Raw genomic sequence first — 1,147,967 nt, 5'->3', positions numbered from 1 at the left:
TTCTGAATCTAGCTGCTAAGAGCAGTTGAACAAACAGCTTTATATTAGGTTTAGGGACAAGGGACAAGGGAAGTTTCCCACCTGCCTAACCGACCAAGGCAGGGTGAGATATGAACAAGGCTAGCAATAATATTGGAAATTTCCTGAGTTAATAGTCCTCCAGAAATTAGGTATTTCTGTACCTCTTATTTTTTAATAGGTGGAAGCTACAGTTCTTCAATATAGACTTTGGATTTTTCAGACTATTATTTTGTTCAAACAGCTTCTAACCACCTATTTCTTGAACGTTGTTGGCCGTGATGCACTAACTAGTTAAGTGCTGTTGAAAGCCTCTTCCTTTTTGTGTAAGATTGGATTTTACATTTTTATATACAAGTTAATCCTTTCATTGGTTTGCCTTTGAAATTTTTTGGTGATGGATGGGACATTACTGTTCAACAAGGCTTAATGTTGGAATATAGTTCGTTCTATTAATGTATTTTTTTTTCTCTGCACACTTTCTCTGCCTCTGGTTTCCTGCACACTGTGAGATGTCTACTTTGTGTGCATCCATTACATCAGACCTTGTCCTCGGTGTTGGTTACAACTTTCTTAACTCTTTGTTTATGACCATGATCCAGTATGAACTTCCATGCCCTGCTTGTGCAGCATATCATTTATATTGACTATATTTTTCTTATTACTACCTGCTTTGAGAATTAAGTTCTGGTTCTGGACTCTGATGTTACCAATGTTATTATTTTTTTTTTTTTGGACAAGTTTATCTTCCTATCTTATCTTTTTCTGCAGTTCTTAATTTTTTTTCCCCTAATGTTTATTCCTATAAACATTTTCGGCACATTTCTCAGTTACTATGTCCTTTGACACATTCAATGTTGCTAGTGGGAGGTGATTTTTACTATGGCCATGATCCCTCTCTGGATAAATCTGTGCCCTGTGGAATATCCATTGGTGGGAGGTTACAAGGAGTGTCATACCTATGTGTTTTGTTAGGCTTGATTGTCTCTTGGTATATTCTGCATCCTCTGTAAAGGGATTTCACGCATGTTTCAAGAGCCCATCTTACTCAATCTTGTTTGGATTATTTGCTGTTTTCTCACTGTCTCTTTTCAGTAAAGTGTTTGAAGTACAGATAGGCTCCATGGCAATTATAGATTATAGAAACATGATGGCAGAAAAAGAAAAATGTAGCCCGTCTAGACTTTCCATCCGCCATTACAGTTCTAAACTGATATCAGCAGTAGAAGCTTGTGCTGTTCTGTCTCTGCTGTGTTTTTCACAATGAAATGTTATTTATTGTTATTTTTATTGTTTATCTTGTATTTTATTTTAAATTTACTGTTGTATATTGTTTTGGAATATTTTATTGTAAAACCTGGAAAGCAATTTATAAATTTTATAAAAAAATAAAAACAGTTTTGAAGCTGACAGGGTCAACTAGGACTTCTTATTTGAATTGCTTTGGTTTTATGGATTTCAAGTCTATTTTCTTGAAATTGTGGCTGTTTTATATTCTTCTCTTAGGTCTTAGTCTTGGTTAATGGTATCTTTACAGCATGGCACCAGGTAGGGTTGACCTCTTTCTCCTCTACCCTTTCTTTTATTCTTAGACCCCTTTTTATGGATTCTTAATAATAAGACATCCCTGGAATTCCTTTAGGTACTTTTTCTTTCAATTTAGCTGTTTTTACTGATGACCTTATTTCATATTGTTAATCCTAAGGAGTCTCTCCCAAAGTTCTTTCAGAGTTCCGGAAATATTGTGCCTGCTCCAAATTGAGTTTAAATCCAGAGAAGTTGAAAATGATGCCACTAGGTTCTTCTTCTCTGTGGGAAGGGGACTTTCTCTTAAAATGGGCAAATGATTCCTTTATATACTTAGGAGTGTTTATTATAAAGATCCCACACTTAGGGGCGGATTTTAAAAGGGCCGCGCGCGTAAATCCGGAAGGATTTACGCGCGCAGGGCCCTCGCGCGCCGGCGCACCTATTTTGCATAGGCCACCGGCGCACGTAAAGCCCCGGGACGCGCGTAAGTCCCGGGGCTTGCGGGAGGGGGCGTGTCCGGGGGCGTCCCCGAAACGACGCGGTGTTTCGGGGGCGTGCCCCGGCATTTTGGGGGCGGGCCCGGGAGCGTGGCGCCGGCCCGGGGGCATGGTCGAGGCCTCCGGACCAGCCCCCGGGACCGGAGGACGGAGCAGGGCTGCCGGTGACGCTCGCAAAGTTACGCCTGCTTTCAGCAGGCGTAACTTTGCCAACAAAGGTAAGGGGGGGGTTTAGATAGGGCTGGGGGGGTGGGTTAGGTAGGGGAAGGGAGGGGAAGGTGGGGGGAGGGCAAAGAAAAGTTCCCTCCGAGGCCGCTCCGAAATCGGAGCGGCCTCGGAGGGAACATGCAGCTCGCGCTGGGCTCGGCGCACGCAGGTTGCACAAATGTGCACCCCCTTGCGCGCGCCGACCCCGGATTTTATAAGATACGCGCAGCTACGCGCGTATCTTATAAAATCCAGCGTACTTTTGTTCGTGCCTGGTGCGCGAACAAAAGTACGCGCTCGCGTATTTTTTAAAAATCTGCCCCTTATTGTACAACACACTCTAGCTTATTTGATGAATATAACTGAGCAGACACTGAGGAATTGGGTTTATTTAACTGTCTCTAGTGGGAAAGATCCAACTCTTTAAAATGATATTATTGCCAAAATGGGTTTGTATATTTTCCATGCTCCCTATTTATCTCACTTGTTATACAGAATAATCAGCGGTTAAGACATGGAGGAAATTCTTACTGCCTGCAAGAGGAGCCTGCCTAACTTTAAGTACCTTAATGAAACCTTGGTCTTGGGGGGGGGGATTAGGTCTTCCTAATTTGTATTTTACAAGCAGGCTGCTAACCTGCGGCTTGTGGGAGATAGGGGTATAATAATTCAAAAATAAAAGCCAATCTCAAAAGAGGCTGGGTTGATGTCTCCCTTGCCCCTACACTGTCCCTTACATACTGTCTTCAGTGAGATACCTGGCACTTTAGATCTAGCATATTGGTTTTACCATTGTTGAAGACCAGGAGGTGGTTATGTTGCCAGTTACATTTATCATATTGGTGTTCTTATTTGCCAATTTTGGGAAACTATACATTTTTTCCTGGGAATGTCTCACACTGTTTTTCATGAATGGAGTCAGAAGGGGTGGTTGATGCTTTACATAAGATATGCCACACTGGGTCAGACTAAGGGTTCACCAGGCCCAGTATCCTTTTTCCAACATTAGATAGATCACAAGCTACTACTGCTTATTAATTACCATAATAGCAGTTTTTGGATTTTTCCTCTAGGAACTTATCCAAACCTTTTTAAAACCCAGTTACACTAACTGCTGTAACCACATCCTCTGGCAATGAATTCCAGAGCTTAACTATGCACTGAGTGAAAGAATTTTCTTTGATTTGTTTTAAATGAGCTACTTGCTAACTTAATGGCATGCCCCCTGGACCTTCTATTATCTGAGAGAGTAAATAACTGATTTATATTAATTTGTTCAAGTCCTTTCAAGATTTTGTAGACTTCTATCATATCTCCCCTCAGTTGTCTCTTCTTCAAACTGAACAGCCCTAACTTCTTTAGCCTTTCCTCATATGGCAGCCATTCCATGCCCCTTATCATTTTGGTTGCCCTTCTCTGCACTTTCTCCAGTGCAGCTATATCCTTTTTGAGAAGCGGTGACCAGAATTGCATACAGTATTCTAGATTCTAATGCTACTGACTTTTCCTTTCAGCAAATGAAAGGTCATTATGACTTGGCCATTTACTGTTACAACACTATATTCAAGGTTTAGATTCTGCCCAATCAAACAATATATACTGGTCCCCTGTCTTAGAGGTATTTGATATACAAGACTCTGTATGTCCCTGTCTCTCAGCATTTCGCAAACTATTGACACAATTGGATGATCAGTTAGATAAATGGCAATAAGACTTCAGACTGACTTTTTCTGTTCAGCATTTTTTCTAGTTGCTTTACGAACATCAATACATTATCCAAAAATATACAATTATGTGAACTTTAGTATAAAATTTTAATTCATTTTCACATGTTTCAACATAGAGGTTTTCTTTCTAAGATAGCTCCTTCTGATTCTTGTTTGAAGTGTTCAACAACATTAGGGGCCTTGGGACATATTTTATGGTCATGTCCAGTAGCCCAATGATTTTGGCACAGAGTACTTTCATATATGGGGAGGGTTGTAGGTCTTCCTCTTCCTTGTACTCCTGTCCTGGTGTTCCTTGAAGACTTTTCTTATTTTTTACCTGGGAATAGATGCATAAAGATATGGTTAAGAAAAGGATTTCTAATTGGTAAGAAAATTATTCTTTACTTTTGGAGATCCATCACCTTCTTTAAGTTTTATGTTCTGGAGGAATGCATTCCATACTTTAGATGTGATGGAGAAGTTTGAAATCAAATGAGCCTCTCTTACGTGGAACTCTGACTTTATACGTATTTGGCCCTTCTGTATAGAATCCTTACCTCATAGAACTAGAAGTCGGCTTTTAAATTATGTAGGCTATTTTATAAGAGATCCTTTTTGTTTTTCTTCAAATTTTATTATTGAATTATGCATATATTCATATATGCTGATTTGAGGGGGGATGGGAGGGTGAAACATTGTAATTTGTGTATTCTTGATATTGTTTTTTCTTTGGCATGGTGTTTGCAGAAAAAAAGATCACTATGTTAATGTTGTTGTTGTTCTCTTTGCAGTTAAAAAAACCCCCCATAATATCAAATTAAATCAGCATAAGTATTACTACAAAAAATGAAAAAATACAAGATAATTTTCAATAGCCTAAACTCCTAGTTGCATCCCAAACCTCACTGAAAATCAATCATTCAAACTCAAATGCTAACTCCACTCTTACTAGGAAGAAACAAAGAATACATAAATGTAACTAAACATACTAAATACTACCACCATCCAAGAAACCTCCCAGTGCTCTAATCTCCATTATAAACCTAATCCCAAACTAGAAAAGCCATTCAATACCACAGGATGAGCCCTCAATTGCTCATAATTCGCTTCTTACTGTAAAGTTTGGCCAGTCCCGTGACCAGCTGTACTCACTCTGGGCACCAACAACAAGCCCCAACACCGCCCAACTCGCAGCATGGCAGGAATGCCGCCATTGTATCTGCCTCCGGTTGTGCCATCTGAATCCTAAAGTGTGCATGTGTGCTCCTGCATGGCTCTTAAAGGCCCTGAGGCGGGAACCAGGACTTGGTGCTTCCTGATGACATCAGGCCTTCCCGGGCCATTTAAACCCAGCTGGAGCCCTGGATCATTGCTTCAGCAACAGGTCCTCCTGCCTAGCAGCGAGTGTTGCTTCTTCCTGTCCTCGTCTCGTTGTTCCTGTGTTTCTCTGTGCGTGCGTCTCGTTGTTCCTGTGTTTTGCTGTGCGTGACTGCTGCTTGCCTTGCCTGGTTGAGCCCTTGGCTTGCTCTCCATACTTTGTCCTTTCCCCACCTTGCCCTGTTTCTTGTTGCCTTGTCCTATCTGTTCTGTCCTGTCTTGTTGCTCGATGTCTTGTATCTGTCCATCCTGTCTGTCTTGGCCTAACTTCCCGGTTTTGACCCCTTTCTGGATCCTGACAACTCTCTGCTCACTGCCTGCCCTGACCCTTGGTCTGGACCCGGACTCCGTCTTCTCACTGTCTGCCTTGACCCTTGGACTGAACCCACATATTCTCTGCTCACTGCGAGCCCTGACCACTCTCTATACCTGCACTCTCTCTGACCGCTCAATGAGAGACATTCTCCTATGCCAGTGGTTTTCAACCTTTTTTCTGTCGGGACACACCTGACAGATGGTTCTCACATGCATGACACGCTGAACACATGATCATCACGGGGCTAAATGTAAACATATACTCTGTATCTACAGGAACCGCCCTGACCCCACAACAATGGGTGCAGAACAGAACTAGGCCATTCCCCATTCAATTTACCATACAAAAAAAGATATTTCTGGTGTCATCTCAGTAACAGCAACATAAACACTCTGTCTCTTACCAGGTGCAATAGCCCTCCTTATGAAAAAACAGTAATTTGCCACCAGTGCATGTCCTATTGAGAAAACACAACAAATGCTATTTAACTGTATATATAACATGCGTCCCATGCCACTGCCACAAATACACCCTACATCAAATATTTCTGTTAACAATCTGTTAGAATCTGCTCCTCCAGAGGGGAGGAGTTAGCAATCTGATAGGATCTGCTGCTGGATACTCCTGTAAGGGGAGGCGATAGCAATCTAATGTACTTCTGCTAGTGAGTTGGCAATCTGTAGCAAATCTGCAAAGGAGTAGCAATCTGTTGTGGGATATGCTATGTGGATGGAAGGAGCTAGCAGATGAGAATAGCTGTCTGATAGAATCCTCTCCCCAAAGGGGAGGAGTAGCAATCTGTAGTGAACTGCCTCCTATGGGTCTGCTAAGGAATGGCAATATGTTATGATGTACCAGCGGAGATGGTGCTCAGCTGGACAGAAGGTAATTATGTGAATCCTTGGACCGATGGCAGATGACAGTGCCCCCAGGAGGAAGTCCCGAGAGGAACCACCAGCTAGGCTGGAGTATGGAGACAGACACAGATAGTTCTTTTATTAGATAAGTAGTATAACCACCAGAGGTGGCAGTAGTGAGTTGGTATGCCCGGCAGGGCTGAAGTCCCTCAGATACTGGAACTGCGATTCCAAGGTTGCTGAGCTGCAAAGAGACTGTAGATAGTGAATAGACAGGATATGCAGTTATACATAGCCAGTAATAATGATAACTCACATAAAGTCTTGAGATAGCTCAGTAGCTGGAAAGGGTTAGGCCCTCGAGGAGCGAGTACCTGGTTCCAGGGACAGCTCTGAGAGCGCGGTGGTCACAATAATCTGTATCTGGAGTAGCTTCTTAATCAATAGAGAATTTTCAGAGTGTTCAGGAACATAGGCCCTCGAGGAGTGAGTACCGGTTCCTATCTGTAGTCTGAAATAATAACTCACAATGTCCGTCTCTTACGATCGCTTCCAGGCAATGGAGAATCTTCAGAGGGTTTAGGAACATGGACCCTTGAGGAGCGCGTACCGGTTCCTTTCTGTAATCTGAAATAGAGAAAGAGAACGAGGCCCCCGAGGAGCAGGTACCCCTGGTAGGTCCGGAGAGGCAATGTTGCAAGAGTGAAGCGGGTCTGGAGGAAATCCCGCAAACAATCCTTTGAGTGCAAAGTAGTCTTGGACAGCCGAAGCTAGTCCAATCGGAGTCCTTGCTAACTCGATCTGTTAGCAAAAGTAAAGACCTTTTATGTTGGAAGCGGATGACGTCAATACAGCGGGACGCCCCTGAGGTTCATGCCCTTGCTGGTATTTACTTCGGAGCGCGCGCGCACCCTACGTCATCAGGAACATGGTGGATCCGCAGCGTCAAGCCAGCCCGGGGACGCCGGGGAGAAGCGGCATGGAGATGCCGCGGCATCAAGCCGTCCATCAGGCACGGAGGGAGTCGCCACACAGGTAGAGAGGGTGGAGCGAGGGCAAAAGCAGGCACGAACACAACAATTTCTTACTGTATATTATGTTTACAAATGCTACTTATTGTTTATATTACTGTTACTCCTCACTTTACTACCTCTAATGCAAAAAGAAATGCTTAACTTCCTGCACTTTGTAAATTATACACTTTGTAAGTTATTTGTAAGTTAAGAACATAAGAAATTGCCATGCTGGGTCAGACCAAGAGTCCATCAAGCCCAGCATCCTGTTTCCAACAGAGGCCAAAACCAGGCCACAAGAACCTGGCAATTACCCAAACACTAAGAAGATCCCATGCTACTGATGCAATTAATAGCAGTGGCTATTCCCTAAGTAAACTTGATTAATAGCCATTAATGGACTTCTCCTCCAAGAACTTATCCAAACCTTTTTTGAACCCAGCTACACTAACTGCACTTATTTATAAGTGTGTGTATGTATTTATAAGTTATACATAAACCAATGTGAAGTTATATGTAATCCGATATGAAGTTATATGTAAACCGATGTGATATGCAAATTGAACACCGGTATATAAAAACAAACAAATAAATAAATAAATAATATTGATACAAATGCCTACTTGCTAGTAAAATACCTCACCTCGGTCACACACATAGAATCGACCTTCACCAACTACAGAAATACCACAAATTACAAATATGGAGATAGAAACTAGAATGAAACCCAAAAAAGCCACTCTGTATTCGGTGCAAAACTGAAGAAATGGAAACAGAAATATAGCACCTAAAAGACTCCCAGGATCTGCAATAATGTACACAAACTAATGCGCAAAAAGTTACACCTGCATTGTGGAACTCATTCAAACAGTAACAACGCTACCTATGAAAAGGCAACACTACAAATATTTAACCAGGTCCTAACACCAATACACCTATTAGGAAAACAAAGCAAACCAAGCTGCTATAGATCGCTACACAGAAACTATAACCTTGCAGAATACCCTTACCTGGGTCACACACGCAGAACACAGACAGACCCTCACCAAATACAGAGTAAAGTGACCATCAAATTAATGTTATTGTTTTCTATTGTTGCACTGCATGTACTCAGTCTGGCTTCTTGCTGTTTCCAGCTCAGGTTTTGTCTCTGCATTTCTATTTATATATTTCTCAAGTAATATAAAATAATCATTCTACAACTAGAATAATAAATATAATACATGTTTCAAAACAAATGATAAACAGAACAACATCCAATCATTAAAACTTACAAAATTATTACAAATTCTCTAAACATCAATAAAGTACTTCCTACAGCAGATTCATCACATAATACCTAATTAAAATGGCAGTCAATCAAAAGAAATAAACTTCAAAAGTCACCTTTACTTACCTTGTCCAGCAATTCTCCTACACCTTTCCCTTATAGGCCAATAGCATACACCAGAAGAAGCAATGGTTACTGAAGCTCTGTTCTCATATTCCTCTTAGTCTGTCTCTCTCACACACAAAAACACACACTTTCTGTCTCTCAGAAACCAGTCATCTTTCTCTCCCTCTCTCATACACACACACACACACCAGTCACGTCCCTGACCAATCTCTCTCTCACACACACACACCAGTCACCTCCCTGGCCAATCTCTCTCTCTCACACACACACCAGTCACATCCCTGACCAATCTCTCTCACATACACACCCACACACCTCCCTGACCAATATCTCTCTCTCACATACACACACACACCACCCTGACCAATATCTCTCTCACACATATACACCCACACACCCACCAGTCGTGTCCCTGACCTATCTCTCCTCCTCTCTTACACACACGTCATGTCCCTGACCTATCTCTCCTTCTCTCTTACACACACACACCAGTCATGTCCCTGACCTCTCTCTCCTTCTCTCTTACACACACACACACAGTCATGTCCCTGACCTATCTCTCCTTCTCTCTTACTCACAAACATACCAGTCATGTCCCTGACCTATCTCTCCTTCTCTCTTACAGACACACACACACAACCAGTCATGTCCCTGACCTATCTCTCCTTCTCTCTTACAGACATACACACACACACACACCAGTCATGTCCCTGACCATTCTCTAGCTCTCACATGTTTTCTCTCTCTTACTTATACACAGTCTCAATCACACATTCTCTCACACACTTACTGGCTCACTCTCTCTGTCTCACTCACTCACTCTTCCCCAGCACACATGGCAGCTACAGTACAAGGCAGCCGTGTGCTGCTATTAAAGCAGTAGTGACAGTCTGGGAACTTCAGCAGGAGTGACCACCCCAGCCCCGTAGTGGTAAGAAGGCATCACTCAGATGTTTGCCTGTGCTGCAGTCTTTGAGGTGTAGAGCAGACAGATAAGAATGTGGCCACAGAGATTTGCTGTTGCACGGCTGATTGGTGAACCTGCCGCAGACCAAGGGAAGCTAATCGACAGATTTTCCAAACAGCCATGTAGCAGGAAATCCCCATGGCCACATTTTCAGCAGACTGCTCTGTGCCGTGAAGACTGCAGCACAGGCTGAGTGATGCCTTCTTACTGCTGTGGAGGGGGGATGGGGGGTGGTCACTCTTGCTGCAGTTCCCAGCCTGTCATGACTACTTTAATACCATAGCAGCATACCGGCTACTTTGTGCTGTAGCTGCCATGTGTGCTGGGGTTGGAGGTGAGTGAATGAGACAGAGAGAGTGAACCAGTATGTGTGTAAGTGTGTGAGAGAATGTTTGTGAGTGAGACTGTGTGTAAGTAAGAGAAAGAAAACAAGTATAAGAGCAAGAGACTGATTAGGGAGGTGACTGGTGTGTATGTGAGAGAGAGAGAGATTGGCCAGGGAGGTGATTAACAACTAGTCACTTGCAATCACAAAAATAAAATATGCTCTCTTAAAATCAAAGAATGTTTCTAAAACACACAGTACACTTTGAAACATCCTCACATATGAAAACAAACACTAATTGGCTAGATTTGGGGTTTCTAGCAGGGGGCTATTAGACAAGAGTTCCCAGTGAGCTTCAGAGCAATCTCTTGCAAGCACAGACTTTGTCCAGCACTGCCATGGGAAAAAAAGTCCCCAGGATCTTCTCTCCCACAAAGTGGCTTTGGCCCAAATTCTTAACTTTGCTCTTTTGTACTTTCGCTTTTTAAGTAGAGAAAAGTCTATTTCTTTGGCCTCTCTTCTCTTCCATTGCTTCTGTGGGAAAATATCCATGAGAACAGTGAGTACCCTCGAGTTCTCCGTGTGCGATATTTTCTGCTCACACTCTCTTTTTCTCATACACATGAAATCCATCATTCATTAATTTATTTGACCAATTTCTGGCTTTCTGTTCTCCATATTTTGGTTTCATGCAAACAACTTTATCACAATTAAACTATAAACAAGAACTTGTTAGAGCAATCTGCCGGCAAGAAATTCTTAAAACCTGGGGACGTCTGAACAGTTTGTAGGACTTCCAAGCTTAATGTTTGGGTGGTGAGGTCTCCTAGCATTGCAGAGGAGATCAAACTGTAGCTCATGCCTGAGCCAGAACCTGCATTTCCCTCCAGTCTTAGCCTCTGTTGCTCCTTCCTGAAATATTGTCCATGCTAAGCAGCTTTTACTGCTAAGATGACCACTGCCCCGCTTTCGGAATGGACAGCTAGGCTCTCAGGCATTGTGTGCACCCAGTCAGAGGCACCAACTGGAAGCTAAATGTCCAATGCAGCAGCAGCAATGCCCTTTCTTCTTCCCATGTGCCCAGTAAACATCACTTTCTCTTCTGGGCTGCAAGAGCGGGAAGAAGAACAGGCCATGTTGCTATTGCTGGCTTCCACAAACACTGATGCCTTTCTACTCTGGGCTTGAATGTGCTGATAGAACAGGTAGGAACGGCAGCAGTGTTTGTTGAATAACTGTGTGCATCTCGCTGGGGTAAGGAGAGGGAGGGAAGAGCAGCGGGAGACCAAGAAGTTGGTGACATGCCTGCTGGTGCTTGGCAAAACACTGGTGTATCGCGATAGAACCATTGTCCTAAGCCCTGCCAGCCTCTTAAACCCAAAATTTCAACCTGTGGAAAACTGGGCTGGTACAGGTGAAGTTCCTGCCACTGTTCCAGCAAGGGTGTGACCACCAGCTGTTGGCATGGGCCTAGTGGGTTAGCCTACTAAGCTATGTTAACCATGTCACAGCCTAAGTGCTCACAACCATGATAGATAAGGAGCTCTTGAAGAGGTGACCTCTTTTGGGTTACCAGACAAATCCACTTCTATGATAGGCTGCCTTTTATAGGCGGCCTGCGGGAGACCAAGAAGTTGGTGACACACCTGTTTTTGCTTGGCAAAACACTGGTGTATTGCGACACACTGGTTAAGAACTGTTGTCCTAAGCCCTGCTAGGCTCTTGAACCCAAAGTCTCAACCTGTGGCAAACTGGGCTGGTACAGGTGAAGTTCCTGCAACTGTTCCAGCAAGGGCATGTCCACTAGCTGTTGGCATGGGCCTAGTGGGTTTGCCTACTAGGCTATATCAACCATGCCACAGCCTAATTGCCCACAACCATGATAGTTACGGAGCTCCCGAAGAGGTGACCTCCTTTGGGTTACCAGACAAATCCACCTCTATGATAGGCTGCCTTTTATGGGCAGCCTGTGATAACAGTGGTAGGGGTAGAGTGGAGAATCCCAAGCATTGGCCCAGCTCAGTATCTGAGGCAGATGAAGGATTCCTTCTGCAGCGAAAGGAGTGAGATGGAGATAAGAACATGCCATACTGGGTCAGACCAAGGATCCATCAAGCCCAGCATCCTGTTTCCAACAGTGGCCAATCCAGGCCATAAGAACCTGGCAAGTATCCAAAAACTAAGTCTATTCCATGTTACTGCTGCTAGTAATCGCGGTGGTTATTATCTAAGTCAACTTAATTAATAGCAGGTAATGGACTTCTCCTCCAAGAACTTATCCAATTCTTTTTTAAACACAGCCATACTAACTGCACTAACCACATCTTCTGGCAACAAATTCCAGAGTTTGTGTGTTGAGTGAAAAAGAACTTTCTCCAATTAGTTTTAAATGTGCCCCATGCTAACTTCATGGAGTGCCCCCTAGTTTTTCTATTATCCGAAAGAGTAAAAAAACAATTCACATCTACCCGTTCCAGACCTCTCATGATTTTAAACACCTCTATCATATCCCCCCTCAGCCATCTCTTCTCCAAGCTGAAAAGTCCTAACCTCTTTAGTCTTTCCTCATAGGGGAGCTGTTCCATTCTCTTTATCGTTTTGGTAGCCCTTCTCTGTACCTTCTCCATCGCAATTATATCTTTTTTGAGATGCAGCGACCAGAATTGTACACAATATTCAAGGTGCGGTCTCACCATGGAGCGATACAGAGGCATTATGACATTCTCCGTTTTATTCACCATTCCCTTTCTAATAATTCCCAACATTCTGTTTGCTTTTTTGACTGCCGCAGCACACTGAACTGATAATTTCAATGTGTTATCCACTATGACGCCTAGATCTCTTTCTTGGGTAGTAGTACCTAATATGGAACCTAACATTGTGTAACTATAGCATGGGTTGTTTTTCCCTATATGCATCACCTTGCACTTGTCCACATTAAATTTCATCTGCCATTTAGATGCCCAATTTTCCAGCCTCACAAGGTCTTCCTGCAATTTATCACAATCTGCTTGTGATTTAACTACTCTGAACAATTTTGTATCATCTGCAAGTTTGATACCTCACTCATCGTATTTCTTTCCAGATCATTTATAAATATATTGAAAAGTAAGGGTCCCAGTACAGATCCCTGAGGCACTCCACTGCCCACTCCCTTCCACTGAGAAAATTGTCCATTTAATCCTACTCTCTGTTTCCTGACTTTTAGCAAGTTTGTAATCCACGAAAGGACATCGCCACCTATCCCATGACTTTTTACTTTTCCTAGAAGCCTCTCATGAGGAACTTTGTCAAATGCCTTCTGAAAATCCAAGTACACTACATCTACCAGTTCACCTTTATCCACATGTTTATTAACTCCTTCAAAAAAGTGAAGCAGATTTGTGAGGCAAGACTTGCCTTGGGTAAAGCCATGCTGACTTTGTTCCATTAAACCATGTCTTTCTACATGTTCTGTGATTTTGATGTTTAGAACACTTTCCACTATTTTTCCTGGCACTGAAGTCAGGCTAACTGGTCTGTAATTTCCCGGATCTTCCCTGGAGCCCTTTTTAAATATGGGGGTTACATTAGCTATTCTCCAGTCTTCAGGTACAATGGATGATTTTAATGATAGGTTACAAAGTTTTACTAATAGGTCTGAAATTTCATTTTTTTAGTTCCTTCAAAACTCTGGGGTGTATACCATCCGGTCCAGGTGATTTACTACTCTTCAATTTATCAATCAGGTCTACCACATCTTCTAGGAGCCAAGGAGAGATCTCCTCTCCTTGGCTCCCAAACAGTTTGCTTCTTGATGTCTTCTTCCCTTCTGTGGCAGGCTACCTCTTATGGGTAGCCTGTGATGAAATCAATAGGAGGGGTAGAGTCATCAGCCTGGCATCTTCTCCAGAACAATACAATCTGCTGACTTTGCTGATCATGTTTTAATTCACTTCTGGCAGCTCTTATGTCCAAGCATATTTACTTCCACTTGAAGCCGCATAAGCACAAATTAAGGCACTGTCACAGTTCACATTATTTCCATTCTCTCTAGCAGCATTCTGACATCCTCTATCTGGCAGCTCTCATGTCTAAGCAGTAAGTGGGAGTAGATAGGCTTGGACATGAGGGCTGCTAGATAGAGGATGCCAGAATAAAGGGGATTCTGCCTTCAATTACACACAGTCATCATGCATATTGGTTGGTATAGTGCCTTCTAGGATTCCCTGCACTCTTCTCCCTGTCTGCCCAAGAAAGGGAAAATGTTAAATTTTATTTGTAAAAATAAATATTTGCTGCTTTTTGTGTTTTTTCCTAGGCTTAAAGATTTGTATGCAAAAATGATGTGAGTGAGTGCATGCATACAAATGCAACAATGTGCTACAGCCATTGTAATTCTCTTTAAAAATGTCCAGAAACTGCTCAAAATAGGACTTTTATTTATTTAAGCAAATCTTTCTTGATACTTTGTTTTTTTCAGTTCCATTGTATGAATGGTATGGCTATCTTGGGCTTCCAAGAAGGTATTGAGGTAACCTGCATGGAGTAACCATGGATAAACCCAAACTTAAATAAAAAAAAAACCAGAGGTTTTGGAGAATAACTTTACTGGTTTTGGTAGCTATGTGGCTTATTAGAAAACATGGTAATAAGACATGGAAGGAGACCTGGGTATTTATTTATTTATTTAACATTTTTATATACCACAATTCATGTAGCAAAGTTACATATCATTTCGGTTTACATAATAACAATAACAGGCATGTAAGAATGCAATTACATTAAAACAGGGGAGTGAACTAGGATAAGAATGAACAGGGTAAAACCATAGCTTATAAAATCATAATTATATTGTGAGTCTTTTGAGAGATTGGCAATAGCTCTGGGTGAGAAATTTGGTTAATAAATTTTACGGACTATGGATCATTTATTTGTGATGAGGAAAAGAGATGGAGTGTTATTCTAATATGTAAACAGGTTAATAGACTGGTGGGTAGTCTGACGGATTGTTAATTGGATTTAGTGTTGGTCATGTAAGAATCAGAAAGGGTGGATACAACCTATGATGCTTTGCCCTTTCTCCTTCAACTTATCTCAACCTATGTGTACTTCAGCCATTGTTATAAGAAAATTATTCCTTACCTGCTAATTTTCGTTCCTGTAGTACATAGGATCAGTCCAGACCGTGGGTTATGTCCCCCGTCCAGCAGATGGAGTCAGAGCAAACTTCCGAGGGTGCTGACATATAAGCAGGTGCACCCTCCAGGGATCCTCAGTATCGAGAATATCAAAGCCTAGCGAAAACAACACTAGACAGAAAGTAGGATGGATCAAGCGCCAATCAAATTGTAACCACAGAACATATAACCAATGCAACTTGCAAGGAGAACTGTGAAGAACTAGGCAACCACAACAAAACATCAGAATGCAGGAGTTGGAGGGACAGGAGATAGAACGTACACGAGCAGGCGTCTGACCATTACTGAAGAAAAAACCCGGGTGGGCGTCTGGACTGATCCTATGTACTACAGGAACGAAAATTAGCAGGTAAGGAATAATTTTCTTTTCCCTGTACGTACTAGGATCAGTCCAGACCGTGGGATGTACCAAAGCTTCCCTAAACCGGGTGGGTCCCTGAAGACCCTGCTCGGAGGACCCTGTCCCCAAAGGAACCCGCCTCATCTACCGGCACTTGCAACCGGTAATGCTTCGAGAAGGTGTGTAGCGACTTCCATGTAGCCGCGCGACAGATTTCCTGAATTGGAACATGTTGAGACTCCGCCCGGGACGTGGCCAGGGCACGCAACGAATGAGCCCGGACCCCCTCCGGGGGAGCCTTCCCGGCGCCTATGTAGGCCGAGGACACCGCTTCCTTGAGCCACCTTGCGATGGTAGTCCTAGACGCTTGCTGTCCCTTCTTGTTACCGGACCAAAGCACAAAGAGATGGTCGGACGTCCGGAACTCATTGGTCACTTCCAGGTAGCGCAGCAGAGAGCGCTTCACGTCGAGGCGCCGGAGGGCCTGGGGCGCATCTGCCGGGAAGGCCGGCAGTTCCACCCACTGGTTCAAGTGGAAGGAGGACACCACCTTAGGTAGGAAGGAAGGAACCGTTCGAATGGAAACTCCCGAGTCCGTGAAGCGTAGGAACGGTTCCCGGCACGAGAGCGCCTGAAGCTCGGAGATGCGCCTTGCTGAGGCTATGGCAACCAGGAACACCGTCTTAAGGGTGACGTCCTTAAGGGAGGCCTGTCGCAGCGGTTCGTAGGGAGCCTTACCAAGGATCCGGAGCACCAGGTTGAGATTCCAGGAGGGATAGGGATGTCGCACCGGCGGCCGCAGGTGCTTGACTCCTTTGAGGAAGCGCGAGACGTCCGGGTGAGACGAAGGATTGGGATTTCCCGTGGTACGAGCCAGGGAGGCTAGAGCAGAGACTTGCACACGCAGGGAGTTGTAGGAGAGACCCTTCTCCAAGCCCTCCTGGAGGAAGGCCAGGACCTGACGGAGCGAAGGCGCCGTCGCGGAGGCTCCATGTCCAGCACACCAGACCTCAAACACCTTCCAGACCCGTACATAGGCGACTGAAGTGGAGGTCTTACGTGCCTTGAGAAGAGTGTCTACCACGGTTACTGCGTATCCCTTGCGCAGGAGACTGCCTTTCAAAAGCCAGGCCGCGAGACAAAAGTGTTCCGCCTGGTCCGAAAATACCGGACCCTGATGGAGTAGCCGCGGAAGGTGTGACAATCGCAGAGGTCCGTCCACTACCAGGTTGAGCAGGTCCGCAAACCACGGGCGCCGCAGCCATTCTGGCGCTACCAGAACGACCTGCCCTGGATGATCTTCTATCCTTCGCACCACCTTGCCCACCAGAGGCCACGGCGGGAAGACGTACAGCCGAACATGAGGGGGCCAGGGTAGCACCAGGGCGTCCACTCCTTCCGCCCCGTGGTCTCTTCTCCGACTGTAGAACCGCGGGGCCTTTGCGTTGCCCGACGTTGCCATGAGGTCCATGGAGGGAGCTCCCCAGCGCCGGGTGATGAGCGACATTGCCTCGTCGGAGAGGACCCATTCCCCCGGGTCCAACGTCTGCCGACTCAGGTAGTCCGCCTGAATATTGTCCACGCCTGCGATGTGGGAGGCCGCCAGGCGGTCGAGGAACCGCTCTGCCCAGGCCATGAGACGGGCCGCTTCGAGGGCCACCCCCGGGCTCTTGGTGCCTCCCTGTCAGTTGATGTAGGCTACCGTGGTCGCATTGTCCGAGAGAACCCGGACCGCACGTTGCCGGATGAGAGGCAGGAATTGGATGAGCGCCAAACGGACTGCTCTGGTCTCCAGGCGGTTGATCGACCAGGACGCCTGTTCCTGTGTCCACTGCCCCTGAGTTGAGCTTCTGAGACACACGGCCCCCCAGCCGGTCAAACTGGCATCGGTAGTGACTACAATCCATTCCGGCGACTCCAGGGGACAGCCCTGCGCCAGGTTCCTGGGGTCTAGCCACCAACGAAGGCTGAGTCTGGCCGCCGGCGGAAGAGGTAGTATCGCCTGATAGTCCTGCGAGACCGGTTTCCACCGCGAGAGTAGCGCCATCTGTAGGGGCCTCAGGTGTGCAAAGGCCCAAGGCACCAGGTTGATTGCGAAGGCCATCGAACCCAGGATCTGCAGGTAATCCCTCGCTATTGGGACCTGGAGAGCGGCAAAATGGAGAATTTGTTCCCTCAGCGACTGGGCCTTGTCCGGCCGCAAGAAGACCTTGCCTTGAGCTGTGTCGAAGCGTGCTCCGAGAAAGTCCAGCTGCCGAGACGGAAGGAGACTGCTCTTGCCGAAGTTGACTACCCAGCCGAGAGACTGCAGAAATTCGACCACCCGGTCGACCGCCTGCTGCCCCTGAGGGAGGGACTTCGCTCGGATGAGCCAATCGTCCAGGTAAGGATGTACTAGAATGCCCTCTCGCCGGAGCGCAGCCGCCACAACCACCATGATCTTGGTGAATGTCCTGGGTGCCGTTGCCAACCCGAAGGGGAGAGCCTGAAACTGGAAGTGCTGTCCCAGAATCTTGAAGCGGAGGAGGCTGTGATGGTCCGGACGTATCGGAATGTGTAAGTAGGCCTCCGTCAGATCCAGGGAAGCTAGGTACTCCCCCGGATGAACTGCCGCTATTACCGAGCGGAGGGTTTCCATGCGAAACCGTGGTATCCAGAGGACCTTGTTGACTTCCTTGAGATCTAAAATGGGACGAAAGGATCCATCCTTCTTGGGCACCACGAAGTAGATGGAATAATGACCCGAGCCCACCTCTCCGGAGGGGACGGGTGAGATGGCTCCCAGGGCTAGGAGCCGGTCCAGGGTGCTTTGTACTCCCAGGCGCTTGTGACTTGACCCGCAGGGCGAGAAGACGAATCTGTCTTTGGGGCGATGCCGCAAATCCAAAGCGTAACCGTGCCTTAGAATATCCAGGACCCATTGATCCGTGGTGATGTTGGCCCACTCCTCGTAAAACCAGGCTAGTCGTCCTCCGATCCTCGGGAGGGGGGAGTGGGCCGGCATGACTTCATTGGTTGGACTTGCCGGAAGTTCCCTGTGCCGAAGAATCCCTTGGTGGTCTACGGCCACGAAAGGACCGGGTCCAAGACTGAGACCTGTTCGAGGGGTTTCTCGGACCCTGGGGCTTGGAGCTCCGAAATCGCCGTTGAGAGCGGGACCGATTCCTGGAGAAGGAATTGGAAGGACGATACGACCTCTGGCGGTCCTCGGGCAACCTATGTACGGAGTTTTCCCCCAGGGATTTAATGATCTGGTCAAGATCCTCGCCGAAGAGGAACCTACCCTTAAAGGGTAGAGAGCCTAGGCTGGACTTGGACGAGGCGTCCGCCGCCCAATTTCGAAGCCACAGCAGTCGCCTAGCGGAAACAGCCGAAACCATGGTCCTCGCCAGGACCCGCAGCAAGTCGTGGAGAGCATCAGCCCCGTAGGCAATGACGGCCTCCAGCCTGTCCGCTTGCGCCGCTTCCTCCGGTGGCAATTGCTGTGAAGTAAGGAGCTGCTGCACCCATCGTAGCCCCGCACGCTGGGTGAGAGAGCCACAAATAGCTGCGCGGACCCCCAGCGCCGAGACCTCGAAGATCTTCTTGAGGCAGACTTCTAACTTCCTGTCCTGGACATCGCGGAGGGCCGTTCCCCCTGTAACGGGAATCGTGGTCCTCTTGGTGACGGCAGAGACTGCCGAGTCGACCTTGGGTACTTTAAGCAGGTCCAAGAAGTCTCCGGGGAGAGGGTAGAGCTTGTCCATGGCTCTGCCCACTCTGAGCGACACCTCCGGCGTGTCCCACTCCCGTACCAGAAGGTGTAGGAAAGACTCATGAATCGGGAACGTTCGCGCCAGGGGACGTAGGCCCGCCAGGACGGGGTCCCCTTTGGAGCTTGCTGAGGCTACGGAGGGAGCCGGAGGCCCAGGCGGCTCGACGGGCGGGTCGAGATCCAATTCTTGAAGGACGTGTGGGATGAGGTCAGACAGTTCCTCCTTCCGGAAGATCCGGAGCACCCGTGGGTCGTCACACTCCAGGTGCGCTGCCAGGAGCGAATCCTCATCCGCCGAAGCCGGGTCACCCCCAGGGTCCTGCATTGGGGCCGCTCCGCTGGGTGGAAGAGCCAGGAGCGTCTTCTGGCCGCCCCCCGAGGGCGCTGGATTGGCCCCCCCCACCCCCACCAGCCGGGGCATCTTCGCGGGCGTGGGGTTCGCTGGACCACCGCCTGGCGACCCCCCCGCCGGCTGCAGGCTCTGGCGGTACGCCTGGTGCATTAGGAGAACAAAATCCGCCGTAAACCCCCCTGCTGGTGGGGGGACGGCGAGAGCGAGGTCCGTGGAGGGGCCCGAAGCGATGGGGGGGGAGGATGGCGCTCGAATCAGCCCCAAGCGCGGCGAAAAATCCTGCTGTGACTCCTCAGCCTCCGAGTCAGCAGCGCTTTCCAGTTCTAAGATGGCCGCCGCTCCCGCCAAAGAAGGGGGCGGGGCCCTTCCCCTCGAGCCGCGGCGTTCCGAGCCAGACGGCGAAAAACGCGGGGAAGCCGGACCGGACTCCCCCCCGGGGAGAGCGACTCCGGAGGAGACATCCCGCGATCCGCCCTGCCCCGGGTCGGCGCCGGGAGCCCCCTGAAATCGCTGCATGGCGTCCGGTAGGTAGAGGGAACTCCCTCAGCGACCGCCCCTGGGGCCGGATCCGGGGAAACCGCGCCGCGGGAGGAGCGGGCTCGCCTGCCCAGGCTCAACTCCGCGAACCCTCCCCTCAGGAGCAGCAGGGGAATGAGACTTCCCTGCTGCTGCGGCCCCGGGAAATGGAAACGTCGCAGGGCCGAGGGGGAGGGGTTCGAATCGCGGCGCTCCGAACAGGGGAGAGGCTGGCCCCACCAGCGTGCCCCTGAGCCGTCCGACGGCGAAGCTGCGAAAGAAAATAACAGCAGAAAGAAAAACTTACCGCCGGAGAGAAGAACAAAGGGCAGACAACAGAGAGAATAGTCCCGCTGGCAAGCTAGCCAGGGCTATGAGACCCGGGCAGGGGCTCAGAGAGACTCCCTGAGGAGAAAAAAGTTTGTTATTAATTTTTTTTTTTTTTTTTTAACTCAATTTAGTAATTTAGAACCCCGGCCAGCTTGATCCTGTCCTGAGAAGAAAAAGATAGCAATAATGGGGCAGAAGCCACCAACTGGGGAAGCAAAGGTTCCCCCACTCGCATCTGCTGGAGTCAGAGAGATACTGAGGATCCCTGGAGGGTGCACCTGCTTATATGTCAGCACCCTCGGAAGTTTGCTCTGACTCCATCTGCTGGACGGGGGACATAACCCACGGTCTGGACTGATCCTAGTACGTACAGGGAATTGTATTTCTCTCTCTCTCTCTCTATATATATATATGTATACATACTGTATACTGAACACAGCACAACTCTGATGTATATAAAAACTAAATAAATAAATAAAAATTATACAGAAAGATGACAAGTCCTGAATAGCCTACCAGCTATGGTTGTGGAGATTAATTTTTAACAGATTCTGGATATGCTGGGACTGATATGACAAACAGTGATAGGACAGGAGTAGAAGTTAGGGAGCTAATGATCCTGGGTGGTATATGGGAATGTATATGCTCATCTACCCAAAGTGGGGGAGATGAGCATATAAATCTGATCTTTTTCTGTCATCATTTCTATCTATCTATCAAAGGCTTGTGTCATGTCAGTCACATTGTTGTGTGCGTATTTGGCCACCAAGTGGCACCTGGAACAGGAGAGGGCGCACTGTGCAAAGACAATCAGCTCCATCTGCAAAGCCCTGTCTGTCAGGTACACACACACACACTCCTGAGCAATGCTAGGCACTTTTTACTACAACATAAAGGGAGTTATAGAGGTAAAAAGGAGGCTGGCTGGACTTACTCTTGCTTTGTGCCAGAGTAAATATATTAGGAGCAGAGGCACTGCTTATTTCAAATACTTTTATTTGGACACTTGCAAATATTTTTTGGAGAATTTGAAGATACAATGAAAAGCAGCTAAATATCCCCTTCTCTTACAGTAAAAATTTGTGAAAACCAAAATATTTGACTACTATTTTTCTGGAAGTAAAAACGGCCAGGGGTGACTTAAACTGGTATTATTTAGCATCTGCAGTTCTTCTCTAAGTCACTCAAGAGAAGAACAATAGGTGTTCTTCCCTTGAGTGATTAAGCCCAAAGTGACTTCACATTAGGGATATAATAAAATTCAGCATACATAAAGTCATGACCCAGATTAAAAAATATGAATTTTAGAAGTAATGACAGAAAACTTAAGGGAGTGTTGTTCTTATCCCACGGACCTGATGTACGAAAGACACAGTATTGTACAGAGATTCAATAAAGAAAGTGGATATATTCTTCTGTTAAACACCTTTTAGCTTATTTTCTAAAACTTTGGAAACAGCTCCGGATGTTTTCAGCCCAGGAATTCTGGGTATGGCCGTGTCACTAAATATATGGAACCATACTACTTTTACTCAAAATTCTAGTGCAGGGAAACTTTGGTTTCCCTAACTAAAAGGAATGTACTAATTGATTGGGGAAGTTTTATGTAGAAATTAGTGAGAGAATTTTGGGTTGTGCTGGGGACGGTGTGTTCTAGCTGTTTATAGTTCCAAAGCACCATCTATCCTTTTGGAGGAGTTTTAGTTACTCTTTCTTGCATTATTTTTCCTAATTTATGGGAAAGGGTAAGGAAGTTTTCCCATTTAGGGGTCTGCCTCTCACTGATCTGTCTATCCAGCCTTTAAGCTTGTTTTGGACACTTAAGCCAAGTTTTGGGGAATTCCGTATGAGAGCTGGGCCTCCTTGTTGCAATGGATTGAGGCAGAAGTGTTCAAGGCTAGATTTGGGGTAAGGAAGACCTGCAGTGTGTTATCTCTCCTTCACAGGATAGACCTGACAGTGACCTGATACAGAGGAAGCTTATTTTGAAGTAACTGTCTTTTGCACTGTCCTCTTCTGTTTAGAGGCAAGGAGGTTATTTTCCACCCTTCCTGTCTTGTTCTTGTTTTTTCCTCTTTTTGGGTTCAAAGGCTATTTTTGTTCCATGGAGCTGATGGCCCTTGTACCCAGGACTCAGTAGCAAAACCATTGAGAGTGAGGTGTCTTTCACCCTGAAATGATCTAAGGAGATTGAAGGAATTCTTTTGGGGGAGAGGATCCCTGTCAATGGCATAAGAGGGAAGGAAATTAGAAGATACAAAGTAAAGGTATCAAGAACTTTGTTACTGCAAACTCCAAGGAAATATAGAGGGAAGTGATGTGCCCTTCAGGTGCTGCCTAAGGAGTTAAAGGATTTAGGAAGAGGAAAAATCTGGGACTAAGTTCTGATGAAATCTTGGGACTGTATTCTTACCACCTTCAGTGGTTAGAAAACAGTTTGAGATTGAAGGACTGAACAAATTTCAGTCTGATAAACTTGGAGAATTGGGAGGAATTGGGAGGAAGAAGAAATACAGTGTAAATAAAGTGCTTCTAGTGAAAGTAGAGACTTTGCTAATGAAGTGAAGTCACAAGTTTATTAAATCTTTCTCTTGTCCTATTATTTGACTTTAACCAAGAAACAAATTGAAGATGTAAATAATGTTCAGTCATCTAATCAACTATCAATAAAGAAGTTGGAAACCACCAAGGCCGGAGAGAACAGGAATTAGGCCCGTGCCAGCTAAGAAAAGTAGGCCCCTATGTAAGGTTCTGATGTGATATTTAATAAGAGAAATCGTTTTCTAAATTTCCCAAATAAATTTTTATTTATTTAAGAAGGCTTTACGAGATTTTTTGTTAACAAATTCTTCAATTACAATTGAAATTTTTATTTATACGTTAGAAATAGATATATTTAGCTTTTTTTTTTTTTTTAATTTTTCCTAACAAAAGTAGGCCCCTTGAACATTGTAGGCCCTAGCCAAATGGCCATGCTGGCACCCTCTCTCTCCTGGAGTGGAAACCACTATTCTTCTCGTGTGTTTATTGGATGCAGAGATGGTGTTAATTATCAGTGCTATGCACACAGGATGGAGAAAGGGTTGGTCTTGCAAAAAGCAGGGTACAAGAACTATTGTTTGTTCTCACGCTGGAATCTTGCGATTCATAAATTAATGCTATCTGCTGGGGTGAGGAAGGGTTGTGCAGAAAGAATCCATCTCTTTTCTTTGTCTCATGTGCCCCTAGGTGCAAGTAAAAGGATCTGTCCTCCTCAAGTGTTACACTAGTCTTATTAAACAATCATATTCTTCAAATATTTTATCCGGCATTTTGCTACAGACCAGTAGGCTTTTATACAGCATCTACTACAGTGATTTCTTATACTATACGTAATAAGTAGCCAACAGAAACAAATTCCTTCAAAACATCACATACAGCCATGAAACTAACCCCATTATATTCTGAATTTAAAATGTAGCAGTTTCCAAAGAGACAAATTATAAACCTTAAATAATGACACGTTGAGTTAGCAAGCAACCCAATTTTAAGGAAAGGAACAACATGAAGAAGTCATACTAAGAATTGTAAATATATTTGTCAAATTTTTTAATCCGCATATTTATTTTATTCATTTGCTGATGATTCGGTCCCTTTAGGCCTGTAAGTAAGCACTTTTGTACATAAATTGTGTTGTATTATTCTATAAGCTGGACAATGGTCTCACTTGGGACTGAATCATGCAGGTCAATCAGGGGCAGATTTTGGGGTGGGTGAGCTGGCAGTCGACCGGGGCACCCTGGACAGCACCAGTATGACCCATCCCACTGAAGCGTGGCCGCGGTAGATCCCAACCCCTCGTGGCCAAAGAGAGGTCTTGTGGCTACTGCGGATTCTGTCCCGCCACATCTAAAAAGAGACCTGTGGCTGTGGCTGAAGAAAGACCACATGGCCAAGCCAGATCCCATCCTGCCATGGCTGAATAAAGACCCATGACCCCAGCAGATCCTATCCCACTGTGGCTGAAGAGAGGCCTGGGGGGAGGCCTGGTTTTTCGCCCAGAGTGCCAGTTGTTTAAAATGCAGCCCTGAGGCTAATAAAACACACATTTAAAATTCTTAGTTGGTATGTTTCTGAGCCCAACATGCTATATAAGAACAACAGCTAAAATGCTTATGCAACAGTGAACTAATCATTTGATTTACCTCAGCAGTTCGACAAATCACCATCCAGTTTAAAGGGAAACATAGGGTAGTTCTGGCTACTCAAAGCCCGTTTAAGGTGCAGTTTGGACCCTTCAATACCGATTTACAATGGGAAAAAAAAAACAAGACCACAAATGCCACAAGGTATTGAGATGAAAATTTACAAAAAAAAAAACCCAGGACTGGTTAAAAAGTCTTCAGAAACTGGGTTACTAGACAACTTGAGACTCCAAAGGGATAGAGTTTCACTGAGCTGGTGTTAAGCAAAGCTCGCGAAACTGAATCACCAGCACAGCGGATAATTTACTAGTAACACCTCTTTTAAAATTAGAACCGGATAAGACGTGCTTATGCTAGAGATGACACGCCGAACATGACAGCAGCAAATGCAGTGTAATCTTTTGCCACGTTCAATATGGCGGACTTGCCTGTCAAACCCCAGTGACGTAGCCATCTCTGACTCAGACCTACAGAGTTCGCAGTTTTCGATTAACTCCATACGGGCTGAACCTAAGAGCTCACAGTTTACTGTAGATGACCAATCAAACGCCAAAGCTTTCTAGTAATCGCGAAAAGGTTTTCTTTTTCCTGTTGAAATAATCCAGCTAATCACAAATTTCTGCCACGCTTAAAATGGCGCCGGCGTCACGACAGAACAGAAACATGATGGTTGGGAGAGGGGAATTCGGCGACTTGTGCGGTACGCCGTTACGTAGGGCGCGTGACGCATCGTCCCTTTGTTGGCTCAGCGGCGGCGCTGTGTTGTTTTATCGGAGGCCGGAGCAGAGTCTCTGTGCGACGCAGAGAGGGAGAGGGGGAAGAAGAGTGAGAGAGAGAGAAAGAGAGCAGGGGGAGGAGGAGGGGGGGGGAGTCAGATGGTACACCGGACCCCAAGCCGATAGGAAAGGGAAGGCTGCCAGTTGAGCTGCGAGCCCTAGCTCCAGACACACAACGCGTACCGACACGGCGCCAGACGTAAGGCAGGGAGAGAGCGCAGTAAGCGCAGGGAGACCGAAAGAGAACGTTCGATCCACAAGGCGCAAGACGCAGGGAGAGAGCGGATAGAGCGCTCGAGCCGCAGGGCGCGCGAGCCGAGGAGGGGAGAGAGAAAGGGGAGGGGGGAGAGCCCGCGCCAGGTCCAGGCCTCTCTCTTTCTCTTTCTCTCGCTCTCCCTCTCCCCTCTCTCCCAGTCAAAGAGAAAGAGACCTTAGACCTGCTGCGCCATGGACTCGGACGAGGGCTACAACTATGAGTTCGATGACGACGAGGAGTGCAGCGAGGACAGCGCCGAGGAAGAGCCCGAGGACGACAACTTAGACCTGGGCGAAGTGGAGCTGGTAGAGGCCGGCCTCGGGGTGAGCGAACGGGACGGCCTGTGCGGGGAAACCGGCGGAAGCGCCCTGGGGCCTGGGCAGGACGAGGAGGATTACCGCTACGAGGTGTTGACGGCCGAGCAGATCCTGCAGCACATGGTGGAGTGCATCCGGGAGGTCAATGAGGTCATCCAGGTGAGGTTGGGGAGGGTCCGTGCCTCCGCTCATCCATTCTCCCCGCACGCCGGGTGCGAGAATTGGTCGGAGGCCGCTAGGAAAGTCCATGGATGAAAGTAAGGCCTACGTGGCGAGTGCGAGACTCTGCCCGGGTAAGAAGTGCTGTGAGCAATGGTGGTAGGCACCACATCTGTGAAAGAGATCTCGAACAATGTTTTGCTATTTCTACATCTGACCGGCTTGAGTTTAGTCTCATTTACTCGTATGATTGATGTAAATATCAACAAACAAGTTGTAGATGGTACCCTTTTTTAATGGGCAAAATAAGTCGTAACTAGTTTTCCAGAGCTGTGCTTCTTTGGTCGGGTCAGTGTAGTGCTCAATTTATACTGACCTGATCAAGAGCATAATTCTGGAGAGGTAGTTACAAGTGTGTTTTAGTTCAATAAAATAGGTATATTTTGTAGATTGTTTGACCTTTATTTCTAACTATTCAAGTGGACTAACGTAGTGAATTAGAGCAGGTAAAGATAGCGACCATATTACTACATTGTTAAAAATGATAGAGGCCAGCCAAATAATTTTCTCTTTATGGAGACAGTGCATAGCTACTGCAGGTTGCTCCTTCTTGGGAGAGAGATTTATTATGTAGCACAATCACCTGGGATCATCTCTCTCACTTCTTTGGTGGTATTGTGTTCCTTTTTCCAGGTACTAGCCTCTCAAAGCATACAGAGGAATTCTACCCATAGGAATAATAGGTGGCAGAGATTAATTATTTGAAATGTGGTTTGGGTTATTTTTTCTCTTTGGGACTTTAGACATGGGAAAACTTGCAGAATAAAGGAATTCAGTAAAATGAAAAGTGACTGGCAGATGAAATTTAATGTGGACAAGTGCAAAGTGATGTACACAGGGAAGAATTAGCCAAACTGTAGATACATAATTTTAGGTTTCATATTACGAGTCACCATTCAGGACATGGATTTAGGTATTGTCATGGACAGTACACTCAAATCCTCTGTTCAGTATGCAGTGGCAGTCAAAAAGTAAACAGAATGTTAGGAGTTATTAGGAATGGAATGGAGAATATCATAATATCTTTTGTATTGCTCTATGAAATAAGCATACCTATACTACATTTCAAAAAAGATATAGTGGAACTAGAAAAGGTACATAGAAAGGTGACTAGAATGATAAAAGGGATGAAATTACTCTCCTATGAGGAAAGGCTAAAAAGGTTAGCATTCTTGATCTTAGAGAAGAGACAGCTGAAGATATTTCTATAAAATAAGCGGAATGCAAATTGGCTGACTCTTTAAAAAAATTACAAAGGCTGAGATGCCCCATGAACTTATCAAGTAACATTTTAAACAAATCAGAGAAAATACATTTTCATAATGCACAATTAAGCTCTGGAATTCATTGCTGTTGGATGTGGCAAAGTTTATTAGTATAATTAGGTTTAAAATAAGATTTGATCAATTTTTTTAAGGAAAAGTCCATAAACCTTTATCAACCAGGTAGACTTTGGGGGGAGAGAACCACTGCTGATCCCTGGGCATAAGCAGCATGGATTTGATTTACTATTTGGGATCCTGCCAGGTACTTGTGATCTGGATTGGCCACTATTGGAAACAGGATATTGGGCTTGATGGACCCTTAAGAACTACCATACTGGGTCAGATCATGACTTGTGAAACTTTATTAGATGCTTTCAACATGGTACTATTCATTTTATCCTTGATGTTGGTGTTGGCTGTTTTTCTTTTTTTGTAAATACAGTAGTTCCATGGTGTCATTTTTTTAGTTGAATTGAAAATTCCAAAAACAATTTAGTTGGTTTTGTTGAGTGTGGATGACATGAAGTGGAGATGATAAATATTCAGGAATTTATTCTAATAACTATTATTCTCGCATATCTATGTCTTATCCTGCTCAAATAAACATATCTCCTGATGTGAGCATTACACACTTCTTAATTCAGGTTTGCTTCTTCGTCCGGAGCTAGTGATTCAGTATTCTGCAAAACTAAGAAGGGGTTGGCCTTATAGCAGTGCTTATTGAGCCAGCAGGAACTATGGGTCCTGTATAGACAGCTTTCATAGCACACTTGATGAATGGAATCCTAGTGTTTGTACAATAGTGACACCATGGGTGGAACCTTCTACGTGCATATTGGGGTCTGAAAAAAGCTGCAGTTCGGCCTGCAGTGGTTAATAATGTGGGGGTGAGAAGGGGCAACTCCCTCAGTTGCAAATGAAGACTTGTTATATCCTAGTTAGGATAGGTCCAGTTTAAAATGGAAGCCAAAAAGGAACAGAACAGAACTTCAAGACAAAAACTACAATAAGAAAAATGCAATATCTTAAGGGTTGGACAATGCCAATAGAAACATTCAAGTAAATTCCCACTGTACTATCCGTATTTTGTTAGGCAATTAAATACGGCACAAGTGTAGCACTACTTTCCTCGATTATATAGGAATCCTTAGGGCAAGTTATTTTGCTATGTTACCTGCTATGTACATTTTTATTTCAAGTAAGAGCCATTGCCACTCTGCATCACTCTACCTTGTTAGTAGGTTGGAAGGTTAGTAATTTTGTTTTCTCAAAATCATCATTTATGCTACAAAAATGTAATGCATACTTCAATTTTTAGTTTGCATCCCAGATGCTTTTTTTCAGATATCAACTGTTGTATTTGTGCTAAAATGTCTTAGTACTATGAAATAGAACACTTTTTTAAGGAATATTTAAATATTTCTTAGTCATTCTTTAGTTCTGACAGTTAATAATATGGTAGGTAAAGTAGCTAATTCATGTTCATTTTGGATGAGAGCAAGATGCTTCCTATTTTTTTTACACACATATATAGGTGTGTGTAACCTGAAAGCAGTCTTGAAAATATACATGTCACAGTGTGAAGATTTCTGACAGCTTCATCAAATAAAAGGTTCTGAATACAGTTGACTATTCAAATCATGTGGGGGAAAGTCCCAACTGATATTAACTGTTGGTATGTTTTGTGAGCAGTTTTTTGTCAAACCTTGGGTAAGTAATAGGTGTGTTTACAGGAACAGCAGTTCAGCTGGGGTGTCACTTGTAGAGCTGAGATATAAAAGCATGTTGGAAATCTGGCTATACTTGAAATATAATTTTAACCTGAAGTCTTGCTCTGGGACTGTGCTCATTTTGATATGTGGTGTTCATGTTTTATGTTGGTGATTCATTATTTACAGTCTGTTTTTTTTTTAATTATCTGTTTATTAACATTTTTCAATGATTACATTGTATACAGTTAAAAGGAAAACATTTACAGTTTGTTTTGAAATGTTCTCCTATCCAGCACATGCTGGCTGGTCCATTCATTGTCTGTCTCATGCAGTTCTTTTTAAAAGACAAAAAAGCTAACATTGGGACACACATTTTAGTTTGGCAGCTCTGAGGCTTGCATTACTGCTAAATAGGGATCACTTTGACCTGTTTCTTTTTTAAGTTTAAAGCCAAATGCACCAGAGTGGTATCAGAGAGCACTAATAGAAACAAACATTGGTAGTTCAGCAAACTTTAGCTGCTGCAACCTTATTCTGTATTACAGAATTGTTTGTGTGCATGGGGAGTTATGAGTGTGGTCCTAGCACATTCCTCATGTTCTTTTATAGGTGTGGTTTATTCTTTTAATGAAAAGCTTAATACTGCACATTTGAAAAGTTCTAACAATTTCTGAAGCTCTCAAAACTGTCTTTTATATTCTTCCTTTACTTTTTAAAATATCTTCGAGGAAAGCATTTTGCACGCCCATAAGTGGTATATACTTCTGACAGCCAGATAAAATGTCAAAAGTCAATATATAAAGTTTTTCCTCAGCCTTGCTAGTATACCTCTGTTCTAACATCTGGATTTTCTGCTTTTCTAATAAAGAACATGCCACATCTATGTCATTGTGCTTCACTCTACCTGTTGCATCCCTTGCATATAACCCCTTGATGATAGATTATAGTAAACAGGGCCATAATTTAATAGGACATGTCTAATGTCTGTTGGTTTGTCTTTGTGATGTGGGCTTTTTTTTTTTTGTTCTGGCTCCAGACTAAATACATTTGTATCTATGATCAAACTCAGATTTGATGAAAGGACAGCGTATTATCTCACTTATCTACCTTCCTCCTTTTTCTCTCATCAATTCTTTTTGGTGTTCCATTGATCAATTGTGTATTTTTCCATAACTACAGTCATTTATTTAAAGTTTCTGTATGTTCCAGAGCTCTGGATCTATTGTTGTAGTTTACAATTAGAATAGCCACAACAAATATATGTAACTCAAAATTTGTCAAAGGTCTAGCATAATTTGCAAAAAAAAACCCCTTGAGTTGAGTCTTAATATAGTTCACGTGTATTCTGTGGTTGAAGAACTGTACTTGGATACAGTATTTGAGCACAATGAGAAAGTTCTGTTAGTTTGTTTCTGGAGCTTTTAGTGACCTTTTACAAACAGAGATGTCTTCAGAATTCTGTAATGAGGCCAGAAAACGATGCAGCACTGCTTCTTGTCACCAATTAGAGTCTGACTGGCCAGGTATGGGATATAGATTCTACATAAGATTTTCTGGGAATGGCCATACCAACACTGGAACCTAATTTATTAAGGTTTTGGGTTTTTTTTCTCCCCATAGATGCAGAATTGGGGGAGGGCTTTCTAAATCAAGACCTCTGTTTTATATCACCAGATATAGGCTCATGCAGCCTCTATTGTTCTTTTAAGAAGGCATTTTTCCAAGTGCAGTAGTCCTTACAAATAAAATGAGATGACTATTGTAATACTGTTACTAAACAGAAGTAGAGGTATACATGCCACCTAAAATATACCTTTGTCTTCTAATCACAATGCATTGTAAAAGAAACTTTCATTATTTATTTGCAGTAATTTATGTATCGCCAATTACCAGATCTGTTTGTTTTTTTGTGGTTTACAACATAAAAGTCCTTCCTACAAGCTAAAACTTAAAATAAAAATATCGCAATTTTGGATAATCCAAACACTTCAATAATGACATTTTAACATTTTTCTAAAAACGTCAGTCATAAATTTGATGCAGTTAATCAGGAGATTGTTCCTCAAAATGGAGGCTACACATGAAAATGGCCAATTAGTTTCCTGTAACCTGAATGTTTTCAAACTGGGCACTGTCAACAGTTGAGAATCCCCAGAATGTAAATTGAGTTGGAACATATTTGAGTGATCAGTTCCTTCAGATTGCCCATCATTTAAGACTCCAAAAAAAAAAAAAATAGACTAGGGATCTTAAATATAATCCTCTGAGCAACCTGTGTCAATGTAAAGACTTTAAAACCGTTGAGATGTGATCACGTAAGGAAGAACCTGCTACTAACCATGTAGCAGCATTTAACATTTGCAATGCCTTGAGATGGTATTTGGGTAAGCCAATATATAAGGCATTACAATTTAAAATTACTCTGTTTTTGTTTAATGAAAGTTAAGAGGCAAAATATGTTCTGAAGCTGCCATATTGGATTTTGTTTTAGAAGAAAATTGGCATTCTTTACATCCCACAGGAATTTGCATAAGAACATGCCATACTGGGTCAGACCAAGGGTCCATCAAGCCCAGCATCCTGTTTCCAACAGTGGCCAATCCAGGCCATAAGAACACCTGTATTAGTGTTCTGGTACCTCTCCAGAATAGATATGGCCAGGATTGTAAGAAGTCTTTGAAAACTTAGGTGCCAACCGAGGGGGAGGTGGACTTTCCTCCCCATTTTTTTTTGCATCTTTTTCCTCTGTTTGCTTTCTTTTACCCTTTCTCCCACCCCATATGGCCCTGACTCTAGCAGCAGTTCCTTTGCCCTAGGCACAGAATCTTAGGTGTTTGGGTGACCTAGCACCGGGGACTTTTCTAGTATCAAACTACCAAAAACATAACATTGGATGTTTTACCTGCCTTTCCAGTACAAAAATACACCCAAAGCGGCTTACAACCAATTAATACTACAAATTCAATACAATTCAGCAAGCATTATACATATAATTCACAAAATAAGATACTTTGGAAAGAGGCATCTTTTATATTATGCTAAACATCATTTGAAATATAAACTTTTAAGAATACCTGTACTTTTAGAGAATATTTAAGGAAGTCCTGATGAGGCAGGAATATAACAAAAAAAAAATTAGGGAAACTGATATTTTTTGAAGGTTGAACCAACTATTGCAAATTTAAGAAGGCCCTTACTTGTAGGAAGCTGATCATGTTCTTTAAAGCAAAATATTCCTCTTTAAAAGTTAGTTTTTCTTTAAGCTTTGCGGTCCTTCCTTCCTGAATTGAACACTTTTTGAAGTAAGCAACAAAAGTATCCAAAATTAATTTGCATATTACAGTCCTTTTCACATTCATGATGTGAAGAGCTTTGATTCACCTGGCTTCTTGTTTGTTTCTCCTACTCTTTGCACATAATCATTAAATCCATGGACTGTTCCAGAATTTAGCTTGTAGTGATGTCATAAAGGGGAGCCATGTTCCATTTAAGGTCATTCTTGGAGCTACTGGGCTAAAACAGGAAGGCAGGAGAGAGGGAACTTGAGGTGTATCTTTGTGTCCTTTCATATAGTTTTCACAGGTCCTATATAATCAGAATTTTAATTATGCTGCATGCATCTTTTCTCATGTGTTTCTCAGTCAGCTTATGTAAAAAAAAAAAAAAATTATATTCAGATTATGAATGTGGCATCATACTATCTTTCAATCTTTATTCTATAGATCATGACATCAGAATTTTTTGCTGGCCCGTTCTGATGTAATTTTAAATGTTTGTATTTTTTGTATTTACGTAGTAGATGAAAGCAGAAAAAGACCATTTGGTCCACTGTTCACTACCTTTTTCAACTTACATGTGTAATTTTCCTGTCCATGGAAAGTTATGTACATAAGTTGAAAAAGGACCCAGATATAAATTGGCATTGACATAAACGGCCCGATTTTAAATGGCCAGCGTGCGTAAAAAAACCGGGGGTTACGTGTGCGGCCGGGCCTTGCGAGTGCCGCGTGCATTTTAGAAGAGGCCAGACACCCCTGTTTCGTGGACAAGAACCAGGCCCTCGTCCAAGGGGCAGTCCAAGGGGGGGGGGGGAGGCAGGATGGGCTGGGACAGCACCATTCATCACTATCCCGGACTCTCACGCACCAGTCGGTTGCCGGCAAGTGCAACTTGCTTCAAGTTGGGCCCTGAAGTAAGTATTGAAACCAAAAAAAAAAAAAAAGGAATCTGTAGAATTTAAGGGTTGGGGAGGAGAGGGGTAGGGAACTGGAGAAAGCCATGATGCGTTGCTGTGTGAATTTGCAGAATTTTGGCCCGCCTATTTTATAGCACGTGCATGTTATAAAACCGGGAAGTGCGCACGTACTAAAATCTACCCCAAAGTGTTTGTGTTCTCCAGCACTTTCTGTAAAGAAACCCTTACAGCCCAGATATAAAGCAAAACTATAAGAACACCATTTCCCCAAAAAGTTGCACTGTCTCTTGCATATTGATTTGTATGAACCCAATGCAGGAAAATAAGCTACATCATTATCTGTGTCATTGTGTGATAATGGTAGAGTTCAGCTTTCAGTCTTTGTCTTCAGTACAACACAACCATAAGTTTGTATAGACTTTTGCTTTTTAATTGGCTTTTAGTATTGCTGAAAGTTTAGGGTGGAAATATCTTTAAATAACTTGATACCACTCACAAGTATTTAGGAGTTGGGGAAACTTTTTTTCTCTTGCTTTTTTTTGTTTGGCTTTTGCTCTCTCTTTTTGTTTTTGTCCATTTATTTTTTTTTATTTTTGCTGCTTATCCTTTATTTGTTACTTTTTACTTTTCTGAATTGTAGGTGCCTAGGTGACTTGGCTTCCAGGATTTTCCAGCCCTTTGCATTTTGTAATTTTTTTTTTCTTTTTTTATCTTCCATAAATGTATTGACAATGTTTTTGAATTGGCTGTTTAGATGCCTGTTGGTTAATTTAGGAGCTTGGTTTCCATTTTGGGTTTCTGTAGCTTCATATGACTTGAATGGAAGTGTTACTGAATTCTTCCAAGCAGATATTGAAAGAGAAAAGTTAACATTTTGTGGACCTGTAATAAATGGCTAGAGAACAGCATTGAAATGAGCTGTATTGTAAGCTGCATCTTCTCAGCCACTGGCCACTACTCTCTTTGACTTGTAAATTAAATGGGCTATGGAAGAAAGTTGGAAAATAAAAGTAAAATTTAGCATGCACTTCTAATGAAATGATTCCTTACAGTGAAAGCTTAGTTTTAAGGTATTACTAGCATAAACAGTTTGGATATCTAATTTTGCTTTTATAATCAATTTATTAGGATCCTTTTTTTTTTTTTTTTTCCCAAAGGGAGATTTAGTCATTGAAGACTTCATAATTAGCAATTCCTGTTATTAGTTTAAATTGAGTTGCTGCTATTTGGTTCTTATTGGAATGCCATGCAGACATTACATTGAAAAACACAAAGCATGACCAATTAAAAAGTGGACTCTGAGATTTTTAAAACTATATGCTGTGTCTATAATACACTTTAGCTTGAAACATTTATAAGAATATATAAAAAAAAATCAATTGGGATAAAACAGGGTCTTGCAGTAGTGCAAAGACAGAATGTTTGAGATTTTAATACTGCTTCTTTAAATGATCTTGTTAAAATGAGTGCTGCTTAGTGAATTGTAGTGAGAGCCTTGTAGGGAATTCCCTTTTGCCCAGTCAGAATATAGTTGCATGGAAACATGACTTCAAGAAATTTTTGTACATTAGATAGCTGCTTGTAACAAGGAATGAGCTAACTGCTGATTGCCGGTATAAAGGCTGATGTAATAAGGTGTTCAAAGCCAAAGACCATAGTTTAACCTCTCTACTGCTGATGCAGGAAGGAGTGTTTGCACACAATGGGGCCGATGCTATAAAAAATGTGGAAAGGGGAGGGGTGCCATGCTATACACATATTAGGGGGTCACTCTAGCAAGGAGGTGCTAGGGTCGCTTGCACGACCCTGCGGTTACCAGCGGTCTCCTGGTTATGAACACTGACGTTAATAAACTCTGTCTGTTATGAAAACCAGTGCCGAGCATATCGGCGTCTGTCTTCAAAGCAGTCGGCAGAGGGTTTTTTCTCTTTTTAAATTTTAAAGAAGTATAGAACTTTTTTTTTTTTGTTTTTCTAAACTTTTTTTTTCAATGCGCTCAGCTATTAACGCCTGCTCCAGGCAGGCGTTAATAGCTGAGCGATAAACGTGTCTGAGATGCACATTTATTTTTTTGCATTGGAGTGAATGAGTAATGGCCTCATGTGATGAACGCTATCTCATTCAAGCTGAGGTAGATCTTTAAAAAGTACGCGCAACCAGCGCAAACAAAAGTACGCTGGATTTTATAAGATATGCGCGTAGTCGCACGTATCTTATAAAATCCGGGGTCGGCGCGCGCAAGGCTGCGCAAAATCGGCAGCCTGCATGCGCAGAGCCGTGCAGCCTGCCTCCGTTCCCACCGCATTCCCCCACCCCCCAGCCCTACCTAAATCCTCCCCCTACCTTTGCTGTACAAGTTACGCCTGCTTGAGGCAGGCGTAACTCTTGCGCGCCACCTCGGCATCCCTTCACACAGGCCGCAGTGCCGGGGGACTCGGGACCGCCCTCCTGGCCCGCTCCCCTCCCGCCCCTTTTACGAAGCCCCGGGACTTACGCGCGTCCCAGGGCTTTGTGCGCGCCGGCGGCCTATGCAAAATAGACGCGCCTGCACACGAATGCCCTGCGCACGTAAATCCTGGAGGATTTACGCGTGCAGGGCTTTTAAGATCTACCCCCCCTGCGTCGGACGCGTGTTAAATAGGCCCTAATCCTCCTATTGCATTAGGGGGTGGATTAGCGCCTATTTAACCCGCATCTGACTGCGGGTTATACAGCGCACTTGGCTCCAAGGTGAGTATAGGTTAGCACCCTCAAATGAATCCCATGCTAATGATGGCATTAGCTATTAAACCCCTCCCCAAATGTTAAGAGGTGCTCTGGCTTCATTTGTGTTTCCTAGATGTAGATGGAATCAAGTTTCCAGGGCTAGTGCTCTGTGGGTAGAAGCTCGAGTTCTGTTGCTGGGACCTGTAGTTGGGATTTTTTGCACATATAATATGATTAATGTGCACAAAAATGCTTTCTGCTCAGAAAACATGGTTTGTGCACACTAAGCACTTATGCACATTCTTGGGTTTGTGTGCATTTTTTAAATTTTTTAAACTGATTAGCTTACTGCATTGGGAGTTTAAAAAAAAATTAAAAAAATAAAAATTAGTGTGTGCTTTAAACTGTCCCTCTTAGCGGCTTATTACATTGTCCCCTAAAATAATGAATTTCTTGTATTACACAAATATTACATTTTCCTTTAACATAATTTTCAAAATCCTAATGAAAATAAAATTGTCTTAAATGATGACTAGAACAATCAAATAAGATAATTCAATGAAAAAATAATTCAAGGCTGAAGGGTTGCCAATGTAATACCAGTTTTTAAAAAGGGATCAAGGGGTTATTCAGGAAATTTCAGACCAGTGAGTGACATCTGTTGCAGGCAAAATGGTAGAAACTATCATAAAGAACAAAATTGCTGAACATATATAGAAAGGCATAGTTTGATGGGACAAAACCAACATGGATTTAGCCAAGGGAAGTTTTGCCTTACAAATTTGCTACATTTTTTTTTTTTTTGAGGGTATAAATAAACATGTGGATAAAGGTGAGTGAGTAGATATGTATCTCGAGTTCCAGAAAGCATTTGACCAAGTCCCTCATGGGAGACTTCTTAGGAAATTTAAAAAGTCATGGGACAGGGTGCAGTGTCCTATTTTGTATTGTCAGCTGGTTCGAAAAGAAAGAGCGGGGTTAAATGATAAATTTTCCCAATGGAGAAAGGTGCGTAGTGAAGTGCTCCAGGGATCTGTTCTGGGACCACTGCTTTTTAATATATTTATATATGACCTGGAAATGGGAACAATAAGTGAGGTGATCAAATTTACCAATTGACCAAAAATTATTCAAAGTTTTTTAAATCACTAGAGGATTGTAAGAAATTTCAAGAGGACATTGCAAAACTGGGAGAATGGACATGCAAATGGCAAATGAAATTTAATGTGAGCAAGTGCAAAGTGATGCATTTAAGGAAGAGTAAACCAAATTATGGCTCACAATGCAACTTTTCACATTAGGAGTCACCACTCAGGAAAAGGATCTAGGTGTTGTCATGGAAAATACGTTGAAATCTTCTGCTTAGTGTGTAGCTGCAGCCAAGAAGAAATCAAATAGAATGCTAGGGATTATTAGGAAAGGGATGGAGAATAAAACCGAGAATATCATAATGCCTCTGTATCGCTGCATGGTGCGACCTCATTTTGAATATTGTGTGCAGTCCTGGTCACCACATCTCAAAAAAAGATACAGCAGAATTAGAAAATTAACAGAGAAGGATGACCAAAATGATAAAGGGGATGGGAAAATTCCCTGATGAAGAAAGGCTAAAGAGGTTAGGACTCTTCAGCTTGGAGAAGAAATGGCAGAGGGGAGATATGATAGAAGTCTATAAAATGAGGAATGGAATGCGTAAACAGTTTACTCTTTTGAAAAGTACAAAGACCAGGGGGGGATACAATGAAGTTACTAGGTAATACATTTAAAAGTAGTAATATTTTTTTACTCAATACATAAGCATCCAGTACAAGACGTCAGTTATTGTATTTAAACTGATCTTGTCCTCGGTCATGCCGTGGTGCAGTGCCTTGCTGCATATGTACTGTCTGACATTCCAGTTGCAATCATCACAAGAGGACTGTTGGATGTACCATCTCTGCACCACGCTAGACTGAGCAATACTAGACTGTGCCTTCTCTGTTGCCGCACCTATCCTCTGGAATTCCTTTCCAGAAACATTACGCCTGGCTTTCAAAACTTCTTGAAAACTTGACTATTTAAAGAGGCCTACTAGTAGCCTTTTTGAGACTTTGAATATTTGCACAATTCATTTTCTTATTTATGGATTGTTATGGTACCTCTGTGAATTTTTATGACTAACATCAATTGTTTTGTGATTGTTTGTTTTTATTTGTATTTTGTGACTGTTTTATTTGTATATCGCCTAGAGCACTGATATAGGCGATTCATAAATCCTGATAAAGATAAGCTCTGGAGTTCGTTGCCAGAGGATGTTATAAAAGCTATTAGTGTAGCTGCGTTTAAAAAAAAAAAAAAAAAAGAAAAAAAAGAAAGGGTTGGACAAGTTCCTGGAAGAAAAGTCCGTTAACCATTGTTAAGGTAGAGCTGCAGAAATCCACTGCTTATTTTTGGGATAAGGAGCTTGGAATCTATCTACCCTTTGGGATCCTGCTTAGGTGCTTGTGACCTGGGTTGGCCACTGCTGGAAACAGGATACTGGGCTTGATGGTTTGGTTTGACTCAGTACGGCAAGTCTTATGTTTTTATTTGTAAAGCAGTTTCTGAGTTAAAAAGAGGTATGTTCATACATGCAAGAAATGGATGAATCAGTCCTTTCATTATTGTAGCTGGATCTTCCTGGTAATCATGATCTGCCCTTAAAAAAAAAAAATCACCACCATCTGTGTTTATCCAAATGTTTTTACCAATATTATTTCTAAAGTGCAATAAAAACACTTCCACTTTGCTACCATTTCACTTGTGTGGGTCTTATTATTGGCATGTAATTTTTTATGATTCTTTATCTTTCCTACTGTTTTGTAAATCAACCAATCGTTAAAGGAGACCCCTTTCAAAATACCACTACGAGGGACCCTTGTTTCACCCTAACTGGGCTTCTTCAGGGGATTTCACTTTGTGTTTTCCTAAATAAAGCTCATTGAATGGCACATCTTAACAAAAGCTTGCCAATGCTTATTCTGTGATTTCCTTTACCGTTGACTACTTTGTTCATCAGACTTCAACGCTGACCATCTACAACATAAACATAAATATGAATTGTTTTAGAAGAATTGTAAATCTCAAAAATATTCTAACAAAATATTCAGATACCATCAGTAATGGAGGTAAATATTGTCAAATCTCACTTACTTCAATTACACCGGGTCTGTATTCAAATGATAGCTCTGTGTTTTGAAGAGCTTTTCTACTGGTTTCAAAAGATTACACAATACTTAAAAATGAGTAAAGTATACCCCTTAAAATGTACAAATTAACTGTTGCAAGCACTAGTTGATATCTTGCATTAATGGCAAATCGAGCAAATCTTTTTTGATTAAAGCAAGAGCATTCTCAGTTAACACATTTTGTATGCACAATTCCTTATTTGATTCATGGCCATAAAACGCATAATTTTAAACTATTGGCATATGTTACTTTTAGGACCCTTTTCAGAAGCTCCCATCTTTGCTCATAAGAGGCAGGAATTTGATAGAATGACTTCAATCTTCATTGTACAGTGATTGCAGTAACATTACACAACTCAGCAATAATACTATACAAATTGGAGAGCAGACTCCCTGTGGGGAATGTTATATGTCAGCATGTTTTGAGTATTTTTTAATTTACTCATCATTCATTGACATACATTTTACCTGGTAATTATACCTGTAGAACAACTCAAGCCCTTTATGCTGCTGTTTATCCTTATAACTTAATTTATATAGGGCAAAATAAATAAGAGATTCACTTACGAATTATGGAACAGAGAAGTTGTATTCATTCATTGAAATAGGCACCCTTAGTGTAGTAACTGGATGAAAGCTCAACATACTTGGGCAGATCTAACTTATTTTGTTCTATCTGTTCATTTTGAAATGGGGTGGTGATGTATCGCGAATCCTCATATGTTTTATATATAATTAGCAGCACACTGCACCCCAATGGTCTTAATATTGACATTGAGTAGTTAGCATTCCTATAATATATTATTCATGGCAATGCGAGGACTCTGCTATCAGGGTATTTAAATTATGTGACTTCTGACATTAGATTTAAGCTGCTTCTGTTCTTGGCAGTTTCCTGTGAACTCTGTGAAGATGGACTACTGCTATTAATGCTCTGAATAAGAGATCAAATAGTGCTTGTAACAGTCAATTTGTACATTTTAAGGGATATACTTTACTCATTTTTAATGTGTTCTAGCATTGAGATCATTTTGAAACCAGTGGAATTGCTCTTCAAAATGTGCTATGATTTGAATATAGATCCGGCGTAATTGAGATTCTGCAATATTTTCCTCTATTATTGATGGGATGTGTTGAAGCTTGTTTTGTGAATATTTTTGAGATTTACAACTTTTCTAAAACAATTCATATTTTTCATGTTTATGTTGTAGATGTTCAGCATTAAGACTGATGAAGAAAGTAGTCATCGGTGAAGAAAATCACATAGAAAAAGTGTTTGCAAGCTTTTGTTATGGTGCACCACTCAGTGAGCTTTATTTAGGAGAACGCAAAGTGAAATATTCACCCCTTCCCCCCCCCCCCCCCCCCCCCAAAAAAAAATAAGCTCAGGGTGAAATACGGCTCCTTTGTAGGAGTATTTTGAAAAGGATCTCCTTTACTGATTGGTTGATTTGTAAACAGTAGGAAAAATAATCACAAAAAATTAAAAAAATATTTGTCATAAGAATGGAAGTAAAGTGTTTATTGCAGTATAGAAATAATATTGGTATAACACATTTGAATGAACAGAGATGGTGCTGCATTTTTTGTGTGCTTAAGTGCATGTCATGATTACAAGGAAGATTCATCTACAAGACTGGACTAGGATCTGCTCATTGCTCACATGTATGAACTTTCTATTTTTCATTAAATGTTTTATAAATAAGATTTAATTATTTTTTCATTGAATTATTTTTGATTGTGTTGGTCACCAATTAGAGTTTTATTTTATATTGGTGAATCCAGATTTCCTTCAGTTGTATTGTGCCTGTTTTGAAAATAAACCAGAAGTTCAACAAAATCTTTGTTACTCTTTGCCGGAGACTTTAGTTTGCTTGGGACCTCTCTCCTTTCAGTGATGATTTTTTTTTTTTCAGCTTAGCCTACATTGGGCCTTATTTTCCAATATCGCATTGGTAACGCATTAGGGGGCGTTACCAATGCAAATGAGGCTTCTTTCGTGCAGTGGGGAAACATCGTGTGCGGCGATGTTTTCGCCATTCGCGAAAACATTAGCGCCGCACGCGATGTTTTCCCACTGCACGATGATTCTTTCAGTCTTTTATCACGGTGCACGATAATTGCCGGTTTCTTTTATCGCGGTGCACGATATTTCAATAGTCCCAGACAGCCTGTTTCAGGCTCCTGGGGGGGGGGGGGGGGGGAGAGAGAGAGAGAGAGAGAGCCTTACTATAGTGCCTATGCCCTACATAGGTATTTTAACCCCTATAGGAGGGCCACCTACTAACTCGGGGTGGGGATTAGGTATGAGCGTCGGGGGTTGGGGGCCACTTTCGCATTCCACATGAGACCTACGGACAGAACAGTGGTCTCTAGTGCAGATTTGCTGGCTGTCGGAGTGAGGACGCTCACTCCAAGAAGTGGTTTGGGCAACGTTCTCTCTACCTAGCTTGATGGACACTCTACCTGGGCAACAACATGCTAGGTGGAGAGAATGTTGGCCAAATCTCCGCTTGGAGTGAGCGTCCTCACTCCGACGGCCAGCAAATCTGCACTAGAGACCACTGTTCAGTCCGTAGGTCTCATGTGGAATGCGAAAGTGGCCCCCAACCCCCGACGCTCATACCTAATCCCCACCCCGAGTTAGTAGGTGGCCCTCCCATAGGGGTTAAAATACCTATGTAGGGCATAGGCACTATAGTAAGGCTCTCTCTCTCTGTCTCTGTCTCTGTCTCTGTCTCTCGCTGTCTGGGACTATCGTGGATGGCGGTAATCCTTTTCAGGCCCGTAACGCAGTCCATAACGCGAGGTTGGAGTTGTAGTTATTAGCCGCGATAAATGACTAATTTGCATTCGCAAATCGTGTTAACAGCTGTTAACGCGATGTGCGAATTTATCGCACGCGGTAAAGTGCTTGGAAAATGAGGCCCATTGTTTGGCCAGAATCTACATTTGGCTGAGATAAAAGCTGTCCAAAAAAAGCATGCACGCTCGTATGATCTCTTTTCAGTTTGTTTAAAAGGTAGCATAACTTTAAGGTTTGTGTTAATTGTTTCATCCGTATTATGGATTGTTGGAGATCTGTTTACCCTATGTTTCATGTTTTGTTCTTAAATACTTTTGTTGAAAATTTTCTGTAGTAAACTGGGTTGAGTTGTGCATAGGACACTAGATAGAGCTTGGCTCAGCTGCTTTCAGAAGTCATCTTTCTCTCTCAAATGCTCAGCTGAATTAATTCATCCAGGTTTTTCTAGCAGGAAAACCATTTTTTTAAATTATGGTGTGTTTAATACCTAGTTGTGAGCACAAGGCACAGTCTTGGTTAACCAGTGTTTGTTATAACAAACATAAATATATTTTACCTGGAAAAAAATGAATAATTTTTTCCCCCACTGATTTCTCCTGTTGTAATAAACATCTGATAAATTCCCAGGAAAAATAAAATAAGTTAAAATGAAGATGTTTGAGCCTACTCTACGATTTAACATTTTGGTCATTTCTATTGATTTCTTCCTCCTCCTATACATCACTAGAATTGTATTTGATGCCGCATATGATTTCATTCTTTAGGCAGATTAATCATAAACTTTTAATATATTTCTTAAATCTATACTGGTATTTATTGAAACTACCTCTAACCAAATGAAAATAGTGTTGCTCAAAGATATTTTGGATACCCCCCCCCCATCAAGAGTACTAAATTAACCAGGTATGAATCAGCAAGGAACAATATCTATAATGTTGTTCTGTGTATGAATTACTGTTGTATCAATAGAATATATTGGGTGTGGACCTTTCTTACCTTTAGTGAACCTGCTACAAAGGTTACCTAATTGTAGGAGAAGAAACTCAGTTTAAAAACACTGTAGAAAAACCTTTTTTTTTTTTTTTTCCCTCATGCTAGGCTTATCTATTACCCAGCAAACGTTTCTGCCTTGACATGTGCATGACGTGCATGCATATATCGTTTTGATTTGACTGATTTTGCTTGAAGTATTATAGAAAAACTAGCTGATTCATATAATGCTTTAGCTATTGTCCACTCTTCACCTTTGCAATTAGTATGTGGGTTTTTATCTCCTTACCAGTGATGTCAGTAATACTGTATAAGGTCAGCCCTATGCCAGAACTGCCTCCTATGTTCCACATGCAACATGGCTATTTTCTCATGTCCTGCTCTGAAATAGGAGCCATTATGTTTGATCTCTAGTCATTTTTCTTGCATCCTGCTGTATGTAATAAATTATTGCAGCCTTTTTTGGTGGAGAGTGCAGTACTAATTCTAGTGCTGTGCCTTTGTCTCTTGGATATCACTATTTAGCTCAGAATTGTGCAGTTAATGCAAATCATCAGAGGTACTCTTAGTTTACATAGTTTGTTATAAAGTGCCTACAACATTTTGTTAGAATATTTTGTGATTTTTTTTTCCATTGTAACAAATGTCTTCTTGCATTAGAGCACATTGTGTATATTGGGAGAAGTGTTCAGTTCAGTAAGCCGAGATGGGTGTGGCCTCTGCCACTTTTATTATAACAATGACATTTGTCATCTTTTCTGTTTGTGCTGAAAATATTGGTGCTGAACCGAGCATAAACTTTATTATATGAGCAGGAGCCACTTTCACAAAAAACAAAACAAACTTTATTGAGAGTTTGATCAGTCCCCTGTAGGCCACTACCAGACACATAGTGAATTCACTAATACATTTAAAGGACGTTAATTAGACACATTCCTATTCCCATAGCAACCTAAAACGTAACTAGGAACTGAACAAAATTGAGATGAAGGCAGCAGTCCAGCAGCAAGAGGGGGTCTTCCCAGTGTTTTGCATCGAGTGTCACATGTATGATTTTTTTTACCCACCGGTGAGAAGTTGTACATGTGCATGTGATGCAAAGAGCTCCTGGCTCTCAGAGAACGAGTCCGATCTCTGGAGTCTAGAGTGGCAGCCCTGGAGATGCTGAGGCAGACAGAGAGGTATATAGATGAGACCTTCAGGGACATAGTAGCCAAGTCCCAACTTCAGACTGGCAGCCCTGGTGCTGCCTTGGAGGAAGAAGGTCTCATGATTGGAGAGCATCAACCTGGTGCAGTAGGAATGGATCCTGTAGCAAGGACCTGCTCTCCAGGTGATGTATCGTCCTTTCACACCGAGGATATCTCCCCAAGGCCTACAACCCAGGAGGGAAGGGTTAGGTCGGCCGTCATAGTTGGTGATTTGATTATTAGGAATGTAGACAACTGAGTGGCTGGTGGGTGTGAGGATCGCCTGGTAACATGCCTACCTGGTGCGAAGGTGGCGGACCTCACGTGTCACCTAGATAGGATTTTAGACAGTGCTGGGGAGGAGCCGGCTGTCGTGGTACATGTGGGCACCAATGACATAGGAAAATGTGGGAGGGGGGTTCTGGAAGCCAAATTTAGGCTCTTAGGTAGAAAACTTAAATCCAGAACCTCCAGGGTAGCATTCTCTGAAATGCTCCCTGTTCCGTGCACAGGTCACCAGAGGCAGGCAGAGCTCCGGAGTCTCAATGCGTGGATGAGACTATGGTGCAAGGAAGAGGGATTCAGTTTTGTTAGGAACTGGGGAACCTTTTGGGGAAGGGGGAGTCTCTTCTGAAGGGATGGGCTCCACCTTAACCAGGGTGGAACCAGATTGGTTGTGCTAACCTACAAAAAGGGGAGAGAGCAGCTTTTAAACTAGAACATAAGGGAAAGCAGACAGTCACTCAGCAGCGCATGGTTCAGAGAGAGGTATCTTCAAAGGATACTAATGATGCATTAGAATTAGGGCATCCCGACAGTGAGGTTCCAATAATTAGAAAAGTAGTCCAAATGCCTGTAACTAAAAACACACCTGAGCTAAAAAAAATTCTAACTTATCCCTATCAAAAATCAGAATGAAAATACAAGCAAAATAAAAACTTTGAAATGTTTGTATGCTAATGCCAAAAGTCTAAGTAAGATGGGCGAATTAGAATGTATAGCAGTGAATGATGACATAGACTTAATTGGCATCTCAGAGACATGGTGGAAAGAGGATAACCAATGGGACAGTGCTATACCGGGGTACAAATTATATCGCAATGCCAGAGAGGAGCACCCGGGAGGAGGTGTGGCGTTTTATGTCCGGGATGGCATAGAGTCCAACAGGATAAACATCCTGCATGAGACTAAATGCACAATTGAATCTTTATGGGTAGAAATCCCTTGTGTGTCGGGAAGACTATAGTGATAGGAGTATACTACCATCCACCTGGTCAAGATGGTGAGACTGACAGTAAAATGCTAAGAGAAATCAGGGAAGCTAACCAAATTGGTAGTGCGGTAATAATGGGAGACTTCAATTACCCAAAAGGGCACAAGCAGAATTCTGCACTACAAAATAATCCAAGTCAAGAAAGTGCAGATAAATAAATTTTAAGTCCCAATCCAAAGGATTTCCAAACGCTTTTGTGCAAAAAGATAATTTTTATATTTTATTGCGGCAACTCCACTGCATAGTATTTCCAACAACAAATATTTTCACAAGTCCCCCGACACGGTCCCGTGTTTCGCCGGTGGCTGCATCGGGAGGGACCACAAAGGTTAATCTGAAAATTAAAATGATTAAAGATCAGGACATAACAATGGACTCAAAAGATCAAAAGTTTCATACCTTGGTGCAACGCGTTTCACAACGCTTTTTGCGTTGTGAAACGCAAAAAGCGTTTGAAATGCTTTTTGTGCAAAAAGCGTTTGGAAATCCTTTGGATCGGGACTTAAAATTTATTTATCTGCACTTTCTTGACTTAGACTTCAATTATCCCAATATTGACTGGGTAAATGTATCATCGGGACTCGCTAGAGAGATACAGTTCCTGGATGGAATAAATGATAGCTTTATGGAGCAATTGGTTTAGGAACAGACGAGAGAGGGAACAATTTTAGATCTAATTCTCAGTGGAGCACAGGAGTTGGTGAGAGAGGTAATGGTGGTGGGGCCGCTTGGCAATAATGATCATAATATGATCAAATTTGAATCAATGACTGGAAGGGGGACAGTAAGCAAATCCACGGCTCTTGTGCTAAACTTTCAAAAGGGAAACTTTGATAAAATGAGAAAAATTGTTAGAAAAAAACTGAAAGGAGCAGCTACAAAAGTAAAAAAAAAAAGTTCAACAGGCGTGGTTATTGTTAAAAAAAAAAAACCAAAAACCAAAAAACCCAAACCATCCTAGAAGCACAGTCCAGATGTATTCCACATATTAAGAAAGGTGGAAAGAAGGCAGAACGATTTCCGGCATGGTTAAAAGGGGAGGTGAAAGAAGCTATTTTAGCCAAAAAATCTTCATTCAAAAATTGGAAGAAGGATCTAACAGAAGAAAATAGAATAATACATAAACATTGGCAAGTTAAATGTAGGACATTGATAAGACAGGCTAAGAGAGAATTTGAAAAATTCCCAGTAAAAACTTTTTAAAATATATCCGAAGCAGAAAGCCTGTGAGCGAGTCAGTTGGACCGTTAGATGATCAAGGGATTAAAGGGGCACTTAGAGAAGATAAGGCCATTGCGGAAAGATTAAATTATTTCTTTTCTTCGGTGTTTACTGAAGAGGATGTTGGGGAGGTACCTGTACTGGAGAAGGTTTTCATGGGTAATGATTCAGATGGATTGAACCAAATCACGGTGAACCTAGAAGATGTGGTAGACCTGATTGACAAACTGAAGAGTAGTAAATCACCTGGATTGGATGGTATACACCCCAGAGTTCTGAAGGAACTGAAAAATGAAATTTCAGACCTATTAGTAAAAATTTGTAACCTATCATTAAAATCATCCATTGTACCTGAAGACTGGAGGATAGCTAATGTAACCCCAATATTTAAAAAGGGCTCCAGGGGCGATCCGGGAAACTACAGACCGGTTAGCCTGACTTCAGTGCCAGGAAAAATAGTGGAAAGTGTTCTAAACATCAAAATCACAGAACATATAGAAAGACATGGTTTAATGGATCAGTCAGCATGGCTTTACCCAGGGCAAGTCTTCCCTCACAAATCTGCTTCACTTTTTTGAAGGAGTTTAAACATGTGGATAAAGGTGAACTGGTGGATGTAGTGTACTTGGATTTTCAGAAGGCGTTTGAAAAAGTTCCTCATGAGAGGCTTCTATGAAAAGTAAAAAGTCATGGGATAGGTGGCGATGTCCTTTCGTGGATTATAAACTGGCTAAAAGACAGGAAACAGAGTAGGATTAAATGGACAGTTTTCTAAGTGGAAGGGAGTGGGCAGTGGAGTGCCTCAGGGATCTGTATTAGGACCCTTATTTTTCAATATATTTATAAATGATCTGGAAAGGAATACGACGAGTGAGGTAATCAAATTTGCAGATGATACAAAATTGTTCAGAGTAGTTAAATCACAAGCAGATTGTGACAAATTGCAGGAAGACCTTGTGAGACTGGAAAATTGGGCAGATGAAATTTAATGTGGATAGGGAAAAGTAACCCATGCCATAGTTACACAATGTTAGGTTCCATATTAGGTGCTACTACCCAAGAAAGAGATCTAGGCATCATAGTGGATAACACATTGAAATCGTCGGTTCAGTGTGCTGTGGCAGTCAAAAAGGCAAACAGAATGTTGGGAATTATTAGAAAGGGAATGGTGAATAAAACAGAAAATGTCATAATAATTCTCACGAATGTCATAATAATGTCACGATATTCAATTTGACGCTAGAGCCCTGTTCTCCTATGTATCTCAACTTACTAAACCCTCTGCCCCCACCATCCCCGACGATCAGGCTCAATCCAAAGCTAATGAACTTGCTCTCTTCTTTCAGGACAAAATTGCAAACACCCTAGCGCTTCTCCCTTCTAACCCTACACCTCTATCACTAAACTTCACCACCACAGGCCCCCCCAATGCCACCTTAGAGTCCTTCGAGCCTACCACCCCGCTGGAGATAGAATCTACACTCAAGAAGCTGAAACCATCCAGCCACCCATTGGACCACATCCCAACAAAACTCCTGCTCCTTATACCAAGCACCATCTCCAGATCCTTGGCCGACATCATTAACTGCTCCCTTGCCCAAGGAATTTACCCGGATGACCTTAAAACTGCATCGATTAAACCTCTCCTGAAGAAACCCAACCTAAACACGAATGAGCTTTCCAACTTCCGACCCATTTCCAATCTCCCACTGCTAGCAAAAATCACTGAGAAGGTGGTGAACACACAGCTATCGGACTACCTTGAGGATCACAAAATTTTATACCCCTCCCAGTATGGCTTCCGCAAGTCTTCCAGCACTGAAACCCTCCTCATCTCGTTAACAGACCACATCCTCATGGGCCTAGACAAAGGGACTTCTTTCCTGCTAGTTCTCTTAGACATCTCCGCGGCGTTTGATACCGTGAACCATAGCATCCTCCTCAATCGCCTCTCAGACATTGGTTTAACTGGATACGCCCTCCAATGGTTCAGCTCATTCCTCAATAACAGAAGCTCCAAGATCACCATCAACAATAAAGAATCTCCCAACTTCAAATCTACCCTAGGTGTTCCCCAAGGCTCCTCTCTATCCCCCACTCTCTTTAATATCTACCTACTACCCCTCTGCCAGCTACTCACAAACCTCAACCTAACCCACTATTTATATGCTGACGATGTGCAGATCTTGATCCCTATAAAAGAATCCCTTCCAAAAACGCTATCTTTCTGGGAAAACTGCCTCAAGTCCATTAACCACCTACTTACCAGCCTAAACCTGGTACTCAATGCAGCCAAAACAGAAATTCTTCTCATCTCCCCCGACCATTCTACCAGCCACGACCAGACAACCTCTATCCCTCAGACTACTCAAGTCAGAGATTTAGGAGTCACCATTGATAACCAATTAAATCTAAAAAAATCAATTAACAATATTACGAAGGACTGTTTCTTTAAGCTACAAGTTATGAAAAGACTCAAACCCCTCCTCCACCTCCAGGACTTCAGAACAGTGCTACAGTCAACGATTTTCTCCAAAATCGACTACTGCAACACTCTCCTCTTAGGACTTCCGATCTCCGCCACCAGACCTCTACAGATGCTCCAGAACTCAGCAGCCAGGATTTTAACCAACACTAACCGGAGAACTCACATCACCCCGATACTTAGAAACCTACACTGGTTACCTATTAAATACAGAATTTGGCACAAAGCTCTCACCATCATCCACAAATCCACACACAACCAACTTCCTTTAGACCTTCAGTTACCACTCAAACCATACACATGTGCAAGACCCATCAGAGAGGCTCTCAAAGGAACCCTTCAAGTTCCCCCAACTAAATTCACTCGACTAACCTCCAGGAGAGAGCGGGCACTTTCCACAGCTGGCCCCACCATCTGGAATAACCTGCCGACGGATCTACGACTGGAACCCTGCCTGACTACCTTCCGGAAAAAACTCAAGACTTGGCTTTTTGCCCAAGCCTTCCCTGAAACATAACATCTTATCTGAGCTTTCTTTTAGCTCAATAGACTAAAAGACCAACCCAGTAATTACATCTCCATCCATGTTTATTCTCCAGTTTTTCCTGTCCTTTATTTCCTGGCTACACTAGCCTCCAAGTTCTTTCCCCCTGTTATTTGTAACTGCGCTTCGGCCTTCTTGTTATATGGTTTCTTGTTAAGTTAACCCCCAAGTTTGATGTAAACCGGCCTGATATGAAGCTTGTCATGAAGTTCGGTATAGAAAAATGTTAAATAAATAAATAAATAAATAATGCCTCTATCGCTCCATGGTGAGACCGCACCTTGAATACTGTGTACAGTTCTGGTCGCCGCATCTCAAAAAAGATATAATTGCGATGGAGAAGGTACAGAGAAGGGCTACCAAAATAAGGGGAATGGAACAGCTCCCCTATGAGGAAAGACTAAAGAGGTTAGGACTTCAGCTTGGAGAAGAGACGACTGAGGGGGGATATGATAGAGGTGTTTAAAATCATGAGAGATCTAGAACGGGTAGATGTGAATCGGTTATTTACTCTTTCGGATAGTAGAAAGACTAGGGGGTACTCCATGAAGTTAGCATGTGGCACATTTAAAACTAATCAGAGAAAGTTATTTTTCACTCAACGCACAATTAAACTCTGGAATTTGTTGCCAGAGGATGTGGTTAGTGCAGTTAGTATAGCTGTGTTTTAAAAAAGGATTGGATAAGTTCTTGGAGGAGAAGTCAATTACCTGCTATTAATTAAGTTGTCTTAGAAATTAGCCACTGCTATTACTAGCAACGATAACATACTTTTGGGTACTTGCCAGGTTCTTATGGCTTGGATTGCCCACTGTTGGAAACAGGATGCTGGACTTGATGGACCCTTGGTCTGACTCAGTATGGTAAATAGTACTTACTAGGGATGTGAATCGTTTTAGGACGATTAAAATTATCGTCCGATAATTTTAATATCGTCTTAAACCGTTATGGAACACAATACAATAGAGATTCTAACGATTTATCGTTATAAATCGTTAGAATCGTGAGCCGGCACACTAAAACCCCCTAAAACCCACCCCCGACCCTTTAAATTAAATCCCCCACCCTCCCGAACCCCCCCCAAATGACTTAAATAACCTGCGGGTCCAGCGGCGGTCCGGAACGGCAGCGGTCCGGAACGGGCTCCTGCTCCTGAATCTTGTTTTCAGCCGGCGCCATTTTCCAAAATGGCGCCGAAAAATGGCGGCGGCCATAGACGAACACGATTGGACGGCAGGAGGTCCTTCCGGACCCCCGCTGGACTTTTGGCAAGTCTCGTGGGGGTCAGGAGGCCCCCCACAAGCTGGCCAAAAGTTCCTGGAGGTCCAGCGGGGGTCAGGGAGCGATTTCCCGCCGCGAATCGTTTTCGTACGGAAAATGGCGCCGGCAGGAGATCGACTGCAGGAGGTTGTTCAGCGAGGCGCCGGAACCCTCGCTGAACGACCTCCTGCAGTCGATCTCCTGCCGGCGCCATTTTCCGTACGAAAACGATTCGCGGCGGGAAATCGCTCCCTGACCCCCGCTGGACCTCCAGGAACTTTTGGCCAGCTTGTGGGGGGCCTCCTGACCCCCACGAGACTTGCCAAAAGTCCAGCGGGGGTCCGGAAGGACCTCCTGCCGTCCAATCGTGTTCGTCTATGGCCGCCGCCATTTTTCGGCGCCATTTTGGAAAATGGCGCCGGCTGAAGACAACAAGATTCAGGAGCAGGAGCCCGTTCCGGACCGCTGCCGTTCCGGACCGCCGCTGGACCCGCAGGTTATTTAAGTCATTTGGGGGGGGTTCGGGAGGGTGGGGGATTTAATTTAAAGGGTCGGGGGTGGGTTTTAGGGGGTTTTAATGTGCCGGTTTTGCGATTTTTAGATTTTTCACGATTTTTTCACGATATTTTACCCCCCCAAACGGCAACAATACGATTCCCTCCCCCTCCCAGCCGAAATCGATCGTTAAGACGATCGAGGACACGATTCACATCCCTAGTACTTACTAGTTTTCTCTGCTGCATTCAAAGTTAAACTGAAATGATGGGTAATGTGTCTTAATGTCCATTAATCACTAGTATGACTGTCTAGCTTTTGGAATTTTCACCTACTGACCTTGTTAAATTCTAATTTGCATTTTGCTGATAAAATTTTATATAATCCCTGGCCTTTAAAGCCAGAATGTAGATTTGAAGCACTGTATTTTTTTAACTGTATCTGCTCTTTATACTGGCTTTAGTATAATTTTGTTTCCTCATATTCCTGTTGAAGAGTGAGGGGGTATTTTATTTAGTTTTGCCTTAATTGACCTGATGAAGGGAGCATAGTTCTGAAAAGCTAGTAAATGTACCTAGAATATAAGAAATGCCATTCTGGGTCAGACTAAGATCCATCAAGCCCAACATCCTTTTGCCAACAGTGGCCAGCCTGAGTCACAAGTACCCGATTTGTTTCTTGCTATTTAATCTCGGGGATGGCCATGTTTTTCTGTAGTCTGCCTGGCTAATAATCAGGCAGATTCAATAAAAGGTACGGGAGAGCCAGCACTCCGAGTTGAGGGCCCGCTCTCCCGATGCGTGCCCAGGCACCTCTCCTGGGCGTGCGATTCTGTATTTAAATGAGGCGCTAGGGACAATAGCGCGTCCCTAGCTCCTCTTCATTAGCAGAAGAGGCGGCTGTCGGCGGGTCAGACAACAGATGCTTCATTTTACCGGCATCTGTTTTATGCTTTTCTGTACACTTTTCAGGGTCGATTAGAACTAAGGGCAGGTGTTAATTTCTGTATTTTGGATGACTAACTAATAGGCTGTTCAACATGCATTTGCATGTGATGAGCGCTATTAGTTTTGGGGGGGGGGGGAGGGAGTCGGATGCGTGTTTTCCATGCGCTATTGCCCCTTACGGTATAAGGGGTAGTAATAGCATATCTAAAACGCACGGCCAAACGGTGGCTAAATGGTGCGCTCGGCTGAGCACACCCTTCTGTATCGGCCTGAATATTGTATGGACTTTTCCTCCAGCAACTTGTCTAAACCTTTTTTTTAAACCCTATTATGCTATTCTTCTTGACCACATCCTCTGGCAACAGATTCTGTAGCTTGATTGTGTGTTGAGTAGAAAAAGTACTTTTTATGATTTGTTTCAATCTGCTGGTGGTTACGTTCATAGTGTCCCCTTGTTTTAGTATTTGACAGGCTAAATATCTATCCTTTATCTGCTCCACGCCGCTCATAATTTTATAATTCTATCATGTAGTTCCCCCCCCCCCCCCCCCCCCAAATCAGCTGTCTCTATTCCAAGCTTGAAGAGCCTTAACCTGTGCAGCCTCTCATTAAAGGGGAGCAGTTGCATCCCCTTTTTTTTATTTTTGTTGTATCTCTCTACACTTTTTCTAGTTTTGCAATGTCTTTTTTGAGATGGGGCAACCTGGACTGCACACAGTATTCAAGGTAAAATCGCACCATGGATTGATAGGCAAAATATTTTCTGTTTTATTCTTTATTTCTGTTTGGATCTTTAACATTGTTTACGTTTTTTTTGACTGCTGCACACTGAGTTGAGGATTTCAGAATATTCACAAGGACTCCAAGATCTTTTCCCTGATTCGTAACTCCCAGTGCAGAACCCAGCATTGTGTACTTATAGCTGGGATTATTTTTCCCTATGTACGTCATTGTCTTTTACTACATTTAATTTTTTCCTCCATTCAGATGTCCAGTCTCCTAGTGTCACAGGGTCCTGTGCAGTTCCTCACAATCCACTTCTGTTTTGACAGCTCTGAATAATCTTGTGCCTTCTGCAAATGTGATCGCCTCACTTCATTTGCCAGACTATTTTTGAATATGTTGAATAGCACAGGTCCCAGTACAGATGACTGGGGCATTCTATTAATGACTTTCTCTATTTTAAAAACTGATCCTTTAGTCTTACCTGTTACTTGTCTTTTTAACCAGTTATTAATTCTCAATCTGACACTACTTCCTATGCCATGACTTTTTAATTTCCTTAGAAGTCTATCATGGGGGTTTTTGTCAAATGTCTTGGGGAAAAACTAACTGGCTCACCTTTTATTTACATTTGTTTATACCTTCAAATAAATCTAAGACAAGACTTTCCTTTAACATCTTGATTCTTCCCCAGTAAGCCATGTCTATATTTATTTATTTAATAATCTTACATTCCGCTGTCTCGGTAAACCATACTGAGCGAATAACCAGACAAAATTGACAATATGTGGACAAACAATGTCAGCATACATATAATAAAAACAAAAAGCTACAGTAAAACAGCTTGAAAATCTGGAAAACTTCATAAAACATAGAGGCACTTTAAAATGCTTCCCAGAATAAGTGGGTCTTCGGCCCCTTAAGGAAGGTTTTATAATCTTTAAATGTAACTCATTGGGTAAAGAGTTCCAGAAGCCTGGCTCTGTAACTGAAAAGGCCTCTGCTCAAGTTTCCTGCAGGTGGGCTCCCCCCCACCCCAGAGCAGATCGAGGGCAGAAGACCAGCAAACCCCCCCCCCCCACCCTGTGACACCGAAGGCCTATCAGAGCCTGCATTATTCACATTCCTCTAAGGACAGGTGCACAGTGTGGGAGACAAGCCCACTGCCCACCGTCACCAGCTGCAGACTCCGAACAGCTGTGGAGTAGAGCAGCAGAGAGGATTCTCTAGCCTAGCAGGGCGAGACCTCTATTAGCAAATTGTCTGTCTGATGCAAGACTAACAATATTACAATGTTAAATACAAAGTTGAAAGGGGGGGAAAGAAACTACTGAAGTCAAAAAGTAAAGTCTAGTATAGCAAGTTATTTAATCCAGGGGGAAAAATAATACAAAAGATAGTAACTGGAAAGCTATGTGCGTAAATGCTTGCAGCCTGGGTAAGAAACTACATGAACTGCAAGCCACAATAGCAGAGGCAGACTTGGACGTTGTTTCAGTTACAGAGACTTGGTTCACAGAATCACACGATTGGGATACAGCCACATAACTTAAGAAAGGCCAGAGGGGACGAAAAAGGGGGAGGAGTAGCACTCTGTCAGAAGCAATATCCAAGCTACAGAAATGTAGTGAAGGTGGGGCAAAGAAAAAGCACTATGAGCTGTCCTAAAAAGAAGGATGGTATGCCCATTCTGATTTGAGTGGTTTTTCCTAATCAAGAACTAGGCAGATCTAGTTAGACACCTGAAAGGTGGGAAAAAAGGGAGAAGGGCTGATTGTTGATGATTTTAATATGCCGGATGTAGACTAAAATTCCGCAGAAAGGGGCGGATTTTAAAAGGCCCGCGCGCGCCGGTGCGCCTATTTTGCATAGGCCGCTGGTGCGCGTAAAGCCCCGGGACTTACGAAAAGGGGCGGGAGGGGGCGTGTCTGGGGGCGTCCCTGAAATGACGCGGCGTTTAGGGGGCGTGCCCCGGCGTTTTGGGGGCGGGGCCGGGGCGTGATGCCGGCCCGGGGGGCGTGGTTGAGGTCTCCGGACCACGTCCCCGGGACCGGAGGACGGAGCGGGGCTGCCGGCGACTCGCACAAAGTTACGCCTGCTTGCAGCAGGCGTAACTTTGCCGACAAAGGTAAGGGGGGGGGTTAGGTTAGGTAGGGGAAGGGAGAGGAAGGTGGGGGGAGGGCGAAGAAAAGTTCCCTCCGAGGCCGCTCCAAAATCGGAGCGGCCTCGGAGGGAACATGCAGCTCGCGCTGGGCTCGGCGCGCGCAGGTTGCACAAATGTGCACCCCCCATTGCGCGCGCCGACCCCGGATTTTATAAGATACGCGCGGCTACACGCGTATCTTATAAAATCCAGCGTACTTTTTAAAAACCTGCCCCAAAGGATTCCCAACAGGAGCAGAGAGATTGTGGATGTCCTACAAGGAACTAAACTCAATCAATTGGTAAAGCAACGTAATAGAGAGAGAGTCATACTTGACTTAGTTCTCACTAATGAAAAGAATGTATCAAATATCTGGGTGAGAGCCCATCTCAGCACCAGTGATCATAAAACAGTATGGTTCGAGATCGCAAATCACACAAAGACCAGAGTATTGAATTTCAAAGATACAGACTTTGAAGAAATGGGAAAGTACCTGGAAACAGAACTAAAAAGACTGGGCGAAAAAGATGGGGGTAGAACAGTAGTGGGCCAAACTAAAAGGCTTAATAAAAGGCAACAAATCTTTTAAGTAAGTAAAAGAAAAAAAATCTGGTGCACAAAAGAAGTGGCTGATGATATAAAAACCAAAAAAAAATAACATTCAAGAAATACAAAAGATCCCAAATAGAAGAACACAAGGTAGAATACCTGAAGAAACTGAGGGAAACAAAGAAATCAGGAGAATAAAGTCAGGCGGAGGAAAGAATTGCCAAAGAGATTAAAAAAGGAAACAAGTCATTTTTCAGATACATCAGAGAAAAGAGGAAAGTCCAAAGAGGCATACTGAGATTAAGAGATGATACTATTCGGTATACTCATTGGGTAAAGAGTTCCAGAAGCCTGGCTCTATAACTGAAAAGGCCTCTGCTCAAGTTTCCTGCAGGTGGACTCCCCCCCCCCCCCCCCCCCCCCCCCCCCCCCAACACCCCACCAGAGGTAAGAGCAGATTGAGAGCAGAAGACCAGCAAACTCCCTCCCCCAACTAACCCCCGAAGCCCCTACCTAATTCCTCAGCCAATCCTACCTTCCCCAAGCAATGTTGTAATATCATACTAGAAATGCTTCTCTCCAGCCCTAATATACATTACCCCGTTACAATATAAAAAGTTATAATTTTACAAACTACCTCATTACAATGTAATATCTTACTATATTAATATATTATAAATGTTATAAATGTTATTTTAAATGTTATCTTAAATGTTGTTATAAATGTTACACAACAACAATAATCCCAACCAATGTACTGGTGTATGCTATAAAGCACCCTATTACCGGCAAACTTTTGTTAGACCCTCTATTCACGAGTAGGCATAAATCAGTCCGTCTCGTTTCTCATAAGAGGTCTGATTACTTTAATTTAAATCACATATATATTTTGTTTGAATTTTCAAATTATCTTTAAAAACAGTCCCGACAAAAAATCATGGGGAAAATTCCCAACCCCATGATTGTCGGGACTGTTTTTAAGGATAATTTGAAAATTCAAACAAAATATATATGTGATTTAAATTAAAGTAATCAGACCTCTTATGAGAAACGAGACGGACTGATTTATGCCTACTCGTGAATAGAGGGTCTAATAAAAGTTTGCCGGTAATAGGGTGCTTTATAGCATACACCAGTACATTGGTTGGGATTATTGTTGTTGTTTACATAATTGTGTACTGGAGTACATGATTGGTGTGCGTGGGTATTTGTGTGATTGTTATAAATGTTACCACATTAATATATGATAAATGTTACAATATATATTCATCTCTTTAGATCTTAGACAAGTTACCACGTTACAATGTAAAATAGGCAGACCTTGCCCTATTCTCTCAAGTTATATGTAAACCGATGTGATATCTCGATCGAATGTCGGTATATAAAAGCAAATAAATAAATAAAATATAGAGGGGTTCATTGAAATGGCACAAATATTTCAGTTCAGTGTTCACCAAAATAACACACAGACGGACCTCCGATGGTTCATCTGACTATAGATCCAAGTGTGATAGACAAAAAGCCAACTACTGAGGAAAAGGTTTGGGAAGAGCTAGGAATAATAAAAGTGGACAAAGCCATGGGGCTAGACTAAATTCACCCCAGGGTGCTAAGAGAACTCAGATGTGCTTGCAAGTTCGCAAAGTGCCCTGTTCAATAGATCACTAGATATGGGTGTGGTGCTGAGAGACTGGAGAAGAGTGGTGGTGGTACCGCTACACAAGAGTGGAAACTACAGGCTGGTTAGCCTCACCTCGGTGGTGGGAAAATTTAATGGAGAAACTATTGAAGGAAAGGATAGTAAATTATCTAGAATCCAGACGGTTGCTTGATCTGAGGCAACATGGATTCACCAGATGGAGGTTCTGTCTGACGAATTTGATAGATTTCTTTGACAGTGAGACACAGCAGACTAAGGACCTGATATCCTGAAAACCTGACTGGTTGTAGGGGTCTCCAGGACAATTTTGGGAAGCCCTGATCTAAAGAATTTTTAGACTTTTTTTTTTTTTTTTGGCAAGGTCAATTTTCTCAAAATTTTCGTAGAACATGATAGCATCTGTCCACTCCTTTTGCAGTTAAGGATACAGCTTTTAAAACTCTGCCTGTAGGGAAGTCCAGGTCCAGATGGGTTTCTTATTGATCTCTTTAAAAAGTTTCCTTTTGCAGCTGACACCAAACCTTGGTGATCTGTTTAATTATTTAAAAGTTCTGAGATTAGCAGCGGCTCTTTATCTGATGCTGTCACCCTTATACATAGGCGAGAGGTTTATACAAACTATATTCAAAGCTGTCTCTTCTACTCTGATTTAACAATCCTAGCTAAAATAGTCCAATTGAAACTAGATAGTCTTTGCTTGTTGGGCTATGCCAGACAGAATTATCCAATGTATATCCTTGGATCAATAATATTAGGCAGTTATTCAATCTGCTCAAAGTATTTATTTATTTATTTATTTAAAAGCTTTTTCTATACCATCGCAACGGTTTACAAATAGGCACATAGACTAAAGTAAGAAAATGTAGGATATCGTACATTCTAACAGGTGCCAATAAAGTTCGGTTACAATTTCATAAATAAAATCATTATTTGAGTAATGTTGGTCAAGTCCAGGTATATTATTAGGTTACTATCGCTTTGAGATATTACTTCTTAAATGTAGGATTGAGTAAATTCATTCTCTACCCTCCAGACTCTTTAGTGAAGGCTTTTTTAAAGAGCCATGTTTTTAAATTTTTCTTAAAAGTTTTGAGATTATTCTGTAATCTGAGTTCAGGGGGCATCGTGTTCCATAGTATGGGCCCAGCCAATGATAAAGCCCTTTCTCTCACATGGGTTAATTTTGCTGACTTTACTGAAGTAGTGCTTTGTTTGCTGAGCGGAGGTTTTTTTGTGGAACGTGTACTCGTAAGGCTGTGTTTAGCCAGTCTGCTTCTTTATCTTATATTAGTTTGTGTATGGTGCATAAGGCTTTGTATTTTATCCTGTATTCGATGGGTAACCAATGTAAGTCTTCTAGAGTTTCGGTTATATGGTCCCTCCTCGTTTTTTTCCCCGTCAGTATTCTGGCTGCAGTATTTTGAAGTATCTGGAGTGGTCTTATTGATGTGCTTGGGAGTCCTAGTAAGAGTGCATTGCAGTAGCCTAGAATGGTACATTTTAATAGTTTGATTAAATTATTAGGTGCAGACAAAGCTTTTGATAGGTTGAAATAGCCTTGTCTGTTTTTTTGGCATTGTAATATTTTTGATTACTGACTGCTACCTTGATTGGGCAAGAACCCTTATATAAATGCCCTGACAAATAGCCTCTTGTCAGATAGTTTCCATATTCTAATCTGGGTTGTTCATGTCACCACTTTTGTTTGACCTTGCTTTTGAACAGTTTGTATGCCTGATCAGAGATTCATTTGTTATTACTAGTCTTAGGATATAGCAAGATCTCATTTGTAAGCAGACTGTGCGGTTATTCCTGTCTAACAACGAAGCATGACAGCAGAAAAAGACCATTATGGCCTATCTAGTCTGCCCATCTACACCTACAATCCCCACCACTCAAAGATCTATTCCATGCCTTCTTGAATTCAGATTCTGTCCTTGTCACCTCCATTGGGAGGCTGTCTCATGGATTCACACTACATTAGATAATTTTATATTTCATGTTATTTGCAACCATTGAACCAACTGCACGTTATGCCTTTTGCCTTGTTAATCCCCCCCCCCCTTTGATGCTCCCCTCCCCCCTCTGTTCGCTGTATTTCTCTCTTAGTTCCTTGTAAACCGATATGATGTACCCACGAATGTCGGTATAAAAAAGTTGTTAAATAAAATACATAAAATACTCTCTCTGTAAAGAAATATTCCCTTTTACCCTCATCCTATGACCCCTCATTCTAAAAATTCCTTTCCATTGAAAGAGGCCCACCACCCCTGCACAGAAACTTAGATGGTATTTAAATGTCTAATCATATTTCCCCTAGCCCGCCTTTCCTCAAGGTTATACATTTTTAGATCTTTGTCCCCTTATGCTTTAGAACAAAGATCACTTACCATTTTGTAGCTATCCTCTGGACTGACTCCAGCTGGTTTATATCCTTTTGAAGATGCGGTCTGCAAAACTGTATACAGTATTCCAAATGTCGTCTCACTAGGGACTTACCCAAGGGCAATATCACCACCTTTTTTTTTTTTTTTCTGTTTACCACTTGACTAACTGTGCACCCAAACGTCTTTCTGGCTTTTGCCATTGCCTTATCCACCTGTTTGACAACCTTAAGATCATTAGATATGATCATTCCCAGATCCTGCTGCTCTTTGGTGTTTAAAAGAATTTCACCCCCAGTACCATACCCTCCTCTCCTTTGGGTTTTTGCAGCCTAAGTGCATAACAGCATTTTTACAAACTTGCTATAAGGGAGAACTCATTGAGAATCAAGTAAACCTTCATATGATGCCAATTTTTAAATTTATGGCTATCGTGCTGGTAAGCCCTATAAGGCTTTATAATCATTAGGTTACTTGATGTTATAGCTTCAACAAAACAATAACATCAAGTAACCTAATGATTATAAAGCCTTATAGCTTATAGGGCTTACCTGCATGATAGCCATACATTTAAAAATTGGCATCGTATGAAGGTTTACTTGATTCTCAATGAGTTCTCCCATATAGCAAGTTTGTGATTTATATGTGGATTCTAATACATACTATATATTTGGGTCTTTTTTTAAGTAGTAACAGCATTTTTAAGCATTAAATCTTAGCTGCAGATCCTAGACCATTCTTTGAACTTAGCTAGATTTCTCCTCATGTTTTCTAAACCTTCCTGGCTTTCTACCTTGTTGTAGATTTTGGTATTACTGGCAAAAAGACAAAACTTTCCCAATCATCCTTCTGCAGTGTTGTTCCTGATACTTCATCTCTGTGGTTACTAATACTATGCTTTGGATTATAAAATCAATTTTTTCCCTAATCCATCACCTTTTAGTTAGGCTCTGATACCCTCATTCCTTGTTGCTTGAAGGGATTTCAAACGAGTAGCTACCAGTTTTACTTATTTTGAAGTCAGTGTTTGTATCAAGATGATGAAAAGGCTCAACAGTCAATTAGATAACCTTGCTAACTAGTAATCTAGTTTCCCACACATTCTTAATATTTGTAAATCGGTATAAAGGTTCCTCAGATTCCCTCTGCAAACTTTCTCTACTTACACAACTGAGAGGCAACCTAACATAAAACACTTTTTTTTTTTTCTCAAATGTTGAGGTCTGCCAACTCTGCAGGGTTGAAGTTTCCAGGTCTTGGTCAGTTTTGGAATAGCAGTACTACTAAGGACTCTGCCTCAGAATTCTTTATCCTAGTACCCACTATTTATATCTGCAATTTCAGGAGGTTTTAGTGTTTTTGGATGGAGGAAGTGAATTCCTTGAGAATTCAGTAGTTAAAAAAAAATTGTCCCTTGGACTTGAAAAAAATGCTGATTATGGTATGGGAAATTTTCAGGAAAACTTTCACATGCTTTTTCTGTGAGAAATTTTCCTTTTCTAAAAATTCATTGTTCATAAAATCCATTATTTAAAATAATTTGTTAATCACCTGATTAAAAAAAAAACAAAAACCTTCTAAGCGATGTACAACATGCAGTAAAACAATTCAGCACAAATCTTATGCAGTTACATAAATATTCTCCCAATAAATGAACCCCCCTCAGGACAGAACAGTTCAAATATGTAAATAATCCTTCCAAAACATTACTCTTAAACCAGGTTTTTGGCAGTTTCTGAAGTCTGAGAAGTTCTTTCTCTTCCCTTAAAGCGAATGGAAGACCATTTCATAACTTTGGAATGGTTGAAGAGAAAGATCTGCTCCTTAAATGTGCATAGCAAAAGGTCTTAGCTGCCAGAATTTGCAAAAAATATTTGTTGGCAGACCATAAATTTCTACTGGTTTCATACCACTGGAAATGATTCTTCAATTGCCTTGGACCTACCTCTCGCATAACTTTAAATGCCAGCGTTAAGAGTTTTAAATTTACATCTTGCAGTGGAAGTCCTAAAAGTAACAGACCTGCAAATGTTCTCCTAGTGCTTCCAGTCACTAATCTTGCTGTCAAATTTTGACCCAATTGCATCTTCTGTATTAATTTTGCTGGAACTCCCAAAAACAAAGCATTGCAATAATTGACATCTGTGGCATATGCAACAGATTTTAAAGCAGGCAGTTCTAAATAGGGTCTAATATCGCAGCATTTTTACTTTTGTAATAAGTGTTTTTTGCTACTTGCAAAATATGCGTTTCTATGCTTATGGACAGTTCCCAGTGATCTCATCTCTTTTTTTTAAATCAAATAAAATCATTCAATTTTATAGGTTTATCAAAATCACAGTTCTCAAAATATAACACCTCAGTTTTGGTGGAATTTAATATCATTTTATTTGTTTTTAATCAAGCCTCAACAGATTTTAAATATTGGTCTAGGTTAGAGTAATATTTCTCAGGATCTTTTCCCAAAGTAGTAAATATTTGCACATCTTCTGCTTATATATACATGGAATAAAACTTGCCCCTCTAGATGCACTCATAAAGATGTTTAAAAAAATGGGTGAGAGCGAAGATCCCTGGGTATGCTTATTCTTGATATCATACATTTCTGAAAGCTTCCCTTGAAAAGAGACAAGTTGTGTCCTCTCTCTAACAAACTTTCTAGCCATTTTAAAACCAATCCCTTTAGCCCTAACACTTCACATCTTTCCAGTAGTAACTTATGATGGACCGAATTAAAAGCGCTGGATAAATCCAGCAATTCAACAAAGCACTCTCTCCTTTATCCAATATTGGAAAATCATCTAACAAAGACACGAATAAGATTCCTTACTGCACCCCGTCTAAATCCAGCCTGTGCTGTATCCAAATAATCTAAAGATTCTAAAAGTTCAGTTTAATTATTGCTTTCTCAATTACTTTAGAAATGAATGATAGATTCGATACTGGCTTATTAACTACAGCATAGTCTAGGGTCCAAACCATCATGATTTACATACCTCTGGCACTATTCCTATAGATAATGAACAATTGAGGACTGAAACAATGGATACCATTGTGGTATATTAGGCAAGCTTGGCAATTTTAAAGTTATGTAATGTTTTTTAGATTACCCTTAGGAAATTTGTGAGTGTACATATGGTTTTATTGATTTGTAAACACATTATTCAAACCAAAATCAAATTCAGAATTCACATGGCTGGTTGCACAGATCAAATCAAAACTAAAATTATTTCATCTCAAATTACAAGTGAGCGAAAAACTAAAATTGTGATTTTTAATTATTGTTTCACTTTCTCTGAGGACAAGCAGGATGGTAGTTCTTGCACATGGGTGATTATCAGATGGAGCCCACATGGAAGATTGATTTCAAAGTTTCTCGAAACTTTGAACATGCCCTATTGGATATGTGTGACCTGCTATACCTACAAATATCCATCCCTTCAGTCTCAACATTTCCTCAAAGCCCATTGCTTGCAGTCATTTTCTGTCATCTTTTGTTAGGGAATTTTTGCTTTTCAGGTGTGCAGGATTTGTCCTTTGAGTCCCTGTGGGCTTTTTCTCACTTCTTTAGTTACCTTTAGGTAGGTTTTTGAGTATTTTGTTAAACTTTTTTCTTATTCAGTTAGTGTACCAGTACTGGTGCATTGAGGCAGCAATGTTCATGGTGAGACCACACCTGGAATACTGTGTACAATTCTAGTTGCCACATCTCAAAAAGATATAGTTGCAATGGAGAAGGTACAGAGAAGGGTGACCAAAATGATAAAGGGGATGGAACAGTTCCCCTATGAGGAAAGGGCTGTTCAGATTGGAGAAGAGACAGCTGAGGTGGGATATGATAGAGGTCTTTAAAATTATGAGAGGTCTAAAATGGGTAAATGTGAATCTGTTACTTACTCCTTTGGATAATAGGACTAGGGGGCACTCCATGAAGTTAGCATGTAGCACATTTAAAACTAATCGGAGAAAATTCTTTTTCACTCAAAGCACAATTACAGTCTGGAGTTTTTGCCAGGGGATGTGGTTAGTGCAGTTAGTGTAGCTGGGTTTAAAAAAGGTTTGGATAAGTTCTTGGAGGAGAAGTCCATTACCTGCTATTAAGCAAGTTGACTTAGAAAATAACCACTGCTATTATTAGCATCAGTAGCATGGGATATACTTATTTTTTGGGTACTTGCCAGGTACTTGTAACCTGGATTGGCCATTGTTGGAAATAGGATGCTGGGCTTGATGTACCCTTGGTCTGACCCAGTATGGCAATTTCTTACGTTCTTATGATTTTTCCCAGTATTGAGTCATTTGATTTTGTTGCATTAATTTTTCAATCAATGCCTCAGTGGGGAAGAGAGCCAAAAGGTTTGAAAGTGCCCCCTATGCAAGAGGGAGTCGAGGAAAACTAGCTTCCAATGCTCTTTGCCCTGAATTGGAGTCAGGGTCTACTGTACACTTATCTTCTAGTTCCTTTAGTGAAAAAGATCTTATTGAAACTCAGAAGAAAGCAAGGAACTATGATTCTCTTACCTCCATATTGGTCATGATGGATTTGATTTCTACTCCTGTGGGAGATGTCAGTCGGCAATCCAGTTTGACTTGAATTCTCCAGCCCTCATCACTCGAGATCAATTTCTTTTGTGCCATCCCCATATCGAGTCCCTGGCCCTCACAACCTGGATGTTGAGAGGGTAGCTCTGCAACTCCTGAATCTTCCTGAGGATGTCTTATTCTTCTGGCTTCCAGGAAGGATTCCACCTTGAAAACCTACAGTTTAAAGTGGAGGAAGTATGAATTCTGATGCGTGTTAAAAAGCTCTGGATCCTTCATATACAAACTGCTTGATTATCTTCTACATCTTTCCACCACCATGTAGAAAGTAAATCTATCTTGGACAACCTTTAGTTGTCAATTTCACGCAGGGCTTGCTTCACTTGAAGCATCCTTTTGTATCATGGGACCTCAATATGGTAGTAAACCAGTTAATGAATGCTCCCTATGAGTTGAAGTACATGATCTGGAGCATCATATTTTGGGGGCATTCACTTCAGCACACGGTCACTGAGCTTTAGGGCCCAGTTTTTTCACACTAGAGTATTTCTGCACATGCATCCTAAGTTCCTCTCTAAGGTTGTATTGGACCTTATATTATCCAGTTGATCTTCCTTCCAACTTCCAAACTGTGTAGCATGTTCCATAGAGGAACAAATGCTACACAGTTTTAGCCACACATTCATATCGCACTATTGCCGGATGTGACAGTAGGTTTGTCCAGTTTTTTCTGAAGCATCTCTTTGCAGGGTTCCTATGGTCGGGCAGCAGTGAATGTCTTCAGCTGTCTCTTGGGGTGCAGCCCAGCTTAATTTTCTTTGCCAGCCGCAGAGGGGACACATCCTGGTGAACTCTATCCTCCTTAAAGCCCATTGTTTTAGTTTCAGGCTGCCTCCATTAAAAAAACAAACAAACAAAAAAGACTCAGAAAATGCAAAAATAATTTGCTGCCACAAGTTGGGTGGGTGGTTTTTTTTTTTTGCCATTGGCTGCTTTTCAGGGACCCCCCCTTTTTTTTTTTCCAGGGCTACCTGTAATTAGTCCTTACAGATAAGGAATCCCTATCTTCTTGCTTGATCTCAGAGAAGCTGTAGCAGGTGTTCTCTGAGGGCAACAGGATGTCCTCAGAAAACGTGAGGTGGTTTCTCCAAATGTGAAGTGAAGGGAAGCATGGATACGTGGAGGTGCATATGCCTAGTAGGGTATATCCAAAGACGTCCTATGCTGGGCTCCCATCTGTCACCCATGTGTGAGGACCGACATCCTGCTGTCCTCAGGAAACACTTCTTACAGGTAAGCAACTCTGTTTAGAATACTTCAGAAACACAGACAAGTGTCTGATTTCTCTTCCTGAATTGGGGAAGTTGGTTTGCATTATATGTAATCTGATCTGTTAGCTTTCTAGTGTACTTGGTTTGAATAGATTTATTTCTGGTCATCCTGCTAGACTTCTCCAGCTATGTAGGTTTATGCCATCCTGCCAGGAGATGGAGATCCACAACTTTTCATTAACATCTCTTAACATAAGGAATTGTGCGGCACAGGCACTTGCCAGTATTTTCTGTCTCCAGAAGATAGTGGTAAGTACTGGACTGGTGCAGCAGGATTCATTGCTCCCAGATTTTGGGCTCTGGGCTTTTCCTGGTAGAGCTGATTTCATGATTTGTTTGTTCCAAAGACAACTCTTTGGATTGATGCCATTGGTAGAGCTGGTCCTTCCACTTCTAGGGCAATAATTTTTATGATTGTTCCTGTGGTAGAGGAGGCTTCGCCTTAACTCTCAGGGGCTCCCTACGTGGTCCCTGGTAGATGATTCCCATGTTATGGCTGGGCTTGGTTGAGCCGTTTTTGGTTTTTTTTTTGTGGGGGTGAGGGTGTTGTTTAGAAAGGTCCCCTGGGCTTTTGTCTTCTTTCTTGGGATCTGTTGCCTCCTGAACTGTTTCCCTCCCCTCCTCTTTGCTTTAGTTGTTGTCTTTGTCAACATTACTTGTAGGTGTTTTTTAAATTCAAGCAGAAGGAAGTTTGCTGGCTGCCAAGACTGTACACCATGCAGGTGTCTGAGAGGGGGGGTAGTGTGGTCTTTAGCCAGTCAGGCTCTGTCCTGTGGTCGGGCAGCAGTGAGTGTCTTCAGCTGTCTGCTGGGGGCAGCCCAGCTTATTTTTCTTTGCCAGCTGCAGTGGGGAAAGATCCTGGTGAACAATCAATCCTTGCAGTCTCATGGCAGAAAGAGGCTGCCAACGTAGGGGAAGCCAGTGTAGCTGGCCCCTTTCATCACATGTGACAGTTACTTGGTTTCTTCATGGAGCTGGTGGTGCAGAAACTCTGCTCTCCCACGCATGGGAAAACGCAAGCTAGTGCAAGGTTGCTGCCTCCTTCCAGCAGTGTGCCAATGGGAGCAGCTGCCTTTTTTGGCTGTGCATGTGGCCCAGTTCTTTATTTCCTAGCCTGAAACCCAAAGTCTTCTGTTATCCCCAGAAGGGGAGAGGGTTTTGGGAGCCTCATCATGGGTCTCTCTCCCTCTCCTATGGGCATTTCTCTCCTAAATTTGTATTGGTACTGCACCAGGTCTTCTGTGCTATGCTGAAACCTGGCAAAGGGGTGTCTTGAGATCTTCATGGCCAGCGACCTTGCTTAGTCTTTCTCCTCATATCGTCTTAGCATCCAAACTCCCTAAACTGATGAGGGAGGTTTTTGGCCTTTCTGAAGTCCTTCTCCCTCCTTGGTCTACTCTCAGTTCAGGTGAAGAGGAGGAGGAAGCAGATAGCTTCCTAGCAAGTTTGGAGGATGAGAAGCTTTCCTCGGAGGGTGAGGATTCCTTGTTCATTAGGATGTTTAGGAAAGAGGAACCCCTTTTACTTCTCAGGTTTTCAGCTCTCTGGATGTCAGATTCCAGAGTAGAAGTCTCCTGTGTGACCCTATCTTTGATGGGGTTAGGAAGCAGTGTAAGGATTTTCTTTTCTACAAGGTGGTAAAGTGCTTAGCTTTATTGGAATGGGCGATACCCCCTCCACCCCAGCCCCCCCATTGGGGGGTCTCAAAGGGTGTAAGACTTTAAAAAAGCAGTTTTCTCTTTTGACCGAGGACCGGTGAGGTTTGTTTAGAGTTCCCTGGTTCAATGCCCTGTTTTTGACAGTGAACTATAACACTTTTCTGGTTGAGGAGGGCTCAGCCCTTAGAGATCCTTGGGATAGAAAGATTGAAGCCTTCTTGAAGCAATCTTTCTCTGTTACAACCTTGGCTGCCCATTACCTTGTTTGTGGGGCTATGTGGCTCATGCCTTGTTGCTCTGGGTTCAACAGCTCTGAGTCTGGAGGTAGTTTGGTTAGAATCCAGGGCCACCTTTTTGTTAGATGCAGTATGATTTCATTAGATTTTCTTGTAGGTCAGTCATGTTGGTTGTTTGAGTGTTCAGGCTTTCATAACTATGTAATTAGATGGAAAATATATCCAAGGCCTGTCTCAAGGTTTCTTGAAAGCTAAGTTATTGTTCGGGAAGGATCTAGAAAAGTTAGTTAACAATCTGGGAGAATCTAATCCCATGAAGTTCCCTGAAGATAATCTGTTTAACTGTTTGGGTTGCAAAAGTCATGATTTCTTCAGAGATTCCAGACGATACAGATCAGGGAAACAATCTTCCTTCCAGTTAATCAAGTTTTGAGAAAAAATTGTATTTTCATGGTGCCAGAAAACCTAGGATTGACAATGCAGAGTTTTCTGGGGCTTCTTGCTCAGCCCACTGAAAGTCACTGATCCTTAAGAACATAAGAAAATGCCATACTGGGTCAGACCAAGGGTCCATCAAGCCCAGCATCCTGTTTCCAACAATGGCCAATCCAGGCCATAAGAAACTGGCAAGTATCCAAAAACTAAGTCTATTCCATGTTACCATTGCTAATGGCAGTGGCTATTCTCTAAGTGAACTTAATAGCAGGTAATGGACTTCTCCTCCAAGAACTTATCCAATCCTTTTTTTAAACACAGCTATACTAACTGCACTAACCACATCCTCTGGCAACAAATTCCAGAGTTTAATTGTGCGTTGAGTAAAAAAAGAACTTTCTCTGATTAGTTTTAAATGTGCCCCATGCTAATTTCATGGAGTGCCCCTAGTCTTTCTACTATCCGAAAGAGTAAATAACTGATTCTCATCTACCCGTTCTAGACATCTCATGATTTTAAATATCTCTATCATATCCCCCCTCAGCCGTCTCTTCTCCAAGCTGAAGTCCTAACCTCTTTAGTCTTTCCTCATAGGGGAGCTGTTCCATTCCCCTTATCATTTTGGTAGCCCTTCTCTGTACCTTCTCCATTGCAATTATATCTTTTTTGAGATGTGGCGACCAGAATTGTACACAGTATTCAAGGTGCGGTCTCACCATGGAGCGTTACAGAGGCATTATGACATTTTCCGTTTTATTCACCATTCCCTTTCTAATAATTCCCAACATTCTGTTTGCTTTTTTGACTGCTGCAGCACACTGAACAGATTTCAATGTGTTATCCACTATGACCCCTAGATATCTTTCTTGGGTTGTAGCACCTAATATGGAACCCAACGTTGTGTAATTATAGCATGGGTTATTTTTCCCTATATGCATCACCTTGCACTTATCCACATTAAATTTCATCTGCCATTTGGATGCCCAAGTTTCCAGTCTCAAAAGGTCTTCCTGCAATTTATCATAATCTGCTTGTGATTTAACTACTCTGAACAATTTTGTGTCATCTGCAAATTTGATTATCTCACTCGTCATATTTCTTTCAGATCATTTTATAAATATATTGAAAAGTAAGGGTCCCAATACAGATCCCTGAGTCATTCCACTGTCCACTCCCTTCCACTGAGAGAATTGTCCATTTAATCCTACTCTGTTTCCTGTCTTTTAGCCAGTTTGCAATCCACGAAAGGACATCGCCACCTATCCCATGACTTTTTACTTTCCCTAGAAGCCTCTCATGAGGAACTTTGTCAAATGCCTTCTGAAAATCCAAGTATACTATATCTACCGGTTCACCTTTATCTACATGTTTATTAACGCCTTCAAAAAGTGAAGCAGATTTGTGAGGCAAGACTTGTCTTGGGTAAAGCCATGCTGACTTTGTTACATTAAACCATTTCTTTCTATATGTTCTGTGATTTTGATGTTTAGAACACTTTCCACTATTTTTCCTGGCACTGAAATCAGGCTAACCGGTCTGTAGTTTCCCGGATCGCCCCTGGAACCCTTTTTAAATATTGGGGTTCTATTTGCTATCCTCCAGTCTTCAGGTACAAAGGATGATTTTAATGATAGGTTACAAATTTTTCTAATAGGTCTGAAATTTCATTTTTTAGTTCCTTCAGAACTCTGGGGTGTATACCATCCAGTCCAGGTGATTTACTACGCTTCAGTTTGTCAATCAGGCCTACCACATCTTCTAGGTTCACAGTGATTTGATTCAGTCCATCTGAATCATTACCCATGAAAACCTTCTCCATTACGGGTATCTCCCCAACATCCTCTTCAGTAAACACCGAAGCAAAGAAATCATTTAATCTTTCCGCGATGGCCTTATCGTCTCTAAGTGCCCCTTTAACCCCTCGATCATCTAACGGTCCAACTGACTCCTTCACAGGCTTTCTGCTTCGGATATATTTTAAAAAGTTTTTACTGTGAGTTTTTGCCTCTACAGCCAACTTCTTTTCAAATTCTCTCTTAGCCTGTCTTATCAATGTCTTACATTTAACTTGCCAACATTTATGCTTTATCCTATTTTCTTCTGTTGGATCCTTCTTCCAATTTTGAATGAAGATCTTTTGGCTAAAATAGCTTCTTTCACCTCCCCTTTTAACCATGCCGGGTAATTGTTTTGCCTTCTTTCCACCTTTCTTAATGTGTGGAATACATCTGGACTGTGCTTCTAGAATGGTATTTTTTAACAATGACCATGCCTCTTGGACATTTTTTACTTTTGTAGCTGCTCCTTTCAGTTTTTTTTCTAACAATTTTTCTCATTTTATCAGTTTCCCTTTTGAAAGTTTAGCACGAGAGCCTTGGATTTGCACACTGTTCCTCTTCCAGTCATTAAATCAAAATTTGATCATATTATGATCACTATTGCCAAGCGGCCCCACCACAGTTACCTCTCTCACCAAGTCGTGTGCTCCACTGAGAATTAGATCTAAAATTGCTCCCTCTCTTGTTGGTTCCTGAACCAATTGCTCCATAAAGCTATCATTTATTCCACCCAGGAACGTTATTTCTCTAGCGAGTCCCGATGATACATTTACCCAGTCAATATTGGGGTAATTGAAGTCTCCCATTATTACTGCACTACCAATTTGGTTAGCTTCCCTAATTTCTCTTAGCATTTCACTGTCAGTCTCACCATCTTGACCAGGTGGACGGCAGTATACCCCTATCACTATAGTCTTCCCCGACACACAAGAGATTTCTACCCATAAAGATTCAGTTTTGTATTTAGTCTCATGCAGGATGTTTATCCTGTTGGACTCTATGCCATCCCGGACATAAAGCGCCACACCTCCTCCCGGATGCTCCTCTCTGTCATTGCGATATAATTTGTACTCCGGTATAGCACTGTCCCATTGGTTATCCTCTTTCCACCATGTCTCTGAGATGGCAATTAAGTCTGTCATCATTCACTGCTATACATTCTAATTCTCCCATCTTACTTCTTAGACTTCTGGCATTAGCATACAAACATTTAAAAGTTTGTTTTTTGTTTGTATTTTCATTCTGCTTTTTAATTGATAGGGATAAGTTAGAATTTTTTAGCTCAGGTGAGTTTTTAGTTACAGGCACTTGGACTATTTTTCTAATTATTGGAACCTCACTGTCGGGATGCCCTAATTCTTCTCCAAGTAATCTTAATAGATGGGCACCTCCAGTGGTTTTTCTGGGAGTGGATCCATATAATTTCGGACCAGTGAGTCTTCGATATTGTGCAGAACCAGCATCACCCTGTGAGTCAGACTAAAAGGGTGATGGTAAAGGTTGCTTTGGAGAGACTTCAGTGTCTGGAAACTGTGGTTCCAGTTCTACTCAAGGCACAGGATCTAGGTTGGCACTCACTACTTAGTGGCGCTGAAGAAAGATGGGTCTTTCTGGCCCATTCTCAGTCTAAAAGGGGTTTACAGATGTCTTTGGGCTCCATCATTGTGACAGTAAGACAAGAGGTATACCTCATTTCTCTGGATTTTTCAGAGGCTTACGTTTACATTCCCATTAGGGAGAATCAGAATTTTATCCATTTTTGCTTTCTAGGGAATCATTTCCAATTCAGAGCCATCCCTATGAGCTTGCCACAGCATCAAGAATATTCACCAAAGTGATGGTGGTGATTGCGGCCTTCTTGCACAGAAAAGATATTGTGGTTCATCTGTACTGGGCCAAATCATTTCAGGAGTGCCAGTCTGCCTTGGCCAGGGTGATTCAAGACCTAGAAGTTTTGGGCTGGGTAGTGAAATTTGTGAAGAGCAGTTTGATTCCTTCCTAGTTTTGGAGCACCTAGAGAGTTGCTTCAATACCAGGTTGTTTTTGTAAGGTGGATCTCACAAGGGGTGGCAGCTTCAAAATCCTATTTGTCAAGATGGATTAAAGATACTATCTCCTGAACATATTTGTTGAAAGTTTGGCAGGCTTTAGAGACACTTGGTGCTTATTGTATGAGAGTTCAGGCTTCCTCTCGGGTGGAGTTTACAGCAAATGCTCCAGAAGACATCTTTAGGGTGGTCACCTGGTCTTTTCTACATTTGTTCACTAAGCAAAACATGCTAGCTGTGCAGTCCAAGGGGGAGGTTCTGCATTTGGGGCAGGTATTCTCAGAGCAGCCCAGTCTCCCCCCACCCCCAATATTAGAATGGGGTGGGGATTGTATGTTAGTATGTCCCATGCATCTGGACTGGTCTAGCAGGATGACTAGCCAAGGATAAATTTGGTCTTGCCTGTTAGTTTCCTTTCCTTGAATCCTGCTAGGCTAGACCAGTCCAGCACCATCCTGGAAAATCAGCAGCTGTAATTTGGTCTCAGTTGAGAGCCTTTTGGGTCTTACAGATGTTTTTTGGTTTCTGTCTGTGTGGAGAGAGCTGGAAGATTCTCAATGTTGTCTCCTTCAAATATTCCATTTTTCTTTTCCTCCTCTTTCCCTGAAAGGTTTGCTGTTGGAAGGTTTTTCTCCTTTTTCTAAGATATGGGTTTTTTCCCCATGCACTTGTTTTTTTTGTATGTATTTACCACTCCATTATTTAACATAAGCATATTGGCAAGTGCCTATGTTATACCACTATTTATAGTGGTAGTGATATTGCTGAAAAGTTGTAGTTCTCCATCTGATGGCAGGATGGCTTAAATCCGCAAGTCTAGCAGGATTCAAGGAAAGGAAATTAACAGGTAAGCCTAAATTTTTCCATAAACGCATCAGAAAAAAATGTGTGTGACCACTGAAGGAAGAAAAAGTTGATAGATGTAAACATTGCAGGTAGGACTATGCTAACAGTGCAACAAGAACGAAGATACATTGAATAAAATGTAGAAACTGTCCTGAAAGAATGCAAGCCATATACAGAAGGCTAATAACAAAAGCGGTGGAACATCATCTGAGAGAGATCTACTTAAGGAGTCCTATGTAAGTAAACAAATTAATATGCTAAACATACTGTATAGATATTAGCATTTGTATTCTAAAACTGCAGTCTTCATCATTTTTCAGACCCACCTTTAGCCTGAGTATGCATTACAATCAGAGCAATTTTTAAAATTTTACCATATGTGAATGGCGGTTGTGTCACCTTAGGTCAGACTGTGACTCAGTTGTGGGTCATGACCATCCAGTTGAAGTTCAGAGTTTTGAAACCTAACTTTAAAAATTGTAAATACAATTCTGAACTATGTAAAACTTTTTTGTATCCTACTTTTCTGTTTGCACCCAAATTGACTTAGGATTAACAATATATACCGTATTTTTCGCTCCATAAGACGCACCTGACCATAAGACACACCTAGGATTCAGAGGGGGAAAATTAAAAAATAAAATAAAATAAATTTGTGCTAAACCGGCTCTGTCCCCGGGCGTCTGTGCGTCTTATGGAGCAAATTAGGGGAGTGCATAACATATTTTTTCTCCCCATTTTGTTTTCGGGTCTGGGGAGGGCCATTTCGGTCCACTTCCCAGATCAGAAAAATTTTATCTTTCTCTGGGAACACCCTCCCAAAAACCCCCATTCCAACCCTTTAAATTAACACCCCCCCCTCCCCCCCGACCTGCCAAAAGTCCCTGGTGGTCCTGCGGGGGTCTGGGAGCTATCTGGACTTGGGCCGTCGGCTGCCAGTAATCAAAATGGCACCGACTGCCCTTACTATGTCACTGGGGCCGACCAGGGGCTACCGCTGCCATTGGTCGGCCCCAGTGACATAGTAAGTGCAAAGGACCGTCGGCGCCATTTTGATTACTGGCAGCCGACAGCCCAAGTCCAGGAGATCGCTCTCAGACCGCTCCTGGATCCCCACTGGACCACCAGAGACTTTTGACAGGTCTTGGGGGAGTCAGGCGGGTGGGGGGGGGGTTTGTTAGATTTTTAGTTTTTTTAGTTTTGGGGGGTTTTTTATATTCGCTCCATAAGATGCACATACATTTCCCCCCCACTTTTGGGGGGAAAAAGTGCGTCTTATGGAGCGGAAAATACGGTATATATACTTTTTAATTACTTAGCAGAAAGTTAATTCTTTCAACCCAGTAGAACAAGCTTAGTCCTATGGCCGATGGCTGGGAGAGTTCAGATTGTATTTCCCTTTTGACTCTGCAATCCCAGTGCAGCTGAGCACCAAGTTAAGAACTTGCGTTCTTTCTGTCTTGGATATGGGAGGGAGCAAACTCCCTGACACTTTTTTTTTGATCAGGCCAAATTAGAATAGGGTATATAAAACTGTTTCCCCCTTTTGTTGCAGGCACTTGTTAGCTCAAGTGACAGCAGATTTGCAAAAGATGAAAATGACAATGTTGAGCTGCCAGGTCTGGTGAAAGAAGCAATAGGATCCTTGCTTTGAAGATCACTGTCAATCCACCATGTCAAGACAGTCAAGGTTTTATCAAGTTTTGTGGACAAAATGTCAAAAGAAGGAAAAGCAGATGAAATATGGCTTTAACTAAAATCTTTTAGTTTCCATCAGTTACCATTTATCACATTCTCTCTTGGATCGTGTGTATGATAAGAGTTCAATGGTAACTCATAGATTGGTCAAGCAGAGTCTGACTCTTGATGTCAGATATGCGGACTGATATACATTGCTCCCTTATTGAACATTGTTTGCAAAGCCTGAATCAATACTGAAAACAGTTGTACCAAATCTTTTGGTCATAAGGTGAATACGTAGCCAAACTTCTGCTTAAAGAGATTGATAATGCAGGTCTCTCCAGGACACAAGCCCTTATAACTGATAATATGATTAATATGGAAGTTATTAAAAGCAAAGTATCCTTATTTAGTAGTGTTTGGTTGTCTTGCTCATGGGTTGAATCTTCTGGCAAAAAGGACATAAGTGTGAATTCAGTGAAGACAACATTTCCAGATTATTCCTGTGAACATTTGGAAACAGATTCTTGCCAATTTGTTCTGAGTTCAAGGAGCATTCATTTTGTTACTCCCAATTTCAGTGACTATCTAGAAACATGACAGAGATGCACCCAAGCCTCTCAGATATTTCATAGATTCAGTCAAGAATGAAAAATCTAATTCAGCTTTTGCCTTTTTTTTTCATCTGTCTTCAAATGGAAGTAGATCAATAGATTTTACTCACAGATCTGAAACAGAAATGTGACTGCAGAAAAAGACCGTTCGGTAGCCTGCGCAGCCTTTCAGTCCCTACCACTCCCTCGTAGATCCCTTGTGCTTGCCCTATGCTTTCTTTGGATGTCTTTGCCTCCACCACCCTTTCTAGAAAGAAATATTTCCTTAGATTGTACATGTTTTGTTCTCATATGGCAGCAAGTGTTTTGGATCCTCAACACAAAAGGTCTACATTTATGAGAAGATTGTCTACTGCTTTTAATACAATTATGGAAGTAAATACAAATGTCCTGCAAATTAACAAAATAGCAGTAATGTTGGGCATTGTTGAATACTGCATGAAAGAAAAACCAGGAACCTTTTTCCTTTTTTTTCCCTCATCCCTCTTCCTCCTGTTCTGAAGTGAACAGGAGGGGAGTGGTGAAGGTTGGAGTGGACAGAGAAAGTAGTCGGAATGTTTGATCCCTGAAAAGTGGTCGGCCACAAACCCAGAAGTCTGTAACTGCTGACGTCCCACAGCTGGCAAAGAGAGCGTTATTTTTTATTCATAGAAGCCTTGATGACTAGCACTCCTGACAAGTTTCAAACTTTTTGTTGTTTCAACCGCTTTTGTGTAATTTAACAGTATTACAAGCTGCCGATGCTGAGGACACTCTCAGCGTGCACAAACTCATATGCTTGGAAAGATGGCTTTCTCAAGAAAATATAAAAAACATGGCTGCATTCTTTTTCTATTTAGAACAAAAGTGACTTTACTTGATTTTTGTATTTTGCAAGTTTTATGTAAATTATATATAAACTTTTAAAACATGAATGGTTTTCAATAAAATGACTTTTTTTGTATAGTTGTGTGAATCTTTATGCAAATTTGCCACATAATTACATCAGAATTTTGAAAAAAATGCTACAAAATTTGCTAACTTGCTGCAGAATCTTGAAAAATCTGCTGCAGGAAACCGGGGACCTGGTTCTCTCTCTTCTTTGGAGAACTGTTATTCAATCATAGGATTTTGGAATCTGGAGTGACTGAAATTGTTGCTGCTCTAAGCTTTTACTGACTATTTTGGATTGACAACTGTCCATCATAGATCAGGTTAGTGTGGTTGCTAGGTGTCTGTCTTTTGGCCAGTTTATTTATTTGCAGCTTTTTTTATACCGACATTCGCTTAGTAACATCGCATCGGTTTGTCGAAGTCTGACTTTGCTTTAAATTGTTGGCTTATAGTTTAGATGCAGTTTTTTTAATCATGCAGTGTTTACTGCGCAGCCCTCATAGACCAGCTCTATTTTTGGGGTGAGGATACAACTTCGCCTGGGGCGAGTGGATATTTCTGGCTGGTGATGTGGGCCTTGAGGCAGTGTATAGTCTTTGATCCCTGTTTTCTTCCAATTCTTGTTTCCCCAATGTTATTTGGCCCAATGAGGAGGAGGAGGCCTCTCTGCTCCCCTCCTGTGGCCTGGGAGGTATCAGCATGAAGGGGGGTGGGGGGGGGGGGAGAGAGAGTTGTAGCATAGGAGAGGAGATAAATGAGACAGCTGAGGGAAGGGAGGAGGAGAATTCACGTGGGCGGAGACATAAAAGGGATGGGGGCAGGGGAAGAGGGGTATGGAGGAAGTGCCTAGAGAAGGAAAGAGAACTACACTGGAGGGAAGGGGAGGAGAATGAACAAGTTGACTAGATTGTAAGCTCCAAGGAGAAGACTGTGTCTACAGCACCGCATATTTCTAGTATTCCTATAGAAATAAGTAGTAGTAATAGTACAAGCGTGGCAAACCTTTCATGCACCAAGAGCCAAGAAATCAGGATGCACACAACCAGAGCGTCTTACATTTCCAAAAGATGAGGGGTTGGGGGAGGGGGAAGCCCGCCTTCCAGCAGTATCTTTCCCTCTCTCAATCTACCTACTCTGTCCCCAAGATCTCTCTCCTTCAATGACATCCTATTCCCAGCAGTATCTCCTTTCTCATTCTCTTCTCATTAGCCTCTCTTAATCCCCACATGTTTCGCACAATCCTTCCACCCTGTCCCCTTGAGTCTTTCAGTCTTCTTTGTATTCCCACCAGTCCCTCTCTGTTCCTCATCCTGTCCTCACTACTCTCAATTCTCCCACCAGTCTTTCAGTTACCCCACCCATCTGTCCCATCCTGACCCCAATCTCTGTTCCCCACAAATCTCTGTCCTCTCACCTTGTCTCTGCCAGTAGCATTCAGTACCCTACCCTGTTCCCACCTGCCTCTGACCAGCATTTTCTTTCTCTCTTCCCTTTGCTCTGCTTAACATCTGATTTTCTCTCGTCTCTATCACTCTGTCACTCCAACATAATAGTCCCCAGATGCCACAAGAATAATAATGGACGCAGCAGTTCCAGCATTAACACCTCCCTCTCCATCCCATGTGCTGTTTTGTCTACCTCTCCTCACCCTATGTCTGCCATCAATAACCCCTGTCCCCTCCATCTCTTACTTTCCCTCCAATCTCTCCCCTCCAGTGCTCTCTCATATACATCCTTCACCATTACTCCTTCCGGTTCACACCCACCACCTCTCCCCCCAAAATACATCTCTTTTTTTTCAAGTCATTCTCCTCAGAAGTATTTACCCATTGTTGCACGTGTTTCTCTCAAATCCTTCCCTCTCCAATTACCATCTTTGGTTCTCTCATTTCACACCTCTAGCTTCCATTTTCCCCTTTGTCCCATCTCCCCTTCTGGCTCTGTTACCCCTCCCTCTTCACCCCTTCTAGTGCTCTCTCATGTTCCCTTCTACCTTTGCTACCTATGATTGTCACCAGTATTTACCCTCCCTTCCCATTCACCCCCACATACACATCCTTATCACCATCTCTTCCTCACCCTGATGCTACTTGTTTTTTTTTTACCCTCCCTCCATTCACTTCTGCTGACGATCTTGCAGACATACCCTCCCCATTGACTTCCTCTCACCCTTCCACTGCCTTTCCCCTTTCTTTTGAACCCCTTCAATCCTAGCACACTCATGCCACATCCACTGCCCCCAAATGGTCCTCATACAACATCCTTATCCCAGCCATCCCTCTATTTCTTCCATCCAGGCTCTGGTCCTTTTGTAGAATATGTGGTAGCATGGACCTTAGAGAGGAGGAATAAGGTGTCAGTGAGTCCAGTTTCATTGCTGACTTCAGGGAAACAGAATGGGGAAACAATATTCACCTCACATCTTCTCCACAGCATAAACTCCTCTTTGTGCTGTTCTCTCCAATTCTTCAGCATTCACCCCTTTTTATGTCGCTGCTCTTAGAAATATTCATCCCCTCTTTTTTTTTACCACTTCTCCTTCAAGTATTCTCGTCATTCACTACTCCCCCAAGTATTCATCAACTATATTCACTCCCTTCTCCTCTCATCCTCTTTTTCAGCATTCACCCCTTTTCTCTTACCACAAATTATTCTAGCCTGTCTGGAGCTTTGGATGACTCCCTCCTCCTCTCTGTTGTCAACTGAATCCTGAAATATATTGGCAGATTGACTATTGGGATTAAGTACACTCAAGTTCTTCCCCTCCAGACATCAGACCAGAGAAGAGCCCTCTACTCCAGGTAGCAAATGGGGTGGGGGTTTGGCCATGATGTGAAGGGCTAGAACAGGGAGCTGACAAGGCTCTTCTTTGCTGTCCTGTCAGCTCCAACCTCACCCATGTCTGTCCTCCACTGTTTATTGCAGATAGGGATGGGGGTGGAGAAGCAGGGTGAGAAGTAGAGCAGGGATAAGCAGAGAAAATGCTCTGATCCCTTCCCCAGCTCCTCCCTTTTGTGTGTGTAGCAACCAGCAGTATTGTCAGGTCAGGAGGGAGAGGAGAGACAAGACTGGAGTAGAATGGCTCTTCTCTGCACTATGCTACTGTGGTGCTTCCTGCTCCAGTCCTTCCCCTCTGTCCCCCGCAGTGCTGCTTAGCTGCATTGTGGCCAGGAAAGCAAGAGCCACATATGTGGCTCCTGAGCACAGGTTGTCCACCGCTGTAATAGTAGAAGTTGGGTTCAATGTGAACTGCTAGAGTGTAAGTGAATCTTCTCTCTAATCCAATAGGTTGCATTTGTTGGACTTTAGCTGAGTATTTTTACTGGTCCAGGGGTGTGGTAGTTTGGTACCCTGCCACCTGAATACAAGGAGGAAGAAAGGAATACAAGACCCTCAGAGATACAAGGGCTCAGAGGACCAACTATAGCTAGTGGAAGAAATCCATATGTTGTATGTATGTTGTCTATGCAGTCAAGTTCGTGTTTGCAAGTGTCTTCATGTGGAATGGCACCTCTAGAATGCTAGTGTGGCACCTACTGTGTTCTCTTCTCTTGTTAGTGTGTGCCATTTGGTTCTACTTTAACATAGTACCTGTTCTGTCCTGTCTCTGCTGTGCCTGTGTATTATGGTGATGTCATTTCTGTGTTTTGGACAATTTTCTGTGGTATGTGTTGGAAAGATGTGCGCTGTTGTGTGTTCCCTGAGTAAGTCTGTCCTGTTGCTTATCTTTGTCTATTTTGGTTATATTGTATGTATGTTGTCTCTTTTCTATGCATCCTGCTGTTTTCCATTTGTTCATATATATTAGTGTAACTATAATCTTTCTTTTATCTGACTTGCACCTTTCTCATTTTTATAACTACCCAGAGCTTTATTCCTGTGGGAATTCTTTGTAAAAACTTGTTATGTGCACAATTTTAAAATATTGCATGCTTTTATTTCTTAAAACAGAATATAATTATTGTATTTGAGAAATGTAAAATGCAATACCAAAAAAAGTTATTACTCAAAGATGCAGAATTTGTAATTGTTCGGAATTCCCCAGGAGTACTCTAAAAGTGTTTTGTGTGGGGGTTTTTTTTTTGTTTTTTTTGGGGGGGGGGGGGTTTTGCCAGTTGCATCCAATCAGTAGAAAGCAATGCACAGGAACTGTTTAAGGTGCAAGTTTTTCACAATTGTGCTGTGAAATGTGACCATCGGTGCAAGGATCCAAATTACTCACTAACTGTTTTATAACTTTATATAGTTCCCATGCATTTTTCTCTAATGACTGGAAACAAATAGTTTAAAAAAAAACCCAAAAACGTTTTTGCGGACACAACAGAAGTAGAGTACCTTTTCTCTTGATTGTACCTTATCTGTTTATCTGTAGCAAGTCTAGTTTTCTTTCAACAGTGCTCCATCTGGTGGGCTGTTCCTTTTTTTATCTCAAGTCCTTGGATTACAGGGAGGCCTTCTTTGCTTGACTGACCATAAATAGGTCTCATTAAAGCTCTGGGTAGTCGGGGAAAAGAGAAGTGGGAAAGTTACATTGCACAAATATGCATGATCAAATGGAAAAGAGCAGGATGCATAGAAGAGAGAACATACAATGCAACCAAGAAGACAAAGATCAGCAATATGCAAACAATACTCAGGCAACACAGAAACAGCCATGCCTTTTCACTGCATGCCTTAGAAAACTGTCCAAAACACAGAAAACAAACCATACCACAGCAGAGGGCCAAAAGGAAGGAGCAGGCACTATACTAACAAGACAAGAGAACACAACAGGTGCCACACCATGTGAAAACACTTACAAACACACTTGACTGTGTGATGGATAACGTATACAAAAGGGGTTGAAGTCCTTTATTAGCTACAGTGTGCATCTCAGAGGGTCCAGCACTAAGCAATGAGACACCCTAATCCCTTCCCTTTACAGGTGGCAGGGTACCACATTACAACTCTGGACCAGTAGAAGATACCTATTAGTTGACGGTCCCACAAATGCAATGTATTAAATTAGACACTTCCATAGGACTACTAGACACAGCACATAAGAGACGGTCTCTGCTCCCTGGAGGTTACGGTCTAGTCAATAATGTGTTTAGACCCTGCTTTTTTTTCTCTGAGATACAATCATGTCAGCCTTGCCAGAGTTGGAAGGAGGCTCCACTGGAGTGTGGTCCCCTTAGTCTTGGAGGACCAACTGCATGAGTGGATGGTAACTGGGTGCTATGACTATAGTGCTGCTCCTGACTGTTATGCTTGGCTGTGTTAGACAGTGAGATACCTGTTTTGTTTTTGGGGGTTTTTTTTGTATTATGTCCAGCATCATCACTAGGATGGCCCTTTACCTATATTTAAAAGACCCAAGGCTGTTTTTGTTGCCTGGGCAAAGCTGAAAGGAATTTTGCATTTGGTGATTCTAAACAGGCTTTTGAAAAAGGGCATGAAGAACAAGTGGTAACTGTCTCTCTAGATGTATCCTTTTGGTTGTGCATAGCATCTTAACCTCCATGAGTACCAACATGCATTACCATTCAGTACTGGCTAGAAACAGATTTAGGATTTTACTACCCCTAGCCATTGTTGGTGGTGGTGTGGCTCTGCCCTTTCCCAGTATACACCCTTACCTCTACAGGACAAAAGAGGGAGGGGCTGGATTAGGGAGTAGAGCAGTTTTTCTTTCTTCTGCCCTGTCTGTTCCCTCCCTTCCTTTGCAGTTGTCTGGGAGAAGATGGGCTGGAATAGGACAGCAGAGGAGCCCAGTAGTATACTAAATGGAACTCTCACATATAGCACTGCACAAGCCCAGGAAGCACCAGTAAAACTATTTAACGCAGTTCTACTTCCTGGCCACTTCTCCAGGACATGATCAGAGGGGTTAATTATACCAGTCTATAAACATGGGAATACCCAAATCCCAAATAATTATAGAGGAGTCTGTGTCAGCAGTAGCATTAGCAGGTTTGTAGGGTCCTCAATAAATATCAAATTCCTAATGAACAACAAACATTTGCACAGAAGTCAAGTTGGGTTCTGAACCAGGGACCATATCTTCAGTTTATAGCCACTGATTAAAGTGTAAAAAACACAAACAAACTCCACCCCCTTGTCAATAGTATTTGCAAGTTTACTGATGTGGTTCTATCTGGCACTCTGTTCTCAGTTTTAAACTACTGCTAACTGGAATTGGTTATAAACCTCTAATATATTTAAATTCATGTATTCTTCAGCTGTCAGGTAAAAAAAAACAAAAAACATTCATACAGAAGCAATGAGTGAGATGAGGAATGTAACCTCAGCCCTATTATTTTTTTAAACTATTTTTTTCATTTCAGCGCAATACAGCAATTAAGCGCATACATAGCTTTACATTGCACAATCAGTGCATCCCTATCCTTCTATGCTGGCATAAAGAACAACTTACAACTCCTAAAATGACAGAAAAGCAAACCATACACACACACAGCAACTTCTAAAGCATATCACACAGTCATCAGGGAGATGCATTGCTAAAGTTGTAAAATTTTCATTCTCACAGGACAAGCAGGATGGTAGTCCTCACAAATGGGTGACATCACAGGATGGAGCCCAATCACGGAAAACTTCTGTCAAAGTTTCCAGAACTTTGACTGGCCCCTACTGGGCATGCCCAGCATGGCACCAACCCTGCAGCCAGCAGGGGGTCCCCCTTCAGTCGTCTTTTTTCCGCAAAGCAGTTGCCACGCGGTTAAGGAGCTCTTATCACATTCCTGACAGGAATTTCTTCACAGACTTCTTTAACTTTAAGTTCGCCCCACAGGGGTCCCCCCTGTCTCTAAGTTTAGTCCGCGGTACTTCAGTAAGTTTTTTGCCGTTTTTAGTCGATTACTGTCGAGTTTGGCCCGTGCGGCCTGCTGGCCGTCGACCGTCCCACAGATTAAATTTTGGTCAATGGCCATGGCGTCGGGGTTCCGTCGGTGCCCAGACTGTTCGCGCACCATGTCCATCACAGACCCTCATAGAGTCTGTGTAATGTGTTTAGGAAGTGAGCATGATGTCCTGACTTGCACCAAATGTGCCCTTATGACACCAAAAGGTCGCAAAGCCAGAATGGAGAAGATGGGACTCCTTTCCATGCTCACACTCCGACGCCGTCCATCGCATCTCAAAAAAGATATAATTGCGATGGAGAAGGTACAGAGAAGGGCTACCAAAATGATAAAGGGAATGGAACACCACCCCTATGAGGAAAGACTAAAGAGGTTAGGACTTTTCAGCTTGGAGAAGAGACGGCTGAGGGGGGTGTTGATAGAGATGTTTAAAATTATGAGAGGTCTAGAACGGGTAGACGTGAATCGGTTAATTACTCTTTCGGATAATAGAAACACTAGGGAGCACTCCATGAAGTTAGCATGGGGCACATTTAAAACTAATCGGAGAAAGTTCTTTTTTACTCAACGACAATTAAACTCTGGAATTTGTTGCCAGAGGATGTGGTTAGTGCAGTTAGTATAGCTGTGTTTAAAAAAGGATTGGATAAGTTCTTGGAGGAGAAGTCCATTACCTGCTATTAAGTTCACTTAGAGAATAGCCACTGCCATTAGCAACGGTAACATGGAATAGACTTAGTTTTTGGGTAATTGCCAGGTTCTTATGGCCTGGATTGGCCACTGTTGGAAACAGGATGCTGGGCTTGATGGACCCTTGGTCTGACCCAGTATGGCATGTTCTTATGTTTCTTATGTTGTATGAATTCTTGGATTTTATAATGCTCCAGGCTGTTAGTGTTTCAGAGTGTGTGCAAATTATATGGTCTAAAGAGAAAATTGTGGGCAAGTGTTTTGGTATCTTGCCTTAAATCATGACAACATCACAGCCCCAGCATATGAAGTATTTCCCTTCCTTTTTCTATAGGTATAGATATCACTCAAATGACTTGCATATTTGTAAAGGGATAGTGGGGCTTATCCTTGAGGAGTTGAAGCAATTAATGCATTCCTTGGTTTGGAGCAGGGCAGGCTCAAAACACTTCTACTGTGCTTTGTAAAAGCCTTCACACCCTTGCACTTTTTTCATGTTCTGTGGTCTAAAAAATAAAAATCAGAATGTATTAAAGTAGAAGTCTGTTTCACTAATCGACACGTGGTACACTTTCATTGTGAAAGAACAATTTTAGGAATATTCCAAAATTAAGAATAAAGAGTCTTGATTGCATAAGTCAGAGGTGCCCAATTCTGGTCCTTAAGAGCCATAAACAGGCCTTGTTTTCAGGCTATCTGTAATGAATATGCGTAAAATATATTTGCATACCGTGAGCACAGTGCATGAATATTCATTGTGGATATTCTGAAAACCAGACCTGTTTGTAGCGCTTGAGGATTGGAGATGGCCACCCCTTGATTCAGTACTTGGTGGAAGTCCTTTTTGCAGCAATAACAGTCATGAGTAATTTAGGATGTGTATGCCAACTTTGCACAACGGGATGGTGCAGCTTTTTGCCCATTTTCTTGGCAATAGAGCTCAAGCTCTTTCAAGTTGGATGGGGATCATCTTGTGAACTGCCATCTATAAGTCGTGTCTCAGATTTTCTGATAGATTCAGGTCTGGGCTTTGACTGGGCTACTCAGACATTCACTTTCTTCTGTTGCTTTTTCCTTGTGTTTAAGAAAACCACATAGTGAATCTTCTCCCTAGTTCCAGGTCTGTGGCAGATTAGGACAGGTTTTTCTCCAGGATCTGCCTGCACGTTGCATTATTCATCTTGCCCTCAATCTTCACAAACCTCCCCATCCCCCTTACTGCAAAACATCCCCCCAACATAATGCCACCACAATGCTTCACTGTAAGGATATTAGCAGAGTAGTTATTAACTGGATGTGATAAGCTAGTGGAAGTAGAAGAGCAGTGGGCAAAACTAAAAGGAGATATTGTAAGAGCAGCAAACCATTTTGTTAGGAAAGTAAAAAGTGCAGTGCCTTGCAAAAGTCTTCACACCCTTGTTCATTTTTCAGATCTAACACGGCACTCACTTCTGGAGTTGAACAAGTGTGTGACTTCTAGTCAATCTGTGGAGCAAACTTGCTGTCTCACAGTTCACCTTGGCACACAGATTTCTTACCTTATAGGGTTAGTGAACTGCTATTCACTTGTTCATTTATGGCTACACAGCATTTTTACATAGAGCTACTATTAACTAGCCTGTTTTAATTTTTTATATTTTATGTTTAGGACTCCTTTCGTATCCTTATGTTTTGCTTCTTACTTTTACAGGTTTGTTTTTTAAATAAAAAGTGTATGGTGGTTATGACCAACACTTCTTCCTCAGATCCACTCTTCAATGGCTCATGCTTTGTTAATGCTTTATATATATTTCAAAGTGATGCCTGCAATAGGCTTCTAATAAGGGTCAATATAGCAATACTCCAGGTTACTTAGATTTATAGCTGGAGTGACTTGATATTCAAAAACTTTATATTTACACACTGCAATATAACGTTTTTGAAGATATATGTATCTCCCTGAAATAGGTTGCAAACTTTCTTCTTTTCCTACTAAGTTGTTTATAATTGTCTGTTTTGTAATGTCATCTTTTTGAGTTTTACAAAAATCCTATAATTTGATGTCATATATTCCGCTGTGAGCATACTTTTTGGAAAAGTGGCCTATAAACTGAAAAAAAATCTAAAACAAAAAAGGGATATCTATGAATTTGCATCTATTAACTGCCAACTGAATTATCTGAAAAATTATTTTTCTAGTACTGCTGCTTTAAGGTCATAGTAAAATCAGAATCGCTGAACCATTGGGATTTTTTTTTTTTTAATTTTCATGGGCTAATCAATTGAACTGTTTCTGAAAAATTGTTTTAATTTTGTTGAAAATGGAGTGTTCTTGGACTGTGCTTAGCGAGCTACGTCACACTGTCTTGTTTTGTTATAAAAAAACACAATTCTCTCTCTCTAGAATCCAGCAACCATCACCAGAATACTACTTAGCCATTTCAACTGGGATAAAGAGAAACTAATGGAGAGGTAAGCAGCAGTCATCATTGGGGAAAAGAAAGTGAACCTCTCTATGGCTGTCAATTGACTGCAAGAGGAGAAGAAAGGGAATTGAGTTTATTTCCCTTGAACCAATGGTAGCTAACTTAAAAGACCATCTTGGGTATGCAGTTGTATTATTTTTTCTTTTAATTTTAGTACCGTTGAGGTCTGTGTAAATTGATGATAAATTTGGCTGGTTATAATGACTCAGGGCTTAGTCACTGAGTTTTGGCTGCCTCAGGTAATTTTTCCAGTTTTCAGCTGCAGAGCCCATTCACCATAAAGCATATTGGAGTCCACGAGAAGCAAGACTTTGATAGAATAAGTAAGAGAGATTTCCAGATAGGCTCTGGACAAATGTTAAGTCCTAAGAATATGTATGAAATATCCGTTTCGGTTTGATCAGGTCCAACTTAAGTGTGTCCATTTAACAAAGATGACTTTGATGTGGGTGCTTTAATGTGTCTTAGCGAGAGCTGACCTAATATCCCAGGAGCTGCAATCCAGTCTAGTTTTCAGGATTTCCACAATTTAATATTCATAAGAAATTTCTGCATTCATTTGGTCTGTGAACCAAGTTAACTTGCATATTTTAATTTGAAAACAAGACCTGTTTGTGGCCCTGGAGGACCAAATTTTGAGACCATGGCTTATTTGATGCAAAGTGTTCAACTCTTCTTTATGTTAAGTAGGACTTTGAAGCGAATGCTGCTTTATAAAGGAGTTGGAAGAATAAAAGGAGTGTGTGTTAGAGCTGAGATCAGGCATGTGATGGATACTTAACATTTGTGAGTTTGTAGTCTCTGGCACTGATTATGTGGTTTTTGGGAAAGTCACTTGATCTCCTGAAGTTTTTTCCCAAACTTAACTGACTTTCATAGACTTACGCTGATTGGTCATGTGTCTTGTTGCTTGCTGTCCAAAGAAGTTCTTAAGAGTAATAGAACTAAAATTCTGCCTTGGTTTCTAGAATTCACTTGGCTTATGTTTAAAATGCTTTATGTAGCTTGTACTGTTCATACTGAAGAATTGAACCAAAAATCTACTAGTGACTGCTCAAACTATTTGCTTAAGATGCCAGTGCTATATAGGCAGCCTTGCCCTCCATTCTTGAATGCAGCTTCACTCCCTATGGTTCCTACTGTACCAGTGAGCGTGCACATACTTCAGGACAGGCTCTGGAGGGGTATGAAGCACAGTTGGGGAAAAATATTTAGGAAATATGGACTCCAACTAATTTTTTTTTTTTTTTTTTTGAAACTGGGGGAAAATGTTTTGCCTTTATTCTTATGTGCTTCTTTTTCTATATTTTTGCTTACGTTTTCTTGATTTTTCTTTGCTCTCCCCCCTTTTCTCACCAGCAGTGTTGGCAGACACATTTTTTGGTGGCTACCAGGGCCACAGCAGCAGCCTCTTTCTCTGGCAGTCTGGCCCCAATTTTATCCAGCTCACAGTGTCATTAAGGCTGCTTGTATTTAGCAAGATGGCAAGTGAGATTCTCAAGTATCTTGGAATCCATTTCCTAACTTCTTTTTAAAGACTTTTCAGTCTTGCCGATTAGCATATAAGCTTGCTAATCCCCATCATGAATTTCTGTGAAATATTGGAAAAAAGGTAATGTACCTGTAGTTGCTCTCTAAACATAGCATTTTCATGGAATCACACAACTCATCTCCTTCCTTTCTGATGGTCCACATTGTTCTAGATCTATACTTTTTTCTTATTTTGAAAAAGCTGGGATATTGGTTAGCAGGCAGATTTCTACATTTCAGTACTCCAAGTTGCACCACATAAGGTCATATTGATCGATCAGTGTGAGTCCATCAAAATAGTACATTTTGGAGAACAGTAATTGCAGGTAAATGTGTATTTGAGTTGGAGAATCATGATAAAAGACTTGCCTGCATGCAGATACTTACTTGTAGCTCTTTGAAAATATATATGTGCAAAAGGCATGGATGGTTATGAGACACAGAAGGCTATATAGAATCCTCTATAATTTTCTTTCTCTGTCATCCATTCTAGAGCTCACTGCATATATGCTTTAAAAGTATTATAATTATCATTTGTCATACAGACAAGTCTTGACCACAGTTTTTCCCAAACTCATAGCCAGTATGTGACCCTATTTTAATACTTTCAAATTCACATGACCACAGCCAATGACCAAAATGGCAGACATCCACTTCAGCTCACTTTCCACCCCCTCAAAGCAGGAAAATAGCAACAATCAATCCAGGGCTCGATATCTGTGTATACTCCCAGGCCCTTTACACAGTTTTCTGGTCTAACAGGAAGCTTTCACAAGAGCAGGAAGGGGTTGGTCCTGTAAGTGCATGCTGGTTCTCAGACCCTGTGCTGATGGTCACTGCTGGCTGCAGGTCAGAATGGAGGTAAAGAGTGAGGGGGATGTGAAATCATGCACAAAGTGGTCTCATTTCTTGTGACCACTATATGGGAACCACTGCTTTATCATGAAGACACTTCTCTGTATGGACTGCAAACATGTCTTACTCTGTAACACTCCCTAGCAATCATAAACCGGTCTTCTACTGGTCTCAAATTGAAGAGGGCTGCAGCTCCTGCTGTGCTACTGGTTAGGGATTTCCATGACTGGATGACTATTTGGAGCAGGATCTCCCACTTAGGGACCAATTTCTGTATTAGGTCAGGATTATTCCAGCTTCTGGAGGATAAAATATTCTAATTATGTTTGAAGTGGTGGACTGGCAGATTGTAACTGTCTGTAGGCAGGCTTGGGATTCATGGTAGTGATCATAGAGAGAGTACTTCTGGCAGTGTTTCATATGGGAACTTGGCATGTTTTGGGTGAGTTGGCAGTCTGCTTCTCAAATTCTAGCTGATCTAGAATCAGGAGAAAAAGGAATTCAGTATCTGGATATGGGCAAGACCCTTTACTTTAGTAGATGTAGTTCATCAGATGTGACTTTTAAGGGTTAAGAACCTGCCTTCTATCAGTCTACTCAAGGTCTCTGGTGCCTAGAGGACAGGACTCTATATATGAATGGTTTGGAAATGAGAGCAGTCTTCCTGCCTTTGTAAACCTTCCAAGACCCAGTTATCACTGTACTGTGAGAAGAAGGTAAGACAATTTGGTAACAGTTCATTCGTGAACAAAGGCCACGGCAGTTACTACCCTTAACAGAAAGCATGGGCGTAACCTACACAGAGTGACAGTTACCGTAAGCAACTTGCTTGGCAGACTAGATGGACCATTTGGTCTTTAACTGCCATCATTTACTATTTTACTATATGTGTGAAGAAAACCTTTCATCTATTCACGTTGCAGGATGCTTTAAATATGTAAACAGGTTGAGCAGCACAAGAGTTTTTTGTTTTTTTTCCTCCAGTAATAGGAACTCGAGTCAGATCTTTTGCCTGATTTGTTCACGTGTGTATTACTGTCAGTTGGATTCATTGCTCTTCAGTAGGATGCTTCTGAGATTCTTCAGGGATGAGAGGGCAAGGCTATAGATGCTCTTGGACAAAACTAGTAAAAAAAAAAAATCACTTCTGTATATTTTTTTTTTTTCCTTCATGGGTCTTGATTCTTCAAGTACTAGCAAAGATGAGATCTTGCAAAGCATTAGTAATTTTTATGGTCGTCCTTTGACCAGAAGCCTTGTTTTCCAGAACTGATAGATGTGAAGATCGCAGAGCTGTTCGGATTACCAGATATTCCAGACACAAACTGAGGGGGTTTTGCATCCAAGGTCATAATATCTGGGAATGGCTAGAAATTGAAAGATAAGACCTAAAATTTAAGGCCTATTCTTAGTGATCTCATGATTCTTAAGAGTCAGAAAGGCTTCTACTGTCAAAGCTCACTATGCTTTGTGGAGACTATTTGCTCAGGATTTTGTCTTGTAGACCAGTCTTTGACCTCACTGTGAGCACATGGGAGGGGTCATGTTTTGCTATTTCTGTTAGAGTTTGGGGGCATTCCTCTGCTGTCCGATCCAAGCATGTAAAATATTTTAAGAGCCAACAAGATGGGCCAACTTAAAATTTGAATAATGTGTTGAATGCTTCAATCGGACCACCATTTGGACTTCTGGAATTAATGTTTTTATTTTATAACCATTAAGGTAGGTTTTTTTTTATTTTCTAAATTACAGTTTGCTCAGCCAGCTCAAATCCAGCTCATTTAGAACAGGGCTGGGATTTGGCAGTACGAGCTTTCATTGGTAATTACATGTGGATTTTATATCCCTCCTCTCTCCCCAGCATTCCTAGTCTGGTCATTAAAGGAACAGTCCTGGGCCAGGGGCTGTGTACCAGGGCTCCCTTTGGAATTATGCAATCATGGATTCTGAATTTGGTCACCATCACCCTTAAGCAATGACTTGGGGATCAAATCAAGGACCTTCCACATGGCAGTGCACAGCGCTGCTACTTGTCCACTGGGTAGGCCTAGCTTTTATGCTCTGTCTCCTTTTCATTCCAGATAAGATTGTGTTAAGAACAGTTGCCAGTTTAGTTGCAAAGGTTAATTTTGTTTCCTATTAATTAGCAAATCTGATTTAAAAAAACATACTAAAAAGGTAAAGTTGCACATTTGTATCTTGAGGACATTGGAATATTTGAATGAGACTAAATATTGCAAGAAAAAAAAAGTGGGGGTTTTTTTTCCCTGTGATGGTAAGAAAGGATTACTAGTGTCTCAGACATTTTATGCCAGATGGGATTGTTTCTTATATCTGTATCAACTGAGAAAACACATACAACTTAGTTTTCTTTAGAGCACACTCCACTAGAACAGCCTCTGTTTTCATAGACCAGGGTAGAGGAGTGATTTATATGACCTATGTCCATTTTAAGCAGTGTTTTTACCAAACCAGATTTCTGTACTCCCTGAGTAGTAGTTAACTGCAACTCCTGGCTGCTGTAGGAGTTCAGAGAACAGGAATTGTGCCAGAAAAATTCTTATTTTCAGGCTGACGAATTATATGAATTAGCCTGGTTGTTAGACCAACTGTATGCAAATATGTCTGCATATTTATTGTGGATATCCTGAAAAACAGATGTTTTGCAGCCCTCAAGGATTGTAGTTGAAGGTTCCCTTCAGTGTCAAGTGGAGTAAGAGCCAATTGAATTTGGCAGGTACTAAATTCAAAAATAGTAAATATAACAATGGCAAGTAACATTTACCTTCACTAATTTTGCAAGCAAAATCCTTTTTCAATCACATGATCAAATATTTCATTTGGTTTGGAGCTATTGAATTTCTACTGTTTAACAAAAACAATATATAGTCCCTACTCATCTCCTTATGTATGTTTTAAATGTCTATGCTTTGAGCATCTTTTATGTTTATCTTGCAGGTATTTTGATGGAAACCTGGAGAAATTGTTTGCAGAGTGTCATGTAATAAATCCTAGTAAAAAATCTCGAACACGCCAGATGAATACCAGGTCATCAACGCAGGATATGCCCTGCCACATCTGCTATCTTAACTACCCCACTTCAGTGAGTATCTAGCAGCACATGGCAGGTAGTACTTTAGTATACAACTTAAACTTAACATATGGATAAGAAAAGGAGGGGTGATTTTTAAAACCTATAATGGCGAGAGACCAGTCAGGCTGCAATATTCATGGTATTTAACACCAGTACAAGTTTCATATTCTTGGGCTGAAATACTCGTATCTGATTTATAAAATGCACATCAGGAAATCACTGATTTGCTATAGTTAGAAATTAGTGTTAAACCACAGTTTTTCAGCTCCGTATCAAGGGCCATCAGAGAATAGTTACATAGGTAAATCTACCAAATACAGAATGTCATCTAACAGTACTGTAGTTTAATCTGCTACATATGTATTGGTTGCTAAATTAAAATTAGATTGCACGACTTCATTTATGCAGCCTGTTGAGGGTATTGAAGGTTGTTTTTTTTGTGTTTGTTTTTTTTTTTTTTTACTTTCCTGCACAAAAATGCTCTAATTGTATCATGTTCTGTTCCCAATCCCATTTGTATTGGCAGGTATGTTAGGAAAAGACTAGAAGCGTTTTTTTTTTGGGGGGGGGGGGGGGTTTTGTGAAGTCTTAGATTCTTCAGGGTATTGGTATATATAAAAAAACAAACATTTTTTTCAGTCATTGAGGACTTAATATTTGAAACCTAGAATACCTGATTATGTATGATGACTATGAAATTGGCCTCCCCGCCTCCTCCAACTCTGAGATTTCCATAGACAACAGAATGAATTAGCCATATTTAATACCCACCTGCCTACCTTTCTGGAGCATTAAATACCATAATAAAGCTCTGATAGAGACTGCAGGACCCACGAGGCAGTGTGTGCATGAGAACTCCTGTGCATGCTTAATAAAGTCTTTACTGAAGTTTGAGAACTGGGTCCATGTCAGCACTGTTGGGTGACGTCATCCATGCATTATGGCTAATTCATTGTGCTGTCTACGGAGATTCCTGTTTACAGGTAAGCAAACTTGTTTTACCAGAGTATTATCCTTCATACAATATGTGCTCTTTGGTCAGTGCTTTCATTTTATGGTATATGTATAGATAGTGACATATTCTTGTATGATTTAGGGGTTTGCTTTTTTTTTTTGAGGAAGAATGTGTTGGGCTGAAATTGCAGTACTGAAATTATTGCATTTTGAGGCTACTCTCATACACACACACACTTTTTATTTTTACTATATATATGCTACTGAATTCTTAGCACAGGTGTTAACATTTTACAAAGGTCTGAGACTAAGGCATTCAACCACACCTTTGGACTTCTAGCCCTACAAGGGATCTTATAATCGGGATCTGCACCATTTTCAAGTCACCTCATCTGGCAATTCTGTCAGGTGATTGTCTATTCAAGCAATGTGAAATCAACTTGGTATCCTAAGGAATTCTGCATTTTTTTTTAGCCTGAACTGCTTTTCACCTAGAAGCAGTGGGTATGTCTCTTAACTTTCTTTAGTTCATTTCTATATCATTATTCAAACCTTTAGAATATCACAATATCTGTTTGCTCCACATATCAGGATGGAGATGTTCCATCTATTAAGGATGCCTGTCTTTAGGAAATCCGAAGTCAGCCCCACGTTGAGGCATTTACTTCCTTTAGAACTGACACTTATCTAACACTACAGGCCCTTTAGAAAAAAAAATAAAAGCTTCCCATTCTGAGGCCTTCCCCAGTTAGGTGTACATTGCTTGATTTTAATGCTGAGTTTTTGTATCTGTTGTCTGCTGTTAATGTTAACTGTATGTGTGTTTTATTGAGATTCGCCTAGTACAGTTCTGATATTTATTGTAAACCGGTACGATAAGACCTTGTCTTGAGCATCTGTATATTAAAAGAACTTAAATAAATAAATATAAATGGAATATAAGACTTTTTTTTTTTTTTTTTTTTTTTTTTTTTAAATAGCACTCCCCATTTTCTGATTTGTGTGGAAACTGGCAAGATGGCCAACAGGTATTTAGTATAATGTTTTGATAGAAAATAGGCAGGTTTCATAATTTCAGGATTTTATTCCTGATAATCTATGAAAGCTTGGGATTATTTCCAGCTTCTCTGTTCCATAGCAGCAGCAGCTCTAGATGTGGTGCCAAGGGCCAGGGTTCATATGAGACCCATTCAGTTCTCCTCCTATCTCTGGTCTCCTCAATCACAAGATTAAGATATCAGACTTCTACTGCATTCAGTGGTGCATGTGCCTCGCAACTTCTTACAGGGGTCAGCCTAATGACTCATTGGATCCTAGTCATGATAGATGTGAGCCTGACTGTTTGGGGAGCTCATTGGATCAGGTGGTTCAGGGATGCTGCTCCCAGGGAGAGCTACCTTGGTCAAAAGACAGCTTAGTGCCATTTTCTACCCATTCTGTGAGCAAGGTGGTCAGTACTTTCCAACAATGCGATGGCAGTAGCACATGTGAACAGACAGGGAGGCACCAGGAGTTGGGGTCTTGGGAGGAGATAGACCTGCTCTTTCCTTGGGCAGAGGAGAATCTTCACCTGTTGGTAGCTCACATTGCAGGTCAGGAGAATATGTAGGTGGACTACCTCAGCAGAAATCTTCTGGATCCTGTGAAGTGGGAGTTCAGCCAGGAGGTTTTCCACCTCAAAACTGCTTGGTGGAGGCTCCGTCAAATGAATCTGATAGCAACTCATGGGAATACCAAGGTTCATAGGTTTTTCAGCCAGCAAAGAGAGTCTGGCACTTCTGGCATTAATGCCTTGGTGTAACCTAGGCCTTCAGGGTGACTTCTTTACATCTTTCCCTCCTGCCGTTTCATTGGCAGAGTTCTCCGCAGAGTGGAGTTGGAAAGCAATCATATTCTAGTAGCTCAGATTGACCTCAGACCTTGGTATCTGTATCCAATGCGGCTACATGTTGAATAACCTCTGTATCTTCCATCTGCACCATGTTTCTTGGTGCGTGGCCTGATTAAAATGGAAGATTCAGCTCCATTTTATCTTACGGCATGACCCTTGAGAGGAAACATCTCATGAGGAAGGGCTATTCTTCGGTGATTTTGACTCTTAAAGACTTGAAAGATATCCACCTTTTTGGCCTATATCTGGGTTTGGTGCATATTTGAAGCCATCTGTAAGGAGCACTCGGAATCTCCATGGCATTTCACTATTCTCTGTTTTCTAGCCTTTCTACAGAGGTGCTTAGAAAAGGGTTTGGCTTTGAATTCTCTGAAGGTACAGATAGTGGCCTTGGCTTGCTACGAAGGTTGACAAGCTGGCATTTCGGTGGCAGCTCAACTTGGATATATCTTGATACCTTCAGGGTGTTGAGAGGTGGCATCCTCCTTTCATTCCTTTGGTTCCCCAATGGGATCTTAATCTGGTGCTGAGAGCCTTAGTGTCACCTCCTTTCAAGCCATTGAGGTGTGCAACGGATCTCTCCATGAAAGTGGTTTTTCTTGTAGCTGGCTACTCTGCTTTCTGTATTTCAGAAATTCAGGCGTTGTCCTGCAAGGACTCCTTCCTGATGATTTCCTTGGAGGCAGTTATTTTCTGCCCAGTGCCTTCCTTTCTGGCAAAGATGGTCTCCATCTTCCATGTCATTCAGTCTGTTTCCCTTCCAGCCTTTTCACACAAGGAGTGTGGGGTGAACATAGAGATCATTACAATGCTTGGATATCCGCAGGGTTCTCTTGATGTATCTGAAGGTGACTGACTTCCATGAGTCAGACTGTTCAAGGAGGCGGCTTCCAAAGCTATTTTGGCTCGCTGGCTCAAGGAAGCCATTGTGTTGGCTAATGTGCTTGCTAGTAGGAAACATGAATTGGTCCATGTATGTGCATTCTGCAAGGACACACTTTCTTTTGGGCAGAAGCAGTCTGTAGGCGCCACAACATTTATAGAGCAGCAACTTGGCCATTTCTACATACGTTTTGTGAAGCACTATAGAATAGATATTTTGGCTAAGGAGGACACAGCCTTCGGAGCTGGAATTCTCAAAGTGGCCTTTACTTCTTCCCTCCCTGTTTAGTGAAGCTTTGGTACTTCTCACCTGTATCAACTAGTCTGGTGTAGCAGGACAAAGTGGAAATAAGAAAATTTCTATCTGTTAATTTCCTTTCCATTAGTCCTGCTACACCAGTCAAGGACCCACCCGGAAAGTAGGGTGGCCTTTGTATTCACTATACAGACTGTTCTCTGTCGATTTCTCAGTCTTATTTGTTAGCTGTCTCCCTCCAATTCTTGTTAAGTGTTTATTTTCCTATGTAGTTCTGGGGTAGGGGTAGAGACTTGAGGATTTTCTTCTTATGTAATTTTTCTTATTTCTGGGATTTTCAAAGACTAGTTTATATCAATCTGTTTCAGGCTTTGTCAGTTGGATACTGTATTTCCACAAAGCTACATCACCTCTAAGTATTGGTGGTGATGTTGCGCTAGGAAAAAACAATGCTTTCTGCGTCCATAGAGGGACATAACCCACCTGTATTGACTGGACTGGTGTAGCAAGACTAATGGAAAGGAAATTAACAGATGATGTCCTTTTTTTTTTTTTTTTTTTTTTTAATGCTGCTTAGGAATCTGGTTTTTCAATGTGCAGTTCTGTATAGCACTGAATTTGTTATTCCTATTGCTGCTGTTTTTTCTAATAATTGTCAACAAATTAGGTGAAAACAAAAAAGATATAGCTCCCCCCCATGTCTTTTAAAATAATTTACATTGAACTTCTAGATGTACATCATTAAAATAGCAATCTGCATACCATTAAAATATAGTATTTTGACATCATTTTAAAATATATTTGGTTTTGGTTTCTGTCTTTTTGACATGTTAAATTTGTAACATAGTTTTCTAGTTTACAGAAATAAAATTTCACTGAGCATTTCATGGTTATGCACTAGCAAACAAATAGCCAAACACACAGGTAAATAGTCGTTCCCATTCCCCCCCCCCCCCCCCCTGAAAAAAAAACCATGAATATTCGTTAAGCTTTGACAAATGAGAAATAAACATGGAGAGCACACACTGTATAATGCAGCAGACTTTGTTTACTGTTGGGTCATGGCAGAGATGGTGCGTGTTATCTGTATAGTTCATAATGTTATCTTTAATTGTCATACAGTGGGTTGTAGTAGTTGGTGTACAAAAATAGTTGCAGAATAATTTAAAATAAATTTCAAGACACCTGATGTGCTGAAGAGCTTAGACTTCCTACCTTTGAGAAGTGTCCAAAAACTTGACTATAAAGAATTTGCATATGAAGCTTTATGTGCTATTTTAATCCCCCTCTTCTGCTGGCATTCTCTGGTGATGCTGTTTAACAGGGGTGATCATGTTTAATAGAAACCGTATGTTATGGCTGATTTGTTTGCTTTGGCATTGATCAGTATACTTCCTTATTGGATTTACTATCAATAGTAAGTCTGGCCCCCTCTTGGGGTTTTTTTGTTTTTTTTTTTTAAGAAGCTCTAACATAATCAAATAGTTAAGCAGTTTCTAATTAACTGATGGCCAATTATTAAAACATGTTCATTTTATTTGCACTTCAAAGTACTGTGCAGTCAAGTACACTAAAAATAAATACTATAACAGCTAAATCCATAAAATAAGTTCAAGAAAAGCCAAAGAAATTGATGATAGTTGAAATGAAATAATCTTCTACATTTATTAGGTGTTATAAATATAGCAATTAGCCTTCAAGAGTTCCTGGTTCTGATCAGTTGCTGTAGCTGTCTTAAAATGCCTATTAGAAGTCACGGGGGCTGATGCAATAATATGTGGGTTAAAACTAAGTGCTGAAATTCAATGCATAGTTCACACAGGTTAAAACTTTTTTTTTTAAACTCCTGATGCAGTAAGCTAATATTTTGTTAATGCATTGTGAGTTAAAAAAAAAAAAATATAGCACAGACTGTAACATATACACAACAAACATAATTTAAAATGTGCATGCAGCAGAGGCTGCATGCACATTTTAAACTTGGGGGAGTAGTGGAGTCTTTCAGACCCGATTTGTGCTCGCGCGCACACAGCTCACTTTTGCACATAAAAGACGCAGAAGACATTTTTTGTGCACATATGTGCAGAAAAAAATGCTATTTTGTTTTGAAAGCATGTTTTCTGCGCATAAATCCTTATTACAGGTCTCTGTTTCAGAATTTTAGCTTCTGACACTGGCGCTGGAAACTTTACCTCTGACCAGCTGTGAAATTTCTAATGCTAGGAAGACCTGAATTAGACCAGCGCACCTCTCTGCATTGGGGGTAATGCCTTCAGTTGCATGGGATTTCCATAAGAGAGTGCTAAGGACATACAATGGTTCATGCACATTTTTTTGTGTGCAAAACTTCTTGCTGCATTGGGAGTAACATTTGTGCATAACTGAGGGCAAAACTGCACTGCTGAGTGCACCTTATTGCATTGGCCTCAGTGTGTGCCTTCTGGGCAAGGCATCATGCCAATGATTGGGATAGGTGAGTTGCAGGTAATGGTCCAGGTCTAAGTCTGGAAAATTATGACTTTGGGGAAAGAGATCATGATCATAACAGCAATGACATTTCTCTTAATTTGCTTTCCTGTTAGATAATGCTTTACACCCATTTATGCAAGAATGCATTACAACTGGAGAAACTGTTGTAAAAGACAGCTGTTGTCAAAATATTTTTGTCTCAACCTGAGTTATGTAAGCTAATGAAGCGAACAAAGCAAGTCAGCCAGAGAAATAAGGTGCTTCTCTGCTCTCATTTGAGCAGTTACATGATGCCTTGTTACAGAGTGACTTAATTATTACTTTTTTAGCACTTGGAGTAAAACTGATTTAAAATGTTCACACCATATTGCTTTTCAAGAACCATTTTAGTCTATAGACTATTTTAGAGATGACAACATAAAGTGAATTGCAGTAGTGAAGGAAAGGAAACATTTGCTTTTATACAGGCCTCACGTTTTGTTTCATTTTTGTGTTAGTATTTTACAGGCTTAGAGTGTGGACACAAGTTCTGTATGCAGTGCTGGAGTGGATATCTAACTACCAAAATTATAGAGGAAGGCATGGGACAGGTAAAGAGCTTGCATGACTATACTGCTTTATCTTGACCAAAATGAGCATTGGAAAATTCCATTAAACGCAGAAAACTGGAGCAGGCATTAATTCTTGATCTGTTTAGTACCTGTGAGATCACTCTTAGAACCTCATGGGTAAATCTAGATTAGTGGTACCACATTTTGTATCACTGCTACTGCTGGAGTTCTAGACGAAGGCAGTGAACATGAATCTTGCAGACTTAATTTTCCTCATGCTGTTGAGCCTTATACTGGTATTCTGGCTTAACACTCAACAAATGTGGCGCATCTGTTCAGTTTTGATGGCATCATATCCAAGAGGAAAGAGCTGTAAACAGGACTTCTGGCCTTATTTATTCTTTTCTCCTCATTATAAAATTAAATTTAGTACTTAACACTTTTATTTCCAAATATTTGGTATTCTGCCTTTTTCCAAAAATAGTCTCGATAAGGATAATCTAACAAGTGCAAACAGTAAGGAAAGACAGTCCATAAATGATAGCATATGTTCAAGGGAAAGTCTGTTTCTTAGCAGCCAGGTATAAGGAAGTTCATGTCTGTTAATGTGGGCCTGTGAGAAAAACATCCCAGTTCAGGTCACGTGGGAACCATGTTTTATTTTTTATATTTTTATAGACAATTTCATGCCCTGCTCATGGCTGCGATATCTTAGTTGATGACAACACAGTTATGTAAGTACTCTCTCTCGATGCACTTATTTTAAAAATGAAGCTGTTTAGTGCCAGATTTTTAATGGATTGGCTCAAAACTTTAAAAAAAAAAAAAAAAAGCACATTGGCTTACTGTGATATATAGTTTGAGCTTTGGGTAAATAAATGTCCAAAGATCCATGTTCTTTCCTTAAATTAATTCAAGGCAGCAGACATTTTATAGACCTAGCAATGTCATCTTTGGACAAGACATTCTGAAAGCTAACTGTGACAATATTTTGTCTCGATTTCTTAAGTTGGGTGCTGCCTTGTCAGAGAGAGATCCATACTATTTTAGAGTAGTATTTGAACTCGCTTTTCTCTTGCATCTTCAAGTTGATTGCTCCATGTAGTACAATAATTTCCCACAGTCTTAGGGTAATATAATATGGTTTTTAGATTGCAAGAGTGTCCAGCTTGTGCATCTTATTCTGAGTATTAAGCACCTGCCGTTCATACATCTGTATGCCCTTTTTAAGCATTTAAAGCCCTTGATTGCAGAAGGAGCTCTAGTGTATGTCCTCTGGCCAAGGATTCACTTCAGTGATTGAGATAAGGTGAGCTGGAAGGGGGTGGGGTGTTGGAATCCCAAGGTAACTGAGTGAAGGTTTATGGTACTGGATCCTATCCTGTTTCCAGTTGAGCTGGAAGCCCAAAGAAACAGAAGGAAGCTGCCAGGCCCAAGCGAAAAGGAAAGAAAATGAATTGTTTGCAGCTTGTGATAATTTTCTTGTGCGAACAGTTATCCAGACATGATGATCACATAGGTGCCCTTCAAGTGTGTCAGAAGCTGAACTTTTCTTTTTGGCTTGTATGCAATCTGAAGTTGTCCTTATGGCAGGCAGTCTTCTTTCATTCTTTCCTTAGGCCAAGTGCATAACATCTGCATACCGCCTGGACGCACTGTATTCTTTTAAGACAGACTTCATGGATTCTACGTACCCCTTACCATGCTATCACTGCCAGGTTTTTGGATGAACTGAAGATAATCTGTTCTCCTCTTACCTAGCTACTGATCCTTAATCTTTGTACACAGTAGATTACTTTTTCATTGAGCATTGTGGGTTGTATGTGGTATTAGGGCAGAACGTCTACATTTGTCAAACTACATGGATCTGAAGCTCAGGGGCAGAACAGTTGTGAAAACGGACATGTCTCCAGATCATAGGCCTTGCGGAGTTGCCAGTATTTTCCCCCTTGGACAGAAATATGAATTGTGCTGTTAGCCTGTGGTCCCTGATAATATTGCACATTATCTTTTATTTTACTAATGGACTAAGCTATAGAGAAGATCAAGTAGTGTTCTCCCAAAAAAGCATTTTATCTGTATTCAGGTACAATAGAGCAGAATGTAAGGGTACTAGAAGATTCTGGGTGATCAGAAAAAGTATCTCATGGAGTTCTGGGATTCCTTAGCCATTTGATAGTTTGTTTCTATCGCTCTGTTTCTTACCAAAATTATCATATTTTTAATGAAGAAACTAAACTGAATCACCTGACTCTATTGCTGTAAACATCTGCCTTTACTGCAAAACTAAATTAGGGCCTTGACTAGATACAGAACAGATGTGCACAGTCAATAACTGTAGCCCAAGATTGCTTTTATTTGTTAGTGAGCTATGTGATAACAGCCCTGAGTTTAATAAAGCAGTACCGAATCTTATGTAACTTAGGGATGGATTTTCTTATGCTGCAGAGCTCATTGAATCCCGCGGAAGCGGGGGACGGGCCTGCGAAAGCCGGCAGCGATCGCACCACCGGGGTTCGATCGCTGCCGGCTTTCGCACCCAATAGCGCCATAGTAAAAGGTGGTGCTATTGGGCGCGCTACTGGCGGCGATAAGGGGCCTAACCTTTTTGCCGTCAGCGAAGTTTCTGCGGTGTCCACCCTGACACCGCCCCGACTCCTCCTCTTCCGGTGCTGATGCCGCCCCGACTCCGCCCCGATCTAGGTATTGCATGCGAAAAATCCCTTTTCGCGTGCGATAGGGTTAGAAAATAACCCCCTTAGTTTCTTTTTTGGGTTTTTTTGCTTAAAATTATTGGCCTCTTGTGTTAAGAATAAAAATAAAGCTAAAGTGGTATGTAAGATGCTATTAGCATTAGAAATCAACCAAATAGCTATTTACTGGTCTTATTTTATTTAACATCTCAGTCGCAAACACTGTCAAAGGCTTCGGTTTCTTCAGCATCTTCTGTGCCAGGGAATGACCGGGCCGAGCATCAAGGGAAATCCCGAAAGCACAGTCACCAGTCGCCGTCCGCACACAGCTTTGGATCCAGTGCAGCATCTGTGTCTGCTGTGCCGCCACTGAAGCGACCCTGTGGTATGGAGGCCCCATCCTCTGATAAACCCTGGAGTCCCAGGTGTCCCCAACAGATATTGGTGCTGGGCACCAAGCCTCCTCAAGGCTCCAAGGAGGCTCTGGTGACACCTTGTTCCCCTCCATCAGTCCTGACTTCCAGGAGGAGTTGGGCCGCAGGGCACAGAGTGCAGTGCTCCGAACCCTACAGGGAATTAAACTGCCCCCCACCCCCGGCACTAGCCCCGTATCACTGCTGGAGCCTGCACCATCTCTGGTGGCGCATCTGCTAGAGCATCTGGATGTCATCCTCTGTGTCCTTCTGACAGAACTGGTGCCCGGGGAACCCTCTGTTCCCCAGTGGCCACTGATGACCTCTTCTGAAGTGATTCCCATTATTGGGACCTCCGAAGAGGTAGATATACTGCAGCCACCGGCACCCTTGGGTCCTTTGGTCCTCGAACCTGAGCCTGGGGCGTCAGGTACCTCCCTTCCATCTGTGCCTTTACTGCCCTTGGTGCCGTCTGTGCCCAAGTCGAGTGGCTTTGACAGGGCCCACTTGAGCAGACCCCTAGGGCCCTCAGTGAGGAGGAGGGCCCCATGACCCCTAGGAAGATGATACTTCGGACTCGTCTTCTGAGGACTTCAGTGACCTCCTCTGAGCCTTTGCCACCGGATGAGAGACTCAGGTCTCCGCCAGAGGACCTCTCCTTTGTGGGATTCATCTGGACCATGACTGAAGCCATTCCCTTCCAACTCCTCACAGAGGAGGACGCTTGACACAAGATGCTGCAAGTTCTCCAGTTTGTAAGTGCGCCAAAGGAGGTGGTGGCTGTATCAGTCCATGAGATCTTCAAGGAACTTCTCCTGAGGATTTGGGAACATCCAGTGTCAGTTCCTCCTGTCAATAGGAAAGAGGACGCCATCTATTTGGTTCAACAGGCGTTGGGATTTGAGACACACCAACTCCCTCACCAATTGGTGGTGGTGAATCCACTCTCAAAAAATCCAAATGCTCCCACACCCATGCCTCTGGGCCGAGATCACAGGGACCTGGATACCCTCTGTAGGAAGGTTTTTCAGGATGCTATGCTTATTGCCCGCATTGCTTCCTACCAATTGTATATGACCAGTACAATCAGAACCTGTGAAACAGGTCCAGGAACTAGCATAGCGCCTGCCGCAGCAGCAGCAAGAGGTGTTCTCTGCTGTAGTACAACAGGGTCTGGAGGCGGGAAAACACGAGGTGAGATCCACCTACGATGTTTTTAAAACAGCAGCTAGGTTGGCTGCAGTGGGCATTGGCGCCCGAAGGATGGCCTGGCTCTGGGCTTCGGACCTTCATCCAGAGGTCCAGGAGAAGCTAGCTGATCTGCCCTGTACAGGAGAGAATCTCTTCGGGGACAAGGTCATGGATGTGCTAGCCCAATTGAAGGATCTACTCGAGGTATTTCCTGATACCAAAGAGACCTGGAGGATTGCCCTCCATTCTCAGTCTCAGAGCCTTGAACAAATTCCTTCAGAAGGAAAAGTTCAACATGGTCTCCCTGGGAACCCTGCTCCCGCTCCTCAGAAGAGGAGACTGGCTCTGCTCCCTCAATCTCAAGGATGCCTACGCTCACATTGCGATCTTCCCAAGCCACAGGAAGTATCTTCGCTTTGTGGTAGGGCAGACTCATTACCAGTATGGAGTACTGCCATTTGGTTTCAATATGCATTGTTCTTATATCCTAGGAATATTTGGGTGGATTCTGGGTCATTTGCTGTGTTAATATATTTTCTATTTTGTGCTTTCTATATCTCCTGGGTGGGGTTCCAGAAGGGTGTTGCAAGTATAGCTAGGTTTTTAAGGGTGGGGATGGGGGGGCTCCCTCTCCAGTCTCATTTTAGTTCCCACTGGGAGGTTTTCAGCTCCTTGCTTCTAAAATTTGGGGTACGTTTGGAGGGTGTTTGGGTTTTCGATGGTTAGGTGTTAGGATATGGGTGGGTCCGGGGGTATTTGGGACAAAGGGTGTGTGGTTTTAGGGGAGTGTTGGGGATTCATAGGGATGGGGGGTGGGTAGTATGATTAGTTTGGGGAAGGTGGGGAGGGCTTTGAGTGGTTGTTTGGGGGGACGGGGACAAGGGGAATTAATGGCATATGCTACTTTCATGTTGATGGCCTTTCCGTACGGTTTACTGACTGGATTGATGTATTTTCATTTATTTCATTTAATTATCTTTGGTATACCTTATATTCTTCATCTGGGGATTACTTATTTGGCAAATTCCTTATAATAATGTACACTTCATTGTATTCATTTTTAGTATATGTCATTCTTGAGGGGACATGACCACTCGTTTATCTTTAAATGTTCAGGGGATATCTTCCCCGATCAAGAGAAAACGTATCCTTCAGACAGCCAAGCGGTGTAAGGCCCAGATGCTTTTTTTTTTTTTTTTTTTTTTGCAGGAAACTCACCTTACTGACCTGGAACATGAAAAAACTAAAGGCTGTCTGGGTTGGTTAAATTTATTATTCATCCTATAATTCTAAAAGTAGGGGTGTATGTATCCTTATACATAAAGATCTACCCTTGGTGATTCGCCACTCTTTTGTGGATTCGGATGATATAGGGATTATTACATTCAATCTCTCTAACTTTTGTAAATGTATATGCTCTTAACATGAAACAATCTTTACTTGAGATCCAGGCCGCCGTGAAGGCTCTTCTAGGTGGGAAATGTCCAGGCCTTGACGGGTTTTCAGTTGACTTTTTCAGGAAGTTCCTGGCACAAGTTTCTCCTTTTCTTATCCCGTTTTTTTTAACTCAGCCGAGGATAATGGCCGCCTCTTGGTATCTAAGGCTGATACGAATATTATGCTCCTCCATAAGAAGGTGCCTTGGAGTGCAGCTCCTAACAGCCATTCTCTTTATTTAAATCTGATAAGATTTTTGCAAAAGTGTTGCAGTTACGCCTCAAGACTTTACTCCTGCATCTGGTGCATCCTGATCAAACTTGCTTTGTGAAAGGAAGGCACTCCACATCTAATACTAGGAGGTTGTTTAATTTCCTCCTTTTGTCTAGATCGAGGCTTATGGCTGGGGCTATAATCTCACTTGATGCGGGAAAGGCTTTTGACTGTGCCTCTTGGTACTTTTTATTTGCAATTTTAGAGGAGACCGGCATGCCGGCCTGTATTATTGCTTGGATATGGGCTATGTATGAGAGACCAAGAGCACGCTTGAATATAAACGGGTTGCTTTTCCCCCTTTTTGAAATAACTAGAGCTATGCAGCAGGGTTGCCCTCTTATCTCCCTTGCTTTTCGATCTGGCTATTGAGCCCTAGCAGTTGCCATTAGGCAGCATCCTGATATCTCTGGGTTAACGTTTGGGGGAAGAACTCAAAATCTCTCTCTATGCGGATGCTGTTTTAATATATATGACTTCTCCCATATCATCCGGACAGGCCCTTCTCACACTTTTGGGGCAATATGGTTCCCTAGTCGGGTATAAGATAAATTTTGAACTGTTTTTGGTGGACTCAAAATTGTTAATTCTGGATTCGCTTAGAGTTCAAGGTAGTTCTGCCTGGATTTCAATATTTAGGAATTTTTATTCCACGAAATTTTAAGGATCTTTCTGGAAAGAATTTTGCCCCAGTTATTTTCCATATTAAGTAAAAATTGTAAGCCTGGGATCTCTTATCTATTTCCTGGACTGGTAGAATTACCTTACTTAAAATGAGTTTGCTCCCGCAACTTTTATATTTGTTTCAATATGTTTCCTGTTCTATCCCAGACTCAATGTTTGGTGAGTTGAATTAAATGCATAACTAAATTTATTGGGGTGGGAAGCAGGCCCGCATGGGTATTCGGTGACTTTGGTTGCACAAGTCGTAGGGCAGCCTTACTCTTCCTAATCTTAGGATTTATTACTGGCCTGCCAGACTCATTTTTCTGAAGGCTTGGATGGGATGTAGAGAAGAGACTTGGCTCCAGTTGGAGAAGGTGCAAGCTGAGGCCGTTAATGTTGGGGTGCTTCCCTTTATCTCTCGTGACTCACCTAACAGTAGGAGGGTTTGTAGAGCTAGCCCGCTAATTGCACACAGTTTGCAAATCTGGTGACAGGTGCTTAAATTCTTGGGATAATCGGAGGCGGATATTTCTTATTGCACCTATATATGAGAATCCAAATTTTTGGTCATACCTTCTCTCCCATTTTCAAAGAATGGAGGGATAGTGGTCTTGTCTGTAACTCAGTTATGGGATGACACAGGATTCCTTTCTTTTCAGTCACTCTGTGAAGATTATGATCTTTCCCCACACTCACATGCTTACTATCTTCAACTAAGGGATGCTTTGTGGGATAAGTTTGACCTCTCCCAACCATTGTACCCATTAGATAGCCTGGAGTCTTTTTTGAGTGATTTTGATGCTTATAGGAAGCATTTCTCCCTTATATATTTGGACATGGTTCGTACATGCCACAGTCCGTGATTGATGTTTGGAACACAGATTTAAACCTTTCACTGAACAATAAGGCCTGGAAGCACATTTGACATTCTGCCCACCACATTTCCATTTGTGCCAAGTGGAAGGAGTTAATGATTAAATTGACTAGAACTTACCACACTCCAATTTTTTGTTCTGTGTGTTCCGGAGGCTGGGGTGCAATGTTGGCGAGGGTGCAGCCGGATTGGATCTTATATCCATATGTGGTGGTTCTGCCCCTTCGTCTGTAAATTTTGGGCACAAGTCACTCAAGAGATAGCAAACATATTGGGCATTCCTGTACATGTGACTCCAGAGTTGGGTCTCCTGGGTCATTGGAACAGGTCATTAGCTGCTTCTGGTGGCACGATTCACCATTGCTACTTTTTGGAAGACTTGTCCTGCTATTGTTCATTGGAGAAAGCAAGTCAGATATTGCTGATATTGAACTACTACACTTTGACTTAAAGAATGAACACATTAAATATGCGTCTGTTTGGGGCTCGTACCAGGAATATTTGAAAGCTAATTAGGATTATTTCTCTCTACACAATGATGTATTCGGCTGTCCGGTCCTTTTTGTTTTCTCTTCTATGTCTTTTCTTTATTATGAAGACGTTTCTTCTATGTAACACTGTATTGAAGTTACTCCTTTATTTTTTCTTCTTGTGTGCCATGTAAACGTTCTAAATAAAGAGTTTAAAAAAAAAAAAAAGAATTTTGTGAATCCTCTTGTTAGAAAACTGGTGGGTGCTATTGAGATCTTTATTTTGTTAGCATTCTTGTTCCATAGCCAAGCATATGCAAGAAAAATTCATAGAAAGCTGGTTGAATTTGTACAAGTTGGAAACCGTAATTATGGTTTCAGACTAATTTCCAACTAAAGAAGAGTGATGCAGCAGGACTTGCTGATTTTTTTTTTTTTTTTTAAATGGAGGATTATAGGCACCTTGATCCATGATAGGAGAGATGAGATTTAATGTAGACAAGTATGTTAATGCACTTTTATTGTCTAGTCCTTCATATCAGCGTATCAGTTACAAGCAATACAAAATAAATGAAAATCTGTACTGACATGATAAAAGAATTCAAAATGTTAACCCTCTGACATAAAAGTCTAGATAATGTTTCCTCATCTTTAGCTAGTATTAAAACAATATAATTGCCTTTCAACATTTTGAAACAGTTGACAGTTACTTTAGTAAGAATATGTAGAACCATATACCATGTGATTTTAAATGGAGGTGATTTGCCTTTTGATGTGAGGGGAAATGCCTTCGACTTTTCTCCTGTCCCACACAAAAATTGCTCAAATACCATCTGCATCTTTCAGAGTCTGGTCTGCAGACTAGCTTTGTTAGGGCTCTCCTCAGTGCAGTCTGTGCTTATAACTAGAGGCCCTGGTTTCCTGTAGCAGATTTTTAAAGATTCTACGGAAAGAGCGAATTTTGTGGGAAATTTATCAAAACTTTGTGGCATTTGTGGCAACTTTGCATAATTTTGCATGCATTTACAGTCTAAATGTGTTGGGTTTTTTTGTTTTTTGTTTTACTTTATAAAAGTCATTTTCTGACATTTCTGCCACCAGGAAAGTGATAGTGAAGTACTGCTCATAATACTGAAGTGGTGATGCTACAGCACAGAACAGAACACAAAAAAAAGTGATGGTATGCAAGTAGGCCCTCTGCCTTCCAACAGTGGAGGATACCACTAAGGTGGTGAAGTAAACTCTCAACAGTAAGGTCCTAGGATTGACTGCAAGACCACATATACCCACTGTCCCACAGCACTTTTAACATTCAACCTTTCTCTATCCCACTTATGGTACATAGTGGTAGGCCTTCTGTGCTAGTCACATGCCCAGGGATCATTCTAGGGTTCCCAGAGATGATTCTGCATTTTTGAAAGAAGATAATACTGTACCAGAGGATCAATTGTGATGGAGATTTTGAAAGCTGTGCATTTAATCATTACTGAATGTAGTATGGAAAGAGGGTGATTAGACAATTTTTTCGCACTCACCTACTGAGCCTCAGATGGGTGCTGCCACCACATATTTCACATTGTGTTCTGGACTTCACTATTCCTGGTTTGTTAGCCTGCCAGCTTTTTTTTTTTTTTTTTTAATGTGGTTAGAAAACACCAGAGACCACACAAAAATGAGAGAAAAAGGCCAAAAAAAAAAAAAAGAGGGTGTCAAAAAAGGACTAAACAAAATAGATCAAGTATTGGGGACTTGCTGGGTACTTGCGACCTGGACTTGCTACTATTGGACGCAATGGACCTTGGTCTGACCAAACATGACATTTTCATGTTCTTAGAGGAGCAAAAGAAAACGTCCTTGTTCTCAGATTGTAGGCAGAGGAGGAGGAGCTCAGCAGCAGTGCATTGTCTTGAGTTGCATCCTCCTCTTCTGCCTGGGCCCAGTGTCATGGCTTGAACTGCGCAGGTCACTGCATTGCTGTGTGATATAAAGCATGACATTGGAGGCCCGGTAGTAGAGGAGGAGGACATGGCTTAAAGTGTTTCACCTCTCTGAACAAGCTGAGATTGGGATGGGGGAGGGCCAGCAGACTGACACGCTGCTCCAGCCGAGTGACAGAAGGAGAAAAAGGAGCAGCAGCAACACACTGCTCACCCATGCTATGTCCCTGTTCTCCTGTGGTGATTCCACTAGGATTGGGGAATTTCACAAGAAGGCCTGGATTTTGTGACCCTTCCCGTGGTTGCAGAATCATGGGAAGCTCTGCTTTATAACCACTGCGAGGAAGGTAAACCCATCTCTGTACAACCTTTGGCGGGTTTGTGTGGCTTCCTTCAGGTGAAGCCTCCTGCTGTTTTGGGCCCTTAACAGGTACTCACCCAGGTGATTTAAAATTCCTTTTGAGCCATTAGACTCCTGTGAGCTGAAGTACCAGATCTAGAAGATAATTTTTGGTGGCAGTCACTTTGGCATGCAAAATCGGTAATGACTTATCTAACTTACACCAAGTTTTTTTCATAACAGGGTGATTCTGTGTACATTCCAGGTTCCCGCCTAAAGTGGTGGTGGACTTCCACTTTAACCAGTCAATTTTCCTTCTAACATTCTTTTCAGGTTATATGTCCACAAAGGTGAACTAGCCTTGTACATTTTGGATTGCACAACAGCCGTAACCTTTTATCTGGTGTGGACTGAAGTCCTTAAAGTCTAGCCAGCTTTTTGTTTGTTTTTGACCCCCTAACAAACCTGGAGCAGCCATTGCCAAGCATACCCTTTCTAATCGGCTAGTACATTGCATCTCTTCTGTTTATGTATTTGATTTATATTCTGCCTTTCAGCAGGTTTGACTCTAGATGGGTATGACAAGGCTCTTGGTGTCAGAGCTATGGCAGCATCTGTGTCCTACTTGAGATCAGCTTTGATGGAAGAAATTTGCAAGGCTGCGACTTGGAGTTCAATCCACACATTCACATCCCATTACTGTTTAGATAAAGACTACCAGTGTGTCAATAGGGTTGGTCAATCTGTCCTGTGGAGTCTATGTAAGGTTTAGAGTCCACCTCCTAGGGCTCATTACTATTGTTTATAAAGATAACAAAATGGCTCATAGGCACTATTTTTCTAAATGTATTTCATTGAAGGCAGCCTATAACTAGAGAATACCCCACCTGTGAGGATTTTATATCCTGCTTGCTTTCTGAGAAAGCGATAGTTGCTCACCTGTAGTAGATGTTTTCAGAGGGACACTCTATGCTCCACTTGTACATCTGGGAACAATATGGTGTCATTTCTTTCCTTGCAGCAAGCACTTTTGCCGAGAAATCTGGAAATACTAATAGCTTCTTGCCATCATAACTCAGTTCTTTCTTTATCTTGTATGTTGCTACAAGATATTTTGTAATTGCTTGCCTTGGCCGTTGCTTGGTTCCAGCCTGTGGTCCCAGCCGATGAACGCGTTCAACCAAGATAGGATGACATTGCATTTCCAACCCTAGGAGCTATGGGAGGCCTCTCTCGCATTAATTCAAAAGCTCTTCACCCTGCACAGTTTCAGGTAGGACCAGCATCCTGATGCTTCGCTGACTATGATTTTCCAAGTCGTCTAATTTGTCTTCCAGGTCCTGGATATTTTTTTTTTTTTGTAGTTGTGCCACCTTCTCCTCGAGGCCTCCCAGGTGTTTCTCATGACCGCTCAGTTTTTGGTCCACCGCAGCTATCGCACTAGGCTGCCGGCTCATTTTGACATTCAGTTCATCAGTGAGGCTTGTATCTTAGCCACTTGTTGTTTTACTGCGATAGATACCGCGTTGGTGAACTCGCATATTGTCGCCTCTGTCATCCCCTGAAGCATTGTAGTTAGCTCAGTTGTCATTTTGTTCTCCATAGCCACAATGTTTTCAGTGCCTGTCCTCTTGGGTCTAGTCGACATTTCGTTTGTTTTTTTGTACACAAATTTGTCCATGAATTCTTCACCAGAACCGGCTTCAGTGTTAATCGAAAAAGTTTGCAGATTATTGCCCTTGGCAGGATTATGCTGGATCCCCAAGGAGTTCAGATACCTGACTCTCGTAATTATGTCATCATTGGAAGTCTTGTTTTTAAGAATAACTTCTACCATTTTTCATGGCACCAACTTTGGGCTAACCAGTCTGTAATTTCCTGGATCACCCCTGGGGCCCTTTTTCAAAATCAGCCTTAGACCTGCCAGTCTTCAGGTCCTGTGGCCTGTTTTAAATGATATGTTGCAGATTATTAGTAACAGGTTTGCAGTTTCATGTTTGAGTTTTATTAGAACTTTGTGATGAATAGCATCTGTTGATTGTTTTGCTGTAGTTTGTTTGATCTGTTAAATCTTCCTTTTCCACAGTGATCTTCTTTACTTACCCTCATCTTTGATGGTGATAATTCTATGTCCCCTCATTAGTAAAGATTGAGGTAAAGAATTCATTTAGGTTTTTTTTCAGTTTCCTAGTCACCCCTGTGCATCATCTTTACCTTTTTAGTCATCTAGTGATCCAGCTTACTCCCTCACAGGCTTTTTGCTCTGCAAGTACTTGAAAAAGATTTTAATTTTTATTTCTCTGGTAAGCTTCTTTTGAAATTCTTTCTTAGCCTTAGGGCTTTGTCAAATTGCCAGTGCTTATTTGGTTCTCTGCTTTCCTCGTTTGGGTCTGTTTTTTGAAAGATGTCCTTTTGGCTTTAATTGCCTTTCACCTCACCATTAAACTGCACGGGCAATAGTTTGGCCTTCCTTTGACCTTTTTTTAATGCACGTGTCAAAAATACTATCTAGGCTTCCAAGATGGTATTTTGAAACAATGTTCACATTTCGTGTTATCCAGTGCTTCATTACCATCCTCTGTTTTCTTAATTCCATTACAATTTTTGTCTCCCACTTCTTTTGGAAGGGCATACCTGGTATCCATCATCTCCATGGAAAAAATACGTTGACATTGTTTCCAAGTCTACCTCTTTATCCACTGAAAAAGGTCTGCTTCCTGTTTATTAATAGCTTTCAGATATTTAAATGTCTGTATTGTATCCCGCTCCTGCCTTTCCTCTCTTCTAGGGTGTTTATGTATGTATATATTGAGGACCTTCAGTCTCATTTCATAGGGCATTGGTGTAGGCCTCACACCATTTTGCTTGCCTGTTTCTAGCCTTTTTCTTCCTCCAGATCTGACCACAGTACTCTATATAGTTGTAGTCTCATCAATGGCTTGTAAAAAAAAAAAAAAATGATCACCTTTTATTTTTCTACTGGTTATGCCTCTCCCTATGCATCCCAGCAATTTTCTGGCTCTGGCTACCATCTTAGCAGACTATGACCAGAGCCCTCCGTTTCCTGTGACGTATTTTTCAAGATTATATAGCAGTTTTATATAATATTGCATAAAGATTCACATCTGACTATGCAGAAAAGTCAAATTTTTATTGAAAACCTTTCATTTTATAAACTATTTAAATTATATACAAATACAAAATTTACTAAATACAAAAATCAACTAATTATCAAGTAAAGACAAGTTACAAACTTTTAACTGAGAAATCACTTGTTTTGAATTGAAATATAGTCCAACCATCCTTTCTAATATTTTTTTTAGAAAGTCTATCTTGCTGAATATGTGAATTTGTGTATGCTGAAAATGCATTGTCATGCTGTTAATTATGCAGAAAGATATATAGATATATATATAGATATATTAGACACAGTTACACTCAACAAGGGTCAAATTAGCACAAGTTTGAAACTTGTTAGCAGTAGTGCTGGTCATCAAAGCTTCTAAGAATTGAAATTAATGCTCCCCTCTGCCAGCTGTGGGACATCTAAAAATACATTTAGGTCTTTGTAGCTGGTGTGTGGTTGTCATATGTAGGTGCATCTTTCTATATTATAAAGATGAAATTCTTCTATAGGGGCATCACTCCATTAGTTAATTATATCAAAATTATCTTTGGTTTGATTTAAGAGATCTTTGAGGGATCAACATTCTGATTACTTTCTCCATCCGACCTTACCCCTCTTCAAGAAGGAAGGGGCTGGATTAGGGAGCAGTTCTTCTCTCCTTTGCTTTGTCTACTCCAGTCTTAGCCTCACTCTGTCTTCTGTTCTCTGCAGGTTGCTTGTGAGCTGAGGGACTAGAGCAGGAAGCAGAGAGAGAACGAACTGACAGGCCGATAGAGTAAAACATACGCTCAAAATGGGTGCTTGTATTGAATGCACGTTGTCCTAAAGTGCTCAGTCGCATCCCCTGGTGCCCAATACAGTATTTAAACGAGACAGTGTAAAAAAGGGTGTGCACTAAGGGAGAATTGTGCATCTGTAGTCCTTTTCATCGGGGGCTCAGTATGAGCATCCGTTTTGTTCCACTTTTTTTTTTTTTTTTGTTTTTGCTGAGGTTGCTAGTGTGTTACATTAGGTGCCTCTTGCTGTGGCTGACTAAATTGTGTGGCCATAAGAAAATTTGGTTTCTTCTTGATCAAGTCAATAATGCATTTTATTTTTCTTCACCGCTAGCAGTAAATTAGAGTCACAATGATTCTGAGGAGGCATGCTTATCGCAAAATAGAAGACCATGGGTTTGGGGTTTTTTTATGCTTCTCAGGAGCCCTGGTCTGCGTGTTGACTTTACTCCACCTCCAGAGCTGGAGTTAAATTGCTCATGTTAAAAAGTGTGCATTGGGCGCCCAACGCGTTCCTTCATTGGGCAATAATAGGTAATGTCCTCATTTACATGGAATTTACATGTGATGGGAGCTATCGGATACACGGATGTGCTAATCTCCTTACTGCATCGGGCGCTAGTCTAGCGCACCCAAAACGCATGCCCAACTGCAAGTAAATCCAAATTCTAGGTAGGGTGCACTTTATTGCATCAGCCTAAGAGATTGAAGACAGGCATTCTGTAGCTCTCTTCAGATGAGAAGAGTTTCAGGTTCATTGATTAGAAATATAGAAACATGACAGCAGAAAACGGCTGTTTGGCCCATCCATCCAATTAATTTAGTATCTCTTTTAGAGATCCCCCTGTATTTATCCCAAGCTTTCTTGAATTCAGATTCTGATTTGTCTCCACCACCTCCACTGGGAGGCTGTTCCATGCATCTACCACCTTCTCTGTAAGGAAGTATTTCTTAAGATTTCTCCTGAGTCTAACCCCTTTCACCATCATCTCATGACCCCTCGTTCTAGAGCCTCCTTTCCATTGAAAAATGCTCATCTATATTTGAGATATTTGAATGTCTCTATCTTATCTCCCCTATCTTGCTTTTCCTTTAGGGTATATATGTTTAGATTTTTAAGTCTATCTCCATATGCTTTAGAATGAAGACCACTGACCATTTTAGTGGTTTAGTGGCCATTCTGTGGATCGACTCCATCCTATTTCTATCTTTTTGACGGTGTGGTCTCCAGAATTGTGTACATAGTATTCCAAGTGAGGTCTTACCAGAGGCAATATCATTATAAAGCAGATTGTAAATTATGCGGCAACTGTTTGGGGGCACTGACTATCATTCCATACTGGTAGGTGCACATCAGATTATCACATACCACTCCCAGGGTCATATTTAGCCATAGGTAACTACCTGGTGCCACATTTTCATAGATACTAGGGTGCTGTTGGCATACCATGATCTGGACCTATCACCGCCACTGACATATTTGAAAACTCATTGTGGGGCCTGTGAGCTATGACCTCACTTCATTCACAGGTTTTCTAGAGACAGCTTTTGTGGGACAAGTGAGCCTTGCTGTTCCTGTGCTTTCTTGCAGGCGTTTTACTGTGGCGGGTGACTCCCAAGATGAAGGGGGTATACAGAGAGAGCAGAGCAAGCTGGGCCACTGCCTGAGCCCTGGCAGCCCTCTGCATGAAGCCATCCAGTGGAGTAATGGGGCTGCAGGAACAGGTGTATGAATGTGGGTGCCACACAGGCCTGGCTCTGATTGGTTGAATGCCTTATGCCTGAGAAGGGACTATTCATCTGATAGTTTCTGGGGGGACCTTCTCCTTCCTTTTCATCCTCCTATCACTCTTTATTACCTGTGAGTGCCCAGACTTTAAATCTAGCCCTGACTGCTCCTGCAGGTTTGTGTACACCAAATGCATGACTTTGCATTTTTCACATTGAACCTTAATTGCCAAGCATATGACCATGACTCAGGCTTTCTTAAATTATTTTTTATTCTGTCTGATCTTTCAGGGATGTCCATTCTGTTGCATATCTTTGTGTCTGCATAAAGGCAAGTTTTCCCTATAACTTCTACAATATCGTTTATGAATATGAACAGAGGCATTGCACTAATCCCCTTTCTCATCAGAGTGAATTCCATTCACCACTACCTCTGTCATTTACACTCAATCAGTTTCTAATCCAGTGCACCATCTTAGGTCCTATATCCAGACTGAACTTGAATTAAATAGTACTTCATACCAGAAAAAAACCCCCAGTGATGGGCTAGAATGGGGCCATCAGAATCCCCTTGTTAACAAAGATGGTTAAAAATGAATTTATTTGTATATTGATTTACAGAAGAAGGCTAGATAAATTAGTTCCCTGTACGTACCCGGATCAGTCCAGACTGCTGGGTTTTGCCCCCCCCCCCCCCCCCCCAAAAAAAAAAATAAAACTCTGCCTTATATAGGAGAGTGCCACCTACAGTCCGGCAGTATTACTCTGTCTCCAAGCAGATGGTGGAGGTACAAAACCTACAGTCTGGTCAGGATATTAATTTTGGGGATAGTTAGTCAGATTAGTTGATAGTTTTTTTTCTGGTTGGATTTAGGAGATTGTTTCTTTAAAAAAAAAAAAAAAAAAGTGTTTCCTGTGGTCAGCCTCCCAGAGGGTCGGCAGGCCCTGAGAGGGCCATCCCCTGCAGGTTTGAGGCAGCTGCCAACAAGGGTTAAGGACCCTATTTCTAATTTTGGGCAGCATGGATGCGATACCGGGGAGCCTGGCTCACTCCACCCAGGCAGATCAGCACCCTGGACCACTTCAGGCAAGTCTCAATTTAAAAAAAAAAAAAAAGTTTATTTGCTTTGTTTTGTAGGGCCGTCTCTCCCCTTCTCTCTCTCATCGCAAGGGGTGGGGGGGTGTTTCGCCGTGTTTTTAGGTCTCGGGGCGGGGGGGGCTTAAATTAATTTTTTTTTTTTTTTTGAGAATTGTATTTCTTGCTGGCTCCTCCAATGCCGTGGTCGGCTGCATGTCGCGCGTGCGGCTCGACCCACGCGCAATTGTGCTCAGAATGTTTACCGGGTGTGAGTGTGTGTGTAGGTATCCTCCGGTGCAGAAAAGGCGAAAAAGTGCAGAAAAACAGGTCGCCGCGAGTCCCCTGCACAAGATCCTTTTTAATTAAGCACGGGAACAGAAGCCATTTTAGTCGTTCAGCTCTGCTACTCAGGCAGCCATGGGGCTCCTTGACAACAGGGAATCATTGCAGCCTGCTTCTCCTGTGCCGGAAGTCAGTCCTGAGGGGACTTCTGATACCTCCTCTGAGTCCTCCTTCATTATTTTTTTGCATAAAGCATTCAAAGCAAAGAAAGCAGGGAAGCTGCATGAAGGGGGGAAGCTTGACTCTCTAGGGACTAAGTCCTGGGCTCACAAGTGCGCAAAATCTCATAAGGGTGCGCGGGGCCTGTCAAGCCTAAGCGTCCCCTCCGCACTAGGGGTCCGCAGGGGGAAACTGATTCTTCAGGGCTGGACACAGATCCCGGAGATCCTGATTCCCAACCCCAGATCCCGCATGGAGCAGATGAGCCAGATCCGGACCCGCAACAGGCAGAGAGAGGCTCTCAGGCCGCGGATGGTGATGACCCTAAGGTGGTACACCTTTTTCGTAAGGAGGAATTAGCACCGCTTATTCCAGCTATCCTCACTGAGCTGGGTATCGACAGTCCTCCTGAGGAATCCAAACTCGGTAAGATGGATCCTGTGTTATACCTGAGAGATCCTGCTACAGCTTTTCCTTTCCATTTCTCTGCTATGGATTTGTTGTTTCGGGAATGGGATACCCCGGATCTCGGATTGAAAGTCAGTAAGGCCATGGATAAGCTGTATCCTCTGCCAGAGGAGGTCTTGGAGATGTTGCGGATCCCTAAGGTAAACACGGTGGTGTCTGCTGTCACCAAGAAAACCACGATTCCTGTCACAGGAGCAACTGCGCTCAAGGACCTACAGGACAGAAAGTTGGAGGTACAGCTCAAAAGGATTTTTGAGGTCTCAGCCATGGGAGTTCGGTTGGCTATATGCAGTAATTTTGCTATGAGAGCGGGGCTCCGCTGGGTACAGCAATTATAAGTCAGTGCGGGCTTCTCAGATGAGGAAGCTGCCCACGCGAACCGCTTGGAATCCTCTGTGGTTTACTGCGCTGATGCCTTCCACGACCTCTTACGGACATCAGCCAGGTCAGTGATGTTGGCGGTCTCCACCTGGAGGCTCTTGTGGTTAAGAAACTGGTCGGCGGACGTGTCGTCTAAGGCTCAACTGGGATCTTTGCCTTTTAAGGGTAAGCTGCTTTTTGGTAAGGTCTTGGAAGATATGATTCAGTCCCTGGGAGATAAGGTGCATCGTTTACCAGAGGACAGACCTCGCTCGCGAGATTCCTTTTCGTCTCAGGACAGACTCAGAGGGAATCGGCTTTATCGACCCAACGAAGGCGCCCACCTCTTCCTTTCGTTTTGTCCCTGCGAAGCAGCAAGCTTGGCCCCAGCCGTTTAGGGGCCGAAGAATCAGCAGACCTGGTTCGGCTCAGCCTTCTCCAGGGTCCAAGTCTACTCAATGAAGGGGCACCGGTCCATTCCTCTGTGCCGGCGGTAGGGGGCAGACTGTCCCTGTTTTTCAAGGAGTGGGCCAAGGTGACTACAGATCCGTGGGTGCTGTCCATGATAAAACAAGGCTATGCTTTAGATTTTGCACGGTGGCCCCGAGCAGCTTCTGCAGTTACGAGCGGCTTCTGCAGTTACGAGCCATGGTCCCAGTTCCTCCAGAGGCACAAAGAAAGGGTCGCTACTCCATTTACTTCATGGTGCCAAAGAAAGAAGGTTCCTTTCGTCACATTCTAGACCTCAAGAACGTGAACAAATGTCTAAAGGTTCCTCGCTTTCGCATGGAGACTCTACGTTCCGTCATTGCTTCGGTAAGAAAGGGAGAATTTCTAGCGTCACTGGATCTTACGGAAGCTTACCTTCACATAGGCATCCGTCCAGACCACCAAAGGTTTCTTCGGTTCTGCGTGTTGGGCCAGCATTTTCAGTTTCGGGCTCTACACTTCGGGCTGGCTACCGTGCCCAGGACGTTCACCAAGGTTTTGGTGGTGGTAGCGGCTCATCTCCGGAGGGAAGGTCTTCTGGTTCATCCCCATTTGGACGACTGGCTGATTCGGGCAAAATCAGTCACACTGGCCAGGGACGTGATTCACAGAGTACTACAGCTTCTTCAGTCGCTGGGCTGGGTGGTCAACCTCTCAAAGAGCAGGCTTGTACCCTCTCAGTCCTTGGAGTATTTGGGAGCTCTTTTCGACACTCAGAAGGGACGAGTTTTTCTTACCACAGAGCGCATCTCCAAGTTACAAGACCAGGTGAGAGGCTTGTTACTCGAGTACTCCCAGGGTCTGAGATTATCTACAGGTTCTCGGGTCTATGACTTCAACATTAGAGCTGGTGCCCTGGGTGTTTGCTCATATGCGGCCCTTGCAGTACGCTTTACTGTCCCGTTGGAACCCAGTGTCCGAACTGTTCCTTCTACCTCTGCCACTTACAGAAGCGGCGCAGGACAGTCTAGGGTGGCGGCTGGTGACAGACAGTCTATCCTGTGGGGTTCCTCTGGAGGTGCCTGAATGGACAGTGGTCACCACAGATGCCAGTCTCTCCAGCTGGGGGAGCAGTGTGCCAGAGGAGATCGGTACAGGGCCTGTGGTCTCCCAAGGAATCGCTGTGGTCGATCAATCGGAGATTCTAGCAGTACGGTTAGCGTTAAAAGCATTCTGCCCTCTACTGCAAGGGAAAGCAGTCCGGGTGTTGTCGGACAATGCGACCATGGTGGCGTACATCAACTGCCAAGGAGGAACCAGGAGCCACCCTATAGCCATGGAAGCGAGTCAGTTGATCAGCTGGGCGGAACAACACTGTCAGCATCGCGGTGTCTCACATTGCAGGCGTGGACAACGTGCAAGCGGATTTCCTTAGCCGGCATCATCTCGATCCCAGAGAATGGGAGTTGGCAGATGACTCTTTTCAACGCATATGCGTAGCGTGAGGCAGACCCAGCATTGATCTCATGGTAACATTTCGGCACATCAAGGCTCCGAGGATCTACGCTAGTCGACAAGAGACAGGAGCGGAAGGGGTAGATGCCCTGGTTCTATCCTGGCCCATCAACGTTCTTCTGTACTTATTCCCGCCTTGGCCGTTGATCAGCAGAGCACTCCGGATAAAGCGTCATCCGGCGTGAGCAATTTTAGTAACGCCGGAATGGCCGAGACGCCCTTGGTTTGTGGACCTTCTCAATCTAGCAGTGGCAGGTCCGCTACGGTTTCCAGAGATCCCAGATCTACTTCACCAAGGATCCGTTTGGAAGAAGTTGATTGCTTCTGTCTAGCGGCATGGCTTTTGAACGGCGCTACCTAAGTCGCAAGGGTTATTCTCCTGCGGTAGTTTCCACTCTCCTCCAGTCACGTAAAACATCCACTAATCTCGCATACGTTAGAGTGTGGAAGGTTTTTGAGTCTTGGTGATAGAACGGGTTGTTTCACCAACCCGAGCTTCAGTGTCGGATATTCTGTGTTTTCTTCAAAATGGTCTGCTCAAGGGCTTATCGTGCAGTTCCTTACGAATTCAGATAGCAGCTTTTGGTTGTTTGCGTGGTTCGGTGCAAGGCGGAATATTAGTGGCACATCCAGATGTAGCCCGTTTCCTTTGAGGAGTGAAGCATTTGCATCCTTCGGTCAAACAGCCTTGTCCATCCGAATTTGGTGCTTACAGCCTTGTGTGCCGCGCCCTTTGAACCTTTAAAGAGGACGACACTGAAGGATCTTACCTTGAAGGTGATTTTTCTGGGCGCCATTACTTCGGCGCATAGAGTGTCGGAACTCCAAGCTCTTTCCTGCAGGGAACCCTTTGAGGATCTCTGGTTCAGGAGTTTCTTTACAGATGGTTCCTTCTTTTCTGCCGAAGGTGGTGTCTTCTTTTCATGTCAATCAGTGGAGCTTCCAGCCTTTGGGGATTTAGACCGGTCAGATCCTTTGTCTGGGGAATTGCGGAAGCTGGATGTTCACAGGGCGTTACTGCGGTATTTGGAGGTTACTAATGAGTTTCGTATGTCGGACCATCTTTGTGCTATGGAATGGTCCTTGACGGGGTCACATGGCTTCAAAAACTACCATTGCTCGATGGATGAAAGAGGCTAACAGCTTGGCTTATTTGCTACGGGGTAGAGCTCTCCCAATTGGGCTCCGGGCTCACTCTACTAGGTTGCAAGCGGCATCCTGGGCGGAGTGTCACTTTCTCCACAGGAGATTTGTAGGGCGGCTACGTGGAAGTCACTACATACTTTCGCAAGGCATTACAGATTGAATGTGCAAGCTGCGGAGTCGGGAGGATTTGGAGAAGGTGTGCTGCGAGCGGGCCTCTCTGGATCCCATCCCAGGTAAGAACAGCTATGGTACATCCCAGCAGTCTGGACTGATCCGGGTACATATGGGGAAAGGAAAATTAGTTTCTTACCTGATAATTTTCATTCCTGTAGTACCAGTGATCAGTCCAGAGTCCCGCCCGAACAGTCATGCAAGTGGGGGAAGAGTCCGCTCGTTTTTTTTCTACAGAGATTTGATTTGATTAATCTCGAGTGGTTCTACAGGTTCAGATCTTAGAGGGGTTCAGTGACGCGGTTGTAATTTTTTTCTAGTTCGAGTTAGTGTATATAGTTATGGTATGTTATGGGAGCCATCATGCTTTGACATTACGTGATACTGCCGGACTGTAGGTGGCACTCTCCTATATAAGGCGGAGTTTTGTTTTAAAAACCTCTATCTCCATCTGCTAGAGGGGAGGGCAAAACCCAGCAGTCTGGACTGATCTGTAGTACTACAGGAACGGAAATTGTCAGGTAAGAAACTAATTTTCCTTTATTAAATATTATAGATCAATGTATAACATGGGTCCTACATATATCTACATTTTTGTAGCAATTCATATACATAGATCCCGTAATACAATGTAAACCCATTTGTACCATGAATTCAGGGATAGTTCTATAATGAGGCAGGGTGAGTTAACAAAATTATAATGGTGACAACAAATGCCCCCAAAAGCACACCTGTCGCAGCTGCCTCACTTTGAGGAGGAACACTAACCACATACAGGTGCTTCGAGGCATGGCAGGCCATGGCAGAGCTCATCCTATCGTGACCTGAGAAGTCCCTGGGGCCATGGTGAAGCCCATCCTTGTTGAACCCAAGAAGACCCTGAGGCCTGGTGGAGCCCATCCCATCATGGCCCAAGAAGTGTCCCAGTGGGGCATTGAAGAAAAGGCCCAAAAGAGAGGGGAAGCCCTGAGAGTGTGTTTGTGAGAGGGAGAGAGAGCCTGTGGGAGTGAATGGAAGATGGTGGATATGTGTGTGAGAGAGATTGTTTACCTGAAAGCATGTATGAGGGATTGTTTGCAGGGTGTGAGAGCCTGTGTGTGTGTGTGTGCATGTATATGTAAGAGAGAAAGAGAGGGTATGTGAGAGAGAAAGAGGGTGTACTTGAGAGCCTGGGTGTGTGGAGATAATTTTTGAGAGAATGTTCCTGTGATTGAGCTTGTGTGTATGAGCATGTTCTTGTGATTTGAGCGTGTATGTGTGAGCATGTTCTTGTGATTGAGTGCGTATATATGAAAGTAAGTTTGTTTCCCCTTCTCCTGCTAATCCATGACAACTTTAGACCATCTGAAAGTTAAAAGTTGCCAGATATAGAGAGCAGAGAATTTTTGATTCTTTGTTTTAATTATTGGGTGGTGTTTGTTTTGAAATTTTATTGGGTTTTGGAAAATTAAAAAAAAGAACTGAGTATAATTATTGGATGTATTTCAGTATAGATTTACTGTTAATTGATATTTTATATTGGTTTTATTTTGAGGATTCTGTTTTTGCATTTTTGCATTGCATACAGAGTCTGGCTTTTTTGCGATTTACAGTTCAGTTTTTGTCTGCACATTTCTATTTATACTGTATTTTTCGCTCCATAAGACGCACTTTTTTTCCCCCAAAAGTGGGGGGAAAATGTATGTGCGTCTTATGGAGCGAATATAAAAAAAAAAAACCAAACAAAAATCTAACAAACCCCCCCCCCCCCCGACTCCCCCAAGACCTGCCGACTTAATTTCCTACAACCCCCCCACCCTCCTGACCCCCCCCCCAGACCTGCCAAACGTCCCTGGTGGTCCAGCGGGGGTCCAGGAGCGGTCCGGGAACGATCTCCTGGGCGTGAGCTGTCGGCTGCCAGTAAACAAAATGGCGCCGACGGCCCTTTGCCCTCACTATGTCACTGGGACCGACCGCTGCTATTGGTCGGTCTCAGTGACATAGTGAGGGCAAAGGGCTGTCGGCGCCATTTTGATTACTGGCAGCCGACGGCCCAAGCCCAGGACACCGCTCCTGGACCCCCGCTGGACCACCAGGGACGTTTGGCAGGTCTTGGGGGTGTCAGGAGGGTGGGGGGTTGTAGGAAATTAAGTCGGCAGGTCTTGGGGGGGTCAGGAGGGTGGGGGTTGTTAATTTAAAGGGTTGGGATGGGGGTTTTTCTTGGGGGGAGGGGTTCCCAGAGAAAGAAAAGTTTTCTGATCTGGGGAGTGGACCGAAATGGCCCTCCCCAGACCCGAAAACAAAATGGGGAGAAAAAAAAAAGCTATGCACTCCCCTAATTTGCTCCATAAGACGCCCAGACGCAGAGCCGGTTTAGCACAATTTTTTTTTTTTTTTTTTAAATTTCCCCATCTGAATCCTAGGTGCGTCTTATGGTCAGGTGCGTCTTATGGAGCGAAAAATACGGTACTTTATGGTCTCTTTATTCTGTATTTGGCAAGGGTCTGTCTGTGTTCCGCTTGTAAGACTGAGGTGAAGTATTCTGTTAACTAGCTTATAGTTTCTGTGTAGAGATCTTATAGCAGCCTGACTTGTTCTTTTTTCCTAATAGGTGGTGGATTTGTGTTTTAGGGCATGGTGTAATATTTGCAGTGTTGCCTTTTCATAGGTAGGATTTTTACTGAGTGGTGACTGTTCTGTTTCAGTATGGGAAGTTTCCTATATTGGAAAAGTAATAGTTTACTCATGACTTTCTGAGGGCCAAGCCCACATCCAACACGCTTTATGATAGGCCTAATACCATATGAGTTCAAGTGTCTTTTTTGCAGGGTTTTCTGTATGGCACCACAGTAGTACATGTAAATATAATGTATGTGTTGTAAGTGATAGTTCCTGTTTGTACTCCAGATCAGTCCAGACAAATGGGTTTATGCATCTCTACCAGTAGATGAAGGCAGAGAACAAAATTTCAAGGCACTGCTACATAACCGAGAGTGCCACCTGCAGTGTCTCAGTATTTATCTGTCTCCAGCAGATGATAGACGTGCAAACCTGCATTCTGGAGTTCTAAAATGTTAGGATTTGAATAAGAAAAGGATTCGGCTCCCCGAGGTGTTAGGTTCCTTCGAGGACCATCCTGGGGGGGTTGGTGACCTCTGTCTGAACTTGGCCCTCTTTGGCAGGTGGGGTTGATAGCCAGGGGCCCTGGTCCCCTCACACCCTCTGGGCCCTTATCTCCTCGGTGTACCTAGATCCTCAGTAGCCTCCAGAAGCAGGAAAGTGCTTTCTCTTCTCTTCCTTTCCTGTGGTGTGGTGTTACTTAAAAAAAAAAAAAAAAAAAAAAAAATTTCCACTAGGGAAAGACAGCTGCAGCATGAGCAGTGCGGAGGAGCCAGGAGGCAGGCAGAGGAAGTGGGCTGAATTGCCTGCCTTTGTCGGGGCCAGGTGAATGCTGAACTTCAGCACCGGTCAGCAACAGAAGCGTTTTCATTGGCAGGAGTTATTTTTAGGCCCAACTGCACTGCCATGCCGACTCCCATGCAGCGCGGCAAACTTTGTCACGGCTGTGGTTTGGGCTCACCTCAATTTGGCTGCGTTTTGTTGCTATTGCTCCTTTGTGAGGGGGGGGCTGGGACTTTGGCCAGACCCCCAGGGGGGTGGCAGAAATGAGAAGGCAGATGGGCTGGTTCTGGAAGTCCCGGGGGGGGGGGGGGTGCAGAGGAGCCAGCGGCCTTTTTGACAGCACATGCTGAAGCTCCAACAGCCATTTCAGGTCCTCGGGACTCCCCTCCCACTTTGTGCCTGGTGGAAAAGGGCCCCGCTGACAGCAGGGATGGGCTGCGGCTTGGGGAGTTAGTGATCCAGACTCTTCCTCTGATCTGGAGCTTTTTTCTCTGGATTTCATGCTGTTCCTCCATAAGGCTTATCTAGCCAGGAAGGAGTTGGGGTTGGGAAGTCCCAGTCGGGCAAGAAGGCCAAAAAGCCGGTGGAGTCAGGTGGAATCCTGCATTCACTGGGGCTCAGGCAGGCTATGGAGGAGGAAGATTCGTCGGTTGGAACGGATGATCCAGATCAGGGGCTGGGGGATCCGGTGGATCTGGACAAGGATCCTGCTGGTGCCTTGGAGGATCTGATTCAGGTTCCAGTCCAGGATCCGGTGGATGCATTGGGGATCCCATGCAGGGTCCGGATGTGGTGCCGTTCATGGAAGGTGATGCCCCATGTGTGGTTCGCCTATTCCGCAAGGAAGAGCTGGGTCCCTTAATTCTCTAGGTGATTGAGGAGCTGGGGATTAAGGTCACCCAGGAGGACTCGGATAATGATGGGGTGAATCCGGTCCCAGAGGGATTAAGGAGATCCCTTAAGATCTTTCCGTTGCCAAAGACAGTGAAGAAGCTGGTAGATCAGGATTGGGAGTCTCCCAAGGCTGGGCTGAATGTAGCGAGAGTTCTGGTGAAGCTATACCCCTTGCCAGAGCAGATCTTGAAGTCGTAGAGAATTCCCCAAAGTGGATGCAACCATGTTGGCAGTCACGAAGAAGATGACCATCCTGGTGTCCGGGGCAGCAGCCCCAAAGGATATTCAGGACAGGAAGCTGGAGATTCTGCTCAAAAGGCTGTTTGAGGTTTCGGTTTTGAGTTTTCATGTCGCAGTGTGCAGAAGTTTAATGCAGAGAGCCTGTTTGTGCTGGGTGTAGAAGGCACATGACAAGCGGTCGGGCTTGGCGTCTGAGTCTGTGCAGGTGGCCCGCTTGGAGGCGGGAGTGGCCTATGTGGCCGATGCTCTGTACGACATGATCCAGGCTTCCGCCAGAAGTATGGTCTCAGCTGTGGTGGTGTGGAGGCTCCTTTGGCTGCATAATTTGTTGGCGGATGTGTGGTCTAAGGCATATTTGTCGAATCTCTCCTTCAAAGGGAAGCTGCTCTTTGGGGAGGATCTGGAGCAGCTCATGAAGCAATTGGGAAAATCCAAGGGTAATAAATTACCGGAGGCTTACTGGCGTTTCTTTCACTCGTTCGACATAAGTCAGTGCGAGTGTTTTTGGGCAGCGTTACGACAGTGGAGTACATCAGTCACCAGGGTGGTACAAAGAGTCGTCTGGTAGCATGGGAGGCGCAAGAGCTGTTTGGGCAGAAAAGCTCGAAGATCTTCCACATCAATGGTGTATGTCCGAGTCATGGTGTTTGCACAACAAGGTGCATCCGATAAAGGTGGACATTCCGCATATTCTAGTCTTTTTGCAGAATGGTTTGGTGAAGGGTCTGACTTATAATTCCCTTCGGGTTCAATTGGTAGCCTTGGGATCCCTTCGATCCCATGTGGAGGGTGTCTTTGAAGGATTTAACCCTGAAGGCTGTTTTTCTGGTGGCTGTCTGTTTGGCCAGGCGAATATCTGAACTATAGGCGTTATTGTGTAGGGACTCTTGCCTGCGTTTTTCAGAGAATGGATTTTCTTTACATACGGTTCTTTCCTTTTTGCCTAAGGTGAGGTCCTCTTTTCACCTTAACCAATTTGTCGAACTTCCAACCTTTCAAAATTTGTCAGCATATTCTCTCCTATGGCAAGGGAGCTTCACTTATTGGATGTGCGTCGGATTCTTTTGCGATATCTTAATGTGATGAATGCCTAATATAAGAAATTGCCATGCTGGGTCAGACTAAGGGTCCATCAAGCCCAGCATCCTATTTCCAACAGAGGCCAAACCAGGCCACAAGAACCTTGCAAGTACCCAAACACCAAGAAGATCCTATGCTACTGATGCCAGTAATAGCAGAGGCCATTCCCTAAGTCAACTTGATTAATAGCAGTTAATGGACGTCTCCTCCAAGAGCTTATCCAAACCTTTTTTGAACCCAGCTACACTAACTGCACTAACCACATCCTCTGGCAACAAATTCCAGAGCTTACTTGTGTATTGAGTGAAAAAGAATTTTCTCAGATTAGTCTTAAATGTGCTACTTGATAACTTCGTGGTGTGCCCCCTAGTCCTCCTATTATCCGAAAGTGTAAATAACGATTTACATCTACTCGTTCAAGACCTTTCATGATTTTAAAGTCCTCTGTCATATCACCCCTCAGCCGTCTCTTCTCCAGGCTGAACAACCCTAACTTCTTTAGCCTTTCCTCGTAGGGGAATTGTTCCATCCCCTTTATCATTTTGGTTGCCCTTCTCTGTACCTTCTCCATTGTAGCTATATCTTTTTTGAGATGCGATGACCAGAATTATACACAGTATTCAAGGTGTGGTCTCACCATGGAGCAATGATATTTTCCGTTTTATTAATCATTTTCTTCCTAAAAATTCCTAACATTCTGTTTGCTTTTTTGACTGCTGCAGCACACTGAGCCGACGATTTCAAAGTATTATCCACTGTTTTTCCTGGGTGGTAGCTCCTAATATGGAACCTAACATCATGTAACTACAACAAGGGTTATTTTTCCTTATATGCAACACCTTGCACTTATCCACATTAAATTTCCATTAAACCATGTCTTTATATATGCTCTACGATTTTGATTTTTAGAATAGTTTCCACTATTTTTCCTAGCACTGAAGTCAGGCTCATTGGTCTATAGTTTCCCGGATCGCCCCTGGAGCCCTTTTTAAGTATTGGTTACATTGGCCACTCTACAGTCTTCAGGTACATTGGATGATTTTAATGATAGGTTTCAAATTTTAACTAATAGATCAGAAATTTCATTTTTTGACTTCTTTCGGTACCCTGGGATGCATACCATCCAGTCCAGGTGATTTGCTACTCTTTAGTTTGTCAATCTGGCCTACTACATTGGAAGTCTGATCATCTGTTTGTCCTCTTCAGTGGAGCAAAGAAGAGGGGAGTAAGGCTTCCAAGGGCACTATTGCAAGATGGTTGAAGGAAGCAATAACTTTGGCTTACATCTGTAAGGGCTGGCCGGAAGGGTTGAAAGTGCATTCCACCAGGGCACAGGCAACCTCATGGGCGGAGTGTCAGTTGCTTTCTCTGCAGGAGATTTGTCCAGTGGCGACATGGTCTTCTCCACACTTTTACCAGACGTTACCGCTTGGATGTATGAACGCCAGAAGAGGTGACTTTTGGGGAAAGTGTCTTGCGCGGGTCTTTCGAGTTCCCGCCCAGAATAGAAGGACTTGGGTACTTCCTACTTGTCTGGACTGATCCGGGGTACAAACAAGAAAGGAAAATTGGTTCTTGCCTGTTAATTTTCCTGAAGTACCATGGATCAGTCCAGAGACCATCCCCATCTTTCAAAAGACATCTTCGCTTCTGGATGTTGCTGAGCTGGTATGTGATATACTCAGATTAATGAGAAATGTACATAGTTTGGTATGTGTGTTTGTTTTAAGTCAAGAGGGCCTAGTTTCAGGGGGCTCCAACTTTCTCTGTTCACCCTAAGGTTTAATTTGGGGGGTTTGTTAATGTAGACGTCTTGGCTAGGGTACAGGTCAATACTGAGGGATTGCAGGTGGCACACTCAGTTATGTAGCAGTGCCTCAGTTTTATTCTCTGCTACCATCTGCTGGTAGGGATGCATAAACCCGCTTGTCTGGACTGATCCGTGGTACTTCATGAATGAAAATTAGCAGGTAAGAACCAATTTTCCTTTTTACATCCAGAAGTCTACTTCATGTAAAATCTTCCTTTTTGGATCAGGAAAGGGGTTAATAAGAAATTTGAAATTAAATAAATGCATAAATTTTAATTGTGCTTGAGGGCTGGGTGGGGGGAGGACGGCACAAGACTCTTAAGATTCATAGAGCACTGGCCCTGAGAGAGTATGCTACACACAACCCCCTGCCCCCCCACATACCCACACCATTTGCCTATGTCCCACATCCCCAAGGGGAGATGATGGGAAAGCAGGTAGCAGGGTTGCCAACTTCCTAGAAATATTATCACTGAAACACTGTCTGCCACTCCACTCTACTCCCCTCCTGTCTCCCCCTTTCCCCAACTTTTCAAATAACTGCAAGGGCCAGATTCCCTGGCCCTTTCCTCCTTGGCTCTTTTGGTGATTTGACCTGTTGTGTATTGGGGAGGTGGGAGGAGCATCATCTTTTTCCTCATCTCAGGCAGCAGATTGCCTTGAGCCACCCTACATGAATTTCTCTCTTTATTATACTTAGGGGACTCCTCTCTCTGTTGGTGTAGTTATGGCGGCAGTATCTTTTCAGCACACGCTAGTTGGTTTACAACATGCGTACTTTACAAATAGCACATGCAAAATGTCTTAGTGTGCACTATTTGCAAAATATGCACATTGTAAAACCACTGTTGCACGCTGATATAAGCAGGGATAAAAGTGAGCCACCGCAGGAGCTGACAGGGAAGATGGGCTGCAGCACAGAATCTGGTGGGGGAATTCACTTCTCTCCACATATGCAGTGGAAGTTTGCAGACCCCAGACTGGAGGAGGCAACAGGGAATGCACCAACCTATTTTCAACTGAAGCAGCAGCAAGGGACAGATCGCATCGAGCTTCTGAATATCAGTAAGGTGAGATATGGTTCCAGCCATGTGTGCAGGGTGACTGTGCTGCTCAGCCTGCCCTACCTTCCAAAGGAAGTTTTTGGGGGTGAGTAGAAGAGAGTGAAAGGATGTTGGGGGGAAGAGTAATGAGATTGGGGTGTTGTAAAGGAATGCAGAGAGAAGGGAGGAGAGAGTGAAGACCCTGACTATAGTGCAGGCACTCCAAAATCCATAATATAAGTGAACAGGCTTTGAATTCACATGACCAGATTCAATAAAATTCAAGAAAGGCAGCCATTTTTTTTATGACTATATAGTTTTATTTTCTCCTTTCATACAAAAGGTTTTCCGTTGCCATAACATCTCATACTCTTCCAAACCAGTCATTCAGGATTGAGGAAAAGCATTTTATACTGTGCATACAATATGCAGACACTATTAAGTGTTTGATCAAGCTTCCTCTTCAACTAGCCAGACCAATCCAAACACATGGGTTATGTCCACCACCCAGCAGATGGAGGAAGAGCTTAACAGGCTTACTGATGTTATCTTACATAGGCTCCTGTGCTACCCTCAGCTTGCCAGTATTCTCTGTCACCAGCAGATGGTCCACTTTTTAGAAATGTGGTACAGCAACTAGTGACTGCTCATCTATCTGGACTACTGTAATGGACTGCACATGGGTCTTTTCCAAAATCCAGAATTCAGTAGCACGAGTAATTTATGGCAGTCTGACACATAGCAGCATCTACCCTCCTACAGTCTCCATTGGCTGCCAGTTAATTTAGGGACACATTTTAAGATTCTATGTCTGGTTTTTTGGTCACTGACAGGCTTGGGTCCAGGTTATTTGGAAGATAAATTGGAGTGATACACTCCTTCACCGCAGTTAACATTCTAGTAAAAGGTTGCTTCATGTTCCTACTTTTAGGAAAGTGAAAAAAAATCCGACTTAGGGCCCACTTATTTTCAGTGATTAGCCCATCTCTATGGAATAAGCTCCCAATTATTATTGGACAAGTCAACAATTTTCTTTTAGGAAACTACTTAAGATGTACCTCTATCTGGAATTATGAGATGAGCGAGCAGATTGCAATCTGAAGATGTAGAGAGAAACAGATGTTTTTGTTTTAGTTGCAGTTTTAATATGCATGTTGTTGTTACACCAGTTTGTTCATTTGTTTAATGCTGTACTTTGCCTTGGGCCATCTTGTAAGGGTGGGTATAAATATAATAAATGAACTATCTTTGAGTATTCTCACCAAATATGTCACAGACCCCTCAATGTGACATGCTCTCCAACACACTGCTGGGGGCATATGGATACATTCTGTACAATTTTTGTGATACGAGGTACCATCTGTATAATAACTTATACCCATTCTCAGAACATGGTAGAACAAGCAGAAAATTCCCCCACTCGTCCTGATATCCTCCCACTATTCCTCAGTCATTCTTAATTTTGCTTCCCAGTCCTTTTTTATATCTAGATTGTACCCAAGTATGCTGCTTCTGGTTTTTATATAGACCTGATATTAACCCTTTTGTCGACTTAGTTGACACATGCTTTAAAAGATGAGCTGCTGGTGGAACAGGACTAGTGAGAGCCTGTTAAAAAGAAAATAGTGCCTCATTAGGAAAAGAATCTGAACTTATTGGTTAATAATACGGTAAACTGGGAGTGAGTATGTTTGAGTAGCAGGAATAATCAAAGCATATTGGTTTACATTTTTGGAGTTTAGAAGCAAGGAACAAAGATGTCATCCTTTCACAGAGTAAGACTTGCCACTTTTAGAGTATGGGGGTTCAGAGTTTTTTTGGCAAGCAGCCTTATAATCAGTTCAGCTGTTAGTGGTCCTGTAGTGTACTTTTTCTAAGCTTAAAAAGAGAGACAAACAGGCTTATATGTGCTAAGATTATTCAACTTGAGGCTATTTACTGTCAAGAAAATTTGACCGGGGTATAAATATATTGATGCACCAGACGTGCATCTTCCATAGAATCTTTTTACATCAAGAGTAATAAATGAAAGGAGGAGACATCCTCTGAAGCAGAGAGGGTGGTGGATGCATGGAACAGCCTCCCAGTGGAGGTGGTGGAGACAAAAGCAAACATGGGATGAAAACAGGGGATCTCGGAGGGAGTGATGGGACTTATCAAGCTAAATTGGTTGGACTAATGTGCAGGCTAGATTGGCTATACAGACTTTTTCTGCCATCATGTTTCTGTGTAAGCAGAGGGGAAAGTAAGCGAGACCACCTTTTAATGAAAAGAATGCTTTACCCAGAACGGTGAAATTAGGCAGTGTTTTGCTCTAGCCCTAGACATCAAAAGTAAATTGAACAAGATCATAAAGGAAAGATATTGATGGGTATACTAATGTGGCAAGATGATAAAGAAAAGAGCTAATCCAGGAACTTGAGATGATCATCAGATGTAGTCTGGAATGACTTTGTTTTCAATAGTACAGATGCACTTTTTTTTTTTTTTTTTAGTTTAGTTTCCCCTCCTGCTCCCTTGATTGCCATGTAGAGATAATTGTTAGATTGCTATATAAAGGGCAGTAGGTTTGCTCTCTTGGCAACCTGTTTCCCTTGAATCGGCACTCATGGTTAGGCCAGAGGTAGGCAACTCTGGTCCTGGAGTGCTGCAAACAGGTCTAGTTTTCAGGATATTCACAGGTCTAGTTTTCAAATATATCTCATGCATATTCATTGTGGATATCCTGAAAACTAGACCTGTTTGCAGCACTCCAGGACCAGAGTTGCCTACCTCTGGCCTAACCACCACCTTTGAGTGCTGATTAAGGGAAATAGAATCCCTGGTTTTGATTTTTATGTAAGAGAGGGGGAGAGAGCCAGAGAATGAGGAGGCATTTCGGTTTATATCATTGTTTTGGTCCATGTTTGTTTGTTTTTTTTTTTAATCTTGGGGAGAAGGGTTGTTAGCTTGCAGACTGTAAAAATGTTTCAATAGATGAGCATCTAAACTCTGCAACACAGGGTTAGTAGGTGGTAGGATGATGCTGACCAGGGACATGAGAAGAGGGTGCATTGTCTTCGTATACAGATTGTTGCCTTTAAAGCCACGCAAGTGTGTACATGCAATTGTTGAATTATTTTTGTGTATTTGGGTTTCTTTTTAAATGTTTAACAGGTTAAGAATGCACATACCATACAGTTATATATCTTTAAAAAAAAAAAAATGTGTAAACATATTTCATGTTAAATGATACAGGAGCTAATTTTTATTTTTTTTCTCCTTTGCAGGCGTCTGATTAATGATTCAAAAGTTAAGTTAAAGTATCAGCATTTAATAACCAATAGTTTTGTAGAGGTAAGTAGCTTCTGGCTTGAATTCAGCTCTCTCGGTTGGCAATGCTCTGGGTTTGCTAGCTCCAGCTCTGGACTGGCTCCGGTAGTCTAGCTTCAGCTCCAGATTACTACAGGAATCTCTACTCTGGCTCTGGAGCAGTTCAAAACAGCTGTACCAGGCTCTGGCTGCTTTCCCCTAGCTCTGGAGCCACAGACCAGGGGGGGGGGGGGAAGCGGTGGGTGAGAGGGAAATGTGAAAAAAAAGTTGGTCCTGTAATCTTAATATTTACTAACTGATGTTGCTGGGTAATAAATATTCCAAGAATTATGCATTTGAATGAAAGAAAGATACTTAAGTTTATTAAACCTGAATTGTTTATTTGTGTAACAAGTCAGTAACTGTCATAATGAATAGAGCTGGGAAGGTGAAATTTTTCTTTTTTTAAACTGGCACAGAAAGTACAACTAAAACTTCCTAAACAAAGATTTTCCTTTTTTTTTTTTTTTTTTGTCCCTTGTCACCTGACCTCAGTCACCACACATGCTTAGGAATTTAAACAGATTATATAATCAACTTGAAAGCCAGAAAAGGAAGTCGTCATAAAGATTACATTAATAAAAATGTTCTTTCCCAAATAGTTGTAATGAAGTTTGTTTTTCTCCTGACCTGGGTTGCATAATACATGTCACTTTTCAATAAACTTTCAGTATTTTAATGAAGCAGAGAGAGTGGAGCAGCTCCAAGCTCTGGAGCCCTGCTCATGAGCGTTACAAAAAAATAAATAAATGAATTGACTATCTCTTCCCCAGGTCTTGGTGCCAGAGCAGGCCATTCCTACTCCCTGTTGAATAGAGGAAATGAATGCACTATTCTGATTTAAAGTGTTTTCATTGTTTTGTTGGATCGCATAAAGAGCTCTAAGTCTTAAAGAAGTTGCTCAAGTGGTTGCATCAAGAGTTTAATTTTTATCGACAGACGCCAGTATAGCTATGGTTCAGCAGTATCACAGCATAAAAGAACTATGAATTAACCAAATCACATAGAAATTTGGAGACATGACACCAATAAAAGTTCCTTTACTTGCCTAATCTGCACTATGGTTAGAACTGAGAGAACCAAAACAAGTACACAGTTCATAAGTGTCCCTTGACTCAAATATTTACTCAACATGGACTATCTGTTAAGTGGTTGAAATTATACACTGTTAGTCTCTCCCGACGCAGCTTTGGGCGAAACACAGGTCTGTGTCTTGGAGTAGCCGCTTTTCACCTACAAAGTAATAAAGAAGATTTCTTGAGAAATATTATTTCACTTATGGACTGTGTACTTGTTTTGCATCTCCTTTTGTTGTGTGGATGATTTTTTTGGAGTGCAACTTTCTCTCCTGTATGTTTGTTAGAACTGAAAGAACGACACAACAAGAATTTCAGATTATCAACTATTGAATCTTCATATTCAACCAAGAAGGGTAGCAGCTGGGCATGCATTGATTGGTACTAAAATGTTATTGATTTGTGTTGAGCAGGATTTTGGAAACTTAAACCAGAAAGCATAAGAGCTTTACTGTAACAGTTTGACGGAGGGTCAAGTAGCCATTCATGTGTATAGCCTAAGGGCCTCCCTGGCTGAAATAGTTACATGTCTTTTAAGAGGGTATCATGCAAATGTGGTGGACTGACACAATCTCTCAAACTTAGTAAAACTTGGTTTATCCTTGCTGGCTTTGCTCATTCATATAACATAAGGTGAACAGTGACTTCATATGTTATGTTAACTATTTATATCCCGCAATATGTCAAAGGTTTTAAGTGACTCGCAGTAAAACATGCATAATTATAAACATACATTTTAAAACAAAATAACACTATAAAACAGCATTAAAGCATGTGCAAATCCAAATGGGCAGTATTTATTTATTTTATTTATTTAGCGTTTTTTATATACCGAGGTATAGCAGAGTTGCCTTCACTCCGGTTTACATTATAACAAACCAGTTACATTTAAATTTGACAGATTACATTAATCAGACTGAGAAACAGACATAAAAATTAGTCTAACAAACAGCAGGATATATTACAAGTAAGGTATACTGAAAAAACAGGGTTCATAGATAATAGGATATATCTGTAGTTAGAGGGCGGGATAAATTGTCCTATCGGTAGACTGATAGTTATGAGATCAAAAGTCCGAGCTGTCAGTAAGAGATTGGCTTAGTAGCCAAGATTTTAGTTCTTTTTTAAAAGATTTAGGGTTTTCTTGACCAGCGAGGTACTGAGGGAGTGAGTTCCATAATTTTGGGCCGATGATGGAAATGGCTCTATTTCTGGTGGAAGAGAGTTTGGCGAGAGGGAGAGATGGAATCACAAGTTGTATTTTACTAGTTGTTCTTGTAGTGCGTAGGGATTGGTGGATATGTATGACGTCAACAAGAGCAGAGTAATCTGCTTTGTAAATTGCTTTCTGCAGTATTGAGAGGACTTTGAATTCGATTCTTTTCTCAATTGTGAGCCATTGTAGTTGGTTGAGAACGGGAGTGATGTGTTCAGATTTTCTTTTCCCCGTTAAGATTCTGGCAGCGGTATTCTGAAGAAGCTGTAGTGGTCTTAGGGATGACTTGGGTAGTCCAATTAGAAGAGAATTGCAGTAGTCCAAACAGGAGAATATTAGGGCTTGAAGGACTATTTTGAAGTCATGGGGATGAAGCAGTGGTTTTAGGTGTTTGATTACCTGTAATTTGTGGAATCCTTCTTTTGTTCTAGTTGAGATGTGTTTTTTAAAATTTAGATCATTGTCCACCCAGAAGCCTAAATCTTTAACATTGTCTTTAAGTTGGATGATGGAATTGTCAAATTGGAAGGGTGGAATAGTTTTAGGTCCGGAGTTTTTTCTGGCGATGAGTATGCATTCAGTTTTGTTCATATTTAAACATAATTTAAGTTGGATTAGTCTGTTTCTGATTGTGTCCAGGAGAGAGGCTGCACTAGACATTGTATCTTCTAACGAGGAGGAAATTGGAATAAAAATTTGTATATCATCGGCGTACATGTAATATGTTATGCCAAGACTGGATAAAAAATGGCAAAGGGGAGTAAGGTAAATGTTGAATAATATGGGTGAAAGTGCTGATCCTTGCGGTACACCTGTTTCAAGGGGGATGGTGTTTGATAAAATGTTGTTGTAGGTGACTTTAAAATATCTATTTTTGAGGAAGGATGAAAACCAGCTGAGGGTTTTTTCTGTGAGCCCGATGGATTCAAGAGTAATTCAACATTCAAGGATTAAAATGCCTGCACAAAAAACAGCATCTTTAGATATTTTCTAAATTTAATGCCTTGTATATCTATTATAGATGTCTTAAACATTGCTTTTTCTAACCATCTTCTTGTACTAAACTATTTTCTTGTCTCTCTCTTTCAGTGCAATCGACTGTTAAAATGGTGTCCTGCCCCAGACTGCCACCATGTAGTTAAAGTTCAGTATCCTGATGCTAAACCTGTTCGTTGCAAATGTGGACGTCAGTTTTGGTAAGAATAGCAGATCAAAACCTAGATTTTTATTTTCTAGTAAACTTCAAGTAGGCCAAAAATGGTACACGATTTGAGTGGAGCAAAGTGAAACCCCTCGTACCTGCCATTTTTTCCAAATGCAGTCCTATACAGGACAAACTATATGATCAATTCTTTACAAGTTTTGCATGCTGATAAATCTAGTTTGGAATAGTGACATAAACATTTAAATCAGTCACCATAGGTCTTTCTAGTGAGTGTATTCTGTTAAATAGACCAGAAGTCCCCAAACTACATCCTGAGGACCACATCCAGCCTGCAAACCAACTTTTTTCAGCCTGCCAAACTCTCCCTGCCCATGGCCAAATCGGTGAATAGAAGGGAAGGGAATATGAGAGTGGGTGAGAGAGCAGGAGGCAGTGTTTGTGAGAGGGGGGGTGGGGGGGAGGCAAGAGGAAGGGAATGTAAGAGGGGAGGGGGAGAAGAACAGAAGAATGTGAAGGAGGCCAGAATTGAGAGCAAGGGAGTTGGTATGAATGAGGGGGGAGAGGAGGGAAAGGGAGGGATGAAGGTGGGAGTGATAGGAGGGGAGAAGTAGAGAGAAACCAAGAGTGTATTATGGGAGCGTGTGCACCACAAATGCAGCACCCTGCCATTCGTCTTCTTCAAGGAACAGATGATGAAGAAAAGGGGAAAGCTGCAGAGTTGACAACTTCTGGAAATATTTTTACTGACACCCTATCTACCGTAGCTCTGTGGGAATCCTCCCCCCCCCCCCCCCCTTTTCCATAGTATTTCAAAGCACTAAAAGGGCCAGGCTTGGAGGTGGTAAGAGGTTGCCTCAATCTGCCCTCCCCGCCCCCTTCAAAACTCAGTCCTCTTGATAATTTGACACGTCACCTGTGACCCTTAGAAAAAAAAGGTTTGGGGACTCCTGATGTAGACTATGTGTATTACCTAGCAACCAGCTCGCATTTTAAAGAAACTCACACTTGACATTCCTCAGATTCTTTTACCTAAAATATTAAGGGTTCTGGTGATCACTTCAACACAACAGCACATGCGCGCGCGTACACACAACTGCACGCACTGACCCTGCAACAACCGTGGTAGGACGGGCTCCAGAGACTGTACGAAATGCAGGATTGCTGAAGTGGGTTTGAGAGAAGGGTGTGAGTGAGAGAAGGGGAGCATGGAGGGGGACAAGCAGAGAGTACAACGGGGAAATTGTGTGTAACCACATAGTCTTCCATCTCCCCCCCCCCTCCACACACACACACACATCCCCCTGAAATACAAACACTGATCCCCCTCACACTTATCTGCTCCACACACACCCCCACCTATACTATTGCCACCACCAGCAACCCCCCCCCCCACTCACACACACACACAGGGAGAGGGTGGAAGAAGTGGAAAGTGGGGGGGACAACGACAAAGTGAAGTGTCAGATGGAAAGTATGTTTGCACACAAACCCAGGCCCAGCATAGCCAATACACACCTTTTATCCCACCAACACCCCCTATTCACACCTTTCATATCACTCCCTACACCACATCACTGCTCTCTACATACACGGTTGTGAGGAAGCGGGAAATGGAGAGTGTGTGCACATTTATTTACCCCCTCCTGCCGCTCCCTTACTCCAGTGCTACCCCCTCATGTATCTCAGCTACACTACCAACACGCCACTCATGGGGGAACAAAGCGTAGAGTGCAAGAGAGAAAATGCCCTCACCCCACTCTCCCTGTGAGCCTATTGACCCACACACACTTTCACACTATTCCCAGTGAGCCCCACAAACACATGCACACCTCCCATTTCTCCACTCCCACAGAGCAAATAAAAGGCACCCATACACCTGGAGCTTCTATGACACACATGCAGGTCTTGGAGTCATCAAACGCACGCTTTGAACTTGTCATGCAAATCATTCTGAACTCTTTTTTTTAGGAATTTCCCTTAACGTACCCGCTCAGTCTGGGTTAAAAATGGAGGAGCAGGGTCAGGAATTCTAAAGATGCCTCCCCTATCAGTTGCTCCACCCAGCCATTCTGCGCATAGGCAGGAACATAGAGTCCAGAATAAAGGGCTCGCTGGTGGGGTTAGCAAGTGAAGCAAGCGGGGCTGTACACCTCCTAGTACTTAAATAAGATTCCATTGTTTGTTGAGCCTTAACTAGCTTAACTGGCTGAGCAATATGCACAGCCTCTCTGACTCATCCTTCCTCCCTTTTCTTACATTGTCCTTCCTAGCTGTGAGGTGTGGACAGATTTTTTCTTGCTTTCTTGTATGTCCATCTCATCTTCTCCAGTCTGTTTTCTCTCAAGGTACATATGTTTTCAAACTAACTTGGTTCCTAGTTTTATTATATTTCTGTAAAACCCCACATGCTTGTGTGTAAATTAGAAAGGGTTGTATATATTTTTAACACATTATTTAAGTCTGCTTGAATGTACAAATTTATTTTCCTACAGTAAAAGTGAAATAAACTTGCCAGCTGGTAATGTTGGGCACTTGTGCCTCCAACTTCAGACCCATTTGTGGGCAAACGGATAATGAAGATTCATTACGCATGAGTATTCAGCAATGTAGAAACATTTTTCTTCAGAACAAAGAATAGTAAACATTAACGCCTCTGGTATCCTCAGTCTTTGTAGAAGTGTGAGACTACATAATACTGTTTTCATAGTTGGGTTTGTGTTTAAGTTAAGGAGCCAGATGCTGTGTTTTACCCAAATGGGATGAATAGATTTAAAAACAGACTTATTAACTGACTTCTGGCTAGTCCCTTACTCATTAGCACTGACACCATGATAGAACATATCTGAGGCATAAACTCATGGAACTGTGCTTAATTATATAATCTCTCTTACAGCTTTAATTGTGGAGAAAACTGGCACGACCCTGTTAAATGCAAGGTGAGCATAACCAATATTCAGGAATGGATGCTGTTTAGACACAGGAGAATATACGTTAAAGAATATTTATGTGGAAGAAAGTAATAAGTACTCATAACAGGGCATGAAAGATCACTTTCTATCCTAATTGTAAGACATTGAGTATTGAGGGGTTTTTTTTTTGTAACTTTTTATTTTAAGTATTTTCACGCATACATCAAATCAAGATGTGAACCTCAATTACATAGCACAACTGAGCAGAGAATGTAACATTACAACTTGACACCATATTCGTTAAACCTAAAACATAGGATTACTCTAAACCATAATATTCAAGATACTATTCCCAAATTTTATGACACTTGAATCCTTTTTTTCAAAATGTCATAACGTAAGCGTTCAATATCAACAATATTTCTAACTTTGGGCTTTCCAATACCCCATATCTGGATTAAATTTCCAGGTTGTCACAATAGTGAACTGTGTAGCCAGAAGTAACTGCCCCACTAAGGTATCAGAGAATCCTGCCAAACCCCCAGCAAGCCCAATTGCGGCAGCACGTGTGTATCAATATTTAAAATGTCTGCAATCTCCGCAGACACTTCCGCCAAAACCATGCTACACCTGGACAGTGCCACCTCATGTATATGTGCCTTGCTCACCACACCCTCTTCAACACGCCGCACTGTACCCGGGGAACATCCTAGCATAATAAACTGGGGTACGATATGTCGTATGTAACAACTGTACTCCCAGCTGCACCTGCCGACAGCAGAAGGATATCTTATGTGTGAAGCAGTCAAAGAAGTTCCCAACTCTTTATTCCATTCATCTGTGAGATTACTTGGGCTACATATTGGGGGAGGGCCTCTTTGTATAGTAGAGGCCCTCCCCCAATATGTTAGTCACCCCCTTAACTGTTCCACTGCCAGCACATAAATAAGATTCCATTTGGTTAAAAGGGGGCAAAGTGGTCCGCAGCTCCAATTTACTACTCTAGCTCATCTGAGCTGCAAATAAACATGTGTGGCTGAAGGAAGTTCAAACTCCTACACCGATTCCTGAAATTGGAGAAAACCCTCATTGTCCCACAACTGAGCTATACATACCAGACCCAGCTTATGTCATATTTCAAAATCAAGACAAAAAATGCAGCCTGAAATCTTAGGATTTTTTAAATATAGGAGACAGGGGCGAGAGGACCTAGTCACTGTACCCCTCATACCTGACCACCTGTTGCCACATCTGCAGGGTATGAGCGATAAGCGGGCTCAACCTGTAGATGTGTACTCACAGAGGAGGAAGGTAACACAAACAAAAGGACGGTTAAATTCACTTCACCAGCTTGCTCCTTTTCCGTAGCCAGCTACCCCTGGTCCTTATTGCTAAACCAGTAGGCTGGATTCACCAATTGAGCTGTCCAATAATAGAGCCTAAAATTAGGCAATGCCATTCCCCCTTGTCTTTTAGTTAACCAAAGCGTTTGGAGATTCATCTCCGCAGCCTTATATTTCCAAATAAAATTCCCAATTTGACTGAAGTTCCTAAAACAGGGATGTCTGAATATTACAGGGAACATGTTGAAAGGCATATAAGAATTTGGCAAGATTGCCATCTTAATTAAATTAATATGACCCGTCCAGGAGACTGGATTTCCTCCCAGTCCCTCAGATGTTGTTTTGTAATCACAAATAATGGGGCTAAATGTTTTTGAAATAAATCCCTGAGGTCTCTAGGTATAAAAATCCTCAGATAAGTAAACCCTTCCCAGACCACATGCATACCCACCATACACTTGGGTAATTTAGTCTCACAATCTAGTGGAAAGACCTTAGTCTTATCATAATTGAGTTTATAACCAGACAACTCACCAAAGCGAGCCTCCAATTCCAGGAACACTGGACCGGAAGTTGTCAGCTCAGTCATAAACCAAAGTAAATCGTTCGCATGCACAGGCTGATGCAGTATCAGCATGCGGAAAACGGGCGCCCATGATTGAGTACTACTATCCTAACTTGCACCGATGCACCTCTCTGGGGCGCCCGATGTAATATTTAAATGGATGGGTAAAAAGGAGGTGCTAGGGGAAATTTTACGAGCATCTGTTTTCTTAACCTGACCACTGGTGACTTTTTAAAAATTGTTTTTCCTTCCTTTCCTTCCTTTTTTTCTATTCCTCAGACTTAATGTCGACACAATATTAAGTCAGAGGAACTGGAAAAAGAAACAGAAAAGTAGTATTTTCTGCTTTTCTGTTAACTTTAGGGGTTCCTCAAGAATTAACGCCTGCTCCGGGACAGGGTTTAATTTTCGAGAGTAAAAATGTGGTTGTCGGGCGCACATTTGTTTTGCATTGGAGGTAATAGCTAATAGCCTCATCTTGACTTTACATGTGATGAGCACTATTAGCTACATACTGGTTTAGGAAGCACGTTTTGGATGCACTTATCCCCTTATTGCAGAAGGGGTTTTAGATGCCCGTCCAAGTGCGTGCCGAGTGCACTATATTGCATTGACCTGAAAAAGCCAACTTGTGATTCCTTCCTCCCACCTTAAAACCCCTGATAGGATGAATTCTTATAGCTTCAGCCAAGGGCTTCTATCATGATGTCAAAACGGAGAGGAGAAAGTGGGCAGTCCTGCCTGGTACCCCACTGGATAGGTATGTAGAGTGATAATCAACCATTAAGAACTAAGCGAGCCCAAGGTTTCTTACACATCAAGTGAATCCAGGCCAAAACTGGTCGGGAAACCCCATCTCCCACAGTGTTGCCAACATAAAAGGCCATGAGACTCTGTCGAAAGCCTTTTCAGCATCTAAAGAAACCAAAAGGCCTGACACCCCCCCTGTTTAGTCATATGTAATATATTAAACACCCTCCTGGTATATTATGTGTGGAGACATTCCCTTTGATAAAGCCAGTTTGATCAGAATTTATAAGTTAAGACATAAGAGATTCCAACTGGAGCAGCAGAACCTTTGCCAGGATTTTTATATCTGAGTTTAGCAGCGAGATGGGCCTATAGGAACCACAGTCAAAATGGGTCCTTTCCCCTTCTTATGAAGCAAAGGTAACAGTGGCATTCACCATATCACCCAAGGAGCTATCTGGTTCCCCCACATAATTAAAGATGTGAACTGAAAAGGGTACCAGATAGACAGACAGAAACTTCTTGTAAATATCTATAGGATAGCCATCTGGCCCAAGGCTTTTACCTCCAGCCAGAGCCTTGACAGCTGTCTGAATCTCCAGGCTAATGACAGCCTCCTGAGATTCTGAGATCTTAGGTAGTGGCACAGATGTCAGAAACCCCTTGATATCAGACAAATCAGCTGAGAGAGTTTCTGCAAATAATTTCTCAGATTAATCCGTGAATAGCGCTTCAGTACCTCTTAAATCCAAGGTTACCTTACCCAAAGGGACCCCAAGTATCCAGAATAAGTCCATCCAGCTTTTTTCCTGATTCCCTGGGCTAAAAAAAAAACCAACCAGGCTTATCTCCATGTTCATTAAAAGTAAGCTTTGGTATATTTGAGAGCCTTCCCTATATTGGTAACTTCAAGGGATTTTAGTTCCCTTTGATAATGCTTCAAGTCCTTTAACATCCGCTGCAAGCAATCCTTATGTTGTTTTTCAAGCCTATTGATCTCTAAGAGGCCATCCACCTTTTGCTTTCGGAGTTTCTGGAGGTCACTAGAGTATGAAATTATTTTACCTCTCAAGTAAGCTTTGAAAGTTTCCCATCGCAATACCGGGGAGTAATCTACTTCTGGATTTAAAGTATCAGATCCTATATCACCCCTTTCAACAGCTCAGGGAATTTATCTCCTAGGAGTGAAGAACTAAGCCTCCAGGCTGTGTTCTTCGGAGGTCCCCCCCATCTATTTCAGCAACAACCTCCACTGGGTTATGGTCTAAAATAGGAAACGTGGAAAAGAGGATTTACATTCAGACAACATCCAACAAGGCATTGATCTGTGCAGTCTGGGTAAACAAGCATCGGGGTAACTTGCTTGATGCAGCGGTTACTATCCTTAACCATTAAGCCTTATGATTTACCTTTGATGCAACTCCAACATTACTCTCTGCATCAACGGCAGGGGTGGCAGGAAATTCGAATCAAACAGTTACCAACAAGGGCCCTGAACTTGGTGGTTGGTGAAACAGATAAGTATGGGAAAATGTGTGGGAGTTTGCTGGGCAGACAGGATGGGCAGTTTGGTCTTTTTCTGCTGTCATTTCTATGTTTTTATTACTCTGAACAATTTTAGGCACCAACCCTGCATTAAAGAGGAAATAGTCAATCCTACTATACATAACATGATGAGAGGAATAGTAGATATAATTCCTCTCGCTTGTGTGTTGATATCTCCAAATATCTGTTAAATTTAGCATTTCCATCTCTTCTCTCATTTCTCTAGATGGTCCTTCACTCGGCTGAGAAGCTGAGGTCTTGTCCACAGCAGGATCTAAGTATATGTTCCAGTCACCCCCTATAAGGAGAGGCTGCGAACCCCAAGTTACCAAAGTGTCAGTAAAGCTCCTGAGGGAAGTCCCTCTGATCTATATTGGGTCTATAGACATTCACCAGGGTAAACAATTCCCCCAACAAAGTGCAATCTAGCACCACATACCTACCTTCTGGATCCAGCTAATGTCCTTCAACTTCAAGTTCTATAACACAACCAGCTCATTTAACTGTTCGTTGTAAATATTTAAAATGCTATTAACCTTTTCTTTTTCCTTCCTCTCCCAGTTTAAGCATCCCTGTTTTTTGTAACTGCTTTCTTCCGCACTACAGTTCCAGTTTGTTTTTTCTTTCTGTGCACCACTGTTTTAATGTAAACCAGCATGATGTGATTTTATCATGAATGCCGGTATATAAAAACCTTAAATAAATAAAAATAAAATCTATCTGTGACCTTTGTACCTGTAAAAGGACATTTTTATGTATCAAGGTACAAAGCCCCTACTACGAGAATTATAAGAAGAATGATAAACTTATCCTACCCCCCCTATCCTAAGTTTCTCATGCTTAGTCCTAGTACAATGAGTCTCCTGAAGCATGAGAATGTCCACATGATTTCTGCGAGCAAACTGAAGTATACATTTCCTCTTTATTGAAGTGGATTCTCCCTGTACATTAAGTGATACACATTTAAGTCTGGAACACAAAACCCAAATTGTTTCTTAACATACTAACAGGAGAAATATCCAAACACATAAGACTCCAAAACCTGTAAAAATAAATCTCACCACCCCATGACCCAGTGATCTTGTACCTGGTTTTCATGTTCCAACTCTCAAACCATTGTTAACATACCAGGATAAAAATCATACACTCTGTCCTTGTAACTCGTATGCCTTTTCCTCCAACCCTACCACCAACCCAACATTTGACAAACAAAACCCTTTTAAACACCCTAAACCACTCACCAAATCCCCCCACCCCCCCATTCCCCCTAGAGCTAGGACAAACCATCTTCCCCTGGTGGAATAAAAATCTGGACCGGGTAAGTGGGCACTCTCCCAACTCATGCCTTCTATGATATATCCTAAACTCCAACCTAACCCCTGAAAAAAAAAACTCCTGCGGTGAGTCCTCAAACCTAGAAAAACATAACACCAAAAGGTTCAGCATCTGGCGGAGACAGTCATCAAAACATGGAAAAGGCGATGGACTCCGTATTTTCTACTGCACACTACACTGGTTCAAAGTCTCTGAGGATACACTTAGGGGTTTCAGCTGATCCACATATAATCCAGAAAGCATCCAGCATTTGTAATTGAAGAGGTAACACCCCATATGGATCTGGACCACCTTCTGTCCTCAGGGCCACGCTTGCCCTCACTGGATGACATAGGGATCATCAAGCATCTTGCAGGATCTGATAGTCCACTGCACTTCGCTGACCCGCCAACCATGGCAAAATCAATGACACAAGAAGGAAGAACAAACCAACTTGGCATATGTTATAGCTCCAGGTCTGAGATTTCAAAACACATTATGATTCAAAGGCAGGTTCAACCTCCAACTTCCTTCAATAAGATAGCTCCTGCTGCGTGTAATTGTGCTTTCTGCCAAAACCCGAATCTGGCTACCAGGAGATGGCTGCACCGTCCAAGAATTTTCCATTTATCCTCAAAATGGTGTAATCTTCTAAATGCTCTCAGACGAGCTGTAGCTCCCAGTGGTGGGGTGAGTGAGTGAGTGCGCTCTATAAACCTTAAGGCCTTTCGCAGGAAAAAGCACTAGTATCTCAGGCAGCCATTTTGCAAAAAACATGGCCACATTCTTCCCCTCTGACTTCTCTGCCAGGTTGATCACAAAGATGTTAGACCCCGTAGATCTATTCTCCAGGTTGTCCAACTTGGAATGTTGATGATCCTTTCTCTCGACCTTGGCACTTAGAGGTAACAGTCGCTTCTAAACCATTCTCTCCTCTACCTCCCCGATGCGTGCTGTATTTTTCTGCACAGTCTCCACCATCTACGCTACTTTATCCACAATCACCTCAAGGCACGCATCTAATTTTCTGGATATATGGCTTCTGCAAATTTTTCCATTAAGTCCTGTATATAGTCTCATTTTTCACCTGCTCCAAGAACTTCCTCTCCCTCATTGTCTGAAGCTGAATTGGTCTTGTTTCACTGCTGTACAACCTCCACTTTTTTGCTTGTTGCTTGTTTATTGGCCTTTCTGCTCATTTTAGGCCCACAGATATGGAACAGATCACTTAGATACCCCTTTCTAAGACACAACAATAGCATAAAAACAGGTCTCAGTGGGAACCAACTCAAGCAGCGCCCTTCTTGTTCAGCGCATAACCGGAAATCAGTTTTTAGATTTTTTTTTTTAATGCTGTAAATTTAGTACAGAAGAAATATATTGGCAACATAATTGAAAACTGACAATTTTTTTTGCTTCAAAGAGCATAAAAAGGTAGTAGTCATTAAAGCACTACCTGTTATCTTCAGTATTCTTTTCCCTGTACTGTCAGGATCGGCAGTAAGTTGTGAAAGACCAGTGCAGTTTCTATACTCATTCCTCCTTTAATTTTTGCTGAGACTGCATGGGATATTTTGTCATGATTATGGACACTAGTGAACTGGAAATGGAAAAGAGATCACCCATGGATTCCATATAGGCTGTCAAGTGACTATAGGGTAGCAGTGATTCAAGTTTTTAAATGCTCTAAAGACTAACAATTTAAACAGCCAATAATGACAAGACTAGCACTACTAAGCCTCTGAAACATTCTGTTGTGGCTGGAATATGACAAGATTTGGTTTGTTGTCATTTTTGAATGCTGGCAGAAATCTCTAGTCTGACAGTCTTTTGGGTCATGGACATTCTGAGGGTGATATATAGGCAGTGCCCCTAGTTTCCTACAATAGACTTTTCAAGATTCTGTGGCAATGTGGCAAGAGCTAGCAAATTCTGTGGTAACTATATGCATATATTTGCATATTAAAAATGCACTTTTTTCTGACTTTATAAAGTCATTTTATGACATTTCTGAATTAGGGATATTTAATAGAGAATGAATTATGGTCAATATTTTGTACAAAATCCGATATTTAATTGGCAACCAATGCAGTTTGGATAAAATCGGAAAAATATGTTCCTTTATAGGAGTACCTGTAAGAATGTGCGCTGCATTGTTTTGTATTAACTGTAACGGTTTGATTGAATCCGGTAAACTTAAGTACAGATTGTTACATTAATCGAGACCTGAAAATATTAATGACTGAAGAACCAGACGAAAATCCTGAACATACAGAATGGTTTTAGACTCTCTACAGCAGGGTCCAGGTTGCTTATTCAATAAACGCTCTGCTTCTACTCTCAGCTTGGAACTCCCCACTTGTCCTGGCTCATTCGGCCCTGCTTGTCGACAGAGAAAGCAAATTTGCTTATTGTAAATGGTTATTTCTGTAGGCAGCTAGATGAATTAGCCATACTAAATACCTGTTTCCCTGGAGAATTGACTACTTAGCTAGACTTAGATCTGATATCGACTTGGGGGGCCATAAGCAACACCCACTCAATTCCCGCACAGGCTCAATAGAGCAAAAGCTCTATGAGCTTATAGAGCAGGGTTCATTCTGTGCCATTGGGTGATATCACCAATGTGTCATGGCTAATTCATCCTGCTGTCTATGGAGAACACTGTTTACAGATAAGCAAACTTGCTTTGTTTTCCTGTACTCTTTCTCCTCCAGCGGTAAGCACTGAGACAGGTCCTACAATGCTTTGTGGAAGTTTTTGGCTGAGAAACTGAGCTGACTTCTCTCATGTTACTGGTTTTTTCAATGTTAAATTTTATCTAATGAAACATTAAAAAAAAATTACCAACGTACATAAAGACCTAAAATAAGAGTGTAAGGAATGATACTTCTCTTTCAATACAGCTTTGTGAACTTAATAATGCATCTGAATGTTTTATTTCTCTCCTTTCTTGACAGTGGTTAAAGAAGTGGATAAAGAAGTGTGATGATGATAGTGAAACATCGAACTGGATTGCAGCCAACACTAAGGTTAGTTTCTGAATTCTTTAATATTTAATAACCCACTTGGCCATGCTATTATGTCGCCCTCAGATAATCTGTACCTAAAATTTTAAATAGATTAAATATTTTTGTTTCTGTAGCCTGGAATTAATTAAAGAAGGTTCTTCATGAAAGAGCAATAATGGAACCCTTTTATTAAATGACCAATTCCAAAAGGAACCAACCTGATAAATCCTCCTGATAGTTACTAACATATTAAATAATGGACAAAAATAGTATTATGTTTATAAGTGCACCAAAAAAAATCAGTTTCAAATTTTCTTTTATCAAAGGACAATCGTATACAAGGTCAATATTCAGTAAACCGCAAGCAGACAAGTTATCCGGCTATAGTTGACTGAATAACTTGTCTCAGATATTCAGTGGGATAAACATCCCAGTAAATATCCCTGATTAGTTATCTGGCTACCTGTAGCTGGATAACTTTTAGCCTTTACCGGCTATGTTCAAAAGAATATAGTTGGGTAAGTGGAGCTGCAGGATTTAAAAACCAAAAAGATTGCAGGTCTAGTGGCCCGATTATTTACCCTCCCCCTCCCCACCCAAGCTTGAAATGCAAAGCTGAGCCTGCAGTTTCCCCAAAACCCCTCAAACTTGTTTAATGATTTGTTTATTAAATGATCCGGTGTTGGCCTCTGCCTTCCACCTACCCATTTCCCAGTCCCCTAACCCTCCCACCCTGCTGGTAACTTAAATTTGTGAGTTCTTCAGCCCAGATAGCGGTAGCAGCTTACCTGTGACCCAGGCCTGACACTTCTACGATTGGTAGGGGAGATGCACTGGAGGCCGGGTAAGGCTAAAATTATCTGACCACTTAGGGCCAGATAACTTCAGACCTGCTCTCTGGCACATCTAGAGATAAAACCACAAAAAAAGAGCACTATGTAGGTCCTGTGTATCAATGTCAATAGGCAAAAGGCACTACCTAATTAATTATTCAAGTTGACTCAATATATGTCAAACAAAGTGTATATAATTAAATATACTATATTTTGTAAGATGCCGCATCAGCAAGCCTGTCGACGTGTTCAACCATGCAGAGTTCAACTGTCCGGTCTGTTAATCATCTGCGGCTCTTACCGGCTGTGTAGCCTGTAAAAAATGTTTAAGCAGAAACGGAATGAAGATCTATTTATAATCCATCCCGAGGTGTTTGTAAATCCTGTATATTTATGCTTGTATTAACGGCTCAAAGGCCTGTAAAGATGTTAAGCAAGTACTCAGTCTGTCCCAACTGTAAAGATGTCTCTATCTCAAACAGCCGGTAAGAGCTGCAGATGAAACAGACTGGTCAGTTCAACTCCGCATGGTTGAACACGTCGACAGGCTTGCTGATGCGGCATCTTACAAAATATAGTACATTTAATTATATACACTTTGTTTGACATATATTGAGTCAACTTGAATAATTAATTAGGTGGTGCCTATTGACATCTAGAGATAACCCATGTTGTTGGAGTTAGCTGGATAAATTATTTGGCTAACTTGGCCCCACTCTGGAATGCCCCCAACATACCCCTTTCTTATCCAGCTGAATCTTAGCTGGATAATGACTTGTCCTAATTGGTAGCCAGATCAGCAAGGGGGATATTCAAAAGATGCCATTTAGCCGGATAACTTGAGTTATCCGGCTAAATGGCTTTGAATATTGACCTCATGGAGTATAACTATCTCCTTCTAGTATTAAGCCGCTGTCCTATAATCATAGCCCTCTCTTTGTTTTCTTTGTTAGTTCTGCTAGTTTTTGCTGCTTTTGAATTGGAGTGCTGTGTCTAAACAGACAAGATAAGTACCCCTTTTTTGCACTTTTCATATCACTTTGGAAAATCATTTTTTTTGCATTGAAAATGGTGAATTTTCGTGTTGATGTATAAACTGTAATTGAAGTTAAAATACTGGGTTTTTTTTGTTGCTGCACAGGGGTGTTTGTTTTCCATTGCAAATGAGAAGTCAAACATGACCTAATTTAAGAAAAAAAACAAAAGGAAGGCTATGATTATACGACAGTGTCTTAATACTAGAAGGAGATAAGTATTCTCCATGTGTATGACCTTATGTATGAATGCCCTTTGATAAAAGAATACTTAAAATAGTGATTTTCTGGGGGTGCATTTGTTACACCCGATTACACCGGTATACAAATTTTTAGAAGTCGTCTGCTTCAGCGATAAAATATGCCATTTATTATTGTTGCTGATATGCCAAAATCAAGTATGACAAATTAGCTATTGGCTACTGTTTCCTTGATATTTAAGTTTTTACATTTTACGTCTGTCTATTGCTTAGTGCGTACAAGTAGAGGTGCCACATCTTTGTCAATGCCAGGAACTTCTTGGTGCCAAGATTCAAATGGCTGTGTCGTACAGAAAAAAAACAAACCTGGTTCATTCTGAATCTATTTCTGCAAAACAATCTGTGCTGATTCTAGTTACTGGAATTCCTCCTCCCAAACTGGAGCATCATCTCTTCGTGAGGAAAATGTGCCTTGATTTCATCAAAAACTATTTTACTAATACACGAGCTTCTCAACTAGAACAAATGTACTCATTTTGGAGGCCATAGCCCCTGAAACTCAATCTACTATTGCCATAATTTTATTTATTTATTTTTGAAACTCAGTCCACTGATCCTCCAGTCTCAGCGGATCATATCAAAACATACATATTCAACAAATAACACATCTAATAGCAAAAGACAATGATGCAGAAATGATGTAGACTAAGTCTGAGGGTTCACCTTCATCTAAAGATAGGATAACCTCAAAAGACCTACCTATAGTATTATATCTCGTGCCATCCATAAATCTGGGCAGGTAATAAAACCTACCTACACAGTGAATGAAACAAGATCAAAATAAAACATAATTTAACAAAACAACTTAATACTATGATTTATAATGACTAACTGATAATATAAAGCTTGAATCGGGATCAGATCCATTTCTAGGCTTCATTAGTGTTTGATGCAAATTAAGGATGTTTAACACCTGATAGTACTGTTGCCTAATTGAGAGATATTTAATGGGTCACTAAAATGGTCATAAAGGGATGAAAGGCTCAAATAAGCCTCAGCCCTCAAATGTCAAGGCGAACAAATGTGCCTTTAGTTTTTTCCTTGAGTGTTTTAATGAGCTCTCATCTTTGAGCTTGTTCAGGAGTGAGTTCTAGAGAATGGGACCAGCAATGCTGATTATATACTCACTGGATTCTACAAACCTGACATGCTTCAAAGAAGGTATGTCTATAAAGTTCTAATAAAATGGTCATAGATGGCAATAAGTACAGTAGAGTCTTAGAATTGTATTAAAACAATTTTGAGCAAGTCCATTAATTGCTTTTAAATACCATAATCAGAACTTTAAACTTGACTCACAAAGAAATTGGAAGCCAATGGAGTTTCTGACGTATAGGAGTAATGGGTTTGCAGAGGGATGTATTAGAGAGGAGACGTGCAGCAGCATTTTGGATCATTTGAAGTGGCCTAAGAGTAGTTTTGGGGGGGGGGAGGGCCTTAACTATAGGGAATTGTAGCAATCTAGCGGTGCAATGACAAAAGCCTGTAGAATTCTAAAATCTGTGGCATTCAAAATGGATTTCGTATTCCGAAGTAGCCAAATTTTAAAGAAAGAAGTCTTAACTACATTCTCAGTGTAAAGGTGTAAGGCTAAATAAGAGTCCAGTCAAATACTCAGGCTGCATGCTTGGTTAGTTAAAGAGATCTGAATGTTGTTAAATATTGGTAGCAGGCAACTGGTGATCAGAAACAGGCCATGGCAATGATTTGTCTTGTTGATCTTGAGTGCTAGTCTGTTGTTTAATAACCAGTTGTTGACAACTGAGGCAGAGGTTGAGAGTGCCATACCAATGGTAGAATCAATAGGGAAGTAAAACTGAGTGTCATTGGAATATAGATAGCTCACTCCTAAACCAACTAACTCCCTACAAATCAGTGCAATGTAGATGCTAAAAACAGAGGCAGAAAGAGTGGACCCTTAAGGGGTACTAGTGCAGCTCATTTATGGAAGAAGCAGAATATAAGCTTGCATAAATAAACAATTTGACGTAAGAGGGCCCAAAGAGACATTTTGAATGCATTCACAAAAGATGAAAACCATTTATAGACAGTGGAATAGATGCCTAAAAATTTGACTCTTTAAAAGGATGGAATGATTTAACATACCGAAGGCAGCAGAAATATCGAGAAACAAAAAGAAAGCAGTGCCAGAGTCAAACCCGCATTGGAATGCATTGAAGCTTGGAAATGTGGGAGCTTCAAAACCCAAATTGGAAGCCATGAAGCAAGGTTTTTTTCCTGTTTAAAAAAAAAAAAAAAAAAAAGGGTTTTAAGGATAAACATTCTCGGTAATCTTTGTCAAGAATGGCAGATAAAAGAAATAAGAAGAAAATTGTTTAAATCTGCAGGGTTAAGATTTTTTTGTTTTTGTTTACACATTGGGCACACTGAAGCACCTTAAGTGGGCTACCATTCTGATTCAGACGTGTCCACCAGTATACCATCAGACTCTCCTCAGCCTCCCATAAGTACATCTCCACCAGAGGATGTGTTTTATCCTGCTTTTGTCTTAAAAAAAAAAAAGAAAAGGCAAAAACAATTCCACTTAATTTACAGGAAAGGGTAGAACCTAACCGAAAATACATTTAGTGTTGTACTAAATATATCCCCAAAACAAGTAGTAGTGGTTCCGATTCACAAAGTACTATAGAAACTCCAGCCAAGAATGTGGCAGAGTCCTTGTCTATATTGTCAGCAGCAAGGCTGTTAGATCTCAGATATAAAGTTCAGCTTTGTACTGGTCATCAAAAGATGCTATTACATCATGAGTCTGTAGTAGTGAAATCAGCTTTGAAAAAGTGTTTCAAAATGTATTCTAGTATCCCTCTGGGAAAAAATACCAAATTACCGGACACTATGGTAAAGATTTTCCATTCAGCTATGTTAACATCTAGGATAGCTGCTCTTCAACTACATACTTTCTCTTTGGAGAGAAAGTAAAAAAAAAAAAAAACCCAGTGGACAGAGTACAGCCTAAACCTCTTCAACAAACAAGTTCAAAATATATTCCTTGCTTTTGACTTTACAAAATCAAAATTGCTTCCTGTTTAGATTTAAACAGCCTTACACCAGGGGAAGACATGAAACCTTCAGCCCACTAAGGTCTGATAACACTGTTGGGTATTTAAAGATCATAAAACAGGGATATCTTTTGATTGTTGTGATCTTCATGTGGAACGACAGTATATAAAATAACTAAATAAATAAAAATAACTATTTTTGAATCCTCTCCCCCAAACAATAATCCAAAGAATCGCTCCATATATGCAGAGCACCCTCAACTCCTCTAGTAAGTATTGTCCGCTTTCTTTCTGCAAACACAGTAAAACTTGCCCCAGTACTACAAAAGAAAACAGGGTTCTACTCCAAATATTTCCAAAGAAAGTAGGTGGTCTCCATTCCATGCTGTACCTCAGATCTCAACAAACACTTGAAGAAAGAAATGTTCAGGATGAACTCTGTAGGGACCATCCTCCCTCAAAGATCAACTGTCTAATCACTCAAGACCTCAAAAATGTCTATTCTCTCATAACGATTCACAAAGCTCAACAAAAATTTCTACAATTCACCATAGCCAATGATTACCGGTATTGTGTTCTCCTTTTCTGTCCCTCCACAATGGTCGGTGTTCCCAAAATGCTTCACAATTGTTACTGCTCACCTAAGAAAGAGCAATATATGTTTGTCCATGGTTGGACTGGCTCATATCAAGCAACATCCTTTACCTACAATTAGATTAGCAAGATTATATATAAACCCGCAAGAGAAGCCTTCTCTGTGGCATACCCCTCTTTGTGGAACTCTTTACCAGATTTTCTCAGACTTATACCATCATCACAGCAATACAAGAAATGCTTAAAAACCTACCTATTTCATAAAGCATTTAACATTTCTCCTTCAGACTAAACACAAAGTTCCCTTTCCAGGTCCTCCCAGTTTTTGCCTATCTCAAATATCAATTTTTATCCCCTTATTCCCTACCCCCCCCTCCAATACCCAGTTAAGATCAAAGCGAGTAGTGGCACTTTTCTAAAGCTCGTATACAGAGCTTCACTGTTTGTTGTAGATTAGACTGCAGAGATTTGTCTATTTTATTTGTCTTTTATTGAGATTATGTATGTTTTTAACTGTAAACCGTTTTGAGAAAATCTTTATTTGTAAAACTGGTACACACACACTTTTAAATAAATAAGAAGCTTGTTCCTCCATACTCTATATAATAAACATCATCAATACCCAAATATTCAACATTGAGCCTACTTGTACAATAGACTTCATAGGAGCCTGTGTGGATACCACACAAGAGAAAGTGTTCCTCCCTCATCAAAGATGAATAAACTCACCAAATTAATAGTGTCAGAACAGAAATGAGTTTTTGCCCATTTCTGCATGAAAGTGCTGGACCACATGGTGGCTGCAGTCTGTTATGCTTTTTGCATGTTTTGCCGTGAGTAGGGACCTTCCTTTTCCGTTTTTTAAAATTTTCTGTGAAAACAAAATTATACTTACCTGGAAAAATGTTATTTTTTTCCATTACTTTCTCCCATTTTTGTTTTTGCTGTAATGAACACTAATAAATTACTGTGAAAAGTAAAAACTGAAAATGAAGATTCCTAACTGAGACAAGCTCAGTGGCACCCAAGGTTTCAATGGAACCAGCACCTACAACTATTGCACAAAGTGAATATATCAGTGCACTCATCCATTTTTTTTTGGCATGGTGTACTTATCTGAGAGACCAGTTTTTTCACCACCTTTGGTTTCAAATTACGATAACAATATTTATTTATTTATAACTTTTCTATACCGAAGTTCAAATAACAGAGTTAATTATCACTCCGGTTTACATTGCAACCATAAAAACAGTGACAAAGTTGTCTTACATAGAACAGGGGGAGAGAAAAAATTTGGATACAGCTTAAGCATGGGGAGTAACGTGTCAAAACTGGTAAGAACTGATAAGAGTTGGCTTTTTGGGGTAACAAGGTATTGCGAGGGAGGGGGTAGGAATGAGGGATTGTAAGGGGGTTGGAAGGTGGGGGGGGAGGGTAGCGGAGGGTTACCATAGATTTAATGAAACTAATATACATATATTAAATAGCTTAGGTAGCGGAAGAAAAAGTGCTTAGGCATCTGAGCTTAGGAAGAGAAGGTCCGTGGTGGATGAGGCAGTAGATACCTCCAACCAAGGAACTCAAAGGTAGATTTTATAACATGCGCACTGTTCTCTGCATGCGCACATGAACACAGGGATTTTATAACATGCATGTGTCCCTTTGCTCGTCATAAAATATGATTCCTATGCGCACATACGTACCCAATTTTAATATTGGTGTGCACATGTGCGGGCAGGTGTCATCTAATATGTGCAGGGGGGGGGGGATTTTTGAAAAATACGTGTGGTGACGTGATTGGCCAGTTCCCTCCCAGTCTGCCAGGATTCATGCGTACGGCCTTATGAAAATGTGGTCATTAGTCTCCACAGGAAAGATTGCTCTCAGTTCTAGATGATTTATGTGGCGTAATCTTCAGTTCTCTAAATGTATTCAATCCTTGGTTAAAGTAAAAAGTTGTCTACAACCAAGTAGCGATGTTCTACATAAATCTTTGTCAAGAAGCCTGCTTTGTGGGTTAGCCTTAGATCTGAAATTCTTACATTAGCTCCTGTGATGAACACTCCTATTCCTATTAGAGGTGGTGACAGCACTAAGAGTACAACTGGATTCCTGCCTTTCTATGACCAAATATATTTCTTCCTCAGTTCAGAAATATATATATTTTTTGCATTATATTCGTGGTTGCGTGGTTTATTGATTCTCAAAATTTAAAACTGCTGATTCATGCATTTATCATAATTAGATTAATGCATTTCTCTTCTTGGGGTTCTTATCCATTTGAAAAGGCTTCAGTTAAGCCAGAACCCTGCAGCTAGATTAATTTGACTTGAAGTATGATCATATTACCTTCATTTTGGAGAAATTGCATTAGTTTCCTGTGAATTTTTGGGCACTTCATTGTGGATCTCCTTTCTACCCGTTCTAAAGTTTAATTCCATATGTATCAACTTGCCGTTTGTGCTCTTCTCAAAAGGCCTTTTTTCATGTTCCATCACCTACTGTTATTAGATAGGATTTAACAAGAGAAGCCTCATTTAGCTATCAGGTCCCTGTTTTGTGGAACTCGTTCCGCCCAGGCATTCGCACTGAATCCGATTATCTAAAATTCAAGAAACAAGTAAAGACACTTTTTTTAGTGACTCGTTTACTTAGTTTGGTTTTATATTATATTTTGTTTTAATTTTGGTGTTGTGTAGCAACTGGTGGTTTTTATTATGTTTTATAATTTTTGTAACTTTCTTTTTTGTTTTAATGCATTTTGTTTCGGGTTTTTTTAGTTTTATGTGATTTTTTTAAATTGTAAATCCACCAGAGTAACGTTTTATAGGCAGAATATTAAATTTTAATAAATGGTTAGTTTCCCAAAAGACTTATTGGATAGCTGTATATGTCCCTTGAAACCAAAATCAGATGGTAAACAACTAATTTACCAACTACAATAGCATGAATGGTCAATTGGGTGATCATATAGCACTAGAACTTTTTCAACATTGGGGGGAAATCTAAAAATAAATCTTTGCAATTCTGTTGAGCAATGAAGTCCCCACTTACTACTCCAGGAAACAGATGACTGATGCCTTTTCAGTCTTTTGGAATCAAGGGATTCTCTATGCCAAAACCAATTCTCAAATTAAGAAAAGATAAAGGCTCAATGATTTTGATAGCTCCTTTTTGACCAACATCAAATTTTTCTCTGGCTTCAATGCATAGATGCCCAACGTTCAAAAAGACTGAATATTTCTAACCCTGATTGTACAGTGCAACAGGTATCTTCATCCTAACCTTCAGTCTTTGGCTGTAACTGCTTAGATGTTGAAAATAAACTAGTCTGCTCTACCAGAAGATCTTACAATATTAAATAAAAATATTTTCTATCTGGTATTCATGGGTCAATCAGGATCCCTGTAAGTGCCCTGGTCTCCTGTTTCAGTACCTCTTAAGCTTGTCTGATTTAGGATTGAAAATTAATTCATTTAGGGTTCATCTTAGTGCTATAGCAGCATACCATGAGAATTTGGGAGGTATTCCTGTCTCTTAACAATCTGTAGTTGCCAGATTCATGAAAGGCATAATTCATCTTAAACTTCCAGTTAAAAACCCTCCTCCTTGTCTAACATATTTCTGTCCGCTAATGATATTACCATTTGAGCCTCTAGCAACAGTAGAATTAAAATTGCTTTCTTGGAAGGTTTTTTTTTGATAGCTGTAACTTCTGCCAGAAAGTGAGTGGCAAGCCCAGGTCTCATGCTCTCTGTATGCCTAAATTTTCCACAACAGTAGTATTGGAAACTCATCTTAAATTTCTACCAAAAGTGGTCTCTGTTTCACTTAAATTATTCCATTGTATTGCCAACATTTTTTTCTGAGATCATGTGCTGAAAAGATGAACAAGCTCTTCACATATTGGACTGCAGAAGAACTTTTTGCATGACTCTCTAAATAGAGCAAGAAAGTATTTGCAACTGTTCATCTTCTACCCAGTCAAACAAGGTTTTTCAGTTACAAAAATCTTTCACCTGGATTTCTGAATGCATCTCTTATTGTTACAAATAGGACAACTTCAGAGTAATTGAAAGCCCATCCATTCAGAGCTACAGCAACTTCCTTTGCCCATCCTCATTCTGCTTCCATAGAAGATATTTGCAAGGCCTGACACCTGGTCTTTTGACCCTCATGCTCATTACAGTTTAGAAAATGCTTTGTCAAGACATAGCAGTTTTGGCCAAGCAATTGTCAATAATTCCTACAGCTTTCCCTCCCAACTGCTAACATACACGTTGCATATTCCACTACTGATATAAAAATAACATTTTCATGCAACTTTCAGCTTGGAAGGCTCCACTTGTGTGGCTGATTATTGTCATACCTGAGAACTCTCAGGATTTCACCCTGAGACTCGGAATTTGCATCAGTTGCAGGATCTCAGGGGACTCACTAGAAATCTCAGGGCCTCTTTGTATATAGCTCAGCCACTACTTGCCTCAGGTAAGCCTGAAGAGAACAGGAGAAGTGGGGTAAGTCTGGAGCAGATGCTGCAAGCAGCATGTGGAGAGAAACTGGAGAAGGGCTGCAATACATGCAAAACTGCAGCTGTGATTACAGACTTGAGGCTCACTCAGCTAAAGGTAGAAAGAGGATGTACAAGTCATGGAGCTGTGACTTATAGGGGGTGGGGCAAAGATATTGCAGGGGCCAGTAAGAGAGGGAAGGGGAAGTGTGCTGGGGGTCATCTCTGGAGTGGGGACAGTTGCTGATGGTGTGGGCAAAAGAGAGGATTAGTTGAGGGGGGTGGAAGGGAAAAACCTGATGCATATTATTCCATTCCTTTCCTTGCCCTTCCCCCCCCCACACACACATACTAATCAACAGCAATCTCAAGATAACCACAACTTAAAGTTCCCAGGTATGATTGTCTTGCATGTCTGTGGAGAAAGCTAAGTTTCTGTCCATAGGCAGAAGGACAAATCACCCACACAATCCCACCATCCTCCCTTCAGAGTTGTTACTTTGCTATAAAGACTGAAGAGATTTGCATGGCAGCAGCTGCAAAGAAACACATGTGCATGCTCAGAAAATCCTCTCTGGTTTGTGAGCTCGTGTTTTTCTGTCTTGGTGCTGTTAGATGAAGTTACCCACTTGTGTGGTTGATTTGTTCTGCCTGTGGAGCTCACCTGTTACAGTTAAGCAAATTAGCTTTATTTCCCATTGTATCTACTATATTGGTCAATATTGTCATTGGACTTTCAAGGGAAAGATTAAATAATGTAAATGCATTCAGCATTTTTTTTTGTTTTATAGTCTCTTATTAGTGTATGTAAAGTGTTGTCAACCCTTAAACATACAACTCTTAAACAGGCCGATACAGTAAGGACGCGGAAGAAAGAGTGCGGTAGTGCCGGGCGCACCCTCGTTTGCCGCACGCACAGTTCGGATCACATACGGCTCGATACAGTATTTAAATGGCATGCAAATGCAAGCCGCGTCCATGAATCACAATCCATTTTACTGTATAGAGCGCTATACAGTATCCTGGGTGCGCTGGTACCTGTCATTTCAAATGACAGGTACCAGGAAGTGGATACAGGAAAAGGGCTGGTGCAGTTTTTGTTGTCCTGTGCAAATGATTGCTTCACTGCCTGACCCCCTCACCCCCCGGGACAAGACCTTTAGAGGAGCCAGGATCGGGCAAACTTTCCCCCAGCCTCCGCTCACCTGCCCTGGCCACGTCCATGGGTGCCGGTCTCCCGTGCGGGCGCACTGGCAGCTCCGGAGCAGCCCCAGTCCTCTCTCCCCTCCTCCCGAGCGGCTTCAGCAGCAGCCCGGGGCGGATCGGGCGCTCCCCATGCGAGGCACGGCTTCCAGCAGCCCCCGCCGGCGAAGGTGCATGAACGCCCGCCTGTACGTGCATGAGCGCACGCCGTGACTTCGGACGTCCAGCCGGGCGCTCAGGTCACAGTGTGCACTCATGCACCTTCGCCAGCGAGGGCTGCTGGAAGCCGCCTCGCATGGGAAGCGCCCGATCCGCCCCGGGCTGCTGAAGCCACTCTCGCCGCCAGCTGCCCCCAGGAGGAGGGGAGAGAGGACTGGGGCTGCTCCGGAGCTGCCAGCGCGCCCGCACGGGAGACCAGCACCCATGGACGCGGCCAGGGCAGGTGAGCAGGGGCTGGGGGAAAGTTTGCCCGATCCTGGCTCCTCTAAAGGTCTTGTCCCGGGGGGTGAGGGGGTCAGGCAGTGAAGCAATCATTTGCATGCGCTCATGCACCTTAGCCGGCGGGGGCTGCTGGAAGCCGCCTCGCATGGGGAGCGCCCGATCTGCCCCTGGCTGCTGAAGCCTCACAGGAAAGTTTGCCCGTGAAATTTCGTCTCTCTCTGCTGGGGCTTGCCTGACGCTCCACACTAACGCAGGGGTAAGGGTAGGCGGTAAATTAGCAGGTTAAACACGCCGCAAAACTGCAGATTAAAAAGGCGATAATCGGGGTGCACGTTACTGGATCGGAGGGAATAGCTAATCCGATCGTTTACATATCATATACATGCCGCGGGCGGAAAGGGTTACCCGTAGATTTCAAGAAGCGGTAAGGATGGGTTAAAAGGGATAGTGAATCGCGGGTTGGACTTGCGCGGCCAAATTGTGGGTACAAAGTGGGTTAGAAGCAGGGTAACCACGGCCGCGCTTTACCGTTTCGGCCTGAAAGGCAGAATGATTATGCCTACTTTCCCAATGTAATCTAAACTTTTGCTTATATGTGATTATTCTGCTTGAGTTTTAACAAAATAGGTGGCATCCCAAGCAAGGTTCTTCAAAGGTTTGCAGGTGCTGTCCACTAAGCCTGAAGATTTGCGCTTTTTTCCCTGCTTTAATATTGTTTGGTAACTTGCTCAGTTATCAGCTGTTTAACCGCTGTTTTTTGAAATCTATTTTTAAGATTTTTTTAAACCTACAGAGTATCAGCTGTAATGGTCTACTACTTTTTTTTGCAATTTAAAGTTTTATTGAAAGATAAAACAGAAGCAAACAGTAGTGCAAACACCATCCTTCAAAGAATACATTTATCAATTACCCGCCCCCCATACCACCCTCCCACCTCACCTCTGATCACAGCAGACATGAAGCAGGCATAAATACAATAGATGCCATTCAGTAATCAACAAGGCAGGAAAACCTAAAAATTGAGTACAAAGCATAGCACATTGGAAAAGCCTGAACAGGGAAAATGATACACACCAACCCCAGCACTCCTCATTAACGAAGGTAAATACAAGCTCCATTGACTATATTGGGCAACCTCATTGAGATGCTTTCCAGCAGGCATAGGGAGACCATATCGAATTGAACTTAGTAATTGTGATGGATTTGTAAGCTGTAATTTTACTAAGTAAGCATACTCTATCCAAGCGACTAAGCACCTCTGACTGAGGGGGCATGGAGACCATCTGCCAACGAGAAGCAATCGCTCCTCTAGCAGCAAGAAAAATTTGATGTATCAGCAGTTGTGAGTAAGTATTACCTTTTGTGGGAGGAAGGTTCAATAAAACAGATTTCGCACAAGGCTCCATACGTAACAGTCAAATTTTCCACAAAGGCGCAAAAACATCTTGCCAGAACTTTAAGATAAGAGGACATTCCCACCAAATGTGACATACCAATATCAGATGTCAGATGCCAATTAAACAGGAGTTGTATGGATTTTCCAAAATGCTTACTGAAATAGAACACTTTGCCACACTGTGAAATATTATGTCCCAGTCTCCCTCTGACACCAAGCCAACATCCCTCTCCCATGCCCGAATATGGGACGGCTTTTCCTCCAAATCAGTATTTAGTGAAATATGTATCTTAGAAATTATTCCCTTCACCTTATCCACCTGCAAGCAATATCCTTCAAAGAGAGTCCTACCAAGGGTAAGATCGTTAACAATGGTGGGAGATCTCAGAAAATGATGCAGTTGTGCATATTGTAGAAACATCTTAAGAACATAAGAAATTGCCTTGCTGGGTCAGACCAAGGGTCCATCAAGCCCAGCATACTGTTTCCAACAGAGGCCAAACCTGGCAAATGCCCAAACACCAAGAAGATCCCATGCTACTGATGCAATTAATAGCAGTGGCTATTCCCTAAGTCAACTTGATTAATAGCAGTTAATGGACTTCTCCTTCAAGAACGTATCCAAACCTTTTTTGAACCTAGCTATACTAACCACACTAATTATCCAAGGAATAAGAACATAAGAAAATGCCATACTGGGTCATTTAAAAAAATTAAAAAAAAATTCCCAAACCTAGTGGCTGGTGAGAATCCCTCTATCCATCTATGACTTATACTGAGAAAACGCCAGACCTGGGGTAAAATCACAATTGTTATATAAAGAAGTACTATAGAAATAATTCCTCCAACCAATAAGAGGAATCTTCCACTGCAACCACACCTTCAACGTAGTCAGGGTGCTCAGCAGACATTCCTGGAAAGGATGCCATGTATTAGTCAGTTGCCAAATTAAGGTGCTCAAAGGCATCCCTCCCATTAAACTTTGCTCGATTGTGACCCACAACTTCTTTTTACCCTGACCGTACCAATCCAGGATAGCCCGGAGTTGGGCAGCAGTGTAGTACCTGGCCACATTTGGTACCCCTAAAACCCCCCCCCCCCCCCCCGGACTTGGATAAAAAGAGAATGTGCCTTGATACCTGGGGAGGTCTCCTCTTCCAAAGGAAAGCAAATAGATGCTTCGTCCACTGTTTCAACATATTTGAGGGAATGAAAATTGGGAGAGTCTGAAAAAGATAAATCTAGGCAAAATAGTCATTTTTAAAGAGGCTATCCGCCCAAGCCATGATAAATTAAGCCTGTCCCATCATTCAAAATCTTAATATATTGCTCGTAACAGTGGGATATAGTTAAGCAAGAATAAGACATTTAAATGCTGTCCCAGATATATCCCCAAGTACTTAAGCGGGTGATTAGCCATTTAAAGGGGAAGGCCTTATGCAGGGCCAAAATGTCTGAGTCAGGGATGGAAACATTAAGAACCTCAAACTTCTCAAAATTAATTTTAAACCCAGAAACCTTACTGAAATTATGCAATGCGACCATGATTTCCTGGAGACTTCTGGAGTCTAGACACTGTAAACATAATATCGTCGGCAAACAGTGAGAGTTTATACACCTGTCCCCCAATCCCGTGAATGGTGGCATTCTCCCTAATTTTAATTGCCAGTGGCTCCAAAAATAATGCAAACAGCAAAGAAGATAGGGACACCCCTGACACGTACCTCTGTTAAATGTAGATCTTAAAATATTTATCAAAGTCCTAGCAAATCGGTTGAATGTTTTTATTAGTGACAAAAAAGGGTTCAGAGTAGTCACCATTCACTTTATCGCAAGCCTGGGAACGATCGTAGAGCTTGCGTATCCAATCTATGAAACACTGGCCAAAGTGCATTTTTATCTAAAACCTTAAACAGGAACTCCCAGTGAACCAGGTCAAATGTCTTCTCTGCATCAATAGAGAGAGTAACACTATGGGCACAGCATCATTAGCTGCATACCATAGGATATCTATAATTTTGTGGTCATTATTTGCCTGGTCCTGGTGAATCAAAGTACTAATAAAAACATTCAACCGATTTGCTTGGACTTTGATAAATATTTTAAGATCTACATTTAACAGGGAGATTGGTCCACAGAACGACTGATCCCTCCCTGGTTTAGCCAGAACCATAATTCCCGCAATATTGAGGACCCCTGTCTTAGGGAGTTAAACGTGTTCAGAGGAGAACTATATAAGGAGCCAGAAGTCTGTAAAGGTATGGGGAAAAGTCGTCTAAACCTGGGAATTTAACTTTTAGATCCTGAATAACCTGTAAAACCTCCACCATTTGGATTTCCCCATGTAACATGGTACGTTCGTTAGTAAGGCAAGGTAATTCTAGATTTTGTAAAAAAATGATCAATCTCCACCTCCAGTATGCTGGAATTACCTCTATACAGGCTGCTATAGAATTGGGCAAAACGACCCCTGATATCTGTAGCCGATGTTGACAAACCCTATTTTTCAATTTATGGGCCAGAAGTTTCCTAGCTTTGTCATTCCATTCAAAATATATCTGATTAGACATATTTAATTGATGAGCAATACGATAGGCATCTAAGGCCTGCAACTCCCCCCAAAGGGTTTGAAGCTGAAGATAATGGGAGTGTTTTAAAGTGAGTTGATGTCATTGTTAAAGGTCAGCAGTCTTAAGAGATCAGAAGGTTGTGTTGATTAGCCTTCTCTTTTTTTAAAAATGACACCGTGATATTAAATGCCCCCGTAAGACCATCTTGAGACACTCCCAAACAGGAGACTTATCTCCCGCATCATTATGTAACAGATAATCCTTAATTATCCAAAGTAATGTGGAACAAAGAGTTATTCGCCAAGAGGGAATCATTTATTCTCCAAAAGCGACGACCGCTGCCCAAATCTGTAAGGGACATGTCTAGCCAAACTAGTGCGAGCTTGGACCATGAGATGACCCCTATATCTGTGTGAGAAACTTGATTCAACAAAAGTTTGTCCACCCATAAGTGATCAATCCGGGAATAAACATTGTATGTGGCTGAGAAGGTATAACTCCTAGACTTAGGATATCTGTCTCTCCACAGATCTACCAAATCCCAGCTAAACATAAGTTATTTAAATTTACTCCTGGATGACTTTGGGATTTGACCACCACCAGAAGAGGTATCCAATGGCAGAACTGGGGCCAAGTTAAAAATCCTCACCGGTGATTAACTTGCCCTTGACCCTGGTGGCCAAAAATGCTGAGAGGGTCTCAAAAAAAAAAAAAAAAAAAAGAATCCTTTTCTGTGTTGAGAGCATATATATTTACTAAAGTAATAGTTTCACCCCCCACTTCTATGATGACAATAACATGCCTACCTTGAGGATCATCATAACTCTGTTTAATATGGCCAGAAAATTGTGATGAAAAAAGTATACCGACTCTGAGATGCAGCCACAAAAAACCTTCTGGGAAAAGAGGAGGAGGCTATTAAATATTTGTGCCTTCCTTCTTTTTTTTTTTTTATATTTAATATTTATTCAATTTTTACATTATCAACACAAGAATATTCTTGGTTAGGAAAAGCATTTAGTACAAGACATAATTTTAAATTACCAAAATACTACCAGGAAAGTTCAACCACAATGCTATTTATAGTCCTCAATTTATAAGGAGTCAATTTAAACAAGAGTTCCAAATTAGAATTATCTATCGTCAATATATTTATACAAACATCAGCGTACTATTATAATTCTTTAGGGCTCACTGATTTTATGGAATCTACAGATTCTCCAACTTCGGAACCCCCCACTTTTGTTTTATCACTCAGAAAAATCGATAATTGAGAAGGAGTGTAAAACACATAGGACTTACCCTTGTGGAGGACAACATTTACATGGATATTTGGGGCAACCTTTTGTCTTAATTTGGAGAACCTTTGTCTTAAGTAAAAGAAATTGTCTCCTCCTTTTTTTGTGTTGATTTAGAAAAATCTGGATATACCCTTAAAGATAATGACAAAAATGTCACCATCCTATGTTTAAAAAAAAAAGACGGAATACCCAGTCTCGATCTGTTTCAAAAACAAAAATGGTTAATAATGTGGCGCTCTGTGCCAAATCACTATCGGATGTTTCCAAAATTTTAGATACATCCAGATTAGTTTCTAACTTATCTATAACCTGTGCTCCTAGTTGCTCTTCATGCTGTTCTCCCTTTTTATACATTGGAATGTAATAAATCTTAGCTAACGGTGGTATTGTATTTTCTGGTATTTTAAAAATTTCAAGTAAATACCTCGTAAACATTTCTTTAGGTGATATGTGATAGCATTGGAAAATTAACAAAACGAAGATTTCTCTTTCTATTAGCATTTTCTAAATTCTCTAATTTTGTCTGCAAAACTTGATTTTCTTTTATCATTGCTTCTTGTATCAATTTTGAGCTATCCAAACCTTCTTTAATTTTCTCTAAATCTTTTTTATTTCTTTATCCTTTCTTAACTCCATATTAAACATATTCTCCTGTAGTTTATTCACTTTTTCTACAATTGGATTAACTTGAGCTACAACTGAATTTTGCAAATTCACTATAGCTTCCGTTATTACATCCAATGTAACAACTTTAGGTTTAACTATCTGTGGAACAAATATTTTAGGCAAATAAGCAGAATCGTCTAACTTTATTGATTCCTGATGTGGTCCTGCTTGTACCAATTTCAGTGAGGTGGTCTGTCCTGAAAGGACTTCCGTCCGGTTATCTATCTCAGACAAATCCAGGCATTTTGAACCTGGCTGGGAAGATCCTATTTCTGCGGCATCCGCAGATGGACCTCCCCCCAAGATGCCATGGGCTCTGGATATAGCCGGGTTTACAGGTGGTTCCCTTTAGATCGGGGATAAAGATATCGACAGGTCCGGTAGGGAGACCTCAGAAACAAGGAGTTGGAGGAGAGAGGACTGTTACCTGAATAAATCCCTGTGGAGGTGAGGGTAGCCCGGCCCCGAGGCTATCGCGGTGAGGCTCCCCGGCCCCGACAACACTGCTTGCCCCGCCTACCCATGACGTCATCGAGGCAAGTTGCTGAGGCCCATAAAATCGGCCTAATAGCGGTGCTTGGTCGCCGCCGGCGCTTGTCCTAAGCCGCGCGTTCCCAAGGGGCGCGCGGCTTAGTGCGGATTTGGAGGATTTGGACAGAGCTATATCTCCTCCATAAATAGTAAGTAATCCTCTATATTACTCAATCTCCTTCAGTAAGGAGTCAAGATTAGTAATTATACAAAACGTGGGTGCCTGGTAAGATCTGTTTTGACCTGATTAAGTTATGCCCCATTCCGTAAGGAAAAGAGCCAAGGAAAGAGTGGAGCCTGGTACCACACTTGGTGTCTCTATACAAGGACCTATGGACACCCATGTGCAACGTATGCCCCGATTGGATGTGGCGCAGGTGGAAGGGACCCCTGAAGTATTTGTGCCTTCTTTTCAGATGAGTCTCCTGAATGAAAGCAATGGAAACCTTCTGGGCAAGCAAATCTGAATACAATAACTTCCACTTCCTAAAAGTATTTAATCCCTTTACATTCAGGGAGAGAAGTTTAAATAACACCATCAGGGAATATAAATACAATGCAAAGCGGCTAAAGAGGACCCCCATCTGCCTCTTTAAAAAAAAAAAAAAAAAAAAAAGAAAAAAAAAACTCCCCAAGAGACCAGAAGTGGAAGTTGCAATTAAATAGTAATAGGGGCCCTAAGCTCCTGCTCCAGTGAATCAGAAACAGCCACCCTGCACTGCTGACAGAATACCTGCCTTTGAGGGTAACCTAGGATAAAACTACTCCACCCCCCCCCTTCCACCCGAAAGAGAAACTGCTCATCCCAGAGCGATAGTAGATAAGGGGGATAGCCATGAGACCTTGGGAACCCCTCCCCAGAAGCTCTAGTATTTATTTATTTATTTATTTTTAATTTTTATATACCGAAGTTCTTGTATGGACTACAAATCAATCCGGTTTACATAAAACGAAGAACTGCTCAACAGAGAGCGGAGCTTTACATGGAACCGAGGAACATATGGAACAGTATAACTGATTGACAATTTAACATAGTGCTAAATAAAGTAATAATAGTTTAACTGGAAATAAATAAAGCAATATAATATTTTATAAAGACAGTTTAACTGTTTAACGTATCAATAAATATAAGCAATGCCAAATATATATATAAAATATAGTAAATTTTTGAGCTCAACGGTAATTGTCCAGTAGCAGATTCTAAAATTAGTACTTGATGCAGTGTCCATAATTAGGGTAATTAGGATACTTAGGAATTGGGAAGTCTGTTCGTCTGTTCGGGTGTAAACCAAGGTTTCCTATTGTCTAGTGTAGGTTGTATGGTTTTGGTTGTAGTTGGGCAGATTTGATCTGCAATTTTATTGTTAATATTGATCCAAGAGGTAGTTGCAGTTGTTGGTATGTAGTATGCAAGAGAAAACTGAAAGCCCACTAAACACCACAACTCGTTAGCATAAGAACATAAGAAATTGCCATACCTGGTTAGACCAAGGGTCCATCAAGCCCAGCATCCTGTTTCCAACAGTGGCCAATCCAGGCTACAAGTACCTGGCAAGTACCCAAACTCTAAGTAGATCCTATGCTACTGATGCCAGAAATAGTGGCTATTCTCTAAGACAACTTGATTAATAGCAGTTAATGGACTTCTCCTCCATGAACTTATCCAAACCTTTTTTTAAACCCAGCTGCACTAACTACACTAACCACATCCTCTGGCAACAAATTCCAGAGCTTAATTGTGCGTTGAGTGAAAAAGAATTTTCTCTGATTAGTTTTAAATGTGCTACTTGCTAACTTCATGGAGTGCCCCCTAGTCCTTCTATTATCTGAAAGATTAAATAACCGATTCACATTTACCCATTCTAGACCTCTCATGATTTTAAAGACCTTTATCATATATCCCCTCAGCTGTCTCTTCTCCAAGCTGAACAGCCCTAACCTCTTTAGCCTTTCCTCATAGAGGAGCTGTTCATCCCCTATATCATTTTGGTTGCCCTTCTCCATCGTAACTATATCTTTTTTTACAATCCGGCGACCAGAATTGTACACAGTACTCAAGGTGTGATCTCACCATGGAGCGATACAGAGGCATTATGACATTTTCTGTTTTATTCACCATTCCCTTCCTAATAATTCCTAACATTTTGTTTGCTTTTTTGACTGCTGCAGCACATTGAGCTGACTATTTCAAAGTATTATCCACTATGATGCCTAGATCTTTATCCTGGATGGTAGCTCCTAATATGGAACCTAACATAGTGTTAACTACAGCATGGCTGATATTTCCTAATATGCATCACTTAGCACTTGTCCATATTAAATTTCATCTGCCATTTGGATGCCCAATCTTCCAGTCTCACAAGGTCCTCCTGCAGTTGTGATTTAACTACTCTGAATAATTTTGTATCATCTGCAAATTTGATAACCTCACTCTAATTCCTTTCCAAATCATTTATAAATATATTGAAAAGCACCGGTCCAAGTACAGATCCCTGAGACTATCCACTGTTTACCCTTTTTCACTGAGAAAATTGACCCGTCTTTCAACCAGTTTGTAATCGAACAGGACAACTTGACAATATGAAAACATAGCTCAATTCACTAATTTTTAAGTGATAAAAATCAGCAAGTGAACGGGCATCTAAACTCAAAGTTGCTGTGTTCGAGGGGAAGAGAATCCAACCAAATTTCGCTGAAGTTGTTGACACACCTTTTTCTACCTGCTGCCAATGGGGGACGATCATCTCAGCAGGTCGATGCTGGATTAGTAGAGATATGAGATTAACAATTACATCTTCCAATCCTCTTTAAAAATGGCCTCCGCCTCGCCAAGAATTTTTGCTTTGTATGTGACCCCTTGTAAGGTGAATGTGAGTTCAAAGGAGAATAGCCACCAATATTTGCAGTTCTGTTTTCTGAAGTACCAATATTACAGGCCGCATCTCTATCCATTTATGCATTGTGACCGCTGATAAATCAGCAAAGATGGCGAGTGGGTGTGAATCCCATGCCCAAACCTTCTTCTTCCTAGTAATAGTAAAGATCTGCTCCTCCGCGGCATAGGAATGAAAGCAAACAACAATGTTGTGCAGGCAATCGCTGACACACTAGCCCAGGGCCAGAGGAGTCCACTCAATCGCAATGTCGTCAGGGTGTTGCATTGTCTGCAATGCAAACAGAAATGCATTTTTTGGGTACAGTGCAGAATACAAAGATATCAGAGATGCTGTACATTCATGTTTCAAAAGCTGACGTATTCAAATCATTACACTGAAAGGAAAGAGCTTTTTTTTTTTTCTACCTTTGTTGTCTGGATATTTTGGACCTTAACATAACACCCCGCCTCTCACAACAAAGTCAGAGACTCAACAGTTTCAACATAAGACCTCTGTCCTCCTCATACAAACACACACACACATACTCACAAATAAATGATAACAGGGATTTAGTGGCTACAATATAAGACCTCTCCCCCATTCAAATACACAGGGGCTATGTCCTAACATTTCTCACACTCTTCACACTGCTTTGCCTTTGCCCTCTCCCTTTCCCCCTCCTCCCTTTGGGTCCTGTCTGTCTCTCACCTCCCTCCTCCCCTCTTTCTCCAGGGGCCCAGCATCATTCCTTCTCTCTCTCCCACTTTGCGTGCCCGGGGCAGTCTCTTTCCCAAGTCTCTACCCCACACAGAAGAGTACACATGGAGGAGCAGAAGCAGCACAGGATGCATGGTTTTGGTTTGGGTTTTTTTAGGCACCACAGAGCAGTTTAAGCATGTGGGGGGAAAAGGTGCTGATCAGTACTGATTCCTAGCTGCTGAGAGAAGCCATGCTTTTTTTTTTTCTTAAAATCGTTTCTAGTAGGCAGTCCTTGGAGTCTAATAGTGCCACAATGGAGAAGGGAAGTTTAAGCCCAATGAGTCAATTGATATTATTGCAAGGAAGTGTGGGGGACTTTATGCTGCTGTAAAATAAAATACATTGATGCTTTTTTAGCACAGTCCACGTGACCATTGTCCTGTTTGGTTACTTAAGATTTCTAGCGTTGTGTTAAGTAGCACTGTTGTCAAACTGATAAATGATTGCAAGATGAGGTTTTTCCCTCTACCTTGAAATGTGTGATTATCCACCTACTGTTGAAAAAGGCAAACTCAAATCCAAAGGAATTGACAGATTATTGCCCTGTAGCAAATGTTCCTCATATGGGTGCATTAATTGAAAAAGCTGTTCAGATATTTTGGAAGAGGACGGTTTTAACCACTTTGTCAGGATTTAGGAAGGGCTATGCAACTGAGGCTATTGAGGGAATGTCAACACTTTGATTTTATTAATTTATCTTTAGCTTTTGATATGCTAGACCTTGCACCCCCCCTGGTACTTTTCACTTAGCAATTCTTCAGCCTGGATCACGGTATGCAGCGACTGCGACCCAGGCCTGACGCTTTCTGCATGTCGTCATGGGAACTAAATATTGGGAGAGAATGTCTCCTTTTTTTTAAGCAGCTTCATTGATTTTTGTAGTTGGCTACCATACTCATTTTCAAATTTTATCTTTGTGTTTTGAAAGTTTTTGTTTGACATTTTGAGGTCCATATTCAAAGCTATTTAGCCAGATAACTCTACCAGTTATCCATCTACATGGCAAGTTTTGAATGTTCCCTTTGCTCATCCATCTAAAAATTAGCCAGTTGTCGTCATCTGGCTAAGATTTATCCTAATAAGAAAGGAGTGTGTTGGGAGCATTCTGGGGCGGGGTTGAGTTAGTTGAAAACTTTAGACCTGCTCTCTGGATAAATTAATCTGGCTTCTTGTGACCGGATAACTTTAACCTTAACCAGCTATATCGAAAAGAAATATAGCCAGTTAAGTGGCACTGCAGCACTCAAAAGAAAAGGAAAAAAAAACCTTGTGAGCCTAGTGGTCTACAAGACAGCCCCATCTCGCTCCAAGCTATAGCAAGCGGCCCTACCAGGCCAAGCATCCCACTCCCCCTGCCCCCGAACAGATATCTCTAAAAAATATTTAAATTTAAAAAAAAAAGAAGAGATCTGACACTAGCCTGTCGCCCTCGCCCCCAGTTCCATTTCTGTAACGTGTAAGTACTCCTTAGGCTTCCCTCCCTTCCGTACTCCCTGGTACTTTTCACTTAACAATTCTTCAGCCTGGATCTCGGTAGCGACTGCAACCCAGGCCTGACACTTTCTGCATGTCGTCATGGGAACTAAATATTGGGAGAGAATGTCTCCCTTTTTTTTTTTTTTTTTTTTTAAAACAGCTTCATTGATTTTTTTTTTTAGTTGGCTACCATATTCTTTTTCAAATTTTATTTTAGTGTTTTGAAAGTTCTGAATATCTTAAAAATAGTTTTTCATACTGTCCTGGTCGAGCTTTGCGGTCTTCTCAGGGTTTTTAGCTATTCCCTCACTTATGGAAGCCTATCTTAAATGCACTAGGGAATGATCATTTTACTGCATTGGTCCACAATTGTGGAATAACCTTCCCCAGAATGTTGGGGAGAAATGGGATTATTTAGCCTTCCAGAAGCTAATGAAAACTTCTAGGGTAGCCTTTCATAATGATTGAATTTTACTAAGACTGATTTTTGATGGGCTTTTATTGTGTTGCATTCATATTGGGGGGTGTGTTGGACTGATTATTGTATGTTTTTAGTGATTGCTGTATTCCTATTATGTATTTATCATTTGAGCTGCTATAATTATATATTTTGTTGTGCCTCACTTAGCATGTGTTACAATTCAAGCGGCTTATAAATGTAACTAAATATTTAGCAATAAACGTTTTTAATGTTTTATGTAGTGGAGCCAGGTGTTGCTGATTGTGCAGTACATTATTGGGTGGTGAAGAAAATTGTTTTTCATAGCTGAGAATGTTCCTACCCTGGCAAAATACAATGGATCTGACTTAAATCCTGCCAATGTGCAAGTTGTGAATTGGATCAAGTGTGGAATTGAGAGGAATATTAGAACATAGGTTATTTAGGGTGTGATTAGAGCAGCCTCATGGTTTTTAGTTGTATCATGCTTTTGGTCATCAGGGGCTTATTAGCAAGGTAATGTACTGGAGCAAAGTATTTGTATACTTCTATGCATTTAAAGAAATATTACCATCAGAAGAGCCCCCAATCTCATCAGTGCCACCATTTCTACTTTGACCATCAATTTGATGAAGCAAATTCCTAATGACTCATTAAAGTAGATGAGATTTTTTGGAGAGACAAGTTTGTGCTTATTAAAAGGCATGAGTAACTCAACTGAAGAACAGATTCTGAACTTTCCATCAAATAATGCTGGGAAAATAGTTAAAGTAATGAAAGATACATTTTAGTTCATTCATTTGGCACTTAAAACAAAATAGAGTTCCTTTTTTCATTCAACATTTTTACTAATTTTTAATAATGGTTAGTGTCTATAAGCTCCCCCAAATTTGTCACAGCCATTATTATGAATCTAAATAAATCATGACACTGCTGTGTTGAGCTTCGTACGAACCCTTCACAGCCATCACACTGAAGCATATATGTTGCATCAGCAGCTCAAGAGCTAATTCGGGCAAGAGGTTTTTTTTTGTTTGACGTCTTTGATTGGCTTTTATTATGTGTTTTATCATGTGATCTGCCACGAATACTAGATGTGTGTGGAATACAAATCTTTAAAAAAAATTTTTTAATAAAGAGCCTCTGGCTGTAATGTAATAAAAGATGCAGACATTTTATTTCAAAATGTAAAACTTAAGATGCTATAATAGGATGGAAAAGAAAAGTGGTTTAAGAATACTACCAACAGAGGAAACAGTAGAACTAAAAAATACTGTCTTTGTAGTGTGCACCATGTGTACATCCATGTCCAGAGGACTGTGTCATGACTTATTTTATGAGGTAAGAGATTTTGTTCATAATGTGGTGATTGGAAAGCACATAGGGTTTAACGATCAGTTGACACCATTTTTCTCTCCACTTATGTACCAATACTAGCTTGTGCTCCACCTCTTTCTGTAGGAATGCCCTAAATGCCATGTGACCATTGAAAAGGATGGAGGCTGCAATCACATGGTCTGTCGCAACCAGAATTGCAAAGCAGAGTTTTGCTGGGTGTGTCTTGGCCCCTGGGAGCCCCATGGATCTGCCTGGTAGGTTCAGAACTTGGAGAGAGGGAGAAAAGAAGTGGTAAGTTTACCACATCTGTTATAGTTTACATACAATTTTTTTTTTCTGAAAATGTAAAAACAAACTGCTTTCGTTCATTGTGATTGTCTTAGTTTTTTAATTCTGTTTCTAGGTACAACTGTAACCGCTACAATGAAGATGATGCGAAGGCTGCGAGAGATGCACAGGAGGTGAGTGTCCACCAACCAAGCATGGTGTTTCTTTTGTCTAGGAATAAAGCCCATTACATTTGAACTCTTCTGTCTTACCCCCATATTCCCCGCCCCCCCCCCCCCCCACACACACACACACACACTCCACCAGTGCACTCAGAGCTCCACTGTAACTACATGCCCAGTCAATCCTCTACATTGGTTATGTTCCTGACAGCGGGCCTGTTAAGACAACTGAATTACTATAAACTATGCTAGATGGCTCTGTGAAGGCTTCACACCAGTACTGTGAGAATTTTGCTAGACATCTGCTTTGGATCTCACTTCTTCCAAGCAGCAGAGACACTACAGTATACAACAGAAGGGGTGAAACATTTGGGGTGAAACATTTGGGGTGAAACATTGATTCAGACTGAGGACAAAGCCATTCCGTCCCCTTTGGCCAAACATGGGTTCAATTGAGGATGCCGTCTCTTCTTTCCTCCCCATCCCCACCCAAAAAAAAGTACTTTCTTCCATGGTATTATCACTGTTATTAAAATATATTTTGTAGTATTTTTAATTTGTTGAGGAAAATAAAGTTATCTATAACAAGCAGGTCAGTAAGATATTTTTTATTATAAGGCACTATGTATAAGCGATCGCAGGGGGTATCTCACACACAAGCCACTTAGTCTGGTAGTGGCTACTGACTTTTTTTTTTTTTAATACTGTCCTAATAGAAGTACTGAAACTCTCCAGGCATTGTAAAACTGTGTGTATGTGATGGCTTTGCAGTTTTCAGTTTTGCAGAGCTGAGATTGTGAATTTATACAAGAAAAGGGCTTTTACCATAAGTCTTTGAGGGGCACCTTATCTTTCTACATCAATTATTACATCCTGTTCCAGGACTCATATGTCGCAGTCCAAGTCCTGTTACCTACACTTCTCCTTTACTAATTCATTTTTTTAATTTATCACTTACACTTACAGAACACATATTCAGTCTTGACCCAAGTCTGAAGCCTACTGATTCTGGCATCCATAATTTCACCCTTTTGTGTATCTAGCACGACCTTAACTCAGACTTACAGATCCATTAATTCTTAAATTTCTTGTTCCTTGTCACAGGTCTCTACTCACCTCAAACTACATACTATATACCTCTCATTTCTGGCTAGGACTTAGCAAAAATTCCTTGAATTCCCTTGGCAGTACTAAGGCAACATTTATAAAGATTACATAAAGGACTATGAGGAGGCTAAAACCAAAAATCCAAGAAAATTTAAGTACCCAGGGTGAGAAAAGCTAACTGTAAGTGTATTGAGATGCAGGCCAGCTGACTATGGTCTATTTTGGGTAATAGAACTAGCAAAGGAACATGGAAAGTTCAAAGTCTACAGGAGTAGCAACACTGGAATGCCTCCTTGGGAGTGGTGGGACACAGGGCTGCAGACCCAAGAGTGTATTTTGTACAGAACTTGAGCATACTGGTGTAGCATGCATAAGCAGGTTAGTCTGGCAAACACTTAGATCCCTAAGTCCCAAATGTCCCAGAATACAAAAGAAGAGCAGGCTTTTCATGATGAGTTATGGCAAATCCTCCTCATATGTCTGGGCAAAATCTGTTCAGTGAGGGGAGAGGTCAGCAGTACATCAACTTACTCTAAGGAGCATGGGTTAGCCAATGCCATATCTTCCTCTGTGGATGTCAGCACAGGTGTAGTCATGATCATTTCCTGAGTGTTTGGTCTGGGGTCCATTTTGCAGTTAAATACACCCTCCCCAACAATTGTCAGTTCTCTTGACTCCAAGTTAGGGTTGCCTTGGGAGCTGTCAGGAAATTGCAGGTATAGGAAACATTTTTTTAATTCTTGACAAGGTTATGGGAATGTCAGTGGATTGGCTGGGGTCTTTTATTTATTTAAATGTAGCCCTTGAGGACTTCCATCTCCCAATAGGGAGCAAGAAGTTTAATATAATCGCATTTTTGTGGCCAAAGAGGCGATCCTTTCCACTTGGAAGAGTGATGAGCTTCCAGCATATAGTAGCTATAAGTTTTCAATGTCTCAAACAGCTACCTTAGAGCTCGTGCAAAACAAGACTTCAGAATCCCAAGGCTCTGGTTACTTTTTATTGTGGGAAAAGATGGACAAAATGTTTAATTGTGGAAAATAACTATTATCAGTGGGAGTTTACTTGAGCACAATTGGGAAGGTTGATTTAATACCGTGATTTTTGTCTCTGTCCTGAGGGAGATGGGGTTTTCATTCAATCTACATAAGTGAATTGTTCAGTTATACTGACGGATACATTTCTTATCTATAATATGAAAGTCTGTGTGTGGTGAGTAGTGTGTATGAGGGGTGCTTAGAATAAGTGGAAAAAAAAAAAAAAGTTGGCGGACAGTAGGGAAAATAACGTTATTGCTCATGTAGTCTATTCGGATATGCTTTTAGTTTTGACTGTGTTCTATTTCTCTGCACGATTGGTTGTATTGTCCTTGGTGACTCAATAAAAAGATGTTTAAAAAAAACATTGCAGATATAGGGGAAGGTTACCAGCACTTTACCTTATCACAATTGCAATGCCTAGTGCAAGAGATTTAGCACAACCAAGAAAAACACCTCTAACCAGAACATGGCATTTCTGAATTGGGCTTCGAGGCAGCTACCAAAACAATTTAGGTGGCATTCCTAAGTGGGGCACAGTTGGATGGATCAGATGTAGGTGGTAAATCCTTGGGCACAGTGGTTTTCTTGCAGTGGGATATGTGAATCGAGGTTGGGAGACCTTAGACCTTTATGGCAGTATGGGTAATGAGCAGCACTTAAGGGTCTTTCTAGTGGGGATCTAATAAGGACTTCTGTTGATGGACCAAATCATGTAACCAGTCTCCTTACTGTATGGCGTGGCAGTAGTCCTCTGGGTCTTTGGGGAGTGCAGCTTGTACCTGTGAATGAAAGCTGTTTATACATCTCATTAATGCTTTGCAATAATTGAAGATATCATCCATCAGATGGACATCAAGAGCAGCAGGGTCAGGAGGCAGTAGAGGGGATCGCATGGGCCTTCCCATAAGTATGTCATGAGCACGTAACCCAAACTATTAGTTGAAGGTCTCATACTTAGAAAGTAGGAGGGCATCTGGCCACTTGAGATTGGTTTCTGCACAGATTATAGCTAGTCTGTTCTTTAACATACTTTTTTCATTTTGCTAGACCAGTGGTTCCCAAACCTGACCTGGAGGACCCCCAGCCAGTCAGGTTTTCAGGATATCTGTAGTGAATATTATTGATGGGGATTAGCATGTACTACCTTCATTGCAAGCAAATTTCTATTACATATTCTTTGTGGATATCCTGTAAACATGAATGGCTGGGGATCCTCCAGCTCGGGTTTGGGAACCCGTGCACTAGACCAAAGGCTTAAGGGTAATATGGGCAGTGAAAAATCTGATGCATGCATAGAACTTTATAAATGTCCTTCATTATCTGGCCATTGAAGTGGTGGGAGCCTTGGTCACTGAAATGGTCATAAGAAGAGTAAATCATGGAATAAAATCTTAGTTTCTTGCAAAATGTGACAGCATCTGTCTTTGCTTGGGGTAGGCTTCAGTCCAACCGGAGTACATGCATACCAAGATTAAGACATACTAAAAAAAAAAAAAAAAATTATTTGTGTAAAGTCAATTTTAATATTTACAAACAGAGCCCAAATCAGTTTGAATATTTATAAACAGACTCCAAGGCTGTGGCTGGGCAGCCTGCAGCATCTTTACAGGTTTTCTTATAAGCACTTGGCACATAGCATAAGACTGAAACTATTGTTGGGCCACAGAGGCGAATTTAGGCACATGCCAATCAATCATACTCGCAGCAAACATCCCCATCTTTGCTCATGTGCACCAGTCCATAATGTAAGCAAGCTAGGTGGGGAAGCAGACCCTGGGGTTCAGCGAGGTGGCCATTCGGGTTGCATCATACTTTATCAGGACGCAAAGTGCATCCTACCAGTCTCCAGGATTGTGTGTGTTCTGATTCTGGGGCCTGCTCTTGAAGGGGCATATCCTTTAAGGAAGGCACAAGAAACTGGCTAACATATTGAGTATTCAGAAAGCTGATGGTTCATTGTGACATGCTAGGAGCAGACAGTATATCTGATGCTAGGGAACCAGAATCATTCCATAGGCAAGTAACAGCCTGTGCTGAGTTTGGAGTTCAACAAGGGGGGCTGCTGTAGCGTGGGGAAACAGCTAGGAGAGAGCCAAGAATTTTCTTCTGCAATATAAATTCTCACATAAGTTGATTCATTTTTAAATCACAATGTATATAAAACATCTGCAAATAGCTGATTTCTTAAACCAAAATGATTAAGTAGACTTTTTATAAGTTTATGGCACAAAATATCTTTTCAACTGAGAAGTAAATCTTTTTAAACTACAAGGACAATATTCAAATTTCCCTCTAATTTTAATTCAGATGTAACACTTGCTCAGGTTTAAATATGAGATGGTCGATATTCAGTGCCCCTTAGCCAGATAAGCAGGGACTTATCTGGCTAAGTGGCAACATCTAAATATCCGGCCCCAGTCAGCAGCTGCCACTTAGCTGGAAAACTACTTATCCGGCTAAATAGTGGGCAGGATGAGGACATAACTGGGAGGAGCTACTTATCTGGATAAGTTTATAAGTTAGACCTGCTATCGAGCATGACTAAAGTTAGCCAGATAAACTTATCTAGGTATATTCACTGGCATAGCTGCGCTGCTAACTATCCCAGCTAGCTTAACTAAATAAGTTTATCCTACTAACTTAACTAGCTGACTGGCTTTTAAATATCGACTCCTAAATAATGATGCATATGTCCTTAACGGTTTGACTAGTTTAATATCTGGCACTAAAATGTATATATAATAAAACTTGTTCTTTCTGAACACACTGTCCTTTTAGATAACCTAAAGAGTCTGAAAATCAGTGGCTGGGTATAGCAATGAGAGACTAGGGAAAAGAGAATAGCAGAGGCCATGCAATGCCTATCACCTTCTCCCCCCCCTTCTCAAGGTGAGGGTAAAAGAGAAAATAAAGGGCTGAAAACATGATTGCAGTTGGTTAGTTAGATAACACTATAGTAAACAGTAAAGAATTAGTTTCAAGTTGTACCACAGTGGGAAAAAGCTTCTTACACTATGTTCAAATATTTGTGTGTGTACAAACACATTTTTTTCCTTTATGCCCAAGCACACCATATTTATTCATTCACTCACCTGCGGATAACTAACAGCAAACGTTACAGAGATTCCTACAGACACTGACATAATTATATGCATTGTGCTGCTTAATATTTATTTAATAATCTTTCTTCAAAGAAATCTCAATACTAATTTTGCTTAAAGCAAATAAAGCTACATTTCCCAGAATACTTTACCACTTAATATAATTCAGGGGAAATGAAGTCATCCACGTCATATGAGAGAGGAAAAATCTCCTAAACAAAATTAAAATTTACTTTTACAGTCTAAACTAGTTAAAATATTTATACTGCTTCACTTTTGAAAGTTTCTATTTAATTTGCTGAAAAATAAAATTGAGTATATTTGGACAGGTGCTAGAATAATGCACACCGTTCTATGTCTCTCTCTCTATATATCAGTGGTTCCCAACCCTGTCCTGGGGACCCCCCACCCCCACCCCCCGGCCAGTCGGGTTTTCAGGATATCCACAATGAATATGCATGAGAGAAAATTTGCATGCACTGCCTCCATAACATGCACATTTTCTCTCATGCATATTCATTGTGGACATCCTGAAAACCCACTGGCTGGGGGGCCCCCCAGGACAGCGTTTGGGATATGTCTGTGTCTCTCTCTCTGTCCCGCATTACTGGCAAAAGCTAAAATCTGTCATTTTTCTTACAAGCTAAACTAGAGTTTTCTCACAGACTCATCAATCCAGTAAGTTAGCAGGAGCATAATAAGACAGTATTAAAAGAATTATTTTAGACTCCAAAACTGACTTTGTGCCAAAATGCTAATCTGTACTTTATTTATTTAAAAACTTTTCTATCCCGTCGTTAAGTGATATACCATCACAACGGTTTACAAATAGGCACATCAATAAATTTGAAATAGATTTTACTTTAAACAGTGGGTGCCAAAGTTGTTCAGATACATGATCCAAAATATTATAAGCTCTATGTAGTGTGTATTGAAGTTCCCTTAATAGGCTATCCATATATGCAATATACTGTAATTCTTTAACTTAAAACTTAAGTGTGATAAAAATAAAGGTAAGGAATGCATATATGTTATCTGGTGACTTTTGCCTGTGTGTATAAGTCCTTTTCTAGTTTCTTAGTACTACCTATTCCCCATTCTCATTATGAAATGCTTTTTTGAAAAGCCATGTTTTTAGGCTTTTTTTGAAGAGTTTATGGTCTCTTATTAGTCTTATTTCGGGTGGCATTGAGTTCCATAATATAGGGCCGGCTAATGATAATGCTCTCTCCCTTACTTGTGTCAGTTTAGCTGTCTTTTCAGAGGGTATGGTTAGTAAGGCTTTATTTGCTGATCTGAGATTCCTTTGGGGAATATGTAGTCTTAATGCAGTGTTTAACCAATCTGTATTTTCTTCATTGATTAGCTTGTGGACTGTGCAAAGTGTTTTAAATTGTGCTCTCTGTTTGATTGGGAGCCAGTGTAATTCCGCAAGAGTTTGAGTGATGTGGTCCCTTCTGCCTTTTCCAGTCAGAACTCTGGCTGCAGAGTTCTGTAATATTGAGGCGCTTGAGGTGGTGGCATGCAGGTTTGGGGCCCAGGGTGAATCAATTGCAGCAGGGCCCTGTATCACTGATTGACAGGAAATTATGGTGTTGGGGATGGGGCTAAATTTCTGCGGGGCCCAGAGCAGTCACTCCTGTTCATGCTCTCCCCCCATCCCCAAGGACACCCCTGGTAGAATATCTCAAATTTTTCAAAATATTTAGATTTTTTTCAAGCAACCATCTGCATTTCATATAAATAAATTTGCTCATACAATGGTGGTGATAAAACTAGACTCTCTTTATTAAGATAAAATGCATTAGTGCTCAGGAGAAGCAAAGTGAAAGCAAACAGATCTAAACTATGACAACACCGCCTGAACCCAACAATTTTTTTTTAGTCCTATGAGATGTCTCAACAGAAGAGACACTAGAAAATAATTTCTAAAAATGAGTCACTAAGCCTTACACAACCCATACATCATTGTTATCAGGCCAACCAGGAGGTACTGCTTTGATGCAGTCATAGCGGTATAGATTTCTTTTTTTTTTTTAATAAAAACAAGACAAAACAAAATTAACACCACGGTGATGACCAGAATAAAGTAAAATATCCTCTGACCAATGGACATGTATTTCAGACATACAACTGTCACAGGACATTCTTCACATGTGGATCACCTAATATTCTGTTGCTCAATGGTTCCTTCATTATTTATAAATTTAATATCGCTTGCCGACATTTCTAAGTGATTTACAAAGGCATTTTCATAGATTAATTAACTAAAAGATATAAATAAAAAATAAACAACGCAAATAAAAGTAAAACATAAAACAATGCCACTGTTCGACTGGCTCTTTGTTATTACTGAGAGAATTGAGACCTACTAAGGACTATCTATTAAATATATGTACTGAAAGCCTGCTCAAATAAGTATGCCTTCATCATTTTTCTAAAGGTTGTTAATGCTACTTCGCTCTTCATTTGTAGCAGAAGAGCATTCCAGAGGGTTGATCCCTGAGTGTAAACACACGTTTTCTTGACTCATCTAGACGAACTAGCTTAAATGAAGGGATATCTAAAAGCATTTGAGAAGCTGAACGCAAGGTTTGCACTGGGCAATATATATCATATCAATTGGGTTTTGACTTATGGGGCAATCTTATCTTCAGAAACCTTGGCATTAATTTGAGCGCTGTGCAGAGATATATTGTCTTATCAAGACAAAAGGTTCTTCTAAAGGAGATTGTCTGTCTTTATTGAAACACAGCAACTAAACCCCACCCCAGGGCAAACCAAATTAACAAACTGAGGTCTGGTGTACCAGTTTAATTTATCTAAGAATTTGTAGACTTTCTAGCCATAGTTACCATACTTATACTGAACTGGTGTCCCATTTGGGGCACAGGCACCTGTTTGGTCCCACCTGCCCCTGTTACTTAATTCACATACTTTCCATATACTAGGATTCAAGTCTCACGGAGTTTGCACCAGGAAGAATGGGTCAAGGCTGTGGTGGGGATCTGGGGAAGGGGCTGTTGGGGGCAAACAGGATCAATGCCCCAGACTAGACTGCACTCTAGGAGTGCAATGAAGTCTGAGACAATAGTCCAGTACCCTGCTATTCCCCACATATTTATCTACCCGTTTTTCCTCATCTGCCCATAACCTAGAATTGCAGGGGAATCAGTAAGGGTAATGCTCATCTACTCATTCCACAGGGTTCAATCCTATTTTAATTCATGCACAGTCCCTCTTGACTGCCAGAATATTTTCCACTCACACAACCTTTTGCTGACTCCACTTGTATTAACTCTTGCATCCTTGAAGCTATCTGTGTTAATGTCCCTTTTAGAGTGGGCTCCGCCAAAGTGTCTCCACACCCACCGGCCCCTTCGCCTTGGACTTGCACACAAGGAGGAGAGAGAGAAGAAATACCATGCAGAGCTGGAACCTTGCTCTTTCTTACCCCTCTTTGCTAATATAGAGGACAGATATCCCAAGGAAAAAATGGTTACTGGGTTATAAGTTTGCATCAAGCTCAGGGGCTTGGCTTAAGTCACAGACCTGGTCAGCACCATTAATTCCACACATGCTTGGCAAATGCATCCTCGTAGCAAGCAAACTCAATTTGTACCATGTGCATTTGTTGACACCACTTCATAACTTTTTCTGAGTTCATAACCTTTCCTTAAGACAAATCTCTATTTCTGCCCTGGGCTTTCTCCTAGGACAAGCTGGATGAGAATCCACACACATGGGTGATGTCATCGGATGTAGCCCAGCACGGAAAACTTATTTCAAAGTTTTGGAAACTTTGACTAGGGACACTGAGCATGCCCAGCATGCCCTATACCACACGTCCACATGGGGTCCCTTTTTAAGTTTCTTTTTTTTCCGCAGAGCTTTTCACCTCGTGGTTAAGTAAGCTCTTGGCTTTTTCCTTAGAAAAATGCCTTGGAAAACTTAGACTGGTTAAATTCGGGTTTTTCGTGTTTCCATCAATGCCTGGTCCCTCATGGTTTCTCCCCATAGGCTCCTTAGGTTTTTCGACGTTCTTTGTAAGTTTATTTTTGCTTCCATTCCCCCTGTGGCGGTGGTGCTCCAGTGCCTGCCGGCTTCAACCACCCACTGTCACAACTCCTATTTTTTGTTTGTCATGGCCTCATCTGGTTTCTTTTGATGACCCCAGTGTCGGAGGACCATGTCCATCATGGACCCTCATGAGATATGTGCCCTCTGCCTGGGGTTCAACGTATGATGTCTGGAGTTGCCGCATGTGTACCCAGATAGCTCCTAAAGGATGTCACGCTCGATAAGATGGAGAAACTCTTCAATTCAAGGAAGTTTGAGCCGTTGACTGCATTGGCGACATCTGCACCGATGGACCTTGGAGCTACACCAATGGACACCGTGCCATCGACATCGGCGGGCACTTAGATTCCGTTGATGCTGCCGGGTAGGGGCACCGGAGACTGGCCTCTGTCAGTTTCTTCCAGGTCGAGGATGTCTGGTTCGTCATCATCGACCTCCGCGCTGGGGAGAGACTGGGCTGAGCACAGAGGGAAGCCGAGGAAGTATTGGTACTGGTCACCTTTGATGCATGGTGCTGGGCTCGGGGAGGCACAGGCTCATGCTGTGATGCCTCCGAAGTGACCCCCGTTGCGAGGAGTACAAATCCTCCATTGATGCCCAGGATCCGCGACATTCTCCACCAGTCCTGGTGCCAGTTGCCAATCCACCTTGGGGTTCTGAGGAAGATCTGGCCACCCCTCCTGCCTCCTAATTGGTGTTGGCATTGGCAACTTTCGAGGAGGAGCTGGAGCAGAGTCTCCAGCTGGCGGTGGAATGAGTGCTGCAGGGCATCATGCTTGTGGCACTGAATGTGCCAATGCCCGTGCTTTCTGTTCTGGAACCACTGCTGGAATGGCTCAATGTGCTCATCTGTGCATTACCGACCCAGCTGTTGATGGTTCCCAGGAGGCTATTGATGAGCGGCGGGACACCGATGCTTCCCCCGACCAATACAGTGTTCCATCAAGGCTGGCAGGGACACAGAGGCCTGCAGCTCTCCCTTCCCATCCAGCTTTGCCGGGGCCAGCACCAGTGTTACCGGTGCCCATGCCTCTGGACGAAGTCAAAGCAGCTAGGGCACCAACCCCTGTGGACTGCAGGGAGGATGAGGCTCCATATGACCCCTGGGGGATGACACTTCAAATTCCTCCTCAGAGAACTCAGAGGGTCTCCCCTCAGATCCTTCTCCAGAGATACGAAGGAAGTCTCCACAAAAGGACTTAACCTTTGCAGGTTTTGTGTGGGCGATGGCCAAGGCCATCTCTTTTCAGTTATTGACAGAGGAGAATGCCAGACACAAGATGCTGGAAATCCTCCAGTTTGTAGAGGTTTCTAAGGAGATTGTGGCAGTCCCGGTGCATGAGATCCTTAAGGAGTTGCAGCTGAGGGTCTGGAAACACCCCTTCACAGTACCTCCCATGATCAGGAAGGCGGATGGGGTTTACCTCATCCAGAATGCTACTGGGTTTGAGAAGTGTCAGCTGTCACACCAATCAGTGATGGTCTAATCCACCCTCAAGAGGGCCAAGCGCTCTCTGACCCACAACTCTGCATCCCTGGGGAAGGATCACAGGGCGATGGACGCTCTTGGGAAGAAAGTATTCCAGGGAGTCATGCTCATTGCCTGCATTGCCTCCTACCAGCTTTACATGAGCCAATACTCACGGAATCTCTGGAAGCAAGTGCAGGAGGTGGCCCAGTGGCTGCCTCAACAGCAGCAAGATACCTTCATGTCACTGGTTCATAAGTGTCTAAAATGCGGAAAACATGAGGTTCGTACAACCTGCAATGTTTTTGAGACAGCATAGAGAGTTTCTGCAGCAAGAATTTGTGCCCGCAGAATGGCATGGCTGCAGGCCTCTGATCTCCGACTGAAGTACAAGAAAGAGTTGCTGACTTGTCGTGTATGGGAGAAAATCTGTTCGGAGATAAGGTGAGGGATGCGGTAGCCCAGTTGTGGGACCACCCTGACACCCTCCAACACCTCTCTGCCAGCACTTCAGACCCACCCTCTTTAGCAAGGAGGACAGCGAGACAGGGTCAGTGGAAGTCTTTTTACCACCAGAGGAAGTACTATCCTCTGGCCCCTCACTCCTGTTCACAGTGGGTGAGCTTCCATGGTAGTCCCAGGCACCAGAGAGCTCCCAAGCCCCAGCTGGTGCCCCAGTCAAATCCCAGGATGGATTATTGACCAGATCGTAGGGAGCATAAGCCAGCCACCTATACCCAAGATGCTGAATCCCCTAGTTGGGGCAGGCTACAGTTTTTTGAGGATCAATGGCCCAGTATAACCTCATACCAGAGGGTTCAGTCTATCGTGCATCAGGGGTACCTCTTAAACCTATTGGGTGTCCCATCAAATTACTCTCTGTATCCGTTTTGGGGGCCAATAGTGCATCAGGAGCTACTAATAAGGGAGCTCTCCACCCTCTTAATGGCCAGAGTGATGGAACTTGTCCCACCAAAGCAAAGAGGGCAGGGATTCTACTCCCAGTACTTCTCTTTGGAATCAGAACAGGGGGACTCCGTCCCATCCTAGACCTAAGAGCCTTGAACAAGCTTCTAAAAAGAGAAAAGTTCAATATGGTTTCCCTGGGCACCTTGTTTCCCCTCTTGCAAAAAGGGGACTGGCTGTGCTTCCTTGATTTGAAGGACGCGTAGACTAATATCAAGATTTTCCCAAGTCACAGGAAGTATCTGATTTGTGGTGGGAAAACGACAATTCCAGTACAGTGTGTTGCTGTTCGGGCTAGTGTCAGCCCTATGTGTCTTCACAAAATGCCTGGCCGTGATGGGGGCGCAACTCCGCAGGCTGGGAGTGCATGTTTTCCCTTACCTCTGGATGATTGAATGGTCAAGAGCACATCTCAAGCAGGAGCCATTCAGACCATGCACTTGACCATTCAGGTGTTGGAGTCATTAGGATTTGTCATCAACTATCCAAAGTCCCATCTCAGCCCATCGCTTCAGTTGGACTTCGTAGGAGCCCTGCTAGACACGGCTCAGGCAAAAGCCTTCCTGTTGCGATCCAGGGCAGTCACCTTGACGTCCACAGTGGCGATGATTCAACAGAGCCAGCAAGTATCAGCTCTGCACATGTGGTCATGTGGCCCAACAGCCTCAACAGTCCATATTATTCCCTTGGCCCGTTTGCACATGCGCAGAGCCCGATGGACCCCGAGGTTGCAGAGCACCAGCCCATGCCGAGCCTCCAGGATTGCGTCCAAATCACCCCGTCTCTCTGGGACTCTTTCTCTTGGTGGCAGGTACTCTCAAATTTGGAACGGGGAATATCCTTCCAAAGTCCCCCTACCCAAATTGTCCATACCACAGATGCGTCCACCCTGGGGTGGGAAGCTCATGTAGAAGAGCTCTGCACCCAGAGTATCTGATCCACCCAGGAAGCACATTGTCAAATCAGTTTCCTGGAGCTCCGGGCGATCATTTACATGCTGTGGGCTTTCATAGATTGTTTGGATCAGGACAACTTTGTTGGACAGCCAGACATCCAAGTAGCTATGTGGTATGTCAACAAGCAGGGAGGCATGGGGTCATACCTTCTGTGTCAGGAAGTAGTCCAGATCTGGTCCTGATCCCTGTCCCACAGGACAATGTTCAGGGCATCTATCTGGCTGGAGCAGAGAACATGATAGCGTACAGACTGAGTCGTGCCTTCACACTCCACAAGTGGTCTCTTGACCAGGAGGTAGCGTACCGGATCTTCCGCCTCTAGGGGAGCCCAGACATGGATCTGTTTGCGTCCCCTTGCAACAGAAAGGTGACTCAGTTCTGCTGCCTGTACAGAAGAGATGGCAAATCAGCCTTGGATACCTTTGTTTGCCATTGGGGCAAGGGTCTTCTGTACGCATATCCTCAGATTCCTATAGTGGCGAAGGCTCTCTTGAAGCTTCGTGAAAACAGAGGGGCTGTGATTCTTATAGCCCCTCATTGGCTGAGACATGTCTGGTTTCCACTCCTTCGGGAGTTGTCCATTCAGAAACAGATTGGTCTGGGGACTTCCCCAGAGCTCATCACGCAAGACCCAAGGCAGGTTGCGCATCCCGACGTCCAGGCTTTATCGCTCACAGCTTGGATGTTAAGAGGTTAATGCAACTGTGTGATCTTTGAGGATGTATCTCTGGTCCTGGTGGCTTCCAGAAAGCCTTCTACTAGAAAGTCCTATGGACTGAAGTGGAGGAGGTTTTCTGTGTGGTGTGAGCAGAAGGCCTGGATCCATTCTCTTGCCCCACACAAAAATTGCTTAAAAACCAACTCTGTTTAAGTTCATCTCATTGCAATTGGTGCCACTGAGATGAGCTCATCTCTGTACAGCCTATATTTGTATATTTCATGTGGGGCCTGCTTCAGTTGAAGCCTCCCGCTGTCTTAGGATCTCACTGTGGTGCTAGCTCAGCTGATGAAAGCTCTTTTTGAGCTGCTGCATTCCTGTAATCTAAAGTACCTGACCTGGAAGGTCATATGTTTGGTGGCGATCAGCAAGTTCCAGGCCATAGTGACTTATCCACCTTATACTAACCTTTTTCATGACAGAGTGGTCTTGCACCCTAAGTTCCTACCTAAGGTGATGACTGATTTCCATTTTAACCAGTCAATCTTCCTGCCAGCATTCTTTTCCAGGTCCCATTCACACCAAGGCGAATGAGCACTGCACAGTTTGGACTGCACAAGAGCCTTAGCTTTCTATCTAGGGAGACAGCGGCCCATAGACACTCCACCCAACTTTTTATTTCTTTTGATACAAATAAGTTGGGAGTGGCTGCTGCCAAACAAGACACTATCCAGTTGGCTAGCAGATTGCATCTCCTGTTATGCCCATGTGGGACTGCATCTTGGGGTTCATGTCAAGGTTCATTCATTTAGAGCATTAACAATGTTGATAGCTCGCTTGCGAGCAGTTCCAGTGGAGATCTGCAAGGCTGCGACATGGAGTTCTCTCCACACATTACTGTCTGGATAAGGATGGCTGACGTGACAGTAGGTTCAGCCAGTCTGTCCTCAGGAATCTCTTCAAGGTGTAGAACCCCTCTCCCTGCCTAGGGCCCATTGTTTGGGTTCAGGCTGTCTCCCCCTCTGCTACCAATGACACTGTGGTAGTTGTGCCTGATGGCACCTGATTTGTGTCTGTTCGTCCCTTTATGTGTTGGGGAGCAGCCTGTAACTAGGGATTCACCCATGTGTGAGGACTACCATCCTGCTTGTCCTAGGAGAAAGCAGAGTTGCTTACCTGTGACAGGTGTTCTTCTAGGACAACAGGATGTTCTCAAGAAACCCGCTGCCACCCCGCAGAGTTGGATTTCTCCTTACATTTTTCGTTTATTATAATTCTGTGTTATAAGACTGAAGAAGGGACCCCACATGGACGCGTGGTATAGGGCATGCTGGGCATGCTCAGTGTGCCTAGTTAAAGTTCCAGAAACTTTGACATTTTCCATGCCAGGCTCCATTCGATGATGTCACCCACATGTGAGGACTAACATCCTACTGTCCTAGGAGAAGACCTGTTACAGGTAAGCAACTCTGCTTTGCCGATTCCTGGCCAATGCATTAAGATTTGTGAAGGATAAGTAAAGTTGTTTACAACAAGCAAGTAAATCAAAAGAAATCTTTATTGTAAGGCACTAAGTGCAATCGAATACAGCTAGTCTGGCAGAAGGGAGAGTCAGCCCAAGCATAGTGATTGTAAAGCTGAATATGTGTTGGCCTTGCAGTTTTCAGCCCTGCCAGAGATAAGGAGAGCAGGAATTTACACAGGAAAAGGATTGTTACCATAAGTTTTTGTGGGCATCTTATCTTTCTACACTATATTTTACATCCTGTTGCAGGACTCATCTTTCATGGTCCAAGTCCTGTTTCTTACACTTCCATTTATTCATTAGTTTTTTTAAAATCATTTATACTTAGATGAACATATATCCATCTTAACCCAAATCTGAGCCTCCTGATTCTGGCTTCCATAAGTTCAAGCTACATTTTTCAACAAAGCATCAATTTGACATCTGACTCCATGAAAGTTTATTGGCTTGTGTATGTAATGCTTTTAAATAGGACTTTAGGTTGCAGTGCCTCTTCTTCAAGTATATCCAAACAGGGCGGTTATCCAGTGTATGGATTGGCATACATTCCCCATAACTGGGCAGATCATGCATTATTCAAGGGCTGCCACAGCTGTCTGATTGCTGTAGTACCTTTTCAGAAGAGGTTTATTTAGAATGGTAATTGGCACTCCCACAAATGAAAGTAAATGGCAATCAGGATTCCAGCAGTGTCATACTTGCATTTGATATGAATAGTTATGTACATTCCCTTTTAATTTTATGTTGCTGTTTTCTTGATAAGGTTTTAAGTTTGTTTGTTTGTGTTTAATATGTACTGACACAGAGATCCAGAGCAGCTTTGCAGAGGTACCTGTTCTACTGCAACCGCTATATGAACCACATGCAGAGCCTGCGTTTTGAGCACAAACTGTACGCACAGGTGAAGCAAAAAATGGAGGAGATGCAGCAGCACAACATGTCCTGGATTGAGGTGCAGTTTCTGAAGAAAGCAGTCGACGTGCTCTGCCAGTGTCGTTCCACACTCATGTACACTTACGTCTTTGCCTTCTACCTCAAAAAGAATAATCAGTCCATTATCTTTGAGGTAGGGAGCCACTCCTGTGCTACTGTTTCCCTTTTATAAAAATAGCCAATAATCTTTACTGTTTCCAGAGGCAATATTCACATAGCTTTTTTGCTACTCTTAATTTTGTATATATCTATTTAAACCCCTCACCCCAGGTGACTTTCCCAGATAGCACAGCTACCCCCATTGACCTACAAATCCTGAGGGATGAAGGATTTTTGTGACTATTATTCACTGCTGCTGTATTGCTGGCAGGGGGCCACCAAGGTAGAGGCAGCAGTCTTGCCTTCTGGGCTTTACACGTTACTTCTACTGGCTGTGTTAGCAGATTCTAGCGTAAGTCTGTTATGCTGCAACATGCAGTGCTACAGCCTCAACTATTGGATTGGCCCAGACTTTGGAATTGTATTGAAGTCTAGAATAACAGTCCTGTTAACGTTTTTAGAGTGAAATTCTAGCCACACTCTTATCTGCAGATGTAGTAAGCTCCACTCAAGGAGTAATTGTGACTTTGTTTTGATCCTGCCTGGACACAAATACAAGGTGAACAGCAACTGGAGAGCATACTGTACCTGGATTAATTTTTAGTTAGTAATGTTTTTCTGTAATGCCTGCATGACATATCACATACCTGAGCAACCATTGTGTGGAAAACCGTCTGGGAATCTGGTTGTGTATTCCTCAAGTAACCGGGAATAATTTGGTCCAGCACAAAAACTAAAGCTTGCTATATCTAATTGGGTGCTTAGGCAAACAGTATTTTTGGTTTTTCAGCTTCCCAATGTTCAGGAATATATACCTGAAGCTTTCTTACAGTAGTGAGGATCTCTTGCTTACTAATGCTGACTGACTAATGCTTTTAGATAACAGAAATCTGGCCTGCTGCATATTTCAACAGTGGTAAAGATAGCAGGGAGGCTAAGTTACGCTATCTTGCAGATATGGTGTTATCTTAATTATGAAATAATTTTGAAAAGCGCCTTTAAATGAGGCATGTTTTGCATTATGTAAGGATACTCAACAACAAAAGATCCATCCAAGGGAGTAGTCAAATAAGCAATAACAAAGAGCCCCCTATACCGGAAGCTGATATTCAAAAATATTTTTAAATGTGACCATTTTTAAATCTGTACTTGTAAGTCATGTATGACAAATCTCATGCACACTCCATTATAATCATAGGTCACCCTGCAGTCTCATTGTAACCAAAGTTAGGTATCCACTTCATATATTTGATTTTTTTTTAAAGCTTTTTTTTTTTTTTTTTTTTTTTTAATTGCATATAAAATAAACTTATCTAAAACAGGATAATTCTTCAGAAGGTCTGTCCCGTATGCTCAGTGTTTCAAATATGTCTGCATCATGGATACAAGAAAAGCTTTATGGCTTTCAAAACGTTCTAGCATAAAAGCAGCATACTAAGCTGTGCTTGAACTCAAAATGCCGACATTACTAACTGTTACCCATAAAATATTTGTGGTCAAATAAGTATTTCTGTTGTAACATCCTCTCTCCCTGCCCACTCTTTCCCTTTATCTCTCTACTTACTTTCTCCCTCATTATTACTACAAGAGCAACCAGTTTATTCTGCTGCCTCAGCTGCTGGTTGCTTGATCGTGCCATATTTAATAAATATTATTTACAGCATTCTTTCTTGTCAACATTCACACTTTGCTGGTGCAGTACAGGACAGCTGGCGTGTCTTTCTGGCACTATGACTTGCACCACTGGCTGACACTATCCCATGCTCCCAAAGCACTGCCTGTAATACAGTTTAACTGCTGCTGGTACATGTGTGGCATATCTTTCATCACCACAAATGGCTTTCATTGGAAATACTTTTTCAATATTGCTAACAAAACTATTTGGAATAACTCTGTCCAGGAAATGAGACTTCAGTACCAACAGTGGCCACACGGTGTCAGTATTATATTAATAGCATATTGCCACCTTGAGAAATGAACGTCCAGCAAACAAGTGTATTATATATGATGATCCTGTTCATACCCCAGATCAGTCCGGACAAATGGAGGCAGAGAACTAAAAAGCTTTCCGGCACCGCTACTTATCTATTTATTTAACGTTTTTATATACAGACATTCGTTTGCACATCACATCTGTTTACAGAGAACAGTTAAAAAGTGAAGGGAAATTACATTTCATGGTTTAATGGAACAAAGTCAGCATGGCTTTACCCAGGGCAAGTCTTGCCTCACAAATCTGCTTCTCTTTTTTGAAGGAGTTAATAAACATGTGGATAAAGGTGATGTAGTATACTTGGATTTTCAGAAGGATGTAGTATACTTGGATTTTCAGAAGGCGTTTGACAAAGTTCCTCATGAGGCTTCTAGGAAAAGTAAAAAGTCATGGGATAGGTGGCGATGTCCTTTCGTGGATTGCAAACTGGCTAAAAGACAGGAAACAGAGAGTAGGATTAAATGGACAATTTTCTCAGTGGAAGGGAGTGGGCAGTGGAGTGCCTCAGGGATCTGTATTGGGACCCTTACTTTTCAATATATTTATAAATGATCTGGAAAGAAATATGACGAGTGAGATAATCAAATTTGGAGATGACAAAAAATTGTTCAGAGTAGTTAAATCACAAGCAGATTGTGATAAATTGCAGGAAGACCTTGTGAGACTGGAAAGCTGGGCATCCAAATGGCAGATGAAATTTAATGTGGATAAGTGCAAGGTGATGCATATAGGGAAAAATAACCCATGCTATAATTACACAATGTTGGGTTCCATATTAGGTGCTACAACCCAAGAAAGAGATCTAGGCGTCATAGTGGATAACACATTGAAATCGTCGGTTGAGTGTACTGCGGCAGTCAAAAAAGCAAGCAGAATGTTGGGAATTATTAGAAAGGGAATGGTGAATAAAACGGAAAATGTCATCATGTCTCTGTATCGCTCCATGGTGAGACCGCACTTTGAATACTGTGTACAATTCTGGTCGCTGCATCTCAAAAAAGATATAATTGCAATGGAGAAGGTACAGAGAAGGGCTACCAAAATGATAAGGGGAATGGAACAGCTCCCCTATGAGGAAAGACTAAAGAGGTTAGGACTTTTCAGCTTGGAGAAGAGACGGCTGAGGGGGGATATGATAGAGATGTTTAAAATCATGAGAGGTCTAGAACGGGTAGATGTAAATCGGTTATTTATTCTTTTGGATAGTAGAAAGGCTAGGGGGCACTCCATGAAGTTAGCATGGGGCACATTTAAAACAAATCGGAGAAAGTTCTTTTTCACTCAATGCACAATTAAACTCTGGAATTTGTTGCCAGAGGATGTGGTTAGTGCAGTTAGTATAGCTGTGTTTAAAAAAGGATTGGATAAGTTCTTGGAGGAGAAGTCCATTACCTGCTATTAAGTTCACTTAGAGAATAGCCACTGCCATTAGCAATGGTAACATGGAATAGACTTAGTTTTGGGTACTTGCCAGGTTCTTATGGCCTGGATTGGCCACTATTGGAAACAGGATGCTGGGCTTGATGGACCCTTGGTCTGACCCAGTATGGCATGTTCTTATGTTCTTATTTTAACAAGAAGAGTAACTGTGTCTTAACAACTGGGACAATTAAGAGGGTGGAGAGGGGCACAAGTGTGGGGGAACAAAAGAGAGCAGAAGCAAAAGGAACGAGTAACTATCATAATTGTATCTGGGGAGCTTGGCGTGTTGTAGGACTGGGTCAGAGATTTAGGGGATTACTAGTTTATGGGAGGGGGTTAGGGCATCAGTGAGGGGGGGTGGGAGGCTTATGGGTAAGCTTGCTTAAATAGCCAGGTTTTTTGTTTTGGTTTTTTTTAATTTTGTGTATTGGGTTCAAGTCTTAAGTCGGGGGCATTATGTTCCAGATGGTGGGTCCGGCTAGGGAAAAGGCACGTTTATGGGTCGAAGAAAGGTAGGTGAGTTTAGGAGAGGTTATTGGTAGAGTGCCAGTATTGGCTGATATTGTGGATCTTCGGGGGGGGGGGGGGGGGGGGGTTGAAAGTACAATGAGGTGTCGAACCAGTTTGGTTGTAGCGTGTTTTGTGGATAAGGGTGAGGCTCTTGAAGCATATTCTGTGGTTGACAGGGAGTCAGTGCAGGTTTTTTAGTATTGGGGTGGTGTGCTCATTTCTTCTGGTGTTGGTGAGGATTCTGGCGGTGGAGTTTTGTAGCATCTGGAGGGGTTTTAGTGTGGACGCTGGGAGTCCTAAAAGTATGGAGTTGCGATAGTCAATTTTTGAAAGGATGAGGGCTTGGAAGACTGTTCTGAAGTCATTATGGTGTAGTAGGGGCCTACGTTTTTTTTTAACACGTGGAGTTTGTAAAAGTCTTTCCTAGCATGTAGCAGATGGACTATAGTGTGCTCCTGATAGCAGTTGGAGACGGATCAGATTTCAATCTGATGTTAGCCCTGGTACATATACCCCTGCAGGAAGCTCTGCTCTTCAGTATTTTCCGTCTCCATAGTAGTTCAGGACTCTATACACACTTGCACAGCGTTAGAGTATTCAAACCAAAGAAATCCAAAGCAAAGAAGAAATCTTACCTCTACAGACAAGCCCCGATCTCCTGCGGTGATACCTATGGGTCCCTCCCCCAATTGAGAATTCCTGAGGGTGATTTCTGCGATCCCTCAGAGGTAAGCCTCGGTCTGGCAGCCGGTTCCCGGCGTGGACTTAGCTCCCGGCAATGGGTGCAACTGAGAGGCAGCGGGTGCAACTTTGAGCGCGCGGCGGTGAAGGTACTTTTCCCTCTCCCTCCCCCCGTGCCCCCCGCCCCCCGAGACCGCCTGGAACGAAACCAGGAAACGCCGCGACAAGGTAAGGTAGAAAACTTCTTAAAAGTCTCCGGTCTCCGAGGCTCGAATAGCCGCACAGATCGCCAGCCGGCGTCAGTGCTACCGGGTTGATCAGCCCTATCCTGGCTAGACCCCGGTCTGATACGAGTGTCCTCCCACGTGGAGACCCACCGAGGTGGTCACCGTCATGATTTTCACTTGATCACCGCCCTGTCCGCCGATCCGATCCGTGCGCACAAAATCACTTGTGCACACATCGGCGCACGCAGCCAAACACTCGAGTGCCAGGCGCATAAGTAAACCCCGTGCGCGCAGCAGCGCGCGCATCTTTTTGAGCTCGCATCTGGCCTACACGCACAACTTCGCACCCGGAGCGCATAACTCAGCCTCCTGGCGTACGCTTGAACGCACAAACCGGAGTTTTCTGCAAGGCTATGCACACAAACCATGGCACCCCTGGACAAGAAGCTCAGGGCCTCTGCCCAGCATGCCACATCAGAGCTGTACAACACAGAGGCCACAGCCCTGTGTCTACAGTGCGAGGAGGCTCTGGGTAAACCAGGCCAAGGTTCTCTCCAGCCGGCACTGGAATCCGGATGCACCGACAGTACACCGGATCTGGATACCCCCAGCGGGATCCTCCCTCAAACAGGGCTCTCCGGGGACACAGCACCTCTCAATTTAGATCCAGCATCTTTCTCCTGGGTAGACTTCTTCAAAGGCCTACATACCTTTGTCCACATGCAACCAGCGCCCCCAGTGACACAACCACAGCCTCCCCCAAAGGACCCTAACATCCCGGGACCCTCTAAACCCAGAGAAGTGCCCCTCCCGCCTCAAAACCCCAACGTAGGGGACACGGACACCTCTGACGAGGATCAAGACTCCCTGGAGGAAGGGGAAATCTCTCCAGGAACGGAACCTTACCGAACCATGAGGCGGTTCTTCGCCAAAGACTAACTATCAAACCTTGTGGCTCACATCTTGAAAGAGCTCGCTATCCCAGGCAAGAGTGCCACAGGGGAACCAAAGACGAACCCCCTCCTCGAGGGACTCAGTCAGGCCTCCCGCCATTTCCTTTTGCTGCAAGCTGGTTCAACAGTTGAGTGACCTAGAATGGGAGGCTCCGGAGGCCACGTTCAAGGGGGGACAGACCCTGGCAGCCCTATACCCCCTGAACCCCGCTGCCAAAGATCTCCTGGTATTCCCCAAAGTGGATGCAATGGTCTGCGTGGTCTCAAAGCACTCTACCATCCCAGTCGAGGGAGGAGCAGCACTCAAGGATGCCCAGGACAGACGTCTGGAATCCATCCTCAGTCATTCGACGTATCAGCTATGTCACTACAGATCATGGCCTGCTTATCAAAGACCAGGAACGCCACCACACCCGTTGAAGCACTAGAACCAGCAGTATCATTCCTTACAGATGCGACTTCTGACCTGGTGCGCACCACAGCCAGAGGCGTTTCGTCCGTTGTGACAGCCAGAAAGCAACTCTGGTTCTGAAGCTGGTCAGCCGACGCGACATCCAAGACGAGACTCACGAGAATGCCTCTTAAGGGAACCCTCCTGTTCGGAAGCGAACTGGAAAAGTTAGCCGACAAATGGGGCGAATCCCCAGTAGCGCGGCTACCGAAGAACAAGAGAAGCCAGCGCCCCTCCCCTTGAATATCTAAGGGCAAGGTATCAGAGCGCTTCAAACCGTACAAAAGTACATATCAACAACTCGCCCCGCAGGCAGGTGCCAGTCCTTTCGGAACAAACACAGCAAGAGGGGAACTGGCGCAGGTCCAGGCCCGAGCCGCACCCTGCAATGAAGATCAGCCAACCCATTCACAGGAAGAAGCCGTAGGGGGCAGACTTGCCCTATTCTACAAAGATGGGTCGAGATAACTTCGGACAATTGGGTCCTAACTATCATTCGAGAGGGATAGTATCTGGACTTCCACAACATTCCTCCAGACAAATTTGTGAAATCCCCCTGCCAACCCCCTTCCAAGAGGACGGCAGTGGAAACCACACTGACCAAATTGCTCGCCTTAAAGGCCATAACGCCGGTGCCCACGCATCAACAAAATACGTGGCACTATTCCATCTATTTTATCGTTCCCAAGAAAGAGGGTACATTCCGGCCCATCCTGGACCTCAAATCAGTCAACCGCCACCTAAGGGTACCTCGCTTCTGCATGGAAACCCTACGCTTGGTCATAAGGGCGATACAGCCGGGTGAATTTCTCACCTCCCTGGATCTGTCAGAAGCCTACTTGCACATCCTGGTCCATCATGAGCATCAGTGTTTGTTACGCTTCGCGATCCTGGACCACCACTACCAGTTCCAGGCACTACCCAAAATCATGGTTGTAGTGGAGGCGACACTGAGGAAAGAAGGAATCCTCGTACACCCATATCTGGACGATTGGCTGATCAGGGCAAAATCCCTAGAGGAAAGTCATCAGGCAACCACCAGAGTCAAAATCCTACTGGCGAACTTCGGGTTCAATCTGGAATACTTGGGAGTCCGGTTCGACACCAGACAAGACAAGGTCTTTCTGACTCCTCCAAGGAGAACAAAACTGATGAACTAATTGCGAAACCTGTTAAGCAGCCTTCGCCCCAAGGTTGGGACTACCTCCAAGTCCTCGGTCTCATGACAACCACACTTGAAGTGGTTCCATGGGCAAGAGCTCACATGCGACCCCTACAGCGTTCCCTTCTGTCACAATGGAATCCGATGTCCCAGAAACTACTCCGTTCGCCTCCAGCTCCTGGAAGAAGTTCGAACCTGGCTACAAGAAGACCATCTGAGCAAGGGAATAAGGCTGTCCCCGCCAACCTGGATCCTGCTTACCACGGACGCGAGCCTACGAGGGTGGGTAGCCCACTGCCAGGAACTGACTGCCTAGGGGCAATGGGACAAGGAAGAGTCGGGATGGAACATCAACCGACTGGAAGCACGGGCAGTCAGGCTAGCCTGCCTACGCTTCAGTCACAGACTCCAGGGCGAATCGGTCAGTCATGTCAGACAACGCCACAACAGTTGCCTACATCAACCGCCAGGGGGGAACCAGAAGCCAACAGGTGTCCTTGGAAATAGACCCCCTAATGACGTGGGCGGAATCAAACCTACAAGAGATCTCAGCCGCCCACATCTCGGGAAAAGACGTCACTGCGGATTACCTTAGCAGAGAAAGTCTAGACCATGGGGAATGGAGGCTGTCGGCCACAGCCTTCCAGTTGACAGTAAACCGCTGGGGAACATCAGCCATGGACCTCCTGGCAACCCGGTCCGACGCCCAAGTTCCCAACTTCTTCAGTCGCAGACGGGAACCACAATCTCAAGGGGCTTGATGCCCTCGTCCAGGCCTGGCCACAGGAAATCCTGCTATACACTTTCTCCCCCCCCCCCTCCCCCCCATGGCCGCTATTGGGCGGGATCATCTGCAAGGTAGAACACCACAGGGGACCAGTACTTCTAGTGGCCCCGGACTGGCCAAGAAGGCCATGGTACGCAGACAAGCGAGGACTACTGACAGGGAGCCCTCTACCTCCACACCGGCATCTGCTCCAACAAGGCTCGATCCTCCATGAAGACCCAACTCTATTCTCTCTTATGGTCTGGCCATTGAGAGGACTCACCTGAAGAAGAGCTAATACTCGGGGGCAGTGATTGACACTCTGCTCCGAGCACGCAAGTTTTCCACATCTTTAACCTACATACGAATATGGAGAATGTTCGAAGCCTGGTGTAAAGACCATGACATCCTCCCACGGACAGTCAAAATTCCCACAATTCTGGAATTCCTGCAAAAGGGGTTGTCTCTCAACTTCATCAAAGTGCAGGTGGCCACGTTGGCCTGCTACAGAGCCAAGGTGGAGGGTAGCAGCCTAGCCTCTCACCCGGACGTCTCCCACTTCCTGAAAGGAGTCCAACAGATCCAGCCACCCCTGAAGTGGCTGGTACTGTTATGGAATCTCAATCTAGTCCTAGACCTCCTAACAGGAGCCTCCTTCAGACCCACCCGCGGTCTGTCCCTCCGACTACTAACACTGAAGACTGCATTTCTAGTGCAGTCTGTTCGGCCCGTCTCATCTCCAAGCTTCAAGCACTGTCCTGTCGAGAACCGTTCCTCAGTTTCACACCGGGATCCATACAGCTACGCACGGTCCCCTCCTTCCTCCCAAAAGTGGTTTCTCACTTCCATCTAAACCAAATCATCTCACTGCCATTGCCAGACAAGCATAAGGACTCTGAAGAATCTCACCGCCTCCGCCATCTTAACGTCGGCAGACTCCTAGTCCGATACCTGGAAAGGTCGGAATCCATACAGAAGACGGACCACCTATTCTTCCTTCGCAGCGGGAAGAAACAAGGGGAAGCGGCCTCACGGGCAACCATAGACCGCAGGATCAAAGAAGTCATCAAGGCAGCCTACGTAGAGGCAGGCAAGCCTCCACCTCTACAAGTTAAGGCCCATTCCACTAGAGCCCAGGCAGTGTCCTGGGCGGAAACCAAGATGCTGTCACCTGCCGAGATCTGTCGGGTGGCAACATAGTCCTCCATTCACACCTTCTCCAGGTTCTACCGCCTGGATGTTCAGACTTGGAAGGATACAGCATTCGCAAGGGCAGTACTAAGTGGGCTACGGGCAGCCTCCCACCCGGTTCGGGAGTAGCTTTTGTACATCCCATTGGTCCTGAGTCCATCTGCTACATGCTAGGAAATGGAGAAATTACTTACCTGATAATTTTGTTTTCCTTAGTGTAGACAGATGGACTCAGCATCCGCCCACAGCTGCCGATAAACACGGAAACCTCGGGTGACAATCCCCGAGAGCAAGACAAACACGGGTAAGCCAAGCTTCCCTCTAAGACACCCCATACTGGGTGTCTGCGTTTCTCGGTTGAGTGCACTGGCGGACTCCAGCTATAACCACATTAACCGGTTCAAGTTAATCATGTTAATCAAGTTATCCAAGTTATTCAGTCACACATACATCCGCAATTGCTTTTCGAAGAGAATACCGAAGAGCAGAGCTTCCTGCAGGGGTATATGTACTAGGGCTGACATCAGATTGAAATCTGGTCAGTCTCCAGCTGCTATCAGGAGCACCCTGATGCAAAGGTCTATTTGCACTGGGTTCAGAAAGCTGAGGAGAAGTCTGTGGGTTCCTCTGATTCAAAGCAGGCAGCCAAATTGGAAGCTGGGGAGGCATATGTTGCAGACGCATTATGACCTGATTCGGACTTCGGCCAGAAGTACGGTATCTGTAGTAGCAGCACGCCATCTATTATGGGTACAAAATTGGTCAGCAGAAATGTGATCTAAGTCTCAGCTATGCAATCCTCCCCTTTAAAGGACAGCTGATGTTTGGAGAGAACCTAGAGCAGTTAATGAAGCACCTGGGAGCATCAAAGGGAAACAAGCTGCCAAGCGATGAGTGGCAGGAAGACTTTTGCTGCTTGTTCCTGTTTCCAGGATGTAAGGCATTTTTGTCCCAAGAAGGGTTCTTCATTGGCATTGAAGAAGCAAGGATCTGGAAGGCAGCAGTCCTTTCGGGGTTTCTGAAGACCTTCCAGAGATGAAAGCCAGTCAGGGTCCCGGTGGTAGTAAGTCCTTGCAGTGAAGCCACATTGGTCCATCTCTCTTGAAGAAGCAGTCGGGAGATGCTTAACACGATTCAACAGGGAGTGGTCCAGGATTATTTCGGACTAATGGGTTCTAGAGGTAATGAAAGATGGCTATGCTTTAGAATTTTCTCGCCCCGTCAGGGAAGCCTTCATGGAGTCCCATTGCATGTCCTGAAGCAAGCAAGAGGCGGTCCTGACTATGTTGCTCCTTCAAAGCTTAGGCCCAATAGTTCCATTTCCTGCCAAAGAGCAGGGTCGAGGGAGGTACTCTATTTACTTTGTAGTTTCCAAGAAGTAAGGAACCTTTCGGCCCATTCTAGACTTGGAGAAAGTCAATGCAGCGCTGTAGGTTCTGCATTTTCGTATGGAGACTTTGCTGATGTAATAGCAGCGGTAAGTCAGGGAGAATTTCTGGCCTCCTTGGACTTGATGGAAGCCTACCACTACATCTTCATACGTGCAGAGCATCAGAGATTTCTTTACTTCATGATACTGGGGCAGCATTTCCAGTTTTGGGCTCTTCCTTTCAGGTTAGCAACAGCTCCGCAGATTTTCACAAAGGTGATGGTCGTGGCTGCAGAAGGAAGGAAGGAGTTCTGGTTCACCCTTATGTGGGCAAAGTCGAAAGTAGAATATTGCCAGTTGGTTCAAAGGTTGCTGGAGATGTTACGGTCACTGGGCTGGGTTGTGAATCTAGCAGAGAGTCATCTCATTCTGAGCCAGTCTTTGGAATATTTGGGGGTGAGATTAGACACTTGCCTGGGCAAGGTGTTTCTTACCTCAGAAAGGATTCTGAAATTGCAATCGCAGGTGACCCGTCTGTTGCATAAGCCAGTGCCCAGAGCCTGGGACTATCTGCAGGTTCTGGGTTCTATGGCGTCTATGCTAGATTTGGTTCCATGGGCTTTTGCTCACATGTGCTCGTTTCATAAAGCGCTTTTGTCCCATTGGGACCTGTTGTCAGAGGAGTTTCATCGACCTTTACTGCTAGAGGGGGTCTTAAATCCAGTCTTTCGTGGTGGCTGTCACGACCCAATTTGGAGAAGGGAGTGGTTCTGGAGGTCCCTGACTGGGTGGTGGTGACCATGGATGCCAGCCTCAGAGGCTGGGGGGTGGTCTGTCAGGAGCAGACAACTCATGGGTGGTGGTTACCAGTAGAGACAGCCTGGTCTATCAATCATTTGGAAACAAGCGCAGTTCACAAAGCATTGAGGGTGTTCTTCCTCAGGTTTGGGGTCGTATGGTGAGAGTGTTTTCAGACAATGCAACAACGGTGGCGTCTGTCAATTGTCAAGGCAGGATGAGGAGTCTGAGTGGCTCTGGAGGTCTAGGAGTTATGTCTGGGTGGAGTAGTACATACAAGGATTGCTGCATCTCATGTTGCAGGAATGGACAATGTACAGGCAGATTATCTCAGTAGGCAAGCAGTTGGATCTGGGGAATGGGAATGTCAATGGAGGCCTGGGACCTCATCCAAGCCAAGTCCACAATGCCAAGGCAAGGAGATTCTTCAGTCACAGGAGAGAGTCAGGAGCCAAAGGCATCGACACTTTGGTTTTACCATGGACAACTGGGATCCTGCTGTACATGTTTCCTCCATTGCCTCTTGTGGGGCGAGGCTTATGGTGCATAAAGCTTCATCCAGGCAGGGGTGGTATTAGTTTGTGGATCTGATTAATCTTGCTGTGGATGGCCCTTGAGGTTGGTTTATCTACAAGATCTGCTCAGACAAGGACCTGTCTTCTCGGACGAGGTGTATTACTTTTGATCTCATGGCTTGGCTTTTGAGAGGCGATGTTTAAGATCAAAAGGTTATTTGGAGCTGGTGATCACTACATTGCTTCAGGCTCGGAGACCTGACACGTCACTAGCTTATGTTAGAGAGTGGAGAATGTTTTGAGTCCTGGTGTGTAGAGAGAGGCCTAGATGCGTTAAGTGTAGAGATTCCGCACATCCTGGTCTTTTTACAACAGGGATTGACTAAGGGTCTCTCCTATAATTTGTTTTGAATACAAGTGGCAGCCTTCGGATGCTTTTGGGGAAACTTGCAAGGAGGCTGTTGTCGACTCGCCCAGATGTCAAACAATTTCTCAAGGAAGTCAAGCATCTGTGACCGCCAGTCTGGAGGATGTGACCTACTTGGTATTGCTAGGTCTGTATAGTCCTCCATTTGAGCTGCTGCAGAGGGCATTTTTGAAGGACCTTACTTTAAAAGCAGTGTTTCTGGTAGTAATTTGTTTGGCCAGAAGGATTTCAGAGCTTCAGGCTTTCTCCTGTACAGAACGTTTCTGCAGATTTCAAACTCTGATGTATCTTTGCGAATGATACCCTCGTTTTTGCCGAAAGTCATTTTGTTGTCCAACCTCAACCAGATAGAGCATCCGGTTTTGCTGAGTTTGGCTGGGGAGAGACAGCAGGCAAGGGAACTGCACTTCCTGGATGATCGTCTGACTCTGTTACGACATCTTAAGGTCACTAATAACTTCCAACGGTCAGATCGTCTTTGTCTTGTTCGGAGGTGCAAAGAGAGGATCAAAGGCTTCTAAAGCCACTATTGTGTGCTGATTGAAGGAAACTATTTTGTCAACCTCTCTGTAAGGATCGGACTGTCCAGGAGGGATTGTAGGCACATTTGACCAGAGTGCTGGCTGCTACCTGGGCGGGAGTGTCAGTTGATGTTGCCACAGGAGATTTGTAGAGTGGCCTCTTGGTAATTTCACACTTCCACCAAGCATTATAGCTTAGATGTGCGGGTGCCGGAAGTTGCGAGTTGTGGTAAGAGTGTTCTACGTGCAGGTCTTTCAGGATCCCACCCAATGTAGAGGGGCTTGGGTACATCCAACCTGCCTGGACTGATCCAGGGTATGAACAGGAAAGGAAAATTTAGTTCTTACCTACGAATTTTCGTTCCTGAAATACCACAGATCAGTCCAGAGACTCATCCCCTGGTTTTCCAAAAGACTGTATTTTTGGAGTTAGTTCCTTAGCACAGAGATTAGTTTGTTATTAGTTGGAATCTTTGAACCAAAAGGAGGTTTTTCTGTGCCCTTGGATTTGAAGGCTCCCATTCAGGGGGTTCCAACCTGAGTTTGTGTTCGCCCCAGGAGGAGAAATTGTTTTCTTGAGATCATTGTTGGCTATTCTTAGGCTTGGGTACAAGTGAATACTAAGGGTCTGCAGGTGGCACTCTAGGTTAAGTTGCAGTGCCTGAAAAGTTTTTTTTTTTTTTTAGTTCTCTGCCTCCATCTGCTGGTAGGGATGTAAAACCCACTTGTCTGGACTGATCTGTGGTATTTCAGGAACGAAAATTAGCAGATAAGAACCAGTTTTCCTGTACTCGCAAAACAAATAGATGTAAATAATGTACAACCACACAAAGTGTTTAACAAGTCTGTGTATATAGTGAATATACATAATATATAGTGTATACATCATACACAGATTATACATTTAAATAAATGTGCGCATAAACATGGGTTATTTTGAGTATTTTAATCAGTAGGTGGAAATATCTCAAAGCTGCAGTTATTTTCATCACCACTATTTCAATGCTTGCAACCTCAATTTTTCAAAATAAATAGACCTCCAGTCTATGCTCCTTGAGGGTCTCTGCATTTTCTTTCAAAGGAAGAGGTAAGTTGCCTTGCAGCAGAGAAACACCTTAAATCTTAGCTCATCTTAACTAGTTTGGTTGAGATTTAGGCTTTAGATTATTTTTTTTTTAGTACTATGTTGGGTGTTTGGATAATGCAGCCAAAAATTGCCAAATCATGCTAACCTTGATCTTAAAATGTATTTTGTGTACTGGTTGTATTTCCAGATTAATGTATGGCTTCTATACTTTTATCTTATTCATTATAGAATAATCAAGCAGATTTAGAGAATGCTACAGAGGTGCTGTCTGGGTACCTGGAGCGAGATATTTCCCAAGATTCTCTGCAAGATATAAAACAGAAAGTGCAAGACAAGTACAGGTGAGCTGCTTCTCCATGCTGCTTTTACTGACTTGAATCTCATATGTTGCCTTCTATTCTTTTGCAGTAGTAGCTAAATAGATTACTGAGGCCCCGGTGTAAAAAGATGTGCTCGGCTGTGCACACATGTTAACGCATGGTTATGTGCAAATTTTGGAGGTGATTTTGAAAAAATTTACACAAATTGCTTTGCAAAATTACAATATATGCTACTTTTAAGTGCACAACTACTTTGAAAATTCACTCCTTTGTATTGATAACTTTATTCCTGATTTATTAAGGACTTTAGCATATAAAAGTGAATAAAACTGTGCACAAACCCCATATTTATCAAGGCATTAGCTATTATTGCCATATGCAGAGAAGTTTGTATGCTTAATTCATGTTTTAACACTGGAAATTTAACTCCTGGTCAGAGGTGGAATAAAGTTTCTGGTGTTAGTGTTATCTGTGGTGCTGAACTTGGAGTTCATGGTAATAGGATCTTATTCAGCATTCATACACTTAAAACGGAATTTGTGCACAATGGGGCAGATTTTCAAAGGCTACGCGCGTAACCCGAGAAAATCTGCCCCTGCGCGCCCCGAGCCTATTTTGCATAGGCTCGGCAACGCGCGCAAGCCCCGGGACATACGCGCATAAGTATGGGAAAACAAGTGAGGAAGCTTGCTGGGCAGACTAGATGGGCCGATTGGTCGTTTTCTGCCGTCATATCTATGTTTCTATGTTGTATACAGAAAGTGATTTCTGCACTTAAGTTGTGCACCTAAAAGTTGTGTGCATAGAATATGAATTAGGGGCACAATATGAAATTAACATCATAAAACTTTCATCTTATTATATCGGGGCCTAAGGTAGCAAATGTGATACCTACTTGGGATTATAACTGATTAGGAAATGTATGAATAAGGTATCAAATTTATAAAATTATGACATCTTTCATTTATTAAGACAGTTTCCCAAACTTGTCCCCCCACCATTTTGATTTTTAGGATATCCACAATGAATACAATGAGATAAATTTGCATTAGTTGGAGACTCTATATGCAAAGTTATCTCATGCATATTCCTGCAAATATCTTGATATCTCAATTAACTATGGGAATCACCAGGACAAGTTTGGGAAGTACTGCATTAAAACAAAATTCACATAGTATCATCCTCTTAAGTCTTGTAGAACAATTGCCATAAATGGTCATATTTTAAATGTAAAAACTAATTAAGGAGCAAAGATGTAAAAATATCTAGTTGAAATGAACATTGCCATGCATTCTTATGTTAGCAGATTCTACTGCAAATTCTAGACCATCACGTCTGATCATATAAGAGAGTGTGCAACACTTTAAGACCCAATACAGATTGGCCTAGCCATGGCTATCAGTATGGGCATTTTAAAGAAATGGGGGTTTTTAAGGAATTTTTTCTTGCATATCATAACATCTAACTTTTGTTTAACCTTGACAGTTTCCTACTCCTTTTGGGCTTCTAGCTCAGACAGATGCAGGCTATAATACCATGAGCTTTCATTCACAACTTCCAAGGATTTTCCCCATTTTTAATCTTATCTTCCTGCCCTCCACCTAGACCCAGGGGTAACTCAGTTCTTGGAATGCCACAAACAGGTTGGGTTTTCAGGGCATACACAATAAGCATGAGCTATATTTGCATATAATGGAAGCAAGGCATTTAAATTATGGATATTCTGAAAACAGACCAGTTTGTGACACTCCAGGACTGGAGTGCATACCCCAGACCTAGACCACTGATTGATGTGATGGCCTTCAACTAGGGCCAATTACAGCTGCTCCCTCTGGAATTATAGTATATATGCACCCGTATTTGACCACTAGCTATCACCATTGTGATGAGATTCCTTACTCTTCTAGGGGCTGTAAATGCTGCCTCTGCAACATCCCTCACCTCTCCTCTGAGACAAAATCCATACTCTGTAATTGAACTCACATCTCTGACATGGCAGTAGGGAGACATTGTCTTTTTTAGTTTGAATGCTGCTTCATACATGAAGCAAAAGATTCACAAAGTGAGAGAGTTCTGGCTGCTCAGTTTTGCACAAACATATATATTATAAATCTTTTTTTTTTTTTTTTTTGTAATTGTTTATTTTTTCACAATAACCAACAAGGTACATAAGGATACCAACACTGTTCATGAAAGTATTGAACACTAGACAGAAATCTATTATTACACATCAGATCATCATCATAACCTAGGTTATAAACATACATTTGTATTTCAATCAACTTGAATAAAACACTCAAATAGTACCAAAACTTACCCCATTAGACAATCCCTAACCACCCTCCCCTCCTTAATCCCCCCCTCACCCCTTCACACCTTCCCATTCCCTCCCCATTGTGCCTGCAATATATCTTCTACTGAGGTTGCAAAGTATGTTTTTTCCAGGTTCAGTAAAGGTCCCATATAGCATGAATATTCCCTGTACGTACCTGGATCAGTCCAGACAGTGGGTTATGTCCCCAATCCAGCAGATGGAGTCAGCCCAAAGCTTCAAGGGGGCGTCACCATAAATACTACTACCCCCTCTGCAGGAGTTCAGTATCTTCTGACTCCAGCAGATGCGAGTAGTGGAATCGGGGCTTGCTCCCGATTGTCTTTTTCCTTTGTTCTTTGGCTTCCCTTGTTTGGAGGCTTTATTGTTTGTAGGTTTGTTTGGCTTGTTTTGGTTGGATCAAGTTGTGTTAAAAAAAAAAAAAAAAAGTTAATTGATTAATTGGGGAGGCGTGGCTTCTGTATTGTTCTCTGTCTCTCCCTTTCTCTATTTACCGGCGCTGTCCGTGGCTGCTGCGGGGTAAGTGTGATTTTCTTTTTCTTCCCTTGCAGCTAGGTTACACGCGGCTGCCGGTGCTCCGGCCTCCTCGCGTCTTCACCCTCTCCCGCGGCCATTTTGCGGCTCCACGTGGGCTGCACCGGGGAGAGGGCTGCTCATCACCGGCGGGTCGTGCGGCCAGGAAGGCCCCCCCGCGGCGCCGTTTCTGTCTTCGGCGGGTAGCGCAGGCCACCCGGGCCCCCCCGCAGCGGCGATCCGTTTCGCGGCCCCCCCCGGGTTTTTCAAGGCGTTCTGGGCTGTCGGGGGCTGTTTCCCTTGCGCTCCAGATGCCGCGGCCGGCGCGTTGCTCGGCCTGTGGGGAACCTGGATCGCGCGTGTCAAGGGAGGGAATTTGTGCTCTGTGCCTTCCCGGGGGGGAAGGCACCTCTCGGTCCCTCACGCATCGGTCCTCCATGACAGCCTTGCCCGGGTGGCGCGGGCCGGCCCCTCCCCCATTCCTGGCGGGAACGGCGGCCATCTTACATACGCTGCGTCCTGAAGGAGCCCAGGCAGCGCGGGGGGACGAGGTGGCTTCAGAGGGCTCTCCCCCGAGGTTAGTACCGGAGACAGACCCGGAGGAAGGCCCGCGGGGGCAGGGTCCCCCGGGGCCCCCACCCGCGGAGGTCCCCCCGACTAGGCCGGGGTTTTCCCCGGAGTTCATACGGCTGATGCATACAGCCTACCTGCAGGACCTGGCTGCGCCCACGGATCCGCCACCACCCAAGCTCCCGCGACCTTCGTCCTCCTATCCGGCCCCCCCCCGCCCCGGCGGGTGTGGGGGCCCCACAGCTCCCCAGCCAACCACGGCTCCCCGTGGGCTCGGGGGGGCCTGGGTCGGCACCAGCCTCCCCTGGGTCGGACTCCGCGGCGGCGGGCCAAGGGGACTCCACTTCAGAGGGTGAGGACCCACGCACCCTGCGCCTCTTCCAGCGGGACGAGCTGGATGACCTGATCCCACAGATCATTCAGGGATTGGACCTTGATCCCCCGCCGGACCCGCCAGCTCCCGTCGCGCCCGCTGTAGTCACCTCCTCGAAGAAGGGAGACCCGGTGCTGGCAGCCCTTCGCCCGAGGGCTCGGGCTTTTCCCATTCATGAGTCGTTCCTGCAGTTGCTCACCAGGGAATGGGATGCCCCGGAAGCCGCTCTGAAGGGCAGCCGCGCCATGGAGCGGCTGTATCCGCTGCCGGAAGATTTTCTGGAGCTCATCAAGGTACCCAGAGTGGACTCCGCGGTGTCGGCGGTCACGAAGAGAACGACCATTCCGGTGACAGGTGGAGCAGCGTTAAGGGATACGCAGGATCGCAAGTTGGAAGTCTTCCTCAAGCGGGTCTTCGAGGTCTCCGCAGTGGGGCTGCGGGCTGCGATGTGCAGCTCGCTCGCCCAGCGAGCCAGTCTTCTCTGGGTGCAACTACTGCTCACGTCTCAGGCGTTGCCACCCGAGGAGGCCGCCCAGGCGGATAGACTGGAAGCTGCGGTGGCATACGGGGCGGACGCTTCCTATGATCTGTTTCGGGTCCTTGCCCGCTCCATGGCCTCGGTGGTGGCGGCACGTCGACTCCTATGGCTTCGCAACTGGGCGGTGGACACGTCCTCCAAGTCGAGTCTGGGTTCCCTGCCGTTCAGGGGTAAGTTCCTGTTCGGCGAGGATCTGGACCAGATCATCAAGTCTCTGGGGGAAATGTGGTCCATCGCCTGCCGGAAGACAGATACCGCTCCAGCAGGGCATTTTCGTCCTCCCGGACCAGAGCCAGAGCGCAAAGGCGCTATAGGAGTTATAGGCCGGCGGCGGCTCGGACCTCTGCCCCCAGGTCTCAGCCCTGGTCTCGCTCCTTTCGCAGGCGCCGCCCCGCGCGATCTGCTTCCACGGCGGGACAACCCTCACCCAAGTCCGCTCAATGATGTTCAGCTCGCCCACTCCGCCGTCCCCAAGATTGGAGGGCGGCTGGCGTTCTTCCATGAGGAGTGGGCGCGGATCACCTCGGATCAGTGGGTCTTGGACACCATAGGACGCGGCTACGCTTTGGAACTTGTCCGCGCTCCGAAGGGTCGGTTCATCTTCTCGCCCTGCGGCTCGGCCATCAAGCGAGAGGCGGTGCAGTCGACACTGGACAGACTGTGGGAGATAGGCGCCATTGTGCCCGTACCCTCCGGAGAGGTGGGCTCGGGCCACTATTCCATCTACTTCGGGGTACCAAAGAAAGACGGCTCCTTCCGCCCCATACTGGACTTGAAGGAAGTCAACAAATCCCTCAGGGTGATCCGGTTCCGCATGGAAACGCTGCGTTCGGTGATCGCGGCGGTACACCGAGGGGAGTTTTTGGCCTCCTTGGATCTGACGGAGGCCTACCTTCATATCCCCATTCGCCAAGAACACCATCGCCTTCTACGGTTCAAGATTCTGGACCAGCATTTCCAATTCGTGGCGCTTCCGTTCGGCCTAGCAACGGCCCCACGCACCTTCACCAAGATCATGGTAGTTGTGGCGGCTGCCCTTCGGAAGGAGGGTATTCTAGTTCATCCTTACTTGGACGACTGGCTCATACGGGCGAAGTCCTTCCGGCATGGCCAGGCGGCAGTGGCCAGGGTGATAGTTTCTGCAGTCCCTGGGATGGGTGGTGAACTTCTCCAAGAGCTCCCTTGTGCCTTCGCAGCGCTTGGATTTCTTGGGGGCGACCTTCGACACCCGTCTGGGGGCGGTTTTTCTGCGGCAGGACAAGGCACACACCCTGCGGGAGCACATACAGTGGTTCTCTGCATTACCAGCTCCCACTTCCTGGGACTATCTACAGCTCCTGGGGGTGATGGGTTCCACCATCGACATGGTTCCCTGGGCCTTTGCGCGCCTCCGGCCGCTACAAAGGGCACTTCTATCCCACTGGAAACCACTTTCGCAGGACTACCAGGTGATACTCCCGCTGCCCCAGTTTGCACGGAGCAGCCTGGACTGGTGGATGGTCCCAGAGAATCTGGCTCGAGGCATGTCCCTCGATCTACCAAATTGGGTAGTGGTAACCACCGACGCCAGTCTCGTAGGCTGGGGGGCAGTCTGCGACCGCAGCGCCACGCAGGGGACGTGGTCCGCGGAGGAGTCGACGTGGTCCATCAATCGTCTGGAGACCCGAGCGGTCAGGCTGGCTCTTCTTCACTTCCTGCCACTCCTTCGGAATCGGGAAGTCAGAGTCTTGTCGGACAACGCGACCACGGTGGCCTATATCAACCGACAGGGCGGCACCCGCAGTCCGCAGGTCGCGCTCGAGGCGGAGATGTTGATGCAGTGGGCGGAACGGCACCTGGCCCGTCTGGCGGCCTCGCACATAGCGGGTGTGGACAACGTCCAGGCGGATTTCCTCAGTCGCCAGCTCCTGGATCCCGGAGAGTGGGTCCTCTCCGACGAGGCCATGCAGCTGATCGTTCGGCGGTGGGGTCCCCCCCACCTGGATCTTATGGCATCCGCTCAAAACACCAAGGCGCCTCGTTTCTTCAGTCGCCGGAGAGAACGGGGGGAGGAGGGCGTCGATGCCCTAGCGCTCCCGTGGCCGGCCGAGCTACTTCTATACGCGTTCCCCCGTGGCCACTGGTGGGAAGGCTACTACGGCGGATAGAGGCTCATCGGGGGACTGTCATCTTCGTCGCGCCAGAGTGGCCGAGACGACCTTGGTTCGCGGACCTTCTCCACCTAGTAATCGACGGGCCCATACGGCTGGGGCATCTTCCCCGCCTCCTCCACCAGGGACCAGTATTTTTCGACCAGGCAGAACTCTTCTGTCTTGCGGCCTGGCTTTTGAGAGGCGTCGCCTTCGGGGATACCTGGAGGCGGTAGTGTCCACGCTGCTGCGTTCTCGGAAGACCTCGACGTCGGTGGCCTATGTGCGGGTCTGGAAGGTGTTCGAGCTGTGGTGTACCGGCCTGAACACAAGACCCTCGGAAGCGTCTGTCCCTCAGATCCTCCAGTTCCTGCAAGCGGGGGTGGACAAGGGGCTCGCTTACAACTCGCTTCGGGTTCAAGTGGCCGCTCTTGGCTCCCTCCTGCGTGACGGAGGATCTCTGTGGCGACACCCGGACATCGCCCGTTTCCTCAAGGGGGTCAAGCATTTGCGGCCTCCACTGCGCGATCCTTGCCCCTCGTGGAGTCTCAATCTGGTACTACGCTCTATGTCAGGACCTCCGTTTGAACCGCTGCGGAATGCGACGATCAAGGATCTCACCCTCAAGGCGGTGTTCCTAGTGGCCATCTGCTCCGCTCGGCATATTTCGGAGCTGCAGGCCCTGTCGTGTAGGGAACCTTATCTCCGGTTCTCCGATTCGGGAGTTTCACTTCGCACTGTCCCCTCCTTCCTCCCGAAGGTGGTGTCCGCGTTCCACGTGAATCAGACGGTGGAGCTTCCATCGTTCTCTTCGTCGGAGCCGCGGTCTCTTCGTCTCCTTGACGTCAAGCGCACCCTGAGGCTCTACCTGGAGGCTATGAATGATTTCCGGACTTCTGACCATCTCTTCGTCCTTTGGTCCGGTCCCCGTAAGGGATCTCAGGCTTCGAAGACGACCATTGCCAGATGGCTGAAGGCCGGCATTGCCGCCTCCTATATTGGGGTGGGGCGGACTCCCCCACCCGGCATCGTAGCACACTCTACACGCGCTCAGGCGGCCTCCTGGGCAGAGAGCCGCTCGGTGTCTTCGCAAGAAATCTGTAGAGCGGCCACCTGGAAATCGTTGCACACGTTCTCGAGACACTATAGACTACATCTCGCCTCGTCCGTCCAGGGACACTTTGGCGAACAGGTCCTAACAGCAGGCCTCGCAGGATCCCACCCGGGTTAGGGAAGCTTGGGTACATCCCACTGTCTGGACTGATCCAGGTACGTACAGGGAAAAGAAAATTATTACTTACCTGCTAATTTTCGTTCCTGTAGTACCATGGATCAGTCCAGACGCCCACCGCATTTGGGTCCTAGGGCCTACTCCTGCTCGGCTGTATGTGGATGCTGAGTCTGTTCAGCTGTGTCTCCTTTTACAGTAGTGCCCTTACTGCTGCTGTTTGTTGTTACGTGTTTCCAGTTTTCTCTCTGTCACTGTTTTACTCCCTTGGAGGTTGACACGCTATGTTCGTGTCCGCCCACCCGTTGGTGGGTCGGTTTTTCAGTTTACTAAGTTATCACTCAGCGGCTTATTGTTGCCGTCCTGTTTCAACTTGATCCAAGCAGGGGGTTTCTGTTTACTCGGGCTTTGATATACTCGATACTGAACTCCTGCAGAGGGGGTAGTAGTATTTATGGTGACGCCCCCTCGAAGCTTTGGGCTGACTCCATCTGCTGGATTGGGGACATAACCCACTGTCTGGACTGATCCATGGTACTACAGGAACGAAAATTAGCAGGTAAGTAATAATTTTCTTTTATAAACCTTTTGAAAGACCTGTTATCCCAGGACAAGCAGGATGCTAGTCCTCACATATGGGTGACGTCACTGACGAAGCCCTATCACGAAAACTTTGTCAAAGTTTCTAGAAACTTTTGACTGGCACACTGAGCATGCTATGATATTCTCAGCCACAGGGGTCTCCCTTCAGTCTTCGTTTTTCCGCGCTGCTTTTGGCATTGCGGAGTAGGAGCCTGTGTGAGATTTCTCACACAATTCTGACTAAAATCAGAAAAAAATTCATTTTTTTCTCTCCCACAATCGAGGCTTCCCTCGTTACCATTGGCCGGTGAGTACATAAATTCCCTTCTGACTCATTTGAGTTTACGATTTGTTTCTTCAGATATCCATCAACTGCTGTCGAGGTTATCATGGCCACAGGATTTAAAAAATGTCCCAAATGTAATCGGACCATGTCTATTACGGGTCCACACCTCGAGTGTGTACTTTGGGTCAAAATCATGATGGCTCATCCTGCCCGAAATGTGCAGAAATGACCGCTAAAGGTCGGAAAGCACGACAAGAAAAGATGGAACACTTGTTCTATCTTCAACTCTTACCTTCCTCATCGATGTCCACTCAGTCGTCTCCAGCCGGAGCTTCAAAAAGAATAATACTTAAAAAAAAAAAAAAAAAAAAAAAAGAAACGTTGTCTGGAAGGTTCAGGGGACCGTTTATCATCGACCCCACCCGCGGCATCGACAAAATCAGCATCGGAACATCGGTCAAAACATTGGCACCAACATCGACATCCTTCGATTCTGGAATCTCTACTATCCCCGGAGAAGTCAACAGCTAAGCGGCCTCGCCTGCAGGAAACACAGAGGCCTTCGACACAGAGGCGTTCACCTTCTCTCGATGTGCCAGTCATCGAACCTCCACAGGGCCCTGTGGTAGGACCGATAACCCACTACCACCACCGTGTATAGCTGCTCTGCCTGCACCAGCTATTACGGAGGAATTGAGTGGATTTATCTGCCAAGCGGTGTTAGAAGCACTCCAGGAGCATCGATGCCAATGCCCTTGCCGAAGCAGACACCACTGATGCCGGCGCCTTTGCCGATACCGGCACCCGTGCCTATGCCGGTGCGCCGATTCCGGGGCCATCTCCAGGACCAGCACCGATGCCATTACCTGGGGCTCCAGGACAACCAGATTTCGCACTATTCCAGATGCTGATGAATAGATTCGAAGCCCTTGTCTGTGCCATTCCACCGCAGCTAAACCTGGAGGACTAGGGGATATTCCTGGTCAGGGACCTGTCGATCCTCAACCAGGGCCTTCAGGACTTGTTAGACCACTGATTCCATCACTTCCACCGAGGTCTACTCCTACTTTTCCTTTCGGACAAGTGCCATACGACTCATGGGAGGAGAAACACACTGATTCTTCATCGGAAAGCTTCATGTCTGACCCGTCTCCTCTTGAAGGCAGGAAGGAAGTCTCCACCAGAAGACTTGTCCTTCATCAATTTTATAAAAGACATGGCAGACACAATCCCCTTCAATTTAGTGTCTGAGGAGGATACACGACAGCATACTTTAGAGGTTTTACAATTTGTTGACCCTCCAAAAGAAGTCCTGGCCATTCCTGTCCACGAAGTACTTTTGGAGTTACAACATAGGCTTTGGGAACATCCATGTTCCGTTCCACCTATTAATAAACGAGTGGACTCTACATATCTGGTTCAACATGTGCCTGGTTATCAAAAGTCACAGTTACCACATCAATTGGTAGTAGTTGAGTCAGCTCAAAAGAAGTAAAAAAAGAGTATGATCTCATTCCTCCACTTCACCTGGCAAGGATCATAGGTTCCTAGACTCTTTCGGGAGCAAGGTATTCCAAGGAGCTATGCTCAACTCAAGGATAGCGTCCTATCAACTTTATATGACACAATACCAAAGGAACCTATGGAAGCAGATGCAGGAACTTTCTAACTCCCTGCCTCAATAGTACCAGGATGCTGCTCAGGCCATTATACATAAAGGACTTGAAGCTGGAAAGCATGAAGTCCGGGCTGCCTACGATAACTTCGAAACAGCTTAAAGGGTGGCAGCCTCAGGAATCGGTGCACGTCGCTGGGCCTGGCTAAAAGCCTCTGACCTCAGGCCTGAGGTACAAGACAAGCTGGTGGATTTGCCATGCATAAGGGACAACCTTTTTGGGTCCAAAGTCCAGGACGCAGTGGCCCAACTAAAAACACACGGAGACATTGTGCCAACTGTCATCAATTCCACAAGACACTTCCTCATCAATGTCTCACCGTCCACCAAGGAAAGAAACCAGAAAATCTTTCTACAGGCAGAGACGATATTATCCACTGGCATCCAGGGGCAGATCTTCTCATCCACAACAAAGATCTCAGCCCAGACAGCCTAGAGCCCACTAGGCCTCAACCGCCACCGCAGACGGGACCAGCTGCAGGTTTTTGAGGCCACCACCAGAGAGCAAAACCATCTCCACAATCCCAAACTGAACCTGCCAGTAGGAGGCCGAGTTTCCTCCTCCTACAACCATTGGTTGCACATAACAGACCAATGAGTCCTCTCAATAATATCATGAGGTTACCAACTCAATTTCCTCTCAACTCCAAGAGACTGTTACGCTTGGGCTCCGGTCAGGAGTCGTGAACACCACCCAGCAGGGTGGCTCCAGGTGGAGAGAGACAGGAATGGCTAGAAACAGTGTCTGGTTCCAGGCTGGGTCAGGGCAGGCAGCAAGTAGCAGTGTCTCGGTTCAGGCTGGGTCAGGGCAGGCGGCAAGTAGCAGTGTCTGGGTTCAGGCTGGGTCAGGGCAGGCGGCAAGTAGCAGTGTCTGGGTTCAGGCTGGGTCAGGGCAGGCGGCAAGTAGCAGTGTCTGGGTTCAGGCTGGGTCAGGGCAAGGCAGGTCAGAAGGCCCGTAGGCCACACACACACAGAAGGCCCGTAGGCCACACACAGTAAGCAGGGCAAGGCAGGTCAGAAGGCCCGTAGGCCACACACACACAGACAGAAGGCCCGTAGGCCCACACACCGAAAGCAGAGCAGGCAGGTCAGAAGGCCCGTAGGCCACACATACACACGGAAGGCCCGTAGGCCACACACCGTAGTCAGGGCAAGGCAGGTCAGAAGGCCCGTAGGCCACACACACACACACAGAAGGCCCGTAGGCCACACACACACAGAAGACCCGTAGGCCACACACCGTAAGCAGGGCAAGGCAGGTCAGAAGGCCCGTAGGCCACACACACACAGACAGAAGGCCCGTAGGCCCACACACCGAAAGCAGAGCAGGCAGGTCAGAAGGCCCGTAGGCCACACATACACACGGAAGGCCCGTAGGCCACACACCGTAAGCAGAGCAGGCAGGTCAGAAGGCCCGTAGGCCAGGTAAGAGAAGCGAGGAAGAAGGCCCGAAGGCCGCGCAGGGCAAGGAAAGGCCCGAAGGCCGCGCAAGGCTAGAGCAGGGAGCCCAGGTGAGCTCAATGCCGAAGCACCGAGGGAACTGTCAGGCAGGGTTATAAGGGCCAACCCAGAACATAGAGTGGACAGGGGAGATGGCCTGGGCCTGTCAGGAGAGCCAGCACTAGAGGGACCCCTGGTGGTGAGGCGGTTGCACTGCAGCCAAAACTGTAACAGTGACTCTCCTCCAAAACCTCTTTCGTTAAACGAAAATCACATAATTCATCTACAAGCAGAATTATCCACCCTTCTGAGAGCTAGAGCTGTAGAACCGGTGCCCCGGACTCAGCAGGGCAGAGGATTCTACTCCCGTTATTTCCTCATTCCAAAGAAAACCGGAGGCCTTCGACCCATCCTAGACCTCAGAAATCTCAACAAATTTCTAAAGAGAGAAAAGTTCAGGATGGTTTCTCTAGGCACCATGCTTCCCCTTCTTCAAACAGGAGATTGGCTTTGTTCTTTGGATCTACAAGACGCTTATGCTCACATTCCAATATTCCCTCCTCATCGCAAGTATCTGCGTTTCCTGATGGGTCATCAACATTTCCAGTGCAGAGTACTACCATTCGGACTTGCTTCAGCTCCCAGAGTGTTCACGAAATGCCTGGCAGTAGTAGCAGCACACTTACACAAGGAAAGTGTACATGTTTTTCCATACCTGGACGACTGGCTCATCAGAAGTCAATCTCAACAAGGAGCTCTTGTTTCTCTCAGATGAACAATCACTCTGCTGCACTTGATGGGGTTTATCATCAATTATCAAAAGTCCCATCTCATTCCATCTCACCTTCAATTCATCGGAGCAGAATTGAACACCATTCTTTCAAGAGCTTTTCTATATGAGGATCGGGCAGATACACTCTCCCTATTGGCAAACTCGCTACACTTGCAGAAACAAGCAACAGCTCATCAGTTTCTCACTTTACTAGGCCACATGGCCTCCACGGTTCATGTCATTCCTATGGCAAGACTAGCCATGAGAATAACCCAATGGACGTTAAGGTCACAATGGATCCAAGCCATTCAACCGCTGTCTTCTCCAATTCAAGTAACCCACCAACTCCGTTCTTCTCTCCTTTGGTGGATCAACAGAGACAACTTGCGCAAGGGCCTACCCTTCCAGTAACCAGTCCCACAAATAACTTTAACTACAGATGCATCCACCTTAGGTTGGGGAGCTCACATAGACAATCTCCAAACCCAGGGTACTTGGACAAAACTCGAAGCAACATTTCAAATCAGTTTCCTGGAACTTCGAGCTATACATTATGCTCTGCATGCGTTCAAGGACTGCCTTTCACACAAGACTGTTCTGATTCAAACGAACAATACAGTAGCCATGTGGTACCTGAACAAACAGGGAGGTACGGGCTCGTATTTCCTTTGTCAAGAAGCCACACAAATTTGGGACTGGGCCTGACACATTCCATATATCTCCGGACCACTTATCTAGCGGGCATCCACAACGTAGTTGCAGATCGCCTCAGTCGTCAGTTCCAACCTCACGAGTGGTCCCTGGATCCCTTAGTAACGACCAGGATATTCCAACGTTGGGGACAACCAACAATAGACCTCTTTGCATCACATCTGAATCACAAAGTGGACAGGTTCTGCGCTCTGCACAGGCAGAAACATCAGCTAGCCAAGGACGCCTTTGCTCGCCCTTGGAACTCAGGCCTTCTATACGCATATCCTCCGATACCGCTAGTAACCAAAACTCTAGTGAAGCTACAACAGGATAAGGGGTCCATGATACTCATAGCCCCATATTGGCCTCGACAAGTATGGTTTCCCATACTCCTAGACCTCTCAATCAGAGAACCAATTCGCCTGAGTGTAGCTCCCAATCTCATAACTCAGGATCAGGGCAGGTTGCGCCATCCCAACCTTCAATCCCTATCTCTGACAGCATGGATGTTGAAAGCTTGATCTTACAACCACTCAATCTTTCAACTAATGTGTCTCAAGTGCTTATAGCTTCACGTAAACCTTCAACACGAAAGAACTATTCTTCGAAATGGAAAAGATTTACTTTGTGATGCACACAAAAGAACATTGACCCTTTTTCCTGCCCCACACCTTCTCTGCTAGACTACTTATGCCATCTTTCAGACTCTGGTCTCCAGACCTCATCTATAAGAGTACACTTAAGTGCAATCTCGGCTTACCATAACAAAATGGGAGTTGCACCAATATCCATACAACCTCTTGTCAGTAGATTTGAGAGGTTTAACTCACCTTAAACCACCAATTCGGCCACCTGTCACAGAATGGGACCTGACTTTGGTCTTAACAAGGCTCATGTGTTCTTCTTTTGAACCCATGACGTCCTGTGATCTTAAATTTCTCACATGGAAGACAATCTTCCTCATAGCCATTACATCGGCTAGAAGGATTAGTGAGTTACAAGCACTTGTCACGTACTCACCCTATACAAAATTCCTACATGACAGAGTGGTTCTCCGGACACATCCAAAATTCCACTTGAACCAATCCATAGTTTTGCCCACATTCTTCCCAAGACCTCACTCTCACCAAGGTGAAAGGGCCTTACATACCTTGGACTGTAAACGTGCGCTAGCATATTACTTAGACCGCACTGCAGTCCACAGGAAATATACTCAACTCTTTGTATCTTTTGATCCAAACAAACCAGGTAATCCAGTGGGCAAACACACTCTCTCCAACTGGCTAGCAAATTGTATAGAATTCTGTTATGAAAAAGCAGGCCTTCCTCTCCAAGGGCGAGTAAAGGCGCATTCAGTAAGGGCAATGTCAACCTCAGTAGCACACTATCGTTCATTGCCAATCCTCGACATATGCAAAGCGGCAACATGGAATTCTTTTCACACCTTTGCAGTTCATTAATGTTTGGACAAAGAAGGACGACAAGATTCAGCCTACGGGACAATCTGTCTTAAAGAACTTGTTCCCAGTATAATCCTAATTCCTTCTACATCCAACCTGCTGTGAATTTTGGCTACCTCATTTTTACCAACAATACTTCAGTGTTGCTTCACTACAAAATGACTCTGCCTATAGCTTGCTAATCACCCATATGTGAGGACTAGCATCCTGCTTTTGTCCTGAGATAAAGCAAAATTGCTTACCTTGTAATAGGTGTTATCCCAGCACAGTAGGATGTGGTCCTCACGAAACCCACCCGCCACCCCGCGGAGTTGGGTCAGATAAGTTTTATTTTATTTTTTGCTAAAGTTTATTGCTACATATGAGACTGAAGGGAAACCCCTGTGGCTGAGAATATCATGGCATGCTGGGCATGCTCAGTGTGCCAGTCAAACGTTTCTAGAAACTTTGACAAAGTTTTCCGTGATAGGGCTCCGTCAGTGACGTAATGTGTGAGGACTACATCCTGCTGTCCTGGGATAACACCTATTACAAGGAAAGCAATTTTGCTATCTATAAAGCCCTATGAATTTCAAAATCAGTGGTGCCGTTCTGCTGGAATTTTCTCTTTTAATTTAAAACAGACAGGAAAATGCCCAGCTAAGAATCTGACTAGCTGACAACCCATTGTGATTTATAGTATTAGTACAGCAATATTGCATCAGATCATGTCTGCAGATACAAGGGTCTCAGAAAAGCAGTGCCATTGAAAGAGCCAGTTGCTGAACATCCCACATTGTGTTGTCACTGATGTTCTTTGCTGTTTTAAAGCTGCAGGCGATAACTTCAGAATATTTATATGCTGCTCTAAATCTCCCTTTGTGAAAATGGCATTCTTGCATATGCTGTATGATCTGTTTAGAATTGCACTCAGGGGTACATGTTTTGGAGGGGAGGTATCTTCTAAGGATACTTGCATAGCAGAAATCTGGTGGGAGCAGAATAACCAATGGGACGCTGATATCTGGATACAAATTATATCAACATGACTGGGCACATTGAATTGGTGGAGGGGGTGGTACTATATGTTAAGGATGGCATAGAGTCAAGCAGGATAAAAGTCCTGTAGGAAACAATGGATAGAAATTTTGTGTGTGACAGGGAAGAGTATAGCAGTGATTATATATTACTGTCCATAGTAAAATGTTAACAGAAATTACACAAAATTGGCAGCATAATGGAGATTTGTTACCCCAATAGTAAGTAAATGTCTCAGAACATGCTAGGGAGGTAGAATTTCTAGATATCATAATTGTCTGCTTCATTGAGCAGCTAGTTCTGGAACTGACAAGTAGTGATCATGGAGGGGGCCCCTTCTGTCTCATTTTTTGGTGGAACCTACAGGTTGTAGAGCGTCCCTCTCCTGCTGTTTGCTAGATCCTCTGGTATCCTGTGAACATAAGATTTGCCATTTTGGGTCAGACCAAAGGTCCAACAAGCCCAGTATCCTGTTTCTAGCAGTGGACAATCTATTTCGCAAGTACCTGGCAAGATTCCAGAAGATTGATAGATTCCATGCTATTTATCCCGGGGGATAAGTCTTTTTTTTTTTTCCTCCCCTTTAGTCTCCTAGGTAAGTTTTTCAGTCAGTTCTTAAACTTTTCCTTTCTTTGTCAATGTCTGCATGGGGCACAGAAGTGGCATCAATCAGATTTTTGCTTTTGCTATGCTGGTTTTTGTTTGCTTCCACAAATGGTTAAGAATACCAGCAGCTTCCAAAGGTGCCCCCTATGCGACCGGGTTATGTCGATCATGGACTTCCATGATAGATGTATCCTATACCTGGGGACCAGTCATGACATCCAGGGGTATCTCCTATGCATGACAATGACCCCTAAGGGGGGGATGTCTGTCCTGGCTTAACTTTATGGAAAAGCACTGTGGGAACTGTAAGTCTGGCCCATTGGCACTGGAATCGGAGAGATCAATGGACCTAGGAGCTGCATCGATCACTGATGGTGTATCAGCATCAAGAGGGCATTGAACCCTCTCAACATCACATACCAAGAAGGACCAGGGAGATACTGTCATTTGTCTCCTCCCACTCGAAGATGGTGAGAGGTTCAGTCTCTTTGCCTTGAGCAAAGACCAAGTAGCATCTACATCAGTCTCCGTCAATGCACAATGCCAGGAAGGGGAACATTCTGGCGGCAGCCTTGAAACTCCCTAAGTAATCACATGGTGAGCAGAGCTCATCCTCTGTTCAATCCTGGGAATCACACTAGTCTTCAGGCGTCATCCACCGTTACACCGCTGGTATCCCAGGAAGACATGGCCTCCCCTCATGCCTCCCAACCTGTGTTGAAGTTAGCAATCTTTGTGGGAGAGCTGGATAAAAAGATCCAGCAGGCCTTGGACAGAGTGATGAGGAGCGTTGGTACACCAGAATTGAAGATAGTATTTATGCAGACTATGTCCAACTGATACTGGAGTCCTTATAGCTGCCAGTAGATCGGTACTACTGTCTGTTCTTGGAGGGGAATAAACAATCTCCATTTCACGGATTGTGATTTCTAGCCCATCAGGAATTTGTTGCGATCTATGGCCCAACAGACAAGTGATCCCCTTTGTGATGCTTTGTCTGGTAGGTAAGCAAGATTCAGGTCCTTGACCCCCAACTTATCAGTCAGGCTTCGGTTCTGAATGTTAGTATGGCTATGTATCTGAACACTGATGAGGAAGAATCGATAGGACGTCCTTTTGATTCATCTCCACCACAGGAAAGGAGAAAGTTTGCATCTGAGGACCTCTTTTGCCGGCTTTTTTTTCAGAGAATGGTAGATACTATTCTGTTTGCTTTGGAAAGAGAGGATTAATCCAGAAACAAGATGTTGGACATTTTCCAATTAATGGACCTTCTAAGGAAACTGTGGTAGCTTCAATTCATAAGTTCCTTATGCAAGTGTAGATGAGGATGTGGGAGAACCCTGTCTCTGGCTCTTGTCAACAAGAAGGCAGGTGTGCTATATTTGGTTCAGAAGGCTTCAGGATTGGAAAAGCTGCAGCTACTGCACCAATCTGTTCTCAAGAAGGCCAAAAAGTCTCTAGCATCTTGGATTCTCTTGAAAGGAAAGTATTTCAGGGAGCAATGCTTAGTGTCTATATAGTGAGCTAAAAACCCTTTATGATCCAACATTTGTGGGATATTCTGAAGAAAATGGAAGTGACCAGGTGGCTTCCTCAAGAGCGGTGTGAAGACTTTTAGCCACTGGTATTCGAGCCCTGTCTGCCTCGCTGGGACATGAGTTCAGTGGGAGCCATTCAGAGACTCCCCCATCAGCCCAAATTGAAGCCATGGGGTCAGATAGTACAGTCCGCCCTGCATCAAAGGAAAAAGCGGCATCGTTTGCTGATGTTGAAACCTATGTCAAAAAATCATGTTGGTTCTCGATGTATCAAGGCACCTGGTGCACAGGAAGTGCATTGATACTTGATGCACAGTGTAAAACAAGTCACTGCCCATTTGAAGCCAATCACTTGGATGCAACCAAAAACATCCTTGCTTACACTCCATCAATGCACCTGCCCAAGTCAAAATCATCAAGCTGCATTACCTACACAGCTATAAGCAAGCCACTCTAGGCCAGCTGCTGAAGGGCTCATCTTACCTCTTCTCTCTCTAATTACCACAGTCCTCATTCCTTCTAGGTTGATAGTGGAAGGCTTCTAATTAGAGATTCCAGCTCGTTTGCTTCATACTGTTACTTTTCTAACAAAAAAAAACCTATTAAGATGCAGGAACCTATCCTTGTCCCTGAAGAGGATGTTCTACATTTCAGTCACTCGACCAGATTACAGGTCTAGTGAGAAATGTTTACCTCTTTATTTAAAGAGATGGAAGGAATAATCCAGCATTGCTGCAGCAATATCTCAGACTGGAGTCCAAATATTGCCTATCAGGGTAAACCCTTGATATAAAGTTGATCATCTTTCCACTCAATGGCAGTGGAATCAAGTCGCTCAGAAGCAGTTGACCAGGGCTTTTCCCCTCCGAGGCAACAGAAAGTGCCCCAGGTTTGCCTTCTTTGTCACTGGGATCCAGAGTTTATAAACCCTCACATTCAGAAGAGAGGTATACAAATATACCTTTTAACCTATTTCTGAATGTCTGACCATACATAGTCCCGGAACCCCTGTCATGTTCAAAGACTGTGGAAAATGTGGGGACATCGCTTAATGTCAAAGACTCCTCCTTGGAAGTCTTTGGGCCCCTCCAGATATTGGATGCCCCATCAGATCCAGCAGCTCTTCCAGTCCACAACATTCTAAACTGGTTGCAAATGAAAAATTGGAAACACCTGTCTCTGGTACTCCTATGGCTAGAAAGCTGGATCTCAAATACAGAGTCCCAAAATTTCAGGGGTTCAGGGTCATGCTGCATCAGTCTTCATTGAATCCATCCTGAAAAAGACTGCTAGACAATTTTGGCAAGAAAGTCTTCCAAAGCGCTATGCTTATTGCTATTATTTGTAAGCTCCAGTTCTATATGGTTCAAAATCTTCATGATCTGTAGGCTTTTCGACAACCTGCGAAAGGAGGATCATTTTATCCCAAACCACTTTTGAAGGCAGAAGAGTGCATCACCACCACCTCCATTCTGTCTACTAATTTTTCAATTCCATTTCACTTGCCTCTTCAGCTTCAATTGGAGCTTGACGTATGATGTAGCTCAGGGTGAATAGCCTTTGACATGATGTCCATGCAGTAGCAAATTAAGAAACAGTATGTAGCAGTCCAAACCTCTTGAAGGACTCCGAGCACCTACAGAAGGTCATAATTTCATATGTGTCAGTTCCAGATTTGTCAGTAGTATCACCTTGTCCAACCCAATATAAACAACCTCTTCTGGTCAGACCCCAGCAGTATGAATGCTATCAGCCTAAGACTACACAACAGACCCAGCATAAACCTGGGCCCAGTTTTTCATCCTTCTGAACTGTGTTCGGGTGAGGGACAAAATCCAAATCATCTTGGAGGCATGACTGCAGATAACCAAGGACCTCTGTCATCCAAATCCTCAACTATGGACTACCCACATGCAATGATTAATTCAGCCTGCTTATCGATGGAAAAAGCAAGTTTGCTCATGGTAAACAAAGTATTAGCCATGGAATGCTTGCCTTCCTAGAGAGTCAACCACTTATCTAAATTTATCCATAATATAGATTGAGTAGGCTCAAGTGAGAATTCAAAACTCTACTAGTTAGAAGAGACAACTCTGACACCATTGGCTAATTCATCTTGCTCTATATGGAAAAATGTTTATGGTGAACAAACTTGCTGTTTGGGATCAGTGTTCAAAGTTTCTTGGATGGAGCAAATTAGATAAGTTCTAGCTCCTTTCTGTGCTCTGTAATGGTTTCTTCAGTGAGTCTATGCTTCCTTGATGTAGGCTTGATGTAGGCTTTTGTGTTTATGATCTCCTATAATGCCAACTTTGATAGCTGGTTTTTATAAAGATCGGTTGGTTCTTTTGAAAGTTCTTTAATAGCTGCTCTTTCAGGCAGTCTGAGGAAATCCCATCTAATGTGTTTTTTTAATGTTACGTTGCAAAAGGGCCTTTTATTCTGTTTTGCTTAGTAGTGGAGAGGAATTATAAAAAAAAAAGTTATCTGAAGTATTTCACAGAATTAGATCTTGTTAAATTCTTGAGTGGAACAGAATATTAGTCCAGACAATACAGAATTCTCAGAGATAGCCCATATGTACAGAGACTGATTTCTACTACTTTGATTAGAAGTGTTTTGCTCTCTTGGGTAACTGCCATTTTGGGTGGTGCTGTATCCGATATTAAAATTATCCTGTTTGGAGGTTTGTAATAGCTGGGAATTGTATCTTTTGAGATTTGGTCTTTTTAAGGTTTTCTGATAACTGTCTTCTGAATATTGGTTGAGATTCTGTGTTTTTGTTGTAGAATACAATCAAATATTTTCTTCAGCAAAGATGATTGCAGTAGGTGAAATACGAGATGATTTCTCAGTTCTGCTCTTCTGTGTCACAGATGTTCAGTATAAAATAGTTCTCCCATGTGCGTGCAAATCTCTCATATGCATATCAATTACAGGTATCCTGAAAATCAGATCAGTTAGGTATGCCTCCAGGACTGGATTGGGAGCTGCTATTTTAGAGGGTTGTAAATCCCATAGGTGTTTGAATAATTTATTTATTCATTTGCATGTGGCTAAGAAACAGGTACTACTTTTAAGTTGTGCTTTCTTTTTTTGCAGACTCAGCTGATACTAGATGGGCTCTATGGTCTTTTTATGCCATTACGTACGTTTGTGTCATGGCAAATTATGTCTTCTGCTACAGTTCTACTAGCTGTATTAATCCTGGAAAAAACTGGAGTTTTAAGTGTGATAGCTTTTAAAGGACGAACATGAGCTTCTGAGACCCTACAGGTCCCTTTTTTTGATGGCCAATACTAGAATTGCCTCTGCATATTCTTTTCGTAAATAAATTGTGGTTGAGGTTTTGTTTCTAATGGTAATATTGGATAATTGCTACCTATTTGATCACATCAGGAATAAGGGGAGCAGATCTCTGAACTGAACAATCTTTCCATGTCTTCATTGTGACTTTGATGTCATAAACGTATTTTGATGCACAAAACTAAGCAGGTGTGTTCTAAAAGTCAGATAGCAGATACCTATAATGAGCGTAAGCAAATCTCATTTTCACAAAGGAGTATGCTTAAGAGTATCGGGGGTATAGACACCTGAAAAGACCAGATTGACCATTTGGTTTGATTAATTTAGCCTTTTTCAGTTAATGAAATGCTATTGTGCAAAAGCTTTCAGTTTATTGCAAAATGATATTTGGCAGCAAAGAAACACTTTAATATCACTGCAGTTCCCATCTGATTACAGTATTGGTAGAAAACATCCTTTTTAATTGTACTGAATTACTATTTTGGGGGGGACTTTATTTCTTTAAGGCATTAAAATTTTGCTTGTAGCCTTAATTCATTGGTTTACTTTTCTTTCCCTTAACCCATTTCTTAACTGCAGATATTGCGAGAGTCGAAGAAGGGTTTTGTTACTGCACGTGCACGAAGGCTATGAGAAAGATCTGTGGGAGTATATCGAGGACTGAGAGCTGACCTGAATATATATAAAAACAAAATGAACTCTGAAAACTTTTATCATCTAGAGTGCTCATGCAATTAAAAACAACCACAAAGCAAACCAACAAAAGCAAGGCACTAAATCCTCTTCTGACATCGCTGGTCTCTGGTGCCGCAATTCGGTTTTGTTAACAGAAAGTTGAAGTAAATTATATTGTAATAAAAAAAAAACAAAAAACAAAGGTAGATAAACAATTGTACAACAGTATTCTAGGTGGCCAACAGGAGTGTGACAGACGCACGAAAAAAAAAAAAAAACCCTCCAACTTTAACTTGTAACGTAGCTTCCTTCTCAGAGCTGAATCCGGTTTTCTTTCCATTTTTTTTTTTTTTTTTGTTCTTTGTGTAATACAGATTAAATTGAATACCAAGTTATGACACTGCTTTTCAGGTCCAAACCAGCCATTTTGATGTACTTTGGTAAGAGTACTCTGCCCCCTGCCTCCCAGACCCCACTTTCCAAAGTTTTTTTTCCTGTTTCATTCCCGTAGCGTCCCCCCTCCTTTTTCCCCGACTCCCACTCGCTTTCTGTAAAATTCACGGATGGATGTTTGTTTGGCTTCTTGTGAAGGCAGCAGGTTCGGGGGGGGGGGGGGGGCTAGCAAAGGGGTAAAGATTAAAAGGGAAACACTTTGTATAGGACTTTTAAAACAAATGAGAAAAAAAAAAAAGGACAACACAGTATTTTTCAAAATTGTATATAGTGCATATGCATGGACAAAGAGCAAGCGTGGCACGTGTTTGCATAATGTTTAATTACAAAAAAAAATATTTATTCTTTAAAAACCTTCAAGATTATGTCTATTTGCTGTGAAGTTTCTTTCAAATACCTTTTAAAAAAAACCCTCTTTTGGGGAAAAAGGGAGCATAAAGGGAGCATAAAGGGGTAGGAAGTTTTTGATGGGTGCACTCAATGGCTTTTTACTGGTGAAGACTGCATTTTCTTTCTCCTGCTCTGAGCACATCTTGAACTGCTGAAGTGCATTGCATTAGAGATTCTGGTTTGACCTTAAGTACTACTTTTGTCTCCTTTTAGCTTCTTGTAAGCAGGGACTTCCAATCAGTCAGGATACTCAGTTTGCTATGAACTTTTGACTCTTGTTTTGAAAAGATGTCATTGCCGTTGAGCCAAAGACAAGCTCATTCCTTTGCTTAACTTGCACCTTTTTCTGCTCAAAGGAAGCAATTTTAGAGATAGCTGCACTTTCCACACATTTTCTGCTGCATGCACCCATTAACATATAAAACACATGTTCTTTCTGTCCATGAATCTCAGAAATCGCTCTGCTTCCCAGTTACGCACACATCCACTGGACTTGATTGCAAGTCATATGCAAAAGAATTTTGATACTTTTTTGCAAATGTTTTTGTCTGGATTTTTGTCTTTGGATTTCAGCTTTACATCTTTCTGAAATGACATTTTTGATGCTATGATATATATATATATTATATATATTATATATATATATATATATTATATATATATATATAATATAAAAAATATCAACATGCAATACATACATACATGTGAAAAGAAGTGTGTTAGAATATTTGCTTGGGTGTGCAATCTGATTCAAGTACTGAGCAGAAGTGACTAGAGAAAATCAGTGGAATCCAGTTCACTTAATACATCCAGTATTGTATGTGTGGTGTTTCAAGAGTGTGTTTGTTTTTAATCAGAGCAAGAGAACCATTGGGTTTCAGCTACCAAGTCTTTTTTAATATTTCTCCCTTAGCGGGAACTATGTTAAAGTCAAGGTTTGGTGGTGTTTTTTTTTTTTTTAATTGTTTCCTCCTGTGTAGGCACTCTTTCTCCACCTGTGGTGTTTGTAATCACCAGAAAACCAATGTATTGAAATATTCTTTGATGCTAACTTCACCAGGTTAAGAACAGTAAATAAAAAGGCAAAGGAGGCATCAAAAAGAGAAAATTACTGGCTCAATATTAAAATGCCTTGCTCACTTCCTTCCAAGTGTTGTGTGCTGAAGCTCATGTTTTATTGCCTGCAAAAATGAAGAAATCCTTCCCATGCCTAGTGTCCTAACCCCTTCCCATTGCCTCAGCAGCAGTTGTTGCCGTTGCACAATCACATGCTCAAGGTTTTAATTTTATCTGTAGAGGCTGCTATTCTGGACTGTTGCCAGTCATGGGTTTTTTTTGGTTGGGGGGGAGGGGGCAGGGGATGGGGGAGGGTTATAAAGATGTCCATGATCTGGATTTTCTTCCTTCACGTGTATTCAGTAGATTTCTGAGCTGCCGATGACGCATTTTGCCCTACATGGTGGCATTGAGCCAATCTGATCATGCAGTGGACAACCAAAATCTGCTCATTTTCAATGGACATGAACTTTCCAGACAGTAGTGTAACAAATTTCAAGCTGGGGGAGGGGGGGTGAGTTGGTTCACATTGTGTTAAACTCTCGCAAGGTCTGTGTAGAATTTTAGGGTTTCTCACTTGCCCGTTGTATCCAGGATAGACTCTGAAAGACATTTACTGTTCACATTTTTAATAGTCTTATTTTGAATTATTTCATCTCTTGTCCTGGATTAGGTTTGGTCATTTTCATTGTACAACTGTGTGCTAAGGCCGCTTCCCGATTTCAAGAAGTATTTTATGCTGATGTGATCCTCTCTTTATGGACATCTGTTTGTTTTTTTTTAAGGTGGGGAGGGGGTTTCCATTCAGTAGAAAATTGCCATTGTATTTTTTTAAAAAATCACAACATGACTTGAAAATGGTGTAGCCTTGAGCTAATGACTATATTTGATAGTAGTGATGGCTAACTGTGGCCTGAGGGTTCAAAAGTCACATTGTGTATGGTATTGGTCAAAGGCATTATTTCACACTTTTAGTACATGAGCTAAGTGACCCTTGACTGGCTGATCCAGCTCTTGGATTTGTAGGCCACTTCCTACTACCTTCTGGGACAACGTCTTTTTTAATAGGGAGAGTCCCAGACTGTAGTAGATTATGGTTGAAATAAAACACAGCCTCCTGTCAAGGCTTATCTGGGTAAGCACTGTTCACAATCAAGATGGTTTTTAATCTGAAGGGTAACGTATATACTTTGTTTCAGCAAGCAGCATCCCAGCGTGTTCTGAGTGAGTGCTGAGGATGACTTCCTTTAAGGAACTGGTCATTAGTACTTATGTTAAAACATCATGTGATGTGACGTCAGTCAGCCAAGCTCAGGAAGAAAATGGCAAGAAGTTACAAATATCTGTATTATAAATCCAAATAGATGGTTGGGTATTTTGTGTTTTGACTGGTTGCATTTTTTTTTTTTTTTTTTTATAAAACAGGAATTCAAGAATATTTGGTGTTGCTCAGTTTTGTCCCCAGGATGATTGCCCAGGGCAATGCAGCTTTAATAGAGTTAAATCCTCCAGTGTTGCTTCTGTGTCCACACAGTGTTGCAGGGTCACCAAGTCACTGGGCTGATCTTAACACAATAATTATGTAATAATGCTTAGGAAAGTGATGTTTAACATTTGTCATTTAGTGACATGCTGTGTGTTTGTCTTTCTACCCTGACCTTCCCCGTGCAATTGCCATGCTAGCTAAAGGTTGAAAGGGAAGTTATCTCAGAATCTGAACCCTTCAAAGCTGTGTCCTGTGCCAGCATGTGTTGTCTGAATAGTCATCCCCTCTTTTTATAACATGAGGGCATCACCTCCATTCTCAGACACATAGGAGACACAAACCTATATTTTCTAAACTGCAGTTCTGGGCACTGTAATTGGGCCACAGTGCCAGTCTTTTTTGCTCTTTTCATGCTGTTTTTCAAGTTCTGTGTTTATAGGATGGCCTTCATTAAGGTTGAATAGGCACATGTGGCTTGCAATACATGGGTTAAGTAACAGTAGCCTAGAACTTTCAATAACTGTTTTAATAAGATCCAGTTGTAAATTGATAATGATAATCAAGTCAGCCTGATAGCAAATTCTTGCTAAAATCCATTGTCTTAACACTGTCTTAAACCAGTTTCTCAGATGGCTGCATGTATGTGATCTGGCATACTGCTAGCATACAAGGATTAAGTGATTACTGGTTTCCCATACCCAGGTCCACTGCCCATAAATATGTTTAGAGCTGAACATTAACTTTATTGAGACTCCAGGAAGGGCACAATTAAGCATACCTGTTATTAAAATACTGAGGAATTGTGACATAACCAGGAAATCTTGTCATGTTTAATATTTTTATTAACATAAATTGGCATGTTTCTGCCAATTTTTATTTTTAAATTAAAATAAATTCCCATTAATAAAATGTAGTTGTTGACAAACCAATTTTCAGTGATGTCTGCATTTCAGTTCTGCTGGGTGTACTTCTCAACAGCTTTTTCTAAGCGTTATTTGTCATTCTGTGGACACACATCAAAGGTCACAGTCTGAGTCCCTTCTTGGAGGGAAAAACACATTTTTAGAGATTCTTATAAAATACTTTTATTTCTTAATCACAGAGCCTGTGAAAAAACACATTTAAAAATGTAGCTAAAAAATGTTTAGCTATTTTTGTTTTGAAATAACTAAAACTTTTTCCATTTTTAGGGAATAGTTGAGTTTTTTTTAGCCATTAAACACCTTTTGCATTTCTTTTTGTAGGACATTGGTATGGAAAGAAACTTCTAATCCTATTTGGGGGAAAAAAGTGTGAACCTGCTCTTCCAGTCACCTCTTATGTGGCCACCATGATTTTTTTTTTGTTACTGTAAATGAACCCTGTAAATAACCTTAGGAGGCTGTGATTTTGTCAATTGCCTTTTACAAATAAGACCTCTTGTATTTTTTTGACATGGCACTTGTATTTGATTCCAGTAGTACTGTAACTATTGGAAATGAGCTTCTGATGTCGTTGTAGTGCTGCCACTGCAAGAATTTTATACCTGCAGTAACATTAAAAAAACCTCCCACTATTGCACTACATCATTAAAAATATAATAAAAATGACTATTTTAAAACAAATATTTTTTTGCAAAGTTAAAACCTGATATGGTGAGTACTGTGTTCATTTATTATAATCTTTTAAAAAAAAAAGAAAATCCATGCTAGTGTTCCTAGAAGTAGAATTTCATAATAACTTATCAGTCAGTGGCCTTATAGAATTATTATGTAGCAAGAGCACAGGACTCAGAATTCAGCTAAAAATGAGAAGTGGTAATATGTTAAATTACTTTAATTCCAAAAGATGTATAGAGCTGTATACCAGTGACTTTATATTTTATTTGGTCTGGCGGTTTTCTCCTGGTCCTTTTGGGTTTCCAGCTCAGTCAGAACCCAACTCTGTTGCATTACAGTGCCATGTGCCTTCTCCTTCACAGTTAGTCTAGGGAAAAAGCATTGGCTTTCTCCCCTTCCAGTTCTCATCCCAATCATTGCAACAGCAATCTTTAGCTAGGCTCCTTCTGGAACCCTCTAAATGTGGACCCAAGGTCCAGCAACTAGATATCACAGTTACGTAATCATTGGAACTCCCTCTCCTAGATCTGTGAGCGCTGCCTTTGCAGCATCCTGAATCCTGGCCAACCTAAGGAATGGAAGACCTGCTTCAGGAATCAAATCTAGGTCCCTCCATACAGTGCTTTCTGCTGGTCTGCCAGGCCCCCTAGACTTTTGCATTTTATTGGTTGATGTACTTGACCCAGGTAGTGTTCTCTTCATAGCAAATGAGCTGTGTAGCAAACTTTGGCATGAAAATATGCTCCCTGGATGGCTGGAAAAAGATAACTACACCTCATGGGTAGTATAATTATCCTTTACTGCAAAGATGTTTTTGAGTGCCAGTTTTCTCATTCATAAATGAGTTGCTTTGCATGTTTTTTGAATCACAACAGCTCATGCAGACTATGTGCCAAAAGGCAGCAAACTGACAAATAGGGCTTCATGTAGAAAAACATACAAAACCCCTGAAATTTGGGGAGGGATGTGTATTTTGGGGCATCTCTGCATTCCAAGCCCCCACTTGTGAAAAACTTTCAGAAGTCCGTATATTGACTCTTTTTATTGGAGTTTAGCTCTGCTGAAATGAGTGCTGATAACCTAAAGTCAGACCCATAACCATAGCTGCTGCTGTCACAAGCAGAGAGTAAGGCTTTCCAATAGTCTTGATTGAGGGGTACAGTTGGATTCTTTTTTTTATCTTGTTTCAAAATTATATCAGATTAATGGCAATTGTATGTGGGGGAAGGGCTCCCAAGTACATCATAACTTCATTACGAAAGACCGTATAGAATCAAGGAATGTCTGGAATCTGTTTTATAAATATATTAACAAACAGAATAACTGAGGCAAGAAATATATTAAATTCCAAAAGTTTTGTAAAATTTTGACATGCCAGTGCTACTTAAATTTTATTTTTAATGTGTGGTAGGTAAGGAGAGGTTCTGTTCATTTAAATTATTTCCATTTTGTGCCTGCAAGTTGTAAAATTATAGGATTGTTTCTGATTTTACAGTATTTGTGTATAAAGAACAATTATAGCTAGATCCAGTTATTTCAAAAATGAAACTGGCACAGAGAATAGTGTTCAGAAAAATCCTGTATAGTGATATAGATACACTATTATTTTAGACACTGAAGTTCTCAGCTGCATAGTGTTTTGACATATGCTTTTCTATCAGAGGAGATTCATTTCTGACTCTCCTTTTTACTGTACAGATGTAATCTTTTTGTGTTGAATGTATGTAACAATATTAGGAATGATATCTCTTAAATTCACAGAGCATATTTGCTCAGCTTATTTAACAATCACTTTTTATTTTGCACACTACAGAGAGAATGATTCATGAACATCACATTGTGTGATATCACACAGTCAATCTGTTTGAGATGCCTGAGAAACTCAAACTGTGCTTCATAATAAAGCCATTCCATTCTGAATTACTAAAGGGATAGAGAATTTTAGCAAGGGTTAAAACAGGTACACCTGCAACTCACAGGCTTTATTTTTCAAAGAAATGAATAAAATAGTGTGATTACCATGTTACTCCTCTTAAATGTGTAGAAATAAAGGTAAACAAACAAGCTGTAGGTGAGACCTTTATATTGGACCAACATAATACATTTTTAACTAGCTTTTTTGAATGTTATGCTCTATTCATCAAGTTAGTGCATTGACCTGATGAAGGCAGCATAGCTCTTGAAAACTACACTCAAACATGTTAAGTTAATCCAAGAAAAAAAGGTATCATTTGCAGCTTGTTTCACCTTTATTTCAGAGGTATGTTCTGGATAGAAATGGAAACATTTCATTGACTTTCATATGGTGTGGAAATTGGTTATTTATAAAGAGAAGTTATTTTTAACTTCATTAGTTTAAGGCTGAAATTGTATATTGACTAAGAAATAAACAGATAAATCAATATTTTATGTGCCCCATTATTGGAATTAATCACCATTATTTAATCATTGGGTATATTTAATATCGCAAGCATTTTAATAGTGAATCAGTGGAGTACAGCTAAGTGCACTTTAAAGTCTGACATTTGGCCTGGAAGAGTAGAGATTTCTGTTTGCTAGTTAGGTCATCTGGTTTAAGTTTTTACCCTTATAGTTAAAATAGTAATTTTGATAGAGAGACTAGAGCTGGGATTTGATTAGTATATTGCATTCTTTCTCTCTTGTTCTGAATTTTCCATGTGAAATTGAACATTTCATATTACCCATCACTTTCATATGGGGTTGTGTGCACATTCATAGTTTATTAGTTAAAATCATTTTTACACTGCTAGTAGAGGAAGGAAAGGTCTTAGAAAATTAGGCTCTTTTCATTATGACATTGGGCAAAATGATTGCAGAATTTCATTAGCAAGGAGAATGTTTGACCTAATATGGTCAGAAAATCTTAAAGCAAGAACTTTCAACTGAAACTTCCAGTATTTTTTCTACAATCACTGTTGTAATATTAAAATATAAAGCTATGTAGAATGACAGATAATTGTGAATTTCAATTTTGTGGATTACTTGTATCAAAAATGATAAAATTCTTGGATATAGTAAACTGTTTCAGTCCCAGGGTGCCATTCTGGTCCTGACAGTCACAAACTTATGTACTTTTTTAGCATAACCAAAATATGCAACCTAAAATGGATTTTTAGGTCAGTTGTGTGCAAATGTCAAGTGGATATATTATATATTGTCTGATTTGGATAACCTGGTAGACCAGAATTGGTCCTGACCTCTATTTTTATTGCTATTTCTTTTGAGTTTTTAAACAAAGGTATCTGCAACTCCTTTTGCTTAGCCTTCCAATACACATCAACCATCTTTTTTATGTTTTATCATATTTTGCCTGTAATAGCTATGTTCTAGAAGTCAATTGTAGTAAGATTTTTCTAAAACTCAGTGTTAACACAAGCAATACTTTGACCCTGGGCACATTTTCCTAAAGGGATTTTATTTTTTAATGGCGCAGTCTTACTCATGTTAAGATAGAAATATGTATTCAAAAATAAGATGTGTACTCGAACCACAATAAGTAATGAATCCTGACTGCCACTAATCTAGCTTCTGCTTTCCACTTTTCAGCTTACCTTTTCTGTATTGTATATTCCTGAGATGAACTTTATTAAGGTTATTCTTCCTGTCTGTCTCCATGCTTCCAAGCAGTTTCTTTAAGGAGGAAGATGACTGTTGGACAAATTGAGGTTCATACTGTTAGAATTGTCTGACACTGTAACAGGCTGAAGGCAGTACTGCAGAGGTGGACCAGGTGCAGGAGCTCTGGAACAGAACTGCAGAGGAGAATGTAGCACATGGCCGAGGCCTGATGAGCAAAGATCCTGGTCATCTATCCTAGCAGTCTGTTGTACCAGCAAAAGGGTGCTGCTGCTCTCCTTATACTGTTATCAATCAGGGTGCACCCTGTGCTGAACCTTCTGAGGGCATGTCTACCTGTCAACCAGAAGGTAAATGGTCTCTGGCCTTACCCTGCTTTCATCTCTCTTGTGGCTTCTGTGCACCTTTCCAGCCTCTACCTTTAGAACCACTGGTTCAAGCCCTGGCAATCCTGACAATCTGGTAGCAGCGAAAAGTCTCGGGCAAAAGGCCCAGAAAGGGACCATTCTCAACTCATAGCTCACTTATAGATTTGAGCCAAAAGGTGTGAACTCAACCTTTTAATATCAGTGTTGGTTTGCTGTGAGCTTATCAAATGTCAGTTTGTATAAGGCATTTGCCTACTTACATTTTTTTTAACTAAATGTTTAAAGAAAAAATAAAAATCGTGATACAGTATCGCAGCATTGAAAGAGGAATCCTTATGTGTATATGATACTTTTAAAGCTGACATTGTCAAGGGCCACCGGTATGTGCATATCCAGGCCAGGTTTTATTTTATTTATATTCCGTCTTTTGGAACTTCAAAGCAGAGCCCATTCAGGTGTACTGTAGGTATTTCCCTATCCTCTGAGACAATAGAAAGTAAATAAAAAATAAAGTAACTTGCCCAAGGTCACAAGGAGTGGCAGGTTGTGCACCTGGAAAGGCTGGAAAGTGGCTCAGGCATTGGCATCCTACCTTCACAGCAATTAACAATTGTAATACAAAATCATATACAAATCTCATAAAAGTGAACCACTCAAAAAATGTCCTGATATCTGTCATACATAGTCACCTAACTTACTATACCAAGCACACCTATTCAATCATCTAAAAACCAAACATTTATACAAATTTCTCTTATACAAATCCCAATATTTCACTCAAGAGCTTCTTCAGGGGACAATTTAAGACTAAACATTGTATATCATCACATCAAAATTTGTCCACGAAGAAATGAGTAGTAGTATCTGGACAAGATGGTGTTTTAAATCTCTGGATTTAGAGATGATTGACAAAAGGATATAACCCCTTATCATAGAATCCTATGAGAAGATTTTGGGTTGGTCTTTTGGAAGTTCTATATAGATGGCAATGACTGATGTGGATACCTTCATTATTTTTTTCTTTGTTGTGGAGGATAATTTGTGCCGACTACTTTGAACCTATACTTTCTTAAAAAAAAGATATACAGACTCATTTCTTATGGACAAATTTGATGTGATACTCTACAATTTTTGGACTTAAAACTGTCCCCTGAGGAAGCTCTTATTTGAGCGAAACATGTTGGGATTTGTATGAGTGAAATTTGTATAAATGGTTTTTAGATGGTTGGGTAGGTGTGCTTGTTGGTTTGGTATAGTATGTTGGGTGAGTATATCTGGATATTTTTTGGGTGATTAACTTTTTTTATACAATTTTATGAGATTTGTATATGATTTTGTATTAGTTGTTTTGGAAATAGTGGAATAAAAATGTTTAATTGCTGTGTGTTTGTAACAATTTGTAAAGCCAACTTTGTATCCTCCTGCCTTCACAATCAGAAGATGACAAAGGGGGCAGCCACTATTGCACAGGCTCAGAGGCAGCCCATGTATGAGGCAGGTCAGCATGCTCAAAAGACGGTGGCCCATGCTGGCTGAGGATGGCCCAAACAGCAAACATGGCTGCACTGGCCTCTGAGGGTCAGAGAAAGGATGGAATAGTAGAGAAAGGGCAGGATGGAGGACAGTGCTGATGTTAGCTGTGGTGAAGGAGAAGGGAGGAGAGACAATGGTGGATTTGGGAGGGAGAATGCTGGGGTCCTGCTGAGGAGGTGGGCAGAGGGGGATAAAGTGCTATGGTGCAAAGTAAATATCCTCTTGAATTTTCAACGGGTGTTAGCTGGTCAAGTTAGATAACATACCTGGCAGATTTTACAAATATAGGGGCAGATTTTAAAAGGTACGCGTGCAGGCTACATTTGTGCGTGGTACCCGGCGCACACAAATGTATGCCTGATTTTATAACATGCGTGCGTAAATCCACCCCATATGTTTGAACATTTTTGCAAGATTTTAATTTACAATCTTCCTTCTCAGTCCCATCAATGATAACATAAAGCAGGCTATGGAACAGCTTATGGCAGACGTTGATGGACAGCACCTCTATCTAGAACACGAGTTGGTCATGTACTGCCTTGAATTGCTGAATTTGTTGGATGTGGCTTACAGTAAGTCCTGTGCAAAAGGGTACTCCCAAACCAGGTGAAGGACCATCTCTTCTGCTGTCCAGTCCTCTTGGGCTGTGCCTGTGCATGTAGAGTCTGCTGACGTGCAATCTGCCGTATATGAATTCCCATGTGATGACTTTGTACTGTTTGTCAGTGTTCTGCAACACCATCATGCAGGTGGCTTCTGGTTGATTGCTCTCAGGCTCCATTTGCCCTTTGCTTCGATCAGCTTGTAAATGGTTGTTTGTATCTATATAGCTGCTGTGATATTATAGAAACATAGAAATGACAGCAGAAGATGACCAAACGGCCCATCCAGTCTGCCCAGCAAGTTTCGCACTTTTTTTTTCATACTTATCTGTTACTCTTGGCTCTTAGTAACCTTTTAGTTCTATTTCCCTTCCACCCCCACCATTAATGTAGAGAGCAGTGTTGGAACTGCATCTAAGTGAAATATCTAGCTTAATTAGGGGTAGTAACCGCCGCAATAAGCAAGCTACACCCATGCTTATTTGTTTACCCAGACTATGTAATTCAGTCCTTGTTGGTTGTTGGTATATAGATCCACTTTTCTTCATTCCCCCTGCTGTTGAAGCAGAGAGCTATGCTGGATATGCATTGAAAGTGAAGTATCAGTCTTTCTCCCCTACCGTTGAAGCAGAGAGCTATGCTGGATATGCATTGAAAGTGAAGTATCAGGCTTATTTTGTTTGGGGTAGTAACCGCAGTAACAAGCAAGCTACTCCCCACTTTTTTGTGAATGCAAATCCTTTTTTCCACATTTCCTCTTGCTGTTGAAGCTTAGAGCAATATTGGAGTCTCATTAACCGAGTGTGTTTATTGAATAAGGGGTATTATCTCCAGGTAGTGCCGTCATTCCTGCGAGCCACCCACTCTTCATTCACGTCCTCTAGATGTTTTGGATCCACAGTGTTTATCCTTCACAGTTCTGGTCTTCACCACTTCCTCTGGAAGGGCATTCCAGGCATCCACCACCCTCTCCCTGAAGAAATACTTCCTGACATTGGTTCTGAGTCTTCCTCCCTGGAGCTTCGTGACCCCTGGTTCTGCTGATTTTTTTTCTGACGGAAAAGGTTTGTTGTTGTCTTTGGATCACTAAAACCTTTCAAGTATCTGAAAGTCTGTATCATATCATCTCTGCTCCTCCTTTCCTCCAGGGTGTACATATTTAGATTCTTCAATCTCTCCTCATAAGTCATTCGATGAAGACCATCCACCTTTTTGGTCACCCTGCTCTGGACCGCCTCCATCTTGTCTCTGTCTCTTTGGAAGATACCTGGAGTACTGTGTTCAGTTCTGGAGACGGGAGACCTCACCAAGGATCTGTACAAGGGGTAATTACTTCCCTTTTCTTACTCTATATTCCTCTCTCTATGCAGCCCAGCATTCTTCTGGCTTTAGCTATCGCCTTGTCACATTGTTTCACCGACTTCAGATCATTAGACACTATCACCCCAAGGTCTCTCCCCTGCTCCGTGCACATCAGCCTTTCTCCCCCCATCGAATACAGTTCATTCGGATTTCCACTCCCCATATGCATGACTCTGCACTTCTTGGCATTGAATCTCAGCTGCCATATCTTCGACCACTCTTCCAGCTTCCTTAAATCCTCATTCTCTCCATTCCTTCCGGCGTGTCCATTCTGTTGCAGATCTTAGTGTCATCCGCAAAAAGACAAACCTTACCGTCTATCCCGTCCACAATGTGTGTTTAAGAATATAACAAGATATGCTATACTGGCTCAGAGCAAAGGTCCATCAAGCCCACTAAGTGGCCAATCCAAGTCACAAGTACCTGGCAGGTACCCCAACATTAAATAAATCTTAAGCTACTATTGCTTATTAATTAATAGCAGTATATAGATTTTTCGTCTAGGAATTTATCCAACCTTTTTTAAACCAAGTTACACTTGGTCTTTGTCATCCTGTTCTCGGTCTGGTTCCTCGCCATCGGTTCTAGGCAAGGACCACGGGGACCATCAAAAGGTCAAAGAAACACCATCATTGATCATCTTAATTGCTTAAGCTAGACCATGGGCAGTCACCGATGTTAGTGCCTCCAACGCAGTGGTCTAAGGTGGAGGAAACAATTTCCTCCAATACCGACTATGCTTCCAGGTGCCTTCCATAGACACCGATTGAGGGCTCTGTGCCCCTTGATGCTGCAGGGGTGTCCTGATTTCCGCCTGCTCCTCCTCAAGCAGTTAGAGAGGAGGAGTTAGAGAGGTGCATGTGGTTGGCGGTCGGCCGGGCCCTGCAGGGCTTCGAGCCTCCAGTTCCACCGGGACTGCCGCAAGAGCCTAGTTCACTGGTGCTTGTGCCATTATTAGAATGGCTCAATATGCTGCTCGGTGTCCTCTTGACACAGCTGGCTCTGGTGCTCCAAGCCCCTTCAAGGCCAAAGGGAGCACCGTTGCTATTGCCACCGGCCCCCCTACCGCTGAGTGACTCTTCCAATAAAGAAGGGCCATTGGGTTCGATGGTGACCCGGGGATGCATGGTGCTACATCACCTCCCAGGGCCCTTGGGATCGGTTCCACCGGTGTCTTTAGTGTTTCATTTCCCACCGTTGGATCCTTCAGCGCCCCTACGACCACGAGGCCCATCGAAACCTCTGGCTCCTCTCGGGGTTCTCAAGACATATGTCTTGCCCATTGCTGGGTCTTTGACTCCCCCCCCCCCCCCCCATCCACAGAGGGTTGCAGTGAAGGGGAGGCCCCTTACAACCCCTAGGAAGGAGAAGCATCCATATCCTCCTCTGAGGAATCGGGGGCTCTGCCTTCTGAGCTCTCTGCGCCAGAGGATGTTTCCTTTGTGGGTTCCATAAAGGCCATGGCAGAATCTGTGCCTTTCCAACTTTTGACAGAACAGAACATGGCATAAGATGCTTGAGATTCTGTAAATCATGGATGCCCCAAAAGAGGTGGTGGCGGGGCCAGCCCATGTCATCTTTAAGGAGGTGGTAACCCACCTTTGGGAACACCCCATCTCTGCGTTTGTCTTTCAGTTAACTGGTGGTACAGTGTACTTAGTGCAGCCATCCACCGGGTTCGAGCGCTGTCAACTCCCCCACCAATCGATGGTGGTAGAGTCAGCCTTGAAGAAGGCAAAAAGGATCTGCACCCATGCCTCGGCTCCCCCAGAGCGAGAGCATAGGGCCCTCAATGCCCTTGGATGCTGGATTTTGCAGGGCGCTATGTTGTCTGCCGGGATCGCTTGCTACCACTTATACATGGGGAAATACTCCAGGAACCTGGGGACGTAGGCCCTGGAATTTAGTGAACATCTACCACAGCAATTCCAGGAGAATTTTCAGGCAATCGTGCAGCACGGCCTGGAGTGTGATAAGCATGAGGTCCGCTCTGCTTATGAGGTCTTTGAGATAGCCATGAGGACCGCTGCAGTAGGCATAGGAGTCTGGCAAATAGCGTGGCTGTGGGCCTCAGACATTCGCCTGAGATCCAAGACTGTCTTGTAGACTTACCGTCTACGGAGGAAAATCTGCCTGGAGACAGAATTAAGGAGGTGGTGGTGCAACTGAAGGACTATCAAGAGCCCCTGTAGCAGTTGTCAGCTAGTACCTCTGTCACCCAGCCACCTAAGAAGCTCCCACGCCAATACCCTAAAAGGTCTTTTTATAGGCCTCGAAAATAATACCCACCAGCACCCAGGTCCAGGGCTCAGCGGCCTGTTCCCAGGACGAGGCCAAGACAACCTCAGCCACCCCAGGCAACCGCAGTTCTGCCGCAGAACCCTGCCACAGGGTTTTGACTGGTGGCGAGGGAGCATGTGCCAATCTTCTCCATAGGACATAATCTCCCCGGTTGGGGGTTAATTCCAGTTGTTCGCAGATCCGTGGACCTCGATCAGTCGGACCTATGAATCTTGTCCATAGTGCGTCAGGGTTTCCAGTTGCATTTCCAGCAACGTCCACCCCACTCACCTCCGTGTCCCCAGTGGAGAGCGATGGGACTTACAGATACTTCGGGTAGAGCTTTCTGCTCTCGTTTAGGCTAAAGTGGTTGAGCCCGTCCCGCCCAGCCAACAGGGCCAGGGGTTCTACTCCATGTATTTTCTAATCCCTAAGAAAATAGGTGTTCTCCAACCCATTCTCGACCTGAGGGCTTTAAACCGTTTCTTGGTGAAGGAAAAGTTCAAAATGGTCTCACTGGGCACCCTGATTCCCCTTCTCAAGTCAGGAGCTTGGCTCTGCTCCCTTAACCTAAAAGACGCATTCATCTATATCCCCATCTTTCAGATGGAGCAGCAGTACCTGTGATTCCTGGTCGATGGGAATCACTATCAGTATCGCATTCTGCCCTTTTGGTCTGGCATCTGCGCCCTGAGTCTTCACAAGATGTCTGGTGATTGTCAGAGCCTATCTTTGAAGTCATGGGATTCGGTTTTCCTGTACCTCAACGATGGGCTTATCAAGGGCAACTCCCAACAAGGCACTCAGATGCCTTGAGTCTCACGATCAAAACTTTGGAGGCCCTGGGATTTCTGATCAGCTATCTCAAATCCCACCTCCAACCAACATTGCAACTGGACTTCATTGGGCCTTGAGTGGACACGATCCAACCGAAAGTTTTCTACCTTGGGACAAAGTGGAGACCCTTGTGGTTCTTGCTCGAGAGGTCTCCAATTGTCCCCATGTCTTAGCACATCAATTCCTTCAGTTCCTGGGCTACAGGGTGGTGACAGTACATGTTACCCTGTTTGCTCAGCTGCACATGTGCAGAGCACAGTGGATGCTGCACTCCCAATGGTATCAGGCCACCTAGGACCTACATGTTCATGTTCTTAGTAAGACACTATTACAGCAGTCGCTCCAGTGGTGGGCAAACCCCTTGAATCTGGAGCTGGAATGACCCTTTTGGAGCCCTCAGCCCACACTCACCACCAATGCATCTTGGACAGGGTGGGGAGCTCATGTTTTGGTCTTTCACACCCAGAGGTTTTGGTCTGCCCAGGAATCGCAACTCCAGATCCCCCTTTTGGAGTTGCGGGCGTTTTGGTATGCCCTTCAGGTGTGCCGGGAGCAGCTCCTGAACAAGATGGTTCTTGTTCAGACTGATAGGTGGCTATGTGGTATCTGAACAAGCAGGAGTGAACAGGGTCCTTTCCCCTCTGGCAGAAGGTGGTCCATGTTTGGTTGTGGCCCATCAACCATGGCATCACCCTCTGGGCAGTGAACCTTCCAGGAGTGGACAACACCCTGCCGGACGTCTTGAGCCAGGTGTTCCAACCTCATGAGTGGTCCCTTATGCAAGAGGTAGCAAACAATCTTTCGCTCCTGGGGAGCCCCTGACATAGACATCATCGCGTCTTCAGAAAACAGGAAACTATGCCACTTCTGCTCTCTCTGCCAGGGGCATGGTGGATCGATGGCGGATGCATTCTCTGTGCACTGGGTTGCTGTATACTTTCCCTCCCCCCCTTCCTCTCATATCAAAAATGCTCCACAAGTTGCAGCAGGATCTGTGTTCCATGATCCTGAATGCCCCCCTTCTGGCCCCATCAGATCTGGTTTCTGACCCTTTAGGACCTGGCCTCATACCCCCCCTCCCTGGTCCAATTGGGGACGGCTCTGGTCCAGATCACCCAGGACCAGGGCAGGCTCAACCACCCCAACCTACATGCCCTGGCCCTCATGGCTTGGATGTTGAGTGGGTCATGGTCTTGGAAGGGGTGTTGCATGTTGTTCTGGAGTTTAGGAAACCTTCTACTAGAAAATCTTATAAGCGGACATGAAGAAGTTTCTCTTCTTGGTGCGAGCGACGTGGTTTGGTTCCATTCACTTTCTCCCCTTCCACACTCTTAAGACTACCTGTTGTTGCTCTCAGAATCTGGTCTACAGACTACTTCAGTGAGGGTTCACTTTAGTGCCATAGGGGCAGGGAAGGTACAGCGATTTCCTCCCATCTGCTTATGGGATGATTTGAGAGGCTTATTACAACTAATGCCCCCCGTTAGTTTTCTGGGATCTCAATGTAGTCCTCTCGCAACTTATGAAATCTCTGTTGGAGCCACTGCGTTCTTGCGATTTTAAGTACCTTTCCTGGAAAGTTATCTTCTTGGTCATGGTTACATCAGCTTGCAGGGTCAGTAAACGGCAAGCTCTTGTGTTGTACCCATCTTCTACAAAGTTTTGTCATGAGAAGGTGGTCCTGCGAACGCATCTGAAGTTCCTTCCCAAGGGGGTGTCAAAGTTCTATCTCACTCAGTCTATTGTGTTGCTTTCCTTTTTCTCAAGGCCTCATGCTCCCTAGGGTGAATGTCTGCTATACACACTAGATTGCAAGAGGGTGCTTGCCTTTTACTTGGAATGGACAGTACCTCACTGCATCTCTATTCAGCTTTTTGTCTCCTTTGACAGAAACCGATTAGCAGTCGCTGTCTCTAAATAGACCCTATCTCATTGGCTAGTGGACTGCATTGCTTTCTACCACACACAAGCGCGCTTGCAGCTTGACGGTCATGTCAAAGTTCACTTCATATGGACCATGTTCGTCTTGGTAGCTCGCTTTCATGCAGTTCCTATCCACAAGATTTGCAGAGTGGTGACCTGGTGTTCCTTCCACCCTTTTGCCTCACATTACTGCCTGGACAAGGATGGCCAGCAGGACTTGTTTTGGACAGTCCATTCTCCATAATTTCTTCCAACCATGAAACCCCAACTCAGTGTGCCTGTCAAAGTTTCCTCCACTAGGCTCCATTGGATGATGTCACCCATGTGTGATAACTAACAACCTGCTCTTGGAGAACACCTGTTACAGGTAAGCAACTCTTTTTACATACAAGCTCTGTAGTGATTGAAATGCACAGAAGTCAAACATAGTGGGCTTTTGTAATTTTTTAAAGTATTTTAATGGAAAAAAAAATCTTCAGCCTGCTCCTGTGCTCGTAGTGGAGTTTAGGTTCCTGCTTCTATAGTGCTGCAACCAGGGCTGCCCTACTCGTGTCATCTTTTTTTTTTAATTTTACACGTGCCATTTCTATTATCAGCTTAAAATGAACTAAAATATTTTATTTTATGAGCTGTTAACGTTTTTATAATTTTCTAAATCCGACTGGGCCCTGGCCCAAGGAGCGTTCCTAGTGGTAGTTTTGGCAAACAGCTGCAGTTCTGCATGATAATCAGTGCTAGCTCAAGGGCGAACAACTCTCTTAATATTTAGTTTTCATTTACAATCACAATATCCAGGGCTTACACTAGCTTACGTATACTGATTGTATCCTTGTACTTAATTGTAGGCTTCTACGATGTAGTGCATTTTAACGGTGCATTATGATGTATTTGATCACTATTTTAACGGCTGGATGTAAACAGCTTACGCTAGAACTTATGTCGAGGAAGGTGGTAGAAAAATGTACATGAATTGGAGGGTTGTTTCTTGTACTGCCAACCTCTCAACATACAGTTACCTTTCTCTTGATTGCTAAACGCTTGTGGCGAGAAAACGGACTTGCTGTACAACTAACCGGTACCTTGGAATCGGTGTGTGGCCAATCCAGCCGGAGCACTTTCACTGTAGGACCGGGAAGTACGACAACAGACTGTCGTCAAAAGGCGTTGCCGCCGTAGGTAGTCGCCATGGAGACGAACAACTTCCGGCTGTCGGGGAAAAACTCCTTGAAGATGGCGGAGGAGAAAACGCCGACGGTGAGAAGCGCGACTGTGCAGGCGCTCTGGTTTGCGCGCCTAGGCTGGGTTTGCGCAGGTTTTCTTTCTCTCTGGTTTCATTTTGAGGAGCGCGTGCCCCGAGTTTCTTCCCTGCGGACCTTCGTTTTGCTTTACCCAGCACTGAGAGCCGAGGTTTGGACTGGCCTCGCTTTCTCCATGCATACATGGGGGAGCTCTGATTCGAACCCCGAATCAGGTGTTGGTGCTTGGTAAACCGTTTGAAGTGACACTAAACTGACTGCTCCCTTATCCTGGTTAATAATACTTTATGACTCGTTCTTACCACACGACCAAAAATGTTATTTCAAACGATCATCAAAGTAGAGCCCAGTCAGAAGAGCTGCTGGGCAGAATTTATGGGATGAGGGACTTAGTACTGTTTTCTAAAGGGAAACGGCCCCGAATGTGTTTTAACAGGGGTAGTATTAAATCATTCTGTCAGTGTATGACTTGAATCAGCTTCACCTCCAGCTTAAGAACATAAGACGTGCTCTGAATGAGGTTCAGACCAAGGTCTATTACTGAGCCCAGCATTCTTTCTGTGACCGTGGCCAATCTAGTTCCCAAATATCTGTCAGATCCCCAATAGTTGATCTGTTTCTTATGAAAAATATAGAAACATAGAAATGGCAGCAGACAATGAACAAACGGTCCATCCTGTCTGCCCAGCAAGTTTCTTATGGTAGTAACTGCTGCTCTGTGCAGGTTAATCCTAAGTTTCTGTTGAGGGTAGTAACTGTTGGGCCATGCAAGTTATGCCCATGTTTCTGTTAAGGGTAGTATCTGCAATTCCATGTAGGTGTAACCTGTATGCTAATGGAGCAGGGATAAGCGCTGTCTTTCCCAACTTTACCTGGTTAATAATAGTATATAGATTTTTCCTTCGGGAATTTGTCCAATCCTCCAAGATGAGATTTGGGCAAGGGTCTCTCTACCTGGGTAACATCAAGCTAGGTTGAGAGACCCTTGCCCAAATCTCATCTTTGAGTGAGTTTCCTCACTCCGAAGGCCAGCAAATCTTCACAAGAGACCACTGTTCTGTTCGTACGTCTCATGTAGAATGTGAAAGCGGCCCCTAACCCCCTACACGCTTACCTAATCCCCACCTCGAGTTACTAGGTGGGCCTATCCTAGGGATACAAATACCTATCTATGGGACATGCTATTATGGTCGCTGTCTCTCTCTCTCTCTCTCTCTCTCTCTCTCTCTCTCTCTCTCTCTTTTCCCCCAGTGGTTGAATGCAGGAAATACATCAGGTTTGGCACTAACTTAGCTCTTCGCACAGGTAATTATCGCAAAATGCGATAAATACTAGATTAGCATAAAACACGCCCCTTTTGCTATCGCATGCGGTACTTACCGCATTTTGATAAATCCAGGCCTTAGATTGTAAGCCCTCTGGGGATAGCGAAATACCTACAGTACCTGAATGTAAACCGGTGTGATATCTCAATTGAGATCGAATGTCGGTATATAAAAATAATAAATAAATAAATAAATAAATTAAACCATGTGGCCAATAATTTTGTTTTAATAGCTTTGACCATTTTGACCAGCACCAGCGTCCAGCTCACTGATCTGTAGTTTCCTGGAGCACCCTTGGAGCTCTTTTTAAAAAATGACATTAGCCACCTATCAGTCTTCTAGCACTGTAGTTGTTTTAAGTGATAGATGGCTGTTCACCAGAAACAAGTCTGCAATTTCATTTTTGAGTTCCTTTAGAGCTCTGGGTTGAATATCCTTTGATCCTGGTGATTTGTTGTTCTTTAGTCTGTCAATCTGAGATATTACACCTGCCAGTTTCACAGTAATTCCATCTAGTTGCTCTGTCATCATCATCATCAAAAAGTGTTTCTGGTGTGGGTATGACTACTAACATTCTCTTCGGTAAAGACAGAGGCAAAGAATTTATTTAGTTTTTCCTTGTCCATGATCAAAGTAACGATGGTATGTAACTGGGCCAGTATACATAGGAAGTGACTGTAACCCAAAGGTTTAAGAAGCTAGCTCTGTTGTTGCAGAAAAGTCCTTTACCATCTGTGTAATAAGACATGATAGAATTTGGGTTGTGCTATATAACCATGTCTATCCACTCTTTTATACCTCAAACCTTTGACTAATTAGGAAAAGTGGCTACTGTTATACAACCCACATATTCTGAAATATTGCTCTTTTCTAAAGTTCTGAAACTACAATTGGGGCAAAAATATATGTTCTGCGTTTGACGACTATATCCTGTTAGCTGAGTTATACTGAAAGCATAGAGAACTGTTGTCATACTCTGTATATTTTGTATTTTATAGAGCAACAGTCACATGTTGGCTAATAAATCCTTAACACATCTTTCTCAAAGGCAGCTGCATTTTCCACAATATGCTGGAAAGTGCATGGTTGACTCAATGTAATTTATGTTGGCCCAGGTTTCCTAAATTACTTCATAGGCCAAGCTTATATCACATTATGAAATAGAATCCTGAACTCAAGGGATGTGATTGGTTGATAGTCAGATCCACGAAATTGTAGCAGTGCAGTTACATAGGTATACCATAATTCCTGTACTCATAAGGGGACTGATGTAATAAGATGTGCTCAGCAGAATACTGTTTTTACCCACAGTTGTGTGCCCGTTTTTTGTGCACAAACTTTACTCCCTTTGCAGCAAGGAGTTTTGTGCTCAAAAAATATGTGCTTCCTCTGCATTCAGGCAGGCCAGTCCCCACCAGTGGATTATGCATGTGTGCCAGCAAATGGAGATGGAGTAAGAAGCTGATGTCACAGATATATAGTCCTGCTCCGACGTCAGCCCGCCAGTATTCTCCGTCTTCAGCAGATGGGGGACATGCGTTTCTCTACTGGGGATTGCCTGTTTAAAAAAAAAAAAAAAAGAGAAATAGAAGAAAACAGAAGAACAATGAGATGATTATGTAGCCCCACTTGCCTTCTCAGGTGATACCGCTGGGTCCCTTCCTCAGTTGAGAGCCTTCAGCCAGTAGCCTTGTTCTGGCATGGACTTAAAAAAAAAAAAAAAAAATTAAATTAGCGGTTGCAGGCCAAGAGCAACATTTGCTGTGGTACTTGAGGTTACTAAATCTGTCCAGAAGTCTGATCGCCTGTTTGTGCTCCATGGTGATGTTAAACAGGGTACTCCAGTGACGCGGGCGACTATAGCCCATTGGGTTGAGGAGGTCATTACGGCCGCCTATATAGCTGCAGAAACTCCTTGCGAAAAAGAAGATTAGACTGGTTTCCATGAGGGCTCAGGAGGTATTGTGGGTGGAACTTCAATTATTGTCACCTATCAAGATTTGCTGAGCGGCAATGTGGTCCTCATTGCACATCTTTTCCAAGCGTTACCACTTGGATATTCAGGCTTGGGAAGATTCCATGTTCACGCGGACGGTGTTGGGTAGACAGTGGGAAGCCTCCCACTCTATTCAGGAGTAACTTTGGTACATTCCAGTGGTGGGGATTAGTCTGCCTGAATGCAGAGGAAGGAGAAATTATTACATGTCTGATAATTTCCTTTCCTTTGCTGCATTTTTACCATTGGTTCGCCTTTTCAATGCAGACATTGCAGAGTGGTTTTCCTGCTATTTGTTTGAAGACTGGTAAATGGTTTAAACAGCCCCTTAGTTTAGTGAATAAGTTTATTCTTTTGGCTGAACTCAATTGGTTGGAAGCATGAGTGGCTGATTTGTTAATAATCATTTTCAAGTTTAATCAGTTTGTCCAGTTTGGCTTTTCCAGAGGATACTGGCAGGCCAGTGTCGAGGCAGGACTATATATATCCATGACATCAGCTTCTTACTCCATCTCCATCTGCTGGAAGAGGTATATAACCCATTGTTGGGGATTGGCTTGCTCTCATTAGAGGAAAGGAAATTATCAGATAAGTAGTAATTTCTCCATAGAATTGAATGCACTGGTTAGAGCCCTCGGACTGGAAATCCCATGCTAATAAAGGTCATTAGCTATTATTCCCCCCATGTAAAGAGATACAGAGGCTTAACTCATGTTTTCTTTTACTAGTCTGAGTTGGAATAAAGCTTCCAGCACTAGTGTTAGTCTAAGGATGAAAGCAAGAGTTCTGGTGTTGTGACTTGCAGTTGATATTTTATGCGCAAAAAATGTTTTAAGTGTATAAATTATCTTATACTAGAAATGACTTTCTTTTGGAAATCTTTTTTTATCTGAATTCTGTGATGCAACTAGCTAATCTTGGGGCTGATATAATTAACAAACTTAAAACTCTGCACTGAAATTAAGCACATATTTTAATGCACAAGCTAATTTTTTTTTAAACTCGTTTGTAAGCCAATGTTATGCAAATACATCAAAAGTTAAAAATGCGCACAAAACAGAAAATGTGTGCAAAGAAAAGGCTTAGTGCATAGAAAAACATGTTTCTTGTAACAGTGATGTCATCTAGGGCAGCGATTCTCAACCGGTGTGTCGCCAAGCACCAGCAGGTGTGTTGTGTGCTACCAATCTCCTGCTGCTCTTCCTTCTTCTTCCTTCACCAAACGAGAGGTAGATGGTCTTCCACTGCTGCTGTTGCTGCCCGGGCTATCAGCAAGTTCAAGCCCAGATGGGAACGGCAGCAGAATTAATGGAGGCTGGCAACTGCACCTGACCTTTTCTTCTTCCCACAAAATACTAATAAAACGCCTTACTGACATTGGCATCACTCATACAGCCCTCCAATGGTTCCAATCTTACCCACAGGACCGACAATACAGCGTTCAAATAGGCAACCACACATCCAAACCTATCCCTGTATCCCAAGGTGTTCCACAAGGCTCCTCCACCTTGTTCAACATCTATCTTCTTCCCCTATGTAACCTACTATCCAGCCTCGGCTTTCATCTATGCAGATGATGTGCAAATTCTCATACCTGTGCACGACACACTCCTCAAAGCCATTGAAACTTGGAAATCCACCTTACCTCTCATTAACACTCTCCTGACAAACAATTCCCTTGCTCTTAACACAGCCAAAACAGAGCTTCTTCACATTGCTCCTCAAAACATTCCCCCACCCCTTTTATCAAACAACCCCTATCCTCCACAGCCTATAACCAACAGGTACGCAGCCTCGGCATTACCATTGACAACCATTTTGCCCTCAAAAAATTCATCAATAATACAATCAAAGCCTGTTATTTCAAGCTTAATCTACTTAAAAAACTGAAATCCCTATTACACCTCAATGACTTCCGCACTATTCTACAAGCCTTCATTCTATCCAAAATTGACTGCTTCAACGCGCTTCTCCTTGGACTACCCAAAAACACGCTGCAACCACTCCAACTTCTCCAAAACGCCGCTGCCCGGATCTTAACCAACACCCACAAGCGCGACCACATCACCCCGGTTCTACAACACCTTCACTGGCTCCCAGTCACTGCGAGGATAACCTATAAAACCCTCACCTTGGTCCATAAAGCCCTTTACAACCAAGATATGCACTGGTTTAACGAACAACTTTCTTTTCACAATTCCACAAGACAACAACACCAAGCAACCCTTCATATCCCGTCACCCAAAGACTCTAAACTAACCGCTACTAAAGCCCGAGCACTATCCTTAGCTGCCCCCGCCCTGTGGAACAAACTCCCCCCCTCTCTACGACAAGAAGCATGCCCAAAAAAATTCAAGCATGACCTGAAAACGTTCATATTCCAACACGCATTCTCTGACCAACATGCTTCCTACCCATGACGCCCTCCCCCTTCCACCCCCTCCGTTCTTATAGCGTAATGGACACAAAAATGACTTCTCTGTATATAATTTTCCTGATCTGTCTGTAGATAATCTCTCTGTATTTAAGTTTCCTGAATTCTATCTGTAATTTGTTGAAAATTATGCTATTCCAGATCTCTGTTAATTCTTGCCCACCTCATAACAGTTATATGTTGCCTTTCCTCTTATCTCTTACATATTAATTGTTAAATATCTTTCCTATAACTATACCTTGTTTATCCTATAGTTACTTGTTATAATGTAAAGCTTTTGTTGCTAAGTTATGTTTTATGTGAACCGATGAGATGTTCCCAACGTTCATCGGTATATAAAAGCTTCCAAATAAATAAAATAAAAATCTTTTTTGTAGGGTGAGTTGCATGGGGAATGTCGTAATTCTGCTTTACATCCATTATTGTGGGTCAGGGGGGTTCCTGTGGATGGAAACTGTACTTTTACATCTAGCCCCATGACTATCATGTGTTCGGTGTGTCATGCATGTGAGAACCATCTGTCAGGTGTGTCCAGACAGAAAAAATGTTGAGAACCACTGCTCTAGGATGTACATTGCTATTTTACAATCACTCTTGATACCCTGCTGCCTTCTAAAATATAGTGAGCAATTGTAGAACAAATAGACACTATTATATCTTATTGTGAAAGTCTCAGATTGTTGGAAATATCTGGTCAATAGTTGACTATTACTGACCTGAAAGCAGTCACTTGTTTAATGTTTTTAGTCTGCTTTTTGAAAACATATTTAGTGCTATAATGGAAATTTTGTTGATCAGAGGACCATTTGTTTAGACCAGGGGTGGCTAACTCCAGTCCTTGAGTGCCACAAACAGGCCTGGTTTTCAGGATATCCACAGTGAATATGCATGAGATAGATTTGCATACAGTGAAGGCAGTACATGCAAATATTCTATGCATATAAACCAGACCTGTTTGCACCACTTGGGGCCTGGATTTGCTTACTCTTGCTTTAGTCAGTGTGTTCTAAAATGCTGTCCTTTTTATAGACTTTTTAAATTCCTCATTCCAATCTGGAAAGTAGTTAAATCCACCTACGAGTGTCTAAACAAAATCAAAGCTCAGTCTGCTTGGAGGGATAGGGGACAGAGGAGGGTATGATCTAATCCTGATTTCCCTAGAAAAAGTAAAACTACAAATCCATGCTTACAGTGAGGTAAAACCCGGCACTGGATTAACTTATCTTGAAAAATGGATCCAAATTTGTAATCCTAGGCAGAAACTGTCAATTATCATGGCATAGCACTGATTTTGTGTGCAAAAGGGAAGCTAAAAAGGTCAAATACTATGTAAAAAATTTAATTCACTTCCAGTGTTAGCAAATTCTGTTTGAAAAGTTTATTAGAACTGTTTTTGCTAGCCTTACAGAAGTCTACCAGTCAAATTCTGTGCTTTACCGTGCTACTGAATTTATATTCTAATTGTCTTTTCCCTTGTTCAAGGTCCCACCATTCTCAGGTGCTGCAGAGCCTCGGAAATCACGCCTGACGAAAGGTAAGCACTTTGAGATGTGTTCAGATCAATTCAATATATTTTGTATATCTAACAAGCATCAGAAATTACATGTTCTTTTGCTAGCTGAAGCTCAATAGGAATTCCTCATCTTCCTGCTAGACCAGCCCTTAATCCTGGAAATTCTCCTCCACACCTGCTAGAGACAGAGAACATACTTTTCCCGTTGATAAGCAGGCTGAATTAGCCATGCTGTCTGGGATGTCCTCTGGGCGGAGCTTCTCTCAAAGAATACAGAGTTTTGACTGTGTGCCTACGCGGCTGTTCCCGCGCAATTGCTTATCCTCCTCAGTTCTTTTTCTTCCATTCTGCTCGTCAGATGTACAGACCCGCTTCTCTCATCTTCTCCTCCAATTTTTTCTTATTCCTTCACCTAGAGTGAAAACCTCAACAGCACTTTTAAGTGTTACCATGGTGCCCAAGTTACCAGGTTTCAAGCACTGCCAACATGGGAAAGTTTTATGTTCATAACTGATGGACATAACTATTGCTAAATATGCTTGGGCCCTGATCATAATCAGTTGACCTGTAAGGATTGTGGCAAGATGTCACCCAGCGGGCCCGAAATATTGCCAGATCAAGGGACGAGGACGGCGCATCCACTGGTTCATTAAAACCAGAGCTTCTCTGATCTTATTCATCTCCGGGGCCTAAAACCCACTGTGTTGCATGATGCGGCAATGGGACCAGAGGGGGACCTGTCAGAGGTTTTGCCTGGGTTTGGGGCAGGGGGGGGCGGCTTCTCAATGGGCACAAGACTGACTCCCCCTGGTTTTGGTATTTATTTATTTATTTTTGGTTTTTATATACCGGAAGTTCCTGTATAATATACATATCACTCCGGTTCACAGATAACAGAGATAACTATCGCCGGGATGGCGGTATGATATGGTATGGTATGAGCCGCAGCGGCATTTGCATGCTTTTCTACACACAGGTCTGCCACGAAAACAGCAGGGCGGGTTGAACAGCTGTTTGACCAGGCCCCGCTCACAGGTTTTGCTCAGTCGCCACTACGGTAGGCCTAAAAGTTCAGTATCGCAGACTGCGGATCCCTGCACACCTGGTGGCCCCAGGCAAGTGTCTGAGTACTTCTGCACTTGCTGTGGGTCAAGCTGATAGGGACCCAGGTGGCATGGATAATGAAGGCGACCTTTACTCCCTGGAGGATGGGAAATTCCTTTGGGGTTGGAGCTGTATAGCACAATGTTGCGTTTCTTTTATAGAGATGAGTTGTCGGCTCAGATTGCCCCGGCACAAAAGATGCTGGGGGTGCCGGGTGCTGAAGCCAAACAAGAATTCCACTTAGATTTACTAGCTTTTTTGAAGGTATAAATATGCGTAAAGGTGAGCTGGTTGATTATAGTGTTTTGTTTTTTTTTTAGAAAGCATTTGACAGTTTACTAATAGAGAGTCAACAGGAAATTGGGAAGTCACAGAATATGAGATAGTAGTATCCTTTTATGGACTGGTAACTGGACAAAAGACAGGAAACAGAATGTCTTTCTCCAAATGGAGAAAGGTCATTAGAAGAGTCCCCCAGTGGTCTGTACTGGGACCTGTGCTATTTAGCACATTCAAACTTATCTGGAAAAAGGAACAGCGAGTAAGGTGACCAAATTTGCAGACGACGCAAAATTGTTTTGTTTCGTTAAAACAGCAGTGGATTGTGAGAAATTGCAGAAGGACCTTGTGAGACTAAGAGTCAGGTCATCTAAATGAGCAATGCAATTTAATGTGGACAAGTGCAAAGAAATGAATTTAAGAAAAATAATCCCTGCTACAGGAACATGTTGCTGGGTTTTGTGATAGGAGTCAGCAGCCAAGAAAAGGAGCTAGGAATCCTTGTGAAAAATACCTTGAAATCTTCAGCTCGGTGTGTGGTGGCAGTCAAAAAGGCAAATAGAATTTTAGGAATTATGTGGAAATGATACCTTTGTATTGATCCATAGTGCAACCACACCTTGAGTACTGTGCGCACTCCTGATCGTCCCATCTCCAAAAAGACATAGTAGACATAGAAAAGGTACAGAGAAAGTCAACAAAAATGATAAAAGAAATAGAAAAGCTCCCTTATGGAGAAGAGATGATATGATTGAGATTTATAAAGTCATGAGTGAGTGGAACAGGTAAATAGAGAACAACACAGGGGCAGTCCATGAAACTAACAACCAGATTTAAAGCAAATTATAGGAAGTATTTTTTCATTCGGTACACAATCAAGCTATGGAATCTGTTGCCAGAGGACATGGTGAAGGCCACCAACATAATGGGGTTCAAAAGAGGGTTGGACAAGTCCATAAATAGTTATTAGCTAGGTAGATTTGGGAAAGTCATCACTTATCCTAGAGAGTGAAATAGATCTATACTCAGGTGGACCTCTATCTGCTGAGTACAGATAGGGTCCACCTGTTGAAGAAGGAGTACAGCATCTTCCATCACAGACTGGCAAACCTATTGATGAGTGCTTTAAACTAGAATCATCAGGATGGGTGAATAAAACCCTATGGTAAGAAAAACATTAAACACTTGTTTAGAAATGGGGAAATAGGGCAATATCTAGAAAGCTATGTACAGTAATGCTCATAGTATGGGAAATAAAATCCCAGATCTAAAGGCAGTCATTGAAGAAAATGATCTAAATGTAGTGGCAGTCACACAGAAAAACATTATTGGGGTGTAGTTATATGGAGCTACAATCTATTCAGGAAGGACTGGGCAGTAAGGAAAAGAGGCAGCGTGGCATTATATATAAAAATTAATAATAAAGCAACAGAATTGCAGGGCTTACAAGATAAGGAGGAGGCACTGTGGGTTAATTTGGAAAGAGGGAATGGAACATCGGTTTATACTGATATAATATACAGACTTCTATCGCAGACAGAGGAAATGGATAGAGATTTAATGGAGAATATCACAAAACTGCTATAAAAGGAGAGGTGCTATTAGGGGATTTCAGTCTGCTGGATGTTCTAGAAGCAAGAATTTCCTGATTTCTCTGCAAGAAAAATTGTTCTGTCATCTGGTAACTAAACTTCCATGGAAGGGGGGGGAGGGGTGATACTGGACCTGGTACTTACCAATGGGGACAATATCTCTGATGTTGTAGTTGATGGTCATCTGGGATCCAGCGATCACTGGATGGTGTGGTTCAGTATTACAAGGGTCCTAGACTTCAGGAAAATGAAGTTTGTTAAAATTGGGGAGTACCTCAAGGAGTCATCAACTGGTTGGGAAAATCCTAGGGGAAGTAGAAAAGCAGTGAGCAAAACTAAAAGGAGATGATATAAGGGCAATTAACCTTTTTGTTAGGAAAGTAAATAAAGGTAAAAGAGGCTGCAATGGTTTTCTAAAGAAGTAGCTGAAAAGGTAAGGTAGCAAAGATTAGCATTCATAAACTACAAGAAATCACAGAAAGTGGAAGACAGGCAACAATATCTGGAGAAGCTGGGAAAGCAGTCAGGAATGCCAAAATTGAAATAGAAGTAAAATAGTAAATATGGTAAAACAGCGGGGGACAAAATCTTTTTTAAATATATTAGTGATAGAAGGAAGTGCAAAAGTGGCATTCTGAGACTCTGAGGTGAAGGGGAGGAATATGTAAAGGTTAATGAGAAAAAACAAAATTGCTAAACAAATATTTCTATTCAGTATTCACTGTGGAAGTGCCTGGAGAAAGACCATATAAAATGAACACAAATAAGCTTAGAAGTGAGGAAAAACTCAATTGATTTTCAGAAATGTATTTGTGAGGTGCTAACTAAATGTAAATAGATAAGGCGATTGGGCTGGATGGGATACCTTGAAGGGTATTGAGGGAACTTAGAGAAGTCCTGGCAGCTCCACTGGTTGACCTTTTTCAATGCTTATTTAGGGGTCAGAAGTACTTCCGGAGGACTGGAAAGGGGCAGATGTGGTTCCTGTTCATAAAAGTGGAAGTAAGGAGGAGGCTGAAGCTGTAGGCCAGTTAACCTTAAATTGGGTGACCAGAGAGTTGGATCAGGGGAGAGTGATAGACATAGTATACTTGGATTTCAATAAGGCCTTTGACATGGTTCCACACAGGCGACACTCTCTTTTTTTTAATTTTATATTTATTGCAAGATTTTTAAAATTATACATTCAAATATAAGCTTGAAGAAGAAAATTACAATGACATTAAAGCAGTAAATAATACTAGACTCCTACTAATATATAGTTAAGGAAAATAACAATTATAAAGTCATAGTGTTTCCAAGTCCTCTAAATGGGGAGGACCCAACACCAAAGACGACACTTCAGTTAAGGAAAACTAACCAAAAGAAAGGCTAGATAAAACGGAATGGTTACATAGTACAGAAAGAAGATCCAACCCTTACAAGGTTATACAGTTTCAGGTACAGATACATCATTCAAAGAAGACGTTCTGTCAGCAATACATTTAGATAATTCAGAGGTTTGAAAAAACAAATATGTACATATTTAATAAGGCATTTACATGGGAATTTTAGGAAAAATAAAGCCCCCATCTGCAAAACACTTGGTGTCATCAATAAAAACTGCTTCCTCCTAGCTTGAGTATCTTTAGCCAAATCTGGGAACATTTGCACTTTCAATTTCAGGAATAGCTCCTTGCGATTCCTGAAGTACACTCTCAATATCAGTCTCTCTCCGAGTCAAGTAAGAAAGAGACAATTAAAGTTGCAGGCTGCGCTTCCACTAATTCAGATGATTCTAAAATTTCAGAAATATTCAAAGGTGACAATATCTGCATGTCCTGGCCCTCAGCAGGTACCTTCTTCATTGATGGTAAATAAAAAACTTTTGTTATTGGAGGTAGCGTTGGTTGGGGTAATTTTAAGACCTCTAAAGCATACCTAGTCCACATATCTTTTTGCAGAAACCGTTGAAACTTTAGGAAAATGTATTAGCCTTAAATTTCTCCTTCTCATTTGATTATCCAAATTTTAAATCTTCTTTAGTAAATATTGATTATCTTTCATTAAGGACTGGTGTTGACCATTTAAATTTCCAAGATTTGATTTTAATGAGTCCAGGACCCGAGCATTTTTTTACATTTTCTTCTTGAAGGAGCTTAACCTGAGATTCAACTTCCCCAACTTTCTTTACCAATGGATTGAGCTGAGATGTTAAATTAGTATTAAGAGTAACAATAGCATCCCAGATATTTTCCAAAGAAAAGACTTCAGGTCTTACCATAGGCAGTATTTTTATTCCATTATCTTTCAGAGATACCTTTTTCCTGTTGTAAATCTCTCTGAATCTGCATCTCTCCTCTAGGTGGGATCTCTCACGAGATGCCAAAGGTTTTAGAATCGACAACGCGGTTCAGGGATTCAGCCGTTCCGTGCTGGTCCTCAATTCCCACGTCATCCTCAATCGACATAGGCAAACACTGTATAGCTGTCCTAATCTCTGCCGGGTTCTCGGAAGCCATTCTTTCAGCCGGGGAAAGAGATGTCATGGAGGGGGTCGGCTGTAAAATCGTCTTCATGACCCGACTCCCGCGACTGCACACCCGGCTGACCATTCCCCCGCAGAACGTGCGCGTCCATCGGTCCTACCAGTGGACCCGTCTGGGAGGCTTCGAAAACTAGCCTCTCCCGGGCCCTATGCTTCCGACCAGAATGCGGCATAATCTCGGTAAGCAGGAAAAGAGGAGAGAGGTGCGACGCGTTCTCAGTCTAGCACACCACCATCTTGGGTCCTCCTCTGCACAGGAGACTTAAAAATAAATTGAGCACCCTTGGTATGGAACCTAGAGTGTCTGACTGGGTTAGAAAGTGACTGAATGGGAGGTGACAAAGGGTAGTGATAAATGGAGTTTACTCTGAGGAGGGGTGCATTGCTAATGGTGTGCTTCAGGGATCAGTCCTGGGATCTGTTCTTTTCAACATTTTCATGAGCAACACAGCTGAACGATTGTCGGGAAAGGGTTGTCTTTTTGCCAATGGTACCAAAATCTGCAACAGGGTTAAACAGCCAAGCAAGTGTGGAAAACATAAGGAGGGATCTAGCAAAGCTTGAGGAATGGGCTAGAGACTGGCAGCTAAGATTTAATGCTAAAAATGCAGAGTAATACATTTTAGCTGCAAAAACCCAAGGGAGCGGTACCGTATTGGAGGCAAAATTCTTCTAAGCGCAAACGAGGAGACGGATCTGGGAGTGATTATATTTGATGATCTTAAGGAGGCCAAAAAGGTGGATTAAGCAACAGCAAAAGCCAGAAAGATACTTGGCTTCATAGGGAGAGGAATGGTCAGTAGAAAAGAGGAGGTGGTATTGCCCCTGTATAGGTTCCTGGTGAGACCTCATTTGGAATACTGTATACAGGTCTGGAGACCGCACCTTCAAAAGGATATAAACCAGTTGGAGTTGGTCCAGAGGTGACTACCAAAATGATCAGTATTCTTAGTTCTAAACCATATTGTGATAGACTTAAAGATCTAAACATGTACATATTAGAGGAAAGGCGAGATAAGGGAGATATGATAGAGACATTTAAATATATCAAAGGTTTCCATACACAAGAGGCAAGCCTCTTTCAATGGAAAGGAGGCTTTAGAACAAGGAGTCATGGGATGAGAGTAGACTCGGGAGTAATCTTGGGAAATATTTATTTACATAGAGGGTAGTGAATGCAAGGAGCAGGAGGTAAAAACAGTATCTGGATTAAAGAAAGCATGGGATAAATGCAGGAGATATCTGAGGGAGTGATGGGAATTGTAAGGGCTAGATACATTCTACAGATGAGCAGACTAAATGGGCCATATGGTCTTTTTCTGCCAGCATGTTTGTATGTAACTATTTGGGATCTGCTGGATACTTGTGACCTGTCGGAGACAGGATGTTGAGCTCTCTGGATGTTGGTGTTACCTAGCAAGGTACATCGTATGTTCTAAAAGCTAATGGCTTAACCAGCTGACTGGTGGTCCTTGCTCTATGTGTACAGTCTTCAGGAAGCTTTCTGTGCATCTGTGGTTGGGCCTCATGGTTATCTGTTTTAGGTCTTTTCCTTATTTCATTAAATTTGAGCTCATTCCAGAACACCATTGAATAAGCTGGATCTTAGCTGTACTACTAACTACTAAGGCACTGAGGTCCCTTCTCCCTTCCACCCATCCCATCATAATTCTTCTGACACATGGGCCAGGCTCTCCAGAGTCCCCTCTGGTATAAAATCACAGCATGGGCCAAAGCTATTACTACTACTATTTGTATTATTTCTAAAGCACTACTAGACTATCTAGTACTGTAAAGATTCACACAAAAGACAGACCCTGCTCCAATTACAATCTAGCCAAGACATGCTGACAAGTCCACTTTCCTCTCTTAGCCACTGCTTCAGGTGAATTTTGTCTGATTTTATTTCTGTTTTCTGTGCAACTGTCTATGTTGAATCGTCTGTCAGTTACTATGGTTACCGCTGACTAGTAAAATCTAAAAATATAAACTCAAGCAATCCCATCAAGTTTACAAGTTTGAATTGTTGCCTATTGTTAGCTGAAATTTCTTTTATTGTGAAATAAATAAGATGAAGCAGGGACATGGTACTTTTAGTATTTAATTTTGTCTTCAGAATCACTATAACAAGGGGGCCCTAAATTCAACAAGCCTCAGAATAATCAATGCATAGTATACAAATAATCTTTATCCTTCTTGTAGTGAGACCCCCTATATATAGATTAGTTTCTTGTAAACTGGAGTACATAACTTCTTGTGCTGAAGACTGAAGCTGCCTTCCTCAGAGCATCCTGAGCTCATCCTGTCCAGTATATTAAACTAGTGGTAAATGCCCATCCAAGACGGGGAAATAATTTGAAGGGTAGGAAGTGTGTAATTGAGAAGTATGGTAGTAGGTCTTCAATAATATTTGTTGACAATTTGTTTCAATGTAAACCGGTGTGATATTTTGAATTGAATGTCGGTATAAAAAAGCAAATAAATAAATAAATAGAGAGTGCACACTGAGCTGGGATGTACTGTGTGGTAGTAGAGAGTGGATTAACTATATTCAGAGAGAGAGAGAGAGAGGGACAGAATGGAGAGTGCAGCTAGAGAGAGGAGCAGAGCTCAGTTTCCATGAGTGGATTCGACAATACAGAGAGCGCGGGACAGAGCTGAAGAGTACACGGCAAGAGAAGGGCAGAGCACAATTCCTATACAGAAAGAGAGGGGTGGAGCTGGAGAGTACAAAGAGGAAGAGGGACAGAGCTCAATTTACATACCGGCTATGCAGATGAGGGGTAACTTTCCTCTTTATTATGGTTAGTTATGCTGCTTTTCTGGGGTTTGGGGATTATTTTAAATTGTTAGGAATTTTTGCATTGCTTTTTGAAAAATGCTTACAATTGATGTCAAACTCAAAACATGGTTATTTACACATGCCTATACCTGAAATATATATGTCTTTCTTCCCCTTTTTATGCCCTGCCTTATTTACCCAACACCCCCTTTCTCTACACTATCTCTAATTTCCCCTTTTTTATGTCCTTACTGTAAATACCATTCCATACTTTTGCTCTTAATTGCACCTGAAGCGCTTTCTCCCCTCTCTTATCACTCCTAATTATAACTCCATCTCCTCCTAACCTGTCCCTAACCTCATACCTAATTTCCTAAAATCCCTTTACTTTCCAGCTCTGTTTAACTCAGCTCAGTTAATCCTAAATGATAGTTCTGTTTTAAAAGATTCTACTTGTTTTATGTTCAAATATATATATTCTTACTTTTGTTAAATGTATAATGCTTATTTAATCCTGTTAAATGTATAACGCTCCGGCATAAGTTCCTGTTCATTGTACACCGACGTGATATCTTTGATGAGCGGCGGTATATAAAAAAACTATAAATAATAATAATAATAATAATAATAATGTCATAAAATTTGTACATTCAGCTGTGTTGTCATTGCAGTCTGGTAACGTCTCAAAGTAGAGCAAGCAGTTGACATGTCTAAGATCAGGGAACTGAGCATGGAAGGGTAGGGATGGTGAAGGCAACATGCTTTCTCATCTAATTTCTCATGTGACCCATCAGAAGCTGTATGGCATACAGGAGAATGGTGTGTCGCGTTCTTTCTGAATGTTGTGTTTATTCTACCAATACTTTTAATATAGCACCAGAATTGCCAATCTTGGAAAGGCGGAACTGGTTGATTCACCTTCACTACATCCGCAAGGACTACGAAACCTGCAAGGTAAGAGCTGTTTTGGGCTGATTTCATCTTTTGGTCTCAGACTAAAATGGGATATCTCTGTTTTTTAGTGGATAGTTAAGTCTCCAGATACAGAATATTTGTGCAAGGTGGAAGCACCAGGGCCAGTTTAAGGCTATAGCAAACGTTGAGACTGTACTGGGCTCTGCCATTCCTGGGGACCCTGTGTGGGCTGACTGTTCTTTAGATTAGTGTTTCTTGATCATGGAGCAATGGTGAGATATAGCTCTCAAAACTCCCTATGTTGCTTCTTCCCAAGTCTGTACCCATGCCACCAGGAGAAGTGTTAAAGTGCATGAAAGGGAGGAGATTTTCTATTTGGCACAAAAGGAGGAAGGTAATGGCTGGGAGAGACAGGAACAGCCAGGTGAGGGATGTCATTTTTATTTCATCCACAATGTGGGGTGAGGTGGTTGACTGAGCATGGCAGGAATTGTCAAAATCATTCAGATTGTGTCCAGTACATTTCTTCCAAATATATCATTGATCTTTAGCATAGGTTCCATGGGTTATTTGTTTTTAATTATAATTTTTAGGGATAGTTTGAAATGAAACAGGAAATGTCAATGACATTTCCTGTTTCGTTTCATTTTGAAGATGCAGCCACTTCCAGCATTTAAAAAAAATAAATAAAAGCGACTGGGCCCCCGTCTCTCTTGCCCACCAGTCAGTCCAAGGCCTGTACCATTTTCTGCCATACAACATAATGGTGCCGGCCTTGGTTGACCATTTTGAAAATCTGGAGCTGCAGGGCCAGGAGCAACTGGGGAGCACGCCTGCCCCTAGAAAACCACCGATGGGGTAATGATTAGGTTGGAGAGATGGGGAGAGGTCAGAGGAGTCCTGAGGGCCAAAAGAGGCCTTTCTTTAATTGGCTTGCGTGGTTAGGTAGAGGGGAGACCTTCCATTTTTCATTTTGTGTGTGGGGTTTTTTTTGTTTTTTTTTAATTTAATTTTAGATAAAACAAAATGCAATAAAGAAAAAGAGGAAAAACAACAAAAAAAAAAAAGAACATTTTTCAAGTGCACACCCTTAGTAGTTTTGGTTAACATCAAAGTTTTGCAGGAATTAATCTGCAATGTTGATCTAGAACTCTGTGTGTGTGTATAGGGACATCCAAATCCTGGTGTTGCACTGAGCCCAAACATTTCTTAAGAAAATAAAAGTTGCTATACTGGGTCAGAATAAGGTCCATTGAGCCCTGTCTCTAACAGTGGCCATGCAGGTCACAAGATCCCATAAAGTAGATCTATTTCCTTTAATGCCTTTCTTTAGTTTACCTGGCTAATAATATTTTGTGGACTTTCTCTAGGAACTTGCCACAACCCTTTTAAACTCTGCTATAGGCTGGTCATCTTGACGACATCTTCTGCTAACAGATTCCACAGCATGATTGTGCACTGGGTGAAAAAGTTATTAATTTGTCTAGCAGTTTGACTGCAAGACAGTTGGTGTAGCCAAAAAAGCAAACACAATGTTAGGCATTTTATTTGAAATGAATAGAAAACAAAACTGGAAATATTATAATGTACTGATGTATGGTGCAACTGCATCCTGAATATTGTGTGCAGTTCTGATTGCCAGGTCTCAAAAAAGATACAGCAGAACCAGAAAACATACAGAGGGGCAATAAAATAGGAAGTTTAAGATTAAATCAGGTAGGGCTTTTCAGCTTGGAGGAGAGGTGACTAAGAGGGAATTTGAGAGGTTTATAAAATTGCTTGGTGTGGAATAAGTACATGGAGAATAGCAGTAGACTTCTGCTAAATTCAGATTTTTATAGGCTCATCTTTTTGTTGTTGTTGCAGTTGGGCTCAACAAAGCATTGCATTTGAATTTTTCTAGGTCCTATGAATATTGCGTAACATTCATGTCTTACCACTTTAGGCAATTATTAAAGAGCAACTGCAGGAGACCAAAGGAATGTGTGAATATGCTGTTTATGTACAAGGTAAGCTTATAGGAGGACCAAGTAAAGTACCATTATTGTGTTTGTGTGTAAATTCAATTATATGCAGCTCAGCAAAAAGACCTAGCCCTATTTAAAAATCAAATTGGCCACAGGTGAAAGGTAGTGCTGTTTCCAAAAAGCTGAAAAATCATAAAATGGAAAAAAAATACACTTGTGTTTTGGGAGTTCATCAGATTGTACAACATTATCAAAAATTTCTACTTGTTCTTGAATTCTTGGAATCTGTACATATTCTGATGTTGTTTGCCTATTACAAACCTCTTGTAATCTTTAATCAGCTGCCACCCCAGGTTATGTTACATATAGTTTTTGTGCCCTTAGTGTAAACCGTTGTGATGGCACCCGCTTAACGACGGCATAGAAAAGATTTTAAATAAATAAATAAAGTAAATAAATTCTAAAGTGATCAGTGCTGGCAGTTCATTAGTAACTGTAGACTGTAGCACACCCAGCGACCATATGCATGTGATTATCCAACTATTATCCAAAGCTATCTTATTTTCTAAAGTTAGGCAGATTTTCGTTTTTTATGTGAAGTGAATTAATTTCTTATAGATAGAAATTATTTAGTGTTGAGATAACAGGTTCCTTGCTTTTTGGTCATGATTGCTTTATGTCATGTTTTCTAGCATTGATATTCCGCTTGGAAGGGAAAATTCAAGAATCTCTAGAACTTTTCCAGACTTGCGCAATTCTCAGTCCTCAGAATGCTGACAATCTAAAGCAGGTGGCAAGGTCCTTGTGAGTATTACTCCTGCTGCTCCCCCGTGGTTTCTCAGTGGCTAACACTTTGTTTATATAAGTACAGTCATGAGGAACATGCAGAATAATTTATTCCTTCTCTCTCAATGTCGCACATCCTCTATGTCTTTGAAGGGAAGCAGGTTCACTAGTCATAAGAGTGGGTCATGCAGCATGAAGCACAATTAATTTTCCAAGGCTCAATGGTAAAGAGAGAGAGTCTTTTCTGCACACACATGTGACTTCTTGGACTGCAGCAGCCCCACAATTGCTCTTCGTTTTCTTTCTCCGCTGACCTAGTCAAATATATCTGCAGTATGCTCCACAACTGCTTCAGCATTTTTTTCGTTTTGGCTTGGCTTCAGCCAAAAAGTTTTTATTATTACGGGTCAATTTTAAATCCCCGGCACACGCAAATACCGAGAGGCTGGGGTGCAGAACTTACTGCTGCTCGTGAGAGCAGGTAAGTTTTAAAACCAAAAAATTTAGGTGGGTTAGGGGTCGGGGCGGAGAGGTGAAAAGTTAGGAAGGATAGTTAGAGGGATAGGGAAGGTCCCTCCCAGTTCGCTCCTTTATTAGAGTGGACAGGGAAGGAACGGGGGAAGGCCCGATCACGTCGCTGCGCACTTTATCTTCCCGCCCCTTTGCACGCGCGAGTGGGCATCTGTGCATATACACACGTGCCAATATAAAATCATGTGTACATGGGTATCTGATTTTATAACATGCGCATGTCGCCGCATGCATGTTATAAAAGTGGCTCATCCATGTGCGCACACCAGGAACGACACGCACATGGACGCCTGCGCATTTTTAGAAAAATGTACCTTTATTTTTTTCCACTTTGTATTCTTCTTACTATTCTAGTTATGTTTTTAGTTGTTTATTAAGATGAGGGTTTTATGACTTGGGAGTTTCCTCCTACTCCTTTAGGATTTATGCTCAATTGGAGCTGGCCTTTGTTGGACTATGGCATCATAATCCTTCATTCACAAATACCAGGATTTTCCCCTTGTTTATCTCTCTCTCACTTTACTGCAGTCAGGGGCCTTAAATCCAGCTAGTAGTTGACACTGTGGCATAATGACCAGGATTTCCTACACCAGGGGCTGCAAACACTGCCACCGAAGAATCCCTATCCAGTATGGAGAGAGAAGACATAACAAGAATTGAACTCAGGTCCTATGCATGGCAGTGTGTAGCACTCCCACTGAGCTACCAGGCCAACCCAACTTTTCAGTAGTTTTATTACTTTCTTCAACGTTCTTCTGAATCAAGACACCCTGACCCCCCACTGATTTTTTTCAATCAGGAAAAGACACATCAAGCAAGTATCCAATTAGTTCAGTTTTCTTCTCTTGGGCTTCTTTTTTTCTCTTAAGAGAGAACTTTTTCCTCCATTGATTTATTACTCTCTCACTATATCAGAGAAGGAGATTGTCTTCAAATTCTGTCACAAGTGCACATGAAGGACATCCATCACCAACCATCATAAATTAACATAAGACTTGCCATACTGGGTCAGTTCAAGAGTCCATCAAATCCCATAATCTGTTTCCAACAGTGGCCAAGCTAGATCACAAGCACCTGCCCCAGGATCCCAAACTGAAGAGTAGTAAATCACCTAGACTAGATGGTATGCACCCCAGGGTTCTGAAGGAACTAGAAAATGAAATTTCAGATCTGTTAGTTCAAATTTGTAACCTATTATAAAAATCATCCATTGTACCTGAAGACTAGAGGGTGGCCAATGTACCCCAGTGTTTAAAGAGTACTTGTAAAATTCTGCTTGCCACATCTCAAAAAAGAAATAGTTGCATTAAAGAAGGTACAGAGAAAGGTAACCACAATGATAAAGGGGATGGAATGGCTCCCCTATGAGGAAAGGCTAAAGAGGTTAGGGCTGTTCAGCTTGGAGAAGATTCAGCTGAGGGGGAATATGATGGAGGTCTATAAAATCATGAGAGGTCTAGAATGGGTAAATGTGAATCGGTTATTTACTCTTTCGGATAATAGAAGGACTAAGGGGCATTCCATGAAGTTAGCAAGTAGCACATTAAATTCTTTTTCACTCGATGCACAATTAAGCTCTGGAATTTTTGCCAGAGAATGTGATTAGGCCAATTAGTGTTGCTGGGTTTAAAAAAGGTTTGGATAAGTTCTTGATGGAGAAGTCCATTCACTGCTATTAATCAAGTTGTCTTAAAGTTGTCACTGCGATTCCTGGCTTTAGAAGCACGGGATCTACTTAATGTTTTGGCTACTCCAGTTTCTAACATGGCGTGAATCGCCATGTTAGAAACTGGAGATCAATGATTCCGGCGTCCCGGAACTGAATGAAAATAATCTACCGGTGACACAGTGATTTGTTATCTTTATTCCCCTTGAAAAAGACTCGTTGAGAGTCGAAACATGGACCATGTCGGGGTTGAATAACTGAAGGATTTTCCATATCTGTCTGACCACTTTGTGGCTAAGTATTATTTTTTGATGAACATCTGTGGGTCACCAGCCGGTTGAAAGATTCAAATTTAGTTGCTTTAATATTATGCACTTTAATGGTTTATAAATTTATTAATAATAAAAAATGCTTTTTGGAGTGTGGGGGGGTAGACATGAGACAATAGATGATTAAAAACCTTTTTAAGCTCACAGGCTGATTACTGCCTGCGGCCCATTGCGGGCGAGAGACAGCGGATTAAGATATTCTCTGTGAGCAAAAGCCTATGATATTGTCTCTAGTCTAGTTTTTGATATATGGTATTGGTAAATAGTCTAAACACTATTTCCCTCTCTAGAGTGTTACACTTTGTTGTGTGAGTAGTGAATTACTTAAAGACTGTCATGTAAATTTGTGTTATTTTGACCAATATAAAGTTTGCAGAATTTTCAGTTTTTGTGCACAGAATTCCCCCAGTAGTACAAATTGATCTATCCTATCATTTGTACTCTGGTTATCCTCCTTCTACCAGGTCTCTGCCAATTATATCTACCTCTTCATCCAGTGCTATCCACTCTAACTCTCCTATCTTATTCTTTAGACTTCTAGCATATGTAAATAGACATTTCACAGTATGTTTCTTGTTTGTATTAACAACCTGCTCGTCAGTTGACAGGAGTAATTTGGAATCTTTCTGCACTTTACTTAATGGCACCTGATCCACTTTGGCATTTATTGCAACCTCTCTACTGGGATGCCCTGTTTTCCCTGTTCTCTTAGTATCCTTCAAAGAAACGTCATTCCGAACCATACACTTCTGAGTGACAGTAGGCTCTTCCCCATCATCTAGTTTAAAAGCACTATCTCCTTTTTTAAAGGTTAGTGCTAGCAGCCTGGTTCCATTCTGGTTAAGGTGGAGCCCATCCCCAAAACAAAGCCCAGTTCCTCACAAATCTAAAACCCTCTTCGCCACCAGTGTCTCATCCACACATTGAGCTGGGAGATAATCACGCATGTGGCACGCAGTGCAAAAGAATAGAAAGTCACGGCTATAAAATACTGCCACAAAAAACGAATGACTGCAAAAACAGCTTATTTCACAAATAAAATCCCTGGCAGTTTTCTCTTGAGAAATGTTAAATATACCTTACTTAGGCTGCACAGTCACGATTAAAAAAAATGTTCTTTTAAAACAAACCTTATTTGAGCTATACGGCTGCGATGGAAAATCTTTTTTTATTAAAAAAAACAAAAACCCTTTTAACCATAATTAATCACCACGAGTAATCACATGTAAATGCTCTCAACATAAACCATAATTTTGACTAATGGAAATCACACCATAATTTTTAAGGAAATTAGATTTATTCAGCCTTACTCATGCTGCATTCGTGAATAAAGGTTCACTCGTGTTGGCGTCTCTGCGTCACCAAACCGGAAGTGTTAGTTTAAACCCCGTGTGCTTGGATGTAAGATCTTTTATAAAAAATTGTTTTAAAAAAAGTTTTTTTAAAAGAATATTTTATATTGACCCTTTCCTTTTTGGTGATTTTTAAAAAACATATAATCATTTTAAAAAAATATCTAGATATTTGAGCTACCTAGAGTAGGAGAAAGGTCGCTGTTTGGATAGAGTAGTTAATTACAAACCTTTGACTGATTGCAGCCATGTATATCTTAGTATCATCTATTTTTTAATCAAAAACTTATAAAAATAAATAAATAAAAATAAACAATATATAATTGATTGGTTCCATCGTACCACCATAAAAAATAAATGCAGCAATATTTAAAAGTTGAATGTGAAAACGCCATAACGCAATTTGATAAATGAGCCTGTAAATTTGTACCTGAGGCAGCAGAGGGTAAAGTGACTTGCCCAAGGTCACAAGTTGCTCCTTTGTGCAAACTGAAGAAGGAAACATCGTTCTTGATTCTGAATTGAGCAAGCAAAACTGTCTCAGATTCTTCTTTTTTTTTTTTTTTCCTGAGAGAACTGTTTGGTTTTGTAGGTTTCTGCTGGGGAAGCATAAAGCTGCAATAGAAGTTTATAATGAAGCAGCAAGACTCAACCAGAAGGACTGGGTAAGTAGTCTTTGTTTAAAGTGACCTTCAGTTAATAACTCCTCTGACTGCAATAACATGCAAACCACAGGGTTATTCTTTGAGGAGCTGAGAAAGAAAGAAGCATCCTAAGTATTTTAGTACATTTTACTGCTTAGAATTGAATACATAAAAAATAAATACATAAATAAAATGGCATTTTTTTTTCAATACCAGCCAGCTAAGGGTATTTAAAGCTATTTAAAAAATATACGATCGCGTACTTTTGTTCGCGCACAAAAGTACGCTGGATTTTATAAGATACGCGCGTAGCCGCGTGTATCTTATAAAATCCGGGGTCGGCGCGCGCAAGGGGGTGCACATTTGTGCAACCTGCGCGCGCCGAGCCCAGCGCGCGCTGCCTGTTCCCTCCAAGGCCGCTCCGATTTCGGAGCGGCCTCGGAGGGAACTTTCCTTCACCTTCCCCTCCCTTCCCCTACCTTTGTCGGCAAAGTTACGCCTGCCGGCCGGCAGCCCCACTCCATCCTCCAGTCCTGGGGGCTGGTCCAGAGGCCTCGACCACGCCCCCAGGCCCGCCCCCGAAATGCCGCGTCGTTTCGGGAATGCCCCCCGGACACGCCCCCTCCCGCCCCTTTTCGAAAGCCCTGGGACTTACGCGCGTCCCGGGGCTTTACGCGTGCCGGCGGCCTATGCAAAATAGGCGCGCCGGCACGCGAGCCTTTTAAAATCCGCCCCTAAGTGAATACAAACTGGATGATATAGAAAAGGCACACATAGACACCCGAGACATCTTATTGGTGGAGATTTGCCGTTAAGCAGAACTGCCTGCAAAATCTAGCACTGAATTTTCTGCCTGCAACAAGGGGTGTGGCTCACAGGACTTCGATGTGTGCATGATCTGCATCCCTCCTTCTCCTAGAGTGTAGCACTCTACAGTACCTAAAAACAGTATTTAGAATTTGTTGCAAAAACGATTTCCAATTTAAGAAAGCACTGAAAACAATTTAAAGGAGCTGTATTTTCTTCCTCTGTGAGCTGCTGTTTCCAATGGAGAGAGCCAGTGGGAACTAGCCAGAAGTGTAGCCCCTGTCCCAATCTGGTCCTGGGCACAGGAACTCACAGGGAGGTTTAAGGCCTAGCGCAAGACCCATGATCTCCTGGGATTCCTGTACAGGGTGAAAAAAAGATTTAACTGTTCAAGGCCTTTATGGTTTTTACTCACTGAAGCTCTTCTACTCATCTTCCTAGACCAGGTACACCCCACAAGACTCCAGGACTGTCGTTCAAAAATAATTCTTTGATGGCAAATAAAACAGAGTCCAACAATTAACGAGACACTAATTGCTAGTGCACCAAACAACACAAAGTCCAAATCAGCAAAAAAAAAACTCTCAGCCACTTTCAGCAGCAGTACATGACCTCCCAAACAAAGATCAGCTCTTAGGACAGGAACCCTCCTCCCTTTGGGCCTTTCTTTACAGCAGTGTTATAATGCCATGAAGGAAGCTGTCTTTATTTTTTTTTTTTCCTCTCAGCAGTTTCTCTGGCTCTGGAGAGCTTCTTGCTTACTCCTCTTCAACCAGGAGCTCTTTTTTCCAAAACTCCCACTAGGAGAAAAATGCAACGACAGTATTAAGTGTCAGTAAAAGTAACTATTCTGTGGATCTGTTAAGAGAGAGAAGATCCTGAGGTACTAAGAGATGCAATCAGAGACCAAGAAAATGTAGTAGAAAGATACGGAAATAGTCCCAATTGTATTGGATGCCATGGGCCTGATTAAAAGGAACTTCCAAGCACAAATTAATATGTTACCTATACATATTATACACTATGAACTCCAGAAAGAAGCTCTTTGGCACAATGCAAGTATTAAGATCCTTGGCATTAAATTTGAGAAATTAAGAACATTCCCAACTTACTCTGGCTTGTAAGTGAGGCTATTCTTGTCCAGGTGTGTGCAAAACAAACCCATTTATTTATTTATTGCTTATACTATAACCCTGGGCAATGAACACAATAACATACACAATAAAACAATTGATAACATTCAGCAAAAAAACACAACAAAAGCACAATGGTCACACACACACACAATACTTTTTTAGAAACGCTGCCCCTTTGAGATGGCTATAGTTGAAACTGTATTGGACTACTTCAGTAAATGAGAGCAGTGACAACATTCATTTGACTAGTAATGAAAATATACCACTCAGTATTTGAGTTCTAGCAACAATAAGATTTTTTTTCACATATATTTTTATCATGAGACCTGCTGAGAAGTTGTTTCATGAATAAAGAAATGAGAAAGCTTGCTCAGCTAGTGGAACTGGTCTATTTTCTCAGTGAAGGGATCCTTGGTTATTGGCCAAGGATTGTAAGACTTGTTCCTTCAAAACAGGTCTGTTATGCTGGGAAGAGCTCAATGAGGGCAGAACCCTTGCACATTTCAGCTTTTTCCCATTCAGATCTATTCGCTATTCATTTCTGTTGTTTAGAATTGGTGAATGGTGAAGGCTAAACATGACATGCTCAGTTTTCTTTCTCTTTCATATACAGGAGATTTGCCATAACCTTGGGGTTTGCTATTTGTACTTAAAGGACTTCAACAAGGTAATTTGGTAATCTTTTAAAAATGAAAATGAGCTTTCACAGTTTTTCTTAAGATTCTCTGATGTGCATCAGAGAGTGTGTGTGTATATATGTGTGTGTGTGTGTGTGTGTGTGTGTATAAATGTGTCTTTAAAAAAAGTAATAAAAGAGAAATATATAAACCTACACGTGGGCACACACAGCAGCACTACTTAACCTTGGTCATACATTTGTTCTTTGGTGCACTGGGGAGAGGGAAGAAATGGGTGTTTCTTCTCCACAAAATTCTGCATCTTTAGAACTCATCCAGTTTAATAACTGGCCATAGGTCAAGGTTAGAACAAAGATGTCACTCTCTAAGCCTTCAGCCCTTTTGTCATGTATAGTTCTGCATTTTCCTGAAATCCCAAGCTTTTCAGTATTTTAGTATCTATCTTTTCTGTCTGCACCCAGCAAAATTCCTGCAAGGTATTTTAGGGTTGTTACAGTTGCTCTGTGCTGGTTACCCCCCTGCCTTCTCTTTAGGGTTATAACTGCCATGCCACTTCTTCTACAATAGGATTAAACTCTTCTTTCAGTCATACTAAAGCCTATCAGAATTTACAAGGATATTTTCTTTTCATAAGGGGTTTTAGAAGCAAATTTGCTTTGTGTATTGTTGCTGTTCTCGGTGAAAGCCAATATCCACACCAGTTGAATTGTTTCCAACTTGCTGAATTTATTTGGCATTATGGCAAGATGTTAAAACTCTGACATTCCTTGACACTCAAAGCAGATGTTAATTAATTAGTTTTTGACTCAGATATTATGAAGTTTTACTATCCCATTCATGATCTCAACTTTATAATAAATCTGCGCAACGTACCAGGTATAACAGAACTGTCCAAGAGTCAATTCACATTATTGACTCCCTTTCAATCGTCTTAGTCCTCACATGAAATATTTTCAGCAGAGATTTTTCCCACTTGGAATTTCTCATAATGTTGTGCATTATCCCCTTTTGGAGCAGTTGGAAGCACTACCAGATTGCTGGGTTAGTAAACACAACTGCCATTTCACTGATAACATCAGCTGCAGCTTCCTCATTCTCCTTCTTTTTACTATCTTAACATCTCCGTAGGAACATGCCCAGTTCCCTTAGGGTGGACAAATTTGTTTTCTGTTTGGAATAACTATATTATACCAAAAGGGTTAGTAACAATGAGTTACATGTGCATATTATCCCAATGCTTTAAAAAAATGTCTTTAATATAATATTGAATGCTTTATCTGGAGGCCTTGAGCAGAGGAAGTTGAACAAAACAGTAAGAGAGAGAATTAATGTATCAATGTCATGGAAAAGAATTTATTACATAGTTAAGTTTCTCAGTCGACAAGCATGCATGAATTAGCCATTATGTGTGGAGTACATCATCAGATGGCACCGACACAGACCCAGCTGTTAGAGCTCACAAAGACTTTACTGAGCATTAATGGTAATTTCCACATGTGCAAGCTGCAGCATGAGCTCTTTAGTCTTTCTTCAACTGAGCTATGCATGGACTTAACCCAGTCTTTCTTTTGAATTTTTTTCAAGCTTTTCGTGGCCTAGTTCCCCTATCTGCCTCATTATCCAAGGCCAAAAAGCCTGTGGTAAGCAAGTTTAAGACCTGCAATCTGTGGGTGCTGAATGTTCATCAAAGATATACATTCCATCTACTTCTGATGCTTGAGCCTGGACAGAAATGCCTCCAAATGCTATAACTGGGGTTATATGTCCCCTAGGTTACAGTAGTACTGCGCCTGGAAGATGAAGGCCCTAAGGAGGGCACCGGTGGATAAGAGCTCCAGCCTCAGTGCAAGGCCAAGCCATTGAACTGCTCTTCATCGGAGCAATACATTATTAGGTTCCTGGCACAAGATATCAAGGCGAGAAGTGTCCTCCTTTTCATCCCACAAGCACGTGAAGGCTCCTTCCCACTATGGCTCTAACATTTGGATCTGCCTTAGGTCAGGGATAGAGAATGGAACTGGAGGAGACAGAGAAAAATGCCAAAATGGCAGGGGTACCTCTTTCAGAACTATCCCCACTTGGAGCCAAAGAGATGATTGATTCTGTCAGTACAGGGCTGTCCTGGAGCAGACCCCACTTTGACACCAAGGTGGAACATAATCTCATTAGCACAGGTGCCATCTCTCTTTATTGTGTGCAAGATCCCCATGACACTAAGCAATCTGTTTTACCTGGACTGGGGCCAGCCAGGGCACTGTTCATGGCATTGGCATGGAGCTCGCATTCCAAGGCACAGTCAGTACATTCAGCGCAGCAGGTCGCAGCACCATCAGTTATGTTAGACATACACACCGAAGCACTCTGCTCTAAGAGTCCCGCAGTAGATGTCATGTTTCTGAAAAAGCTATTGGCACTTTCTATAGTGTGGACTAGTTTATGGGAATTGTTGATGCAACCAGTGTGGAGCATTTCAGAGCCAGCTATCATTACAGCAGAAGTGGCTATGGCAATCCAGAGTAATGATGAGCTGATCTGGATTTAACTCTAGCTTAGAAGGTTCCCCTATCTAGTGAGAGCCCAGTTATTGGAGCTAGTGAAGAATATTTTGGCTTCCTTAAGCTTGAAGGCAGTTGAGGGAGACTAGAGCCTCAAGATCAAGGAAATTTTCCTACATAGCAGGGCTGCTGCAAGTTCCACAATGGTGCAAGCTTTGCTGCAAGAGCTTCCAGTGTTGGGAGTAAATCCTCACAATGAGGTGGCGAATTCTCCTCTTCCATGGAAGTCCCTTCACAAATCAAAGGGTAGGCTTTGTTCACTCTTGAGTTTTTCCCGGATGTTTCCACTAGGGACAAGCAGGGGACTCCTCCTCAGTCCTGCCTTCATTATCTGGGTAGTGGCCAAGTGTTCCCCATGGACAGGAGATGAGGAGGACTCCACGGGGATTCCATCCGATCCCTTCCAGACTTGCTGCAGCATACCTCCCCTCCAGAGGATCTTTGCTACTCCAAGTTCTTAGATAATCTGACAAAGTTTCTGTCAGAAAGGGAACTGAAAACAGACATCTTCATGCTCCTTCAGTTTCTTGAACCAGTGTATTCTATGGCTATCCTTCTTCACAAACTTCTACAGGACCTACAGATGAGGATGTGACAAATGCCTTCATTGTGCTTTCCAATGCAATATAAAATGCGGGCTGCCCTGGGATTTGGGATGATCCCATTGCTGCACCACTCCGTGGTTCTAGATTCAGCATTGAAGCATGTTAAGCACACTTGTGATCATTCCATGCAGAATGCCCAGATTGCGTTTTACCAGTTCTGCATGGTGCAGTATTGCATGAATGTGTCCAGATGCTAAAATCCTTGATGGTCTCATCAGACCTAGAACAGGAAGTCTTCCATGGAGTAGCGGAAGACGTGGAAGAACATGAGAAGCACCTTATCCGTTCTGTATATAGAGCTTTTGATACTGCAGGCTGGACTTTGGTGGCTTCCTAAGAGGCCCAAAGACTCACATGGTTGTGGGCAAGGGAACTTCGAGTTGATGTGTGTGATCATTTCACAGATGTTCCTTGTATGTGGACAACCTTTTCAGTGAAAAAGTTCCAGAGATGGTGACTGATTAAGGAGGAAACAGTAACTTTAGGAAAGCAGATCTGCACAGCATTTTCATCCAGTAGTCCAATCTCTACTTGATGGGTAGTCTCTGCTTTGCAACTTTCATCTTAAGACTCCCCATGCTTTATGGCTAATTCATACCTGCTTGTAGATGGAGAAAGCAAGCTTACTTACCTGTAAATATGGTTCTCTGTAGATATCAGGATGAATTAGTCTTTCTTGATACCCATCTGCTAAAGCTTAAGCTCTGGAAAAGACTGAGGGACTCCTGAGGCACTGTGCGCATACACACAGGAACTCCTGAACATACTCAGGAAAGCTGGGTCCATATTGGTGCTGATATAATGGCTAATTCATCCTGGTGTCTACGAAGAGCACTGTTTACAGATAAGCAGACTTACCTTCTCCTTTTTGTCCTGGCACACTTGATGCCGTATTTTGGAACTTCATTATATTATCTCTAGCCCCTTGTAAACCAGGACAGGTTATTTGTTGTCTAAGTAGCCTTGGCAGTAGGGTAGATTTCCACGGCTCTCTATTGAATTTGTTTTCCAGGCGAAGGAGCAGTTGAACTCTGCCCTACAACTGAACCGACATGACCTGACCTTCATGATGCTTGGCAAGATTCACCTGTTGGAGAAGGACACGGACAAGGCCATCGAGGTGTACAAAAAAGCCGTGGAGTAAGGAGACTTACTGACATCGCTAGTGCTTAGGGTAGTGAGAAACACATATACATTAAAATGTGAATGAGGACAGAGCTCTTCTAATGGTTCAAAAGAACAAAGTACAGATGGAAAGCCATTATGAACAGGTCTCTAAATCCACCAAGAGGTTCCATTAACATTATAAGACAATAGGAATCCAATGTTAAGAGGTGAGCTAGGGAAGAACTGGAAACATTAAAACTGGGATTATAGTCATTCATGTATCATTCCAAGTCAAAACAATGCATATTACAGATATAGACAAATAAGCTATATGAAGCACTCTTTCCTCATATACAGTGAAAGTAACCAAAGCACATCTGATGCCCAACAGAGGACATGTTTATCGCTGGCAGGGGAGAAAGGAGAACCTTGATGGGTAGGAAGCATGGCATCAGGTCTTGAGAGCCTGAGTTTGGGGGTGCTGTGAAAGTAAAATCTCTAGTTCTGGGTTGATGGAAAACTAAGGGTTGCTCCTACTGTTGCTGGGGGAGAAAGAAATATTACTTAAAGCCTTATAAGCAGCAGCTGAATTTTAAAAAGGGAAATAGAGGTATACTATGTTTCCTTTATGCTGTTTAGAAATGTCTCCCATTCCTGCTGTAGGGATGCTTTGAAAATGTTTTCCTATGAAGCTATTATTACTGCACTGTGAACACTGATCAGATTTGTAAAAACTATCCAAGAGTATTGAAATGCTAGAATGTATGCCAAAAGTCAAAAGGTATGTGAAGGAAGGGTCTGCCTTAAGTTTCATTCTTGCCTTATGGGCTCAATTTATAAGAAATCACATGACTTATAAGAAATCAATCCTATTAACATATTTGAGGTAAAATTATAATGCCAACCAATTAGGAAAATGTTATGCAAACAAACTGGCTCATTGATTTCTAAATTGGAGGTGTGACCTACTTAATCTATTGTGTCAACAATGTTTTCTAAGACTACTAGCAAGACAATTTAGAAGCAATCTCACACTCTCCTGGGATATCCCATGCTGTATTTATTTAATTTAATTTAATTATTTGATTTATATTCTGCTTTTTGGCACTTTAAAGCAGATTACATTCAGGTACTATAGGTATTTCCCTATCCCCAGATCTAAATACTTTCTTTAAGCTTCCGGTATTTAGTGTTTGTTACAGTCCACAACACTGCATTGTACTATTAGAAACCTCTGCTGTTAGGAAACTGTAAAACAACATTTTACATTTCAGATTCTCACCAGAAAACACAGAGCTGCTAACAACCCTGGGATTACTCTACTTACAGGTAAGTAAAAGATTCCTAAAATAAAGTTGCTGCTTCAGTGTACGTATACTGAAATTAGACAAAAGAAAACTCACTGACGTTGCTGTTAACAAACCTCTCTGAGTCAGCTAGATTAGATAAAAATTATGTGTAATATCACATATTGAAAAATGAAAACTGGTTATAATTTAACCACAAGAAGAGAAGCAGTCCCTAAAGGAAAAAAGAAACATTGGACATATGGTTACCTTATGTTGACTTTTTGCCAACACGAACCAAAAGTATGGTTTTAAATGCTTACTGATATTACAGTTGGTTGAATGCTCAAATTTACCTCATTTATCTAGTTAACTATTGTAGGGATAGGAGGATGGGGGAGGGTCTGCTGGTATTGTTGGGTGTTAAATGTTGAATCTTTGCTCTACAATTTTGTGCATGCCTGGTGAGCCAGGTATTGATTGTAGTTTTTATTTGAAAAAAATTTAATAAACAGATTTAAAGATAATTTAACTGCTTACTTAAGCTACTGTTCTTTCTCTTCATAGTTATAATTACAGCTTCAATCAGACCATTCTCTAACTGCTCCCTTTATGCTTTACTTTTACATTATTGAATATAAGTTCTAATACATTTTACTAATCAGAGGACGTGAGGCAATATTTCTCTATCTAGTGTAAACAAAAGACATTTGCAATTATTGAAGGTGCACATTGTAGAAGTCATGTCTGTTTTCTCTTTAAAATGATTCTTTGGATTCTACCTAGGAGACTTTCCTCTCATATATTGTCATTTTGCTTTAAGCTGGGTGTTTTTCAGAAGGCTTTTGAACACCTCGGGAATGCTCTTACATATGACCCCAGCAACTATAAGGTAGGAAGATGATTGAACTTTTCATATTGGAACAGTTTCAGTATGTCCCTAAGTCCATTGTAGAATGTAAGTTGGCTCTCCCCGTCATCATTTGACAGCTAGCAGAAGACTGAGATGTATTCATGAAACCCTCAAGTGAGATGGTATTGATAGTCCTGCATTCCTAAGCTAAGCAGTCTCATCAGGCCTGATGAGACTGGTGAAGAGGTTACAGTTGTACTGGAACCCCCAAAATTACAAGATTGTATTTTGAAAAGAAATAATGGCAAAGCAGTAGTCACAAGGAATGGCTGACTAGTTTATGCAGGTATCTCCAGAAATGGATTTCAGAACGTGATTTTTGAATAATGAATACAAGTCTTAATAATGAACTTGTATTTATAAAAAAAAAACTACATGTATTTTATTTATAATATAGAAATAGAGAATATGATGGCAGATAAGAACCATAAGCCAGTGCCATAGACCCCATTTGATCTCTGACATTACCTCAACTCTTTTGAAATAATAAAAAAAATCATATAAGGTGATACTTTTTTATTGGACTAATTTAATACATTTCTTGACTAGCTTTTGAGAGCTGACACACCCTTTCTCAGGTCAAGATAGAACAAGCAGGTCAGAGCAGACAATGAAGTAAAATAGGGACTTTTTTTAGTTTTATTTTATTTTCCTGGGAATTTATCAGTGTTTGTTACAACAACAAAAAATGGGAAAACTCAGTAGAAAAAAATGCTTGCCTTTTTTTTTTTTTTTTTCCAGATAAATATTATATTTGTTCTTGTTCTAATAAACACTAATAAATTCCTAGAGAAAATAAAACAAAAATTGAAAATGAAGGTCCCTAAACATAGTAAATGACAGCAGATAACGACCAAAATGGCACATGCAATCTACTCATCCACTACCTTCCTCACTCGCACTCGAAGCCTGGGTGTTATGATTGACAACCAGCTCACCCTTTATAAAATCTATCCTCGGTGACTGCTACTTCAAGCTGCAAACGTTAAAAAAACTCAGACCACTGCTATACTTCACAGACTTTCGCACCATTTTACAGTCTATTATTTTTTCAAAAATAGACTATTGTAATGCCCTACTCCTTGGCCTCCCTGCTACCTATACCAAACCTTTACAACTCTTACAGAATGCCTCAGCACGCATCCTTACAAATTCTAAAAAGAGAGACCATATTACGCCAACACTTATAGAGCTACATTGGCTACCAATTAAATCAAGAATCCTATACAAAACCTTATCCTTCATAATGCATCATCAATGAGAACACCCACTGGATCAACCCTCCTCTCATACCACGTACCTCCACAAGATCTACTCGTTCCACCCATCAAGGAACGCTCTTGCCCCCCTTCGATCAAATCCACCAAACTCACCTCCACAATAAAAAGAGCATTTTCTCTGGCTGGCCCCACCCTATGGAACTCCATGCCTCCTGACTTACGTACTGAAACCTCCACCCCTAAATTAAAAAAAAAACAAAACCTAAAAACTTGGCTGTTTCTACAGGCCTTTCCCCCAAATACTCATTATTAAACCTCCCGCCAATGTGAATAAATGCTGAGAGTAGTTCTACATGATATTGATACCAGGTACTTTTGAATTTTTTGTAAATAATTGCCTGTATATCCAGTTTTTCCTGGCCTTGTCCTCTAGCTTATTGTTAATTTAATAACCGAGCTTCTCCCTTTAAATACTGTTAAATCCTTTTCCGAGATATCCCTTCTAAAACATTGTACCTTGTTAATCTGTACTTCAAAATATTGTACCTAGTTAATCTGTATTCAGCCTGTTGTTACAGTTTTTTGTTCTTTGTAAAGGCTATGCCTGTTGTTACGGCGACGCTGTTTCGGTTTTATGTAAACCGATGCGATGTGCAAACGGATGTCGGTATATAAAAATGCTAAAATAAATAAATGCAATCTGCCCAGTAAATCATATATTACATTACAATAGTGATGACAATTGGAAGGGAAAAGGAGAAGAAGATGGGGGATTGATATGTTAATGATAAGAGACTAAATTATGTCTGGTAGTGAGTTAAAAAAAAAGTCTAAGACCTTTTTTGTTAGTCTTGAAGGGTTTGATCATTCTGACTTCAAATGTCTTATTGTTCCTGGGTTCTGAATTTCCCTTTTAATATCATAATTATAAGGTCATCAATGCAGTTACCCCATGGAGGTATTGGCTTGCTCTTTGCAATGCTTATGTTTCCTCTTCAGCCAGCTAGACTAGACCAGAATCATGGGTTCTGTCCACCCACCAGCAGATGGACACAGACTAATAGGCTTGCTAACGTCACACCATATAGGCTGCAGAGCTGACCTTATCCTGCCAGGATTCTCCATCTTTGGCAGATAGTAGGAGTATATCTAGTACTGTGAACTGAGGCCTGGCTTAGGCTGAAAACAAAACCTGAAGGTTTAGAGGGTGGCTCCAGAGAAGCTTTGTATTCCCTTCCTCATTTGAGCATATCCCTAGAGTATGAGGCTTCCAGTTTACTGGATTTGGACTGCAAATTTGATCTGTGATCACCCCCTCTCCTTCCTCCCCTATCTTCAGCTAGGGTCCTCTTCTTATTAAAAAATAAATAAAAGTAGATATGTCCATCTTCATGAATGAATGAAAAAGACTGAGGAGATTCATGTGGCATGAGTCCTACGTATGCTCAGAAAACCCAGTACTGCAGGATGACATCACTCACTTGAGTGATTGACTTTATTCTGCTTGACCTTGGGGAAAGTAATTTACCATTTTGTAACCCTGACATTCCCTGTCGACACAGTCTACCTGTCTGCATGAAATGTTATGCACACAAGGAGCTGGACTGGTTTATCAGAGTTGAATAACCAGTTTCCAGTTGCTTGTAAAGCAGTTTCACACTGATTGTACCCCACGGAATAGGCAATGTAGTCACTGTTGTGCAGACTGAAGGATCTTCCAAAGATGGCTGCTGGGCCAGTGAGCTGCCTTTCATTTAACCAATGAAATGTGTGCTATTTGGGGGCTTGACATGCAAATATTTGACTCATGCATCACTACCCTTTTCCTGCTTTGTAGTGTGATACCTCCAGTAAGATATATAAAAGAAACAAATTGCTTTTGCAGAATGAAATTTTAAAAAACCTTCAGATTTCCTCCTTCCCAGTAATGGCTAAACTAATGTCATTAGAATAACTTAGGAACTCTTGGACTGAGATTTAGTGTGACTATAATGAGCATACTCCTGCATCTTGAGGTAGTAGGTGAAATTGTACTATTCGTAGTAATGCCACAAGGTTAAGGTATCATATCCTACAATAGCAGGCAAATTAGTGCTGTTTCAAACCCATTATGACCTTGATTCAGCTTTCACAATTGAAGACCATTCTTGTTCCTTTCTTTGTGTGGAATAAAAATGTAACCATTTAATTACTGTTTAAATGTCTTAGAATATATTTTATTCTGTGTGAGGAAGTTGAAGGTTAGTAGCACAGTAGATGATGATAGAAAAATCCGATGACCCATGATGTCAACCCAATTATTCTCATCTGTACTGCCATGGATATATGCTAGCTGCCCATCCAAGAGCATAACTGCTTGTAAGATATCACTTCTCCACTAATATGGCTTTTATCATCTTCCTCCATTGCTGGGCATACAGGATCTTCTGTTTAGTTCATTTCCAATGTCTAATTACAAAGCTTTGTAATAATCTACATAAATACCAATATAAGCATAGCTATTATCCAAACATCCGACCTACTAGGTCCCCATGACCTTTCCTGGCTGCTACCCAACCCAGTTGAACATAAAGAGTAATAGCCTACCAGATAGACCCATTGTTAGTTAATTCCATTATTGCAGTTAATTCTGTCATTGATGATATAGACTGCATGACACTGCTTCTGCTGTTTTGAAGGCAATCCTGGCTGCAGGCAGCATGATGCAGACCCATGGGGATTTTGATGTGGCCCTTACCAAGTACAGGGTAGCAGCCTGTACCATGCCTGAGAGCTCCCCACTCTGGAACAACATAGGAATGTGCTTCTTTGGCAAGAAGAAATATGTAGCAGTAAGTCATTTTCACACTTGCTTCTTCATCTACCTTCATAGCGTTCCTTCCAATCTGTACTTAAGGTAGAAAATATTTGAAAATAGGTCACTATAAGTTTATAAAACTGGAAGATTGTTATACAAATGGATAGCCTTTTCTTTATTTTTCTAAATTGTTCAAATTTGCTTATGAAAAATTGTATATAGTTTGACACAGGATATATACAAGTAAGTTATTTTTATATATATATATATATACACATATATATACACACACACATACATATTTTTATTTATTTATTTACTTACTTACTTACTTACTTACCAGGATAACATCTTTTAGTTTAGGGTTTTTCATTTTAAGTGCCCACTTTCTATTTCTTACATTTTTTTTTTAAGAAAATCACCCTTTTGAGTAACTTTGACTGAGAGGTGCTATGGCAGTAGTCCAGGCCCACTGCAGGACTAGTCAGTAATCCAGGCAGTCCAGGAGATGGTACCTGCCACAGGAATGCAGTCTCCCTCAGATTACAGCCATATAGTAGCACCTGCGCAAGAGCTTAAATTTGGAACTGCAGTGGGCAGTATGGTGCGCTAGTGCCCCCTTCCCTCAGGTGTGTTTGTCCCCAAAGCAGTTGCTTGCCTCACCTGCTCTTTCTGATGGCCCTGCAGTAGACACCTTCATACATACTCTGTTTATTTATCTCCTAAAAATCTTCTCTCTCTCTCTCTCCATTTTCATTTGATGACATCCTCATGCTTTTGCCAGGCAATCAGCTGCCTGAAGCGAGCCAATTACCTGGCTCCTTTTGACTGGAAGATTCTCTATAATCTGGGGTTGGTTCACCTGACCATGCAGCAGTATGCATCTGCTTTCCATTTCCTTAGTGCTGCCATCAATCTTCAGCCCAAGATGGGAGAGCTCTACATGCTTCTAGCAGGTAAAGACCAGTGCACAAGGAAGGCATATACACTCTTATGTACAGCTATAGACTTGAGTAAATTTGTACAGAGATACTGTGCCCATCACCCTATAATCTATGGTGGAAAAGCTTCACGTGCACCTGTCAAGAACAGGGTATGTGTACTTACGTACATGCTCATACACTCTGATACGTTCACACACTTATTTCTAGGCATTATTCCAACTCGTACTCACTAGTTTTCCAAGGCCTTGTTTTGGGTGCTGCAGTTATAAAACTGAATTAGAAATCCAAAATGTTTATATGATTAGATGAGGAACACCTGAGATGTGGATATGACTAAGGTAAGAAATTTTGTATATGTTTGAGACCCAGCTAGAGAAAGGCGAGCAATGCAGTGGAGAAGGGCAACAAATCTGCACTGTGCTTTTAGTGGAAGGAAGAGTGACAATAGTAGAAAGGTGTCACTTTATATGCTAGGGAGATTGTTTAGTTCCTAAGAATTAGGAAAAACTCATAAAGAGCTTAATGTTCTATAATTTGTATTTGTTGTCCCTTGGTGCAGTTGCCCTGACAAACCTGGAAGACCCTGAGAATGCAAAACGATCCTACGAGCAGGCTGTGACTTTTGACCTGTAAGTTCCAAAAATATTGCTTAATTTCATAGGTTATATAATGTAAGGCACTGAAGCTTATTAAAATGAGTTATATGTGGCACTATAAAGCAATTGTGCCTGTTGAGTTGGGTAAAGGAGAAGACTCTAGATGTCCTGCAATACTAGGCAAGAGGGAATCTTGCTAGTCCTATAGTGCTTAGGTTTCATTCTCTGCTGTCGATTTGGAGTTTTAGCTGACCTATGCATTGAAATAATTGTTTTTGCGTCACTCTTAGCAGTAATACTTTTAAATGAAACATTTAAAAGAAAACAGAGGAATTGATGATATAGTTTTATGTTACATAGAGAACTTCTTGGGCAACATTTACAATTAATATAATCTACGGTGTGGTGTTATGATATATCCTACAGGTGTAACCCACTGGTTAATTTGAACTTTGCTGTCCTGCTGTATAACCAGGGAGATAAGAAGGGGGCTTTGTGCCAGTACCATGAGATGGAAAAGAAGGTCAACAAGCTGAAGGAGAGCAGCACTGCTGAATTTGACCCAGAGGTATAATTGTAATGAGAGTAGCTTCACTTCTCAGTCCAGATCACAAAGCCAGACGTGTTACGGGACTGCTATAGCCAGGGCTCTTATTGCATAAGAATCACAGGTAGAAGATAAAAACCATCTTGTGACAAAGTTCCTAAATGTGGATAGATATGTTAAGATTTAATTATTTTGATTTCAGAATATCCAAAAGTAAAACAGCACTTTATGTGGGAACTAATATATGTTCTTTGCTGTCAGTATCATTGTAAGTAGTGGTAGACAGACAGACGTGTTAGAAAACTTATCAAGGTGCATGGTAGCTGTCCAACATGGGCTGATGGAAAATAGATTAAAACAGATTGTACTAAAATAAAGATATTAAGGGTGGATAGACTAGGGGAACCTGAATTGGGTACTTTTTATATGCCTCAGGGGACTGTGCTACAATTTTTTAAATCCAGAAAACAGATACAGCATAGACTATGTGGGGCAGATTTTTGCCTTTATCTATCCTTGTTATTTCTATTTCCACTGAATGTGTTTGTTATGATCTATGCTGGACAAAGCTGATTTTATCAAGGTGATTTATACTATAGTTTTATCTATATTAGATTTTTACAATGCTTTACTTACCAGTCTTCTGAAAAGCTATATACACAGTGTACAGCTTGTACAGAATTAAGATGCACAGTTTTTGATAGCTGTTCGAATGAAGCAAAGAATGATGCCAATATTGGCTAAGTTAAAATGTTGCGAGATGAGTATAAAGTCCAGTTCAAGGTCCTCTGTCTGGCATTCAAGATAGTATGGGAATGGGCCTGGATATCTGGAAGTCATACGTTAAAATTATCACAGAGGGCTGGGCTTGAGGAACATCCTTTAAAATATTTAAGATAGATTCTCCAAGGACAAGCAGGATGTTAGTCCTCCCAAGTGAGTGATGTCATCAGACAGGGCCCTAGCAGGAAGCATCAACTTCAGTTTCTAGAGCTTTCAGAAGCACTAGTGAGCATGTACAAGACTGTTCTATTTCATGAGCATTGTGCAGGGACCCGCCTATTGCATCGGTTGGGTCATTTTTAATTTAAAGAGCAAGTAATTTTATTTCATATCAGCTATTTTTCATCAGATGTCCACCAAACTAAAGAAAACTAACAGCTTCTCCTAGTGCAGCCACAGGATGTTGGTCACAGACTTCATGACAGATGTGTGCCCTGTCTTGGATGCGACCATGTCATCTTGATATGCTTCATGTGTGGGATGATGATTTCCAGAAGCCACTTTTCCAAATCACTGGGATGTTGAGGTCAGTGGGCCTCCTTCCTACCAGCTCAGGTCCTTTCACAAGTGCTGGCAGAGAGACAGGTGCACACTTAATCCATATCACCAATCCATCTATTGGATTCAGTCTCTGAGCATTTCTGGAGTTGATTATGGTTCTAAGGATTTGTCTGAACAGAAAGGTCTCCCCTCTGACCCCTCTTGTCCAAAGAAAAGCAAAAGGTCCCCACCTGAGGACCTCACTTTCTCATATTTTATGAAAGAAAGGTATAAGGACATTCCATTTGATTTCGAGAAAGATCTCGATGTTGGATATACGCCTGTTTAGCAATCCTGCAAAGGAAATCATGGCAATACCCTTCCATAATATCTTTAAGGAAACACAGATGAAAATGTGGGAGATGCTCCCCCCCCCCCCTAATCTGCATATCCAGTTAACAAGAAAGCTAATGGGATTTATCGTGTTCAGAAAACACCTGGATTAAACAAACAGCTTCCACATAAGTCTGTAGAAGTCAAATCAGCTCTCAAGAAAGCTAAAGAAGTCCAGAACACACTTCTCTGTAGCCCCTAGGAAAAGTTCTCATACTCTTGGGGGAAAAAGTGTTATCTGACTGCTGTGCTCATGTCCCTTCATAACATCCTATCCAGCTCTTTATGAGTCAGTACTTGTGGAACTTTCTAGAGAAAGGGCTGTCTTGGATAGTATTTTTCAAAAGGCATCTGATGACCTAAGACCACTAGTGTACAAGGATTAGGAGTTGGCAAACACTTAGTTTCTTCAACCTACAAAGTTGTCAAGGCAGCATCAAGAACCTTTGCCATGTGAATCAGTGCTCACAGATTCTCTTAGCTACAAGCTTTGTACCTTAGATGTGCAAGACAAGCTTACCAATGTGCCTATAAGGGAGACCAACTCTTCAGCGATAAAGTCAAGGAAGCAATGGATCAAATAAAAGACCACACTCTACAATCAATATTGACCTGTTCTCTATATAATTCAGGAGGTATACAAGTGGGGGTGCTTAGGAGACACTCCAGTCTCTGAAGAGGCGTTATCCTCTGTCCCCTAGTTGCCATCAACAGATTCCTTGCTTTCAACCTGGACAGTAGAGGAACCAGAAATCAGACTGCTACCCAACCAAAGCCTGGGATTTGGTATTGACTGGATCCAGAAAAACATAACCTGTATCCCAGTGCTCGTTCTGGAAAACTTCTGTGTTGGGGGAAGGCTAAAATTTTACATAAACCATTGGTCCAGTGCAGCCTCTGATAAACTCCCTAATTTGGAATGGGTAAAGACTTCATCTTTTGGAAATTCTACCAGATTGCCCACCAAGATTTTCAGAAGGCGTTTGACAAAGTTCCTCATGAGAGGCTTCTAGGAAAAGTAAAAAGCCATGGGCTAGGTGGTGATGTCCTTTCATGGATTACAAACTGGCTAAAAGACAGGAAACAGAGAGTAGGATTAAATGGACAATTTTCTCAGAGGAAGGGAATGGGCAGTAGAGTGCCTCAGGGATCTGTATTGGGACCTGTACTTTTCAAAATATTTATAAATGATCTGGAAAGAAATACGATGAGTGAGGTAATCAAAGTTGCAGATGATACAAAATTGTCCAGAGTAGTTAAAACACAAGCAGATTGTTTTAAATTGCAGGAAGACCTTGTGAGACTCAGAAATTGGCCATCCAAATGGCAGATTAAATTTAATGTGGATAAGTGCAAGGAGATGCATATAGGGAAAAATAACCCATGCTATAGTTACACAATGTTAGGTTTCATATTAGGAGCTACAACCCAAGAAAGAGATCTAGGCGTCATAGTGGATAACACATTGAAATCATCAGTTCAGTGTGCTGTGGTAGTCAAAAAAGCAAACAATGTTGGGAATTATTAGAAAGGGAATGGTGGATAAAACAGAAAATGTCATAATGCCTCTGTATCGCTCCTTGGTGAGACCGCACCTTGAATACCTTGTACAATTCTGGTCACCGCATCTAAAAAAAGATATAATTGCGATGGAGAAGGTACAGAGAAGGGTGACAGCTCCCCTATGAGGAAAAACTAAAGAGGTTAGGACTGTTCAGCTTGGAGAAGAGATGGCTGAGGGGGGATATGATAGAGGTGTTTAAAATCATGAGAGGTCTAGAACAGGTAAATGTGAATCTGTTATTTACTCTTTCAGGTAATAGACTAGGGGGCACTCCATTAAGTTAGCATGTGGCACATTTAAAACTAATCGGAGAAAGTTCTTTTTTACTCAGTGCACAACTTGTTGCCAGAGGATGTGGTTAGTGCAGTTATTGTAGCTGTGTTTAAAAAAGAATTGGATAAGTTCTTGGAGGAGAAGTCCATTACCTGCTATTAATTAAGTTGACTTAGAAAATAGCCACTCCTATTACTAGCAACAGTAACATGGAATAGACTTAGTTTTTGGGTACCTGCCAGGTTCTTATGGCCTGGATTGGCCACTGTTAGAAACAGGATGCTGGGCTTGATGGACCCTTGATCTGACCCAGTATGGCATGTTCTTAAGAGTCTACCACTACATCTCTTGATATCGCTATTGCTAAAGGAGATCTCCTCCCTCTTGGACAGCAAAGCAGTTGAACATGTCCCAACAGGAGAAAATCAGTGGAAATTTTACTCCAAGTATTTCCTGATTCTAAAGTAAAGAGCATTCCATCCCATCCTAGATCTAAGGGCATTGAACAAGTACTTAGTAAAAGAAAAATTTGTGAAGGTTTCCCTGGGCATTCTGATTCTATTTTTTCAAAAAGGGGCTGACTATGCTCCCTCCATTTAAAGGATACATATATCCACAGAGAGATACACCCTAGTCACAAGAAGTTTCTTAGATTTGTAATAGGGAAGAATTGCCACCATTACAATGTCCTGCCTTTTGGCTTAGCATCCACACTACAAGTTCACCAAATGTCTAGAAGGCGCATCTATGCATACAGAGGATGCATATGTTTTCCTATCTGGATAATTGGCCTAGTCACTTCTCAGAAAGGTGCAAATGAAGCAATTCACTAAACCATTTGGGTGCTGTAGTTGCTAGGGCTCTCCATAAATTATCCCAGATCCCATCAGTCTGTCACAGGAGCTCTGCTAGACATGACTTTGGCAAAGACTTTTCTTTCACAAAAAGGGGTAGTCATTATAATGTTCACTATAGAAGAAATGAATTAACAGCTATCAGCATGGGGAATGTTGGGCCTAATGGCCTCAATAGTACATACAATACCCTTGGCATGCCTCTGCATGAGATGAGCTTAAGTAGACTTATCACAGTGATTCCAAGCTACTCAAGAACTCTGAGACAGAATCCAAGTCACCCAACAGGTGAGGGATTCTCTGTCTGGTAGCTAATCCAATCAAAACTCAAAAAAGGAATTCTCTTCCAAATTCTTCCCATAAAAATTGTCCTAACTATGATGTATCCATCCTCGGATGGGGAGATCATGTGAGGGACTACACACCCAAGGTCTTCTTTGTCTGCGCAAGAAAAACTTCATTAGATATGTTTCCTGGACTGAAGGGAAATTCTGAATGTTCTAAAATTATGATGGCAGATAAAGACCAAATGGTCCATCCAGTCTGCCCAGCAATTTGCTTATGGTAGTAACTGCCACTCCATGCAGGTTTACCCCCATGTGCTCTGTTAAGGGTAGTAACTGCTGTTCAGTGCATGTTACCCCCATGTGTTTAGATCAGTTAGCCAACAAAGTAATCCACACTCATCATACAAGAATGTTTCTCCTTTCCAACATCAGGTCCCTAGCCCTCACAGCCTGAATGTTGGGTTGTACTTGATCTGCTGAATGTCTCAGATCCTTGTAGCTTTTCAAAGCTTTCTAGTGTAAGGGAAAGGCCCTAGGTCTTTTCTCCTGATCCACACAAAAACTGCTTGAATATCTTCCATGTTTTTCAGAGTTATCTTAAAACTAACTCTTTTAGGATTCACCTCCATGCAATTGGCACTTACTGCCTTGTAGAAGGTAAAACCATCTCTATACAGTCTTCAGTTGTCAGATTCCAATTGTGTCTTGGAACCTTAATATGATACTCTCTCAGCTGATGAAAGCTCCTTTTGAGTCATTAGATTCCTGAAATACTTGACCTTGGAGAGTCATATCTTTGGTGTCGCTTCGGCATGCAGTCCATAAGCTCCAGAACCTAGTGACTTATCCAGTTTAAACAATGTTTTTCATAATAGAATAGTTTTGTTCACACATTCTAAGTTTCTTCCTAAAGTAATGTTAGAATTCCACCTTAGCCAGTTGATCATTTTTCCAGTATTTTTTCCCAAAGGTGAATAGTCTTACACAGTTTGGAATGTAAGAGAGTTTCTATCTGAAGAGGACTAAAGCCCTTAGAAAGTCCACCCAGCTTTTTGACCCAAATAGACCTGGAATTGCCATAGCCAAATAATCACTGTCTAATTGGATATCATATAACATCTCTTTCTGTTAGATTTTGGCAGGCTTGACTCTAGAAGGGCATGTCAAGGCTCATAGAGTTATGGCAGCATCAGTCTCCATGGAAGAGATAAAAACAGAAGAAATGCTATACTGGGTCAGTCCAAAGGTCCATCAAGCCCAGCATCCTGTCTTCAACAATGGCTAATCCAGATCACAAGTACCCAATAGGATCTCACAGAATAAGTCCTATCCTTCTTGCTCATAACTAGAATTAGCAGTGGCTTTCTCAAGTCTACTAGAGTAATGATGATTTATGGACGTTTCCTCCAAGAACTTGTCTAAACCCTTTTTAAACCCAGCTACTCTAACTGCCTTCACTATATCCTCTAGCAACAAATTCCACAGTTTGTTTGTTGGGTGAAAAAATAATTTTGTCAATTTGTTTTAAAACTGCTATTCATTAGCTTCATGGAATGTCTCCTAGTCCTGGTACTATTGGAAAGGGCTCATAACCATTCCCTATCTATAGACCTCTATCATACCTGCTCTCTGCCGTTTCTTCTCCAGGCTGAAGAGCCCTAATTTGTTTAGTCTTTCCTCATAGGGAAGCTGTTCCATTCCCTTTGGTTGCACTTCTCTGCACCTTTAAGTTCTACTATATCTTTTTTCAGGTGAGGTGACCAGAACGGCTCACAGTACGATTGAATTATGGATCGATATAGAGGTATCATCTTCTATTTTTTTTATTTTTCATTCTTTTCCTTATAATACATAACATTCTATTTGATTTTTGACTTCCACTGTCCATTGAGCTGAGGATTTCAAAATATTGTCCACTGTAACACCAAGATCCTTTTCCTGGGTGTTGACATCTAATACAGAACCCAGCATCATGTAACTATAGTTTGGATTACTCTTCCTTATATGCATCACTTTACACTTGTCCGTATTAAATGAATCTGCCATTTAGTCACCCAGTCTTGCAAGGTCTTCTTGCAATTCCTCACAATTGACTTGTGATTTAACTACTTTGAACAATTTGTGTCATCTGCAAATTTGATCTCCTTACTCCGTTTTTCCAGATTTCCAAACCTGCGACATGGAGTTCAATCCACACATTAACATCTCATTACTGTTTGTATTGGGCCTCCCACTACAACAGTAAGTTTGGGTAATTTGTCCTGAAAGGTTTAGAATGCAACTCCATTTCCCCAGGGTCCATTCTTTTTATTGCCAGGTTGACTTCTAAAAAAATAAAAACACTGCTTAAAAATGGCGTGTTGCCAGCAAAACACATTTTTTTTTTTTTTTTTTTTAAAGGCAACTTGTAACTAGGGCTTCCTCTCTTGTGTGAAACACCCTGTTTGTCCTTGGAGAAAACAAGTTACTTGTAGTAAGTGTTCTTCAAGGACTTCAGGATATAAGCTGTCACAGAATCCACCTGTCTTCTTTTGGAGTTGGCTTTTTTTTATGTATCTTAATTAAAGAATTGTGTGAGACCTGCGAGATGTGGGAAAATCCTGCACATGCTTAGAGCTTCTAAAAACTCTAGAAGCTGAGAAGTCAATGTCTGACATCGCCTACCAATGAGGACTTGCATCCTGCTGTCCTTGGAAGACACTCACTACAGATAAGTAATTTTCACTTTGGAACAATGTATTCTTGAAGGGGCAATTAAGTATATGTCTTTTAGGAAATTAGTAAAGACTCATCTCTTTCAGAAGGCTTTTAGAGGTGTTGGTTAGGATTGTTTGGTGGTTGGTTCAAAGGAAGAGTTGCTGACTGATGGGAGGATACTGATGAGGACTGTCATGTGTGTGTTCTATAATATGATGATTTAACTTGTATAGATGTGTATTTTATATATTTTTTTATGATTATGCCTCACCTAGAGCATTTGTTAGGCAAGTTATAAGTCTAACAAATAATGAAATGATTGAAAATTTCATACACTGTTGTCAGTATGTATGGTCGATAGACCAGCCAAGCAGATTGGCTTAACATCTAGAACAGACAACCTGCTACTTGGACTGCTGAAATGGCACCTGCAGCTCCTGGAGGAGAGCTGAGCCAAACTTGTTTAATTCCTTATAATTAAAGACTAATTTCGCACATCACCATATGGTACGATACAGAATATATGGGCACCATATACAGTTCAAATAGCATATCTAAGAAAAAGCATAGATTGTGTTGACCAATTTTTATCATTTATTATGGGATATGTCATTGAGATTTTTCCACTTGAATGGGTTTGATAAATAGAACAATAAATGTTACATCAGTGCTATACTGTACTACAATTTGCTGTTACTAAGAACTTCTCAAGATATTCTCTCTCTTATAAGAGCTTATCTATATACCCTTGCATGTGATCTATGAGAAGATGGTAGACATGGCTCAGAAAATGGGAGCTGCTTTACAAGTGGGGGAGAACCTGGTGTGGACAAAGCCACCTAAGGATTCTAAGACAAAGCAACGGACCCCTACTCCTAGCATCCAACAGCCCCTGGGTTCCAATCAAGCACTTGGCCAAGCCATGTCTTCAGCTGCGGGCTACAGAAAAAGCATGCAGCTCGCCACAGGTAAAAGATTTATATGCTTGGTGCAGATCAGCAGCAGCTAAGCGAGTTGAGCAGTGACAAAGAAGGGGAGGGATATTCAATATCTTGTAGTGCAGGAGGGAACAAGAGGGTCAGACACAGACTTCCTTTCAATATATTTTAGTTAGGATTAATAGGAAGTAATTTTTTGCACCCTCAGTAAAGAAAGGTCATGAGGCACCACTCATAGGGATAGATAAGTTGAAAGTGTTTCGATTCACTTGGTCTCCAATCCAAACTCCTGGTGCCAAGGTATGAACAAAAGGCAGTGAGTACTGTGTATGGAATCTTGTGCAAAGACCTTTTTTTGTTTCTCTTTAGGTGTTGGAGGGCTCTCTCAGTTCTCAAAGCCACCCTCCCTGCCTCTGGAACCTGAACCAGGTCCAGATGAGGCCACAGCAAATTCATCAGAGGTCCCGGACCAGGAAAGATGCAAGGACAGAAACAAAAGCGAGCTGGCTTCAGAATAAAGCATCTGGCTGAAACAAAAGGCACCAGTCAGTTTTTGAAGAAGCAGACCTCAGTAGCCATGTCTTTTCGCAAGCAACCTACTAGTCACTCTCACTATACTTGAGATAAACATTTCTATAAAGGAAAAAGGGGATTAGAAGACTGCAGTGTAAGAAGAGGAAAAAGAGTCTCACAACGCACACCAGTGGCAAGTCCAGCCATGACGGCACTCGCCCAGCAGCGCTGTTGTGAACTTTGTGCCTGAAACTTGAATCAAGCACAGCGAGGAGGAGAACCAAAACTGGTCAAATTGAGTCGACATTTGGCAATGTGTGCTTGAAACAACTTTGTTGAAACAGTGGTTAGCTGGATTATTTTATACTTTCCATTAAGCAGGTTTGGAAACTAGTTGAAGTAGCAGAATGCAAGCTAACTGAATTGCTTTCAAAGCTTTCAGCACAAAACGGCTCCCTAGCAGCTTAACACAGCAGTGTGCACTGGTTGGTCAGCTTCTGTGCTTACAAACAGCTCTATGCAGTGATTGGAAAAAAAAACCAAAAAAAAGATTGCTACATCTGAGAGTGAGCAATGGTGAAGTGAAAAAACACACAGCAATTTTGATCTTGACCTACCAACTCGTGTGAATAATGTAGATAGCCCTTGTACTGCAGATATGACTGGTGGCTTCATGAATTTTCTGATCACTTTAGCACTGGAACATTTACTGAAAGCAAGAGAGGATGCTGTTTCTTAGCAGCCTTTATCTTGCAAAACTACTTGACCTTTCTTTTCTTAAAATATGTAAAATATTGAAATTCTAAATATTTAATTTCTATAACAGTATTTTAAATATTACAATGTAAAGTTTCTAAGTAGCACTAATACCCATCTATTGGCAGAATAGGAGCTAATGTGGAATGCTGCATTCTTGGTGACCAGAGTTCTGTTTTCCAGGCAGCAGGTCAAAGTTAGGACAATCAATGTACAAAAAGGATGGGGCATTGCAGGGTGCTACCATTTGCCATTAGTGGGACAGAGAATGTAGATATGCAGACTATTTTTATAATGCTTTACAAAATTAATGCTGCTTTTATAGATTGTAATATGGTGCAATATTAAAAGATTTTTTTAATGAGGTATGCACTCTAGCTTTGTTAAATGTGATTATGTCTAACTCCAACATCAATGATTCCACACCACAAGACTGTCATGTTTCTGTAGTCTCATAAGAAACTTGTAGTTGACAATTTATAATAAATATGCCATTGAAAAGCATCTAGATAGCAGAAGAATATATTTGATTACAATCTGTTCCAGTGTGCAGGGATTTGCAAATTTATGTTCAGTTTTTTTGGTTAGCTGTGTGACTGTCAGTCAAAGCCCTATAAAAGTTTTAATGTGGGAAGGGGAGCACACATTAAGGTTGCCAACTGGCTCCAGATTTTCTCAACATGTTGCTGTAGTCCTGGTTTTGCCATCACTGCCTATATGGACTTCTTCTGGTGTCCATATTGATTTCCCTAGAAAAAGTAAGACTACAAGTCCATGCAGGCAATAGAGTAAAACCCGGACTGGATCAGCCTGTCTTGAAAATCTGAAGCCAGTAGGCAACCCTAAGCACACAGACGAAGAACTGTTTTTCTCAAACAAATTATCCTCTTTACACAGTAGAAGTTCAGCAGATCATTTTATACAATCAGTGTTGTAACAGCCAAAACACCAGGATTAGCCTCTCTACTTTTGAAATAAAATGCCATGCAATTTTGAATAGCTGTAGAAGAAACAGGGCCCTAATTTGACTTCATCTGAAAAATGGCATCGGCACAGCCCCTTCTTAGCATGCTCATGCATTAACTTCAATACTGGTTCAAATGTGATGGTTTATTGTAGCACGCAGTGTTCCCTTGAAGTGTCCCAGCAGAAGACGAGCTAAACTTTGAAATAGAGACATAGATGGCTGCAGATGAGTGGCAGCGAGTATACCCGGTCTCTCAATTTAGAACCTGCCTAATGTGATGCCACAGAGCCTACTAAATCTCAGGTCTCTTCTCCTGCCGTTAAGGCCTTTCTAGGGGTTCTTTATAGTATGTAACCTGTAGAATGATTTATGTGCTTGACCATTTGTATCCATCACTGTTACTTTTTCACCTGCCCATGTACAGTAATTTAGGTGCCTAATAAGTAGGTCTGCTGTAATAAGGTACAGTCAGCAGAGAGTAGTTATAACCGCAGCTGTATGCAAACATTACTCCCCATGCTGCAAGTTTTGTGCACAAAAATGCATGCCTAGAATTGTATGACTGTTTCATGTACTCATATGGAAATCCCATGCAAATGAAGGCATTAGCTATTTCCCCAATGCAGAGAGTTGGTAGTTTAACTCCTGCTGTTGTAATGCTGGAAATTTTACTCCTAGTCTGAGATAACACTAGCACTGGAAGTTTTATGCCAAGTTTGAGTAGAAGCAAGAGTGCTGGTGTTGGGAGCTGTAGTCAGTATTTTATGCACAAAAAATGTTTTGTTACACAAAGCATGTTTTCTCCATATAAATCATTTTTATGCACAAATGTTTTTTTTGGGTGCATAAATCACATTTTATATATAGAAAGCAAGTTTGCTTACCTTAGACAGCAGGATCAATTAGCCAAGGCACATGGGTGATGTCATCCACAATGCCGACCAGACCTCTCTCTGAGTGCAGCAGAGCTTTTGTTCTGCTGAGCATGCGCAGGAGTTTCCCTGCGAGTGTTGCCTTATGAGCCCCTCACTCATTTTTTTGTCTTCACTACTGTGTGGGCTTCCACCTCTCAATTTTCTATATGTTTTCCGATTCGGAGTTTTTTTCTCTTTGTTCTACCCTCAGCAGCTTCCATAACTTTAGTGCTACAAAAAAATAACAAAGAGGATGCCCAAGATGTTCATCATGGATGGACACAATTTTTGTTACAAATGCCTGAATATTAATCCAGTTGTTATACTTGTGGCTGGATGTCTCCTAGAACACAGAAGAATTGGGCCTGTAAGATGGTTGAGCACCAGCGTCATAGGTACTCCCTGTCTTGATTGAGCTTCATGAGTGTCGAGTCAAGCAAGAGTTATGTTCCGAGAGCTCCCCACACTGTGGAAGCAGTGGCAGGTTTGAGTAATTAAAGAAGCACCAGGCCTCAGACACTTCAGCACTGAGCACAAAAAACAGGTCCAGGACTCCTCGGTGCCATTGGTGCAGGATTCTAACACACCAACTAAGCAAAAAGCCTCTTCTAAGCCAAAGGCTTTGTCGCAGTCAGCATCATTGCCATCTAAGGACTCAGCCCATCAGGCCTAGGTGCCAAAGTATGAGGCACTGGTGCCACTGGCACAAAGACATCCAGTGCGGTCTGTGCCATTGTGGCACCAAGCTCTTACAGTGCCTCTGACACACAAGTGCCAGTTGCCCGAGGAAACGACTCCCTCAATGCAGTTAGTAGAGGGAACATCTGAGCTGACCCAAGGAAAAGAGTTGTCAACTCTGCGAGGACAACGAAGCAGCTCTTCAGTTACATCAGAAAGGAGTTCATATCTCAAAACACTGCAGCTGCAAACCCCCCACCTGCTCCTTCCTGCAATTAGTTGCCTTAATGGGACAACGTAAGAAATTCCAGTCAGGAACCCCTCCATAGAGATTGGGGGAAGCTTCCTAGAGTGATGATCTTTCAGAAGAGGATATGATCTTCCCCAACATTACTGCAGGGAATTTGATCAACAAATCAGATGATGGATTTGCTCAACTTTCTTCATCTCTTTGGCAGCCAGTGATAACAAGGGGCCTTATATCCTGTCCCCTGTGGTGGGTGTTTTCCCTCAAATGGGAATCCCAGCTGCTTTCCACCCCAATATAAAAAAGTCAGTCACATCAAAAGTCAGCTTCGGAGGAAAATCATTGGCTATCAGAAGAGGACCACAGAAAGTCTAGATCCCAGCGTTCACAGGAAACAACATCACGGTCCCTGCCCCATGCACCCTGGTCTTCGTTGGGGTCTTGGGTGAGCAACCCACCTTTATCAGAAGATTGATCAATGGGCATACCTTTAGACCCTCCACCAGATTTGCTGGAGTACTCCTCCCTACCTGAGGAAATGTCAAATTCTAAATTTCCAGGCAAGTTGGGAAGAACCATCAATGTCACGTGCAGAAGGATAAAGATTCTCACAGAGATGTGTTTGATATTCTCTGTGACTCAACACCTCATCTTAACAACTGGCCCTTCCAGTTCATAAAATTCTTCAAGACCTTCAGACCAGAATGTGGGAAAGTCCAGCTTCTTGTCCACAAGTTGAGAGAAAACTGCATTTGAAGTATAGAGTACAGAAGCCTTATGTGTTTGAAGTGGTCCAGCTTCCTTATTAGTGGGTAGTGATGGAGTCCACTCTGAAGAAAACAGGGATTTATATCCCACATGGAAAAAGACCCATGACTTCTTGATTTGTTTGGGAAAAAGTTTTTTTTCAAATCACTAACTGTATATGATTCATGACTGTATGAACAGAATTCCTTGTGAGGCACAAGAAGCCTGTCAGGCATTTCTGGACACGAAGCAGTACAAATGATATCTTGTTCATTCAGTTTATGAAGCCTTCAATTCAGCAGTTAGGGATTCAGGTGCCACTACTGGAGCCCAAAGACTGTCATGACTAGCAGTAGTGAGAAATGTCCATGATAAACTCAGGACATGTGCCAGTTTAGGGGACAATCCCTTTAGGAGACAAGGTCAGGGCGACTATATCACAAATTAAGGAACAGCACAATTCTTATCCTCTACTTCTAATTAATCATCTACCTAGAGAAATCCATATTTCTCATACAAACAAGCCTATTTCCAATGTTGCCCCTTCCATCTTTATCAGTATTACTGGGCTCCTCCAATGCAACTACAGCAACAACACTTTCCACCCAGGGAATTGCCACATGAGCAATGGCACCTGAAAACAGACCAACAATCTTGTTATGGTAGGATCCAGTTTCTGAAGGGAGTAGAACTTCTACCCCTGGCTCCTGCGTTGAAGTAAGCTTAAAAAAAAAAAAAAAAGGGATAGGTAGGATAGATTGGGGTGGAGAGGGGATGAGGTAGAAAGAGTAGGGTTAGGGATAGGAAAGTTCCCTCTCTGTCCACACCTTAATTGGAGCGGACTGGGAGGGAACTGAGGACCTGCCGATCACAGGTTATAAAATCTCCCCCTGCGGGCGAGTTGCTGGCTGCCGGCACACGGATTTTAAAATTTGGTACACATGGCCATTGGATTTTATAACATGTGTGCACACTGGGAACTGTGCACGGATCTTAAAATATGGCAAAGGTGTTTACTCTTGGAATTTCTTCATACCCAAAAGAATGAGGGATCTGAAACCCATTAAGGATTGGTGGTGCTTGAATATATACCTGAAGAAAAAAATTCAAGATGAATTCACTCTAGCTTATCCTCCCCTTCATCCAAGCAGTTAACATTCTGGATATGTGCTCTGGCCATAAAGGATGTGTATGCCTATCTTCCTATTCTCCCATCTCATTGGTAATAAATCAGATTCATGGTGAAGGGACAACACTATTCACACAAGGTTCTGTCCTTCAGCCTGTTGGTAGCTCCGGCTATTCATAAAGTGCTTGACAATGGTAGTGTCTCACCTTCATCAGCAGGGCACAACTGTTTTTCCCCTACTTGAATTAATAGTTACTGACGGTCCTTCCAGCCAGAGGTCTTGACCTTACTAGCACAAATGATACAGCTACTGCAGTCTCTGTGATTTATCAATGTCATTAAATCAAATTGAGATCCAGTTCATTGGAGTGTGAATAGACGGTCAGGTAAAGGGCATTCCTTCCTGAAAACAGGGCACTTACCCTACAGAGTGACATGGAATTGGCCCACAGCTCACCCAAAGTTAGTTCTACTTGGTCAAATGGCAGCTCCAGTCCATGGTGTACAATTCACTTGTTTTCACATGAGGCTTCTTCCATAGGTCCTTCAGTTCCAATGGGATCAACCACTACAGCCCTTGTAGCATCCTACTGAGGTAATGATGAGAATGAAGACATGTTAGTTGAATCCAGAGGTTCTTGCACAAGGCTCCCCCTGTGAATCCTTCAGCAGCAGGTGACACTGGCAATGAACACCTCCCAGGGGATAGGAGCACACACATTACTAAACTCATGGGCATCGTACTCAATGAGAACACCATTTTCATATAAACCTCTTAGAACTTCAAGCAATTTGCTATGCGCTACTGGCATTTGCTCAACTTCTAGCAAAAGAATCTTATTGCAAAAAGACTATCGAATAGTAATGTTCTATATAAACAAACAGGGAAGGGCAGGTTCCTGGGTTCTCTAGCAGGAGGCCCAAAGACATTGGATGTAGGCTCTCAGTCGGAGGGCCTATCTTCAAGTGACATATCTCCCAGGGATATCCAACACACTGGCAGATCATCTCAGACAAATTTCCAGCCGCATGAGCAATCAGAGCAGAGAGTAGCAGATGACCTGTTTTCTCTGTGGAGGTACCTGTGCACAGACCTGTTCACATCAGAGATCAATCAGAAATCAAGTTTGTTCCATTCTTTCAAGCGAGTCTAGATTCATGCCACTTTTCTGTTCAGATGGGATGCTGATTATTGTATGCTTTTCCCACCGCTGCCATTGGTTCTCAAGACAATGCAGAAGGTAAATTAGCACAGTTCCCCTACCTGATTCAACTCTTGGTACATCTTCCAATTCAGTTGGGGACATCATAATCTCTTCTCTCTCAAAAGGGGGACTGGCTGCATCAACACATTTCACAGAAATTAAAAGAAGGTTACGCCAAACATGGTACTCAGAAGACTAAAACCCCTGCTAACGCTGAACAATTTTCGCACAGTGCTACAGGCAATGATATGCGCGAGCTCAGACTACTGTAACTCTCTGCTAGTAGGGCTACCTCAAGTTACCATTAGACCACTCCAAATATTGCAAAATTCTGCAGCTAGAATTTTTGACAGGCAAAAAGAAAAGAGACCACATCACAGGAACACTTGCTGAACTACACTGGCTTCCAATCGAACAAAGAATACAATACAAGGCACTGTGTATAATTCACAAACTAATCCATGATGAAAAGGCTGACTGGCTTAACACAGCACTGCACATACATGTTCCACACCGAAACCTAAGATCTGCTAATAAGGCCCTACTAACTTAAATCAGCATGCCTCATTCAAGTAAGGGAGAGAGTACTATCAATGTCTGGACCTGTTCTATGGAACTCCATGCCACTCGAAATAAGGCTGCAGACAAATTTGAAACTATTTAAAACTAAGCTGAACACATGGCTTTTTAAACAAGCTTTCTTGAAAGACAAAGAGGAGAAAAACAGTCGATAGATAAGGACGCACCAAGCAATCCGCTTTTTTTTTCATATCTCCAAATACACATTAACGTAGATTTATTTATTTATTTATTTATTTAAGATTTTTATATACCGACGTTCATCAGGGATATCACATCGGTTTACAGTGTAACTGAAATTGGCGCCTGGGAAGGCGTTTTACATCGAACAGATATAACGAAGTAACATGAAAAAATTGAGGATGCGATTAACATCAAAACAGAAATAACGAGTTAACATGAGAACAAAAGAGGGGGGGGGAATAAGGGCGGGAGATAATCAAACAAAACGTTATGAACAAAATTTACAGAAATTTATAAATATATATAATATATATAATATATATATAATATATATAATATATTATATATAATATAATATATATAATATAATAAATATATATAGAGAAATTTATAAATATTTATAAATTTATAAATATATATAGAGAAATTTACAAATATATATAGAGAAATTTACAAATATATATAGATTTGAAAGCTTTACAGTTTCCTAACCGACATTTAACCTTTATTGAACACATAAGGCCGGATTTTAAAAGGGTTATGCACGTAACCCTTTTTAAACCCCCCTGCGTGCGCCGAACCTATTTTGGCATAGGCTCGGCGGCATGCGCAAGCCCCTGGGACGCACGTTAGTCCCGGGGCTTCGCTAGGGGGGGGCATGGTGCCGGCCCCGGGGTGTTCCAGGGGCACGGCTGAGGCCTCCGGAACAGCCCCCGGGTCAGGAGATGGCGCGTGCGCGAGTTACACTTGCCAGAGGCAGGCGTAACTTTTAGAATAAAGGTAGGGGGGTTTAGATAGGGCCGGGGTGGGTGGAAGGAAAGTTCCCTCCAAGGCCGCTCTGAAATTGGAGCGGCCTTGGAGGGAACTTTCCTTCCACCCACCCGCACCTTCCCCTCCCTAATCCACCCCCCGGCCCTATCTAAACTCCCCCCTACCTTTATTCTAAAAGTTACGCCTGCCAATTTCGGAGCAGCCTTGGAGGGAACGGGCAGTGTGCGCACGGCTCGGCGCGCATTTGTGCACCTTGCGCGCGCCGACCCCAGATTTTATAAGAGACGTGCGGCTACGCGTGTATCTTATAAAATCCAGCATACCTTTGTTCATGCCTGGTGCGCGAACAAAAGTACATGCGCCCGCTGTTTCTTAAAATGTACCCTATAGTCTCTATTATTAAAATATGTTACAGTTCTATGTTGGCACATGTTTAATTTGTAATCTGTACCAATTATATTATTTTCTTGTTGTGCCTTTCTGTAAACCGTTGTGATGGTGAATTAATTTAACGACGGTATAGAAGAGTTTTTAAATAAATAACATAAATCATCTCAATCTTCCTCATCTCAATCTGACACCATGGAGACTGAGCATTGTTGCTCTCGCTGTGGGCACTACCCAAGGAAGTTGATATCATGATTGCTGTTAGGAAGCTACAAGCCAAAAAGTATTATGCTCTAGCTCAATCCACTTGCCACCTAAGGATCTTCTTTGTTTCATGTTATCCTTGTCTTCGTTTGGTCTTTGCACATTCTTGGTAAGAGTGCACTTAAGTGCTATTGTGGCTTATTACACCTACACAGATGGGAAGCCAATCTCCATTCAACCATCAGCCTCAAAATTCATGAGAGGGTTATTGCATACAAAACTCCCATTCTCAAAGCCTGTAATGTCATCCTCACACAGCTGATAAAATCCCTGTTTGAACCATTGGACACTATTCCACTAAAGTTTGTTACCTGGAATGTAGTACTTTCAAGGGCAATCACTTCAACTAGAAGGGTCAGTGAGGGATAAGCCTTGGTTTCTTACCCTAGCTGCAGGTTTTTTTCACATTAGTGCTGCATACTCACCCAGAGTTTCTATTGAAAGTTGCCACAACAACCAAACCATTGTTTTGCTGATATTTTTTCCAAAACCACATACGCTCAAGGATGAAAAAGCCCTTCATGCGCTAATCTGTAAGAGAACTCAACTGTGTAGGCAAACATTCTAGCAATTTGGGATCATAGGATACAACAGGATGGGACAGGCAGTGGCTGAGCACTGTCGAATTGCCTTCAGATCACACTGTCAAAGTCCATCAAGGGCTGTGGCGGCTTCCATTGGTCACCTCAAAGCTATCTCTAATGAAGGCATCTGCAATGTTGCCACTTGGTTGTTCCTGCATACTTTCACATCCTACTACTGTCTAGACAGTCATTCTAAACAGGACAGCAGTTTTGCATAATCTGTTTGCCTAGTAGTCTACTCTCCATGGGGGCACTTGGGTTGTCTTTTTAGGAAATGCTCTGCTATGCAAACCTCAGCTTGAGACTCCCCATGTGCCATGGCTATTTCAGCCCTGCTTGTTGAGAAAGTAAGCTTGCTTACCGTAAATGGGATTCTCACAGGACAAGCAGGATCGTAGCCCTCACATATGGGTGACATCACAGGATGGAGCCCAATCATGGAACACTTTTGTCAAAGTTTCTAGAACTTTGACTGGCACCTACTGGGCATGCCCAGCATGGCACTAAACCTGCAGCCAGCAGGGGTCCCCCTTCAGTCTTTTTTCCGCGCAGCAGTAGCCACATGGGTTAAGGAGCTCCACGGAGATTCCTGACAGGAATTTTCCTCACGGAATTACTAAAAACTTTCATACCCTACAGGGGTCCCCCTTTCCAATTTTTGTTTCTGCGGTTCTCCGGTAAGTCTCTTACCCGTTTTCGGTCAATTCCCGTCGAGTTTGGCCCTTGCAGCCTACTGGCCATCAACCACACCGCGGCTCAATTTTTCAAAGGCCATGGCGTCGGGATTCCGTCTGTGCCCTGACTGTATTCGCACCATATCCATAACAGACTCTCATAAAGTCTATGTTATGCGCCTCAGGTGCGAGCATGATGTCCTGACTTGCACCAAATGTGCCTTAATGACACCAAAAGGTCGCACAGCCAGAATGGAGAAAATGGAACTTCTCTTCCGTTCGCAAACTCAGACGCCGTCTATTGCATCGACGTCCTCTAAACCAGCACCGTCCAGCGTCGACGACTTTCTGGCCATTGACTACCTCTACTCCCCTTCAGGACCGAGGGGATCGTAGAGAGAAACATCGGCATCGACACCGGAAGCCTCGGACCATCGATGAAGGAAAGTCATCGACTTCGCCATCGTCCGAGCCGCCATCGAAGAAACCCCGTCCAGAAAAGGCATCGACCCTTTCTGGCATCGGGTCATCGAGGCAACCCTCACCCGGACGGGTATCAGGAGCCATGACTCCACCTTTAATGGTGGTCCCTCCCGATGAAAGAGTAAGTGGAGAAGGCACCAGAGCCATCGGTGATCCAGGAGCCATCGGTGGAAAGGTGGCTATAAGCGCTTCCATCTTCGAAAGCAGCGGTGCAAATGCTGCCGGAATGGGATTGGTAGTTGGTTCCGCAGGCTGGGCCCGGTTTCGGCACCGGGGGATTCCAAGTTCCCCCGGCGCCGAAACCGGGCCCAGCTGCGGAACCAACTACCAATCCCATTCCGGCAGCATTGGCAACCGCTGCTTTCGAAGATGGAAAGCGCTTATAGCCACCTTTCCACCGATGGCTCCTGGATCACCGATGGCTCTGGTGCCTTCTCCACTTACTCTTTCATCGGGAGGAGAAACACACCGTTCCGTCTTCCTCCATCGGGAGTCCTGCCGATGCCTCAGCCATCGATGCCGATGCGGCCATTGAATCCACTGATCCATCCATCGATGCCCGCGATGCCTTCAGAGCCTAGACCGGGACCTTCAGGAATACTATCATCCCGTCCTTCTCAGGTTCCTAGAGGGACAGGCGCTGATCCCTATGACACCTGGACTGACGATTCATCTCCAGACACAGATGATTTATCATCGCCACCTTCTCCTACTGAAAGCAGGAAGCATTCTCCTCTAAAGGTCTTGTCCTTCATAAATTTTGTGAAGGAGATGTCTGAGTTGGTTCCCTTCCAATTACAGACTGAACAAGATGATAGGCACCAAACAATGGAACTGTTACAATTCCTGGATGCTCCCAAGGTAATAACATCCATTCCCATTCATCAGGTTCTTTTGGATCTTCTCAAAAAGAACTGGGAACCACCTGGTCAGTATAGCTCCAGGTCAACCGAAAGGCCAGATACTACTTCCTTGGTCCATTCAGCCCCAGGGGTTTCCAGAAAGCTCAGCTGGATCACCCAATCGGTGGTTGTTGAATCTGCCCAAAAGAGGGCACGACGCTCAAAACCCAACTCTTCCTTCCCCCCAGGTAAGGAGCAGAAATTCCTGAATGCCATTGGCCGGCGTGTCTTCCAGGGATCAATGCTCATCTCTCGGATCACCTCTTACCAGCTGTATGTGACCCAGTATATACAGTCTTATTCAAGCAGATACCGGACTTTGCAGAGTCCCTGCCTCAGCAATTTCAGGAAGCAAGCGTACAAACCCTGGTTCAGAAGGGGTTTGAAGCAGGGAAGCATGAAATAAGGTCCTCTTACGATACCCTGGAAACGGTGTCGAAGATATTTGCAGCTGCTATTTCTGCAAGAAGATGGGCCTGGCTTAAATCTTCGGACTTGCACCCTGAAGTACAAGACAGATTGCCTCCTATGCAAGGCAGATCAGCCAATCTGTTTGGCGAACAGATCCAGCGGCGGAACTCAAGGAGCATCATGAGACCCTTCGCCAACTCTCTCTGATGCCTTCTGAGTATTCTTCCAAACAGCCATTCAGGAAGGACACTAAAAAATCATTCTTCCGTCCAAAGAAGTCCTATCCACCACCGTGTAGAAGTCATTTCCACGAGACATTTCCAGAAGGCCCAGTCTTGTTAACCTCAGAAACAAAAACCACAAGCAGCTCCTCAGCCGGGCCCTGCTTCCGGTTTTTGACTCCTGCATAGAGAGCAGCAGAATGTTAGTAGTCACGAAACCCGCCTACCACCCCGCGGTGTTGGGTTCGTTACATTTTATTATTTGGCACTTCCTATAGATATAAACAAGACTGAAGGGGGACCCCTGCTGGCTGCAGATTTAGTGCCATGCTGGGCATGCCCAGTAGGTGCCAGTCAAAGTTCTAGAAACTTTGACAAAAGTGTTCCGTGATTGGGCTCCATCCTGTGATGTCACCCATATGTGAGGACTAACATCCTGCTGTCCTGTGACAACATCTGTTACAGGTAAGCAACATTTGCTTTCTCTGTAAACAGCAGGATGAATTAGCCATGCTTAATACACTCCTGCTCCCTGGAGAGTTGACTACCTACCTAAAGCTAAGATCTTAAACTGACTGAGGGGCTCATGAGAGGGCACTGGTGTAGAAACTCCTGTACTGCTCAGTAAAACAAAAGCTCTGCTGAGCTCAAGAGCAGGACCTGTTCACCGCTGTCAGATAATGTTATCCATGTGTCATGGCTAATCCAGCCCTACTTGTCCATGGAGAAAACAAACTATATTTTCCACACATAAAATGATTTTTCATGTACTAAGCCTTTGTTAACATTTTTGGATTTGCATGCATTTAACTCCTGATATTAGCATACTGTTAGCTTGCTGTAGTGGGAGTTTAAAAAAATTTGCTTGTTAAACTGTGCGCTAAATTTCATTGCACAGTTTTAATGCTTTAGAGAGTTATATGCAGTTTTGCAAAAATTAAATAAAAAGGCATGAAACACATACAAACATTTTAGAAATCAACATGCAAAGCAAACAGCATTGGAAATTTTAGGTACTGTATGGAGTACACCTTTCCAATTGTGCTGTCTGTCCCAAATATACTTGACTTCTATCACTGTTTTTCCTAACATCTGCTATGAAAGTCTGATCCAGGGATTGCTCAGTCCTCCCTCCATAACCTGCCTTCCTACTCTCCATCCCCCCTTTTTAAAATTGAGAAATTACTACTTACCTGATAACTTCCTTTTCCTTAATCTAGACAGATGGATTCATGATCAATGGTTTATGCACCTCTACCAGCAGACAGAGATAGAGCAAACTGATGTCACAGTATATATAGTCCTGCAGTGACATCAGCCTGCCAGTATTCTCTTCAAAGTCCAACTGTGGACAGACTAGCAAAAACTTGATTAATAACAGAGAAGAGACTGCTATGGGGGGATATGATAAAGGTGTTTAAAATCATGAGAGGTCTAGAACGGGTAGATGTGAATTGGTTTTTTACTCTTTCGGATAATAGAAAGACTAGGGGGCACTCCATGAAGTTAGCATGTGGCACATTTAAAACTAATCAGAGAAAGTTCTTTTTCAGTCAATGCACAATTAAACTCGAATTTGTTGCCAGAAGATGTGGTTAGTGCAGTTTAGAAAAGGATTGGATAAGTTATTGGAGGAGAAGTCCATTACCTGCTATTAATTAAGTTGACTTAGAAAATAGCCACTGCTATTACTAGCAACGGTAACATGGAATAGACTTAGTTTTTGGGTACTTGCCAGGTTCTTATGGCCTGGATTAGCCACTGTTGGAAACAGGATGCTGGGCTTGATAGACCCTTGGTCTGACCCAGTATGGCATGTTCTTATGTTCTTAACCATTTCAGTACTCAAACAGGAAACAATGAACCTAGGCAAAGAATGTATGATCACTAATCAAGAGACAGGATGAACACTTACCAGTAACCCCTGCAACACGTAGCCATACAAGAGGACCATAACACAATCATTCAACAGCCAAGGGTGGACAGCTGTATCCATCTGTCTAGATTAAGGAAAAATAAATTATCAGGTAAGTAGCATTTTCTCATTTCCTAGCACCTAGACAGATGGATTCAGGACAAATGGGATGTACCCAAGCTACTCTCGAATAAGGTGAGAGGCTGCCCGCAGTCCAATCAAAACCACACATGCAAATGTTGCATCCTCCCAGGCCTGCAAATCCAGGCGATACTTGGAAAAGGTATGTAAGGAGCACCACGTTGCAGCTCAGCAAATGTTGATGGGAGACAATCTAACCTCCTCCCATGACTCTGCCTGAGCCCTAGTGGAATTAGCCCTAACCTGGGTAGGCAACTGCTTTTCAGTGGCCACATACGTGGCCGTGACTACCTCCTTAATCTAGTGAGCTATTGTAGCTCACAAAGCCGGCTCCCCATTTCCCTCCACCATGAAGGACAAACAGGTGAACCGTCTTTTGGAAAGGTTAGAAACATCCACATGCCTTTTGACATGTCTCCTGCCATCCAAGGGATACAACAGGCTATATCCCTCCACATCTCTTTCCCTAACCAGAGATGGCAGGGAAATGGACTGATTACAGTGAAAATCTGAGACCAGTTTAAGCAAAAAGTAGGAAACAGTATGCAGTTGTAATGCCCCTGGAGTCACCTAAAGGAACGGCTTCCAGCAAGACAAGGCCTGCAGCTCAGAAATTCGATGCACAGACCATATCGCCACCAAAAACACAGTTTTCAAGGTCAGTAATCTCCATGAAAGGCTATAACAATGGATGAAAAGTAGGGCCCACTAAGAAATCCAACACCAGCTTAAGGGTACTGGTAACCGCAAGGGAGGACGAAGATATTTCACTCCCCTCAAGAAACGAGCCACATCTGGATGAGCGGATAAGGATTCCCCATTCACTTGGCCCCTGAAACAGGCAAGAGCTGCTACTTGTACCTTCAAGGAATTAAGGGCCAATCCTTTATTCAACCCAGCCTGCAAAAATTCCAAAATGAGCAGAATCTTAACTGAACGAGGAAGCACTCCTTGATCTTCTCACCAAGCCTCAAACACTCTCGAAACCCACACATAGGCTAAGGAAGTGGAGAACTTTTGTGCTCGTAGCAAGGTGGCAGTCACCACAGTAGAATATCCATGCTTCAGCAAGCGAGCTCTCTCAAGGGCCATACTGCAAGACAAAACAGAGTCAGATTTTCATGGACAGGACCCTGCTGCAACAAATTCTTGTGCGCCGGAAGTCAAAGGGAGGAGTTTACCAGGAGCTTTCTCAGATCTGCATACCATGGTCTCCTGGGCCAATCCGGTGACACCAAAAGCACCATCCCCTGAGACCCTCGACCCTTCGAAGTATTCTGCCCAGCATGGACCATGGGGGAAAGGCATACAGCAGCTTGTCCTCCAGCCAGACCTGCACAAGAGCATCGATACCTAAGGACTTCGGATCTCTCCTGCGATTGAAGAATTGAACCTTCACATTGTGAAAAGTCACCAGTAGGTCTAGAAATGGAAGGCCCCAGTGATCCACTATCAGCTGAAACGCTTTGTCCAATAATACCCATTCTCTCCCTGTTGAGAAAGTCTGCTCTTACATGGTCTTTTCCTGCAACGGGCAAGGCTGAGATCTCCCAAAGATGCACCTCAGTCCAACTTATGGATTGGGCGATCTCCTGAAACACTTGCTGGCTCTTTGTTCCTCCCTGCCAATTGATGTAAGTCACCATTGTTATGTTGTCTGATAATACCCAGACCGCTCGACCCTGCAGCTTGCTGTTGAACTGCAAGCAAGCCAAGCGGACCGTCTGGGCATCCAGCCGATTGATGTTCCAAAGAGACTCTTCTGTATTCCAGCGCCCTTGTGCTGTTAATTCCTGACAGCGAGCTCCCCATCCCTGCAGGCTCACATCAATCGTGAGTTCCTACCAGTCTGGCAATGTCAGGGAAACACCCTCTCTCAGATGATCTGCTTGCAACCACCATTGGAGGTGAGAGCAGACTTCCATCGGCAGGTGGAGCCAAACTGAATAGTCCTGAGACTGAGGGTTCCAACAAGACAGCAGCGAGCACCGAAGAGGATGCATATGCGCTCTCATCCATGACACCACTTCCAGGGTAGCCACCAAACTGAGTACTGCAGATAGGACCACACTGTCAGGCGTATAGGGTTCATCAAGAGATGCAGCTGTGGCATCAACTTCTGAATATGAGCTTCTGGCAGGAAAACTTTGCCCTGCTTCGTGTTGAACTGAGATGGCTGAAGACTGCTCTTGGCTAGGTTCACCACCCAACTGAACTCCTGAAACAGGGAGATCACCTTGAGGGTCACCAGGTGGCTCTGTTCCAGAGACTTGGCGTGAATCAGCCAGTTATCCAAATAAGGGTGTACCAGGATCCCATCCTCTCAGCTTTGCTGCCACCATAACCTTGGAAGCTCTGGGAGCGGTGGCCAGACCAAAAGGCAACACCCAAAACTAATAATGGTACCCCAACACTGCAAAACGCAGAAAATGTTGGTGCTCCAATTGGATGGGAATATGGAGGTATGTCTTGGATAGATCCAAGGTGGTCAGAAAATCCCCCGACTGCATGGCCATGATCACTGAGCGCAGTGTTTCCATGCGAAAATAAGTCACCCGCAAATGAGGGTTGACCCCCTTTGTGATCCAGGCTGGGATGAAAGGAGCCCTCCTTCTTGGGCACAACTAAATAAATGAAATATCGCCCCATATATTCTTGAGACATGGATATTGGAACCACAGCACTCAGACTGAGGAGTCTTGACAGTGTACACTGCACTGCCTGTTTCTTCTGCAGGGAGACACCATGAACACTTCCCAAGGGACACTGCAAAACTCCAGCGCCTATCCCTCTTGTATCACCTCTAGGACCCACTGATCCAATGTGATTTCGCCCCACCTGATAAAAGAGATGTCCCCCCACCCCCTCCCATCTCCTGTTCCCGAAGGTGGGTTGGCAAACCTTCATTGGGAGGCTTGGAAGGTTCCATTACTCGAGCCTGCACCCCACCTGGTTTGTCTAGGACAAAAGGACTGAGACCTACCAAAAGACAAAGTCCTCTGAAAGGTTGCCCCCCTGTAGGAACGAAACCTCTTGGAACCCCTCAGATGACCCCACATACTAAAGGGACACTGTGTCTGCTTCCTGTCTTCTGGCAACCGAACTGGGGATTCGCTTCACATACTGGCCAGTTTCTCCAACTCAATACCAAACAAGAGCGAGCCTTTAAAAGGCAGTTTTGTAAGATTAGTTTTGGAGGTAGCATCGGCTGACCAATTTTTCAGCCATAACTGATGCCAGGCCGCTATTACTGAAGCCACTCCTCTGACTGAGATGTGGACCAAATCACAGCCCGCATCTGCTAAAAACTGGTGACTGGTTCCATAACTGCCCTGAAATTCACTTCAGAGTCATCAATCTCCTGAGAGAGAAGCAAATAAGAGCAAGCCACCAGAGAATAAGAAGAAGCTATTTGCAAGGACATTGCCACTGCTTCAAATGCTTGCATAAGGATGGCCTCAATTCTCCTAGAGATGGCACAAACAAGCGCATCCACCTTCAGAAAACACAGACACTCTCTCACCACTGGATCCAGGAGGTATAGGCCATGCAAGGTCAGACCACCTTTGAAATTTACCTCCGGGGAGTCCCATTCAAGATCAATCAATTCTTGAATGTCCTCCATAACGGAAAAAAGCAAGAGGCTTTACGCAAACAAACCAAAATGGGATTTTTTTTTTTTTGGCTCAGACATGGAATCTGCCCCAGGTACTCCCAGCCTCTTAAATGTCTGGGAAATCAAGACTGGCAATTCATCTTTGTGAAAGAACCGCAAAATCATCCTATACGGTTCCAATTCCCTTAACTGCCATCCCTGCTATCAAACCAGTCCAACTTCAGGCATCCCTCCTGACATGTCCGTAACCAGGCCATCATTAGGCTGGGAAGAACCAGGCTTAGTAAAATCAGAGGAAGATAATTCTCTCTGAGCCTCTAAGCAGCACTGGCTCAAGTTAGAGGGCACTCCAGGCTGAGATGCCCTAATATAACAAGCACAACAGAGGGAAAGGTGCTTAGGTTTCTTACCCACTGGCGCCATTCGTCTGTCAGTATGCTCAACAGGTGACTGAAGATGTGCATCCAGCTGAATTCATGCTGAAAAATGTAGGCGCACAAAATTTATTTGTACAAAATGTAGGCAACCCAATGCTAGGCACCGAAAAGCTAAACAGTCACCGCGCCAAACCTGGTGCAGAAGTACTATGTCCAGAATGCACGCACATGCAAGTCAGACGCACAGCCAAACGCACTTGCACGCACTAACAATCCTGTAGAGGGAAAACGTTCAGGAAAAAACACGCAAAAATGCCACTCCGGCCTATCACGTGGTACACGGAAAGGAGCCTAACAGCGGGGCTAGCCCACCCAGACTGCTCAAACCCGCCAGGCTGCCCAGGTCCCTTAACCCTCACGGGAGCGGAGAACGGAGGAAGTCTACAACCCTTCTACTATGCCTCTTTTTTTTTTTTTTTTTAAACTTAGCTGAGCTCAGCCTTCCCGACTAAGTACAGACAATCTCCGGCTGCAGGGGGAGAAGGCATATACCGTCACTGCCACACTCTGCTTTCTTGCATCCTTTGCCTTTCATCGTTTTAAATCAGCTAAGTCATGCTGGCTAGAATCAGCTACCCGGACCACAGAAAATCACCAAGAATTCTCAACTGGGGAGGGACCAGTAGGTATCACTGGAGGAGAGCACGCCACTCAAGCAATCACCAGTAGGGTAATGCATGTCCACCATCTGCTGGAGACGAATACTGGCAGGCCGTCACTTCAGGAGTATATTTACTGTGTCATCAGTTTGCTGTGTGTCCATCTGCTGGTAGAGGTGTATAACCCACTGGTCCTGAATCCATCTGTCTAGGAGCTAGGAAATCTGTAATTCTCCAGCATTTTAGTGTCCCTTTTAATCAAGCTCAGAAGAGCAATGCCTAAACTAGTATGTAGTTACTTGTCTAAGCTAGCATTTTCCCTCCTCCTCATCTTAATCATCATCCACACAACCCAGTGCTTTTGAAACATGTGTGATAGTTGCTTAGCAAAGAGGAAACCAAGACATTATCTGTCATTTCTCAGATCCCAGATAATTAAAACTGCAGCTTTTCTTATGAGTTTACTTTAGAAAGAGTCCCAGCACAGGCCAATGGCACATACTACACCCTACCATGTAGAACACTTGAGGTTTGCTACCTAGGCTGGGGGAGATGCAGAGGCAGTGTTCACAGTGCCTGAGAGGAAGATGGCCATTGTACAAATAGTTGTACACTTAGAGGCCAGACTTGCAGACCACGTTAGCCAGCTGCAGCTTTCTGGCCCTGGCTGAGGATTGACCCTCTGACAGCTGGGCTGAAATGAGCAGGTGGTTTTAAAATATAGATAAAAGGCTTAGATTGTTACAAAAAGCAAGTTTTCTTACCACAAACAGTGTTTCCATAGATAGCAGGATGAATTAGCCATGGTGTCTGGGACGGTCTCCAGCAGCCTCGAGACGGAGCTTTTCCTAGCCGTTACAGAGCTTTGCTCTGTGCGTCTGCGTGCATCTTCCCGTGCAATCTAGTGCCCTCGATCCCCCCCAGTCTGTAACAGAGAAAAATTCATATGTAATGGACCCCGGCCCGGGTTGTCCAGGGAGATGGGCAGGTCCGCATGGCTAATTCATCCTGTCTATGGAAACACCATTTACAGTAAGAAAACTTGCTTTTCTGTCGATAGCAGGACTGAATTAGCAATGCTGGTCTGGGAGTCCCCAGCCCCCGGCTTGCGCGTTGCGCACTGATAGGTATTAGATCCCAGTACACCGCCTCTACTATGCGAACCCAACCAGTCTTACCGTGGACAGCGCGTGGAAAAGTCCTCACCGCGTGAAGCGGTCCAAAGCTGCTGCACCCAGCACTGCGTCTGACGATGTCTGCTAGTCCAAGCAGTAATGGGATGTGAAGATATGCAGTGACAACCATATTGCGGCTTTGCAAATGTCTAGTAACGGTACACTACGAAGGTGAGCAATCGAGGTAGCTACCGCTCAGACTTGATGAGCCTTCACCTTGCTGGGAAGCAACATTGAACGCTTGGAATAGCAGAACTGGTTGCACTGCAAGATCCAATTCGAAATGTTTTTCACCACTGGAAGTCCAGGTGAATTTGGATTGAAGGAGATGAACAGTTGCAACACTCTGTTCAGCATACGTTCTTCACCTGTAGTACACTAATGACCTCTTGCAGTCTACAGTGTGCAACAGGCGCTCTCTTCTGTTCCTGTGTGGTTTAGGGAAGAACGTTGGTAGAACTATAGTCCAGTTAAGGTGGAACGCAGAGACTACCTTGGGCAAGGAGGAGGAGTGGGTTCAAAAGGTCACCTTTTCATGGTGGAACTGCAGATAAGGTGGGTAATGTACTAATGCTTGTAGTTCGCTAACTCTTCTAGCGGAAGTCAAAAGCTACAAGAAACACCACCTTCCAGGTTAAATATTTAATGTCACAACTGTCGCAGTGCTTTGAATGGTAGTAACCATGAGCTGCTCCAGTACCAGATTCAGATCCCATGGCACGGAGGTTTTGGTCACTGGGGACCTGAAGTCAGGAGGCCCTTCATGAAACGAGAGACCAGCAGGTGATTGATACTGGAAGGCCGTCGTGCAGCCGGTGATAGGCTGCTATCACACTGACATGGACTTGTACTGAGGCAGTTGCCAAATCCAATTGGTAAAGTATGTGAAGGTATCCAGCAGGGTTTCAGGTGAACAGTCTACCTGATGAAGCCGGCACCAGGAGGAGTAGTGTTTCCACTTGAGTTGATAATTCCTCCTTGCGTGAGAAGGTCGGACGTTTTGGACAGCGCTCGGAATCCTCTTGTTCAGTCACTAATGTCCTTTTAAGCTCCAGGCTGTAAGATGGAGAGAGATTGCATGGGGTGCAGAAGAGAGCCCCCCTCCTGCAATGGAGATCTGTTCCCTGTCCTAGTGGAATGGGAGGAGCTATTGACAGATAGAGAGATAGGTATACCATGGTTGGTGAGACCAAGCTGGGGCTATCAGGATTAGGTCAGAGACATCCTCTATGCACTTTTGGATGGTGCATGACAGGAATGGGATTGGAAGGTAACATAAGAAGGCCCTTTGACCACAGAATTAGGAAGCATCATGTGCGGACCTCAGTGGACTTGGAAATACGGAGCAGAATCGGCATACTTTCCTGTTGTGCACTGTGGCAAATAGGTCCATGGGGTGCCCCACTGGCCAAAAATGCCATCCGCCACCTTTCGGTTCATCGACCACTCGTGTGGATGAAAGATCCTGCTTAGACGATCCGCTTTCACGTTCGTCACCTCAGGAAGGTAGGTGGCTTGCAATGTGATTGTCGGATTGCCCAATGCAGAATGCTTATTGCTTCCTTGCACAGCTTCCATGAACCGGACCCACCTTCCTTGTTTATGTAAAACATGGCAACACACCTGCATGTACTTGGCGACAACTGGTGTGACATGACACACTGGTTGAGAACCACTGGTCTAGGTAACAGTTGTCCTTCCCCGGAGGCATATTGGAGTGGAGCCTCATCTTTTTAGCCTGCTTCATAGCAGATTCCATGATTATGGAGGCATGCAGGAGTTGAGGAGAGGTATAGTAAGGGGACTTCCTCATTCTAAACTTTAAATCTGTTTTTTGTGGAAGTCGGTAAGGTAGAGAAAGGGGACTCCAAAGTCTTCGCCAAGATTGCATCTAAAACTTTGTGGGAAGAAAGGGCTGTAGGTTTGGCCAGCACCTCAAAGATTTTCAGTATCCCCACGACTTCAGCTCTCAGGTCCGGGACCTTTCTGATTTCAGTATTAAGCTTTGTTCCCCACCCTCTCTATGAACTTCAAATAGAATAGATCCTCTGGTGGGGAGGAGGGCTCAGGTGGATCCTCAGGGGGGGGGGTCCAATGGCAATCCGGTGGATGACCCTGGGGAAGTTGGGGATGAGTCCTGCAAACGCGAACTTAGTTGGGGAGAGAATTGTGGTGGAGGCGACTTTACTGTCCTCAGAGTCTTCCCCCCCTTGGAATTTGCGGTTTTGTCTTCTGAAGGACCCTCTTCAAGTGACAGGCTAGTCAGAAGTGGTGCCTGGTCACTCATCTCCAGCGATGCAAAGAGCCCCATGAGGATTGCTGAAATTTGAAAGATTGCTTGCTCAGCTAGGTCTTTTTTGTTGGGAGCTGAAGGAGACCACTGCTTTGGCTGCTTGTTCTCCTGCTTAGAGGTGGGTACCCTCTCTCCAGAGGTACTGGGAGTGGCGGCGAGTAATATATTGAAATCAAACCCCCGAGGCTGGTGGGTACACGGGGCTATCACCTGCAGAAGCCTGGTTTGTTTTGTGAGTGGCTCTTGCAACTGTGGAGACCTTTTTTTGTTTGGATATGGAGGAGATGTCAGAGTACACTCAGAGGAGGAGGAAGAGATCTCAGAATCCAGGTAATCCAATAATGATGCAGCATCCAAGAATCAATCTCATGCAGCTCCCCACGTGAGAGACCCTCTGAGGGTCTTGAGGTCTTTTAGATCCAGGTTGATGTTGATTATATGGGCCTCGAGTGTGTCAGTTGCTCGGTGGTATGCGTTTATGCAGGTTCTCCCCGAGAGTCCTTGGGAGTGAGCTGTCCCTTTTCACTATGTCAATCCCCTGATGCATGTGTCAAATGATTTGGTGGTTGGCACTCTTGGACTCTCGCATCAGCTTTGATGTCTTTGGCATCGCATCAAGCAGACAGCACTCATGCTCTTGTCCCGACACATTAACCGGGCTTGCACTTCATGGCGTCTGCTAGAGTGGGCCAGGCACAGTTGGTGCAGGCACCCTTGGCCTTTTCGTGCCCTTATCTTGGGGCTCCAGCGAGGAGGCGCTTTTCCTTTTATCGAGTCGCTTCATGTTCGGTTCCAGGGAGGAGTGAGACTCCAATGGCGGGACATAGGAGCCATCATTGCCCTCTCTCAGCCTCGCTATTTCCTGAGCTTGTTGTCACTGTGCCTGGTCCAGGCCCAGGCAGATAGAACAATAATTGAGGTCTGTGATTGACATCACCTTGCCGCACTGGCAGTATTTAAGTCCAGGCGACTTCAGCCCCATGGTAGCACTGAAAAGTGCTGTTTTTTGGGTTTTGTTTTGTTTTTGAGAGGTACAGAGAAACGAAGCTCCACATGGCAGCAGGGAAAGAATGGACTGAGGGGAACGAGGGCGACTAGATTGAACGGGAAGTCTGCACCGAGCAAAACTTTGTAATAGCTAGGAGAAGCTCTGGCTCAGGCCGCCGGAGGACGTCCCAGACAGCATGGCTAATTCAGCCCTGCTATCGCTGGGCAATAAAGGCTCATGGTAACTTGCAGCCCATAGGTAAGAAAATGACCAGGCCAAAAAATAAAATAAATCCCAGCAGCAGGACTGTCTAGCTTCCTACCCAATACAATTTTAATTTTGCAGGTAGGTACAAGGCTCATTCAAGGATAAAATGTGATTTGAATGAAAATGTAGAGCAGTGTTTCTCAAGCTGGAGAGTCATAGCTATATTGTAATATCTGCAAACTTTGTCAGCAATAAAAATACATACTTGTCAACAGAAAAAATGTCTTTAATAAAGATTACAGAAGCTCTAGATAAAAGTACTCAAAAAAAAAAAAAAAAAAAAAAAAAAAAAAAGCACATAATATAAAAAGTATTTATAATCTTCCAAAATATTCAGAAGATCTAATACAGCCATAGAACTGAAACAATGTAACAAGAAAAAGAATCCAGTGACCTAACATTAATGCCACAGTACATGGAAGCAATAAGACATTATATTAAAAACAAAGTATATGCTACAGTCTTCTGGACTTGACCGAGCTGAAATTCATTGATCTTTTGGCTCTCAGTTAAGCTTAATCTTTATTAATAATAATCTTTACCTGGAATGAATAAGGATGCATACAACATTATCCCGGTAACCACACCCAAGCACATGCCCCCCTTCCCCCAGCAGCTGTGTACCATGGTTAAATATCATGTGTTTCCCTGGAAAAGCTGAAGCTTCTTGTAATGTGTGGATCATGAAGCTAGCAAGCAAGCAATAGCTCAGGGATGTATAATCAAGAAGAAGTGAGACATACCTGAGACTCTCCAGCTGTTTTCTTCTTCAGCTACAACAAACTCCCAAAACACAGCCAGCAGCTGTTAAATCAATTAACTCCAGAGATGTCACTTGAGCAAAGTTAGCAGAACTACAATAGCTCTATTTGTAACAGACAAAATAGGTTTACAGTGGAACACAGAATTTTCCTGAGTATTGGAGAGAAAAGAGCAGTAATGTTTCTGGGGCCAATGCCCACTGGCAAATTTGCTTCGTAACTTCTGTGTACAGATTCTTCTTTGTGTTCTGCTATTCCACCTTTTTTTGCTCATAAGTATTGGGTTGTTTTTTTTGTTTGTTTTTTTTAGGAGGAAAGGATGAGCATCTTTCCTTATGGCCTACCCTCTTTCTGCAACAATCCATTCCTCCAGTGTCCCACGTTGCATATGCTTACATTGACTTTTGTTCATCAGAATAAATTGGGAAAATTCCCAAGAAAATAAAATAAAACTGAAAACAAAGGCCTTTGTGTATATCTAAGTTCCTGGTAGAGAGGGCACCTCACAGAAAACATTGTTTGCTTGTGTTTCAGTCTGATTCACCAGCAAATCATGAATAATAGTCAAGAATGGGTTTGTGTTTCAAAATTCCTCCGCTGTCTATTATACTGCTAAACTTTGTTAGAATAGCAGCAAAAAGGTTCCTGCCTTCTAAGTATGCTCTGCAGTAGATTTCTATTTTACATTTTACCTAATCCTATTGAAGGGAGATTCATAAACAGTTTTCATAACTATGCTTAAATGCAATACTTGTAGAATCTAATGCACCTTTTTCCCCTTACTCCAGTCTAAGAGTAGTTTAACCCCTCTGACTCTGATTAGAACCTGCTACAAGGCAGATAGCACAGGAAGAGTCTTGGCATCGCTTTTTTTTTTTTTTTAAATAAACTATACAGTTTACAAATGAAGCAGTTTATTTTCCACAAACAGCTACAGCTTTAGGTAACTTATTCAGCCCACTGTCTCTCTCAGAACTCACTACTTTATCAAAACCCTATTAATCCTTCTTTATCCTAGTCCTGGGTTGTTTGTTTTTTTCTCTCGGCTGCAGTTACTGCACAGTATTCCCTTGCTTTACACTTCCCCTGGATCTCACCAGTTCAGCAGTTGGGTCCTCCCTTTAGTTTTTCTAGATAAGGGCAAGTAAGCATTTCCAGATATGGTCACATTCTTGGACCACTGAATTTTTTTCCTTTAATTTTCTGTGTAAAAAAAAAAAAATGAACTCCAGGGGTTCAGAAAATTAAACTCCAGGGGGGATGACTCAGAACCAACATCAGGAAATATTTCTTCAGGGAGAGGGTGGTCAATGCTTGGAATGCCCTTCCAGAGAAGGTGGTGAAGTAAAAAACAGTTCAAAGATTCAAAGGGGCATGGGATAACTACTGTGGATCCCTAAGGCTAGAAGACAGAGATGAAGAAAAGGGTGCATGGGAATAACCGCTTGGTGCAGCAGAGGATTACTATTCTTAACTAACAAGTCTTGATGCTTTTGACACAACTGCAACATAAATGCTCTGCTTTGATGGCAGGGGAGGGGGAATGGATTCAGACAACCAAGGGACTGATTTTATGATCTGGGGTACTGATAATACAGACATAAGGGAAAACGCACAGGACTGCTTCTATGGCCAAGTCCAAAAGCAAGCACATCAAGCAGCATTGTCTGAATTTTCAATAAGGCCCCTCGCCCAGTAAAATGTTGCTAGCAATAATTTTTTTATGGGTTTGACAGCTGTTTGGTTTTGATTGTAAAATATTATTACCCTCATCAGAAGTCTTGGGGTTAATTGCATGGAGTGGCAAGTTATTAACCTTAAGAATGGAGGTAACCTGCATGTCATGGCAGAAACTACTAGAAGCTTGATGGGCAGACCGGATGGACCATTTAGTCCTTTTCTGCCATCATTACTATGGTATGTTACTATGTTAATACAATTTTCTATGGTGGATAGCTGTCTTTGGACTTCTTTTCATTTATTATAAGACAGCATGGTAAGGGAAAGTGTGTTGATCCTGAGTAATAATTCTACTTCATTATTACTTTGCAAGAGTTCTCACAAGATTTCAATGAGAGCCTGGGATAGCGTCTGCTTTTCAATGATTACAGCTATGACCTGTGGTCTGGCGTGTTGAGACCATTGATGTGACTGAATTACAGTACCTGCAGTTGTTCTCTGTCTCATTCTTATAATCATACAGAGCTGTATTTTGAAAATGTCTTGATCTGACTGGTATGATTGCACCAGAAAGCTGGTGGAAGGAGGATAACCAATGGGACACTGCTATACCTGGGTACAAATTATATCACAATGAAGGAGTAGAAGAACTTGGTGGGGGAGTGGCTCTTTATGTTAGAGATGACATACAGTGAAACAGGATAAAGATCTTGCAGGAGATTAAATGTACATTAAAATTTTCATGGGTAGAAATTCCATGTGATGGGGAACTGCATAGCAGTGGACTTATACTACCGTCCACCTGGACAAAATTAAGATAGATGAAATGTTAACAGAGATAAGGGAAACTAACAAATTTAGCAGCACATTAATAATGGGAGATTTCAACTACCCTAATATTGACTGGGTAAATGCAACATCAGGACATATTAGGGAAATAAATGACTGCTTCACTCAGCAGCTGATCCAGCAACTCACAAGAAGGGGAGCCGTTTTACTGGAATGCAGGATTTGGTGTGAGAGATAATAGTTGTGAGGGCCACTCTGCAACACTGATTATAGTGCCATCAAATCTGACTTAATGACTAGAAGACATTAAGTAAATCTACAGGTCTAGCAATCTTTCAAAAGGGAGATTGATAAAATGAGGAAAATAGGAAAAAACTGAAAGGTGCAGCTACAAAGGTTAAAAGTTAACATCAGGCATTGTCTTTGTTTAAAAATACCATCATGCTAGCCCAGTCCAGATGTAATCCACACATTTAAAAAAGTGGAAGGAAGGCCAAATGCTACGCATGGTTAAAAGGTGAGGTGAAAGAGCTATTTTAGTCACAAGAACTTCTTTCAAAAACTGGAAAAAGGTTCCATATGAAGAAAATAGGAAAAAGCATAAGCACTGGAAAGTTAGATGTAAAACAGTGAAAGTGGGAAAAGGGAAGAAATTATCCCATTGCACAGGTCCTTGGTGAGGCCTCACCTGGAGTACTGTGTTCAGTTATGGAGACCCTATCTCCAAAGAGACAAGATGGAGGCGGTCCAGAGAAGGGCGTCCAGAAAGGTGGATGGTCTTCATCGAATGACTTATGAGGAGAGATTGAAGAATCTAATATGTACACCTTGGAGGAAAGGAGGAGCAGAGGTGATATGATACAGACTTTCAGATACTTGAAAGATTTTAATGATCCAAAGACAACAACAAACATTTTCTGTCAGAAAAAAATCAGCAGAACAGGGGTCACGAGTTGAAGCTCCAGGGAGGAAGACTCAGAACCAATATCAGGAAGTATTTCTTCACGGAGAGGGTGGTGGATGCCTGGAATGCCCTTCCAGAGGAAGTGATAAAGACCAGAACTGTGAAGGACTTCAAAGGGGCGTGGTATAAACACTGTGGATCCATAAAGTCTAGAGGACGTGAATGAAGAGTGGGTGGCTCGCGGGAATGATGGTTACTGCCTGGAGATAATACCCTTATTCAATAAACATACACACGGTTAATGCGACTCCAACATTGCTCTAAGCTTCAACGGCAAGAGGAAATGTGGAAAAAAGGATTTGCATTCACAAAAAAGCGGGGAGTAGCTTGCTTGTTACGGCAGTTCCTACCCCAAACCAAATAAGCCTGATACTTCACTTTCAACAGCCTAGCTCTCTGCTTCAATGGCAGGGGAGGAAGACCGATACTTCATGCATATCCAGCATGGCTCTCTGCTTCAACGGCAGGGGGAATGAAGAAAAATGGATCTATATACAGACAACAACCAACAAGGACTGAATTACATAGTCAGGGTAAACAAATAAGCATGGGTGTAGCTTGCTTATTGCGGCGGTTACTACCCCTAACTAAGCTAGATATTTCACTTAGATGCAGTTCCAACACTGCTCTCTTCATTAATGGTGGGGGTGGAAGGGAAATAGAACCAAAAGGTTACTAAGAGCCAAGAGTAACAGATAAGTATAAGAAAAATAAAGTGTGAAGCTTGCTGGGCAGCCTGGATGGGCCATTTGGTCTTCTTCTGCCATCATTTCTATGTTTCTATAAAACAGATTCTGAAAAGCTGGCCTTGGAGACAAAACCTCATAATAAAAACTTGTGTTTAAACTTTGACAGGTGAAATTAACCAAAGAGAAACAGGACATATAGACCTTTGAAGTACTTTAGAACCAATGTGCTTTGAAGGTATCTGTGAGCAATATACATAGATACAATTTTTAAAAAATATATCTGAAGCAGAAAGCCTGTGAGGAAGTCAGATGGACCATTAGTTGATCAAGGAGTTAAATGAGCACTTAAATAAAATAAGGCCATCACAGAAAGACTGAATGAATTTTTTGCTTCGGTATTTACTAAAGAGGATGTTGGGGAGATACCTGTGCCGGAAGTTGTATTCAATGGTGATGATTTAGAAGAAATAAAATAATCACTGTGAAGCTGGAAGATGTAACAAGGTAGACTGACAAACTAAAGAGTAGCAAATCACCCAGACCAGAATTCTGAAAGAACTCAAAAATAAAATTGCAGATCTGTTACTGATAATCTGTAACCTATTGTTAGGATCGTACATTGTTCCCTCCAGTTTTCTGGCACAATGTAATCCCGATTTTTAAAAAGGGTTCCAAGGGTGATCCAAGAAACTATAGACCGGTTAGTCTGACTTCCATGCCAGGAAAAATCATAGAAACTATTCTTAAAAACACAATCACAGAATATATAGAAATACAATGGTTAATGCAACTTCGACATTGCTCTATGGTTCAACTGCAAGAGGAAATGTGGAAAAAAGGATTTGCATCCACATAAAAGCAGGGGAGTAGCTTGCTTGTTACGGCGGTTACTTTCCCAAACCAAAAATGCCTGACACTTCACTTTCAATGCATATCCAGCATAGCTCTATGCTTAAACGGCAGGGGGAATGAAGAAAAGATGTTTTATTTCAGACATCTACCAACAAGGACTTAATTACATAGTCTGGGTAAAACAAATAAGCTTGGGTGTAGCTTGCTTGTTACGGCAGTTACTACCCCAAATCAAGCCTGATACTTCACTTAGAATACATATCCAGCGCAGCTCACTGCTTCAACAGCAGGGGGGTGAAGAAAAGAGGATTTATATTCAAACAACCAACAAGGACTGAATTGCACAGGCTGGGTAAACAAGCGTGGGAGTAACTTGCTTATTATGGCAGTTACTACCCCAAACCAATTAGCTGGATACTTCACTTAGATGCAGCTCCAGCACTGCTATCTATAATGGCGGGGGTGGAAGGGAAATAGAACCAAAAAAATTATTTAAAGGGACAAGAGTAACAGAAAAGTATGAAAAAAAAAACTGTGAAAGCTTGCTGGGCAGACTGGATGGGACCGTTTGGTCTTCTTCTGCTGTCATTTCTATGGTTTAATGGGACACAGCCAGCATCAATTTATACAAGGGAAATCTTGCCTCACCTATCTTGGGGTTTTTTTTTTTTGTTTTTTTTTTAAGATGTTAATAATCATGTGAATAATGGTGAGCCATGGTATTTCGGTGTTCAGAAAGCATTTGACAAAGTGCCCTATGATTGACTCCTGAGAAAATTAAAAAGTCATGAGATAGGAGGCAATGTCCTATTGTGGACTGCAAACAAGTTAAAAGATAGGTAACTGACAGTAGGAATAAATGATTAGTTTTCTCACTGGAGAAGGTTAAATAATGGAGTGTCTTAGGGATTTGTACTGGGACTAGTGCTTTTTAATATATTTATAAATAATCTGGAAAGGAGAACAAGTGAGGTGATGAAATAATTTTGTGTCTGCAAATTTTAAGTTGTTAAATCACAAGTGGATTGTAAGAAATTGCAGAAGGGCCTTGCAAGACTGGGAATTCAAATGGAAGATAAAATTTAAATGTGGAAATGTGCAAAGTGATACACATAGGGAAAAAATAATCCAAACTGAAATTACACAAATGTTACATTCTATATTATGAGTCACCATCCTCGAAACTAATCTAGGCCTCATCACAAACAATTTGTTGAAATTTTTGACTCTGTGTGCAGCAGCATTCAAAAAAGTGAACAAAATGTTAGTAATTATTAAGAAAGGAATAGAGAATAAAATAATGCCTCTATCGCTCCATGGTGCAACCATACCTATGTAGAATTCTAGTCGCTGGATCTCAAAAAAAGATATAGCCCAACTAGTAAAATGTACAGAAAAGGGTGACCAAAATGATTAAGGAAATGGAATGGTTCCCCTATAAGGAAAGGCTACAGCGGTTAGAGCTCTTAAGTTTGGAGAAGAGACAGCTGAGGGGGAGATATAAGTATATAAAATCAAAAGTGGAGCTGGTAAATGCAAATTGGTTGTTTACACTTTAAAAAAAAAAAGACTAGGGAACACTCCATGACGTTACTAAGCAAAACATTTAAAACAAATCAGAGAAAATATTTTTTTCACTCAATGAGCAATTAACTCTAGAATTCACTACCAGAGGATGTGATAAAGGCAATTAGGGAGGAAGATTGAAATTTCGAAAGAAACTGAAGACCTGACGTATGCTTAATGATGGGAACTGAGGGTCTCTGTAATAGAGATTTTTGTGCCACAATGTATTTTATTTTATATATGTTGAAAAGATTGGTTTTGTTTTATGATGTATATTATTGTTGTACATTGCTTTAGATGATTTATCTATATCGGTAAGACAGTTTATAAATTGTATTAAATAAAAATAAAATAAATTAGCAGAAGTGGGTTAAAAAAAAAAAAAAAAAAAAAAAGATTTGGACAAATTCCTGGAGGAAAAGTCACGGCTTATCACAAGGCATAAGCAGCATGAAATCTATCTACTTTTGGGATACTCCAGATACTTGTGACCTGGATTGGCCACAGCTGGAAATGGGATATTGGACTTGATGGACTGGTCTGCCCCCGTTTGGCAGTTTTTATGTTCTTAGGTTTGCCTTGAAAATCTATTAGATATTTTTGACAGTGTAAATAAACATATAGATAAAATTGTGCCAGTTGATACAGTGTATTTGGATTTTCAGAAGGCATCTGACAAAGTCCACCATGAGAGACTCCTCATGAAATTAAAAAGTCATAGGATAGAATGCAGTGTCCTATTGTGGTTACAAATTAGGAACATAGGGTAGAATTAAATAGCCAATTTTTCAAATGGAGAAAGTTCATTAGTGGAGTACCAAAGGAATCAGTACTGGGAATGTGTTTAACATAATCATAAATGATCTGGAAAAGGGAGACAAATGGGTGAGGTGGACAAACTTGCAAAGGACACTGAATTCTTCAAAAGTTGTTAAAACAGCACCGGATTGTGAGGAATTGCAGAAGGATCTTACTAAACTAGGAGACCAAGTACCTGAATGGCAGACTAAATTTAATGTAAAAAAGTACAAGTCATGAACACAGGGGGGAAAAATCCCAATTACCAGTACACAATGCTGGGTCTGTATTAGGAGTCACCACTCAGGAAAATGACCTTGGAGTCCCTATGAACAATACACAGAAAATCTCCACTTAGTGTTTGGTGCCAGTCAAAAAAAATAAATAGAATGTTAGGAATGACCCGAAAAAGAAAAAAAAATGGAAAAATATCACATTGCCTCTCTATTGATCACAACAGGACAGCAACCTAGGTACAGTCTTTTCATCCCATCTCAAAATGATCCAGTAGAACTGGAAAGTGCAGAAAAGGGCAACAAACATGATAAAAAAGGATGCAATGGCTCCCTTCCAGTTAAAGGCTACACAGGTTAGGGCTTTTCAGCTTGGAAACGAAGACAGTTGAGAGAGACAGGATAAAAGGTTATAAAATTATGACTGGGGTAAAGCAGGCGAATAAAGGATGGTTATTTGCCCTTTCGAATAATACTAAAACAAGGGATCATTGCATAAAACTAACCATCAGATTTAAAATAAATTGTAGAAAGTATTTTTTTTTTCACTCAGCACACAATCAAGCTCTGGAATCTGTTGCCAGAGGATGTGGTCAAGGCAACTAGCATAGCAGGGTTTAAAAGAAGTTTGGACAAGTTCCAGAAGGAAAAGTCTATAAAGCAATTACTAACCAGGCAGAGTTGGGAAAGCTAACCCTGAGGGAGAGCAACAAGATCCTAGGATCTATCTAGTACTTTCATCCATATTAGAGCCAGGATACTAGGTTTGATAAACCTTAGCCTAAACCCAACACAGCATTTCTTATCTTTTCCATAATTTATATGATTTGCATTCCCCACACTTGTGTAGAAAGATTGTGTTCCTCCACTGCAGCATCCAGTCACAAATACATATTATTGTCACCCTCTCTTACAAATTCAGATCACACATGAATTTATCATCAATTCCCACTTCTGGTACTGAGTAATAGGACATTTCATAAGTTGTTTGGATTCAACAAAATACAACAATTTCTTTCTTTTAGACCTAGAAAGTGAGCAAAATCCTAATAAGCTAGTGGTGGTCTTACAAACTTACAAAATAAACTAGTAGAGCTGTCATGTAAAATACACCAAAGCTTTCCTGCTGACAGCTGAAATGATGTTTTGTTTAGCTCAGGTACCATTTCATTATGAGGCACCTTGTATGCCAAATTTAAAAAGGTATACATTAGGTCCTTGTATGCCAAATTTAAAAAGGTATACATTAGGTCATCATGACTGAATAGTTTCATGTACTTTAAAATGGATGCCACACTGGGGAGAGTAGGGTCAGGTCACAAAAGGCATCATAATTCCCTCTTTTTGACAAGCTGTGCCTTAATTTTTTGTCTGTTTTAGCATTGTGCAGAAATCCGAAAACCATACTCTGCAATAATTAATTATCGCCATCTAACTGCTGTTAGTATCTGATTTAAGCATAACAGCTGCAATTATACTATTCCAACCATCCCCCCATTCAGAATTCCCAGCTGATATCAAGTCAGTCTTGATTTTAAGATAACCAGCATAGCGTGTTCTGGGACTTTTATTCTTGATTCTCTATACCTTCAGCTGGACCTGGATTTGCTAAGCAACAATTCCAACTGTTTCCCCTAGCAGGTGTGCCTAGTTTGATACTGTAATGCACTTAAAAAGAGCTAGGAAAAGTGAAAGTGGAGAAAGCCATGGGGCTGGATGAGATACATCCCAGGACACTGAGGGACCTCAGAGATGTTCTGGCAGGTCCACTGAAAGACCTATTCATTAGATCCCTGGAAACGTTAGCGCCATGTGACACGAGAACAGCTGGGGTGGTCCCACTTTACAAGAGTGGTGGGAAAATTAATGGATACACTGGTGAAGGAAAGGATTGTGAATTATCTGAAATCCGGTGTATTGTCGGAGCTGAGGGAGCATAGATTCACCAGGGAAAGGTCCTGTCAGACAAAGCTGATTGACTTTTTGATTGGGTTAACTAGAGAAAAGGATCGAGGAAGATCGCTCTATGTGATTTACTTGGATTTCAGCAGAGCTTCTGATACAGTCCTACTTAGGAGGCTTATAAATAAAATGAGAAGCTTGGGAGTCGGCACCAAGGTGGTGGAGCGGACTACAAACTAATTGACTGACAGGAGACCGCATGTAATGGCAAATGGAACATACTCTGAAGATAGAACAGTGTTAAGTGCATGCCACAGGGATCAGTTTCGGGACCGGTTCTGTTCAATATCTTTGTGAGCGACACAGCAGGAGGGGCAGAAGATAAAGTTTGTCTATTTGCTGATGATACTAAGATCTGCAACAGAGTAGACACACCTGAAGTGGTGGAGAATGAAAAGTGATTTAAGAAAGCTTGAAGAGTGGTCGAAGATTTGGCAGCTGAGATTCAAGACCAAAAGGTGCATCTGGGGTGCAGTAATCCAAAAGAGCTGTATGTGAAGGAAGGTGAAAGACTAATGTGCACGGACTGGGAGAGAGATCTTGGGGTGACAGTGTCCGACAATCTGAAGGCGGTGAAGCCAGAAGAAGTTGACCTGCAAAGAGAGGAATAACCAGTAAGAAAAAGGAGGTGATAATGCCCTTGTACATGTCCACCTAGAGTACTGTGTTCAGTTCTGGAGACCGTATCTGAAAAAGGATAGACAGGGTGGAGGCAGCCAGAGAAGGACAACCAAAATGATGTGGGGTCTGTACTGGAAGACAGGAGAAGCTGAAGAATCTAAATATGTATACCCTGGAAAAGAGGTGGTGAAGGGCAGATATGACACAGACCTTCAGATACCTGAATGGTTTTAATGATGCATGTTCCTTAAATCCTTAAATCTTTTCCGGAGGAAAACCAGGAGTCACGATATGAAACTTCAGCGAGGGACGACTTAGAACCAACATCATGAAATATTTCTTCAGAGAGGGTGGTGGATATCTGGAATACCCTTCCGGATGAGATGGTGAAGACAAAAGCAATAAATGAATTATCTTACATGATTCTTGATGCAACTGCAGCATCGCTCTCTGCTTCAACGGCAGGGGGGGGGGAGAGAAAAGGGGAATTGGATTGAGACTACAAGCAATGCTGGCCCTGACTTTTACAGTCTAGGGTGCTGATACATAGAAATTAGGGAAAAAATAGAACTGCTTTTTCAGCCAAGTCCAAAAGCAAATCACTGCTCACTCTGTAAAAATGTTGCTAGCAGTAATTTTGTTGTGGATTTGACAGGTACTTGGTTTTTATTTCTAATATTACTATCCTTAATATAAGGCTTGGAGGTACCCTGCACGGAGCAGCAGTTACTACCATAAGAAGCTTGATGGGCAGACTGAATGGACCATTTCGTCTTTTTCTGCTGTCATTACTATATCAGGGATCCATATACAGAAGGCTGGTTAGTGGACAAGTTATCTAGCTAGTTACCCGGAGAACTTTTCCCGCTGAATATACCATCCTAAAATTATCCAGTTACATTTAGCTGGATAACAAAAACCTAACCAGCTATGTTTGAATATAGTCGAACAGGTGCTACTTAACTGCATATCTTCAAAGATATCCGGTTAGCACTGTATCAGGCCACACAAAGCCACATAACTTTAGACCTGCTTCTGAGCACTAAGTACTCTCCGGCTATAATTTAGCCGGATAAGTGGCTGAATATGCCAGTTTTGCTATTTAGACGGGTAACTTATGAGTTATCTAAATTGCTTTTGAATACTGACCTCAGTGTACAAACCTAGCTAATGAAACTTTAAAACCCTCTGTAAACTAAGTAGCTGACCTCTGGGAAACCCATTTTTTTTTTCATCTTATCTCAGGGAGACTACCTTGTATGGCTACACACAAGTCTAGATATTGTCAAGTTTAATCATTGGACACTATTCTTTGGGGCCTAGAAATCCAAGGGACTAAACCCATTTCCTCAAAGTCATCTTACACATATTTAGGAACCTTCATTTTCAGTTTTTAATCTTTATTTTTCCCAGAAATTTATCAGGGTTTATTATAAGAACTAAAACAGGAAAAAATCAGTTGAAAAAATGGCTTACTTTTCTTAGTAAATGACGGAGTTTATTTTGGTGGACAGAAGGCATTATCAAATTCTCCCACCCACCTACTCAGCAGTATCCCTAACTCTAGCCCCATCCCCTGCCTAACATGGCCCTCTCTCTCCCCTTCTATCCCATTGAGAATCTTCCTCCCACCTCCCGTCTCCCCACACACTAACAGCATTCACCCTTACCAGTGGTGGCTCCAGGCTGCTGCTTCTCTCCCTCAGCAGCCCTGCTTATTGAGGCTCCCTCACTCTGCAGCACTGCACTTCTGCTTTAACACAGGGGTCAGGGAGCCTGCCAGAAAATGCTTCTGGTGGACAGGGCCTGCTTAAAATGCATTCACAGCACCAGCTAGCAGGCACTTTGAATGCTGGGGGGTGAGGAGGCAGGAGTTGAAACCTGGCGTGGGTGCACTGGACGGTGAGTGCTTTCACTGGTGGGGGATGAGAGACTTGAAACATAGCATGAGCTTTGGCCCACACTTGCTTTCAGCAGTAAGTGGGTGCCTTAAAACACTGCATCTGCAGCTCTGGAGCAGCTTTTTAATCATCCTAAAATTAGGGTGAATATCGGTTTTAAACAGAGTGCCACCTCTGGAAAACTTCAGGAATTTATGGGTGAAAAATCGGTTTAAACTGAAAACAAAGGAATTTACCCATACTCTTTTACTGTTCTGTTTTGAAATCCTCATTATTTTGTCTTGAGAATGAATCCCCTGCTCACGATTCATGTCTTTCCAGCTAGGCAATAAAATTCAGAGTCTAAAGAGGTATGGTGACTGTTACATAATCTGCTGAAGATTAAGACATAAAAACCCAGGATGTGTTAACCTGCACCACTTCTAATAATTGGATCAGGACTCCATCCTTAGTGAAAAGGTAAAAGAGCGCACACTACATTCCAGAAGTATTATTTTCCCTAGGCATCAAGCAGGAACATGAAATACATAGATGGAAAAGAAAGATGTTTTTGACCTCTGTCATTTACAGCAAAATTCACATCTGTAATTTCATACATGTATAATTTCATAAATCTTCACACTACATGTTCACACTACTGTCTGACAAAAACAGCATGAGAATGGTGTAGTATTTCAGGTTAGCATGTGCCAGGGATAGAGTTCTTCCTCTCATTTTATACACTACAAAAAGCCACACTAATCATCTTAATACTAAAAGACAGTATAGAAAGCCTGAGAATATTGTTCGGACAGAGTATAATCCAACTGTATCTACATGGCAGCCAAAATGCATCCTCATTCTACATCTACTATCTAAAGAATTTAATACGCAGAAGTTAAGTAATGATTGTAACAGCATTTGTGTTTCAAATCCACTAAGATCCTAATCAGCAGCTTCAGGAGAGGAGAAAAACTAAACAACATTACTACTACCCAGTTACTATTCAATATATAAGTGCACAAGGGTAAAGCAGAGTTGCTTACCTGTAACAGGTGTTCTCCTAGGGCAGCAGGATGTGAGTCCTCACAAATGTTTGACATCATTGGATGGAGCCCAGCACGGAACTTTGATCTCAAAGAATCTAGAACTTTCAAACATGCCCTACTGAGCAAGTGCAGTTGTAGTCATCACCCTGTCTCCTAGGCAGAGTCCCTCAGTCCATGATATAGCTAATACATGGGAAATGAACTCCCAGGGGAGGCAGGTGGGTTTCATGAGGACTAACATCCTGCTGTCCTCGGAGAACACCTGTTACAGGTCAGCAACTCTGCTTACTCCAAGGACAAGCAGAATGGTACTCCTCACACATGGGTGATCCCTAGCTATAGGCTGTTTGAGCAAGACAAAGCAGGAAATCACACAGTGCAGAAGACCTACCCATCTCTCCCTTTTGCCTGTGAGGCAGCCAACCCACAGGGGGTCCAGGCTGGAGAAGAGTTGGGTTCTACAAAGAAAAATCATAGAAATGACTGAGACACAAAATCCTCATGCATAGTTGGGGCACCTACAACAGAGTGATGTCAATTTGAGCAGAAGCATACTCTGCATCACGGAAAACATTACAAGCAGGGTTTCGGATTAGTAAACCCTGACAATTACAGTATGTCTAGAACTCCTGGGTACAGGAAAAAGGCTAGAGATGTAAACAAGAGATAAAGACTGCACAATTTCCTCTGGTGTTAAAAGACAACCGAAAACCCAACCAGGGCCTGAGAACTCCCTTGAAAGAAACTGCAGTCCACTGACATCCAAAGGACAAAATGTCCATGCAGGAGTGTGCCCATGTGTTCCTGATAGGCACAATGGGCAGAAAAGCCCAAGCAACACTTGAAGAATAATCAGCAACAATGCCAGGGCCTGAGAAAGACCCTACCTGCTGAAGTACCAGACCTAGCTGACTACACAGGACTGCATCAAAGGTTTCAGGGGATGAACAGCAACCCCTGAACAAGATCGCTAGCCCAACTCAAGCAGGGAGACAAGATAGGCATGAAGCTCACCCTAACTGCACCCTGTCAAGGGCAGAGCTATCCATCCTGTTTACAGGATCGGCCAGGTGAGCAGGAAGGCAGTAGTGAAGAGAGAAAATCTAAGGGCAGTATTGGCCAGAGCCTGGCTAAAATATAGGAAGAATGTGGTGTATCTTTCCCTGTAGGTATACACTAAGATATACCCCGAATGCCTTAGCTTTTCCTCCCCTCCCCCCGACATTCCAACTGGAAGTCAGAGGGAGAGAGAACATAAGGAGGCAGACCACTAGACTGCTGGGGTAAGCACAAGTCACTAGATTGTATATCCCAACCCCAAGCGAATAACTCACTGCCGATTCCAGTAGGGAGTTACCCACCAAGATAGAGCCCTCAGCCTGCCTGGAACAGCTGAAACAGAGAGCATATTCCCCAGGGAAGAAATTCAAAAACACTCTATTAAGAGACCGGAAGCCAGGCTGCTGCAAGTGCAAACCCCTGTAGAACAGGATTTCGTAACTGGCCCGGAAATTCTAAGGGTACCAGGGCAGTGCAAAGGCGATCTTGGAACAGATTGCCCGAACCTGCCTTAGGTATTAATACCTCAGACATGATAGCATATACTTCCCCCAAGTAAGCACATGGTCCAGGACTCCCCTGTCCGCAGACAGGGTTATCTCTAAAATGTAGAAGTATAGCTTGCCAGCCACTGCAACCAAGAGCAGCACCTCTGTTGCGGGGTTCTTCGTCCCCCAACAACCTCAGCCATGGATATGGCGATAGGTTGAAAGACAAAATTTGCTAATTAAATGGACTAGAACCCTCCTCACTGAGGTAGGATCCCGCAGGTGAGAATGACTGGCCATAGTGGCCCATTGAGCTCAGCAGGTATCAAGGTGACTCATGGACAGGAGAAAACCCTTAAGGTTCACCTGGGAGCTACTCTGGAAAGGCTCCCTCATGAAATAGACCTGCTATGCCTTAGAATGACCTAAGAACAGCATTATTGCTTAACCAGCTCTCGAAGCTCATGAGGAACCAAGAGCAACTGCCAGTCAGAAGCGGAGACATCCCTTTCCCTGGAATGGAGAAGGAGGGACACCCCTTGCAGGGGTGGACAATCGGGTGTCCAGAGGAGAACCCATAAGGGTTGCCCTGGAACCCAAATTTACCCTTCCTGAAGGGAGAGGAGTAATGGGAATCAGGGCCTCCCGATCCCAAAAACCTCACAATTCTCCAAGTGAAAGTTGAATTACAATCACTGATCGCTGAAGTTCAGAAGTGACCAATCCACCACTGGCAGCTACCCTCAGAAGGGGTAGGCCACCACAGTAATCAACAAAGGAGCCCCCGCAAAAACAGTTCAACAACCACCACAGTTGTCCCCCGGCCCTGGCCCCCCAGGAGATGCACCGATGCAAAGAATTGGGGCGTCAGTTCAGAGATAAATATGCCAGGGATGAAGCCTCAGGAGCTTCCCCACAAAAGGAGTTTGTGACACAGGATGAGTCGAAAGACATATTACTCTTCTGAGGGAGGAGAGGACTCCCAATACTACCCTCTCAGTGTCTACTCCCCTTAGGGTTCGAACAGGAATGCAGTCATGTGGCTGTGGCACACAACCTGCTCGCCAGGATGGAAATAGACACAGACACATCCATACAGCAGAGGGCAACTAGAAAAAAGAGCCCTCTGCTCTAAGAACATGCTGACCAGTACTCATACAGTAGTATCCACTTGCTGGAGTAGGTGGCTAAGCACTGCCGAAAACAAAGTGTGTGATGACGCCTTCCTTGCCAGTGCTCCCCAGCATTTTGCGGTGCAGAACTAATGAGGAGGCCGAGACCATGACGTGATGATGGCAGAACCCTGGCTTGGCTGAGAACTGCACAGACAAGTAGAATGCCGCCTACCATCACCTGAGGCACTCGGCGTAGATGCCTTGCCGTACCCGACTGCACATGCTGCGCTCCACTGTCACAGTAACTCATAGTGGAGTAATATGAAGACTATATCCCCAGCACCACTGGTGCACTGCACATGATATGGTGGTGGGTGGCGTTCTGTGGCGTTCTATGGCATTCCCCCCCCCAGTACCTGAGAACACTCCAAGAGAACGGAGTCGGAATGGCTTTACCTTTGTTTCCCCTCATGGAACGACAGTAGCGAAATCCATGGCAACCAACGGTGCCCATGGAGCCCTGCAGTTATGATCCACGGCATCTGATCACATTAACAGGTACTCATTGTGGTGAAGGTACCCACAGGGCCCATAGCATCTTCGTGCTTACCAGTGAAGGGTCACATTAAGGACACTGAACGACATGGCACCCAGGGGTTCGACAGTGCTTGACTGAATCAGGATCAGTTCAACTGTATATAGCGCCATCCCTGGCACCCGCAAACATCAATCACCCAGAGGCACCGATAGAGTCCCCGGTACCCAAAGGCATCAATGGACTCGTGATACCAAGAATGCCAGGGGCGCCTGCAGGCAGAGGCTCTGCAGCCCCAACACAGCTCATCAATGCCCAAAGGAACAGATGATCGCCAGTGCCATCGACTGTTCCCCTTAGCTCACCTATTTGTCAAAGGACGTTTATGCAGCAAGCACAATGGCATCTCTTGCCAGTGGCTACGGTTGACGAAAGCCTCGCTAGTGCACGAAGCCAGGCGGGGCTCTCCAATGCCCCCTGATCCCAACGGATCATCGGTATCCATGGTGCCCAACAGCTGTAGCCCATAATGGGACAGCACAGTGTCTTCAGAGCCCCATCAGGACACTGCCAAGGAGCCCAGAGGGCACCAGACAGCTGCAACTGGATACCTCAGTGTACCAGGTGCCTTGAGCAGAGAGCAACCCTGGTGCTCGATCCGTCCAAGGCTGAAATCCCTGTCACCTGAGGGCTGCAGTGGCACTCGAGGGTTCTCAAGAGCCCCAGCGAATGATGCCTCAAGAACGACTAGGGCATTCAATGGCAATCCCAGCACCTTGTTGGTGGGCCTCGATATAGACGAGTACGGCAACAAAAGACATCGGTGGCATCCATGGTGGTCCTGCACCTCAATGGTGGAGTAGCCTAGTGGTTAGAGCAGCAGGCTATGAGAACCAGGAGACCAGGGTTCAAGCCCCGCTGTCACTCCTTGTGACCTTGGGCAAGTCACTTTACCCTCCATTGCCTCAGGTCCATCTTAGATTGTAAGTCCTCTGGGGATAGGAAACTACCTACAGTACCTGAATGAAATCTGCTTTGAAGTGCTGAAAAAAAAAAGTGTGAAAAGCGGAATATAAAAAAAAAAAAATCCAAAAAAACCCCATTGAATATGCCACATTGTGATGGCATCGAGGGCTGCCGCAGCATTGAGGCCACATACCTCAACAGCATCGAGGGTGGCCAATTGATGGAATAGAAGGCATTGATGGTATCGAGGGCACAGATAGCATTGTGACATCGAGGTTGGCCCCAACAGCATCAAGGGGAACCATGGCGCTAGATGGCAGACTTGGTCGCAGACACTAGAGGGCCATGCTGCTACTCCATCACATTGAGGCCCAAGGCGTCTGACTCTGGTGCATTGAGTCAACTGCACAGAAGACCCTTAAAGTATCAAGGGCTCTCCAGCACCTCAATGACAGAATGTGTCCCAGCATCTCGATGGCGTCAAGGGTGACCATAGTGCTTAATGGCAATCCTGGTCCCCAACACGGTCCTGACATCGATGCATCAGATCAACGGTGCACGGGCAACCATTACTGGGCAAAGGTATGGCAGCAAGCTGCTTGCCCAGGCTCCTGCTCACACTCTCTCCCAGGGAGACTGCACTGCCATCACTGGCAAGCAGGAGGGGAGGCTACATCATCTAGGGCTCCTGCCCATGGAAACTAGTTCCTTTGAATGTGGGGATGATGAGCTCTTCCCCCCACAGGAACGGTATGGTCCTCGAACTCTTCACTGTCTGGCCTCCACTGATGCCAATCAATTAGTAAAAAACATGGATCTCCTGCCCAAGTAGAACTCAGGCAAGTCCCCAGGCTCAGTAGCCTACATGGATCACCCAAGGTCTGCACTCAAGTCAGTCCTGCCAGTACCAGACCAAAAGGTACAAGAACAGACAGAGCAGGGAGAGGACACATATTAAACTGCAGGTGCAGTTTTTGTTTTTTTTTTAAAGGGAAGAAACAGACTCTGCCAGACTGCACAGTGACTAAGGCCTGCCATGAGGCTGGCAGTCAGAGGAGAGAGGAAAAAAGGGAAAAGAAATAAAACTACTGTAAGGTAAAGGAAAGAAAACAGCTACAGCTCTAGAAAAATCACTAAAAGGCTGTGAGGTAGAGAGCAAAGCTGAATACCATGAACACACAGCTCTGTGGGGGGAGGGGGGGGGGAGAAAGACACTGAGGGACTCTGCCTAGGGGGAAGGGTGATGACAACAGCTGCACATGCTCAGTAGGGCATGTTTGAAAGTTCTAAATTCTCTGAGATCAGATTTCTGTGCCAGGCTCCATCCGATGATGTCACCCATGTATAAGGGCTACTATCCTGCTTGTCTTAAAAAAAAAAGTGACTTGCCCAAGTTAATGCATTAAGCAAGTGGCAGAGCCAGGCTTTCAGCACAGGAGTCATGATTCCTAGTCATAAATAAAATCTCATACACATGCATAGAAAGCAAAGCACATGGGGAGGTCATCGCATGTGACATTGCTACCAACATGGCAGCTCCACACAAAGCTACTCACAGAATATGATAGCAGAGAAAGACTCTAAGGTCCATCTAGTCTCTGCCCAATTTCATGCTTAGTGCAATCTAGTAGGCCCCAGTTGAAACAACAAAATTTAAGACCTAAAATAGGGCCTTATACAAAGCACCTGAAGCATATCCCAGAGGATAGCATGAACAGAAGAAACCTGTAACTATTTGTGAATACAGAAGGCATTCTAAGAAAAAAAGGTTTGTTCCTTATTGTATGGAACTTTCAGTAAGAATTAGATTTGCCCATAAAATTACCTGTGATTCTACATTACAGAAGAATTTCCAATTCTTGCCATGTGTAGTACTTCTGAAATATTACATAGAAGGTACCACTTTCTTTCAAAGGTGATCTGTCCCAACTTGTAAGATAGCCATTGGTGTAATAAAAGGCACTAGCAACATAACTATAATCAACTTTCTCATTTCTAAAACTTTATGTAATACTTTAGGACACAAGCCAGCTACCAAAAAGAGCCTGTGCATGTACTAGTGAAAGGGTAATGATCCAATCATAAGCATGTCCGTTGCATCTGTATATTTCCAATGAGCTTTCCCAGAATAAATATAATCTCTGCACAAAACATCAGATTATTAGGGAGACCATGTTTATGTTGCCCCCATTGGGACAAAGTCTACAGGTTCTGTCTATCTGCAGACCACTCCAATTTTCAAAGAGAAAGCATGAGTGAACTTTAGCAACCGATTCTGTGTAAGAAGTGTTTTTCATGGAAAACAAGGCACAGAACTGAAAATGCATTATTTTCCAATCCTGCCCAAAACACACTCCTGGGAACCCCTCCCTCAAATGTGGCTAAAAACAACATATGTACTTTTAGATGTAGCGAGGTAGAACAATTTCCAAGCAGCCAATGTACATGCTTTAAATGGCTTTAAAAACTGTTCTGTAAAGTATTACCCAAGAAAACATTTTTAGTTTGAGTGTAGTTATGTTTCCATCGTCTTAAACAGAAAAGCATTCACTGGGTTGTAATGAAAACAGGCAGCAGAGACTCAAAACACAGTTCAAAAGTCCCATCCTGCATGCCACAAACAATGAAACAGATGGAAGGAGAGGTAAATAAAAGCATGCATTTATTCCAGATCCTAGGTGGTCAAAGCTGAAAAGTCTCAATGGCATTTTGCACCCACTAGCATTTTGTGAAATGCCATCATTCTGGCCACCCATGCCTTCTCTCCAGCAATCACGCTGCCCACCCACATTTTGTTTTGCTTTTAATTATGGAATGAAAGGTATGGTTTTATTTATCGATCTCCTTACAACCAGTTTAAATGTTGCCATTGCCTTCTAGAACACCCATAATGACCATCTGAATTGGTGGCAATTCTCCCATTAAAGAAAGCCATACAATGTTTGAAAACTACACACGGTGAGTAATAATTCTCACCTCCATCTTTTGAACATTACAGGGATTTTTCTTAACTCTTTAAGCAGCTGCCCTGTTTCTTTGGGAGCAGCCTGGCACAAAGCAGTGTCATTAATTAACTCATATGGAAAAGGATCAGATTGGTTCAGTAACTGCAGGTGACACAGTAACCAAACAAGGCTTCTCTTTTTTTTGAATGTCATTTGTGGCCCAACAGCCAATAACCACTCCCCAAGTGAGCTAATGTGAGATACACCTCTAAAGGCAGCTGCTCCAGGATGTGAAGAAGAATCGGAGGGGAATGCGGAGCTGCTTATGTTAAAAATTCTTTAAAACAGCAGAATGTGCAATTGATGCCACATGAGCACTATCACTTATGTACTTTTGAAAACCTGCACAGTAAACAAACATCACTTTCTTTTAAACCATATTCTGACAGCAACCTTCTAGTCTAAAGCAACTGTAGAAAGGACTACATAGAACTAAGGTCTCCTTGACATACCCTCTCTGCAAAGCTTGCTCATCTCGACGAAATTAAGGAGAGCGCTTTTTCCACAGCTGCCCCTACTCTCTGGAACTCCCTCCCGATATTGTCTGTCTGTCTTCTCAGTTCTACGTCTTTTAGAAGAGCCCTCAAGACTTACTCTTTCAGACTGGCATAGGACATGACTCAGCCAGCATGTTCTTCTCTGAAATATTTATGGTTTGCGTTTACCATAAATGTGAAAACAGATGTTCTTATTTTACAACTTTTATGTATGTTTTGCTGTACCCTGCCCCTGAACCATGGAAGGGCGAGTAATAAATATTTTAAATAAAATAAAGTATTAAGGAGTAATTTTGTAAACCACGCACAAGTCGGCCAGCCAACAAATATACACGCACATTAAACCAATTTTTAAAGTGGACTTACACAATTGAAAATAGTTCCACTAAATTTACCCACACACATTTATGCGTGCTATTAAGTGCACAGAAAATTTTCAGGAATACATGTTTGAATTTTCAAAATGTATACATGTAAATCCAAAACCGCTCCCCAATGTCAACCCCAGGAATGCACACAAGTTTACCCACATATCAGATGGGCAATTTTTAAAAAGTCCATTTTTGCGGTGTGTGTCACATTACCTCACTTGGTGGTGATTATTGGCTATTGAGTCACAAAAGACATTAAAAAAAAAAAAAGGCTTTGTTTGGCTACTACTATGTTACAGATAACATGCAGTATCTGTTTTACCCATGACCATGCTTTTGAAAATTACTCTTCCTATAATCTATTCATTTCTGAGCAGTTTTTCTTATTTTAATAAAAGAACAAAATTAGTGCAGCAAGTGGCAGACAAGACGTACCAAGCACTAGTGTTAGTGCTTTCATCAGCCACTCTTAGAAATGGCTTGTTTGCTGTTTCTTTTTTTTTTTTGTTAGCTTTTTATTAACATAACGCAAATCAGAAATGACACTGAAGTTAAGGTATGCTGTTCATCCTGTGAAAGGAGGCTCTTGCACGTTTACAGGCAGACAGCAATCCTTCAAATACTCCTGACATTCTAAGCTTCAGTATGTCATGATGGGATGTATTCACCTGCACAGAAATGATCCAATTAAACGCCAATCCTGGGTCCTCTTCTGCAAAGAAGTGATGATTGAGGATTTGCTGAACAGAGACAGGGCAGAGGTTTGATCAGTACTTTCCCTATTTGCAAACTGTCACAGATTAAACTGGACAGAAATATTCAGCAGCACATGATGCCCAGAGATAGAAATGTAGTTTCAGATTTTCATGAAGTATACCTGAAATTCAAAAAATTCCTATCTGTGCCACTCAGCTTACTGGAATGTGTCAAATCTATCATCCTATCTTTGGCCAGTATCTGTGTCCTTAAAGGCTGAACATATTTCCCTGTTTTCAAAATCCAGCTCAGACCATTGTGTTTCCTCCAAGGAACTACAATGCTCCTTATTTCTAAATGTCTTAAGTTTGACCTTTTATACAAAGCTGTTGTCTTCAGGTCCCTACCACCTGCGCCATTGACTCTAGACTCATGGTTTACACACAGGCATTCTGGCTGCTCTCCAGGAAAAACACATGGTCTCCACCTTTATATGCCTTATTGTAGTGTCATCTCTGTGTATAGAAGTGCTTGTGCAGAGATAGCATCACCGAGGCCCACCGTCCGGACCGGATCCTTACAAATCAGAACAGGGGTGAAATGGAATGAGACATCTCCCCTGTGCCAAATGGACACTGGGTCAGAAGGACTAAAAGAGATTTTTGAAAACTCCGCTGTCCGAGAAGTCACAAATTCTAAGGGTGCTTTCAGAAAAACATGGTCAATGTTGATGGTTTCAGTGTCACAGGCCTGAGTGCCCGCTACCTGCGCACCAGCAGCCAAGGCTGCTCTCTGGTTACCCCAGAAGCCGTCCACAGTAGCCAGTATATGATAGGCCAGCGTGTGGAAGTGAATGCGGGTGAGATCTGATCCTTTACCCTCCTCAGTTGTTTCATGCTCCTTCAGGATCCAGTAGATTATGTCGCTGACAATGCCAACATCAGGAACACCATTCCAGGAAGCCAAGGAGGAGTGGGGGCCAGAGGCAGATTGGGAGATAAACAGCAGCTCTTGTTCATTCAGTCCAATGGAGTTCAACAAAGGGAACACCTGCTAACAAAACAGAAGATGAAATAGCGCTTCTGTGGAAAAAGGTCATGCAAGCCAAGAAGGCTCTTTACAGAACACCCAATTCATTCATAAACACCTACAGGCTTAAAGAGTGATCTACTATGGTACAAGGCAGACCAGATAACATGCTAGGTATGTGGTAGGAGTGCTGGTTCTACACATCAGTCAACTGAGGACTGTAAGGTGTCTTTGAGCAAGCTGAGTACTCCACTCCAAGCTCCTCGATATCAGGGCAGTATCTAGAGCAGAGGTTAGGGAAACATGAGGACAAAATGAACAGAAGTACCTCACATTCAAAAACTTTGGAAAGCATTAAGTGAAATACAGTGAAAATGTTAGGAAGCACACATCAAGGAGTGTTCAAGCAACTAAACTCTTGCTTTGGATGACATGTCCCATTTCCATTTCATATTTTGGGACAGCTGCTGCCATATGTAGTGTAAGTGTGGTTGGACTTGTTTGCTGCATGGAGTAGAGGAGGTTTTCCTTGCTGAATTATCATTTTCTTTTTTAACTAAAAATTATATGTAGTGGCTGTGAATGAGAAATATATATATAAATATGTTTTATTCATCTTATAATGAACAGCACATAAATAATAAAACCCACATATGTCAATCATAGTTGAACAGAGATAGATAGTTATAGATTAAACAGGCAGTGTCCTGTAGTTAGAGTAATGGACTGGGAACCAAGAAATTAATTCTGATCTTGTTTTTATCACCAATACTCATTGTGACCTTGTCACTATCTGCCACTGCCTCATGAGACCACTTAGATTTTAAGCCCTTTAGGACACAAACTGTACATTTATGTAATTTGTTTTAAGACAAAATCTCTTTAGGAAATGGAGGGGTTAGCAGTGATCCTGGTGTAGGGGTTTTGTAGAGTTGCATAGAGGTGGTGTGCCTCCGAACAGTATTTGAATACACACACCACCATAGTATTCAAGCATTGTTCGGAGGCACACCATCTATGAGCAATCCTAGAAATGTCAGTGTTTTTGGTAAAACAAAAAACCCACAGCACTTCCTGAAGAGATGTTGATGTGCAGGGGAGAGTCTTCTCAACAAATCGTGCGCCTCCCACCTGGCACACTGCTCCAGCTGAGCTACAATGCCACTACTGCAAGCATTCTCAAAATGAGAAATCACAGTTCCAGCATAGTAGCTCAGTGAAAATGGCATGTTAAGTAAATGTCTTCATTTGCTGCCATGTGGCATGGATGCCAGGGGTGTCCAACTTCTGACTTAAACATTTAGAATTTGATGTCTGGAATGTTATGCACAGTTTCTCCTGGAACAAAATTATTGCAGTTTTCCATTTCCAGCTTTTTTTTTTTTTAAACTTTCTTTATTCAAGAGACAAACCTTTAAAAACAAGAAAGCTCCTCTATATCCATCAGGTAATGTATAGGAAACAGTGTATGCCCAAGATTGTATATGCCTAGAGTTGAAAGAGGTATGGGTCTTATTGAAATTGATTATACCTATAGAGCTACCATGATAGGACTTCAGGAATATTTAAAGGCATCATCGGATCCAAAGGCTAAAATAGTGCAGAAGAACAAAAGTGAACAAGCATCCAGTCTCAGTCCTTAAGCTAAGACAAGCATTCCAGCGAACAGAGGGAAAATCCACCAGTATATAAAGGTAAGAAGCTACAGAATTAGCAAAACAAGAGAAAAAAAAAGAATCAGACCAGTAAACAAGGAAAAATAATTGGCAGAAGCATAAGTTCAGTGGGAAGTACAGACAGTTACTTCAGCAACCCCACATGGATCAAGATTTCATACAGCAGTGGCTGAAGAGAGGTGAACTCAAAAGCTATGGATGAGAGACTGGTAAATGCAGCCCAAGATAGTGGGCTATGGACAAGATAGTTCACAGCCAACATAGAAGAGACTGGTAAAACAGACAAATGCAGATTCTGCAGAACAGAACAGGAAACAGTTACACATCTTGTTTCTGGATGTGATGTACTGTATACACAGAGGCACAACAAGGTAGCACTGCTTATTCACTGGAAGCTGTATAAACATATCACCAACTGGGAACACAACCCTTATAGAGTGGAAGCGAAGAAAGAAGTTGTGATCACTTGGGACATTCCTATTGCCACCGACAGGAAGATTGATGCATAGAAACCAGATATTGTGGTAAAGGAGAAGAAAAGCAAGAAAGGCATTGTTGATAGAGTTGTCAGTACCCAGTGACTATTCTGTGGATCATATGGAGAAAGCAAAGAACTTACATATCAAGAGATGCAATCAGAGAAGAAGAAAATGTGGCAGAAAGATAAAGGAATAGTGCCAATTATATTGAGTGTCATTGGCCTGATTAAAAAGAATTTCCAAGCGCACCTTAATATGTTGGCAATAAAAATTACACTCTATGAACTCCAGAAAGCAGCTCTCTTTGGCATAATTCAAGTATTAAGGGCATTATCATAAAATCTGAGAGACTGAGATCAACCCCAGCATACCATGCTTATGAATGAGGTTCATTCCTGTCAAGGTATGTAAAACAAAATAACCTGTTTGGAAAAACTGCCCAAAGGATGTTGACCATCATCCACTAAAGACAAAGAATACTGGCGGGCTGAGGTCAGCACGGGAGCCTATAAGGGAACAGCAAACTTAGTCTCGGTCTCCATCTGCTAGTTGGAAGCATAAATCAGGCAACTAGACTGGTCTGGCTGGCTGATGAGGAAGAAGACTTTTCCACTTTGCCAAGACAAAACATAGCTGTAAAAGAAGTCTGACTCAAGTTTCAAATAAGCACACTTTTAGAGACTAAAATAAATAAAACAAAAAGTGTACTGATGATTTCCTTTTCCTTACGGTGGATAGATGGATTCAGGACCATGGGTTATACACCAGATGGAGACAGAGTAAACTGACATCACAGTATATATACCCCGGCAGTGACATCAGCCTGCCAATATTCTTTTCAAAAGCAACTGTGGACAGACTAGCAAAAACGTACTTAAAAACAGACAACCGGGGGCGCTGTTGAGCTGCGCTACGAGATGGTCGCGTGCTAGCCGTGCTCCTTCCCTGAGCCCTCAATAAGCTTATTTTTGCAAGGTATCTGGATCTGTTTTTTTTGCACGAAACGATAAAAACCTGGCGGGGATTGCGATTCAAATGGCCGCGAAGAAAAAAACCGCTGACCTTAAGCGGTTTTCTTTTAGCAAGCTCCCTGATGATTTTCCCCTGGATGATGGCGGCGAGCAGGCCCTACAGCAGCGGGATGAGTTGGAGGAGACGCCCGCGACGGACTCCGGGGCTGATACTACCGCAGACCGGGTGACTGGCGGCCTGCACCCAGACATTCCCACGAGGACGGAGATCCGGTCCTGGTTCTGCGAGATCCGCATGGACCTTCGGAATCATAAAGCGGATCTCCTAGCCAGCATGGCAGAATTAAGGGAAGATTTTAATTCGCTGGGCCACCGTGTGGACGACATGGACGTCAGACTTGATAACCAGTGTGCTCACCTGGCCTCCCTTGATACCCAACAGATGCAAGCTTCATCTACTGTGGATTTGATGCAAGAAAAAATCGAGGACCTTGAGAACAGGGCTCGGAGGTCCAACCTCCGCATTCGCGGGGTGCCTGAGACTGATGTATTTCTTGATTGCATGCAAACGGCGGCGGCCATTTGCAGGGCTCTCCTCGTGGAACATAGACTGCCTGGGAGCGAGCTACAGCCTGAACCAGTGATTGTGCTGGAGCGCGCACACCGGGCTTTGGGGCAGAGGAAGGACAACCAGCCAAGGGATATTGTGCTTAAATTCCTCAATTATCAGCAAAAGGAGGAGGTGTTCGCTATGGCTAGGTCCCACCCTGGGTGGACCTGGCAAGACTGCCATCTTGCTTTTTACAACGACTTGGCGCCCTCCACATTACAAAAGCGCTATCAGCTCAGGGAGGCCACAGCTGCCCTACGCCAGGCGGAGGTTAAGTACCGCTGGTCTTTTCCGTTCGCTTTGCTGTTTCAGCACAAGGGGATCTCTTATAGGATCAAAACTATGGCGGATGCTGCCTCTATTTTTCAAGAAGCAGGCCTCGCACATTCTTTCTCAACTGAGGCGCACGCTCCTAAGCAGAAGCGCACAGACGCCACCCCACGTTGGCAGAGACCGGGTACTGGCAAGGGACGTTTGCGGCGGCAGGCCACCCCAGTCGTGCGAACCCCAGCGGATCAAGGATGACCGGTTTGCTGTCGGCTGTAGCACTCATGTTGGGAGTTAGTACGGCGTACCGGCTGCTGTACGAGCCTCTAGTTGGGACTGCCTATTTTTCTTGGCTGCAAGGTTTGGCTGATTGCCACTTTTTTCACATTTTACACATTTCGTGCCTTATTGCATTTTTGTGTCAACAAACCCAGATGTTATGAGTTATCTGTTATATGCTGTTTCTAATATTATATATTGCCTAGTTATGAGGGGCTTTGGGGGGGGGGGGGCTGGTGGTCGGCTGATGGTGCGGTTCATTTGTACCCCCCGGGGTTGGGGCCCGCGAGATTTGGTAGCGGACCCTTTTCATGTTCAACCCATCAGAGACAGAGTTTTATTTCATGTCCTATTGGGATGCCTGGCTTACCCTGCTTTTAGTCAGGGGTCCGGGACCCATCCTCAGCGATTTTTTCCGTCAGGTTTCTATATTGTCATGTGTGGTATTTCAGAGTATTACTGTTCGCTTAAAGGGTCTTTTATGTTTTTCGTATGGTTAAAATAGTTTCCCTAAATGTTAAAGGGCTAAACACATATAGAAAGCGTTTCCTTCTTAAGCAGGAACTGCAGAGACAAAAGGCTGACATAGTATATGTGCAGGAGACACATCTTAAAACCAAGCATGGGCACCTCTTGGGGACTAAATCTTTTCCTCATGTGTATCATGCGGGCTGTGGCGCGGGTGCCAAGTACACTGGGACGGGGATCTTACTTTCAGCCTCCCTGGTTTATGAATATGTCTCCCATATCGTGGACCCCAAGGGGAGGTATTTGTTGTTGAAACTTAAGCTGGGTACACAGATATATACTTTGGTTGCGATATACGCACCTAACCAGGCTCGGGGTCCCTTTTTGAGGGATATACAGAATCTGCTATTGAATCATGCGGAGGGCTTTATTATCCTGGGTGGCGATTTTAATATCACCTTGCAGCAGGGTTTAGATTCCTCAACGGTACAATCCCATACTCCTCAGTCATTACGCAAACAATTAAAGAATTTAATAACAGATTGGACCCTTGTAGACATCTGGCGAGCTCGTCATCCTCACTCCCGGTCATATTCCTTTTATTCACACCCTCATGATAGCTACTCCCGACTAGATTATTTTTTGGTGGACAAACAACTGGGCAACAAGGTGCGTACTGCTGACCTGGATGTTATATCCTGGTCTGACCATGCACCCATTATTTTGGATCTGGATGTGAGTGATGGTGATAGGGGGGATTGTTTTTGGAGGTTGAATGAGTCACTCCTCCAGGATGTTCCCTTTGTACAGAAACTAGAGTCCCAGCTTTCTGAATACTTTACTATTAATAGTACCCCAGACATCAATCCAGGTACTGTGTGGGATTGCTCTAAAGCGTTTGCTCGGGGTCTCATGATTTCTAGAGCGGCAGCGTGCAAACGTAATAAGGAGAAAGCCAGGGGGGCTCTATTGCATGCCATTAAACTTCTCTCCCAGGAACATATGCATACCCTTTCCCCTCGGTGCTATCAAAAATTATTAGCAGCAAAATCCGAACTCTATAAACTGGACAATGCTCAGTTGCTTTATGCTCTAGAACTCACCAAACAGGCCTATTACGAGGGTGGGGATAAGGCGGGGAGATTGTTGGCGCGCAGTTTGAAAGCCAAGATGGCACGTAATACTATTTCTAAAATTAAGTGCACCCAGGGCACCATGCTGACAGCCTCACAGGAGATACGGGAGGCGTTTTCCAGATTTTATGGTCACTTGTATCTAGCGAACGAGCAGATTTGTCAAGACCACATCCTCCAGTATTTAAACGGGGTATCCTTGCCCAGTCTCAACTCGGCCCAGCTCCAGGATTTGGACGCTCCCATTCTGGAAGCGGAAATCTTATCGGTTATAAAGACCCTTAAACCGGGTAAAGCTCCGGGACTAGACGGTCTATCAGGTATCTACTACAAGAAATGTGCTCATACGATAGCTGGCCCGCTGGCACAATTCTTCAATAGCTTACGAGTAGAGGGTTCTATTGCTCCCCAAGCTAATGTGGCTGGTATCACGGTTTTACCTAAGCCTGGGAGGGATCCGACCCAATGTGCCTCCTACCGGCCCATCTCGTTAATAAATGTTGATCTCAAGATCTTAGCGAGAATCCTGGCCCTCCGTCTCAATAAATATCTACCCTCCCTAATCCACAATGATCAAGTGGGGTTTGTTCCACATCGTATGGCCGCTGATAATATTCGCAAGGTCCTGGATCTTCTATGGAGGGTCCATACGACTAAGGAACCTGCAGTGCTGCTTTCCCTAGACGCTGAAAAAGCGTTCGATCTGGTGCACTGGCCCTTTTTATTCGCTACCTTACAAACTATGGCATTTGGACCACACTTTTTACAGTGGATCCAAAAGTTGTATGATCATCCGCAAGCGAGGGTTAAGGTAAATTCTGGGTATGGTCCCCCTTTTAGCATTGGTAGGGGTACTAGGCAGGGATGCCCCCTGTCACCCCTATTATTTGCTTTGTATTTGGAGCCACTTACTACCAGAATTCGCAATTCCCCGGCAATTCGGGGAGTTGAAGTGGGGGGCGCTACATATAAATTGTCTTTATTCGCAGACGATGTTTTGTTATTTTTGACAGACCCTATGTCCTCCCTTTCCGGGGTCAAGCAGGAGCTGGACGCCTTTAGTGCTGTGTCTGGCCTTAAGGTCAACCTTGACAAGTCCGAGTTGCTTAATATTAACCTGCCCGTGGAGACTGTGCAGCAGATCAAGGGCCGTTTCCCTTTTAAATGGGCCAAATCCCATATTAAATACTTAGGGGTGCGAATCTCCTCACATATACCGGACCTCTTCCAATTGAATTATTCACCTTTGGTGGATAAGATCATTATTGAAATGAGTCGCTGGAATCGAGGCTCTTATTCATGGCTCGGCAGAATTGCTATTGTTAAGATGACTGTCCTGCCGAAATTCTTATACCTGTTTTCTTCTCTACCAGTGTACATCCCTTTGCCCACCCTTCGTCGCTGGCAACGTAAGATTTTTGATTTTATATGGCGCCGACGCCCCCCCCAGACTGCCCCGTACTCTTCTCCATATACCAAAACAGCAGGGAGGTATGGGAGTCCCACAATTACTGCGTTATTACCAGGCGGCACAACTGCGGGCTCTTTTAGATGTTAATCGCACTACGTTCCCAAAGCAGTGGGCACAACTCGAGCAGGCTATGGTGGGTCCGATGGCAATCACTGCCATGCCGTGGCAGCCGCGCGATGTTTGGAGCCCTGTCCATTGTATTCCTTGGGCCTTGGAGACTACGTTGCGAGTCTGGGGGCAGACCCGCAAGCACCTTCTGGGGGATTTTCAATATGCTTACCAAACGTCCCTGGCTTTTAATGCAGGTTTCCCCTCGGGAAGCACTTCCCCTCATTTTTCCTGTTGGCGGGAGAAAGGGATTTTTACTATTGGGCATTTTCTCTCACAAGGATCCTTACTCCCATTGGATCAATTGGCACTTAAATATAATTTGCCCCCTCTAAATTTTTTAGCCCATGCTCAAATTGCTCACTATATTCGTTCCCTGCAACGGAAGGGCCTGCTACGACCGGGCCGATCCATCATAGAGTCCTATTTTCTGTATAGTGATATTCTCAAGGGCGCTATTTCTAAACTCTACCAACTTTTTTTTCCTCAAGGCATTGAGCACTGCACCTTTGTCAAACATTGGGAGGTGGATTTACAGACGCAGTTGGGGGCTCCCACCTGGGGTGCCATTTTGAAGCTAGCTGGCCAATGCTCGATCTCTGCTAACCTCCAGGAAAATTGTTACAAAATGATCTACCGGTGGTATCTGACCCCTGACAAATTACATAAATTTTACCCTCATATCGGGGACAAATGTTGGCGTGATTGTGGTGCTGTGGGCACTTATTTGCATATCTGGTGGCACTGCCCTAAGTTGGTTCCTTTATGGCGGGAGCTTTTTGCATGGTTGGGTGGTCTATTGGACATAGTCATGAGCCCTACTGCAACCACAGCTCTGCTACAGGTTTTCCCTGACACTGTGCCCAAGAAGTATCATAGAGTCTGCGCTCAGGTGTTTGTAGCTGCCCGCAGCCTCATAGCGGCCAAATGGAAGTCGGGGGACGTCCCCTCCCTTAAGGAGATCAAGGGGAAACTTCACCTGTATTATCGGTTGGCTTACTTGACAGCCTCCAGACACCACCGGCTTCCTTCCTTTACCGTTTCCTGGAAACCTTTTGTGATTGCATTAGGCTTGACGTAATCCTTTTTAACCTCTGGATTTGTTGCTGGAAGGTATGAGTCCCCATCTTGAGCTGATTAGCTTCCTGCAGTATCTAAGTGTTTTGCCCTACTCCATTTTTCAGTGAATGATGCTCTGTACCACTTATGATATTAATTCCATAACTCGTGTTATGTTTGCAGTCTACCTTTTGGTATACTCACCGACCTGTGTAAGGTGCTCTGACGGTCTCTATGTTGATCTTTGCTACTCTGTCAGGGGGGAAGGGGTGGGAGGGGGGGGGGGGAGGGGGATATCGCTCAGGGGATTTCGTGGGGGTCAATGGACTCCTACCCTTTTGAGTTGTACTACTGTTTGCTTCTTATGTGGATGTGTATTTTGTTATAAATTGAATAAAAATTGTCAAATTCAAAAAAAAAAAAACAGACAACCATTTCAGTACTCAACCAACAATGAACTTATGCATGCTAGTCTAGGCCTGGATGAACACTTACCCACAGAAGGACCATCACACAATCATTTGGCAGCTGAGAGCGGGAAGCTGAATCCATCTATCCACCTTAAGAAAAAGGAAATTATCAGGCAAGTAGTAATTTCTAATTTCCTAGCATGTAGACAGATGGATTCAGAACCAATGGAATGTACTCAAGTTACTCCCGAATAGGGTGGGAGGCTGCCCGCTGTCCAGTCAACACAGCTTGTGCAAAGGCTGTGTCTTCCCAGACTTGCACATCCAGACAATAATACTTGGAAAGGTGTGAAGGAGGACCATGTCACAGCTCGGAAAATGTCAACGGAAGACAACAATCTAACCTCCGCCCATGACACTGCCTGAGCACTAGTGGAGTGAGCCATAACCTAAGTAAGCAAAGGCTTTTCAGCAGCCACATATGCAGCTGTGACCACCTCCTTAATCCAGCAAGCTACTGTAGCCCACAAAGCTGGTTCGCCTTGTTTTCCTCCACCATGAAAGACAAAAACGCAATCTGTCTTTTGGAAAGGTTTAGAAACCTCCAGATACCTCACGACATGTCTCTTGACATCCAAGGAACGTAACAGGCGATGTTCTTCCGCATCTCTTTCTTTATCCAAGGACAGCAAGGAAATGGACCAATTCAAGCGAAAATCCGAGACCACTTTAGGCAAGAATGAAGGAACAGTATATGCAGCTGTTTCACTCCTGGAGTCGCCCGAAGAAAGACAAGGCCTGCAGCTCAGAAAATCAACGTGCAGAAAAACTGCCACCAGAAACACATTTTTCAAGGTCAGTAACTGCAAGGAAAGACTTTGCAGTGGTCGAAACACTTGCCAAACTCGCATATAGGCTAGGGAAGTGGAGAACTTTCAAGCTTCAGTCTGTCAGGAACAAATGATGGCATACACTATTTGCAAGGTGTTGAAATCAATATAGTCACGTAAAATGTGGCAAATTGGCTGTTTAGGATATGTGAATATGGAAATTTGAAGCACAGTGGTGTACACTACGCAGTGTGTGCAAGGGAATTGTACCCAATCATTATCATTGACCTGAATACAAGGCAAAGTATGCACTAATTTGTCGCGAAGATTTGGCCCTCTTGTGCGTGCAAAACAAGGTTCGTCTCCAAATACTTTATGCATTTGTAACATATGCCAATGACCATTGGTGCAGTGCAGTCAATCTTATATTAGAGATTCTTCACATTCTATTCAAATACTCCAATCTCAGCCTTCATAATTTTTTTAATTTAATTTTTCATAAATTTTACAAACACAAGAATACCTTGTACCAGTAAATGGGGAATGTGCAATATTAAGAGTTACAATAAGTAACAAAGTAAACAAAAAAAAAATTGGATTATACACATTCCTCTAATAAGAAAAATGGGGGAGACCAAGAAAGAAAAGGAGCAGAAAGAAAAGAAAAAACAAGAAATAAAATTAAGGAAGAATAGTGAGAAGAAAATTCCCGGCATCTAAACTATTGGCCAATCTTACAAAGAGTGAAGAATTTTCATAATTTTTTCAAAATATTTTTCATTTAGATTGGTTCTTCTATTGTTCCATTTTTTTCATATTTAAAATAGCTTTTTCTTGACTGTGTACTCCAAATGCATTCTGAAGGACATGCCAGTAGTATGATCTTCATTTAGGTTGGTCCAGCTTTAAGCATTCTATTTTTATTCTATCATATCTTTAAACCGATCTATTGGTAAGTGACGTCATATGTGCCATGATGCAAGATGTACCACGCTTAGTTACACTGCACTGGCTCGTACAAAAACCGGTTGATTCTATCAGTAGCTAGTCTCATTGTAATTTCCCCTATTAGAGACACTCACGGAAGGCAGGCTCGCATCAGGACTGTGCGTTTGCTTTTAAGTGTTTTTTTCTTTAAGCCTTTGTTCTATGCAGTTTTCTGTATATTATGTGTTTTAAGACCAGCACTAGAATTGTTTTGATTTTTAGTTTGTAGATTTCCTATGTCCAAAGATTTTAGTACTTCTAAACATGTTTCTACTTTGTTAAAGTTGCCGGTATGAGCCCAGCTGTAAATGGTAGGTCAAAGCCTTTTAAAATCAGCATTAGACTACATGGTGTCATAAGTTTTAACTATACAAGAACTAGACAAGTTCAATTCTAAAAACTCTTTGAACCCCTATTCAATACCCCATAGAACAACACAAAGAATTCCATAGAACATCACAAAGAATTCCCCAAAGAATTCTTCAACTTTAACTCCTTGGCAGCCCAAAAGTACAAAATGCAATTCCCAACCTCCTGACAGTCTTAAAAGCTATACACAACCCCACACAGAAGTTATCTGCCTCTGCCTATATTAGGCTATGTATATTGTATTTCTTTGTTTAACCCCATATATTCATTTCCAAGTTATTCTTCCTGTTCTCTGTAAGACATTTGCTTGTCACTGTTATTGTTCAAAATGTAAACCGAATTGATCAGTAATTCTGTTATTGGAAAGTCGGTATAGAAAAGTTCTAAATAAATAAATAAATAAGTTTTAGCTGATTAAAAATTTATTTTTAGCATACATGATCCAATTATTCCATGGATCTCCTTCTCCTGATGAAGCCCTTTTGAGGGTGAAACCAAGGACCCTTTGTTGAGTGGAGACAGCTATAATTTCAGCCTTCAGAGCACTGAAGAAGTTTCATTAGTCATCGTTTATGAAGAGCTGTGACTAGCAGTTGAGCAACCTTATGGCATAGTTGTTACGTTATCAAGATATGCTAGGATAGTTCAAGATTTTGCATTGGACCATTGACCTGTTAAAGGTATTTCAGTTTTAGAATTCTAGTCTGTGATTTAACAGACAATATCTTTAGATATTTTACAATATCTAAAGATATTGTATATCATCTTTTTTCAAAAAAGAATTTTTGATAAAGATAAAGTTTTTTGTAAAATACAAATTTCTTGCATGTTAAATTACTTCAGAAATTAATCAGAATTTATCTGTTAAACATGCCACTTGTTTAAAGTAATATCAGAAAAACTAGTGAAATATGTGATAGGATTACAAACAAAATATGAAAAAATCACATATATTGACGTGAAATTATCAGAACAGGTTCACCCTCATATATGAGCCATAGTACATCTACACTAAAACAGTGTTTTAACTCTTGTGCACTTATTGTAAATGTGCTCGCTCACCTTGTATAATCATGGGATGACCTTTTTTCTGTCACGTTAAAGTGTGCCACTTTTATAAGCAGAAAAAAAATTTTTGTAGGAAAGGTAAAATTTTTTTTGAAAAAGAAACAACTTTTTAAAAAATATATTATATTAAAGCTCTGACTCCAATCAAGAAAAAATGTTTTTCAAAGGAAGAGAAAACTTATCTTTTCCAAAGAGACAGTCTAGAGCAAGAAGCTCGACAGGTAAGTAATTTCTCCATTTCCTAGCGTGTAGCAGATGGGCTCAGGACCAACGGGATGTATAAAAGCTACTCCCGAACCGGGTGGGAGGCTGCCCATGTCCCACTTAGTACTGCTCTCGCAAATGCAGTGTCCTCCTGAGCCTGAACATCCAGGCGGTAAAACCTGGAGAAGGTGTGGATGGAGGACCATGTCGCCGCCCTGCAAATCTCGGCGGGTGACGGCATCTGGTTTCTGCCCAGGACACCACCTGGGTTCTAGTAGAATGGGCCTTGACTTGTAGAGGCAGCGGCTTGCCTGCTTCTACATAGGCCGCCTTGATGACTTATTTGATCCAGCGGGCTATGGTTGCCCGCGAGGCCACTTCCCCTTGCCTCTTCCCGCTATGGAGGACAAATAGTTGGTCCATTTTTCGTACGGGTTCCGACATTTCCAGGTATCTGGATAGAAGTCTGCCGATGTTGAGGTTGGTGTAGGTTTCGAGCCTCTTCTGAATTCTTAAACTCATCCGGCGATGGTAGCGAGATGGTTTGGAGATGAAAATGAGACACTACCTTGGGGAGGAACGAGGGGACCATGCATAGCTGGATGGTTCCCGGGGTGAGCTTCTTGCTCTAGACAGTCTCTTTGGAAAAGATAAGTTTTCTCTTCCTTCGAAAAAAAATTTTCTTGATTGGAGTCAGAGCTTTAACATAATATATTTAAAAAAAAGTTGTTTCTTTTTCAAAAATTTTTTTACCTTTCCTACAAAAAAATTTTTTTCTGCTTATAAAAGTGGCACACTTTAATGTGACAGAAAAAAACTCATCCCATGATTATACAAGGTGAGCAAGCACATTTACAATAAGTGCACAAGAGTTAACACACTGTTTTAGTGTAGATGTACTGTGGCTCATATATGAGGGTGAACCTGTTCTGATAATTTCACTTGTTTAAAGCAAGCATGAGTGTTCATAATTTGTTTTTTTGAATATCTAGATATTTATATTGGAAACTGGAGAAATTACTTACCTGATAATTTCGTTTTCCTTAGTGTAGACAGATGACTCAGGACCAATGGGTATAGTGTACTCCTGATAGCAGTTGGAGACGGATCAGATTTCAATCTGACGTCAGTCCTAGTACATATACCCCTGCAGGAAGTGCAGCTCTTCAGTATTTTCCTCGAAAAGCATTGTGGATATATGTGTGACTGACTAATTTGAATAACTTGTATAACTTCGTAACTTGAAGAACTTGATTAACTTTATAACTCGATTAACTTGGTTAACTTGAGCTGGTTGAATTGGCTATAGCTGGAGGCCGCCAGTGCCCTCAACCGGGAAACGTCAACACCTGGTAGGATGGGTGTCCTAGATGAAGGAAAGCATGGCTTACCCTTGAATCACTCGACAATTCCATGAGTAACGGCAGCCAAGGGTGGGATGCTGAGTCCATTTCCTAGCATGTAGCAGATGGACTTAGGACCAATGGGATGTATAAAAGCTACTCCCAAACCGGGTGGGAGGCTGCCCGTGACCCACTTAGTACTGCCCTCGCAAATGCAGTGTCCTCCCGAGTCGGAACATCCAGGCGGTAAAACTTGGAGAAGGTGTGGATGGAGGACTATGTCGCCGCCCTGCAAATCTCGGCGGGTGACGGCATCTTGGTTTCTGCCCAGGATACTGCCTGGGCTCTAGTAGAATGGGCCTTGACTTGTAGAGGCAGCGGCTTGCCTGCTTCTACGTAGGCCGCCTTGATGATCCTCCTTGATGACTTCTTTGATCCAGTGGGCTATAGTTGCCCGCGAGGCCGCTTCCCCTTGCCTCTTCCCGCTATGGAGGACAAATAGGTGGTCCATTTTTCGTACAGGTTCCGACATTTCCAGGTATCTGGATAGGAGTCTGCCGATGTTGAGGTGGCGTAGGCTTCGAGCTTCTTCTGAATTCTTAAACTCATCTGGTGATGGTAGCGAGATGGTTTGGATGAGATGGAAATGAAACACTACCTTGGGGAGGAACGAAGGGACCGTGCGTAGCTGGATGGTTCCCGGGGTGAGCCTGAGGAACGGTTCATGGCAGGACAGCGCTTGCAGTTCTGAAATGCGGCGGGCTGAACAAACTGCCCACGCAGACCATAGCATCCACTTTTGGGCACGTCAGAAGGTCCTTGGCCGCCGGGTCCAGAGGGTACATGGTTGCCATAGCCCGTCCCCCTTTGAATGCGGACTCTGGAGCAATCCATTCCAGGTCAATTAGCTGTTGAACAGCTTGTAACAGAGGGAAATGGCAGGAGGTCTGACGGAGTCCCTCCAGTAGAGGATTTGTCTTAGTCTCCCCCTGGGCACTTGTGCCCGGGATAGCAAGCTCCTTCAGGCTGCAGGTAACCAGGTCTGGAAGCTCGTCCTTGGTGAAGAAGCGTCTCATGGTCCAGTGAGGCTCTGTTCCTGGAGGGAGTTCCCCCTCCTCCAGGGGCTCTCATTCCTCCTCCGAGATGTCTCTGTCCCCATAAGTGGGGCTTCCGGATGATGGATTCACTTCCCTGGGCCTAGAGGGGCCCGGGGTGTAGAGATCCTCTGGTGAAGGCTGTGGCCGTGTTACCGGAGGCTCCGTCTGCATGTGAACGAAGGTGTGCAGGCCTTTGAAAAATTCCAACCAGGAGATAGACGCTGGGTCCAAGCTAGGAGGCGCTGTGTTCCTGGGGGGGCCCCGTTTGAGGGGGAGGGGGTGTCCAGCTGGGATTTGCTAGGTCCGGAATACTTATTGAGGAACTAGTTCTCAGGCCCGGATGGGGCTGGCCCTGGGCTTGATCTCCCAGGGCCTCCTCGCACTGGATATACAGGGCTTCGGCCTCTTCGTGTTGTGCGGCCCTGATGTGGCATGCTGGGTAGAGGCCCTAAACCTTGAGCTCTTTTTCTGGTGGTGCCATGGATATAGGCAGGTAAAAACTCTCTTACGCGCTCCGGTGCGAATATGTGTGCATGGACGGATGTGCGCGCAGGTGTGCGCACAAGTCGCAGTTATGCGCCCTGCGTAGTAGGCGTGAGTTGCGTGCGTAACTTGTGCGCCCGACACTTGAGCGTATATCGTTGTGCACACAAGTAATGTGCGCACGACTCGCCTTATGCTCATGGATCGAGTCGGCAGACAGTGCGGCGAGTAGGCCAATATGGCAACAGCGACCACGCGGGCAATATGGCAACCACCTTGGGGGGTCCCCACATGGGAGAGCCCTTGGCTCTAACCGGGGTCTAGCCCTGCTAGGGCGGATCAACCCGGTGGCACTGGTCCCGGTCAGCGACCTGTGCGACTCCTCGAGCTTCGGACCCAGAGACTTTAAACAAGATTTCTACCTTACCTTGTCTCGGCGCTTCCCGGTTTCATTCCGGGCGGTCTCTGGCTACGGGGGGAGAGGGCAAATACCTTCACCGCCGTGCTCGTGGTTGCAGCCGCTGCCTCTCAGCCGCACCCGAAATCGGGAGCTAGGTCCCCGCTGAGGGTCGGCCGCTGGACCGAGGCCCACCTCCGAGGGACCAAGGAAACCACTTCGGGAATTCTCGACTGGGGGAGGGGCCAGAGGGTGTCACCGCAGGAGAGCGGGGCTCGCTGTTGAGGTAAGATTTCATCTTATTTTGGGTTTTCTCCGTTAAATTTTGTTCTAACGCTGGAGAGCGTGCAGGTAGTCCCTAACTGCTATGGAGACGGAAAATACTGAAGAGCTGCACTTCCTGCAGGGGTATATGTACTAGGGCTGACGTCAGATTGAAATCTGATCCGTCTCCAACTGCTACCAGGAGTACACTATACCCATTGGTCCTGAGTCCATCTGCTACATGCTAGGAAATTGCATATATTCGGTATCCAATCACTTGGGGAAAAACTCATTTAAAGAACAGTAATAAATACAGTTAGGACTGTCTATTATAAGAGAGTATATAGAAGAAAAACCTTTCCTTGGAAAGGAGACCACCTAATATGCACAGAAACAAAAGTTTCTAAGGCAAGGGGAAAGAAAAAATATTAGAGGCTTCAGAATCATTATCATTACCTGATACATGATATTTTTCATGAGTTCATTGTCTACCATACTAGCCAGTTCCAGGTGGACAGGTATGTCACTGGGAATATCAGAGAGGGAAATCACTGCCTACAGGAAGGAAAGAAATATCAGAAAGACTCCCTCAAATCTAGGCATGCAAGTTTTCACCCTCTTTTCAGAATCTACATCTGAAGGACATGGCTGACATGCAACATTACATAACCATGTCTCAGGACACATGGATGAGTTCTTAAACAGCCACACTAATCTCCACTACTGAGAAAAGCCCTTTCCTTCGTTCCAGATGGAGATACAAATCCAGAAAGGACATGGGAAAAGTGGCTTCAGACAGCTCTGAACCCACTTAGCGGGTCCAATATTATGGAACACAATGCCACTCAAAATAAGATTGATGAAAGATTTAAAACTCTTCAAAAAAAAGTTTGAAAACTTGGCTATTCAAAAAAGCCTTTTACAATGAGGTCAATGAGTAAGAACACCTACTCACAGATGAAAATCACCTAAAAGCATAACTGCTTCCTTTACTATTTTTATCATAATTAAGTATTAATTTAAGAGCGACAGTATAAAACGTATAGGATTATCCAATGAATCATATAAATGGTAATTCCAATCCACTGTCCATATAGAATAGATTATTGAAACATGTAACCAAAAAATTGATTGGCAACCCCTAGATAAATGTACAAACCAAACTTATATACGTGCCTAATTGTAAACCGTTGTGATGGTGTATTATAAACGACGGTATAGAAAAGTTTTTAAATACATAACTACCTGAAATTACATGGCCTTTAAATTAAATTTTCCCTGAAGTAGGGTGGAAATCCCTCAGTAAGTCCAGGCTGTTTTGAAAGGAGTAGAAAGGTCTCGCATCTTACACATTAGTGGAACACATCAGCTGCATGGAATTCTCACCTCTTTAAGTCGCTTCTCACGCATTTCCCGACTCTGTCCCTCCATCATGTGCAATCCAGAGAGGACCACAAGATCTGGCTGGAACTCTTCCAGGCTGGACACAAACACCTCAAGCATGTTCATGGCTCCATTAGACACGTCATGGGAGAAGATAAAGCGGTTAGCTGCAGGAGCATTTACCGCACCCCAGTCCTCATCTGGCAACAAGGAAACTATTAGGTTATGTACACAGTGGACCAATCCAAAGAATATACACATTGCACATCAGATTATGCCCAAATCAGAGCACACAGGGGGGCAATGCAAAACAGTGCACTCAGCGAGAGCACTGTTTGATGCACGACCACAACCCCTTATGCTATAAGGGGGATTAGCGCATCCAAAACACGCATCCAACCCCCCTGAGAAAACCAATAGTGCTCATCACATGCAAATGCATGCTGATGAAGCTATTAGTTATTCACCCCAAATGTTAAAAAAAAAAAAAAAAAAAAAAAAAGAGCGCCCAACCCGCATGTTTATGCTCAGAAATTAACGCCTGCCTAGAGTAGGCGTTAATTTCTGAGCACCCCAAAATGTTGTTCAGAAAAGCAGAAAATATTGCTTTTCTGTACATTCTCCAACTTAATATCATGGTGATATTAAGTCAGTTAATGGGCATCCATTTTCCTAACCTATGACTTGTGCACGGTTAGGAAAACAGACACTCGTAAAATTGAGTGTCTGCTTTCCTAACCCACAGACAGCCGACCACTCCTGGGCGCCCGCTGCCAGGGAGGCGCTAGGGCTGCACAATTGACCCTAGCGCCTCCTTGGCAGCACGACCCCTCGTTTATATATTGCATCGCGCACACAGGAGAGGTGCCTGGGCGCTTATTCTGCGCTCTTTTATTGCATCGGCCCCCTAAAATATTAAATGAAAGTCTCTTTAGGAGTATCAGTATTTCCAAGGGTCGAGATCCTGATACAGGAAGTACCCATTGCTTTGAAACATTTAATCTTCACAAGTGGTTTGCACTCAAATCTTTCTAGAGACTGACCAGAGTGTGCCCCTGTTCCAGGCATATATGTTTTGGAAGTTGCTCTACATAGCCCTGAATAAAATGCCACTAAACAACCTTATGCCCTGGTTCAGGAACAGGAGTAAGAGACTGCAAACAGGGAAAACAGACAAGGCAGATTGTGGGGTGACCCCATTTACTGAATTAGCATTAACAAAAAAAATCAGAGCAGTTAAGCAAAGCTAAATCACAGTAACTCTTAGGGCTTGTAATTTTTTTTAAATAGATTTAATGGAAGATTAAGCTGACCACTTCTTTTAGGTCTTTCTTGGATTAAACTATGACAGGGTGTCATAGTCATTCATATCAAAGAATCAGAGAGCAATTTTAAGTGCAGTTTTGAATTTTTCTTAGGGGAACAACAATCAATTATCAATTTGTAGACTCCAGAAAAGAGATTCTTAAAAAAAAGATCATGGCTATAATAAAAGGTTCACACATTTTCCAAAAAATAAAAAAAAGGACATTTAAAAAGAGGGGACCCAAGAATAAAACCACAAATAAAGGCAAATTTAAAACTTAAAGAATTCAATTAGTACTGTTGCTTTAATGCCCCCTTCCTTCCTCCTGTACTGTGATGTCTCTCTAGCAGTCATCTGGTTATTAAGCATGGGTCACTGTTTGCTGACTCTTATTCCAGAGCCAAATGTCACATTCAGGCTGACAGACAGATTCAGAATGATGGCAGTGGCTGCCATCTTAATTCAATTAGCAATAAAACAATTATCTAAAATTTTTCTAGCTAGTATGGATGGTTTATAGATGTCAGTTAAGGAATGTCAGGCAGATGTGAATATCCTGACTGCATCAATGGGTGCTGGCAGCTCTTACCCTGAAACACAAAACACAGAAATGCCTGTGCTGAATTTACAAAGCTTTTGTTCTTTTTCCTGTAACATTCCATAGGTTTTTTTTTTTACCCAAGGGCAGTAGCACCCAGCAAGCTTTCCATGCTGCATTACAATATTGGGATGAAAAGGGGAGAGTGTACAAACAAAACAGACACTCTCTCCACCAGAACCTCACTGTGCTGCGAAGAAAAGGACACCAAGCAGCCTTCTCAATGTCTCATTGGCCTGTTTTCTGTGACTTATAATTGCCACAAGTAGGAACGCTTGAATCTCCTCATTGTTCTTCTTTGGCTTGGCAGGGTAATGTAGTAGGCAGGAAAACAAAGATGTGAAACTTGAACACTCCAGTCCAGATCCCAGCTCCATCTCTCATTGTCCGACCTTCAAAAGGTCATTGAATGTCCTACAGCTCAAATACACTAATAAGTTTTTTTCCAGCAGGACTCATGTATTCAAGTTAACTTATCCTGTACAGTGTGGTGTGCATTCCCATTAAAATATCCACATTCAGATACAGATGCTGATAAAAAGGCTTCAACCTCAACCAGCCCAATGGTTCAGTTGCAGTGCTGTGTACTGCCACATGGGAGAGATCTAGGTTCAAGCCCCAAATGTGGCTTCTGTTCCTTGGACCAGCCAGGGTTAAGGATGGGGGCTGGGTGGAGGGAAGAGCAAGTAAGAGTGTCAATCGTTGCACAAAGGTTACACCTAGTGGCTAAACTCAAGGTGCATATTATTTCTGGGGGAATTCTGTGCAACCGAGCAATGTAGAATTTGTGCAGAATTCCCCACCCACGCAGAATCTGGTGGGGAAGAAAGCAATCTATTCAAGCAGCCAGGAGGTAGCCCGCAGGGGTAGAAGAGAAAGGTGGTGCCTCCTTCAACATAAGGCTATTTATTTATTTATGTATTCTACTCTGCCAGCTGACACTGCTTCTTGATGGGGCAGGTATAGATGCCTCCTACCCAGTCTCTAGCAGCAAACAGCTGACTAGGCTTGTAGAAGCCTTCCATTGCTCTTCTAATCTTACCCCCCTCCTCTCCCCCACTCGCACTTACAGCTGCAGACTCTAAAGCTGCCAGCTGTTTCTTGTTCTCTCATGGAGGTTCCACTGTTCGCAAGTTGGGAAGCTGGCTTGCCTGGAGATTTGTGTGTGTGTGTGGTGGGGGGGGGGGGGGTTTACTGTCCCGGAGGCTGGAAGAGAGCTGAATCCGAAAGGGGGAAAAATGGGTTGAACTTGTATCTCATTTAAATTAATTACTCAGACAATGGTTTTATTGTTTTAACAAATAACATCTGCAGATTTTCCCCAGGAGTTGCATATATACTGGGTTTTACAGGGAGTTACTCTCTGTGGCTCCTGGCCAAGGACTTTTGCTGCAGTGGTTGGTCTATCTGGAAGGAAAAGTGTTAAAAATAGGAATAAAACCCAGCTAGTTGCAAATTAATGTTTATAGAAGGGGGTTTTGATCAACGTAGAGGCCAAAAAGGAGAGGGGAAAACCACTAGGCAAAGCCAAAAAGCCTTGCTGCATAAGTAGGACAGAACATCCAAGGGATATCATACACTGCAATTGGAAAAGTATCCTGAGTCCCCTAAACTGGTGGTACCTGCTTTATATTCCAGAATAATATGGAATTCATCTCCATCTTGCAGTGATGCTGGAGGGACAGCAATGTGCTCATCAAGAAGTTCATGGAGTTTAGGGCCAATCGGGCCACACAGGAGAACCTGAGAACAAAGCACACAAAGATCCATCACATATTGCCTCTAAAAGATATATCCCATAGCACTGACTATGCAGAGTTTTCTGGGAGGTGTACAGACATGCTAGCTGTACTGATATCCTGAATCACTGCCCCACCCCTTCCGCTACTTGGAATAAATGCTCAAGATGGGCTGATTAAGGGACTATTTTCAGAGTCAAGCACTTATGAGGACTTACCGTCAAGTTAGGATTTGATGCCAGTTTTTGTCCTATTAGAGCGGCATTTCCTCCTACGTAATGCTATAAAACAAAATAGATAATAAAATAAATGTTCCCACCAGACAGGAATCAACTGAGTGTGAAGAGAACAGTATGTTGTATGAAAAAAAATTATTCCTTACCTACTAATTTTTGTTCCTGTAGTACCTCGGATCAGTCCAGACAGTGGGTTATGTCCCCCTTCCAGCAGATGGAGTCAGAGCAAAACTCAAAGGGTGGCCTCTTATAAGCTGGAGCGCCCTCTCTGTCCCTTCAGTATTAAGAACATCAAAGCAAGCGGAAAACCTTTGGATGGATCAAGAAGTACTGAATGTACCAACAGTGTAAATATGTACTGAATGTACCAACAGTGTAATAAAGTCTGATTGAAAGAAACATGCCAACCTGCAAAAACTTGCAACGTGAACCACCTGGCATTAACAGTATTAACAGCAGTGAAGTATATAGGAAACCTATGCTGTTAAAGAGAGCCGCTATCCCAAACCCATGATTCTGAGGGTGGGCGTCTGGACTGATCCGTGGTACTACAGGAACGAAAATTAGCAGGTAAGGAATAATTTTCTTTTCCTTGAACGTACCCGGATCAGTCCAGACAGTGGGATGTACCAAAGCTTCCCTGCCCGGCTCGAATGACCTGATCGCCAAAAGAGCCAAAACCGGGAGGTTGTAGATTCAAGCAATAGTGCCTTGCAAAAGTAGGGAACGATTTCCAGGTAGCTGCTCTGCATATCTCCTGCGGCGAGACAGATCTACTCTCAGCCCAGGAGGCTGCTTGAGCCCGAAGCGAATGAGCCTTGATGCCGTCTGGAGGTCGAAGTCCGACACCAATGTATACTGAAGCAATGGCATCCTTCAGCCAGCGCGCAATAGTGGTTTTAGAAGCCTGGTGCCCTCGTCTGGGACCACTCCACAGAACGAACAGATGGTCCGATAAGCGAAATTCATTGGTGACCTCCAAATAACGAATAAGAACTCGCTTGACATCAAGCTTTTGAAGTTCTCGTTGTTCCTCGGCGGCGAAGGTCGGAAGTTCCACAGACTGATTCATATGAAACGGTAAGACAACCTTAGGCAAGAAGGATGGAACTGTAGACAAGCACACTCCGGAGTCCGTAAAACGGAGAAAAGGATCTCGACAAGATAGAGCCTGTAACTCCGAGATTCTGCGCGCAGAACAAATGGACACAAGGAAGGCTGCCTTCGTGGTGAGATCCTTGAGAGTTGCGCTCCTCAAGGGCTCGAATGGCGGTCCGGCGAGCACTCGAAGGACCAAGTTGAGACTCCACAAAGGACATAAGGAGTGAACCGGTGGGTTGACATGCTTTACTCCTCTTAAAAAGCGGACAATATCCGGATGTGTAGAAAAAGGAGCTGCCTCCTGATGACAGATCAGTGCCCCTAATGCTGCCACTTGAATCCTTAAGGAATTGTATGCCAAGCCCTTGTCCAGACCGCGCTGTAAGAAAGATAAAACATGAGCAATGGAAGCGTGACATGGAGGAATATCCATTGAAGCGCACCAAGACTAAAACACTTTCCAGATCCGAACATAGGAAATGGAAGTGGTTGTCTTTCGTGCCTGGAGGAGCGTGGAAATGACCTCTTCTGGATAGCCTTGCCTCCTCAACCTCAGCCATTCAAAAGCCATGCCGCAAGACAGAAGCGATCTGCCCGGTCGAAAAATACTGGACCTTGCCGTAGAAGGTTCGGTAGATGCCAGAGGCAGAGGGGGCCGTCGACCGCCAGGTTGACTAGGTCTGCAAACCATGGTCTTTGTGGCCATTCCGGGGCAACCAGAATGACTGGCCCTTGATGAATCTCTATTCTGCGCAACACCTTGCCCACCAGGGGCCATGGTGGGAAGACAGAGAAGGAGATTTTGCAGCCAAGGAAGGACGAGAGCATCTACGCCCTCTGCGCAGTGTTCCCTTCGTCGGCTGAAGAAGCGCGGAGCCTTCGTGTTCCGGAAGGTCGCCATCAGGTCCAGGTGTGGAGTCCCCCATCTGTTGAAGAGGAGCGCCACCGCTTCTTTGGAGAGCTCCCACTCCCCTGGATCTATGCATTGTCGGCTTAGAAAGTCCGCCTGAACATTGTCCACTCCCGCTATGTGGGACGCTGAGAGGCAAGAAAGGTGAAGCTCTGCCCACGCCATCAGCTTGTCCGCTTCTCGCACAACATGTTGGCTCTTCATCCCCCCTTGGCGATTGATATATGCCACTGTGGTTGCATTATCGGAGAGAATTCGCAACGCTCGAGGATGAACCAATAGGAGGAATCTCTGCAACGCCAGATGGACAGCTCTGGTCTCCAGTCGGTTGATCGGCCACAAGGACTGGACCACCATCCATCGTCCCTGAGCCAACTGCATCTGGCACACCGCTCCCCAGCCGGAGAGGCTTGCATCCGTGGTGATGATCACCCACTGCGGAATCACCAGATCCACTCCCTTCATCAAGTGGTCGAGGCTGAGCCACAGATCAAGCTGTGTCTGGCGAGGTCTGGCAGCGGTAGGAGGGCTTTGAAATCCTGAGACATTGGCTTCCAGCAGGACAGTAACGCTCTCTGTAGGGGACGCATATGCGCAAAAGCCCACGGCACTAAATCTATAGTAGAAACCATCGTGCCTAGGACTTAGAGATAGTCTCACGCTGTGTGACGCTGGAGGCTCCAAAAGCATTGGACCTGCGTTACAAGGGTCAGAGCCCGATCCTGTCGGAGGAAGACTTTTCCCGCATTGGTATCTAAACATGCTCCTAAGAAGTCTAGAGTTTGAAAAGGAGTAAGGTTGTATTTGGCCAAATTGACGACCTATCCAAGGGAGCGGAGAAGGTTGAGAACTCGTTCCACCACTTGATGACGTAGTTCTTTGGACTTTGTCCGAATGAGCTAGTCGTCCAGGTAGGGATGGACTAAGATTCCTTTCCATTGTAGAGCAGCCGCCACCACTACCATTATCTTGGTGAAGGTGCGGGGGGCTGTCGCCAGCCTGAACGGTAGGGCTTGGAACTGGAAATGCTGACAGAGGACCTTGAAACGCAGAAAATGTTGATGTACCTTGAGGATGGGAATGTGGAGATAAGCCTCCGTCAGGTCCAAGGAGGCCAAGAACTCCCCCCGGTGTACCACCGTGACTACTGATCGTAAGGTCTCCATACGAAAGTGAGGCACCTTTAGAGCCTTGTTGACCATCTTGAGGTCTAGGATGGGATGAAAAAAGCCTTCCATTTTGGGAACTAATGACCTAATCCTTGCTCCATCGATGGCACTGGGAAGATGGCCCCTAGGGCCAAGAGGCGGTCGAGCGTCTGTTGGACCATAGCCTGCTTCTGAAGGCTTCCACAGGGGGAGAAGAGGAATCTGTCTCATAGGGGCCGAGCAAACTCTAAAGCGTAGCCGTGTCTTAGGATATCTAAGACCCACTGATCTGAAATGATCTTGACCCACTCCCTATAAAAAAGAGACAGTCCGCCTATCCTGGGAATGGAGGAGTGGGTCGGCAAGCTTTCATTGGGAAGACATGGAAGATGCCCCTTGAGGGAGGTTGTCTCGGACTGCTCTCCGGCCTTGAAAGGAATGAGACCAGGACTGCGAGCGCAAAGATGGTGGTCTCTGTGCTGGCGGCCTTGTCAGACGAAACCTTCGTTGTCCTTGGAAGCGAGTTCTCGAAGAGCTGAAAGTCCTGAAAGTCAGTGGATGATCCTCAGGGAGCTTATGGACTTTGTTTTCCCCAAGCGATTTGATCAGTTGTTCCAAATCCTCTCCAAACAGCAATTTTCCCTTGAAGGGAAGGGATCCCAATTGCGACTTGGAAGACGAATCCGCCGACCAGTTGCGAAGCCAAAGCAGATGTCTAGCTGAGACCACAGAAACCATGGATCTGGCAAGAACACGCAGAAGATCATATAGAGCATCCGCTCCATACGCAATGATTGCTTCCAGGCACTCAGCCTGCTGAGCTTCCTCAGGTGGTAAATCCTGGGCGCTGAGCAGCTGTTGGACCCAGCGGAGTCCTGCTTGCTGCATGAGAGAGCTGCAGCCAGTTGTCCTAACCCCCAGAGCAGACACCTCAAAAATCAGTTTGAGGGAGACTTCTAGCTTGCAGTCCTGTAGATTCTTTAGGGCCGTTCCACCAGTAACCGGAATCGTAGTGCGTTTCGTAACCACCGACACAGATGCATCAACTTTAGGGACCTTTAAGGAGATCCAGGAACTCTTCAGGCAAAGGGTATAGCTTATCCATGGCTCTGCCCACCTTGAGAGAAGACTCCGGCGAATCCCATTCCCTAGTCAACAGTTGCAGGAGCATAGGATGGAAAGGGAAGGTTCTAGAAGGTGGACGCAGACCGGCTAGGACTGGGTCGCCCTTACGTGATGATGTAGTAGAGGCAAGTGGTTCTTGTGGGACCTCTATGTCCAGTTCGGCCAGGACATGCGGAATGAGGGGGTCCAACTCGTCTCTTTGAAAGAGACGCAGGACTCTTGGATCATCCCCCTCCATTTGTATGAAAGAAGAGAGGTCATCCGTGTCGGGATCATCTTGAGCGATTACGGGTGGTACTACCCTAATCCTGGGACCTGGCTGCTGTCTCCTGCACCAGGAGGGGGCCAAAGGCTGAGTGGCTCCTGAGGATCCCGCAGTCTGAGGGGACCCCAATGTCATCCTAGGATCCAGAAGGCTAACCACTTCCAGGATCTGACAAAAGAATCACTTTGGGAGGCAGAGGCCCTGCTGCTGGCTCATGCTGGCCAAAGTATGCACTATGTAACAATAGTACAAAATCAGTGGAAAATGGTCCCGGCGGAGGAGTCACTGGAGAAAGATTCAGCAGTGATTCGGGGTCCGAGTCGGCGTCTGGCTGCGCGGGAGCTATTGGCAGTGAATCAAAGATGGCCGCCATTTCCGCGCTAGGCGGGAATGGGGCGGCCTCGCTACAAGACGCGCCTGTGAGCGCGAATTAAGATGCTCAGTCGCTCGTGAGGAACCCTCCCCGCCAGGGAGACATTTCACACAAATGCCCTCCCGGGAGAGCCACAATCCTGGCTCTACACAGGACAGCAACGAGTCGGGCGCAGCATGGATTTTCGGCAGGACCCGCAAGCTGCAGACCGCAGAGTGTCAGGAGCGGGTAAGAGAAAACATCTGCTGACAGAGCAATGACAAGGCTTGCAAAGCCTGAAACCAGAGGAATAACGCTTCTCTGGCAACAATGCCCCGAGGAAACGACCTCTCAGGGCAGGGCTCTATGTCATTGAGGGGGGGGGGGGACTGGACCACCAGCATTAACTCCTGAGTCCTTAAAGTTACTCCAGAAGAAATGACCTGCAAGTAATAAAAAGGAACAGCACTTACCCCCAAAAAGTACCACGGGCTCTGCTTGCAAGTTTTAGAACCCAGAGCCTGAAATCTGAGGAAGACTGTCCCTGAAATTTACTTTGAATTGATTTTATAAGAGAAAAAAATTATTTTTTTTTAAATATCTTTAATTAAAGTGATCCATCCAAAGTAAGAAATACTTCAAGAGAAGATTAGAAAGAAAAGAAAAATCTATCCTTTCTAAACAGAGTTAGGGGACCGAAGGGTCTGCCACCTTTCATCTGCTGGAGTCAGAGAAATACTGAAGGGACAGAGAGGGCACTCCAGCTTATAAGAGACCACCCTTTGAGTTTTGCTCTGACTCCCATCTGCTGGAAGGGGGACATAACCCACTGTCTGGACTGATCCGGGAACATACAGGAAATGTAAAGACCTCACATATAATCCTGTACTGGCATATAAGGGAACTACTTTAACTGGTGCAGAGCACTGCACAATGCAGAGATCAGATATTGGTAGTCCCTTTTGCAGTGGCTCTCATAATAGACCTGGAAAGGACCGCCAGCTCTACTTTAAAACTTTTTATGGGAACCCATTTCTAAAAAGGAATGTAAATCTTGGCCAGGCCATTCAAGGGTTATGGAGTGGTGGGTGTTAAAGCTATAGGAGACTCCATGCCTGTAACTGTGTAAGGAAGGTTAATGTAGGCCAGTTGCGAGGATGAATTTCTAATAGCGTGTTCCATAATTGTTATCAGCTAAACATTCACAAAGCTCGGTCATCAAACCATGCAGACTTTACTAATACTGAATTACTGGGAAACTCCTCTCCTCCAATAACCACTTGATAGGATTCTCAATTTCCACAAATGTGGCAACTGACATTATCTTCCTTTTTTTTTTTTTTGGTAATTTGTATATTTCAGCTTTGAGTGCAAGCTCATTATATGTATCCATGTTCTGTACATTTCAGAAGTTTATAATTTTCATCAGCTCCAAGAGAAGTAGCAAAAGATTTAGTGATAACTACCTATCTAGGATTCTCTCTCTTTAGTCATGTTTTTTCACTAAACAAAGCATCTTTTTCTAGTTTTGAAATAATTTCACCAGCATTGTAGACACGTATTGTTGCAAAAAGGGAAGGAAGAATAAAAAAAAATGAAAAAACCACATCAGCTTAACAGAATTTCTCACTATACCCATTTTCTTGGCTAGGCACAGTAAAAACTATGCTTTAAGCTATCTAATAAAGAGGAAAGAAGCGCCAACACACTGACAATACATGGATGGGATTTATAGGCCATTTCTCCCACTACAAAGGTGAAAGCTACTGCGACAGAGATTTTGAGAGATGTACTAAGCGATATGATGTGTACTGCATACACATCTCCCAAGACTAAATTGTTGCAATGTGTTAACAGCCTCAGAAAACTCATCAGCCCCACCAGTATTCTTCCCCAGACATGTTACAATACAGATTTTCATCAGCCTTTATATTATTCCACCTTAGAAATAGATCCAACCCCAAAGACTAAAAGCACTATCTGCCCTCCGATACATAAAGTACCATTGTCCAGTGGCAATCTAACTCCCATCTTGGGCTCCACTTTCTGGGTCCGGCACACTAACAGAGAAATACCAGAATGAACAAGTGTAACATTGTAAAAATCAGTGATCTTCTTGATGAGTTATGGTGCTAGAAAGATTGGGGTTTTTTTGTTTTTTTTTATAAACCAACACAAACACTGAGGTCTGCATAATGTGGGCTCCTGAAAGTGCCTTCTCCTTGTTTCACTAAGCTGGTAGAGACATGTAAAAAAGATCCTTCTTAACTGCTGGCCCCCTCCACTGGAATGATCTTCCTGACCCAATTCACCTCCTTGCTGATACACAGCTTAATAAAAGGTTCTCAAAACATTTTTATTTTATTTTAACAGGCTTTTCCATCAGTTTCCTGAACAACCTCACAGCTTACTATTGTTACAATTGTTTTACTGTATATCTATTTTTTTGTTTACTTTTATGTATGTTTTAATATTGTTCATCACCTTGGACACCGGAAACACCAGGCTATACATTTTTAAAATAAATAAATACATAGGGTAAGAGCTTTTTGAAGCACTTTATTAGCTCAAGTGGAACTGGCAGTACAAACTGTGCACCAAGAAAGGTCTTTCAGTAATAAACAATCAGATGCTTAAAGCATTTTCCCTACACTCCTTGTTAAACTGGTCTGTCTGGATTACATTTTGCAAAAAAAAAAAAGGGATGAGTGGAAATTCTTTAACCATTCATGATTTTGTGTTTTCTTTGTGTTACTTCTAGTCTTTAGTCTCTACCCTCTCTCTCTAAAGCTTGTAATTAATTTAAGACTCAGTTCAGCCTTACTTACACTCTAAGCATTGGTGGCTGCAAATGAAAGAGCAATGTTTCCATCTCAGAATATTCAGTCAGGAGATCCCAGGGCAAGGCACTTTCAATGCCATTAGACATGCAATATACAGGCTCTAAATCTTTAGGGACAACTATTAAGATGGCTGCAGTGATAGAAATGCAGTTTAGAAGGAAGGCTATGTGCCTCAGATGGCATCTAAAATATATCCATTTACCTGGCATTTCTCTGTTTTAAATGTCTCTTACATTATGTTTAACTCAATTTCAAGTAAAACTCCTGATGTACCCCAGTTCCCTAATGGTAATTTGATCCCTCGGCTGATGTAGAAGAGCGAAAGATATCGATTACTTCAAAGCATACTAAAGAATTAATTATATCACCAGTCGTGTAGTGAGGACAAGGACCTTAACAGTATTTTTCATTATGGAGAAATTAAAAAACTTACCTGATAATTTCCTTTCCTTGAATCCTGCTACACCAATCCAGGTGCATGGGTTTTTTCTCCCCCCCCCCCCCCCCCCCCTCACACACACACACACATCTTTTTCTGTGACATTGTTATTTCTATGGCACAATGCCAGCAAAAGATAGTATTTTTATGTCAAACCATGAACTGACAATTGATCAAAAAGAACCTGTATATAACATGAAAAACAACATCTAAAAGGGATCCTCCTTCAAGAAAATACCATTCAAAATTATTTTGATTAAGGAGGAACAAGAAAAGTTAAAAGAATAAGTGAACCTCCAATTATCCTCTAGATGAAAATTTCTATAATCTGAGGTACACTATAATAAAAAAAAAACTGCACAGGACCAATTTCGCAGGAGGGTCCTGGATTGGTGTAGCAGGAATCAAGGAAAGGAAATCATCAGGTAAGTTACATTTTTCCTTCCTTATCATCCTGCCACACCAGTCAAGTTGCATGGGAAGTACCCAAACCTAATAAATCCAAAGGGGAAAGAAGTTAGGGCAGAACTGAGAACATTATCACCAACAATTGTGCCCTCCCTTGCATATCTTCCAACTCAGCATGCAGCGGAAAGGCTCTAAGGAACTTCCTCCACTTTAGAGCCTGTCATCCTAAGAGAAGAAATCATCTGAACAATAAGAAAGGCTATTTCATCCTTGAAAAAATAGATGGATAACTATTATCAGTATCATGAAAGATAATTCACCATTCTCTAGGGAATCACAAGTATCAATTGCCCTCTTGTATTCCACATGAGAAACAGGAAAACCAATATTAAACAAAAAATATCCAGGGAAATCTGAGCTTCTCTATTGTCACAGATGCCACTGTTGAAACACCTGGGTCTGGACACTTATCTTCCCACCACCCCTTCACCAGGCCTCTGTAAAGCACAGGTGATGTAAAAATAAAAAAAAATTTGGGAGAAAAAAAAATCACCAAAACTAGCGAAGGTGATCCACAGGAATCAGAAACAAAGGCTCCTCAGTGTGCAGAGTGGGAGAAGAATTCAGCGGACAAGAAATGCTAGATTTCAAAATGGTAGCCATTCCTGCAGAAATGGCAGGCGGTAAATACAGAAAAAATGTCCCAGCATGCAATGGTTAAAATGAAGGACTCAACATCATCATCAATGTCTGCCAAATGCTGAGTCTATCTGACTGGGTAATTTTAGGTCTGGGATTTACCTGACCAGACTTATTCAGACAGTGTTGAATTTTGGCATTAGTCAAATACATTCTGGCCATGTCTCAGGAATGTCTTCCCCACACCCTGTTCCTCTTTTTATCCAGGTAAAATGTAACCATCAGCAGAGTGGGAAATTGAAATTTTGGGGTTTGCCCAGGTAACACAAATATATTTACTTATTTAGACATTTTATATTCCGTCGTTCCATGGGAAGACCAACACTTTTCAATATAAACCAATATAAACCAACACTTTTCAATATAAACCAACTCTTTTCAATATAAACTTCTTACACTTTTGTATCACAAATCATAAATTTATCAAAATGCCCAAAATACCCAACAGAAGTTAAGCACTGTTATTTTTATCCTTTGCAGTTCATAAAATCTTTCCTTTAGTGTAATACGATACATGGCAAAAGAGCAGACTGGGGTGATGACAAGACCTGAAAACAAAAAAAGTGAGCAAAGAGAGAACCAGAGCTCCTAGCCAAGGGCTGCCATTGCAATGACTGGGTTAACTGAACTGGAACGTTCTTCTGGCTATACTCATTCCTGCCTTAATCAGGCGTTTCCAGGCTCTCTTTTATGCTGGACAAATATTTCTGAATCTGACAGAAGCTAGCTTCCAAGTGATGAGAAACTTTACTTCTCAGGCCCTTCTCATTAATCTAAGGCTACCAGTGTTGCCAACTGGTGCCAATAAAAAGCAGTACCAGTGCCATCTTACCTCAGCACCTGGGTATTCTGAAGCTGCCCGTGCGATCTGCTGGAAGGCCTGCTTCTCACTGAAAAAGCGTTCAGCAGCTGCCCCCATCTTCATGAAATGCACAAAAGTCTCCATCAGGTCCTGTTTAGAACGGAGCACCTTATGATCCTTCCCCTGACCAGGATCAAGGCCTAGGGCCTGCAGCAACTTCACACCAGAGACTACCACATCCACGCAGGCATTCACTCTGAAGAAAGACAGACAGAAAACAGAGAATCTTGCATATTTATATTCCTGAACATTTCATAGTTATGTTAGATGAACGCAAACATGCACATTTTCATCTTACATGACATATAGTAAATACTATAAATCTTAATCAGAAGCTTAGTGCTATTTCTACAAGTTGTTTAATTTTCTTGAATTTGCTGCTTGAGTTATCGTTGTGGAAGCCTTTACATTATAATTTTGTTTCTGATGGCAAATGTATAGACAATATTATATTGGTTCCTTGTGCATATTAGGTTGTGAGTGCATACTCGAGCAACTGTAATTATTTAATTATTGCACTGATAAAACTTCCAGAAAAGGTAGCTATCTTAGCTTGTAGTAGCAAAAATGACACAGACGCTGGTGGCACCTTACAGACTAATAGATTTATTAAGATGTATCTGAAGTAGAGTCTGGTCCTCAGAAGCTTATGCCTCAATAAATCTCTTAGTTTAGAAGGTGCCAACATCTTCTGTGACATTGCACTGAATTTATGTGAGCATATTTAGTTTTCCAATCAATGTGGAATATAAGTTTGTGTCTTTAAGGAGAAATTTAGCCTGTCCTTGAATCCTGCTAGGCCAGTCCAGATCCATGGGTTTAAATCATCTACTAGCAAACAGACACAGGATACACTTTTTCCAGTGACATCATCACATGAGATATATATATATATATATATGCGCAGCATGGGCAAAGGCCAGTATCTTTTGTCAAAGTAATATAAGGCTAAAATATACTGCTGAAACTACTGAAAAATAAAAAACTCTTAGAAACACAGAAAAACAGAAGAACCAAAACTCCAAGACAGAGCTTCCTCCACAAGAAACAAGAGGGAACATAATCAAACAAGCAGACAAAAGTCAAGTCAATGAGAATGATCCAGCAATAAAGGTTTCTAATGGATGTCATGCTACTGAAACAGGAAATCGAAACATGGCTGTGTCATGTGCTGTCTCCATCATTAGGAAAATGCTTGTTTAAATTTGATTCCTTAGACTGAAATCACTTATGGGGGTTGCATAAGCAAACACATCGAAAATAAAGGCACTAGGATTACACACAATATGACTTTTCTTTGACGAAACTTGTCAGTTTTTTCCACATATGACTGTCTGTGAAAATTTCAATAATTTTTACGTAGAAGAGGATCCACTAGAGGAAACTCTAAAAGCATACTTCTCTCAATATTCCTGAGGAAGTATTGAAGGAAGAAGTTGTGTCTGGCAGTTGAAGAGGATTGGTAAGTATTGCTTGTTGAGTAATATTAGGATTTAAAAGTTTTACCTAATTTAAAAAAAAAAAAAAAGACTAGGGAGCTAGTTAATTTCTTTTTGTGTCTGTTTGTGCCCCTTGATTAAAAAAAAAGACTAAGCAGTTTCTAAAATTACCTATCTTTCCTTCCCTCCCAACTACCTCTAAACTCATATCCCATTTAAGACAACAAGAAACATTTCCACATTAAAATTTCAATCAGGAATTTATCTAGAACAAGGGAACGACCTAGCCCTTATCAATCACAATCATCCCCTTGCAGGTCGTTGCCAAATTAACATTAAATATATCACATATTTAAGGACTCTTTATACATCCCACTCCTATAGAAACCTAAATTAACTAGGAACTCAACAATATTAAGATGCCAACAGCAGTTCAGTAGCAAGATGGAGGCTTTCCAGTCTTTTACATTGAATGCAACTTGTATGATTTATCTAATCTTTGGTGAGAAGCTGTATACCCATGCCCAATGCAAAGAGCTCCTGGTTCTCAGAAAACGAGTCCATAGGTTTAGCGGTTTTCTCTGCTGGCCTTAAATAAATAAAACCTATGGACATGAATTGAAGAAATATATATTAATTTTGCCACACATTTCTGTTTCTTATTTTATTTAAAATCATTTATTAATCGCCTTCCAGACAAGTCTTCCAAAGCAATTTACAGCATAAAATTAAAACAAAATAATAATCACAATAATAAAACAAAATAATCATAAACCATAAAAACAGTTAAACAAATTATACTCTAATAATCCAGCAAAGCATAACATACTGAGCTCTATAACTTCTACACTTCATGGGGAGAGCTTATTATCAAACTACATCTGATTAACCTCTGGTCATTAATCATTAAAAGCCACCGTCATAAGCCATATTTTCATGGTTTTTCTGAAATTTTAAGCCATCCTTCTCTTCCCTTAAACCCAGTGGAAGTGAATTCCATAATGCTGGAATTCCTGCTACAAATGAGCAGTTTTGCAGTTGCTTCTTATAGAGAGCTTGAACACTCGATAATTCAAGAGAATTGCCTTATTTTGATTGCAAGTCACTCAGCCTCATATTTTAATGTTTACTATAATACGCTCTGAACAGTTTTGTTGCATTTAGTAGAATATCATTTTTTTTTTAAATAAAATGACTGTTTAAGAAAAACCCCAATAAAAATAAGTATAAAAAAGCCACTTATCTTTGAAAACTAAAATCGTTAAGAGCTACTAGCTAATAAACTCTGATGAGTAGGTATTGGTAACGTAAGGGTGCAGCTTAGAAATATTTGTAACTATAAATAAAAAATAATAAGACCCGATAGTAACTTTAGGCAGGATCACGAACAAATTATAAACACAACTGCAAGATATATACCATAGCCAAATTTACCCACCTTCAACTAGTTTAGGGGAGGAAAAACTGTTTTTAAACAAAATACGAGTATAACCACAAGTCAACCTTAGGTAGCATTGTATACACCAATAGGAAGCACAGAAATAATCAATAATTAGAATACTGCCAATGACGACACAGACGATGCAAAATTAAAAAAATAAATAATAATCTGGTTCCCAAGGGGAGAGAGGAAGGAGAACAGGAGAAGGACATTCACATCTGAGAGGCAGGACTGGGAGCAGAACTGTGTCAGGCTAGTCATCTATGTCGTTTCTGCTGCTGTGGTGAAGTAAGGACTTGGTGAGAAAAGGACATCGTTCCCTTTTTTTTGTATGAGGCTGATATTCAAAGAGTTTGGAGTTAGCTGGACAAATACCGAGATTTGAACATTTCCAACACTCACCGGCTAAATTTTGTCTGGGCAAATGGCGAGCTGCACAAAATGTAACTGTATAAAAAGGAGCTGGAGCTGGAGGCATTCCTGGGATGTACTTAAAAGCTTTACCTAGCCAGCTTAGCTAATTAGCGCTAGCCAAATAAAGTCATCCAGAAAACAAAGGTCGACCACAAAGCTGTTCTAAAGTTATCTGGATAACCAAGATAGGCTCCAAGCTCCCTTTGTTAAATAAAATTGTTCCATGCAGTACCCAATCCCACCCCACCCCCTAAAGTTTATTTAAAATAATAATTGTGGCCTGGCAAGCTCTTGATTCCACCCATCCCATACCTTAAAATGTGGGGAACCAAATCGCCACCCTAAAACTCCAAAGTATCCCTGAACCTCAGCAGGAGTAGGAGAGGGTCTTACCTTCTCCTACAGGGCTGTGTACTAAGTGTGCGTACAGTTGATAGGAGCCAGCACTTAGTATTGTTTTAGTTACTTCACTCTGGGGTAAAGCAGCAATCCCCATTCAGAACTCAGTACTGACTAGAAATTGGCTCCTTCCCTTTCAGCGAGTTTTGAACTGGGATTGGTCAGCAACAAATCTGTCAGCTGCACCGGCACTTTATATCCAGTCCAGAGAGAGGAAATAAAAGCCTCTCCTTTTCCTGCAGAGATTTAGGGACATTCTAGGGCAGTGGTTCCCAACCCTGTCCTGGGGACCCCCCAGCCAGTCGGGTTTTCAGGATATCCACAATGAATATGCATGAGAGAAAATTTGCATGTTATGGAGGCAGTGCATGCAAATGTTCTCTCATGCATATTCATTGTGGATATCCTGAAAACCCGACTGGCTGGGGAGGGGGGGTCCCCAGGACAGGGTTGGAAACCACTGCTCTAGGGCATTTCTTCACATCCTACAGAAGAGTCCATACATATGGGATGCACCCTCCAGTCAGCAGATGAAGGCAGACACAAAAATTCAAGATCTGACTTCACGCTCTATAAAAAGGTCCAATGCTGCTTCAGCTCCTCAATGTGTCTCTGCCTTAGCAGATGAGCACACGCGTTAGTAACTTAATCCTGTGGTGCTTTCAGTCAAGACTTCCAGGAAAACAGGCAAAAAAGTCCTGAGGAATCCTGGTGGAAGCAGAAGCCCAGGAAAACAGGCAAAGTACACTGAAGATTCTGGTGGAAGCAGGCACCCAGGGTAACACTGACAGCAGTCCCTCTCTTAAATCCACAACTATTAAGGCTAGTGCAAGGATCCCTTTTCCTACGCAGAGTGGGGGGGACCCTCAAACGGAGCTTTTCTTTTTTTTTTATAAGGGGATGCAGAGGAGAAACGGGTCCTGAAGCCTAAGATAGGAGTCGATACGTAAAAACAGACTCCTAGGGTATCGGACAGAGAACTCAGACCCCAAGCAAAGAAGAAAATAAAACAATGTTCAGAATTTACACAGCATAAAATGCTTCACTACAAAAAGTTAACGGCTATAACATTACAAAGCAGTGCCCCACCAATATATATGGGGTTTTTTTTTTAATAATTTAAAAGTTTTATTAAAGATCAAAAAGATATACAGAAATCATAACACATTTTTATGAAATAGCTCAATCCCCCCTCCCAACCCAAATACAGAAGCAAACATGTGCATGGATACCTACACAATACAAGCCTACATTAACCAGGATGAGCCTCAAGCCACTGCTGAAAAGATCTCCGAACATTAAACTTCACAAGATTATCATGTTTAATCCTGTCAAGTTTCCCTAAGCAGTGAATATTCCAAAGTCATTGGTAAACAGGATCAAGAGGAGGAGTGTATACCTCGCAGCTGAATAACATGCTGGATCAGACCCAGAGAAATCTATTTATGTGGAACAGAAATACTCAAAGGAACAGAACTTCCCAAACTCCCCACCTATCCTTCTTCCCTCTTCCCCTTTCCTCCCCAGACCTCTAACCCCCTCCCCCCCCCCCAAAAAAAGCAAGCTAGCTTTTTTTTTTTTTGGCTACTTACTTGCTCTCTGGAATAGAAGTAGTTTCAGCACGCCGGCTGGCTGCCAAGCTCGCACTGACCTGGCCCCATCTCCACCCAGACCCCGCTGCCAGCCCTCCCCTTTTTAAAATCCCGGCACTTCCGCGCGTATCTCGCAGGATTTGCGAGCGCCACGCTTTTAAAATTAGCCCCAATATGAGCAATAACTTTACTTAACCCCTTGATCTGGCCCCAATGCTGCTGAACCAATAGAGATTGCCATCATGTGATACAGACTACAAACACATCCACACAGACACCAAAAATCCTCCCCCACAGAAGGATAAATTCAATGGAGTCTTTCAGGTGTGAGATACCAGTGATAACAATAACTTGTAACCATTCTCCACAAAAAAGGGACAATACCGAGCTACGCCCCATCGATAAAAAAACAGAGACTCAATGTACTCTCATCCAGAGTCTCATCAGAATTTGTTCCCAGGATCACAAATATTATGTTTTAACAAAGGATGCTGTCTGGATGACTGAACTAACATTGCAAAATTTGTGAGCTGAAATACAAAAAAAGCCTTGGCTACGTATGAGAACAAGGAACCTTAGTAAAGTTTGCTGGGAGCAGGCTGTGTGGCTTTGGGAATTATTTTACTCTCTCTTTTTGTAAACGGTCACTACACTTGCACAACATATGGCAACATCCAGGGGCGTGCCTAACTGAAGGGTGCTGCAACCCCTGAATTACATGCAACAGAAGCTCTGCTGGCTACCTGCTGTTTGGGCTGTGAAGCAGATCCCTGACTTTTGAACTTGCCTAAGTAGATGACCAGGAGCACTATAACTGGCTGTTAATGTTAGATACCAAGGACGCAAAAAGCAATTCATAGGAGGTCAAGTCATACCATCCAGTTCTAAATCTTAACAACGTTCAAAGGCAGCTATATTAGCAAATCTGTTTCCATATACAGATTTTTTTTTTAAACCCTTTAAACCATTTTTAGCATAACATGAAATAAAAAGGATATCTTGTTCTCTAAAATATCAGATTTAACAGACTTAGATATGCTCACAACCATCATGTACCTGAGTAATACAGTTGTTTACGATATTTCTCATAAGGTCCCCATATTCGTTCAAATTTGAAATGTGCATTTTTTTGGTCAAAATACAAATGTTCAAAATCAACAACATCTTGAATTTGAGCATGCCAGTAGTCCAGGTTTGGATTGGTTTTCCAAAACTTGGCAATTGTGAATCGGGCAGCTACCAACGGCCTGTGCTTAACTGGAATTGAAGAACCAGTCCATCTGCCCAGTAGTCCCAGGCCAGGTCCTATGAAGACAGAATATCCCACAATATCTGCCCCAATTCGAGTGACCCGAGCCCAGAAACACCGGACATTTTAACAGAACACCACATGTGTATGAGGGTGCCAACCTCCCCACACCCACTACAACACAAATTAGTGGAGTCAGAGTATATCAACCTAATAAATGAAGCTTGACCGACGTGCCGCAAATGCGCGGTAGAGAGCAGCTCTACCGCGCATGTGCGGGCGAGCACGGTGGTCAAGCGGAGCGTCAGCTGTTAAAAAAACATGGTGGCGGTGAGGAGCACTATCGGCGGTGAGGAGCAGCAGTGGCGACAGCGAGGAGTGGCGGTGAACTCGGTGGTGAGGGAGGCGGCGGCAGCAGCGAGAAGCAGCGAACTCAATGGTGAGGGGAGGGGGGCGGCGAGGAACAGCGAACTCGGTGGTGAGGGAGGGAGGGTGAAAGTGAGGGGCGGGGAGGAGCTGTGAACTTGGTGGTGAGAGTTAGGGAGGGTGAGAGTGGGAGAGAAGGGTGAGAGTGGGAGAGGGAGGTGAAGAGAGAGGGGGGAGGTGAGAGGAGAGATGGGGAGGTGAGGTGAGCTGTGTTTGAAAATGGACTGAAAAAAATGTAAATGTAGCCCGTTTTAACGGGCTTAACGTCTTGTTTTCGAATAAAACAGTTGCGCCCGGTATTAATCTGAACATCAGCACCATCCTCTTTGCACAGAAGAGATATGGAGAACAGAAGTCTAAATAATTTTCCAATCTCTACTAGTTAGAGCAATGTCAAGGTCCGTGTTCTAGTCTCATTGAGACTAGAAGAGCTATGCGGTATTTGCTTTGCAAAATACCACAATAAATAAATGCAACACCTCTACATCGCGCACCACGGTCACTCAAATAAAGACTCCATACCATTTGAGGACCGAAGAGGACTATCTAAATCTATCCACCCCATTAAAGTCTGACGCAACTGCAGGTAATGAGCCCGCGATCCTAACTCAATGTCAAAATCTTCCACCGATGCCATTCCCTCTCCCTACAAGTGTATCAATGAAACTAATCCACACTTCCTCCATGCTTTGAAAGCCAGAGATAATGTGCAACCAGACAGGAGCGAGTTACGGTATAAGGAAGAGATGGGAAAGATTTCCTCTCCATTCATGTGACAAAAACGAGTTACTTGTCGCCAGACCTGCATTGTATGTGCCAGTATAGGATGTCACCTACAACCTTTGCAACACAAGAGACAGTGGCGTGGCATAAAAGGTAATAAAGACAAACCTGCAACATCTGCCTGTTCCCTCTCTAGAGCCCAAATCCAGGCCTGCAAACACATCAACCTGGCCACCCAATAGTAAAATTGAAGATTAGGCAGGGCCATTCCTCCCTGCTGCTTACTCAGCCATAGCTGATTTAACCTTACCCTGGCATGCTTGTGATTCCAAATAAACTTGCCCATCAAACCATGCAGATCAAAGAAAACACTATTAGGCACATCCAAGGGAAATGACGTCATCACGCTACGCTTATTTTAATTATTTTAATTCCCTTAAGTTTTCCTTTGTTAATTAACCTTTTTCATAGTGTTTAGTAATTCTTTGTTTATTAAATATGTTCAATGTATTTGACTTAGGAAACCTATTTTCCTGCATACTCTGTTTTTAATGTAAACCGGTATGATTTGTATCTGATACAAGAATGTCGGTATATAAAAATGCAAAATAAATAAATAAATGTTCAAACCAATGCAACAGACTATGTAAGATATTCATCTTGAGCAAGTTAACTCTACCCACCCAAGATATAGGCATATCACACCAGGATTGTATTTTTTTCTTAATGTCCCCAATAAGACTCTTATAGTTTTTGGCAAATAGGCAAGGGAAATCACGGGGAAGTATACAGCAAGATATTGGAATCTGTCACGTACGATGCAAAAATTAACTAAGCAACTCAGGATCGGCATTTGACTATTGATAGGGAAAATTTCGGACTTATCGATATTAACTTTATACCCAGAAAGAGCTCCATATTTGTTACTTAACATGAGTATGTGTAGAAGAGGAGGAGAACTGAGTGTGTGCCCATGTGCGTGAGAGTCTGGGGTGACTGAAAGTGAGTGCATGTATGTGAGAATGAGCATGTGTGTGTGAAAAGTGAACGTGTGTTAGTGTATGTGAGAAAGTTTGCATGTATGCTGCTACTGGTGCATGCACACATGCGCCCCCCCCCCCCCCACAAACCCATGCTGCTGCTACTGGTGCACACTCACAGCAACTCAAAAAGTTCCCAGTTATGCTTATAGTCCCTATGATCCCCTCACTCACACCCCACAGCACCGTTGATCCCCTCACTCTTTCCCCCTCTCCACCACACAACCCACAGCCTCTCCAATCTCTCCACTTTTCTTTTGCCTTCCCACATCCCATCACTCACTCCTCCCCTCTCCCCCAATCCCCTCATTCACTCTCACGGTATTTTTACCCTCACCAATGTGGTCATCAGCAGCAGAGGCAGCAAGTCCTGGGAGGACCGTGTGATAAGCAGGAAGCTAATACACCCAAGAGTGGCAGAAGCAGTGGGACTGAGAGGCATTCACCCCATGTCTTTTTTTTGTTTGTTTGCTTTTTTTTTTTTTAAACAAACCTTTGCTATTGTCCTTCATAGCCTCCTAAATTATGCTGGGAAATTGCACAAAAATCAAATTCCAACAAATGCTGACCTTCTCTGCTTCCTCCAATAACTAGGAGCCAAAATGAACCAAGCAACTGGCTTCCGTAGGGAAGCCAGAATTGATATACACTGCTGGCTCTGCTTTCTCGAATCTCTGAAAGAAAAAAAAAAAAAAGGTAGAACACCATTCTGGGTTTTTCTGCCAGAAATTAAGCCCTTGGTAATGGAGATGAATTAGCACAAGTTTGAAGCCTTGACAATCAGCACTACTGCTCACAAGTTTCAGACTTGTGCTTATTCAAACCCTGTTTGTGTCTGTTTTTTGCTCTACAAAGTCTACTTCAGTATCAACCCTTCCCCTTCCCACAGGAGGAAAAGTGGGGAGAGTAGGGAACAAGAGGGAAAGACCTGGATTAAGTAGCAGAGCAGATTTCTGTGTGTGCTCCAGGCTCACCCTTCTCTTCTCTGCAGGTTGCTTGGAGGGAGTCGAGAGCATTATTACGAGTTCTTAACAATTTTTAGAGGGTTTATTTGGATATTTAGTTTTAATGTTTTTTGTTTTTGTATTTAAAACCTTTATTGGCAAACGTAGAAAACAATAGTGCAGTGTACATACCAAATAAAGCAAGAACAGAGTCAACATTTAGAATGTACACGTTCTGCAAGATTCTTGTCCCTTACTTCCCTCCCCACACCAAACACGCAGCAAAAAAAACATTGGTTAACATTAATATGATTAGACAGAAACATAGTGGCCAGTAACCACCCCTGGTTTTGAGGTAAAGAAAATAGCAGTAGTAGCATACCACTTGACAACACAATAATTGATTTAATAGAGGTCATGGAAATGCAAAATTAAAAGGAAATCTGGGGGAGGCGTTGCTTGTCCCAGCCTGAAGAAAATAATTAAAGTCTCAAATGCAAAAAAAAATATTGGGACAAGGTGAAATTATAGCAAAAAACCTGAATGTCAAAGGGATTGACGATTTCAAGATATTATGGAGCAGCATAATTCTGGTACCATGAGGTAAAAGGAGCCCAAATAGTCTGGTACATTGAGAGAAAATGGTGGCGGTGATATGTTCCAAAACTTGGAGTTTATGCAGTCGACGTATAAGAATATTCATGATCGGTAAGGTTGGACTCCGCCAATTGCATGCCAGGGCTGTGCGAGCCACGATATAAACTTGCCGACATAATCGTTGCGAATGGAGAGGTAGGCCATCCACTGGTTTTCCCAGAAGAACATTCAATGGATCTGCTGGAACAGCCTGTCCTACCATGTCAGAAATCCAGGCTTAGATCTCTTTCCAGTAGGGGGCAGTACCGGACAAGACCACCAAATGTACAAATAAGTACCCACTTGTCCACATTGGCGCCATCAGATGTTCGGTGAATTTGGATACATCTTAGTCAGCCGCACAGGCACATAATGCCATCAGTACAGCATTTTTAGACAATGCTCTTGGAGTTGGGCAGATGATGAACTCTTGTGAGCCTGAAGGAACAAATCTTCCCATTCTTCAATACTCCAGGTTTGGTTCAGCTCCTTTTCCTATTGAGTACCCTGGAATAGCTCATAGATTTTCGAAATTGCTTTCTTGACACCTTGGGATTGCATGCAAAATGTTTCAAAACATGGTTCTTTTCGTCTCCAAACCAGTAGAAGATAATGTAGCCCTGATAAAGTGCGTGATTTGCGTATACTCCAGAAATGGAATAGCAATGTTTTGGTGTTGTGTAGATAATGACACGAGAGATAGTATTTCTCTCTCTTGCACGAACGCTCCCACCATAGTCAAGCACATAGATTTCCAAATTGAGAAGGCTTTGCAGGGTAGGCCTAGTGGGAATTTTGTATTGTGAAATAAAGCTGATAAGAGATGATATGGCAAGTTTCCTACCAGCTTCGTCTTCCATGACCATACTTTAACATGGTGCAGAGTGGGGGGGCTGCAGGTGAAGTACAGGTCGCCATGTAGCTCGGGGTTGCCAGAATATCGCCGTGAGAGGCATATCCCCTATCATCCGTTGATCGAGGATCTGCCAAGGAACGGGGCAGTGGCAACTGGTATGTATATGAAGAATCGCCTTCAATTGGGCCGCTGCATAATACCATTCCAGATTGGGGACACCCAATCCTCCACATTCCTTAGATCAAAAAGAACTGCCCGAGCAATCCTTGGTGGTCTTTTCCTCCAGATGAAGTCGAAAAAAATTTTCTGAAGACTTCTCAAGAGGCGAGCAGAGAGCTGTACAGGTAATGTAATAAAAAGGTAGAGGATCCGAGGAAGGATATTCATTTTAAATATGGCTATATGTCCAAGCCAAGAGTGCAGATCCCTGTACCAGCGCAAGAGGTCTCTCTCAATAGCCTGGAACAATGGTAGGTAATTCAGCTGATCGAGGTGTTCGACACTCGCACCTAGATATATGCCTAAATATTTAAATGGCTTATTTGTCCATCGGAAGGGGAGCTGAAGTTGCAGTTGACGTACGTCAATGTCAGGTACATTTAGGTTCAAGATCTCGGACTTCTCTAAATTGACTTTAAAACCAGAGACCGAGCTAAATTGTTGAATGGCTATCAATACTGCAGGTAAAGAAGTCCGTGGTTGAGTAAGCGTGAATAAGATATCGTCTGCAAAAAGAGTCAACTTATACTAAGACAGCCCTAATTGCACCCCTGTAATGTTCTTGGCATTCCGGATGGTCGATGTAAAGGGTTCAAGGAAGAGCGTGAAGAGCAGAGGGGAGAGGGGGCAGCCCTGGCATGTGCAGTGTTCTATAGGAAACGTGGTTCCGTAGCCTCCATTAACTTTCACTTGTGCAGTTGGGCTATTGTAGAGCTGTTGTATCCATTTCAAAAAGCAGTCCCCAAATCCCATTCTAGAGAGGGTGCAGAACAAAAAAGGCCAATGCACCATATCAAATGCTTTTTCAGCATCGACAGCAAGAACTACACTCGGGATATCCATCCTACGAACCCACCAGTTGATATTTATGGCTTGAACATTATCGGAGGCGGAGCATCCTGGAATAAAACCCGCTTGATCGTGATGTACCAGTGCCGGTAGCATTTGATTAAGACGCTCTGCAAGGATACGGGCCAGGAGTTTAAGATCGAGGTTGATAAAGATATTGGTCTATATGACCCACACAAGGTGCCCGGCTTAGCGATAACTGATATACCAGCGGTATTAGAGTGGGGTCCCAAGATCCCTCCGTTCCGCAGCATGTTAAAGGCCTCCACCAGAAATGGCGATAAAGTGGATGAAAAAGACTTATAATATTTGCTAGTCAGACCTCTAGACCCAGGGCCTTGCCGGCCTTTAGGGTTTTAATTGCCATCTGTACCTCCAGCAAAGTTATAGGACTATCCAGGTTGTCCCGTTGGGAGTTGGTCAGAGTTGTAATAGAGGTGGCATCCAGATACTTGTCAATATTTGATAATGAGATATCTGTGCGTGCCTTGTATAAACTGGTGTATAAATCTATAAAACACTGGTGTATGTCTATTGTGTTGGTCATCATTACGCCCTGGCTGTTCTTAATCTTAGCAATACTGTTTCGAAGCATAGTACTCTTGAGGCGACACGCAAGTAGGCGACCGGCTTTATTGCCTCCCTCAAAATAGATTTGTTTGGTGATGTTTAAGGCATGCGTGATTTGGGCGTTATCCAGAGTTTGCAGCACTTGCCTCGCAGCAGTCAATTGTTTATATATGGAAAGCGTGGGTTGTATCATATGTTGTTGAGCCAAAGATTTGATTTCAAGTAGGAGCGACTCCCTTTTTTCCTCCCTAATGCGTTTACAGTAGGCAGCTCTGGAAATAAATTTACCGCGGATATATGCCTTTGAGCATTCCCAGATCAGTAAGGGGGAAGATTCTTTATCGTTTTGGTTCCGAAAAAAAAAAAAATAGAGCAATAGGGCTTTGACCCGTTTGACATACTGGGTGTCATCTAGGAGGCTCTCATTCAAACGCCAGTATTGAGTGCCTCGTGACATGTCGTTAGTGGTGAGGTCGAGCCAGACCGATGTGTGATCACTCCACGTGATCGGTTCTATCTCCACTCTTCGAACATTATTCTGTAAGCTTTTATCTATAAGGAGGTAGTCAATACGCGTGTAAGTAGAATGCGCCGGTGAGTAGAAATTGTATTGTTTGGAAGTAGGGAACCTCTGCCTCCAGACATCCACTATATTCCAGGTGTCTATAAGGTGGAGAAGCGTGCTTCTAGCCGGACCCTTCATAGATGTACCTATCCAGGAATTGTCGAGGTGGGGCTTTAGCGTAATATTAAAATCACCACCCACAATTTATGCCTCTGTTTCTTGGTCTCATTGCCTCATCTAGTTTCAGTTATTCTGTCCTTTACCTCTGGCTAACCTAGCCCCCAAGTTATTAATTCCTTGTTATATGTAACTTTCGCCTCTGGTTAATAGATGTTTAAGTTCTACCCCTTGTTTACATGTAAACCGATCGGATATGAAATCTTTTCATGAAGGTCGGTATATAAAAGTGTTAAATAAATAAATAAAATAAAATGTTGATCCGCCTGAAGCGTTCAAGATTTCGTAAAAATTGCATCTGAGAAGTGTTTGATGCGTAAATGTTAACAAATCGTGAATGTCTCTTTTCCTATCCGGATGGTCACCATTAATATAAGGCCGTCTGGGTCCTCATATTTATGTAGTACTTCATGCACCACAGAAGTGGAAAGTAGGATAGCTATATTTAGATCCTAACAAACTGGAGGCAAAAAACTGCATTGGATAGTTTTTGTGAGCGAGCAGCTTCGCGTGATGTGGTCTTAAATGGGTCTCTTGAAGAAGTGCAATATCAATTTGTAAGGTATTCAATTCTTGGAAGAGAAGTTGACATTTTCTATAAGTTTGTAATCCCCTGACATTCATGGACATAACTTTAATCATTAGGTCATAAAGTTCCCTCAGAAGAGTATAAAGCATTGGCATTTCCATTGACCTCAGAATCGTTAGGTGCGTAACTAGCAGCAAGTATAAATGTTACATAAAACAGAGTTTGGTAAATTATCCCCAATTTCCCCATTACAATGTTATATTCTGCCCAACCTCCCTGGCAGACTTCCCTCCCTATGGGGGCTTTGCACACCTGGGGAATAGCATGTGGCTAAGGTGAACTTCCTGAAGATCACCCCACCCCCGTCTAGCAAAAGGTATAACAAGACAGGAAAAGTCATACAAACTGTAACAGATAATCTGGTAAAGTTATAACGTAGCAAATGTGAAAACCCAGAACAGAAAAACAGTGCCACGGAGCACTATAGTACTGTATTTATGTCAGCGAACATAGTCTACCCCTGTACAGAGACTCATCAAAAACTGGAAGAAAACCTCTGATGCTCCCTTCGATAATAGGAATCAGCCCTGATCATCTAGAGTGCACTCTTGATCTTCAGTCTGCCGTCGCAATCGGCAGCGGCTATTGGTAGCCCTCTGCCAATGTGGATGATTGTCTCTTCGTTGTTGCATTGCTGAGGAATCGGGCAAAGAAAAATGGACTTGGAGGCCCGCGGCTTTCAAGGCTTCCACTTCTTCATATATAGTTTTAACGCAATAAGTGGTCCCCTGGGCAGTAAAAGATAACTCAAATGGGAAAGTCCATCGATATCGTACCTGAGGCCCCCCACAGCGCTCTAGTGGCCTCTCGGAGCTCAAAATGCTTTTTTAGGGTTGTAGGGGCCAGGTCTTGATATACAGCAATATCATGGCCCTCCCACTGCCAAGTTGGTTGTTGACGTATTGTCTCATAGATGGGGGTCTTTTGGGTGAACTATCGTAGGCATAATATAATGTCCCAGGACTTATTGTCGATCCTGGGGCCTAGCACCTTGTGTGCATATTCTATATGAAGCTCAGGCAGGGTATCAGCCTGTACCACTGGCTGTGCTAGAGTGCTGAGAGTTAAAAAGAAACCCGCAAATTTTCCGTGCAGTCTCCATGGCGTCTTTATAGGCTTCAGTCTCAGGTACACCTCGTATCCTTATATTGTTTCGCTGTGAGTGATTGTCTAGATCCTCTAGTTTTTCCACGAGGGTTATGTTCTCTGTTTGCAATTGCCAATATTGTGTGCTGCACGCCTTCATTTTGTCTGCTTGGCCTTCCGCTCGGATCTCTAGTTCATCGACCCTATTTCCTAATGCCGCCATGACTTCTTTCAATTCTGTCATGGTGGCAAGAAGCTCTACTTTGTGTTGGCGTAGGTCGCTGCGGAGTTCCATAAACCAGCCGCGGATCTCGTCGCAGCTGGGAATATCAGCAAGCTGAAGTGTTGGGCACGGTGCAGCGGAATCCTCACCGGTGATTGCGTCAGCGTGAAGGTCAGCAGTCATTACCTTTTCCACGGACGGCAATTCCGGCGGTTGCTTATGGAAGCCAAAATGTTTTAAATCCGTTTTTCGTTTAGCGGCCATGAGAAATGTTTCTCAGATTGCTTAATAATATGTATGAGTGCCTTCGTATCTCGGGTGCGCTCGAAAACGGGATATGGGGGATCAAACAGCAGGAGCTCAGCACTTACACAACCATTCCCGGCACGTGCTGAACAGCGCCCCCGTTTTAATGTTTTTTAGGGACAATGTATTAATGGCTTGTCCCCAAATTTTGCTGTAAACCAACATGACGTGCACACAATATGTTCGGTATATAAAAAAGCCTAAATAAATAAATAAGAATACCCCTGCTGCTCTGCCTCTTAGGTCTGAAAAGAAGTGCCGGAATTGCGTTTCTGGACATTTTCCACCAAATTAACCCCAACTTAAAATAGATAAAGCAATGGGAGCCATGCAGGATACATCCAAGGCTAAAGGAATTTAGGGAAGTTCTTCAATTCTGCTGGCAGACATTTTCAATGCTTCTTTAAAGTTGAGAATAGTTCCAGAGGACTGGAGACAGGAGATGTGGTTCTTCTCCACAAAGATGGACATAAGGAGGAGACTGGGAAGTACAAGCTGGTTAGACTGGCCTCTGTGGTAAGCAAATTAATGGAATCACTGCTAACACACAGGATAGGGCAGTTTCTCGAATTGAAAAAGAATTGCAAGACCCAAGGCAGAATGGTTTTTACCAGAAGGTGGTCATGGCAGAAGAATCTGATCAATTTCTTGATTAGGTGACCAGAGAAATGGATCAGGAGAACACATTTGAGGTAGCATACTTGCATTTCAGCTTGGAGATGCCTGAGGGGGGATATGATAGATGTCTATAAAAACATGAGAGGACTAGAATGGGTAAATTTGAATCAGTTATTTATTCTTTCAGATAATACAAGGACTAGGGGTCACTCCATGAAATTAGCAAGTAGTACAGAGAAAATTATTTTTCACTCAATGCACAATTAAGCTCTGGAATTCATTGCTAGAGGATGTGGTGAAGGCAGCTAGAGCTGGAGTTTTAAAAAGGTTTGGACAAGTTCCTCAAGAAGTCCATAAACTGCTATTAATACAGATAACTTAGGGAATAGCCACTATTTATTATCAGCATTAGTAGCATGGGATTTATTTTGTGTTTGGGTACTTTCCAAATACTTGTTACCTGGATTGGCCACTATTAGAAACAGGATACTGGACTTGATGGACCCTCAGTCTGACCCAGTATAGTAATTTCTTATGTTCTTTTGCCTTTGATATGGTTCTGCATAGGCAACTTATAAATAAATTGAGCGTCCTTGGTATGTGTTAGTGACTGATCAGGTTTTAAACTGGTTGAGCAGGAAGTGACAAAAGATAGCGGAAATGGAGTTCATTCCAAGGAGAGAGGCATTACTAGTCATGTACCAGAGGGATTAAACCTTGGATCAGTTATTTACATTTTTGTAAGTGACGTTGCTGAAAGATTGCCGGGAAACATTTGTCTTTTTGCAGATGAGTCTAATATCTGCAACAAGGCAGACAGCCAGAATGATGTGGAAAACATGAAGAGGGATCTATACACATTCAAGGAACAGAATCTGACAGCTAAGATTTAATGCTAAGAAATAAAGTCATACATTTGGGCTGCAAATCGTATAGGGGTGAAATTCTTTTAAGCACAAAAGAAGAGTGCATTCAGGGGGTGATCATATATGTTGATTTTAAGGTGGCCAAACAGATGGATAAGTGGACAGCAAATGCCAGAAAGATACTTGGCTATACAGAGAGGAATAGTCAGCACAAAAATTATGCTGACCCTGATTAAGCCCCTGGTCAGACCTCAATTGTAATACCTTGTATAATTCTGGAGACCACATCTTCAGAAGGATATAATCTGGTTAAAGTCAGTCCAGAGGGTAGCTGCTAAAATGGTCAATGATCATCACTCTAAAGCAGGGGTCAGGAACCTTTTTGGCTGAGAGAGCCATAAACGCCACATATTTTAAAATGTAATTCCATAAGAGCCATACAATATGTTTAAAACTAAATACAAGTAAATGTGTGCATTTTATGTAAGATCACACTTTTAAAGTACAATAAGTCTCTGAAAATATTACACCAGGCCTTAAGACACCAATACATCTCCTATTAGGAAAACGGACCAAGTCAGGCTGCTATAGAGTCCTACACAGAAACTACACGCCAGCAGAAAACCTCACCTGAATCACGTGCTGTCCCTCACCTAACATAGAATAAAGAGACCAAAACGCATAACAAGAAGCATGCAGACAAAAACTGAATTGGAAACTGCAACAAGCCAGAGTCTCTGTATGCAGTGTAACAAAGGAAAAAAGAAACATCACACATCCTTATAAAACAAATCAAGAAATATAAAATCATCAGCAGTAAAACTGTACTAACAAAAAGAACATATTTCGAAACAGCTGATGAGTGGAATATCCAATAATTAAAAACTCATATAAAACATTTCCAGATACCAACAAAATATTTCAAAATAGCAGACACAAAGATCCAGTAATGAAAAATAATAAGGATACAAAAATTTTTTTGCTCTGCATACCTGGGAACGTTTGATATCCAGGTGTCCTGAGATTGTTCTGAATTAGCAGGAGGTGGGGTGGTTTGCTTGGAACTTTCTCCTCTCTCAGTCACATACCAGCGCTCTCTCTCACACTGGCTCTCAATGACACACCTATACACACATGCTCTCAGTCACTCACATATACAAATGTTTTTTCTCTCTCACTTATATAGGCTCTTAATTACACATTTACACACATGCTGTCTATCTTTTCATGCTTACACACACACAGGCTTTCAATCACATAAATACATGCTGTCTTTTTCTCTCACACACAGACTCTCATTCACATGCTTACAAACAGGTCCTCTCTTTCTCTCATTTACACACAGGCTCTCAATCACATACTCACATGCTCCCTCACCTAAATCAGCTCTCAATCACACACAGACACACATGGTCTCTCTCTCTCATTTAAACACAGGCTCTCAATCACATACTCACATGCTCCCTCACCTAAATCAGCTCTCAATCACACAGACACACATGGTCTCTCTCTCTCATTTAAACACAGGCTCTCAATCACATACTCACATGCTCCATCACCTAAACCAGCTGTCAATCAGACACAGACACACATGATCTCTCTCTTACTTATACACACAGGCTCTTAATCATACATACACATGATCTCTCTCACACACAAAGGATCTCAATCATACACACATACTCTTTCAAACAAACAGGTTTTCAATTACAAACTTACACATACAGGTTCCCAATGGTAAACTTACATTCATGCTCTCTCTCTCACAGGCAGGATCTCAATCACAGACATACTCTCTTTCACATATACAGGCTCTCAATCATTCACATACATGCAATCTCTCACTCACACACACAGGATCTCAAACACACATGCTTGCTCGCTCATTCATTCACTCTCTCTCTCCCCCTTTCCCCCCCCCCCGGGAACTCGCGGCAGCAGCAGCCACCTCCCAACGCTAACCTCCTTCATTTTCAGCCCTCGCGGAGGCGAAGGCGGAGTCCCATCGGCCGCGGTTGAAGATTTTCATTTTCCTCCGAGCCGCGCTGCAGTCTTCTTCCCGTCGGACACTAGCGTGCCTGCGCGGGTCTTCCCGCGCAGGCACCCGATGCTCTCCACTTCCTCTTCCGGGCCGCGGGAAGAAGAGAGCACCGGCGTGCTCGGGTGCCTGCGCGGAAGAAGAGACCACGCTAGTGTGGTCTCTTCTTCCCGCGCAGGCACCCGATGCTCTCCACTTCCTCTTCCGGGCCGCGGGGGGGGGGGGGGGGGGGGGGGGGGGAGAAGAGAGCACGCCGGTGCCGCTGACTCCAGCTGTCCTGCCGCGTTCCGCCCGGGCTGACAGCATTTTAAGCCCGGGCGGCGGAGGACCGGGGAGCAGCTGGGTCAGCGGGGAACCGCGAAGTATGGCGACACTTGTCTGCGAGCCAGATGCAGCCCTCAAAAGAGCCATATCTGGCTCGCGAGCCATGGGTTCCTGACCCCTGCTCTAAAGCATATGATGACAGATAAAGATCTCAAAATATATTTTCTACAGAAGGCAAGTTAGAAACATTTAAATACCTCTTCCATGCACAGGAAGCAGGCCTCCTCCTACAAAAAAAGGGGCTCTAGAACAGATATGTCCTGGGATGAGGGTGAAAGAGAGTAGACTCAGGAGTAATCTATGGAATTATTTCTTTACAGAGAGTGACGGATGCATAGAACAAATTCCCCAAGGATAATATCTGAATTTAACAAAGCATGGAATAAGCACAAAGCATTTCTGAGAGAGTGGTAGGAATTGAAAAGCTGAAAAAATGGTAAGGATAGGCAAACTAGATAGGTCAAATGGTATTCCACCATTACATTTCTATACAAATGTTCTCACATGAACCCTTTAAATATATAATTCATGAAAGAAATCTTGTGCAGTAGTGACATTAAAAGAAGGAAAGAAAGATTACTCTTTATTTGATGTAAGATTTTGCACCATCTATCTGCTGGAGACAGAGAAATATTGAAGAACTGCAGGTGGCACAGTCAGTAAAACTTTCTCTGTCTCCATCTGCTGGGAGGGAGGCAAAACCAAGGAGTCTAGACTGATCTGGGTAGGTACAGGGAAAGAAGCTTACTCTTTATTTGATGTTAAGATAGCCCAATTCTGTCTTTTTCAAACTCCAAGAGTCAACTGCTTTCTGATTGGGGACCTCTTGGAAAAAACATGAGGGTCTCACACACAAGTTGAAGGCATTATTCAACACTAGCTCATGATTTTACACCATCAGTAAGTTAAGAAATACTACATGAAAATCTTGAACCAGCTGCTGTGGATTGGGCGATTTCATGCCTTGACTCCCTGCACCCCTGCTGTGAGCCCAGTGTACTAACTTGTGCTTAAATTTGCAAATGCCAGTATGCACAAAGAAACAGGCACCATTATCCCAAGTAAATCGGGTGTTCAGTCTATTTGTCTTTTATTGCACATCCTTTAACTTTTGCCAATTTAAGCACCCAAAGTCATGCTAATGAGCTAATTCAATGCAAAATTATGCAAAGCAGTTCATTTGGTATGAATGAATATAGCAATAAAGTACACACAACAGCTTTGCAGATGCACTACTGCAAACAGCTCTATGCCTTGGAGGTCTAATTAAAGGTTTTTGCGATGAAGTCTAAAAGTACAGAATGCGCGTACGTTACCTACTTGGCTCATTTGCATGTATTAACACCACCCATAAGTACAAAATAAATGCAGGTTTGCATATAAATTCAGGCGATGTGAAGTTTAATCCATTAGCCTCTTTGTACATAAACTGTCTCTCACTTCCACCCCCGAATCCCAGTCACTGCCAAAAAAATATTTAGTTGCTTCGACTTACCCAACAGCGATTTTACTCCACTGTCTGGCCGGGGCAACAATGACGACGTCCCAAGCGGATGCCAGGGCCCGCTCAAAGGAGGGCGCCCCCTGGAGGCTGCGCAGAAAGGTAGACAGAAAACCCAACGTTGAGCCGGGTAATTCCGGGTCCCGATAAACGAGGAAACCCACAGCTAGGGCAAAAAAAGCCACGCAGAGCGCCCTACCCCACATCACCGTGGCAGGAAGCTGGTCCACCAAAAGCAAGCCGGGAGAACAAAAAATAAATTGCAAGAGGCCCTCCCGTTCTTCACAGGAACGCGACGTAAAAATTAAAAAAATAAAACAAAAAAACGATGTATTAACTATGAAAATAAATGTATATACACATATATTATTTTTTTTTTCTATTCGTACGCTGTCTTTTCATATCAAGAATGGTAAGGCAGAGTAAGAGAAAGCCCCGAACTCAGGAGCCTCCTCGGTGGAACCCAGACAAGCCCCGCCGAGTACACGGAGCGAACGAGGCCCAAGCCGGCGGACCAGAAAAGCGCAACGACGCGGCAGCCCGCGCTAGGCTACTCAAACGCCCTCTCTTACGACTTTTACGTAAGGCCTCCCGTGCAGATTCGAGAACTGAGGGCTACGCGCGCCAGTACGGCTTACTGAATATAGAGATGATTGCGCCCGTTTCGCATGCACACGAGCTGTCACGTAACTTACATAGACTAGCATTTCCTACTGCTGTGTCTTCTAACGCAAACTTCTCTCAAGCGTTTCTAGAATCTAAAATAAATCGGGGCAGGTACAAAGAAAAGCAGGGGCGTAAAAATAACTCTTTTATCACTGTTTCATATGTTGATCTTTATAAACATTTGTGGCATATTTTGTCAGTTTTAAATTTAAAAAAAAAGTATTGTATATACTTACATAAACTTGTAATTTGATGTCTCCTCTCACTATTTTGTTGTCTGGCTGTTCAGTTCATCCCACTGTTGAGAAAATGGAAGCTTCCTTCCGGAAAAGTCTTAAATTCAAAACTTTATTAGTCGTCCACAGATTGAACAGAGTCAAGGTTTCCTACTCGCTGGCTAATCAGGATTTCCAAATGGACTAAATTCTAAATTGTTAATATAAAAGCCACCAGTTCGTACCCGAACCCCTCCTTTCCCTTCTGGCCGCAGGAGAGTGCTTCAGGGGCAGAGGTGGGGGACCTGACTAGGCAGCAGCGTGTCTGGTATTAATTAGTACTCGGACGTATAATAGCAGAATGGGAGCATCACTGTGTGTGGGCGATTATGTATATAGGTAGCCAAAAGTATCCGGCGTTGCTCCTATAGTATGGTCCAGTGGTTCTCAATCCACTCCTCGAGACGTGCCTATATATGCATGTGTGTGTGTGTGTAGAATTCTGACAGGACTTTGCAGAGTGCGCACTATCAACTTTCCACTGTACCAGTCGACACCTGGTGGCCTGACACAGACACGACAGTGTGACTGATTAACCGACACAACACAAGCCTTTTATATATAGAAGAAAGTCTGGTGTGTCTGTGATTTCATGTATAAAGTGTGTGTTTGTGGTTCTGATTTTCCCTTTAATTCTTCATGTTTCCTTCCTACACCTTGATCTTATTTAAGAACATAAGAAAATGCCATACTGGGTCAGACCAAGGGTCCATCAAGCCCAGCATCTGTTTCCAACGGTGGCCAATCCAGGCCATAAGAACCTGGCAAGTCTGTGACTGCTTCTCCCTGCCTACCTCACTCTTCTTGCGGCTCCTCCTGCTCACCTCGGACTGCTGGCTGCTGCAGCTTCCGGCGTCCCCAGACTGGCTTTGGTGCTGCTTCCCGCCATGCACAGAGCAGAGACAGACCCTCACCTCGCCACCCTCATCTTTATTTCCACATTGGCCCAAACCTCAGGGGCGTCCCCCTGAGATGATGTCACACTGCCCGGATATTTAAGCCTACAACTTTTACTAGCTAATCGAGTTAGCAACCGGAACACTACCGATGGATTCACTCTCCGTACCGAAGCTGCTCTGCCACTCCAGCGTTATCTGGAACTCTTATTGCTAACGGGGTACCCGCTCCTCAGGGGCCTCTTCTGCTTCTTTCAGGTGCTATCAGGAAACCGGTACTTGCTCCTCGAGGGCCCATGTTCCCTGAGTCGCTGCCTGCATCTACAAACCCTTCTACTTGGAAGACTTCACTAACAGTTTACATCTGAGAGTACAACTACCATCTATTCCAAAGTACTTCTTCCCTGGAACCAGGTACTCGCTCCTCGAGGGCCTGCCCTCTGTTCCGATGCCAGAACCTTCATCTAGTGGAATCGCTGTTACTGCTGTGTGAGTACAAAACCACTGAGTCTCTCTACTCTAAGGGATCAGCTACTCACTCCTCAAGGGCCTGCTCTCCCTGTCTCGGAGCTTCTCCTAATTCTACCTGGGACTCTGAATGTTTCTATTTGTGTACTCATAACTCTCAGTCTCTTTCCACTACAGCACAGCCAAGCAGAGGATTCGCTGTTCCAGTGTCCTGTGGGATACCAGCCCAGCCAGGATCAACATTTACTACTCACTACTGCCACCTCTGGTGGTTTCCAAAACTGTCTAATAAAAGATTCAAATCTGTGTTTGTGTGTCCAGAGTCTAGCCTGACACTGTGGTCCCTCACGGAATTGCCCCCCCCCCCCCGTGGGTGTGGTCAGCTGCCACAGTGTCCAAGGATCCACCCAAACATCAATAACCGTAACAGTCACATGCTTTTTTTTCCACTTTCCCCTTCTTGTTTTTTTTGCCAATTCCTTTTACAGGGTCTTTTTTTTTCTATTTCTTTTCTCTCCATCTGTCTTCTTCCCTCAAACACACAATCAGGTTCTCATTCTCACACGCTGTCTATCTCACACATATACATACACACACACACAGGCTCTCACACTCACATGCAGTCTCACGCATCCACAGCTCTCACTCTCACATGCTCTCTCTCATACATACATACACACTCTCTCATGCACATGCTGTCTCACTCTCACATACACAGGCTCTCTCACTCCCACATACTGTCTTGCTCAAGCACAGGCTCTCACACAGATGCTCTTACATGCTGTCTCTCCAAACATTCAGGTCCTCACTCCCACACACAGTCTCTCAACTCATCTCATACACACTCACACACTCTACAGGCCCTCAGCCTCTCTCTCACCTCTGGGCCTCCTCTGTGCGGGTTGCCGCAAGATGGGCTCTGCAGCGGCCCTGATCTTCTCTGGCCGCCTGAAAAATGGGTTCCGCAGCGACCCTGCTACCAGGCCTCCTCCTCTTCTCGAGCCGCTGCAATGTGGAATCCACGGCGGCCCTGCTACCGGCTTTCCTCCTCTTCTCGGGCCACCACAGTGTGGGATATGCGGCAGCCCATTAATGCTGCTCTTCTTCTGTATGTAAAAGTGTATTTTACAATGAAATGCTCAAGAAATTACTTTATGTGATTTCAATAATATTCAGTACACCTACACTCTGTGGAGCTGTTAATTTTCAAAACAATTTTAAAGAAAACTCAAAAAATATATTTGTAGGAGGAGTGGAAGGTTTCATATATAGTGTAGGCGTCCCAACACCAATATACAATTGGTTATAATCATCAACCTCCTACCACCTCCAAAGGAAATTTTTTTGAAACATTTTTTTGCACTATATTAACAATAAAGTCCCAATGATATTCAATGGCATCCGTGGTTTAATAGGCATTAACCTTACTCGCGGGAAAAACAAATGTGATCTTCATAGAAGTGTTCAATTTGAAGCGGGTGTTTAAACGACTTTCTAAATCTGTTGGTAGCTTTTAGATGTTAAAATGCAATCCCGACGCAAACAAGTTCGTGTTTCAGACAACAGTCTTTCTTCAGGGGAATCTGATGTTAAATATAACCAACCTTGTTGGATTCTAGCCTCGCAAGAAGTTATCCTTCACATCTGATAAATTTTGTTGCTTCCTGTTCACCGCATTATGCTGGCTGTTCTCCGCACGATTGTGGGGAAAGTAGGGTTGCAGCTTGACTAGTTTTTATTTGCTTAGGTTGACCCCTGGCACAATTTCAAAATCAGCAATATAAAAGCCAATAATCAGTAATATTTGCTACAAACTCCAAAAGTCAGAAGGACCCCCACCCTTGGATGAAGGGGGGGCAGTCTGAGATGAAGACAACGCTGACTCTGGCATACATGGCAGGACCCACCCAAAGAAATGGGGAGGGGGAAAAGACCTGCAATGCTGCTGTTTGTTTTGAGGTGGAGAAACTGCTGATCTTCCCCCACCTACCCCCTCTAGGAAACAGCTGCAGGAGAGATGACGGAAAATGAAGAAACTTTACAATAAAGATGGCCACATATGCCTGCCACTCTCCCCACCCTTGAGGCTGACATCAGTCTCCTCGCAACCCACTCTGAATTCTCACCAAATTCCCATCATATGCAAAGCTTGCCAATCCTTAGTTTCAGCCACACCCAACTGAATTCACCCTATGCCCAGGAGCCAGAGTCAGGCGGCTTCTCCGGTCTAGGCAGCTCATAAAGTCGCCCCCGAAATGCACTCGCACCAGCTCAACCCCACTGCTGCCTTGTGGGCCCTGATGCTATTCCTACTAATGCAGTGCGGGTCCCCTGGTTCATCTAGCCTGTTATGTCCCGTTCCCCCCACCACAAACACACACCACCAAAACCAGCTGGGGCAGTAAGCTAGGCGCTGTATAAATCTGTCTGGCCACAAGCACCAAGGGTCAGGCAAGATGCTCATGTGTCCACAGCCCCAGCTAAAGGGAGAGTTGCATCTTTACAGAGAGACACTGACAGACAGCACAGAAGGAAAGGGGAACCAGCGTCTGCGCCAGCCTGTCAACACTTAAGCAGAGATCAGGAGAGCAGGTTGCCTGGGCACCGGGGTGAAATGCAGAACCAGAGCCGGGACGTTTGTGGTTAGAAGGGGGGGCTACACTAGGGGTTAGGAAGGAAGTGTTTCTCAATGCCCTTTTTTGGTGCAGGGTAAATGACAAATTACAAGGGGTCTGGGTGGGTAATGCATGACTGAGGAGGGGGGAGGGGACAGAGGAGTATGGATCCTATAGTAAGAATACTGTATGTAAGGAAGAGATGGAACAGCTGGCTCTCTGAAGGAGTTTGCAGAGCAGTCAGAGACTATTCTCTCTCCTTCCACCAATGCCTTGTAAACCAAAGACACATTTTCCTTACAATAAAGAGCTTATTATTGGCTATTTTTTGTTTTCCTCTATGTTGGTATTGGGGGCAAAACCCACAGCGCCCACCGACACTTTCCAGTTTGCCATCCCACTGTACTTCAGTCTCTGCCAGCCTCACTGGTTCCCCGCTGGCCCCCTATCCCCACCCAGCAGCCACACTTACTGCCATGATCTTCTCCTTTACCACTGCAGCCCGGATCAGCGGATCGGATCAGCAAACGCTGTGGTTCCCCCATGGCCCGAACTTGGCCAAAAGACTCCAGGGCCCAGCTTAGAGCTCTCACCCACACCTTCAAATAAATTGTACAGCACAGCTCTAAACTCCACAAATCTGTACCACATTAAAAAAATAAATAAATACATGGTACTACTTATATAATTCAATATATAAAAGGAAAATCACTTTTTTTTTTTTTTACCTTTTCTAATTTTTCCTCCTCTCTAATCTTGTCGGTCTTTTCCTAGCTCCTTTCTTGGTTCTTTTCATTCTATGTGTCTCCCCTTTATCTTTGTCCTTCCCTCCCAGCTGTCTGACATCTCTCTTTTCTCTACGTATGTTCCCTCCATTCCCTTCTCTGCCCTGCTTCTTCCGCCACAATATTTGACTTTTTCCTTCTCACACACACCCTCCCCCCCACAGCTTATCTGATAACATTGCTCACAAGGACAGTTCCAGGATTGTCTGTTGGTTATTTTTTCATGTGAAAATATATATATTTCTTTTGCTCTGGTTTCTCCTGATAAATTCATGTGGATTACTACTGGATTATAATTACTGTAAAGTACCACACAGTATTCTATGACAAAAGGATTTGCAGTAGCCAGAAGCTATGGTTCCATATCGGTCTTTTCCAGTTGCACTAACCATTATTATGCTAAAATGATCTTCCCTTCACTTGTTCCACAAAAATTCCAAGTCAGAAAATAGATTTCATAGAACAGATTCTAGCTGATTTTACTTGCAGGACAGCTGAGGAAAAGGTAGGGACTCTGGTAGTTTTTTTGTTGGGGGGGGGGGTTTCATTTCTTTCAACAGGTATCAAAGCTCCTAACAACAGAACGATGGCTGAGAAATCACTTGGCTAACTTATAGCTTTACAGGCAGTATATTAAGAAATAATAATAATGTCACCAACGTTGTTGCCACTTCTATTTCTGCTTCTGTCCATATGGATATCCTGATCTATTGTGAGGAACCGGATCAATGTGGAAGGTGCCTACAGGTTGACTCCCACAGGAAACATGTGGCAGAACTTAGATAGGAGGTGGCAAGGCTGAGAAGATTCTGGTAGAATGAGGACCACATCAATGAAATGCTTATTGAGGCAGCAAAGATGGAAAACTTCAGCAGAGGAGAATGTGCAATTGGACCACCAGACACTGGGACCAAGATTACCTCAGCCACGTTACTCTCTATACCCTGACTACACTTTCCCTAGAGGTGAAGATCAGGTAGGCAACCCTGGAAGTGGAAGAGGAGAAACCAGAACTCATAACTCCCAGCACTGCAGGATCAAAAACCTGCACTGAAGAAGCATAGAGAGGTGGTGGTTGTGACGTTTTTTCTGAGGGCATAGAGACATTCATCTGCTGATGTCCCAGGAGGTGTGCTGTCTGCCAGGTGCCAAGATCTAAGATATAACTGTAATAGCCTTTTGGGCGCATTACTATTAAGTCCTGGGTGAATTCTTTCAGCTAATGTAGTAGGAGATGGTAATTAGGGGGAGGTACCATATGTATACAGCCCCTCCCTTTGAGGGTGCTGAAATGGCCGTCCCCCTGGTAAGATAATAAAAGCATCTTTCTCTTGAGAGCTTTGGGGTGGCAGTGCAGTTTGCTTTTGTAATTAGGGGGAGGTGCTGGAGCTTAACCTTTGTTGGGTTTTTGTGCCTACCCATGTTCTCAGGTACTACCTGCCTGTAGTCCCTGGGCAAGGTCAGTGGCTTGCAGTCCACATCTTGGCTGTTTGGTGGTTTTCAGGTTGATTTCAGGATTTTGGAAGTTTTTCATTGTAAGAAGCCTACAAGACTCCCTGGGTGTTTACCTGGAGGGTAAGTCAATATAGAGAAAATCTGTCCCTCTGCAACCTCCTGGAGGACAGAGTTATGGTGGTCCTGCTGGTGTTCTGACTCAGTGTTTGGGTAAAGGATGTTTTGTTAGTAGAAATGGGAGACAGTTTATCTGCCCCGCTTCCTGCCCTTCCAGAGAAACATCAAGAGCTGCATGTTTCAGGTGGATCCCTTCCATCTTGGGATTCAAAAGAGTAAAAGAGATCAAGAGAGACATTGGATAATTGTGAGAAAGATCAATATCGAATTACAGCTGAGGCTCCCCACTTGGAGTCTTCATCCCTGGAAGAGAGAAAATCTGGGATTTTGTGCAGAGACTGTGTTAGTCATTTTTCTATCCAGTTTTTCTGCCCAAACAGGGATACCTCTGCCCACTTGGGATCCATCATTTATCCAAGCTCTGGATGGTGAGGATATCTATTACCCTGAAAGAGATAGAGAGACCCCTGCACAGATACAGAGAATAAGACCGGCAACAGCCATCTGTGGGAAAAGAAATGATGCGAACTGTGCCAATTACCATTCAGAATACACCCTCAGTAAAATTTATTTTTGCACACTCACCCAGAGTCTCCTGTGTCATTTGTTTGACACTTACATCCATCAGAGACAGAAACAAGCATATCTCTACCAGGGAAAAGAAGCAGTATCACCCCTGTCACCTAGGGGCCTGCAGGAGCTGTCTGCACCCCCCTCCCCACCCCCCACCCCACCCCCCACCGGTAAAAGAACCAGGCCTTGGGGAAAGAGACTGAGTGAAAGAGTTTGAGCTAGCCATTGGCCCCTAAAGAGCACAATTTACTTTTATAGCTCCATCAGTATGAAATGGTTACCTGAAGATGGGTTGCATTACATTAAGTTTGCCGAGAATCATCAAGCCTGACATTTATCTGATGCTACTCATCCATGTTGGCATGGTATCACGCAGAACATATCGGAAGTGATTTCATGGCTCTAGGAGAAAGGGTGAAGCAGAGAGGGAACCTCAATCCTCCCAGTCAAAGATAAAGACTTAGGCAGGGTAGGTCACATTCTGCATAGATGGTGTTGATGAGTATTTCAGCTTCCTGGGCTATGGGATGATATTCCAAGGACTGCTGAACAGAGATGGGGGTCCACCTGTCAAAGAAGGGGCAAAACATCTTCCAAACCAGATTGGCAAATCTGCTGAGGAGGCTTTAAACTAGTGTCGTTGGGGATGGTTGTACAAAGCCCTCAGATAAATAAAACATCAAACGTTTGTGCAGAAACGAGGGGGAAGAGAGCAACATTAGGAAAGCTATGTACCCTAATGTTCGTAACATGGGAAATAAAGTCCCAGATCAAAAAGCATTCGTGGAAGAACTAACTTGGATTTAGTGACAGTCACAGAAACAAAGTACATAGAAAATCGTGACTGGGATACAGATATGGAAAAAAACCTAAAATAACAAAAATAAATAAATCCAGTACTTATAAATAGCACACCATGGCTTCAGAGAAACACAAAGAGTGAGAGGAATGCTTAGGGATGGCATTCATAAATAGCAGTAACATTTCCTTTCTGATAAAACTATGCCCTCATAAGAAGCCACTGGTTTTTAATTATAGCCCAATTCACCAGTCTATCTAGATGTTGAAAGTTACTTGTGTCACAAACAAATCAAAACTAATGTCCATTCATTATTTTCTTTATCTCTTCTGTCCATCTTACTTTCTGAAAAAAATCAAGAATAAATGTAGGCTTGAGCCCATCACTTATCTTTTCAAGAATGCTGCAGCTCAACATCCAGCCATATTTTCAATACCTGACACAACTGCATTTTGGTGATCCTCTCTGCTTCAAGGGCTTCACTTTTGCAAAGCCGCACAGTCCTGCAGGCTGCAAAAGCAACAAATTTAAACAGCACCAGCAGCTAGGAAGCTCATGATAACCCTGACCAATCAAATTACATCAAACAGCCTCAAAGTGCCACATGTTCTTAGAAAGCAAATCACTGACCAGAATATATTCTCATCCAAAAGAAGCCCCCATAAAAATAGCAAATATGGAAAATGACATTACAAATATTTTATAACAGAGTTTCACATTCTATATCAAGGTTAGGACCTTGAAAAGGAGCACACTTCTGAAGAGTTCACATGGTTGATTTTTGATCAAGTTCATTTACAAAGACAAGAGGGTGGCATAGCTTATGTATTATCTGAGAGGGGACTGAGATGCAAAACGTTTGCATCTTCAGACTTCAATCTGTTCAACCACAACCTTGTTATAAATTATTTGTGATGCCATTTTCCATATTTGGGGTTTTCATGAGGGTTGTTTCTCAGAGTGAACGGCCTCAGCTGACACAGCCTTTCCTCACAGGTTAAACCCTCCATTCCCTGCTGCCATTTCTCGGATTCTTTCCAATCTTCCAATACCTTTTTTTATTTTTTTATTTTTTTGCAGTATGGGGCCCAGCTTTGTGGCACAACAGTGAAATGAAGGGTTCCTGGATAAGAATCCTGTTTGAAATGCCTGCATATATAATCTCTTCTCCTTCCCAAACACTTTGCCTTTGGATTCCATTGTGTGTTGATAAAGCTTGATTCTTTTTGAATTCAGATTCCATCAGGTTCTGGCCATGGTGGGGGAAAGCCTTTTGGAGTGAAATGGATGGCCAAGACACACAGCAGGTGATTTTCAAGCTGCCCTTGTTACAAAGTCTGCGACTGCTTTTTACTTGCAGTGTTTGCAGCAGTTTTCCAAGGAAAAGCCCGCACCCACAGAAATCTGCACCTGCTTTTCCTGCAGGCACAGGTTTCTCCCCCCACCTAGAGCCCCTGCCCACTACAGTGCAGGTAACAGAATGCACCCGCATATAGTGTGGCAATTTTCAGATAGGAGAATATTGCGAGCTAAACGCCTTTTACCCACGGAAAGCCCTTTGAAAATTGCACTCAAAGTCACTGCTCCACGTTTGGCATTAAGGATGCTGTGACCTAGAGGGGGACGTTTTCAGCAAAATGCCTAATCGCAAACTAGGGGTCAAATTTGAAAGCCTGCACAAGAACAAGATGGTTTCTGAAACGAAAGACATCCATGCACATTGAGATGGAAAACTGGGTGGGTATGCTGGTTAAATGTCCACGTACGAAATGGGGGCGTAAAGCAAGGTGCGTTTGTGTGGTTCCTACTGGAAATGCAAGGCACTCGTACATCTAACACGAGTGCTGAAATGCAGGCCAGCTCCATGTTCACCTCTGGAACAGGTGACCGAGTCCAAAAATCTACCGCATGGTGTTATCCAGAAAGAATTTTTCTGATTTTGCATTGCTCAGAACGTTCACATTTGTAACCTGGTGCTCCGTGGAGTACAGACAGGCAACACTAGAGGGCACTGTGCACTTTTCTGTTCCTTACCAATTCAGCTTAGGAGAAAAAAATGTATCCACTACATTATACATAACATATGGCTTTGAATTTTGTACTTTTTGCATTTGTAGCTCAAGAGAGCAGAACATATGGTGAAGTTTTTGTGTAGACTGCTGCAACCGTTGTAGCAACAGTTCCTTTTAGCAGAACTTTTTTTTTTTCATCTAGCACAGACTTTTTTTTTTTTTTTTAGCAGGCTATCAATTAACACTTGATTCAGCACAGATTCATGTCCCAGGGTCTGGGTGGAAAAAAAAAAAATCCCTCAATGAACAGGCGCCACAGACCTTTTCTTTACAATACAGCGAATCTTAAACCAAGGAGCCGAGCACAACAGAGGAACGGAACCCGGTGCAATGCTTTTGTTTCCTTCCCTTGCTGATAGCCCTGTTGAAGTCAAGGGTGAGAGGCCTGCTAACCAGGCTGCTGCCCAGCACAGTACTAGTATTACTACTAATCATTTTTAAAGCGCTACTAGACATACACAGCACTGTACAGATACATATGAGAGGCAGCCTCTGCTCCATGGAACTTACAGTCCACTCAAGACAAAAAGGCAGCTTTTGACCGGCTGTCCATCCGTTCAGCAATCGCACAATGAGGCCTGTTAGATGTGCCCTCACCATTGCGCTTTCTCTGTGGCTGCCCCGGTTAACTGGAAATCTTTTCCCAAAGCTCTACATGTGGTAGACAAGCGTTAAGAATTTTAAGACTCTGCTAAAAACATGGCTATTCAGACAAGCGTTTTATTAAGTCTGCAGAAGGTTGCTGTATGTTTGAGTTATAGTATTGCTGTGAATTCTGTTTTTCATGTGTATTTATCGAAATGCTATGATTGTGTCTATGTACATCGCCCAGGATATGGGCGATAGATAAAAGATAAAAAAGATAAAGGCACTGTCTGCCGATTGGTCCCTCCACTGTCACATGTCACATTGGTTACCAGTACAATCTAGAATCTACTAACAAAGCATTATTGATAATATTCAACCTCATTCAGTCAAATAATATCGGCCTGTTAGGAGTGACACTACAACCATACAATACACAGCAAACACTGAGATCTCAAAATAAAGAACTATTAACTATTCCCACAATACAGAGCACACATCTGACACAAATAAGAGATTGTTTGTTCTCCATAGCAGGTCCAAAGCTATGGAATGCCATGCCTGATCATTATGTGTCTTACCAGATAGAAAGAAATTTAAATCTGAGCTAAAGAATGGCTATTCAAAAGCACTTATAATTTAACTTAAAAACATCTGAAAATATAGAGCCACAGAGAAAAGGACAAAAGGTAATAACCAAATCTTGAAGAAAAATCAAACGTGAGAATGTAAGAATCTCAAAACAACCCACTTTCTAAGATGTGAAAAATATCACCTCGTTTTAATTTTCAAAACAGTTTGCCATAAGTACTAGATCAATTATGAAGATGTACTAGAAAAGTTAACTTGATAAATATTAATGCCTGTCTAAGAACACCACCTTTGTAACCAATCGTTTGTTTGTTTGTTGAGTTATGAATGTCACTTTGTAAACCGTTGTGAGCTATACTTGGAATGACGGTATATAAAATGTTTAAATAAATAAAATAAATAAACATGTGCCAGTGAAAGGACCGATTGGCTGTCATTGAGGGAACCGCTCAGCCAGAAGAGGCAAGGTTTTCTCCGGGAGGAGTTCCCTGGTGGGAAGCGGGGATTTAGGGGACTGGGGAGTTGAATGGCCCCAATTTCATTTCCTAAGGGGAGTGGTGGGGGACTGAGAGGAAGATCAAACCCGGACCTGACGGCCACTTTCATTTAAAGGTGAGTCGCAAAAAAAAAAACCAAAAAAACCAACCAAGGGAAGGGGACTGGGATTGCCTGGCCCAGTGGGCCAGAGTTCATTTTAGTGAGGGAGTGGTGGTTCTGTTTGCTGGGGAGGGAGGGAGGGAAGACTTGCTGGCTAGCCTGCGGGAAGTTTAATGCCTGCCTCTGAGCATGCGTTAAAAAGGCTATTATCCTGCAATTTGCATTAGATGCATTAAGCCTACCACATGTTTTTTAGCACAGATTTTTTCGGCACTAAAGCCCTTTTGACATACCCTGGCATGCTAAAACACAAGTTAAAATTCACAACAAGCTCAGCGTGGCTTATTACATTGGCCCCCTTGGCGAATGCCACATGACATGCAATGCAATCATACACATGCGTACAGAAATTAAGTTACACAAACACACATGCACTTAACATCTCATTCATTTTAACTAATGATCTTGCTGCAGCAGAGGCCTTTTAAGACACTGGGGGTGGGATTATCTTCCACTTGACTGCAAACAGCTCCACTTTAATCTCTCCCCCTCTTTTGGACTGATGCAATACCAGCTTAATGCGCGATTGGACACACATCCATAAACCCCGATGCAAAACGGGGGTTAGTGCGTTCAAAACGCGTGTCCAATCACGTGCACAGTTAACAGCACTCAGCACATGTGAATTCATGTGATGATGCTATTAGCTATGCAAAAAAAATGCAAAAAATGCAAAAAAAAAAAAGCGCACCTGAAGCGCACATTTTTACTCTCCAAAATTAAGACCTGCCCCAGGGCAGGCATTAACTTTTGAAGAGTCAAAAAAATGTACAGAAAATACTGCTTTTCTGTACTTCCTCCAACTTAATATCGTGACGATATTAAGTCGAAGGAGCAGAAAAAGGGTAAGATAAAAAAAAAAGTCTGACCACCCTCAAGGTCTGGCCCAATGAGCCAAGCGGTCCGGGTTGGACCTGGAGGTCCTGTACCTGAAATTGGGAATCCAAGGTCCGTATGATAAAACCACCCTTGCCAGACTGCAAATCTCCTCCCTCCCGGCCAGAAGCCCCTGCAGGAGCCCCTCCTCTGGCAGGGCTGTTCCAGATTGGTCCTTTTCGCTGACATGTGACAATGAATAGGACCGGCTCCCTTTTTAGAACAGCCTTCTGCTGGGCACTTTTATATTAATGTATTCACTCCCTCGCTCCCTCGCTGTCACATGTCAGTGAAAGGACCAATCTGGAGCAGCCCAGCTGGAGGAGGGTCTCCGGCAGGGGTTCCTGGCCGGGAGGGAGGAGATTTGCAATCTGGCAAGGGAGGTTTTATCATACGGACCTCGGATTCCTGGTTTCAGGTGTAGGACCCCTGGGCCAGACCTGGGGGGGGAGAGGAAGCTTAGGTCAGGTCAGCCGCTGGGCGCCCAGCCATGTCTCCTGCGCGCCTGATGCTAAGAACATGCCAGGGACACACAGTTTTCTCTAGTGTGTCCTTTTCAGTGCAGCAGGTCATTTAAAAATGACATCGGGTGCCCAGGAGAAGTGGTTGGGAGCACATTAGGAAAGCAAGGTGCTCAGCACTGAGCGCCCGTTTTCTGCGCGCCGATATTGTATCGGCCTGTTTGACTGGTACTCTGACTCCCTTCTAGACACATAGGACACTCATAAGTACAACTGGCAATCTCTCATCGTTGCAGACCTGCAGACTACAAAAAACTAATACGGGGTTACTTTCCAGAAACAGGAGTGTTTCAGTAATATTTCATTTATAAAGCCCTTTTCATTAGGCAGAAACTACTACTGTGCCCCAGAAAAAAAAAATAATACCAGACTAAACTAGTCACGTCTATTTCGTTACATCAAATGGTTAAATTATAGGAACATAACAAAACTGAGAAACAAGGAAACAAACAGAAAGCAAAAGAAGAACCAAGCTAAAATCTTAAGGAAAACAAAAGTGATGCTCTTAGTAAGGTTTTGGAGCAATCTTTGAGCAGGAATTTCAGAGATTACGCAGACACTGCTGGAAGGGTACAGGTGCACAATTATACCTCCTTGCTATTGCATACATTCATTGCTGTCTCAGCCATGCAGGCCGGCTGAAGGTAATTCCCAGAGAGGAGCAGTATAGGACTCAAGAACTGGGCAGTCCAGGGTCTTCAGCCTGACCTGCCACCTCCCTCTTGGATGGAGCCCACAGGTTCTGGTGGCTGGTGGCACACTTGGAGCAGGGGTCCAGGCAGAGACGAGGGAGGCCAAGGTCAGGGCAGGCAGCAAGCGAGGCAGCGTTGAGGGTCAGGCTGGGTCAAGAACATTTTCCTATGTCGTTGGTGCCCACATGTACCACGACAGCCGGCTCCTCCCCAGCACTGTCAATAATCCTATCTAGGTGACGCGTGAGGTCTGCCACCTTCGCACCAGGCAGGCAAGTTACCAGGCGGTCCTCACGTCCACCAGCCACCCAGCTATCTACATTTCTAATAATCGAATCACCAACTATGATGGCCGGCCTAACCCTTCCCTCCTGGGCAGTAGCTCTGGGAGACTTGTCCTCAGTACGAGAGGTTCCTCAGTGCGTCCGGCTCCTGAACCCCTGGCACATGCACGGGTTAGGAAAATGGACACTGGTAAATTCAGCGTCCATTCTCCGAACCTGACTACGGCAACCAGAAGGAGTGTATAAATCAATATTAAAGTGTCGGGCACTTAATATTAATTTATTCACTCCTTCACTGATTGCCCACTGGTCCTTTTCGCTGGGAGTACGGATGTAGGCAAAACCATAACTTGCATTGATGCAGGAAATCCCATAGCCCTATTACCACCAAACCTTTTTTTTTTTGAAGTAGCAATTGGTGTTCTGGAGGTGGTGGGACCTGTTCAGGGTTGATCACCTTGCCTGGCAGGACTCCACATTCAGCTGAAGGGCATGCAGCTGAGCCTGCAACCTGTGCACCACATCCATAATATCCCTCAAGTATGCAGGGGGCTGCTCCATTTAGCCTGATCACTGTTTTGGGCTGGTCCAAGCTATCATAGTCTGCTCCATGGGGGATGAAGAATAGATATGGTGTCTAGACAGAGGCGTACCTTGGAGAGGCCGGGTAGTCCAAAGTTGCTGCTGTCTTCTGCCTGATGCAGCCTCCGTTCCCCACAAGTTGAGCTCGAATAATAGAAGGACTAGGGGCATTCCATGAAGTTAGCAAGTAGCACATTTAAGACGAATCAGAGAAAATTATTTTTCACTCAACGCACAGTAGAGCTCTGGAATTTGTTGCCAGAGGATGTGGTTGGTGCAGTTAGTGTAGCTGGGTTCAAAAAAGGATTGGATAAGTTCTTGGAGGAGAAGTCCATTAACGGCTATTAATCAACTTTACTTAGGGAATAGCCACTGCTATTAATTGCATCAGTAGCATGGGATCTTCTTAGTGTTTGGGTAATTGCCAGGTTCTTGTGGCCTGGTTTGGCCTCTGTTGGAAACAGGATGCTGGGCTTGATGGACACTTGGTCTGACCCAGCATGGCAATTTCTTATGTTCTTATGTTCATGGGTTTAAGCAGCTGCCAGGACTTCCAAGGTGAAATCAGGAGCCAGAACCAAAGACCAGGACCAGAGCAGGAGGCAGGAATGTAACCAAGGACCAGGACTGGAACAGAAACCAGGAGCAGTGGGAACACAATCAGGCAGCAGTAAATCAGAGAGAGAACGCTGTGTGGCTTGTTGGACTAGCAAAGGAGTGTTGGATTAGAGCTCCTTATACACAGCACTCTAGGATCACCTAATGCTGGTTGTCTTCCTAACTGTTTCACTTACTATTTTCTGCAGGAGTCTTAGTAATTTAGAGGCCCTCTGGCTCCACCACAGGATCCCTTGGCTTTAAACACCTGGGGCTGTAGGTTCAATCCCTGCTATTCCTGACATAAGGAAATAAGAAGTGGAGAATATGATATCCAGCAAAGAGATTCTAGGTATTAAAATTAGAAAGTCAATCCCACTAGTTATAGTAAACCAAGGAGTCTTCAAAATTCTAATCCAGAATAAGGAGGGGATTCTGAGGATTGATTTAAGTGATTACAGATTCACTTATTTACCAAATTGACTTTTGAGGATATTAGCTAGAATATATTTGTACAGAGTGCCATATTTTATGTTTACTCCAAATCATCAGTAAAGTTGTGTTGTAGCATAAGTTTTGCCTCCAGTTTAGTTATTCACACTTATGAAAGAAGCTGAAAGCTAATGCCAAAGCCCAGAAGGTTATCCTCTCCCTACGAAGAATCCTTTATAACCAGGACTGAAGATTTTAATAAAATGGGAAGGTCACTTAAGCCCCAAGTAATGTGTGTGTGCCCCTTGGATTCCTACACAGGACCCCGGTCTTAAGTTCTAATTGAAACCTTTATACTAGATCAGTTATTTATTTTACTGAATTTACTATACCATCTGTAAAATCAGGTTTAACCAGGCAGTTTACAAATGAAAACTTTATGCGGCAACAAATAGGTAAAGATGAAATAAAATACAATTTAAAATAAGAAAACATACACACATACTAATTTCTAATAATTTGCTGAATGTTCATAATGTATTGGTTTGTCCTTCAACTGTTACGATTCCTCCCGCAGCTGCGCCACAGGAGGGCTATCACCTTTTTTCTGGAGGCCGCACCGAAGCCGGGGCCTTGCCTGGACAGTCTATCCCGGTTTTGCTCCATGGCCTGGGAGGCCTCCGTTGCCATCTGGGCCTACCTGAGGCCTGCTCTGCTTCCTCCTTGACTTTCTGGTTTGGGCCCCACCCCTTCTTCGTAAGGGGTCGGCCCGCAGCTCTTCTCCTTAGTTATAGGGCCAGCTGGGTGTGGCCCATCTAAACTCCTCCCAGGGAGTTGCCTGCTTCCTGCTCTATAAAAGGACTTCTCTTTCAGTTCTGCTGTACCTTGCATTGGAGTTACTTGCTCCTGGATGTCTTGCCTTCCAGTGCTCTGTCAGTTCTTTGCTGGAGCTCCATGTCTCGTCTTGATGTCAGTGATCCTGTCCTGATGTCCTGTACACCAGGTACCTCGTCACCTCCTTTCCTGGCGTACCATGTTGTTTTCTGTGACCAGCCCATGGGTAGTGGCTGTGTGTGGCGTTCATGGTACAAGCCTCCAGAAGACTTCTGCTTCAGTCCTGAGTTGTCTTTGAATCCTTGCTTGCTTCCGTCCCAGTCTTTGGAGTTCCTTGCATTGCGTTCATCCATACCAAAGACTCTGACTGAACCTGTGCCATTCCAGCATGGTCCGTGACCAGCCTAGGATGGGCTGTGTAGGGCGCGCCTTGGTACAGGCTTCTATCGAATCTTCACCATGTTCCAACTTCAGCTATTCCACACCTCGTCTAGAGCCTGCTTTGCATTCAAGCGTGGTCCGTGACCAGCCCATGGGTAGTGGCTGTGTAGGGTGAGCTGTGTCGCAATCTCAACCCAGTACTTGATCTTGCTCCTGAATACCTTTGCCTGCAGTACCTTGCTTCTGAACCTTTGTCCAAAGTCCTTGCACAAGTCTTCATCTGCGCACCCAAGTGAGTCTTCGTCTGTACCTCCAAGTTCCTCGTCTACATCTAGAGTCTCTGTTCCAGAGCCTTCGTCTGCCCTCATCCGTAGTCCGGCCTGCTGTTTCTTGTCATTCCTTGTGGCAGGTCTGAAAGGGCTGGGAACGGTCGGAGGACTGTTCAATACCAACACCATTGTGTTGGCTCCAGAAGCATGCAGGTCTGGCAGAGGGTCAGACCGTCCATTTCCACCCATGCTGGGACACACCTCGCCTACCCTCAGTGCTGCCTTGGAGTTTTCTGGGGTCGTGCCGAGGCCCAAGGGCACACAATCCGCTCAAGATGGGATCGCTCTCCTAGCGTTCCCCTTCTGTAACATCAAGTATACAATAAATTATTTATCAGAGGGATGGCAAACCTCAGTGCACATTAAGTTCCTTTCAACAAAATACAGAACAGGGGCATCTCTTAGAATGAGTGCCTCCTTCTTGATCTCATTAAGAAGTCATGAAGAGGTGTTGGAAAACACTAAACATCTTTCAGCAGAGTATTATATTCCTGAGAATCCCTAGTGAGTATTCTATCTACCTGTACATACATTTTATGTAAAACCTGTGTAATAAGACTGCACATAATGGTGGTCCATACTGGCTCTTCCACTGTGTAGTGTACAGGTTTGTATTCCCTGCTTAAAGTTTCCAGTCTGAAGTTCATTTAGGTATCTGACCTTCTCAACAACAGTTTGCCTTAAACATTACTTTTTCCTTTGGAAACTCTTTGCAAGAAGCCCCCAGCCTATTTCCACTTTTAATATGCTGCTGATTGTCACCATGACAGCTCTCAGCATTCTCCCACAGGAAGATGCAAAGAAAGTGCTAATTGCTAATTTTTAGAACAAGCTCATACTCCTGCTCACTCACTCGCATGATATAACTACTAATAACTCTGCTTTCTAAAGAGAAAATGAACACCAGCAAGAGGTGTCATGGTAACACAGATACTGCTGATGCTTTCTGCAATAAACCTTCTTTTCATTGCTAGACTGAATTTTAAATAGAGTTTGTTACTTAAATAGTTTGTAGTTATGCATATCATAATAAGCAGAGCACAACTCTGACAATGAGCCGCTACATGCAGAGGATATAATTCATTGTAATAGGACTGACAAGGATTCTAGGTGATATATAGACACTCTGCTTGGATCTCATTCTGCCAACCAGTGCTGTGAACAATGAATCCTCAGTTTTCAGCTTGTCTCATCCACTTCAACATGTTGGAACAGCTTCCTATTAGCTAAAGAAGAAGGAAACAGGATTTTCTAAGTGACCTGTGTTTGCAACAGTAGGTGTCCCTTTTGAAGTTTGGAATTTAATTCACAGAGTTTGAAATAAAAGCTCACAAGCTGTTAAACAACTCCTGCTATAAAAGAGATACGCTGGGATGCACGGAGTGCTTCCCCTATTCATATAAATATTGTCACTAAGGGTAAATATTGTAGCATTGCTCTCGTTTTCCCCTGTTCAATGATTTTTTTTGTGCATTCTTCGTATTTTATTGGACAACTATAAGAATTATAGACCTCAGAGATCCTTGTTTCAAATGTCATATGCATAACACCTTATATTCAAATAGGAATTTAAAATTCTTTACTGTAATGTGTTAGCAACATTCTAGCAACACTTCTGAGACTGATGGCCACTCAGACTACATAACAGCTTCTGCAATAGAGAATGAACAAGATTATTATGATCTTCAAATTATAGCTGGGTAAAGTGAGTTATAGAGTGATAAAGATTCCTTTCTGAGGTCATGCAAGTGATCAATAGGGGTAAGGCTAGCACCAGAATATTGGGAGCATTGGTACAAGAAATGTAAAGTAGCTCCTAGTGAGAACTGTTCAACAGCAGTTCACAGTGTATCCAGGGGAACACGGTTACCAGATGACTCCTTGTGATCGAGGACAAGCCAAGTCAGTCCTGTTTTTATCTTTTTGCATTATGAATTTGTAGTCCCATATTTAGGGTAGTCAGAGCAACCAAGTCCTTGCATGCAACGAGACAGCATGAGTTCTGGCTCAGTCTCCCTTCATGACATAAATACAAACTTACAGGCCAATACAGAATGATGCGATTGGCCGAGCACACAGTTAGCCCCCGTTTGGCCGCGTGTTTTTGACTCTATTATTACCCCTTATACAGTAAGGGGTAATAGCGTGTGGAAAACTCGCAGCCAACCCCCCTGAAACTAATAGCGCTCATCACATGCAAATGCATGTTGATGAGCCTATTAGTTAGTCACTAGCAATACAGAAAGTAAAATGTGAGGCCAAGCCGCACATCTTACTCTCAGAAATTAACTCTTGCCAAAGGCAGGAGTTAATTTCAGTCAGCACCGGGTAAGTGTACAGAAAAGCAGGAAAAACTGCTTCGACTTAATATCATAGCGATAAGTCAGAGGACCCAAAAATAAAAAAAAAAATCTGCCCACAGCCCGCGGGTTGGAAAACGGACGCTCAATTTTGCCGGCGTCCGTGTTCTGAACGCGTGGCTGTCAGCGGGTTCGACAACCGATGCTGGTAAAATTAAGCGTCGGCTGACAGCCGCCGCTTCCTCCAATAAAGAGGCGCTAGGAACGCGCTAGTGTCCCTTGAGCCTCCTTATTAGCGCAGGCCCTAATTTAAATACAGAATCGCCCGCCCAGGAAAGGGCGCGTTGGGAGAGCGGGCGCTCGCCTCGGAGCGCCAGCTCTCCCGTGGAGTTTACTGTATGGGCCTGTCAGAGACTACATTTTGAGAGCTATCAACTAACTCCAGGCTGTGAATGATACATCAAAACAGTCCTCATTCTTAAATCTCCCTTCCATAAGCATTTTTGGTGATTAAATATAAACAGAAATGTTTTTAGGGAAAAGAGATTTGAACAAGTTGAAAAAGGGATGCTCATTTGAGCTTTCTCCAATTCCCTCCAACTTCTCTCCAGACCTCCAAATGTTTCACCCTTTCCCCAGTCCTCTAATCTCTTCCCCTTTCTCTCACTCCCACCTCTGATCACTACCTGCCTTTCTACCACTAGTACTACTAATTTAGAGCTACCTGACATGCACACCAATGTACAAATTCTGCGGCTGAAATATGGTTCTGTGGCCAACATTGCAAATATGGGCTTCCTGATTGTGCTGGTCTAAGATCAGTACTGCCAGTAAGTGAAGTCTGATTGTGTATGAGAATTTAGCACAGAAACAAAATGAAGTCCCACAATGTCTCAATGCCAGGTGTAATGTAATGGACATGTGGCAAATGCACCGTAGTAATCCAGGTCTATCTGGAAATCTTGCAGATATGTGTTGTTGCATCATTTAGTGTAAAATATGAACCAACCAGTTTAGCCATAGCCAACAATCCATGGCTGTAATAGAAAATATGGAGATCACGATATGTTGTTGCATTATAAGGGACTTTGAGATGTGCACTGATCTAAAAGTGAAAAACTTAACGGAAGTGAAACATTATAGAAGCTCAATATTTAACACACAGAAAAGGAGGCAAATAAGAAAATTTCAGAGAAACAGTTTAGGGATGTGCAAAGCAAAAATATATTTTTTAGTTTTCATATTTTATTTCATTTGGTTGGTTTAATTTCATTTTAGCACACACTATTTCAAAATAGCATACTCTAAGATCAAAATCGCATGCACTAAAAGGAAATAGCACACACTAAATTATTCTTTATTATTATTAGCTTGATTCACAGTATCTTACCGAAGTAAATCAATGCAAGAAAAGAAGTGTGTATAAGAGCATGTGTGTGTGAGAGAGAGAGTGAAAGGAAGTGTGTAAGAGTGTGTGTGTGTGTGAAAGAGAGAAGTGTTTGAGCGTGAGTGTGAAAGAGAGAGAGAGGGGAAGCATATAAGAGAACATGTGTATATGTGAGAGAGGGAATGTGCATGAGAACAGGTGTGCTTGTGCATGTGTGAGAGAGAGAAAGTATGTATGGGACCATGTGTGTGAGAGAAAGATAGAGAGGAAGTGTGTATAAGAACATGTGTTTGTGTGTGAGAGAGACAGATAGCATGTGTGAGGTTGTATGTTTGAGAGAATGAATGTGTTACAGAATGTGTGTATATGACAGAGAGAGGATAAGATTTGTATGCCCCTCCACCGATCCCACTAATCCAAGACATCTCAGGGTGACTAGAAATCAAAAGTTCCAGGTATGCACAGCAGGGGATTTGTATCCTTATGAGTTTTAATTATTGGGTATCATTTGATGTGTCTGCTGTTTTGAAATATTTTATTGGTGTTTGGTAATTTTTTCTTTTTTAAATGTTATGAGTTTTTAATTATTGGATGTTATTCTATTCACCAGCTATTTTGAAATATTTATCCTTTTTATTCATATGGTTTTACTATTATGATTGATGTTTTATATTTCTTGATTTTATTGTTTGATGTTTTATGAGGAATGGCAATGTTTTTGTTTTTCCATTGTTGCACTGGCTTGTTGCGACTTCTTACGGTTTCCAGCTCAGTTTTTCCTGCACTTTTGTATTACTACTTTATGATCTCTGTGACGGGGTCTATGTCCCAAACCAGAACCGTCAGGTAAAGACCCAGGAACCAAAGATTCAGGAGAAGGGGGGAAGGAAAATAGGGCAACACCCGGCTAGAGACGTCCCTTGGTTCCTCCCCCCTGAGGTTGTAGATCCAGAGGAGCCACAGGTGTAGGAAATTAAGGGTGGAGCTGGTGAGGCCAATCCATGGTTTCAGGGGGAGGGCCAAAGTGAGGAGGGGCCCTTCCGAGCCAACCAGCTGCGAGTGGAGAAGGAGTCTCTGGAGGATAAAAAGGATAGCCTGGGAGAGCAGTCTCAGTCTCCTGCTGGGGATTGAGGAGGAAGGAATGGGCTGTTTGGCTGCTCTGGGAAACTTGGACACTGGATATCCCTGATGGTGTGAAGGACTGCAACCACTATCACAAGGAAGGTGAGCGTGGGGACTTCTGTTGGTTTGGACTTATGATAAAGACACTTTCCCTAGAGAACTGCCAAGTGGGTGGTTGTATCCTGGGATGAGAAAAACCATCCCAAGAGATATGGTGGGTGGTGGCAGTTAGACCCAGCAGGGCCAGACTTTTGAACATTGGATTTGTTGTTTAAAGATGGACTTTTGAAAGTAGACTTCAGAAACTGAGTTGCTAGCTCAGTGGGGAAGGCATCTGCCTCCCATCCAGGTGGAGGAGGTTCAAACCCCACCTGAGGACTTTGTAAAGAAAAATAACTTTAACAACTATTTGAGTTCCTGAGTGACCAGGGCAGCTCATTCAGGGATTGGATCCTGGGAACAGGCAGTATACAGACTGGTTATTTTTTATTTGGTAAGAGACTGTCTGCTTGCTTTTGTGACTGAGGTGAAGTATTCTGCTAGCATTGTAGTTTCTGTGCAGCCTGACTTGTTCTATTTTCCAAATAAGAGGTGTACTGGTGTGTTAGAGTCTGATGTAATATTTGCAGTGTTGCCTTTCATAGATGAGGTTCATATTGTTTGCATTTGGCAGTTAAAGTGTTTAAGGTATGGTGGGTTTCTTAAAGATTCTGAGTACATTTTTTTTTTTTTTTGTGGAATTTTGTATTATCAATGCTCCTGGTAGTGGAAGGAGTTTGTGTTCCTGTTACTGAGTTGACACCAGAATTCGAATATTATTATTCTATGCTGTTTGAGAAATATCCTTGTTCTGCTCTTCACCCTTTGCTGGAGGAGTTTCTGTGAACACAGGGTACTGTAGAACTTCAGGTGCAGGTTTTATATCAGAATTCTGTTCTATCCTGTATAGACCCCTGATTTCGTGCCCATAAAAATTAATTTTTGATTGATGCTCTCACATAACTATAGTGGTAGCATTACTAACTAGATGGTTGAGACTGTCTAGAGACAGCTGTATGGGAATATAGAACAGTTGTGTGGTGTCTATGTGTTTTTATAGGATTGTTCTTCCTGATCATGAATGAGTTAATTATCAAAATCTCAGGGAAAAGGAGGGCTTATGGGTTCATGCCCCAAATCTTTTGGTACCTAGCGACATCTCTGAGATAGGGAATGGAGGGTGCAGGCCCGCATTCTTTTTTATAAATTTCAGTTTGCCGCCACCTAATTGGCTATGCTTTTTTAATTTATTTTTTATTATATCGGCTATGTTTTCATATAGCTGGTTAAGACTAACTCTGCCTGTCATCTGCTGTCCACATCATCAGGAAACTGATGAACTCTTGCTACCTACAATCTCTTGCCAAGTGGTTTATTCCATCTCTGCTCTCTTCCAGCATTTGGCTGCAACCCCCAGTGCTGGCACCCTCCCTTCTGACCCTTCCTCTGACATCATCAAGGGTGATGGATAAGGGCCTAGGTAGATCTAGAGGTTATCACTAACTCTACCTGCTGTCTGCTGACCACATCGTCAGAAAAGAGCTGAATGCTTGCTGTCTACCAGCTATAGCCCAGCTGTTTGTTCCATCTCTGCACTTTCCTAGCATTTGGCTGCTTCCTCTGGTGCTGGGATTCCCTCTACTGGTGCTTCCTCTGATGTCATCCAGGGCAGTGGTTATGAGCCTGAATGGACATCAAGGTTGTCCCTAATTCTACCTGCTGTGCTGTCTGCTGTCCACGTCATCAGGAAAAAGGTGAATGCTTGCTACCTACCATCTGTAGACCAGTGTTTGTACTGTCAGAGGAAAGGGCTGCTTTTGGACCTTCGTCTGATGTCATCAAGGATGATGGTTAAGGACCTGGGTGGATACCACAGGCATATGTGCAGCTCTATTGCATGCACAAATGGCTCAACAAAGGAGCTCCTTTGTGTACTCCTTCATGTGTGTCTTGTGTGCCCATGTGCTATTCACTGTCTGCACAGTTAGCACATATTTTGTTAGACAATTTGCTGGCTTTCTTTTGCTGACATTTCTCTTTCTATGACTTTACTCATAATATGCCCTATCCATCAGGTTATAAACCCTATTCCTATAATTATCGGTCATAGTTGCTATTGTGAATTAGCTGGACTGAGTCACAGGAGGCATTGTGCTAGACTGTCATGCCTTTATCCAGTGAGTATACAGCTATTTTTATCATACCTACACTATTTTTTGTCAACATCTGATACAGAAGAAGGCCTTCGTGCGCTATTACCTTTTGTGTGATAAATCTCCTGACTATTTGTGTGACCAAAACATGGTTACTTGATACTGACTCTCTACTACTAAATCAACTATGTCCCTCTGAGTATCTTGCCTTTACCTAACCCTGCCCCAACAAGTATGGAGGGAGGTTATTAACTACAATTAAAAAAGGCCTATATCCTTCACTAATCTTTGTTTCAGTACCTCTTTACAAGGTCCAGGCAGTATCCTCTGCAAATTTTTCTGTTTGCCTTGTTTATTGTCCACTCATATTTCCAATATTAGGGGTGAATTTTCAAAACTTTACACAAGTAAAAATTAGCATATATGCACAAAAGTAGCATGTACTCATGTATCCGGTATTTTATAAAAGTAAAAAATACACATGTATTTTCACTTTGGTGAACACATGTGTGCAAAAAAGGGGCAATGTAGGGATATCCCAGGGTGGGGCCAATACTCAGTCCTACTTTACTTTTTCATGTAAAATATACATGCATATAGTGTTAAAATAGGTAGGAAATGTATGTGTTATTCAATGCACTGATATACGCAATTTCAGTTCATGGCATGTATTTGCACGTAAGCCTACATACACATGTATGTTGCAGGGTAGAGATATGAATGTTATATAATACATGTGTATATCATACACATGGTTTATAAAATACTTGCATACATCTGCTTGCAGCCATATCAGTATGTAATGCCATTGCACACGTTTGAAAGTTATCCTTTTAGATGGTAACCTTCAAAGCGGTACACAGGCGCACATGTGCGCCCCTTCATTGGCCAGTGGCCATTTTATAACATTTGCGCATGTATGCACTCATATAATAAAATAACCTGACTGTGCACACATGCACTCATATTTAAGTGGGCATGCACATGCCACTTCTACCATGTAAAGGGGGGGATTTTAAAAGGTACGCGTGCCAAAGCTATTGCCAGTTTTCCCAGTTTGTTCCCAGTTCACCCAGTTAAGAGAGAGGACTTCCAAACCCTCCCTTCCCTTCTGTTAGACCTGACCCTTAAATCCTTGCTGATCTACCTAGAGTTTTTTGTTGTATATCTTACACATCATCCAGCACGCGCCAGTGCACATAAGTAGTTACATGCAAATTTCATGTTAAAATCCCAGAATGCCAACACCTCACCCACGCCCCACCTGTTTTTAGAAACTTTTCATTTATGCGCACAGCGGCATGTACATGTGTATTCCGTTGGCTTTTAAAATCCACTCTGTGCTCGCTGGCCCAACATATTTGCGTGTCCCCTAATTGATACACGCATTGGCCTTTTAAAATTAACCTTTTAGTGTTTTTGGTTGTGATTAAGTCTTTGGCTCTGTTTCTTCCATTCTTTTTTCTTCTCCATTTCTCTCACTACTTTTATTTATTTTTATTATAAAAAAAAATGTATAGACCACCTAATCTGTACAAGACAAGTGGTGTACAGTATCGTGTACATAATAAAATACATAAAAACAATACATAATCTATGAGAACTACATTACATAAAAAGAAATAAAATAGCCAATAAGAATCAACAAACTGACAAACCCTTGCTGTACCTGCCCAAACTCTCCCATGTTCTTTTTTTTTACCACCTATCCAACTACCTACCTCCCTGAAAATTTCAGGTATAACCTAGTGCCTTCCAGCACCCCCTTTGCCTCAACTTTCCTACGGAAATTCTTTGTCTTATTACACAGTTTCTTCTTTCCTTTTTCTTTCTCTCTAATCTTACCTCCTTTTATATTTACCCTTTCTTGATTCCTTCTCTCTGTCCTTTGTGTAGTTTCCATACTTTCTTTCTCTTATTTTCCTGCCTCACTATCTTACATATACAGACATTTTACAATAGAATGAAACTTGGAGTGTAGATATGCGCTGGAAGAGAAGAATAGTCAGTACAGAGAAATCCCTCAGTCTTTATCCTTGCAATGTTAGCAGGTCTATTCGTTTCAATGCTTTTTCATTGTGTCAGTAGCAATGGACTCAGTGATTGTGGTGCAAGACTATTTTATTGACAATGCCCGATACAAGCTTCTCTCAAGCCCTGGTTTTTAATAGAGCAAGGCCTGCAAGGAGACCTACCCAGAGATGGGAGGAGGAAAATCACATGCATAGATTAGCTTGTTCCATTATAATTTCACCCATACAAAAAAATAGGGTTCGAGGTCTGTGGACTTTGCACCTGAGAGGAGTTTGAAAATTGCCCCCCATAACTAGTGGTTTTAATGAAAGAAGCAGTTGTATGACTGCGAAGCCACTGAGCCTCTCATAGTGATACTAGCATTTAACTCTTGATGCCTAGAAAAAGGTAAAATATCACTTGCCTATTCAGTCAAGAGTTTGGAAGGTCCGTATGCCTTTAAGTATCACCTGAGCTAAAAGGTTCCAAATTATCCCCGACAACTGAAAAGCAGAATGTCAAATCAAACAAACAAACTTTGAAATGTTTGTATGATAATGCCAGAAGTCTAAGAAGTAAGATGGGAGAGCTAGAGTGTATAGCAGTGAATGATGACATAGACTTAATTGGCATCTCAGAGACATGGTGGAAAGAGGATAACCAATGGGATAGTGCTATACCGGGATACAAATTATATCACAATGACAGAGAAGAGCATCTTGGTGGCAGGGTGGCGCTTTATGTCCGGGATGACATATAATTCAACAGGATAAAGATCCTGCATGAGACTAAATGTACAATTGAATCTTAATGGGTAAAAATCCCTTGTGTATTGGGGAAGAGAATAGTAATAGGTTTATGCTACGTCCACCTGGCCAAGATGGTGAGACGGACAGTGAAATGCTAAGAAAAATTAGGGAAGCTAACCAAACTGGTAGTGCAGTAATAATGGGAGATTTCAATTACTCCAATATTGACTGGGTAAATGTATCATCGGGACTCGCTAGAGAGATAAAGTTCCTTGATGGAATAAATGACAGTTTTATGGAGCAATTGGTTCAGGAACTGACAAAAGAGGGAGCAATTTTAGATCTAATTCTCAGTGGAGAACAGGATCTGGTGCAAGAGGGTAACAGTTGGGGGGGGGGCCGCTTGGCAATAGTGATCATAACATGATCACATTTGAATTAATGACTGGAAGGGGGACAGTAAGCAAATCTACAGCTCTAGCGCTAAACTTTCAAAAGGGATACTTTGACAAAAGGAGGAAACTAGTTTTAAAAAAAATGAAAGATGCAGCTACTATGGTAAAGAGTGTGCAACAGGTGTGCACATTGTTTAAAAATACCATCTTAGAAATGCAGTCCAGAAGTATTCCACACATTAAGAAAGATGGAAGGAATGCCAAACAATTGCCGGCTTGGTTAAAACGTGAGGTGAAAGAGGCTATTTTAGCCAAAACATCTTATAAAAAATTGGAAGAAGGATCCATCAGAGGAAAATAGCATAAAGCACAAACATTGGTAAGTTAAATGTAAGACAGGCTATTTGAAAAGAAGTTGGTCGTAGAAGCAAAAAATTCATAATAAAACCTTTTTAAAATATATCCAAAGCAGAAAGCCTGCGAAGGAGGCAGTTGTACCGTTAGATGATCGAGGGGTTAAAGTGACACTTAGAGAAGATAAGGCCATTGCAGAAAGATTAAACAAATTCTTTGCCTCAGTGTTTACTGAAGAGGATTTTGGGGAGATACCCGTTCCGGAACTGGCTTTCAAGGGTGATGATTCAGATGAAGTGAACCTGGAAGATGTATTAGGTCAAACTGACAAAGTAAAGAGTGGTAAATAACCTGGACTGGATGGAATACACCCCAGAGGTCTGAAAGAATTAAAAAATGAAATTTCAGACCTATTAGTAAAAATTGTAATCTATCATTAAAATCATCCATTGTGCCTGAAGAGTGGAGGGTGGCCAGTGTAACCCCGATATTTAAAAAGGGCTCCAGGGGCGATCCAAGAAACTATAGACCGGTGAGCCTGACTTTAATGCCTGTAAAAATTATGGAAACTGTTATAAAGAATAAAATCACAAAACATTTAGATAGACATGGTTTAATAGGACACAGTCAGCATGGACTTACCCAAGGGAAGTCTTGCCTCACAAATCTCCTACATTTTTATGATGGGGTGAATAAACATGTGGACAAAGGTGAACTGGTAGTTGTGGTATATTTGGATTTTCAGAAGGCATCTGACAAAGTTCCTCATGAGAGGCTTCTACGAAAAGTAAAAAGTCATGGGATAGGAGGCGATGTCCTTTCGTGAATTACAAACTGGTTAAACAGAGTAGGATTAAATGGGCAATATTCTCAGTGGAAAAGGGTAAACAGTGGCGTGCCTCAGGGATCTGTACTTGGACCGGTGCTTTTCAATATATTTATAAATGATCTGGAAAGGGGCACGATGAGAGAGGTGCTTAAATTTGTGGATGACACAAAATTATGCAGAGTAGTTAAATCACAAGCGGATTGTGATAAATTGCAGGAAGACCTTGTGAGACTTGAAGATTGGGCATCCAAATGGCAGATGAAATTTAATGTGGACAAGTGCAAGGTAATGCATATAGGGAAAAATAACTCTTGCTGTAGCTATAAAATGTTAGGTTCCACATTAGGAGTTACCACCAGGAAAAAGATCTAGGCATCATATTGGATATTACATTGAAATCGTCACCTCGGGGTACTGAGGCAGTCAAAAAAGCAAACAATGTTAGGAATTATTAGGAAGGGATTGGAAAATAAAATGGAGGATGTCATAATGCCTCTGTATCACTCCATGTTAAGACCACACCTTGAATACTGTGTACAATTCTGGTCGCCGCATCTCAACAAAGATATTGTTGCACTGGAGAAAGTACAGAGAAGGGCGACCAAAATGATAAAGGGGATGAAACAGCTCCCTTATGGGGAAAGCCAGAGGTTAGGGCTGTTCAGCTTGGAGAAGAGACGGCTGAGGGGGGATATGATAGAGGTCTACAAAATCATGAATCCGTTATTTACTCTTTCGGATAGGACTAGGGGGCACTCCATGAAGTTAGCAAGTAGCTCATTTAAAATAAATCGGAGAAAATTCTTTTTCATTCAATGCATAATTAAGCTCTGAAATTCATTGCCAGAGGATGTGATTACAGCAGTTAGTGTAACTGGGTTTAAAAAAGGTTTGGATAAGTTCCTAGAGCAGAAGTCCATAAACTGCTATTAATCAATAAGGATTAGTAGCCTGGGATCTATTCATTTAGGCAGGTGCAACAGGTACAACAAAAACGTTTTTTTGGGGGGGGGGGGGGGTCTAGGTTAGGGGAAGGGAGATTTGAGTAGGGAGTGGGACGTTCCCTTCCCATCCACTCCGAAATTGGAGCGGCCTGGGACGGAACTGGAGAAGGCCGCGAACGTCGGCACTCACAAGCTGCATTCATGTGCATCCCCTTGCAAGCGCTGACCCCCGATTTTATAACATCTGCGCACGCACCTTATCAAATCGGGCATCCATGTGTGTGCGCCGGGTGGCGCACACATGGACACGCGCGCGCAAGTTTATAAAATCTACTCCTTAATGTCTGGGTACTTGCCAGGTACTTGTGACTTGGTTGACCACTATTGGACACAGGATACCGGGCTTGATGCACCTTGGTCTGACCTAATGTGGCATATCTTATGTTCTTGTATATAATGAGCTCAATGCCTGTTGTGATTCTCCCTGTTGTGCAGCCTCCTAACCACCAGAGGTCCTCGGGGAGCTGCTTCTATCCTCTCTCCAACTATACTTTCCGTGGCCTCATGACTCAGCAGGGCACAGCCTGTTTAACCCTGCGCATGCTGGAGGCCTTGTCATCGAGTCCGCTTGGCTCCCTGCTTGGCCCCACATTTGTATGCTCTATGGCCTCCCTAGGCCTTTTGCTTTTGCCTTGCCTAAGCTTTCTTGTTCCTAGTTTGCTCTGTGGCCTTCCTAAGACTTCTGTTCCAGTATTACTCTGTGGTTTTCCTAGCCTTTTCTATTATCTGTCTGTCTTGTCCTGTCCCAGTATCCAGCCATTGTTCCTGACCCAGTCTTGTTTCAGTTACCGTCCTGCCTCAGCTTCCTGTCAGTGTCCCAGCCTGCTTCAGCGTGCCCTGCATCCAGTTCCAGACTCCAGTTCCATGCTTGCCTCAGCTCCGGTCTCCAGTCCAGCCTGACTTCAGTCTTCAGCCCCTGTCTAAGTCCTGCCGGCCACCAGAACCCAGGGGCTCAACCTGCAGGGGAGGGAGGTGGCTGGTATAGGCCGAAGCGTCCCTAGATTAGTTCTGTCTTGCTCTGTTCCTGTGGGGGTTCCCCAGCCTAGCTCGGTCCTCAGCCGCAACACTACCTACATTTACATGCATTTTTTCTGTAGTAAAATCAGTCATTTCCGAGTCCTTTTCCTGGGTAGTGGAAGGGAACACTGACCCATACGGCTTGTGGTCTGCTAGTTTTGTCACCTAGGTGCAGTATATGTCCAAGCTCGTGTCCACACTGAATCTCACCTGTCACTGATCTGCTTAGTTGCCCAGAATAGCTAAATCCTTCTGTAGGCAGAAAGTATTCTGAATAGCATTTACACAACCAACCTTCAGAGCAAATTACTCTTATGTTTTATTTACTTTAATAAATTTTCAGTAGTCACACACCCTTAGATTGTAAACCCTCTGAGGACAGCAAAATACCTGAATATAATCCTCTTTGAAGTGCCTGAGTCACAAAAGGCAGAATATAAATAAAAAATTAAATTAAAATGAAAATTGTCCAACAACTTCTGACTTTCTTCAGAGCACACTGGGCACATTGTTCATACATCCCTTTACTATCACTGTCTATCTTGTTGTTTTCCTATTCTTCTTTCCCAAGGCCCTCCACATATGTCTCTCCCTGTTTTCTTCATCTTTTCATCAAACTTCTGCTCTTTCTTTCAATTATTTTACCTTTGCTTCAATATTTCTAAATCTTTTCTCTGTCTCCCTGGCTCTAGCTTTTGTCTCTCATGTGGCTCTCTACATCACTCTCACCCAGCCAATAGAGCAGCTGAAGGAGGAAAGAACTTAAAATTTAGGGGGGGGGCAGATGTCCCCTTCAACACAAGGTACTGATTTCCAGCCCCGTCCCTGGCACGATGCCTTATCGAGTCTCATCTCCCTGCTGCTGCTGTGCTCCACATGCTGCTTGCTCCATGCTGTCATGCTCAGAACACAATGATGGATTGGGAGAGTTACAAGGCAGGGTCACATTTCCACTTGTATCACTGCAATAGCCAGATAGCAACCTTCATGGCCTTGATTGTTAATGTATGTCACCAGAACTAAGCTCAGAGATTGACACTACCATCTTCTATAAACTGACTTGGAGTTAACCTCTAAATTCCTTTCACCAGTGCGCTGGCTCTGACATTGAATAGCAGCGTCAAGGTTAGGATCCAGAAGGTCTGATTCCCAAATTTAACAAATGGATTTCTCCTCTCTTTCACTGATGGGCACTGCTTTTGAGACATCTGGTATAGTGCAGGCAATCTTTCTATTTCTCTATATTATAAAAGTAGTAGGGATGCCAGGTGACCACCTTGGCATGATGGCACATGCACTTGCACCAATGCATGCATGGGCCTGGCAGAGACTATACTGCGAGGCTGGCGGGGAAGCCATAACTCGGCAGCAGAAACATAGCCGGTGCTCTAGAGCAGTGGTCCCCAACCCTGTCCTGGGGGCCCACCAGCCAGTCGGGTTTTCAGGATATCCACAATGAATATGCATGAGAGAAAATTTGCATGTTATGGAGGGGCAGTGCATGCAAATTTTCTCTCATGCATATTCATTGTGGATATCCTGAAAACCCGACTAGCTGGTGGGCCCCCGGGACAGGGTTGGGGACCACTGCTCTAGAGACTCCATGAAATGTTGCCTGGGGGAAAAAGCACACTTCAGCGGCTTTCCAACATCTGATTGGGCCAGGAGAGAGAGCAGACCCTGATGGCAGACAAAGAGCCAGTGCACAAAATAGTGAAACTCCAGCCAAATGCAAACAGTAGGTCACGAGGCCAAGTGAGTAGCAGGAAGGGAAGGAGGGAGACATGCAGAGTGTTCAGGAGGGAGGAAGAAAGGTTGGGGAGTAGACACAAGTAGGGAGTGCAATGGGAAAAGAGTGCCCCCATACCCCTCTACCTCACAGACACACCCCACCTTTCCTCCCATACCATCAACACACACAACCCACCTATGTCCTCACCCAACCCCAATAACTCCCTCACAAACCCACTCATTTCCTGACATCACCCACACAACCCCCCACAGCTACTCACAACACACACACCAATGCAAACTCGGTTGCAACACTCAACCTTCTCACACCATTGACACCAACACATTCCAGCCACTCATCCCTCTTACACCACAAAAACATATCCTCACACACACACACAACCCCCCACTGCCTCTCACATCCTGTCACAACACTCATCCCCTGCACTACTAATACCGCCATCTGCACACAATCCTTGAAATATACAACATCCCCTTACAAACACCCCACACATACACACCCGCACAGTGACTCACACTACCCACAAACCATGCTTCCAGTCACCACATTCATTCTGCATAATGCCATTTATACCCCCACACACCACCTCCAAAAACCACTCTAGACCCTACTACCACTCATACACCACCATCCTCAAGGCCCTGTGACAGAAGGAGGAATGCAGACAGGAGTTGAACAGTTCACGGGGAAAAATTAGGTGAGGTGAGATAGGACAGAGATTGAAGGTTTTGGGGTGGGGAAGCAGTTGCTGGGGATTGAGATTGAGGCCAGTGCTGGAGGTCAAGTGCTAGGGAGGAGATTGAGGCTAAAGTGGGGGCATTTGCCAGCCCCCACCAAATACACACACATCACCTACACAGTGGGAGAGAGGGCCAGACAGGGAGATGAAAGTGCTTAAAAGGACAGAGGAAGGAGAGAGGAGGATAAGGAAGTGAAAACTGCAAAGAAGGGGGAGTGTGGTGCCGGAAAGAGAGGAGGAGGAGTGGGAGTGGGGAAGAAAAGGTGTGAAGTGCAAGAGGATAAAAGAGTACCCCACCCACCAACCCAGACAGACACCCACACACCCTCCCACCCACACTCACTCAAACCCACCTCAGTTCCTACACCTCCCAAACACTCCCCACACCTGCCACCTCCGCACAACCACTCACATCGCCTCTGTCCCCACACATAACCTGTTAATCACCCACTCAACCATGCCATCTGCAACCTGACATTCAAAATAGCCATGAGACCTGAAGACTGGAAGGGGGGCCAATGTGATGCCAAATGTTTAAAAGGGCTCCAGGAAACTATAGACAGTGAGCCTGACCTTGGAGCAGGGCAAAATGATTGAAGCCATTCTTAAAAACAAAATCACTGGCCATATAGATAAACATGGCATAATGGGGAAGGGTCAACGTGGTTTTAGCAAAAAGAAACCTTGCATTACCAATCTTTTAGAATTTTTGGGAAGGTATAGAAAATGATGTACAATAGATAAAGATGAGCCAATTGATATAGCGTATTCGGATTTTCAGAAAGCATTTGACAAAGTCCCTCATGAAAAACTCCTCAGGAAATTACAGGCAGGAGGCAGTGTCCTAATGTGCATTAGGAACTGATTAAAAGACAGGGAACAAAGGGCCAGTTAGTGGACTACCACAGAGATCAGTACTGGGACCTTTGGATCTGGAAAAGGGAACAAGTGAGGTGATCACAAATAACACAAATGTTTTCTAACTTGTTAAAACAGCAGTGGATTGTGAGGAACTGCAGAAGGACCTTCTGAGTCTAGAAAACCTGGTATCTGAATGGTAGATGACATTTAATAAGCAAAGTGATGCACATAGGGAAAAATAATCCCAGCTGTAGATACACAATTCTGGGTTCTGTATTGGGAATCACCATCCAGGAAAAGGACCTTGGAGTTTTTTGTGGCAAATACATTTAAATCCTCATCTCAGTGTGTGGCAGTGGTCAAGAAAGCAATTAGAATATTCGGAATGACCTAAAAGGAATGGAAAATAAAATGAAAAAGTATCCTATTACCTCTGTATCGATCCATTGTGCGACTGCACCTTGTGTGCAATTCTGGTCACCTTCACCTCAAAAGATATAGCAGAACTAGAAAAGGTGCAGAGGAGGGCGACAAAAAGGATAAAGGGAATGGAACATCTCCCCTATGATGAGAGATTACGGAGGCTAGGGTTCTTCAGCTTGGAAAAGAGACGGCTGAGAGGAGACATGACAGAGGTTTATAAAATCATGAGTGGGGTGGAACAGTAAAGGGTGGTTCTTTATATCCTTTCAAAAGGAAACCAACAACCGTGAAACTAACAATCAGCAGCTTTACGGCAAATCGTAGAAAGCACCTTTTCACTCAGCGCACAATCAAACCATGTAATCTATTGCCAGAGGACGTGATCAAGGTGACTACATAACGGGGTTCAAAATAGACTTGGACACATCCTTGGAGGGAAAAGTCTAAAAAACCATTATTAGCCAGGTAGACTATAGAAAGTCATTGCTATCTCTGGGAGTAATAGGTTCACTTCATGGGATTGCCAGATACTTATGACTCTACCTGGCCAGTGTCGGAGAAAGGATGCTGCTGGGCTTGATGGCCCTTGGGCTGACCCAGCATGGCAATTTCTTATGTTCTTGCATTTACCCAGTAAACATGAACAAAGAGTGCAAACCAGCCCTCCTCTCTCTCGGGGTTGGCAAGCAAAGCGAGCAGGGGTGGAGCTCCTAATATGTTATAAAAAGGTAAGGGTTCCAGGTAAGCATCACATCTGCATATGTACATGCAGAGGGAAGGGAGATCGGGGCTTAACATCTGCATCAGCATGCATGCTCAGACAAGGAAACCAAAGGGCCAGCAGCTGACAAAAAAAAAAAGCAGCAGATGACATGGCTGACAAGGGGAGAGGAAGGAGAAGGGAAGAGTGGGAGAAGGAAAGGAAGAAGGGTAGTGGAGGAGAGGAGGAAGAAGGGAGAGAGACAAACTGGAAAGCGCAAAGAGTGCCCCCAAACACACTCTGTCTCATTGCCTTACAGCATCATCTTCACACACCCCTCCAAATCCCCTCTCCAATACTCCTCACACACCCTCTCCCCCACATATATATATACACACGTCACCCCTTGTTGAGCCCCTTTGTGCAGCCCCTAAAAACCCCATCAAAGACAAAAAATCTACAACAGAACAACTTTGGCGACGTGAAATTCAGCCGGATCAACAACCACGCAGGCAAAACAAAAACCAGTGATCCCTCATCATATCTACAATACAACCTTAGTCTTCTCCCCATACTAAACTCACTCTGTTTGAACATTAGACAGCTGCCATCACAATCCCAGATTCCAAAAAGGTGACAACAAAAAGATCCCCCCTCAAAAGACACCCTCAGTAAGAATAAATATTCCTGACCTCACAAAAGTCACACAATATGTCCCCCCTAATTCATCACAAAACATCCTCCTCAATCAACCACCACCACCCCAACAGAATTAGGCATTTGTTGCACATCCCAATCAGAAACACACTAAAAAACTGACTCTTCTCATCTTCCTGCTAATTAATGCCCAATCTCTAACAAAAAAAATTCGTGTTGATCTCTGACTTACTACATGATCAAAAACCATAGCGATTACCGAAACCTGGTTTAAGAAAACAGACACTGTAATAAGTAACCAAATACCCCATAACAATTATGATCTCTTCCCAATTCCCAGAACACTATGACGATGAGGAGGAATAATGATAAAAAAGAAATTAGCTATGAAGTTAATCCCACACACGCTACCACCGCAATAAGAAGTAGCCCTCTTCGATTTAACTGACTTACAAATCTGTCTTGTGTATTGCCCCCTAGGAATACTAGAAAACAATATCTCTCCACTAATCGAATTTTTCATTACAAACATCAATCATAAGAAACCCACTATAATTCTAGGAGACTTCAATCTCCACACTGGTGTGACACAACTATCACACTCATGCCAAACACTCATAGATGTCCTATCCACTCTGAACTTTTCGTTAGCAGTAAAAGAACCAACCCATAAAGCCGGCCACTCACTAGACCTCGTCTTCACCAACGACAGCTACCTAATGCAACACTTCAGTAACCTGTGCACCAGTTCTCTGGTCTGATCACTACCACCTAAACTGCCAAACTGGAATCCTCTCTAAAAATGAGATAAATGAAAACAACACCACCAACTTCAAATACAGACCCCCTTTCCCAATAGAGGTACTACAACAAGAACTCGAAACAGTTTCCCAATATAGACCTCTCAAACAGTAACATCGCCACCCATTCCTGGATAAAAATAAGTTCAGAAGTCGCTAACACCATCAACCCAGAAAAACAAACGTTTCAATACCAACCGAATTAACTCCAACCCTTGGTACAATAAACAACTGAAAGATACCAAACTCACCCTAAGAAAAAAAAGAAAGAATGGCACAAAAAGAAATGCCAGGTTACCCTAGCCAACTACTGCATTTACCTAGCAAATTATAAAAACATATTAAACAAGACCAAGCGAGAATACTACAGCAAAAAAATTCAAAAATTTTCGCACAATCCAAAAACGCCATTTGATATTGTGAACAAGCTAATCTCAGATACTAACCCAACAAAAAAAAAACCCGACACACACACACTACCCACATATACCCCTCACACACACAAAACACTTCAGCCCCCACAAATGCCCCTCTACCTCATGCTCCCACACATACTTAACCCTCCCCCACACACTGAACATTTTCACACACATACTTAACTCCCTCTCCTCTCTCACACACATTTAGCCAACAGGCTGTCCAGGGGACAGAGTGCTTCAGTGGGATTGGCCAGTGAAGCAGGCAGGGGCAGAGCCCCTCTTATGTAACCCTGGCAAGGGTCATGTTCATTACCGGAGCGCTACCATACTCTGGGATTATGTTCAGTCACCAGAAAGGTCTGTCCTTCCCCCAAAGAGCAGTCATTCAGAGGATAGAAAGCCCTGTACACAGTGCTCTGCAGGGGGCAAGTTTCCTTCCAAGTTTCCTTCCAAGCTCATCCTTGTGAAGGATGAGCTTGGAGAGTGGAATAAAAGTGCTTCCCGTGAGGCACAGGGAAGAGTTATAGAGAGAGGTGGAGAGAGAGCTGATGTAGAGCTGAGAGGAAGTAGAGTTTGTAGGTGGAAGATCTAGAGAAGAGTAAAGGGATATCTACCTCAGGAATCCTATTAGGGAGAAGAAGAGTGAGTGATCAGTGACAGGTTTGAGCTTCTTTAAACTTCCCAGGTGCAAGGTCTTAGTGTAGATTCATTGAACAAGATCACTGAGAGCCACCCAGAGGGATTCAATATCTGAAAAGAAGAGGGGAGGTCGTGGCTCTGCAAATGCTTAACCCGAACACCTTGGCGTTAAAGACTGAATTTTGTACTGATGTCTACAGGAAGATTTAGTTGTGTTTTGGATACCTTTGGAGTGGATAAGTACTTGTTTCCACCTCTTTCCTTTCTTCTGTCTTTTACATTTCCTGGACTATATCTTGATAAGCTGAAGGAAGATCTGAGAATGTTGCTATTTTATTGGACTTTTCAATAAATTCTCTGTTTGGAGCTACATCCTGAGGTGTGGACCCTTTTTTTGGACCTCCTAGAATATTTCTGGTCCCCAATTGGTGAACTCTGGATTTACCCCATCCTGGGGCTGCAGCACTGCTACTCACCACCTCTGCAGCTGCTGAAGGTGACCCTTATGGAAAGGCACATATGTAAGATAATTGGCAGATGACCCATCAAATCTCCTCGTAATACATTAAGGGTATGATTAAGTAAGGCTTTTCTCCCATTCTGTGTCTATGGGAAAATACCTTGATGAATCAAGTCCTAAGAGATTGTAATTATTATTCTTTTATGGAGTCACAGTTCTAACAACTGCTTCATTCTTCACATATTACTCTTTGAAACCACATGGTCAAGGTCAAAGCTATTAAACAACTCAAGGAGCATTTCTCAGTCTATCACTTATGCCAATGATTTCTTAATTTTAAACAAGTCTCAAGATGAACACTTACAGTGCAATAAAGCACATGGATTTCTCATTAGTTGTAATTTCCCATTTAGGGTTCAGACAGCAGGTCTGTAGGGGAGCGCTGGCATCTGGCTTAATCACAGAAGGCCAGTACTACTCAAGATAATGTGCATTCTTAAAGCTACTGACATATGGGTGAAACTGCAAACACCACATTTGGCCATAATACCTATTATAGTCCATGTATTCTTTGTATTATGCCCCTTACTAATGATGATCAAGGGCATAGATATGATCTTTTTCTTAAAAATTCCATGTGCCTGCTGCCAGCCATCAAGCTGAGCTTTACATTGCCTGCTTGGACACGGCATGGCAGTCATTTCCACAGAGGCTGAGCTGGAGATGGAAGATAGGGGGACTTGATGCAAAGAACTGAAATTTGGTGCTCCATTTCTGACATCATTCATTCACAGTTTGTAATGCATGGATAAGTGTTATGGTTCCCCGCAAACTGGAAACCATGGTGCTTTGTACCACCTGCATCTACTCAGCGTGGGGCCAAGAACATAGGAGGACATTCTGAGCACCATAAACTATTGTCTGCTATAGGGCACTGACAAGCCCAGACATGAAATCACTTGGCAGGCCTACATATATGTATAAATAGCAGTATAACAATGGCAGAAAATTTAAAAAAGCAAACACACTCTTATATATATTTATAAGCTAATAAAAAATGAAAGGAGCTTTACCTCTGTAAAAACAAAAAAAAAAAAACCCTTGGAAGTCATAGAACTTACACATGTTCCATCCAAACCAAAGTGGTTTATTTTTTCAGGGCACTTCATAGGTTTTCTGTAGAGAAGCTGCAGCAAATATGCTGGAAGCCAGGAAAATTCTCAGATATAAAGGTTTAAAAAAATCTTGAATCTTCTCTCTTTTACTGCTCAGTTGCGTGTGCAGAACTGCAAAATGACCATTGTGTTAGTCCAATGAAATTAAATTGCACCCGTGGTGGTCTCTTCTGTATATTGCCCACTCTCTTTTCTGTACTAATTCAGACTATAATAGAACTATAATCATGCAAATTTAATGCTTAGTAACAAACAAATCACTTGATTCATTTATTCATTCTTTCGTTTTTATCAGTAAAGTAGGCACAGTGCCCACTGGGGGTCACTCTTGCTGGGCTCCAGTGTTCCTATGAAGATTTTTTTTTGTTTGTTTGAGCGTCACCAGCTAGCAAACGTTCTTGCAGTGTTTTGGGCCAAGAACTTCCAGAAAGTGTGCTGATAAGCTGCAGGTCAGTGCATCCTACAGGAAGAGGTTATTTTTCAGCTACCTGGGGATCGAGCGTTGCAGGTTTTCCCATTCCCTACCTCTTCTTTTCCTTTTTCCATTTTCCAGTGACACAAAAATGTTGGCATGCAGTAATTATAGCCATTATGACATCTATTTAACAAACTGCAAAACAGTGACAAAGACAGTGAGCCCCGGGTTGTCTGAATGGACTGAATCAAAGAGAACAGAGATAAGATTAAAACAAATAATGGCCGGTGACCTGCTCTGGTTATGTGATGTTGGGTTACAGAACATCTTTCAATTCATTTTACTCCCTGCGGAGTAGAAGGGAGTTCATGCGTCATGAAGAATTGCGGGAATGTCTGTTTGTATGATGAACACGTTATTTCAGAACTAAGTTTAGTTACATAAGTCGCATGGCCTTGCAGACTTGGTGTAACGATCACTCTCCTGGGGGTGTTGTGCAATTTTCAGTCCCAGGACGTGCGCTTATTAAAGTACAACCCACTAAGCCTGGAGTGGTGAACTGAAAAACAGTTTTAAGCAGAGGAAAAAAAAAAAGAAATGGGGTCTCTAGGATATGCCCAAATTCCATGATCCCGGTTCTTTTCAAACCTTGGCAATCCTATTGTCAAGCTTAAAGTTGAGTGATAAAATAGCCCCCAAACAAAGTGATTTTGAAAGCTGTGTGGACTGCAGTAGTGCCTTAGCTACCCACTCCAGGCTGTCTGGTCAGGAGAATTCAGTGGAGAGGCTCTGGAGCTTTGGTGAACTCTACACAGTCAGAGCTTATATAATCAGATGGTTTGTCTGGCTAAGTTTGGGACGCAGCTGAACAAACCATGGGACTGATGCAATACAGTGCACTCAGCTGAGCGCACTGTTTAACCCCCAGTTGGACGCGGGTTGTGTAGGTGCAACCTAATCCCCTTATGTAATAAGGGGATTAGCACCTCCACAATGTGCATCCAACGCATGGTGAAACTACTAGCGCTCATCACATGCAAATGCATGTTGATGAGGCTATTAGTTAGTTACTCACCTGAAATTCAAACAAAAAGTGTGTCCAATATGCACACTTTTGTGCTCAGAACTTAACGCCTGCCCAGAGCAGCAGTAATTTCTGAGCACGCCCAAAAATTATACTAAAAAGCAGAAAATACTGCTTTTCTGTACATCCTCCTACTTAATATCGTTGCGATATTAAGTAGGAGGAAAAAAGATTAAAAAAAAAAGTTTTAAAAAAAGTGCCGGCGGTCAGGTTCGGGAAACGGATGCTCAGTTAACCAGCGTCTGTTTCCCGAACCCGTGGCTGTGCGCTGATTTAGAAAATGGATGCCGGTAAATTCAGCGTCCATTTTCTAAACCGGCAGACGGCCGTGGTCAGCCGGCCTCTCCCGGGCACAAGCTGTCAAGGAGGTGCTAGGGGTGCGCAATCAGCCCTAGCACCTCCTTGACAATGCAACCCCTAATTAAAATATTGCATGGCGCCCCCAGGAGAGGTGCCTGGGGGCGCGTATGGAAAGTGGGTGCTGAACATTCAGAGCCCGCTTTCAGTGCTTTTTTTTTTTTTTTTTTTTTTTGCATTGGCCTCCATGGGTTTTAAATTTCCTGCCTCCAATTTTATCCAGCTAATTGTATAGCTGGATAAAAGTTAGCCGGGTAAGTTGAAAGCATTCCTGGGGCATTTTGAGGCAGAGTTAATTCCGATAGACTATCTGGATAAGTCTGGTCATGCTGGCGAGCTGTCCTAAAATGAGCAGGCTAGGTTTATCTGGCTAACTAGGACTTTATCCAACTATGTTCAGCAAAGCGTCTAATTGGCTATGCCGAATATCCATGACACTTTACCCAGCTATATTTAGCCAGATAAATTGTCTGCTTGCTGCACTGCTCAATACTGACCTCTAGGTTTCCTTTAAGAACAGGTTTCCACAGTGTGAAGTGAACAAGGGGACAGATATTAAATCCTTGCTTCTCTTATAACTTAACCTCTAAAAAGAATGTATGAAATAAAAGATTGGAGAGGGAGAAAAGGGGGGAATTACATCTATATAGCAGGGGTGGCCAGGTGTTCAGGATATCCACGATGAATATGTATGAGGGAGATATGCGAGCACTGCCTCCATACTATGCAAGGTGAGGAAGGACCTATGAGCCCATGCCTAGCAGTGCCTCTGTCCAGCCCCTCTAGAGTAGCCCTGAACACTAATCTGGTTACTTAGAGGTGGGATCCCTGCCTCTGCTAGCAGGTTTCCTACGGGAACTCTGTTAGTTACGCTTGCCGCACTCTACGGTTGCCAGCACCTTGTGGCCCTAAGGGGCAAGACGCTCTCAAGTTCAAGGCCCATCCCAGCAGAGGAGTGGAGAGCGCATAGGCACAATCTCAGAATTTCCAAGTACCGAAAAGCAAATTTGATCTTTTCATATCCACAGATGTGAACCTCTGGATACAGTGATCCTGACATTGCACTGAATTGTCAATCATCAACCAGTTAGTATGAAATACAATTGTATTCCCCCCTCCCCCCACACACACCCAAAGAACATTTTATTGGCTTTTTTTCTTTTAATTACAATCTAGTTGTACAACAAATTCAACCAGAGATATAGAGTAATCTAATCCTGTGCCTTCTTAAATACGAGATATAAATCAATGCAAAATGATTTTGTACATAAATATTTACCAATGTGAGAAGCAAATATATGTCTGCATATTTGTTTCTTAATTGCCTGCATTCTGACTTAACTTGAAATTGCTAAACCTCTTTCTCACAGTATCTTCTCTCTTTCTTACACATTCTCATCTTTATAAAGGTAAGGAAGGTATCTCTACCATGTTACATTTCTTGCTGGTTCTCATCCACAGTAAGTTTTGCATTTCTTCGCAAACCGTCTACAATTGTTGTTTTGATCAAGTTTCACATCTTTTCTTGTCCTCCTGGGGTTAAACATCTGTTCCATTGACTCTTCATTTAGTTCAAAGTTATTTCCCAGCAACTTGTTAGCATGAGTCTCAGTGAGTTGGGTGTGTGTGGGATATGGTTCACAGAGGAGCTGTGATTTGACACCTCTCCAGCCTCGCTGTAATTAAAGAGTCTGATCAGTTACAGAATGCAAACCTGCCTAAACCAAAAAACAAATGGTGGGGCCACTAGTGAGCACTAATGGTCAGACGCGTCTCATTAAAGCTCTGGTCTGTGCTCTTGTTTCCCCTCCTTTCCTTTATTCATTATAATTTAGGACACTGCTTTTTCAGGCCAACATGACTGCAAGACAGACCTGGTGTGTGCGCTGGAGTGAACTGGGAAAATAACTGATTACTACCGGGAGAACATAAGAATATAAGATTTGCCATACTAGGTCAGACCAAATTTGCATCAAGTCCAGTATCCAACAGCGGCAAATCTAGATCGCAAGTACCTGGTAGGATCCTAAAATATCAATAGATTCCATGCTGCTTATCTCAGGGATACGCAGTCCACCACAATAATTATTTATGGACTTTTTTTCCCCCAGAAACTTGTCCAAATCATTTTTAAACACAGCTACATTGTCAGCTTTTACGACATCCTCTGGCAACATTTAATTATGCATTGAGTAAAAAAATATTTCCTTCTGTTTGTCTTAAATGTATCACCTAGTAACTTCAGTCCATGTCCCTTAGTCTTTGTATTTTTTGAAAGAGTAAACAACCAATTCACATTTGCCTGTTCCACTCCACTCATTATTTTATAGACCTCTATCATATCTCCCGTCAACCTTTTTCTTCTTCAATCTGAAGCGCCCTAACTTCTTTAGACTTTTTTCTCCAGGGAAATTCTTACATCCCCTTTAGCAGTTTGGTCGCTCTTCTCTGTACCTTTTCTAATTCCACTATATCTTTTTTTGAGATGCAGCGACCAGAATTGAACACAGTGGGGTAGATTTTCAAAAAACGCGAATAGGCCTACTTTTGCTGGCGCATCAGGCGCCAGCAAAAGTACGCTGGATTTTAGTGGATACGCGCGGAGCCGCGCGTATCCACTAAAATCCTGGATCGGCGCGCGCAAGGCTATGAATTCTGTATAGCCGGCGCGCGCCGAGCCGCACAGCCTACCCCCGTTCCCTCCAAGGCCGCTCCGAAATCGGAGCGGCCTTGGAGGGAATCCTCTAACGCCCTCCCCTCACCTTCCCCTCCCTTCCTCTACCTAACCCACCCGCCCGGCCCTGTCTACACCCCCCCCCTTACCTTTCTCCGGGGATTTACGCCTCCCGGAGGGAGAAGTAAATCCCCGCGTGCCAGCGGGCCTCCTGCGCGCCGGGCCGCGACCTGGGGGCGGGTACGGAGGGCGTGGCCACGCCCCCGGACCGCCCCGGGCCGTAGCCATGCCCCCGTACCCGCCCCCAAAACGCTGCCGACACGCCCCCCTCGGAGGACCCCGGGACTTACGCGAGTCCCGGGGCTCTGCGCGCGCCGGTGAGCCTATGTAAAATAGGCTCACCGGCGCGCAGGGCCCTGCTCGCCTAAATCCGCCCGGTTTTGGGCAGATTTAGGCGAGCAGGGCTCTGAAAATCCGCCCCAGTACTCAAGGTGCGGTCCCACCATGGAGCGATACACAGGCCTTATGACATTCTCTGTTCTATTCTCCATCCCTTTCCTAATAACTCCTAGCATTCTATTTGCTTTCTTGGCTGCGCTGCTGAGTACCCCAGACATGTTAGCTGGACAGCAGCTGAATATGGACTTCTCAATCTCTAATATAAACTCCACTGTGTGCAGACCAAGGGGGTGATATTGGCTAAACAGAAAGCTAATGTTCCATCTATTTTTTTACCAGATTGGGTAGCAGGCATATGGTTTCACACGGATAGTGGGAGCATTGTCTGCTAATCTGAGGGGAATAGGGGGAAAGATACATAAATTGTAGAAACTGCTTTCTGAGTTCATTGACGCAATTTGAGACCTGGGATAAGCTGGAGAGGGGGAGTGAGGGGAGAAGTTAAATTTAGCAGGATGAAGAATTTGTTAATGTTGTTCCTTGTATTCTGCTAACTCATTCCGATACTGTTATGTGGAGGTGTGACCTGTCTGAAGTTTGAAAAACCAATAAACAGAAAATTACAACTCCCCCCCCCCCCCCCCCCCCCCCCCCCCCAAATAAACAGTGGCACATCAGAATGACTAGAAAAGAGAAAATACTAGAATGGAAAGGAGCTAACTGGAACCACACTCACTACACCTCTGGCACCTAACAAAAGAAAAGAGAAAATTTCACCTCTCAAAGTGACCTCTATCTGGCTCTAGGTACGCTTGCCAACAGGAAGAAAATATATTGCATTTCAGGACTGCACCACCCCTTTATCATTGGCAGTCCATCTGTTGCCAGCTACGCTTACCAAAGTATGGTTGATATTTATTTATTTATGTTAGATTTTTTTATCTTCCGCTTTTCGCACTTTTTTTTTTTCTGCGCTTCAGAGTGGATTACATTCAGGTGCTGTAGGTATTGGTATAGGATCTTCAGCCCTTCCTAATTCCTTAGTCCATCTGGGTTTCTCCTGCAAATCCCTCCTCATCTCTCTCTCTGGTAGCCTTCAAACGCTTTGCGCTTGTCTGTATGGTCTCGCTTCCTCCTAGGTACTAGTACTGCCCTGTGCTCACTTCAGTCTCCTCACCTGCCATGCTGGGTGCCAGAATTTCCCACTGCTTCCAGCAGATATTACCTGACTGTAATTTCACCTTGGGGATCCACGCCAGCCAACATTCGAGAGCTTTGCTTTCACTGACCACAATGCTAATGGAATCCCTGGTTGGAAGTACAGCTCTTTTCCTTCATGGGAGTTTCCCCCCACCCATTATTCTCTCTCTCTCTCTCTCTATCTATCATAAATAAGTCAGCAACAGATTAAATCATTGCAGCATCTTGAACAAGAAGTGGCTAGTGCACCTTGCTTTATGGTCAGAGATTGCTAGGACCAGTCCAGAGAGAGAAAAAAAAAACAAGATACAGAGGGCTCTTTTACAGACTTTAAGAAGCAACGTGTACCTCCCTTATTGTAATGACATTAATACACAAAAAGGAAAAACATTTTAATTTATATAAAAAATAATTCGATACTAATCTGGAGGAATGTTAACACAATGGTGACATCATGTGAAGTGAGCTTGCTAATTCTATACTGGTCATCAGATTTGTACTATGAAAAGGCAGGGCAGGAGTAGATTTGTACTATGAAAAGGCAGGGCAGGAGCAGACTTGTACTATGAAAAGGCAGGGCAGGAGCTTTCTGCTTCCTAAGCAGCAAAGCAAATGAACAGCAGACGGTGACATAAGAACATAAGAACATAAGAAAATGCCATACTGGGTCAGACCAAGGGTCCATCAAGCCCAGCATCCTGTTTCCAACAGTGGCCAATCCAGGCCATAAGAACCTGGCAAGTACCCAAAAACTAAGTCTATTCCATGTAACCATTGCTAATGGCAGTGGCTATTCTCTAAGTGAACTTAATAGCAGGTAATGGACTTCTCCTCCAAGAACTTATCCAATCCTTTTTTAAACACAGCTATACTAACTGCACAAACCAAATTCTCTGGCAACAAATTCCAGAGTTTAATTGTGCGTTGAGTAAAAAAGAACTTTCTCCGATTAGTTTTAAATGTGCCCCATGCTAACTTCATGGAGTGTCCCCTAGTCCTTCTACTATCCGAAAGAGTAAATAACCGATTCACATCTACCCGTTCTAGACCTCTCATGATTTTAAACACCTCTATCATATCCCCCCTCAGTCGTCTCGTTTCCAAGCTGAAAAGTCCTAACCTCTTTAGTCTTTCCTCATAGGGGAGTTGTTCCATTCCCCTTATCATTTTGGTAGCCCTTCTCTGTACCTTCTCCATCGCAATTATATCTTTTTGAGATGCGGCGACCAGAATTGTACACAGTATTCAAGGTGCGGTCTCACCATGGAGCGATACAGAGGCATTATGACATTTTCCGTTTTATTCATCATTCCTTTTCTAATAATTCCCAACATTCTGTTTGCTTTTTTGACTGCTGCAGCACACTGAACCGACGATTTCAATGTGTTATCCACTATGACACCTAGATCTCTTTCTTGGGTTGTAGCACCTAATATGGAACCCAACATCGTGTAATTATAGCATGGGTTATTTTTCCCTATATGCATCACCTTGCACTTATCCACATTAAATTTCATCTGCCATTTGGATGCCCAATTTTCCAGTCCAGACCACTATTATAAACCCTGTAGAAGATTTAGGCCTATAAACCTGTGATGCCAACATTTTATTGATCAAGGGATTGATTCATCCCTTCCATTTTGAGATTCCAGTAGGGGTTATTTGCGGACAGATGAATCTCTCTTTGGCACAGCTTAGAGAAAGAGATTTGAGCATTACAGGTGAAGCCACCATAGCCATTAGCATCTTCTGGCCATGCACAGGTTAGGAAAATGGGCTCTCATAAAAACCGAGCGTCCGATTTCTAACCCACACCCACAGCCACCTCTCCTGGGTGCCCGATGGCCTCCTTTTTAGCACGGCAGCCCATTTAAATATTAAATCGGGCGCCCAGGAGAGGTGGATCGGCGCGCGGTAAGAGAGCAGGCGCTCAATCGTGAGCATCCATTTAATACATACTAATATTGCTTCGGCCTGTTAGTGCTCCTTATTGTCTACTAATGAAAAAGACCTGTTAAAAATGAAGAACTAAAGTGGGAAAGTCTGCAAGTCCTGTTGCCTGACGACATAATATCTGAGCCCCCTGATCCCTCCCCAAAACCAGTAGTGAGCACTGTGTCCAGAACCCTACCATCAAACCCATTTTGAAGAGCCTCAGGTTTCCCATATCCCCTGGCCCCCCTAAACACCCCTCCCCCTTTACCTCAGAGCAATCTGCACTCTTCAGAGAAAGGAGAGAGGTCAATCACTCCTGCCCCACTGGTTGTGCCTTATTTATTTATTTAGACATTTTATATACCTTTGTTCCAAATAAAGATCACAACAGATTAAAATAATGACATTCATAGGTATAAATCTGCAAATAATGACGGATTACATGGGAAGTATTCATTACCAGGTATTAACATCTATCAAGAGAAGAGAATACTGTGGGGAAAGCCATGATTGTGAGACCCGCCCCCTCCCCCGACGTCATAGCAATCGGAGCCGGACTGTTGAAAGACGCCAAGCCAGCAGGCGCCGCGCACTGTGCGCCGCACGCCGAAGGGGCACGACAAAGGGGCACTCCCCTTTGTGCAACCCTTAGTGTTAACCATTCCCTTGTTTTTATCTCCCTTGTTAACAATTTCCATGTTTATTATTGTTCAATGTATTGACAAAGGAAAACTTTGATTTCCTGCATTTTTTGTTGGAATGTAAACCGATGTGATATGTAAAATCGAACACTGGTATATAAAAACAAATACAATTGTTCAAATACATATTAGTTAAAGATTAAGGACATAGGACAAAATAAAATAGAATAAATTAAAGTACAAATAAAATTAACAAGATAAACTTTACATATTATTCTGTCTTTTGTATTGAGAATCTTACAATCTCTTGTTAGTTTGTTTCTCAAGCATCATTAGTATCCCCTGTCTTCCTTTTATTGTAGATCTTTACTTTCTGATAAAATTAGGTTATATGTGTTTTTGAATAGCCATGTTTTTAATTCACATTTAAATGTCTTTCTATCTGGTATCAATCGTAGCATTTCAGGTAAAGAATTCTAGAGTTTTGGGCCCGCTATGGAAAACACACGATCTCTTACCTGCGTCAGATGTGTGCCCCGTATTGTTGGAACAGTCAGTAGTCCTTTATTTTGGGAACTTAGTGTTCTCTTCGGTGTGTATGGTTGTAATGTCACACCTATTATACTGGTGTTAGTAGAATGAATAATTTTGAATATTAGCATTAATACTTTAAAATAGATTCGGAATTGTACTGGCAGTCAGTGTAAAGAAATTATCGAGCGTGTAATGTGATTGAATTTCCTTGATCCTAACAAGAGCCTTGCTGAGGCATTGTTTAGTATTTGTAATGGTTTTAAGAGGCATGCGAGAAGACCGAGAAATGAGGAGTTACAGTAGTCTAAGTTTGAGAAAATTAGAGTCTGCAATATAGATCTGAAGTCTTCAAAAGTTAAAGGTTTCAGCCAATGTATTATACGCAACTTGGCGTAACCTGTATTAATTAATTTGTTGATGTGCATTTTCATAGTAAGGATCTCATTTGCTGGATACCTAAATCCCTTATTTCATTAGAGGGAGTAATTTGGAAATTACCTAGGTCTAGAGCCAGTGGTTTAGCTATCGAAGAGCTTCTGCTTAACCAGATAATTTCAGTCTTTTTAGGGTTTAATGTTAGTTTAAGTTGCGATAGTTTTTGCTGAATTGTTTTCATATAGGTTGAAAGTATTGATATTGTATTTTCAACAGATTTGGAGAATGGAATGTAGAACTGTATGTCATCAGCATACAGGAAGAATGTAATTCCTAAGTTCGCCAATAGTTTGCTTAGGGGGATCATTTAGATCCCACTATATGGCCAGGCCAGCACGCCGGCGGCTCCTGCCCTGGCCTTCCTCCTGACCCCTGGCTTCCCAGGCGCGCACGCGCACTGCGGGACGGGCCCAGACTCCTCCTCTCAAGCCTGCAACTATTTAAGGCAGGGCCTGCTTGTCAGACCTTGCCTCTGCTACTCCTGGCTCCAGTTCCTGTTTGGATTCTCCGTCGTCTGATTCCTGTCTTCTGTTTCTCCGTGCCAAGACCCTTGCCTACCTGACTATGAGATCCGCTGCCTGCCTGACTACGAGATCCGCTGTCCTCCAAGACCCTTGCCTACCTGACTATGAGATCCGCTGTCCTCCAAGACCCTTGCCTGACTGACTATCAGAAACACCGTCCGCCTAGCTCCTTGCCTGCCAGACTCGAGTGCCGCCACCTGCCTGAGACCCAAGTAAGTCCAGCCAGCCCCAGTACCCAAGGCTCAACCTGCGGGGAACGAGTGCTAGTGGTGAAGGTCCTGCGGGGTCTCAGGTCTCCTACAGCCTTGCCTGCCATCGGAAGGGTTCCCTGGGGCTCCTCCCCTTTGGTTCCCTATTCTGCCGGCCTAAGGATCCACTCTCGTAATAGCCTTGAGGGACACCTGTATCGATATGGAAAATATCAGACATATGATTGCCTAGTTTGACTTGGAATGTTCTATTAGATAAGAAGGCAGAGAACCATTTGAGAACACTGCCTTCAATTCCATGTAGTTCAACTGCTGACCCAAAGGGTTAGATCCACGGTGTCAGAGGCAGATGTTAAGTTGATTAGCACAAGAAGGTAGGATTTATCAGCTTCAAACTCTCATAACAGAGTCCATTAAAGAGAGGAGTAATGTCTCAGTGGCCACTGATTTGCAATTCTCCTGCACTCCATCTGTTGCATGGATGAAATGAGCAGCTACTATTAGCATGCACTAATTCCAATTAGTGCATGCTAACGGGCTCATTTTCAAAGGCCAACAGGCGTAAAAAACCAGGAGATGCGCGTGGCTGGGCCGCGCGCATGCTGCGGGGATTTTTAAAGGCCCGCAGCCACGCGCTATCTCCCGGTACGCGCCAAAGAACCAGCTAAACTAAAAGGGGCAGGCTGGGGGTGGGGCGGGAGCAGGCCGGGACAGCATCACCTGCTGCTGCACGGCAGAGCAGTAAGGATAGAAACAAAAAAAAACTAGTTAGAGGGGTTTTAGGGGTCAGGGAGGATAGGGGAAAAGGGAGGCAGGTCAGCTAGGGGGTTAGGAAGTTCCCTCCCAGTTCGCTTCTTTATTGGAGTGGACTGGGAGGGAACTGGGGAAAGGCGTAATCCGTCAATGCACGTATCTTGCAAAATTCCCCCCTTTACTCGCGAGAGTCGGCACTCGCGCTCACATGCGCATGCCGATATAAAATCAGGTACACGCGTGCGCACGGATAGTGGATTTTATAACTTGCACGCGTCAATGTGTGCATGTTATAAAATCTTTATTTAAAAACTTTTCTATACCGTCGCTAAGTTATGTACCAATGCAACGGTTTACAAATAGGCACAAAATAAGGTATGTATAGGTAGGTTATCGTACAATCTAACAAGTGCCAATTGAGTATGGTACAAATTCATTAATTAAATCATAGATTGAGTAGTGGTGATTTAGTCCAGGTGTGTTGTTGAGTTATCTTTTATTTTGGTCCACTTCATAACTGTATTATCATGCATTTTTAATATTGCAATGTTTATTCTCACCTGCACTTTTCTGTATTTGCGTTCTCTCTCTCCCTCGGAGCGTCCATGTACGCACGCCAGGAACCTTGCGCACATGGACGCCAGCACGTGGGTTTAAAAATTCACCTTTATATGAACAAAACAGACACTACAGCCCAACGCTGCATGTGCAGTCCGCCCAAGTGAAACACAAAAAAACCAAGCAAACAGACTGCCTTTTATATGTAGCAGAATGAGAGGAAAAATGTGCAGTTTATTTGCTTTTCCTCCCGCAGAAAAGTATGAGAGCTGGGCCATGGAGCAGGAAAAAAGTGTCAGGACGGAGGGCAAAGAAGGTGCTGTTGTGGAAGTCTTTCATGCTGCTTTTAAAGAGACAGCACCAGGCCTGCTGGTGATCACAGAATTTGTTTTGTTCAAAAGCGCTTTGCCAAAGTCTGCCTATTAATCATCCTAACAATACTCATTAATCACACCTGCCTTCCCTATTTGTATTTCATCCTCCCATTCATTTTCACGAACATGTAGGGGGGGCAATTCTTAAAATATGCATGTTTACAGGCCCATGGGCACTTGGTAACCGCCAGCCTGCGAGAATTTCCCTTTGAAAATTCAGAGCTGTCGGCACCTGCTTTGTAGGTGTGATGGATTTCAAAATGAAAATAAAACACTAAATTTACTCTGCACACTTTGACTCGCTTCCTTGGAGAGTGGGAGGGGGGGGGGGGGGGCGAGGGCTTTCTTCACTTCCAGGGTCACCGGTTCCTCCTCTGGCTGTTCCCAGCAGCAGAGGGCTAGTGTGGCGGTGAAAGAGAAAATAGAGGCAATTCACGCTGTGGGGGCTTCACCGATAACACAGCAAGCGCAAAGCAGAAGACGGGCCATGCAGCCCCCTTCTTAGAGGCCTATCTCTTCCACCCCAGGGCAAGCCTGCATAGATCCGCTGATGGCAAGCTGGGACGCGAGCACTCAGGCCTTCAGGAGAGACTGCTAAATGAAATGTAAATGGTCTGTGTTCTCAGGGGTAACAAACAGAGAAGGACAGAAAGGAAATAAAACAACAAGGGTAACAGGACACCCAAAGCACAGACGTGAAACTGCACCACGGCAGACATAGAGGCACTTAGAGAGGCATCAAGTGACGTGCAGGGTCTAAAGAGCAAGACCTCTGTAAGACACAAAGCATCACTTGCACGTGCCACACGAGATGGATGCCGTTAGAGATGGAGTCACTACTTAAAAGCATACATGCAGCTGTATTGGGGTCGCCAACTGGCTCCAGAGTTTCAGGACAAGTTGATCCAGTCTTGCTTTTACCCCACTGCATCCATAGTTCTGATTTTCCTTTTTTCCTAAGAAAAAAAGTAGGACTATGAATCCATGCATGCCGTGGAATATAACCAGGACTGGATCAGCCTGTCCCCGACGTCTGGAGCCAGTTAGCAACCCTAAGCTATAAAGAAGCATCCAGGCAGGATGAGACACCTCTGATGGAAATGTTTATGGGGGTGGCAGTGTTCCACCAGCCGCAGCCAGCTCTCTAGGACCCCCTCGCTCGCCCGCTGTGGGTCTTCCTGTAACCGCTGCGGCTTCCTGGTACCCAAAAGATGCGATACCTCATTCAGATTCCCAGAGGAGCAAGATGGGACAGAAAAGACAACACACTCAGTTCTCAGGCTAACAACAAAATACAAAGACACTGTTACTGCTTGCTTTCGCCTCAGCAGCATCAATTGAACCTATCAACAATCTGTGAAAACCCTAAACTTCACACACACTGTGAAAAAAATGAATACTTACCAGAATTGGAAGGAGGGCCCATCAGAAGTAGTCTGATGGGTTGTGGTGGTCTGTGCTGGGGCCATCCTGGCTTGCATGAGAAGCAATAGATGATTCCTGCCTTTTTAAAGTATTCAGCAGCACCACCAGGGTGGGGTCTCAGTCATATTAAGGGACAACTATGTCTACTTTCCTAGTACCCTTAAAAGACAATCCTTGCTCTATTCCTGCATCAGCCTTTGTGAAAGGAACATAGCGAGTGGCTTCTCTCAGTCATCCGGCTTCACATGTTTCCAATTCTTTGTGCGTGTCATGCTTGGCTTCATATCAGATAAAACGCCCGGACAGAGTTTCAAAAGCAGTAGACGAGTAGGACTTCCCTATAACATAGTTCACTTTCTCAATACGGGTAATAGATATGGTTTGCAAGTTCCCAAGTCCTGCCAAGAGTAGCATCTATCATGAAGGCAGAGCCCCGTGCATTTCAACATTTCTAGGAAGGCACAATGCAGAGTTAAGCTCAAAAATGGAGTCTTTATGAGGACCAGAGGAAGCTCCATTTCCCACTGTTCTGTGTTGATGGGGTCAATAATTTTGTGAGCTATCAGACCATTAAAAAGTGCAAAGTGTTGAGTACTGAATGTTTTACATACCACTCAAGAAAAACGCACTTTTGTAGTTTGAAATGCCAATGTTGTACCTTAATGGACAGATCAGCCGTCATTCAATGAAGCAGAATGTACTATGCATTGTATAAAGGCTCAGAGCTGTATGTTAATATTTTAGCGCATCATGCTTTCTACTTTGCAGTGCCACTGGTGTTTTGTTTATGGGGAAAGGGGGATGTGGACAGAAAAGTCTTATATACTGTATATACAGTATATATATATGTGTGTGTATGTATGTCTTAGTGCTGTTTCTTTTCCCATTACATCCCATGGAGCTAGATCAAATAAGTGTTTCAGAGAGCAATTATTATTTTAGAAATGCTGTATTTTAAGTCTAATAAATATGCAAGTTTCGGTTCTTGCCCTTAGTTCATGCTGACATCATTCATCAAGCCTGTTCCATGCACGTCTGTTGCCTTTTTCTCTAGGGACTGCTATCATCAGAGCAACTTTGCATGCCTGAAAGGATAACAAGGCTTATGCCTATTTCAGTGTTTAGCCTGTGTCTAGTTTATGTAGAATTTCCTCAAAACTATGAAGGTAATTTTCAAAGGAATAATGCATATAAATGTAACAAACTATCATAGCAATTTTCAAAACCTATTTACCTGCATTAAGCGCACTTTGAGAATGACTACAATATAATGCCATTGAATTGTCAATAGATTTTACCAGCATTAAGTGCACTTTTCAAAAGCCTATTTATATGGGTAAAGTGCATTTGCACATGTAAAACCCAGTTTTAAGTGTGTAAATCCTTTTGAAAATTACCCTTTTCATTTTTGGAGCTATTTCTTTGGGTTTTTTAAATATTCACTTTAGATCTTCGTTGCATCATACACAACACTATGGGACCTATGTACTAAATCCCCAGCGTGCGGAAATCCCGGGAAATATGCGTGTGGCCGGGCCGCAAGCGCATTTTCGAAATAGCCCAGCCACGCGCTTATCTCCCGGTACATGCGGAAGTTCCAGGCGGGGTGGAGCCGGCCGGGACAGCGCCATTTTGCGTTGTCCTGGTGAAGCGCGCACCGGCAGCCGGCCAGCACGTGGAACTTACTTCATCTATTCAGATGAAATAAGTTCCAAAACAAACAAAAAAAAAAGGTTAGTTGGGGTGGGTGTAGGGGTCAGGGTGGAGAGAGGAAAAGGGAGGAAAGTTAGATAGGGGGATAGGGAAGTTCCCTCCTGATCGCATCGCCACGTGTGTTTCAAAAAATTGCCCCCGGCCGTGCAAGCGAGTGTGCACCCACGTGCACATGCACACACTGATACAAAATTGGGTGCTTGCGTGGGTATTGGATTTTATAATATGCGCGCGGTGACGCGCGCATGTTATAAAATCAGCTTGTCCATGTGCGCACGCTGGGAACCGCACGGTCATGGATGCCCGCGCGGCCCTTTAACGTTTTACCCATAAGAGGATAATTGTCACAGGCATTTCTGGGGGTAAAACAATGCTTTACCTGCGGAAATGTTCTGTTATAAAATTGCACGGGTAGGTCTTGTATGTACCTGTTTACCTGGAATGAATGGAGGTTCTTGAGGGGATGGAGTTGGGGAGGGATTTAGACTTATACACATACTTTTGGATTTCGAAAAGTATACTTGTAAATTTTCTCAAATTTCCCAAGCAGAAAATAACAGGTGTGACTGCGTGCGGGCAGTTGTAGGATAATTTTCAAAGTGAACATATGCATGTACATATGATCATTTTGAAAACTATTATAACTTTTGCAAATATTTTATGACTTTTTGATAACGATTGTATAACAATCCTTTTTGATAAGGATTGTTATACAATTACCTCCTAAATATCTTCTCTTATTTTGTCCATGAGAAAATTGCTTGGTGCTTCAACGGCAGGGGAGCAAGACTGATACTTCACTTTCAATACATAGCCAGCATGGCTCTCTGCTTCAACGACAGGGGAGAATGAAGAAAGGTGGATCTATATTCAGGCAACAATCAACAAGGACTGAATTACACAGTCTGAATAAACAGATAAGCATGGGTGTAGCTTGCTTATTGCGGTGGTTAATACCCCTAACTAAATTAAGCTATGTCACTTAGATGCAGTTTCAACACTGCTCTCTACATTAATGGTGGGGGTGAAAGGGAAATAGAATAAAAAAAGGTTACTAAGAGCCAAGAGAAACAGATAAGTATGTGAGAGAAAAAAAAAAGTGAGAAAGCTTGCTGGGCAGACTGGATGGGCCGTTTGGTCTTCTTCTGCCATCATTTCTATGTTTCTATATAGGGCTCTATGTATCATCTATTGTTGAGGAACCAGTCAACAGATGTTAAGCATGGGAACAGTTGAGCATCAACTGTGGAAACTACAGAAGGGCTGAGAAAAATCAGAAATTATAGAGCATATTTACAGGCATTTCCCAAATAGACATAACTATACTGAATATCTATGGCTCCTGAGCTTGCACTTGGAAGGCAGCAATGAACAGGACAGGTGAAATAGAAGGAAGTGTGGTGAGCAATGGGGCAGAGGGAGTAACAGAGTGGAAAGAAGAGAAAGGAGTTAAGCAGAGCGGAGATCTCATTTATAAATGATATATCCTTAACTCAAAACACCAACATAGTCTTTACATAAATGATTCTATAGTATGTTATGGGAGGAGATGGTTCACTGCAGTTTACCCTCCAGGCCCACGTTAATGGTATCCAGCACGGGCTGAATCATAATCATTTATTACTATTGAACTCTAGTGAAAGGAAGGTTATGGGGGTTTTTTTTTAACCTTCTAGTCACCTTGAGACAAATTTTTATATAATTAATTATGCTTTACAGCGTTTCACTGGAAATGGTTAATGAATTTCGATAGGTTGGTTAGATGTTAAGTGACTGTATCAGTCAATGTTCACAGATTGCTTGCTAAATGCATTCAATCAGAAAATTGATGTTATTCCATAATAAAAACGCTGTTAGTTTCTGTGCAAGGAACACACTGGTTTAATGTTATGTGATGTCCATGCACCCAAAGCTGCCAACATTTGAGGCATCAAAATAACTAAAGTGGAGTTAAGTCAAGCATGTGAGTGAGCCAGCATGTCTGGATCAAAGATAGTACAGTTTTATGCATTATAGAAATACACTTTTAACCAAAGCGACAGGGATATGGGGAGGATGTGGGGAGGCAACACAAGCGTGAGCAGGAGAATATTGGTTACCTAATTGCCTTGGGGAGACTCAGATCACTCCAACTTACTCTCCAAGGGCACTCCAAGGTAGAGTTTCAGAAATCTACTTCTTATCCCTGGGATAAGCAGCTTGGAATCTCTCTACCCCTTGGGATCCTGCCAGATACTCGTGACCTGGATTGGTCACTGTCGGAAATTGGATACTGGGCTTGATGGACCTTTGCTCTGACCCAGTATGGCAAATCTTATATTCTTATGTTCTTATGAGATGCTAATCATCTATAGATCATCCAAAATAAATAAAAATTGACTGGCTGTTAAAATCAGGTGAAAAAACAAAAAAGCAGGTGCAGTTGGGTATTTTTTCCCACTTTGAAATACAATGCTCAACAAACCTAAAATTCCTTGCATAAATGCCTTTTGAAAATGGGACATGTTCCATTCCAGGTATTTTCTGGAGGCAGGACTGGTTTTGGATCCTGATTACATTTAACTGCTCCTTGAAAATCAGGGTGAAAATAAAATAAAAACTCTTAAGGGCTGTATTTTAAAAAGGTTATGCGTGCCGGGCCTATTTTCAAAAGGCCCAGCGACACACGTAAAGCCCTGGGACACGTGTAAGTCCCGGGGCAACACTGAAGGGGCGGGGCTTGGGTGGGATGGTCTGGGGCGGGGCAAGGGTGGGGTCAGAGGCTCCAGGCACAGCGGCAGTTGGCCAGCACGCCTGCACGCTCCTTTTTAAAATCTACCCTTAATTATTCAGCGGCCAATATCTAGCACTACTTATCCAGCTAAGTGGCAGCCGCTGAATATCCAGCTATGTTCAGCGGCCATCACATACAGGCTGATACAGTAAAGCGCAGCCACGGTTGCCCGTTTTTTAACCCACTTTGGACACACGTTTTGAGCGTGTAAGACGGACCCGCGATTCAGTATCGGCTTTTACGCGTCCTTAGAGCATGCCGAAAAAAACACGTATCCATTTCCGCCCGCCGCATGTATATAATATGTTAATGATCGGATTAGCTATTCCCCCCGATACAGTAACATGCACCCAAATTATAGCGTTTTTAACCAGTTTATTTACCGCGTCTTTAACCTCAATATTTACCGCCTACCCTGACCCTGGCGTTAGTGTGGTGTTCAGTCAGCTTCGGACCGGACAGCGTCATGGACAACATGCATATATTGGCTCATTCGGTTGAGAAGCAGAATGAAAAATGCTCGAAATGCTCGGCAAGCGAATTTTACAAGGCAGATTGGAGAGGCCAACAGGGGAGCCCCAGCAGAGACATGGACACCTCTACGGACACCTTCCAGCATCTGCTAGGCATCCTGAGGCTCTGGGGGTCCAGCGGAGACATGGACGCCTCTACGGACGCCTTCTGGCATCTGCTAGGAGTCCTGAGGCTCGGGGGGGAGGGCCAGCGGACGCCTATACGGACGCCTTCCTCCTGTGTCTAGAATTAGGCATCCCTGAGGCTGCTGATTGTAGTAAACGCTTAAATAAGAATGCATAGCTCATTTATGAATAGTAAAAGCTTAGGGGTAGATTTTAAAAAGCATTTACTCGAGCAAAAGTGGTTTTTGCTCGAGTAAATACACTTTACTCAAGTAAGTGGGCTTTTCAAAATTGCTACAATATATGCCATTGAATTGTCCATAGGATTTACTCAAGTAAGTGCACTTTACTCGAGTAAATAGCTTTTGAAAATTGGTACGATAGTATGTCACATTTACATGCGTAACTCCTTTGAAAATGACCCCCTTAGCTAAGAACGCATAGCTCATTTAAGAATGGAAGCCCCGAACTTGGACGTCCGGCCGGGCGCTCAAGGCAGCAGCCATGGACGTTGGAAGGCAGCGGGGCCTCCGATCATGGACGCCCAGATAGAGGTGGGAACGTCCATGAACATAAGCCCCGACCTTGGACATCCGGCCAGGCGCCCGGCTGTGGAAGGTTGGGGGTGGCCTCCGAACAAGAGGACGTCCGGATGCTCAGGGCAGCGGCCCCGGTGTCCATGCAGAGTCTGTAGAAAAGAACCATCCACTTACCTGGTGGAATGACATTTGAAATGACAGGTACCACCGCACCATGGATACTGTATAGGCGCTGTATACCGCTCTATACAGTAAAATGAATTGCGAACGCCTACCGCTTTATAGGCGCGCTTTGGACATTCGTTTGCCGCCGCTTGGATTTGCGTCTAATTTGAATACTGAATCGAGCGGCTTGTGAACCAAAATGTGCGCATGTCAAATGTGCGGGCGCCCGGCACTGCCACGCTTTTTCTTACGTGTCCGTACCGTATCGGCCCAATAGTCAGATATGTATTTATCCACCTAAGTAGGTAGATGGATATCTCGAGGGCGGCTAAAACTTATCTGGCTAATTAAAACATATCCGGTTATATTCAGCAGCAGAGCCGTGCAGCTGAATATCCTTTCTGAGTTATCCAGATAAGTTATATCCAAATAACATAGATAACTGGATATTTTTGAATATTGGGCCCATTGTGACTAATCAGTGCCTGATTTACTAAAATATTTCTCCCATTCTGTGTCTGAGTAAAAAATCTAAGTGATGTGGCCCTTAGGATGACTACAGTGACAAAATTCCCAGGAAACATATATATGTTTAAAATACTTTATTCAATAAAAATTAAATACAAAAAAAAATCTGACTCTACAACACAATCTAAAATCAGATCTGTCCCCATGTAGAACTTAACCCACACCAGATCTGAGTTTTTACTCTGAGATCTTTGCAATCAAGATATTGAGCTCTCTCTAAGTGATGACAATGTCAATAAATTACACAAAAATATTTCTGATAGCAATAGATATTAATCAGGGATTTTTCACAAGGATTATCACTGGGTTTCTCTCATTCTGCACCGATTGGAAAAAGCCATGATCCATCAAGTCCTATGTGAGCAGAGGGAAAGAAAGGAGTAAGTGGGAAGGAATTATGTAGGTATGGTAGACCAAAGGCGTGATTGAAAACGGATATAGTAGAGCGTGGATAGTCACCAGATTGGATTTTAATACAGGAATGAGATGCGACTGAATATAGGTAAATTCTAGGTGTATCTTTTTGTCTGCAATAAGTATTTTGAGCAAGATATATTAAGCAGCAGGGCCGTTTCAATAAATAGGGACACATACACAGTTCATTAGCATCTGTCAGATTCTATGACCTGCCAAAGAACAGACACAGAGCAAGAGGTTGTAAGAAACTTCAGAGAAGGGGTGGGGGGAAGGGGAATGTGAGCTGTCTTCTGCCTCCCATGTATAATAATTAATCTTTTCTTATTTCACACTGAAAGCGGGGCTAGGATTGATATGGAAATGTGGCAGTCGCTTTCCTATTACGGGTTGGCGGGAGTGAATCTAAAGCAGGAGTGTGGGACACGGGAGGGCAGGGATTAGAATGATGAGCCTGCAGTCAGAGTACTCGCCCCCCCACTGTGGGGACCATGGGGGCTGCTTGATTAAATCTATCTCCGTGCTGCTTCTGTGGGCTGTGGCCAGGCTGCTGCCCCGCATGCCAGGCACAACATTAGCAGCAGCTAATCTGTTAACAGAGGAGGGCTTAGCCAGCAGGATGCCGGTTAATGTCCTGTGCATTTCTCTCCAGAGGGTTTGATTTGCACAAATTTATGACTTTGCTGGAGGGACTTGTGATCTGTACCTCTCTGTCAGTGATCTGTGCCAGCAGCGGGGCTGGGGATCTCGGCTCACCACAGCTAGAGGTCACACCCTCACATATATAGCTGGTAAGGTTGAAAGAAGACCAGACTTTCTTCTGTATTACCTGGCACCTGCCTTTGGGCCTGATGTAATAAGCTGCACAGTAAAAGTGGGCGCTGAAATTCAACGCACAGTTTTTTAACCCGCACAGTAAAAAAAAATTAAATAAACTCCCAATACAGTAAACAAATGGTGGGCTAATGCATCGGGAGTCTAAAAAGTAGGCAACCCCAAGATAAAATGTCCGCTCGGTATTTTGCATAGGTTGAGTGCACATTTTAAGTTGAAAAGGGGGGGGGGGGGGGGGTTGGAGTGTTTATGCGCAAATAAGCTGTCCTTTTGCTGTATTTTTCCTCCAAATAAAAATCACCCCTGAGCTTACTCCTCGGCTTCTCCTGGCTCGCAGATCATCTTCTGTGCGCATTAAAGATGATTTGTGAGCTGGGAAAAAGCAGCATTCGTCACTGCAGAAGGTGTGGGGGGGAGTGCACATGGAGGTTAGTTTTATACTGCTTCCTTTGCGCTGGGCAGGGAGGAGGTTTCCCGTTGCAGGTCAAGTCCCCTGCCTGGGGAGGGAGCAGGATCCAGCCTCTGCCTCTGGCACTGCAGGAAAAGAATGCATTAGGGCAGAGGAAGAGCTGCCGTCCCCTCCCTTTTATGCTCAGAAAACATGATTTGTGGGTTTTTTTTCTGCACATAAAAACACAACTATAGGTCCCAATACCGGAACTCCAGCTTCTGCCCCTAGTCTAACATTAACCCTGGAAACTTTACCCCACCTGATCAAGGTTTCCAGCACTAAGAAAACACGAGTTGAGCCAGTGCACCTCTCTGCATAGTGGGGTAAGAGGGTGAAAAAGCCAATGACATTATTAACATGGGATTGTGAACCCTTATACTGAGGTACAGTTGGTACTGCCCAGTGAGCGAACCCACTAGGCCAACGCTGCCAACTGGCGAACACGCGCTGGAATGGGACAAGCTGGAGCTTCGCCTGAACTAGCCCTGTTCTCCACAGGTTGAACCTTTGAGCTGTAGGAGACAGCAGCACTTAGGTGAGTTCAAGGGCCATTCGAGGGAGTCCAGATTGTGCATCCATAAGGCAGATAAAATGTAATGTGGACAAGTACAAGATGATGCATAAAAAAGAAAATTAACCCATGCTGTAGTTATACGAGGTTAGGTTCCATTTTAGGAGTCACCACCCAGGAAAATGATTTTGGGCGTCTTAGTTGATATTACATTGTAATCATTAGCTCAGTGTGGGCTGTGGCGGTCAAGAAAGCAAACAGAATGTTAGGAATTATTAGGAAGGGAATGGCAAATAAAACGGAGGATGTCATAACGCCTCTATATCGCTTCATGGTGAGACCACTTCTTGAATACCGTGTGCAATTCTGGTCACTGCATCTCTAAAAAGATATAGTTGCACCGGAGAAAGTACAGAGAAAGGCGACCAAAATGATAAAGGGCATGGAATGGTTCCCCTTTGAGGAAAGGCTAAATTGGTTAGGGCTGTTCAGCTTGGAGAAGAGATGACTGAGGGGAATATGATTGAAGTCTACAAAATCATGAAAGGACTTGAATGTGTAACTATGAATCGGTTATGTCCTTTTTTGGATAATACAAGGACTAGGGGGCACTCCATGAAGTTAGCAAGTAGCACATTTAAATCAAATTGAAGAAAATTCTTTTTCATTCAACACATAATTAAGCTCTAGAATTCAATGCCAGAGAATGTTGATAAGGCAGTTATTATAGCTGGGTTTAAAAAAGGTTTGGATAAGTTCCTGAAGAAGACGTCCATAAACTGCTATTAATCAATAGGGAATAGCAACTGCTTGTTGCCAGCATTAAAAGCATGGGATCTATTTAATTTTTGGGTACTTGTCAGGTACTTGTGACTTGGATTGGCCACTGCTGGAGACAGGACACTGGGCTTGATGGACCCTTGGTCTGATTCGGTATGACATATCTTATATTCTTATGTTCAGAGATGGGTTGGGAGTTAGGGCAGGCAGCAGACAGGGCATAGTCAGGTCAGGTCCAGGCAGTAAGCAAGAGAGAAGTCAAAGTCCATAGGTGAGAACCAGAGAATCAGGCAAAAAGCAAACAAGACATGGAGGGACAAGACATGAAAAGACAGGCCTCTGAAGACAAGAACGAGGCAGATGGACAGAATGAGATAACAGGGGCAGGGCAAGGCTGGATGGATAAGGCAAGGCTGGACCGGCTGGGTGAGGCAAGACAGGACAAGACAAGGCTGGATGAGGCAAGTCAGAATAAGGCAAGGCTGGATGAGGGTAGATGAGCAAGACGAGGCTGGACAAGGCAGGGAACCAGTTGCTGAGGTGCCAGGAACAGGATTGCTGACCTTAAATAGGGCGCTCTCAGTGGCATTGTCCAGAGATGCCAACATGGTTTCCTGCCGTGGAGCCTCCAAATGATGGTGCACCACGTGAACACGCATCTAAGGGGGACCTGCAGTGGTGAGGCATGGTGATCTCCCGGTGAGTGTGGTTGGTTATGTTCTTCCTGTAGCCAGCCAAATGTGACAGGGATTTGCATGAGAGGCTGCTAACCTGTGTTCACACATTATATAACTACATAGTAATGACAGTAGAAAAAGACCAAATGGTCAATCCATTCTGCCCAGCAAAGTTCTTATGGTATTAACTGCTGCTTCATGCGGGCTACCCCATGTTTCTGTTAAGGGTAGTACTGCCGCTCTATGCCGATTACCCCCAAGTCTTATGTTAAGGGTAATGATATTTACAATCAAAACCAAGCAACTGTCAAACTCATAACAAAATTACTGCTAGCAACATTTTACTGGGTGAGCAGCCTTCTTGATAATTCAGTCAATGCTGCTTGAACATGCTTTGCTTTTGGACTTGGCCATAGAAGCGGTTCTGTGCTTTTTCCCTAATGTCTGCATATCAGTACCTTGGAACATAAAAGTCTGGCCCGGTGTTGGCTGTCATCTGAATCCGATTCCACTTTTCTCCCCTGCCGTCAAAGTGGAGAGTGATGATGGTTAAGGGTATTAACTGCCGCTCCATGCAGGTTACCCCCATTCACCATTTTTAACCTCTAATGATCTACAATGTTCATTCCATGCCTTTTTTTAAATTTGTTTACTGTTTTTGTCCTCACCACCAACTCTGCTAGGCATCCACCACCCTCTCCATGAAGAAATATTTCTTGATGTTGGTTCTGAGTCTTCCCCCTGGAGTTTCATATTGTTTCCAATGATAAAGGTTTCCTTTCTAATGAAAAAAGTTCAAAGTTCGTGCATCATTAAAACCTTTCAGGCAGCTGAAGGTCTGTACCATATCTCCTCTGCACCTCCTCTCTTCCAGGGTATACATATTTAGATCCTTCAGCCTCTTCTCAAAAGTCTTCAGCTACAGAGCCCACACCATTTTGGTCGCCCTTCTCTAGACCGCCTACGTCTTGTCTCTATCCTTTTTGAGATATGGGCTCCAGAACTGAACACAGTACTCCAGGTGAGGCCTCACCAAGGACTTATATACAAGGGCATTATCATCTTCTTTTTCTTAACTTGTGTGCACATTTTTTTATGCACAAAACTCCTTGCTGTATCAGCAGTAATGTTTGCGCCCAAAAATATATGGACAACTGTGGGTTAAACTATGCAGTCTACAGAGTGTACCTTATTACATCCACCCTCTATGTGGCAATTTAAGGGAAAGTGAAGAAAAGTACTGAGCATCTGTAGCAATGAAAACATTTCCTTCTTGACCTCATATATGGTGATCATCAAGTTTTCCTGGGGTCTAACTACATCATCATATCCACCCATAGATTCTGTCTTTTTATGTAAAAATTGTCCATTTTGCTTTTTTTTTTTTTGGTGTCATAGTCATAACTTCCTGTGTCCACATTTAGGCCCTCGCTTGGTAAGGCTGACAAGGAAGCTGTGTATTGTGCTGAGTGTGTCTGCCCGTGTGTGGGCACTCAGAGGCTCAGTAGTTGAAATTCATCTTCCATGGCTGACCTGTCACAACTGGGCACTGAGGTACACAGGACTCGCAGGCGATATCTCTGAACCCAAGAGGCATGGTGAAAGATCAGGGGAATGCACATCTAGGAGTGATTTGGGAATGTAGTAAGAAAGGATGCCTGTTGAGGCAAAATCAAACAGTGAAGGGTTAATTACTCTCCACTCTGCCAGTCATTGGAAGGCTAATAACATAGTTATACATAGTTTACATACACACTCATATTTGAACGCTGCAGGGACATTTGATGATTGAGAGGCATGTGGTTTAATGCTAAAAGTCACTAAATTTCAACAAGGTTGCTAAGGCAAAATTACATTTTTTTTAAATTCAGCGCTGTTCTGAAACAGGGCTTTAAATAAGCCCACTTATATAGAAAGCCTGTCTTGACTTACCAAATTACTACTATTTTTCTTTGTTTCATTCTTTACCTCCTCCTGACAGATGACAATTCAGAAATACATAAAAGGTATGCACAGGGTCTTAAATAATATGTCACATGGCAGTGTACACAGCAAACAGTGTGGAAAATAGGATTAATATGGTATACAGTATGCATAGATATTGTCATTATGTCAAGCACATAAGAAACATAAAAAATGCTATAATCGGTCAGACCAAACGTTCATCAAGACCAGCATCCTGTCTTCAACAGTGGCCAAGCCAGGCCACAGGTAACAGGCAGAATGCCAAATAAGAGATCATAACCTTCTTGCTCACAACTAGGCAGGGGCATCGATAGCATTGGGCACACAGGGCCCATGCCTAGAGACTCTTCCTTGATGCCCCGAGTCTTCAGCTGCAGCCGGAGTATAAGCAGCCCTGTGGGGCTGCCGGTGTTTCCCTGAAGCTGGCAGCCAAAGAAGAGACCCTGCAAGCTGTGGGTGTTTCCATTCTATTTCTTCATTTGGATCCACTTTACCAGATGGAGTCAGTCCAGAGGGTGGCTACTAAAATGATAAGTGGTATTCATCATTCTAAAGCATATGGGGATAGACTTAAAGATCTAAACGTGTACTCTAGAAGAAAGGCAAGATAGAGAAGATATGATAAAGTTAAATGCTACCACAGTAGTTTCCTGAATGTCCTCCATTCAGTGGCTATTTTAGAACATAAGAAATGCTATACTGGGTCAGACCAAGGGTCCATCAAACCCAGTATCTTGTTTCCAACAGTGGCCAATCCAAGTCACAAGTACCTGGCAAGTACCCAAACATTAAACAGTTCCCATGCAGCTAATGCCAGCAACAAGCAGTGGCTATTCCCTATTGATTAATAGCAGTTTATGGACTTCTCCTCCAGGAACTTATCCAAACCTTTTTTAAACCCAGCTACAATAACTGCCTTAACCACATCCTCTGGCAATAAATTCCAGAGCTTAATTATATGTTGAATGAAAGAATTTTCTTCAGTTTGGTTTAAATGTGCCACATGCTAATTTCATGGAGTTTCCCCTAGTCCCTGTATTATCCAAAAGAGTAAATAACCAATTCACATTTATCCTCTGAAGTCCTTTCATGATTTTGTAGACCTCTACCATATCCCCTCAACCGTCTCTTCTCCAAGCTGAACAGCCCTAACCTCTTTAGCCTTTCCTCATAGGAGAGCCGTTCCATGCCCTTTATCATTTTGGTTGCCCTTTTCTGTACTTTCTCCAGTGCAACAATATCTTTTTTGAGATGCGGCGACCAGAATTGCACACAGTATTCAAGGTGCGGTCTCACCATGGAGCAATACAGAGGCATTATGACATCCTCTGTAGGCATCGCACTGAGGATTAGATCTAGAGAAATCCACTCTCAAGTCAGTTCCAGGAGTAGCTGCTCCATGAATCAGCCACTTATGGCATCTAGAAACTTTAACTCCTTAGATGTCTTGGTGTTCTAGGGCCTGATGTAATATTTGAAGTGCTGCCTTTTCATAGCTAGAGTTTGAGTCTTCTGTATTATACACACAGTTTGGTTTTTATAACATAAGAATTTTGTGATTAGCTTTGTATATTAATAATCAATCATATTCTATGTGTATTATGCAAATAATATATATATATATAAGAAAGAACCACATTAAGGGGTACTTTTTACCTGTGGACATTGCACCAATTTTTAAAGGCAAAGTATGCACTAAGTCCTTAGGAAAACTACCTGCAGACATTTACACCTGCTAATTTGTGCAGATAGCTTTACATGCATACTCTGAAAATTAAAAAGTATGAGTGTAACTGCAAATCCCTCATCAAACCCACATCGGAAACACTTCTTTTCTGCATAGGTAAAGTTGCAATATAAGCTTACCCACCTATGGGATGGGTAATTTCCTAAAATTCTATTTCTTCAGTTACAGCACTAATTTTACCAGTGAAAATCACTTTGATAATTATCTTCTGAGTTAGAAATCAGTAGTGGGAACTGGGTGGGGGTGAGGACAGGGGCTGATTTGTTTGGGAACCCCCCCCCCCCATCCCCCAAATCAAAAAAGGCATTTCACTGTTCCTGCACCAGGTTTCTGCTTGCCCTCAGGGGGTACCTGCTATGTTCCCAAGCTGTGGTGGCCACATAAACAGCCTCCCTGTATGCACGCAGAACGATCTTCCAGTCCGTGCACATGTGCGCCTGATATATGCCTACAAATGGACATCCAGATGGATAGACAGACAGACATAGGCATGTTGCCGTTTTCTGAAACACGCCTAAATGCATCCCCCTGCCCTCCCCCCAACAGCCACTGCTGGGGCAGGACCCTCCAGAGCACACAGCTGAGAAATCCGAGTCTCCATGCTGAAATATCATCAATTCAGAATCTCACATCTTTCTCTTAAAACTAATAGCAATGTTCACCCAAGGGGAGGAGGAAAGTAAGATAAACAAATAGCCGGGGACAAGTGCAAGCTTTTCCCATCAGAATTACAAACTCCCATCTGTTCTTTGCTTGACTCATTGCATAGGTCAGTAACAAGTGTTATTGTTTAATTTATTCGGTGCTGTTAGAGCCAATGCTTTCTTCTCAGATGGATCCCCATGCTCAGAAGGACTTTTTTTTCATCTCATTTGGAGGGTTCACAGTTGCTTGCTCTTATAGCTTCTTCCTTTAGATTCATCCTAGGTCTCTTTTCTTTTTCCTTTTTTTAACTAATATATTTTTCTTGTAGATTTATACCTTTTTAGATTAAAAGGGAGGCCCCCTTTGCTTTGGCCTCATCCTGCTTTGAAAAATCTGCTCTCCTAGCCTGCTCTCACGAGGTTCATTCTGTGTTTATTCTTATCATGTATCAGTCTCTTCTTCAGGTCTCAAACTCATATACTACATCTTTTATACTGGGCTTTTAAAAGTTCTTACAACCTAAAAAGGTTCCAGTTGTGTAAGCTGTTAAGCTTACAAGAGAAGCTGCAGTGTGTGTGGAGTCCTCTAGGAGGCAGTGTGACACAGTACGACATCTTATTTCCTTCTGCTCAGCCAACCCATCCTGCCAAGGTAATAAGCCTGTGCCACAATTCCCCGAGGTTTCTCCCCCATTCCCCACACCATGTTTACTTCTGGCCCTTCAACCTTTCTTCTCAATTGCAGCAGTGATGGAGACTTGACTGACGGAGGATATGTACAACTCGGATGAGCCTTGACAGGTTCCGGCTAGTCCCTCGGTGTAGTGGTGTGTGAGAACAAAGCAGAGATGTACTTCAGGCAGCTTAATTGTTAGCATCTTCGATCCCCCAACCCCCTTCTATGCCTTTGCAAATAAAATGGTTTAATCTCAGAGGGTTTGCCTGGCAGGAAAGTGTTGAATAAATAAATCAATATCTGTATGAATCCATGGGGATGAATGGGGACTTTGCAAGACTGTGATAAACCACCCTGTGAAGACCGCAGTTGCTTGACTTACTGCTTCCTCTGATAGAGGACACAGGAGATAGCAGGTTTGGTTTAGGAGCTGAGCTGTGCATTGAAACTCCCTGATGGATTTACTGGAATTAATAGATTCCAGGTTGTCTTAATTGCAAGTGCTCTCATTCAATCTGAAATCTTTGATTTTTTTTTTTCTTCTGCACTGGATATTTGTCTTTTGATGTTTCTGCATGGCTCCATTTTCAACACCCATTATCAAGCTGCAGTCACCAACTGCTCTGCACGACACCTTGAATTGCACCAGCCCTTTGATTTACACACCTTTCTAGTTTATTCATTAAAAATCACTCTTTTACTCACTCAATAAACTGTACAGCCACTGAATATAATAAGACCAGAAAAGGCATCTAAGGCTCCCTGTGACATCACAAAGCATAATGAGAGCAAAGGTCAACCAGTCTAACATTACAAGAGATCTGAAAAGCCTGTCTCATTGTGTTCTTGTCTATATTTATCTTTTATTGTATATGATTTTTTCATTAACAGCTCTCTTATGTTCTCTGTATTTGTTCTTGCTTCTTTTTCCCCTCCATCCATTTGTTCATCTTGCTTTTCCACTATTCTACATTCCCCCTTTTTCCTCTTTCACATCACTTCCCTCTTTTTCCCTTTCCCTTGCATTCCTTTCTATCTGTACCTCTCCACCCTGCACTATCTTCCTTTCCTCACTCTGTATCTTTCTACCCCGTATTTTTTCTATGTTTATAACACATTCTTATCTCTCTCATCTTCCTTGTATGCTGCACTCTGTCCCCTGCCTTCATGCTTCTCTTGCCTGTCTCTTTCCCCTATTTCCTTCCAGCCCACATGTTCTCTACTTCCCCTCTCTCCTAAAAGTCTAAATTTTGGTTTGTCAAGATGGAATGTCCCTAATCCTACCCTCTGACTATCCTCTTCTTTACTGCTGACAAATTGGGCTCCACTAGCTGAACAATTTCCTCCTGTGGCTCATCCTTCAGTCTCTCTGAATAGACTTTCTTCAAAAGATGAAATTTAAAGTTGCCTGTTAATTTCCTTTCCTTTAGTCCTGTCAGACCAATCCAGACAAGTGGGTTATATTCCTCCTGTCAGCAAATAGAGACAGAGGAAAAAAGTTCAAAGCCAACCACTCCCCATATAGGGGTCTGGTGTTGCCTTCAGCTCTTCAGTATTCTATGTCAAAGCTAAGACAACCAAAGGCAATTGTTTGTTTTTGGTTTCCAAATCACAACCAAAAGCTGATGCAGCTAAGAAACTTCACTCCACGGTCAATAACCAGGAATCAGGCATCCTGACACCAAGGTCATGATTAGGCCAACTACTTTTAGTGTGGGCAACAATGTACTCGCTGTTACTTTTCTGAACTTTTCAGACTGAGAGCCTTTGCTTGCTGCAGCTTCTCTGAGTTGGTTCTGGATTGGTCTGGCAGGACTAAAGGAAAGGAAATTCATAGGTAAGTTTAAATTTCACCTTCCTTATTGGACATGCCAGACCAGCCCAGACAAGTGGGAATTACCCAAGATCCACCCAGACTAGGTGAAAGGAAGCCATGATAGCTCTCAAGACATCTGCTTCCAAGGTGTAGCCTTTCCAAGCCTGCACATCTACATTTAGGTGCTTAGAGCAGGGACGAAATGGAGACAAGGGCACTGACCTACAGTTATCCTCTAGAAAAACAGGTTCTGATTCTGCCTTAGAGAAATCCTGCACTCTCATTGAGTAGGCTTGATGGCCCCCTGGGACCTATAAACTCTTACTGAAGCAGGCTGAAGCACTCATCGCTATGATTCCTCTTGAAATCGATGCCTTCAAAACTACTGTACTTTAATAGGACACATCAAAGATCTATTCAAGAAGATACATTTACAAACATCTCAAAGCAATCTACGATGTATTTGAGAATGGCCATCCCTGTTTTGGCCTATATCGCCTGACTTTCTCACCGTCATAAGTGAGAAAAGCCTGATTCCGACAGAAGTGAAACACTACCCTTAGAAGAGAGAACACATTGGGCACAGATATATACCCTTTCCTTTAAAAATACCAAAGAGACTGACTTCAACAAGACTCAAAGAGATGCTATTCTTTGACGCTCGAGAGGAAGGAAAGCCAGATTTCTTCAAAACTAAGCTCAGGTTCCAAGTCAAGGAGACCTCCCACAGCAGAGGACTTGCATTCTTGACTCCCTATAAGAAAATATCCCATCTGAGAAAGTAGTGAGAGAGCTTCTATTATCATGTCCCTTGCAGCAAGCCAGATACGGTTTCTGCCCTTTACTTTTTTATTTTCTGCTTTTTGGCACTTCAAAATGGATTACATTCAGGTTATTGTATGTCCTATCCCTAGAGGCTTACAATCTAAGTGCCTGATTCACTAAGGGTTTCCCCCCATAAACACAAAATGGGAGAAAAATCTGAGGCAATGGAGGGTAAAGTGACTTGCCCAAGGTCACAAGGAGCAGCAGTGGAATTTGAACCCTGGTTTCTTTGGTTTGTAGCTTGCTGCTCTATCCACTAGGTTACTCCTCCACTCCATATTTTATATCATAGGCATGAGCCTTATAAGTTAGATTTATTGGTTATGCCTTCATCTCAATCTCTTCTGGCAGAAGGGCAAGATTGAAGGAATAGTTATAACATAGGGAAATACTGTCTCCTCCATAAACTGACATCACAGAGGCTCCAGGCTCTATCCTAAATCCACTACATGGTCATCTTTCAGACCACCTGACACTAAATTTTCTCACTATGTAGCCTAGGTTGTAAAAGAGAATGGAAGAGATCTAGGGAAGAATCCTCTGACCAGGGGAAAGAGTGAAGGAGCATCCCTCAAGGGAATGTCCAATCTCCCAACAGGAACACAAGCAGGAGACATGATGCTGGTCATGGTTCTATAAGTTTACCCAAATCCCTGTGGCTCCTGTTTTCCTTTTCGGCTGAGGAACTTGCTTATCTTGGAGTTTTACTGGGCTTATCTAAAATCCACTCATGGAGGCCACTTCTGCCAGTGCTTACACTTTAGGGTCTCAAGAATGTCAGTTCAAAACATTTGTTTGTATGATGACAGTGTCTGCCAAATAAGCTGCTGCTAGGTTCTGCAGGGAAATTCCACCCTAGACAAAATCTGACTCACTTACCAGGGAACCTGAGGACTACTAGAGTCCATCAGTTTGTTCACATCAGCTAATGGCATTACATTGGCTGCCTTCGCCGAAGCTAGATACCAGGATTTCTAGAGCACTAGATAGTTCTGGCCCTCGGCCTACATCTGAACGCATTATTTCTCTACTAGGACTCCTGTCCCCAGTTCAGCTGCCCCAGATCATAACGCCCCTCCTAATCTATAGGTGTAAAATAACCATGAAGAAGACTGCAAATCCAGTCCCTGCAAAAGATAACTATGAACAGCCACCTGCACAGACTCTGTCAAATCTCCCAAGAAAGAGCAAAAGTAACCTTGCGACACTGGTCTATTGGATATCACCCCAAGAGGAGTGTGAATTGAGTGAGACATATGTGGGTCTGCACCCAAGGTATTACATTCAGATCCAGTGTCCTGGAGCCTAGGACCTGCAGAATGAACCATGCTTGAGGCAGGCATGCAAATGGGAAATCTGGACACTAGCAGTAAGGCCTTTATCCCTTGAAGGTCATATGACCATTTTCTTCATTGCATATGAGAGGGCTTCCCTATACTCCAGAGACTGAATTGGACTAATTTCTGTTTAAAATAATCATTAGTCAGCCTAGAGGGTCCACACACCTATATTGCTGTGATGTAAAGATAATTGGACCCTGTTGTTACTCTATAAAATTTTATCAAGCACTATAAAATTCAAACGAACTTCCACTTGTTAAAAAAAAATATATTTTACTCCTTTATACTTTTAAAACAACAAACTTTTGTTACTGTTAATATTATACCATTAAATGAATAAGACTTTATAATTGTTGTGATGTAAAGATAATTTGACCCTGTTGCTACTGTTGTCAAATTATCCCTCGAGTTACTATGTAAACCGATGTGATATTCTTTATCGAACGTCGGTATAGAAAAACAAACAATAAATAAATCTATAACCCTGATTGTGACCAAATGATATTCCTGCTCTAATATGGCCTAAGTAGTCATACATTTGACTAAAGGAGTAACCATAGTCCCTCCCTGCATAGGGAGGCCTTTACTATCCCTTGACCAGCAGGTACCTGGGGTCATGGTTATCCAAGGGAATAGCCTGATAGCTGTAATAATGGATCCAAGATAATGCATGTGAGAATATCTAATAGGAGGAGAAGGGAATACCTCCATATATCCATGTGGGTATCCACATAAGCAGAAGACTGCTATTTTGAATGGGGACCAGAAGAAAAGGAGAATTCACAGACCTTTCTGGAGACCTGAAATAAATAATACATTGCTGCTGACCTCGTTTAAGGGAGAGGCAGAGCCCCAAAACCTGTGGCTTACTGAAACATCCTAATACCATTGCCTCAAAGCCTAGATTGAGAGTGACAGGGAAGTCCCCCCTGAATGGTGTCTCACCACCCAGAGAAGACTCCATGAAGTAGTATTCCAAGTACACAGCAGTCTGCAACAAGGAGAGGTTCACTCCAGTTGAGCCCACTGTCCTGAAATATACCTCCTGGATGAAAGGAGAAATTTGTCTGAGTACATTGCTTCTAACCTCAGAAACAGCCCCAACCAGGATTAGTATTGGAGTGGTGAGGAGCAAGAGAGGATCCAGAAAACTAAAGACCAGTGAGCCTGACTTCAGTGCCGGGAAAAATAGTGGAAACTATTCTAAAGATCAAAATCACAGAGCATATAGAAAGACCTGTTTCAATTGAACACAGTCAACATGGATTTACCCAAGGGAAGTCTTGCCTCACAAATCTGCTTCATTTTTTTGAAGGGGTTAATAAACATTTGGATAAAGGTAAACCATTAGATGTAGTGTATTTGGATTTTCAGAAGGCATTTGGCAATGTCCCTCATGACAGCCTTCTCAGAAAACTAAAAAGTCACGGGATAGGAGGCAATGTACTTTAGTGGATTACAAACTGAGTCAAAGACAGGAACCAGAGAGTAGGATTAAATGGTCAATTTTCTCAGTGGAAAGGGTAAACAGTGGAGTGCCTCAGGAATCTGTACTTGGACCGGTGCTTTTCAATATATATATTAATGTATTTATAAATGATCTGGAAAGGAATACGAAGAGTGAAATAATTAAATTTGCAGATGATACAAAATTATTCAGAGTAGTTAAATCACAAGCAGATTGTGATAAATTGCAGGAGGACCTTGAGAGACTGGAAGATTGGGCATCCAAATGGCAGATGAAATTTAATGTGGACAAGTGCAAGGTGATGCATATAGGGAAAAATAACCCATGCTGTAGTTACACAATGTTAGGTTCCATATTAGGAGTTACCACCCAGGAAAAAGATCTAGGCATCATAGTGGATAATACATTGACATCGTCGGCTCAGTGTGCTGCAGCAGTCAAAAAAGCAAATAGAATATTAGAAATTATTAGGAAGGGAATGGTGAATAAAACGGAAAATGTAATAATGCCTCTGAATCACTCCATGGTGAGACTGCACCTTGAGTACTGTGTACAATTCTGGTTGCCACATCTCAAAAAAAGATATAGTTGCACTGGAGAAGGCACAGAGAAGGGTGACCAAAATGATAAAGGGACTGGAACAGCTCTGCTATGAGGAAAGGCTAGAGGTTAGGGCTGTTCAGCTTGGAGAAGAGTCAGCTGAGATGAAATTTAATGTGGATAAGTGCAAGGTGATGCATATAGGGAAAGGGCTGTTCAGCTTGGAGAAGTCAGCTGAGATTAAATTTAATGTGGATAGATGCATATAGGGAAAAATAACCCATGCTATAGTTACACAATGTTAGGTTCCATATTAGGTGCTGCCACCCAAGAAAGAGATCTAGGCGTCATAGTGGATAACACATTGAAATCGTTGGTTCAGTGTGCTGCGGCAGTACGAAAAGCAAACAGAATGTTGGGAATTATTAGAAAGGGACTGGTTAATAAAACGGAAAATGTCATAATGCCTCTGTTTCACTCCATGGTGAGACTGCACCTTGAATACTGTGTACAATTTTCAAAAAAGATATAATTGTGATGGAGAAGGTACAGAGAAGGGCAATCAAAATGATAAGGGGAATGGAACAGCTCCCCTATGAGGAAAGACTAAAGAGGTTAGGACTTTTCAGCTTGGAGAAGAGATGGCTGAGGGGGGATATGATAGAGGTGTTTAAAATCAAGAAAGGTCTAGAATGGGTAGATGTGACTTGGTTATTTACTCTTTCGGATAGTAGAAAGACTAGGGGGCACTCCATGAAGTTAGCATGTGGCACATTTAAAACTAATCAGAGAAAGTTCTTTTTCACGCAATGCACAATTAACTCTGGAATTCGTTGCCAGAGGATGTGGTTAGTGCAGTTAGTATAACTGTGTTTAAAAAAGGATTAGAAGAGTGATAGAAGAAAAGGAGGTGGCTTTAAAATAAGGAGAAATTGGAAGCGTTTAATGTGTTTAGTAAGAGGATTGAAGGTGAGTGTGGTGACGGTAAAGACAATGACTAGGGTAGTTGTTGTTTAATAGTTTTAATATATTTAAGTTGTTGAAAGCAATGGATAAAAAATTGAATAAAGGATTAAACTATGAAGTTAGATGATGAGGATAAAAAAGGAGGTAGTGTTTTAATAATGGAATAATTTTTATTTAAGGTTCCTCAATTACATTGGATTGGCAGTGACAGAGAATGTTATCTAAGAGGTTTCAAGTGTGAATGTGGAACTAATCCCCTGAAGAAACCATAAGGGTGAAACAGGAGCTTCCTGTCAGGACCACAATTGAACTGAGGCTCAGAAGAAGAATTTGAATTGAAAAGAGTTTCATTCAGTGTAACAAAGTATATTGGTAAAGGGGATAACAAATGAATTGAGAATAACAGGGTATAAAAACTTTACAGGTGTGAAAAAACAAGGTGATACATTGTAGTTGAAGGGATATGTTTACATTGCATTGTTAAGGTGATACATTGTAGTTAAAGTGTGTTCATAATATGGTGTTTAGTTGAATGAATGAGTGAGTGTATGGAATGTAGGATGTTTTATGTATGTTTTTAAATGAATATATGGAATAAAGTATTTAAATTGTGAATACGGGTATATTGTATGTAAATCTACTATATAGAATGCCTGTATTGAACCCAGTATAGGGAGTTATATTTTCTAAAAAAGGATTGGACAAGTTCTTGGAGAAGTCCATTATCTGATTTTAATTAAGTTTAGAAAATAGCCACTGCTATTACTAGCAACAGTAACATGGAATAGACTTAGTTTTTGGGTACTTGCCAGGTTCTTATTGTTATAAATCTGTTGTAGATCTGTTGCTGGATACTCCTGTTGGAGCAGGAGTTAGCAATCTGTAATGAATATGTCTCCTGTGAAGGAGGAGTTAGCAAACTGTATTGGAACTGCTCCTGAGGAAGGAGGAGTTAGCAATCTGATATGCTCAGCTCCTGTAGAGGGAATAGATAACAATCTGTTAGAGATAAGACTGAGGAGCTAGCAATCTGTAATGAGTCTGTTGCTGAAGACTCCTAATGGAGAGAGAGTAGCAATCTGTTATCAGCGGAGTGCTTAGAGAGGGCACTCAGCTGTAGAGGAATGTAGTTAGGTGGATCCCTGGGCTGATGGCAGATGATAGCGCCCCCAGGGGATATCCTGAGAGGGACCACCAGCTAGGCTTGGGTATGGAGACAGAAACAGATAATTCTTTTATTAGACAGGTTAGTAGAACCACTAGAGGTGGCAGTAGTGAGCTGATATGCCCAGCAGGGCTGAAGTCTCTCAGGTACTGGAACCGCGATCCCAGGGTTGCTGAGCTGTAGAGAAACTATAGATAGTGAGTAGACAGGGTATGCGGTATACATAGCCAGAACTGGATAACAACTCCTATAAGGTCTTAATGAAGCTAAGTAGCTGGAAAGGGTTAGGCCCTCGAGGAGCGAGTACCTGATTACAGGGAAAGCTCTGAGAGAGTGATAGTAACTCAGAAATGTTTGTATCTACAATAGCTACCAGGCATTAAAGAATCTTCAGAGTGTTCAGGAACATGGGCCCTCGAGGAGCGAGTACCTGATTTCAAGGAAAGCTCTAAGAGAGTACGCTCTCTCAGGGAAAGCTCTGAGAGAGCGCTGGTAACTCACAAATGTCTGTATCTGCGATCGGTATCTGCGATAGCTTCCAGGCAGTAGAGAATCTTCAGAGTGTTCAGGAACATGGGCTCTCGAGGAGCGAGTACCGGTTCCTATTGGCAATCTGAAATAAAGAAAAGAGTGAGGCCCCCGAGGAGCGGGTACCCCTGGTAAGTCCGAGGAGGCAGAGTAGCTTGGACGAATCCCCGCATTGAAGCGAAGAGTTCCTTGCTAACTCAATTCGTTAGCGAATAGTGAGACCTTTTATATTGGAAGCGGATGATATCATCTCAGGGGACGCCCCCGAGGTTCGCACCCTTGCTGGTACATCAATGGGAGTGCCCTATGTCATCAGGCAACATGGCGGATCTGCAGCATCGTGCCGGTCCGGGGACGCTGGAGGAAGGTGCTGCGGCATCAAACCATCCATCAGACCCAGAGGGAGTCACCACAGAGGTAAAGAGGGCGGAGTGAGGCGTCGAGCAGCGACAGCCGCAACACTTATGGCCTGGATTGGCCACTGTTGGAAACAGGATGCTGAGCTTGATGGACCTTTAGTCTGAACCAGTTTGGCATGTTCTTATGTTCTTATCATGAGAGGTCTTGAATGAGTATATGTGAATCAGTTATTTACTCTTTCGGATAATAGAAGGACTAGGGGGCACTCCATGAAGTTAGCAATTAGCACATTTAAAACTAATTGGAGAAAATTCTTTTTCACTCCACAATTAAGCTCTGGCATTTGTTTCCAGAGGATGTGGTTAGTGCAGTTAGTGTAGCTGGGTTTAAAAAAGATTTGGATAAGTTCTTGCAGGAGAAATCCATTAACTGCTATTAATCAAATTGACTAGGGGAATAGTCACTGCTATTACTAGTATCAGTAGCATGGGATATACATAGTTTTTGGGTACTTGCCAGGTACTTGTAGCCTGGATCGGCCACTGTTTGAAACAGGATGCTGAGCCTGATGGACCCTTGGTCTGACCCAGTAGAGAGTCTTCCATAAAGAACAGTTATCTCTTAGAGATGGTAAAACTGTACAAAAAGACTGAGATTGCAATGGCTATCACTCCGTAGTGGAACTCCAGAGAAGCATGCCTATTAATACTGTGGCTCCATCTTAAGCTAGCCTGCGCAAGGCTACATGGGGGATCCGACCACAGTAGATCCTCACCAGCCATGAATCCATTCAGGAGCTGCAGTTTCAAGACCTCCCCACTCAGCACAGTATTATCTCTAGGGAAGCTCACATGATCTCCTCTGAAGGATGCTGGACCCAATGCAGGAGGGCTCTCTCCATAGGCTCTGGTGGGCGGTGGCAGCACAGCGGACCTCATCCTGCTGCTACCGCTGAAAACTGCTACTCCAGTGTACAGCAGCAGCGCAGTGGACCTCATCCCTCTTCCCGTGCCAAAGACTGCTGCTCCCAATGTGCAGCGGCGGTGGTGCAGTGGACCTCATCCCGCTGCTTCAGCGGAAGGCTGCTGGGCGGTGAAGCCAGCGCAGTGGACCCCCATCCCACCGCTGCCACTGAAGACTGCTCTTCCGGTGTGCGGTGGCAGTGCAGCAGACCCTATCCCACTGCCGCCGCTGAAAACTGCCGCTCCCAGTGTGCAGCAGCTGTGCGCAGCACTCCTGCTGAAGTCTACTGCTCTCAGCCCAGCCAAAATCAACAACAGAAGGAGTGAGTTCAAAACTCACAGGCCTGTGTAGCGAACTGATTGGCTCTCCTAATCTCGCAGTGGATAACAGCCAGGCTGACCTATGAGTTTTGAAAATGCTGCCCACATTAGCAAGCAATACTGCTGCTCTTGCAGTAAAGAAAGAGGAAGACCTACTGCTTTTTTTTGGCAATTTCCCCAAGGAAGAGAGCAACTGGAGAAGGAGGCCAAGAGCAGGGCAGCAATTCAAAATCAGAGAGAGGGAGCCCTGTGCTGCACAAAAGCAAGAAAGCGCTACCAAATGGAAAAGGGACAAGTAAAGGAACTGTTTCCAGTCTCTGCAACTTACTTATGGCATAATAGAATGGAGGAACGAGAGGAAGGGTACGATGGGCCACAGGGGAGTATATGGGGGGTGAACAGAGGGGATGGAATGAAGAGGTGTTGGAATGGAGAGGAATGGAGGAAGGCACGAGGGGGTGATGCAGGGGAGGAGAAGAACTGCATCCCCTTGACAGCTCTGTAGGCTGGGTTTGGTGGTTATGGAGGGAGTGTCAGAGAGAGAGAGAGAGAGAGAGGAAGAATTCTCACACGTGGATTCTGGAGGGAAGCCAGGTAAAGGGGTCTCCATGAGGATGAGGAGGGCACATATTGATTGGAGCAGCAGGGTGCATGAGTGAGGTGTATAGTTAGACGGCAATAAGTAAGAGATGGGTATAGAGGGGGGTCCAGAGATGATGAAGGCCCATGGAAGGATAGGGAGGGGGTGAGAGGAAGTGGAAAGGAATTTGGGGCTGTGAAGTGGATGAGAAACAGAGGAAAGGGATGGGTTTGTGGAGGGACTAAAAGGATGGAAATGGCGGGTTGGAGGTTGGTGCTCAGAAAGTAGAAGACTGAAAAGAAATATGGGAAAAAGAGTGAGACCAAGATAATTAAAATTACATATCCAGTCCAGACAACAAAGGTGATTGGAATATGTTAGCTTCTTTGGGACTATGCATTATTTATTGTATTTCTTTGTTCTTTGCTGCGTTTCTGTTTCTCCATTTTTCTCTTGTATATTTGTGGTCCTTGGTTTATTCTGCATTTGGCGAGGGTCTGTCTGTGTTATGCGTGTGACTGAGGTGTAGTAATCTGCCGCTAGCCGGTGTTTGGTTTCTGTGCATGGATCACAGCAGTCTGGTTTGCTCTGTTTTACTCCTGGGAAACACTGCTCTAATTTAGGCACAGACCTGTTATATTTGCAGCGTTGCATTTTCATAGGTAGGGTGGGTTGCTACTGTTTTGCATCCCAGAGGTTAATGCTGTTACATGTGGTATATAAGTTCAGATTTATTTATTTTTTTTGTAGAGAGTTGTGTCACTTCACAAAGCGCCTAGCAGTGGATGGATCTCGTGTTTCTGTTATTGAGGTGACACCAGAATTTGAACACTGTAACATTATTTAAAAAAAGACACGTACTGTATATGTACTATTTTTGTTGATAAATATGAAATAAAATGTAAATGCATATCTAAGTAATGAGATTTCTTATATTGGGTTGCAGCGGGATTTGTGAAAGACGTGTGGTACACAAAGAAGAGTGTGGAGTATAAGGGAAGAGGAGAACAGAGCAAGTGACAGAGAGAAGGCAGAGAAGCCAAAGGGAAAGAAGATTGAAGAGAGCAAACAATTAGCAATGAACACCCAGTGACAGAGGAGAAGGGGGGGGGGGGGGGGGGGGGAGAGCAGGCTGGAAGCTGTGAGCAGCTTTGCTTTTGTTGTGCCGCTCTTGATTCAAACAGGGAGCTATGCATAAGGCAAGGGCATTGTGGTGAGAAGGCAAAAATAAACCAAAAGCACACCCACCCTGACTGGCAAGTGCATCCCTGTGAAAACCAGGCCTGGTATAGTCTTGGCTTCAAAAAAAAATCTCATCCCTACAGTTGGAAAGGGAGAAGGAAAATGGACACATTTTTCGAAAAGAAAAGAATCTGATGCTTCCACGTCCACTCACAGCGATGAAGCGGAACACGAGCTCAAGAATATAAATATGATGAGCCAACACTACTGTGAGAGTTACTTGAATTACTGATTTTCTTTTATTGATGAACTATCTCTCCTTATTCTACTATTTCTTGTATGTGGGGAGAAACTTTCAAATCATGCCATGGTACTGAGTAAATTAAAACAACATCTTACATCCAAGTACTCATTTCTTACTAACAGGAGTAAAGATTATTTCAAGCATTTGAAGAATCAAAGTGAAAAACAGGCATGAATGATGAAAGATAGGGTAAGGGTGTCTAACAAAGCTCTGGAAGCAAGCTACCTGCTCATTCAGCTTGTCGTGAAAACAAAAAAAGCCACATACAATCGCAGAGTCTTTAATTTTAACAGCATGCAAAGCCATTATGAGAGTAATGTTAGGTTCAGATGCAGTCAAAGAAATTGCCAAGGTTCTCCTGTCAGACAATTCAATAAGTCGTCGCATTAATGACAAGTCTGCTGACATTGAAACTGTTGCACGAGAAAAAATAAAATTAAGCAGAAAATTTGCATTGCAGCCTGACGAGTCGATAGATAGAGGTCATGCTCAGCTCTCGGCTAATGTCAGGTTCATTGATGGAGACTGTGTAGCGAGACCCTCAGTTGGCTAGCTGGCTGAAACCGGGAAGCTACAAGCCAGGGTCGATCCGGCAAGAGGGATGCTTAACTTCCTGGGCCCTTGGTGTGGTCATGGTTGTGATTGTCCTGATTATCTCATTTCTCTGATTCTAGTCACTGGGCAGGAGAGTCTTCCTGAGGGGACTGAAAAAACTCACTCTCTCCACTCAAAGTCCTAGTGTCCAATGGGAAAAAAAAACCCACAGAGTCCAGTAATGGTATTCAACATAAATGTTTTCTTAAGTTTGAAAATCAAAATCCAAGCCAGTATAGAAAAAAACAGAAACATCAACAAAAAAATCAAAGTCAGAGAAACATTGTCTCTTCATCCATGATACTCCTCCTAGATGTTCTTCTTACCCCTGCACCAACATCCACTTCCATGATCCTTTCCCCTTGGAGGGTAAAGTAGTCTCTTTATAATATCAGCATGAACAAGGGCTGGAAGAAAAAAACAAAATGCCTTATTCCAAGAAGATAAACTTAAAAAAACAGATAAATCCAAAAAGCTCTCTCAGCAATTTTCAGGATCTCCAAAAATCTTTACACTCTTCAACCCCTGCTGTTGACTAGTTTCAAAGGCACCAGATATAAAACCCAGCCCATCCAGTCAATGGTGGTTTCCCTTCCTTCAGGAACTGGTTCAACTCCAAAAAGCACAAAAAAAAACACTTCTACAAAATCTTCTACTTCCTTTTTTCAATCCATTCTATCCGCAGCAAAGATCACCTCCTGACCATTCCTCTTGGGGAGAGGCGATGACCCAGATCACATGCTCCAGAAGTCATTTATATTCCTCAGATATATCCCAAAAAGGTGGGGATAGAGCAAAGGGAAGACCCCACAGTGCAAAACTCCTCTTTCTCTTTAAGAAAATATAGGGAACCATGTTAGTGACAGGCAAAGCTGGGTCACAATTGTATAAAAGAAGATTTTTTTTATTTAGAAAACTGCCAAGTAAAACAACAGAAATTTACCTGGGAGAGTTGCAGTCGCTAGAGGAAAGTCTTAAAGGCAATGGGATATCGGACTCCCTCCTTGACTTGGTAACATCTTTGTCCCCGGTGCAAAGAACACCTCCGGAAAACCCTGCAGTAACAAGGACAGCCACATCGGTTACTCACTTGTTGCCTACTGATGATGTCAGCGGCATAGGAGGAGCCATGGGAGCAACATCAAGGGAGACTGTGGTAGAAGCCGCTGTGGATGGTGTCTCTGGAGGAATCCCAACGGGAGGACTGTTACAGCTTCAAGCCAAATCTACTAACACCATGCATGAGTCTATTGAAGTTGGAGAGGAAATGACACTGAGGTAAGACCTCAGGTCTTTTCTTTAGAAATGATATGGGAAACTCTGGTTATTTTGAATAATGTAACATTACAGCTAAAGCCATTAACTAAAAAAATGGGGGAAATTGAATTGCAAGTTAAAAGGTTACAAGATGAGAATATTAAAAGGGATCGGGCTGTGGATTCTATTAGACAAAATATGGAGAAAATGAATGACCAATATACCTAACTAGAAGAGCTGAAAATCTGGAAAATCAGATAAGAGGAAAAAATTTAAGATTGATTAATTTTCCGAAAGTGCCGTTAGTACCAGCAAAAGAGATGTGAAATAGGTACGCTTTGGAAATTTTGAAGATTCCTCAGCAAACACTTCCACCATTATCGAAAATATACTATGTGCCTTCATTGAATATAAATTCTAAAGAGGAACAGGACTTTTGTTACATGCCCCGTCTACGCCCGTCCCGCGCATGGGCCTGCTCACCTTCATGGTTCCTCGGCAGGTCCTGGGTTGGCCTCCCTAGTGGCAGCTGCTAGCACTTCCAAGCTCCGGTGTACCACGGCAGCAGTCGCTGGGCCCTCCACTGCGCACCAGGCCTCACGCCGGAGCTCGGCGTCTTCGGGGCTGTTGGCCACGCCCCTATGTGCAAGCGCGCAGAACACCCGGCCTCTTGTAGGGCCAAGGGTGGGTCTTAGCTCCGCGGCGCGCCCTGATTGATTCTCTGTTATAAGGATGTCCCTGCCTGCACTTCCTTGCCTTGGCAATCGGGTCGGCTTATCCTAGATTGCCTCCGCGCTTGTACTTGCTCCTGTCTTGTTCCAAGTCTCGTTCCAGGATCCTTCTGTTCCAGTTCTGTTCCTGCCTTGTTCCTGCTTCCTAGTTGCAGCGTCCTTCTGTTCCTGTTCATCTCCCAGGTAGTACCTCCGGACTGACTCTCTGGTATTGACCTCGGCTTTTCTACTTGACCCGTCTGCCTGCCTGCCTGCCTGCCTCCTGACTCCAGTCTGTTCCTCGACCTGCCTGCCTGCAGCCTGCCTTCTGACTCCAGTCTGTTCCTTGACTCGCCTGCCTGCCTTCTGACATCCGCCTGCTGCCTGCCTCTTGACCTCAGCCTGCCTGTGACTTCGTCTGACCTCTGCTTTGTTGACCATTCTTCGGTCTGACTCCTGGACTTTGACCTCTGCCTGTTGACCTTGTCTAGATTCTGGCTCTGTTCCTAGCCTTGTTATTACCTATGCTATTCTGGTCCTCCTTGTTTCACCTGACCTTCTGTCTCGAACCTGACTGTGCTCCCTTTCTGTCTGTGGGCACGCTGGACTTCCACTCTCCCAGGAGACCCTGCGAGGCCCACCTAAGTCCAAGCGGCCTGGGTCCCTATGGGCTCCTCCCGGGGGAACCTCGGGTTTCCAGTGGGAAGCTCTTCCTAGCCTCTGTCTCCTTCCATGCTCCGCCCCCTGGGGGCAGTTGCCTCCTGGTCTCTACCAGGAGGTGGATCTCCACTGCCACAGGACAAGGGTCCACCCACGAGCGCAACAACTTTCAATTATTAACACCGTTGAATATTTCAGAAATATTGGAGTCTTCAGATTCAACAGCTGCCCAACCTGCTACACTAATTGTCTCTTTTTTACTTGACTCAGATAAGGAATGGGTATTAAAATTGTATTTTAGAAACCATAAAGAAAAATTTCTGCAGCTGAATGTTCCGATATTTCCAGATGTAGCCAGAGACACCTAGAAGAGAAGAAAGCAGTTCTTGATTATGAGACCTTGAATGTTTAAAAACTGAATTTTTTCTTTTTACTTATTAATCTCAGTATTAATGCCATTGTTTAAGTTCTGTTCTTTCAAGATTGTACTTGATTGTAAAAAAGTTAAAGTGCAATAAATAAAAAAAAAAACAACCAGAGATGACATTTTTAGGGTGAAGGAGAACTGTACTGAGGGCTGCTTCAGTGATGGGGAAGTTAAAAGGATTTGTTATCAGGGTCAAGGAGCAAAAGCCTGATGCGCTGGTGACCCACTGTTTCCTGCACTGGGAAGCCCTTGTGGCTAAAACATTACCTGAGGAATTCTCTGTAGTGTTGGATGGAGCAATAAAGATTGTAAACTTCATAAAAGCATGACCTTTGAAAAGTCACCTTTTCTTTCTGTTATGTGACAAGATGGAAGCAGAATATCAGAATTTTCTGTTGCACATGGAGATACAACTTGAAAGAGAAATTAAAAGTCTTCTTAACTTTTAAGGATTCGGCCTACACAGACCTGTTTACTGACATAGAGCTGGCGAAACCCACTATGCAAGCCGAGCAATTGTACAAGGCAGTGGCCTAAAAAAGTGGCAGCCTGGGGAACATAATCAAACTGAGGCCACTTTTTCTAGGCTGCCCATCTAACTGGGCAGCCTAGAAAAAGTGGCAGCTGTGGGCCACAGAGAAGACAAAGCTGTGGAACTGTCCGGTGGACCCCAACTTACCAGGCAGCTAAGATAAAGAGGAGGCGGCCAGCCGCAAAGAACGACAAGGTTGACCAGCAGATCCCAACCCGCCGGACTGCTGGGACAAAGAAGAGGATGCGGGCTGCCAGCCACGAAGACTAAGAGGCTGCAGGGCCACCCAGCACACCCCGTCCCACAAGCAGCTGAAATGAAGAGGAGGCCACGGCTGCATGGCAAAGAAAATGAGGACACGAGTCATCCGGCTGATCCCAACCGGCCAGGTGACCGGGAAGATGATGATGATGTTGAGGGGGTCACCTGGCAGACCTCAATTCGACAGACGGCCGAGATAAAGAGGAGGCCACGGAGAAGATGCTGCTGCTGGGCTGCATGTTTCTATTTACACTTTATTATCTCTTCATTTTGTATTTGGTGAGGGTCTGTCTGGGTTCTACATGTATGACTAAGGTGAGGTGTTCTGCTAAGCAGACTTGTGGTATGGCCTCAACTGATTTGCATGGATGGAATGGGGGTCTATAGCTTTGTTTACTCACTGCTGGTCTAGAGTATGCTCTATTTCTTAGTTATTTAGGAAAAATGTGACCTTTATTTTGGAGATATTTGGGCTTAATTTTGCCGGGTTTAAGAGTCAACTTGGCATGTTGATGTATGTGCTGCAGAGAAAGGGCACAAGGTATTAAGATACCCCTTGGGCCGATTTTGAAAAAATCCCCCATGCTGATATTTTCCTGCAATCCGCCCCTGCTTGAGGTATTCTCCTAATAAGAAGTATACTGTTGTTTTAGGGCCTGGTATAATATTTGCAGTGTTGCCTTTTTATAGGTACGCTTGATACTGTTTGAGTGCTGGCAATTGATGCTGGTTTGCCATGGGAGGTTTATTTTATTGTAATTGTAATGAAGTTTACTTATAGCTTTCTGAAGGTCAAGCACACACTCAACACGTATTACAATAGACCTAATACCATATGGGTTCCAAGTGTTTTTTGTTTTAAAGAATTTTCTGGTTGGACCACAGCAATGCTTGTAAATATAATATAATATGTGATATTTTATCTCAGAAGACTGTACTTTGATTGTTCTTTTTCATGTAAAATCTATTATAAACAGATAATTCCTAACTGCGTGTGGAGAGGGATGGGTCTGTGTGTATGAGCACAAGGCTATAAGGTTTGCCTAGGGCATCTAATACCCTTGCAACAGTCTTGGGTTCCAGGGGAGGTGGTGAGGAGCTGGGGGGGGGGGATCAGTTTTTAAAGTTTAGATCACTGGAAGGAGCTGTTGTTTTTTCTTTTTGGTGGGCCAGGGAGAGAGACTGAATAAATGGGGTGGAGGGGGGGGGGGGGGGGAGAGGGACAGCACAGTAATTGTTTGCACAGGGCAGCAAAAAAGCTAGCACTAGCCCTGGATGTAGAAGGGTATGCAAAGCTTGCTTATCTGGCTGCTATTTTCTAACACCTCAATGCAAGGAAGAAATGGAAATCTTCTCTCCAGCACTGATAATCTCTAAGGGTTTAGATTTAGGCTAGCTCCCTGGCATAAAATGTAACAAAAGGCACAACAGAGATGTTCTTCCTGGCCTACTCAGCAGATCCGTCTACTAGCAGTGCTTTTCGCCAATGTCATTGCTCAGCATTTAGAAAGAAAGTCTTGAAGGGGGAAGTTTTTATTTCTCATCAGTTAAAATTGAGATTTTGATTGGGACCATGATTCCTGGAGCTCGCCTGCAATGGAAAGCTCAAGAGTGAAGTTATATAATTAAAGATGGATCGTAATTTTACAATTAAATTTGGTGACGTGTTGTTGGACACGTTCTGGTTAATTACTGCAAAATGAATATCCAGTCATCTTAGACACTGCAATCTCAATTTTGTTGCCATTTTCAACAACTTACCTGTGCGAGCTGGGTCTTTCAGGAATAGCCTAGATGAAAAACACAAAAACGGGAGAACCTCTGAGATTGGTTGAACAAGAGCTCCGAGGGTCACTATCATCAATTCCTGCCAGGACAAAGCAGCTGTATGAATACTTCAAAACAAGCCCAGGTTTCACATGAAAAGCTATTTTCTTTCTTCAGATGTTCTCTGTTATTGCATGCTATATTCTGTTCAAGTGTATTACTTGGCTGTGGAAGAGCAGGTGCCACGGGGGAACTGCAGGAGAAGAGGAAGCACGGGACCGGTGTGCCACAAATATTTTTTTTGTTTGTGCAAGTGTGTCTTCTGGAGCTGAAAAACGGTGGGAAACGCTGTTTCACAGATTTAGGCTCCTAGCCTTACATGCAGCATCCCTTCCTGCTCTATTGATCTCTCTCTTGCTGGAGGCATGAGGAGGACTGTCTGCATGCAGGAGCATCTGGGAACAGGAAGCAGGTACCATCTCCTCCTAAAAGCCTTACGAGACTTTTGCCTATGTAGGGGCTGTCAGGGGACACCAGCACACCATGCAGCTGCTGTCACCATAGGGGTGGCAGTAAGCTCTGCACATCACTCTCCCCACCCCCAAACTGACCACCCAGGGCAACCATCCTAGCCTCAGCTCCTATCATGGTTCTCCACTCTTATAAAAGATTCAAGCCAGGCTTAGGCCAAGAGAGGCAGCCAGTAAAGCACAAATCTGACAGCAGTTTTTATTCAAAGTGCACAAATGTATTAAGCACAGCTTCATACACAGCTTAATCCCTCTGGCTTCCATTACTGACAGGCAAAAACCAAGTCCCAGCTCTCAGCTTCCTTTCCTTTGTGCACCAGAGCCGTAACGTCAGGCCTGGATTTTGCAGCCACTCTGAGTCACTCTTTCCCATAATTTACGCAGCCACAGTGGGTTACTTAGCTTTATGGCTGAAATTCCAGCTCTGGCCTCCCTGGTTTCCTGTACCCACAGCTCTCCGCCAGACTGAATCCCAAGGCTTCCAGGAGGAACACAGACATTCACTTATTTGCCTTCGAGCAGTCAACTCCCTCTTCAACCACACTCACCCTGCAATTTCATCTTACTGTTATTACTATTTTGAATTTTTGTCCCCTTTCTATGTTAATCACCCTATGTATTGCTTTGGCAACGCGTGTAGAACTTGTTACGCCGAGAAAGTTATCTCAATCTGAATCTCTGCTTCCAACTGCCTGCCAGCTGGGGTTTAACCTCTCTTGCTAGCCATACACTGCTCCTATCTGTGGCCAGGAGGGAACCCTACGCCTACCCTCATTCCCAGAGTCCCATGCACAGGGACCCGTTCAGACTTTAGACTGGCTCTTGCCAATGTTTTTCTCTTTGCATGACTTTTCCCTGGGGCTGTCTCTCATCTCTCCTCTGCAGCTTCTGCAAGCGTTGCTACAGTTCTTTATCAGCTGGTCTTTCACATTTAGAAGCGGATCTCAAGTGTTTTCTTCTCTGACCCAGGAATGTCTCCCCTCTGTTACAGGGGTCTGTTGCTCATAGAGTGAAACTGAATAGATTCAAGACTGTCCGCTTTAGTCATAAATTATTTTAGGGGTGTGCACAGATATTTTTTGTTTTGTTTTTCATTGTATTTTTTTTTTCATTTAATTTGTTGATTCTTTTCATTTATTTTAAATTTAAAAAAAAACAAACAAACAAATAGAATTTTAAAAAGACAACAAAAAATCAAAACAAAATTTAAAAAATGACTGATCTGCAGCAGAAAACCTTCACTCTCAGGCCTCCACACTCTGGATCATCTTTCCCTCTTGTTTCTTGAAAATGTCTTCATGGGGCAGAATCCATCTCTGGTTGCTCTGCCCCACTGATGTAGCTATTATAAATGGTGCCATCAAACAGATGCCAGCACCATTGTTAGTTTTTGCCATACAAGATTGTGCTGGTCTAGCTGGCACCATTATGAACTGCAAAAATGAACAATGGCATTGACCTTTGTCTGCTGGCACGATTAGAAATAGCCTCACCGGTGGGATAGAAGTGAGTGGGAATTGCTCCTGCCCTATCAAGAAATTTTCAAGAATCAAGAGAATAAGAGGATCCAGGAGAAGATGGGGGAAGGGTCTGGGAGTGGTTATTCTTTTTTTGGGGGGGAGCCGTAGTGATGGCTTTCTTTTTCTAAAAAAAAAAGAAATTTTGTTCAGTTTTCATGCATTTTGTTTTAAAATGAAATGAGACCTTTTTGTTAACATTTCTGGTTTAATTTCAAAAGAATGCACATCCTTAAACTACATATAACAAACACTTAAAGTCATAGGATGACAGGGAACATTTCATCTTGACTCTGCAATGGCTGTTAAATTTTGAACAGTTGCATGCAAGAAACACTGGTGCTTAACTCTCTAGCGCTTAGCAGGACTTAAATTCCCTGCTCAATCTCGAGGGTTCCTTGGTAGTAAAAAAGCCCCAAAGAACTCGCTCTGCAGCCGCTGTGAAAAGGACCCTTCAGAGTGAACAATTCAGCTAAGATGGTTAGCATTTGGTCTTGCTGGAGCTTAGTGCTACACAACAAGGGTATTGGTCTCTCTCTTAGGGTGTTCTTGTTCTTGTCACAAGTCAGTGACATGGTGAGCAGCAGAACTGACAGATCGATAGGAATTTGACAGGAACAGCAATGTGAATGCTTCTGCTATGGGCTTTGGTGACTTAGGATAAACTCATGCTGGCATTTGTGGAAGCACAACTAAAAGGCACTACTGCATTCACACCTTCTCTTAAACATGGTCCTCAAGGGGCACCTTCTACAGGAGCGAGCCCAGAACTCACCCTGGCTAGATAATTTCCTGTTTTCTGTGTAGGGTTGACCGGGACATACTAAACAGTCTGAATTGTTGTGACCTGGTCGTACAAGAATCCCCTTACAAAACTAGTCAACAAATGTCTCTAAAAACCCTAACATAAGCTTAAAACTTGTCTTGTTTTAAACATATGTTTGGGATTTTCTGTTACAGAGGGACCTCTAGAGCTAAGGATTCAGTCTGTATCTGGTGATAGCTTGAAAATAAATAAATAAATAAATAAGAATAGAAGAACTTGCCATGCTGGGTCAGACCAAGGGTCCATCAAGCCCAGCATCCTGTTTCCAACAGTGGCCAATCCAGGTCACAAGTACCTGGCAAGATCCCAAACAATAAATAAATCTTACTCGGGGGGCTGGGGGTGGGGGGAGAGAGAGAGAGAGAGACTCTCTATTTGCGTAACATCAAGATAGGATGAGAGAACATTGCACAAATCTCATCTTTGGGTGAGTTTCTTCATTCCGAGGGTCATCAAATCTTCACAAGAGAGCACTGTTCTTTCGTACGTCTCACATTGAATGTCAAAGTGGCCCCTAACCGCCTACATTAATACCTAAACCTTACCTCGAGTTACTAGGTGGGTCTCCCATAGAGATATAAACACCTAATCTAGGGTGATGATTATTATGGCTACTCACTCTCTCTCTCTCTCTCTCTCAACAAAATGGTAAATTCAGCCCACTCCTCCTCTTTTTCAGATTTGCATCACACCATACGATATGGTGCTATTGCAAGCGATAAGCCCTTAACGCATGCAAAAACGCCTTAGCGCATTTTGATAAATGAGGGGGATTGTTTGCTTTTTTGGCTGCCACTGGTATGTGTCATGTCTTCTAAAATAAACCCAGTAAAAGTACAGATGTGCTAGTCTTGTCTCTGCTGACTTTACGTGGCTGGAAACCCACTGCTCTCCTTCCATTCACTTCCCTTCCTCTTTATTTTTTTCCCCCCATTCTCCTCTCGTGTCCTACTTTTTCCTCTCTTCTCACTTGCTCCATTCCCTTGCTGTGCCGCGTGCAGGCGCCTTTCCATTCCCCCTTTATTATGGTTTTCGTTTCTTCTGTCCTCCTCTTCTCCTCCCCTCCCCTTTCTTTTTCCTGCGCTTTGTCTTCTGAACGCCATAATTCCCACTTTTCTCTGTGGGAGAAATGGCTGCCTTTGATGGATGCGCTGACTCCTGATCTGTCTAACACGGCGCAGCAGGCAGCAGGCGTTCTGTGCTCTCCAGGCTGTCTGTGCCAGCAACAGCCTCTTCCCTGATCTGATGGAGCTAAGAGGTGAGAGAAAGTTCACAGTCCCAGGGTCCCTCCTCAGTTATGCAAATTGAGAATTTTTTTTTTTTTTTAAATGTGCGTGACATATTGCACTTTATAACCTGACTCTGAATCCCACAATCTAGGATTGGCACCCCAAGATCCCTGACTGATGTACTTGAAACAAGATATTTACTTGTGAACACCAAGGCAAACTGAGACCCTTGCAAGCACTGCCGAGAGGACTCTCCATAAGTCAGTCTTTCTGATCTTATTTCTTTGGTTAAATGAATGCAGCAGTCGCATTGTTTTGCTGGTGATTTTACAAAAGTCTTGTTTTAAATCCATTTTTTTTTCCTGTGCCATCCTGCCTCGTCTCACTGTTACTCCACAGCAACACCAGTGTTACCTGTGGCTTTACCTGCTTTGCTGTCTCTTTCTGACAACGTCTTCCTTTTATTATAGGGGAGCAGTAATGAAATACAGGGTCCATCTTATCATTACTGCACCAGGCACGTTCGCCCTCTCCCCTATTCTCCCACAATCAACCCTCTCCTCCCCTCCCAATCCTCTCCACTCACCTCCTCTCTCCCCCCATTTTTCCCCCTTATCTCCAGGTCCCAAACCCACTCTACCCCTCTCACTTCTTCTGCCGCTTATCCCCTTAGGTCCTTCTCACCTCGCCCCCTCTTGTTCCTAACTCTTCCTCCACTCCTCCTTGCTCCCACCTCCCCGCCATCCCTTCCTCTGCTCACTCCCGTCTCTTCCCCCCCCCCCCCCAATGTTTTTGCTCTCACCCCTTCCTGTTCTCACTTGCCCCCTCTCTTTCCCCTCCTCCCCCTTAAATTCGAAAGTAATTTTGTAAAATCAGTGGTAATGAATGCATCAAATACACAAATATCTGATTCCCCCTAGCCCCCCCCACCCTATCTCAGCTCCCTGCTAGAGTGCCCCAGTGACTGTTTTGTCACCAACCTGTTTACCAAGTTATTTAAGTTATATAAGATGTTATATTCATATTTGTATAAGTTACCAATTGGTCACCACTATGTATAAGTTGTTTATCCTGTAAACCGGAGTGAAGGCATCCCGCTATACTTCGGTATAAAAAAGCCTCGAAATAAATAAATAAATATCTTGCCCCAGGTTTCAAAGGGAATGTACACATTTATGAAAATTATCCCCCTGAAAGTGCCATCGTGAGTTACACCTCCTGTCCTGAGTGTATACATTCCCCATGCAAATTTACACATATCCTTTGTAAAATCGAAAGTATGTGTGTAAATGAAAACTCTGCCCCCCAGCCCTGCCTCAGGTATTCCTCCTCACAGTCCATGTAAACTTACATGCAAACAGATCATGCAAGCAAGTTTATTGGCAGATTTGGCCAGCAATTTTATAAAGCCCCATTGTTGTGGGTAAAAAAAGGGTATTTTATGTGTGGAAATGCATTTGAAAGTTAACCCCTGCGAGGGTAATTTTGAAAGCTGATTTCTGCAGGTGACATGCTTCTTACCCGGGTAAATAAGCTTTTTGAAAATTGTCTGCCTTCAATATGGGTAAAAGAACGTGCCTTGGTCTAATGCACGTCGTTTTATCGGGATTGTCAGGCGGCATTCCCAAGGGCACGTTTAGATGGAGGACAATAGCGAGCATAGGTGGCATTTTTCAAATCCCTGAGTGTTACCTTCCTTTTACCTTTTTCCTTCACAAAAAGCAGAGGCACATCCTGCATCTGTCTTGTGCCCATGCTAATAATCAAAGCAAAACTACATGCATAATTTTGCTTTGATTAATGGTGCATGTCCCATGAGTGAAAAGTACAGGCAGTGTTTGCATCTTGCCCTCTTCTTGACTAGCTTTTAGAAGCTTCGCTCCCTTCATCAGGTCACCACAACAATACTTTTATTGATTTGTCTCGGCTGAATGCTCCTTACCACTCCTCTTGCATTTTTGCAGCCGATCATAATTATTTTTTTTAATAAAATAAAATAATTTTGAGGTTCCCGTACGACAAGAGTTCATACTTCAGACCTGACTCTTCTGAAATACAGAGCCAGCGCCAGGGGTAAGAGAGGCAGCTGTGCTGCGGAAGGGGGGCTGGGGGGGGGGGGGGCAAAGATTATGCCATTCATTCCTGCTGCCTCAGTCTGGTACAGAACTGGCTCTATTTATCCTTCTCCTGCATATAAGGCCTGCCCTGTCCTTCTTCCTGCTGTTTCCGATGGTCCCACTTTAAGTCTGTGTGAGTGGCGTGAGCACGATGGGGCTCGATGCAGTTGTACCACTTGTGCTTGTCGGTTTACAGAGTGGCAGGTTGGTGTTAGACACACATGCTGAGGGCCTGGAGCAGAAACTCGGGGCTGGGGTCTTGATAGTGAGTCTCTTACACCTCCCCCTTCTATGGCATCCTATCCCACTCTGCCCCCCCCCCCCCCCCCAATTCTGAATCTGCTCCCTCTTCCTCTTGCCTCCTTCTCCCATGGTCCTCTTGCTAGGTCCCTTTCTTCTACCCCAGACCCCCATCTCTAATCTCTGAGCCTCCTTCAGTTACTATCATGCAGCAGCTTCCCCCCCCCCCCCCCCCATCTTGGGTGTTCTCCCTCCTCCTTCCTCCTCCCTCTCATCTCCAGCCTTTGATCCTCCTCCATGAACCCTTCCCAGATCTTCTCCCTCCTATTCACTTCCCCCCTTTGAGCACCTCTCCTCCCCTAATAGACTTTTCCTGGCTCCTCTCCCCACCATCTCCAGTACCTGAGCCTCCCTGCCTTTCCTCCCTCTCCAACCCTTGAGCTTCCTCCCCCGTTTCCATTGTCCCTTCCTGGCCTCCATTTCATGGCCTATTCCTGGATCTCAAACCTCCTATCCTCCTTTAGCTGGTCCCAAGCCCAGTGGATAACTTTAGAAAGCAGCACCAAGAAAATTCAGTGCAGGGTCTGTGAAACTGCTATACATTCTCAGACTCTATAGGGGTCCTGCTCCTCACACATGTTTCCTTGATAGCAGGAAGCCTAAGCAATAGCTGGGAGCATTCACTGGCTCACAGGCCCATGCTGATTTTTCTTGGTATTGCCTCCTGAAGATGTTCAGCAGGTTGTGTTTCTTCCAGCTTTGGGCTGACTGCAGTGGGTATATGCAGGGCCCCTTACGACATGGGGGCATAAGGCAATTGCCCCTGGTTGCCCCCTCCCCCCTCTCTCCTATGGCAGCCCTGCACTGGCAGATTCACTGCAGTTGCAAACTCTCATGCCAAGTTTTATGTGCTTTACTCCTACCATTTGTTTTAGTTCTGGGTCACAATCAGGGAAGCTGGAACAATTTTTTTTTAGAGTGGATGTGTGGGAAAACTATTTATGACCCGTGTAGAATGGAAGTTTGAACCCTCAGGGAATGTTGCAGCATCCCCAGCACTCCTAATTCCAACAACTCTGGTCACATATGGAGAATCCTAGGAAAATCATATGATGCAATGGTGCCAGAGTATAAAATATATCCAATTGATAAAGCAGACAGAAGTGGTGGTGGCATAGTATTATATCATAAGGACTGTATAGAGTCAAGCAGGATACAAATTTTACAAAAAAACTAACCACACTCTGGATTCTCTACTGTTAAAAATCCCATGTGTAACGGTGAGGCATATAGTGATGGGAGTTTCTACTGTCTACTTGACCAGGATGGCGAAACACTGTGAAATGCTAACAGAGATTAGACATGCAATACATGTTAGACGGGTACACTTGACCACTAGATTGGGGAATACCACTCAGTCAAGAATGTCAAGTATACTCGTTTGTCATGGATTGCAACATAACGAGAAGCAGTAAAGGGGAGTCATACGATTTGCTTGTGAAAAGTGAAGACTGACCAAATTGCTGGCCAATGATGTGAAACTATGTGTAGCACCTTGTGACTGGGGTGTTTGTTAAACAAGCCTGTTTTAAGTGCCGTTGTGTTTGCAGAAATGCCGTCTCTGGAGAGAAAGTGTAAATATTAATATCTCCCTGATTCAGAAAACAAAAATGTTTGGTAAACAGACTTGTGTCGGGTTGTCATTTTCTAATTAAGTTATATTTTTTTTTAATTGTTTTGTTTATTTGTATTTGTAATATACCAAGAAAAACATGTTGTAAAAAAAAAAGATAACGGAAAATATTAAAACAGCAAAAAAGAAAAAAAAAATAAATCTCCATTTAAGAAATCCTTCTGTTGCTAAAGTCCACCATTGAGAGGGGGAGGAGACCTAAGTCAGAAGGACAAGATAAACACATCATCACCCAAGGATATAGGGCAACCAAAGTAGAAGCAATTTCACATTATATTAAGAAGAACATATCAGGGAAAGCCTTAATACCACCAGGGCGTCTTCAGTCACCAGATGTAGGGCTAGTAGCAATTCCCACTGCTAGTTTATCACTCAAAAAAAAAAAAGCTGAGCAGATTCAAACAACACATATTTCACTTGCTTAAACCTAAACAAGCATTTGCAAGGAAATTTCAGGAGAAAAGTAGCTCCAATTTGCAGCACTCTTGTATGCAATAATAGAAACTGTGTCCTCTTCTTTTGCGTGGCCTTCGCCACATCAGGGAATATTCCAACCTTTATTTTCTTAAAAAAAGTCATCCTTATGCTTAAAAAAAATTGTCTCAATATCCAATCGTGGTCAGGTTCGAGCACAAATTTCACAATCAACATTGCAGGAGTAACAGCGGTTCCTCCAGAGTTCTGTAAAAAAAAACAACAGAGCTGCCTGATGATACTGGGGATAAACCAACATTATCTTCCTGCTTGACCTCTCTCATAGATAAAGGTAGATAAAAAGCTCTTATCAAAGGTGGCATAGCTTCTGGAGAAACTTTCAGCACGTCTGACAAATATCTTTTAAACATTTCCTCTACAAAGATTTTTCAGATTCAGGAGTTAATCAAATGAAGATTTTTCCATTTGAAGACATTCCCATAACTCCCCAATTTGTTGTGAAGCACTCTATTAACTTTCATCAATATATTATTCTCCTGCTGAACTTTATCTATAGTTATCTCAGCAGTTTCCAGCCTATGGTTACATTAATCCAACACAGTCTCAAAGGCAGAAACTCTCTATTAGAAACCCAGACTGAACAGCAAATTGAACAAAATGACCCGATAAAGTTTTACCCAAAGTTTCACATCCAAGGTAAATACCTCTGGTTTCAGAAAAGGAAAACTCCATTGTGGAAATCTCAGTGAACCAGCTTCCAGCTGCTATTGAGAAAGCAAGGGGTCCAGAATCTGCAACTCTCCCCAATTCAGTGAGAAAAGGCCCTGAAACTCTGGAACTACAGCGCCCTCTTCCCTCCAGAGCTCTGCCCGACCCAGATCCAGTGATGACATCATCAGTGGGCAACTGAACAACAACACCAGGTCTAACAGCTGGGCCCTTAGGCATCCTCCTTTGCACCGAGCTAAATGAGATCTCAGCAGCTAGTAGGCTTCTGAACTACGGGCTTTTTCAATCTGAGGAACCGCCCTTCTCAGAACATCTAAAAGGACCCAATATGATCATCGGAGATCCCATCTGGATCTCCCCCCCCCCAAGGGAACAGGATACAAGGCTGGGTAATTGGTGAGAATCTGGAGATTGAGACTGAGACCCAGGTAGGACGGATTTTGCTGTGCTAAAAGGAGGCTTCTGACATATAAATCCCTGGCAAGCCACTAGGAGAGATTTAGTGCACATTTACATTACCAAGGGAAGCTCAACCAGTTTGCTGAAGAATAGGACACTTACGCAGAACGAAACACCCAAACGGCTAAATTTTAAAAGCCCGGTGTGCGCAAATACCGGGAGATACGTGCGAGGCCGGGCCGTGCGCAAATACCGGGAGATACGTGCGAGGCCGGGCCGTGCGCAAATACCGGGAGATACGTGCGAGGCCGGGCCGTGCGCAAATACCGGGAGATACGTGCGAGGCCGGGCCGTGCGCAAATACCGGGAGATACGTGCGAGGCCGGGCCGTGCGCAAATACTGGGAGATACGTGCGAGGCCGGGCCGTGAGCGTGCCAAACGCATTTTTGAAAACGGCCCGGCCACACGCATGTCTCCCAGTACGCGCGGAAGTGCCAGGCTCTTTGAAAGGGGTGAGTCAGGGGAGGGGTCTGGGCGGATCGGGGGCTGGCTGGGGCAGTGGCCATTAGGCCCTGTCCCAGGGAAGCCCGTGCCGGCCAGCTGCCAGTGCGCGTAACTTACTGCAGCTCATCAGAGCGAGTAAGTTTTAAAACAAAAAAAAAAAATATAAAGGTAGAAACGTGATTTTAGGGGTCGGGGAGGAGAGAGGAAGTGGGTGGCATAGTAGGTAGGGGTTTAGGGAGATTCCCTCCCAGTCCGCTCCTTTATTGAAGCAGACTGGGAGGCCAGTAGGAATGGGTCATTTGCGTCGCCGCACGTTTTCTTTTTAAAATCACCTCCCCTTGCGCGCGCAAGTCGCAACCTGCCTGCCCTTGCGTGTGCAGGTATCGAATTTTATACCATGCGCGCGGCGATGCGCGCATGTTAAAAAAAATTGGCGTGTCTTTAAAAATCCTCCTTAAACTGTACAAAGAATCATCTGTAACTTCACACTTACTTAAAAATGTGCTTTGACGTTTATCAATCAGTAAAATAATTTAACACCTAGTGCCTGGTCCTGCCTGTTTTGTTACTCCGTCCTGGGATTGCCACAGCTACCAACATATACAAGGGATAAATCACACCACTGTCTGGGCCACAGAAAGAATCCACCCCTGGGATAGGGAGCAGAGGACCTGAGAGGAGTGCTAGCCAGAGCAGCCCCCGGAGAGAAATAAATTAGTTTGTGGGACTTAAAACACTCCGTAAAGGGTTACACCTGGCGGCGTGAGCGATAACAAGGAGTTATCACCCAGGAAAAGAATCTTGAGGTTTCTGTGGATAATGGACTGAAATCCTCAGCTCAGTGTGCAGTGGCAGTCAAAAAGCAAATATAATGCTAGGAATTATTCAGAAAGAAATGGTATATAAAACTCTGAATAACATAACATAGATCTATGATGTGACCACACCTTGAGCACTGTGTGCGGTTTTCGTCTTCCAATCCCCCAAAAAGATATAGCAGAACTAGAAAAGGTACAGATAAGGGCAACAAAAATGATAAACGGATGGAATGGCCGCCTTGTGAAGAAAGGTGAAACAGGTTAGGCCTCTTCAGCTTGGGGAAAAGATAGAAGGGATATGGTAGAGGTTTATGAAAATTATGAGTGGAGTAGAAAAGGTAAATAGGGAATGCTTGTTTACCCTTTCAAATAGCAGTAGGGCTAGGGGGATACTCCATGAAGCTAGCAAGTAGATTTCAAACAAATTGGAAAATGTATTTGTTCACGCCACACACAATCCTACGGTGGAATTGTTTGCCAGAGGGTGTGTTCAAGGCACCTATCAAAGGGGTTTGGACCATATCCTGAAGGAAAAGCCCAAAAACAACTATTAGCTAAATGGACTCAGGGTAACCTCTCACTCATCCCTGGGAGAGAGTAACAAGGAATTGTTGATTTTTATTTATTTAAAAACTTTTCTATACCATCGCTAGGTTATGTACCATCGCAACGGTTCACAAATAGGCACAAATAATGTATATATAGGTGGGTATCGTACATTCTAACAAGTGCCAGCTACAAACGGTAACAATATCATTAATAAATATACATTTTTGGGTAGTGATGAAATAGTTGTGGGAAGGTTTATTGTAGTACTGTCCTTTGGTCTGTTTCTCTACTGTACTATGTATTTATAATATTGTGGTGCCATTTATTTTGGCTGCGAATTCCTGTATTTTTCGTTCTCTCGCTCCCTCTCTACCCCACTGTTTCTTTTGGAAAGGCTTGAATTGGATCTATTCTTTGGGATCTGGCAGGTACATCCTAATGATTCATCTCATCATACTTCCATAGAGTATGTTATGGAGGCCTTTCGCCTCCATAACATACTCTATGGAAAGTCAGATTTCAAGCTATTATGCTTATATGGTCTTCAAAGAAAATAAAGGTTTTGTTAAGCATTCTTGTATGAAATAAAGCAAGAAGGCATTATGTAGAGATCGTGGCCATCCATCTGCCTGTATGATGACTTAGTATCATCATACAAACCAGATTTGAGAGGTTACACCTGGTGATTTCAAAGACGTCAATATGATGGGGTGAAAACTTTGTTGGAAAGGTTCTTCATTCCTTTTTTGTTCAGCTTCATTTTTCTCACAGTCTGGTTGCAATAGCATGCACTAACAGGTTTTTGTGTATCTTCAAAAGTGCACGAGCAAAGTGAAGTCGTGTACAGAAGATGCCAAAGCATTATATGTGAATAAAGGTTTTTTAGTGACCACCTCAGTGAAGGAGGCTGGCTTGAACATAGTGCGTGAACGAGCGATTACAGTGGCAGGACCAGTACGCTGGAATTCAATGCCGGAGAAGTAACAGCTAATGAGAAAGCATAAGCTATTTAGGAAAATGCTAAAAACCTGGCTTTTTAGGAGACATAATATCTAAAGGTAAAGAGACAGAACTGAAGAGTTAAGCAGCAAGAGAGTTTAGAGAGGAAGGTCAAGAGTTGCTTATTCATGTTGTGTGGTTTTTGTTTACTATTTTTGTTATTGGTATTGTATTTTATTTATTTTAAAATTTTATGTATGTAAAATTTGTAAACCACCTAGATTGATGATTGGTGCTATAGGAAAAAGAGAAAATAAATAAATTAAATATACTAGAACGCCACTCTCACATGTGTATTCTTAGGAGAAGCATACCTGCTATACTTGTTTTATCTTGTCTTTCCCATCTGCATTTGGGATATAGTCATAATACAGTGGAAGCAGTGAATGAAAATGTATTTCATGCATATTCATTGTGGATATTCTGAAAACCTGAGGACTGGGTTGGGAAGCATTGCTCTAGATCTCAGATATTATTCATCCAGTTCCAGACCACTCTTCTTTTGCTCATCCTTTAATAAGAATAACAAGAAGCAGAGTTAAGGAAAGAATCTACGGTAATTAGTATGTGAACATTCTAAGTTTATTTTAAAATTCATATAAAATGTTTATAATAATAAATAATATATTCTAAGGATAGATAGCGCAAGATGAACTGCATAATTCTGCTATCATTGTTTTGTGGTACTGTGAGATGTAAGCCTCATCTTATTCCAGGTAACAAAACATGCATTTTTCTTGCATACAGTAAAGTCTATTTTTTAACTATAGCAATAAAGCAGCTCATGGTTGATTGTCATAATAAAATCATACAGCTGGGGAATTATATAACCACCTAGTTGTGCCTCAAGTTTTGTAATGCTTCAGAGATATAGTCATCTTATGATAATCATACCAGCTCTAATGCCAATTTACAACATAAATAATGCAGTGAAAGTCACATCATAAATTAGAACAGCCAACATAAAAGAAGCAATAGATTAAAGTATGACTGTTCTTTCATTTTGAATTTATAAAATATCTCAGGAGAAACATATATGGGACTGAAAAAAAAAGCTGGCTTATATGGCTAAACAATCCTCCCCTCCCCCCCCCCCCCCAAAAATTTTTTTTCACTTCCATTCCATGTATCGTGTTTGTCTAGACTGGACCTCATTAGAAGGCCGACTACAATGTTTACTGTGTAATCCATTATCCAGTAATCAGGCCTGGATTTACACACAGGCCTACTAGGCCCATGCCTAGAGCAGCAACGTTTTGGAGGCAGCAATGTTCCTGCATCCCCCCCCACCTTCTCCCAGGGACTGCCAATTCCACCCAGATCTCTGGACCCCTCGCCAGATCTCAGGAGCTCTGCTTGCAGCAACGAGTATCCTCCGACCTCAATGACTAAAACTACCTGTGTTCACTTGCCCTGCAGGCTCCCGTTAGGAGGATGGGACCTGTGAGCACAGGTTGATTATCTCTGTGCTCAGTGCAGTCTGAAAATGCCATTAGTGCCAGAGAAGCCCCTGAGGTTCCGGAAGGGAGGGGGAGCACAGGTTCAGAGGTTCAAGGAGGGGGAGGATTGGCATGGCACAGGCACTAATGATATCCAGGGGCAGCATTAGCTGAAATCAATAAGATCTCTCTGGAAGCAAAAGACGAGAATAATAACTGAGGAAAGGTAACACAGAGCTTTTATTGCCTTATTTATTTATTTATTTATAACCATTTTGATATTCTCTCTTTTCCTAAGATTGTCTGGAGGCGGACTTCGATCAAAGGTATAATTGGACTTACAGATGCATCACAGTTTTCAATCAGCTTAGGAGCATTACATGTGAGGGAAGCCCTCATTTGAAAACTCCCTGTAACTGTTGATCCTGGACCAGGTTTCTGGTTCCCGTTCTGACTGAGACACTGGGACGGGTGCTGTATACCCTCTGAGAGAGTAGCTGGGGGAACTGGCTCAGAAGGAAAGCCTGGAGGAAAGCTCCAGTCAGAATAAGGATGTGAATACCTGAAGCAGTCAGAGGACGCTCCCCTGTGTGTAGTAAGCATGCGCCCTTTCCCCTGCTGCTCACCAGTCCTACATCTTCCTGCCCCACTGCCCTTCAACTTCCTGGCTCCTTCATTCATCTCCTCACTGATTTTTCTTCCTCATCCTTGCTTCCCACTCCCCGCGTGTTCCTTGACTTCCACTTTCCTCCTCAGCATCTGACTCATTGCTCCTCTCCACCTTGGCTCCTCACTTTGGTCCTCTGTGCATGATAACAAGATAAGTTCACTTTTTCCTTGCTACCTGAAACCACCCTTGCATCTCTTCCGGCTGCTGCTCCCGCCTCTTCCTTGCTATGGCCTCACTAAATCATGCCTAGCAACAGGTGGGGCTCAGACCATCTGCTGCCCCCCTTCTGCTGTCTTGCTTTTTGGGCTGGCTGTGGTCTGCCTTGATCTGTGCAAGTTCTAGCAGTTTGGTCATTCTCCAGTGGTAACTAGTCACGCTACAGGAACGAAGGGCTTGCACAGCTGTAGGCCGGCATTGGCAGGGCTGGCACTAGCATAAAGCTGCGCTGTGTGCCCCTGCATCTCCCTCCCTCCCTCCTTCGCCACTTGGCAACTGTCTCATCAGAAGCCGAGTCACTGCTCCGGTGATGCAGGACGTGGCTGCAATCAGCAGCCAGCATCAACAATACCAACCCTCCATGAGCACGGGACTGAGAGTCAATGCATGCTCACAGTCCCTGTGATAAACCCGCCCCTTTCTAGGCTTTCTGTCTGGGGAAAGAAGAGTGAGCCACGAAGAGAACTGCTGTGGGGATTCAGTTTAGTCTTCTTTCTCTGTGAAGTTTCCAGATCCAAATTATCTTTTTCTTTTTTCATAAATATATTTTTTATTTTATTTAAAGATTTACTTTTTGTAATTTAACCACAACAACAGCTCTGAGCTCCAGGGAGCAAACTTGGTCATTGAGGGGAAGAAACAGTAGAGATGTGTTTTGTTTTTGGGTTTTTTTTAAACAAAATAGGAAATGAGAATAAAGTTTCATGCTTTGTTGTTGTTTTTTTTTAATGAAATGCAAGAAAAATGAACAAAATTTTATTTGATTTCCATAGCTTTTGTTTTAAAAAATTAAGCCGATCACCATTGGCGCAAAAAATAAAAGAGAGAACATTTTCCTGGTGTTTCCTGGCTATGGCAGCTCCAGACGTTTCTGCATAGAGGGGGCAGGGTGAATTTCAGGATGGGCACGTACCAAGTGTCTTTCTCCACAACCAATGAAAGTGGTCCAGCCAGATGGGTGAGGCAGCTGGGAGTTGGGGGAGAGGGGAACCCATGATGCCCTGTCTCTCCTTTGGAGCCACCCCAGATCCTCCTCACCAGCTGTTTCACCCCTTACTCTTCTGGTGAAACATTCATTGTCGATGCTGCACTTGTAAGGGGGCTGGCAGACTGAGGCCTGCCAGGTATGCATATCCCAGTTATTTAACTTCCCTTCAGTAGATCCTCTCACTGTGAGAAGTCCCTTCATTTTGTATTAGCTTAGACGTTTGTCCAAGACAATGCTCTCTTGCACAATGTGTTTTTTTTTTCTTAATTTTTCATCACCCATTTCATTAACCCTTTTTCTCTCCAAAGCATGTGAGGACAAAATGGCCTGTTGGTGCCATCTTGTATAGCAGAAGATAACAATTGTGCTGGGCTTGGTCTATTGGTACCATTTGCAAATGCAGTGCTGATGGGGCAGAAGTGACTGGGGATCCTATGAAGAAACTTTCAGAAAAAAATTAGGCTGAACTGGGATGCGGTGAAATGGCAGGGAGGACTACAGGGAAGGGCCAAGAAGGTGCTTTTTTTTTTTTGGCTGCAGACAGGCATTGTTTGTTTTGTTTTGGTTTTCCTTTATTTTTTTATGTTTTCAAATAAACAAAAAGAAACAAATAATCCTTTAGCTCAGTGATTCTCTACTTATAAGCACATGGACTACTTTTGCTTTTATTGGAACTTTGCTGTTGGGATGCCCTGACTCTCCTGCTTCATTAGTATCCTTCGAAGATACCTTCCTCCGAATCATGCACTGATGAGCGACTGTCGGCTTTCCCCTTTGTTCTAGTTTAAAAGCTGCTCTATCTCCTTTTTAAAAGTTAGCATCAGCAGCCTGGTTCCACTCTGGTTAAGATGGAGCCTGTCCTTTCAGAAAAGTCTCCTCCTTCCCCAAAAGCTTCCCCAGTTGCTTACAAAATTGAATCCCTCTTCCCTGCACCATTGTTTCATCCACATGTTGAGACTCCGGAGCTCTGCCTGCCTCTGGAGACCTGCGCGTGGAACAGGAAGCATTTCAGAGAGAATGCCACTCTGGAAGTTCTGGTTTTCAGCTTTCTACCTAAAATCCTAAATTTGGCTTCCAGAACCTCCTTCCCACATTTTCCTATGTCATTGCTACCCACATGTACTACAACAACCGGCTCCTCCCCAGCACTGTCTAAAATCCTATCTAACGCGCCGATGCAGTACAGTGCGCTCCGATGGAGTGCACTGTTAGCCGGCATTTGGACGCGTGTTTTGGATGCCCTAGCTTTACCCCTTATTCAGTAAGGGGTAATAGCGCGTCCAAAATGCGCGTCCAACCCCCTCCCCCCCAACCTAATAGCGCCCGCAACATGCAAATGCTTGTTGATGGCCCTATTAGGTATTCCCGCGCGATTCAGAAAGCAAAATGTGCAGCCAAGCCACACACTTTGCTTTCAGAAATTAGTGCCTACCCAAAGGTAGGCACTAATTTCTCCAGGCACCGGGAAAGTGCACAGAAAAGCAGTAAAAACTGCTTTTCTGTGCATCCTCCGACTTAATATCATGGCGATATTAAGTCGGAGGTCCCGAAAGTTTAAAAAAGTAAAAAATTTAAAAAATTCAAAATTTAAAATGAGCCCGCGGCTGGCGAGTCGAAAGCCAGACGCTCAATTGTGCCGGCGTCCGGTTTCCGAACCCGTGGCTGTCAGTGGGCTCGAGAACCGACGCCGGCAAAATTGAGCGTTGGCTGTCAAACCCACTGACAGCAGCCGCTTACGTCAAAAAAGAGGCGCTAGGGACACGGTAGTGTCCCTAGCGCCTCTTTTTACCGCCGGGCCTAATTTAAATAAATTAATTTAGTGAATCACGCGCACAGGAGAGTGGCCTGTGCGCATGCCAGGAGAGCGGGCGCTTGCCTGCTCTCCCACAATTTTACTGTATCGGCCCGTAAGTGACTTGTGAGATCCGCCACCCTCGCACCAGGTTGGCATGTTACCAGGCGATCCTCATGCCCACCAACCACCCAGCTGTCTATATTCCTAATAATCGAAACACCAACCATGAGGCCGACCTAACCCTTCCCTCCTGGGCAGTAGCCCTGCGAGACTCGTTCAAATGACACAACAGCAATTATTTCCCTTAATTTTAAGCATAACAGCTGAAACTGGGTCTACGACATTCTAATTTCATGAAAAGTGTACAGGACTGTAACTGGTGATGAAAGGACCGATGCTCGATCTAGTTTTAGGATACTTCATTTCCCTTCAACATGATTATTTTGTCCATGAAAATATTTCTCCCTGATCTGTAATTCCCCTTACAATGTCAAGATTATGTCCACATTTTATGAGGAGGAGACACATTCTCCATATGAGAATTTTCTGCAAGAAGCTAATCAAAAGCTACCAAGTGTGATGCAAGAGAGTAACATCAAATCTCCTCTGCCATCCACTGAAAAGAACCACTCGGATGGCTTGGGGGCAGACTATAGATCATCTACTTCCTGAACAGAGCACAGCAGCCAGTGGTGGAAAGACCGTACAAATGCTGCCGAGTACAAGGCATCCTCCTCCCTCTCCCTATCCAAGCTGGAGACAGCAAAGCCTATAATCTGCTTTTTCCCTGCTGCCTGCCCCCCCAGAAGCGAAAGACAAAGCGAAGACAGAGGGAAAGATGGTGAGAGGGAGAGAGCGACTGAGACCAGGAATGGAGGAGAGGAAGCAAACAGGAGGAAAGGATTGATATAGACAGATGGATGGGGAATAGACAGAAGGGAAGAAAGATTTAAAGTGAGAGGAAAACTGAAAAACAGAGTCAGCAACTGAGAAATGGACAGAAAAAAAGAAAACACAGGGATGACATGAAAAGTCAGGAAGAACAATTAGAAAAAAAAATAAGAGAAGGAAACATGAAAAAAGCAGGAAGGGATTAGACAGTAACAGAATCATGAGAAGGACAGCAGAAAAGACCAGAATGCAACAACCATATGAAACTGTGGTTTTATTATGCATTCTGTTTCATGTTGTTTGTAATTAAATTCAAGAATTTTGTTTTTCTCTCTCTCATCTGCATAAACAGTAAAACTGTAAATATTGGTTAACCTTGTACAGAGAGTATCTCTGTCTAAGTATGTCAATGTTTTATGGTTTGATATGTAATTAGCCTTGTCCGATGTTGTAAAAAGTGGATTAAAAAATTTTAAAACAAATTGAAAGGTTAATCTTACACAAGTAATTTGTCTCTTTTAACTAATTGTTGTTTTTTGCTGGGCTAATATAGTACTAATATTTTACTTTCTGAAATACAGAAGATACAAGAGACAAAAAAAATTAACTTCAGATGGCAATAAAGTAGGGAACACTCTGTTGTGATATGGAACAACCAAAAGAATTAATGAGTTAACCAATTGAACAGTACAATATTTTGGATACTAATGTCCCTAAGCACTGGCAGTGCAGTGCTGCCACCCCCTCCCCCCCCCCCCCCATGGGGACTTCAATTATTAATCCCTTAACTTCTATTCCCCACACTGGTGACCTTAAGAATATAAGAAATACCATGTTGTGTAAGGCCAAGGTCCATCGAGCCCAGCATCCTGTCTCCGACACTGGCAGATCACATAATCTAATTCCTCTTACTTATGCCCAGGGGTAGCAATAGTTGTATTTAGTCTACCTGGCTAATAATGTGTTGTGGACTTTTCTTCCAGAAACTTGCTTCGTTTAAACTCCACTATGCTAGTCGCTTTGATCATGTCTTCTGCCAACAGATTCCCATAGCTTGACAGTGCGCTGAGTGAAAAAGTACTTTCTATGAGTTGGTTTGAATCCTCTGGTTGTTACCTTCATGGAGTGTCCTCTTGTTTTAGTATCATTTGAATAGGTAAATAACCATCCTACATTTACCCATTCCACCACACTCATGATTTTATAAACTATCATATCCCCTTTCAGCCGTCTTATTTTCCAAGCTGAAGAGCCCTAGTTCTTAATCTCTCATAGGAGAAATGTTCCTTCCCCTTTATCATATACACTGCTGTTCTGAATGTGGAGTTGTCATCTTCCATGACATTAAGCTGTAATGTATAGGTTCCAATAACATGATAAACCTGTCTGAGCAGCAGAAGTTGACATTTGGGGGGACAAGGCACCTTTGAAAAGGTAAGCAAACCCTGCAGAGAGTCAGTGAATATGTATTAAACGAACAGCTCCAGAGAGGTGCTAGCTGAATATATTGGCAGATGCCAGCCTATGTATGATAATGAGTCAGCTGGGGGCAGATCTCTGGGAAGAGGGTAGGTTTGGAGCTTCAATCTGGCAGCTCAGCTAGTAAACAGGAATCTGCAAATTAAAGAAGTAGAAAAGGAGTTAGCCAGTAGCCTGACTCTCAAAGATGAGATGAAGGCTGGTATATCCTGGATCAGAAGAGCTGCTGAGAGAATTGGAAGGAGGACATGGACTGAGTGGGAAAGATTGCTGCATTCCCATGGACTTCAGAGCTGTAACTAAGGAACTGCTTAGCCACTTGTGAAAAGCAGTGTGCACAGATATTTTTTGTTGTTGTTGTTTTTCATTTTGTTTATTTTGGTTCTTTAATCCAGAAAGAGACAAAACAAAAAACATGCAAAAATGTAAAAGAATGAAAAAAAAAGAAAAGAAAAACAACAAAAAAAAAAAGGCAAACCCTGTTGGTAAAAAAAAAAAAAAAAAAGAAAAGAAAAACCAGTTCCTGGCCATCCCCTATGATTGCCCCCTCATCTGCTTAAGTCCTTTTATCATATTTTCCTTTCTGCACAGGACTGGAACGATCCCTACTCATTTCTGACCCACCAGTGGTAATGTTACAAATGGTGCCAGCAGACCAAAGCCGACATCATTGTTAATTTCTTCCATACAAATGGCTCTGGCCTAGGTCACATTCCTGTTCCCTGAAGAAAGAAAAATTTGATAAGAAGGTTCTATGGAATGGGGACGGGGAATTAGAGGGGTACCCTTGAAGGCTTTTCTTTTTTTGTTGATGGTAGTGAATTTTTTTAAACAAAACAAACAAAAATGAACTAAAATTATTTTACATAAGGTGCATAAGATTTGCCGTACTGTGTCAGACCAAAGGTCCATCAAGCCCAGCATCCTGTTTCCAACAGTGGCCAAATGTACACCGCGCGTGCACCTTTTAAAATCTGCCCGATTATGGAAGTACATGCATAGACCTGGGTGTCTAAAAATCCATTTACCTACATACGGTTGGCTTACACACGTTAATGCTATTTTTACTTGCATAACATGGCTATCTGGGACTATCCCGGATTGCCCCTATATTGGTCCCCGGTGAGGCCTCATTTGGAATACTGCATACAGTTCTGGAAACTGCATCTTCAAAAGGCTATAACCGGCTAACGTTAGTCCAGAGGATGACTACTAAAATGATCAGTGGTCTTCTTTCTAAAACCTATGGGGATAGACAAAGATTTAAACATGTAAACCTTAGAGTAAAGGTGGAAACGGGAGAAATGATAGAGAAATGTAAATACCTCCAAGATTTCCATTCACAAGAGGCTCTAGAGGGTCATGGGATGTGGGTAAAAGGGGGAAGATTCAGGAGTAATCTTAGGAAATGTTTCTTTACAGAAAGAGTGGTGGATGCATAGAACAGCCTCCCAGTGGAGATAAGGACAGCACTGGCATTCAAGAAAGCAAGGAACAAGCAGAGGAGAAATCTGAGGGAGTGATGGGAATTGCAAAGCTGAAAAGATGCTGTGGATAGGCAGACTAGACAGGTCGTATGGTCTTTTTTTGCCCTCATGTTTCTATGCCTTCATCTTTTACCTCCTTATCATTAAACGTATGGGGGTAGACTTCGGGAAAGCGGTGGGCGGTCCGGGGGGGGGGGGGGCGGGGCGGGACCAGAGGCCTCCGGCACAGCGGCCATTTGCCGCTGTGTCCGAGGATCGCGTGCCGGCTGGGTACTGGCGCGTGCAACCTGCACCTGCCCCTAGGGCCAGATGCATTAAGGTTTTTCTCCCATTTTGTGTCTATGGGAAAAACCCTTAGTGAATCAGGTACTACGTCATCCGTTTTTATATATGTTGTCTACTGCATACAGCACAAGTTGATCTGGTGGTATATAAAAAATTTAATTAGATTAATTATTTGTAATAAAAGTGCCAGCTGGTACATTTAATCACATTTAATGGTGGAACCCTATCCCCTCCTAATGCTTCCTTTATGCACAGGGGACATAACAACAGGACTCTATACAGAGAATCATATTAATGATGCAATTGACCAGGTTAATGGTCATTTGCTCTACCTGCAAATTTTCAGGAAAATGGTTTCGTCTCTTAGAGCTCAGAAACTGGGTAGCAAGGCCTGCAATATGTTATCAATTTCTTATCGATTCTGCTCCATGCAATGAAGCACTCTGTTTTCACAAAATAATTTAACATGAGGCTTCCAGGTGCTCCTTCCAGCACAGCAGGGAGTGAGAAGACCCTTCCCCATACGTTTACGATAATATTCTCGTCAATGACTTGTCAAGTTTCAGTCAGTCATTGCAGAACTGTACATAACTATATTTAAACTGGGAAATAGTGTGCCTTGGTTTTCCCTCAGTAGCTCAGTCTGAGTCTGATGCATTTAAACATGGTCATTTATGCTTTTCTCTCTTTTTATTCTTCAGAGGAAAAACCACTTTCAGCTCTAACTAGTGATACTAAGCATTTTCCCCAAGGATAGAGAATAGGGAAGACCCTTTAGTACATCTGTTCCATCTGGTTTAGTATTGCTTCCAGTAAGGAAAATGTGTTTAATTGTCCTTACAAAAAAATGGAAGAACTATGGTAAGATACTGAAGAAGCTGAATAACAATAGAAAAATGAAGCATTTTATTTTTCTACTCCATCTTTGAGTTGGCTGGGATTAAAACAGGAGACTTGGAGAGCAGTAAACAAGTCATTGTGGCAAAGCAATTTTGAGAGGTTACTCATAGGTAAAAAGAGGAACATAACTTGACCGTCCCATTCACGCTGAAATTAATCAAACTGGTTGAACATTTGGAGGAATGGAAACATACATTTTTAAACTAACATGTACAAAGGGGAGCTCTCAGTGGTAAAACACAGGGAGGACCATGATCTTTACCTAATGCAATTTGTGCCTGACCCCCAGTATTGTGCTTCTTCTTTCTTCATCCAGAGTCCAGCGCTGTGGCTCTTACCCCCTCCTACCCATGAAGGCGTAGAGGGCCTCCAATCTGTGCCTCCCGAGCCTGATGACTGAGGATCTTGCTGCTTGACTTGGGGGGGCCGCACAGGCCTGGGGCTTTAATGGTGGCAGTCAGCTTGTGCGCCTAAGCTAACCAGCATAGCCACCCCCAAATCCATCTCTGCCATTCTGCAAGGCCTAGTCCAATTCCACAGCAACTTCCCTCCTCTCCCGGGCTGCACAAGCAGGTACCTCCATTGATTTCCGGCAAGCACTGTGACTCATCTTGGTTTTCTCCCTCCAGTGGTCACTATAGTAACTGATGTCTATCACAGCAGGTCCATATGGCAGACAACAGACTCATCTCATGCCTGTTCAAGCGGACAGACATATCTTATCCATCAGGTGTTCGTTTTTTAATTTAGAAAAAAATGCCTAAAATGAAGGCTTATCATCAAGAGAACATCATCAATAACCATGGTAGTTGTAACAGCTATAACAGTGTATACAATTTATAAACAACAGATTTATTTTGACCATGCAGCCCCTTGATGGACCCTGGTGCAGACTGAGTGAGGGGCCATCAAGCCCAGTATCCTGTTTCCAGTAGTAGCCAATCCAGGTCCCAGGTACCTGGGCAAGATCCCAAATGGTAGATAGATCCCAAGCTTCTAACACCCACTTGTTCTAGAGGGAGATATAATTTGCACAAAGTACTTGATTAGGATTTGAACCCTGGCTTCCCTAGTTCAGGGCCTATTGCTCTAATCTAACCTCTAGGCTGTTACTCCTCCACTCCTATTTTTTATACTGTACCTATATGACATTTGTTTGTTTATTTTTCACCAGTTTCCTCCTGCTCCTTCGGGCTTCCACCTTAGGCCTAGATTCATCATTTTGCGATAAATATAGCAAACATAGTGCCCGCGACTTCGCATAGGTATTTTACCGCAACGCACATTAAATTTAATCACACCCGCATTATTTTCACATCGCGAGCTGAGACCGGACAGCTTCTATTGCGTTTTGGGCAGCTGGTAGAGGCTCATAAAAAAGTTAACTATTTATACCACTGTAAGAGGGGACACTAGTAACTCGGGGTGGGTGGTGAGTTGGGTTTTGGGGGGCACTTTTACATGCACAGTCATATGTACGAACACACAGTAACCATCAGTGAAGATTTAATGTGATTTGGAGAGATGAAAAGTGAAAGAAAAGTAGATTTGATCAAAGTTCTCGCTACCCACCCAAACCTCACCCCGAGTTCATGATGCCCCCTCTTACAGTGGTATAAAAAGTTCAGATATAAGTGAGCCCCCACACGGGCTCTCTCTCTCTCTCTCTCACCCTCCCCTCCCTCTTCCTTTCCTGAAACGGAATTTGCCATAAATCCCGTTTCGGCCGTAATGCACGGCTATCACAGGCATAATGCTCAGGAAAAAGGTGTAGTTATTTCTGCCGTTAAATCCCATGATCCCCTAACGCCCGCAATAACGCCCTAACGCGATTTGATAAATGACCAGGGCTGGGATCTGCAAAACTATGTGCCTTCATTTGCAACTACCTGAGAATTTTTCTTTCTATTTTATATGCACCCTCCTAAAGTTACTTTATTCCAGTCATTGCAGCGAGCATCTTCAGCCAGGGGCCACACATCAGGGCTCTTTCTGGAACCCTGCAATCATGGGCCCCCAAATCTAACCACTGGTTGTCCCCATTGTTCGATGGCTAGGACTCCTCCAGCTGCAGGAACTATGAATGCTGCCTCTGCGGTATCCCCAGCCCTGGCTGGTGGGAGGTCAGAGGACCCAATTCAGGAATCAAGCCCAGATCCATCTCCTCATAGAGCTACCAGGTTGCCCCCCCCCCCCATACTACTTTTTAATAAGGACCAGAGCTGAGAATATACAAAATAATCCTATACTGCAGATTATTTGTATTAGTAACATTATCCTAAAATGTGACTTTTTTCTATATGCTTGTTATTTATTTTTATTTATATTCCACTTTCTGGCACTTCAAAGCAGAATACATTCAGGCATTGTAAGTATTTTACTGAATACATGACCTACTATAAGTTTACATTTAATATGGAAATGAATTTCAAATCATATTAAAATAAAGTCAGTATAAATTTAGTAATATTTGTGCCAAAATAATATAAGATTAAGTATACTTTCAATATATTAATCCACATATCCTAGTCTATTTTTATACTGTACCTATCCTACATTTTTTTTAAGGGACATCATTCACCAGGAAAAGCCTGATCAGAAGAGATGCAATGGGCTTGATTTTTTTTCAGGGTCCCATCTGGCTTCTGGTTTGGTCCAAAGTCAAGCAGGAAAAAACTAGGGTGGGATGCAGAGTTGTTTTTGGCTTCAACATGCATTCCCAACCTTGACCCTTCGAACCTGTGTCCTGAGGCTAAACACCAATTTCCTCCTCTCTCCTACATAAAAGACCCCTCTCTTGTCACCCTCATTTAGATTAGAACATGATGGAGAGTTGCTGCAAACCATTTCTTAGCAGTGATTTATTTGATCTTTCACTTCCAAATTCTATGTTTTTATTTCCCGGTTACTTTTTTAATAGCCAGAATAAATATTTATTTTAAATGAGAAAACATTTCTAGAAAGCAAAATAAGATTTCAATTAAAAAGAAAAAAATAAAACGATTTTTGGAAATGTAATTATTTCCCCTACTATTTTTTTTTTTTTTTTAGGAAAGCTTGAGCCCAAGATTAACTGAGGAGCTGGTCCCAGTTCTTTCTTGCAACAAGCTCTGTTGCCTTAGTGCTCCGCTCCAGGTTTTCCTGCACGTTGCCAGACTCCAGCCGCGGCTCCCAATCCCTTGCTTTGCCCTTGGGAAGAAAAAAAAAAAAGAGGAAACGGAGGAGAAGACGGGAGAAAACTCCGTCCCGTGCTTTCCTTCGAGCCGAGCGCGTGCGTCTCCTGTTCTTCCTCCATTAGGGGAAAATCTGGAGCCTCCAGGGACTGGAGCGCCCGGAGCTGGCCGCCCACCCCCCCAGCCGCGCGCGCTAGCTCGCGAGATCGCACGCGGCCCGAGATTGTGCAGGGGAAGGCTGGCGGTGCCGGAGTTGGGCTCGCGCGCGCCCCGGAGCGGCTGAGCGCCGGGCGGTATGTGAGCGAGTGCGGAGAGACCGTCTGTCCGTCCTCCCTCCGTCTGGGGAGAGCAAGAGGCGCCGCACGTTTTTAGCTTTTTTTTTTTTGTTGTTTTTATCTATTTTTTTGTTGCTTTGATTTTAAACCTCAGGCACGGAGTGATTTGTGTATTTCTTTTTTTTTTTTTTCCCCTTCTCCTCTGCGCTCTGCCTCTCTGAACTCCCTGTTGCCTGCGGCTGGTTGTGTCTCGCTGGCACCTCCGAGAGTCCTCCCCGTTGCAGTCCGGACGGGCAGCGGGCGAGCTCCGGGCTTAACGGCCCGGGAGCGGCGCGCTCGGCCTCTGGGTTCCCCCCCGGTCACCGTGCAGCAGTCTCCTCTCCTCTCCCTCCTCCTCCTGTGGCCCCGGCTCGGCCGAGTGATGGCGGACCAGGGAGCCCGGCGGCGGCGGCGGCCGCCCCTCTCCCTCGGTTTCGCCGCCTTCCTCCTCCTCCTCCTCCTCGTCGGACTGGACCCGGCCGGCGCAGTCAGGAGCTCCCAGTCTGTCACAGGTAAGAACACTGGAGGGGAACTGGGGCCGTGGGGGGAGGGGACGGAGAACCATAGCAGTAACAACGGCGGCGGCGAGGAGAGGAGGGCAGCAGCAGCAGCAGCAACAACTCCCCCCCCCCGGTCTGCTGCCCACACTCCCGCATTTTACTACTTTCTTTTTCTTATGCGCCGTCCCAGGAGAATATCCTGGGGCGCGCAGGGGGGAGGACGGAGCTGCAAACGAATGCGGGAGCCGTGATTGCAGCTCCCTGAGAGGGAAGGAGGGAGGGCGAAGACTGCAGGAATGTTTTTATTCATGGTCTGCAGGGACGGGTGCTCTGCTTTGCTCGGATATATGTTATATACTTGAAGTATGATGGTGAGCTTGAAACAATAAGAAAGCAGTAAAAAGCTAATGGAGGAGGAGGTTTTTTTTTTTTTTACTTCTGTTGCACGTTTTATCAGCGTGCTGTTGAGGGGAGCCCACTTGTAAGAGGGGAGGGACTGGAGGGAACTAATTGCACGGGGGATTGGGCTGCCTGAGCAAGGACCGATTTAGGAGGGGGGGGGGTGGCATGAGAAGATGTAAAAGCAGGTTTAAGTAAGTGGGAAGGAATGTCATCCAGATCATGTTTTCAGGGATGGGTGTCAGGGACAGAAAAGTCATTAAATGCATTGTGGGAGATGACAGAATAAAGGTTTGTTTATTTATTTGTAGTTCTCTATTCAAAATGTTATTGCTCTCAAATTAAAAACGAAGTTAAATGATATTTACAGCCTTGCATTCTCTAGTCCCCCACTTTTTTAATTTGTCACTTGGATACTGGTCCTTTCTTTGTTCCGTATTTTTTGTTTAAGATGGATTACTCTCTTGATAGGTATGGGCCATGGGATGTACTATTCAGAATTTTACTATGGGTGCTATTCTCATGAATATGCATTGTGTATGCGTTACAAGGATTTCAGATGCCGATTGTAAGCCTTGTTAAAATATGCACATTATCATCTCCCCCATGAACAATAGTGGAATGTTTAGTCAGTTTTGTACCAGAGGTCGTAGACATGTAAGGATAAGAGAGAGAGGGTAATCCTACATAGAATCTGTTTTTTTTCCTGAATGTAAAGTTAGCTTCTTGTAAAACATCTTTTTTTAAAAGTTAAATTGAACAAAAAGAGGTACATTGATTCTAGATCATATGGACTAATTTAAATGGAAAAATAGTTTTTGGAATCTTCAGTCTGGCTTTAGGAGAAAAGATTGAAAGATTTGAACGGGATGCATTTTAAGAGCATTTGCAGGGCCAAAACTTGTTTTTTCTTAATTTAAATTAAGAAGTTAGATAAAACAATTTAAAGCAATGGGGGAGATCTAAATATTTGTTAGTGTTTTGGGTTTTAGAAGTTTAGTTTCTACCCTTATTCTTTTCACTAATTTAGGTGGATAGGTAAGCATGGGGAGGGAATAAGGGATTTAAGGTGCCATGCAGAATAATAGAAATATTCACAATCTTTTTAGTACAACATTTATATTCTGTTTTAGGAAGTCTAAGAATCCTCTTAAATTATCATTTCCTGTGGCATGGAATAAAAATGTAGTACTTTCGTTTTTTGATTTAAAGAATATTTTGATAGTGGAATACAATACTAAGGTACATTTACTGTAATTTTATGGTGGAAAAGGAAAGTGATACCTGTACAAAACACTATATAATTTTTATTAATTAAGTAATTAGTTCTGTTTCCTGAGAGCCCTGCATAGATTTAATGAAGGCTTTTCTGAGCTGATGGCCCATCAGTATTTGTCTTATTGCCTGAAATATATTTTGTTTTAAAACTAGAGTTCTATGTAGATTAGCATATTGAAAAATTGCAAGCATTTTCTATATTTCTTTTCTGGAGTAACCTAGTGGGCTGCAAACCAGGGTTCAAATCTTGCTGACATTGCTTGTGACCTTGAGCAAGTCACTTCACCCTTCGTTGCCTCAGGTACAAACTTAAATTGTAAGCCCTCTGAGGATAGGGAAATGCCTTTTTTGTATTGTCACACCTGGTTCATGAGTCACCACAAAGGCTTAATTAATAAGGACCATCATAACACCTTAGCAGTTATTTGGTTAAACACTTTTCTCTGCTAGAATGGTCATATGTAATCATAGGTCCAAGAGTTATTTTTAATTTTTTGTCCATTGCTCATTATACAACTGTAAAGTGTCAATATAATATAGTAAATAATAGTGCTCACTTGTTCTCAAAAACCCGCTGTGCCCGACATGGCACCATGTTTCGAAAAACCTGCTTCAGGGGCTTTAAATGCAAGTTCAGAAGCACCAGCTTATGTTCCTGTGTCAGCATGGCATATCTGCTTCAAAAGCTTGAATATCAAAGTCAAGAACACCAACTTGTGCTCTCTGCGAATCAAATTAAGAAACATATAAAAAACAGGTAGGAGAGTTAGTTAAATCCAAACTTTGCATTCATCAAGGTCATTTGTAAAAGTAAACTGCAAAAGCAGCGCGTCAAGGTAGCCCACTTACTGTCTCAGCGTGGCATCCTGAGCAGCGATCGAAAAAGCTTAGCTGCGCGCGGCTTCCTCTCTTGCCGCCATTGCCCAAAACAGCTGGTGATGTATGGCGTCTTTTAAAGGTGACCATCGGGGCAACACCCCGATAACATCACCAGGAATACCATTTAAGAAAAATGGCCCATTTGATTTCCTTTTTTAGCCCATATGGGGCCACTGTATTCATGCAAAAAAAATCCAAGATTGTTCTTTTTGTGCCAGATTGAGAACCTTATCCCTCCCATGCCAGTGTTCTTACACATTCTCTAAGATGGCCCATCGTACGTTTGGAAAGGTATGTTGAAATTCCAGGAAATGGGCAACCAAAGGTGCTTCCGTTTTTTCTTGTATGTAAATCAAGAGCAGCCCGTCAATTGAGATTTGGTGTAATAGTGCATCAGGCTGTGATTGTTGCACGTTACTTTGCCAGCAGAGGCAATTTGTGTAACCCATCCCACCAATGCAGGTAATATGGATAAATCCTGGAAAGTAAAAACCAACGTTTGTAAAAAGGGACTATTGTCTTTGGTACATACTTTCTATTTATATATTATTGTCTGCACTATATATTTAGATAATATATGCATCCTACAATGTTGGCGCCAATGGTACTTTTGATAAAATATATATCTTATTATGGATCTGTCTGTGTTCTGATAATGCGCAACAGACTTTCCAATATGCGAATGATGATTTGTGTTTATCAAATTTGTTTTGTATGTTTTAGTTGTGATGGTTTCCATTTCTTTTATTTTCATACCATTTTCTGCTTTCAGTGGCATTGTAGCTAGTGTACAAAGATATTCCTTTTACCGGGTTTGATAAGAATTCTGAAGAAGGAAGAGTATGCGATGGCCGATAAGCCCCGTGTAATATGCCCAACTCCGTTCCTGCTGCAGAGCCATAAACCCCAGTTGATCTCTGATGTTCCTCTCACTTCGTAATCAGAAATCATCTGTGCTTATCCCATGCTTTCTTGAATTCTGTCAATATTTCTGTCTCCACTACCTCCTCTGGGCAGCTATGCATCCGTAGTTCTTTCTGTAAACACATTTATTATTTCACCATTTTATAGAATAAAAGCAAGTGTCTGTCTCTGTCATGCTATCGTAAAGATTCTGATATTATAAGGTCTGTTGCTGAATGATGAGCTTTTGACCTGATAGCCAAGCAACCATGCAGCCACACTGCCAGGTAGTGGCTCAAAGACAGACAGACAGACACACACACAGACACACACATTGCTGAGTGAAAGATTGGACAACAGCATTATTCTACTGCTAAGGGAATGAGTTGCTGAAGGGGAAGATTGCAGGGGGATGGGAGGGCGATATTGAGCCAGCACTGAAGAGGGATGATCAAGGTTTTGTGAGGAGAGGGCTCGGGGGGGGGGAGAGTGGGGTACGGGAGAAAGAATTTAGGATTGATCTAGTGAGGTGGGGGGGGGGGGGGGGGGGAGAGGACACCCACATTAAAGAATTTCTCATACAGCAGTTCAATGCATCGTATCAAAAACCTATCATAGGTAGTCTGTAAATGCAAGAATAATCATTTTGACACCAGTAGTTCAAGAATTTTCATATGACTGATGTAGTGAAATTATGTCCAAAAAAGGAAGGAAAAAACAAATTAGATTTTGCTCTAAAATATTTAAAGGTGAACATAAACATCTGAAAAGTCTATGAAAATTACTTAAAAAATGAATATTAAAAAATATCTTCCCACAGTTTCTCCAGGATTTCACATTTCTCGTATCCATCAGCATAGTCTTGATGATATTGTGATGTTTTCTCGTGTTTGGCCTGGCTTATTTTCAGAGTTGGCATGTATTCTTTAAAGTCTTCAAGGTTCTTCATCCAGTGCTACAAAATGTTGGTTAGTGCAAAATCATCTTTGTTTTTCTTCCCATTTTTGGAGAGAAAATTTTCACTATACCAATCATAAAAAGAAATCTTAAACTAGTGGTGTTAAATGACTGTATTATTTTTGCATTTATAGACTACCTATAATGGGTTTGTATGATATGATGCACTGAGTTGCTGTATGAGACATCAGACATGCATTAATTGATTGGTTAATGTGTTTTTCTTGTTTTTGAATGATATTTGGTTGAATTTATCTTACACACCACACACACACATACACATATATGTCACCAGGCAGCCATACTGCCAGCCAGTGGTTCAAAGCCCACATTTTGTTTCTTTTCGAGTTGCTGAAAGAAGTAAACCCATACACAGGCACAGAATCAGATAGCTTATATTCAGGCAAACACCTCATACTCAGTCTGACAGAGAGCGAAACAGACACCCAGACAAACATAGACAATTACCCCGCACCCAAACAGAAATATAGAGACAGAAATCCAATACCCAGACAGGCAGAGAGAGACAGATATAACACCCAGACAGAGAGAGGCATAGACACAACATACCCAGGCAGACACACCCCACCCAGACACAGTCAGACCACTTCATACACATACATGCACAGACATAGATCTCTCTCTCGCTCACATGCCTACTAGCCAAACAGCAGCCACTTATTTCTTTGATATTGCACCAACAATACCACTGCCAGGCACCTAAAAATTGCCACCTGCCGCTGGACCAGGCTAGAGGAGAGCCTAAATTACTCCTAAAAAATTTTGACAGGACCTCAGGGAAGTGCTGAAGAAGTGCAGTAAACACCAGCCAAAAGGTTGCACCAGAAGCTACAACCTTTTGTACCTACTAAATATATGGCATAATATGGAAGAAAAAAAAATGTATTGCAATACAGCACTTCCCTGAGGTCCTGTCAAAGTTTTTTAGGAGTAATTTAGGCTCTCCTCTAGCCTGGTCCAGCGGCAGGTGGCAATTTTTAGGTGCCTGGCAGTGGTATTGTTGGTGCAATACCAAAGAAATAAGTGGCTGCTGAATTCTCCTAGGCTGGCTGGGATGGAGCTCATGGCAGCTGCAGTTTCAGAAGTTGGAGGCACAGAGGCAGGTGGTAGAGGGGAGAATGTGTTGTGGAGTGAGGTGAGTTACTGGGGGGGGGGGGGGGAAGAGAAGTTGTGGTTGCTGGGAAGAAGGTGGGGGTAGAGAGAGAAGTTGTTGTAGGGGTGACAAGTCTGATAGGGGGAGTTAGAAATTTTGTGTTTCTTATTTTCCTGCTAGACCAGTCCTTGCCAAATAAGTATATCTATTGTATCAGTATGTCTTTAGAGATTAAATTATGTTTACCTGATAATTTTCTTTCTTTGAATGCTGCTAGACTAGTTGTCATGTATGGGACTTCCCCCTCCTTCATGGCTGATTTAGACAGAGGATACACCTCTTTTATGACTTCACTCTGGGCTTAAAAGGGGGAGTGTGGTACTGGTCTGAACCAGTAAATCTCTGGCTGCAACAATTGTGATGGATGCACAGATCTTTAACTTCCAGAGTCTTGGTTCGTCCTCAGCCTGATTGAGACCTTGGCTCCTGGAGCAACAGTCTGTAGCGGCTGCTTCCTCCACTGGAAGCTTGCACCTGGGTGAAGGAAACGGCGAGTGATGTGTGGCAATGCCACGGTGGTGGCATATGTAGACAAACAAGGGGACACCCTGAGCTGGTCTCTAGTGCAAGAAGCAGCACAACTTTGCGAATGGGTAGAAGACAATCTGCTCCTGCTCTCAGCAGTGCGTTTGGCAGGAAGTAAAACCTGTAGGCTGACTTCCTCATCAGGAACCAGCTGTACCCATTGGCATGGGAACTGAGCCCACGTGCCTTCCAGATGTTGGTGGACCCCGGTGGGAAAGGCCCCCAGTGACAGTTTTAATGGCGACAAGTACAAATGCCAAGGTAAATTTTTTACATTTTCTTTTGTAGGGCTGGGCTGCAGAGGCACAGATGCACTCGTATGTCCATTGCCCTAGGTGAGCCTGTTCTAGGTCTGCCCACCATGGCCTCTGAGGGGTAGGATAATAAAAAGAATAGGGGGCCACTTGTCTACAGTGATTCTAGGTAGCCTCAGATTGGCTAAGAAGGCCTTGGTGCACAGATCTAGGGAGACTATTGGCAGGGGTTCTGCAGCACTTTTCCAAGGAATTTGATTCTTCTCTGGCAAGGGCTGGTTCTAATGGAGGACCCAGCTTCAGTCTCTCCCCATCCATAATTTCAAACGTTTAAAGCTCAACATCATTGGCATATGACAGAGTCCAGTGAGAGTTGGAGGAGTTGTTGCTGTAAGCAAGACATCTCCCCATGGAAGACTGGATTACCACATATGTTGGACTGCATAAAGTCAGGACTAGCCAAGGGGTCTGTTCTATAGCTCTCTAAAGGCAACGATGTCTGCAATTCCATGCTATAAGGGCTGAGTCCAAAGCGTCCCTGGTGGCAGCACACCTGGATGTTGTGCGATTCTTGAACAGTGAAGCGCATGGGTCAGCCTTTTAGACCCTTAGTCCCTCAATGGGATCTCAGATTAGTCTTGACAATCGGGCCCTTTGAACCAGGGTATCAGGGATCTATAAAAGACCCTTCCCTGGAGTCTGCTTTTCTTGAGTGATATACTCAGAAAGGCGAATACCAGAGCTGTAGGCCCTATCATGTAGGGACCCTTGCTTGGTCTTTCCTCTAGAGGTGGAGACTTTTGGCCAGTCCCTTCCTGTCTAACAAAGGTGGTGTTGGCCCTTCATATTAACCATTCTGTGTCCCTGCCAGCCTTCTGCAGCACAGAATGGGAGGATAAAGATAAAGAACTACATTGGATAGATGTACAATGCATATGGCTAAATCATCTAAAGAGTATAAATGCCTTTGGGAAGATAGACAAGCTATTTGCATTGTTCGATGGTCCCCAGAAGGGGGAAGCAGTATGGAAAGTCACCATAGCCAGTTGGTTCAAGGAAACAATATCCTCTGCATAGGATAGGGCTCATAGGCCCCAGCAGACCTATGAGCTCGTTCCTTGAGGGCACAAACATTAGGGGCTGAAGCTTCAGGTGTATCTCCAGACAAGATCTGCAGGGCCACCACAGGATCATACCTATGCATACCTTTGTGAAAAACTACAAGCTGGGTGTATAGGCCAGGACGGACTTGGCCTTTAGAGCGAGAGTATTGAGGACAGCCTTGTCTCCTTCCTGCCCCAGTAAGGGGAAGCTTTGGTAATTCACATATGTAAAGACTGGTCTAGCAGGAAGATAAGGTTAATTATGTTTACCTGATCTTCTTTCCTTGAGTCCTGTTAGACCATTCCAGATCCTGCTCCAGAAGATAAGAGCATGTAGGATCAATGGAATAGGGGTTCAAGTAAGATAAGTTTGGCAATTCTTTCCATTCTCTATCTCTGTATATCTCTTTTGGACCTTTCTCATCTCATCTCTTGTCTCACTCTGAGCAGTATTCAGATCTTGTAATAGAGACCCTGACTTAGGCATTTGGGGGTGGTGGGGGTGGAATTTCTTGTGGTCACAGAGCTTTGACAGGCTACCAGCTTGGACCAGGACCACACCCCATTTATAAGTCCAGAGTAAAGTCATAAAAGAGGTGTGTCCTTTGTCTCCGTCAGCTGTGAAGGAGGGAAAATCACATACATTACAACTGGTCTAGCAAGGCTCGGAGAAAAAATTATCAGGTAAGCATAACTTAACTTTTTAAAGACATACAGGCCAATGCAATATAGTGCACTCAGCCTAGTGCATAGCTTGACATAATTGGACGTGCTAGAATAACTCCCGATGCAATAGTATGCGTCCAAACATGCGCGTAGCTGATAGCACTCATCACGTGTAAATGCTATGTTGGTGAGGCTATTAGCTAGTACCCCCGATGAAAACAAAAATCACCGTGCACCCAATGCGCACGTTTTTTAACCTGCAAAAATTAACGCCAACCCCAGAGCTTGAGATAAGTCTTGCCGCCCCTTCCCAAGCCATCAGCAAAAAATATTGCTTTCCTGTGGTTCCTCCGATTTAATATCGTCACAATGGTAAGTACTGCATTGTGCACCCAGCCTGGGCGCGAGATGCAGTATGTTAATGAGGTGCCGTGCTAAAAAGGACGCGCCAGGATTTAATTGCGTGTCCTTGGCATCAGGTGCCCAGGAGACGTGGCTGTGCGCGGGTTAGGAAAATGGCACTGGTAAATTGAGCATCCGTTTCCCTAACCTGACAGTCGACTTTGTTTTTTCATGATGCTGCTTTCTGTGGTTCCTCCTACATAGTATCTTGACAATATTAAGTCAGAGGAACCATAGAAAACCAATATTTTTTTGTTGATGGTTGGGGGGGGGGAGCATCAAGACATCGCCAGCTCCAGGACTGGTGTTAATGTTTGCGGGTTAAAACATGTGCCTTGGGCGCACAGTGATGTTGTTGTTGTGCATCAGCCCCATGCTATTACAATAGATATAGAAACATGATGGCAGAAAAGGACTGTATGGCGTATCCATTCTGCCCTTCCGTCCAATTAATTTAGCATTATAATTCTCATCACTTCCTTAGAGATCACCTGTAATTATCCTATACTTTCTTGAATTTATATACTATTTTGTCTCCACCACTTCCACTGGGAAGCTGTTCCACACATCCACTACCCTCTCTGTATAGAAATATTTCCTAAGATTACTCCTGAATCCCACCCCCTTTCAACCTAATCTTTTGAGTCCTTGTTCTAGAGCCTCCTTTCTATTGAAAAGGCTAATTTCCTTTGCATGGAAACCTTTGAGATATTTTAATCTCTATCATATCTCCCCTATCTTGACTTTCCTGTATGGTATACATGTTTTAGATCTTTAGGTCTATCCTCATATGCTTTAGAACAAAGTGAAAAGCACACAGGGATGTTATAAAATAATTCTCTATAAGGAATACTCATACACAGAGAATAAATTGTACATACAATTTTAATTACACTATATGTATAAACTTTATTAATCTCACCAAATCTAGAACATCCTATCTAAACAATTAAAAGCTATCTAATCACGCAACCCACTCACACATTCATACCACCTTAGAACAAAGACCACTTACCATTTTAGTAGCCACCCTCTGGACTGATTCCATCCTGTTCATATCCTCTTGAAGGTGCAGTCTCCTGAACTGTATACAGCATTCCAAATTTGGTCTCACCAGGGATTTATAGAGGGGCAATATCAACTCCCTTTTTCTCCTTACCTTTCCCTATGCAGTCAAGCATCTTTCTACCTTTACCATTGCTTTATCCACTTGTTTGGTTACCTTAAGTTCATCAGATACAATTACCTCAAGATCCTGGTGTTCCTTTGTGCTTAGAATAATTTCACCTCCAATACTGTACATTTTCCTTGGGTTTTTGCATCCTAAATGTATTACTGTGCATTTTTTATATATACTAAATTGACTTCAGTTTTTGAGAGTTTCACCTAGTTAACAGCATAAGAAGTGTCATGCTGGGCCAGACCAAGATCCATCCAGCCTAGCATCCAGTTTCTAACGGTGACCATTTTGGAACACTTGGAAGTACCCAGCAGATCCTAAAGAGTGAGAAGGGAGATCAGTTTCCTGTTGCTCGCTCCCAGAAGTAAGAGTTGAAAATCCCCAAGTCCGTCTAACTAATATTTGTTGATGGACCTGTCCTCTGGAAACTTTTCCCAATATTTTTAATCCCAGGTATAGTACTAGCCTTGACCACATTCTCTGACATCAGTGTTGATGAATGCATTTTCTTACAGATCAGGAACTCTGACTTCCTGTTCCTAGGTTTAAATGGTTAAAAAAATGTACCATTATCTGTTATGCTTGCACATCTTATATTATTTAAAAATGTCTTTTTTGTTTCTTCTTTGGCTATTTGATGGTTACCAGCCATATTTGTGTCAAAATACTTAACTTACATTTTTTTCTTCTTGTCTCCTGCATGTACGTTTTAGTTGACTTTCTAATTACAGTTCCTCTAAATACTAGGTAGACATGTATATTCTTGCCTAGCTCGTGGAGATGAATATTGCTATAATTTTACTTCAGTGGAAATTGTGGTGCCAGATCTTAACAATTGAATTGTTAATAATTCTTCATTACATTAGTGAGTAGCTTGCCACATATTGTAATAGCACTTCATCTTTCCAACAGTAGTGGTGAATGCGCTGTATGACTGGTTCATTAAACTTTGTATATTTAATAGTTCTGAGACACATCCTTTAAATCAGGATTAAAAAAAAACTTTTTTTCCCTTCTATTAAAGAGATGGAGTTGCTTTGAATAGATGTAGAATAACAAGAGACAATGATTATTTGCTTGGATAGGGTGTTTTAACTGGAAGAAAGAAGATTAGCCTTGACATATGACTTTTAATATGGTTTAGCTTCTTTTTGCCTTCATTACAAATGTTAATGGAAAGCTACAGAAATAATGCTGTAGTTGGGCTGGTTTTTTTTTTATTATTTTTGAGTTGATTAGAAAAACATAGAAGCATATTTATTGCATTTTCATAAACAAGCTGCCTTATGTCTGCATCAGAATACTTATTTTAAAATATTACATTTGTCAGAAATGTATTAGTGTAGGAGGCCTGGCAGTAATAGCATGAAACTAAGCAACTAGAAACGAATTGTGGAGTAGAGTAAAAATTAAAATCAGTAAGACTTTTGCCGACTTCTTAGTGTATCCACATGGGGGTTTAAGTGTCATCTTCAGTACACATTTTTTTCCATAGGCACAAAATTGGGGAACACCCTTTTGTATAACACCCTAAGGTTTTCTTACTTATAAATAATAGAAATGAAAGGGCTGATTTTAGACCTGTTTTTTACTAGGTTAATATATGGCTACAGGTTGTGAGTTTATTTACTTGGATGGACTGTTATAGCTGCTGCAGATTGATTAGATACTGGTGGTAGCTGACCCTTTTGTGGTATCTGGATTCACTGACTGAATATATTTTTATATTAAGATGTTTTTCAGATCTTCAAGTCATGAATTATCTGGGTTTAATGTGAGCACTAAACCTCTAGTTTTGCCCCTCTTTATTTACTAAGCACTAATGTATTTGTCAATAGGGGATTCGTAATTTAAAATGAAAGACAATCAGATTTTGAAGACAAAGTAATAAAGTGGACATGTAGATTGGATCTAAATGTACATTCTGCATTTAATCTGCTATGTGGGTACTGTAATAGAATGGGAATGAGCTTTGGTTCTCACTTACCTTAAGGGTTGGGTTTTTGGGATATTCTCTGGCAATACTTTGTTGCACACAACGATCCTCTTGTGTGTTATAGATTTCGCTTATCCTGAAAAACTGTGATGGGTGTGTAAGAAATAGCACTTTTGAGAGAGTGGAGATTCTGTGGTAGGCTTGACCCCATGAAGTTGTACAAGCGAATTCAAACTGAGGTTGGACATATTTCTCAAAGCAGTAGCATTTCCACGGGACCAAAGGATTTTCTGCTGTGTTAAGATGCTCTAATGTATAAGGGCCATTTTGTGTGCTTTACATCTGTTATGTTTTCAATTGTAATTTGCAGACGTATGCTAAATAGGTTCCTGTTTCATTGCTGTGGAGAGATGGTGCCTTGGATTTCTTATACATTTCTTGCTGGATTTTAACTGTAAACATCATATCAGGAGCTTGGAAGCTTATGTACAGACTGGACAAGGAAATAATTTCTAAGAGTCTTACTGAACTTTTGTAAAGCCATTCTTTTTCTTGTTGCCAGTTGAAGGAAACCTGTCTACATGGGATTTTCCATTCTCCTTCAGTCTCTCCAGTGAGCTGACTGTGATTGGCTATCCCAGGGGCATAAGATGGAGTTGGAGAAGTACAGGGTGTGGTCAGTCTGAGTTAGGGGTCGAGGAGTAAGGAGCTGTTCTTGTTTTCTCCCTGCTGAGTTGGACCCACTAACCCAGCTTGGTATTTTTTTCTTGCTTTATTTATTTATTTGCAGATTTTTATATACCGGGGTACGTAAGTAACATCACCTCGGTTTACATTAAAACAATAATTCAGCATTGCGCTTTACAATATAACATAGAAACTGAACAAATACAAAACCATGTATAACTTTGTATTAAAAGAATATAATCGAAATATAAGAGACTGTGGAAATGGTGAAGAATGGTATAGGACTCAGATCATTAAGAGTAGGCTTTTTTAAATAACCAGGTTTTAAGGTTTTGTTTAAATTTTTTGTGACAAATTTCCTGGCGTAATTCGGAGGGCATGGTGTTCCATATTGTTGATCCAGCAATGATGAATGATCGTTCTTTTGTACTAGAAAGTCTAGTCAGATTGGGTGCTGGGATCTTTAGTTTGGCTTTGACAAGAGATCCCTTTTCAGTACACTCCCTGTCAGAGAGGCTCTGCCTCCCTTTTGTAGAGAGTGAACGTTTTGTAGCTTTTAATACGTTTTTTATTATTCTGGTGAACACCCTTTGCCTTGGGAAAGGAGCAACCCCCTCTAATCCTGAGAGCAGGGGCTGGAGACCTATGAGCCATCCCCTTCTACTTTCTAGAGGAAGGAAGACCAGTGACAGCACTACCCAGTGTGAGATATTTTGGGTGGAGACTTTTGGAGTTTTCCCCCTTTTTGTTCGTGTGGAGGTTTTTTGTCCTACCCCTCTGTAGAACCTGGTGAAGGAGATAAAGAGCGGAATTGGAACATCTGGCCTCTCTCCTCAAGAGGTCCATCAAGGTTGTACTATCAAGCCTTGGGAGACTCCCAATCGGATCTCCTCTCCAAAGGGATCAGGACACAGGCTGTGGGCTTCAGACTGAACTTAGGATCTTTCTGTGGCGTGGGGGCCCCCTACTAGGATTCTCCCTCTATCAGGGTATTGCACAGATGAGTAGGCAGTGGCAGGCTCCCTCCCAGGAGCTGGAGAGATGGACACCAGCACCCCAGCAGAGACCCCCCATGTAAGTAGTTCAACTGTACAGTTTCATTTGCTAAATATGGGACAGGGATCGATCTTTTGAAACTAATCAGTAAATATGATTTGAACACCCAGTCTGAGTCCAGCCTGTCTGTCCTTGAAGAGAACACCACACCAGAAAGACACGCACACACCCCTAGGAGGGACTCTCCATCACCTGGACCACAGAGGATTTCCTCTTCCCACACAGAAAGAGCTCACTCCCTGGGAAGCGAAAGGAGGAGGGGAAGGATGGCAAGAGCAGCTCTGTCTTATAGATACTTTTATGCCCTGAGGGGACCCAACAAAACCCCAGAAAAGGGTTATACTGGAGAACAGTGTGTAGGGTTTTTTTTTTCCCCTTGGTTGCATTTCAACTGGCTTAGGTGCCAGATACAATAAATTGCCTGGAATTGGATTCTAGAACATAAATCACAGATTCAGAAAATGTTTGTTTTTAGAGAAGAAACAGTATTTTTAATATTTGCTGGTAATGGATGGCTGTACCATTACTTCAGCTAGGAATTTTAATAATTTAAATTGATTAGTTATGTAGGTGAATGCATATGGGGGCCCCTTTTTAACTATGGGCAAAAGGGGCAGCTGCCCCAAACCCTCCTCAGAAGGGGGGTCCTTTGCATGAATGCACACACAGGAGTCTGCCCCTGATGACTATTGGCCAGTCTTCTATTCTACGGTGAGTAGTAAGGGAAAGCATCCTACTTCAGTCCAGGCATCCATTTCAGAAATTACCTTCAACCAACGCAGTATGGAGTCATTTTAAAAGTTAGGTATTTCTTGAGATTTTTATTTTATTTTTTTGGCAGTCTACCCCCAAAATTCAGATATGAGACATTCATCAGACATTGAGATACAAATTATTTTTCAGAAATGATATTTGCATCTATCTAACTATAATAAAGAGGAAAATTTGCCCTGCACTTGCATAGCTAGTATGCAAATTGGGCTCTGTCCCCTGTTTCCCTGTACTCTCCAGATCTGCCCCTCTCTATCTCTGTACTCTTCAGTTCTCTCCCACTCTCCAGTTGTGCCCCCCTCTTTGTATTGTACAATCCATTCTCTACTATCACATATGTAAATTGAATCAGCCCCCCTCTCTTGTGCTCTCCAGCTCTGCCGCTCTCAATAGTCAATCCACTTTCTACTACTATGCAGTGCACTGGAGCTCAGCATGCGCACACTACAACAACCCACATCTCAATTATACATTTCAGTTTCCACGTCCTTGGATGGGGCTTTACTACTAATGTGAGTGTATATATAATATATAAACAAAATTTTATATTTAAAAATCTGATGCCCAATTTTCTGTTGCTACAGGAGTGCTCTGGGAGTGCTGGTGGTGGTGGGACCATAACAACTGTTGAGTTTAGGGAGGGGGGCCTATCAGCCTGAAAGTGAATTGGAGCAGAAGGGTGGGTAAAGCTGAAGGTTCACCTGGGGCAGTTGGTCCCAAACCTGTCCTGATGAACTATTAGCTAGTCAAGTTTTCAAGATATCTGCAGTGAATATGCAAAACATACATTTGCATGCAATTTCATTTATTATTTATATACCGCCTAACGAGGCCCAAACTTGCCTACGGCAGTGCACAACAATATAAAAACAAATGTACAGCAGTAAATTTTATACAACCAACCTGCCCACAGAACCACTAACCAGTGACCACCACTACCACCGTGGTGGTGGTAGTGGTGGTCACTGGTTAGTGGTTCCTCTCCAACCATCCATTCTCTCTAAATTATCCACCAGGAAATAGCCATGTTTTCACTCTTTTCTAAATACAATGTATTTGGCATGCATATTTGTGTATATCCTGAAAACCTTACTGACTGGGGTTCTCTAGGACAGGTGTAGGGTTCCTCACACCCTTGCACTGGCCCTGCTTATAGTGCAAGGCTATTCATACCACATTTATGCTAGCTTGCACAAGTTGGAAGGAGGAATATGCCTAATGTCATACTTGTGTGGGCCCATGCTGGCTGGAAGAAAATAGAGGTGTGCATGCGTTGGTCTGCACAGGGCTAGAGGGGGAGGAAGTGTGCGGCTGTCTTTCCATCAGCCCCAGCAGAGGAGGAAAGCTGCAGCAGTGAAAAGGCAGTGTCAGATTGACTGGATGGGGGGTGTTGGGGTCAGGGAGGCAAAAGAGAGTGGCAATCAGTAGGGAAAAATTAAAAGGGGGTGGGCCCATTCACAAAAGTTTGCTTTGGGACCCTTAATGTTTAAAGCATCCCTGAATGTATATATGTAAGCAGGGATGGATAAATATTTAGTGTACTTGGGCACTAGCCAACATTTTTGTGTTTGTATGATCTTTTCAGCTCAGTTTTGTTTTCTTTATTTATAAACTTCTGTTTAGCCTTCTTTTTTACTTGTTTTTGTTTGGTTTTTTTTTTTGGACTTTTCCTTGCTTTCTTTGTTTTTGCTTTGTATTACCTTTTGTCTATATTTTTCTTCTCTCCTCTAGACCACTGGTTCTTAATTCATCCCTTGGGGGAGGGACGGGACACCCAAACAGTTTCATTTTCAGGAAGTTCACAATGAATATACATGATAGAGATTTGAATACCGGGATGGAAGCACATGTAAATCCATCTAGTGCATATTCATTGTGGATACCCTGAAAACCAGACTGACTGGGTATGTCCTGAGAAGCACTGCTTAGACTCTCTTCCGTGCTCACAGGGAGAAGCAGCTCCAAACCGCAGTGGCTTTCCCCAGACTCTCTGCATTGTTAGCAGCTTGCCTAGGCCCTCTGAAATGGTGGTGTCTCTCTCCTGGCGTGGGCCAGTGGCAGGTACCAGGCATTCTGATGTCTGGAAAATGTACACCCTTGTAGAACCAAGAAATTGGGTCAGACCAAAGGTTCATTTAACCCAGAATAATTTTTTTAATAATAGTGAGCAGCTTAGCATGAAATAAAACAGGGATACTATTCATCAGTTCTAGTCCCCTGTTCCATCACTATTGCTCTTCCAGTTTCCTGATTGTATTTTGATGATTTTTTATGCTTTTCCTTCATCATCTATTTTATTCTCACCCTTCCCCTCGCTTCTCCTGGTGTCTCACTTCCCTTTTTGTCACACATACATTACTTCAGGTTTCTTCTTCTTCCACCTTACTTCTGATTTCTAGTCCAAGCTATGATGCTTAGAGGAAGCGTACAAGAAACAAGCCATGTGTATAGTGATCCGTCTGTGCTGTGCACGTAGTTTACAGATGCACTGAACATCGGTGATATCCCTTACACATTAAGTGGTCTGTGATCTAGCCTTCATAAATTTGTCTAATCCCAGTTGTAAATTTTTTTTTTTCCACAATATCTTATGACCATGAATTCGACAGGTTAACTGTGTTGTGTGGGGCTGGCTTGATGGCTTCATTCTCAAACTCAGCTTCTTGTCCTTGGGTCAGTTAGGGATGCTGCAGAAGCAGTGTTCACAACCACAGGAGTCTAATTTATTACTTAACATTGACACCTACTGGTCAGGGTCTGTGAGGGATGTGATAGACAGGAAAATGGGGCATTAAAATTGGGAAGAAAACGCTGTGTAGTTTTATGTGATGAGTCCTAGCATTGAAGCTCCAGGGGAGGCCAATTCCGTTTGAGCTGGAAGCATGAAGGAACAGGAGGACACTGGCAGTCTCAGAAACTCCTACACCTTGTGTGAAGATGTACATCTGTTTGCTCCTGAATTTCATCAGGTGCACCCTAGGTCTTGCATTATGAGATGTGGTGAGCAATAGTTCACAATTTTACGTTTTCTACATGTTTCATGATTTCCACGAACTATGTATTGGGCAGCACTATTCCAAGCACAGATCCTTATGGAGCGCAACTGTTTACCTTTTTCCATAGGGAAACCTATTCTGTTGTACCTTTTTGTTTCCAACTTTGCTACCAGTGAGTGGATTTTTTTCCTCTGATCCCTTGGCAACTTGGTTTTATTAAAATTATTTGGAAAGGGAGCTTATTGGACGCATTAAAAAAAATCTGTGCATACTATAACCGAATCACCCTTGTCGACGTATATTTTGGCACCCTCAAACAATGGTAACAGAGATGTGAAACATGAATTTTATTTTTTATTTATTTAAAGCTTTTCTATACCGGCATTCATGATACAATCATATCATGCCGGGTTACATATAACAAGGGGTGCAATAACGTTGTTCTTTTAACCAGTGTCGAGGAAGTAAAAAGTTACAATATAACAAGGTTGTTGAAACTGGGAAGGAAGGAGACAGGGATAGACAAGAATTATATAATCTTTACAGAGGTAGATTATTTACATTGTGCCTTAATGTCCCTTAATGGAAATTATTTATATTGTGCAGAAGTGTCTCTCAGTTTATTTACAGAATCCTCAGAATACTCAGAGGATATCCTATGTGACTACTGATTCTGTTTTTTCTCTAATGTAGACATTTTTCTGGGCATATTAATTACTGACCTGTAATTATTTGGCTCACCCAAGGAGCCATTTTAAAGAGTGGTATTAAAATTCAAGCCTTCTATGTCATTAGCACTGAAACTAGGGTATAGTAATAGGTTACTAATTCTTGTTAATTCCATAGTTTCATAGATTTTGTGTGAATCTTATTTGTTAGTTTGTTTTTATTAATTAGTTAAAAAGCTCTTCTTCTCTCGCCTCAGTGTATATCAGTTCTTAGTTCTTTTGGCTGGGATAAATACTATTTTGAGACTCCCCCACAATTGTAGCATAGGCAGATGTGAGGAATTTTTTCAGCTTCTCTGCTATGATTTGAAGTGCACTTCTTTTATTTTGATTAGCCAATGACCGCACCAACTCTCTGGCAGGTTTTCTGCTTCAGTTGTAATTTTTAAAAAGGTCTTGTTTGGTCTGCTGGCTTGTGGTTTTACATTAAACTAGATAGTTTTTCTGTGCTTTTCTGGTTACCATATTTGGGCAGGACCTCTATTTTTTAAATTATGTCCTTTTTATCTCTAATGGCATCTTTTACTCTAGTTTTAAATTATCCTGACTTGGTTTTGTAACCCTTGGTGTACTGAAAGCTCATTATGCTGTTCTCGAGAAGATTTCATGCTGCCTGCAAGTGTATATGTGTGTGTATGTATGTATATATAATCTGCTTTCCAGCTTTGTGTGAGACCAAAAACTGCAAAGTTAGAGTATACTAAAACTATAAAGGAGAGAATACGATCAAGAGATCTACAGTAAAGCAATATATATGCATGCACTATCACACACATCTTATAAAACAGGTAAACATTTTAAAGAATTATGAAAAACAACCAACGGAAAGCCTCTCACTATCAATACAAGGAAAAAGATAGCTAAATCCATGCTCTCACTACTAGGTTTTTTTTCAGACACTGGAAGTAATTTTTTTTTTTTTTAAATTTTAATTAAACTGTGACTATAAGCACAGCTTGTCTCGCACCTCAGGTGACAGACTAGTGCCTTTCCAAACTAAGCCCCTTCAGTAAAGCATTTTCAATCTATTACGTGGATTTCATTTTATATACTTTCTATCCTCAGTGGTGCCAACAAATAATTTTGAGATTATTAGGTTTATTTTCATTTCCCCGTGTTCATCCTATCTATCTATCTATCTATCTATATCTTTATTTTATATAGAGATATAGAGATATTTCTAGAGAGAGATTTACCAGTGAAAGGCATATTAACACAAATAAACCAAATGGTATTATATGTCCTTCCTATCCAGGTTTTTCTTATTGGGTGCAGATTGGCTGCTAATGATTCATAGTTATAATTGCAGAGATTTTTGTTGAAGATAGTAATATGATGATTGCATCCTTAGTTTTAAAATCTTGATACTGCTTCCTCAGTAGTTTCTACTTTTTTAAACAATGTGCAATTTTAGTAATTGTGTAAAGGATCTGCATTTCTTATAAATAATCATCCTGCTGGTGTATTAGTTGATGTTGACTTGTTTGAGAATTGCATCTCTGATTATAATAGACACTGGAGAATGTACTGTACAGTAAAGGATTTTAAGGAGGCCGGTGAATTGGTGCTTATACATTTGAGGGCATAAGTATGTATGGATGTATGTGGTGGAGTTTTATTTATTTATTTTTTTGGCCCATAAGTTTCCTCCTGTTCTTTTTGTACGTCTAGCTCGGTCAGAACTAGGGCTAGGATTCTGGTGCCATGAGCCTTCATTTGCAGCTTCCTGGCGATTTCTCCCCTATTTTATAATCCCTTTCAATTTAGTTGAGTTCATTCATTGCGGTGATGGTAGGTGGGGTTGGGGCACTTCATTCCTGAACCCTGCAATTATGAGCCCTGAATCCAGCCACTGGGGGGGGGGGCCTGTGAACGCTGTCTCCAGAGTTATCCCTCTTGGTCCCAGCTGGGAAGTGTAGATAAGTTCTTGACTGATTTATCTACCCTGTTTAAATAAAGCACTTGATTAAAGCTTTGGTTCTGTCTTTTTAATGAAATGTAATATGTTGTCAATCCTGTTTTTTTTAAAAAATGAAGTAAAAAAAAAAAATAGCAGTAGAACAAATAAACAGAAGTTTATGCCATTAGTGATTCAACCCTCTAAAATACTCATTTCCAAAATACAAGTAATATTTTATTTATTGATAGCAGTTGCTCCTCCCCCTATCACCCGATTTTTCATTGGCTCCTCACTCGACCTCACCTACTTCCTCCCTAGGCTGATCTGTGCTCCGGCAGCAGAGGTTGGGGCATGGGGGAAGGTGGCAAAGTATGTCCCCCGGCGACGGTGGTAGCCGCAGCCTTCACCGAGTGTGTCGCCATGAGCTGCTGAGCACAGGGCACACAAGCCTCTCTCCTTCTGCTGTGAATTATCTTTGAGAGAGCCCGTGTGGGGAGGAGCTGACCCGGGGGTTGTGTCAGTGATACTGTCGGAGCAGATGAACCCGGAGGGCCCCTCCCAACTCTGTACACCTCTCCTGAGTCAGAATAGCTAAATGGGTTTGTAGTGAGGGGTGGGATGAGGTCCATGGATTGGGAGAAGGGATGTGGTGGTCAAGGGGGTTTAGGGTGCAAGCGAAGTTAATGAAAGATTAAATTTTTAGAGGAATTACCAAAGGCTTTTAGTAAACTGATTCTGAAAGAACCAAATCGTATATCATTTTACCTTTAAAATGTGTGCATTAACTTCGTTTTGTCCTATGTTTATTGTATGTGATATAAGTAGGGACCTTTTCGTTTTTATTTTATTTTTACTGGGAATTTTTAAGTGTTTTGTTTTATAACAAGAAAAAAATTATATTTACTTAGAATTTCCAAGGGAAAAAAAAAAATATATATATCTTCTTGTTATAACAAACACTGATAAATTCCAAGGAAAAATATTCTTCTCCTACTGTCCACGTGCATAACCTCCATGTTGTTTTTAATGCCCGAATGAGATTTGAACATGTCTCCTCTGCTGCTGCTGCACTATATTTTGTTTAATAAGTAAGATGTAAATAAATAAGATATTGGAACATGTCTAGTACATCATATAGTGTTTTTTTTTTTCTTTTTAGGTTTTTATAGTATTTTGAGGGCTCATGATTTCTTTGTATTACTTTTAGTGGGAGAACATCTTGGTACTAACTGCAGATATTACACTGTTGATTAGGTTCTTGCAAAGCTAATAACGATGCATTATGAAATCTGTTCCATCTTTAAGAGCTTGATGCTTAGTTCCCCCAAATATGAGCTTTACCATTTCATTAGTGTCTCTCTTACGTTTAGCTGGAGGACATGATTTATAAGTTCTGATAAATAAATGTATTCCATTATGGTGATTTAGGACAAGATACTGTATTAATATACTTACGTTAATTTTATTCTTAACAGCAATAGTCTCTGTTACACAAGATTTGTATCTAAGCAAAGGGCTTTCCAATTTTTCAATTACAAAAAAGTTTTCTTGTTCCCCAGATGAATGTAGGTGATTTGCATGGTTGCCAGGTTAAATTTTTTATGAACCTCACTTCTCTTTAAAGTATAATTATTTGAATTATAAAATATTAAATAGACACGTGACAGAAGCATTGTATAGTACATTTTAAGCTGATTACTTTTTTTTTTTTTTTTTTTTTTTATAGAGCACTAATGGGGGAAGGTCCTGCATACTTAAAATATTTAGTAAAGTTATATTGTCCTGTGTGAAGCTTATGCTCTGAGGAGCAGGGGTTGTTGGATTTTCCCTCCTTGAGGGAGATTAATTTGCAGGCAATCCGAGGGTGGGTGTTTTCAGTCATCAACCCTCTTCTTTGGAATGTTGTTCCACACACAATTTGGCAGATTCATGATTTATGGTACATTTAGGAAACAATTCGAGGAATTTTATTTTTTGTAAGCATTTGACTGCTGATTGGCTGTTTTGCTGAAATGCAGTAGTTGTATTAATTTTTATTAGGTATGTTAAGTTTTTGATTGGCTGTGTTTCTTATGTGTTACTGTTGAATGTAAAATAGTATCATCTGCCCTGAACAATATGCCCAGGTAGGGTGGAATAAAAAAAGCTTTTAAATAAATAAATGACATAATTTACTTGCTATATACCTCCCCCTTCCTTGCAATTCTTCTTCCTTCCCCTTGCAGTTATCTCATTGTTCTCCCATCTCTCCCCTACCCTGGTGCAGTTCTCTCACTCTTCTCCCATCTGTGCACCCTCCATCTCATAATCCCCCATCCCCTTCCCCAACTCCCTACAGTCCTGGAGAAGAGACGGCTAAGGGGGGATATGATAGAGGTCTTTAAGATCATGAGAGGTCTTGAACGAGTAGATGTGAATCAGTTATTTACACTTTCGAAAAATAGGACTAGGGGGCATTCCATGAAGTTAGCAAGTAGCACATTTAAGACTAATCGGAGAAAATTCTTTTTCACTCAACGCACAATAAAGCTCTGGAATTTGTTGCCAGAGGATGTGGTTAGTGCAGTTAGTGTAGCTGGGTTCAAAAAAGGTTTGGATAAGTTCTTGGAGGAGAAGTCCATTAACGGCTATTAATCAAGTTTACTTAGGGAATAGCCACTACTATTAATTGCATCAGTGGCATGGGATCTTCTTAGTGTTTGGGTAATTGCCAGGTTCTTGTGGCCTGGTTTGGCCGCTGTTGGAAACAGGATGCTGGGCTTGATGGACCCTTGGTCTGACCCAGCATGGCAATTTCTTATGTTCCTATGCAGTGTCTTTCAGGCTCTGATTGAGGCTAAAGATACCACCTTTTCCTGGTCCCTTGCTACTTTGTTCACCAATCATGAACATCCAAGTGACTTCTTGAAACCTGATTACAGTTAAAATCTAATTTCTAACTTTGCAGTAAAATACACATTACTTATTTTGTATGATGTCCCTTATCCTTAAGTACTTATCATTTTTACTTACTGTAAAGTAAGCTGAGATCCCCCTCACAGCTGGTTTGAGAGAAGACTACAGTGTCGTGCATATTTTTTACATCATATTGTTACTGCAAATGAAAGCTTAATATTGCATGATCTTCCAAACATGCATACTTTTATACAAATGAAAGTCTTGGCGATGTGCAAAGTACTTCTGTAGTTATACATTGGACTACAGTCTATTTACTGACAGGGGAACAAAATATCTCAAGGCACAAAGAGACTGGTTTAAAGCAAACGATTTTTTTGTATTTTTGTGCGTATACTTATCTGTTCCTGTTTCTTTGCATCTTCCAGTCGAAATGGACTTTAGTGATTGCATATCCTAGAAACACAGAACTTGACGGACAGCAGGCCTATATATTCTATAAAATTCTCTTCCTGTTGTAATGCCATAGATCCCAGTTGATTTCTGGCTTCCTTTTCACTTCTTTGAAACAAAAGATCCTTTGTGCTTATTCCATGCTTTTTTGACTTATTTTGCTTCCGCTGGGAGGCTATTTCGTGCAGCCATCACTGCTGCTGCGAAAAAAGTAATTCCTCTTTTGAGCTCATGTAACACAGTGCTCAATGAGCAGAGACCAATGAGTTGTACAGAAACATTCTCTCCTTTTTTTTTTTCTACTGGATATACCACATCCTATGCATGCTAGTCAGTCATCTCTGTAACATCTAGAATAGATGCTAAGGAGAGAAGGGAAGATGATGATGTTTCATTAAGGGCTAACAAGTTGTGTGGTTGCCACAGTGCAGTATATACTGCTTTTTAAAACATGCTGAAAAGAAACAGTGAGTCTCTTACAGTCTCCAGTCTGATCTCGGGCTGATTGTGCAGTGTCAGTTTACTTTTAAGAGCATGTATGAAATACAAATATGTGTAAAAAAGGATTAAAGTGCTTTTACAAAAGGGAAACTAGTACCTCTGGTTTAGGTTACTAGAATGTTGAAACCATTCAGCTGAAGGTGTGTTTGAGAAGGAAATACTCTGTCCAGTCTCCCTCCAGGAGAGGGTTAAAAGTGAAAGGCACACATTGAAGGCATTGGTGAAATTGGAATAAAGCTGGAGTTCCATATTCAAAAGCATTTAAGAACATAAGAACATACCATACTGGGTCAGACCAAGGGTCCATCAAGCCCAGCATCCTGTTTCCAACAGTGGCCAATCCAGGCCATCAGAACCTGGCAAGTACCCAAAAACTAAGTCTATCCACATGTTTAGTAATAGCAGTGGCTATTTTCTGAGTCATCTTAATTAATAGCAGGTAATGGACTTCTCCTCCAAGAACTTATCCAATCCTTTTTTAAACACAGCTGTACTAACTGAACTAACCACGTCCTCTGGCAACAAATTCCAGAGTTTAATTGTGCGTTGAGTGAAGAAGAACTTTCTCCGAATAGTTTTAAATGTGCGACATGCTAACTTCATGGGGTGCCCCCTAGTCTTTCTATTAACTGAAAGACTAAATAACCAATTCACATCTACCCGTTCTAGACCTCTTATGATTTTAAACACCTCTATCATATCCCCCCTCAACCATCTCTTCTCCAAGCTGAAAAGTCCTAACCTCTTTAGTCTTTCCTCATAGGGGAGCTGTTCCATTCCCCTTATGATTTTGGTCACCCTTCTCTGTACCTTCTCCATCGAAATTATATCTTTTTTGAGATGCGGCGACCAAAATTGTACACAGTATTCAAGGTGGGGTCTCACCATGGAGTGATACAGAGGCATTATGACATTTTCCATTTTATTCATCATTCCCTTCCTAATAATTCCCAACATTCTGTTTGCTTTTTTGACTCCCGCAGCACACTGAACCGATGATTTCAATGTGTTATCCACTATGACGCCTAGATCTCTTTCTTGGGTGGTAGCACCTAATATGGAACCTAACATTGTGTAACTATAGCATGGGTTATTTTTCCCTATATGCATCACCTTGCACTTATCCACATTAAATTTCATCTGCCATTTGGATGCCCAATTTTCCAGTCTCACAAGGTCTTCCTGCAATTTATCACAATCTGCTTGTGATTTAACTACTCTGAATAATTTTGTATCATCTGCAAATGTGATTACCTCACTCATCTTATTACTTTCCCGATCATTTATAAATACATTGAAAAGTAAGGGTCCCTATACAGATCCCTGAGGCACTCCACTGCCCCATTCCCTTCCACTGAGAAAATTGTCCATTTTAATCCTACTGTTTCCTGTCTTTTAGCCAGTTTGTAATCCATGAAAGGACATCGTCACCTATACCATGACTGTTTAGTTTTCCTAGAAGCCTCTCATGAGGAACTTTATCAAACGCCTTCTGAAAATCCAAGTACACTACATCTACCGGTTCATCTTTATCCACATGTTTATTAACATCTTTAAAAAAAAAAGTGAAGCAGATTTCTGAGGCAAGACTTGCTTGTAGCTATCTGGATAAATGAAGATTAGGGCAATTATCTGGCTAAATTCTAGCCAGCTAATAAATGAGCTGGCTAGAATTTAGCTAGTTAAGGCCAGGATTCATCAAAATATTGCATGTGATAGGAAGAGGGGTGTGTTTTATGCTAATAGCCTATTTATCGCAAAGTGTGCTATCTTAGTGCTTCGCATAGGTATTACCTCAGAGTGCAATAATTTTTTCGCACTTTGCGGTAAGTACCACAATTGTTATAATTCCTACCTACAAACACGAGAGAGAGAGAGACATAGACACTAGCTATACCTCTTTATGAGACCCACCATTAACTCGAGGTGAGGTTTAAGTAGTAGTGTAGAGTTTAGGGGCCACTTTGACATTCAGAGTGACACGCACGAACAGAACAGTACGTCCTTGTGAAGATTTGATGACCTTCGGAGCAGGGAAACTCACACAAAGATGAGATTTGTACAATGTTCTCTCAACCTAGCTTGATGTTACCCAGGTAGAAGCCAGCCCACTTGGACAGAAATCCCGCCCCAAACTCCTCCCCTTTTCCAAATTAGCATTGCACCATGCGTTAAGGCGTTTTTCGCATGTGAAAATGCCTTATCGCATGCAAAACGCCCATAATGCGGCTTGGAAAATAACCCCCTAAGTTCGATGTGTTCCAGAGATGTAACTGTGAGTTATTATCCAGCTATCTCTGATATTCAAAGTTAGCTGGCTAAGGGCCTCATTTACTAAGCATTTTTACCATAGACACAGAACAGGAGAAAAGCCTTAGTAAATCGGGCCCTAAGTCTGGTCAGACCAATGAGCTGACCTAAAGTTAGCCGATAAAGTTAGCAGGATAAGTTTGTTTATCCAGCTAACTTTTTTTTATCTGGATAGTGACCTCCTGGAGTTTAGTGTAGGAGAGTATTGTCAGTGGAAAATCTCTGCTGGAAATTATTCTGTGATTTAATGATAGTTTCAGGCCTTTGCATCTCTGTTAAGTTACCTGTTTTGGGTTTGTCAAAATGGCTTATTCAGAAGCCATGACATGGTCGTGGTTTGTATACATTCTATTTGTTTCCAGTGAGAGAGGAGATTTTTTGCAGCTGTAACATTTGAAACTCTTCTTCTATTTATCCTAAAGTGGTTTACATTCTGCTGTTTAAATTTGGTTTTCAATCTCTGCATACTTTTGCCCCAGAGACTAACTCAGATCATACAGAAGTGAAGTAAGATCAGCAGGTATTTTAGTTTTGCACTTAATTTACCCCTAATTAAAAATGTGTGGTAGAGCTTAATTTGAAACTGATAATGAATGCTTAGGTTTTTAGCTTTAATTATTATTTTATATAGTATGCCAAGAGTTTGACTAATTAAAATGCCTCCTAACTGCAGACAGTGCATATATTTTAGCAGGGGTTTATAAAGAGAATATGCTCTGCTTAAAACTGCAAACTAGTATATATTTAAATTTAGTTTTTTTAAAATTACAAAGAAACTGCAAACTTTAGCACAAGTTTTGAAAGCTCCTGCTACTTACCCACTCTAAATATATTTCAACTGCTGCTATGATCATTAGGACCCAGTGCTAAAACAGGGGGACCATTAAAAATAGCAGTGTCTTTCATCTTTAGCACTGTGTAACCACAATTACAAAACGTTGAAATAAAATTGCAATAAATCAGTGACTGAAGAAACAGAAAATTATTTGATAGCACTACAGGTAAGAGCTTGCCCCATTATGTGACCTGTTCAACTTACTTGCTTGCCCACTTTTCATTGCGATGTCCTTCATGGAGTAGCCTATTTAACCAGGATGAATCTGTGTATACCCTTTGAAATAAAGAACGGACTTCAGTAGAATTAAAGAACAAATATCTTGACTATTCCTGTTCATTGCCTCATTAGCTTAGATTCAACCAAGAGAGTGGGCCTGCTGAATAGTTTCAGAACCAGACCAAAAGACCATGTGCTGCAAATCTTCACTGCTTAGGCTTTTTTGCAAGCCCTTATTGTAGCTGTGATGAGCTCCAGATAATGTCACACACTGTTGAAGATAGTCCTCATATCAATTTGAGGGCCGTCTTAAGAAAACTGAACTTGTCATGTGAGGGAGCTATTCCTTGACCATGTGGTTTTCATCTGATAAATAAATTGGTTCATATTTCAGAATTCTTTAAGGATATTTCAGTAGATAACTGTATAATTGTTTTATTTGTTTACTGTTTTAATAATTATTATATCTGTAGCTTTCTTTTTGATGCCTCAAAGATTCTATTCCATGACTGTCTATTGGGAGGGTTTGTTCAGGAACAATTACAGTGATTGAAAGAAAACAACAAGTCCCAATAAATAGAAAAGATATATATTTTTATTAAAAGTTTTATAATATATAACAATGTACTGCTCTGGGGAGCAGTCTAACACTTCCTAGCAGTTATAAACTACTGGGGAATGGAATGGCAACCAGCAGCTTCAAACTGGAAGTTGTATCATAGTATTTCCTGTGGTTCCTCCTCTTTCCCACCCTCTTATCTTCTGTCCTAGGGTGAGGATAGACCCAGGACAATTGCAACATCCGAGTGCAGCTTCTGAGCTCAGAAGGTGGAAAAAAAAATATTCCTATGGTAGTATCTGAGGTTCAGCTGTGGTGTTACCTCGAGCCCAAGTCAGATTGCTGGTGTTACCAATGATGAAGGAAGGGCACCTCACCTTTGGGCTCACCATAGCTGCAGTCTTGCTATGTGGACCACACACCAGTGTACCATCTTGGATCCAGATTCTGCAAACTATAAAATTGTATGGAAACTGGAAATTTTTTGTTTTGCAAGATGTGAATCTGTATTTATACTGCAGGAACATGCCTCTTGAGTCATCCTTTTAAAGGCTGTCCAAAATGTTATCTTATTTGCTATTTATATTTTACTTTTGATTAGGGCCTCGATAAGATTTGTTTCTTGAACCTACTTAGAGAAAGTCTGTGGTTTGACCTTCCTGGATCCTTAGTTCCTAGGAATAGGTTCACAGTGTAACTTCTCTGGATGAGCCTGTTAGTCTTGGTGTACTCCAGGCTGTGGGAGGCTCTTGGGTCACACTGTTTAAGATAGGAGTGGGTAACCTGTGGGCTTTGAATGCCATACATTGGTCTTGTTCTTAGGATATTCCTGATGCTGTGCGCAAAGCTTTTGCCTCCTTAAAAAGGTTACCTGAGGATAAGGTGGCATTCTGGGTTAAGGCCCCTAATATGTGTTCTACTATTTCTGGTGTCTGCTGTTCCTGTAGTGATGCAGCCTCTAAAGGATCCCCCTGAAAGGAGAATGGAGGAGAAGGTCTTGGAAAGGACTTGTTGCAATCCTAGAGAAAAGATTTAGAAGAATACTTTCCTTGGTAAAATATTGACTTATTGAATGTAGTAAAAAAGTATTCTGAATTGTAAATATTGAATATCAAATGTTCTTTCATTCATAAAGCTTAATGTATAATTTATTCTATGAGTTGATGATCATACAAGTAATGTCCATTTGCACATAAAAAATAAGTGCATGAATACACTGATCTTAGTATGATGTTCTGTAAAGAAGCGTCAGCCATCCTAGAAAGGATAATTTTAAGTAATTAAAATAAAAATTGATTATACTTTATATAACATCCAAGCTGGTAAAATGAGATACAGGGAAAGAAATCCCCCTTGCCTCATTAAAGTTAAACCGAAAATATTTACATACAACCTCTGTTTGGGGCATTTGAACGTATTTCAGTGTGAGTACTTGAGTGCATACAAATCTCTTTGCATGAACTAAACTTTGGAAAGGCGGGCAAGAAAATATTTAAATAAATAGTGAGGGGGGAAAACTCACATTTGATGCCGTATTCATCCATTCAGTAATAAAATCCTAATTTTTGTCAGATTGGAAAATAATCTGTTTTCCTATTGTAATAAGAAATGTCTCTTCGATTTTGTAATGGGAAAAATCTGCATAGGGAGTTGTTGGAAAGCTTTCCTTGTATCTAATGTAATGCACCTTACAATGTCATTATCCTATTGAAAACGGTCCAATCCACACACCCAATTATATTATGACATTAACTATACTATTCAATTTAGATATATATATGTACATTATTTTATTATTTAGCAACCCCTATTTGTCACATTATAAACCTGTTACTGCTGCACTAAACAGATATAATCTGCTTAGCTGTTTCTGTTAAACTGTTATAGTTACTCTGTAAAAAGTTGTTTTATTGGTTATACTGTAAAGCTCTGTTGCTGACTCCATGTTGCCTGTAAACCGATATGATGTCCAACAACGAATGTCAGTATAGAAAAACCTTAAATAAATTAGTATCTATTATCCCTGACTGTGTATACACATGATTTTTTTCATTCTGTTAAAGCAGGGGTGGCCAATTCTGGTTCTCGAGAGCCGTAAACCGGCATGATTTTAAGGATATCCACAATGAATATGCGTAAGACAGATTTGCATGCACTGCCTCCATTGTATGCAAATCTATCTCATGCATATTCATTGTGGATAACTTGAAAACCTGGCCTGTTTGTGGCTCTCAAGGACCAGAGATGGCCACCCCTGTGCTAAAGATTTATTTAAGCAGATATTTGTGCAGCTTTCAAAGGTGTTTGCTATACTCCATTTCCAAATATAATGCATGTCTGTTTTGTAGGTTTATTTCAGTCCACTTAATAAGCATGATCCACTCTGTGCTCTGATAGTTACTAAACTCTATTACAGGGGTGGCCAACTCCTATCCTCAAGAGCCACAAACAGGCCTGTTTTTTAGGATATCCACAATAAATATGCAAGAAAGAGATTTGCATGCACTGTCTCCATTTTATGCAAATCTATCTCATGCATATTCATTACGTATATCCTGAAAATGATACCTGTTTATGGCTCTTGGGGCCTGGAGTTGGCCGCCTTCCCACTCTAGAACAATATTTCTTTTTTTGTAAAGAATGCCTAATAGTGGAGAGTTAGAAAAGTTTTGATCTTTGATAATTAAGATTATTGAATTTGCCCCGGGGGATGGAATTATGATAAAATAGATTCACTTTCTCCTCCAAAGGAGACCAGGATAAAAAAGGAAAGCATTCCTGAAGCCTAATTACTGCATGGTAATTGCTTTAGTCAGATTGTATCCTTAATGGATTTAATTTTTTTCTCATTTAATACTTATTCATATTGCTAGGACAAACCAGATAGTATCAGCAAAGTAATGAGTCAAGAGGCTATTATGATTCATGTACTCGAGTACCAATTTAACTAATGTCTGGTTATCTACTATTCAACATTATTGGGTAAAATTTAATTTTGTGACACCATCTCCATGATAAATTAGCACAGTGGTTCTCAACCTTTTTTCTGTCTGTACACACCTGATAGATGATGCTCGGATGCATGACACACTGAACACACAACTGTCACGGGGCTACTGCCACAGGAACACCCTGCAATGGTGGTCTGCCAGCATTTTTTTCCCTCGGGCTCCATTAATAGTTTTTACCGTTTTGGCCTGGCAGTTTCATTCTACTCCTTTCGGCTTCCACCTCTGATGGGAGTACGCTTCTTAATTTATTATTCTTAATTTTTATTTATTTATTCAAACCTTTATTCTGCTACTTCCATAATGGGCTGTGGTGCCAAAAGCCTTCATTAACAAATACTGCCATTGCATAAGCCCCTCAAGAAGCCCAGCCATTGCTGCGACAATCCTTGGCTAGGGGCCATTGGCCAGAGCTGCCTCCTGGAACCTGTTATGCGCACAGCATGAGTTCAGTCAGTAGTTGTCACCATTGAGCAATGGTGGAGACTCCTTGTCCTTGGTGCTGTGAATGTTGCCTCAGCAGCAGACCTGGACCTCGGAATCAAACCAAGGTCTTTTGCATGGCAGCCACTGGACTGGCTCTGTTTTGAGCAATTTAAGAAATTGGGAGAACAGGTGGTGCTCTTACTAAATTTGAAAAGCTGACTGTGTGTAGCTACACACCTACTGATGAGAAGCTTTTAGAGAAAGTATTAAAATCAGTATAATAGAACTTGGAGCTCTGCTTTTGAAATGTCAGTCTTTTTTATTCACTGCCATTTCATATGGTTGGCACATGGGTGTTGGGAGGATGTGAAGTATCTCCCATTCTGCAATTGCTTAGTAACTGAAAGTAAGTGCAAGTACTCTTTTTGTGTAATCTCTATAGGTGTGTTTGGAGACCAGTGTTCTAAGTTTAGATTTTAGCACCAGTGGCTTTGCTTAGCAGGTATTTCAGTTTAAAACAGTTTTTTTTTTAAGTTGTAATGGATTTTTAAAGTCTCTCTGTGACTTTTCTGGCTGCACATGTTTTCCTTTTTTAATCTGCATTTTATTTTTCTTAATTGTGTACTGTACTTTATTTTGCATTAATTGGTACAATATGAGATCTGGATGGCGTAAGTTGTGCAAGGTGAGTAGGTCCTTTTTGGGAGGAGACAAGTCAAAATACACACCCAGACTTTTTTTTTTCACATTTGTATTTGTTTATAGAGATGGGGAAGTGGAATGCATGGTGAGCTTCTCTTTTTTCCATACCTGAAATATGATTGCTTTTTTAGTTCTATTGAATGTAGTCTTGTCTTTTGACAGAAACAGTTGAATGCTTCTTACGTGAGACATCTGCTTTTGTGCTGTTCTTGTATATCCAGGAGCGCTGCTGGGAATACTTCATTTACCATTTGTATCCAATGTAAAAACATTATTTCAACCAGCTGTGTGACCAGTTGTGAGTGAACACAAGTTTTAATTAGTTACCGCGTGATTACTGTTCATGCAGGTCTGAAGCACCATTATGTCATGTTTTTGGCTTTCTTTTAAAATATATATTCAAAATACTTTTCTTTGCTTCCTTGTGATGGTACCTTTTAGTTAAATCAACTGTGCCAGTTTTGAAACATTATCTACAATATAAATGGGCTCTGACCGGCCCGCAAATGCGCAGTAGAGAGCAGCTCTACTGGGCATGCGCGGAACAGAGAGCTCTAGGCGACGTGCTGACGTTACGCGCAAGGAAGAGAGATCGGACCAGGGTGTTAAAGAGAAGAGGAGGAGAGGGCAGACGAGCTGCCGCTCCGAGAAACGGCCTGAGCCCGTCCCTCCGCTGCCGGGGAAGGGGGGGGGGAGGGAGTAGGGATGGCCGGACCATCACGCACAGGGACAGGAGGAGGAAAGGGCAGAAAAGTCGCCGAGCCCATCCGTCCGCCGCCGGGGAAGGGGGGGGGGGGAGTTGGGATGGCCGGAGCAGAGCTAAATCTCGCCCATTTTAACCGTCACGCAAAGGGACAACAGCCGGCCTTGTAGAAGAGAAAAAGAGGGAGTTGGCTGAGGGAGAGGGAAGGGGTTGTGGATGAGGTGAGAGGGAAAGGGAAGATGAGAGGAATTGGAAGGAAAAGGGAAGAGGATATGAGTGAGTAAAATGGGAAGGGTAAGAAGTTGTGGAGAAGAGAGCGGCTCTGACCGATGGAATCTCGCCCGTTTGAACGGGCCTAACTGCTTGTAATTTTAATATTTGAGAAGCGTACTGCAGGTTGAAAGACGCTGTTGGGACCTAAAATAGTACCTCCTGTGCTTATTATAGCAGTACAGAGAAATGTGGCTATAGCTTATTGTGAACTTTCAGTTGCAAGGTCCGGTTTTGTTTCAGTTTTCTTCTTTGCTTTACCATGGAGAAGGCATGAAGGCACCGTGCTGCTTCAACCTTTATCCACTATGAACCCATTTTAATATTCATATGAAAATTCACATGATCCCAGAGGACTGCCACATGATCCCAGAGGACTGCCACATGATCCCAGAGGACTGCCAAAACAAAATAGCATCTCGCCACTCCTGCCTTCCCTCCCCCCCCCCCCCCCCCCCCCCCCCATCTATTTCCTTTCCCCACACACACCAAAAGTGGGAAAACAGCAGTCCGTGCTTAATTTCAGGCCCAAGGCCCTCTGTATCGGTTTATAGTCTGCACAGGAAGCCTGTAGAAGAGGGAGAAGGTGGAGCCTGTGAATGTACATAGGATTAGATTTTTATAAATCTACTCCCGCACGTACTTTTGTTCGCACACCAGGTGCGAACAAACGTACGCGGGATTTTATAAGATACCCGCGTAGCCGGGCGTATCTTATAAAATCCAGGGTCGGCGCGCGCAAGGGGGTGCACATTTGTGCACCTTGCGGCGCGCCGAGCCCCGCGTGCGCTGCCCATTCCCTCCACCCCCCCCCCGGCCCTATCTAAACCCCCCCCCCTACTTGTGTCTTAAAAGTTACACCCGCCAGCGGGCTGCTGGCACGCGATTCCCCGGCCCAGGACCTGTTTCGGAGGCCTCGGCCATGCCCCTGACACCCCCCCCCCCCCCCCCCCCCCCAGCGAAGCCCAGAGACTTACGCAGGTCCCGGGGCTTGTGCGCCCGCCGAGCCTATGCAAAATAGGCTCGGCGCACGCAGGGGGGTTTTATAAGTTATGCGCGTGACCCTTTTAAAATCCGGCCGATAGGCTCACAGCACCCATGCTGACTATCGCTGCCTGTTGTAGGTCAGGTTGGAGGTTCATGCAGGGAGTGAAAGGAGTGACCCTGTTCCTCAGTTGGGTTCATAAATCCACAAAACCCCTGTGCAAGAGAGCATAAGATTTGCCATACTGGATCAGACCAAGGTCTATCAAGGCCAGTATCTTATTTCCAGCAGTGGCCAATCCCAAAAGGTTGATAGAGTCCATGCTGCTTATTCCAAGGATTAGCAATGGATTTCCCCAGGTATATATATACACCCTGGTTTGTTTCAACAGTTTCATGATCCTAGTTCTGTATTCCTCTGTTTTATGTAATTGCACTATTTGAGGCACTGTTATTGTTATTATGTAAACCGTTTTGATTTGTAATCCTGTTACAAGAAATTCGGTATATAAAACTGTTAAATAAATAAATAAGGTCCAGTTTAATAATGGTTTATGGGCTTTTTTCCAGGAACTTGTCCAAACCTTTTTTTTAAACTAGCTACACTAACAACTTTTACCATATCCGACGACATTGAATTCTAGAGTTTACTTATGCAGTGAGTAAAAAAAAAACCCAACCCAAAACAAAACAAGTTTTTTTTCCTATTTATCTTAAATGTATCACCTAATAACTTCATTATGTGTCTTTACTAAAGGTTTTCTCCCATTTTGTGTCTATGGGGAAAAATGCTTTGTAAATGACCTCCTTAGTCTTTGTAGCTTTTTCAAACAGTAAGCTTGATTTTTCTCCACTTCATTTTTTCAGACCAAATCTTTTAGGAGATCCTTTTGTATGCCACATTGCAGTGGCTTACATTTGTTTATAGTTTTAGCTCATTAGCTGAGATCAGCAGTAATTGGATCGCTTTTGCTAGTGTGCAGTTTTGGAATCTGCATCTCAAAAAAGATACAGCAGAGTTAGAAAAGGAACAGAGAAGGGCAACCAAAATGATAAAGGGGATGGAAAGAATCCCCTCTATGAGGAAAGGCTAAAGAGGTTAGGGCTCTTCAGTTTGGAGAAGAGACGGCTGAGAGGAGATATGAGAGAGGTCTATAAAATGAGTGAACAGGTAAATGTGAATCGGTTGTATATGTATGAAATTTTGGGTGCTTTTCATCATTTTATTACGTTGTTACCGCAGGACCACGGTTGACCTTCACTCAAGGTTTAAAGTTGATTGGTTGACTGTCAATAAATTTATCATGTCTCCAGAGAGACAGACAAATTGAATTGCTGCTCTAGTGTGGTCAGCAGTTGAAAAGTGTTTAAAAAAAAAAAAAAGTTTTCTCTGGCACTCATCAATCTGAATACATGTCTCCTGGAAGATCAGTTATTTGGGTGCATGATTCAGCTGACCCCTCTGAGCCTTTCTATTGTGTGGCTTTTTCTGTTGTATTGGCTACTACGGTGACTGTTATAAACAATTCTCTTCACTATAAGGCTACACAATTGTAGCACTGGCATTTATGGCAGTAGGATACTTTATTTCCAAAAATATAAGAAACTTTCTTGGAGGAACTTTTTTTGGAGACAGACAAATGGAAACACTACAACCCCTTGTTGCCAGCTTCCCTTTCCACTTACCAGTTTATTTCATTAAAACAAAAGATTTAATTTTTATTAAAGGATTTTTAGATTTAGTGTTCACTTCTATTTTGTTAACTTTTTGTAGTACAAACTTCTAAGAATGCGCATAGCAGTATTCATTTGACAGCTTTAGAAAACGTACATATATTGTAAAATTAAAGTAATTTGGCCACAGTATGAAGTATGAGCGCAGATAGAATGTAACCATTTTTCTTTGTGTTATGAAGAATTAGCCTTTGCTTAAGAACATTGCTTGAGACCTGTGACTGATAATTTCATTGCTTGACAGGGCAGAGTAGGCTGCTGATAGGGATGTGCATTCGTTCCGAACATATGCGCGATCCGCAATGGATAGGTCCCTTTTCGTTGCATTCGTGGGTCCGCGAAACGTGTAGCGAACCCCCACAAATGCAACATATTACCAAATCTTTTGTGCGTCTTAAGGAGCGAATATTAAAAAAAACTAACTAAAACTCTCACCCCTCCTGACCCCCCCCCCCCCCCCCCCAGACCTTCCAAAAGTCCTTGGTGGTCCAGCGGGGGTCTGGGAGCGATCTCCTGCACTCGGGCCATCGGCTGCCAGAATTCAAAATGGCACTGATAGCCTTTGCCCTTACTATGTTACAGGGGCTACTGGTGCCATTGGTCGGCCCCTGTCACATGGTAGGAGCACAAGATGGCACCGGCCGTCCGTTGCTTCTACCACGTGACAGGGGCCGATCAATGGCACAGGTAGCCCCTGTAACATAGTAAGGGCAAAGTGCCATCTGCGCCATTTTGATTACTGGCAGCCGACGGTCCTTTGCCCTTATTATGTCACAGGGGCTACCGGTGCCATTGGTCGGCCCCTATGTCATAATAACGGCAAAGGGCCGTCGGTGCCATTTTGATTACTGGCAGCCGATGGCCCAAGTGCAGGAGATTGCTCTCGGACCCCTACTGGACCACCAGGGACTTTTGGCAAGTCTTGGGGGGGGGGGGGGTCAGGAGGGTGGGGGGTTGTAGTTAAAACCATTCCAACCATTTAAATTTTCTTTTCTTTTTTTTTTCCCATCTTTAATGGAAAACGAATACTGAATGCAACTAATGGACGAATCGGGTTTCCCCCTATGAAAATGGATGCAACAGATTTGGGTCCCGGCGCAACGAATACCGAATAGCAACGTATCTTTTCCCTCAGCACATCCCTAGCTGCTGATACATGTATCACTCAGTAGTAGTAGTAGGCATTGGGGCCTGTGATTAGAGAATAGTGGCCTGACCATCGATATGAACAGCAATAGTAATAGTTCAAGCCAGATAGACCCCCCCCCCCCACCACTCCCCAAATTCTGGTTTAGCATAAAATTTTTAATACATAGTCTTTTTTTTATTTCTTTGTATTTTAGCTCCTATAGCTTTCCTTGTTAGATTGGTTGTATATTTTTGTGGTGGTTGAAGGCATTGAAAATGAAGATTTAAAATGGCTTGATTTATATTGGAAATTTATTGGTTTTCTGTTTTGTAGGTTTTGGCCATGAAATAATTTTGTGAATTACAGTCTGCACAGTAGCTCAAAAGGAAAAGAAAACGTAATTCTGTGAAATAATTACTTTCTATGGATTTCGATAGCGGAGGCTAGAAAAACTCTTGAAAACATCAGTTAGGCCTGCATATTTAAAAAAAAAAAAAAAATCTTTATGTGCTTCTTGTTTGAGCTTGATTTTAGAATATCTTTAAAGTTAAATTGTGAAATGTTATGTGAATGTAAACTAACACATAAATGAATCTGGTTTCTTGAATTAGAAAAATTGTGAACTCCTTTCCCTCAGGGTCACTCTTTCAGGGAACAAAAATTACTTTTAATAGGAGGAAGCTAACTCATTCTGTTCTTCAGGCTTTACAGGTAACTATGGAAGTGCCAAAGTCAGATGTTTTCCTTGTACTGGATGCTAACTATTGCATGCATTATTTCCTGCTTTTTGTTTAATTTTGAAACAATTTAGTACTGTAGTATGTTCCTTACTATTACTCCTGGGGGAATTCTGCGCACAAAAACTTAAAATTCTGCAAACTTTATATTGGTCAAAATAACACAATTTACATGACAGCCTTTAAGTAATTAAATTTTAAATTAATACAGAAACAAGTTATTACTTAGAGATGCAGAATTTCCCTAGAAATTCACTGTAAGAGTGTCCCTTCCACTCACTCTCCCTACTCCCCTGGCCACTTTGCCCTCTCAGGTCCCAACTCCTCCACCTGCCAGTATCTCTCCCCTCCACCTCTAGGCTCAACCCCTTCCACTCTATCGCCAGTCTCAGAGTTTGACCCCATTTTCAGTACTGCCCCTCACACAGGCTCCCTCTGTCCCCCTCTCTCTCACACACATGCTTCCTCTCTCTAGAACACATACACACACCCTCATACAGGCTCCCTCACTCTCTCGCACACGCACACATCCCCTCATACAGGGCCCCTCTCTCTTGCATACACACCCACACACGTTCCCTTTCTCTCTCACACAGACCCATCTATGTTTCTCTCTCATGCACCCCTTCACACAGGCTCTATCTCACACAAACATAATCCCTTCACTCAGGCTAGCACCCTCACATACACATGAGCTCCCAATCTCTCACACACAATCTCCTCATACAGGCTCCCTCTCTCTGGCACCTATACTCAAGCATCCCCCCCCTCGCCTCCTATTCTCTCTCTCTCACTCTCTTGCTCACCCCCCCTGCTCTCTCTCACACCCTCCCCTGTCCTCTCCCCCTCTCCTCTTCTTTCTCTCTCTCTCTCACACTCACTCACTCTCACTCTTACCGGGGCCTTCGCCGCGAGCGGAGCGTGTCCCGCGGTGCCCGGGGCCTTCATCTTCGCATGCTCTGTTCATGGCATGCTGGGGTCTCCTCTGCCATTTTCTGCTCAGAATTGCCAATTCTGCGCAGGGGGAGAATTCTGCGCAAATTCTGTGCTCCACAATAGCGCGGAATCCCCCAGGACCGTTACTATGTATCACTCAGTTATACATAGTAAGGAAAAAAGTTGGCTTCATAAGTAACATAGCAGTGACTGCAAATGAACACCAAATGGTCCATCCAGTCTGCCCAGCAAGTACGGTAATTTAATTTTCTAAGTTTTCTTTGTATTTATCTTTCCAGCTGCTGTGATGTATAGCAGGATCTAGTTGAAACACATGCTCTTCCTGAAATTCTCTGCATGGGGCTTTAAAGGTCAGTTTAGTCGGGCAGTGGTAGACACAAAGTGAAAGACCCTGGCAATAGAATGCCAACGTATGAAATCTGGTTTCTAGCCCACTTTTCTCTTGGTGAGCACATAAAATACTGGAGTTGCTGTGTAGAACAAGGTAAAATACATTACATTTACTTTAGTTCTTGGAAGAATCCAGGCATAATCTTGTAATAGTTTGCATTAGTGAGACGTATGCATAGCAATATACACATTCGACAGCAGAGTACTTTAAGGTATCTGTATGCATTTTTTTCTTTTTTTTTTTAGCTTGCTGAACTGCTTTGAAAGTTTTTTTGCACGTGTATGGGGAAAGTTGGTAGTTTATCAATAATGCTGTTTGGTTTTTTTTGTGTAAATCTGAAGGATAGTTGGATCTCTGTGGTGATGAGCTACTTGATTCATATCACTTTGTAAGTACATGCTCGTATTTACATTCCATACGTTAAGCAAAGCATTAAGTGAAATTTTGCTGTGCAAGTGTTATGTATTTCATTAAATAGCCTCATGAGAATATTCTAATCAATTGCTGAAAATACTGAGTCAAATCCTTTTTCTTAATTTTAACTTGATTGCACCAGATGGGGCATTCCACAGCTAGCAAAAATGAAGTGCGGAATATGTTACTATAGCAATGGGAATCCATCTGGTTTGTGTGTGGACAACACTAAGCAGAGGGGTAACCTTTTTATCCAGTGAATGCAGAGAGCTCACATTTACCTCCATTAATTAGTCTCCAGAACAGCTGAATTCAATAATTATTTGCCTGTTGTCAAATAAGATTTCTCATGGTTAGTTACAAAGGATATGCACAATACATATTTTTAGTTTTGTTTGTATACAAGCATACAAACATGTCAAACATTTTGCTAAGGGAAGATGACACAGTCTGTATATTATCCATTACAAATAACAATCCTAAGCTAATTTAATTTATGTAAATTTAATTAGAAGAAGGTTGGTTTTTTTTTTTTTTTTTTTTAATATAGCGGAACCTCTTCCTATTTTTCTTTTTTAAATCTTCTCTTTATTTTTTGATGCTAAAAATACATCATACACCATTACCTGCCTGAAGAGCACCAAAGATGATCATTAAAGTAAACAGCAGTTTGCTTTTGTGCATAAATGTGTGTATTTTTTTATAGTCCTGTAAAGTGTAAGGAAAGAATAGTGAAGCAAAGCCTTGTGAAATGTTTAGGTTTAAAGTATAAACCTCAGTATGTGGGAATTCTACAAGAAAAGATTGAATCCATCATGCAACAACATCTTCAGTTGTTTATAAAGAAGTTAAGCAAATTTGTTGAAATGGAGCGAAATCAAGAAATTACCATATTAAAGCTGAGTTCATACAAAATAAAACCATTTGTGTGCAAGTATCGTGGTGGTGTTCTGAGTTGTAGAATATACGTTTATAATTTCAGTAGTGCAAAAACGAACTCTCCCCTTAAAAATAAAGACTTCAAATATGATTGACATTTTATGTTGAAATGTAGGAGTAATTTTATATATTCAAGTATCATGTCTATTTTCTTATTTTTCTTTCAGTTTTAGGGAATGGAGGGGGTGACTCCAGGGTCTGGGAGGGAGAGGAAGTTCCCGGATCTTGGGGTTGGAATCCAAGATTATAGGAGGGAGGTGTCCCTTCCATGCTCTGGTCTTTTTTCTCCCCTTGCATCCCCTGCAGATTGTCTAGGAAGAACAGCTGGATCAGGAAGCAAAAGACTATTTTCTGTTGAGTGAGATCCAGCACAGTTGGAAAGCAGCTATTCTTCAACCTGTCTATAGCCCACATAATTTTGCTGCCCTAGGCACAGGCCTACTGTGCTTATTGATAAATGCAGGTCTGAGCAGGAGGGGCTATACCTTGAAAAAGGAGAAGCACGAAAAACTTGGTGAACATGTGGCTCCTTTAAATATAGTTCCTTATCATCCACTAGCCCAGACAAATGGATGAGTTATTTTCTCCTACCAGCAGATGGAGACAGAGAAGAAAAGCTTTACTGTTCTGGTGGTACTTAAGTTACTGTGCCTCCTGCAGTCTCTCAGTATTCTCTGTCTCTACCAGATAGTAAGGGTGTTCATCCTGCAGTCAATGGAGGAATAATGGCTCCCAGGGGTGTTAAGTCCTGTTTTGGGGCCATCCTCCTGGTGGAGCAGGGTTGAGCAGAGAGTTGGTGATCTTTGGTAGTCTTGTATCTTGGAACTGAGGAGGGATTAAAACCAGTGGGGCTGTCCTCCTTGTTTTCCTCTTCATGAGGAAACCTTCCTTCAGCCCTCCTGGAACAAGTCTGCTTCAGGGACATATCCTTTTTCTTTTATTGCTTTTATTAGTTGTTGTGCCTTTAAGAGCTTGGAAAAAATAATCTGCATGGCCTGGCTGAGAATGGAGCAAAGGAGAGGTTTGCAGCAGGACTGCCTATGGTGTGGGCAGGAAAGCAGAAATTCTGTGCTTAGACCCATGGTGGGGGAGAGAGAAAATTGCGGGCAAGTGCTTGGGCTTTTGGTCATGTGGTGCTAGAGTTATAGCTGGGCCCACTGAGTGCGCGAAATGTGTGGCCTCTGTTGGGCGAAGATTGTCCCTTCAGGTCTGTGCAAGTTATGTGCGAGTAGGAAAGGGGGCTGCTCAGGGACTACTTTTGCTACCGCGGAGGTTCAGCATTCAGCAGCTTTCATTGGCCGGTGCGCCCAAATTGACGGGCGCTCCGGCCAATGAAAGCACGCCCATCTATGTGCGTTTGGAGGGTATGTGTAGGGGAGGAAATGAACTGCGGGTCTGAAGTACGTTTGGATGATGGAGGTTGAATCGCAGGTGATGGTAGTGTTCGGCGTACTTTGGATAATGGGGACAGTGAGAATTGTTAGATTGGGGTACACTGGGCAGATTTCTAGGTGCTGTGTATGGGGGGAGGGCTAGTAAGGTGGGTTTCCAGACTCGTGCTAGATAAATTTTATGGACGCTGTAAGGGGAGGGGAGGCAAGTTGGGTGCCATCTTTTGGCAAAGTCTGGGAGCTGTGCAGAGGTTAGGCTGGAGCGCCCAAATCGACGGGCTGATGGAGCCCTAGCTGTTGCCGAGCCAGGAGAATACTGTCCAGGATTTTTCAGTTTTAAAACAATGCTAATTTTATAAGTGTCACTTTATCTTATAGTGATGGACGAGAAGATAAAGTAAAATAAAAATACAGCTACACACATTATTTGTTCGTACCTCTCACTTTGCCGGCTTCACTATTTCCCCTTCTCTATTTGATAGGCTTGCTTGAATAGCCAGGTTTTTAAGCCTTTTCTGAAGGTTTTGCTGTCTCTTTGCAACCTTAACTCTAGTGGCATGGTGTTCCACAGTATGGGTCCTGCCAAGGATAGTGCTCTCTCTCTTACTTGTGTTAGTCTTGCTGTCTTTATTGATGGGATAGTAAGGAGTGCTTTGTTAGCTGATCTTAGGTTTCTATTTGGTACGTTTACGCGGAGGGCTGTGTTAAGCCATTCCGCTTTTTCGTTATGTATTACTTTATGTATGATGCAAAGTGTTTTGTACTGTATTCTTTGCTCAACGGGTAACCAGTGTAACTCGGCTAGGGTTTCGGTGATATGATCTCTCAATTTTTCCGGTCAAAATTCTTGCAGCAGTGTTTTGTAGAATTTGTAGTGGTCTGAGTGATGTGTATGGTAGACCTAGTAGTAGGGCATTACAGTAGTCTGTGCTTGCAAAAATCAAAGCTTGTAGTACTGCACGAAAGTTGGTTGTCGTTAGAAGTGGTTTGAGTCTTCTGAGAACCATAAGTTTAGTGTATCCTTCTCTCACTTTTAAGGATATGTGTTGTTTTAAGCTTAATTCAGTGTCTTCTTATAACTGTTGCCTTTTCTTAGGTAAGGTAAGTGCTGGAAATTGGTGTTTTGCTGTGGGATGTTTACTGTTTATGCAATTTCTGTTCAGAGTACTTGTCTTTCCCTTGTAAAAATAATACTGGACCTTTATTTTTTATTTCTGCAGTGAATTGTAATGAGCAGTCTGTCACACATAAGCGTGTCATGATGGGAAAAAAATTGAGAACCACTGGGCTAGGGAATACTCAGGTGAAAACCATGTTGAGAACCATTTCCCTAAGACCCAGATGGAGCCTGGGTGCATCTAATTGTCCACTGGGATGTACCCAGGCTCCATCTGTTGCTTTGTTCAGGAAATATAAATATGGGTCTCCTCAAGGTCTTAACTTCTATATACAATTACCTAGCATTTGTGTTTTGGTTATACTGTCATGCTGAAATTGACCACGTTCCATGGCCTTTGGGCAATAGCGGATGATGAATTTAATGTCCTTAATTTAAATTATAAAATCTTATATTCTGCTACTTCTTTAGGGGCTGATGTAATGAGCTGTGCTAAAGCTACTACGGTTTTGAGTTTGCATATATGCACATTTTCCTGTACAAAACTCTATATGGGTAAGTAATGGTTTTGTGCACAGGAAAACGCATACAAATATGCTTACTGATCTGTGATTTTTTTCTACACGAGTGCATACTAATAGCATGCAAAGGAGGCAATTATCTATTCATAGGCAATTCAGGGAGCCAAGCTAGCAGGGAGAAATGCATTAGTCAAACCGTTGCCATCTTAAACTGGCTTAGTATTACACCATCAATTAACTAACGAACTTGTTCACAAGCATTTTCATTGTGCCATAGTTAGTCCTTTAACTAGGGCAAACAGACAAAGATCCAGTAAAGAATGGGTGGAGTTAAGTTTACCAATTACTGTTAATTTCACCTGTTGGAACATAACTAAAAGTAGACTCAATGCCCTTTAGAAGTAGAAATGTCTTCCTTTTAACAGAACTCGCATATAGAAACTATTGACTTGAGACTGAATTTTAGTATCTTATTTTGAAAATGATTTGTTAGGTCACCATATTTTGGAAGAAGAGAGGCCGAATTTTTAGTTTAACCATCAAGTATTGAAGAGCTGAAAAGAGTTTTGATGGGAGTTTGTGATTTTTCTGTTTTTGTACAAGTATAATTTTGTTTAGCTTCAGTACAATTCTCCTTATACTCATCCAGTTTATCAGTATTTTACTGCTTAATTGTATCCTTTTTACCTTTTCGCCACTTTCTTTCTAGTGTCCATATGCACCTTCTTTTTTCACTTAAATCTATAGTGAACCACACCGCTCTCCAGCAGTTGCAGCTTGCATTTATTGTTCTAACAGGGGTTAAAATATAAGAAATTTTAAAGGAATTATTCCACAAATTTACTAACTCTTCATAATTATACTTATCTTCACAAAAGCATCTTTAATATCAGTGGACCAATGATCTTTTAAATCGGTTCAGCTCCACAAGTGACCTAACAACTTTGGTACTTTTACGATTGTCCATAGACTTTTCTCTCAATATGGAATAAAGTAAAGTGGTCATCAAACCACAACAACTTGTGAACAGATACAACATGAAGCTAATTTTCAGGGCAAAATATTAAATAAACAATATGTTCTTCAGGTGCCCTTACCTTTTTTCAAACAAGATGGGAATGCAGGACAGAATATTGCTGGAGAAATTCATGCTAAAAATGTTTTCGGACTACAGTGCTTCCTGTGAGTCGGTTATGGCTAAGACCATGCACTTAAATGCTGGGAGTGTGCATTGTACGCTGATCGTGCATGCTAAACATGGATAGCACATGTTGAATTCTAAGAGCATGCAGTAATGAGAAACCAGCATGCAGTCACGACCTGTGGAAGAACCAGGGTGCACAATACATACGGCATGCTTCCTAGATGACTCGTGCATACTAAGGACGAATATTGCTGAAAGACAAAAACTGTGTGTCAGATCCTCAGTGTGCCTTATTCAGGGTATATGTTGTGGACTGTGTGTGTGTGAGAGGAGCATGATGGCCATAGTGACACTCTACGGGATAGAGGATGTGAAACAGGCCTTGTGTGAGAGAGATGGGGGAAGTGCAGGTGACTTGAGTATCTGGGAGGGATTGTGTGAGAATGTTCACATAGGACCTGGTTTTGAAAAGCATTTACAAGCATAAAACTGAGTTTTACTTGAGTAAATTCACTTTACTCGAAGTGGGCTTTAGAAAATTTCTACAATATATGCCTTTGAATTGTCCATAGGATTTACTTGCGTAAGTACACTTTACTTTAGTAAATGGCTTTTGAAAATTGCTATGATATTATGTTACATCTACGCACATAACTCCTTTGAAAATTGCCTCAATGTGTGTGTGTGTGTATATATATATATATATGGCAGCAGGAGCTTTTCCTGCCTGTCATTTTTGATGGGTTCTTTCAATTAGTTGATGTATAAATAGATTTTCTTATAATGAAAAACAGTTTTTAGAAGGGAGGATTTATTTATTTTATCTTTTTATATTATTGCTCTCTTAATGACTGCCAACAAAGAATTACTGAACAAAGACAAACCTTTATTATTATTTATTTATTTAAATTCTTTTACTATACCGATACTCAAGACGCGGTCTTATCGTACCGGTTTACAATAGAACAGGGGAAACCAATTAACAACTATATAGAACAGGGGTCAGGAACCTTTTTGGCTGAGAGAGCCATAAACGCCACATATTTTAAAATGTAATTCCATGAGAGCCATACAATATGTTTAAAACTAAATACAAGTAAATGTGTGCATTTTATGTAAGATCACACTTTTAAAGTACAATAAGTCTCTGAAAATATTACACCAGGCCTTAAGACACCAATACATCTCCTATTAGGAAAACGGGCCAAGTCAGGCTGCTATAGAGTCCTACACAGAAACTACACGCCAGCAGAAAACCTCACCTGAATCACGTGCTGTCCCTCACCTAACATAGAATAAAGAGACCAAAACGCATAACAAGAAGCATGCAGACAAAAACTGAATTGGAAACTGCAACAAGCCAGAGTCTCTGTATGCAGTGTAACAAAGGAAAAAAGAAACATCACACATCCTTATAAAACAAATCAAGAAATATAAAATCATCAGCAGTAAAACTGTACTAACAAAAAGAACATATTTCGAAACAGCTGATGAGTGGAATATCCAATAATTAAAAACTCATATAAAACATTTCCAGATACCAACAAAATATTTCGAAATAGCAGACACAAAGATCCAGTAATGAAAAATAATAAGGATACAAAAATTTTTTTTGCTCTGCATACCTGGGAACGTTTGATATCCAGGTGTCCTGAGATTGTTCTGAATTAGCAGGAGGTGGGGTGGTTTGCTTGGAACTTTCTCCTCTCTCAGTCACATACCAGCGCTCTCTCTCACACTGGCTCTCAATGACACACCTATACACACATGCTCTCAGTCACTCACATATACAAATGTTTTTTCTCTCTCACTTATATAGGCTCTTAATTACACATTTACACACATGCTGTCTATCTTTTCACGCTTACACACACACAGGCTTTCAATCACATAAATACATGCTGTCTTTTTCTCTCACACACAGACTCTCATTCACATGCTTACAAACATGTCCTCTCTTTCTCTCATTTACACACAGGCTCTCAATCACATACTCACATGCTCCCTCACCTAAATCAGCTCTCAATCACACACAGACACACATGGTCTCTCTCTCTCATTTAAACACAGGCTCTCAATCACATACTCACATGCTCCCTCACCTAAATCAGCTCTCAATCACACAGACACACATGGTCTCTCTCTCTCATTTAAACACAGGCTCTCAATCACATACTCACATGCTCCATCACCTAAACCAGCTGTCAATCAGACACAGACACACATGATCTCTCTCTTACTTATACACACAGGCTCTTAATCATACATACACATGATCTCTCTCACACACAAAGGATCTCAATCATACACACATACTCTTTCAAACAAACAGGTTTTCAATTACAAACTTACACATACAGGTTCCCAATGGTAAACTTACATTCATGCTCTCTCTCTCACAGGCAGGATCTCAATCACAGACATACTCTCTTTCACATATACAGGCTCTCAATCATTCACATACATGCAATCTCTCACTCACACACACAGGATCTCAAACACACATGCTTGCTCGCTCATTCACTCTCTCTCTCCCCCTTCCCCCCCCGGGAACTCGCGGCAGCAGCAGCCACCTCCCAACGCTAACCTCCTTCATTTTCAGCCCTCGCGGAGGCGAAGGCGGAGTCCCATCGGCCGCGGTTGAAGATTTTCATTTTCCTCCGAGCCGCGCTGCAGTCTTCTTCCCGTCGGACACTCTCTTCTCCTCCCCCCCGCGGCCCGGAAGAGGAAGTGGTGAGCATCGGGTGCCTGCGCGGAAGAAGAGACCACGCTAGTGTGGTCTCTTCTTCCGCGCAGGCACCCGATGCTCACCACTTCCTCTTCCGGGCCGCGGGGGGGGAGGAGAAGAGAGCATGCCGGTGCCGCTGACTCCAGCTGTCCTGCCGCGTTCCGCCCGGGCTGACAGCATTTTAAGCCCGGGCGGTGGAGGACCGGGGAGCAGCTGGGTCAGCGGGGAACCGCGAAGTATGGCGACACTTGTCTGCGAGCCAGATGCAGCCCTCAAAAGAGCCATATCTGGCTCGCGAGCCATGGGTTCCCGACCCCTGATATAGAAGGTACAAGTTACATCAAACAGGGAGCGAAAAACTTGGGAGCTGGAGGACAGGAAAGATATTTTAAAACGATATCAACTGAAGAGTGCTAAAATAGTCATTGAAAACCATGAAAACCACAGACAGCGATACAAAATCAACTAGATTAAGCTCGGCTATGGGTTAATCTTAGGTAATTATTCACAATTATTCATAAATCTTTATGTAAAAATAAATAAAAATAAGAGAAAAAGGAAACCGATATGGTTCTGTAAGGTACTGGTTGAGAAAATAAATGCAAAAAGATCTCATTTAAAAAGTACAAAGGAACATCAGCGACACACACATCTGGTGAAGTGTAAGAAATTAGTATATGAAAAGCTTGAGTGGAAGAAAAGATCGCCAAAGAGGTAAAGCATGGTGACAAAACATTTTTCAGATGTATCAAAGAAAGGAGGAAGATTAGGGGTTACATTATAAGTTTGAAAGGAGACAAGCAAGGTGTGGAGAAAAATGAAGAAACAGAACTATTAAACAAATATTTCAGTTTTCACTAAGGAAGATATTGGAGAAGGACCGTTACTGGCTAGCAAGAGTATAGATGAGCAGGGTAGATCCAGCCCCATTTACAGAAGGGTGTGTGTTTGTTTGGAACTAAAAACTGAAAGTGGACAAGGCCGTGAGGCTGGATGAGATACATTCTAGGATACTTAGGGAGCGCTGAGAAGTACTGGTGTGTCCACTAAAGGACCTTTTCAATAGATCCTTGGAAAGGGGAGTAGTGCTGCAGGGATGGAGAAAGGGCGGTGGTTGTCCTGCTTCTCAAAAGTGGTAGGGCGGAGGGTGGAAACTACGGGGCAATTAACCTTACCTCCGTGGTGGGAAAATTTAATGGAGAAACTGCTAAAGGAAAGGATAATAAACTATCTGCAATCCTATGGGTTACAGGATCCACGGCAAAATGGTTTTTACCAGGGGAAGATCCTGTCAAATGAATCTGATTTTTTTTAAAAATTGGGTGATTAGAAAATTGAATCAAAGAAGTGTGCTTGATTTGGTTTACTTGTATTTCAGCAAGGCTTTTAATATGGTCTCGCATAGGAGGCCTATAAAATGAAAAGCATGGGAGTGTGTCCCATGGTGGTGGAATGGATTACAAATTAGCTGTCTGACAGACATCAGCAATCAGAAGTAAATTGAACCTATTCTGAAGAAAGAAGAGTGATAAGTGGAGTTCAATATCTTTGTGAGTGATATTGTGGAGGGATTAGAAGGTAAGATTTGTCTCTTTGCAGATGACATTAAGATCTGCAACAGAGTGTGGACACACCTGAAGAAGTAGCGAGAATGAGAAGTGACCTAAGAAAGCTCAAGAAATGGTTGAAAGTTTGGATTCAAGAAGCACAGAGTTGTGAATTTGGGTTATAGCAATCTGAAGGAGTTGTATTTATTTATTTAATAGCATTTCTTGCCCATCCTTTCAAAAAAAGGTCTGGGGCAAAATACAAGAAAACATACACAATAATAAAATTAACAAACAACAATTAAAAACATTCAAAATGAGATTACCGTTGCGCAGCTCTGACCCCACAGAGCTTGCTCACCTTCCGGCTGGCCTCCTTCTGGGCCGCGCTGTGGCGAGGCGGGGCACCTTCCGGCGTCTCGCTGTGTTTCATGGCCTGCCTCAGGGGCGGGAGGCTTGGTCCCGCGGTTGCGCCGCCGCCGCCACCTTCAGCTCTGCTCCCTGGACGTTTCTACGTGCGTGCTGTCAGCACAGATTTAAAGAAGACAGGACGGGAAGCCCTGACCCTGCCTCCTGGATGACGCCATCAAGGCGGGACATTTAAAGCTTCTTCCGACTTTCACTCCCTGAGTTAGCAAGGAGCCGGCCTGTGTTCCTAGCTTCTCTGGGTTTTCTTGTTTTTTTTTTCAGCTTGCCCTTTCATTGGATTTTCTCCTTCATTCTCTCCTCTGAGTCCTACCTGCTTCCATTTCCTCTGGATACCTACGTCTGGATTTCGGATCCTTATTCCAGCTCGGCGCCTATCCCCTATCTCCATAAGAACATAAGAAAATGCCATACTGCGTCAGACCAAGGGTCCATCAAGCCCAGCATCCTGTTTCCAACAGTGGCCAATCCAGGCCGTAAGAACCTGGCAAGTACCCAAAAACTAAGTCTATTCCATGTTACCATTGCTAATGGCACTGGCTATTCTCTAAGTCAGTGGTTCTCAACCTTTCTAATGCCGTGACCCCGCAATACAGTTCCTCATGTTGCGGTGACCCCTCGCCCCGCCCGGGTGGGGTGAGGGCGGGGCTTTGGTCATATGGGGGCGGGGTTATGGATGGGGTTGGATTTTAGTGCACACTTATCATTTAATTATGACATTTATAATGTGAATGTAACTCAACTCACCATAGGTTCTCACATGCATGGCACACTGACCCATGATCGTCACGGGGCTAGATGTAAAAGTACAGTTTGTATCCACAGGAACCCCCCTGACCCACAATAATGGATGTAAAGCAGAATTATGACATTCCCCATACAACTCACCCTACAAAAAAGATATTCTGGTTCTAGTGACATCTCAGTAACAGCAACTCAAACTCCTTCTATTTCCAGGCTCAATAGCCCTACTTATGAAAAGACAGCAGTTTACCACCAATGCATGTCCTCTGAGAAAACACAACAAATAAGACCGATACAAACGCTTACATGCTAGCAAAATATCTCATCTCAGTAACAGACACAGAACCGACCTAACATACTCCCAGGATCTGTAGTAATGCACATAAACTAATCCGCACACAGTTACACCTGTATTATGGAATACACTCAAACAGGAGCAACCCTATCTATGAAAAGGCAACACTACAAATATTAAATCAGTCCCTAAAAACCAATACACCTCTTATTAGGAAAACAGAACTAGCAAGCAGCTATAGATCCCCACACAAAAATAATTGTAAAACTATACTAATAAGCAGAATAAATGTTTCAAAACAGCTATGAACATCCAACAATTAAAAACGCATAAAAACTATTAAACATTCTCCAAACACCAATAAAATATTTCAAAAAAGCAGACATCACACAAGTAAAATGGCAGTCAAGAAAAATAAACTTAAAAAGCCACCTTTACTTACCCCCTCCAGCAGCTCTCCTACTCCCCTTCCCTGCAGGCCGTGGCACTCACCAGAAGCAGCAGTAGAAGCTAAGCTCTATACTTATGGTCCTCTTCCTTAGTGCCCATGTCTCTCTCACACACACACCATACCAGTCATGCCCCCATGACCAGTTTCTGTCTCTCACACACCAATCATCTCCCAAACAGTCTTTGGCACACACACACCAGTCACCTTCCTGAACAGTTTCTCTCATGCCATATACACACACACACACACACACACAGGCTTCCCACTCCCGTGTTCTACTTACATATACGGGCTTCTCACTCTCATAATCACTTTCTCACACACACACACCCCAGTCACCTTCCTGAACAGTTTCTCTCATGCCATACACACACACACACACACACAGGCTTCCCACTCCCGTGTTCTACTTACATATATGGGCTTCTCACTCTCATAATCACTTTCTCTGTCTCTGTCTCTCTCTCACACACACACACACACACACCCACACACACTCACTCACTCACCAGTCTCTCACTCCCATGCTTGTTCTCTCCACATGCACAGGCTTCTCATTCCCATAATCACTTTCTCTCTGTTACACACACACCAGTCTCTCTCATTTCCATGCTCACTCTCCACGTGCACAGGCTTCTCATTCCCTGAATCACATTCTCTCATATTCACACACAGACACCAGTCTTTTTCTCTCACACACACCATCACCTTACCAAGCAGTCTCTCTCTCTCATGCATGCACACTCACCCTGGTTTCTCACTCCCATGCTTTCTTTCACCCCCACAACACCAGGCTTCTTACGCCCATGCTTTCTCACATACCCAGACTTCTCACTTCCATGCTTTTTCTCTCTCTCACACACACACATCAGTCATCTCCCTGACTAATGTCTCACACTCTCACATACACATCAGTCATCTCCCTGAGCAATCACTTTCATTGTCTCTCACATACACACACACATCAGCTCTCTGACCAGTCAATCACACACAGGCTGGCTGGCTGCTTCTCTCTCTTTCTCTCACTCACTTCCTCTTCTCCCCCGAGCACAAATGGGAGCTGCAGCAGCCTCCGCTGGCCAAGAAAGAAGAATCCCATCGGCCGCGGGAGGCTCATGCTGCTGTCTCCTTTCTCCATTACCGGCTGCTTCTATTGCTCGGGGACCGATGCTGCAGCCGCTGCTGGTACTTTTTCGCGCGGCTCTCTCTCCTTCCCGCGCACCGCGATTCACTTCCTGTTCCGGGTCACGGGAGGGCAGGCGCAGGAAGAAGAAAAGGCCCAGCCGCGGGTGCAGAGCTTCTTCTAGCGCCGCTGCCGTTCCCGCTGGGCTTGAACGTGCTGACAGCCCAGCGGCAGCGGAAGAGATCGGGAGCGCGCGACCCCTGTGTTTTGGGCGTTCGACCCCCGCCGGGGTCGCGACCCATAGGTTGAGAACCGCTGCTCTAAGTGAACTTAATAGCAGGTAATGGACTTCTCCTCCAAGAACTTATCCAATCCTTTTTTTAAACATCGCTAGACTAACTGCACTAACCACATCCTCTGGCAACAAATTCCAGAGTTTAATTGTGCGTTGAGTAAAAAAGAACTTTCTCCGATTAGTTTTAAATGTGCCCCATGCTAACTTCATGGAGTGCCCCCTAGTCTTTCTACTATTCGAAAAAGTAAATAAACTGATTCACATCTACCCATTCTAGACCTCTCATGATTTTAAACATCTCTATCATATCCCCCCATAGCCGTCTCTTCTCCAAGCTGAAAAGTCCTAACTTCTTTAGTCTTTCCTCATAGGGGAGCTGTTCCATTCCCCTTATCATTTTGGTAGCCCTTCTCTGTATCTTCTCCATCGCAATTATATCTTTTTTGTGATGCGGCGACCAGAATTGTACACAGTATTCAAGGAGCGGTCTTACCATGGAGCGATACAGAGGAATTATGACATTTTCTGTTTTATTCACCATTCCCGTTCTAATAATTCCCAACATTCTGTTTGCTTTTTTGACTGCCGCAGCACACTGAACCGACGATTTCAATGTGTTATCCACTATGACACCTAAATCTCTTTCTTGGGTTGTAGCACCTAATATGGAACCCAACATTGTGTAATTATAGCATGGGTTATTTTTCCCTATATGCATTGTAGCATTTCAAATGCAATATTCACGCCATTTTTCCTGTTTAGTTTCAATAGTTTCTATATTTTCAAAATTGGTGACGGCACAAGATCAGTGCCTAGACTGATATACCAGCTTATGCAGCAGTGAGAGTTTCTTGCAGCACTAAGGTAATCACTTTTTCTTATATATTATTTGTGTGTTTTTAATACAAGAATAATAAATAGTACCAATGTGAAGCTCATAGATATGAAATTTGGATTCATTTCCAATCCTGATAGGAAATGCCATTTTCTTGATTATGTGTAAAAAAAAAAACAACCTTTTTGATCGGTATGAAAAATTATATTTTTTGGTTGTGTATAAATGTATGTGGCTTTTTATAACATAGAATATGTAATTCCATATAGCCTTCAATTGTGACCTGAGGTAATAACTCTTAATAGATTTTGTGTTATTTTAAGAATATTTGTTTTGGTTTTTAATTTTTAGCCCCTGATGCAGCCTTAATTGGCGAAACTCGGCCGGAGTCGGGCTTTTTAATAAAATCTTTCCACGGTAAAAGGTTGTCCCTTTGTTGTTTTTCACCTTGCACTTATCCACATTAAATTTCATCTGCCATTTGGATGCCCAATTTTCCAGTCTCACAAGGTCTTCCTGCAATTTATCACAATCTGCTTGTGATTTAACAACTCTGAACAATTTTGTGTCATCTGCAAATTTGATTATTTCACTCGTCGTATTTCTTTCCAGATCATTTATAAATATACAAGCCGTTAAGCCCGTTAAAACGGGCAACATAAATTTTTTTTCCAATCCATTTTCGAACACAGCACCCTTCTACACTTTTTCTCCCTCACTCCCCCTTCCCCTCGATCACTCACCCCCTTCCCTCCACTCAGTCTTACTCACCCTCTGTCTCCCACTGCCTCCCTCCCCTCACTCTTACCTCCATCCCCTCTCCCTCAGCCCTCCTCCACTCCCTTTTTCTCTGCTCCACAACTTCTTACCCTTCCACTTACTCACATCCCTTTCTCACCTCCCCCTCATTCTCCCCCCTTTTCCCCCTCATTCTCCCTCTCTCCTTCCTCGCTACTGGCCGCCGTTCCTCGTCGCCGCTGCTGCCGCCGCCTTGTTGATATCCAGCTGCCGCTCGCCGCTGCCACTCCTCGCCACTGCCATGTTGATATCCAGCTGACGCTCGCTGAGACCAACGCGCTTGCCCGCACATGCGCAGTAGAGCTGCTCTCTACTGCGCATTTGCGGCACGTCGGTCAAGCTTCGTTTATTAGGATAGATTCCCTCTTATCTTCCCTTTCCTTTCCCTGTCACCTTATCCACATCCACTTCTGTCTCCCTCAGTCTTACTCCTCTTCCTTTTTTTTTCTTCAGCAAAACTTCTGAGTCATTCCACTTCCATGCACTGTCATCTTCTGTTTCTTTCCTCTTAGACCTAATCCACAACCCCTTCCTGCTTTCTTAACCCTTCTAAACTGTTTTTGTTTTGACTATCACCCAGGGGCATGCGTTGGGGGGGGGGGGGGGGGGGAAGGGGACAGGGGACTAAAGCAGTGCATAAACTTACTTACTTACTTGCAGGGATCCCGGTTCTCGTTGTGGCTGTCATTTTTTTCCAGCCTTCTGATGCGTGTGCTGGCGGCGGTGGTGTCATTTAGGGCCACAGAATGCAGAAACAGATCGCGCGAGGCAGCAGCGTAACTCATGCAGAGTCAGAGCAGAGAGAAAGCGATGCGGCAGGGCACGTCAGCCAGAGGTCTCTCATCGCACGAGGTGGCAGCATAACTCAGGAAGAGTCAGAGCAGGGAGAAATTGAACACGCGACGCGGGCACAGAGTCAGAGCAGGAATTTCTCCCTGCGAGAACCGGGATCCCTGCAAGTAAGTAAGTTTATGCACTGCTTTAGTCCCCTCCCCCCCGCGCATGCCCCTGGGTGATAGTCAAAACAAAAACAGTTTAAAAGGGTTGAGAAAGCGGGAAGGGGTTGTGGATTAGGTCTCAGAGGAATTTCTCCCTGCTCTGACTGTGTCCGCGTCGCGTGTTCGATTTTTCCCTGCTCTGACTCTTCCTGAGTTATGCTGCCGCCTCGCGTGATGAGACACCTCTGGCTGACGTGCCCTGCCTGAGCTCTCTGTGCCGCACATGCGCAGTAGAGCTGCTCTCTACTGCGCATTTGCGGCACGTCGGTCAAGCTTTGTTTATTAGGATAGATTGAAAAGTAAGGGTCCCAATACGGGTCCCTGAGGCACTCCACTGTCCACTCCCTTCCACTGAGAAAATTGTCCATTTAATCCTACTCTCTGTTTCCTGACTTTTAGCCAGTTTGCAATCCACGAAAGGACATCGCCACCTATCCCATGACTTTTTACTTTTCCTAGAAGCCTCTCATGAGGAACTTTATCAAACGCCTTCTGAAAATCCAAGTATACTACATCTACCGGTTCATCTTTATCCACATGTTTATTAACTCCTTCAAAAGAGTGAAGCAGATTGGTGAGGCAAGACTTGCCTGGTGACTTTTTATTCAGCTCTTGGTCCTTGCGACTTGCCACTTTCTAGCTTCCGCAGGAAGCTTTCTCTGCCCTTCGGGGTATTCATCTAACCTGGGTAACCACTCCTCGGGGGCCCTGCGCTTCTTTCAGGTGCCTATCTGGGACCAGGTACTCGCTCCTCGAGGGCCTGCTCTCCCTGCCTGGGGCCTGCAATCCAACTTCTTCTGCCTGCTGGGATCTACATCTACACAGCTACCAACTTAATGAGTAATCTAACCTTGTCAGTCTGTCATCTACAGCTCTGCATCGGGAACCTGCATCTACTACCCGGGTGCTGACAACATCTACCATTGAGGGTCGGGTCTCCTCTGCCAAGGGATCCTGAACTGTTCTACTGGATCACCTCACTACTGCCATCTCTGGTGGTATCATCTTGTATAATAAAGACAGATCCTATCTGCGTGTGTGCCAAGAGTCTAGCTTAGTACTGCAGTTCCTCACGGGGCTCCTCCCCGTGGGAGCGGTCATCTCCGCAGTACCCAAGAATCCATTCAAACACCTCAAAACCACAACAATTATTATCAAATCAACGTCACTGGAATGCCTCAAGGAACAAAAGCGTTTTCAGCTGTTTCCTAAAATATTTGAAGTTGTGAGTAAGCAGGAGAGTGGGGGGGAAAGAATTCCGTAGTGTGGATTGAAAGATTGAAAAGGAGTGCTCGCGTGTTGAAGCCAGTTTAGCGACTCAGAAGGAATATCTAATATCTTGCTGGCTAGAGGAACGGTGAACATGAGTGGGAGTATGTACATGAAGAGTAGAGGTTGTCCGAGGGGATGAGATATAGAGGAGTTTGAATAATGGCAGTTTTATATTTGATATGTGATGAAATTGGTAACCAGTGCAAGTCTTTGAATATTGGGGTTATGTATTCTTGGATAGGTGTACCAATTAATAAACAGGCAGTTGAATTTTGAATTATTTCTGGTGGATGGAGAGAATACTGAAGTAAGCCCAAATATAGGGTATTACAATAATCAGTGGATGGAAAAATTAACAATTGAAAAACAATCTGGAAGTTTATGGGTTCCAAAATGGGTTTTAAATGATGATTAATTTAAAGAATGAAGATCTAATGACTGATTTAATATGAGGGACCACAGATAGTGTAGAGTCTAGGATTATGCCCAAATTGTAGACTGTATGTGAGAGGGGAATAGTGGATTCTATTAATTGAAAACAGGCAGGGGTAGGCAAGTATGACAACAAACAAGTACAAAAGCCTCTGTTTTATTGAGATTGAGAGAGAGCTTATTGTTACTACAATCAATTCTTGGCTATGTAAGACATGGAGAAGCAAATTGAACAGTGGCAGACCAAGTAGAGCGGAGAGGGAAAAAAACCTGGATATTGTTGACATAGATTTTGTAAGAGACTCCAAGCTGAGTAAGCAAGCAGCAGAGAGGGGTAAGATAAATATTGAAGAGTGCTGCAGAGAGGGCAGAGCCCTGTGGGACACCAGAGGTGATGGGATGCCATGAAGAGGTGGTTCCTTGGAAATACACTTTTTGAGAACGATTAGAAATATAGGAAGAAAACCATGAGAGGACAGATCCAGTTATATCAACTTCAGAGAGGTAAGACAAAAGAATAGAATGATCAAGGGTGTAAAAAGCTGCAGAGATATCCAGAAGGAGAAGGAGATAACGGGTACCAGAGTCAAAGTCACGATGATTGGTGTCCAGACTAGAAATGGAGGAGAATCTCAATGCTATAAATGGGGCAAAACCCGAATTGGTGTTTATCAAGGATAGAGTGCTCATCAAAAAAAGGTTTGAGAGTTGCTTCAGAACAGAAGATTCAATGTGTTGGGGGCAAAAGACTGATGTGCAAAAAGTGGGAGAGACCTGACTTTCGGTGGCAAAGCAATGTGACAAGGCGGTGGTTAAGGCCAGAGGGATACTAGGCTGCTTCAAAACAGCAAAACCAGAAAAAAGGAGGTGATAATGCCACTGAACAGATCCTTGATGAGGCCTCATCTAGAATACTGTGTTCAGTTCTGGGGACCCCATCTCAAAAAGGATAAGAACAGAATGAAAGCGATCCAGAGAGAGGCAACCCAGTATGGTATGTCTTATGTTCTTAACCAAAATGGTGTGAGCTGTGTATGGAAAGCCATATGAGTTGACACTGAAGGACATTAATATTTATACCTTAAAAGAGAGTAGAGACAGGGGAGATATAATACAGACCTTTACCTGAAAGGAAATGATGCCTCAAAATTTAAATCTTTTCCATTGCAAAGGAAGCTGTAAAACTAGGGGTCATGATATGAAATTCTAGGAACAATGTCAGGCGATATTCCTTCATAGAAAGGGTGGTGGATGACAAAAATGGTAATGCAATTCAAAATGTCATGGGAAAAATACAGAGGATCCCTGCTGGATAGAGAATGGAAATGAAGAATGGGATAACTTTACTATTACACCTAAAGTTTACATTTCTGCTTGAGAGTAGCCTGCATGGAGTGGCAGTTGCTACTACTCCAAAAACAAACAAACAAAAAACCTCCCTGGGCAGGCTAGATGGACCATTTTGATCTTTATCAGCCATCATTCATGTGTTACACATGTAACAAGACAGTTATCCAAGCTAGAAGGTTATGGATGGTATGGATGTATGTATGTATTTATTTATTTATTTAGCTGTTATGCTAAGGAATTGCCACAGGTCTCTTTTTCATTGAGATGGCAGCAAATGAGAGAACCCAGCTGTTTATAGTAAGAAGTTAATGGAGCTTTAAACTTTAACCCCTGACCCTATGGCATTCTGAAATATCTGGGAGAAAAAAGGAGAGCACTGAAATAGAAAAATAGTACCTGCAGTTAGGCCAAGCATTCTTCTATCTCAAGAGGACTCAGGTGCCTGACATCTAAAGGAATGACAGTCAATAGAAATGTTAATTAACCACCATTCAGAAAGGGTTCAGGAGGATGTTGTGGGAAAATGGAGGTAATCTTGTATTCATTCCAGAAATTCAGCAGCAGCTCAGAAGGGACAAAAATATAGATTGATTTTAGGTTTCTTTTTTCATTTCTAGACATGAATGACATATGGGAAGAGTCTGTAGGTTGAATGTACTTCTTGCTGCTCTCTGATATAATTAGATATAGAAATACAATACTGTATTTTCAGCATAAAGGAGGGCAGAGTTAAAATAAGGTTGATAGATTTCACTTTTCTTTGTTTCAGAATACTTTCTTCTATGTATTTTTCTTTTGTCTTGGCTTATATTAAAACCTCTACTGACTGAGAGAATTTACATGTAAAATGAGGTGATACAATTGGCAGTATAGTGCAAGTACCTCATGTTCTTCATAAAATGGGGAGTTGCATCTGTTGAAACTCTATTGTTTTATTGCCAGAAATAACATCTATGTGTGTTAACTTTGAGAATTGTGTTTTGTGCTCACACAGTGTCCGGTATGGGATTGTTAGTTTTGGATTTGCAGAGACTCCAGTATGTTTCCTGGGAGGAAACGATAGTAAAATATCCAGGAAGTAATTCAGAAATAGCCCGTGCGCCGTTTTCACAGTGCAGATAAGATGTACAAACGTTTTAGAACTATAGGGGAGTCTATTTGAACAATATTATATTCTTTTGGAATTTTAAATAGTATTGGGAAAATAAATGTCCTTTTTTTGTTTTGAGGGGGAAGGGAAATTGGATTCCTGTACTTTGTGTGGAAGATGCTTTCACAGAGAAACTGCAACTATAAGCAGAGCTTTAAAATGGATTTAACATATTTTGATTTTAATATGGAATCATTTAGATGCATGTACACACATCACAAAGAAAAGCAAGGCAACATTTCCATGGGGAATGTTTTGGGCATCAGACACTGCATCAATGACTTTACAACCAAGATACTAAAAGATGAATTCAAAACAATTTAGGAATTCAAAACATTTTTAAGTTAGTATGTTCAGAAGCTTCAGATATGATTTAAAAGAACTTAATGGAGACTTGTATGTTAACTAACTACTAGAAATAATTCGACTAATTGTCATAAGCTTATCATGGTAAGGACTCATTTAGGACCAGATGGACCACTAACACAACAAACCTCATCTCCACTTTTCCCTTTCACTCTACATTGTAATGACTCATTTGTGTTATCTGACAGTATCATTTTTGACTTGCTTATTCTGTATGAACCTGAGTCAAGAAATATCTTAAATTAATCCAATGAAAAGGTCCTTGTATATTTTTGTTGACCTTTAATTCTAATGTATATGTTCTAAAAATCAAAATGCTTGTTAAATTAATGTGAAAATAACTGCAGCTTGTCAAGCAGAAGTAATACTAGAAAATAGGTATAAATTGAATTTTCTTTTAACTGAGCATCAGTTATCTTTTGTATTATATAAATTAGGCCCTCATTTAATAAGGTGTGCTCACCAGTGTGTACATGTTACCCACGATTGTGTGCACATTTCTGGATAACTTTTCCCTATGTGCATCACTTTATACTTGTCCACATTAAATTTCATCTGCCATTTGAATGCCATGTCTCCCAGTTTCACAGGGTCCTCCTGCAATTTTTCACAATCTGCTTGTGATTTAACAACTTGCAGGCTGATACAGTACGGTGTGCTTGGCCGAGCACACTGTTTAGCACATGATTGACAGCGTTTTCAACGCACATCTATTACGACCTTATACTGTAAGGGTTTTTGCAGGCTTCGGACTTTCTAGGGTCGCCTAGTGCAGCCTTATGCCCGGTTTGAGGTTTGTTCTTGTCATGTCTTTGTTTAGTCCTGTCCTTGTCCTGTTCAGTCCCTGCCTCCAGTACCAGGCCTTGTCTCCAGCCTGTGTCTCCAGCCTTGCCTGCTTTCAAGATCTACCATGTCTCCTGTTCCAGCTGCCAGCCACCAGAACCCAAGGGCTCAACCTGTGGGTAGATGGCTGGTTCAAAGCAGAAGACCATCTCTAGTCCTGTCCTGCAGTCCTCTGCCACTCCTGTAGGGGTAATCCCTGATCCTAGCCTGCCAGATCATGACAAATATATTTGAAGCAGGAAGCCTTTGAGGCAGTTGGTTGAATGGTTAGATGATCAATGGGTTAAAGGGCACTTAGGGAAGACAAGGCCATAGCAGAAAGACTAAATTAATTCTTTGCTCCAGTGTTTAATAAAGAGGATATTGGTGAGATACCAGCGCCGAAAACGGTATTTAAATGGTAATGATTCAGAAGAACTGAAAAAAATCAGGTGAATCTCGATGATGTAATAGGGCAGATTAAAAAACTAAAAAGCAGCAAATTGCCCGGACATCCCACAGTTCTGAAAGATCTAAAAACAAACTGTAGATCTATTACTAGTAATCTGTAACCTATCATTAAAAACATCTGTTGTACCTGAAGACTGGAGGGTAGCCAGTATGACACCAATCTTTAAAAAGGGCTGCAAGGATGATCCAGGAAACTACAGACTGGTAAGTCTGACTTCAGTGCTGGGAAAAATCGTAGAAAGTATTCTAAAGAAGAAAATTATAGAAAATATAGCGAGATATGGGTTAACAAAACACAGCCAGCATGGATTTACACAAGGGAAATCTTGCCTCAACCAATCTGCTACATTTTTTGAAGAGGTTAATAGCCATGTTGATAAGTGAGCCAGTGGATACAGTGTATTTGAACTTTCAGAAGGCATATGAAAATCCCCCAAGAGAGACTTCGGAAAAAAATCAAAAAAATCATGGAGTATGAGGCAATGTCCTGTTGTAGATCAGAAAGGTGAACACTGGAATGCTTCAGAGATCTATAGTGGGACTGGTGATTTTCAATATATTTATAAATGTTCTGGAAAAGGATATGACAAGTAAGTTGATCAAATTTGCAGATGCCATAAGATTATTCAGAGCTCTTAAATCACAAGCAAATTGTGAGAAATTGAAGGAAGACTAGGAGACTGGGCATCCAAATGGCAGATGAAATTTAATGTGGATAAGTGCAAAGTGATGCACAGGGAGAAAAATAACCCATGCTGTAATTACACAATGTTAGAATCCTTATTAGGAGTTACTACCCAGGAAAAGGATATGGGCATTATTGTGAACAATACTTCGAAATCCTAGGCTCAGTGTATGGCAGTGGCCAAAAAAGCAAACAGAATGTTAGGAATTATTAGGAAAGGAAAGGAAAATAAAACCACTCCATGGTTAGACAGTACCTAGAGTACTATATGCAATTCTGGTAGCCATATCTCAAAAAAGATATAGCTGAATTGGAAAAGATACAAAGGACGACAACCAAAATAATAAAGGGGATGGAATGGCTCCCCTATGAGGAAAAGTTAAGGATGTTAGGGCTGCTCAGTTTGGAAAAGAGACGACTGAGCAGGGATATGATAGAGGTCTATAAAATGAGTGGAATAGAGCAGGTAAACATGAATCAGTTATTTACGCTTTGAAAAAATACAAAAACTAAGGGATGCTGCATAAAGTCAATAAATAGCACATTTTAAAACCAGTCACTCAACGCACAATTAAGCTCTGGAATTCGTTGCCGGAGGATGTGGTAAAGGCAGTTAGCATAGCTGGGTTTAAAAAAAAAAAAGGTTTCAACAAGTTTCTGGAGGAGGAATATATAAACTGTTATTAACCAGATAGACTTGGGGAAAGCCACTACTTATTCCTGGTCGTTAGCAATATGGGATCTATCTACTGTTTGGGATCCTGTCACAAGTAAAGACTGGGCTAGCAGGAAGAAAAGGAAGGAAATATTTCTTTTCAGAGAGGACAATGGATGCATGAAACAGCCTCCCCATAGAGATGGTGGAGACAAGAACAGTATCTGAATTCAAGAAGGCATGGGATTAACAAAGAGGATCTCTAAAGGATTAGTAGGAATAGTAAAGCTGAGTAGTTAGTAAGGATGGGCATACTAGATAGACCTTAATGGTCTTTTTCTGCCATCATGTGTCTGTCAATGAAACTCCTGTAAATCAGGGCTAATATGGACCCAATATGACTAGTCTGGCCACAGAATTTTATAGTAGTTGTAGCTTCCAGAGAACTCTCGCCAACAAACGCCAGGTTCTGTATCACCATTTTTCATTGAAATGACTGAAGTTAAAGTTTTCAACAATTGAGTTGATTACAACTTAAAAAAAAGGAGACTTTACTACTGAAGTAATGTGGAACTCCATCCTTAACTTTTTCTAAAGCATTTTGATGTACTATGTTTTTGAATATCACTAAGAATTTTGAATTCCTCATCCTATGCCAATGAGCTGGTCCATCATACAATATTTTAAAACCACATTGGAACCCATTTATTAATGTTTTTGCATCAGCTATTTTGGGGTACCTATTGAGCCACCCATCCATAGCCTTCAGCAATTCTGGGTAATCAGCTTTTCTAAAGTCATTCTAACTTTTTAGGCCTTTCTCTAAGCTCTGTGTTCTGCTGCAATATAAGAGTTAATGTAATTTTTACCCTCTAAAATTTTAGGGCTAAGAAATATCAGACAGCACAAACTTTCAACAGGCCGATACCCAAAGCACACCCAGCCACCTCTCCTGGGCGAGCGATTCTTTATTTAAATGAGGGGGTCACACTAATAAGGAGGCGCTAGGGACAACAGTACATCCCTAGTGCCTCCTTATTAGCGTAGAAGTAGCTGTCAGCAGGTTCCGACAACCGGCGCTCAATTTTACTGGTGTCTGTTTCCAAACCCGTGGACAGCTCTGGATTAGGAAAACAGACGCCAGTAAAAATGAGTGTCCGTTTTTTTCTAACCTGCTTGACTGGTGGGCAGATTAAAAAAATTATTTTTTTTTAAATTTTTGTTCCTCTGACTTAATTTCGCTAGGATATTAAGTTGGAGGGTGTACAGAAAAGCAGTATTTTCTGCTTTTCTGTACACTTTTCCAGGTTGCTCAGAAATTAACACCTGCCCTTGGCGTTAATTTCTGAGCACATTTTACTTCCAGTATCCCGGGGACTAACTAACTAGCCTCATCAACATGCATTTGAATGTGATGAGTGCTATTAGTTTTTGGAGGGGTCCCTGTGTGGACATTTGGCAGTATGACATGCTGCACATGCCCAGTTGGGCATGCTTAAAATTCTGGAAACTTTGAGATAAAAGTTCCATGCTGGGCTCCATTTGATGTCATCCACTTGTGATGACTGTCATCTTACGGTCTTCTGAGAATACCTGTTACAGGTAAGCGACTCTGCTTTTGGTGGTCTAATAAAAGGTATCAGTATACAGTGATTGCTGTTTTCCTCCAGGATCAATATAGCTACTACAACTCTGGAGTATTGATTTGTAAACAGTTGTTAAACAGTCTGACAAGATGTGGAAACTCTAAAGCTTATAGATATAACAAGTGCTGAGCTGTAAAATTTAAGCTCCTATGTTAGGTGCCTGTTTTCAGACTGATTTAAGTGCCTAAATTTTCAGCTGAAAATTCGCCAAAATTTAGACTTGCAATTAATTTCCCTAAACTTAGGATCGTAAGACCTAGATGCATTATTTTGCTAGAATAGCGTCTGCAATAAAAAAAAAAAAAAGGGGGTGCTGTTAGGGTAATTTCCCAGATACCACAATGCGTTATTTTACTGCATTGCACATGTATTTTAGCGCAATGTGCATTAAATTTATCACACCCACAATATTTTCACATCATGAGCTGAGAAGTGCCCAGATTGTTGCTGATTAGAGAGACTCTTTTATAAGGCTCTCATATAAGTAAACTATTTATATCACTTTAAGCGGGGCAACTAATAACTCGGGGTGAGGTTTTGGTGGTGGCCTAGGTTTTGGGGGGGCAGTTTTACATGTACAGTCAGAGGTACGAACAGGACGGTAGGCATCGGTGAAGATTTGGAGTGATGACAGGTATACAAAGATGAGATCTGTACATTGTATTCTCAACCTAGCTTGATAGCAGCTAGGTAGAGAGTGCATCAAACTAGGTTGAGAGTACATTGTGCAAATCTCACCTTTTGTGCACCTTTCATCACTCCAAATCACATCAAATCTTCACTGATACCTACTGTGCTGTTCGTATCTTTGACTGTGCATGTAAAACTGCTTCCCAAAACCCACCACCAAAACCTCACCCTGAGTTACTAGTTGCCCCTCTTACAATGGTATAAGAAGTTGACTGTGTGTGTCTCCCCCAGAGGCGCTCTCTCCTCTCCTCACCTGAAACAGGGTTTGCGATTTTTATTGTAAATCTAATTTCGGGCATAATGCCAGGAAAAAAAGGTGTAGTTACTTCCGGCATTAAATCGTGCAATATCATGCTTTTCGCTATCCCATGCAATGTTAAACACCCCTTATTTTCATAAACTCCACCCAAATTCCTCCCTTTTGACTACATTTTTTAAAATTTGCATATGCATCTCATGATGCGTTATGGCATAATCGCGATTTGATAAATGACCCTGTTAGGTGTCTAGTGCTGTGAATCAGTGCTAAGCTAAAGATTTTTTGCCCTACCCCAACTCCACCTCTATAGCAACCATTTTTTATGCTCCTAAATTTAGGAGCTTAGTGAAACTAGTAGCTTTACATTTCAGCACTCAGCCTTGGTAAATTTTCAGAAGGGCCACTTTAGGGGCCTAATTCCTAATTTTAGGCACTGAAGCCCTTTGAAAATTGATCTCTCTAGTAATATTAGAATATGTGAACAGAAAATATTTGTTCAGTTAGTTTTTGAGTATGTTTAAAAAAATAAAACATTATATAACTGTACTTTGTAGAATGCTTATTTTGTGTATATTGGAAAAAAGCAGCCACTGGTATCAAGAAGAAAGCTTTTAGTTAGTTTATTCAGTTGCTGCTCTGTGCAGTATGGATAGGTATTTAATTATTAATAGACCCAGCTCAGCCTAAAATCTCTCTGCTACTGTACATGTAATTTGCCCTCTAGTGCAGTGCTGAGAGAACAGAAAATAGTTTTATTTCTTCTTGCTACCTGTGTCAATGATCTATGTTTAACTCGGGCAACAGTGCTTGAGAAAAATGTTATTTCAATTAGGTAAACAAGAGACATAAAGTAATTATTATTTTTTCCCTTCGAGACACTAGAGCTGTAGGCAACTCCAATCCTCAAGTGCCACAAGCCGGTCCGGTGTTCAGGATAATCCACACTGAATGAGATGCATCTGCATGTACCACCTCGACTGGATACGGATGCATGTCATGCATATTTATTGCAGATATCTTGAAAACCTGACTGGCTTGTGGCACTTGAGGACCGTTGCCTACTCCTGCACTACAAATTTGTAAAACTGCCTGTTAACTGAAAAATAATTTTTTAAAAATGTACTTCTCATTTAGATCATGTTTTGCAGACTTGGGTTTATCATCTTTATTTAATGTACTCATGTTACTCAATCCGATGTTCTTATTATAGGAGTGAAATGTCCACAGATTGATGGCACAACATCTATAGAAACATTAAATTTTATTCATTGTTTACAAACATTATTTAAATCAGATTCATTATTAATGCAACACAAAATGTAAAATAGACCGTAAGCCTGTGGAGATTGCTCTATCTCATACATACATACATACATACATACCCCCTACTAAAAATTGAACTAATCCCAACTAGGACCCTAGTTTCGACGACCATATGCCGCCGTCTTCAGGGGATAAGTCAAAACCAAAACCACAATTTCACCACCATAAAGAGATCATTATTCAAACTCACATCGGTCGGGATTAGATCAATTTTTAGTTGGGTATATGCCTGTGGAGATTACTATATTTTACATTTTGTGTTGTTAATGAATCTGATTTAAATAATATTTGTAAAAAATGAATAAAATGTTTCTATATATGTTGTGGCACCAATTTGTGGATATTTTGCTTTATGATATTGGTGCTCTATTTTGTTACCTTCGATGTAACATTATCGAAGTGGTTTCCTTTTATAGGGGTGGCTAGCTCTGGTCCTCGAGATCCACAAACAGGTCTTATTTTCAGGATATACATATGAGACAGATTTGTAAGTACTGCCTCCATTTTATGCAAATCTATCTTCTGCATAATCATTGTGGATATCCTGAAAACCTGGCCTGTTTCTGGCCCCCCTGTTTTATTTTTTCAGGGTCTGCAAGATTGTTCCAAAAGGAATCTTGCCTGCCCTGTGCTATTCAGTATTGAGCTCTGGAGGTTTGAGATTTATTAAGATTTGTGCTGAGGTATATCTCTAATGACTAATTTTAATGAAATAATTATTTTTAATATTAAGGGTTAATAAAGTCTATAATTTTTTAATGAAACATTTAAATCACACTTGGTTTCCATTAAGGCCTGAAATAATTGTCAAGGAAAGGATGTCAGAAGTTTCTTTTAAATTGGCTTCATCTGCAAAGACAATTATGGGTAAACGTTTTTCTGAAATAGTTACTCATTCTTTGATATGTCTCCTAAAAATGTAACATGGTGAACACAATTGAAAAGCCTTTAAGTTAAAGTCATTAACACATGCACCTAAAATATAATTTCTAGTGGCTAATAGTGAGCTTTCTGACTTTGTGTGAAAGTAATGCCGAAAATGCTTCCCAATGTTACATATACTTGGAGTGCATTTTTTAAAGTACAGAACACCCAGTTTTGCAAAAGAATCATAATTTACAAAATGTTGACACAAAAAAAAAAAAAAAAAAAAGAATTGTATGCGCTATTGGATGTACCAACTGTTAGAGAACTAAATGTGAAAACTGTTCCTACATTGGGACATTTCACAAGTCCTCAACAACTTATTAGGTAATTACTCTGCATAACTCTTAAAATAAATCAGTGACTCGTTCGTTATGATTGTCTATAACCAGTTTTGTTAATAACTCTTTCTGATCATTCACTCTTTATAACAAATGGATGTACTATTGATGCCTTTCTCAAACAGTCACTGAAAGAGTTGGGAAGGAAGGAGATAACTGAGGTGATTGGCTCCTGCTGCATATAGAGGGAGTAGAGTACTGGTAGTAGACTCCTACAGCACACAAACCTGAGGCACAGCTACATGGCAGGATCCCAAAAGGTTGATTACATTCCATGCTGCTTACCCTAGGGACCTTCCCCAAGTTCACCTTAATGATTCATGGTCTTTTCTTCCAGGAACTTTGGTTCACTTTTTTTAAACCTAGCTACACTAACAGTTTTTAACACATCCTCTGGCACTGAATTCCAGAATCTAATTATCATTGAATTAAAATATATTTTCTCCTATGTTTTAAATATTATCTAGTAACTTGATTGTGTGTCCCCTAGTCTTTATACTTTTTGCAAGAGTAAACAATCATTTCACATTTATACATTCCATGCCACATATTTATTTTTTAGAATATCATATCTCCCTTCAGCCATGCCACAGAAATAGTTTCTGATGAAATGGGAACAAATTAAATAACTAGGTAGTTGGATCACAGAAGATAGAAAAATGTTTTAACAAATTAAAAGAACTGAGGAAACAAGACTTTGAGGAGTAATTTAGTTTTAAAACCAAAGAAAAGGCTGACAAATGCGTATATCTTCTTGGTTGTAATATTTGGATGTGAAACATGAACTTAAAATAGAAAGCTAAAAAAAATTTAAATGTTTGAAAAGTGTTTATAGAAGAATTCTGTAAGGATATGATCTTGGATGAAAAAATGCATGAGATGAATCATGCACCCAGATTCTGGTGACAAATTAGCTAATCTTGGGGAGCATGGTAGAGGGCAATAGAGAGAGAAGAGCAATTCTATTAACACAGTAGATGAATTAAAAAAAAAAAAAAAAGCTATTTGTACCATGTAGTCTGCCCAGTTATTCTGCTTCACTTTGCTAGGCATATAAACATAGAAAATTAACTGCTTGAAGTGTTCTAGAAAATAGGAACATTCCAAGAATAACACTATTAGAATTATAAAAATACCTTATTGCATTTGGTACTGTGGAATAACCTACTCCTGATAATGGGTTTATCTATAACTACCTAGTAAGACAAGGAATTATTTCACCAAAGTCCGTGATTTCTCTGTGCGGGACCAATAATCCAATATCAGGAAAACCTCTTTGGTATGTGCTGTTTTTTTGTCATTCCTTTTGGGGTGCTTGGCTGCTTTCTTTGCCCTTTGCTTCCTCTGTGAGTGCTTGACTCTCTATTTGTCACTAATGGATATTGGGGTAGATTTTTAAAGTTATGCCCGGGCGTAGATTTGTTCGCGCAAGCCGGCGCGAACAAATCAACGCCCAATTTTATAACATGCGCGCGCTGCCGCGCATGTTATAAAATCCAGGGTCGGCGCGCGCATGGGGGGTGCACAATTGTGCAACCTGCGGGCACCGAGCCGCCTGCCTCCGTTCCGTCCGAGGCCGGTCCGAAATAGCAGCCTTGGAGGGAACTTTTTTTTTCCAGCCCCCCCCCACCTTCCCCTCCCTTCCCCTACCTAACCCACCCCCCAGCCCTAACTAAATCCCTCCCCACCTTTGTTCAGAAAGTTACGCCTGCCGGCCGGCTGCCAACACACCATTCCCCGGCCCAGGGGCTGGTTCGGAGGCCTCTGCACGGCCCTGCCCCCGGAACGCCCCCGAATGCCACGCCACCCCGACACTTGGGGGGGTCAGGAGGCCCCCCCAAGCTGGCCAAAAGTTCCTTTTGGGTCCAACGAGGGTCCCGGAGCGAACCCGCGGGGAATCACGTGACGTCCGCGTCACTCCGACGTGACGCCGACGTCACGTGCTCCTCGCAAAGGAGTTCAGAAATGGCGTCCTGACTCCCCGCTCGACCACCAGGGAGTTTTGGTAAGTCTTGGGGGGGGATTAAGGAGGGTGAGGGGTTTAAATTTTTATTTAGGGAATCGGTGCACGTATGGACATAGACTCAACTTATGGAGTTCTCCATATGTCCATATTGACCGAAATTGACCCCTCCTTTCGACTTATGGACTTATGAACATAAACTTTTGGTCTGCACATCCCTATAAGATATAGTTAAAAACAATAAATAGAAAAGGAAACACAAATAAAATAAATGCAAAAATGCAGAGAATCCAGTATATACAACTGAATAAAAATAATGCCCTCAAGTGAAAACATAATAAAGCCCAAAGTAGGAAAATGCAGTCCCAAATGATATTTTAGATTTATTTAAAATATTAATAGTTTGCTAATCTACAATTCTCAGTGAATTACAACAGTATATACACAAAATAAGTCTCTCACAGTGAGGTGACAATAATATAGAACAGCAGTCGGACACATGATATACAGCAAAACAAAGGAACAAAATCATATCAAGCTGTTAGCTGGGAGCATATAGTCCAGGATATACTGTGTGCAGCATCAATCAGGGAAAGCAAGCATGAACAGATGTGTCTTTAGCATCTTTCTAAACTGAAGCAAGTCATTTTCAGACTTGATGGTCTCCAGTAACTTGTTCCATAACATCGAGCCAGCTATATTGAAAATTTACTCTCTGGACTTAAGATGTGCCTGTTTGCATGATGGTACAACTAGGAAATATTTTGAGGATGAGCGAAGGGACCAAACAAGACAATATCTTTTTAACCGCAACGATACGGCACGCGGGAGTTGAGGGCATGGAGGGCCTTAAAAATCATGACAAGGATCTTGAAATGCATCCGCCAAATCACAGGTAACCAATGCAGGTTGGCCAAAACTGGTGAGATGTGAACACATAATGCTTCTTAAATCAGCCTTGCGGCAGAGATTTCTATTAGCTGTAACACTCAGAGAGGAAGCTGGTTAGCTCAAAAACAAAGGATTGCAGTAATCAAGTGGGAAGAGAATAAGTGCTTGCATTACTGTCCACCATTACTATAAATCAGAAGCCCTCAAGAAAAGGTTTTAATGACTGCAACATATGCATCTTAAAATAATTTCTCATTATGGAATTAATGGGAGGCCGTCTTGTCAGTGATGAATCCACAAGGATTCTCGAATTATGGACCTGTGGACTAATTGGGCTGGAATGTCCTTCAAATGCGAAACAAGATGGTATGATGTCTGTAAGTTCCAAGTGCTTGCCCAAAGAGCCAAGCCTTAACTGCTTTTCTAAACCCTAAATAATTTTCACATCTAAAATCTAGCAGAAGCAAGGTTCAAAGAGATGGATTCAGATAGCTATAAAAGCTGAACGATGAAACTATTTGAGTCTTATAACTATTGGTGGAGGAATATAAAGGTTATTCTGTTGGGAAGAATATAATGCCCCTATGGTGGTTAGGGTTTGATAAATTTGACATTTAGGGCATCCCTTTTATAGGTATGGAAATAAAATTATCAAAATCTCAAACTTTACTCTAAAAGAAATGGGAAATCCAATATAATTCAGCCAGTAACAGGATTACATGATCTCTTTTTAGCCCCCCCCAAATTAATTTTGCTACAGTATTTTGTAGTAATTTAAATATGCTGATGCAATACCGGACAGTTGGGGGCCTTAACAAGCACATGGGAGTAGCTCAGAGAAGCAGCTAGAGCAAAAGGTCAGCAGAATCAACATAAAAAGACCTATTTCAAACTGTTTGAAATCAGAGAACCAACAGCTTGGAGGAAAAGCTTTGGAACATTACCAGTGTTAATGAAGTTACCCATGAAGGAGTGAAAAGCCTTTTGGACATTATCAATGGCTAATGAAGTGACCACTGAGCTGTTGTTGATTTCCCAGTGGATTGTCCCGGATTTCCAAAATACATCACGTTGGGAATTGTGAGGAAAGTACTTTGTGTATATATTCTTTAATGCAAACTCTAAGCTTTTATTGCTTATTCTCAGACTTATTAGTAAATTTCTGTACTTGTAAATAAGTGTGTTGTGTATTCTGTGACACATAACCTACCAGTCAGCCCCCCCCCCCCCCTTTTTACAGTAAACAACTCTGCTTTCTACCTGATTGTAGCTGAGAACTACAACTTCTAGACCAGGACCTCAAAATATGTTTTTATTTTCAGAGCACACTTTGGTTTGCTTAAACCTCTGGGCACACCAAACCAAATCGGTGTCGTACATTCATCATCTGTTCCCCATCTTCAGCTCCATTTCATTCCCTGAGCATCCTCTTTCCAGCACTATTTCCCCAGCATTATCTTCCTCCTCCAAAACTCCATCTATCTCCCCCCCCCCCCCCCATCCTCCACACCTCTCTTTCCATCAATACCTGTTCCCACCAGCACTTGTTCCCTCCTCTGCCAGAGGCAGTCTGGAGCCTTTCCTCTCCAGTAGTGGCTGCTCTGGTCCGGGGCCTCTTCTCTCCAATGGTGGCAGGAGCATCTCTCCTGATCTGGGGCTTCTCTGCTCTCATGGGGGGCAGTGGCATTCCAGAAACCCTTTTATCCAGTGGGGATTGGCTTTAGTTCCGCTTTCCTGCACATGACTCCCACGCTGTGCAGCAGACATCTCTGCGCCTGTGCTTGATGAACAGGAGTCATTTGGATCTATGTGCCAACCCTGCAGGGGTGGGGTGGATGGGGGGGGGGGGGAGGACAGAGACTGGGACTAAAGAGCTGAGGATGAGGCTGACCACTGCAGCACAGAAAGAATACCATCACGACACACAGATACAGTTTTCAGAAGACTAGACTGTACTTCCTTGAAAGATGATGAAAATACAAAATAAAATGAGATCTAAAACTTGAAGAGATGTGATTAGTATGTAGGTAGCTTTAGCTTTCTTTTTTAATATTAATGATAAAATCAAACTATACCTCAATATTGTGGGTTTTTTGTTTTCAGGAAAATAACCTGAGAGATTTTATCTCAGTGGTGTCAGTTATGGCAGAGTTACTTTGCTTCTATTCTCTTAATTAGCTTGCCTCTGAAATAGTTATTAATTAAACGTAATTGCTTTTTAATGGGGCAGCAGCCCTTCTTTTTCTCTGTTAGAATGACATTTCTGTCACAACTCGAATAGGAAAATGAAAACCTAATTATAAATGATCTTTAATGGAAAGGAAAAAGTCCCAGAATTTTTGTTGAGAAAAATTATCAAGGCCAGCAAATTATAATTTGACTGACTGAATATCTGACTTTAAATTACAAATCCACAAAAAAAACGTGAGAAAAGTGCATGCTGGAGACACCGCCAGGTTAACAATTGTTTGACATGTTCTGTTGGCAGCTTCATGTCTAACTCTGTTGTTATTGATGTTAAGGTTAATGCCAGACTGGCCAAGGCAAGCTTTGCATTTGGACACTTGAGGGTGGTACCTGTAGAACGAACATGGTGTGCATATGATGACAAAGCTGGCAGCTTGTCGTGTAATTGTCCTTATTCTACTTTATGGATGTGAGTCCCAGACTTTTACTAGTGCCACATCCTGAAGCTTGATCAGTTTCATCGATTCTACCTTTTCAGAATTACCAACATCAGATGGGAGGACAGAGTCCCTAACACTGAGGTATTTCACAGTCTGACAGGCATTAAGGCAATGCTGTTAGCTCAGCTTTGGTGGGTTGGCCGTGTTGTGTTTATAAACAAACATATTCCCAAAAGAGTTTTCCTTGGGCATCTGGCAAATGGAAAATTATTGTGAGGTGGGCAGTTTGAGAGCACATATGATATTTGGACCGGAGAGCTCTGACCTTTTCTTAGCCACAGAAGATAGAACACACCTATTAAGTTTGTGCCTATGGCAGCAAACAGTAAGGGGGCAGCAGGCTGGTTAAGATTTTTTTGCCTTCCAGCTCTCCCGAAGCTCATACAACAGAGAACAGCCCTCTGCTACCCTGTAACAGATCCTTACAGAAGACGAGGGAGTAAAAACGGCAAAAGTGCCTAGAAGCGGCAAAACCCATAATTTGTCCCTGCACACAGGGTATCAGATTTACCATATGGTTGTGCGTTAGTCTGAAGAAAATCAAATCTTCAGAGTGGTCCATGGGTGCACAGTTAGGTGCACAGTTAGGGCCCGATTTTATATTGGGTTTAACACATGTAAAAGCCCTTTACCCATGTAGGTGGTTTTTTTTTTTTTTTAATTGCTACAATATATGAAATTGCCATCGGATATTCACGTGTAAGTGCACTTTGTGTGTAAATGTCTTTTAAAAATTGCAATGATTGTATGTTACATTTACATACGTAACTCTCTTCAAAATTACCTCCTTAGTCTGCACTCTGGATTGCATGGTCTGTTGGTTCACAGAAGCCGAGTACAACTGCCGCTCTCCATCTTAGACTATAATTATTTTCAGAGAAAGATTTAACTTTTAAAAAGAGCAGGAGGTCATGTTATTCCTGTATTTTATGTGATTGTTTAATAATTATTTGTTCTGTAAACCACTTGAACCTTGTTGAATGCAGGGCATACATTTTTTAAATAAATATGCCTGTATAGAGGTATGATAGAGAGAGAAACGAGAGAATTCCAAGAAAAAAACAAGGTCTGACTGGCAGAGCAAAAACTCAGATCAATATTTTGCTTTTTAAATGAATTCTTTGACCATAATGAACTGACTTGCAGTCTTTTTTTTTTTTTTTTTTGGATAACATGCTCAGAAACTGAGATATGCAAACATTTATTTAGCCTGGAGGCCTAACTAAAGTGAAATATTCTAAGGAAACAATATTGGCCCATGCTCTGATTGTGTCTGAAACCCAATCAGGTTTTAGTTTGGATTTTTCTTGCTTTGTCATTCAAACAGGACAAAGTGTGCCATTTAGGAATAATTCAAAGGATGATGGGATGGCTCATTGTATTTGTTTTATGGATATAGAGTTGTTTTTCTTGTTTAATCCACTGAAAGATGTAAACCCTTTAATGGATGTCAGGTGGCCAGTGTGAAACAAGTTGGTATTCTGTTCATTTCCCATTTTGATAAGTGTCCACATAACCAAAATTTAATACTGTGGTTGATACATAGTTGACATGCTGTCACAAAAAGACCAAGGAGTGGATAAAATAAACTATTTTCTTCTTTTAGATATGGTCCCCTAGAACAAATTTGGGGCACATTGGTGAAATGTATTGATGGTATTCGTTTTGGCCTTTTTTTGATGATATATATTTGGCTTCGGTGGTCCTTCTCTCTTAGTGTCAATCAATATGAAGTTCACTTAAAAGTTCTGAGATGTTTTAGAAATACTGTCCAATCGGTGAAAATTGGCATTGGGTCTTTGGTTTGTGTTTTAAAGCATATCAAGTGAATGTTTGAAAAAAATGTTTTTATTAGAAGTGATATGTTAATACCAAGAAGAACTCAGATTAAAATTTGATTCCATAGTGTCTTATCCCCAAGTGCTTAATTGTTGGGTGCCACAGAGGTTGATCTTGTTGCTAGTATTCAATATTTTTACCCAGCTACTAGGACAGTTGTTAAGAAACAGTTTCGTTATAGGTGGACGATAAATACTTTATAAAGAAATAAAGGTTTTAATTATGCAAAGAATATCCAGATTTATCAAAACCTTGGAAAGGTCCGTGAGAGATATAGTAAGGAAGCTTCCTGGATATTTATAAATGATAGATGATCATTAACAAACTTAGATTAAACCCCCCCCCAAAAAACTTATCTTCTATAGGTGAGAAAAGCTAATATGCTCTTCCCTGTGCTGTCTGTAAAATTCAAGTGTCACCTATTACCAATACAGCCACATGTTAATAGCATGGTCAAGTCATCCTTTTATCAAAGGCAGCTCATTTGGAGTCTGCTGTTGTTTGTTTTGGGATAACCTTGCAACAGTTATTCATGTTGTGGTGACAAACTGGCTTGACTACTGTAATGCGTTACCCCAAAAAAGATTAATTACAATATGTCCAGAACACCACGGCTTGTATGTTGATGGGTCTTAAACTCAATGACAATATTACTCCTGTCCTCTATCTTTACAGGCTTCCTATGTTTTTAGATCCAATTTTAACATACTAATGTTGATTTTTAAGGCAGTTTTTTTTTTCCCACCATTTTTTTTTTCCGGGCACTCTCCGCTCTGGCCGATGTGCTCGCCCGCGCATGTGCGGTAGAGCTGCTCTCTACTGCGCATTTGCGGGCCGTCAGTCAGAGCCCATTTATAAGGTAGATTTAGTGCAGAATTATATGGGATGTACTTTTTGTGAAACTGCCTAAAGTGCATCAGGAGTTCTTCTATGTTGACTGGCCTTTTTGTAAGGAAGACTTGAGAATTTTGTCAAATAGACAAGTTTGGGGGAGGAAGGGAAATAGTAGCTACTTTAGTGTTGTAACTCAGAAAAATATTTTAAATCTAACCAAAATTTTTAGGAGTTGGAGCAAAAATATTCTTGTCACCTTTTCTTTTGTTTGTTCTTGATTTTTGGACTTTCTTACTCTTTTGTTTTATTTTGGGGATTTCTTTTTCATTTTTGCTCTATTTATTAGTTGTGTTTTGCTTGCTTTTTTTTTTCTTTTCATTTGTAGAGCGTTTTTTGGTCTAATTTTATTTTTGTTACTTCTCCTTCCTGTAGCCTCTCTTCTGTGATAGTGGAGAGCAGTCCTGCTCAGTAGCAGCCTGTCTACCTTTGGCCTGGGCCAGCTACAGGAACTAGTTGCCAGTTTTTGGGCTACTTAGTGCCCCAGAATTTCTACCCTTGGCAGATATTACAAAAAATTCAGCTAATACATGTATTGTTGATATAGTGGATAATTCCCATGATGGCTATACTCCAGACTGAATGACTAGCCAGAATTTTGTTAGATAACCCATGTTAGAAATTCTTTGTAGGCTTGCCTTTGAAATTCTCTTGTTTTATTTCCTGGGCAGAAACCAAAAGAATAATATTGCATTGATCAAAAACATTGTATTTGGGGCCTCTGAGCCTAGGTGTTTATAAAATGCAAACTTAAGTTGCTTAGTTTTGGATAGTACTATAAAAAGGTGTTTAAGTGTATTTTCACAGCACAAACGAAAATTTTTGGCTCATTTTAGGTGGATTCAGTTCAAGGCATAAATCAATTTATCTTCACATTTTTACATGCTTTTATTTAAATTTAAATTGCAAAATTCAACTTTACAGTGTGTTGCAGGATGGATATATGTGACTGGGGGAATTGGAAGGGTGTGTGGGTAGGGGGGTACTCTGCCAGTGGGTGTGGTTATGGAGTTGGTGAGGGGTATATGTGGTTGGGTGAATGATGGGAATGGCAGGGATATGTGAGTGAGGGGAGAAGGATGTACGTGGCTAGGGAATGACTGGTATATGGTAAATGGGTCCCTTCCACTTCTCCCACCTTTGTTGGCTTTTCTTTGGCCCCCACAGGACTTGGGCTACCCATCACACCCTCTTTTTTTTGGGCCTACAGGGCTTGGGGGCTTGTCTTACTGACTCAAATGTATTTGTCATTTTCAGATTCCTCCTCAGTTTTTCCTAAATTTATCCTCCTTTGCTTTCATACAAATGATCTTCAGGTATCAAAGTAATTGATCTCCTCTGGCTCTGATTTGTATAGTTTAATTTTCTTTATAAAATTGTATCATGCTATTATTTTTCATTGCTTTACTTTAGCCTTTGGTGCACATATTTTATATTATTTATTTATTTATCCAGTTTTATGTACTGTCGTTCGCTTTCGCCATCACAACGGTTTGCAAAGTTTCAGTGTTTAACAGAGTTTCCAAAAATTTCAAATGATTGTTAATATATTAACATTTTTATAAACTTAGTTTGTAGATTAAGCTATACATGTTTCGATTCTATGTTATGTTACTTTCTTGCATTGGTTCCACAAGTTTGCCTAGTGTGTGTATGAGAGAGTGGTAGGAGTGATGTGTGTATCTATGAGAGGGTGGGGGTTGGGGGTGTATATATGAGAGAGTTATCATATTATCAGTTAAGTAAGGCACAGGCATTTTCTGTCATCCTATGTTTCTACGGAAACCCTGTTTCCCTGCTTTATTGGAAACATGCAAAAGGTATTGTAAAAGAAGACAGAGTCAATTAAGACAGAGAAAACATTTTACAACCTCCTAGAAAAGTGAGAGAATGCTCTGATTAGGTTCTCTTTGGAGTACCACCAGTAGTAAATTCATTTTCTGTTGCTTAATTATGTAAATAAGATGTATATGTGGTACCTATGTTTGAAATGACAGCCGTAACTGCCTAGAATCCATACTAAGTTATCTTTCTTACTCACTTTATCAAATTAAAATTGTAAGCTAGAATTCCTAATTCCTAAAAGAGATGGTTCCATAAGACATTTATCAGACCAATCTACTAAAGTGTTATAGGCACTTAATTCTTGGTAAATGCTCACATTATGTTGAGAAGTTAAATGGCATTACTGCAGCCGCCTAGGCATATATGATAATGGGCATACTAATGAAAAATGAGCTAATCCTCTGTATTTATTTAGGTCTGATAAGTAGTGGTATTTATCATAGGAATTTTAAGGCAGAAAAAAACTTGTCATGTGGAGGGTAGAATTAAATGTTGATTGTGGCTTGTATAAAGGCCATACTTAAGAGGGTGACTGTTTCCACTAATGTGCAGCCTCTGGTACTGTGGCTGCATCTGTAGAAGCAAAGAAAAGAAAGAGATGGGTAAAGAGAGGAAGGAATGTTTCACAAATGCCCATGTCAAAATGTACTGTGGATAATTCTGGCCAAACTAAACTGTAGTGTCCTTGTATAGTCTGGATTTGAAGCAGTATAAAAGTTTTATTAAGCCATGCTAGGGCTGCCTGTGTGCGGTCTGTACTTCTGACTATTGGCAACTTGTTGGCACAACTCTAACTTGCACCAGTATACTGAACTAGTTGGAAGCAAAACTTTATGATCTGAGTTTTGAGTAAACATGGAGACCTTTTTCAGGTTTTTTTTTTTTTTTTTTAAAATGTTTATTACAAGGATAAGCAAATATAAATAGTCAATCATATGTTACAATAGTGCCTGCGAAAAGACAACACATCAAATTCCTCAGATTGATCATATCCCGCAAAGACAGCTTCCACCATCACAACTAATAATCAAATCACCAACTATGATGGCCGGCCTAACCCTTCTCTCCTGGGCAGTAGTCCTGGGAGACTTGTTCTCAGTGCGAGAGGACAATAAATCACCTGGAGAGTAGGTCCTTGTAACAGGATCACTTCCTGCTACACCAGGGTGATATTCTCCATCCGGAGACCTTTCTGATCCAAGGCAGCACTGGTGCTGCCAGACTGGATTTAGGACTTGGCTACTATGTCCCTGAAGGTCTAATCAGTGTACCTCTTTGTCTGCCTCAGCTCCTCCAAGTCTGCTACTGTAGCCTCCAGAGATTGGACTTGTTCTCTGAGAGCCAGGAGTGCTTTGCACCGGGTGCACACATACAATCTCTCACCGGCGAGTAAAAAATCATACATGTGACACTCGATGCAGAAGACTGGAAAGCCCCCTCTTGCTGCTGGACTGCTGCCTTCATCTTAATTTTGTTGAGTTCCTAGTTAAATTAAGGCTACTAAGGGAGTTGGAATTAGAGTACTTTAAATTTACAGGTGTATTTACTAATTAATCAGCTAGTGTCCTACAAAATAATTTGAAATGAAGTTGGCCACAGAGGCAAAAACTCATAATATGCAAAAAAACGCAATATCAGACAAAATAGAGCTAAAAACAGGAGTACCAAAGGGATTAGCACTTTCGGCGACACTATTTAACATTTACCTGCTACCCCTATGTCACCTCCTGGCTGGACTAGCTATCATACATTACATATACGCTGACAACATCCAACTAATACTACCCATAGATGAAACAATTGAAAAAACATTAAACCTAGCAATGATGTACCTAGATATAATTAAACAACTGCTAAACCAAATGAAGCTAGTTATCAACATCGAAAAAATGGAATTTATACACCTAGAGTGAAAAAACATTTGAGTTGATTCAAACCCACATCAGACTTAAAAATGATCAGAAAGTAGAACTAGCCGAGAAAGCTTGAAACCTAGGTTTAATAATCGACACAGAACTTAGCCTTAAACAACACATATCACTGAAGGTCAAGGAAGGTTACGCCAAACTTGTGGTCCTCAGGAGGCTGAAGCCCTTATTAACCCAAACACACTTTCGAACAGTCTTGCAGGCACTCATTTTCGCTAGCACAGATTACTGCAACACACTGTTTCTGGGATTACTGTATTCAACTATAAGACCACTCCAAATCTTACAAAACTCTGCCGCCAAAATACTTACTGGTAAAAATAAAAGAAATCACATCTCTCAAACACTTACCGAACTACACTGGCTGCCAATAGAACAAAGGGTTCAATATAAAACATTCTGTACAATTCACAAACTAATTAATGAAGAAAAAGCAGATTGGTTAAACACAGTGCTGCGCTTACATGTCCCCCAGAGAAATCTTAGATCAGCCAATAAAGCCCTTCTAACCATCCCTTCAGTCAGGGCAGCCAGACTGACTCGCGTCAGAGAGCGAGCCCTATCCTTAGCTGGACAAATTTTGTGGAACACAATTCCCCTAGAAACTAGATTACAGAGAGATTTAAAACTCTTCAAAAAAAAAAAAAAAAAGTCTAAAAACCTGGCTTTTCAAAAAAACCTTTTAAGTGAAAATGGAGAATAAGAAATATGAACTAACAGGCAACGGAACATAAACACAGCACAAAGTCACCTAGATGCGTATTTGCATATTTTATTATTTTCTCTCATACTTTACTTTTAAAGCTAAACAGAGACAGTATAAAATATTATACTTATATGGTTGCCCTATTAATCATATATATATATATATATATATATATATATATATATATATATATATATATATATGGACAAGACCCATGTCACCTTTCATATAGATTGTATTATTGAAACATGTAACCGAAACTATATTGGCACTTTGTAAGATAGTATGACCCAAGCTGAACATTAAATATATGTGCCTCTCTGTAAACCGTTGTGATGGTGCATACCAAACGACTGTATAGAAAAGATTTTAAATAAATACATAAAAACTTTAAAAAATATATCCGAAGCAAGAAACCTGTGAGGGAGTCAGTTGGACCATTAGATGACCAAGGGGTTAAAGGGGCTCTTAGGGAAGATAAGGCCATTGCAGAAAGACTAAATTAATTATTTGCTTCTGTGTTTACTAATGAGGATGTTGGGGAGATACCAGTTCCTGAGATGGTTTTTAGGGATGATGAGTCAGATGAACTGAACGAAATTACTGTGAACCTGGAAGATGTAGTAGGCCAGATTGACAAACTAAAGAGTAGCAAATCACCTGGACCAGATGGTATGCATCCTAGGGTACTGAAGGAACTCAAATGAAATTTCTGATCTATTAGTTATAATTTGTAACCTATCATTAAAATCATCCATTGTACCTGAAGACTGGAGGGTGGCCAATGTAACCCCAATATTTAAAAAAGGCTCCAGGGGTGATCCAGGTAACTATAGACCAGTGAGCCTGACTTCAGTGCCGGGAAAAATAGTGGAAACTATTCTCAAGATCAAAATCGTAGAGCATATAGAAAGACATGGTTTAATGGAACACAGTCAACATGGATTTACCCAAGGGAAGTCTTGTCTCACAAATCTGCTTCATTTATTTGAAGAGGTTAATAAATATGTGGATAAAGGTGAACTGGTAGATGTAGTGTATTTGGATTTTCAGAAGGCGTTTGACAAAGTCCCTCATGAGAGGCTTCTAAGAAAACTAAAAAGTCATGGAATAGGAGGTGATGTCCTTTTGTGGATTACAAACTGGTTAAAAGACAGGAAACAGAGTAAGATTAAATGGTCAATTTTCTCAGTGGAAAAGGGTAAACAGTGGAGTGCCTCAGGGATCTGGCTTGGACCGGTGCTTTTCAAAATATATATAAATGATCTGGAAAGAATATGACGAGTGAGGTTATCAAATTTGCGGATGATACAAAATTATTCAGAGTAGTTAAATCACATGCGGATTGTGATACATTACAGGAGGACCTTGCAAGACTGGAAGGTTGGGCATCCAAATGGCAGATGAAATTTAATATGGACAAGTGCAAGGTGTTACATATAGGGAAAAATAACCGTTGCTGTAGTTACACGATGTTAGGTTCCATATTAGGAGCTACCACCCAGGAAAAAGATCTAGGCATCATAGTGGATAATACTTTAAAATTGTCGGCTCAGTGTGCTGCAGCAGTCAAAAAAGCAAACAGAATGTTAGGAAATATTAGGTAGGGAATGCTTAATAAAACGGAAAATGTCATAATGCTTCTGTATTGCTCCATGGTGAGACCGCACCTTGAGTACTGTGTACAGTTCTGGTCGCCGCATCTCAAAAAAGATATAGTTGCGATGGAGAAGGTACAGAGAAGGGCAATCAAAATGATAAAGGGGATGGAACAGCTCCCCTATGAGGAAAGGCGGAAGAGGTTAGGGCTGTTCAGCTTGGAGAAGAGTCGGCTGAGGTGGGGGGGGGGGGGGATATGATAGAGGTCTTTAAGATCATGAGAGGTCTTGAACGAGTAGATGTGAATCGGTTATTTACATCGGCATGATGTTCCGACGAATGGCGGTATATAAAAATTAATAAATAAATAAATAGAAGGACTAGGGGGCATTCCATGAAGTTAGCAAGTAGCACATTTAAGACTAATCGGAGAAAATTCCTTTTCACTCAATGCACAATAAAGCTCTGGAATTTGTTGCCAGAGGATGTGGTTAGTGCAGTTAGTGTAGCTGGGTTCAAAAAAGGTTTGGATAATTTCTTGGAGGAGAAGTCCATTAACGGCTAGTAATCAAGTTTACTTAGGGAATAGTGACTGCTATTTATTGCATGAGTAGCATGGGATCTTGTTAGTGTTTGGGTAATTGCCAGGTTCTTGTGGCCTGGATTGGCCTCTGTTGGAAAACAGGATGCTGGGCTTGATGGACCCTTGGTCTGACCCAGCATGGCAATTTCTTATGTTTTTTTTATGTTTCATATGAATCCAGAAATAGCCAGGGAGATACGAGAAGAGCTTTCAGGAATTGTCACTGCAGAGGAGACTATGCAGGCAGTGAACGGCCAGGTTTTCTAGGCATTGCACTACTGTACTCTTCCTTCAGCTTGTTCTTGGGCAGCCTTCATGGCATATATCTGGATGAAAATAAAGAATTAGTTTATGAATACAGAGAACACGTATTGAAAACTTATATTAGGACAATCATACCACCCTGTGGATGCCGAATCTTTTGTATTCAGTATTTTCGCCGCTGAAGGTCACTTATAATCATCAGTCCAGCAATACAATTTTTCCAATGGTCCAGTGCATTTGTCAGGGTGTCCTGGATGGGTATGACAATTTGCACATCATCGGCATAGAGAAAGAATTTGAGGCCAAGGTCGGATAGATGATGGCAGAGAGGGGTCAGGTATATGTTAAATAAGGTAGAGGAAAGGGAAGAGCCCTGTGGGACTCCTTGGGAGAGGGCATGATTGGTGGATTCTGAGTTGCCTATTTTGACTGAGAATTTTCTGTTGGTGAGATATGATGTGAACCAGTTGAGTGCTGTGCCTGAGAGGCCTATGTGGGCAAGGCGGGTGAGGAGGTGCTTGTGGCTTATAGTATCAAAGGCGGCGGAAATGTCCAAGAGGGCTAGAATGTAGCAGGTTCCTTGGTCCATGCCTCTGAGAAGGAAATCAGTGAGGGAGAGGAGGAGGGTTTCTGTGTTGAGGTGCTTACGGAAACCGAATTGGGAATCATGTAGAATCTTGTTTTCCTCCAGGTAGTTTAATTGAATGTTTACAATCCTTTCCATAATTTTTGAAATAAATGGGAGGTTAGAAATGGGACGAAAGTTGGCTGGGTCCTCTGGATTCAAGGAGGGTTTTTTTTAGGAGTGGTTTGACTGCAGCGTGTTTAAGTGAGTCAGGGACGATTCCAGATGAGAGTGAGCAATTGATGATGTCAGCCAAGGGTTTGGCTATAGTATCAGGTATAGTGAGGAGGGCTTTGGTGGGGACCGTGTCAGAGGGATGGGTGGCTGGTCTAATCTTTTTGAGGATTGAGGCTATTTCCATGGTAGATGTGGGGTCAAGGGAGTTGAGGGAGGCTGTAGTGGGGGGAGGGCTGATGGAGAAGTGTTGAGGGTCTGGGGTGAATCTAAGGAGGATGTTTGCAATCTTCGCATTTGCTGCCTGCCTCTTTGTCTGAGATGACTGGAAGGGTTGGCTTAGTAAGTTCGTTGACATAGGAAAAAAGGATTTTCGGATTGTACATGTAGTCGTGAATTTTTTTGGCGTAGAAGTCGCGTTTGGCTGTGAGTGTGGAAATTCTGTACTGGTGGAGTGCTGTTTTGGTGGAGTGCTGTTTTGAATGAGGGCGAAGGGTCTTTACGCCAAGCTCTTTCCTCTTGTCTGAGATTGTTTTTCAAACGTTTTAGGTCAGTCGTGTACCAGGGTTTTAGGTTTTTGGTGGATGAGTTAAGATCGCGTGTGGTAATGGGGCATAATTTATTTGCAATCTCTAGGGTGAGGGTGTTCCAGGAATGTATTGCCTCTTCAGGCTTGGCATAAGGGAGGAGAAATAAGGGAGGAGAAGAGAGGGTGTAATTTTTAAGCATGCCATATGAAAAATTAGCACATTGCGATTTACAGCAGAGCATACAGTTTTTAATACAGTATGTGTTACATAGAAAATGTACACTGCCATCATAAAGAGATGATTTACAGAGACTGGGATTCGGAAAGCTTAAGTCTACCAAGCTTATAATGGGAAGCAAAGCACATTTAGAACAGTTCCTTTAGTATTCTGATATGTGGTGAGAAGTCAGGATCCAGGGTCAGGATTGCCATAGCTCTTTTAAATTGAAGATCTGAATGTCTCATTGTTCTATGTCTGACCATTTGTTTTTTGCACATTAGAAAAAGAGCGACCAGCCCCTCCCATAGTACTGCTGGCTTCATTCTCTGCTGGTCTTGATGTGCCCATCTTTAACTTCTCAGCATCTCCCAAGGGACTTCATAAATATCACGTCCTCCAGCAAAGCTGCTGACATGAAGCAAAAACTTTCTATAAATTATTCATTCGCTGTTCATTTTCTCTGTATAGGAATTAATGCATCTTCACTCTAGTTCTTTTCCACAGCTGAAGCTGAGCAGTAATATCATTCAAGCTACCATATTGAGTGCAAAGCAGAATACTTTCTCTGAGGCACTGGTAATCAGTTTTTTTGCATGAAGTCTAATATATGCAAGCAGGTCTTCATTATTTAAAAATGACTGCTTTTTGTAGTATATCAAAAGGAGAATCAGTCTAGTGTGTTAAAAAATTCTTTGATGCGTAATCCTAATCTGTATAAGTTGTTTACATATTTTTATCTCATAATTATAAAATAAAAAATTAGTTTATTTTTCTCCCTTTGTTAGACCAGGATCATGTAGCATAATAAATGACAAAAGATAAAGACTCACTCAAAATGGTCGATCCAGTTTGCCAAGCAAGTAGTTTAGGTTGTAAGTGCCTTTTCATGAAGATTACCCCCATGGCTTCTGTTTAGAATTTTAACTGCTGATTCATGCAAGCTATCCAGATGCAGAATGGGTTATACCTAAAGTTAATTCAAACAAAAAAGAGTGGGGCAATCCAACGAATCTTAACAAGTATCATACAACTGTGGTAAAACTGTGCTATAGATAACAGAGCTTCTGTATCTAGGTTATCATTCACCTTTAAAAACAGTCCAAATTTATTTTTTTTAATTTAATACTGCAAATAAAATGTACACAAAATAAGAACTAATGTCAGTCAATTAATGCAACAGTTTAAAAAATAAAAATACTTTAAAACAAATGCACTGATGTGGTAAATCCATCGTGATGAAATCACGAGTCCTCAGCGGATGTAAAGTCTTCCTTCATTGTATAAATGTGCAGTAATTCAGAGCTATAAGAAATATCACTGCAGTGATCCCGATGTCGACGTTTCGACAACATCAGTCATTGCCTGCTTCAGGGGAATATTCTAAAACTAAAATCTTCACATCCTCAAAATTTACTGTGCATTTCATTGCTTCAATGGGGCACATTCCTTCTTCATGCAGTGAGTCCTGAAACCACACTACCATGGAGCTGGGCTTTTATCTCAAGCAACTAAAGGAGGAGTTAACAAAAGAGGCAAGGTTTATTAAAAAGGGGTGGGCTTAAGAGGCAGAGTTATCAAAAAAAAAAGGATAGCCAATAATAAGAGCATTCAGAAAAAAAGGCTACAGGCTAGCCTGTTTCTGCAGCCTTTGATTCTATTCCATATGCTTTATTGCTGCAGAGACTTTTAGATATTAAATAAATGGTGTGGTTAGGCGATGGTTCTCTTAATTTCTGTTGGGTTGTTTTCAGGAGGTAAGAGTAGGTCAATCTTATTCTGAATGGGCCACAAATCATTTTGGCATCCCATGGGGCTCATCTCTATCATTTGTTTAAAATATATTTGAGCCCTCTGTGTCACATGTTAGAAGATTTGGGGATATTTTACAGATGTTATGCTGATGATTTTCAGCTTTTGTTTCCTGTGCAGTGGTCTATGGCAGAACCTGTTATAACTTTTCTTCTGTTTTAGAAATAATCAGCCAGTGGCTTAAACAAAATGGATTGCTTTTAAACATTGCCAAGACTGAGATGCTACCTGTAATGTTTGATGATCAATCTTTCTCCTATGAATACAGATAAACAGTGTCGATGTTGCTATAGCAGAGTTTGCTCATGATCTAGGATTTTATTTGGACAGTGCATTCACTTTTCAACCTCAGAGAGAGTGGTGATAAATGGCTTTTTTAAACTATGCAAGCTATGTCGTTTGTGGTTTATATTGGATAAGAATGATTTTAAGATTCTCACAGGACAAGCAGGATGGTAGTCCTCACATATGGGTGACATCACAGGATGGAGCCCAATCACGGAACACTTCTGTCAAAGTTTCTAGAACTTTGACTGGCCCCTACTGGGCATGCCCAGCATGGCACTAACCCTGCAACCAGCAGGGGTCCCCTTCAGTCTTTTTTTTCTGCGCAGCAGTAGCCATGTGGTTAAGGAGCTCTGCAGAGATTCCTGACAGGAATTTTCCTCATGGAATTACTAAAAATTAATTTACCCCACAGGGGTCCCTCCTTCAACATTTTTCAAGCCGCGGTACTCCGGTAAGTTTTTTTTACCTGTTTTCCGTCTATTACCGTTGAGTTTGGCCCTCGCAGCCTACTGGCCGTCGACCGTACTGCAGCTCAATTTTTTCATGGCCATGGCGTCAGGGTTCCACCAGTGCCCGGACTGTAATCACACCATGTCCATCACAGACCCTCACAAAGTCTGTGTAAAGTGTCTCGGAAGTGAGCATGATGTCCTAACCTGTACCAAATGTGCCCTTATGACACCAAAAGGTCACAAGGCTAGAATGGATAAGATGGAGCTTCTCTTCCGTGCCAGCATCGACTTCCAGCCGGTGACCGTCCGGCATCGTCGACTTCTCGGACTTGTCACCCTCTACTCCCCCCCTCAAGCTTGAGGGGATTGTAGAGATAAACATCGCCACCGGCATCGAAAGTCTCGGACCATCGAGGGAACGAAATCATCAACCTCGCCATCGTCCAAGCCGCCGTCGAAGAAACCCTGTCCAGAAAAGGCACCGACCTTTTCGGCGACCGGGTCACCGAGGCAACTCTCACCCGACAGGGTATTGGGAGCCACGACTTCACCTTTAACGGTGGTCCCGCCGGCTATGCCTCTGCCTCCTTCTTCTGTTCTGGAGCCGGGGCTGCTTGCTCCAGGTCTCCGAGAAGAACTGGACGGGATGGTTCAGGAGGCCATCGACAAGGCGATGTATCGACTCCAGGTTCCTCCGGCACTGACACCGGTACCAATTGCAGAACCGACCACTGACCCGATTCCAGACTATCCGACATCTTCTTTCTTCAGTGTACGAATCCTTCGATACAACAGCATAAACTTCTGCTGCATCCATTGGAGCATGTCGTATGGTGTGGCTCAGGGCCAGTAGTAGAGAGGATGTCCATGAAAAATTAGCTGACCTGCCATGTCTTGGTGACAACCTCTTTGGGGGAAAAACTACAACTGTTTTTCAGGATAGGAGCAAAATATGGCCGTTCCGTCACAATCCTTTTCTAGTAGCTTTGAAACAAACTGAGGAGACTGCACATGCTCAGTAGAACTCAAAGTTCTACTAGCTCGGAGAGACAGTTCTGTTTAGTACTGCCTGATGACATCACCCCACTGATCATGGCTAATTCATTCCATCTATGGAAAACACCATTTACAGTAAGCAAATTTTCTTTTCCCATACTTGAACCAACACCAGCTTCCCCTCTAGCATGTCCTTTACTTGAACTGCCAGTCTTGTACTTACCACTGCCCTCTTTCTTTCCCAAGCATGTTTACATTCTTTTATGGTGATAAAAGGTATCTGGAACAGATAGATTGTTCAGTTGTAGAAACAGAATTGACTTTGCTGCTTTTTGCTGCAGTAGTATGAAATTTAATATTCTCAGTATTTGCTCTGAGTGCTTTTCAGATAAACTAATCGGGGTGTGTCATTAAAAACACAAAATAAGCTAGTACAAGACCTGCTTGTAACATATATTTTAAGATATAAAAGCCATGTTGCCATAATGATACAGCCATAGTTTAGAACAGTTCTTGAGAATGAGAAGGGAACAACTGTCATGCCCTATATTTCTGTTCCTTCCCTTTCCCCTATCACTGCACTTCCACTCTTCCCACCCATGCTGATTGGCATCCCCGACAGAGATGGGTGGCGTGCTGCTTTGTGGAATTGAACTAGCATGGGACTGGGTGCTGGTACCTGCTTAGTCTCTGTGGCAAGAACATAAGATATGCCATACTGGGTCAGACCAAGGGTCCATCAAGCCCAGCATCCTATTTCCAACAGTGGTCAATCCAAGTCAAAGAATCTGGCAAGTACCCACACAGATAGCTCACAAGCTATTATTGCTTATTAATTACCGTCATAGCAGTTTATGGCTTTATCCTCTAGGAACTTATCCAAACCTTTTTAAAACCCAGTTACATTAACTGCTGTAACCACATCCTCTGGCAATGAATTCCAGAGCTTAACTATGCATTGAGTGAAAAAGAATTTTCTTCGATTTGTTTTAAATGAGCTACTTGCTATCTTCATGGAGTGTCCCCCGGTCCTTCTATTATCTGAGAGAGTAAATACAGATTTACATTAACTTGTTCATGTCCTTTCATTATTTTATAGACTTCTCTCATATCCCCCCTCAATCGTCTCTTCTCCGAACTGAACAGCCCTAATTTCTTTAGCCTTTCCTCTTAGGGCAGCCGTTTCATGTCCCTTATTTTGGTCGCCCTTCTCTGCACTTTCTCCAGTGCAGCTATATCCTTTTTGAGATGCGTTGACTAGAACTGCACACAGTATTCAAGGTGTGGTCTCACCATGGAGCAATACAGAGGCATTATGACATTCTCCGTTTTATTTTCCATTCCCTTCTTAATAATTCTTAACATTCTGTTTGCTTTTTTGATAACCACAGGGCACTGGGCCAACGATTTCAATGTATTATCTGCTATGACGCCTAGATCTCTTTCCCTACCCCCTTCTCAAATGGGATTTCTGTTTGAAGCGATCCCATAGGAGGGGTGAGTACTGCCATGGGGATTGTGAGTGTATGCTAGCTTTCAGTTACATGCTAGAGTGATGTCCTGCATATCTGTGCTAGGGCACTGGTTAACTGGGAGACACTGGTAGTTGCATTTTGTGAATGGTGGTATTGACAGGGGATGTGAACAGATGTATCTAATGGCATGAAAATAATTCACTCAAGGGAAAAATAAGTAAAATAATGCTAAACCAGAAGAGCAGGTGATCTAAGAACTAAAACCAAAGGGATCATAGTTGTTTCTTGTTTCTGCCAATTTTCTTCTTTGAAGAGTTCTTTTTAGTGATTTGGTATGAGTTTATGGTAATAATGAACATTTTGTAGCATCTGCACAAATTGTTTGTCCTGTCTGTGTTTAGTTTGACATTTTTTGCTGATTTTAATACATAATTGATTAATTTAATAGCTTTGATTCTAGAAATAGAAAATTATGATGGACAAGGGCCCTGTCTCATCTAGTATACTCATTCCTGATGCAGTATTGCAGAGCTTATATGATCCCAGATTTTGTCCTCACAGCTAACAGTCTTCTTTGCTTATCCCATGCTCTCTTGAATTGTTACAATTTTGGGGGTTCACAACCTCTACTAGGAGACTGTTCCATATATTCACTGCCTTTACTGTGAAGACATATTTTCTAATGTTACTCCTGATCAGTGTTCCCTGTAAGTGTGTGCGTGCACAGAGGTTGTTAAACAAGCGCCCAGAAAAACAGCATGCACAAGAAAAGGAAAACAATGAATGGTGTTTCAAAGAACACGTACACAAATTTGTACACTATGTTATGTACAAGAACATTTTCTGTGCACACAGCCTTTCAAATATTAGAAGGAGCATTGCTCTTGAGTCTACTATAACTTTATTTCCACTGGAAAATACTTATTATTTATACATTATTTATATCTAATGTTTGTCATCTCTCTCTCTCCTCTCTTCTAAGGTAATGTATATTTCAGTCTATAAGTCTCATTTAATTGGGCTTATGGTGCAGACTTGGCATGATTTTTGATAGCTTTTCTCTGAACTGCTTCTATTTTGCTTTACCTTATTGGAGATGCAGTACTGCAGATGAGATCCTACTGATAATAATACTTACAAACATTATCATCTCCTTTCTAGTATGTTTCAAAAATTAGAGAAATCTTATTAATTTCATTGTGTCAGTCTGTGTCTCACAGGAATTGTCCAGAGCATTGTGCTGGACATCAGTTAACCAGCTTTAATAAACCTCTAATTTTATTGGACTTTTTATTTTTTTGTATACTGGTACTACCTATGCGCCCTAGCATTTTTTTTCCTGCTTTTTGTACTTCCTTGTGGAACTCTTTGAATATGATAGACCCAAGATCTCTTCTGATTAATACCTGAGCCCACATCCTATACTGTTCTTTTGGAATTCTGCACTCCAAATGTGGGGTCTCCACACCATTCTCCCGTAGACTTGTTGTCAAATGCCAGACCAGTCCTTGAGCATTCCATATTGAGTATCCACCCTAGTTACCTCATCAGTGACAGGTTTAGATTTTGCTGTTTTTAGGCACTGTCTGTGCTGGTGCTTTCATCACGCATGCCTCACCCACCCTCCCCCATTGGGCTTTAAAAGATTTTCTCCACATCTTCTTTCCCTGCTGACCTTGGAGTATTTCTCTCCCACTCACAGGGACCTCATATTATTTGCTACCCCTGTTGATCTCATGGCTCCGACTCCAGCAGAGGTGCCAATCGCAGGTTGAGTGAGTGCAGGTACTGTGCTAGGCCTTGCTGCCTCTAAACATCTGTGCCGAAGGGGAGGGCCTATGAGCATGGGCTGACTAAGTCCTCATACTCATTCAGCCTGTTGCGGATACCACTGCTTGAGCCATAAGGTCAATATGAATGGTGTGGTGGAAGGGGTGTTGGGATGTGGTTAGTGCAGTTAGTATAGCTGTGTTTAAAAAAGGTTTGGATAAGTTCTTGGAGGAGAAGTCCATTACCTGCTATTAATTAAGTTGACTTAGAAAATAGCCACTGCTATTACTAGCAGCGGTAACATGGAATAGACTTAGTTTTTGGGTACTTGCCAGGTTTCTTATGGTCTGGATTGGCCACTGTTGGAAACAGGATGCTGGGCTTGATGGACCCTTGGTCTGACCCAGTATGGCATGTTCTTATGAGAAGTTGGTGGAAGTGATCAGAAGTCTGACTTAGGAAGGGAGGAATGGAATTTTGCTGATCTAGGCCCATGATAAATCCAGGCTTATGCCTCTCAGCATTGCTTGCAAATTATTCATTTATGTCCAGCTTGAAGCAGGGATGTTGAGTAGTTGATGCCTATAGTTGTATAGAAAATCAATCATTCTTGGTCCTTGGGGTTGTATTTACAGAACGTTTCTTCTTTAAAAAGGTTGCCTGCTAATTAATTGTTGGATGCCCTAATGTGCTGAATGTCTGAATAATCAGCTTTAACATCAGTTGGTCAGGTTATGCCATCTCCTGCAACAAAAAAATGTAAACATAATTGTTTTGGTTTTGAGTCATTCTGTTTTTCTGTAAATATTTTAATTATTGATTAAAGTAAAATACTTTTTTAATATGGAATAAATAAAACATTGGCAGGGGTGGTAAATATCCTATTTGGCTTGAGTAATATTTAAAACTATGGTGGGAGATTTATACTCCAAATACAACTGTTCATTTATTTCTTCCTGATGTCAGGACTTCAGAATGACAGCAAAGCACATGAAGGTGGATTACTGTGGTGTTTGTCTTCAGAGTTAGCAACTAAGTGTGTTTGGCACAATTATAGCAGTAGTAGTGCCACCTTCTTATGGAAGAAAGTATCCTTTTGTTTTGGTTTTTTTTGCAGTTTCTTTCTATACCTTTTATACTTGTTCAGTTGGATCCAGGACTGAGTTCTGGCACCATGGACCTTCATTTGTTACTATTCAGTATTTTTTCCCTTTTTCATATCTCCCTATCAACTCAGCTGTGCATTCACAGCGACAGTCCTTTGAAGAGGCCATAAACTGCTTCCACTACAACCCAGTTTATGTGGACCCTAAGTCTGGCTGCTAGAAGTCACCATTGAGCAATCACTCAGATTCCCTCCCTTCTGGGGAATGTGAACACAGCCTTCTCAGCATCTCCAACCCTGGGAAGAGGAAGACTTTGCCTAGGAATCAAACGCAGTGTATAACACCACTATTATTAATTATTATTAACTATAACACCATTGTAAACAGAGGTGATGTTTTCTTACGTTCCGCGGTATTTAAAAACCCTTAAATAAATAAACCCTTATTAAGCCATTGGGCCAGCACCGGAAGATAACCTTTTAAAAATCTATAATAAGTTCTGACTTCTGTATTATCTTAATAGATATAGTTGTGTGGGTTTCCAGTATGAGTCTGTGAACGGCTGTGATTAATCTGTTGAGAGTTTGAAAGAAACTTAAAATTGAGAGAATGCTCAAATATTGTATTTTAAAAGCAACTTGGGTTCCTGAAGATTATATAGTTCTCCTTGATGTTTCTGCTGTACATGATTTCTCTCCTTATTCATTCTAATCAAGCACACACTACAAATCTTCTCCCCCCTCCCCGCAAATGTTCATACCTGTCCCTTCCTTCACCCTCCCCCCCAATATATACGGTACTTTAATTATTGTGTATGAGGTCGGAGTGTAACCCCTTGTGTTTTGATCAGACACTAGATATTGCCATAAAAGCTTTGACTGTAAGCTTGCTTGTTTTTAATATTTTTAAAAAGAGCCACTAAGTACAAACCCACAAAACAAAATTTCAAAGAAACATTTTTGGCTGGAAATCAGCATTTTAAACCCTTGCCGGATTACTGGTTTATCCCCAAAGAAAATGGCCTATTGTGATGCTGGTTTTTGTGGAGTAATAAGATGATCATTCCATGTACTTGTAGGAGTCCTACAAAATTTGTAGGAGAAAAGAGAAGAGGCTGGCAGCCGTACTCGTGTGTGTGTTTTTTTCAGGGGAAGAAGGGTTGAAGCTGACAGTGGCGCTTCCCAGCAGAGCCTCCCCCCCCCCCTCCCCACAGCAGCCCTGTCTTCTCATTCTCCCTCTCTCTCCCTACAGCCCTTTGTTCTTGATGTCCTCCCCCATTACCACAGCCCTGTTTATTTTTCTCCAGATCAGCACAGGGAAAATATCTGGGGAGGGGAAGTAGGGATCTCATTGGGTAGAAAGAAGAAAGGGGTAAGGGAATCTTGGAGATGGAGGGAGAGAGAGAATTTTTCATTTCAAGTTTGTCTTTAACACAGATTAATAAGTAAAACTTGTTTCTATATTCTGCGTTGTGCAATAAATTGTATGGAAAACGGAATTGCTAAAGAAGAACTTGGTGGTGAGGATTGTATGGTAAAGCATTATGTATTTTTCTATCATGACTTTGCATAAACAAAATCAGGCTCATGTTTTGTTTCCCTTGGTACCACTCCCTCAGTAATATTTTTGTCCTCACTATTTTTCTGTTATGTTATTGAAATTTATAAAAAGCAATTTTTGGTGCCTGACTTTTAATAAAACATGCGGGTATAGGAATTTTTCCTGATTGTCTCATTTAGGACTTGTGGGTGTAACTAGTTCTGATTTGGCAGATGGTGTCACTGGTCATTGTTAACTATTTTTCTGTAGATCACTACTAATTTCAATCAAGATTTTATTTAGATTATATTGAAATAATACTAAAAAAAATTCCTTCAAATTAGGCTAAGCAGTAGACAGGACCATGGTTTTACAGGTGATATTTATTGCAACTAATCCTTGTGAATGAGTAATGTATTGCAGAGTTCTACTAACCATGTTGGTGCTTGAGAGAACTGGATTTTCTTAGACAGATTTAAGGCTTATCTAAAGATGTAGTACATGAGCTTTGAAGATAAACCTGCTCTCCTCTTTGAATGTGATCCTCTATCTCCTCTTCAAATGTTTTGATAAAATAAGAAATGTATGGAATTATTGAAAAATCAACACAAAGTCCAGGTTATTTAGATCAGGTATTCTCGACTTAGTCATTGCAATACACCTAGCCAGTCAAGTTTTCTGGATGTCCACGATAAATATGCATAAGTTTGCATGCACTGCTTCCATAATATGCAACGCTATCTCATGCATATTTATTGCGGATATCCTGAAAATCTGACAGGCTAGGTATGTTCTGAGGACTGGGTTGAGAACCTCTGAGCTAGATATTTTGCTTTGTTTTCTTAAATAGTTAATTGCCTCATACATGTAAGCAAGTCAGACGCAGCGATGGGAGAGGCAATATTGGGCTTTGCAACTCAAAAGTAGGCTGTCTACCACTCAGGGCGGATTCTCTTGCACGTCAGTCCTCTCAACCTCGAAGGTCACCGCATGGACTCTAGGTTAAAAGGGGTGCTGTAGAAACCTAGACTCCTAGAGAGCATGGCTAATTCAGCCTGCTTATTGATGGGGAAAAAAAGCAAGTTTGCTTACCATAAATGGTGTTTTCCGTAGATAGAAGGATGAATTAGCCATGCATCCATGCCCTCCTCCCTGGACAGCCCTTTACTCGTTCTATCTCTACGTTGTATTTCTTTTTTGTTCGCTGCATGTATATGCTTTCTATTAAGTGAGGAGAGTCGGGTAATCGCGCGGGAATGGCCGCGCGGGCACGCAGAGCACAGCTCTGTATCTGTTGAGAGAGTTCCTGATTTGGGCCACCAGGGGGATGTCCCAGAGTGCATGGCTAATTCATCCTGCTATCTACGGAAAACACTGCTTACGATAAGCAAACTTGCTTTATTAATCAACATGCTAATAAAGACATTCTGTATTTGTCTTCTGCTTCAGTAAAGCAGAGTTTGTCCATTTCCTCACCTTCTGTTTATTTTTAGCCACCACTGCTTCACTCTTGTTCTGCACCTCATCAGTTGTTGCTCTTGTTGACCTGAACTTTCCTTTCTCGAATTAGTTTGATTTAACGAGAGGGCTAAGCATATTGTTGCAATCAAACGATTATTTCTTTGACCCCTTCTGACTTTGCTCCTGGACCTTAGTATAATTTCCAAACCATAACTGTTAAATTTGGTAGATGTTGGGTAACCATTTGATATTCAAGTAGGATAAACCTTCTGTTTTTTTCATTTTTCTATTCAGGTTGTTGTCACAAAGTTATACTAAAATGAATTTTCTGATTAGGAGTTGGCTAGAATGGCTAACATGCTACTGTTTGGTAGCTGGCAACATTTGAATAGCTACTGTTACAGAGCTCTCAATTGACCTGTGTCTAGGAAATAATGTTAGGATGATCTAAATAGTTCTAATTGCATAACAGAATTAGCACAATAGTACAATTCTAAATGACTCTCTGCTATTGTGCAAGCCCATTTTTCATGTTATAGTTGATAGTAATCTGTCAGTGTGAAGCAATGATGATGATGGGCCACTCCTGTAGTTCAATGTTTGTTGTTTCACTGCACAGAAAAAAAAGATTGAAATACGTGTATTAATTTCCTTCAATAACATTTTAAAGGGCTGGCTTGGTGGCTCCATAGCATTGCCATATGGAATTTCTCTGGTTCAGTCCTTAAGATGGGTTTTTTTTTTTGCTCCCAGTGTCTGCTAGGGATGTTGTGGAGGCAGCATTCAGAGCTCCCTGGGGGTGCAGGGAGGACATTCTGCTCATTGCTTGAGGGTGAAACCTAGGGGCTGGGTTCTGAGCCCATGACTTACAGAATTCTGGGGAAATCCCGGGCTAGTTGAGAATGAAGGCTCATGGCATAAGGAATCCTTGCCCTTGTTCTGATTGAACTATAGGCCCAAAAGTGCAGCAGGAAACTGCTAGGTCAAAAATAAAATGTTTCACCTGCCGCTTTGTTCTTTATCTCTTTATATTATATATGTAATTAAAAACTTGATGGCCCAAAAAGGAGCGTGCAGAAGTGATGCAATTTGAATCTACAAGACTTGACTGACTTTGCTAACTCTAAAACTATAAACAAATGTCAACCATTTAGGTGTGGAATACTAAACTTCTGTCCATATTTATATGAAAAACAATATATGATGGCTCTGTGCCATTTCAGTACACTGCCATGCAGAGATTTGGATTTGATTCCTAAGCCTATCATCTGCTACTCAGACCTGCCAGGGTTGCAGTATTGCAGAGGGAGTATACATAGCCTTGGGGGTGTGGAATGTTCCAGCTATTTTTGAATCATCTACAACTACTACTAACTACTAACTACTACTACTACTACTAACTACTGCTTGATTCTGTAGTGCCACGAGTTTATGCAGCATCCAGGTTTCAGGGAGCTATGGTCTGTGGACCCTGGCCAAAGGATTGGCAGCAGTGAAGGAATGGAGAGAGAGAGAAAAGAAGCCAGAAGCTCTGACTGGAAACGGACAACTAACCCCTCTGGTGTCCTGCTACGGCATACATTCTGGATTGTAAATGAGATTTGATACTGATATAAAAAAAAGAAAATTACAAATGTCTCTAAATGTAACTTACCTTAAGCTACCAATGAAAGGAATAAATGTATAACAGTGCTGCTGTTTTAACAGAAGTTTACTCACTTAAAATGAAATACGTTTTTCTACCATCTTGCTTTTCCTAGACCCAGTCTGATTTTTCTTAAGAATTTTTCTTGGAAGGGATCACCACTGTCTTGCTGTACAAATACCAAGTAGACTCCAGTGGTTATAGTTAATTCTTTTCTGTTTTCTATTAACAGTATTCTTGGAATTGCTATATTCAAAATCTGTTTCTGGCTGTAGCGAATTACTCTAAAGATGGTTTGAGGATTTGAGTGTTTACTTTATCATTAAACTCTCTCCCTTGGCCCTCTTTTCCCATGTAGTATTCATTTGACCTAATCCAAGTAAATCAATTTGTTCAGCATCTGAAAGCATCTCATTAACATTTATTAGAGATGTCCTGTCTCTTTGCGAGTTTGCAGGGGTTAAACATATTGAACCTCTCAGAGCTTCCAGGCCTATAATCATGCATCATGCAGTTGGGCCTTCAAGAACACATTGGTCTTTCTGGCTTATTTCCTCTCCTTATCTAACCCGTATTTCCCATTGCGTTTTTCTTCTATAAAAAAAATTAACTGTATGAGCATGAGGTTGTCTTGTTTTGCACATTATAGGGGATAATTTTCAAAGCACTTACATGCATAAAATATGGTTTTTGCACACAAGTGGCTCTTTGAAAATTGTGCTGGTTGCTTTACACACAAAATATGTATGAAATTTTGTGTGTACTGTTATGCACATACTAAATTAGTCTTCCAAGGGGGCTGGAGTTCAGGCAGGATCGGGATTTACACACACAGTTTTGATTTTCAAAAATATATATGTGAATTCACGAGTACAAAGTTACTCGTACTCTGGATCAGTTCTAACTTTGTGTGTGTTTTTGCTGCAGGGGTTGTGTGCACACCCATAAATTTTCAAAGGAGATTTACACGCATAAATCCGCTTTGAAAATTCTGGCTCGAGTCTGCAGGCAAAAAGCACCCACAGACTTCAGCTAATGTGGGCTGTTTGAGAAAGACCCTCGGTGCACGTGCTAGCTAGAATCCTGAAAATGTTGACTTTTTTGAGTCATTGTTTTCTGTTTTGGTCTTATTCCAATAGTTTATTTTGTTCCCTCTATGTTGCTTACATGTTTCAAGAATTTTTCAGTTAAAGATATGCATTCATTTAGTTTAAAACAAAAAAACAAACCCTCCCTCCTTAAGTCCACTCAGTTACTGGTGCTACATTTATGCTTTATATGTATTAGCAGGATGCACGCATGGGTTTTGACAAGGGACATCACAATAGCACCCTAGTTTACTTATGTTTATAATGAACCCAGTGTGAAGGAAGAGGAACTTTTAGAAATGTAATACATCATTATCTTAGTGATGTTCTAGCGTGAACAAAATGTGCTAAACCAATTAACAGTATAATCAGCAAGATGTAATGCCAGTAAAACACTATTGAAATGAGATATTAGACATTCATTTACAATGTGAAATATTGTTTGAAGTTGTCCACAGCTACAGTTTGGTTATTAGCCTGTCCAAAAATGATTTAAAGCAGTCCAGAGGTGTCATGGTAAATCAAAACCATAGAAACATTGAAACATAGAACATGACTGTAGATAAAGACCATATAGCCCATCCAGTCTGTCTATCTACATCTCCTGCTCAGTGTGTATGCCTCTTCCTCTCCCTCTGATGACATCTGTGCTTGTCCCATGCTTTCTTGAATTCTGATGCTGTTCTCATCTCCACCACCTCCACAAAGAAGCTGTTCCATGTGTCCATCTCTCTTTTTGTAAAGAAATATTTCTTTAGATTACTCCTTAGTCTAGCCCCTTTCACCCTTATCCCATGATCCCTTGTTCCAGAGCCTCTTTTCCATTAAAAAGGCCCACCTCCTGTGCATTTATTTATGTCTGTATTTAAATAGGTCTATCATATCTTATCTTTCCCTGCATAGTATACATGTTTAGATTTTTAAGTCTGTCCTTATATGCTTTATGGTGAAGATTATTGACCATTGTTGTAGCTGCCGTGTTCGGCTTATATCCTTTTAAAGATGCAGTCTCCAGAGTTGTACACAATACTCCAAATGATGTCTCACTAGAGGCTTTTATGAAGGTAATATCGATCCTTTTTTCCTGCTGGCTCTTCCTCTCCCTGTGCACTCAAGCAACCTTCTAAGTTTTGCTGTTATCTTGTTTACCTGTTTGACTATCTTAAGAACATCGGATATGATTGTTCCCTTCCCCCACAGATGCCATTCCTGTTTTTGTGCACAGAGCTTAACCCCCTGTACTGTTTCCTTGGGTTTTTGCAACCCATATACATAAATCAGTGATCAGTGGTTTAACACATCTGTGGCAGTCTACTCAAAAGCTGAAATTGCTCTCGTATCTTCAGTTGGCTTTCATAACCATATTGGATGTCTTGAAGGCAGATAAGCTGTGGGTATTCAATATGGTCTGCATATATAGAGGCAAACAGTTATTTTGAAAGGCGTTTCTCATATGGTTAGCAATGGTTTTCTTTACAGCATAGATGAGGGTGTGCTGGCAGGAGAAGAGGGGGACTGGGATCAGCATCCTTGTCATGCCCTCCTGCCAGTACCAGGCAATGGCTGAAGAAGGTAGTGATTTAACTAGCGGGCTAGATTTGAAGACAGGGCCTGGTCATGTGCTGATTGATAGTGACTCATATTCTCTGCTACCATCTGATTTTGTAGTAATAGGACTGGCACTGGAAGTATTCAACTTAATGTTTAGGGTCTGACTGCTGCCAAGTGGACTTCCATCAGCAAGCCAGCAACATGTTACAGTATTGACTGTGTGTGTCTTCAGGTAATGTAGCCATGATCACATAACATTTATAGTTATAACTTAATATTCTCCCAGCTGGTTGCTAAAATTACCCATGCAACATGTGAGATCTAACCATAATCATGAAATGTTAGAACGAAAAAGGGGAACATAATGGTCATGATGTATGTCTAATTCAGTGACTATCAGACAATAAAAACAGTTAAATTTTCTTAAAATGAAAACACTTGAAAACTAGTGTTCACTGCATTTCAGTTTAAAATAGAAAAATTCTTTGATAAGCTACTGTTTTATATATGCACTTTCAGTTTTTTTTAATATATAATTAATAACCTTAAAACTTAATCTTTTATTCATATCTTGCAGTGTTGGTCCAATCAATAGTTATTAGAAGTGATAGGGAAGCTTTTTTCCCCTGATTATTATTATTGTTATATTCAATTGATCACAATTCAGTTTTTACAACATTATAGCTGTTAGCAGAAAAAAAATAAAAAAAAAATAAAATAAATACACATGCCCTGGAGGAGAAAAGGGATAGGGGAGATATGATACAGACTTTTAAGTACCTGAAGGGTATTAATGATACACAAGAATCAAACCTTTTCCAATCAAAAGAAAGCTGAATTAGGAGACATAATATGAAGCTCCATGTGGGTAGACTCAGGACCAACGCTGGAAAATATTTCTTCACAGAAAGTGTAGTGATTAAATGGAATGCCCTCCTGGATCAGGTAGTGAAAACAAGAATGATAATGGGATAAAAACAAGAGGATCCCTAATGGCTAAAAAATAGAATTGAAGATAAGGGGTAATCTACACGGATAGGCAGTTACTACCCTAGGCAACTTGTTGAGCAGACTCGATGGTCCACTTGGGGACTCTTTCTGCTGTCACTTACTATGTTACTATGTAAAAGCAATACATTTCATAAAATGAATTCCAATAAAAGACTTTGCCTCCTGTGTGCTGTGCAACCAGAAAGGAGATTTGATCATGAGTCTCCTGTGCCTCATCACACACGGTGTTACAATTCGAGCTGCAGGACCAACTCAAGAAGCAATTCTTCACATTTTGAGGTTTCCTTCTGGTTTTTTTTTTTGGTTGTTTTTCATTCTAGTGATGGAACTTGATATATCTTGCCTTCGTGTTAAATCATCTACCTGTTTTTTTTTTGGCTCATCTGTTTTCTCCTACTCCTTTGGGCTTCCAGCTCAATTGGGCATTGGCACCATGAGTCATCATTTGCAAGAAGCTGGGAGTTTTATGTTCTGTTTTCTAACCCTCAGCCATTGCAGTGACAGGTTTTGGCCAGGGGCCACAGAATTGGCCCCCTCTAGAACCTAGTACATTCGAACCCTGAATAATGAAAACAGGTATCACCTGTTAGGTGATGGCCAAGACGTCACCTTCTCAGGAGGTGTGAGCACTGCCTCTGCAACATCCCCAACTGGTTTTGTGTAGCAGAAGCTGCACCGTGGAACTGAAGCTGAATCTTCCACCTGGTAGTGTAAAACACTGCCGCTGAACCGACCCTTCATCTATGTTTCCTTACAGTCTTATCCTATCTTTTATGTCTCCTATGCAGCTATTGTTCTATTCAAGGTTCCTTGGGTTTTCTGTTGTACCAAGTGCTGCGAAAATTTCCACTGTTAAGAATATTTTCTGCTTAGTTTGTGTAATTAACCAAAGTGCAGATTTCCAGTAACTATATAGGTCCTCGAGAAAACTGGTATTTTCGTAAGCTGTGATATCTTTTATTGGGCCAACAAGAGATATAGAAATACATGAGCCTTTGAGACCATAGAGATCCCTATACAAGGATTTTATATCTGAAGGATATTGTAGGTCAGGAATTTCCCCAGTTAGAGGTCTTTTAGAAGTTTTTAAGTGGAGGTTAGGTGTTTTGTTTACTGAATTGAAAACAAACTTAGCTGCAGCAAAGCTCAGAGTCCTTGTGATACTGAATATTCATATAGGAAGACAAAAGAGCATAAACTGTTCAGATGACTGGGAAACCCCAAGTATGTCAGAAACGTAAACACCCCTAAAATGAAAAATACAGGAGGTTAATTGAATTGTTTCCTACATATTTTTTTTTTTTTAACTGGGTTTAAAATTTAGGCTTTTACTATAGGTGGAAGAGACCAAAAGCCTGAAATGGGGATGGAAGTTGTGGGCTAGTCTTTGATTTTTTCAGTACAGGTCTTTATTTTTCTTACGTTTAAAAAGACAGAGTAAAATAAATGGTGTTCTCCTTTTGAGTTGAGAATAATTGTCCTTGAGTAATTTATTGCCGTCCGGAAGGCAACACGGTAAAGAGCAGCTGGTGGGGGGTGGGGTGGCGGGAGAGCCAAACAGCCTTTGCTGGTGATCATTCTTCAAGCCTGCAGGGTAATCAGCATTGTCCTGTCTTTCCAGAGCTGGTGGTTGATTGTAGATCTATGCACGGTTTTTCCCTCTTAATTATATCACCTATTGATTTTTTTTTTTTTTTTTTTAAGCTTGCTGTAAGCTTTGCATAAGAGACAAGTCTTCTGTGTGAAATGTTATGGAGCATCTTTATAGAATACTGTTAAAATACCCTCATTTTAGATTTGACAGTTTTCTTGTTTTGAGAATATTTAAATAAAATTCATTTTATTTTTTGTGCTGTATTTAGATAACGGACATTTTCAGGGTGTTCTCTAACCTATATAAACTTAGTCTTTCCTTTAAGGCTGTATTTGGAAGCAGTGCAATATTACTGTTTGTGGGGAACTGAAATAAGAGTTCAGTGGAGTTGGGGACATATACCTAAAAAAGTATCAGTGCATTAAAAATGTTAGGGCAAAAATCAGATATTTACTAGTATTAATATTCTTGACCAGGTTTGTGCTTTCAAATCCTAGTGAGGGGAATTGTATATGTGTTTTCTTTGAAACAAATAAAGCCCTCTCATTGTAAATTCTATTTCTGAAATTCTGTATTGGCTGAAAAATATTTAATACAGAATTTTAGTGATATTTTGCTGGTACTCTCCTCTTCCTCTCTGAAATTATGATCTGCCAGTGTAATGTGTATTCTGCACTTAAATTCCTGGTTACACTTTCAAGTAAGGAAAGCAGAATATGACACTTTTTTAAAATGTTTCAATTAATGTTAAATTTTAAGACTAGCTTAAGTCTTAGAAAAAAAATTAAGAGATAAATATCGAGCGCTTGAGAGCAAATATGATACAATATTGATTCTTTCTTTCTTTCTTTCTTTTTTTTTTTTTTATTTCCAGGACTGAAAGAAATACTGTTTTTATGTGCTGTCATTTTTTGATGTATGTTTCATAGGAACTGAATTCCTGAAATGGCCCATACTCCAAATATTACAAATAAAAATGATCTATTCCAAAAGTGGAATTATTTCTAAAGAAAACACATTCTTATCCATGTCTGTAAGAATCCGAATAAGCAAATTAATTTTAGTTTGTATATAAGTTTTATTGTTTGGAATGACAATCATGTGCATGTACTTTTAACAGAAAGCATCTGTAAGCATTTATTAACCTTATGCACCTAGAGAATGCTGGATGGATAAGTTTAAGCTATAATTCAAATTTTATTTCCTGCCTCACATCAGAGATACCAGTAAATAAAATCTCAAGTCATTTTCATACAACATATAGTATATAAATGCAAACTTGCTCATAGGGACGGTAACTTTCAAACTGACATGTGTGCACACATCTGCGTACATACGTCAGCCCGCACCCAGGTACGCAGCCATTTTATAACATCTGGGGATAGACAAATACCTGCAGTACCTGAATGTAAACCGATGTGATATCTCAGATCGAATGTCGGCATATAAAAATAACCAAATGTAAAGAAGGAGCAAAGCTGCACTCCACAATTAATGTACACAATCCCAAAGGAGTGCAAGAAAACTATAGGTCCAATAGTTGTATCATCACAATGTTTATTTTAAACGTTCAAACGGAACCACTCCTTATTTTTAATCCATGCATCAATTAATGACTGCTTCAGGTTCCCCCGACACGGACCCCGTGTTTCGCCCGAAGGCTGCGTCGGGAGGGACAGTCTATAATTTTTTAACAATAGCTTAAAATCAGCTGAGGAGTTCTCACAGCTAGAGTGTCGGGGGACCCTGAAGCAGTCATTAATTGATGCATGGATTAAAAATAAGGAGTGGTTCCGTTTGAACGTTTAAAATAAACATTGTGATGATACAACTATTGGACCTATAGTTTTCTTGCACTCCTTTGGGATTGTGGGCATATAAAAATAATAAATAAATGTGTGCATATGCACAAGTTATAGTCTGGCAGCTTGCACGTGGGTCAAATTTTAAGTGGGTGCACACATGTGCATGCAAATCATGCTTTTGCATGCATGAGGGAATTAAAAAGGGGTGTGTGCCAATGCCATTTCCAGTTTTACCAGTTCAACCTCAGTTCACCCAGTTGAGAGAGGTCCTCCAGCCTCCCCCCCCCCCTGGTTTGATAACCTTCACTCCCCCCAGTTAGTGCCAATCCTTAAAACTTCGATCTGTCTAGTTTTTTTTTTTTAATTTTATCTTACACAGCATCCATAGCTGGAGTAAAGCTGCGCGGCAGCGGGGCCTCTGAGTGCGCCGGGTTGTGTCAGTATCTACGCGCACATCTTAGCTTCATGCCCCGAAACGCCCATGCTCCGCCCTGCCCCTTTTTATAAACTTTAAAGATATGACCGCTGCAGGAGATATGCGCGTATCTCGGTGGCTTTAAAAATCCGCTCGCCGCATGCGAGCCTGACTTCTTCGCACATTCCCTTATTAATGCGCATGTCGGTTTTTTTAAAATTCACCTCACGGGCCGTGTAAAATAGCTTTAACTTTTCTTTTTTTTTTTTTTTTTAAAGCAGCATGGGAATTCATGAAAGATGCTGGTCACAATAGCTGTTCTAGAATTGAATAGCGTCACTGAAAGAACTCGAGGTACAGGAACAAAATCCTGCTTGACTGTTGAGCCACGACTTATTTAAAATTAACCCTGGTAGGATAGCAGTGGTACTTGGCCTTTTGATTTTTTTTGTGGATTCAGCCTCTTAGTAGCTCTTCATTCTCATGTCAACACCATCCTCGAAATGACCATGGAAATTCAGTAGTCTGGTTATTGTAAAATGTTACTTGCGGGCTAGGGTAACCATGGAAACCAACGAAATGAGATTTCCCAGAGCTCCCCCTCCCCCTCTCTGTATTATACAAATGTCTAAGGATTGAGCTTTGTGATTAGTGGCATGTAGCTGTTAGTATGTGAGCGTCAGTACAGTGCATTACACTGTTGTAATTGTGTACAGGAGGCTTGGATTGTTCCAACTGAATTGCATCTTTGATTGATAGGACTATATTGAGCTGCAACCATTGCTTTGGGCCTTCAGATAGAGTTGGAAAGTAGAGCGGTGATACTATATATTACACCAAATATACCATTCACAGTTCACGCAGAATGCTATATATTTCCTGTAAAGCTCTAGTTGGTTTTCATGGCTCTTCTAGGCCGTGATGCTAGTTGAGCTGGGTTTCCACGCTGATACATTCTCACTTTGGGATAAAAAAAAAAAAGTTGATTTAAAAGAAAGATATTACTGTATTATTGTCTACTTTTTTTTGTTTGTGATTAAACCTTTAAAAAATGAGTCACATAAATATTTGAAAATGTTTCATTTGGAGCTTTAAATACATGGTAAACGTCCCAACAGAAAATGAGCCCTGTGAAAGCAGCTAATCTTTTTTTGATAGATTTCTACCTGATTACTGTCTATGGCTTTTAGGATTTTAAAGTTAAATAAACCAGTACAAAATAAAGATCATGCCTCATTTAGCAAGGTTTGACTTTAGGTTTCTTGTAATCAAATCATATAGCACAAAAACTAAAATGTATTGCTTGAGAAAAGCTTACAAGTGGACTGGCATCAGTGACCCAGCTGGGAATATGACAATTTATCATCTAATGTGGTGGAATGTTAATGGAATTGTATACATTGCAGAAGGGGTTTCAGTTTAATGTGTTGATCTGATGAAGGGAGTGTATAGTTCTTAAAAGATCTATCTATCTATCTCGAGATATACATATATATATATATATATATTTTTTTTTTAAAGCAGTAAGTATAATTCATAGTGTTCCTAATAAATGTGCATACTATAAATCCATAACGGAACACTATACAAAATTGCAAAAGACTAAAAGTATTTATATATTAATTTTATACAAACTTACTCAATATTTTAATTATATAGAAAGTCACAATATAAAAAATACTATCTAGCGCCGCATAATGAAAAGCAGAGAATACTACAGTATCTGTATTAGAGCTAATTAATAATTTAAAGTCTTTATAAGAATCTTGTGAAAAGTAGGAGCCTGTTTCAGGTTATTAAGAAGGTAGTTGCTTGATGAAAAGGTCTGTGAAATAGTTCCTGAGGTTAGCAATTTCTACAAGAGTCTGTATAGATTGAAATGTTCACAACTGTGCACACCCTACTCCAACAGAAGTTAGTGTCAGCAGAGATGCTCACAGCTTAGTGTACCCCGACAAAAGGCCTTGAGATGTTTCACCAATACTGGCTGCTTCAGGAGGGAGAATAATGTCTGAAGCCCTGGGCAGACATGCTGTATTGCTTCAATAGAAAACATAGTTGGTGTTAACACAGCATTGTCAGGCTTATCAGAGAAATATTTCAGCAAAGTTTTTTCGTAAATATTTGTTTGCCTATGTTTACATATGTGTTTCCTTATGTATAAATAGAGTCCTATGGCAGAGTTTTCAAGGTTCTGCAGCAAGAGTTAGCAAATTCTGTAGTAAATATGTGGCAAGTTTGCATAATTTTGCATAAAGTTTCATGTCTGACTATGCAAAAATGTCACTTTTTATCAAGTTAAGCCATATAAATTACAAACTTTTAACTGAAATTTCTTGAGAAAGTCTTTGTCGTCTTTTCGAGTATATTTATTTATTTTATTTAAAGCTTTTATATACCGAAGTACGTATGTACATCACATCGGTTTACAATGAACAGATAGAGAGGAAGAAAGGGGAAAGGAATGAGTAGAAGTTACATCAAACAATATAAATAGTTGCATAATATGGTATCAAAAAATGAGCTTCTGGTATTCTGAAAATGAGTATCGACAGTTTGTCATACTATTAATTACCCTGAAAGATACGTGCATATATATTGGACACATGGTAATACATACAAAAAGGGTTTGAATTAGCACAGGTTGAAACTTGTCAGCAGAAGTATCGGTCATCAAGGTTTCTGTGGTTAACCCTTGCTTTTGGGGTACATAAAATGATGGAAATGTTTTCCCTATTTGATAAAGGTCCTTCTTTCCAAATTTGTTTGGTGGGATCTTAGCTTAGGTTCTGTACAGGAATTGTGCAGAAACAGCTGGGGTATCTTTTAACTGCACTCTTTAACATTGGGAGGTGGTATGAATTCCCCTATCTTGGTCCTCATCTCAACACCCGGAACACAATAACATATAGAGACCATGATTGTGTATGTACGGCCGCAGCTTTATTGCCCATGCGTAATCACAATGACTTCCTCCAGGTACCCAAGCCATTTTATCACTCCTGTCACCAGCCGTGTCACCAACACCTTGTCTTCTGCCATGAGCCAAGCAAGATGGCCAAACTTTATCTGACACCCTGCCCCCCCCACCCCTTGTTACCAAGCAAGGTGTTTCACCCAGGTCATCTAAACATTTGTTCCCACCGACTTGAGTGCCCTACCCCAAGTTATGACATAGGTAACGTCATGTTAAGTAGTTGAAGAGTATTCCGTATACTAACTGCTATACAAGCATCCATAACATTGCATTAAGCAACATTTGGATATGCATATTGTATGGCAGTCTGGACCCCATCAAATCTTTTTCTTCTCTTCCCCCCTCCAAAACATGTCCTGGCATATGTTCTTTCTCTTACCTATTCTGGGTCTTGATAGTAAGCCGAGGGCCACTGTGCTGTCATCTTTTGAGTTCCCCCAATGGCTGATGACGCCCCCCAGAACAACCAATGCCTGCTCTCACTGCTGCAGGTCTTTATTGTCATTGTTTTTACCTCAGCTTGTTTCCTGAATCTTGCAGCCCTCCCATCTCATTTCTGCTGCACCACAAATCCTTCGCCCCTGCAGCTCCCCACCTATGACAGGACTGGTGCCACTAGCCCTCTGGCCCTCTGCCCCATTTTTCACCTTTGCTATGCTGGCTCTTGGCTCTTTGGGTGGAGGAAGGCACATAGTAATTGATGATTTGAGGAGTAGGGTACAGTATAGTTCACAGGGGCCAGATGTGGCTCCCAGGCCACAATTTGCTCACTCCTGTTATAAGTGTACCTCTGCAAATTAGAGAAAAAAAACCTCTTTTCCCAGTCACTTTCTGCTCTGTTCCCAATCCTGTCATTTAGTTTTCCATGAATATGACATAGAAAAATAGCATAGGATGATGGATAAGGACATAAGATCCACTATCAGCCCAATTTAATACCTCTTAAAATACCATAGACTCCCCTTATCTTCGGCTCCTTCATTTTCTTTGCAACTAAGAATCTTCTTTGCTTATCCCAAGTTTTTTGAATTCTTATTGTTTTTACTTCCGCTATGTCTGCTGGGAGGCTGTTCCATGTATCCACTACCCCCTTTCTGTGAAGGAATGTTTTCTAATGTTGCTCCTGAGTGTATCTTCCTTGAATCTTTCATCATGACCTCTTGTTCAAGTCAGATCACTAGGGGCTGCTACTGCACGCTGACCTTGACCCAAGGCTTCTAAACATAGCCTTCATGGTATCCACAGTCCTGGCCGGACCAGAGACTAGGAATCGAGCACTGGTCCTTGGTGTGACAGGGCACGGAGTCAGCCCTCTCCTCCATATTTTTAACTTTAATGTATGTTTCCTCTCCTTTTAGAATAAAAGGCCATCACTTATGCTGTAGCTCCAGCACTTCACATGGCTTTCAATATTTTACACACAAAGAGCATGTAAATGACAACAGAGCAGCAACTCCTTAACTTTATGTAGTATCCTTATTTTACAAGATAGATCCACTCAAGTGGGACTGTCCAAGTCAGAGCCTCTGACGAGACCTATCTCTGGTAAAACTTTGCTGTTTTGGATCCTGCAATCATTTGGATTCCAGAAACTGCACTATTCTCTGTTTTATCAGTGAATCCAGTCCATTAATTTACTCACCCCCGAGGCCAGACTAACCGGCCTGTAATACTGTTCCTGTAGCTTTCTCTACATCAAATCCATGAAGCTAAACTTTTTATTTTCTTTGAATTGGATGCTAAAAACTTTACTTCTCATTTTGTCTACTTTTATCTTTTTGCAGATGATACCAAGATTTTATTTAGTCATTTGGATGCTGTTGTTCCATGTGTAGATCACAATGGTTTACAAAGTGACATAATTATAACTCAATAAACATAAAAACAAAGATTGGTTATAGAGGAGGTATTTACAGTCAGGCATTGATATCTATCAAGAAAATTTTCTAGTATCTATTAAAATTAAAATTGATCTAGTACTTAACGGCTAAGATTATAAATAATTAAAACAAAATGATTATTTTCACTTCTTAGTGAGTTGTTTTGGGAATCTTGCATTCTCTTGTTTGTTTTGTTCGTCATGATTTGATTGTTTTTGTGGTTCTGTATATTCTGATGTTTTTGAGTTAAATTGTTTGTGTTTTTGAATAGCCATGTTTTTAGTTCACGTTTAAATTTCCTTCTATCTGGTAAAATGCGTAACGCCTCAGGCAGAGAATTCCAGAGCTTTGTACCTGCTATTGAAAACACTTGATCTCTTATTTGCGTCAGATGTGTGCGCCGTATTCCCTGAGGTACTCAACTGGTGAACATCCCTCAAGAATAAACCTGCTAGCAGCTAGGGGTGTATGAGGGCCACAAATTATCAGCTTGTTTTGTTCTGTTGGGGTGAACATTTTTTTTTTTTTAATTTTCTTCATTTTGGGAAATGGTGCATACTTTTTCCACTTTTGCAATTAACATGCAGTATTTGCAAATAGTGTATGCTGTTTCCTGGAATGATAAAAATATCGGAGGTTTTTGGTGTCACAGAGATTCTTTTCATTTGAAAGAAACCAAACTGAAAAAAGGAATCCTAGCCAAATAATCCCTATTTGTTTTCAACAAACGCACATGCCAACTAGGAGCCAAAATGTACTAGTTACTGTACAGCTGCTGTCACTCTCTACTCCCTTTCCCCCCATGCATACCATTTAACTCATTTTTCTCATTTGCTTTTTATTGCCCTTTTCCTTAGCTCCTCTTCTGCCTCAGTTTCCTTCCCTCCAAATGTTTTCTTCATATTCCTTCCCTTTCCCACTCTAGACTCTTTCCCTTTCTTTCCACTTCCTGATCTCTGCCCTGGGCTGCAGCAGTGACAATGACTCCCAGGGACTGTCTGCCACTTTAAAAGCTGTTAAGGCTGCTTGCAAATTAGCAAATGTGTGATTTGGATTCTTGAGAGCTGCTGATAAACCCCTCTTTCCTAGCTGTGAAATTCATTTAGCATTATCCTTTATTGTCTCTTACATGACCAGTTTCTCTTCTCTTCTCATTTTTTTTTTTTAGGCTTTGCACTTTCCTCCTGTTCATTTGGTCTTTCAGCTCAATTGGAACCAGTACTGGGGGGTGTCTAGCACCATGACTCTTAATTCATAACTAACTGGGAATGTTCCCCCTATTTTATGTCTTCTCCCAACTCATGCAGTCCAGTCATCACAGTGACAGTCTTTGACCCCAGGGTCTTGCTTGAGGATTCCTTCTGGAACCTTGCAATTATGGACCCTAAAATCTGGCCACTAGGTGGTGTTATTGCAAGATGACTGGAGCTCCTCCCTAACCCTCTCTACTGCTGGGGCTGTCCTCGCTCCCTCCACAGCATGCCCAGGCCTTGGAGGGGGAAGGACCTGGCATGTAAATCAAACCCAGATGTCGGGGAACAGCATCATCACTGGGCTAGCCCACTCAACCAGTTTCTAAGCATTTCAACCATAAAAATTCCCGCCCCACCTTTTATTTTTATGTTTTCAACCTTTTCTTTTGAAAACTATAGTTATCTTTTTCTTATTATTTACTTTTCTGACATAATGATTTATTGTCCTTGCACGGAATCCTTTTAGCTTTAGATGCTTCTACATTATTTCTGCATTTATATAGTGCCCTAAACCAGGACACTGAAATTTCTTGCCACTCTGCCAGTGCCTCTCTAAGGCACTCCCCCTATCTTAACAAAGTTGGCATTCTTGAATTCCTCCATCATTTCTTCCACTTTGATGTTTCGTTTTGTTTTTTTGCTGTCTCAATCCCTCATCTCTTTTCTATCCCACCACCCTGTTATCCCCTGTCATCTATCCCTCCCTTTTATTTCCTCTGTGTCCTCTCATGTTAGCTCTACCTGTCTCCCCATGCATTCTGCACGCTGCCAACTTTCGCCTCCTTCCCCAAAAACTATCAAAAGTAGAATTTGCTAAATTGTGTATTTAAATGCTAAGTGCTAGAGATAAAGGTAAGATTAGAGCAGTGCTATGTCTCTGTAATTATGCAGAATTTTAAGAAACATTTTAAATGTGTGAATGCCACCTATGATTACTTAAAACCATTCAAAATCCCTAACTCCCATAACTTGAAAATATTTTTATTTATGCCTTTGTCTGCTTTTTCCTCATTGATCTTTGCTATTTCTTTAGATTCATTTTCCTCTCTCGTTGCCATTTATCTTTCACCGTCTGTCATTTCTCGCTTGTCTTTCGTTACCTCCCTTATCTCTTCTCTCTCTTCCTTCCTACTATTTCTACATCTTTCATGTATCGCCCCTCTGACTTTAGTCTTACCCTTCCGACTTCCCATAAATCTTTTTCCTTCGTCTCCCTGTCTCTCACCCACATTACTCCTTTCTGCTCTCCCCTTCCACTCTCGGCTCCCTCTTCCACGCTGCTCAATCTCCCTTCCCTCCAGCCCCCTCCCCCCGTTCTGTTTCACTTTCACCTTCACCTGGGCCAGCCAGCCATCTTTCTCCTGCCGCCTTGCTTTTCTTGTAGGTGAGGCTGGTCCAGCAGCCATTCCCCCTCCTGCATGCAGGGCTGGCGGGACATCTGGCGCCTCCGGATTTCAGCAGTCCTGTTGTATTCATTCTTTTTTAGAAGGCATATTGCTGTAAGCTATTTAATAATGGCTCCCCTGAACAGTAACTTGCCTTCAAGTCTAAATTCCTGTTTCTTACTGAAACTTTGGACTCTGCCAGAAATCTGGATCCATTTAATAAATGTAACTGCTCATGTAGGAGGGGGAAGTACAGGAGTTGGATACTCTCCATGACTATTAAGTGAGAACAGTGCATAAAGAGGTTTTATGGTTTGTGGTTGCTGAGGAGATCTCTAGTAATACAGCATTAGACCGTCCTCTCTAGACACACTGTGGGGTAATTTTGTTGGAGAAAGGAGATAAAAAAATGAGGTGCTTATCTGTGAAACTTAATTAGTATACATTTTTTTCCTTTCATGTTGTCAGATGACAATTTAGGCCAGTTCCAATGCTGACTGAGCTTTCAGCTCAGTCAGCATTGGAACTGGCCTAAATTGAGCTACATCACCATTCTCTGTTTTATACTCCTCTTCCAACTCAGCCCCAGTCATAGCAAAAATCTTTGGCGGGTAGCCACGCACCAGGGTTCCCCTGTGATTATGAGCCCTAAGTTCAGTTACAAGGTGTCACTGTTGCCCAGTAAGCAGGGTATCTGAATTGTAACTTTGTCTTCAGTTCGGATTTGGAAAATGCAAGAAATTAAATCTAAATCCAAATAACTGAGACCCTTCCTAGAGGCTGTGAATGTTAATTCTGCAATATCATCCACGCTGGCTGGCCCGGGAGCAGAAGTATATCCCTGGGATCTAACCCAAGTCTTCTGTATAGTAGTTAACATAAGTGAACTCAATATATGCAACACAGAAAAAAGTAATGAAAAACGGTTAAGAAGATGGTATCATAGATGCAGTGCCTCCAACCATTGGATTAGGCTTAACACCAGTAGTACTAATTGTCTAATCATACACAGTATATGATGGCATATGATTAGACAATTAATACTATTGACATTAAGCCTACTCTAATGGCTGGAGGCACTGTATGTATGATAACCATATTAAGTGTTTCAGTACTTTTTCTGTGTTGCATATATTGAGTTCACTTTTATTTTATATTGAGTTATATACAGTGAACTGTTTTGCTTATCTTTCATTGGGAGTTTACAACTCTTGCCACTGATTCACCAAGCTGGAATTTACCCTAAATTTTATTTGGATGATGCTTTTTTTTTTTTAACTTAGGAATTCCTTAAGAAGAAATTGTCCATGATGATGTGATGCATTTGAAATTGTGTGGAACTTGTTTTTTTTAAATTATGTTAAATATTAAACTTTGATTTTTGTTTTTTTAATTTTATGAACCTATTATACTTTGAAGTATATCTTAAATCCTTCTTTGCTTAATTTGTCTCTGTGGCCTGGCAGTTTTCCTCTTCCTCCTTTGGGAAGGTGGAACTGACCCCAACTGGGGTTATGATGCTGTGAATGTTTGTTATTTTCTCCCATTTTAACTCTCTTCTATTTAGTCCAGCCATCACAGCGAGTCATTTAGCTGAGTGTATGACCTGTGGCACCCTGCAGAACATGGTACAAGTGTGTTCTTAGTGAGCCGGTAGTTGTCACTGTTGCATGATGATTGGGGCTGTCTCTGCTGTATCCCCAGGCCCCCTCAGAAACCAGGCACTGAAATTGAAGTGGGTCTCCTAAATAGCAGAGCACAGCACTCCAACTGAGTCCTCAGGCTGGCTCATATCCTGCCTTGTAGTGAGGTGTTCTTTATACTGCAGCAAAGTTTTCAAGCCAAGGTATTAAAGTTGCATAAATATGTAAGAAACAGAGTGTACTCTACTTTAAAGGGGTATTTAATTACTCTCTAAAAATGTGATTGGAAACCTTTTTAGAAGTTATTGTGCATCTGGTTGTTTCACAATAGTAAGTTTTAAAATCAGGTTGACTGTATTCTCTGTGGGCTTGTTAATCACTACCATACCAGTCTGCTTAAAGCATAGTATATTGGTTCCTTGTTTCCCTTTTGTGCCGTTGGAACCAAAAATAGCAACTGGAAGATGTACTGTAATGGCTATGCTTAAGTCCGGCAGAATGTTTAGCTGTGGTGCAGCTGCCTGTTATAAACAGATTTAAGGTGAGTTGAGAAATTATTGGATCGTATCTGGGTGCACAAAATAAAATTACAGGTAAACTTCTAACTACTACATTTTTAGGAAAAAGACACATGACCATTAAGAGGGCAATTTTTAAAAGCATTTCTGTGTGTAAAGCAGTGCTTTACACGCAGAACTAACCTTGTACAAAATTGCCCGATTATGCAGGTAAACTTGCACGCATGTGTTTTTTCCACATATGTGTGGAGTGGATGCAGTCTGGGGTGGGGTTCAGGAGAGGTTTCACTTGCACGTATACATTTCAATTTTTAAAATATGCACACAAAATTTCCTGAGAAATTCGTGTGGACATTTTGGCAGGTGTAAATATGTGCGGGACGTTTTGATGGAATAATTTTCCAAAGCAGCTTTCCACTGAGTTTGTAGTTTTTACCATAACTAGTTCCCAGTTTTTCTGAGATGGCAAAATTTTTTTAATGCCAGTTTCCCTGAAGAAGAGAGTATGGTGGTGATACCACGTTAAAGTCTGATATATATATTTTTTTTTTTTATGAACCTTGTCAGCATAGGTTCCAACAGAGAAATGTTAATATCTAATGCCTTATCTTGTAGGTTCTTTTTAATGAAATGAGATGTTTGAAGGAATTCAAAGTATTCACTATCTCCAGCTTATATTTTAATTTACATTGCTGAAATTATAAACAACAAAGAGCCATTTTCAAAACAGTATTTTTTTTAATTTAATTTTTGAGTTATAACATTTAAACAAAAATGCAATAATCCAGGAATTTCCAGAAACGAGTAACAATATCAAGTTATACATTACATATTTTATATCCCAGCCCACATCTAGGGGGATAAAGAGAGTTCCTTCCTACTGCATGTCTTCTTTCCCTTTATTACAACCCTTTCTCCTTAACAAGTACTTACTATTTTTGAGATTTGTCCCTTAAAAATCACTCCAAGTGTGTAGAGTCTACAAAAATAAACTTATTGTTTTGGTACGTTATATGACATTTGCAGGGAAATTTTAGAAAAAAACTAGCTCCCAGAACAAGAGCCTGTTTCTTAAAGGAAAGAAATTGTTTCCTATGTGCTTGTGTAGCACGAGAAACATCTGGGAAAATTTTGAATTTTTTGCCCACAAAATATAAAATCTTTATTTTGAAAATATTTTGAGAAGAATAGATCTTTATCTTTCTTTAAAGAAAAAGAAACCAATAGTGTAGCTCTAGTATGAATATTGTCCATAGAGTCCCCCAGAAAGGTGGAGACTCCAGGGCTATTCAAGGTATCTATGCCCCCCTCGAACTTGGAGCAATCTTTAGCTGGCAAATAATACAATTTAGATAAAATAGGAATTTTCTCAATCTCAAAAGATAGTATCTCTATGACATATTTATTAAATAATTCAATAGCTGACATTAATCTAGATTTTGGAAAATTCAATAGTCTTAAATTGAACGATCTTAATTCGTTCTCAAGTAATTCAGTTTGATTATGTAGCATCAAATTATCTTTAATGAATGAGGTATTGGTAGCATGCATAACATTTACTTGTGGGTTTAGTACTGCAACTGCTTGTTCTACCTTTATAGTTCTACTTTCTAGATCTTCAAATTTAGTTCTCACTTGAACAGAAAAATCATGCACTTGAGAAACAGACCTAGATAATTTATCAATTTTTGCAGATAACCTCCATACATCTAAAAGGGTTACATTTTCTGGTTCTACATCACTTTCACCACCCTCGTTAGTTAATTTATTATTATTATTATTATTATTGGCTTTTATATACCGACTTTCTTGATACAAATCAAATCAACTCTGTTTACATCGAACTAAGCAGTAAATACAATTAACCAATCAACAAGAGATAATTAATTCAAGGAGCATAAAAGTTACATTATAACAAGGATGCCTTAACTGGGAGTAGGAAATAAAGAGAGGGTTAACGAAAATAAATAAATAAATACTATATACAAAAGAGGGGGGCAAGGAGCCGACCTCTTAATAGTTACTATGCATGAAATGTGGATTATTTGTTTACATAAATGAGTGATGGAACAATACTAGATCAGGCAATGGGGTTTGTAGTGGGGAAGGCTTGGCTGAACAGCCATGTCTTTAGTTTCTTTTTAAAAGTTAGTAGACAGGTCTCCAGTCTGAGGTCCGGAGGCATGGCGTTCCAGATGGAAGGGCCTGTGGTAGAGAATGACCGGTCTCTGATGTTTGAGTGGTGCACTAATTTGATTGGAGGAACATGTAAGGATCCCTTGTAGGCATCCCTTAAGGGTCTGGCCATCGAGTGCAATCTGAGAGGATGAAGCAGATCAAGAGGGGTCTGTTGGTGGATATTTTTATGAATGATTGTGAGTGACATGGTACCAGAATATTACTAGCAGTTGCTCCCTCCCCTTCCAATATATTAATCAAATGTCTATTCCCTTCTACAGTGCTCCCACTTCCTTCCCAGACTTGGGTTACTGACAAAGGGTTTTCAACAATATTTACCACATCAATACCCTCCCTAATAGGTTGTAAGGGGGTTTGTGCAGACCTGGGACTTAAGGAAACCCCTAACTGGGAGTTTCCTTCTATATCATCCCTAACCAAGGACTCACCCATATGTATTATATGGTCGTCCATGGGTCCGTATTTCCTTGACGATGGGGTTGTTGGCGAGGAAGTCCATGTTTTAGATTTACGTTTTCTTCCCATAATCAAAACTTTTTACCAGGGGCGCGCGGCTTCGGCTGCGCGCCGCAGGGCCCTCACTTTATGCTGTCCCGGGGCTCCTGTTGATGATGTCACAGGGGGCCGTCCTTTCAGCCCGGACCTCCCTTCTCCCTCGGCCAGGAGTCAAACAGTTCTTTTCTCTCTCAGCGCTATTGATGCGACTAGTCTTGGGGTTCCCAGCAAGTAGGGGGTTCTCTCCTTTCCCCCTTTTTAATGAAATGAGATATTTGAAGGAATTCAAAGTATTCACTATCTCCAGCTTGTATTTTAATTTACATTGCTGAAATTATAAAAGAACAAAGAGCCATTTTCAAAACAGTATTTTATTCCTTTTTCTTATCTCAATTTCTAGCTGTCAGACATGTCTTATATAAATTATGGGAGCCCTGCAATATAAGCTTATAAGTTGAATTTGTCAATTTCCCAAAATTTTTAATTTTTTGCCAATCAAGTGTGGGAGGTTATTTTTTTAACCAGATTGAAAGTTGTTTACTTCCATCAAGTAGAATAATTTGAATATTTATTGGGTTAACAAAAATTGCTTCATTCCTTTCTAAGCCAAGTGATTGTGAATCACTTGACGAATAATTCAGCCAATTCCGAAGCATTCTTAGATGCTACCCAATTATAAGATTTCCAGCATACTAATAAACCACTATTGTCTTTAGGTAAAAATAATCTGCTAAACTTAATATTAGACTTGTTAGTCCAAAAACAATTTCTAATACTGTTTTTTTCCCCCCATATCTGCTAGGTATAGTGATAAATGTTTTGACATGTAAAATCAAAAAAACAAAAACTCACTGCAGTTTCACCCTTTATATGAAATCATAAAAGGAGGAGGTTGAGACCAAGACAGGGTTTGAAATATAAACAAAATTTGGGGTAAAATATTCATTTTAACAGCATTTATTTCACCTGTAAGGAATAGGTCAAAAGAATAGGTTTGGGAATCGTTGACTTAGGCCTAGGGACTCTCAGCTCACACTTTTCATGCACTCTTAGTACTCTTGACCATTAGAATTTCTTTTTATTTCTACTCTGAAATGGGCCATGTCAATTGAACTGAAATTTCAGGGAGGTCCATGCACATTGTGATTAGATAAAGTGTATTTAAAGCTGCTTTGCCCTTGGTTAGTGCCTGTGGTCACCAGCTGACTCAATTCAATTTCTTGCCTAATTTCCTATGGGGAAAAATAAGCTCTAATATTAATTAGACAGAAATTCATATAATGCTGTGTTTCCTAACTTTTCCAAGTACAAGAGACATCTACTCAACAAAAATGGTATGTAGCACACAACCTCTGCAGTCGGGCATTACAGGCATGGAGAGGACTCGTGGCCAACAGAAATGCTAGGGAAGCACTGAAAGTTCCAGCTATCTCTCCTCAAATTTGAAAACAAAGGGAGAGAAGGAGCAGAGACACACATGGACCTATTGCAATGGAGTCATGTTCCAGTGACTTATACTTTTATTAACTAATATGTGCTTATACCACTGCAGGAGGCTCAGTCACACCACCAGATGTAAATATATAATATATAGATAGATATAAATAAATATAGATATAGATATATATGTATAAATTCTATACTCAGATTTATATATATTTTTGTTGAATTTGTTTGAGAGTTATTTAAATAAAACTTGTGTATTAACAGAATATTTTCAGTTTGCTACATTAGTGACCCATGATTGTTTTGATTATAGTGTGCATATAGAGATACTTGACTGGACATTTTGCTTGTGTATTTTTGCTATATATAATATCTAAAAAAAAAATATATATACAGTACATACAGACAAATATACACTTAGGAGGTAATTTCTAAAAGGAGTTACATGTGTAAAGTGCACTTATACATGTATAACTAATGGACAATTCAATGGCATTTATTGTAGCAATTTTCAAAAGCCCACTTACATGGGTAAAGTGCATTTACACATGTAAAATCCAATTTTAATGCTTTTAAAATCAGGCCCATAGTGTGCAGATGAATGCTGGTTTTGTTTCTCTAGTCATTATCCGCTCCTGGCATTGGAGGATGAAGTATTGCATTTGTGGGTTATTTATAGCATCAGCATGTTTTTCAGTTATAATTTGGCTTCAGTCACAATTTGGCCTCATAATTGTGCACAGAGGGGTCTTGCCTTGGTGACCCCCTCATCTCTCCTGCTGCTGCTCTTTTCTTCACTCTTTCACGCTCTCCACATTCTGTTGTCTTCTTGGGCTAGCTGCCCATCTGCCCCAGCTCCTCACCCTGCAAATGCTTCTGCTCCCTCTATTACTGCTTGCGTGCCTGCCGACTCCTGCTCCCTCCCTACTTTCAGCTCCTCACCATGAATGGACTTCTTTTCTATCCTGTCTCCTTAGTTCCTTGCCGTGAACAGACTTCCCCACTTCTGGACTCCAGAAGTCTCCTGTATGCAGGAGAAAGCAGTATAGGTATCTGGCTTAGTTAATTACCTTGATCACTACAAGTGGCTGCCAGAGCTCCTCAACTGCTGCTGCTGCTGCCAATGGCACTGGAGGTTCTCTTAAGTCGCATCCAGTGTTCTGTGCAATTCTGTCTCCATCCCACTCAGCCTGAGGATAAGGCAAAGGCTGGAAGGACTCAAAAGGAATAGGTCAAGAGGCATGATGATGATGAGGTGCTGTGTTCAATGTGTGTGCTGCACAAGGAAGGGCCTGGCTATGCGGCCCATTAATTCCCACACTCTGGGGCTCATGCTATAGCCAGAAAGGAGAGGCACGCATGACTATGTATATACTCAGAAAGGAGCTCCACCAGTGACCTCTTATTTCTCTGAGTTGCTGAGAGCAGGTCCTAAGTGCTGAGTTGGACCTGAGCATCAGGCAGTGGTGACTTTTCGGGGGTACACCTGATCAGAATTGATGTCACATTGGTTGGGAAATGCTGATATAATGAATGCTGTCATAATCCATGAGCAAATTTCTATACTAAAGAAGGAAACTAGGCACTATAAAATAATACATCTTGTTTTTTTCCTGAATTTAACTACTATATGATGAAATCTCCAATATATTATGAAAAATGTAATGTAATTTGTGTTCACTCCTGCCTTTATACAGGACAAACCACAAATGTATTGTTAATTTATGGTAGTGATCTCCAGTCTCTTTCCAAAATATTCACCTTTTGTTGCCTTTAGAGCCTGGAAGTAAAATGCAATAATCCACTGTTTGTTCTAAGAATCCAAACATCCTGCACCAGAATGGCTGGGTGAAAAATATATTCCAGCATTCCTTAAAAAATGAAGTGGAAAGAAAAACATAGAAAAGCTTGGTTAGATAAATGTCCACTCCCCTTGTATTACTGTAACAGTCCTAAATACTTAAAGCTCTGGTATAGCCAATTGTCTTTTAAAAGCCACATACCAAGTGAATTTGCTCCACTTGGGTTAATCTGTACTGATACGCATGATAGCATGATAAATTCAGTTTCTGTTGGTTCTCTCTGCTGGATAGTGCATTTCAAAGCAAAGGCTCAGCCATGAGCACAGAGAACTATCTGAAGAGCTCTTGAATGAAGCTGTGGAAAGGCCAGGGCTGGTGCAAGGCGCCCTAGGCGAACCCTCCTGCCTTGCGCACTTGGCCCCGACCTCCCCTCCCCACCCGGCCCAAAAACACAAGTGAAAATTATGCATTTATAATAATAGATTTTTACATGAAAAAGGACATTCAAAGTATATTTTTCTGAGATAAAAGTGTCACTTCAGGCAACGCATGTAAATATAATACACATATTGTATGTCAACCAGAAAATCCTGCTAAAAGGCAGAAAAAAAACATTTGGAACCCATATGGTATTAGATCTATTGTAAAGTATGTTGGGTATAGGCTTGGAACTCAAAGCCATGAGTAAAATGAATTACAATTATAATATAGTAAATCTTCCATACTAAAACAGCACGAAGTACCAGCACTCAAATAGTAATAACCCTACCTATGAAAAGGCAACGCTGTAAATGTTACACTAGGTCCTAAAACACCAATATTCCTCCTATTAGAAAACTGAATAAGCCTTACACAGAAACTACATGCTAGCAAAATACCTCAAGTTTGATCACACATGCAGAACACAGACAAAACCTCGCCAACTACAGAATAAAGAGACCCTAAGGTAAAAATTAAAAGATGTGCAGATGAAAACTGAACTGGAAATCTGACACTAGACTCTGGATGCAGTGCAACAGTGGGAAAACAAACACTGCCATTCTTCATAAAATAGCAAACAATGAAATGAAGAAATATAAAACATCAATAAGAGTAAAGCCATACTAGGAAAAGGAATATTTCAAAAAAGCAGACAAATAGAATGACATCCAATAATTAAAAACTCATAAAAATAAAATATTCCAACTCCAAAATAAAAATCAAAAAACAGTGCACACATCAAATATTTAACACCTAATGATTAAAACTAACAAGGATATAAAATGAACTACTCAGTGTACCTGGGAACTTTTGATTTCCAAATGCCCTGAGATTGTAGTGGATTAGCTGATGGGGTGTGGAACCAGGGTTGTTGTGCACAAACTTTTTCCTTTATCTGTCATATGCACGCACATAATTATACACGTTTGTTCTCTCTCACATACATGCACACGCTACCAGACACTCACACACACATACTCTCTCGCGCTCACTACCTCTCTCCCACATACATATGCCCTCATTCATTCAGACAGGCCCCCTCTCTCACATATACATAGGTTCCTTGTCTCATTCACACACGTATCCTTACAAAGGCTCCTTCCCTCTCACTAACAGCATCACACTCTCTCACAGTCCCGTCCCCCCCCACACACACACCCTCACCCTCATACAAGCTCCCTCTCTCTCACTCACATACACATTCCTTTATAGAGGCTCCCTCTCTCACACACCTTCCCTCTGTCTCTCTCTCAAACACCCCCTGATACAGATATTCTCTGTCTATTGCACACACACACACACACACACCCCTTCACAAGGCTCCCTTTCTCTCACACACACACACACACACACACACACACACACACACGCATTCTCACGCCATCACATAGGGTCCCTGACTCTGTCTTACACATGCACACAAACAGAGGCGCCTTCCACATACACACACCCTTCCAATCTTTCTCTGGCTGACAGGTTCTCTTGGTCTCTCCTTCTTCCTTCTGCAGGCATATGGGTTCTAGCCTGGCTTTGGCTATTCCCAAGCCTCTCTGTCTTCTACCGTGGACGGGATAGGCTCTACCCATGGCTCTCCTGGCACAAATTTTCAACCGCAAGTAGGATGAGCTCTGCTCGCAGCCCACCTAGTCTCTGCTCCTCTTGGCCACAAGTGGAATAGGAGCCACGCTCAGCCCCACACAGCTGCTTTTTGCTGCCTACTTATGGTTTGCACCCTAGGTGACTGCCTTGTTCACCTAGTGGATGCCCTTGCACCAGGAAAGGCAAAGAATCTGGTGATGGGTATAAAAGAATTATAAAGTCCTTGAATACCCCTTGTAGTATAGTCAATATGATTGTTGAGAAATGGAAGGTGTGTGGCACCATCTGTCTATATCAGCCTATCCCTCCAAATTGGATGACCAAGTTTAAAGGAAACTATTCATGGAGGCAACCAAGAGCCAGTAGCAACTTTGAAAGAGTTACAAACCTTTGTGGCCAAGACTGATCCAAGTGTGCACATGACAGCAATATCCCAAGCACTCTACAAATCTGGCATGTATTGTAGGATGGCAAGAAGAATGCCACTATGCAAGAAGGCCCATCTTGAATCTTGTTTGAAGTATGAAAATGAACATTCAGGGGATATTGTAGCCATGTGGCAAAATGTTTTGTGATCTAAATAGAACTTTCTGGCATGAATGCATAGTGTTACGTTTGGCAGAAACCTAACACAAGCATTACTCAGTGAACACTATCCCTACTGTGAAACATGGTGGTGGTGGCGGCATGTTATGGGAATGTTTCTTATAAGCAGGGATTGGCATTTGTCAGGATGGAAGAGACAATGAATGGAGAAAAGTATATCAACGTCCTTGAGGAAAACATGTCCTTTGCAAGAAAGCTGAAACTGTGATGGAAATTCACCTTTCAGTTTGACAGTGACCTGAAGCACACAGTCAGACTTACATTGGAGTGGCTAAGGAAGAAAAAGTAAAATGTCCGGGAGAGGCCCAGTCAGAGCCCTGAACTTGGTCCAATCAGAAATCTGTGGCTGTTTATCAGCACCCCCCAAGGAACCTGACAGAGCTTAAAAAGTTTTGTAAAGAAGAATGATCTAATATTGACAAATCTAGTTATGCAAAGTTGATAGAGATCTTTCCCAACAGACTCGTAGCTGTAATTGCTGCCGAAGGAGCTTACACCAAGTATAGACTTGGTGGGAGAAGGGTGATGGTGGTGTGAAGACTTTCCAATTTATTTCAGTTTTGTGTTTTGGATATGTATATACTTTGTCTCCCAAAGAAACATTTTTGGCCCTGAAAGATGTGGGGTATGATGTGTTGATGAGTAGAGAAAACAATACTCATTTAAATGTATGCAATGATGTACACTCTCAACAAAATGTCTAGCCACTGTGCATTTAAGTAGGTCTGTAATGATTTTAAATAATTCAATTATTGCTGCCTCATATTAAAACATTAAGTCCTAATTCAATCTGAGCCTGGAAAGTGATGAGGAGCAGTGTGTAGAGAGATGAAGAAATGGCAGAAATATTAAGTACTTCAGTTCAGTGTTTACTAAAGAAGACTCTGGAAAAAGACTGTTACTGGTTGACAGAACTAGATGGAGATGGGGGTAGATAAAACCATGTTTACGGAACAGAATGTATGGAAAGTCTCAGGCAAAATGAAAGTGGACAAGGCAATGGGGCCGGATGAAGTACATCCCAGGATACCGAGGGAGCTCAGAGATTTGCTGGTGGGTCTGCTGAAGGACCTGTTAAACAGATCCCTCAAAACCAGAGTGGCGCTGCAAGATTGGAGAAGAGCGATGGAGGTCCTGCTTCACACTAATGGGAGCAGAGAGGAGGCTGGAAATTACAGGCTGGTTAGCTTCACCTTGATGGTGAGAAAATTAATGGAGACTCTGCTGAAGGAAATAATAGTGAGCTGTCTAAAATTCGGTGGGTTGCTCAACCTGAGGCAGCAATGATTCACCAGGGGAAGGTCCTGTCAGACAAATCTGATTAAGTTTTTTGATTGGGTGACTAGAGAATTGTATCAGGGAAGAGCGCTCAATGTGATTTACTTGGATTTTAGTAAAGCTTTTGGTACAGTCCCACATAGGAGACTCGTTAACAACATGAGAAGCTTGGGAGTGAGCACCAGGTGGTGGCATGGATTACAAAATGGTTGTCCAATAGGAGACAGCATGCAATGGTAAATGGAACCTACTCTAAAGAAAGAACAGTGTTAAGTGGAGCGCCAGAGGGATTGGTTTTGGGACTGGTTCTGTTCATTATCTTTGTGAGCGACCTGGCAGCATGGATAGAAGGTAAAGTTTGTCTATTTGCAGATACTAAGATCTGCAACAGTGTGGAAGTGCCTGAAGGAACAGAGAGAATGAAAAGTGATTTAAGAAAGCTTGAAGAGTGATCGAAGATTTGGCAGCTGGGATTAAATGCCAAGAAGTGCAGAGTCATGCATCTGGTGCAGGGGTGGGCAATTCCGGTCCTCGAGGGCCGCAAACCAGTCGGGTTTTCAGGATATCCTTAATGAATATGCATGAGAGAGACCTGCATACACACTGCCTCAGTTGTATGCAAATCTATTTCATGCATATTAAAAAAAAAATCCAATGCTCTCCATACCTGGGAATGTTTGATTTCCAGTCATCCTGCAAATGTCATGAATTAGCAGGAGAAAGGAGATGTACAAGCTTTTGCCTTTCTCTCACACACATGCATAAACAAGCTCCCTCCATCTTTTTCTCTCTCATACACAAGCAGGTTTCTTCTCACTCCCACTGTCTCGGACACGTAAGCAGGCTCCTCCTCTCTCACACACATGTATACTCAAGCAGGCTCCTATTCTCTCTGGCGCGCACACACACACACACACACACACACACACACACCCAAAAGCAAGATTCCTTCTCACTCTCACAAACAAGTTCCTTTTCATTCTCATAGCCTCATTTTTTTATTCTGCTGCCGCTGGCCTCTCTGTAGATTCTTTGGCCACCGCCTGTCCTGGGCTCCGATGGTAGCCAGCAGCTTCTCATTTTCTTCTTTGGCTGCTGCTGCCAGCCTGGGCTCTGGCAGCAGGCTGCAGCCTCTCTTCTCTTCTCCAGTTTGAGTGCCGCTGGCCGGCTCCAGCAATGCCTTTTCTGGGTTCAGCAGACTGTGGGGACAGTAATGGTCGTGCTACTTCCTATTACCATGTGTCCAATCTGACTGGCCCACCGGGGGATGCCCGATCCCCTGATAAGTCAGTCCACCCCTGTTTGTGCATGTTGAATTTCATCTTGTTCATTTCTGACCACTTCTCTGTCATCTTCGACTGCTCATCATTTTAAATTCTAATTCCATCTTAGAAAGTGCTTGTAACTCATCCCAACTTGTAATTTTATTAATTTCTAGAAGTGTGTTCGCTTTGCCATGATCCAGACTGTTGTTAAAGATATTTAGTATAGTCAGAGGATTGACCTCCTGTGGAACCCCATTTGATTTGTTATTCAAGGTTAGGCTGGCAGCTAAGATTTAATGCTAAAAAAAAATGCAGAGTAATGCGTTTAGGTTGCAGAAACCCAAGGGAGAGGCACAGTATTGGAGGTGAAATTCTTATAAGGAGTAAACAAGAGTAGGATTTGCAGATGATTGTATCTGATGATCTTAAGGTGGCCAAACAGGTGGATAAAGCAACAGCAAAAGCCAGAAAGATGTTTGGCTGCTTAGGGAGAGGAATGGTCAGAAGATAAAAGGAAGTGATATATAGTCCCTATATACAGTAGGCCCCTGGTGAGACCTCATTTGAAATACTATATACAGTTCTGCACCTTCAAAAAAATATAAACCAGTTGGAGTCTGTCCAGAGTGGCTACTCAAATGATCAGTGGTTTTCGTTCTTAAGTATATGGAGACAGATTTAAAAATGTAAACATGTATGCCCTAGAGCAGGGGGAAGTCACAACAGTCCTGGAGTGCACAGCTAGGTCTGGTTTTCAGAATATCCACATGAGGTATGTTTGCATGCACTGCTTCCACTGTATGCAAATCTATCTCATGCATATTCATTGTGGATGTTCTGAAAATCGGACCTGTTTGTGGCACTCCAGGACTGGAGCTGCCTACCCCTTCCTTCCCTAGAGGAAAGGCGAGATAGGGGAGATATGATAGAGACATTTTAAATGTTTCAGTGGTTTCCGTGCACAGAAGGTTAGCCTCTTTCAACAAAAAGGAGGCGCTAGAACGAGGAGTCATGGGATGTGAGTGAAACGGGGGTAGACTCAGAAATAATCTTAGGAAATATTTCTTTCCAGCGAATGATAGTGGGTGCATGGAACGGCTTCCCAGAGGGAGGTGATGTAGACAAAAACTGTATCTGAATTCAGGAAAGCATAGGATGAATAAAGATCTCTGAGGGAGTGATAGGAATTCTAAGGCTAAATAAATAGGACAGATGGGCAGACTAGATGGGCCATATGCTGTCATGTTTCTTTGAATCATCAATGACTACTCCTCTGTGATGAGATGCAGTGTCAATGGATGCGCACACACACGGGTCACATGATCGTCAGATACACATGCCATGTATCTTCAGGGAAACATTGGGAGAACTTTCCAAAACAAATTACTGAATATCATAAGAATAGACTTGGTTAGCATTGGCTGAACAGTTCTGTTTCAATTTTGCCTGTCATCACTGCTATATATATTTTTTTTTTTGCCCTGTTTTGAACTGTTGTAATTTGCTTTCCTGATACTTCTCAAATTATATATTTTTTTCTCTCTAATGTTTCTGCTTAAGTGCGCAGTAATAATTTTTGTGGAGCTTGCACATTGTACCCATTTACCTTTTGCATCTGCTTTAAAGCAGGTACAAAAATAAGCAGAAAGCAAAGCAAGGTGCTTTCAAAATGAAATGCCTTGTATGTACCTTAGCGCCTCTATCACCATTGTTGCCACTTCTGCTGTCATCCAGTTTATGTGCTTTTCCTTGCATTCACGGCGGGGGACAGGGCTGGCAGCAATCACGGGTTTTTGAATTTTTGATCACTGTCACGTTGACTGCTTTGTCAATTACAGCAGACCCTTTGCTTTGCTGAACTTCATTGAGAGAGGCCTTTGGTGCATTGGATTTTTTTTTCTTCATTCTCTTTTCACAGATAATTTCTTCTTTGTATATTCATAAATGAGAAGCTGCAATTTATGCATTTGGATTGCAAAAGAACTGTCTTATCTGAACAGCCTAAAGCTCTTAAGTCCATGTAGTTTTTTGTTTCTTTTGATTCCAACAGATAGGGTCATCCTTGAGTACAGAGGGAGTGGGAGGTTTGTGCTATTGTAGCAGCACTGGTGCAGTCCCTAAACTGAAGCCTCTAGGTCAGAGTTAACCAAACCTTTTTTTTTTTTTTTTTTTTTTTTTTTGCAAGAGGGTCACATTGCAATTTTTGTCACTGATGCGGGGTTGGTGAATAATTTTTGGAAAGATATTAATTAAAACTATCAACACTTTGCATATTTTTGCATATTGTTAATTTTATATTATACTGTAGTTATCATTTTCTGACATTGTGTTATCTGTATAATTTTTGAAAAAAATTTTTTTTTGGAGGGGGGGGATGGGGTGGAGGTTCAAAAATGGATCTTATCAACACAGGAAAGGGATATCAGGAATGAGGGGGAGAGGGGGAGGGGGCTGGGAAGAGACTGGGGAAAGCAGAGGAAGAACATGGGCTGGGGAAGAAAGAAGGCAAATGGGAGATGGGGGAGGATTGAAGAAGAGGTAAAGGGAGTTGGAGGGGAGATTCCAGATTTGGGTGGACAGAATCCAGGGAGGAGACATCTGACAGAGGGAGAAAGGCAGTCCTACTGCCCCTTACATTCCCATCTGTCTCTAACATTTTCTCTTCCCCCCCTCTAGTCCTGCATGCTTTCTTTCTCAGTAACCCCTCCACCTGTCAGCCACCTCCCTCACTATTTCCCAGCCTGCCTGCCTACCATCCAGCTAGTCAATCAGCTTCCCTCAATCTGCCAGTCCTCGCCAGCCAGTCAGCCCCCTAACTCTGACCCCTCCGCCAGCCAGCCAGCTAGCTAGCTCCCCTGCCTTTATTCCACCTTGCCTACCACCCCCAGCCTGTTAGCCTGACTTCTGGATGACAGATTATCGGTTCCTTGTCCCCCACTCTGCTACCACTGCCCAGCTGTCAGTGTGAGAGCTGTGTGGCTCCTGAACTCCTGGATAGGTATCGGTCTCATGATCTCTCAAAAACAGTGCAAGAATTCAGCTCAGTTGCTGAGAGCTGGAAGCTATCAGGTGTTCTGGCTCTGGTTCGAGGATTTTTAGCCCCAGTGTTTCTTTAGCATACCTGGTGGGCCACATATAGGAAAGCTAGAAGGGCCAGATTCTGGCTTGCTGGCCCATATGTTGGACAAGACAAAAACATATTATATATTAGGGACAGCAAAAGAGAAATTCTTCTCTTTAAATTTTAATAAAGCAATTTTAATATCTTAAAACCTTTCAATGTACAAAAACTCATTTTTAATACGTCTTAAATACTTCAATATACAAAACTACCACATAAATCTAGTTTACAATTTATTTTGAGATATCAACCTCTCATATACACTCTCATCCAAATTCACACACAAAACATTATAGAAAAAATAATATATATACCAAAAACTCCCAATAGCATCACTAGAGAAAAGTGTTGGAAGGACATCAAATCAATTCCAGAGATTCAACAATTCTTCCAGGACTTACTTGCCAGGAACAAATGCATTGCCATATACACTTGCCCCTTCCCCCCCCCCCCCCCCCAATAACTTAATTTGGGGATGGGATGGAAAAGGCAGTGGCAACAGTATGTAATGAGTGCATTTCTTCCCTGGCAAGTGTACTCTCTCCACCCCACTCTACTGCAGTTATGTTGCTCTTCTCCACTTCCTTTCCTTCCCTTTCTCTCAATCTCCATTTCTACTTTCCATGCGCAGCTAGTACAGTCTCTCTCCTCTCCCCCCCCCCCCCCGCAGGTAGATCCCTCTCTCCTCTTCCTCTCTCACCTCAACTTAGTTGCACCAGTCCCTCCCTCCCCTGCAGCAGCTTCCCTCTTTTTCCCTGATCCTGCTGCCGCAAAGAGCCTTTTCCAGGCTTCCTGCTGCTTCTGCCACCTCTTGGTACCTGATCGCTTCTACAAATGGCTCCTCCGTTTGGGGGCCCTGTGTCTGAGCTGAAGATGGCTTCTCCTACCTCAGCCAAAGACATTGCTCCCTCCTGCTTTTTCCTAGACTAGATAACATAGATAAATCAGTTCATATTAAAATCCATCCCGAAGGCCAATTCAGAGCCAAGCATGGACTCAGAACGCTACTACTGAAGGAAGACAATTAGATCTACAAATTGTGCTTCCTCACATACTCATTTACAACTGCTAAAACATGTAAAAGACAACTAATATAATATTATGCTTCTGGGACCATCAGTTTTTAGCTGTCTTATTGTAGTCGACTTGCAGGTCATTTTGAAACTGAAAAATTACATATGCCTCAACAAAGGCAATGAAGTTAGGAAACTTGGCCTATTTTCTGTTTTCAGAACAAGATACTGAGAATGTTTCACTAATTTGGAAAGGATACAGGCATTCATGTGAATATTTTAGATGCTGTGTCCTTCCTCTTTGTCATTGCCTTGGGCCTTTGGGGAGTATAAAGTCACAAAGACAAATAAATACATTCAGGGAAACGTGACGTGTACTAGAGAGTTCATAAATCAAAGCAGTGAGTTCAAGACCACGCTTAGTGTAGGAAGCATAAGACCAAATGAATAGGTGAATTATTGGATGACTGTTAAGGCAAAACAGAAGACGTGAAATATAGTTTACTACCTTTTCTTGAAATATAAAATGATTGTAGGAATATTTCCAGTTTGCAAAGACCAATTTTAATTATTATAAAACAATTTCAATTTCTACGTCGTAGTAAAGCAGTAAATTTTAACCTGGTATAGATGATAATATAATCAGATGCACTATGATAACTTGGCTTGATTCATTGTTGTGGTGTTCAAATCTGAAAATATAAAAGCATTAATTCTCAGATTAATATTATATTAGTTGTCTTTTACATGTTTTAGCAGTTGTAAATGAGTATGTGAGGAAGCACAATTTGTAGATCTAACTGTCTTCCTTCAGTAGTAGCTTTCTGAGTCAGTGATTGGCTCTGAATTGGCCTTTGGGATGGATTTGAATATGAAGTGATTTATCTGTTATCTAGTCTAGGAAAAAGCTCTATAAGGAATACATCTTTGGAGTGCAGAAAATTCAGCAGCTCTCATGATTTTGTAGGTAATCTTGACTGTCATGCCATACAGTGATTTTTGAAGTCTTGCCATGCAAAAATCAGAGCAATTTGTCCCATTGATACAAATGGGGAGAAACCCCTTAATTTATCCATGCATTGTTTGGCATCCTTATACTCAATTACAGAAATGAAAATTAGTGCCTTTTTTAGGCGGTAGTAAGTAAATAAATTCTTCTATTCCTGTATTTCTTTTCCAAAACTCAGAAAGTTGTGTGAGAATTGCTGATACACCAACAAATCATGGCAGTTTGATAGATGAGTTCCCTCCGCTGAATGGCCAAAAACAAGGCTGAGATCTCTAAATGAATAATACAGAGCAAAAAAACCAATACCAAGAAAGGGATATAAGGCCCTTTTTCTGTTTTAATTTAAACTGTGTAGTTACCATACTGCTTATGCTAAAACCAGGGACCACGTTGATTTCCATTGTATTCTCATATTTGATACTAATTAGCATCTTCATTTGAATTTTGAGAGGCACATGACACAAATTTTATATAGAGCCCTAAAAGACTATTGATTCACGTAATCCTTTGATTTTTGGTTTGGTGAACAAACATTTAGTTTGATTATATTTCTTGAAAGGGGATTAACTTTTTTTTAATTTTTTAAAATTGAATGAATTATTTGGGTTAGGAGGACGGCAACACCAGTATACTGGTTTCAAATTAGTTTTATATGGGGTTTAGTTAAAGGTTTAAACAGCAAAGGGAGAGATTGGGAATACATAGAAAAATTGAGCTAAATAGGTATATTGGGCAAAGATGTTTGGGGTTAATTAAGTTTCTGTGCTGCCATATTGATTGCCTTTTATGTTTTTTTTATTTTATTTCCTTACTATTTGTGTGATGTTTGCTTTGTGTCCTACTTCTAGTTTCTAGTTTATTGGTTTTATATACTGCTGCATCAGTCGGGAACCCTTACAGCGGTTTACAATAAAATAACAGGGAAGCAGTGAAAACACAGTAAATCATTAAAAGTACATAAATTATAAATAGTAAATAATTAGAATTAATATAAAGATAAAATCATAAAAATAAGACAGGAGCTATTACAAAATAATTATAAAAATATAAGAGATGAACAATCATTAAATTTCTAATACAGTGAACGGAAAAGGTCATTAGCTATTTGCGTCCGCATATGCACAATTAAAAAGCCATGTCTTAAGTTCTGCCTTGAATTTCGTACTGTTCGTACTTGGAACACATGTCTTCAAAAAACATGTCTTCAAAAAACCCCCCAAAAAACAAAACGTCTTCAAAAAAAACAAACAAACATGTCTTAAAAAAAAAAAGCTCAAAACGTGGCTATTCAGCCAAGCATTTCCCTAATCCGACGATCGTTACCACATACAAAGACTGAAACATTTTGGCTACTCCAATGAGCTTCACTCCTCTGGATATTTGTTCTTCTCTCCCGTATTGGATGATCGTTCTCCTTTCTCATAACAGGACACTTGTAATAAATTCCCCCCCCCCCCCCCACTTCTCACCCTGGTTCCCCTTTTAGTCGGTCTCCCCCCGCACAACACTGTCATAACTTCGAGATTTGTCATCCCGATCTTGACTACAGTTCAATGTATGCTCTTTAGTTTAATTATTTGTTCTTTATTTCATATTTAGTTTTAATTTAATATTTATTGGTAACCTTAATTTAATATTTATTAATTTTTAATTCAATTTATTGTTGGTTCTATACTTGAATATCATATTAGCAGTTTGTATTTAACCCCAGGTACTTATCATTTTATTTATTTATTTATTTATTTAGTGACTTTTATATACCGCGGCACGTTAAAAACATCACCTCGGTTTACAATAAATCAGCAACAAGCTTTACAGTCAATATGAACTAAGGTGGACATAATATATATCAATTAATAACAAGATTAAGAACAAATACAATAAACCAATGATAAACACATTCCATAGTTAATAGCAAGTCAAGTATTAAACGGGCGAAAAGAGACAGATATTGTCAATTTTAGCAGCGAGAAACATCAAAATAGGTGAGTGGTAGAGGATCGTAGAAACAGGAACGATTAATCGGAATTTCAGGAGCAGAAATGGTCAGTGGTCAATCATGGATCCCAGTTCCGCATAACCCCTGTTCTGTGTAATGCTATTATGCATCCACTGTTTCAATGTGAACGGATGTGATATGTATTTGATACATAAACGCCGGTATAGAAAAATTCAAAATAAATAAATGTCTTGTGTGATAAATTTAAATAAGGTAAAGTCTATCAACATGATCACCCATTCATCTTCATGTTTCGGTTTGGTTTTCATATTTATTTGGAAAAAAATTTAAATTCAGATTTTCCTGGAGAAGAGACAAGCAGGTTGATCACTCACATGAATGGCGCTAAAAGAAACAAACTTTCAAGAGCTTTCTTGTTTTTACTTAACAGTTTTGACCATATATTCCTTGCTACTGTTTTATTTGTCTGTTTTGGTTATTTTATTTTGTTTTGTTTGTGTTTTATGTTGATTTTTAGACTTCTATGAATGTTTTATTTTGTTATCCACATTGTACTAAAATATGTCTGCTGTTCTGAAATATTTTATTGGTGTTTGGAGAATTTTAAATAATTTTTATGAGTTTTTAATTGTTGGATATTATTCTGTTCATAGTTGTTTTGAAACATTTATTCTGCTTATTAATATAGTTATACAATTATTTCTGTGTTGGGATCTATAGCTGCTTGGCTAGTTCTGTATTCCTAATAGGAGGTGTATTGGTGTTTAGGGCCTGATTTAATATTTGTAATGTTGCCTTTTCATAGATAGGGTTGTTTCTGTTTGAGTGCGTTCCATAATACAGGTGTAACTGTGTGCGGATTAGTTTATGTGCATTACTGCAGATGCTGGGAGTATGTTAAGTCTGTTCTGTGTATGTGACCGAGGTGAGGTATTTTACTAACATGTAAGTGTTTGTATTAGTCTTATTTATTGTATTTTCTCAAGAGGACATGCATTGGTGGTAAACTGCTGTTTTTGCACAAGTAGTGCTGTTGAGCCTGGTAGTAGGAGTTTGTGTTGCTGTTACTGAGATGACACTAGAACCAGAATATCTTTTTTTTGTCAGGTGAGTTGTCCGGGGAATGTGATAATTCTGCTTTACATCCATAATTGTGGGTGGGGGTGGGGGGTTCCTGTGGATGCAAACTGTACTTTTACATTTATCCCCATGATGGTCATGTGCTCAGTGTGTCACGCATGTGAGAACCATCTGCCAGGAGTCCAGACAGAAAAAAGGTTGAGAAACCACTGTTCTAGTTCAACTTTACTATAAAAAAAAAAAGCCCTATTGATACCCTGCCTGCATGCTCCCTTTCTTTGCAGATTCAGTAAATCAGACCTTGATTAGATGCAAATTGTCTAGAGTATGGCCATAAACTTTCTTTGCTTTCCATACTCCCCCACCCCCGTTTCTCTATAATGCATGAAATGCTTTCTGCAGATTACTATTAAACTGGAGACTGCAAGGCTCCTTTTTTAATAAGCGCTAAATAATGTCAGTAGTGTGTGACTGGCCAGTAGAAAAGACACGATCTTTCAAAATTAACTAGTGGAATCTGTTTATGACAGTGTTGCTAGATAAGAGGTGCACGCGTGTGTGTGTGTGAGGGGGCAGAATACCTCATTATACTCGGATGGAGTGAGCTGGGTTTTTTTTTTTTTTTTATAAAAGAGAATAGTAACAGCTTTTTTTTTTTAATTTCATATTGTGCCATATTTAGAAATGTTCCCAGGCTAGAACATTGCCATATACAAATTGCATACCAAAGTGCCCCATTATATTTAAATGCACAAAGTGGTGGCAGGGCAGCCATCATGTAGGTACTAACTGAGCAGCATATTGGGGGCTGGGGGCTAAAAGAGAGAGAAAAGTAGAGGGAGCACTTAGTGACTTGAACTAGGCCAGTGGTTCCCAAACCTGTCCGGGAGGACCTTCAGCCAGTTGGGTTTTCAGGATATCCACAATGAATATGCATGAGCTAAATTTGCATGCACTGCTTCCAAAGCATGCATCCGGGTCTCTGGTGACGGAGAGGTCACATCACAGCAGGCTTTTACCAAGGCACCACATTGAAAAAAGAAGAAAGGGGGGGGGGGGGGTACCATCATTTTATGGTGCGGCACAGACCTCCCATTGCTCAGGGCCTCCGGGGCTTCATCGTAGGTCCTATAGCACATGGCTGCCTCAATGCTGGAGCAGCATAAAACGTTGATTAAGGGGAGTATGTTGGGTACATGTTAGGGTCTCGGGGCATGCAGCATCAGAACAAGTTGGGTGCAGTCATGGGACCAGATGTGTAGTGAACAGACTTGAGATTGGCATGCAGGGCCATGTGGCCTGGACCAGTAGCAGTCTGGGCAGTTGTCTTTTTCCCTCTCTTGCCCTCCTCTCTCCCATGGCTGCTTGTTGGGGCCTGTACTACTTGCTGCTATGCAGGTGTGGGGCTGCCAATAAAGACCATTGTTTAAAAAAAAACCAAAAAAAATCCCAAATACATAAAAATTCTGGCCTGGTTTGGCTTGTTGTGGTTTTAGTTCCTGTTCCCTCCATTGATGGCAGCAGCCTCTGAACTGATGCGTGGCTCTGGGTTCACATGTTCGGTAATATTTTCAAGCCAGCATTCTCCCAGCATGGGATAGAGGGCCCACCAGGCCTGTTTTTGGGGGGTGGGGGGGGGTGGGTGGCAATCTCTGCGTTTGCATGAATTATTGAGGTATCAAGCCAGTGGTGGATCCATCTTGTGGCTGGATGGTGTTCTAGCCAGCTGCGGTGGTATAGGCTGACCCATACATGTCATATGGGATCAATGGTGGCTGTCAAGTGATTTTTCAGCACTGTCAGGCGAATTTAAAAAAAGGGGTTAAGCATATTTATGTAATATTGTCATATTTTCTAAAGTATTTACATGATTTAAAACTGGGTTTTACATGTGTAAATGTACTTTACTCACGTTGCATGGCTCTGGAAATTCCAGCAATTTCCCCCAACTGCACCGTCTTTTTAGGTTGCATTGGACACTTGTATGCCTTCAGAAGAGGTTTTATAATCATCGCTGTCTCTTCCATGCTCATCGCTGTCTCTTCCATGCTCATTGCTGTCTCCTCTAGTATGTAGTTTGCTCTTTGACTACATTGTTCTCTGAGGCTTGTAGCCTATTTTGGAGGTAGTGAGGCTAAGCCCATAGGCATCGGCTTCGGTGCGGTCCATTGCGTTTTAGACAGGGAAGGTTTTCATTGTTATTTCAGACCATTCCCCCTATACTGAGCTGGGGACTCCTCTTCCCCCATTCTCTGAGTGCCAGCTTAGTAATGATAGCAGAAAAAGACCAAATGGCCCATCCAATCTGCTTGGCAAGTTTCATATGGTTGTAACTGCCGCTCCGTGCCTGTTATCCCTAAGCCTTATGCTAACGGAAGTAATATTTACATTCAAACCAAGCAAATGTCAAACCCATAAATTCCTGCTAGCAACATTTTTATGGGGGTGAGCATTCTTGATGATTCAGACAGTGCTGCTTGAACATACTTTGCTTTTGCTTCAACCTTGCAGGTGACCTTGTGGAAGGCTGTGGGAGCATCCATTTGTTGGCAGTCTATCCTGCTAGTTAATATCCTTATTAATAGTCCCTTAGAAGGCCTTTTTTGATGTAATGTGTATGAATACATCATAGCGTGCTTAATCAGGCTCCCTCAGAAGGAGCTTGAGTGTACAGGACATGTGCATATCTGGGAACTTTTGAGTTGTGGCCACCCTGAGACTAGCTGTTGATTAGCAGAGGGTGGGAGGGAGGGGGAAGGAATGGAATAATATGTATCAGCTTTCTCTTTCCCACTGCCCCCCCACCCAATTAATCCACACTTTTTCTCCCACCCATCACTATCACCTATCCCCCCTCCCAAGATGACCCAGCATACTTCCCCTTCATCGCTCCCTCTCAGCTCCATGACTTATGCATCCTTACGCTACCCTTAGCTGAGTGATTCCCAAGTCCTGGAATCACAGCTGCAGACTGAGTTTTGTCTGTATTACAGCCCATCTCCAGTTTCTCCCCACATGCTGCTTTGCAATGTCTACTCCAGGCTCTCTGTTCTCTGTGTCCCCATTCTGAGGAAGGGGGAATGGCTGAGCTATACACAGAGAGGCCCTCAGACTTCTAGTATTTCCCCTGAGACCCTGCAGTTGATGCAAATTCCCTGAGTCTTGGGGTGAAATCCTGAGAGTTCCCAGGTATGGGACCATGTGCAAGAAAAGGGATTGCTGACATTGTGGTAAAGGCATGCATACACCATGCTGAGCATGTCGGCTGCCAACCTTATTAAAAGGCTTCACCAGCTCCTGCGGAGTGCCGCAAATGGGCCAGTTCTCTTCTTTTGCTGCTTACTGGAGTCTTTCACACAGGTACAGTGTGCCAACCCTATTGGAACTTGTCTTCTTCCGGCATCACGATTTGCCTGGCATGGATCACTAATAAATTATCCTTTTCTTGCATTCTTCCCTTTTCGGTGCCATACATTCAGACTAAAAGCGTTTTCATCATGCAGTCATTGAAAAATACATTTATTACTATTTCTATTTTATATTGCAACCATGGCCCACTTATCAGATGATATGGACATTTTGGAACCATTCTAGTTGCATGCCTTTTATTGGAGTTATTTTATCTGCAGACTCTATATTTAAATACTCTGCACCCTTTTTTTGCTTGAGACTGCTCAGGCTTGTATCTGGGCAGCAGAGGACAGCGAATGCAATTTTTTTTGCTTAATTGCACATGGCAGCCAACACAGTTGAGACCTGCCGCTCAACTACAACAAAATGACTCATGTTAGAGCACTTAGAGTTTCTTGAACAGTTGTCTGCTCAACTAATGACCGACCACTATCGGACATCTGGGTCGGGTAATAGCAAGGGTCCCATCACAGTCACTTGAATGACATCATTTTCTGTGTGTAATCTTTTAATTTTCCTTAACTAGTCATTTTATGGAACCTAGACATTCGCACGTTTCCTGCATGACATCTTCATTTTTTTCTCCTGCACCTCCTTTAGACATCTCAGCAGCAGTTACATGCAGTGACTTTCTTCTGGTGCTAGGAGTGATTTGGGCAGTTTTTTATGCATTCCCTTCCATAATTTACCTATTTGAGCTGTGCCGATACGGTAGTAGAGGAGGTCAGTATACCAAAAACGCCAGAGTCTTCTTAGCACAGGGATCTCTGTCAGTCTCATAATCTGAAAGTCCTGAGTCAATCCTTTGAGAAGGTAACAGTCACCCCCAGCCCTACATGTTAGTGCTCCCAATGGCGTTACATTATTGTAAAATAAGCCTATGGAATATTTGGCAAATTGAAATTTAGCAGGCAAGAGCATGGGGACTGAGAATGTTAGCAATTCGTAATTGATGTTTTGTAATTGAATGGTTGTATGCAATTGAGCTATCCTGTGGCCATATCCCTCTTTGCAAATGTTGGCGTGACAGAGTTGTCTCTCACAAATGCTATAGGAGCAGTTGGGAATGGTGGGTGGTGGTTGGTTAATGGGTAGGTGAGAGGAGGCGATTATCTGCACCTGAGATGGTTGTGTGCGCTGAGCCGAAATAATTTTTAATATCGACTCATCTGAATATCGATAATTGAAGGAAAAAGATGCTTAATTGTTTTTGAGATTCTAACATTGCTGTCCTGGAAAATCTTGGGTTTCCCTTGTAATGAAACAAAATCATCTCCTTACCTCCAGTAATCTTAATAAAGTAATGCAATACTTGTGTTTGCCCATGAATCTGTTGAAGCCTTTTTATGGGACCCTGTTATTAGAAACCAGCGAAGACTTTCTAAGAGCTTAAAGCAGCAGAATACCAGCAAAAGCAAATGAGTTGATAGTCTACAGTGGAGAAATTATTAATATCCCTCTTTAAGATTCTGATTTCTCTGCACTCCCTGAGGAGATATTACTGTTTAAAAATTATTGAAAGCTCCTCTTGCCTAGTGATGTCCTCCATTATGGATTTATGTGAAATGTGATGCTGCTGTGCTGACCATCATAAACATCATGTAGACCGCATACAATCATTCCTCATACAGAGGTTGTGTACTTAAGGAAAGAGAGTTTTAAAAGCTGGGGTGGTGGCCATTATTCAAAGTATCTAACCTTATTCCAAGAAGTTCAGCAAAAGAAACCAGGGCAAAAAACATTGGGTACCTAGGAACACTTCCTAAAGAGGAAACAATAGAGCCCAGAAATAGGCAAATAAGTATTTTGAAGAATCAGATTAATGCTGCTATCTTAATCTCTGGTGGGATATAAAACTGCAGTTACCATATAGGTTTTCTGTACTAATTCAGTTAGGGATTTTTTATTACTTGTTTTTGCCTTTTTGGCGCCCTGTTTGTTTCTAGGCGAGTGCATGGATATTTGAGGATTAACATTCTTTCCACGGAAGAAAATAGGACTTGATGGATCTCTAGTTTTTCTTTAAACCTAACTGTGTTTACAGGGCTTTAAGCATCTCTTTCAATAAGTCATTTAGAAAACATTAGTAAAAAAAAAAATGGCTTTTGTTACTCCAGCATGATCCTGTGCATAAGCTTTTCTAGGTTTAGTTATCTTTGTTCTAATGTTGACTTCCTGAGGACTCTCCGTAGTATAAGAAATTACATTTGTATGAAAATGTGTTTACTTGGCATTGCCTGTGGTCACCGTGGCTTCAAATCTGCTAAATTTTTGAACTGCATAAATGGCCAGATATCCATCAATATCTAGACAGATTTATCCCATGGTATGTGTTGTCATCTTGAAAAATAGTATTTGGGTCAGGCTTGAAGGATATTTGGCTCTGTGCCATGGAGATTTACTTCTGCAAATAATTTTTGCATACCTGTGAATTTCATTGAATACAGATTTTATGACCTTGAACAGGTCATATAACCTCCGTATATACAACCAAGGTGCTGTGCACTAATATAGTTGTCCCTAAACTGTTTAGTTTGGGATCGTTTGGGTTGTGTGTGTGTATGTGTGTATCTATATAATATATAGCAACATTTGTAGGACCAATAAATAAAATTTAAAAAATACAAGTTACATGCTTAACAGGGCCGGTGCTAGCCCCCTCCCCCACCCTTTCAACATTCAGTCTCTGTCCCGCACCCATAAAAAAACTCAGCTCCTTGCAGCAATCTATATTTTTAATAACTGACGACACCCCCCCCCCCAAACGGAACCCATTCTCAAGGGGAAGGGTATTAGGTAGCCTAAGCAAACCTTACAGCCTTGCGTGTATGCGCGCACACCCACCCACCCTCTACAGATGCGCGCACACAATTCAATTATGCATTTATAACAGATTTTAGATGAAAAAAGAATATTCATAAGTATAGTCTTCTGAGGCAAAATATCACTTATAACATGCGTATTTTATTTACATGCACTGCTGTGGTGCCAACCAGAAAATCTTGCAAAAAAGACACTTGGAACTCCTATGAAATTACATCTTTTGTAATGTGTGAACTTTGGCCCTCAGAACCATAATATAGGAAACGTCCCATACCAAAACAACTCTAACTGCCAGCATTCAAATAGTAATAATCTTATCTCTGAAAAGGTAACACTGCACATATTACACCAGGCCCTAGAACAGTGGTCCCCAAACCTGTCCTGGAGGGCCACCAGCCAGTCGGGTTTTTGGGATATCCTCAATGAATATGCATGAGATAAAATTTGCATGCACTGCTTCCATAACATGTAAATTTTCTCTCATGCATATTCATTGAGGATATCCCAAAAACCCGACTGGCTGGTGGCCCTCCAGGACAGGTTTGGGGACCACTGCCCTAGAACATCAATACTCTTCCTGTTAGGAAAAAGGAACAAATCAGACTGCTATAGATCACTACAGATAAATTATATGGTCGGTTACATATGGAGAACATAGACAGACCCTGACCAAATACAGAATAAAGAGACCAAAGAGTATAATTAGAAACATGCAGAGAACTGAACTGGAACCCACAACAAGCCAGCCTCAATATGCAGAGCAAAAATGGAAAAATACCATTCTTCATAAAACATTAAAAAAATAAAATCAAGAAATATAAAACCACTCATAATAGTAAAATCAGTCATAAAAAGAATAAATATTTCAAACCAGTTAAATAGAATATCTAAAATACCAATAAAATATTTCAAAACAGTAGAAACATGAAATTACACCCAGTAATTAAAAGCAATAAGGATTAAAAAAAAAAAAAAATCTCCTGCTCTCCGTACCTGTGATATTTTGATTTCCAGTCACCTTGAGAACATCGTGGATTGGGGAAATAGGGCCACACAAAGTTTACACACACGCTCTCACACCCGCTCTCACACACACACACGTTCACACACACACGCTCTCACATACACTTTCTCACTTTCCCTCACAGACACGTTGTGTGTGTGAGTATTCCTGTGAGAACCCATACATAAGTTCACAGGCACATACATAAGCTCACAGGTTCTCACACAGTCATACACATGAACATAAGCTCTGACACAGACATATACTCAAGTCCTCACACAGAAACAATATATACATATGTACTCAAGCTCTCACATAGACACAGGCACATACACATGAACACAAGCTCTGACATATATACACTCAAGCTCTCACACAAACACGCATTCAAGTGCTGACACAGATAACACACGCAAGCGTGTGGCTTCCTTTCTCCAGGCCACGGTGGGATGGGCTCCACTGCGGCCCCTTCTTTCCTCTTCATTTCGGGCTGTGGTGGTATGACCTCCACCATGGCCCGCTAGTCTCCTTCTCCCTTAACTTCAGGCTGTGGTGGGATGAGCTCCACCATGGCCCTGCAGGCCAGTGGCATAGCCAGAACTGAGTTTTTGGATGGGCCCAAAGTTAACAAGGTAAGCATACAGGTCTGAACCCTACTAGCTGTACTCTTATTGATAAATAATGTTTAGCATGCGTTTTACAATGGGTTCCCAAGTAGTCTGCAACAACCCTTATGTATCATGAGTGAAACCTTTTAGAATATTTTAACTCTATTATTTCAAGCACTTACCAACATTAAAAATTTTATTAATCTATATTAATTTTATATTTATTTTAATTAATTAAATAAACAAGAATATCAGGTAAAAAGCAAAGAACACAAACATCAGATCCAATCAATTATGTTATAAAATAAATATCAATGATTTCTTTCTCGAATTCTCTTTCCAGAAAGGCAGAGATCACCATAACTACAATAAAATAGCAATATTCATGAGAAGGGAGCAGAGCAAAACTACGACAGTTCACATTACAACCCAACATGAAAAAAAGCTATATTCAAATTCTGGGGTCACCTCACGAAACACCCCCCCCACCCACACACACACAGCTAAAAAGTTTGAAGTAACACAAACCTCTGCAAAAAAAAAAAAAAAAAAAGGTGCCTAGAACCTTGGCTAGATACAACAGAACTGACTCTCAGGACTCAAATAAAAGCAACCTTATGAAAAAGAAGCAATGCAAATACTACACCAGACCTTAGAACATTAATACACTACCTACTGGGATAACAGAACAAGCCAGACCTAATACAGAAATAAGGGACTACAAATTAGAAATAGAAACATGCAAACAAAACCGAAATAGCCTGAGAAACCAGACTCTGAACAGTGGAAGGCTAAAGAGCAAAATACAAAATTATAAGAAATGCATATACCCAAAGATGGAATATTCCAGTTACTAAAATCTAAAAATATACATTTTTTTTTTTTTACCTTTGTTTGTTCTTTTTATTTTTCTAATCAGTTGGTCCAGGTTTCTCTCTTCCACTTTGCTCTTGTCAGTCTTTTCCTAAATATTTCTCCAGGGTCACTCTTCTCTTTCTGCTTCTTCTCTCTTCTTCCCTTCCTCACACACACACATGCTCTCTCAAAGACTCCCTTACACACACACACACACACGCTCTCACTCTCATGTTCTGCCACACACTCAGGCACCCATACTCACATGCACGCACCAGGGCTCACTGCCAAATCCCTTCGCCACCACGGAGATGGGCTCCTGTGGTGGCTTTGTTTTGGCAGGTCATCTTTGCCACCACGTGGACGGGCTCCCGTGGTGGCCTTGCTTCGGCGGGTCTTCTTTGCTGACCCATGGCCTCTCCTGCTGCCACCGTCACAGAGTTGAGCTCGCCCAGCGGGCCCAGCGGCCTCTCCTGCTGCTGCCACCCTCCTAGGTGTGGCGCCCCAGGCAAATGCATGGTGTGCACACCCAATTGGGCTGGGCCTGTGCTTTAATTTCACTTAAGTGTTTACAAGTTATCAGATTGAATCTTTATGGATAGAAATCCCATGTGTGCTGGGAAAGAATATGACAAAAGAATCGCAGTATATATAATGAGAAAGATAAGTTATTTTGGAAGGTACAATAAAAGGCTAAAAAACTAATGGCCTGATTTATTAAGGCTTCTTCCCCCCCTTTCTGTGTTGGGTGGGGGGAGGGAGGGGACAGTAAATCAGATTGCATAATTTGGAAGTGCAAGGATTAGGGAAGTCACATTGGCAGGTGTGTGTCTGCATGTGTGAGAACTTTCTCTCCTACTCCTTACCACTCAGACTGACATGGATTTAGTGTGGGAGGGAGCACATTTTCTCTCATTTCCTCACTCACTCTCTCCAACTCGCTTACTTTCTCCCTAGGTCTCATCCAATGCTTCCTCGACCCTATTGCCATTCCCCCTTATGACCACCCCCATGTTCTCCCTCTTCCTCCCTCCTTTCCGTACCTGCAGCTGACACTAGTGTAGCATTGTCCTCTTTATGGCTTGTGCAGGCTAATACCGACTAGTCATTCTTTCAGCCTGTATGGTCAATGCAAGAATGGTCTCAGAGCATGGGTGTGTGAGTGAGAGAGAGCACGTATGGGTGGTAGGTGAGCGAAAGAGAGCATGTATAATCCATGATGATCTTGTGGCATCTGAAATCAAAAGTTCCCAGGGATGGAGAGCAAGGAATTTTTTAAAATCCTTATTAGTTTTAATTATTGGGTATTATTTGATGATTCTTTTTTGAAATATTTTATGGGCGTTTGGAACATCTTTATATGAGTTTTTAACGATTTGATCTATTCATTAACTGTTTTGAATTTTTCTTGTTATTGGTATGGTTGCTGCTTTGGCCCTTTCACTGTGTGCTTTACTTGCCACTGTTTCCTCTCACCACCCCTGCTCATGGAGCTCTAATGGGAACACCTGCTCCCAGTTTCGATAAGCCTAAGCACCAGTAATTTGGCCCTGTTTTAAAAAAGTTTGCCCACCCCTGATCTTACATAAGAAAGAACATAAGAAATTGCCATACTGGGTCAGACCAAGGGTCCATCAAGCCCAGCATCCTGTCTCCAACAGTGACCAATCCAGGCTACAAGTACCTGACAATTACCCAAACACTAAGAAGATCTTGACTGTTCGTAAGTTCCATAGCTCAGGAACTGTTGTATATCTCTTCAGTTCTGCATATGTCTTGTAGCACTATAGAAATGGAAAGTAATAGGTATGTGTTTTTATTAAATCAATCTGTTTTTTTTTCCCAAGTGTTTAATGTTGTATTTTGACCATTGTATTGTGAACTGCTTTGGTCAAACATCTGTCTGAGGGAGGTGGTATGAAGGTATAATAGAAATGCAAGTTTTCAGGTTTTAGTGACTAGAGAATTAATGATTAGTAGGGACTAGCAGAAATTCTGGATTATGATAATTAGAATTTGCTTTATATAGTAGTACCTAACTTGGCTTTGTAGCTAAAATTCAAGTGCAGGGTCTGAGCTATGAATTGAGGATTCTCCTTTCTTGGTATTTTCTCATTTACTTCAAACGTTGTACTACTTTGTTAGGCACATTCATAGACCAAGACCCATTTTGGATCAAAAAGATCTAAAAACTGTCACCCATTTGCTTGTACTAGACTATGTAACTCTTTTTCAAGGACTTTCTACAACCCAAATCAGAAGATTACAAGTCATGCAAAATATGGCTATCAAACTTATTTATGGGGAAAAAAAATATGATCATGTAACACCTCTTCTTCAAGAACTACATTGGCTACCAATATCTGCTTGAATCATTTTCAAACTTTATCTCACTTTCAGAACTTTTAGATGGGTTGTTCCACTTTACCTAGCTAATTTTATAAAACCATATTCTCCGGACTGATCACTTCGTTCCTCTCAGCATGAACTTTTGATTTTTCTGTCACCAAGAGAAATAAGATTAGAAATTTATCAGAAAATCAAGCTTCTCCTACCATACTCTACATTTATAGAATTCTCTGCCTTTGACCCTATGGCTCAACAGGTACTACCAGAAATTTCAAGACGTTGTAAAAAAGCTATTTTATTCATGAATATATTGAATGAACTAATGTGATATTTATTCTGTTAGACATGATTGAATTTGCAACTTTTTTTTATTTCTTTCTTATAAATGAAGATCCAAAAAATTACAACAGCCCTCACCAGAGGTCAGAAAAATGTACACATGTGAATAATGAATTAAAATAAAAAATACAAATTCCAACTGCTTTGAATTGCAGGTATTTCTGGTGCTTCATGTTGCAATATAATTACTTTATCATTTGTTTATTTTATTAACCCCTCTTGTTCCCCATTTCGCCCCCCCCACCAGAGCCACCCCCACATTCACTCCATTCTGATTTCTCGAGATGTATCTGTTTAAAGTTTAAACATTTAAAAAATATATTTACAGATTTGTCATGTTTTAATTAATTTTGTTGTTCCTTAATTTTAATTATTTGATATTTTAATTACACTGTACATTGCTTTGTTTTACCAAAGTAAAGAAAAGTGATTAATCAAACCAATAAGCTAAAGTATGAGATAGAGAATTTGTATAATAAGAGGGTTAATGTCTTGCTACCCAAATCCACTGGGGATATGATGATGTAATAACCATCACCAAGGCAAGAGGACTAAAATCCTCTTGCATTAAAAATAATAAAAAATAGCTTATTTCTCTGCTTCTTTTTGGCTATGTTCAAATGTATTGAGTCAAGAACTACTTCGTCTTTTGTCTTTGTTACAAAATAGATGTTCCAGAACTGAGCAATAATGCTTCCCATTTCTGTAGCAAGGTCCTTCTTCATACAGGTCTTCTCAAGGAGTTGGCAAACATGCATTGCTTCTCAGTCTGCATTTCACTCATATGTATTAACATAAGAAGTTGCCATGCTGGGTCAGACCAAGGGTCCATCAAGCCCAGCATCCTGTTTCAACAGAGGCCAAACCAGGCCACAAGAACCTGGCAATTACCCAAACACTAAGAAGATCCCATGCTACTGATGCAATTAATAGTAGTGGCTATTCCCTAAATAAACTTGATTAATAACCGTTAATGGACTTCTCCTCCAAGAACTTATCTAAACCTTTTTTGAACCCAGCTACACTAACTGCACTAACCACATCCTCTGGCAACAAATTCCAGAGCTTTATTGTGCGTTGAGTGAGAGAGAATGTTCTCTGATTAGTCTTAAATGTGTTACTTGCTAACTTCATGGAATGCCCCCTAGTCCTTCTATTATTCGAAAGAGTAAATAACCGATTCACATCTACTCGTTCAAGACCTCTCATGATCTTAAAGACCTCTATCATATCCCCCCTCAGCCATCTCTTCTTCAAGCTGAACAGCCCTAACCTCTTCAGCCTTTCCTCATAGGGGAACATCATTAGAATAGGCCCATTTGATTTGTTTGCTTGTGCAGGTGGTTGTCATTGCTGTTAACGAGTCTGTATCGGCTACTCTGGAAAAGTAGTCCTGGAGTTCCAGATATATTTCAGTGCATTGTAGTCCTTAGTTGTTCATCGCCAGTTGTATCCAAATGTGCAACATTGACCATAAATATTTCACGATTTAAGGTGTTTGGTTACTTCTGTGAACACCTTCCATCTGCTGTGATCTTTTCCTTTTGGCTTGCTACTTCCCTCTTAATGTCAACTGGTTCAGTGTCCATTCTTTGGTGTTGACTTTAAACATTGTGTTATTCCACATATACATAATCAGTTAAAACAATACATATTGCCAGACATTTAATTTTGTATTTATATATATTTAACTCTTGCCTCTTCATTGGTAGCTCAAGGTGAATTACATTCTGTGTTTATGGGGAAAAATGTTTAGTAAATCAGGAACTAAGTTTGTACCTGATGACTTGCCTAAAGTCACAAGGAGCATCAGCAAGATTTAAACCCTGGCTTCCCTGGCTCTCAGCCTGCAGTTCTGACTACTAGGCTACTTATCAACTCCTGGATCTAATTCTACCCCCACCCTCCCCATGGATGGCTTATTCCCACACTGCATACAAAACAGAAGGTGGGTAGCCACATCATCAATCATCAGATACAAAAGAAGAAAGTATGGTGCACAATTAATCTTGTCCAAAAAATTTCAAAGGTTCATAGAAACAATTATTTCTTCAGAAAAGACAAAAATTGCCTATTATAATATCCAAATAGCAAACGCTGAAGATGGACCGTCGAATGCACAAAATAGCTGTTCCTCTGTTGCGCTCCTTTGTGACTACATTTCATGCCTTTGGCATTTATAACCATCTTGCTGAGTCTGCAGATTTTCTTTTTCTAGAGTATCCTATGCCTTAGCTTTTTAAGTGGAGGATGGGTGAGTCAGTTACTGTTATCTGAGGTCATTGTGCTAGAATTTCTTTTAGGTTACATAGCAATTTAAAGTCTGCATCTAGAACTCTTGTTTGTTTGACAAGAAGTGCTGCACATTTCTCCTTTTTTTTTTTAATCTCACTGGCTATTCCTTTAGTTAACTTATCAGGCTATTTGGAAGAAATTTCTTGTTTTTGTGGATATATTGATGGAGCAAAAAGCTGATTTGAATGAGGATTGTACATCAGGTTCAGTTACAACCATTGATACTGCATCACTGAAGCATTCAATCTGAATTGTGAACAGTGGTGAAGTCTTCTCCATTAATACAAAAATGAACTCCTCTTTTCCACTCAGTCCTTGCCCCACTGCCATACTAAAACTGGTCAAAGAGGATATATGCGTTTCTCTTGTCGCTATCATTAAACTCTGTCAGCTAGGATTATACCAGCCTCATTAAAAAAAAAATTCAAATGCTGACCCACATGTTTTGTCCATCCAATGTCCTCGCTGCCATTTTTGACAAGGATCGAGTCAGCTGTTTTAAATCAACTTACCACCTTAATTGATGAACATGTTATTGACCAGTTTTGGTTCGGCTGCAGAAAGAGGTTCAGTACTGAGATACTATTGCTTTTAAGTTTTGATATGCTTATCAGAGGATTTTACATGAATGTTGACTGTTAGTTATAAAACACTCAAATATCAGTGGTTTTCGACATTCAATATTACATTCTGGATTTCAATCCCATGGAATATTCAGTACAGTTCTGAAATGGTTTACCTCCTACTTAACTAACCATTCCCAACAAGTCAGGAAGCAGCATATAAAAGTTTCTAAATAAATATATATACTGAATATTGATTTTTCTTTTCACAGCCTTCTGGATATTGTGGGTTCTTGCTTTTTTGTTAGATATAGCAAATCTAATGGAAATCTTAGGGTACATAACAATTTGCACATTCCTTGTTTGCTATTGTGTTGAAAAGCAGTCACTTAAGTCCTTAAACCACGTTCTGTTGAATAAAAATGTCTATAATGTTATTTTGTTCTATAAGCACATTTCTGTTCGGTTAATTATTTTTGTGGCAGTGCTGATGAGAGATGGTCACTGGTAAAACTTGGGATATTATATATTCTTTCTGTTAAATAGGAAACAGATTTTTAGGATTTTGTTCATGATGGTGATAATTGGGCAGTGAATCTTTGAATACCTGTAATTAGCCTGTTGCCATTCACTGTGCCCTTAACATGTGAGAGAGACTATGTACAAACCATTTAGTTCACTAACCTGGTGTAACCTGCCATGGCACTGTCAATTCAACAGGATTTCTCAAGGAGGTAGGTAGGAAGGGTAAAAGGACCTTCCCGATCCTTTTACCCTTCATGCCCTCATGTGACTCCTTGCAATCTGAATCCAGTAGTCTCGTTTATTTGCTTGTTACACACACAATACAACAAAAAGAGGTCCCAGTTCAGAGGTGGCAGTTACAGTTCAATAAGATCCCAAAAACTGCCAGTGCGTCCATGGATTAGTAAGGCTGTCAATGCAATTTGATGATTTACATCAGGCAATGCTGCTCATACTCCTGAGATTCCATGAACTGGGGAACTAGCGTAACCCCACGGTGCTCATACCAGAATGAAGAGGAGTCGTAATAAATCGCTTGGCATTTCTTTCCCTGGCACTTCCAAGTGCTGTAGAGGGAGCTAGGTCCTCTAGGGCAGTTTGCTGGAGAGGGAGCCAAAACTGATACATGCTGGGATAAAACACCACTAAAACATTAAAATTCCACAAGAGGCGCCTGAGTATCATTTTAGCTGGTAACCGTAGGTTACACCAGCACTAATAATAGTGTTATTTCATTAAGAGCTCCTGATTTTGGCTATGATGCACTTTTCCCTTGCAGTTACAATTAACATCGGATCCTTTATTGCTGATAAGGTTACAGTCACAGAGAATGACATTGGCACATAATCTGCCACTTCAGTTTATAAAGTGTGGAAATAATAAAATTATGTTTGGTGATATAAATGAGTTCTAATTAGAAAAATATTTTGAATAGAATTAAAATTGAACAGATTTCTGTTTCCTGTTTGATTAATAAAATAAATTCTGCTGAAGTATGTTATTTACTTGAAGCTGCTTTATATCCAGTGGATGGTAAATCTGAATTTAAAAAGAAAACAACTATATCGCTGCTTCAGTTGTACATTAAGTTTAGCAAATTAGCTCTCATTTCTTTGCTACAACAATTTTTACTCTGTACTAAAACATTTTAAGAAGGCGCGTTCTTTGGGTTACCTATCTCATTATGTATGCAAGGTGTGGTCTACCTGAGAGAAATCAGAGGTTTAAATATGGTTTGTCGGACCATCTTACTATTACTTTATGTGAAAATATTTTTTAACAAGTCGTCTTTTATACCTTCCAAAAAGACTGTCTTCAGAGAACTACTATGCGTGGGCTCTATTTTCCTTGTCTTTTCATATAACATCCCCTTTGTTAAGCAAGTCCAAGAGCTATCACTTTATAGTTCAGTCTGATTCAAGCTAAAATTAATTTTACTGCTGTAAATGCAGCAGATTACACTGCTTCCTGTCCACAGCTATAATTGCAGTTTTAATTGTTCAGTCAGCCCAAGGAGCAGGAGCCTAAGCCAGGAATTAGACTCAGGTTTTTCCTTATTAGGGCAAGAATACATTTTATGTTATTAATGTTGAAAGTTAAACTGGTCTGTTTTTTCCTTTTCTTTTGTTTCTATTCTTAGCACAAAGGTTTGCAGTACTTAGTGTCACCTTTTAATTTTTCCCACTGTTCCTTTTCTGCAGTGGTTCCCAGATTTGGTCCTTGAGTATCCTACAGGTCTGGTTTTCAGGTTATCCACACTGTGAATATTCATGGGATATGCTAGCATGCATTTAGCCTAAGAACCAAGCTAATTTGCACATTTTGGTTGAAAACAGAACTGGTGAGTGTTTTTGAGGGCCAGAATTGTGAACCATTGCTTTATTCAATCTAGATGCTTCCTGATTCTGTTGCCACCCTAAGGTGATCCTCCTCTTTGACAGAATTGGTATTCCTGTACTCCTTGACGCTTTCCTTCATGAGTTCCAATTATAAGAAAAATGGTCTATTAACCAAGCTCTTTGGTGATCACTGAACCTGAGAAGTTCACTCACTGTCTCATCAGAAGCTCTTTACTTGTTTGCATGTTCCAAATCCAGCATTGTCTTTGTTTGGGTTCTGTTATTTGCTTAATGAACCTTTTGTTGAACTAATTCCAAGATCTTCCAGCTTATAGCTGTTGCCAGAATGCTTCAGTGTACATTGGGTAATTTGTGGTCTTCTACGAACATAGTCTTCCTGTTATCAAAGATTTTGGTTAAATCTTTATCCATCTTTTCTTCCTGTACTATATCATAGGTCCAGGTAAATAGTGGGTCCATTTTCTGCAGGGCCATCTTTAGGCCAATACCGATACTGTGACCGCACTGAGCCCCCATGTTTGTTTATTTAATAATACTTATATCCCACCTGTTGTGATCTAAAGACAGGCCATGTGGAGAAATCATGGTGCTGGTTCCTGTGCACGTCTGCCACCAGGAGAATCTAGGAGTGTGAACCTGTCTCCTTGGGGGCCAGTGAATGAGGGTGAAAATTGAGCAGAAACATTTGAGATACTGCTTCTAGTTACCGGTCTTCTGCAGATGAGTGTTTCTAGTGTGCACAATTAGCAGGGAACTTTTGTTTTAAATTTTTAATTTATTTTTCCTGGGAATTTCAGTATTATAAGAAAAAAAAAAATCAGTGGAAAATTGACTTTTCTATCGATTTTTCTCCTGTTTGATATAACGGAATCATTTTTCCACTGATTTTATTTTGTTATAATATTGAAATTCCCAAGAAAAATAAAAACAGATAACGAAAGAACCTAAGAATGAGCCAATCAGCTGCAGGAGGTTACAAAGCAGCAGCTTTTCAGAAATGCTTCTTTTGAGTTCCCGGGACTGTAACAGAGAGGTGGAAGCAAGGGGCTATGACAGGGCTTCCCATATCATGGAGACTCAGTATATGCAGATTTATCTCATACATATTCATTGTGGATACCCTGAAAACCTGACTGGCTGTGGGGATCCCCAGGATGGGTTTGGGAAACCCTGGACTGTGGGGGGAGAGATGGGAGCATGAGGGGTGGTACATGTACAAGATAAGAGGTACAAGGAAGGGGAGACGTTTAATGTGCTACTGAAGGTGAGGGCTGTTACTTCTAGCATAATGATGGGCCTCAGTTACCTGTTTGTAGGTTTTACTATCAGTGTTGTTTTTGTATTCCCTTGGTAGTGTATCTTTGTGCTTTTTAGGCATTCTTGTTCAAAGTTTAGGAAGAATGCCTTATGGGGGGAGATCATGTCCATCTATCTAGATTTACTTTTTCTACCTTTTATCGTGCAAATCTGCCTCTACAGGGAGGAGCCATTAAACCAAAAGTGCTAGAAAAAAACACTGACAAAGCCATATGTTAGAGCACGTTATTGATAGGCAGCCCCATGTGAGAAATTCCAGCATTCCAATTGCTTAAGTCCTTTTTAAACTGTTTATATATAGATATATTTTTTATCTTTGTGGTTGATTTGTACATTTTTTTGCTGCTCACCTCAACTGTTTAAAAGCCCCACCCACCCCAGAAATTGCTTTTCTTATATAGCCTTCCTAAGTCACATAACCAAGGATCTTCAATTATATTATGACAATGTATTTGATATTGTATACCTATATGTTAAGTTGACAAGGAAGTTAACATAATGACAACTATTCAGTATAATAAATGTGGTACCTTAGTCCTAAAGCCAGACCATTTGGAAACTCAGAACGTGCCCAGGATTCAGGGCTTGATGGACCTTTGGTCTAACCCAGTATGGCAAATCTTATGTTCTTAATTTGCTTGCAGATCCCACAATGGAACAGGAATAAACAAAACTTAGAGCAGAACTAGCTACAATTTAAAGGAACCAAAGAGGAATTAAATACCATTAGAGGAGCCTCCTTCACCATATAACATTCAGCAAGTCTCCTCCCTTCCCTGACTCCCGTAGAGGATTAGAAAACCAATAAAGAAATGGGTTACAGTGAGCTCTGGCAGGCTAAGACCTGTAACACAAACACCCACTGATACCCATTCAAAATTCCTTTTCTGCTTTGGAAAATGGCAATACTCTGGCCATGGAAACTGAAGTGGAATTAAAAAAAAAAAAAAAAAAAGACACCAATATACACTAGAACATCAAAACCGTTTCCTGCTGAGACACTCTGTCATTAAATGCACTAATTCGGGGGCTCATTTTGTGGGTCACCCAATATTTAAATGCCTGTATTTATATTAAAGAAGAAAGTAAGAACTATAAAATGTTCATCTGGGGACCAAAGATCTTGCTGGAAGCAGCACAAAGAAATTTCCAAATTCTGGGGAGGCATCTTGGGCCCATGATGAAGTCCATGAAGTAAAGTGTTTACCTGTTCATGGAAAAAGGAAAGGAAAGATTAAGCCATACAGAGAACTTCAATATGTGGCTCAAACCCTGCTATGAAGACGGATTGAGACTTACTGGGGGCTGAGCTATGTATGGCATAGTAAAAGGCTATACAGTAAAGATGTCTGTAGCAAAAAAAAAAAAAAGGATTCTAAGTGAGAAGTTCATATCCTATGTCATCAGGCATTTAAACTAGAGAACGGGGGTGGCAGACTAAAGCCAATGGACTTGAAATGTTACCCTTGATAAATACAAGGACGTAGGTGAAGAAAGTAGCAAAACCAAACAGTTAAATATGTGGTTACTGTGCTTAGCAAGGAGTCTGGTACGGCCTAGGTCTGTGTCCAGCCGGCCATCTACCATTTTACTATCTGTTGATGGCCTTCTTTTCTTTGTGTGCCACTTTTGTTCCATGGCAAAAGCACTTTCTCCAACCACAGTCTCTACTCGAAATGCTGATACTTCCAAACCACAATTCAGGAATAGCTTTAAAAATCGCCCTCATTTTATACTGAATTTAGTGCAGAGAAGTGGAAGAGGGCTCCCAGAGCAGTAGAAAGTGCGACCTCTCCCATTCAGAATATCACGTGACCCTCCCATCTGCTGACATATATACTATATTACTATATAAACTCTAAATTTAATGAGTTTTTTATGGTTGCATGTGGTATAGAGGCTGAACTATGTGCTTCTGAATTAGACTTAAGTATGAATTGCTGTTGCTTTTATTGAAATCTTAGACTAGATGTATTATTCAGAAATCTACTTCATACTCTTCAAACAATGAAATACTTGCAAAGGGATTATTAATTGAGTACATGCCTTTTGTTCCTTATAAGCAAGACTAAACTTGGGTGGCTAGATTGATGACAAAAATCTGAAAGTCACAATGGTGTTTCTCATGCATTAGTGCTTTAAGGGATGACATCGGGGTGGATACATAACTATAATTGGGTAACGGTGCTCTTCCTTATTTTCTCTTGGAAGATGCTACAAAATGTACAAGCAATTGTGTAGCCATCCAGCCCATAATACTGTGGCAGTACCATGTATAAATGGTATTCTTGTAAAGAAAGTTGTTTTGTTTGAAGGATGATACACAAATGCATAGTGATAATGAGAATTATCTGCTATTACAATTAATATATTTAACACATTTAGGAAAATTGAAATTCATTTTCCTTGGGGGATGTGGGTATGTTGAGGTATTTTCAGCTAATTGGGAGATCAAAGTCTGATTTTAAATGAAAGTGAAAAATGAGCAAAATAGTAAAATTCAGTGTAGTGAACTCCATATTAAATGTTCTAAGTTGAGTCTACAAGTTAAGATTAATTTTTATTTGTTTTGTTGGTGCTGTTCTATATATTTTTTTCTTATTGTACTTCTGGAATTGGGTGTTTGTTTTACCAGGTCAGTGATTTGGTACTTAGAAATCTAGACCAATGAGAGTTGTAAAGCAATGCAAAAAACAAAAACATATTTGAGTCTTTTTTTTATATATCAAATAGGATTCTGAGGCAATAAAGCTTTTTGTTTTATAGTCCTTCTACAGAATTGCCTGAAGCGCTTCATTTATTATGATTGATTTGATCATGCATTAGTAGTACCCCATAGAGCTACAATTTTCTTAAAATTGGCTAATTTGGTTATTCTGTTGGCACTACTGTTATTTAGTAAAGATGTATGTTTCCCCTCTTGCCTTGCAGAGGGATGATGCTTAGATCATGTTGTATAAATGATTTTTCTGTTTACTCATATTAGTAATATTTCAAGTGAAGCCATAGTATATTACAGTTCTCTCAATTTGATGTATTTTGAGAATGCCTTTAAATACCTTAGGCCTAGATTCATCTTTCCGCTATAAATGTAGCAGAATGATGAGCTGCCGTGAAAAAAAGGGGCGGGGCTATAGTGTGCAGCCGGCCGCATTGTGGCGGTACGGTTTCGCCTGCCGTGGGTGCAGCTGTGCCACACTATATCGCCCCCCATAGCACCAGGGCAAAAGGTGGTGCTATTTCCCACGCTACTACCAGCAATAATGTCCAAAACATTACCGGTAGCGGTGCTGCCCACCCAAACTCCTCCCAAACTCCACCACTTCCCCTAATTTAAATTTTTCTGCCGCAATACACCCATTATCGCGAGCGTTAGGGCATTATCACATGCGAAAACGCCCATCGCATTTTAGAAAATGACCCTATTAGTTTGTACAAATCTCAATTATAAAATGTTAGAAAACTGGATGACTTCATGGGTAGGACATGAAATGTTTTGTATACAGGTCTTATATTAAAATATAAGTTGCGCTGTGCCAGTTCTGAGTGGAAAGATATGTACATCACAGAAATCATTGCATAATTGCCATCTTAGTTGGGAGTTTTGACATAGTTGAGGATTGCTTGAGCATGGAATCTATATGATGCTTAGAATACTACTAATGATTCCTTTTTAGAAGAAACATTTCTAGTGAATTACACATGTTCTTTGGAGCCAAACAGTGGACATCATTTTCCTCTGTATGGTATTTTCCATCAGCACTGTTATACTACATATACAAATCCACATATTAAATCTCCAACTGAGCTGATGGGGGAAAAACAGTAAAGTAATAATAATAATCTGTTAACTGTTACAGTAGTAGTGATGATTGGGGTCCAGATACTATAAACTAACACATTACTAGTTAAAGGATTTTTCTTTAGAATTAAGTTTATATCCTTTCTTTTATCCCCACTTGACTTGATGCCACTGCTATAAAGATGAATTAACTACATTGATCTTTCAACCCTGATTGTACTTCAGTATGTTATGATACAAACATGTAACTTATAAACTTTGAATTATGCCTAAAGCCTCATATCCTTTTCTGTTCTTTGTCCAAGTTCTGAACCAAATAGTTACTTCAAATGAATGTGCCATTTCTATTAGTGCATTTAAATTGTATGGGTACAAAGCTCAAAATAAACCTTTTTCTGCTCATTTTGTCAGAATAAACATGGGATGATGGTGATCCTAGTGAGGATAATTCTGTAAATTTGATGATATGATTATGCTACTTTATTTTATTTATTTAAAAGACTTATATTCCACATCTTCTATTATTTGTCCTCTTACTATAGTGCAGAATTATAGTAGCCTTCTTGGTGATTCTAAGATGGGATCTACCTGGGATCAAATGCTTGTGTGACATTTTTGTTAGTCGAATAAAAAGTATCACAGCTTACAAAGATTCCAGTTTTATTCTTAAGAAAGAGATAACCTTAATATGGATGCTTGGGTCTGAAGTTCATCATAAATATTTATTTATATTCCACATTTTGGCTTTTCAGATTGGATTACATTTAGGTACTGTTGGGATTTCCCTGTCTCCAGAGGGCTCACAATCTAAGTTTGTACTTGAGGCAATGGATAGGGGGGAAAAACAGTAAAGTTTAAAAGATTTCATGTCGGTGGAAGATGAAAAAACATTTGTATATTCATCTTCCAACATGAAAAATTTTAAACCATATGTTTCCTTTAAAAGCCAATGGCTAATTATCTATCAGGAATTTCAAAACAGCACCAAAATGTTCTGGGGAATTGGTATGTAATAGTCAAAATATATAAGAAACACCCCAGTAAATTTTAAATTTTTGAAAATTATTAAATTATTATTAACAATTATCTGCTCGCAGCCAAGTCCTGGTTTAAGTGACCATTAAAAATTTTTTTTGAAAGGTCAACTGCAATGTGTGGTGAAACACTTGCAAGCTGCCTAATTTACTGAAACACAAAAATGTTTAAGCAAGTAGAGGAAGGGTTTCATATATAAATTTTTCAGCCCAACACAAGGTCTGCCAGATTTCCATGTATAATCATCAACCAATCCTCCTCCACCTGTTATATTATTTTTAACTCCGTGCAACCCTAGTGAAAACTGCAACACATTAAAATGTGTTGCAGTTTTCACTAGGGTTGCACGGAGTTAAAAATAATATAACAGGTGGAGGAGGATTGGTTGATGATTATACATGGAAATCTGGCAGACCTTGTGTTGGGCTGAAAAATTTATATATGAAACCCTTCCTCTACTTGCTTAAAAATTTTTGTGTTTCAGTAAATTAGGCAGCTTGCAAGTGTTTCACCACACATTGCAGTTGACCTTTCAAAAAAAATTTTTAATGGTCACTTAAACCAGGACTTGGCTGCGAGCAGATAATTGTTAATAATAATTTAATAATTTTCAAAAATTTAAAATTTACTGGGGTGTTTCTTATATATTTTAATTATCTATCAGAGCATTTCTTTTGAAAAATTATATCATTTTCTATTGGTGCTTTCATTAAGGGTAAATTTTCAAATTGTCTGCTTAGGTGCAAAGTCTGTGGGTAAAATTATTTCCTAATTTTCAAAGGGAAATTACATGCATACTTTACTTCTTAGACATTGCCGCATGTTAAAATGCCCTGCTTTTTTGCACAGGTAAACCTTTTATGGAAAATAATGCATGTAGATGCATGTAGATGCATATAGATGCATGGAAAATAATGCATGTAGATGCATGTAGATGCATGTAGATGCATGGAAAATAATGCATGTAGATGCGCAATATTTTCTGAACCCACCCAAAATACAATCCTGGGAATCCCTCCCCCTCAGTCCGCATAAAGTATGCATCCTATGGAATCTTTTATGTTCTTTTAGTTGGATTGAGTGAGGGAAGTTTTCGGGCAGCCAGTTTACTTTAGTAAATGTCTTTTGAAAATTATCCTCTAAAGCCTTTTGTCATTCACTTATTCTGGACAGGACAACTTTTGAGTAGAAATATGCCTTAATTACCATGTTTTCACAGGTCGTTGTAAAACATGCAAAAGAATTGTCATATGGTGGGATCAGAATCTTTAAAGCAGCGATTCTCAACCTGTGTGTCGCGTGCTACCCGGTCTCTCATTGCTCTTTTCTCCCCTTCCTCCACCGAGCAAGAGGCAGACATTCTTCCATTGCTGCCCGAGCTATCAGAACATTCAAACCCGGCTGGATGGGAACGGCAGCAGTGTTCATTGAAGCCGGCAACTGCAGCATGGCCTTTTCTTTTTCCCACCCCCCACAGCCCGGAAGAGGATGTGATGTGTAGCGGGGCACGTGGGAAGAAAATGCCATGCTGCATTAAAAGGTAGCGGCAGAAGCATTGTTCCCAAGCAGCAGCGCAGGCTTGGAGCAAAATCAGAAGTGGCTGGTGATCAGCAAGGGGGAGATGGCAGTGTTGGCTCCCATGGTCAATGGGATTCTTCTTTCTTGGGCCATGGAGGCTGCTGCAGCTACCATTTGTGCTTCAGAGCAGGGAGTGAGTGGGAATGAGAGCCAGCCAATGTATAAGTAAGAGAGGGCATGTGTGTGTTTGAAAGCTTGTGTGTAAGTGAGATAGAGAGAACATGAGTGTGATTGAAAGCCTGTGTATAAGTGAGAGAGAGCATTGTGTGATTGAGAGAGACTGGTCAGAGAGGTGATGTGTATGTATGAAAGAGACTGATTAGGGAGGTGACAAGTGTGTGTGTGAGAGAGAGACTAGTCGAGGAGATGATTGGTGTGTGAGAAACAGAACTGATCCTGAGAGTGGTGTGCATGTGTGAGAGAGAGAGACTGGTGGCTGTTCCTAAGGAAGAGGACCATGAGGAGGACAGCTGTAGCAGCTACTGTTGTGTCTGGTGTGTTCTACTGTCCTGCAAGGGAAAGGAGTAGGAGAGCTGCTGGAGAAGGCACGTAAAGGTAGCTTTGTAAGTTAATTTTTCTTGATTGACTGCCATTTTAATTATTGGGCATTATGTGATGTCTGCTGTTTTGAAATATTTTATTGGTGGTTGGAGAATTTTTAATAATTAAGAGTTTTTAATTGTTAGATGTTCTATTCATCAGCTGTTTTGAAACATATTATTAGTATAGTTTTACAATTATTTATGTGTGCAGATCTATAGCAGCTTGGCTTGTTCTGCTTTCCTAATTGGAGATGTATTGTTGTTTAGGGCCTGGTTTAATGTTGCCTTTTTATAGGTAGGGTTGTTACCGTTTGAGTGCATGCCATAATGCAGGTGTAATTTTGTGTGGATTAGTTTGTGTGCTTTATTGCAGATCCTGGTACTATGTTAGGTGCTATATTTCTGTTTCTATTTCTTCAGCTTTGTACTGCATGCAGAGTGGCTTTTTTGGATTTCAATTCCAGTTTCTGTTTTCATATCTGTAATTTGTGGTCTTTCTGTACTTGGAGAAGGTCAGTTCTGTATATGTAACCTTATTTGAATGTTTTCTCAATAGGATATGCATTGGTGATAAACTGCTGTCTTTTTATAAGCAGGGCTATTGTGCCTGGTAGTACATAAGAAAATAAGAAATTGCCATACTGGGTCAGACCAAGAGTTCATCAAGCCCAGCATTTTGTTTCCAGCAGTAGCCAATCTAGACTACAAGTACCCGGCAAGTGCCCAAACACTAAGCATATTCCATGCTACTGATGCCAGTAATAGTAGTGGCTAATCCCTAAGGCAGCTTGATTAATAGCAGTTAATGGACTTCTAGAAGAACTTATCCAAACTTTTTTAAACCCAGCTACACTAACTGCACTAGCCACATACTCTGGCAACAAATTCCAGAGCTTAATTGTGCATTAAATGAAAAAGAATTTTCTCCGATTAGTTTTAAATGTGCTACCTGCTAACTTCATGGAGTGCCCCCTAGTCTTTTATTATCCGAAAGAGTAAATAACCAATTCGCATTTACCCGTTCTAGACCTCTCATGATTTTAAAGACCTCTATCATAACACCGTCTCCTCTCCAAACTGAACAACCCAAACCTCTTTAACCTTTCCACATAGCGGAGACATTCTATCCCCTTTATCATTTTGCCCTTCTCTGTTCATTCTCCAATGCAGCTATATATTTTTTGAGATGCGGCGACCAGAATTGTACACAGTGCTCAAGGTGCAGTCTTACCATGGAGCGAATCGGAGGCATTATGACATGTTCTGTTTTATTAACCATTCCCTTCCTAATAATTCTTAACATTGTTTGCTTTTTTGAATGCTGCAGCACACTGAGCTGACAATTTCAATGTATTATCCACTATAATGCTTAGATCTTTTTCCTGGGTGGTAGCTCCTAATATGGACGCTAACATCGTGTAACTACAGCATAGGTTATTTTTCCCTATATGCATCACCTTGAACTTGTCCACATTAAATTTCATCTGCCATTTGGATGCCCGGTCCTCCAGTTTCTTAAGGTGGTCTTGCAATTTATCACAATCCGTTTGTTATTTAACTACACTGAATAATTTGTATCATCTGCAAATTTGATTATCTCACTTGTATTCTTTTGCAGATCATTTATAAATGTATTGAAAAGCACTGGTTCAAGTACAGATCCCTAAGGCACTCCACTGTTTACCCTTTTCCACTTTGAAAATTGACCATTTAATCCTACTCTGTTTCCTGTCTTTTAGCCAGTTTGTAATCTACAAAAGGACATCACCTTCTATCCCATGACATTTTAGTTTTCTTAGAAGCCTCTCATGAGAGACTTTATCAAATGCCTTCTGAAAAACCAAATACACTACATCTACTAGTTCACCTTTATTCATTGAAGCAGATTTGTGAGGCAAGACTTCTCTTGGATAAATCCATGCTGACTTGTTCCATTAAACAGCTCTGTTGCTGTTACTGAGATAACACTAGAATATATTTTTTGTATGGTGAGTTGTACGGGTAATGTCCTAGTTCTGCTTTATACCCATTGCTGAGGGTCGGGGTGAGGGGTGGGGGTTTTCTGTGGATGTAGAGTGTACCTTTACATTTAGCTTTGTGACTGTCATGCATGTGAGAACCATCTATTAGATGTGTCCCGACAGAAAAAAGGTTGAGAACTACTGCTTTAAAGAGTGATATCCTTTAACACACACAGTCTTGTGTCTACAAGTTGTGTTTAATCTCGTACCTTCTGTGCCATGAGTACAGTACCACATGCTAGCTTGGCAGACTAACACCAGTCATCTTATGAGGAGTGCCAGGAACTCTTATGATGCTCTTCCTCCCTCATTATAATGCAGTTCATGTGAAATTAAATTGGGCATGAGATAATGATCTCTGTTCCCTGTGTCTGCTGGTTTTCCTACTTCTGTGGAATTCATCATATCCCTGACCAGCATTTGTGTCATGTCTGAAGCACGTAATTGGTGGTTGGTTAAGGGATGTTTAGAAGAGCATGAAGACAATGATAGAAACAGGTGTGCTGGTCAAATTATCGAATTAATTAAAGCTAAAATGTATATAAAAAAAGGAAAAATTAACGAAATGTAGTCAACGTTGTCTTTTGTATTTAGCAGAATAAGAGGTATCTGCTTTATTGAAGTAAAATACAGTTTATTAAGTAACCATGACCCCCATGCCTTGCTTATAAACAACTACTTTCTTCCAATTCTGATAAGGCAGTAGGTAAGAAATATTGCTGCTTTACAGAGGCACTTCAAGCGGAAGTGTCTTTTGAAAAATGTATTATTGTGTAACTGGGTACTGGTAGTACTGGCAGAAAGAGCTAATATAATACAAGAAGCCATGGCTGGTGCAATGAATGATGGCCAGGAATATGTGGAAAAGATGAGAGATCTAGCAAAGCTTGAGGAATGAACTAGAGTCTGGCAGCTAAGATGTAATGCAAAAAAATATAGGCATGCATTTGGGCAAGAAAAAAACTGAGCAGTACAGTCTAGGGAGTGAAATAATTCTGTGCATGAAAAAAATGGTATCTGGGCGTGATGATATATGGTGTTCTCAAGATGGACAAACAGTTGGATAAGATGATGGCAAAAGCCAGAAAGATGCTTGGGTGCATAGGGAGAGGAATGATTAGCAGAAAAAAGAGGTGACATTTCCCCTGTATAAGTCCCTGGCGAAACCTCATTTGGAATACTGTGTACTGTTCTGGAGACCACACCTTCAAAAGGATATAAACAGGATGGAATCAGTCTAGAGAGTGGTTTACTAAAATAATCAGTGATCTTTGTTATAAAGCACATGGGGACTGACTTAAATATCTAAACATGACTACTCTAGAAGGGAAATATGATGGAGTTTTAAATGCCTCTGCAATAATGCACAGAAGGTGGGTTTGTTTCAGTGGAAAAGAAACTCTGGAATGAAAAGTCATGGGATGAAGGTGAAAGGGGTTAGAATTAGGAGTAATCTAAAAAAGTATTACTGTATTTTTCGTGCCAAAAGACACACTTTTTTCCCCCAAAAGTGGGGGAAAAATGTCTGTGCGTCTTATGGAGCGAATATAAAAAAAACCCCTAAAAAAACTAACTACAACCCCCACCCTCCTGACCCTCCCCCCCCCCCCCAAGACCTGCCAAAAGTCCCTGGTGGTGGTCCAGCGGGGGTCCGGGAGCGATCTCCTGCACTAGGGCCGTCGGCGCCATTTTGATTACTGCCAGCCGACGGCCCACGTGCAGGAGATCGCTCCCGGACCCCCGCTGGACCACCACCAGGGACTTTTGGCAGGTCTTGTGTGTGTGGGGGGGTGTAGTTAATTAAATTTAAAGGGTTGGGATGGGTTTTTTGTGTTGTTTTTTTTTGGGGGGGGGGGGGGTTCCACAGAAAGAGAATGAAAAAAGTTTTCTGATCTGGGGAGTAGACCGAAATGGCCCTCCCCGGACCTGAAAACAAAATGGGGGCAAAAAAAAAAGGGTTATGCATTCCCCTAATTTGCTTCATAAGATGCATAGACGCCTGGGAACAAAGCCGGTTTAGCACACCATTTATTTATTTATTTTTTAAATTTTCCCCCTCTGAATCCTAGGTGCGACTTATGGAGCGAAAAATACGGTACTTTACAGAGAGGGTGGTGGATACATGGAACAGTTACTTGTAAACCGATGCGATGTGCAAACGGATGTCTGTATATAAAAGGTTTTAAATAAATAAATAAATAAATAGGCTTCTGTGTTGGGTGATGGAGGAAAAAAGCACAGTATCTAAGTTCAAGAAATCATGGGACAATCACAGGGGATCTCTGAGGGAGTGGTGGGATTGTAGAAGTGAACGGTTGCATGGCTTGCAGACTAGGTAGACCATACGGTCTTTCTGCTGTCAGATTTGTTTCTACGTTTAGCTGCCCTTGTACTTGTTTTAGATATATTATTGAGCAGCACTTGATGGCACAATAATTATTTCTGTAAAGGATGCCAACTTCACATTATTTTTTCAAAGGGTAACCTAAGCATACATTTTTTTTTTTAAAGATGCCTTACTATGTGAATTTTCTAGGAGCTTCCAGACTGCTACAATGAGTAAACTTTTCAAAATGCCATAAAAGTGTCATGATTCATTACTGTCATTGTTTTATATTTTTATAAAAGTATTGCATTGATTATCAAATTTTACCATGTATTTTTGTTTTTTTTTTCACAGGATCGGGTATGAGAACATTCACACCATTTTATTTCCTGGTGGAACCTGCTGACACACTTTCAATTCGAGGATCATCTGTTGTTTTGAACTGTTCAGCTTATTCAGAACCTGCTCCAAAAATTGAGTGGAAGAAAGATGGGACTTTTCTCAGTTTAGTATCTGATGACCGTCGACAGCTGCTGCCAGATGGATCTTTATTAATAAATAGTGTGATGCATTCCAAACACAATAAACCCGATGAAGGGTATTATCAGTGTGTAGCAACTGTGGAGAGCCTAGGAACCATAGTGAGCAGAATGGCAAAGCTCACAGTAGCAGGTGAGTCCTTTTAAAGTCATATGTTGCAGCTTTGTTCATTATCATACCTGCTTTTTGAAATGGGTGAAGGAAGAACCCATAAAATTAATACTTTATCTGTTGCCTCTCCCCTCACCCCCAGCTAAATCTAACCATTGGACTCTTCTAATTAGCAAGTAGAACGTGGCGAAAAACCTCACACGCATGTAGGGATGGGAAAATAGGGACTGGATTGTGTGCACTGATTCTTGTAGACTATAATGAAAGTGACCTATTGTAGAATTATTGGACATAAAAACCAGAATAATAGAGATACAAAACAAATTAAGATTGATGTGGTGTCTTGAAAGCATTTCATGTGTAGAAGAGTGTGAGAGGAAAAGCAATGGAGAAGAGTTGCCAGAGTACATTGTCTCCCTCCCTTTAAGAAGGTTGTAGTGTCAAAGAGAGGAATTATGGAGCTATTTGGTCTTGTAAGATAGCTTGGAATTGACAATTTTTTATTTGTTTTAATAGAGTGCTCAGATGAGAGTATAGCTACTTCAATCACATTAAGGAGCAGATTTTCAAAGGGGTACGTGCGTAAGATATGCGCGTACTCCCCGAAAACCTGCCCCAAGCTCCTCCTGCGCACGCCGAGCCTATGTTGAATGTCGTGGCGGTGCGTCACCCGGGGGCGGGGCCATGGGCGTGGTTCCAGCCCATGGGCGTTTCGGGGCGTGGCCGAGGCCTCCAAAACCACTCCTGGGCTGGGGAATCGCGCGCGAGTTACACCTCAGGCAGGCGTAACTTTTCTAACAAAGGTAGGGGGGGATTAGATAGGGCTTGGGGGTGGGGAAGGGAGGGGAAGGTGTGGGGGGTGGTGGGAGGGAACAGAGGCAGGCTGCGCGGCTCGGCACGCACAGGCTGCCGATTTTGGGCAGCCTTGTGCACGCCGACCCCGGATTTTAAAGGATACGCACGGCTACACGCGTATCTATTAAAATCCGGCGTACTTTTGTTTGCGCCTGGTGTGCGAACAAAAGTACGCACGGGCGTAGTTTTTAAAAATCTACCCCTAATTGTGACTTTTGCACTGGATCCCAATCGGGACCTGGTTTTGCACTTTTTTTTTTTTTAGACATATAACATGAAAATACATATATCCCAATGCGTCAGAGGTCACGCAAAGGAAAATGAAGTTATTCTTATCAGTGCAAGTTAGAGTAATATACCAGAGTACTCCTTTTCTTTCCCTCAAATTTCCATGTAAATCTTTAGTTAAATATCAAAATACTAACTTGTCTTTTTTGAACTACCCTGTTTCTTAGTGAGAAGATTGTAGAGGAATTCCAGTCTCCCAGTGCTTCTGTTGGTTGATCTTCTTGTTAGAAATTAGGGGTCTCAAAAGCAATGTGACCTTCCTTTTTGTACCATTTTTTTTGTTTCTTTTAGATTATTTAATTTTTCCTGTGTATTGAGACTTGGATCTCTCCTTGGTGAACTGGAGATCTTGAGTATTTATTTTGTTTTCTTTATATTGGTGAAGGTATTTAAAGTTTTTGGATTACTTATGTCTTTGTATCTCAAGATGTTTTCTTGTTATGATATTGTAAAATTGCATAAATGAGCAGAGGAGGGAACAGAAAACATTGGAAAAGGGAGTTAAATTGTCATAACATAAGAAATGCCTTGTTGGGTCAGATCAAGGTCTATCAAACACAGCATTCTGTCTCAGACAGTGGCCAGTTTGGGTCTCAGATACCTGTCAGATCACCAATAGTTGATCTATTTCTTGTATCACATTCTCAGGGATAAATGCTGGCTTTCCCAAGTCTACCTGGTTAATAACTGTTTATGGACTTTGTCTTCTGGAACTTGTCCAATCTTTTGAACCCCACTATCAGGTCGATACAGTACAGTGTGTTCCGACGGAGCGCACTGTTAACCTGCTCTTGGACGCGCATTTTCCCTTACCCCTTATTCAGTAAGGGGCGGAAAACGCGCGTCCAACACGCGGCGCCTAATAGCGCCCTCAACATGCAAATGCATGTTGACGGCCCTATTAGGTATTCCCGCACGATATAGAAAGTAAAATGTGCAGCCAAGCCGCACATTTTACTTTAAGAAATTAGCACCTACCGGCACCGGGAAAGTGCACAAAAAAGCAGTAAAAAGTGCTTTTCTGTGCACCCTCCGACTTAATATCATGGCGATATTAAGTCAGAGGTCCTGAAGGGTAAAAAAAAAAAATTAAAATTAAAATGGGCTGGCAGCTGTCGGGCCGAAAACTGGACGCTCAATTTTGCCGGCATCCGGTTTCCGAGCCCGTGGTTGTCAGCGGGCTCGAGAACCAACACCGGCAAAATTGAGCATCGGCTGTCAAACCCGCTGACAGCAGCCGCTCCAGGCTAAAAGGAGGCGCTATGGACGCGCTAGTGTCCCTAGCGCCTCCTTTTGCCTGTTTCTACCGCACCACCTAATTTAAATATTGAATCGCGTGCACTGGCGAGTGGCCGGTGCGTGCGCCGGGAGAGTGGGCGTTCGTCTGCTCTCCCGCGGACTTTACTGAATCGGCCTGTAAGTTAGTTACCTTGACCACATCCTCTGGCAGCAGATTCTACAGCTTGATTATGTGCTGAGTGAAAAAATACTTCCTAATACTTGTTTTAAATCTGCTGGTTGCTAGTGTCGCCTAGTCCTTGTGCAATTTGAAATGGTAAATAGCCATTCCGTATTTTTTTTATAAAATTCAATCATATTCCCTCTGTTGTCTCTCTTCTAAGCTAAAGAGCCCTAATCTGTTTAGCCTTTCTCCATAAGGGAGCTTTTCTATCCCCTTTATCATTTTTGTCACCCTTTTCTTTTTTTTTCTGTTCCTTTTTGTAGTTGCTATTGTTTGAATCTTATTTCTGAGAAGAATATAGCTTTCTGCAAACAGTTCATGTACATATTTAATTACATGCTTTGTGCATACAGGAACAGCAAGTAAAATTTCAAATAAACCAAAGCAATTTAAAGCAAAAGAAAAAAATTGTCCATGAATTAATTTTCTTTCATTTCTCTAATGATCTGTTTGCCAGCCTTCCTGACAATTTTTTCTTTGACTAATAAATTACTCGGGTTAATGAATTCATCCTGGATAGCACAATCATCTCCCTTCCTTGCTGTTGGTTGCCATTTATATTCAGATGTTGTATCTATTAAATAATGATGTACAGTGCGACAGAGCAGAAACCTGGTGGCGCAAACAACCATTTCTTTTATTCCTCCAGTTACTGTAGCATCCCAAAGAAACTAAAGAAATTAACCCATTTGTACTATTGTGAGATCTTTCAATTTGCATCTTTTTTAGAAGAATGATTATGCACCAATTACTATTTTAGTTTAATGCTCAATAAATGTTTGACAGCTCAGCGTAACGCACAAATTGCTTTTTTTTTTCTGTCTTTACATAAAAAGCTCAGTGGATTACAGTCTCACATAAACTAAAATCGTATAACAATCATAAAAAAGTAAAATAATAAAACATACTATAACATTCTTAAAATAAAAATAATCCTTAAAGTAAAATTCATGATAAAAGAAGAACCATAAGAATATAAGAACTTCCATCCTGGTTCAGACCACAGGTCCATCAAGCCCAACATTCTGTTTCCAACAGTGGCCAATCCAGGTTTTGTAATAGGAATAATCTTTCCATCATAATACTGTTTAACTTATTTTTCATTGGAGGGGGAAAGAGCCAACAGTTGTCTTTATTGTTCTAATATCTTTTTATACCCTTATAGTTAGAGATCACAGACTTTGAAAATATATGGTTTGGTTCTACAGTATTGAAATGGCAGACTATGCTTACAAAATATTGTAATCGTTATGCTCTCTTAATTCTTATATTCTTCAGAGTAATAGCTGTGTTAGTCTGGTGAGGCAAAAATGACAAAAGGCGGATGGCACCTTATAGACTAACCAATTAATTGAGGCATGAGCTTTTGAGGACAGAGTTCACTTCATCAGATGCATGCTCAATAAGGCACAAAGTTCTAGAAACTTTGACATAAAAGTTCTGGGCCAGGCTCCATTGGATGATGTCACCCACTTGAGTGGACTGACAATCTCCTGTTTATATGCTTATTATTTATGGAAATTATCTCTTTCTGCTGTCTGTAATATGTGCAGAATTCTTTTTTTATATACTCCATATTCATAACTTCCAATTCAATCCCAAGGCGCTCTTCACAATGGTCTCCAACCTAACCAACTCCACCCCCACACAACCTACTACTCCCACTACAAAAAATCACTGCAATGAACTGGCGCACTTCTTTCAAAACAAAGTCTCTTCCCTTACAGCACGCTTTTCGTCCAACCCAGACACTGTGACCCCTACCTTCCTCAAGCTCTCTGCTACCCTCTCCTCCTTTGACTCATCCTCGTCCCTTGAAATTGAAAACATATAAAAAAAAAATGAGACCCTCCTCCCATCCCTACCAAACTCCTCCTAGGTATTCCCAAAACCATTGCCAAACCTCTCTCAACTATCTGCAACTGTTCCTTAGAACAAGGCACAGTCCCCAATATTCTAAAACAGGCTGTGGTGAAACCCATCTTTAAAAAACCTAGCCTTGACCCTGCTGTCTTAGCCAATTTCAGACCTATCTCTAACCTCCCATTCCTATCTAAAATCTTGGAAAAACTAATCAACTCTCGACTCTCTGATGACCAATGCCCTCAGAAAATGGGAAACTGCCCTATCAGATATAAGCGCACTCCTCACCAGCATCAACTTAGCCATCAATCCTGACAAAACCGAACTCATGATAATCTCTCCCAACAAAGGCAACAACAAAGAATCCTCCACACTCTCACCTCTCCCTTTAGCCATCTCTACTGAACATGTCAAAAACCTAGGCGTCACTATTGACAGCCATCTTAATTTTAAAAAACATATCAATAATACTATAAAAGATGGATACTTCAAACTGCATACCCTTAAGAAACTTAAACCCCTCCTATACCAATGTGATTTCCGCACAGTGCTGCAATCCCTACTATTTGCTAAACTCGACTACTGTAACGCCCTTCTGTTAGGCCTCCCCAATTCCACCATCCTACCGCTGCAAATGTTACAAAATGCTGCGGCCCGTATCCTCACCAATACTAGAAGGTCAGATCATATCACTCCCATACTTAAAGAATTGCATTGGCTACCAGTTGCTCAAAGAATCACCTTCAAAGTCCTATCTCTAATACATAAGACCCTATACACTGAGAACATGAACTGGCTCAATAACGCAATACAGTTCCGCAAACACTCCAGAACCCCCAGACCGCAACACGCAGCTACACTCCAATTACCCCCTCACAAAACTACCAGACTCGACACAACCAGAAAACGTGCCTTTGCCTTAGCTGGCCCCTCCTGCTGGAACAGTTTGCCACCTGACCTTCGTCAGGAACTATGCCCAAAAAAATTCAAGCAGAAACTTAAAACATGGTTATTCTTAAAAGCCTTCACATAAAGCAACCACCTTCACTTCCAGCTACTCCCCCCTTGCTTCTCCCTGAGACCAAACTTATGTAAATTTGTAATTATGCATTATCCTTCGAGTTACATAATTTACTCCTCTCTAATATCTCTATAAAGTTGATGCCTAGTAATCTATTATAACTAATGTATTTAATGTATTTATCATATGTATTAACGTTAATATATTCTTCTTAATTCTTCCTTTATTTTCCCTCTCCCTCCCTGTTTGCATTCCCTGATCCAATCTTTCCTTGTTATAATCTCCTAATGTCCTTTCTAAGTTGAATATTAATTGTAAAGCACTGCCGCTATTTTCTATCTGTTCCAGCGCTGCTGCTAAAGTTTTGTTGAATGTACACCGACATGATGTTACTAAACGAATGTCGGTATATAAAGAACCTCAAATAATAATAATAATAATAATAACAACACAACATTCTTCCCTCCACACAATACGGCTTCCGTAAAAACCTTAGCACTGAAAAATTGCTCCTATCCCTGACTGACACCATTATCAGAGGATTTGACTCTGGAAATTCATTTCTTCTCGCCATGTTAGACATTTCTGCTGCATTTGATACCGTTAACCATTACACACTAATCAACATTCTCAGTAACATCGGAATCTCCGGCACCGCCCTCTCCTGGATCAAATCATACTTACAAGATCGTCACTACACAGTTTCCACCGGCATTAATGAATCTGACCCAATCAGCCTTGACCGAGGTGTTCCCCAAGGCTCCTCTCTATCTTCCACTCTATTTAACATTTACATGCTCCCCCTTACCACCCTCCTCACCAAGCTTGGCGTAAAACACTTTATCTACGCAGACGACGTTCAAATTCTTTTCACCTTCACAGACTCCCTCCAAACCGCTCTTCAAAACTGGGAATCATGCCTGACTGCTATCAACCAGCTGCTCACTGACATGCATCTTGCTCTTAATCCACAAAAAACTGAACTCCTTATCATTTCCAACAAACATCCCTCTCCCGCTATCCCCCTTGGGTACTCCACCACGTCATTCCCCTCCCACACCCGTAGCCTTGGTATCCGTATTGACAACCAGCTCTCTCTCAAACCCTTCATTAAATCTATCCTAAGTGACTGCTACTTCAAACTACAAACAATGAAGAAACTCAGACCTCTCCTCTACTTCACTGATTTTCGTACAGTACTACAGTCTATTATATTTTCCAAAATAGACGACTGTAACTCACTCCTCCTTGGCCTGCCTGCCACACACACCAGACCATTACAACTCTTGCAGAATGCCTCAGCCCGCATCCTTACTAATGCCAGAAAACGTGACCACATTACCCCTACCCTCATTGAACTCCACTGGTTGCCAATACAATCTCGTATCCTTTTCAAAGAACTTTCCCTTATACATAAAAGCATAAACAATGAAAACACTGACTGGATAAAACCCCCTCTAATTCCTCGCACCTCCACCAGACCAACTCGTCCTGCCCTCCAAGGAACTCTCCGTACCCCCCTCTATCAAATCCACCAAACTAACTACCACAATGAAGAGAGCGTTTTCACTGGCCGGCCCCACACTATGGAACTCCATGCCCCCAGATTTACGCACCGAGTCTTCCACTCCTAAATTTAAAAAAAAAGCTAAAAACCTAGCTGTTCCTACAGGCCTACCCTTCATGCGATTTCCACCCGCCTGACCACCCACAGAGCTGCAGCTAGTACCACCGATTTGAATTACCTATTACAATATTCTACCACCTCCCCTTGTTTCAACAATTATTCAAGCTTCTCATGCTGTCCCTCCCTCCCCCCCCCTGCTAAAACTATATCTGTTACACTACTCTCTTAAGATTTTGTTCACTCGCAAATCCTGTAACACTCTATTGCCTTCCCAGATACTCAATCATTCTATGGACTTCGTTTCTAACCAAATCATAGTGTATATACCATTGAATCCTGTAAATAGTTTCTCAGTTATCCAGGTTATCTTGTTATGGTTGGTTATTGTACACTTTGTTCCTGTTCTATGTAATGGCATTGCCAGTTAGTTATATGTAAACCGATACGATGTTCAAACTGCTGTCGGTATATAAAATTCTCTAAATAAATAAATAAAATATAATTTTTAAACAAGCTTCTGCTCTCTGTTGAAGCCTGGATATGGAGGGAGCTTAGGAGCTTCTTGGTGAGTCCCTCCCAGTCCTTCCTAGCCCTACTTCTGTATAGGGGTTCAGTGCCCTTCTGCCCTAGGCTGACCAGTGGAACTTCAGGCTTCATGGAGGCCTCCTCCACCTTGGGGCCAGCATGGGAGATGAGCATGGTGGAGGATTGAAATTCTGGAATAAGAAGAGTTAGCCTCCAAATAGGGCTCCTCCATTTTAAGTCTTCTCTGGAAAGAGGGGCTTGTCTTTGGTGCCCTGGCTTTTGCTGTGGCCCGCAAGTCAGTGCGGCAGATTCAAAGTCTAAGGCCCATCATAGTAGGTGTTCCGCGTTAGGGTTACTGTTCAGTTAGGATCTGGGAGGGCTGAGTGATTTCCAGACTCCCAGCAGATAATGTTTGCTGGCCTCTGGACTATTTAAAGCCACAGTGGCAGTGGTCTTTGCTATATTCCCAAGCTGTTTTCCCAGAGTCAGGAAATCTCTCTATTGCTTGAATGCTCTTTCTAGTGAGGTCATTTTCCCAGATGGATGATAATATTGATTTTATAGTCCATACATTTTTTTTTTTTTTTTACATTTCATTGACAATCTAGTTTGCATTTCTGCCAGCTAAGAATTCTGAAAGCTATTTAACTATTGTGTGACCTTTAAAATTAGTCTGTTAGTGCCTGTGATGACAGAGTCTACCAGCAGAAGGAATTTTATTTATGTTTGACAGTTTTTTAGGGTTTCAATTTGCATTGGGCATCTTTCTTTTCAGATACCTTTTCAGTTTCCACTTTTGGAGCTCATTCATTTTCCAGAGAAGAAAAGACATTTTGTGTGGGTGTCATTTGGGAGACAGGGTGTCTCTCTGTATTACACGTTTTACCCTTTCAGAGCCCATTGTTCTCTGTGGGAGCGGGGGGTGGATAATCTGGATATAACTGAAAGCAAATGGGACAAGCTTTAAGCATCCAGATGATTTGCCTTAAGACTAAGGCACTACAATTGTTACATTGAATTATCATCATTATGTTAACTTGTTTTGATCTAGAAGATTTGCATTGTGATATGGAATTTCTAAACATCTTGTTTGCCACTCGAGTTAACCTCGTTGATATGCCTTTGAGCAGCGTTTCTTAGCCTTTATTTAGTGGCACACTTTCAAGTTTGCTTAGTCCTCATGGCAAACCAAACCAAATTTGCTCAACTCTCTCTTCCCTTCCCCGAATGGCAGGAGGGAGAGTAGCACTTTTTACCTATGTATACCTCAATCTCCCTTGTGAACATGCAGAATCAGTTGATCCTGATTGAAACTGGCATACTGCTCTTCTCTTCCAGTGGGAAGGAGGGAGGGATGGTACCAGAGTTCTGGTGGATGAATCGGGGACACTTGTTCCCTATAGTGCAAGTAGTGAGTGAGAATTTCATTATATTGGGAGGGAGCAAGTCTTGTTGGACTGTCCTCATGGAAAATTGTAGTAATTTACTCTCAAAATACACCTAAAAGTAAATTCTTTAAGTTTTTTTTGTTACCACAAAACATTTTTGAGCCCAATACTAGAGTCTCCGTGCCATGTCTACGTCCTATATACAAGGGAATTAATTATATACCAGAAAATTAAAATTAGCCAACAAAATTCAACTCTTCCCAGCATGTGAAATCCATGTGGGAAACATGTCCAGGTCAGAGACATTGATCTATGTCCCAGTTAGCTTTATACTGATGAGTTAATATTTTCTATCAGCAATAACATTTTCCAACCTTTGATGTCTCAGGCTTGCTGCTCTGGCTAATTTGTGTCTCTCTCTTTTTCATTCTTAGGTCTTCTCTCTGTTCCTTTTTTTATTTTCCCCTCACTCTCTAATGTCTTCTTTCCTCCTTTGTGTCTTTCCTGGAGTGGATATTTTAATACTTTCTCTTCCCTTGAGGCTGTCCTTTCCTCATTCCTCCTCTTCTCCTATTCTCTCCTCCATTTCTTATTTTTTCTCCTCCATTATCTCCCACAATTTCCGTACACCCAAATCCAGGGTTCTCGTTCTCTCTCTCATCCTCTCTCTCCCCCTATTCCTGAGTCATTTCTCTATCTTCCCAGTACCTGGTCTTCTCTTTTTTCAGTACATGGTCCTTTTTTTTCCTCTATAATGGGTATTCTCTCCCCCTGTACTTCTCTCTGTCCCGTCTCCTGGTTTTTCCCCTTCATACCTGATCCTCTCTCTCTTCCTCCCCCCTGTCCTACCTTCTCCCCTCACATGCTATGGCCCAGCTTGTCCTTCCAATCCTTTCCCTGCTCCTCCTCTCCCCAGCAGGACCCGCAGTGCACAATACTGTCGGCATTCTGTGACTCTGCACCCCCCAAGCATTCACACTCCTAACTTTCCTCAACATTCACCACCTTTTGCACTACCCTGACAGGTATTCACCTCTTTTCCCTTCATCCACTTTTAGCAGAGAAGCAGGTTTGGGTGGGGAGAGGCTGGAGCAGGGAGCAAAGGCTCTTCCCTGATGTTCACTGGTGCTGTGGTCTCCCTGTTCCTGCCCCTCCTCTCTGGTCTTTCCCAGTGCTGTCTACTGGTTACCATGGGGACAGGAAGTAGGGGCTGAAGCAGCAAGCAAGAAATTTGTGGCACTGTCCAGTAGAATCCAGCATGAGCCCAAAGAGAAGAATCATGCTGAGGTTGCCAGCACTGCAGCATAGGAAGAGCTTTTCCCGAAATGCACTCTTCGAGAAGCACTGCCCTAGGACTATGTAAGCAGATTGAGGTCTGGCGTGGGTGGGAGATGGAATATGGTGGGAGGGCTTTTAAATGTCAAGGGCACTTTACACTGAAAACTAAATTGCTTGAGTGCTACCCCAACCCTTTTTAAAACAAAAAGAGAACAGGGGTACTTAAGAAATCATAAGAGATTGTCTTAGCAATAAGCAAACTTTGCTTAAAAATCAAAACATAAAATATAAGCTAGCAAAACAGGTGAAATTAGTAGCAAAATATTATAGATAAGCAAGTTACTACTACTATTGCTGCTGCTGCTACTATGCATTTCTATAGCACTACTTGTTTGTACAGAGCTGCGTACATCAACACATGAGACATTCCAAGCTCAACAGAGCTTACAGTCTAATCAGGACAAACAACATACAGGTCAACAGACAATTGTTAAAAATGAGTTAATGAGGCTGAAGACGGACTAACAGTCGTAAGGTTTAAAAGCAGCATCAAAAAGGTGGGTTTTTAGATGGGATTTAAAAAAGTCAGAGAGGGAGCATGATGCATTAGCTCAAGAAGTCTATTCCAAGCACATGATGCAGCCAGACGGAAAGCACAAACAGGTCGATACAGTACAGTGTGCTCCGGCAGAGCGCACTGTTAACCTGCGATTGGATGCACGTTTTCGACGCGCTAGCGTTACCCCTTATTCAGTAAGGGGTCGAAAATGCGCATCCAACCCCCCTGAACCTAATAGCGCTCGCAACATGCAAATGCATGTTGATGGCCCTATTAGGTATTCCTGCGTGATTCAGAAAGGAAAATGTGCAGCTAAGCCACACGTTTTACTTTAAGAAATTAGCGCCTACCTTTGGGTTGGCGCTAATTTCTTAAAGTAAAACGTGTGGCTTAGCTGCACATTTTCCTTTTGAATCGCGCAGGAATACCTAAATAGGGCCATCAACATGCATTTGCATGTTGCGGGCGCTATTAGGTTCAGGGGGGTTGGATACGCGTTTTCGACCCCTTACTGAATAAGGGGTAACGCTAGCGTGCAACCAATCGCAGGTTAATTTCTCCGGGCACCAGGAAAGTGCACAGAAAAGCAGTAAAGACTGCTTTTCTGTGCACCCTCCGACTTAATATCATGGCGATATTAAGTCGAATGTCCCGAAAATTACAAAAAGTTAAAAAAAAAAAAAAAAAAATTGAAGTCGGCCTGCGGCTCCCGGGTTGAAAACCGGACGCTCAATTTTGCCGGCGTCGGATTTCCGAACCCATGGCTGTCAGCGGGTTTGAGAACCGACGCCGGCAAAATTGAGCGTCGGCTGTCAAACCCACTGACAGCCGCCGCTCCTCTTTTTACTGCCGGCCCTAATTTGAATACTGAATCGCGCTCACAGGAGAGTGGGCATTTGCCCACTCTTCTGCGGACTTTTACTGTATCGGCCTGAAAGTTGGGAATTGGTGGTAAAGGAGAAGAGCATGGATAGAAGTTACTGTCTGATAGTGTAGTGCACTGAGGAGGTGTATAGAAAGAGATAAGGGGAAAGATAGTGAGGAGCTGTTGAGTAAAGACACTTGTAGGTGAATAAGAGGAGCTTAAACTGTATGAGAAAACAGGTAGTTAGCCAATGCAGTGACATCAGAAGAGGGGTTATATGGGTGTAGAAATTTTGGTGAAAGATAAGTCATGCAACTGAATTTAGAATGGATTGCAGTGGTGTGAATGGCTTGCCAGAGCTGTGAGGAGCAGGTTGCAGTAGTCTAAGCCAGAGGAGGTGAAAGTGGATAAGGGTTCTTATCCACTTTCACCTCCTCTGTGTTCAGAAAGAAAGAGATTTTGGCAGTGTGTTAGAGAAAGAAATGGCATGTTTTAGCAGAGTTTTGGATATGTGTAGAGAAGGAGAGAGAAGAGTCAAAGATGACTCCTAGGTAATAGGCTGAGGGGACTGGAAGGATGACCTTGTTATCCACAGAATTAGAGAAAGGAGGAAGAGGGGGAGGTGGAGGTGGACTTGAGAGGAAAGATAGAGAACATAAGAAATGTCATGCAGGGTCAGACCAAGGTCCATTGATCCCAGCATCCTGTCTTCGACAGTAGCCAATCCAGGTCACAAGTACCTGGCAGATCCCATAAAGTAGATTTAATTCCTGTTACTCCTAGAGACAGCAATAGCTTTCTTTAGTCAACCTGGCTAATAATGTGTTATGGGTTTTCCTCCAGAAACGGCAAACCTCTTTTACACACCATTATGTATGATGATGTTTGGCAACAGATTCCATAGCTTGACAGTGTGCTGAGTGAAAAAATGCTTACTATAATTTCTTTTAAATCTGTTGGCTTAGTTTTATGGAGTGTTCCCTTGTTTTTATATTATTTGAAAGGGTAAGTAACCATCCTTTTTTCACCCGTTCCATACCATTCACGATTTTATAAATTTCTTTCATATTTCCTCTCTGCCATTAAAAGCGCTAGCTTGAGTAGCCTCTCATCATAAGAGAGATGCTCTATTCCCTTTATCATTTTTGTCCTCTTAATTTTCTTAAATTCATTAAAAAAATTATAGCCCAACAGTTAAAAAAAACAAAAAAAACCCAAAACAAACATGCATATTAAGCAATCATTTAATACAACACAAGACACATTACTAAAATTCTTATAAAATGGCAGTGCTGCTTAAATACAAAATCCTAAAAGCCTCTGTGCTATCACAATTTAAAGAAGAAATGCCTATTTAAACAGAGTTATTTAAAATAATTTCTTAAAGGTCTTTACATCACTGGCTTCTCAGAGTTCACCAAGTAGATAATTCCACAACTGGGGGCGTATCATGGAAAAGGCAAACTTTTGAGTAATCTGCAATCAACGATGTTGAGTTTTTGATGGTGGAATATCAGACAAGCTGGCTGAGATCTGGGACTGGATTTCTATTGAAATGCCTGGTGTAGAGAAGTAGATCTGAGAGTCATCAGCATAAAAATGATACTGAAAGCCATGTGAGGAAATCAGAGCATGAAGGGAATTAATACACAAGGTGAAGAGAAGAGGGCTCAGGACAGAATCCGGAGGCACACCAGTTGCTAGCAGGATGGCAGTAGAGGAGGTGCTTTGCCAGAAGAAACATTAAAAAATGCAATGGGAAAGGTAAGAAGAGAACCAAGACAGAGTCCTGAAATCCAAGTGAAGACAGAGTAGCAAGAGTAAGTGATGATCAACAGTGTCAGAAGCTGCAGATAGGTCAAAGAGGAGAATAAGGACAGTTAAGGTCTTTTGGATTTAGCCATAAACAGGTCATTGAGACTTTGGCAAGGGCTGTTTTAATTGAATGTAGAGAGTGAAAACATAAGTTCAAAGCAATGAGAGATTTTTGTTTTTCAATTTTTATAGCTAAAAAAAGGCAGTTTGAAGTCCTTGGTTCTTTCTGTGAAAGTCTCACAAACAATGTGCAGTTATTTCTGGTTTCAAGAAACCCGAATTCCCTGGCCAGCTCCCTACAATGCAGATGGGTATGTGCTAGTTCTCTTCAGTTACTGAAATGATTTTCCTAAGTAGAAAATCATTAGGCACGGCTGAGGAAGCATTGAGAAAGAGAATGAGAAGCAGGGAAGAGCACTGGAGTAGGATGAGTGGGTTTGGGGTTAGAAGCAGTGGAGTAGGGATATGAAGAAGATGGAAGACTGTGGTGCACTGAGATGGGGGAATGGTAGAGGGCTCAGATGCAGTTGAGAGCTAGAGAGGGGGATGGCAAAGGAAAGCAAGAGGTTGAGCATGATAGAAAATTAAGGGAAAAGATAGGGCTATGAGAGAGGGAGGAGGAGGATAGAGATTGAGAGAAGAGTTGGAAGAGGTGTGAAATAGTGGAAAGCGAAGAAGCATTCAATAGCAGAAACAGGTGGAGAAGAGCAACATTGAAGAGAGAGAATATTGCAAAAGTGGTGGGAAGGAGGTGGGAGGAGACGAGAGGAGACCTAAGGAAAGGCAAAATGCAAAGAAAGTCAGGATAAGGATTCAGAAGGCAGACGAGAAAAGGGTAAGAACGATATTACTTTTGGTTTTCACTTTGTCAGGGATATTTTTTATGTACTTCCTGATTAAAAACAAGAACAAATCTATGGAGGAGTACACTTTTTTTTTTTTTTTTTTTTAGGTTGCCTAATTCTTTTTTCGGGTTTAGACTGCCCAATTTAAAGTATACTGATTGAGGGGGGGCGCTCTCGCTGCAGAGCAAGATGGCCGCATGACCTCGAGCTCCCGCCCACCCCGAGCCTTTTTGCAGCTTTTTCGCAGCGTTTAACCCGGCGAACCTGATTAAAATTAGCAGCGATCATTCTCCGCAGCATTAGCGATGGCTCAGAAAAAAAAGGGGCCGGATCTGAAGCAGTTTGCCTATGTTACCGACGACGATGCTGCTGGCGGGCCTAGTGATGTTTCTGAAGCCCCGGACACGAGCAAACGCCATTCTGGTGAGGAGCGGGATCCGGGCGAGACAGACGCAGCGCCCTCTACTCACCCAACACGGGAGGAATTCCGATGCTGGTTCGGGGACCTGCGCCGTGAAATTAAAGAATATAAACAGGAACTGCAGCAGGCTATGGCGGAGATTCGAGAGGAGATGGCAGAGATCGGGCGGCGTACGGATGAATGTGATGTGAGGCTGGAGGGGCATGCCATCAAGCTTAAGGAGTTGCAACACAATTCGGCCCAAACCCAGGCGGATTATACTGCACTTGCTGCAAAATTAGAAGATCTTGATAACCGCGGGAGGCGTCATAATCTGCGGTTTCGAGGTATCCCCGAAGATGAGAAGTACGCTGATTGTGGGGCCACGATTCAGAGATTTTGCTCCTTTTTATCTGCTCAAGATGGCGGCGGCACTGCAGAGTTATCAGCAGATACTATTGAATTGGACCGGGCTCACCGCTCCCTGGGACAAAAATTACCCGGTAAGCCTAGGGACATAATCGTCTGTTTCACTAAATATACTATTAAAGACAGCATTTTTCAAATCGCTAGAAAGCGCAATTCCTGGGCGTGGGAGAATAACAACATACAAATATATGCCGACTTGTCCCCCATGACTCTCAAAAAACGGATGGAATTTAAGGAAGTCACGGCGGTGCTGCGCAAGGAGGGTTTCCGGTACCGCTGGTTATTTCCTTTAGGTATTGCGATTACCATAGATGGTTCGACAACGAAAACGGAGACAGTGGATGGAGCGGTGGCAGTACTAAAAGCAGCCGGGCATCAGGTGCAGCATACTGCTCCTGCAAAGAAGCCATCCACTTCCCTGATGGAAACTCCACGCTGGCAAAGGGTGAGACATGGAGGCAAACGTCTGAGGAGACAATCAGGAGACCGTGTTCCTGCCCAGGATAAAGGAGCGGGATGAGCGGTCTATCCCAGTTCCAGGGATGTACATACTTGGCTGGACTCGTGTTGCGGAGTGTGAGAATGTCTCATATTTTGGGACTGAGCTTGCTACCATTTCTTGTTAATTTGATTGTTGGTTATATATATATATATATATATACAGGTTGCCTGGTAATGATTGAGGCTCGGGGGTGGGTAGGGGTGGGCTCTGCAGATGATACTGCCCTTCATAGCTTTCACAGGGGTGTTTTTAGCACATATCTGTGGAGTGCACTGGGAATTGGGGGGGAGGGGGGGAGTGGGGGGGGGGAGGGCAAGTGGGAGCAGAAAACACAACAACGTTTCAGTTGCACGTGTATACAGAGCGCTTGGGAGTTACTGTTCTATCTGTTTCTGATCCACTGCATTATTCTAATGATGTTTTCACCCCGCAGGGTCCCCGTGGGGAGAGTGCGGGATTTCGCGATGCCAGTAGATGCCCAGTCAGAGTTTTTTTCGGGGGGGATGGCCGAGTGGAGCCGCTTTTATTTTTTATCTCATGGCCAAACTAACCATATGGTCTCTCAATGTTAAGGGGCTGAATAATCCTCACAAGCGGCGGATTTTCCGCAATGATGTACAGCGGATGGGAGCTGATATCTTGTTTCTTCAAGAAACTCATCTTAGGAAAAGATATGAGCATTTACTCTCTTGGGCTCAATACCCACATCAGTTTCATGCTGCTGCCTCTAAATCTGCGAAATACTCAGGAGTGAGTATCTTACTCCACAAAGATATCCAGGGCACGGTTACTAAATCGGTGGCTGACCCTTTGGGGCGATATGTGGTTTTACAATTGTTGGTGGAGAAGACCACCTACACCTTTTTCAATCTCTACGCTCCCAATACTAACCAACACGCTTTTATAGCTAAGCTCGGAGAGGTTTTGAATAACCTAGCCCCTGAGTACCTCATATTAGGGAGTGATTTCAATCTCACTTTACAACCTCATGTAGATAACTCAGCGGGTGGGGGAGGAGGTACATCGCACGATCGTAAATCCCTCCGCAAGTTCCTTCGCGATAGAGATTTGATAGACATCTGGAGGCACCGAAATATTAATGTGAGGGATTACACTTTTTATTCTTCTCCCCACAAAACTTATTCTCGTATAGACTACTTCTTAATAGATAAGGTATTGAGTCTACAGGCTGTGAAACCAACGATAGGTCCTATCACTTGGTCCGATCATGCCCCTATAGGTTTAACATTGCATCTACATAATAAAAAGGCGGGCCTCCGATTTTGGCGCCTGCTAGCTGATGAACCGTTTTGTCAAACCTTAAAGGATGCTATAGCGGATTATCAGCAATTTAATTCTCCACATTCTCATTCACCGCCAGTATTGTGGGACTGTTTAAAAGTGGTGTTGCGCGGCAGATTAATATCACAAGCTTCCTATCAGAAAAGGGTGAAGGGCGAAAAAATTGATGCGCTGTTGTCTGAAATTGCATGTCTCGAAAAACAACATAAAGTCACGTTATCCACCAGGGTCTATGCTTCCCTTCAACAAGCTCGTAACGCTTTAGACCTGTTGCGAGCTGGAGAAATAGCGCACCAGTTGCAACTAGCTCGTCAGGAACATTTTGAGTGGGGCAATAAGGCGGGACGACTGTTGGCTCGGAAATTAAAACGCCAAGTTGCACAATGCCAAATTACACGCATTAAAGCGTTAGATGGCTCTATGTTGGATTCTGCTGAAGCTATTCAACATAGATTTCAACAATTTTATGGTACCCTATATTCAGCGGATACTCAAATAGTAGACGCTAATATTGATGCTTACTTAGCGGATACCGACCTCCCGACACTTTCTGAGGCTGAAAGGTTGAGGTTTGAAAGTCTTGTTACACCCATGGAAATATTACATGCTATCAAGGATCTTAAACCTAATAAGGCCCCAGGGTTGGACGGATATACTGGTTCTTTTTATAAAAAGTTTGTTTCTCAGATTACCCCTTATTTACTGGACGCTTTTAACGCCCTGCAGGGGGAGGCAGTACTGCCATCTGAGGCGAATGTGGCGGGTATTACCATATTGGCCAAACCTGGGAGGGATCCTGCGGATTGTGGGTCATACCGACCGATCTCTTTGATCAACATAGATTTAAAAATACTTGCGAAAATTTTAGCCAATCGCCTCAACTCAGTTATGAATAAATTGGTTCACCAGGATCAGGCTGGCTTTATTCCAGGGTGGAAAGCGGCAGATAATGTACGGAAAATTATGGATCTCATCGAGCAAGTCAATCGGACTGAGTCTCCAGCGCTTTTGTTGGCAGTCGATGCTGAAAAAGCATTCGACATGGTCCATTGGCAATTTTTGTTTAAAACATTAAAGAAAATGAATTTTGGCCCAAAATTTCTCAATTGGCTTCTTAAACTCTATGATCGGCCGAGAGCCAGAGTTAAGGTTAATGGAGTATATTCTGATCCTTTCCCAATTGAGAGAGGAACAAGACAAGGATGTCCGTTATCCCCCTTATTATTCGCCTTGTTTTTAGAGCCTTTCACCTCTAAAGTTCGGGAAGCGGGGACTATTATGGGAGTCCGTGTAGGAACAATGGATCATAAGTTGTCACTTTTTGCGGACGACATTTTATTTACCTTAACTAGCCCGGCACAGTCATTACACGGGGTGGTGGCTCATCTTCAGGAATTTAGTTTGGTTTCTGGCTTTCGACTGAACCTTGCTAAATCGGAGGTGTTGAATGTTTCTATGCCCCCAGACCAAGTGGTCCCGTTGAAACAACAGTTTCCTTTTAAGTGGGCGGGTGCCAAGATAAAATATTTAGGAACTTTTATCGGACCTAAGCTGACTGACTTGTTTCGCTTGAATTATACTCCCTTGGTGGCTAAAGTGTTTCGGGATTTAGATATATGGGATAGTCTCCCAGTCACTTGGACGGGACGCATAGCTATTTTAAAGATGTCCGTTCTACCCAAATTTAATTATCTATTTCAATCCTTACCTATACCCATTCCGACAGCCCTACTAAAAAGATGGCAGAGACGTTTCTTTGCATTCCTCTGGAAGCGGAGGCCCCCTCGGGTAGCGAGGGCGACATTATACAGACACAGATTGAGAGGAGGGATGGGGGTACCAAATCTACAGTGGTACCATGCCGCTGCTCAAATTAGTTGTATTCTGTCTTGGTATAAAAAAGCTGAGCGGCCTGGATGGGTGGCCATCGAGCAATCCTTATTGGGCACCATACCCCTACAAGCCCTTCTTTGGCAACCTAGATCGACCTTGAGGATAAGGGGCAGTATTATTACTACTCCTCTGCAAACGACTCTTCAGTGCTGGGGGAAGTGGAAACCTCTTATTATAGGACGCAGACAATATTCTTGCCACACTCATTTCTATTACCACACTCGATTCTCTCCCGGTTGGGATTCGACCTCTGCTCATTATTGGAGGGAGAGGGGTCTGCATACTGTAGGGCAGATATGTGGGGGGGATGGTGTACTGTCTTTCTCACACCTTCAGGAGATATACTCTATTCCACTTTCTACCCTTTATTATTACTACCAAATTCGACACTTCCTGACTAAGGAACAAATCCTGGTAGAACTTCAAAGGGGGAAGTCCCAATTTGAGGGTTGGTGTGACCTAGCTGACCGTATCAAGGGTGGACTGTCCAAGATATACATGATTTTGCAGGGTGCATTGCCAGGGAAACCCGCATATACTCACAAGTGGGAGGTGGAGCTCTGTCGGCCATTGGCAAATGAGGAGTGGGATCAGATATTTTCAAATACTAAACGTAGTTCCGTTCCAACCTCCCTTACAGAAAACGGATATAAAGTTCTATTTCGCTGGCACCTAACACCTTACAGATTGCATAAAGCAGGTCTTAGTTCTGATGCCCACTGTTGGAAGGGGTGTGGCTCAATAGGAACTTTTTTTCATTTATGGTGGGAATGTGTTCATGTCCAGAGACTGTGGAAGGATGTTATGGATACCATTTTCTATACTTTGCATAAAGAGGTCACTCTAACCCCTGTTCAGGGATTACTCAATATGTCCGTTGATGGTTCCAAATATGAGTGTCTGTTAATTAATCAATTTTGTATAGCAGCGCGATGTACCTTGGCGGCTTCCTGGAAACAGGACAGAGTCCCTGATAGAGAAGTTCTTTATCAGAAACTTGATGCTATGTGTTCCCTGTACAAGATCACAGCTCAAAAGCGGAGTCAGTTGCTACAGTTTTATCGGTTGTGGCAACCGTATCTTACTTGGAGGGAGGACATGCTGACGAAGGTTGGGTCTCATGCCTCTTAATGTTGATTTTTGTCCCCCAGCTGTGTTAACCTAATTTCAATGCCGATTTGTTGTATTTTGCTTATTTCTTTTTTCTTTTTTGTAACAGAGTATTATGTACATTTCTGGGATATCAGTATTTGGGTATTAATGATGGGAGTCACTCACACATCACTGCGATCTGGTATGATACGTAGTTGCCTAATCCAACTGCACATACTCCCCTTTGCACTTTATACCTGGGGTCTGGTATGTAGCGTAAACTACGCATTCGACATATGTTTGGTTTTCTAATGTACAGTGGACTACCTTTAATGGGTTCTTGATGAGATCTTATCAGTGACTGCCTTTCGAGTAAGATATACGATTGTATATGTATGTGCTTTCACTAGCGTTGTTTGTATACACACTTGTACTGGTTGTATTGCTGTTCGCATTGTTCAATAAACTTTACATTACAAAAAAAAAAATAAAGTATACTGATTGAAAGCTTTGTGATTGGCATCACTGCTCACAAGTTTCAAACTTGTGCCCATTCTACCCATTAATGTGTTTGTTACCGTGTGTCCAATGCGCATGTTGTTTGCTGTGTAAAAAGACTGAAAATTCCTGCTTTAGGTGAACATGTAGCTTTCTGTCCGCTTGTTTATATGCTTGCTGGCTATCTGGATTTTGACGATTCTAATTATATGAGCTACAGAAATTTTAGAAAGATTTTGCTCTATGGAGAATAAAGGGGAGGAGATCAGTCTGTGAGAAAGTGGCATGATGTATGTGGATGTGCGCTAAAGTGCTTATTTGATTACTCTGAAATTGCCTAGCATGTCTCTATGTTGCTTCTGATTGCTGCCATAGCCATGTATAAACATCTTTGCTTCCTGCACCTTTAATGTTCTCCACATTACTTGTCACCTGTCAGTTAAACATAATACAACATGAATGGAATTTATAAGAACAATAAAAGGCAATATTCAAGTAAGGAATGAGTGCAAGGCAATTTTTTTAGCTGCTGTGCCTTCTTCATGCAAATATAATTTTGCCCAGATTTATTTATTGTTATCGTAACACTTCAGTTTAACACCCATTAAGCACAGCTCAGCTAAATTAAGGTAGAGTTGAAAACAATCTGTGCCTTCTCTTTTTGTCTTCTGTACCAAAGAGAAGGAAGAAGAGATTCTGTCAGAATGGGGGTCCTATTTCTTGATCCACATGGCAAGGAAAGATTAATAGCAAAGGATTATATTTCAGATGAAAGCTCCTGCACACCTTTAACCCAGAAGAAGAAAAAAAGAAATGCTAATTTAATGACTTGATTCTCTGGAGCATACAGAAGTTTCTAGTTTCCTGATATCTTTGCATTGTAGGGGATGAGGGCGAGAGGTCATATTCCAGAGTTAGACCCTGGCCTCTGCCTGTCACTTCCTGTAAACTGAGATTATCCAAGAACAAGAAAAAATGAAAAGAATATGAGCATCTGGACAGTGAATGATCTTGAACATATTACTGACAGCAGAAATCCCAGCCCACAACACCAGATTTATGAAATGTGATCCGTAGCTAAATGCTATGCAGCCTGTTTTTCTTTGTTTTGTGAAATTTATAGTATTAATTGTGAATTTATCTGTAAAAGGTTTTTGCAGTGAGGTTTTTATTACTTTTAATTCCTGGAGTTGAAATGTTCCAATTTGTATGATGAAAGACAACAAATAAAAGATGTTAAATCCACATCTATTATGATTATTCATGTTAGATTAACATTTTTATTTTTATTTTTTTAATTTAAAATCTCATATCAGAACATTATAGATAATGGAAACTTATTTTGATCATCCTCCATCATCTTCCACTACATGTGCAATGTATATGAAAATAATTTTTTTTATCAACTACAGTAGCAGACAGGTTATTGCAGTTACTGTTACTGCCATAGGTACCAGCTTTGTAAGTACTTGAGTACCCCAAATATTGAACAAACTCCTTTCACTGTGTCCAAGGAAGGGTAATTTGTGGTGTTTAGCACACCAGTCACTTTGAGTTGGCTCCTGCAGTCATAGCAGAGAGAAAGGTGCATAGTATCAGCTAAGGAGAGTCAAAGCAAGAGCTAGGGCTTTCCCCCTGGCAGCTCGGGCGCGGACCCAGCTCTTACCCTCGGTGGGTCCGCGCCCGACCGCGTGGCCTTCAGCGCCGTTCTGCTGCTGCCGCCGCCGTGAAACTCTGCCCTAATCAGCTACTGGGGAACAGCCTAGCACGGATGCCCCCAGCAACCAATCAGGAAGCCCGGAGAGGCCTTTAAATCTCACAGACACTCCGGCGCCGTGCGTTGCGCGCCGAAGGAGCGCGACAAAGGGGCCCGCCCCTTTGTGCGCCCCTTCGGGCAGCCCCTTCGGACAGCACCGGACTTCCTCCACTACCCTGCTACTCTACTTCCCCTTGCAAGACGTAGATACAACCAAAGAAACCCAAACAACCTGCAGCGGATCATATCTACTCCAACCCGCCGCGAAGCAACTACAACCACGGCAATCATAGCAAGGCCTAACGCAAACGGCGCCGACTACCTACCAGGAATATACATTTTTAAATACTCCAGTGCCAGCTCCAAATCTACAAGCAAACTCACAGTGAGTGACAAACACACACACTGTAAGGCACCCGGCCAAACAGAGGGCAGAGGGAAGCCCTTTAAATTTTAGAGCTCGACAGCATCGCGCAACCTAAGGAGCCAGCCCCTTAGGGCTCCCCTTGGTGACCCCAGGTCTCTCAACTCTACATGCACCTGGCCTCGCCAGACCTCACATCTGTGCACTCCCTAGCTTTTTTGAGGACCTTCAGCGGAAACAGCAATCATCCTTCGCAGCATTCACCCCTCCAGCACTCAACCAGAGGAAGCAGCAATCATCCTTCGCAGCATTCATCCCTCCAGCATTCAAACAGCGGAAGTAGCAATCATCCTTCTCAGCATTCATCCCTCCAGCACTCAACCAGCGGAAGCAACAATCAACTCACCCTCACAACAACCTTACTATTCCTACATCATCAGCGGAGTCAATCTACGGAGTCAATATGCTAACCTACCCCATCCCCATTATTCATCGTCACCTCTCTCATAACTTGAAACCTCTACTACGACCCTTGAACCACACTAAGAGATCACTCATCCCTATCATGATTTCACCTCTCACCCAACTATTAGGATTCACGTTATTTTCTCTGACACTTTTCAACGCCCAATCCCTCACCAAGAAAACCCACATCCTCAATGACTATCTGCTGGTCTCCAAACCAGACGTCTGTGCCATCACAGAAACCTGGTTAAAAAGTTCCGACACTCCCCTGATAAACCAACTACCGATACACCTCTACAACTTCTTCTCAATCCCAAGACTCAAAAAAAGAGGAGGAGGGCTTCTACTAGCTACCAAGAAAGAACTCCATCTCACACAGCAACCAGTCAAGTCTTCCTCAAAAAAACTGGAACTAGGTTTATTCAAGTCAAAACACATCCAAATTCTCCTGGTTTACGCCCCACCAGGAATATTGGACACTGAAGCCTCCCCACTCATAGAAACTATCGCCAAATACATGAATACAGACTTACCGGCTATGATATTGCCGGATTTCAATCTTCATGTTGACGCCTCGCCACTCTCTCCTATCTGCGAAACCTTCCTCTCCACTCTCAGAGCAATGGATTTTGAACAAATCATCAATAAACCTACCCACAAAGCAGGACACACGCTTGATCTCATTTTCATTAACTCAAACCTGTCTCACAAGAATGCACCAGTCTGCACCCCTGTACCCTGGTCAGACCACTCCCTGATATCAACTACTCTCGCTACCAAGGTAAATCCTGCAAAAACTCAACCTCACTCTACCATTCACTTCCGGAAACTATGCCCCTCTGACACTCTTAGTGAACAGCTAACTAAAGATCTTCCTAATTTGGACATCTCCAACCCCAACTCTGCACTTCTCTCTTGGAGCAGTATCACGGAAACAATAGCCAATAAACTCTGCCCGAAAATGACAAAAACCATCAATTGGTCACAAAAAACGAAACAACCCTGGTTCTCCCCAGAACTTAAACGAATGAAGCTAGACCTCAGACATAAAGAAGGCACATGGCGTAAAAACCCCAACACCACAACTCTAACAGATTACAAACTCACCCTCCATCTCTACAAGACCTCTCTGTTACAGACAAAAAAGGAATTCTACGCAAGCAGAATCCACAATATACAATATGATGCCAAGGCTCTGTTTTCCTTCGTATCCCAACTCACAATACCCTCTGCCCCCACCATCCCTGATGAACAGGCTCAATCAAAAGCTAATGATCTTGCACGCTTCTTTCAGGATAAAATTGCAAACACATTGGCACTTCTCCCCACTAACACAATAACCTCAGCCTTCAACTCTAATCCCAACTATCATCCTAGAGACACCCTTGACTCCTTCGAACCCACTACCACCATGGAGATAGAATCCGCCCTTAAGAAAATTAAACCCTCCATCCATCCATCAGACCACATCCCTACTAAACTTCTACTTCTCATCCCCAGCACCATATCCAGATCACTCACCAACATCATAAACTGTTCCCTTGGCCAAGGAATCTACCCTGATGAGCTAAAAACAGCATCTCTCAAACCCCTCTTGAAGAAACCCAATCTGGACACAAAAGAACTCTCCAATTTCAGACCCATAACTAACCTTCCGTTTCTAGCGAAGCTCACAGAGAAAGTTGTTAACACACAACTCTCTGACTACCTCGAGGAAAATAAAATACTTTACCCTTCACAGTATGGTTTTCCGAAAATCCGCCAGCATAGAAACCCTTCTCATCTCCCTAACAGACCACATCCTCATGGGTCTTGACAAAGGGCTATCATACCTACCGGTCCTCCTAGATATCTCAGCGGCCTTCGATACGGTAAACCATGCCATCCTGCTAAACCGTCTTTCAGAAATTGGAATCACGGGTCTCGCCCTCAGATGGTTCAACTCTTTCCTCAACAATAGAAGCTACAAGGTTATTATTAAGGCTTTTATATACCGACTTTCTTGATACAAATCAAATCAATTCGGTTTACAATGAACTAAGTAGAATATACAATTAACCAATCAACAAGAGATACAGAGCATACAGTTACATTATAACAAGGAAGCCTTAACTTGGAGTAGGAAAAAAAGAAGGGGTGAGCGGAGCAATAAATATATAAAGTGCAATAAAATAGAATAAATACTATATACAGAGGAGGGGGCAAGGAGTCAACAACAAAGAATCACCAAGCTATAACTCAACGCTAGGCATCCCACAAGGCTCTTCATTATCTCCAACCCTTTTCAATATCTACTTACTACCCCTCTGCCAACTGCTCACTAACCTAAAATTAACACACTACCTCTATGCAGATGATGTTCAGATATTGATCCCCATAAAAGAAACCCTGCCAAAAACACTTGACTACTGGGAAAATTGCCTGAAATCCATAAAAAGTCTCCTCTCCAGCCTGAACTTGGTTCTCAACGCATCCAAGACGGAAATCCTGCTCATCTCCCCTGAACACTCGACCAACACCGATTTTACAGCTCCTGACACACAGATTTCTCAAACAAGAGATTTAGGAGTCATACTAGACAATCATCTGAATTTAAAGAAATCAATCAATAATATCACCAAGGACTGCTTCTATAAGCTTCAAGTTTTAAAAAGAATTAAACCACTTCTCCACTTCCAGGACTTCAGAACCGTCCTTCAATCTACGCTATTTCGAAAACGGACTACTGTAATGCTTTACTCCTGGGGCTCCCCATCTCAGCAACAAAACCTCTACAAATGCTCCAGAATGCAGCAGCCAGAATCTTAACCAACACTAACCGAAGTGCTCACATTACCCCCATCCTCCGTAACCTACACTGGCTGCCAATAAAATACAGAATTCTACATAAAGCACTCACCATAATCCACAAAACCATCCACAAACAGCTCACCCTAGACCTTCAGACCCCATTCAATCACCATGCCTCAGAAAGGCCCATCAGAGAGGCATATAAAGGAATGCTTCAAGTCCCACCTACCAAATCCACCCGTCTAACAACCACCAAAGAACGTTCCTTCTCCACAGCAGGCCCAGTCCTTTGGAACAAACTACCGACTGACCTAAGACTGGAACCCTGCCTCCTCATCTTTCGAAGGAAACTTAAGACGTGGCTTTTCCTCCAAGCCTTCCCCTAACTCAAATTAACTCGTCAGACTCAGATCAAGGAACTGAATGTTTACTAATTTCATAACCATCTTATATGATTTATATGTAGTTTAATTCCTATCTCTCTTATTCCTAGCTACTCTAGCTCCCAAGTTTAATCCCCCTGTTATATTGTAACTTTGCTAGTTTTGACCTTCTTATTTTTGGTTACTTCGGTTTATCCCTTGTTCCATGTAAACCGGCCTGATATGAATCCCATTCATGAAGTCCGGTATAGAAATATTTTAAATAAATAAATAAATAATAAACTCCTTTTGGTTTTCAGGCTTTAATACAATTACTTGAGTTTTCATAAGAAGGTGAAGACCTGGCTGTTCCTTTAGCATAGCTGGTAGGACTGGGTTTTCTGGAAGTTCTCATATTTTAAAATTGTATCCTGAACTTTTAGGATTTTACTATAGTTGATTTCATTGATGTCTTTGTTGATTTGTTTTGGACTGTACAGCACCTTTGCGATTATTATCTTTTATTGAAGGGATTGTGTTAAAACCGCTACAAGAATTTATTGGTGACCACAATATATTAGGCTAATTTCACTTTTTCTTTAGACCAACTTATGGAACAAAGACCCTATTATTGTCTGGTCTTGATGTGTACTAAAGAGGGTTTGACAGTGGTATGAAATATGTACTGGTGCATCTGGACATTTCTTCTGCATTTGACATTTTGAGACAGTTGCGTGTAAATGACTTACAAATAAATTGAGTGCCTTTGGTATGGTCCCTAAAATGACTGGGTTGGAAACTGGTTGAGTGGGAGGCAACAGGAAGGTAGTGGTAAATGGAGTTCACTCCAAGGAGAGGTGCATTGCTAGTGGTGTGCCACTAGGATTGACCCTTGGACGGGTTCTTTTCAGCAATTTTGTGAGTACCCTTATGCAAGGATTAATGGGAAAAGTTTGTTTCTTGCTAGGAAGAAGTGGAAAACATGAAAAAGGGATCTAGTGAAGCTTGAGGAATGGTCTAGGGTCTGGCAGATAGTATTTAATACTAAAAATATGCACAGTTATGTATTTATGCTGCAAAATCCCAAGGAAGAGGCATGGTATAAGGAGTAAAATTCTAAGCATAGAAAAGCGGGATTTGAGGGCGATCATATCTGATAAAGTAGATAAGGTGATGGCAAAAGCCAGAAGGATGCTTGGCTACATAGGGAAAGGAATAGTCAGTAGAAAAAAGGATGTAATATTGCCCCTGTTCAAGTCCCTAGTGAGACCTAATTTGGAATACTATGTATAGGTCTGGAGATCACATCTTTAAAAAGAATAAAAATGGATGGAGTCTGTCCAGAGGATGGCTAGTAAAATGATCTGTGATCTTTATTATAAAGTATATAGAAACAGACTTAAAAACCTAAAACCCTAGAGCAATGGTTCTAAACCTTTTTCCTATCTTGACACACCTGACAGACAATACTCACATGTGTGACACACTGTTCATTATAATCCACTGCAAAAAAAATAAAAGGCCCAGTATTACTTTTATTGTTAAGAATGACACAAGGGAAAGATAAGCACTCTTTCTGAACAGAAATTGCATAAATAGTAAACCAGAACAGCACCAACTTCCAGCACTCAAACAGTAACCACCTTACCTAAGAAAAGGCAACACTGAAAATAGCACACCAGGCCTTAAAACACCAATACACCACCTATTAGGAAAATGGAACAAGCCAGGCTGTTGTAGAGCCCTAGACAGAAACTACATGCCAGCAAAATACCTCCCCTCAATCACATGTGCAGACCCTCACCTAACAAAGTATAAAGAGACCATAAAGCATAAACAGAAATATGCAGACCAAAATTGAACTGGAAACCGCAATAAGCCAGAGACTGCGTACAATGCTACAAAGGAAAAAAGGAAATATCATCAGTCCTCAGAACAAATCAAGAAATATAAAATCTATAGCAGTAAATACATACTAACAAAAAACAGATTATTTCAAAACAGCTGATGAATAGAATATCCAATAATTTAAAAAACTCATATAAAAAATTTCCAGACACCAATAAAATATTTCAAAACAGTAGACACAAAGACCAAATAATTAAAAATAAGGATAAAAAGATGCTCTGTTCTCCATACATAGAAATGTTTGATTTCCAGGTACCCTGAAATTGTTGTGAATTAGGAGGGGTGGGGGAAGGAGGTTGCTTGCAACTTTCTCCTTTTTCTGTCACACACATGTTCTTTCACATAGGCTCTCAGTCACACACATATACACATGCTCTTTCTCTTTCACTTATACACACAGGCTCTTAAGCATACATACACATGTTCTCTCTCTCTCACTTAAACATACAGGTTCTCAGTCAGACATTTACATATAAAGGCTCTCAGTCACTCACATGCACACACAGGTTCTCAAACATATGCTCGCTCGCTCACTCTCTTTCTCTCTCTCTCTCCCCCCCCCCCCCCCCCGCCACTGAACAATAGCAACGGCTGCCTCCTCTTCCAACCCTCGCGACCTCGAGAAAGGAGTCCCGTTGGCTGTGGGGGCTGCTCCGGGCCTCACTGATCTCTTGCTACAGGCCGATGCTGCAGCACTTGTATCTAGCATTTTCTGCTTGTGGCCGCTGCTCACCGCTTCCTCTTCCGGGTCACGGGGGGGGGGGGGGGGGAACGGGAAGAAGAGACCGTGCCGGGAGTGCCGCCGACTCCGGCTCTCCTGCCGCGTTCGCCACACAACACCGATTGAGAACCGCTGCTCTGGGCAGGTGCAGTGCCGCCGCCGCACTTCCCGGTCCCCCGCTGGCCCAGCTGCTCCCCCCCCCCCCCTTGCCCCTGCGAGATGAACTCTTCCCCCGCCCGGGCTTGAAATGCCGATAGCCTGGGCGGAACGCGGCAGGAGAGCCGGACTCGGCGGCACTCGGCGGCACGGTCTCTTCTTCCCGTTCCCCCCCCCCCCCCCCCCCCCCGTAGCCCGGAAGAGGTGAGCAGCAGCCGCTCGTCCGGGAACTAGAGACCGAGCTAGGTCAAAGCGCTGCAGCACCAGCCCCCGGAGCGACTTCAGCCCCTGCAGCCGACAGGACTCCTTTCTGGAGGCCGCGAGGGCTGAAAGAGGAGAGGAGGCTGTTGCTGCCCTAGTTCAGTGGAAGGGGGGGAGAAGAGAGAGTGAGTGAACGAGCATATGTTTGTGAATCCTGTATGTGTAGTTGTGAGGCAGCATGTGTGTGAGTGATTGAGAGCCTGTATGTGTGTGAGAGCATGTATGTGAGATCCTTTGTGTGTGAGACAGCATGTATGTAAGTGTTTGATTGAGAACCTGTATGTTTAAGTGATAGAGAGCATGTGTATGTATGATTAAGAGCCTGTGTATATGTGTGTGATTGAGAGAGAAGAGAAAGTTGAACCCCCCCCCCCCCCAATTCACAAAAATTTCAGGGCACCGGAAAATCGAAGATTTCCAAGTATGGAAAGCAGAGCATTTTTTTTTATCCTTGTTTCTAATTATTGGGTCTTTGTGTCTACTTGTTTGAAATATTTTATTGGTGTCTGGAAATTTTTGATATGAGTTTTTAATTATTGGATATTCCATTCATCAGCTATTTTGAAATCTGTTCATTTTGTTTAGTAGGGTTTTACTGCTATTGATTTTATATTTCTTGATTTGTTTTGAGGTCTGGTGATATTTCTTTTTTTCCTTCGTTGCACTGCATACAAATTCTCTGACTTATTGAGGTTTCCAGTTCAGTTTTGGTCTGCATATTTCTTTTAATGCTTTATGGTCTCTTTGTTCTTTATTAGGTGAGGGTCTGCACATGTGACTGAGATGAGGTATTTTGCTGGCGTGTAGTTTCTGTGTAGGGCTCTATAGCAGCCTGGCTTGTTCCATTTTCCTAATAGGAGGAGTATTCAGGCCTGATGTAATATTTTCAGTGTTGCCTTTTCTTAGGTAAGGCGGTTACTGTTGGTGCTGTTCTGGTTTACTATTTATGTAATTTCTGTTCAGAAAGAGTACTTATCTTTCCCTTGTGTCATTTTTAGCAATAAAAGTAATATTAAGCCTTTTTTTTTTAATTTTTGCTGTGGATTTTAATGAGCAGGTTGTCTCACATGTGAGCATTGTCTGTCAGGTGTGTCACGATGGAAAAAGGTTGAGAAACCACTGCCCTAGAGGGGGGTAGGTAGGATAGGGGAAATATGATAGACACTCAAATACCTCCAAGGTTTCCATGCCCAGGAGATAAGCCTCTTTCAAAGGAAAGGAGGCTCTAGAATGAGGGGTCATCGGACTAGGTTAAAAAGGGGTACATTCAGGAGTAAGCTAAGCAAATGTTTGTTTATAGAGAAGGTAATAGATGCATGGAGCAGCCTCCCTGGAACAGTATCTGAATACACAAAAGCATGTGATACACACAGAGGGTTGTAAAAATGAATAGTTGGTGTGGATGGGCAGGATAGATAGAACATATGGTCTTTTTCTGCCATCATGTTTCTCTTTCTATGAATCATGACATCTTCTTATCTTGTTTGTTTAGTGATTGGGTTGTATAATGTTTTAAAATGGTTCAAGTCTTATTTAATGGGGTGATCATAGCTAGTTAAAATGAAATCCAAGGCAACTTCCTGGGTTCCACTAAATCCGGGGGTTCTCCAGGTGTTTGCTCTATCTGCAGCTCTTTTAAATATATATATTGTCTGATTTGCAGACTACTTGTTGATTTTGACTATTGCTTATGTGCAGATGAGACTTACCCCCTCATTTATCAAAATGCGTTAAGGCGTTTTCACATGCGAAAAGCCCCGTTAACGCACGCGAAAAGGCCTTTAACGCATGCGATAGCACCATATTGTATGGTGTGATGCAAATCCGAAAGTGGTTTTGAGAGAGAGAGACTAGCCATAATGCCCTGACCCTAGATAGGTATTTATATCTCCATGGGAGACCCACCTAGTAACTCGAGGTGAGGTTTAGGTATTAGTGTAGGGTGTTAGGGGCCACTTTGACACTCAGTGTGAGACGTGCTCTCTTGTGAAGATTTGATGACCCTTTGAGTGAGGAAACTCACCCAAAGTTGAGATTTGTGCAGTGTTCTCTCATCCTAGCTTGATGTTACCCAGGTAGAGAGTCCATCAAGCTAGGTTGAGAGAACATTGCACAAATCTCATCTTTGGGTGAGTTGCCTCACTCTGAGGGTCATCAAATGTTCACAAGAGAGCACTGTTCAGTTCATACATCTCACATTGAATGCCAAAGTGGCCCCTATGGCTAGTCAGTCTCTCTCTCTCTCCCCCCCCCCCCCCCCCCCCCCCCGCCAGTGGTTGTATGTAGGAACTGGCACGTATCTCAAAGTGTGAAAATGGGATCGCAATTTGAGGTAACTTAGCTCTTCACATAGGTATTAGTTCAAATTGTGATAAACTCCCTATTACTATAAAACACGCCCCTTTTCCCACCGCATACGATATTTACCACATTTTCATAAATCCAGGCCTTAGTTTTCTATTCAGTTAGTATCATAATAGCTGATGCCCTGTCATGAGTTTCAAATTGTATGATGACTGTCAGGCCTTGGATGACAAATAACAAACTGGCTTTGAACATAAGACTAAGCTATTAGTGGTTTCAAAAACAATTTTATTTCATGTACCTGCTGCCTATCAGGTGACTCTTTCAGTTCATGTCGGGAACTTGGGGTTATTTTTGACTCTACTTTCACCAATGATCTTAGTGAAAGAGTAGTGTTGAATGCCTTTACAGACTTCAGAGACATGAACTAAGTTTAGGAAGCAGGCTTGCTGTTTAATCAGGCATTTGCGGCAGATTGATGAATCGTTTAATTGCAATAAGCTGACTGGTCCAGAAGTAGCCTGAAGATATACTTGTATTGTGAGCAAGGGAGTTTGAATAGAGTTCATTTTGTTATACTGCTTGATACATTTTTAATGTGATGTGTGTGTATGTGAATCCCTGTGGTTGTTTTATTATGATTATATTCTTGTACCATGCCTAGACTTGGGTATACTGTGGGTAATGTTTTTAAATAATATATATATATAAAACTATATATATAGTTATATATATAGTTATATATAGTTATATATATAGTTATAGTTATGGAAAGAGAGAGAGTTCACCACTTTCTGTGCCCTGACAGGCTGGGAAAGTGGCCTAGAAATGTACTACATAAATGAAATAAATTCAGTGCTATAAACCAAAGTACTGGCGTTTTCTCACCAGATGTAGAGTGCACCTATTTATTTTTATTTTAAAGGCATACCATGCTAATGATTCATGGTTCTGTGTCAGGCCAGACCAAAGACTGATTTGATGATAACTAACCCCTTCCTCTTAACTGTGTTGGAAAGTGCGTGGTGTTTGTGTACTGGTACTCTTTACTATATTAATAAATACCTCAAATATATAGTTCTTACTCAATGACTATTCCCTTTTCAATACAAAAGAAAAAATAAAAAGAAACTGGAATGAAACATCAATCCCTCCCACCCCAAGCCATTCAGGCCTCGATAGAAGGCCCTAATGTATGTATGTGTGTGTGTTTTATTAGTGTTTCCAAGTTCAACTTGCCTTTATATATAATTCTCTTTTCATCTTATAAGAATTGCCTCTACAATTATTGTATTAGTGTTCAGATAGCTATTTTTGGTTAAGAACAAAGGTAAGATTTGAGTCGTGAGTTGAGTATTGCCTATTGACCTTCTGACTTGAGATTGAGAACCCCACTGGGAATGCAAAACTGTTTGATCTGTTACTAAACTGAGAGAATTAAACTGCCTGTTGAAAGAAGTTAACACTAAAATTCATTTTTTTCTTCGTAAACCGATATATTTCCATCTTTATATACTGTGCACTCAACTCAACAAAAGATGACCGGAACGGTACTCAAAACACACAACATGCCTTATGAATAGTAGTTCAATTTGGAAAGCTGCTTTTGCTTTCCCTTCATCCTAATAATTATCCTTAGAAGTTAGTTTCCCTTAATTCCTTTCCTTCTCAATATATTCACTTTATTCTCGCATTGTTTCCCAAACCTTTTACATGTTTTTGTAAAAGTGATGTATGACTTTGTTTCATGCAGAAAGCATTCCTTGCTAATTTTAAGCTCCTTGTTAATTGTTGCTGTCTTTGCTATTTTAATCAGTCTGCAGAAGTGAGGAAAACTTTGTGATCCTTTATTTGCTGGTTTCTATAACTGTACCGCAAAACAAAATGTTTGTAGTTTCCCTTTATTAAAGAGTAACTCATACTTTGCTGCTTAAACTGATGTCTTGTCCTGTTAGTGTAGAAAAAAAAAGGAAGGTAATATATGAAAACTTATGCTAAACTGCCATCAGTGATAATACCTAGTTTTTTGCATTCTGGTCCCAAATGCATTAAATATTTAATTATTGCTTCAAATATAAGACCTTTCTGCTGATCTCTGCCAATTCTCCACTTTCTGTTCTCATGTCTTGGATTGTTCTCATGTTGATTGTGTTTTGTTTTCTGTGCCTTGTTCTCATGATCTGGTATGTAGCTTTGCTTTGTTTCATGTGTTTTTCAGTATATCCTATTGCTGCTGATACAGTGTTGTATAAGTCCTGTGGTGTTAGACAAATACCTGTTTACTGAGAAAGGTATGGGGAAAATAGTGGGAAATCAGTTTTGAAGCATAGGTAAACTTTTTACTGAGGATATAAAAGGAGGTGTGGATAGAATAGTTACATCAAGATAGGCTGGTCAGTATAATATAGAGTTGCATATCTGAGTAAAATGTCATGTTCATGGACTGAAGATCTTTTTTTGACTGCATGTTGAAACTTCAACCTACTTATCCATTTTGAATGAATGTGATATACTGTAATTATCTTACAGTAAGGGGTAGATCTTTAAAAAAGTACGCACGTGCGTACTTTTGTTCGCGCAACCGGCGCAAACAAAAGTACGCCGGATTTTATATGATACGCGCGTAGCCTATAAAATCCGGGGTCGGTGCGTGCAAGGCTGTGCAAGATCGGCAGCCTGCGCGCGCCGAGCCGCGCAGCCTGCCTCCGTTCCCTCTGATTTCAGAGCGGCCTCGGAAGGAACTTTCCTTCCACGTCCCCCCCCCCACCTTTGTTGTACAAGTTACGCTGCCTCGCCATCCCCCGGCACAAGCCGCAGTGCCGGGGGACTCGGGACCGCCCTCCCGGCCCGCCCCTGAACCATTGCCACGCCCCCAGACACACCCCTGACCTGCCAACACGCCCCCCCCCCGGACATGCCCCCTCCCGCCCCTTTTATGAAGCCCCGGGACTTATGCACGTCCCGGGGCTTTGCATGCGCCAGCGGCCTGTGCAAATAGGCACACAGGGCTTTTAAAATCTACCCCTAAGTGAATAAGAAACTGTCGGTACCATAGGGAGCTAGACAGTTTAATTTGCCAATTCCCCCAAATAGGAAATTTACTCGCTATATCCCAATGCATATACTTTGGTCTACTGAGCAAAGTTTACTTTCTGTGTCTGCTTTGCAGGATTATACCCTGCAGGAAAAGTGGTCAAGGTTTCCACCCCACCCCCCGCCCAAATATAGGACCTACATTATAGCTAGAGAACTTTTTTCAGCTTTTATTGTATTTTCATGGGAATTTCAATGCTGTAAGAAAAGAAAATCAGTGGAAAATGACCTTTCCACTGATTTTTTTTTTTTTTTTTTTTTGCGTGATATGTCATTTTTCCACTGATTTTTGTTATAAAATTAAAATTACCAGGGAAAATAAAATAAAAACTGAAAATGAAGGTCTCTATGGAATAACTTGCCAGGTGCTTTGAGGGAAGAGACCATGGGCGTAGCGTGCATAGTGGTGCATAGGCACCACTAACTTTCAAAAGAAGTGTGCCATGCACAGTGGCAGTCTTGCATTATGGAAGATCCATAATGCAAGACCTCCATGGGAGCTCATCCCCATGGTGATGAAGAATACCCATGAAAAGGGGGTACCTGGTTTAAATGAAAAATAAAAATGATTGTGCAGGAAAATACTTGTTGGAGGGGGAAGGCCTCAATACTGTGAGGAGCCTGCATGCCGCAAAGTAGAAGGGAGGGAGCGTGCAGAAGTAGGCCGACGAAGGGGAGTAAGCTGGTGCCAGCTGCCTTGGGAGCCCATCCCCGTGGTGGAAGAAGAAAGGGGTTTGTGGGGGAGGCCCGGTGCATACTTGCATGTGAGAATGGGAACATAAGTTTGTGTGTCTGTGTGTGGTATGAGAATGGGAGCCTGAGATTTTGGGGGATGGGGGGGGTGAGAATGGGAGCCTGTGTGTGTGTGGGGGTGGGTGGGTAAGAATGTGAGGCTGAGTGTGGGTATTTGTGTGTGAGAATGGGAGCCTGGGTATGTGAGTGAGATTGTGTGTGTGTGGTAGAGCATGTGAGAGTGAGAGCTTGTGTGTGTAAGAGAGTCTATGAGAGAAAGTGTGTATGTGTGTGTGTGAGGGAGGAATGGAAGGAGAGAGCAGAATCAGAAGAAAAGGACCCTGGAGAAGGAATTAGGAAAAGACTGACAGGGGAAAGTGGAAAAAAGAGAGAGTAGGACCATCTGATTAGAAAAATAAAAAGATCAGATAAAAGTAAAAAAATAAATAAATAGAAATTTTTTTGAGTATTTAGTCATTGGAATATGCCATCTTTGGGTATGTGAATTTCTTATACTTTTGTATTTTGTTCTTTAGAGTTCCATTCTTCAGAGTTTGTTTTATCAAGCTATTTCTGTTTTGTTTGCATGTTTCTATTTCTAATTTGCAGTTCCTTATTTCTGTATTAGGTAAGGGTTGGATTGTGTTGTGCCTGAGTGTAACTGAAGTGCATTATTTCTGCCAGCATGAGGTTTCTCTGTAGGGATTTGCAGCAGTCTAGCTTGTTCTGTTACCCCAGTAGGTGGTGTATTAATGTTTTAGGGCCTGGTGTAGTATTTGCATTGCTGCTTTCTCATAAGGTTGCTGTTATTTGAGTCCTGAGAGTCCGTGCTGTGATTGTATGGTATAGTATGGTTCTGGGCGTATTTTTCTTTTTTTTTTTTGCAAGGGTTTGTGTTACATCACAAAATGTGTAGCAGTGGAGGGAGGTTTTTTGTTTGTTTTTTTTTTGTTGCTGAGGTGACACCAAAATTTGAATACATATTTTTGTTCATTTTGGGTTGTAATGTGCTGTTTAGTAAGTGTAATTGTGTGTGCATAGTTTTTTATTTAGTCACATGGCAACAGCAAATTTTCGGGTACACCACCAACTTGGTCGGCGGTTGAGGGGCGCCTCAACATCAGGCGCTGACGAGTGGGGAGGCCTTTTTTTTTTTCTTTTTCCCATCTTGGGTCCCCGCAATACCTTTATTACAACATGAAAAAAAAATAAGAAGGAACATCGGGAGGTGAGATGAAAGAGAGAGAGAGACCACGCCCCCTCCCACGACGTCACTGAGAGCTTGGTCGACGCTTGAAAAGCGCATCACCATCAGGCGCCGCGCGACGAAGGGGTGCGACAAAGGGGTTCTCCCCTTTGTGCAGTCCTTGGTGCCTCATTTAATATTCCTTTGTCTTGTTAACGAACCCTTTCCTCCAAGTCTTTACCTTTTTCTTTGGCATGTTAACTAGTTTAGTTATAAATGTTCATTGTATCAGACAATGGAATTATTTTTCCTGCTTTTCTTGTTTTATGTAAACATTTTATGTAAGAATGTCTGTATATAAAAATTAGAAATAAATAAATAAAAACTTCAGCATTCACCCTACATCCTGGAAGAGACAGATTATTTGTGTGTTAGAAAAAAATGTAAAAGCATTCCTGTTTAGGCAGGCATATAGAAAGTTGTCACTTTTAAACATTTTATGTGTTTTTTTGAAGAATGTCTTAAGTGTTTGTGTTGAATTGATGCAACCGTGTATGTAATTCTGTTATCTGCACTGAACATTTGTTAATGGTAGATCACGGAATATAAGAATTTATAAATAAATACATAAATAGTGTTCACTGATGAGTTTATACTGGAGCTAATGTGTGAGGATTTACAGTGCAGTATTCCATGGAGGGAAGAACTATTTAAAATAGAAGTAGATAACATCATTAAGCTGTGCTGAATGGATGGATGAATAAGAGATAAGAGTGTTTACTGGCCCCAAGTAACACTCTTCTGCCTGAGTCTAATTACATCCTTTGTATTAGGGGATGGGAGAAATAATTGCTTGCGTTTAAGTTCAGAATTTTGACTTGTTTCAGGAATGATCATTGTAGAAGAAAGCCTTTGGAATTGGAATTCTGGAGGCTGGAATTTTGAGGACAGTTATGTGGTTGTTATGAATCAGTGTTCATGTTCCATTTCAGCGTCCAGAATTCCATTGTTCTATACAAATATGTAACCAATAATTGATAGGAAGCTGTTTTTTATTTTCTCCTTTGATCAGCCTATAGCAGTAAGTCGTAGGTTCCAGCTCCCCGTTACATATGTGTTTGGGTGAACAGGAAGTACACACTTCAAATGCCTTGGGACAGCATAGCAAACCTCAGTGTATCACCAATTTTTTTTTTCTTCTGGAAAATGTTTAAATTTTTCCTTCTATATGTCATGTATGTATGTATGGACAATATGTGCTGGATACTTTTCAATTTGGGTTCTAAGTATAAGTAGGTTGACCTTTAGAATGACTCATCATGCAGGTCAGAGTTCATATGTAAACAGCTTTGTCAGAAAGGCTTTTATTTCACAACTGAACCATGTTAATAGCATGGAGTTATTGGTCTTAAAATGTAGCATCTCTGTCTTTAAAAAGGAACCATATTTAAATTGTCTTCATTGCTTGTCCAAGGTAAATGATGTCTGACAGGTGGGGAGGGGAGAGCAGTGATAAGCAGTAGCCTTATGATTTAGCAATTTGTGATGTTTCTGTGAGTGGTGATTATGCACCACATAAATTTAATTTGATTTAAATTAATTTGATTCAATGGTGTCTGATATTTTTCTTTTCTCTTGTTATTTAGAATGAAAAATAGGCTTTGGTGATAATGTGTAATTGAGTTATTTATTAACCTGCATCTTGGATCAGTAGCATTTTCTGTTCCCAGTCTTTAAATCAATACCAAATGTGTTTCTGCTATTGCTGAATGATTAATAATGGTAAAAATAAAATGAGGAAAACACCTCTTAGGATATAGGGCCGGATTTTAAGAGGTACGCACGGGCGTAGATTTGTGCGCACAACCCGGCAGGTACAATTCTACGCCCGATTTAATAACATGCGAGCACAGCCGCGCACATGTTATAAAATCCGGGGTCGGCGCACGTAAGGGGGTGCATACTTTTGTGCACCTTGCGCGCGCCGAAATCAAAGCAGCCTCGGAGGGAACTTTCCTTCCCCCCCCCCCCCCCCACCTTCCCCTCCCTTCCCCTACTTAACCTGCCCCCCAGCCCGATCTAAACTCCCCCCCCCCCCCCACCTTTGTTAAATAAGTTGCGCCTGCCTCTGGGCAGGCGTAGGCTGTGCCGGAGGCCTCGTCCCCGCCCACTCCCCACCCCTTTTTTTTTCAAGCCGCGGGACATACGCGTGTCCCAGGGCTTGTACGCGTCACCGGGCCTATGCAAAATAGGCTCGGCACGCGCAGGAGCGGGGCTTCGCGGTTACACGTGGGAATGTATGCGCGAAACCCTTTTAAAATCCGCCGCATAATGAACAAAAAAGGAACTAGTCCCCGTATTCATTGAGGAGCATGAACTGATTTGGAAAACGATACGAAGGTGTCACTGATTGTCTCAGCTGGGCAGGGTGAAGGGGTTATGGTCATTTTGGTAACTTTTGATTATTCCCAGCTAACTTATATCTCATTAAATCATCTGTGTCTGGATCTCATTTGCCGTCCTGTTTCAGTTCAGTCCTCAATCAATAAGAAAAGTAAGTACATCCTTGCAATGGATTGTAAAAAATAAATAAATAAATCTATATATACGAAAGAGAAGGAGTGGAGAATAGGTTAGAGTTCAAAAGGAGATGTGAGAGAGCCCCTTTCACATCCCCTTTTGAATCCTCACTCACCCCCATTTTTCTCTTTCACATCCTATTTTGAACTCCCAACTCCACACTCCCCTTTCCTCTCACTCACTCCCTTCTTTCCCCTCTTCACACCCCCTTTCCTTCCCTTTGTCACTTGCCCCATTCCCTTCCCTTCCCTGTCTGTCTTTCCCTCCCAATTTGACTCAGCCTCACTCCCTCCCCCTGTCACTCTTCTTCCCCTTCCCCCACCCCATCGCCCATTTGACTATTTTCATGTATTTGTAGTTTTTTTTTTTTATATGCAAAGTGTACATCAAAGCGGATTACATTCAGGTACTATATGTTTTTCCCTATCCCCGCAGGGTACCTGAGGCAAGGGAGGATAAAGTGACTTGCCCACTAGGCTACCTCTTCACTGCTTAACCTCCCTGAATCTCTGGTCGTCATCTGTCTTCCTTCCTTCCTTCCCTGGAGGTCACTCACCAATGGATTTGGGCCCACCAGCTCGATATCACTCAGCAATGAAACTGCCCCACAGCCGCGGGTTCTTCTATTGCTTGCTGGGTGGGAATCCACTTTTTGCGCAGGGCCAGGGCTGCATTTTGAGGTAGAGGGAAAGTCTCACAACAGGGGAGTGTTTGGGCTGCAGAAGCTGGGGGACGCTTTCTGTCAGTCGGCTTATAATTTTGTACCATTTTTTGGCCCCTCCCTGGATAGAATCGCCGCGACTCTGCAATTAGGCAGGGACCGAGCATGGTGCAAAATTGTAAGCAGACACCGGCAGAAAGTGTAACCCCTCCTGCGCACCCCCCCTCTCCTCCGCCCTGTGTAGCGGCCTTCCCCTCTAGCGAGCGAGACTGCAGTCGGATTGGAGACGGACGCTGTGCAGACCCTGCGGTGGCACGGCTCTAGTGCAGGACCGGTCCACCATCTTTCCACGTTTTTGATCTTAGAGCCGTGCCACCACGGGGTCTGCAATGCAGCACTTCGACTACAGCAGCAACACTTTTTGTCACTTTTTTTTTTTTTTTTTTTAAAGAATAGGCCAGGTGAATCTACAGCAGTTTACTCTGTCATAACTTGCAGCTGAAAATCTTTAATGGGTTTTGCTGCGGCGCGGGACCAACAATATTGTGAATTGTGGAGCCGGCTTGCCTGGTGCCAAGCCAGTTGCCAGCATTTGGAGATGAGCAGCGCGGGATAAAAAATATGGCACTGAAGCAATCTGGTTACCGTTTGCTTTGCTATGGGGTCTGCAAATGGGCTGTGCTGGCAGTGCATTTATTCACCAGTTACCACTGCAACGCAGGGACACAGTCACAGTGCAAGGAGGAGCTGGGGAAGACCACATGACCAGCTAGATCGGCCCACCGAGGCATACCCGATCCCCCAACAGGCCAGTCCTCCGCCCCTGGTCTGACAGTCATTTCTACCAAAATGCTTGAACATCCATGACTCTTGTCCCAAGGGGATTGAGGCAAGCATCTACAATCTTCACAAAATCAGAGGAGGAGGAAATCTTAGGAGGAGTTGAGTCCAAATTAAGTTTGAGTGAAAATTCTTGACTCAAAGTAAATCCCTTGTTCAAATATCAAATAGTTATTTGCAAGTACACTGTAGACATGATATAATACAGAAGATGGGTCCAAAAGGTCTACATTGTAAGTGAGCTCGCATTATATCATGTTTATTTATTTTGCTATAATAAATGTATTTTAAATTTAAAAAGTGTCCAATTCCATTGAGGTTTTCTTAATAAAAGAAACTAGTTAACTGCTTCTTTTACTCCTTTTTTCTTTTTTGCAGTTTCAATAATGGATTTCAAATGAAGGATATGAATTCTGTGTACATTTTCAGATTCCAGCCATTGAAGTGCAGTTGCCATAGTTGCTAATGCCTCTATTACTTGAGGAGGAAGGAGTGTGTCATCTTAGTCACTGCAATCACAAGATGTGGCTTCAGTTTGGGCTTGGAGACTTAGAGCATTGGTTTCAATCTGTTTAAGCATTCTTAAATTGAACAGTCATCTCTGTAGATCAGTGTCATTCCTGTGCCTTGTCGACATTTTTTGCAGTCCCCTCAGACTCTTCCTCCAATTCATTCTTCTTCCTCCCCATTTTCTGGTTCCTCAGTCATGTACAAATGCCTCATGCAAACCTCTCAACACTTCTCAGTTGTAGATGACGATATGTTTTCCCCATGCCTTCTCTGCTAAGTCAAAAACACTGGCTGATGTGAGCTGCTTCATGCATTCTGATACAGATACTTCCATATCAATTATTCATTTAATTACATTTTTCTTCTAGTACGTTTTGAAGGTCAATATAATGCCTGATCCAAAAGTTGGATCTTGAAGGTTACATTCTTCAGCAAATAGCTCACCTTTATTTTACCATTATGACTTATGAGGGTTTTTGCAGAAGGGCGGGTAGAAAAGTTGTCCAGCAATAAAAGTGCTTTAGTTTCCATACTTTTCTTGCTTAAATGATCACGCACTGATGGCACAAAAAGTTTATGAAATCATTCCTCAAATTTCTGCTGTCATCCAGACAGTCTTGCAGTGGCAATATGAAAACGCTAAGGCCTGCATGTTTTTGTGGTGGAAACATCTTGGGGGGCCCTTGATTTTTCTCTGCACAGTGCTTTTAATTTTGTGTGTTTTATTGACACAAAAGAGCAATGTCACCTTATGCTTCATCACCTTAAAGCCCTGTGACTTTTGTTCATTGCATTTACAAGCTACTGTCTGATTGGGAAGCATGCAACAACAAAGCCTTGTTTCATTGTGTAAATGTGTTCTAGCTTGTTTAAGTCCTTTTTTTTTTTTTAGTTTTTCAGCTTGACTCCTGATAATTTCACCACAGATACTATAGATGTTCCTTCTGCATGTTCTTGTATAAACCATGTGAGCATGGCTTTATCCAATGGGCTGTTGCTTGTGCTGAAGACCTTCACTAGCATCAAAATTCCCTGTTTCTTTCTGTAAGTTAGCTTTATCTTTTATCTATCCCCTGAGCGTGGATTTCCCCAGCACCTACAGTAGAGTAGGTGTGGTGACACCTCTGCTTGCATTTTTCCTGATTTTAGTAAGTCAAGTGCATCCAGCTTTTCTTGAACTGACGATGCTTTTCTTTTTTTTGTTTTGAGAACTTTCCATGGACACTAATTTTTGTTATTAAACAGAAAAGAAAAGACATAAATTGAAAACACTCGCTTTGTAGAGTAATCCTGCTTAATCCTTTCCAAACAGCGCACACAGTATAACCCTTTACCAGTTTTGGCTAGCTTACAAGTAACTTACAAACCAAATAATGAACCTGTAAATGTGCTGGTACGCATGTGCATCTATCAGATTAAAAATATATGAAACTGGGAGCCAATCTTTAACCGGGTTATAATCGATTTCGCATAACATTGAGCTGCGTTATATCAGGTTTAAAGTGTGTTGCTTGAATAAAATGAAAGCATTTACAAATAATTATCCCACTGTTGGAAGCTACTTTCTAAAGCAGGTGCGAGCAAACGTTTCTGGCTGTGCCCTCCATGTCCCTGCCCCACCACATGAAATTGATTGGGGGACCTCCCCATCCAAAATTTAATCCAGAGTTTGTTTTGTTACCGCCAGCACAGCAAGGCTTGAGGTGCCTAATACAATTGTTAAACTTGTTTCCAGTTTCGTAAAGGAGTACCAGTTTGCACCCACCCAACACCATTTCCTTATCTGTATTTGTATCTTTATTGTCAAATCACCCTTCTTTAACCCTCACCACTCTCTCTCCAGCCCGTCCTCACCAGTCTCTCTCCCACAACCGATCCCATTAGTTTCTCTCTCTTTCCTTCCACCCATCCCATTAATCTGTTTTCGTCCCTCCCCCCTCTCTCTCTTTCTTCCCTCTCACCTTCCTGCTGCACAATTACCCAAGCTGCCTTTTATCTTTCAGCCTGTGTAGGCTGCTACTACCCCTTGCTGCCTTTGAACTTCCAGCCTGTACAGGGCATCCCCCCCCCCCCCCCCGGGATTGTTAATTTCCCCCAGTTTATATTCTCTTGCCCTGAGGTATCTAAGCATATCTTAGAAACATAACTCATGTTGACAGATGAAGATCATGTGGCCCATTCATTCTGTCCATGCGCATCTCCATATAAAAAAAAGGACCTACCTGTAAGGCGTAAGATGCATGGTATTATTTTACAGAGTTGAAAATGATTTGAGAGAGGCCTTGTTTTCCACAATGTACTGCATGCACGCTTTTTGTCCCAGCATTGCAGGGCCAGTGGAAGAGTTTCAGATGCCCTGGGTGAACCTTCAGCCTTGTGCCCCTTCCCCCAACCCCACCAATTTACCTACTGGCTGAGGAGGAGAAAACTGTGGGGGAAAACAGTAGTGGCAGCCTGGCTGTTAGCCGCCTGGGGCCTGACTCGTTAGTGAGGAGGGAGGGACGAGAAAGACTGAGCCAGCACTGGGAGGGAGAATGTCTTTATAGCTCCCAATCTTTCAAAAGAGGAGATAGGTCTAGCAGGAGAGAGACAGCAGGAGTGTTTTGGCTTAGTTTCCACTGTTGGTGAGCAGCAAGGCAGACTCAGAAGTACCGGGCCTTCCTTAGACGTGGGTGGGCACCATCTGGAGGGTTCCAGGATTTTGCCACCCAGCCTATTTTGAGTGCTCAAGGTGACTGCCTAGTTTGTCTAATAAGAAATGTCAGCCTGCAATTTTGCAGCAGGTAAATCTACCTTAATAAATGGGCTCTGACCGGCCCGCAAATGCGCAGTAGAGAGCAGCTCTACCGTGCATGCGCGGGCGAGCACGTCTGTCAGAGTGGAGCGTGCCTGAAAAAAAAAAATGGCGCTGCGAGGAGCAGTAGTGGCGGCGGCGAGGAGTGGCAGTGGTGCGCGCGAGGGAGGGAGGGAGGGACCTCCCCCCCGGAGATCTTCCGTCTGCGGGTTGTGGATGAGCTGAAAGGGGAGGGGATTGAGAGGGAGGGAGGAGTGAGTGAGGGGAGGGGAGGTGGGAAGGTGAGAGGGAGGGAGGGAGACTAGAGGAGGGAGAATAGAGGTGGGAGGGAGTGGGAAGGAAATGGACCAAAATTTTTTTTTTAAATGTAGCCCGTTGTTACGGGCTTAACGGCTAGTCTTTCAATAAACAAGATGTCTACTTTCATCTCCTTTGTGCTGCTAGATGGAGTTCATATACTTCGGAAGATCTCTGAGTCAGACCAGGAGGAGCCAGGGTTTATGGTCCAATAGTACATCAAAAAATTTAGTTCTCTTTATCCTCCAAAGTTTTGCTACCCAGGATAGTTCTTGTAGAGTCTGTCCCTTTTGACTTTTTTTTACCCTCCACGCAAGCAAGAAAAGCAATAAGCTGCTTGTTAGCCTTAGAAGGGTGCTGCCAGTGTCCATTCGCAGCCCTAAAGGGAGAGGTGAACAGCTTTAGGAGCCTAGTTCAATGCAAGGCAATACGTTTTGGCTATTTACTTATATGTTCACTAAACTGTAGATCAAAGACTTTCAGAGGAAGGCAAGCAGTATAGAAATCCACAAAGAAGGACCTGTTATCCTCTTTTTGTGAAGATGGTGGTGCCCTCTAGGGGTAGAAATGCATCTTGGATTTGTGAGTTGTAAATATCTTCAATGTACAGGAATTGAAATTATTTAATACTGTATAGCTTTTCATACAATATATTCATATTGTATAGTTATTAGAAATAATTTTGAGGGAGTAAACAAATATTTGAAAACCTTGTCTTAAAAATATTTCATTCATTTTAAAAGAAAATGTTGCATGACTTATTTTTCACATTTTTCCCCCTCAAACTTTCCTATTTTTCATTGAAGATGGGGGAATTTAGGGAAAAAAAATTCTTAGAGAAAATGGCAACTTGTATTCCTGAATTTTTCCATATTTTTCTGGGCCTTCATATCTAAGTACAGTGCAAGTATATTGCTGAGGACCGCAAAGCCTCAGAATTTCTCCCATTCCTTTTTAGCTCTCTGAGGCACGCACCCCTTTCTATGTGCAAATATCCATTCCATGCTATTTGTTTCTTTTTTTCTCTTTGCATAGGATTCCTGTGGTAAGGTTCTTTAACGTTGAAAAGCAAGGCTGGAATCTAAAGTCTCCTACACTGAGGCTTTTATAGTAAAGATTTATCAGTGCTGTCATTTTATAGCCAAACTCTAGGGGATGCTGGGAGGGGGTGGGGGGAGGAAGAAGCTGAGAGAAAGCAGCAGATGGGTAAGGGGGGAAGGCAGGCAGAAGAGCTTTTATGTCTGTATCAGGAGTTGGTTCTTTCCTACAGATGATTGTCTAGTAGTCTATACGTCGGCCTAAATCTTCTTTAGGCTTGTTTGCTAGTTTTTACTGGCTTTAATGAGCCTTTAAAATATAAAAGTAATACATCCTCAACACTTTTCTTATCCGGATCCTTTTAAAATCCATTTATGGCTTTAACAGTGGGACTGAAAATAAATTTTGCTTGAGTGATGAGGTTAACTAAAGTTGCAGCATATGTTACTATTTCAAGTATGATCTCTGGGGGTTCCTTTTCAAAGGTGTATATTTATTTTTTCTGTTCTGTTAAATGCTATTAGCATTTTCCATATTATCATTGGTCATGGTACAGTAATCAAACATTGAGACATAAAACATGATGGCAGATAATGATCATATGGCTCATCCAGTCTGCCCATCTATATCTTCTGCTCAGCTTTATCATCCCTTTCCATCCTTCAGAGATCCTTTGTGCGTGTCTCATTGCCTCGAATTCTGATGATGTCCTCATCTGCACAGCAAGGTTGTTCCATGTGGCTACTACCCTTTCCGTAAAGAAATATTTCCTTAGATTACTCCCTTGTCTATCCCTTTTCACCCTCTTCTCATGATGACTCGTTCTATAGCCTCCTTTCTGTTGAAAGAAGCTTGCCTTCTGGGCATTTATTTCTTGGGCGTACTTAGATTTCTGTATCGTTTCTCCATCAGCTAGCAGGCATGAATTAGCCATCACGAGTGGGTGGCATCCAATGGGCCTGACATGGATCTAGCTCTTCAGAGCTTAGAAGTGTTTCTAAGCATATGTGGTAGTTCCCGCACACAGCCACTACTTCATGAGCCCCTCAGTCTTTCTTCGTCCCTAGCTATTGCTCGGACAGATGTGCTCTCACTTTATTTTTGGTGCATTTAGCTATTTATCAAGTTTTTGGGTTTTTTTTGTGCTGCTGCCTGAGCAGCCCCTTAAAAGGGTCTACCTTTTGATTAAAAAAAAGAAGAAATGAAATACTGAAATGGAAAAACCCCACATCTAAGGAGGCCTCCTTTAGCGAGTTCAAAAGCCTGCATTTGTGGGCACCACATGCCTGTCACAGACAAGTATATTGAATTGTCTTATCTGTGGCAGAATAATCCCTGCGGTTGATTAGTTCTGTACCTCGGGAGGCGGAGTTGCTTAAGGCACCAGAGGTGCAGTGGGTGGTGGGCAGCACAGCACCTCCCAGAGTGAGGCCTCTGTGGATTCCTGTCATCACAAGAAGCACCTGGTAGTGCCAGTGCCACTTGTACCGCCCCGGCAGCCGTGGCAATTCAGCGGGTGCCGGCAGGGGAGGGGGGAGGAGGTTGAGGTCCACTTGGGGTTAGGGGGATTGAGAAAGAGATGGAATGTCAGGGATGAGGGGGCCAAGTACATTTGGTAGCAGTTGGAATGATCAGGGGGAGAGAGGGGACTGTCTCTCTTGCCAGCCCACCTGCCTCTGTGTTACCAGATTTGGGGGAGAGAATGAGGCCCTGACTGCTGGCCTGGATTTGGTTTTATTTTACTTAATCTGTTGGCCCTTACCCAGCTGTATTGGCTAAATATAGTCATATAAGCTTAAGGTTATCCAGGTACATGTACCTGGATAACTGTAAACCTAACTGGCTATATTCTAACATATTCAATAGGACTTTTATCCAGCTGAAAATACTGGCTAACTTTAGTAGGATAACTTTCCTGTATTCTAGGTTTTTGAAAATTGGCCTCTAAGACTATGCAGTCACTAGGTAAAAAGCGCAAGACTGCTTTTACAGCCTTGTCCAAAAGCAAAGCATGTTCAAGCAACACTGAATTATCAAGAAAGCTACTCATTCTGTAAAATTGTTGCTAGTAGTAATTTTGTTCTGGGTTTGACAGTTGCTTGGTTTTGAAGGTTAATATTACTACCCTTAGCATAAGGCTTTGGGGTAAGTTACTACTATAAGAAACTTGCTGGGCAGACTGCATGAACTATTTGGTAAGAACATAAGAACATGCCATACTGGGTCAGACCAAGGGTCCATCAAGCCCAGCATCCTGTTTTCAATAGTGGCCAATCCAGGCTATACAAGTACCTGGCAAGTACCCAAAAACTAAGTATATCCCACGCTACTGATGCTGGTAATAGAAGTGGCTATTTTCTAAGTCAACTTGATTAATAGCAGATAATGGACTTCTCCTCCAAAAACCTGTCCAAACCGTTTTTAAACCCAGCTACACTAACTGCACTGGCAACAAATCCCAAAGTTTAATTGTGTGTTGAGTGAGAAATAATTTTCTCCGATTTCTTTTAAATGTGCTACATGCTAACTTCATGGAGTGCCCCCTAGTCTGAAAGAGTAAATAACTGATTCACATTTAATTGATATAGACCTCTCGTGATTTTAAAGACCTCTATCATATCCCCCCCTCAGCTGTCTCTTCTCCAAGCTGAACAGTCCTAACCTCTTTATCCTTTCCTCATAGGGGAGCAGTTCCATCCCCCTTATAATTTTGGTTACCCTTCTCTGTACCTTCTCCATCGCAATTATATCTTTTTTGAGATGCGGCGACCAGAACGGTACACAGTTCTCAAGGTGCGGTCTCACCATGGAGCGATACAGAGGCATTATGACATTTTGTATTTTATTCACCATTCCCTTGTTAATAACTCCTAACATTGTTTGCTTTTTTGACTGCCACAGCACACTGAGCCGACGATTTCAAAGTATTATCCATTGTGATGTCTAGATCTTTTTCCTGGGTGGTAGCTCCTAATATGGAACCTTTTTCTGCCATCGTTACTATGTTATATAAGTCTTTAAAATACAATCTGTATGCCACGTAATAATAGAAATAAAATGACACTAACTTTTAGGAGAGTAAGTAACTGAGTAGAAACTAAAGCCAATTGCTAAATTGCCCTGTGTGAAAATTGTCCTCCCTCCGAACTGTTAGATGTATGATTGGCTTTCACAACGCTATGCTTTCACCTGTTCTGTAGTCTTCAGAGAGGTCTGTTCAGTTGGCTTGCCTGGCAGAAACTCGAGAACGGGCCTTCTCAATAGCCCCACCAGTCTATTGGAGCTCCTTCCAGAGTCTTTGAATTATATCTTGTATAAAAACCTTTAAGTCTCTGCTTTGTACTTAGCTTTCAGCAGGTGTTTCTGCAAGGTCTATGGATTCTCTTTTTGAGTTTTGCCTATTGACCCATGCTGGCAATATTTAGTCCAAATTGCTGGTGTGTTATAATATCCGTATTATTTTTGTTTGATTTTTGTGCTTTTGTTATAATTGTTTATATTCTGTATGTCGCCTAGAATAAACAATGCGCACACTTTAAGATGGATTTAAAAGAGTCATTCATGATGTGGGTTTAGGCTGGAGTAAACAATGAATGCATAATTGTATTTTCAAATGTACACATGGTGTTTTGCCACCATTGTGTCTCCTGCAAATAAAACTGGAAGAAATTTGTCATACCTTTTAGGCAATTTTTAAAGGAAAACTACCCTGCATTATTTCCCTTTGAAAATTAACTACCGGGTCCATGGATACAAAAGTGCTCATTTACTTTTCAATAGCACTGGCTACTGAAAATTTACCTAGTAATAACCAGATGCACTGTTAAATAAAACAGGAGTTATCTATGAAAAAAGAGAAGATTTATGAATGGAGTCAGAAATAATTAAAAAAAAAAAAAACCAACCCAAAACAAAAACTTCTATAATGATGTTACCTAAGGCTTTATTTATTAATTATTTCATCAAGCAGCAGAACTTTCAAAGTGATATGAAAGTACAGGCTGCAAGTTTGTCATAAACTTACAACAAGAAATGTAGAAATATATAATATTGCAGCAGATACTGTTAGGCCCATCTACTCTGCCAGTTTTCTCTTCTTGTTCTAGTCCCCTGGCTTTAATTCGTCACCTTTTCTGTGAAGAAATATTACTTTAAGTTGCTGCTTAGTCTACCCCCTTAAAGACACCCTATCATGAGAAATTGGGGCTGAAGCAATACAGTGCGCTCAGCCGAGCGCACGTTTTAACCCGTCCACAACTCCTTATGCTATATAAGGGGATTAGCGTGTCCAAAACGTGCGTCCAACCCTCTGCGAATCTATTAGCACTCATCACATGCAAATGCATGTTGATAAGACTATTAGCTATTCTCCCCAGATCTCAAAAAAGATGTGCACCTGACCCGCCTGTCCAGAGCAGGTGTTAATTTCTAAGCATCCCAAAAAAGTGTACAGAAAAGCAGAAAATACAGCTTTTCTGTACATCCTCCAACTTAATATCATGGTGATATTAAGTCGGAGGAACCAAAAGGTTAAAAAACAAAACAAAACAAAAAAGTTAGGAAAAGGGACGCTCGTAAAATTGAGTGTCCGTTTTCCTAATCTGCTGACAGCTACCTCTTCTGGGCACCTGCTGCCAAGGAGCTGCTAGGGGCGCACATTTGTCCCTAGCGCCTCCTTGGCAGCGCGACCCCTTATTTAAATATTCAGTCTCGGGCCCACAAGTGCTTGGCACGCGTTAGGAAAGTGGGTGCTCAACACTGAATACCTGTTTTCCGTGCTGAGTTTTTGCATTGGCCCCATTGTTCTATAACTGGGCTTCCCAAACTTTTATCCAGTGTAACCCGATTTTAGCACGTGAAAATTCACGTGACCCTAGAGGACAACCAAAACAACTTAGCAGGGGTATGGTACCCCTGCAGCAGTCACTTTACTCTCACTCTTCCTACACTCAAGTGGACCCGCCTCTCTCAACCTCCACCCCTCTAGCTGAGGCCTTCTTAGGTCACCCATCCCCTTTAGCCCATTTTGCATCCCCCCAACTGACTGTCAGCCCCTGCATCACCCCATCCTCCATTTTCTCTTCATTCTCTTTCCCCATTCTCTTTCTCTCAATTCCAAGCCTAGCCACCACCCTTCGAACTTTCTCACATACGCTCTAGCTGATGATCTGTCAATCCCCCTTGCTCACCTTCCAGAGCCAGTCCTCCACCTGATCCAATCCTCAGATTTCCTGCATTTGATCCCACCCTTGAAACAGTCCCTCCTCCAAACATCTTCCCAGCCAGGGTCGGCAGCAACATTTTTCTTTTGGTCCCAGGCCAAAGGTGTGGATGACAAATGGTGGGAAGAGATGGCAGGATGATGACAGAGGCAACATTTTTCTCTTTGGTAGGGTCAGTGGTGGGCGAGGAGAAAAAGAACAGTGGCAATCACCGCCGACCCATGCACGCTCATCCTTCCCCTCCCCTTGAGGCTAGTCCCAAGCCTGACAGTGATCTGCAGTGTGTCAGTAGCATTAGTATTGAAAGTCAGCACGGGGCCTGAGAGCTAGTGCAAGGTCACAGTCCCTGCAGTGGCCCTGATCCCTCTTCATGTAGGGCTTTCCTTTTATCGCAGAAATCCTTGAGAGTGTGCCACTGCATGGTCTGGGAGGACATACTGACTCACAGGCACTATGCTGACTTCCACTGCTAATGCTGCTGCTGGCACCTGAAGAGCACTGCAATTTCAGACACTCGTGACTCCAGTTGAAGTTTTGTGACTCCATTTGGGGTTCCAACCCTCAGTTTGGGAAACCATATTATATAATATTCTTTCAGCTGAAAATGGCTTGTTACTGTGCATTTATTCTTCTGAAGTATTTGAATGTCTGTATCATATTCTCGCACATTCTTCTGTAGGGTATGCATTTACATCTTTAAATGTTAGTTCATAGGGCTTATAGGGCCAGTCAGTCGCCATTTTGCTTTTACTTCTCTGTATTGCCTCTATTCTGTCTATATCCCCTTGGAAGTATAGCCTCCAAAATTGGACACAGTGCTTGAAATGAGGTCGTATCAATGATTTGTCCAGAGGCATTTCTTTCACCCCCTTTTTTTTCCTACTGATAATACCTCTCATTGTACATCATAGCTTTCCTCTGGATCTTACCACTAACTTGCTTTATAACATTGAGCTCATCAGATATGGTCACCACAATATTTCTGTCCTGTTTAATGAGATAGGTACATCATTATCCGATCATGTATGGCTCTTTGTTTTGTGTTTAAGTGCCTTACTATAATTTTTACATTAAAACTTTGCTAGCAAATTCTTGATCATGCCTTATTTTTCTACTCTACCCGTGGCCTCCTCCCCCCAGTTGTAGATGTATTGTCTGTAAAATGGTAGACCTTTTCTTTTTAACTCCTTAGCATTGTCACTTAATATTTTAATTTCATTTATATTTAGATATTTGTTGCCTAATTTGAGAACAGTTCTAGGTGGCATACAACAGAATAAGACATAGAATTGAATTGAGCTATGGCCTGATCTGCAGCACTATCCCGGTAACCCTCCTTTTCTTGGCATAAGCCAGTTAATGCCCTTTGTTTATCATTTGAAACATTTTCTACCACATTTGGACCCACCTTTAAACTGTTTATTCTATCAGCTTTCTTTTTGGGACGGTGTCAAAGGTCTTAATGAAATATGAATACACATCCAAAACGTCCACGAGCTCTAGTTCTTTAGTCACCCATTCAAAGAAGCCAATTAATTTGTTTGATGTGATCTTTTCTGTTAGAGAAACCACAATGCAAAATCCAATTAATTTGTAGGTAAGTAATAAATAGAAAAGTGGTAAAGGTAATGCTCTTCTTTAGGACCATACTACAATAAATAAATCTTTTCTCTTGGTCTTTCTTTTTCATAGGCTGACAGAGAACTAAGCCTAAACCCTGGATTGGGCTATGGCATTGCTTACCTCTGTGTTTTATTCGCTAACATGACAATTGCGTTCATTTACACTTAGAGAAGAATCCTCTTGTCTCCTCTAGTGATTACTCTATAGTTTAGCAATCAGGATGCCAAATTTGTGCAATCTAAACTGACACTTCAGGACAGCTGGCTGTAATTGGCTATTAAATATGGAAGATAATTATTAGATTACTTATATTTTGCTAGTCATCCATTTTAGTGAACCAGCTTATGGAAATATAATAGATTTGGCAAATGTCAGTATTTAACAAGAAGCAAACCATTTGTCAATAGAGAATTACCATAAAGTTGTTAAAGAATAAGTGTGTGAAACATGCCCCCATCTACCACCTGTCTGTAAAGATATAGATAAGCTTGGGGTCAAATGTCAGAGTGGTAAAGTACTGATTTAGTGCTCTTGTGTACTTTACTTGTTTTGTCTGTGTATGTTCTCTGTTGTATGACGAGCAGGAGAGTTGACCCAGACTGCCATGCCTTCATCCATTTATAAGCATGCCCAAGGGCAGCGCCTGACATAAAGGTCTTGTGTTTATTGATCTCTGGACCCTGACTGTGTATTCAGTGATGCAGGGTTATTGGCTGTCTACTGGCCTATTCTCTCTAGGCTGGTTAGTTTAAGGTAGCAAAGAAGCATGCTTGTCTGAACTTTTATATACCCTTGTAGTAAAAGAAACCGATTTGATTTCTGAAAGGCAGTATAATAAACTAAAAGCTAGGCATCTCACCTACAAAGGTTACAGGGATGGGTGACAAAATACCATAACCTGCTATAGCTAATTGCCATCAATTTCAGATTAATACGGTGCTTGAGCTGCTTCAGCTGCATTGTACGTTTTGAATGTTTTTTTTTCCTTTAATCCATTAAGTGTTATGTTCTCAGTATATAATAGTAGCAATGAATAGTTTAATTGAGCTAGCCAATAAATGTTCTGTTGCAAAGAGCTATTCTGACAAGTGTGATTTCAAGTTTCTTGTGGGCCAAAATTGCTTCTACTTACAAAGTCTGTGCTGTTTGAAGGCATTTTGCTTTCTGGTTTGTTGGTAAGCACACTAAGGTATTCAAAGTTTTGTATGGTCAGAAATTGGAATTTTTATCATCATGGTCTAGACCTCTGGCTGCATCTGAATACACTGAAGGGCTCCTGTTGTTTTTTGAAATATCACAAGTTTTGTTTGTGGTGTCTCTTTGAACTGTCACCCAGATGTAGTGAGATTCTTCAGAGAGACAAAATTGCAAAGGCCTGAGGTAGTGGAGGAATAGCCTAGTGGTTAGAGCAGCAAGCTACAAACCAGGGAAAGCCACTGCTGCTCCGTGTGTGTGTGTGTGTGTGTGTGTGTGTGTCTATATATCTATCTATATATATCTATCTATATAGATATATATATATATCACATCTCATGTTGACTCTATACAGTCTTTCTCGCTCCCTTCCTCCCTCCTATTCAGCTTCTCTATATGTTTTGAACAATACATGCACGTGAGACAGAACATTGGCCTTGGCAGACCAACATTTAGTCTGGTTGGGAAGAGTTTAAATGGTGTAGCCTCTTAAATTCTTCATTTTACTTTGCTGGCATGCAGAAGCAGGATCTTCATGCTTCAGGCCTCTATTCTGCACACGGCTGAGCCAGTGGTTTCTGTGGCATAACAGAAATTGAAGAGCTGTAGTGATCACATAGTGAGTTTATTTGATAGAGGGGTCTGCATCAGAACTTGAAAGGGACTGCATTTCTGGGCTCACAGCCATGTTCCTCCCTGAATCTTCATGATTGCAGGACTAGATCTTAAGGCCAGAGAGCTGCAGGCTTAGTCTTCAGGCCTCAAATACAGAGTAGTGTTTAGTTAGGTTATTCCAGGCCGCTCTCATATGGGAATGGACTCTTTGGAACATAAAAGGAGCATGCACCCAGTGCTAAGTTGTGTTTTCAGGATATTCACAATGAGTATATCCCTACAAGGCAACCAAGGACCCCTCATCTGTCGTCGTCTTCATCATTGGGATCCTGGATTAGTGTTCTCTCAATTCTGGGCTCCGATGAGGGTTTGGGAATACCTTCTGACCTGTCTCCAGATTTTGGAAACACAGAGCCAACAGCCATTCCAATCCATGATACCCAGCAAAAATTACAAACAAAAATGTGGGAGAACCTTATTTCGGTGTCCCAGTTGCAGGGAAACTAGACCTCAAATATAGACTACAAAAATCCCTGAGATTTGGGATAGTGCAACTACCTTATCAATTGTAGTAGAATTGGCGCTTAAGGATGAAGAAAACAAAAATATTTTCAAATACTCCACCAGGGAAAAATCCCAGACTACTGGATAATTTCAGTAAAAAGGTTTTCCAGAGCTCCATGCTTAATGCACAGATTTCTGCTCACCAGTTCTATGTGGCTCAATACTTACATGATTGCATACAAAAACTGAAGCCTTTCCTTCCGCCTAGTGAGGACGGATCTGCATACCCTCAGCCACTCTTAGATGCTGAAGAGTGTATATGCCATCTTATTTGATCCATTTATGAAACATTCAATACCATAGCACACAATTTGTCAATCTCCATCAATGCATGCTCCATGACTTGGTTAAGAACCAGCAGCTTGCTCAATGATTATAACTAGTAGGCAGATGTTCCTTGTCTAGGTGATAACCTTTTTGGAGAAAAACTCAGAGAAACAATGGCTCAAATAACAGAACATTTGACAGTCCAGTCCCTCTCCATGGGGTCAGAGCAACAGTCTTCTGCAAGGCATTCTTACTCTACTTTTAAAAGGTTGTATTTTCAGAGTTGCCCTGTCCAGAAATTCTAATGTTACCGGGTCCTGCCTCTTCTTCTGCATTAGCAACATCTTCTGGTTCATGCTCAATAACGTGAGCACCAAAAACCAAAAGCAATGCAACAGGTCCAGCCCAAATAGGGACAGAGTTTTTGTCCACCTTATAAAACAAACAAACTCCTCATTAGGAGGCACAATCCAGCACTATCTGGAGGAGTGACTCGAATTCATCAAAGATCGCTGGGTTCTCAAGATTGTGAAGTCTGTATATTGCTTGCATTTCTCCCAACTTCCCATGCTTCCTTATTGTTCAGCCATAAGAACATAAGAATATGCCATACTGTGTCAGACCCAGGGTCCATCAAGCCCAGTATCCTATTTCCAACAGTGGCCAATCCAGGCCATAAGAACCTGGCAAGTACCCAAACAGATAGATCACAAGCTTCTGTTGCTTATTGATTACCGTCATAGCAATTTATAGATTTATCCTCTAGGAACTTATCTAAACCTTTTTTTAAATCCCAGTTACACTAACTGCTGTAACCACATCCTCTGGCAATGAATTCCAGAGCTTAACTATGCACTGAGTGAAAAAGAATTTTCTTTGATTTGTTTTAAATGAGCTACTTACTAACTTTATGGAGTGCCCCCTGGACCTTCTATTATCTGAGAGAGTAAATAACTGATTTATGTTAACTTCTTCAAGTCCTTTCATGATTTTGTAAACTTCTATCTTATCCCCCCTCAGTTGTCTCTTCTCCCAACTGAACAGCCCTAACGTCTTTAGCCTTTCCTCATAGGGCAGCCATTCCATGCCCCTTATCATTTTGGTCACCCTTCTCTGCACTTTCTCTAGGGCAGTTATATCCTTTTTGTGCAGTGCTGGTCAATGCATCTCACAGTATTCAAGGTGAGGTCTCACCATGGAGCCTCCCTGCATAGCTGATTATCAGATCTTTTATGGCCAGCTACTTGCATGCCCTTTGGGATAAGTTGCAGACTTTTACTCAGTTTCTTGCTCAAGAGGGGAAGTGTGTGAGGTGCATAAAATCCAGGCTGCCTGGATCTTGCCAGCATCAAGTGCCTCTTCTTTTACACTGATATCTACAGAGTTGCATGGCTGCAGGGTTCAGGCATTATATACAGTGTGCAGGAGCAACTCGCTGATGTGCTGCGTTGAGGTGAGAACCTTTTTGGAGAGTATTAATTCAAATCTCTAAGGGTTTATTTCTTAGAGTATAAATAACTTACTATTTCATACTTAGAACAATAAGCTCTTTGATTTGTCAGGATTTAAAGTAATTTATTGAGTATTAAACATAATTGATTAGATATTACACAAATATATGAAATTACTTTAGTGTTTCAAGACACGTACACTTTTATAGTTTCCAATTTAGCACAACAGATCTGTTAATTCACAAATATTTCAGGCTTACTAACACCCTGATTACTTAGGATCAGCTTTCTGACCTTCTTAATATAATTGAGTCAATTTGCTTTCTCACCACACTGATAATCAGTGAATGAAGCTTGGTGTAGTCTCTAGCTCTTCATTAGCAAAACGTTGGGCAGGAATGCTCAATGGCTTGATGTAGAAATCTCCAGCCAAACGCAGGCAGGGATGCAGGCAAGTTCTGTGTTGGAATCTCAGTGATGTTAATGTTGGTCTTTAAGGTGTCAGTGACTGTTGGTGATAGCAGCTATTTTCGATAATGGTGGGCCATTGCTTCATTTGTTGCCCTGGTTTATCTCGTGGCTAAATTGGCATAGTCAGTGCCAGGGATGGCTTTAATTGGAAGAATCTTTTTTTTTTTTTTTTTTTAATAAAAGTGAATAGTTCATCTTTGCATAGAGATGTTTTCATGTCTCAGGAATGCTTTCTTTCAAGCAAAACCGATAGAGTTTTATAAACAATGTACATTTTTCCAATGTCTGAATTTCTCAATGTTAAAGCATAGTTGAAGATTCAGAATCCTTGCTGTTTCATCTTTGGTTCAGATTTATGGTCTATATTTCCTGCAGAGAGAATGTGAAGGAGTCGATGGACCTCATTAAGAACCACCAGACTGCTCTCCAGACACTCTCTGCTTCCATCTTCAATATTCTGCAAGCCAACAAAGGCTTTCCCATCATCTACCCCAGCTACTCCCAACTAACTGACCTAAATTTAAATTTCTTCCATAAATTTGATTGTATTACTTAATTGTCCACTCCCTCTTATTGCTTATTGGATCACACTTCCTTCCTATACTCATTGTAATCTGGAGTCATTCCCTGAGTTTGCTTGTATTGATTTCACTTTTCTATTGCTAAACGTAGTTTTCCTGTGCTTCATGTATCTCGTATCACATTATTACAATCTGCCTGGAACTTTATCCTGTGGAAAGGAGGGATAGCAAATGAATGCAAATAAAATGACAAGTTTTGGAGGTTCCGAAATGGGTTTCAGAGGAAGCAGCCCTTCTCTCAGAAAAGGTGCTTCGAAGAACCTTCTTACACCCAGATGCTGGGGCTCAAGGATTCACCAGTGCATACTTGAAACTGCATACTGCCACTTAGTCAAAACCTGGAGGTATTCCTGTCAAGGTCCAGGGAAACCAGTCTTTTACTCTGGAAAATCTCCATGTAGATAGAGGCTGAAGTTTTGTTTTTTATAAATCATTGACTCCTTGTAATCACCGGTAGCTGGTTCTGTGGATTATCAAGAACAGTTACAAATTACATCTTTAGCAAATCCCTTCAAACTGTCTGCCCAAAAGGATATTCTGACCCTCCCTACACTAGGACCTACTTAGATTTGAAATCTTTTCCGCTTGTAGACCCATGTAATTGAAGCTGTCCCATGGCTGAAGCGTAAATGAGGAATTAACTACAGGTACCTCTTTATTCTCAAGAAATCCAAGGGACTTAGACTTAGTACATATTTAAGGGATTTGAACATATTACTAAGACAGGAAGAACTCTTGATGATTTTCCCAGGCACTGTTTTTCCTCTCCTAAATCAATGGGATTGGCTGTGTCAATGTGGCTTTCTGTCATATAGTGCAGTGGAGTGGCCATAGCCCACCCACTTTGCATGCAGGCCCACCCAACCAGGACTGTCTGACAACGGAGCAGCAAGGCAGTCGTGGGATCCCATCCCTGTGATGGAGAAGAACGGATCCCATCCCCATGACGGCAGAAATAGGACTTTGGCTGTGCCTAATGAAAAGCCCCATGTGTGTGTGGGTGAGAATGAGAGCCTGGGTGTATGTCTGTAGGCATGAGAATAGGAGACTGTGTGTGTGGTGTGTGTAATAGAATGGGAGCCTGGTGTGTGTGTGTGTGTAATAGAATGGGAGCCTGGTGTGTGTGTGTGTGTGTGTGTAATAGAATGGGAGCCTGTGTGTGTGTGTGTGTGTGTGTAATAGAATGGGAGCCTGGTGTGTGTGTGTGTGTGTAATAGAATGGGAGCCTGGTGTGTGAGAGATAGAATGGGAGCCTGGTGTGTGAGAGATAGAATGGGAGCCTGGTGTGTGAGAGATAGAATGGGAGCCTGGTGTGTGTGTGTGTGTGTGTGAGAGATAGAATGGGAGCCTGGTGTGTGTGTGTGTGAGAGAGAGAATGGAAGCCTGGTGTGTGTGTGTGTGTGTGAGAGAGAGAATGGGAGCCTGGTGTGTGTGTGTGTGTGAGAATGGGAGCCTGGTGTGTGTGTGTGTGTGTGAGAATGGGAGCCTGGTGTGTGTGTGTGTGTGAGAGATAGAATGGGAACCTGGTGTGTGTGTGTGTGAGAATGGGAGCCTGGTGTGTGTGTGTGTGTAATAGAATGGGAGCCTGGATGTGGGTGAGAATGGGAGCCTGGATTTGGGTGTGGGTGAGAATGGGAGCCTGGATGTTTACGTGTGTGTGTGTGGGGGGGTGAGAATGGGAGCTTGGATGTAGGTGTGGGTGGGTGGAATGGGAGCCTGGGTGTGTGTGTGTGGGGGCGGGATTAGAATAGGAGCGTGGGGGGGGGGGGATTAGAATAGGAACCTGAGCATGTTTGTATGTGAGTGAGACTGGGAACCTGGGTGTGCATGTGTCTGTGTGTGAGAATGGGAGCCAGGGAGTGAGAGTGAGAGCTTGTGTGTGTGTGGGGGGGAGAGTATAGGAGAATGAGGGAATCTGAGAGAGAAAGCATGAGTTTCTGTGAGTGCCTGGGAGAGAGGAAGGAAAGAAGACAGTAGGAGAAGAAACAGAACAAAAGAGAGACCCTAAAAAGGAATTAGGAAATGACCGACAAGGGAAAAGAGCGTCTGGGACCAACTGATTAAAAAAATACAAAGATCAGACAACAAAGGTAATAATACAAATATATATATATATATATTGAGATTTTAGCAGGTGGAATATGCCATCTTTGGGATTGTGCATTTCTTATATTTTTATATTTTGCTCTTTCTTCATTTTTCCAAAGTCTAGTTTCTCAGGCTTTCTCTTTTGGTTTTGTCTGCATGTTTCTGTTTGTAATTTGTAGTCTGTTATTTCTATATTAGGTAAGGATCGGTCTCTGTTTTGTCTGTGTGTGTGTGTGTGAAGTGCACTATTTCTGATAGCATGTAGTTTCCCTGTAATAGTTCAGCTTGTTCTGTTATTCCAGTAGGTGATGTATTAATGTTCTAGGGCCTTGTGTAGTATTTGCATTGATGCTTTTTCATAAAGTTACTGTTTGAGTCCTGAGAGTTAGTGCTGTGACTGTATGGTATGGCAAGGTTCTAGATGTCTCTCTTTTTTTTTTTTTTTTTTTGTTTTTGCAGGAGTTTGTTACACTTCACAAAATGTTTAGCAATGGAGGGATATTTCTTTGCAGAGGTGACACCAGAATTTGAATATTTTTTTTCATGTTGGTTGTAATGTGAATTATCCTAGCTTTGCTCTGCACCTGTTCTGATGATTAATGCTATTTTTTTGTAGTTATGATGATTTCTGGCTTTGTGTTAGTTTCATACTTGATGGATATTGGCTGTTGCAAACTACTTAGAAAGCCATTGTAGGGTGCAGTATATGGCATTATTTATCAATAAGAATGCAACTAGTAGGTCTCAGACCTGCATGCCTACAGCACACCCATGTTAACCTTGGGCCCACCCAAAAAAATTGGTTCTGGCTATGCCACTGATATAGTGATACATTCAAGTCAGTCAGTATCTCAGGTATGTGGTATAAATTCAACATTTTCAGTATTATGTCTTGCCTTTTGGCATAACTTCTGCACTATGGGTTTTACAAAATGTCTGCTCCCATCATAGCAATTGTGCACATGGTTGGTATGCATGCATTTTGCTATCTGGATGATTGGTTTATCAAGGGCACATCACAGGCAGGGAAAACAAATTAGTGTGGATCACCTTCAAGGTGTTGAAGATACTAAGGTTCATTCCCAACTTTGCCAAAGTCTCATCTGAGCCCCTCACCTCAACTGGAGTTTTTAGGGGCTCTGCTAGACACAACTCAAGCCAAAGACTTTCGCTCCGATGACAGAACCCAAGACACTCGCAGTAGGAAGATCATTCAGATTAAGCAGACAGCCTCGTCCATGTTGAGAATGCTAGGTGTCATGGCTGCAGCAGTTTGTTACTCCCATAGCACATCTCCAGTAAGACAAGCCTACTTGAAGTCTCTGTGGGCTTAGAACAAGCAGACTCTTTAGGACAGCAGCCTGGTCACTTAAGAGTTCAAAGAATCTCTTGGAAGCTCTCTCATTCCAATCTGACCAGGGATCTCCCCTTCCAAATTCTTCCACATCAGATCGTGCTCATGACAGATGCATTCTTCCTGTGCTGGATGACTCGCCTAGAAGAGCTACACACACATGACCCTTCCAAGAAAAATACATACCTGTAGACATTACGAGAGAGAGGCTCTCAAGACTTTTTGGTTTCTAGGAAGAAGTGAACCAGGGTGTCTTATGGTTTTAAATAGAGGTGGTTTGTCATCTTTTTTGAGGGCTAAGTATACCATATGAAAACTGATTAAATACCTTTTACTGTATATCTCTTGGGTCTGGTCTGAAAACCATCTCAGGGTTCACCTCAGTGCAGTTGGTGCTTATAATCACTTAGTAGATGGGAACTCATTTTTGTTATATTTATATGGGGCTTAATTCAACTGAGGCCTCCCTTAGTTTCCTGCAGTATATTGGGATAGCATTATGGTTCTTACCTAGCTTATGAAAACTTCCTTTGAGTTTCCAGACTCTCATGAGCTTACATATCTCAATTGATAGGTCATAGTTTTTGATGGTAGTTATTTTAGCATGCAGAGTCCGTGAACTTCCAGGCCTTGGTGATTTATCTAATTTACATTAATTTTGATCAAAACATTGTGGTAACCCCTGCATATAACCTGTATAACATTGAGAGGATTAAATGAAATTATAAATAAATAAAAAACAAAACTGAATAGCAAGGGTAAATAAACAATGTATCTTGGCACTGAAATGTCTCTGGTTAATATAACATGTTTATCTTAATCCCTGAAAATGTTCTAAAGTGTGCTAAGCTTTATATTTCATTGTCTTGATTATTTGAAGAAAACAATTGCTATAGCTATCAGTTTATATAATCAGTTGGAATTTTTGTGTAAAAAAAAAAAAAAAAAGATATAACCTGATCAGTATGAAGAAAAACATGATCACTGCTGTTCTGCTTTATGAGAAACTTGGCTAATGGCCAGCTTACTCAATAGCTAATTAGGATGTGAAGTTGTAATCTTAGAAGACCATGCAAGATGCAGGAATCATGTAATATGGAGACATGGAAAAGGAGGAAGAAACTCTGATGAGGAGAACTTGGAAGCTGAGAGACCCCTTACTATATATTACATGAAGCAATTACAGGCGCAGAAAGATTCTTGTCCAGGCCAGCACACCGTGAAATAAACCTGGTATAGTGTGAACAGAGCAGAGTAATTTATAATATTCATTATCTTCTGGGATTTCTTTGGGACAAGGTTCTGGCCACAGGGAACTTTAGATACTGTTACATATATTTACATAGTGCAGAGTTAAAAAGATATAAACCTTCATAACTTTAGTAGGTATTTGAATACAACACCCTAAAGAAGAGAGAGGGACAGTAATAGCCTCCCTCCCACCCCCCTGGCTCCTTTCCAAAACTATAACACCACATAGGATGGTGCTTCTTGTTCAGTCCTCATTACTGCCAAAGGTGTGATGTCTGACGTCCACCTTAATCTCAGATGTTTTCCCGAATTTCTGCTTTAACCTCATATGTGTAAGGGAGAAATTGTACTTTAGGCATGGGAGTGTAAGGGAGCTGTTACTTGCTCTCTGGAGTGGATTAAAGCCCTTAGAAAGTCCACTCAGCTTTGTTTCTTTTGATCCCTCACAATTGACAGACCACTATCTTTAATTGGGTAGCAGATTAGATCTGGTGGTTATGTTCTGCCAGGGCTGAATGTAGAAGGGCATTTAAAGGAATATGGATCAGGGCCATGGTGACATGCGTTGTCAGTCTGTGGTCTTCCACGTGAGAAGACAGTTATAAAGCTGGAGTGTGGCGTTAAGTCTACTTATTCACCAGTCATTGTCAACTTAATATGACCTCCTAGTGGGATGTTAGATTTAGACAGCCTATCCTACAAAGCCAGTTTGTGTATAGCCTAACTCCTTTCCCAAAGGGCCCATATGTGTCCGTTTTGGGTTGTCTTCCCTTTGTGTGTTTCATTGCATAATTAAAGCAGAAAAAGACAAAAGCTGAAAGTTTCTTCCGCAAAACAGATATTTTCTTGTTTGCCTATTGGTGATTGTTCATCATGTCCCCCATTTATTTGAAAAGTATCTTTAGCTACCGAATCCCATGTATCATGCTCCATTGCACTGCTTATTAGAGAAAGCAAATTGCTTACCTGTAATAGGTATTTTCTGGTCTAAGCAGTGCAGTGAGTTGCACAACCTACCTGCCTTGTCTTGAGAAAGAGTTCTCTACATAGTTTATTTCTAAACCTAGCTAACCAAGAAATCTGAGTGGTTGCAGAACATATGGGAAGCCACTGTACATGCATAGAGAGCTCTGGAAAGATTCTCTATGTTGGCTTCAGACAGTCGTGCGATCCCCATGCGGTGGCTTATTGCGCTGCTGTGATCAGAGAACATTAATTACAGGTAAACAGTTTCCTTTTTAGCTTATGGTCTAACTTGTTCCAGATTTTCCCTTCTCAATATTCTTATGCCTCCTGTGTTACTGAGGAAGCTATCAGACTGAGGAAAGAAAAGTAGCAGAAGGTATCTTGGAAACTCTTTGGTGAGCTTAGCAGGTGGTCCTAGACTAACAGTAACCAGAAAAATGTGTTGCCTGCTTGCTACCTGCAACCTAAGAAGCCTAAAGAGAAGTAGTCATGCAGTTTGAACCTTAAGAGGGTATGTATGTAATGTTTGAAAAGGCCACATTTCAGGAAATAAGAACAGTTGTTCAGTTTCTTAACTGGTAAGAAATAATTAACTCTCTCTAAGATCTTTACCTCTAGATGGATTAGGTGCTGTCTCTTTCAGGCTGCTTTTCTGTACCTCCTCCGACTTAATATCGTGGTGATATTAAGTCAGAGAACTGAAAAAGTAGAACTGGCTGTAAACAGGTTAGGAAAACAGACGCTGGTAAAATTGAGCGTCCGTTTTCCTAACCCGCTGACAGCCACCTCTCTTGGGCGCCCGCTGCTGAGGAGGCACTAAGGGTGCACAGTTTCCCCTAGTGCCTCCTTTTTACCGTGGTAGCCTATTTGCATATTGCATTCGGTACCCCGGAGAGGTTGATCGGCGCGCGTTAGGAGAGCGCCCCGTTTTCCATGTGCCAATATTGCATCGGCCTGTTTGTATCTTACAGTAGAGTTCAAGTCTTCGTTTCCTTAGCAAACACCACTCGAGCATTGAAGGTGTGTTGCTCAGAGCACTTTAGTATACACTAGCATACAGACTGGCATCAACACTGGACATAAACTGATGTGGCTTTTAGGCAAAGTGTTCTTTAGGCTGCTGCAAATTCCTCCTCAAGAGCTACTGTTTTGCTTTGTCTCTTAGGTCATGACTGCTGTGATGGGAATAGAATTGGAATTTTTTACCGTCGTTTGTTCTTTTTAATTCTGACAACAACAGCCTAAATAGAATCCATTGGTCTATATAGAATGGACGCTAACATTTTGCTTTATGGTTGTTGTATTTTGATGTATGCAAGAATGACCATTGTTGGATAAAGGAAGTGGGTTTAGAGATCACATGACAGTGGCTATAGATCCTTACTGGTGTAGGTTAGGATTATCAAAAAGGAAAGGTTCATTCCACTTATTATTTAGTTAGAATATGCCTTTTGATTGTGATTTTAGTAAAATGGACATAATTATGGGAACATAATTTAGACCAGTGTTTCTCAAGTCGATCCTGGAGTACCCCCTAGCCAGTCTGAAGGCAGTACATGCAAATATAGCTCATGAATGATCGATGTGTATGTATTGAAAACCAGACTGGCTAGGAGTCAGCTTGAGAAAAAACTGATTTTGACCACTATTTAATTTAATTTAATTTATCCAGCCAAAATATCGTCCAGTTAAAATTACTTTGTCATTATTGATCTGTGTTCCAATTAAAACAGAGACTTAGTTGAGAAAAGCTTTATATTTATGTGCAAATCCCAATCAACAATCTTTTGGTTTATCATAATGTGAGCTTTAAGTTCTGTTAAATATTTAGAATTTTCATAGCTATTGGATAACTAGTGCAGAATAAAAGACATCTTTTTACATTGACTTACTAAGCTTTGGCATCTGTATTTATAATTGAGCTTTACAGTTACTTTGTACCATAAAACTATCTATATTATGCTAAGCAGATTTTTCTGCGGAAGTTTATACAGTTTTAAGTTTGTATCAAATTGATTATCTACTGTATTTCCTGACTTTTTTTATACTGCTCATGCTCCTAAATTTTGTTTTTTTATTTTGTACAAATCTATTGTATTTGTCTGCACATAAACCTTTTTGTTATGGCTGTTCCTACCATGTTTTAACATCTCACAAAAGGATTATTCTTTAGCTGCTGCTTTTGTCAAGCAAAGTTCAGTGCACATTGTGACAGTCCTGCAGTAATATGATAAAATGTAAAACCTTTGTTTGCTCATTAACTGGTGAATCACTCTGTGGAGCACATACATAGAAGACATCCCATTGATTACTCCACAGCAAGCAACTTTGAGTGTGAAGAGATTTCAACATATATCTTCAGATTGCTTTCTTCTATTTTCTATGCTCTGTTTATTTTATTGATTAATCTAGCCTACATAGTATTAGCAGAGATTTTTCTGGAGATCAGTATCTTAGATTCATAATTATGAGTGCCTAATAAAGAGTTTCCGTAAATTATACATACTTAGTGAATGACCATGCTATTTTATTGAATGACAGGAAATAAGATATTTTGATCTTGTCCAAAATTGTTCAAAAAAACAACTAAAAACTTACATTTTCCAGCTTGCATTTGAGGATGTTTGATTTGTAAATCTTGCTTCTCTCTAATTTTTGCCTGATTGCTGTTTAAATACCCTGCAACATCTGATGTCATCTGAAGGTCATCCCCCTGATTTCCCGTGCTGGCTCCTTTAAGATCTGAGCCCCCGCGTGCGCGCCTAGGGGGCAGGGCCCAGCGTGTCGGATCGGCGGTGTCTCCCTCGTGAATGGAGAGCCATGGTGGAAGCCATGTCGGGCCTGGACGACCGAAGAAGAGTTCCTGCAGCCCGGGCCGGCCCCGAGATAGGTGGAGGGACCGGGGCACGGCCCGGGACCGTAACACTCCCTACTAAAGTTAAGACTATACCATTTGGATTGGGGAGAGACATGGTAGTAATTTTGTGGGTTTACAATTCCATGTGGAAGCTAACAATAGAGGTGGCCCTCTAGTTCATAAAGCCAGATCACTGTTGCCCCTTGTGATGGCAGATCTTGGCTATGTTCTGATTTTTCTATTAATTGAGTTATGGCTCCATAGAGATCTCTTATTTGGATGGGAATTTTCTTCTACACCCTCCCCCCCCCCAGTCTACCCTTTAATCTTAAATTATTTTAAGTATAACCCTTTTTTTTTAGGGAATTTTACTGTTTCATGAGGGACCATAAAAATAATTTATTTCTGGGGCTAATTCTTCTTCCACTACCCCAAATCTTCTAGTCCCAAGATGTGGATCCTTTCTATGAGGGGTAGAGGATGGGGAAGATGTTCTTCTAGGCTCTTTCACTTCTGTGCCACTAAACTTATTTAGGTGCTGCAGGACACAATGTTGGGTGTTCAAAATAAGTTTACTGGAAATAAATGTCCAATCAGCAAATAACTCTGCCAAATATCAGCTGGGTTTGCATGGGTTACTCTCTCTCTGAGTACGTGCCCTTAGTCTTGGGATCCTGGGATGAGGTTGATCACTCCTAGACTGAGTGAACAAACTGTCCCACTTGGATAGAGAAATCCTAGCAGTGGTGGGATCCCCCCTAATCCTGGAAACATTGTACATGAGGTTGAAAAGTCGTCATCTTCTCCCCAGCCTGTGTCGTGTGTCCCCCAAGGGTAGAGATCCAATTGTGGGTCATCACAATGGACAATCACTCAGCAGTGCATGTTTCAGAGGAATGTATCTGAAGGATACTAATGACACAGGAGAGTTAGGGCATCCCAACAGAGAGGTTCCAATAAAAACAAAAATAGACCATATGTCTATAAAAGAGTGCTTCATGGAGCAATTGGTTCAGGAACCAATGAGAGAGGGAGCTATTTTAGATTTAATTCTTAGTGGAATGCAGAATTTGGTGAGAGAGGTAATGGTAGCAGGGTCACTTGGCAATAGTGATTCATAACATGACCAAATTTGAACTAAAGGGGGACAATATTAAATCTACAGTTCTAACACTAAATTTTCAAAAGGGAAATTTTGATAAAATGAGGAAAATAGAAAAAACTGAAAGGTGCAGCTGCAAAGGTTAAAAATGTACAACAGGTGTGGAAATTGTTTAAAAATACAATCTTAGAAGTGCAGTTCAGATATATTCTATGCATTAAGAAAGGTGAGAGGAAGGCAAAACGATTACTGGCATGGTTAAAAGATGAAGGAAAAGAGGCTATTTTAGCCAAATAAAATCCTTCAAACATTTGAAGAAGGATCCATCTGAAGAAAATAGGATAAAGCATAAGCATGGTCAAGTTAAGTGTAAAACATTGATAAGGCAGGCTAAGAGAGAATTTGAAATGAAGTTGGCCATAGAGGCAAAAACGCCTAAGAATAGCTTTTTAAAATATATTTGAAGCAAGAAACCTGTGAGGGAGTTGGCTGGACTGTTAGATGAAACTGGAAGAGTGGTTGAAGATATGGTAGCTGAGATTCAATGCGAAGAAGTGCAGAGTCATGCATATGGGGTGTGGAAATCCGAAAGAACTGTATTCGATGGGAGGAGAAGGGCTGATGTGCACGGAGCAGGAGAGAGACCTTGGGGTGATAGTGTCTAATGATCTGAAGTCGGCGAAACAATGTGACAAGGCGATAGCTAAAGCCAGAAGAATGCTGGACTGCATAGATATAGGAATATCGAGTAAGAAAAGGGAAGTGATTATCCCCTTGTACAGGTCCTTGGTGTGAGGCCTCACCTGGAGTACTGTGTTCAGTTCTGGAGACCTTATCTCCAAAGGGACAGACAGGATGGAGGCGGTCCAGAGAAGGGCGACTAAAAAGGTGGATGGTCTTCATCGAATGACTTATGAGGAGAGATTGAAAAATCTAAATATGTACACCCTGGAGGAAAGGAGGAGCAGGGGTGATATGATACAGACTTTCAGATACTTGAAAGCTTTTAATGATCCAAAGATGACGACAATCCTTTTCCATTGCAAAAAAATCAGCAGAACCAGGGGTCACCATTTAAAACTCCAGGGAGGAAGACTCAGAACCAATGTCAGGAAGTATTTCTTCACGGAGAGGGTGGTGGATGCCTGGAACGCTCTTCCGGAGGAAGTGGTGAAGACCAAAACTGTGAAGGATTTCAAAAGGGCGTGGGATAAATACTGTGGATCCATAAAGTCTAGAGGATGTGAATGAAGAGAAGAGGCATGGGGGGTGGCTTGCGGGAATGATGGCTACTACCTGGAGATTAATATCCTTATTCAATAAACATAGACACGGTTAATGTCCTTATTCAATAAACATACACACGGTTAATGCGACTCCAACATTGCTCTATGCTTCAACGGCAAGAGGAAATGTGGAAAAAAGGATTTGCATTCACAAAAAAGCTGGGTAAAACAAATAAATGTGGGTGTAGCTTACTTGTTACGGTAGTTACTACCCTGAATCAATTAAGCCTGATACTTCACTTGGAATACATATCCAGCGCAGTTCACTGCTTCAACGGCAGGGGGATGAAGAAAAGAGGATTTATATTTAGACAATAACCAACAAAGACTGACTTGCACAGGCTGGGTAAACAAATAAGCGTGGGAGTAGCTTGCTTATTGCGGCGGTTACTACACCTAACCAATTAAGCTAGATACTTCACTTAGATGCAGCTCCAGCACTGCTCTCTACATCAGTGTTGGGGTGGAAGGTAAATAGAACCGAAAAGTTACTAATAAGGGCCTAGAGTAACAGATAAGTATGAGAAACAAATAAGTGTGAAAGCTTGCTGGGCAGACTGGATGGGCCGTTTGGTCTTCTTCTGCTGTCATTTCTCTGTTTCTGTGTTTCTATGACTCTACAGAAGTTTGGAGTGCCCACTCACATGGGACTCAGTTAAGCTTATTTAATTTTTGTTTTCAATCTAATGGGAGAGAGGTTCCTTTCACACAAGAGGAACCTGTGATCATTAATGATCTATGGAGAGGATGACTTCAGCTATCATGAGAGGAAGAAGGAGAGAGGAGAGGAGATGTACATGGGCCCTGGAAGGGGTCTCTCTAATGGAGATTTGGAGAAGAGGAGTAAGTGATATCACCCTGATGATACAAGAGGGGAGAGAGGAGACTGATACAAAGAGAAGGTAGAATATATGATGTACATGCCATCTTTAATACTTTATTTTCATTGGGAGGGAAGTACCCAACTTTGCATTATATCCAAAGAGAGAAGAAATAAAGTTAACTAAAAGAACTAATTCAGTTGGATTTGACATCTGAATTTGAGAAAGACTGAAAGAAGTCACAAACTTAAAAACATCTTGAAAGTGTACAGCTGTAAAGACTTTAAACCAACGTTTGGCACCTTGTCAGTAATGAGAAATGTTGGAAACCAAACAAGCCACACTTGTTTGCCTTATTAAGTAGTGACTTCATAGCTCATTTATGCCGTTATCAGTGCTGTGTGCAAAGACTTTAACATGGGAAAATTAAGAGCAATGTGAAGGGCCTTGAAAGGAAACTTCTCTTCTACACAGGAAACCCTGAAAATAACATCTTTTGGCATAATACCAGTGTTCCAATTAAAACAGAAATTTGAGATCTGGCTTCTGGAACTAATGTTCATAATCCCCTTTTCTACATTGAAAATTTCATAGTATATACAGGCCTTTTTTGAGTGGTGTTGACAGAATGCAGACTTGCCAATAAGATATCAGAAAAAAGATCTCTTACAAGCGTTCCTGTTTTATACCATTAGGCAGCCACTTTGTGAAAGCTGTTTTCTTGATTTTAGGTTTGTAGTTCCTACTGCCAGAGTGCAATTTGCGTAGGTGAAAAAATTGGCTAATGGTTAAATTTAGTTTAAATGAGCGTGGATGACAGCTGTGAAAATAAAGAAATCTGTTGCAGTGGGATGATTTCCTAAAGATAGTGGCGTGAAATCCATTGCCATGTCTTCTAATCAAAATGTCCAAAATGAAATTTCCATCAAATTGAGTTGAAGGGAAAATTTTAAATTCTTGTCGCAGGTATTCACATGTTGCACATGTCCACAAGACAGACATCCTCTACATATCTCTTCCATAAGGAAATGTATCCCTGGAAACATGTTGCATGTGCCCATAAGACAGTTCATGGTATCAGGGGCCATAGTTTTCCCCCCCGCACAGTGAATTTGATTTGTAGGTAAAACTATTCTTCAAACAGGAAATAATTATGGGAACGTGCAATGTAAACTAATTCACAGAAAAACTCCACAGGAGTGTGATGTATACTGGACTGTGATGAGAGCATATGTCTTAAAAAATGTCAATTGCCGTCTGTTCTGGTATTTTCATATAATGATTAATTATACATCATGACTAAAAGGGTCTTTTTAAACTGGATAGGTAACTCCTATAAAATCTGCAACATATGTAAGGAATGCAGAACCAGTGCTGGCATTTTTTGCTGCTCTGTGCAAACAATTGCTATGCCGCACCCTCCCCATTCTGGGTTTTTTTTTTTTTTTTTTTTGTTTAACACAGAATTTGTTTTCTCAAAAACCAACACATAATAGAAAATTACTCTTGCGCTCTGTTTCCCCTCCCCCCCCCCCCCCCCCACCTTTCCTTGCCGAAGAAAGCTCTGCTCTCTCTGGTGAATCAAACTTTCAAAATTGACATATCCTGAATCTCTTTAAACCCACTCACAGTCCAAAATGCCTGAATTGTGCGGGAATGAGCCTTACCTACTGGCACATAAAAAATGGTGCTGGCTGGGCCCTGTGGCCAACCCCATTTTGTTGTACAGAAAGACATGGACTTCTGTGGTGTCACCCAGAAAGTTCTGCAAAAAGACACTTGGAACTCATATGGTATTAAGGCCTATTGTAATGCTTGTTAGGTGTGGGTTTTCCCTTGGATAGCCTTAAATAAACTGAATGACAATAGCAATATAGTAAAGTTCCCATACCAAAACAGTTCTAACTACCAGCTCTTAAACAGGAACAGCCCTATCTATGAAAAGGTTACACTCTTAATATTACACCAGGCCCTAAAACACCTGTTAGGAAAGCAGAACAAACCAGGCTGCTCTAAATCCTTACATAGAAACTATACATTAGCAGAATACCCCACCTCAATCACACATGAACAGAGACCCTCGCCAAATGCAGAACAAAGGGGACCATAAAGTATAAATAGAAACGTGTAGACAGAAACTGAACTGGAAACTGCAACAAGCAGCTTCTCTATGCAGTACAACAATAGAAAAATGGAAACTTCACCAGTTCTCATAAATCATCAAATAAAATCAAGAATTATAAATCAATCATAATAAACCATACTAAAAAAAAAAGAATATTGCCAAAGAGCTAGTGAATAGAATAAAATCCAATAATTAAGACCTTGTATAAATGTTTTCAAAATTATCCAAATAGCAGTAAAATATTTCACAATATCAGACATATTGAACACCCAATAACTAAAAGTACTAAGGATGGGAAAATCACTTTCTCTCCATACTGAAAGCTTTTGATTTCCTGTCACCATAAGCTCATCATGGATTAGTGGCGGTAGCGCATTTCTTTACAGAAATACAACCCATTCACATGCACTCACGCACAAACACACAGCCCAAACAAGGCTCTCATTTGCACGCACACACGCATGACTGCAGGCTCCCATTCACACACACACGACTGCAGGCTCCCATTCTCACACACACGCACACGATTGCAGGCTCCCATTCTCACACACACGAACACGACTGCAGGCTCCCATTTTCTCTCACACACACACACACACACATACACACACGCACGCACACAAGACACTGTTCCTAAATGCCGGGATGGGGGTGGGAAGGAGATTAATTCTGCTTCACAGGCTGCAGTTCTCCTAATTTCCAGGGGCGGGAGGTGGATGCTGCCTCTTGCGGCTCTGCGGGCCACACTCATTCTGACTGCCGAGGCGGGAGACTGATGCTGCTTCAGGCAGGTCTGTGGGCCATAATTCTTCTGACTGGTGAGGTGGGGTGGGAAGCTGATGTTTATTTTTTCAGCCTGTGGTTCTCGAATTTCTTAAATGTTTCAGAGGGGGTGAAGGAGGCTGACACTACTCTACGGGTTGCACTCCTGATTTCTGGAGGTAGGAGGTCGATGCTATTGTTGCAAATCCATGGACTACTCTGTTTCTGACAGTGGACAGAGGGGAAGAGCAGCAGTAGTGTTAGTGATCTTTTTGTCTCAATTTAGGGAGCCCTGAGCATAGGTGGAACACTAGGATTAGGTTCAGCAGCTCTTCTCTCCAATGGCAGCTGAATATTTGAAGCACCAAAGCTGTATCCGTGGAGAGCAGGCAGATAGTCTGCCACATTTTGAGAGTGATGGGGCTCATGGTGGATGGCTACCATAGGCTAGCTACTACTTTGGTTTAAAGTGAAAGGTTATCAAGCTCCTGAACTATCTCTCAGAACTTGAGGACACTAGTAACTGTTCTGGGAACACTAGGAGAGCGGTCCCATCTTGAGGGGATTGTGTGCCCTAGGGCCTTGGCATGACCCCAGAAGACTTCAAAGCAGCACCGAGGTAGGCAAGGCATGTCCAAGCATGGGTGAAGACTAAAGGTCTGACCCTCTATCGGACCTGTTTGCTTCTGGAAGGCCAACAACGCAATGTTGGCAACTGAACAGTCCTCCGACCGTTCCCAGCCCTTTAGGACCTGCCGCTAGGTATCGGCAAGAAGCAGCAGGCCGGACTGAGGACGAGGGCAGACGAAGGCCTTGTGACATAAAAGACTCGAGACGAGGAGCTTGAAAGACTCTGGATGAGACGAGGAGCTTGGAAGGTTCAGACATTAGCACTGTCTCTCAGGGTGCCCTACACAGCCCACCGACACGGGCGGACCGAGTGGGCTGGTCACGGACCACCCTGTCCCACTGCGCGCCCTATACATGCCTACATGCCAGATTAAAGTAGCATTGATTTATTGCGTTTTCCTGTAATGAACGGCTCTTAGGTGCGTTTGCTGAGGTAAATATTGGATATATTCTGTTGCCATATCTGTTTTTCCCGTTTAAAGCTGAAAAGCTTTTGTTTATGTTGTTTGTGTACAGTCTGCCAGCATGAGTGTGATCCTTGCATCACTGGCACCATTGCAATAATGAGGTACTTCCTCCATGGGGATTCCTGTGGAATTCTGGCATATTATGTAATAATTCTGTCAATTGCCTGCACCTTATGCTGGCATATTACAAATAGTCTGACAGGGAGTGAGAGTACAAGTGGTAAATGAAAAATAAAAAGTCTATAAATGGGAAGTATGTTTTTATGAAGGCTGGACTTGTTGATTTCTCCTGATTTTATTATGTCCTTGCATGTTTTTAAGTGTTCTGATTTTTGTTTATATTCAGTTGCAATCTGCCTAGAACAACAAGTAGCTGAATGAGGCAGACTCTTTTTTTTTTTTAAATAAATAAGCATACCTGGGAACTTTCCAGGTTTCATTTTAATACTGTAATTTTCTTGAAATTTCTGGGTCTGACATACTGGAAATATCTGTGTGCCTCCCTATGGTTGGGCTTGAGAAAGGCAAGCTGCATGTTTTGGAAGGAAGAGGAGGAGGAGGAGACGTCGGTGGCTGAATCTGCCTTAGCAACAGTTTTGGGTCTAATGAGAAGGGAGAGAATGCTGGGGGCAGGGGCAGATTGAAGGAAAATAGTGGCCCGGGGGATTTTTCTCCATACTGGCCCATGGGCACCCAATTACATATACAATATAATTTACATATATAATTTACATATATATGTACACACCCCTATATTTCGGCATGGTCCTCCTGTATCAACACAGTACTATTGCCAAAACTCAAAGAATAACAACCCCACCTATGAAAAAGAATACCATAAATATTACACCAGAATCTAAAATATCAATACACCTCCTATCAGGAAAACAGAACAGACCAAGCTACTACAGATCCCTACATGCTAAAAGAATAGCAACTCCCCTCTGTTTTTTGGTGAAAGAGGAAAAAAAACCCACTTGTCGGACCCAATCAGATTGTAATTTATGTTCTATGTTGTTTAAAAGAGTTTCCTGAAGAAATACATGTATTTAGCTTTTTTGGAAAAAGATAATTTTTTCCTCTTAATAGGGGAGTGGATGGCTATTTAGATCAGCCATTCCAGAAAAAGCAAAATAGGGAGAGAAACAGATAAAAAAACAAAACAAAACAAAAAAAAAATTCCATAGACCAGAACACCCCCCAGCCTAGGTGCCCCAGCCAAAACCAGATTGCAATATATAGAAAAAAAATGTTCCAATCAAGAAATCCCATGCACATCCACATACATTCAAACAACAAACACAGACAAAGACTACTCCTTGCAGCAATCCCACTATAAAACCTCCAAGGGACTGTACTGTCCCACCGATTTATATTTCTTTACGGCCCAACAAAAACAAAAAGTCTCCTCCGAGTCTCAAAAACCATTAGAAGAAGAGAAAAAAAATTAAACAAATAAAAAGAAAAATAGATCTCATCCACAACACAATTTATAAAGAAATATATAAAGGTTTAATACAATACTAACTTTTATATAGAGCTCAAAGCCTAATCGAGAGAGAGAGGAAAAAAAAAGATTTTAAAGAAGTCACAAGTAGCAGTCCACCTAGGGGGTCTAGTTTGGAGAAAAATTGTTCCTAGCTCTGTATTGCTGCTATTGGACTGCTGCCCTACTCAAATAAGCTTATAAATTTCAGGGCATACTCAAAACATTCCAAGAGACTCAGTGTAAAAAAAAAAAATTAATTAATTTGAAAATATATTGGGTTCATTATAAACTTTGACTCGCAATTGAATAATGATCCACTGTTATATGTATTTTACTTCTGCTTCTTCGACAGGAAACATTGTATAAAGGTTTGTTATATCTACACTTAAATTTCTTTTCTCTCTCGAACACGCCCTCTCTTCATGAGCTCAATTTACATAGAACAATTTACAGACAAAAGATGTTTGCATTTGCCAAACAAAAATCTTCATATCCTGTGTTTAAAAGAAAAGTGACTTATGTAAACATGCTTGATGCGCCATTCAGTTTTGCCAAGTCTTAGAAGGAAAAAAAGAGGCCCTGCTGTTCCAAACAAGCTAACCCCTTTCAAAATTTGTACACTCTTAGATGCCCATACTTGCAAAATGTACATTAGTTATGTAACTGACTTATACTGTACTTATTGCGGGGCTCAAATTGTAAAAGGACCTCATTCCCATTGCTCCAGTTATAAAATGTTAAGAGAGAGATCTCCAAAAATCTATTCAGATATATTTTCTGACAATTGCCTGTTTGAAAGTCACATTTTCTCTCCAACTTTTTGGAAATTGTTTTTATTGCCATTTATTACATTTTTTCACCTCTATTCATTTGTGAACATTGCATGTGTCCTTCCTTGAAGTTTGCTGCCCTTTCCTACTTCTATGCGGGGTCCTTTCCTCAGTATGCTTTGTCTTCTCCTAAGTCCTTCTCTCTCTTTCTCCCTCTTTCTCTCAGGCCCCATCCCCAACAGTTCTTCATGCTCTTTTTTTCTAACTCCTTTTCCCTTTGGTGAGCAACCTGCTTTGCTACATGCAGCCTCCTCTATGACTACTGGATGATTCAAGCAGGAGGTGTAGTTTTAACCTGCTAGTCATAGGAGACTATAAATAATAAAGCAGTGTTCTTCAGTGTAAGGCCCATGAGCAAGTGGTGGCTCCTACAGTCCCCCTAGAGTGCCCCCATTCTTAGTTCTTTTTGCTTTTTTGGCGTCTGGTTTGCAATTTTTTTCTTTTGTGCCATGCAGCAGGTAAGCATGGGAGATATGTCAGTGAGTCACATCTAGTGAAGAAGAGTAAGGGCTAAGTTAATGGTAGGAAAGAGAAGGAAGATGAGAGAGTGACTTTAGCTGTGATGGTGATGTCATTGTTATGCCCCAAGAGGAGGCACCAACAGCGGCTGCAGGGGCTAAAGGAAGCTATTGGGCAGGTTGAGGAGAGCTGCTGTCTAGGAATCCAGCAAAACGTAAGAGCCTGCTGCTGGGGGGGGGGAGAGGATTTTGAGGTAAGCATCTGTTATTGGGATGGTGGGTAGGTGGGCAGGCTGGGTATTAAGAGGCAACTTCCATTGGAAGGTGGATGGTCTGGGAGATGAGAGAGACTGGTAGCACAAGGTGAGGGATTTGAGAGAAACTGGTGAGAATATATCCTTGGCATGTGTTGGTCTGCAGTGTCATTGCCCCATGATGCAGTAAAATAAGAGCTTTGTTGGTTCTCTCATACCCTCTTTGGATCCAAAGTAGCCCTCACTTAAAAATTAGTGAAGACTATTGTTGTAAAGCATGTCATGCTGTACTCTGGCTGTAGGTGTAGGGAGAGGATCAGAGAGTAAGTAATGATGTGACTGGGGATTTCAGTGAGGAGGACGCCCCATATGACTCGTGGGGAGATGATACTTCAGAGTCCTCCTCTGATGTCTCCGAGGATGTCCTCTTAGAACCGACACCCCCGGAGGAATGGTGCCAGTCTCCTCCAGAGGACTTGACCTTTGCCGGTTTCGTCCACACCATGGCAGAGTCTATTCCATTCCAGCTCCTCATGGAAGAGGATGCTAGACACCACATGCTGGATGTGCTCCAGTTTGAGGATGCACCGAAAGAGGTGCTAGCAGTTCCCATGCATGCGATCTTCAAGGAGTTGCTCCTGCGCATTTGGGAACAGCCTGTTTCCATTTCTCCTGTGATCAGGAAGGCTGACGCAGTCTACCTCATTCTGAAACCCTTCGGTTTGAGCGGCGCCAGCTCCCCCACCAGTCTGTGGTGGTGGAGTCCGCCCTCAAAAAGGCGAAGCCGTCCTGGACCCATGCTTCCATGCCTGCATGTCAGGAACATAGGGAATGGGACGCACTAGGTAGGAAGTGTTTCATTTCTTCTCAACAATTTTACATGGTGCAGTATCTACACGACTATCCAAAAGTTAAAACCTTTCCTTCAGCCTACTGAAGGCAGAAATTATCATCCACAACCACTTTTGGATGCAGAAGAGTGCAAATGTCATCTTCTTAGATCAGCCCATGAATCATTTGATACTATTTTATGTACCTCAACCTCTTCTATCGGAGCTTAACACATGGCCTGGTTGAGAGTCAGCAGCATATGTGAGGATGTTCATGACAAGGTAGCAGATGATCCTTGTCTAGAAGAACATATTTTTGGAGAGAGACTCTGGGAAATGGTTGTACAGCCAAAAGAAGAGACCATAGTGGTCCAGTCATTCTCAGCAGAACTAAACAGCTGTCTTCTTCGAGATGCTCCTTGTATGCCTTTAAGAGACTGTTCTTTCAGAGACGCCCTTTCTGGCCTGTTAAAAAAAACAAACAAAAATTAAAATATTGGCACCTGCCTCTTTGTGCTCAGCAATGAAAGCAACTTCTGGCTCATGCTCGTCAGCGCAAACACTGTCAACCTAAAGCAATGCAACTGGTCCAGCCCAAACCTGGACCTAATATTGATCTCTGCATATGATCACCAGCTGCCCTATCCAGTAGGGGGGAGAATCCAGGCCTTCCTGAAGGAGTCATGCAAAATAACTAGTGACCACTAGGTTCTTAAGATTGTGAAATCTAGATACAGTACCTTGTGCATTTCTCCAGGATACATCTCTTCTTCATTGCTAGCCTTCAATCTCATTTGACATAACTCTGTCTAGAAGTGGAGTTGCTTCATCAGCAGCAAGTGATATAATCTGCCCATTGTTCCAACATGGATTCTACTCCTGGTACTTTATCCCCAAATATCTGGGATGCTGAGACCCATTTTGGATCTGAGAAACCTGAACAATCATCTGCTCACAGAGAAATTCAAAATGAATTCCCTCAATACAATTTCCCTTTTCGATGTAGGGAAGAATTGTATGTGTGTCCTCGATCTGAAGGATGTATATGCCCACATACCCATCCATCCCACCCACTGGCATTATCTTCCTATCAAGGTGGACTCTTTCCATTATTAGTAATTTATTTTCGTTCTCCCTCTCTTTTTTTCCTTCTCCCAGTTAAGGCATCCTTGTTATAATGTAACTTTATGCTCCTCTAAATTGTTTCTGGTTGACTGGTTGGTTATAGTTACTGCTTAGTTCGATGTAAACCGAGTTGATTTGATTTGTATCAAGAAAGTCGGGATATAAAAAAAAGCCTTTAATAAATAAATAAATAAATAAATATTTCCCTTCAGACTGTCAGCAGCTCCACAAGTCTTCACCAATTCCTAGCAGTAGTAGAAGCACACTTGTGGTGTCAGGGAGTTTGTCTTTCCATACTTGGGACAATTGGCTCGTCACGGCTAACTCCCAAGAGGGCGTATTTATCTCCCTGGAAAAGTTGATTCATTTCCTACAGAAGTTGGGATATCTGGTGAATTTTGAGAAGTATTTACTGTCAACCCAGAAAATAAAATTTATTTGGAACATGGATAATTTTTAGTGCTGGAAAGAGCTTTTCTTTTCAGAATGGGAAAACACTCTGAGGTCGCAGCTTGGACGTCCAGCCTGGGCACTCAAAGCAGGGGGAAGGCCCATGAACGTCTGTCAGCATTGAAGCAAGTACCACACACTAGTTACTCACCAAAATACTCTTTCTTCATGTGCAGCACCAGCTCCTTCTCCAGTTCTAGGGACTGACCGCACTGGCTGGAGCATGGACTGGCCTGCGGCGGGCCGGCGCCGTCAGCCTCAGGGTCGTCCGGGGCCCTGTAGCGCGAGTCCGAGTAGCTGGAGTGAGGGCCGACGTGCCGCTGGTCGAAGCCCATGCCGATGCCGCTGTACCGGTTGCTACTGGGCTTGCTGCCGCTGTCGTAGCCGGACAGGGCGCAGCGTGCGTTCATGCACCTTCCCGCTGCCTTGAGCGCCCGCCTGGACGTCCAAGTTGGGCGCTCAAGGCAGCGGGAAGGTGCATGAACGCATGCCGTGACCTCTGACGTCCAGCCAGGCGCTCAGGTCGCGCCGTGCGTTCATGTACCTTCCCGCTGCCTTGAGCACCAGCAATTAAAACACAGAGCAAGCATTCTTTAAAGATTAGTTTACTGTTCTACTAGGAAGGATTTAAGGCAACTGTTACTAGAAGATATGAACATTCTATAAGGTGCAAACTTAGGCTGGCTGTCCTTGCAAGGATGAAAGAATATGTAAATGTTTTCCTTATGAAAACCTATTTGTAAGGTTAGATTTGTATCGTGTAGTGTAATTCCTAAAAGTGTGCCACCACTATATCTCCTTATTCATTACTTAAATATATGGTCTACACTAGCCTACTGTAAACCTTATTTTCACAGGTTATGTGTATGCCAAGCCTCAGGTTTGATCATGTTCCCAAGCTCTGCTTATTTACACTGCCTTTGCAGTGGTGCTGGCCATGATCATGAAGAAGACATGAAAGTTATTAATTGCTCCTTCTTTCTGTCATAAATAATATTTAAAGATGCTTATTCACTGCTTTGTTAATAATAACCAAATATGCTTGTTACTCAATGACTAGTCGAAGTTAGAACTGGAATGAAAATTAATACTGTTGTTTATTGCACTCATCATCTTACTGGCATCTCTCCATTATGCCTTCATGAGAAATATCTTTTGTTTGCCTTTTTTATTAATGGATAATCTGACATTTTATTCTGGCCTACTATTTTTGTTCTCTTAGGACAAGCAGGATGGTAATTCTCACACATGGGTGACATCATCAGATGGAGCCTAATAAGTAAAACTTATGTCAGGGTTTCTGGAACTTTGTCTGAGCATACCGAGCATGCCCTAATCCACGCTTCCACGCGGGGTATCTCTTCAGTTTATTTTTTTCTGTGGAGCTTTCGCCTTGCGGTAGAGTGAGTGTTCTGCTCGGGTTTTCGTGTGAATTCATCGAATGTGGGTCCCTCTCAGTTCCCTCTAGTTTCCCTAGTCAGGTTTTTCGGCATTTCACTTCTGTTCCCCCCCCCCCCCCCTTGTGGCAGCGGAGCTTTGGTGCCCGCTGGCATCAACCACCTGCCATCACAGTCTCTTTTTTTCCCTTTTCTTTCATTCGTCATGGCCGCCTCCAGTTTCCATCGATGCACCCGGTGTCTGAGGACCATGTGCATCACAAATCCCCATGAGGTGTGTGTCCTCTTCCTGAGGGCATTGCAAGATGTCTGGGATTGCTGCATGTACACCCAGATGACTCCCAAGGGACATCTTGCTTGGCTCAATATCATGGAGAAGCTCTTCTGGTCAAGGAAGTCCGAGGCATCTACATCAGCATTGACGGCATCTACACTGATGAACTTGGGAGCCACACCAAGCCATCAGCATTGATGGAGCCATCAGTGCTGTGGGTGGATAGGGCGCCGGGGATCGGCCCCTGTCGGTCTCTTCCGTTGGGTTCATTGTAATCAACTTCAGCACTGGGGAAAAACCTGGGCTGAACACAGAGGGAAGCCAAGGAAGCATCGGCTCCAGTCACCCTTGATGCATGGTGTCTGGCTCGGGAAAGCGTGCTGGTTCATGCTATGATGCCCCCAGAGTGACCCCGCGGCGAGGAATACCCATCCTCCAATGATGCCGGGGATACATGACAGTCTCCACCGGTCCTGGTGCCAGTCGCTGATCCACCTCAGGGATCTGAGAAAGATTGGCCACCCCTCCTGCCTCCCAGTCAGTTTTGGCATTGGCAACTTTTGATGAGGAGCTGGAGCACAGGGTCCAGATTGTGGTCCAGTGGGCGTTGCAGAGCATCGAACCGGCAGCACTGATGGTGCTGGCACTCACCCTGCTGGAACCACTGCTGGAACGGTTCAACTTGTTTATCAATGTGTTACCGACCCAGTTGGAGCTGGTTCCCAGGAGGCCATTGATGTCCGGTAGGGCACAGATGCTTCCCCTTACCGATACAGTGCTCATTGCTGGTTCGTTCAAGGAGGAAGCTCCATCGAGGCCAGCAGAGACACTGAGGCCTGCAGCCCCCCATCCAGCTTTGCCAGGGCTGCCACCGTGCTACTGATGCCCATGCCTCTGGATGAAGGCCAAGCACCCAGGGTCTCACTCCCTGTAGACTACAGTGAGGATGAGGTCCTGAATGATCCATGGGGGATGACACTGCGGAATCCTTCTCCTAGGACTCGGCGGGTCTCCCTTCAGAACCATCTCCTCCAGATGAGTAAAGGAGGGCTCCAGAGGACCTGATCTTCACAGGTTTTGTAAGGGCGATGATGGAGGCCATCCCTTTTCAGTTAATGACGGAGGATGCTAGGCATAAGATACTGGAAATCCTCCAGTTCGTAGAGGCCCCTAAAGAGATCGTGGTGGTCCTGGTGCACAAGATCTTTAGGGATTTGCTGCTGAGGATCTGAGAACACCCCCTCACAGTACCTCCTGTTAACAGGAAGGAGGATGGGATTTACCTCATCCAGCAGGCTCCCAGATTTGGGAAGCGTCAGCAGTCACACCAATTGGTAGTAGTCGAATCTGCTCTCAAGAAGGCCAAGCGCTCTCGGACCCACGCCTCTGTGCTCGCAGGCAAGGATCATAGCACGATGGACACTCTTGGGAAGAAAGTGTTCCAAGGGCCATGCTCATTGCCACATTGCCTCTTACCAGCTCTACATGAACCAATACTCTCACAACCTCTGGAAGCAGGTGCAAGAGGCGGCTGAGCGACTGCCTTAATAGCAGCAAGACCCCTTCCTATCACTGCTGCATCAGGGCCTGGGGTGTGGAAAACACGAGGTTCGTTCAACTGTGATATTTTCGAGATGGCAGCAAGAGTCTCTACAGCGGGAATCGGCACCTGCAGAATGGCATGGCTGCGGGCCTTGAATTTCTGACAAGGAGATACAAGAAAGACTCGCCGACCTGCTGTGCACAGAAGAGAATCTCTTTGGAGATAAGGGACGCAGTGGCCCAATTGTGAGATCACCATGAGACCCTCCAACAGTTCTCTGTCAGCACTTCAGACCTATCCCCCTCAGCCAGGAGGACCGCAAGGCAGGGTCAAAAAGTCTTTCTACTGCCAGAGGCAATGCTATCCTCTGGCCCCTTGCTCCAATTCGCAGAGGGTGAGCTCGGGGCCATCCCAGCAATAGAGAACTCCCAAGCCCCAACTGGCTCCCTAGCCAAATCCTTGGACTGGGGTTTTGATTGGATCGTAGGGAGTATAAGCCAGCCACCTGTACCCGAGATGCTGGTCCCTCCAGTTGGGGGAAGGTTATGATGCTTTGTGGATTGGTGGCCCAGTATAACCTCGGACAAGTGAGTCTTGTCCATTGTTCGTCAAGGGTACCAATTAAACCTATTGGGTGTCCAACCAAATTGCCCTCCCTGCCCATATTGGGGGCCAATAACACTTCAGGAGCTACTATTTCTGGAGCTCTGTCAAGCCTGTCCCACCAGGGCCAAAGAGGGCAGGGATTCTACTTCCAATACTTCCTGATTCCAAAGAGAACAGGGAGACTCCTTCTCATCCTAGACCTCTAAGGGTCTTAAATAGATTTCTCAAAAAAGAAAAGTTCAAGATGGTTTCCCTGGACACCCTGATTCCCCTCCTACAAAAAGGGGACTGGCTATGCGCCCTGGATTTAAGACGCATACTCACATCGAGATCTTCCCTGGTCAAAGTAAGTATCTCAGATTTGTGGAGGGAAAACAGTACTTCCTGTATAGAGTGGTGTCATTTGGGCTAGTGTCATCCCCACATGATTTCATAAAATGCCTAGCCATGGTGGAGGTTCACCTCCGCAAACTGGGAGTGCATGTTTTCCCGTACTTAGATAATCGGCTGGTCAAGAGCACCACTCAGAGGTGGGCCGATTTGGTCCTACCGCTTGACCATTTGGGTGTTGAAGTCACTAGGGTTTGTCAGCAACCACCCAAAGTCCCATCTCAGAACATCACCTTGATTGGAATTCATAGGAGCCCTGCTAGACCCGGCTCAGGCAAATGCCTTACTGTTGTAATCCTTGGCAGTCATAGTGGTGATGATTCAACAGAGCGAGGAGGTTTCAGTTCGACACATACTGAGGTTGTTGGGCCATATGGTCATAACCATCCATTATTCCGTTGGCATGCTTACACATGAGTAGAGCCCAGTGGACCCTGAGGTCTCAGTGGCACCAGGTCACGCAGAACCTCCGGCTCGCATTCGAGTCATTCCGCCTCTCCGGGACTCTTTGCCCTGGTAGCAGGTTCTCTAAAACTTGGAACAGAGAATATCTTTCTAAAATCCCCCTGCTCAAATTGTTCTAATCATGGATGTGTCCACCTTGGGCTGGGGGGAGCTCCTGTACAGAGGCTCCGCAGCCAGGGCTTATGGTCCACCCAGGAAGCAAGATGTCAGATCAACTTCCTGGAGATCCAGGCGATCAGGTATATGCTATGGGCTTTCAGAGATCGGCTGTCCAGCAAAATTGGCCTGATACAAATAGACAACCAAGTTGCTATGTTGAATGTCAACAAGCAGAGAAGCACAGGGTCATACCTCCTGTGCCGGGAAGCAGTCCAGATCTAGTGCTAGGTCTTGTCCCGTGGGATAGTACTCAGGGCCATGTGTCTGGCCAGAATGGAGAATGTGGTAGCAGACAGACTGAGTCATGCCTTCAGACCCCATGAGTGGTGTCTGGACTAGGGGGTAGCGAACCAAATCTTCCGCCTCTGGGGAAGCCTGGGTGTGGACTTGTCTTCCTGCAAGAGGAAAGTGTCTCAGTTCTGCTCCCTGTACAGTTCAGATGGCAAACCAACCTCAGTTGCCTTTTCCCGATATTGGGGCAGGGGTCTCCTGTACATGTATCCTCCGATTACTCTAGTCACAAAGATTCTCTTGAAGCTTCACGAGGCCCGAGGGACTATGATCCTCCTAGCCCCTCACTGGTCGAGACAGAACTGGTTTTCATTTCTTCGGGAGTTGTCCATCTGGAAACTGATCAGTCTGGGGACTTCCCCAGATCTCATCATGCAAGATCAGGGCAGGCTGTGGCATCTCAACCATCAGCCCTGTCGCTTAAAGCCTGGATGTTGAGCGGTTAATCCTGCAGCCCCTCAATCTTTATGAAGATGAGTCTCTAGTCCTGATGGCTTCCAGAAAGCCTTCCACTAGAAAGTTCTACAGACTGAAGTGGAAGAGGTTTTCTTTGTGATGTGAATAGAAGGTCCTGGATCCATCGTTCTGCCCCACGCAAAAACTGCTTGACTACTATCCACACCTATTGGAGGCTGGCTTGAAAACCAACTCAGTGTTCATCTTAGTGCAATTGGCACATACCACCAAGGTGTAGATGGTACACCCATCTATGTATAGGCGATAGTTGTACATTTTATGTAGGGCTTGCTTCAATTGAAGCCTCGCCTAAGGCCCCCTGTTTTGTTCAAAGTGGTGTTAGCTCAGCTGATGCAAGCTCCTTTTTAGCCGCTACACTCTTGTTACCTGAAGTACCTGACCTGGAAGATCATATTTTTGGTGGCGGTCATTTCAGCACACAGGGTCAGCAAGCTCCAGGCCTAAATGATTTATCCACTAAGTTTTATCATGATAGGGTGGTCTTGCATACGCATCCCAAGTTCCTGCCTAAGGTGTTGATGGATTTCCATCTTAATCAGTCAATTGTCCTGCCAACTTACTTTCCCAGGCCCCATTCGCACCAAGGTGAGTGAGCCCTGTACAGTTTGGATTGCAAGAGAACCTTAGCCTTCTATCTGGAGTGGAACGAAGTCCATAGACAGTCTACCCAGCTTTTCATTTCCTTTGATAGGAGTAGATTGGGAATTGCTGTTGCCAAACAGACACTTTCCAATTGGCTAGCAGACAGCATCTTCTGTTATGCCCAGGCCGGGACTGCATCTTGGGGGTCATGTCAAGGCTCATTCTGTCAGAGCCATGGCAATGGTGGCCCACTTGCAGGCAGTTCCCGTGGAGATTTACAAGGCTGCGATGTGGAGTTCTCTACTCAAATTTGCAACTCACTGCTGTCTGGATAGGGATGGTCGATGTGATAGTTTCGGCCAGTCTGTCCTTCGAATCTCTTTGAGATGTAGAACCCAACTCTTTCCTACCTAGGGCTCATTGTTTGGGTTCAGGCTGTCTCCTTCTCTGTTGCCCATTGCGGTTGTTGTTCCTGTTGGCATCTGGTTGGTGCTTGTTAGTCCCCTTTTGTGTTATGGAGCAGCCTGTAGTTAGGGATTCACTCATGTGTGAGGACTATCATCCTGCTTGTCCTAGGAGAACACCTGTTACAGGTAAGTAATTCTACTTTTCCATTTACCCCAGAAAACAGCATCTTGTTTCTGGATAGAAGGGAAAGCTGTAGGCTGCTATTTAAATTACTGTCAGTAGCACAATTAAATCTGTATGCTCTGCCTGGAAATACCACTTATGCTATGTTCATGACCTGTACGATTTCTACTCTCTTGAGGAACTAGTATCTTAGATTTTAGATGTTTGTTACTCATGCAAAGTGCTACTGCATTGTTATCTTACTTTTCAGTATTTCAGAGATTTGAGATCTATTCTGAAACTCCCTGGAGCGTTTGCACATAGCTTCTCTGCTGATGTAGATCAAATTCATACCCTATTTTAAATCACATTATGATTTACCCAAGAGCCCCCTCTTGCAGTGCACAGTTATTTTTGCTTATATCTTTTTTTTTTTTAAGATTTAGGTTCTTCACTTAGAGTCCTGTTAGTTTGATTTCAAATCATATTCCTTACCTTTATTTCTGTATTATAACACTTGGATATAAAGCTTGCTTTCTGTTCTCTGGCTCCCATGATCTCTAATACAGTGATAATTGCCTTCATTATGGTCCCATCTCAGTAATAACATTGAGAATAATGGTCTCAAAGGCGACATGAGTATGTGAGTTCTTAATGCCTCATTCTCACACATCTCTAGATTGATTGACTTCCACTCCCATTGCTTGTTATGGAAGATGCATTTATGCTGACTTGTGAATTGCTGCATGGATTTGACCCAGTTGTATAGTAAATGAAATTACTTTGGTTACATGCAAGAATGTTTAAATTTATTTCCTTTGAGATTTTTCAGTTCTTGCGCATTGATGGAAATTAAATGCAGATAGAAATTTTGTTTTTACACCGAATCACTTTCAGTTCTTACCGGTTTAATTGTTATATGCGGCTCACTGTATGGCTGATATCATACATATTTCAAGGATCACATTATTATACTTTGATTTTATTGTGGATATGCTTTATTTACTGTTCCTCGGGTAGTATTTCAAAAGTTCACAAAGGATATAATAGTTGCTTAGTAAATAGCTGAAAGTGGTACTTTTGAAGTTGCTATTTATGTAAGTCAGCAGCTGTCAAGTGGGCGCAATTGGCAACAAAGTAACAAATTACATTCTTTGTTACGGGGTGGCATGTAGCTTGCCATCTCTTTGCCATCCCAGTTTCAGATTGGGGTGTAATGCCAACTTTTGGTCCACCATCTTGGCATTTGTGCCAATACTACCGGCATCTGTTCCTCCAGTGGCGCAGAGTTCAAGCGTCAACCAATGCAGGAAGGACAGAAGATGACCCTCACCCCGCGCCAGCCAAAGAGTAAACTCAATGGGACCGCCATGGACCTCATCCAACGGCTGAAGTGCCGCAGATCCCATTTCATGGTGGCCCAAGAAGAAGCCTGATGGAGCCAGTTCTAAAGGCTTAGAAGAGAGGAGGCATTGAGAGTGTATTGTGAGAGAGAATGAACTTCTGTTTGTGAGAGAGACTGTGTTTGAGAGCCTGTGTGTATGTTTATATATATAAATATATATAAAAAAAACAAAATATATATATATATGTATATATAATCTGTCAGAGAACCTTAAAATAGGGTAGGTAATAAAGCTTGCAATATTAAGCATCTTTTAGATCATTTAAAACATTAGTGGTGTTGCTTACCCTATTTTGGGGTTCTCTGACAGATATACTATTTTTAGGTACCCATTATCATTTTTATTTAAAGCCTAGATCAAATATACTATGCACACACATATATATGGGAGAGAGATTTGGAACAAAGTCAGCAGCTGTCAAGTGGGCGCAATTGGCAACAAAGTAACAAATTACATTCTTTGTTACGGGGTGGCATGTAGCTTGCCATCTCTTTGCCATCCCAGTTCTGCTACCAGATTGGGAGGCTACAGTCCAGTAGCAGGAGGAAGACCGCAGCTGTGATACTTGTTTGAGCCTGGTTATGCGTTTAAAATTTTGTAAAGTATACTGGTATCTGACCCTCTGCTGCCACACTGTTTGAGCAGCTGAACCAGCTCATAGTATCTCTTTCTTTTCATCTTGGCATCTAGATTATGACAGTTTTTGGCACAGAAATGGGGCGAATTTTGAAGTAATCATTCAAGCAAAGCTGCTCTGTTCAAATCACAGTTCCCAGAGAATTTTCTCTCAACAGTAGTCTGGGTCTGTCTTTCAAAGCACTTTAGATTTCCTAGCCCCTCTCCCAAATAGTAGCAACATATTCAACACAGTAGTAAACAGGTCCTGCCATAGTTCAATACCAATACACAGGAGAACCAAATATGGCCAATAATGAAATCTTTATTATAAGGAAATTTTGTCTTTGGTTTACAAGCCATTGGTGGAAGGAAAGAGCAGAGTTGCACAGAGTGCAGTGTTTGACTGCTCTCCAAACTCACTCAGAGAGCTAGCTGTTACATCTTTCTTATATTCAGTATTCTTACTATAGGCTTCATTCTCCATCTCCTCCATCATGCATTACACAGACCTCTTGTAATTTGTCAGGTAGACTAAAGAAAGCTACTGCTATCCATGGGAATGAGTTAACAAGAATTATATTTACTTTATGGGATTTGCCAGGTACTGTCGGAAGCAGGATGTTGGGCTTGATGGATTTTAGTCAGACACAGCATGGCAATTCTTATGTTCTTATCCCAGTGCTACATTAATTGCAAATTCTGATTTGATTGTAAGCTGTTCTAATGCCTTTGTTTATTTAAATTTATTATAATCCGCTCAGAGACCAACTTTAGGAAAACATGGCATATCAAATGTTCATAAATAAATATGATAGCGCGAGTCTGTGTATATGAAAAAAGAGCCTGTGTATGTTTGAGAGACAGATCAAGCCTATGCATGTGAGAGGCTTTGTGTAAGAGAGAGAGCCTGAGTGTGTGTATGTGTGAGAGGGAGAGAGCCTGTGTGTGAGTGGGAGAGACCCAGTGTGTGTGTATGAGAGGGAGAATGAACCTCTGTGTTAGAGAGAGAGAGGATAAAGTTTGTGCACGCCTTCTATTCTAGGACAATCTTCTCAGGGTGCCTAGAAATCAAAAGATCCTAGGTATAGAGAGCAGAGGATTTTTTTTATCCTCATTAGTTATAATTATTGGATGTTATAAGATGTCTGCTGTTTTTAAATATTTTATTGGTGTTTGGTAATTTATTTTGGCAGTGTGTTGAAATATTTATGCTCTGTATTAATATGGTTGACATATTTCTTGATTTTGTTTGATGTTTTATGAGGAATGGTGATGATTCTGTTATTCCATTGCTGCATTGCATACAGGATCTGGCTCGTTGTTTCAAGTTCACTTTTCATCTGCACATTGTTGAGAGTCTACCTCTGTTCTGCATGTGTAACCGAGGTGAGGTATTCTGCTTGGTGTGTAGTTTCTGTGTAGGGATCTATTGTAGCCTGACTTAGTCTGTTTTACTAATAGGTGTATTAGGGCATGGTGAAATATTTCCAGTGCTGCCTCTTCATAGGTAGGTTTGCTATTGTTTGAGTAAAGTGTCTAGAAGTGAGTGGAAAGTGTTTGTGCTGCTGTTTCTGAGGTGACAACAGAATTTAAAAGTTTTTTGTTTTTTTGTATGGTGAATTGTAAGGGTCAATATCCTAAGTCCATTGTCGTGGGATTTTCTGTGGATACAGATTGTGTTAAAGAACCGGAGGTACAGAATTTATATTGATTCTGTCCCTTCTTGTATAGACTTTAGCTTCACTCTCATGTCCATATAGAAGAACTAGAGGTTATTAAATAATTTTAATGGTTGTTTTACAGGGAGATTGAAACTGGCTGATTTTATTACACAGAAGGACCTTAGGACTTTTTCTATTGTATCTTCTACAGTGAATTTTAACGCAAGAAGGCCCGATGTATATAAATGTCACTTTGGCTTGCTCCACTGTTGCAACCCCAAATACTTCTGTCTAGAAATGCCACTGATTACATCACAACCATTTTATTAAATTTTGTATTCACTTGTCACAACATTTTATTTCTTTTTTCCAAAAAAGCTGTTTTAGAGTTGCCAACAGCAAGAGCAAAATATACAAATTTATATATATAAAAGGCTTGTGTCAGTTACTTGGTCAGTCAGTCTTATTGTCATGCCTGTGGCCACATTGCCATGTCTGTGCAAAGAAAATATGCTCTGTCTGCAAGTCTCTGTCAGGCTCCCACAGACATACAGGGTCTTATAGACAAACATGCACAGGGTTGTGGTGTGAGCCACCAAAATAAACACTTAATACTGGTAGTTTAAAGAAAGATATTTATTTAGATAATGTTTGAAATATTCTTGGGAGTCTTTCAGAGCATTGTTGACACAAACTAAATAGATTATCACCTCCAATTTACATACCAATACGCTAGTTTGTTTGCATAACATTTTCCTAATTGGTTGGCATACTTTTATCTTTGTTTATTTATCTATAACTTTTATATACCAACATTCAATTGAATATCACATCGGTTCACATACAACTGGGGTACAAAAAACTAAATAGAAAGAAAGGAAGGATAAAAGTTACAATTAACAGGGTATTGTAAGGAACGGGGCAAGAGTGAGGAACGGTCAGCGAGACCAAGAGAGTAGAATGGCAAGGAAGAAGACAGAAACCTTAAACAAATTTGGTAAGAGAGTAACTTTGTTAAGAGAACAACTTTTTAAGAGAGGATTATATTACATACTATATAACAGTTAAAAGGCAATAGTTAATGCAGTGTGTTGTGGTTACAATGCATAATAGTTGAAGTTACCAGATTGGCTGTATGAAAGTTATGTAGAAATAGAAATTACTTTGTTACAGTAATAACGGGTGTGGGACAGAGATGAGGTTGGGTTACATGAATACTTGTTTGAATAACCAGGTTTTTAACTTTTTTTTAAAAGGTGTTTGTACAGTGCTCCAACCGTAGGTCTGGAGGCATCGAGTTCCATAACGTAGGACCTGCGATGGAGAGAGCACGTTCTCAGGTGGAAATGAGCTGGGTGGATTTGTATGAGGGGGTAGTCAGGGTCCCTAGGTAGGCGGATCTAGTAGGTCTGTTGGGGATACGAAACTGGAGAGAATCATTAAGCCAGTGAATCTCATTATTGTGAAGGGTTTTGTGGATAATAGTTAGGCTTTTATTTATTTTATTTATTTAAAAACTTTTATATACCGGTATTAGTATGCATACATCATACCGGTTTACAATGTAACTTTAAAGGTAGAAATTACAATGAACAGGGAGGGCGAACAAGGAGGAGTATACAAAGAGCAGGAGGTGGAGGAATTAAAGCAATAAATAAAAACTGCAACGGACTATTTACAGGAATATACAAGGCGTAGGCAAGATACTTGCAGAAGTCGGTGTACTTAATCAGGGTAGGCTTTGAAGGATTCTAGCTGGGATAGGAAGCCAGTGGAGGTCTCTGAGGATTGGAGTGATGTGGTCTGATTTGCGAGAGTTGGTAAGAATTCTAGCTGCTGCGTTTTGCAGCATTTGCAGAGGTTTGGTGGTGGACGCGGGTAATCCTAGAAGTAGGGTATTGCAGTAGTCGATCTTTGTAAATAGTGTAGATTGGAGGACTGTTCGGAAATTGTTGTGGTGTAAGAGGGGGTCTTAATTTCTTCAGTATGTGTAGTTTATAGAAACAGTCCTTTGTAACGTTGGTTATGTGTTTTTGGAGATTGAGGCGGTCATCAAGGGTGACCCCTAGGTCTCTAACATGTTGTGAGAAGGGATGGGGGGGGGGGGGGAAGGGGAGATGGTGGAAGGTGGCGGGCTGGAGAGATGTAGAGCAATTCAGTTTTCGAGGTATTTAGGACGAGGTTAAGGTTAGTGAGAAGACTATTGATTGAGGTGAGGCATTTATCCCAGGCTTTAAGGGCATTTGTTACAGAATCTGTGACAGGGAAGTGTATCTGAACATCGTCAGCATATACATAATGTGTGAGTCCAAGATCTGCAAGAAGTTGGCATAGAGGTAGTAGGTAAATGTTATATAATGCTGCCAGCACCATCCTTTACTGTAGGGATGTTGTTCACAGGATGATGTGCTGTTTGTTTTATGCCACACACATCACTTAGCATTGAAACCAAAAAGTTCCACTTTGGTCTCATCAGACCACAAGACCAGCTCCCACTTGCATGCAGTGTCCCCTTAAGTGTTTCTTTGCCAACTCTTTGCTGCACATCGTATGGCTTTTCTTTATCAGTGGCTTCCTTTTTTGCCATCCTCCCGTACAGGCCGTGTTTCTGGAGTAATCTTGAAATTGTTGAACAGCCAACGTTTTCCACAATCTCAGCCACAGACCTCTGCAGTTCTTTTAATGTAATCTTTGCCTGATTGCAGCAGTGTCTTGATGATGGTGCCAAACGTTTTGCACTTTACAGTGTTGGACTTGATAGTGCCCCAAGGGATATTCAAATGCATTGAGATTTTCTTTTGAAAAATTTTTTTTTTGAAAATCAATATAACAAACATTACCATTATAGCCTTCCCCCAATCTGTAGCTTTTGAATAACATTATCCTGTAGTTCTTTCAGCAGCTCCTTGTTCGTCATGTTTTGACCTTTGTTTCAAATTCAGTTCATGCAACAGAAACAGCTTGATTTTTTATTCAGGACTATTTGAATTAGTTCAGCTACTGTGTTTGGAGCCTACACAGGTGGGCTTTATTTAACTTATTATGGGCCTTGTTAAGACCATTTTTTGAACCAGAGGTAATTTTGATTTTTCATGACAAAGCTTGTGAAAATTTATGCAATCAAACCTTTTTGTTGTTCTAAATCTTAATTACTTTCGGAATATTTCTATAATTTGTTCTTTTGTGACAAAAGTGTAGAGTATATTGTGTAGATCAGTGAAACAAACTCCTACTTTAAAGCATGTTGATTTGTATTTTTTCAGCAGTGTGAAACATATACAAGGGTATGAAGTTTTTTGCAAGGCACTGTAACTGTTGTGAAGCTAGTTATCCAAGACTAATTGGTTAAATTTGCAATAGTATTTTTTGTTTATTTCTGGATGATTCACAGGCTGCTTAAAATAATCTCCCCTCGAGAAAAATATTGCTTCAAAATGCAACCATGTCAGGGCATATATTGTCATTTCATATGCATTTTTTGTGTAACAATGCATTAAGGGGAGACACCTAGGTGCAAAACTGTGTGCATGCTGATCTATTCACAAAAAAACATAATTTGAAACTTCTGTGTACTCCGAAAAGAAGCATATCTTTCCAAACTTGGTATTTTTGAACTTTTATGGCATTTTAGCAGTATTTAGCTTGTTAATGTAGACATTTTTAAAAGGTTAAAAAAATTAATATATGGTGTTGAACTCCTTTTATCGTAATCCAGCGTGACTGGTTAAGCTAGCTTGATGCAAGAACTCAGTGTGCTCTGAACACGCTGTTAAGAATATGAAAAGCGAGAATAATCTTTGCTTAATCTTGCTGTGAACTACAGAGAATTTTTCTCACATCTTGCTTCTGCCATGTCTCTGAATGTGAGCAGGAATGCTATACTAGGAATCTCTTCTGCAAAATGTATTTGCTGAGATAGTTTTGAGGAGGGGGAATAAAAATGTATATTACATTAGAAAATGGGGCTATGTAGGTGCTGTGTATCTGGTGCTTTTTGTCGTTTGGTTATTTGTGACTTCCAGGCCCCAACCTTAGCCTCTTCTCATGTAGTGGAGGGTGGTCTGAGTAGGCAGAGCTTACCTGGTTAAAATTAGTACACACACCAGTTTCCAAATCTTCTGTTTGGTTTCTTACATTTTACTCTTCTGTAGTGCAGAAACTTTGGATAGTCCCTACTTACCTTACTGGATGTCAGGTGACATTTTAATTTAAATTTGCCTAACAATTTCCTACTATTTTTGCTCCCATTCATTGAATTAGAGGAACCCAGTAAGAAAGCAAGAGTAGGCAAGGTTGTCTACTAAGGTTTTCACAATAAATTTGTGTTTTCAGAGTGTGGCCACTGACATTTACTAGCGGCTGCATTAACTGTTATTTTCCTAGAATACTCAGTTAATGTTATGATCACTTCATCCATGGTAAGTGCAAAAAATCCATTTGCAGCCATTTTTTAGAAACATTGACCTATGTGTAGGCTATAAGGAGGGCTGGACTATGCTGTTTTCTGAGATTTTCTAATATTTTGAGGAAGAAGACTTCATTTGATTGGGGACTGCATAGACAAATCCTCTAGAGCATATACTTGGAGGGAAAGAGATGAAAAGATTTCAGAATAAGAATAACCAGGATAGGAATGTGAGAAAACAAAAACGTGAAATCGAAGTGAGATTTTGAGATGGGTATGATTAAAAGAGGCAGTAGGTCTTTGTCATCTTCAAGGTATTTCCTAGGTTGGAGAGTTAAATTGTCTACCCAGTTTAATATGTCAACAGCTGCCACTTATAAGTACATTTTCTGTTGATAAGCAGGACTGAATTAGCCATTTCATGTGGGTGATGTAATCCGGTGGCAGTGAAAAGGCTTGTCTTTTCTAGCTAGTAGAACTTGTAGGAAATTTGGAAACAGGATGCTGGGCTTAATGGACCCTTGGTCTTGACCCATTATGGCAACTTCTTATGATGTTATGCTCTTACTCTGAGAGAAATTCAAAATGAATTCCCTCAACACAATTCTTTTCTACATCCAAAAGGGTGAATGAATATGTGTTCTCAATCTGAAAAATGCATATGCCCGCATACTTATCCACCCCACCCACTGGCATTATCTTCACTTCAAGGTGGACTCTTCCCATTATCAAAACAAAGTACTCCCCTTTGGGCTTTCAGCAGCCCTGAGGGTCTTCACTAAGTGCCTAGCTATAGTAGCAGCAGCCAAATACCAGGGAATCCAAGTCTTCCTATATCTAGACTATTTGGCTAATCATGGCCAAATCTCAGGAGAGCGTATTAACATACATTCAAAAATTAATTGAGCTTTTACTGAAATTGGGATTTCTGGTGAATTTCAAGAAGTCAAAGCTAGTGCCGACCCAGAAAATCCAATTTATTGGAGCATGGATAGATTCATTGCAGTAGAGAGCTTTTCTTCCATTGGAACAGGCAAACACTCTGAGATCACTCGTTCACAAACTGTTGTACTCGCAGTGCTCAAAGGCCAGAGAAGTCTTTGAGCACCTTGAATACTGTGTACAATTCTGGTCGCCGCATCTCAAAAAAGATATAATTGCGATGGAGAAGGTACAGAGAAGGGCTACCAAAATAAGGGGAATGGAACAACTCCCCTATGAGGAAAGACTAAAGAGGTTAGGACTTTTCAGCTTGGAGAAGAGATGACTGAGGGGGGATATGATAGAGGTGTTTAAAATCATGAGAGGTCTAGAACGGGTAGATGTGAATCGGTTATTTACTCTTTCGGATAGTAGAAAGACTAGGGGGCACTCCATGAAGTTAGCATGGGGCACATTTAAAACTAATCAGAGAAAGTTCTTTTTACTCAACGCACAATTAAACTCTGGAATTTGTTGCCAGAGAATGTGGTTCGTGCAGTTAGTATAGCTGTGTTTAAAAAAGGATTGGATAAGTTCTTGGAGGAGAAGTCCATTACCTGCTATTAAGTTCACTTAGAGAATAGCCACTGCCATTAGCAATGGTTACATGGAATAGACTTAGTTTTTGGGTACTTGCCAGGTTCTTATGGCCTGGATTGGCCACTGTTGGAAACAGGATGCTGGGCTTGATGGACCCTTGGTCTGACCCAGTATGGCATTTTCTTATGTTCTTATGTTCTTATGTTTTGGATCCTATGGTGGCATCCATTCATATAGTTCCATTAACCAACCTCCATATCTGCTACCTTCTGTCAGTGGGACCAATTAATTCAAATTTGACAATCAAAATACAAATCTCACAGAACATGGAACAGGAATTGCACTGGTGGCTGAATTCTCATGTTCTTCAAAAAGAAGCGCTACTTAAGCTGCTCCCTCATCAAGTAACTTTAGTGATGGATGCCTCTCAAAAGGTTGGGGTTCGCATGCTAGATCATTTTGAACCTAAGGGACTTAGTTTCTTGAAAAACAATTTCAGATAAACGTACTAGAACTGGGAGAGAACAGATATATTCTGTCAACTTTCACGCACCTTCTTCAGTGCAGAGAAGCCAACTCTAGTCCTTGAGAGCCACAGAGATGCCAGATTTTGATGATATCTACCATGAATATGCATGAGATAGATTTGCATGCATTGCCTTCATTGCATGCAAATCTACCTCATGATATTCATTATGGATATCCTGAAAACCTGGCCTGTTTGTGACTCTTGAGGACCGGAATTGGCCACCCCTGTTCTATGTGAACAAGCAGGGAGACACAGGCTCATGGACTCTCTACCAAGAAGATATGGGAATGGGTATATAAGCATCAAGCTGTTCTGCAAGCCACTTATCTTCCAGGGATCTCCAGCATGTTGACAGATTGTCTCAGCAGAGTTTTCTGTCCTCACAAGTGGTCTCTGCAAGAATCAACAGCCAACACACTATTCAGCAAATGATCGACTTGTTCGCGTCAGAGCAGGAAACGGGAGAAGTTTTGTTCCAAACAAACAGGTCAGCTTAAGATGTTTTTCTTCTAAACTGGAATAGAGATCTCATGTATTTTTTCCACTTATTCCAGTGATAGCCAGAACAGTGCAGAAAGTGCTAAAGAATCAAGCTCAACTGATCCTTATAGCCCCAGCTTGGCCTAGGCAGATTTGGTTTGCATTTCTCATACAGCTTTTCAGCAGTCCTCTTGATTCATCTGGCAACAGACGCAGTTTTATTAACTCAAGAAGGAGTAGGTCTATTCCATCCAAACCTCCCATCCCTCAACCTGATGGCTTGAATGTTGAAGGCTTGGTAATCTCAGATCACTTTACCCAGAGAGATTGTCTCTGCCAGGAAGCCTTCAACTAGAAGAGCCTGTGGCTTTAAATGGAAAGGGTTCTCCATACAATGTCAACATAATGCCTTGGACCCATTCTCATGAGAACCCAAACATCTACTAACATACTTGCTCGCTCTTTCTGAGAGTTCATCTTACCAATGATGTGGCCACCATTGGTAAGATGAACTCTTACCAATGATGGCCACATCATTGGTAAGAGTTCATCTCAGCATCATAGCACCTTACCATATACACGTTGATAGTAAACATATCAACTTGTCCTCTGGTATCAAGATTTAAGAAAGGCTTATTGCAAATTAAACATTTGCTGCAGAATCCATCTGTGTTGAATGTTGTTTTATCTCAATTTAATGAAATCACCCTTTGAACCGTTAGACTTGGCTTCTCTTAAGTTAATTTGCAAAGTAGTAATTCTTGTAGCAGTAGCATCAGCCAGAAGATTCAATGAACTTTAGTTCATTATCCACTGCATATGCAATTTCTCCACAACAGGGTGGTGCTGTTAAGCCACCTGAAATTTCTGCCAAAATTTGTATTTGCTTTCCATATTAATCTGTCCGTCAGTTACTTACCTCCTTCTTGAGGCTACACACACATGAAGGTGAGAAAACCCTTCTTATCTTAGACTGCAAATGGGCCTTGGCCTATTACAAGAGAACTCGGGCTTCACAACTTTTCATATTTTACAGTCCTCATAGATTGGGCATATCAATTATTAAACATAAATTGTTTAACTGGATAGCAGACTATATTTAACTCTGTGGCTCATAAGCAGGCTCATCCATTGCTCACCTGCAAGCAGTACCTCTTGAAGATATCTGCAAAGCTACTACTTGATAGTCCGTAGTACACACCTTTACCTCTCATTACTATCTGGGCAACCTCTCAAAATAGTAAATTCAGACAAGTAGATTTGCGAAGCCTGTTCACCCAGTAGTGTACTGTACATGTTGGGTCTGGATTGCTTATTCAATAAATGCTAAATTGCAACCCTCAGCTTGGGACTCCTCACATATCATGTCTAATTCTGCCCTGCTTATTGATGGAAAAGGCAAGTTTGCTTACCCTAAATGTTGTTTTGCTTAGATAGCAAGATTAATTAGCCATGCTAAATATCTACCCACCTCCCTAAAGAGTTGACTGCCTAATTAGATTTAGCTATATTGAAGAGGCTTACAAGGCAATGCCTGTGTTGAAATTCCCATACATGCTCAGTAGAGCTAAAAGCTCTGCTAGCTAGGAGAGATGGATCCGTGCGGTTCTGCTTGATGGTGTCACCCACATGTCATGGCTAATTCATTCTGCTATTTATAGAAAATATAATTTATGGTAAGCAAACTTGTTTTCCCTGTTATTAAACACAGGCTTACTTTGGAACCTTTATAACTTGGGAAATATCCCATTGACATAAAAACTCAAGGGTCAAAAATAATGTAGGTGCATGTCTGCTTCAGGATCTTTTATTCCCCTCCTCCTCTCTTTTACTTTCCTTTCTTAAGTCATTAAGCAATTACCAACCTAAATATTTTTGTCAAAACAAACCTCTTGCACCAGCATCATACTTACCGTGCAATTCTGTTTCAGTGTACTGGCATGAAGTACAAAGAAAACTGCTACAAAAAACATTTTCATCTCTGCTACTATCTAGTGGCAGAGCAAAATACTGAGCAGTGTCTGTCTCTTGTTGTTTTTGTACAATGCTGTGTTCATTGAGTAGCCATATAGAAGTGATTAGTAGTAGTAATGGTTAGGAGAGGCATTATAATCCAGAAAAAAATCTTTGTGAGAAATGGCAAAACCATGTAACCTAATGTCCCCATGGTAATACAATAAATGACTTTCCAAGGAGAGACCATGGAAATTCTGCAATTCCACAGGTTGAAATAATCCTCAAATTTGCAGTGACCTTTTCCAGTGTGTCTAAAGAAGTTGATATTCAAAAGCCATTTAGACGGATAACTGAAAAGTTATCCGTCTAAATGGCTACCTGGCGATATTCATTGCCGAATTCTGCTAAATTCTAACCGCATAAGTCAGGGATATTTCTGGGCGGGGCAGAGTTAGCCGCATAAATTATGCAGCTAGCTCCGATATTTGAAGTTAGCCACTTAATCTATGTGGCTAACTCTGGTCGGGCTTGTAGAGCTGTTATAAATTTAGCCTTTTATTTATTTTATTTATTTATACTTTTTTAATATACCGACGTTCAAGACCACAGTCTTATCATGCCGGTTTACAGCAAACTTAACCAGGGAAAATTACAAATAACAAGAGTAATGAAGATAAACAAGGTAAGCATGATGGATAATTTACAGGAATTGGTGGAGTGAACGATAAATAACTTAAGTAAATCTAGAGTGATGGAATTTGAAGTTAGATTCCATTAGATTTGAAAGTTCCATTGAAGTTAAATCCATTGAATTTGAAAGTTGGAATGTAATAGCAGTATATAAATAGCCTAATCAGAGCTTAAATTACAGTGAATATGAATCGTAAAAGCGATATATAAATAACTTGATGACGGTATGTTACTGGACAGATGACAGAAACGAAAGACGGTTTTAATGCCGCCTCAGATTAAGGAAAGGCTTGTTTGAAGAGCCAAGTTTTTAAGTTCTTCCTGAATGTTAACAGGCATTGTTCCTGACGTAATTCTGTGGGTAGAGTGTTCCAATGAGAAGGACCAGCGGTGGAGAAGGCGCGTTTCATGATGGAGGGGTGCAGCGTGGACTTGGTGGAGGGGACTTGTAGGGTACCTTTATAGGCTTCTCTGGTGGGTCTCATGGAGGAGTGTAGGTGGAGCGGGATTTTTAGCTGGAGTGAGGACTGATTGTGGACGGTCTTGTGGATGATGGTCAGGGACTTATAAAGGATTCTGTAATTTATGGGAAGCCAATGTAAATTCTTGAGAATGGGCATGATATGTTCTCTTCGACTGGAATTGGTTAGTATCCTTGCAGCTGCGTTCTGGAGCATCTACAAAGGTTTGGTTGAGGTTGAAGGGAGGCCAAGTAGAAGTGAGTTGCAGTAGTCTGTTTTTGAGAAAAGGGTAGCTTGTAGAACAGTGCGGAAGTCATGAAAGTGCAGTAGAGGGTCTTATCCTTTTCAAGACTTATAATTTATAGAAGCATTCCCTTGAATTTCTTTTATACATGAATTTCTTTTAGACATAACTAGCTGGGTATATTCAGTGGCACGATCGCACCATTGAATATACCCTGCTAGTTAGCTGAATGTTTATCTGGCTGGCTAGCTGAGCCGCACAGTGGCTGAAAATGGACTCCAAAGTTTTTATCCACTGTTTAAAAACAGCTAAACAGTTTCTGCTGAAATATACCATATACTTCTACAACCAGGTATGTCCATTATGGTCACCATCTCTAAAGCTTTCTCTCCAGAATGATGACTTGCTCTGAATTTTTCATCTGCTGCAGGTTTATAGTCTCTGCTGTTTTTTGCATTCTCATAATATATATCTCATGGGCTGTCTTCTAGGCAGACTCTATTTCTGCAGTGGCTTTACCAGTCTTCTGCATGATTTATTCAGATTCTGCAAATCTTTCAGAAAGCTATTACTTATATAGTGCTATTAGACATACAGAGTGCAAAGCTATACCTATACTCTACAACAATCCCCGATTATCACATTATATAGGTCAGAATTCAAAATTGTCCTCACATCTCAGGAAATGTGATGCTTCTACTCCTTGCTTCTGTCAACAGAATCTGATCATTTTATTGAAGTTGCTCTAAGCCAGCTGTGACGGAAAAGTAGAGGGGTAAACTTTCCTCTATGGTATGAAAACCTCTAGTCTCGAGCCATAGCAAAATCCTTACACAGAAAATAGGTATGGAGGAAATTAAATATGGCAATGGCTACACCAAGGTAGGCAGTTCGGTACTGGAGTGCCACAAACAGGTACCGGTATGTTTTTCAAAACACCCACAATGAATAGGCATGAGCTACATTTGCATACAGTGGCGGCAGTACATGCAAATACACCTCATGCCTATTTATTGTGGATATCCTGAAAACCAGATCTGTCTGTGGCACTCCTTGATTGGAGTTGCCTACCCCTGGGTTACAGATTGAAAGATCTCCTCCCTGTGATGACTTCTTTCTTTACACATTTCAGGTCACGGGAGAAAATACTGACACTGTGCCAGACTTAAGAGGAATCCCTAAAAGGATCCTTTGCATTTTTTTATTCGTAGCTCCTTCCTTATCTTCGACTCCCCCTCCATGCCTCATTTTGCCTTTTTCCTGACTTTCTCTCTCCTTGCGAATGTTCACTTTCAGCTGGTCCTCATGACACTTCCTAAAATTTATAAGCTGTTACAATGAACTGTATCCAGGGTTCTTAACCCAATCTTGTAGACACACCTAGACAGTCAAGTTTTTTAGGATATCCACAATGAATATGCATGAGTTATATTTTCATGCTATTCCTTCATTGTATACAAATCTATTTCATGCATATTCATTGTGGATATCCTGAAAACCTGACTGCCTAGGTGCGTCCTGCAGGCTGGATTGAGAATCCGTGCAGAATACTGATGTGTAGAAAATGTTTGTTCTTAATTTGAAGTTCTGATTGGCTAGTCATAACCTGTCTCTGACTGCCCCATCTGGTATCTGTCTCAGTGGTTGACTCTGCTGATCTTCAACTAGGGGTTCTAGAATACTAAATTTAAGGCTTTTAAATGTTTCTTACATTTAAAAAAAAAGTGAAAATATTTCTTTAAATGAGAAGTAAAGCTAATACTGATCAATAAAATAAACCAGAGTGGCTGTTACTATTTTTTTGTTGTAAAATTTATTCGGTCAGTTGAAAATAAAGTAATCATTATTTTGCATCCCCTTCCAGGTCTTCCAAGGTTTGCCAACCAACCTGAACCAGCATCTGTTTACCAAGGTGACAGTGTGGTTCTTAACTGTGAAATCAATGCTGATCTGGTGTCGTTTGTGAGGTGGGAGCAGGATCGGGAACCCCTTTTTCTGGATGAAAGAGTCCTTAAACTGCCTAATGGAGCTCTGGTTATCAGTAATGCTACAGAGAGTGACGGAGGAACGTATCGCTGCATGGTGGAAAATAGTGGAACCCCGAAATACAGCGATGAAGCAGAGCTTAAAGTTCTTCCAGGTAGAATTTTTTTTTTTGGCAAATTTAATTATTTTTGGTGTTACATTTTGTATATATATAACATAGATTGTGTTCCATACTCTGGATAATTTGAGAAATAGGTTTGTAAACAAATTATGTATGACCTCTGCTTAAGTCTTATTTTTTTTTTGTCTTCTCTCTCCTCCTTTTTCAAACCACCTTCCTCAGATGTTAGTGACTTAAACATATGCTTAGCACTCCTTTTTAAGGAATTTCCTAGTATTTAGAGCAGTGGGCTGAGAACCAGTGAAGCCAGGGTTCAAGTCCCGCATCTCCCAATGATGCGCTTGTGACCTTGGATGAGTCACTAACTCTCCATTGCCGTAAGTACAAACCTAGGCCTTGGTTTTCTAACAGGCCGATACAGTACAGTGCGCTCCAGTGGAGCGCACTGTTAACCGGCATTTGGACGCGCGTTTTTGACGCGCTAGCTTTACCCCTTATTCAGTAAGGAGTAATAGCGTGTCAAACTCGCGTCCAACCCCCCCGAGACTAATAGCGCCCGCAACATGCAAATGCATGTTGATGGCCCTATTAGTTATTCCCGTGCGATTACAGTAAGTAAAATGTGCAGCCAAGCCGCACATTTTACTTTAAGAAATTAGCACCTACCCAAAGGTAGGCGTTAATTTGTGCCAGCACCGGGAAAGTGCACAGAAAAGCAGTAAAAACTGCTTTTCTGTGCACCATCCGACTTAATATCATGGCGATATTAAGTCTGAGGTCCCAAAAGTTAAAAAGTTAAAAAATAAAAAATTTAAAATGGGCCCGTGGCTCGCGGGTTGAAAACCGGGTGCTCAATTTTGCCAGCGTACAGCTTCCGAACCCGTGGCTGTCAGTGGGCTTGAGAACCGACGCCAGCAAAATTGAGCGTTGACTGTCAAACCCGCTGACAGCCGCCGCTCCTGTCCAAAAAGAGGCCCTAAGTTAAATAAATTAAGTTACTGAATCGCATGCACAGGAGAGTGGCCTGTGCGCGCCCACTCTCCCGCAATTTTTACTGTATCGGCCCTTAAGTCTTTTCTCCCATTCTCTGTCTGTGGAAAAAATGATTAGTAAATGATGCCATTAGATTGCAGTCCCTCTGGGTCAGGGAAATACCTACTGTATCTAAAATGGAACATGTCTTGAGCTCAGGTTTGGGAAGCCAAGTAATCAAATCCAGTATCCCAAGTATAGCTGCATATAGTGCTTGTTATACTCTTCAGCTTTCACTGATATTGGTTACTTTGTTTTGGAGAGCATACTAGATGAGATGAGCCATAAGTAGTTTCTCTCTTCAAATCTCCTCTTTTCAGTTTCTTTCATCGGTCTTTCAGCAGGAAAGGACCCCACTACAGGATTACATGGTTAGAACTGCAACAGGCAGACAGATGGCTTGGTCTTTGGGGACTCCCTTGAGGTCATGGAGCATGGCTGGCGGCACTGCATGGATCACCCCCTCGTTTTTCTGCCATTTTGAGATGCAGATCATTTGATAAGAGATCTGTAGGCAACACTTTGGAAAAGCAGATGGATGAAAAGGACAGTGCAGAGTTCTGTCATTAACTGCACTTTTGATTAAAGGGACAGGAGTCCTGAAAATCCGTTTTCCATTCTGAGGGAATTAGGCTCTTATGTGCAACACTGCCTTTACAAACCCAGGAGTTAAGTCTGGTCACTGGAATTGCTCATTTCTGGCAGCTGGACTGTCTGCTTGAGCTACCACCATAGCTTGTTCCAGGATCCAGTGGTTCCTGGAAGTAGAGGTATACATTTTATTGAACTCATTTTGGAAGGAAAATAAGTGATCAGCTAGTTTAGCTGTTCATTTTAGTCTTGTTACAGTTCAGCTGCTATAGACTAAGTACATAGCTTGATGTGAACATTTTAATGATGAAACTTCCTGGTAGTGTTGAATAATCTAGTAGGTCTGTGACAGGTAATAGAAAATGTTAACTTTTTTTTTTTCATGTCATATGTCAACTGTTTAAACAGGCTTTTGAAAATTGCCCTCCTAGTATGCTATTGCAGTATGTCATTCCTTTGTTACCAAGAAAAAGACATGCACATATGTTTGACACATAACACAAGTTTGAAACTTGTGAGCAGTAGCACAAATTGTCAAGTCTTCAGTCCTAGTTACTGTCTTTTTATGCATCTTTCATATACATTCATAATTATCTTAAAACAAAATGCATGCATTGTATGTAAAGTCTCCAACCGTGGCCTAGTCACAAGTCAGTGACAAGGTGTGTGCAGCAAAATTCACCGATTAATAAGAATCTGACAACAGCCATAATGTAAATGCTTAAGTTTATGGGCCCTGCAGCTGAGCTGAGATGTCTTATTTCACATAGGCCATCTGAGCTGAGATTTGATCCAGTGGCTTAGAGATGAAAGGCGCCAACGCTGTGACCATTCTCCTGAGCTAAGCCATCTGATTCCCTGAGCCATTTAAAGTGAGAGTACCTCTTGCATTCAAATACTTCATGCTTGAATCAGAAAGGGTTGGGCATTTTTACTGCAAACTCTCGAGACCTTTCTTTAGGAAATGCAAATAGCAATAGGGAAATAGATATGTAGGAGAATATGATTATCTGGAAAGGGGAGGGTCATTTAAAAAAAACATAGATTGAACACTGATTCAGGAATTCAGATTAAAATATGGCATTGCCACTGATCCTACTAAAGTTCCATTCTCTTATAGTAATTTCAAAAGCCTGTCTAACTCTGTTAAGGTTTTAGATAGTCTAAAAGCTCTTGTATGTACTTGAATAAAGTACTAGTAGGATACATTTAGGAGGGATTCAAATTTCTCTGCTGACCAGCAGGGCTGAATTGGTCATGACACATGGATAATATTGTCCGACAGCATCAATCATATCCATCTCTCTGAGATCAGTAAAACTTGTCTGAGCATACACAGGAGTTCCCATGCACATGCTGCCTCATGAGCCCAGTCTGATTTTATCCATGCTACTGCATGGATGTCTGACTCTCTGGTCACCTGATTTTTCATTCTCTAAAGCAGTGGTCCCCAAACCTGTCCTGGAGGGCCACCAGCCAGTCGGGTTTTTGGGATATCCTCAATGAATATGCATGAGAAAATTTGCGTGCACTGCCTCCATAACATGTAAATTTTCTCTCATGCATATTCATTGAGGATATCCCAAAACCCCAACTGGCTGGTGGCCCTCCAGGACAGGTTTGGGGACCACTGCTCTAAAGCTTTCCTTCTGCCTTGTGTTGTAGTTTGGGTTGTTTTTTTTTAATACTATAACTGCTGCTTTGGCAGCCCTTCAAAAGCACTTTTAAGTGCTACCCAAAAAGAAAATAATTTTCTCTGTGGACAAGCAGGATGAATACAACCACACATTGGGTGATGTCACTGCACAGCACACCAATTTTGGTATGTGCTCTCTGAGCCCAGAAAGAGAAAAAAATCTTTCTGAACATGCATAGGAATTTCCCATGCTGCCACCGCCATGCAAACTTTCAGTCAAATGTTCTCTTTAGCTGTTACATTTTTCTTGTTTGTTTTCAAGTTACAGAAATTATTTTTCCCTATATGTACAAGGATCAGTCCAGAGAAGTGGGTTGTGTATCCCTATCAGCAGGTGGAGTCAGAGAACAATTAGAACTTTGGGCACTGCTACATAATGAGAGGGCCACCTGCAGTCCCTCAGTATTTCTCTGACTCCAGCAGCTGGAAGACAGGCACCTGCAGTCTTAGTTAATTTTTCAGTTTAGTTAGATTTTTTTCTCCGGGTTTTTTTTCTTCAGGATTGCTTCCTGAGGTGTTAGGCACCTTCGTGGGCCATCCTTCAGTCGAAGCCGGACGTCCGGGGGGTTGGTTACCTCCGACTGGTTTTCGTCCGTCACAACTCGGAGTGTGAAGACCGGGGACTCCTGGTTACTCAACTCCGTGGCCTCTCCCCCAAAGCTGCTCCTTCGACCTTCTCTGCTCTACAGGACTCAGAAAAGTTTAAAAAAAAAAAAAAAAAGTAAAACTGAGTGAGACTTCCTCTGTGGTTTCGAGCTGAGGTAAGGAGTCTGGTTGGGACAGCCAGCCTTGCAGGCAGGGGTACGGGAGACCCTGCAGCGCCTGATCTAGCTACAGGCCATTGTTCCGGTTCCAGAGGCAGAAGAGGATCGGGGGCGTTACTCAGTTTACTTTGTGGTTCCCAAAAAGGAGGGCACATTTCGTCCCATCATAGACCTACGGAAGGTGAACCGTTGTCTCCGAATCTCTCGTTTTCGCATGGAAACCCTGCGGACGGTACTGGCTGCTGTTCGGACGGGGGAGTTCCTTGCGTCCCTGGATCTTATGGAGGCTTATCTGCATATTCCGAAACGGTTTCTACGCTTCAAGGTCTTGGGACAACACTTCCAGTTTCAGGCCCTTCCATTTGGTCTGGCGACGGCTCCTCGAACTTTCACCAAAGTCATGGTGGTGGTAGCAGCCTTCCTTCTCAAGCAGGGGATCCTGGTCCATCCATACCTGGACGCCTGGCTGATTCGCGCCAAGACCAGGGAGGACTGCAAAAGATCGGTTCGCATGGTGATGTTCACTTTGAGATCAGTTGGATGGGTCATCAATCTTCAGAAGAGTCACCTTGAACCCACCCAAGAGCTGACCTATTTGGGAGCCCGTTTCGATACCTTGCGAGGCAGAGTCTTTCTGGCATCAGACTGGGTAGCCAGGTCGCAGAGCCAGATACAAGCACTTTTTCTCAGACAAACACCCACTGTGTGACAACATCTGCAAGTTCTGGGATTGGGATACATGGCATCCACCTTAGACTTGGTTCCGTGGACATTCGCCCACTTACGTCCACTACAGCGTGCGCTGTTTTCACAGTTGATTCCAGTGTCGGAGCAGTTCCACCTACCCATGTCTCTGCTTCCAGAGTCCAAAGCCAGTCTGTCATGGTGGCTTTCGCGCGACAATCTGGAGAAGGGGGTGGATTTGAACCCACCGAATTGGCTGATAGTCTCCACCAATGCGAGTCTGTTAGGTTGGGGAGCGGTGTGCGACACCGGATCTGCCCAAAGGCTTTGGTCTCCAACAGAGGGCTCAGGTCCATCAATCGTCTCGAGACAAGAGTGATACGTCTTGCCCTACAAGGGTTTCTACCCTGGATTCAGGGACGCATGGTTCGAGTGTTCTCAGACAATGCGATGACTGTGGCCTACATCAACCGACAGGGCGGGACAAGAAGTCCCGCAGTGGCGCTCGGAGCATGTCTTTTGTTTGCTTGGGCGGAGCGTCATCTCAGGGAAATTGCTGCGTCGCATGTTGCAGGCGTGGACAACGTGCAGGTGGATTTTCTCAGCAGGCAACAACTGACCTGGGAGAGTGGGAACTGCCTCCTGAAGCATGGAACCGCATTTGTGCCAGATGGAGGGTCCCACAGTTGGATCTGATGGCAACGTGGGAGAATGCGAAGACAGAACGCTTCTTTAGCCGTCGAAAAGAATAAGGCTCAGTCGGTCTCGACACCCTGGTGTGCCCCTGGCCAATGGGGATTCTGTTGTATGCCTCCCCCCCTGGCCTCTCATCGGTCGGCTTCTCCGTTGCATAGAACTTCACCCCGGCAGGGTGGTGCTGGTGGCTCCAGAGTGGCCACGCCGCCCATGGTTCGCGGATCTGATTCGCTTGACCTTAGAGGGTCCTTTGCAGCTGGTTCATCTACTGCATCTGCTTCGTCAAGATCCCATTTTTTCGGATCAGAAGGATTGCTTCTCTCTCGTGGCTTGGCTTTTGAGAGGCGACATTTACGATTGAGTGGTTATTCTGAACAAGTTATTTCCACTCTATTGCAGGCAAGACGTCCGTCCACTTCTCTGGCCTATGTGAGGGTATGGAGGCTCTTTGAGACCTGGTGTCATAAGCACTCTTGCGATCCTTTAATGGTCGAGGTTTCTCTGGTACTGGATTTTCTGCAACAGGGGTTCAAGAAGGGTTTGGTGTTCAATTCTCTTTGGGTCCAGGTAGCAGCCCTGGGAGCCTTGCGGGGAAAGTTCGCTTGCAGCACACCCTGACATTGTTCGATTTCTCAAGGGGGTCAAACATTTATGACCTCCCGTCCGTGCGGTGTGTCCAGATTGGAGTTTAAATCTTGTATTGCGTGTGCTCTGTGGCACTCCTTTCGAACCTCTACGCACCGCTTCCCTGAAAGATCTAACCTTGAAGACTGTGTTCTTGGTGGCCATTTGCTTGGAGCGTCGGATTTCTGAATTGTAGGTCCTATCGTGCCGTGACCGTTTTTTTGTGGATTCACGACGATAGGGTGAAGTTATGCACGGTTCCTTCCTTTGTTCCTAAGGTGGTTTTGGCCTTTCATGTTAATCAGACAGTGGAGCTTCCAGGGTTCCCGCAGGGTTCCAGGGGGTCGCTTCAGGACAAGGATCTTCTTCTTTTGGATGTGCATCAGGTCTTATTGCGTTATCTAAAGGTTACCAATGACTTCAGATGCTCCAATTATTCATTCTTTTCGTGGGTGCAAAGAAAGGGGATAAGGGGTCTAAAGCGACCATTTCTCAATGTATTAAAGAGATTATTACTTCAGCATACTTGGTCCGCGGCCGCCAAGTGCCTTTGGGTCTCCGAGCTCATTCCACCAGGGCTCAGGCTACTTCCTGGGCGGAGTGTCAGGAGATCTTCCAGGCGGCGGTGTGGTCCTCTTTGCACACATTTACTAAGCATTATCGCTTGGATGTTATAGCCTCTGAGGCGTCCTTCGGTGCAAGCGTTCTACGCGAGGGTCTTTCAGGTTCCCGCCCAGTGTAGGGTGACTTGGGTACATCCCACTTCTCTGGTCTGATCCTTGTACGTATAGGGAAAAGAAAATTGGTTCTTACCTGCTAATTTTCGTTCCTATAGTACCAAGGATCAGTCCAGAGGCCCACCCCTTACTTCAGTTACCGAAAGACTGTGTTGGCTACAGTTTGCCTAGTTTTTTCATAGAGCTCCTTTTTTCCAGATTACAATTGTTGGAGCAGTTTTTTTTTCTAACGGTTTATTTACTTATGTTGTTTCCTTGGGGCAAAGTGGGGGACAGTGGTTTTTGGTCGCCCCTTCACCCGTTAGTATTGGTTGTTTGGCTTGGGTACAGGTCAATACTGAGGGACTGCAGGTGGCACTCTCGTTATGTATTAGTGCCCAAAGTTCTAATTGTTCTCTGACTCCACCTGCTGGTAGGGATACACAACCTACTTCTCTGGACTGATCATTGGTACTATAGGACAGAAAATTAGCAGGTAAGAACCAATTTTCTTATTTTATTTACTTCAGTTTGCATTCTTTTTTGTATATTTTGTGTAAGCCCTTTAAAAAATATATGTTTTGTTTCACTTTTCCTTTGGATTGAAGATGTCTACAAAAAAGTTAAAAAAAATCTGGTAAGACCCCCATTTAAATTTTGTAAGAGGTACAGGCACAAAATGGCAAATTCTGATCCATATCAGCTATGTATGTGGTGCCTGAGCCAAGACCACAATATGGAAGTTTGAACTGCATGTGGCAGAATGTTGCCCAGAGCTAAGTTGAAAGGTCATCTTTGAAGATGACCTCATCTTTGAAGATGACCTAAGTTGAAAGGTCATCTTTGAAGAAGAAAAAGGGATCAGATCAACCAGAATCGAAAAAGAAAACATTGGAAGTGCCACAAAATATCCATCTAGTATTGTATGAATAACTCTAAAAACAGTCATCACAACTTCAGAAACTTATCTGCTGCTACATATGGAAAAAATCTTTGGGGCAGAAAAATTTAACCTATAATGGGGTAGACTGTTCCCAGTGCGCACACATGGATGCACGGATTTTATCATCTGCACGTGCATTTGCGGGCGGCATGCAGGGAGGCCAAATTTTGTATTAGTATGCACGGCGACGCAATTGGGCTTCCCCAGTTCCCTCCAATTAAGGAGTGGACTGGGAGGGAACTTTCCTACCCCCCTACCTAATCTTCCTTCTCTTTTCACTTTCCACCCTAACTCCTAATGCCTACCTAGGTACCCCGAATTTTTTTTTTTTTTTTTACTTGCTGCTCGTCGGGAGCAGAAGCAACTTATGCGTGCTGGCCGGGACAGCGTACAATGGCGCTGTCCTGGCTCACCCCTCCCACCCAGACCCCACCCCCAGCATGCCCCTTTGAAGAGGCCCAGCACTTGTGTGCATACCGAGGTTTACGCACCTGCCTGGGCCAGTTTGAAAATGCGCGCAGCTTGTAAACCCCGGTTTTTACACGTGCGGGCCTTTGAAAACTTGGCTGAATGTACCTATTGGACACAAAAGAGATTTTTCCTCAGGTTATCATTCTAAGGTTTTCCGGGGATGGAAAAAGATAGGTTTACTAAATCTTGGTCAACTATGGGCAGATAATAGAGGGATTTAAATTCACAGATCTGTGTATGAAGTTTAATTTATCTTCAAATGATTTTTTGTTGTACTTACAAATATCTCATTATATACTATCATTATATTAAAAATGATTTATCTTGTAGTTTAACATTGTTTGAAGGTATGTGTGCTAATTCCAATTGGCAGAAGAAAGTGATTTCTAAATTATACTGTCAGTTATTGGGTGAACTGGAGAATGTACCCAAACTCTTGATGGATTTGGAAAAAGACTTAAATATCACTTTGAGGATATTGATTGGGATCTTTGTTTTATTGCAATAGGCCGCAGCTCTATTTCCTTTTTTTTTTAAATAGAAAATGGATATTAGCTTTTATACAGATGGTATCTTATATCAGAAAAATTACATAAGATATATCCTGATTCCTTACTTAATTGCTAGAGAAGATGTAGTGAACTTGGAACTGTGTATCATTTATGGTGGGAGTGCAGTAATATTAGTAAAGTTTGGGATATGATTCTTCAGTTTCTTCAAGATTTATTTGCGTGCATTATACCCAAGGATACTAGATTTTTTCTTATTAAATTTACCCGTAATGGATGTACCTAAAGTTGTACAGATTATGGGATTGCTATTGCATCTTACTGGAAGAGAAAGGAATGTCCTTCAGTGACAAAAGTTGAACAGAAGCTTCTCATGTATTATAAGAAGAAATTAGTAGCAATAAGACAAGATACTTGACATAAATTTATGAAAATTTGGCAGCATTATGTTGGGTACAAAAAAATCAATGTTGACTTATTTATTGTCTGCATATTGCTGGGGAATGGGAGGATGGAAAAATGTGGATGCTTAGAGGGGGATGTGATAACAGGAGGTTGATAATGTAAAAATATGTAATTGATTTTTGTTCTTTCTGTGTGAATTTTTATTATTGGAAAAATCAATAAAAACTTTAAATTATAAAAAGAAAAATTATCTGCTCTTTTCTTGTATTAGGGTTGGAGTTGAAAACCCTTTCTATTTACTCTACACAGAAAATAAATTCTAGTATTTCAAGGAGTTTGGCTACAGTAATTTTACTTTCAGTAGCTCTTAAGTGCCTTCTGAGCTAAAGGAGATATTAGTGATCATAAATCATGGGTAGAGTATGCCTATAACATTGTTTATCTTGTGTCCAAAAGTCTTCAGTTAAAGATGTTAGTGAATCGACCCTGCGAAATGGGAGTTCCAGAAATGATATACTTGAAAGATATAGCTGTCTGGTTTTGAAACAAAAAAACATTTTTGAATTTTGATATGTTCTCCTTTTTCTGGAATTGAGCACTAATGGAGTCTACATACCTAAGAGAGAAGTCAATTCAGGATCTCAAACTAGAATAGAACCAAGTAGCAAACAAGCCTTCAAGAACAATAAACAGTTGCAAATAAACTACAAATAAAAAAAGAACAAAAGAACATGCCATACTGGGTCAGACCAAGGGTCCATCAAGCCCAGCATCCTGTTTCCAATAGTGGCCAATCCAGGCCATAAGAACCTTGCATGTACCCCAAAACTAAGTCTATCCCATGCTACTGATGCTAGTAATAGCAGTAGCTATTTTCTAAGTCAACTTAATAGCAGGAAATGGACTTCTCCTCTAAGAACTTTTCCAAACCTTTTTTAAACCCAGCTACATTAACTGCACTAACCACATCCACTGGCAATAGAGTTTAATTGTGCATTGACTGAAAAATAACTTTCTCCGATTAGCTTTAAATGTGCTACATGCTAACTTCATGGAGTACCCCCTAGTCCTTCTACTATCCGAAAGAGTAAATAACCTATTCACATTTACCCGTTCTAGACCTCATGATTTTAAACACCTATATCATATCTCCCCTCAGCCGTCTCTTCTCCAAGCTGAAAAGTCCTAACCACTTTAGTCTTTCCTCATAGGGGAGCTGTTCCATCCCCTTTATCATTTTGGTCACCCTTCTCTGTACCTTCTCCATCACAACTATATCTTTTTTGAGATGCAGCGACCAGAATTGTACACAGTATTCAAGGTGCAGTTCTCACCATGGCGCAATACAGAGGCATTGACATTTTCCATTTTATTCACCATTCCCTTTCTAATAATTCCCAAGATCTGTTTACTTTTTTGACTGCTGCAGCATACTGAACCGACGATTTCAATGTAATCTCCACTATGACGCCTAGATCTCTTTCCTGGGTGGTAGCTCCTAATATGGAACCTAACACCATGTAACTATAGCATGGGTTATTTTTCCCTATATGCATCACCTTGCACTTCTCCACATTAAATTTCATCTGCCATTTGGATGCCCAATTTTCCAATCGTACAAGGTCCTCTTGCAATTTATCACAATCCGCTTGTGATTTAACTACTCTGAATAATTTTGTATCATCTGCAAATTTGATTCCCTCATTCGTCATATTCCTTTCCAGATCATTTATAAATATATTGAAAAGCATGGATCCCAGGACAGATCCCTGAGGCACTCCACTGCCCACTTTCCTCCACTGAGAAAATTGTCCATTTAATCCTACTCTCTGTTTCCTGCTTTTAACCAGTTTGTAATCCATGAAAGGACATTGCCATCTATCCCATGACTTTTTACTTTTCCTAGAAGCCTCTCATGAGGAGCTTTGTCAAATGCCTTCTGAAAATCCAAATACCATCTACCGGTTCACTTTAACTACATATTTATTAACCCCATGTTTATTAACCCCTTCAAAAATGTGAAGCATATTTGTGAGGCAAGACTTGCCTTGGGTAAAGCCATGCTGAATTTGTTCCGTTAAACCATGTCTTTCTATTTGTTCTGTGATTTTAATATTTAGAACACTTTCCACTATTTTTCCTGGCACTGAAGTCAAGCTAACTGGTTTGTAGTTTCCCAGATCGCCCCGGAGCCCTTTTTAAATATTGAGGTTACATTAGCCGCCCTCCAGTCTTCAGGTACAATGGATGATTTTAATGATAGTTTACAAATTTTTACTAATAGATCTGAAATTTCATTTTTGAATTCCTTCAGAACCCTGGGGTGTATATCATCCGGGCCAGGTGATTTACTACTCTTCAGTTTATCAATCAGGCCTACCACATCTTCTAGGTTCATCGTGATTTGGTTGTCCATCTGAACCCATGAAAAGCTTGTCCGGAATGCGTATCTCCCCAACATCCTCTTCAGTAAACACCGAAGCAAAGAAATCGTTTAATCTTTCCGCGATGGCCTTATCTTCTCTAAGTGCCCCTTTAACCCCTCGATCATCTAACTGTCCAACTGACTCCCTCGCAGGCTTTCTGCTTTGGATATATTTAAAAATGTTTTTACTGTAAGTTTTTGCCTCTATGGCCAACTTCTTTTCAAATTCTCTCTTAGCATGTCTTATCAATGTCTTACATTTAACTTGCCAACGCTTATGCTTTATCCTATTTTCTTCTGTTGGATCCTTCTTCCAATTTTTGAATGAAGATCTTTTGGCTAAAATAGCCTCTTTCACCTCATGTTTTAACCATGCCGGTAATTGTTTTGCCTTCCTTCTTAATATGTGGAATACATCTGGACTGTGCTTCTAGGATGGTATTTTTTAACAATGTCCATGCCTCTTGCACACTTTTTACCTTTGTAGCTGCTTCTTTCAGGTTTTTTTCTATTTTTCTCATTTTATCAAAGTTTCCCTTTTGAAAGCTTGGCACTAGAGCCATGGATTTGCTTACTGTCCCCCTTCCGGTCATTAATTTAGATTTGATCATATTATGATCACTATTGCCAAGCGGCCCCACCACCATTACCTCTCTCACCAAATCCTGTGCTCCACTGTGAATTAAATCTAAAATTGCTCCCTCTCTCATCTGTTCCTGAACCAATTGCACCATAAAACTGTCATATAAACACACTAACTTCTGCTTATTTGCTGCCTTACTGACTATTAAAAGCACAAACACATAAACACTTCTCCCCAGTACTTTAAAAAAAAACCAACTTATTGATTCCCTTCAGCCACCAGCAAAGTGATCCTCTCCTCTCAGTGCTCCCACTGGATTGTGGGTTACTAAGTTCTTCCCTTGCAATATATATATATTGTGCTTGTAAGGTAAATTAGTGCAAAACAATCCCTTTGGAGATTTACACTACAGTTAGTTGTCCTGAGTGACTGACTGCTCTTCTGATTAACAAATGATGGCACCTAATCAAATCAACCACACAACCTTAACACCTCAGTTAGTCAGCCTGAGTGACTCATTGCTGTCTTGCTTAACAAATGTTGGTACCAAATCACACTACCTTAACTTCTTTCCAAGGTGAGTAACTGAATTTTTCAACCTTTTTACTTAGGTATACACTCCTCCTAGTTTATTTCCTGCTTCTGGCTACCTTTTTTTTTTTTTTTTTTTTAATATATATATATATACACACACACACACTAACGTCTGCTTATTAGCTGCCTTACTGACTATTAAAAGCACAAACACACTAAATAATATATCCCAATAGTTTACTTCTCCCCAATACTTTAAAAATAATGTTTCAAGCAAAACTTACTGATTCCTTTCAGCCCCCAGCAAGGTGATCCTCTCCACTCAATGCTCAGCAGAAAAGGGTATTCCTGGGGTGGAACTGGGTGGAGAAAGAGCACACTCATTATCCTAAGGACAAAAAGCCCAAAATGCTTGTCTACATTGCGTCATTTCAGTGGACTGATCCCCCCCCTTTCCCCTGTCACCCCAAAAATTATTTACACCCTCTCCTCAGGAAGTGATGGGGAAAACTGATAAAGCATGGACACATTTGATATTTCATTAAGATAACATTTTATATATATTTACTGAAGTTATAAGGGCTGTTCTACAAAACTTTTCAAAGACTGATATAATTTTCTAGGAGAAAAATAGAAATACAGTCTTGCCTCCATTGCTCACTTTGCATTAGCCCTTACACCCTTAGGACTTCTGGTTTCCTGCAGCAGCCTGGGATATATTGTATCTCATTTTGCATACATTTGAATAATTCTGCACTTTAAATGCTTTTTTCAAAATTAAAAGTTATTTTCCAACTTTGCTTTTTTGTTTGGTTAATCTATTTTATTCTTTTGGGAGTTGTATTGATGTGGAATCTTAGATGACAATGTGAGAGAAGATAGGAAGAAGAGTGTATTTAAAATTAGGGGAAGGCTGTTAAGTTTGTGAGGTGTTGTGACAGAGTAAGGATTTTTTGAACCTAGTTTTCTTGTTTTTCCAAAAGCCTGAAAAATGTCAAAATGTCAAAATTGCTTTGATAGCAAATAATGGGTAGAGGGTAATGTCTTCAAATGGGTTTGTTATGCGCACACACCATCAGTCGAGGTATTTTGGATGTACTTACCTCAATACTTGCATTGTGCCAGTAGTGTTTTTGCATGAGTTAGGAGTAAAGAAATTAGGGTTTGAGGGTTTCTGGAGATGAGAAAAATGTGTGGATGTATTTGAGTAAATCAGTATTGAGCATAAAGTTTTAATGGAGTGGTGGTGGTGCCTCTGTGCCCTGTATAATTTTTAGGCTTATGGGCATTTTAGTTTTCTGACGAATATCTCCCAAGTACCAGACTTTTTGATGGTTTCTCTACATGTTTTATGTTCATAAATTCAGGTTCAGCCCCATAGATTAACACTAGCCCCAGGAACTTGACCTCTAACTAGGAATTAAATTTATACTGTTAAGATAACATGAGTTCTCCTAGGTCAAGCAGGATGGTAGTCGTCACATGTGGGTGACATCAGATGGAGCCCGGCACACTGAGCAGGCCCAGCATGTCACTGTCTACGTGGGGTCCCTCTTCAGTCTCTTTTATTTCTGCGAAGTATTTGCCTCGTGGTAGTAGAACTCTGCTCTTTTATTCGTTTTTTTTTTCAAAGTCTTTCCGTCATTTTTTCAGTGGTCTCTGCGCTGGGTCCCTCTTCCACTGTTTGGTGTCCTTCCTGCGGCATGGTAGGTTGAATTGTTCCCCTAGGTGTGGTCGATTCCCGGTGTGTTGCTTCTTTATGGCCGCTGGCCATTGACCTTTCGCTGGCTGTTTTTTATGGTGTTGCCGGTTTTCGATAATGCCCCAGTGCCCACGGACCATGTCTATCACTGATCCGCATGAGGTTTGTATCCTCTGCCTGGGGGCATTGCATGACGTCCAGGGGTGCACTATCTGCGATCAAATGACCCCCAAAAGCCTTTGCGCTTGGCTGGATAAGATGGAAAAGCTTTTTGGGCACAAAAAGTCTGACCCATCTACTTTGGTATCAAGGTCGTCGACACTGGGAGGCTGCGGAGAGCTGCTAGATATGCCGTTCCTCTCTACTCCTCCACTGGGGCTCTCTCTCTCTCGGGGCCAGAGATCTGCCGTCTCTGGTGTCCTCGCATTCCAAGACATTGGGATCTTCACCTTCCTTGGTGCCGGGGAAGGATGGCAAGTATATTCCTCAGTCGCCGTCCTTACATGGCACTGGGTCAGGTGTGGCACCAGCGTCTGCTGTGCTGGCACCAAAGCAACCCTGTGGAGATGAGGCCTCGGCCTCTATCAAACCTGGGAGTCCCAGGCATTCCCCACTGGTGTCAGTGCTGGGCACCGATGCCCTCCTTTGGAGCGATTCCCATCATCGGGTCCTCTGAGGAGGAAGAATCATTGCGGCCAACGACGTCTGTGGAGGCGCCAGTTCCACGGCCGTGATTTCCCAGTTCTGGCTCAGGGCCATTGGGGGTCATGGGGCTGTCGGGGCCTTCGATGCCCTCAGGGCCTTAGCGAGGGGAGCCCCCATAAGATCCATGGGGAGACTATAGCTCTGAGTCTTCTTCAAATGAATCAGGTGACCATGTCTTGGAACAGTCTTCGCTGGACGAGATGTAGGTTCCCCCCCCCCCCCCAAGAAGACCTTTACTTTGTGGGCTTTGTCCAGGTGATGGCAGAGGCTATCCCATTTCAACTCCTCACTGAGGAGGATGCCCAGCACAAAATGCTGGAAGTTCTCCAGTTTGTGGATGCCCCAAAGGAGATAGTGGCAGTCCCAATCCATGACATTTTCAAGAAACTGCTACTCATGATCTGGGAACACCCTGTGACCGTTCCTCTGTTCATTTGGAATGCAGATGCAATTTACTTAGTGCAACAAGCATTGGGGTTTGAGAGGCGACACCTCCTGAATCAATCTGTTGTGGTGGAGACTGCCCTCAAGAAAGCCAAGCGCTCCTGCACCCACACCTCTGCTCCTCCAGTCAGGAGCATCAGGCATTGGATGCTCTGGGTATGAAGATCTATCAGGGTACTATGCTTATCGCCCGCATTGCCTCCTACCAACTGTATATGACCCAGTACAACCAGAACTTGTAGAAGCATGTCCAGCAGCAGGATGCTTTTTCAGCGGTGGCACAGCAGGGTCTGGAGGCGGGTAAACAAGAGGTGAGATCCACCTACAATATTTTTGAGACAGCGGCCAGGATGGCTGCAGCGGGCATTTGCGCCCGAAGGATGGCTAGCTCATGCCTCGGACCTTCGACTGGAGATCCAGGAGAAGCTGGCAGATCTGCCCTGCACAGGGGAGAATCTCTTTGGGGATAAGGTCAGGGACGCGATGGCCCAACTGAAAGACCACCATGAGACCCTTCAGCACTTTTCTGCCAGTACCTCTGACCCTCCGTCCTCGGTCAAAAAATCCTCGCAACAGGGCTCTAGAAGTCCTTGGATCGCCAGAGGAAATACTACCCTCCTACCTTGCCCACCACATGCAGCTTCCCAGGGTCACATGTGGACAGTCTCCTTACCCAAGGTTGTTGGTCAGCTCAAGAATCTCAATGCCAGATCAACTTCCTGGAGCTCTGGGTGATCCGCTACGCTCTTTGGACGTTTCGGGATTTCTTGTCCCACAAAGTTATCCAAACCCCAGGTTGTTTAGCTCTGACAGCCTGGATGTTGAAAGGCTAGTCCTGCAGTCCCTGGACTTCTCTGATGATGTGTCTCAGGTGCTGGTTGCTTCTAGGAAGCCTTCCACCAGGAAATCTTACAGACTGAAGTGGAAAAGGTTCTCCATCTGGTACGAGGGTCATGACTTGCATCTATTTACCTGTCCCACTCCAAAGATGCTGGACTATGTGTGGCACCTCTCAAAGGCTGGGTTGAAAACCAATTTGGTCAGGGTCCACCTGAGTGCCATCAGTGCTTACCATCAGGGTGTTTATGGTACGTCCATCTCTGTGCAGCCCTTAGGGTGATTTGTGCGGGGTCTGCTTCAGCTGAAGCCTCACCTTCGGCCTCCCGTTATGTCCTGGGACCTCAATGTGGTATTGGAGCGGCCATTACGATATCCTTTCGAGCCTCCGCGCTCCTGCAATCTGAAGTTTCTCACCTAGAAGGATCTCTTCCTGGTGGCGGTCACTTCGGTGCACAGGGTCAGTGATGCTGCGGTCTCTGGGGTTTATTATCAATACCTCAAGTCCCATCTCATCCCAATGCCAGGCCTATTATTCATTGGGGCCAGGCTGGACACAGTGCAAGCCAAGGACGTTCCTACCCCACAATCAAGCACTCGCCCTATCGTCCCTTGAAAGTTTGGTCCGCCGATGCTGGCAGGTTTCGGCTTGACTTCTGCGTTTTCTGGGTCATATAGCAGATCTGTCCATTTTACCACCCCGGCCCATCTGTGCATGCGCAGAGCGCAGCGGACATTTCAGTCTCAGTGGATACAGGCGACCCAGGATCTCGATGCGCATATCTGCATTATGCCACCTCTCCAGGTCTTCCTGTCCTGGTGGGAGAACCTGTCCAGGTCGTGTGTTGGGTGCATGTGGAAAAGCGATTAATAAATTTTATAAACATATTGACCATAATTTGTGTACAGAAACTGCTTTGTGAACATAAATCTTGGTTTGTGCATACAAATTGTCTTAAGTGTAAAGCATTGTTTTTGCACATTATAATTTTTTTTAATACACATTTTTTTGTTTTTAACTTTGGATGCATTTGCATACTATTTGCTTACCACTTCTGGAGTTAACCTTTTTTTTTTAGCAAGTGTTTTAAGAAAATATGCACTGAACTACAGCACACATTTTTTACTTCTCTTTTTATATTGTGCTTTATCTGAGTAAAGAAGCGAAACAAAATAATCTTCAAAAATTTGACCATCTTGGGTATAAAATTTGATACCTAAAAGCAATGATTAAGGTGTATTGCCCTCCCACTGCCTGTTAATTGACTCTTTATTGCTGGAAATATTTAAACAATGCATTAGTATGATTGACGACTCTGCTAGCTGTCTTAGAAGAAAGAACTTGTGTATCCACAGTATTATAGAAACTCAATGAATTAGGATTACTGTACCATGACTTATAACATATAGTAACATAGTAATGATGTCAGAAAAGGACCAAATGGTCCACCCAGTCTGCCCTTCAAGGTTCTTATGCCGCAGTGTGCAGATTACCCCCATGTTTCTCTTAAGGGTATCAACTACCCCGCCATACAGCTATCCCCCAAGCTTTGAGGTTTATAGGTTACCCCCATGCTTATCAGTTCCCTGGACTGTAAAAGTCAGGGCCCTTGTTGGTTGTCTAAATCCAATCCCCTTTCCCCCCTGCCGTTGAAGCAGAGAGCAGTGTTCTTATGGTAGTATCTGCTGCGCTGTGCAGGTTAACCCATGTTTTTCTTAAGAGTAGCAACAGTTATCCTCAAGCCTTATGATAACCCATTAAAAATTTACTGCTAGCAACATTTTTACTGGATGATGACTCTCTAAAGAGAACTCTCTAAAGCTAGTCACATATGTATAACATTAGTCCAATAAAAAGGTTTCACCCATTTGCTGACCCTTAATTCTATATGTCCAACTGGACTAACAGAATAGTCACAATTTATTTAGAGACATTTGATATTCTACCTTTTTCCATGCTTGACCTCAAGGCAGATTATAAAACAAGTTTTAATTCAGCAGATACAGTATGTTGATCAAAGGTAATTTACAATCAAAGTTGACTCAAATTTACAATAGATAGCAGTGAGAGCCCAAGCATGTATAACTTATAGTCCTTACTCAATGGTTTAGGTAGATAGGTCAGAAATATTGAATGATTCTGAGGAATGTAAAGGAAGCTGCGGCCGAAGAACTATGCCTTAGCTTTTGCCTGAAAGTGAGAGCTAGAGGTACCTTGTTCAGATTTTTGGAGCATAACAGCTAATGACATGACGTCTTGTATAGAATAGTCTAGTGAAGATAGAGGGGGGAAAGAGAAGAGCCATTTGGGATGATTTGAGTTCTCCTGGGTGAGTTTAGGGGAAAAGAAGCTGGGAGAAATACTCAGGGGCATGTTTACTGGCACACTTGATGCAGAGGATTTTGAATTGTATCCTGCTTTTAACTGGGAGCTAGTGCAGCTGGTGTAGTATTGGTGTTGTATGGTCAGATTCTTTGACCCCCCCTACCAAAATTCTAGCAGTTGTATTCTGTAGAAGCTGGAGGCGCTTCAGACTGTATTGTTTGATGCCATTAAATAGAGAGCTGTAATAGTCATTTCGGCTGATAATTAACAAATGCATTATGGTAGGAAGATTGTCTTTATGAAGCTAGTTACGGATTGGCAAAGCTGGCACAGTTGCATAAAGGAAGTCCTTACACCTTAGAGGAATTTCCATCATAAGGTTCTGATCGAGTTGAACCACTAGGCGTCATACTCCTTAGATTATAAAGGGATATCTGCCAGGGAAGTTAAAGAACCAGCGATGGTAAAACCCTGTAGAACAATGTTAGTTTTATTTTGTACGTAATAAAAGTCAGCAAACAATGCACTGTTTGTTTTTTTTTGACTAATGTAATTTATTTATGATTAGCTTTTGATAGATAAACGCCTTTCCTTTGGGTCTGTTCAATAAACTCAACTAACAGCAACCCATTACATCATTCAAATACCAGCAGTAACTACTAATAGTGATGTAAGCAGTTATGTAAATTTTTCTTTACATAGTTCTAATTGTGTCTTTCAAATAGGATAACTCCTTATCTTTACCAATGTATACTTCAATTCTCTCTCTCTTTCTCTCACACACATAACGCCCCCCCCCCCTCAGAGGATAATTTTCAAAAGGATTTACTCAGGCAACTAACAATTTTCTTTAGCTGCAGGAAAAGGCATTCCTGGGGCCATGCAATGTCAGGGAAAGAAAAGTATACTCAGGGATTTTCGAATCTGTTTGGACCCTTCCTACAATTTAAAGCAGGTGCAAAGTCCACATAGTTTCCCTTTGAAAATTGAACTGAAGGTCCATTGGTACAAAAGTATCTGCAAACCTTCACACTTTTTTCCCTGCTAAAAATTACCCCTATAAAAACTCAACATACAAAAGTTACACGTTTGTCGAACAGGTGTTTCTGCAGGTTCGTTAATAAAAACTAATTAACAACCATTTGGAGATAGACAAAATCTGTAGTAATTCTGTCTTAAGAAAAGTATCCAAAATGATATATCTCTGTTGACATATATGATAGCTGCAAGAAAGTTCTTGTGAAAATAGGCATAGATGCATCTGGCTTATTCCGTTTTCATAAGAAAGAAAAGAACAGCTATTAGGATGATTTCCAAGAAATGTATTTGCTTCAGAATCTTCTAATTATCCTGTTCTTTTGTTAATTATTCTGTGCAGAGCCTGGAGATGAACGGCATTTGGTCTTCCTGCATCGGCCATTGCCACTTAACAAGATTGTTGGACAGAGTGCGGTTCTCCCATGTGTTGCTTCAGGATTTCCATACCCAGTCATACATTGGACCAGAAAAGAGGAGGAAATAATCTTGGAAAAGTGAGTAGATGACATTAAGCTTTGTCGTCATCTATTTTGGATGGCAATTATCGATTGAAAATCTTCTATTTTAAGAAGTAAAAATGATCTTAACCCATTATGTCCCACTGTCCTATTTAGAGGATAGCTTTTTAAAAAATTTGGGACATAATGGGTTAAAGAGAAATCAGCCTTTTCTCTTATTCCTTTTAAACATTGTGACCATTTGCATATCTTTGTGGATTATTATTATTATTTTTTTTTTTAATCACTTCTGTTTGGGGTTTACAATCTAAACAAACCATGACCGCATCATCTTGGTTATGCTACCAGCATTTAAGGGTCCATACATCAATTGTAACAATTTGTTGTGCTGGGATTTCCTGAATTTCAAGTACTTATCAGCAAATTGGCAAAACACTGACTTTTAGTCTTTATTTTGCAAATAATATGATATCTTTTTGCCTGTTGATATCTGAATCTACGTGTATGCAGGCAAGCCACAGAGATGCCTCATTTCCTGACTGGCTGCATATAATCTCATGAATGTAAAATAATCTAGCGATACATTATTGAATAATTATTTATAATATGCTAGCTGTAGATCATTAAAATTCCCTGGAGGCTCCTATACACTCCCTTCCCAAGCTGACCTCCAGCACTCCTGCTCTCCTCAGCTCATCCCCAACACACTCTACCCCTCCCCAGCCCTAACCGAGCACTTCTTTCCCCCTTCACTGACCCAGCTTCCAGCACAGTCTAGCAGCCCCAGTCCCCATCCTGATCCAGGCACACTGACCCAGTACTCCCTCCTCCCCCTTACCATCCCAGCCCCAGCACATTCTAATCTCCCTCCTCAGCCTGACATTAGCATATTTCTGATCCCTCCCTAGCTTGACCCCAGCACAGATGTGTCCACCCTGGGGTGGGGAGCTCATGTAGAGCATCTCTGCACCCAAAGTCTCTGGTCTGCCCAGGAAGCATGTTGTCAAATTAATTTTCTGGAGCTCCGGGCAATCAGGTACACGCTGTGGGCTTTGAGATTGCCTGTCCAACAAAGTTGTCCCGATCCAAACAGACAACCAAGTAGCTATGTGGTATGTCAACAAGCAGGGAGGTGCGGAGTCATACCTCCTGTATTAGGAAGCAGTCCAGATCTGGTCCTTTGGCCCTGTATCATGGGATGGTGCTCAGGGCCATGTATCTGGATGGAATGGAGAACGTGATAGTGGACAGACTGAGTTGTGCCTTCAGACCCCATGACCTCTGGGCAGACCAGAGACTGGACCGGGGGTAGCGAACTGGATCTTCTGCTTTTTGGGGAGCCCAGATGTGGATCTGTTTGCTTTCCCCTGCAACAGAAAAGTGACTCAGTTCTGCTCGCTTTACAGAACAGATGGAAAACCAGTCTCTGAAGCCTTTGCCCACCATTGGGGCAAGAGTTTTCTGTACACGTATTCTCCGGTTCCTCTAGTGGCGATGACTCTCTTGAAACTTTGCGAGGCCAGAGGAACTATGATTCTCATAGCCCCTCATTGGCCGAGACAGGTTTGGTTTCCACTCCTTTGGGAGTTGTCCATTTGGAAACAGATTGGTCTGGGGACTTCCCCAGAGCTCATCACGCAAGATCAGGGCAGGCTACGGCATCCCAACCTCCAGGCCCTATCGCTCACAGCCTGGATGTTGAGAGGTTAATTCTGCAGCTGCTCAATCTTTCTGAAGATTTTTCTCGGGTCCTGGTGGCTTCCAGAAAGCCTTCCACTAAAAAGTCCTACGGACTGAAATGGAGAATGTTTTCTATGTGGTATGAGCAGAAAGCCCTGGACCCGTTGTCATGCCTCACACAAAAACTGCTTGATTACCTTCTACACCTTTCAGAGGCTGGCTTAAAAACCAACTCATTAGAGTTCATCTCTGTGCAATTGGCGCATACCACCATGGTGTAGATGGTACGTCAATCTTTGTACAGCCTATAGTTGTAAGTGTCATGTGGGCCCTGCTGCAATTGAAGCCTCCCTTAAGGCCTTCACCTGTGCCTTGGGACCTCAGCATGGTGCTATCTCAGCAGATGAAAGCTCCTTTTGAGCCGCTGCGCTCCTGTGACCTGAAGTACCTGACCTGGAAGGTCATATTTTTGATGGCGGTCACCTTAGCGTGCAGGGTCAGTGAGCTCCAGGCCTTAGTGACTTATCCACCTTAAAATAAATTCTATCATAACAGGGTGGTTTTGCATACTCACCCTATGTTCCTGCCTAAGGTGGTAATGGATTTCCATCTTAACCATTCAATAGTCCTGTAAACATTCTTTCCCAGGCCACATTCACACCAAGGCGAACAAGCACTGCACAGTTTGGACTGCAAGAGAGTCTTAGCCTTTTATCTGGAGAGGACAGAAGCCCATAGACAGTCACTCAACTTTTTATTTCTTTTGATAGGAATAGGTTGGGAGTTGTTGTCAAATGGACACTATCCAGTTGGCTAGCATATTGCATCTGCTTCTGTTATGCCCAGGCAGGACTGCATCTTGGGGGACATGTCATGCTCATTCTGTCAGAGCCATGGCAACATCGGTGGCCCACTTGTGAGCAGTTCCCATGGAGGAATTCTGCAAGGCTACGATGTGGAGTTCTCTCCATACATTCACATCCCATTACTGTCTGGATAAGGATGGCCGACTTGACAGTAGGTTCAGCCAGTCTGTCCTCAGGAATCTCTTTGAGGTGTGGAACCCAACTTTCGCTGCCTAGGGTCCATTTTTGAGTTACCAACAATAGCCACAGTGCTGTTGGTCCCCCTTTTGTGTTGAGGAGTAGCCTGTAGCTAGAGATTCACCCATGTGTGCTACCGGTACTTCTGATAGCAGAACTCTTAAGGGCCAGAAAGGCTTTGACCGACAAAACCTACTGGCCTTTCTTGAGACATTTACTTTGTCACATCCCTTTCCGATCAATAGTAACACACACATTCTGATGGAAATTAATAGAACAGGAAAAGACAATAAGGCAATTTTTTTTTTATTCACAAGAACAATATTTTTATATTGTGTGCAACTGGGTTTCTTCAAAAAGACACTTGATTCAAATTTAAAGGACACTTCATGAAATAGCTGCCGTAAAAAAAAATAAATAATAATAATAAATAAATAAATAAAAGAGCAAATGGAAAATGAACTGTCATTCAATTTCATTTCATTTCATTGGGAATGGAATGCAATAACCACTGTCTCTATCGTATTCTGGTATAAATTGCTCAAGAAATGTTTAAGCTGCTTTTAACTAAGAGAAAATAGGCAGCAAGTCCACCTCTGAAAAAGAAATCAATATCAGATTAGCATTTTGTTAAACTGAACAACCCCAGATGACAGTGGAGTCTATCTTCCTGTAATATTATTAGATAATTGCTTTATTAAACTACGGCTTTGCACAGAGATCCATTTGGGTTTCTTCAGTTCAGTCCTTTTGGAGATCATTTGTGCTTATTCAGGCATCCTGTAAAATGGCTACTACATGGACAGGCCAAACAACTTGTTGAGAATCGAGAAAGATTAAAGTTTGTTTATACAGGAGCCCAGAAGCAGTAGATGTAAAACTATGTATCCTAGTGCTATAGATGGATTTTAAATTCAGTACCATTCACAGGCTTGAAATGACCTGTTTATAAGCTCTAAAATGTTAACTTATTTATGGTCTTATGTTCTGATAGATAAAGCAAAGCATATTATAATAATTTCAAGCGGTCAGTGTTGTTAATAGAGCAATCAATAAAATACATTTTCACATACCTATTAGAAATACAAATGTAGATGAATAAATGTTTTATTTGTCTAAAAAAATATCTCATTTATTTAAACACTTTCTGCTGGCAATGCATGAAATCTTTTATATGAATTGGGATCCATGACATTGCATCAGGTATGAAATTGGGAAACTGGATGGACCTTATGGTTCTTATATGCCATAATATCTTTCTTTTTGTAATAAAACATTTTTATTAAGAGCAACACTTATGGTCTTTAATATAAGTTATGACACAAAGCTTTCCATTTAAGTAATACAATTTCTTTTTTTCCCTTTTCTCCCATCCTTGCCCTTAATTCCCCTCACCCTACTGCCCAGCTTCTCAGAGAACATCAACAGGTCCAATACAAAACTTCATAACTATCAGGCTTTTTACAGCTACTAGTGCAAATCTACTTAATCTTGCTTGATTTGGAGAAATCTCTAAAACAGTTACCATATTTTCCGGTGTATAAGCCACACCGGTATATAAGTTGCACCCTGCTAAAAATAGCAATGTTGCTGAAAAAGTTAGCAGAAAGGTCTTACTGGTGTATAAGTCACACCCCTCTTCTCCATGCGTGTGACTGAGAGATAGCGGCTAGAGGAGCATGCGCAATAGCCGGGCGGTGAATGCGCCGCTGATTATAGTTGAGTTTGAGAGGCTGCACAGAGGGAATGGTAAGGAGACGCTGTGTGACTGAGAGAGCGCGGCTGGAGGAGCATGCACAGTGTTTGGGTGGTGAACACGCCGCTGACATGCTTCAGTTCAGGAGGCTGGGAATGGTAAGAAAACGCTGCGAGAGAGAGAGAGTGGGAAAAAAAACAGCAGATAGGTTGCACTGGTGTATAAGTCACATCAAGAAAAATGGGTGGGGGGGGGGGAACTGCAACTTATACACAGGAAAATAAGGTATCTGGCGAAATGCTAACATATATTTTAAGTCTGGCAATTTGGCTCCTCGTGGTTGGCAGTAATCTGCACAAGATCCAGTCATTCTTTATGTACATTTTCCAATTTCTCAGGATTATACTTACTGCTAAAGATACTTTTCTTTTTCAATCACTGACCAGCATTTTATGATAACTCCATTGGTTTAGAACCCATCCAGGATCTCTTGGTAGATGCGGTTTGCATCACCCTGTCCATGAAGTTTAAAACGTTTTGCCATGCATCAGAGGGTATTGCAAAGTCATATGAAAATATATATACATCTGTGAATAACCAATATAACCAAAATTTTCTCTGCATCCTACTATCTGGACACCATTAAATCCTATGCAGGAATCTGTATATATCACTCTGTTATCAGTCTTTAACCACGTTTTTCCATGTAATAACCATTTTCTATATTTCTTATGAAAGATGAACCCATATATCCTCTTCTCACTTTCCTTTTAGCGAGGCCTTCTTTAAGAGTACATTATCTGTGAAAATATTGTAGTTAATTATGGTTTCTTAGAGCAGTGGTTCTCAACCTTTTTCCCATCGTGACACACCTGACAGTCCATGCTCACATGTGGGACACACTGCTCATTACAATTCACTGCAGAAATAAAAATAAAGGCTTGGTAATACCTTTACTGTTAAGAATGGCACAAGGGAAAGATACATATTCTGTCTGATCAGAAATTGCATAAATAGTAAACAGCTCACACCAAAACAGCACCAATTTCCAGCACTTAAACAGTAACCATCTTACCTAAGAAAAGGCAACACTGAAAATATTACACCAGGCCTTAAGACATCAATACATCTCCTATTAGGAAAACGGAACAAGCCAGGCTACTATAGAGCCCTACACAGAAACTACACGCCAGCAGAAAACCTCACCTGAATCATATGTGCTGACCCTCACCTAACAAAGAATAAAGAGACCAAAACGCATAACTAGAAGCATGCAGACAAAAACTGAATTGGAAACTGTAACAAAGGAAAAAAAGAAACATCACTAGTCCTTATAAAACAAATCAAGAAATATAAAAGCAATAGCAGTGAAAACCATACTAGCAAAAAGAACAGATTATTTTAAAACAGCTGATGAATGGAATATCCAATAATTAAAAACTCATATCAAAAATTTCTAGATACCAATAAAATAATTCAAAATAGCAGACACAAAGACCCAGTATTGAAAAATGATACAAAAAATTTTTTGCTCTGCATACCTGGGAAAGTTTGATATCCAGGTGCCCTGAGATTGTTTTGAATTAGCAGGAGAAGGGATGGTTTGCTTGCAACTTTCTCCTCTCTCTCTCTCACTGGCTCTCAATCACTCACATATACACATGCCTTTTCTCTCTCTTATATAGGCTCTTAATTACACATTTAAACACATGCTGTTTATCTTTTCACGCTTACACGCACAGGCTTTCAATCACACACAGACTCTTTCACATGCTTACAAACATGCTGTCTCTCTTTCTCTCACTTTCACACATGCTCTCACACATACTCACATGCTCCCTCACCTAAACCAGCTCTCAATCACACACAGACACACATGCTCGCTCTCTAATTTACACACAGGCTCTCAATCACATACCCACATGCTCTCTCACCTAAACCAGCTCTCAATCACACACAGACACACATGCTCTCTCTCTTATTTATACATACAGGCTCTTAATTATACATACACATGATCTATTTCACACACAAAAGATCCCAATCACACACAATTTTTCACACAAACAGGTTTTCAATCACAAACTTACATTCATGCTATCTCTCACACACAGGCTGTCAATCACACATATACTCTTTCACATATACAGGCTCTCAATTATTCACATACAAGCCATCTCTCACACACACACAGGATCTCAAATACAAATGCTTGCTCATTCACTCACTCTCCTCCGAACTAGTGGCAGCAGCAGCCTCCTCCCAACCTAAAGGCAGCAGCAACCTCCTTTATTTTCAGCCCTCGTGGAGAAAGGAGTCCCATCGGCCGTGAGGGCTGTTGATGTTGATGTTACTCGTTTTACTCCGAGCCACGCTGCACATTCTTCAGACCGCGCCTCTCTTCTTTTCTTCGGATGGATGCTGAGTGCACTAGCATGGTCTCTTCTTCCTGCGCACGCATCTGCTGCTCACCACTTCCTCTTCCGGGGCGCGGGAAGAAGAGAAGCATGCTGGTGCCGCTGACTCCAGCTGTCCTGGCGCTCTCCACCCGGGATATCAGCATTTTAAGCCCAGGCGGAGGACCTATTTCACTTGGGTAGGGGGAGCAGCTGGGTCAGCGGAGGACCGGGAAGTGTGGCAACACACCTGCTTGTTCTTGGCGACGCACTGGTGTGTCGCGACTCACCAGAGGAAGTATTTCTTCACGGAGAGGGTGGTGGATGCCTGGAATGCCCTTCTAGGGATGTGAATTTTCCTTCGTGCGGTCCGATCGGGTTTTTTTTTTTTATCGGCTGCGCCCGAGGAGTTTTAAAGGGTCGGGGTGGGTTTAGAGCTTATTTATGTGTGCCATTTTTCCCGTCCTCCCCCAAAACGATAAGAGAACCCCACGAACAATTTCGTGGGGGTTTTCCTATCGGTTTCGGGGAGCCCCCGATTTCTGACGACTTTGAAAATATCGTACAATATTTTCAATCATCAGAAATATGATTCACATCCCTAGTCATTACCTAAGCTGTGGTAGTTTCCCTGGAAAGTAAGATTTTTAAATGCAGTCTGTTAGCTAAGTGCCATTGCTATGGCATGAAAGCAAAACATTTTAAATGCAAATTATAAAAAAAAAAAAAAAATTAAAAACTCTTTTGAGGCATTAACTGTCTGATTATGAAGTGGGTTGGTGGCAGTTAATGATTACATCAAGACCGCAGTATTCTGATCTGATACTGTATTCGGCCACAGATGAAGCTACCACCTTCCACAATAAAATATTTTTTGGCAGCTAATGTGTTTAAATTAGGATTAAGGAGTGTAGTTGTATTGTTGGAATCACATTAGCATTCCTTATGTGGAAATTATAGTTATTGGGCAAAATATGGCTTAGCTGCCCCAAGAAAATGGCACTGGCCAACCCCTTTTCAACTTATGCCCCATTATGTGATAGGGGCATAAATTGAAAAGTGGCCAGCTAATGCCATTTTTACTGAGACAGTGCAGGTCCTGAAGCCTAGGGGGCACTCTGGGTCCCACTAGTCCACCAGGGATTGACAGGTATGACCAAGGGTGTGGGGGGACTAAAGGAGTTCCGTGGTCAGACGTAGCGATCTTGACATGGGGTGGGGTTGGGAAAAGAGGAGGCGTGGCCTTTACAGTGCACTGAAAAATTACTAACCCCCTCCCCCCAAAAAAAACCCCCCCACAGAGAGCGTGTCATGATAGCTATGTAGCTCCACTGCTACATTTTGTTATAGCACTGCATTTATCTCTTATTTTAGATTCTCTATACAATTTTCTTTTTTGGTTCAAGCTCTGAACCCATCTGGATCTTTCCTTCTTGTGGACTTGAAGGACATATGTTAAGAAATGATTTTTTTCTTCTTCTTTTTTTTCTCTTTAAGCATTATGTTTCAAGCATGAAGTTCATTTTCTAATGCCAGTTTATACGTGTTTTAAATTGAAATTTAGCAAATGAAAATATAGAAAAATATATATATTTTAAACATTTTTTCTTGCTTTGGAGCTGCCTCTAAAGGTGGTAGTGGAGGGGGTGGGGGGTGTCTCACAAAACCCCTGAGGGAGAATTTTACACTTTGGGATGCTTGGGCCCTTTAACACACACTGCCTTGGGAGCATCAGCATTCACTTTAGTGTCTTGATGCTTCCTGGGAAAGTTAGTTACAGTTGTAAAGTGGTAGCTAACCTGTCATGAAAATAAAAGGGCTTCTGATTTTTTCAGGCAAGCTGTATTATTTTATTACCATGAAATTGCATAGTATTGAGATGCTCTGCATGCATTTGCAAAACAATTACATGCAAAGCAGCTCATTGCCATTTTGGCATTATTGGGGGTAAAATGTGTGGTATTCAAAATTCCAAGCTTTATCACTAAGTTAAAGCATTTACTGCACAGTAAATGCCTAATGCAGTTTTATAAATGACCCCCTAAATTTGTACCTGAGGCAATGGAGAATTAAGTGACTTGCCCAAGGTCACAAGGAGTGTCAGCAGGATTTGAGCCTTGGCTTCCCCAGTACTCAGCCTGCTGTTCTAATCACTATTCAATGCCAGTCCCTCCAGTCTTTAGGTAAAAAGGCAGATTGGAATGATAAATTACAGATTACCCATAACAGGTCTGCAATTTCATATTCAAATTCTTTAGAACCCTGGGGTGAATACCATAAGGTCCTGGTGATTTGCCACTATTTAGTATGTTGGTGTGCAGTAGCATCTCTCTTAAGATTTGAGTTAGTTTATTTCAGTTCCCCTGATTCATCACCTGCAAAGAATAGTTCCATGTGTGTTTGTTCCTAACGTCCTCCACTGTAAAAACTGAAGCAAAGAATTAATTTACATTTTCTGCTGTGGCTTTATCCTCTTACAGGCTGATGCAGAAAGGTGCGTTCACGTGAAGGCACAGGTTTACCTGTTCTTGAACACACTTTTTGTGAGCATAAACCTTACTGCTGATGCAGTAAGAAGTTTTACACTCACAAAGGGGCCGATGTAATAAGGTGCGCAGAAGCTGCCGTGGGTTTGTGCGCACGTGTACGCACAAAACCCTGTACGGGGATGTAATAAAGGTTTTGTGCGCAGGAAAAAAGCGCGTTCGAATGCGCTCACAGATCCACAATTTTTCCTGCATGAATGCATGCTAAGGGCATGCAAAGGAGGTTAGCTAATCATAGGCAATGCAGGGAGCTGCACTAGTTCTAGTGCGGGTTTTTTACCGCCATGGTCTGGACACGAGTTAAGGGTCAGCGCCGACTCGGGGGGGGGGGAGGGGGGGGGGGGCGCCATGTTGGCATCCGAGCGTCTTGAAAACCACTTAGATGAGCACCTACCCTGGTTCCCCGAAAATAAGACAGTGTCTTATATTAATTTTTGCTACCAAAGATGCACTAAGCCTTATTTTCAGGGGATGTCTTATTTTTCCATGAAGAAGAATTCACATATATTGTTGAACAAAAAAATGAACATTTATTGTATTCTGAATAGTTGTCTGGTTATGCTGGTTTGTGATGACAACTAACTGTGAATCCTGCAGGGTAAAAAAATCACAGCTGCATGTTCTGGTGTTCTGTGCGACGGGCAAGCTCCCAAATAAAAACTTTGCTAGGTCTTACTTTCGGGGGAGGTCTTATATTTAGCAATTCAGCAAAACCTCTACTAGGTCTTATTTTCAGGGGATGTCTTATTTTCGGGGAAACAGGGTATCTCGGCATCCGAGTGGCCAGTTTAGCTAGGCACTCTTCTGGGCGTTGGAACGGCCAGCTTAAGGTGCTTCCCTAGGCGCTTTTCTGGGCGCCCAATTGTAGCTCAGCACCCGTGCGGCAACAGTAGCTACGTGCCCAGAAAGGCTAGACGCTTTACTTGGTCACGTCCGAGCGGCAATGGTAGCTAGGCACCTTTATGGGCGCCCGACTGCATACATTCGCAATCAAGTAAGTGCCTAGCTTAGCACCTGAGCGGCAAGATTAGCTAGGCGCCTGATTGTGTAGATATGCAAGAAACTAAGTGCCTAGCTGAGCACCCAAATGGCAAGGAACGGTAAGCGCCTTTCTGGGTGCCTGATTGTGCAGATTTTTCTGCCACGAACAGAAGAGCACGAGCAGCCTGATAAGCGCTTTTCACGGCATCCGAAGTAGGCTCTTCCTTGGGCAGACAGATACACGGTTAGAAGAGTGGCAAGATTGTTGTGAATTAGCATCCATGAAAATATTTGCCATGTTTTCTGCAGCACAGTTATTTGAAATATTAAAAATACTTTCCAGGGTCATACTTTCACTTAATAGGGAGACCCGTTTGCTTGCTCACTCGCTTCTATGGGTGGATTATCAGCACGGGTTTTGAGCGCAGAGGCGGCCGCTTATTACATAGGCTCTGTATCATGCTTATGTACGTGCATTTTTCCGTACGTGCACGGATTGCTGCGCGCAAGTTATTTGCATAATTTATTTTTTTTACATCCCACGGAAGCTGCAGCTTTCAGCTGCGCGCGGTGATGAAAACCCGCGCACATAATGAGTGCCTGTTTTGCCACGGATCTTATTACATTGGCTCCAAAATGAGCATTCAAAAATGTGTGGTCAGCTCAGCATCCTCACATGGAAATTCCATGCAAATGAGGGCATTTAACATTCCCACCCAATGTAGAGAGATGCACTGGCTGAGTGCTCATTTTATTAATGCTAGAAACTTTACTCCTGGTCAGATTTAGTAAAGTTTCTAATGCTGGATCAACTGCTGGGGCTCCCCTCTCTACCTGTGAGGACAAGTGGCAAATACTTGACAGTGCATTTAATTATTAAGTCTAACCATGGCCAGATAGTGGGCTAGGAGCACAACAAAAGATATGCATTCCTGGCATTCTATTTGCTTTCTTTTCCACAATGACACCTAGATCCTTTTTCTTAAGTGATGACTCCCAATGTAGAACCTTGCATTAGCTATAATTTGGATTGCTCTTCCCTATATACATTAAATGTCATCTGCGATTTTGCTGCTACTTAGCCAGATAAGTCTAAAAAGTGATACCTACCTTGCTAACAGGTCGATACAGTAACGTGCGGTTAAAGATTCCCCGTCTGTAACGTGCTGGGAGCGCACAATACAGACGAGTAAGGCGATTCAGCGATACAGTCTCCAGTTTCACGCATCCCTAGCGCTTCCTAAAACAGACGCATAACCCTTTCCGCACCCAGCATGTAAATGAACGAAAAAGCTGTATAATGAAGGAATTAGCTATTCCCCTCCGATACTGCAACAGGCGCTGATATTATCTCCTCAGTAACCCGCTGTTTTGCCGCGGCCTTAACGTGCTAGTTTACCGCCTCCCCCTAGTAGGAGTTAGAGTAGTGTAAAAAACATTGCTTACCTGCCCTGGTCCCGTCCGGTCTCCGGTGTAGCCCCAGTCCGGTCTCCTGCAGCCCCGTCCGGTCCCCTCCTCCCGAAGCAAAAAAAAAAAACAAAACTAAAAAGTAGCAAGGCTCGGGCCTGCTACGGCAGTCCCTTCTCCCTTCCTCCCGATTTCGCACGGGCATCCATCCAGGCAGAGGGAACGGGCAGCGAAACGGCCTCTGGTTCCCTCTGCCTGGGTGAACGTATGGCCCCCGCCGGAATGAATGCCCATGCGATTTTGGCGCTCATGCCATGAGCGCCAAAATCGCACGGGCATTCATCCAGGCAGAGGGAACCGGTGGCGAAAACGGCCCACGGTTCCCTCTGCCTGGATGAATGCACGGCCACCGGCAGTGAAGGAATGGCCGTGCGATTTCAGCGCTGAAGGCAGTCACATGCCTTCGTGACGTCACGCCTTGAGCGCCGAATCGCACGGGTCGCACAGGCGGGCATTCATTCACTGCAGGTGGGGGCTGCCGGAGGCTGCTTTCGCCACCGGCTCCTCCGCCTGGATGAATGCGCGCCTGTGTGACCCGGCCCGCGGCCTCGTTTGAACACGCGCCCAGCCGGATCCCGCCGCCTACCCGCCCGATCGAACACGCGCCTACCCGCCCAAGGCCCCCCCCCCCCCCCCCCCCCCGGATCCCGCCGCCGCTGCCGCCGCCCAAGGCCCACCCGCCCCCCGGATCCCGCCGCCGCTGCCGCCTACCCGCCCGATGGAACACCCGGCTCCCGCCGCCGCCCGCCTGGACCCACGCAGCCCTCCGGCTCCCGCCGCTGCCTGGATGACCGCACGAAAGTGACAGGTATTTAAACATTTTTTTTTTTTAACACTCAGGTTTTTACATATTTTTGTTTTGTTTTTTTTTTTTTACACTTCCTGGTGCCTGTCATTTCAAATGACATTTGAAATGACAGGCACCAGCGCACCCAGGTTACTGTATAGGCGCTGTATTAAGCGCCTATACAGTAAAATGGGTTGCGCGGGCCTAACCCTTCCCTAACGCTTCACAGCCTCGGCATGCATTTGCATGCGATTAGAGGAGAGTATCAGGCGCTAAGTCAAGAGAGCTGTGCGTGCGGGGAGGAAGGGTGCGCCTGACACTGCCGCACTGTTTCTACCGCGGCCTTACTGTATCGACCTGTAAGTAAGATAGTCAGATAAGTCTTAAAAGCTCTGCTTATCTGGCTGAGTAAGACAGCCGGATAAATCTTAAAAGTTCTAATTATTCAGTTAAATCTTAGACCTGTCCAGCTATCTTACTTAGCTGGATCAGTAGCGTTTTAAGACTTATCCAGCTAAGTGGTGACAAAACCACCATTTAGCCAGATAAGTCCGAACTTAGCTGGCTAACTTGAATATCTATTTGTGCAAATCTTTTACATGCATTTGAATGTTGCAGGGAAGGTTCATCTGTATTTTATAACTCATGCGTTTGTGATAAGCATGTGCATATATGATATGCACAGGTTATAAAATACTGGGGTAGATCTGTGGGTAGCCATATACACGCCTATATGGACGCGCACACAGGTTATTTAAAATTATCTTCCCTTTACCTACTGCTGTTTGATATTCATTGATATATTTTGATTTTGTCTTGAGAGTCTACTTCTATTACGTGTTGATTGTTTTAATCTTTTACGGTAACTTATTCTGAGTGATTTTGGAAGGTTGGGATAAATATCAGAATGATTTGCAATGACCTTATTTATGTTTTCTACAAAGTGATTTTTTGTCTAGAAATAGAACATTCTACATAGGAAAAAATCCTATATTAGGTGTCTAGATTGTGAAACTACTTTTAAAGAGCACCTTAATCTGTTCTGTTTGCTTGATTAATCTGATTACTTAAGCAGCTCTGTACTTGTATTAAAGTGAAATAGTGCTAAGGGGTAGAAAGAAAAGGTCAACAAGCTTGACAGCAAAGTGTTGAATTGTAAAAAATAGAGATAGGAGACTTCAGTCTGTAATCCTGGAAATTTCTGTGTCATTAGTGTCAGCTGAGTTTTTTCAGGGTTAGACATTTTGCTGCTTTGATTCTCTAAAGAGTCAAGTCTTAGAATGAGTGAAATCTGAAGTTCCTTTTCTCTAAAGAATGAGGTAGGCACAAAAGGGGAGCAGTTTCTTACCTTTAAAAATTATAGATAGATTGGTGTGATGCCATGTTAGCCCACTTGAATTATCACAGTTTATAGCTTTCGCTTTATTTTAGCCTGCTATGTTGCCTACCGCATAGTACATTTTAATTTCTTTTTAACTATTGTAAATGTACTCAACTTTTTTTTTTTTTACTGTGATAAGATTCACAGTTGGTCATAGTAAACAAAACAGCACACATTCCTGAAGAATTATTGGGAACACCAAGCCCAGCAAGAGACTAATTTATTTAACCAGTGTGAATGAAGTGAACTACTACATCACTGTTCACACAGAAACTAAGCAATTACTTCTAGAGCTTATCACCGTGTCAATTTTATATAACACAATCCTTGTGAAGTCAGTGACTTACTTGCAAGATTCTTCTTTTTAGTAACAACATGTTATAATACTCTGTAAAGTATTGTTATAGCTACTACTTTTGTTTCATAGCTTATTGCACACTGACTCCTTTGTGTAAACTAAAGGTTGTTTGTGTGTTTTTTTTTATAGCTCTGAAAAATTCATGATGTTGGCTGGAGGGAGTCTGCAAATTAATGATATCAAAGAGGAAGACGCTGGGACCTATAGCTGTATAGTAGAGAATGGGAATGAGACTATGGAGATGCAAACTGATCTTACAGTACAAGGTATGTTTTAGAACAATTAGTTAAGTTAAATTGTAATATCACTAGAAGAACTGGATAGAAGAACATTATGTAGGGGTTTTGTTACATAAATCTTCAATCATTAATAATGATGGAAGCAGAAATAAAGGAAAAATAGATGACAAATGACATTTTGGTGAACTGTTCCTTAAACTATACCATAGTGTGGTAGAGATCCTAGTCATAGATTGAAAGCTCACATATGGAGTCAGTCAGAAGTACCAACTATACTATACAAATATGGTACATTTATTTGATGAGTGAGGCAAAATACATGAATTGTATTTTTCTGGGCAGACTATCCTCAGAATCTGAATTGTGTATTGGACATGCAAATATTTGATGAAAATTGATAAGAGAAATTGTGTCTTAATCCTCTCTTGAAATGCATTGGAGGGATATCACTTTCAGTAGTGAGACTGTTAATCTTTTTGGTTAAATAAGAGAGGGTCTTCGTAGTAACTCAGGAGAATTGGAAGTTCTGGATGAGTGTAATGTTGTTGTTCAGATATAAAATAGATCCTTATCCAGCAGTTTATAGAAACCCCTGCATCCATACCATAAAGGGTAAAACATAGCCAAACAGAAGAGAAGGGGATTCATCATATTCAACCTATCCTTGGGTGATACTATAAATCATCTTTAAGACACCAGTTAATGAGAGTATCCTATGTATCTAATCCAAGTGTCAAGGATTGGCAGCTTCTGCACAGAATGCTTAATATCAGCAACAGGCAATATATTGCACTTTTATAATCATAACTTACCATAAAGTCTTTTTTGTTTTATTTTTCAATACAATACAGTAAAATAAAGCTTAACAGTTTCACAAACTTCTGTGTTCAATTCTTTAATCCCACATTGTTATCTGAAGTAGTAACTTAGCTCAGCAGAACAGTGAGCTGGTTTGTACTGCTCGATACTGCCAGTAGTTGGGCACTTCTGTGTCTTCTTCCGGGGGGGGGGGGGGGGGTGGAATAATGGCTTAGCTGTGGTACTATATCAAAATAAAAATAAATTGCCTTGAGCAAAGGCATGAGCCAGGGTTTTTATATCCTATGGTTATTGTGGCAGAACTCTCTAAATTTCTGTAATATGGGCAGCCAGGACTTACACGCCTTCCGCCTCGCCCTTTTACAATAACACTCCCATCCCCCCCCCCCCCCTTCCTTCAGAAAATACACAAACATAGTATTGGAATCCAACAGGCCGCAGCTTTATTGTACAACATAGGTGCCCGAGCCCTCAGTACCCGATCTAGGAACTCAACCGACCGTCCGCCACCTCCCAGCAAGATGATCGCTACTAGCCAGCTGGACATCAAGTTCCTCCGTTCATTGAACTCATTATCCCGGCCCCCGCCACCTCCCAGCAAGGAGCCCAAGCCAGTGTGACCCCTGCCACCTCCCAGCAAGGAGGCCCATCTCTGACAACTGCACCCAGCTGTCTGCATAAATTATAACTTGCCAAAGTCAACTTGTAGAAATAATAAATTTCCTAGCATGTAGCAGATGGACTCAGGACCAATGGGTATAGTGTACTCCTGATAGCAGTTGGAGACTGATCAGATTTCAATCTGACGTCAGTCCTAGTACATATACCCCTGCAGGAAGTGCAGCTGTTAAGTATTTTCCGTCTCCATAGCAGTTCAGGACTCTATGCATGCTCGCACAGTGCTAGAGTAATTTACCAAAACAAGAAGAAATCTTACCTCTACAGAAGAGCCCCGCTCTCTTGCGGTGACACCCCTTGGGTCCCTCCCCCAGTTGAGAATTCCCGAGGTGATTTCCGCGATCCCTCGGAGGCAAGCCTCGGTCCGGCGGCTGACCTTCGGCTTGGACTTAGCCCCTGACAACGGGTGAGGCTTAGAGGCAGTGAGTGCAACTTCGAGCGTGGCAGTGAAGGTATTTCCCTCTCCCCCCACAGCCGGAGACCACCCGGAACGAGACCGGGAAGCGCCGAGACAAGGTAAGGTAGAAAACTACTTAAAAGTCTCCGGTCTCCGAAGTTCGAAGAGTTGCACAGGTCGCCAGCCAGCGCCAGTGCTACCGGGTTGATCAGCCCTAGCAGGGCTAGGCTCCAGTCAGATCAGAGGGTCTTCCCATGTGGAGACCCTCTGAGGTGGTCGCCATATTGTCCACGTGGTCGCCGTCGCCCGCCGTCTCGACCCGTGCACACAGAGGCGAGCCATGTGCACAAATCCCTTGTGCGCACATCGTCGCGTGCCCAAGTGCCGTGCGCACAGCGATGCGCATAGCCACACGCTTACTGTGAGGGGCGCATAAGTTCGGCCTGTGTGCACAACGGCGCGCGCATCTCCTTGAGCGCGCACCAAAACTACGCACACAACCTCGACACACCTGAGCACATAACTAAGCCACCTGGGCCCTGTATTTTACATGCACAAGCCATGGCACCACCGGAGAAGAAGCTAAAGGCTCAGGGCCTCTGCCCAGCAAGCCACATTAGAGCTGCGCAGCATGAAGAGGCCACGGCCCTGTGTATACAGTGCGAGGAGGTCCTGGGGGACTCAGCTCATGGTCCTTCCCAGCCGGTGCCGGGATCCTGCTCCTCGGACAGTACGCCGAACCTAACATCTCCCAGCAGGAGCCTCCCTCAAACGGGGCTCCCCAGGGACACAGCACCTCTTAATATAGACCCAGCATGTATCTCCTGGGTGGAATTCTTCAAAGGCCTGCATACATTCGTCTACATGCAGCCGGGGCCTCCGATAACACGGCCACAGCCTCCGCCAGAGGACCTCAACATCCCGGGACCCTCTAGGCCCAGAGAAGTACCTCCTCTGCCCAGAAGTCCCACCTTCGGGGAAACGGACAACGCGGATGAGGATTCAGAACCCCTGGAGGAAGGGGAACTCCCCCCAGGGACCGAACCCCACCGAACCATGAGGCGTTTCTTCACCAAGGACGAGCTTCTAGACCTGGTCACACACAGCTTGAAAGAGCTCGCTATCCCGGGCATAAGTGCCTCGGGGGAACCTAAGACGAATCCCCTTCTAAAGGGACTCCGTCAGACCTTCTGTCATTTCCCACTGTTACAAGCCGTGCAGCAGCTAATTGACCTGGAATGGGAAGCCCCGGAGACCACATTCAAAGGGGGGTGTGCCCTGGCAGCCATGTACCCACTGGACCCTGCTGCCAAAGATCTCCTGGCATGTCCGAAAGTGGATGCCATGGTCTGCGCGGTCTCGAAGCGCACTACTATCCCAGTCGAGGGAGGAGCAGCACTTAAGGATGCCCAAGACAGTCGTCTGGAATCCATCCTCAGACAGTCCTTTGATGTCTCCACTATGTCTCTACGGATCGTGGCCTGCTGTGCCGTGGTGACACGCGCCTGCTTATCTCACAGACCAGGAACAACACTCCCGGGGAAGCCCTGGAACCAGAAGTATCATTCCTCACGGATGCCGCCTCTGATCTGGTGTGCACCGCGGCTAGAGGCGTGTCATCTGCCGTGGAGGCCAGAAGACAACTCTGGGGCAGTTAGACTAGCCTGCCTACGGTTCGGTCACAGACTCCGGGACAAATCAGTCAGTCATGTCGGATAACGCCACAACAGTGGCCTACATCAACCGTCAGGGAGGAACCAGAAGCCAACAGGTGTCTCTGGAAATAGACCCCCTAATGACGTGGGTGGAAGCGAACCTTCGAGAGATCTCGGCCGCCCACATCGCGGGGAAAGGCAACGTCGCTGTGGATTACCTCAGCAGAGAAAGTCTAGACCCAAGAGAATGGAGACTGTCGAGCACAGCCTTCCAGTTGATAGTAAACCGTTGGGGAACACCAACCATGCACCTCCTGGCAAACCGGTCCAACGCCCAAGTGCCCAGCTTCTTCAGCTGCAGACGGGAACCTCAGTCCCAGGGAATTGATGCCCTGGTACAGACCTGGCCACAGGAAACTCTACTATATGCCTTCCCGCCGTAGCCCCTATTGGGCGGAATCATCCACAAGATAGAACACCACAAGGGACCAGTACTTCTAGTGGCCCCGGACTGGCCAAGAAGGCCGTGGTACACAGACATGCGAAGGCTACTGACAGAGAGCCCTCTCCCGCTACCACCACAGAGGGATCTGCTCCAACACGGGCCATCCTCCACGAGGACCCAGCTCGATTCTGTCTTACGGTCTGGCCATTGAGAGGACTCACCTGATGAAGAGCGGATACTTGGGGGCAGTAATTGACATCCTGCTCCGAGCATGCAAGTTCTCCACATCCCTAACATACATAAGGATTTGGAGAGTATTCGAAGCCAGGTGTGAGGACCGCGACATCATCCCACGTTTAGTCAAAATTCCCACGATTTTGGAATTCCTGCAGAACGGCCTACATTGTCATGCTACGGACCCAAGAGTGAGGATGGCAGCCTAGCCTCTCACCCGGACGTCTCCCGCTTCCTGAAAGGAGTCAAGCAGATCCGACCACCTCTAAACCTCAATCTAGTCCTAGACTTCTTAGCCGGAGCCTCCTTCAGACCTCCTTCAGACCTCTCCAGGCCTACAATTGCTTTGCGAGGAGAATACTGAGGAGCAGAGCTTCCTGCACAGGTATATGTACTGGTGCTGACGTCAGATTGAAATCTGACACCGTCTCCAACTGCTATCAGGAGCACACTATACTCATTGGTCCTGAATCCATCTGTCTACACTAAGGAAAGCGAAATTATCAGGTAAGTAATTTCTCCAATTTTTGGCCTGCATGCAAAGTGTTACGTTTGGCAACAACCTAACACCTCACATCACCCAGCAAACACCATACCTACTGTATAGCATAATTGTCAGTATCATGTTATGGGGATGTTTCTTACAGGGAAGGACCCATGACACTTATCAGGGACAACGAATGGAGAAAAATCATTGACTAAAATCTCCTGCCTTTTGCAAAAAAGCTGAAACACACAGCCAGAGCTACACTGGAGTAGCTAAGAAACAAAAAGTTAAATGTCATGGAGTGGCCCAGTCAGTCCTGATCTCAATCCATTTGAAAATCTGTAGTGTACTTTGAAGATTGTCTATCAAAGCTCTCCAAAGATCCTGAGAGTTTGAACAGTTTTGTAAAGAAGAATGGGCTAATATTGACAAATCTAGTTGTGCAAAGTTGGTGATCACCCAACAGATTCACAGCTATAAGTGATTCTAAAGTTGTTTCTACCATGTATTGATTCAGGGGGTTGGAGACTTGTTCAGTTGTTGGAGGGTTTCAGTTTTAGTTTATATTCTTTGTTCCCCAATAAAACATTTTTGGCCCTGAAAAGCATGGAATATGGTGTGTTGATGAGTGGAAAAATCTCATTTAAATGCATGCAAGTCTGCATTGACATGACAAAATTTGAAAAATGTTCAGGGACTGAAGGCTTTCTGTAACTACTGTATCAGTATGTCCAGCCATTTGTTTTTAGTCACCATTTTATTCCTTTTTCCAATTGTTTTCTGTTGTATACGTTATTCCATGGTCTTTAGGTACGTTTACAGAATTTAATATACTGCTTTTCTATATATAATCACAACAGTGTCCAATAACATAGCATATGTAAATAAATAGCATAACACATTAGAAACTCAATAAAATACACAAATCTCTAACACACAAAAATATGTAAGCACAATAGGATGTATTTATTCTTTTGCGAGAAAAACTAGTAGTATATAATTTTGTAAATTCATGTTGTTGCTTTTGCTGATTCAAGTTGATGGCTCTGTGATCCAGACTAGAGTACAACTTATTTGGTGACAAAGTTCAACAGATAGTGGCTGTGATTAATACAAATTAATCCACCTTACAGCGCTGTATATGTCGTGTAGCGTTATACAAATGTCAAGTATAGGAGTCATCATCAACCACAGTGGGGGACCAACCAAATTCTGCCAATGCCAGTATTTTTCCCACAAATTCACGCCTTTATGTACCCTTCCCCTCCAGCTCGATCTTGTCAAGTCGAAAATATGCCTCTACTTGTGTTAACTCTTAAAAAAGTAAATCACCATTCCTATGTTCCTTTCCCACTCTGAACTGAGACTGAGGGTAAGGTCAGTATGGGGCCATAGTGTACTTTCCACATTTGTTCATTCCCCCGGCCCAACTCAAGGAACCTGTGCTCAGGTGTGGGTTACTTATCTTCTCCTGGTTTACCTTCCCCAGCTCTTTTGGACAATTAGGTAAGGATTTCTAGGAGACCCACGGTTCACCATGCAACATTGAAACACTCAAGTCCCTGGCAGTCTTCAGTCACTGGAACCTTTCAAATTTTCTGTTCTGGTGCTGCCTCCTTGGTGTGAACATCTTCAACTCTGTGCAGTATATATATTCTCGGTGGAAAGTCAATGGAAAATCCTCCAGATATGATGTTCCCATTTAGTCTGGGCTGACTCAAATGGTGTAAGATGATCCCACAGAGCCTCGAACTGGGGATAATCACATCCCAGAACAATAGGGTATGGAAGCTTGGAAAATATTCTCACCTCTATATAGGCTTGCCACACTGAGGTCATCAGTAGAACCTGTCTGGTTGGGTACTGTTGCTGGTCACCATGTATGTAAGCGAGTGTCACCTTCTTCCTGGAACTGATATACATTCTTTGGGCTAGCTCCTTATTAGTAAGTTTTTCCACAGCCTGAGTCTACCAAAGCTTGGGTAAGTATCTCAACCAGCTTCAGCTGGTTGAGTCCTGAACATGGAATATCAATGAAACCGCAGCTGTAGAGCTTTGCTTGATTGCGCTCCCACTTGTGAAGCTTCTCTAGATTGCACTCCCAGCCTAGATCCTCAAGCCTTGGACAATCCTCGACAACATAGTCTTTCACCGCACAATAGGAAAACGCCTGTAGGGCCTGTTCTCTTTAAGTTCAGTGCTTCCTACAAATGATTCTTCATTTTTTTTTTTATCATAGAGGTAAAACTCCTTCTCATGTCTATTCTCTGCACAAAGTGAGCAAAAGGAGAAAATACGTGCCCCCCTTGCTGCTACTTTGTACCTGTACCTCAGGGACTCCCTTTTTCCTTCAGCCCTGGTGATCATTTCCCGTCTGGAGTTTACTTTTATCAGTGTGAAATTTAACCATTAGTGTCACCAGGTTGACGTCCTAAGCTTCTCCTCCTCCATAGCAACAGTCTCTCGCCAAATGACCTATCTTCCCACAACTAAAACAAGCTGGTGGCTTGGAGTCTGTGGCTAGAGTATGAAACCAGAGCTGTCTTATTCTGAGGACCCTTGTTGGGTTCTTATCCTCTCACTGTTATAGCGGGGAGCCTTTATAGATGCTTGATGGAAGGTGTCCGCCATTTCCAATGCTTTCTCCATTGTGAGGCCTGGGTGTCAACACACCCAATTCCTTATGGGCTGGACCAGCCTATCCAGGAAGTGCTCCAGAGGTTAGCTATTTCAAAGTTTGTTTTCATTTCCGGCTGTAGCCACTTCCTTCTGGCATCCTTTAGGCCATGAAAAAGACTCCTTGGACTTTCCCCGGGTTGTAGGTGCCACGCCGGAGCTGTTGCTGGTATATTTCCATAATATAGCTCGCCCTTTTCAGAATAGGCTTTGACATCTGAATAACTGGCTCTTCCATTTGGGTTGGCAGCCTGGAAAGCCACTTGGCTTTTGCCTGTAAGTAGATTCGCCAGGTAGGTGGTCCAGGTCACTTCTGGCCAGCTAGCCAGGTGGGCAGTTCTCTCAAAATTCCTTAGGAAGATACCTGGGTTATCTTCTGTCTTCATTTTAAACAATATTGGAGGTGTTGGAGTTGTCCATATTGTGATGATTTGTATTGCTTGAGCCAGCTGGTTAAACTGTTCATGTAGGACTTGAGCCACTCTCTGGAACTATTGTTGCCCTTCTGTGAGGGTTTGTATTCTTCGCTCTATGTTTAATAAGCCTTGTCACTACAGAGGCTTTGTTGCAGTTTCTTGCTTTATTAAAAAGAAAACAAAACCCTAGCCTATCTGAGTCTGACTGACTTTTTTTTTTTTTTGTCTGTCCAGGCAGGGCTTACCCCCCTTGGCCTGCTGTATTTCTTTTTTTATGCATGCTTCCCTGAGTTAGAGTCAGGAAAAAAAATTCTCTCCTTTCTTCTGGAGTGGGTCTTTGCCTGTCTAGTTGCTTAATGCAGAAATCTCATTGCTGCCACCATATATGACACTGAGTAGACAGTAACTTGATCAAACAGTTCTACACAGCTTGTTCTCCCATCAGTTTACACACTAGTTGGTGGGGCTGGGTTGTCTTTAAATATTTTCTCTGCTATGTAGCTTTCAGTTTGGATCTCCCCACATAATATTGCTAATTCATGCCTGCTTGTTGATGGAGAAAGCAAGTTTGCTTACCTGTAAATGGGGTTCTTTGTAAACAGCAGGATGAATTAACCATACTTAATACCTGCTTGCCTCCCTGAAGAGTCAACTGCCTCTCTAAAGCACAATCAGGCCGATGCAATATAGAGTAATCTGCCAAGCTCACAGCTTTACATGGGCTTGGATGCATGTTTTAGACATGCGTCCAAAACCCCTCATGCAATAAGGGGATTAGTGCGTAGCTAATAGCGTTCATCACATGTAAATTCATGTTGTTGAGGCTATTAGCTATTACCCCGGATGCAAAAAAAAAAAAAGTGTGCTAGACGTGCACATTTTTGCCGTCAGAAATTAACACATGCCTCGGAGCAGGCATTAATTCTTGAGGAGCCCCTAAAGTTAACAGAAAAGCAGAAAATACTGGGGGTTTTTTTTTGGTTAACTTTAGGAGAATGAGAAAAAAAATTAAAAAATTGTCGCCAGTGGCCAGGTTAGGAAAATGGATGCTCAATTAACCAGCGCCCATTTTCCTAACCCGTGACTGTGCACAGCATGGAAAACGGACGCTCTAAAATTGAGCGTCCGTTTTCCTAACTCACACTGACAGCCAACTCTCCTGGGTGCTTGATGCCGAGGAGGTGCTAGGCACGCACAATTTCTCCTAGCACCTCCTTTTTACCCAGCAGTCCATTTAAATATTAAATCGGGCACACGTTAGGAGAGTGGGTGCTCATGATTGAGTGCCTGTTCTACGCGTGCAGATATTGCATCGGCCTGAATTTCTGGAGAGACTGAGGGGCACATGAGGAAGTATGCAGGCACTTAAACTCCCATGAATACTCAGGAAAGTCTTTCCTTAGCTTCGAGAGTTGGTCTGTCAATGTAAGATGACATCACCCATGTTTTATGGCTAAGTCATTCTGGTATCTATGGCAAGTCCTGTTTAGAGGAAAGCAAACTTGCTTTATTTTTGAAAAAGGAGCATATCAGAAGTCAGACTTCAGTTAGATCTCTATAAACATGAGTATATCCAAAAGGATAAAGAGTATTCTGTTACTTTTAAAATAATCATTTAATAACTTTTTCTGTTTCTGTTGATTGCATGGGGGTGGGGAAAGGGGGCACATGGAATATTTAATTTCTATAACAAAGAAAGTTCTGAACCAAGTAAGGTTTTTTTTGTTTTTTTTTTTAAGTAAAGGCTGTATGTATTTTACCAATTATAGCTATCCTCCTTACTTGCCTGTCTGCTTGTCTTTGGCTTTTAAGGGTCACTGTGAAGGGTAATTACATTTTTATGTGATTATCACCCAGTGAAGAACTGTTGATTGAGTAGAGTAGCTATAATTTGATCATCAAATCTTTTCTTCTAGAAAATGCTCAGCTTTTCACATTCTTTGATGGTCAGACCTTAATCAGCCTTTTACTGTTATTAGTTCTCTTACAGAATCATTCTGGTTGTAATGCATAGGAAACGAAGCTTTATATAAACAGGACAAAGGCTCTTTCTTTAATTTGCTTTGTGCACTGTCCAGTCTGTTTGTTACATTTAATATCAATTAACATTAGTAAGAAGATTGTGTAAACTGACTTTTGTACTAGTGTACCTTATTCTTTAAGTATAGTAGACCATTAGGATAAAGAATGGCAATGCTTCTGTCAGTGGGAATGGATTTTGTTTTCAAAGCTAAAATTCTTTTGTTAGCATTTTCTTTTAAAACGTGTCTCAGGATTTATAGTGGCAAAGCCCTTCAGATCTAGATTTGAATCTTGAAAAGTAAATACTTTTACTTTTGCTTTATAATCTTTTTGAATATTTTGTTGATATTGAATTTTTATTCCTAAGTTCCTTTTGTAAGATGACTTAAAGAAGAATAATCAGTTAGATGGTAGGAATTTTGACATTGTAAACCATGAGAATGATCTGACCTTTGGTTGCTGGTGCTGAAAAAGATGATAGTTGAGAGAAATAATTCTGCTTTTCAGTCAGGCTTAATTTAATTTATTAAATTTGATTATATCACCTTTCATACAATAATTCAAAGCAATTTACAATTAAAATATAAAACATTAAAATACATCGCTTACAAAGACACTTATATACACGATAGATATCCATAGCATAAAAACATATAATACTAAAAGGCAAATAAGTAAAATGGAAATCCTCTTGATTATTCAGTAGTACTGATTCATAAAACTAAATCCAATTAAATGCTAACTTATAGAACTAAAAGTCTGATGAAGTAACCACGACTTAATGGATTATATAAACTTTAAGAAACTCACCCCCTTGAGATATTCATGAGCAATCACATTCCATAGCAGAGGATCTTGGTAGGCACGAGTTCCCTGTTCTGTACATTCCTACTTCATCTCAACTGGACTTGGTAATTTTAGCAAATCCAGTTGGAATGATTGTAAAAACCTACCTGGAGAATAAGGAACTAAAAGTTTGAATAAATAAAGAGGCTGACCACTTGATAAAACCTTATAAACCACATACACAGACTAATGCAAAAAGACGTGTGCAAAAAACAGATGCTCAATAAGAGTGCCTGCTTTGCTAATGCGTGCACAACTACATCCTCTGTGCGCCTGATGTAGTAAACTAATGGTATAAAAATCGATGCAGCAGTAAAAAAAAAAAAAAAATAGGCATAAATGGAGAAATGTGTGCAAGTGTGGGGTAAGTTGCATGCAGACGTTTATTGAATCGGGGGTAAATGTGTCTAAACTCCGTGCTGTTTTTTCCTGCTGATCCTTCCTTTCTGTTTTGGTAACAGTAAACTTTGACAGTTATTATTACAACACTTTTTCCTGAAATCCCAGTTTGCCAGCATGGTCTCCAGATCACAGCTCTCTGGACCACATGGTCCTCTTTCCTTCATTGTCCTCGTCACCTGTGGTTCCTCTGTCCTGTTCTCTTTCTTCTCTAACTCTTCTTATTCTGGCTTGTACGTGCAAAAGATAGGTGAGCAGAAAAAGAAACACAGCTATACCATCGTGCTGGAGAAATCCTTTATGAATGCTGGCTGTACCCCACCTCCGAGCTGGAGTTAAATTCCAGCATTAAACACAATGCATTAGGCCATGAGGATCTGTATGCACCTCCCTGCATAGGAGAGTAATAGCTAATGACCTCATTTAATTGGATTTATATGTGCAGACGTGATGCTTTTGCACACGGTTACAAGTGCTGGTTTTCTGCATGTAAAAATCCTTGCTGCATCGGCTGTTTACTTGTAAAAAAAAATGCATGTTGAAGAGGAGATAAGTGCGTGGAACTCACAGTGCACCTTATTGCATCAGCCTGACAGTGTCTTGAACCTAATCTTGCAAATAATTGGTAACCAGTGATGATTCATCAAACAGGGAGGTAGATTATATTTCTTCATGCCACTGATAATTTTTGTAGTAGTATTTTGAATCATTTGCAGCCTGCACAAAGATGCGATACAAAGACCCTGCAACAGACAATTACAATAGCTTAGACAATTTAAAACGAATGCAATTACAATCATTTGAAGGTCACGCTATTCCAAGTAATAATGTAGCCAGTGTACCTGAAGCTCCTAGAAAAAAGAGGTCCGCTCTAGACTTGAGATTTGCTCAGACATAGTCAATCCATAGGCAAGTCTAGCTCCCAAATTTTAATATCCTCTCTTAAATATGTGGTTGTGGTTTTTAGATATTTTGTTTTACTTAAGTTGTCTGTCTGTATCTGGGGTTTTGGTTTTGTTATACTCTTATTATGTATGTTTATATGTTCCCCACTGAGATTTCTAGATCAGTGGCCTACAAATGTTATAAATAAAATAAAGGAATCACTGTTCCTAACATGGTAGGCACAATTTTAATGGGATTGTTACGCTTCGCTGGTCGGGAGTGCTAGAGGGTGAGAGATGTGTGCCCCTTTGCGGTAAGTGGGCCTCGTCTAGGGTTGGAGGCGACCAGGCCCCTGCCGACCTGCCTGCCTTAGTGAGACCAACCACACAAGGTTGGTCTCTGAGTGGTCCTCTGACTACTCCACGCCGTTTCGGACTTGCCGCTGGGTAGCGACAGAGGTGGCAGGCCGGACAGGAGATAAGGGCGGACTAGATCTGAAGCTTGAAGGCTGAGACGAAGACTTCAGGACTCAAGAATGGAACACAAGGCATCGACAACAGGAATGAAAGACATCAGGACATCCAGAAAGGCGAGCGGATGAAAGCTCACCCATAGAAGGCATCTGGAACTAGAGTAGATGGAGACTCAGGGCTTCAGAAACATCAGAGGCAAGGATATCTCTTACAGACCTTGGGAAATCCAGATGAGATGAAAAGGACTTGGAAGACTTGGACGAAGACAGGTGTGCACTGTTCCTCAGGGCGCCCTACACAGCCCACTACAGGGCGGACCCACGGGGCTGGTCACGGACCACCCTGTCCTCTGCGCGCTCTACACAGCCTAAGGAGGCTGGTTGTGGACCACACGGGAGCGGGGCAGGCTCAGGAAAGGAGTCCCAACTGACCAAGGTTCCATTGATTGGAAACAGGAACCGGATGAAACGGATTTACCCTCGGGGTGGCCATCTGGAGAACTCGAGGAGCTGGAACATCAAAGGAACCAACATCAGGAAGATCAGGAACGTAAGACCTCTAGCCATCTAGGACATCAGGCCTTCTGGGACATCAGAGAACGGAGGACATCGGGGACATCAGAGAAGGAACGAAGAGGGATCCCTTGTAACACTGGAACCCCAAGCAAGAGCAGGAACATGGAGTCCAAGAGGAAGGAGAAGCTCCTCAGAACACTGGCTCTTTGTGAAGGCACTGGAGGAATGACTGAAGAGCCCTTAAGTAGGGCTAAAGAGGGAGGCTCCCAGATGATGTCATCAGGTGGGGCCAGGAGGACCCCACCCACGCTGTCCCTTTAACAAGGGAAGAGAGCCATGGGCCTGCCCCATAGGAGAGCAGTGAGGAAGTCTGCAGGACCCTGGACAGCGGCCCTGCAGACGCTGAAGCGGGGAGGAGCTGGAACTGCCGTGCAGGCCCCGACGTTGAAGGTGGAGCAAGGTGGCGGCCCTGCCGCTGCGGAGCAGGCCTCCAGGCCTGTCAGGAGGCAGCGTGGGTGGCAGCTCTAGACCGCGAAGAGGACACCAAAATCCGCGGCTCCTGCCGCGGTGAAGAAAGCAGCATGATAGTGTGGGGGCGGCTTCCTGCCGCAATGGAGAAGCCAGGCACGGCCGGGGAAGGTCTGGGCAGCTGCGGCCTCCGGGCCACATTGCAACAGGGATTACTTTTCCTGCTGATCCAAAGAGCCTCTGACTTTAATGGATTAACTTAATTTATGACCAAATAGCCAAGAGGCAATGAGATCCAAACATTTGTAAAAATTCTCTAATTTATCTTATTGTACTGGATCATATATCACCAGGACAGTGTCTGCAAATGGGTTTGTTATGTGCATACTTTGATAGGAATGAACCTCATTCGTAAACCAGGCTATATTGAGAATAATCGCAGTCTCTCAAATTTACTGCTAATACCCTTCCTAGTACTTGCATTGTGCCAAAGAGAGCCGCCTCCTGGAGTTCATAATGTGTAATCTTTATAGGAAACATATCAAGACACACTCAGAAATTCTTTTTAATCAGGCCATTGTCACCCAATATAATCGGGACTATTTCTATATCTTTCTGCCATATTTTCTTGGTCTCTGATTGTATCTCTTGGTATTTAAAAGACCTTCGCTTTCTCCATATGATCCACAGAATAATCACTGGGTTCTGATACCTCTGTCAGCAATGCCATTCTTGTGTTTTTATTCTTCACTAAAACATCTGGTTTTCTAGCATCAGTCTTCTTGTCAGTTGTAATAGAAATGTCCCAGGTGATCACAACTTCTTTATTCTGTTCTATTCTGTTAAGGTTGTGCTTCCAGTGCTTTTTTTTGGTACATCAGTGTTATAATGTTTACACAGTTTCCAATGAATAAGCCATGCCATCTTGTTCTCCCTTTATGTATACAGGCCTTCTGACATTGGTACATCACATCCAGTGATAAGATGTGTAACTATAAAATTAAATAAAATAAAAAAATAAAAGATGTGTTAACTATTTCCAGTTCTGTTCCCCAGAATCTGCATTTATCCATTCTACAAGTCTTTTGTATACTTACTGTAGTCCACTATCCTGTGTAGGGCCAGCAAAGCACCCAGATTCTCGTTCCCTCAGGCAGGGAGTTTCTTCCTGAAACTGGGATAAAATCCAACAACAGCCTCAAGAAAAATCTCTTTTCCAAAAAATGAATCTCCACAAAACCTACTTTCCCTTTTCTTCTCCAGGCCAGAAAGGGACCTAGCAAGAAACGACAGCCAAAAACACTCCTAAGGCCTACTCAGCTCCAACACCCTCTGTTTTCTGCAATACTCAGCTACAATATATAAGGCCAAGCTGCCCAATCCCAGCCTTGGGAGAAGGAAACTTTTAGGGATGGTCTAAAAAAACTGCAAGTCCCTAGTACTAGTACAAAATAGGGAAAAACTTACTAGTAAGGGATTGGTGTATCCCTTACACTTGTTTTTAATGTGTGCGTTAAAACCAAAATAAATTTTTTAAAAATTCTGTGTAGTGATATAGACTCAGAGAGCCGAGCTTACCTAAATAAAATATGAGACAGTGGAGGAGGGACCTTAAAGTATTTCCCCATCTTTGCTTCTAGAAACAATCTATAGTTAATAAAGCCTAGAAGCTATGACGTTTAGATGCAAAACATTTGGGCACTGTTGACAGATGAACTTGCCATCCTTTGACTATCAGGCCAAATCCTGTTCCTGCAAGACAATCTGGGCTCAGAAGGTGTATTGTTGTGTCTGTATTGCTCTTAGTAGATGTAGGAATGCTTCATATTTTCACTGGTTATAGTCTACTCTCAAAAATGGCCAACACCAATCCGTCATTTTTTTCTTCATTTTTCATTTTTGTGCCTTTTATTGGTAAATTAAAATTAAGTTTATAAAATAATTTTAAACCAAAGAGCAAGAAATGGGAGCTAATACATCGTCATGATGGTTTCTTCTCATGCTCATAATTTGCTCCACGAATGAGAGCAGTGAGCAGTCTGTACTGCTCATTGACAGCCGTTTTCTATACACATTGGGGTAGATTTTTAAAAAATACGCGCACGCACATGGATGTGCAATTTTATAACATGCGTGCGCTGGTACGCGCACGTTATAAAATCGGGGTCTGCGCGTGCAATGGGGGGGTGTCAAATTTGGCATCTTTTGTGCGGCGACGCATCATGGTCTTCCCCAGTTCCCTCCCAGTCCGTTCCTACCCCCTACCCTGACCTCCCTTCCCCTCTCCTCCCCACCCTCTTAAACCCCCCTTTTTTTGTTGGTTTTTACCTTTTAATCGGCAAATAACTTCAGGGCCCGACCTGAAGTAACCTGCACGCGCCAAGACAACGAGGAAAGGCGCTGTCCTGGTCTTCCCCCCAGGACCGCCCCTGGCTCTTGTGCATGCAACATGGGTTACGGGTGCAGCCAGTCCTCTTCTAAAATGCGCACAGCACGTGCAAGGTCCAACTGCATGCGTAACCCCCGTTTTTTATTCGCGGGGGGGGGGGGGGGGTGTGTTAAAATCCGGCTGATTGTTTTTAGCCTACTTTCTGAAGGAAGAGAAGGTTTTTGAGATTGCTAGGTCTCTCTGTGTATGCGTGTATGTGTTTCCTTACTTAATAACATTGTGGTTGGTATCTTGTCTATTCCAAACTTTCAGGATGTGTCAGGGGACATGAGGACTCCGACAGAGGTATCTTTCTTTTCATCCATGCATACCTGTTCTATTCTACCCACATGTGTTCTGAAAAGTAGCCTCTTTATTTCTGATAGGAACTTCTTGTTTGTAGAATAGATAGATGGTCTTGGAATTGTGGGTTTTAGCAAGCTTTTTTTAAAATGTAACTACTTCAACTATTTTTTAAAATATGAAATACAGTGCTTATTCAGAAAATGTCACAGAAAATACAATTACTTGCATAGTTCGCATTAAAAGAAGGAAATTTCTGGTGGTGGTATTGTAATGTTCAACATGATGCATTGTTGACCTACGCTGGGAAGACTTGTCTACTTGCTCATTTATCAGCATACATTTGCATTCTGGGTGCTTTCTTTGAAGGAGAATATCTTGTTGATGAAAAAAATCCTCTATGGAGAAAAAAGGCATGGTTGTAGTTGAGCTCCAGCGAAACTTGTACATGAGTTTCCAAGTAAATATGTAGGTAGAGATTTTTTCTAGAAATTAGTCTTAGTTCTTGGCGACAGATTTTAGTCTTGTTCCGGACAACCAAGCTAGAAATTTGTAAAATTCTTACTCTGAAAAGTATTTATTTATTTTATTTTATTTATTTATTTAGCGTTTTTCTATACCGGCATTCAAGATTAGTATCACATCATGCTGGTTTACATTAAACAAGGGGGTGTAATATAAATAACAGAACTGTAACAAGTGTAATGAAGAAAAACTCTGAAGTTACAATAAAACAGGATGCTAAAACTGGGTGGAGGAAAGTCTAAAGGAACTTAACGGTAAGAGCTATTATTTACAGTATTATAAGAATCCCTATTATAATACAGTATTATAAGAAATAAAGTCAGTTGAATATTTTTTTTGGCTGCCAGAGTGGCCAGCATACAAAAAATGGGTAAACAAGGGTGTACTATTTACAGTGCAGTCAGATGTCTAGTTAGATTTTCATAAATTTAGAAATTCAGGAAGGGGCCTAGTAGCAGTTAAATGCCTACAAGGTTATGAGTTCATTGTTCATCTGGGAAATATTTGTAATTTATGGCTGCTTCATGCGCTTTTGGGATTTCCGCATATATGATGACATTTGGTAGACTACTGTTTGGCCTTCCTGCCTTCTCTAACAAGCTTTTAGTGACTTTCATCCATTTGTTTTACTGACAAATGTATAGTATCTTAATGTAATAGCAAACCAGAAACATTATGCTCCTCATTCAATAGTATGGAACTATTTTATTAGCTAGCAAGGAGGTGTTTTTTTTATAGTGGTCTGTTCTCGTAATAGAGTGTTTCTTATAGATTATCCTACTTAGAAGCCTATGTATTCGGAATGTGCTGTAAATGTCCTTTATATTTTTAGCACTGTTTATTTTTTACTTCTGCACTAAAATTTGATTTCTAATATGTTAATTAAGCACATTGAAATAAAAAATATCAGTACTTATTGCAAAAAATGTAATAAATCCAAAGTAAATATTATTTCAATGCTAAAGTGGATGTAAAGTTTAATACTGTGTAAATGAAAAGAAAAGTTAATTTCAGCTGTAAAAGTGCACTAGAGAAGATGTAAAGAAGAAAAAAGGATTGAACATGTTTCCTTGCATTTTATTGGCTATAAAAAAAAAAAAAAATCAGGGAAAAGCTAAAGGTGCTAAAATTGAATCATTTCTCCTTCACTTAGCTTCTTGGACATATCTTCTCAGAATCAACACCAGCCTCTTCCAGAAAGTGCTTTGTTAGTGCCGTGTGATGGAGGGGAGCTCTGGATTAGGCACAAGAAATTAGGATTTTGTTTGTGTGCAAGTGAGGGGAGTCTTTGTTTGTAGTTTCTCAAGCCGATGCAATAACGTGTGTCTAGCCTAGTGCACAGGTTTATTAACAGCTGAGTGTGATTCATGCACACAATAAAAGGTGAAATTTTAAAAACAGCATGTGGGTGCCTATGTATGTGCATTCAGGGACGTGGTTATTTTATAACATGCGCTTGTATATGCATGCATTTTATAGCCTGGCCGTGTGCACAAGTTCGCCCGATTTTATTTAGATGTACGCTTATGTGCGCAAAAGCTTCTACTGCTTGAGTGGGGAAGTTTTAAAAGGGATGCGTGCTGGCGCCATTGCCTCTTTTTACCAGTTCCTTCCCAGTTTGCCCAGTTCACAGCTGGGTCCTCCAAACCCCAATGCTTTGACAACCTGTACACCACCCAGTTACCCCCAGACCCTTTACACTCCTCTGAAATAGCTCGTTATTTTTTTTTTTTCTTACACACCATCCATAACAGAAGTAAAGTTATGTGGCAGGGGATCACGGCGCACGTTGGATTGCGTAAGTATTTATGTTTAAATTTCTGGTTAAAGTCTCGAATCGCCCATGTATTGCACATGCCCCACCCCTTTTTGAGAAGTTCTGAGATGTGCGCTCTGTGGGAGATCTGTGCATATCCCAGGCAGCTTTAAAAACAAAACAAACAAAAAAAAAAAAACAAACGCTTGGTGCATGCCAGTCCGACATATTCACGCATTCCCTAATTGATGCATGTGTCGGGCTTTTAAAAATTCACCTTTAATACCATCTGATGCAGCATTGACATTAGTGAATCTAAAATGTGTCCTAACAAACGCTTACTGGCTAGTGCCCATTGCATTTAAAATGCATGTAAATGAAAACATTAGCTATTACAGCCCGATGCAGGAAAGTGCACCCAAAGGCTGGGTGCCCAAAACATTTTTTTTTTACATAGGAAAATTAACTCCAGCTTTGGAGGTGAAGTAAAGTTTACTCACTGTCAGGGGCTCATGAGATATGCAAAAAATGTGGTCCTCTGTGTTGCGATAAATGTCTCCCTTGCAGGGTAGGGTTGTTTAGAGAGATTAGTATAAGATTTAGTTATAAAATTAAAAAATGTATATATTGATTAGTGGTGCAGAGCATGATTAACTAAAGGACACCTTAAAAAAATCATGGTAATTCCTTTCCTTTTGGTAAACAAGCATTGCAGATTTCTATAATTTCATGTAAACAATGAACCCGAACCCCCCCCCCCCACACACACACACACAGAATTTAGATGTCTGTGCATCCTATGCAGTTAACCTTTGAGCGCCAAAAACACACATTTCTCCGCAGCGTACCCTTTTTATACGCCTCTTTGACTTCTTTCTCATTAGAGTATTGCATTGGGGCTAGGGGATGTGGATGCACACTCATTAGGAAAATGGGTGCTCATGTTGAGTGCGCGTCTTATTGCATCGGCCTGTCTGAGTGCTGTTTCACTAATATATTTGTTTCTCAACATATTGCCTTTTGTTTGTGTGTTAGAGTGATTCTGTAGATTGAAAGTATGTTGGTCTGTGCCTCTCTAATTTGTGGGTGATATGAGAATGGGCCATGGAAATGGCGTGAGATTGGGAGAGCGGATATATGTAATGAGTGTGAGTGAGGAGAGATAGGATAAGGAAGAGTGTGGTGTAAGAAGGAGAAGAGTGACCATGTGGCGAGGGTGGAGGTGAGGTATATATTGGCAGGGGAGGAGAGGGGAACACAGGAGTGAGGAGCAGCAGGCAGGTTGGCAGCTGCGGGAGCACATTGGAGGAAGGAAGAGAAAGTGGGTGGAGGTGACAGGACAGCAGCACAAGGAGAAAGGAAGGGCAGGAAACTGGGAGTGGGGGGAATGTTCAGGCAGACAGGGAACTGACCACATTATCGAGAGAGTCTGCCAGCTCTTTGGAAAGAAGACAGACAGAAGGCTCACATTTGGGAGGGCATCTGGGTTGACATCAATAGCATGGGAATCTGTCAGTATATTCTCAAACAGATGCACCATTGTTTCCGTAACACGTGCCAGGATATGAAGGGAAAGGTGGTGAAGACTCTAAATCCCAGCAGCATAGCAGAAGAGGCCCACACCTCACCACTATTAAGTTGATATACCTGATGTACCAGGTGCAGACTATGCTTCTGCCAGGGGCTGCTCCTCCCTAAAAATCTATTTTGACATACATAGTTACATGTTGATAAAGCAAATGGGGTTTTTTTGGGTGGGGGGGGGGAAGAAGGGAGATTTTTTTTTTGTCTTTTGCTGCTCCAACTGCTTCTGATGCTGCGTAGACCACCAACACCATCCAATCAGGGGTCGTTCACTCGAAAGTTAATGTGCAGCATCACACCTGCTTCTCCCTTCTTGATGTTACCTTGGAGCATGAAGAGAAGGCAAGAAAATGCAGGTTTCTGAAACTGACTTCACTTCAGAGCTACCTATTCCAGATGTAATGTAGAGCTCAAGCTAGCACCTGAATCACCTCTACTGTGTTTGACAATAATGAGACAGATGGGGCTTCACCAAGCGCAGCCCTCCTTTCATCACTTGTGTGTCATTGATTAGTCATCTCTAAACAAAGATTATAATGGCCAACAAAGTGTCTGATCTCATCTAAATCTTGGGCTGTAAAGGTGTCCAGTGGCCAGCTGGATTCCTCAGCAGGGTGTGGTCTGATGCTGTCAGTCTCTTTCCCCAGTATTTTCCATTCGTGTACTCCTATCGTGATCTTATCTGTAGAGCTCTGGTGTCCATATTGTAAACCCCAAAACAGGACTAGCCTATCTTGACATTGTAAGTGATGCCAAGCAGTTATGATTAACTAGTATTCACTGTTAGGCCTTGATTGGCCAGCTAACTCATGAGGCACTTCATGTTCTTTATCTAAGTTACTGTAACCTGTTTAGAAGGGAGTCAGCCATCATGTGTTTTTTTTGTTATATTTTGTGATTTTACAGATGTCTTCTTGTGATTGTTCTAGGACCATTTCTGACCTCTGACATCCTGCAGCTCAAGATTTATAGCTACACTGTCTACTATTGCTCGTTCTTATTCCCTCCCATGTGGTTTCCAGCTTATCTGCAAAGTTTGCCCTACAAAACCTTCTTGAAGCATGTGCACGTGCCACAGCCACCTGTATCACAGCTATCTAGGTCCTTACTAATCTCTTGTCAGCATTTGATAATGCAGAATGCCAAGGAGTAAAATCAGAAAAAGGTACTCTGTTTTGATGCCAATGAATAGCAGTGCGAATAGTAGAGAAACAGGGAACAGCTGCATGTCTCACAGAGCAGCATAAGCCTGTCCGTTATCCAGAAGAAATTTAGCACCTGTGTTGTGTGTACTCTTAAAGGCAGTTGTCACTAATTCAGATTGTAATTATGTAGGTTTAAGGTAATAGAAGTATATAATTGTAGCCCCCTCCTTTCGTGGGGACCACTTTCCCAGTCTTCAGAGTACTTGGTATTCACAACCCCAAGGTGGGGAAACAGTTCTCCAGGACCGAGAGCTGGGGGCATGTTTTCCTGCAGGGCCAGTGCCTGGCTGAGAACACTCCATCCACATGAAACACTCCCCAGTCTCTTAACTTTGCTCCAAAGAAAAGAATGTTTAATTCAAAGTCTTCAGTATTAAGCATAGTGACAGTCAAGTAGATGCAGGTAAAAGTACAACTTAAATGAAATCACAGTTCAAAGAAAGCTATAGTCCTCTCTTCACAAACTCCCCTTTTGAAGATGGTTTCTTGGTGTAGCAACACAAGGTCTCCAGTAACTTCTCCCTCTTTTGTCCCCTGTTGCAAAACCAGGCTAATATTTTCACCAGATAGATGGTTACTCACTGGAATTTCTGTTCAGCTACAGGGAAAACCCATCAGAAATGTTTTCAAGATTCCCCAAGCCCAAGGCAGGTACTCTCTTGGCTCAGTGTATGGTCCTAATCCAGCAGAGCCCTTACCTAGTAAGTCCAGGGGTAACCTGCAGCTTCTGAGTAGTATCTCACCCTTTTTCTTGGGCATCTAGGGATATTTAAATGGAAAATCCCTAGCCTCATTCCTGGCTGCTCCCTTCTGAGATCCCTTGAGAGGATCTCAGCTCCAACCAATTTCTTCCAGTGGAATCTCAAAACAGCCCCAGACTCAGGAGTGCCAGGGCGTTTTATTATCTCCCCTCATTACCAGACCCTGGAGGGGATGTACCTCCTTTGTGTGTCAGAGAGGTGAGAGACATCCCTTGACAAAGAAGATGACTCCGACTCTAGAAGATTCCCCTCTTAATTCCAATTGACCCCCTGCTGCTGTGCACTTCCAGCACTTCCAGCAGGTGTTTACTTAGAGATTAAAAGATTTCTAGCATAGAAACATAGAAATGATGGCAGAAAAAGACCAATTGGCCCATCCAGTCTGCCCAGCAAGCTCCCACACTTATTTTCCCATACTTATCTGTTTCACCAACTACCAAGTTCAGGGCCCTTGTTGGTAACTTTTGATTCAAATTTCCTGCCCTCCCCTGTCATTGATGCAGAGAGCAATGTTGGAGTTGCATCAAGGGTGAGCATAAGGCTTAATGGTTAAGGATAGTAACCGCCGCATCAAGCAAATTACCCCGATGCTTATTTACCACGACTGCACGGATCAATCCTTGTTGGATGTAGTCTGAATGTAAACAGGCCTCCTTGTAAAAGGAAACGTTTCCTTCACCTGTACTCCTACTAACTTATTTTCTCTGTGGTATTGGGGCCACATAATATTCTGAAGGAAGCAACATTTGCAAGAATACAACCGAAATACCGTTTTTAAATTATTTAAAAGATTGTGAGAATGTCAATGACATCACTATTAAACAAAATGGCTTTCCATGCTAAGGGGGTTATACAAATTTATTCTTTCAGAAATGTCTTAATTTTAGCATGGAAAGCCATTTTGTTTAATAGTGATGTCATTGACCTATATTCTGAGCATCTTTTAAATATTTTAAAATAGTATTTTGGTTTTGTTCTTGCTAATGTTGCTTCCTTTAGAACCGTAAATGTCTATAGACAAATATAATAATAAAAAATAAAATTAAAACTAGCTTGGTGGGTTTGTATGGCTATCTATAAAACACAGTATATATCATCACTAGTAAATGCAATGTCCCTCTCTATGTGTAGGCTAAACTGTTGCTGCATATGCTTCTGAAATTAGTTTTACTTCAAGTGCATAGTTTTGTTCCTACTATCTTCCACAACCAGTGCAATTATAGTATATATTTGTGGCAGTGCATCTTTAAAATTAACTTAATTGAATACTTATAGACTGCTTTTTCAGGATAAACCAGTGTACGCCATATATTCACCTTCAAAAGTAATATAAAAGGGTGAGTTTTATCAGTAGCCAATCTGATCTAACAAACATACATGCCCTGTCTTTGAAACGCTCAACTTAGAGAGATTAATCTTATACGTGTGCATGTTTAAATGTATAGGATTACATTAGAATTAACATACGCCATTTCATCTGAAGACAGATTAACCATCATTCATGTGGATGATGTCATTGTTGCAGGTGCCGAAACATATATTCCAGAACGTTCTAGATTACCTTGGTCTCTGACAGTGTTTTGTAGACTTTTTTCAAGATTGTTTTTGGTTTTTAGAGGTTTTCAATTCCATTTTAAGAATGCCTTAGACATTTTTTCCCTCCTAGCTTATTAGTTTTTTTTTGTCTGCATTTAAAGTTTTATCAGTTTTATTTGGCATCCTGTCAGGGGTACTTTTTAAAGGCCCCTTTGGGTCTCCTAATTGTATAGATTTTATACTTCAGATTGTCTCCTTTTTGAAATTTCTTTTGATTTTTTTGTTTTTTTTCTTATCAGAGAAAAATAAGTGACTTCATAAAAAAAACGGGTTTTTCAAATTACACACCCTTAAAAGACTCAAACCCCTCCTACACCCCCATGATTTCCGTACTGTACTCCAAGCCATTATACTTTACAAACTTGACTACTGTAACGTTATCATCCTAGGCCTCCCAAAAAATTCAATGCAACCTCTGCAGATGTTGCAAAATGCTGCCGCACGCTTACTCACCAATACCCATCGTAACGATCACATTACACCAGTTCTACAATTCCTACACTGGCCACCTATCTCCTTCAGGATAATATATAAAGCCCTTACACTTATACACAAGTCAGTACACAATCAAAATATGCAATGGCTCTCTGAACAATTTTTCTTCAGCAACACTAACAGACCTACCAGAAAGCAACACCAGGCAAAATTAATTACACCATCTCCCAAAGCTACCAAACTTGTCTCCACTAAAGAACCCTCTTTCACCATCGCGGGAATAGCACAATGGAACAAAATGCCCCCAAGTCTTCGCCAAGAACCTTGCCATAGGAAATTTAAGCAAAACCTCAAAACATGGCTTTGCCAACAAGCATATGCCTGACTGCTGCTCATTTCTCATCTCCCTCCAATGTTCTCCCTCTAGCCCTTCTTTTACACCTGACCTTTTCCTGGATATCTCGCTTCCTCATCGCTCCTCCCCCCACCCCCAGAACAAGTTCTCCTTTATCCCGCTTTAGTTAAATACTTATCCTTCTCTCTATCATTGCTCATATAATTTATGCTCTTCTGTACTTATGCTTAAATTTTACTTTTTCATTAATGCTCAGTGTCACTTATTCTCCTCTAGTCTGACTCTCAGCTGTATAGATGCTCACCCGAACCAATGATTAAATGTATTGGTGTTTACCCTTATTTATACTATGGTTTAGATCCCTTGTTTTTACCCCCCCGTCCGCCTCCCTGTGAATATATATATCAGCCTCCCCCCTCCCCCTACTTTGTTCAAATGTTTTTAATATTTTATATATCGCCTGTTTTATATAAAGCCTGTTGCTACATTATGTTACATTGTAAACCGAGGTGATGTGCCTAACGTGCCACGGTATATTAAAAAAACCTTTAAATAAATAATTTGCCCAGACTGCAAACAGAAAATGTCCATTACTGATAATTGTAAGATCTGCTACAAGTGTGTGGGAGAAGGTCACTATGCATCTCATTGTAACACCCATGCAAGGCTGTCACCAAGAGATATCAAGATCCACAAGATGAGACTAATTTCTCATCTTGAAGATTTGAAGAAAAGGCCTTTCTGGTATTCTAAAAATTTGGTAAAGAAATAAAAGAAATAGGTGAATCCCTTGTCACAGTTACTGATGACTCAAAATGAGTGATATTGAATTAATTTCCAGTCCTCTAAAGTCCTTAATGCTTCTCGCAAGAATAGCAAATCAAGATTTGTAAATGAGCATTTTACTTTATGCAGAAAGGCCAATTTTTAAAATAAACTGTTCTAGTTTTACATGTTTTCAGCCTGCAGCAGTATTCACTCAGGAAGGTAGCTAAATCTCTGACTATTGACTAGAACACAGATTGCTAACAGTAAATGCAAAATAAAAAACCACTGAGAAATGTCTGTCAGAATGGCATATTATTAAATCACATTAATTGCTTTATGATAAGAATGCATTTGTCAGCACCATTAACACTGTAAGCTATGGACAAAAATACATTTTTTCAAAATAGATAATGACGTTACCTTTGTATTTGCCATGCTAAGGAAGACTAGCAATAGCATCAAACTATAAAATAGACTAATTCCCTTTGGTTGTGTGAATTAAAAGGATACCACTAGAGAGAGCCTAGTGCTATTATAGTAAAACAGAATTATAGGCCGCTACAAGAAAGGGTGGATTCTGGTGGTTTTGTGTTTGAAAATATCTGTAATTGTGTAGAAGCAAAAATTATTTTGAAGACAGCTCTGGTTAGTTACAGACATAGAGCAGATCCCAAAGGCTTTGCATATTAACTGCACTGTTATCATATGTGAGTCAACAGGGTATGGATTAAAAAACAGAATAGCTCATTATTTATGTTTAATTATGTTTATTGAACAACTTTATATAGTCAAGCACAATGTACAAGAACATCTTTAAAGAAGAAGCAGAACAAGGCAAGGAAACACTGGTTGACTCTTCCCAGAGGTTCTCCATGAGTGCGCACACCCTGACCGAATACCTTCCCTCCTTTCCACCCCCTCCCTCCCATCTTTATTTATCCTGATCCTGTAATTTACAGACTATAAAACACAATCAAAACAAGTAAGTAAATGTTAACCATCATTGAGAACTAAGCTCCTTGCCCGGTGCGGCAGGGATTGCAAATATGCCTCCCAAATGGGAAGGAAAGTTTTATGTTTCTTAGTCGCATCAACTTTATCAGCATCAGCATCTTTTTCATTAAGGCACATAAGGTGTATTAGATTTCTCCAATGTGTGAGGTTCGGGGGATTCTTGCCTACCCAATAGCACAAAATAAATTTCTTTGCAAGCAATATCTTCCTTATCCAGAGTTTCATGAACTGCTGCCCCAAGGCCACTCCCCACAAGTTATCAAAAAGCAGTACACTGGTATGCAAAGATAACGTTACCCTTGTGACGTGGTGAATGTACTAGGTCATCGATTTCCAAAAAGTAGTAATATATGAGCATCCCCAGAATTGATGCCCTAAATTGCCTGGTGACTGGGTACATTTTTGACATAATGGTGAGGTCCCGAGATTCATTTGAAAAGCCCATGTTTGTGGTTAATAATCCCGCATGAGAAACTTATATTGAATCTCCCGCAGGTCTACGTTACGAGTAAGAGACGCTATACATTTAAAGCAAAGGGTGTACTGAACTTAAGTCGGGTCTATGGGGGAGCTCAGACTTCCAGCTAGATACAAAGGCCCAAAATCAGTGGGTGGTTGAAGATCCAGGAGACATTTATAAAAATAAGAAATAGAGTGCCTTGAAGGGTCCTCAACCTGAAAAATATCAGATAGCAGCGCTCATTTTTTCCCTCCCCATTCCTGTACGTGCGGCAACCGAATGTAACTCACAACCTGCAAATGGGCAAAGTAGTGTTTGTTTTCTAAGCCAAATTTCTCCACTAAAGATGGGAACGATTGAAACTACCCCCCTTCATCCAAGAACTGAGCAATCAGGTAAAGATCCTTGGATGCCCATAATTGAAAAGTCTGATGAGAATTCCCTGGTAAAAAGCCCACATTGCCTATCAAGGGAAGAAACTGGGAAACATTACTTTTTAATTTTAGGGAAGCACAGAAATAGTGCCATGATAAAATCAAAGGAGTAACCAGAAGTTCCGCTCTTAAATGTCTTGGAATATCCATCAAAGACAAATGTAAAAGGTAGCCCAAATTATTGCATGAGAAAAACAGTTCTCTCAAGTTCAGTGGGGTATAAAACTCATACCCGACAACTAATCTGCCACATGACTGAGGTTGAGGGCCATGTTATATAGCTTTATATCTGCTAAGCCTAAGCCCCCTTGGTCTCGCTTACAGTGCAGTTTAACCAAGGAATACAGGACTTATTCTTCCAAATATAGTGCCAAGTCAGACCATCCAACTGAAAGACCTCCGCATTAGAAAGATAGGGAATAGTTTGGAGCAAATACAACAATTTAGATAGAAGTATCATTTGGAACAAATTTATTCTCTCTGATGGAGAATTTGAAACCCTCAAGCTGTCAATAAATTTCCACCTCAGATAGAAAAGCTAATAGAGCCGCTTGAGGATCAGCTATATGTAGGAGAATATCATCCACAAAGACCGACATTTTGAAGTGAGCCACAGTATGATCTCCTATGGGAATCCCCGCAATCCCACCATGATCTCGAATCTTATGTAAAAAAAAAAAAAAAAAGCTCCAGAAAAAGGATAAATAACAGGGGAGAGAGGGGACACCCCTGCCATGCCCCCCCCCCCCCAACTTAAAGAAAAGGCTGAGGTGTAGCCATTTACTGACACATAAGCATGGAGGTCACAATAAAGGGTACAAATTACCTGAAGAAAGTATCACAGCGATTCCAAAAAACTCAAAAATTTAAACATAAAAGCTCCACTCTAACCTGTCAAATGCCTTCTCCTCATCCAGGTTTAAAAGCATGGAGGGGAGGCAAAAGTGCCTACAACTAATCAGAGACGCGATTAATCTGCGTATATTGATAGTAATATTCCGTCCTGGAACAAAGCCCACCTGCTCGGATCCTACAAGCCCTAGGAGAAATTTTACCAATCTATTTGCCATGATCTTTGCTAGAAGTTTCACATCAGAGTTGATAAGAGAAATGTGCCGATAAGAGGCAGGGGATGTCAAGACATGCCCCGTCTTGGGCAGCACGATTATCATGGCGCTATGTGCTGCCAAAAGAAACCTTTGGGAATCAAACAAATGTGAAAGCATATTCCCCAGCAGGACCATCAGTTTGCCCACCAGTAGCTTGTAAAATTCAGCTGGGAAACCAATGGGCTCCGGCGCTTTGAGGAGTTTGGCCTTCCGAATGTCCTGTTCTATTTCTTGCAACCGAATTGGCCTATTAAGCTGCTCCAACTGCTCCCCCATTAAACAGGGTAATCCTGCAGACTGACGATAGTTGGAAATCTCCAGTGCAGTCCCCGGGGACGTTGTGTAAAATTCCTGTTAGAAATCTCTAAAAATAGTGTTAATTGCTTTCCTCGAATTCACTAAGCACCCCGCCTTATCTCTTAGTGCAGCTGTATATTTTGAGCCTCTCCAGTGCTTTGTCAGGATAGCCAGCGTCCTACCAATCTTGTTCCCATGCTAAAAAAATGTACCCTTGTAATGCATTAACCCCTTCTTCGCCCTTTGGTGAAGCAGTGTTTAAGGCTAAAAACTGATGCCACATATTCACAGTCAAATTCTGATCTAATCATTTTTTTAGCCATTTGGAGACGCTTTTCTAAAGACAAAATTTCCACTGTCAACGCTTTACTTTTCACAGCCAAATAGGAAATGATATCCTCCCTCAAGACTGCTTTAGCTGTTTCCCAAAACACAATTGGAGTGTCTAGATCACCCTGATTGAACTGCACATAATCCTCCCATCTTTTGTGTAAATATACCCAGAACTGGGAGTCATGGTATAAAACTTTAGGGAATCACCAAGCTTGTTTTACCCCATCGGCGGGACGAAACCCTTCCAGATCAAACCAGACTGGCCCATGATCCGAGATAATCAAAGGGCCAATGTGTGCCAACGTGACCCTGGAGAAGGCACCCCTGTCCACCAAAAAATAATCTATTCTAGATTGGGTACCATGCGCCCTCGAGACATGTGTATACTCTTTGTCTAAGGGGTGTGCAACACCTGCTAGGCATCAACTAGATCCAGAGTCCTACACAGGTATTGGACTCCTTTGTGAGAACTCGAGGGCCTCGTCGCCGCTGGAGGGTATTTATCTAAACAATCACACAAAAACCTATCCTCAGTAGAACATAATTCTTCTTTTAAACAGGTAAAGTTTGTAGGACCTTTATGACTTCAGTTTGCAATCATCACAAACTGTACAGACCTCTGGTCCACTTTATTCTTTAATATTTTCCAGACACACTTCAAATAAATAATTTTTATGCAAGATCTATTTAACATCCAGATCTATCGGGGATAGATCTGGATGTTAAAGATGCAGATGCAGTGACTGTAAGCAATTCTAATTTGGATGTGAAGACCCCCTGAGGCAGAGAACCATCGAAACATGGCCATGTCGGGGTGATCTACAGATCAGACATTGAAGTTAAGTGTTTGATAGTGAAAGCTCTCTTCCCGTATGAATTAAATAGGAAAAGATCTATTTGCCCCCAAGGGCTTTTATGACTTTTTAGAAAAAATCAAAAAAACTTGCATGCTGTATGTCTGGACCAGGAGCATGGCCCAGCCTTTATGGTCGAAGAAACATCTTTGAGTCTGGGGGCACCTATAACACCTCCACCACCTGGTAATATTGGGGTTTCACCCATAGAAAAACCAGGTATATCCCGGGAAGGATATACAGCTGCAAGAATTTTAACTGGTAAAAGTAAAAGAGACCATATCACCAAAACCCTAATTGAACTACACTGGCTACCCATTGAACAAAGAATTCAATACAAGACTCTATGCACCATACATAAATTAATACACGACGAAAAGGCAGAATGGCTGAACACAGCCCTTCGCATGCACGTCCCTAATAGAAACTTGAGATCAGCAAACAAAGCCCTGCTTAACTATTCCCTCAGTAAAAACAGCCAGACTAACTCAAGTAAGGGATAGGGCCCTATCCCTGGCAGGACCTATAATATGGAACACAATGCCTTTAGAAATCAGAACACAAAGAGACATCAAAGCATTCAAAAAAAGTTTAAAAACATGGCTATTTAAGCAAGATTACCACAAAGGGAATGAAGAGTAGAATCCAGGGAATTGTATGATGAGGTCCGAAGAACTCCCAAACACACACATCAGCTTACTGGAATGGTGTTTGTGTGTGTGTATTTTATTTTACTTTACCTCTATTAGATTGCAACAACAGAGGACCAGACTTAAGTGTTAATTTATCTTATAGCCGACATATTTAAAGTAGACAAGACTTATCACAACCACTAAGTAATATTTAATATGAAACTGTTACAGTATTTGATGGCACCTGTTTAGTTAATTTAAATCAACACATCTAAGTTTGAAATTATGTGCCTTATTGTGAACCGTTGTGACAGCAACTAGCTTAACGACGGTATAGAAAATATTTTAAATAAATAAATAATAAATTAGTGTGGAGGTCAGAGTGAGATAAAAGAAACATCTGATGAGTTTGGTTTTCAACAATTACCTGAAATATCTAAATTGAGAGGTACTGGAAGTCTAATCTCAACCCCCAAGGAACCAGGTATCTTAAGGATTGAGGAACACAGTTTGAATTAACAGCAGGACAGAGAGAAAATATCTAAATCATTGGCCACCAGGACTGTAATATTGAAACCAGCAAATATTACATTGGAAACATTATGGAACTATATGGCTAAGTTAGATACATCTCTTGCGAATTTAACTGAAGCAGTGGTAGAAGTAAATAATTCTCTTAAAAAGAACTCTGAAATTATGGAAAGTCATCAAGGAAAAATTTCAGATATGGATATCCGTATTACACAGGTTGAAAAAATACAGAGTCACCAAATAAAAATAGAAGAGTTCTATAAGATATTTGAAACTAACAAATTCTATGCGGGCATTGAATCTAAGAATTGTAAATTTCCCAATAATTAAATATTCGAACCCTGTAGAACTTTTTAAAAGTTGTATATTACAGGTGTTAAAAATACCAGAGCATTGCCTTCCTGTTATAACAAAAGCTTTCTATATTGGAAATAAGATAAAGGAACAAAATCAGCTTTTATTGGGAAATAGAGAGGAAATACAACAAAATCTCCAGTAGAATCTTCAATTAATATCTCAGATTTCTTGTAGAAGTCACAAGAAGAGATGGATGTGAAGAATAGAGGAACATTACTGGTTAATTTCGCTTTTAGCTCTGATAAAGAGAATGTTTTGAAGTCTTGTTTCCGTAATAGGCTGAGTGTGTTTTATGGGTATAGAGTCTGGGTTTACCCTGACCTAGCCAAGAGCACCCAGCTTCGTAGAAAAAGTTTTCTGGCTTTAAAGAAAGAGGTGATCAATAAGGGCGGTTATTTTCTACTGAAATACCCGTGTAGATGTGCTGTCAAATTTGAGGGGAAAAATTATGTATTCACGGATCCAGATCATCTAAAGAATCTTCTCCGGGAATTAAATCCGGTTATTAAATAATGAGGGATTAATAGCACCTTTTCCTACAGTAACAGTTGTTATTGGTATTTGTTATTCTCACAGGACAAGCAGGATGGTAGTCCTCACAAATGGGTGACATCGAGGATGGAGCCCTGTACGGAAAACTTTCTGTCAAAGTTTCAACAAGCTTTGACTGACACTGGCACACTGGGTGCACTGAGCATGCCCAGCCTGCAATTATCCCTGTGAGCCACAGGTGTCTCCCTCAGTCTTCTTTTTTCCGCTCTGCAGTAAGCATAGCGGTTGGAGCTCTGTGAGGATTTTTTTAACTAATTACCTCATGGAAACACTTAACTTTTCACTTCAAAAAACACTTTTCCCTGCACAGGTCTCCCTCCGCGTACGTTTTTACGACGCTCGGTGAGTACTAATTCTTATTTTTTCGGTCGGTTCCTGTCACTATCTTAAGGCTGTTAACTGACTGAAGCCTTCCCTTCCCCCATTTTTCAGTTAACTTTAAACAGCTTGCGAGTGTCTCTGTGACACTCTGCTTGCTTATGCTAGTGGGGTAGGGATTTTTTCCTTAACTTTAGGACCTCTGTAGCTTCAAGTCCTTCATTCCCTGGTACCCTCACGCAGTCGATACCTATCACTACACCGGTACCCTCCTAAACCGCCCTGGGCTTTTATATGTCATCAGCGCCCCTCCCCCCACGGTGCCCTGATGCCTTTATCCATGTTTTTTGCTTTTCAGTGCTACCAGGCTTTTTTCCTCCTATGCACTGTTTTTTTCCCTTGGGCTTCCTCGGTGCCGTCCCTACCCGGATGCATGCCATTGACGCACACGCTGTTAGTCACTGCCATGCATACTCGGGTCGCCGCCACCGTTGCCCGAGACACTTTTTAACGATCCCAGGGTCACTTCATCGATGCCACCCCCTTTTTGGGGATGCCATCGATGCCCCATCCTCCCCACCGATGTCCGGCCCTTTTCCGTCGGTGGGCATCGGTGCCACATCGATTTCGTCAGTGGGCATCGATGCCGGATGGTCCCCATCAGTGGACATCAGTGCCGGATGGTCCCCATCGATGGACATCGGTGCCGGATGGCATGGACATCGGTGCCGGATGATTTGTCCGTCAATGGCATCGGTGCCAGATGGCTTGTCCGTCGGTGGCATCGGTGCCAGGTCCTTTTGCATCGATGGACACCGATGCCCAGGTGTTTCATCCATGGGCATCTATGTTAGAATGCATCCATCGAGGGCAGTCGATGCCAGGCTGCTCCCATCGGTGAAATTCGATGCCCAGGTGGGTCCCATCGGTGGGTATCCATGCCGGCTCGATTCCGTGGATGGGCGTTGATGCCAATGCCAGCCTTATGGCTGGCATCGATGCCCATGCCGATTCCAGGACTGGCGTTGATGCCGGGATGGAATTCATCGACTGGGAGATCCATGCCATCGATTCCATATGTGTCCATATCGATGCCACCGACACACGTGTCTGGGGCACCGATGCCATGTACACTTGGAAATCTGAGTCTGTCCAAATCGATACCGTCAACGTCTGTGGCCCTATAGTTGATGCCCGTGGCCATGCCACAAACGGCATAAATGCCCGCCTCCATGCATCGATGCCCTCGACACCTCCGTTTTCCTTCGGTGTCCTTGACGCCCTATTGATTCGACTTCGACTCAGTCGATGCCGGTATCTTTTTCAATAACGGCAATGTTTTTCGATTATTCGATTCCACATCGTTTCAAAGATACCTATGCCAGTGCTGTCAGTGCCCGTCACTGTCATCATTCTCCAGGCCAGTCATCGACGATTTTTCATACCCATTTTGATGATATCCTCGAAGCCCCTTAGGTTGCCTTCAATATCGTCAATACCGACATAGCACCGCCACATAATACCCTCGCTTCCTCACATTGCTCCACGCTTTGGGTTCTTTTTTAAGCCCCATATTAGCTTAAGACACTCCATTGTGTCAGGAGCAGAGCAGGCGTGCTGACAGTTCGTCATCGATCGCCTTCCAGGACGACGAGGGCTTCCATCTCGGCGCTGGGGAAAGACCGGGCCGAGCACTGTGGCACCCATCATCGCCGACATCGTGATCGTCCGCCGCTGACGCCATCCAGCACATCGGTGCCATCCTTCTCCAGGCTGGACAACGCTCGGGCAGAGCAACATCACCACTGCCATCAGCACTGTTCCTACAGTTTTGGCAGTCCTTGGTGATCCAGAACTTCCGGATCCAGGTCCGACGGCTTCTGCATTGGCGTCACGACACATCGAGCCGCTGTGACGAGGGAAGGGAACATGAGTTCCGTTAGGGCTCCTCTGTTCCTGGCGTGCCCCACCGTCAAGTGGTGTGGGACTATGGCCATCTGTTACACTTAGCAGTCTAAACGCCACTCACGCCTGGCCTGTCTCCTCTGTACCTGTGCCACCATACCGGGTTTCAGAGCGAGATGGACGTTTACGTCCCCGGCCTTACCCTCGAGGACTCCGGAGACCGTCTGAGTCAACAATCTTCACCGGCTCGTCTTGCGGCGATCCACGTCGGATGGTAAGTACCCGCTTCGGCGGCATTCCCATAGAGTTGTGTTCTCCCATTCGGACCGTGGTTCGAAAAGTTCTGGGTCATGTGCCTTTTAGAACTGTATTAGTGTCACATATCGCTATGTTAGCTATGTTAGCCACAATATCAGGAGAACCCCTCTATCTTCTTGGGATTGCAGCAGGGCTTCTTCTCTTGTCAGTAACAAGTCCCTGTGCCGACCAATGCTCTGACTCTTGGTTCCCTCCCAACCAAGGTCCAGCTGCATTGGCTGATCTGCTAAACATGAGATTCAGCAACCATTGCCCCATGTACAAGTCCACCTTGAGGCCTGGCCACAGGTCTCAGTGTCTCCTTGTACAGCATACAGAAATGCGGGTACCACTTACCGCTCACACACCTGCAGGAGCCTACATGATATCCTCCATTGGGACACCTCCTGGTCTCCCATCTGGTCAGATATCAGAGCGGCCACCCCACCTTGTACCAAAGTCCCGGTACACTCCCCCAGGCGCTACGAAGTGCAGAGGGGAGAAGGGAGGGGGGTTGGGGAGTTTTAATTGCACTATTCTTTCTTTTAACAGAAAATAGTTACTCTCCGCACATCCTGGACCTAAGAAAATCCAACTTTCTTTAGACGTCACAGGTACAATGGTATCTTTGGTTACCATCACTCCATACTGCAGTAAGTACATTATTTTAATGTTTCTATGTGCTTTATGGTGAGTCAACATTACAACCCCAAGCTCTGCCGCTGGCACCAGCTTCGGTAAGTGAACTGTCTCTTGCATCACTGTTGGTGAATGCTGTTTTCTCTGCGGAGTGTAACATCATTCACTTTCCTTGCATAGACTACTGCTAACCACTTTCAGTACATGCAAGGAGCTCTCACTTTTTTCAGGACTCACTATACATTTACTAACTGGGATTACTGTCACTGCCATAAATCCCTTCTGTAACACTTCTGGACACCACAGTCTTAAGACCCTCTTGTCCAGCATGCGCACAGACATTCTGATACATTGTTATATGTCCCTGCGCATATTTTCCATAACCTCAGCCTTTCAACTTTTCATGGTTGGGCTATGGGGTTTCTTCCCACTATGCATTTTTCTCATAATTCAAAACTGCTATGGGTTATATTCAGTGACATTCTATACTCAATGGACCTAAGTGGTTTCATTGCTTTCGTCCCTGATTCTTATCCCAGTTCGAACTAGGACCTAGTCTCCTTTGACTCATGCTCGCAATTCCTTAGGGTTATAAAGTTTCTCCTGAAAGCTTTCAACCCATTATGCATCTATTGCACTCCAGCATAGTTTCTCATAAACTTCCTGGACGTTGCACCCATGAGTTATGCCCTTATGCCTTCCAATACTCCTTTTGCAACAATTCTTTGTGCATACAGACAGACAGCATAGGGACAATGTGCTTTCCAACTCATAAGCACGCATTACCTCTTAGCTGCTCTGCTAGACAGCTGCACAGCTCTACCCTTGGCCCTTGTTCACTTCATGCGACCTTGGGCCACATATCTAAGAGATTTAATGAACGCTCTATCAGACCTTCTCCACGTAGGTTCTATCCTCTCGAATGGTCTCAATTACATGTGTACAGGGCAAATCTTTTAACGCTGAGTTTAACTAAACTTTCCTCGGCGTCTGCATCATTCCATACGATGCACAGGTTCTGCTCCCTGCACATGTTTCCTATGCGTTCCCTTAGATGCCTTTTCTTCCATCAAAGGCCTCTTCAATATATCTCTTCTGCTGCCTCTCGTAGCCAGCATTCTTCTAATGTTGAACTGGGATGGGGTTCAGTATTCTTTTCCCCACTCCCTGACTGAGATCAGTATGCTTCCCATACTTCTCAATCCATCATATCAGTAACCTTTTATTCCCTCACCAGTCAGTCCCAAATCATAGACTTACTGATGTTCTTAGGTTCTGGTAGCGTCACATAACCTTCTAAACATAAATCTTGCCGTTTAATATGGCAGGCTTTACCTCCTGACGCTAAAAAAAAAAAAAGAGGTATTACCCCTTTTACTTTTCCACCATTTTTTCTTACTCCCTCGGATTCTGTTCTCCAGACATCCTCCACATAGATACACCTTTCTCTTAGGAGGTGTATCGTTTTGGGAGTTGGGTTCCCGTTTTCGGTAATCCTCTCTGAGTCGGCTTCCCATGGATTATCCACTGATCAAGCCGCCTCTATTTCTCTAATCACGGAATGAACATATATATTCTCCTTATAAGTCTCATACATTCTACGTTTGAGCCTTTCCATTCCTCTCTTCCACAGTTTGGCAAGGGAACTTCTTTCCCTCTTAATGTCATTCCTGCCAGCAGGGTCCGTGAGTTATGCACTCTTTCCATACTCACCTGACTCCGTTCCTCTGCCACTGAGTAGTTCTACGCATTCAACTTTCTATCCTTTTCAGGTAGATGTTGTATCTCCTTTCCTCAGGAAATACTCTATTAATTTTTCCTAACCTCTCTCTCTCGCCCTAGGGAGAGAGTGGGTTTTCCACATTCCTGGACAGTAATGCTGCGCTTACATTCTATCTACATTGCACTGCATTCCATGTGAATTCCACTTGACTCTTTCCTTCATGCAAGGGTCAAGCTGCTACTTCCAGTGGCCACACAGACCTAATCCTTCTGATTAAGTGGTCTATATTTCCTTTCCTACCAACAAGCAGACATTTCACTACAACACTGTGGGTATCCACATACTGTTGTGTCCGTCTTAGCCTTAACAGCTTCCCTTTGGTTACTGCTGCTTGTACTTTTTTATCAGGTTGCAGCCTGGAGTCCTCTCCATACCTTCGCAGCCTATTATTGCTTACATTTGACTAGCCGGCATGCTCCATGTTTGGCCAGTCCGCCTACTCTTACTTTTTTCAATTCACTACCCAACATCCTTCCACGAACCCATTATGGTGTTGCGGATGCCCTCCGTTCCCATTTCCACCTCAGTCGTTACGCCTTTGCGCATCTGCGGTGTATCTGGTGCATTCCCGGGCATCCTCAGCTCGGTACTCACCCATTTGTGAGGACTACCATCCTGCTTGTCCTGTGAGAAAGCAAATGTTGCTTACCTGATGTAACAGGTGTTCTCACAGGACAGCAGGATGTTAGTCCTCACGAAACCCGCCCGCCACCCCGCGGAGTTGGGTCTGTATACTTTTATTTTAGTTTCGCTTGCGCTTTTTAGCTATAAGACGAGACTGAGGGAGACACCTGTGGCTCACAGGGATAATTGCAGGCTGGGCATGCTCAGTGCACCCAGTGTGCCAGTGTCAGTCAAAGCTTGTTGAAACTTTGACAGAAAAGTTTTCCGTACAGGGCTCCATCCTCGATGTCACCCATTTGTGAGGACTAACATCCTGCTGTCCTGTGAGAACACCTGTTACATCAGGTAAGCAACATTTGCTTATTCTTTAGATTGCTCATGATACAATGCTTCTCAAAATATTTGCCTTATGTATGGAGCTGAATTTAATGGATTTCCTTTAAATAAGTGATATTACTTAATTTGATTTTTAGGTACATCAATGTATGTATTGATGTATGAAGCTCTGTAATTGCTAATGGCAAGAGAATTCTTGTAATATGTTTAAAAATTCAATAAATACAAAATTAAACAAAAAACAAAAACACATGTGTTAAAATAACATATACAAAATGAAACATTGTCCAAAAGCTTGCAGAAATAAGAAATCCTTCACATCGACAAAAATGTTTATAATCCTCAGAAACATGAACTGCATATGGCAAAGTATTCTGTAGTATTGGGATCAAACTCTGAAAAGGCACATCTTCAAGTTTCTTGATGGTGTGCCACCTTCAATGTTTGAACCATCAACAACTTTTTTAGAAGAATTAATTTATTTTATTTATTTAAAAACATTTATATACCACTATTTGGATATAACCATCATAACTGTTTACAAGTTTACAAATATCAAAACTAAAAACAAACAATGTCTCCAATGACTATATTTCCACACTTACTATCTTAAAAGAATGCAGTGGCCGATTTGGTACACAGCTCTCTAACAATTCTGATAAAATTGAGGAACATCAACATAAAAACATTTAAAAACAAAAGAGAGAATTTTAAAATCAGTCCTTTGGATCATAAGTAACCAGTGAAGCTGGTGCAGTATTGGGGTAATATAATCTCTAGGTGAGCAATTTACAACCAATTGCACTACAGCATTTTGAAGTAATTGCAGGGCTTTTTGATGACACTTGCGACGTCCTGCATATGAGTTACAGTAGTCAATAGTTAGAATGTAAGCTTAAAAAAATGCTGACAGTTAAATGCTCTTGAGGTTTTAGTCAACTGGAAGTCTTATAATACTCCCAGATCGCGTACTATCTCTGAACGACGCAAAGTGGTACCATCAATCTGCATGCCACTCAGGTCTACAGGAGCTGGAGAATGACTTACCCACACAACTTTAATCTTGGCAACATTTAGTATTAACCTATTTTGTTTTCATCAAGTATTAACAGCCTGAAACAAACTAGATAAAATTTGAATTGAGGCTTTAATGTAATTTCTCACATTAACTGAATTTCATCTGCATAGAACTTAAATTCTATACCAAACCTAGCAATCGACAAACACGATGATTGTTGGTATATATTAAACAAAACTGATGATAATGCTGAGCCCTGTGGAACTCCTACATAAATTTACCTCCAAGATTTATTTATTTATTTATTTAATTAACACTTTTCTATACCGACCTTCATAGTAGAGACCATATCAGGTCGGTTCACATCGAATAGGGGAACTGAACCAAGAACAGTAACCAAAAACAAAAGGTTGAACATGAAAAAGCAAAGTTACATTTAACAGGGAAATTAAACTTGGAGGCATAGACTGCTGGAAGGAAGGAAAGGCTAGAGATAGCGGACTGTTGCCCATTTAATCTAACTTGTAACTGGTCATTCTTAAGACTTAATCCGTCTTAAAATCCCCTCCTCTATTACCAGGAGCTTTAACAGTATATTGTGGTCCTTAGAGTCAAAAGCTGTGGATTCGTCTAAAAGAATCCAAGTAACATAGTCACCCAAATCCATTTCTCATAAGAAGTTAATCACAGATAATAAAGAGTTTCTGTACTGTGCATTTTCGGAAAACACACAAATCTTGCCAGAGTGAGGTCCAAAAGCATGCAATTCCTGAGCCAATTCTGCCAAAAAAAGGGAACACTGTACTGAAGCCACTACCACCGGTAGGCGAGAGCGTTGTGCTGAAGCTGTCACCAATAAGTAAGCATGGGAGAGAGGGTGCATAACTGAAGATTTGCCAAGGAAGCCAAATACTCTTGCACTGGCCCTGGTGGTTAAGAGTAGTGCAATGAGAACCAGGGATCTTGGGCAAGACACCTCTCTCCATTGCCTCAAGTACAAATTTAGGACGTAATTTACCAAGCATTTTTCCTATAGTCACATTATGGGAAAAAACCTTAGTAAATATAGGCCTTAGATTGTAAACCCTCTGGGGGTTTGTTAAAAGGCAAATTTTTTTTTTTAATTTTATTTTTAAGTGTGAAGGTGACACTTGCCTATAAATTAAAGGATGAGCTAGGAGTGGGTGGAAGGGTTGGGAAATACAAACACACAAATTTCTGTTTGCTGCCTGATTTTGACTACCTATTTAAAATAAAACACACTAAATAATATACCCCAATAGTTTAGTTCTCCCCTATACTTGTAAGTTTTAAAAATGTCTCCAAGCAGTAATAATTGATTCTTTCCAGCCACCAGCAAGTTAATCCTCTCCTCAAAGTGCTCCCACTGGGATTGTGGGATTGGTCTTAATTTGTTGGTTAAAGTTAATATAAATTTGTGTCGTCATAGTGCCGCACTCCCATTGATATACCTTGATCCGTAATGATCAGAGAGGATGAGGACTAGCTTTCAAAAATTTCAGACCTTTATTTTACTCAAAAATGAAATAGAAATGGAAATCTTTAAATGGACATAGTCTAGCTTCAGAACTACAGTATTAAAACATGTTTAGTAGCACTGTCACTTTAAAGTTTAACATTTTACTGACATGGCCCTAGTTTAAATTTCTGAAGTATTACTGAAATTAAGTGAAGAGTCGGCAGTGGTCAGGTTATCGAGATAATGTAGTTATAATTATGGAATAAAAGTTTTAGAGGATAGATAATGGGATAATTTGGAAGAAAGGGAATTTGATTCCTTTAATCTGGATGAGCAGCTGCAGAGATTAAAAAAAAAAAAAAAAAAAAAAAAAGTTTTCTAGATAACATTTTTATTGAGCTTTGACTGTCATTTCAAACTATGTATTCCAGCCAATTCTTCAATTTGTGATGCTTAATGTGTAAAAAAAAAAAAGATGAAAAATCCTTTTGCAGCCACTATAAACTTCAGGTAAAGCAGCAAGACAGTGTGGCTTGTACTTAAAATGGATCACTTCTACATGTTTCATTCCTTTGAGGATGAAACTGAAGACTCAATGGCTTTAAGAGAATTTTTAAATGACTCTTTTAAACTCAAAACCAATAGAGTAGGACTTAATATTATAGTCGAAAAAGTGTTGGGGGTAAACCAATGTTAATAGAATAACCCAGTGCTCTTCACCTTAAGCTGGATATTATTGACGCTGCACAGCTAACAATCTTCAGAAATGACCATCATAATAGGCTTCCTCGTAAGGGCTTTCGCCTATTTAACTCGGCCTTATATATAATCATACGTCATATTGATGAAAAAATATTTTTTAAGTGTTTTTTCTTATGCGGTTAAAACTCACAAAGTCATAGGCTTCTTTAGCCAGAAAATAACATTATGCCTTGTGTAAATCCATCACTTAAAATTTCAGCTTATCTTAAGTGCTTCGATGTGTGAATCATAAGTATTAGTCCTGAACCATAACGATGATCTCAGTGCTGATGACCCGACACGGAGCCGTGTTTCGGACTGCTCTCACCATCTACCAGTCCTCCTTCAAGGGTGATCTTTCTGCGTCGAAACAATTATTCACATTAAATTTTAATGATTCCTAGCAATTTGAATAAAACTTATGAGTGGACTATAGTGATTACAGAACCAGCCATATAACAGACAAGTACTTTTAAACTCAAGCCTTGAGGTGTCATGTTGATAATTTAACATGGAATACTATAGCAAGAAAAAGTGATGATTGCTAAAAGATGAAGTTTTTTATACAAGCTAAATATCAGTGTGATATTAACAGCTGCTTGTGTCTTGACTGTGTTGAAAGTATTAAGGTTAATAGACTTAGGGGGACATTCTCTAACGCTATTCCACGCGAAAAGGGACTTTTCGCGCGCGATAGCTAGCTCGGGGCGGAGTCGGCCCCGGAAGAGGAGGAGTCAGGACAGCACCGGGGCCGACGCTGCGGACACATCGCTGGCGGTGAAAGGTAGGATTCCTTATCGCTGCCAGTTTCGCGTCAAATAACTACACCTTTTATGGTGTAGTTATTCGGTGCGATCACTGCTGGCTATCGCAGGACCGCCCTTAGAGAATCCAGGCCTTAGTTATTGCCTAGAAGTTTAGTATTTCCAATGCACATGTAGTATATTACATTTTGTTAAAATATTCTTATTTTAAAGTGTACAGCTGTAGTTTGTTTGAACTGGCTCCATATATTTGAAAAAGAAATAGTGCAGCATAATGTTAATTTTTGTGTACTATAGTGTTCCCATCCATATTGATTTATTCCTGTCAGTATTTAAACATTTTTCTCTTATCTGCAGCTGCTGACTTGAGTTAATTTAACTTACAGAAACAATATTTTAGCTCATGTTATCATAAGACTGAATATCTTCATTAATTATAGATATGCAATGACCCATGTGAGTAGCTCCTATGATATTTATTTCAAGGAGGGCAATTTTCAAAGCCTTTTACATTGGTAAATGGGAATTGTCCTAGTAAATTTTGATTTCTGAAAAATGCCTTCACTCAGTTTAGCTAAATGTACACATGGAACTCCACAATGTATTTATTTTTAAGTCTGGGGGAGATAGTCCTGGGGCAGTATTTTGGGTGGGATCAGAAAATGTGTAGATTGTATCTATGTGTTATTTTCCACAAAACTCAACTTGTCTATAAAAGGTTCAAAAGTCCTTGCTGCAATTTTGAAGGGAAAGGAATTTCTATTTGAAATTTAGTACAAAGTCCAAGGTTTAAAAGTACCCACAGACTTTGCTTCGAAGCAGGCAGTTTGAAAATTGCTCCCAAGAAACATAAGTGATATAGAAACACAGAATTTAGCAAACACAAGGACCGATTATTTTATTTATTTATTTTTAAAATTCTTATATTCCGCAGACTCCACAATGTTCAGTGTGGGTAACAATAAAACAGCCATAATCAATAAGCATAGAGATTACATATAATAGTTAAAACATACGGTACTGAGTTTGATGTTCTAAATAGCACTTAGCCAGCTAAGTGGCACAGCTGAATATCCAGCTATGGTCAGTAGGCACCACTTAGCTTCCTAAAGGCTTAGCCAGCTAAGATTTTAGCTAGACAAGTCAGGGTCAGGGAATGAGTGGATCAGAGAGGAGTCAGCTGGATAACTTATAACCGGTTAACTCGATATTCATAGTTAGCAGGCTGATTTACCCGGCCAACTCTGGTTAGGCCAAAGGGCTATCCTAAGTTAGCCTTCATACTTGTATCTTGTCAGTTAACCTTTCCTACCAAGGTTGCCTCATACAATTTTGCAATAGCAGAAAGTAAAGTTCCCACCGGTATTTATTTATTTAGCATTTTTTTTATATACCGAGGTTCTGGTAACAAAGTTACTAATCACTTCGGTTTACATATAACATGGAAATGACTTAACAAGTGAGTCTTACAGAGAACAAGGAAGATGAGGAACTTGGAGAAAATTGAATTAAATAACACATTATAAAAACATTAGTTTAAATAACAGCAATCTTATATACTAGCGATTAGAATGAATCATGAATCAAGTAGTTGAGAATTGGCAAGAAAGATTTGCAATTAATACTAGTATTATTAAGCGAAGTGGGATAAAATGAAATTGTTCAGGAAGGGATGGTGTTGTAAGGTCCAACTCATGCGTAGGCTTGTGTGAAAAGCCAGGTTTTAAGTCTTTTCTTGAATGTGATGGGGCATTGTTCGAGCCTAAGATCTGAAGGGAGAGAGTTCCATTGGTTAGGATCTGCTGTGGAGAAGGCTCTTTTGTTTGTAGATATTTTGAGTGGAGGGGTTTTTAGAGAGCCTTTTTGTGCTGATCTCAACGGACGGGAGGATGAATGTAGCTGTAATGGGATCCTGAGGTCGAGGTATGAGGTTTTGTAAATCGATTATCTAAGGTATCGGTATCTAAGGTAACAATGCAGAAAGGCAATATAATGCTCATCTAGTCTGCCACATTTTAATTCCTGTTACATTCCTTTAGGTCCTAGTTGATCTTTGTCTTCTCTGGCCAGGAAATGATCAAACACTCCATTTTTTTCTATTGACTATAATAATTGTAAATTTTATGGGGAAACCAGGTGGTTGTGTCTTATAAGGCAGCTAGTGTGCCATGGCTATAGCTCAGGAGTACTCTCTCTCTCTCCCCCCCCCCCCCCAACAGCTGGCCTGCAGGATATCCTCCCACCAGCAGGGGGAGTCAGAGAGCAGGACTTATCTGCTGTTGCTTCTGTTTCCCCCTATGCTGGCTCTGTTCCGCATTTGAAATGGCATGGGGGACCCAGTAGTCTCACAAATCCTGCTGGCCCCATGCTGTTCCGATTACAAAGGGAAGCAGGCATAGAAGAAAGAAGGTAGCACCAGGTAATTACTGCTGGAAGAGGCAGCTGAATTTTCTAGGAAGGCTGGGACTTGGGGGAGAGAAATGGGAAGGTAAGGAAAGAGAGAGAAAGTACTGATGTCAATGAGATTGTAGGAAAGGGAAGGTGATTGGTGAGGGGAGAGGTGGAGTGGAGTGAGCGGGTAGGAGAGATTGATGGAGATTATATCAGGGGAAGGGTGGAAGGAGAGGGTAGGAAAGGGAGGCTGATGGAGATTGTCAGGGGGTGGAGGCAGAGGGTAGGAAGGGGAAGGTGATGGTGATGATGCCAGGATGGTGGAGAAAGAGAGAGGGGAGGGGAAGATATTACCCAGGGGGTGAGGGTAATAAAAAAGGAAAGAGAAGGTGATGATGCTGGGGGTAGAAGGGAGAGAAAAGGGAAGAGATAATGTTTATGCCAGTGGGTAGAGAGAAAAGATAAGGTGATGATGCTGGGGGTAGAAGGGAGAGAAAAGGGAAGAGATAATGTTTATGCCAGTGGGTAGAGAGAAAAGAGAAGGTGATGATGCTGGGAGGGGGGGGGGATAGAGGGAGAGGGATGGGAGGAGAAGGTGATGATGCCAAGGGTGGTTGAAAGAAGATGAGGATTGCAGTGGAGGGAAGAGATGGGAGGAGAGGGAAGAGAAAAGGTGATGATGCAGGAACAGGGCTAAGAGAGTGAAGGGAATGCGATGATGCAGAGTTTGGGGAGGGGGAAGAATAGAGAATTATGATACCAGGGGGGTGGGGGATAGGGAAGGTGCTCGTGTGCGATGATGAAGTGAGCTGAATACCAGGTGTTCCATGACACAAAAAAGGTTGGTAACCTCTGTTTTAAGGAATCTTTTGGTGGGGGTGGAATTTCTGGTTATAGCTTTTATTTTTAGTATCACTCAACATACATGAAAATTGATGCAAAGCCTATCTGTGTATCTATGGTGGGCGGTTTGAAAGTTACCCCATTATGACATTTCAGTTAACTTTTATATTTTTCATTTGCAGATGAAACATGTTTTATGTTCTGAAGTCTCTAATTGCAGCAGATAATGCTTTGAGAGCTTTGAAAAGTTCTCTTCATATTGTAGGAAGAAATTTTAACCAAACATTTGTTAGTTGACTGTTTCATGCGAGAGGTTTTAAATGAGATTCTCTACACAGTTCTTTCCCTTGAGGACTGGTTTTATTCATGTCTGTCTTTACAAAAACAAAACTAATGGTGATGTCAGCCTGTCTGATTGTACAACTGTTTGAAAGTTTTCCCAAATGCTAGGATTTTCAAGTCAACCAGAGAATACCCATTGCAGTTTAAATTTAGTAAATGGCTAAATTCAAGGATGTTTGGTGAGTCTCATAACACGCTTTTAGCTATTTTCTTAAATGTAACATATGTCCTGATATCAAAAGAATTACAAGTTATGTCAAGATGATTGTTTAAAATATGGAAAACACAAGGAAAATGATGTAGAGTGTTAAGAAAAAAAAAAGTGTAACATAAACATAGGGAAGATAGGTGCATGTAATTCATGTATTTTATGATATGTGCAGGCAATAAAATATACATAAATGCACCCTATAACATGCACGAAAATGTAAAAATGCACAAATATTGCAGTTATTGGATAAAAATAACGTACAAATAAATATTGCAGTTATCCGGATAAGTGACGATTTATCTGAGTAGTGGCAAAGCCTTAAAATGCCACTTATTCAGCTAAGTCAGATAGCCAGTTAAGTAGCACCTTCTGGATGTATCTGGCTATCTAACTTAGCTGGATAAGTAGTGTTGTAAGACTTCTCCGGTTAGGTAGCAACTTCATTCTTACTCTTAGAACAGCCTTTCTCATCAAGTAGGAGGAAGTCTGCAAAGTTTCTTCTTAGTATGGAAAACATAATTGCGGATGTTTGTGTCCTGGACATTTGAAAAGGAGTTTTTTCACAGCATTCTCAAACCTGCCCAGATACTATTCCCTGAGCATTCTCCAAGGAAAGAGAAAGGTTGACAGCATTGGAGCAGACACTGAAATGAGCTTGTGAGAATTTGTGCTATGGATATCTGTCCCTGTGACACAAAGATGTGCATGACCTTTTTCCAACCGCTTTTGAATCTCAAAGGGAAGGTCAGGGTCTTCAGACCCATTTGAGACCTACTAAATCTTGTATAGGTCTATGCAGTTTCAGCATTTGGAGGTGGATTTTTTTCATTCTTTGATTCAGTCTGACCAGGGGACATCCTATATTATTTTGATCTATAGGATGTGTATGTACACATTCTGATTATCTGTTCTCAGACATTTGAGAACATGTAATCAAATATTTGAATAAATATTTATCTCTTATGACAATAGATAAAAGGGTCTGCTTGCTTCTAAGACTTCCAATTGAGGTAGATTAAATCTTTAATCACAGAATCATACAAGACAGTTTTCTTTGAGCACACTTACAGTAATTTAGAGCATATTCAACTAATGCAGACAAAGCTTATTCCTCCAAATATGTACAAAGCAGGACCACGGGATTCCATTAATATTTTACAAAAAATATTTTACAAAAAATAAAGGGCATCATTTGCAGCATTTGGAAGATAATTTCCCCAAGTTGCTGTGAATCCTACTCTGAGATAATACTGGATACACCAAAAATGAGGAAACAATTATTTACCTAAGCATAAAGACCTGACCAGCAATAGAGTAATGTTTTGAAAAAATATTTTCCTATGTCCTTATGAGGCACAGGCAGTGTGAAGAATCAAGATTTGAAGGATGCCTGCAGAGCTAACAATATTAATAATCCTTTTCCTGTTAAACAGAATCTTCGTTTGGTATTTAATGCTGCACATTGCTTTATCAATTTACTTGTTGCAGTAGATCATGTGTTAAGTGGAAGGAATATGACTGGGCCAAAAGTTTATTCATATCCCTAGCAGGAAACATTTTAAGTTGTAAGATCTTTATATTGGTCAGCAGAAAAGATGCACTGCACAAACTTTCATGAACATGCTGGTCCCTTTCTCAGAAGTATAAATCCACGAGCTATTTGTCTCATGAGAATTGAGATATGGCACTTAAAAGCAGCATTAAATTTCCAAGCTTGCAGTAAATCTTACCCACCCACAGATTATAAAAGCACATCTCTTCGTTCTCTACTCATGGCGTGATCTTGCTTTTCAAAGCTAAGGCAGGCTGTTGCTTGATTGATGATTAACATTTGAGAAACTATATAGAAATCTTAATGTACAGGATGTGTGAAAGGACAGAGAAAACCTTTATGGCAGCCACCAGGGCATACATGCCAGGATTTAACACTCCCAAGTGGAATATATATTAATCTTCTGTTGAAGTGTATTAAATTAGTTTTTGAAGAGGGAACAGTCTGAAAAAAAGTGTTTTTTGGCCAACTGAAGAGGGAGGAGTCTCTCTAAAGAAAGAGGGGAGTTGACAGCTCTGCCAGAACCACACAAGTTGGAGCTTTGTGTCATGCTGTACATTTTGGATGCAACAGCTCATGATCATTACAGACTGCTCTTCAGTGTCATGTATCATTTATAAGCCTATGTGAATTTAACGAGACAACAAGGGAACCAATAGTTTGTAACAAAAATCATTGCTTGCTTGTTTGCATCATGTTTTGTTTTGTACTCTGTTAAAGCATGTGGAACTCTAAACCTGACCTATCTTTTTCTTTTCCTGTCAAACAGTATTTGCAGGGCAAGGAAGACAGGGTAAAGAGTTTTTATAACAGTATTTCATTTGAAAACTGCTTTAATATTGGCAGTGGTTTGACAAATAATATGAGTATGTAAGTGTTTGAATATTTTCCAGATTCTACTGCTGCATTAAACAAAAAAACGTAACTTACAGAACTGATATAAGTCTCCGGTCTTTGTAAAACTTGCCAAATTTCTTTCTACAATAATCATAAACCTGTAAAATTGCTAAATTTGGCCATTTAGGTAAAGTACTTCAAACAATCCTACTTCTTGCTTGACAACTTATGAGGAGTTTACATTTACCTTCTAATGTTGCTAAATTTTAGTGATGCTCTCTGTTCATTGACAAAAGTATTTTTACAATCCACTGATAGATGCAACCTGTTTTATGTGAAATTCTCAACTGTATCATCATGGCTACAAGAATAGTTTAGTTTATATATGTTTTTTAGTTATAATATATTAGAATTTGATTGTTGGGCAACATATATGGTAGGTAAAGTTAACAGTATATAAAATGCGGAATACCGCTTAGAACTGTTTCAAATGGCAATATATAAATACACCTCGTATATTCATTTTTGCTGAATATATTGTCCTGTTCTGTACAATTCTGAGATCCAGAAAATTATGTATAACAATAAGTTTCTGCTAGGAAGAGGCAAGTATCTCTATAGCAACCTGAATATGTTTTATTGTATGAGAAAACATGTTTCTGGTCAAATAACTATATATTTGGCTGTTATGCAACTTTCAGGAATTTTGCAGAATTGAGATCTTTATCTCTGTTCTGAGAGGACAAGATGAAGGTGATACTGAGTCAGTTAGCACATATGTATTAATTTGTGGTACGGAAGCTATAAAATATGGATATATTAACTTTGACTGGATGATGCAAAGCATTTTGCCCATGAAATCAAATTCAGGAGGAGAAAAACGCTTCTGTGACACTGTGGTCTAAAGTTGCTTAGCAAGACAAATTTTAGAGCAGAAAATAAACTGTAGGAACATAGTAAAAGGCTTTAGGCTGTTGTGTTTGTGGCATTGTGGAGCCTTGGTCGCTGTAGAGATGACTCCGCCCACGGGGAGAGGCCCCGTGGGGAACCACAGTGATAGGCTAAACTCAGCAGACACGGAATGAATGGAAGGCTTTATTGTACTGCTGTAGATAGATGGTATGAAGCAGGAAGGTAAGGCACTGAGGTCCATGAGGTGCCAATACGTTCATCAGTCTCAGATGTAGAATCTCACCCAGATGTTCGAGAGGTGGGGACCTGCGGTACAGGCAACGCTGAGCCTGGTGGGTGGAGTTGGAGCACTGGATCGTAGAGATACTCACAGGAGTGTATGCGTCTTCCTGGTAGTGAGATGGTGGGACCAAAGGTCCGTGGTACAGGATAATAGATTTTTTCAAGTACAGATAAAAAATACAATTTCAGACAAAATTAAACTAAAAACAGGTGTGCCCCAGGGATCAGCCCTCTCAGCGACACTCTTTAACATCTACATGCTACCCCTATGCCACCTCCTGGCAGGACTAGGTATCATATATTATATATATGCAGATGACATTCAACTAATCTTGCCCGTAGATGAAACAATTGAAAAAACTTTAAATCTAGCAATGATGTACCTAGATATAATTAAACAACTACTAAACCAGATGGAATTAGTGATTAACATAGAAAAAACAGAATTTATACATCTTGAACGAAAAAACATTGAGTTGATTCAAAACCCCATCATACTTAAAAATGATCAGAAAATAGATATAGCCGAGAAAGCTCGAAACCTAGGAGTAATAATTGACACGAAACTCAGCCTTAGGCAACACATATCGCTAAAAGTTAAAGAAGGCTATGCTAAACTTATGATCCTCCGGAGGCTAAATCCCTTGCTAACACAAGCACACTTTAGAACAGTCCTACAGGCACTCATATTCACTAGCACAGATTACTGTAACACACTTTTTCTGGGATTACCATATTCAACAATTAGACCACTACAAATCCTACAAAACTCTGCTGCCAGAATACTTACTGGGAAAACCAAAAGAGACCACATCACCCAAACACTTGCCGAATTACATTGGCTACCAATAGAACAAAGAGTTCAATATAAAACACTGCACGATTCACAAACTAATCAACGAAGAAAAAGCAGACTGGTTAAACACAGCACTACGCTTACATGTCCCCCAGAGAAATCTCAGATCAGCCAATAAAGCCCTTTTAACCATCCAATCAGTCAAGACAGCTAGATTGACCCAAGTAAAAGAGAGAGCACTATCTTTAGCCAGTCCAATACTATGGAACACAATGCCACTCGAAACAAGATTACAGAGAGATTTAAAACTCTTCAAAAAAAGTTTAAAAACTTGGCTTTTCAAAAAAGCATTTTACAGTGAGAGCGGAGAATAAGAAATATAAATGAACAGGCAAATGAACTTCAACACACAGCACAAAGTCACCAGATGCATTTTTGCATATTTTATTATTTTCTCCAACTTAACTACTAAGAATATAGATAATCAGTATAAAGTACAATAATTGTATGGTTACCCCCGTAACCATATAAATGGACAAGATCCATGTCACCTATTTAATTTTATTAGTAAAAATGTAACCAAAATGTTATTGGTACTTTGTTAGAGATTTTTACCCAATCATGAATGTATGTGCCTCCCTGTAAACCGTTGTGATGGTGCATGACTAAACGACGGTATAGCAAAGTTTCAAAATAAATAAATAAATACATAGACTGGTAGGCCCTCGAGGAGCGAGTACGTGATAGTCCGGAGATCCAGAAAAGAATGAGAGAGAGACCCCCGAGGAGCGGTACAGTATCAAATTCCTTTGTGATATTCAAACCCCTAGTGTGCATATTAAATTCCATCATGCCACTGAGAGGAAAAGGCAGAGGAGGGAATGGCAGCTTTGTCAGGGATAGAGGATTTGCTGCAGAGCCAGCCCAGCATAGTATCAGTAATTAAAAAAAAAAAAAACACAGCCCTACCCCTAAACTGAAAAAAGACTTTTTAAACCATAGAATGGTAAGGAGTGGAAGACAGTTCAAAGCAGAAGCAATTGAAATTCGGAGAGCATGTTCCACCTCCATCCTTTCCTCTCCCTCTTGTTTTGGAGCAAATAGAAAAGGTAGGAGAGCCATTCAAGGCTGGCAGGGGCATAGATTGGGGCAGCAGAGGTACAACAGCCAAAACCAATAACTTACTCCTTTGTATTGATTACTATGTCTGAGGCAATGGACAAAGTATTTTCAACAACTGATTCTGAGGAAGAATCTTGTCTGGGATTCCCTGAATCAGAAAATGAAGAGCTAATAGCTGAAGAATATTTGGTAGACTTAATCAGTAGCATCTTAGTCTCCAGTGTGGTGATGGCGGAGATAGTGATTTTGACAGTGTTGAGAGCAACCCCCAGGAAGATCAGACAGCAAGGTAGTGATGCCCCTGGCATTCTTCCTCAGGGTCCACCCTCAACTTTAACTCCAGTGCCAGTATCAGCCCCCAAAGATTTAGAGAAGAGATCATGGAGGCACTTTAAATTGAAGGAGGGACCCGCGCTTTGCTCAGTGTATTCCCTGCAGAAAGGATATCAGTCAAGGGAAGCAAGTGGGGCATCTGACAAATGTTGGTATGCAGCAGCACCTGCTAGCAGTGGCTTCGAGGAGGATGGCAGTACTAGCCTGGGATCCCTGCTGCCACTCAAAATCCAGAGTAAAGGGGTTGAAAATAGGAAGACTTTTCCCCAATCAAAAGTTCCTATAGCACCTTCCACCAGTCAAGTGACAGGCCAGCAGCACCCTGCCATGTGTTCAGTGGCAACTCACCATAGAGGAAATAGGATGGTAGTCTATATCACTCTCCCAGGGTAAGAGGCAGGATGATTGGGTAAATGATTGTCCTGAATGGTTAGATCCTGCATATAGTGGAGAACGTGAGCTTTAAGCATCTGCTGCATGGGTTAGCCCCCAAATACAAAGTGGTCTGACCCAGTATGGCATATCTTATCTTCTTATGTATGTTCGTATGCCCTCCAGGACTTCATTTAGTAGGCAGGTTATCCCCACCTTGTATAACCAGTGCTGTAGTTGCATACAGATACATCTGGCTAAGGTAGAGAGGAGTAGTGTGCATTTCACCAGCAGTATCTGGACCACTGCAAATGCTTTGTATGCTTACCTCTCCCTGATGGCACAATGGTGAAACCTGGCTGAGGCAGGGACAGGCAGGATCTCTAGTGGGGATAGAGCATCAGGGTGCAGGTGAGCTGTGCTGCACTCTCAGGTGATAGCCATTATACCTCATGCAATATTCTGTTAGCCATAAGAGAGAGATGCTGGAGAGTTGGCAGCCAGACCAGAGAAGCAGGAGTCTTTGGCAGGTTTCTTTGTGGCAGACAATGGAAAACATATGAGGGCAAAAGATGATGGGGGCATTCTGGGCTATCTTTTGCTTTGTCCATTTACTGCATCTGCTAGTGAGAGATGCCCTGGGGCTGGGACCCAAGGATCATGGGAATCTATTCCTGAGGTATCTGATAGAAAGGTGCAGGGAAGGAGAGAAACCAAGATGGCGCCCTGAGAGGACGTAACTCCGTTTGCTCCGTGTTCTCAAGATTCTTTGTGACTGCTTTGGCTAGCAACCCTGGAAAAAATGCCTCATAAGAGAAAAGGTAAAGTCCGGGTATACCCACCCAACCCGGACCTTACCTCGGGGCAACGTTTGATATCTGAGTACGCCTCTTCTTCACCTGTTTTGAGGGTTTCAACCCCCACTGGTGAGTCGGCGAGAGGAGAGCCTTACTCCCCTGGGGAGCTTTCGTTGAGCCCTCCCGCTCCGAAAACACCGCTGGAAGCCTTGCCACGCACCGTCTACGGAGGAGCCGAGTCTCATGTCGATGACATCATTCAGAGAGCTTGGCTGGGTGGCCCAGAAGCTGCCGGTGCGTTGGGAGGAGAACCGAGGCCCCAAACGGCTGCTGCACAAGGAGGAAAGGGGCAGGAAGCAGCTGAAATCCCTTCAACATCGGGAGAAAGCAGCGTGTCTGCAGGATTTGGGGTAAGGAGATCCTCCCCATTGCAATTTGTTAAACCAACGGTGGTGACCCTTGATACCATCTGGGACTTTATGGTGAGGATGTCGGATAAACTAGACAATCAGGCTCAAATGTTTGAAGAGTTTTCTGCAAGAATTGTGATACAAGAGCGCGACAACCAGCAGAAATTTGTGGAACATGAGGAAGCAATAAAGAAAACTAATGAGGAAATAAGAAATCTTCATAGCATAAATGCCACTATGATTTCTGAAAGGACTTATATGTCGAGGAGATTAGAATCAATAGAAAATTTTATGAGGCATCTAAATATAAGATTAACAAATTTTCCTATTGTAATGGGGGAAATCCCTTTGTTAACCTTTAAGAAATATGCAGTAGAGATATTAAAGATACCTCAAGAAGAGATTCCTCCTGTAAAGAAATTATTTTTTCTACCTAAAAGGAATAACCCAGATCCAGCTGTTTCTAATGTTCAAAGATTGGACTTTCAAAACCTAACCGAATATTTAGAAGATTCTACCATCAAAATTGTGGATAGGGCTATACTTTTTGTTTCCCTTTTTGATGAAGCTAGTGTTTCAAAGATAATGAAGAATTATTTTAAAAATGTAAATGAAGTATATTGTGGTGGTTTAGTGCGTGTGTATCCGGATCTTGCTAAACCTACGCAGCAACGTAAGAAGGCTTTCTTACAAATGAGACCTGAGGCCTTAGCACTAGGAGCCAGCTTTATGCTGCACTATCCTTGTAAGTGCATCATTAAACTGGTCAGGAATACTCATATATTTTTTCTACCTGATCAACTACGGGCCTTTTTGAATGGGAGAAGACTTCCTAGTGAATCATAAAGGGAGAGTTAGATAGGGGTAGATATCAGGAGCTAAAGTATTTTTTTTGTTTCCTAAAAAAACTCCTTATGTTTCCTTTCTCTCCACATTTTCCTATGTAATAGAGGAATTTAAGTAAGAAGTATTTAAAACTCTCTGAGTTAAGAGGGTCTATGACTTCTTTGTTTATTTACTTCAGGACTATTTTCTATATTGAGATTCTTTGTATTTCCAATGCAAAAGTTTTGTTTTGTATAATTGTTAAAAGATGATAAATAAAAAATTTAAAAAAAAAAAAAGAAAGGTGCAGGGAAATAGTGGGGCATTTCCATCGAAACCTGAATTGGGGCAACTTCTCCTTGAGAAACAGGAAGAATTTGGGTTGTCTCATAAGCATCTGATTCAAAATGTTGGCACCCACTGGAGTTCCACCTTTAAGATGCTGTAGAGCAGTGGTTCTCAACCCTGTCCTGGGGACCCCCCCAGCCAGTCGGGTTTTCAGGTTATCCACAATGAATATGCATGAGAGAAAATTTGCATGTTATGGAGGCAGTGTATGCAAAATTTCTCTCATGCATATTCATTGTGGATATCCTGAAAACCCGACTGGCTGGGGGGGTCCCCAGGACAGGGTTGAGAACCACTGCTGTAGAGGGTAATCAGCAATAGATGCTGCTTCATGATCTGTCTCCGGAAACAGAGATTACTTGAATCACTGCCTGGGACATCATGATTGGGTGATAAGGCAGCTGATAGAAATTCTGAAGCCCTTCAAGGATGCCTCAGAGGGTCTGAGTTCTAGAAGTGCCACCCTGAGCAGGGTCATCATCATAGAAAATATTCTGGAGAAAAAGGTATAGGGTTTCTGTGAGCAAATGGGAATGGAAGCAGAGGTGTTGCTGGGCTCCTTACAGCAGCAGGTGCAAGTGAGACAAACTTCTGGCACAAAAGAATACTTACAAGGCAATGTGGCTTTCGTATATTGAGATGAAGGCGAAAGTGCTAGCTGACAAGTTGCTGCATGTGCCTGCACTACTTTCTGGAATGGCCACTCTTTCCTGCGTTACATCCCCACTAAGCTTCTGCCTCTGGTGAGCCTGTTCACACACCCTAGATAGATACTAGTATGTCCTTCATATGTGTTAAACACTGGGTCTGGAGGGTGTGATGCATTGGAGAAAGGGAGTTATGCCTTCCAGTTCCAGGCATAGTAGAAATGTAGCATAGCAAAGAGCAGCCATCCCAAAGAATAGTGCAGGTACATACAGCACCCTGTCAGCTAACACTTTCTCCTCCATCTTAATACACCAAAGCCATGTTGCCCGCACAGAACAACCTCTCCTGACACAAGCCATAGCTAAAGTAGCTGGCAAGAGAGACCCAGCAAAGGAGACCCCAGCAAAAATTTCTGTGACATGCTGTTTCACAAAGCCCACTATGGACATGGATACAGATGCGTTAGCACAAGATTGGCAGTCTGGCCAGACCTAGCCAGGTGGCTGAGCATTATCTTTCCTGCCCACCAACCAGCGTGCCTAGGGAAAGTGTCTTCTCAGTGATAGAGGACATTGTGAGTCCTCTGTTCCAGACTTGAGGGAAAAGTTGGCATTTGTGAAATCATTCTGCCTTTGCTGGGCTTTCCAGAATTTTTATGCAAAGGTTTCTCCCTGGTTTTTACCAGTTATTACGTGCCTTAGACAACAACTCTGCCGTATTGAACAGCGATGGAGAAAATATTTATTTATTTATTTAACACTTTTTTATACCGACCTTCATAGTAATAACCATATCGGATCGGTTTACATAGAACAGGGTATAATTGAAGCAATAACTAAAGTAATTAACAATAGAGGTGAATAAGGCAAAGTTACATTTAACAAGGAGTAAAAAACTTGGAAGCTTAAATAGCTGGAAAGAAGGTAAAGGCAGGAAGTAATTGAACATAATACAATAGAGAATATGGGTTAAAGCTTAAGGTGCTTTAACCTGGAAGTGCCAGAGTCCATCGTTCGAGAGGGTAAAAGACCATTCGTCCAGGTGAGAATAATGGCGACTAGTGATTGGAGGATCAGAGAAGGCTTGGTGAAAGAGCCACGTCTTGAGTTTTTTCCTGAAAGTTAAGAGGCAGGGTTCCAATCTGAGGCTTGAGGGGATGTTATTCCAAATAGATGGTCCCGCTATTGAAAACGCTCGGTCTTTGGTCGAGGGAAGGCGTGTGGCTTTAGTTGGGGGGAAATTCAGAATACCTTTGTGAATATCTCTAATTGGTCTGTTGGAGGAGTGTAGTTTGAAGGGGATTTCGAGGTCGAGTTGGAGTTGATGATGGATAGATTTGTGTATTAGGGTGATTGATTTGTAAAGGATTCTAAAATTTACTGGTAACCAATGTAGGTTTCTGAGGATGGGTGAAATGTGTTCTCCACGGCTGGTGTTGGTCAGTAATCTCGCTGCGGCATTTTGTATCATCTGCAGTGGTTTGGTGGTAGATTTGGGGAGGCCTAGGAAGAGGGCACTGCAGTAGTCTATCTTGGCAAATAGCAACGCTTGGAGGACTGTCCTGAAGTCTTGGAAAAATAGTAGTGGTTTGAGTCGTTTTAGAACCTGTAGTCTGTAGAAGCAGTCTTTGGATGTGGTGTTGACCATTTTCTTTAGGTTTAGTCGATTATCTAGAAGTACCCCAAGGTCTCTCACATTCTTTTGGGTGATGTAGGAGTTGTGTGGGGATGGTGGGGGGATGTTTTCTTCGTTTGAAGAGATGAGCACGAAAGATTTGTTGCTTTGCTATAGATCATTACTATCCTCTTATCGTTCTTCGATACAGGAAGTTAAATGTTCCTACTATTCTAAATGAACATCTTAGGGTTTTTGCTGCTACTGTGCCTACCTGCCATGTCCCACATATGGAACTTTGCTGGTTTTGGTTCCTCCATGTTGTTTGCTGCTTGGATTACAACCTAGTTATCCCCCTATGCTTTTTCTTTGTTTTACTGGGGTGTGTTTGTCCTCAAAATAAAAATGTGAAAAAGAAAATGCAGCTTTTCTTCCCACCCCACCTCTTTTCTGGTTCTCTCCTTACAGTTTTGCTGTACCCCCTCTACAATCTGAACCTAATTCTCCCACCCTCTTCTTTCTTGAATATACTATTGTGTTGCTCTGCTCCTACTTATTTGTTTTTAATTGCCAGCACCACTGCTGCTGCCACTGCTCCAAGTCAATCTTTAGTACCTTAGGGTGCTTTCTCCTTTGCTCTTGCTGGCTTCGAGTTTCTGTCCAAATCCCCTTCCCCTACAGTATTTGCCAACTTTTGGTCTTGCCTTGGCCATCTGTTGCTTTGCCCACATTCTGCACGACTCCTTGGACCCTTCATAAGAATCCTGGAACTGCTTTGCCCCTCCTGGTGTCTAGCCCTTGTGGTACAGCTTGGGGGTTTTTCACCTACTCTTCTTTCTGTGTTGCTCTGCTCCTACTGTTCCTTTTTTTAATCACCAGGGCTACTGCTGTTGCCACTGCTCCAAGCCAGTCTTGGTGCATTACGGTACTTCCTCCTCCAGCTGTCTTCAAGCTTCTTTCCAAAATCCCCTTCTCTGGTACTTGCCAACCCTAGGCACTCAATGCTTTACACAGCCCTTACCCACCCAGTTAATTTTAATGGTTTTATGCCCTCTTTGACATTTTGTTTCAAACTCCATTCTCTTATGGTTCTTATGACTATTGTTCTCATCTAGTATTTAGCCTTCAATTAATTTTATACCACTGCAGAAGTGCAGCATCCAGAATCAGGACTGCGCTCCTCCATGATTACTTCTTCTGAGGAAACAGACAGTATTTGCAAAAACTGATTCAGAAGAAGAATTGTGCCTCTAGTCAGTAGCATCTTAGCCTCCAGTGAAGACCAATTTCAAGCCTGAACAACCAGATCTTTCACTTAATGCTGCTATACAGAAATGACATCAATCCTCCTCTAGGATTTTCTTTGGTTTTTCTCTGCCTAGGGCTTTTTACTAATTTGGCTAGTGCCCTTTGCCTCTCATTTAGAGCCTTGGGGTGGCAGCTTTGCATCTCTGATGCTTTGGAGTCTTTATGCCACTCTGTTGCTTTGACCCTCTGTCACTGCCTTGAGGGGCTTTCTGCTTCTTTTGGTGCTTTGTTTCCCCTTCATGGTGCCTTGAGCTCTTCATGCCACTTTTGATGCTGCTTTTCCCCCTCTTATACGGCCTTGGGGTTTATGCCACTGTTGGTGCCCTTTCCCCACTTTTGGAGCCTTGGGATATTCTAGCCAGTCTCAATGCTGCTTTGGTCCTTTGATAGTGCCTTGGGGAACTTCTGACACTGCTGGTACTGGTTTGCTCCATTGCAGATCCTTGGGCTCTTCATGCTACTTTTGGTGCCATGTTGACATAGTCTTGATGCGTTGGCATGCCTTCACCTTGCTGTTGATGTTTACCTACCAATTTAAATAGAAATTAGAAAAGCCCAGTTTGGGGAGCCCAAGATAAACTGCAGTGCTTCCCTCCTTCAATTCTAATGGTAAACTAATGAATGGATAAAACAAACACATTTTTGGGGAGGGATCCGAACCAAATGAATGACACTGACCTACAATATGAATGAAAGAATTGAATCAAATTTTTTGACTCTGCACATCCTTGCTAATCAACTATTGTAGACTACGCAGCTCCCCGAGTGCCCCAAGTTAGTTGGGTTTTCAAAATATCTATAATGAATATGCATGCAATATATTTGCCTGGAGTAGAGACAGTGCATGCAAAGCAACTCATGCATATTCAATGTGAATATCCTGAGAACCTGACTGGCATACAGCACTCAAGGATCAGAGTTGCCCACCCCTGAAACATGTTAGTATGATAAGAATGATTTTAGTAGTTTCTGCACAAGTGGATGTGGCCTAAAGTTTTGTTCTTTAAAAAGGCTTTTGTTTTCTGTATTTTAGAAAATCATTTGTAGTTTCTCAGTAAATTAAGGAATTGCTTGATTGTACAGAAGAGGTTTTCTGTTTGTTTTCTTCAATTGACTTCCTCATGCATTGTTCTCCCTTTGTAAGAACAGTGTACTCTATATTGCATGAGAAATGTCTTGCTGTCTGTACTTTTCTGTGTGAGAGCCCTGGAATTAAGTACTGAGATTAAAGGTGGTTGTTTTTTTCTCTCTCTCTGTGCTGTTTAAAGCAGCGCTGCAGTTCCCTCTCATTTGTGAGATGAAGTATGCTTGGGTTTTTGGACTGCTGCAATGGGGGGGAGGGTGAGAAGGAAAGAAAAAACATTCTAAACAAACCAATCTCCAGGAGTAGAATATGCCTAGAGCCACTAGTCTGCCTTCTTTTTGTAGTTCTGTGTATTTATTAGAGGTGGCAAGACAGTAAATTAAAGCAGAGGCTCAGGAGGTTTCCATTAGCAAGATCTACTGAGCTACAAATCTTGGAAGTAAGGACCTGAAGGCAACGACCTTCTTCCATCTTGTGCAGAAGGGCTATCACTGTTGCCACTGCTGCCTTTTCACCATGTGTTCCTCATTTAGAAAATTAGAGCTCTGGAATCCAATAAACATTTCATAGCTTTTGGCACTGCTGGAAGAATATTATATTCTGAAGAATGTTCTTATATTTCAGTTGGTTTTATGCTCTTAGGAGACAGAATCAGGGTTGAAGTTGGTATAATTTTTCTTTCAAAGGTCAACGTTTGGAAGAGGAGTGAGGCAACGTTAAATCTTCATTAATAAAGAAAACATAAGCAAAAGAATGAGTTAAATTTGTTTTACTTAATTGTGTAAAGGTTTTTTTTTTTAAAGACTTCCTACTTACACAGATTGGGAGCTTTGACTTGAAACTGTTTTTAAAGCTGTCATTCAGCATTGTGCTTTTTCCTTTAAAACACAATTGTGTATGTGTGTGTATATATATATATATATATATATATATATCTAAATTTGCACAAACATACATAAGCAGCAAATATCCCTTTAATTTAAGCCATATGAAACTTCTTTGCTGTGTTTACGTAACTGTTGAAGAAACTTAAAATCCTACTGTTTGCACCATATCTAATTTTTTTTTTTTTATCCTTCCTCCCCTTCCCCCTTTCCTTTCAGCCAGTAAAGAACCAGAACTCTCCTAGTGGCTGAGTTGCATAACAGACTCCAATCACAGACTATATTCTTCACCATACCACATCAGAAAGCCTAATCTGAAAATTGTTCTCCTCTGACCCTTCTTGGAATTGAAATGAAAGTATATCCCAGAATAGTTTCACATAGACAAACTAATTCTGTTTATCACCGTTCTTTTAATGCAGGTTTATAATAACAATATTACTTTTTTTTTCAATAGAAAATGACTTAGAAGAATAGTAGTTTAGAGCATTTTAAATTCAGATGGTGTCATGTGACCATACAGTGACTGCTTCATGAAGCAGCAGGGTATATTAGCAATGTTTGATAGTGCTATAGTGTGCTCTAGCCTTACTGCAAAAGATAACAATTTGTTATAAGAAAACAAAGTGGTTGAATTGAGATAATGCTTTCTTGCCATGGTCAAGCAGGACAATAAGCTGCACAAGTGGGTGACATCTGATGGCACTGAGACAGAATAGCTCTCTTATTTGAAAAAAAAAAACCCAATAAAACTTTTTTTCCCCTCAAATTAAAAAAAAAATGAGTTCAACTTAATTTCAACCCTTTGTTGAGAAAGTGAACCCTTATGCTGTGGTGTGGTTGGTACTAAAGTTCCTACAAAATGTCCTATTGGATCTCCATGACCGCTATGTTTGCTGTTTGGGGCCAATTCATAAAGCCCTAATTGTGCAACTTGTACCCAAATGTTTCCCAGGGCTTTTTCAGTGTCAGAACTTTGATACTTAAAGAACATAAGAAATTGCCATGCTGCGTCAGACCAAGGGTCCATCAAGCCCAGCATCCTGTTTCCAACAGAGGCCAAAACCAGGCCACAAGAACCTGGCAATTACCCAAACACTAAGAAGAACCCATGCTACTGATGCAATTAATAGCAGTGGCTATTCCCTAAGTATAATTAATTAATAGCCATTAATGGACTTCTCCTCCAAGAACTTATCCAAACCTTTTTTCAACCCAGCTGCACTAACCACCTCCTCTGGCAACAAATATTTAAGTTCTCTTCAAACTTATATGGGAGCAAAAAAGAAGCAGCCAGCTGAGGGAGCATCACCTAAAATACTTTAGGACAGATTTTAAAAGGGTTATGCGCGTCGAGCCTATTTTGCATAGGCTCAGAGATGTGCATATGTCCCGGGGCTCAAAAAAAGGGACAGGGCGGGGGCGTGGCCAGAGGCCTCCGAAGGCCCGCTAGGCTGGGGGATCGCGCGCTTAAATATAATAAATAATAAAGGTGGGGGTGGGGGATTAGATAGGGGAAGGTTGGGGGGGAGGTGAAAGGAAAGTTCCCTCAGAGGCTGCTCCAATTTCGGAGCAGCCTCGGAGGGAATGGGGAAAGCCATCGGGGCTCCCCTAGGGCTCGGCCCGCGCAAGGTACACAAGTGTGGAACCCCTTGCACGCGCTGACCCCGGATTTTATAACATGCGCGCGGCTGCACGCACATGTTATAAAACCGGGCTTAGATTTGTGCGCGCAGGTTCTAAAATCTGGCCCATAATTATCAGCAGTCTTGGCATAGTTGTTATTCATCATCTGTAAAGGAAGGAGAAAAACTGTACTCCTCAGTGCCAAAACAACTAGATGCTGAGATAGGTCTGGTCCATGCCTATAACTCCTTAGTGCAGAGAATAAAAACCCTTTTGTTTCTCAGTACCAACAAAAAGCAAAGGACCCAAGACCTTTTTGGCACCATATGTCTCACTGTTGAAATTCAGATGTGGGTGATGACCAATCAAAAATATTAGTTTTTTGTAAATCTTAAGACATCTGTGCCAGTTATTGTTCCAGAATCGGATAATTTTTGACTTGGGAATCCTTTCTCTAACTGTGGAACATCATCTCTTTGTGAGCAAGATGCAACTGAACTTTGTCAAAAACAATTTTACCAAAATCCATGTGTCTCTGCTGCCTCCATCATAGCTGAAGTTGCCTATTTTGCAATCCTTGGCCCCAAAGTCTGAAATTCAGACTACAGTTCCATCATTCAAGGCCAAACAAGGTATCCTACACCTTGATGCTTAGTTCAACTCTCAAAGTTCCTATTCTTCAAAAGATAGGCCAGCATCAGAGGAACCATCTATAATACTGTCAGAATCTCAAGAAGGATCACAATCATTATGCTATTCTTTCTCATGTCATACTAATGACAAATCAGCTGGCCTGCCTTCATACCTCTCACCTCAAGCTCCCAGAAATACATCTCCATTGGAGGACATGTCATGAGTTCAATATTCAGTACCACTTAGCTACATAAGTTCAGACTTATTCAGCTAAGTGGTACCATTTAAATATTCAACTGCATTGAGTAGCTGCCCCTTATCCAGATGACGATTTACCAGATGACTATTTATATAGCTAAATAGTTAGCCATCTAAGAGGGGGAGGGATGTGGGTGTTCTGGGACAGAGCTACTTATCTCTTAACTTAGCCAGAAAAGTGCCGATATTCAGCCTCATCCAGCTATTGAGCAAGACCAAATTAGCTGCATAAACATATCCAGCTAACTATTAGATAGTCGGGCATATTGAGCGGCACAACCACACCAGTGAATATGTTTATCTGACTAAATTTAACTAGCTAACTTGCTCAGCTGAATAGAGCTGAATATGAACTTCATCATATTTATTTATTTATTTTTATATACTGCCATTAGATCAGTGATGTTACATCGGTTTATAGATAACGGAAAGGAAATAAGCGGGGGGGTGTGCTTATTTCTGACAGTGAAACATTTCTAACAATGCAACATAATGAAACTTATATTCTTGCGTCTTTCTAATGAGGCAATGTGATAAGAAATATAAAATATAATAAATATAAGTAGGTACGAATCTCTTCTAATGCAACTTAATAAGACTTGAGTTCTTATAACGAAAAGTAATGAACATAATGAGCATGCGACATGGGTCTTGGAAGCAGAAAAATATGTGTAACAAGGGTCAAACAGGAATATGGTCCTAAAAAGAAAGGTGGTGGTGGGATAGGATCATTGGGGGAAGGCTTGTCGGAAGAGCCAGGTTTTTAGGTGTTTCCTGAAGAGTTGTGTTGAGGGTTCAGATCTTAGTTGTGCTAGAAGGTTGTTCCAAAGTGAGGGTCCGGCTATGGACAGTGCACGTTCTCTTGTTGTGGTTAGATGTGCTTCTGTTGGGATGGGGATGAGGAGAAAGACCAGTGTTAGAGGATCGGAGGTTTCGTTGGGGTGTGTGGTGTCATAGTGGCGTGCTTAACCAGTTCAATTTGTCGTTGTGGAGTAACTTATGGATGAGTGATAGGACTTTATGTTGTATTCAGAAGATGATGGTTAGCCAGTGGAGGTCCTTGAGGATGGGAGTGATGTGGTCCAATTTCTTTCCTTTTGTGAGGGATCTGGCTGCTGCATTTTGTAGTAGTTGCAGCGGCCTGATTGTGGCGGCAGGGAGGCCGAGCAGAAGGGAGTTGCAGTAGTCAAGCTTTGAGAATAGTAAGGTCTGGAGAACAGTTCTGTAGTCATGTGGGAAGAGGAGCGGTTTGAGTCTTTTGAGGGTCTGGAATTTGAAAAATCCGTCTTTGATGGTTTTGATGTGCTTTTTGAAGTTGATTTCCGTATCCAGAGTGTCTCCGAGGTTTCTTGCTGAAAGGGTTAGTTGTTGGTTTGGGAGGGCTGTTGTGCTTTGATGTTTGAGACTGCGGTCGGCGTTGTTGGCATCATATTCAGCCATTCTGCAAAAAATGGCAAAAGCTATCCCATTTACTTTACAAGAAGAAACAGAGCTGAGGGAAGATATTTGTGTACTAAAATATATTCAAGCCCCTAAACAGCTATTGGCAGTACCAGTACATATATTGCTGGAACTCCAGACAAGAATGTGACAAGCACCATTATCTGCACTGCCTGTAGCAAGAAAACTGGTCTGCAATTACAAGGTGCAACCCTGTCCTGGTAATCAAAAAGTACATTTTCCACATGAATTGGAAAACTACTAGATAGTATGGTAAGAAAAAAGATTTTTCAGTCAGCTATGTTAACATCAAGACTAGCTGCTCATCAACTATACATAGTCCAATATATGTATAATTCATTGCAAAAATTACAGAACATGATCTACTAGCTTCTTTCAGATGCTATGGTTTGTTTTACACTAATATTTCAAGAAGCTGAAGAAAGTGGAAAGCATTTCATTTGGTCAGTCTACAATGCGTGCGATACTTCCTCCAGGACTTCTGAAGCAGTCATAGAAGCTGGAAGGCTAACATGGCTTCAGGTGTTCATGAGGATGTTAACCAAAGGCTAGTAAATGCTCCATGCAAAGGAGATATCTCTTTGGAGGCAAGGTGAATGAAACAGTAGATCTCATTAAAGATAATCCTTACCCTATCAGCAGCTATAGCAGAACAACCATCTGCAAATAGAAAAAGTCGACTTCAACATTACAGAAGACAGTACTTCTATTTCCAAAGAAGATACCAAGCCTAGCCTTACCCAGTGGCCTTGTACGCAAAGTGGGATACTTTCACGTATCCCACTTTGATAATTTTACTTATATAATCTAATCTGTTATTTGTATGTTCTGAATGTTCCTTATTTAATTATGCAATAATTGTAAAGCCTGTTGCTAAGTTCTGTTCTATGTAAACCGACGAGATGTTCCCAACGTTCGTCGGTATATAAAAGTTATTAAATAAATAAATAAATAACTGCAACCACCACAGCAAAGCAGGCCTCGTGTTAGAGAGAATGTGCAACTGATACCTCTCCAGCCAGCACAGTCAAAATTTAACCCCAGCTTTTGACTACAATGTCGTCAAAGCTCTGAATTAGATTTAAACATCCTCCTAGTGGGTGGAAAGCTTTGATGCAGCCTACAATGGTGTTTAACAACAGACCATTGGAATTGTTTGATCAATTTTATTTGTAATTTATGATCTATAAGTCTTTTAAAATTTCAAGACCCTCTTTCCATACTATCCTCCAAATAATTAGTCTATAAATATGGAACAGTTGTAACTCCTGAAAAAAGAGGTCTCAACCGTCCTTGCAGCAAATGCAATAGAACCAGTTCCAATATCACAGAAAAACACAGGGTTCTCCTCCAAATATTTCCTCATACCAAAGAAAATCTGTGGTCTCTGTCCCTTTCTAAATCTACAAGATCTCAACAAACTTATAAAGAAAGAACAGTTAGGATGAACTCCCTAGGAATCATCCTTCCTCATTTAGAATTCAGCTTGCTACTCTGGACCTCAAAGATGCCTACACAAGTCACAAGAACCACAGGAAAATCCTGCATTTAACCATAGACAATAGCCATTACCAGGATTGTGTTCTCCCTTTTGGGTCCTCAGTGGTCTCCAGGATGTTCACAAAGTGCCTTGCTGTAGTCGCTGTGCTTTTCTGCTTAGATGATTGAAACATATCTAACAGTACTTTTCAGGAAGTGCATGCATCCAAACTCTCTACAATGAACATTTTTCAATCCATAGGATTATCAATTTCCCAAAATCCAATCTGCTACTGACATTCATGCTAGATTTCATAGCGGCTTGTCTAAATACCATACAGAGGAAAGCATTTCTTCACCACAGAGAAAACACTATCACATCAAGATAATACACACACTATCTAAGCACAGGAAAGTTTTGGCCCACATCTTCACAAACATGCTAGGCTATTTAAAGCAAACATTTGTTACACCATTTGCACATTTATACATGAAACACACTCAATACCACTTGAATTTCCAGTGGAACCAGCAGCTCTGGTCACTATTACACAAAGTTCAGATAAGAACATAAGAAATTGCCATGCTGGGTCAGACCAAGGGTCCATCAAGCCAGCATCCTGTTTCCAACAGAGGCCAAACCAGGCCACAAGAACCTGGCAATTACTAAAATACTAAGAAGATCCCATGCTACTGATGCAATTAATAGCAGTGGCTATTCCCTAAGTAAACTTGATTAATAGCCATTAATGGACTTCTCCAAGAACTTATCCAAACCTTTTTTGAACCCAGCTACACTAACTGCACTAACCACATCCTCTGGCAACAAATTCCAGAGCTTTATTGTGCGTTGAGTGAAAAATAATTTTCTCCAATTAGTCTTAAATGTGCTACTTGCTAACTTCATGGAATGTCCCCTAGTCCTTCTATTATTCGAAAGTGTAAATAACCGATTCACATCTACTCATTCAAGATCTCCAGCTCCCTCATCCAGTCTCTAAACTGGTGGATGAACCAGTTTCACAAACTTCAGTTTCAAATAATAACCACAGATGCCTCCAAATATAGGGAGCCCATCTAAACCTTTTTTTCTCAAGTAACCTGGTCTCTACAGGAAATAATATTCTCAATTCCAACTGGTTTATTGGAATAATCTTCAGTGTCTTAAAAATATTCAATCCCTGGTTAAAAGGGAAATTGATTTTAATTCAGATAACCCACTAGCAATGTTCTATCTACATCAAAAAACAAGGCAGAATAGACTCTTTCAATCCATTTATAGTGAATTGCAAGATATAGAAATGGACAATTTTTCAAAAACTATATCTGATAGCTGTCTGTCTCCCTAGAAACCCAAATCTGATAGCCAACAAGTTAAGCTATTGGCTGCAATCACATGAATGGTAATTGGACTAAAAAATATCCAAAGAGCTTTTTCAGTTTTGGGGAATTCTGCAAATAGATTTCTTTGAAGTCCTATTCAACAACAAGGTTGTCATCTAATGATCTAGAAGACTAGCAAGGAACAGTCTAGTAATCAAATCCTTTTTAATCCCATAAAATCAAGGACCTTGCTGCATTTCCCCCAATTCATCTTGAGGCAAAATGATTCAAAGCCAGAAGAGAAAAGGGCTTAATGATTTTCAATCTGACTATTTTTGAGAACTTCAAGGACCACCTCCTCACACTTTTTGCAAGAATAAAGATGCTAATCCTGTTGTCATGGTTTCTTTCTATATTGGGTTGTACAATATGGCCTTCCAAAATTGTCTAATTTTGTGAGAGAAAAATGGGGTTCCATTCTATACTGGCTATGAATCTTGGGATGAACTTTTACTACACATGCCAAAACATTTAACCCTTAGTAGACTCAGATGAATGTAAGTAGGCGAATGTTTAATGACCAAACATATTTGTAAATGTTTTGATTAGCAATTTATTTAATTGATATTTTTAATAAGTACTATATAGTTAATTTCCTCTGAGATGCATTTGACAGTAAGACTTTGGTCCCTAATATGACTTTCCTGCTCATTAAATTTGAAATATGTATATACTGTATCCTTTCTTAGATCAGCTGTGTTTAGTGTTATACAAATATAGTATAATGAATATACAACTATGGTCTAAGAAAAATACAAAACTATTCAGCAGCCACAGTTATTTGTTTTGAGATTAGCTTTATTAAATTGAAATATCATCAATGGCTTGATACTCTTTTGTTGAATAGCATTTCTGTTTGTTTTTCACAAGAGTCTAGTTAAATTCACTTTAAAAATATTTAGAAGTAAATTTTACATGGAGTTTAGTCAGCTTATCCTTAAATAGGTTATCACAAGTAAAGGGCTATTTACTTAATTCTACCTAGGATCTACAAAGGCTATCTAATAGCATGTCTTTGGACTTGGCAGATTTGCAGAATAACCTGAGGTTTTGAATTTTGGCAAGGATATCTTTGCTGTACAATAGTCTGCTTTGTACTCCCTTAGAGTAGTATATTCATTTCAAGCAGTCAACAAGAAATTCAATAACACTTATTGAAGGTATATGTTAAGTGTAAAATGTGATTAAGCTTAAACAGGGTGTGAGGGAGTATACCGGAAACTCCCTCAAACTACCTTAAGGAACTGGCCACAGAGATTCTGGCTCAGGAAAGTTCCTTTCAGCCTAACTATAAGTTGGCATGGCCCAGAAGGGTTAGAGAGGCCCTGGGGAGCAGACAGGAACTAGGAATATGCTATATAACCTGCTATGGGTGATAACCAGTATTTGTGAGATACCTGTTTGTTTTGCTTTGCACTGTGCTTTGTTTTCACTGTAAATAAACCACACTTAAGAAACAGCCAGAGTCTGCCTCTTTTTCCTCTGGTTGTTTCCAAACCGCTACCACTCGAGTTACTATCACAGGGCCTGTGCATGGTGTGGGGGATTCAGAGGTTAAACATACAATAACAGTGTTTATACTCATTTATTGTAATGCCAGTCACGAAAGCAAAACATTTTTATTTTTTATTTATTTATTTAAAAGTGTTTGTATACCGCTTTTACAACAGTGTTTAATCAAAACGGTTTACATAAGTATAAATTAAAATTAATTCAAAATAAAAAGAAAAGATAAGAGAGGCCATAATGTTACAAAAAGTATAGTTAAAATAAACTATTAAAAATAAAGAACAGCTAACATAGTTCTAGTAAAAATTAAATAATGCATAATGTAAAATATAAAATAAAATATAATATAAGGTGCCATATAAGTAAATGTGAAGAATCTGTTATTTGATAGGTGTAATTTTAAATGCAATTTTGTTAGTACGAAGGAAATTTGTAGGAATAAAGGGCAGTTGTATACATCTCTTGAGTCTTTAAACATGCATCTTTTTTTGCCTTTGTATCTGGGGTTTGGATGTAGGACTTGTACAATGCCCAGTCATTCACCTGAATAAACTATATCTATTTTTAAAGGGGCTGATGCAACAAAAGTGTGCCGAAAGTGGGCGCTCAGTGTTGTGCACTCGCTTTCCTAACGTGTGCCCCAGCACCTCTCCTTGGGGTGCCATGCAATATTTAAATTAGGGGCCGCGCTGCCAAGGAGACACTAGGGTCGATTGTATGCCCCTAGCTCTTCCTTAGCAGCGGGTGCCCAGAAGAGTTCAGCTGTCTGCGGGTTAGGAAAACGGACGCTCAATTTTACGAGTATTCTGCTTTTCTGTACAATGTTTTGGAGTGCCCAGAAATTAATGCCTGCTCTGGGCAACATAGTTTTTTGGGTTTTTTTGCATGTGGGGTGAATAATTAATAGTCTCATTGACATGCATTTGCACGTGATGAGCGCTATTCGTTTCGCGACGCATTGGATATACTTAATCCCCTTATAGCCTAAGGGGCTGTGGACCCGCATTCAACCACGGATTAAACATTGCGCTTGGCTGAGCGCACTGTTTTGCATCAGCCCTAATGTGATTGCAATTTTTTAATTCGTTTAAATTCAAAGGTTTTTTTAAATTACTACTTTGGAAAGCATTTCTTAGTGTAACTTTTGATAGCAGTAAACAAAAATACTGCAATGATGATATAGCTATGATTTTAACTTTTTAGAGTCTTAAGAGACCTATAATTTTCATTAGGACCAGGATGTCTTAATTCAGATTGTTTTAGAGAATAGTAACTTGGTTGTGGATTGATAATGTTAGGTTCTGGGACACAGCAGGCTTTTTTGAGCAAGTATGTTAATATGCTGAAAAATTCTGACAAGCTACTACAATTCCTTAGGTGAGCTTTAATTTCTAAAAATGAAACATAAAGCCATATTTTTTAAAAAGAAACTTGCTTTTGTATACACATAGGTAATGTAGTATTGAGGAAATATGGATAGCAAAACAGCGATAAGGTGGTGGCAAGATGAATACTAGGGCATATAGGGAGAGGCATAAATACTAGAAAAGCGGAAATAATGCCTCTGAACAAATCATTGGTGAGAACTTGCCTAGAATATTGTCTTCAGTTCTGGAGGTTGTCTCTCAAAAGATTGAAATAGGCTAGAGGCAATGTAGAATGGTGTGTGGTCTTCACCAAAAGCCATATAAGATGAGACCTAAATATGTATATATAGTAACATAATGACCGCAGAAAAGGACCAAAATGGTCCATCCAGTTTGCCATCAAGCTTCTTATGGTACTATCTGCTGTGCTGTGCATGTTGCCCCCATGTTTCTCTTTTACTGGGTGATGAGCCCCTTGAAACTTCAGACAGTGTGGTTTGACATGCTTTGCTTATGGACTTGGCTGTAGACGTAGTCCTGTGATTTTTCCCTTATGTCTGTGTATCAGTACCTCGGACTGTAAAAGTCAGGGCCTGTGTTGGTTGATGTCTAATCCAATACCTCTTTCCACCCCATCCCCACTCCCACCGTCAAAGCAGAGAGTGATATAACAGTTATATCAAAGGAATCTAGTAAACCCATGCCTTATGTTAAGGATAGTAATTGACGCTCTGTTCAAGTTATCCCCATGCTTATCTGTTTCCCAGACCGTAAAAGTTGGGGCCTTTGTTGGTGGTTGTTTGACTCTAATTCACTTTTCCTTCTGCCGTTGAAGCGGACAGCAATGTTGCATTTGCATCAAAGTAACAAGTCTTATTGGTTAAGTGTAGTAATCTCCATAACTTCTGTTAAAGGTAGTAACTGCCACATCAGCAAGTTACCCCCATGCACTCTTTTCTTAATTTCCGTCCTCTAGCCTTTAGGGATCCACAATGTTTATCCCATACCCTAGAGGAGAGAAGGAATGAGGGGAAATGATAGAGGCATTTCAGATTCTGAAAGATATTAAAAACTAGTATAATGGAATTTTTAAGAATGAGGCTAGGAATTGGTTCCCATTTGAGAAGGTAAAATTTCTGGGAGTAAAGTTGAATCGAGCTTTAACATTAGGAATTGGTTCCCATTTGAGAGAGTAAAATTTCTGGGAGTAAAGTTGAATCAAGCTTTAACATTAGAAAATCATGTTGGTGGCATTTCATAGAATAAAATGGATTAGGAAATTACTGCATTTCTGGATTTGGGGGCATTGAAAAAGGTAGCCTCTGCACTTGTGGTATTGCCTTTGGACTATGGCATTACTTTATATTTAGGTGATCCAAAATGAGTGTTCCAGCGGCAGCACTGTTAACATTACATTAGTTGCTGATTGCACAATGGTGGAAATTAAAAAATGTATTACTAGCTTTTGTTATGTTCACTGTTTGTGGGATGACCCTGTGAGGGGTTGCATTTATCCCAAATGCTGCCAGCATTCTCACGTGGCTGGAAGCTGCTGATTCTGTGATGCTCCTTCCTAGGTGCATGCAACATTGTTTCTTTTAAAGGGCCTGCTGTGCCCTTGGATGACATCTTGCTTCTTGCCCTATAAAAGTGCTCCTCAGACATTTCAGCTTTGCTTCAGCAAAAGGTTTCCTGTCTCTCCAGGCTCGTTCCAGTCAAGCCTTGTTCCAAGTCTTCAGCCTTGCTCCGCTCCATGTGTCCAGCTTTGTCGGCATCCTCAGCCTTGTTTTTATTAAGTCTTCAGCTCAACCACAGCTTGTCTTCAGTCTCCAACTTGTTTCCACCATTGCCTCTTGGATTCTGTCATAGCCTGACCCGTGCCACTCACCTGCCATTGGCACAAAACTTAAGGCCCTTCCCTCGAGGTTGTGCCAATTATGCCATGGCATGTGGGGCATATGCTCTCTTTGCTCACAATATCTTAGTTTGGGTCTACCTCAATTTAGAGGTCTGATCCAATGGTATACATGTCAGTTGAGATCCAGTTTAAAAGCACAGATACAGTTACCACCGGTGAAGACTTTAAAGAAAGTTTGGTTGCAAAATAGAGCTTTCTCCACAGTAATTCCAAAATTATGGAATGATCTCTCAGGTAAGTTAAGAGAGTAAAGAGATTTGCTGAAATTTCGTAAAGGGCTGAAAACTTGGTTGATAAGCAGCAAATGTTAAGGTGTAAAGAGGGGATCAGAGCAAGATGGATAAGAAAGAGTGCTGCAGGTACATATCCAGAAATATGTTTAGATTTGTAAGAATGATAATGATATTTTAGGTTTATTCAAGTAACTTTTCAAAGGGCCACACGTGTAAATAAGGGAGTTATGCATGTGGCTGGGCCTTGCATGCACCAAGTGTTTTTTCAGAAGGGCTCGGTCATATGCATAACCCCTGTAACGTGCAGAATTGCCAGGCATAAAGAAAGGGGCGAGCCAGGGGGTGGGTGTGGGCCAGGACAGCACCATTCGATGCTGTCACAGGGAAGTGCATATACCGGTAGCCGGGCAGCATGTGGAGATTACTTCTGCTTCAGAGGAGAGCAGTAAGTAATGAAACAAAAAAAAAAAGTAAGTAGCTAGGAAAGGGTTAGAGGTCGGGGAGGAGAGGGGATAGGGTAGGAAGGTTTAGTAGGAGGATAAGGAAGTTCCCTCCCAGTCTGCTCCTTAAAACACCGGCAGCTGTTACAGAATATGGCTGCCAGGTTGATTTTCGGCCTTTGAAAATATGATCACATTTCCTCAGCTCTGAAGCAATTGCATGGGCTGTCAGTTAGCTTTAGAATTAAAATCTTAAGTATGGTTTTTCATACTCTTTTAGTTGGACCTCCTCTTTTAAGTTATTGGCCTATATTCTGTCTTGCTCCTTTCGTCCATCCCAAGCAGGGCTGCTTCTTGTTTCACCACCGTCAGTAATTCGGCTAGACTCTACCAGAGAGGCCACTTTTGCTACCAGATACCTTCATTTTGGAATTCTTTACTATTTGATGTCTGTTCCGTCTCAAACTACCTAACTTTCAGGAAAGCATTGAAGCATTTAGAAAGCTTATCAGGATATTTAAGCAGTCAGTGTTAAAAATTAGACGTAGTTTGTTAAAGCTTCTTGTCAGATTTATATAATTTGTCACATGATATGATTAATTTTGTCTAAGTTTGGTTATCGGGTTTTTTTTGTACCATTGTTTTAGAAGTTTGTCTGTTAATTATTTTTATATTAATTTTTAGCTATACTTATTTTTATTTTTGAATATTTTTATGTTGGATTTATGGATGTGTTTTTTAATTGTAATACCACTTGGATAACATGCAGAATATTAAGAAGAATAAATAAAATAAAATAAAATGAAACAGTACAATGGTTGCAATTCTAAACAGCAGTGGTACAACAGCATCAGGCTTCTAAGAAGGCTGGGGTGACTTGTATGGACAGACCATGATTAACACCCAAACCATCAATGAGTATGGAGAGACCTGATTTTTGTAACAGCCTCACTAACTTTGGTAAGTGTGGAGATTATTATGAAACTTAGTAATAAGACATTGAAGAATGCCTGGGTGTTGGCTTAGGGTTGGCTTTGTAAGAAGGAAAGTAGAAGATGGCAAGGCCTGAAATGGCCTACTAGCAAAAGTGGTAGAAACTATCACTGTATAAGATTTTTTATCATGCTTATTGAGGGCAATGGTAGAAAAAGGGTTGAGTGGTCAGGTAAAATATGAGGAAAGAGGTGTTGGTGTTGAATTGCATATGGAAATTTGTATGTGCATCCACCTAAAGTGGACAAATCTCAACTGGGCAGACTGGATGGACCATTTTGATCTTTCTTTGCTGTCATTTACTATGTTACTTTGTTAGTTTCGTTTTGACCCAGAAATCCAAAATGACCACAGATTTATATACAGTTGCCTGCACAACTACTATTTTCATCCATATAGCCATCTGCAGTAAAGATGTCAGTTGAGCTGTTTAAAAATGATATTGTAATGAAATATCCTTTCAGATGAGTCTCACAACATTATCATATTTCCATCAGAAGTTATGGCTCCCTAAATTCTAAAAAATCAAAACAGAGCCAACCAACCTATCTCATCTCATCAACATCCTGCAAATTTGCCTCTCTGACTCTTTGAGACTGTGATGTGGTCCGACCTTAAAAACTTCCAGATAAGGGTAAACAGCTTCTATTTTAAACCTTAGTTTTGTTCCCTGAAGCAGTCTACAGGCAAAACATTAGCTAATGCTGGGTATTCGTTTCAGGACTGTGGGTTATCATGCTGGGACTCTTAATTGTTTGTAATTGCTCTTAAGAGATATTTGTACATTTTTGACCAATTCATTTTTGTGTGGTTTGATGTTCACAATCCATTCTTATAATTTTACTGCATTTTTAACATGCAGATAAAAATGCATGGGGTGAATGATTGAGAAATCATATGGTGGTCAGTTGTGAGACCCCACATCTGTATAACATTATCCTGTTTTTGAAACTTCTATGTACTTTATTTATTCTTTGGTGTGTTTAGTTTCACCGTAGTATTCCTGTCTCTTTTGGTTTCCACTCCCTGAATTCTGTCACACTTCTGTTTGCATATTATGTAGTGTACATCTTCAACTTTGTACTTTCACATTGCAGAAGTGTCATTCAATGTTCTTTAAAAGAACATTGAATAGTGTTTAAAGGCCATGCATTCCTTGGCTTTGGACTCTAAGTACATAAGAAATTGCCATACTGGGTCAGACCAAGGATCCATCAAGCTCAGCATCCTGTTTCCAACAGTGACCAATCCAGGCTACAAGAACCTGGCAAGTACCTCAGTACTAAGTAGATCCCATGCTACTGATGCCAATAATAACAGTGGCTAATCCCTAAATCAATTTGATTAATAGCAGTTAATGGACTTCTCCAAGAACTTATCCATATCTTTTTTAAATCCAGCTACACTAACTTCTCTAACCACATCCTCTGGCAACAAATTCCAGAGCTTGAACAACCCTAACCTCTTTAGCCTTTCCTTATTGGGGAGACATTCTATCCCCTTTATCATTTTGGTCGCCCTTAAATGTACCTTCTCCAGTGCAACTATATCTTTTTTTGAAATGCAGCGACCACAATTATACAGAGTACTCAAGGTGTGGACTCACCATGGAGCTATCCAGATGCATTATGACATTTTCCATTCACCATTCCCTTCCTAATAATTCCTAACATTGTTAGCTTTTTTGACTGCCGCAGCACACCGAACTGCTCATACAAAATAAGAGTGCTTAATGGCACATCTGTTGTGTGATAAACTGTAAAAGAAAACATCACACTGAAAAAAATTGGGGTTGATCAGCCACAATTATTTTTATGGTCACTGATGTCAACTGAATGTAGTGAAACACAAAATATACTTCAATAATATATTTCAAACACAGCTAAAACAAGTTTATATATATATATACACTAGTGAAAAGTGCCTGGTGATGCTCGGGTCTATAACAGCCTGTGTAGGGGACCAGCCTGTTTGTGTGTGTGTGTGTGTGTGTATGTATGTATTGTATGTATGTATTTATGCATTTGCCTGTGCCTCTGTGTGTGTTTCTGCATGCTTGTGTGAGCTTGTGTGCACCTATGTATATGTGCCTATGCCTGATTGTCCCTCTGTGGGGGAGCATGAGAGACAGGGCTTCACAGACGCTGCATATTAGCAAACCTTTCCCAATGTTGCTCGGGTTGTCTAGTGTGATGTGGTATGTAGACCCAGGGCAGCTGTGGAGTTGATTTCTAGAGTTAAAGTGGGTACTTTCATATTGTGGATTTAGGATTTATTAGGAGGTGGACTATCCTCTATCAGTGGATTTTCTATTAACCACTTCCCCCACTCATGAGTCTTGAATTCCCCACAACACAACTAAGGGAGTATCCCTGTTTGTATCTGCCCTCATTTGATAAACACTCTAAGTGTGAGTGTTCTTGCCTCCCTTGCACTGAGACAATGTCTGGGAGGAGTTCTGAAACCTTAGCAAGCTAATTCTTATTCTGTTGTGCCTAACGCTAGCCTCTCTTAGGTAGCTGAGACTCTATGCAGGAGCCTGACCACCCATATTTTGAGTTTAACCTCATCTTTGACCACAGTGCCACTGATTCTCTCTTTAAACGCAGACAAAACTTGCGTCTGGACTCTTGTCCCTTTACTTAACGCAATTGTGAGGTTTACAAAACCCCTTACCATTCCAGCACCCAATAATCACACAGAAAGCTGCAATTCAATTAAAAAAACCTCTCTCTTTATTGAATTGGCTGCTGCTCAACTGTGAAGCATATATCTGACAAGTTTGAGACAACTCAACATCTGGGCTTCTCCACCAGAATTGAGTACAAAGAAGAGAGATACAAATCTTAGAGCATTGGGCTCACCTACATTGACTGAGATAATTCCAGGCCAAAGTTTCAAAAAGCCTCCCCACTAGTTAAGCCCAGCTTCCAACCATTGTTGTGTCCGTCGGTGCCCAACGCCCTCTCTCCACCCTCCTTATCTCTCTGGCACCTCCCTCTCCGACCGCGGGAAGATTGGCTGCTGCGGCGTTCTTCTGCTGCAAGTCTTCAGGCATTCCTGGACCGGCTCGACGCTGCTATCCGCCATTTTCCTGGAGGCCTAGGGGCGCGCACGCGCGGCATGGCCCCAACAGAAATACCAGCAATGGTGCAAACCTCGGGGGCATCCCCCGAAGATGATGTCACCCGCGACGGATATTTAAGGTCTCAGTATTTGCTAATACATCGAGTTAGCAAGGATTGACAACGGACTCGCTTTGTCTTTCTAAGCAACTCTGCCTCCTCGGACTTACCAGAGGTACCCGCTCCTCAGGGGCCTCGCTCTCTCCTTTGTTTTTCAGGTGACAGTCTGAAACCGGTACTCTCTCCTCGAGGGCCCTTGTTCCCAGGCTTGCTTCATATACTCTTCTGCCTGGAAGTCATCACTACCAATTATATCAACTACATCAGTGAGCTACATCGTTGTCTCTGAGCTTTCCCTGGAACCAGGTACTCGCTCCTCGATGGCCTATACATTCCAGCACCTGGGTTTTATTGGGACATTGTGTGAGTGTTACCATCTGCATACCCTGCCTACTCACTATATCTCAGTTTCTCTACAGCTCAGCCTCCAGGGATCGCTATTCCAGTATCTGAGGGACTACAGCCCAGCCGGGCTTTCCAGCTCACTACTGCCATCTCTGGTAGTTCAATATATTGTTTAATAAAAGGGCTAGTGTGTGTCTGTCTCCAAATTCTGAGCCTGACCGGTGGTCCCTCTCGGGATCTTCCCCCGGGGGCAAGGTCATCTGCCACCGGCCCAAGGATCTACCCACAACTATAACAGAGACTGCTAACTCCCTAGCAGATTCTGAACAGATTGCTAACTTCTATCTGATTGTTCCTCCCATCAGGCAGCAGATTGATAACAACCACACTGTAACCCATTAATGCTTGTGGAAATTACACCCACACCAGTTAAGGTAACTTCCACATATGTCTGTGCATTTGGCTTACATTCCTGCTGCCTTTAATAGGGAGTTCGCCCTTCCCCAAACAAAGTTCTAGACAACAATCTCAAAGTTATACTTGAAGCAAGCTCCTCTCTTTAAAACTGGCTATAGCCCTGATTAAAGTTGCATCTGTGAAAGCTGATCTGGACTTTTCTTTTTTCATGCTGTCCCCTTCATACCTCTGCTGCAAACCTGTTGAAGCTGTAGTTTTCTTTTCTATTCCAATACTGGCAAAAGTATAATGCAACTAAGGAAATGGAAAAAGTGTAAATCGTACCAATTTGAAATAAACAAAAGGCATGGGGGGTGTTGCTGAATGTTCAATGGTCTTGAAGATTATTTTGAACAAATATTGGAACCACAATGTTTACTGGTTATGCTTCCAAACTTTAATGCCATGGCAGTGACAATTATTTGACTGTTTGCAGAATATTTTACAATTCCTCTGTTCCCCAATTGGTAACATGAATATAACCCACTCAAAGCCCAATAACAGCTCTACTCCACCTCCATACATTCCCCTAGTTGCCCTACTGTTTCCCAGGCAATAATTCTAAGTAACAGACTTAGCTTAAAGGATGAAATGCCCATCTGGTTAATAGCAATGTTGAACTTTACCAAAATATATATCTATTCACGTCCCTAAAACTTTCAAGAAATATTGCGCAATATGTAATGAGCTAGCCATATCTGCTACTTCTCACTATACTTTTCAGGCCAGTTCCGCTGGATGGATGTTTCTGGGGTGTATAGTGATTGATGCATACAAATTAGAGGATCCTGAGAAGGATTTAAGAAGTTTGTGGCATTGATGATGAGAGCCATGCCATGTGTCGTCATTGCTATGGCTTTTGAATCTTCATGAAATAATAGTAAAAGTCCAATTAATTAAGGTTCTGGACATTAAATTTCATGAGCAGCATGGACTGCAGATTATGAAATATTTTTTACATCATCTTCTCTTGCTGATGTTTGCAACCACTGGAGCTCAATTGCATTCTGTGAGTAAGAACCTTGTGCATATCTGTGGCATCAGGAAGTTCAGGTTCTGTTTTAGATAGATAATATGGGGAATTAGAGAAGAGCTATGGCATTTCAATAAGTCATTTAAAGGCAAAGATCATATTTGACAACAGATTAGGCTATTCATTTACTATATGGAATAAGTTCTGACACAGATATGCTTGTTCCATGAAAAAAATCAGCACTTATACTAGACAAGTTATGATCTATGCTATATACTGACATAATAAATAATCCAATCGTTAGTTTTTGAGGGCAAAATGCCTTTTCTTCTTAACTCTTACAGTAACTTGGTAGACAGAAGAAGAAATCCTTAGAAGCTTATCATATGAAACTGATAGTCTTTCAGCATGATGTTTACCTACATTTCTCGTTTAACTGTTTAAATGAGTATGCATGACAAGATGAATGGACAGTAGCATATCTCTGTCCTGATGGTTTGTGCTGCTTGAGATGGCCCAGCCATATTGCTGCATTGCATCCATTCCATTTAATGTTTACCAGGGTCAGCAACTGTGGATTAAATTATTTTTATGGCACTATTTTGAGAACTTTCCATTAAATGAGTACTTGTTCAGACATCTATTTCTTTGTGCTAGAACATGATCACTGGTTTTAGCACATTTTAGTGTTTTGTGCCCTTTATTTTGACATTTTTCAAGTGATTACCATGAACAGATGGTCTATCACAGAAAAAACACTTTTGAAAATTGCATTTGATTTTGTGCACTTGGACCACTATATACTGCTGCAGTTTGAGCTTGACCATCAGCTGTACTTACGTGTGTCATGTCTATAATTGGATGTTGAACTTCAAATAGCAAAATGTATGTCATTTTGCATGGTTTTTAAATAAGGCGTCAGTAAAGCTCAAGTGGCCCTTCTTCCAGCCATCTAAATTAATGGTACTTGGAAGTGCTTGAAGCTCTTGAAATGTCACAAGATTCATGCCAGTTTTCCATACCCAGTATTCCTATCTGTAGTTCTTTCATTATACCAGAAATCATCATAGCACTGCTTCCACTTGTCTTGGCATAAGATGCACAGAAACCAATTTGGAGGTTCCATTAGTTGACCTACATTGTCTGCTTCATGTGCAAATTTGAATTTCTTTGCAGTTGCCATAGCTGCTTTACTTCCATCCCAGAGTGTAGTGGTAAAGTCTCATTAATGTCACTGAAAAGCACAAAGAATACAGGTGCTTAAACCGATATGTACAAAGTGATTATTATAGACAAAATCATGTCAAAGTACAACAGAATTAGTGGAGTCCCTGAAAAGTGCTTGGGAATACAAAAACTACCATAAAATTCTATCGCACAGCTAATTCTGAAAATGAGGCAACAGAGTGAATACCATTCCAGAAAAATCATACTGATGTCTCTTTTTAGTGTGAAAGGACACACTTGAAAATATCCATTGCTTATTATGCAAGCAGAAGTGTGACTTAGAGCTCAGGATACCATAACTTCAGAATGGATTAAGGTAAAAGGATGATGTAGAACTTGTTTGAAAGGAAAATTCATTATAAAACCATTTTAAACAGCTAACCTGACATATCTGTACCACAGACAACCATAGGCATGATGAAAGAAAAAAAAAAAAAAGAATGGTAGCTTCACAGGCAACCATATTTTAATTGGCAGCCGTTTTAGATTTCCAGGCCAAAACGGAAATGTCTATAAAGTTTCTTTGGGATTGCTGCTCAGCTATGCACAATGCACTGGAATGATTAAATAGCAGCATATCCCCATCTCAACTCAACTAATAAACAACTGAATAACATCAATGAAGCACACGGAAAAACCAGATCCACCTCTTTTTTTTTTTTTTTCCCCCAGTTTATTAATTTAAAAATGTACTTAGGGCCAGCTTGGTGATTCAGCAGTGCATAACACTCGGTGCTTTATACAGGACCAGGAATGCAAGAGATACTGTGGAGACAGCATTTGTAGTCCCTGATGGAGGAAGTCTCTGCCATTGCTCAGTGGCATCACATAGCAGTGAGACTTAGGGTCCACTTTAACTGGAAGCCAGAGGGAACTAAAGTTTATGGCTTCTGACTCGACTGTCGCTGTAATGGCTGAATTAAGAAGGAAATTTAATAAATAGGAGAAAACCCCTGGGTGATTGGGCTGGAAGCCTAATAGCGCAGAAGGGAAATTACTAGGGAAAAAGGGAAAAAAAAGTATGTTCATATTTGTTTAATATCTCCAAAATCTTGACTACAAGCAGCTTTTCACAGTTCACAAAAAAATGTTCAAGATTTCACAGATTTTGGGATTATTAGTAGCTGCACTTAGATGTTCCTAGACCTGTGTATGACATTTTGAGATGAAGCCTCCAGTTATAGAATTGTGAAATTTTGTCTTAACCGTTCTTAAAGCAGTAATGATGATAGGAGAAAGCTGAACTGCCATGCCTGTCTTGAAGTTTAATTGTCTATTTGGTAACGAAACACACAGTTTTCCACTACAAATCTTATTTTATATGGTAATTGCCTCATTTGCTCTCTGCATAACAATTTTTCCTCTATTGCAAGCATCTGCAGTTGTGCTGGTCATAATTGCTGTGAATGATAAACCCTAGTGTAGTTAAAAGCTGTAACAAAGAATGTTCTTCATGCTTTATTTCTAATACATTAAAACTGAAGAGAAAACTATCATAGATTGAGCTTTTTTTTCCCCATAGATATTAGATATCAATGATGCTGTTTGTATTTAACAGCTATTGTGTGAACTGGTTCTTGACTGTAAATGTTCAGCCATTCATGGTCTTTATTCAAGAATGTTATTTAGAAGAAATCATAGCTGTCTTAGCTTCAGTCCATTTGTTATATTTTTTTTAGTTGTCCTGGTATTTGATCCTGATATATACTACTCACAGCTTGCTAAAATGAAAAGAAAGCTGATTTGCCAGGAATTAACCTTTCACTGCCAATAAAAAGAGACTCCTGCAGCTTCCTTTTCAGTGGCCTGCTTGCTTTATTCATGAGAAGGTTGCACATTGATTAGTGTGGAGGAGTTGAAAGGGGGGGTTAGATGTCAAGTAATATAATCATTCAGTTTGCATAATTATCTCTGTTGCCCCTTTTCCCAATTAGAATAAAGGTATTTGTTCTTTTCCAGACATGGCATCACTCTTTAGTTTCTTCCATGCGTAATTTTTGGGTGGTGTTTTTTTCTTATTTCTTTAAAAGTGAAAAAATTATGTCTATTAAATTTTGAATATGTGAGTTACAAGCATCCTACAAAAGACTAATAAGAGAATAACAACCGAAAACAAAATTATGTAAGAAAGGGATCCTCAAACAAGAAGAGGGGACAGGGAAAAAAATAATTAAACCAAAATATCATCATAAAATGTGCACAGACTATTTGCATGGTAAACCAGCCATCATATAAAGAATAATAATTTTAAAAGTAAAATAAACCAATAAGAAGTATCAGCTCAAGGCCTATTCATGGAAGCTGAACTAATTTCAGTCAGGAAGTGCAATTCAGGTGATAGACATAAAAAAAAAAAAAAATCAGAAAGCTAACTTGGTTCCCAAAATGCATATTCAGAATTTTTTATATGAAATTTTACTTTTGGCAAGTACCAAATTAACACCCAGTTTAGTAATGTTGGCACCTAAATACAAAAAGTTTTTCCTTTTCACTTGTCATGCAAGAAATATCATGAAAAAGTCTGACTCTAGAACCCAGAAATGTTGTGATATTCTGAAAGAATACATTCATGACCCCTTCCTTGTCATTCTCTAATACAAAATTGATAGTGTTCCCTTTCTTGAAATAGCCTCTAATGACTACTATAATTTCAGCATCAAAGAAAGCATTCCTGAGAAGCAGATACCGTTTGGATATAGGCAGTAGTAGACTTTTTTAGAAATCTGAAACCACTCTACTTGCATAATTCCATACCTGGAATGATATTCACTCTTACAAAATTAACACACATGTTTTGGCTGAATAGGACTTTGCTAGACTCAAGAACTGGGCATCTAAATGGCAGATGAAATTTAATGTGCAGCCAGGCTTGTATGTGGGAAGGTGAGACGGGAAAGGGTATCGCTTTTATTAGTCTCTCTACACTGGCTTTCGGTTGTGTAGAAGGCAAAGTTTAAATTGATAATGTTAACTTTTTGTTGTTTACATTTAATGGCCCCCATTATTCTCTAAATTGCCCTGGCATAATATCGGATGGTCAGTTTGTACTTTGCAGGCTGCATAGCTAGAGTTTTCATATAGATTTAAATTTAAATCTAGCCGAGCCTCCATGTGCTCCTTTACAGTTGTTGTTCCTCAGGTATGGAACTGTCTGCCGATGTTAGTATGAAATGATTTAGTTAAAATTTTGTAAGCCTGTTAAGACTTGTTTCCTTTTAAGGATAACTGAGAGTGGGAGGAAGATGGGCATTTAGGAGGGGTATAACCTGTTTTAGTACATGGTAATTGTTGGTGGTATTAAGGGAAGATGAGTGCAGCAGACCTTTTCCTGGTTTTTTTTCTCTTTTTCTTTTATTATATTTTTTTTGTTCTTTTCTGGGTTGTTTTCTGATTAGCTTAATTGTTTATAGTGTTTTAGGCTGTTATGTTTTCTAGAAAGTTATTTAGTATTGTTTCAACTGTATTATGTATGTAAGCTATTACTGTTCTGACAAATTATGTGTTATATAAGTTTTATAAATAAATAATGTGGACAAGTGCAAAATGATGCATATAGAGAAAATTAATCCTATCTATAGGTACACAATGCTGGGTTCTATATTAGGAGTTACCTCCCAGGAAAAGGATCTTGGAGTCATTTTGGACAACAAGTTGGAATGCTCAGCTGAGCATGATGTAGTGGCAGTCAAAAGAACAAATAGATGGAGAACCAAAATGGCGATGTGAAGAGAAGACATGCAGTGAGGAGCTCTTGCAGCACTGACTTTGTTTCCTGTTTATGACTTCAGCTGTGGTTAAACAGAAGAGTTCCCTCTACTCACCTGGAGATACCCCGTCAATGCCAGTGACTGATTTCTGAGCTCCTTTAGTTAACCCCTACCATGTTGGTGGAATGTTCTGTTTCCACTGAAGTTGAAGAAGTAGCCAAGCAGCTAGTAGGTGTGGAGATCTTGCCGAGCCCTGACACAAAAGCTATTCCTCCCTCTCTGTTCTCTCCAGTGGAGATGCCAGCAGTGAGCAAGATGGTATCTACCCAAAGATATGTTACTGAGAGTGCAGGGGGCATGTTGGTCAGTGTTGTAGGCTGCAGCAGATTGCCATCAATGAAGGAGCAGGGTGTACAGTCCATTGTGAAAGGAGGAGGGGAACCAGAACATTGAGGAAAGTACACGGGGTTGAAGAGTGGTGGAACTGACAGTTTCCAGCTCAGAGATGGATCAGGCCCCTTGCCTGGTATCACTGATTAACAGGTCCCCTATATTTAGGCCATCCTCTGTTACACTGGAACATATTTGGGCAGTCCTGACTACTTTGGAGCAATTTTATTGCCTCTTTAGTGACTACTGCTATTGACATTCATAGCCAGATATAGACACAGAAGGCATAAAATTTGGAACAGAGCACTACTCCCCTATCTTTTGTACAAAAAAATGCTTATTCAAGATAAAATGATCATCCACTGCAGAATTGAGAATTTAGAAAATACGACACCGACCAAAATCGCCCACCAATCACAGACCCAGTGTTGCGTTCGTGCTTCTTCTCGCCCCTCGCGCCACCCTCTTTACCTTGGGAGCGACTCCCTTTGGCTCTGACGGACAGATGCAGCCGCGGCTTCTCCCCACCTCTTGGTCTCAGTGTCCCCGGGCTGATTTGACGCTACGGATCCGCCATGATCCTGATGACATAAGGGCGCGCACGCTCCAGACTTTGTACCAGCAAGGGCGCGAACCACGGGGGCGTCCCCCCATAGTGACGTCATCCATTTGCACTTTAAAAGGTCTTTGTTTGCTAACCTCTAACGAGTTAGCAAGGAACTCCAACAGGACTTGATTCGGCAGTCCACGATACTTGCAGCAATGATCCGAGTCAGCGAGGGGAATCCTTCTCCACTGCTCGGCCTTTTCAAACTTACCAGGAGTACCCGCTCCACGGGGGCTTCGCTCTCTCTTCTTGATTTCAGATTGCCAAGACGGGATCCAGTACTCACTCCTCAAGGGCCTACGTCTCTGAATACTCAGAAGACTCCTCATTGCCTGGAAGCGATCGCGGACGTGAACATAGTGAGTTCTATTGTACATAAGAATCGGTACTCGCTTCACGAGGGCCTACATTCCTATAGCTCTGAAGACTCCCTTCTGTCCAAGACATTATCGCAGGTACGGGGATCGTGAGTTACATTGGCAAGATTGCAGATAGGAACCGGTACTCACTCCACGAGGGCCCATGTTCCTAGAATCTTTTACAGACTCTCTTTTACTCTAGAAGCCATTTCATATACAGCGATTATGAGTTCTTATTACAGACTGTTTATTGGAATCAGTGCTCGCCTACGGCTCCTGTTCCTGAATGTACTGAAGACTCTCTGTGGCATAGAGACCATTGCTGATATCTACTATTGTGAGTGTACCATCTTGTATCCAGTATATCCTGTCTACTCATTACTTCTAGTCTCTCTCTACAGCTCAGCAACCCAGAGATTATATTCCAGTATCAGAAGGCCTTCAGCCTTGCCGGACACCACGACTCACTACTGCCACCACTGGTGGTCCAGCTTTCAGTCTAATAAAGAACTATTTGTGTTTATTTCATATTCTAGCCTAGCTGGTGGTTCCTCTCAGGATCTCCTCCTGGGGGTGCTGTCATCTGCCATTGGCTCAGGGATTCACCATTTCCTCCAAGTGGTCCTTACACTACTACCACTCTATGGGAGCTAACCACTACCGACCACTAACACCGCTTACGGAAGTATTATATAGATAGCTAACTTCTCTTTCTATGGGACTTGCCAGCAGCCTATATATAACAGATTGCTACTCTGTAGCGGATGCATGATAGATTGCTATCTGAGTAGCAAAGTACAATATACCTGTTGTTAGCTCCTCTCCTCAGAAGAGTATCATTGAACAGATTGCCAACTCCTCTTTCCTGGAGAGTTGATCCATAACAGATTGCTACCTCCTTTCATCTAACAGCAGTTCGCTAACAGATCCACAGATAGCTAACTCCTCCCCTCTGGGGGACAGATCATGACAGATTGCTAACTCCTCCCCCTTTCAGGAGAACAACAGAACAAATTGCTAACTCCGCCCTCCTGGCGGGGTGAGTGATAACAGATTGCTAACTCCTCCCCTCTGGAGGAGGAGAGCGTAACACCCAGCAAGAAAGAACTTATCGCCTACACACACATCTATTACTACTCCCTCCTGAAACCCTATGATAATTCCTATTATGATGAAACTCCATGACAATTCTTGTAATGATAAATTACCTTACTCCTTGTTAACCTCGGCTAAGCGCCCGCTTACACCTTATAACTTGTTAACGTGTTTAGTTCATCTAAAGTTATTTCCATGTTTCCTATATAAACTTTCTCATTTTCCTGTTAACTTGTTCAGTTCTTACAAAGTTAATTTCATGTTAGCTGCAAAAACAACAGGAAACTTTGCCGTTTCCAGCACCACTTGTTTCCCTGGAAACCGATGTGATATGTCAAATCGAATATCGGTACATAAAAATAAATAAATAAGTAAATAAATCTCCGAGTGTTAAATTTCCCTGTTACCTTTCTTTTCCCCAGTAGAGGTTTTAAGACCTATATGTGTGAAATACTTAGTCTCTCAAGAAGCATTAATCCCTTCCCCCCATGAACAAGGCCATTTTTTCCCCCCTCAGAAGAGGCTTGAGGATGTGAAAAATGAAATGAAATCAGTCCAATGCTAGCTACATCTCTCTGGAATGCACGTCATTGGTGGTGGATGAGTCCCATAGACCTACTCTTCTTGTGACTTTTGAGTTCGCACAAGATTGGGACTCAATCCTACATCTTTATAATCATAACGTTTAAGCATTATTCATGGGTTATAAAATATGGATGTTTCAGGATTTGTGAATATCCACATAGGACCATAAAAATTTTTGGCTATGCACCAGGAGGCCATAGCCCTTGCTAGAGTTTGAAATTTGAGGTAAAGTTCAGCAGGTTGATATTGCTAATATACAGTTTTTGAGGGCTGCTTCTGTGAGCTGGTCTACAGATGGATACCAGTCTCTTGAGAGGAATGTTTAACAAGCATTAAAAATGTCTAGGGCCATATTCAAAAGCCATTCAGATGGATAACATAATAGTTATCCATCTAAATAGCTTACCCAGCTATATTCAGCCTTTATCTAGCTAAATTCTAGCCGACCAATAAGTTAGCAGGCTAGAATTTAGCCAGATAAGTTAGAAGTGGTTCAGTGGCGTAACTGGGAGGAATTGAGTTAGCTGGCTAGATTAATCGGATATCTCCAATATTCAGAGTTATCAGAATGAATCAGCCGGCTAAGTCTGGTCAAGTCAAAGAGCTGTCCTAAAGTTAGCAGCTATAGTTAGCCAGCTAACTAATTAAGATAGCTGGCTATATTCATTTAGTGTGGCTGCATTGTTGAGTATGTCTCCAAAGTTAGCCGGATAAGTTTATGTGGCTAACTTTGCTATTTGGACTGTGTCTGAATATAGACCTCGTCATGATTATAATAACTTTAAAGAATTGTACATAAGAGCTATGCTCCATTGTATGATGCTTAAAAGTTAAAAATACAGGGACCAGAAAAGTATATTTTAATTGCAACTTCTAACTTGACATGTAGAAGAACAGAATACTTATGAGCAAAGTGCTTTCATTTTATTATGTGGGTCTTGTTTGGTTTCTCTCAATTGTATGACTGGGTGGTTAATGTTAAGTGCCTGCTTTGTCTCTCAGTAACTAGAAAAACTACCAAGGGGCTTAAGGCAAACAATAAACTGGTATGTTCTGAAAGAGGAAAGTATGAGAGTTGCAGCAGTTTAGCTAACACTGAAGCGATTGAAAGAAATACCCAGGGAAGTAGTTGAGTATATTAAGATGTTCATAAATGTCTTGGTTCTGTGTGCAAGGATTATAGGCATAGTTTGACTGCTTAATTCAGGGGGAGGGGGGGGGGGGCAAACAGAAAGGGGTAGGGAGGTCAGATTGGTAGGGGGGGGGGGGGGGAGAGAATGTGAACTTTCTCTCTTCTCCTCTCCTCCACTTAGGTTGGCATGGATTAGTGGGAGAGGGAGGCACTTTCTCTTCCATCCTCTTCATATTCACTCCCTCTCTCCCTCTTACATACGTGCACTCTTACATTCTTCTTCCTCTCTAAGCCTAACCCTAGCACTCTTTTCCTTCCTATCCCAATCCTAGCACTCTTCCCCTTCCCCCCCACTACACCAGCCTATTCCTCCTCCTCAATCTCCTTCCTACCTGTGCTTTCATCTTTCTTCCCTACCATCCTCGGCGCTTTTACCTTTCCACCCAGTGCTCTTCTCCTTTCTTCCTCCCCCTCTGTATCCAGCATTCTCCCCCTTTCCCCTCATCACCCCTGCACACTCCCTCCTTCCTCCCTCCCCCATACCCAACCACAGTACTCTCCCTCTTCTCACCCTCAAGACCAGTTCCCATCTGTTACACTGCAGTACTAGCCAATGCGAGTACAGCATCCAAATCCTCCTTTCGGCTCATGCAGGCCAAGGTAAGCAGAGTCTCTCTTCTGCCTTCAGTCAGCATGGGCACAGCCACCACCTCTATCTAGGCTGTACGAGCTAATGCCAAGGGCTTCATTTGGGGAAAACACTGCCCCTGCTAACACCCCCCCTCCCCCCATGGAAAGTAGATTTACTACTTTTGGACATACAGAATTATAGGTGAATAAGGGAAAAATATATTGATTCATTTGAAAAGAAGCTATTTGAACTTCCAAGATAAGCAAACAAGCTGACCTCCAGTTCCTGGCTATTAAAACGCGCATTTCTTAAATAAAGGAGAACATTCATAGTATGTCATTGCTACAGGCACAAACCCTATTTTTCTTGTTTAGTTTCATATTCTTAACTTGCAGATCTTGAAACTCTGTTTTGTTTTTAAAGCAATAAATAAATTTTAGAGTTTGAGCTTTAATTCAGTATTAGAATAACTGAATAAAACAGTATTTATCCATGTACTTTGTGCTTTTCCACTGACTGGGAAAACGTCCATATACCATTTGTCCAGCTATATCCTGGCAAAATACATTATACTCTTTCCAAGTTATGAAATAGGCTTTTATAAGTTTTTGTAAAGTGTTTATTATATTTATTGTTAATTAAATCTTAAACTGAGAAACTATTTGTGCTAATATAATGAAGATAAGCATTGCTTTCTGATTGATAAGAACCTTCATTGATTGTGTATCTTTCTGACTGGATTCCAGTCTTCTATTGACAATGTAGCAGCAGAAATGGGCACTTCTGATTGTGCAATTTCTCTCTGCCTGACCTGAAGGAATGTCATTTCAGCAATAGAAATATTTGGTGGACTACTTGACCTAGCATAATTTAACAGCCTTAACGTTTACATGGCACATCTTTAGACTACTTTCTAGTCTTGGAGCAGGCTACAGATTATACACAAACGATATACAGTTCTTTGCACCTACAGTGTCGATATGGAAGAGAAATTTTGAATTGTTTTCTAGCTGCCTATTGGCATTCAAGACTTGGCTTTTTCACAAAGGCTGGCTTTAAATGTGAATGAGACCGAAATAATTCTTGAGAGAGTCCTTCTCAAGATAGTCTGCTGACCTTTCATTTTGAGGGATGCAAAAATACCAATTGTTACAAGTTTGGGATTTTGGCTTAATTTGTCACTTTGTACTCAGGTGAAATCTTCCGAAAGAGCAGACTTCTTTAATTTATGGCCCCTGCGTGGATTAAAGCCATTGTTTGAGCCTAGTGAGTTTTGCACAGTACTTCAGATCTTGGTGTTCACCATCAATTACTCATTGTATATTGGCCTGGCTGCAAAAATCCCGAGGGTATTCAAATTGTGCAAAATGCTGCGGTTCACATACTTTCCAGCAATGGGCTGAGAGATCATATTACACATGTTCTCTACAGCCTTCGCTGGCTACCAGTTGATGCTTTTTCACACACATATACAGTATATTCCATCAAGAGCTCTGAGATCTATGAAGGCTGGCCTGCTCAGAGTGACATCTTTACATGCCATACATTTTATGTGAGACTCGGGAGAAAGCTTTCTCTGTGGCAGGACCAATGCATTAGCACTCGTTAACAGAACTTCTGCATACATTAAAGTACATACAGATATTTAGGTAGCAGCTCAAGACATACTTATTTCAACAAGCATGGGTAAATTGCATGAGCTACATCCATTGTTTATAGGCTGCTTCACAGTTTTAAACTATTATTTTACTATTACAGTTAGAAGGCAATGCTTAGGGTATTTGTGTGTTGTCATGTTATTGTTTTTTAAATTTTTTATGGCTGTTGCTTTGTTCCTGCTTTAATTATATGGAAAATGTGGGCTTTAAGTTTTTGTTTGTTTTTTTTAAATAAAATGGGGTTTTTTCCCAGTATGAGGGACTCACTGGACTGATGAAGCCAGAGAAATGGAGATGTAGGTAGTGAGGCCCGATTTATTAGGAAAACATAACTTCTCAAGAAAACAGTCATTTAGGCTTCTGGCCTTAAGAAAAAAAAATTCAGTTAAATGCATTAGTATAGAATGGCAATCCTGGGGCAGTGCAGTTTACAAAATGTAGTGTCAATATTACATGCCCATATTCACGTGCTTTGTTACACCTCCTCTTTGGAGGTTATAACTCATCTTCTGTCCACACTATTTATTTATTTATTTATTTTTGATTTTTATATACCGGAAGTTCCTGTATAAAATACATATCACTCCGGTTTACAGGTAACAGAAATAACTAGGCCTATCCTATGGATTGTATGCCAACATAATGCATCTGTATCGCTCCATGGTGAGACCGCACCTTGAATACTGTGTACAATTCTGTTCGCCGCATCTCAAAAAAGATATAGTTGCAATGGAGAAGGTACAGAGAAGGGCGACCAAAATGATAAAGGGGATTGAACACCTCTCCTATGAGGAAAGCTAAAGAGGTTAGGACTATTCAGCTTGGAGAAGAGACTGCTGAGGGGGGCTATGATAGAGATGTTTAAAATCATGAGAGGTCTAGAATGGGTAAATGTGAATTGGTTATTTACTCTTTTGGATAATAGAAGGACTAGGGGGCACTCCATGAAATCAGCATGTAGCACATTTAAAACTAATCGGATAGGAGGAAGTGACATCACTTCCCATGCTGGTCGGCTGATCCCGGGTTCCTCATCTCCCGGGGCTTATCTCAGGGAAAAACAGCACAAAAACCGAGTGAATTTCAGTGCCTTGACTCGCATCCGTCTGCGGAATGCATAGCGCGCATGGCGGGCAAAAAAAAAGCAGTTGATTTTAAAAAAAAATTCTCCTACTTTAAAGGGGGAGAAGAATCAGACTCTGAAGCTTCCAAAATGGCAGAGGAGCAAGGCATAGAAGTACCCGGGTTAGAAGGTAGTGACCCACGGAGAACAGACACGGACCCTCCCTCCCGCTCAGAAATGGTTAATGGAAATTAGGCAGGATATAAAAACTTTCAAATCTGAGATAACAGCCACTTTACAGGACATTCACGAAGAACATGCAGAGCTGGGTCGGCGGCTTAACAAAGCAGACACCAGGCTAGATGAGCACGAGGAAAAATGGAAGCAGCAACAGAAGGATTTAACACGCCTGCACTCTACACAATTTCAGATCCTGCCAGACAAGCTTGAGGATCTGGAAAACAGATCTCGGCGTTGTAATTTACACTTTAAAGGTATCCCAGAAAGAGATGAATACTCTAACTGTGCCATGGTCATTCAGAAAATTTGCACCTTGATACTGAGTGCGACATCTCCCGACGGCATGTAATCCCATGATGAACCGCACATTGAAAGAGCACACAGATCCTTGGGACCTAAGACAGGGAACAAGCCACGAGACATTGCCTGCTTCCATTCTTATGCTTATAAGAAACAGATTGCGATGGCAGCAAGACAGCGGCGGCTATGGAGCTGGGAGGAGAACAAAGTAGCCATATATGCAGATCTAGCCTCTACTACCTTGCACAAATGCCTGGACTTTAAACCCATTACTTCTGCGTTGGCATCAGCGAAAGTTCGCTACAGATGGCTGTTCCTCTTCGGACTGTGGTTCCAGATTGAAGGGAAGTCACACAAGGCTCACATGCTCGAGGAGGCAGCGCACGCTATGAAGGAGGTGGGCCTCTCAGTGGAGATTCCATCTTCCAACGCTACCACTTCGGCTGGCACCAGATCTGAGTTACCCCGGTGGCAGCTCATACCTAAATGAGGCCGCAGACTAAGGCGAAATTCCAGTGACAGTGTACCAGCTGACACCCTTACCTGAACTGAATGTCAGCTAGAGCCCTCTAACAGGAGCTCTTGGTCTAAACCTCGTTTCGGGGCACTAGTAGCAGGTGAACAAATTATATTCCCATTATTTGCTGTTTCCTAGTTGGAAGTTTTGGACATTTGCGTAAGCATAGCTAGAGTTCTTCTCAATTACACACGCTGTTTTGCTATAGCTAGCCCCGGGAAATGGGAGGTTCCTATTACTGGCATGGGTTCTTCCTCCAGTAGATTCTGGGAACGATGGAATCTTTCCCGGGGGTTACAGTGGGGTTGTGTGGGGGGGGGGGGGTATATTGTCTCATTGTATATACGCACACTTTCATATTGGGAGTATTTGGAGCTTTCTCAAGCAACTGTGCAGTTTTTCTCTCTGGGAGCCAAGGGATGTTTGTGTCTTTCCATGGTGGATTGGGGATTCTCACAGGTTACAATGGTTTTGGGGGTCCATAGGTATTAGAAAACCTGAGCTACGGCAGGGGTATGTTCACGGTTATGATGACTACTGTTAAATTTGTTTCCCTTAATGTTAAGGAAAAAGAGCTAGGCATCATAGTGGATAATACTTTAAAATAGTCAGCTCAGTGTGCTGCAGCAGTCAAAAAAGCAAATAGAATATTAAGAATTATTAGGAAGGGAATGGTTAATAGAACGGTAAATGTCATAATGCCTCTGTATCGCTCCAGGGTGAGACCACACCTTGAATACTGCGTACAATTCTGGTCGCCGCATTTCAAAAAAGATATAGTTGCGATGGAGAAGGTACAGAGAAGGGCAACGAAAATGATAAAGGGGATGGAACAGCTCCCCTATGAGGAAAGTCTGAAGAGGTTAGGGCTGTTCAGCTTGGAGGAGAGACGGCTGAGGGGGGGATATGATAGAAGTGTTTAAAATCATGAGAGGTCTAGAACGGGTAGATGTGACTCGGTTATTTACACTTTCGAATAATAGAAAGACTAGGGGGGATTCCATGAAGTTAGCAAGTAACACATTTAAGACTAATCGGAGAAAATTCTTTTTCACTCAGCGCACAATAAAGCTCTGGAATTTGTTGCCAGAGGATGTGGTTAGTGCAGTTAGTATAGCTGGGTTCAAAAAAGGTTTGGATAAGTTCTTGGAGAAGTCCATTAATGGCTATTAATCAAGTTTACTTAGGGAATAGCCACTGCTATTACTAGCATCAATAGCATGGGATCTTCTTAGTGTTTGGGTAATTGCCAGGTTCTTGTGGCCTGGTTTTGGCCTCTGTTGGAAACAGGATGCTGGGCTTGATGGACCCTTGGTCTGACCCAGCATGGCAATTTCTTATGTTCTTATGTGTTTGAATTCTGGTCACAAGCGACTGCTACTTTTCCAGGAGATGGGTCGCTTGAATGCTGATGTGATTTTGCTCCAGGAGACACATCTCCGGAAGCGATATGAGGGTCTCATGAAATCTGATAAATATCCGCATCAATACTGGGTGGCAGCGACAAAAGATGCTAAATATTCGGGGTGGGTATCTTAATACATAAGGACTTACATTTTGAATTACTGAACTCACACTGTGCTCCTCAGGGTCGCTATCTTTTAATGAATGTGAAATTATGGGGGAACCTCTGACATGTGTTATTTACGGCCCCACCTCTCATAAAGAGGCCTTTTATGACGCCCTTTATGCTCTTTTAGCTGATAAGGTGGAAGGGAGTGTGATTTTAGGAGGAGACTTTAATGTCATTCTTAACCCGCATATTGATAATTCTACTGGGACCAGCTCAGATTCTTCCGTGACCAGAAAGGCCTTTAAAAAGATAATCACACTTATTGCTGGGATTGATGTATGGAGATCTCGCTTTCCCACCTCCAGATGCTACTCATTTTATTCCCATCCACATAATTCTTACTCCCGTTTAGACTTGTTCTTAATAGATAAAACTAGGATTAATATGGTGCGGGCGGTGAAAATTGAACCTATAGTATGGTCTGACCATGCTCTAGTTTGGTTTCAATTACAACTAAAAAAACTATGATACAGGTCAGAGGTACTGGAGACTTAACTACTCCCTACTGGAGGATAGTATGTTCCAAAAACAGATAAGGACATACAAGAGAATCTTCGATTTAACGACACGGGGGAAGTTTGCCCGGGCACTGTCTGGGAATGTTTGAAGAGCGTGCTGCGAGGTTCTTTCATAGCCAGAGCCACTTTTGTTAACAAACAGAGGGAAAAAGATAGACTCTGTTTGCTGACCAATTTATGCCAGATTGAACTGGCTCATATGCGGGATACACACAGCCCCAATCTAAAGCAGGAGATTAGGGATAAGATAGTGGCACTTGATTCAGCACGCATAGCCCAACACGACTTGGCCCAACAGAAATTCTTTGAAGGAGGGAATAAGGCCGGGAAGTATCTAGCGCAACTGCTTAAACGTCGGCAAGCGCAGGCCACCATCCCTAAATAAAAAATCCAAAGGGCAAACTCCTTACTGACAATGCATCCATCAGACAACAATTTCTTCAGTTTTACATCCAGTTATACAGTGGGGACCCGACTATCCAGGACAGAGATATTATAGAATATTTATCTGATACACCACTCCCAGAGCTGACTAACTCCCAAAGGCAATTTTTAGATAAGGATATCACACTGGGAGAAATTCAGGAAGCCATCAAGTCCTTAAAACCTGGTAAATCTCCGGGCATCGATGGTTACACCCTGAGGTTTTATAAACACTGCGTCTCAGTACTGGCGCCAGTTCTTCAAAAATATTTTAATTCACTACGGACAGGGACTACTCTCACATCGCAGGCTAACTCAGCAGGGATTACTATTTTAGTAAAACCAGGTAGGGACCCGACACTATGCGGTTCATATCGCCCCATATCTCTCCTGAACATTGATGTCAAGCTGCTGGCAAAAATCCTTGCGAACCGCTTGAACTGTGTTATATATCTGCTAAGGAGTTAGCAATCTGTTAGCGCTTACCCCTCCGGGGGCGGGGGGGGTGGCGGAGTTAGTAATCTGTTATTGATCAGCTCCCCCAGAGGGAGGAGCTGGCAATCTGATGTAGATCACCCCGCCAGGGAGGCAGAGTTAGCAGTCTGATATGGATCTACTTCCCCAGAGGGGAGTAGTCAGCAGAGTGATGTACTCCGTAGATGGAGTTAATGATCTGTTGTGGGTTGGCTCCCACAGAGTGGCAGTCTGTATGATACCACTCTAGTAGTGTAAGGAATAAACACTGAATGGAAATTGGTGAATCCTTGGGCCGATGGCAGATAACAGCGCCCCCAGGAGGATATCCTGAGTGGGACCACCGGCTAGGAGACAAACACAGATAGTTTTTATTAGACAGGAAGTAGAATCACCAGAGGTGGAAGTAGTGAGTTGATGTGCCAGGTAGGGCTGAAGTCCCTCAGATACTGGAACTGTGATCTCTGGGTTGCTGAGCTGTAGAGAGAGACTATAGATAATGAGTAGACAGGTTGTGCTGGATACATAACCAATAGTAGATGATACACTCACAATTATAGATATCTTGTAATGGCTTCAGTGCAACAGAGTCTTCAGTATATTCAGGAACAGGAACCGTAGGCAAGTACTGGTTCCTGTATGCAGTCTGGAATAAGAACTCATAATATATGTGTATGAGATGACTTCTGTAATAGAAGAGAGCCTTTGGAAGGTTTTATGAACATAGGCCCTTATGGAGAGAGTGCCGGTTTCTATCTGAAATCTGTAATAGTACTTCACAAGATATAGGCATGTGATAGCTTCTGAGATAGAAGAGAGTCTTTGAAGAGATCTAGGAACATGGGCCCTCGTTGAGCAAGTACCGGTTCCTATCTGCAATGACAACTCACGATCTCCGTACCTGCGATAACATCTTAGTCAAAAGGGAGTCTTCAGAGATTAGGAACATAGGACCTCGTGGAGCGATTACCGATTCCTATCTGTAATAGAACTCACAATGTTCACGTCTGCGATTGCTTCCAGGCATTAAGGAGTCTTCTGAGCATTCAGGGAAGTAGACCCTCGAGGAGCGAGTACCGGATCCCGTCTTAGCAGTCTGAAATCAATAAGAGAGAGCGGGGCCCCCGAGAAGCGGGTACCCCTTAGTAAGCTTGTGGAGGCAGAGCAGCAGAGAAAGATTTCCCCTTGCTAACTCGATTCGAAGTAGCAAACGAAGACCTTTTAAGTTTGAAGCGGATGACATCACTACGGGGGGACGCCCTCGAGGTTCGCGCCCTTGCCAGTTCATCTCTGGAGCGCGCACACCCTTACATCATCAGGAACATGGCGGATCCGCAGCATCAGGCCAGCCCGGGGATTCCAGGAAGACACGGCGAGGAGAAGCCGCGGCAGCATCTGTCCGTCAGACCCGAAGGGAGTCGCCACAAAGGTAGAGAGGGTGGAGCGAAGGCGAGAAGAGGCATGAATGCAACAAACTATTTTATAGCACAGCTGGTTCATTCAGATCAGGCGAGTTTTATCCCTGGGAGAACCGTGGCTGATAATGTTCATAATATTCTTGACACACTATGGTATGCAAAACATCACAAGATTCCGGCTATTGCATTATCTATAGATGCTGAAAAAGCATTTGATGTGGTGCATTGGCCGTGTCTATTTCATACCATGGAAAGAATGGGATTTGGGGCCCCCTATCTACAGTGGCTCCGGCAGCTATATAGTACTCCCAAGGCATGCCTGAAGATAAATGGAGGTTATTCACCTATGTTTACAGTTGGCAGAGGGACACGGCAGGGTTGCCCTCTATCCCCACTACTTTTCGCCCTTTTCCTTGAACCCTTTGCGGTTAATATCAGACGGAATGCTGAGGTAACTGGATTACACTTGGGGGGGGGGGGGTTATCTTCTAAACTTTCCATGTATGCTGACGATATTCTCATAACGCTTACTCACCCAGAATCCTCTCTGAGACATAAGGCTAGCGAAATGGAGACTTTTAGTTGAATATTGGGTTTCCGTGTTAATTGGGAAAAATTGGAGATCTTAAACATTAATATCCCTCCTTCTGAGGTCTCTCATTTACAAGGGCTATTTCGATTCAAGTGGGCACACTCACAGATCAAATATTTAGGAGTTTACTTAAGTACTACCCAGGACTTACTCTCCATAAACTTTACGCCCCTATGGCATAAAATAAATAAAGATTTGGAAGAATGGAGTCATTATCATATATCTTGGATGGGCCGAATGGCTGTATTTAAAATGACCATATTCCCTAAACTTTTATATCTATTTCAAACTCTGCCGATTCTGATCCCTATAGCAATTTTAAAGCACTGGCAGAAGAAATGTATGGCCTTTATCTGGGCTGGGCGAAGGCCCCGGGTGGCCTGACGAATGTTATTTCTCCCTAAGTCCCAAGGGGGACTTCGTGTTCCAGATATTGCTAGATACTACTGGGCTGCCCATCTTAAAAACTTGGTAGATTGGCATTTAACGAGACTACCTAAGCAATGGGTATTAAATACTCAAGCACTGCTGGTTTCGAGTCCCATTATGTAGTCTTCTGTGGCAACCAAAGGGGACTTGGCTAGTCCAGCCTAGTGGAACGCTTCCCCCATCTTCTCTTCTTAAATATATGGCTCCAACTTGGGTCACGTCTAGTAGGAGGGCGGGAATATCATGCTTGTACCTGCTTATATGCAAATAAAGCATTCCCTCCAGGGAATGAGAGTGTGGCATTTCGGGTGTGGAGGCAGCGGGGGATCAGAAATTGGGAGCATATATGGGGACCACAGAGCTTGCGTTCATTTGCTGATTTACAACAGAAATATGATTTACCCACATCTGCTGCTTACTCATACGCACAGTTAGCTCATTTTGCACAAGCCAATATGCTAGCGCTGCATCTTAACTTGGGCATGTCTGACTTTGAGAAGATTTGCCACAAAGCAAATAGTTTTAAACAGGTTCTATCAGTGACCTACCGGCTTTTGGCGCCTCAGGAGTTGACTACTTCCGCTTTTCAGAGGGCCTGGGAAAAAGACCTGCAGATCGATTGGTCACCTCGCCTCTGGAAATCCATTTCCCAGAATTTGGGAAAAGGGTATATTACTACATCCCTTATTGAAAACTCTTACAAGTTGGTATACCGGTGGTATGTTTGCCCTCTCCAACTTCATAAATTTTCTCCACACGATTCCGAGCTGTGCTGGTGGGCTTGTGCAGAGGTGGGCTCGTTTTTCCATATATAGTGGGATTGCCCTCATGTACAGAAGGTATGGCAGGAGGTGCTCCAATGGTTGAAGGCTATGATCCCGGAACTAACTGTCCTCGATCCAGTTCAGGTACTGTTAGGTGTCAAAATCCCAGAGATTTCAGATGATCAGAATCGCCTAGGGCATTTTATTCTGTCTGCCAGTAGATGTGAAATAGCTAGGATATGGAAAACATCACTAGTGCCAACAAAAGCAGTCATACAACATAGGGTGGGTAGAGTATTTTTATTGTCCCAATTCACAGCTTATAAGCATAATAACATCCCTAAATTTGAAAAGACATAGCAAGCTTATCAGGTATGGAAATCTTCACAAATCACACCTATCCCTACATAGTTAATGTGCTTCCACGGTTTTTTACTAACATTTCATTGTACTCCTAGGCTCTGGTGATAGCTCCTATAATATATTTATTTATTTTATTTATTTTTGGTTTTTATATACCGGGAGTTCCTGTATACAATACATATCACTCCGGTTCACATTTAACAGAGTTAACTATCGCCGTTTAGATACCTTTGCTGTAGTTAAGAGGTAATGGGGGGGGGGGGGGGGGGGGGAGGAAAAGGGATGCAAAATTGATGTTCAATTCTATTTTTAGAGTGTGAATCCTTTATCATCTATTGACTAAGATACCATGGGTTGGTTTCTACCAACAAAATGACAGTTAGTTTATCATTCAGATATTATGTTCTTTATTATGCTCTGTTATTTTTTGTATCAAGTTCGATTCACTGTTTGCTTAATAAAAATCTTTAATTACAAAAAAAAAAACCCAACTAATCGGAGAAAGTACTTTTTCACTCAGTGCACAATTAAACTCTATAACTTGTTGCCAGGGGATGTGGTTAGTGCAATTAGTGTAGCTGGGTTTGGATAAGTTCTTGGAGGAGAAGTCCATTACCTACTATTAATGAAGCTGACTTAGAAAATAGCCACTGCTATTACTAGCGTCAGTAGCTTGGGATAGACTTAGTTTTTGAGTGCTTGCCAGGTACTTGTGGCCTGGATTGGCCACTGTTGGAGATAGGATGCTGGGCTTCGTGGACCTTTGGTCTGACCCAGTATGGCATGTTCTTATGTTCTTAGCATACAAGTATTTTTTCTGTTAGAATCATCATGGCTGTTTACCTCTCATTTTGTGTCACTATGCTTATCTGAAATTAGAAGCTGGCACTCTCATAATAAACTATCTCTAAACAATAAAGCAGAAGTAATTTTCTTAGGGCAAAAGCCCTCAGACCAGGTACCAGATCATCTTAAATTCGATATTTACACCTTTAACATAAAAAAAAAAAGAAGTCCACAACCTTGGCGTCATCTTTTCCACTCTCTCTGATTGCTGGATTAGAACAGTAGTTTGTTCTTCCTTCGCCAAGCTGAGACTTCTCTGACATTTAACACCCCTCCTTGAACTACCTGATTTAAGAACATATCTGCAGTCATTGATTTTCCTTATTGTTGATTACTGCAATTCCCTCTACATTTGTCTTCCTCAATATCTAATTAAACCATTACATTTGGTGCAGAACACTGCTGCCTGTTTACTCACTGGTACTGGCTACCATGATCATATTACTCCAACCCACTTCCAATTCAACAATGCATTTATTACAAACTTGCTGTCATCAGTTATAAGCTCAATAACCTTACTTCACTGTGAATTAGTTCCACCCTCAAGATTTACACACCTACCAGATCCCTATGCTCTTCTTCCCAATTACTACTCAATATCTCATCAGCTCGTTCCTTTCACCTTACAGTGACATGAGAAAGGGCATTCTCAATAGCAAGCCATACAGTCTGAATCACTACCTCTTGAGCTATGCTGCATAAAAGACCACAAACTTAAGGAAAGCTTTATGAAATATAGCTTTCCCACCAGTCACCTAGCTTCACTCCAGAGTTAAATCTTGCATTCTCGTTGCTAGGAGGAATTCATTTATTTGCATGTTTGTACAACTATTTTTCTCAGTTTTATGTGTGTGTGTGTTTGTATATAAAAAGTATTCATTAATAGTCAACTCTACCCCTTTCCCCCTACTCCCCAGAGTGCCTCTCCTCAATGTATGTAAAAGTTCATGTCAAACTGGGTTATCCGCATTGAGCCTGGAGGAGTTTTAAAACAGCTTTTTTTTGTGCACAAAACTAGGTAAATGTCTTTGAAAAATACCTTCCCACATAGCCAACCCAACACCAACTCCCTACCCATATTTTTTTACCTCACATATCAATTATTTTCCCACCATCATTCTTTATATCCACCCAATTATGTCCGTAATAGTTTAAAGTACTGGCCTCTATCACCTCTGCTGGTAGGCCACTTCAGGCCTCGTCATCATCTGCGATTCTTACAAAATCAATCCAACACTCAGTTGCCCACCATATTTTACCTCCAAGCTTTCTGATAATTCACACAGCTATCAAAGCTAATGAAATCATGATGTAAAATAAGGTTGGGCAATTCTGGTCTTCGAGGGCCGCAGACCAGTCAGGCTTTCATGATATCCCTAGTGAATATGTGCAATGTCCCCTAAGTGTTTTTTGTTTGTTTTTTTTGGGGGGGGGTATTAACGTTATGCAACACATCATGTAACTTTTCTTTAGCAGTGGCTTCCTTCTTGCCACCCTCCCATACAAGTCATGTTTGTTGAGTAATCTTGAAATTGTTGAACTGTCAGTATTTTCCCCAGTCTCAACCAGAGTCTCTGTAGTTCTTTTAAAGTAATCTTAGGCATCTGAGTGACCCTCTGCAGCAATTTCCTTAACCCATGGCTACTGATTTTGTAGGTATGGCCTGATCACAGCAGTATCTTGGTGGTTCCATATTGTTTCCACTTTACAATAATGGGCTTGACATTGCATCCAAGGGGTATTCAAACACATTAAAATTTTCTTATAACCTTCTCCAATCTGTGCCATTCAATGAAGTTAACCGGAGTTCTTTTAGCAGCTCCTTTCTCGGCTTGTTTAGACCTTTGCTTCAGATTCACTTCATACAAGACAAACTGCTGATTCTTCATCTAGGAGTATTCAAATCAGCTCACCTATTGTTATTAGACACAGGTGATCTCTAATGTCCTAAGGGGCCTTGTTAATGCAGTTTTTGAAATGGAACTAATTTGGGTTTGCTATGTTGACGGATGTGAAGACACATGCAATTAAGTTTCATGCTGCATCATCTGCTGGAAATCTCTTTTCCAGTCCCTGGGCGCAATAGGACAAACTAAATCCATACAAGTAAATTTTAAAAACCCTACGCACACAAAACTTGGGAGATACTCATGTGGCTGGGCCAAGCATGCACCAAGTGCATTTTAAAAACGGCCCAGCCAAATGCATATCTGCCGGGATTTACAAAAGGGGCAGGGACCAGCCGGGACAGTCCCATTTTGCGTTGTCCCTCTGTTGTGCGCTTGAGTCTGAACCCGCCCGCACATGAGTGCACCCCAAGGATTCGTATTTTATGACATGCGCGCGGTGAAGCACGCTTGTTATAACATCACCGCATCCATGTGCGTGAGCAAGGAACTGCACTCACATGGACGTGTTTAAAAATGTACCCCTTAATATGTTTTTGTATGCCACCTTGAGCAATGGATTATGTGCAGGTTACATTCAAGAATATTCCCTTGTTTTATAACCAGAAAAACATTCTGGTTTATCTGAATATCTGGAATATCTGAATTATCTGAAATTTATGTATTTCAAAGTGTTTGAAATACATAAATTTCAGATAATTCAGATATTCCGTTTGGATGCATATTTTCTTTCATTAATTTTTATTTGAGCTGCTGTCATAGGTGCAGTGTTATGTTTATGCAATGGAATGGATTGCTGGGCCTGGTGGCTCAGTGTCATGCAGTAAGACCCTGAGTTTGATTCTTAGCTCAGTTCTGACTCTCCATGGCAGCCGGTCCTGAGAATGCTGCGGATTCAGCATCTGCAGCCTCTGGGGGAGGAGTCGTCATATTCATTGCATAATGGCGTCACTTAGTGGCCTGATTTAAGACCCATGATTGCAAGTTTCTGAAAGTTTTATGGTGCTTGGTCAAGTATCATCATTGCAACGACTGAATTAAGTATATTGGGAGGGGATATAACCTAAGGGGAAAATCCTTGGATAAAGTTGTAAATGAAGGCTTACGACACCAGATGACAAGCCTTGATTCTAACTGAGCAGGAAAAAACTGGATTTAAAAATAAAGCACTGCTACCATGAGCATGTATCTGCCCAAGGAATGAATGGACAAAAATACACAGTAATGAAAAAAAAAAAAAAGTTAAGCTTCTCCCATAGATTGCTATTGTAAAGAGCAGAAAGTGATAACATAATGAATTGAAGCGCTTTGGCATTTGTTTTCTACCATTTTGTAATCATTGTTTATATTCTTTGCCATAACAGCTGAACTTTTTGGAATGCTAAAGGCCTGAAACAAATACAGGAATCTGAGTAAACATTTACTATGTATCCTTTCTTGTCATGTTTTGGTTTGCACCGATGGAAAAACTCTGGATTACTCTTGTGATTTGCTCATACTCTGCTTTTTAATTAGTTTAAAATCTGATCATTTTAAAGACTTTTTTTTTTAATGTTTTCTTGAAATCATTTAACCCTGCTCTAAAGGAACACATAATTGCCTTAATCTTGTTCCTTTGGATCAGCAAAAAGAAATGTTTTCATTTGGTGAGCTGTTAGTCTTGAATGTTTTTCTGGTTATAAAACAAGGGAATATTCTTTTAGAGAACATAGACTACAATGTTTTACAAACTAAATAAAACGTAGAGAGTTTATGAATAAGCACTGATTGATGTGAACATTTTGCTGTCTGCTTTTAGTTATAGAGCAGTACTATATTTCCTTTCAAAATAGGAAGCAATCATTTTTATGCAAATGCTCTATAGTTATGCCTGCAACAGGGCAACTTTACACTTCTTTATCAATATATAATTATACGTAAAGATATATACATCAAAGATAATCAGAAGCAAATGTGATTATCTAAAATGAATGAATAGTCCTGCAATTATCAAAAACCATTCTGGTTCAAATTAATTTTGCAAAGAAAACGCAGAGTGGAATGAGATGTGGAAACCTATCAGTGATTCTTGTGTTCATGCAAAATTAAACTGATTAAAGTACATATTATGCAAAACATTGAATATGCGTTGTAAGATAAACTAACAAATTTTGTCTGCTTTTTTTCTTAAATGAAAGCACCTCCCATGTTCCTGAGAAGTCCTGCTAATATTTATGCACATGAGTCCATGGACATTGTGTTTGAGTGTGAAGTGTCTGGAAAACCAACTCCAACTGTGAAGTGGATCAAGAATGGCGACATGGTAATCCCGAGTGATTACTTCAAAATAGTAGTAAGTAACTTTCATTTTACCAATATATACTGTTTTTGTACAGGTGTAAGCCCTGTCCCACTGGCTAACAAGTTCTAGAACAACACTCTGACTCATGCTCCCATGCTGGCAGGAGAGAGAGGAAAAAATACTGTTCTCATATATAAAAGATCTTACCAATCCCATTGAAACACCCGCAACAAACAATTCTTTCAATTGTAATACAGTTGCACAATTCTTCAAAGATAAAACTTTAACTATACTAAAAAAAAATCACATCCCAAAATTCTAACCAAATTATGCTACCTAGCAAGCCTAATGACCATCTAACCTTCTTTGAAAAAAATGTATCGCTTGAATTTGAAAGTATAATCAAAAAAATGAACCCAGCTGCTCACCCAGTTGACCATATCCCAATAAAACTATTAAAAACAGTCACCAATATAGTCTCCAAACCCATTGCCGACATAGTTAATTTATCAATCATTGAAGCAAATGTACCACTCATCTTAAAAACCGCAATAGTTAAACCAATCACTAAGAAAACACAATCCAATTCATATGATCTATCAAACTTGAGACCCATTTCTAATTTACCTTGTATATCAAAAATCCTTGAGAAAATAATTAACAATCAACTTACAGATTATCTTGAAAGGCATAGTACCCTGTACCCAGCACAGCATGGATTTAAGAATTAGTTTAGTACTGAGACCCTATTAACCTCACTACAAGATGATATCCTCAGAGGAGCCGATAACAGTTAAACCTACTTTCCTGATCATGCTGGACATTTCGGCAGCATTCGATACAATTAACCATAAAATCCTCCTGGACTAAACGAAATAGGCATCAAAGAATCAGCACTTAAATGGTTTGACTTGTGTTTAAAAGACAGAACCTTCAAAGTAAAATTTCTTGATAATGAAGCTGAACCAGTTGATCTCCAATATGGAGTACCTCAAGGATCATCTCTCTCTGCAACCCTCTTTAATATCTATATGCTTCCTTTGTGCAGAATCCTATCCGGTTTCGGTCTAACTCATTTCATCTATGCTGATGACGTTCAGATTCTAATTCCGATTGAAAAATCTATTGACCTAACTCTTAAACTCTGGGATATATATATCAATCTGCCATTGAAAAAGTATTAACCTAAATGAATCTTTCCCTAAATACAAAAAAACGCGAAATTCTATACGTCTCACCTAAAATAAGCAAAGCAAAGGAACTTGAAATTCAAGAAGCCGCCAAAAACTACCCCATCTCCCTGGAAGTACAAGATCTAGAGATCCTCTTAGACTGCGAATTCACACTGAAAAACTGCGTTAAAGTCATCAACGATGGTTATTTTAAATTAAATGTCCTTAAAAGATTGAAACCTCTTCTATTCCCAAAAGATTTCAGAACAGTTCTACAAGCACTTGTTCTTTCTAGATTAGACTACTGCAATTCTTTATTCTTAGGTCTCCCAACAAATGTATCAAGATCATTACAACTTCTGCAGAACTCAGCAGCTAGACTTCTGACAAGAACTAGACGATCCGAGCATATAACCCCAATATTAAAAGACCTTCACTGGTTACCTATTAAATACAGGGCCCAACATAAAATCCTGTCCCTAATTCATAAAACACTTTACAATGATAAAATTGAATGGCTAACAGCCTCACTTCATTTCCATATCCCATCAAGACCTACTAGATCAACAGGTACAGGATGTTACCAATTCCATCCCCTAAGATTGTCCATCTAAATGGTGTTAGAGAGAGAGCTATTTCTATTGCTGGGCCCCAACTGTGAAATTCTATACCAAAGGAACTACGATTGGAAGCCGACATTAAATTATTTAAAAAGGGCATCAGAACTTGGCTATGAATACTGGATAAATATCAAGGTAATGTACACTTTTTAAATTTTATTACCTCTACTCTCACTATCCTGCCTCTTTATAATTTAAACGTTATTACCATTTAATTTAGTTTACTATGTTATTTAGTGTAGTATATTAATATATGTAATTTTATGATGAAACTATGTATTTACTTTTCATTTTGGAAATGCAAATATTTTTAAATGAATATTTGTTAGCTACTATAAGCCGGTTTGATATGTTCGCATGAAAATTTGATATATAAAAATTATAAATAAATAAAATAAATAATAATCTTTCCTTAAGGTTTTCTGTAGGTCTTTTGTAATAACTTAGCACAAAAACGCACAGGCATATAGTAACAGCTGTTCAAAATAAATCCATTTACTAAAAGCTTGATTACAGCAGTAAAATCACAAGTGGGTACCCTTTTGCTTACAATATATCAATATAGAAAAATAAAGTACTAGAAGAAAAATCAGACAATCAGTAGGTGCCCTTCATAAATAAGCATGGGTGTAGCTTGCTTATCGCGGCGGTTACTGCCCCTACTACCCCTAACTAATCAAGCTAGATATTTCACTTGCATGCAGCTCCATCACTGCTCTCTACATTAATGGTGGGGGTGGAAGGGGAATAGAACAAGGAGCTAAGAGTAACAGATAAGTATGAGAGAAAAAATGTGTGAGGCTTGCTGGGCAGACTGGATGGGCCATTCGGTCTTCTTCTGCCGTCATTTCTATGTTTCTATGTTTCTATATGACTCTCCCTGGTCATGCTCCAGTGATACCTACGAACTGGATGCAGACTGCTTCCTAAGAGGAAACTGAAACGTCTACTGATACACTTCAAGCACGCCTATGCTGATACTTCCCTTGAGGTGGTATCTCAGTGGGACTTAGTCTACAAGGCAGTCTTCCCTCCAACTCCCCATAAAGATAATCCTCTTACTCTAAGGCACTAAAGACTTCTCACTCCGATAGGTATGGATTATTTAATTAACTCCCCCACTTCCTTGAGACTTCCTCTTTGGACTATCTCAGGAATTTTCTTGTACCCGAAGACACAGTCTCCCTGGTCCCTAGGGGCCACACTTATACACACTCACCATCTTCTCTGGACAGGGAAGAGAAGGACAGTCTTTTCTCTTGAAGAGACAATCTCTGGAAAACCTCTCTCTCAGAAAGAGACACCCGAAAAACCCAGAGCCATGACTTTCGATAAACCACTCAGTTCTGAAAAGACATATCCCATTGGGGAGTGTGAGATGTGCTTCTGCATTATATGAGGATAAATTTGAAACATGCGTGCTCACACCCATATACACATGTATATGGACGTGTGAAAATCTTTTCCTGTATTTTATAACTTGTACATATATGATATATGCAGATTATAAAAATAATGTGCAAATGTGCACTTTTTAAACTTCTCCAGCCATCTGACTTAGCCAGATAAGTAGCGTTTTAAGACTTGTCTGGCTAAGTAGCAACTCGTCTGAATACGTTTCGCTGTATAGCCGGATAAGTCTGAACTTGTCCAGATAAATGCAGCTTTCACGATTTAGCTGGATAAATTGGAATTCATCTACTCGTGTACTTTTATATCTAAATTCAAAAATATTTGTCTAAAGATTTTACCTATGTAATTTACACCCATTTACCACCTGTAAGTCTGCTTTTACATGTGCAAATCAGAAGATTTTCTAATATGTGCACAGCAGTGAAATGACCAGTTATACCAAATAGCCTACCAGTTCCCCAGTCTACCTACATGTCATTGAGACTTTCCTGGCTCTTCAGCCTGAACTTCCATGTTATCCAGACTCCTCACCCAGTTGGTATTTCACTTTTAAGACATTTATGATCACTTACTCCAGATATAGAGCAGGTGCAAATAAACACAAGTAAGCTGCCATATTTACATGTGTAAATCGCATATAAAATAGCAGCTTAGTCACGTAAATGTTGGCCCTGCCCTGGAACACTCCTGGCCTGCCTATTTTTTACACTTGCAAATTTACTCATGTACCTTTTACTTACACATGTTTGAAGTATATAAAATAGCATATACACGAGTAAATGCTATTTACATGCATATGTGCAGATTTTTATGCACTCAGCACTTTGAAAATTCACCTGTTATTCTCTAGGAACTCATCTGCCTCCTTGGAAATATTAAAGTTGCTAGTAAGGGATTATTTAGAAAATTCATACACTAACACATGGAAGTGCTAAAGGTCCGGTTGTTTTACTGATTACAGAGCCTGTGTGTTGTGCAGTTTATATAGTGTTAAAAATACGGGGTCAAAGAGAATGGACAATTTTATGATGTCTAGGTGCTAGGTTCCTTCATATTGATGCAGTCAAGGATGAGGAATTTTTCAGAGGGTGTTTATCACTGTTCCCTAACTTCTCATATTTTCCCCTTTTTTTTTATACCGCACAACCACTATCATTGGGGCTTTCTGATTGTAATCTGCAACTTTGAAAACAGGACAACTTGCACTGAATGTACTCTTTCTCAAAGTGTAAAAACACATCTAAGTGAGTTGCAAGGATGAAGCTAGTTGAATAAGCTTTTGCACTGAATAAATGTTTTGCCTTCAAATAGCATATCATCTGTAGACCTGTTGAAAGACCTCTTCCTTAAACTAGACTACCGGAACAGTCCCCAAGGAATATTTAATAAATAAATAAATACATTTATATAGACATGTTGTCAGAATAGTTTACATGCCCCTATGGATCCCAAATAAAATTTGTCTGGGATTACTTTCTGGGTAATATGGGAAAGAGCCCTATGGAATCCTTCAGTCCAGTTTCACGAGAAGAAAAGGAAATCCCTGGTCTTACTGTCATCTTTTCTGAGACAGAGCTTTGACATTTTTTTTGTAATGTCAGCCAATGCCCTTGCCCTTCACACCCAATGGGAGAAGTAGTGCAGTTGCTGTAAAGTGATTTATACATGAAACATCTGAGGATTCTTGCTTTGTAATTTGTTATATATGCCATAAATAACAAAACCAAAGAAAAAGTAAGGCGAGAAAGTAAAGTTTCATCTTTTATGTATTTTTTTTTTCACTAATATGGTGCCCTTGTACTACTACTGTTTCATTTTCCTTCTTTTTGTTTTGGCTTTCCAACTCAAGATCTACATGGTAGCTTATCTGTCTGATAAGTCTTCTCTCTTCCATTGGGCATTATTCTTTACTTAATATACTTGGGATGTAATTTTCAAAATGATTTATATTCTTAAAACAGGGTTTTACACTTGTAAATGTACTTTATGCATGTAAGTGAGCTTTTGAAAATTGCTACAGTATATATGCCATTGAATTGTCAATAGGTTTTTATGCACGTATGTGGACTATATGATAGTATATTACATTTGCTCGCATAACTCTTTTTTGAAAATTACCTCCTTAGGTTTTATATGCATTTTTTTCTGTAATGCATCTTCATGTTATAATGTTTCCCCTTTCTCTATGCAGAGAGAGCATAACCTACAGGTTCTGGGACTGGTGAAATCAGATGAGGGATTCTATCAGTGCATTGCTGAAAACGATGTTGGGAACGCTCAGGCTGGAGCCCAGTTGATAATCCTGGAGCATGGTAAGGGTAAACTGGGACACAGTGGTGGGGGATCCTATTGCAATGTCGTAATTCAAGATGTCTATACAGCTAATGTTAATGGTAAGCAAATGTACTATTCTAAGGCACCGAGTCTGATTACTCTATTTGCCATGGAGTTCCTTCAATTTAATATCAATAGCAAAAACTCTTTCATGAATATGGACCTCAAAATAGGCACCTTCAAACAGAAAATAATATTTAGATATAACAAAAATTAACAAAAAAGGTTGAGATGTTTTAGTTTTCTCTTCACCTTTTATTATTAATAAAAACAACCTCTTCCATAGAACCCATCTTTTTGTTTTTGTTTCATCCTGTAGTAAATTGTCATTTCTATCATTAGAAATCATTTACTTATTATAAAGGAGAAAGTTGATTCCACTGCTAACTCTATCAGAAAAAGAAATAAACTTAGGGGAGATGTCTAAAACATATATTTGCAATAAAAAGAGCCTCTCAAACGTCTGGAAGAGGAAATTACTTTTTTATACAAATCTATTCCCATGCCCCATTGTGAAACTAAGTAAATCTGATTAATATCATAAAGCTAGATAAATACAACCTTGATTTATCTTAAGTATCAGTATAGCATGAGCATGTGAAGCATGACCACAGAGAAGCAGAATTTTAATATAGTGACCATAATAGGTAACCTATTTTCCAGAAAACAAAAATTGTATACAAATAATGGAGGCATGGGTGTAAAATCAAGAGACGTAGGAGTAGGCTAAGAAAAGACCAGGCAAAATTTTGAGGAGTATGGGTCCTGTGGCTGCTTTTAAAATCTGCCTAGTCCTATGGCTTAGTAATAATGCTGTGCATCAACAATGCAGAATGTTCCCAGTTTACTCCCCTAATCAGCTGGAGTTGAGGATTCTGTAGAAGCAGTGTTCACAGCCCCCAAGGGTGGAAGGAGTTGTGGTCATTGCCCAAAAGTGACTCTCAGTTGCTGGATTTAGAGCTCATGATGGCATGGGTTCAGATGGAGTCTTGATGCATGGCCCCCAGCTAAGAAGTGTCACTACAGTGACCAGATTAGGTTCACTGGGGGAGAGAAGGCTATATAAGAGAGGCAAAATCCTGCGAGTGAAGGCACATGGCTTCAGGATCCCGAAGGAGCTGGAAGCCCAAATGAGCAGGAGAAAACTGCTCGGTTCAAAAAAGAAATCTGCATTTTTGTAGTTGGAAACATGGTCCCTTAATAAAAATCTTCACTATTATAAGCACCCTGTACAAGATTGCTTCACTTCATGTAGCAGAAAATATCCACATATTAAAGCAAAATCATGAATTTTAAAAATCCCAACATTAGTAAAATGAGAAAGTACCTTAAAGGGTCACTGACAGGAGGAGGTAAGTGAAATGAAATGAGTGGTCTAAATTAAAAGGAGCTATAGTAAGGGCAACAGATTTTTGTCAGGAAAGTAAATAAAAGTATGGGGTAAAGGAAATATATGATTTCCAAAGAAGTGACTGAAAAAGTAAGGACAAAAATTATAATAAAAAGATTCTAAAAAAAACAAACCAAAACACAAGGACAAATATCTAGTTAAGCTGCAGGAAGATAATTCAGGATGACAAAACTCAAGTGAAGGAAAAACAGCCAAAAAGATAAAGTGAGGCAACAAACCCTCAGGTGAAAGAGAGAGAACAGAAGTGAAATTGTAAGACTGAGAGGAGATTAGAAAATGTGTGGAAGGGATAAGAAAAAGCAGAAATGCTTAACATATACTTCTGTTCAATGTTCACTGAAAGGGATTGGAGAATGATCACTAATGGTTGAGAGAGGTTTCTGGAGAGGAACTAGAAAAACTGAAAGTGGAGAAAGCCTTGGACCTGGATGGGTTATATCCTAGGATATTAAAAGGAGCTCAGAGAAGTTCTGGCGCGTCCATTGAAGGATCTGTCCAATCAGCCTTTGGAGCCTTCTCTAACCCTGCCAGACTAGAGAAGGGCAGATGTGGTCCATATGGATTCCAATCAATCATGAGTTATAAAAAATTTCAGTAGTGATTTGAAGGCGATAGCCAGTTGGCTATATAATCATAAATTAAAACTGAATCCTGACAAATTGGAATTGCTTTTGGTGAGTTGGACTAATCAAATACTTGGGACCACTCTCACTATTTTGGGTGTTGATCTGAATAGTAAAGAAGTGGTCGGCAGTTTAGATGTGCTTCTGGACTCTTAACTATCTATTCAATCTCAGATAGCAGCAGGTGTCCTTATGTCCTTTTGATATTTATAGATGATTAGTAAGTTACATCATTTATTAAATGTAAGGGACTTGAAAGCTATCATGCATGCGTTGATGCTTAGTTACCTTGATTACCTCAGTGGTTTATATCAAGTATAGCCAAGAATGGCACTCAGACATTTGCAGTTGATCCAAAATGGATCTAGAGTGGTGATGGATTGCAAGGTTAATGATCATATCACCCTGGTGTTGCATTAACTTCATTGGCTAACCAGTACTAAATCAAATTCAAACTGCTGTCTATTATATATAGTTGCTTCCATAATCATGGGCCCACTTACCTGACTGTTTTTTTACTCTTCAATCTTAAGATCTGTATCTCAAGATTTCCTTATGTAACCCCACCCCAGGGACTTTACTGCACTCCAGTGGGGCCATAAAAGATATGATAGTCTCTACTAGGGGTGTGAATCGTTTTTTGACGATTTAAAATATCGTCCGATATCACTGGGCAACAATGAAAGTGTTACTAACCTAAAAAGGTCCTACTCTGTAGTATCTTGATGTGCTGAACAGGAATATGACCATGAAAAGTTTTTATTGGCTCTCGTTTTGAAGATATTTAATATAGTTCACTTTCTATGTTTAGTCATGTAAATTTATCCAGTAGGACTGTAAATAAGCCTAGAATGATGTAATATTGCATCATATTGCATAATACCATCATGCACACATCATCCAGAGTTTATTACATCATTTTCTGATGCAATGCAGTTCTACTGCCATGCTGCTGCTGAGTAAGCTGACGTCAGCAGTGTACTATATGAAGCCCAGTCAGAAAGGGTGAGCATTTGAAATATTCATGCTGGCTGACTACTGCTGGACACTCCGCAGAGATGCTCCCGAACAGGTGTACAAAGAGACCAGCAAAGAAATCTAAGACATAGTCTATGACTTCATTTTTCAAATGGTATTAACAGTAGGTCTCCTACTATTGGCATACAATTCAAGATGTAATTATATTATTGCATATTACAAAAAAACTAGAGCCAATTTTGCATTTTCACAGTCACATTCATGTTTAGCACATGGAAATTTATAAGAATTGACTAATTTCATTTCAGTAACATGACTTTTGTGAAAATTTGTTGCCCAGTGAGCTATTGGCATACAGTTCAAGATGTAATTATATTATTGCATATTACAAAAAAACTAGAGCCAATTTTGCATTTTCACAGTCACATTCGTGTTTAGCACATGGAAATGTATAAGAATTGACTAATTTCATTTCCGTAACATGACTTTTGTGAAAATTTGTTGCCCAGTGTATTTTTTAAATCGTCAAAAATCGTTAGAGTGCAATACAATAGAAATTCACCCGATTTATCGTGAAAATTCGTTAATCGGGTTTGTGTCCACTAATGGGAGTTATTTGGGGGGGGGCGGGAAAACCGGCACACCAAAACAACCCCTAAACCCACCCCGACTCTTTAAAACTAATCCCTTACCTTTCCCTACCCTCCCAAACCCCCCCAAAATGTTTTAAAATCACCTGGTGGTCCAGTGGAAGCCCCGGGACCGGTCGGCTGCCACTAATAAAAATGGCGCCGATGGTCCGATTAAAAAAAAAAAACAACCCACCCCAACCCTTTAAAACTGACCCCTTAGCCTCCCCCACCCTTCCGACCCCCCCCCCCCCAAAACGTTTTAAAATTACCTGGTGGTCCAGTGGGGGTGCGTCGGCTGCCACTAATAAAAATGGCGCTGATGGCCCTTTGTCCTTACCTTGTGACAGGGTATCCGTGCCATTGGCCGGCCCCTGTCACATGGTAAGGGCACTGGATGGCCGGCGCCATGGCCCGTGCCATTTTTAAAGATGGCGCCGGCCATCCAGTGCTCCTACCATGTGACAGGGGCCGGCCAATGGCACGGATACCCTGTCACATGGTAAGGGCAAAGGACCATCGGCGCCATTTTTATTAGTGGCAGCCGACGGCCCGAGAGCGGGAGATTGCTCCCGGCGCCCCCACTGGACCACCAGGTAATTTTAAAATGTTTTTGGGGGGGGTCAGGAGGGTGGGGGAGGCTAAGGGGTCAGTTTTAAAGGGTCGGGATGGGTTGTTTGTTTATCAGATCAGGCGCAGCCGATAACAAAAAACCAATCGGGCCGGATGATAAAAATTATAAGATTTGAATCGGAACCGAACCGATTCCGGTTCCGATTCACATCTCTAGTCTTTTCAGGGCTGGAATAACTCCTGGCTAGATTTAACATTGTTCTCTTTCCCCCCAGGGTCGGGATCCTTTGTTGGTGGGGGGGAAAGATTTGCTCTTTCAGGGTCCAGAATGCTAGGGGTGACCTCTCGTGTCTTTCCAAATCCCTGGGAGAGAGGTACTACATTTTCACTGTGAGTACTATTCATGTCAAAGAACAACACTGGAGACTATTAGATTAGTGTCTAAAAAATATCTTTACTGATAATGCAGATGGGTAAATGGCACAACAAATTAACCTTCAGCACCACAGTGGCTTGTGATACAGTCTCTTTCCTCAATTTGTGCATGGGTTTCCTAATACCAGGACAAGGGAAGCATCCACCCTCCAGGGTTTGGTTAATGGAGTTCCCATGTGATCAGGGTATCCTTAAATGGGCAGGAAATTTGTCCCAAACTGGTAAAAACAGTCTTTGAACAGAGAGTACCAATACTTTCTCTCTCCTTCCAGAGTAAGGACTCTTTGTATGCAGTGATTTTTGATTTGGAGTGGTATTTTGGCTTCCTGTTGATTTTGTAGAATATACTATATTTCTCTGATTTGCCAAGAGGGGGATTTTCTCAAGTTTCAGAAACTAAAAAACTGGCTATTTGAAGAAGCCTTTGAGATTTCGTGGCTGTGACTAGGGCCTTTATTCTTCAGTTTTGATTTGATTCAGTATGACGTAAGGTCAGCCAGGAAGGAGTTGTTATATAGAGAATATGTGTTGTGTTAAGACAAAAATAGTTATTGTTGGATGGGGTGTTTTTCTTCAACCCCCTCGCTTTATTCACCAACACCCACACGCTTAAGGGAGCCAAATTCGACCACTTCGAATTAACCTCCACTAAAGAGATCGAATCCATTCTTAAGAGGCAGAAACCATCCAGCCATCCAACAGACAACATACCTTCCAAGCTACTGCTACTTATCCCAAACACAATCTCTGGACCCCTGACCAACATCATAAACTGCTGCTTAACCCAAGGAATGTACCCAGACAGTCTAAAAAACGCTTCCCTTAAACCCCTCCTTAAGAAACGTAATTTAGACCCTAGCGAACTAGCTAATTTCCGCCTCATCTCGAATCTACCATTCTTAGCCAAACTTACAGAGAAACTGGTTAACATACAGCTTTCAGATTATTTAGAAGATGACAATATACTTTACCCTTCCCAATATGGTTTCCGCAAATCACGCAACACAGAAACTCTGCTCATCTCACTAACAGATCATATTATTAAGGGACTAGACAAAGGACACTCCTTTCTTCTAATCCTCCTAGACATCTCGGCGGCTTTCGACACTGTCAACCACTCCATCCTCCTGAATCGCCTATCAGACATAGGCATATCCGGATCAGTCCACAACTGGTTCAAGTCTTTCCTTAGTAACAGAAGCTTTAAGGTCAAGATCAACAATAAAGAATCACCGTCGACAAATTCTTCGCTTGGCATACCCCAAGGATCCTCCCTGTCTCCCACCCTTTTCAATATCTACCTCCTCCCCCTTTGCCAACTCTTAACAAATCTCAACCTTATTCACTACATTTATGCAGACGATGTTCAGATTCTGATTCCCATAACAGAATCCATTACCAAATCTCTCTTGCTCTGGAACAACTGCCTACAATCTATCACTAGCCTCCTCAACAGTCTAAATTTGGTCCTCAATGCCGCTAAGACTGAACTCCACTTCATTTCCTCCAACCAAGAAAACCTCCTGTCACAGACCCACCACAACTACCTTCTCACCCATACTCATGTAAGAGATCTTGGGGTAATACTCAACAACCACCTTAATCTAAAGAATATGATCAACACCATAACCAAAGATTGCTTCCACAGACTACAGGTGTTAAAAAGACTCAAACCTCTCCTATATTTCCATGACTTTAGGACAATTCTTCAATCCTTGATATTTGCCAAAATAGACTACTGCAGCGCTCTACTCACCGGCCTTCCCAGCTCAACTACCAAGCCACTACAGATGATACAGAACGCCGTGCCAGAATTTTAACCAGCACCAACCGGAAAGAACATATTACGCCCATCCTCCGAAACCTACACTGGTTACCAGTCAACCACAGAGTCCTACACAAATCACTAACTTTAATACACAAATCCATCCATAATCACCTTCATCTCGACCTTGAAATCCCTTTCAAACTCCATACTTCCAACAGACCAATGAGAGAAATCTACAAAGGAGCGCTACAAGCCCCTCCAACCAAAGCCACGCGCCTCATCTCAACCAGGGAGAGAGCTTTTTCGACAGCAGGCCCAGCCATCTGGAACAACCTCCCCGCAGAACTCAGGCTGGAACCTTGCCTCCTAACATTTAAGAAAAAAACTCAAAACTTGGCTGTTCCGCCAAGCCTTCCCGGATCCCTTGGACACACATTAGATGATTAATCTGCTCACGAGCAATGGAACTCCGCTCCTCCTCTAAGTACTTCATTTACATTAGCACTCCCTCTAATAATTTATCTAACACTAGACCGGATTCCATTATGAAGCTCTTGTTCTTAATTTAATGCCCTCTTCAGGCCTTTCCTTCCAGCTGTTTAAGCTTCCAAGTTTACGGTCCTCGTTAAATGTAACTTTTGTTTCTCTGATTATAAAAAAGTTGTTCCATCCGTTACAGTTATATCCCCTGTTCAATGTAAACCAATCTGATATGGTATTTAACCATGAAGGTTGGTATAGAAAAATGCTAAATAAATAAAAATAAATATATGTATAAATTTATGGAAAGGGTTGATGGGTGGTTGGGTAGGTTTGGGGTGGGTCTGGTTTGAGATTTTATATTGCACAATGCTTAAAGAAATTTCTATTAGGCATTATGTGAAATAAAAAATGGTAGTAGGGAGAAGGTTGGAAACTTTGTTGCAGGTACCCTGTTTTTGGTAGTGAGTCAATTAATCTATTAAAGGAAAGGATAGTAAAATATGTACAATTCAGTGGGTTGCAGGATCTGAGGCAGCATGTTTTTACCAGATGGAGGTCATGTCAAACAAATCTGATTTCTTTGATTAGGTGATGAGAGAATTAGAGCAAAGGAGAGGTCTGCTGGAGGTGGTTTACTTGGATTTCAGCAAAGCTTTTGACAGTGACTTCTGTAAGAGGCTCCTTAAGCTGAGCTGCTTGGTGGTCCTCAGCTCATAGTTTTGATCTTACAATTGATCAGCCATGTAGTTTAGTAACTCCAGAATCAACCAGTACTGCCTGTGCTGCTCAACAATTCTGTCCTACGCTTATGCAAAGAAATTCAACATGCAGGCAAATAGAACAAAATTTCACAATATATCCATGTTAGAAAGGCAACTGGACTAGTTTGTGTCCCATCACAATCATATAATTCATAATTGCTCACATTCATGCTTTTGTTTGAATCCCTTTCTCTGTCTGTGTTTCTGTAACTGTACAGCTATACTCTGTCATCAGAGGCATAAGAAAATTAAATTCTCCTTAGAATTAAAATATAAAATTGGACACATGGGAGATCTGTGTTCAGAAATTTCAAGAACTTGAGAGGTTTAGAAATTCTCCTAGGGCAAGCAGGCTGGTAGTCCTCTCATGTGGGTGACATCATCAGATAGAGTCCGATACAGAAAACTTGTGTCAAAGTTTCCAAGTGCACTTAGCATGCCCAACATGCCATTATCCATGCATTCATGTAGGGTCTTTCTTCAATCTCTGTTTTTCTGTGGAGGTGGAGGGCGTATATTTTCTACTTTGGAAAACTTCCAATCGAGTCTCATTCGGTTTTCTTCTCTCACCGGGTCCCTCGATCATTCTCCGGCCCTTAGAAGGTGTCGCAATAAGTTCCCGTTCTCTGCGGTCAGTCACTGATGGTGCCATCCCCCAGTGGCCACTGGCCATCGACTGCTTGTCTGTCTCTTTTTTCGGTGCTGTCATCTGAGTTCCGCCAGTGCCCCCAAGCTATGTCCATCACAGACCCCCATGAAGTCTGTATTTTGTGCCTGGGAGCATTGTAGATGTGCGCAGCTGTTCTTTTTATTTATTTATTTAACATTTTTTATATACCGAGGTTCTGGTAACAATGTTACCAATCACTTCGGTTTACATATAACTTTAGGATGACATAACACAGGTGTCTTACATAGAACAAGGAAATGAAGAACTGGGTGAATAAATAATATAAATTAAAATTAAATTCAATTAAAATTGCATACAACATAAACATAGACAAAATTTTAAATTACTGTAATCTAACATACTGATGATTCGGGTCCATCAAAAACCAAGTAGTCCGTCTTTGGCAGGAGGAGATTGTATTAGTTTCTGGGATTGTTAGGTAGTGGAATTGTTAAGTATTGGGACACTTGTTGTATAGATCCAGACGGGGGAGTGTTAGTGAGTGTTTCCACCCAGATGACACCCAAGGATCGCCATGCATGCATTGATAAGATGGAGAAGTTGTTTGGGCCTAAGACGTCAGAGCCCTCACCCTCTGTATCGGGGGCATTGACTCCTAAGAGCAAAGAGGACCCAATAGGTACCGGTCCTGTCCTGCCATCTCTTCTTCTAGTTCCCCAGATTGAGCTGGGGCTGGGGATTGGCCCATGCCTATTTTTTCCCATTCTAGGTCTGGTTCATTGCCATCACCCTCGATGCTGGGGAAAGACCGGGCCAAGCATTGTGGGAAAGTGAGGAAGCACAGCCATCGGTCATCTTCCTCTCATGACTCCAAGCTCAGGAAGGCATCATCAAAGATGCACCCAAAGTGGCCCCGCACTGATGAAGCATCAACATCTGTCGAAGCTAAGGGCCCAAGTTGGTCCCCACCGGTTCCGGTGCCAGGCTCAGAGGGAGACCAGGTTCTGCCTCCGCCGCCTCCTCTTCAGGCTGTCCTGTCATCGGCAGCATTCGAGGAGAAGTTAGAGCGCAGGGTGCGGTTGGCAGTCAGATGAGCCCTACAAGTTATTGAGCTGCCGGCCCCATCGGGGCCACCACTGCTTCAGGAGCCTGCACCATTTGTATTGAAATTCCATAGTCCTTTGTGTGTCATTGTTAAGTTAAATGAATCTTCTCCTCCTGTGAATATTGAATGTTAAACCATTTAAATAACTGTTAAATGAACAACATAAGAACATAAACCTCTACCCTTTCACACACTGTATTCCAGCGTACCTTATTCGTGAACCCACAAAACCAAACACAATTGTAACACTGGTAATTGATTCATATAAATCAATATTGCCAACTATATGTAGGCCCCTCACTCTAAGGGTCTGTCACCATCATACAGACTCCTAATTAGGTATAGGGCCACCTTGCTTTAATTATAACGTTTTTAACTTTTTTGTAATTTTTTCTTTTTTTTAAAATGTCAAGCAAAATGATCGATGATGGGCATTAAATCACCGCTGTACATAGCACAAAGGTGTCAAACGATACGAGAGGAATCGCAATACTCATCTGTTGTTGCCAAATTTTTGGCTGGTGTCCCTCTCCCCGACACGCGCGTGTTTCGAACCCAAAGTTCTGCCTCAGGGGGATATCCTTCTGTATCTGAAACTTCACGAATTACCCAGCTTCAAACCGCGATTTGCCTCCTTCATTCTCTCAATTTTTTGGCTTTTTTTAGAGCTGTCTCGCCGCCCTTGTATACAAGGGCGGCGAGACTTGGCCGCCGAAAAATGAAGACAGCTCTAAAAAAAGCCAAAAAATTGAGAGAATGAAGGAGGCAAATCGCGGTTTGAAGCTGGGTAATTCGTGAAGTTTCAGATACAGAAGGATATCCCCCTGAGGCAGAACTTTGGGTTCGAAACACGCGCGTGTCGGGGAGAGGGACACCAGCCAAAATTTGGCAACAACAGATGAGTATTGCGATTCCTCTCGTATCGTTTGACACCTTTGTGCTATGTACAGCGGTGATTTAATGCCCATCATCGATCATTTTGCTTGACATTTTAAAAAAAAGAAAAAATTACAAAAAAGTTAAAAACGTTATAATTAAAGCAAGGTGGCCCTATACCTAATTAGGAGTCTGTATGATGGTGACAGACCCTTAGAGTGAGGGGCCTACATATAGTTGGCAATATTGATTTATATGAATCAATTACCAGTGTTACAATTGTGTTTGGTTTTGTGGGTTCAACATAAGAACATGCCATACTGGGTCAGATCAAGGGTCCATCAAGCCAAGCATCCTGTTTCCAACAGTGGCCAATGCAGGCCATAAGAACCTGGCAGATACCCAAAAACTAAGTCTATTCCATGTTACTGTTGCTAGTAATAGCAGTGGCTATTTTCTAAGTCAACTTAATAGCAGGTAATGGACTTCTCCTCCAAGAACTTATCCAATCCTTTTTTAAACACAGCTATACTAACTGCACTAACCACATCCTCTATCAACAAATTCCAGAGTTTACTTGTGCGTTGAGTGAAAAAGAACTTTCTCCGATTAGTTTTAAATGTGCCACATGCTAACTTCATGGAGTGCCCCCTAGTCTTTCTATTATCTGAAAGAGTAAATAACCAATTCACATCTACCTGTTCTTGACCTCTCATGATTTTAAACACCTCTATCATATCCCCCCTCAGCCGTCTCTTCTCCGAGCTGAAAAGCCCTAACCTCTTTAGTCTTTCCTTACAGGGGAGCTGTTCCATTCCCCTTATCATTTTGTCGCCCTTCTCGGTATCTTCTCCATCGCAATTATATCTTTTTGACTGCCGCAGCACACTGAACCGACGATTTCAATGTGTTAACCACTATGATGCCTAGATCTCTTTCTTGGGTGGTAGCAACTAATATGGAACCTAACATTGTGTAACTATAGCATGGGTTATTTTTCCCTATATGCATCACCTTGCACTTATCCACATTAAATTTCATCTGCCATTTCGAAGCCCAATTTTCCAGGCTCACAAGATCTTCCTGCAATTTATCCCAATTTGCTTGTGATTTAACTACTCTGAACAATTTTTTATCATCTGCATATTTGATTACCTCACTCGCCGTATTTCTTTTCAGATCATTTATAAATATATTGAAAAGTAAGGGTCTCAATACAGATCCCTGAGGCACTCCACTGCCCACTCCATTCCACTGAGAAAATTGTCCATTTAATCCTACTCTCTGTTTCCTGTCTTTTAGCCAGTTTGTAATCCACGAAAGGACATCGCCACATATCCCATGACTTTTTACTTTTCCTAGAAAACTCTCATGAGGAACTTTGTCAAATGCCTTCTGAAAATCCAAGTTCACTTTTATCCACATGTTTATTAACTCCTTCAAAAAGGTGAAGCAGATTTGTGAGGCAAGACTTGCCTTGGGTAAAGCCAGGCTGACTTTGTTCCATTAAACCATGTCTTTCTATATGTTCTGTGATTTTGATGTTTAGAACAATTTCCACTATTTTTCCTGGCACTGAAGTCAGGCTAACTGGTCTGTAGTTTCCCGGATCACCCCTGGAGCCCTGTTTAAATATTGGGGTTACTTTAGCTATCCTCCAGACTTCAGGTACAATGGATGATTTTAATGATAGGTTACAAATTTTTACTAATAGGTCTGAAATTTCATTTTTGAGTTCCTTCAGAACTCTGGGGTGTATACCATCCAGTCCAGGTGATTTACTACTCTTTAAGTTTGTCAATCAGTTCTACCACATCTTCTAGGTTCACCGTGATTTGGTTCAGTCCACCTGAATCATTACCCATGAAAACCTTCTCCATTACGGGTACCTCCCCAACATCCTCTTCAGTAAACACCGAAGCAAAGAAATCATTTAATCTTTCCGTGATGGCCTGATCTTCTGTACGTGCCCTTTAACCCCTCGATCATCTAACGGTCCAACTGACTCCCTCGCAGGCTTTCTGCTTCAGATATATTTAAAAATGTTTTTACTGTGAGTTTTTGCCTCTACGGCCAACTTCTTTTCAAATTCTTTCTTAGCCTGTCTTATCAATATCGTACATTTAACTTGCCAACGCTTATGCATTATCCTATTTTCTTCTGTTGGATCCTTCTTCCAGTTTTTGAATGAAGATCTTTTGGCTAAAAATAGCTTCTTTCACCTCCCCTTTTAACCATGCCAGTAATCGTTTTGCCTTCTTTCCACCTTTTTTAATATGTGGAATACATCTGGACTGTGCTTCTAGGATGGTATTTTTTTAACAATGACCACACTTCTTGCATACTTTTTACCTTTGTAGCTGCTCCTTTCATTTTTTTCTAATAATTTTTCTCATTTTATCAAAGTTTCCCTTTTGAAAGTTTAGCATGAGAGCTGTGGATTTGCTTACTGTACGCCTTCCAGTCATTAATTCAAATTTGATCATATTATGATCACTATTGCCAAGCGGCCCCACCACTGTTACCTCTCTCACCAAATCCTGTGCTCTTAGATCTAAAATTGCTCCCTCTTTTGCCGGTTCCTGAACCAATTGCTCCATAAAAATGTCATTTATTCCATCCAGGAACTTTTCTGTCTCTAGCATGTACCGATGATACATTTACCCAGTCAATATTGGGGTAATTGAAGTCTAAAATCAACAGAAGCCAACCTTGCACATAAGCAAGTACTCACATAAACATGGTGCAGGACAAAACATCTAGTTCCATTGAAACTTCAAATATTTTTTATTGTAACGTCAATCATTCAAAGTTCATTTTGTTGAGGCAACTCCATTCCAGGTAATCAAGCGAAACAACAATTAGGTTAGGGGCTAGGGTTAGGGTTGGGGGACTTTAATTGTTGTTTCGCTTGATTACCTGGAATGGAGTTGCCTCAACTAAATGAACTTTGAATGATTGACGTTACAATAAAAAATATTTGAAGTTTCAATGGAACTAGATGTTTTGTCCTGCACCATGTTTATGTGGGTAATTGAAGTCTCCCATTATTACCGCACTACCAATTTGGTTAGCTTCCCTAATTTCTCTTAGCATTTCATTGTCTGTCTCGCCATCTTGACCATGTGGATGGTAGTATACTCTTATCACTATAGTCTTCCCTGACACACAAGGGATTTCTACTTATAAAGATTCGATTGTGCATTTAGTCTCATGCAGGATGTTTATCTTGTTGGACTCTATGCCATCCTGGACATAAAGCGCCACACCGCCTCCCAGGTGCTCCTCTCTGTCATTGCGATATAATTTGTACCCCGGTATAGCACTGTCCCATTGGTTGTCCTCCTTCCACCATGTCTCTGAGATGCCAATTAAGTCTGTCATCATTCACTGCTATACATTCTAATTCTCCCATCTTACTTCATAGACTTCTGGCATTAGCATACAAACATTTCATTTTGTTTTTTGTTTGTATTTTCATTCTGCTTTTTAATTGATAGGGATAAGTTAGAATTTTTTAGCTCAGGTGAGTTTTTAGTTACAGGCACTTGGACTGCTTTTCTAATATTGGAACCTCACTGTTGGGATGCCCTAATTCTAATGCGTCATTAGTATCCTTTGAAGATACCTCTCTCCGAACCATACGCTGCTGAGCGACTGTCTGCTTTCCCCTTTGTTCTAGTTTAAAAGCTGCTCTATCTCCTTTTTTAAAGGTTAGCGCCAGCAGTCTGGTTCCACGCTGGTTAAGGTGGAGCCCATCCCTTCGGAAGAGATTCCCCCCCCCTTCCCCAAAAGGTTCCCCAGTTCCTAACAAAACTGAATCCCTCTTCCTTACACCATCGTCTCATCCACACATTGAGACTCCGGAGCTCTGCCTGCCTCTGGTGACCTGCACGTGGAACAGGGAGCATTTCAGAGAATGCTACCCTGGAGGTTCTGGTGAAAAAGGTATGCCCTGCACCAAACAAATGTGGAAGTGTAAGGAATCAACAGAATAAGGTAGCTAAATTTAATAGATCTCTAACTCATCACAGCTGCACATACTCAGAAATGCTGTAATAATTATTTTAGGTTGTCATATAAATAAAATATTATGTACCCGCTGAGCAGGCAACTGCCCAAGTGTTTAGGTGCATGCCCATACCCAATGCATCCAGTTAAGATTTATCAAGTAGGAAGAATATTAGTATTGAAAAACATTTAAAACAGCTGAAGAAAGTACTTCCCTATGTTGTTTTCACTCTCTCACAATCTAGCTGCCATATTCACATGCTGTGATGTCTTTTTCTATATTTAGAAATAACTATCTAATGCCTTAAAAAGCATGCAGAAGTTTTCATTCTGAATTTTGTGGCAAAAATGCTATATCTTGTTAAATAAAAACAAAACAGATTAAATCATTACTACATGAGCATCTTGATCAAGAGCTGTAATGAGCTAAACATCTGCTCGATTTCTAGGCACTCCTTAGTAATGTCTGGGTCTCATTAAGGAGAGATACTACAGTTATTGAAGACTTTTATTTGGAAAGAGACTACTTACTGCTACCAATACTTAACATGCTGATTTTCAACAAAATAAGGTAGTAATCTGAGGCAGCAGCAGCTCTGCCTTCCTTGTCTGCAGTGGGGAAAAGGAAACAATTTTTCATAGCACAAAAAGGTTCCAGGTCAGTGATCTGGCAGAAAGTTAGTACTGAAAGAGGGACAGTCGAAGCTAGGTCATAGCTTAACATTTCTGGAACATATGAACTGCTTAAAAATAATAGTCCCTTGTCCCATCTAGGGCCCTATTTTTAAAATGTTATTAAATGCCTGGGTTTTTTTTTTTTAATTTGGTTTTGTACCAACCCAGCATTATACTGCATTATACTGCACCCAGGCATGCATTGCTGTCAGTTCCTTTTTTTCGGCTGTATATCAGCCCAAATCCTAGAAGCCATTTCCCTGCATGTCTTAAATAAAAATGAGAACTATCACAGCATATGGTATGGATACTTCATTCACTACAGAGGATTTGCACTGGAGAATAACCATGTTTCAAAGCTCCACTGGGAATCTGGTCACATCTACAGGCTTGCCAAATGTTGCAGTTTAATGCTTTTTATTGAAAACAAGTTGGTGAGCAAAACTTCAGTTTCTTGAACTTTATCTTTATTGAGTCAAATACAAAAATTTGCTGCTTTAGTAGGATGTCACCTAAATGAATTCAGTAATATAAGGCATAGATAATCTCTGCAAGTTGATCTATTGAATAGTTTTTCTTGTGTATGTGCTGTAGATACAGTAAATGTATTTATTTTTTACCCCCTGTAAAAACTCACAAAAATTAGCAAAAAGATAAGCATGCAATAAAAACTTGTAAGAACATTGTAAAACACATCAGACTAATCCATAAGATCAGTATTCTTATATCCAGTTATTAATGATCAACATGTATAAAACCTTACCAAATACTTAGGAAAATAACACAAAATTTAGGAAAATTTTCTTAAAAACTGTGATCAAACCCAGTTTTCTAAGACTCAGCCGTAGAGAATTCCATGTCACAGGGCCATAAATGGAGAAAGCGTTTGCATAATATCTTTGATTTTCAACTTATTGGGAACATCTAGTAAAATGTATCAGGAAAACGCAGCTGTTTTACGGAAGTACCGGTATATGGTTTTAAAAGATCCTCCAAATAATCTGTGTCTTGATTAAGGTTTTAAAGACCAATAATACTATTTTAAATTGAATCCTAAATTAAACCAGAAGCCAGTGTAAAGACATCAATGCTGGAATAATATGATCGTATCACATAAGACCCAACAGAAGTTTGGACACAGTATTTTGGACTAACTGGAGCAGAATCCGCCAAACTAAGTCCCATATTCAGGGAGTTACAATCTTGTTAAGATTAGAGCAGTGGTCCCCAAACCTGTCCTGGAGGGCCACCAGCCAGTCGGGTTTTTGGGATATCTTCAATGAATATGCATGAGAGAAAATTTACATGTTATGGAGGCAGTGCATGCAAATTTTCTCTCATGCATATTCATTGAGGATATCCCAAAAACCCGACTGGCTGGTGGCCCTCCAAGACAGGTTTGGGGACCACTGGATTAGAGCATGCACAACTGACATCAAATCATCTTTACTCAAGAACGAATGTAAATTAAGTATCTTCTGCAAAACAAAGAAACATTTTTAACTATCTTATTGATTTTGTGAACAAAACTTTAAATGTAACTCCCAATGTCTTTACTTCCTCACATAAATCTAATACTGTCCCATTAGTAATAACTTCTGGAGCTTCACCTACAATAAAAGGGCATCTTACCCATAAAACCTCTGTCTTTAGATTGATTGAGACCCAGCACATCACAAATCATCTTAAGCCGCAAGTTCAGTTTCTCCAGCTACTTAAAATGATCAGTACTCAAAGGGCAAAGAATCTGCATTCATAATAAATTCCGATCCCACTGATCTGATCACATCACACAAAGGCCTCAAATAAATATTAAAAAGAACAGGAGTTAATAAGGAACCCTATGGGATACCAAATTTTAAATTCCATATATCTAAACTACTTGATCCAATTGAGATTCCCCTGTCGGGTAAGATGGAACCAACTATATGAAAATGCACAAATACCCAGTACTGCCAGGCGAGATCATAAAATGGAATGATCTACTGTGTCAAATGCAGAACTAAAATCAAGAAAAACTAGAATTGTCTAATCCAGGGGTGGGCAATTCCAGTCCTCGAGGGCCACAAGCCTGTCGCGGTTTTAGGATATCCTAATGAATATGCATGAAATAGATTTGCATACAATGGAGGCAGAGTGCATGCAAATCTCTCTCATGCATATTCGTTAGGGATATCCTGAAAACCAGACTGGTTTGTGGCCCTCAAGGGCCGGAACTGCCCACCCCTGGTCTAATCCATCATCCAGATTTCTTCATAATTTATGTAAAAGATTAACCAAAGCTGTCTTTGTACTTACAGTTTGGTCAAAATCCTAACTGACCAGGATCTAGTAGATCAGTGGTTCCCAAACCTGTCCTGGAGGGACCCCCAGCCAGTCAGGTTTTCAGAATATCCACAATGAATATGTATGAAATAAATCTGCATGCCACTAGGTGAACATTTAGACACACAATGACTAATAAAAATCACCCAAAATTGTTTGAATAAAATACAGTATACGTTAACAATTAATGCTTTTATCAGATAAATCAAAAAAAGAAAATCATTTGTGTTAATGCTTATAAGGCATGAAAAGTCTCTCCCATAAATGACACATTGTATACACAAACCCCTGATTTTCTTTTTCTTGACATCAAAGAAGGAACTTAGATTTTCTAATCATATGTAAAAAGGAATATACTCAGATATGTTTAACTACCTGCATACACAAAATTGTACTTTGGTCAAGAAAGGGTTGCATGAAATTTGTCGACTAAGTTAGTGAATTTGTACTACTGCCTTGGAAACAGAAGTCAACAAAAGAAATAGCTTTTATATTTAATTTCAAAACTTAATAATCTCATTTTTGTTAGATTTAATATGCTAATATTAAAGATGTATGAGGTAAATATTCAGGGAAATGTAATATAGTCTCCAGGGAGATTAGGTGAATACGATGGTAACAGCTCCTCTTGTTTGCGTTGTAACGTCTTGGGAAAATGTCTTGCAAAGCTGCATGCATGCCTGCATATAAATATTGCTGTTAGTTGGGATTTATCCATTTCTTTGTTCCGATAAGTGCTTCTCCAGGGGCATTAGCACTACTATATATTTAAATATCATAGGAGTCTGTCCTTTTCAGGACTGTGGGGGGGGGGGGGGGGGGGGGGAAGATCAACGAACATGTTCGTTCTTTAGTAACATTTTCTCATTTATTAGATGAAAAGCATAGGGTTCTTTGTTGCACATTGTGGTGGTTTTGAAGAGAAGCCAGAAAGATGAAATAAGGGTTTAAAATGACGAAAAAAAAGATGTCCTTTAGTACTGTCATTTTTCTTTTCCTATTCATGTCCTTTTTATCCCTTTTTTCTTCTCTTCTTAATTTTCCTTCCTTTTATTTCTTTTTAGTCTCCATTTCCTTTCTCATCTTTTCTTTCTCTTGTATTTCCTGTCATTTTTCAATTCTTAACACTATGCTTTCTCTTATCATTTTATTGCACAGACAGACACCCATGATTGTTTCTGTAAGTGTAAAATAGTTCAGTTGTTATATTGTATTAAGTATTGTACATTAAGGTCTCGAAAGCTGCTGGCAATAAGTTTGATTCTTTGAAGTCAAGCAATTCACTGTAGTCACACACATGAGTGAAATCATCTAACAGTGCCAACAAAGAATACATTTCCAGAGCTCTCTAAGAAAATCTTGAAGGTCCCTTTGAGCATGCATGGTGGTTCATTTGCTGGTCTGTTTCAGTTCGATTCCACAATGAATGTTGGACACAACAGTTCTTCAGCAGCAGTTTTACCTTTCACCCCCGCACCCTCAGATTTTTCAGATATGTGTGCTAAGTAAGATAGGAACCGGATAAGGCTCAAAAAGTGCTTCTTCTTCAGATATTCGGATAAGTAGCGCTTTTTGAGATTTATCTGGCTATCTAACAGGCCGCTCTCCCGGCACGCGCACTGGCCACTCGCCGGTGCGCGCGATTCAGTATTCAAATTAGGTGGTGCAGTAGAAACGGGGAAAAGGAGGCGCTAGAGACACTAGCACGTCCATAGCGCCTCCTTTTAGCCCGGAGCGGCGGCTGTCAGCGGGTTTGACAGCCGACCCTCAATTTTGCCGGTGTCGGTTCTCGAGCCCGCTGACAGCCACTTATATTTCCCCAGATCATAAAGATCGGGGCCCTCATTGGTTGATGTTCAAATCCAAATGCCCTTTCCCCCCTGCCGTTGAAGCAGAGAGCCATGATGGAGTTGCATTAAGAGTATGGTTAAGGGTAATAACCGCTGCACCAGCACGTTACCCCCATGCATTCGTTTCTTAATTTCCATCCTCTAGCCTTTAGGGATCCACAGTGTTTATCCTATGCCCCTTTGAATTCTTTCACTGTTTTTGTCTTCACCACCTCCTCCAGAAGGGCATTCCAGGCATCCACAACCCTCTCCATGAAGAAATATTTCCTGATGTTGGTTGTGAGTCGTCCTCCCTTGAGTTTCATTTCGTGACCCCCTAGATCTACTGATTTCTTTCCAATTGAAAAAGTTTGTCAAATATGCATCATTAAAAACCTTTCAGGTATCTGGAGATCTGTATCAAATCTCCCCTGCACCTCCTCTCTTCCATTGCCTTGTACCTGTTCTCAAAATTTCTCAAGTTCGCCAGTTATTTTTTACCTACGCTTTCCTCTCTTTCCTATTGGTGCGATTGTATCCCCTCCCCTCGCCCCTGTTTTTTGTAATTTCCGCTCTTTAGCTCAATGTAAACCGATATGTCTGCTCTAATATCGGTATAGAAGACTCTATAAATAAATAAATAAATAAATAAATAAATAAATATACATATTCAGATCCTTCAGCCTCTCCTCATAGATCTTCTCATATAGACCTCACACCATTTTGGTCGCTCTTTTCTGGACCACCTCCATCCTGACTTTGTCCCTTTTGAGATATGGACTCCAGAATTGAACACAGTACTCCAAGTGAGGCCTCACCAAGGACCCAGTACAAGGGCATTATCGTCTCCTTTTTCTTACTGGTTATTCCTCTCGCTATGCAACCCAGCATTCTTCTGTCTTTAGCTATCACCTTGTCACATTGCTTTGCCATCTTCAGACAGTCTCCAGACCCTATTACCCCAAGATCCCTCTCTTGGGCTGTGCACATCAGTTTTTCTCCCCCATCACATACAGCATGTTTCTGCACTTCTTGGCATTGAATCCCAGCTACCAAATCTTAGACCACTCTTCCAGCTTTCTTAAATCCCTTTTTCTTCTTTTTTAACTTTTGTGCAATTATATTCTTATCTATGCAGAGAGATTTCCTGTTTTTTTAGCCTTGCATGTGTAGTATTCTGCAGGCAGCTCTGGGAAATTGGGATATTTTTTTTTTTTTTTAGGTTAGTATAGCTAGCCTAAAGCAGAAGTCCATCTGCAGGTTTCACTGTAAGTATGGTCAAAAGAGACTTGAGCAGCCATCAAAAGCTGAACTTGGGCAGATAGTCATAAGAAATCCACAAGAAGTAAACAGCATTGACCTCTCAGGGTGAGATTGTACTCATAATAATGAACTCGCTGATGTAAGCATAGCACCCCTCTGTTCAGCTAATCAAGTGTCTAGCACTAATTGACACTGGCCAGCCATAAGGCTTGGCAACAAGTAACATCACTCAGTATGCTAAATGGGACTATCCTGCCTAAGGGTATAAGACTGAGCTCCTGGACCTGCAAGATTCAGACTGCATCAAGACAACATGAAGTGCCGAGAACCAAGGACATAGGAGAGAGGGAACTGTGACAATCAGAGAGAGACCCACCCTGCTAAGGAATCAACCAGCCACTGAGACACTGAGCAGCTGAACTTCGGGTAAAATAAGACCTAGGAGGAGTTAGTATACATGTTTAGGCGTGCAAAGCTAACCTCCCTTAGGTGACAGCAAAGAGGGTGAATTCTGTGTAGATAAACCTTATTTTTTTTAGAGAGTTTATTTTATTTTTAGAGTCTTATATTCCGCATCCTCCAGACAACCGTTCGGTGCAGATCACAACCAAACATTCATAAAATTTAAAACGAGACAAAATACAGGCATTAACAGTTGGTGAATCCTTATTGTTTCCTTCTTTATTTCAAGCCCAGTAAAGTAATCTAGGGAAGTGCCAGCTTGGGGCTCACTTCACACACAGAGATATGTATTAAAAAAAAATATTTGTTTTAGCTAATTTCCTCTGCATTTTAGGATTGTATTCCTAACTGGCCTTAGATATCCTTTTCAACACTTAAAAGGAAGTGTGTCTAGTGTGGGTCTTTTTACACGTTCCAAGAAAGCGCTACCTGGACATGTTTGATGCTTAAATTTTCCTCTTCATCCGGTCAGATCAGGCCAGATCAGTGGGTTATGCATGCCAACCAGCAGATTGAGACAGAGATCAACAGGCTTGCAGATAATACTCCTTTTATACCTATAAACAAGAGACAGTAGGGCAGAAAAACTCTCACGTGTCCATATATTTTCAGACTTAGGATTTCTTTTGTTTGTAATTTTCAGATATTTCATCAGATATTTCCAAACTTCATGAACGAGCTTCACGGTCCCCCAACACGGACCATGTTTCGTACAGAGAACTGCGTTGGGAGGGACCCAAAATCTAAATGTAAAATAGATAATACGATGTTCAAATAACAGGACAGCAAAAGGCATCAAAACACATCAGAAATATATGACGGAATAAAAATACTCTTACCATAGTTTTGCAAAGTAAAGGAAGGAAGCCCAGCATAGGATAGAAGACCTACGCTGCTTCATTTTGGAGGCTGTTTCACCCTCCCGCTAGGGAGGGGGCGGGGGGCAGGGATATTTCTTGGTTTTTGTCCCAGCATGAGCAATGCTGGATTCACACCTTGACCACTATTTCTCCGTGAGGTTTAAATTCCCATATAGATTGGTCTGATTTTTTTTTTTCTGAAACAATTTTTCCTAAAATATTTTTTCCTGCAACTATTTTTCTGTAACAGAATTTTGTTCTGAAAAAGAAACTTTCTCCATACCTTTTTTTTTTCCCCAATCACAAACTTTGTTGTTGCCCTTTCTTTGTCATATACATGTTTTTCACATGGCCTTCACGTATTTATTTATTTGTCGAGTTTTATGTACCATCATTCGGTTTCACCATCACAACGGTTTACATATTACTGCATTTGTTTACATTATGACCTCTCAGTCTGGGGGAGTTCCCTATCTTTGATGGACAGCCACTATCACATGACTTTGTTTTTGGCGCCTTTTGTATCCCATGTATCAGTTTCTCTAGGCACCCTCAGTGCTTTGGTAAGCTGCTTTATAATTACTTTTCACTGATCTTCAATTCGGTTATCTTTGCTCTAATAAACATCACAACTATCTTTGGCTTTGACTTTTAGCGACTACTCTGGGATATCTCATCTATGCTGCTAATTACCCTGCTATTTCCCCTGCACCCCCCGCACCCCCACCAACATACATAAAAGCTGTATAGCTTATTCTTTATCAACCTCATTATCCCACAACCCTGCTATCCCTTAAGAATTCTACTTCTTATCTAAAAACGTTCTCATTTTTTATATTTAACGCTGCATCACAGATGCCTCGTTTTGTCACATTTTTGGACAAAAGGTTTTTTTTTTGTTTTTTTTTACTGCATTTGTCTTCAACTGCCATTTGTAATCTGTTTTCTTAGATACTTTTTACTCCAGCTTTTTTCCTTTTCTTTCACCCTCTTATAAACTCACACCGGGGGTGGGGGTGGGGGATATTACTAATGTTTATCAGACATTTACTGTTACCTTTTTAATTTTTTATGCCAGCTTCCTTCCTTTGTAAGTATACTTTGTACACAATGCTGTTAGTTTTGCTCCCTTGAGCTACATTGTTTCAGATGTCCAGCCTGTTTACATGGCTACGCATTTCAAACATTCACGGATATATATTTCTCTCTCTTTTTTTTTTTTTTTTCCTTTTAATCCTCCATGTTAATGTGTTACAGATTGGATGCCCTTAAGTATTTTTAAATTCCTCAACGCATCCATTTTGCATATGTTGAATCCTGGGTTCATAGGTTCTTAATGAATTTTCTTGCATTAATCATTTTGTGGTTGTTTTATGAACTTGTAGCCTCTCTAGCTAACTGTATTTTATTATCCTGTCACCAGAATCATATAGTTTCTCAGCAGTTAAGTACCTTGCAAAGCTGTGGAATTTTTATACTTTTTCTATTTTTGTACCCTCATATTTTTATGATGTGTTTTGATGCCTTTTGAACATTGTATTATCTATTTTACATCTAGATTGTGGGTCCCTCCTGATGCGGTTCTCTGAACGAAACACGGTCCGTGTGGGTGGACCTTGTAGCTCTTTCACAAAGTTTGGAGATATCTGCTATATCTGAAAATTATGAATAAAAGAAATTCTAAGTCTGAAAACGTATGGACATTTGAGATTTTTTTTCTGCCCTGCTGTGTCTCGTTTATAGACATTTTGTGGTGAGGGCAACCACCTTCCTTCGGTTCTGCACTCCTTATATACCTCCTTGCTGACTCCAGACTGCCCTTTTTCTCTTGTCTCCAGCAGATGGTAGGCAAGCAGGGTTCAGCAATTGCTCATTCATATTCATTATTGCTATCCTGTAAATCAGCTGGTGGTGGGGTCACTAGGACAAATATAGGAATCTTTGTTATAAGAAAAACAAGTATAACAAAACTTGATCTTGAAAAATCAGCCTCACATGTGGGCCAATGTAATAAGTTCTGTGCTGTAGTCAGCATATTTTTTCTGCACATATATATATATATATTTTTTTTTAGCATACACGGCAACAGCAGGCGCCTCTGTGGGATGTAATATGGGGACGGCATGCAAATGAGAACCTGTGGCATATCTAATACGCGCCAATGCCTGCATAACTTCTTCGCTACATATCAACACCAGTTTTCGTTCAATGTTTATCACTCCCCTGTTTTCTGTAAACCGGCATGATATGATTTTATCATGAATGCCGGTATAAAAAAGCTTTAAATAAATAAATAATAAATAAAAGCCCCGATGCAGAAAGCCAAGGGAAAAAAACAGGCACTAAAATAGGCGCTAATGGAAAAATGTTGCAGAATCATTTTTAACTCTTTCAAGTTACTACTATCTGAAAATAAATTGTTTCAGCTCCTACCGCTTTGTCCCCTTTTATTCCATTGCTGGGATTAGTGTGGCTGTCTGTCCATGCAGCCTTTTCTCTGCCGGGCAATCGGGGCTGCTCAGCATGGATCAGCTCCACCTGGGGAGAGCCAGGATGGATGGACCGGCGATCTCTGGGAGCTACAGACAAGCGCCAACACCGCCCAGAGCCACAGCATTGCCAAGACTGGGACCAAAAGTTGCCAAAGTGGAAGACATGATTGCGATTTGCGAGCCCTGGGTGCTTTCACTTAACTCCTGCCATGACCCAGGCGTTAAAACACCCACACAAAAATTAAAAAACCCCACACTAATTATTCTCCCTGCTAGCACAGCTCCCTGCATAGCCCATGAATGGATAATTTCCTCCTTTACATGCCATTTGCATACACTAGCGCAAAACCTGCTACAGGTATTTTGCGTAGGTTTGTGCGTGCATTTTTCTTCACTGAAATGTTGCTTCATACTTGCAAAAGAGCAGCACAGGAAAACCCACGCAATTATGCATGCAAAATCTCATGGCAGATTTTGCGCAGCTTATTACATCGGGCCCATGGTATTTTGCTGCTGCTATGCTGATTACCTCAGTTTGGAGCCAATGTAGTAAGCCAAACATTAAAACTATGCGCTAAAATTTAGTGCTGTTTCTTAATGTATACGCTAAAAAAATGTTAAACTCCTGATGCATTAGCATATCAGTAGCTTACTGTATTGGGAGTTAAAAATGCAAACAAACCCAAAAATCTGCATTAAAAAATGCTTAACCATGCAGAAAATATAGTTTATATGTTTATTTTTTTATTTTATTTAGATTTATATTCTACTTTTTGCACTTCTTTCAGTGCTTCAAAATGGATTACATTCAGGTACTGTAGGTATTTCCCTATCCCCAGAGGGCTTACAATCTAAGGTCCTGATTCACTAAGCTTTTTTCCCATAGATACACAAAGGATGAGAAGCCTTAGTGAATCAGGCCTTAAGTTTGTACCTGAGGCAATGGAGGGTAAAGTGACTTACCCAAGGGCACAAGGAACAACAGCAGGACTCAAACCCTGGTCTCCTGGTTTATAGCCCACTGCTCTAACCACTAGGCTACTCCTCCACTTCTTCAGCATAGAAAGCATTTTTTATGCATGTAAACCAATGTACTCAAAAACATGATTTCTCTGCATAAAATCCTGACTACAGGCCCAGCAGCAGAATTCCAGCTTCTGCTCATAGACTAACATTAGTCCTGGAAACTTTATTCCACCTTGCACTAACAATTAATTTTCCAGTGCTAACAAAATTCGAAGTTAAATCAGCACAACTCTCTGCATTGGAGGGTAATAGCTAATGCCATCATTAGAATGGAATTTGCATGATAGAGTGCAAAATTCCTTGCATCAGCAGTAAAGATTGTGTACAAAAATGTGAACACAACTGCAGGTTAAACTGCGCACTCTATGCAGGCACTATCAGGATTGAAATTTTGGACTTATGTTTACCTGTTCTCGAATTTTAGAACTCTGCAAAGGCTGATTCAAGTTACAGGTACTTTTTGATAAGTAGATTTTCAACTCTCTTGAGACAGTTTATCATTTTATGAGTATGAACCTATTGTCCATAAGAATACATCTGCTGCATTTCTATCCTTTGCACCACTCCCTTCCTCTCTTTTGTAGCTTGTCTCCTCCCATTCTCCCTGGTTTCCATTGGAATTTAAGGGTCAAAATGTTATCTGACTGGTTCATTTCTGGCTGGAAATTAAAGGATAGGTTTCCTTTCCCTTCACAGGACTGTGCAGTGCGTCATCAAAGTGATTAATGATTGATTTTATATGACAGGAAAGGATTTCAATGACTTCCTTTCACCTGTAACACCTCAGTATGCCACGAGTCTGGGAGTAGGAAAGGTTTATTTTGTAAAATATTTGTGTAACTTCATAGTTTATATAACTAATATATTATTTTAAAACATTGTTTGTTCATTGCATATTTATTACTAGTGATCTCTAGCTTCATTCGTATTAGCTATGGTATCTCAGGATTGGAAGGTGGCCAACAATAATACCTGTTTTTAAAAAATATTTTGGAGGATCTGGGAAAATACAGACTGGTGAGCCTGTTGTCTACACTGAGCAAAATGGTAGAAGCTATTCTGAAAAACAAAATTATTGACCACCTGTATAGACACAGACTAATGGAGCAGAGGCATCTTAGATATAGCAAAAGTTTTGTCTTACAAATCTGTTAGTTTTTTTGACAGAGTTAACAAATATGTGGACAAGGGTGAGTCAGTTGATATGATATATAATTCTATTTGCTTTTTTGACCACTGCCGTCCACTGAGCTGAGGATTTCAAAGTGTGCTCCATAATGATGCCAAGATCTTTTCCTGGATGGTAACATCTAATATGGAACCCAGTTAGAGGCCTAGTCTCCCAGTCTCATAAGGTTCTCTTGCAGTTCCATACAACAGTCTAGTAATCTGACAACGTTGAGCAATTGTCATTTGCGAATTTGATCACCTTACTCATTACTCCCCATCCCAGATGATTTATAAATATATTAAAATGCATCAGTCCCAGTAGAGATCCCTGAGGTACTCATTACCATTCTCCAATGAGATAAATGACCATTCAGTTCTACTCTGTCTCCTGTCCTTTAGCCAACGACCAATTCACAATACAATATTGCCTCCTATTCCACAACTTTTTAATTTCAATATGAGTCTCTCAGAGGGTCTTTGACAAACATCTTCTGAAAATCAAGTTGTGTATTATTAGGAAATGAATGGAAAATAAAACAGAGGATATTGTAATGCCTCTGTATTGATCCCTGGTTTGATCTCTCCTGGTCCCCACATCTAAAAAAAAAAGATATAGTGCAACTAGAAAAGGTGCAGAGAAGTGCGACTAAAATGATAAAAGGGATGGAGGTGAGGCAAAACAGGTTAGGGCTCTTCAGCATGGAGAAGAGACGGCTGCCAAGAGATATAATAGAAGTCAAAATCTTTAGTGAGGTGAAATAAGTAAATGAGGAATGGTTATTTACTCTTTCAAGTAGTAGTAGAACTAAGGGACACTTCATGAAGCTAACATATTGAAAACAAATTGGAGAAAGTTGTTTTTTTTTTGTTTTGTGTTTTTTTTTACTAAGCACACTATCCGTGGAATTTTTTGCCAGAGGATGTGGTGAAACCAGTTAGCATTGCTGGGTTTAAAAAGGGTTTCGACAAGTTCCTGGAGGAAAATTCCATAAATCAACTTATGAAGAATCACATGACCATCATAAATCAGATGCATTCAATTGCACAGTGTCATGCTAATTAGTGTCAATGTTATAATTTTAGCCTGTATTGAATTGCTGTTCTTTAATATTTTAAAGTATGCATTTTAAAGTCCCATTCACCATTATATCTTTATTGGAGCTTAGTAAATATAGGCCTATACGAGGTAGCTTTATTAGCAGAATCTGTTCATTTACAAAACGTAAAGAAGCACTGAATATTGAAATGGTCTTTTCAAAAGTACTGCTGTTTGGCACTCTGTAAATCGGGGGCCACAGCAATTATGCATTCAGTTGTCCATAGCTTTTAGTTTTGCACATTGAATTGCCCTTTCCCTTTGGTACTAAAGTGTGAATGGAATGAGGAAGATGCAGTTGCACAAAGCTGATAGTGTCTGCTGTCGTGGTTACCACAGAACTTTCAGCTGCCACATACTAACGTTTTTAATATACACTGACCTTGTAACTTGACCTGAAAGATTTTTAAATTGAGGTGAAAACCCTGTGTCCCTTTCACACTCACCTGACTTGCACTCTAGTCCTACCTATCCGTTTTTTTTATTTTTGCCTGCTCACAAATTTTCCTTTTTCTTAATTAAAATATTATATATGAGAATTATGGAAGCCCCTAAAGTAGAAATCAAACACAGATTTCAAAACCACTGCCTAGTTAGGGATGTGCATTCGTTACATCTGTTTGGACGGGTATGCGTGGACCTCGCTGATTTTCTAGTACACTCAGGAAAACGGAGAGTTTGTGTGTAACTCATTATTAAAAATATATGCATACTCTCCATTTCCTACGTGTACTAGAAAGTCAGCAAGGAACATGCATACCTGCTGAAATGGATGTGACAAATGTACATTCCTACTGTCTAGCTGTGTTTTTCTTCTTAAAACCACTGTTTTAAGATTAGAGACGGTTACATTTTCATTATAATAAACACAACCATCTCAGGTGTAGCAGTCTCTTTTTACCTGACTATAATTGCTTACATTCTCCTCCCTCATTCCAATTTTACCTATCACATTTATAAGGAACAACTTTTGTCACACCATTATTTGAAAAGATGATCTTCATTGGATGGATATGGCCACAGCATAGGTCAAGTGCATACAACAATTCAATTACTAAACATCAGTTACTAAATATAACCTAAATCCCCAAGGGTGATCACTCCCTCGCTTGCTGAATTTCAATTCATAAATGCTTAAGAAGTATCATGCTACAGCAATGTAGCACCACTGGGGGCACAGGACCATTGAAACCTTGCCTCTCAGGTTGTCCTGCAATTTGATCCTCTATTACTGACAAGGTTCTCTGCGGTACAATGATGCCCTGGTACGTAAAAGAAGCAGGTGTCCCTTATTAAGCATGCCATTTCAATTCTGGGGGTAAGAAGGTCAATCTCGGCTGTCAAAGCTAAAGACTTGATAGGCAAGATGTCTTGCTCTCATCCACCGATGCAACGTTGGAGCAGGAATACCCACTATTTGGTATTCTCTGCCTGGGCATCATTCAAAAAATGTATTTGCTGTGCGCCCCAGGATGTGGTCAACCCTGCCACAAACCCTCTGTAGTGACATCTCATCTGCCTTAGACTCCCTACCAGCCTAGCTGCAGCCATATCTTAATTAATTATTAATGCTGCCCGTAATTGTAAAGACTGTGACAAGGCAGCGATATTGTAATAAAAAAATCCCTGTATATTGCTGTTGAGATAAAAAGGCCCATCTAAAACTAGAGAGGGTATTAGTGATTGGCACCAACACCTGCAATTGCCCCTATTTAGTACTAGTAATGCAGGCTATATATTGCCACAAGCCTGTCAATATCCCATTCAGTAATTGCCACTGTCGCCTCTTGTCCACATAACGAACCCGAACATCAGTTATGTCCGATACAAGGCCCCTCCCCTAAGGGATGATGAAGCCATGGCACAGAGTGACTGCTTTTTTCTGGACTAGTGTTGCATCTAAAACTTAGAATCCAAGACACCTGCCGAAACAAAGGAGTGATAACATGAGAGCAACAACAGTGCTACAGGTTCTCCAGTTTTATGCTTATCAAAAAGATACCACAGCAGGAGGAAAACAGCCCAATCAGCATTTCACCCCCAGATGTAAAACCACAGTCTTTTGTTACAACCCAGATTTGCTTTTTAGAACAAGGATACACGTAACCCAAACCGCCTGGCCAACAGTCTCATATCTAACAGCAGTAATGCCCCAAGTCAAAAGCAAAGCCTTATTAGGAGGGCATTCCTGATATTACAAAATTTAGCAATAGTCATTTCATACTTCCTAACCTAAAATGGGTTTTTGCCCTTTTTTGCTTTTGATTCTGTCAGATGACCCTGCAGTAGGTGCCATATGCATATGTGTTGGTTTGTTGGCCAAAAGTGGTTCTGGCATCTAGTGCCATTTTCTTACCTTTTCTCCTCAAGACAGGGATCTTCCATTTTCTTACTTGTTACTGAAGGATGGCAAAGATGCTATTTTCTTTCCTCAGGTCCATAAAGCTTATAGCCATCTGGAACTTTTTGTTCTATTTAGTTGGAAAAGTGGTAATGGTTGAATGTGACATATCTGTCCATAGCCCTGTAATGTTACCTTTGAATATCTCCCAGTCTTTACTTTCGGAGACTTAATCTGTCAGTGTTAAGTAGGGAAGATTTTACTGCCATGATTCATGTGGCCATTAAATAATTTTTTTGAAGTTCACTCTTTTGAAGAATATGCTCCTGTGGTGGTATGAGAAACACTTAAGGTAGTCCTTAGGGGTAAGATCATCAGCTATACCAGTTCTCTCAAATGGGCTAGAGAGAGATTGTTGGTGAAAAAGATTTAAATTTTGGAAAGGTGACATAGGCTCACCCTGCTGTAAGAGGGTGTAGAAACAAGTGCCGGCAGGAGTTGGATAGCTTGATATTTGAAAAAAAAAAAAATAGAGAAATCCCTTCGATTCTTTCATCAAAAATTCTATGAGAATGGGGAAAAAAAGCAGATAAATTTGCAAGCATGTTACAAAAGAAGTCTGAGGATAATACAATTACCATCATATAGACTAAGGATGGAAGGGTCTCTCATAAATTACAGGAAATTAATGAAATCTCCCATGCCTTCTTCTCTGAATTGTACTCCAGGGAGAGAGGGCTGCACTCAGGAGGTGATAATCACCTATTTAGAAAAGTGTCATTACTAAAACTTACCGTGGAACAAAATGAGAGGCTAGCAGCCCTATATCGCATCTTGAAGTGCAAAAGGCTGTGCAAGGTCTCCCTAATGGCAAGAGCCCAAGACTGAATGGTTTCTATCTGGACTTTTATAAAATATTTCTCCCCGAATTAGCTCCTTCATCAATAGATATCTTTAATAACGTAAGGGTGTATCCCCCTCTCTCTCCCACCAGTTGACAGTATCTACCATTGTTTTGATTCACAAGAGGGGGAGGAATGAGCTAGATCCTAGTTCATATAGACCCTTCTCACTCTTGAATGCAAATGTGAAGATTTCGGAAAAAGTCCTACAGATCAGACTTTCTAGTGCTGTAACTATTTCCATTTTAAGGATGATCAGATAGGGTTTATAAAGAGACAACTCTCTATAGCAAATACCAGGAGAATTTTCAACATTTATATCTTTGGCTAAGAGATTTAAGATTCAGGTCATTGTGGAGCGTTAGATGCGGAAAAGTCCTTTCCTCTTTGTAACACTTAAAACTTACAGCTTTGACATGCTGTTCTTTAGACTGGATAAGGGCATTATACATTCACCCTACTGTGAGGGTTTTGACCAATTGTTTCATGTTTGATGCCTTTCCCATCAGACAGAGTACTAGGCAAGGATACTCATTGTCTCCCTTATTGTTCAGTTTAGCAATATAAGTTCTGGTCCAAACAGTCAGAACAGATGCATAAATATCTGGCTTTCAATTTAATAGTAGATATCAAAAGATATTATATAAAGATGATATTTTGCTGTCTATAATTAACACTAGGACGCATGCATTCAGGTTGTTCAAAGTTCTTTCTGAAAACAGCATCGTGTCAGGATATAAGATTAATTTTAAAAAATCAGAATTGTTTAGTTTAGGACCCAGGAATGGTGCCCTGATATATAGTTGTCTTTCCCATTTCAAACTGGCTAAAAATAGATTCAAATATTTGGGAATATTCTTGCCCAAAGTGTGGTCAGATATTTATAACCCCAATTGTACACCTGTGGCTACATAGGTTAGGGCTCTTCAGCTTGGAAAAGAAATGTTTGAGAGAGGACATGAAACATTTATGAAATCCCGAGGGGGGTGGAATGGGTAAACAAAACAGTTACTTACCTGTTTAAATAATACTAAAACAAGGGGACACTTCATGAAACCAACAAAAAAAAATCTAAAACAAATTGTAGGAAGTACTTTTTCACTGGATGCACAATCGAGCTGTGGAATCTGATGCCAGAGGGATGTGGTCAAGACAATTAACATAGCAGGGTTTAAAAGAGATTTATACAAGTTCTTGGAGGAAAAGTATGGAAAACATTAATAGTGGGTGTCCCTGGGAATGAGCAACAAGAAATAAATTACTTTTTGGGAACTTGTGACTCAGTTTGGTCACTATCGGAGACAGGATGCTGGACTTGATGGGCTTTATTCTGACCCAGCATGCATTTGTTGTGTTCTTTAATCAAAGCAGAAACCAAACAAAAAGGAAACCTGCATCTCCACTTAAAACACCCAGGGCAAACCTACTGCAATACAAAGAAAGGAAACAGAGTAAATATCTCTTGCATTTGCTTATAACCTATAGCTTAAAAAAAAAAAAATAAAATAAATAAAAAAAACATAAAAGACCTACTTCCATTGTTTCTGGAGGATGAATTTCTAAGAGAAATATTCCATGCTCTGCCTGTATTAACCTTCTGGCAACCGCGAAACCTGAAACAAAAGCTAGTAAGAAACACACTTCAAACAGAAACTCTGAAAGAAGAAAGTGGCTCAAAACCCTGCAAGTCACCAGCATGCAGACAATGCCAGCATGTTTTACAAGACCCCTACAATTACCCATATGAGAAAGATATTCAACATAAGGAGATCCTATTCTTGCTTCTCCTCTAATGTAGTGCATTTTATTCTATGCAGACAATGTGAAGAAGGCTGCTACTTTGGCAAAACAGGACAAAGGTTGAAGACAAGAATAAACCTACACAGACATAAAATTACACATCACAAAGCAACATCATTGTAGGGGAACAGTTTTTAGGATCATTGGCTTTGTGATCAGTATATTAAAAGAGAAATTAAGAGCAGCTTGTAAAACTCGTGGACCTTTGTTGCTTGTGGTGAGTTTGACTCAGCCGGTGGGGAAGGCCCTGTAGGCCCTCACCAACAGCTGGCAGAGCTACGCAAGGAAGAGCTTCACCTATACCAACCCCTTTCCCCTTGGGTTGAGCCCTTGGTTTCCAGGGGCTGGCCGGTCTTAGGCAAGAGTCTGTAAGGTAATGGCCTAGGTGAAGGTTCACAGCCAGGTGGGTGGCAATCTAGAAGGATCAATGTCTAGGCAAGGGTCAGTGGCAGGCAGCAGGCAAGAGTGGTTACTATCCAGGCAAGGATCAAGGGCAGGGAGCAAATAAGAGTGGTCAAAGGCCCGGCTAAGGTCAGATTCAGAAGTCAGTCGAGAGTAGGCAAGACTAGGAGAAGGGCTGACACAGCAAAGCAGGCAGGGAGGTGAGGCTGGACAAGACGAAGTCTGGACTGGAGAGATGAAGCAGGCAAGACTGGAAAGATGAGGCAGGCACAGGATCAGGAAAGCAAAAATTGGGAATCAGCAACTCACACTACACACAGGATGCAGACAACCCGTTGCTGAGGCAAGGAAGGAATGTCCCGGGGGCCCTTAAGCAGGACAGCAGCTGATGATGTCATCTAAGGGCACCGCAGGCCCTTTAAATGGAGCCTATGGGCGCACGTTCGCCTGTGGAGGAGCAGCAGCGGCAGCAGTTCCAGCAGTGTCCTGCCTGCACACATTATCCCTGACAAGGATCTGTCACAGAAGGAGAGGCCCAGTTGTCTTGTGGTGTCGGGAGTGAGTGCGACGGCGAGCAGAGAAGTCCCACAGGCCAGCAAGCATAACACAACCAGGAAACATAAGATTTTTGAAGTTAAAATGATCAAACAATTCAGTACTAACATAAGACTTTTTTTTTTTTAACTTGCTACCAGACATACTAAGGATTAATTCTGTGACTATGGGAAAAACGTAGTAAATGAAGGCCATAACACTGAGTATCTCTGTCACCTTTTTATTACTCTAACACACCAACTTCCCCTCCCCCTATTCATGCCACTATTTTAATTTATTCACTTGTATGTTCAGGCAATGTCATATTTTGTTCTGACCTTCTTTGCCTCCAAAACTTAGTCAAGAAATGTTTTGTTAGTATAATAAGAAAGATATCACTTATAAAATGTTTTTTTTGTTGACCTTCATTTCCAACTCTTCTGGGTTAGTGTTAGTTAGGTTTTAATGTTCCACTTGAGGTTGCAGCATTCTGGGTGGGGTTACAAACAATAGCAAATATACTGTATCTGCCCACATGGTCTGCCCCTTTCAAAGAGCAGAACTGGACATCACATTTCTGTGAATCTATAACTAAAATAAAGCCTTAAAAACTGATCTACTGATCTATTAAAAAAAAAACTGAGATGAGGCTGGCTCAGTGGCTCATTGCTTCCATATATGGGAGGTTACCAGTTTGAACCATGTTGGGTCATCTTCCCAGGAGGGCCGGGGATGCTACAGGCTGACATCTGGTGATTACATTCAGTGTCCATGATTGCAGGGTTCCAGAAGGACTCTGGTACATAGTCCTTGTTCGAGGGCTGCCACTGTATTGAGTAGACTAGGTATTTTAGAGAAGAGGAAGTGTAAAATAGATGGGACAACCCTAAATAGTTATGAAGACTCATGATGCCAGGATCCTAAGAACATAAGAATTTGCCATAATGGGCAGACTGAATCACATTTTCTGAGAAGTTATGACGACAAAGGTTGAGAAAAAAGAGAGAAAAACCACGACTTCTCAATTCCAAGATGGCCGCCTCTGTGAGTGAGTTCAGGGAGCCATACGATGGCTGAAGCGGCACTGGTTGAGAGAGAGTCTCTGCAGCGGTGGTAATTGTTTTAAAGACTGATTTTAATAAGCTACATAAACAATTGCATACTGTAAATGAGACTATCTGACTTTGGCAAATGGATGGATTTAGTAGGGAGGAGAGTTTCTGCTATGGAGGAGGATATGACTAATCTTAAGACACAGCTAGATACTTTACAAAGGATACTAAAAGTTTGGAAGATAAACTAGAAGTCCTTGAAAATAGATCCAAGTGCAATAATTTGAGATTGTTGAGCTTTCCTGAGGCTGTTTCAGATTCTGACTACAAACAGCACTGGAATCCTGGCTCCCAGAAACAGCTGCATTGCAGGATTTACAGGGAAAGTTTTTGACTAAAAGATCTTACCTCTTTGGACCAAGAAAAGAAGGCACTTCCAAACCAAAAATGGCTTTATTTCAGGCCACTAAAAAGACCCCCCTTATATGAAGGCTCCAAAATACTGATGTCCCAAAATTTTTCAGCTAAAATTGTTACCATGTGGACAACATTTTCTCCTGTTTGTATCAGGAAAATACAGTTTTCATAGCTAGATTGCAGATTTGGAATGATGGCCAGATGAAGTCCTTTGATTCTGCTGCAACAGCTAAAGACTCTTCAGTCATTGGGAGGAACTAGCTGAGGCCACTTTGATATTCATTTGCATTTTTTTTTCTCTCCCAAAGTGACTGCACTATTGTGCGGGAATCTATTGCTTTGTGACTTCCATTGGTAATAAATTGTGTTGGCAGTTCAACTGTTTGTTTCAAATGGTCTTGATGTTGCTTCTCCATATGCACTGGACTGAGCTTGTGTTTGCTATATGTGCTGTGTTGAGAGGCTCTTGGTGAACTGTTCTTTTCTTCTTTTCCTATGACAAGAAAGTGACTTCTATGGCCAGCTGACTACTACCTTCGAGTATGCAAGACTATACTTGCTGGCCTTCTTTTTGTTTGTTTTGTTTTGGGTTTTTGGATTGCACTGAGTAGGAAGCAGTTTATTGTATTGGACTGGGGGTGGTATCCGACTGCACTTGTACTAATCTTTTTTTGAAAGATTAGCTATATTTGTTTTCAGTTTGGTTAGATGGCTGTTCTGTTCTTACTGTTGGTAATTTCGTGGGGAAGGGTGGGATCTGGAAGAGTGAATGGTGGAGTGTGAATGTGGTAGAATGATTCTTCTGTTCCTGGTGGATGGCTGGAGATAATTTTCTCTTTTTTTTTTTTTTTCTCAGCTGATGCTACTTAGGCTGGGGGGGGGGGGGGGCAGTAGCCAACCCAATTTATCATTGTTGGTTTTTCATTGTATTTGGTGGGGTTGGGGTAATGACCCACCTTAAGTATGCTACCTGGAATGTATCAGGTTTCCATATTTGTGCTGAAAGGGAAACATTCCTCTCCCTTGAATAGGTTGAAGGTACAAACTGCATTTTTACAGGAAACACATATTTCTGATAATGAGCATGCTAAACTATGACGTAAATGTATATGTCAGGTATATTTTTCATCAGGTACATCTAAAAGCTGTGGAGTGACCATATTCACAAAACTGTAGCTTTTCAAATGGATTTGTCCATTGTCGATACTGAAGGTCATCATGTCTTCTATATATGATCCCACTAACCGTTCTCATTCCTTTTTAGTGTAGGCCTCTCTACACACTATAAAGTACAAATTTTTTATGTTTTGCAATAAAACAGGCAGATTACTGGTTAATTTTGGTTAAAACGCAGTCCACTTCCAGATCAGTTTCCTCTTTCAAGAATTTAAATGGTGTTGAATTACAATCCCCAAAACAAATTTGTGAGGTCTTCAAGAATTTTATGAAAAATTATATTCTACTGAGGCAGGACAATTGGATTCTCAGGCAATTTTTGGATAAAGTAAATCTCTCTCAAATGTCACCTGTACAGTTACAAAGATTGAGTGTGAGCCTATCTCGGCAGAAGAGATCTCAGCTGTAATTCATTCATTCATTCATTATTCATTCATTTTAAATCACCATGCCCTGATGGGACTGAATGCCGAATTTTATAAGGGATTACATTCTCAGGTGCTGAAACCATCATGTTGTCTTTTCACAGACATGATTCATTCCAAACACATACCTGTCTCTCTCAGGGATGCAGTGATTATAATTATCCTAAACCGGGGCCCGACATGCTTAATCCTGGTTCATAAAAAAACCCAATTTCATTTCTGAACAAAGACGCACACATTTTTTTAAAAGATTTTGGCTGACACATGATAGTGTGTGGTACCTTCTCACTTCCCTCTCCCAGGTTGGAGTCATGTATGGTAGACAATGTCGCCTCAATGTACAGAGGGTTAATTCTAGCAGTAGAGCAGTGTCTGATCCATTGATGGTGAGTTTAGATGCAAAGGCTTTCAATAGTGTCCTGGCCTTTTTTGTTTGTCTATGCATCAAATGGGCTTTCAGGGCCTCTTTGTAGAGGTATTTTGGTACCTTGTATTCTCATCCCACAGTTCGGGTTTCTGTTAATGGATGCCTTTCTCATTTTCTTTACCAAGAGTGCAAAGGTATCCTTTGTCACTGTTGCTCTTTCTTTTATCTATCGAACCCTTGATTCGTATTTTAGAGGCAGGCCATAGTAAGGGTATTCACATTGGGCACAGATGTGCTAAATCTTTATTTGCTGCTGATATTTTATTGCTCCTCTCAGAGGCCATGCAATTGCTATCTCATGTGTTAGACCACTATGGATCTTTTTCAGGGTTCAAACTGCATCTAGATAAATCTGAGGCATTGGATATATCAGGGGCTGTACAGAAGTGGGTGGATTTTCCATGTAAGTGGGTGGGAGGTGTTAGTATGTAGGATGAAAAGTCCCTTTGTCTCCTGTGAATTTGTATGGATATTATATTCCCCTCTTATTGGGGAAATTCAGCAAAAACTAGTCCTTTTCCTTTGTCTTTTCAGGGGAGAGTAGCATTGATAAAGATCATTTTTCCTAACATTTTGTAAGTTTTAAAAATGTTGCTTATAGCTTAAAGGTATATATTCACTTTTAATAGATCCTGTTCTCAGTTTTTCTGGAAAGGAAGAAACCTTGCTGCCTTTGCACAGATTGTCTGCCTAATGAGGAAGGGGCTTCTTACAATATGGCATGTCTTTTATCTGGGAAACTGGATTGAGAACATTAACAAATGTACTGACATAGATATGGAAAAACAAGTGGAGTTCCCGTTAGACTTGAAATTTCACTTACATGCTTGTTACTCCCAATTACCCTATTCTTTGTCCTCTAGTTTAGTTATTTCCTTGATGAGGAAGCCATGGGAGTTTTTGTGTGCCAAATAGCATCTTTCAAGGCAAATTTCACCACTTTTAGGAAACCCGGATTTTCGGCCCAAACACTTTATGCCCAGTTTATTCGAGGTTGGTTCGTGACAGAGTCTGTATGTTACATGATGTATTGCAACCAAAAGCTGTCCAGGTCGACTCCTTACAGTCCTGTATGAGTGAGAAGGGATTTCAAAGACACGATTTGTTTTTTGCTTATCTGCAAATTAGGCACTTTATTGCCAGTGTTTTCAAATGTTACCCATCTAAATATATTTGAAAACAGTTTAATTCCTTTGTGAAAATGGTATCCAAGACCCCCTTATAATTTCTACTTTATACAAATATATTTTTTCCTGACTTCAAATATTTTGAGAGTGTTAGCTGACTTGTGGTGGCATGACCTTAATGTAAAGCTATCCATTTATAAGATTTCTGATCATGTTGTGTTAAGGGAATCACATCTTAGAATATTATATAAAATCTCTTTCTATCTTCTTCGGGTTCACTGGGAAGATATTGTATAGTTAGATAAATGTCTTAAATGTAATTCACAAGGGACGTTGGCTTCACTGCTGATAGGATGGATTTAAAATTCAAAGTTTTTGGCAGAATGTGATCCATGTCCTAGCCAGTATAATGAAAAATCAAGTACCAGTTTCTGCTGAATTTTGTTTGTTAAATTGGTTGGTTGACCATATTCTCATTGGTCAGTTTCATAGACTATTATACAAATCTTTGTTTAATTGGAAAATAATGTATTTTACTGCTTTGTCGGAAACAGCGCCTGACCTAAATGTTTGGAAAACTAAAATGGCAGAGGTGTGGTATACATGGTCAGCAAAATTGGATTCTCCTAAAGATATGCTATCCTTTGCCAAATTTGGAGAACTTACCTATGGGCACTACTCGAGGAATATAAAAAATGGATTCAAATAGGAAGCTGATTATTTGTTCAAGCCATCATCTTTCATTATATGTCTTTATCACTGCTGCTTTCTGTCAGCTTTATTATCTATATTGTGACTGATATATTAACTCACTCCCTGCAATGTTAGTTTGTTTGGGGTTATTAGGGGTTAAAATTGAACCATTGGTGGTTTGTTTCTGTTGGCTTTCTTATGTGATATATTGTGCATAGTTTACTTCAGGTCAATGAAAGATGCTAAACCTGAAGTACTTGAACTTCTAGATCATTGGGAAGAATAAGTACACAGTCACGAAAGAGCTCTAAAACCTTTCTTTTGAAATCTGATAATTTTCTGGTAACTTGACCTACTGAAAAGGGGTTATGTAATGGGGTTATTGGCACAATGGCCAAGAGATTAATCTATTGGTCTAGTGTCTATTATTGGAGATATAGCTGACAGTAAAATTCTATTTAAAATTCTGAAGTTTCTATATGCTAATAAAAACCCTCCCAAAACATACCAGTTATCTTATTTATTTATTTAACACTTTTATATACCAACATTAGTGTGCAACATCATACCGGTTTACATCCAAACTGACAGGTGGAAAATATATAAAACGGGAACAAAGGGGGGCAGAGAACATGGAGGCAAGGAAGAAGCCAGAGACAGAGCAGAAGGTATAACACCAAAAAAAAATTGTTGTGCTCTAAAAATAATGAGAACTAGTAACAAGTTATATTCAGGAGCTGGTACCAAAATTATATGCAGGATCAGATCGAGGGGGTTGCATAGATGCATAGATGCATAGATTGCACAGAAATCATTCACATCCAGGACGACCGTCCCTCTTCCCCCCTCGAGAGCACCCCCTCAAACAACCCAGGAAGCGCAAACAACACTGGGATGCCAAACTTATCAAGAACCTCACTCACACCATCCACAAAAAACCTAGGAGTAACCATCGACAGCCAACTCAACTTTAAACGACACATCTCCAATATAATCAAAGATGGATTTTTCAAACTTCAAACACTTAAAAAAACTCAAACCTCTCCTCCAACCGCATGATTTCCGAACAGTACTGCAATCAATTATTTTCTCAAAACTCGACTACTGCAACTCCCTCCTCCTTGGACTTCCTGAAATCCACATCAAGCCCCTCCAAGTACTACAAAACGCCGCTGCCAGAATTATCACCAATCACAGAAAATCCTCCCACATCACACCTACTCTCAAAGACCTCCACTGGCTGCCCATCACACAAAGAATCCAGTATAAAACCCTCACCCTTCTTCACAAAAAAATAAACAACAACAGAATGGTCTGGCTAAACAACACCATCCAACCATATATCACACAAAGAAATCTCAGATCCTCCAACTCAGGTCTCCTCTCCATCCCAACTCTTAAAAATGCTCACCTCAATACAACACGCAAACGAGCCATTACAATAGCTGGCCCTACCCTGTGGAACTCCCTCCCCCCTCAGCTCAGAAACGAACCCTCACCGCAAGTCTTTAAAAAACAGCTCAAAACATGGCTGTTCTTGAAAGCATTCCCTCCTGAACCCCAACATCCCAAAATAAACGCTCTTGAAAGCCTTACCGCATAACTTCTACCCTGCACGAACTCATAACCCCTCCTCCCCCTCTCTATCCTCCCTTTTTCCCTGTCCCCCACCCTACTCGTAACCAAGTCATATTGTACATATTGTATATAGGCTATATGCCACTTCTATATACCCACATTTAATATTTAATTTTAATTTTATCCATATGTTACAATGTTCCTTATATTAATTGTTTAATCAACTGTTATCTTGTTACAATGTAAAAATAGGGCAGTTCCGGCTCTATTCAACCTGTTATCTGGAAACCGATGTGATATCTCAATCGAATGTTGGTATACAAAAGAAATAAATAATAATAATAATAATAAAAAAAATTGTTGTGCTCTAAAAATAATGAGAACTAGTAACAAGTTATATTCAGGAGCTGGTACCAAAATTATATGCAGGATCAGATCGAGGGGGTTGCATAGATGGAGGTCAGTGTCTAGTCTGGGTAGGCCTGCTTAAAGAGCCATGTCTTTAGTTTCTTTTTAAATTTGGTGGTACAGGATTCAAGTAGAAGAAAGGGTGGGACGTGAGTTCCAGTGCTTGGGGCCAGCAATGGAGATGGCACGATCCCTTGTGGAGGAAAGATGAGCCTTTTTAAGAGAGGGTACCTGGAGGGTTCCTTTATTGATAGCCCTGGTAGGACGGTTAGAGCTTGTGAGGTTAGAGTTATGGCAGTAGATGGATTTATGGATGATGGATAGTGTTTTACCTTTCATGTGTTTTCTCCTAAATTTTACAGTTTGAGATCCTGGCAGGAGAGCTCTGTCTAAATTTTGATTTGTAGGGGTAATTTGCTGGTGTGCAGCAGTTACTACCCTTAACCAGTAAGCTTTGATGCTTTTGATACAACTGAAACATTGTCTCTTCTTCAACAGCAGGGGAAAAAGAGTTGGATTCAGAAAACAACCGACCAGGGCCCCGACTTTTACGGTCTGGGGAACTTATAAGCATGTGAGTAACCTGCACGGAGCAGCAGTTACTACCCTTAACAGAAGTCATGGGATTACTACCCTTAACCAATAAGCCTTGATGTTTTTGAGACAATTGGAACATCACTTTCTTCTTTGTCAGTGGTGGGGGATGGGTAAGTGGAAGAGGAATTGGATTCAGATGACCAGCAACACGGGCCCTGACCTTTACGGTCTGGGGTACTAATACGCAGACATAAGGGAAAAAGCACAGGACTACTTCTGAGGCCAAGTCCATCAGCAAGACGACAATCAACGCTGTCTGAATTTTCAGGAAGGCTCATCACCCAGTAAAAATATTGCTAGCAGTAAATTTTTTTTTAAGGGTTATCATAAGGCTTGGCGATAACTGCACAGAGCGGCAGTTGCTACCCTTAACAGAAACATGGAGGTAACCTGCCCGGTGCAGCAGGTACTACTATAAGAAGCTTGCTAGGCAGACTAAATGGACCGTTTGGTCCTTTTCTGCCATCATTACCGTTTTGTGTTCACAATAAATGATATTGCTGCTTAAAGCTTTTTTGTGATAATCTGTGCATATTCTTCGTTAGTTAAATAGCAAGCATTACATTTTCCAACAAATGTGTTTTCTTAAAACACATACCTGCATGGTTTCCCCTGCCCAAAATACTAAAAATGCTGCAGCTGTAGGTCTTGTGTATAGAAGCCAATAAACTAGATAGTCTTAATGTATATTTAACAGAGAGATTCAGTTGGCGTATTGGTTAATAAGGGCATATGTTTCCAGCAGCAGGAAATGTTTTAAATCCCATCATGACACAGAATATATACTAGTCATCACATGGTTACAAAGAATTATACTGAAAATTTTTGCTGACTATTTTAGACTTCCAGTCAGTGTTTACAGTGTTGTGGCAGCTCTCCCCAGGATGAGAGAGAAGCCCTTTTGATGGGAGTGGTATGATGTGTGCAGTGTTAAATTTGGGCCCTGGGGAAATTTAGGTGCCTCTTAAAGAAGATGCAGTAGTTAATATTAATAAAAATTGATTCCCAGTTTCAGAATCCAATTATTTAGTACTTCTATGAGTAGTAACTTTGTTCCCCATTTATTCTGAAGTGCCCCTGGACAAAATTTTTAAATTCAACAGCGGATGTGTCTCTTTACTTATTAACCCATGGTACTTCCTTTTCTTTCATAACAGTATGCTTGTATTAATGAACAGTAGACCTTCCTTTTTAATTATCTTAATTAAGAAATGAAAATCTGTGAGGCTTAACATATTTTCATGCTTCTGTTTCTCTTGATAATGGTGTGATTGATATTGAAACTGTGTGTTATGTTCCTTCCTGTATATTCTTTCACTATCTTTGTTTCCCATTTCCTAGCCTAGTCCTGGAGGCACTACTAACCAGTGTAATTTTCCTATTGCAACAGTGAGCATGCATCAATAGATTTGCAGATACTGGGTCTTCAAGGGCATGCAAATCTCTTCCATGCATATTCATTTACAATACCTGAAAAGCAGACTGATTAGGTATGCCTCCAGGACAGGGTTGAGAAACAGTGGTGGAGCTCCTTTTAGGCTATTTTCTGAAGGGAGATAAAGCTTATGAGATTGCTATCTCGGTGTGTGTGTGTGTGTGTGTGTGTGTGTTTCCTTCATAATTTTAGCATTTGATGTCTCTTCCACAACAATTTTTCATGACATGTCAGAAGGGGCACGAGGACTCTGAAGAGTTTTTTTTGCATATTTTCAGATCATGGATACGCACATGCTCATGTCCAAAAAAGTAGGTACCTTTAGTTCTAGGTGGAATAACTTATGTAATCAATTTCTTAATTGTGCTGTATATTGTATACTAGCATATTTTAACTTTTTGGTCAATCCTCTACCAAAGGTGTGTGCATTTTACTTCATAAATACCAGAGGGCTACAAAATTCAATGCTGTGCTCATAAGATGACTCCAAAAATCAATTTAACTTGTACCTTCATCATTATTAAAGTCAAAAGGAAAGATATGGATCCCAAAGAATGCTTCTGTCACGGTTTTGACTGCTGCACAATCTTCCCTCCACCAGGAGTCCTCAGTGAGTCTTGCTCACTATCTTATCAGTTACATCCTCACTGATCCTACTACGCGTAAGCCTCTGCCCTACTTAATGCAGCCTGCTCAATGCCTCAGTGCCTGTTCTTTGAGTCACCTCAGCTCTCTAACCTTAACACTTTATCCTCATTCTTTTACTTTCCCTAGCCTTATGGCTTCCAGCCTTCTCCTTACCTAGCCTTGTGGCCTCCAGGCCTTCTGCCTTGCCTTATGACTTATCCAGGTGTCTTACCTTGCCTTGTGGCCTCTCTTGGCCTCTCACCTTGTTCTATTGCCTTGCTTTGTGGTCTCACAAGCCTCCCTGCCATGCTTTGTGCTCTCCTGGACTTTTCTGCCTTACCTTACAGCCTCTGGGCCTACTAGGATTACTTTGCCCAGTTTCGTGCCCTCTTGGGCTTTCTTGTTCCTTGTCTAGTCCAGTCCTGTTCTTGTCTGGTCTCTGTCATACCCAGTCCAATTCAGTCCCTTGGCTATTCCTCAGGCCTTGCCCTTGTCCTTTGCCTAAGATCCAGCCCTAACTTGTACTCTGTATCCAGCCCTCAGCCAGTACCTGTATCCAGTCCTTAGCCAGTCTCTGTATCCAGTTGCCAGCAGGTACTTGTATCCAGTTCTCAGCCTATGCCTGCATTCAGCTTCCAGCCTACTGTGCCCTGTCTTATCTAGCCAGCCTTGCCTTGTCCATCCTACACCTGACCTCAGCTCCCAGTCTGTGCCCTGATGTTCCACAGAAGACAAGTCTTACTGGCCCCCAGAACCCAAGGACTCTACCTATGGGGGAAGGGGGTTGGTTAAACAGAAGACCATCTCCTGTCCTTTAGCCGTATATTGACTCTGCGGGGGTGCTCCCTTAGTCCAGCCTGTCGGTCCATAACAACTTCCAAATAATTTTGTGAGCTTTGGAGTTCAAGAGAATAGAATATTGTACAGAAGTTTGTAATTGTTTTATCATTGTCATGATAGAATACAGGTACTGTTTTAATTGTCCATTAGAATGTTAAGTGAGCAATGTGTTTGTAGGATTTCTGTAGACATGGGCATAAATACAAATGGTTTAAACAGAAGCCCAAGTCTAAAATCTCAGATCTCTCATTTGATAGTACAGACAGCTAATTACCAAGGCAACAGATTTGCAGACTGTATTGTTTTAAAATCCAACTTTATAGCAGTGTTTCTTTTGCCAACGGCTTTTGTGTCTTGAAACATTCATGTGCTATGTCCATACGAATATACTTATAATTCTTTGTTCTTGGAGCCCTTGAGAGTGTGAGGGGCTGAAATTCATGAGTAGTACCACCCTGAATTAGTTGTGGCAGACACATTTTTTTTAGCTCTTCTAGAAAACTGGGCTTTTCACCATTTTCATTTACCATCTGTCACCAATGAAATACTTTTCAGAAGTAGCTTTGAATATTAGGATGGTAGCCACTGGCATCATGAGTATATAGACAACAAAAGAATACCCAGATATTTAATTAGATTCTCCAAAATAAAAGGTCTGATTTAATAAGGCTTTTCTTCCATTATGTGTGTATAACAAAAAAGATTAATAAAACAGGCCTACATTTGTAGAACTATATATTAGAAACTTTTTTCTGTCAGCTACTTTTGCCTCTAGCAGAAGTGTCTTGAAACGTGTCCTGTGCCTGTATGATTGCATTTGACCCTTCAGGAGGTAACATCTCCTGTTTCCTTGTCAAAATTAGGCAGCTATATTGACTATGTTTACTACTCTGGGGAGGGAAAAATGATAAGAAGATGTGAGCATGGGCAGCTCAAGGAGCATTAACTAATTATTTTCCAAAAGAGCAAATCCCCAAACCTTTATGGAAAGGAAAGGCAATCCATGTGTCAGAAGCTATTCTGAAGAACAAAATTAATGGCCATCTGGATAGATATAGTGAATAGAGTAAAATCAACATGGATTTAGCAAAGGGAAGTCTTGTCTTACAAATCTTTTGGATTTTTTTGAAGGGGTTAATAAGCATGTAGGCAAGGGTTAGTCAGTTGTTATACTGTAAGTAGTAGGATGGGTACACTATTCATCAAATTGATTGACATGTGAGATAAGACTGATGTTTGCCAAATAGCATTAATTTCAAGTTTAGACCCTGCCCATAACTCTGTCCATGCCCCTCCCTCTCCATAGAGATGAATAGACGTAGCCCTATTCATTCTCTGGCCCCAAGTCACGTCACTACCTACTCCAAACCACACCTATGCCCACCCAAATCATGCCTCATGAGAGGCTTCTAGGAAAAGTAAAAAGTCATGGGATAGGTGGCGATGTCCTTTCGTGGATTACAAACTGGCTAAAAGATAGGAAACAGAGAGTAGGATTAAATGGACAAGGAAGTGGGCAATGGAGTGCCTCAGGGATCTGTATTGGGACCCTTACTTTTCAGTATATTTATAAATGATCTGGAAAGAAATATGATGAGTGAGGTAATCAGATTTGCAGATGATACAAAATTGTTCAGAGTAGTTAAATCACAAGCAGATTGTGGTAAATTGCTGAAAGAACTTGTGAGACTGGAAAATTGGGCATTGAAATGGCAGATGAAATTTAATGTGGATAAGTGCAAGGTGATGCATATAGGTAAAAATAACCCATGTTATAGTTACACAATGTTAGGTTCCATATTAGGTGCTACCACCCAAGAAAGAGATCTAGGTGTCATAGTGGATAACACATTGAAATCGTCGGTTCAGTGTGCTGCGGCAGTCAAAAAAGCAAACAATGTTGGGAATTATTAGAAAGGGAATGGTGAATACAATGGAAAATGTCATAATGCCTCTGTATCGCTCCATGGTGAGACCACACCTTGAATACTGTGTACAATTCTGGTTGCCGCATCTCAAAAAAGATATAATTGCGATGGAGAAGGTACAGAGAAGGGCAACCAAAATGATAAGGGAAATGGAACAGCTCCCCTATAAGGAAAGACTAAAGAGGTTAGTACTGTTCAGCTTGGAGAAGAGTCGGCTGAAGGGGGATATGATAGAGGTGTTCAAATTCATGAGAGGTCTAGAATGGGTAGATGTGAAATGGTTATTTACTCTTTCAGATAATAGAAAGACTAGGGGGCACTCCATGAAGTTAGCATGTGGCACATTTAAAACGAATCGGAGAAAGTTCTTTTTCACTCAACGCACAATTAAACTCTGGAATTTGTTGCCAGAGGATGTGGTTAGTGCAGTTAGTATAGCTGTGTTTAAAAAAGGTTTGGATAAGTTCTTGGAGGAGAAGTCCATTACCTGCTATTAATTAAATTGACTTAGAAAATAGCCACTGCTTTTATAGTAACATGGAATAGACTTAGTTTTTGGGTACTTGCAGGTTCTTATGGCCTGGATTGGCCACTGTTGGAAACAGGATGCTGGGCTTGATGGACCCTTGGTCTGACCCAGCATGGCATGTTCTTATGTTCTTATAATGTCACTCATAACCCTCCCATAGAAGTGAATTGGTGTAGCTCCACCTCAAACACCCCTGCCCATCCCAAACCATTACCCGTATGATGTCATGGTACCTGACTACATTTTGATGTTACCAGCAGTCAACCCACCCGCTCTTCAAAATTTGCCTCCTACCACCTCATCAGAAATTACCCTGTCGCTTATGATGACAACAGAATTACTGGACCCTGTCTGCTTTTTTATTATGATATCGGAAGCCAAACAAGCTGCTACTGGGGTGATGACACAGCTGGAAACAGGAATTCATGACTCCACATTCCAATTTACTGTGTGTGATGTAGTAGGACGTTCTTTCTCATTCTGTGTACAGTTACAGGGGGAAATTCTTTTTTCCCCTCAAGAGGCTGCCTTGTAAATGCACAATGAACAATGAGCCTACCTGGCAGGCAGAGTGAAGTTTTGAGCAGATCCTTTGTAATATAGCACAAAGAATGATTAATAGCAAGGTGATGGGGGGTGGCTAGAAACTCAGACAAGTGAATAAAACAAGCCTTCAATCTTTTAAAAATACAGACCATGATGTTTACGGCCACAAACAAAAACCATGTATGAGACATTGGTTAAATAAAATTTATGGTGACCCAGGTGCTATAGGAAGTACTGGTAAGGAAAAATCCTCTTTCAGTCTGCTAAAAAGTGTAATGAAAGAGTGATCAAAAAACAAGTAACCAAATCACTTATAGATCAAGATATTTATTTGTTATACAGACCTGCTAGGACACGTTTTAAAAGAAACTAAACAATTGTGTCAGATATGGATGCACAATGGTAGGCTAATTGACATGTCTGCCTTACATAGTTATAACAGCAGTTACAAATACATCTTGACTCAAAGAACAGGCACTGAGGCATTGAGATCTTGTTAAAATACGCATGGGTTGTGATCCTAAAAACAGTCAGGCCTTGAAGTGGCCTGGGCATTTGAAAATATATTTTACAGTGGCCATATTCCCAATAAAATACAAAGAGATAAGGATAAAGAGTTTTCAAACAGTTCTGTGGAGAGTTTGTTAAAACACAGAGATGTTTATCATTTTGTAACCAACAATAATGTTAAAACGATGGTTGTGGAGAAGTTTAGCAGAACCTTAGAATAAAAAATGCAGTGTAATTTTATAGCACACAACACTTTTTTATATGAAGGTGTTCTGCCTGCTTTTGTGCATAGCTATAACCACACTTTTTCATAGAACAATATAAGCCAGGCCTGTCGTCATAGCTTCTTCAAACATGGACCAATAAGATATTTATATGGGATGTTTTAAACAAGGAGCAGAAAACCATGTACAAGATATGAGCTTATGGTGAGGAAGCTGTTCAAGGTTTTTTTTATCCTGAAGAATTACTGAAGGTCAACCCTCAACAGGATAGAATATACCACATTGATAAGGTTCAACAAATGCGAGCATTATTGGATTTTTACTTTGAATTCTATGCATCCTTATGGCCTTAACGAGAAAATCAATTGGTATTCTCTGATTTGAAGTGTTCTGGCCATATTAGGGATTGCATTTGAATCATATGACAATGAGAGGCCACATTTTTTGAGACCTAATGCTGTTGTTTTATTTGATTATATTTGTGGACAAATGGAGTAGATTTGTGGAAAAATGGAATATGTTTTCATTCTAAATTTCTGAGCGGCTTTATCCTTTATTTATATAGATATGCTTTGGTGTCTTATATAAGATTTCGAAGGATACCTGACACATTGTGAATAAGGATGTAATATATGATGACATCGGCAACAAAGATATATGGACATCAAATTAGATAAGAAATTCACATGTGATGATTGGATGTGTGAGAAGACTTTAATTTGATCATCAGCCCTTGAGGCTTGGGAACTAGTGGTGTTAAAGGACTTTCCTGGTGAGGTTGTGAAGTGCAAGGAATAGTATCATGGATGTCGCTATAGATGTGATTTATTTTGGATGTGTATCAGAAAAATTCCCCTGTTTGAGTACCATCGTTTGAGGATTACCTGAAGGAAGACAGGGGGATGTCGTTGTATAGAATTGACAGGTTGGCTGTGATAGAAAATTGTTTTGAGCAACTTCGTCTGAAGACGACCTGATAGAGGACAGGGATGTTGAAGGACATCTGATACATTGGGAATAAGGATGCAACATATGAAGATATCAGTAAGAAAGATGTATGGACGTCAAATAAGATAAGAATTCACATTAGGCGATGGGACATGAGAGAAGACTTGAATTTGATCATCAACCTGTGAGGTTCGAGGATTAGTGATGTAAAAGGACTTTTCGGGCAAGGTTGTGAAGTATAATAAATAGCATCATGGATGTCGCGATGGATGCAAATTATTTTCAATATGGTTTATTTATTTATTATTTTTATATACCGACATTTGATCTCAATTTAAATATCACACTGGCTTACATTCAGGTACTGTAGGTATTTCTCTATCCCCAGAGGGCTTACAATCTAAGTTTTTGTACCTGAGGCAATGGAGGGTAAAGTGACTTGCCCAAGGTCACAAAGAGTGATAGCAGGACTTGAACCCTGGTCTCCTGGTTCATAGTCCACTGCTCTAACCACTAGGCTATTCCTCCTCCCCAATTTTCTGTTTGAGTACCATCGCTTGGAGACTACGTGAAGGAAGACAGGGGGATATCATTGCACAAGATTGACAGTTTGGACGTGATGGAAAACTACTGCTTTGAGTAACTTCGTTTGAGGACGACCTGATAGAGGACAGGGCACGATGCTATACATCATTATGGGTTTGAATTGTAGTTTGGACATGATAGAGAACCTTCCTTTATAGGTAAGCTGCTTTTGAAGAGGACCTGATAGAGGACAGGGGGGGTTGCCGTATTTTCCGGTTCTGTGCGAGTCAGTGTGCGAGTCTGAACGTAGACCGCATTAGAGGATGAAGGAAGAAGCCATTTAAAGATTTTGGACAACTTTGGAATTATGCTGTTGGAAAAGAAAAAGAGATTTGTGGATGGTGCTGATATGAAGATTGAAAGATGTCAGTCCCCTGAAGCAGGACCTTAGGGTCCGAAACACGATAGTGTCGGGACTGAGATGAATATTATATTTTGAATAAGATTTGTGACTTTGACTGGATATTACAGCACTGTTTGAGAACAGTATTTTCAGGTTTTCAGCAAGTCCAAGAAATTGGTTTTATTTAAATGAAAAAATGAACAAAAATTAATATAAATTAAATAAAGTAAAGTGACCCTATACCATATGAGAGTCTGCTTTTATACTGACTCTAAGAGTAAGGGTTCTACAAGACTTATTGGCTACTTGTCATGATATATAACAAAATACCAGGTTAACCATTGATCAGTTTCTTGTATTGACCTTGGATTGGACACTGAATCTGCTTTACTCTCAGCTGGCCTCTGACCTAGTGGTCTTTAACCACCCTTGTACTCTGTTCGTAATTCGTGCCAGTTGCCAGAACCTGCGGGCTCAACCCAAAGGGGAGGTATTGATCAGGTGGAAGATCTATTCTCATGGCGAGGCAGCTACTGCCTGTTAAAGCCTATCTTGCTGCAGTCTTCTGAACTCTTCCATGACACACAAGCTGTTCATTATCAATAAAGTCACGCTATGAAACCTCAAATTCAGGTGAAAATGAATGCTTATAATAGTTATCAGAATCTCTCACAATACTTATAACAGGTAGATTTGTTCTTTGGCCAAATTTCGCCCATAGCGAGTTTAAGAAAGCTTAGCTTTGCGCAGGGTTCATGCTAAACTGGTTTGGATGTAAAATCACGCTTTCTTTTTTGTAGAAATCAGATCTATTCAGATTTTTTTTTTCTACATCAGTATACCACTGGCGAGTAGCCAGAGGCTTCCTGTTTTTGACGGAGGTGCATTTTTATGAATTCAGAAAAGAGGCAGTCAGATTTGTGTTCAAAGTGCCAGATATTTCAGATTCCAGCAACTGTATACCCTTTTGCAATAGCTACATCCACCTCCATAGTGCACCAAGTCCCCATGAGGGCTGTCTCCTCCACTGTGTAGGTACATGTTTCCCTGCTGCTGGTTGTCAGCATATGTATGATATAGCAGAAATGTGAGTTTACCACCCAGGCGGATGAGCAACACTAGGAAAAAAAAAAGCTTTGGCGGAAGATAAACTTTGGCTTTAACAAATCCAAAGTAGTTTGAGAGGGGGCTGAATTTTGTCGTAAATGATTTATATATGGCCAATTTGATATTCCGTTACCATTCTCTTCCATTTGTGTTCCCATAAGCTTGTGACCTTAAACTCCTGTCTTTTCAGAAATTTTGTGTTTTGTAATTGAGAAAAACAAATCCTGTCACTGTTATAGAGTTCTAGCCTTTATCTTTATAACAGCTTGGACAATTATGGAAAAAGCAGCCATTAAATTCAAAAGTTTGTTTATACCCTATCGATAAGTGCATAACTGTGAAGAAATTAGGGACCCACTTGTTTTTCACCTCCCTTTAAAGCATGTATGATTTGTATTCATTCTGTGGCCTCTGTATACATCAGCCATTGGATAGAGGGGGATGAATATTTTGTCTGACTGTGATAGTTATCTGAAGGAATGAGTGCCACGGTCTTCAATTCTAAAATATAAACCTGTACATACCCATATACACAGATGCAAGTGTTATGTATTGGAATGGGTCTATGCAGCTTTTTATGATATTAGATTTACCACCCTGCTCTTTGTCATTTTCATAATTTCAGATCTGTTTAAGATACAGGCGTGCTTCTAAATATTTACATCCTGTTGGCAATAATAAGAAACTCCTTTTGTAAATCAAAGGTGTAATTTTGGTTATCTCCATACCATTGTAAAAATTCCTCTTTTTCTCCAAGCATCATTTTCCCAATTCATAGTGCTCAACACCTGACAGAGAACCCACATAATTTTGACTATCCCAAGTATTTAAAAAATAAATAAAAAAATAAAAAAATAAGGGAAATAGCCCTTATAGCCTTGAATCCCCCTTGCTTATAGAAGACAAGCCGTTAAGCCCGTTAAAACGGGCTACATTACATTTTGTTTTCAGTCCATTTTCTAACACAGCACCCTTCTACACTTTTTCTCCCTCTCTCCCCCTTCCCCTCGTTCACTCCTCCCCTTTCCTCCACTCAGTCTTACTCACCCTCTGTCTCCCACTGCCTTCTTCCCCTCACTCTCACCTCCCTCCCCTTCCCTCAGTCACTCCCACCTCTCTCCCCTTCCCTCAGTCACTCCCCACCCTCTCTCAATCCCATCCCCTCCCCCTCAGCCCTCCTCCACTCCCTTTTTCTCTGCTCCATAACTTCTTACCCTTCCACTTACTCACATCCCTGTCTCTCACCTCTCCCTCATTCTCCTCTCCCCCTTCCACTTACTCACATCCCTGTCTCTCACCTCTCCCTCATTCTCCCTCTCCCCCTTCCACTTACTCACATCCCTGTCTCTCACCTCTCCCTCTTCCCCACCCCCTACCTCCCACACACTCACCCACTCCTCTCTCCCTCAGTCCCTCCCTCCCAGTCCCTCCCCCCCAGTCCCTCCTCCCTCCCTCTCTCTCCCTCAGTCCCTCCCTCCCCCTCTCAGTCCCTCCCTCCCCCTCACTCAATCCCTCCCTCATTCCCTCCCTCCCACTCAGTCCCTCACTCTCACTAAGTCACTCCCTCCCACTCCCTCTCTCCGTCCCTCCCACTCCCTCCCTCCCTCTCACTCAGTCCGTCCCTCCCTCTCTCCTCCCTCCCTCGCTACTGGCCGCTGCCGCCGCCCGCTGCCGCCGCCGCTACCGCCGCCGCCCGCTGCCGCCGCCGCCGCTACCACCCGCTGCCATGTTTTTTTTTTCCTTACCCTGCCTAAGACCGACGTGCTCGCCCGCACATGCGCAGTAGAGCTGCTCTCTACTGCGCATTTGCGGCACGTCGGTCAGGCTTCATTTATCTAGTTAGATTACTAAGCTTTATGGGGAGGAAATTGAGTCTATAAATTATATACTCTGGGCTTTGATTGTGATTTTTTTTTAAGTTTACCACTCTGAGCTAACAAGCCTGTTTCCATCTTTTCCTTTTACAGTTCGCTAACTGCAAAGTAACCATCATAATTTTTTGGCACAAAAAAAAGTTTAACAAACCTAGAAAGACTCTTGAGGCTTTTGAATTCCAATTTTCTTTTAAGTCTGTCACATATAATTTAATTGGAAGCATGCCAGCCTGTTTCCTACATACATCCACAATCATAAAATATTTATTTTTCAGGTATTTGGGTTTGATCAATTGGATCCATAAAACATAAGTGTTTGTCACCATCAGTTTACAGCACAGCTCACATTGTCTGCCCTTACATTTATGCTTCTTGTTCACACATGCTTTGCATTTCTTACAGTGTTTGACAAACACTCAACCTTTTTTTTTAACACCAGATCTGTATGTCTGTTTAAACATTCTTTAGAACAACAACACAGTCTGCATTTAGAGCATGTCTGTTGAACACCAACATTGTACATCTGGCTGTCAAACAGAGACAGCACTATAATGTACTATTGTGATCATGACTGTACAGCTTCCAATAAAAATTACATAAGTTTCGCTCATCATAGAACATTTTTACATCTAATATGTCATAGAAATGAAACACAGTTATCAGTACAGTTAACAAAAACTATGCTTCCACAATCTTTCTCTACTATTTCAGTGTGTGTAGGTTCTCACTCTGTTCAAACGTTTGTGTATTGCATCACAAAATTGGCTGCCCACTCTGTCACATGATGAACATCTGTTGTACCTACAACAGCCCTTATAGTATGGTTGGGGCATGGCTTGGAAAAAGAGGATATGTGACTTAGGGTGGGCCTATGCCCATTTACTTCTGTGGGGCATGAGCGGAGTTATGGGCATGGTATGGAGCAGGCAGGGATGTGGTTTGTGCAGACTGGAGTAGGATTTAATGGAGGACTGTGCCAATTCATGTCTATGGGAGGGGAGTAGGTAGAGTTATGGGTATGGTTTTGGTGGACAGGGGTGTAGTTTTGGGCAGGGATGTGAGGGGAATGGGGGGCTATGCCCATTCACTTCAGTGGGAGATAGTGGGCGGAGTTATGGGCAGGGCCTAGACCAGAAGTGAACACTGATTGGCTGATGCCATTCTTATCTTACCTGTTAGTTTGATGGATGGTGTACCCATAGTATAGAAACATATAGAAACATAGAAATGACGGCAGAAGAAGACCAAATGGCCCATCCAGTCTGCCCAGCAAGCTTCACACACTTTTTTCTCTCATACTTATCTGTTTCTCTTAGCTTTTGGTTCTATTTCCTTTCCACCCCCTCCATTAATGTAGAAAGCAGTGATGGAGCTGCATCCAAGTGAATATCTAGCTGATAAGTTAGGGGTAGTAGGGGTAGTAACCGCCGCAATAAGCAAGCTACACCCATGCTTATTTGTTTTACTCAGACTATGTTATACAGCCCTTATTGGTTGTTTATCTTCTCCCCTGCCGTTGAAGCAGGGAGCTATGCTGGATATGCTTGAGGTATCAGTTTATTCTTCTCCCATGCTGTTGAAGCAGAGAGCCATGTTGGATATGCGTCGAAAGTGAAGTATCAGGCACATTTGGTTTGGGGTAGTAACCGCCGTAACAAGCCAGCTACTCCCCGCTTTGTGAGTGTGAACCCTTTTTTCTTCTCCCCTGCTGTTGAAGCAGGGAGCTATGCTGGATATGCGTGAAGTATCAGTTTTTTCTTCTCCCCTGCCGTTGAAGCAGAGAACTATGCTGTATATGCATAGAAATAGAAGTAACAGGCTTATTTGGTTTGGGGTAGTAACCGCCGTAACAAGCCAGCTACTCCCCCCTTTGTGAGTGCAGATCCTTTATTCCACATTTCCTCTTGCTGTTGAAGCTAGAACGATGTTGGAGTCACAGTAAGCATGTGTACGTTTATTGAATAAGGGTATTGTCTCCAGGCAGTAGCCATCATTCTGGTGAGTCACCCACTCTTCATTGGCGGCCTCTTGACTTTATGGATCCACAGTGTTTATCCCACGCCCCTTTGAAGTCCTTCACAGTTCTGGTCTTCACCACATCCTCCGGAAGGGCATTCCAGGCATCCAGCACCCTCTCCGTGAAGAAATACTTCCTAACATTGGTTCTGAATCTTCCTCCCTGGAGGAAGTGAATCTGAATTTTCAAAGGGAGTTTGACAAAGTGCCTCATGAGAGGTTCATTAGGAAATTAGTCATGGAATAGAAGGCATTTCTTATGTTCTTAAGGATGATACAATTAGTTTTTGTCATATCAGTATACAATTTTTAACAGTAAAAAAACATTTAAAATTCCCAGATAACTGGAGTTTTCTACTCTGTTGATCTGTCAGTTGGCTATGCACCAGTACTCATTTTCAAAACTGGTCAGCAGTTGCATTTAGAAATTTGATACTGAATACTTTTAGGGATTACTGAAGTATTACATAAATATGCAGCTGAAAGGAAGTCAGATATAATTGCACTAGAGGGACAGAATTGATACAAGAACAAAAAAAGTGATTTGTGTAACGTTTGGACTGTTTCGCAAATACCTTGTTAAAGCATGCTTAAAGATTTGAGCTAATAAAGTTGCTCCCTTGTTGGCATTAAAATTAATTTTACTTTAATTACTCATTAAAGCAGCTCTGCACTGTTGAGCATGTAGCTCTGTACAAATCAATTTGCAGAGTCCCAGTCTTTTGAGGGAAAGAAAATGCCAAAATAATTTTAAGAAGAGTTCTGGGCCTTAACAGTGTATTACTCCAAATGATAATTATTAATCCAGTGGGGGCAATTTTTTTGTCTTTTTATATTTTTGTTATTTTAGGGTTCACAGCCCCTATAAGCTCTGCTTTTGTTTCAGGGTTATGAAGCTTTTACCTTTTTATGCTTAACAGCTCAGTGTTCAGTAGGAGCCAGCGAGGAATGTGTGATCTCTTAACTTTGTCCAAGTTTGTTACTGTACCAGGACTGCCAATTTTAACTTGAGTTCATTATATATAGGTCTTATCTTTTGTGTGTAACTGCTTAGTTGTTGTCTGTATGTCATTATAGATTATTTTTAGTTTTTAGTCTTGAGGCTTGCAAATAGTGTTCCAGTTTCATGAGTCAACTATAGAATATGCTTCTGTCAGGCACTGACAACACCTCTTTTATAAAACTGGATCTTTCTCTATTCTTATTTTCTACAGGCACAAATAAAATACTTTTCTGAAGGAACTATAAGCAACATTTCAGTAATGGCCAATTGTATAATGTATTGATAGCAAAAAAAGCAAGCATTTAATCAGTTTTTCCAAAATAAAATTGCTTAACAGAAACCAACAAAGTAAACTAGAAATATATTTATGTACAGGAAGGGATTAAGCCCTTGGCCATGATTAAAGAGAGAGTAAGTGTCTAGTATGGTCATGGGAAATGTGTGGATATTATCCACTACTTAGAGTGGGTGCAAAAGATGTTCAGAGTAATCTACTAAGCTGTGCCTTGTGTTACACTGAAAATTTTCACACAAAAACTAAAAGTCCAGAAAGATTGGGTAGGAATATTGAACTGTGGAAACAAAAGCAAAAATAACTCCTAAACACTTTTGTAAAATTCAAGCAGCCACTAAATTGTTGTGAAGACCATCAGATAAATTAACCAATTTACTTGTAGTAGTACTGGTTCAGCGTTATAATTGTCATTCCATATCAATCTGTGTAAGAATGTCGATTCTTTTTTTAATATACCTTTTATATTTCCAATAAAATCCACTTATCTTGAAAACTTGTCTTCAGGACTGAATCAAAAGCACACAACATTAGCCATATTTCAAATTGTCTGCATCAGAGGAGTCCTCGATTTTCAAGCCAACATGTAGCTTCAGGCATGCATCTTAAACTTTCCTTCTCAATATTGTATTTCTATAGGAAAAAGGAGGAGTTAATGAGGCCATTTAAACCTTGGTTAACCAAGTAGAGTACACCAATGTCACCTCAGTTCAAATAATAGAATGCCATGCTAATTCTTCATTCATTCCCAATGGTTGTAATGTAATGACTGCAATATAAATATCCAAAATTAAGAAATTAGTTCAAATCCCTGCCCTCCGACCTCCCGTGAAGGTAAGATGGTCCATTTGAGATCAGAGAATATATGTCCATGGGAGGTACAGTGGACTAAGGGTGCAGGCTGTTTATATGTATTGAGCCTGCAGTTGTCTCAAAATACACAAACAGCAAGCACCTTCAGTCCCACATTAGAAATAAACATTGTGGATTCCTAAAGGCTTGAGGTTGGTAATGAAGAAAAAAGGTAACCTTTGTTAACTTTAGGTGTTAATATTTCTGCATGGGGAGTAACCTGCACAGCTCAGTAGCTGCTACTCTTAACAGAACGCAGGAGGGTAACCTGCACGGAGCAGCTATAAGCCATTTACTGGGCAAACTGGATGAACAATTTGACCTTTATCTGCTGTCATTGTTATGTTACTTAAAACAGATGTGTTAGAATGGTGGGCCTATGATTCCTCCCAGCTGGGCACAGCCCAGCCCTCTCCACCACATCTGAACAATAACAATACTACTTCTTCCCATCTTTCCATCATCAGAATAGCTCACCCAAGAGAGCTTCAGTCTCCCAAATCCAGAGTTGACTGCTCAAAATCTCCTCCCCTTCCCCTCACTGCCTCACGCCACCCTAGATGTGGGATTTTCTAATAAAATATTAATCTTGCACTTGTCTTAGTATAATAATTTTGTAAGCACAGTACTGCCCAGGCTTTCCTGCAGAATTCTGGCTTGTTGTAATTACTGATTACTTTTTCCACAAAAAGAGAATTATGGAGTCACTCTAAACCAAACAGTCAGGGTTTCAGGATGTTCACAATGAATATGCATGAGATAAAATTTGCATGCTGTAGAGGCAGTGTATGCAAATCTATCTCCTGCATATTCAATGTGGATATCCTAAAAACCCGATTGGCTGGAGGTCCCCCTGGACAGGTTGGGAACCATTAGTCTAAACCTTTATTTTCCTGGGGTCCGGAAGCAAGCATTGTATATTCATCCTGCCATACAGTTAGGTTTGCCTATAATGAATATGTCATGAATTGAAGGCACGTCACTACTCTAGCTTTTACTGGTGAATTTTAAAGTTTAATTCTTCTTCGTTTTTACGTAATCAAGTTGAATATTGCCATAGGACATGAAGCATGTTTAAGCGTAGCAGTGGTTTTTTCAATAAAAAGTGAAATTAACTATATACAAGTTATGCCTTCCTTCACATATTTCATGTTATGGTTATATGTACAAAATATGCTAAAAGGAACCTTGTGATGCCCAATTATCATCTCATAACACCATTATCTAGAACCATGAACCTAGAGATTCATTCCATGTCTTTTATTGTCATCAGCCCCAAAACTAACTTTCAGATCTGTTCTCATGTTAAATGCCAAAAATTGAAACTAATTTTACAAAATGATATGCCCTAATATTGTACTCGTGCTCAATAGGGTAGAGAGTGATCAAACGTGAGAGCGAATCAGACTGGGTGGACCAAGGTTTCCTTATCTACTGACAATTACTATATTGCTAAATAAATCTGTATGTGTATATGTAATATTATGGGTATGCATGCAAAAGTGTATATAACATTGCATCTAAAACCAAAAAGTGAATGGATGGTTAAATGTAGAATATTATAAGGGATACCACTGTGTCCTGTTTCGTTTTTGAGTTGGTATTTTACCCTTTTTGTCATCCTGCCCTCTTCCTTATCTCACTGTCACCACATTACAATGGAAATTTGCTATGCTTGCGCTAAAATACCGTGTCTTAAAATATCTCCTAATAGTTTTCAGTAGTTACCCTTTGCCTGCATGTTAGCCTTCAGTTTGATGTCCTTTTTTGGGTTTGCATACGTTTTTATTTCCCATCGTGGTTTTGTTTATTTCTTTTTTTTGTTTTGTTTTTTCTTGGTATTTTTTTCTTTAAACCGTCGTGATGTTTGCCCTTCATATATCCCAATGTTTGCACATGCCAAGATGTTGCCATCCCAACATTAGCTCCCACTTCACTGACCAGTGCCACTACTGACCATCTAGCACCAGCCACAACCGGACCACTGCCTTCAGCTCCAAGGGACGTCGTGGCCTCTCTTGTCTCAACTCGCTTTATCAAACTGACGTGGCGGACACCGGCAGACCCCCATGGAGATAACCTTACCTACTCTGTATTCTACACTAAAGATGGTATTGGCAGGTAAGCACTATAATTTTTACTCCTATGCCTTTGGAGTTTTTGCTATAATCTGCTACACCTTAATTGCCTTATGCTAACGCATTGATGATTAGTAATTCTATCCCAGCCTTTACTTTAAGCTCCTCCCACAGGGAGAGACTCCTTGTGAATGTAAAGGACAGAAGATGGTCACATGCATATATCTATTATTGTAAGTTTTTAAATGATATAGGTTCAGTTTGGAGACTTTAACATTGAATGAGTGTCTGTAATGCTAGGGATCCTTTCTGTTTCAACTGTACCAACTTTACCCCTCTGCAAAATTTATGATAGTTAACCACCTCAAGCTGGAGATGAAAACTCCACAGTGCTACTTAGTAATAGACATTAACATAGCTCCAGCTGTATAAACATTATTTGCTAGAGTTGCCATAAAAATTCAAAATTTCATGTTTTGTTTTGTAATTTTAAAATACAAGCGATAGGAAGTGTCCAATCGATAAGTAAAGTTGTCACCTGGATGCCACCTAATGAATTTTGAAAGTGAATCTTGCCAGGGACGAGAACGTCACATGCTCATTGGATCCTTTCTACTACACATTTTATTTTTTTTAAATCATCAAAATGATACCAAGGAGGATTTATTATATACTTTTGGCTGTTTGTGGGAACAATTTATTTTAAATGATTTTATTAAATATCTGAAGACTTCAGTGTGTCTCGAATACATATTTAGTCTATAAATTATTTTCCATAATAGTGTGACTGATCTGCCCCCTACTCTAAAGGTAGAGTTAACATATCAGTCAAGAGAGTTGTGCTAGAGAGCAGCAGCACTAGATAGATTCTTATAAATATAAATGCCAGTTGTTTTCTGTTGCCTTCTTCCTAACTCTCCTTTTGTTTTGGCTTAATTTTATTTCTTATATTTTTACTCAAAATACATGCATCTTTTACTATAATTTCAACTAATATTTTGTAAAATCCCCTTTCCAAAGTCCAGTCTTTGGATGTTCATCTTATTTCCACGCTTTATGTATGTGCACGCCTGGATACCACCTGGGTATTCAATATTACTGCAGTATGATTTATTTAGATTTATAATTGTAAATGTGACAAAGTAGGAGGAATGTTTGGAAATTGAACATCCTGTTATCTCCTCCAAAATGAAACAAAAATCCAGATAAAAATTAAGTCTTAATTATTTTTTTCAGGGGGGGGGACAGACGGACGAACGACTACCTACCAAATTAGTTAACTTTCAGGGTCATTTATTATGCTGCAGTATTTTATTGCAGGAGGTGCAATTTATCACAGCAGGGTGCTTGTCCTGCTATAGTTTGCCCCTCCCTGACAAAATATTGTTGCATTTGTTTGGTTTTATTTATTTTTTTTTTTATTATGGGAGAGAAACAACGATAAAAAAAATTGTGCCATGAAACTGGGCCAAAGCACACAATGGTGGCCGACCTCAGCCGGGCTGCCATTGCATAAAAGAGCCCGAGGCCCAAAAATCCCCCACCCCTCCAAAATTTGCCAAATAACTCCCTGAAGTCTCTTGTGATACCACCCTGCTGCCTGTAACAGCGACCACCAAAAATGTAAGAAATAAATAGTTTAAAAACGGGTGACGCCGCCCCTCCCCCTTCCCTAACCCCTCTCTTATGTATACAACACAACCCGTCTCCCAAAGAAAATATCCCCCTTCAAAGACACCCCCCCCCCACCCAATATCAACCCAAACTGGCCCTCCCCCTCGGACCAAATCCATTCATATTCTGGGGTCTAGTGGTCCCCTCCCTAACCTGAAGAAAGGCCCTGGTGGTCTGGGAGGACCAGCTGGATCCCTACCCCAAACCTTCCTCTGTACCTCCAGATTTCAGCTTTGGGGTTCACTGGGGGCTCAGAGTACCCCCTACCAAACTCACCGGACACCAAGTGATATATGGAAATAGCCAGTCCATGCCATTATGAAATATGAGCCCCCACTAAACCCCAATGCTGAAATTTGGAGGGGTGAGGAAGGGGTTTCAGGGATGGGGTAGAGGTCAAGCTGCCCCTCCAGACCACCAAGGCTTTTTTTCGTGTTGGGTGTGAGGGCACCCACTACACCCCAAAAATGTGAATGTATTTGGACATTGGGGGGGAGGATGGGCTAAGGTGAATTGACGCTCAAGGGGGGTCTTTGGAGGGGGTTTCTTTTGCCTTGAGGGAGTATCTTTGCAACGTTTTGCAACTTTTTAAACATGTTTATTAATTGTGGGTGTTGCCACTGCCTCGGGAGGGGGGGATCACAAAAGACCCCCAGAGGCATTTCTGTGCTCTCGGGGAGGGGGGCAGGGTTAGATTGATATGAGAGCATCAGATGGTGTATTAGCATTCTGTTGTCCCCATGATTGCTTATCTACGCTCCCTAAAACATGCTAACATAACTGGGCTGACTTTTTTATAAGTTAACCGTATTATTTTATATACATTGAATTGTGCATATATAAGCTACTTTGCATGCAGTAGACAATTTAATGCATTCAAAGCAGCTTATATCCATAGAGAGGAATACACTGTAAATATTGTATGATAGTTCCACGATAACATAATATCGCACGATAAACGGTGTTTAAAGTGGTTTAACACGTGATATTGCCATATTGTGGTTTAGTGAACTTAGCTGTTTGTTTTGCTAGTACTATTATAAAAGAAGCATTTTTTAAATATGGTAATGTCTTATTATATGAGTGTCACTATATGCATCTTTGGACAGTAAACAAATGAAAGAAATTCTGATAGCCAAACATTAAGTGATACTCAAATAAAAAGATATGCCAACTGCACAGTATAAAACACTCTGAATTTTGCATTTGCATGTAGTTTTAAATGTTTGACTTTTCAGTTTTCAAAAGAACCATGAAGTTCTTCATAGCCAGTAGTAGAATAATGGAAATGCTGTTTCATAGTGCATGGGGATATGTTGTTAATTGAGCCTTAAACTGAATGCATAGAAGTAGTATTTATTTTTATTTTAAAATTGTTGACCACATACTCCAGTTATTGCCTGTGAATTGTGGTCTATCTGACACAGCTCTTGTAGTGTCAGATGTACTAAAGGATTTCATATTTCCTGTCTATGTAGGAAAAATGTTCGATACATCTGGCTCATAGACAGCTATCTGCATCACAAAAGTCACAAATAACACCATTTTTCACCGTGACTAACAGTCTTTGCAAATAAAGTGGGGCCAATACTTATGGAAATCTGTCCATCTGCTTCTTATTTCTATAGCTCTACTAGGTACCACAAAATGTCCTCTTGCCTTAGATATTCTGCAAGAACAAGCTGTGAGGCAAATTAATATAGTGTAGAGATGTTTACACTGCCCCTGTGAATATGGTATCTGTTCTGAGGGTAAAAGGAGAATTTTAGTTTTCAGTGCTATTAGTCGAGCATTTTTCACCAACAATACTTCAGATTGTTTTCAAAAGAATGTAGCATAAGGTGCTCATGTTCTATGAGTTAGCAACAGATTAGCTATATAATTGCTCTTTAAACATGCTGGTAATTTGTCATGTCATTTACACTAAATATAGTATTCACATGTTAGTGTATAATCCCATAGCATTTAATTGCTGTTATCCATATGCATGCTTTATTGAATGACATTGTATAAGTCAAGTTTAAAAATATCTAAATTGTTTTTAAAAGCCAACTTTTCCTATACTTCCTTTTTAAATCATATTAAAGCTGGTTTTCTGTCCTCACCCTCTCCCTTTTCTCCAAAACCTTTATTTCCTTAAAGGGAGCGTGTCGAAAACACAAGTTACCCTGGAGAGATGCAGGTGACGATCCAAAACCTCATGCCTGAAACCATCTACCTCTTCCGAGTTATAGCACGCAATAAGCATGGGCCTGGAGAAAGTTCTGTGCCTCTCAAGGTGGAGACTCAGCCTGAAGGTAAGACTTAACAGAGGGTCAATTCACTTTAGTAGCACATGGTAAAGATTAATACTTACCACAGCCATTTGCTTCAGATGCATAAAATGTAGTTATTCATGCTACATACCATGTGTAATCCTGTTCTTGCAATGTCTGCTTTCACTTAATAAGAGATTTTACTTAGGAATATGAGCATCAGCTGTTTGGCATGAGCTTAATTACATCGCTCCACAGCGAAAAATAAATAAAAAAAATTAGCAAACTTGTTTCTCTATATACAAGCAGTTCACCGTAGTTACATAAATGAATGATTTAATCCTGTCAAATGCCAACATAGAGGTGATTTCCAGAACTTTGTAGGAAATTCTTGGGAGTCACTGGGCCTGCTCAACCGTTGCTGGATTTCCATGATCACGTAGTATACCTGTTACTTTTTTTTTTTTTTGTAGATGTCAGACACCTTTAATTAAAAAAGTATATTCTGCTTTTCTGAGCAACCTCACTCAATGCATATTACAACTGTAAATACATACAAGATACATTGGTAAAACCACATTTTCACTGTGGATAGTCTTATTTTCTCTGCATTTTTTTTCTCTCTCTCCCTATATTTTTTTTCTTGTGTTTGCTGTGCTTAGTGTTTTTCTTTCATCCTAACTTCATTAGGATTTTCTGTGTCCTAAGTTTTCTTATTTTTTCGTCACTCCCGTCAAAGGTTCAGGTTGTTTCTCTTTTGTTTCTGACAGGCCTTCTGATTGACTCCTTTTTTTCTTCTCAGTTCAGTCTTTTGCAAAGCTTTTTAAAGGTTGGTGCTCAATTCCAGTCCCATGGGGTCCATTTTTATTATTTAAGGTTGTCTTTTTTTTTTTAACCAATAAGTTTGTTGTCATTATAGCAGATGGTATTGTTTCCACCCTATTTTATAGGAAATAACCTATAAAAGGGGGGGAGTCCCTTGTATGTGACTGTGGTGAGCTGCTTGTCTTCAGAGAAATCAAATAGTAAAAACAATTACATCATTGCGTCAATAAAATACTTTGCCTTGCTTAGAACATTACATCATGAAGTCACACACTCATGAGAAGGCCAAAAATTTCAAATAAGGTCACCATAGGAAAGCTGGAAATGGTATGGTTTTAGTGCCTTTTTAAATAGTTTTGGTTTCCTTAGGAATGTGTTATCTGAAGACTGCAATTCATTCATTAGATTTATATTCTGCGCTTCCCAAACACAGAGTGGATTATAAAGAATAAATAATACAAACTGGAATTATAATACAAACCCACAACAGATGGCAATATGTCTATTAAATACAGAGAGTAAATAATATAATAATCCACAGAACATTTTAGACTCATGAGGTATTGAGGGCATATTGGAGAAGAGTAATAAATGGCCCACAAGTCATCATGGGTCTTATAGCCCTTTATTTATAGATATTTGATATTCTGTATTTTTCAGCGAGTGGCCTCAAGAAGGATTACAAACTAAGTTTTAACTAATAGGGTGCATTAGTTGAAGGTCATTTACAATCACAGCTGAATCAAACTTACAGTGGTAGCATTGAGAGGCCAATGCTATCCAAGGCCAAGGGGCATAACTTTTAGTCCTTCCTTTACAGTTCAGTTAGGTTGGAAAGTGAGTGCCTAATCTTAAGGGAAGATATGGCCAAAAAGCCATGCCTTAGCTTTTTTCCTGAAAGTGAAGTAACATGGCTTGAAGGGTAGGGGAAGCAGTACCGTGTTGCAGATATTTGGAGCATAACAATTGAAGGCTTGAAACCTCATATATGATAGTCTAGCTGAAGCCAGAGGAGGGGAGGCGAGAAGAGCCATTTGGGAGTGTGTGCACATGGATCGGAGTTCTCTAGTAGTAGTGTAGGAGAAAAGAAGTTGAGAGAGATACTCAGGGACTTGTTTATTCATGCACTTGTAGATAAAGTAGAGGGGTTTGAACTGTATCCTGCGTCAACTAGCAGCCATTGCACCCTTTCAGAATAAAACAGGGTAGATATATAGCAGAGATGCAGTGATATGTTCTGCATAGTCAGTTGTCAGGAAGCTATCAAAGGGAAGTGATGGTTATGTAAAGGGGGGCATGGAGGAGATATCATATAAGCTTTTTGGACAGGCACTTAGAAAATAGCTTTTGCCCTCCAGTTAGAATGAGAGCCTTAAAATATGTAATATGTGGGAGTGAAGAACAGGGGAAGGGAGTTGCTCAATGTCCTGGTTTAGAGAGTGAGGGATGAGAGTAGGATACCGTATGGAGGCAATTCAAAGAATTTCATTTTGTGTTTGATGGAATAATTAAGAAGTTAGAAGTTGGAATGATTAAGATGTTAGAAGTTGTTGCCTTCTTGCTATTTGAATCCTTAACTTTCAGTTTGACTAAAAGGGATGAATTGGATTTGGTGCCATATCTAATTACTATGGTAAATGCCAGTGTAGATCAAGGTGTATTATCCAAATTCTTGAAAGAAAAAGTGATACATCTAGTACTTAAAAAACAGACTGTGGACTCCGGTATTATTGATTAGTATCATCCAGTTTACCTTTTTTTTTTTTTTCTTCAAAATCATTAAGAGCATAGTTAGTTTATCATCAGTTGCTATTTGGGAGAAGTGAATGCTTTTCATCCTCTACAATTTGAATTTCATTAGGGCCATAGCACTGAGTCTGCATTGCTGGCCCTAATCAATGGAATATGGATAGAGGCTGAAAAGGGGTTGTGTTTCCCTGCTGATTTATTAGATCTGTCGGCTGCTTTCTATTCCAGAGACTATGGGTTTTTGAGTAAATGGTCAAGGGACATAGGATTTGCTGGTACAGCTCTGAAATGGTTTAAATCATTCCTCTCAGATCATACTTATTGGGACACTGCTCCAAGGAAAAGGCACTAGGCTGTGGGGGTACCACAAGGAACTATACTCTTGCCAATCCTTTTAAATTTGTATGTGGGTCCATTGGCTTTCTTAATTTACATCTTTGTTATTTGTATGCAAATTACGTTCAGTTAGTGGTTCATATTGGAAAGGATCAGCAGGGGCTGACTGGCTACATTCTTATAGATTTAAATTGAACCCTACTAAATTGGAGACATTGTGGGTCAATGAGAGAGAAAGATCTTTGATGGTTCAGCCAGTTGTAACAGAGGTGAATTTAACTCTTAAAGAAACAGCCTGTAGTTTAGGTGTCATTTTGGACACACAAATATGCAATACCAGATGTCAAAGGTAGTTAGAAATACTTTCTCTATGCCAAGTTTGCCAATTGCATCCTCTTCTTGATAATGATTGGGCTAAAGTTATTCATTCATTGATAATGAGACATCTTGATTATTGCAATGCCCTATATCAGTGTTTCAGTGGAAATCAAGTGACATTAAATAATACAGAACACACAGGCTAGGATAGATAGAAGTATAGACTTACTTAAAAAGAGTTACAGGAGAGCCAGGTCTTCAAGTGTTTCCTGAAGCTCATGGTCAGGTGCCAGCTGCAGGTTAAGAGGGAACAGATTCCTAGTGATGGGGCGTGGCAGTGGAGAAGATGTTTTTTTTCTGGGGCCTAATGAGCATTTACTTCCTTAGGCAGAGGGATCCACAAGAGAAAAGTGATAAATGAGAGATTCTCAAGTGAGGGACCGCAGGACTCTGATGGGAGAATATCTGGACAGATGTGATGTGAAATACTGTGGTTCTTGGTCATACAGCACCTTGAAGGTGTTGAGGGAGTAATTTAAATCTGAATCTACAATAGATGGGAGTAGGTATATATTGACCAGTATAGGTGTGATATGATTTGAGGCTACAGTTAGCAACAAGTTGGGAAACTGAGTTATGTAGAACCTGGAGCCTCAAGTTGCTTTTCTGTTGTAGGCTGATGTAGAGAGACTTGCAGTAGCCTAGACAATAGAAGATGTATGCTTAGACTACAGTAACTAAATTGGTGGGAGAGAGATGGCCATCACTGATGAATGTACCACAGCTGCTAGAAGGCTGTTTTGGTTACAGATGAGATTTGGTTGTCTAACATTAAGAGTCAAATATGACATCAAGACTTTTCACTTTGGAACTTGTATGCAGGGGCACATTGTTTAGCAAAAGTGGAAGACAGTGTGTCTGGATAGAGGGTTTTCATGATCAAGAGAATTTTGATCTTGGGGTTCAGCTTCTGCCTTTTCTGGGCTGACAATTCTGATATGTTTGCTAGACAATCGTTTGCTTTTGCAGTTACTTCCTGTCAATTTGAGCATAGTAGAACTGCTAACTGGTCATCATCTGCATACATATACGAGGTGACATTGAGTCTACACAGAAGGAGGTAGATGTAGACATCAAAAAGGGTAAATGACACATTAGGGGTCAGATGAGTTTTTTCCCAATTTTATAAACTATACTGCTCCAGCAAAAAGAATTCAAACAGCTGTAGCTGCAGTTGCTTATTCTTGAGTCAGTTAGGTAATCAAGCAGATTCTGTGGTTGTGTGTTGAAAGCTGCTGTTAAATCATGTAGGATCAGCAGGAAGTCACAGTCTTGAGTTCTCACCACAGGTCATCGAGGATTGCTAACACAGTAGTTTCTGTATTGTGGTTGGGCTTGAGTCCAGATTGGAACAGGTTCAGGAAGTTCTTGCCACCTAGGAAATCCACCAGCTGGGCATGGACCACACATGCAGTCACTTTTCTTTCATGGCAGGTTGAATACATCTAAAGTTATTGAACTTAAAGTGGGTCCAGTGACGGTTTTTTTGAGCAAGGGCTTCACACAAGCCCTCCCCCCCCCTCTCCTTCTGGAGTTGAGCTCATTAGCTTAATTTCAGAACTGGAACAAGCTATGTGACCATGGGAGCACAGAGACTACTGTGTACTTATAGGGATATCTCCAAGAATTCACTAGAAAACTCTGGAAATCATGTTCATGCCAGCATCATAAGAATGACATGTGACCAGTGAATGCCATCTTCAAAAAACACATGTAATAGGTACGCCACTTTACTTGCTGTAGACTTTTTTCATGGTTTCCTTTCCTGATTTTGCCATTTTGAAAAGGTTTTTGTTGTATATCCTCCTTTACTGAGTCTTCCTGTCCAGTTCTGTTAGTAATATCACTATCTAACATTTTACATCACATACGACTATAGACATCAGGCAAAAATACATTTTAGAAGTAGCATTTGAAGATAAAAATCAAAATGGAGTAAACATGTAATAGGTTTTCTATGTTGCTTATAGGTTATTTTATTGGTAGTTTGACACTTACTATAATTTTGGTACTATGTACATGAATATATTTCAAATACAAACATAATTCATAAATATCTGTTTTGAGGAGAGATTCCTAATCAATTTAAATTCATCACAGGTGTTTCAGAGATCCAAAAATTAGTTTGATAAATAAATGCATTCTGCTGTTGTTTGTAGTTTGCAAATATAATGAGGTTTTCTTATATTTACTTCACTAACTAGCAATCCCTAAATTTCAAAGTCAGGCCTCAGCTTCCTTGGAGCCTTATTGACTTAAATCCTCCTGCTCTTGGATTAGTTATCCATGCTAAGTAACTGACCTTGCAACCCTAGGCATCCCCTGCTTCAGGAAATGTGGAACCTTATTTGAAGCTCTTTGAACCTGCCAGATCTTCTCTGTGTTTTAACATTCAGTATTTCATTGATGTTCTACATTCATATTCATATGGTTTCATGGATGTGACGTTCCAGAATTGCGCCAATTGCTTAGTTTTCACATTTTATCAGATACCGTTCTGCCTAGCAGTTTTAATGTATATTAATAATCTTGCATATATATTTTGTTAAATTAAGGAAAAAAATAGTAAGGGAAAAAGTTTACTGCTAAATATATACAACGTAAATATGTGGCTGACGGATAAGTATCTGAATTCAGGGTTTACAGTAGTGCAATCCTTTAAATTGTATTGGCTTGTTTTGTAGTGTCCCACAGTCTCCATCTTTAGAGCTCCAGCAGATTTTACTTGTTCTTTTCCATTAAATACCAGAAGACAGAAATTTGTGTCGGATTGTAATATAAATACGTAATTTTAAAATACTTTCTGAAACACATGCTCTTAATGTAGAACTGGTTTTATCAGATTGGGCATGGTACAAGTTAAGCTCTTACAAGCTAATGGAAAGAAATGATTCATGACCCAATAAAGCAAACAAGTGTTAGAAGGAGCTCAATTCAGTACTTTCCTCTTCACTGAACAGGGATAATTAAAATATTAGTAGCACTATTTAGATCAGAAGTTGATACTTTCTAAGCTTGCTTTATTTCAGGGGGTTATCTCCCATAGCTACTATATAATGGGCTCTCTTTATTAGATGGAAAGAGAGGTTAGAATCCACGCAGGATTCCAGATAACACCAAACCTTTTGTACAAGTATATTTAATGTTGTATACAGTGCATTGCCTTATTCCAGATAAATTCCATAGGTGCTTTTAATAAACAGGGTCATGTGTAGTACAAAGAAATAGAAATTACAGTTAACTAATGCACTTAGTAAAGGCAGATTACATTGGTGAGTTTGTAAAGCATCTCAGTAGTTCTGTGCTTGTATTTCCATATACACCATGAGTTTAAAACATTCTAAAGATATATTGAAGAATGAGGATTAACCTATATGAAATATTTAGCACAACATGGGATAAATTGGTGTCATAATACCTTAGCATCTGATTAACGACTCATATCACCTGGGTAACAGAAAAAATTTACAGATTTTAATTTTGCAACATTTATTAACGAACACCATCTTAGAATGAACAAAATTAATAATATAGTAAAACCTGGATGGCCTTTATTATGCTGATTATACTGTGTTTAAAAGAAGTTTCCAGTTTCAGAGGTGAAACTGATTAAAATACTGTTCTTGGGGAAGAGGAGAAACTAGAATTGGTGATGTCTGAGGTACAGTGCCTTGCAAAAGGCTTCACGCCCTTGTACATTTTTCACAATCTGCTATCTAAAAACTACAAATCAAAATGCATTAAAGTAGGAGTTTGTTTCACTGGTCTATACAACATACTGTATACTTTCATCATTAAAGCACAATTGTAGAAATATTCCAAAAGTAAATAAGAATTTAACAAAACAAAAAGTCTTGATTGCATTAGTCTTCTTACCCTTATCATAATAAACCCAAATGTACTCTGGCTCAAAAAATTGCTTTAACAAGTGTAAGGGATTTTAGTTTTGCATGGTTTGCCTCTAGCGCAGGGTTAGGGGTAGGCGGTAAATTAGCAGGTTAAACGCGCGGCAAAACGGCAGGGTAAAAAAGCGATAGTCGGGGCGCGCGTTACTGTATGGGAGGGAATAGCTAATTCGATCGTTTACATCTAATATACATGCCGCGGGCGGAAGGGGTTACCCGGTGATTTAAAGAGGTGGTAAGAATGGGTTAAAGGGGATAGTGTATCGCGGGTTGGACTAACGCGGCCGAAAAGTGAGTAGAAAGCGGGTTAGAAGCAGGGTAACCGCGGCCACACTTTACTGAGATTGTTTCAAGATAGGAGTTAGAAACCAGCCAGTACCATTTTCATTCCCAAACAACTTTGTAAAATAATTTTGCCTGAAAGTTATCTTTTACTTGCTACAATATAACTATATGTTGTGCTGTATTTTTAACACAATATTCCTGACATAAGCAAAGTATTTCAGCACAGCTTTCGGTTGAATGTTGAAGTGTTGTTTTGGCAGAGTACATTGATTCTTCCTTATGAAATACTATGATTATAAATTTGTCAAAGTACAATTTGTACATTATATTGATCAAATTGCTGAAATACATTAATTTGCTCTTACACAATGTGTTATATTTGCACTACTTCCTTTTTTTTAATGTTTTATTTTTGAAATTTTAGAAGCTTGATGTATATGAAAATAGAAATAACCATGATTTCACAGAGATTTGATGTTGACTAAAAAAAATCAGTTTGAAGCTAGACTGTTAAAAAAAAAAAAATATACAGTGTACAGAATTAGCATAAGTAGTATAATTGTTATTGTATGCGACATAAATCTGTAGAACATACCATTCTATCACTTACAAATTTTGCTGTCAGAATTGAAAAATAAATAAACTTATGCTGGTTTGGGGGGATTTGTATTACAGTTCAAGTTCCAGGTCCAGCTCCCAATCTCCGAGCCTTTGCTAATCAACCCAACTCAATCACTGTCAGCTGGGAAACTCCACTGTCTGGGAATGGAGAGATCCAAAACTATAAACTGTACTACATGGAGAAGGGGATGGACAATGAGCAGGTACGAATCTATCCAACTCTATAATAAATGCCTTCTTTGAAAGCAACCTGCCAGAATAGCAAACTCAGTTGATTCAGTTGAAATGCTTCTTATGGATTTATAGCAATGTAATACTAGAGATCTTTATGAAAATTGTTTTTGTGTGTCCTTATATTTTTTTTTCAAGAGAAAATATTTTTTAATGAAAAGTTATTTTCACCTTGACTGGAGTATGATACTTATCAAAGAACTAATTGTTCTTTCCATGATGGTACTCATCAGCTACCTTGCCTATTAGAGACTCTGTGCTACAAGAATAGATCTCCAGTTGTCCCATTAGCAGGTTAGAAGGTATTTCACCTGGTAAAATGGCTCCTCTGTAGACAGGATAGATTCTTATGAAGAAGTTACTTTCTGCTTCTAAAGCTGGTTTACTCAAATGCTATACACCCATGGGGAGCATGGCAAACTAGCCAGCTTTTAGAACCATTAGGTTGATGTGCTTCTAGAAAAAATTAATGATGGACGCACATGTTATTTAGAATGCTATCTTTTAGAACTATGGCTTGTGCAGGCTATATTCCTTTTTAAATAGAATCACAGTCCTAAATTCTAGCCTTTAATCTTGGATTTTCCTCTGGTGTGGGTTTACTAGCTTCCTTGAAATTGAAGGTGGAAAATGGCAAATATATATATATCAAGCCTGCTGTCCTCCCCCAGGTTCAAAGATAGCAATCATAAATCTTGATAACAATCTGATAAATAACTTCCACCTCCATGCTTCCATCTCCAGAAAGAATATCAAGTTTTTGATGAATAAGTATTTCAACAGTTTAGATATTCCAGGCAGCGGATGGGAAGATAAGGAGCAAGCTGCTACTTTGGTGGCTGTTGAAATTGCCTTCCCTGGATAGAATTACTAAGCTTTTACCAAGTAATTCAGAATATACTGTAACTGTTTATACAGCTCCTTCTTTTTCAATACCCATCTTAGTGCACTGTGGTTCTCATTGCCTATCTTTCCTAAAGGAAAATGCTACCCATCATATGCTTTGCATTCTTTTAGAAGTACAGATGACGGATATTAGCACTCACTCTTCCTGTAGTGCATAACCTCAGAGAAATTCTGTTACTAGGGACATGCAAATGCAAAATGTGCAGTTTCATTTTGCTTCATCCTTTGTTATAGTTATTCATTTGTTTCAGTAGTTTACACATGTAAATGCTGTTTTGTATGCATGTAGGTTGTAATTAGCCTCATAAAATCAAACTTTTTATAGGTAAATTATTTATACATAAAAACTACCAAAATGAATATAAACAAATGCCCATCCATATCTATTATATTTGTGCCCATCAATATCTATTATATTTGTGCCCATCAATATCTATTATATTGGGCCCATATTTGTGCTGCACCACCTGTTGGCTTGACAGACCTATGCTTTAGGAAGAGTTCCTGTCTTGACTCATTTTTAACAGAGTTCCTCCCCATCCCTCCCACTTCCAAAGCTTCATATTGGTCTAGTAGCATGCAGAAGTAGGATCCTTATACTGAAGACATCTGTTCTGCATAAGGGTGGGCCAGTGGTTCTTGTAGCGCAGGTGAGGTCTGTACTACATAGTATTCCTGTGAATGGTATCATCTTTTGTGCCTGAAGTGGTTTCCTCTTTTAATTTGAGTCAGTCGATTGAGTTGCCTGCATTCAGGAGGGAGTCCTCTTCGTCTTCTCTGCATGCTTGAGAGCTTCATGTTTTGGGTGAGCGTAGAACATTAAATACAGTATTTGAAAGTCACTATCAGTTTTCGCAGAACAGATCATTTGTTTGTGCTTTTCAGCAGGTGAAACAAAGGAGAGAGAGTCAAAGGCATCCATTTCCATGTGGATTAAGGAGGCAATTGCTTCTGCTTACATGTGCAAAGGAATGCTGGTTCCAGAGGGGATTCAAGCTCATTCCACTAGAGCACAGGTGGTGTCCTGGGTTGAGTGTCAACTGGTTTCTCCGCAGGAGACCTGTAATGCGGTCTTTGTTACACACCTTTACTAGGCATTACCAGCTAGATGTTAAGGATCCAAACTCCTCTGGGTTTGGGGAGGATGTTTTCAAATGGATCTTTCAGGTGCCTTCCCAGTTTAGGAAAGCTCGAGTACATCCCAAGCTTGGGTACATCCCATATTTTTGGATTGATCTGGGGGACGATAGGGAAAGAAAAATTGGTTCTTACCTGCTCATTTTCTCCCTGGAATCCAACAGATCAGTCCAGAGACCCATCCTCTGCTTTTTGACGACCACTCTGTTTCATATATATAATTTATATATAAAACTCAGGTTTTTGCTTTGGCTTGGCATTCAAATTCCTCTTCAAGAGGATGTTTCAAATTATCCCTCCCCCACTCAGGTTGTAGTGGGAATTCTTGTTCGTTGTATAGATTCATATCTTAGCTTGGGTACAGTTCATACTGAGTGACTGCAGATGGCACACTATATTAAGTACCACTGGTATGGTAAAGCTTTTCTTCTCTGTCTCCATCTGCCAGTTGGGGAGAAAAACCCATTCATCTAGACTGATCTATGGGACTTCAGGATCAAAAATTAGATAAGATTTCAGCTATAAAGGCTTCTTACTCCCTCTTCTCCTGAGTCCATGCAACTCTGGACTCTGTCCAGTGAGGAATGTCCAGCATTCTAGGGCAACATGCCTGGTGAATCTAAAGAGGAGGAGATCAGAAGGCCTTGGTTATAGGGCTATTCACCCAGTGGTTGGTGATAGACTTGTTTTTGGAGGTAAAGGAGCCTGAAAAAGACAGGAAGGAAAACTCTATTGGTCTTCCATATCCAAGATGTCTCCCTGTTTACCATACAGTAAGAAAGGATATAGAAAAAGGAAAGGGCTAAACCACCCCTTAATACAGCTAAGACTAGGGCTAGCACTTTGTATTTCAACCTTCCTGCTAATGTAATCTGTCCCCTTCAAATAGTATAGAACTCTGCTACCAGGATGATAACTGGAATATTTCATCAACATATTATGCCAGTATTATTTGCTTTGCGTTGGCTTCCTATGTCATACCATTCTGAATATGTTTTATCTATCATATACAATTGACTTAATAATGTCTCTTTACTTTGGTTGAAAACTACCCTACATTTTTACAGACCTCCCAGGTAGTTGTGCTCCACAACTAAAAACTTATTGGAAATTCCCGTTGTTAAACTGGCTAGACTTGAATTTACAAGAAACCGTGATATATCAATGGCTGGACCTATACTATGGAATTCTATACCTGAACAGTTGCAAGGTGCTCTTTCTCTGAAAGCCCTCAAAAAGTTACTACACTTGACCTTAGCCAAAAGGCCGAGAACCAATAAAAAAAAAGATTCTAAAAACATCTCTCTTCTCCCTGGCTTTCAAAGACTAAATAGTCATGTGCAGTAAACTTTGGCTCTTTCCAAGGCCTGAATTATCTATATTGTCTTTTGTCTTCATGTCTTTTATTTTTAATTATGTATGTTTTTAATTGTGTATGTTCACATATAAATCGGCATGAACATATGTGCAATGTGTGGCATACAAGTTTTAACAAATAAATAAAGGGGTGAGAAAACTAGGGGCAGGTCCTCCAGGGAGGACTTGAATAATCTTGATGGGGAGTTCACCAGCTGCCTAGTCAGGAAATTAAAAAAAAAAATGGCTACTCTATCAAGTTTCAGTGCCATAAAGGCATTGCAAGCTCAGGAGGGAGGGATCTACCAGAGCATAGTGACATCATTGTAAGCATGCTATAGCTTAGCTATGCATCTTTTCGTGTGCCAGGGAGAGAAGCTGCTTCTACTGTGGTAGGCCCAGGTGGGGAAGCTACTTGCTCTGTGGTAGGACTGGACATGGGAACTGCCATTGCAGTGTTCCACAGTTGAGTAAGAACCTTTTACCATTGCAGTGTTCCACAATTGAGGAAGAACCTTTACCATTGCAGTGTTCCACAATTGAGGAAGAGCCTTTACTCTCAGGTCTCAACCTGCAAAGAGTATTCCTGCTGCTGCCCGTTCCCTACAAGGGGAGAAAGGTCAGCTGTTGCCTGCCAGGGAAAAGTGATGAAGAAGGGGGAGGGGAATCGGCAAAGAGACCAAAGAGAGTGAGGAAGTGGAGAGAGAGAGAGAGAGGAGCTGTTGAAGGGAGAATAAAGGCAAGAAGTGTAAAAACGTTAACTAAGCAAATCTAAATATGAGAAAATAAAAATGAGCAAACTAAGAAAAATGCAAAAATAGAAAGGAAAAATTAATGAAAACAGTTATAAAGTAAAAATCAAAAAGTTGTGCAGGGTGGAATGGAGTTTTTCTCAACTCCTAAAAACTTTTGGCTAACACCTAAGTTTTTTGAAAAATATTTCCTGCCTTTATCATTGTGGTGTGTGGCCTATGTGTTTGGGTGTAGTATGGAGTGTGTCTCTCTGTGTTTGTCTAGTCTATGGCTCCATGTGTGATGTGGTTTGTCTGCCTGTGAGTCTCTCTGTATCTGTCTGTGTTTGGGTATGTTGTCTGTCTTTTGTCTGGGGGTGATGTGTCTGTATCTTTCTGTCGAATTTGTGGTATGTCTATGTCTCTGTACCTGTCTGAATGTTGGGCTGCTGTCTCTCTTTGGGGTGTCTTTGCCTCTCTGTGTCTGTCTGGGTATGGGCTAACTTTCTGAGAGTGAGGTCTCTGTGCTGTATCTTTCTTGTTATCTGTTTTGCTTTGTCAGTTTAGATGTGGAGTGTGTGTCTGTTTGGGTCTGAGGTCTCTGTTTCTATGTCTATCTGGGTATGAGGTGTCTGCCTGTCTGTGTATGTGTGAGCTTAATCCTTTCAGCAACTTGAAGAGAAACAAAATGGTGGCTTTGAGCTACTGGTTGGCAGTGTGGCTGTGTGGTAAATATACTTTACGTGTGTGTATATATATATTATATATATATTTATATTTTGATATTCCGCTTTTCAGCACTTCAAAGTATATATCATATCGGATTACATTCAGGTTACTATAGGTATATATGTTCAGTAACCCATCTTGAGGGACTCCAACCAATTGCATGAATGGAAGGGAGCCTGTGGCTCAAAAGGTTTGCTCATCCCTATCTTAAATGACCCATTCTAAACTCTTTCCAAATTGATCAAGCTATCAAAGGCAAAGATGGACCTGTGGAATTCAGCCTCTAGAGTGATTAGAACTGTATCATGGTTATTAAGATATATGCCTATTCTTATAGAAGGAGCAGCATCAGTGAATGTGGTAACAAATTAAAAGTATTGATAAACTTAATAGTGTCATTTCACAGGCTGCAGTGTTTTCAGTATATATATCCATAACTATTCTGAAATGGTTCAGTAGCTGAAAAGAGAGGGACAAGATGGTAAGGAAAGGCGGGCATGGATCAAGGTCCCCTGTGACTCTGATAACACTGGTGGCCATGCTCTTAACAGACTTGACCTATTGCTCTGTGTGTATGTAGAAGCTGTTCTGAGTGAGGTCTCTGTCTTGAGCAGTGCTTGGTTGACTTTTTCTTCTAACGGGGTTACCTTTTGAAGGTAAACATTTATTTGACTCATGTAAAACCTTACATTTGGATAAGGTCTTAAAAGGTCTGGCACTGGAAAGAAGATTCTTCTTTCCTTAAAGACCCTTTCAGAGGGACTATAGATGGAGATTTCATTTCAAACTCCACAGGATCTAATATAATATAGTAAATGATAGCAGATCAAGATGAATTTGGTCCATCCACTCATATTTGATATGACAATAGTCATGAAGGTCGGTATATAAAAGAATTAAATAAATAAATAAATAAATATAAAGTGTCTTCCTCTGACGTTTTCTATCACTTGGGTAGATAAGCGTATAAATTCCCATATTTGAACCAACACCAGCTTGCCCCCATGTCTTTTACCCACCCTTTCAACCCTGTTCCCACCATTTTTCTCTATATCTGTTCCAAGCATGCTCATTAAAGTTAGGGTTATAGCTATGGCCACTATTTGCAGATTACCCTAGCCGTCTTGGAAGGCCACTATACTGCTGCTATTGTAGCAATGGCCGTTTCATGCTGATTACCTTAATCTTTTTTTAGAAGCCTGATGATGCTCTGCCCATTTGCTTGTATTTCATCTCATTGGTCTCTACAGCGACTGAGCAAACATTTAAGTCTCCTTCATGTCTTCTACCTGTTAACCTTACCCCCCATGCACACACCTGCCCTTACTGTTGTGCAACAAGCATATTGATTGTTGCTACCTCTTCTGATAAGCTAGTTCAGGCATCTGCCATCCTCTCAGAAAAGACACATTTTCTCATGTTTCTTTTGAGCTTTCTTTCCTGCAACTTCATAGCAGAATCTTGATCCTTATATTTCCTTGTCCATGAAAAATGGTATCTTCCCATACTGTATGGAAGCCTGGCAAATATTTCAATATTTCCATTATGTCTCCCCATTTTGAACATCTTCAACCTTTCTTTGTAGGGTTTGTGCTATAGGCCTTTTCTGAACCGCTTCTCTCCTCTGTGTCCTTACAAAGTTATGGGGGCCCAGTTTTTAGTGTGGAGTCTCACTATTGCCCTATAGAGAGGCAATATTTTCCTGCTGACAATTGGTCTACTTATGCAACTGAGCATGCTGTTAGCTTTTGCATTTTCTTTATTACGTAGACTGCTTATCTTGAGCTCATCTAAGGTGATTACTCCTACATCTCTTTCTTGTTTGACAGTTTCCAGTTCATTTCCTTCTAATTTGATATATGGTTCATGGATTTTTGCATGCCAAATGCCAATGTTATACTTTTCCACATTGAAGCTCACTTTCGAAATCTTTGATTTTTCTTTTTGCATTTTATCCCAAGTCTCCTATCAATTTTTCACGCCTTTCAGCATGTGCTCTGCTACAAGTTTTACAGTCATTTACAAATGAGCATTTTTTTTCTCTCAAGTTCTTCAGCAATGTCACTAATATATTAAAAAGAATCCATCACAGTACCAAGTCCAGGGGCACTGCAATGACACTTTGCCTTCAGCACAGTGGACTGCATTTATACCACACTCTGTGTCCTAAAGAACTCAGTGAAGTTTGTTTGACAGGATCTTCCTTTTGTGGATCCATATTATCTAGTGTCTTATACTCTACTTTTTTGACAGTGCAGCACTCTCTTTTTCTTTAGTTTTGCCCAATATGGATGCTAGTCAAATGAGTCTGTATTTACCTTTCTCTTTTTGCCTCATTTTTATGCAGCAGGATTACATCTTCTACCTTTCAGTCCCTCAGAACCTGTCTTCAAGGACTGGTTGAATAGAGCTGTGAAGCACAGTCAGCACATTTTTGTAAATACAGAGCAAAAGAACTTTAATATTTCTGCCAGCCTCATAGCTCCCTATCTTTTTAGAATGAAGTTTGTGAAAAGTAGTCATGAGCCAGAAAGCCTCCTTTCAAACAGAATTTCTGATGTGCTGAGCCCGAGGCAGGAACAAAGTGAGGTTGAGGGTGAATTTAGTGCTATTAGGAGTGGAAGAGTGGCCTAGTGGTTAGAGCAGCTGGCAGGGAAGCCAGGGTTCAAAATCTTGCTCCCCCCCCCAAATGTTCCTTGTGATCTTTAATTATCTACAATACTAGGCGGGTTACAAAAGAACGTACACAATCAAATTTAAAAATCATAAGTATAATAAACATAAAAAGAAAACACACATGCCTAAAACTAAACTAAAAAAATTGCATAAATCATAAACAAACAAAACATAATAAAACAAATATCTGACATACTCAAGGAGTGATTTGAATCAGCAGACTCGTGCTAAAAAAAAAAAAATAATAAAAAGTTTGCTCACACTAAAACTCAGGCATATCAGAATATTAAGCAGTAAAAACCATTAAGTCTAAAATGCCAAATGGAATTAGATGAGCTTTAAGAATCTTACAAAAAGATAATGTAGATGATTTTTTTACTGCCTCTGATAGTGAGTTCCATAGTCAAGGACCTGATACATAAAAAGTCCTTTATCTGGTTTCCTCGAAACGAACTTGGCAAATCGATGGAATAGATAGTAAATTTTGTGATGAAGAACATAAAGTCCTGGTTGAATAATTCGTTTTGAGAAGTGAATTAAAGCACAGTGGAACTAAATTATTTAAGGCTTTATCCACCACACCATAGTTTTGAATTTGATGTGCCCCGAGATCAGGAGCCAATTAAGTTTTTCAAAAATAGGCATAATTTGATCCCGAAGATTGGCTGAGGTACTGAGATAGTCCTGAAGTACTCTCTCCCACATAAAGTCTCCCTCTCTTCCCAGTCCCCACCTAATCCTGGTGATCCTCTTCTCCCTCACAAATTGTGAATGTAACAGTAGTCTACTACTCCCCAGAGATCAGTTGGTTTAGTGCAACGGGTAGTGGTAGCAGGAATACTGTCTGAAAGCAGAAGGCTAAGCCCAAGTAGGATATGGCAGGCTGGCAGAAGTTAGTTTGGATTTGCAACCACCCCCATGTTTTGGGGCTTAGAAGTGAGCTGAAGAAAGGAAATGGTGAGAGCATTTAGGATTAGAACCAAAAGTTCCAGTGATTATGAAACAGAAATTTTGGTACCATCCTTTGAGCTTGAGTACTTGGTATGTTCCATTGTTCATAAAGGTAAATCCTCAGAAGCACTGAGTTAAAAAGATGTGTGATCCATGATGGGTAATGTGAACCTGCTTGAGAGAGCCTATATGGCAAAACATGGACCATGTTGGAGTGCTGAAGAATTAATTATCTCTATTTTTTATAGATAAGTTTAATTATAAGGTACTTCTGGAGCATTATGTATTGAGAATTCTGAACTTTAAAATCACTGTATGGAAACAGAAGCAGTGAGTCAACCCCCTGCCAGCACCAATCACAGTGGTTTGAGCCCTCATCCAGATTCCCAGCTGGACGGAGGATAGAAGAGTTTCCTCAAACTTCTACCATGTTGTAGATTCACATTTCATACCACAAAGAGAAGAAAAGCTAAGATGGGGGGAGTAGGAAAACATTCCAATTCTTCCAGTTGTCCTTGATCTTCCAAATGACTCCTGTACTGTTAGCTCCTGCTCCCACTTTCCAGATTACCATCTAGATCTCCCAGCATGGTGGAACCATAAGCTTTCATTTACAAACAGCCAGTGGCGGCCTCATTCTGAATCAAAATGCAAGCACTTTAGGAGCTAGAATAAGTGTACTGTATGGCAGCTATTTCCTCCTCCTAAGCCAAAAGTATGCCAGAGGGAGGAGGAGGAGGCAGATGTTAGTAAGCGCTTGTGCACTGTCTCTTCTTGCCTCTTTTGTGCCATGTATGCTCCTCCTAGAAGTGTACCTGCAGAGGAGTAGGTGAGATAGCAGTTAGAGAGCTAAGGGGAGGTCCCGGGGGGCGAGAGTGTGAGCAGGCAGTGAGATGAGGGAAGGGGTTGAAGATGGCATAAAGAATCTGGGAAACTGTGAAGGTAATGAGAAGTAGAGGAAAGAGGTTGGGGAGAGAGTAAAAAAAGAAGGAATTTGACTGGGGAGGAGCAAGACAGTGGGATATGGAAGGCTGGGGAAATAGAGAGAGGCAGAGGAAAGGAGATGAGGGTTGTGGAAGGAGAGTGAGAAATAGTGTAAAGGAGCTTTGGATTTGGAAAAGAGTGAAAGGCAGAGCAAAGGCGATGAGGTTTGGGTAGCGGGTGAGAGATAGCATATGGAAATGGAGAACTAAGGAGTATGTAAAATACAGGATAAAGGAGGCCAGGAAGGGAGTGAGGGACAGATGGGGCACTGGGTGCCTGGAGGAAGGGATCAAGAGATGGGCTGGGAAAGAAGTGAGAGTGGGTGGTGAAAAAAAGGAGATGGAAGACTAGGATAGACAATGGAGATGAGTGACAGGCTGAGGAATATGGCAGTCGAAACATTAAAGATGTGAAATGTGAAGAAGTGGTCAAAATGACAAAAGATGTGGAGAGATGGCAGGGAAGGAGAGAGAAAACATTGGCAATAGAATATAGAGAGGCAAAGGTGAAATAAAAGAGATGCAAATTGAATACTGTCGTAGGTTCTGTTGGAATGAGGTGGGTCATAGTCAGACTAAGAGAATAATAACACTCACTATGTCTTTTTTTGAAATGACAAGCTATATTTTTCTGTTTAATATATGTACAGAACAGGTGCTTATGAGAACACCTGAGCCAAATAATAAAACAAACAGATACACAATACCAGAGACGCTGAATCTTTCTCTCTCTTTGTTCAGCTCTTGTCCACAACCTTTTCTCCTACCCAACCTTGCATTGACATATTTGTTCTTGGCTTGCGCATGTTTAGAACAATCCTCTTAGTGTAGAACTCCTGAAGGTTTGCCAGTTACTGGTCTTATGCTTTTACCATTCTGTGCTCTTCACTGTTCGTGGCCTTGAAACTTACAGCTTCAGGTTAGAAGAAGGGGGAGAAGGTGGGTGAAAAGAGCAGGGGGCTACTACAGCAAACAATTTTGTGTGTTATCTTTTCTTAGTCAGTACTCCCTGTTAGCTATATGCCAGCCTGATGCAAAGCAATGGAGTCTAAACTGTAGTTTCTGTAATACTAAAGTGGACAAAAGGTGGGGGCCTTGGAGGGTATAAAGCAAAACTGTTTCTTAAGACTGTGAACAATTATAACTATATGACAGTATTTTTCTCTCATAAAAGGCATATCTTTATATGCACACTAATACAAATATGTATCGGAAAGATGGAGAGAATGAGAAAGATAGAAGAGTAAAGAAAAGCAATCAAGTGAGCACAGATTGATGAAAGCAGAACAGTACGATCAAATAAATAGAAAATATTCTATTTAAATACTATGAGTGTAATGTTCAGAAAAGCAGTTGACGGACAACTTACCTGGTTAAAGTTAGCCAGATAAGTTGTCAGAGATATTCAGCAGGATAAATGTCCTGCTGAATATATTTACCCAAAGTTATCCATATAACATTACCCAGATAACTTTCAAACCCAACGGGATATATTCAAACATAGCCGGTTAGGTTTGAAAGTTACACTGGTACATATACCCAGATAACTTTAAACTTAACCAAATATATTGAAACAAATCCAGTTAAAAGGAAGAATAATGATATTAAAACCTCTTGTGGGGCCTGTACACCCGATCCCTACACCGCAAAATAATTAAAACTAATGTGTAAGTCATAGCACTTAAACTACCTCCTTCCCCCTCAAGCCCCCAAAGATAAGAAAGTTGCTGGCCTATCTGTCCAAGGAGCATCCTCTCTTCCTTCAAGAAGCATGTTTTCTAGTTTGATCCTAGCATTGGGAAAAAAAAGAAAGTGGTCCATGACGTTTCTATTTCACCTGCTGTTCTTCTGTTCATCCTTCTGAACTTCTATTGGTTTCCATTCTCAAAGCAGCCCTTGGTGGACAGGGACATAACTAGAAAAGGGAACTGCACCCACTTATTTAAATGTTAAATTAAAAAAGATAAAAAGCAAAATGGGCCTGCTTCTTTGGTTATTTCCCTTATATGCTGCAGATTTGAATTGTGCCAAAAGTAGGAGTTATTGCTGCTCTGTCTTGTCTAAGGACACATCTCACTGCAGTTGCATGGATAATATTCAAAGGGTTTTCCGTGGGTAAACGTGTTTATCTTGGGGGAAAAAAGCTCTTTGAATATTGCTTCTCCCCTTCTGAGGAGAAAAGAGGTGATGCTGGGGTGCATTGGCAGAAGTACGCACTGGATTTCATTTTGAAATCTTCACAACTGCTTTTCCCAACATACTTTCAAACCTACAAAATATGCAGGGGAAAAAGCCACCTTCTAGCGCAAACTGGTGGTTCATTATTTGTTTAGATTTTTAGATTCCGCTTTTCACACTTTTTTCAGCACTTCAAAGCGGATTATATTCAGGTACTTCAGGTTTTTCCATATCCCCAGAGGGCTAATGGTTAACACATTTTTAAATGGAACCTCTGCATGGAGTTTCCCTTTAAAATCTGCTTGCAGCCCTGGGTGGAGTTTGATTATAAGTCTTTGTTTATAGTCCTGCTTTATAATGTGCATACTTTCTGGGTAAACAAATTCTCCATTCTCTAGCTTGACCCTGGAAGAAAGATCAGATTCAAGGAATGGAGCAATTTGCTTACAGTTTTATCTCCATATTATTCTGATCAGTCACCTTATTGCATCAATTGTTTCGGTCTGAAACGTGAGGTAAAGTTTCTTATCTTTTTCATATGCAGGATGTTGATGTTGGAGGTCATTCTTACACCATTAATGGTTTGAAGAAATATACGGAATACACTTTCCGGGTTGTGGCTTATAACAAGCATGGGCCTGGTGTTTCCACACAGGATGTTGTTGCTCGAACACTATCTGATGGTGAGTTGCACCTTTCAAATAAGAGATTACCCACTTCTTTCATAAAACAGCACTCTGTCTTTTGTAACAAATTTTTAAAGAGGATAGCCTTTCTACACAAAGGGTCAAGGGCCACCAATGTTTTGAGTTATTTTAATAAATAGAAAAATAGGAGTGGATGTGATGTGCTGAGCTCTATGCACGTTGCTAGCCCTGTGCAATGTTGACCTGATAGATGAATGGAAAAGTAAATCCCGGGTCTTCCCTGCAGACCCTGAAGTGTTGATTGCTTTGGGCCCAATGAATACATATCTTTTCAAAGCTCCCTTACTGACTTGATTACGGTTCTGTGTCCTTGGGGTTACCGACTGCTGAAGGAGAAGCGGTGGCTTCCCTTAGACTTAAATTTGACCTTCAGCCTGAACGTGCAGGTTCTTCCAGTGGTGCCTGCTCGCATGAGATTCCCCAGCGACTCGGGAGCAGTGATGCTTTGGATGCCATCAGACGCCGTTGCCAAGAAGACAGAGGTTGCTGGGATGAGTGCACAGAGCAGCTTACTGCAGCCGCGAGTGGACGTGGCGTGGGTTTTTTTTCCCCCTATACCCAGTGAGAAGATTCCTGGTTTTCTAAGCCCAGAGATTCCGGAGAAATCCCTGTCAGGTCAACTTCAGTTGCTTTCTTCTCAATTTCAAGGTATTCCTTGTAAAATAAAGGAATTTGAAAATGCAGTAGCAGATCAAAAGAGGTCTTTAGATATGAAAGCTACTCTGGGAAAAACAAGATAATGTAAATTTAGTGCTTAAAGATAATTTGGTTATATATAACAAAATAGAATGTTTGGAAAATATTAGAAAGCAAACTTTGCATTTTATCATTTTCCCCAAATTAACAAAATTCCATCTTTGGCCTTGCTTAAGCACTACTTTGTGAAACGTTTTTGAAGATTCCTGAAAATGCTTCTCCACTTGTTTCCAGAGCATATTATATACCTCCTTTTATTAAAAAAAAAAAGGAAGGACAATTTGAGATGTCCGTTATCTTTTCGTTTCCTCAATGTATCTGATGCCTTAGAAAAGGTGGAGGAAGTTTCAACTTTAATTGTGAAATTTGTTCTTGAACCCAAACAGGGAATGGATCATGAAGTTTTTAATTCTGCTATAAAGATGTGCTTTTTTTTTTAATTCTAAGATTCATATTTTTCCAGATGTGGCCAAAGCCACACAAAGGAAATGGAAGCAGTTTCTTTTGATGCGTTCTCAAGTGTTACAACTTGGGGATATGTTTTGGTTAAATTATCCCTGTAACTGTTTTTGTTAAATCAAGCAGTAAGATATGTCTTTTTTTAATCCCGTTCAGTTTACAGCCTTTTTAAATACTAGACTGAAACCAATTGATGATTTACCAGTCGTATGTTTTCCTTTGACATCTTTTAGTTAGAATGTTCTGCCTGCAATGGCTAAGCAATTTCAAAAGAAATGTAAAGTCCTTTATTTTATTTATTTTAAATTTTTATATTCTGTTATATTTCCAGAAAACCGTTCAATGCGAACTGCATGTTAACAATCATAAAATTTCAACACTGAATGCATAAACAACTACTTACATCGTACATAGGTTGAAAACAAAACGTAAAGAACATATGCATTTCTTCTAATAGTATAAAAACATCAATAGCTACATTTTTTAAAAATCGTCCTTGAAAAATAGGGTCTTCAAGCTCTTCCTAAAACATTTTATCCCAAATTTTAAAAACCGGGGGATATGCTCGTGGCCGGGCTGAACGCATTTTAAAAAACAGCCCGGCCACACACGTATCCCCCGGTACGCACAGAAGTGCCGGGCTCCTGTTCTGGGGAAGCGCATGCTGGCAGCCAGCCGGCGCACGGAGCTTATGAACTAAGTTCCAAAATTTAAAAAAAAAAAAAATAAAGGTAGGAAAAAAGGGTTTTAGGGGTTGGGGAGGTGAGGGGGAAAAAGGAGGCAGAGTAGGAAGTGGGGTAGGGAAGTTCCCTCCTAGTCCGCTCCTTAATTGGATTGGAAGGGAATTGAGTAAAGGCCGATCGCGTCACTGCGCGTGCTTTACAAAATCCACCCCCCCCCCCCCCCCCCGCGCTCGCCAATACAAAATTGGGTGGTCATGCACACAGTGACGAGCGTATGTTATAAAATCGTCATGTCCATGTGCACATGCGGCTTTTAAAATCTACCTCTGCATATCTTTCTCTTCTCACAGCTCACAGAGTAACGAATTCCACAGCACAGGTGCTGTATACGAGAATGCACAAAATCTTATCTCAAGTTTTTAGGCATGAGCAGCTGGTATACTAAGCATGTTTTTTTATTACAGGAACGTAGTGACCTTCCTGGCATATACCAGTGTAATCTCTCTCACACTAAGCAGTCTTTCTCGGAATAAAGCAGCCTATGCATTAAGAACAGGAACCTAAATTTAAACCCCCATCTAACTGGAAGCCAGTGCAGCTCTAGTAATGCTTCTGTGATATCTTTTTTAGTAAACAAAACAAAATTTGTGCTGCTGCATGTTGTACCAACTGTAGCAGCCACATCAGAATATCTGGAAGTCCATTGCATAAGCTGCCACAGTAATCCAGTTGCAAGACAGAGAGAAACAAATATGATTGAATCATAACCCTCAATGGTTTAAGCATTTTCAGCTTGAAAAATGCTGTTTTTGCCATGTGGCATAAGTTTGTTTTCAGAGTCAACTATGAATCTAACATTACTCCTAGACTGTGTACCTCAGATAACATCTGTAGCAATGTTCCCATTAAATGTATTGATGATTCCAACATTTCTACAGGAAATTTGCATGTTCTTTGCAACTTTGTTTTTGACATGTTTAATGGTAAGCCATTAGTTGTTAACCAATTCTTAGTTACAGACAAGCAATTCTATGGTGCTGCTATCAGAATACTTCCATCTCCTGAACATGGGATGATTATCTGAATATCATCTGCATAAATAAAAAATGCTAACCTGAGTTCTTGTAATCTCTGGCCTAGAAGGGATAAAAATATATTAAATAAAACAGGAGACAAAACTAAACCCTGGAGTATTCCCAACACAAGGTTTCACCAGAATGAGCCATGATCATGTTGCCATACCTGCCATGTCATCTTGCAAAACAATTTGAGCTATTTCAGGACTACACCAATTATGCCAATGTTATTCAAACAGGCTACAAGAGTCTTATAACATACCATATCAAATGCAACATTCATGTCCAACTGAACTAAAACCCTGATTTACCAGCTTCTAAGCTACATAATAGAGTATCTAACAGATCTGTTCATAGGAGTTCAGAATTGTGTGCCTTTCGTAACCCAAATTGACTTTTATCTAACACATCATGTTCCTCTAAAAAAAAAAAAAAAAAAAAAAAATCATTCAGCTGTAATATTACTTTTTTTTTATAATCTTTGCCAATGTCAGAAGATTGGATATTGGGTGATAATTATTTAAATCTAAGGTAGATTTTGCTGCATCCTTCTTAATAGACTTTACTGCTGCTCTTTTCAGCTCCTCCGGCAATATTCCTTCAATCAAGTACATATTAATTAAGTATTTATAGTCGTAATGGCATGCTCCTTCATTGGTTTAATAGGTGAAAAAGGGCAAGGGTCAAGTGGAGAATAATAAGACCTTAACCTTCCTACAATATCCATTATTTACCGTACTGATGACATCCTAAATTCTGACCAGCCATCAACTGTTTGTTCAAACTGTACTCCGCAATTATCATGAACTCTAACTAATCCTTTACATGCTGTGTACATCTAAGAGGGAACCCTTATGCTAGAGTTTTAGCAATGTTCACCTTCCTCAGGAGACAAATCCCAAAGTAAATTAAAAAGACTTCTGCAAAAAATGAATAAAGAACTGTTAAAAACTATTTTAAAAATATATGATGATAGTCGGAATCATTTAGGACTACTCGCAGCATTTCGGTAGACAAACATGTCTTCTCAGCATTCCTCAAATCAGATATGAACTTACACCTTTGAGAACTTCTTCCATATGAAGAAAAAGGCGTTACCTCCTCCCACTATTACTTAAAAAAAAACAAAAAAAAAAACCCACTCAATTTCTCTATTCAGACCTATCGGTGAAACTATTTAAAAAATAAATCCATCTCTGTTCCCACTGTGTTAGCAATCTGTTAGTGTCACCTCCATGCCTACTAAACTGAGGCTTCTAAAGTGCTACAAACTTAAGATCTTTGAATAAGTGGCTAGTAGTGACACAATGCTCAGCAAAAGGTGCTTCAAGTCTCTTGCACCAAATAAAACTGTGGTGTTCTTCAATTCAAACACAAAGTGTCTGTCGTATTTTTTTCTGCATAAATCAAAAACCAAGGGCGCCATATGGCATACACTACCCCAGTAGAGCAACATATAGTGGTAGGACGAAGTTATGTTGTTCAAAAGGAGGAGAGGTAAGTATTGGGGGCATATACCAGTAGTGCAATAGACACAAGGATGGTGACCATAGTTTTCATCACTATTATCTGTTCGTTCAAAATAAGACCAGACAATCATATTCCTGATATTACATCCTCTCTTCAGAGCAAACAGTGGATGTTCAGAAAAAGTGGGAATCAAACCCAAATGTCATTGTATATTGTGTTGTATTATATATGTCAATGCACAAAAGGTGTTGACATATACATCCCTGTATTAGGCAAAGATGTCTGCAGTAATAAAAGTAAATAAAAAATTGGTCCATCTGGCACAAGCGTATGCTTTCTTTATACACTTCTGGATATCCTTTCTCCGAAACCGAGGCTCATATCTGAAGCACATCTTTTAAAATCTGTGGTAGAAGAACATAACCTCTGTACTCTCAAAAACTGTTCCACTGGTAGGTTTCTATTTTAACATATGGGAATGACAACTTGAGTATTGTAATAATGCCTTTATCCATTGGTTTTCAATACACTGAAAGCTGCCATCCATCAAAAAATTAAAATGTCCAAGAATGCCACAAACCTCCCCACTGTACTGAGTAAACTGTAAATGGGGGTCACAGGTGTTAAGTCCTCTGAGAAACCACTTCCAACAACCCTCTTCCCTTGACCATAAAAAAATTAAGTCATCTGTATAGCATCACCAAATAATGTACTGTTGGAAAGGGCAGCCAGTTCAACCATCACTGTTCAAAGGTACCAACATATAAGTTAGCAACAGTTGTCGCCATGGTGTCCCTCTGACTTGAAAGAATTGTTCATGAAAAAGAAAAAAAATATTTTCTTTGAGTGCAAAATTAGCAAGCTAAAGAGGAATGTGAGCCAAATGGGCATTTAAAAATGAACACAGCACCTCTAATGCTGAATTTTATAGAGGTGATATCAATGGGTAACCAACAAAACCTCTCCAAAAAGGACCCACTAAAGATTTAAAAAATACAATGAAATCAGACTTTGTCACATAGGAAGGTAAAGTGGGAACAAAATCACAAAGAAACTCAACTACAAAAACCAACAGGGTGCCCAATAGTGACCTCGTTGCAGAAATGATCGGTCTACCTGGTGGATTGTATAAAGATTTGTGGATCTTAGGTATTATGTACAGTACAGGTACAACAAGATCTGAAGCAATTAAAAAGCTTCTTTCTTTTTCAGTAATCCAGCCATGATCATATGCAGCTGACATACATTAATCAAAAAAATTCCATGGTCTGATTGTGTTGTAAAGGTCGAAAGTTGTATCAAAGACTTGCCTGCGCATGTCTTGCACATAGAAAGCAACGTAACCAGCTATGAAACAAATATCCAGTGCTTATTTGCACTAGATCTTGAATAGAATGAGAGAATTTTAATGAAAAGGAGTGCATGTGAAGATATGTGTCGACAGAAATCTTGTAAGATTGCATCCTAATACAATGACAAATTTCATGAATGCTTTTAGTATTCGCAAAAATAAGCACAGTATTTGTTTTGTTTGTTTTTCTTTTTTAGTTCCCAGTTCTGCACCCCAGAATCTGACCCTGGAAGTACAGAATTCCAAGGTAAAATTCTAGTTATTAATGCACATAACTCTCAACTTACCCACGTTGTTGCAGATAGTCTGATCCACCTGCATTTTTATTTTTGTTTTTTATTTAAATATTGCCCTCAAGAGTATACCTTCCAGCTGAGGGCAAGGGAAATCCATCTCTGTCCTGCCTTGCGCCTACAGAAAGGGCCGCGGACTCCCCCAGTGCTACTAGAGAATGGGTATTTTCCTATCTCCAGTAAAGAAAAACTCTTGAGGTGTTTCACTATAAACCAGAAGTGGGACTCTTCCTGTTTCCTTGCCTATAGAGTGAAGAGCAACTCTGACTTATTTCACTACCATAAGAGGCAGGAATATTCCTGCTTCCCCCCTGCAAGGTGATTCGCTGTGACCAGAAGCACGGAAGTTTCCTGTCTCTTCCCGCCTCCAGCATAGAACAGCTATGAGATATTCCACTGTCACTAGAGGCACCACATTTTCCCAACTTCTCCTGCCTCCATAAAAAAAAACCAAAAAAACCAACTTCAGGATTTCACTGCTGTTGGAATTGGTGGAATCTTTGTTTTCCCTGCCCACCATCAAAGTAGAACTGCAGTATTTAAGTGCTGCTGAAGGAGAGGGGGGATGATCTTTCTCTCTCAAGAAGTTCCTATTTCCACTGCTGCAGTCAGTAATATCTGCCCTCTGCCACAACCAAGGAACCAAAGGTGCCTTCTCATTGCCCTTGAACCTAGTTGGAAGTGAGAGCCGACCAGTGCTGCTGTTCTCTCTCTCTTTCCTTTTGAGAATGCAAGGAGGAGGCAAAATAGAGGATGAATGGAAATAGTCAATGAGAGAAAAGAGGAAGCGAGGGTAAGACCGGGGAGAGGGGAGGCATAGGAGGATAAGAAAGGAGAGTCAGAAGAGAAAACAATGTCCAGTTTTGTGCTTATTTTAGCAATGTTTTGGGCAGAAGTAGCCTGTTAGTGACCATGCTCAGAGACTTCAGCAAAATAGAGAAGGTAAGGCCTGAAGATGCCAGACTCCAGGAAATAACAGGAGATTTGAAGGAGAAGCAAGGAAAAGAGGGAGCAAGAGAACAGGAATGAGATAAGGGAATTTTAAAGAAAAGAGATGCAAAGAAGGGTGATAGAGAGAGAGAGATGTAACACACAAGAATTGTAATCAGAAACTCTAAAAAGAAAAAAATATATATATACACACACAACTATTTGTGTGTATGTATATATGTATGTGCATGTATATGTGTGTGTGTGTATATATATATATACACGTATATACACAGATAATCTTAACACATACACAATCACACACGTTTTTTTTCCTAACGGGAATGAACCATTTCTGGTGCTGATCTCACCCTTAAACCAAATAAAAAAGTTTAATTTTTATGCTTTGCTAGTTTTTTCTTTCATAAAAGTTGTCAAAGGTTGAGAGGTGTGAAGGTGGAAGTCAGGTAAAGAAATAAGAAACATCTATAGATAATAGAATGGGGATATCTGACTGCCAAGTACATGTGCAGTGATGTATGATTGTGGTGTTGTCATCTTCTTTGCAGAGCATCATGGTGCACTGGCAGCCCCCTCCTGCAGGAACTCATAATGGTCAAATCACGGGGTACAAGATTCGCTACCGTAAGGTGTCCCGTAAGAGTGATGTCACAGAGAGCATTGGCGGAACACAGCTTTTCCAGCTAGTCGATGGTGAGCAGTTCATTAAGAGCCTATGGCAGAAGAGAAAAATGAGAAACATCTTTTCTTGTAAAGAAGTATGTATGTACTGCTCTTCTGTATAAAGAATTACACTAATATTTTGGCCTCTTGGAGGAAGAGGACAGAGGAATAGGTATAACGATCACCCATGAAAGCAAATACGCTAAAAGCTGGTAAGTTTGTTGTAAGGTGAGGGTTTATGAAAGCATATAGTATACAAAAATAGCTTTATAATATGCCCCACCAAGTGTGCAACTTTGTGCCCCCGTACTAGCCCCTTACTTATGATGTCATCTGTTGATGCAGAGAAGGAAAATGCTCTCTGAGATCTCTGAAAAACCTAGGTCTAGGAGAAAACGTTTTGCATCTCTGCTCCAACATATGACATCTCCCACTTGCGTGGCTGATTTTATCCCACTTGTCTATGGAGAAACAAAGTTACCAGAATTTTACAAAGAAACAGAAACAAACCAAGCACTGTCAATTATAGGACAAGGTAAACTGCATAAAAAACTTAGTCAACATTTCAGTTCCTAGATGAGGAACTGAAATGTCGGCTTTGTAGGTTATTCTTGTAGATGTCGATATTTCAAAAGCTATTTAGACGGATAACTGAAAAGTTATCCATCTAAGTGGCTTACCTGACTATATTCAGCCTTTATCCTACTAAATTCTAGCCAGCTAATAAGCTAGGCGGCTAGAATTTAGCCAGATAAGTTGGGGGCATTCCGGGGGGCATAACTGAGAGGTGTTGTTAGCCAGTTTAATTAAATGGATGACCCCGCTATTCAGAGTTAGCCAGTTAATTTAGCCAAGTCTGATGAGGTCAAAGAGCTGTCCTAAAGTTAGCTGGCCAACTACTTAAGATAGCTGGCTATATTCAGTTTTACAGCTGCACTACTGAATATGCCTCCAAAGTTAGCCGGATAAGTTTATCTGGCTAACTTTGCTATCCGGATTGTGTCTGAATATAGATCTCATAGTTTATTAAATAGTCTATTGCTTTCATATATTTTGAAATACTTGGTTTATTTCCATTTTCCCCACAGGACATTTCCCCACAGGAAAACTGTGTAACCCCAAAACTTTCAAATACAGCTTTGCACACAACGTGCATCTTCCTTCTTAATTTAAAAAAGGCTCAGGCAACTCAACAGGCTCATTTTGATAGAAAGAATTGGTTAATACAAAAAATGCTGTTTCCTTGGAATGCTCATATGCTTGGAATGTATGATTTTACATTGTTAAAAGTTTGTATTAAATAAAGAATACTTTAGGGATGTGCAGGCATAAAAAAAACTTGCATTGTTTTTCAGTTCGTTTTCGGGAAGTTTTTCCGCTGCAAATTTCAATTTGTTTGATTTTTTTTCTTTCGTTTAAATAAAAATGAATCAAACAATTTAAAAAAAATGACTAAACAAAAAAGGAAACAAGACATCCTGACCCTACCACTCATCCCTCCACACAGAAAATTGCCGGGGCTAGGATCCACCCTGGCCCCCACTTACCCGGTCCATTGGTGAACCGCTATCGACTAGGCGGAGGGCTATGGAGATGCGCCAGAGTTAATTTACTTCAGTACAACCCCAGCAGATGGCGTCATTAGAAGAAAGAAGACCTCCAAGGCCTGGGCTCCAGGCTTGGCCTTGACCCTAGGCTGAAGCCCAGGTGTCGAGACCCTGCTGCCAGGCCTTGGCTTTGGGCCTGGGTCTGGGCCTAAGCCCTGCATTGGGACCCAGCTGCCAGGCCGGGCTGCAATGTCAGGCGTGGACCTGGGCCCAGGGTCTGGGTTGAATTATTTTTCCTGACGTTGACTAGCTTTGTTGCATAGTCTTTTCTCTCTTTAGGTCTTTGCAGGCATGCATGGATCTCCCTGTACAGCCTCCCACTGTTGAAGTTTCTTCAGTCTTCCTTTTGCTCATGCAAACAGATGCATTTTGATGTTTTCATTGGTCATAAATATTTTTTCTTATTCCTTTTCATAATTTGTTGTTTTGCCTAATTTATTTACTTTTTTTTTTATGCAAACCTCCCAAAAAACAAAAAAGATGAATTATAGAAGCTTAGAAAATGTTAATCTCCATAATGGTTTAATTTCATTTCAGTAGTTTTCACAATTCTGGAGAAACCAGGGTTCAAAAGGTGTCCATGCTGCACACGGAAAATGTCTTTATCAGACCAGTATGACAGGGTCTCGATGCCTAGACCCAGCTCATGATGATCCAGATTGTGCCATCTGCACTGTATGTCCCCTGGAGTCAAAAAGTCAGGGAACCATGCATCAGAGAGTTCTTGAGTCCCCTCAAGCTCCAACCTTAAGGATCAAGAGGAAACAATCTTCAGCTGAGGGATCTTCACTTAAACTAAAAAAGTCAGAGTCCTGTCATGCTTGGTGCCATGATTCAGTGAAGTCTTGACATAGGCGACAATCTCTTTTTGGTAAAGAGGGAAATAAGTTGTACTTTTTGACTCCAAGGGATGGTGGAGCAGGGCCACCAAGCTTTGTTAGCACAGACAAGGACAAGAAATCCTTCGTGCATGATAAGAGATCAGCTCTGTTTGGTGGACACTCTTCAGTCCTTATGGTTTCTCATTAATTTCCCAAAATCCAAGATGAAACCATCTCATATTATAGTCTTCATAGGGGTTCACTTGGACAAAACACAGGGAAAAGCATTTCTGCCTCTGCAAGAGGACAGAAGAGTTACCATAGTTAATTCTGATGATCACAAGTCAGAAACCAATATCTGCCCACCTCTTCCTGAAAATGTTAAGTCACATGGCAACTACAGTCCATCACAGACTTTGCATTTCTTCACATGAGAACAGGATAAGTAACAACTGAAAACTCAATGAAACCAGCATTTTCAATCATTATGACACAAGTTGAATATTTATTTATTTATTTAAAGGCTTTTATATACCGGAGTTCATGTACTAGTACATACCACTTCGGTTTACACAGAACCAATATTGGAAAATTACATCAAACAAGTGGGTATAAAATAACAAGGCTAACTTTGTAGGAACTTAGAACTTGAGGTAAAGGAGAGAACAGGACCAAGTGGTAACAGATCAATGTAAATAGCTAAATAATAAATACAAATTCTTACAATAAATACAAATGCTTACAGATTACAGTCTTCAAAATCTAAGTTTACATCTATCTAACTCTCTGATCCAATTCCTGACATGATGGTTGAATTATTCAAATCTTCTGAAACAGCAGTTTTCCACCAATCCCCAGTTTCAAGATATGGTAACAATGGATGCTTTCACTCAAGGCTTGGGAGCTCATCTGAAAAGCCTTTGCTTTCAAGGAACCTAATCACAAAAATAAAAATTGCTTTATATAAACCATCTAAAATTGAGGTAATCTTCAGGCCTCTCAAACTTTTCATTTCATGGTTAAAGTAGAAGATGGTGGTGATCAAATTTTTATAATGACAAACAAGAGGGAACAGGCTCTTTCAATTTTGCCTAGAGGTGCCTAGGATATGGAAATGTGCAATTTCCTAGAGTTTTTCTTCACGTTGTCTATTTCCAGGAAATTAGAATCAGACAGCAGACAAATTAAGTCACCAGCTTTAATTAAATAAATGGGTCCTACATGATCAGACAGTGCAGTAATTTTTCCAACTTTGGGGCATTGCACAAACAGACCTCTTTACAATGTCCCTGAATAACATGCTTCCTGAATACTACTCAGAAGACCAGCAAAGGACAGAAGTAGCTATAGATACATTTCTTAATTCCAAGGAATTAAGGACTTCTTTATGCATGTGACCCGATTCCACTTATATCCAGAACAATTAAAAAGCTGAGAAGAGGAGAAGGGGGCAAATGATTTTGGGTAGCCCCTTTTTGACATTGTTCAATCTGGCTTCTGTGGCTTCAGTGCCTATTATTTCAACAACCAATAGCATTACAGAGATTCCTTTCCTTCATCACACAGTACAATGGGAATCTTCCACATCCCAGCCTTCGGTCTTTGGCTCTAACAAGCATGAATGTTGAAAACCATAGTATCATCTATACAGCTGCCCTTTGACATAAAGAATGTTCTTCTAGTATCAAGGAAAAACTTTACCAGAAAGTCTTACAACTTTAAATTGAAATGATTTTCTATTTGGTGCTCACATTTTGGATAGGACCCCTTTAACTGTTCTGTTCCTTTTTTTACTTCATTATGTACTAAACTTATCTGACTCCAGATTAAAAACTAAGTCAGAGTTCATCCTAGTGCTATAGCTGAAATCCATTGCTTAGGTGATAATGCTCCTATCTCCCATCAATCCATTACCAAATTCATGAAAGGCCTGACACATCTGAAGCCTCAATAAAAGATCCCCCTGTTTCTTAGAATCTAAGGGATAGATACGTGTGTGCGTACATGTGCGCCCGCTACCCGGCGCGTGCACATGGATGTGTGATTTTATAACATGCGCGCGTCGGTGCGTGCATGTTATAAAATCGGGGGCGGTGTGCGCAAGGAGGGGACAAAATTGGTAGCAACGCATTGAGGCCTTCCCCAGTTCCCTCCCAGTCTGCTCCAATTAAGAAGCGGACTGGGAGGGAACTTCCCTACCCTAGCCTCCCTTCTCCTTCCCCTCTCCTCCTCACCCCCTAAACCTAAAATAACCCTAAAAAAAACCCCCTGTTCTATGTAACACCTTATCAGCGACTGTTTTGTTCTATGGAAACCGACCTGATTCGATATGTATATCGAGAATGTCGGTATATAAAAATTCTAAATAAATAAATAAATAAATAATCTCCCGAACCTCTTTTTTTTGTTCTGTAAGTTGCTGCTCCTCCAGAGCAGAAGCAACTTGCGCGCACCTGCCAACTGCCGGTGCGCGCTCCCCTGGCACAGCAGCAAATAGCCGCTGTACAGGCGCCTCCAGACCGCCCCTCTCCGCCCCCCCCGGACCACCCCCTTTTCAGGCCCCGGCACTTGCTCACGTCTCGGGGTTTATGTGCATGGCCAGGCCTGTTTGAAAATTGGCCCGGCGTGCAAAAGGCCTGGCCACGTGCATAAACCTCGGGATTTTACGTGCGCCAAGGTTTTAAAATCTGGCCATAAATGTAGTTCTTGATCAGCTCATGAACCCACCATTCAAACCATTGGTGACAGCAGATGTAAAATTCTCTTCCTGGAAAGTTTTATTTTTTTTTATAGCTGTAACTTCTACAGTAAACAAATTGTGAGCCCTACTCTTGTACTCTCTTTATGTTCAATTTTTTCACAACAAAGTAGTTTTGAAAACTCATCCAAAGTGGTTTCCCAATTTCATTTAGATCAAGCCATTTCTTTTACCAACATATTTTCTGAGACTTCACTCCCACAGAAAATCCTCACAAGTGTTCATTTCTTTTAAACTGGTAAAAATGGATTTTCAGTTACAAAAACGACTCACTTGGATCTCTGATGACATCTCTTACTGCTATAATCAGGGCAAAAATCTTCAAAATAAGGTGAAAGCCTTTCAGGTGAAGGCTACAGCAGCTTTCATAGTACATCTTTGCTTTGCAGGGCTGCCACTTGATCTTCCATTCACACATTCACAGTTCATTACGGACCTAGAAATAGAACATGCTTCATGATAAAATAGCAGTTTTGGTCAAGCAGTTCTGCAAAACATATTTAATTCTTTCTGCTCTTCCTTCCATCTTCTAACATTAAATATGGGTTACAGTGATCTATAGAAATGTAAAATCCATCATGTGCAGCCCTCAGCTTGAGAGTCCCTACTCGTGTGGCTAACTTTATCCTTTTTATCTATAGAGAATGCTAAGTTGCTCAGCTATATCAGTTCTCCATAGACAATAGGATAAATCAGCTATACAATCCCATGCGCCTCCCCTTAGAGTTGAAATTTAGCTTCTTAGAAAGACTGAGGAGACTGGTGCAGTGGACGACTATACAGAAAAGTCTGCTCACGCTCAGAAAGACCACCTCAATTTTTCTGAGTTCTAAGAGAGATTTGGTGACATCACCCACTCGTGTGACTGATTTATCCTGCTATATATGGAGAATATGTGTTACAGGTGAGCAACTTACCCTACTTTCCACCATTAAACTCAAGTACCTACTTTTTCAAAATATATTTTTGATAGCTTTTGGCATCAGATTAATTTCATTCCAGTGTATTGTGGGGAACATGCATGAGTGACTTCAGCTGCCAGAATACTATTTAGATGCTTTATTTTACCAAGATCTAAGAGTATCTTCTTACTGATAAGTGAATATATTGTCTAAAATATGAGAATTCTGAGGCAGATTTGAAGTAAACTGGGGAAGATCTTAGTCAAATAGTAATCTATTGGTACAGAAATTACAGAATAGTGCTGTCTGTCTTCACTCATAATTTGGTTTCAAAAAATTATACCACCTCTTGCCTCTCAGATCTGAATGCCAAAAGCAAGAGATGAATACAAAACTAGAAGCAACTATTGAATCATTACATATGTATACATATTCTAAAGGCTGTAAATCAACAGATACAGTTGCTTGTTACAGTAATTTTGGAATGATGGCACTAGAGATGAAAGACTGAATGTTTTAAACAATGGCTTCGCTGGGTTTTGGTGGCTGTGTGGATTATTGGGAAGCTTGGTAAATAAGACATGAAAAGGGACCAGGATGTTGATTTTAGTATTAGTCTTGTTAGAGAAAGATGACACGGCTTGAAATGGGCTACCAGTGAATGTGAAAAGGCCGGTATTTTAACAGATTCTGGGCATGCTTGGGACTGATATGCAGGGCAGAGTTAGGTATACATATCCTTTCACTTTGAAACATGGTGCCAAGTCCACAGGTAAAAAAGTACTTGCAAATATTACACTAAAGAGTGAGTCTGAAATATGCACAGCCCGCCCCCTCCCCCCCCCCCCCCCCCTATCTGTTATCTTAAGAATTCTGTCACAGGATATAGTAGAACCACTCACTAGCAACAAAGGGTGGCTATGTTGCTACATTTGAAAAATAACTACGGTACCATAAGTGCTGAAGAGTAAGCATTTATCATTATTATATTTAAATTTTACCTTTAAACATAAATGGAATAAATTTGTTTTTATGTTGTTTTCTATGCGTGACAAAAATACAAGCCACTCTTGAGTAGGCTTCAGTTAACATGCTGCCTGTACGTTGAAAGAAGGCGTTGTTGAGTTTTGTGTTTGGATTACTGTCTGCCCTGTGTTCCTTCCTACCTTTGCAAGGGGCTGGGGTTATTAATGTAGGGCCTCACTGGGATGGCTATGAAGCGCTGGCTTTGTAGAAAAGGCTGTGCATTTATAGAAGGCACGAGGAACGTACACACCTATGCTACAGCACTGGTATGCGGGGCTGCTGCAGTGCTTTCTTTTCTTAGACGGAGAACCCCAGAGGAGCTGTGGCATTTTTAATTGCAAGTCTAAGGGAGAGGAGTTTTTTCCCCCACCCCTCCCAACAGTTCCCTTTATCCTAGAGAAATCCTAGGCCCAATTTAGTGGGGCATGCATTTGCGTAGATTTAAGAGACTCCTCGATTGATTTTACCTTCTGAGGTTAGGTAAGATTTTTTTTATTTTAGATCTTCATTGGAAAAGATTTTTTTGGAAAAGAAGATTTTTTTCCCTCCTTTCTTTCATCTTTCTGTTTGGGAACTTCTTTATTTCCCATCTGAGTCACTCGGCCTGAGAGAGTCAGTGCCCACATAGCAAAAATCTTGGAGAAGGTGAGGATACTTATCCCATATGCAAAGCACACAGGAGAGAGGAGAACTGGCACCCACATGGTGCTTATTCACAGCATATAACCATCCGACATACATGAGAGTCAACGAGGTACCTAATTGGTACAAAAGAGAAACAGAAGCATAAAAAAATGATCTAAACACAGCCTCAGCATTACTCAGGTACCATTTTTTTTTAATTTTTGTTTTCAAGGAACTGTCAATTCCTTGTTGTAAGCCGTTGTGCAGTCCTGATAGTCCCTAAATTTCAGTTGGAATAGCTGTTGGAGGGCTTACATTTCAGAAAGGAACAAGGGGACCCCCAAATTAAAAATGTATTCTGTATCACATTCCTGCTTAAGAAGTCCATCAGCAAAGAATTTGTTAGAACGCTAATCGCGTCCCTCTGTTTTGTTAAAAACACTTGGTGATTGACACATTTACTATCCTCCCTGCCACTCCTCTCCTCCCCCTCCCCCCATGCCCCACCACACACATGAAGAAGCTGCTGTATGGGGCTTGAAAGAGAGTTGATTGTGACTCTTTCTAACTTAGCCCCTATATCTTTTGTGACTGACCCTATGAAGAATTCCTGAATTCAGGGTTACACTAACAATCTACCATGAATGTTTTAATTGTTATTTTTATCCCTCTTGACGCTCTTTGCAAAAGCTGGCTTACCGTGCTAAGGAATATTGGCCAAAGCACCAAAACAAGAGAGAGAGAGAGATTTAAATTGAAGACTCTTGAATAAAATTAACATGTTCACACACAAAACAATCTGATTTATTGCTCTTTGAGTCAAATCTATTGTTTTTGAAAGCAATTAGAGCTGTAATTTCAAATAATCTAGACGTTTGTTGATAATGGACAATAGCACCAGATGGAACCACAGGACATGCATGGCATAATGTTAATGCATTCTGTGGGGAAGGTATAAGATGACTACTGCTAATCCATTCTTGGTGATAATTCCATCTCTAGGGATTGCTGCTAATTCCCATGTCTGTTTAAGATACACTCATACTGTACATACCCAGTTGTCCTGGGGTGAAAGGTCAGTGTATAATGCACTCTACAAGCTAGCTCTGTTTCAGTCTTGACCCAAACTTTGCCTTATTTTCAGCTTTGTTGAATATTAGCACTAATTATTTGTCCATTAATGCATTCAGTGTTTGTCATCACACTGTGTTGCATGAGTAAGTACTGTGTATCTTCATTCAAAACATACCCTTCAGCATCTTAGTTATGTTTTCTTTTGATGATAGGTCTGGAGCGAGGCACAGAATATAGCTTTCGAGTGGCTGCCTTAACCATCAACGGAACTGGACCACCTACTGACTGGGTGACAGGAGAAACCTTTGAGAGTGATTTAGATGGTAAATTCACTGTGGTTTTGAATGTGTGTATATGCATACATCTGAGAAATGGAACATATATGGGTGGTTGTAAATACATACCTCTATGGGATTAAACATGTTGTGGAATAAAACATAGAGCATATGCATTTGTAAGATGGAACAGGCAGGTGCAGACAGGTCTGTGAAGTTGGGGACACATTCTGTATAAATATGTTGTAATTAAAGACTGGATGTCACAAAAATTGTAATACTTTTCTCCTAAGGCAAGAACCTTCCTATAGTGCTCATCCTCTGATATACACTATGGTGTAATATGAATAATTTTCAAAAATTATCAACTTCATATCAGTAGTGGATCAGACCACTTATTGCAGCAAAGCATATAGGTAGTCAGAAAGTCAAGAATATGGAGGTGCATTGTGCCTAGTTTGGAATTAATTTAAAAAAAGATTTGTGATTTTTGGTTAGGATATTCCTTGAACTTCCCCTGACCCTTACTGAATTTCCTTTTTCAAGATCGAACAAAAAAAAACAACATGCATCTGGCTTGAGCATTCAGGATGAAAACAAAAAAAATATTCTTAAATCAGCAAAAAGCATGCTTACATTTTTCAATAAGAATTTTGAAATGGTGATTCTTGTTTACAGAAACTCGTGTTCCTGATGTTCCGAGTTCCCTCCACGTGCGTCCTCTTGTAACCAGCATTGTGGTGAGCTGGACCCCTCCTGAGAATCAGAATATTGTGGTGAGAGGGTATGCTATCGGATACGGCCTCGGCAGTCCTCACGCACAGACCATAAAGGTGGACTACAAGCAGCGCTACTACACCATTGAGAATTTGAGTAAGAAAAGGGCCAGGGAATTTTGTGGGCTTAACAACTTTCATCTCAGGATTTCCTTGCCACTCCCTTCCCCACCCGTGTTGTAGACATTTTTACGGGAAGTGCTGGAGGATGCTTTATGTCGACTCCATTTCCTTTTTCAACTTGCACATATAATTATCCATCGCTAGGACAATTCTGCACATAAGTTCCATAGCATTGGAAAATTAGGCACAAATATCAGTTATATTGGATGCAGCAAGAAGGTATCCATTCCTATATCGAACTAAATAGCAAAAGCTTCACTGAATCGTTAATTTCATATAGTCACAGAGATATCACTAAAACTGAAGGAAAAGACTTCAGCAAACAGATTTGGAGGCAAGTGAATTCCATCACAATTTTTCTAAAATTATCAATCTGAAAAATATCCAGCATGTGCTTGGAAGTCTAAACAATTTTCCAAAAAAATGTTTTAAACATAATTAGTGCAAAACAAAACAAAATTTATTTCAAAAGTAATTCAGCTAAATGTGGTTAAAGACAAACATTTTCACAGTCACAACACCAAATTGAGTAAAAAGCAAACTTATCTTCAAGTTTAAACAAAGTTCAGATCCGTCTAAATCCAAACAAACCCCAATGTGGCCAATGTTTCCCCATACAGCTGAATCAGGAGAAGTTGCATCGTAATGCTCTCTGAAAGGGAAAAAAAAGAGCACCTGTTTCAGTCATAACACACCGCCTACTTGGCTTTCAAGAATGGAACGCACAACCCAACAAGCAAGCCTTCTTTAGATGCTTTTAGAATAGTTGTTTAAAGAAGTAATCACCATTGATTATTGCACCAGTTATTTAAGAGGAAAGCAATAGGAGGACATGGCAACAAAATTCAAATAGATTAGAGTAAGATACTTCCATCAAACCCATCAGAGAATACTCCCTCTGCTCATTGATGTTCATCCTCCAGTAGTAAAATACTACCAATGTTCAGTTATACAAATAAACCCCACTCAGTCGTGGAATTTAAACCCTGGGGTTCCATAGTCTGCAGTCTTCTGTTCAAGAAGTTAAAACTTTGTAGGTAGTGTGCCACAATTGAAACAACAGATCTATCTGTCTCTCCATCGCCTTTTTCATTATTTAGCTCAAGGTGAGTTACATTCCCCGTCCCCAGAGGGCTTAAAGTCTAAGGACCTGATTTATTAAGCCTTTTCTTCCATTCTGTGTCTATGGGAAAAATGCTTAGTAAATGAGGACTTAAGTTTGTGCCTGAGGCAGTGGAGGGAGAAGTGACTTGCCCAAGGTCATAAGGAGTGTCATCAGAATTTTGAACCCTCACTTCACTGTTTCTCAGACTGCTGCTGTAATTACTAGGTGGCTACTCCACAAATGTTCTTTTCCTTTCAGTGAAATTTTTGCTATTTGGTTTGATTCATATTACTTCATGCCCTCTTTTGAAATTATTTTTTGTATCCATTCCTGCATCACAGTCCACATAAGAGTGTATTTTGTCCTATGTTGAGAAGTTATGCTCTTAAATTGACCAGCAACAGAAAGTTATGCGCTTAAATTGAAAAAGTACACAGATGAAATCTGATAATGACATAGGCACACAACATACTCCATATCTGCAACACAAACACCCACACAAGTAGCAGCAGAATTTATCACAAAACACACAAATGCAGACAAATTCAAGCTGTCTCAACTATAAACACACAGCCTCTCTTTCCAACACAAATATGCAATGCTGCCTCCTCACACAAAGAATTGCCAACACTTTCTCTCTCTCGCCCCCATGTACATACATAATCTTTCCTCTTTCATGCACACAAATATTTTCTAAATTTACACTCAATATAAAGAATACCTTTGAACATTTTATGTATGCCGTGGAGTATACCTTTTCTGCCGTGTGATACCCTTTTCTTTGTAGTACAATCATTTCTGCGACAGCTACTTGACCAGGGGCCACAGGCAATAGCTCCCTTCAGAACCCAAAACTTGTGCACACTGAGCTTACCTAATAGGTGTCACTGTTGTGTGATGGTTGTGATTCCCCCCCCCCCCCCCCCCGGAGGGCTGTGATCACTGCCTCCACAGCACTGCCGGTTCTGAGGAGTAGGAGCCAGGGATCTCAACCCAAGTCTTAAGTCGGTGCACAGTGCTGCCATCAGGCAGTCCTCAACAGTTAATTTAAAAACTTTTTTTTTCTGTGTATATTTCTAACAAATGTTAAAAAATGTTTAGTTGTAGGTCTGGTGGTTTAGGTGGCAAGTGATGTGCACTGCCATGCAGAAGGGATGCTGCAGCGGCAACCTTCACATCCCCTGGAGGGGGGGAGCGAGTCACGGCCATTGAGTAAGGGTGACACCTGGTGGCTGTATTCAGAGCCTATGTTCTCGAGGTTATGGAATGAGCCATGGTGCATGGACTTCAGCCCAGAGCTATCACTGCAAAGACCAGATTAAATATGGTGGCGAGTGGGTGGGGGTTAGAAAATAAGGGAAAAATCCCAGGGTAGTTTCAAATAAAAGCTCGTGCTGCCAGATTCCAACCCTGGTTCTGCTTGAACTGGGAGCCCAAAGGAGGAAACTGAATGTTTAGTGTTTAGTAGTAGAAGGAGGTTACAGCTTTTGTAGAAAGGGATACTAGTTAATGTTCTCTTAGATAAATCTTTCATATATTGTTGATTCAGTAAAAAGTAGATTTTCCAGTCAAATATACATAGATAAATTTTCTCCAGGCTCTGCAATTGCTTACTCTTTAATTTGTTTTTGTCTCTGATTGTTAATTTAATTACTGTTTGGCAACAGTGGCTTATACAATGTAGGTGGTTCCCCCCCCCCCCCCGTTTAGTTTGACATTGACAGCTAATCAATGATACGTATCTGAAAACGATGAGTATTTATTTATTTATTTATTTATTTATTTATTTATTTTAAATTTTTATATACCGGAATTCCTGTATGCAATACAAATCAGTCCGGTTTACAAGTAACGAAAGAGGTTGCCCTGGTCTGGGAAGTTAGACCTGGGTTTTTTTACATAGAACATGGAACAATAACAATAAACCATTGAACATTATTACAAGTAACATAGAATGTAACAATAGCATTTAACAGATTTAACCTTTTTTACAAAGAACTTTAGTAGCGAATATGTAGGAGTAGGAGATGTTTAATAGTTAGACTTCAATAAGCTGTCACTGTGTAGTAACTGAATGAAAAGACTGAAGAAAATATGGGATGTGTAAGTCTTACAGCAGAGACCTTGACCACCATTTACAAGTTTATCTTTTGAGTTGTTGGAGCTCTTATCTTTTGCCGAGAATCCCTGTTGTAAACAAGAAGCTGGCTTCTATGACCTTGTTAAGTATAAGGTATTGGTAAAACAAGCATTTTACTGTTAAGATCAGGCCGCTTCTTTAGTTCCATTTATTGAGCAATACTGCTACCCAGTGGACAACTTCCTGTAAGACATTGCAGTCCACAGTTGAATAGTAGAGAGGTAGTTTGTCGTAACTTCACTCTGTAACAGGGATATACCGAGCATCCTCAGAAGACTTGGGAAAGTTGATATCGGAGGAATGTGTAGCCAAAAAAATACATGGGACTGGGAGAACAGCAGATGTGGGACCAGGAACACATGTTCTCTATGGTCCTTGCTGTGCTGCTTCACTGCCACCAGTAGTGATAGTGTTTGGATTTTGCCTCCCCTAGGCACTGTTGGTGTTATGCCACCACTCCTCCCCGCCAGAGATTTTGAATCTAATCCCTTATGCACCAGCACCCACCATCTGCTGGACTGAGCAGACCTATGTTCACTTTCCATCCTTCATTTAGTATCAGCAGAAGGCAGTGAACATGAGGATATAGTCAGCCCATGGGGATATAGTCAGGCTTATGGCCTGAGGGGGACTGGGCGGGATTACAGTGTTATCCAGAGGAACAGAGAAAGGAGGAAGAAAGGAAGTAGGCTTGCAGGGGGCAAGATAAGGAGCTCTGTCTTGGTCATATTGAGTTTAATGTGGCTGTGGGACATCCAGGCAGCAATGTCAGATAAGTAGGCTAACATCTGGAACTGGATTCCTGATTAAATTTCTGGTGCAGAGAAAGTAAATTTTGGATTCATCAGCATAAAGATTGTATTGAAAGCTATGAAAGGAAATCAAAGCACCAAGGGAATTAGTATACACAGGAAGAGAAGAGGGCCCAGGACAGAACCATGAAGTACAGCAATTGATAGTGGGATGGCAGTAGAGGAGGACCCACCTAAAGATGCCTCTTTTGGGGTTCACCAAGCATGTTCTACTATTCCAATATGCCCCTGTGCTGTAAAGCTGGATGCCTTTCTTAAACAGTTTGGTTTACTGATTGTAGACTGTAAGAGTTGAAAAGAGGGAAAAACTCTTAATGAATATCAATCAGCTCTGTCTGTGAATTTTGGCTTGGAAAGTAACTGACTATGCTTTTGATTCCAATCATCTTAACTCAGACTTTGTATGGGAGGATTTCGATGCGCTTGGACAGAAATAAGAGAAATAGAAGGATATGTCTAAAGTCTCTCACATTTACTGAAGTTTCATTGTATGACAGGAAGCGTTTTCTTTGAAAGGAGCAAAGTGCTTGCACACACCTAGTGCAAAGATTCAAATGTTGGTTATTGAAAGTATAATAAGTAGTCCCTTTATTGCCACAGTAGGATCTCATTTTTACTTTTCTGCATCGGAACGTAAAGATAGACTTGGAAAGTAATTTAATTATTGTTTTGTAGGCTATGAATTTGATAAACTCAACTTCAATCAATATTTCATTCTTTTAGATCCAAGCTCCCACTACGTGATAACATTGAAGGCCTTTAACAATGTTGGCGAAGGAATTCCCCTGTATGAGAGTGCAGTAACTCGATCCCATACAGGTAAAAGTGGAACCTGTCTGATAAATTCTCCATTTTATCTTGTCCTCAAATTATTGGTTAGAGATATGGGGATGATAAGCAATGGAAGAAAAATGGATTGCAACTAAAGAAACACTGTATATGTCATAATAAGCGTTAATCAGCATTAATTACCTTCATCAGAATGGATAGTAGTGATCTTCATTATCCCTAAATGATGTTGAGCATTAATTATAACTGTTATAATCAAAGGATATAATAGAAGTGTATTCTATTACTACTACTACTTAACATTTCTATAGTGCTACTTGACATATGCAGTGCTGTAAAACAACACACCAGACATTCCCTGCTCAAAAGAGCATATAATCTAATCAAGACAAACAGGCGAGTCAACAGACAATTGTTAAAATTAGTTATTGAGGCTAAGGTAAACCAACAGGTTTAAGATTTAAAAGCACTCATAAAGATGGGTTTTCAGATGGGATTTAAACAAGGTGAGAGAGAGGGAGCATGACTCACAAGCTCAGGAAGTCTTTTCCAAGTACATGATGCAGCCAGGTGAGTCCGGGAATTGGTGATGTACCTTGACTAATGAGCGTCGTGCATGAAGAGGGATGTAAAGAGAGGAAAGGTAGTGAGAAGCTGTAGAGTGAAGGCACTTGTAGATAAATAAGAGGAACTTGAATTGTATGCTGGAATGGAAAGGGAACCAATGCAGTTACTTCAGAAGAGAGGTTATATGGGTGTAGCAAATTTGGTGAAAGATAAGTCGTGCAGCTGAATTTAGGCTGACTCACTGGGAAACCTGTGAGGAGTAGGTTGCCATAGTTTAAGCAGGAGGAGAGAGTGGATAAGGGTTCTGCTGGCGTGTTCAGAAAGAAAGGGATGGATTTTGATGGTGATATAGAGAAAGAAACGGCACATTTTAGCAGAGTTTTGGATGTGTGTAGGGAAGGAATGGGAGGAGTCAAAAACGACGCCTAGGTTACGGGCTGGGGGGACTGGGAGGATGACCATGTTAGCCACAGCAATAGAGAAGGGATGAAGAGGAGAGGTGGGCTTGGGAAAGATAAGGAGCTCAACCATTTTTAAGATGGTGGTGGAACATCCGGGCAGCAATGTCAGACAAGCAGGCTGAAATCTGGGACTGGTTTTCTGATGAAATTTCTGGTGTAGAGAGGTAGATCCGAGAGTCATCGGCATAAACATTGAAAGCCATGAGAGGAAATCAGAGCACCAAGGGAATTAGTATACAGGGAAGAAGAGAAAAGGGCCCAGGACAGAGTCCTGAGACGCCCCAATTGATAGTGTGATGGCAGTAGAGGAGGATCCACCAGAGGAAACATTAAACATGCAATGGAAGAGGTAAGAAGAGAGAACCAAGATAAGACAGAGTCCTGCCATCCAAGTGAGGACAGAGTATGAAGGAGTAGGTGGATCAACTGTATCAAAAGCCGCAGACAGGTCAAGGAGAATAAAGACCGAGTAAAGGCCTTTGGCTTTAGCCATAAATAAGTTATATGATACTTGGCAAAGTCTGTTTCAGTTGAATGTAAAGGGCAAAAACCAGATTGGAGCAGATCACCATTTTGTAAAAAAAAAAAAAATTGGTGATAATTGGTATGATATATGCTTATTACTATGTTTTTTCAGTGCAAACTATTAAATAGCTGCATATTCCCAAGACCAGTCTACAGGTAAGCTGCCTTAGGCAGCTCCATTATTTTGTATGGATTTGTGTACAGATTGCAGCTTTTAAGTGGTTTGCAATGTGATATAAACATATAATTTGTTTTTAACAAATTTCTATTGCAGTTTTAAATAATCTTCTAATAAAATTTTATTTAAACTAAATTGAAATGCATTTTGCCTCCCCATCATATCTTTTTGAGTGAAAAAGTTATAGAAAAATGTTCATACTTTCACAGGGGCCTTTTTTTTTTTTTTTTGGAAAAGGGAAGATGTAAAACTACTAGTTCAATCAAGTGGGAGGGAGGTAGAGACAGGAGGCAAAATTTTTCCACAAATTAGATGATTTGAAATGCTATACCGATGGCTGCCATGAACCAAAAACTACTTAGGTTTAGACATTCATCAGTTTTGAAATTTATACTGTCTATTGCTTATGAAAGCAATATGAATAGGATTTTTAGAGTCTGTAAATGTTGCCTATTAACTCTGGGTTCCCTCTCTTTTTCTTCCCTTCACACCTCTCATTCCATTGTAATAACCTTGCATTTCCCTTTTTCTTTCGTTTTACTTTGAATTACCACTTCTCCTTTTTTTTAATTTAAAATATGCTGATTTTTACCCATCAATCCCTCCTTCCCAGACACTTCTGAAGTTGATTTATTTGTTGTTAATGCTCCATACACTCCAGTGCCAGATCCCACCCCCATGATGCCACCAGTGGGAGTTCAGGCTTCCATACTAAACCATGACACCATAAGGATCACTTGGGCGGACAACTCTCTGCCGAAGAACCAGAAGATTACTGATGCTCGCTACTACACAGTCCGCTGGAAGACCAACATCCCAGCAAACACGAAGTATAAGGTACTGGAGGCAGATCAGCCATAAGCTCCTAACTGATGGTGACACATGTCTGAATCAAACTGAAAAAGGTTTTAGAAAGAAGGGGACTGGAAATACTGAATATGATTTTAAAATTGTATGTTATAAGAACATAAATAAGCTTTGTCTTTATAAATGTGTTAGACGGTGACCTCAGCTAAAGGCGGGGGGGGTTGGAAATATCTTTGCATTTTTTTCTTATTCGTCTATTATTTTGAATTACCCCCTCAGATGTTTGTGTTAAATGAGTACATTAAAAATACAAATGCTTAATATTGATGACATACACTCTCTAGTAAAGAGAGAAAAGATTCTAACTGTGTAAAAGAGTGGGATCTCATAGAACATAAGTTCCATGTTTGGACAGACCCCAAGGTCCATTGAGCCCAGCATCCTGTCTCCAACAGTGGCCACTCTGGATCACAGTACCCGGCAGATCCCCAACAGTTGATCTATTTCTTGTACCTCCTGGGGATAAGCATTGGCTACCCTAAGTCTTCCTGGTGGACAGGTGGAATACAAATCAATCAAATAAATATATAAATAACGGATTATGGGCTTTTCCTTCAGGAGCTTGTCAAATCCGCTCTTCTTCTAAATCCAATCAGACCAGTCAAGACAAGTGGGTTACGCTCCTAATCAGCAGATGGAAACCAAGATAAACAGGTTTGCTAATATCACCCTTATATGTGTCCATATTGATCTCAGCCGTCTTTGTTTACAGCAGATGGTACAGGTGCATTTCGTGCTGTGGACTGAGGCCTAGTAGGCTGTGTTAGGAATTGTTGGGAGCAGCTCCTGAGGTGAAAGCAGCACTCCATTCCTCAGTTGAGCACAGCCTAGATAAGGTGGGGGGCTTCCAGACTTGGAGTCTCTTTTTCCATTTGGCCCCCACTGCCACCCAGTGGATCTCCCCTGCTAATATTGTTCTTTCTGCTCTCTTTCTCACTGTCTCTGGCCCTGTGGGAATAAAGTTAAAAATAAAAAAATCAACAAGAGAGAATCAGAGCAGCTAAGCTGTGGGGCGTTGGCAGACCATCACTCTCAGAGTTGAGGTGTTGTCAGGTGAGTACAGCAGTAGGATTTTTATTCCTTAAGCTCCTGCAGGAGGTCTGCAGCAGAGAATAAGGGGAGGGGGGCTGCCATTATGGAGCCAGTGGCAAACCGCGGGGAAAAAGCCTGTGTGCTGCCAGAACTGCTGTGTTCACAAAACTGCTTCGAGTAGAACTTCCAAATTGTGCCACACCTATCAAAGTGCAGAGGAAGAACTTCAAGGCATTGAATTAGCCTTTCCTGGAAAATCCTTCGCTGCTCTTCAGACAAAGCAGCCGAGTTAAGAATTTCAGAAAGCAAGTTAAAACCTTTCTTTTTAACCTAGCTTATTTTTAAGTTTTATTTCGTATTACATTAGTTGATAATGGTTTTTATCATATGTTGTTTTATTTATTTATATGATATTTTAATTTGTTCATTATTGTTTGTTTTTCTTACTTTATTTTATTGTATTGTTTGTCTTATGATTTTAATATTATGATTGTATTCTTGTTCATTGCCTAGTCCTTTTAGTGTTAGGCGATTCATAAATAACAATAAATGTAATGTAAATGAGTGGTGCTGTGGCTCTCTTTTGGTAGCTATCTTAGGACAGCATGGTAGTGCAGGGAATTGGGCCTTCCTCCACTCAGCCCTGAAGAACAGACATTGGGACATCTTCCTTAAATTTCCACCTGGCAGTGCCCTTCTCAAACCCTGAAGTATCTGGGAGCACTGTTCAACACAAAAGCAGGACAAGTGCGTCTAACAAAACTGAGGATTCAGAAGGTACATCACCAAGTTCTTTCATTGCTATTGGCCAGGAGGCTGACAGTTTGGAATTATCTTCAGCTCCTAGGTTCCATGGCAGCAGCATTAGAGTTGGCTCCCTGGGCATGGGGCCCACAATGAGATCTTTGCAGAGAACCTTACTTTCCAGGGTGGAACCCAAAGCCTCAGGATTACTCCACATGGCTACTAGTACCCCAGTGGGTAAAGGTGAGCCTGCAGTGGTATATGAATTCAAAGAATTTGATGTGTGGACTTGGAACCCGCTACCTGGGTAATGATGATGATTGATGTCAACCTGATGGCATGGGGGCTCATTGCCTGAGGCAAATTGCTCAGGGCCAGTGGTTTCAAAAGGAATAGAGTTAGTGCATCAATCGATTAGCGACTAGAGCTATTCAGTTAGCCGTGTTGCACTTTGGCCTGAGTTTAAAGGGTCAGGCAGAGTAATGCCCAACAAGGCAGCAGCAATTGCATATATCACCCAGCAAGGAGGCACCAAAATGTGCAGACAGGTTTCCTCAGTCGACATAATGTGGACCCAGGACAGTAGTCTCTGTCTCAAGCAGTGTTCAATTTGATAATGTCCATGTGGGTAATCCGATGGATGGATTTGATGGCAACCTTCCAAATGCAAAAGTGAACAGATTGTACAGCCGAAGATGGGAGCAGTGTTATTTAAGCTTGGGTGCTTTGATTCAATGCTGGCCATCAAATACAGTTCTATACATGTTTCTACCATGGTCTCTGATAGGGAGAGTAGTTCAGAGGATATTGGAGCATCTGGGTCTGGTAATTTTGGTGGCTCCAGGTTGACCAAGGTACCCTTGATATGTGAATTTTGTGTGTTTACTGCTTGGTGATCCAATTTGTCTCTCTCCGGAAAGAGATTTGCTATCTCAAAGCTTGGTCAGTTTTGTCTTATGGCTTGGCCCTTAAGAGAGCTTGTCTAATAAAGAAAGATTATTCTTAGGAGGTAGTGAATGTCTTCCACATTTTCGATGAATATGCAGATCTGGAGAGGTTTTATTTTTTTTGTTTTGTTTTGGTTTTTTTAACACTGGTGCACCAGTAGATTGGATTTCTTACAGGAAAGTTTGGCACTTAAGTTGTTGAAAGTGTAGTTTACCGCTATTGCATGTTATGGGGGAAAGTGTTGGGCCAGTTCTCACCCTGATATGATATGCTTTCTAAGGGGAGTAAAACACATTAGACCTACAATAAGGACTTCTGTCCTATTCTAGGATCTCAGTTTGGTCCTGACCTTTATAGAAAGCCTGCAATTTGAGCCTATTAGAGATATGTCGCTAAGGCTGCTTACCCTGGAAGCGGTGTTTCTGGTGGCTATGTGTTCTGCGAGAAGAATCTCACAATTGTCCTGTAAAGAATATTTTTTGCAGTTCACAGATGACACTGTTAAGATTAGTACGGTGCCTTTCTTCCAAAAGATGTTTCTGTCTTCCATATGAATCAATATCTCATTACCTTTGTTTAGCAACCGAATGGATAAGGAAGATTACAGGGTGTCCCATCCTTTGAATGTAAAGGGATTCTTATGCAGTATCTTAAGGTCACAAATGCATTCAGAAAATTGTATCATCTTTTTGTCCTATTTGTTGGACCTTGGAAAAGTGATGCAGCTACCAAGGCTTCAATAGCTCATTGAATTAAGGAGGCCATTATGGCAGCATATGTGGATGGTAGTAGAGTCCGCCTAAGTAGGTGAGGGCTCATTCCACTTGAGCTCAAGCGGCTTCCTGGGCAGAGTTGTGGTTGGTTTCTCCACAGAATATCTGCAAGGTGACGCTGTATTTGCTACATACTTTTCTAGGCATTATCAATTAGATGTGAGGCCAGATGGGAGGCTGCTTTTGCGGGTTTGGCATGTCTTGCCCTAGTCAGGAGTAGCTGTGTACATCCCACTCATCTGGATTGATCTGACTGGATAATGGGGATGGTGAAGTAAGTTATCCGATTATTTTCTTTCCTTGAGTCCAGTCAGACCTGTTCAGATTCCTCCCTATTCTGCCAAACATATCTATTTTCTTACAGTTTCGGTAAGAAGAGGTGCTGTATCTATGATGCGGTTCATGCAGGTTTGTTGTTTTTAATGATAATCTTGTATGTTTCTATAATGTTCTTATTTTGGAATGGGGTTTCTTAGTTTTAGGACCCCTCTGTTGAAAAAAAAAAATAAAAAGAGGAGGAGGAGAAAAAGTTTAGTTTGAGTTTGATACTCTTTCTTATTATGGGTTAAGAGTTTAAATTGTTCAAAATCAACTTGTTAGAGGTAATACTAGCAGGCTGCGATCAGCACTGATACATATAAGGGTGATGTCAGCGAACCTGTTTGTCTCTGTTTTCCTCTGCTGGTTAGGGTGCATAAACCACTCGTCTGGACTGGTCTGACTGTACTAAAGGAATGGAAATTATCAGGTGGTAATTAATCTCACCTTGAACCCCATTATGTTAGTTGCCTTGACCACATCCTCCATCAACAGATTCCATAGCTTGATTGTGTGCTGAGTGAAAAAATACTTCCTAGGATTTGTTTTAACTCTGCCGATTGCTAGTTTCATAGAGTGTCTCCTAGATTTGTTTGAAAGGGTAAATAAGCATTTCATATTTACCCATTCAACCCCACTCATGATTTTATAAATCTCAATCATATCCCTTCTGTAATCTCTTTTCCTAGCTAAAGACCCCTATTCTCTTTTGCCTTTTAAGTAATCTCCCTTCAGGAAACAACACATTTAGACGTTCTCCATAGACAAGCCAGGTAAATCAGCTACAAATGTGGGTGACATCATCCGATGCTGCGAGGAGCAGAATATTTATTAGGTAGAGCTAGAAAGGCCAAGAAGGCTCTTCTGCTTATGTGCAACCAGCACCACGCAGGCGCATGCCACAAAGTCTTTTCCCCCAGAAGAAAACACACATTTTATGACTTTGAAAGATTTAGCTTCAGTCGCAAGGCTCCCCTTAGCATTTTTTTTCTTTTACCTTTTTTCAGTACCTTGGCCTCATTTTCAAAAGGGCCTGAGGTATTTTCCATTGGAGTCTTAAAAATAATAATAATTTCTTACTTTTGATGTGATCAACTACATTTTCCTCAAAATGGCTGACGAAGAAACCACAGGGTTTAAATTGTGCCCTATGTATGACGGAAAAATGTCTATCACTGCTTGAGTGTATGCATTGTCTGGGGCTTGAACATGATGTTCCAACATGTCTCCTCAGGTCATAAAATTTGAAAGACTCCAGCTTCGGGATATTTTTCAAACTATATTCTAAATGACTGTATATAAAATGCGTAAATAAATAAATTAAATAAATGAAGTAACCTTATTTGTCGCATTTTGCACATTTGTTTTAAATGAATGCACATCCCTATTTGCCAGGTAGGCTTAAGGAAAGCCAATGCTTATCCCTGAGCATAAGCAGCATGGAATCTATCGGGGTATTGCCAGGTGCTTCTGACCTGGATAGGAAGAGAAGGGCAGAACAGGGATGAGCAGAGAAAAGCCTCTGTGCCATACTGCAGACCCTCCCTCTCTCTCTTGTGTCTTCCAACAATTAACAGCACTATGAAAACAAAGTTATTTATTGTTCTCATTAAGTTATTTTATTTTATTTTTCCAAGTTAAATCTTCCCTGTTCTCTGTAAGACATTATTCTACATTCTGTCAATTTTATTGTTACAATGTAAACCGAATTGATTAGTAACTTTGTTGCTAGAACTTCGGTATATAAAACTGTTAAATAAATAAATAAATAAATAAATAAAGAGGGAGAAACAGAGAGCAGAGTTGCTCTTCTCTGCTTTGTTGTGTGTACTCTCTCCCTCAGCCCCCTTCTGTCCTCTGCCCTGCTGCTCAGTTACCAGCGAAAGAAGGACTAGCCACATTTTGCACATGAAAGAGCCACAAGGTAGCCACCTCATCCTACTCTTTCTAGTGACATGTGTGGGCCCTACTAGGGACATATGGTCACTGATAAGGGTCCCTTGTAAATGTAAGATTTTTTTTAAATTTAATTAAGTGCAATTTATATAAAGTATCCTTCCAGTGGTGATGCATTATGAATAAATTATGGCGTTGTTTTGCATGTTGGTGAAGCACAATTGTAAGCCAAAATGTGTAATAGTATGGTCAGTATAAAACATCTTCCATTAGAAGACCTTTCTATTTCAGATGGCAAACACAACAACTCTAAGTTATTTAGTAACTGGGTTGAAACCAAATACCCTGTATGAGTTTTCTGTGATGGTGACTAAAGGTCGGAGGTCAAGTACGTGGAGTATGACTGCTCATGGAACCACCTTTGAAACAGGTATTTTTTGTTTTATCTGACCTAGAGATATCAGTTCACAAAGAAAGTTTAAGAATCTTTATGAATCCATAGTACTGGGAGAATGTTCACAGTTCCAGGGTAGTAAAGCATTTCTCACTTCATAAGAGTACTACACAACAGAGAGAGACTTATTACCAGAAAGCACAAAATGTAGAAAATCCAGTTAATAAAAGCTCTGGAGGGTAGACACCATTAATCAAAACACAACCTACCATAACAGGTACTTCAATGGCCTTTTCCAAACTCCTTTTTGCTTCCTCAGAATGTGTCCCCTTGGAGTAATTTTTATTGTGCACAATTGTGATTGTTAAGGTCTCTCTTTTATATTGGTGGCTTCTTGTGTCCAACAAAATACAAGCAGCAGGGACAAATGAAAGAGTAAAATGGAAGATGTGATGGTCCCTAGTGACAGATTTTGCTTTGCATTAATTTTTGTGCTCTTTTCTTCATGTGCTGCATGTTTAAAGCCCTTTTTCTTTTTGCTTGCTTTTGAGCTTTTACATTCTGAGAACTGCTAGATGAAATTTAGCAATTCAAAAAAGCAAAAGACATAGCTACCCGATTTATGAGGTTTTGCTTAGACCTGCTAACATAAATCATAAACATGGTATAAATTCCCGTATTTCTGTACTTCAAGCACCAGAAATGTGACTACTTCCAGCAATCATTGCTTATGAGAAAAAAGTCTCATAGACGAGGTTAAGGGGATATTTGCTGGATTTATGTTGTAGTTGTAATTTAAAGTACAAAACTGATCTAAAGTAGTATTCCGAAATGGTGAAATAATAGATTTAAAAATAAAAGCTCGTACAGTCTGTAATGATTGCACAAACCATGTGACACTCTTTAAACGAGTAGTTCTCAACCCTGTCCTGGAGGGTACACCTAACCCGTCTGCTTTTCAAGATAGCTATAATAAATATGCATGAGGTAAGTTTTTATAAATGAAGTTACCCCTTGTCTACAAATATACCTTGTGTATTTATTGTGTCTGTCCTGAAAACCAGACTTGTTAGGTCTACCCCCAGGACAGGGTTGAGAATTAACGGCTTTAAACAGGCCACATCACCGGGTCACTAGTTAAAACGATGAACATGTACCATTGGTTGAAAACCTGTACAGACTCAGATTAACTCTATTCATCAAAAAGAAAGGGAAAGAGATAGGTCTTTACTGGGAATCTCCTTCTCTACAGTTCCGACGTCTCCCCCGAAGGATGTGACCGTGGTAAGCAAAGAAGGTAAACCCCGGACTATAATTGTAAACTGGCAGCCTCCATCTGAAGCAAATGGCAAAATTACAGGTGAGTTTTTCTGTGCTGATAGGCACCTTATTGTGAGAATAGTTTTGCCACAAAGATAAAGCAAATGGTTGCAGTTTCTCATTCATTAATTGTCAGTTTTAGAAGAGGGCTTGCTACCCAGTGTCGCACGCTTGTCTGTGAGCTGTTAAGAGGTGTATTCTCCTTTTCAGAATCTTCTTTATTTTAGTACTATACGTTTTAGGGAACTATTTCAACTTTGAAACTGTTTTGAGCTGGCAAAGTTGGAGCACCTTTTTCTATGCTGTCTGCTCAAACTCGGATTATAGCCATTTTGAGATGAAGATGTTTCAACATGTGAATCACTTTCAGTGGGGGAAATTTATTAATTTGAAGTGAAAAACTTGGAGCTGCTTATTTTAACTTTACAGTCTTTTTACAACTAACACTGTTAGGACAATTTTCAAACTCAGGTTCACTGGGTTATGGTTTAGATTGGATTGGAAAATGTGTAGATTGTATTTTCAATTCTATGCAAGTTATTTTCATTAAAAATCTACCCACACAAAAAGCAGGTATAACAGCAAGTTTCAGAATTAAAAATGCATGTGTACTTTATGAAAATTGTTGTAATATCTGCAGATAAAAAATACCCACAGACTTTGTCCCAGTGCAGACAAAAGGTTGTCCCCAAAATGTTTTATACCACAAGAGATATCCTAACAGTGCCTATAAACTTATTAAAAATGTTCATGTTCTTGTGCTGCTAGATATGGATTCTCAGACATAGTAAATATGTATATATTTAGAATCGTGGAATATAAGATTGACTAAATAAATAATTGGCCAACTAGGCTGCACAGTTATTCTGCTCTAGACTGTTAAGGATAAATGCCAGCCATGGAAGTTGATTGACTGTTAGATATTGCTTCTTATCTACCCTAAGTCTGTTTTTTTGTTGTCTCTTTGGTTCTCTGCCAGCCTGAAAAGATGAGCAAACAAATTTTATTTCTTAATCCAGCACCTAGCAGCCCCCACCCCCCATGTCTGACCACTAGTCTGAACAACTGTGAAGACTAGTGAGATTGTCCTTAGGCCCATGACCTTCCTATACAACACCTGGCCACCATCAACTTGGTTGGTTTCTGGGAAGTTGTATTCTGCTGGTTCCAACCTGGATGGCCTGTGGTATCACTAGGTTATGTTTCCTTTATCTGTCTTTTGCTTTCTTCTTAACTCCTTTGCCCTTGCTTTCGAGAGAGTAAAGGGTGGGTTGTTTGAAATACAGCAACTTCCCGATCTTCACTTTGGCCTCTATCGGGTTGGGATCACAAGGTGGGATCCACTCCACTTTGGCTGCTGACAAGATGCGGTCCACTGCCAGCCCACAGCCTCTTCTCTACTTAGGCCATCGGTGGACAGGATGTGGTCCACTAGGTGGCCCATGGCCTCACTAACTCAGCTCTTTCTCCCCTTTCCCTCACTATCTTTCCTCTTTCCCTCAATTTTCACCCATTCTCTCTCTCCTGAGGCTCTTCACTCCCTCCAGATATTCCCTCTCTTTCACATACCTCAGTTCTTCCTCCATTCTTGTTCCTCTAGAGATCCTTCTCCATCTTCTCACCCCTTACTATCTCAGTTGTTTTCCCTTCTCACCTTATTTCCTCATCTCAGCTTTTTCCCCCTCTCCCTCCCTCCATCCTTTGCTCTTTCCTCCCCTTCCTGTGCTTTCACCACATTCTTTCTTCCCCCTCCCTATGCTCTTCCCCCACCTTCTCACCCAGTCACTCCCAAGCTCTTCCTCCTCCCACTATGGTGCTGGGACTCTCTAGCACAGTTTATTTTAGTCGGGCTTCCCCCTCATCCTGCACAAGCCAACAGTAAGAGCAGCATTTGAGTGACATCATCTCCTACTGTTGAGGAGCCAGTCTTGCAGTAGGAGCTGTGAAGTCTCGCTGCATCTCTCGGAAGACTGACCTCACAGCAGCAGGAGATGACATTACTTAAACACTGCTGCTCTTCCTGCTGCTAGCTTGTGCAGGGGATCTGCTTTTTGTTTCCTACATCGGATCAGGCAGGAGTTTGGCATGCCTCCAAAGCTGCGTGCGGCCCACGGGGTGGAATCCTCTGGGAGGTCCCATAGCCTTTGCTCCATTTTGGCTCCAGGCCGCTGCTTCCTTGGAGCCGCTGCCCTGTGCATGTGCACAGCTTGCATAGTGCTTTGCGCCAGCCCTGTTCTACCATGGTTCTCTGTTTCTGTTTGAAGCATGTTTGAAATTTTCACTGTACTGGTTTTCACCACTGCTGCTGGTGGGTTATTCCAGACATCTTCCACCTTCTCAGCAGAAAATGTATTTTCTTATGTTTCCTCTGAACCTTCCTCTTTCCGGCTTCATATCATTATTATCCTTGAAAGATATTGATCACAGTTCAGCTGGACTTCTGGCTAATATGTTAAGTGTTATAAATCAGAAACAAATTATGTACCATTGCAGTGGTATAATTTTTTTTAAAGATTGCCATGGTTTTGTTACTTGAACTGATTTTTGAAGCTTTGATTTATTTACCTAAAAAAATGTTTGAAGTGCTTATTAGTTTAAAGATTTTAGCAGCTTGTTTGAACTCAGTGCTGTTAAATGTCAGATATCTGAAATTACCAAATTGTTGGGTTTCAGCTTTAATGGGATTTCAATTTCAGTTGGGAATTGTGCTCATTGATTATTGTCAAATTTGTCATGAGGGCAACCTTTGGCATCAGGCTTGTAAGTTTACCATCAGAATAAAGGTTTCTCTGTAGTGAAGATAGCCTGTATAATGTAATATTTCTGGGTTTGTTTATTTATAGATCTGAATTTATATGTGCTGCTCTTTAAGCTTTCTCAAGCAAGAGCTTTTTGACCTTTGAGTACTTGTTTTAAATCTCTGATCTTTCGCTACCATATAACCCGTTGTCATGGTTAACACCAAGCTTGCTTACTAGTCTCTCAAATGTTCTTTATTCTGTGGATAGGTTACATCATTTACTACAGTACAGATGTGAATGCTGAACTTCATGACTGGGTCATTGAACCTGTGGTGGGAAACCGACTAACACATCAGATCCAAGAACTAACCGTTGACACACCATACTTTTTCAAAATTCAGGCTCGGAACTCAAAGGGCATGGGGCCTATGTCAGAAGCAGTACAGTTTAGGACTCCTAAAGGTAGGTGGAGCTTAAACTTGTCTGAAATGTACCTTTCTGCAGTGGGTTAGAGATTACATTCTTGCAAACTACTGGCAGCTGTAAGAGATTGGGACCAGTATCTGAAAGCTGTCTAATTAAATGACTGTCCTCAGAGTATCAGGGTATGAATCAATACAGCATTTCCTGCAAAGTCAGACCACTTAAGTGTAGTAATAACCGACTGTCCCCTTTTAGACATTGTCACTTCCCCTTTGGGGACAGTTATTGCTAGCTTTAAAACATGCTACCTTTTCTCCTTCCTGGTAATGGCTCTCATGCCATTACCATCTGTATAGATACCACTTTATTTCTGTTGGGTATTGCTACTATTTGCTGTTCTACATAGAACGAGTTCAGAAGCCAGTAAACTTTATACTGTAACTTGTTTCCTGCCAGGTCTTTTTGTTTTTTAATATATTAATGCTTCCTCTGCGAGATTTCTTTTACATTGTTATTCCCTTCAGTTTGTGCAAAGCATTGCAGGAGCAGGTTTGTTTATCCAGGCTGTATAAAATGGCATTTACAGTGCAAAACGGAGGCAGCAGACAATCTTTCATTATTTTACTCATTATATATTGTTACAACTACTACTAATCATTTTTAAAGGGTGCTGCTAGACATAATAGTAGTCTCTGCTACATGGAGCTTACAGTCTAGTCAAGACAAACAGGAGTCTGTGGGAAGTGTGTGTATTAAAGAGAACATAAGGAATGCCATGCTGGATCAGACCAAAGTCCATCGAGCCCAGCATCCTGTCTCCGATTGTGGCCAATCCAGGTCATAAGAGCCCAGGAGGTCCCAAAGAGATCTATTTCTTGTTACTCACTCCCAGGAATACCAATAGCTTTGTTTAATCTACCTGGCCGCTAATGTTTTATAGACTTTTTCTCAAGGAACTTGTCCAGAGCTCTTTTATATTCCGCTATATTAGTCACCTTGACCATGTCCACCGCCAACCCATTCCACAGCATAATTGTGCGCTGAGTGAAAAAGTACTTTCTACGATTTCTTTTAAATCAGCTGGTGGTTAGTTTCATGGATTGTCCCCTTGCCTGGAGAAGAATTCCATAAACTGCTATTAATCAATAGGGAATAGCCACTGCTTGTTACCCGCATTAAGAACATAAGTAGCATGGGATCTATTTAATGTTTGGGTACTTGCCAGGTATTTGTGATTTGGATTGGCCATTGCTAAGAGACAGGATACTGGACTTGATGGACCCTTGGTCTGACCCAGTATGGCATAGCTTATGTTCTTATGTATTTGAAATGGTTTGCAGAGGGCAATAAGATTGAAGAGGATAAGCATCAGGAAGAGAGAGAATAGTGAAGCCATAAAAAAATAGGGAAAGAATGAAAAATGCTGCTAGCCTGAAGTAATCCTATGGCATGTGAAGAGAGGTGCCTGTTTTATGGCTTGTCTGTTTGAAGGAGTGTGGGGTGGCAGATAATTCCTACTGGGTTGCGGTGCCTTGAGGGCTAATAAATTGTTTTGTTCTATGTTAAGGTTCTGCAGTTGTATTTGGGTGAAATCAAGAAAATAGGAAAGGAGGTGGGTGGGGCTGCGTATCTGTATGAAATCCCAGACATTTAGGTAATAGTGTGCTAATACTGTATGCCATGTTTGCTGAAAGGCTGAAACACAAGGAATAGACACTGTAAAGCCATGTGCCCCTCAGGTCACTAGAAAATTGTAGAGGTTAATTTTCAAACATCCCATGTAATTTATGACACAAATACAAACACAAGCTATACAATTTTTTCAAAGCAGAGCCTGGTAGAGGTGGCCTATAAATATGTGAAATAAATGCATCATTCTGCTTTGAAAATTATCCCACCAAACCTGCCCTGCACAAGTTACAGTTGCTTTTTGGTGCGCGCACAATTTTCTTTAAAATTTGCACGCATACAGACAGATTTTTACAAAGTATGCACAGAAGTTCAACCTGCACTCCCAGGAATGCCTCTGCTCAGTCTGGGTAAACTTATGCACTAAAATTATACATGCATATAAGTTTCTCCGTATATCGGGTGAGCAATTTTGTAAAAGGCCGCTTCTTGCCTGTAAAACACAATTTTGAAAATTACGCCGCATAATGTGCTTCAAAAAAATATTTATGTAGGTCACATTCATAGTAGAATCTCTGAGATACCTTTGTTTTAGGACTAGAATTGCTCTTCCCTCCCTTCTTACAACAGATAGTTTTGGTCTCCTCAACTCTTTGCTTAACTTCCAGGACAGCAGATGTTCAGGATTCATGCATGCTGTGTAGCTTCCAAAGAAGCAAAATTACAGAAAACAAGGAAAAAAATGCAGATTGTCAGGATATTTAAGAATCTGCTGCTTAATATGGTGCCTGCAGTTTTTCAGACCTCAAAACGGATCAGTAGGGGGATGCCATGCCTACTTTCTTATTATGAAGAAATAATAGTTTAATGGTTTAACTCTGCTGTGCTTGCAGCGACATGGCAGAAACGATTCAACTTAAAAAGAAAAGGAAATAAAATATGAAACTGATTTATGTTTAGTTTATTTTAACTTTAAACCCAGTTTCACTAGATGAGTTTGGTTCTAACAAATGTTTACAAAGTGTTTGACATTTTGCTGCACTCAGTGTGCCTTCTTTGCCGTGCTTATGTTAGAATTAAATATTTTGTAAGCAGCAAAACTCAAAGCAGATTTCAAGATGATCAGCTCAGTCTTTCATCCTTTGGAGTACTTCAGATATTGATGTTTATATTTTTTCTCTGAAGATAGCAGATTCACTAAGTTACACAAGTTAGTCATGTGGCTGCACTTGGTGCAGAAAGAACAATTATGTCAGAGGATTCTAGAAAAACCTAATGGCCTTTACTGAATGTGTGTGGAAGTTCCTGTGCTTCTTTGGCCCCATGGCTCCCTTCAGGTCTTTTTTTATTTGCCAGAGATTTTGGATGCCATGAACTTCTATGTTTTCGGTAGCCCTGCTGATTTTGGCAAGTGCTCTGCCTGCTTAATTACTCAAAACCCTTTAGCCTTTTAGTTAATGTTTTGGAACTCCATTAAAGCTTTTTATTTTTTTTTTGTCCAGTACATGATTTTTTTTTTTTTGTGCAAGTATGCTAGTAATCCTTTTAGCAGATTTTTTTTCTTTTTATAAAGTTCTTCAGTTGTCTTTCTTAAGAGAAAATCTCTTCATTTGTTTTTGTTGAATTTGTTTTCCTCACCATGTCTGAGAAATAGGCTGGTGGTTTCATGTTTTGTCTGGAATGCAAACAAAAGATCTCCATCACAATGTTTACTGCTAGTATCTAGAGAAAAGTCATGATGTCTAGGGTTGCAGTATTTGTACAGAAATCATTCCTGGTGGATTGGGCCCAAAAGATCAGGCTGTTAGCTTACTTTTTGCTGAAAAGGAAAAGTCCAGCTTCATGAAACTGGTGCCAAAGTTTCTATCATGAACTAGGGAGCTGCAGCGTACACCGTTACTGAGGCCATGCCGAAGGAGCCCTCAGTCTTTTTAGCTCCCCTTTGAAAGGATAGGCTTTCCCTGCTTGAGCAGATCAAGGGCTTTGGGTACTGGAACACTGAGCCAGAGCAGGCCAGTGCCAACCATCGAATGAAAGCTCCAGAGCATTAATGCATCTTTTTGACACATGGTTTTGAGAGCATGGAGGTAAAGAGAAGTCTGCACCATGCAAGTAGCCTCATCTGGAGGTAAACAGCCTCCCTGTCTAAAATGTTGCTGTGTTGGGCTCCCCATGTCTAGTCTGTAGTCTTTGGCATTGACTTCTAAAGAGTTGTAAAAGACATCAGTTCTCCTACTTGGCCAACCCTGGAAATGTCATATTCACTGTTTAAGGTGGAGTTGGATAGGAAAATTAAGGAGACACTTGCTAGGTACAGCAAGTGCACCAGGGTTCTAATATCAGGGATATGGATGCCTCTTGGTGCTTCACGTGATGCTCTTTCTCTTTAGAGCTCACCATATGGAAACTGATGCAGCTTCAGCGCTCAGTCTTTCAGCAACATCCATACCAAGTCAGTGCACAGAAAGTTCAGCACAAGAAGCTTCTCCTCAGCACCATCTGGCCACAATATCCCAGGAGGCAAACATTAGTTCTCATAGGTCTTTGGTTTTAGGGTTGGCACACTGTTAGACATCCACTAACTATATCCTTTATGAGTTGGAGTCTGAGAAATCCTAGGGCCTCCACATTTTTCAGAAAAGTTTTGTTCTGAAAAAGAATACTATTCTGACCTCTGCTCTGTGACAGGCAGAGAGCAGATCTCCCCCTGAAGGTCTGTCTTTCCCCTCGTGATCAATAGATGGCTAAGGCCATAGCTTTGAGTTCATTAGAGGGTGAGCTAGGGTGCCTCTTAAATACCTGGATACCCCTAAGGAGCTGGTGGCAGTACCTGTCTACCCTCTTTCAGGTTGTACAGAAGAGGATACAGAAACTCCACATACTGTATTTTCTTTTCATAAAAAGGTGAACATTAACTATTCTGTCCAGGTAGCCAAAGGACTCAATATACCCTAATTACCATACCAGAGTGCTTGTCGAATATATCTTGAAAAGGCCTAGGAAAGCCAAACCTCAAGCCTTGTTCCCCTCAGGATGAGATTTTCAAATTCTGGACCTTCTTGAGAAGAAACATTATCGGAATACTATGCTCCAGCTACACATAGCATCCTACCAAACCTATGTAATGCATTACTTGCACATAATCCTAGAAAGGACCCAATAATTCATTCAGTTTCTAATTCAGGAAAAAGATTGAATTCCTCAACATGATGGAGCCTGGTGCGAGGTGTCTAAAACACTTAGTGCATCCGACCTATGATGCTTTTGAAATAGCATTGAGAGCCTCTTCTATGAGCATAGACACCCACAGATTCATATGGTTGTGTGTTTCAGACTTCAGAGAATATACCAGAAAGGCTCATTGACCTGCTATGCAGTAGATAATCTCTTTGGGGGTAAGGTCAAAAAAGTGGCAAATCTTAGGAAAAACCATCACAGTATGCTTCAGACCCTAGCCACTGCCACTTCCAAACAAAGACCCATTTCTCAGAGGTTCTGCAGTGGTCCACTTGAGAAGCTGCACTTTTTTCTTTAGACTAAACACTTTCCAGGTGTCACTCACCTTGGGCAACAGGGCTCAAGGCCTCCCTATCATGAACCAGTGGTACTGTAAACTCCATACTGCCACCCAGTCAAAACCAGGAATGTTTTTGACTGAATCCAGAACAGCTAACTAGAAGAATGATTCCAGAGACCTCCCTATTAGAGGAAGGCTTTCAGAAATCAGGTGACCAACAAAATTGTGCTCGTATAAATAGACAACCATTAGGTCATTTGATCAAGCATGGGGGAATGAGCTCCATTTTTATGTCAAGATACAATCAAGGTGTGAAAGAGGGCCATTTTTGACAGGATGGCCCTAAGAGCCACATATCTGGCAGAAAAAGAAACATTCTGGTAGACAGACTAGATCATCACCTGGTCCCCCATAGTGGTGCTTGGATCAGGTTGTGGCCAACAAAATCTCTGTCATGGGATATATCTAAGAAAGATGTGCTTGTGACAGCTCTGAACCATAAGGCATGAGTTTTCTTCTCCAGGACAAGATCAGAAGGCAGTTGCCTTCTCCCTTCTTTTGGGAATAGGTCTTCTGTATGTGTTTTCTCTACCTTTGGTGGCCAAAACTTTAAACTCAGAAAGACTAGAGAACTGTGATACTCATAACTTCCTTTTGTCTGAGAGAGATATGGTTTCTGCTGCTGTGAGACTTATCTTTGCCCAGGCCTAATCACTCGGAATAAGGGGACATTGCCTCTAGTTTCAGGGCTTACAGCCTGGATTTTGAAGGATATGTAGTAAGATACATTTGTCTGAAGTCATTTTGGCTTCTAGGAAGCAGTCCACCAGAAGAATTTCAAGTTTTAAATAGAGGTGGTTTGCAGTTTGTCCCACATAAAAATGTCTTAAATACCTTCTGCATCTTTCTGAGTCTGCCTAAAAGCTAGCTCTGTTAAGATTCATCTTGGTGCGATTGGTGAGTATTCTCAGAATGTAGAAGGGAACCACATTTACATATAGCCTCTATTTGTCGAATTTATGCAGGACTTGCTTTAGTTGTAGCCTCCCTCAATTTCATAGGATATCGGTATGGTTCTTGTCCAGCTTTGAGCTCTGGAATTTTTCGGCTTAAGTTCTTGATCTGGAAGATTGCATTTTTGGTGGCAACCTCTTTGGCCCGCTGTCTGTGACTTCTAAGCCCTAGTGCAGTAGGTCCCCAGTCTAGTACTAGAGAATCCTATAACCACTCTGGTTTTCAGGATATTCTTGAGTCAGATTGCATGCTTGTCTGTATAGGACTGGATTGGGGATAACTGCCCTAGTGATTTATCTGTCCTATACCAAGTTCCTATCTAAAGTGGGGTCGGATTTGCCTCACAATCCTTCATTCATCCTTCCAGCATTTTTCCCCAGGCCATATCTCCATAGAGGCAAATAGGCCCTTTACTCTTTGTATGGAATTAAAGTCCATTGAATGTCCAATCAACTTTTAATTTGTTTTGACCTTATTAGGCTCTGAAGCACAGTGAAAAGTGTATCATTTTGAACTGAATAGTGGATGGCTTTTTATTATTGTTATTCCTAGGCAGGCTGACTTTAGGGGAGTATGTTCAGGCCTATAAAGTTAGTGCCAATGCTATGTCAATTTCCCTATTGAGTGTTCAGTCTGTGCATTCATATCTCTTTACTATTTAGATATTGCCTCTTAGCAGGATACTAGGTTTGGACTATGTTCTTTATGGCCTCCGTTCCCCAGTAGGGTCTATCACATTTTTTCAATTTGTCTTCCATGTTGTTTGATAAACTAAAATATCAAAACAGAAAAGGGTTTTGCCCAACAAATATATGTTTTCCACCTGTTGGTGATGGTGGTTTTGTTATTCCCCTTTTTTTTACAATGACAAACCTTAGCTAGGAAATCCTACTTGTGTGACCCACCAATCACACAAACCCCGGCACCTCTTCTTTCAGAACTGTTCTCCCTCAGTCAAAGCTTTATTATTAGAACTGAGTGGAGCTGCGGGGGCTACAGCAGTTTGGGAACTCACACGCAGTAAAGTCCTTCAGTGGTCCACTCAATGCCGAATGTGGTCATGTGACCTACTTGGGTGTCTGATGAGCCACCATCCTCAGAGAACACTTATTACAGGTAAATAACTTTACTCTTTACTTGTTTGGTTGTTTTTTATTGCTGCTGCATGAAATGGGCTCTTTAACTCTCAACAAGATGATCTCCATCTTTTAGTGACATTTCTCTTTCTCGTTTTGCTCTCTGCTCTGCTTGCCTGGTAGCTGCATCTTCAGATAAAATGCCCAATGATCAAGGTAAATAAGCCAATATGATATTGCTTTTCTTTCGTATCTTTCCTTTTTTCTTTTTCAAATGCAGCATCAATATTTAAACCAACTGTATATCCATATATAACTAAATCTTCCTTTTCAGAGTTTATAATAACAGAAACTGTATTACAATGCTGTTTGTCAGTGTTGAGACTGTAAATCTTGAGTTGTCATGTGTCACATACTGGGTCCCAGTTGAACCTTACTGCATTAGTGAATTTAAACCTATTTAACCTGTGTCACAGCATATCTCAGGCAGTGTTCTCTTCAAGCTGCTCACGAGAGATGCTGCAGGGGATGCACAGACTTGTTACTGCCTTCTGAATAAAGTTGAACAAAGAGAACTAGGAAAATAGCTATAACATCATTTTTTAAATGGTGGAATGGGAAGGATATGACTATCATATCTAGTACCATAGTACGGGCCTGATTTTCAAAAGCATTTACATGCTTAAAACTGAGTTTTACATGTGTAAATGCACTTTACCCGTGTAAGTGGGCTTTTGAAAATTACTGTAATATATGCCATTGAATTGTCCATGGGTTTTACCTACATAAAGTGCTCTGGAGAAATGGCTTTTGAAAATTGCTACTATAGTATGTTACATTTACATGCGAAACCCCTTTGAAAATTCACTTGTAAGTGTAGAACTCTTACAACTAGACACTGATACTGACCAAGAAACTTGAAGGAAAAGTAATTGGCCGAAGAATCCCAGAAGTTTTTGTCTCAGCACTAACTACTGTTTTAATTCTAATGTAAAACATATGTTTATTTAAGAGAACATAGTGTTACAATATCTCTAGACAGGTCTAGTTCCTACTTTTCTGACCTTATTTTCAGTTACAGCTTATTCTCAGCACAATGTATAGCAAAAAGAGCCTTCATAAGAGAGAAAATAAATCCTTCTATCAGATTTCTTCATCACTTTCCTGCATACAGGTTATCATTACAATAAAAAATTAAAATGGTAGTGCCAGCTTTTCATGCTGCCATGCCAGAGATGGGTGGGTTAGAGGTAGAGTAAAAACTAGAAGCTGCATTGAGTATAACTGCACAGGGAACTGCATTCTGACCCCTTAACCACAGGGTGGCATTGTTTGTCTGAGAGAGAGGAGAGGTTAGTTTAGTGGTTCTCCATCTGGAAGACACCAGCATAATGAAAGAGGGGGGGTGCGAGGCAGCTGCAGCCAGCAGTGCAGGAAATGGCCTACCAGAGGGAGGCTCTGATGCAGAGCGAGGCCACTTCCACCCTGCACCAGAGAAGGGCTGCTTCCTGCCCCTCTCTTACCTCAGGAAAGATGAGTTGGGTATCTTCCTCCCTTCCTGGCCCACAGGAGAGAGGTATAGACTCACCCACTAGTTAGAGCTTTCAGTGCAGAAGTTGAGGCCGTCCCACTTGCGGCAAAGATGGGACAGGCCCAGGCGTTCCGCGAGCGGAGGCCATTCTCTCACAGTGAAGAAGGAGCAGGCCCTGGCGTGCCGTGAATGGAACCCGTCCCACTCATGGCAGATGAAGCAGGCCCAGGCCTGCCATAAGCGGAGGCCAATCCCACTCATGGCGAAGATGGAGCAGGCCCTAGTGAAAGTGAGTCTGTGTGACTAAGACTGTGAGCCTGGGGATGTGAGAGAGCGAGCATGTATGAGGGGGTGTGGGTACCAGAGAGAGGGAGCCTATATGAGGAGATTGTAAAGGAGTAGTGTGTATATGCGTGAGAGATTGGGAGCATGTGTGACGGTTTGAGAAAGGTATTGTGTGATGTGAGGGTGCTTGTTTGTGAGAGATGGAGCATGTGTTGAGGGTGTGTGTATGTGTAAGAAAGAGAGCCTGTGAGAAGGGATGTGTGTGTGAGAGAGAGAGGGAGCCTATGTGTAGGGAATGTGTGAGCAAGAGAGGGAGCCAATGTGCAGGGGTGTTTGAAAGAGAGACATAGGGAGCCAATGTTCAGGGGTGTTTGAAAGAGAGACATATAGGTAGCCTGTTTGAGGGTATATTTTTATTTATTTATTTAACACTTTTTTATACCGACCTTCATAGTAATAACCATATCGGATCGGTTTACATAGAACAAGGGAATAACAAGAGCAATAAATAAAGTAAATACCAATAGAGGAGAATAAGGCAAAGTTACATTTAACAAGGAGTAAAAAACTTGGAAGCTTAAATAGCTGGAAGAAAGGTAAAGGCAAGTAGTTGTAGCATAATTCAAAAAGAATATGGGTTAAAGCTTAAGGTGCTTTAAACTGGGAGTGCCTGAAAGAGAAATGTGTGAAAATATGTGTGAAATATGTGTGAAAGAGAGGGAGCTTGTATGAGAGGATACGTGTGTTCATGAGAGAGGGAGCCTGTGTGTGTGTGAGAGAGAGAGAGGCAGTATTGAGAGAGGGATCAAACTGTGGGAGTGGGAATAAAGTGGAAGGGGTTGAGCCTAGAGGGGGAGGGGGGAGATAGTGACAGGTGGAGAAGATGGGGCCTGTGAGGGCAAAGTGAAAGACTGGCCAGGGGAGTAGGGAGAGAGGGTGGAAGAGACACTTACAGTGTACTTCTAGGGAAATTCTGCCAAAATATTGAAAACTCTGCATGTTTAATAATTTTTTTCTGTATTACATTTTAAATTAATTACTTAGACTGTGGTGTATATTGTTATTTTGTCCCAATATAAAGTATGTGAAATTTTTAATTTTGTGCGCAGAATTTTATATTTTATGTCTGCAGAATTTAACATTTTTTTGCACACAATTCCCCCAGGAGTAATATTATTATGAAAATTATATAAAATAAAGAATGAAAAAATCAAAAACAGAATTTTGATTAGGATTTATAATTTATAATTTTTTCCTTTTTGTTGATTGCCAAGGGATGTCCTTAATCTTTTTTTTATAATGGAAAGGAAATATAGTAATCCATTTTTATAAAATCAATGTACTGTCTCTCATTTTCTTTATGGAAAAAGTTTGTTGTGCTATATCTATCAATAACGTTTTCTTTTCAGGGCAAAATATTAATTTATAGTAACCAAAGTTTGTTAAAATGAGGAGTTAGGATGACAACTGTGTGTGTCATGGTAACTCCCTCCTATTGTGGCATCTATTCTATTCTTGTATTAACATTACCTGTCATTGTTCTGGTAATACACTATTATCTTTTTTTCTAATCGGAGAAAAGTAGACTATGCATGAAATGCATTTGCATGCACATTGCCTTAATCATATGCAAATCTATCCTATGCATGTTCATTAGGGATATTCTGAAATCCCAACTGTTTTGCAGCCCTCGAGGACAGGAGGATCCCCACCACCGCTATAGCAGTACATGCAGCAGTAGCACCTACCACACTACCTCCTATACCCCTCACTTTCTCTTTTTTTTCAGCATTACGTGCAAAAAGGTATAACAGACAGGAATTCACATCTATAGTGCACAACAGAAATGAAAAACAAACATATGGTATACTCTCAAAATAAGTGAAATCAGACTTATTTACAGTGAGTGAGAAGTCAAAAATATTGTTTTTGACAGTAGCTGACCTATTTTATGACCATCTTGGGACCTGTAGTAGCTTGGACAATGGGAAAAGTTGGGTGTCTGTACTTCTAATAATAGGTATTAGAGCGGCCTTCATACCCCTAACACAGTCATGCAGCAGCAGACTTATAGTGCTAACTGACATAAGGCTGGCATTCAGGGAAGGGTCCAAATAAGGCAACTGGTACTGATTAGTTAGCTGGATTTATCCAATTTTGAAACATAATCCACCACAATGATTAACTGGACTAGTTGGTAGTTGGATAATAGGTCAATTACTATATTTGCATGACCTATTTGTGCAGCATCCCTTGCCTGTTATGATCTGTCTGTCCATATAAAACTAATTCTGAATCATTGCACAAAAAAGATGCCTAGGATGTTTGGGATTCAGAGCTGTGACCTGGATTATGCATACTAGAGCGCAGTAACTTCTGTGGATTTGTAGGTGTTATAGACTTGAATATATGTTTTCTTATTGTTGGTGGGGATGGGCTGTTGGGTTGGTTTTAAGCGGTGGATGTAGGAGGATATTTGATCACATTTCTTTTGATTATGATTGTATGATTTATACATTATGAGATGGAGAATGGGAGGTGACTTGGTAGACGAATGATCGATTTCTTTGGGTGACGAGAGTTGTTTCGGGGAGAGGGCTAGTTGTAGGCCTTTGACACAGGTCTGCATAGGCAACATAAATAGAGCGCCCTTGGTATGCACCCTAAAGTGAGTGACTGGATTAAAAACTGGTTGCGTGGAAGGCGACAAAAGGTAGTGATAAATGGTGTTCAGTCCAAGGAGAGGGATGTTACTAGCAGTGAACCACAGAGATCGGTCCATAGACCAGTACTTTTATCATTTTTGTTCATGACATTGTGGAAAGATTATCAGGAAAAGTATGTCTTTAGGCTGATGATACCAAAATCTGCAACAGAGTAGACACCCAGAAAGATGTGGGAAAACAGGAGGAAAGATCTGAGGCGGAGTGTATCAAATAATCTTCAGTTAGCAAAACCAGGTGGATAAGGCAGCAGCGAAAGCCAGAAAGATGCTGAATGAATAGGGAGAGGAATGGTCAGCACAAAAAAGGTGATATTGCCCTTGTATAAATCTCTGGTGAGACTTCATTTAGAATACTGTATACATTTCCGGAGACCTCATCTTTGAAAGAATATAAACCGGTTGGAGCCTGTCCAGAGAGTGGCCACTGAAATGGTCAGTGGTCTTAGTGCTATTACATAAGGGGATGGACTTAAAGATCTAAACATGTGTGCCCTGGCATTGGCTTTTGTTCATAAATGACTTTGAAAAGTCACCCCATAAGAGAACAATTTTCAAAACCATTTATGTGGCTAAATAGTGATTTACGCATGTAAATCAGCTGTCTGAAAAATTGCTGTCCTTCATTAGGGTTAAATGTATGCACAGCTTTCCACAAAATGCGTATTTTTAGCCACATTAAGAAGAGGCATTCCCAGAAGGGCATGTTTAAGTCAGGGAAGGGAAATATGCACATATATAGCATTTCAAATCTATGCATGTTATTTTGCATGAGAAAAATACCTGCACAAAAATCAGGTGGAAATGTCCACAGATGCTTTGTACTTACGGCAAGTTTCAAAATGAAAGTACATGTGTACCACCTCTTTGAAAATTGGTTCAAAGTCACACTGTCCCAAAGTGCATAGTTTAAAAATTTTCTTCTATAGCTTATTCTTCATTGGAGTTAAACCTGTACCTGTCCTACTTCAGAAAATAGAAATCCAACTAGGAAAACGCTAAATTAAGGTAGAAATAAAAGATGTTGGCAGATATCCTAGTCATTTAATTTTAAATAGAAAGAATTAGTGCTTTGGTTATATTTTTTGACATTTATAGTATTCATTAATCCCTGCTGTGATATGCTTTGTGCCTCGATTTTTTCATGGTTCATCTGTCCCTTACACATCAAAATAATTTCCTCTAGTCCATACAGAAATAAATCATCAAACAAGTTGTAGGTGATAACCTTTTTATTGGAGTAAAAAGCTTTTCAGAGTTATACTATCTTTATCAGGTCCTGGCAGAAAGCTCACAAAAGCTAGTCACAACTGTTTTAGATTAATGCAATAAAATGTTAGCATGTACAACTTGTTGGATTTTATTTCTGTATATCTAAGATGGAATCATATGAGAACTATATTGCTTATTTCTGATCTATGGAAACCTTGTGCACAGCTTTTTCCATCCTTAGAAGTATCACCTCTGGAAAGGGACATTTTCCAGAAAGGTGCTTATGGCATTGATTTGATATCTTCTTTCAAGAATGTCGGTATACAAAAATTCGAAATAAATAAATAAATAAAATCTTCCTAGCCTTGCACTGCTGTAATCAAAAATACTGCTACAGGAATGACATTGGCTCAAGGAAGTAGTCCAGCTAGTTGTTAATATGACCACTTCCATAATCCCTAAAGTTGCTATTTTAAGTCTATCCTCCATAGTAATAGATGAAACCATTTGATGATGTAATCTGAGTGGCATTTGCTTATGCTCTTGTCATTTCTTTTTCAGCCTCAGTGTTGCCAGGGAAGGGAATTCGTCCTCCAGATATGGTATCTGGAACATCAATAAGTGGTAATATTCCTTTAAAGCTATTCATTTGAGGTTGGCTAGAAGTGACCAGTTCCTCGTACGCATCTTCTCTGTGGTACTTTTCGATTGTATGTGTCCCTTATTTGTTATCTGCATATATTGTGCTTGATGTCACTACATTAATCATAGGAACCAGGACCGAATTTAATATTAGGACACCCATAGGCAATAGGATCAGATTACTCCTCATCACATTCTCCCTTTGGCCTCTTCCTCTTCACCTTGGAGTATCTGCCCTGTGCTGCGCTGTACCGCTGTCATCTTGAAAACTTGTGGAAGAAAATTTAGCATAGGGCCCAGCACTCACAGACCCTGTGGCAACCCACTCCATCCTCCACAGGCTTCCTGTTGCAATGGAAACCCATGCAGGACATGTGAGCACCAGGTTCCATGCTGAGTTTTCAAGATGACAGCGGCTGAAGGTCTGATGGAGGCATGGAAGTGATGATGGAGGAGCCCCAGAGCCTATGAGATGTTAGTGCCAGAGGCAATTGCCTATGCCAAAATCCAGAACTGGTAGTAACCCACCTAATGATGCTTCTTAATTAGGTCTTATACTAGTTTGGTTGACTGAAATCACTTGGCATACAAGAACGCTTTTAATTACATTTTGTTTCTTACATTATTTACATAGTTAAAGATCTGGCATAGCTGGTGAATCGGCTATGCCAGTTAATCAAATAAGAACTCTTTGCTTGATGTTATTTTCTCTCCCTTCCTGTATCTTGCCGTGATCAGGAAGTGTGTGTGTGTGGAGGGGAGGGGGGGGGTGTTTGAGATGATGCAGGAGAGCACAGCAGAGAAAAGCTGCTCCCTAATCCAACCCCTCCCCCTTCCCTGTCCAGGAGGGGACGGATTAATGCTGGAGTAGACCAAGCACAGCACAGAAAAGCTATTCTGCTTCCTATTCTAACCTTCCCCTCCTGCCATTTCCCCCCACCCAAGGTGCTGCCTAGGCAAGATGCCAAATAATTGAGAGCCTGACAGGGTTTTACTGTACCCAGGGAAACATCTACTAACCAAGACCACCAAAAAATTGTGGAACATTTTCTTAAAATTGCAAAGCATTTTATATTGAACTGTTTCTTGCATTTCTCTGAAATTCCTTTAGTTATCCTTCCTTGTAGCTGGTCTTCCTCCTAATCTTGTTAATTACCTATTCTATGTGAAGGAGGACAGACAGCTTGGAACCTGCAATAAAAAGAAAAGAAATGTACATATTGCAGAAGGAAAAAAATTACAAGAAAATGTATACGCATTATTTATTTATTTAGTTTGTTATTTTATATGCCGTCGTTCCAAATAAAGATCACAACGGTTTATAACATAACATACATATTATGGCATGACTTATACAATGACTTCAAGTAATCACATAATATACATACTATACGTCGGCATGAACATTGACTTAATGTAATCAATTGAGAGATAGCATTAGAAATGAGTATAAAACAGCAGTCACAATGATGCCCTTCTTGAAGACACTTGCAGTTCCAGTCCAATGTATAGGGTTCGGTGGCTTTTAATTTCATACAGAAACAAATGGAAGTCTTCATGAGCTATACGCTAAAATGAATGTTGTCCATTCTTTCTCTTTAAATAAGTTAACCTAATGACAGGATAGCAAAGTTATATGTTCTTTCCAAATTGTTGCCTTGTTTTCCCATCATTTTTGTTCATTTGGGGTGAAACATCTGCTTGGGGGGCCTGTGTTAAGTGCATATGTGGTATTTTCTCTTTCTGCAGGCAGTAACAGTCCTCATGGGAGCCCCACTTCTACCTTGGATAACAACATGCTCTTGATCATCATCATCTCTGTTGGGGTCATTACTATTCTGGTGGTGCTGATTGTGGCCATCATGTGCACCCGCCGTACTACCTCTCACCAAAAAAAGTATAAAACACAATAGCAAAATCTTCTTTTCTAGGGGCTTGTGGGCTTCTTTTGTATATCTCTCTCTCCCTCTTATGCAAGTGGTGGATATGCTGTGGTATTGTTTACTGGTGTGAAATCTTTCATTAGTGATGTGGGTAGGTTGGGCATGGAATAGAAATGTGCTCTGAAATTGTGAATGGAGGAGTGGATGAAAGCCATTTGAAAAGCTAAGCAGCCATCCAGTACAAAACTGTGAGTTAACCCACTGCACAGCTCATATCCCTATATATTGTATTTCTGGTGGCATTTCTAAGATGGTGGTACTCTTTCTCAAGCAGTTCTATCTAGAAAATACAAACTCTGTGTGGTTTGTTCCTATATCATATACTTTTGGCCTTCAGCACGTTCCAGAAGACAATGATATGCTTCAGTTTCTCATCAGTACAGTCTTTTAGGTATTTAACAACATGTGGTATGGTTCCAGTTTTACACTATAGACACTAGCACAACGTCTGGCACATTTTGTAAAATGCAACATTTTATCCCATGTCAAATAGCTATTACATTTCACACAACACCTGAAACTGGTCTGTCCCATATCCTAGCTCTTATACATTTTAAAAGACAATTCCATTTAAGCGTAATCATATACATTTTGCAGCTTAGTTTTATACTTTTTAATAGACTGCATGATGATATGGCTACAGTCATAGATGATAAAGATTTTTTTTCTTCTGTCTTCTTTTTGTTGTTGTTGCAGAAAACGAGCTGCCTGTAAATCGGTAAATGGATCCCATAAATACAAAGGGAACTCTAAGGATGTCAAACCTCCTGATTTGTGGATCCACCATGAGAGACTAGAATTGAAACCCATTGATAAATCACCTGACCCCAACCCCATCATGACAGACACACCAATCCCGCGCAACTCCCAGGATGTTACACCAGTTGACAATTCCATGGATGGGACAATTCATCAACGGCGTAACTCGTATAGAGGTGAGTCCTGAAACCAAATATTTTCATGAGAATAAAAGCATACTTCATCTGATAATACAGCTAGTGCAGGAGTGAGCAACTCTGGGCCCTCAAGGACTCCCAACCAGCTGGGTTTTCAAGTTACTCTAATGAATATATAAGGAATAGATTTGTATGCATATGACCTCAATTGTATGCAAATCTATCTCTTACATATTCATTAGGGTTATCATGAAAACTCAACAAGAGGTCTTCAAGGATATGACTTGCCCAGGCCGAACTAAGGCATTGATCAAATAGAATTGCAAGATGCAGTTTTACTTTTTAAATGCATTCTAAAAGCAGAAAAATTAAATACAGGTTAAACATAAATATTTTTTCTAAAGCTATCCATTTCTATCTGCTTTTTATTATTTGTATTGTTACAAATCTGTATAGTTGACCACAAATATAGTCCAAGAGAAAGGTATGACAAAGAAATACTGACAGTAGTTGTTAACAGATACATTTGTTGAGGTCCATATTCAGTCACTGACGGAATAGCAAAGTTAGCTGGATAAACTTACCCGGTTAACTTTGGAAGTCTATTCAAAGTGCAGCTACACTATTGAATATAGCCAGCTATCTTAACATTAGCCTGCTAACTTTATCCAGCTAACTTCAAGAACGCTCTTTGGCCCAACCAACTTTATCCAGCTAACTCTGAACATTGGAGTTAGCTGGATAACTCAGCCAGCTTACTTAACTCACCCCTGGAATGCCACTAAGTTATCTGGCTAAATTGTAGCCAGATAATAAGATAGCCAGCTAAGTGCACAAATATTAATTTAGCTAAATAATTTCTGGGTTATCCATCTAAGTGCTTCTGAATATGGACCTTGTAATGTTATTGGAAGCACCAAATAGATTACTACAACCATAGCTATGGAACTAATAAGATAAGATAAACATTCCAAAGACACATTACCTTGATCCTAATCTTACTTTTGGGATTTGCCTGGTTGGTCAACATTTTTCATTCTTCTGTCATATTTGTTGATCTCATTAGTATGCCTAAGAGGTTCATTCATATATATATATATATATATATATATATATATATATATATATGTCTTCCTCTCTGGAACTTAAATTGCTTCTCTCTTATAGTTGTTATTTACCTTATGCTTATACAAGCCGTTAAGCCCGTTAAAACGGGCTACATCCCTCTGTCTCTCACCTCCCCCTCATTCTCTCTCCCCTACCTCCCTCATTCTCTCTCCCCTACCTCCCTCCCACCCACTCACCCACTCCTCCCCAGCCTCCCTCTCCTCTCACTCAGTCCCTCCCTCCCACTCAGTCTCACTCACTCCCTCCCCCTCTCTCCCTCACACTCAGTCCCACTCACTCTCCCTCAGTCCCACTCCCTCCCTCCCTCTCCCTCAGTCCCACTCACTCTCCCTCAGTCCCACCTCCCTCCCTCCCTCTCCCTCAGTCCCACTCACTCCCCCTCAGTCCCACTCCCTCCCTCCCTCTCCCTCAGTCCCGCTCACTCCCCCTCACTCAGTCCCTCCCCCTCACTCAATCACTCCCTCCCACTCTCTCTCTTCGTCCCTCCCTCCCTCTCTCTCTCTCCTCCCTCCCTCGCTACTGGCCGCTGCCGCTGCCGCTACCGCTGCCCGCTACCGCCGCCACCGCCGCCCGCTACCGCCGCCACTGCCGCCCGCCGCTACCGCCTCCACTGCCGCCCGCTACCGCCGCCGCCGCCCGCCCCCGCTGCCGCTACCGCCGCCGCCCGCTACCGCTGCCGCTGCCGCCCGCTACCGCCGCCGCTACCGCTGCCCGCTGCCGCTGCTACCACCGCTGCCGCCATGTTTTTTGGTTTTTTTTGACGCTGCCTAAGACTGACGTGCTCGCCCGCACATGCGCAGTAGAGCTGCTCTCTACTGCGCATTTGTGGGCACGTCGGTCAAGCTTCATTTATCTAGTTAGATAGGATGTCTTGACCTTTAGAACAGTCCTTCAAACACTGCTCTTCTCAGGGCTAGACTACTGTAATTCACTATATTCTGATCTTCCTCAGAACAAAGTCAGGCCCCTTCAACTAATCCAAAATGCAGCAGCCCAAATGCTTACTGGTACCAAGATTTATGATCAATTCTCCCCATTTTTATAATCACTTCACTGGCTGCCTATTCAATGGCACATACAGTACAAATTGGCTGTAATAATGCATAATCTTCTTACCATTGTTTCCTCCCCATGGATTAGTTCAACCCTAAGGTCCCTGCAAAGGACCCTTTAATCCTCTAAACAAGACTTGTTGGACATCCTGTCTCCTTGAAATGCTTGATTGCCAGCAGCACTCGATAGGGCATTTTCTATAGCTGGCCCAGTCTTTTGGAACTCTTTCTCTTCCTTTGTGTTCTTTAAAAGATCCAAGAGTTTGAGAGCCCTTATACATATTTAAAGAGGCTTTTACAAGGTTTTAGCAACCAGCTTCAATTTAAAATGACAGTAGCGTCAAGACTCCCTACATAGCTATTGGTAACCTATACTGTAACAAGCTAGTATATTAAATGACGATGGCCGCAAGGCTTTCTGCATAGCCTCCTGATTACCTTACTGTAATAAAGCCACTGATATTTGTCATGCACAGCTTTTTACCACAAGCCGCTGAGATTTGTCATGTCATAGCAGCATTTTTATGTCCTCGATTCAATACAAAGTTATATAATTGTTTGTTTTTTAATTGTGTATGTTATTTTATGTACCCTGAGGGAAGCAAATACTTTTAAATAAATATAGTCAAAACATATCAGGCAACTCTGCCTTTCAGTCTACCAACTTTCTCTTTCCTATCTGTAGCTACACAAAGGTGAGATAGTAAAGATTTTAGAGTTACCTTTGGGTGAAGAAAATCGATTTTAGAAGCTACATAGGCTAACCTAATAGAATTAAGGTAATACAGCAATTAAATGTATTAGAATTTAAAGTATCTGTCCATAAACAGCAAACAGACAATTATTGCTATTTGCATTCCTGTTTGTGAAGCTTACATATACCATATGCAGTTGTTTATTGGTATAGCAAATTTCCTCTTTCTGTCACATCTCCTTCAGCCAATTCTAAGCAGGGCACAGCACTATTTGTTGGCCTGACAGCCCAGCACCAGCTTTTAGGAACGAGCTCCTAGCATGCCTGCTTTTTTCCAGTTTTCTTGCATTTCCAACCTCAGTCTAAGTGTTGGGCTGCAGGTGTGTAGATGTGGAATCCATGCACTGCAGGCTTCATTTTATGTACAATGTGGGTAGCCACCTGCAGTGCTTTTGTAGCTTTGTAAGTGTGCATTGTAGACTTGTGGCAAGATGTGCAGCATAGATGACCAAAGGGGCTGTGGGACTATAGTCCCTGGACCAAATTGGACCTCTGCCAACTATTCCCTGGGAACTGCAATTTTAGGATTAGAAGGGGAGTCCAAAGAGCCACAGATTGCAGCTGTATGCCTAATCCAGCAGGCTATGGCAGACATTGTCTTAACTCAATCTATCCTTTTTTTTTTTTTTTATTGCAACAAGTATAGTTAAGCTGATAGCCTCTGAGGATTTATGTTGTGAGTACAAAATACAAATGTATATGAGCGTAATCCCAGACTCTCCAGCAGAGAAGTACTTTGGAGGGTCCCTTAACTGTTTTGTAGTATCACAGAAGTCTGGTAGATTTCGGCCAGTAGGAGACCAAATAAGTTTGGGAGACAGAAAATGTTATATTCTTGATTACTACAGCAAAAAGCCACCTCTTAACAATATGCTATGGGAAGCCATATATTCACATGCTGCAGATTACAGAATGCAATAAATTATTGGATATGATTGCCTATACTATAGGTGAAGTTGGATCTCTTTCCCTCCCTGTCCCCTTACTATCTAAGGTTTCTCTTTCCTTGCCATTTCTCTAAATGTCATTTTTCTCCCTCCATTTTCTTATCTATTCAACACAGAAATGGGCCCTTGTCCTGATTCCTAGGCTGCCAAATCTAGCTCATTTCCTGTAGTCATAGTGACTTGTTTCTCTCTATTTCTAATCTCATTGTTGCATAATGCCATCCTTCCTCTTTTATTTCTCATAAAACTATCAAACGATAACTTTTTGCCTCCCAAATTGAAGTAATCTATTCAAAGAAACTTAGATGAATTAATTTTTGAAAATAACCAAGAATAACTCATTGTTGCTGCCCTTCCTGAACCACTACCGCTAATAGGTTATTTCATGTCCAGACCAGCAGATGGAGACAGAGATCAATAGGCTCGCTGATGTCACTCCTAATATCCCAGAACAAATTAGTGTCACAGTAGTTGATATTTGCGTGGTGGTAGTAGTTGTAATACAATCTTCAAGAAAGAAACTAACATACCATAATTAATCAGCAAGGATTTTTAGTGGCCATCATATTTGGGCAAAATATGTTTGGTAGGTACACATCACTGAGTGTGCTACGCACATCTGATCATTGCCACAATGTTTAATCATCGGTCATTTTTTCAATTTTAAGGTGATGCAATATTTAAAGTGATTATATCAATGATTATATCATCTATTCACAAGTAATTTCTTCGCATGCTTATTTATGATAAGTTCCTTGACTTAGCTTATAAGGTTGCTTGATTCACGTGGTCAGCCCAAAGAACTGATTTGCCAAAAGTTCAGGATGTAAGGACGCCCGACACGGTCCATGTTTCGGAAAGCGGGATTCCTTCATCACGGGGCTAGATACTGCTCCGATGTTATTCTGGCATTGTAAGAGTCAACTTGCAGACATATTCGCGTGTCTGCAAGTTGCAATGCAAGTTGCAATGTTTAATAATCGGTCATTTTTTCAATTTTAAGGTGATGCAATATTTAAAGTGATTATATCAATGATTATATCATCTATTCACAAGTAATTTCTTCGCATGCTTATTTACGATAAATTCCTTGACTTAGCTTATAAGGTTGCTGTGATTACAGCAGCTTAGGTGATTACAGCAGCTTATGTGGACTCTGGTATGCCATTGCGAGAGCAGATATGGACTCGCTCCGTGAGGGCGCAGAAAACTTCATGGGCAGAGTCAAGCTTGGTCTCCTTGGAGGTTTGTAAAGGAGCATGCTTTCATTAGGCATTATCATCTGAATGTCAAGGCTAGAGAGGTGGTTTCCTTCACCTCAGCGATTTTGCAAGGAGCTTGGACAGCACCCTTCCCTGTAGGGGAGTAACTTGGATATATCCGACTGATCTAACTAGTTGAAGAGGAAGGTGAAATTACTTCTTACCTGATAATATCCTTTCCTTGAATACAGTCAGACCAGTCCAGGACCCTCCCCATGCTGCTGTTTTATCATGAGTGTCTTAATTCACTCTCTGCATTACAGAACATGTTTTTGCAGGCAAGTAAGTAGAGTTAGGAGGCACTGTGAATGTCTATGCTTTGCTGCAGGTGATGGGTTTCTTATTCTGCTTTTGGAAACTCTTCTTTTGTTTCTGCTGCATGCTTCCAGATGCTTTTGGAAGTCTATTGGTTAAAAAAAAGAAAAAAGATAAGCTAACTAGTAATATGGTTAAATTGTTTCATAAGAACAAAAGACCTGCTATTCTGGGTCAGACCAAAAGTCCAACAAACCCAGTATCCTGTTTCCAACAATGGCCAACCAAGGTCACAAGTAATTGCCAGGGTCCTAAGGGGTAGATAGATTTCAAGCTGTTTATCCCAAGAATAAGCAATGGATTTCTGCAATCTACCTTAATAATGGTTAATGGACTTTTCCTCCAGGAATTTGTCCAAACTTTTTTTGAATACAGCTACACTAATAGTTTTCACTACGTCCTCTGGCAACAAATACCAGAGCTTAATTATGCATTGAGTAAAAAAAAAAATTTTTTCTTATTAGTTTTAAATGTATTATCTAGTAACTTCATTGTGTGTCCCCTGATCTTTGTATTTTTCCAAAGAGTAAACAACTGATTAACATTTACTCATTCCATTCCACTCATTATTTTATAGACTTCTATCATATCTCCCCTCTGCCATCTCTTCTCCAAGCTGAAGAGTCCTAACTTCTTTAGCCTCCTTTCAAGTTGTCTGCTTGCTATTGTTTGTAAGTTTTTGGGTGGACCCTTGGACTCTGTGGCTGCTGACCACGCCCACGGGGGATGTCCCGTGAGGGGCACAGGTCATGCTCAGCTTTAGGACAGACACACAGTTAGATCTTTTATTAACAGTATTGAGGAGCCACCAGAGGTGGCGGTAGTGAGCAGGAATGTAGCCCGGCTGGGCTTGTAGTCCCTCAGGCTCACGCTATTTGTATCTGGGATGCGTGACATCATCACAGGGGGACGCCCCTGAGGTTCGCGCCAAAGAAGGTACTTGAAGCAGGGCCGCACGGCGCACACGCGCCCTAAGGCAACTGGACAGCATGGCGGGAGGCAGCGCCCAAGCCGGACCCGGGACACCGGAGAGGACGGCAGGCAGACACCGCGGCAGCCAAATGTCCGTCAACCGCAGGAGGAGTCGCCAGAGAGGTAAGGAGGGCGGAGTGGAGACGTCGGGCAGCGACAGTCGTAACACTGCTGTTAGCTTGTTACAGAAATATTAGTGGACTGGTGTCAGCATGGAGGTATATAAGGAGTGATATCAGTGAGCCTGTTGATCCCTGTCTCTATCTGCTGGTTGGTGTGTATAACCCACTGATCTAGCCTTGTCTGACTGTGTTCAAGGAAAGGAAATGATCAGATAAGTAATTTCACCTTTTTGCTGGTTAGAAATATATAAATAGTTACCCAGTTTTAGCCAAGTTACTCTCATAGAAACATAAAAATGACAGCAGAAGAAGGCCAAATGGCCCATCCAGTCTGCCCAGCAAGCTTTCACACTTTTTTTTTCTCACTCTCTCATACTTATCTGTTACTCTTGGCCTTTAGTACCCTTTTGATTCCTATTTCCCTTCCACCCCTGCTGTTAATGTAACCTTTTGGTTCTATTTCCCTTCCACCCTTGTTGTGAGGGAGGGGAGTTGCAATGTGTATCGTCGTCATATTTTCATTCCCTTACCCACTGAAAAATATTATCCATGTTTTTTTGTACTTGGTTATATCACACAGTAGTCTGAAATTCTGCAGCTGGCAGAGAACTGAATGGAAAGATTCCTAAACTTACATGATATGTCAGTGTGAGATTATAAAGTCTCCTGTGTCAGGGCCTTTGTAAGTCACCTATATTCAGTAAACTTTAGCCATTCACAGAGCCATGCCTTTTTTTGGTTGTTGAAAGATCAAAGAGTCTTGTTTGAAAAAGCTTTTACAACTTTTTTTTTTGTCACTGTAGGCCATGAATCTGAGGACAGCATGTCTACCCTGGCAGGAAGACGGGGAATGAGACCGAAAATGATGATGCCGTTTGATTCCCAGCCACCACAGCGTAAGTGAAACTGATATAATCTCTAAAGGTGGAAGATATTGCACCTGGTCATTGTCGGAAATATTGTAAAGGAAGCCTGAAGTAAGTAAACAAGCTTTCTGGGCTTAACCATTTTCATTGAAAAAGGCAAGGGAATGATTACCACATAACTGCTTTTATGTAGACCTTTGCTAACTCAAATAAATATACAATGTAGGTGTGAGAAGTTCTTTCTAATAAACTGCATTGCAAAATAACTTATTACCTACAGTATTGCTTGAATTCATCATATTTTAAATCTGTTCCCTCTGATTACAACTGAACAATATGAAAGTCACAAAGTACATTTTTATTTGCTGGTCTTGAATCCATAGAGACAGCCTTGCTGAAGAAAATCTTTCTCAGTCAGAGTGCATCATCAAACAGAGGAAAACATACTTCCAATTGCAGAAGATTTGCTGAATAGGAAGGCTTATAGCATGATTCTTGATAGCTAGATTGGCTATGATGTGCCTGAAACTCATATCACATGTTACTCTGATAATAAGCTGAACAAATGATACAGCTCATGGAGGGAGCATATGTATGCAAAATAATTACCTAATATTTAGAGAGTAAGTTATGGCATTGGACAGATGCTTTAAGAACAGCACTAGTTTGATTTACTTGTTTCCAGGTTCCATTTGCTTCCTTTATTAGTTTAATTCCTATGTGATGGTCCTACATTATCTTCTTTCTTTTATTTTACACTTTTCTGTAATAAAAGATTTTATTATTGGCCACTTAACCTATTCTTTTAAATCTTCTTTCCTATGTCCATGCTTCATCTGTTCATTTTAGGTTCATGGTTTTACATGTATTGTGTAGTGTAAACTGAAATATGATTAGGATCAGCAGAGCAGTTCCCCAGTATATTTATAATGGTGAATATAGCTAAGTAAAAGAGAATTTTTAAAAGTATTAAATAATGTCCTAAAGGAAACAAATCAGAACAAAAAAATTAACAGCTTAATTATTTTGCTTGTATTCATTGTAAACTGAATTTATTTTTAAAAAATATTTTGCTGTAAGCTTGCTTTAAAAAGAGTCATATGCTTTTTTCTTATTTGGTAACTACACCCAGTTTGGTCCAGATGTCATGCATAAGAAGAGAAAAAAAGAAAAGACCCGTGCTACAGCTGAAAACCAGAATCAAATCACAACATCAATATTCAGCTGAAAGGGAACTCTTGTTGAAATGCGTTGAGCAACCTTCATAAATAGCCTCAGTACATTTGTGGCTTATTTGGTGAAGCCTGTGATATTCTGGGCTGGTATAATCATGGGTTGCATAAACGCTTTTTTAGCACCAACAGGCGCTATGAATGTGACACGACCACTGTGTAATTTGAAATCACTAGTGCGTGCACACTTATCTTATTTGAACGCAGGAGAAAGGCAAATAGTCCTGAAGTGTTGCCTCCGACACCTTGGTGTTTCGGAGTCTGTTACTCCTTCATCAGGGACCTTCAGGAAGAAACGAGCCTTCTGTGTTCTTTCAGCGGTTTCTTGGTCAGTATATATATTGAAGCGGCGATTATCTGTGCGGTGCACTGTAGCGATGACACCTGCCAGCTTACCGTTCAAAAACAGTAAGCTGGCAGGTGAAGCCCGGAATATCACAGGCTTCACCAAATAAGCCACGTACTGAGGCTATTTATGAAGGTTGCTCAACGCATTTCAACAAGAGTTCCCTTTCAGCTGAATATTGATGTTGTGATGCATAAGAAGAGAGCATAGCCTGTCATGAACTGCATGAAAACTTTGTGGAAAGATATAGTAAATCCTCCAAATGCCCTACTACCCTTTTATCCTCTGGTCTGGTCACCCATCAACATTATATGTTAATTTTAGTCAGTGTTACACACTGCATATTTTTATGTTTGTGAATGTTTACATGAAAATTAATTTGCCTGACTATGATGTGCCCTTAATACTTTACATCACTTTGTACAAAGAAGAGCTTTTTATAGCTGCTTAATATGTTTTGACATTAATGTTAAAATGAATCACTTTATAAATTGAAATAATCTTTTAGGAATCACAATGAAAATTAAAGATCTCTTCTTTCTTTAATAGCATGATTAGACAGTTGGCTGTTTGTCTTAGCTAAGGAGACAATAGCATAAATTTCTGGTAGCATTTCCATTTTAAAGTGACAAAAGGGTCTATGAAATTAAATTTGTGCAAAACAGATTTTAGCATAGGTTTGCAAAATAAAACATGCATGTTAAAAAGCCATTTAATGAGTAACGCAAAAAGATTTGGCATGCTCATGGTAAAAATTGTCAGAAATAGCATGCTCACACTGTTCTCATGCACGTAAAGGCCAAAATGCTTAATTAAACACTATGAGCATGTTACTCACTGAGGGTAAGCTAAATAGCAAGAGCACACCAAACTGGGCATGCTCAGTTCTCTTTTCCTCTTTATTCTTCCTGCTGGCTTCCAAGGGTTATACAATTAAGCCTGGCATGTGGGGGTTGTTCATCAGTGCAGAGGGAAGACATGAGAGATCTCCTACACTCCAGGTGAGTAGATAAGAGAACAGAGCATTCCAAGAGAGCAGAAAAATGACATTAGTATATGTTTAGAACAATCTGCAAAAGAACGTCATAGGGAGCATGAAAGGAGAGTATCCAGCAAGGAACCTGTTCACAGTGACTCAGAAGTGTACTGGCATCTGACCATTCCTCCGTATAACCACCCTGTTTTCTAGGCACCTCAGTGGCTGGACCATACAGGCAGCTACGGCCTCAAAGCTCAAAGAAATGTGACCTGTACTCAAACCAAAACAAATGATCAGCTTGAAAAAAGATTTTGAGGTGCAAATTGCAGTTCAACCTGAAGCCTCTAGTTGCCTTTGACCACAACAAGAATGCCCGTGACAACAAAGACTTTTGTCCTCTGTTAACCGAAGTGCTTGGAAATACATTTGCCTTGTGTGTGAAGAAAGGCAAATTTATTTTTAAAGTATTAATGTATGTACGGTATGTCTCTTTCCTCCCCTCTCTCCCATGTCTCCATTTACTTGCTGGTACTCTGTGAAAACTTTCTTTTCATATTGGAGAGAAGGGTGAGGAAATAACTGTGGTGTCACTTGAACCTGAGGGGAAACCCCACCCCCCCCCCTTGCATAAAAGATCCACTTCTTTTATTTACTAGCCAGGGGGGTGGGGCTGCTCCCCCTCCCAACCCTGGTAAATACTGCTATTAAGGATGAAGTCTGAATGCCTGCAGTGCTCGGTGGCCAGAATAACCACAGCAGTGAGAGCAGTAATCCTGAGAATCATGCCAATACCTTGGAACCTGTCTATTTTCATACAGCTATGAAATTTCTGTGCCTTGTACATTGTGAGCTATGGAACAATGCTTGAGGCATCCATGTGATATGTCACTGTTTTGGGGGGTTTTTTTGTGTTTGTTTTTTTGAGAAGGCATATTTATGTTATGAATGTGTGTAAGAATTTCCTCAAAAAGTATGTCTTAGCTGTGTTTTGTTTTGCAAGAGAAGTGTGGTCAAATGTATTCATCCCCAAGGGCCTACGGGTCATCATCTTCTGTCCATGGCCTTCATTTTTCAGTCCCTCTGTTTCCAGTTTGTTTATTTATTTAATCTAATTTCTATACCATTTATCCAAAAATCTAAACGGTTTACATTTTTCACGCACATAACGGCTTTACACATAAGTTAGATGAGCCCTCTCAGAAGCATGCTCAGTTTAACATGTGCACACTATTTAACTTGTGCTCGGTAACTAACATGCTCCCTTTAGTAAGTTAACATCAGGTCCTAGCAGGTATTAAATAAGATTCAATTAGCAAGTGCTCAGTAAATAGCATGGAGGGTGAGCATACCATATTATTTACCAAGCAGTCAGCAAACCCTTATTTGTACATAACATTACTTCATTTGCATGTATGGGCTCACTTATTTTTGTGTGCTCATACTAATGTCTTCTAGGATCTTTTTAAGGTGCAGAGTAATGCCTTCCTGCATACCTTGCTATTTTTAACATATATACGGGGGTCTTAATGTGCATACTAACATTTATTGAATTAGGCCCAAAGCGTGTGTACTGCATGTACTTTTCTTTTTAAGTCACTTTTTGATCACACATGCAGTTCAAAGCTCATTTTTACAAAGTGGTATAGGATGCTGCCAAAATCCTCTCTCCCAGTAACATACCAGTACATTTCTGTGCTCAGAAGATCTGTGTACAAGATATATGTATATTATAAATGTAGTGTCCATAATCATTATGTAAAATCTTTAAACAGCCAGTAAATAAACTTCCAAGAAGAATAAAAAGTTTAATTTTTAGAATTTTAAGGCATTGCTCTAAAATTGGAATACCCTTTTTGCAATACACTTTCATATCAATCAACAAGAATCCATCAGGAAATCAATAATTTGACAAATTAGCATGCACAGTAGTCAATATTTTTATGATAGTTTCACTCAAGGCTAAAACTGCCTGATATAACCATTTTATAAATGTAATGTCTCTTAAACAAAATTGTAGTTCATAAACAATGCAGAAAGGTGTGTGCTTTCTCCATAGAGGAGTTATGAAAAGTAATGCATGGTTTTGCATGTGAGATATGGAAACTCTTCCTCTTGCTCATAGTTAGGAGAATAAACCTTTATCCGTCAGGCTTCCAATTATTTGATCTCTCTCTTATGTTTTATAAAATATTTCATAATCTTCATGGATTAAGCATGTATTATCCTTAATTTGAGAGCTGTGTTTTAGTAAACTACTCTTCAAAATGACTAATATTTTTCTACAAAAGTAGTTAAACACCAAAAGCCTATACTTTTTTCCATATAAAGTGTTAGTACTTTTGAAGGTGATGCATTAGCAGTGAGGACATTTTTTTTGTATGTTACTTATGGCAAATGAAATCCATAATTAAAAAAAAAAAAACCTGATTCATGTTTTTTGTTGCACAATGTTTTCAGTCTGTTAATATACTTTTTTTTTTATCTGTATGTGGCTGCATGCATGTCTGTATGTTAAGCCTATTTTCTGTCTTGTATTCATTCACAGCTGTGATTAGTGCCCATCCCATCCATTCCCTCGATAACCCCCACCATCATTTCCACTCCGGCAGCCTCGCTTCTCCAACCCGCAGCTATCTCCACCATCCGGTCAACCCACAGCCACTGGGCTTTTCCATCTCCCATTCAGACAGGGCCAGTTCTACAGGTGAGAGGAATAAAGAATAAGGCAAGCATGAGCCAAGGGCTCAAGGAGAGGCAGCGCTTAATTTTGTAACTAAAGGCTCAAGTATTGATCGTCAATGACATCTCTCGACTATCGCATTCCAGTTTTGGAGAGGAGAGAAATGGAAATAATATGGATTCTAGTCTATTAGCTATCATCACTAAGTATGTTTATAGTTTTTATCACATGCCATATTGCAATAAAATGAATACAATAGAATTGATATTTTATTAGTAGGTATTGTGGTAATTCTTGATTGAGTCACTTTTTTAATGCAATCTACATTTGAGGGAAAAAAGACAATCTTATCTTTTTTCTCCCTTTTTTCGCTTGGCCCTTCCTTTGTACTTTCAGCTCAATTGAAATTGGTCTTCATTGGGGCTATGGCACTATGCGCCTTCATGCACAAGTAGCTAGAGTTTTTCCCATGTTTAATGCACTCTCCTCCTCCCATCTACCTTAACCATTACAGCATCAGCCTTTAGACAGGGGCCACAGATCACAGCTCCCTATGAAATCTAGTGCATGAGTGGACAGAGTTGGCCAGTAGGTGTCATGGTTGCACAATGGCAAAGTTTGCTGTCCAGAGCTGTGAATACTGCCTTTGCAGTGTTACAATCCCCAACTGGCTCAGGGAGCAGAAGCTGGCTTGAGAAGAGAGCCCAAATATTTTGGATAACAGTGCACAACACTGCCATTGGGTCAGCCCTTTTTTGAAAAAAATTTATATTCTTTAACACAAGCGGTTGATCATTGATGTTATCTCACTGTAAGTGGCAGCTAGGATGGGAAAATAACTTCAGAAAAAGGGAGAAGAGATTAGGAGATGGAGGATAAAGCTTTGTACATATTCAGATTTGTTGCTGTCTGCTCTGGAACACTGTGCAAATAGCAACCACTCTTGTTTCGCGGACATGCAAATTTAAATTTTTGACGTTACCTGTATGTTGTTCATTTTTCTTCAAAAGTTAATTTGAAGTGGCATTCTCAGTATAAAGTGTCAAAAGTCACTGAACTAGTCCAGGGGTGATCCTGAAAAGTGCAGTAACATAAAAAAAATACTTATATACAATAAAATGAATCATCTTTTATTTACTTATTTTTACTCTTCTCTTATAGAATCTATTCGAAACACGCCTAGCACTGAAAACATGCCAGGGTCCTTATCTCAGACATACTGTGGAGATCATCAAGAACCAGAAGCAGCTACTGGATCTTATCTAGCTAATTCACAGGAGGAAGATTCAAGCCAAAACCTCCCTACTGCCCATGTCCGACCCTCTCATCCACTGAAAAGTTTTGCAGTGCCAGCAGTTCCACCTGCGAGTGTAGCATATGATCCTGCACTTCCAAGCACACCATTATTGTCCCAGCAAGGTGAGTGAGCATGCAGATATATCTGTAAATGCCATTGCTGTCACAGTAAGCTGAGAACGGGCATAATTTTGAAACATGTAAGGGAAATTGCTGCCTGTACAAGGTAATGTTGGTACAGTAAGATACGTGCAGGAGCCCTTATTGTCTTATCCAGATACGTGTACTGACTGCGGTGTATATAGCAGAGATTACTGCCTCTGAGGTTAGTGCTTGTAGTGGGTAGGAAAATTGGTGATTATTTTGTCATAGATTACACAACACACTTATTTATAAACATAGAAGTTTTACTTATAAGTCTGAGAATAAGCAATAAAAGCATACAAGATTAGAGTTTGCATTAAGGAATATACACAAAAATACTTTCCCTCACAGTTCCCAATGTGAGTCTGATATATCTTTGGAAATCCGGGAACACAATACCGGGAAACAAGCAACAGCTCATCAGGCATTTCATTAACCAGTGGCAATGTCCAAAAGCTTTTCCTCTGAGCTGTTCTTTCTCTGATTTCAAACAATTAGCTTCAAGTAGGTCTTTTTCTCACAGGACAAGCAGGATGGTAGTCCTCATATGGGTGACGACAGCAGGATGGAGCCCAATCACGAAACACTTTTGTCAAAGTTTCCAGAATTTTGACTGGCCCCTACTGGGCATGCCCAGCATGGCACTAACCCTGCAGCCAGCAGGGGTCCCCCTTCAGTCTTCTCTTTTCTGCGCAGCAGTAGCCTTGCGGTTTAGGAGCTCTGAAGAGATTCCTGACAGGAATTTTCCTCACGGAATTATCTACAGTTAAATTGCCCCACAGGGGTCCCTCCTCTTTCTCTAGCCGCAGTACTCCGGTAAGTTTTTTGACCGTTTTCCGTCGATTACAGTCGAGTTTGGCCCTTGCGGCCTACTGGCCGTCGACCGCACCGCAGCTCAATTTTTTCTATGGCCATAGCATCGGGGTTCCGTCGGTGCCAGGACTGTACTCGCACCATGTCTATCACAGACCCCCATGGAGTCTGTGTAATGTGTTTAGGCCGTGAGCATGATGTCCTGACTTGCACTAAATGTGCCCTCATGACACCTAAGGGTCGTAAGGCCAGAATGGAGAAGATGGAACTCCTCTTCCATGCTCAAACCCCGACACCGTCCATCGCATCGACGTCTTCGGAACCGGCACCGTCGACTTCGTGCCAGCATCGACCACCGACCGGTGACCGACCGCCATCAATGTCTTCTTGGCTGTCGACACCCTCTGCTCCCCCTCAAGATCAAGGGGATCGCAGGGAAAAACATCGCCATCAACATCGTAAGACTCGGACCGTCAAGGGAGCGAAATCATCAACCTCTCCACAGTCCAAGCCACCGTCGAAGAAGCCCCGTCCAGGAAAGGCACCAACCCTTCCTGCAACTGGGTCATCGGGGCCACCCTCACCCATTCAGGGTTTGGGAGTCACGATTCCGACTCCCTCCGACTGTGCCTCTGCCTCCCTCTTCTGTTCCGGAGCTGGGGCTGCTTGCTCCAGGTCTCTGAGAAGAATTGGACTGGCTGGTTCAGGAGGCCATTGACGAGGCGATGCAACATGTCCAGGTTCCTCCGGCACCGACACCGGCACCAACTGTGGAACCAGTCATTGACCCGATTCCCGCAGCGCTGGCACCGCTATCCCGGATGGAGGCGCTAATGGCCGCCCTTCCACCGATGGATCACGGGTCTCCGATGGCTCCGGTGCCCTCCCCGTTGGCAGCTTCATCGGGAGGGGAAACACCATTCCGCATTCCTCCATCGGGTATTTTGCCTCAGCCATCGATTCAAATTCATCCCTTGCCACCGATTCGTCCATTGGCGCCTTCGATGCCGGCGCCGATGTCTTCCATGCCATCATCGGTGCCCCCGGGGATTCCTTTGATTTTCTCGGAGCCTCGCCCGGCACCTTCAGGTATCCAACCTCCTTCTCGTCCTACAGGTCAGTCTGCTGACCCTTATGACACTTGGGGTGATGATACTTCAACAGACACTGATGACTTACCTTCACCACCTTCTCCCACTGAAAGTAGGAAGCGTTCTCCAGAGGACCTCTCTTTCATAAATTTTGTGAAGGAAATGTCTGAGTTGGTTCCCTTTCAACTTCAGACGGAACAGGATGACAGGCACCAGATGATGGAGTTACTCCATTTCCTGGATGCCCCCAAGGTGATTACTTCTATACCCATTCACCAAGTTCTTCTGGATCTCCTCAAAAAGAACTGGGAAAATCCTGGATCAATTGCTCCAGTATACAGAAAGGCTGATACTACTTACTTAGTGCAATCAGCCCCAGGTTTTCAAAAATCCCAGCTCGACCACCATTCAGTTGTAGTAGAGTTGACTCAAAAGAGGGCAAAAAGGTCGAAACCTCACTCATCTACCCCACCTGCTAAGGAACAAAAGTTCCTAGACAACATTGGTCGAAGAGTGTTCTAAGGGGCCATGCTAATCTCCCGAATTGCTGCTTACCAGCTTTATATGACTCAATATAATAGGGTCATCTTCAAGCAGATACAGGACCTTTCTGAGTCCCTCCCTGAACAATTCCAAGACCAGCTACAAACCCTTGTCAACAAAGGATTTGAGGCAGGAAAACATGAGATTCGAACATCTTATGATATATTTGACACCTCTACCAAAGTGTCTGCAGCTGCCATGTCGGCAAGACAGTGGGCCTGGCTCAAATCTTCTGACCTTCGCCCAGAAGTATAAGACCGGCTGTCTAACCTACTATGTGTAGGAGACAGTCTGTTTGGTGAACAGATCCAATGATTGGTGGCTGAATTAAAAGACCATCATGAGACCCTTAAACAGCTCTCCTCAATGCCTTCAGACTTCTCCTTAAAACAGCCCTTCAGGAAGGGACTCTACGAAGTCATTCTATCATCCAAGGAAGGCCTATCTACCACCAGCAAGGTCCCTTACTACGAGACCTTATCAAAAGCTTCAGCCTCACCAAGCCCGAAAGCAAAAACCACAAGCAGCTCCCCAGCCAGGACCTGCTTCCGGTTTTTGACTTCTGCTTGGATAGCAGCAGCCAGATTCCTCTGCCAAGCATACCAGTGGGAGGTCGACTGTGCCACTTTCACAACATGTGGAAGTCAGTCACAACTGACCAATGGGTACTGGCAATCATTGCTCAGGGTTACCACCTGAACTTTCTCGCCCTGCCACCGGACTCCCCACCTCTACCGATGTGTAGAACATCCGAACACTCCATTCTTCTGGATCAAGAGGTCTCCCTCCTTCTCCAGTCAAGAGCAATAGAACCCGTTCCGCATTCGCAGCAAGACCTAGGGTTCTATTCCCGGTACTTTCTGATCCCCCAAAAATCGGGAGGAGTATGTCCAATCCTGGACCTACGTGCTCTCAACAAGTACCTCCAGTGGGAAAAGTTCAAGATGGTAACCTTGGGATCGCTTCTACCTCTTCTACAAAGAGGAGACTGGCTCTGCACTCTGGACCTCCAGGACGCATACACACACATTGCGATAACTCCATCTCATCGCAAGTACCTGAGGTTTTTAGTAGGCCCCAAGCACTATCAATACCGAGTGCTCCCGTTCGGCCTAGCGTCTGCACCACGAGTATTTACTAAATGTCTCGTGGTTGTTGCAGCTTTCCTCAGGAAAGAAGGTGTTCACGTCTACCCCTATCTAGACGACTGGTTAATCAGGGCTTCAACCCAGCAAGCTGCTCGGTCGTCCCTCGATTTGACTCTACACACTCTAAATTCTCTAGGATTTCTCGTCAATTACGAAAAATCCTTTTTAGTCCCATCTCAAACCTTGTCATTCATTGGGGCAGACTTGGACACCTTGCAGGCAAAAGCCTTTCTGCCGCAACGAGTGCTGACACTCGTATCTCTAGCTTACTAGTTACAGTCTCAGCAAACAGCAACAGCTCGCCAATTCCTTGTCCTTCTGGGACACATGGCATCCTCAGTCCATGTTATTCCAATGGCCCTCCTGACCATGAGACTCGTGCATTGGACTCTGAGGTCACAATGGATTCAAGCTGTTCAGCATCTGTCGACCATTGTCCACATCACCAACCCACTCCGTCTGTCTCTGGCCTGGTGGCAAGATCAGTTCAATCTCCTCCAGGGACTGCCCTTTCAATTACCAGATGCTCAAGTCATTCTCACCACCGACGCTTCCAACCTCAGGTGGGGAGCCCACATGGACGATTTTCAGACACAAGGGTCTTGGTCTCCAGAGGAAGCCAAACACCAAATAAATTTCCTGGAGCTTCGAGCAATGCGATATGCTCTCAGGGCTTTTCAGGATCACCCATCAAATCAGGTCATCCTGATTCAGATGGACAACCAGGTGGCCATGTAGTACATCAACAAGCAAGGAGGCTCAGGCTCCTTCCTTCTGTGTCAGGAAGCTGCGCAGATTTGGGTGGAAGCTCTCTCCCACTCGATGTACCTCAAGGCCACCTACTTGCCGGGAGTGGACAATGTACTGGCAGACAAGCTAAGTCGCGTTTTCCAACCGCATGAGTGGTCTCTCAACCCCTCAGTAGCGGCCTCAATCTTCCAACAATGGGGATATCCTCAGACAGATCTCTTTGCGTCCACACAGAACCACAAAGTGGACAACTACTGCTCTCTCATTCGCAGCAGAGGCTCTCAGCCCAGAGATGTATTCTCCCTCTCGTAGGCAACCGGTCTACTCTATGCATTCCCTCCACTTCCTCTTCTCTCGAAGACCCTAGTGAAATTGAGAATGCTGTGAACTCAGGGATGAAGAGACCCGCCCCCACTGATGTCATCACGCTCAGTGGCGAGCCGGTAAAAGGCAACATTCCACCAGGCGTCGCGCGCCGAAGGGGTGCGCCAAAGGGGCACTCCCCTTTGTGCACCCCTTCGTGCAATCTTTTGTGCTACGCTTATTTTAATTCCCTTAAGTTTTCCTTTGTTAATTAACCTTTTTCATAGTGTTTAGTAATCCCTTGTTTATTAAATATGTTCAATGTATTTGACTTAGGAAACCTATTTTCCTGCATACTCTGTTTTAAATGTAAACCGGTTTGATTTGTATCTGATACAAGAATGTCGGTATATAAAAACTCAAAATAATAAATAATAAATGGTGAAGCTACGTCAGGACAAGGGAACCATGATCCTGATAGCACCTCACTGGCCACGCCAAGTGTGGTTTCCCATACTCCAGGATCTCTCCATCCGCAGGCACATTCCCTTGGGAAAGGACCCGCTCCTAATAACTCAGAACGACGGATGCCTGCGCCATCCCAATCTTCACGCCTTGTCTCTGACGGCATGGATGTTGAAAGGTTAATACTTCAGCCACTTAACCTTTCAGATCCAGTTTCCCGTGTCTTGATTGCTTCACGGAAGCCTTCCACGAGAAAATCCTACTCCTATAAATGGAAACGGTACACATCATGATGCACCTCTCAGACCCTTGGTCCCTTTTCCTGTCCAATCCCATGGTTTTTGGACTATGGCATTTGTCAGAGTCAGGTCTTAAGACATCTTCCATCAGGATGCATATCAGTGTGGTAGCCGCCTTCCATAAAGGTGTCAGGGATGTCCTATTTCGGTACAACCCCTCGTAACATGCTTTTTGAAGGGCTTGCTCCACATCAAGCCACCTTTACGTCTTCCGGCCCCTTCTTGGGACCTTAATCTGGTTCTTGGTCGGCTCATGAAACCACCATTCGAGCCTCTTCACTCCTGTGACCTAAAATATCTCACATGGAAAGTGATTTTCCTTTTGGCTATCACCTCAGCTTGCAGAGTTAGTGGGTTACAGGCCCTAGTTACCTATCTGCCTTACACTAAACTCCTGCAGGACCGGGGGTACTCCGCACTCACCCTAAATTTTTACCTAAGGTAGTTTCAGAGATTCACATTAATCAATCCATCATACTACCTATCTTCTTTCCTAGGCCCCATTCCAATCCAGGGGAGCAGACTCTGCATACCCTTGACTGCAAACAGGCTCTAGCTTTTTATCTAGACCGTACAGTTGCCCACAGGATGAGCACTCAGTTATTCATCTCGTTCCACCCCAACAAATTAGGGCAACCTGTGGGTAAGCAGACTCTCTCCTCCTCGTTGGCGGACTGCATATCTTTTTGCTATCAGCAAGTAGGCATTCCTTTTCAAGACCGTGTTAAAGCACACTGTGTGAGGGCCATGGCGACTTCAGTAGCACACCTTCGATTGGTGCCGCTTCCTGACATTTGCAGGGCTGCCACCTGGAGTTCCCTCCATACTTTTGCAGCCCACTGTTGCTTGGACAAAGCCGGAAGACAAGATTCCATCTTCGGCCAATCTGTCCTGCGTAACCTGTTTCCAACGTGACGTACCAACACCCTTCCGCCTGCCTGGTGGGCTTCAGGATGCCCTCTACCAAATTCCACCCCAGTTGTTGTGCCTGTTACACGCCTTTGGGTACATTTGGTGCATGTTCGGACATCCTCAGCTCGGTACTCACCCATATGTGAGGACTACCATCCTGCTTGTCCTGTGAGAAAGCAAATGTTGCTTACCTGTAACAGGTGTTCTCACAGGACAGCAGGATGTTAGTCCTCACGAAACCTGCCTGCTGCCCCGCGGTGTTGGGTTCGTAATGTTTTATTGTTTTATTTTTCGGCACTGCATATCTTTTTGCTATCAGCAAATAGCTTTCAAATAAGACTGAAGGGGGACCCCTGCTGGCTGCAGGGCTAGTGCCATGCTGGGCATGCCCAGTAGGGGCCAGTCAAAGTTCTGGAAACTTTGACAAAAGTGTTCCGTGATTGGGCTCCATCCTGATGATGTCACCCATATGTGAGGACTAACATCCTGCTGTCCTGTGAGAACACCTGTTACAGGTAAGCAACATTTGCTTTGTTGATTCTGCTGACCTTTGTCCTAGTTTCAGTTTTTCTCTGGACTACTCTTATGTGCTCTTGAGGCCCCAACTGTCTATCTTATTACATCAGCAAGCAGTTAGGTATGGCTAATTGGCTACTGTCCTGTTTTCCTCTTATATCTGCACAGTTAGACTCCTGAGTAACTGCTCTTTAATAAATCTGATCTTATGACATGTTTTTTGTTACAAGCAGGCTAAGAAAAATGGCATATTTATTCTCAGAACTTATAGGCCTTATATCAAATAATTACACTAATAATATCAGTGATTCTCTGCTTCAGTACTTCCTTTCGCGGTACAATATTCTTCACGTAAGCTAGCTAGCTGCTTAAAATAATTTCCCACAGTGCTGTCACTGAAGTATATCCTGGGGTCATTACCAGCCATTCACAATTGAGTGTGGGTGCTCTCAGTCATTACCTTCCTAGCAAGGTAAGTACAGGTTCCAGTGTATAGGTAAGTATGGGTAGTTAAGTCATATAGGCTCTGTTACTATTCTGGCAAGATAGAATAGAAATACACACACTAGGAACATTTAGGGTTCATCAGAATTCATCTTTCTAATATTTAATACAATTTATGGTAAAATTCATTGCTTTAAACAAAATCAAAAGAAGATTGTCTTCGTATAGTTATTGGGAAGATACTGTTCATTATGGTAAGTTTGCTATATAATCACAGACTTTCCCCTTGATTGCTGTGATGTAATCGTATTGAAGATAAGATTTCAGAACCATCACATCTTTCCCATCCATACTACTTTCTTCAGCCTAAGCAGATTCTCAGAAAGGAGAAACAGCAACTCTAATATATTATGTAAATCAAAAAGACTGACAACACTTTCTCCAAAGCATTTGAGGAGTGAAGTGGTCTGGAATATTGAGTTGTATTAATTTAGCCATATCTAAAATGAAAGGTGGAATGGTGTTAAGAATAGTCCTTGGCAGGGCTGGCCTGGTGGCTCATGTGGCAAATATTGCACACTGCCATGCAGAAGACATGGATTTGATTCAGAGGCTGGGCTTCTACTTCCTAGGCCAGTTTGGGCTGGAGATGCTGCATAGGCAGTATTCATAATTCTATGTTGGGGGAAGAGGGAAAAGAAGGGAAATACTGAAGTTCCAATTATCACACAACAGTGACCATATTAGCCAGGTTCCAGAAGGAGCTGAGATTTGCTGCTATGGCTTGGCCAAATTGAGAGTGGGTAATAAAAATAGAGGGAAAACTGGGATATGAATAATGTTCTTGGCACCATAGCACAAAAGAGGCCAGTTTGACTGAGATGGAAGTCCAACAGTACCTGAGGAAATTACTGGGCCAAAAATTTAAAAAAAATCTTCAACAAAGGGTAGAGGCTAAGTCTGGTTTAGGCATGTAGATACACAATATACAGCATTTCGGTCAAACTAGGTTGTTACCAAGACTGTTGTCAATTTGAAGCATCCAATGTATAATTCACATAACTGTATTTTCAGAAACGTGAGAAAATAAGGCAAAACCATCTTTCTTAACTAGTACCCTTCAACATTATTATGAGATCTACCAAAGCTAACCAATGACTTACAGATTTTATCCCGAGTATTTTTTTTGTAATTTTCTTTTATTAAAAATTTTTAATAGACTTAAAGGTAAACATCTTCCAAATTCCATACAAAAAGTTTCAAATAGGCCTAACAATGGCTCCCCTCCAATTCCTCATCTTCTCAAATGTTCAGATAGCTCTATGTCCCAGGCTTGAAACATTGCCCAGGTTCAATAAAAGGAAGAAGTAGAGTTTCTTTGTACCACAGTTAAGTATTCCATCTGACAGGTAACCCAATCTCTTTTATATACCAAAAGCCTATTCGGCGGATTTTTCTGCTTCCAATGTGTATCTAAGAACATAAGCACATAAGAACATGCCAATCCAGGCCATAAGAACCTGGCAAGAACCCAAAAACTAAGTCTATTCCATGTTACTGTTGCTAGTAATAGAAGTGGCTATTTTCTAAGTCAACTTAATTAATATCAGGTAATGGACTTCTCCAAGAACTTATCCAATCCTTTTTTAAACACAGCTACACTAACTGCACTAACCACATCCTCTGGCAACAAATTCCAGAGTTTAATTCTGCGTTGAGTGAAAAAGAACTTTCTCCGATTAGTTTTAAATGTGCCACATGCTAACTTCATGGAGTGCCCCCTAGTCTTTCTATTATCCAAAAGAGTAAATAACCGATTCACTTCTACCCGTTCTAGACCTCTCATGATTTTGAACATCTCTATCATATCCCCCCTCAGCCGTCTCTTCTCCAAGCTGAAAAGACCTAACCTCTTTAGTCTTTCCTCATAGGGGAGCTGTTCCATTCCCTTCGCGGCTAGAAGAATTGGACAACAGCCCTATTGATATTCTGTGACATTCCTTCCACTGTAGTATGAATCAAAAATACAATTGAGTCTCTATCCAAATTAAATTTCATAATGTCCAAGATTAATTTCTACTCCATATCCTGAAACGAAACAATTCAGGGCAAGTCTACTAAATATGACCCATTGTTCCTATATTCCCATATTCCCTCCAGCATTGATCAGAACCATTTTTATATATTCATGTCCATCAATGTGGGGTGTAATACCAGCTGAAATACATTTTAAAATAGTTTTCTGCAACTGAGCAGATATAGATGTCTTAGAAATATATCTTCTGATCTCCTTCTATTTCTCTTCATTATCTGAACAAGCTTAAATCCTTTCTCAATCTTCATGCTTGAATTTTCCATTTTGAGGACAGCTCAATTCTCTGTACAATTTAGAAATTAAACCTTTGAGATGTAAGCCATCTGTGCAATATTTTTCCAAAATAAAATACCATTTATGTACTCCCCTCTTTGCCCCCTGTCTGGTGAATATAATGTTTGACTTGTAGACCGGCAAAATGATCGATCTTCCTCAGTTTATATTTCTCTTTCAATTTTGGAAACTCCAGCGACCCTTAGGGACCCAAAAAATGTCCTAGATAAGATAACCCAGCAGTTTCCCATCTTTTAAAACACTTCCCCTATAACCTTGCCAGAAACTCTTCATTATACCGAATTGTATAATAGAGAATACTTCCCCCAGGAAATTACTTTATCCCTAATAGATTTGTATACTTGGTGAAGAGATTGTTCACAATCTTAGGCAAGCACTTTCCCGTCTATATCCATGGATAGAATTGAAGGGGAGTCATGTCCAAAAATCCCTGCTCTATTTTTACCCATTGTTTTATTCTAGGGCCTCTATGCCATTCTAAAATGGCCCTTAAACAATCTTTCCACATTTGGGACTTCAAGGCCTCCCAGGCCCTTAGGCATGTACATAATATTTTTAGATACCCTAGGTGGTTTGTCTCCAAACAAAAACTAAAAAATCTCCTTTGGATCTTTTTCAACATAGCAGTTGGGAATGCTATAGGGAACAACTGAAACAAATAATATAGGCAAGGCAAAGCATTCATCTTAAGCGTAATTATCCTCCCCAACCAGGATATATTCATGTTTCCCCAAGTTTTTATTTATTTTATTTTATTTAACAGTTTTTTTATACCGACCTTCATAGTAAATAACCATATCAGATCGGTTTACAATTAACAAGGGTATAACTGGGGTCACAATTCAAGTAAACGAAAGATAAACTATAGGTAGGAATAAGTCAAAGTTACAATCAACAGGGAAAGGGAACTTGGAAGCTTGAACAAGCTGGAAAGAAGATAAGGCAGGAAATAAAATAAAGTGATACAAAATAAAGTGATACCATAGAGCGTACGGGTTAAAGCTTAAAGGTGCTTTAACCTGGAAGAGTCAGAGGAAGAGTCAAGTTTGCAGATCCATCAAGATCTTGTTTATCAAAGAATAGTTTAAGTGCATCATCTGTTAACTATTCCTAGTGATTTTTACTCCTAAATACTTTACAGAATGTAGAGCCCACTTGAAAGGAAACTATCCTTTATTTGCGCCTCTAAGGAATTTAGTAAACTGTTTTGAATTTTGGATTTGCCCATGTTGACTTTAAATCCTGCAACTCTCCCATACTGTTTAAGCTCTTACACTAAAATCTATAAACAAATGAAAGGTTTAGTTAATATGAACATATCGTCATCCATAAAGAGGAATATTTTATATTTGTCTTGCCCTATCCAAATGCCTTGGATGTCCAGATTCTTCCTAACTTTCTCTGCTAGGAGTTCGATCACTAGAACAAAAAGAAGTAAGGACAAAGGATACTCCTGCCTAGTTCCCCTTGCCAACATAAAGGTCTTCAAGTACTCACTATTAACCTTGACACAGGCTGATTGGAGATCACCAAGTATAAATTTTATACCAAGTATAAAATTTATCACCAACTTCCACCTTCTTTAACATCTTATACATAAACGCCAATTGGACCCTGTCAAATGTCATGTCTGCATCAATAGCCACCAGAAGTGAAGCCTCATTGTACTCTCTCGCCACCTAGATAAGATTTATCACTCTTCTTATGTTTTCTGATATTCACCTCCCCATGATGAAGCCAGATTGGTCTTGGACTTCAGCCACTCTGTCCACTAAGATTTTTGCTAAAAGTTTAATATCTATGTTTAATAAATGATATTGGTCTATATGACCCACACAGAAATTTCTCTCTACCTTCCTTTGGAAGGTCTGCTATTCCTGCCAGTTTCATGGAAGGGAGGTAAAGCACTCTCCTCTAGCAATGTTAAACATTTTCAATGGGTTTACCAAAAGATTTTCAAATTACTTGTAAAAATGAACAGTGTACATATCTAGGCCAGGTGATTTGTCTATTTTCAGGTCCCTGATAGCTAGATGTATCTCAAATTCAATAATTTCCCCCCTTGCCTTTCTTGCTGTTCTGGTGACAAATTTTATTTAATTATTTATTTATAAATTCCTATGCCACTTATCTAAATTCCTAAGTGGTTCATAGTGACACATTCACAGTAAATATACATAAAACATAAGATGAACATTGGCTCAAAAAAAAAATCAAGGATAAAAATCATAAAATAATTACAACTGCAATACAAGCCTCATCTTTTGACTCTGTTAATTGTCAGAGGTTGATTTCAACTCTAGCCAAATGCTTGAAAGCTCTTAACCTTCTTTCTAAATCTTATAGTTGAACTCTCCTTTTTTGTTTCTTGTGGCATTAGATTCCATAGCTCACATCCCTGAACATAGAATAGCTTTTCCCTTGTCTCATCAAACCTGATAATACAAAAAGAAGGAATATCAAGCAATCTGAAAGAGGCGGATCTAAGTGGTCTTGATAGCTGATACAATTTAAAGGCAGCATTGAAGCATGGCCTTTAATTTAATGCTCCATTTAACTGGTAAGCAATGCAGTATCACCAGGATCGGGGTAATATGCTGGCGATCAGTGATCCCAAAAATTATTTGAACTGTCAAACTTTGGACACACTGGAGGGCTTGGATAGTTATTTGGGGGAGCATCAGATACAAAACATTACAGTAATCCAAGAATGAAGGTATCAAAGAGTGCAGAATGGTTTTTAAATCATTCTTAGAAAAATATGGATGCAGTCTGCACAGAAAATGTAATTTGTAGAAAGCACTCTTGACTACCTGACCAATAAGAGGTTTCATAGTAAGTTTTGTATCTAAGACAACCCCCAAATCCCTTGCTTGATGGATAATTGGAATGAAAAGTTCCCTCGATAGTTATGAAATTAGGGATTTCATCAGAGGGAAATCTAGCAAGATATAGGATCTCAGTTTTTTCATGCTGAACATAAGTTTATTGGAACACATCCTCCTCCTTCAAAGCAATTAAGCATAAAGAAATCTTATCCAAGACTTCCTGGAGGGAATCCAACATTCAATATAGCAAGGACACGTCAGATCGGGGCAGTGTAAATGTTGAACATGCCAAGAGAGTCTAACTTTGGGGAACTCCAGTTTTGAAATTTTAGACATCTGATTTATTGTCACCCATCACAATCTGCTGCGTTCAGCGTGTTAAGAATGAACTAAGCCAATTTAACAGTATTTCCTATCTCAATCTCTTGTAAATATTTTATCAGTAATCTATAGTATCAAAAGCTGCCATGAGATCTAAGAAAACCAAAAAGTCTGTGCCATTGTCAAATCCACTGCGGAACGTATCTATTAGAGACCATAGAAGAGTTTCAGTGCTAGGATTAGCTCTAAATCCATATTGATGCAGCAGGTCTGAACATGACCCTCATTTAGAGAAAAATTAAAAGATAAACCTAAGTACTGGGCTATATTGGTATCTATCTCTGCTAGAATTGTTCAATTTCCCCATCCTTAATAGAGGTATCCCTTGAAAAATCTGGTGAGGTTCATATATTAACTGCTCCTCCTTTCTCTGCACATAATGGATCTGTGTTTGAACTGTCCATTTCTTTAGTTTAAGAGCTAGCAATTTAGAAGCCTTATTCCCATGCTCAAAATATATGCCTGCTTTACCCGCATCATTTTATATTTAATATGATCAATTGCGCCTTCAATTGCTCCAACTTTCCTAATATTTTTGGAGATCCCTGATTTTTGTGAGCGTTTTCCAAATCCTCTATAGAGGTCCTCTATTTATCTGCTTCTGTTTTTTAGCTTGTGAAGCCTTGTGAAGCCTACATGATTCATTTACCTCTTAAGACACATTTTAGCCCAGCCCAAAGTATGGAAAGGTTTATTTCACTTGTTTCACTAAGAGACAAATATTCTCTGATTTCTTGCACAATACTCTTGCAAATCCCTTCATCCCTTAAAAGGGAATCATTAAGCCTTCAAAATTTTTTTGGTGTAACATGCACTGGGGTAACTTGCATGGAGCAGCAGTTATTACATTAACAGAATGAAAATACATTTAAAAGAATAAATAAATAAAGCTTGCTGGACAGACTGGATGGACCACTTGGGTCTTTATCTACTATCATTTACTATGTTATCCGCACTGGGGTATGGTCAATCCAGACTCAAGTCTCTAAGTATGCATTAGAAACCTGACCTATCAGTGATGAGGAGCATAAAAGAATATCTGTTCGGGAGTAGAAAGTGAAATATTTATTAGTAGGGTTTAAAATTCTCCAAACATCCACAATCCCCGTTTCTATCATTCTCAGCTACTTCCATCTATGAGCTTGTTAGGAGGTTAGAAAATTCTTTGAATTATCAATTTCAGGGCAAATTGTTAAATTGAAATCTCCCCCTAAAATCAGTGGTCCTTTGGTAAACTCTACCAGCAATTCCGTAAGAATGTCATAAAAATTACCCTGATCTCAAATAGGAGCATAAATTTTGCAAGTGTGTCCAGAACACCCTTGATAATGGCATTAAGAAATATGTATCTGTCTCCCCTATCTTTATTCACATCTAACCCAGAAAACATTCAACGATCTGTGAAATAAGATCCCCACCTCTCAACATTTCTTTTTGTCGTAATTTGAGGCCAATATAATTTGGTTGTAATCCCTATTCCATAGCAGTTTATCATCCTGCATCCTAAATGTGACTCTTATATCGATGCAGTATCTGCCCTTTGCCTCCTCAGTTCCTTAAACAGAGGAATGGTAACTTTTGTGTGCATAGGTACACGTGTCGTAATGCACCTAGAGACGTGGCCATGTTATAACATGCGCGCTTATATGTGCATATATTATATAATAGCCTAGGCGCATATGTGTGTACCCAGTTTTGCAAGTGGATGCACACAGCCATATAAAGTCGGGTTTGAGCTGCGTAAGTGGGGGAATTTTATAACAGGCGCGCATCCACGCTATAAACCAGTTTCACCAATTCGCCCAGTCTAGAGCTAGGTGATCCAATCCTCCTGGTTCTTTAGCCTGCACTCCCCCCAGTTACACCAGACCCCTTAAACCCCTCAAGGATGCCTTCTCCACAGCAGAAGTAAACTTAAGTGACACTGGACCTGGGCACGCACCTAGGTGCGTAGGTATTTGCATGCACATCTCTTGGCGAATTGAGATATTTGCATACTGGAAGATACGTGCTCATGTAGGTGGTTTTTAAAATTGGGTGGATACGCATATCCTACATGCGTGCACATCTCCCAATTTTGGCATATGCCTGACTTCTAAAATTCACCTTTAAATGTCTCTTAACAGGTATGTTCAAGCCTCATACATTTGCATCCACATTCGCTCCTCCACCCACCATTCTGCCCTTCTGTCACAGTGTGTGAGCCCTTGGCTGTGGCACTATTGATGCAGCCTAGCAGGTGAACCCATTAGACCCAATCCAACATTAGGCAGATACACTCTAACTAGAACAAGGTCTGGGCTTCATCTATACCAGCCCCGTTCCCGCAGGTTGAGCCTTTGTGTTCCAGGGGCCAGCAGGGCTTAGACAAGGGTCCTGTAGAAAGAGTCAGGTAGTAGGCCAAAGTCAAGGCAGACAGTGGATGACCAGTGGTTGAATCCAGGCCAAGGGCAGGCGAAGATCAAGAAACATAGTCAGAATCCAAGCAGAGGTCAGAACCAGGGGTCAGTCAGAAGACATCCAAGACACAACAGACAAGAAATGGGCAGGAACATGGCAGGCAGGCTGGCATAAAGTATGAGAAAAGGCAGGACTGGGACAAGGCATGGCAATGGCAAGCCATGGCTGGAGCAGGGCAGAACAAGGACCCAAGAAGAGGCAGGATCTTTGAGCAATACGCATTACAGACAAAGGTAGGAGGGACCTGTTACTGAGGTGTTCATAGAAAACGTAGCTGGCGTTTAAATGGCAAGTTGCACAGATGTCATATGTTGGCGCTGTGTTGCTGTTCCCATCGCAGGGCCTTTATGTAATGCAGTGTGGTGTGCACATGCATGCCTAGAAAGAGACACAGAGGGCAGGCGGTGTCTCTGTTGGTGCAGCAAATGGAGGTGATTAGGCCGATTGCAGGACCAGCTCACCGTTACACGTTCCCCAACTCCCCAGTCTAATATCACCTTAATACCCCTACACGCTCCCACTAACATCCCCTATCCCCATCCTCACATCTGCCAAACTCAACAGATTCCCTAAGAAGGAATGCACCCCCCTCCCCCCAGATGCATAGCCACATCCCATCAGTGTACACTTAAAACAGACAGTAACTCAAATTCAGAACTCTATGAGCCCACTTAACCCATACTCTGCAAATATTCCTCGAACATCTTAAGGCTTGAAAGACATAACTCACTAGCCACTAAGCCAACTGAGTCCAAAACTCTCAAAAAAAAAGCCATTAGGAAATCTTGCAATAGCTACTCCACTGAGGGATGAAAGATAACTTCTGTTTGGAAATTATACATTGTTTTAGCTTGCTTTTTCCCAGATGGAACTTGCAGCCAACGAGAAAATGCTTGCTGGACAGAGAGAAACCCCTGATGTTTTCTTAGTCTCCACAGATATCAGTTCTGCTACATCCAGTCCTGCTTTTTGTAAGCCTTCAGGGCCTCTTCCTTCATTTTAACCTTGTAGCTTGTGCCACTGATTTTAAATAGCACGCCAAATGGGAAAGCCTATTTATATCTTATATATTCCCTACAAAGCTTGGCAGTAATGGCCCTCAGTTCTCCAACAGTGCCAAATCACTGTAGATAGTTTTTGACCTTCCCATAAGAAGGCACCATGCACTCTAGCAGTAGATAAAATCTTTTCTTTGATTGGTTGCTTCTCTGAGGGTCCAGTGTCCAGTGCACTCTATCGATGCATATGACTCCAGGCTCCACTCCATCTTTATCTCCAGAATTCATCACAGCCTTTCATATTTGCTGCATCACAAATGTGGCATCTTCAAATTGGCTTTCTTCTGGCAGACCCCCATATCTGAAGATTGTCTGGATCTGTTTTCTAGGTTCTCTATCTTATCCAAGAGTTTCACATGCAGTGTTTCCAGAGCAGAAGTAGCAACTTTCACCTTAGTGATCTGAATCTCATGGTCCTTGATTCATAAGAACATAAGAAATTGCCATGCTGGTCAGACCAAGGGTCCATTAAGCCCAGCATCCTGTTTCCAACAGAGGCCAAACCAGGCCTCTGTTGGAAACAGAGATCCCATGCTACTGATGCAATTAGATTCTCTGATCTACTTAATCAATTCTGCAATCCATCTCTATGACCTCTCCCTTCAGCTCTGCTATCGTTTCAAGGACTTCCCCCTTGACAGAATTCAGAAGTGGGGCTCTATTCTTATCTAGTTGACACAATTAATTCTAGTCTGGAGCAGGACATTTTACACAACACTTAAGATTCCAGGGTACACCTTACCCTAAAGAAAACAAATGCTGACCCAACCCTGTATGGTAACTTCAGGCCAATTTCACATTTTCCTGTACTTTCAAAAATAATAGAAAAGGTGGTTTCACTTCAACTCACAACTTTCTTAGACCGAACCTAGTACTCCACCTGAGGCAATCAGGATTTTGGAAGGGATTTAGCATGGAGACTGCATTTACTTCGCTACTGAATGATGTCAGTATAAACCTGGATGTGGGCAGGGTTGTACTTATCTGCCTGGACATGACTACAGCCTTTGACACTATGATAATTACCTTTTGATCCAACATCTAATTGATATAGATTTAAAATGTTTTTTTTTAACAGGGCGTTTTATGTAGACTGGAATTCATCAGCATAAAAAAGCTCATCTTACATATGGCGTTCTCAGGGATCCATCTTATGCTTTTTAATCTCTATCTAGCACTTATCCAGAGCCTTGGTTTAGGATGTTATCTCTATGCAGATGACACTCAAATAGTAGCTAGCCTAGACATTAAAATGCAACTATTTAGAACCTTTTAATGATTGTTGAAATCAAGTCACAGGTGGCTTCATGCAGTTAGACTTAAAGTAAACCCAGATACAGTAAATCAGAGGTCTTGTGGCCGGTAAGGAATTCTGATAATTCAAGTCTCTCCTATGACATCTGAAAGTCAATCCAGTTAAGAGATCTGATCACCACTTTAGTTTGATCCACAAGTTTCCTATCTTATGCAGCGTTCTTTTTTTTTTCTGTGGTTTATTCAAAGATTAAGATCCATCTTAGATATTAATGATTTAAAAATAACTTACTCATTAGCTCTTATTGACTTGATTATTCTAATGCCCTTTACCATGGCCTGTCTGCACATTCCATCAGCTGGCTTCATATTTGAGAATAAAAATTTCAGTCACATCGCTCTACTCGAAGAACTGCATTGGCTACTAGTTTCATTGCCATACAGTTCAAAATAGGATGCCTTACTTTTAAGGCCCTCCACTGGGGAAATCCACCGATTCTTGCTAATCTTTTATAACTATTAAGAATTTCATCCTTTAGGGAGATTAAATTAGAACAGTCAAGGGAAATGGCTTTTTCCTTCTTAGCGCCCAATGTTTGGAATTCTTTTCTACCTGTACTTTGACTGGAGAGAGAATTCAGGAAACGCCTTAAGACTTACCTTTTCTTTAAAGCTTTTCATAACTAAATAGGCCTTATAGCTCCAAAATCTGATTGATTTTGTTTGTTTACATTCTTTTAGGTTTAACTTATTATTTTTTTGTTTATATAGTTTCATAATTTTCAGTCATACATTAATTATACTGATGATTTCAATCAGTCTAAACTCTGTTAGGTTTTATTATTGTTTGTATTGTATAATGTTTTATACTGAATTATAGTGTATGCTGTTTATCATTTAATATGATCCTTAGCTTTGTTTTTGTTTAAAATTAGACTATTATGGTTGGTTAATTTTTATCTGTGTTTTGATTTTACTTTACTATTCATCACACTGTACATCACTTTGGTTCCCTAAGGAAGAAATACGATTAATCAAATAAATTAACTAACAGGAATACAGGACAAGGAATGGGTGGGAGAGAAAGGAGAGGAATGCTGGGCAAGAGAGGAAGGCGAAGGGGATGGTTTGCTGGAGTTGCTGCCACCAGAGACAGCTTGCCTTCACCGCAAAGGAGATAGCTTGTTTATTAAAGGGAGGTGTAATTCTGAGTATCTGCCCTAGGTACATAAAAAGCCAGTTTCAGTATTGAAACTATTTGTTGACAGTTATTTTCTGCTGGTGGTGTTTATTATTTTTTTATTAGATTGTTTGTTTGCTTTTCATTTAGTTTTCATAAATCTCTCAAAAAAATAATTTTTTTCTCATGTTATCAAAATTGACTTTGACCTGGCTCTTTTGGCAGCCCGGACAAAAAACTGGGCTTCAAAAGATGGTCCCGAATGTTCCTTTATTTCTAGCAGTCTCTATGACTACTGTTTTCATTGTTTGGGACAGGCACATGATGTCCCTAATTGCACTGCCTGCATCTGAATGTCTCTCAGAGCCTTGAAGTTCATAAGTTTCACACTAAGAATATTTGGGTTTTCAGCCACCTAGGGCAACAAAGAGGAAACAATTATCAATTAAGGGGCTGGTGCCTAAAGCAAAAATGCCGGAGTTCTCTCATGCTAAGCCCTATGACTCAAGGGACTGTGGGCACAGACATCATCCCCCCTCTACCAAAGAGGGAGAGAAACTGCTCTTCGAAGATGTTTACACTGATGACTCCTTGGCTCACAGAATCAGGACACTTCTGTTTTCCGGCACCATCTACAAGCAAAGGACCCCTATTTTTCTCAGTGCCATCAACTTCTTGATACCAATGCAGAGTTATCGTGCCAACCAAGAAAAAATCTCAATTCCTTTGGAATCTAAGCAATTTTAGTTCCAGAATATAACTACTCATCTACAGGGATTCCTCCTATCATGAAGCACAACTCCTTTGTGAGGAAAATGTGGCTTAATTTTGTCAAAAATTATTTCACTGATATTCCTGGTTGTCCACCTCCTCCATCTCAGTTGCTGTCTCCTATTTTGGAATCCATAACCCAAAAGTCTGAAATACAACTTACTATTCCACTATATCAAGCCAAACGACTTCATGTACCCTGATGTGCAGTTTGTCTCAAGCAGGTCTATATTCAGTAAGCCAGCCAGCCACAAAGTTATCTTGGTAAAGTTACCTAAATAGCTTTAGCCAGATGTTCAGTGGGACAAGTCTCCCATTGTTTGTACTTGGATAGTTACTCAGATAAAGTTATCCTGGAAACTTTGTTGCTGGTCAGCTTACTGAAAATTGGTTAAAAACACAAAAACTAGTACCCAGCAGCCGCCATGGTAGCCCTTAATCCCGATCCTCAGAAATAATTTATTGACATAGGCAAGGAGCACCCCTGATCCTCAGAAATAATGTATTGTGAAAGGCACAGAGATCCCAGTTTCAATCCCCAGAATTGATGTTTTGCTGCAAGTGAGGAGACACCCTTCCGATTCCAAAAAATTAGTCGTCATAATGAGCCAAGCAAGTGCCCGCTAACCTCCAAAAGCATGTGTCTAAAGCAGTGGGAGGAGGAGAGGCTTTTTTCTCTTCTTGCTTCCCTGAATAGTAAATGTCAGTACAGCTGAGAGCTCTGTCTACATTTAATATTCATGTGTTCACTTCATTGACCACTGATTGGTCCCTTCACTGACAGTTGTCAGTGAAAGGAGCAATCCTTGTTCAGAATTCTTCTGTGGTAGCCATAGAAGCCAGAAGACTATCATGGCTTTAAGCATCGGGCCTTTGTAAATATATTCATGAAAAACTGGCTAATACTTTATGCATAGGAGATAGTATCTTTGGAGACAAGTTGAAAGAAATAGTAGATCTCATTAAAGATCACTGCGCTATAATCCTTAGGCCATAAGCAGCTACAGTGGATCAACCATCTGCAAATAGGAAAAGTTTGCATTATAGAAGGCAGTATTTTTTTTCACAAAGATAATACTAAACCTAATTATTTTCAGCTTTGCATGCAACAATAGCAATGCAGGCCTCATGCTAGGGAAAGCACAAAACCCAAACCTTTCTAGCAATATAAATTAAATCTAATCCTAGCTTTTTACTACAATGTCAACAAAGCTCTCAGTTTAGATTTGAACAACTTTATAATGGGGGGAAAGCTTCAGCAATTCAGCCCTGTATGTTTTTTGATATCAACAGACTTTTAAGTCTTAAAGACCCATCAGGGATATCATTTAAATTTCAAAACATTGCCTTTAAACAATCCCCCAAAGAATCACTCCATGAATGTAGAACTGTTCTATATCCTTCAATAAGAAGTGTCAACCAAATGTTATGGAGCAAGTCCAGTACTACCAAGAATCAAAGGTTTCTACTCTTAAGTACTTAATCCTCCCTAAGAAATCTGATGGTCTCTGTCCCATCTGGAACCTTTACAGATAATCTAAAGAAGGAAAAGTTCAAGATGAATCCTTAAGGGACCATCATACCTCGTCTGAAATCAATGACTGGCTAACCACTCTTGACCTCAAAAATGTCTATAGGCTCATAGGAAAAATCTCATTTCACATTATCAATATCAGGTTCTCCTTTTCGGCCTCTTAGTAGCATCTAGGTGTTTACAAAATGCCTCTCTGTAATTGCTGCTTATTTAAGAAACAAAAATGTTTGTTTTTCCCTATTTGAACCATCAGCTCATATCCAGCAATACCCTTCAAGAAGTAATTGCCTCAAGGAATATCCATAGGGTTCATCATTTTCCTAAAGTCAAATATGCAACCGTCATATATAGTAGACTTCATAGGAACTTGCCCAGACACCACGTTGGGATACCCATTTCTCTGTCAACAGAGAGTACACGATCTAATCAAGATAATCCTGACAGTTTCCAAACAAAAGAAAGTTTTAGCCTACTTCTTCATGAAAATGCTAGGCCATATAGCAACAATAGTATATGCTACACTATTTTTTCATCTCAGTGTGAGACAAGTCAAATGGCAATTAAAGAGCCAGTGGAACCATCATTTACAACTGCTATTGCACACAGTACCATTGTATTTAATGTTTACTTTAGCCTGCTGAGCATAACGATGTTGTCATCAGCGGGATATAAATATGGTACATAAATAAAGGTACATAACCTCAACATCTTCATCCAGTCTCTATTCTGGTAGATGAATCCTTCAAATATGAGGAGATTATTGTTTCACCAAACTCATTTTCAACTCATAACTACAGATATGTCCAATTTTATCAGCCTTTGTTCGTAGGGAACTTGGTCCCAACAGGAGAGAGTGTTCCACATAAACTATGTAGAATTGAGAGCAATCTTCAATGCCTTGAAAGTGTTCATTCCCTATTTAAAAGGGAAAGTAGTTTTAATACAGACAAGTAGTATTACATTAACAAGGAGAAACCGCATCTTTCAAACCTTTGTCAAGAGGCCTGCAAAATAGGAAGTAGGCAATTTTGATGGCTGGCTATTTTTCTAGAAGCCAAATCAAGATAGTTGACACACTAAACCACCAACTATAACCACATGAGTGGTCATTAGATCAATGTGTAGCCAAACAACTGTTTCAGCTTTGGAGAACTCTGCAAATAGATATCTTTGCAGCTCTGTTCTAAAAGACCAACAAAGCACAGTCTAGCAACTGATGCTTTTTCAATCCTTTGGAATCAAGGACAACTTTCTGTTTCCCCTGATTCCCTTCATAACAAAGATGATTCGAAATTAAAAAGAGAAAAGGGCATAATGATTTTGATAGCCATTGTTTGATCACATCAGATTTGGTTTTCCTGGTTTCAACATCTAGCTGTTCAACAGCGAATCAGGTTAAATATATTCCTATCACTGATCACTCAGTACAACTAGAATCTTCTCTATCCAAACCTTCAGTCTTTGGCATTTACGGCCCTGGATTTTGAAATTAGCCTAGTCTTCTTGATGCACTTACCTAAGAAAGGAAGGAAGATTATTCTAGCATCAAGAAAATGCTCCACTAGATTTTACAACTTTAAAGGGGCAAGATTTTCTATTTGGTGCACGCATGTCAATCAGGATCCCTTTATGTGTCTTATCTCCCTCCTGCTTCAATTACTGCTAAGCCTTTCTAAATCAGGATTTAAAACGAATTCAGTCAGAGTTCACCTGAATGCAATAGGAGCATGCAACCAAGATTTAGGAGAAATGCATATTTCTCAGCACCCTGCAATCACAGGTTTTTTGAAAGGCCTAAATCATCTTTGTCCTCCAATTTAGAGATCCTTCCACTCGCTCAGCTCATGAAATTGCCCTTTGAGATTCTAGCCACAGCAGATCTAAAATTTCCATCTTAGAAAGTTTTGTTTTTGATAGTTGTGACTTCTGCCTGCAGAATAAGCAAGTTGCAATCACTCGCTCATACCGTCTGTATACCCAAATTTTCAACAGCTTAGTTGTTTTGAATACTCATCCTAAATTTTTATCAAAAGTGGTCTCTGTTTCATTTGAATCAATCCATTGCATTACCACATGCCATAAAGTTAATGTGCTCTTTATACCTTAGACTGCAGAAGTATTTTATTATTCTATTTGGAGAGAACAGTCTTACAGAAAATCTTCTCAACTATTCATTTTCTTCAATCTAGTCAAACAAGAGGTTTCATTTCTAAAATGAATTCTCCATATGGATTTCTGATTGCATTTCTTATTGTTATAGTCCAACAGAACAACAACTTCAAAGTAAGGTCAGAGCTATGGCAGCTTCTTTAGCCCATCTTCAGTGTGGTTCCGAGGAAGGGATCTGCAGAGATGCCATCTGGTCTTCTGTCCATACCTTTACTGCTCAGTACTGCCTAGAAGATGTTTCACATCAAGATAGCAATTTTGCCCAAGCAGTTCTCAAACATTTATTTAATTCTTTTAACACTTTCTCCAGCCTCTTCAAAGCACAGGTTGCATGTTCCGTTACTGATATAAAACCATGGCAAATATTTCAATGCTATTCTCAACTTGAGAGTCCCCACGTGTGGCTGGTTACTGTCCTGCTTGTTCATGGAGAAAGCAAAGTTGCTTACCTGTAAACAGGTGTTCTCCATAGATAATAGTACAAATCAACCACACAGTTCCATGTTCCTCTCCTATCAGAGTTTAGCTCATAATAAAAACTAAGGAGACTCGGGTGGCAGCAACTGTGCAGGAAGGCTTGTGCTTGCTTAAAAAAAAATCACCTCCGCTTTGCTGAGCTATGAGGGAGCTTCTTCATCTCAACACTGGCTGATTGTTTTTATATTGTTGATACAGATAAGCAACTTTCGTTATCCTAAAGATTAAAAACTGATCTAACATCCTAATTTCCTTTGAAAGATCCTTCCATGTTTTATGGCCTAAATAACTAAAAGCCCTGGTTTTTGTGCTCTGCAATCTGATCTTTCTCTCAGGAGCTAGCTCCAAAAGGACACTCTATGAGGATCTCAAATTCATTATAGGTTTATAGACAAATAGCTTTTTCCTTAACAAGGCTGGACCTAAACCGTGTAGAGCCTTGAAAACTAAAACATTCTTAAAGTGGGAATGACAAAAGAATTGGGTGCCAGTGTAGTCTTTAATGCAGGAGAAATATGCTCCCATAGTTTTAAGCCTGAAATTAGCCTATACAGCAACATTTTTTTAAAACTTAGCCTATACAGGGCTTTTTTTTTTTTTTTTAACCCATATGTTCCTGAGTCTACTTCCTTAGAGCTTCAAATTGAGTCCTAGTTCTACAGTTCCTCTTCACTGAAAAAGGTTTGTGGCTTGTGCATTATTAATACCTTCTAGATAATTAAATCTCTGTCATATTCCCCATGTATTCTCTCTTTTTGGTTATACATATTTAGGTCTTTCTGTCCATCTCATATGACTTTTGGTACAGAGCCAGCACCATTTTGGCTGCCTTTATCTGGACTGACTTTTGCCTGTCTCTGTCCTTTCTGAAATTCTTCGTCCAAAAGTGCTCAATACTCTAGGTGAGGCCTCACCAATGACCTATGTTGAGACATCATCTTTTTGTCTACTGGCTATGCCTCTCTATATGCACTCCATCATTCCTCTGGCTCTAACCACCACCTTATCACATTGTTTTGTTACCTTGAGCTCATCATATACTTTGTCCCCAAGGTCTCTTTCCTGGTCAAAGCACACCAGCTTCTCACCCTTCTTCATGTACTGCTCCCTCAGATTTCTGCACCTCAAATGCATGACTAAGTACTTTTTTTGTACTGAATCTTAACTGCTAAGCATTCAACCATTCCTTAAGCTTTTATAGACCACATTTCATTTTGTCTGCTCCTTCTGACATGCTTAATCCCCAGCCCATCACTTTTATTTCATTACAAAACAAAGTGTAGGAAAAGTACTTTGCCATGATTTTGATGATTAACATTAATATTAACCAAAGTCTTAAAGCCATGAAAAGATATTATGGAAAGGTGTTGGGAATTATTTTACACAGAAAAATGGATACATTAGTGTAAGGTTGAATCCAAGTTTGTGTCCCATTATATGCTGTATTCTCTTCGGGGACACATTTTAAATTGAGTTGAAATGAATGGAATTCTACTATATTTCTTTCAGTAGCAAAAGATATACTGAGGCAAAATGCCTGCAGTAAACGCGCAACATTGGAGTATTTTGTGGAATCTGGTTAATAGGCAGACTTGCTTTATTGACACTTTCTCTCTTTCTCTCTCACACACACACACACACACACACACAGCTTGATGATAGAAACATTTCTGTTTTATTCTAAGGTTCAAACCAGCAAGTTCAGTCCGTGAAGACTGCCTCCATTGGGACACTTGGGAGACCCCGACCTCCCATGCCTGTAGTTGTTCCTAGTGCCCCTGAGATGCAAGAAACCACCAAGATGCTTGAGGACTGTGAAAGTGTAAGTCTACAATTTGGAACGTTCTTTCTTAATTCTTATAGCAAGGGACTAACCACTTGATTTTTTTATTTGTATATTATCTGAATTATACCATTCTTCTCGTATTAGACCTCAGGTTTCTGGCATTTGGGATCATTGAGATTACAGTGGGATCTAGTCAAACTAGAAAATGGAAAGCTACACTATCAACTAGCTTTGGTCATCTACAGAAAAATATAACCTAAGCAATCACAACTAACTTGCTGCAGGGACGGGAGAGAAACTTTCAACCTCAAACATATGCAGAATCACATAAACACCGGTACAGAGTATAAACTGGGATATTGATTTACAATTAATAAACATCATAGGTACCTGAGCTACATCAACAGTCATTCTACGATACAAGGTGGACTAAAGGGGAAAGGATGAGAAAGTGATGTGAGATTGCCTCTGAGTCACCTGACCCACCCCAGACAAGCAGAGTCCTGGTACCATTGTGTGGCCGCACTGCAGGGCATCACTGATCAACATGTCATGCATAAGCAAGGCTGGCTGCCCTAGCTATTCTAATAGGGACGCGCGGACTGTTGCTATACCTTGGCCATTCTGACCATAGTGATAGACAATCCCCTGGCCAACATGTGAGGTCATATCCTGGCAAGTCAATTCCAGCACCCCAACCCCCCAGGCAAATGTTCCCTAGGCTCAGATACACCCATCCCACACTGTTGCAACAATAGAAGTGTGTGAATAATTTAAAAAAAAAAAAAAAAAGTTACAGTAGTAATGGACACTTTATGACTAGACATTTAAGTCTATCTAATAATCTGAGGGTGATACAATCAGTACAGGGACGGTGGTTGGGAAATTGTAGTGTTGGTGGTGTGGGAAGGCAAGGGGGAATTCCCAAGGTTGCCCCTGCCTTTAAACCCCATATTACCTGCTTCTGACCACCCCCAACCCAGAAATGGAAAACAGCCCAATGGGTTGCTATGTCCCCTGGCCCAGCTCCAAGTTCCCTTGCTACCGAACCCTCTCTTTTTTTTTTTCACCTACCTGTATGATGAGCCAGAAAAGAGGGAGGAGATAATTTTGACAATGCCAGGCCCCACCTTATCGTGCCGCATGGTCATGCTAACGATGACATCGGGCCATGCGGTCCTCATGGAATTACACCACATCTTGCAAGCTGCCTCCCCCTCAGCTATCGCTGATCCTGCCAGTTGCCACTTTCCCTGGTAAGGCCCTCCCTGCTTTGAGTGCATGGATGCCAAGCTACTTGCAGTGTCTGCGCACCTGGTGCAGCACCACCCATTTCCACAGGTTTAATTACTATATAAATGAAAAAGAAATTTATAGTATTTTACAGTTAGGTCATTCGGGTATTGGTACTTGTCCATTTTGCCATTGTATTCACTGGAAAACCCCAGTTTGTGAAATTAGCAGTTTGTTATAATATTGAAAGGCTGTGAAGAGTAGTTGCCTGAGTCGGCTAGGTAAACCTAACAGATGTATATACTAGTAAGGCTAATGCAATTTTTCATCTTTTCAAAGTAATTTCACACTCAGATATCTAAGTTTTAGTTCTCTCCCAACACAGGCCTAACTTCCTTGCAAGAGTCCTGTCATGGATGTGAGCCCTTGGGCTATGGCATGATTTATGCAGCCTAGCAGGCAAACCAACTAAGCCCACACCAACAGCAGGTGGACTTGCTCTTTCAAGGTCTAGAACTGGGGCTTCTCCTATACCAGCCTGATCCTCACAGGTTAAGCCCTTGGGTTCCAGGAGCCAGCAAGGCTTAGGCAAGGGATCTGTAAGGAGCGGTCAAACAGAGTCAAGTAGCTGGCCAAGGTTGAGGCAGGCAGCAAGCAAGCAGTGTCACGGTCCAGGCCGAAGTCAGGGCAGGCAGAAATCAGGCAGTGTCAAGGTTCAAGCAGAGGTCAGGGCAAGCAACAGTGCAAGGCATGTTCAGGGTCAAAACCACAAGTCATGCAGAGACGGACAGACAAGACAAGGAACCAAGACATGGCAGAGTCAACAAGGAAATGCTGGACAAGGCGGACAGAGGCAAGGCAGAGCAAGAAGATCAGCTAGGCAAGCACAAGATGATAGCAACAAACACTACAGGAGCAGGAGAACTTGTTGCTGAGGTGCTGACTAGTTGCAAAGGACTTCCTTATATACTCATGGAGGATGTGATGTCACAAGCCAGCATGAAAAGTCCTGGCTGATAAAGGAAGTCCAGAGCTACATGAAGTTTTAGCCAGGGCCCTTGGAGAGGAGTATGATGCTGGAGCTATGCCAAAGTCACTTCAGGGCATTACAAGTCCAGAATAAGCATATGCATGGCTTTTGGATAAAACAAACAAAACAGTTCTGGGCTTCCCTTCAGCCCAACTTGACTATAAGTCCCTGCAGCCACTCTGGCTTTTTAAAATAGAAAAAAAAAAAACCATTACAGTCATGGGCTTTGTTCCACACCTCAGCTGTAACAAGTCAGCTTTCACAAACAAACCAAGTCCAACATGTACTCACCTTTCTATGTAAAGCTTGGGTAAGCTGTTCACAGACAAATACAGCCTGTAAATGGCACTTCAAAGAAAGTCACTGACAGCAATTCAAAACAATTTGTGAGAACTTTTTTTTTCTCCCTTCCTTTGCACAAACAAATGCTGCACCTAAACTGCATTTCTCGAAATGTATCATCCTTAGTCTTACCTCCAGAGTACTTGCTGCTCTCCCTTAGTTGGTGCTTGGGAAGGCCTGTACAGATGAAATTGCAGTAGTCCAGGCTTATTGTAAGTAGTATAATTATTTTTCTCTAGCAGAAGATGCAGGTTACAAATATTTGATAAATGGGACGAACAGGCTTTAACTACCTTACTTGTACCAGCTTTGTCCTAAAAACCTCATTTCCCACCCCACGTGAGGTCTATAAACTCCTCATCCCACTCTGAGGCGCAGCACACCTACTCACCCGGCCCTTGCTGGGGTATGCAATTTTTTTTTTGTCATTTGATTTTTAACCTTGTTCTGGGGTTTGCCTGGTTTCCTCCACTCGTGGGTGTTGTCTGAACCCTTAGTCCATAATAGCAGATAAAATAAGTACTGGTGAGGGTGGTTTAATAGCCATTGTTCAGTCTGGCTGTAAAGTGCTTTGGTAAAAGCACTGTAAAAATATACTTGTGTGCCTACATGGCATGTTTAATGGATGTTTATACATATTTATTTGGAACACACATTTGCCTTACTACAATAAGTACTCACCTAGGGGGGGAAATGAAAGGCAGAGTCATTTTTACCAGGATTTGAATTTGGGAACTGCAGGTCTATTACAACCCCTTAAATATACTTATGTCACTTACTGTAATAGGTGTTATAAGAATTGACTTTTTGTGCATATTTAAGTAAAGCATTCAGTGCAATTTAGATGAGTGCTGCAGACCTGACTTGTAGATTGTCATATTCCATTTTAATATTTGAGGTTCTACCAGGTTTCTGCATAAAATAAAGAGGCCAAAGAGCAAATTAATATTTACAGTATGGATGTGCAGAAAATTTAAATTAGCACAGAGTAAAAATATTCTTCTGAGCACTTGCAACTGTAAATTACTTGGATTCTATACAATGTTTTAAGTATTTTGAATTTGACTGCCCCTTCCCTCAGGCTACATAGCAGTGAACAACAATATAAAAACAATCAGCAATAAAACAGTATGCTTCACCAACAAAAATAGTGATCATAAATATAAAACTGAAAAACAAAGAAATAATAATTTCAAACAGTAATAAAATAAGTTCATTTCTAACAAAATACAAGTCAATAAAAAATAAAAATGGCTCGAGATCAATACAGAGAAATAATAATCAAGAAGTTAGACTCCTAACTAATGAAAATTAGGAACGAGAAATATCAAATTAATAAAATTATCATCATAACAATAACACTAAAGAAATAAAGCTGGGAACAATTCCATGAAAAGACTAAAAGTAGATGAAAAGCCATGATCTAAGAGAACCAGCTGTTCATAAGATTTGTTATGTAAAGACAGCCTCAGAGCCCATATATTATGTAGCTTTCTGAAGGTGGCAAAATAAATTATTAATTTGTTCGTATGGAATAGTATACTAGCAAAAGAGTCCTACATGGGAGCTTTTAACACTGACATTGATAGGAGAATAGGGTTCACCCTGGCACATATCATTGTATATGGGAGTTCAGATAGCACAAAGCTGAATTCCTTAAGGTTTTATAGATCATAAACATGATCTTGAATTCAACAGTAATAGGAAGCCAATGTAAGACACTAAGAATGGGTGAAATGTGATCATGCGATCTGGCCCCTGATACCAAGCATGCTGTACATATTTTGCACCAGTTAGAGTTTTCTTAGTTTATTTATTTATTTTATTTATTTATTTAACACTTTTTTTATACCGGCATTCGTAGGACACATCATGTCGGTTTACAAGTAACTGAGAAGGGAAATTACAATGAACAAGGGAGGGGCTAACTGGGTAATATGCAAAATACAAAGGAAGAGAGTCAACAGCAGAATTACAACTTTTTTGCATTCAAGTTAGGGTTAAATATGCAAAAGAACTTTTATAAACAAATTAAACGAGGCATGTACACTTGAGAAATTAGCATATGAGGGCTTATTTACAGTATGAGGAGGCAAGTGCACATATGTATAGTTAAAAGCTAGTGGGGGGGGGAGAAAGGAGGGAGGGAGCAGGGGGAGAGGGGCGGGTGGGGTAGAGTGAAGAGGGGTACAGTAAGGCACGGGTACTTTGAGGGAGGGGTTGCTAGGGGGTGAGAGGGAGGGGTAATGGGGGGCTAGGAGTGCAAGGGAAGGAAGCAGGAAGGGGTGGTATTTTATTAGTTGTATTATTTATTAGTTGGTGCTTGGGGAGGCCTATACAGATGAAATTGCAGTAGTCCAGGCATATTGTAATTAGTATAATTATTTTTCTCTAGCATAAGATGCAGGTTACAAATATTTGATAAATGAGAAGAACATGTTTTAACTACTTTACTTTAATACTACTATTTATCCAGTTGTGAATCCAGAATGATACCAGTATTTTTACCTCCTGATTCAGTGTTATAATTATGTCATGCAGACACACTTGTGGGCAAGGAGCAGTCATAAGAACATAAGAAATTGCCATACTAGGTCAGTCCAAGGGTTCATCAAGCCCAGTATCCTGTTTCCAACAATGGCCAAACCAGGCTACAAGTACCTGGAAAGTACCCAAACACTAAGTAGATCCCATGCTACTGATGCCAGTAATAGCAGAGGCCATTCCCTAAGTCAGCTTGATTAATAGCAGTTAATGGACTTTTCCTCCAAGAACTTATCCAAACTTTTTTTAAACCCAGCTACACTAACTGCACTAACCATATCCACTGGCAACAAATTCCAGAGCTTAATTGTACATTGAGTGAAAAATAATTTTCTCCGATTTTGTTTTAAATGTGCTACTTGCTAACTTCATGGAGTACCCCCTAGTCCTTCTATTATCCTAAAGAGTAAATAACCGATTCACATCTACCCGTTCTAGACATCATGATTTTAAAGACCTCTATCATATCCCCCCTTAGCCGTCTCTTCTCCAAGCTTGAACAGCCCTAACCTCTTTAGTCTTTCCTCATAGGGGAGCTGTTCCATCCCATTTATCATTTTGGTCACCTTTCTCTGTATCTTCTTCAATGCAACTATATCTTTTTTGAGATGCGATAACAGAACTATACACAGTACTCAAGGTGCGGTCTCACCAAAAAGCGATACAGAGGCATTATGGCATTTTCTGTTTTATTCACCATTCCCTTCCTAGTAATTCCTAACATTCTGTTTGCTTTTTTGACTGCCACAGCACACGGAGCCAATGATTTCAATGTATTATCCACTATGATGCCTAGATCATTTTCCTGGTTGGTAACTCCTAATATGGAACCTAACATCGTGTAACTACAGCATGGGTTATTTTTCCCCTATATGCAACACTTTGCACTTGTCCACATTAAATTTCATCTGCCATTTGTATGCCCAATCTTTCAGTCTTGCTAGGTTTTCCTGCAATTTATCACAATCCGCTTGTGATTTAACTACTCTGAATAGTTTTGTATCATCTGCAAATTTGATTATCTCACTCATCGTATTCCTTTCCAGATCATTTATAAGTATCTTGAAAAGCACTGGTCCAAGTACATATCCCTGAGGCACTCCACTGTTTACCCTTTTCAACTGAGAAAATTGACCATTTAATCCTACTCTCTGTTTCCTATCTTTCAATGAGTTTGTAATCCACGAAAGTATACCACCTCCTATCCCATGACTTTTTAGTTTCCTTAGAAGCCTCTCATTGGGACTTTGTCAAATGCCTTCTGAAAATCCAAATACACTACATATACTGGCTCACCTTTATCCATATGTTTATTAACCCCTTTCAAAAAATGAAGCAGATTTGTGAGGCATGACTTGCCTTGGGTAAATCCATGCTTACTGTGTTCTATATGCTCTACGATTTTGATCTTGAGAATAGTTTCCACTATTTTTCCCGGCACTGACATCAGGCTTACTGGTCTATAGTTTCCTGGATCGCCCTTGGAGCCCTTTTTAAATATCGGGGTTACATTGGCCTCCCTCTAGTCTTCAGGTACAATGGATGATTTTTAATGATAGGTTACAAATTTTAAGTAATAGATCTGAAATTTCATTTTTGAGTTCCTTCAGAACCCTGGGGTGATTTGCTACTCTTTAGCTTGTCAATCTGGCCTACTATATCTTCCAGGTTCACAGTGATTTTTTCAATTCATCTGAATCAATTCCCTTCAAAACCATCTCTGGAACTGGTATCTCCCCAACATCCTCATTAGTAAACACAGAAGCAAAGAATTCATTTAGGTGTTCTGCAGTGGCCTTATCTTCCCTAAGAGCCCCTTTAACCCCTTGGTAATCTAATGGTCCAACTGACTCCCTCACAGGTTTCTTGCTTCTGATATAATAAAACCTTTTTAAAATATGAGTTTTTGCCTCTCAGCCAACTTCATTTCAAATTCTCTCTTAGCCTGCCTTATCGATGTTTTACACTTATGTTACATTCTGTGTGTCTTGAACTATAGGTGGGACCTTGGGTTGTGGTGAGCATAGACTCCGCCCCCAGGGAGGAACCCTGTGGGCACTCTCCACAACAGGCAGGTGTCTCAGCAGTGGAAGACAACAGAGTAGTTAGGTTTTTATTATACTGCCAACGATGATCCGAGGAAGTGAGTCTAGGAGTCAGTAGATGAATATCTTCTCTACGAGAAGCTTGTGCTGGTTACCTCGGTAGTAGTCAGCGGAGCGGAATAGGCCAGAGGTGGAGATGATGCTTTCACAAGACAGCTGGGCACCGGTACTGGCCCGCAAGTGGGGTAACCCGGGAACCCATGCTACAAAGGATGAGCAGGTGTAGTACTCACTGAGACTCTGTATATGGAAGGCAGGTCAGACGCCAAGGAGACCCGAGACTGGAACAGGAAGGGTCCCCCGGAGCAAGGCAGGGACTCGGATGAATAGCGAGAGAGAATGGCCCTCCGAGAAGCGGATAGCCCTGAGTGTGGCAAGGCCCCCGAGGAGCGGGTATCTGGATCACTCAGGACAGCGGAGCGAAGTCCCAGTATGGCGGAAGTAGCAGGACGGGAATCCTTGCTAACTCGACTAGCAAGGAAGTCAGCCGAGTTTAAATATGGTAGGAGGATGACATCATGCGGTGGGGATGCCCCCGAAGTTCCTGCCATGAGGTGTTTAAGAAGGGGGCAGGCGCGTGCCTTAGGTAACCCCGGATGTAAGATGGCTGCCGGGAGCACCCACACCGTTCCGGGAACGCCATGAGGGTCGGTGTATGGATGCGGAGGCCACCCTCCTTTCCTCTGTTGGCTTTTAAAACCCGCTCAGCGCATGCCGGCCAGGGTTTTGTGCGTATCTCCCGGTTTGGACACATGCGTTAATGCATCGCACACCGTGATATTTTGACCCAAGATGCAAGATTTTATCGCGGGTTACGAAATTTACCTACACAATGCAGTATTTAAGAAATGTGCCTGACCACATCCCTTTTTTTTTTTATCGCAGCTGCTAACGCGCCATTTTTCTGTGGGATTTATAGCAATTCGATGAACCTAGGCCTTGGTTTGTAATCCAATGGTTTGTGGGTGATGCAGATATAGAACTATCTATTAAATAATGAGAAATGTCCCAGTAAAAGAAATAGCACCTAGGATATTCACCCAAAGCCTTGATCCACTGTCTATACTTTATTAATTCTCACAAGGCTGCTGAATGGTTCTCTGGTTTCCACCAAGCAAGAGATGAAGCAAAAATAGCCTTCAGACAGCTCCAGGGTGTCAATGATTTTTTTCTTCAGCTCTGTTACACTGTCTGTTCTCTTTTTTAGACTGTCCAAACCCAGCAGGAAATCTTACCATTCAAATACCTGAGTGACCACTGAATTTCTTCTTGTACATTTTGTTATTCTTCATCTGCTCCTAAAAGCAGATTCTTGGAAACAAATCTTCTGCAGAAAGACCCAAACCTTTTGTCTCCCAACGGATTTCCTCTAGCAAAAAAAAAAAACAAAACCCAAAAACCAGCAGGCGACTTTCAAAAAAAAAACTCTCCCCTTTCTTATTGGATCATAAAATCAAGCCTCCTGAAGCATGGTGCAGCCTTATGACGCATGACAGGTTACAGCGGCCTTGTTGAGTGGGTCAATAGCAATGAAGCACTTTGACCTTCCTTCTGTGTCAGAACCTACAGAGCAAAGTAGGAAAATACTGCTATAGACCTTCAGCTTGCTTTCAGATTTTTGGTTCTGCAAAGCTTTAATATTTGGATGCAGTCCAAAAAGCATTCTTGACTTTTGAATTAAAAATGATTTGATAAAGTACCCCACGCCATCCTATGATCCCAGACACAGCACTGTTACAGAGAGAGGCTTACTTTTTGGCAGTGGGATTACAGGGTTGGGTGGAAAAGAACATAGAAACATGACATTGTCTAAAACAGGGGTGGGCAAACTTTTTTGTGCTGCGGCCACATTACACGTTATCGGCCACAAGGACTGGTGGGGGGAGAGAGAGGTCATCCACCTTGGAGCTCCACGGCACAACAGTCAAACCCCCTAGCACCTGCTGCAGGCATTTCAGTGCCCAGCAGGCTTAAGCGCCATCATTCTTAGCACCTGAAGAGCCCCTTCATTCAAGGATCCCAGGCTCTGCCAAAATCAGCAAAACCTTCAACCCAAGAGGTGCAAAGCATTTTCCTGGCTAGCAGACCTACCTCATCTTGATGACAAACGCAGAACACAGACGGACCCTCACCAAATAAGAATAAGAAGACCATAAAGTATAAATAGAAAGGTGCAGACAAAAAAAACAAAACTGGAAACTGCTGTGTGCTAGACAACCCCACAAACTGTCCATCGCTATCGGTTACATTAGGTAGGGAGGTAATTGAAGTTAAAAAAGTCGCCCGCAATTTAGGAATACAAGTAGATACGAATTTATCCTTATCACAACATGTTTCCTTTTTAGTAAAGAACTCATTCTTTAAGTTACATACCTTAAAAAGATTAAAACCACTACTTTTCAAAGCTGACTTTCAAACAGTCCTTCAATCTCTTATTTTTCCTGGTTTAGATTATTGTAATAGCCTATTTTTGGGTCTTCCAGATTCCACCTTAAAACCACTGCAACAGATACAGAATTCTGCGGCCCGTTTGTTAGTAGGTTCGCCAATGAGATATCACATTTCTCCTATCTTGTTCAAGTTACATTGGCTTCCGATTAAATTTCGTGTAAAATATAAAGTTCTCTCTTTAATTCATTCTTTAATTCATGACCCAGATTCAACTTGGCTCTGTACATCTCTACGGTTATGCAAACCAGCTAGACATCTTAGATCCGCAACTAAATATCTGCTTGATGTTCCTACAGTTAGACTGGCGAGACTAAATATGACCAGAGAAAGAGCATTTTCAGTGGCATTTTCAGTGTTGTGGAACTCACTCCCTAATACTTTAAGGCAAATTACCAGCCATAATGAATTCAAGAAGGCAGTAAAAACTCATTTATTCAAGATAGCTTTCGGAGACCTTGATAGTTTGAACACCTAATCAATAAGGTATATACCATCTGCTCATATTGATAGTTTAACTACCTATCTCCTAGGGTTCTGGTCTCTGAGACACAGGCTCTAAGGTATTCTATTTTTATTTTTTTGCGGCTTTTTACTTGTTTTTGTAAAAAATAGTATAGTTATGCTGAAAGGAGCAGGGTTTATAAAGATACATTGTATTTTTTTTCCTTCTATTATCTTATTTTACTTGTTATTTTGGTTTTATTTTATTTTATTTTTATGGTCTTTAGTTAAAAGTAATTTTTAGTTATTTTTTAGTTATTTTGTTGTTTTATAATTTGTAATCTTGTAAACCGTTTTGGTCAAATTTGTTTGAAAAGACGGTATAGAAATATTTTAAATAAATAAATAAATATGCAGTGTAATAATGTAAAAACAGAAATATCACAATTCCTCATAAAACAAAATCAAGAAATATAAAATCAATCTTGATAGTAAAAGTAAACCATACTAATAAAAAATATTTCAAAACAGATGATGAATAGAATATATAATTAAGAAGAATAAGGATAAAAAAACTTTAAACATTTCCCAACAATCAATAAAATATTTCAAAACAGCAGACATATCAAACATCCATTAATTAGAACTAATAAGGATAAAAAAAAATGTTGTCCTCTCCATATCTCTGAATTTTTGATTTCCAGTTACCCTGAGCTTGTAGTAGAGGGGGGAGAGGAGGAAAACACACAAACTCTCCTCTCTCTCACATACACACTTGCACTCACGAACCCTTCTACCCAGGGGCGGATTGGCCTATCGGGGGATCGAGCATCCCCCGGTGGGCCGGTCGCTCTAGTCCCGTGGTCTGCCGAGCGCAGCTGTGACAGAGCTGTGCTCGGCAGACCACGTGGTATCTCTTGGGCCAGCCTGGGCGGCAAATCCCCGGGCCGGTCATCATCGGGAATCCACCCCTGCTTCTACCCTCTCTTCTCACTCCCCTCTACCATTTCCTCCCTCCCACTCACCATTCATTCACCCCTTCCCTCCCCTCTGTCAGTCACTGACCCTCCCACGCAATCACCTTTCTTCACTCTGTCAGTCATTAACCCACTCACCCTCTTCCCTTCTGTCATTCACCCCTTATTCCCTTCTCTTCGTGTCACTCACCCCTCCCTTCCATTCACTCCCTTTCTTCCATTCACTCCCTTCCCTCCCCTCTGTCATTCACCCTCCTATTCAATCCTCTTCCCTCATTCTTGTGCTGTCTTCTGTCACTCAACCCTCCTTCTCTCTGTCACTCACCCACTCACTTCCTTCCCCTCTATCTCTCTCCCTCTCCCTCCTCCCAGTCACATCCTTCCCTCTGTCACTCTCCCTCCCCCAGTTACTCCCTTTCCCTTCTAGCCACTTACACTCTACCTCCTCCCACTCACTCCCTTCCCTTCCCTCCCCTCTGTTAGTCACCACCCTCTACCTTTCCCCATTCCTTTTATTTTATTTATTTATTTATTTAACTTTTTTCTATGCCGTCATTACGGTTTACAGTAAGGCACATAAAAATGCTGCTAAAATATATCAAATTACACAGGTGCCATAAAGGTTTGGTAACATCGTTTGTAAACTATATTAATTGGTAAGTGTGATAAATCAAGTCCATTTCTCACTGTATCAGTTTTGGATACGAGATTAGCTTTATCATTGTAATTTTATCCTTTATTGATGAACGAAAAAAAATGAAGATAAAACTAAAATAAAAACTACACACATATTGATTTCGGTTCTGTGTGTGGGTGTTCAGTTGTTCGTGCCTTGCACTTCCCTGGGTTCTATTCTCCCTTCTGTATTTGATAAGCTTTCCATTCCCTCCCCACTTCTCCCCTCTGTTAGTCACCACCCTTACCCTCATTCCTTCCCTTTCTCATAACTCTTCCTATCTCTTTAGAACCCACCTTGTGACTTGCCCCTCGGCCCCACGTCGTTGTCATCTTTTTCCTGCCGGCTGGGTACTGGAAGCCCACAAGCAGATCAATTTCAGGCCACCACTGTGCATGGCCTCTTCAAGCCGGCAGGGGAAGGGAACACTGCCAGTGCATCACTCCAGGTGCTGCAGTGCAGATCACCATGTTGCTGGTGGTGGGTAGTTAGCCTACCAACATGCCATTAAATACACCAATGCTCTGACCTGCCAGTCGCAGCCCGATGTGGCGCGGGTCAGCACATCATGAAGGGTGATAGGTAGGCAACTAGGAGCATCAATGGGACGTTCATAATGTTAAATTTACAAGAGATGGGTGAGCCAAAGAAAGATGGTGATGGGCTGGATTTGGCCCATGGGTCATAGTATGTCCACCCCTTGTCTAAAACCAGATCTGCGGTGACTGTGGAATACGAGTTATATAATGGCACAGCAGTGCTCTAATATGAAATGTCACATAATGACGATGTAACAACTTGTCTGATATTCATGCTCAATCAATGTGGATCAGAAAGACAGAATTTATTTTTATTTGAAGTCAGAAATATTTATTTTTCTTTAATCCTTTTTTATATCTTTTTTTTTTGCTTTTCCTTTCCCTTCTCCTTGGCTAACTTATAACTACTACCTTGTAATTCCATCTTTCTGCTTTTTGTATTTATTTTGTTTTTGCACTGAGTATGGGCTTAATAAACTTGCTTACTCACTTATACCCTCCCTATTTCTCTCTTTTTTTTTTCCCTTCAAGTTTGGGGCAAATGGAATGCTTGGCTTCTGTTTTTGTTTCTGATATGGAATACTTATATTAAAACATGGGGCTGTTTGATATGTGGTCATATGTTTGCATGTCTAAATATTTGCATATTACGTATGTGATTTTGTGCTCATCACCAGGGTCATTGATGTACTGTGACTTTTTCCTGCATTAACTTAAAATAACCCTCCTCTTGTCCAGTAACCCTGTTAAATCTCATGCAGAATTATGAACCGGATGAGCTGACCAAAGAGATGGCCCACCTGGAAGGACTCATGAAGGACCTCAATGCCATCACCACAGCATGACCGCCTTTGCTAGGACACAGTTCTGGTTCATGATTCCCCAACTTCACAAGCCTTGGGACTAAGCCTTGGATCACAAGGAATTGTACAGAAAAAGAGATAGAGACACGGCAGTACAAGAGAGTATACAAATCAGATACAAATGTGCATTCATAATAATGCTGGGTAAAGACAAACTTTCTGCTGGTTTAAATATGAAGGAATTTTCACTTTGGATTCCATTGCTTGCTGAGACTATGCTGAAAGCATAAAGTGCCGAGATTCACTTGTCCAAACAGGAAGACTGGCTTCAGTTTTATTTTATCTGGGCTTGTTTTTATCCATTGCCGTGCTGTGGTCACAACCTGCCTTTTCAGTGTTGGACAGTTTTGCATATGTACAATTTTGTGCATTTTCATTTATTTTTATTTTATTATTATTTTTTTTTTTATATAAAAGAAATACATTTTGTGTAATCTAGGGAAAATGCTTGTGTTTTAATCTTCAAATCCCACGTACGACATTTGGCTGCTTATACTTCTAATAGTTCTATGAAAATGCATTGACAAATAGAAAGTTTTTTGTTCTGTATAAATAACATCCTCTGCCCGTTAGTTGTCCACTGCTTTTTGGAATACAATATTACCCTACAGTTAGGTTTTAAAATGGCATTTCCACAAAGTGGATCTAGTTTTTTTTTTTTCCCCATATTTTGGTTTCCTAAGGATTGCTGTGATCAGTTGACGTGATGTAAAGTACCCTGGCAAACATTTATAATGATTAAAGGCAAAACACTTTTTTTTTTTTTTTTTTTTTTTTTTATAGTTTGATATTTAGGCATTCTGGAGCCTAAATGTCAGCAGGTGGTCACCATTCTGCACCATTAAGTCATACTGGTGCTTCTCCTTTTCTGGTGGCACCCCAAGGGGGACGATCATTGAAAATAGTGAAGAGGATGGGTGGACCAGTTAAGTATTATGGGACTAAGGAGGGTGTGAATAAGGTGAGTGAGTTACCCCCCCCCCCCCTCTTCGTGTGCCAAATGTCACATGACACAGCCTCGGTGATGATCGTATAAGGGTGTAAATAATGAAGTGTTACTCATCCCCTTGAAATGCCCTACAACTATTATACTATGGCCTAGCAAAAAGCAATGGGATGGAAGCAGGAGAAGAGTTACAGGCAGCAGCGGTTAAAAATAGGAGAAAAATTCATAAGAAATACAGCCCGTGAGGGTTCACTTTCAACCTGCAGAGCATATAGTGGTCAAGATACGCGCAGAAAACAGAAGAAAAATCTATATAACAAAAATTAGAAGACGTGGCCTATAAGCGCGTGTGTATATGTTAACATAATCCCTGCTGCCTAATCAGGTACCCTCTTGCAACTTTTTCATTTAACAATGGGAATTCGGTGGCATGTTCAAGGAGATGGTGGGCTTTCAGAGCGTAGCAGCAGCCCTTGCTGCATTCTTTCAGTGCAAAACTAAACAAACAAAAAAAAAACCCAACAAAGATGTTACAGTGATTAAAAGTAAGGTGTTTGATGAGAATAACCTCTGAATAAAGGAGAATCTGGCAAAGAGAGTGAGAAGTGCCGATGCTGCTTGAAGCTGCCTTCACACTGAGAAGTCCCTCATCCTGTTGGAATGACAGATATTGATAACTCTTGGTAAATGGTCTTGGTATTTTGTGAGTCAGCCAGGGAGGGGAAGAGACTGCATCCTTTTTTTTTTCTTCTTGCCTTTAAAAGCATTTGTTTGGCATTTCTAAAGGGTTGAAGAAGAAAAGAATCCACTTCCTTGTAACATTTCCAGAGTTGGTTGTTACTGGTTTGCAACTGGAGTTTCATTTAACAAAAATAAAACTGAACCAAAAAAAAAAAAATTCTCAGATTTCTCAGCCCAGCCTTTCCTGTGAAAGATGGCACGTGGATCCTCCTGTCTTGCAATGAGAAAGGGATTCTTATTGTATTCAGCTTTTTATTTAATCAATATCTAGATATAGATATTATAGATAGTTTTAAAGCTCTGCTTAACATACCTCTCATGTCTTTTTTTTTTTTTGTCAAAATTTGGCTTTCCTAACAATGTGGTACACTTCAGAATAACAATTGGACATTGTTATAAAATGCTTTCTTTAAAGACATGTAGCTTTCCTAATCTGTTTCTTTTCCTTAGTTTTGAGGACTCGTGTTTCTGCCAGAGGATTGAGAGGTATGTAGGTTGTTAAATTTTTTTTTTTTTTTAAAAAGCAAATAAACATCTGCTCTGGACAAAACTGTGCTTGGTTTTATCCTCCTGCAGTATTCTTGTTACATCACCATATTTTGGGCAAAGAATGCGCACACTGGCCCCTCCCTCTTTTGTCATACATGCAAGCCCGCACTTGTTCTCTGCTGATACTATACGTTAATAGTTTACATTGGTTTAGGGATAGTGATGTGGTATGGTTAGTAAAGCTATGGTCTTGAATTAGAAGTGCAGCAACCTATCATGAAGTTTATGAAGTTCTCCCTTTGCACAACCATCATAACTTTAGTTGTATAATCAATTAGTTACATTAGTCAAAAAGTAAATCTTTATTAGTCTTGCAAGTAGAAGATCGTGAGATTGAATTTGCTGTCGACCAGTGGGTTGGTAACCTCTTGAGATCCAACTCAAACCTGTCTCTATGATTTTATGATAAACTGTCTGGAGAAAAAAAATAAAGAATACCAAAAAAAATAAAATAAAATAGCAGATAAGGATCAGAAGTCATAAGAACTTAAGAAATGCCATACTGGGTTAGGCCAAAGGTCTATCAAGCCTAGCATCATGTCTCCAAAAGTGACCAGTCCAGGTCACAAGTGCCCAGCAGAACACCAAAGAATAGATCCAATCTTTCTTGCTGATAACCAGGGACAGGCAGTGGTTTATTGCATCAGCTATCTGGGCTGCCCATTTCTGATGCAATACTCAAGAGCATACCCAGTCTCAGGCTTTATCCTTCTCTCACCAAGGATTTTCTGTGCTTATCGCACATGTTCCAGAATATTTTAATATTTTGAGGAGGCTGTTGCATGTATTTACCACCGATACTGTGAAGAAATACTTTTGTTACTCCAGTTTTTAACCTTTTCAATCTAGTATCACTTCTTGTTCTAAAATGGGTGCCCTTAAGGGCCTCTGTTCTCTCTGGTTTTGAGGATATTCTTTTATGAATATTCATGAGACGCATTTGCATGCATTGCATCAACTTGCATGCAGATGTATATTATGCATATTGATTTATAGAATTCTGAAAACCTAAATTGGTTTGCGGCCCTCAAGGCCTGAAGCTGGACACCCCTTTGACTCTAGGACTTCATTTTCACTATATTAATCATACCTTTGTAGTATTTGAATGTCTCATATCCCCTCGCCCCTCTTGTTCTGTTTATGTATTCTTACAGAGTGTGTGTGTGTATTTAGGTTTTTAAGTTTCATAGAGCTTAGAGGCCAGGCTCTGCACCATTTTGATAAACCTTCTTGGAACTGCCTTTACTCTTGCTGTATCCTTTTATATCCAGAACTGCATGCAAACGCCACATAAGATCTTACCAATGACCTGTACAGAATCATTTTATTTTTCTGATCTGTGCCTCCTCTGGCTCTTGCCACTGCCTTGTTGCACTGTTTACTTATGTTGAGAGAATTGGATACCACCCCAAGATTATTTCCTCATAAGTGCAAATGAGCATCCCACTGTCTATTTTTTACTGTTCACTTGGATGTCTGTAACTCATGCGCATCACTAAATATTTTTGCATTAATTGACAAACCGTTGACTACTCCTCAGTTAACCTTCATTTTTCCTAATCCCTCTATAATATCCACCCTGTTGCAGATCTGTTTCATCTTCAAAAAGATAAACATTCCCTTCCAGCTCCTCTGCATTATTACACGTAAAAGTGTTTAACAGACTTGGACCCAGGACTGATCTCAGATAACCTCCCTTTTTATGTAAACTCCCATTTATCTGTACCCTCTCTTATGACTGGAAAAGTGCTTGATATGGTAATGAAATGCAGGCTTTTCTTAGAGCCCAAAAATAACTGTTAACAGAGGAGTCAAGAGCAAGGTTACGAGTCGAGTACCTCAAAGATATTTATCTGCATTCCCTCATTGCACTCCCTCAATCTCCCAGCCTCTCTTACCCCCTCATACCATGAGATCAATACAGAACGAAGTGCTGGCTCACGAGATTTGAAAATGTTTGCAGTCTAAGAACAAAGTGATCAGAAGTAGAGGTCCAGGCTCCCACTGCTTCTCCAGTCAGCTGGTGGGCCCTACAGAAGTCTGCTGTGCTTCAGCTCTTCCTCCTCCTTGCTGGGCTGGAGTCCAGTTGGCTTTTTTTCTTTTCCTCCTGTTGTGAGCATCTTTCGATGGTACTTACTGTGTGACTCCTGTGGAACCTGTTTGCATCAGCCTAAAGACGGCCTTGCTCTCTGTTGCCTGCCACTCAACTAGCTTGCTAGTTTGCAGGAAGATAAAACAGCTCTTTCAATCTTCTCCTTTCCATTTTCAGCATTTCTTACATAATACCTGTAAATAGACAAGTTCATGAACAGCATTGTGATGGTAGTCTAGGTCCTTGAAATCCATACCACATTGTAGAAAATGTATGAAACTCCTATGCAAATCTGAGTAAGAATCATATAAAATTGCCTGAGTGCTGACTTTTTATTAAAAAAAAAACAACAAAATTTTCTTATATAGAAATAACAGAAAAAAAGAAATCATGTTACTATCCTGCAGTTTCATGAAAATGTTTTTGTAACTACTAGAAATCATGGTAGTGTAGCTCTAGTGGTGTCTGATGCCATCAGTACATTTAACTTGGAACCAATGGCTTTTTTTTTTTTCGCTAAGCCAGATAAAGATGGCAAAAATATCTATATTCACATATTAAATAGTATCAAGGCTTTTTGATTTCATGTGGCTAATGCAACTACTTTTTTTTACATTGATTTTGTTGTGATTCATTTCCATCAGTGATGGTAACGCTACATCAGTTTTATTGAGGTATTGGCAGTTCCATCTCTGAAAGTAGTTCATTGCCTGTATATTTATATATTTATAAACTGAAAGGATTAGATAAAGTGGAATAAGCAGAGATGATGATAAACCTTCATAATGGTTTTACATACATGAAATATGCATCTTCAAGTAGTTGGCATAGTTGCAAACTGCCTGGGTGGTTTTAATGCATATGTGTTAGGAAAACATTTTAAAATGAAAACTTGTATTGTTTCTCTTTGAGAATTAGCAATTGAAAAATTTGCATGTTAAAAACATCCACATACTTTGCTCTTTGTGTTGGTGGCAGGAGGAAGCAGAATGGCAAGTGCATGTGTGAAAGCTTTGTGTGTATACGTGTTTTTGTCTTCCCCTGACCCACAGGAGCACCTCTCTTTCTGAGCTTAAATGTACTACATTTGAGAAGGGCAGTTCTCAGACAGGATGTTTTATCTGTGTAAATACCTGTTTATGTGGGTAAAAGCCTTAATGTGGAAGGGTGGTACTTAGTACTTTTTTTGCATGGGGTGTGAAATAGAAGCTTGTGTCCCTTGCAAGGGGAAGGATTTTAACTAGAAATGGACTTGTGCTGTGCACTTCTTCACACAATATAGAACCCTTCCCATTACTTGCCTTGGCATAATGAATATATATTATGCCTCCCTCCCTGCCAGCCTCCCACACCCTCTCATGGTGCATTGATGTGTTGCATCTATTTTGAAACCAAGGTAATGTGTTATACTGTGCATGTCACAGTAATGTGCTGCAGCCACCTTGGTGCAATCATTATGCTTTTGAGCCAATGGTGACATTACTTCCATCATGGCACAGTAATGACATGCTACTCCCACCTTGGTGCAATCATTATGCTTTTGAGCCAATGGTGACATTACTTCCATCTTGGCACAGTAACGACATGCTACTCCCACCTTGGTGCAACAATCATGTGTTAATTGTGCCATATCTGTGATAACTTGTCTTATCTGCATTGGAACAGTCACGGTTACATTTTCAATGGCGCAATAATATGCTTGCTTTAGAGCAACAATGATGGAAAAAACAGAAACCCTGATGCAGTGAGATTGGATTGCACAAGTCTGATGGATTAAACTGCTTTTAGTGTAGCAAGGCTTGTGTACTTTCATATTCTGTTTTATTTCTCTTTTTTTTTTTTTTTTTACAAACTTGTCATGCATCTTCTTTTTGGCAGGCTAAGCCAGTCTTATTTATTATTACTGTTGGTGGTAGCAGGTGCATTATTTAAATGTGTTGGATCTCCACCAAATAAACAGGACAGTCCTACATCTCCTGCTGACATCCAGTATTGAGCAGATTTAGAAGCACCAATGGCCACTCTGAGTGTTCTTTTTAATATTTCTTACCATGTACCCAAAGAAATACCATCCTTTGTACTCAGTGTTCCTATATGGTGGTTCTTTGTGAATATTGCTTCTTATGTACAACTTTATGAATGTTAATATTGCCATAAACTCTGAGGATGGGTGGGACGAAGGATGAAGGGCGGGTGGGAAGGGTTGGGAATATTTTTAATGATAAAACAACTGTTCAAAGTTGACTTTTTAAGTTTAAACAAAAAAAAGGAAAGAAACCTTTCTTGAAGTTAGTGTACAATCTGTATTGCACTTTCACATTTTAATGATTACAGTTTCTTACATATCTTGTGATTTTAAATTTTGGAGCATTTATGTGTAACTTGTAGTGTCCTGTAGAAGCTATTTAACATGGCAGCTGTTCTGCTTGATGGAAGGAATCTACATGTTTTCTTACGGAAAGATTCAAGGACTGCCGAAGCCTTTCTGTACAAAAAGTTCCTTTCCTTTCTTTTTTTTTTCCTTTTTTTTTTCTTTTCCATAGTGTTATATTGAATACTCTGTGACTTTTTAAAATAAGTTCATGTTTATTATTTAGTATTGGATCTCCAATACACTTTTTTTATCCAATGTCTGTTTGATCAGTCTCTGTTTTGTTTCTTTACTCCTATTTTTGGAAAAGGTTAAAAAAAGAAGAGTACTGGGAGGCACTACCTCTCTGATGACCACTTTGAGATCTATTGACCAGCGAACTCCTATAACAGAGTGTGAATATTTCTTTTCAGTGCACAAGAGAGTAAAAGACCCATTGCAGTGAAAGAATTATGTTCTAGCAATTTATTTTGGTCAACATGAAACTGGAAGAAAAACCACCCTGTCTGTCCCTCACAACTTACAACAGTATAAATAGCATTCTCAGTTTCATCATACGATGATAGAGGTGGCAGGGTTTGATTAGTGTGGAATTCCCACGTGTGCTTTTCCCAGGTTCCTAACAAATAAGGAAAGTATTGCTCTTCAGTAGTGTTATGCAATTTCTGATGCAGTAAATTAATTTTCACAATAAGTATTCATTGGAAGAGAGTTTCGCTGTGCTTTTGAACATGAATCCATTTTTGGTTATCTTCATCTGTTCCTTTTGGGCTTCTAGTTCTCTCTCTCTCTCTCTCTCTTCCAGTCCAGTCGTTGCAGAACGTCTCACTGCTAGGGGCTGTGAGACCCAGTCAGCACGAGGAGCAAAAGACCAGGACTGGGAATCAAACCCAGGTCTCCAGCTGCTTTTCAGCCATCAGGGGCAGTCCCCGTTTATTTTTCTTGTTCTTTTAAATAATTTTTCTTTTTCTAGTTATCAGATGCTTAGATCTTCATTGTACAGCCTTTGTACCATCATATAGTGCAGGGTGCAACTGAAGAATGGAAAGTCATGTGCACTGCCCATTAAATTCCTTAAATGGTGTAATTACTGTAACATTTACAGTACATTAGCTCTTACTTTCCTAATGGACAGCCTCTGACAGAATATGAAAAACGTAGCGCTGGTAAGCATACGTTGTAGTATCACCTATGCTATTAAAGCAGCAAAAAAAAAAAGCTTTTGATGCCCCTGCATCTAAAAAGAAAAGGTAAATTTTTTTCACCGAGGAGTATTTGCACACAAATGACTACATTTTTTAAGTAAAGTTACCATAAAGGTATAATGAAATAATTAGCTTTGAAAATAGAACCAATAATGTGATCTAAAGCTACCTATAGATCAGCTCAGCAATCTTTTTGGGCCGAGTGTTCAAAAAGAGACATGGAGATGTTGCCATTACGTATGGGTTGGGGTCAGGGGTCATTCCTAGCTGTGCTCCACTCTTGACCCTTGCTCTCTGCCAGCACACCGCTACCTCCCGAATGCCCAGGACCACAAGCAGGTTCAAAGCTCATTGTTAAATTGTTCTAACCTTGTGCCTCGCACAACAAAGGTTGCTGACCCCTGGGCTTAACTTTTACAACAAGAGCCGTTAGGTAATGGACATTACTGTTACGAATATGAGAACAGGATGGTACAGTTGAAAAATATTTTCCATTTTTGGGGGATTAGAAGTAGAATGAGTCATGATCACAGGAATGCTACATAGGCTTGCCAACAATGCAGCTGAAAAATAAGGGACAGTTCCTGTATTGAATATGGAAATGTTTTACAAAACATGAGATGTCCCTTATAATATGAGATTTTTGGCAAGCCTATTATCACATTCTTTGTTGCTGCCAAGAGTGTATTTCCTGTGGTTGAGAATATTTGAGAGAAATGGATACAGGAAATTTGTTTACAATTATCTAAAAGCACACTCTGTCCCAAGTTACAACATACATTGGATTTCTCTTTATGCAGTACACTGCTGCATAATTCCCATATTGTAATCCTAAAATGCCAGCAGCCTCTAAGGGGCAACAGATCCCATAGTTAGATGACAAGTTATACATATTTACAGTTTGTATAATTTGGAAGCTAAATTCAGTATATTTGGCTCAGTATACTTTTTTAGTCCATGTGAAGAAGTCAATATGGTTCTCTTTTTCTGTGAGTCAGGGTTCGATTCCAAGTAGAAGTTAGGAAAAATTGAGTTTGATGGATCTTAGCTCAGTCCTCAGTGGGGGGGTCCACGTTACGGTTTTGTCAGTCTTCTCAGGAGAGACCTCATGGGTGGTAACTTTGGGTTTCCCCATTCCTGTGAAAGCTAATCTGTGAGTGGTAAGAGCTGCAAAATTTCCCTTTTCCTTTGCTAACAGAGAGATGTTTGTTGGACTGGGCTCTTGACTATAACATAGGGTCGCCAAATGCCTGGTTTTGAACCGGACAGTCCCGTTTTCTGTTCACCTGTCCGATTGGAACTACTGACCAGACACACTAAAAAATCTGCCTCCTGCGGCAGGCAGCTCCTTTCCCCTACAGCTCTGCACCATTTCCTGTTTATTTATTTAATATATTTCTATACCGGACTTCATGAATGGGATTCATATCAGGCCTGTTTACATGGAACTTGGGGGATTAACAAGTGTAACCAAACAAGAAGGCGGAAACAAGCAAAGTTACATATAACAAGGGGATTGAACTTGGGGGCTATAGTAGCCAGGAAGTACACAGAGAGGAATTAACTACATATAAATAATATATGACGGGTTAAGAGATTAGTGAACATCCCATTCCTTGGGCTGAGTCTGACGTGATATTTTAAGTGACATTTTAAGTTAGGGGAAGGCTTGGAGGAACGAGGCGAGGGAGGGCACTAAGGCAAACTGAGCGGCATGAGAGTGGAGCTGCAGCCCTACCCTATCTCCTCTCCCCGTGCTGTGATTGGTAGCTGTAGGGAGTGGGGGCGGGACCTCACCTAAGCACATGCTCCTTAGCAGTTGCTCTGCGGCTCTTCCCCACCTCCTCTCTCTACGGTGATTGGAAGCTGTGGGGAGAGAGGATGGGAGCACAGCTCAATCTCTCCCTCTGGGCTGTTCTAGCCGCACTTCCTGCATGAATGCCTCAGAGGAGAGAAAGAGGCACAGAGGAGGTAAAAAGACTCGGATGGGAGAGAAAAATAAGAGGATGCATGGAAGAGAGGTATAGGCTAGATGAGAGAGCCAGATGTGTGACATGGAAGGAAGGGGAGAGAGAAGGCACAGGGAATGAAGGAGGGAGAGAGACATGTTTGTTTATTTAGATTTTTATATTCCGCTTTTTGCATTTTATAGCAGATTACATTCAAGTACTGTAGGACATACAATCTAAGTTTGTACCTGATGCAATGGAGGGTAAAATGACTTTTCCAAGGTCACAAGGAGTGACAGCAAGACTCGAACCCTGGTATCCTGGTTCATAGCCTGCTGCTCTAATCACTAGACTACTCCTCCACTCCTGGCACATGGCATGGAGAAGGGAGAGAGTCAATAGAGCACAGGAGAGGTTGGAGGAAGAGAGTGGGGCTAAGGGTGAAAAGACAGGAGGGCACAAAAGATGAGGGGAGAGAGGGGGGCACAGGGCCTGGAGAAGCCAGGAAAAGAGACAGGAGGGCACAGGAGACAGGAGGGAGAGATAAGGAGCAATGGGAGGGGAAAGAGAGTTAAGGTACATGGAATAAGAGAAAAGAGAGGAGAAAGGAGCATAGGACAAATATATGAATATAAGAAATTGCCACGCTAACCGAGTCACATCCACTTGTTCAAGACCTCTCATGATCTTAAAGACCTCTATCATATTCCCCCCTCAACTTATCCAAACCTTTTTTAAACCCAGCTACACTAACTGCATTAACCACATCCTCTGGCAACAAACTCCAGAGCTTAATTGTGCATTGAGTGAAAAAGAATTTTCTCCAGTTAGTCTTAAACGTGCTACTTGCTAACTTCATGGAATGCCCCCTAGTCCTTCTATTATCTGAACGTGTAAATAATTCCCATCTACTTGTTCAAGACCTCTTATCATATCTCCCCTCAGCCGTCTCTTCTCCAAGCTGAACAGCCCTAATCTCTTTAGCCTTTCCTCATAAGGGAGCTGTTCCATCCCCTTTATCATTTTGGTTGCCCTTCTCTGCACTTTCTCCAATGCAACTATATCTTTTTTGAGATGCGGTGACCCGAATTGTACACTGCATTCGAGGTGTGGTCTCACCATGGAACGATACAGAGACATGACATTTTCCGTTTTGTTAACCATTCCCTTCCTAATAATTCCTAACATTGTTTGCTTTTTTTGACTGCTGCAGCACACTGAGCTGATGATTTCAAAGTATTATCCACTATGACGCTTAGATCTTTTTCCTGGGTGGAGCTCCTAACATGGAACCTAACATCGTGTAACTACAACAAGGGCTATTTTTCCCTATATGCATCACCTTGCACTTGTCCACATTTATGCTAATATTGGAAAGGAATGGGGCAACACCTCCTCCAAGTCCTCAGACGTCAAGTCATGGTCTATGAAAAAGTTGGTAACCCTACTATAACATTGCAGCGTAGAAGGTTAGAGATGGATTTTCTATATGCATCTGTTTGTAGGGCCAGAGTCTAAGCATTTTCCTAAGTGTTTGAATCTAAAGGAGTAAGACTGGAGGACTACTTGGTTGACCTCTTCTGGCCACTGAACGTTCAGTCTTGGAGGAAAATTCCCTCTTTCCCAACTGAAGAAGAGGGGGAAAAGAGAAAAAAATTACATTAACACAAGTTTAGGCTATCTTTGTAAAATGAGACTGGTGTTTTGCAGCATTGCTCTTACTAGTTTGGAGAGCTATCTAATCTCTCCATATTTCTCTAAGGGCAATCTGAGAGGTGTTGTGTTTCATTAAAGATTTAGGAAGATGTGCTATTTCTTATTCATACTGGATATGGACTGGTTAAAACGAATTCTCTTAACTGAAGGGCATAGATTTCATCCAGTCTCTGAATTTTGTTGTTTTTTTTTTAACCACAAAAGAAATTGCAGGCCCCCGTTTATTGATTAATATTTTGTAAAAAGTATACACAGCAGGAAATAAAATGTAGCTGCTAACAATAAAAAGTTTACTGTGAAGTCGTGTTTTTAGACAATTCTCTTGAATGACTAGGAGTTGCGTGTTCAGAGCAGCATCACAAATTACCCCATATAAAATAGGCTTTAATTGGTTCATTCTTTGGGTGTGATGCCATTTTTAACATGGACCAAAAGAACCCAGTGAATGTGACCTAGATTTACTCCCTTGCTTGGGTGAATTAGAGGAGAGCTGCATAAGGAATAATTCCATAAAAGATTTTTAATTTATATGCAATGATCATTATGTCTTAAGATGTAAAGATTAAGGCTTTTTATTTTAATTTTTTTGTTTATGATGTTCTCTTCCTTCTGTTACGTACTTCTTATTGTGACCACTGTTATAAAGAGAGCAAGTGAGTATTGAAAGATTAGGGAGAGAACACTGGGATTTACTTCATCATACATTTTATAGGCACAAATTTTGGGTGCTAGGCCAAAAGACTGGAGCAGCATAAAGGAAGGATGGTGCCATTCCAGATCTAAGAAGTGTGTGGGATGACGGAAAAGATAAGCAATGTAGAAAGAACCCATGCCATTCTGATATAGAGACAATGACTGACTAAGATAAGACACAGTAATAAAATGCAATGTTTTCTTAAAGTGGTGAGGTCCTCATCCATGAAGTGAAAAAAAAAAAGGTTCAGATTATGTGATTCTACTGCTGGCTCTAGTCTGTCAGATTCCATGCTGCCTAGTATTCAATTATAACAGTATTTTGCTAAGTAGTTAGAAGTTAGGCGCAAAGATATTTTAGCCATTCAGCTTAACCCCTAATTCCATTTTGCCTTCGGTGATAGAGAGTAAGACATTGAAACATGATGGCAGAAAAAGACCAATTGCTCATCTTGTCTGCCCATCCATACAATTGCTTAGCTTACAATCCTCTCTATTCCTTCTATGATCCCCTGTGCTTATCCCATGCTTTCTTGAATTCAGATACTGTCCTTGTCTTCACATCTACTGGAAGGTTGCTCCATGCATCCACCACCTTTTCTGAAAGGAAATATTTCTTTATATTACTCCTCAGTCTATCCCTTTACCCTCATCTCATGACCCCTTGTTCCAGAGTCTCCTTACTGTTGAAAGAAGCACACCTCCTGTGCATTGATACTTTGGAGATATTTAAGTGTTTCTTTCATATCATCCCATCCCACTTTTCTTTTAGAGTTTACATGCATGGATATTTAAGATGATCCCCATATGCTTTAGATCAAAAGAACACTGACCATTTTAGTGGCCACCCTCTGGACTGATTCCATCCTGTTTATATTCTTTTGAAAAATTCAGTCTCCAGAATTGTACATAGAATATAAGTGCCAGGCTGGATCAGACCAAGGTCCATTGAGCCCAGCATCCTGTCTCCAACAATGGCCAGCCTGTGTCACAAGTATCCATCAGATCCCAAAGAGTTTATATATTTCCTGTATCTCACACCCAGAGATAAGCACTGGCTTTTCCAAGACTACCTAGTTAATTAATTGTCCATGGACTTTTCCTTCAGGAACTTATCCAGTCTTCTTTTGAACCCCACTATATTAGTTGCTTTGACCACAGTCTCTGATTATACCCTGAATACCCCTTTTACTCCTTCGTCATCTACTGGTCCTACTGACTCCCTGACAGGCTTTTTACCTCAAAGGTACTTGAAAAAAGTTTTTATAACTTGCTTTTACCTCTATGGCAAGCTTCTTTTCAAATTCTTTCTTAGCACGTTCAATTACCCTTTTACATCTAACTTACCAGTACTTATGCTCTTCCCTATTTTCCTAATTTGGGTCTGCTTTCTATTCTTTGAAAGATGCACTTTTGGCCTTTTCCACCTCACTGTTAAATAACATCAGCAACAATTTGGCTTTCCTTCTACTTTTTTTATTCTATGGAGTACATTTTGTCTGGGCCTCAAGAATGGTAATTCAAGCAATACAAAATGTGAGATGCAAAGTAACCACAATAAACCAAATGAAAAACAATAGAGTGTCAATGCCATACATCAAAATAATGCCATCCACTGGGGTGAATGTGCCAGAGTTACTTAACTCTGATGCAACCCCAGCACACGGCATCAGTTATGAAGAAAGAAGACAAGAGGACTGCTTCTTGAGAGCTCCAAGGCCAGGGTCTGACCCTAGGCCGAAGCCCAGGCATCAGGACCCAGCCTCCAAGTCAGACCCTACATCAGACCTAGGTCCAGGTTAAGGACCTGGCCTTGGACCTGGGTCCAAGCTTAGGCCAAGGCCCCGGCGTCAGGACACGGGCCTGGGTTGAAGCCCTTGTATCGGGACCCAGCCTCTGGGCTGGACTGTGGCATCGGGCCTGGGCCCAGGCTCCAGCCTAGGCTGAGGCACAGGCGTTGGGACCCAGCCTGGCCATTGGATACCCAATGGATCAGGTAAGTGATTGTTCCCATGGGGAGGCGAGGCTCTCATCCGAGGCCCCAGTGTTGCACTCAGGCTTAGGCCACGGCCCAGGTTTTGGGCCTAGTCTGAGGTGCCAGCGTAGTGCTTGTGTGTAAGCCACAGCCCCTGCTTAGGGTCTCGGCCTATGCCCTAGTCGAGGCTCCGTCTAGGCTTGATGCATTCATTTCAAACAGATGCAATGAATAACCCCCCCCCCCCCCCCGAATGAAACAAATTGCCTTTATTCATCATGTTTTTTAAATAAATTTTAAATGAATACACATCCCTATTCTGTAGCACTATACGCCCTTAGTTTGAAAAATTAAAAGCCTTTCCCTGAGTGCAAGATCTCATTGAATAAGAGGATCCCCCCCCCCGAGCCCCATTAACATATACAGCAACAAACAGAAGAATATAGAAGTCTGCAGACGAAGTGATGAAGGCAAGAAATACAGTGTGGATCCTTTCTCTGTGTGTCACCTTCCAGATAAGGTGGAGTTGATGCATGTGTCAATGTGTCCTTTTATGATGTGGCTACTTTTAAGTCATCAATTTTTCCACAAGGAAGTCCAGTCCATTGTTTGTGACTTTAGTTGCTCCTCCTATGTGTGATGGGGGGGGGGGGGGGGGAAACTCTCTCTTCTGATTTCCTTTGTCTTTTGATTACTCTGTGCAGTTGCCATGGGAATAAAGTACCAGCTGGGCAATTTGTATGCTAGGATAGCACCAGGGCTGGCCTTGTCAGCCTGTCTTCTCCATAGGTTCTGTTACCATAGTAACATCTCAGTTTTCTAGAAGGGGATGGTCAATTACTAGAAGCAAGGACAGGGAGACACTTTCATTCTTAAGAAGGAAAGTTGCTTTTTGGAAAATCATTGCCACTTTCTTGTAAATGTTTGCCAACCTTGTGCCTTGCATTCAGAGATTGTGCAATGAAAATATTTTGGAAAATAAGGACCCATTTCTCAATTAAAATGTGCAATTAGCAGTGCAGTTCCTTTAACCTATTAAGTGTAGGTTAAAACTCTGTTTTCAGGTTTATCCCAAAACCATACATCTGTAGATGGCCTGCACCTAAAAATGTCACAGTCCGACATTACAGCAATTGTGCCACCTTAATAGTTTTAGGTTGCATAATCTGCAATTAGATCAGTGGATCGTATGTATAATCCCATTGTATTTCAGATTTGGTTTTGTTTTGATTTTTTTTTTTCATTCCCACAGAAAAAAAGTGAAATTTGTAAAAGCATCATTGCTAATTTCCTTTTTATTAAAGCTGAAAACTGCACACGCCTTGTATTGCGTAATATTTCAGAAGCACATAAAGCAAATAACATGGCCATATCCATTAAATAATTTAAGAGGGTTACTTTTTAAATGAGGTTGTTTCTTGAAATTCATATCACAAATTACCTTGCATGCTGGGTCCGGTGAGTTCATGTTAGCTATATTGTCTGACATCATTCACACAGAGGATGATTTAATTGGATACAGGGCTGGATTCAGACATGCTGAGTGAGGGCCCGTACCATTTCTGAAAAAACGTAAAACTTGAAATTGTAATACATTTTTTAAATTTAGGGATGGCTCATCATCTGAAGCCGTTAGCTGTAGCTTATGTAGTTTGTGCCTAAATCCAGCACTAATTGGACACCATTCTGATATAATTTGTGGTTGTTTTCTAAGCATGGTTACTCTCAAGAGTTCATGAGTACAGTAGGGGGGCTGTTCAGGGAATTTCAATCACAACTCGCAACATTTTTAGTTGACGTGTGGATATTGTTTGTCATTTGAACTTTTAAACATTAACAATGCAACATGACTGTATTTTAGAATAATTTGGGCTCGTAGGTATACGATGTAGTTAAAAGAAACCAACCAATTGTGTAGAGCTGGTACTTCTAGAAGACTAACAACTGTTTAAAGATACAAGCTTTTAGGACTACTAAGGTTCTTTCTTCGGGCAATGACAACTTGCATTTGTGCTACTCGTCATTACCAGAGCTAGGTGCTAGCAGGATCCTGATGTGTGCAAAGTTAAGTTTATACAGTTATAACATATTCTATGAAGAAAAATCTAAAAATATTAAATAAAATCTTTGGAGAAAGGAAACTCACAAACAAGATTGACCAAAGAGAAGACAAAAGAAAAAAACAAAGCAACAAGCAAATAGTTTGCTTTAATAAGCACAAAATCAGATTTCTTCATTGATGTGGATTTGCTGATAGGAACTGTTTTGTACAATTGCTGAGTGTAATGTAATATCAACATGACTCCCAGAAAATATTTTTACCTAAAAAAAGAAGGGACTTAGGAGTCTATTTTAAAATGTCTACATGCACATCCATGTGCGTGCGGTTCCCGGCGTGCACACACAGACACACTGATTTTATAACATGCACATGTCGGCGCACGCATGTTATAAAATACAGTTCCCGTGTACACATGCGCACCGGATTTTAATGTCCATGCGCACATGTGCAGGTGGGTGGCCTCCACAGAGGGGGGATTTTAGAAAAATATGTGCGCTGACACAATCGGCCAATTCCCTCCAATAAACTACCCTGGGACAGAATCTAATGTCACTGTCCTGCCCAGACCACACATCCCTGACTCGCCCCTTTTAGCTGGCCCGGCACTTCTGCATGTATTGGGGATTACGCGCGTGGCCGGGCCCTTTCGAAAATGCAGGCAAGGCCCAGCCACACGCATGACTCCCAACTTTTACGCGCGCAGGACTTTTAAAATTCAGGCATTAATCAGTAACAATGAAATTTTGCCCGTACATTACAGAATGTGCTTCCTCGTCAACTGCTTCTTGATCTACAGCAGCAAGTTAAAAGAATACATGCATTTTATTCCCAGCCCTGGGGAACAGAATGGCTGGAGGATAAAGTGAAAAGCCTCTCAGCCATTTATAATGCCAGACTCGGGGTGAACGCATACCATGCTCTGCAGGAAGCTACCATTTATAGTCAGGATTGTTGCTGCAGTGGCTGAGGTAGGCAAAGCGTGGAAAGAGGGTTAAATGGGGGGAACCCTGGAGAATTGTGAATGAAGGCCCATAGTGCTGTATCTCTAGTTAAGGCTGGTCCAAATTGAGCTGGAAGCCCAAAGAAGCAGGTAGAAACAGCCAGACCATTAAAAAAATAAAAACAATAATTAGAAATGGGATATCCAGGTGGTAAGGCACATTCTGCAAACATTGTTTGCTCACACAAATGTAGGCCAAAAGACTTTGAATTTTGCTATTTCTCACTTTGAACACAAAATAAAGAAGTGAGTAGATATTTTTTAAATAAATTAAACAAATGTTGGATTCCCTCTATCTCATGCCCAAGTATTTTACAACCATGGAACTTAATACACTGTAAATCTTTGGTTTTGGTTGTGTCAGGAATTAGTCACAGGATTTGAAACACAGGCATCTTATCATTCAATGCAAGGTTTATTCATAACTTAAAGGTAACTTCATTAACTTTAAACATAACCATCAAACAGCAGGTTCACAGTACTCACCGTCAGCTCATTCTGGGTCAGAATATTCCAGTTAGCTTTCCTATGTATGACAAATACTACCAACGGATTCAGCAGGTTTGCTTCAGATACTCGGGGTTATGGATCTTGCTCATTTGGGATCGACAGCACAGCTCACAGCCCTCAAGTTGCCAGGAAGGCTGGGATGCCTGCAGTGATTTCTTATGGACGCCCAAGATCAATCTAGGTCCTCGGGAGCTGGGTTGCAAGTTTGGGCTGAAAGCCCATAGGCAAACCTTCTCAGCTAAGCTTGGCTGCAGATAAATAGACCCACTCTCTGGCTCACAGCCAAGCACAAACCCTCCCACAGGGCAGATCCCAGTTCAAGACCAGGTTCAGCTCTTTTTTTTTTTTTTCCTATATAGGCTGTTAGGTATTATGCATGAGGTGCAGCCTGTAAAAGGAAAAAAGGGGGAAATATAATTAAAGATATTTCACAAAATTTGTGGTGAATTCAAAGATGTGTTGTATTTCAGAATATACATGCCTGGGTATTGATATATTTATTTTATTTATTTAAACATTTTTATATACCGGCATTAGTTGTGGACATCATGCCGGTTTACATCAAAACTGGTAAAGTTTGGAAATTACATTTTAACAGGGAATTAGAAACTGGGAGGTGGGTAAATAATTCAATAGGATAGACGAGAAATAACAGTAACTTTAACATTAACATGGTTCCTCGGTGTGAACGAGGAGAGAGGATAACAACATGTGGTTCCTCAGCATGAGGAAGATGGAACAGACGCAATGTGGTCTATTTTTATTTTTTTTTTAGGCGGTGTGAGTTTTTTTATTCTGGGTAAGCATGTTTGAATAACCATGTTTTCAATTTCTTTTTGAAGTTATTTATACATGGTTCAAGGCGTAGGTCAGGCGGCAGTGTATTCCAGTGAGTGGGACCTGCTATGGAACGAGCACGGTCACGTGTAGAGGTGAGATGGGCTGCTTTAAGGAAGGGCACAACTAGGGTGCCTTTATTGGTCGTTCTAGTTGGTCGATTGGACTGGGTGGTTGTGAAAGGGAGGTCTAGCCAGTTGGAGTTGTGGGTGTAAATAGCTTTATGCATTATGGTGAGTGTTTTGTAGATAATACGAGAGGCTATGGGGAGCCAGTGTAGGTCTCTAGGGATAGGGGTGATGTGGTCGTATTTACGAGAGTTTGCAATGAGTCTCGCTGTGGCATGTTGTAACATTTGTAGTGGTTTGATGGAAGAGTAAGGGAGTCCTAGAAGAAGAGCATTACAGTAGTCTAATTTGGATGATATGGTGGCCTGTATGACTGTACGGAAGTCTTGGGTGTGGAGAAGGGGTCTGAGTTTTTTAAGTAGGGAGGGAGAGTCAATATAGCATTTGTTTAGAATTTTTTAGCAAATCAGGCTACCAAAGCTTGTGTATTCTGGAGTAAATTTTCAAACAAATCCAGCAAAGTGAGTTAGCCAGAGTGACTTATCCAGCTAACTCACATGAGATATTCAGTGTCATGGCTATGCTGCTGAATATGTCAGAAAAAGTTGCTAGTTAGCAGGGCAGGTAATATCCAGCTAACTTTAAATCTGCTCAGCAGGTTTAACTTATCCGGTTATCTTAAGTGGATAAGTCTGAATATTGGCACTTATCCAACTAAGGCCTGGAGTTTCTAAGGTCGCAGACCTTAGAAAATCCGGCGGTAATGGGGGTGAAGTGGGGGGCAGGCCTGCGAAAGCCGGCAGCGATTGCACCACGGAGGTGCGATCGCTGCCGGCTTTCGCACCCAATAGCGTCACCGTGAAAGGTGGTGCTAATGAGTGCGCTGCTGGCAGCGATAAGGTGTCCTACCTTTTCGCAGTCAGCAAAGTTGTCGCGGAGTCCGCCCTGAGGACGCCCCGACTCCTCCCCTTCCGGTGCAGACTCCGCCCCGATTTAGATATCGCGTGCGAAAAGTCCCTTTTCGCGTGCGATACCTTTGGAAAATGACCCCCTAAGTTAGCCAGATAACTAACTCCTCGTTAAGTCCACATTTCGTGTGCCCACTTATCAAGCTAAGTACTTACCTGGCTATGTAGCGGTTTCTGAATGGGACTGGATATTCAGCTGCTGCCATTTAGTCCGATAATTCCCTACTTGTCCAGTTAAGTAGTGCTCGACCTCCAAATCTTGTAATAGTCACCTACTTTATATTGTATTTAAGTTCTCCTTGAAGATACATAATTTGGTGTTCGTTTTTATGCTATGTTTTTGGTGTAATCTACCAAGGTTTGTAGGTAAGCAGGCAAGAAATGCTTTTAATTAGATATGCCTCACAAAAATGACACAGAAGTGTGAGACTCGTGACGGCAGTATCTCAGATCATGATCCAGAGTAAAAAAAAAAAAAAAGTTCATTGTTGCAGTCCTCTCTCATGTCCTACTTGAGGTTCCCCTATTAAACTGAACTAGGTACATCCCCCAAGTCATATTATCAGTACATAGCAGCCAGGGCTACTGAGAGGTGTTCTCAAGGTCTGGGCAAGAAAAAAAATGTGGATCCCCTAAAATGATCAAGTATGTGCAATTCTCCCTCAGCTGCTTAATACTGGGAAAGACCTCAAGGGAGCTGTACCAATTACTCCAATTTTCCTCCTCCCCCCTCTCTTCCAGCAGTAGATCTGATAGCAACTACCACTAGGATATCACCTGAAGAATAATGAGGCAGCACAGTAGATCTGGCTTCACAGGAAAGTTGCACATTGCAATAGCCTCAAAACAAGTAAATCACAAAGACTAAAATACCTTCTGCCTCTTATTTGTAGATAGTATGGTCTCATCTCATGCAAGGTAAGGGCAACTTGGTTGTTCTGTTGTGCAAAAGGTTCTTGTTAAACAAATTTGTGATGAGATAGGAGAATAGATTGAAAAATATAAGAAGCAGCCACACACACAGAACATTTATAGTTGCTTTATAATACTTTAACTTGCCTGTGAGTGATTTTAGGATATGTTTATTTACCTGATAGAAGTCTGGGGTGTACACAGCTCTCTATTTATTTTAGCTCATGCTCTTTCATTGGTAGCTCAAGGTGTGTTACATTCAGGCTTACAATCTAAAAGTGTACCTGAGGCAAAGGAGGGTAAAGTGACTTGCCCACAGTCACAAAGAGCAGCAGCGGGACTCGAACCCTGGTCTCCTTGGTTCTTAGCCTGCTGCTCTAATCACTAGACTGCTCCTCCACTCCTATCTGTTCTCTCCCTGCACAAAGTAGCATGTTCAACTGATAAAAGGTTGTTCCCTCTAGCACTAATTATTTGTACAGATGTATTCAGCAGTTAGCAATGGTAAAGGAAATATGAAAAACATCTCAGTCATTTTGGAAAAATGAGAGCTTTTGGGAACTTTGCCGGTATTTAAGTTGGTTGTACAGTGTATATCTTATTCATATGTAAAATAATTAGTTAAACATACTCGATGTAAGGGATCTCAGAGCATGAAATTTTGATTTTTGGAGATTTTGTAAAATAAAATTTGTTGTAAGGATTTGTTTAAAACTTACAAAGGGTAAATAATTGCAGATAAAGTTCACAGTGGATTTTACTGTGCAGCAGAGAAGTATATGATATCTTGATTAAAGAGATTTTGAGTAATTTTTTAAAATTAATTTTGTGCAATATTGTTTCACAGAAGTGGATTTCTGGAGGTTATCCTTGTTAACGCTCACCTCGCCAGGAGGGCGGAGTTAGCAATCTGTTAGCGCTCACCCCGCCAGGAGGGCGGAGTGAGCGATCTGATAGCAATCAGCTCCTCCCGAGGGGAGGAGTTGGCAATCTGATAGGCTTGGCTCCTGTAGGAGGAGAGGTTCGCAATCTGTTAGTGCTCTGCTCCCCCAGAAGGGAGGAGTTGGCCAAGTATTATACTTTGTTCTGTAGAAAGAGGAGCCAGCAACCTGTATGAACCTCATGGGGAGTAGGCTATCTGATATGGTCTGATGTGGCTTGGCTCCCACAGATTGGCAGTTGATAATACCACTCTATTAGTGTAAGGAGTAACACTTAGTAGAAATAGTGAATCCCTAGGCCGATGGCAGATGACAGCGTCCTCAAGTGGAGATCCTGAGAGGGACCACCGGCTAGGCTGGAGTATTGAGACAAACACAGATAGTTCTTTATTAGACTGGAAGTAGAACCACCAGAGGTGGCAGCAGTGAGTCAGAATGCCAGGCAGGGCTGAAGTCCCTCAGATACTGGAATCACGATCTCTGAGTTGCTGAGCTGTAAGGAGAGACTATAGGTAGTGAGTAGACAGGATATGCTGGACATACAACCAGTGGTAGATGATACACTCACACTTGTAGATATCTGTAATGTCTTTTTATGCGAAACACATATGAGCCGTGTTTAAAACACTTCATTCCGTCCACTTTGTAAGAAGTCTCTGCATCCTTAATTACAGCGAGCTGCGTTTAAGGCATTTACATCGTTTGACTTATATGAAGTTTCTACATCCTTTATTGAAATTCGGACAACCTAGTGGTGTGTGTTGAACTCTTTAAAAATTTATCGAAGTTTGGACAACCTAGTCGTGTGCGCTTACTTCCCTAAACATTTTCTGGATGATTAATTTCGTATAAATATTGCCAGAGTGATGAAACACCTGAAAGTGACTGCAAGTGATTGAGAAGACCGGGCGCTCTTCATATCCTTTGAAGAGACGCCGTCAGGCTTGCTGATGCAGTTCACTTCTACATTAGATATGAATCATTAAGAAATACATGATTTTCTTTAGCCGTCTCTAAATAATATAAAAATATTACAAAATTATAAAAACAAAAAATATATATAAAAAAAGAATAACTAAAATAGTATTTATAAAATTCACAAGTGAGCAACAATTTCATAGTTTAAAATTGCTTTCCCTTTTTTTCTCACCTCATGTCTTTTTATGCAACAGAGAGTCTTCAGTATTCAGGAATAGGAGCCGTAGGCGAGTACTGGTTCCTATAGGCAGTCTGAAATAGAACTCACAATAACTGTGTATAGGATGGCTTCTGGAATAGAAGAGAGGCTAGGAGAGATTTAGGAACATAGGCCCTCGTGGAGCGAATACCGGTTCCTATCTGTAAATCTGTAATAGTAATCCATAGGATATAGATATGCGATATCTTCTGAGGAAGAAGAGAGTCTGAGAAAGGTATTAGGAACATAGGCCCTCGTGGAGCGAGTACCGGTTCCTATCTGCAATGGTAACTCATGATCTCCGTACCTGCGATAACGTCTTAGACTGAAGGGAGTCTTAGAGATTAGGAACATGGGCCCTCGTGGAGCGCGTACCGGTTCCTGTCTGTAATAGGACTCACTGTGTTCACGTCTGCGATCGCCTCCAGGCAATAGGAGTCTTCTGAGTATTCGGGAACGTAGGCCCTTGAGGGGCGAGTACTGGATCCTGTCCAACAATCTGAAATCAAGAAGAGAGAGAGCGGGGCCCCCAAGGACCGGGTACCCCTAGGTGAGTCTGTAGAGGCAGAGCAGCGGAGAAAGGATTCCCCGAGAGTTGCGAGGAAGGGGTTCCTACCCTTGTCCTGGCTAACTCGAATTGAATTAGCAATCATAAACCTTTTATGTTGGAAGCGGATGACGTCACTACGGGAGGACGCCCCCGAGGTTCACGCCCTTGCTGGTACAAAGTCTGGAGCGCGCACCCTTACGTCATCAGGAACATGGTGGAACCGTAGCGTCATGCCAGCCCGGGAATTCCAGGAAGAAAATAGCGAAGAGAAGCCGCGGCCACATCTGTCCATCAGAGCCGAAGGGAGTCGCCACAAGGTAGAGAAGGTGGAGCGAGGGCGAGAATAGGCACGAACGCAACAGTCCCCTTTGTGTTACTTGGTTAGTGTCTTTAAAAGATTTTATGCAGACTGTATTGAGATTTTTTTGATAATTTGTCTTCTCCCTTGTTTGACTAGATAAACATAAACTATGACAGCAGATAATCGCTGCAAGGCCCTTCTAGACTGCTTATTTTCCTTTCATGTTGCAATATCGCAATCCCTAGTTGATCTGTGACTTTACCTTCATTTGCGCGAATCCCATGTTTGTTTGATTTCTGATAAGAACATAAAAAGTGAAATACAAAATCAGATCAAGGTCAAGCCCAGCATCCCGTCTTCTGTCAGTATCTATGTTCAGAGACAAAAGTTTTGTTGTGGTTCATTAATTCATTTTGTAGGTCACCTCCATTCATTTGGTTCATTTCAAACAAAAATAAATTTGTTTTATTTGTTCATTTGTTTACCGTTAAAGTCAATAGGGGAAGCACTGCAGTCTATTTTGGATGCCACAATTAAGGTTTTCTTATCAATTCTGGTGAAACTTGAGGGAAGACATCAGAAGGGGGAAAGGGACCCCAAGGTATCTGGGCTGTGGCAAACTGGCACCAAAATTGGCATGAATAGCCTAAGGCACTGTAAAGGAGCAAAGGGGGGTGCCAGCAGTGGCAGCAGGACTTCTCCAAGGCACCATGAGAAGAGCAAAGAAGCAGCAAGAGTGGAAAGAATACCCCAGAGCTTCTAAAGAGGGCACTAACAATAGTAGTATGAGCCCTTGAAGAAAGAATGAGAGTCAAAGTTGGCACCAAGAGTGGGGAACAAAGCAGACAAAGGTAGCAGGAAAAAACTCCAAGGCACTGATAGAGACAAAGCAGTACAAAGAGTGGCATCAATACACCAAAGCACAATAAGAGGTTCAAAGCAGCCACTCACTACCCCCCCACCCTGCCACAGTGACAAGAACACCCCATGGTGTAGAGTCCTGGGGTATGACAGCAAAGCAGAGTAACAGCAAGACCCTCAAGGTATAAAGTCTGGGTATGGTAGCAATGCTGATTGAAAGAAAGACCCCCCTAAGGAATAGGGTAAGGCAGGGCTTCTCAAATTTATCTCATGCATATTCATTGTGGATATCCTGAAAACCTGACTGGCTGTGGGGTCCCCAGAACAGGTTTGGAAAGTCCTGGGATAAGGGGTATAGCAGCAAGGCAGAGTGGCATGGGAGATGCCTATCTTCCTGTTGAAGTACTTGCCACTTGGCAGATTTAGTACAAGAGAATGATCTGACATCTGTATCATTTCTATGTCATAAGCTTTTATTACATTCTCTACTTGAAATTGATCTTGCTGGTGGATGGAATTTTGAGTGTCGTATGAAATTTGCTTTCCAATTAAAACTTTTGTCATAATCAGAACTTGACAATGGTGTCTGATCAGTGTGGCTTTCCTGGTAATTTTTTAGGTTTGCTTTATTAAGAAATCTTTTCCCATATTCTGTAGCTGAAGTCAGTCTCTTCCCTTTATTGATTTTCTGGTGTTGCATTAGTTCTTTTCCTACTGAAACCATTCCCACATTCAATAACATGTAAAAGAGGGGTGGCTAACTCCAGTCCTCAAAATCTGCAAACAAGACTGGTTTCACGATATCCACAATGAATATGCACGAAATAGATGTGTATGCAGTAGAGGCATAAATATTCATTGGGGATATCCTGAAAACCACACCTGTTGACAGTTCTTGAGGACTTGAGTTGACCACCCCTGATTTGGGCAAGTCACTTCACCTCCATTTCTTCAGGTACAAATTTAGGGCCTGATTTGCTAAGGCTTTTCTCCCATTCTGTGGCTACGGGGAAAATGCTTTGTAAATAAGGTCCTTAAATTATAAGTGTTGCAATTCAGTATCTCACCTTTTTTTTTCTCTCTGCTGCTTCCTCAGCACAGCTGGAGCCGCGCTGCTTTGCCTGCCCACGTGGCTGGAGCTGCGCTTGCTTCTCCTCCAGCAGCCCGGAGGCTGCCGACGCTTCCCCAGCATGGCTGGAGATGCACTATAGCACTCTTTGTGGCCAGGGGGCCGCCATGGTTCCCTTAACACAGCTGGAGCCACCCCAGCACTTCAACTTGCGGCATGGAGCTGCCGATGCACTTCCCGCGCAGCAGGTGTCACGCTGAATCACCCAGCACGGTCCAGAGGCCGCCAACAGTGTTTCCATGTGACCTGGAGGTCACCAACTTACTTTTGGGCCCTCTGGGGAAAGAGGGCCTGCATCCCCAGGCTCTCCTGCAGCATAGAGCCACCAGCAGTCCATCCTTCATGACAGGGAGGCCGCTGTCCATCTCAGGGCTTGCCCTGAGGCCTGCTTCTCTTCCTGCAGCCTTCAGTGTCGCAGCAGGGCTGCTGTCCATGGTTCTGTACTGCTTCCTGCTTCCTCCTATGGGGCGAGGCCCCAGTGAGGAAGGAGTCGCCTCTTCTGCCTATAAAAAGGTCTTGTCTTCATTCCTTCCTTGCCTTCGCAAGGAGCCAGTCCTCCTTAGGACTTCTGTCATCTGATTCTCAAGGCACTTCGTTATATGTAGGATCCTGTGTCTCCGTGATGTCATCACGCTATTTCTTTGTCTTCATCATCTCAAGGTCTCCAGATGTCTCATCTAGATGTCTCTTTATCCGGTACATCTTCGTCCTGGCAGCACAAGTCTCCAAGAGGTTCCAGCTTCTTATTTTAACCTTCATCGTAGAGGCTTCACCTCGAACCCTAAACCTTGCCTGGATCCTCGGAGTCTGTACCCTGCCACCTCTTCACGAATGAACTCTATTTATCCGATCTGTTCCGGCTTGGCCCTGCCTGGCCTTTATCAGTTGTGCAGGGTGCAGTTGGAACAGGCTTTGTCGAAGTCTTCACTTCATCTTCTATCTTCTCTGTGTGGGGAACCACCAGCATGGTCTGTGACCTGTCTTCATTGGTTGAGTATATGGGCACGTGATGTGCAGTACCAACTCAGCTTTGCTAACTTGTGTAGGGAACCACTAGCGTTGTCCACGACCAGTCTACCCCAGCTATGTAGGGCGCGCTGCCTGCGTGGTCCGAGACCAGTCCGGCTAGGTTGCGTAGGGCGCTTGATGTCCTGTACCGACCAAGTCTTCCTCAAGCAACTTATGGCCTTTCCAGAGTTTCTTCATATACGTGACCAGAGTTCCTTTTCACTCCACGTATCCAGATTGCATTCTTCATGTGTGTTAAGTCTTCGTCTTTGATGTCCTCATCCTCTGACCACTGTCCACCCTGTCGCAGTTGCTGCTCCATGCGGCAGGTCCGAAAGGGCTTGGAGTAGTCGGAGGACCACTCATGAGACCAACATTGCGTTGTTTGGGTCTCTTTCTGCTGCGTACAGGTGTGGCTGTGGTTGAGGTCATCGCTCCCTATCTTCATCCCATGCTGGGGCACCTCTCACCTGCCTCTGTGCTTGCCGGAGCTCCTCTACGGCTGTATCGGGGCTCAGGGGCATACGAAAATATCAGAGATGGAACCGCTACCCACGATACCACAACAGTAAGCCTTCAGGGGATAGGGAAACACTTATAGTACCTGAATGGAAGCTGCTTTGAAGTGCCTGAAAAGCAGAATATAAATCAAATGTAAAAGACCTCTCTTGTGCATGTTTTCTCTTGTGCCTGCATTTCTTCTTTCAGACTGAGGGTTTTGCTATATTCTGTATCTGTATATCATCTGTCTTCAGTATCAAATTTCTGCTGGGATTTCAGAATTGCAGGATCCCTTTGCACTTCCCCTGTGTGTGTGATATTACTGGCACTTTGCTCATACATAGAAGAATTCTCAGCTGAATTTCCTGCTGAGTCTCTTTGCTTCTTTTCTGAGATACATTTATTCCTGCACTTTTTTTTCCCCCAGTCAGAACACAAGGAAGCATCCTCTCTGTCTCTTTCTGGTAACATCTTCTCTTCCAGATTTTCACTGAGCTCCCAGTGTTGTGTCCCTGTGTTATTGTTTCTAGGATCATATTTTTTTATGAAAATTGGAAAGTGGCACGGCAAAACACAAGGGCTCCCTAGTGGTTAAAGAATGGAGATGAAGGAAAGGGGAAAGCCCATAATAATTGGGGCAACCTGCATGGAGCAGAAGTTACTATCCTAAGATTAAAATAAAAGTAAACTTACAGGGCACACTGCATGGATCACGTGGGTCTTTTTGTTACTATGTGTTAAACCAGAAAAGATATGGGGTGGAAGGGAGAAAATCATTTCTCTTTTTTTAATATTTCTTTTTTGGGGACAAAACATCCTACCTAATAAACGAAGGATGACCGACGTGCCGCAAATGCGCAGTAGAGACCAGTTCTACAGCGCATGTGCGGGCGAGCACGTCGGTCTGAGCCAGAAAAAAGAAAAAAAATGGCGGCGTCCAGTGGCAGCGGCGGCATCGGGAGGCAGCGGCGGCGGCAGGTGGCAGCGGCGGCGGCAGCAAGGGAGGAGAGAGAGAGGGAGGGAGGGACTGAGTGAGAGGGGAGGAGAGAGAGGGAGTGGGACTGAGGGAGAGGGAGGGAGTGGGACTGAGTGAGAGGGAGGGAGGGGGTGGGACGGAGTGAGAGGGGGGGGAGAGAGAGAGAGAGGGGGGAGAGAGAGGGAAGGAGGGGGACTGAGAGAGGGAGGGGACTGTGTGAGGGAACGACGGGAGTGGGACTGAGGGGGAGGGAGTGGGACTGAGGGGGAGGGGGAGGGAGTGGGACTGAGGGGGAGGGAGTGGGACTGAGGTGAGAGGGGGGAGAGGGAAGAGGGAGTGGGCACTGAGGGGGAGAGGGAGTGGGGACTGAGGGGGAGGGAGTGGGACTGAGTGTGAGTGAGAGGGAGGGAGAGGGGAGTGAGGGGAGTGAGTGAGCTGAGTGGGAGGGAGGGACTGAGTGAGAGGAGAGGGAGGAGGGGTGTGAGAGGGAGGGATGTAGGGGTGGTGAAAGTGGAGGGGAGAGAGAATGAGGGGGAGGTGAGAGACAGATGGGATGTAGGCCCGTTTAACGGGCTTAACGGCTTGTCCCAGTATAAACAAGAGATAAGCCGGAAGGGAGAACTAGGCTGGGATCCTATACAACAAAAGAACAAGATGGAGAACCATAAAAGAGGTGGGGTGGGAAGAGAAACTTGTATTTTTTTTTTTTACATTTTATTTTGGGGACAAAACATCCCATATAACCTAGAAAGGAGGAGGATGGGAGAAATAGGCTGAGATCCTAGTGATGTTCAACAAAACAGTAAGGAAGAGAACAAGAAGAGATGGGATTGGAGGAGAAGCTTGTCATTTTTTCTTTATTTTTGTTTTTGTCCTCAAGCTAAAATGTAAAAAAAATACCCCACTATAACCAAGAAACATGAAAAACCAGGGCTGGGATCCAAGCAGCAAATAACAAGAAGGCATCAAAAGCACCAAGGTGTAGCAGCTGGGATATGGCAGATAGGAGTAGTCGTAAGACCCTAAAATGGTATATAATGAGGATGGCAGCTAGCCCCCCCCCCCCCAGGTGATATATCTGAAACATGGCAGGTAGGCAGAAGGGCAGTAAGACCATTAAAGTGCTTTCAATCATCTTGCAACTTGTATGTAAATTCTGGAAAGTCCAGCAAAGGCAGATTGATTTTTAAAAACACCAATATCTCCTTCAATTCTGGCAACAGCCTTGAGGGGATGAGGGCTCACGATGTCTCCAGCCATTAAGAAGACATATTCACTGGACATGCTGGCTGGTCAGTAGGAAAGATAATCCCAAGCCCCCTGGCTAGGTCTGGCCAGAGTGTGGACCTGTGTACCCAGCATGCTAGCACATCTATGTCCTTGTCTTTGATGGACAGAGAAGTCCATTACCTGCTATTAAGTTCACTTAGAGAATAGCCACTGCCATTAGCAATGGTAACATGGGATAGACTTAGTTTTTGGGTACTTGCCAGGTTCTTATGGCCTGGATTGGCCACTGTTGGAAACAGGATGCTGGGCTTGATGGACCCTTGGTCTGACCCAGTATGGCATTTTCTTATGTTCTTATGTTCTTCTTATGATTCTGTTAGATAGCATGTTACAGAAATTTTTGTAGCAGCCTCCTTTGCTGGGGTGGGCCAAGGGTCTCTTGCCAGCTGCTTTAGTTATGGCCTGTGTCAGAAGACATGATTCTGAGCAATGTGGCTTTGGTGTATTGAGGTAAGGGGAGGAAATGGTAACTGACAGGATGATGCTTGTACTTGCACTATTCTCTGGGGTGGTCACTCTTTCCTGTAATACATCTCCATTATGGCCCTTCATCTGGCACTCCTGTTCATGCATCCTAGCTACTAACATCTCCTGCATGTATGTGAGACTGAAGGGCTGGTCTCTTTCACCCTGTAAGGGTAAGAGAAGACACCCTTAACAAGTGAGTCCACCTTAAAAAATATAAAGGAAACCTGCTGACTCACTGGGCAAGTCCTGTTTCTGGCAACGAAAAAGGCTTAGAAGGAGGAGGAAGCTGGGACAGTTGGGAAGCAGAGGAGTCCTGAAGTAAGGTGGCAAAGGAGCCAAGGCTAAGCTTGGAATAGCCCCAAGTCACAGAGAAGCAAGACTGGCTAAGCAGAGCTGGAAACCCTAGCAGGAGGGCCTACTAGGGAAAAGGCCAAAGCTGGTAGGAAAACCTACTATAGCGAAAGTAAACCAGCAACTGAAACTGTTCTGCTTGCTTGCTGTAAGCTTGTTATGTTTGTGAGAGGTGGGCTATCACCCGCTGAAGAGACACCGAGGAACAAATGTCCAATAAATCTCTGTTCAGGCAAACATTTGCTGTCTTAGGAGTTATTTTACAAAACAAACAACCTAATACACTAGTAAGAAAGAGGGAAAACAAGGAATGGATTCCCACATCAACCTAATAAATGAAGCTTAACCGACGTGCTGCAAATGCGCAGTAGAGAGCAGCTCTACTGCGCATGTGCGGGTGAGCACGTCGGTCACAGCAGAGCGTCAGCTGTTTGAAAACATGGCGGCGGCATCGGTGAGGGGCGGTAGAGGCGGTGGCGAGCAGTAGCGGCCTTGGCGAGAAGCAGTGAACCCGGTGGTGAGGGAGGAGAGAGTGAGGAGAGGTGGGTGAGTGGAGGAGTGGGAGGGAGGGGTAGGAGAGAGGGAGGGTCAGAGTTGCCCTTTGTTACGGGCTGTGAGCGTCAGCTGGATATCAACGTGGTGACGAGGAGCGGCAGCCAATAGCGTCAGCGAGGAGCAGCGAACTCTGTGGGGCGGGAGGAGAGAGTGAGAGGAGGAGAGTGGTGGGAGGGAGGTAGGGGGTGGGAGAGAGGGGAGAGGTGGGGAGGAGTGAGGGGGAGGTGAAAGACAGAGGGATGTGAGTAAGTGGAAGGGTAAGAAGTTGTGGAGCACAGAAAAAGGGAGTGGAGGAGGGCTAAGGAAGAGGGGATGGGATTGAGAGAGGGTGGGGAGTGACTGAGGGAAGGGGAGGGAGGTGAGGGAAGGGAGGCAGTGGGAGACAGAGGGTGAGTAAGACTGAGTGGAGGGAAGGGGGTGGGTGAACGAGGGAAAGTGGGAGTGAGGGAGAAAAAGTGTAGAAGGGTGCTGTGTTCGAAAATGGACTGAAAAAAAAAATGTAATGTAGCCCGTTTTAACGGCTTGTATATCTATAGATCACGCTGAGGTAGATCTTAAAAAAATACGCATATGCGTACTTTTGTTCGCGCCACCGGCGCGAACAAAAGTACACCAGATTTTATAAGATACGCAGGTAGCCGCGTGTTTCTTATAAAATCCGGGGTCGGCGCACGCAAGGCTACGCAAAATCGGCAGCCTGTGCGCGCCAAGCCGCGCAGCCTGCCTCCGTTCCCTCCGAGGCCGCTCCAAAATCGGAGCGGCCTCAGAGGAAACTTTCCTTCCACATCCCCCCACCTTCCCCTCCCTTCCCCTATCTACCCCACCCCCCCAGCCCTATCTAAATCCCCCCCTTACCTTTGTTGGGCAAGTTACGCCTGCCGCCCCAGCATCCCCCGGCACAGGCCGCAGTGCCGGGGGACTCGGGACTGCCCTCCCAGCCCGCCCCCGGACCCACCTCGGACTGTCCCCTGCTCTGGACACTCCCCCTCCTGCCCCTTTTACGAAGCCCCGGGACTTACGCGCGCCGGCGGCCTATGCAAAATAGGCCGCCGGCGCGCGAGTAAATCCGGGAGGATTTACTCGCGCAGGGGTTTTAAAATCTACCCCAGTGTGTAGCAAGCATGCATTTATTGTTTTCTGTGGGAGATTTCAGTCTCACCTGTGCCTGCTGCTTGCAAGGAGACCACAAACTCTCCTGCTCATGGAAGCCCTCTAATTTTTCCTCCAGAATATTTATATAGAGATGCTTCTTCTGGAACTCCGATCCTCCATGGCATCCTTGAAGGGGCTTCAGGATTTATATCAGCCGCCTCATCACTATCCAATCATAATGGCCCAGGGGGCAATCCACACCTATCTCTGTTTTCAAAGACAAATCATGACGAGGTGCCTGCTCCTTCACTAACCTCTGCAGTATTATATAGGTGGAATTCCAGCTGGTGGCAACATCGTGATTCAGATGCTTATTAGGTAGCCCACATTTTTCCTGCTTCTCGTGGAGAAGCTGCCCCTCGTTTATCGTCAATGGAAATGCCCCACTATTTTCCTGCACCTCTCTATCAGGTCCTTCAGGAATAGATTCCCGTGGTCCTTGGGCCCCAGCCACAAGGCATCCCTCATTACCAGGTGCAACAACTATGCAGAGCAATGGGTACCCCCAAAATCCCTATATTTGTATCACTGTCTCTCACAAACCTGCCTGAAGACTTCTGTCGCTCCTGTCTAGCTGCCGCCCTCCGGCATCTTTCTTATGGCTGATAGAATATTGCAAAAAGTACGGCAGCTGTCCATCATCTGGATGTGCAGCATCCTGATGCTTTGTCCCCGTTAGAGCTCTTGCCTGCCCTTGCCTTGGCCAGATCCCACAAGTGTGCCGTCAGGGAGAGGTAAGTGTGCACAGCATCCACGCTGATCCAGATGTTACTGGTGAAGTTTATGCTTCTCCCCTCTACCTTAGCCAGCTGAGCTTATATGCAACTATAGTGCTGGTCATACAGGGTGAGGATAACCTGCTTACTAAATTTAGTTCTAGAGGGTACTTTGTAGCTGGGGGCTAACACATTTATTTTATTTTATGTATTTGTTTTCATATACCGGTGTTCGATTTATATATCAACATGCAGCAGATGCTTAAAGCCCAGCTTCTCCACTACCTGCAGGGGCTGGTTATCCAGGGCAATAATTTCCCTAATTCTCCTTGTTACTATTTTCCATGCTGCTTGCTTGCTTTCCCTGGGATGGTGATACAGAATACCCCATTTCCTCTATGGTGTGTTGCTGCTATGAATGCATGGCAGAAGGGGGTCCTCAGGCTAGTACTGCCTCCATCCCCTGATGCCAATGCTATTGGGTGCTGCTTCTGTGGGTAAGGCATGCTAGCATTTGTCAGATACCTCACTTGTTTTCCTTGACTGCTATCCTTACTAATATCTGTATTAGTGGGTCCTACCTCACTTTACAGTGCTTCCAAATCAGGGATAACTTCTGTGATCGCTACTCTACATCCTTGGAAGCTGGAGCTGGCACTGGAGTTGAGGTTGAGGGTGGGCCCTGAGGAAAACTGCCAGGGGCATCACTCACCTGCACTGCTTGCTTTTCCTGGGGGGGGGGGTTGCTTTCAACCTCATCAGTAACATTTATCTCCCCCATCACTGCACTGGAGACTAAGATGCTATTGACACCAACATTTTCTTCAGCTACTAGCTCTTCAATTTCTGATTCAGGCAATCTCAGACAAGATTCTTTCTCAAAATTACTTCTTGAAAATATTGTATCCATTGCCTCAGAAGCAGTAACCAATGTAAAGGATGATGTTGCTGACTTTGGCTGTTGCAGGTCTGCTGCTACAATCTATGCCCCTGTCCTGCTACTGCTGGCCATGGGTGGCTCTCCTACCTCTTCCCTTTGCTCCAAAGCAAGAGGGAGAGAAACGGGTGGCAGTGGCACATACTCTCCAAATGTCAATTGCTTCTGCCTTGAGTTGTCTTCCATTACTACCATTCTGCAGCTAAGAGAGTTTCTTTTCAGTTTAGGGATAGAATTTCTTTTTTCTCGCTGCTGCTGCTGCTACTACTAAGTTGGGATGCTCTACAGCAAATCCTCTACCCCAGCCAAGGCTGCTATTCCCTCTTCTGCCTTTTCTTCTCAGCAGCATGATGGAATTTGAAGTGCCTCCTAGGGTTTTGGATATCACAAAGGAATTTATTTACTGATACTGTACCATCACTTACAGTACCAATCTACCTCGTGCAGAAATGTCTGTCACACACAGACATACACAGTGTGCTGTGCAGTGCACTACTGAATGATCCTTTTCCTCACTCAAAAATGTTAGAAAATTAAACAACCAACAAGACTGGCACCCTGGTAAACTCTTCTTAATCTTCACTCGTCAGTATGCTAACCTCATTGAGAGAGAGGCAAAAGCACTGCTTCAATCTCTACGTTCCTACCCTCCCTCAGTGAACAGAGAAAGCACAGTGCTACTGGCTCTGTCTTTCTGAAATAGTGAGTGAGACCACTGCAACAGAGATCAGAAAAAACCCTTTACCAATGCCAAAGCCAACGTTTTTAAAGCTTTTCTTTTAACTCTGAGAGCTTATCAAAACTAAATCCTTCTCTACCAACTGCTAAAGAGGAAATAGAGACTTTATTGCACATGCTCAGATCTTTTCAGTGGGAGAACATCGGTGCCACTTGAACCAGTTGGCTATAGGCTAGTTAAAAATAATCCAAACTAGTTAAAATAAAAATGCTTCACTGTGATTTGTCCTCCATCTGTTTTCCTTGTCAACTTGTCCTGCCTCATCTCCTAGGAGACTGTGATGTCACATAGGCAACAATTGGTTGCTATAGTTACCTGCACTTGTTTGTTTAGTCGGTCCTCAAAGTCCAGTCATAGACTTAAATGTGTAAGGTAACTGAATGAGATGAATATTTTTGTTTAAATTTGTGGGACTCCTCCATTCATTTTGGGAGCCCACAAATGAAATGAAAATGAACTCATCAATTGTATATTACCTAATCTTTTAAAATGAATGCACATCCCTAGTGGCCAGTCCCAGTTACAAGTACTGGCAGGTCCCCAATAGTTGATCTTTTACTTATATCTTACTCCCAGGAATAAGCGTTGTCTTTCCCAAATCTACCTGTCTAATAACTATTTATCACACCCAAAAGGCTCTCACACACACACGTGTGTACTCCAGGAACCGAAATGTAAACAATATATCACAATGATGGTATACCTGGTTTCTCTTCTAAATACCTTATTCAAGCTGTCATGTTACAGAAAGGTATATAATTTTGTAGGACCACTACTCATAGGGTCAAAGTATTTTACCAGACTCTCTTTATGGTCTCAGGTCCATTTTACTTTATATATATATTTTTTGTGATTTTTTTCATTATATCATAAATCTTTTCTCTCCAGCAAACTGACGAGAGCTCCAAATATTGCGAATCAAAGTCAGATGATAACAATGTCAGATGATAACAATGTCACTTTTTCGATCTAGATGCAAAACAATTCCGCAGTGATACTCATCTGCACAGCCCAACACGATCGCGTTTCGGACCCCTACTCTTGAGGTCCTGCTTCAGGGGAAAAGACTTCCACGCTCATTCCGTGACACTTTCAGGGCAATCATCAGAGAAGCATTTCTAATCGCCGACAGCTGTATTAATCCAATAATATAGACGCGGTCCCGACATGCGCGCGCTGTAGCGTTGCATGTTATAAAATCCAGGGTCAACGCATGCAAAGGGGTGCGGAATTGTGCAACTTGGGTGCGCCGAGCCGCACAGCCTTCCTCCATTCCCTTCGAGGCCACTCCGAAATCGGAGCGGTCTCGGAGGGCACAGAATAGCAAATCACTAAAACAATGTCCATGCTGAAGACAGTGGGTAACTAAAGATTCGTCTTGAGCAAGGACATTGTTTTAGTGATTTGCTATTCTGTGCCATTGACCATATACCACCACACTGGCATGGTGGAGTTCGGGAATGATTATTACTACTATCAGAGCAGCGATGGATATTCAGATTAAATTCTATTGCACCAGCTGGCCTTAATATAGAACTTGACCTACATGTTTTTTTGGGATGAATAAGTTCTGACATTTTTTCACACTTTGTATAATATAGGAAGACATGTCATCGGATGTTTTACATATTTGGTGACGTCATGCGGTAGTTGAGAATTTAAAGAGAAGCGAGCCTTGGCTTCAGTTCCTCCTTCGTTTCCATGATGAGATGGTCGAGACGTAATGTCCTTTTTAAAGGGTAGCCTTACTACTTCAAGATAAGTATCCTTTCATCTTCCTTTTGATTGAATGTTTCTAAGAACATTATTGTTATTTGTAGGTTAAAGACTCTTGTTCCTATACTCTTCGCATGCCCCTGAGGAAGCTATTAAGCGAAATACTGGCCGTGTTGGGATGTATAATGATTACATCTAAAGAGTCTACCTTCTAACATTCTCTGAGGATGGAGGACTAATTTTAGAAAAATTATAAAAATCACATAAAAACATTTTTGAAGCATTAAAAAATGATGAAGGTGAATGATTAGAAGACAGGTTGGTGTCTTTATTTGAAGTCACACAACGTCAGGCTTGCTGACATCTTCTTAGGCTAAATTTTAAATAATTTTTGGGTTCCACATTGTTTGTTTTAGATTTTGTAACCAGAACTGCCCACAATACTCAATGTGTGGTTGCACCATGGATCTGTGCAATGGCATTATGGATGTGCAACAAAAGAGACCATTTTTAATTCATTCCAAATGGAAAGAACAAAAAATAGCCTACTTTGAAAATATCCCAACATTTTTGGGGTATGTTTTTCCATGTGGTATTATTAAAAAAAAAGGAGCTCCAGTGGCCTAGTGCCAAAGCATAGCTCATGGCAGACTCAGCACCAAGGCCTAGTCCCAGGGGGAGGGACAGTGCCAAGGCCTCATCATAGGCTGGGGTCAACAGAGAGACCTAGCCCTGGGCAGGGTGCAGTGCTGAGGTATAGACATGGGCCATGGCCTCCAGTTACTGCTCCAGGTCCCAGTATTTGAAAAATGATGCCGTCTACCTCGACGATGGCACTGAAATGACGTCACTTCGGCACCTTCCTCTAGTGCAGATGGCGCCATTATGCTATAAAAATGTATAGTGTCAGTTTCTTCAAGCACTGGGATAGGAGCAACAACTGAAGGTTCCATCATGGGCCTAGGCCTCGGTGCTAGGGCCTATCTGGTAGATCTTGGCACTAGAGCTAGGTCCAGGCCCCAGTGCCAGGCCCAACAGTGTTCTGGTTTTTATTTTTGTTTCAAGGCTTTTTTTTTTTCTTTCCTTGTTTAATGTTTTTTTTTTGTTTGTTTTGGCAAGCAAACCAAACCAGAAAAGCATTAAATGAAGCAAATATAAATAAAAATAAAAAGCCAAACGCTTTTGAGGTTGCACATCCCTAAAAAGCATGATGATATTCTCAGTTGTGTTCTCTATTCCTTCCCAAATAATTCCTAACATTTTATTTGCCTTTTTGACCGCCACTGCCAGTTTTAGCTTCCACTAGTTCCATTGTGAAGAAATATATTTCCTGGTTATTTCACTCCCTAGCCTACTCCCTTTTAGTTATATACTCCACTCCAGTGAAAAATGCTGGCATCCATGATTTATGCTTCTAGACATATTTGATTGAGTGTCTTTATCATGGTTCCCCTCGTCCTCCTCTCGGGTACATTTATTTAGGATCATAAGTATTTCCTCATGTGACATATGGTGCACACTGTACATCATTTTTCTAGCTGTATTTTCAACAGTCTACACTCTGTCTCTATCTTTTTCGGGGTGATGTCTCCAGAACTGGGCACAATGCTCCAGATGAAGTCCCAACAATGACTGGTACAGAGGTCTTATCTCCTCTTTTATTAAGGTCATCATTGATGATCACTTCCAGGTCCCTCTTCTGTTTAGGATGCTCATCAGTATCATAACCTAACTTCTTTATCATGTACTATATTTCTGTCTCTGTACTTTTTTGTATTATATCTTAGTTGACACATTTAGCCATTCATAATCTTTCTTATTTTTTTTTCTCATTTTTTTTCCACTCCATCTGGAGTATCTGCCCTGTTGCAGCACTTAGTGTTATCTGTAAAAAGACAAAACTCTCCTACTAATCCCTCTGCAACAGCTCCTAGGTTAACCAAGCAGGGCTTTACCAGGTATGGTGTTAAGTGGTAATTCCGGATGGACAGGGAATTTAATGGTAGTCCAGTATGGATGATTTCTTTAATCCATTAAATAAGAAAAATGTATAAAATAAAAATGCATTTAAACTTTTTTCATTTTTTCAAAAAGAAACAATTGATGTGAGCCTTCCAAAGTGTTCTACTAAATCAGAGAGGCAATGCATTCCTATGAGATTAATGTCCTGTGATCAATGAACTTATTTCCTTGGAAGTTAAGTGGATGTTCTATTTTGTATATAAAGCAAAAAGTGATTATTTTACGGTGGTTTCCCCTTTCCAAGCTAGAAATTAAAGAGAACTTTTTTTTTTTTTACTACTTTCATTTCTTAAAAGCTTGTAGAAAATGATTATAGCGAAACTGGATAAAAGATTAAAGCAATTCTGCAGAAGACGAGTGACAGGCTGGACAGAGGACTTCTGACATAGATTCATTTTCCTGCCAAGCAGTCATTTGCTAATCAGCAATATAAAGAAACAATTCTACCACAAAGGTGTTTTGTCATGATGACTAACTACAAAGAGAATTAATACCTTGAAAAATGGGGACGTTTGCGCAGATCAAGATCAAGGTATATATATATATATTGGACTTACTGAGGACTTGTATTGGTGTAGCATGGGGGTGCTACAGGTTAGGGGGTGTAGCAGGGTCTACTACTACAATGGCACAGAGGGAGTGGCAGGATGGATGGAATCAAATTTGAAAAGTTCTGTGTCACTCAGTCCGGGAATTACTGGGGTGCTGCTAGTCAAGATTATGGTACATTTGGCAGTTGCATGAGAGAAACAGTGCCTAGATGGGAATCTGTGCTTGCAGTTTTGGACTGAAAAAGAGGTCTGCCTGTGTCTAGGACTGGGAGAGCATAGAATGCAGCAGGTTCATCCTGGGATTCATTAGAAGGGTTTTGTGTATGCTGCCAGTGACTGGGATAATAGAGGATCCTACAGGTCAAGATGTGGGTGCATTGCTGAAAATGTGTGGGAGACAGTTGTACACTGTCTGTATTGCTGTCAGCTTGCCACTTTCATAAGCAGTACAGTTAACCACATTTTTTTTTAAATTTCACTTAGTTATCTAGGCATAAGTGAGCGAGAGCACAATGCATGGGTGAGATCATTAGCATTAGCAACAGAAGAGAACTGAATAGAAAAAAAAAAAGACAAAAATGACCAGGATGTAGTGCCTATTTTGCAGGGTACAAAAGTCTCATTGGATTCCTCAAGGCAGATTTTGATGAGGAAACCCACTAGCCAATTGGGCAATACTTGAGAGACGGTCTGGGGAAAGGCAGCAATGGGGAGGTTTAGTTATTAGTATCAGCCTAATAAAACCCACAGCATTTTTGTTTTACTACCAGACTAGCAGTCAAAAACTGCAATGCATCACTGCCATTTCTACTGAATATTTGGTAATTGCAGATAGGTGGTTAATCCTTACCTGCATTTTATGCAGGGGTATGGGAAAGAATGTGAGGCAGAAGGCGAGGAGAAGGAACTGTATAAATCTGCCCAAGGTCATTGCACTGCGGGTCCTGATCAAGGATTCTTATTGGCCTGGCTTCTAACAGAAATGACTGTATATTGGGCCAGAGGCTTGCTTAATATCAGGAAGTATCTAATGAGTCTTTTTTTTTTTAAACCAAATATTTCTATTTTTATCGAGTCTGAAGGTAAACACATATTAAAGAAACTAAATTATGCATTTGGGGTACCTGATGGCATGGTGTGGCCATTGTCAGCATTTCTTCAGAGACGTTTGTGTTGATGACGTACTGGATATTGGTATTTGAATGATTCTGGTTACAAAGGAAAGTATTTTTTGAAAAGCCGTTGTGCTCACTGAATGTTGCAATCATTTTGCTGAAGCCATTAGCACTTTTTCATAAATGTGTGGTGCCTGTGCTTTTGTTGAAAGGGTTGTTTTTGTTTTTTTCCTGTGATGGCAGTTTTTGAGTGTGTTCTTTTTTACTGATTTATTTGTTAAGCCAGCAAAAACTGTCTCAGGATTTTCCCTTTCAGTACTCTTTCTAAGGATACGTGCATTTCAATTTAAATCAATTTAAAACAAAAATAACATTTTGCGCCACTGGACTATATTTAAAAATGCTTATGGTGTAGTACTTGACAGTTTTGGAACGGGAGATGCTTTGGATATAGTTAACTTATTTATCAAGAAAAGGTCAGGCCTGATGCATTTAACAGTGTTACCAGGGGAGGACCATGGGGAGAATCTTCTAGTACTATAACTGGGGTAAAATATTTGGGGGCGAGGTAGGAAGAGGAAGGAAAAGAGGGTTTGTGGTGAGAGGGAGAGTATCTGCTGGGAATCTGAGGTTGGGGATTGGAGGGTACTTTAAAATGTTAACAGGATGAGGGAGGGGGGAGGAGGGGGCACGTGCAGCCGGGAGAGTTAAAGGACAGTTTTAAGATGATTTGCCTGCCTTCTTTTCCTCTCCTCGGCTATCGCGGCACCCACCCTCCCATCCCTGATTGTATTTGGATGGTTTATGGTTGGTTTATTGTTGTTTAAAATTGCCGCAGCTTGCTTGATGAAAAAGTGAGCCAAAATTGCTTATGGTAATGCTGAATTGCTCGTCCAAATAGTATCTGCCCCTCTGACGGGTGGGGGCGGATGTGACAAAGTACCGCTGAGGAGCTGATGTTGGTTATGTTGGTTATCTGAGGCCGGCTTCCCTGCTGGTGGTATGGCGGGGGTGGCTCATGCCGCTTATGCAGTTTGGAAGAGTTAATTGGCTGGTAGGCTTGAAGAGCTGTACCGTGCTAATATATGGTTACAAATTATTGGCCCGGGTAATGGTATTTTTGCTGTAATACTAATAAAGCTGTGGCCTATATATTTTGTTCCAAAATAAATGATATGTTTTTGTGTTATTTGAGAGTATATTAGTTTTGGTTTGATAATGCTTTTGGTCATCCTCCTGGTTTCACTTATTTGATTTATATCTTGCTTTTCAGACACTTCAGAATGGTTTACATTTAAATACTGGAAGTATTTGCCTATCCTCGGGTAGTGGAGGGTGACATGACTTGCCCAAGATCACAAGACCTGGCAGTGGGATTTGAACTATGGCTTCCCTGGTTTTCAGCCCAGTGCTCTAACCACTAGGCTATTCCTCCACTCGAAAGGTCAGTTAAAAGTTATAAAATTAAGTTCTGAGTCCCTGTACTGTACTTTCACACAATACAGTAGATATATAAAACAAGGGAAAGATTAAAATGACTTCTGAGTTCATAATAATGTCCTTTTCTTAGAGAATGTCCCATCGATCATAGCACAAATCCACTCCCAACAGGGTTCTTAAACCTCCTAATTCAGAGGGAAAATAGGTCCTAATCAATCTCATTTTAGCAGAACTCGCAGAGTGAAACAAAAGCATTACTTCTCAACTTTTAAAGGCTGCATTGGAAAATCAACTTCAGAAAAGAGTCTCTCAAGTTCTTCAGTTTACCACAGTTCAATAAAGGAAACTGAAGTGGTACTTTCTCACTCCAACAAGTTGTAACCAATAATTAGAATCCTTCTTTTTCAGTTTAAAATTATTTTTACTGATAAATTCCTGGGTCCCGTTATTGAAAACGGCACAGCAGACTAAGTGCCACTTTATTTATTTATTTGTTTTTGGTTTTTATATACCGGAAGTTCCTGTATAAAATATATATCACTCCGGTTCACTGGTAACAGAGATAACTACCGCCGTGTGGCGGTTTACATGGAACTTTGCAGGCTAAATGATGCTGCTGAATATTCGTCTATGGTCAGTGGGCATCATTTAGCTGGTTATGTGGCTTAGCTGGCTAAGATAGCGATGGGAAATGGGCAGATTGAGGAGGAGTTGAGTTGGCCAGATAAATTACTGGCTAACGCGATATCCAGAGTTAGCCAGATGAGTTATCCGGTCAACTCTCTTTGGGACAAAAGGCTGTCCTAAAATTAGCCAGTTATACGTATTCGACTAACTTGGAGATAGTCGTGTGTGTTCAGCAGTGCGGCTGTGCTACTGAACATATAGTACCAATTAGCCAGTTTAAAAGTAAGTTTAGGACTTCGGGGACCTGTCTGCTACAGGACACTTCCAGTTCCACTCCCATTTCACCTCACGATCTTAAGTTCAGGAAGAGACAATGTGTTCTCCACAGAATTAGACTTTTATTTATCAGGTTTGGCAGGATTAGCATTTAGAAGATAACAATTCCTGTCTCTAACATCCTGGCCACTAAGCACCAGTTTACCCTAAAGAAGGTTCTGTAGCATGGATGGTTTCAAACATGCCATAAACCTTAGCCTGCCTAACATATTAATAATTAAAGCTAGCTTACTTGCCCCTGGCCCCAATTTTAGGTGATTTCCATTTGTTTACCTCTGAAGCAGGCTCTAGTTGGAGGTCTGAAGAATGTGGGCAGGGAAGGAGGGTTATGGGTTTAGTACTGGCAGAGCTTCAGGGTGGTCCAGGAAAGAGGCTTGCTTCTGGGTCTGATACTGGCAGAGCTGCTGGGCTGCTCTCAGCTCCTTACTGCCTCAGACTCCACACCATAGTCTGACCTCAGGCAGAGCGCCTCCTCTCTCCAGTCTCCTGGCCATACCTCGTCTTCTCCCGCCTTGATAGCAGGGGGTGCTGTGCTGCTTTCTAGCTGATAAATATGCATAAGCTTGTGCATAATTATATAGTGGGTGGAGGGTGTTTGCTGCATTGCAGGTCTTTCCCCCCTCCCCTTTTCTTCAGGGGGGGGGGGTGACCTGTAACATTTGCCCCAAGGCTATATGCCAGAGTTAGCATTGTCTCTGTTTCAGAATGCCCCCTCTTCATCCAAGGGTGGGGGTCCTTCTGACCTTTGGAGTTCCCTTGGCCGGTTCCTGATTCCTGCTTATGAGCTTAAGTTGCCTTGGTTTTAATTACACAGGAGCTTACAAACATGCAGATCTTGATAAATATCCTTCAGTGCTTGTTTTCCGTTCTCATCTGGCCAAAGTTTCTTTTCTTTAGTTATGACAGTGTTTTGGGGCCTGTCAGCATACTTGTCTGCATCCCTCTTTGGCAACTATGATTCATATTGGACGCGTTCAGTGGTTAAACATGGGATATCTCCCTACAGGTTAAGTATAATTGACTAACTTGCAGAGCCACATGATAGCTGAATATGGACCTCCTCGGTTTTTTCAACTGATTTCCACCCTAATTACAAAAATATAGCTGCAGGCCCACAATATAGAAACATAGAAATGACGGCAGAAGAAAACCAAATGGCCCATCCAGTCTGCCCAGCAAGCTACGCTCTTAGGTAGAAAGATTAAATCCAGAACCTCCAGGGTAGCATTCTCTGAAATGCTCCCTGTTCCACGCGCAGGTCACCAGAGGCAGGCAGAGCTCCGGAGTCTCAATGCGTGGATGAGACGATGGTGCAAGGAAGAGGGATTCAGTTTTGTTAGGAACTGGGGAACCTTTTGGGGAAGGGGGAGTGATCGCCCTTCTGGAAAGCCTGGGGATGGGTAGTCAACCTAAACAAGAGTTGCCTACAGCCTTCCCAATCACTGGAATACCTGGGAGTCCAGTTCGACACTCAGGCAGACAGTCAGTCTCACCACCAAGAGAAGGTTAAAACTTCAGACGCGTCTCCGGTCCTTGATGGCGGCCAGCCGGCCCGTAGCTTGGGATTATCTACAGGTTCTCAGCTTCATGGCATCCACCCTGGAAGTGGTACCCTGGGCAAGGGCCCATATGAGACCTCTACAAAGCTCCCTGCTCTCTCGCTGGAGTCCCCGCTTCCGGAACTACTCCGTGCATCTACCTCTACCAGCCAAAGTGTGGATCCAGTTACGGTGGTGGTTGCAGCCCAACCACATGAGCAGGGGATCGAAGATGTCCTCCCCCACATGGATTCTGCTCACCACAGATGCCAGCCTGAGCGGATGGGGAGCACACTGCGAAGAACTCACCGCCCAAGGGCGGTGGAACAGAGAAGAAGCGGGGTGGAACATCAACCGCCTCGAGGCACGGGCAGTCCGGTTAGCCTGCCTGCAATTTGCTCATAGACTGCAGAACCGGGCAGTCAGAGTGATGTCCGACAACGCCACCACGGTGGCATAAATCAACCATCAGGGCAGCACCAGAAGTCAACAGGTGTCCCTAGAGATAGCCCCGCTGATGGCTTGGGCAGAGGCGAATCTTCAGGACATCTCCGCCGTCCACATTGCCGGAAGGGACAACACCACGGCGGACTTCCTCAGCAGAGAAAGCCTAAATCCAGGGGAATGGCAGCTGTCGCCCACAGCCTTCCAGATGATTGTGAATCACTGGGGGATTCCGGACATGGACTTATTAGCGGACAGGTCCAATGCTCAAGTACCCAGATACTTCAGCCGCAAGCGAGATCCGTTCTCTCACGGGATCGACGCCCTGGTTCAGCCATGGCCTCCAGGGACCCTGCTATATGCCTTTCTTCCGTGGCCCCTGCTGGGCACTCTTATCCACAAGATTCAGAAGCACCGGGGCCTAGTTCTTCTAGTGGCACCAGACTGGCCAAGAAGACCCTGGTACGTGGACATGAGAAGACTACTGGCAGGGGAGCCCCTTCCCCTGCCTCCACTCAGGGACCTGCTACGTCAAGGTCCCATCCTTCACGAGGATCCAGCTCAATTCTCTCTTACGGTCTGGCCATTGAGAGGGCTAGGCTGAAGAAAAGAGGTTACTCGGAGCCAGTGATAGATACACTCCTCCGAGCTCGCAAGTTTTCCACATCCCTCACTTACGTACGGATCTGGAGAGTATTTGAAGACTGGTGCGACACTCACGGCACCAATCCGCATGCGGCCACAATCCCTATTGTTTTGGATTTCCTGCAGGATGGGCTTCAGAAGGGTCTCTCCCTCAGCTCCATCAAGGTTCAGGTGGCTGCGCTGTCTTGCTATGGTCCCAGGAGGGATGGCAAGACCATTGCCACGCATCCAGATGTTTCTCGCTTCCTGAAAGGAGTCAAGCACATTCGTCCGCCACTGAAGTGGCCAGTGCCTTTGTGGAACCTCAACATAGTTTTAGATTTCCTCACGGGATCCACCTTCAGACCCCTTCGGGGCCTGTCTCTCCGTTCTCTCACTTTGAAGATGGTGTTCTTGCTGGCTGTGTATTCAGCACGCCGCATCTCAGAGCTACAAGCACTGTCTTGCCGTGATCCTTTTCTCAGAATCACTACTGAGGCTATCCATCTTCGCACGGTTCCATCCTTCTTGCCTAAGGTAGTCTCACAATTTCACCTCAACCAGACCATATCCTTGCCAACCACGGCAGGTTTGAAGAAATCTGAAGAAGGGCATTTGTTACGCCATCTCGACATCGGCAGATTTCTGTCCAGATATCTGGAAATGACAGAAACAGTACGAAAGACTGACCATCTGTTCGTCCTGCACAGCGGGAAGAAACAAGGAGAAGCGGCCTCTCGGCCCACCATCGCCTGCTGGATTAAAGAAGTTATCAGAGCGGCCTACGTAGAGGCCGGGAAGTCACCGCCTCTTCAAGTCAAGGCTCATTCTACCAGAGCCCAAGCAGCATCTTGGGCAGAATCTAGGATGCTGTCGCCTGCAGAAATATGTAAAGCGGCGACATGGTCCTCCCTCCACACCTTCTCCAGGTTCTACCATCTGGATGTCCAGGCCAGGGAGGACACAGCATTTGCGAGGACAGTCTTACACGGTCCTCAGGCAGCCTCCCGCCCAGTCCGGGAGTAAAGCTTTTGTACATCCCACTTGTTCTGAGTCCATCTGGCTACGCGACAGGAAATGGTGAGATTACTTACCTGATAATCTCGTTTTCCTTAGTGTAGACAGATGGACTCAGCATCCCGCCCAGCTGCCTGTAGTCATTGGTTTCATCGATTCAAGGTAAGCCTTATCACTTCTTACATGAGTGTGTCCACTCTGCCAGGTGTCGACGCCTTCCGGTTGGGAATGCTGGCGGTCTCCAGCTACTATCAATCGTCAGGGGAATCCTGTTTTCACTATTTCATTGAGCGTCAGTACACATATATCCATAACAGCTTTTGCAAGGAAGATTACTGAAGAGCTTCACTTCCTGTGGGGGTATATGTACCCGTGCTGACGTCAGATCCGTCTCCATCTGCTAGCACGAGCACACTATACCCACTTGTTCTGAGTCCATCTGTCTACACTAAGGAAAACGAGATTATCTGGTAAGTAATCTCACCATTAATATTGAACCAGATGGATTTAAACCTGGCTTAAATTAGAAAAATGTTTGATTTCCCCCAGTGGATCTGTGTAAAATTGCTTGGAAATTCTAAAAGTTTACTTTGCATATTTTGTTTGCGGATCTATCAAAATCTATTTTGCCATTTTTTTTTTAACCTACCCCAGAAAAGTTTTGATGAAACGTTTGACTGAACTTAGATATTTTTCCAGGTTGTTGAATTCACTGAATCTATTTTGTAGAAGTTATTGCATCTCTTATTTCTTGGACAATATACAAGATTATTTTTGCAAGTTACTATAGTGCTTAGAAGTTCTCTGTACACCCTCAGTCTGGATTGCTACTTTAAAAGCACAATTTGTAGTACAGCCAGAAAATGCGTTGACTATCTAGTACCCCAGACTGTGAAATCCAGTCCAGAGCTAGAAATTTTCAAGGATTTTTTGTAAATATAACCTTATATAAGTTCTTCAAAGCCAGTTTTCTTTCCCTTTAAATTTTCAATTGTAAAAACTTATTGAAGCTTTACCCTTTCATCTTTATACATTTTTTTTTAATTTTTAAAAGAAACCAGATCAAAATAAATGTGCCTCCAAATACATAAATTGTTAGCTAAGTACATATATTTAGAAAGAGGTTTGTAAAGCAGTGTTGACTATGGAATGAGAAATCAAAGGCATGTTCGATCTGGATGACTGGATAATATGACAGAAATTAATCAGGGATGTGAGAATACAACAGATGAGATTTCTCCAGGAGTGACTCGGAGAGCCCCAAAGTGCCAAACAGTTTTCAAAGCATAAAACATATTGTTCTGACTCAGTTTTCAGTGAGTTGTAAAGAAGGCCAGGCAGTCGGTAATATGACCCAATAACACTACAGTGAAGACTAGTATGATAAGTAAAGGGAAAGATATGGACTCATTCTCAGTGGGCTGCTAAGTCTGCAGGAGTACCCTCCCGGAGGAGGATGCAGGGTGAGCTTACTGAGTAGCTCAAAATTCTGGAGCATGTATGTGAAATGTATTTCTTGTAAACTCAAGCATAGAGGATGGCCCCAGTTGGTAGTCTGCTGCTAGAACACTAGATTCCTGTTTGCTACAGTGAGGTGGACCGCTTTATCCCATCTTTGACGACCCTGAGATTACCGACTGGCTCCATATTTTCAGGTCAGTTTGTGTTAGTCATGGTTTTGCCTCACTGTTTGCACTTGCAGAGCTGAAAAAGTGAAGTCAGTTGGTGATCCTCCCTAACTGAAACTTGGGGCTTTCGTTGCAAAACTGAGGATGTATATGCTCTATGGAGAAGCCATTGGACAGAAGTGGAGGGTAAGGGGAGTCTGCTCTGCTCCCATTAGGTATAGAAGCTGAAAATCCATCTCTTTGGGCAAGCTTATCATTAATATCTTTGCTACTGCTATTGG

At 41.8% G+C, this 1,147,967-nt stretch overlaps 4 protein-coding genes across 23 annotated transcripts; 3 read left to right on the top strand and 1 right to left on the bottom strand.

The window, feature by feature from the left end:
- Positions 1-25,708: 25,708 nt before the first annotated feature.
- Positions 25,709-225,581, top strand: ARIH1 (ariadne RBR E3 ubiquitin protein ligase 1). 3 transcript variants are annotated; one of them, XM_029575811.1, is made up of 14 exons: positions 25,709-26,376; positions 86,225-86,292; positions 91,650-91,794; positions 98,735-98,827; positions 99,467-99,522; positions 132,099-132,165; positions 135,562-135,668; positions 138,531-138,573; positions 147,024-147,095; positions 172,445-172,575; positions 172,725-172,782; positions 188,471-188,737; positions 203,005-203,117; positions 224,737-225,581. In XM_029575811.1, exons 1-14 carry the CDS (start codon positions 26,092-26,094, stop codon positions 224,819-224,821), a joined length of 1,590 nt encoding a protein of 529 aa, XP_029431671.1. In that variant the 5' UTR covers positions 25,709-26,091; the 3' UTR covers positions 224,822-225,581. The 3 variants fall into 3 exon arrangements, with proteins under 3 accessions (XP_029431671.1, XP_029431673.1, XP_029431672.1); XM_029575812.1 differs by having other exon boundaries at positions 25,711-26,376; positions 188,477-188,737; XM_029575813.1 differs by lacking the exons at positions 172,445-172,575; positions 172,725-172,782 and having other exon boundaries at positions 188,477-188,737.
- Positions 225,582-243,441: 17,860 nt separating this feature from the next.
- Positions 243,442-292,370, top strand: BBS4 (Bardet-Biedl syndrome 4). Of its 3 annotated transcripts, XM_029575808.1 has the most exons (16): positions 243,445-243,571; positions 250,811-250,862; positions 260,000-260,079; positions 261,986-262,049; positions 262,700-262,811; positions 267,264-267,336; positions 269,872-269,925; positions 274,069-274,196; positions 275,438-275,492; positions 276,273-276,341; positions 280,261-280,413; positions 281,164-281,335; positions 281,883-281,952; positions 282,346-282,487; positions 290,567-290,765; positions 291,105-292,370. In XM_029575808.1, the coding sequence occupies exons 1-16, from the start codon at positions 243,503-243,505 to the stop codon at positions 291,251-291,253; spliced, it is 1,641 nt and encodes a 546-aa protein (XP_029431668.1). In that variant the 5' UTR covers positions 243,445-243,502; the 3' UTR covers positions 291,254-292,370. The 3 variants fall into 3 exon arrangements, with proteins under 3 accessions (XP_029431670.1, XP_029431669.1, XP_029431668.1); XM_029575810.1 differs by lacking the exon at positions 291,105-292,370 and having other exon boundaries at positions 243,442-243,571; positions 290,529-290,703; XM_029575809.1 differs by lacking the exon at positions 291,105-292,370 and having other exon boundaries at positions 243,442-243,571; positions 289,668-290,703.
- A 44,618-nt stretch (positions 292,371-336,988) lies between these two features.
- On the bottom strand, positions 336,989-392,094 carry ADPGK (ADP dependent glucokinase). Of its 5 annotated transcripts, XM_029575818.1 has the most exons (9): positions 391,766-392,094; positions 391,559-391,621; positions 390,858-390,953; positions 369,744-369,969; positions 359,604-359,666; positions 359,269-359,389; positions 355,746-355,942; positions 354,816-354,914; positions 336,989-338,410 (listed from the first exon to the last, which is right to left on the bottom strand). In XM_029575818.1, the coding sequence occupies exons 4-9, from the start codon at positions 369,855-369,857 to the stop codon at positions 337,856-337,858; spliced, it is 1,149 nt and encodes a 382-aa protein (XP_029431678.1). In that variant the 5' UTR covers positions 369,858-369,969; positions 390,858-390,953; positions 391,559-391,621; positions 391,766-392,094; the 3' UTR covers positions 336,989-337,855. The 5 variants fall into 5 exon arrangements, with proteins under 5 accessions (XP_029431678.1, XP_029431679.1, XP_029431674.1 ...); XM_029575819.1 differs by lacking the exons at positions 390,858-390,953; positions 391,559-391,621; XM_029575814.1 differs by lacking the exons at positions 391,559-391,621; positions 391,766-392,094 and having other exon boundaries at positions 390,858-391,402.
- Positions 392,095-504,160: 112,066 nt separating this feature from the next.
- On the top strand, positions 504,161-1,102,276 carry NEO1 (neogenin 1). 12 transcript variants are annotated; one of them, XM_029574451.1, is made up of 29 exons: positions 504,162-504,805; positions 666,916-667,233; positions 768,260-768,535; positions 788,568-788,721; positions 803,150-803,286; positions 906,034-906,188; positions 911,534-911,654; positions 970,601-970,817; positions 974,591-974,745; positions 982,857-983,005; positions 995,225-995,363; positions 1,001,320-1,001,369; positions 1,002,915-1,003,059; positions 1,012,054-1,012,164; positions 1,012,795-1,012,989; positions 1,017,796-1,017,891; positions 1,020,206-1,020,429; positions 1,026,462-1,026,600; positions 1,027,817-1,027,924; positions 1,030,893-1,031,087; positions 1,038,468-1,038,500; positions 1,044,596-1,044,658; positions 1,046,426-1,046,573; positions 1,047,316-1,047,554; positions 1,054,871-1,054,963; positions 1,060,036-1,060,194; positions 1,061,332-1,061,589; positions 1,087,081-1,087,217; positions 1,100,258-1,102,276. In XM_029574451.1, exons 1-29 carry the CDS (start codon positions 504,676-504,678, stop codon positions 1,100,258-1,100,260), a joined length of 4,347 nt encoding a protein of 1,448 aa, XP_029430311.1. In that variant the 5' UTR covers positions 504,162-504,675; the 3' UTR covers positions 1,100,261-1,102,276. The 12 variants fall into 12 exon arrangements, with proteins under 12 accessions (XP_029430317.1, XP_029430311.1, XP_029430318.1 ...); XM_029574449.1 differs by having other exon boundaries at positions 504,163-504,805; positions 970,661-970,817; positions 1,100,281-1,102,276; XM_029574446.1 differs by having other exon boundaries at positions 504,163-504,805; positions 1,100,281-1,102,276.
- The last annotated feature ends 45,691 nt before the right edge of the window (positions 1,102,277-1,147,967 follow it).

This window comes from Rhinatrema bivittatum, chromosome 13 (genome assembly GCF_901001135.1).
Source record: "Rhinatrema bivittatum chromosome 13, aRhiBiv1.1, whole genome shotgun sequence".
NCBI lineage: Eukaryota > Metazoa > Chordata > Amphibia > Gymnophiona > Rhinatrematidae > Rhinatrema > Rhinatrema bivittatum.
Note: the sequence above shows the minus strand (reverse complement) of the source record. Positions and strands in the feature narration are given on the sequence as shown.

What these genes read in the sequence shown, in the direction of transcription:
- ARIH1 (XM_029575811.1), top strand. Translation starts at nt 26,092, where the DNA reads ATGGACTCGGACGAGGGCTACAACTATGAGTTCGATGACGACGAGGAG. An exon ending in AAAGAGAAACTAATGGAGAG is followed by an intron (nt 86,293 to 91,649) that starts GTAAGCAGCAGT and finishes TTTATCTTGCAG; the next exon opens with GTATTTTGATGGAAACCTGG. An exon ending in AAATGTGGACGTCAGTTTTG is followed by an intron (nt 135,669 to 138,530) that starts GTAAGAATAGCA and finishes TCTCTCTTACAG; the next exon opens with CTTTAATTGTGGAGAAAACT.
- BBS4 (XM_029575808.1), top strand. Translation starts at nt 243,503, where the DNA reads ATGGAGACGAACAACTTCCGGCTGTCGGGGAAAAACTCCTTGAAGATG. An exon ending in GCAAGAAGAAATATGTAGCA is followed by an intron (nt 280,414 to 281,163) that starts GTAAGTCATTTT and finishes TGCTTTTGCCAG; the next exon opens with GCAATCAGCTGCCTGAAGCG. An exon ending in AAGCATGCAGCTCGCCACAG is followed by an intron (nt 290,766 to 291,104) that starts GTAAAAGATTTA and finishes GTTTCTCTTTAG; the next exon opens with GTGTTGGAGGGCTCTCTCAG.
- ADPGK (XM_029575814.1), bottom strand. Translation starts at nt 391,069, where the DNA reads ATGTGGGGTAGGGCGCTCTGCGTGGCTTTTTTTGCCCTAGCTGTGGGT. An exon ending in CAGAATACCCAGGTGCTGAG is followed by an intron (nt 359,667 to 369,743) that starts GTAAGATGGCAC and finishes TTTGTTTTATAG; the next exon opens with CATTACGTAGGAGGAAATGC. An exon ending in TATTCTGGAATATAAAGCAG is followed by an intron (nt 355,943 to 359,268) that starts GTACCACCAGTT and finishes CCTTGTTGCCAG; the next exon opens with ATGAGGACTGGGGTGCGGTA.
- NEO1 (XM_029574446.1), top strand. Translation starts at nt 504,676, where the DNA reads ATGGCGGACCAGGGAGCCCGGCGGCGGCGGCGGCCGCCCCTCTCCCTC. An exon ending in GAGGAAATAATCTTGGAAAA is followed by an intron (nt 788,722 to 803,149) that starts GTGAGTAGATGA and finishes TTTTTTTTATAG; the next exon opens with CTCTGAAAAATTCATGATGT. An exon ending in GTTGATAATCCTGGAGCATG is followed by an intron (nt 911,655 to 970,600) that starts GTAAGGGTAAAC and finishes GCACATGCCAAG; the next exon opens with ATGTTGCCATCCCAACATTA.